The 1,127,747-nt window shown below is 38.9% G+C and overlaps 5 protein-coding genes, 5 long non-coding RNA genes and 2 pseudogenes across 81 annotated transcripts, besides 63 other annotated features; 7 read left to right on the top strand and 5 right to left on the bottom strand.

Annotated features, from left to right (window-relative positions):
- Nucleotides 1,010-1,099: a silencer, noted in NCBI's record as "silent region_17546". NCBI's record gives its function as "represses an Ori minimal core promoter by ATAC-STARR-seq in GM12878 lymphoblastoid cells {active_cell/tissue: GM12878}" and the evidence as "EXISTENCE:reporter gene assay evidence [ECO:0000049][PMID:35858748]".
- Nucleotides 8,727-63,074, top strand: MED23 (mediator complex subunit 23). Of its 15 annotated transcripts, NM_015979.4 has the most exons (31): nucleotides 8,798-9,029; nucleotides 9,368-9,399; nucleotides 9,557-9,644; nucleotides 12,051-12,175; nucleotides 13,578-13,689; nucleotides 15,061-15,159; nucleotides 16,311-16,412; nucleotides 17,144-17,213; nucleotides 18,521-18,633; nucleotides 21,038-21,133; nucleotides 21,699-21,716; nucleotides 26,794-26,994; nucleotides 28,969-29,112; nucleotides 30,416-30,561; nucleotides 31,555-31,800; nucleotides 32,720-32,862; nucleotides 33,836-34,010; nucleotides 34,659-34,822; nucleotides 36,878-37,002; nucleotides 38,279-38,484; nucleotides 38,573-38,753; nucleotides 40,352-40,522; nucleotides 40,877-41,093; nucleotides 42,705-42,941; nucleotides 43,869-44,034; nucleotides 44,580-44,652; nucleotides 45,513-45,727; nucleotides 46,598-46,718; nucleotides 47,444-47,575; nucleotides 49,194-49,331; nucleotides 62,745-63,074. In NM_015979.4, the coding sequence occupies exons 1-31, from the start codon at nucleotides 8,991-8,993 to the stop codon at nucleotides 62,745-62,747; spliced, it is 4,098 nt and encodes a 1,365-aa protein (NP_057063.2). In that variant the 5' UTR covers nucleotides 8,798-8,990; the 3' UTR covers nucleotides 62,748-63,074. The 15 variants fall into 15 exon arrangements, with proteins under 15 accessions (NP_001363447.1, NP_057063.2, NP_001257450.1 ...); NM_001376518.1 differs by lacking the exons at nucleotides 8,798-9,029; nucleotides 62,745-63,074 and adding an exon at nucleotides 8,727-8,777 and having other exon boundaries at nucleotides 49,194-50,285; NM_001270521.2 differs by lacking the exon at nucleotides 21,699-21,716.
- Nucleotides 8,809-8,978: an enhancer, noted in NCBI's record as "active region_25067". NCBI's record gives its function as "activates an Ori minimal core promoter by ATAC-STARR-seq in GM12878 lymphoblastoid cells {active_cell/tissue: GM12878}" and the evidence as "EXISTENCE:reporter gene assay evidence [ECO:0000049][PMID:35858748]".
- Nucleotides 9,109-9,158: an enhancer, noted in NCBI's record as "active region_25066". NCBI's record gives its function as "activates an Ori minimal core promoter by ATAC-STARR-seq in GM12878 lymphoblastoid cells {active_cell/tissue: GM12878}" and the evidence as "EXISTENCE:reporter gene assay evidence [ECO:0000049][PMID:35858748]".
- On the bottom strand, nucleotides 52,711-63,814 carry ARG1 (arginase 1). Of its 4 annotated transcripts, none has more exons than NM_001244438.2 (8): nucleotides 63,701-63,814; nucleotides 60,305-60,377; nucleotides 57,755-57,953; nucleotides 55,662-55,821; nucleotides 54,325-54,419; nucleotides 53,876-53,980; nucleotides 53,549-53,685; nucleotides 52,711-53,298 (listed from the first exon to the last, which is right to left on the bottom strand). In NM_001244438.2, exons 1-8 carry the CDS (start codon nucleotides 63,755-63,757, stop codon nucleotides 53,132-53,134), a joined length of 993 nt encoding a protein of 330 aa, NP_001231367.1. In that variant the 5' UTR covers nucleotides 63,758-63,814; the 3' UTR covers nucleotides 52,711-53,131. The 4 variants fall into 4 exon arrangements, 3 of the variants coding, with proteins under 3 accessions (NP_001231367.1, NP_000036.2, NP_001355949.1); NM_000045.4 differs by having other exon boundaries at nucleotides 57,755-57,929; NR_160934.1 differs by lacking the exon at nucleotides 60,305-60,377 and having other exon boundaries at nucleotides 57,755-57,929.
- Nucleotides 63,847-64,348: an enhancer, noted in NCBI's record as "NANOG hESC enhancer chr6:131893832-131894333 (GRCh37/hg19 assembly coordinates)". NCBI's record gives its function as "activates a minimal SCP1, AML or CMV promoter by ChIP-STARR-seq in primed H9 embryonic stem cells {active_cell/tissue: H9 hESC(primed)}" and the evidence as "EXISTENCE:reporter gene assay evidence [ECO:0000049][PMID:30033119]".
- Nucleotides 105,176-105,677: an enhancer, noted in NCBI's record as "H3K4me1 hESC enhancer chr6:131852503-131853004 (GRCh37/hg19 assembly coordinates)". NCBI's record gives its function as "activates a minimal SCP1, AML or CMV promoter by ChIP-STARR-seq in primed H9 embryonic stem cells {active_cell/tissue: H9 hESC(primed)}" and the evidence as "EXISTENCE:reporter gene assay evidence [ECO:0000049][PMID:30033119]".
- Nucleotides 132,099-132,764: an enhancer, noted in NCBI's record as "OCT4-NANOG-H3K27ac hESC enhancer chr6:131825416-131826081 (GRCh37/hg19 assembly coordinates)". NCBI's record gives its function as "activates a minimal SCP1, AML or CMV promoter by ChIP-STARR-seq in naive and primed H9 embryonic stem cells {active_cell/tissue: H9 hESC(naive and primed)}" and the evidence as "EXISTENCE:reporter gene assay evidence [ECO:0000049][PMID:30033119]".
- RPL21P67 (ribosomal protein L21 pseudogene 67) lies at nucleotides 167,472-168,021 on the bottom strand (annotated as a pseudogene).
- LOC105378005 (uncharacterized) lies at nucleotides 193,244-285,872 on the top strand. 5 transcript variants are annotated; one of them, XR_001744344.2, is made up of 5 exons: nucleotides 193,244-193,332; nucleotides 193,584-193,674; nucleotides 196,816-196,910; nucleotides 279,356-279,510; nucleotides 283,656-285,872. It is a non-coding gene; the product is annotated as an uncharacterized LOC105378005 (long non-coding RNA). The 5 variants fall into 5 exon arrangements; XR_942996.3 differs by having other exon boundaries at nucleotides 193,581-193,674; XR_007059771.1 differs by having other exon boundaries at nucleotides 193,244-193,674; nucleotides 279,359-279,510.
- Nucleotides 279,001-280,200: an enhancer, noted in NCBI's record as "MED14-independent group 3 enhancer chr6:131677980-131679179 (GRCh37/hg19 assembly coordinates)". NCBI's record gives its function as "activates an origin of replication core promoter dependent on BRD2, BRD4, P300/CBP and CDK7 cofactors, and independent of MED14, by STARR-seq in HCT116 cells {active_cell/tissue: HCT116}" and the evidence as "EXISTENCE:reporter gene assay evidence [ECO:0000049][PMID:35650434]".
- Nucleotides 291,909-292,596: an enhancer, noted in NCBI's record as "OCT4-NANOG-H3K27ac hESC enhancer chr6:131665584-131666271 (GRCh37/hg19 assembly coordinates)". NCBI's record gives its function as "activates a minimal SCP1, AML or CMV promoter by ChIP-STARR-seq in primed H9 embryonic stem cells {active_cell/tissue: H9 hESC(primed)}" and the evidence as "EXISTENCE:reporter gene assay evidence [ECO:0000049][PMID:30033119]".
- Nucleotides 292,597-293,285: an enhancer, noted in NCBI's record as "OCT4-NANOG-H3K27ac hESC enhancer chr6:131664895-131665583 (GRCh37/hg19 assembly coordinates)". NCBI's record gives its function as "activates a minimal SCP1, AML or CMV promoter by ChIP-STARR-seq in naive and primed H9 embryonic stem cells {active_cell/tissue: H9 hESC(naive and primed)}" and the evidence as "EXISTENCE:reporter gene assay evidence [ECO:0000049][PMID:30033119]".
- Nucleotides 293,286-293,973: an enhancer, noted in NCBI's record as "NANOG-H3K27ac hESC enhancer chr6:131664207-131664894 (GRCh37/hg19 assembly coordinates)". NCBI's record gives its function as "activates a minimal SCP1, AML or CMV promoter by ChIP-STARR-seq in primed H9 embryonic stem cells {active_cell/tissue: H9 hESC(primed)}" and the evidence as "EXISTENCE:reporter gene assay evidence [ECO:0000049][PMID:30033119]".
- Nucleotides 295,282-296,235: an enhancer, noted in NCBI's record as "H3K27ac-H3K4me1 hESC enhancer chr6:131661945-131662898 (GRCh37/hg19 assembly coordinates)". NCBI's record gives its function as "activates a minimal SCP1, AML or CMV promoter by ChIP-STARR-seq in primed H9 embryonic stem cells {active_cell/tissue: H9 hESC(primed)}" and the evidence as "EXISTENCE:reporter gene assay evidence [ECO:0000049][PMID:30033119]".
- Nucleotides 297,192-298,147: an enhancer, noted in NCBI's record as "OCT4-NANOG-H3K27ac hESC enhancer chr6:131660033-131660988 (GRCh37/hg19 assembly coordinates)". NCBI's record gives its function as "activates a minimal SCP1, AML or CMV promoter by ChIP-STARR-seq in naive H9 embryonic stem cells {active_cell/tissue: H9 hESC(naive)}" and the evidence as "EXISTENCE:reporter gene assay evidence [ECO:0000049][PMID:30033119]".
- Nucleotides 298,148-299,103: an enhancer, noted in NCBI's record as "OCT4-NANOG-H3K27ac hESC enhancer chr6:131659077-131660032 (GRCh37/hg19 assembly coordinates)". NCBI's record gives its function as "activates a minimal SCP1, AML or CMV promoter by ChIP-STARR-seq in naive H9 embryonic stem cells {active_cell/tissue: H9 hESC(naive)}" and the evidence as "EXISTENCE:reporter gene assay evidence [ECO:0000049][PMID:30033119]".
- Nucleotides 299,941-300,458: an enhancer, noted in NCBI's record as "NANOG hESC enhancer chr6:131657722-131658239 (GRCh37/hg19 assembly coordinates)". NCBI's record gives its function as "activates a minimal SCP1, AML or CMV promoter by ChIP-STARR-seq in naive H9 embryonic stem cells {active_cell/tissue: H9 hESC(naive)}" and the evidence as "EXISTENCE:reporter gene assay evidence [ECO:0000049][PMID:30033119]".
- Nucleotides 307,674-308,460: an enhancer, noted in NCBI's record as "OCT4-NANOG-H3K27ac hESC enhancer chr6:131649720-131650506 (GRCh37/hg19 assembly coordinates)". NCBI's record gives its function as "activates a minimal SCP1, AML or CMV promoter by ChIP-STARR-seq in naive and primed H9 embryonic stem cells {active_cell/tissue: H9 hESC(naive and primed)}" and the evidence as "EXISTENCE:reporter gene assay evidence [ECO:0000049][PMID:30033119]".
- Nucleotides 313,188-313,976: an enhancer, noted in NCBI's record as "OCT4-NANOG-H3K27ac-H3K4me1 hESC enhancer chr6:131644204-131644992 (GRCh37/hg19 assembly coordinates)". NCBI's record gives its function as "activates a minimal SCP1, AML or CMV promoter by ChIP-STARR-seq in naive and primed H9 embryonic stem cells {active_cell/tissue: H9 hESC(naive and primed)}" and the evidence as "EXISTENCE:reporter gene assay evidence [ECO:0000049][PMID:30033119]".
- Nucleotides 335,629-336,137: an enhancer, noted in NCBI's record as "OCT4-NANOG-H3K27ac hESC enhancer chr6:131622043-131622551 (GRCh37/hg19 assembly coordinates)". NCBI's record gives its function as "activates a minimal SCP1, AML or CMV promoter by ChIP-STARR-seq in primed H9 embryonic stem cells {active_cell/tissue: H9 hESC(primed)}" and the evidence as "EXISTENCE:reporter gene assay evidence [ECO:0000049][PMID:30033119]".
- Nucleotides 336,138-336,645: an enhancer, noted in NCBI's record as "OCT4-NANOG-H3K27ac hESC enhancer chr6:131621535-131622042 (GRCh37/hg19 assembly coordinates)". NCBI's record gives its function as "activates a minimal SCP1, AML or CMV promoter by ChIP-STARR-seq in primed H9 embryonic stem cells {active_cell/tissue: H9 hESC(primed)}" and the evidence as "EXISTENCE:reporter gene assay evidence [ECO:0000049][PMID:30033119]".
- Nucleotides 341,327-342,007: an enhancer, noted in NCBI's record as "OCT4-NANOG-H3K27ac hESC enhancer chr6:131616173-131616853 (GRCh37/hg19 assembly coordinates)". NCBI's record gives its function as "activates a minimal SCP1, AML or CMV promoter by ChIP-STARR-seq in naive H9 embryonic stem cells {active_cell/tissue: H9 hESC(naive)}" and the evidence as "EXISTENCE:reporter gene assay evidence [ECO:0000049][PMID:30033119]".
- Nucleotides 344,533-345,033: an enhancer, noted in NCBI's record as "H3K27ac hESC enhancer chr6:131613147-131613647 (GRCh37/hg19 assembly coordinates)". NCBI's record gives its function as "activates a minimal SCP1, AML or CMV promoter by ChIP-STARR-seq in primed H9 embryonic stem cells {active_cell/tissue: H9 hESC(primed)}" and the evidence as "EXISTENCE:reporter gene assay evidence [ECO:0000049][PMID:30033119]".
- AKAP7 (A-kinase anchoring protein 7) lies at nucleotides 353,508-511,413 on the bottom strand. 28 transcript variants are annotated; one of them, NR_170717.1, is made up of 11 exons: nucleotides 501,258-501,573; nucleotides 491,624-491,755; nucleotides 476,842-476,981; nucleotides 472,508-472,642; nucleotides 471,823-471,959; nucleotides 467,767-467,927; nucleotides 452,942-453,038; nucleotides 452,407-452,667; nucleotides 437,467-437,579; nucleotides 417,232-417,379; nucleotides 353,508-355,510 (listed from the first exon to the last, which is right to left on the bottom strand). NR_170717.1 is itself a non-coding variant. In NM_001387863.1 (9 exons), the coding sequence occupies exons 3-9, from the start codon at nucleotides 491,706-491,708 to the stop codon at nucleotides 354,436-354,438; spliced, it is 990 nt and encodes a 329-aa protein (NP_001374792.1). In that variant the 5' UTR covers nucleotides 491,709-491,755; nucleotides 499,810-499,887; nucleotides 501,258-501,573; the 3' UTR covers nucleotides 353,508-354,435. The 28 variants fall into 28 exon arrangements, 21 of the variants coding, with proteins under 21 accessions (NP_001374792.1, XP_016866998.1, NP_057461.2 ...); NR_164833.1 differs by lacking the exons at nucleotides 452,407-452,667; nucleotides 452,942-453,038; nucleotides 472,508-472,642 and adding exons at nucleotides 499,289-499,887; nucleotides 500,198-500,262 and having other exon boundaries at nucleotides 353,508-354,641; NR_164834.1 differs by lacking the exons at nucleotides 452,407-452,667; nucleotides 452,942-453,038; nucleotides 472,508-472,642 and adding exons at nucleotides 436,130-436,170; nucleotides 436,551-436,713 and having other exon boundaries at nucleotides 353,508-354,641.
- Nucleotides 354,691-355,199: an enhancer, noted in NCBI's record as "H3K27ac hESC enhancer chr6:131602981-131603489 (GRCh37/hg19 assembly coordinates)". NCBI's record gives its function as "activates a minimal SCP1, AML or CMV promoter by ChIP-STARR-seq in primed H9 embryonic stem cells {active_cell/tissue: H9 hESC(primed)}" and the evidence as "EXISTENCE:reporter gene assay evidence [ECO:0000049][PMID:30033119]".
- Nucleotides 355,200-355,708: an enhancer, noted in NCBI's record as "H3K27ac hESC enhancer chr6:131602472-131602980 (GRCh37/hg19 assembly coordinates)". NCBI's record gives its function as "activates a minimal SCP1, AML or CMV promoter by ChIP-STARR-seq in primed H9 embryonic stem cells {active_cell/tissue: H9 hESC(primed)}" and the evidence as "EXISTENCE:reporter gene assay evidence [ECO:0000049][PMID:30033119]".
- Nucleotides 406,321-406,490: an enhancer, noted in NCBI's record as "experimental_89836 CRE fragment used in MPRA reporter constructs". NCBI's record gives its function as "activates a minimal promoter by MPRAs in K562 erythroleukemia cells, with activity observed for the non-introgressed 6:131551775 variant allele {active_cell/tissue: K562}" and the evidence as "EXISTENCE:reporter gene assay evidence [ECO:0000049][PMID:34662402]".
- Nucleotides 410,340-411,099: an enhancer, noted in NCBI's record as "OCT4-NANOG hESC enhancer chr6:131547081-131547840 (GRCh37/hg19 assembly coordinates)". NCBI's record gives its function as "activates a minimal SCP1, AML or CMV promoter by ChIP-STARR-seq in naive H9 embryonic stem cells {active_cell/tissue: H9 hESC(naive)}" and the evidence as "EXISTENCE:reporter gene assay evidence [ECO:0000049][PMID:30033119]".
- Nucleotides 436,901-437,000: an enhancer, noted in NCBI's record as "active region_25065". NCBI's record gives its function as "activates an Ori minimal core promoter by ATAC-STARR-seq in GM12878 lymphoblastoid cells {active_cell/tissue: GM12878}" and the evidence as "EXISTENCE:reporter gene assay evidence [ECO:0000049][PMID:35858748]".
- Nucleotides 437,051-437,100: an enhancer, noted in NCBI's record as "active region_25064". NCBI's record gives its function as "activates an Ori minimal core promoter by ATAC-STARR-seq in GM12878 lymphoblastoid cells {active_cell/tissue: GM12878}" and the evidence as "EXISTENCE:reporter gene assay evidence [ECO:0000049][PMID:35858748]".
- LOC100421246 (double PHD fingers 2 pseudogene) lies at nucleotides 451,534-452,912 on the top strand (annotated as a pseudogene).
- Nucleotides 472,804-473,004: a silencer, noted in NCBI's record as "peak6126 fragment used in MPRA reporter construct". NCBI's record gives its function as "represses an SCP1 promoter by STARR-seq MPRAs in K562 erythroleukemia cells {active_cell/tissue: K562}" and the evidence as "EXISTENCE:reporter gene assay evidence [ECO:0000049][PMID:32103011]".
- Nucleotides 492,942-493,665: an enhancer, noted in NCBI's record as "NANOG-H3K27ac hESC enhancer chr6:131464515-131465238 (GRCh37/hg19 assembly coordinates)". NCBI's record gives its function as "activates a minimal SCP1, AML or CMV promoter by ChIP-STARR-seq in primed H9 embryonic stem cells {active_cell/tissue: H9 hESC(primed)}" and the evidence as "EXISTENCE:reporter gene assay evidence [ECO:0000049][PMID:30033119]".
- Nucleotides 494,389-495,112: an enhancer, noted in NCBI's record as "NANOG-H3K27ac hESC enhancer chr6:131463068-131463791 (GRCh37/hg19 assembly coordinates)". NCBI's record gives its function as "activates a minimal SCP1, AML or CMV promoter by ChIP-STARR-seq in naive H9 embryonic stem cells {active_cell/tissue: H9 hESC(naive)}" and the evidence as "EXISTENCE:reporter gene assay evidence [ECO:0000049][PMID:30033119]".
- Nucleotides 496,835-497,336: an enhancer, noted in NCBI's record as "NANOG hESC enhancer chr6:131460844-131461345 (GRCh37/hg19 assembly coordinates)". NCBI's record gives its function as "activates a minimal SCP1, AML or CMV promoter by ChIP-STARR-seq in primed H9 embryonic stem cells {active_cell/tissue: H9 hESC(primed)}" and the evidence as "EXISTENCE:reporter gene assay evidence [ECO:0000049][PMID:30033119]".
- Nucleotides 500,946-501,005: an enhancer, noted in NCBI's record as "active region_25063". NCBI's record gives its function as "activates an Ori minimal core promoter by ATAC-STARR-seq in GM12878 lymphoblastoid cells {active_cell/tissue: GM12878}" and the evidence as "EXISTENCE:reporter gene assay evidence [ECO:0000049][PMID:35858748]".
- Nucleotides 501,266-501,375: a silencer, noted in NCBI's record as "silent region_17545". NCBI's record gives its function as "represses an Ori minimal core promoter by ATAC-STARR-seq in GM12878 lymphoblastoid cells {active_cell/tissue: GM12878}" and the evidence as "EXISTENCE:reporter gene assay evidence [ECO:0000049][PMID:35858748]".
- Nucleotides 501,442-501,942: an enhancer, noted in NCBI's record as "H3K27ac hESC enhancer chr6:131456238-131456738 (GRCh37/hg19 assembly coordinates)". NCBI's record gives its function as "activates a minimal SCP1, AML or CMV promoter by ChIP-STARR-seq in naive H9 embryonic stem cells {active_cell/tissue: H9 hESC(naive)}" and the evidence as "EXISTENCE:reporter gene assay evidence [ECO:0000049][PMID:30033119]".
- Nucleotides 501,526-501,615: a silencer, noted in NCBI's record as "silent region_17544". NCBI's record gives its function as "represses an Ori minimal core promoter by ATAC-STARR-seq in GM12878 lymphoblastoid cells {active_cell/tissue: GM12878}" and the evidence as "EXISTENCE:reporter gene assay evidence [ECO:0000049][PMID:35858748]".
- Nucleotides 506,679-552,048, top strand: LOC102723445 (uncharacterized). Of its 2 annotated transcripts, none has more exons than XR_428022.3 (4): nucleotides 506,679-507,025; nucleotides 507,127-507,303; nucleotides 534,417-534,488; nucleotides 552,009-552,048. It is a non-coding gene; the product is annotated as an uncharacterized LOC102723445 (long non-coding RNA). The 2 variants fall into 2 exon arrangements; XR_942994.2 differs by having other exon boundaries at nucleotides 552,006-552,044.
- Nucleotides 531,805-531,974: an enhancer, noted in NCBI's record as "experimental_89797 CRE fragment used in MPRA reporter constructs". NCBI's record gives its function as "activates a minimal promoter by MPRAs in K562 erythroleukemia cells, with activity observed for the introgressed 6:131426291 variant allele {active_cell/tissue: K562}" and the evidence as "EXISTENCE:reporter gene assay evidence [ECO:0000049][PMID:34662402]".
- Nucleotides 552,049-561,861: 9,813 nt separating the features above from the next.
- On the bottom strand, nucleotides 561,862-573,637 carry LOC105378004 (uncharacterized). Its single transcript, XR_942993.3, has 3 exons — nucleotides 573,424-573,637; nucleotides 568,030-568,146; nucleotides 561,862-562,417 (listed from the first exon to the last, which is right to left on the bottom strand). It is a non-coding gene; the product is annotated as an uncharacterized LOC105378004 (long non-coding RNA).
- Nucleotides 573,559-573,898: a silencer, noted in NCBI's record as "silent region_17543". NCBI's record gives its function as "represses an Ori minimal core promoter by ATAC-STARR-seq in GM12878 lymphoblastoid cells {active_cell/tissue: GM12878}" and the evidence as "EXISTENCE:reporter gene assay evidence [ECO:0000049][PMID:35858748]".
- Nucleotides 573,795-797,693, top strand: EPB41L2 (erythrocyte membrane protein band 4.1 like 2). 23 transcript variants are annotated; one of them, NM_001350299.2, is made up of 22 exons: nucleotides 666,701-666,757; nucleotides 680,541-681,046; nucleotides 681,723-681,935; nucleotides 710,331-710,435; nucleotides 728,177-728,219; nucleotides 732,500-732,575; nucleotides 735,860-736,078; nucleotides 737,462-737,549; nucleotides 741,921-742,073; nucleotides 742,599-742,696; nucleotides 746,574-746,746; nucleotides 751,772-751,944; nucleotides 756,834-756,896; nucleotides 758,790-758,936; nucleotides 760,265-760,366; nucleotides 766,659-766,712; nucleotides 766,914-767,477; nucleotides 769,459-769,581; nucleotides 771,406-771,504; nucleotides 773,322-773,402; nucleotides 778,797-778,909; nucleotides 796,442-797,693. In NM_001350299.2, exons 2-21 carry the CDS (start codon nucleotides 680,555-680,557, stop codon nucleotides 778,902-778,904), a joined length of 3,174 nt encoding a protein of 1,057 aa, NP_001337228.1. In that variant the 5' UTR covers nucleotides 666,701-666,757; nucleotides 680,541-680,554; the 3' UTR covers nucleotides 778,905-778,909; nucleotides 796,442-797,693. The 23 variants fall into 23 exon arrangements, 22 of the variants coding, with proteins under 22 accessions (NP_001337230.1, NP_001422.1, NP_001337236.1 ...); NM_001350301.2 differs by lacking the exons at nucleotides 666,701-666,757; nucleotides 771,406-771,504 and adding an exon at nucleotides 573,795-573,885; NM_001431.4 differs by lacking the exons at nucleotides 666,701-666,757; nucleotides 760,265-760,366; nucleotides 766,659-766,712 and adding an exon at nucleotides 573,795-573,885.
- Nucleotides 574,239-574,338: a silencer, noted in NCBI's record as "silent region_17542". NCBI's record gives its function as "represses an Ori minimal core promoter by ATAC-STARR-seq in GM12878 lymphoblastoid cells {active_cell/tissue: GM12878}" and the evidence as "EXISTENCE:reporter gene assay evidence [ECO:0000049][PMID:35858748]".
- Nucleotides 620,857-621,026: an enhancer, noted in NCBI's record as "experimental_89780 CRE fragment used in MPRA reporter constructs". NCBI's record gives its function as "activates a minimal promoter by MPRAs in K562 erythroleukemia cells, with activity observed for both the introgressed and non-introgressed 6:131337239 variant alleles {active_cell/tissue: K562}" and the evidence as "EXISTENCE:reporter gene assay evidence [ECO:0000049][PMID:34662402]".
- Nucleotides 643,084-643,931: an enhancer, noted in NCBI's record as "H3K27ac-H3K4me1 hESC enhancer chr6:131314249-131315096 (GRCh37/hg19 assembly coordinates)". NCBI's record gives its function as "activates a minimal SCP1, AML or CMV promoter by ChIP-STARR-seq in primed H9 embryonic stem cells {active_cell/tissue: H9 hESC(primed)}" and the evidence as "EXISTENCE:reporter gene assay evidence [ECO:0000049][PMID:30033119]".
- Nucleotides 705,383-705,552: an enhancer, noted in NCBI's record as "experimental_89750 CRE fragment used in MPRA reporter constructs". NCBI's record gives its function as "activates a minimal promoter by MPRAs in K562 erythroleukemia cells, with activity observed for both the introgressed and non-introgressed 6:131252713 variant alleles {active_cell/tissue: K562}" and the evidence as "EXISTENCE:reporter gene assay evidence [ECO:0000049][PMID:34662402]".
- Nucleotides 707,537-707,831: a silencer, noted in NCBI's record as "tiled region #6396; HepG2 Repressive non-DNase unmatched - State 15:Elon". NCBI's record gives its function as "represses a minimal TATA promoter and a strong SV40 promoter by Sharpr-MPRA in HepG2 cells {active_cell/tissue: HepG2}" and the evidence as "EXISTENCE:reporter gene assay evidence [ECO:0000049][PMID:27701403]".
- Nucleotides 728,665-728,724: a silencer, noted in NCBI's record as "silent region_17541". NCBI's record gives its function as "represses an Ori minimal core promoter by ATAC-STARR-seq in GM12878 lymphoblastoid cells {active_cell/tissue: GM12878}" and the evidence as "EXISTENCE:reporter gene assay evidence [ECO:0000049][PMID:35858748]".
- Nucleotides 734,615-734,784: an enhancer, noted in NCBI's record as "experimental_89732 CRE fragment used in MPRA reporter constructs". NCBI's record gives its function as "activates a minimal promoter by MPRAs in K562 erythroleukemia cells, with activity observed for both the introgressed and non-introgressed 6:131223481 or rs17059801 variant alleles {active_cell/tissue: K562}" and the evidence as "EXISTENCE:reporter gene assay evidence [ECO:0000049][PMID:34662402]".
- Nucleotide 734,699: a transcriptional cis regulatory region, noted in NCBI's record as "Neanderthal adaptively introgressed variant 6:131223481 (GRCh37/hg19 assembly coordinates) or rs17059801 in the experimental_89732 CRE". NCBI's record gives its function as "modulates activity of the experimental_89732 enhancer by MPRAs in K562 erythroleukemia cells {active_cell/tissue: K562}" and the evidence as "EXISTENCE:reporter gene assay evidence [ECO:0000049][PMID:34662402]".
- Nucleotides 758,066-758,235: an enhancer, noted in NCBI's record as "experimental_89717 CRE fragment used in MPRA reporter constructs". NCBI's record gives its function as "activates a minimal promoter by MPRAs in K562 erythroleukemia cells, with activity observed for the introgressed 6:131200030 variant allele {active_cell/tissue: K562}" and the evidence as "EXISTENCE:reporter gene assay evidence [ECO:0000049][PMID:34662402]".
- Nucleotides 760,008-760,177: an enhancer, noted in NCBI's record as "experimental_89712 CRE fragment used in MPRA reporter constructs". NCBI's record gives its function as "activates a minimal promoter by MPRAs in K562 erythroleukemia cells, with activity observed for the introgressed 6:131198088 variant allele {active_cell/tissue: K562}" and the evidence as "EXISTENCE:reporter gene assay evidence [ECO:0000049][PMID:34662402]".
- Nucleotides 773,197-773,491: an enhancer, noted in NCBI's record as "tiled region #2744; HepG2 Activating DNase matched - State 5:Enh". NCBI's record gives its function as "activates a minimal TATA promoter and a strong SV40 promoter by Sharpr-MPRA in HepG2 cells {active_cell/tissue: HepG2}" and the evidence as "EXISTENCE:reporter gene assay evidence [ECO:0000049][PMID:27701403]".
- Nucleotides 787,922-788,061: an enhancer, noted in NCBI's record as "active region_25062". NCBI's record gives its function as "activates an Ori minimal core promoter by ATAC-STARR-seq in GM12878 lymphoblastoid cells {active_cell/tissue: GM12878}" and the evidence as "EXISTENCE:reporter gene assay evidence [ECO:0000049][PMID:35858748]".
- A 2,211-nt stretch (nucleotides 797,694-799,904) lies between the features above and the next one.
- On the bottom strand, nucleotides 799,905-809,634 carry SMLR1 (small leucine rich protein 1). The gene is made up of 2 exons (NM_001195597.2): nucleotides 809,389-809,634; nucleotides 799,905-802,170 (listed from the first exon to the last, which is right to left on the bottom strand). Exons 1-2 carry the CDS (start codon nucleotides 809,624-809,626, stop codon nucleotides 802,085-802,087), a joined length of 324 nt encoding a protein of 107 aa, NP_001182526.1. The 5' UTR covers nucleotides 809,627-809,634; the 3' UTR covers nucleotides 799,905-802,084.
- Nucleotides 810,597-810,891: an enhancer, noted in NCBI's record as "tiled region #8038; K562 Activating non-DNase unmatched - State 13:Ctcf". NCBI's record gives its function as "activates a minimal TATA promoter and a strong SV40 promoter by Sharpr-MPRA in K562 cells {active_cell/tissue: K562}" and the evidence as "EXISTENCE:reporter gene assay evidence [ECO:0000049][PMID:27701403]".
- Nucleotides 840,459-841,152: an enhancer, noted in NCBI's record as "OCT4-NANOG hESC enhancer chr6:131117030-131117723 (GRCh37/hg19 assembly coordinates)". NCBI's record gives its function as "activates a minimal SCP1, AML or CMV promoter by ChIP-STARR-seq in naive H9 embryonic stem cells {active_cell/tissue: H9 hESC(naive)}" and the evidence as "EXISTENCE:reporter gene assay evidence [ECO:0000049][PMID:30033119]".
- Nucleotides 861,506-861,675: an enhancer, noted in NCBI's record as "experimental_89674 CRE fragment used in MPRA reporter constructs". NCBI's record gives its function as "activates a minimal promoter by MPRAs in K562 erythroleukemia cells, with activity observed for the introgressed 6:131096595 variant allele {active_cell/tissue: K562}" and the evidence as "EXISTENCE:reporter gene assay evidence [ECO:0000049][PMID:34662402]".
- LOC105378003 (uncharacterized) lies at nucleotides 866,369-895,684 on the top strand. Its single transcript, XR_942991.2, has 3 exons — nucleotides 866,369-866,548; nucleotides 884,357-884,449; nucleotides 895,536-895,684. It is a non-coding gene; the product is annotated as an uncharacterized LOC105378003 (long non-coding RNA).
- A 17,896-nt stretch (nucleotides 895,685-913,580) lies between these two features.
- Nucleotides 913,581-917,810, top strand: LOC105378002 (uncharacterized). The gene is made up of 4 exons (XR_942990.2): nucleotides 913,581-913,903; nucleotides 916,203-916,419; nucleotides 917,247-917,313; nucleotides 917,700-917,810. It is a non-coding gene; the product is annotated as an uncharacterized LOC105378002 (long non-coding RNA).
- Nucleotides 924,815-925,329: an enhancer, noted in NCBI's record as "OCT4-NANOG-H3K27ac hESC enhancer chr6:131032856-131033370 (GRCh37/hg19 assembly coordinates)". NCBI's record gives its function as "activates a minimal SCP1, AML or CMV promoter by ChIP-STARR-seq in naive H9 embryonic stem cells {active_cell/tissue: H9 hESC(naive)}" and the evidence as "EXISTENCE:reporter gene assay evidence [ECO:0000049][PMID:30033119]".
- Nucleotides 934,788-935,304: an enhancer, noted in NCBI's record as "H3K27ac-H3K4me1 hESC enhancer chr6:131022881-131023397 (GRCh37/hg19 assembly coordinates)". NCBI's record gives its function as "activates a minimal SCP1, AML or CMV promoter by ChIP-STARR-seq in naive H9 embryonic stem cells {active_cell/tissue: H9 hESC(naive)}" and the evidence as "EXISTENCE:reporter gene assay evidence [ECO:0000049][PMID:30033119]".
- Nucleotides 1,003,533-1,004,283: an enhancer, noted in NCBI's record as "OCT4-NANOG hESC enhancer chr6:130953902-130954652 (GRCh37/hg19 assembly coordinates)". NCBI's record gives its function as "activates a minimal SCP1, AML or CMV promoter by ChIP-STARR-seq in naive and primed H9 embryonic stem cells {active_cell/tissue: H9 hESC(naive and primed)}" and the evidence as "EXISTENCE:reporter gene assay evidence [ECO:0000049][PMID:30033119]".
- Nucleotides 1,010,562-1,010,856: a silencer, noted in NCBI's record as "tiled region #149; K562 Repressive non-DNase unmatched - State 24:Quies". NCBI's record gives its function as "represses a minimal TATA promoter and a strong SV40 promoter by Sharpr-MPRA in K562 cells {active_cell/tissue: K562}" and the evidence as "EXISTENCE:reporter gene assay evidence [ECO:0000049][PMID:27701403]".
- Nucleotides 1,021,600-1,022,101: an enhancer, noted in NCBI's record as "NANOG hESC enhancer chr6:130936084-130936585 (GRCh37/hg19 assembly coordinates)". NCBI's record gives its function as "activates a minimal SCP1, AML or CMV promoter by ChIP-STARR-seq in naive H9 embryonic stem cells {active_cell/tissue: H9 hESC(naive)}" and the evidence as "EXISTENCE:reporter gene assay evidence [ECO:0000049][PMID:30033119]".
- Nucleotides 1,021,600-1,023,139: a biological region, named in NCBI's record as "CDK7 strongly-dependent group 2 enhancer GRCh37_chr6:130935046-130936245".
- Nucleotides 1,021,940-1,023,139: an enhancer, noted in NCBI's record as "CDK7 strongly-dependent group 2 enhancer chr6:130935046-130936245 (GRCh37/hg19 assembly coordinates)". NCBI's record gives its function as "activates an origin of replication core promoter dependent on BRD2, BRD4, P300/CBP, MED14 and CDK7 cofactors, with strong dependence on CDK7, by STARR-seq in HCT116 cells {active_cell/tissue: HCT116}" and the evidence as "EXISTENCE:reporter gene assay evidence [ECO:0000049][PMID:35650434]".
- Nucleotides 1,033,881-1,035,080: an enhancer, noted in NCBI's record as "P300/CBP strongly-dependent group 1 enhancer chr6:130923105-130924304 (GRCh37/hg19 assembly coordinates)". NCBI's record gives its function as "activates an origin of replication core promoter dependent on BRD2, BRD4, P300/CBP, MED14 and CDK7 cofactors, with strong dependence on P300/CBP, by STARR-seq in HCT116 cells {active_cell/tissue: HCT116}" and the evidence as "EXISTENCE:reporter gene assay evidence [ECO:0000049][PMID:35650434]".
- Nucleotides 1,060,771-1,060,960: a silencer, noted in NCBI's record as "silent region_17540". NCBI's record gives its function as "represses an Ori minimal core promoter by ATAC-STARR-seq in GM12878 lymphoblastoid cells {active_cell/tissue: GM12878}" and the evidence as "EXISTENCE:reporter gene assay evidence [ECO:0000049][PMID:35858748]".
- Nucleotides 1,111,476-1,111,565: an enhancer, noted in NCBI's record as "active region_25061". NCBI's record gives its function as "activates an Ori minimal core promoter by ATAC-STARR-seq in GM12878 lymphoblastoid cells {active_cell/tissue: GM12878}" and the evidence as "EXISTENCE:reporter gene assay evidence [ECO:0000049][PMID:35858748]".
- Nucleotides 1,118,678-1,119,877: an enhancer, noted in NCBI's record as "P300/CBP strongly-dependent group 1 enhancer chr6:130838308-130839507 (GRCh37/hg19 assembly coordinates)". NCBI's record gives its function as "activates an origin of replication core promoter dependent on BRD2, BRD4, P300/CBP, MED14 and CDK7 cofactors, with strong dependence on P300/CBP, by STARR-seq in HCT116 cells {active_cell/tissue: HCT116}" and the evidence as "EXISTENCE:reporter gene assay evidence [ECO:0000049][PMID:35650434]".
- Nucleotides 1,122,904-1,123,053: an enhancer, noted in NCBI's record as "active region_25060". NCBI's record gives its function as "activates an Ori minimal core promoter by ATAC-STARR-seq in GM12878 lymphoblastoid cells {active_cell/tissue: GM12878}" and the evidence as "EXISTENCE:reporter gene assay evidence [ECO:0000049][PMID:35858748]".

Genomic DNA, 1,127,747 nt, shown 5'->3' with positions numbered 1-1,127,747 from the left:
ACAAAAAGCCTTGTCACAGAAATTTCAGACTTTCCGCTTTTCTATAAACTTCATAGCAGCTGAAAATCAACATAGCAAAACATGTGCTTTGACAACAGTAGAAATTCTGAAACTCTGCTGAACCAATATAAAGTACTTAGTTCTGTGATAATTATATCTTGCTTTTTACAGTGTTCACAATTTGACAAGTTTTTATACACATTAGCTCAAGTCAAACTTAAAAATATCCCTTATAAACATTTTATTCTTGTTTTTAGATGAGCAAATTAAGGCTCTGATTATTTAAATTAAGTTATTATATATGACTTATTGCTCAAAATTATTTACTAGGTGCCAGAACTAGAACTGATACCCAAGACTTCTAACTCCCCAAATCCAAGCAATTTTCACTAATCAATTTAAATTCACTATTTTCTTATGTATCTAGACTGGTGCATCCTAGCATGTGTACTCCATGCTGAAAAGGGGTTACAGTTTGGTGATGAAAGAAGCTAAATTAATAATAGTGTTGGTCAAAGAGAATTTTAGCAAATAGTGGATGCTAAACTCTTCTAGTTTCAGTGACCCTAAGGCAGTGATTCTCAAAGTTTGGTTCCATGGAACATGAGTTCTATGACAACCCCCTTGGTTAAATAAAGCTTGAATACTCCTCTAATGAAAAGATTATCAAAATCCTGTAGACTGCAGTACACCCTTTGGAAAACACTACTCTAACTAACTAAACTCTTCCAACCCTAAAAGCAGTGAGAAAAAAAATATGAAAAGAATGTATTCTAATATAAATACAATGACTGCATCACTACTCTAACTAAACATGTCTAAATCATAGAATTTAGACACTATTTCTGAAAATCAGGGGGAAGAGGATTGCTTGAGTCCAGGAATTTGAGACCAGCCGGGGCAACATAGGGAGACTCTGTCTCTATAACAACAACAACAAAAATTAGCCAGGCATGGTGGTGCATGCCAATAGTCCCAGCTACTGGAGAGGTTGAGGTGTGAGGATCCCTTGAGGCCAGAGTTTGAGGCTGCAGTGAGCCATGACAGATACACAAACAAGCAGAGACAGATTTCAGACAAAGACAAGAGAGGGGGTGCACTCGGGCAGAACAGACTCAAAACCCACTCAAAACCTGATCTTAACCAAATGCAAAGCAGGTGTATAAGCGAGCCCTATTGCTTCCCTGGCAGTACCAGGCAAATGGCTTAACAAGCCCAGATGGGAAAATAATAGGCTCCTGGCATAAATCTGGTTTTACCCTTTGAGCGCGTCCACCCCGATCTCCGTTATTCCCCAGTAGGGAGAGGGACGTGTGGTTTTGCACATGGGATAGCCCTGGGGAGAGTCTCCAGGAAAACCTCACCCGGCAGCTGCTGGGAATCTCCCGAAGACTGTCTTGTCACAAGGAGTGTGAGTATTCCTTCGTTATCTTGTCATGCTTCAAGGCCCAGGAAGGCCTGGGAAAGAGTCTTGGTGGGCCTTTGTTACTTGTTCTGGACTTTGTGTAAGGGCACTGGCTCTCTCAGCCTTTAATATTTAACCTAACCATTCAGTCAGTGCTGAAACAGTTATTATGGAGGCCTGCCTGTTTGTGAGACCTGGCCTGCCACATGATCACCCCACTGCACTCCAGCCTGGGCAACAAGAGTGAGATCCTGTCTCAAAAGTATAAAAAAATGAAAAAATAAAAATAAATAAAATATAAATCTGCAGCATGAGAGCCACGTTTCCTTTTCTGGCGTTATGGGTTTGTGCTCATCTTTTCCATCACTCCCTTGGTCCAGTATACCCCCACTTCACCAATTCCACCTATATCCCTAACCAGCAAAAGTATCAGCATTAGTTGTTGGTACAGAAGGAATTCATTTTAGAACTAGAAGATGCCATAAAGACAACCAAATCCAGGTTCTTGCAGATTTCTTTCCAGGAATCACATGGAGTATTATGTGCTTAAAAACCAGAATAAAAAAAAATTTGAATAATTTGGGCACCTGACTCTCCACACTGGATGAACTTAGAAGTACTCAGAGAAGTATTTTTTTTTAAGTTTTTATTTTTCTAATTCTGAAGCCCAGGCTCCACTTCAGTTTAATGATCTTCTGTAGTTTTGGCTAAGGCAGCAGTATTTTTAAAATATCCCGGCCGGGAGTGGTGGCTCACACCTGTAATCCCAGCACTTTGAAAGGCTTGGAAGGCTGAGACGGGCGGATTACCTGAGTCAGGAGTTCCAGACCAGCCTAGTCAACATGGTGAAACTCCATGTCTACTAAAAATACAAAAATTAGCCAGGCATGGTGGCTCACACCTATAACCCCAGAATTTAGAAGGCTGAGACAGGTGGATCACCTGGGGTCAGGAGTTTGAGACCAGCCTGGCCAACATGGTGAATCCCCATCTCTACTAAAAATACAAAAATTAGCTGGCCATGGTGGCAGGTGCCTCTAATCTCAGGTACTTGGGAGGCCGAAGCTTGAGAATCGCTTGCGCCTGGGAGGCAGAGGTTGTGGTGATCCAAGATCATGCCACTGCATTCCAGCCTGGGCAACAAAGTGAGACTGTCTCAAAATAAACAAACAAACAAACAAACAAATAAATAAATAAATATCCCTCTTAGTGATTTGATATGCAGCCCAGAGCAGTCTAAACACTTTACATTCAAATTCTTTTCTGCAAACATCCTGTCATTATTCTAATCAGACTTTTGGATTTTACAGATAAGGTCGGAGGACCACCAAAGGGACTTGGTCACTTACGCACAATTCTTTTAGTGATATCTCAGAAGTGAAATACCACCAGGTTCCTTCTTCAAAGTATTTTGCTGTTGAATCATTATGATTTTTTAAAAACAAAGACCAAACCTATGTCATAATTTGTCTCAAATTTAGGGGATTCCTAGGATCTATGGCTTTTATCTAATCATTTGTTATGTGCCTTCCATTTTTATGGGTTTCTGGGTTCTGATTGCCTACTTGCACTCATAGCAGTGCACTGACTCTGCCTTACCTCTAGTTGCTGGGGATCCTACTTTTCCTTCCTGCTGTGATGATTGGCTGTGTGTGTCAATTTGGCTAGGCCATATTATCCTGTTATTTAATCAGACGCTAATCTAGGGTGATGTTGTGATATTTTGTAGATATGGTAACAACTATAATTAATTGACTTTAAAAAAGGAAATTGTCTTCAATAATGTGAGAGCGCGCCTCATCCAATCAGTTGAAGTCCTTACGAGCAAAAACAGGCTTACCAGAGAAAAAATTCACTCCTAAAACAGCAGCATTAGCCTGAGTTGCCGGCCTGCCCGGTCCTACATATTTTGGACATTCCCCACTGCCACAATCAGGTGAGCCTGGGCTTCAGAATTAGAAAAATTAAAAATTAGTGAGGTATTCCCCCAACTTCATGAATTCCACCTATAGGCCTAACCAGCGAAAGCATCAGCATTAGTTGTTGAGCTTAACCTCATTCTTTCAATGTAGGCAAAAGTCCAATGAACTATCCATTGTGCCACAGAGCCTGCTCTTAACCTGGTTCTGACACTCCAATTGCCCTTTCAGATGCTTCTTCCTGGTATTCTCCAAAATGTAACTTGATTCTATACCAGTTTTGTATACCAAGTATATTAGTCCGTTTCCGCAGTGCTATAAAGAACTACCTGAGACTGGGTGATTTATAAAGAAAAGAGCTTCAATTGACTCACAGTTCCACATGGCTGGGGAGGCCTCAGGAAACTTACAATCATGGTGGAAAGCAAAGGAGAAGTAAGAACCTTCTTCACGTGGTGGCGGGAGAAAGAAGAGAATGTGTGCATAGGAGGTACCGTCAAACACTTATAAAACCATCAGATCTCGTGAAAATTCACTATTATGAGAACAGTATGGGGGATACCACCCCCAGAATCCAATCACTTCCCTCCCTCAACATGTGGAGACTACAATTCAAGATGAGATTTGGGTGGGGACACAAAGCCTAACCATATCACCAACATACTACTGACTCTTACTCTGTATCTTTACTAAGTGATTCCTTATGTTCTACACTGCCAGAATTTCACTTCTCTCTTCCTTCATCCTCATCCCTCATCCCTTTTCTCTTTTTTTAATTAAAAAAATTGTGGGTACATAGTGAGTATATCCCTATCCCCTTTCAACCCTGAAAAACACACAAAAAAATCCTAGGTGGGGAAGTCAGGGGGCCTCTGATAAAGGCTTAGCTTGTAAGTGACTGTCTGTGTTACAAATTAAGTGATTCTGGACATTGAATTCTTCATTTTTAAGAATTATCAGAGATTATTAGATTATCTCTAAGTCACTAAATTTTGGATATGATAATAGGGACACATCCTAGTCCTTCAGGTCCTAAGATGAATAAACCTCAAGGAATCTACCTATGTATAATACAAGTAGGTATAGTGAAGATGGTTGGCATTGCCAAGTTGCTAGCCATATTTTTGGCTATAACAATTTCTCTAACTGAACTCTAAACCCCAACCTCTTTTGAGTCTTTCAAGTTCTAGAAACTTATTCCTGGCTGGATGCAGTGGCTCACACCTGTAATCCCAGCACTTTGGGAGGCTGAGGCAGGAGGATCACTTATGTCAGTTTAAGACCCACCAGGGCAACATAGTGAGACCCTGTCTCTACAAAAAATGAAAAATAAAAAATTATCCAGGAGTTATGGTGCATGCCTGTAGTCCTAGCTACTCGGGAGGCTGAGGTGGGAGAATATGGGGAGGATTGCTTGAGCCCAGGAGTTTGGGGCTGTAGTGAGCTATGATGGCACCACTGCATTCCAGCATGAGCAGCAGAGTAAGACCATCATCTCAAAAAAGAAAGAAAAAAAGAAAGAAAGAAACTTAACAGTTCACCTGATCAATAGACACAAGCCAAAACCACACCTTCCATGCAAGTTAGACTTTGGAATAGACTGCCTGTGTCACTTAAATCTGAACCTACACTTTCTAAGTTAACTGGACCTTGAAAGTTTGCCTATTCTTTTCTTCTTTAACTTTAGAACAATCTGTACCTTCTCTTCTTTTCTTCTTCAACTTCAGAACAACCTGTACCTTCTTGGTTCTGAAACTTTACTCTGAACATTAAAATGTTCAGAGTAATTTGTAAGTAAGTTAATGGCTTAGAACGCTTGCATTCTGAGAGGCAGCTACCATTACATCACCCATCAATGTAAACCGTAAACATTCCTCATGTTACAGAAGGTCTCAGTGTCCACAGAATTCTGGCAACAAATGGGTTGTTGTTGTCTCAGAAAAGCCCTAGGGGCCTGCCAACATCAACTTCTTTGTCTCAGGAACCTGCCCTTCCTGGTTCCAGTGCTAGATCTTGGGTGATAGGTGGACAAGCTAGACTGGGAGAGCCCAGAGAAACTAATCGCACTGAGGAGGGTGGTAGAGGTGAGGCGGATGCTAGGCTCAGGTCCAACAGCAAAAGGAAGAAGGAGTCCACAAAGGAAGGGAGACCTCACATAATAACATAATGCCAGAGATAGATGGGCAGGTGACTAACTTCAGGGAGGGCCAGTCATGAGGAAAAAGCAGAAAAACCTACAAGGAGATTGACAAGCACACAAAGCAATCAGAAAGCTAACCAGGTAGGCAGTTGGTATAGGAAGGACAGAAGCTAATCCTCAGCAAGTGGAGATCCAACACTGAAGCTGAATTGAGAACTGGCTGTCTTGGTGAGACTGATGTCAGCAGTGCCAAACCAGGTCTGAGAGGCAATGGTACACACCAGGAGACAAAGCAGACACCCAGCATGGAATAGAGAGCCCAGCTCTAGTCCTCCAAACAATGACTATGGCAAAGTAGAATCAATGGTCACAGTTTGATACCGCTGTTTGCCAGTACCTATGTGTGTGAAAAGATATTTTCTGACTAAATAAGTAAAAATCTCATTACTGATCAGCACAATGAACATCTATAATCAATTTGGAGATGAGAAACCTGATGTGATGACTCCTGTGGTGTAGCAATTGTTTTCTACTGAACGATCAGCATTCCTAAGGTTGTCTCTGGTTCATGGAAGACTGTTTCTCTTACTTTGTCTCAAGTACAGAAATATTCCCTAGTAGTGTTAGATTTCTAGGAGCCCTTTCTTGTTCATTTTGAAACTCAGAAATCTTTGGATTTCCAAACATTTTCCAGGTTTTCATAGGCTCTTCTCATTTTTAGTGTACTCATGAGGGCCTCATTTATGACTCAAATTCTAGAGATGTCTCCAGAAGAGACATTATAAAACAACCATGCTGCCTGGGCTCTCCGAGGTAGAGCTCAGTGTCACAGTGCTCCCACGGTGCCCATCCATGAAGCAGAAGGTACAGGCCACGTACTGTTTACATCTCTGAAACCTGGCATGAACCAAGTTATTTCCCCAAACCTTTAAACTCCTCTCTGCCGTGTCAACTCCGTGGTGGCAGGAACTAGGTCAGTTTGAGCTTACAGTCTTGTTCTAGTGTCTAGCACAGTGGCCAACACCTAGAAGACATTCAATGAACACTTGCTGAATAAATTTTGTAACGGTTTCAGAAATAACATTAGAAGTATAAGCTACCACATACATAAATGTCCAGTGAACCCAACTGTTATAAATTATAATAACTTTACTAGGTATAACTTTGTAGGTGTTCCAAATCTTTCTCTACATCCAGCATTCCAGAAATAGCTATTACCTCAGAGGAAGTCTTGTCCATAAAATAAAGGCACTTCAGATGTTTTTATTCTACCCAAAGTAATGAATAATGACTGAGCACCACCAAGTACCAGACTTTATGCCAGGTGTTAGGAAATGCAGGCATGTTTAATTTCTGTATCTACTCTAAAGAGCTTTAGTCTAGTTGAAGAAGTAGACATTTTAAACCATAATATAGTGTAATCTGTGCAATACTAGTAGTGCTAATAAAGTGCCAGGAGGAAAGAGGAAGAAATACAAATTTTTCTACAGAAAGGGATTTAGAAAGATATCTACGTGAGTTTGCTCAGACTGCTGTGAATAGCATACTATAAACTGGGGTGATTCGAGTCTCAGCAAACTGAACGCTGAGAACTCAGGCTTCTTGTTCCTTTTGGCTGCAAGAAGGTTGGCAGCCAGTCAGAACTTTACCCACTTGTAAGAGATCAGGCTTCTTGTTCCTTTTGGCTGCAAGAAGGTTGGCAGCCAGTCAGAACTTTACCCACTTGTAAGAGATTAGATGTATCTTCCTTGGTGATTCAGACCAGCCTAAGGGGAAAGACCTGATGATACCAACTTTGGGGATTCTCCAAGAAACAATGTCCCCAGAACACACTATAAAGATGCTCAAAGTTGATAAGCCCTGCCCAGCTGCTCAGAGTTTCCAGTTGGCTCTTTAGTCCCCCACTCTAAATCCTGATAGGACAAGGATGGAACAAGAAGCCTGAATTCTCAGCTTTCAGTTTGCTCAGACTCAAATTACCCCCCAGTTTATAGTATGCTGTTCACAGCAATCTAAGCAAACTCCCCTAGGTATCTTTCTAAATTCCTTTCTGTAGAAAAATTTGTATTTCCTCCTTTTCTCCCTGGCACTTTATTAGCATCACTAGTATTGCACATATCACACTCTATTATGGTTTAAAATGTCTATGTCTTCAACTAAGCTAAAGCTCTTTAGAGTAGATACATGGGCCCTAACCTGACTGATGTCCTTCTAGGAAGAGAAAATTACGACACAGACATGTACAAAGGGAAGACCATGTGAAGACACAAGGAGAAGAAGGTCATCTACAAGCCAAGGACAGAGGCCTCTATAGAAACTAACCCTATCAACCTCAACCTCAGACTTCCAGCCTCCAGAATTACAAGAAAAGAAATTTCTGTTGTTTAAGCCACCCAGTCTGTGGTATTTTGTTATGGCAACCCTAGCAAACAATACCCTAAGCCTAACTTTTCAAGTTTTTCTCCAGCAGGAAATCTGAATTATTTCTTTTCAGCTTTTAGTAGCTATTGTGTGGACAACATGGTTGCATGTGCATATTAAAGTTGTTAGAAAACTAAATTTATGCCAGGTCAGACACTTGTATAACAAAACCATGAATGGGGAGTCATCAGCTCATCACTTAGCAGCTACAAAGGAGTAGTTCATGCTTAGCAGTTTGTGGCATTTCACAACCGTCAAAGAAGTGAAAGGCCTTTGGATGTCTATGACTCTCATCAACAATTTTCTTTATGAGGCAAAGAAAGCTGATCATTCAAGACATAACAGATGTTTTAGGGGTTGGTGATGATGGTGGCATATGAAGAAAAACACATACTCTCAACAATATAATAGCAAATAGAATCTAGCAATATATTAAAAAGGATAATATATTATGACCAAGTAGCATTTATACCATAGAAGCAAAATTGGTTTGGCATTCAAAAGTCAATCAATTACATTTGCACTGAGGTTATCATAGCTGAGAAGACACCGTCTCTGTGGCTTCAGCTCCTGGCTGCAGGCCGCTGATGGAGGTCCAGAAGGTCAGCTGCTCACAGACATCAACTTGGTGTCGGCTGCGGCTCCAGCATTTTCCGCAGGCTGCAGCTTCTGGGTTCCAAACTTTTCATTTCTCAGTCTGCAAGCGGGTTAGCCCCGAACAGGAAGCAACTCCTTCTCCAGCCGGGAGGTGGCGGCCTGCGGTCGACGATGCCTCCGGGGTCCTTGGGCTCAAGGTTCCGTTTGGGGGCGCTCTCGTCCGGCTTGCGGGCCGCCCTTCTCCACAGACGGAACCTTCTGGTGGCGCCGCTGGTTTCTGCGGGGTTTGCAAACGGCGCGTACCGGGCCCTTCCCGTCTTCCGTACAGGTTCCTGCTGTTGGCTGGGCTCGGGAGGGAACGCTCCAGGTAAAGCGCTGGGGGAGGAAGCGACGCCGAGGAGCTACGGTTTCCTCCAGAGGTCTCCGCCCCTCTGCCCCTATATTCCCAGAGCTCGAGTCTGATCCGGGCCTTGCCGGGCACCCTGGAAAGGCGGGGGTGATAGTACAGATGGAGACGCAACTGCAGAGCATTTTCGAAGAGGTGGTGGTGAGTGCAGCTGCCGGCCATCCAGGACTACGGCTTGGGGACGGGGAGACGCGGGGGCAGCCGACCAAGGAAACTGGCCTGGGCAACCTCCTCTCACGCCTCCCTTTTTATTCCCTTGTTTTGACACCGAGGTTGTATGCGGGGAAGTTTAGTGATTCTCAAACTGCTGTCAAGTTCATTGTATCCTTTGAAATCGATACAGTGACAGGCCAGACAGGTATTGATAGTTTCAGAGCTGATTAAGGTGACTTGCCCTGTGTTACATTGTAATACTTGGCTAAGGGAGGCGCCTTTTTAAAATTAACATTGTTTACATTTTGTTTTTTTTTTTTTTACAGAAAACGGAAGTTATAGAAGAGGCTTTTCCTGGGTGAGTGTATGCGTGGCAGAGTTTTGTGTTTTTATGTGATTGTGTCTGTCAGATTTTACTTAGTTTCGTGTTGGAAGGTTATAAGATCCACTATTCTGATTGTGTGTAATTACCTTTTTAAAACGAATGACAAATAATGTAATTTTTATTTTTTTAGCATGTTTATGGATACTCCTGAAGATGAGAAAACAAAACTAATTAGCTGTTTGGGGGCCTTCAGACAGTTTTGGGGTGGTCTTTCTCAGGTGAGCGCTTCATTTTTAATACATTCAGCTGATGATTTTTGGCCTCTTCTTTTTTTTTTTTTTTTTCTTTTAACATTTACTTTCATGCTGCTCTTAAGATCTTCCTGAGAAGGGAGAAATAAAATTGTTATCATTTTTTATTCTGGCTTCCATTTGTTTTAATTTGTATATTTCAGTGGAAAACCTGTGTTGAGAAGTCAAGTTGATACTGCACAGTGTGAGATGTTTAAAAAAAAAAACCTCCCCTATGTTAGATTAATTGAGATCATTTTCATCCTATTCGGATTTATTTGGTACACTTGAAAACAGATATGTTAAGCTTTACTTGTCAAGGATACAAATTCCATTTTTCTGCTAAATAAAGGAATTGGCACAGCATTGATACAAAGATGCTACAATAGGAATACCAAGATTCTATAATAAGGATAGGAAAATATTATAGTAAAAATGAGGAGACAAACTGTAAAAGTAACAAAGAACAGCTACCAGAAAATGTATCCGTGAAAAAGACAAAAATGTGTCATCCTCGAAGAGCTCACATTGCAGTAGTGCCTTACCTTCTCATGGTACACTATAGGTAGGGAAATGAGAACTGTTTGCGTGTCAGCCACTGGTGATAAGATTTGCCACTCAGACATGGATCATATAATGCCAATACAGTCATGTTTTAACCTTTTTGTTTAGTTGTTTTCTAATAGGTAATACATTTATATGGTTCAAAATGCACAGGTATAAAAGGGTGGATCCAATAACTAGTCTCTTTCTCTTCTCTTACCTGTTATTTTTTCTGTCTGTAGCCAATATCCTCAGGTTATGTTTTCTTCTAGAAGTATTTTATGCATATAGAAACACTTTTATAGCATGATCATATACCATGTACACTGTTCATTAATTAGCACTTTTTTTCTCCTAATAATAATCTACAGGTAATTCCCTATCAGTCCAAGCGTTACTTGTTCCTTCCTTTCTTACTTTTTTTTTTAAATAGCAGCATAATATTCCATTGTATGGCTGTACCTTCCTCCTTTTAACCAATCTTCTACTGTCTTCTAAGTTTCTTCTTACTTTTTCTAATTTAACCAATGCTGTGATGAATAATATTATGCATGAAAAATAGGATAAATTCCTAGAAATAGTATTGCTGAGTCAAAAGCCTTATCAGTTTGTAATTTTTATAGAAATTATTAAATTTTCCATAAGGGTTATACTAGTTTATGCTTCCACCAGCAGTGTTTGAGATTATCTTTTTCTTTTCTTTTTTTTTTTTTTTTTTGGAGACAGAGTCTCACTCTGTCGCCCAGGCTAGAGTGCAGTGGCGTGATCTTGGCTCACTGCAACCTCTGCCTCTCGGGTTCACGCCGTTCTCCTGCCTCAGCCTCCCGAGTAGCTGGGACTACAGGCACCTGCTATCACGCCCGGCTCATTTTTTGTATTTTTAGTAGAGACGGGGTTTCATCGTGTTAGCCAGGTTGGTCTCGATCTCCCGACCTCATGATCTGCCCACCTCGGCCTCCCAAAGTGCTGGGATTACAGGCATGAGCCACCGCGCCCGGCTGAGAGTATCTTTTTCTTATAACCTCACAATAGAGTGTTAAGCTTTTTGATCTTTGCCAATCAAAAACATGAGAAATTTTATCTCAGTATAATTTTATTTTGCATTTCTCTCAGTGATGTTGAATATCTTTCCAAAATTTAAAAAAAAATTCATTAAACACTTTATGAATTATGATGTGGCCCTCTAATGGAGAGACCAGGAAGAAAATAGGTATTTCCAAATCATTGTTATATGTGCCACAATAGAAGTATGTATGAGAACAGTGGTTGTGGAGAGAAGCAGAACATTATAGGCTCTTTTTGGAGATAATCCTAGAAGACAAACTTTGATACGGGCACAACATTTTGACATCGTATTTAAAGTTTTGCCAGTCTAGAAATGTGACATGTCATTGGATTCATAATGGGCTCTTGTTTGGGATCTTAGGGATTGGATTCACACCTAATTCTCCTAAGCCTGATACATACTGATCCATAATGAATTTTACCCCCAGTGACAGTAATATTTATATATGCCATAAAGGGCACTGTTTACAATGCCTTACAACAATCTGTGTTAAGAGTTTTCTATTGACCGTTAATATGTTAACTAATTAATTACTACTTTTGAAGTTCCCATGTAATAAAAATGGTAGCATTTTATCTATGTAATTACAAAATGTTAAGCTTAATGTGACAAATACTAAATCTGAATTTTTTAATTTTGCTTTTTTTAAAAATTATTTTCATCCACAGATGCTCATAGTGAAGTATTTCTTTCATAGTATTGGTATACTTCCAGTTGTAGTATTAGCTATTGGTTATAAAAATGTAACTTTAGACCCCAAGTAAAATCATTCTCTCATTTTCCAGGAGTCTCATGAACAGTGTATCCAGTGGATTGTTAAGTTTATTCATGGTCAGCATAGTCCTAAAAGAATTTCTTTTCTTTATGACTGCTTAGCAATGGCAGTTGAGACTGGTCTCCTTCCACCCAGGTACGTTTAATGGGTATGAGCAATCTGAAGAATTTTCTTTTCTATATGTGATTGGAAATTGGTTGAGGTTGTTGTTGTAAAAAGGTAAGAGAATGAAGAAGAAGGTGAGGTTTATCAAGTAATCCTTTATATAATACCTCAGGTTTTAGTTTCTAGGAGTAATAGTCTTTGAATTAGGTAATGCTTGTGGGCTCAAAACCAGATGTTTCTGCCCAGGGGCTGAAATTAATCACTTTAATTAGTTTGTAACCCTTTACTTTTGCTGCACAACCTCAACACCTTATGGCTTAAAACAGTAATACTCAGGTTTTAAAATTATTCATGGTTTTAGTGGTTGACTCGGCTTAGGAGACACTTTTTACTCAAGGTCATAATGATTGTGATCAATGTGGCTAGGGCTGGAGCATGGCAAAAGCTTCCCCACTCAGATATCTGGTGGTTGATTCCTGGCTGTCATCTGGAACCTCAGCTGGGATTATTAGCCAGAACCTCCGCAGGCCCTCACCTTGTGGCCTAGACTTTCTCACCTCATGGTGGAGCCTAACAGCAAGTGTGCAAAAGAGGGCTAGGCAGAAATTGTATCACCTTGTCTTCTTGGAAGTCATACTGCATCCTTTTGGCCATAGTCTTAGGTCTGCCCAGATCTAAGGAGTGAGAACGTAGACTTTCCCCCTACCTCTCCTTGGGAGAAATGTCAGTGTCACATTTCAGAAGAAGATGTGGGATCAAAAATCTTGTTGCCATCCTGTTGGAAAAATCCAGTGTACCACAAGGTGATAGATGGTAAACATCTAACCGAAAGCTTTAGATAGACTTCTTTCTAGTAAAATATAACATAATGAATATTATTTCATTCTTACTTTGTTTTTGATCTTTCATACAAGTAAAAAATGTAAAATACTACACAGATTTATAAGTGTGCTTAGTAATCACTTTTATGAAAGACACTTGTGAGGATAAATATAATACAGTGCACAGACTATGGCTGTATTAGTCTGTCTGATGCTGCTAACAAAGATATACCCGAGACTGGGTAACTTATAAAGGAAAGAGGTTTAATTGACTCACAGTTTGGCATGGCTAGGGAGGCCTCAGGAAACTTAGAATAATGGCAAAAGGCACCTCATCACAGGGTGGTGGGAGAGAGAATGAGTGCCCAGTGAAGGGGGAATCCCCATATAAAACCATTAGATCTTGTGAGAACTAACTCACTATCATGAGAACAGTATTGGGGGAACTGTCCCTCATGATTTAAATGGTTTTTCTCATGACACGTGGGGATTATGGGAACTACAATTCAAGATGAGATTTGTGTGAGTACACAGCCAAACCATATTGGCGGCTATTAGAGAACTTGGAAAATTCTGTCTTGTAACTGGAATGGCTATTTCTTTTTTTATAGGCTGGTTTGTGAATCCCTGATAAACTCTGACACTCTTGAGTGGGAAAGAACACAGCTTTGGGCCTTAACATTTAAACTGGTTCGGAAAATAATTGGGGGAGTGGATTACAAGGTATATTTTTCTTATTATAAAAAGTGATTGCTTTCAGATATGATTGATTTTTCGGTGTGCATGTCTTATTTTCAGGTGAGAGAAATGATGTGGAAGCATTTACAAAATCTGTCTATTTCTTGTGGTATATTTCCTGAAAAGATTTAAAGTTACTCAGTTGTTTCCCTGGCTCCGCTACTCCCCTCCCAACATTCTTATAAATACAGGTAGCTGATACATTTTTATGAAGAGCAGGGAAGTCACAAAGCAGAATCCGTGTTCCTTCATGCTGCAAGTATTATGATCCCTTCAAATGAAAGCACAGAGCAGGGGTGTGTGGAACTGAGAAGGGATGTAGGCATCACTGATGAAGGGAGCAAGACCTGGCTTCACTTCTCTTGAACGTGGGTCTTACCTCAATTAATATCTTCAGCACTTTGGGCTCTTGACCAAAAACAACATACACTTTCTAGTTTTGTCTCATAAAACGGCTTAGGGACTCCATAGCTACAAAAGCCATTCTGCATCTTCAGGAGACTTTTGTTATTGTCCTTTTCCCGGGAATTACCAGTGTCTGACCCTGTGCTTTATTTCTGCATTTTCTCTAATCTGAAATGATTTAACAGGTAATGACCTAACAGATAATTATTAGTTTAAATCATGATTTATCACACAGTTAACTCTAAGAAGCTTTTGCTAATTATTTTCTCTTTACTCAGACTTATGCAATTTTCTTATTTGTATGATACTTCATAATTGTTCTTTTAGGTATATGTTCTGTCTTTTACAAGCTTGGTTACGTAGTTCATAGTCAATAAATAAATGTTGAATGAAATTTCTTCTTTATATATCAGATAATGTAACTGGTATTGGATATGTGGAAATGATTAACAGAATAGCCTTGGATATCCTTGAGAGATTAAGGTATGTGATGGATGAGAAGGGAGAATAGGCCAGTCACAGTGGCTTACACCTATAATCCCAGCACAAAAGGGAGTGAGCAGAAACAGTCCTCTACCAAAAAGTTTGATATTGTTACTCAAGTTTTCAGAGTGCATTGAAGTCTTGTTACAATATATTTCTGTCTATATGTATAATTAAGGTTTTTGACCCTTGTAACAACGTAAACCCTTCTAATGTTATGAGGGCCAAAAAAGCTTGACAAACTGTATAATGACTTTCTTTGCTCATTGTATTTTAAGACAGTCTTTAGAACTCTGTTTTGGAACATGACTCTTCTGTTGGGTTAATGTTAGGGACTTAGATTGTAACTGATTCAGAAAATTTAAAGGTGTGACCTTGAAGGAATATATCACCCTGAAACCTTCGGACGTTTTAGCTAACACAGTAGACACTACTTAATTTTAACCCATGTCTTTTTTCTTATATCAGGGTGTTCGAGATCTCTTAAAAGTGATTTTGGAGAAGATTTTGACAATTCCTAATACAGTGAGCTCTGCTGTTGTACAGCAGCTTCTGGCAGCAAGAGAGGTAATTTAGACATGTCTGAAATTCGTGATCATAACCTCAAAAAAGTCTAGCTTTGTTTAGGTCTGTGCTTTTAATACTTACGGTATTTTGTGAGATGCTCTATTTCTTCTACCAAAAAAAAATCACTTCTATTTTAAAAGATGCTAGTTCCCTTATATTTCAAAAGGACATTTTAAATTTTAATTCATGGTTTTAAATTATGAAAACAATGAAATAGAAATTAAAATAGCTTAAACATTACAAGACCTTAGCATATGGACCACTTAAAAGATCTTTGTACTTTGTAACTAGTATCGCAAGAATTGTTACGTTGGTCTGTTGCACTCCTGTTTAAGTGTGCCAATATTTAAAGCATGTGCAAGGTTATTTACTAACCATGAACAATCCATTCCATTGTTTATTAATCTTTATTTTTAGATATTTTTTACATATAAATGTATTCTTTGCTACAGTTGAAACCCAATAAATCCATTAAATAATATCTCTATATTTTATTTTAATTGACAAGTAGCAATTGTCTGTGTGTGTGTATATATATTATATATACTTATTTTTTTATAATGATAACACTTAAAATCTACTCTCTTAGCAATTTTGAAGTATACACTATATCGTTATTAACCATAGTCACCATAATGTCCAGTAGGTCTCTTGAACTTATTCCTCTTGTCAAAGTGAAATTTTGTCCTTTGACCAACATCTCTCCAGAAAGTAACATCTCTACTTTTTAATGTCTTTTTTGTTGTCATTGTCATTGTAGTGTTTAAAACGCTCACATGGGCCAGATGCAGTGGCGCATGTCTGTAATCCCAGTGCTTTGGGAGGCCAAGGCGGGAGGCTCATTTAAGCCCATTGTTAGAGACCAGCCAGGACATCCTGGGGAGACCCTGTCTTTACAAAAAATTAAAAAGTTAGCCGGGCCTGCTGGCATACACCTATAGTCCCAGCTACTCTGGAGGCTGAGGTGGGAACACCACTGGAGCCCCAGAGGTTGAAGATGTAGTGAGCCATGATTACGCCACTGCACTCCAAGCCTGGGCAACAGAGCAAGACCCTGTCTCAAAAAAAAAAAAAAATAATGATAATAAATAAAATAAAGGGCTTATATGTGGGACTAGTCAAGAATGATGTGGCCTTTTTGTTTTTCTTAGGTTATAGCATATATCTTGGAAAGAAATGCCTGCTTATTACCAGCCTATTTTGCAGTCACTGAGATCAGGAAACTGTATCCTGAAGGCAAACTTCCACACTGGGTAAATTTTATATTTCCTGAATTTTTAATAAAAATTTTCGGCTGGGCTTCGTGGCTCACAGCACTTTGGGAGGCAAAGGTGGGAAGATGATTTGAGGACAAGAGTTCAAGACCCAACCTGGGTAACATAACAAGACTCTGTCTCTGCAAAACATTAAAAAACACACGCACACATATTAGCCAGGCATAGTAGCACATGCCTATAGCCCCAGCTACTCAGGAGCTGAGGTGGGAGGATTACTTGAAACCAGGAGTTTGAGGCTGCAGTGAGCTGTGATCACACCACTGTACTCTAGCTTCGGCAAAAGGACGAGACCCTGTCTCACACACAAAAAAGGGTATTTTATAAAAAACAGTTATATTAATCTTATTTTTGTGTGCTTATTTTTTTAATGATGACTTTTATCCTTAGATAATATGTATATTTTTAATCATGATGTATTTCTTTCATTTCCATTTCCATTGAGAATTTATATGCCATGTAATAAAATATGATCAGCTTCATCAAATAGCTAAGGATATGGTGGTGTGACTTGGTTTAATTAAGGGACAGATGAACTGGCGAGTGATTTTTTAGAAGGAAGCAAAAGGGAGCTAACCTTTAAACAGTTATCATGTGCAATCTTTACATATATTATCTCATTTTATATAAATGTTCATATATTTCAGGGGCAGTCTCAATTTTCCTTTTGTACGTATTTATTTGACTTCCCTCTTTCTTTCTCTCTTTAGTTACTTGGAAACCTAGTATCAGACTTTGTGGATACCTTCAGGCCCACAGCAAGGATAAACTCCATTTGTGGTAGGATTATAATTTTAAATATGCCAAATAGTACCTGATTTTTAGTAATCTAATTATTGAACAAAGCTGAGGGATGTTCTCTTAATATGTGCCTTGGTGGCTTGTCATTTTGGTGACTCTCTAAGAGCTTAATATAATGCCTTTCCCTTGTTTTCACTTACTCTGTGTGCCAAGTACAGGGAGGAAAAAGAAACTCTCTGGAATGGGTTTAAGCTTCATTTAAAACCATTCTAGAAGTGGGTTTCTTGGTGATTAGAAAGACATTTTAATACAGCTAGTAAAGCACCATGGAATTTCTAGGCAGCTGGAAGTCTGAACAGACCTGTCCCTCTGTGGCTACAGAACGTGAAAGTGTCAGGCTCACTCAGCCCATTCTAATTCCCACTTTTGCTTTTCCTTTCGCATTTTCCCATGTTTTGTTAGAGTCTCTGAACTTTCTTTTAAAAATAACCATGTGATTTGGCAATTTTTGCAGTGCCCACATATCCTCTTTAATTATTTCTAGAAATCATGGTGACCTCAACTGTGTGGAAATATAGACCATTGTTTATTCAGTGATCAAATATTGAGTACTTCCTATAAGCCAGGTGCTATTCTAGATACTGAAAATACAAATACAATCTAAATAGACACTAGACAGATAATTATCAGGTTTCTAGCTTTTGTAACTGAGTGGATATTGATATCATGTAGTGAATTATGGAAGCAAAGTAGGTTGGAGAAGGATGATGAATTTGAGACATGTTAAGCTTGAGGTGCTTGTAGGACATCCAAGTGACGATATTTGTTAGGCAGTTGGATGTATGAGCTGATAGTCATATGTGACATCTAAGGCCTCTAGGAATATCGTGCATAAAGTTTAATCATGTTGACACTGGACTAGTGGTCTTAAACTTTTTCCTGTAAAGGGCCATGTAGTAAATATTTTAAGCTTCGTAGGCTACAGAATCTGTTGCAGCTACTCAGCTCTGCCATTGGACTGCAAAAGCAGTGGTGTTCCAATAAAACTTTACAAAAACAGGTGCCAGGCTGGATTTGGCCCATGGATTATAGTTGGCTGATCTCTGCCCTAGACATTTAGACAAAATGCGATATTTTCAACTTTGGAAAGCCTGTGCAAATTGATCTTCAACTATCTGAACTAAAAATAAAATTCCCAACCTTCAGTCTCATTGAAACATTTTTATAAGCCATTTTTAAACCAAACCAATGCCTATTTCAGCATATATGTTCATTAAATATTTGTGAAGTGAATGAAGTACTGCTGTGTTCACATTTACTTAAAAACATTTTTGTAATACATACAGGTCGCTGTAGTCTTCTGCCAGTTGTAAATAATTCGGGTGCCATTTGTAATTCATGGAAACTGGATCCTGCTACTCTTCGTTTTCCTTTGAAAGGCCTTTTGCCATATGATAAGGTATGTTGCTAAATATAATGGCACTTTTAGTCCATCTGACAGTCTTCAACCTAGATTATAAGATATGTGATGCTAAATTGTTGCTTCATAATCTGAAGAAGTAAATATTTAATGAAAGATAGTTTATAGTTTATCATGTTATTCTAGTATCTAAATATACCCTGTGGTTTATGCTATTGTGGGTGTTTATGCTCCAGTGGTCCACCTCTGGCAAAGTATTTGGAGGTGAGAAACTGAAATTTTAAATGGCAAACTGAAATTTTAAATTGATTCCTTGATTAAGTCCTCACATTTTAAAAGTAGTAGAGCTTTTTAAATGTGAACTCAGTCTAATTCCAGAATCTACACTCTTAACACCTGTGCTATCAAGTTATTTGTCTTTCCAAATTTGGAAATAGTGTTTTTGTTTACACTTGTAAAACAGAATTTAGAAACTGTCTCCATTCTTCTTAGATTACATTTCCGAGCAGAAAATTACTTCCTTACAATGATACTTAAGACTAATGTGACTATATCTGAAGTCACATTTCTGAGTTTAACCCTAAAGGGACGAGGGTATGCTTTTTCAAATCACTGAAATTTTGATATACCCTTTAAGGGGCACCAGTCCCTCTAAATTGTTGCATTAGTGAGCAGTCTTGCTGACTGAACTGATAATTTTTTGGGCCTAGTTGCTCTTTTTACAACTATATCTACATTGTCAACTCTTGCTATAAGAATGTCTTTGTAAAACAGTCACTTTGGTTATTCTGTTTTTAAATGCCTCAGGAATTCTTTAAAATTAGCACATTGAAGTGAATGCTTATGTACTCAGACCCCTTTCCCAGACATTTTACTGTTAAAATGAAGAAAGGAACAGTAAACAAAGACATTCTGGTAGATGGGGTGAATAGAGAGGGATTACAGGCTGATGGGAATGAATTTAAAAGAAAAAAAAAAAAAGAAATTTAATGCCGTAACTGTTTCTAAGGTTTTTACATCATAGTTACAATAGCATAGTCTTTTAAAGATTATCTTAAAAATCGGTATATGAAGTGTTTTTTTTTTTCTATCTATCCGTCCATCCACCTAAGGGGACATTTAAAAAAATCCAGCTAACATTATGCAAATAGTACTTGAGGTTGATAAGAAGAAAAACTTTCATTGACTCTATCAAAATGCTATGTCCCCAGCGACACAGATAGAAATGAAAACGATGTGCTCTAGAAAGCCGTAAGATGACTTAGAAACCATCTAGCATCATGGAAGAGTTAGAATAAACTAAAATGAAATCCTTCTAAATTAATATATTTAATAAATATAAATTAAATATAAATTAATATTTTTAAATTAATATATTTTAAGTATGGGCAGGCAAAATTAACAAATATAACTAGGCTTATCACTGTTTCATCTACTTCTCAAAAAGTTGATATGCTTTAAGCTAAAAAGCTGTTTTTTGAATCTTACTAGGAAAATAGGGAATTGATTGGTCTATATTCAAGACATTGAATAAATATTCAGCCTGTCATTTGGAAAACTCTGAAAAAGATTTTGTTTTTAATGTCACTTTCTAGCATTATTTTTTGTTTGATTGTTTGTTTCTTAAGTCAGGCTCTCACTCTGTCACCCAGGCTGGAGTATAGTGGCACAATCACAGCTCACCGCACCCTCAACCTTTGGGGCTCAGGTGACCCTCCCCACCTCAGCCTCCTGAGTAGCCGAGACTACAGGCATATGCCACCATGCCCGGCTAGTTTTTTGTGTTTTTTGTAGAGATGGGGTTTTGCCATATTGCCCAGGCTGGCCTCAAACTCATGGGCTCAAGAGATCTTCCCATCTTGGCCTCCCAAAGTGCTGGGATTACAGGCATGAGCCACTATGCCTGGCCTAGTACTATTTATTATAAACTGAATTTGGCTATCAGAAATTCTATACTTACATGCCTAGAAAGACTTCTAGAAAATTGACTTGTTAAGTTTTAACAGAAAGGAAGCAAAGATATTATTAATGATGCTTCTTTATGTCTAGGAAACATGAGCACCTAGGACAAAATCTATATAAATTGACATTAGTGAGATGCTAAAATTTAAAAAATTTAAACCTTCTGCGTTTTCAGGGAAAGGATAGTAGAAAGTGCACTGGGGAAGGGGGATTGGAAGGTCTGGTGCTAGTGTTATCTTTATTGTTACCCTCTGTATGACCTTGGGGCAAGCCACTTCATCTCAGGTGTCAAATGAGGCAAATGAGGGGTGGGAACAGATGAACTGTAAGCACTAAAATCCTATGATTTTTTTCCCACTAGATACTGCCTACTCTGTGAAGGTAACAAGTGCCTTTAGAGGATTTTTTAATCTCATTTCTAATAATTTGGATTAATGTTGACATTGATCTTGAAGCAATGATTTTCTTATTTTCTTTAAAGGATCTGTTTGAACCACAGACTGCTTTGTTGAGATATGTATTGGAGCAGCCTTATTCCAGGGATATGGTCTGCAATATGCTAGGTTTAAATAAGCAGGTACTGTACTATGCTGGAAACCTAGTAAATTCTGCATAGAATCTGCACTATTCTTTTCTCTTTTCTTTGCTATAGCTAACTGAGCAAAACAGTTAAGAACTATTTAGTGACTTTTAAAAATATACATGGTTTTTTAAACAATGTATTATTCCTATCATTTATATATTGCTTTAAGAATGTTTAAATTTAAAAAGAAAAATTTTTAAAGTTGGTTTATTTTGCATTGCTTTTTTTTCTATAAGGCCAGTTTCAAGTATACCTTTTGCCAGAGAAACCTACACATGACTCAACCATAATTTTTGACTTTTTTTGTTGTTTGGGTGTCTATTTTTATATAACCCTTGGTATCTTCAGCGTGGCCTTCTTGCTGATTTTTTTTTTTTTTTTTTTTTTTTTTTTTTTTGGTGTGTGTTTGCTTGTTTTTGGTGGTTTAACATGTGGGAGGGTTTGTGCTGACTCTGGGTTCCTTGAGGCTGGCCTCATAGTCACTGTTTTGTCTTTTCTTTTTTTCTTCCTTTATTTTTGTTCTGTCCTGTCTTGTCCTGCCCATCCTCCAATGCTCTAGACCTTGAACATTGCTCAGGTATGTTCACAACCTTACTGTTGTATTGTGACTAACGATACGCTGGCCGCTTTGTAGCCACTGATTCCATTTAGAGAATACGTGTATGGTCGGGGCTTGAAATTGGCAGGACCATGCTGAGACCAAGGCCACTAAAAAACGATTTCTTCTTGGGATATGAGAGTTATTTTTGGTGGATTGTTTTTGTTTTTGTTTTTTTGGTGTTTGTTATTTTAATATTCTTTTTTCTTTTTTTTTCTTTTTTTTTTTTTTTTTTTGGTAACAAAGAGACAACACCTGGCACTCAATGAAGCCTGTCACTTTTTGATGGTTTATTTTTCCTTCCCACTCCATTTACTTTTTCCTACTTTAGGGCTAAAGCTAGCCTGGTGGAATTTTCAGAGATGGAAAGATTTGTGGTGGCCTTTATCTTTCCAGACTACTAAAACAAATAAAGAAAAATAACAACAACAAAAATACTTATGTTGCTTTGCCTTAAAACAAAAACAAATTAAAAACAACACAAAAAAGAGAAAAAAGGCACTTTAATAGAGATATGCTGCTTTTAAAAGTTGGAGTGGTAAACTTTATACAGGAAAGGCTTTTTTGGAAACATGGGGATTGACTAAGAAATGTCAGACTCTTAGGTGACCCCACACCTGCTTGACAAACACCCTTCTTTGTCAGTCTTTGCCAGAAGTGCCTTCCTCCTAGAGTGAGCTCCTCTCAACTGGAGCTCACCTGTGGTGGGAGAAAAACACTATGGCCAAACTTTATAAATCAAACTCTTAACAGTCCCAAGTCTGTTCCAGGACTTTTCACCTTTGATATTTTAAACAAAATAGTGGTTCCAATTATTTTTGTTAAAAATTTTTGAGCCCAACATATTAAAATAGACCAGCTTTTTGATTTTAAAAAGACGTTCTTGTCTAGGTTATATAAAATAGCGTTACTGTTTGCAATACTATAGTGAAGGTTGTGCCAGTGCTTCCATTTATAAAGCCCTATTTTTAAGGACATATAGCTTGGCCATAAAACTTGCTCAGTGTTGAAACTTTGCATGCCAAACCTCACCCTAATAGCAGTATCTCTTTTATTATTTTAAGTTTTTTCTTCTGAAAAATTTGCCAAGTTTCCTTGTTTGGACAAGCTTTTGTACATGTGAAACTGAAACTGCTTCACACTAGAGTATCTGACAGGTACCTCATATAATCTGTCAATTTAACATCTTAAATACCAAGTCATTAATTCTGATCAACTTTCATTGAATTAGAGGTAAGTATTCAGTTAACTTTGAAAGAATGCTTCATGCTATGTTTTAAAACTAATTTTTACAGTGAACCTTAAGTCATACTGGACTCAATTTTTTTACAGTTTGGTGGATAAATGTACCCATGGTCATTTGAGCTGCAAATACCCTCCCCCAGATATCCTTAGCTATCCTAAGCTTTTTTCTCTTGGGGGCGGGCAGCTCTTCTCAAACTAGAAATTGACAAAACAATTGAGAGTATTTCTGATCTGATCATTTCGGTAACAAGTTTCAACCTAAAAAAAGTTTATGACTAAGACATAAATCCATAAAAAATAAAGTTTATAATGGAAATGCTGACAGAACATTATTAGTATTGGTACCACTGTAGTGTAAACATTGTCAAAAATTCACAATTCATCAGTAATCGTTTTCATAGAAAACTTTTAGTTAGGGGATGTGTAGACAGAAGATAATATGCTCAGTTGACTTGATATTTTTACCTACTGGAAAGTAGACTAGAAAACGAGAACACACAGTATAAGAAGCATATGATTAAAGATAACCAAGTCATCTTATCACATCTTTTATCATTACAGAACTACATCCTACACTATACTTTCTTGTCCTTTCTCTAGCAATGTGATAATTTACTCACAGCTTTTGAAACCTTAAGAGCTGTTCATATTACATTTTCCAGTAGGAATTGAGTTATATTTTATGCTAATATTGGTTACATTCAGCAAGTCATAAATAGCCCAGTTTCATGACCTGCAAGGTGGAGCGTTAGACTTCAACTCACAATGGAAAAATCTTTTTTATGTGCTTACACGAGAGTTTGTATTCTTTCTGCTGAATAAAAGCACTACAAAACAGATACACTCCTCAAGCTCTTACATAGTGTGGTGTGTGAACCCTGGCTACTATGAGACAGTGAAGTATTCATCATTCATTTGATCTTATGTTAATCAGTAAGTTTCTCTTTGAAATTATTCTGATTATGGGTAACTTTCTTGGTTAAAGCAGAGAATATGATTTTGAAAGAGAAAATGACATTGAAAAGAATTTTTCTTCCCAACTTCTCCTGAATAGATATTATTTTAAAATTTATTTACATCACTGAAATAATTTAAAATTAAGCTCACCTAAGTACAGTATGTTAAAATTTCACTGCAAAAGCATTATGAGAACTGTACATGAAAAGCGTCAAGTACCACTCAATATAGGATATGAGATGCTAAGACTGAAAAGCGACATCATTTGCCATTTGAAATAGTGCTGGGAAGGAATTGGGCATAGGTCGAGGGTTAATATTAATGTTTCTATTAATGTCTTTTGCCTGATTTTTAGCTTTTATCAAAGCTGAAAATATTAAATGAAGTTTCAGTATAGTTTGGGCTACTAGGTAGAAATAGAATTGTTAAAATATTGAATGTAAATATTCTTAAAACAGGTTTTAACTAAATAGGCATATAGTTATGATGTACACTAACAAATTTAACTATATATGTCAGTATTTTGAAGACTTAAATTCACCAAAGCTTTCACAAAACAAGATGTGAACAGTCATAGGGATAGCATCCATTGGCTTATGAAATAATCTTAGCCTAGTGATTGACAGTTAACTTTTATTCATAGATTCTGAAACTGCTTTACAAATGTTTGTTCCACTTTGTAAAACCATCTGCTATGTAGTAGAGAGTCTTAATTTTAATGTACCTGTCTTTAAATAATTGAAAACTAAAGCAGTTTATTATTCTGAAGTAGCAACACAGATCATTTTGTATCTCAGACTTTTCTTTTTTTTTTTTTGATGTTACCAAAATTTGCAGATAAAGCAACATATTTAAGCTGTCTTTAAACTTGATTTGAGAAATATCCTTGGTTTTAACCAAAAACACCTGGGAAATTTGTAGTTAATCCTGATAGCTCTTCTGCTACCATCAGGTACCGGAGCATTAGGTACTGTAGATATTCCTGACTTAATTTTTGACAGAAAAGTTAAGGGTAATCTTGAGTCATGGCATATATTGAAAGACCATCAGCTTTAACTGTAAATTTCCTAGTTGTTCTTGCTTTGTCAAAATCGTACTATTTTTGCTTTCCTTTTAAAATCATTAACTGTATGATAATCACTACATGCCTAAAAATATGTAGGTGAAAATCCAGTTTTTTTCTTAAATAGCTAATACTAAAAAAGGAAACTCCAAAGTGACTCAAGTGCTAAAAACTAGTTTTATTTAGTTTGCTCTTTTTTCCTAAAGCAGATTGATGGAAGACCATTATGGATGGAGAAATAGATGACAAATTGGTCAGTTTCCAAACTGGAAGCAAATTCCCATCACTAGTGAAAAATTCCTACTGGAAATCCTGGCTTTACTTCTTTTCACAATTTTTTCTGACTCTGTATACTTTGAATGATCTCACTCTAAATTTGTGTTGTCTGACACATTTCTTAGGTTGTTGGTGGTTGGCAGAACTAGTGAATTTCAAGCCCTGTACACAGTAGTTTTGCATGCTGATTTAAGAAATAGTCTGTAGTGTTGTCTGTTGCACTTTGCTCTGCTTCATAATGATAATTACATTTGGAGGAAAAGTACTGTAGTCTCAACTGGTGGTGTTAATATTGCTATTTGTAAACCTGTAATGTGATTGAACTGTGGTCATGGCATTGTGTTTTTGGAAAAAATATGAAACAACCATTGATGCTTATCATTTGGATAGATGTTTGTTTTATTTGCATGCTTTAAGAAACTACAGCTATATTGGAGCTTACAAGTTTGGAGCTGGCAAAGAGCATGCAAAAGAGGGGATGCTATTCATTATGTCTTGTTTATTTCCAAATTTGTCCCCATTTTGCATTTTTTTCCCTAAATTTGAAAAAATCATATCCCTTTTTCATGGCAAAAGACTGATAATCACATCTAAAGTTTAGGGGGAAAGATCTGTATTAGTAATTGTATTCACTAGAAGGGCTTCCAACTGCCTGCTACTAAGTCATATAACATATTTATAAAGGAAATATGAAAATGGCTTAAACATGGCTTAACATATTTCTTTTGGTAAAAATATATTTTTTAAATCACTTTTAAAAGCACAGATCTTTTTGCCTCTAGAAAGGGAAGTTGCATTCTCATTTTTAGTGTTTAAACTCAATTCTTTTTCTTGTTTTAGATTTTAAAGTGGTCTAATTTAAAATTAAAGCTGCATTATGTTTGGCTTCCAAGAAGGAAGAGCAGAGAGATCAATTTTTTTTCCTCTTGTGGAAGAAGTTTCCATTTCAGTATCAGGACGAATACCACACATTGAAAACAGATGTTGAATAATCTGGTAGCTATTTAGATATACCTCTGTATATAAAGTTAGTGTAAACTTATAGGGGTTACTTTAAAATAAAGAGATTCACATAACTGCTTTATTTGTTCTGTCACAATGTTTGATGCCTGTAAATCCAGGGTTTTCATCTTTTGACTTAGATTGCAAAATTAATACTGCTATCCCTGTTTCATATGCCCTTTAAAATGTTATCTTTTTCCAAAGGATAAATAACAAAATTCTCTACTATGCATTGCCCTTTGTCAAATTGAAACAATGATGTCCATAGTGGAAGTCAAAAGTTAATGGGAAGTCTGTTTTGTAGGAAACCTGAAAACATTTTTTCATGAAGCTTATCCTGTATAATAATATAACATGATGCAGCTTTAATAGACTAAATCTAACCTTGACTTCTTAAGTTCAACTTCATTCCGTGCTTCTCAGCCTCTTGTTACAATTAATGCCCATTAACTGGTAACTTCTGAAACTAACCGAGAGGCTTTTGGAATACTGTATTTAATCTCTGCCCTACAGCACAAGCAGCGCTGCCCTGTGCTGGAGGACCAGTTGGTGGATCTGGTTGTTTATGCCATGGAGCGATCTGAGACCGAGGAGAAGTTTGACGATGGGGGAACAAGCCAACTCCTGTGGCAGCATCTCTCAAGTCAGCTCATTTTCTTTGTGCTTTTCCAGTTTGCAAGTTTTCCACATATGGTGCTTTCTCTTCATCAGAAGGTATGTACTAAATCTTATGGTCGGAGTGACTTCACCTGTTGATTACTGTATTTTAGACTGCTGTGGGCATTCCCTAGTGATTTTAGAACTGACAGAAGTTCTGAGCCCTAATTTCTGTCCTGTTTAGTGCTTTTATAGTTTCTTAACTTTTTACTTTCTTGTCACTGTAAAAACAGGATTCAGTCATTCATTCTATGTATTCTCAGTGCAGGCACCAGCAGATACAAGATGAAAAGGCACTGTAATATCCTCAAGGAGCACCTCACTAGAGGAGGGGATACTTTATATATATATATATACATATATATATATGTATGTGTATATATATATAGAGTACATATATATATGTATGTATATACATACACACACACACAACATGATTATATCTTAATAGTTGTTATAATGAAAGCACATTTCCCTGCAATACAAATAAAAGGTAATAGTCCCTAAGGTTGCAGTGAGCCAAAATCACACGACTGCACTCCAGCCTCGGCGACAGAGCGAGACTCTGTGTCAAAAAAAAAAAAAAAAAAAAAAAAGGAATAGTCTCTATCAGAAATATCAGGGATGGCTGTATCAAAGAGATCTTTAAGCTAACACTTGAAGGACAAATAGAAACTTGCTGAGAGAAAAAGAAAAGTGTTTCCTAGCAATAAAACCATCATTTAGAAAGGGATAGAGATGTGTGAGAACTGGAAATAAAAATATAAAGGGGAAATCGTTGATGAGATAAGGAAGGCAGGAAAGCAAGAGCAGACATGGAGAACTTTGAATGGCCATGTGCCTGTTCTAAGGAGTTTAGATTTTGTTTTGGAGGCAATGCAGAGGAGAATGGCATCATCATATGCAAGTTGGAAAAATGCTAATGTCCACATGGAGAAAGAAGGTGGTGTAGCGATGGACAGGTACAAAGCCAGAAGCAAGGAAATTAGTGAGAGATACTACAGTGGACTAGGTGAAAGATGCTGAAGGCCTAAACCAGGACAGAAAGGAGGAGCCAGAGATCAGGTACACTGACGTGGAATAGGACTAGGTGACTGACAGCGAATACAGAGAGTAGCGGGAGTCTAGGCTTGCTGAGTGGTTCCTACTGTGGGAATGAATAGAAGGGAGGACGATGAATCCAAAAAAGGGAGACAAGTGGAAGACTTAAGTTTGTGGGAAAAGACATTTTTTGTCAAAAATTTTAGACATATTGAATGGGAATAAAAGTTGTTTTACATAACATCTCCACAGCATGAATTATCTTGGGGAAAATTTTTCATAAATATTGTTAAAATCCTTTCAACCACCTTCTCCCAGAAACCACCATTAGTTTCTGTTATAATGTACAGAAAACCAGCCGGGTGGGGTGGCTCACTCCTGTAATCCCAGCACTTTGGGAGGCCGAAGCCGGTGGATTGCTTGAGTTCAGGAGTTCGAGACCAGCCTGGGAAACATGGCAAGACCCCATCTCTATCCTTGTTCTAAAAAGATACATATAAATAAACAAGAAACAAAGTGTACAGAAAATGAGGAAGCATGTTTTATGACAACCAGTCCATGACAATTTCAAATTAAAAAAAAAAAATCCTTTTGGTGTGATAGAGTATTCCCCAGGTTTTGATGAGATTTTTAAAATAAGAATTATCCCATATTAAACTTGATTCTCATGCACACATGATCAACTTAAAGAGGTGGTGTTGTGCATGTTGTATATGACTATGTTCTAAAACATTGCATTTTTATATGCATTAGTTGTTTTGGGGAGCAGGAAATAAGCATATATATAATATTAAAATAATTTAGCAGGTTTTGCATGGTGTGTCTTGAATTGAGACTAAGTAATTACTAAGTGCCAAAGTTAGATGCTGACTTTCTCAGAGCAAGAACCAGGTTTCTCCTTAAAAACAAAAACAAAAAAACAACAAAAACTTCCTGTATTCATCTCTTTAAGTAGCAGTGTATACATGTGTATTTAAACATCTTTTATAGTTAGCAGGGCGAGGACTGATTAAAGGCAGAGATCATCTTATGTGGGTTCTCCTGCAATTCATTTCTGGAAGTATTCAGAAAAATGCACTAGCTGATTTTCTCCCTGTGATGAAGCTCTTCGACTTGCTATACCCAGAAAAAGAAGTAAGCTTTACTGAGTAACTATTCATAACAACATGATGAGTAAATTATGTCTAATTTATGTTTAAGGATTTTAGTGTGATTTTGTGTATTTCTAAAGTTTATGCTAAATCACAATTGAATGTTAAGTGTAGCAAGCTCTTTCTCTACATTCTAGGTAGGTCTACAGTTTTACAAATCACTAAAGCTGTTTTAATCTATATACATCATTGAATGGCCAGATAACAGTCTTTATTAATAGCTATTTTTTCTTTGACAGTTGAGCCTCAGTATGTCCCCTGGGTATTTTATCATATAAGATATTTGAGTAAAATGTGATGTATTTTGATGATTGCCATTTTCTAGAAGTACTTTATCATGAATTGTTGTTGTTGTTGTTGTTGTTGTTAAGGAGTTTCACTGTTGTCACCCAGGCTGGAGTGCAGTGGCGTGATCTCAGCTCACTGCAACCTCCACCTCCTGGGTTGAAGCAATTCTCCTGCCTCAGCCTCCCGAGTAGCTGAGATTACATGCACATGCCAACATGCCCGACTAATTTTTGTATTTTTGGTAGAGACAGGGTTTCGCCGTGTTGGCCAGGCTGGTCTTGAACTCCTGACCTTAGGTGATCTGCCCAGAAAATTTTAAGATGAAACAAGAGTATTTCTTGATGATGGGTATAACATGATGGGGTTACTGTAACCCCACCATGCACTAGCTGTAACCCCACCATGCACTAGCTGTAACCCCACCATGTTATACCCATCATCAAGAAATACTCTTGTTTCATCTTTCCTCCTTATTTTTTTTGTTAATGTTGGACAATTTTCAAGCAAATCCCAGACATCCATATCATTTTACCCATTAATAGTCAATATGTTTAAATGTAATTATTTAGGTTGCGTATTTCTTAGATTTTTATCTGTTCTTAAAAATTATTATGAGACTTTTAGAAAGTCTTGTTTTTAGTTACATTTGTCACTTTAGTAAGATTTCATGATGATGTGTTTTAATTTTTTAAAAGTAAAAATTAAAAATTTATTTTTATTTGAGAATGCTCTGCGATAGTAGGAAAAGCTTGACCAAGCACCTGTGAATATGTGTTACTTAAAGCAAGTAAAAACATATACCAAATAAAGCATCTTGTAATAATTTCAAAATTTTATGGCTGTTAGACCTTCTGATTTGTATTATTGAATTATCGGGGCTAAAGTAAGACATGATATGCTAAAAAGAGTTATATTAGAAATTGATTACTAAAATACACATAATTATTTAATTCTTCTCTTTCTTCTATTGTGTTATTTTTCAAATTGTTATTTTTCAGTATATCCCAGTTCCTGATATTAACAAACCCCAGTCAACCCATGCCTTTGCAATGACCTGTATTTGGATTCATCTCAATAGAAAAGCTCAAAATGACAACTCCAAGCTACAGATTCCAATACCTCATTCCCTAAGACTTCACCATGAGTAAGTTATTTGTTGCTTGATACTTAATTTTCTTGTTTAATTAATAGCGGATTGTAGACTAATATTGGTCTCGGTGTTTGTGTGAAATTTGGAAATCTCCGCATACCCACTATAGGTAAGGGCAAATACTTGATGTATATGTCATAGCAGGAGAATCTGACCAGTACCTATATCAGGAAACAGCTACAAGGTTAGTCTTGCTTATATGTATAGATTTTTTTTTTTAATTTTTAAGGCTGATCTTCAGTTGTATATGTTATACTTTAAAGTTATTAATATAATGAAAGCATATCAATTTTTATAAATGTAAAAATGTTTCAGAATTTCCCAAGTGCTTGGAACTTCAGCATAAGCTGACTGAGATATCATTCATCTCTGGGCTGCCAGGATTGATTGAGCTGATCTGGCTGGCATGCCCCTTAATATCTCTTCCAAAGTTGTGATGACTCAATGAAGATACCATTCTTAGATAGTATTGTATTGTAGTCAAGGGTGCTAGGAGTAGCCTAACTTCCCACCTAGAACTTCTGAGAAGGACTGCCACTTCTCTTCACAGGAGATGGCAGGATTGTCAGACTTGATACTTCATTTGGTTTTCATTTTATGAGACAGCCCTTAACCACCTTTTCATAGTGGTATCTGTAATGAAGACATTGTTGTGTTTATACAGACAGATAATAAATAGAAACCTGGTTCATAGACTTGTGAGTTATTTCTTCATTCTCTGAAACTTAGCCTAATATGGTGGTCATATATGTAGTGCATACTTAACAGTACCCATTAATTGTTTATTTAAAATTATTTTTCTTCTGAAATGCTACTCAAACTTCTATGTGTATTCCCACTGTACATTTCACACAGAAACTATAATACCTATAGGAACAAAGATAGCATTAATAAATAATTGCATAAAATTGAACTTTTAAAAAAATACAAATTAACATTATGGAAGTTATTTTCATTTTTTCTTTTTAATGGAACGTGAATATTTAGGTTCCTGCAGCAGAGTCTAAGAAATAAAAGTTTACAGATGAATGACTATAAGATTGCTCTATTGTGTAATGCATACTCTACAAATTCAGAATGTTTTACATTACCCATGGGAGCTCTGGTAGAAACTATTTATGGAAATGGAATTATGAGGATACCTCTCCCTGGAACAAACTGTATGGCTTCAGGATCTATTACCCCCTTACCTATGAACCTCCTGGATTCACTGACAGTTCATGCCAAAATGAGGTATGTTCTTTTTATTAATTTGGTTCCATGTCAGGGAATTGATACGAGTATAGTATAAACCTTTATTTCATGATTTTATGTGCGTATTATTTCATAGTCAGGTACATTTGAGAAAAAAAAGTTAGCTTTATTTTATTACAAAAGTAAATATTTTTTATTATAGGAATTCTAGGATAAACAAACCCAAAGAAAGTAATTGTTGTAATCTCTACATGAGAGATAAGCATTATAAAAATTTTTTGCACATTTTTTTTCATTTTTTATAGATAGTTAAGAATGAGGACTAGTGTAGCTAGAGCTTCCAACATTTTTGGAAAGGGCTAGAAATCCAGATTTTTTATTAGTAGTCTTTCAGCTTTTAAGTATTGGCTCAAATTTGAAACAACCACTGTATAGGCCAAAGAGAATTTGTCTGTGGGCCTCCAAGTGGAGCATCAGTCCTGGTAGAGCTATGCTCTTTTTCAAATGGTAACCATTGTGATAGAATTACACATGTGCTTCACTTGCATATATAACAGATTTGAGCAAAGCCCCATTAGAACGTAACATTTGGGTCTTAGCAGTGATTTATTAAAGTAAATCTGTGACAAAAGTTATTTAATTTCCCAAATGTATTTTGATGCATCATTTGAGTGACCAAAATCCCTCAAGCATGCTCTTATGAGTTGAATCCAAAGTTTGTTTTTCCATGAGCAGGGGGATCCGTATGCATATTGAAAGCGCCACAGAAACGGAATGAGTCTCAGATTGTGCAGTGCATCCTTACCAAGTGTCCTGCACAGCTTAAACACATTAAATGAATCAACTTCATTTGAATCATTTAAGTTCAGATTTATACTAAGTTACTTCTAAGTAGAGTAGCCCCTATGTTTATGTCAAAAATATGGATTTTTATTTTCTTCCCTTTTTTTCTCCTCAGCCTTATTCACAGCATTGCAACCAGGGTGATAAAACTTGCTCATGCAAAGTCCAGTGTGGCCTTGGCTCCAGCCCTAGTGGAAACTTACAGTCGTTTATTGGTCTATATGGAAATAGAGTCTTTGGGCATCAAAGGATTTATCAGTAAGACAGGACTTTCTGGTGTTTATAACTATTAACCCATTCATTAACTCTAAAGTTACTTTTCTAGGTCCTGGGGACACAGCAGAGAACAAGTCACCACCATGATGGAGCTTATGGAGGAGGACATTAAATAAATGAAATATACAATATGTCAGATGATACATGTTATAGAGAAAAATAAAGCAAAAAGGAATAGGAAGTGTGAGGGTTGGGGGGTTTGTTGCATTTTTAAGTAAAGTGGTAAGAAAAGGTTAATGTGCTAGGTGCCTGGGATGCAGTGAGCAGGATAGACCTGGTCCCTGTCCTCATGCAAATGGATTCTGCCTGAGGCAGCAATGCTGTCCTCCAGTGCATACGAAGTCTGACTGGAAATAAAGAAGGAATTTTCCTACCTTGCAGAAGATACATTATAATGTCTCATTTATTATATAGTTCTAAAATAATAGATACTTTCTGATATAGAAGTGTTTTTCTGATTCATGGTAATTCCAGCTTTTCACGAATACAGCATAGTCTTAATTTTAACCACAATAACTCTTCTTAGATAACTGATTGTTGAACAAAACTTTCTTGGGGGTAGGAGGAAACAAGGGCAGGTATAATACAATTTTTTGTATTAAAAAGTGAACCTCATACTTCAAAAGGTATGGAACATTAATTGTCTAAAAATAAAAGATATCAGAATTGAGAAGATTAATGTTTTTTCATATCTTGTCTCATTTTATTTTTCCAGATAAACATGATTATCAATTGCCAAATCCCAGGAAAAAAGCAAACTTGATATTATAGTTAGGATCTGAATTTTTCCTTACTGTTAAAGTAGAAAATAAGAAAATATGGAGAATATATATGTGTGTGGGCGTGTGTATTTTCACAATCAAATCTTTATATTTTACTCAATGTGACTTTCTTCAAATATCTTTTCATGCATAGCCTTTAATAATTGGTACCTTAAATTGTCTTTTTCCTCCAGGTCAGCTTTTGCCAACTGTTTTCAAATCACATGCATGGGGGATCTTACACACACTCCTTGAGATGTTTAGCTACCGGATGCATCATATTCAGCCTCATTACAGAGTTCAGCTCCTGAGTCATCTTCATACTTTGGCTGCAGTTGCACAAACAAACCAGAACCAGCTCCATCTTTGGTGAGCTCATTGAAGACCATCTTTCCTTAAGATTTATTAGAAACTTTCTTGGAGATGAGGTTCTTAATCCTTTACCTTTACCTTATAGTTTTTTTTTTTATTATTATTCATCTGTCATAAAACTTCTCTGCTTCTAAAGTATTTTGTTTCCAGTATAGGAGCAGAGTCCAGCTTTTTAAATAGAAACTGATTAAGATAGTTGAGTCCTTCCTTCAGGATCTTTGGACTGAGAATTAGTACTTCCAGGGTATTTATTATTATGTTGTAACTTAGCCCTTTAGAATGCTGGTTTTAAGTATACTTCAGATTATGGTTAAAGTATCATGTCACATTGATTTTGCTTTACATTAAAATATATTTTAGATAGAAAAATATAATTTTTGAAATGCAGTATCTCCAGGTGAAATTTTTTAGTCCTATAGGCGACAAGCCATCTTTTTCAAATGTGTAAAAAGTCACGATTTTCACTATAAAATTGGACACATTAGGTTTTTTAAACAAATTAAGCAACATTTATTCTCACACAAAAGTGTTTTTTTAAAGAAGGGATAGTCATAGATTGCATGTTTTTCCATTGTAATTAACCTTAGATTTAATTCCATAATTCTGAAATTTTTTTACATTTCTTTTTATTCTCCCAATTTTCAGTGTCGAGAGCACTGCTCTCAGGCTTATAACAGCATTAGGTAGCTCAGAGGTACAACCGCAGTTTACACGCTTCCTTAGTGATCCCAAAACAGTGCTCTCAGCAGAATCTGAAGAACTGAACCGAGCCTTGATATTGACCTTGGCTAGAGCAACTCATGTAACAGGTACGGTGAATATGTGACTACAAACAACAACAGATGAATTAAAGTGTGCCATGATTCTACTAATTACTATAGTTGTAACATACTAAAAAGATACTTTTCATTTGTTTGAAAAAAGCCTGTTGTTTTGATATCTTCACTATTTCACTCATTTATGGAAGCTCTTTTGTGTACCATCATTCTATTAATAACTGCGTTGAGCATCGTTTTCAGCTATCCATAATTTTAAAGTAGTAATACTTTAAGCTTTTTGGTCTCAGGACTGCTTTACACTCTTAAAAACAAAATTGAAATTCCCAAAGAGTTTCTGTTTATATGGATTATATCTATGGATATTTATTATATTAGATATTAAAATTAAGAAGTTTAAAAATATTTATTAATTTGTTTTTAAATAGCAATAATAAACATTACATGTTAATATATGATGTTATAAAAAAAGTATATTTTCTAAAGCAAAACTTTAGTGAGAAGAGGTGCCATTGTTTGACATTTTTGCTTCTCTAATATCTGGTGTAAAGGAAGACATAGTTTGGATTCTCATCTGCTTAGACATTTAATCCATTGAAGTTTTAGTTGAAGTAAGTGAAAAATGTGGCCTCACACAGATGAGGTTGGAAAGAGAGGAGTATTTTAATAGCTTTTTCAGATAATTGGGAATGTTCTTTGACATCACATGGAAAAATGATAGTTGCTTAAAGGTTAGCTGCAATATGGAATCCAAAACCCCCAGTAAACTTCATGTACTTTGTTACATTATAATCTGTACATCTGTTTTATACATTTAGTGGATTTTTAAATCCATGCATGTTTTGTAACTTCATGAATTATTCATTTTGAAAATACTGGTTCACTGAGTTACGTAGATCTAGCAAACGTTGACATTTTGTTTATACAGTATCAGAAAATTACATTTGTTAATATCACTGCAAAGTTTATTAGAAAAATCTAAGTTTTGGAATGCTATCATGTCGTGGTAGATACAGGTTTTCCAAAATTTCAATTTTTACTTGAAAGGTCAAATTTTATCATTGGAAAAAGTTACTATCATTTGTTTTCCTTAAAGTGACAAGCTCATTTTGTTAATTTTCAAGAAAATGTCTGCTAAATACGTAAGTCTAGCTAGCTATAGTTTTCTGTCAGACGTTCTTTCAAGTAAAATTGGAATTCAAAAAAAAAAAAGCAGCTGATTTAACTCAGTGCTCAGTCAGTCACACAAGTGCACAAGTGTTTTTCCTCAAGACACCCATCAAACTTGGAACACTAGGCATATGCTTCCCCTTTTGTTACATATGATGTTAAAAATAGGTGTCGAGATTGACACTGGCACTTTTCTTTCACTGAGTGCATGTGCTGGAGAATACAAAGCCTTTTCATCTAGTCTGGCACCACTGTTTGATTTGTGCTTAGGACCAGCAGTTTTACCACCATTGCTTTTGTACCGTCAGTGCTCATACCAAGTGAAAAAGCCTGATATCTTTTTATTATTATTTGACCTCATTGAATCTTTGAAGGGCTATTGGGGAATCCCCAAGAGGTCTACAGACCACACTTGAGAACTGATGTTTTAAAGAGATAGTTATTGGTTTTAGCAACCTCAAATACGTTTATGTAAATTATTTTGTTTTACATAAAGAACCCTCTTCAATTCTGAGATTTATACATGCATTATGTAATTATTTCACTCACCAAAAAAGATATCTTTCTTTATTCTGTTCCCTTGGCCGAATAAAGTACTACTAAATCAGTGTCAAAGTAAATGAACAGTAGTGATGGGCTTGTATTACTGTTATCGCTGGTACTCTGTAACCTCAAAAAAAGAGATTTCAAATGTCTTTTGTCATCTTTTCATAAACTGTTCTCATATTTTCTAATGTGATCATCCAGATCATTCATAAACTAAGCAAATTTAGGTTCTAAGCTGAATATAACTAGTTAAGCAGTGAATGCACTGCAGTGAAATTCTCAGTGTACATAATTATTATTTTCGCTATAATCTTTTATGAATTGTGGATATAATCATTTATATCTGGATTACATCTATTTGTTTATGTTTAGATTTTTTTACAGGCTCTGATTCAATTCAGGGAACTTGGTGTAAAGACATACTTCAGACCATCATGAGTTTCACTCCTCATAATTGGGCTTCACACACCCTGAGCTGTTTTCCAGGCCCACTACAGGTAATTTGGTCTTGAATTACTTATTGAATGCACATGAAATCCTTCTTCCCATTCACAATGGTGTTCTAGAGTGAGTCTTGGTGACTTCTGAATAAAATTAGCTTTTATTTATTTTAAAAAATATTTAGGGGCTGGGCATGGTGGCACAAGCCTCTAGTCTTAACTGCTTGAGAGGCTGAGGCAAGGGGGATGGCTTGAGCCCAGGAATTCAGGTTCACAAGGAACTATGGTCACACCACTGTACCACAGCCTGGGTGACAGAGCCAGACCCTGTCTGTAGAAAAAAAAAAAAAAGTCATTACTTACAAAATCTCTCAAGTTGTTCTGTGTCCTACTCTGGTACTGGACATGTTTCTAAAAATTTAATTATTATGGTTTCATCTTAGTTAACAGTTTTAAGGGGAGGAAGAGTAGAAAGAGGAAAAAAATAAAAGTGAAAAAAATTGAAAAAGAGAAAAAAATAGTTAATGGTTTTAGAATCTCATGAAAATTAACATAGTACCTGAAAACTTTTTTCTCTCTCATAGAACTGAAATGGGGAGAAGTATAACGTAATGGAGCTTCACAGAGTGTGCGTAATATGACACTTCACTGAATTTTTTTCTTAATCACAGAAAAACTGTAAACCTGGCTTTTCTAATAAGGAGAAAGGCAAACCTCATCTGTCTTCTCCTTTTCAGAAAAAATGTTAGGCATGATGAACATCCATTTTTCATAACTCCTGGTAGGGCTAGAGCATTTGGTTTTTAAACTTACCAAATCACCTGGAGGGCTTGCTAAGCTGCAGTTGGCTGGGCCCCCAGCCACAGAGCTTCTGATTCAGTAAATCTGGGATAAGGTCTGAGAATTTTGCATTTCTTGTAAGACCCAGATGATGCTGATACCGCTGGTGTTGGGACCACACTCTGAGAATCACTGGGCTAGTGCAATGGATTTTCCTCAAAGACACTAACATATGTAGCCAAAGGGTAGAGACACTTCATTCTTTTTTTTCTTTTTAAGATTGGCGGAAGTATCAACAGATGATTGAAGAAGCTTTGAATTCAGGCTTACTTAGAATTTCCATTTAGGAAATCTAGGAAAAGGAATCTTGGAGATAATCTAGTCAAGCTTATGTATTTTCCAGACACAGAAATTCAGGCCTTAATTGCTGAGTTGCTCAAGGTGACCTAGAGTTTATTAGTGTCAGAATCAAGTCTAGAACTGGTTTATTAACTCCATATCCAGTGCTCTTTCTACTATAACCAATGAAATAAACTTCTAATCCTCTTTTTAGGCATTCTTCAAACAAAATAATGTGCCTCAGGAAAGCCGTTTTAATCTGAAAAAAAATGTGGAGGAGGAGTATAGGAAGTGGAAGTCAATGAGCAACGAAAACGACATTATTACCCACTTCTCTATGCAGGGCTCCCCTCCTCTCTTTCTTTGTCTTCTCTGGAAAATGCTCTTGGAAACAGATCATATTAATCAGATTGGCTATAGGTAAGTCAAAAACCTAATTTGCATTCCATTTGGCAAATTGTTGTATCCATACAACAATGGAGTTTATGTTTTACTCTCTGCCTTCCAGAGTATTAGAGAGAATTGGAGCCAGGGCCTTGGTAGCCCATGTGAGGACATTTGCAGATTTCCTGGTATATGAGTTTTCTACATCAGCAGGGGGTCAGCAACTCAATAAATGCATTGAAATTCTTAATGACATGGTATGGAAGTATAACATTGTTACACTGGACAGATTAATTCTCTGCCTGGTAAGAATAAATACATTTCTAAGCTTATTCTCTTAGATCAAGATGTATGACTAATATATGTTATGCCAATCTGCTCTATATTGCTTTGAAGGATTTAATGAATTTATACTATATCAAGCATTGCTGTCACTTCCCTAAAGAGCCGGAAATTTTCCAATTTCTGTTTTTGTTTGTTTTTGTTTTTTTGTTTGTTTTTTGAGACAGGGTCTCGCTCTGTCGCCCAGTGCAGTGGCGTGATCATGGCTCACTGCAGCCTCAACCTCCTGGTCTCAAGCAATCTCCTCCTGCCTCAGCCTCCTGAGTAGCTGGGAGTACAGGCATATGCTACCATACCCAGCTAGTTTTTTTTCTTTTTAACTTTTTTATAGAGATGGGGTTTCTCCATGTTGCCCAGGCTGGTCTCGAACTCCTGGGCTGAAGCAATCCTCCCTCTTCAGCTTCCCAAAGTGCTGGGATTACAGGCGTGAGCTACTGCTTCCAGCCCCAATTTCCTTATTCATTCATTTAATAAGTACATATTGAATATCAACTGTGTTCTATGTATAGAAGGTACAGAAGTAAATAAAATAGATGTGGTCCTAGCCTTGTGATACTTTGAAAATATGAGCAATTAGACCCTGAGTTGATTCTCCAAAACTCCCACTAGAGGGAGGAAGTAGCAGTAAGTCACTGTGTTTCTTTACAGAGTGCGAATATAACCATTTCTGTACACTTTGGTAACAAACATTCCCCAAATGTTTTTTTCTTCTCCTGACTTTGATGTCTATTTCCAGCAGAATTTTTTTTTTCTTTTTTTTTTTTTTTTTTTTTTGATATGGAGTCTTTCTCTGTCGCCCAGGCTGGAGTGCAGTGGCGTGATGTTGGCTCACTGCAAGCTCTGCCTTCCGGGTTCACGCCATTATCCTGCCTCAGCCTCCCAAGTAGCTGGGACTACAGGTGCCCACCACCACACCCGGCTAATTTTTTGTATTTTTAGTAGAGATGGGGTTTCACCGTGTTAGCCAGGATGGGCTCAATCTCCTGACCTCGTGTTCTGCCCGCCTCGGCCTCCGAAAGTTCTGGGATTACAAGTGTGAGCCACCGCGCCTGGCCTTCGGGTAGATTTCTTTAAAAAGATATTGAAGTAGGCTGGAAAATGCTACATTGAAAAAAATTCTATGGCGGTGACATTTGGAGTGGCATAGTTTAACGTTAACCCCTTAGCTGTGGAGCATAGATATAAAAGTAGTTATTATATTTTAGGGGGAATAATGTAAGTCTATAAATCAATAAGATGTCAGGATAAGATGGAGGTGTAGAAAAAATATTTCTAGGAAACAGTGAGAAATCTTATCTGCTTAGGTGATAGCTGTGAAAGATAGATTAAATTTTTAAAAGTAAAGATGGACATCCCAGGCAGAAGGAATGGTAAGCCAGAAATAGGCAAGAAAGGTCATATATGTTTGGGGAATACTGAACAGTTGGTTTGGGATAGACTAGACGTCTAAGGAAATTATAATAGTGAGATTTTACTTTGTTAAAATCTAGGCTTTCAGATGGCCCTCATGATTTTACACAGGTTGAACATTTTCATATAATTTTTCTGTTGTTTTTCAAAGGCCATGCGTAGTCACGAAGGAAATGAAGCCCAGGTTTGTTATTTCATAATTCAGTTGCTGTTACTCAAACCAAACGATTTTAGAAATCGAGTAAGTGACTTTGTGAAGGAAAATTCCCCAGAGCACTGGTTACAGAATGACTGGCACACCAAGCACATGAATTATCACAAGGTACTAGTCCTAATTGGTATTTCAAATAGTCCTTTTAAAGCCATACTTGAGTATTTGATGAAGTGATTTGGCCGTTTTCTCTCTGGTTCTAATGTTTTTTCTCTTGTCTATATAGAAGTAAGTTAGCTCTCTGAACTTCTTCAAGGTTTGAGAGTTTCTATAATGTTGAGAATAAATTGAAACTGCAGTTTTAGTGGACATAAGGACTTCTATAAAAAGAAGTAAAGTATAATCAAGTATAATTTTAAATGTTTCCTTGCAAAAAAAAATCTAAACAATGTTTTCACATTTAGCTCTTTTAAGAGAATTTTTTAAAAAATGCTCTAACCATTTATCATCTTCTCAATTCCACAGAAATATCCAGAGAAGTTGTATTTTGAGGGCCTCGCGGAACAGGTGGATCCTCCTGTACAGATCCAGTCTCCCTATCTGCCCATCTATTTTGGGAATGTGTGTCTTCGATTCCTTCCAGTATTTGATATAGTAATCCACAGATTTTTAGAGTTGCTTCCGGTATCCAAATCACTGGAGACTCTACTGGATCATCTAGGAGGCTTATATAAATTTCATGGTGAGCTTTTTCCAATTTTAATTTCGTCTAATACCTCCATTATCAAAAGTAGGATGGGCAGGACCACATGGTAATAGTGGCTCTAAAGGTTTTATTTTAAATATTTTAAAAATGAAGTGTTTTGAGGATAAGTACTATGGATGGTGCCATGAAGTATAAAATATACAACATAAAAATATAAACAAAAGTATGAGTTCAGAACAGGGTGATGTTACTGTAAACTAAACAGATCTTGGCGGCCTTCTTGGATGGGTAGGATTTGGACTTGATGCATCCAATTTATAGCAGCAGCAGGGAAAATATAGCACACGAGGCAGAAGGGATCATTTGGGGGAAATCATGGAGGAGATAAAGTATATTTGAAGAAAAATTGCTACATTGGGTTGAATTGAAAATTCTTACCAGAGAGTTCTAGAAATAAGATTGGAAAGACAGATTGTACCTAACTGTAGATCACCTTGAATGCTAGGCTGATTTTGTAATTGCAGATAATAATCAACTGGAAGTTATTGAGTATGATCATGGCATAGGAAACATTATTTCAGAAAGATACATCCAGTTATAGTTGGCAGCAGTCTTAGGATGAAGCCATTACAAGGACATGTCAAAAAGCTCAGTTGTGTGATTAGTATCTAAGCAACAGTGGTTGCATTGAAAATGAGAGAAAAGGGACAAATGGTCACAAAAGAAGGAACAGGACTTGATTGGCTGGTTATAAGGAGAATATTGAAAGAAAAAGACAACTAAAATTTTAAGCATAGTTACTGGAGAGTGGCAGGGTCAGTGACAGAAATGTGAAGGTCCTGGAGCAGCCACTCTGGGAACAAAGTGTTTGTCTGGCAGGCAGTCCTGCTTCATCTTTAAGATACCTTCCCTCAGAGCAGAAGTATGAATTGTGTGTTAACATGGTAGAATAGGCATAAAGTTCAAGTGAGCGTTCTTTTAAAAACATTTTTCTTTTGGATTAGGTAATATACATACTTGATGGGGTGGAGTATACAGTGAAAGGTAATTAGTCCCATCCTGGCCTCCAGCTACCCAGTTTCTTTCGTAGGCAGCCAGTGTTACCAGTCTCTTGCCATCCCCTCTTAGATATCCTGGCTGGTTTTGTTTGTTTGTTTGTTTGTTTGTTTGTTTGTTTTAACACAAGTGTTCTGTACCCTGTTTGTTTCAACTTTATCATGTATTAGGGTTGGTCATTTGTATTAGTACGTAAAGAGCTGCCTCATACATGCCAGATTTACTTTATCAGTCCCCTGTTTTTGACCTTTTAGGCTGTTTTTCATCTTTCGCTAGTATAAACAGGGCTGCAATGACATCCCTTGTTGTATGTCAAGGGATTAAAATTTATGCAGGATAAATTTTCAGAAATGGAATTGCTTCCACTTAAATAAAAACAAATATAAATACAAACTGTATATTACTAGAAACATTCTGAGCCTTCTGCCTCTCCTCAGATTAAAATATTCATAGTATACAATTGCCCAGCATGTGAAGTTGTTTCATAAATCTTCTGAGCTGTTTTTCAGTTATCTGGAAAGCAGTTGATCAGTTTTTCACAGTTATTAGTAACCAGTTAAACATTGTGGTGGTATGTTTTTTTCTTGGCAGATCGTCCAGTGACTTATCTGTATAACACTCTGCACTATTATGAAATGCACCTGAGAGACCGCGCATTTCTCAAACGAAAACTCGTCCATGCGATCATTGGCTCTCTGAAGGATAATCGACCGCAGGGCTGGTGTCTAAGTGACACTTACCTGAAATGCGCTATGAATGCACGAGAGGAAAATCCTTGGGTTCCAGATGACACCTACTATTGCAGATTGATTGGCAGACTAGTCGATAATATCCTTTTTATTGTGATTTTAGACTCCCAGAAATAACAGTATTTTGATTTATGAGAATATATTTTTTCTTTTAAAGTAATTTTTTATGTATTTCAAGGTTTTAATTTTTTTTAAGATCACTTCCATTTTCATCTCTGTAAAGATTTGAAATCTTAAATTAACAGCATCATGCCAATTAGGCTGAAATTCTGTTAAAATTTTTATTTTAGAACTTGAGGATAAGCGGTAAAAAAATTATATTTAAAAATAGACTTTATGGAGATTTGTTTCAAAGAAAAAATCTTATTCTTACATACTATATTTTGTAGCACATGCATCTGTGTGCTACTGGAGAACGTAGGATCTTGTTACTTTAAAAAAATTAATGTTTGTAGTAAATAATAAATGATAAAATATATTTTTCTTTATTGAAAAGGTATATTTTAGTGAAAATATACTTGGATGTTTATTTCTTCATTTTGATTTTATATTTTCAGTTATTAGCACTCTATACTTAATGTCTATAACCATACCACTATTTTACTAGGTAAGAAATTCTACATAAATGAGCATGACTTATTTTCCTACACAAAGGAATTTATTTTCTGAAGCAAAAGAATGACTCATTAGAAAATAATTTTCATATTAATGTCTTATAACTATTAAAAGAAATAGGCTCATGAAACCTAGGTAAACCTTGGTTGCATCTGTGGCTATTATATGTCATATTTATAAGAACCCACCTGAAAGACCAACCATTTATACCTGTGGTTAATCAAATGGTTGCTTTTAATACATTTCAATCATGTCAAACTCATTTGTATTTGGTTTGCATTTGCCTCTTAATCTCTCTAAGCGTAGACAAATCACTTCTTGGCAGCTCATAATCAGATAAATTGACAATCAGATGAGATAGTCCAATTGTTATTGCTTTAACTGTGTGCACCGATGGCTGGCAAATCTCCTGGTCCCTTTCCAAACTGTGACTGGAGATTCAATGAGTTTCCCAACCCAGCTGCCCATGCTCTCCATGTTACTTGTGTGGAGCTCATGGCCTTGGCAGTTTCAGGCAAAGAAGTTGGGAATGCCCTTCTAAATGTTGTCCTAAAAAGGTATGTATTCTGGTTCATGCAGTAAGATTTGTTGTTTATTTGTAAATAGAATGGTATTCTATTTCAAACTTTTAAGACAAACCTGTTGCCGCAAGGCTGATGCACATTGGATGATGACTGTTTTCTGGTTCCAGATCTTGTCTTTGTGATATAGGAGTTATGGAATGAGCCCTGGACAGGATCCTAAGATCCGGGTTTGTTCCTACTTCTACTCATTAATAGCAGTTTGACATTTAATATAGGAATAATGTTAACTTGTCACTTAAAACAAGATTCTCTTCATCTTGTTTTCAAGATTTCAAGATTCTTTTAAAAATTAGCATGAAGTATGGGATAATGATTGGGGAGGAAGTATTTTTAAAAAGCCTTCTTGAGTTTTTATGCATATTACATTTTTATTCAATAAAAAATTCCCCATTGTTTTATTGAAATGGATTAGTTGTCGATCCTCTGAATTAGACATATTCTTTAAAAATAAGATCCGTTGTCAGCCATCTAAAATGTTTTTATAAATTCATACTTACATTCTTTTTTGCCGGTTGCAGTCAGCCTTTAGTGCCAAGAGAGAACATTACAGCATGGATGAATGCAATTGGTTTGATCATCACTGCCCTACCAGTGAGTTAATAATTGTGATTTGTACTTAGTGATGAAATACAGCCAGCTGTTCCATGTCAGCAAAAAGAAAAAGATGCATATAGGATGCCCTTGTACGGGACGTCATGCAAATTAATGAAGTATTTTATGTTTTTAAAGTTTTTTCATATTATTACTGCTTTAAAAATCTACAGTGACTAGTTTTTGCTTTTCTGTATTAGATCTAAATATATCTATGTGACTTACGGGTCTCTGCATTTTCTGGTACCACCTTACCTATCCAACTTTAGTTTTTACATAATAGCTTGATCTACTCTTGGCCACTTAACGTGTTGTATATCTACAGCCTTTGTTCCTTCAGATAGTGCTTAAGACATGTTTTAGGTACTTCTGAATGTGAGGGAATAAGACATTTTTCTTATTCCAGAAGCTTCTTCTTTCCATCACCTTCTCTAAAGCCTATTCATTCTTTGCTAGCTTAGAGCCTCCTTTCTCAGTGAATGAAGCCTTCCCTGACTTTTCCAGCTCACATGAAGACTCCTTTCTCTGACCTCCACACATATTTTTTTAAAGTTTATTATTTTTAAATAAGTAATAAAGCTATAGATTTATTGTTTGATAAATTAATTGATTTACTGCATAGTGTATATCAGGTACCTAAATGAGCTGGACAGATACATGTATGGAGCCCCTTAACTCACAGTTACTTCTCCCAGGTTGTTACTGACTTAATTTGACCAGTTACAAAGCCACCCAGCTGTATTGTGCAGAAGCTGGAAAAATAGAAAACTTTAAAGAATGAGAAAACACTATTACTTTAGACTTTGGGGTGGAATGCTGGATAAGTGATATTTTTCACTAGCTTTCCTCCGATTTTAAAGGAGCCATATTGGATTGTTCTTCATGATCGAATTGTGAGTGTCATCAGCAGCCCCAGCTTGACGTCTGAAACAGAGTGGGTTGGCTATCCATTCCGCCTCTTTGATTTCACTGCCTGTCATCAGTCCTACTCTGAGATGAGTTGTAGCTATACGTTAGCTCTTGCACATGCTGTGTGGCACCATTCTAGCATCGGACAACTTTCTCTCATTCCAAAGTAAGTATAATAATTTCTTAAAGAAATTTGACGTAGGCTGGGTGCGGTGGTTCATGCCTGTAATCCCAGCACTTTGGGAGGCCGAGGTGGGCAGATCACAAGGTCAGGCGATTGAGACCATCCTGGCCAACATTGTGAAACCCCATCTCTACTAAAAATACAAAAATTAGCTGGGCATGTGGTGTGTGCCTGTAACCCCAGCTACTCGGGAGGCTAAGGCAGGAGAATCACTTGAACCAGGGAGCTGGAAATTGCAGTGAACCAAGATCGCGCCACTGCACTCCAGCCTGGTGACAGAGTGAGACTCCATCTGAAAAAAAAAAAAAAATTGTATTTCATTTTGTTCTAATCTCATTAACAGATGAGGTATATACTTCATTCATTAGAACAACTTGCGGCTGGGCGCGGTGACTCATGCCTGTAATCCCAGCAATTTGGGAGGCCGAGATGGGTGGATCACAAGGTCAGGAGATTGAGACCATCCTGGCCAACATGGTGAAACCCCGTCTCTACTAAAAATAAAAGAATTAGCCAGGCGTGGTGGTGTGCACCTGTAATCCCAGCTAGTCAGCAGGAGAATCACTTGAACCCAGGAGGCGGAGGTTGCAGTGAGCCAAGATCACGCCACTGCACTCCAGCCCAGGCAACAGTGTGAGACTCCGTCTCAAAAAAATAAATAAATAAAAATAATCAAGTGAAAGTAATAGCCAGTGAGAGATGTGAGATTAATTAGAAATATTATTGTTACCAAATTAAAAGGAACTTTAAAAAATTATATTTTATTGTAATACTTTGTATATACTGTATGAACAAAATTCAAACAATTTAAATAATTTCAAGTCACAGGAGATTTTTATCTTCAAATTTTAGGTTTCTTACTGAAGTACTTCTTCCTATAGTGAAGACCGAATTCCAGTTGCTTTATGTATACCATCTTGTTGGACCATTTTTACAAAGATTTCAGCAAGAGAGAACTCGTTGTATGATAGAGGTAAAATATAATCTGGGTTTCCTGTGACATGATTAAATTCTGAAGTATCTATTTAAGTTTCTTTACCAGTGTTATTGAAACTGCAGGTCACAACCATTAGTAGTGAAACTAGTTTAACAGGATCCAAGAGCAATTTTAGAGGACTTAGTTTGCCAGTAATGAATTTAGGGTGGGATGTATTGAATTGGAGATGCAGAGGAAACGCCCATCATGAAGGTTGAGAAGAGGTTAAGGATGGAGAAGTACATTTGAGATCTTACAGTGCAGAGGAGCTAATTAAAATCATGAGAATGGATGAAGTCAGTCACTTCTAACAAAATGTCGCAAACAAGGAAAGGACCCAGGAGTAGAACCTTAAAGCAAGAGCTACCAAATGGAACTAAGAAAGTATAATCCAAAGGATCCCTAGGAGTGGAGTTATCCCAGACATCGAGAGATGGTGTCTAGAAAGGGGATTGTTTATCTCTTGATTTTAAGAGAAATTACTTAACTATGAAGAGAAATTTTATTTAAGCCTTGTCAGGGGCATTTTGTAGCACTATAGATTCTTTTATAAATGCAAGCCATATCATATCTCATGTGCATAGAGGTGTATATGGTATATGACAGTTCTACAGCAAAGACAGTATCCCCCGGTGCTAGTGTTGTAATGGAGCCCAGCTGCATCATGCTGAATTACTGAATCACTTGATCACTTAAATAATTTTACATTATTTGTTAAATAGATTGGTGTGGCGTTTTATGACATGCTGCTGAATGTTGACCAGTGTAGCACCCATTTAAATTACATGGATCCCATCTGTGACTTCCTCTATCACATGAAGTATATGTTTACTGGTGACAGCGTGAAAGAGCAAGTAAGTTGAATTTGTTTAATTATTTTTAATGATGTTTAATTTAGAAAACTTGAACATATAGTAATAGACTTTTTTGGTTTGGGTGATTATTTTTATTTTGTCTAATTTTTTCTTTTAAGGAAAAAGGGTGGGTATGAGACCTTTTTAGGCATCAGAGGCATATTATTCTAGATGTAGTATTAAAGGAAATACATGTTATAATTTCTTGTACTTTTCCCCCTTGATATTTGCAACAGAAAATCTGAAAAAGACCTAGAGGGTTAATTAATAGTAATCTCATTAGGGAGAAACAGTGGGATATGGCTGCTGAAATATGAGCAGAGAGGTTGTTGTGTTATGAGTAAAGGAGGTCCTGCTTCTCCTGACACTCATGGTGACAGTAGACAAACCGCGGCATAACTAGAAGACTAAAGTCAGGATTCTAGACTAATCCTGACTAGAGACTAACTCATGAAAAGCATTTAGAGAATATGGGAATGCTTATCCTGAAGAAAAAAGTCCTAGGGAATTATTTATGACCTCAGCATTTTGGAGGGTTTTCATTTGGAATAGGTATTAGATTCGTTCTGTGTCACTTTAGAGGGTGTATGAATTCTGGTAAAGTTAAAGGGAGGCCACCCTGACTTAGCATATGAAGAGGAACTTCCTAATGGGGATGTCTGAAAGTAGAAAAAGACCTTGAATCATAACTGAGTTTCCTACGTGTAGGAAACAGAATCTGGGCCATTTTAAAGGAGTGGAGGTAGGACAGATAGGGAAAGTTAAGTCCATCCTCCTACCCCTCCCAGTACTTTAGGTTGAGATGCCAAGGAGGTTGACTCCTTTATGTCTCAGCAGCAGTGTCAAAGAGAGTTGACCTGTTCTCTCTCATGTAAGAAAGAGAGAAATTGTATCTGCTTTTGTTACAACACAGAACATGCAGAGAAACTGTAAAAGAAATTGTTTATTTGTTTGTTTTTTTAAAAAAAGTATTCTTTACATTTAGGCCTAAGAAACTTTAACACAAGGGAGTACAGAAAGGAAAAGGTCAAAGAGCATTTGAGTAAAGCTAAGAAAGCTGTGAAACGACTTGATGTGTTTGTCTCCTTAGTGTTTTTCAAAAGAGTAGATCTAATATTATTTAGTTAATTCCAAGTGTAAATCAAAACCAAAATAGTTTTATAGATAAATGTTGCAAACATGAGTTATTCAAAGAACTTTATAATTATGCTTCATGCTTCTGTAAAGATGGCATTTTAAAAGAATGATCAACTTGTTGGATGTATAAAATTTCCAGTGTAAACTCTGCTAGCTTTTGGTAGTGGGATGACTGGCTAGCTAGATGAGTGGATACGCCTTTGTAAGTATATGCATATATATGAATATACATATGGTACATGTACAGACATGCACATATAATATATAAGGGGTGTGTGTGAGGGAGAACGTATTGTTTCTCATGCAAGAAAGAAATCATTGTATCTGCTTTTCTTAAAACACAGAACATGTTAAGAAACTTCTCATCTACCCCACGACACTCCTTAGTTTATTGTCTCCGGATATGTGTAAATCCTGCTTTAAATGTGAGAAGTTGAAATTCTCTGATTAAAGTACGTTTTAATGTGTTTTTATTTCTTAGGTAGAGAAGATTATCTGTAACTTAAAACCAGCTTTAAAACTTCGTCTTCGATTCATCACACACATTAGCAAGATGGAGCCAGCTGCAGTGCCTCCACAAGCCATGAACAGTGGGTCTCCAGCACCTCAGTCTAATCAGGTGCCCGTGTCTTTACCAGTAACTCAGTGAAGCCAGACTGTACTGTGGAGAAAGTAGAAATATATCCGTCTTTGAGAGTGGACTCAAACCTTTTAAATCTGAATGCGATCACACTGTAGTGATATAGTAGAAGCAGTGATGATATTCAGATTGTTTTATTTTGATTCAAATGATGAATCTGTTGACACCTTATAACTCCCATCTCCCTATCTATATTTTTGTCTCTAAGAGATCAAGTAAGATACATGTTGTTCATATTCATAACAACTTATTAGAGCTATGTAGGAACATAGAGGTATCTGTGATCAAATGACTTGTCATTGGCACTTTCAGTCTTTCCTATTCTAGCCGTTGTTTTTGTTTGTATTTTTTATTATTAATGACATATTTAGTCTTCAGATATATTATTTTAAAGGCACCACACATGTAAAACAGTTATTACAAATATTTTATACATAAATCTCTTGGTAGATTTTCAGAATAATAGAGATTTATATCAAGAAAAGGAATCTAGATTTTGTTGCATTGTAGGAGCAAACAAGGCTTCATATTCTTTTTAAAATGACTTGAAATTTTATTATAAATTTCCATAGTTTCTATCAAGGTCAACTGGCAGTTTTATTACCTTTGCTATGGACTTGAACTTACTGTATAAAATTAGTTGGAAGCCATGTAAGAAAATAACATCTGAAAATTCTTGAACTTAAAATCATGCTTAAATGGTTGATTCTCCAATTTCTTTTTTTAAAAATAAGTTAATTGCTTTTGCAGGTTGACACTCTCACCTGACAGATGATGTAATTCTTCAATTTTTATAATCTTAAAATTTTTAAATTTTATATTTGTAAATACAGTACACATTTTATTTCTTGGATTTTGAGAGACATTGTTAATTTTGGGGGAATTGGCATTGCGAAAGACTTGAAAACTAATGAGTAAAGTCTGCTGAATGAATAAACCGTGTGATTGTTTCCCGACTCCATTGGAATGAGTGTCGGCTGTGTGCCAGGTGGTGTGCTGGCTGGGGTCAGTTGGAAATGGGGTACTCTGTGGTTCCTACACTACAGTTGGTGACTGACATTGGCCTAGGAATTAAGAGTTACAGATTCTTTTAAAAAGAACTAGTGAATTTAACCAACTGTATTTCAAATTCATATTTCTAAATACATTCCTCCTAGAACTTTATTTTCTTTGTAGCTCATGTAATTGCCATCACTAAATCATTACTGGCCATGCAAGTCCAGCTAAAAATTTATATAATGGTAAAAGTAATTTTTGCAGACTTACTCTTTTCTTTTTTTTTTTTTTTGAGACGGAGTCTCGTACTGTCACCCAGGCTGGAGTGCAGTGGCATACTCTGGGCTCACTACAAGCTCCACCTCCCGGGTTCACGCCATTCTCCTGCCTCAGCCTCCCTTGTAGCTGGGACTACAGGCGCCTGCCACCACGCCTGGCTAATTTTTTGTATTTTTAGTATTAGTAGAGACGGGGTTTCACTGTGTTAGCCAGGATGGTCTCAATCTCCTGACCTCGTGATCCCCCGCCTCAGCCTCCCAAAGTGCTGGGATTACAGGCGTGAGCCACTGTGCCCGGCCCCTGCAGACTCATTCTTAAAATTACCCAGAAAACATGCTAGAGATTATTTCAAGTGTTAATCTTAGCATAGCGTCAATGTATTCTTGCTGCCTTGAGGAATTTATTGCTTTTTGATCCTAGAATGAGGATAAAATTGTGACACTAGTATTATACAAACAATAGAGGAAATGAAAATCAATATAATCACTTTCTCAAGGACATAAACATTCTAATTAATTTATTACAAATTCAGTTTTCCCTCTCTAGCTTAAAAACATGGGAATATAATTTCCCTGGATAGGCTTTTAAATATGTTTTTAATCAGAGACTAATAGAAGACAAAAACTTTATTTGGGTTTAGAATACAGCAGAGGGGAAAAAAATGCCTTTATGTTTATCACATCCTAAAAGTTTTTCTTTTTGAAAATTAATAGTAAGTTTAGAGTGGCTCTGTCCAGTATGACTTTCTGCAATGATGGAAATGTTCTTTACCTGTGCTATTCAATACACTAGTTAGCAGCTACATTTATCTAGGAAGCATTTGAAATGTGGAACTGAATTTTTTAATTTTATTAAGCTTTAATTTAAATGACCACATGTGGCTACTGTATTAGAGAATATATCTTAGAGTGAGATCCATTATAATTGCTCCCATCTAAAAGTAATTCAATAAAATGTTTATCTTTCAAAGGCCTAGGAGTTATTAGAGGAAACAGTTTTTAAATTCTGTGTTACATTTGAAAAATCAGATTGTAGGGACTATCATATAGCTGTTAAAACAAAAACACAGGAGAAATCCATTCATGGAGCCTACCTTTTTTACAGGACCCCCTGGGGTTTTCACATAAATTACTGGGAGGAGAAAAACTTTGCTTCCCTTGTTTTGATTACCGTTTACTCTGGTTTGTTTTTTCCATTTTCCTTACTACACTCCAGAGCCAAGATGAGTTTTTAGGATATAGCTAATGAGATATACTGTAATTGCAGTAAGTGAAGGGTGAAACGTTGGAAGCCATAGGTAATTTTAGATGACATCCTCAGCTGAATTAGTAATTATTATTAAAAACAAACTAGCAATTTGATTTATGTGGCTCCTGAATAGATTTTGGGGAATATGGTTGGTTTTTTTTTTTTTTTTTCAGGGTCTCATTCTGTTGCCCAGGCTGGAGTGCAGTGGCGTGATCTAAGCTCACTGCAACTTCCGTCTCCTGGGCTCAAGCAGTCCTCCCGCCTTAGCCTTCTGAGTAGCTGGGACTACAGATGTTCACCACCATGCCCAGCTAGTGTGTGTGTGTGTGTGTGTGTGTGTGTGTGTGTATTTTTTGTAGTGATGGGGTTTCACCATGTTGCCAGGCTGGTCACAAACTCCTGGACTCAAGCTCTTTGTCCTCCCAAAGTGCTGGGATTACAGGTGTGAGCCACCACATCCAGCCAGGAATATCTTCCACCTCCCAAAAGCTACTTGAATAGCAACCATGCTTTTAAAGTATTAACCAAAATCATGTTTGAGGTTTAGAAAAAGTAAAACATGGACATCTAGCCCAATGAACTTGTAGATTGCCCAAACCTATTATTACCCATTTTACAGTTGAAGAAACCAGAGCCAGGGAGTTTAAATAGTTTCAAGGCCTCACAGTGTTTTGGGGATGATTGATTTCACTGTGACTTTTCAAATGTTTTGTATTTTAACATTAAAAACTTAGTAGTTTTAAGCAGGACGTTTTTATGAATGTGGGGTGTGTGTGTGTGTGTGTGTGTGTGTGTGTGTGTTGCATGTATTTAGAAATATGTAGACACAATATAATCTTGTTATAAAGAGTTTATTATAAAAAATCACATTTTTTGAATGACATGGACACATAGTACCTTTCCACATGTGGTAGCTTTGTCTCCTGATTCCAAGAGTCCCACTCTATGTATGGGGGCTTATGTAAGTGTGCTTATTTTTAATGCCAGCAAATTTTTAATTGGAAATCAATGTACACTTCTCTTTCTAAGGATAAGTCTTTTGCCAAGTTAGAAAATATAAGCTTTTAAATTTCAAAAAAGTTAGAATTTCCACATCTTGAATTTTACACCAAGAGGGAATTTGTAGAGTTTATACTAATTGGAAAAACATTTTTCTGAAAGAACAAGTCTTTAGAAGGATAACTCTATGCTTAAGAAAATGATTAGCTTTCTAATTATGCCATTAACTATGAGATTTATATCGGATGTTTCCACATTTACTTAGGTGGGTTAAGGTAGTCAATAGGCTTGTGATTACCCTCCCGAGCAAGTCCGAAACAAGCCAAGGTTATTGCAACTGCTGTGTTCACTGTTCGAGTTACTTCTTCTGGTGTCTTCCCCAGGGATGGGTTCACTTCCATTATATCTAATCCTGAGAGTAGCCCTACAACAACAAATTGTAATAATGTAATTTATAAAATAGTTGACATTTTGAAAGTAGTACAGACAGACTTGAAAGATTATCCACTAACAGAAAAAGGTAGTAACCGATGGAAAACACTTTAGTTATTGCATCATGTGACTGATGGACATTCTGAAAGTGTCAGCTGGGACTTGGTTTCAGGTCAAGGAGGTATAAATATATATTAGTCAAGTGTACACTTGCTTCTCTATTACCTCAGATTGTTAACTACCTGTTTTGTAGATTTCTTCTGTGATGTAGAGACCTTCTCTGTATGTCAGACCTCCCACGACTGGTGTGCCAGTAGCTGGTGTGAAAGATGGGTCCAGTCCGTCAACATCAAAACTTAGATGAATTGGCCTTTTCTTTCTTTTAAGAAGTGGGAAAGGATTTCAGTTTAAGGTTGATGGCTTCACATTTCATAGATAATAATCTGTTAACTTGTTTTATAAAAAGTAGCAACCCATTATTTCATGTAAAGACTTTATTAATAACTTTGGTTGTCAGTAGCAACCTTTTCTGTTGCACACACATGTGTGCACACACAAAAGAATCCTACCTTCCTAGTAGATAGCTGAGTGTTTCTTCCATCACCTTGCCAATTCCTAGTCTGTCCACTTCAGTCATTGAAAAGTATTTAATGCCTAGAGTTTTCAAAATGTAGCTATAAAAGAGAAATTAAGATAATTATAATTAATAAGGCTGACTGTGCCCGCCTGTCTCCTTTTAAGGGAAATATAAATATAGTAAAATATATAAAACATTTAGGTTCTATGAACCTAACTCAATATAGTTTTATTTGTATTTATTTTTAACAGCAAGTCAATTGAGATTTAATTGCCTGGATACATACATATGTATGTACATGTATATAAATATATGTGTGTGGGCATGTGTGTGTGTGTGTGTCTTGATGTTTAATTTTCTCTCATAGAGTTGGTCAGTAAAGCATATCTAGCACACAAAGGGACAAAAATGGAGGCAAATCACATCAAGGAATAAGCTTACTGTTCCCCAGGGTCCACGTCTCTCAAGCCAATATACACAATATCCTTGGCAGATATACAGGGAGTCACCCAGGAGAATCCTGGCACATCGGGAATCTAAAATTACAATGTTTTCACTTGGTTATGTATGATTCTCTTGAACAAATCCTACATTCAAAGGTAAAGACACATATTGGATTGCGTATATCTTATATTTAGAATATAAATACAGAAGAAATCATGTAAAAATAATACACAATTAAGAAGAGGATGTGTGCCTCCCCTTGATTGCTTTGACTTTGCCTTGAACCAGTTGGCATTTACCTACTTTGTGCCCCAGTCCTGCTGGGCCCTTCTTTCCCAGGGCTCCTCTATAAAGAAACGATTGTGCTCCCATTACTTTGGTAGCTTCCTTCTTTACTTCCCTTTCTCAGTAAGTCCTTAATCCAGAGGATGGCCTAGAGCAGCTGAGGGAAATTTGTGGCCTGTCCTTTGGTTATTCTTAATGTGATAATATGATGATATCTGCTTTGTCCTCCAGGACGTTTAGTTTTTCCCATGTACTAGGCAGATACTTTGCAAGTTTATAAACCCATCCCTTGGTCATTAGTTCAAAAGACATTATTTCTGAGCATTTAACATAAGGAGGTTTTAACCTCTTGTATCATCATAAGGACCAAATATTATAATTGTATCAATAAAAACTTTTTATTGATATACTATGGCATATCAACAAACTATGGCATATCAACAAAGTTATAAGCTGTAATATTAAATCTTAATCTGCCATTTTATTTTCCATCTTTTAGAAAAGGAGTTTCTAGGGAGCAGGGAGATAGTTCTTTCTCTTATGATTTAGATAGGTGCTTCTCCCAGTAAATACATTAGTTCATAAACCATTATATCTGAAATTTTAAAATTTCTTTTTTGAAAAGCCTCTATGATATAGAAGGACTACTCAGTAAGAATGCAGAACTGTGTGGCATGTAGTGGAAAGAGGAAGGAATGAGGAGACCTGGTGCTAGCCCTTGCTTCACTATAGGCTTGGCATATATCTTGGGCAAGTTGGTTAACCTCTGAACCTCCACTGACCTGTTTATAAATGATTACTCTCTGCCCCACCTACTAAAAGGATAGTTTAAGAATTAGCAGAGAAAATATATATTAAGTCAGTTTGCAAGGCAGAGATAGAGAGCCTCACTGCCTTTTATCAACCAACCCTTTGCTTATTGGCTGCAGAGAAAATGATTTGAGATTACACCAAGAATAAGATAACATGGAGTTTCTCATTTCCCTTCCACCTCCTGAATGTCTACTAAAAAGTATTCTATTGCACTAGAGTACCAACCAGTCTTTTACCTTTCCTTTTAGTTCCTTCAGGAGGAAAGATACAGGTTGTCCATGCAAGTTTCCACTTGTGGTTGTCAGTGGAGTGTTGATATCAGTGTGAGCATCCACCCAGATGACTCCAAGATCAGGGTGGACCCTGGCATGGCCAGAGATGCTTCCAATTGCCAAACTTTTGGGGAAAAAATTTTGTGTGAACATCAGGTTTGCAGTGTCACTACATACATCATATTATTCACTCAATGCTCCCACTTGGTTTTCCTTTGAGTCACAGTGTCTGATATTTCTGATAGGTTCTGAATTGGAGATGCCAATTAGTTAAAACAATAGAGAAAGCATAACTTACACTTAATGCTCACTAACTAGTTATATTTACATCGATTGCATTACTAAAAAAACTGTGATTTTTTTTCCCAAAATCCACCTTGTAAGAAAACCACGATTAGAGCGTAGCCAAAAAAATAAATGAGTATAAAAATACTAGCCACACAAGAAATTCCTTAGCATGAGACACTGTTCAATTCTCAGAGTTAAATTTGGATCATTTTCTGTACACTCATCTCTCTTGGTAAATACTTAATTCTCTCAAGTGAATTATGACAAAGTCTTTCAATTTTTCTTAAAATCCAGCTTTTATAATTTGAGAGCATCACTCAGAAGTTCTTACATGTTCTTACTCAAGTTCTTCAGCCAGCGTATGGCGTGTGTTCACTCATTCTATTCAATGCATCTAGTTACCCACTCAACCAGGAACAAAGTTCATCCCAAATACTTCAAGCTCCAGACATTTTGCTGGAATGGAAGACATAAATGATATCTTGCACAGAAGTTAAAAGTTAGGATTTATTAGGTTGGTGCAAAAGTATTGCGGTTTTGCCATTTAAAAACTGCAATTACTTTTGCACCAAGCTAGTACTATACAATGCCTGTATTCTCCCATTTGTGAATGTTTAAGTATCATTCAGAGAATCATGAGCTTTTAGATTCTCGAAGTGGAAGCAATAATGCCTTAACGTTCAGGTATGGATTATTCAGTGGACGTTTGTTTTCCCTTTAGGTTTCTTGTCTTTTGCCATGTGCCATTCCTAAAATTTCCACTTAACAAAGAAAGCGAGCCTCAGTTTCCCAATTGCAGTTTTGATACAGAGGCCTTGGTGACAGTTTGGCTTTAGAAGAGGAAGCCAAGGAGACCTGAAGTCATTGACTGCTCAAGAGCCATAGAAGTGTTTCTACTTTTAGATCTAATCAGGCCTTTCTGGTAAAATTATCCTAGGCCTTGGGAGTAAATATTTAAAGAGGCTCATGCACAAAAATGGTCTTTGCCACATTATTTGTAATGGTGAAAATTATAATGCAACCTGAATATGCCGCAATATGTACGTATATAGCGATGTAACCCCTTGATGAAAAATCATGCAGCAATTAAAAAACTGATGCTTATGATGCTTATGCACATCCCATGAAGCAACAAGGAAATTTGCACTGTAGAGTGAGAACACAACATAGACATCTGTCTCTCTCTCTCTCTCTCTCACACACACACATACACACACACACACACGTTAAACAAAGTCATCATGTACAAGGAAAAAAAAGATGCCATGAAAGAAATGTGCCAGATTTTCAATTCTGGTTGAAATGGTTGCTAGAGAAGTACAATTACCACATTTTTTTTCTTGTGTGTGTGTGTCTGATGCTTTCAAAAATGTTATGATCATTACTTTTATAATGAAAAACACATGCTTTGAAATTGTTGACCTATATGAGTTGTATATATTATCGGCAATTAAGAACAAATAAGCTATGAATTGCCTCACATACTTATTTAGAAATGTAAGCTTGTGATGAATATTTAGATGAAATCCATTCATATTTCATACATTTTCTGCTGTACTAGGTCAAAATACAGATATTGTAAGACTTCAAATTGAGCGAAGTCTGTTTCTATAATAAAAGTAACCTATAAAATTTTTTTAAAGGCAGAAAATTTGATATAAAATATAGGTCAATGCTTTTCTGTCTATATTTCTAAATTTTCTCTCTTCTTATGGCCTTGGTTACTTCCTTTGTGCCAGATTCCCATAGACACAGTTATTCAACAAGACCTGTGGTCTCCGCCCAGCACCAGGCTGATTCTTCCGTTCTTCTTGACTTCTGCCACCTTGCCAGCCAGCTGCTCGCTTGCTTTTCCCACAGACCTTGGATTCTTCACAATTTGAAAGGGACTGTCATTAGGGATGTCAGCAAAGGGCAGGTCCCCATAATCCTTCACATCACACTCTAAAATTAAAAAGTTTTGAGTTACTAAATTAAAAAGTAGATTATAAATCAGTCTGTGTAGGATGATCTCAATTGTATAAAATAGGCATATATTCACAAGTATAAGCAAAGGAAAAACCTGAAAGGTCTGTAAATCTTGGGAAGGTAGACCCATGTCTGCTTTTGCTTGACGTCATGTTACCAGTATCACACACTGGTGCGGCTGTATACTGGGCTCTCAGTGAACACTTCTTGAATCCATCCAGTTAAACTAGACACCAAAATGTAACAGTGATAATCTTCTGGTTTGGGCTTAATAGGGAATGCCACTGTCTCTGTCTCTGTCTCTCTGTCTCTCTCTGCTTATGTGCTTTTTACCTTTCTATAGTAAGCATGCTTCATTTTGATAATAATTAAATACATATATATCGGTATATATATGTATTCTCAGAAAATTTAGAAAGCACTGGTGTATTTTCATCTGGAGATACACACACACACAGACACACAAAGTATCCATTGAACCTGCCTCATAGTGGTATTATCATAAATAAATAAGAATATGTGAATATGTACTTAGCACTGAGCCTAACACTTTGGAAGCTTCGGAAATAAAGCTTTTTAGTTATTCTTTTTAGTAAGGAAAAATTGCAGGTAACCCCAAATTCCTAAGGACTGGGTGTGCTCCCTAAAAGGCCTTGAATTAGGCTTGAAAAGTAGAGAGTGTCATGTAAAACTGTGATTCAGTTCGGTGTTCTGAACTAATTGGCCATTAAATATGGTATTTGTTACATGTCTGTGTGAATCTGATTTAGTAACGCCTCCAAGAAATTTCACCTGATACAACACGTGACCAAATTATGCTTGTCAGTTAAGGGACAAGTCCATTACCCAAGCATTCTGTTCTCTACTGGGTGTCTGTATTTGTCTTTTTTTTTTTTTTTTAAAGATTTACGAAGTGTAATTCTTGTTCACTAAAACTCACTAATTTTAACTGTGCGGGTCAATGAGTTTGAAAAATTCCATCCTGCCCCTTTAGAGGTAATTCTTGCCCCCAACCCCAGGAACTGCTGATCTGCTTTCTTTTGCTATGCTTTTGTCTTTCCAGAATGTCGTATCAGTGGAATCATACATGTAGTCTTTCTTGTCTTATCATGCTGCTTTTGAGATCTACCATGTTTTTGCCTGTGTTTGCGGTCCATTCCTTTTTCTTTTTTTTTTTTTTTTGGAGATGGAGTCTCGCTCTGTCGCCCAGGTTGGGGTGCAGTGGCGCAATCTCAGCTCACTGCAACCTCTGCCTCCGGGTTCAAGCCATTCTCCTGCCTCAGCCTCCCAAGTAGCTGGGACTACAGGCTCATGCCACCACGCCCAGCTATTTTTTTTTGTATTTTTACTAGAGAAGGGGTTTCACTGTGTTGCCCAGGCTGGTCTTGAACTCCTGAGCTCAGACAGTCCACCCACCTTGGCTTCCCAAAGTGATAGGATTACAGGCCTCAGCCACCGTGCCCGACCAGTCCATTCCTTTTTATTGTTGAATACTATCTCGTTGCATGGATGTGACACTTTTTGTTTAACCATCTACCAGTTGATGGGCATTTTGCTGTTTCCATTTTTTGGTTATTATAAATATGGCTGCCCCCAAACATTCAAGCACAAATCTCTTACCCAAGAGAAATGAAAACATATCCACACAAAGACTTGTACTTGAATGTTTGTAGTTGTACTTCTCTGCACCCAGGAGTAGAACTGCTGGGTCAAAATGTAAATATATGTTTACCTGAGAAACTGCCCACCTACTTTCAAAGTGGCTGTATCATTTGCATTCCCATCAGAAATATATGAGGGTTCCAGTTTCTCCACATCCTGACCAACACTTTATCAGAATCTTATATGTAAAGGTAACAGAAAATTGAGCCCATACTTTAAAAATATACGTAAATTTGCATTTGCATGCTTATGTATATGTATGTATATATACACACTGCGCCCACACTAGGCGCTGTTGTTATTATCATTATTACTGTTTTATTTTATTTTATTTCACAAATAGGGGTCCTCTTGCTAGTAGCATACTTCCTGCTGCACCTTGCCTTCCATTTGCTGTTCCCCCGGCTCCCCTACCATCCACCCCAACCCCCGTTCTTGCACACACAATTTATCTTATACTGTAGTTTGGCTGGAAAGACAAAATATCTGAGTGAGGATGTACATCCAGCAATGTTTCCTGAGCATTCTCCCCATGCCCTGCTGCTTTTGTAGGATGTGTTTCTCGGGTTGTAACCAGTACCGCAATTCTGATGTAAATATTCCAGACACACTCCAGGTTCACAGGGGCCTGCTCTTTCCTTCAGAGTGGGGAGGAAATCAGGCTGATCATTTTTCAACTTAAAAATTACCTTGTTCTTTAAGTTTCTCAAGCAGACCAGCCTTTCTCAATACTGTAGGGCCTTCTTCCACCCCTCCTCGTGGCTGAACAATTAAAAAATAAAGTACTTCAGACATTATCATGACCATCAGATGCTCACAGCAGGAACCCTTTTCATTATTTAATCAGTTGAACTGTAACTATCATTTTTTGAGCTCCTACAGAGCCAGGAATTTACATCATCTCTTTTAATCTTCACAGCAAGGTAGACTGAATGACTTTTATGCCAAATAGAAAGAACTAGAATCACAAAGGTTATATGGTTTTCAGACTGGCACACAGCTAATAAGTGGCAGAGCCTATGTTCATATTCAGGTCTTTGGATTCCAAAACCTACATCCCCTCTTCCCGTCAAACCATGTTATCAACACAGTGAACAAGTAGTTTGTGCAAAAGCAGTCTGGTAGATGAGATCCAATAATGAAAAGGCTTTTGACTTTGAGTCCCTCATAAGCTGATAGGAGATATGGGCATTTAACTCCAGTTTCAATACATAGCTGCTTCAGTGATGATATAAAATGTCCTAGTAACAAAAACAGGATGCCCTTAACACTGTTGGGGACAGGGTGTGTCAGTAAAGGCTGCAAGAAATAAATGCTGTTTAAGCTGAGTCTTGCGACATGAGTAGGTAGTTAGGAAAACAAGACAGAGTGATGGAGAAACTCTGCAAACCAAGGGAACGATTGGGCAAAAGCATCGAAAGAGTGTGACATGAAAGAGACCTACGTGCATGTACTCACATAAGTAAGCTAGAGCTCTTGGGGAGAAAGCAGGCAACAGAAAAAGTCATCATCTGGGAGCTGAAAACTACAAACAAAGACCAACCCAGTAATTTCAAGTTTTGGCCTGCTTAACAGTATGATGGGAAGTTCTACCCTTGCCGTTTTGACATTAGGGAAACTAACACTCTTCCTCCAAGGGGCAAGTCTTCCTCAGTCCCCTGAACAATTAGAGGTCTAAAGGCACAGTTCCTTTCTGTATCTTTCTGATTTTAATTTCCAACAGAGCTTTTAGATGCAGAAGATTATTACATGTTGTCAGATGAGACAATGTGTTAAAAGACACGTGTGTCTATCTTTAGGATTGGGGCTGTGGCATCAAAGTAAGCAAGTATTTTTTCCCCATTCAAAGGAACAGAAGACTTGCCCTGGGTGCCAGGCAAATCCTTGATGTTAAATTCCTGTCCCTGGCAGCAAGGGACCCGCCCTATCCTCTGCCTGACACATTTTGCTTCTTTACTCCCTTTTTGCTTGACACACCTGCCTCTCCCCAATCAAGTAAACATGATTTCTCCTTCTTTCAACCCCAATAGGGTGCTGCTTGGTTCATGTTTTGCCTTTAGTTTTGTGTCTGTTTTTGTCTTTTCCTCATTGTTAGATTTCAGTCCAGCTTGCTTTACATGTGGGGCACTATATTTTGTAGTGTAGAGCTGACATATAGTAGATACTCAATACTCAGTTTGATAAAACTCCTTGGCTTTTTTACCCTTCTCCCTTTCATATTTTAGAACAAAGCTCATAGACCCCTTAGTTGACACTATATTTGCTATAACACAGCCATTAAATTTTCTAGAATTCTTTTTTATTTGTTTTATTCAAATGGCTTCTCATGATTGGGCTTTCCTCTTGCTTGCTCTATCTGCCCACTTTGGAAATTGCTTTGTCAGCTCCACCGACTTTCTAAGCTGGGCCCAATCCCTAAATGGCCACAAGTATAAGGTCGCCTTTGGAGTTGAATAGTCTGAAGAGACATCAGTGCAAATCAAGGGCATAGGCATTGGAATCAGATTATCTTGTCTGGAATTATGCAGTCAAGGCTGTGTGACGTTGAGCACATTACCAAACCTCTCTGGGCTTTTTTTTAACCCAACTGTAAGGTAAAAATAATACCTACCTTATTGTTTGTTCGCTGCCTTGCAAGCCTTTCAAGGAGGTGAGACAGGGATGAAGCCCTTTCTCAGACTCAACATTTTAGTCATCTGCCCTCTAATCCTTTCCTTTTGCTTATTTGTCAAACTTGTACCTCCTTTAGGTGAGGACAAATACTTATATGTTGGCCATTTTATCCTCTCTACTCTATGACTTAGTGTAAAAAATCTCTCTCTCTTAGTCCTTACAATCATGAGACAATGAACTCCATTCTCATGACCATGTTTTAATGGGAGGAGGGTGGTAGAAGGAGGACACTTGCTTCCCTTTTGTGAGGTTTTTAAATTATATATTTATTATAACCTGTTCAAGAGTGGGTGAGAACAGTGTGGATTTTAAAAGGAACATTTCTGTGTCAGCAAAATGTCCCTGTGTTTGGGAGAGACTTTTGGAGGATTTCCAGGGGAAGCAAAGTAGTATTTACTGACAGTCCAAATGCAGTTTGGGCCTCTAACCTCTGGCCTCTCTCAATTTGTTTTGCAGTAAAAAGTCAGAGTACACAGCAAGGGTTCCAAATTAAGAGGAAGCAAAACGCTGCCCAGATCCTGAGAAACCTGGAGAAAATCAACCTTAGTAGTTTCAACTCATACATTGTCTTGTTTGATTTTGTTCTTTGTTTTTTATCCTCTTTAAGCACAGATGCGTGTTGAAGTCTAAGGTGTTCTGTCATCACACTCTCTTTACTAGAATAAGTGTGCCCAGGCAGAAAAAAAAGTGTATTCAATGTTGCTGGCATGTGTGGATTCACAGCTCGTGGCTGTAAGGAAATCTGGGGGTTTCATAAATCCATTAAAATCCTTTTAGAGTTGCCAACCCGCAGTAGGATTTTCTTTCTTTTTTTGTTCTTTTTTTCCCCTTCCAAGTGAGGCACATAAAGGATTCTACCTAGTCCATGAATGAACAGTTTCATAGAAACATTAAAACCCTAACATAACATGAATTATTCACAAAGTTGCATGAAACAATAATATTTAGGTTATCCAAATTATAAGAAGCCTGAAGGTTACCACCAAACTATTAAATTTTTCTAGGCATTAATTACATAACTAAACAAATGTATTTCTTAAAATTCTCTCTTCCTCTACATACACACAGTAACATCAAAAACAACAAGAGCAACTAAACCTCAATGAGTAGCTACAATGCAGAAAGAGTCCATTTCAATTCAAAGAAAAATATTTTCTCCTAAAAAATATGAGAAAACATTCTGTAGGTTCAAATGAATTTAGCCTTGGCTGAGATCACGAGCCACAAAAGTAAGTGGATATGTGACTATAATTATACAATGTTGGAAAATGGTGAGAGGACTTTAAAATATGCATTTCCTGGCCAGATTGTATCAGAAAACTGAACTAACTAGACAATAACACCTTACAAATTTTGAAGTCCAAAATTTTCAACTAAATTCCAGGAATTCAAAGAAAGACTTTTTTCCTTACCTGTCCCTTTGAGAAAGGAGCTCCAATAATCCCTATGGTTCTGGACTTGGCGCTCATGCTCTGACACTTCTCTTTGCTGCACTTGAGCTCTCCAGTCAGTCAACCCTCAGTGACAGAGGGCGCATCTTTTTTTTCCATTTATACTTGGGTTGAATAAACAACCTTTATCTAATGAGGACAGCTGGCTCCACCCACTAAACCAAAGAATGACAGTCAACAGTCTTGCAATTTTTCATACATGGAGTAACTATATGGTTACTCCATGTATGAAGTAACTATATGGGGTTACTTCATACATGGAGTAACCTAACTCTGAGTCTAGGTCTCTAATCAAGTGACAATTATTCATGTTCTCACTTCACACCCTTTTAAAAAGCCAGCCAGATGACATTAACCTGACTTCAACAACTGACAAGTTTCACAACTACAGAAGAAGTCCTATTGTTCTGGCTCAGCGAACTCAGGGCAAGGCCCTTTCCTCCTCCAGATCTCTGAAGACGTCCTTGTAGAAGAAGGGCCGGGCTTGGCAAGATCGTCTGTCACATCCCTTCCAGCCCTAAAATCCTGAGTTGAGATTTCACACATGAGGGTAAATGGTTAATCCATGAGACACATTTCATAAACTTTTAGGGTATAATATAATAAAGAGTATATAACTTCCTTTTTTGATGATTACTTTAAAAAATTAGTTACTTGATTGGTAACCCAGAGAGGTTACCATTTTTGAAGTATGGTGTACAGGAAAATAATTGTAGAATCATATCATAATCAAAGTATAGAAATAAAAATAGCTAACATTGAGTTTTTACCATGTGTCCGATGCAGTTCTGTTTCAAAATACCATATTTATATTTATACCAATTTTATGTGAAGTCTCATCATTGGTGCCATTATACTGATGAATAAACTGAAGCTCAGACCCGTTGCCAACATAGGCTGTAGAAGAAAAGTCGGGATTTAGTCTCTGCCATTCTGAATCCACTTAACCGTCGAGCTTATAGTCTAAATGCTGGGAAGGTGTCAACCTCTATGCCCCTGAGCTACCATTTGTCACCATACAAAAGTATGAATTTAAAATAAAGGCACCTTAAAGATCCTTCCGACTTTAAAATTATGTAATTGTAATTTAAAGGGAAAATTCACTTAGTAGAAACTAATTTCTTTTTCCTATTGGTGGGAAAGAACATTTTGGAATTTAAATTCCATGAGGTCAGAGAATTTTGTCTGCTGTATCCCCAGGGCCTAGAAGAGTGTTGGTGTATAATAGGCACTCAATAAATATTTATTGAATGGATAAATGAGGAAACCAAAGTCTCATGGGTCCATTTTGATAGGACTGTTTTCCAAATAGGTTTCCTACCTTTTTCTTGTGGGTTTGCTTGTATATCCTAAATATTTACTTGTGGTATTCCTCATATTGCCTAGATATTAACCTTATAGCATTGACATTGCAAATAACTTTTCCCAACCTGTCAGAAATCTGATAACTTTTTATATGTTATCACTCAAAATCCTCAATTTTAAAATAGACACTTGTATAATTTCCCCCGAATGCTTTGTGCTTTGGAAGTCTTATTAAATTCCTGCCACCCCATCAAATTGTAGGTATGTAGTTTTACATTTTCTTCCATTTGCCTTAGAGCTTATCTTTCTCACTTAGTTCCTGAATCCATCTTTGTATGTTATGTAAATTTTCCAACTCGTTTTTCCTCTATCATTCATGCATCAGTTTCCTCAACAACACCCATTGAATAGTCATTCATTTTGCAATTGATTGGAGTGCTGTCTGTCACTAAACTCTTTCTTCTGTTCCATTGACTTATTTACCTATGGCTGCACCAGATCCATCAGGTTTTATCAATACAGTTTTGCGGTACATCTTATCATTGTTTAGGCAAGAGTAACTGTTTTGCTCTTCTTTTTCAAAATTGATTTACCTTTTATGGGTCTCTATTCTCCTATAGTTGGAATAACCTAATTCCTTAAAAGTATTTGCTAGAATTTTTACTAGATTTATAAATCAATCCATGGAGATTTGCTAACTTTCAAATTTGATTGCTAGAATTTTTTCTTTGAAAAATTCACATCCTGAAAGTTCTTTGTATGCCAAGCTGAGATTGCCTTCCTGTCATATGAACCATTGGTCACCACCCTTTAATCCAAGTAAAGCACATTATCTCTTGGCTGTCATGTCTTTCTTGGATTTCTATTGTTTAGGCTGAATATTCCCAAATACCTCACTAATTTCTTGTGTTACATAGTTGCCACTTTCCTTCAGGTCACCAACTTGGTCGCTGTCTTCAAAACATCTCGCTTCCCTCTGCCTTTCCTAAATAGGGCATCCAGAACAAAATGCACATATCCAAATACAGGTGGAGTTATCTGGTCCATCAGACACAAATTTGATAACATTTGACTTTTCCAAGTCACTGATAAAAATGTTGAATAAGGCAGCACTTTTACAAACACTCTGTGACATTCCACTGGAAACCTTAACCCAGATTGGCATAGCCCCATTAATTAATCATCAGTTGAGATACAACTGATTACTAATTTCCAACTCAACCACTCCATCCTGTTCACAAGGACATCGTAAGGAAATTTATCCGGTGTCTCAATAAAATCTCATCACACTTTACTACCTTTTCTTCTGCCAATCTGACTTCCCTGTCAAAGTTGATGGGCTGACCTTGACAGGTCCAGTTCTTGGTGAACTCATGCTGACTTCTAGTGATTGCTGCTTCCTTTTTATTATTAACACAAGCTATTTTTTCAGTCTCCAAAGCTGTCATCTCAAGACTGCTAGAGGAAGAAGATAAGGGGTGTCTCACCTATATCACTCTATCAAAGATACACTTTCTTCAGCTCAATTCTTTCATTTATCTCAGGGTTATGTACATTGAGGTTTTAAAAGCCCTTCTAACACTGCAAGTCTCTTAACCAAATGTTGAAAGAAAAATCCTATCTGGCATTTTCCTGGGAATGAGACCACATCTTATTTGACCCTAATCCAAAGCTACTGGAATGAGATCTGACACATAACAGGCCCTTGTATTAGTTTCCTATGGCTGCTGTTACAAAGTACTTGTACCACAAACTGGGTGCTTATAAAAAATAAAAAATAAAAAATAAAAATAAAATAAAATACAATTTTTTTATCCATAGTTTAGAGGATAGAAGTCTGAAATCCAGGTGTCGGCAGAGCCATGCTCCCTCTGAGACCTGCAGGGAATCCTTCCTACCTCTTCCTAGCTGCTGGAGGTTTTCTGGCAATCTTTGGCATTTCTCGGCTCATTAGGTGCATCACTCCAATCCTCCATCTTCACTTGGCACGCTCCCTGTGTCTCTGTGTTTTCACATGGCTGTCTTCTTACAGGGACGACAGTCATATTGGGTTAAGCCCCCCACCCACCAGTATGGTGTCATATTAACTAGTTACATCTGCTATGGTCCTGTTTCCAAATACAGCCACATTCTGAGGTACTGAAGGTTAGGACATCAACATATCTTTTGGAGGGATGTAATTCAACCCCTAGCAGCCCAAATTAATATTATTGAAATGATAAAGAAAGCATGAATTAAAAAGTTACATAATGAGGCCAGGCGTGGTGGCTCATGCCTGTAATCCCAGCACTTTGGGAGGCCAAGGCAGGTGGATCACGTGGTCAAGAGTTCGAGACCATCCTGGCCAACACGGTGAAACTCTGTCTCTACCAAAAATACAAAAAATTAGGCGAGTGTGGTGGCAAGTGCCTGTAATCCCAGCTACTCAGGAGGCTGAGGCAGGAGAAGCACTTGAACCCGGGAGACGGAGGTTGCAGTGAGCCAAGATTGCACCACTGCACTCCACTCCAGCCTGGGTGACAGAGCAAGACTCCATCTCAAAAAAAAAAAAAAAAAAAAAAAGTTAAAAAAAAAAAGTTAAAAACAAAAAACTTACATAATGAGAGGGATGAAAAAAATGACACACTTTTGCCCTCTACTTGTTTTTCTTTCTGTTGCTCCAAACTACAGCCCATTTCTGCATTGTCTTTTCAACAGCCAGCTAACAGATAAGAATTCTTTCCAGATGAGGCCCAGGATTCTTAGCACTTTTACCAAAGACTGGAATATACACAAAATTTGAAAGACTAAATCTTGAATCGGGAGACTTCAGGGAATCATTTTGCTTGGTGCATTTCCTAGACCCCTTAAATCCAATACGGTAAGGTTGGACCTGGTCCTGGAACACTACACACTATGATTTTATGGAAATGTTCAAACAGGATGATCTCTGGGTAAGTTACATAGTCATTTCTTTGAGTAGGAACTCTCTTAACCCCTTAAGGCATATTAGTAGCCTAAGTAGCATGGGTCACCATAAAAAGAAGGTTCATAAGAAGTGTCTGGCTCGGGTTGCTTCACAACTATATGTTAACAGACGCCTACTCTTTCCTTCCTTTCTTTTTTTTTTACCCTCCCAGAATTGAAGCGGCACTCTTACGAATGTGGAGGCTATGGGAAACAAACTCTTAAAGAGCAGTGCAACTGTTCTCTCTCTGAGCATAGGGAGCTCAAGGCAGCACTGCTCTGGGACCAGGTGACAGAGAGGAACTCAATGAGGGAGCTACACCTACTTTGGTGCCCTGAGGTCTCCAGAGATGTCACCTAATGTCCAAACCAGTCCCTGAACTATAGCATTGAAGTCAAGGGGAAGATATTTAAGTTTTGATTTGGAAGCTTCAGCTACAGACCCCTAAAGAGAGTCTAAAAATAGGGAAGAAGGCAGAAGGTGTAAATAAAAGGGAATTAAAATCAGTAGATTCGTGAGCACATATGGATTGCCTCTTGGTATTCCTAGGAATAATTCAAAGATTTAACGTTCTGCACTAGTGGGTGAGGATTGGAGCCAGGGAACTACTGTGCATGTCCGTTATTGAGATCTAGATTTATTCCAAGGTCAGTGTGGCCTGGGGTATAGAATTATAGGATATGAAATAACTGTGGCTCCTAAGGTAGAGTGGCTTCTCTACCAAGTTTCGTAGCTACTTGAGTCTAGAACTGAGAATGAAATCCACATTTCTTGGATCCTCCATGTTTCTTGGATAACATTGGATACTTCTAGTGTTATTCCCACAAGCTCATGTCACCTAAACCTGCAAGACTTCTTCATTCTTGTAAATGAGAGTCAACCTTTAGCTTTTAAAAGATTAAAGGAAATTTCAGAATCTTTCAGAAACTAAATCTGACGAGTAATGAACTACACACTCTGAAAAATGGAAAAAATAATCTGGAGAAAATCAATCATGTTTTCTACATAAAAGTGGAAAGTCAATCAAAGTTTACATTTTATTTTTCTCTGCCTTCTTTCTCGTCGTTTGGTCTATTAAGTAATGGATACCCTCAAAATCTAACTTCTCTGGAAAATAAAACTAAAAGTAAAACAAAATTTTATTGTTTGCTGAAGCATTTTACTGCATCTATATATTAATTAACACTTGATATCAGTTTCTTGTAATTATTAAAGAAAACCAAAAGTGTATTAATTTGAGAGATGGTAGTATTTTTGCAAAATAAAATAGGTTGGCTCATGCTCTGGAAACTAACTTATCTAAGCTGCCATTGAAGCATTTCTGGAGGACAGTGGTTTTATCTAGATGTTTTTCAGATTTCTCTCTTTTACTTTGACATTCTGTAGCCTTGGTGTGATGTATCTTGGTATAGATTTTTATATATCATTTTTGGATTTCATATATCCTTCTTGGATTTTCTAGGCCTGATGGATGTGTTAATTTGTATTATTTATCAATTTTTTACAAAAATCCTGGCTGTGTTGTTGTTGTTGTTGTTGTTGGGCAGCCTTCTGAGCCAGGGTAGGCTCAGAGACTCTGAAATCCTGGCTATTTTTATGTGAGCTTCCCATTCTCAGAAGCTGAAAGTCTACAGGTATATTTTTGAAAATAGACAAAATTCAGTGGGAAGTTTAATTTATGATATTTGAGTGACATTTCCCAAATGGAGAAGTAAATAGGAGACCCATTCTCCGTATAGACTCTCTGAAGATTTGACTGAAGACATGTCTGCAAGGAGGCCTTGCTCTTTAGTTCTTCAGGATCAAGAACAAATAAATTGGAGTGATGGCTGAGATCGTGGAACATCTTCACTTGGCAGAGTCTAGCACCTTCAAAGCTATTCAGTTTTTTTAGCCTATGTGCTATAAATCATCTGATGAAGGACAGAATTCTTCTGGCATACCTAACTGCACACCTATATTCTGTGGGTGGTTTGGAACAAATATTCCTACTAAGGAAGAGGTGAGCTGATGAAGTCAGAAGACTCTACACATCTAGATTCTTTAATAATTAATCAGCCAATAAGTATTTACTAAATAATCATTTTACTTAGTGCTTGCTTCCATGCTGTTTGCTATTTGGGATCCAGGAAAATAATATATGATCAGTACCCTTAACTCAGGATCAGCTTCCCCAAAATTGCCATGTATCTTAGTCTCCTTTCCCCTGGTACAGTTCCTCAGTTTTTCTTTGTCCTACATCAACTTCAGACTTTTGAAGAGTCTCTCAACTTAAATTCATCCGAGGTCTTCTTTAATTAAATTCAAGGTTTGCATTTGTTCAAGAATACTACAAAAGTAATGTGGTGTACTTCTCAGTGTATCACATTAGGAGGGATTTGACGTTGGTCTGTCCCATTACTGTCCCATTACTTTAATCACGTGGTTAAAGTAGTACCTCTCAAGTTTCTCCTCTGCAAATTTGCTATTTTTCCTTTGTAATAAATAAGTATCTTGTGGGGGCAATACTTTAATATTATATAATTATCCTCTTTGTCATCACACTTTGACCCACTAAGCTTAGCATCCATTGATGATTCTTGACTAAAGTAAATTACTGCTGTGATATTTGCCAGATGGTAATTGTCTATTTCCATCATTTTATGTTATTTAAAAAAAATGAATTCTAGTTAATAAACTTGATAGATTTAATTTCTCAATGAAATTGAGAAATGTAAGCTTCATTAATATTTATCAATTTATAGTTGATATACAAAAATATACATATCTAATGTATGCTTTTTTTTTTTTTGAGATGGAGTCTTGCTCTGTTGAACAGGCTGGAGTGCAGTGGTGCGATCTTGGCTCACTGCAACCTCCACCTCCTGGGTTCAAGTGATTCCCCTGCCTCAGCCTCCTGAGTAGCTGGGATTACAGGCTCATACCACCATGCCCGGCTAATATTTTGTATTTTAAGTAGAGAAGCGGTTTCACCATGTTGGTCAGGCTGGTCTCGAACTCGTGACCTTGTGATCTACCCGCATTGGCCTCCCAAAGTGCTGGGATTTACAGGCGTGAGCCACCGCACCTGGCTTAATGTATACATTTTAATGAGCTTGGACATATGCATACATCCATGATACCATCACCACATATAAGACACTAACTCCAAAAAAGAGAAAAAAATTGTAAATACTGTAAAGCAAAAATAAAAAAGTAAAGGAAAAAGTATATGTTTGAAACACTTTGAGCAACAAAGGACCAATGGCCCTAATGAAAAGGCGCTCTTAAAAATCATTAAGGAGACTTAAATCTAAGACCTCAAAACTATGAAACTGCTACAAGAAAACATTGGGGAAAATCTCCAGGATGTTGGTCTGGGCAAAAATTTCCTGAGTAATATACCCCACAAGCACAGGCACCAAAGCAAAAATAGACAAAGGATCAGATCAAGTTAAACAGCTTCTGCACAGCAAAGGAAACCATCAACAAAGTGAAGAGACAACCTGCAGAATGGGAGAAAATATTTATAAACTACCCATCTGACAAGGGATTAATAACCAAAGTATTTAAGGAGCTCAAAGAACTCTAGGAAAAAAACTAATCACCCGATTAAAAAATGGGCAAAAGATTTGAATAGATAGTTCTTAAAAGAAGACATACAAATGACAAACAAGCCTATGAAAAGGTGCTCAACATCACTGATCATCAGTGAAATGCAAATCAAAATTACAATGAGATATTACCTCACCCCAGTTAAAATGGCTTTCATCCAAAAGACAAGCAATAACAAATGCTGGTGAGGAAGTGGAGAAAAGGGAACCCTCGTACACTGTTGGTGGGAATGTAAATTAGTACAACCACTGTGGAGAACAGTTTACAGGTTCTTCAAAAAAGTAAAAATAGAGCTACCACATGATCCAGCGATCTCACAGCCAAAACAAGGGAAATCAGTATATTGAAGAGATACCTGCCCTACCATGTTTATTGCAGCACTATTCATAAAAACCAAGATTTGGAAACAACCTAAGTGTCCATCAACAGATGAACAGATAAAGAAAATGTGTTATATACCCAATGGAGTACTATTGAGGTATAAAAAGAATGAATCCTGTCATTTGCAATAACATGGATGGAAGTGGAGATCATTGTGTTAAGTGAAACAAGCCAGGCACAGAAAGACAAACATTGCCTGTTCTCACTTATTTGTGGGATCTGAAAGTCAAAACAGCTAAACTCATGGACACAATTGAACTCATGGACATAGAGAGTAGAAAGATGGTTACCAGAGGCCGAGAAGGGTAGTAGGAGGATGGGGGGAGGTGGAGACAAAAAAAAAAAAATAGAAAGAATTAATTAGACCTACTATTTGATAGAACAACAGGATGACTATCGTCAACTTAATTTCCCACTTTTAAATAACTAAAAGAATATATTTGGATTGTTTGTAGAATAAATGCTTGGGGAGCTGGATACCCTATTCTCCACGATGTCATTATTACACATCGCATGCCTGTATCAAAATATTTCATGTACCTCAAAATAAATATATATACCTACTATGTGCCCACAAAAATTAAAAATAATTTTTTTTTAGAAAATCATTAAGGGACAACAAAGGGGAACAAAATATGGACAAAGGACCTTACTTACATATGGCTAGTAAATAAATTGTGGAAAAGAAAGCCAGGATTCCCACAATCTGAAAAAGGAGTTAGATATAAGGAAAGGTAAAAGGCTAGCATCTGTTCAGTGGTGTTAGAGCAGAGGATCCATATGAACTCATGGTTTTCAATATATTTTCAGGTGACTAGATATAGAAATAAGAAGTGTGTGAGAGTGTGTGTGTGTGTGTGTGTACACATACATTTCTCAGCTCTCTGCTGAAAGAGCCTGGAGACTGATTTCCCAGTACCAATGGATACGTCTGCACATGCATCTTGGTCTCCATCTACCATTCTCAAATAAAAAGGACCAGGGCTCCTTAGAGAAATGGGTCATTCCAGGGCTAGAAGAGAGAAAGTATAAGCTGCAAGTACAAAATAAGCCTGAAATCTCTTGTGGTACCAGAAAGTAAGGAAGTGCTCAATACATGTGAGGATCAGCTGATGCAGTGGCCACACCTGTAATTCCAGCACTTTGGGAGGCCAAAATGGGTGGATCGCTGGAGCCCAGGAGTTCGAGACCAGCCTGGGCAACATGGTAAAACCCCATGTTGTACAAAAATACAAAAATTAGCAGGGCGTGGTGGTGCATGCCTGTAGTCCCAGCTACTTGAGAGGCTGAGATAGGAGGATCACTTGACCCTAGGAGGTACAGACTCAACCTTTCAGGTGCAGACTCAACCTCCCAGGGTCAAGCAATCCTCCCATCTCAGCCTCTCAAGTAGCTGGGACTACAGGCATGCACCATCATGGTGACAGAGCAAGACTCTGTCCCAAATAAGTAAATAAGAGGATCATGTAAAAGATACAGCAGTCAAAAGACTGGCTAAATCTGGGGCAGTCAAAGCCACAAAATAAATAATGATAGTAATTGATTATAACAAGTAGAGTAAAATAAGGATTTCTGAGTCCATGGTGATGCAAGTAATAAGTAAATAAAATGGGAAGAAATAAAAGCTCTTCCTTAAAGTAGTAGGTGTTACCTTCAAATAAAATAGTAAATAAAAGAGCTGACATTTTTGAAGTTATAGATACATCAAACTAACACATAAACTGCAAGCAAATGATGCTGCTAAAGCACTACTCATTTTATCTACTATTATTATTTATTTTTTTTTTTTTTTGAGACAGGGTCTCGTTCTGTCACCCAGCTGGGAGTGCAGTGATCCAATTACAGCTTACTGAAGGCTCAACCTCCCTGGGCTCAGGTGATTCTCCTGTCTCAGCCTCCCAAGTAGCTGGAACTACAGGCATGTGCCACCATGCCCAGCTAATTATTGTATTTTTTTAGAGATGGGGTCTCGCCATGTTGCCCAGGCTGTTCTCAAACTCCTGGGCTCAAGCGATCCACCCACCTCAGCCTCCCAAAATGTACAGGCATGAGCCACCACACCCGGCCTACTCATTTTAAATGATCTTAGTTAGGTTAAACATTGTCGTAAATATTGCGTTATTTATGCTTCTAATATATTTAGCTAGCTTTCTTCTCTACCAATAATTCTATCATAAACAAGCCCAGAAAATAAACACAAATGGGAATAAATGTTTCTCTATGTGTATTGATTATATGCACTGCCTCATGATCTATATATTTAGTTGTGCTTCTTGGAATTTTCAAACGAGCTTTTAACACCACATTTTGCTTTTAATTATTAATAGCCTATCATAAATGCTGTGATGGGTTTTATATAAAATGTATTATTGTTATTATTTGGCTTCTGCACAGGTTAGTTGAGAGTTTTGTTTCCTCAATGTCAACTGAAAGCGTATTGGAGAAAGGGAGGTGTAAAAAAAGTCTTAAAGTTAGGACATGATGCAACTTCTACCTACCTCATTTGATGTTAACAATTAAAGGATGATTGTGAAATGCATAAATAAGCATTAAGCAATTTATACTGTAAATAACTGGTTTGAGTGGCCCTGTGCATTAGCAGGATCGCAGAGGCTGATGTTCTGTCAGGGAGAAGAGGGGAAGATTAAGTGATCCCTAAAATAATCTATAGTGTGCATGGTCATTTTGGGAAAACATTTGAAGAGATCATTCTCCAGTAGCGTGTAACATCAGAACTAGAGTTCACCATCTTTCCAGCTTTATTACTAGACATAAACAAATAAACCTTTACTACTAGGACTGGAAAAACATAATTATTTACAGGTGAGGGGGGTAGATATTTTGAGGCAGTAAATCTATTTTTTCCTTTTTCCTTGTATTTTTCTCTTTCCTTCTTTCCTCACCTAAGAGAGAACCAGGTTTGTGCTCCCAGCTTCAGTGGAGGGAGGTGGCAAGGCAGAGAGCTGAACAAGATTGCAAAACTTCTTGGCTTTCTTTTCCTAAAGTCTTGGAGTAAAGAGAGGATTTGGGTCTAAATAAAGTGTTTTGGCCAAACTTATAAAAGGAAAGGGATTTCTTCCGGGAAAAACCCCTAGAAACATGGAGGCCATCAGAACAGAGGGGTTTGGTCTCTGGGAGAGAACTTGGCTTCTGGGCAGCCAGTTTTCCCCTTTGCTCCTCCCTATTCCATCTTGCTACAACCCAGTTGTGCATGACAGGGAGGTGTGTTTCTTCAGATGGATGGAGAGCAATCAGAACGATTTCTGCCCCAATCACAGCTTGGCAGCAACTGAGGACCACTGGGTCCACAGGAATTTTTCCTCTGGTTTGTGGACACCTTCATGGCCACCTGCATGGACTGAAAACCAGACGGGACACCATTCACACTGAAACCTGGCCCTGGGCAAGACTGTGACCCAACTCAGGATAGGGGCCATGGAGGGAAATGGCAAATGATTGAGGGTGTTTCTTGCCAAGTGGGAAAGGGGCTATGAAATAGAAATCAAGATGAATTTTAGGAAATAAAGGAAATTCTATTTTTGCAAACTTGATATAAGGAGCTGTAATACTGATGTTATTCTATTTTTAAATTAAAAAATTTAAATAAATCACCTTTATTATTTAAAAAGTGGAATCAGAACCGTATAAGAAAATCCAAAAATATGGTCACTATTACTATACTGGGGAATTCTGCTAAAATTTAAAGCAGCCAACCTCTGAAGCTCTTAGATACCAGTTTATCCCAAAGCTAAAGGTGTAACTAAGGGTAAGGGAGAGGGAAACTGTACCAGGGGAAACTCCAAGGGGATATGAACGGAATAGGCTGGACCTTTACAAAGATCTGAAAGATGCAAATAACATGAAGAAGGGGCATATAAGATTCTCTGTTGGACCTACTTCGATAGCCTTGGGTTGGGCTGAGCATGGTGGCACATGCCTGTAATCCCAGCACTTTGGAAGGCCAAGGTGGAAGGGCTGCTTGAGCCCAGGAGTTCAAGACCAGCCTGGACAACATGGCGAGACCCTGTCTCTACAAAAAATTTTAAAAATTAGCTGAACATGGTGGTGCACACCTGTAGTCCCAGCTACTTGGGAGGCTGAGGAGGGAGGATTGCTTGAGCTCAGGAAGTTGAAGCTGCAATAAGCCATGTTTGCACCACTGTCCTCCAGCCTGGGTGACAAACTGAGACCCTGTCTGAAAAAAATAACCTTAGGTTTTATTAAGGATCCTGTCATTTCTCTTATAAATGACCCATGAAATGGTATTTGAGTCTAAAACATAAAAATAAAAATAAACCTTACCATAATCCCTGACTGTCATTTTGGAGTGAATGGATGAGATTTTCTGATTGGATGGGCTGATCTCAACTGGCTTGAGAAATTAGCAGGTTGACTTTTCTCCTGAGTAGACCTGCTTATTTTAGTGTGTCTTAGGCCACCTCATCTGTATGCATACAGGAATCAAATTTTGGTCACATTTCTTGTCTATCCTAGTTTCTGAAGTAAATCGTACATATATAGATTCTGAAATTTTAAAGAAGTAGAAGAGTTTTCCAATTCCTTCACACATTGTCAGATTAGTACCTTGATCTATCTTGACGCCTAACCATCATACGTAGTGCTCCCAGTGTACAGAAAGAAAAAAAATTGTTTCCCCTTCCTGTGTGATATTAAAATGACTCAAACTTTATTAAATCTTTTAAGATCTGAACTCAGGCAATAAAATTTAATCTCACATAGAAACTAAAATGCAGATCTCAATCCTGGGGAAATTTTAAAAAATATTTCATTGGACATTTTACCAGTTGTTAAGTACTTAATGAAAGCTATCTGACAAGATCACAGAGGACCTGATTAGAAGAGGAGAAGAAACACTCTATGGGGCCGGGTGCGGTGGCTCACGCCTGTAATCCCAGCACTTTGGGAGGCTGAGGCGGGCAGATCACCTGAGGTCAGGAGTTCTAGACTAGCTTGGCCAACATGGTGAAGCCTCGTCTCTACTAAAAATACAGAAATTAGCCAGGCATGGTGGTGGGTGCCTGTAATCCCAACTACTTGGGAGACTGAGGCAGGAGAATCACTTGAACCCAGGAGGGAGAGGTTGCAGTGACCCGAGGTTGCGTCACTGTATTCCAGCCTGGGTAACAGAGTGAGACTCCCTCTTTAAAAAAAAGAAAAAAGAAAAAAGAAAAAGAATCGCTCTGTGCGGCCGGACGAGGTGGCTCACGCCTGTAATCCCAGCACTTTGGGAGGCTGAGGCGGGCGGATGACGAGGTCAGGAAATCGAGACCATCTTGGCTAACACGGTGAAACCCCGTCTCTACTAAAAATACAAAAAATTAGCCGGGCATGGTGGCGGGCGCCTGTAGACCCAGCTACTCGGGAGGCTGAGGCAGGAGAATGAGAATGGCGTGAACCCGGGAGGCGGAGTTTGCAGTGAGCCGAGATTGCGCCACTGCACTCCAGCCTGGGCGACTGAGCGAGACTCCATCTCAAAAAAAAAAAAAAAAAAAAAAAAAAGAATCACTCTGTGGCATCCTACTGATCCTACTGCCTCAAGAAGCTTTCCCAATCAGCCCATGAAGGTCTCAACTCTTACAGCTCTCAACTTGCAGAACTATTATTATTGCCAGGAATGCTCACTGCATCATTTAATAACATTGTCATTTACTAGAATGTAGTTCTAGAGGTTGCCTCCAAATCCCTTCTGTGTGAAGGAGCCATGTTTTCATTTCTTTTGTCTCTCTGAAAGCATTTTGTGGGTGCTCAAACAACTACATGTTAAACTGAATGAGTACATTTGGCAGAGAAAGCCAGAGACACAGAATCAATAAAAGATATGCAGATACAGAGAAAGATATTTATTATGAAGAATTCGGTCACTAGATTATGGAGGCTGTCCCATGATCTGCTGTCTGCCAGCTGGAAGCCTAGGAAAGCCAGTGGTGTTGGGTGTGGTTCCAGTGCAAATTTGAAGGCCTGAGAATCAGAGGAGCCAATGGTGTAAGTCCCAGTCCAAGTCTGAAGGTCTGAGAACCAGGATTGCCAACGTCCTGCAGCGGGAGAAAATGGATGCCACAGCTCATGCAGGGAGAACAGTTGCAGTTTCTCTGCCTTTCTGTTCTCTTCATGCCTTCAGTGGATTAGACGATGCCCCGCTGCACAAGTGAGGGCTCTCTCCTTTACTCAGTCTACTGATTCAAATGCTAGGATCTCACTGAAACACCCTTACAGATACATCCAGAAATAGTATTGTGCCAGCTCTCTGGGCATCTCAGCCCAGATAGGTTGACACATAAAATTAACTATCACAATGGGAAAAAAAAACTTCAGGCAGAAATTATGAGAGTCATTTTCAGAACCTTTAGTCTGAGCAAAGTTCTGGCAGTCATTTAAAAAACTTTAACAGGTGTAATAATAATCTCCGACATCTGCCTGGTGTTTCATAGAGTAAAACACACTTTTATGTTATTTATGTCATTTACTTTTTTTTTTTTTCTTTGAGACAGGGTCTCACTCTGTCACCCAGGCTGGAGTGGCAGTGGCACGATCTGGGCTCACTGCAACCTCCACCTCCCGAGTACAAGCGATTTTTCCGCCTCAGTCCCCCAAGTAGCTGGGATCACAGGTGCCCACCACTGTGCCAAGCTAATTTTTTATATTTTTTTTGTAGAGACAAGGGTTTGCCATGTTTCCCAGGCTGGTCTCAAACTCCTGGACTCAGGTGATCCACTCACCTCCGCCTCCCAAATCTCTCAAAGAGATCACAGGCATGAGCCACTGCGCCGGCTGCCATTTGACTTTTGATTATACATTTCTGTTTTTCAAAGTGGAAATAAGTTCAAAGAGGCTGGTTAACTTGCCCAAAGCTGATTTTAACAGGAAGCTAAGTTTGAGCAGAGTAATTTTTTAGTCCAAATATTATCATTTTACTGGATAATTTTGAAATATTTTGTCCCATTTAGTTGCAGGTTTACACCATACAAACATCAAATGTTACAAGCTGACACTTTAAAAAGTGGATTTGAAAAGCAATTTGGTCTACAAGTAGTACCAAGATTGGTATTTAAACAAAACTTAATTTTCTGTGCAGGTCCTTTTTTCAGTCAAGGTAGAATTACTTCTCAGGATGAACTGGCATATCCCTTGATTTTATTGAAAAATATGGGCTCATGCTTGTAATCCCAGCACTTTGGGAGGCCAAGGCAGACAGTTGGCTTGAGCCCAGGAGTTCGAGACCAGTCTGGACAACATGGTGAAACCTCATCTCTACAAAAAAATACAAAAAATCAGCTGAGTGTGGTGTACACCTGTAATCCCAGCAATTTGGGAGGTCAAGGCAAGCAGATCACTTAAAGTCAGGAGTTCAAGACCAGCCTAGCCAACACGGTGAAACCCAGTCTCTACTAAAAATACAAAAATTAGCCAAGTATGGTGGCATGCCTGCAGTCCCAGCTACTTGGGTAGCTGAGGCAGGAGAATCGCTTGAACTCGGGAGGTGGACGTTGCAGTGAGCTGAGATCGTGCCACTGCATTCTAGCCTGGGTGACAGAGTGAGACCTTGTCTCAAATAAAATAAAATAAAATAAAATTTACAAAAAAGGAAAAACAAAGAATATGAACCCCACCATTTGCTTCATCTTCACGTATTTGACTGGAACCTCCTTCGATCAGTGATACTTCATATCTGCATCTATTAACAGGTGAATAATCAAAGGTGAAGCAATCCATGCATTCTGATTTTTAATGTAGGTTTTATTCAGAGTTCATTCTAAGAATGTGACATCCTTGAGCACTATTTTAATTCAATGCAGACTGATGTCTCTGGGCTGTTTTTTAGTATCATGAAATTGACCTGTTTGGAAGAACACAAGAAGCAGCTTTAAAAAATCAATATCTATGTATGCTGTGTGGATATTGAGGTCATTGTGTACCATGTCATTAAAAAATCCCTACACAAGTATACTGAGTAATTTCTTTCAGAACTTAGTGCTATGAAATTTTTTCTTGGCCTGAGAAACTCAAGTTTTTTTCTTTTATACAATGAAGACTATGTAACTGACTTTTCTTTTGAACTATGTTTTCCAGGAAACTCAAAGCAAAATTTATTTCCTACCTGTAGCCAATTATGTCAGACTGTATTACTTGAGTGTTTGTCAGATTGGTTTTGTGTGTGTGTGTGTACAGTTTAATTTTTCTGGTTCTGATTATTTTAACTGACAAATAATAATTGTACATATTTACAAGCATATAGTGATATTTAGATACATATAATATATAGTGATCAGATCAGGGTAATTAGCATATCCATCATCTCAAACATCTATCGTTTCTTCGTGTGGGAATGTTCAATATTCTCCTTCTAGCTATTTAAAACTATATATTATTGTTAATTGTAGTCTTCCTAAAGTGATGTAGAACCCTATAACTTATTCCTCCTATCTAGCTGTAATTTTATATTCTCTAACAAATTGACTATCACATTTTATGTGTAGCCTAAAATCACCCTCAAATTTTTTATAATTTCAAAGCATGGGAAAAATAAATAAACAATTAAAGAGTAATGTGAAACGTTTTGACATAGTTTATGTTGAAATATCATAGGCTGATTTACTTACATCTGTTGAAAAAGAGGCCCTAAATTGCTTGTAAAAGTCAGTGGAAAAAGGATCTTAGGGAATAGCCACAAACCCCCCAAAGTACAAAAACAACTATTGTTAAAGATAAGTGATTTCTTAAGTGGGTGAATGCAGTCACTGTTCCTCTCTTGGATTTAGGAGTTTCCATTGCTTACCATTCCCCCTAGGTCTAGCTTCTGAGCATGGTCCTTCTAGAGTTTCAAAATTTTTGCCAACAAGGCAGTTGGAAGCAGGGCTATGAGCAGTATTTAATTTGTAACATCCAGGAACTTGGCTGCCAAACTCTCCTACAAGTAAACATCAGGGAAAGTTTGTGCTTTGGGGAGGGGCTTCTGTTTTTGGTGCTTTCAGACAATTGGATGCAAGTTCAAGGTCTGATACTCTCTTTTCTACTGACAGAAAAAAAGTATGTCACACCTGTATTAAAACACCTGTAGTTTTAGTATTAGTTGGATTCATATTGCTATGTTTATAACATATTAAAACTAATCTTCCTAGAGAAGGCTTAGAGAAAACTATGATTAAAATATTTATACAACAAGTACTCCTAGACATACTTGCTGGTTGGTAAACTCATTCATTCATTCAAGATATATTTATTGAGAACACAATTTATACAAGCATTTTGTACTCTACTTTCAGCACAAAAACAATGAATATAAACAAACTAATATGTTATAAGAAAAAACTTCCAAGGAAGGTATTAAGAACCTGTGTTTTTCTATAAACAAATATACTTTCACAAAAGTTTTGCGTCCAAACATAAATATCTCTAATGAGATTGATGGGGGACATTTATTATTTCAATTAGTCAACTCTTAGCTATTTATTGGATGATTTGTCAGGTCCCTTATAATTTTTCTTTTTCTTCTTGCTGATAGACCAAACTAACATTTTCTTCTTATTAAAAAGTGGATAATGGCTGGGTGCGGTGGCTTACGCCTAAAATCTCAGCACTTTGGGAGGCTAAGGTGGGAGACCAGCCCGGCCAACATGGTGAAACCCTGTCTCTACTAAAAATACAAAAATTAGCCAGGCGTGGTGGCATGCGCCTGTAATCCCAGCTCTTCTGGATGCTGACATGGGAGAATCGCTTGAACCTGGGAGGTGGAGGTTGCGGTGAGCCAGGATCACACCACTGCACTCCAGGCTGGGCAACAGAGTGAGACTCCATCTCAAAAATAAATAAATAAATAAATAAATTTTTAAAAAGTAGATATGTTTCCTTATAAAATATTTAAAATATTCACAAGAATAAACAAGAAAATGTACATCATACACAACCCTACATCCCATATATATAAATATGGCTAATATTGTGCAATATTACTTTCTAATATTTTGTGTATTTACATATTTTCTTCATTGGAGATTCTTTTATATCTTGCTTTTTTCTCTTATAATTATTTTATGAACATTTCTATGTTATTAAAAATTCTTTTAAAAATGTTTCTAAAGAGATACTAGTATTCTGTCAAGTGATTATATCATAAATTCATCTGAATAATAAATATGTAGATTATTTCACTTTTGACTACTATTAAAAAATACTGTTAAACTTTAAAAATTATTTCAGCATTTGAATTCCCAGAACAGCACAAACAGTATGCAAATAAATGACACTGGCATTTAATATAATAATTGCTGTATTTAGGCATCTCTCTTTTTATCTGTATCAAGAACTTTGATCCCTGACAGGATTAATATTGTATGGATTTAAAATTCTAATTTTCTGAAAATGTACCTTAATGTAACAAATCAACATTTATTTATGGATGGAGAAAACAATATTCCTAACATCAGCAACCTCATCTCTTTCTTAAAAGTCTGGCATTTCCATGTCAGCACAAGGTATAAGCATCCAGAGGACATGGATGTGGTGAGAAAACAAGGTATCTAGGTCAAAATTACTTTATTATTCATCTGCAAAATGGAGTATAAGAAAATTTAAAAACCAAAACAAAATTACTTTATTCTTTTTGCTTAAGCTTTCCTTTTCCCCTAAACTTGTCACTTTCTTACTTTCTATTTTCTATTTTTTTCTATAACATGCACCTCTATAATCCAACATGATAAAGTTGAAAGTTTATATTATCATTCATGAATCAAATTTGCAACATAAGGAGGTGAAATTGGTGTATAGATGTAATGCTAAACTGTATAATTGTGTCAACTACATGTGAACCTGAACAAGTCAACGAACTTGTGTTGCCAAAGAATTTCTAACATCTTCATAGGAACTTATAAAGTAGTCCTTCACATAGGCATTAGTAAAGATTTCATGACAAAAACACCAAAAACAATTGCAACAAAAGCCAAAATTGACAAATGGGATCTAATTAAACTGAGCTTCTGCACAGCAAAAGAAACTATCATCAGAGTGAGCAGGCAACCTATAGAATGGAAGAAAATTTTTGCTAACTATGCATCTGACAAAGGTCTAATATCCAAAATCTATAAGGAACTTAAATAAATTTACAAGAAACAAGCAACCCCATCAAAAATTGGGCAAAGATATGAACAGATGAACAGACGCTTCTAAAAAGAAGACATTTAGGCGGCCAACAAACATATGATAAAAAGCTCAACATCACTGAGTATTAGAGAAATGCAAATCAAAACCACAATAAGATACCATCTCACGCCAATCATAGTGGCCATTATTAAAAAGTCAAGAAATAATAGATACCGGCGAGGCTGTGGAGAAATAGAAACGTTTTTACACTGTTGGTGGAAATGTAATGTTCAACCATTGTGGAAGACAATGCGGCGATTCCTCAAGGATCTAGATCCAGAAATACCATTTGACCCAGCAATCCCATTATTGGGTATATACCCAAAGGAATATAAATCATTCTACTGTAAATACACATGCATGAGTATGTTTATTGCAGCACTATTTACAACAGCAAAGACATGGAACCAACCCAAATGCCCATCAATGATAGACTGGATAAAGAAAATGTGGTACATATACACCATGGAATACTACGCAGCCATAAAAAGGAATGGGATCATATCCTTTGCAGGGACATGGATGGAGCTGGAAGCCATCATCCTTAGCAAACTACCACAGGAACAGAAAACCAAACACCCCCTGTTCTCACTCATAAGTGGGAGTTGAACAATGAGAACACATGGACACCGGGAGGGGAACAACACACACCGGGCCTGTCAGAGGTTGGGGGCAAGGGGAGGGAGAGCATTAGGACAAATACCTAATGCATGCAGGGCTTAAAGCCTAGATGATGGGTTGATAGGTGCAGCAAACCACCATGGCACATGTATACCTGTGTAACAAACCTGCACGTTCTGCACATGTATCCTGAAACTTAAAGGAAAATAAAAAAATAAAGTAGTCCTTCAAGCTTCAAAGATGATGAATATATATAATATATAATATAAATTTGATGAATGTATATAATATGTATTTGATGAACATATATAATATATATTTGATGAATGTGTATAATGTGTATAATATAGATGCAATATATATATATTCATTTAATAAAGACCGCTCCATCGAATAAGGCAATGTCTATTTCAGCTGACTTCAGTGACTCCATACAAATATTCCAAGGGGCAATGACTTGCAAAAATTGTTTCTCGTGTGAATTGAAAGCCTAGATACTCTTCAAAGCCAAGATTTTTCCATTAGTTGTGAAATAGATGTGTCTCACAGAAACTGTTAGCAGAGCAGCTGATCAGTAACAAAAATTGATCTATTTGCTGCTAAGGACAGCAATTGTAAGTTAAAAGTCTTCACCCAAAGAATGGATTTATTATCTTCCAGTTTCATATAGAGAACTCAAAGATTGTACTTACCTTTCCCATTTGAAAAAAAAAGCTCTAAAAGAAATGAATGTTCATTAGTTAACTAGAAAGCAGGATTTGAGGCTACTGCTCTTGAAGAGTAAATTAACTAGGGGGTGAAGGGGATATTAGAACACAGCCTCCTAATTGCCATATGATTGAAGTGCTGCTGCCTCTCATACTAAACACATTGTGCTACCACGCATGCTGGGAGCCATAGATATTGATATATAGGTGTGGGCCACAGACTTTTTTCTTTTGGGGGCTATAAGTGTTCATCAGAAACCAGAAAGCACATCCCCAGTGTTTAAACCAAAGGGTCTCAACAATGCTTGCATGTAAGAAGTTCCTGGAGAGGTTTTTAAAACACCGAGGATTGGGCTCCACATCAGACCAAATAAATCAGAACTTTAAATAAGAACTTCTGGGAGCAAGGCCTGAATATGGTGTATTTTGGCTTAAGCCAGTGAGTCTCTAACAAGCGTGCATCAGAATCGCCAGGAGGGCTTGTTAAAACACAGATTGCTACTGCACATCTAACAGAGCTCTTGCATAGGATGGGTGCTCTAAAAATATTCTCTAAATAAACATTGCTAGATTTGCATTTTAAAAGAACAAGCTTCTATAGCAGGGTTGATTAATTGGTGTCCATAGATGGGCTCAGTAGTCCTTGAGCTTCTGAAGTTGTAACATCTCATGGAATGTGCGTTCAGAAGACAGTTCCTCACTTTCATCAGATTCTTAAGGGAGGGACTATGACCTAGAAATGTTACAAACCACTCTTATGGGAATTAAATTTTTTTTTCATTTAGATTTTTGTCTTCATTGACAGAGTGAAGAATTTAAATAATTGTCTGTTTCCACCAGAAAAATGTTCTGGGATACTGATGAGCACAAAATGCATTTAATTTTTTAAAACCTAAGTCAGCCACTAGACACAGGTCTCTTCATCTAAGAGCCTTTTTGCAAATGAAAACCCATTATTTGAGAAATGCATCCATGCTTGTTTTATTTTGAACTGAATTTATTGCAGTTTGAAAATAAAGAATAAGACTGTCCGCTTCTCTAAAGCAGGGACCTTGCCCTGTCATCTTTGTGTTCCAGGACCTGCCCAGGAGAGGCACACAATGAGTAGTTGAAAGTTGAATTATATTGAAGCTATACATTACTCAATTCTGAAAAAGAATTCAAAGAATAATAATAAAATATCATATTTATGGTGTTCTGTAGTTATGAGCTTTAAAAGTTTTTGTTGTTGTTGTTTTGTTTTGTTTTTGAGACAGGGTCTCGCCCTGTTGTTCAGGCTGGAGTGCAGTGGTATGATTTCAGCTCACTGCAGCTTCAACCTCCCAGGCTCAAGCCATGCTGCCATCTCAGCCTCCCCAAGTAGCTGAGATTACAGGCTTACACCACAATGCCTGGCTAATTTTTTAATTTTTTTATATGTTGCTCAGGCTTGTCTTGAACTCCTGGGATCAAGCGATCCTCCCACCTGGGCCTCCCAAAATGCTGGGATTACAGGTGTAAGCCACCACACTTGGCCTACGTTTTTAAAAATTATTTTATGTTTTTACTTTTTTATTTGTTTCAGCCAGTTCTTGCTCTTCAAGACTCAAAACATTCACCTTCTTCAAGACAAAATCTTTTTGTTAAATGCAATCCCCTTTGCAAGTGTATAAAAATTATTTTTTAAAAAAATATGTTTTAAAAGTAAAACTTGGTTCATAAACTAATACCTTCATTATATTACTGTTGAATACATACATTAATGCTACAGTGTTATGTTGTATAAAATGGAATGGTAAGTATTATAATTATAATTAAGAATGGAGTTGTGATACTCAGGAGAGAAGCCCCCAACCAATGGCCATCACCCCCAATACGGTTATTTTTTTTTCTTTTTCTCTGCCAGATACTTTCCAAATTCACATACCACTTAATTTAGAGAAATTATCTCCTGAGTGCTCTATTCCATTTAGGGTCCAGGGAAGGTTGTATTGATCACTGTCGGCCCAACAGCACCTGTTCCCCAGGGCACCAGGCAAAATAGCAGTAAGCTGCATCTCTCTTTCTCTCTATCTCTGTCTCTGTCCCTCTTTCCCTCTAGATGTGTAGAACGAAGTGAACTTCCAGAGTTTTAAATTCATGCATAAACTTTTTTTCTCATAAATGGACCATTCTCTACATAGATTTCAGTGACTTCTTAGCTTTACAATGCATCATGAACATTTTTCTGTGTTAATAAAGATCTGCCTTATCCTTTTGAACGACTGCAGAATATTGCCTTGTATGGATGAATGATAGTTTTTTTTTTTTAACCAGGCCACTGTTGATGAGCATTTAGAGTGTTTCCACTTTTTCCCTGTGATAAACACAGCAGTGAACATTCATGTAAGTACAGCTTTGTGCCTGTATCTTAGTATAATGTACCTCTCATTAAAGTTTGATAAGTTGACCTCCAGCCCCAGCAGTCAAAAATCCTGGATATGATCCATGTCTGTCATCCAATAGCCATAGAAACTTTGGGAAATTATTCAAGTTCTCTTTTTTGTGAGTTGGAAATGCCAATCTCTTCCTTGCCCCTCCCACATAGTTGATGGAAAGAGGAAGCAATGGACGTGAATATGCTTTGAAAACTGGGAAGCCCCGTGCAAATGCCAAATGGTGTTATGCCATCAGCATTCAATTGTTCTGTATTCTCTTTCTAATACACTGTATGCATTAGTTTTTGTTCATAATGGCCAATTCAATCCTTTGCACTCAGTAGATTCTCATTAAATGAAAGTAAATTCTCATTAAATGAAAGGCTGTGAAGGAACCCAGTGTGTCTTCGATTTTGGTCTGTGGACCACCTGCCAATGAGTCAGTGCACTAGTTTTAAGGCATATTCTTGTTGGGGGAGGAGGAGAAAGGGAAAGGGCCCTGATTCTGTCGTTTTTCAAACTTCCCAAGTGACTTTGACACAGATGAAAATTTGAGAACTACTGAACCGGACTGACATTGTCATTGCTCGTCCTCATTTAAAGCTCCCTGATAGCAAAAGGTAACACTACCTTCTTGTCTTGAGGATAAGCAAGTTTAAGACAGGAAACTCTCCCCCACTCATTTTCCAGACATGAATCTCATCATCGTATCCTCAGAGATCTAACTCAGAGTAGTCAGTTTGCCTAAATGAATGGTAATTTTCTTACAAATCCATTTCCCAAGAGGCGCGTCAGCTTTCTCACCAAGTTTTAGGGTTGTGTGGATGTCTAGATTTGGCTGAAAAAAAAAATCACATGCCACGGCTGCTAACAGTCAAGCTGAATGTGGGCTGTGCAAAATGTCCCTGTGGAAATAAGAAACTAGGCCAGCCCTTTCTGGGTAAAGAGGCCATGAAATGCACAGAGAATGCAGTTTCTTTTCATGTAGTTCTTACTGTGTTAATATTTGAGACCATTTTAGATAGTAGAAAATGCAGGGAAAATAAGAGAGGGAGGATACCTTAAAAATGTTAAACACGGCACGCATGTTCAACAACTTTGACATTACTTTCTCACATAATGTGGTACATAATTCCATCAGAGGATGTAAAATAAGAGAACTTCTCCAAAGATCAGGTAATAAGAAGAGCTCATATTGAGAGAGCTTGCCTGGTGTCAAAGCTGCGTAAAGTATGAGATATTTTACATATGTTATCTCATTAAACCTCATTAATTTGCCAGTCAATACTAAGTTTTAAATAAAATTAAATGTAGAATAAAGTCAAGAAAACATGAACAAGTACTCCAGATACTTTGAGCCAACCAGTGAAGCCAGAAATCCTGGTTTGTTCTAAAGGTTATTAAGTTCAGCTTCTGTGACATCATTTTCCTGGCAAATTTATTGAATAAGGTTATGGTTTGGTGAGCCACCAGGTGAAACTGGTTAGGGAGATGCAAGGCAGTCCTCTTGGGAAAGAAAAACAAACAAGTTTGGAACATCTAGTGCTGTTTAATATTTTCACCTATGACGCTGAGGACAGACACTCAACCATTCCCCCTATCAGAATTGAGAAGCATAGATGTCAGTTAACATTTTAAAATACTCCTGTTTGCATAGCTTAAAATAGAATACCTCCTGTAGAAGGCAAATTCCCTGTCTCATAAGAGCTTCCAATCTGTTATTGGAAGGAGTATGAATCTCCACACATTTTAATTTATAAACATGTATATGTTAATAATAAAAAACAGTTCAAATCCTACAGATTAATAAGTAGGAATTAAAAGACAAAAGCCAAAAAAAATGAGACTCATTGAGCCAATCAAAGAATCCTGTACTTGGAGTCGTCGCAGCTCCAAGGGAGGATTAGTGGAAGAGGAAGGAGCCATGGAAAGCATCCAAGATCACTTGTGGGCTAAAGAAGAGCAAAAGAGAAGGAACAATTAAGACCCTGGTTAGTAGCCTTGTCCAGGCCACATCAGACTTTACCCAGATCTGCATCTAGGGGTTCAGCGATGCCTGAATATCCAAGTTTTCTCTCTGCATCTCAAGCCTCCTAGGACCACCCTCTTCCTTTCCCCTTTTTCTGAATCTCTCCAGGCTAACTTCAGCTCCTTCAACATTGGACACTGGTGGAGTCACCAGAGGGATGCAGGGCTCCAGGCTTCTCAGAATCCTATATTCTACTTCATTCTGAGCTCTGAGCCTCCCAGGTCTGAGTGTGTGGGGGGCCCAGCTGTGCACTGATGCTCTCTAAGGAGTCAGAGGTTGCTCCTTCCAGTAGCCTACAATAATTGTCAAGTGCTTGATTCCAGCAGTGGCTGAGGAGTGCTCCTGCCTATTCGTAACAATGGTGATGATAACACGAAGCAACAACATTCTCACGTAGCTCCCATAATGCAGATAGTGGGCTAAGTGATTCATGACGAGGATCATGATATCAAGGGCAGGCAAGGGTCTGTAATTTGTCTTCTTTGCTGACACCTGTTGCTGATGTTAATTGTTCCTTTACTCCCTTTTTGACTGCTTCTGCTGTGCCCCTCTGCTCCTGGTGGCCAGACGTGCAAAGCTCTCTCCTATCCTCCCACATCACCTTAGGGATTCTCCAGGTCCACCTGCCCACTCAGCCGCATCTCCTTTAGGAGTAAGAGAAAAACCCAAACCCTTTCTTATCACATCCTTCATACTTCTCAGTTCTATGGTTTGGGCATAAATTAATCTGTGAGATCTCCAAGTTTTGCTTGTGATAAATGAAGATAAGATTTTGGACTTCCAAAAACCAATTATGAAATTTGCCAACCAGGCCGGGCGTGGTGTCTCATGCCTGTAATCCCAGCACTTTGGGAGGCCAAGGCAGGCGGATTGCTTGAATTCAGAAGTCCAAGACCAACCTGAGAAATGTGGTGAAATCCCATCTCTACAAAAAATACAAGAAATTATCCGAGTGTGGCGGCACTCACCTGTAGTCCCAGCTACTCGGGAGGCTGAGGCAAGAGGATCACCTGAACTTGGGAGGTTAAGGCTGTAGTGAGCCATGATCGTGCCACTGTACTCTAGCCTGGACAACAGAGTAAGAACCTGTCTCGAAAAGAAAAGAAGAGAAAAGAAATTAACCAAACAAATTTCTTGGCACCCTCAAACATCTGGTTCTTGGAATAAAAAATCATGTTTTGAAGATTAACATATCCCAAATTTGACTCTGTTCTCTTTTATCTTGAGAGCAGTCCATTCACTAAACCATGTTTGCTGCCAGAACAAAGCAAGAATAATGAGTACTGAGAAATGCTGACAGGTAGAGGGCTAAATTTCAGCTTAATATCTCCAGTTACCATCCTGGTACACAAGAAAGAAGCAAAATAGGGAATTCAAAACTTAGGTATTTTTTAAAGCAGAATAATGAGGAGAAAAGAAATGTCAAGGACAGGCTGAGAGAGAGTAGATCAAAGTTATTACAAATGAAGAAAGGACAGCAGAACATTCCTTTTCTCACTTTCTGTATTTAGTGTTGTGAATCATTTTTCTTCATAAAGAGTATTTAGGTCAGAGTTCTTAGATGTAAGCAAGAAAAGCATACTCTAGTCAATTAAGCAGAAAAGGAATTTATTAAAAGGATCCCAGGCAGCTAAGAGAAGTGTTGTGTGAGCTGGAACAACAGGCTCAAGGCTAAGTTTCTGGGAACAAGGTCCCAACATCACTGCATAGGGGGTCTGACAAGGAGACCCTCACCGTGGCTTCAGCCCACACAGCACCAGATGCTGCTGTTTGTCCTGCTGCCAGGAAGTGGACTCTACCATATCTGCAATTGCCAAAATCACCCATGCCACTTCTCCACCAGAAACCAAGCTGAGAACCACTCAAAAGCCTAACAACCCTGCTGCCTCTCACACCACCAAAATTGGCATTATGCAAAGCCTCCTTCCCCAAAAGCTCATTTCCAGCAGTCTGATTGAAGGAATCCAGGAGATACTCATATGCCTTTGTTGCAAGGGCTGGGTGGGATAGAGGAGACATGAAAATAAGGGCATTTTTTTGCTCCGCCTACGCTCATGAGGCTACATAATCCTCAACCCGAGTGACAGTATTCGAAAAGTGCTCAATTAGGAAACTCAATGGAGTACTGCATGCAATCATAAAAAGGTAGAGACACACACTATTGCGGAGAGTTCGCCGGGCTATCTTGTCATGTACAAAAGCAAGGGAGTATAGCAATAAATAATATGCTATCTTTTGTGTAGGAAAGGAGGGAAATAAGGCAAAAATGCATTTATAAAAATCAATAGGAGGATAAAGAAGATACAATTAAAAATAATTACCTATGATGAGAAGAAATGAGGTGGAGGAGTAAGGAGAGAAAGGAGGGCTTTCTATTCGGATTTGATTTCTGAGTCATTACCTAGTAAATAATATAATGTCATTAAAATCTCAACTGCTAAAATTGAAAGCCAAACAAAACAAATAAACCTCATTGTATATAAAATTATTAGGGAAGCTCCACAGAGGAAAGATATATTTTAAGTAAGTTTAAAACTAAGTAACCTGACTGTACTTTCTTAATGGGATGCACTCCTTTATTTTACTTTATTTTTTTTTAACTAGTCACAGGGTTTATTGAGGGCCTAAGTACAGGGCAGTTCAGGAGTGGCAGCTGGACAGGAGAATCACTACTGTTTGTAAAAAGCATGCAGTTTACGTAGCATTTTCACTTAGCAGCCTCCACCTAGCAACCTTTGTTCAAACCAAAATAAAGGCCTAGATTCCTTGTACCACCTGTGTTCAAAGTAATGAACCAGGGGTTCAGATGCCCTTCATAGATCTTCATAGATAAGGAGTGAATCTCCGGGTTCGCCACTCCCAGATTCCTTAGCTCAGAATGTGAAACGCACACAGGGTCATTCTCAGGGTGTGCTTGAGTTATTGCATTCTGGCGCATCTGCCACACACCTTCCTACACTCCTTCATCCCTATGGAATTACGATATAATTTTGGTTAGATTCATAGTCACCCTATATCATTAAGACAGGGAAATACTTTAGATCAGTTAAAAAATATAATAAATATCACGACTACTTTTCCTTCTCTACACAAATTTTTGTTATCCTTAAGTTAATCATTGTCTCTTTTTTTATTATACTTTAAGTTCTGGGGTACATGTGCAGAACGTGCAGGTTTGTTACATAGGTATACACTTGCCATGGTGGTTTGCCGCTTCCATCAACCCATCATCTACATTAGGTATTTCTCCTAATGCTATCCCTCCCCTAGCTCCCCACCTTCCAACAGGCCCGTGTGTGATGTTCCCCTCCCTGGGTCCATGTTTTCTCATTGTTCAACTCCCACTTATGAGTGAGAACATGCAGTGTTTGTGTTTTCTGTTCTTGTGTTAGTTTGCTGAGAATTATGGTTTTCAACTTCATCTATGTCCCTGCAAAGGACATGAACTCATCCTCTTTTATGGCTGCATAGTATTCCATGGTGTATATGTGTCACATTTTCTTTATCCAGTCTATCATTGATGGGCACTTGGTTTGGTTCCAAGTCTTTGTTATTGTGAATTGTGCTGCAGTAAACATACGTGTGCATGTGTCTTTATAGTAGAATGATTTATAATCCTTTGGGTATACACCCAATAATGGGATTGCTGGGTCAAATGGTATTTCTGGATCTAGATCCTCGAGGAATCGCCACAGTGTCTTCCACAATGGTTGAACTAGTTTACACTCCCACCAACAGTGTAAAAGCATTCCTATTTCTCCACATCCTCTCCAGCATCTGTTGTTTCCTGACTTTTCAATGATCGCCATTCTAACTGGCATGAGGTGGTATCTCACTGTGGTTTTGATTTGCATTTCTCTAAAGACCAGTGATGATGAGCTTTTTTTCATATGTTTGTTGGCTGCATAAGTGTCTTCTTTTGAGAAGCATCTGTTCATTCCTTTGCCGACTTTTTGATGGAGTTGTTTGTTTTTTTCTTGTAGATTTGTTTAAGTTCTTTGTAGATTCTGGATATTAGCCCTTAGTCATATGGATAGATTGCAAAATTTTCTCCCATTCTGTAGGTTGCCTGTTTACTCTGATGATAGTTTCTTTTGCTGTGCAGAAGCTCTTAAGTTTAATTAGATCCCATTTGTCAATTTTGGCTTTTGTTGCCATTGCTTTTGGTGTTTTAGTCATGAAGTCTTTGCCCATGTCTATGTCCTGAATGGTATTGCCTAGGTTTTCTTCTAGGGTTTTTATGGTTTTAGGTCTTACTTTAAGTCTCTAATCTACCTGGAGTTAATTTTTGTATAAGGTGTAAGAAAAGGGTCCAGTTTCAGTTTTCTGCATATGGTTAGCCAGTTTTCCCACCATTTATTAAATAGGGAATCCTTTCCCTATTTCTTGTTTTAGTCAGGTTTGTCAAAGATCAGATAGATCCAGATGTGTGGTGTTATTTCTAAGGCCTCTGTTCTGTTGCATTGTTCTACATATCTGTTTTGGTAGAAGTACCATGCTGTTTTGGTTACTGTAGCCTTGTAGCATAGTTTGAAGTCAGGTAGCGTGATGCCTCCAGCTTTGTTCTTTTTGCTTAGGATTGTCTTGGCTATACAGGCTCTTTTTTTGGTTCCACATGAAATTTAATGTACTTTTTTCCAATTCTGTGAAGAAAGTCAGTGGTAGCTTGATGGGGATAATATTGAATCTGTAAATTACTTTAGGCAGTATGGCCATTTTCACGATATTGATTCTTCCTATCCATGAGCATGGAAGGTTTTTCCATTTATTTGTGTCCTCTCTTATTTCCTTTAGCAGTGGTTTATAGTTCTCCTTGAAGAGGTTCTTCACATCTCTTGTTGGTTGTATTCCTAAGTATTTTATTCTCTTTATAGCAATTGTGAATGGGAGTTCACTCATGATTTGGCTCTTTGTTTGTCTGTTATTGGTGTATAGGAGTGCTTGTGATTTTTGCACATTGATTTCGTATCCTGAGACTTTGCTGAAGTTGCTTATCAGTTTAAGAAGATTTGGGGCTGAGACAATGGGGTTTTCTAAATATACAATCATGTCATCTACAAACAGAGACAATTTGACTTCCTCTTTTCCTCTTTGAATACGCTTTATTTCTTTGTCTTGCCTGATTGCCCTAGCCAGAACTTCCAATACTATGTTGAATAGGAGTGATGAGAGAGGGCATATTTGTCTTGTGCCACTTTTCAAAGGGAATGCTTCCAGCTTTTGCCCATTCAGTATGATATTGGCTGTGGGTTTCTCATAAATGGCTCTTATTATTTTGATATACGTTCCATCAATAGCTAGTTTATTGAGAGTTTTTAGCATTAAGGGTTGTTGAATTTTGTTGAAGGCCTTTAATGCATCTATTGAGATAATCATGTGGTTTTTGTTATTGGTTCTGTTTATGTGATGGATTACCTTTATTGATTTGTGTATGTTGAACCAGCCTTGCATCCCAGGGGTGAAGCCGACTTGATGGTGGTGGATAAGCTTTTTGATGTATTGCTGGATTCAGTTTGCCAGTATTTTACTGAGGATTTTCGCATTGATGTTTATCAGGGATATTGGCCTGAAATTTTAGTTTTTGTTGTGACTCTGCCAGGTTTTGGTATCAGGATGATGCTGGCCTCATAAAATGAGTTGGGGAGGATTCCTTCTTTTTATATTGTTTGGAATAGTTTCAGAAGAAATGGTACCAGCTCCTCTTTGTATCTCTGGTAGAATTCAGCTGTGAATCTGTCCAGTCCTGGATTTTTTTTGGTTGGTAGGCTATTAATTATGGCCTCAATTTCAGAACTTGTTATTGGTCTATTCAGGGATTCGACATCTTCCTGGTTTAGTCTTGGGAGGGTTTGTGTGTCCAGGAATTTATCCATGTCTTCTAGACTTTCTAGTTTATTTGTGTAGAAGTGTTTATAGTGGCCGGGCGCGGTGGCTCACGCCTGTAATCCCAGCACTTTGGGAGGCCGAGGCGGGTGGATCATGAGGTCAGGAGATCGAGACCATCCTGGCTAACAAGGTGAAACCCCGTCTCTACTAAAAATACAAAAAATTAGCCGGGCGCGGTGGCGGGCGCCTGTAGTCCCAGCTACTCGGGAGGCTGAGGCAGGAGAATGGCGTGAACCCGGGAAGCGGAGCTTGCAGTGAGCCGAGATTGCGCCACTGCAGTCCGCAGTCCAGCCTGGGCGACAGAGCGAGACTCCGTCTCAAAAAAAAAAAAAAAAAAAAAAAAAAAAAAGAAGTGTTTATAGTATTCTCTGAAGGTTGTTTGTATCTGTGGGATCAGTCCTGATATCCTCTTTATCATTTTTTATTGCATCTATTTGCTCCTTCTCTCTTTTCTTCTTTATTAGTCTGGCTAGTGGTCTATTTTGTTGATATTTTCAAAAAACCAGCTCCTGGATTCCTTGATTTTTTGAAGGTTTTTTTTTGTGTGTCTATCTCCTTCAGTTCTGCTCTGATCTTAGTTATTTGATCTTTTCTGCTAGATTTTAAATTTGTTTGCTCTTGCTTCTCTAGTTCTTTTAATTGTGATGTTAGGGTGTCGATTTTAGATCTTTCCTGCTTTCTCTTGTGGGCATTTAGTGTTAGAAATTTCCCTGTAAACACTGCTTTAGCTGTGTCCCAGAGATTCTGGTACGTTTTGTCTTTGTTTACGTTGGTTTCAAAGAACATCTTTATTTTTGCCTTCATTTTATTATTTGCCCAGTAGTCATTCAGGAGCAGGTTGTTCAGTTTCCAAGTAATTGTGCAGTTTTGATTGAGTTTCTTAATCCTGAATTCTGATTTGATTGCACCATGGTCCGAGAGACTTTGTTGTGATTTCCACTCTTTTGTATTTCCTGAGGAGTGTTTTACTTCCAATTATGTAGTCAATTTTAGAATAAGTGTAATGAGGTGCTGAGAATAATGTATACTCTGTTGATTTGGGGTGGAGAATTCTATAGATGTCTATTAGGTCCACTTGGTCCAGAGCTGAGTTCAAGTCCTGGATATCCTTGTCAATTTTCTGTCTCATTGATCTGTCTAATATTGACTTTGGGGTGTCCCACTATTACTGTGTGGGAGTCTAAGTCTCTTTGTAGATCTCTAAGAACTTGCTTTATGAATCTGGGTGCTCCTGTATTGGGTGCATATATATTTAGGATAGTTATCTCTTCTTGATGCACTGATCCCTTTCCCTTTATGTAATGCCCTTCTTTGTCTCTTTTGATCTTTGTTGGTTTAAAGTGTGTTTTATCAGAGACTAGGATTACAACCCCTGCATTTTTTTATTTTTTATTTTTTGCTTTCCATTTGCTTGGTAGATATTCCTCCATCCCTTTATTTTGAGCCTATGTGTGTCTCTGCCTGTGAGATGGGTCTCCTGAATATAGCACACTGATGGGTCTTGACTCTATCCAACTTGCCCGTCTGTGTCTTTTAATTGGGGCATTTAGCCTTTACATTTAAGGTTAATATTGTTATGTGCAAGTTTGATCCTGTCATTATGATGCTAGCTGGTTATTTTGCCCACTAGTTGATGCAGTTTCCTCATAGTATCGATGGTCTTTACAATTTGTTATGTTTTTGCAGTGACTGGTACTGGTTGTTCCTTTCCATGTTTAGTGCTCCCTTCAGGAGCTCTTGTAAGGCAGGCCTGGTGGTGATAAAATCTCTCAGCATTTGCTTGTCTGTAAAGTATTTTATTTCTCCTTCACTTATGAAACTTAGTTTGGCTGGATATGAAATTCTGGGTTGAAAATTCTTTTATTTAAGAATGTTGAATATTGGCCCCCACTCTCTTCTGGCTTGTAGGGTTTCTGCAGAGAGATCGGCTGTTAGTCAGATGGGCTTCCCTTTGTGGGTAACCCAACTTTTCTCTCTGACTGCGCTTAACATTTTTTTCTTCATTTCAACCTTGGTGAATCTGATGATTATGTTTCTTGGGGTTGCTCTTCTTGAGGAGTATCTTTGTGGCATTCTCTGTATTTCCTGAATTTGAATGTCGGCCTGTCTTGCTAGGTTGTGGAGGTTCTCCTGGATAACATCCTGAAGGGTGCTTTCCAACTTGGTTCCATTCTCCCCATCACTTTCAGGTACACCAATCAAATGTAGATTTTGTCTTTTCACATAGTCCCATATTGGAGGCTTTGTTTATTCTTTTTCATTTTTTTTTCTAATCTTGTCTTCTTGCTTTATTTCATTAAGTTGATCTTCAATATCTGATATCCTTTCTTCCGCTTGATCGATTCGGCTATTGATATTTGTGTATGCTTCATGAAGTTCTCGTGTTTTGTTTTTCAGCTCCATCAGGTCATTTATATTCTCTAAAGTAGTTATTCTAGTTAGCAATTCATCTAACCTTTTTTCAAGGTTCTTAGCTTCCTTGCATTGGGTTAAAACATCCTCCTTTAGCTCGGAGGAGTTTATTATTACTCACCGCCTGAAGCCTACCTCTGTCAATTCTTCAAACTCATTCTCCATCCAGTTTTGTTCCCTTGCTGGCGAGAAGTTGTGATCCTTTGGAAGAGAAGAGGCGTTCTGGTTTTTGGAATTTTCAGCCTTTTTGTGTTGGTTTCTCCCCAACTTCGTGAATTTATCTACCTTTGGTCTTTGAAGTCAGTGACCTTTGGAGGGGGTCTCTGAGTGGACGTCCTTTTTGTTGATGTTGATACTATTCCTTTCTCTTTGTTAGTTTTCCATCTAACAGTCTGGTCCCTCTGCTGCAGGTCTGCTGGTGTTTGCTGGAGGTCCACTCCAGACCCTGTTGCCTGGGTATCACCAGCGGAGGCTGCAGAACAGCAAAGATTGCTGCCTGTTCCTTCCTCTAGAAGCTGTGTCCCAGAGGGGCACCTGCCAGATGCCAGCCAGAGCTCTCCTGTATGAGGTGTCTGTCAGCCCCTATTGGGAAGTGTCTCCCAGTCAGGATACACAGGGATCAGGGACCCACTTGTGGAGGCAATCTGAACCTTATCAGAGCATAAACACTGTGCTGGGAGATTCACTGCTCTCTTCAGAACCGTCAGGCAGGGATGTTTAAGTCTGCTGAGGCTGTGCCCACAGCTGCCCCTTCCCCCAAGTGCTCTGTCCCAGTGAGATGGGGGTTTTACCTATAAGCCCCTGACTGGGACTGCTGCCTTTTTTTTCAGAGATACCCTGCCCAGAGAGGAGGAATCTAGAGAGGCAGTCTGGCCACAGTGGCCTTGCTGAGCTGCAGTGGGCTCCACTCAGTTTGAACTTCCTGGTAGCTTTGTTTACACTGTGAGGGTAAAATCCCCTATTCAAGGCTCAGTAATGGTGGACGCCCCTCCCTCAACCAACCTCGAGCACCCCAGATCGACCTCAGACTGCTATGCTGGCAGTGAGAATTTCAAGCCAGTGGATCTTAGCTTGCTGGGCTCTATGGGGGTGGGGCCCACCAAGCCAGACCTCTTCGCTCCCTGGCTTCAGCCCCCTTTCCAGGGGAGTGAATGGTCCTGTGTTGCTGGTGTTCCAGGCACCACTTGGGTGTGGAAAAAAAAACCTCCTGCAGCTAGCTTGGTGTCTGCCCAAACAGCTGCCCAGTTTTGTGCTTGAAACCCAGGACCCTGGTGGTGGAGGCACCGGAGGGAATCTCCTGGTCTGCGAGTTGTGAAGACTGTGGGAGAAGTGCAGTATCTCGGCCTGAGTGCACCATTCCTCATGGCACGGCACAGTCCCTCATGGCTTCCCTTGGCTAGGGGAGAGAATTCCTTGACCCCTTGTGCTCCCTGGGTAAGGCGATGCCCCACTCTGCTTTGGCTCACCCTCCATGGGCTACACCCACTGTCCAACCAGTCCCAGTGAGATGAACTGGGTACCTCAGTTGGAAATGCAGAAATCACCCGCCTTCCACATCAATCTCACTGGGAACTGCAGACGAGAGCTGTTCCTATTCGGCCATCTTACCAGCAATGCTTGGGATGCATTCTAAGGACAAAATACTGACAAAAATTTTTAAACTTTTTTCAATGGTAATATTGGTATTGTTTCTTAAAATTATTTTCTTTACATTATAGGAAAAAATACAAAAGGAAAGAGATACATTTATAAAATTAAAGAAATCAAGTAAAAACACTGTATTGCTAAAGCTGAAAATATCAGTATGAACTCATGTTCTTAAAAATGTATATCTTCCAGCTTCCAACTCTGTCCATGGTATATCCAAGATGCAATGTCACTGCATTAGCAACTGGCTCTCTTAAAAAGGTGAATTTGACTGTCTTAGTCTGTTTGTGCTGCTATAACAAAATATCTGAGACCAGGTGATTTATAAAGTACACAGTTCTATTTTCTCACAGTTCTGGAAGCTGGGAAATTCAAGATTAATGTGCCAGCAGGTTCAGTTGTCTGGTGAGGGCTGCTCTCTTCTTCCAAGGTGGTGCTTTGTTGCCGTGACCTCCAGAGAGGAGGAACACTCTGTCTTTATGTGGTAGAAGGGATGGAAGGGCCACAGAGGAGGAATGCTTCATCCTCACATGGCAGAAGAGTGGAAGAGAGCAAACCCACTCCCTCGAGTCCATTTATAAGTTCTATTTATAACCCCCTCCTTGAAGGCTCTGCCCTTATGACTTAATAACCTCTTAAAGACCCCATCTCTTAATACTACTACATTGGCAGTTCAGTTTCAACATATGAATTTTGGTGAGTGCACCATCATTCAAACCAAAGTACTTATATGATTCCCCACTGAAGGTATTCAGATCTTGTGCCCAAAAGCAAGCAAAGAAACTCATAAAGATTAATGGAGTCCTATCAAAGGGACTCAGAAGCCAGCTTAAAGTGTCTTCTGATTACATTTGTGACCATTTGAACAACCACCCCTGCCCTGATTGTAGTTTTTTGAAATTCATTAAATTTATTAAAAATCAGAGTTTATAATGACATTAACAAAAGGGGAAGTCAGAAAAAAAGGATATCACATATCACTAATTAAAATAATTATTAAACTAATTCTTTATTCTCAAAATTTGTGAGTAATGGGAAAGAATAAACAATTCATCCTTCTTTTAAGCAGGGACTGTATCACAGGGTAAACAGAAAGCTCCAGTTAATAAGGAATGTCCCCAATCAACACATGTGAAGTGACAGAATTAGGAAATAATCATTTGGCAACAATTAAATCAACCAGTCAGGCCATGAACTGGTGTTGACACTATTAGATGAATGATGGGTAGGGAACTAGACACCTATATGAGGCCATGATAACCACACAGAGATTAGTTTCTTCTTGCAATGGAGGGTTCAAGATGTTATCCCCACTCTCAGTGGTCTCTCTCAGCATCCCACTGGTGGACAACCAGATATTGTGGGCCTATTAATGAGATGCAATATGAAGTAAAACACATCATCTGTGACGTAGTCTAGCCCAAATCTAATAGAGCCTTTATATCTAAATTCCAATGTACAGAAACAAGCTAAATGATACCACAAAGAAACAATCAGAGACATCCAGAATTTGGTGTATTTTCTTCATTATGAGTTATTCTCTTCAGCAAGACAGTGTCATTAAAATGTGACTGGCCTGATTAAAAGGGGCAAGAAATGGCAGTTAGATGCAATGTGTGGTCTCAAATTGGATCCAGTTTTGGACAAGCCAAGTATACGTGATTTGGGGGACATTTAGGGAAATTTAGATGTGGGCTGGTTATTAGATAAGATGACTATTTTAAAATAATGTGTTTAAAGTGAGAAAATGTTATTTTGGCTAAATATGAAAATACTCTTATCTTTAAGTGATGCAACTGATATAGTAAAATGCCTTGATGGCCAGCAGTTACTTTAAAATAATTAGGCATGACACTGGCAATGTATATAGAAGTTCTAAAAATTATATAAAAATAAACCAAGTAGAAAACAAAGAATGGGCTAGGTGCAGTGGCTCATGCTGTTATCCCAGCACTTTGGGAGGCTGAGGCAGGCAGATTACTTGAGGTCAGGAGTTCAAGACCCAGCCTGGCCAACATGGTGAAAACCCAACTCTACAAAAAATACCAAAATTAGCCATGTGTGGTAATGCACACCTATAATCTCAGCTACTCAGGAGGCTGAGTCAGGAGAATCCTTTGAACCCAGGGAGGCAGAGTTTGCAGTGAGCTGAGATCATGCCACTGCCCTCCAGCCTGGGTGACAGAGTGAGACTCCGTCTCAAAAAATAAAAATAAATAAATAAAAATAATAATTCTGCACAAAAATAAACATTTAGACGGCTGCTGGTCAATTAGAAAGCACATTTTTGGCCAGGCGCGGTGGCTCACGCCTGTAATCCCAGCACTTTGGGAGGCCGAGGCGGGCGGATCACGAGGTCAGGAGATCGAGACCATCCCGGCTAAAACGGTGAAACCCCGTCTCTACTAAAAATACAAAAAATTAGCCGGGCGTAGTGGCGGGCGCCTGTAGTCCCAGCTACTTGGGAGGCTGAGGCAGGAGAATGGCGTGAAGCCGGGAGGCGGAGCTTGCAGTGAGCCGAGATCCCGCCACTGCACTCCAGCCTGGGCGACAGAGCGAGACTCCGTCTCAAAAAAAAAAAAAAAAAAAAAGAAAGCACATTTTTTTTCACTGAGATAATTATTTTTTACAATAGATTATTTATTACATTATACTACAAAGTTATCCTTTCTCCGGGGATTTTAAATTACGCAGCCTAAACCTACAATCTGTGCTGGCTGTACTACTTCAGCCAGCAGGAACAACCCACGATGCCATTGAGTGCAAATGTGGATTCATTTTCTAGGGCTGCCATAGTAAAGTTCCACTAACTGGGTGGCTTAAAACAACAGATATTTATTCTCTCACAGTTATGGAGGCTAGACGTTCAAGACCAAGATGTCAGCAGGGTGAGTTCCTTCTGAGGGCTGTGAGAGAGAGCGTGTTGCGTGCCTCTCTCCTAGCTTCTGGTGGTTTGCTGGCAATCTGTGGTGTTTCTTGGCTTGTAGAGACATCACCCAAACCTCTGCCTTTATCTACACCAATTTCCTTTTTTTTGTAAGGACACTAGTTATATTACAGCCCATCCTACTGACTTCCTTTTAACTTGATTTCCTTTGTTAAGGCCCTGTCTCCAAACAAGCTCATGTTCTGAGGTACTAGAGGGGTTAGGACTTCAACATACAAGTTTTGTAAGACACAATTCAATTCATAACAGCGCAAAAGAGCAAAGTTTATAATTGTGCTGTCAAACCATGGCCCCAAGAAGCCTAAGGATTCACAAACTACACAACCCTCAGTTGCCTCCCAGGAAGGGACAGTAGACAGGGCTTCACCTTCGCTGCCTTGGATCAGAGCAGCACTGCCTCTCCCTGCTTACACGTTGATTTTCACGTGAGAGTTCCTGAAAAAAGAAAAATGATCAGAAAACTGTTCTCTGTGTAAAATACTAGCAATACCCTTTAGCCTTGTGCCAGCCCGGGCAGTGACAGCAGCATGACACAGATGAAAAGCAAGTGCCAGCCACTTCCTAGCCCTCACTGGATCGCTGCATTTTCTTCTTGCTCTAAAATTCTAAGAATTGATCCAAATGAATTGCACTGTTTTACAATATTATTTTTCCTTTGCCTCCTGGGAGTAAATTTGATTTTCTTAAGAAATGTCCTGATTCAGAAAAGTGGTTTTTGTTTACTGACAGTCATGGGCATGACATAAGACTTGAAAATTCAGTCTTGTTCATTTATATATTTTTTTATTATGTGCAATTTGGAAATACAAAAAATACAAAGAAAATAAAAGAATAACACTATCCAACGAGTATATTCTTTTAGAAATTAGAAATCAAAACATGATATATAAACACTCTCAAACTTTGTTATTAAAACCTATTACACAAGAGGGCGCTAGATTAACGTATAAGAGGATGCCCCACAAAGGCCAGGCATGTAAATTAGCTATAGTATATAGTATATAATGTAACCTAAGATAAAGTTTAGCCATTGTTTTTTTTCAGAGCTGAGAATTGGCAATAGTTACGAATTATTTTTTCACATTCCATATGGAATTTAATCTCTTCACATCTGTGAATCCAAAAATTTATCTGAAGAAATTGTCCCAACAGACACACAGACACACACACACACACACACACACACACACACACACAGAGAGAGAAAGAGAGAGAGAGAGCAACATGATCCACTCCACAAATGCCTGGAGAATATATGCACACATCTCTCACTCGACCTGAAACAGCAATGAGGTTTTACATTATTAACTGTTTTTATTACCCATATAATGTGTTATGTTAAGTAATTAGAGGCAGTTGTCAAAATAAATTAAGTAAACTCTATTGGTGATGTAGCTTGTCCTTAAAAAGGTTATTCATTTACATGTTTGCTTAGTTTAAATCTATAAGGAAATTATGTGTTTTTAATGCACAGTTTATTCTGGCAGGCTTGTTCTTCCTAGCTTTACGGTTCTCTATCTCACAGAGTTACTTATAGACATCATCAGGACAAATCAACAAAATTTTCAGGAACAGGAAGAAATGTACAGAAACATGCATATCCTCATTTGAAATTTGCCCAGTTTAAACATCCAAAGTATAAAGATTTGAATTTATGTAGAAGGAAAAAGTCAATAAGCTCTGGTTAAAGTTCAAGGGAAAAGATGCTCACAATTCTAAATCTCATTCTACAGTAAAGTCTTTTGATAGGTATCCAACTAACAACTTTGCAAAGAAAATTAGAATTTTTACTAAGTCTCTCGCCACCCCCATCACACTAGACTACATTAAAAACAGTGTGGGTTCTAGGCATAGATGGACTTGAGTTTAAATCCCAGACTGAGGCTTGATTTTCTTACCTCTAAAATGGAACAAATATTCCTGACCTATTTGGTATATCATGATGGCATTTCAAATAAGACAATGTTTGCACAACATGCAGATCAAGTATTTATAAAGTGTTAGATACCTTTCCTCTTTCTTTTTTTCCCTTTTCTTATTTCCCTTCCTGCTTTCCTCTGTTTCCTTCTTTTTTCCTGATTTGTCTGATTTCAAAAGGTGGCAGGCTTCCAAGAGTGGTAAGCTTTATATGTTGTGCTTACAATCACGTTTAATATTTGGTTGTTTTTATCTGTGAACCATTCCTAACCCCCAGGCCCACCCACTGCCCACACCCACATTTAGAAATTCACACAGGTAGTTCCTTGGGGGCTGTACTCTGAGCAGTGCATACAGTGTCTGACTCAGAGTAAGTGTTCTAAGCATTCTTAAATGTATATTTCAAAAGGGGGCATATTCTTTTCCTGTTACTGTTCATTTCAGCTCTATGACACACTACACTTCACTATTAGACAGGGTTTTTTTTGTGTGTGTGTCAGGCAACAGAATCATCCACTCCACTGGTGTAAGACAGGGACTGTTTAAGGGATATGTGCAGCTCATTTTTCAATTGTTGGGGTTATTGCAGAATCAGACTGAATTTCCAAGAGCTGTTGAATCAGAAAGCCCCTGCCATGGCTGCCAGCACAAACGTGCCACCTCGGCCGTGACCTCCATTAGCAAAAGGGGACACCCCAAACCCTGCCTTTCTCTATACATGACTCAGCTATGAATCAAAATCTCATGTGAGAGCCTCTAAGGGTAGAACCTGAGTTACATTTGGAATGCTACTTTTTTTTTTTATACTTTAAGTTCTAGGGTACATGTGCACAACGTGCAGGTTTGTTTCATAGGTATACATGTGCCATGTTGGTTTGCTGCACCCATTAACTCGTCATTTACATTAGGTATTTCTCTTAATGCTATCCCTCCCCCTGTCCCCCACCCCACGACAGGCCCCGGTGTGTGATGTTCCCTGCCCTGTGTGCAAGTGTTCTCATTGTTCAATTCCCACCTATGAGTGAGAACACGTGGTGTTTGGTTTTCTATCCTTGTGATAGTCTGCTCAGAATGATGGTTTCCAGCTTCATCCATGTCCCTAAATAGAACAGCTCTGGTCTGCAGCTCCCAGCATGATCAATGCAAAAGACTGGTGATTTCTGCATTTCCAACTGAGGTACCTGGTTCCTCTCATTGAGACTGGTTGGACAGTGAGTAAAGCCCACGGAGGGTGAGCCAAAGCAGGGCAGGGTGTCACCTCACCCATGAAGTGCAAGGTGTTGGGAGATTTCCCTTTCCTAGCCAAGTGAAGCCGTGACAGGCTATACCTGGAAAAAACGGGAAACTTCCGCCCAAATACTGCACTTTTCCAACGGTCTTAGCAAACCGCACACCAGGAGATTATACTGCATGCCTGACTCGGCGGGTCCCATGCCCACGGAGCCTTGCTCACTGCTAACACAGCAGTCTGAGATTGACCTGCGAGGCAGCAGCCTGGCAGGGGGAGGGGTGTCCGCCATTGCTGAGGCTTGAGTAGGTAAACAAAGAGGCCAGGGAAGCTTGAACTGGGCGAAGCCCACCACAGCTCAGCAAGGCCTGCTGCCTCTGAACAAAAGGCAGCAGAAACTTCTGCAGACTTAAACGTCCCTGTCTGACAGCACTGAAGAGAGCAGTGGTTCTCCCAGCATGGTGTTTGAGCTCTGAGAATGGACAGACTGACCCCCATATAGCCTAACTGGGAGACACCACCCAGTAGGGGCCGACTGACACCTCATACAGGGAGGTGCTCCTCTGGGATGAAGCTTCCAGTGGAAGAATCAGTAGCAATATTTGCTGTTCTGCAGCCTCCGCTGGTGATGCTCAGGCAAACAGGGTCTGGAGTGGACCACCAGCAAATGCCAGCAGACCTGCAGCAGAGGGGCCTGACTGTTAGAAGGAAAACTAACAAACAGAAAGGAATAGTATCAACGTCAACAAAAAGGACATCCACACTGAAACCCCATCTGTAGGTCACCAACATCAAAGACCAAAGGTAGATAAAACCACAAAGATGGGGAGAAACCAGAGTAGAAAAGCTGAAAATTCTAAAAACCAGAGCGCCTCTTCTCCTCCAAAGGACCGCAGCTCCTCACCAGCAACAGAACAAAGCTGGACTGAGAATGACTTTGATGAGCTGACAGAAGTAGGCTTCAGAAGGTTGGTAATAACAAACTTCTCTGAGCTAAAGGAGGATGTTCAAACCTATCACAAGGAAGTTAAACACCTTGAAAAAAGATTAGACGAATGGTTACCTAGAATAAAAAGTGTAGAGAAGACCTTAAATGACCTGATGGAGCTGCAAACATGGCATGAGACTATGTGACGCATGCACAAGCTTCAACAGCTGATTCGATCAAGTGGAAGAAAGGGTATCAGTGATTGAAGATCAGATTAATGAAATAAAGCAAGAAGAGAAGTTTAGAGAAAAAAGAGTGAAAAGAAACAAACAAAGCCTCCAAGAAATTTGGGACTATGTGAAAAGACCAAATCTATGTTTGATTGGTGTACCTGAAAGTGATGGGGAGAATGGAACCAAGTTAGCAAACAATCTTCAGGATATTATCCAGAAGAACTTCCCCAGCCTAGCAAGACAGGCCAACATGCAAATTCAGGAAATACAGAGAATGCCACAGAGATACTCCTTGACAAGAGCAACCCCAAGACACATAATTGTCAGATTCACCAATGTTGAAATGAAGGAAAAAATGTTAAGGGCAGCCAGAGAGAAAGGTCGGGTTAACCACAAAGGGAAGCCCATCTGACTAACAGTGGATCTCTCAGCAGAAACTCTACAAGCCAGAAGAGAGAGGGGGCCAATATTAAACATTCTTAAAGAAAAGAATTTCCATCCCAGAATTTCATATCCAGCCAAACTAAGCTTCATAAGTGAAGGAGAAATAAAATCCTTTACAGACAAGCAATGCTGAGAGATTTTGTCACCACCAGGCCTGCCTTACAAGAGCGCCTGAAGGAAGCACTAAACATGGAAAGGAACAACCAGTACCAGCCACTGCAAAAACATACCAAGTTGTAAAGACTATTGATGCTAGGAAGAAACTGCATCAACTAACGAGCAAAATAACCAGCGAACATCATAATGACAGGATCAAATTCACACATAACAATATTAACCTTAAATGTAAATGGGCTAAATCCCAATTAAAAGACACAGACTGGCCAGTTGGATAAAGCTTCAAGACCCATCAGTGTGCTGTATTCAGGAGACCCATCTCATGTGCAGAGACACACATAGGCTCAAAATAAAGGGATGGAGGAATATTTACCAAGCAAATGGAAAGCAAAAAAAAAAAAAAAAAAAAAAAAAAAAGCAGGGGTTGCAATCCTAGTCTCTGATAAAACAGACTTTAAACCAACAAAGATCCAAAGAGACAAAAAAAGGCCATTCCATAATGGTAAAGGGAACAATTCAACAAGAAGAACTAACTATCCTAAATGTACATGCACCCAATACGAGAGCACCCAGATTCATAAGGCAAGTCCTTAGAGACCTAAAAAGAGACTTAGACTCCCACACAATAATAATGGGAGACTTTAACACCCCACTGTCAATGTTAGATCAACGAGATAGAAGATTAACAAGGATATCCAGGACTTGAACTCAGCTCTGCACCAAGCAGACCTAATAGACATCTACAGAACTCTCCACCCCAGATCAACAAAATATACATTCTTCTCAGCACCACATTGCATTTATTCCAAAACACACCACATAGTTGGAAGTAAAGCATTCCTCAGCAAATGTAAAAGAACAGAAACCACAACAAACTGTCTCTCAGACCACAGTGCAATCAAATTAGAAGTCAGGATTAAGAAACTCACTCAAAACCACACAACTACATGGAATTGAACAACCTGGTCCTGAATTACTACTGCGTACATAACAAAATGAAGGCAGAAATAAAGATGTTCTTTGAAACCAATGAGAACAAAGACACAATGTACCAGAATTTCTGGGACACATTTAAAGCAGTGTGTAGAGGGAAATTTATAGCACTAAATGCCCACAAGAGAAAGCAGGAAAGATCTAAAATTGACACCCTAACATCACAATTAAAAGAACTAGAGAAGCAAGATCAAACACATTCAAAAGCTAGCAGAAGACAAGAAATAACTAAGATCAGAGCAGAACTGAAGGAGACAGACAAACAAAAAAAACTTCAAAAATCAATGAATCCAGGAGCTGGTTTTTTGTTAAAAGATCAACAAAATTGATAGACCACTATCAAGACTACTAAAGAAGAAAAGAGAGAAGAATCAAGTAGACACAATAAAAAAATGATAAAGGGGATATCACCACCATTCCCGCAGAAATACAAACTACCATCAGAGAATACTATAAACACCTCTATGCAAATAAACTAGAAAATCTAGAAGAAATGGATAAATTCCTCGACACATACACCCTCCCAAGACTAAACCAGGAAGAGTTGAATCTCCGAATAGACCAATAACAAGTTCTGAAATTGAGGCAATAATTAATAGCCTACCAACAAAAAAAATCCAGGACCAGATGGATTCACAGCCGAATTCTACCAGAGGTACAAAGAGGAGCTGCTACCATTTCTTCTGAAACTATTCCAATCAATAGAAAAAGAGGGAATCCTCCCTAACTCATTTTATGAGGCCAGTATCATCCTGATACCAAAGTCTGACAGAGACACAACAAAAAAAGAGAATTTTAGACCAATATCCCTGATGAACATCGATGCAAAAATCCTCAATAAAATACTGGCAAACCAAATCCAGCAGCATATCAAAAAATTTATCCACCACGATCAAACTTGCTTCATCCCTGGGATGCAAGGCTGGTTCAACATACACAAATCAATAAATGTATTCCATCAGATAAACAGAACCAATGACAAAAACCACATGATTATCTCGATAGATGCAGAAAAGGCCTTCGACAAAATTCAACAGCTCTTCATGCTAAAAACTCTCAATAAACTAGGTATTGATGGAACGTATCTCAAAATAATAAGAGTTATTTATGACAAATCCACAGCCAATGTCATACTGAATGGACAAAAACTGGAAGCATACCCTTTGAAAACTGGCACAAGATAAGGATGCCCTCTTTCACCACTCCTATTTAACATAGTGTTGGAAGTTCTGGCCAAGGCAATCAGGCAAGAGAAAGAAATAAAGCGCATTCAATTAGGAAAGAGGAAGTCAAATTGTCCCTGTTTGCAGATGACATGATTGTATATTTAGAAAACCCCATCGTCTCAGCCCAAAATCTCCTTCAGCTGATAAGCAGCTTCAGCAGTCTCAGGATACAAAATCAATCTGCAAAAACTCACAAGCATTCCTATATACCAATACCAGACAGAGAGCCAAATCATGAGTGAACTCCCATTCACAATTGCTTCAAAGAGAATAAAATACCTAGGAATCCAACTTACAAGGGAAGTGAAGAACCTCTTCAAGGAGAACTACAAACCACTGCTCAATGAAATAAAAGAGGACACAAACAAATGGAAGAATATTTCATGCTCATGGATAGGAAGAATCAATATTGTGAAAATGGCCATACTACCCAAGATAATTTATAGATTCAATGCCATCCCCATCAAGCTACCAATGACTTTCTTCACAGAATTGGAAAAAACTATTTAAAGTTCATATGGAACCAAAAAAGAGCCCACATTGCCAAGGCAATCCTAAGCCAAAAGAACAAAGCTGGAGGCATCATGCTACCTGACTTCAAGCTATACTACAAGGCTGCAGTAACCAAAACAGCATGATACTGGTACCAAAACAGAGATATAGACCAATGGAACAGAACAGAGGCCTCAGAAATAACACCACACATCTACAATCATCTGATCTTTGACAAACCTGACAAAAACAAGCAATGTGGAAAGGATTCCCTATTTAATAAATGGTGCTGGGAAAACTGGCTAGCCATATGTAGAAAGCTGAAACTAGATCCCTTCCTTACACCTTATACAAAAATTAACTCAAGATGGATTAAAGACTTAAATGTTAGACCTAAAACCATAAAAACTATAGAAGAAAACCTAGGCAATACCATTCAGGACATAGGCATGGGCAAGGACTTCATGACTAAAACACCAAAAGCATGGCAACAAAAGCCAAAATAGACAAATGGGATCTAATTAAACTAAAGAGCTTCGGCATGGCAAAAGAAACTACCATCAGAGTAAACAGGCAACCTACAGAATGAGAGAAAATTTTTGCAATCTACTCATCTGACAAAGGGCTAATATCCAGAATCTACAAAGAACTCAAACAAATTTACAAGAAAAAAACAAACAATCCCATCAAAAAGTGGGCAAAGGATATGAGCACACAATTCTCAAAAGAAATTTATGCAGCCAACAGACACATGAAAAAATGCTCATCATCATTGGTCATCAGAGAAATGCAAATCAAAACCACAATGAGATACCATCTCATACAAGTTAGAATGACAATCATTAAAAAGTCAGGAAACAACAGATGCTGGAGAGGATGTGGAGAAATAAGAATGCTTTTACACTGTTGGTGGGAGTGTAAACTAGTTCAACCATTGTGGAAGACAGTGTGGTGATTCCTCAAGGATCTAGAACTAGAAATAGCATTTGACCCAGTGATCCCATTACTGGGTATATACCCAAAGGATTATAAGTCATGCTACTATAAAGACACATGCACATGTATGTTTATTGTGGCACTATTCACAATAGCAAAGACTTGGAACCAACCCAAATGCCCATCAATGATAGACTGGATAAAGAAAATGTGGCACATATACACCATGGAATACTGTGCAGCTATAAAAAAAGAATGCTACTTTTAAGAAAGACTGGGAAAGAAAATTGTTTTACATAAATGGAAGGCACAATAGAATGCTGTGGAGGGATTTTAAATGTACAAATTCAGAGAATCATTACATTTGTTTTCTATTTGGTTTATTTTTATGTAATTTTTAAAGCTTCTATATGCATTTTTAAACAAAAGTCACTGTTGCTTCTAGTATTACTGGTGAGGAAGATGGAATGTGCAAAATCCAATAATAGGGCCCTATATTTAGGGTCTATTTTGAAACTATGTATTTTGACTATTCCTGCAAATAACCAAATTCAGTAATATCATATTGTCTATTTCCCTAAATAGGACTCTGTTTTGTACCTTGTTAAAATACAGCATTTTAAACACTGAAGAAGAGATGGGCCTCTGGATTATTGTATTTAATTATGCTTTTTCCCAAAGATATTTGTTTACCAACCCCCCCCCCCAAAAAAAGAGCTTAAAAACTATAGTTTCCAGTAACTTGGACTTTAAAATTCACCTTAACTTTTTTATCACCTTAATTATCTTAGGATAATTCAAAATATAGAAGCAGTAACATCATCAAATGAATAATTGCTACAGTTTTCTCACTAGGCTGATTCAATCATTCCCCAGCTCCTACTTAGCCTCTACCTGGACCATTATGTAGTCTATGACCTTTTACAAAGCTTATAAAAGACATTCCAAAATGAGAAAGATTGTTGGCATAACCAAGAGGAAAATTAGAGTAGACGTGGGTTCCTTTTGATATGTTAAATAATTTCCCATATCTTTGCTTTCCAGATCTGACTTCTGCTCTTTAATTTCCATAATAATATCACAGAATGGAAGTAATATCGGGTTTGCAAAGCACAGTGAACTTCAAAATTATTGCAATAGCTCAAATTTCTACTGCTGAACCCCTTTCCTAACCCTTTCATTCTTTCTTTTAAACAAAGCAAATGTTATAGTCTTTATAATGCCTAAAGGATTGTGCTAGGCTCTTTATATACATTGCTTATTTAACTGATTTGAAAACTGCAAGTAGTCCAAATGACTGATAACAGAAAAAACAATTTTGCACCATTAGAGATAATAATTGTTGATCAAATCATTTAAATCACCCAGGACTTAAATAGATGTTCAACTGAGCAGAAATACTTGATTTTACAACCATCCACATCCATATCCAGGTTATAGTGGGATGAAATGAATAACCTACTGAGAGGTGAAGCCGGCTGGGCTTCTGCGTCGGGTGGGGACTTGGAGAACTTTTGTGTCTAGCTAAAGGATTGTAAACGCACCAATCAGCACTCTGTAAAATGGACCAATCAGCACTCTGTAAAACGGACGAATCAGCAGTCTGTAAAATGGACCAATCAGCACTCTGTCAAATGGACCAATTAACAGGATGTGGGTGGGGCCAAATAAGGGAATAAAAACAAGCCACCAGAGCCAGCAGCACAACCCATTCGGATCCCCTTCCACGGCCGTGGAAGCTGTGTTGTTTTGCTCTTCGAGATAAATCTTGTTGCTGCTCACTGTTTGGGTCTGTGCCGCCTTTATGAGCTGTAACACTCACCACGAAGGTCTGCAGCTTCACTCCTGAAGTCAGCGAGACCACGAACCAACCAGGAGGAACGAACGACACCGGATGCGCCGCCTTTATGAACTGTAACACTCACCGCAAAGGTCTGCAGCTTCATTACTGAAGTCAGCGAGACCACGAACCAACCAAAAGGAAGAAACTCTGGACACGTGTGAACATCAGAAGGAATAAACTCCAGGCACACCATCTTTAAGAACTGTAACACTCACCGCGAGGGTCTGCGACTGCATTCTTAAAGTCAGCGAGACCAAGAACCCACCAATTCTGGACACACTACTTATCTCTGTACTTGGTTGTTAGCACAAAACACAGCCACAAAATAAATGATTTGATTTAAGGACAGTGAAGTAAAGGGACAATTCACAAAGGTGTGGGTGGAGCTTAAGGAAACCAATGTGAAATACAGTATCATTCAGAGGCTAGTAACTGTGGGTAAGAGAGGAGAGCTGTCACCTGCCCAAAGAGGCAGGCACAAAGTGTGGTTAGCAGAATCTGGATCAGATAGCTATATACAGAGGGCTGCATGATAGGAGCTAAGGTCATCTGTAGAAGGATGAAGACAACATGCTGTAGCCTAGGAAGATGATGGTTGGAGGAATAACTACTCCAACTTCACCTTCCTCCAATCTTTCAAAAGTTTGCTGCCACCTTGCATTGGATGAACTTGACCAGAAACAACAGTGAGAGAGCCCAGTGACCATTAACACAGTCACAGGGCAGAGAGCCAGAGGGGAGAGTGGATCTGGAGGGGAACAAGAAACAGTAGGCCTTTATCTTTTGCCTGCCTGGCAATTGTTCACAGATGCTCTCTAATTTAAACATCACAAAAATCCTAAAGTAAAGATTATTTTCTGTATTTGCATATGAGAAAACTGATGATCAAATCTATTACTGTAACACATCCATTAATGTAAGTCATCACAATAATAGATTGAAGAAAAAATCTAAGTACGTGCAGGAAAAAAGCACTAGAGAAAATTTAATTTCCAATGATGATGAAATGTTTTAGCAATCTTTTTATAGATAGAAGGGGACTTTCTTAAATTAGTAAAGAATATATATTTTTGTGGTTTTTTTTTTTTTTGAGACAGAATCTCACTCTGTCACCCAAGCTGGAGTGCAGTGGCATGATCTCACACTCACTGCAACCTCCACCTCCCGGATTGAAGGGATTCTCATGCCTCAGCCTCCTGAGTAGCTGGAACTACAGGCTCATGCCACCATGCCCAGCTAATTTTTTGTATTTTTAGTAGAGACAGGATTTCACTGTGTTGGCCAAGCTGGTCTCAAACTCCTTGCCTCAAGTGATCCACTGGCCGCAGCCTCCCAAAGTGCTGGGATTACAGGCATGAGCCACCATGCCCACTGAGAATATATATTTTTAAGTCTACAGTTAATATCATACCTGTTGGTGGAAATGTAAAAATATGGCTTTAAAGTTAAGAAAAAAATCAGGAATGTCCTCTATACTGTTTACATTTAATATTTTAACACGAGTTTAAGCTACTACTGTACTATATATATATAACATAAGGATTGCTGTGGTTAGAAAGTGTTTTCTGAAATTTATGTATTGGAAACTTAATCCCCAATGCAACAGCATTAGCAGGTGGGGCCTAATGGGAATGGATGAATGCCACCATATAAATGGTTTGTGGGAGTGGGTTCTCTCTCTTCCACTCTTCTGCCATGTGAGGAGACAACAGTCATCTTCTCTTGTTCTTCTGCTTACAACATGTGAGGACACAGTAAGAATAGCCACACCAGATACTGAAACTTTGATTTTGGACTTCCCAGTCTCTAGAACTATGAGAAATAAATTTCTATTCTTTGCTTGTGCATTGTCAGTGTGAATGTAAATCAGTACAGCAACTATGGAAAATAGTATAACCGTTCCTCAAAAAACTAAAAATAGCACTACCATATGATCCAGCAATCCAACTGCTGGGTATGTATCCAATAAAAAGGGAAATCAGTGTATCAAAGAGATGTTTGCACTCCCATGATTATTGCAGCACTATTCCTAGTAGCAAAGATGTGGAATCAACATAAGTATCCATTAACAGATGAATGGAAAATGAAAACGTGGTGTATATATACAATGAAATATTATACAGCCATAAAAAAGAATGAACTCCTGTCATTGGAGGCAACATGGATGGAACTGAACTGTAGAACATTATGTTAAGTGGAATAAATAAGACACAGAACAAATGTCACATATTCTCACTCAAATGTGGGAGCCAAAAAAAATTGATCACCTGGAGGTAGAGAGCAGAATGATGGTTACTAGAGTCCAGGAAGGTAGGAAGGAGATGAGGATAAAGAGAGGTTGGTCAATGGCTACAAAAATATAGTTAGAAGAAGTGAGTTCTAGTGATTAATAGCATAATAGGGTGATTATAATTAACAAAAGCGTATAGTATGTTTCAAAATAGCTAGAAGAAAAGATATAGAATGTTCCCAACCTAAAGAAATAATAAGTATTTGAGGTGATGGATATCTCAATTACCTTGATTTGATAATTACACATTGTATGCATGTATCTAACTATAGCATGTACCCCATAAATATGTATAATTATGTATCAATAACAAAATAAAAAGCAAACAAAATTTATCTTCTTTATAAATTATCCTCTCTATGGCATTTTGTTATTGCTGTATAAAATAGACTAAGATAAAGATTTTTTACAAAAAACAGAAACACTTTCATAGACGTTACATTTGTCTGCATGGAAAGCCCAAGAAAATCTACTGTCCACTTATGAGACCTAAGCAAAGAATTCAGCAAGATTGATGCATATAAGAACAATATGTAAAACTCATCTGCATGTTTACATGTCAGCAACAGAGAGTTAAAAGATGAAGTTTTAAAATATAAGGGCTTTAGAAATAATCTGAACAAAATATGTGCATGACTTGTGAAGAAAATTATAAACTTTGCTGAAAAATATCAAAGTAGGCAAATAAATAGAGAGGGGTATATGTTCATGTTTGGGTCATCAAAACATAATGGTTCTTTCAGATTAATCTCTAAATGTAATGTAATTCCAATAAGAATACCAATAGGATTTGGTAGAACTTTAAAATTCACCTTAAAATCTACCTTAAAGAAATAAAGAGTCGAGAATACAAAAAAAAATACTGAATAAGATCAAGACATACCCTGCTAGGTAGTAAGATTTACAAATCTATAAAAATTAAGAAAATGTGACAAGAAAGGAAAGATAAGCAAATGAAAGAAAAGAGATAGCCCAGAGGCAGATTCATATGTATTCGGTTACTGATTATTTGGCAGAGGCGACAGTAATAATCAGTGGGTTTGAGGGGTGCTGTGGCAATTAGTTATCCATGTGGAAAAATATGAAATTAGAGCCCACTTCACACCACCAACACAGATATCATCTCTAGGTGTATCATAGACCTACATTTAAACATAAAACTTTAAACATTTTAGAAGAAAACATCATTGTGGCTTTGAGGGTAAGAAAGTTTCTCCTAAATAAGATGTAAAATGCACATATCATAAAGGAAAAGATTATACATGTGTCTTCATCAAAATTAATGACATTTGCTCAACCAAAAAAACATAAAAAATTAAAAGATAAGCTATAAACAGGGAAAATATATTTGCAACATGTACCACTGACAAATTGATAAGAAAAAGGGTGTATTTTCCTTTCAAAATGAAGGACATTTCAGATCTTGGGGAAGAGAAGATTTACAAGCAGACTGCATGATGGCATTTGGCTGACAAAAGTGAATGAAGTCCAAGTCCATGAGAGAGGCAGAGAGTCTTCCTCTATGATTCACTTTTCTACTAGAGACGCATCCAACTAAGGCCTTAGGAGAGCACCTTATTTTTCCCAAGCCCTGGATCTCACTTGGGGAGAGGCCAGAAGACAATGAGAGAGAAAGACACCACTTTAAGCTATAGACAACTATAGGTCTTAGGAGAGCACTAACTAAGGCCTTAGGAGAACACCTTATTTTTCCCAAGCCCTGGATCTCACTTGGAGAGAGGCCAGAAGACAATGAGACAGAAAGACACCACTTTAAGCTATAGGCATTTTCCCAGACCCAGGACTGACAGGAGGGTGCCATTTTTCAATCCGGTCTCTTACAAAGTCACTTATTATTTGGCACCTGGCAGCAGAGGCCATCACAGGCATTTTCTTCTTTGATCAGAGATTGGAGCACTTGCTCTGGAGTGGGGTAAGTGTCCCCACAGCCAGAATTGAGTGGCAAGTGTGGACTGTACCCCAAAAGTAAGTGCCTGAACTGGGCTGTCTCCTGTGACCAGATTAGAGTGGGAGGGGAGCGCTGAAGCTGTGGTTTCTCCTGGGCGGTGTGATTTGAAGCCAGGAAAAGCTCTGTGGCCTGGCCTGATCTGCGTGTGTCATTGCTAGGTGCCCCACGCTCCTCCCTTAGTTGAAGGAATTTATCCCACCAGTTTCAAGCAACCAGTGGAGGCATGTGGACCCCAGCACTGCTTGACTGGATTTGGAGTGTGAACCACACCTCCCTTCCCTTGCAAAGAACTTGGTGCAGCAGCAAACCCTCCACTTCACAACTGGGTATATTTCCAGTCACTCAGTGTACCTGCTTGCCTGAAATAGGAGCCTGAGCTGCCTCTTCCCACCCCCACACCCACTCCCCACTCCCTCGCCAAGATCCTGTTGTAGCAGCAGTTACTCCACTCTGCAGCAGGTACTCCTTTCCTCTCTGGGGGACATATTTCCAGGTATTTGGCTCACCCTGGACATATCTCCAGGCATTTGGAGCATCCACTTTTCTAGATTGAGAGTCTAGGTTGTCCCTCCTTTCCTGGGCAGAGAACTTGGGGAAGTGGAGATTTCTTCACTCCATGCCCAGGCACATCTATGGGCAGTTGGCAGCTGCCTCCCAGACTCCCTTTTAACCTAGCACTTATGCCTGCCATTGGGGTATGTATAGGCAGGCTTGGCTGGTCTGGCCCTGCCCAGCTTGATACCTCCATCTGGGGAGTGAGCAGGGAGCTTAGACCACTGTACATTCCACAAAATTGCCCATTGCATGAGGCAGCAGAAGACATCTCAGGGTAAACAAAGATCAAGCCTATATCGGTGTCAGCCACAATTAGCTCTTATCCATAAGTGCCACCCACTGGCCTAAAGGATGAACTGCACAACTCAACAGAAAATCTGTTGACACAAGCACACAGCACTAGGGAATGAGATAAGCTTCCTGAGACCTCCACCATACCAGCCTCTCAAGAGGTAGTGAGCCTGCTTACATACCCAGTACATTGCTACTACAACCAGCATCTGAGAAATCCACTACACAAAGATTACCTACAACCATGGAACCTAAACAGAGCCTTTGCCGCTGAAAGCACCCAGAACCAAACCCAAAGGATGCTACAAAACACACATGACAGCTTGAGGGGGGAGAAGTCCCATTCAAGCAAAAGTAATTCAGAAATAAGAAGGAGAAAATGCTTATTCAGATGAGAAGGAACCAGAGAAACAATTCTGAAAGTATGAAAAAAAAAAACAGAGTGTTACAATACTCTCAAAGGACCACAATAATTCTCCTGCAACAGATCCTAATCAAAATGAAATAGTTGAAAGACCAAATGAAGAATTCAAAATATTGAATTTAAAAAAGCTCAATGATATCCAAGAGAAAGGTAAAAACCAATACAAAGAAATTGGAAAAAAAAATTTAGGACATGAAATAAGAGATAGATATTATTAACAAAAACCAAACAGAACTTCTGGAAATAAAGTACTTGTTGGAGAAATTACAAAATGCAGTTGAAAGTTTCAACAATAGACTTTACCCAGCAGAAAAAAGACTTTTAGACCTGGAAGACAGGTCTTTTGAATTAACCCAGCCAGACAAAAATAAAGAAAAAATAACTTAATAATAGTGAACAAAGCCTTTGAGATATATGGAACTATGTAAAGGGACCAAGCCTGCAAGTTATAGGTATTCCAGAAGGAGAAGAAGAAAAAGTAAAAAGTATAAAAAGTATAGTTGAGGAAATAATTCAGGAAAACTTCCCTGGTCTTGCTGGAGATCTAGACATTTAGATACGTGAAGTTTAGAGAACTCCTGGAAAATACATTGCAAGAAGAATCTCACTAAGACATATTGTCATTGGACTGTCCAAAGTCAACCTGAAGGAAAAAATCCTGAAAGTATCAGACTATCCAAAGTCAACATGAAGGAAAAAATCCTGAAAGTGGCAAGAGAGAAGAGTACAATTACCTATAAAGGAAATCTCAGCAGATTAACAGCAGACTTCTCAGCTGAAACCTTACAAACCATTAGAGGCTGGGGTCTTAATTTCATTCTTCTTAAATAAAAGTTATGCCAGCCAAGAATTTTATGTCCTGCTAAACTAAGCTTCATAAGTGAAGGAGAAATAAAGTCTTTCCCAGACAAACACAGGGAATTCATCACCTCTAAACTGGTCTTACAAAAAATGCTCAAAGGAGTTCTAAACATGGAAATTAAAGGGTGATACCTTCCTAAAAACACGAAAGTATACAACTCATGTATCTCATAAAGCAATTACACAATTGAGAATTTAAAGCAACTAGGTAATAATTAACATTATGACAAGAACAAAACCTCACATTTCAAATGTAAATGGACTTAAACGTAAATGAAATAAATGCTCTAATTAAAAAAAAATAGGCTGATGGAACAGATTAAAAACAAAATCCAACGATATGCTGCATACAAGAAACCTACCTAACTGGTAAAGATATTTACAAACTCAAAGTAAAGGAGTGGAAAAAATACTTCACACAAATGGAAACTAAAAGTGAGCAGGGATAGCTATACTTAAATCAGACAAAACAGACTTTAAATCAAAAGCAGTTAAAAAAAACACAAAGAAGCATATTATATAATGATAAAGGGATCAATTCAACAAGAAGAGATAATAATTCTAAATATATATGCACCCAATAGCAACACCAGAGCACCCAGATTCTTAAATACTACTAGACCTGAGAAAGAAAATAGACACCAATACAGTAATAATGGAGAACTTCAATACCCCACTGACAGCACTAGACAGATCATCAAGGTAGAAAATCAACAAAGAAATTCTGAACTTAAATCACATGCTAGACCAAATGGACCTAACAGACATTTACAGGACTTTCTACCCTACAACCACAGAATATGCATTCTTCTCTTCTGCATATGAAACATTCTCAAAAATTGACCATATTCTAGGCCACATGCAAGTCTCAACATATTTTTAAAAATAGAAGCCATATCAGGTATCTTCTTGGACCACAGTGGAACAAAACTAGAAAACCAACACCAAGAGGAACTCTTGAAAGTATACAAATACATGAAATTAAGTAATCTGCTCCTGAATGATTGTTGGGTCAACAATGAAATTAAGGTGGACACAAAGAAATGGAAAAACATCCCATCCTCAAGGATTGGAAGAGTCAATAGTGTTAAAATGACCATACTGCCCAAAGTAATCTATAGATTCAATGCAATTTCTATCGAACTACCAGTGTCATTCTTCACAGAATAAGAAAAAAAATCATCCTAAAATTCATATGGAACCACAAAAGAATCTGAATAGCCAAAGCAATACTAAACAAAAAGAACAGGGTGGGCACAGTGGCTCACATCTGTAATCCCAGCACTTTGGGAGGCTGAGGTGGGCAGATCATGAGGTCAGGAGTCAGAGACCAGCCTGACCAACATGGTGAAACCCTGTCTCTACTGAAAATACAAAAATTAGCCAGGCATGGTGGCACACGCCTGTAATCCCAGCACTCAGGAGGCTGAGGCAGGAGAATCGCTTGAACCTTGGAGGCAGAGATTGCAGTGAGCTGAGATCACGCCACTGCACTCCAGCCTGGGTGACAGAGAGAGACTCCAACTCAGAAAAAAAAAAAAAAAAAAAAAAAAGAACAAAGCTGGAGGTATCAACATTACCTGACTTTGAATTATACTACAGGGCTATAGTAACAAAAACAGCATGGTAATGGTATAAAAATAGACACATAGATCAATAGAATAGAAATCATAAAATAGAGAACCCAGAAATAAAACCACATGACTACAACCAACTGATCTTTGACAAAGCTGACAAAAATATACACTGAGTAAAGGACACCCTATTCAATAAATGGTGCTAAGATCATTGGAGAGCCATATGCAGACGAATGAAACTGAACCCCTATCTCTCACCATATAGAAAAACTAACTCAAGATGGATTAAAGACTTAAATGTAAGGCCTGAAACTTAAAAAAAAAAAAAAAAAACTTCTAGAAGAAAACCTAGGAAAAACTCTTATGAACATTGGTGTAGGCAATGAATTTGTGACTAATTCCTCAAAAGGAAATGCAACAAAAAATAGTCAAATGGGACTTAATTAAACTAAAATACTTCTGCACAGCAGAAGAAATAATCAGCAAAGTAAACAACCTACAGAAAAGTTGAAAATATTTGCAAACAAGGTATCTGACAAAGGACTACTATTCAGAATCTACAAGGAACTCAAACAACTTAAGATGTAAAAAACAAGTAACTCCATTAAAAGGTGGGCAAAGGACATGAACAGATATTTTTCAAAAGAAGACATACAAACACCAAACAAACATATAAAAAATGCTCAGTATCACTAATTATCAGAAAAATGCAAATTAAAACCACAATGAGACACTATCTTACTTGGATAAGCAGTCAGAATGGCTATGATTAAAAAGTCAAAAAAGACCATTGACAAAGCTGACAAAAACAAGCAATGGGAAAAAGACTCCCTATTCAAGAAATGGTGCTTGGATAACAGGCTAGCCATACACAGAAGAAGATTGAAGTTGGACCCCTTCCTTACACCTTACACAAAAATCTAGTCAAGATGGATTAAAGACTTAAATGTAAAACCCAAAGCTATAAAAACCCTGGAAGACAACCTAGGCAATACCGTCCTGAACATAGGAATGGGCAAAGACTTCAAGACAAAGACACCAAAAGCAGTTGCAACAAAGGCAAAAATTGATAAGTGGGGTCTAATCAAACTTAAGAGCTTCTGAACAGCAAAAGAAACTATCAACAGAGTGAACAGAAAACCTACAGAATGGGAGAAAATATTTGCAAACTATGCATCTAACAAAGATCTAATATCCAGCATCTATAAGGAAATTAAATAAGTTTACAAGAGAAAAACAAACAGCCCCATTAAAAAGTGAGCAAAGGACATGAACAGACACTTCTCAAAAGAAGACATACATGCGCCAATAAGCATATGAAAAAAAAGCTCAATATCACTGATCGTTAGAGAAATGCAAATCGAAACCATAATGAGATGCCCTCTCACACCAGTCAGAACAGCTACTATAAAAAGCCAAAAATAACAGGTCCTGGTGAGGTTGCAGAGAAAAGGAAACACTTATACACTGTTGGTGGGAGTGTAAATTAGTTCAGCCATTGTAGAAAGCAGTCTGGTGATTCCTCAAAGAGGTAAAAGCAGAACTACAATTCAACCCAGCAATCTCATTACCAGGTATATACCCAGGGGAATATAAATCATTCTACCATAAGGACACATGCACACAAATGTTCATTGCGCACTATTCACAATAGCAAAGACATGGAATCCACCCAAATGCCCATCAGTGACAGATTGGATAAAGAAAATGTGGTATATATATGCCGTGGAATACTATGCAGCTATAAAAAAGAACAATATCTTGTCTTTTGTAGGAACATGGGTCAAGCTGGAGGCTATTATCCTTAGCAAACTAAGGCAGGAGCAGAAAACCAAATACCACATGTTCTCACTTATAAGTGGGAGCTAAATGATAAGAACTTATGAACATAAAGAAGGAAACAGCAGGCACTGGGGTCTACTTGATGGGGGAGGGTGGGAGGAGGAAGAGGAGCAGAAAAGAGAACTATTGGGTACTGGACTTAATACATGAGTGATGAAATCATACGTACAACAAACCCCTGTGACATATGTTTACTTATGTAACACACCTTCACATGTACCCCCAAACCTAAAATAAAAGTTTTTAAAAATACAAAGAAATAAGTATGATTTTTTTTTAAGTCAAAAACCAACAGATGTTGGTGAGGATGCAGAGAAAAGGGAATGCTTTATACACTGCTGGTGGGAGAATGTAAATTAGTAAGGCCACTATGGAAAACAGTATGAAGATTTGTCAAAGAACTAAAAATAGAACTACTCTTTGATCCAGCAATTCCACTACTGAGTATCTACCCAAAGAAAAATAAACTATTATATAAAAAATATGTCTGTACTCTTATGTTTATTGTAGCACTATTCACAGTAGCAAAGTCATGGAATCAACCCAGTGTCCATCAGTGGATGACTGGATTAAAAATGTGGTATATTTATACCATGGAATACTACTGAGCTATAAAAAGAATGAAATCATATATTTTACAGCAACATGTATTAAAATGGAAGCCATTATCCTTACTGAAATGACACAGAAACAGAAAATCAAAAACCACGTGTTCTTACTTATAAGTGGGAGCTAAAAATGGGCACACTTGGACATACAGAGTCGAATAATAGACATTGGGGACTCCAAATCGTGAGAAGGTGGCAGAGGGGTAAGAGATTAAATACTATCTATTGGGTACTGTGTACACTATTTAGATGATGGGTACACTAAAAGCCCAGATTTCATAATTATATAATATATCCATGTAACAGCTGTACTTGTATCCCTAAATCCATAAAAATCAAAAATTTAACTTCAAAAAATAAGAAAAAGGGCAAAATAACAAATAAAAGACTTAAAGATAAAATTACAATGAAAACAATATGTATAGCTAACAAGGCATAAAGTCCAAATATGTAAAGAACTACAATAAATCATTAATTTCTATGGTTTCAGCAAACAAGACACAAAAATCACAAACCATGAATAAAAAGACTGGTAGATTTAACTATGTTAGAATTAAGTTTTGCATAACAACAGGCATAATAAATAAAGTGAAATGACAGGCTACAGACTGCAAAATACATAATAATATATGATTGACAAAGTACTAAGTTTGGAGAAGACATGTAACAAGGAGAGCTCTTACATATTTGCTTAGAGTTTCTAAGTCGATATCACTTTCAAGATCAAGTTGGCAATGTCCAGTAAAATTGACCATGCTTATACTCTTTAGCAATAACTAGGTATAGTCTTCAGAGAAACAGACGTGTGTAAGAGGATATGTACAAGAATATTAGCATAGCATTATAACAGTAAAAAACTTGAAAACAGTACAGTTCAGCAATAAGTGGATTATTAGATAAATTGACTTTTTTATACATTGAATCCCGTACAGCAATGATAATGAAAGAACTAGTGCTTCATGTATCAGCATGGATAACCTCCAAAGAAAGCATGTAAAGTAAGTTACAGAATAATACACATATTATGATATAATTTTATAAAGTTTAAAACTTTACAATACTCTATTTTTTTAGGTCAGTTACAAATATATGTAGCAAAGGTGTAAAGATATGAGAAAGGTAACACATCAGATTCAAGTTGATCGTTACCTCTGGAGAATATGGTTTAGAGAGAGTATTGGGATCAGGAAGTAGTACACAAGAGGTTCTAATTATATTAGTAACAATTGATTTCTCAAGCAGAATGATGGATATATGGGTATTTATTCTACAATGCTCTATATCTTTGTGCATATCTAAAATGCATTATTATTAAAAATAAATCAAACTGTTGATGAAAAGAGTCAAATTGTAAAATATTTGAAGAGATTTACTCTGAGCCAAATATGAGTGACCAACAGCCCATGATGCAGCCCTCAGAAGATTCTGAGAACATATGCCCAAGGTGGTTGGGCCACAACTTTAGTTTTAACATTTTAGGGAGACACAAGGCATCAGTCAAAACATGTAAGATATACATTGTTTTGGTATAGAAAGGTGGGACAACTGGAAGTGGGGCTTCCAAGTCATAGATGGGATCAAAGATTTTCTGATTGGTAATTAGTTGGAAGAGTTATTATTAATAGACAGAAATATCTAGGCTATGATAAGGGGTTGTGGAGACCAAAGTTTCATCATAGCAGGCTTCAGAAAAAATAGATTGTAAATATTTCTTGCTAGACTTAGAGTCTGTTCTATCAGTAATTTCAAAAGGGAGGAGGGTATAATGAGGCATGTCCAGTTCCCCCTTATCATCATGGCCTGAAGTTTTTCAGGTTAATTTTGGAGGAGGAGGGTCAAGAGGAGGGGGTCATTCAGATGGTTGGGGGGCCTTAGAATTTTATTTTTGGTTTACAGAGCAAAAAAACTATAAGGTGGTGTAAAGAAGAAGTAATTACATGAGTAATTAAAGAACATAGGCTCTGAAGTTTTGAATCTGGCTTTAAATTCCAGCTTTCCCACTCTTGAATCCTGTAACCTTGGCTAAGTGACAACTTCTCTGACCTGCATGTGTAAAATAAGTGTATTCACAGTTCCTCTGTCTTGCCACATGCACCTAATCTATGTTATCATATAGGAAGTGTTTAGCAGAGTATTTGGTGTATGGTAAACATGCTCTCTGTGGTTAAACCATGCTAATCTTTAGAATTTTTTTTTCTACAATCCTAGGACCTATGCACATGCTAATGCCATGACTTTACTTCATAGTGCTCATCTGACTGGGTAATTATGTACTTACAGGGGCAGTTGTTTGATTAATATCTATCTTATCACTAGGCTGTAAATTCCATGAATCAGAGTCAGTATTATTTTTGCTCAAAAACTGTATCCCTAGAATGTAGTAGATTTCCTGACTCCATTGGAACATTTTGGTTGAATAAGAAAATGATTAAACACTAAGTAAATAACTGCTAATATTATTATTTTATAATTTGAATAAAGCTACATTGCTAGTAGGTAAAAAAGTTGGGATTCAAAGCCATCTGAAGGAGTGTAAAAGTCCTTCTTACTGGGCTGATACTGTGTAGTGAGGACTCCTGAAGAAGAATCCGCTGAGGCACCATATGAAGTAGGAGCTTGAAAGAGAAATGTCTTAGCTGTTGTTCTCAACTGGAGGTGGTTTTGCCCCACAGGGTAAAACAGGAGAGTTCCCTGACCCCCCTTGCAAGAGATGTGCTTGAACCCCTTATGGGAGGGAGAGCACACAGATGGACAGGAGCAGGAACCTGGGTGAGCGCTTTTGGGTGCTGGCAGTAGCAAACCCTGTGCATGTGGGCCTTGCAGCAATGTCTAGGGGTGTGTGCCTGTGACTCTTGAAGCCCTGGTGGGCCTGCTACTGTGCTCTTTTAGCTCTCCTATCCACAGACAGCTTGTTAACCAGCACACTGCCCTCTTGGTACCCAGGTTCTTGTCAGTGTCAGGAAGAATCAGGTCACACACACACTTGAAGGATGGAGAATGTGGGGATTTTATTGGGTGATGGAAGTGGCTCTCAGTGGGATGGATGGGGAGCTAGAAAGGGGATGGAGTGGGAAGATGATCTTCCTCTGGAATTTGGCCGTCCCACAGCCAGTCTCCTCTCCGATCGTCCCCAGCCAAACTCCTCTCGAGGTTCAGATGTTCCCTTTCTTCTCTCCTTCTCTGCCTTGCCACTCTTCTGCTTGTCTGCCCATTGAGCCTGGGGTTTGGGGTTTATATGGGTATTGGACAGGGGAAGGTAGTGGGCCAAAAGGCAACATTTGGGCACAAAACCAGGAATGCCTGTTGCCATTTAGGGCTGTGGGTTTCCAGTCTTGAGAGTGGGGCCTTTGCCGGGGAACGGCCCTCTTCTACCCAGTAATTCCCTGCCTCCTGTCCATATCAAGGGGACATTTGGCAACATTTAGGGACACGTTTGATTGTCAAAGCCCAGGGAGGGGATATGCTCCTGACATCTAGTGGGTAGAGGCCAGGGATGCTGCTAAACATGAGACACACAATAAATAATTACCCAGCCAACAATAGCAAAGGTGCCAAGGTTGAGAAACCCTGGCCTAGGCCATCCAATTATGTGTTCTGGAGTTAGCCCATATATTAATCACCCTAGCAAGACACAAATCTTGTACAGCAATGTGCATTTTCTCCTGGTAGTCACAAATTAGAATAATTTAGCTGCTCTCTAGCTAGTCTCAGGCTTCTGGCTGTTTATCCAAGTTGCTTTCAAGTGGCCAGGATTTTAGGGGTTTACTCATTAACTCTGAAGCACTAAAAAGCTGTTTTTCTTTTTAAATTCTAATTTTTCTTTCTTGCCCCATTTACAGGACTCTGAATAAAACTTAATTTTTCCCATTAACTCAGGTTTTAGTTTCAGGATTGTTGTCTTCTGTTTTGAACATTATGTTTCTCAGTCATAGAAAGATGAGGATAAAATATTTTAATGAGATTTTTACAGTATGGGGTCTGTAAGGAAATAATGACTTCCAGAGTTATATTCCTAATTCTTTCCATTGCGTTCATGTACAGTATGCATTTTCATTTCACCCCAAACTGAGAGTTGTTTTCTCTTCCACCCACAGCCGTGCTGGCTGCTAATGGGCTAATTAAGCAAAGCCCATTGCATCATTGCCACCTGGAGTCATTAGCAGGCATTGTGAGGCAAGGATGCAAAACAGGGCTCCCGGACACGAAAGGAGAAGGTCTGAATAGAAACATCAACACCACAATGACCTCAGGGGTAGTTTTCTGGTTCCAGAACCTGGCTGGAGATCTATTAGTACTATAGAGCCACAGGAAATAGGTTTTACTCATAATAAGAGAAAAATTAATAACCCAAGATGTCTGGCAAGGGACTAGAATGTCTTTGCTTTAAAAAATAATCACCCGTAGTACAAATTTTGCTATTACTTTGAGAACAAACAAAAGTATAGACCTTTTACTAACAAGTTTGAGTACCAATAAGATCCAGAATTTCCTCCATTTTGCCTCTACCATTTAGGAGCTAGACAAATTATTTAATCTTTTAAAGCCCCATGTTTCTTATCTTTAAAATGGGGCTAATGGTAGAAGTACATACCTCATTAGATTATTGTAAGAATTAAATTAGTTGATAAATATAAGTAGACAGATGACCATGCCTAACACATACTAAGTGCTCAATAGTAATTATTGTTACAGGAAAGTGGTACCAATCCAGACCCCAAGAGGCGGTTCTCAGATCTCATGCAAGAAAGAATTCAGGGCGAGTCCATAGAGTAAAATGAAAGCAAGTTTACTAGGAAAGTAGAGGAATAAAAGAAGGGCTACTCCATAGTCAGAGCAGCCCCGAGGGCTGCTGGTTGCCCATTTTTATGGTTATTTCTTGATATGCTAAACGAGGGGTGGATTATTTATGCCTTCCCTTTTTAGACTATCTAGGATAACTTCCTGACGTTGCCATGGCATTTGTAAACTGTCATAGCACTGGTGGGAGTGTTGAAGTGAGGATGACCGGGGTCACTCTCGCCATCTTGGTTTTGGTGGGTTTTAGCTGGCTTCTTTATTGCAACCTGTTTTATCAGCAAGGTCTTTATGACCTGTATCTTGTGCTGACCTCCTATCTCATCCTGTGACTTAGAATGCCTTAACCTCTGGGAATGCAGCCCAGTAGGTCTCAACCTCATTTTACCCAGCCCCTATTCAAGATGGAGTTGCTCTGGTTCAAACTCCTCTCACACTATTATTGTCATTATTATTATTACCAATCCCAGCCAGCTCTGCATACCCTCCTTATCCCTAGAAAAATCTGAAAGATGATAACTGTCAGGCCTCTGAGCCCAAGCCAAGCCATCGCATCCCCTGTGACTTGCACGGATATGCCCAGATGACCTCTTAAATCTCTGCACCCCAATCCCTTATTTCTGTGCCCTGACCTCTTATCTCTGCACCCCAATCCCTTATTTCTGCACCCCGACCTCTTATCTCTGTGCCCCAATCCCTTATTTCCGCACCCTGACCTCTTATCTCTCTGCCCCAATCCCGTATTTCCATGCCCCAACCTCGTATCTCTGCACCCCAATCCCTTATTTCCGCACCCCACCCTCTTATATCTCTGCACCTCAATCCCTTATTTCCATGCCCTGACCTCTTATCTCTGTGCCCCAACCCCTTTTCTGGAAGATAAGAACCCCCGAACCCCTTCCGTTTCTCTACTCTCTCTTCTCTCTAGGCTTGCTTCCTTCACTATAGGCAACCTTCCACCCTCCATTCCTCCTTCTACTGCCTTGGCCTGTGTTCTCAAAAACTTAAAACCTCTTCAACTCACACCTGACCTAAAACCTAAATGCCTTATTTTCTTCTGCAATGCCACTTGACCCCAAGACAAACTCGACAGTAGTTCCAAATAGCCAGAAAATAGCACTTTGAATTTTTCCATCCTACAAGATCTAAATAATTCTTGTCGTAAAATAGGCAAATGGTCTGAGGTGCCTGAATGTCCAGGCATTCTTTTACACATCAGTCCCTTCCTAGTCTCTGTGCCCAGTGCAACTTGTCCCGAATCTTCCTCCTTTCCCTCCCGCCTGTCCCCTCAGTCCCAACCCCAAGCGTCGCTGAGTCTTTCTAATCTTCCTTTTCTACAGACCCATCTGACCTCTCCCTTCCTCCCCAGGCTACTCCTCGCCAGGCCGAGCTAGGTCCCAATTCTTCCTCAGCCTCTGCTCCTCCACCCTATAATCTTTTTATCACCTCCCCTCCTCACACCTGGTCCGGCTTAGTTTCATTCTGTGACTAGCCCTCCCCGTCCTGCTCAGCAATTTACTCTTTAAAAGGTGGCTGGAGTTAAAGGCATAGTCAAGGTTAATGCTCCTTTTTCTTTATCCCAAATCAGATAGCGTTTAGGCTCTTTTTCATCAAATATAAAAATCCAGCCCAGTTCATGACTTGTTTGGCAGCAACCCTGACACGCTTTACAGCCCTAGACCCTAAAAGGGCAAAAGGCCGTTTCATTCTCAAAATACATTTTATTACCCAATCTGCTCCCAACATTAAATAAAACTCCAAAAATTAAATTCCAGCCCTCAAACACCACAACAGGATTTAATTAACCTCATCTTCAAGGTTACAATAATAGAAAAAAGTTGCAACTCCTTGCCTCCACTGTGAGACAAACCTGAGCCACATCTCCAGCACACAAGAACTTCCAAACGCCTGAACCGCAGCAGCCAGGTGTTCCTCCAGAACCTCCTCCCACAGGAGCTTGCTACACGTGCTGGAAATCTGGCCACCAGGACAAGGAATGCCCACAATCCAGGATTCCTCCTAAGCTGCATCCCATCTGTGTGGGACCCCACTGAAAATCGGACTGTTCAACTCACCTGGCAGCCACTCCCAGAGCCCCTGGAACTCTGGCCCAAGGCTCTCTGACTGACTCCTTCCCAGATCTTCTGGGCTTAGCGGCTGAAGACTGACTGCCCGATCCCCTCGGAAGCCCCCTAGACCCTCACGGACGCCGAGCTTCGGGTAACTCTCACAGTGGAAGGTAAGTCCATCCCCTTCTTAATCAATACAGAGGCTACCCACTCCACATTACCTTCTTTTCAAGGGCCTGTTTCCCTTGCCTCCATAACTGTTGTGGGTATTGACGGCCAGACTTCTAAACCTCTTAAAACTCCCCAACTCTGGTGCCAACTTAGACAATACTCTTTTAAGCACTCCTTTTTAGTTATCCCCACCTGCCCAGTTCCCTTATTAGGCTGAGACACTTTAACTAAATTATCTGCTTCCCTGACTATTCCTGGACTACAGCTACATCTCATTGCTGCCCTTCTTCCCAATCCAAAGCCTCCTTTGCGTCCTCCTCTTGTATCCCCCCACCTTAACTCACAAGTATAAGATACCTCTACTCCCTCCTTGGCGACCGATCATGCACCCGTTACCATCTCATTAAAACCTAATCACCCTTACCCAACTCAACGCCAATATCCCATCCCGCAGCACGCTTTAAAAAGATTAAAGCCTGTTATCACTCGCCTGCTACAGCATGGCCTTTTAAAGCCTATAAACTCTCCTTACAATTCCCCCATTTTACCTGTCCTAAAACCAGACAAGCCTTACAAGTTAGTTCAGGATCTGCGCCTTATCAACCATATTGTTTTGCCTATCCACCCCGTGGTGCCAAACCCATATACTCTCCTATCCTCAGTACCTCCCTCTACAACCCATTATTGAGATCTCTCACTTGGACTGACCCTGACACCCATCAAGCTCAGCAAATTACCTAGGCTGTACTGCCGCAAAGCTTCACAGACAGCCCCCATTACTTCAATCAAGCCCAAATTTCATCCTCATCTGTTACCTATCTCGGCATAATTCTCATAAAAACACATGTGCTCTCCCTGCCAATTGTGTTGGACTGATCTCTCAAACCCAAGCACCTTCTACAAAACAACAACTCTTTTCCTTCCTAGGCATGGTTAGTGCGGTCAGAATTCTTACACAAGAGCCAGGACCGCACCCTGTAGCCTTTCTGTCCAAACAACTTGACCTTACTGTTTTAGCCTAGCCCTCATGTCTGTGTGCAGCAGCTGCCGCTGCTTTAATACTTTTAGAGGCCCTAAAAATCACAAACTATGCTCAACTCACTCTCTACAGTTCTCATAACTTCCAAAACCTATTTTCTTCCTCATACCTGACCCATATACTTTCTGCTTCCCGGCTCCTTCAGCTGTACTCACTCTTTGTTGAGTCTCCCACAATTACCGTTGTTCCTGGCCCAGACTTCAATCCGGCCTCTCACATTATTCTGGATACCACACCTGACCCCCATGACTGTATCTCTCTGATCCACCTGACATTCACCCCATTTCCCCAAATTTCCTTCTTTCCTGTTCCTCACCCTGATCACGGTTGATTTATTGATGGCGGTTCCACCAGGCCTAATCGCCACACACCAGCAAAGGCAGGCTATGCTATAGTACAAGCCACTAGCCCGCCTCTCAGAACCTCTCATTTCCTTTCCATTGTGGAAATCTATCCTCAAGGAAATAACTTCTCAGTGTTCCATCTGCTATTCTACTACTCCTCAGGGATTATTCAGGCCCCCTCCCTTCCCTACACATCAAGCTCGAGGATTTGCTCCCACCCAGGACTGGAAAATTAGCTTTACTCAACATGCCCCAAGTCAGATAACTAAAATACTTCTTAGTCTAGGTAGACACTTTCGCTGGATAGGTAGAGGCCTTTCCTACAGGGTCTGAGAAGGCCACCGCAGTCATTTCTTCCATTCTGTCAGACATAATTCCTCAGTTTAGCCTTCCCACCTCAATACAGTCTGATAACAGACCAGCCTTTATTAGTCAAATCAGCCAGCAGTTTTTCAGGCTCTTAGTATTCAGTGAAACCTTTATATCCCTTACGGTCCTCTGTCGTCAAGAAAAGTAGAATAGACTAAAGGTCTTTTAAAAAACACACCTCACCAAGCTCAGCCACCAACTTAAAAAGGACTGGACAATACTTTTACCACTTTCCCTTCTCAGAATTCAGGCCTGTCCTCGGAATGCTACAGGATACAGCCCATTTAAGCTCCTGTATAGACGCTCCTTTTTATTAGGCCCCAGTCTCATTCCAGACACCAGACCAACTTAGACTGTGCCCAAAAAACTTGTCATGCCTACTATCTTCTGTCTAGTCATACTCCTATTCACCATTCTCAACTACTCATACATGCCCTGCTCTTGTTTACACTGCCAGTTTACACTTTTTCCAAGCCATCACAGCTGATATCTCCTGGTGCTGTCCCCAAACTGCCACTCTTAACTCTTGTAGTAAATAAATAATCTTTGCTGGTAGGACTATGCTGAATCTCCTTAGGCACTCTCTAATCAGATATCCTGAGTCGTCCCAATTCTTAGACCTTTTATACCTGTTTATCTCCTTCTGTTATTCCATTTAGTTTCTCAATTCATCCAAAACAGTATCTAGGCCATCACCAATCATTCTACACGACAAATGTTTCTTCTAACAACCCCACAATATCACCCCTTACCACAAGACCTCCCTTCAGCTTAATCTCTCCCACTCTAGGTTCCCACGCCGCCCCTAATCCTGCTTGAAGCAGCCCTGAGAAACATCGCCCATTCTCTCTCCATACCTTCCCCCCAAAATTTTCGCCACCCCAACACTTCAACACTATTTTGTTTTATTTTTCTTATTAATATAAGAAGTCAGGAATGTCAGGCCTCTGAGCCCAAGCCAAGCCATCGCATCCCCTGTGACTTGCACGTATAAGCCCAGATGGCCTGAAGTAACTGAAGAATCACAAAAGAAGTGAATATGCCCTGCCCCACCTTAACTGATGACATTCCACCACAAAAGAAGTGTAGATGGAAGGTCCTTGCCTTAAGTGATGACATTACCTTGTGAAAGTCCTTTTCCTAGCTCATCCTGGCTCAGAAAGCACCCCCGCTGAGCACCTTGTGACCCCCACTCCTGCCTGCCAGAGAACAAAACCCCTTTGACTGTAATTTTCCTTTACCTACCCAAATCCTATAAAACGGCCCCACCCTTATCTGCCTTCCCTGACTCTCTTTTCGGACTCAGCCCACCTGCACCCAGGTGAAATAAACAGCCATGTTGCTCACACAAAGCCTGTTTGGTGGTCTCTTCACACGGACGCACATGAAAATAACTAATACTGAATATGTAATATAATTAAATAATGTAGACTTTTATTCTGAAAAAACTTTCCAGAAACATTTTATTTCATGAAAGAAAGGAAGAGGTTTCTTTACGAAATGTATTTTGAAATACAGCAAAGACAACCCACTGATTGGAATTAACACACTGCATTTTCTTTCCCCCTAATTTGGCTGGCTTGTCACTTGATGAGTTATAAACTCTTCAGTGTTATTTATCATTTACTGTGAAATTCTCAGAGTAAAATCTAAAACAAAATGCAAATGTAAGGAGACATTGCTAGTTGGTTGTGTTAGAGGAAATGAGTGTAAAGCTATGTGACCATACTATCTCTAATCTTAAGTTTATAGATTCATATATATATATATATATATATATATATATATATATAAAACTATATCAGCTATTGTATTGTTATTGTCCTGAGGGAAGGAAAGGTGATTTTGCTTATCTTTGTGTTTCTGACACCTAATTTTAACACCTACCAGATAGTAGATGCTCTGGTACTTGTTAAGGGATTAAAATCGTTCTTAAATACTAAAGAATCATAAGAGGTCTCACATGACTGTGTGAATGAATTAAATAAAAAACTCATAGTATGAGTTTTAAAACAAAACTTAATATTTTTGTATCTCTGGTTTTATTATAAAAAAAGTTAAGGCAACTTTGGATGAAATGAAGCTGAATATTCTATTTATAATGTATGTCTAATGGTCTGAATGGGACTAAGGACAGTGTGTTTTCATGGTGACAGTATGTAGGGTTGTTAGGCACAACGTCAGTGTCAGTATAAAAAGAGATTATTTGGTGAAATATTCAATTATTTTTATTCAAAGGTCCTAACAATCATCATCTAGGGAAGATGATAATGTAGTAAATTGGCCAAGGACTGAAATTTGACGCTGTGCACTGTGAAGTCTAATGTCACAATTAAAGAGGACTGTGTCATTCACTCAATAAGTCTCCAATGAGTTCCCCAATGTGCCAGGCCCATTTAGGTTTGGGACTAAATAATTAGGATTCACTGCTAAATATGGACTTACTGGTGCTGGCAAGGAGGTAACATTGGAAAGTTACTGGGTTTCTTTGACCCTCAGTTTCCTCATTTGTTATATGATTATACCTAGAGCGGAGGATATTAGAAAAATAAAACAAGATATGTATTACAGCTACTTCTTGCAGCTCATGTTTTTCTATAATTATAATGCTGATTACTAAAATGTGCTGGGCCACAGGTAATCCCAGGTGTCCAATGAATTGCATAGACTCTAAAGACAATAGGCGTCCAGGGACAATGAGGGACTGACAGGTCCCTCAACTGATTCTGACAACCATTTTCTTTGTCTTTTCTCTTTTTTTTTCCCATTTCCTTTTCTTTTTCTCATTCTTTCTCTGTCTTTCTCACTCTTTTTCTGTCTCACTCTTCCACCCAGGCTGGAGTGTAGTGGCGCGATCTCAGCTCACCACAGCCTCGACCTCCTGGGTTCAGATGATCCTCCCACCTCAGCCTCCCGAGTAGCTGGGACTACAAGCATGCTCCACCACACCTGACTAACTTCATTGTGTGTTTTTGTAGGGTCTAGGTTTCACCATGTTGCCCAGGCTGGTCTCAAACTCCTGGGCTCAAGTGATCTGCCTACCTCAGCCTCCCAAAGTGCTGGGACTATAGGCATGAGCCACTATGCCTGGCCTCTGTAACTTTTTTTCTACTCTCAAGTCTTTATTATCTATTTCATTTGGAAGTACTGTCCTTCACTCCCTGTTCCTTGTCATTATTTGATGTTATTAAGCTATTAAAAAATTATGGAGATTTTTCCTTTGAAATTAACCTAATTTGATTATGTATGAAATATGCTCTGATGTCAAACAAAAGCCAATTATTTTAGGAAAACTATCACAGACTTCTATGAATAATGCAATTACCCCAAATAAATTTAGCTCCAATATTCATTTTATAGCCTTAAAGAGGCTAGAGATGATTTATATTTTACTGTACATATGATGCATTCATTAGTTACTTTTGGCTGCAAGTAACAGGAAAAATAACTGAAATTGGCTTAAGAAATGAGGACATTTATCAGCTCACACAATAGTAGGATTGATTTCTGTGTTGGTTAATTTTGCAAGTCAATGATGTCATTGGGGACCCAGGTCTCTCCTGGTTCATCTACAGGGTCAGTTTCATCCCAAGGTTGGTTACACTCATATTTGTAAGACATAGAAGTAGAACCATATAAACTTGCTTGTTTATACCCAGTGGGAAAGACAAAAAACATAGCTTCCTGTATTAGTCCATTCTCTCGCTGCTATGAAAAAACATCGAGACTGGGTAATTTATGAAGGAAAGAAGTTTAATTGACTCACAGTTCCACACTACTGGAGAGGCCTCAGGAATCTTACAATCATGGTGGATTGCAAAGGAGAAGCAGGCACCTTCTTCACAGGGCAGCAGTTTGGAGTGACAGCAGAGGAAATGCCAGATGCTTATAAAACCATCAGATCTTGAGAGGACTCACTCACTATCACAAGAAGAGCATGGGGGAAACTGCCCCCATGATCCAGTCACTTCCTACCAGGCCCTTCCCATGACATGTAGGGATTATGGGAACTACAGCTCAAGATGAGATTTGGGTAGGGACACAGCCAAACCATGTCACTGTCCTTCCCATAGTTTTCTCTAAGATTCTAAAAGCTCTATTCTCCTATGACCTTGGCAAACTTCTTGCTTTTCATTTACCAAAATTGTCCTGGGCCTGGCCACCATTAAGTCTTTACTGACAAGGGAATGGGATTATCATGGTTAGTTTAGATTAATTAGTTGAGGTGGAATGGATGTTGGTGAGTAAATAACAATGTCCCACTGGGGATTTTATTTTAACATTTAGGTTATTCTTCACTCATTTCTATTTTATTTCATTTTATGAATTGGATCAGGTCTTTGGCTTAACCAACCACACCTGTGACACAGTCAAAAAGACTACAACAAGTTCTAATATAAGAACCTCAACATTTCTTCACTACAGACACATCTGAAATAGTGGTGGTTCAACAATACAAGAGGTCATGAAAGCTTTTTTCTTTTCTTCCTACACCGTTTTGATGATCTCATGCAATCTCATGACTTTAAATATTAACTCTTTATTGATGACTTCTGAAACTTTATATCTGGCCTGTATCTCTTCCGACACCAGGTTTTTATCCAAGAGCTTAATAACACTTCCACTTTGTATCTAATAGGTATCTCAAACTTCAGACATTCCTAAGTGAACTCTTCTTACCCCCAAACCCATTCCTATCCAAAATCTTTCCCATCTCATTAAGTGGCTTGGATACAAATCAACTTACAAAAATTAGTAAAATTTCTCTACAGTAACGATAACCTTTCTGAAACAGAAATTAAGAAAGCAAACTTACTTACAATAGCATCAAAAAATTATTTAGGAGTAAATTTAATCAAGGATGTGAAAAATATATGTAGTGAAAACTATAAAACATTGAAAAAAATAGAAGATGATGAAAATAAATGCAAACATATCCCATGTTCACGGATTGGAACAATTAATATTGTTAAAATGTCCATATGACCCCCCCAAAATTTACAGATTCAATGCAATCTCTATCAAAATAACATGTCATTCTTCATAGAAATATTTTTAAAAACCCTTAAAATTCACGTGGAACCACAAAAGACCCCAAATAGACAAAACAATCTTGACTAAAAAGAGCAAAGCTAGAGACAACGTACTATAGAATTTAAAAATATATTACAAAGCTATAGTAATTAAGACAGCATGATTCTGACACATTAACCAATAAAATAGTATAGAAAGCTTAGAAACAACTCACACATTTACAGTCAATTGATTTTGGACAAAGGTGCCAAGAAGATACACAGTACAGAAAGGATAGTCTCTTCAACAAATGATATTGGAAAAACTGGATATTCACATATAAAACAATAAAATGGACTCTTATCTCACTCCTTATACAAGAATCAACTCAAAATGGGTTAAATACTTAAACATAAGATGTGTAACTATAGAACTAGTAGAAGAAAATTTGGAGGACAAGCTCCACGATATTGGTCTGGGCAGAGATTTCTTGGATAAGACCCCAAATATTATTGCACAGGCAACAAAAACAAACATAGACAGATGAGATTGCATTATATTAGAGAGCTTCTGCACAGCAAATGAAATAATATAGAGAAGAGACAAACCATGGGTTTGGAGAAAATGTTTGTAAATCATACATCAAATAAGAGGCTAATATCCAAAATGTATAAGGAACTCAAACTACTCAATGAAAAGAAAACAAATAACTCCATTTTTAAGTGGATAAAAGACTTGAATAGATATATTTCTCAAAAGAAAACATACTAATGATCAACACATATATGGAAAAATGTTCAACATCTTGAATGATCAGAAAAATGCCAATTAAAACCGGCTAGAGTGGCTACTATGAAAAAGATGAGAGATAACAAGTGTTCATGAAGATGTGAAGAAAAGGGAACCCTTTTTATACAACGTTGGTGGTATTGTAACTTAGTACAACCATTTTTGAAAACAGTATGGAGACACCTCAAAAAACTAAAAATTTAATTACCATATGATCCAGCAATCCCTCTACTGGGTATATGCTGAAAGGAATTGAAATCAGTGTGCCAAAGAGATGCCTGCACACCCAGTTCATTGCAGTATTATTCACAATAGCCAAGCTATGAAAAAAAGCTTAAGTGTTCATCAAAGGATGAATGGAATTTAAAATGTTGTATAAATACACAATGAAGCACTATTAGCCTTAAAAAAAAAAAAAAAAAAAAAAAAAAAACAGGAAATTCTGTCATTTGTAGCAATATGGCTGAACCCAGGGGATATTACTTTAAGTGAAATAAGCCAGGTACAGAGAGAGAAATATTGTACCATCTCACTTATATGTGGAATCTAAAAAAGTCTAACTCCTAGAAGTAGAAAGTAGAAAGGTGGTTAGTAGAGGCTGGGGAATAGGGTGTACAGAGAAAGGGGAGACATTGGTCAATGGGTACAAAGTTATCGTTAAATAGGAAGAATAAATTCTGGTCTTCTATTGCACAGCAAGGTGATTATAGTTAATAATAATGTATTGCACACTTCAAATTAGCCAAAAAAGAAGATTTTGAAATGTTTTCATCACAAAGAAATGATAAATGTTTGAGGTGACAGATATGCTGATTAGTCTGATTTGATCATTCCAAGAAATATACATGTATCAAAACATCACATTGTACCCCATAAATATATACAATTATTATTTGTCAATTAAAAATTAAATATAACCATTAAAAATTTTAAATATTGCATTAAGACATTTAAGAAGAGGATCTGCTCATATTTCAAGCCAAGTTTACATGCTTCGACCTCAGATGTCATCAGAGTTCTGCCTTGTGACATTAGGCACCTGTGCAGGTATTAATAAAAAGATACTTCAACTTGCAAACTATCATTGATCTTTGAGTGTTTAATTCCATAGAAACTCTAGGGAAGTAAGAACTCTTAGAAGGACAGGATTCAGGTCTTGCAGGTGTCTTTACAAAACCACCAACATTTTAGCACAATTTTGACAATATTAACTGCTACAGAAGGAATTATGCAAGTCACTATTTGGAAGAACACAAAGAACACACATACCAAAAAATTCTCTTAGTTAGACCAACAAAAAAAATTTATTGCCCTTGGAGTTGGATGCTGAATACAGCTCATGATATAGTTTATCTCAATTTAATTTCACTATCTCTCCTCTTTCTTCACACTTTGAATTCTCCTCAACTCTCTGCCAACAAGAACTTGCAATCTGATAGAGAAGATGCAAATACAATTATCTGTAATATAAGACAGATGCTTTAACAAGGAGTGAAATCAATTAATTCTGAAACTCTGGTTGAGGGAATACACAAAGACTTTACAGGGAAGCCTGCCAAGAATGTGTAGGTCATCAATGAGGGAGAAGTGGGAACATGTCACAGAAACAATACTTTCAAAGCAAAAAGCAATTGAAGTGACACAGGAAGTGAATTGGATTTTAATGATTTGTGTTTCAGGATGGATCTCAAAGCTGAGAACAATAGGTGACAATACCCTCCCATTGAAACAAAGAGCTACATCATCCTGAGGACCTGATAAAGAGGTGAGCAAAATTGGTTCCACAACAAGAATCCTTGTGTTAATCTCTGTTTTTTTAAGTGGAGATAACTCATGTTAGGTGTTGTTTCACCTAGCATTCAGTAGAATGACCAAACAGCCTTAGCAGAATATCCAACAGCATCAGCTAAATTAAAAGGCATTTGCATTTGAACCCTCATCTCTCTTACCTAGCTTGATCCTGAAGAAGTCAGATATAGCAGATTAGGGAGAAAGAACAGAAGAGTGTTACTGGCTGAACTGCATTCCCCACCACCCTTCTTACTCCCCAAATTTGTATTTTGAAGTCATAACTCCCAATACCTTAGAATGTGACTATATTTGGAGATAGAGTCTTTTAAAGAGATGGTTAAGTTGAAATGAGGTCCATTGGGGTGGGCCCCAATCCACTGGTATCCTTTTAAGAAGAAGAGATTAGGACACAGATGCTTACAGAGGAAAGATTATGTGAGGACATAAAGAGAAGACAGCCATCTACAACAAAGGAGAGAGGCCTCAGAAGAAACCAATCCTGCCAACACCTTTATCTTGGACTTCCAGCCTCCAGAATGGAGACAAAGTAATTTCCATTGTTTGAGCTACCTAGGCTATGATACCTTGCTATGGTGGCCCAAGTTGACCCATAAAAAGAGCAAGATGGGGATGAGGGGGCAGTCAACATCTGCCACCCTGTCAACACATTATAGAAGCTCAATGAATCTTTGTTCTCTCACCCCTGAAACAAAAGATAGTACAAGAGAGGCTGAAGGAGAATAGTTCAGTGGGAATTAAAAAGACATTGAAGGAAGAATTGATGATGATTGTTTGGTTGTAAATGAAAACTAAGGGGTGGCAGAGACTCAAACACGGTTGAGACTCAGAGCAGGCAAAAACAGGGCCACTGAAGAAGTTAAGAGTCCCATGAGAAGACACAAGAATAGTGTGGATGAGAATGCTTTTGAACAATTTCCATCTAAGAGGCCTGTGGCGTATCCTGTCCTTGGGGCCAGGGAATTAAAGGTGGTGGTAATAATGAAATTAACAGTGTTGGACCTGACTGAGAGCACAATACATATAAATGCATCATTATCTGACTTGCATGAAATACCAAGAAAAATTGTATTTGCTCTGCATTAAAATTTTTGGTGAGACATATATTATTATCTCAGAATAACCTGAAATCAAGGAATTACTTCTCTATAATAATTTGAAGCTTGGGACAGAACCCTACATTTCTAATTCAGTCTCATTTTTTTCTCTTCAAATTATAAAAATGATGGCAGACTAGTTTGCTTTTCCAGTGTCATGGAATCATCTTTCTGCCCCTCAGGAATCTGTCTTTGTTCAAGAAGGGAAAGATTCCATTGCGTGATGTGGGAAGCACACAGTACTGGTTGGGAAAAAAGCATCACTGAATAATAAGATATTTCATAAATCTGAATTTAGAAACATAACCTTCTAAGTAATTTTTTCCCTAGAATTCACAAAGCTCTAAATTGCTTTAAAACAATTTGACAGCAGCAGGGTATATCTGCCTAAGTACCACTGAAATGTTCTCCTTTTATTGCTTTTTGTCCTTTATGCTTGACTTACTCTAACCATCTTTAAATTATTCATCATACTGCGGGGAATCATTTAAAAGGACTATCCTTGGATATCACTCCTAATAAGGTGAAAGAGATTCCCACCTCTCCCAAATTCATTTATGGACCCTTCCACACCTGACAGTCTTCTTCTCTACCATGTCCTGCCATCAGTTTGGATAACTATAATATCCATGCTGAAAATTTATTATTCAGGGGTCTCAGTTCCTGGGCCTTATTCGTAAATTGAGAGTACTCACATAGCCAAAGCTAGTGAGTTAGAAAGCAGATAAAAGAGTAGAATTATTAAATAAAATCAGACTTATTTCTTCCAAAAAAAAAAAAAATACAAAGAATGGCTAAGATTAATCAGGGAAAAAAGAAAAACCAAAAATGTCTAACTTAGTCAATGAGAAAGGCAGTAATGGGACAGATTTGGAAGATTGTAATAAAATATTTGTATAACTTTTTACCAACAAATGTGAAGATCTAGATGAAATTGCTGATTTTCTGGGAAATATAAATTTTAAAAAATTTCTCAAGAATAAGTAGAAAATCTGAATAGACCAATAACCAGTGGAAAACTTTAAGAAAATTATCAAAGATCTACTTTTAAAACACGTGCCCTACCCAGGTGATTTTATATGTAGGTCCCTTCTGATTTTCAAAGAACAAACAGCTCCTATGTTATTTAAATCATTGCTGAACATAAGAAGATAGAAACCTTTCCAATTCATTTTAGAATACTAACATATTTATACTAAATCTGATATAGATAGCACATAAGAATAAAACATAGATCAATTTCATCTATGAATATGGTGCTTTCTTAAACAATTTTGTCAGAATTTTCATGCCCAGTAATCCCAGGCTTCTTCCTCTTCCTTCCTAAATCCTGTATCTCTATGCTGGGAGGTGACGGAAAGTTAAAGGAGTGTAAAGTGAATTTAGAACGTTAAGAAATGCCAAAGCAGAAAGTAAAATGTGGTTGTAAATGAGTTCTAAGGTATTTACAAATGACTTGCAAATTATCACGGTCAAGCTTTAAAATATAAGGGGATTTCGTGATTTATTTGCTCACAAAATAAATACTGATGATCAGCAGTTTATCTACATTCTAGAGGGTGTAGCCTAGAGACCCAGATCTTTGGGGGAAAAAATCACTCTCCACTGTAGATTATTTATTGCACTCAGTGGACTAATTCTCAGTTTCAGGTGAGCACAACACAGTAGACAAGTTAGTGACTACTCCTTAGTCTTATCCACAATTATGCTAAAAAATGTGATCCAAGGGAAAGTGGATGGCCACATGAACACAGCTGGTTCAAAAGTAAAAGAGGAAAATTGTCAAATTCGGGTGGATAAACATGTGAAATCAGACATGCACACATACACACACACACACACGCGCACACACACACACACACGCACACATGCATACAACTCAAATTATGCCATGCTACGATTTCCTGAGCAGCTTTTAGAAGCCCACTGAATGAGTGCAACAATCTCTCCCATCCTAAATGCTCTTTTGCGATATAACTTTGTCATTTCTTCAATTAAAAGGTAGAGCCTGTTTCCCCTCTTCTTAAATCTAGGCTGACCCTGTGACCTATTTTTTTTTAAACTTTTTACTTGAAAATAATTTTAATTTATAGAAGAATTGCAAATACAATATGGTAGGTTCCCGTGTACCTTTCGCCAAGTTTCCCATAATGTTAACAGCTTCCAAAACCAGGATACATTGCTTTAATATATTTTGATCTATAGATTTTGATGCTGGTGTGTAACTTTTTAGACTGAGTTGGAATGCTTCTTCTTAAAGCCCAGCTTCCATACAGTAAGGAAGCTCAAGAAGCCATGTGGAGAGGCCTACTTGGAAGAGAATTGAGGTCCCCAACCAACAACCCAATTGAGCTCCCAGCTGGCAGCTGGTACCAACAGCCAACAATGCAAATAAGGCCTTTTGGGCCCTTTTAGCCATCCCAGCAGTCCAGCTGATACCTTGTAATGCAGGAGAGAGACCTGGTCAACCCATAGAATCCTGAGAAATAATACATTGTTATTGCTTTAAGCCACTAAGTTTTGGAGTAGTTTTTTATATACCTATAGATAATTGAAATACTAACCCTAACTAGTTTGACATTTGTACTGTGTACTAAATAAAATTAATCCAGGGAAGCTGACTTACCAGAAAGAAGAGGAAAGGATACAAAAAGACAATTTAGATAAGCAATATTCTATCTCTCTAGTTCAAGCTTGCTAATCTCCTTTATTATCAGACTAAATATGAAGCAAAGGTGTTATTTAGTGATAAACCCTCAGTTTTAGAATGGAAGCTTCTAGGATCAACCTGAGTAGTCGAGAAAGACTGATTAGGAGCCTTCTAAATTCTGATTTGAATTAAATCATGTAAACATTAACCTATTCAAAACTTATATTTAAAAAAAATGAATCTATAGGCACTTGAACTAATTTTGTTACTCACACATTTCCTCTAAGCTTAGCTGTAAAATTAGCTGTTCCAAGAACAGCAAATAAGCAGGACTCTGTGAACTTTCAATAATATAGATCAGGAGCCAACAAACTTTTTCTGTCAAGATCCAGATAGTGTAGATCCAGTTTGCAGGCCAAGAGGCAATCAAGGATATTATGTAGGTACTTACATAACTGAAAATATTTTTATTGATAAATTCAAAACATATTCATAATAACTGAGTGCAATATTTTGGTAATGCAGCTCTACTAATGAGAAGAACAGAATTCTCTTAGGAGGATAATAACTTTCTTAATTGGAGTTCAAATGTAAAAAATATTCTTAGCTCATGGGTCATTCAAAAACAGGTCACAGGCCATATTTCACAGTCTATAGTTTGCCAACTCCCACCTTTGCAGACAGATAATTCTGCTACAAGCTCTGAGTATTCATGTACATTCTTACTGGGTATTCCAAGAATACAAGACCCTGACTGCTCTTTGACCAGGCCATTCACAAGATTGTTTGAAGGAGTACCCTTGAGGGACAAGGTAACATCTCTCCCAAAGAGTAGGCTTACTATAAAGTTGTAGATTCCCCAAGCTCAGTGTTTCTCTCCTGTAATGTATCTCACTGTGTCTGCAGGCTTCCTTCACAGTCTTTTTGCACTGTCCTGAGGGACTTAGAAGGCATGAGACACTGATGCAAATGAACATGAAGCTCTGGCTGCTGCTTTTGCTGAGTGATAATATTTTTAAACCTCTGACCCAGGAGTCTCATCACTTCTGCTATTATCCATGATAACTTGTTAGCTTGTAAGTAGAGTGCAATCTCAGATCCTTCACAGTTCTTGTCATAAATCCAAGAAATAAGAGTTTAAGGTAATTAAGGGCCAATCAATTCCACATTGAATGAATTGATTGTGAGAATGTGGGGAAGAGAGTACCCAAGGGCCTACGACTGATGGCAACATGCCATATCTTGGTCATAAGGGAGAGCTGTGGAAGTGCCGCTAGCACGGCGGAGAATAGATTGGATGGATCACCATTGAGCTAACATTGCTTGGTCCAGAACCAAAATGTTCTGGTCTCAACTGAGAGTGTGCCACTTTTAATTGTGTTTTAGCCAAAGATATAAAGCACCTTATTGGACATCCTTGAACAAGGGAATCCTAAAATAAAGAATTTCAAACGAAAATCCAGAAAGAAATGCTAGTTTAAGGATCAAGTGCCTAACACTTAGCACACTAAGGCCGTAAAAGGACTCTATCACTATCCAGGTATCCAATACCTGGATATTTCTTTCTTGGAACTTTTTCCACAGCATATAATAGGAAATGAAAAATATCAGGATTGTATTAGTTCCCTAGGGCTGCTATAAGAAAGTACCACAAACTGGATGACTTAAAACAACAGAAATTTATTATCTCACAGTTCTGGAGTCTAAAAGTCCAAAATTATGATATCAGCTGGGCCATGTTCCCTCTGAAACTCATAAGGGAGGATCCTCTCTTGCCTCTCTATAGCTTCTGGTGATTTGCTGGCAACTTTTAGCTAGCAGTTGCAGCACTTCAATCTCTGTCCCCATCATCACATGACTTTCTCCCCTCATGCCTGTATCTCTTCTCCTCTTTTTATAAGGATACCCACCATATTGAATTAGGGGCTCTTCCTACTCTGGTGTGAGCTCATCCTAACTAATTACAACTGCAATGTCACCATTCCTAAATAGGGCTACATTCTGAGGAACTGGGTTTAGGATTTTAACATATCTTTTGGGGGGACACAATTCAACTGATAACAAGGGTCTAAGGATCAAAACATGACTGTGTTTATTCAACATGACTGTGAGGAAAACATTGCTCCTCTCTGTATTCTAAAAGGTTAGCAAACTAAGGCTCATTTGGGAGTGGTGATATCTTTTGAAGACATGGGGGGATAGGTTATCATGGTGACAGAACAATTGTGCTTACCAGCACCCACTGACCTAAACTTGCTACATCATGAATGCTGAGATGCTTGCTAATGCATTTGTCCCCTCAGCTGGAAAGAATTACTCTACTGTCACTTTTAAGGAAAGGTCTATACTGCTAAGTATTGCTTCTCTTTAACATCTGTAAATTGATGGTCATGATGACAAGTTTGCTGTTGTTTGTTAGTTTTTGTTTTGGACTTTGAGAGTTTGAGGTCTTTTATATGCATTTTGTTTGGTTTGTTTTGTTTTGTTGCATTTTTTGTTTTTTGTTTTTGTTTTGTTTTGGTTTGGTTTGGATTTTTGCAGTGTGTTGGCTTTTTCCCCATTTCTCTGACACCAGATACGTGATGTCTTTTCTGTGAAAGCAAAATAAAATCTCAGGACCCCAAACTCACTATGCTAAAGGGAAAAATTAAGCTGAGAAGCTGAGTCATACAAAAAAAAACTGCCTTTGCTTTTGTTTCTAAACAGAATAGCTACAGATAGATGGTGATATATCTCCATAGCTGGTCTCCCTCACCCTGACAATCAACAGCTTATCATCACGGTACAGGATAAGAGGGGACTGGTAATTGTCCCCCCACCCCCCCTGAAATACATGCATATTTGATTTGTTTCTCTACTCTATGTTTACTTCATCTTATGTGAAGAGCAGATTTACTGAGTGCGACACAAATACACAACTGACTGTTCCCTATACGCCCTCCTTTTCATGCAACATATGGATTCAGTGAGCTCTAATCAAAGCCTCACTAGAACATGAACATACCCTCCCTTTTTCTCCCTCTTTCTCTTTCTGTCCAATTTTTCCCTATTGAATATTAAAGCCTACGAAATCCTCTTTGGAAAAAAGTATGGGCCACATATCCTACTGTGGCTTGTGATTCTTTTCCCTAGGCACATTTGCAAAATAAACCCCTAAATTGATGGAGACTCACCTCAGTCATTTCCTTTGATTTTACATTTCCAACACCAATTGTCCAATTCTGACACTGATATTATCTACTGGAGTTAGCATCAGATCCCTCAATTTAAACTCCTACAAGGCTGCCCCAACTTCAGGTGGTACAGTAATCTACCCACACTCCTGCCTGGTTGACTATAAATTCAGGGCTCCTATAACCTCCCTTCAAGTTCTATAATTTGCTATAACAGCTCACAGAACACTTTCTACTCCTGAACTGCATTCTTTACCAGTTATTGTAAAGAATGCAGCTCAGGAATAGGCAAATGGAATACATGCATAGGATGAAGCCTAGAGGCAGAGAGGTGCAGCACCTCCATGCTCTCTCCATGTGTGCCACCCTGCTAGCAGCACCTCCATCTGTTCACCAACCTGGAAGGTCTCTGAACCTTGTTGAAGAGTTTTTATAACCCAATCTCCAGCTCTTCTCCCTTCCTGGAGGTTGGGGGTAGGGCTGAGAGTTCCCACCCTCATTTGGTTCCCGACGTCCTTTGGTCTTTCTAGGGACCAGCCCCATCCTGAGTCCCCTAATTAGCATACCTCAGGTATGTTCCTAATCACTCGGGAAATGCCAGGCATTTTAGGAGCTCTGTGCCAGGAACCAGAGACAAAGACCAAATACAGATAGTCCCAGACTTACAATGGTTTGACTTACAATATTTTTTACTTAACAATGAATTTATTAGGGCATCACTCCATTATAAATCAAGGGGCATTTGTACGTATTTTAGCCCATGTAGTCCAGTGAGTTATGTGCTTCTTTGAAAATCTTCTGGGAATATGGACTAGACCCTGGAAAAATGTTTGTGGAATGAATGAAAAAGACACGTGGCAAACCCATTTGCTATAAACATCCCCGAAGCAAAACTGCAAAGATGGCCAAGGCGTCTTCATCACCCACCCCTCCCTCTCCTGCCCCAATAGTAATGACAACCTCCTGAGGTGGTGGTGAGAGGTCCTCTTCCCTGCCTTCAGTCAGCCACATTCATGCTACCCCTCTCCTCTGTTGGACTTTTTCTCCTTGACCCACATTTTGGTTGGTGGACTCCCTTTACAACCTCTTTACCTAGATGTCTTCTAGTAGGATGGCCCTCGCCATACAGTTCTGACCAACAAGTGGAAGTCTGTGGAGTAGGACACCTGGAAAACTTTGTGATATAGTTTGGGTCTGTGTCCCCACCTAAATCTCATGTTGAATTGGAATCCCCAGTGTCAGAGGTGGGGCCTGGTGGGAGGTAATTGGATCATGGGGTGGAGTTCTCATGAATGGTTTAGCCCCATCCCCTTGGTGCTGCTCTTGTGATAGTGAGTGAGTTCATGCAAGATCTGGTTATTTAAAAGTGTGTGGCCCCTGCTCCTGCTTCTCCTTCCACAATGATTGTAAGCTTCCTTAGAAGCAGATGCTGGTGTTATGCTTCCTGTACAGCCTGCAGAACCGTGAACCAATGAAACCTCTTTTCTTATAAATTACCCAGTCTCAGGTATTTCATTTTTTCTGTTTCTTCTTTTTTTTTTTTTTTTTTTTTTTGAGACAGAGTCTTGCTCTGTTGCCCAGGCTGGAGTGCAGCAGCATGATCTCAGCTGACCACAACCTCTGCCTCCTGGGCTCAAGGGATCCTCCCATCTCAACCTCCTAAGTAACTGGGACTACAGGCATGTGCCACCACGCCTGGCTAATTTTTGTATTTTTTTTGTAGAGACAGGGTTTCACCATGTTGCCCTGGCTGGTCTCAAACTCTGGGGTCAAGTGATCTGCCTGCCTCAGTCTCCAGAAGTTCTGGGACTACTAGCATGAGCCACCTCGTCCGGCTTTCAGGTATTTCTCTGAGACAGAGTCTTGCTCTGTCGCCCAGGCTGGAGTGCAGTGGCACAATCTCGGCTCACTGCAACCTCCGCCTCCCAGGTTCAAGTGATTCTCTTGCCTCAGCCTCTCAAGTAGCTGGGATTACAGGCACCTGCCACCACACCCAGCTAATTTGTGTGTTTTTAGTAGAGACAAGGTTTCACCATGTTGGCCAGAATGGTCTCTAACACCTGACCTCCAGTGATCCCACCTCTTCGGCCTCCCAAAGTGCTGTGATTACAGGCATGAGTCACCGCATTCAGCCTCGGGTATTTCTTTATAGCAATGCAAGAAAGGCCTAATACACTTTGCTTATATGACAAGAAAGGACAGGCTCAGCTGACACACCCAGCTTGCTCCTTCTTATAGGTTCAGTGTGGGTGGTGCTGGAGTAGGATGCTGGAGTAGGATGTAGGGGCAGGCAGATGATTAATTGCAGCTCAAATATTACCTCCTAGAAGATGGTAGAGTAAGTAGAAGCATCAGGAGATCTCTTTCTGTTAAAATAATTATAGAATCTTCCACAAAGAATCAAGGAGGTGAGAAACAGTGAACAAGACTCTGAATTACAGATCCTAACAAGGAGTTCAGACAGTTCTCCATGATAATGGGTCAACTTTCAGAAGCTTGCATCCTCAGTTTCCCTCTGCCATGTTCCCTGGATCAGATATTCTCTCTACAATGATTTATCAGTTTCCGAGGTCACTTTTGCCCCCAGAATGAGAGCCCCTCACCACTCAACTGACTCTGGAAAGCAGCATTGCAACCTGCCTCAGGGGAAGCTTCTCACTCACTGTGGAGACACAAAGGCGACCTCTCGAAGCCTCCTCTCACTCCTCTGCTCCAGGTTGTCAGCCTCAGAATTTTATGGAGAGCTTAAGTGAATTTTTGGTCCACCCCTCCTTTGTTTTCTCATTTGGAACTCTACCAACCAAGAGTTTTTCCCTTTCCATCCATTTCTTTGCTTTGCTTTTTGAAGGGCTATCTGATTACAAAAAGGCCTGGTTTGGTTGCAAGCATGTTTGTTCATCACTAGCTTCAGGTGCACAGGGTCTGCAGCTCTGGTCGGGGATTATGCATGATGCAGCTGGGCTGGCCCCTCTGTAATAATTGAGGGACTGAGGTAAATGTTGAAAGCTCGTAAACTATTAATACAAGAGTGCTTCTTTTCTGCCCCCATCCCCCATCCAAAAGCTGTGTGGATAGGCCAAATCAGGAGCCTTTGACAGAAGCATGTGACACAGATGTGAATTCTTGTATTGTTCCAAGCTTCCTCTCATAGCTACAGACTATTTTTTCTTAACTAAGATATATATATAAATATATATATATAAATAAAATTCTGAGACTTTCTCAGACAAATATGCAAATGGCTTAAATTAAGGGAAAATTTATTATAGTTAAAAGAGGAGGGAATTTGGAGCCAGGCAGAGGTTGAATCTTGACTCTCAGCTCACTCTCGGAGTAGGTGTCTCAGAAAAACTGCCTGACCTTTGAAAAATGGGAAAGATGGCACATACAGGGCAGGAGTGTTCTGCAGGTTAGAGATATGGAACATGAAGTACTTACTATAGGGCTTGGCATGCAGAGAGTTTTGCATAGATTATTTATTATGGATGTATTATTGTAAAAAAAATCACTTGTTCGATGATTTTGGTTGAATGGGTGCACCATATAATACATTGGATAGGTTTAAGCTTATTGATCCTGAAGAACTGGCACCATATTAGAATAAGCCAATGTTCTTCTTTATGAAGTTAATATGTACATATACTTTTTTTTAAATATGTATACACTTGTTATCGGCATTGGAAGTCCTGTGCTTCTTTCAATATTGCAGTTATACATGAGGAGTTACTGGGTAAAGAGATCATGTGACAATTTAGTGTAGGGAGCAACTGTGCTGGCAACTTCAAGATTTGAAGAGGAAATTTAGGAAAATTGATCAGTGCCAGAGGACAAGGTAGAGAGGAGAAAATAACCTAGTAGTTCTCCTGGATAAGGGTATGCTGTAGTTTGGATATTTGATCCTCTAAACCTTATGTTGAAATTTGATCTTCAATATTGAAGGGGACGCCTAGTAGAAGGGGTTTGGTTCACAGAGGGTGGATCTCTCATGAATGCCCTTTCGCTGTTATTTCCCATAAGAGCTGGTGGTTAAGAAGAACACGTGGGTTCTCCTTCACCTGCCACCATGAGTGGAAGAAGCCTGAAGCTCTCACTAGAAGCAGATGCTGTTGTCATGCTTCTTGTGCAGTTTGCAGAACCATGAGCCAAATAAACCTGTTTTCTTTATAAATTACCCAGCCTCAGGTATTTCTTTATAGCAACACAAACAGACTAAGACAGGGTATAAAAGTCAGGCCAAATCATCTCCTACATTAGGCTAAGGTGAGGCTGGTGTTGTTCAGGGTGCATATGCTATCTGCTTAAGGGATTTTAATTTTGGGGTGGATTAGCGCCTTTCTTTTATGAGTTCTTCTGTGTAATTTTGTTTTTTGGCAAGAAAAAATAACATGGACTCATTTCCTGACTAAATTTGCATCCAGGAAAGCACTGGCACAAAAAAAATTGTAGAACTGTGAGACCTGGAAATATCTGGAACTTTAGAAAAATCCTGCTCTTGGTAGGCTGTCATGCTATTCAGAAAAAGAACCAGTGCCATTTACTTTAAAATCAGCGATTTGTATTCTAAGCTCAAGTGGCAATTTAGATGTTATTATTCTTATGTTATTATTCTTAAGGCATAAATTTTTCCAGCTCATGAATATCTTGTATTCTTTTACAAAACTTTATTCTTTTGAGGAATAATTGTAAAATAAATTCAACTGTAGAAAAGTACAAAGAAAAAAACAAAAATTTTGCAAATTCTACCCACCTAGGGAGAGATTATCACTGGTAATATTTGATGCCTATAATACTTTCAGGCATCTCTCTAGAGGGACGTGTGTGTATCTGTGTACAATGTATACATCTCTCCTCTCTCTCCATCTATCTCTATTTCTATACACATCTATACATCTATGCATATATATATATATGCAATTTTGTATGTTTTATGATGTGAACATCTTTCTATATCAAGAAATCTGGATGTACATCTTTGTTTAATTAAGAAACATATCTAGGAGTGAGATCAGCAAGATGGCTGACTAGAGATACTTGGTGCTCCTCCCCCTGACAAAAAAGGACCAATGCAACAAATAAACAGCTGAGAATTGACTGTAGTGTTGAAGGAGAGTGCTGGAGTGCAGCAGGGAATGGAGAGGCACCTGTGGTGATTAGAAGCCCAGAAGGGCCCTATGGAGGCACCTGGCCTCTGCAGCTCTACTTGTCCCACCCAGATTGGATTTGCTTGAAGACAGAAGGGACTTCCCTTTCAGGGAAAAGGTAAGCAGAAGAATTCCAACAATCTCCATTGCCACCACAGATGCTGCCTGCCATCTTTACTACAGAATAATTCCACAGTCCTTGCCTGAGCCTGGTTTGCAGAGCTGCTAGGAATTCATGCAGCTGCACTGCTCCAGATTAGGAGCAGGAGGTGTGCCCTCCTCAGGCCCTGTGGTCCAAGCTGCTGCAGAACCTGGGTCCAGGATTTCCTGTGACGATGGTCTTGCACAGCAGGGAAACCAACCCTCCTCACCAGAGGAAGAGTCTGGCAGTCCTGCCCAGGGCAAACCCACCCTTGAGCCAGCCAAACCATACTATGTCCTCTCTCTTGTTTATTTATTTTTTATTTTTATTTTTTTGTAGAGATGAGGTCTTACTATGTGCCTTGGCTGACCTCAAACTCCTGGGCTCAAGTGATCCTCCCACCTCAGCCTTCCAAATTGCTGGGGTTATAGGCATGAGACACAGCACCAGTGTGCCCTCTCTTGAGCTGGAGAAATCCCTGAGCCACTGAGCAGCTGACATGCTCCCAGGCCAGTGGAGTAACTACATGCCTGGGCCCAGGGTCTAAGGAACAGCCCAGTGGTGCCTACCTTCCTCAAGGACATGCCCCTAGCCTGCCCAAGGGCCCCGTGCCTGCAATCAAGGCTTGAGAAACAGCCTCATGGGCTGCCTGTGGCAGAATTATTTCCATGCCAGCTAAGCAGCCATGACTCCACATCTGGGACCTGAGAAACAGCCCCACAGGCTATAGTTGAAAGGCACAGCCCCAGGCTGGTCAAGCAACTGCACATCAGTGCCTGGCTAGAATAACACGCCCATGGCCCCAACCCCAGAGCGCCAGGCCCCAAGTTGGCTGACCCACCTTGCATATGCACACACTCCAGACCTGAGAAACAGCCTTGTAATCCCACCCTCAGCAAAGAGGTACTGCTACCACCACCACAAATTCTCAGCCTAAGCCACTGAGACACAAACATCCTTCCATGAGAAAACTGCACAGAGACTATGTTGCTGCATCTACCTAGAACCAAAGCCAATGCACTCCACCAAACTGACACCCCAAGAGCCATATATATAAATAAGTATTTCCCTACAAAACCTACTCCATAAAATTGGAAGAGGCAACTGTTCTATCAGATGCATAAAAATCACTATAGAAACACAATAAAAAAAGAAAACTACAGGTCAATATCCCTGATGAACACAGCTGCAAAAATCCTCAACAAAACACTAGCAAACAAAATCCAACAATACATCAAAAAGATAATACACCATGATCAAGTGAGATTTATACAAGGGATGCAAGGATGGCTCAACATACACAAATCAATAAATGTGATACATCACGTAAACAGAATGAATGACAAAAACTATATGAGCATCTCAATAGATGCAGAAAAAGCATTCAATAAAATTCAGCATTCCTTCATGATAAAAACTCTCAATAAATTAGGTATAGACAGAAAGTACCTCAACACAATAAAGGCCATATATGGAAAACCCACAGCCAACATCATACTGAGTGAGGGAAAGCTGAGATATTTTTCTCTAAGAACTGAAACAAGACAAGGATGCCCCTCACCACTTTTATTTATCATAGTACTAAAAGTTCTAGCGAGAGCAATTAGGCAAGAGAAAGAAATAAAGGGCATCCAAATTGGAAAGAAGGAAGTCAGGTTGCTCCTACTTGAAGGTGACATGATCTTATATGTAGAAAAACTGAAGACTCTACCAAAAAATTCTTAGAACTAATAAAAGGGTTCAGTAAAGTTGCAGTATACAAAACCGACACTCAAAAATCAGCAATGTTTATACAAAAACAACATACTAGATGAAAAAGAAGTCAAGAAGCCAATTCCATTTACAATAGCTACAAAATAATGTCTATGAGTAAATTTAACCAAGAAGGTGAAAGAACTTGACAAGAAAAACTATAAAACATTGATGAAAGAAATTGAAGAAGAAACAAATAAATGGAAAGACATTCCATGTTCATGAATGGGAAGAATCAGTATTGTTAAGATGACCACAATACCCAAAGCAACCTACAAATTCAATGCAATTCCTATCAAAATGCCGATGATATTCCTCACAACAAATAGAAAAAATAATCTTAAAATTTGTCTGGAACCAAAAAAAAAAAAAAAAAAAAACCCTGAATAGCCAAAGCAATTCTGAGCAGAAAGAACAAAGCTGGAGGCATCACACTACTAGACTTCAAAATATGCTACAAAGCTTTAGTACCAAAACAGCATGGTACTGACATAAAAACAGACACATAGAACAATGGAACAGAACAAAGAACCCATAAATTAATCCATGTATTTATATGAAACTGATTTTTGACAAAGGTGCCAAGAACACTCATTGGGGAAAGGACAGTATTTTCAATAAATGGTGCTGGGAAAACTTGATATCTACATGCAGAAGAATGAAACTAGACCGTCACCTCTTATCCTATTCAAAAATGAACTCAGGCCAGGTATGATGGCTCATGCCTATAATCCCAGCACTTTGGGAGGCCAAGGTGTGTGGATCACTTGAGGTCAGGAGTTCAGCTGGCCAACATGGTGAAACCTCACCTTTACAAAAAATACAAAAGTTAGCTGGGCATGGTGGCATGCACCTGTAACCCCAGCTACTCAGGTGGCTGAGGCATGGGAATTGCTTGAACCTGGGAGGTGGAGGTTGCAGTGAGCTGAGATCATGCCACTGCATTACAGCCTGCGCAACAGAGTGAGACTGTCAAAAAAAAAAAAACTCAAAATAGATCAAAGACATAAATGTAAGACCTGAAACAATAAAACTGCTAGGAGAAAACATAAGGGAAATGCTTCAAGACATTGGTCTGGGGAAAGATTTTATGAAAAAGACCTCAAAAGCACAGGCAATGAAAGCAAAAACAAACAAATAGGATTATATCAAACTAAAAGCCTTCTGCATAGCAAAGGAAACAATCAACAGAGTGAAAAGGCAACACACAGAATGGGAGAAAATATTTGCAAACTATTTGTCTGGCAGGGGATTAATAAACAGAATATACAAGGAACTCAAACATCTCAACCGCCAGAAAAGAATTTTAATTAAAAATGGGCAAACGATATGAATAGACATTCCTCAAAAGACATACCAATGGCCAAAAAATATATGAAAAGTTGTGCAGCATCACTAAGCATCAAGGAAATGCAAACTAAAATCACAGTGAGGTATCATCTTACCCCAGTTAGATTGGCTACTATCAAAAAGGCAAAAAATAACAAATGTTGGCAAGGATGCAGAGAAAAGGGAACTCATACATTGTTGGTAGGAATGTAAACTAGTAGCCTGTAATCCTAGCAATTTGGGAGGCCAAGGTGTTTGGATTGCCTGCGCTCAGGAGTTTGAGACCAGCCTGGGGAACCCAGTGAAACCACATCTCTACTAAAAGTACAAAAAATTAGTGAGATGTGGCGGTGTACACCTGTAATCCCAGCTACTAGGGAGGCTGAGACAGGAGAATCGCTTGAACCTGGAAGGTGGAGGTTGTAGTGAGCCGAGATCACACCATTGCATTCCAGCCTGGGCAACAGAGCAAGACTCTGTCAAGAAATAAAGAAAAGAAAGAAAGAAGAAAAGGAAGAAAGAAAGAAAGAAAGAAAGAAAGAAAGAAAGAAAGAAAGAAAGAAAGAAAGAAAGAAAGAAAGAAAGAAAAAGAAAGAAAGAAAGAAAGAAAGAAAGAAAGAAAGAAAGAAAGAAAGAAAGAAAGGAAAGAAAGAAAAGAAAGAAGAAGGAAGGAAGGAAGGAAGGAAGGAAGGAAGGAAGGAAGGAAGGAAAGAAAGAGAAAGAGAAAGAAAAGAAAGAAAGAAAGAGAAAGAAAAGAAAGAAAGTAATGTAAACTAGTATAGCAACTAGGGAGAACAGTATGAATGTTTCTCAAAAAACTATAATTAACACTACCATATGATCCAAGACTCCGACTATTGGGATTTCTTAAGGAAAGAAAATCAATATATCAAGGACACAACTGCACCCCTATGTTTATTGCAGCACTATTCACGATAGCCAAGATATGGAATTAACCTGTGTCCAACAACAAATGAATGGATAAAGAAAATGTGGCATATATACACACGATGGCGTACTATTCAGCCATTATAAAGAATGAAATCCTGTTATTCATGGCAATATAGATGGAACTGGAGAATCTTATGTTAAGTGAAATAAGCTAGGAACAAAAAGTTAAGCACTGCATGTTCTCACTCACACGTGCAAGCTAAAAAATGTTGATCTAATAGAAATCAAAAGTAGAACAAAGGATACTAGAGGCTAAGAAGGATAGGGGGAAGGGGAAATAAGGAGACATCTATTAAAGGATACAAAATTACAACTAGTTAGGAAGAATAAATTCTAGTGCTCTATACCACTGTAGATGGCTATAGTTAACAAAAATATATTACATAGTTTCGAATAGCTAGAAGGAGGATATTGAATGTTCCCAACACAAAGAAATGATAAATGTTTGAGAAGATGGATATGCTAATTACCTTCAACTGATCCCTATCTATTATACATCATTACGTACCCTATAAATATGCACTATTATATGTCAAATAAATAATTAAAATATTATTAGTCACAAAAAGGATGTATGCAACCAAAATTATATATAGCAGACTATAGCTGCAGCAAGCACAATTTTTGTTGAAAAATTACAGTGTGGTTAAAGGCATTTCTCTTGACAGCCTGGCATTGATGGTATGGTACCCACACCATGCCAGAAATTCTGAACGCAAATCTTCTTAATAAATTCCTTTCTGCTTTGAAAAAAAGAAAGATTATTCATTTGTAATGAATAATATGCGGCTTTAGAAAAAAACTCTTTAAATTCTTAAAGATAATTTAAACAAATTACTAACAGAAATTGTTCTAACGACAATATGTGTATAACATGTGTATATATTTGTTTGACTATTTGGGTTTTTTAAATTTGTGCTTATTTTTCAAATAATTTTATGTTTAAATTCAAAAAGTACTAAGCTCCCTCTAACTCCTAACTTCAGCTACTTGGTTCTCCTTCTGAAACTCAAAAAATATTATCATTTTTTTGTATATCCTTCTAGAGATAACTAGTTAACTATCCAACTAGTTAATGAATAGTTGGGCAAATGTATATATTTGCAAAACATACATTTATGTGAATATACATGCATATAAATGCACTTTTATATATTATTTTCTCTCATATATAAATGGTAGCACCTTATACACACTACTACTCTCTAGTTTTTTTTCAAACAATGTATCTTTGATATCACTTTAAGTATCTTTATAAAGATTTTCTCATTTGTAATACTTCCATAGTATTTCATGGCGTGGAAAATCATAATTTATTTAACTAGGTCCCATGGATAGACATGTATGTTGTTTCCAATTTTTGGCTATTGCAAATAATACTAAAAGCAATAAGCTTGTGAAAATACATCACGTGACTGTAAATATATCTGTAAATTAAATTTCTGTAAGTGGGATTACTGGGTCAAAAAAGTGTTGCCAAATTACTTTTCATAAAAGTTGTTCTAATTAAATGACCATCAGTAATACATAGGAATGCCTATTCCTCCACAGCCTCATCAACATAGTGAGTTATCAAAATTGTTTATCTTCATTAATCTGATTGGATAAAAATAGTATCTTTATGTTTGTTTGTTTGTTTTTTGAGACGGGGTCTCACTCTGTCACCCAGGTTGGAGTGCAGTGGTGCAATCTCGGCTCACTGCAACCTCCACCTCCCGGGTTCAAGTGATTCTCCTGCCTCAGCCTCCTGAGTAGCTGAGACTACAGGCATGTGTCACCATGCCCAGCTAATTTTTTGTATTTTTAGTGGAGATGGGGTTTCACCGTGTTAGCCAGGTTGGTCTCGATCTCCTGACCTTGTTATTTGCCCGCCTTGGCCTCCCAAAGTGCTGGATTATAGGCATGAGTCACCGTGCCCAACTCTTTATGTAATTTTAATTTTCACTTATCTTACTATGAGTGAGGATAAATACATTTTCATATATTTAAGGTGAATTTGGCTGAACGTGATGGCTCACAACTGCAATCCCAGCACATTGGGAGGCTGATGCAGGAGAATCTCTTGAACCCAGGAGTTCAAGACCATCCTGGGCAATATAGCAAGACCTCATCTCTACAAATAATAAAAAAATTAGCAGGACATTGTGTCACATGCCTGTGGTCCCAGCTATTGGGGAGGCTGAGGTGGGAGGATCGCTTGAAGCTGGGTAATCAAGACTGTAGATGAAGGGGGCCAGCCCCTCCACACCTGTGGGTATTTCCCGTCAGGTGGGACCAGAGACTGAGAAAAGAAATAAGACACAGAGAAAAAGTATAAAGAAAGAACAGTGGGCCCAGGGGACCAGCGCTCAGCATATGGAGGACCCATGCCAGCACTGGTCTCTGAGTTCCCTCAGTATTTATTGATCACTATCTCTACCATCTTGGTGAGGGCTATGTGGCAGGACTATAGGGTAATGGTGGGGAGAGGGTCAGCAGGAAAACATGTGAGCAAAGGTCTCTGTGTCATAAATAAGTTTAAGGAAAGGTGCTGTGCCTGGATGTGCACGTACGCCAGATTTATGTTTGACTTTACACAAACATCTCAGTGCAGTAAAGAGCAGTATTGCCGCCAGCATGTCTCACCTCCAGCCATAAGGCGGTTTTCTCCTATCTCAGTAAATAGAATGTATGATCGGGTTTAACACCAAGACATTCCATTCCCAGGGAGGAGCAGGAGACAGATGCTTTCCTCTTATCTCAACTGCAGAGGCCTTCCTCTTTCACTAATCCTCCTCAGCACAGACCCTTTACGGGTGTCAGGCTGGGGGATGGTCAGGTCTTTCCCTTCCCACGAGGCCATATCTCAGGCTGTCTCAGTGGGGAGAAACCCTGGACAACACCTGGCTTTCCTAGGCAGAGGTCCCTGCGGCCTTCCACAGGGCATTGTGTCCCTGGGTACTCAAGACTGGAGAATGGCGATGACTTTTACCAAGCATACTGCCTGCAAACACTTCATAACAAAGCACATCCTGCACAGCCCTAAATCCATTAAACCTTGAGTCAACACAGCACATGTCTCTGCGAGCACAGGGTTGAGGCTAGGGTTACAGATTAACAGCATCTCAAGGCAGAAGAATTTTTCTTAGTACAGAACAAAATGGAGTTTCTTATGTCTACTCCTTTCTACATAGACACAGTAACAGTCTGATCTCTCTTTCTTTCCCCCACAGCAGAGAGCTGAGGTCGTGCCGCTGCACTCCAGTGACAGGGTGAAACCCCATCTCAAAAAAAAAGTGGGGGATAAATTTGTATTTCCTTTCCTGTGAATTGCTTGTTCATAGTATTTGCTTATTTTTTTGTTTATTATTTTCTTATTGATTTGCAGGAGCTTTTTACTCACTAGGAAAAGTAGCCTTTTGCAATATGAATTATGAACATATTTATTTTTAAATAATAAAAAAGTAGAAAACATGTTTAACCAAACAAGACATGCAAAGATTGTGTGCAAATGTTTATTTTTCTTGTGGTGAACAGTGAGAATAAAATAATTTATTGACATTTAAGCAGTAAAGTTAAATGAGCATGACTTCAGTCAGATTCAACTCATGTGCACACTGGCTTAACCAAAAGAGAAAAAAATTATCTTTTTATGTAAGAGGAAGCCCACAGATGGGCAGCTTCAGATGTCATCAATTGTCATCAAAAATCCAGGTTATTTTTGTCTGTCTTGATATTCTTCTCCCTACATCATAATAAGTCTAGCTCCTTTTGCATTTATGAGGTTACCACCAGAAGCAACCACGGCTACGTACCTCCTTGAGTAGGCCCAGTAGGAGAGTGAAGTTGGCTTTTAAATGAAATGAAGACCTTTCCCTCAGAGATTCCATCAAACCTCTTCTCAAGTTTCATTGGAAGAATTGGATCATTGGCCCAGTTTTTAATCATTGGCAGGAGGGATTGAATATTTTTCACTCAAATAGATTCACCACTTGGTCCAAGATCAATACTCCAAAAATCATTACTGCCACTCACCATGGAGGTAAAGTAGCTGTTGGGTAGATTTCCCCAGCACCAGTTAAGTGGCACAACTTCTCTATGCTTTGTTTTCCTTCTCCATCCGTTGAGAATAATAATAGTACCTGACTCAGAGAGATTTTGTTCAATGCCTTGCACTAAGCAAAAGCCCAATAAAAGTTTGCCCCTTTCTGTTGCCTTCTGTTCCTTCCTAGCATGACTATTGTTTTTGTTATTATTACTACTTACTGAATGTCTGTTTAAGCAGCAAAGTTTGGGAAAAAAGCAGTTGAAACCTCTTTTTAGAAGATATATATGGCTGTTGCTAGAACATCCTCATCCTGTTTCTGACTGATCAGTTGTGTCTACATGGATTGTCCACCACATTAGAATCTGAATGGCATCAGTAAGAAATTTTATCATTCACAATTGGCTTTCATAGATTTATTAGTGAGATGAAATTTTTAATTTTAAACTTACTACAGAAATATTTTTGACAATTGAAAATTAATTTTTCCATGCAGATATCTTTCCTTTGGCTTTTTGACATACACAGTGCTATGCTTTCCCCCAATGTTTTCACAAAAGAACTTGCTGGCAGGCACTGAAGCAGAGCAGAGGAAGATGAGGAATGACAACATGAAAAGGAGGCCTAGATCATCATCACTTGCAAAATGTTTCCCCTACTGATGCCTATTTTTTACAATTTTTTTTCTTCTAGGCTATGTTTCGTTTGATATTCTAATGTATTTGTGCTACTGTCTTCTCAACCATACATACTTATACCTATCAAAACCAACATAAATTATCCACACAATAAACAGAGAGAAAAAATTATTTAATAGCACCATATGGCAGACATATGAGACAATATCAAATGGCCTAACATATAAATAAAGTTCCAGATGTAGAAGAGAATATGGCAGAAGAAATATTTTAAAATATAATGCCTGACAATTGAAGAAAAACATAAACCTCAATATTCAACCACATTTAAGCACATTTATTACTCTATTCTCACACTGTTAATAAAGACATACCTGAGATTGGGTAATTTATAAAGGAAAGAGGTTTAATTGACTCGCAGTTACACATGGCTGGGGAGGCCTCACAATCATGGCAGAAGGTGAATGAGGAGCAAAGTCACATCTTACGTGGCAGCAGGCAAGAGGACATGTGCAGGGGAACTCCCCTTTATAAAACCATCAGATCCTGTGAGACTTATTCACTGTCATGAGAACAGCACAGGAAAAATTCACACTCATGATTCAATTACCTCCTGCCAGGTCCCTCCCATGACTTGTGGAGATTATTACAACTCAAGGTTAGACTTGGGTGGAGACACAGAGCCAAACCATATCAGCATATCATAGTCAAACTGCTAAAAACCAAAAATACGTCTAAACAATAGAAGCTGAGAGAGTTTGAGGCCAGCAGAACTAGGCAACATGAGATACTAATGGCAGTTCTTTGGGCCAAAGAAGAATAATCACATATGGAAGCATAAATCTTTAGAAAGAAATAAAAAGCGCTGGAAAGAGAAATATCTGAGTAAATAGAAATATATAATTTTTCTTTAAAATTTTAAAGAGGCTATTTACCATTTAAAGTAGAAATAGGCCAGGTGCAGTGGCTCAAGCCTGTAATCCTAGCACTTTGGGAGGCTGAGGCAGTCGGATCACGAGGTCAGGAGATCAAGACCATCCTGGCTGACACGGTGAAACCCCGTCTCTACCAAAAATACAAAAAATTAGCCAGGTATGGTGGCGGGCGCCTGTGGTCCCAGCTACTCGGGACGCTGAGGCAGGAGAATGGCGTGAACCCGGGAGGCGGAGCTTGCAGTGAGCCGAGACCGCGCCACTGCATTCCAGCCTGGGCGACAGAGCGAGACTCCATCTCAAAAAAATAAAATAAAAATAAAAATAAAGTAAACATAAGCAATATATTGTGGGATTTAGTACATTTGTACAAGTAAAATATATGACAATGGTAGCACAAATTACTAGAGGATAGGTAAATGGAAATATACTGTTGTATTTTACATTATTTGTAAAGTATTAGAATATGAAGTCAAGGTAGATAGTAATAAATTAAGGGTACATATTTTAATTTGTAGAGCAGTTCTGTTCAATAGAATTTTCTGAAATTATAGAAATGTTCTGTCATCTTCACTGTCCAACATAGCAGTGACTAGCCACATGTGACTATTGTGCACTTGAAATGTGACCAGTGAAACTAAGAAATTGGAATTTTAGTTTTAACTAATTTAAACTTAAATAGTAGTATATAGCTAATTGCTACCATACTGAACAGAACAACTTTAGAATAACTACTGAGAAGATACAAAAAGGTATATCTGAAAAGCAAATATAGAAGATTTTTAAAAAGTATTAAAAAACAACTGGTTAATCCAAAAGAAGAGAAGAAAAAGAGAACAACAGAATGAAGAATAGATGAAATAAATAAAAAACAAGCAGCAAATGATGGTAGGCCTATACCCAGCATATTAGTAACTACATTAAATATAAATGCACCAAAATCTTGGTTGTCAAATGGGATTTAAAAACAAAACGGAACTGGCCAGATGCAGTGGCTCAAGCCTGTAATCCCTGTACTTTGGGAGGCCAAGGCAGGCAGATTGCCTGAGGTCAAAAGTGTGAGATCAGTCTGGGCAATATGGCAAAACCCTGTTACTACAAAAAAATACAAAAATTAGCTGGGCATTGTGGGGCACACCTGTAGTCCCAGCTACTTGTGGGTGTGAGATGGGAGGCTCACTTGAGCTTGGGATGTCGAGGCTGCAGTGTGCTGTGTTCACACCACTGCACTCCAGCCTGAGTGATAAAGTGAGACCCTGTCTCAAAAAAATTAATTATTTAAATTAAATAAATTTTAAAACCCCAGAACCAACTCTATTCTCTTTACAAGAGACACCCTTTTTCTTTTCAGATAATTTTAAATTTACAGAAAAGTCACAAGAATATACAAAGAACTCCTTTACCCAGAATCACTAATGTTTTATACTTTGGCATATTTATTGTTTCTTTCTCTCTGATTCTTCTAAATCATTTGAGAGTAGGCTTCATATAGCATGCCCTTTTACCCTTGATGTGTTAGTATATATTTTCCAAGAAGAATACTCCTACCTCTGCTCAGTACAATTAACAACATTGATACAATACTTGTATGTAACATATAGTTCAAATTCCAGTATTATCAGTTGTCCTAATATTGTCCTTTATAGAAATTTCCTCCAATACAGAATATAGTACAGAATCACAGATTGTATTTAGTTGTAATGTCTCTTCAGATTTTCAAATTTCGAAACAGTTCCTTAAGTCAACGATTAGAAAGGTATAAGTTGAACTCTCATTAAGTGCAGATGATATGAAAAGTCAAAAGAATCTGCATACTACTATAACTAATAAGTTAATTTAGCAAAGCCATCAAATATAAGGTCAATACTTTTTTTTCATCAACTCTTAAGTTCTGGGGTACATGTGTAGGATGTGCAGGTTTGTTACATAGGTAAATGTGTGCCATGGTGGTTTGCTGCACAGATCAACCCCTCACCTGGGTATTAAGCCCAGCATCTATTAGCTATTTTTCCTGATGTTCTCCCTCCCAGTGCCCCCTGACAGGCCCCAGTGTCTGTTGTTCTCCTCCATGTGTCCATGTGTTCTCATCATTCAGCTCACACTTGTAAGTGAAAACATGTCATGTTTGGTTTTTTGTTCTTGTGTTAGTTTGCTGAGGATAATGGCTTCCTGCTCCATCATGTCCCTGCAAAGGACATGATCTCATTCCTTTTTAAGGCTGCATAGTATTCCATGGTGTATATATACCATATTTTTTAAATCCAGTCTATTATTGATGGGCATTTGGGTTGATTCTATGTTTTTGCTATTGTAAATAGTGCTGCAATGAACATACATGTGCGTGTATCTTTATAATAGAATGACTTATATTATTTTGGGTATATACCCAGTAATGGGATTGCTGGGTCAAATGGCATTTCTGCCTCTAGATCTTTGAGGAATTGCCACACTGTCTTTCACAATGATTGAACTAATTTATACTCCCACCAACAGTGTAGAAGCATTCCTTTTTTTCCACAACCTCGCCAGCATTTGTAGTTTCTTGACTTTTTAATAACTGCCATTCTAACTAGTGTGAGATGGTATCTCATTGTGGTTTTGATTTGCATTTCTCTAATGATCAGTGATGTTGAGGTTTATTTTTTCATATGTTTTTTGGCTACATGAATGTCTTCTTTTGAGAAGTGTCTGTACATGTCCTTTGCCCACTTTTTAATGGAGTTGTTTGTTTTTTCTTGTAAATTTGTTTAAATTCCTTGTAGACTTTGGATATTAGACCTTTGTCAGATGGGTAGATTGCAAAAACTTTTTCCCATTCTGTAGGTTGTTCACTCTGATGATAGCTTCTTTGCTGTGCAGAAGCTCTTTAGTTTAATTAGTTCCCATTTGTCAATGTTTGCTTCTGTTGCAGTTGCTTTATGAGGTCAATATTTTTAAGTCAATGGCATTTCCATATACATGCAACAAACCATCGTGTAATTAAACTTAAAAATAATCCATCTACAACTTAAAAATAGCAAGTACTTAGGAGTAAATTCAATAAAATAAAATAAAGCCTTCTATGCCTAAAACTACAACAGAAAACTACAAGAAAACCACTGCTGTGAAAAAATTAAAGAAGACCTAAATAAATGGAAAGACATAGCATGCTCATGGATCAAAGATTCAATACTTTTAAATTGTTGATTCTAACCCTAAACAAAATATCAGCAGACATTTTTTGTAGATATTGATAAAATGATTTTAACATGTATATGGAAAAAAGGAGCTGAAATAGTCAATCTTAATAATCTTAAGAAGAAAGATAAAGTTAGAGGAGAAACATTAAAAGATTCTAAGGCTTATCAAAAAGCTATGCTAATTAAAACAGCAGATATTCTATTTCACATAAGGATAAATTCATAGATTAATGGATCAGAATGGGGAGCCTAGTTACCTGATGTTTAACGAAGAGGCTAATAACATTCAATATGAGAAAGAACAATCTTTTCAATAAATGATGCTGAAGTAACTGCATATCCACAAAGGAAAAAAAAAAGAATTTAAATCTTTCCTTATACCATAGACAAAAATTAATTTAAAAAATCATTGACCTAAATGTAAAAACTATCAAGTTTCTAGAAGAAAAGAGAAGAATTTTTTTTTTAACTCTGGGATAAGCAAAAAATTCTTAGATAAGAAGACACTAGAAGAACCAACCATGAACGAATTCAATTATACGTTGAATTTTAGAAAAATTTACCTATGGGTAAGGATGTCCCAGTACTACTTTCATTTTGGGGGTCTTAAAAGAGGATTCCACTGATCCCATCTTTAATGTGGTCTTTATGGCCATAGCTATGATTCAGTCAGAAACAGTTTTATTATCCAGCCCTGTATTGTCTGGGCTCTTGTTGTTCCCCTTCAATTCTGCTTGCAAATTGGCCAGTCCTTTACTGAGCTCATTTCTTTCTTGCAACAACCTGTTCATGATCTCAATGTTCTGCTTTCATGTCTTTCTAATTTTACAAGTTGATTAGGTATATTTTCTGTCTCCCAAGGTATAGCAGATGATAGTTTATCCAAATGTTTCGACAGTACGTACCACAGATTGTAAGTTTTCCAGCTGCCTATGCTAGATTTTATACCACCTGCCTCCTAGTTCCAAAGACATACTGTATATTTTAGGTTTTTATAAAGGTACCATCTTACTTCTAGTATCAATGTCTGAATTAGTTCATTTTTGCTACATAATAAACCCAAGATTTCAGTGGCTTATAGCAATAAACATTTATTTTTATCCTCACAGGCCTGCACATTGCAGGGATTTGGCCAATCTAGGCTGAGCTTTGCTATGCCAAGCTGAACTCCAGGCTCTAGTCCAGTTTATTTCTGCTACACATATTTTCATTCTCAGACCTTTAGAAAGGAGTACCAGCTACCTGAGGTGTGCTCTTTTCATTACAGTTCAAAGGAACACATTGAAAGACTTTACTTGAGTCAAGTACATTGATCTTCCAGTGGACAAATAAGGTCACGTGGCTAAGCTCAATGTCACTGGGGCAGGGAAGTACACTCTACCCACCATGACACAGTGGGGAGGTATAATTCTATAACAGGGATGGGGGAAGAACTGAAAACAGTTATCTAATCCACTCTTCAGAAATAGGAAACAATTTAAATTAAAACATACTAAATCTATTTCTAATGAAGTCAGAAATAAGACTACTAAACGCAGTGATAACTGACAACAGCCACAATAGCTGATGCAGCATAATACGATAGCAATACTAGCCAATGCAGAATATTAAAATCAATTTACCAAATAGGTAAACGTAGTAAATTTAGGTATATATACCTAAAATGGTATATACATGTTTTAGACACACTAGATCAGTGATCTTCCTTTTCCAACCTTAATTTTTCAATGAAAGTTGTTTTCCTAAGGGCTCCTTACTAAAATTCCATGGACCGGTTTGTAAACTGATGACCTATCTAGACCATTCAGCAAACAGGTAAAAAGGCAACAGGAAGAAAGACATCTCTGTGGACTCCATCTGACTGGAGTCACCGAGTAGCTGTAAGTTCTGCAAATTCCAAAGCAAAATGTTCCCCCACTTTTATATATGATTCCTGAAATACATAAAGTGCCAATTACAAGAGGTTTTTCAATGGTTAAGTTATAAAAAACCAGACCAACTGTCTTTTGAAGTTAATATTCATGACCAGGTGTTTAAAATGTACAATGATGAAATTCTAGGAAATAAAGAATAATGAGGACCTTGATGTTTCTCAAATGGCCATACCTAGCTTATTTTAATGCTGAAAATGATGCCACTTACTCACATGAATGAATCATCATTGTAGAGCTTCTGCTAGTCACTGCCCCTTTTCATTTCTTCTCATTGTTGTTGTTAATTTCTAGTGTCTAAAGATTAGGTAATAAATCAAAAATAGCTAGAGGCCCTCCTACCAGCAACCTTTTGTTTTTAAACGCTGCGAAGCTTTGACACTCCAGTCACTTAGCTGCAATAGCAGGAGGAGACAACACATCCACCCGCCCATGCTGTTCCTCCTGAATTGTTTCCCACCCAGACATAGCTCAGATTGCCAAGGTACAGGACTTGAGAACTCATTTCACATTTCATTCTCCCCCTCTGTTCAGCACTCCCTTCAGATTCTTGAAAGCAAGAAATCTGCCACATTTTTTCAAGCAAGTAGGCTCTATATTTAGAGGGCTTTTGAGAATTAAAATCATCACCCTAAATCACAGGTATAGCTTTTTCCTCTTGGGCCCCCTTAACTAGAGTACGTTATTTTTAAGAGCGGCACAAGGCATGTAAGACAAAGCAAAGATAGTGCAGAACTTAGAGGGGAAAGAGGAGATCAATGTGGAGACGGAAACAACCAATAAAATGTAAAAGGTAGAGCAATCTTGCAACTGTATATAAATCAGAGGCAGATCCCACGAATCCATCTCCAGCCCCACATTATAAGACACAATTGAGTGAGATTGAAAGCTGAATTTGGGGGATGGCTATTTTGTAACACTATTTTGCCTTCACCATGCATCAAACGTTGTATTTTCCTCAGTGCATTTCACTGGAACCTCACAAGACATTCTTTCTGAGCGTTGTTTCTATCTGACAACAGTAGATACTGAGAAAAGCTGGTGATGGGTTGAGTGTCCATGAGATCACTCTGAGTTTTAGAGTTCTGGTGTTCTATCATCATATTTAGCTTAAAGGAAAGCCACCCAGTTGGACAGAAATATGTATGTACGTCTTTAACTGGAATCAAAACACTCAAAAAAGCAAAAGAAGTTGACTGAGAAAACAATGATCCCTGATTATGATAATGATGACTACTGCTAGAGGATTTGAATGCCTTCTGATTCAAGGCTGGAGAAATAAATTATGAGCAATGTAATTTTGGTGTTGAGAGATGATTTATTATATTCAGATTCTTTGAATATTGGTCATTTATTCATTCAGTTAACAAATATGTATTCAGCATCGACCAATGCTTGTTTCAGTGGTGCTGGGAGGGGATAGATAAAATCACCCAAAATGTAGAATCAAGGTTAAAATTCTTACAGGAGCTAAATAGAATAAAACACAAATGGAACTTGGATTCTGACTGAGCCTGTCTGTAGCAGGTTATAGATATGCTTGCATCTTTTCTTAGTACATTCATCCTCATTTCCTTTTTTTTTTTTTTTTTTTACAGTCCAGAGGTCTTTTGCTTCTTTTATACCTATTATGCCGTGAATGCACAGGGAATAGGCTCCAGCAGCTCAGGCTTTCCATTGGTTCTCACAAAGTGTGCTTCTCTAGGTGGAGTAGGCTGGTGCTTTAGTTGAACCCAGGAACCTTTCTCTTTGCCTTCCTTCTTTTCCAGATTATTTTCCTTCACACATTTCAGGAAATGATCTCAGCTCCTGGAGTGCTTAATATGCTCAATATGCACATTAATTCTTTTGCCAAGATCTTGCCCTTAACTTGTTTGTTTACAACAAAGCCAATAGCATGCTGGGTAACATTGTAGACTCTTCCAGTTTTGCCATGGTAACACTTGTGGGGCATTCCTTTTGGAACGGTATCCATCCCGTGGATGTCTACAAAATTGCCTTTCTGGCAGATTCTCATGTTTGTGCCCAAAGGAACAACTCCATGTTTTCTAAAAGGCCTAGAGAACACGTATCGGTGCCTCTCCTCTTTCCCTTTGTGTTCCTCATTTTGGTGAATTACTGGAAGATCCCAGTTCCTGCTGAAAGGTTCCCAAGCATGTTAATTGCTTTACTTTGATTGCTCATCTTGTCTCTTTCATCCTGAATGATTTCCCAACAACCATCGACACGTGATGAAATCCAGACTTTTCTTTAATACTCACTTTACTTTAAAAGATTCTCGCTGTATATATGTTGAATTCAGTACATGAGAACATAAAATATTTTTCATTGCACATTTATCAGTCAAGAAAATTGAAGAAACCATTAATGTAAGACAAGGACTTTTCACATTTCGAGTACATTTCAAGAGATAACATCTTTGGCTCATTTGGAAATGAAGTAAATATTTTCTTATAAATGATTTCATCAAGTAGAATGACCTTTGAGGTTCATTTTATCAAGTAGAATGTTCTTTTAAAGTCATGACCAGATTGTTAGATAATGCCATGCAATATGCCTAGAATGTAATTAGATATTGTTCTAATAGCTATAGGAGTTATGTATTCCTTACTAGGCAGCCATAAAAAAGAATGAGTTCATGTGCTTTGCAGGGACATGGATGAAGCTGGAAACCATCATTCTCTGCAGAACTAACACAGGAACAGAAAACCAAACACCACATGTTCTCACTCATAAGTGGGAGTTGAACAATGAGAACATATGGACACAGGGAGGGGAACATCACACACTGGAGCCTGTTGGTGGGTGGGGGCAAGGGAAAGGGATAGCATTAGGACAAATACCTAATGCATGCAGGGCTTAAAACCTAGATGACGGGTTGATGGGTGCAGAAAACCACCACAGCACATGTATACCTATGTAACAAACCTGCATGTTCTGCACATGTATCCCAGAACTTAAAGTATAATAAAAAAATTTTTTTAAAAAGTTATATATTCCTAAAATACAAAAAGTGTTTGAGAAGAATGCACATCAAACTCAAAGACATTTTGAGTTAAATGGAAAGATCTTTATTTATATTTTTCAACTTTTATTTTAGATTCAGAGGGTACATGTGCAGGTCTGTTACATGGGTAAGTTGCATGTTACTGGGGTTTGGTGTACAAATGATTTCAAGACCCAGTCATAGTACCCAATATGTAGTTTTTCAGCCCTCATCCTCCTCCCGTCCTCCACCCTCACATAGGCCCCAGTGTCTATTGTTCTCCTCTTTGTGTCCATGTGTACTCAGTGTTCATCTCCCATTTATAAATGAGAACATATTGTATTTGGCTTTCTGTTCCTGCATTAGTTTGTTTAGAATAATGGCCTCCAGCTACATCTATATTGCTGCAAAGGACATGAATTCATTCATTTTATGGCTGCATAGTATTCCATAGTGTATATGTGTCACATTTGCTTTATCCAGTCCACTGTTGATGGTCATCTAGATTGATTCCATGTCTTTGCTATTGTGAATTGTGCTGTGATGAACATACATGTGCATGTGTCTTTTCAGTAAATGATTTATACTCCTCGGGGTATATACCCAGTAATGAGATTGCTGGATCGAACAGCAGTTCTGTTTTAAATTGAGAAAGTTTCAAACCACTTTCCACAGTGGTTAAACTAATTTACATTCCCACAAACAGTGTGTAAGTGCTCTCTTTTCTCTACAACCTTGCCAACATCTGTTCTTTTCTGACTTTTTAGTAATAGTCATTCTGACTGGTGTGAGATGGTATCCCAGTATGGTCTTGGTTTGCCCCTCTCTAATTAGTGATGCTGAGCATTTTTTCATATGCTTTTTGGCTGCATGTATGTCTTCTTTTGAGAAGTGTCTGTTCATGTCCTTTGCCCATTTTTTAATGGAGTTGTTTGTTTTTTGTTTGTTGATTTGTTTAAATTTCTTATAGATTCTTGATATTAAACCTTTGTCAGATTCACAGTTTGCAAATATTTTCTCCCATCCTGTAGGTTGTCTGTTTAGTCTGTTGGTAGTTTCTTTTGCTGTGCAGAGCTTTTTCATTTAATTAGATCCCATTTATAAATTGTTGCTTCTGTTGCAATTGCTTTTGGAGATTTTGTCATAAAATCTTTGCCAAGGCCTATGTCCAGAATGGGATGTCCTGGGTTTTCTTCTAGGGTTTTTACATTGTAGGTCTTACATTTAAGTCTTTAATCCATCTCGAGTTGATTTTTGTGTATGGTGAAAAGTAAGAGTTCAGTATTAACCTTCGTATATGGAAAGATCTTTAAATGTCTTCAGGGCTTTGTCACAGTTTTAAAACACAATCATATATTCATTGACACTTCTGCCACAGAAAAGAGGGGTCTATGTTTTCTCTTGAATATGATTGGGGCTTGTGACTCTTTGACCAATCAATTGTAGTGGAAGAGACTTCTGAGGTTCCATCATTAAAGGCCAGACAGCCCACTCATTGACAGGAACACTTTCTCTTAGTGCCCTGGGTAGCCAGGTAAGAAGTTTGAATACCCTGAGGTCATACTGCTAGGAAGGTCACATGTAGGCATTTCAATTGACCATCCCTGCTAGGCTCAGCCTTCCAACCATCCCCCTAAAGTACAAAACAGTGAAGCCACATTGGACCCTTCAAAACATTTTATTGTATTTCACAGTTTTGTGGGCCAGGAATGGCACAGGGTTCAGTTGGGTGATTCTTCTATTCCATGTGGTATTAACAGAAGTCATCTGATAGAACAAAACAATGAATCAGCTAATGAACCAGCAACAGAGACAAGCTCAGCAGTTTCTGTCCAAATACCTGACCCACAATATTGTGAGATATAATAAAATGGTTTTTTAAGCCACTGAGTTTTGTAATAGTCCATTATGTAGCTGGAGTAAGATCCTTCTGCCAACAATCCCTGAAATAATAAAAAGAATATAAGAGAGTGATTTATGATGCTGCTGAGTGCAGGACCTCATACTCTGTGAGTAGAAAAAGAATTGGCTAATATAGAAACTGAACACCGGAATGTTCACTATGATTGCCATCAAACCACCCTTTTCGGAGGATCCTAATATAATAGAGCAAACATATCCCATCAGTGCCCTATCAAAAAGAATCCAATCTGTCCCAACCAAAATCCCCCATTCTTATGAAATTTCAAGTGGAATTCCATAAGATGGTATTCCATGAGACAATATCCTTCAAAATTTTTGTGATGGTGTAATTATTCCCTGGATGGTTAAACATCTTTCAACTCTATAAAGATTTAGAATTAAATAGAGAAATGTGTAAGTAAATCAAAACCACAATATTAATGTTGGTGTTAATATTGCACATCTTTCATTTTTATGTACTTGTTTATAAGAATTTAGCCAGTTAGAGCAACAGATTCATACTGTAATTCTAATCTAAAATGTATAATTGAGTAATTAATTTAGACTTGTGATTTCAAAGTGAAATCTTACTAAGTTTACAGTTTTAGCACATTTAAGAGAACTTGTTTCTCCAATATTACGTTTAATATTTTATACTTTTAAAGTACTCTGAGTTTTTTAGTTGTCAGTTTCTGTATTAAAAATGAAATTATAGGCTGGTCACGGTGGCTCACACCTGTAATCCTAGCACTTTGGGAGACTGAGATGGTGGATTGCCTGAGCTCAGGAGTTTGAGACCAGCCTGAGCAACATGGTGAGACCCCGTCTCTACTAAAAATACAAAAAATTAGCTGAGCATGGTTGTGGGCACCTGTAGTCCCAGTTACTCGGAAGACTGATGCATGAGGATTGTTTGAACCTGGGAGGCAGAGGTTGCAGGGAGCCGAGATTGCACCACTTCACTCCAGCCTCGGCGACAGAGCAAGACTCTGCCTCCAAAACTAAAATAAATAAATAAAAATAAAAATGAAATTATATATATAGTTAATAAATACACTTAAAATGTTTGAAAATATCTCACTAAGTTTCTCAAAATAGGACCAAACATTATTTAAAGCTAATATATTTCCTAATTTCAAGTCCTTCCAAAAGAATTTCCTCCTGCCATAGTTTGCTAAGAGCTATTCTAACTCTTTCTCTCCTGGTGATTTATCTGAGAGCTGTTGTTAAGAAGTATGACTGATGACTGCCAAGGGCAAGAAAAAAGGGAAATTCTCCCTGAACAAGAGTGAAGAAGAATCTATTAATTATCAGCAACAGAGACAAGCTCAGCAGTTTCTGAATAAAATAATATTCTGCCTGGAAAACTACCCAGCACCTGTCAGTGCTGAACCACTCGGGAACTTTGAGCATTCACTCTCCCTTGGACTGCTCCACCGCCTCCAAGGAAGTGGAGGAGCAACTCTGCAAACCATGTTCAGGGAGGTCACATGAAGGGAGAAAGGGGCCTGTTGGTCTTCCCCTTTAAGTGACAATGACAATATAAACCCTTCTTTTTAAGAAGAGGATATTGTTAAAACCATGAGAGAATGAGAAGGCAAAAATTGGGTGTAAGGAAAAAGCCAGTTTTTACTAATTCTCGTTCCCTAAACCTATTGGGCTTACTTTTGATACATTTCATTTACACTTATTCAGTATGATCTGATGTGTGTTTGCAGAACATTGTAATAGATTCTGAGAGGTTGCACAAGAAATAGAGAGAATCCTCTCCCCAGGGAACTTGCAATGTGAAAAATATGATACGCACATGGAACAGAAGTACAATGCAAAGAACCATTAAGGGCCGGGCGCGGTGGCTCATGCCTGTAATCCCAGCACTTTGGGAGGCCGAGGCGGGTAGATCACTTGAAGTCAGGAGTTCGAGACCAGCCTGGCCAGTATGGTAAAACCCTGTCTCTACTAAAAATACAAAAATTAGCTGGGCGTGGTGGTACACACCTGTAATCTCAGCTACTCAGGAGGCTGAGGCCAGAAAAATCACTTGAACCCAGGAGGCAGAGGTTGCGGTGAGTTGACATTGTGCCACTGCACTCCAGCCTGGGTGACAGAGTGAGATTTAGTCTCAAAAAATAATAATAATAATAATAAAAGTTTAGAGAGGTGCAGATTGACATATTATATGGATATTATATGGATAGATTAACTGTAGCAGTGCTGAAATAGAAAAGGGTCAACGGATAGAAACATCTGATTTGCACTTTATTTTATTTTAATTTTTATTTATTTATTTATTTTGAGACAGAGTCTCACTCTGTCACACAGGCTGGAGTGCAGTGGTTGATCTCAGCTCACTGCCACCTCCACCTCCCAGGTTCAAGCCATTCCCCTGCCTCAGCATCCCAAGTAGTTGGGATTATAGGCATGCATCACCACACCTGGCTAATTTTTGTATTTTTAGTAGAGACGGGGTTTCACCATGTTGGCCAGGCTGGTCTCAAACTTCTGACCTCATGATCTGCCCACCTCAGCCTCCCAAAGTGCTGGGATTACAGGTGGGATCCACCACACCTGGCCTTATATGCATTTTAAAGGTGTGAGTTTTGAAGAGGTGAATTGAAATGTAGAGGAGGAAAGTAAGTTCTAGGTGTTAGAAATGAAATATTTTTATTTCACGTATATCCCACAATTAAATCAGATTGAAAAGATTACACAAGAAGTGTAAACGTGAAACTATAAATAAATTCTTAGGACATGTGTGATAGATGAAATAGAGGATGGAGATAGATGGATAGAGGACAGAGAGAGAATTTTATGTAAATGTATTCAAATGAGGCCTTCATCATAGTTTCTAACATATAGAAACACTATAAACACCAACCGCTGTTAAGATTCTCAGTGTTCATCCTTGATTTTTGACGTGCATGAGGATTTCTTCAGGGGCACACTACCATGTTGCCTACTCAGTCTTCAACAAAATCTACAGTCTACTGGGGACTTTGCCTGAATGATCACTTACGCAACATTCCCAGAGTTACATTTGAAACCCTGAGGTCTGTTTACAGTAATGATGATGATAAACAATAACAATAATAATGGCTTGTTTATATTTAATGGGTCTTCATTTTGCTCCAGGTACTATGTTAAACATTTTACAAATATGAGTTCCTTTAGTCTTCACAACAACCACATGTGGTAAGCTTTGTCTTTATCTTCTTTTTAGAGGTGAGAAAACTCAGAAAAGGAAAGGCTAAGAAATAGGCCTGAAGTTGCACAGTTAGAAAGTGACAGGCCTGGGTTTGGAGCCCAGGCAGCCTGACTCCAGAGGCCAAGCGCATGGCCATACCTCTGTAATCCTTGACCAGTCCTCGAAATGCAAGACCATCCAGTCACATTGCTTTTTCTACACATTCATCCACATTCCATCCTGAACCAAGCACTTACTGACTTGCTCTCCCAGTTTTCCTCATTCCTTGTCCCTGATTTATTATTCTTTCTCCTCCAAGTCCCAGTTAAGCCTCCTGAAAAAGCATTCTATCTTCACTTGCTCTCCTTCCATTTTCTCTTCAATTTCCTTCAATCTAGTTCTGCACTCTCTGTTCCTCCTCTCTCTCCCCATTTATTGGAAAGTGCTAACACCAAACTCCAACTGGTTCAAATTCGAGTCTATATTTTGATCTTTCTCTTAACATGATACCATGTTCTTCTGAGACTCCTGACTCCCTAGACTTTCCAGGTACTACTCTTTCTAGCTTCCTCTCCACCATCCACTCCTGTTCTGGGTCTCTCTATTGGAAGTAGCCTCTCATTCCCATATGCATCTAGAAGTATGCACCTAGAAATATGGACATATATTTTCCCAGGCAACAGTCCCAACTCTAGTGTTTATCTAAGCTGTGCCTCTTTGCTTCTCATATTTTCCCTAGGTTCCTCAACTCATTTTCCTCTGTACTTCAACTGTCAATGTTTAGCTCAGGCCATGTCTTTCTAATAACACATTTGGATACACCCACTCTCAGGTTCACTGGCAGGTGCGGAGACTCACACTTCCCAGGCAGTCCAGCTCAAATCTTCCCCTAGCCCAGCGGAGCAACAGATGACACCTTCTCTTATCTCACCAGCCTCCCTTTTCTCCACATGTGTCTCAAATATTCACTTCCTCTGAATTCTTTTGACTTTATACAAACCACTATCAGTGTGTGGGTCTAGGATATTGTCTGTGCAGATCCCCTACTTGCTGTGGGAAATCATCCAGACTCCATGGTGTTGTTATAACAGGACTCACCATCTTCTTGCAGATCCACTACCTTGGCCACAGCTGACTGGCCCAAGGGCATCACCTGATCTACAATTGGGCCATAAGAGTTATTCTCCAGTTTGCTTTCTAACTGGAATTGAGGGAAAAAAAACAACAATCCTTCTTGTTATGGGTTGAGTTGTGCTAAGAGTATTTTATTTACTTTCCTCAAATCTGTGAATTTTCCAGTTTTCCTCTGTTATTGATTACTCATGGTAATTGCAAACTTGTGAAATTTGTTGAGACTTGTTTTGTGTTCTAACATATGGTCTATCCTGGAGAATGTCCCATGTGCACTTGAGACAAATATGTTTTCTGCTGGTCTGGGTTGAAATATTTTATATATATATTTTAGGTATAGTTTATAGTGTTGTTCAGGTCCTCAATTTCCTTATTTCTGTTCTGTCTAGTTGTTCTGTCCATTACAGAAAGTAGGGTATAGAAGTATTCAATAATCATTGTAGAACTATCTATTTCTTCCTTTAATTCCATAAATGTTTGCCTTATACATTTTTGGCTTTGTCAGATACGTGCATGTTTTTTATATCTGCTTAATAATGAAGCCTCTATATCCATTCAGAAACTTAAAAGGATCATAGCTTTTTTTTCAAGTTGCTCAGGAATTCTAATAATAGATTGGGTAGCCACATGTTTTACAATTTAGTATTTAACATAATATTTAGGATATATATATTATTTGGCATAATGCAGGGTCTAGAAGCTTTCCTATAGCCAATTAATTCACATAAAGGAATATAGAAAGTTTTTCAAACATGAAAAAAGAATAATTAGGACAATTGAGTGAATTTCTAATCAAGTTTGAAATGAAAATCAATTACAGAAACCCCTACAGAACTTCCTCCTCTGTGAAAATGTTACAATGTGAAATTTACATGTAAACAAAGGATGCTTTGTAAGAAGTACCTCTCACAGTAGATAAATGTTATTTATGTAAACACCTGTCATACTTTTAGTAATTTTGTAACCCAAAAAGTGAATCTTGTATAAAGTATTTTAAAAGTGCATTTTCTAGTTCTCTGTCATTAAAAAGTAACTTCATCTAGTTCCAGGCAGCAAAGAAAAAACATCTGTGCCTTGTGCCTTGGCATTTTCTTTTATAGTGTCCTCCTGCGTAGTTGATCCCCGTGCCCAGATGTGAGAGCTGCTGTTTCTTTAAAGGATGTGGAAGATTAGTTCCCTGTGCTTTTGATGCCTGTCGGAAATTTCAGTACGGTGCATTAAGCAGCTTGAATGAGTCAGAGAATTTTTTAAAGACCCAAAGTTAGAAGGTATAAAACAGCTTTTAAAAAAAGCAAATAAAAGAATATAAGGTCGTATTTGATGTTTAAGTATGGACCTCATTCTGGCGCTGCAAATAGGTGGAAATAATCCCCAGGCTCACAGAGGGAATATATGATCTATAAATTATGCATCGATGTGACTTGTTTTTACTTACTACATCTGCTCATTCCATAATTCCTCTATTGGAAAATGTGCTCTTCCTTCCCTGAGACAGTGAGGGAACCAGGGAGAGCCAGAAATAGTGTGTAACCTAATTTTTTCTTTGTCTATCACCACCTCTGTCAACACATACACACACACCACACACACACACACACACAGAGAGAGAGAGAGAGAGAGAGAGAGAGAGAGAGAGAGAGAGAGAAAATAATTTCCAGTTAGTCCTCATGAGAATGAGAAATTGCTCCAGAAATGGGGCTAGAGCTGGGGTCGGGACTCCCATCACCAGATTTGAGGCTGAGTAGGAAAATGGGAGGGGCCTGCTCTGAAAAAGGAACAAGTAGGTCAGTTGAAGGAGGGCATAGGAGGACTGAACCCTCTGGGGGCGCCGCTGAGCTGGCTGCAGCTGTTCTGTACTGCCAAAAAGCAGATAGCCGTGGAGAGAAAGAACAGAGAGAGCACCAGCTGAGACAGCATGAACAGGGACAAGGGAGAGGTGAGGACTGGCCAAGCCTACTTAGGCAAGAAGGATATTTATACAACACTTTACAGTTTATGAGTGTTTTTATTCCACTATGCCACTTATGTTTAAGCAAATGAATTATGTAAGAGGCAGATAATATTATCTCCAGACAATGTAATTATTTACTTTCACAAATAAAGAAACTGAGGCTTGCCTAAGACCGCAGTTTTACTAAGGATAGAGCTATAATTCGACCTACCTCACTTTATGCCTCTTAAACCTGTCCTTTTTTTTTTTTTTTAATTTTTTTGAGACAGAGTCTTACTCTGTCACCCAGGCTAGAGTGTGGTGGCATGATCTCGGCTCACTGCAACCTCTGCCTCCTGGGTTCAAGCGACTCTCCTCCCTCAGCGTCCTGAGTAGCTGGGATTACAGGCACGCGCCACCATTCTTGGTTAATTTTTAATTTTTTTTTTAGTAGAGGTGGGGTTTCACCATGTTGGCCAGGCTGGTCTCAAACTCCTGACCTCAGATGATCCACCCGCCTTGCCTTTCCAAAGTGCTGGGATTACAAGTGTGAGCCACCACGCCTGGTCAAACTTGTATTATTTAGAATGTCGGTCTCAAGCAGGCCTACTTAGCTGTGGGTCAAAATACAAGGCAGTAATGCAAATCTTCCAGTAGAGCTAGAGCTGAGTTTGTGATGGAGGTAGATGCTAAGAGGTCTGGCTGGGCTTATAAGCTGTTTTCAATAATAAGTCATTTATCTTAAAGGCAATAAGAATATGACCAGATTTATATTACAACAGAGATGTGCAAACTATGGCCTCCAGAACCAAATCTGGTCTGCTGCCTGTTTTGTAACCAGTTTTATTGAGTCCCATCTGTGCCCATTTATTTACATATTGTCTATGGCTGATTTAGTGCTACAACTTGTAGATTTGAATAGTTACAACAGAGAACATGGGGCCTGCAAAGTCTAAAATAACTATGATCTGGCCCTTTTCAGAAATTGCTGACCTCTGTTTTAAAAATCAATCTGGCTGCAACAGGGATTAGAGGGAGCCAAGATGAGAGACAAGAAGCCCAGCCAGAGGTGACCTCAGATCTCAGTGAGAGATAATTGGAATCTGAAGTTTGTTGTTTGGGGCAATGGCAAGGTGGGAACATGATCAGGTTTAAAAGATGCTGACATGAAGACGTGAGAAGGCTTGAAGACAGGATGTGTGAGTTGAAAAAATGGAAAGATGGGAATGATTTTGATTACACTATAACTTTTTAAGATGGAAACTGAAGGCACAGAATTAGATACCTCCCCCAGGAAGAGATGAAAGGACAGACCTACTTCGTCTCTAATCAAGAATAAGGGAAGAGACTCAGGTGGAACTTTAAAGAACACAGGCTGGGAGTGGTGTCTCACCCCTGTAATCCCAGCACTTTGGGAGGCTGAGGTGGATGGATCACTTGAGGGCAGGAGTTCAAGACCCCATTGAGGATCATTTGAGCCCAGAAGTTCAAGACCCTGTCAAGGATCATTTGAGCCCAGGAGTTTGAGACCAGCATGGGCAACATAATGAGACCCCATCTCTATTTCTCAAAAACAAAATAAATTTAAAAATAAAACTACTGTGTGGGTGAATAAAATGGATCTTTTGTACCTGAAAAAGCTTTGGTTTATGTTCCAGGAGCCAAACTGAGTGGGACAATGTGTATTTAGCCTGAACAGATTATTAAAGTCCAGGGGCCCCCAGTGCCTGGATGTCATATAAGCTGCCAAACATCATTGCTAACTCAGTGTGGAATGGGAAGGATGGAAGCTGGACATCTTGGCAAAACCCCATCTCTACCAAAATACAAAAATTAGCAGGGTGTGGTGATGGGCACCTGTAATCCCAGGTTTGCAGGAGGCTGAGGCAGGAGAATAGCTTGAACCCAAGAGGCGGAGGTTGCAGTGAGCCAAGGCTGCGCCACTGCACTCCAGCCTGGGTGACAGAGTGAGATCCTGTCTCAAAGAAACACACACACACACACACACACACACACACACACAGGCTTATGTGTGCTGTAAAGTTTTTGGTATAAGGAATATCTATTCTTCCACTTCTGTGGATATTCTAACTTTTGGACTTGAATCAAATTAGGATCTCAAAAGACTACACATGTAGACCACAGCCACTTAGCACCACATAGACATGCCTTGATTAAGTTTCAGTGAAACTTTATTATTTCCTCTAGCCTGTAGATTGAAGCCCAAGTTTATCAGAATTTGTAGTAAGAACCCCAGCTTAGTCCTAAGCTGTGTTAAACCTAAGATTCAAGGGAGTCTGAGATGTCTGGAGAGCCTATGGAGAGTCTGTAGGAGTGTTTTTACATGAACCTGCAAGGAGCTAGACGGGAAACGATCTCAAGGGACAAGAGAATTAATGTATTGACATCTTGAATATTGATACAAGGAAAGTTCACAATTACTATTTCACCAAATTCTCTCTAAGCACAAGGCATCAGCATTATTGGTACCAAGAGTTACAATCTGAGTGCCTGCTTATTAGGAGACAAGCATTGTTCTAGGTTTTTGACTTAAAATGTCCCAGTTAATCCAGCAACATTTTAAGAGGGTGTTACTCTTGTTCCCCTTTCATAGATTAGGAAATTGAGGCTTGAGATGTGAAATATAATAACTTTTCTGAGATCACATGGCTGGTTATTAGTAGCACCAGGATTTACACTGTCAAAGCTAAAGCTATCCTGGACATATCTCTGGTGACAGGAGTAACAGCCCACAACAGGTGTACCACAGCTTTTGAAATTTTTGATAACTCAATGCAATCTCTGTTTTAAGCCTCATCCTGAAATGTCTATGGGTCATTGCAAAGCTTCCATCCTTCCCATTCCACACTGAGTTAGCAATGATGTTTGGCAGCTTATATGACATCTAGGCACTGGGGGCCCCTGGACTTTAATAATCTGTTCAGACTAAATACACATTGTCCCGCTCAGTGTGGCTCCTGGAACATAAATCAAAACTTTTTCAGGTACAAAAGATCCATTTTATTCACCCACGCAGTAGTTTTATTTTAAAATTTACTTTGTTTTATTTTGTTTTGTGTTTTTGAGAAATAGAGATGGGGTCTCATTATGTTGCCCAAGCTGGTCTCAAACTCCTGGGCTCAAATGACCCTCCCACCATGGCCTTTCAAAGTGCTGAGATTACAGGTGTGAGCTACAGCGCCCAGCCAGTAGTCTTAAATGTGGAATTGGATTGCCTTCCGGAAGGACACACACTCCAGAGTTTTGCACCAGCCCTACTGGTCTCTCAGTTGCATCACTCCAAACCCGATTCCCATGTTTATGTCACCTACCAAGAAACTAGGCACGTTGGATTTATGACCCTGGTTAGAGAACCCACAAAACCTTGGTCTCCATGGTCTTGCCATAAAAGGCCAAGCCTTAGTCCCTTCTGCTCTTGGGACCCACGGACCCTCAGAGGTCTTTCTGTCTCTCTGGCAGCTCTTTCTTCACAGCCCTGGGCCCTGGAGAATATTTCTTATCTTGTTGAATCCTTTACCCGCCATGCGTATAAAGGTTTCTTTACCTGAGTCCACAAATTTGTTCCTCCCTCCAGAGTTTAGGATTTGGAAAATAAAAGCTAGAATTTCTGAATTTATCCTGCCTTTTCCTCTCCAGAGGCAAGGAGGGCCAGATTTAAGATCAATTTCAACAGAGAGAATACAGGGAGGAGAAAAGCAGGATAATATAGGATAAGATAATCCCCAAGTAGTATCTTGCTAATTTAAGTCCTTTGAAAAAAAATGTCACTTAACTGTCAGGAACAAAGTATAGAATAAAGGTCCTTAAATGATTTGGGTGAGAGCTCTCATAACTTATCCTCTGGCACCAGCCCAACAACTAGAAAGAAGAGAAGAATATGCAAAGTATAGCAGAGTGAGTTTAATATCCAGAAAAGTTAGAAGCTGAAAAAAGCTGTGTTTTCACAGCATTCTCACATAAGAGCAATTGCTCAAACCTCTTTTCAACACATATTTGGTAGCATTCTGAGAGCCTGCCCATTGCCTGGTGAAACATATTCTGATGGTGTGAGGTCACGAAGCCCTGACACCATTTCATTCATTGTCCCACTTACAATATGTGCTGCGTTGACCCCATCAGGGTTCTCATAAGTGGAGTCATTTTCTTTTTAGATTGCAGGTCAGTTTTGGGTCTTCTTTCTCCCAAGATGGCAGCTTGGTTAACAAGTACTTGCCATTATAGGGTGAGTTCTAGAGATTTAATGTACAGCATGGTGACTACAGATAATAGCAATGAATTGTATGCAGTACTTGAAATTTGCTAAGAGAGTAGAATTTAAGTGTTCTCACCACACACCAAAAAATGTGAGATGTTGAGGTGATAGATACATTAATTAGCTTGATTGTACTAATCATTTCAGAATGTAAACAACTATCAAAACATCACGATACACCTTAAATATGTTTAATTTTTATTTGTCAATTATAGCTAAATAGAGCTGAAAAATGATGAAAGACCAAACATATAGAGAATTTAGCATGGCATTTGCAGTCTTTTTTCTATTTTTATCCAAGTGTGGCTTTGGAAGTTGAGGTCTGGTGAGTCTTTATTCTCACGTTCTTTATATGAGATGTTTTATCCTGAAAAAGAGTGACAATTTCTATTTCTCCTGCAATTGTGGACTCTTTAAATGCCCAGTTTGCCTTTCACCTTAGGACAGTGCTATTGAGTAGTACACGAAAATATATTCCAGGCCTGTAGCCCAGGTTCAGAAGTGTAAAGCATGAGATTAAAGAGTCACAAAGCAGGCTGGCTTCGGAGATATTGACAGGTAGATTGTGTGGCAGCAAAAAGGTGAGGCAGAGAGACTGTGAGGGTTTAGGTGGGCAGGCACAGTGTAGCATTTTTGGAAATGCACCATTAGGGATCTGAAACGGCATGAAAGGATTGAACGCAGAAAACTGAGATCTGATGTAACAAGTAGTGGATAACACAGGAAGCAGGCTCCACACACTGTACACAGAAGACTGACATGTGAGTTGCCTGGTTATATATCTAAGAATGTAATTCAGTCCAGATTTGACCACCCAAGTCTATTCAAGTCCATCCAAACATTTTCCAATTCACCAAGACTGTCAGGGTGCAAACCTGACTCTTCTTAGGCAACATTCTGTTCAAGCCAGGTCTGGAGCTTGTGGTGTTTCTCAAAACACAATCTGTGCACACCTTCAATAAGAATCACTTTAGCAGCTCTTAAAAATTCATACTCCTGGGACTCTTTCACAGCTATTCTGACTCAGAAGTCCTGGTGTGGATCTTAAGAATTTCAATTGTCTTAGAATTCCTGATCCAAGATGACCAGTGACAATGCTTCATTCTCCTGGGCACAGAAATTGAATTACAGTTGGCATAAGACAAACAGGGTTAATAGGTATCTTCTCCAGGATTAATATAAGTACATTTGGAGAGAGCAATATTCTTTCCACCAATATTGCTAAGCTTTGAGGAGGTAAGCTGGGTCAGCTGGGGTTCATCTTTCTACCATGTAGAAAGAGCCTTCACGTAGAATGTTGCAAATCGCAAATAAGCACATCAGTGTTTGAGTTTTTGGACACAGTAATGTTTGAAGTCTACCTGGAATCTCCTGGCTCCTGGTTCTTTGAGCCCATGCTTTAAAAAAAAAAAAAAATCGTAAATTAATTGGAATTAATTATCTGCTGCTTGCAACCAGATCGCCTAGTATGAAACATACCAGAAGGTTTCCATGAGCATGGTATGGATCTCCAGTGTAATGGGAATTCTGAGCCCACTGAGGTCATCCTTGGGGTTCAGAGCAGAGGTTCTAAAATCCATGTTGTTTTTATTGTGCTTCTTGATCCTCACACGATCCTTGGCTGATTTTTCCCACTTAAATGCCTTCAAATACCACAATGATTCAAAAAATCAATCACTTTACCTATATCATTTTATTGTGGTTTTGATCAATAATTCAAACACCTGTAGGACATTCCCATTTTTATACCCTGCCAAGCATCTCAAATTCAACAGGTACAAAAATGCATTCATGATATCCCTCAGTCCTCCTGGATGTGATTCACCTCTTATTCTCCTGTGAAAGGCGCTGCCATTCTCCCAGTTCCCAAGCCAGAAGCCTAGGCATTCTATTGAATACCTCTCTTTCCATCACTATAACTATACCTATACCTATACCTATACCTATACCTATCTTTCTATTATCACATTAAGTTGGTTCTGCCATCTGAACTCCAAATATACATCTAAGTTCCCAAATACAGTTTTCAAAGCTATTCATAATTTGATCGTTGTTTACCCAAATTATTCCAATTTTGTTCTTTCACCCCCTTTTTATGTGCTAGCCATGTTAAACTTTTTCAGTGCTTCAAAGCAACATCCACACTCTCTTTTACTATTGGACCTTCCTATAAGTTGATCAAGTCATTTAGAACTTTCTTCCCTTACCTCTCTCTCTCTTTGCCCAGTGAACTCCTATTCACTCTCTATGACCCAATCAAGATGTCACTTTTGAAAAGCCTTGTCTATAATCCTGAGTCTGGCTTAGATTTTACTGTTACAAGTTCTCACAGTGCCCCAGTAGTTCCCTATTGTACAAATATTTGGTATGTTCAGTTTACTATTCAATTTTTTGACAGATATAAAATTTATATAAGTGGAGAAAAATATGTTAAGGGCAGAAACATTAAATTATTTCTTCTCAAATTAATTTTTAAGTTTAAGCCAATAAAATTATTCACACATTTTTTAATGGATAAAATTATTCTAAAATTTATCTAGATGAGTAACTGAACAAAAGAAATAGCTTCAAAATTTCAAAAAATAAAAATAAAGTAAAGGGAGGTTAGCCTTATCAGACATGTAAGCCTCTTTTAAAGCTCTAAATGTTAGATTACTGCTTAAAATTCTTCAGTGGCTTTCCATTGCATTTAGAATAAAATTCCTTAACAAGGGCAAATTTCTTAACAAGGACCTACCTGAGTTGTATATATTTGGTAGCACCTAATTCCCATCCAGAATCCTACTTACATGGCAGTCTGGGAAGTGTAGTGTTAGCTTACCAGGCTATACAGGAAAGGAAAGCAAACCAGAGGAGGTGGGGAGGGACGCTGAATGCCAATCGGCCATATCTGCTATAACGCATCTGCAGACCTGGAGTTTTTTAATTGAATTTTTGTAGCTTTCTTTTGGAAGTAATTTTCCCCACTTCCCTACTATTCCCCAAACATAAGCTTTATAAGAATAAGAATTATGTGTATTTTGTTCATTATTATATCCATAGTGCCAAGCACACAGACACTCAAAATAAATATCATAAATATCTGTTTGATTAAAATTATTTATTTATTTACTTTAGAGATAGAGTCTCATCCTGTCACCCAGGCTGGAGTGCAGTAACACCAACCATAGCTCACTGCAACCTCAACCTCCTGGGCCCAAGATATCCTCCTACTTCAGCCTCCCAAGTAGCTGACACTACAGGCACACACCACCACACCTGGATAATTTTTTAACTTTTGTTTTTGTAGAGACCGGGGTCTTGCTATGTTGTGCAGGCTGGTCTCAAACTCCTGACCTCAATCAATACCCCCACCTTGGTCTCCCGAAGTGCTGGGATTACAGGAGGGAGCCACCATGCCCTGCCTGGTTAAAATTTAAATAAAAGAGGCCTCATTACACTTTGAACATTATACCCACTCTTAAGATAATGACCATTTTGAAGAATACATTTTAAGAGAAACAATAACAATACACCGAAGATGACATTGACAGTGACGGCCTTTGGGTTCCATGTCATGTAAGGAATGGAATGGAACATATTTTACCTGAAAACAGAAACTCAAGCAAAATGGGAACTCTGACTTCAATGGTTTGAAAAGCCTATCACATGAAAGAAGAAACAGACTGATTTTGTTGCTTCGGGAAGTAGAACTAGAGCCAATGGGTAAACAGTACACAGAATCAGAATTCAGGAGGTGGCAAGTGTCTTCTACGGGAAATGGCCTACAACATTTGGGTTTCTGTGGGTGGAGGAAGAGGTGGGCTGAATGACTTCTGAGGCCTTTAGATCTTAGGCTAAAGTAGAAGTAGACCTTTTTCTTCCAAATGCTTGTTGAAATGCTTGATTATGCAAGTGTTAATGTCTCATTTCTTTAGGGCTAAAATGGGTTATTCATCCCCTTAGACCATGGCAAACAAAGCCTTCAGACAACTCCTGAGCTACAACATGTCTGAATCATAGGTCTAGTTACACAGCAGGCCATCTGTCATCTCTCCTCTTCCAGTCACCTTACACTTAGTAAGGTTATCCCTGGGCACTTCACACATTGTTAGCAATATGCACTTTCAATTATACTCATTTGCTATTCACCCCACACTTTCTTGGTAGGAAGCTAATAGCATTCTCCTCGCCTTAAAAGCAAGCAGAGGCACAGACACTTGAAGTAGTTTTCATGAGGTCACTGAGAATTAGATATAGGCTCAGAAGCCAGCATGATGCTGAATTCCCTGAGTCACACAGTCCCCTCTGCTGCTCTATAGGAGGCCTGGGCTGAGAAGCTCGGGACACCATGGTGGTGGCTTTAGTTCTACTTTTCTACTCATGCTTTTGAATGAGCAAAGCAATAGTTGTGTGTTTGTTAAAACTGTTTTTAAAGAAATAAAGAAACACAGAACCAAGAACATAACTCATTGACAGGACATTTATTTTGTAGTTCAATGCCTGGGTTCTAATTACTTCCTTGTTCCATAAGATCCTGGAGTCAGATCACCTCAATAGGAAGGGTTTTACTAAATCCATGTGAATATGCTATTTTTAGTGGAAAACTTGATCTTATTCATTCCTCCCATGTATTGCTTTAACCATAATGGAACTGAATCAAGAACGCTTAACAGACGGGTGCTTATACAAAGGGACACTTTCAGTTTGTAGCTATAAGTGCATTTCCATCTGCCCATTCGTGAATTATTCAACCAACACGAAACAGCACTGTTTGGGAGTAGGGTTTTTATAAATGGTGAAATTTAAATGAGTTCTCCCAAGCCCACTCCTGTATTCTCAATTCCCTAAAATATCAGAAAAAAAAAAAAAAAAGGAAACTATATCAGCAACTCCAACACAAGAAAATCTAGCCAATGGCTGTTTATCATCACCAGTTCTGCGGAATTTTTTAATTTTTCCAAGAAAACAGAAGGAGGTTGGTTTTCAAAAAATGGGACATTAAAAAAAAAAAACTTCCATTCAACTCTTAAATGTATTACCCAACAACATTCATATCTTTATTCTGAAATAATTTTCCTTAGAGGAAAAAAGATAACAGATTCATTCCTCATAGATGTTTAACTTTTCCAGACCATAATAGTAACTGTAGAGAGATGCAATTGTCCACAGGGGAGCAAGGGGAAAGAAAAGTTAGGTACCAGATCTCTCACTTTCTATATAAAGTATCACACTGAGAGCAACTGCAATTGAGCTAGTAAACTCCACCTCTCATCTGAAAAAGTATTTTAAAATGTTTTTGGTTTAAGTATGCATATTACACAATCAAAAGTGAAAACCTTTCTGGAGGAATCCCAATTAAAAAATATCAGAATGACATATATCTTTAGAGTCACCACAAAATCCAGTTTCTTTCATCAGCCTTTTCAAAGACTCAAGGACAGAATTTCATAAATTGTGCCATTTAACTGCTCAGAGTGTGAAAACACCTCATAAGATTAAGAAAATCAGGGTTAAATTGCAAGCTGTGTGGCTTTTTGTTGGCTTTCTTTGCTTCTTTTATTTGCTTTTTGTGTATTTGTTTGCTGCAGAAGAATCAGAAAGAATGAGAGGTATATGTCCTTCCCCCACAAACCCAACCTTGGTGGCAAGCAAGGATGTAAAGCCTGAAGATCTGTGACTTCTTTTATTCCTAGTGCAGAATTAGAAGATTTTAAAAATATCTGTCTTATGTGGGGAGTTTGGGCATGAGAAATAGAGATCCGTGGGGTTGGGAGTGGTGGTGCTGAGTGACTGAACTGAAAAAGCTTGCTCTGACCAGTAAAGCAGATGGGAGCATAGAGGAGGAACAGGGGTCCTCTCTGGAAAGGCAGGGTTCAGGGGTGAGGGGGAACAGCTGCCTCAGCATTGTAGGGAGGTGGCAGTACCCCTGGGAGGAGTATACCTGTCTGGTGCATCTTGACAGGCCAGACTCCAGGAAGTGGAACTTGATACTTGGCAAAGACCAAATGCCCATTGTTGGTAAGACCAGCAGAACCATCTGCTGATCTTCTATGTGCTGGTCTTCTATGTGCTGCTGCTATAATTAACAGTGACCAAGGACACCATACAGGGGAGGGCCTTTAATATAAAACCTGCCCTGAATAAGATTTCTTGGAACTTTGAGTAACCTGGTGGAACTGGGGGAACAGGAATCTAATAAAGAGTGAGACTGAATTTCCCACAATTACAGCAAGATGGATTGGAAAATATTCCATTTTATTTGAAGGGTGAAAGAAAATGACACATTTTGCATCCTAAAGTAAAATATTTATCAGATGTATCACTGTGTGTGTGTGTGTGTGTGTGTGTGTGTGTGTGTGTGTGTGTGTTTACTTCCACATTTTCAAGAGATTGCAAACCAAAAGTCCAACTCTAGTAACAATTCAATAGTTTGGAACTATGGACACTATGAAGAACTATGTTTCTCGATAAAAACAGAAAAAAAAAATGCCCATGCAAAGTAGATATACTGCTTTTCAAAGATTTAATTAGCTTACAATGTTATTTATTTAAAAGGGAAATATTATAATGACACTGGTAATTAAATAAAAGAGGAATAAGTTTGGGAAATTTTTTAATTTTTCTGTATCGTGAATGCTGGCACTGAGGAAAAACAGATTGTTAGGAGTTGGGTTTTGTTATGTCTCATTTGCTCAAGAAGGTAGTGAACAATTTTTGTGTTACCTGGTTTGCAGCACTAGTTGCCAGATGGCAACAGTGACACAACACTGCTTGGTTGCTACTTAAGGAAGGTCGTTTAAAAATTGTCTGTGGGGAGTATGGTGGAGCACCATGCTCAGGGGCAAGAGGCAACCATCATCTGTGTCCTGCGTAAGGGAAGTTTGAGACGGACTCCTCTTGGGGACTTTGTATGATCTTTTTCACTCACATGGGTTGGTATGCCACATACTGTTTGACCATCTGAGTTTGCACTCTGTAGCAAACTTTCATTCTGCAAAGCTTTCAGAATGAGCTTTATGCAAAAACAGGGTGAGCAGTCACCCTCCTGTGTGCTTGAGGAACCATTCATTGCATGAGGCCCCTGCTAAAAAAGGATCCACCCCACGAATCCTACAGAAGATAAGAAATGCAGGTATTAATGTCTTTGCATCAAGGCTCCTGGTAAATGTGTATATTTCCTGGGAAGGTCATGCTTTTTCCAAAACTCTGAATTAGGATCTTACTTTCATATAGAGTGGAAATAAGAACACATGCATATGTCAGATGACCAAATGTCAGCAGTGAATATGTTATAGGGAGAGCTTTCTTCCCAGAGTTAAAAAAAAGTATAAAACAACCAATTACATTTCATACAGATATCTTTCCCCATCTAAACAATGTTAAAACGGTGAGAAGAACCCATAATTGTACCACCAACTGGAATGCCTTCTCCAACTAAAGGCACAGGCAGTCTTTAAACATCCCAGGACAAGGCCCAGCCTGCAGCCGTATCCTGAAGATTATCAACTGCTCCTTCTGCTCTCTGCCATTGGAAATGAGGGATACCACACTTGCAGGAAAAAGACAGTGCCCCATTAGGAGGTGGAGTGTATGTCTACAGAGAAGAAGGAAGATGAGGAGGACAGGAGAAAAATTCATTACTCCAGAGCAGACTTAGCTCAGTGCCTACTTATTCTCACAACAAAATTCCTGTCTTCTTCAATCATCTTAAATCTTAAATCATGCTTCAAAAAATAATTATGTAGCTTCTGTTTATGAATTAACATATTCACTAGCCAATTTGAGATTATAGTCATAAGTCCATATCTTAAACTATTACACATGCATTCACTTGCTTCAAATTTGGAGCAATTGTACTTCTAAGAGCTTCTTTGAAACTTCAAACAAGTAATTAGCCTTTCATTGCATTATCCTAAGTCTCACTAAAGTACTGAGACTGAAATCCAGATAGTGACTAGGAGGGCAGTGGTAGAGTGAAACTGAATTCTGTGTGCTAAAGAAAGTGGGATAGCTGAGTTTAGAGTGTCTGTTAGTTTGCTAGAGTTGCCTTAACAAATTGAATGGCTGAAAACAACTGAGATTTATTGTCTCATAGTTCTGAAGGCTAGAAGTCTGAAATCAAGGTGTTCGCAGGGCCATGCTCAATCTGAAACTTGCAGGGGAAACATCCGTCCTTGCCTCTTCCTAGCGCCCAGTGGTTGCCAGCACTTGTTGATTTGCAGACACAACACTCTAATTCTCCATCTTCTCATGTCTGTCTTCCCCCTATGCATGTCTGTGTCTGAGCCTAAATTTCCCCTTTTTGTATGAATACTAGTCATATTGGATTAGGGTCTACCCAAATGACCTCATTTTAACTCAATTACCTCTGTAAAAACCCCATTTCCAAGTAAGATCACATTCTGATACTGTGGGCTAGGACTTTGACATATCTTTTTGGGAGGAGACAATTCAATCCCTAACAGGGGTGTCAATGAGTACCAAAGGATAAACTGAATTGTTTAAAAAAAAAAAGTATCAAAGGCCAGGCATACTACTTCTAAAAATCCTAAGAGAAGAAAATAAAAGCAGAAAGTTTCTGAATGATTATGGCATGGAAACATGAGAAAAGTAAGCTCCTGTTCTGGAGAGCTGCCCGTAAGTAAGGCTACGGTTTGAATGTTTATGTCTCCTCCACAATTCATATTGGAATTTAATCTCTATTGTGGTCGAATTAAGAGGTGGGGCCTTTAGGAAGTGATTGGGCCAAGAGAGCTTTACTAAAGGGCTGAGGGGAACTAGCTAGGCCCTTTGCCTTTCCGGCCCTTCCATCATGTAAGGATGCCACACAAAAGCCTGGCTATGAGGAATGGGCCCTCCCCAGACGAATTTGCCAGTACCTTGATCTTTCCAGCCTCCAGAACAGTGAGAAATAGATTTCTATTGTTTGTAAATTACCCAGTCTGTGGTATTTTGCTATAAGAGCACAAACAGGGCAACATAGTATAAAACAGGGAAAGGGGTGCTGCAAAAAAAAAAAAGTAGGACAACAAAAGAGAAAGCAGGACAATGGTGATGGCAAACTTTGTCCACTTCGCATCTTTACATGGGGCTGGTTTGAGGTGTTTTCGTATGTATAGGGAAAAGTCAGTTTAGTTTTATTCCCAGGTGGATAAATAGCAAATCATATTTGTGCCCTGTGATTTAGCCAAGCCACTTTATATTTTCTTTTGAAAGTGGGTTTTAAAAAATATTGACACCTGAATGGAAGTTACAGACATAGTAAAGTTATCAATGGGTCAAAAATATGGAACTCAAAGTTTTACTTGTCTGTAGTGGACTGTATCAGGCTATAGTGGGCTCCTAAGAAGATAATTTAAGCCCCAGAACCTGAGAATGTTGCCTTCTTTGAAAAAGCATCTTTGCAGATGTCATTAAAGTTAGGATTGTGAGATGAGGTGGTCATCCTGTATTGTCCAGGTGGGCCCTAAATCCAATGACAGGTGTCCTTATAGTAGAGAGACACAGACACAGAGGAAAGCGTGATACAAAGATGTGGGTGGAATTTATAGTCAAGGAACGCCAAAGCCACCAGAAGCTGGAAGAGGCAAAGAGCAGATCATCCCCTACAGCCCCAGAGTAAGCGTAGCGCCTACAACTGCGAGAGAATACATTTCTGTTGTGCTGAGCCACCTGGTTGCTGTGATTTTGTCATGGCAGGCCTAGGACATATGTAGTTTTGAAGAAAGTGGAGGCTCAATTTTTAAAAATATTTTTATTGTTTTCACAGTAAATAATCTCCCTTACTTAAAGAATACCCCTAACAGATATCTACTCATATTTTTTACCATTGCTCCAGTGCCATTTTATGACTTTGTATAACTGACAAAGTAAATCTATTTTTTATTGTTATTATACTTTAAGTTCTGGGATACATGTGCAGAACGTGCAGGTTTGTTACATAGGTATACATGTGCCATGGTGTTTTGTTGCACTCGTCAACTCATCATCTACATTAGGTATTTCTCCTAATGTTATCCCTCCCCTAGCCCCCCACCACCCTACAGGCCCTGGTGTGTGATGTTCCCCTCCCTGTGTCCATGTGTTCTCATTGTTCAGCTCCTACTTATGAGTGAGAACATGCAGTGTTTGGTTTTCTGTTTCTGTGTTAGTTTGCTGAGAATGATAGTTTCCAGCTTCATCCAGTTCCCTGCAAAGGACATGAACTCATCATTTTTTATGGCTGCATACTATTCCATGGTGTGTGTGTGCCACATTTTCTTTATCCAGTCTATCATTGATGGGCATTTGGGTTGGTTCCAAGTCTTTGCTATTGTGAACAGTGTTGCAATAAACATACATGGACATATGTATTTATAGTAGTATGATTTGTAATCCTTTGGGTATATACCTAGTAATGGGATTGCTGGGTCAAATGGTATTTCTGGTTCTAGATCCTTGAGGAATCGCCACACTGTCTTCCACAATGATTGAACTAATTTACACTCCCACCAACAGTGTAAAAGCATTTCTGTTTCTCCACATCCTCTCCAGTATCTGTTGTTTCCTGGCTTTTAATGATCGCCATTCTAACTGGCGTGAGATGTTATCTCATTGTGGTTTTGATTTGCATTTCTCTAATGACCAGTGATAATGAGCTTTTTTTCCCATATGTTTGTTGGCCTCATAAATGTCTTCTTTTGAGAAGTATCTGTTCATATCCTTCAACCACTTTTTGATGGGATTGTTTGTTTTTTCTTGTAAATTTGTTTAAATTCTTTGTAGATTCTGGATATTAGCCCTTTGTCAGATGAATAGATTGCAAAAGTTTTCTCCCATTCTGTAGGTTGCCTGTTCACTCTGATGGTAGTTTCTTTTGCTGTGCAGAAGCTCTTTCATTTAATTAGATCCCATTTGTCAATTTTGGCTTTTGTTGCCATTGCTTTTGGAGTTTTAGTAATGAAGTCTTTGCCCATGCCTGTGTCCTGAATGGTATTGCTTAGGTTTTCTTCTAGGGTTTTTATGGTTTTAAGTCTTACATTTAAGTCTTTAATCCATCTTGAGTTAATTTTTGTATAAGGTATAAGGAAGGGGTCCAGTTTCAGTTTTCTGCATGTGGCTAGCCAGTTTTGCCAACACCATTTATTAAATAGGGAATCCTTTCCCCATTGCTTGTTTTTGTCAGGTTTGTCAAAGATCAGATGGTTGTAGAGGTGTGGTGTTATTTCTGAGGCCTCTGTTCTGTTCCATGGGTCTATATATCTGTTTTGGTATCAGTACCATGCTATTTTGGTTACTGTAGCCTTGTAGTATAGCATGAAGTCAGGTAGCGTGATGCCTCCAGCTTTGTTCTTTTTGCTTAGGATTGTCTTGGCTATACGGGCTCTTTTTTGGTTCCATGTGAAAGTTAGAGTGGTTTTTGCTAATTCTGTGAAGAAAGTCAATGGTAGCTTGATGGGGAAAGCATTGAATCTATAAATTACTTTAGGCAGTATGGACATTTTCACGATATTGATACTTCCTATCCAGAGGCTCAATTTTTGTAGTGTCGGTTCTGATGGTCCAAGTTTAAGTTATAAGACTTTCCCACATTCAGCTCTTAAGTCACATTATCAGATGTCTGTGCCTGCGACATACATCAACTGATACAAACAAAGGAAGAGCAAACAGAATGATATTCATTAATTCAATAAATATTTAGAGAGCATCTTGAATATTTAAGTGTTCAAGATGCTGGGGAAGGCAGTGGATAAACTTCCTGCCTTCTTGAAGTTTACTCTCAGGTGGAAGGCCCAGAAAATAAGCAAATAGACAAACAAAAATTAACATATGAGGCAGAGATAGGCGCACTGAAATACAGCAGGGGTTGGTAGGGGAGCTGTGAGCTATGTAAGGAGGATGATCAGGGAAGGACTCTGAGGATGCAATCTTACAACAAAGACCTAAAGGAAGTGAGAGAGTGAGCCCTGCACAGATATGGTGAAGTCATTTCCTGGTAGAGAGAACAGCAAGTGACAAGACTGAGGCAGGCAGAGTGGCCGAGCGGGGTAGAGGGGCTGGAGACAGCAGTCATGTGGATGTTTTGGCACAGTAAGGGCTTTGCATCCATTCTAAGTGTGGTGGAGTGGGAATCAGTTTTCTGTCTCTCCAGGAGGAGAGTGGCTTGCAGGTAGTTAGTCCTCCTTGGTCAGTAGCCACCAAAACCTACCTCCCTCCGGTGGAGGCAGAGATTACCCACTCCCAGGTCCCAAGACTATGTGTTTGCCTCCCTTGGACCAGAAGATGAATTTCCTGCAAACCAACACTTGGAGACCTTCAAAGGTCCTGATTTCTTCCAGCAGGGGTCTGAAGGAGCCTGATTGTTGAAGCAAAACTTCCCGTTTACCTACTGATTGGAGGGTTTTTGAGCATCTGGAAGCCAGAACAAAAATGGTGAGTCAGGTTTTGAATCCATTTTCCCAAGGCCTTAAATGCCCTCAATGGATGGATGATGGCATTCAGAAGGGAATAAAGAAGGTCATTGCAGGGGAACACTGAGCAATCCCAGGGTTGGGGCATGCAGGCACCATACACGCTGCCTAGGGAGGCCTCACTGCCTGGGCCCAAGAGGTTCTGCCTTGCTCTTTAACGCTTCTTCTTTCTCTCTGCCTTACGCTCTCCTCTAAGCCCTCACTTTCTGTTGCCCCTGTTTATAACCCTTCTTGAGGGTGTACTACTGCTGTGTTTTTTCTTTCTAAGTTGGTGCTGAGGTGTCTAGAGAGCACCTATAAACTGTAGCCCCAGCCAGGCATGGGGGCTCACACCTTTAATCCCAGCACTTTGGGAGGCAGATGCCTTCTGGGGAAAGCAATAATCTCCATTAATTTAACATGTACCAGATTTCTCTTTAGGTATAGAATTATAGGGGTGTACATTTGAACAGAGAGCAAGGAAAACACTAGGATCATGGGCTAAGCAGCGAGTTCAGGAAGGAAAAACAAAAAATGTTTTGTGCTTGTGTTGTGCCTTAGGAGAGGAGGCCCATGGGCATAACTGGGTGGAGGTTTTAGTGTCTGGGTGAAGTGGGCTTGGCATGCAGGCAGGGAGCGAAGTCATCTCCAGCACTGAGATTTCAGGCCAGAGAGATGTCATCTGAGATGTGTGACTACAGTGTCCTTTTCAAGTGGGTACCCACTTGAGTTGATGTGGGCCTCTGGGTTGTAAACTAAAAACCCCCCAAACCAGTAGTAAGAGGTCACTAGTGGGGTCTGTGCTGCACCTGACAGGGCTTTTGTGGGGGGTGGAAGTTTACATTCTGCAGGGTTCCATATCAGATGGGCAGCAGCCTGGCCTGTGGGACAACAGTTCAGCAGTCCCTGGAGTGTATGTGCCCCCAAACTGGCCTCCAGCTCTAGTGAGAAGGGGGAAAGATTGAAAATGTAATTATAAGTAGCTTAAAGCCTGGCGCAACATAGAGCACTTCAGGGGTAATGTTGGACTGGAATTTGAAAAGGAGTTGTTTGAAGACATCCTTATGTCTCTCAGTTAAAGCACCTATTTGGGGCCTATTAGCAACATAAGTATTCTGTCAAATGCCTCCTTCAGATGCCCAGCATTGCGTATTTTAAGAAGTAAAATGCATGTCTTGGTTACTACCAGTAATGTCTGTATATCTGAAGGGAATGAGGTGTGTTTTTGGCAAGGCCTTGTATTGTGGCTTTAGTATGTGAGGGAACATGATTTTGCTTCATGTTTTGAGTATCTATAAGGCAAGAGGTTTCTAGAGTTTTTTACCTTGAAGGGGAGAATTTTTAGGTTATGGGCCAATCACTGATAATAAACTATATACAAATAGTTGATAATAGCTGAAAATGGGACTATTTGTTGATCAAGACACCCAGTACTAAGACGACTGCCTGAAGTCTGGCCAAGAGTGTTATTTCTTGGGTCCCGTCTTTTATTAGGGACATCCTGGCTAAGAGATGGAAAGCAGCAACATTTCAACAAGCTCCGTTATGTATGATGGTGAACCACGCTTTCACATAGTCTGTGAACTCCCATTACTATTCACTCAGTTAATCCCAAGTAGTCAAGGGGCCTAGGGGAGGAACAACCTCCTTCAGCATCTGGCATCTGGCAAGGGACTGATGACAGTGGAAGCCACCATCTCCTGCAGGTGGAATGTACCAGAGGGCCCAGGTTCAGCTCCATCCTGTCCTGAGGAGGTCTCAGTTCCAGTGCTGAGCTTGTGAGGTGCTGTTGCCATGATGAAAAGCATAGGGAGTAGCTTAGTTTAGAGAGTCACAGATTTAGGGTCTGTGACAGCCTCTATTTTTAAGACAGCCCAGTAGATAGCCAGGCATTTGTTGTTTTAATGATGTATAGCACAAGGCTGAAAGGGATAATTTCTCATATCAGAAGTCTTGGGTCATCAAATGGCCATCATAAGGGGTCCAGAGGCATGAAGAGAGGTTGCCAAAGCCTCTATAGTGAAGGAGCTTCTAAGGGCACTAACAAGAGTGCCTGTTGATTTTAATTTGCAAATAAAATTTATAAATGAAAATATATTGCCACCAGAACCTAAAAGGTACTAAAAGATATTGAATTTATACATTCTGTTGTTGTTGTTGTTATTGTTGTTGTTGTTGTTTTGAGACAGAGTCTCACTCTGTCACCAGGCCAGAGTGCAATGGCACAATCTTGGCTCACTGCAACCTCCGCATCCCAGGTTCAAGTGATTCTCCTGCCTCAGCCTCCTGAGTAGCTGGGACTACAGGCACACACCACCGCGCCCAGCTAATTTTTGTGTTTTTAGTAGAGACGGGGTTTCACCATGTTGGCCAGGATGGTCTTGATCTCTTGACCTCGTGATCTGCCCGCCTCGGCCTCCCAAAGTGCTGGGATTATAGGCGTGAGCCACCGCTCCTGGCTATGTTCTTAATGAGTGTGGCAACTGAGTCTCCTTGGAGGAGGATGCTGTCAACATACTGTAACGTCTACCTGTGTTCCCACAGAAGGTGGATCCCATTGAGATCTTATCGGCAAAGACTGTGCATGACAAAGCTGTTGAAGTACCCATGGGTAGCCTAGAAAAGGTGTACCACATTGTATCTCTTCAGAGCTAAAGGCAAACTGCAGCTAAGAGACTGTTGAAACAGGCACTGAACAGAACAAGCTGGCCAAATCTATAACAGCAAAATATTCACCAGTTATTGATTGAATAGCAGTAATTTTAATAATATGAGGGTATTGAGTATGAGGGCCTTGGTGGTTGAGACCACGGTGTTAAGGTTGTAGTAATTCATTATAAGATACATTTTATTTTTCCCAGAATAAAAAAGAGGAAAAATTGGCCTGTCAAAGTAGATGCAGTGGGGATAATCAACCCCACTGATTTTGTATCCTGATGTCATTTGTCAGGTGTGGGAGTCTTTTGGTGTAATCTTTAGTGTCTCCTAGGTATGAATCATGTCATCAGTAAAGAGAGATGATTTGACTTTTTTTAATGGAAAAAAAATGTAGCTCAGGAATGATTGTACTAAGCTACATCTTTTCCCTCCTCGGGTTTTGTTACTCAGCTTCTTTCCATCCTAGACCATCCATCCTCCCGCTGACCTTCCAGATGACTGCAGGTGCATGAGCACGCCCAGCAGGGATCAGCTGAGCAAAATCACCTCGCCGAATCATAGGTACATAGCCACTCTAAGCCACTAAATTTTGAGCTTATTAACTTACAGAAAAAACAGCCTGCTTGATTCATTTTTGCTATCTTTGAAGTAGTGGACATGTAGGGATGACAATGAAATTCATTTATTATTATGATTATTAAACCTGGGAATGCTGTCCATTAGTATCTTTTTAAAAAATTTAGATTCAGGGGTACATGTGCTGGTTTGTTACATAGATATGTTGTGTGATGCTGCGTTTGAGCTTCTTTTGAACCCATCACCCAAAGAATGAACAAAGTACCCAATAGGTAGTTTTCAACCTTAGCCCCTTCCCTTCCTTCCCCCTTTTGGAGTCCCCAGTGTCTATTGTTTTCATTTTTACATCTATGTGTACCCATGTTTAGCTCTCACTTATAAGTGAGAACATGTGGTATTTGGTTTTCTGTTTCTCTGTTCATTCACTTAGAATATTGGCCTCCAACGGCATCCATGTTGCTGCAAAGAACATGATTTCATTCTTGTTTATGGTTATGTAGTATTCCATGGTGTATATGTACCACATTTTCTTTATCCAATCCACCATCAATGGGCACCTAGGTTGATTCCATGTCTTTGCTATTGTGAATAATGCTGCAATAAACATGCAAGTGCAGGTATCTTTTTGGTAGAATGATTTATTTTCCTTTGGATATACACCCAGTAAGGAGATTGCTAGGTTGAATGGTAATTCTATTTTTAGTTCTTGGGGAAATCTCCAAATTGCTTTCCACGGACTTAACTAATTTACATTCCCACCAGCAGTGTATAAGCATTCCCTTTTCTCTGCAACCTGGCCAACATCTATTATATTCTGTCTTTTTATTTATAGTCATTATGACAGGTGTGAGATGGTATCTCATTGTGGTTTTGATTTGCATTTCTCTGATAATTCGTGATATTGAATATTTTTTCATGTTTGTTGGCTGCATGTGTGTCTTCTTTTGCAAAGTGTCTGTTTATGTCCTTTACCCGCTTTTTAATTGGGTTGTTTTTTTCTTGTTGATTTAAGTTCCTTACAAATTATGGATATTAGTCCTTTATCAGATGAATAGTTTGCAAATATTTTCTCTCATTCTCTAGGTTGTCAATTTACTCCATTGATAGTTTATTTTGCTATGCAGAAGCTCTTTAGTTTAATTAGGTCAATTTTTATTTTTGTTGCATTTGCTTTTGAAGACTCAGTCATAATTTTTTTGCCTAGGCCAATCTCCGGAAGAGTATTTTCTAGGTTTTCTCCTAGTATTTTTATAGTTTGAGGTCTTACATTTAAGTCTTTAATCCACCTCGAGTTAATTTTTGTATATGATTAGAGGTAAGTGTCCAATTTCATTCTTCTGCATATGTTTAGTCAGCTGTACTAGCACCATTTATTGAATAGAATGTCATTTCCCCATTGTTTACTTTTATTGATGTTGTCAAAAATCAGTTGGATGTAGGTGTGTGGCTTTATCTCTGGGTTCTCTATTCTGTTCCATTTGGTCTATGTGTCTATTTTTGTACCAGTACCATGCTGTTTTGGTTATTGTAGTCTTGTAGTATTGTTTGAAGTCAGGTAATGTGATGCCTCTGGGTTTCTTCTTTTTGCTTTGGATTGCTTTGACTATTTGAGCTTTTTTGTTGTTGTTGTTCCATATGAATTTTGGAATAGTTTTTTGATAGTTCTGTGATTAATGACATTGGTAATTTAATAGGAAAGCATTAAGTCTGTAGATTGCTTTGGGCAGTATAGCCATTTTAATGATATAGATTCTTTTCATCCACAAGCATGGGATGTTTTCCATATTTTGTGCCATCTATGATTTCTTTTAGCAGTGTTTTGTGGTTCTTCTTGTAGCTATCTTTTACCTCCTTGGTTAGATATATTCCTAGGTATTTTCTGCATGTGTGTGACTGTTGTAAATGAGATTACATTCTTGATTTGGTTCTCTGCTTGAACATCACTGGTGTATAGAAATGCTACTAATTTTAGTACATTGATTTTGTATCCTGATGTCATTTATCAGGTCTGGGAGTCTTTTGGTGTAATCTTTAGTGTTTCCTAGGTACGAATCATGTCATCAGTAAAGACAGGTGATTTGACTTCCTCTTTTCCTAGTTAGATGCCTTTTATTTCTTTCTGTTAATTGATTGCTCTGGCTAGGACTTCCAGAAGTATGTTGAATAGGAGTAGTGAGAGTGGACATCCTTGTCTTCTTCATTTTTAGGGAGAATGGTTTCAAGATTTGCCCATTCAACGTGATGTTGGCTGTGGGTTTGTCATAGATGGCTCTTATTATTTTGAGGTATGTTTCTTTGATGCCTAGTTTGTGGAGGGTTTTTATCATAAACGGATGTTTGATTTTATTGAATGTTTTTTACTGCATCTCATTTTGAGATGATCATATGGTTTGTATCCATTCCGTTGATGTATCATGTTTATTGATTTGTGCATGTTGAACCGTGCTTGCATTCCTGGGATAAAATCCACTTGATCATGATGAATTATCTTTTAGATGTGGTGTTGGATTCAGTTTGTTTATATTTTGTTGAGGGTTATTGTGTCTATATTCATTAGGGATATTGGCCTGTGGTTTTCTTTTTTGTTGTTGTATCTTTGCCAGATTTTGGTATCAGGATAATACTGGTTTTATAGAATTAGTTATGGGGGGATCCCTCTTCTCAGTTTTTTTAAAATAGTTTCAGCAGAATTGGTACCAGCTCTTCTTTGTAAATCTGGTAGAATTCAACTCTGAATCCCCCTCATCTGGGGCTATTTTTAGTTGGTAGGTTTTTTTGTTTTTTTTTTTACTGATTCAGTTTTGTAACTTGTTATTGGTCTGTTAAGGGTTTCAATTTCTTTCTGGTTCAATCTGGGAAGGTTGTGTGTTTCCAGAAACTTATCCATTTCCTCTAGGTTTTCTAGTTTGTGCACATAGAGATCTTTCGTATTTCTGTGGGATTGCTTGTAATGTCACCTCTGTCATTTCTGATTGGATTTTCTCTCTCTTTTTCTGTTAATCTAGCAAACAATCTACTAATCTTGTTTATCTTTTCAAAAAATCAACTTTTAGTTCCATTGATTCTTTGTATTTTTTTGTATTCTTGATTTCATTTAGTTCTCTGTCTTATTTTTTTTCTGCAAGTTTTGGGTTTAGTTTTTTCCTGTTTTTCAAGTTCCTTTATGTGCAACATTAGGTTATTAATTTGAAGTATTTCTATCTTCTCCATGTAGGCATTTAACACTTTCTCTTAACACTGCCTTTACCACATCCTGGAGGTTTTGTTATCTTGTGTCTCTATTTTCATTTGTTTCAAGGAATTTTTTGATTTCTGCTTTAACTTCATTATTCACCCAAAAGTCATTCACGAGCGAGTTGTTTAGTTTCCATGTATATGTGTGGTTTTGAGAGTTCCTCTTGGTATTTATTTCTATTTTTATTCCCCCGTGGTCTGAGAAGATGGCTTGATATGATTTCTATTTTCTTTTAATTGATTGAGACTTGCTTTATGACCCATCATGTGGTCAATCTTAGAGTTTGTTCTCTATGCATGTGAGAAGAATGTATATTCTGTGGTTGTTGGGTGGAGTAGTCTGCAGATGTCTATTAGGCCCAACTGGTCAAGTGGTGAATTTAAGTCCAGAATTTCTTTGTCAGTTTTCTGCCTCAATGATCTGTCTAATGTTGTCAGTGGGATGTTGAAATCCTCCACTATTATTGTGTGGTTGTCTAAGTCTTTTCTTAGGTCTAGTAGTGATTGTTTAATAAATCTATGTGCTCTAATGTTGAGTGCACATATATCTAGGATAGTTAAATCTTCTTGTTGAATCAAACACTTTTTCATTATATAATACCCTTTGTCCTTTTTTGCTGTTTTTGGTTTAAAGTCTGTTTTATCTGATACAAGAATAGTGATTCTTCCTCCTTTTTGTTTTCCATTTGCATAAAAGATCTTTCTCCATCCCTTTACTTTGAACCTATGGATGTCATTACATGTGAGATGGGTCTCTTGGAGACATCAGTTGGGTCTTGTCTTTTTTATCCAATTTGCCACTCTATGTCTTTTAAGTAGACCACTTAAGCCATCTACATTCAAGGTTAATGTTGATGTGTGAGGTATTGTTCCTGTCATAGTGTTATTAGCTAATTTCTTTGTAGTCTCAATTGTGTAGTTGCTTTATAAGCCTTGTCAGCTACGTACTAAAGGTGTCATTTTTTTGATAGCAAGTATCATTCTTTGGTTTCCATATTTAGAACTCCCTTAAGCATCTTTTGTAGGGCTGGTCTGGTGGTGACAAATTCCCTTAGCAATTGCCTGTGTGGGAAATACTTTATTTCTCCTCCATTTATGAAGCTTAGTTTGGTAGTATATGAAATTCTTGGCTGGCATTTCTATTCTTTAAGATTGTTAAAAATAGGCCCTGAATCTCTTCTGGCTTATAAAGTTTCTGCTGAGAAGTCTGCTGTTAGTCTGATGGGATTTCCTCTGTAGGTAATATGGCCCCTTTCTGTAGCTGCCTTTAAGATGTTTTCTTTTGCATTGACCTTGGATAGTCTGATGACTATGTGCCTCGGGGATGGTTGTCTTGTATAGTATCTTGCAAGAGTTCTCCAGATTTCTTATATCTGCATGTTGATCTCTCTAGCAAGATTGGGGAAATCTCCCTGTATTATAAACTCAAAGATTTTTCCAAGTTGCTTACTTTCTCTTCTTCCCTCTCAGAAATGCCAATAAGACCTAGGTTTGGTAACTTTACATAATCCCATATTTCTTAAAGGCTTTGTTCACTTTTTTAAATTCTTTTTCTTTATTTTTGTCTGACTGGCTTGATTTGAAGAACCAGTCTTTGAACTCTGACATTCTTTCTTCTGCTTAGTCTACTCTGTTTTTAAGGTTTTCAACTGCATTTTGAAATTCCTGTAGTGAATTTTTCAATTCCAGAAGTTTCGTTTGGTTCTCTTTTAATATAGCTTTGTTGTCTTTCAAATCTTGGATTGTTTTTCTAACTTCTTTATATTGTATTACAACCTTCTCTTGGGTCTCATTGAGTTTCCATGCCATCTATATTTTGAATCCTATATCTGTCATTTCACACATTTCAATCTGATTAGGATACATTACTAGGTAATTAGTGTAAACCTTTGGAGGTAATGAAACACTGGTGTTTTGTTTTACCAGAGTTCTTGTGCTGATTCCTTCTCATCTGAGAGAGCTGATGCTTTTTTTTTTTTTTATTTTTTTTTGGAATTTGCTATTGTTCGGATGGGGCTTTTTGATTTTTTATTCTTTTTTCCCTTGAGGGTATGACTGTGGTGTATGTTATGTATGATTGATTCACTTCATTTCTGGGTGCTGTCAGAGGGCCAAAGCTCTGTACAGGCTCCTTGGTTGCAGATAGGTTCCTGAGGTGGCTTTCTCGATGTAGCGATTTATTTTTGTTTGGTGGTGTAATTCAGGCTGTTTTCCAGTAGATGGGACTTAACAGGACGATACAGCAGGTAGGTTCTTAGCACAGATTCACCCTCAGTAGGTGGTAGGGTAAGTGCCGGCTTGCCTTCAGCAGGGGTGAAGCTGCTGGAGAAACGTGAAAAGCATCCTCTTTCAGCACAAGCTCACATGGAGAACAGTATACTGGGGAGGGTTGCAAGGGGCAAGAGATGACCCCCTCGCCAAGTCTCCAAGTCTGTTCCCAGGCTTTGATTGTACCGCCTTCCATGGTTGGCACTATGGCCACCTTTCCTTTGTCCCAGTGGGACTTTGTGGGGGCTGCACATTCCCCTCCTTTAGGGGCATTCTGCACTGACAGTTAGATCTCCAGTGGACCCACAACTCCCAATGGACAAAGTCAGAGCAGGATGTGGGGTATGTCTGCAGGTAGTCTGGGGATGCAGTGGCTCAAGGGTGGAGGATCCCTGGGCAGGGCACTGGCACCACATGTGCACAACTGGTATGGTTCACATTACATTATCTCAGCCTGGGTCTGAGGGTGGGGTGCAGCACAGCTGCATGAGCTGGCCACCTGGTTCTCTGTTCTCAGGAAGATCTCTAATCACCAGCAATAGTGTTGCCCTGAGTCAGGGGGGCAAACAGTTTAGCAGTCAGCATTGTCAGAGGTGGGAGGGGAGAAGAGAAGCATTCCTGCTTACCCTTTCTGCTGGGCTCTGAATTCCTCGGGGGTCTCTGAGTTCCTTGGGGACTGATCTTAGCCAGACTTTTGCTACTTTTATTTCTGTATGCCCTAGCCTCTTCATGTGGGGGACTCCAACAGGTTCTGGCTCTCCTCCCTCCATTTTCCACTCAAAACTTGACCATTTACCCACAACTTTGATTTTCCTTCTCAGGAGAACTAGCATGTGATGTCCCTAGTCAGCTGTCTTGAAAAGCTACTATAGTGGTCCATTCTCACATTGCTATAAAGAAATACTTGAGACTGGGTAATTTATTTAAAAAAGTTAATTGGCACACAGTTCTGCAGGCTATACAGGAAGCATGGTAGCATCTGCCTCTTGGAGGCCTCAGGAAACTTACAATCATGGCAGAAGGCAAAGGGGGAGTGGGCATCTCACATGGCCAGAGCAGGAGCAAGAGAGAGAGTGAGGGGGGAAGTACCATACACTTTTAAACAACTAGATCTCATGAGAACTCATTCACTATCATGGGAACAGCACCAAGGGGATGGTGTTAAACCATTCATGAGAAATCCACCCTCATGATCCAATCACCTCTCACCAGGCCCCACCTCCAATATTGGGGATTACAATTTGACATTGAGATATGGGCAGGGACACATATCAGCTACCCATCTTATTTATTTTTTATGTAGAAAATATATGCAGTAGTCTCCCCCAACTGAGGTTTCATTTTCTGCAGTTTCAGTTACCTGCAGTCAATTGTGGGTCAAAAATATTAAATGGAAAATTCCAGAAATAAACAATTCATAAGTTGTAAATTTTGTGCGGTTTGAGTAGCATGATGAAATCTCATGCCATTCTGCTTCGTCCAGCCTGGGATGTGAATCATCCCTTTGTCCAGGGTGTCCATTCTAAAGATGGCACCCATCACTTACTTAATTAGCCATCTAGGTTATCAGATCAAAAAAACATGATACTGTATACATAGGTTGTATATATATTTGGTACTACCCACAGTTTCTGGGATCCACTGGAGGTCTTGGAACATATCCTCCATGGATAAAAGGGGACTACTCTATCGTGTATGTGTTGCTAACAGCCACACATAAACACATAGATGAATAAGACATAGTTTTCACAATCAAAGATACATCCTAACATGCATTTGCTTTTGAGACTGGTTTTGTTAGATAAATAAGTTTGTAGTCTGTAAAACAGGCTACGATATTTAAGAATATTAAGTATAGATAAGTAACTAGTAAGCAAAAAGTTTGCTAGACATTGGTAGGATACATAGAATTTATTAAGTATAAGTAGTAAGCAAGTAGAATGTATGGATGTCTAACATAGATTGAGACAAATGGAAGAATCAAGAGACACCTAATATCAATGAGTTACCTAGGAACTAAATATATGTGAGACTAAATATATGAGAAACACTAAATATTTGGGATACACCATACATGAGCACTTAATATTCATAAAGTCATAATTTAGCCACCCATTGGTGACACTCATTCTGGCTCCATGTGTCCTCTGCCCAAGGAGCATGAATAAAACTCATGGCTGTTCAGCAGGCTGATTGGTTGTAGCTGTGGCCAGGAGTGCCTGTCCCTGCATCTCTTCAATGGAGCAAGTGTGTGTGGTTGTCTCAGGGCAACTTCTGTCTATGGTTCCCCTTGCTAGAGCCTCAACTCTGATCCTTATAACCACCACCAGCTGGGAAGGATAATGCACTGCCCATATGCATGGGCACACAGAGAAAAAGAGAACGGTGACATATGAACACTGAGCACTTACAATTCAGATTGTGTGATTCTTTTACCCAACTTGCATTCAGTCCTACATGTGTTCATTCACCCCATCTCTTTTCCATCATTTTCCACTGTGAGCTTTAAATGGACTTCATAAGCCATGCGATTTGAGCATTTTAATTTGGTTCTTAAAGCTTTCTGTTCTGTGACCTCTGGGATAGCTTGCCTGGTAATAGACTTGGAGGCTGTCATTGTAACAAGGTGATTTCCCTTGTGACACAAGTGAAAAAGATGAAAGCCACGCCACAGAACCATTAGCTGAATAGCTCCCAGAACTTCCATTATCTCAAGGACTATTTATCCTGCATTTCATTCCATTGCTTCTCTTTAGTTCACCCACCTCCTCACTTCCTCTTTGTTTCATCCAAAGCTATTTCTTTCCATGGCTTCTCTTTAGTTCTACCACCTCCTCCCTTCCTCTTTGTTCTATCCAAAGCTATTTCTTCCTCAGGCTGCAGAGAGAGCTGCAGGTAGGAATATCACTGGCTGGAGTCACTCAGTCTACTAGAACACTTCCAAGGGCCTGATGTCTTCCAGCATGGGTCTGAAGAAACCTGATTATTAAGTGAAGCTTTGCTTTTACCTACTGATTGAAGGGTTATTTACCAGCTGGAAGCCGGAACAAAAAATGATGAGACGGGCTTTGAATCCATTTTCCCAATGCCCTAAATGAATGGATGATAGAATTCAGGAGAGAGCAAGACAAAAAGAGCTCCTTCTGAAATGCGACATTCTGGCGTTTTTCACAAGTTTAGTGCAGTTGGTTCTGGAGGCACAGCGTGGAAAAAAAATTGTAATGGTTCATTAGTTCATTCGTGTTATAGTTCATTAGTCTCAGGGAAGGTAGCCCAAACCCCTTCTGGTATGACAACCCAATCTGAAAGGTCTCAGAGGAAAAATTCTTCATCTTCCATCATAACCACTTTGTCAAATAATGTCTACAAATAGAAAGCTTGTATTAGCATATTTATTCAATATTCAATAAATATTTAGTGAGTACTTGCACTGTCAGACACAAATTAATGAATTAAATAGGATTTTGTTGCCACTACAGTTGTGCAAAAGAAAATACTCGAGGGGTGAGTATTATTTATGTTTCATTTGGGTTGAAGATCCAAGACAATGGAAGGCACACTTCAAACTTTGATGAGTGTCCCCTGCACACTGAGTGTCACCCAAGGGCTGGTGTTCAATGACTACCAGATGAGCCCCAAGGTCAGAGGTGCGTTAGCCAGCTGCTCTGATGCTGGAGCAAAGAGAGGTGACCACATTGGGAGGTTACCTGCTGTCACAGAGTTGGTTGGGAAAATTATTACATGAGCGTGTCCTTAGATGTGGGCCATGAGAGAAATCCTGTCCAAGGCAGGATAAAGCGACCCTAACCGGAGGATGAACCACTGTATGCCAAGAGGCTAAAGAAGCAGCCCCAGGCAATACAATGACCCACAACAGGAAATGCAGCTGAGACATCCCCAGGGATGGGTGATAGTCTGAAAAATCCACCGATGGTCTAGGAGAGAGACAGCTCACATACTTCCCAAGCCCAGGGAAAACCCCCCTTTTTCCCCTTCTCCCTATCCTCCACCCAGCTGTGATGCTGGGAGGTCAGAAATGAAGGTAGCAAAAAGGGGATGTGGAAGGAGGTCAGCTGTGAAAAGAGTGGAGCAGCCAACCTCGTCTCTTCCCGCTGTTCACAGCCAGCTATGGCCAGCCTCAGCTGGAAAAAGCAGTTGAACCTTGAATGAAATTCAAGGATTGCATATTTTAATTACTGACTTGAGATTGTTTTTATTACCAGAATGTGATCAGAAAAGCCCTGGGACTTACTCTAAATTGCCATGAGACAGGGGAAGGTGCAAAGCCCTAGAATTTAAAAGGACAGTGGGAGACAAATAATAAAGTTACTTTTGATTAAACTCATGGATTTCACTGGTTTAATTTATGGTTAGATCAGTGGTCTACTGTAACAATCTATTTTAATTTTCTGATTGTATCCCTGCTAGTAATTATAGGGTTATTTTTAATAACACACACATATTTGTGTGTTTGGGTGGACACATACATTCTTCTCAGTGAATACTATGTTAATGGTATGTGAACACACAAAAAGATTATTCCTCAATAATCTTCCTTATACATTCTTGGGCAGCTTGTTTATCTTTCTTTTTGACTGACTCACCTTTATTGAGAAAGCATTCAATTTTTCATAGAAACAGTTCTCTTTTTACGCTGAAGTATCATTAGTTATATATATATATATATATATATATATATATATATATATATTTTTTTTTTTTTTAAACAGGGGCTCACTCTGTCACCCAGGCTGCAGTACAGTGGCACAATCATGGCTCACTGCAACCTTGACCTCCTGGGCTCAAGCAACCCTCCCACCTCAGCCTACTGAGGAGCTGGAACTACAGCTGGAACCATCACGCCTGACTAATTTAAAAAATTTTTTTTGTAGAGACAGGATCTCCCTATGTTGCAGAAACTCCTGAGTTAGCAATCCTTTTGCCTTGGCCTCCCAAAGTGCTAGGATTACAGGCATGAGCCACCACACCCAGCCTTAGTTACATAATATTTAACTAGATTTTGTCATTAAAGGAACACGTACAATAGGCTTAGTTTCAAGTCATTAGCAAGCACAACTGACTCTTGTAATTATACACTCTAACAAATGGAAGGATGTGTGAGACAACTACCTGAGTTTAAACACTCCATGGGCACCCGATGAAAGGTTTAGCAGAGGAAATGGTGACTGTCAGTGAATTCAGCAAATTATTTCAGAGAAAGTAATTTAAAGGTCTAACATTTTTCTCCTGAAAATGTTAATTATCTATTTTTTTTCTTGGTGTTTGTCTTACTTGTAGAAATTCAGCTTCCTGAAACACCCCAGTTCTCCAACAGTTTCATTCAGTGTATCTGTGGGGATATTTCATGTAACAAGTCTCATCAGTTTACACACACATATAACAGAACACATAGGTACAGCTTGGATTATTATAAAGTGAACACACCCATGTACCCAAATGAAAGGAAGAGAATATGACAGGAATCTCAGAAGATCCCCACACTCACATCACATGTGTAGTTCACATCACTACAATTTCCCTGTTTCCCAGAGGTAGACACTATCTCATCAGCTTATCTAATATATTATTAAACCTGTACTTTGAGTTCCTGACTTTAGTTATTAAGATTTTCAGTTTTGGAATTGATTTTAAAATTTAGGCTTCTTGTTCTCTACTGAAGTTCTCCATCATATCAGATAACTTATAGAACTTATTTATCACAGTCGTTTTAAATTCTGGGTCTGAGGAGTCCGAATTCTAGCTCTTCTATGGGTCAGTTTGTATTCTCTGTATTTTCTCTTGTTATTTAGTCATTTCACCTTCTTTCCTGTTATGCCTGATAATTTTTTAATTAAATGACAGATTTGGGGTATGAAAAATCACAAATAAAATTTAAGGTTCTAAGTGGTGCTTTTCCTTTCAGCAAACAATTAGGATAGAGACAGATCATCTTAATTTAATCATGGATTGAGCTATTTCAAAGCTGAGCTGCTGTTATTCTAAAGGCTTATCCATGTCCAGCTTCTTCTGTTCCCAGTATAGCATTTTTTAGGTCCCAGCTGAAAGCTAGGGTCTATCCTTGATAGTTTTTGAATCCACTTTTTCCTCCAATATCCTAAGACTGGTAGAAGTTCTCCTCAACTTTTCAGCTTCTCAGTGTTGCTCATGAATTGGCAAACACCTTAGGAGGAAGAGTAGACTGAATGTTGAACTTACATTATTGTGCCTTTCTTCTCTCTGGAATTTTGACCCCCTAAGCCATAGCTGTCTTAGTAGGTCTCTCATGCTTTCAAATAGATATTTTGCTACATTTTATCAAACGTTTCTAGTTCTTGGCAGGAGTATTGCCCAGCAATAAGCTATCAGAAGTATTTTTTAAAATCCCTGTTGCTGTTTGTGGTATCCCATGACTTTTTTCAAAATACAAGTTTTCTAGTGTTTAAAAAGTTTATCTACAGTAAATTGTACTAATATTGAACTGTAAGCCATCATGTCATGGTTCTGTCCTCAATGGAGTTGGAAAAAAAAAAAAAGCAAAAATACTGTTATTGATAGAAAAAAATAACCCAGGAATTTGTTATGGTAGAGTTAGTTTCTAAATGGCTTGCTTCAGTGCACCGGATGTAGGATCCTTAGTTTTAAGAATCTGGTCGCTCTCCCAGTAAGCAGGTTAAAGCCTGGCCATTCCTTGTGCTGCCCCATTTTTGATTAATAAGTTTACTAACATACTGTCTAGTGTGAGCCTTTAGTAGCTAGGCTAAAACATTTAAACCAAGCGTTAGAAATGGCCTTGAATTTGTCAAGTTCAAAGCAAGAAATAGTACCTCATTTGAAACTAACAAAGTGCCAAGAAAGTGCCTTGCTGACGTTTTTCCTGGAGTTTGATTTTTTCTTTCTCTGTGCCTTTTATCTCTGTCATCCAACTTTATTTTAATTATTTGTTCCCACCAACGTGACAGAATTGGGTCATTCCAAATTCTGTGCAGCAGATAAAACTGCTCTTGTGCAAGCCAGGGAAGGAAAAGCCTTTGAATCCCAGGTGCTTTCAATAGAACAAAATTAACATTCAAGGCTGCACTTGGCTAGATAGTGTGCTTCTTTCAGTGAGCAGAAAAATTAGAGTGTTTATTTATAGCTCTCTTTGAAAAGAGCAGTGTCCATTTTCACCACCAACAACAAAAAATGGTTCTCTTTCCAACTTGGCATATTTTTTCTTTTAGACTAATACTCTTTCCTAAGTTAATATTGATTGCCAATTAAGGCAAATATGTAAATTCAAATGTCAAATGATATGACAAAATTATTTAATGTCTGTAAGCTGTAAAGATAATCAATTGTATTTAATTCAGCATACTTTTATTGAATTTTTATAATAATCAAGTCACTTTTTTAGAACATTTTGAAGGATGCATGAATGAATTGAAGTAATTTTTCATCTCAAAGAATTTCCAATATAGTAACATGAAACTGAAAGTAATTGAAATAAGAAATATAGAGGCAAAAGGTTACCATACAGAGTGGAAACAGATTATTTTTGTTCGGCAACATAAATGAAGGATGTAAGAAGTAGAATTTAAGCTAGATCTTAAAGGGTAAATAAGTTTCATCAAACTTATCTTAAAAGTCACTTTTCCGTGAAGCACTTCCTGCTGTCTCCCCAACGTGCAACTGGCTACCCTCCTCTCACACACATCCTTCATGCCATTCTTTTCTGGACATACCTTCTACCTGTAATTTATTTGTTTGCTGTTATGTCTCATCCAATCAAACCATAAACCCCTTAAGGAGCCTCCAGAGCCTGACACAGGTTAGCAGTATTCTAGCCAGGAGTGAACATTTATAAGCATTTGTTTAATTAGTTAAATAACTAATCAATTAATTCACAGAGAGACTAAAAAGAAAGGAGAGCCAGGATTCTAGTTTCATCGTTATTACAGGTTGGGATCCCCAGGAAGCAAATTCTCATTACACACTAGCATCACCAGGTATGAGTCTTTAAAAACATTTTAGTATGGAAAATGTCAAACCTTTACAAAAGTAGGTTGAATCATACAATGAACCCACGTGCTCATCACCCAACTTCAATAATTATTAAGGCATGGCTAAGCTTGTTTCATCTATACTTCCACACACTCCCACCCACTCTTACATATTATATTAGTATTTTGAAAGAAATCAGGGGGCTTTTTAAAAAAATACTGATGCCCAGAGATTCTCATTTAAAAGGTTTGGATGCAGTGGTTTAGGCTCCTCAATGCTTCTAATGTGGACCAGGAATTGGAACAACATGAATACATGTGGTTAAAGCACTACAGTTAAGCAATTTCAGGAAGAATTCAAGGATTGGTGAATTTCCCTATCTAGCCAGAGCCTATTTTCAGTCTGAGATAATAACAGAAGTGGCAGGAAAAAGGGCTAGGTTGGGGAACAGGGAGGCAAGATCAGTCTTCCCTGTTAGGCAGAGTTTGAATTTTATTCTGAAGTTTATTTTTATTGTCATCCTCATTATTGTTTTGGACGGAGCTCTGGCCTCTGTTATTAATTTCCAGATGGGAAAATTGGATACTGAGCAATTAAATGACTTAGCTAAGCACGCAGGTTAAATTAACATTGAAAGTCAAACAATTAAACCAAGATTATTCATTTCCAGGAAATCTCTGTGATTTTTCGTGATTTTCACAATGATTTCTAGTAAAGGAATTATTTCTCCTAAAGTAAGTAAAAGTGTGTAAGTTAGGTGTATAGAAATGTATAAGTGCTATTGGCTAAAGCAGGGGTCTCCAAGGGGTTAGGTCCCGGTCCCGGGCCTGTTAGGAACTGGACTCACAGCAGGAGATGAGGGGGGCAAGGGGTGTTGTGGCCTGAGTGCTGCCTCTTAACAGATCTTTGGGGGCATTTGATTCTCATAGGAACTGCGCATGTGAGGGGTCTAGATTGCACACTCCTTAGGGGAATCTAACTAATGCCTGATGATCTGAGGTGGAACAATTCCATCTCGAAACCATGCCCCGCCTAACCTGTCCCATGGAAAAATTGTCTTCCATGAAATCCATCCCTGGTGCCAAAAAGATTGGGGGCCACTGGGCTAAAGAGCAACTATGTCTGTGGAGGCTCAAGAAAGAGCCACTAATCAAAATGCATATAGTAACTACTAATATAAAGACAACCCCTCATTCTGAAAAAAATTACTTTTTTTTTTCAGATCTGAGTTCACCTCTTTTACTGACAAAGTTCTATTTAATGGTAACATTTTGTTTGCTTTCTCCAATTAGAATCCTTAGACAAATTCTTTTTTATGTTCTTTATACTTTTAAATTTGTTTCATATTTTAATACGGGCTATCATATGTTGATTCAGTATTTGTTTGAAATGCAATGACCACAAATTGTTGGATTAGTCAGTTATAGAACGATGATCTCAAAATTTCAATTTTTCAAAAATGTTAGCCATAATAGATTTCGAACTTATAATGGGACTAGAATAAATAAATTTGTATGTCACTACATATTGCTAATTTTTTTGAGATATTGTTCATTCTAAAATAGCCCAAAAAAGAGAATGTTTCCTTCACATTTGTTTCTGTATGTAACCTCACTTCAAACAATACTGAAAAAAAAAAGAAACCGTAAAAGAGCATTCCTCAAATATAGTTTTTTTACAGTATGTCAACAAATATTTGTTGAACATGTATTATATACAAATTTAAATTAAGTTTTCTGATTTCAATGTTTTTGGAAGTCATTAAAATTTCGTATAAGTTTCGCACATGATTGAGCAACATTATGACTTTGGCATCATGTCAAATTCAAGAAAAAATAATTTGATTTTCATATTGTTATTTCATTCATGCTTTCAGGCAGCAAGAAAAAAAGGCAGAGCGACATGATGAGGAAAACAAAAAGATGAGATTGCTTACACCCTGCAGCTGTGTCTTTAGCCTTGCATAAAGCTTTTCTTCTTTTACTTTAATCAGTAGGGCGTGCTCAGAAATGTAAAATGGCCTTTCAAATGGCATGTGTTTTCAGCCTAAACATCATCTCATAATTCATGCTACAAGTGTTTCAAAACCTTTAGATGAAAGTAGCATAATGACAGATATTTTATTAGAGTATGAAGCATTTTGGTACAAATACTTCAGTCTTGAAGCGTTCCCAACAGAACTTTTACCTGCTTCCCACGAAGGTGGTTTTAGATCCAAGAAAACCATTTGCTTGTAGAGAGATGTGGAGAATGCAGGATGGCAGATGCACACTCCCTTTATCTCCTTTTTTCAAAGCTTACAGCAAAAGAAAATGTCAGTGAAAACTCATAATCCCTTAGCATCTAATAGTAGTTGGAAAGAAGAATGGCTTGAAATAAGAATCAGCAATCCTTTTATCACTATGAACTACAGAGTGGAATTCTGCATAAGAGAAGTCTGTCTTGCATCACTTCTTGTAAGCTTAGTCAGTGAAGTATATTTCATTTATAGAAATCATCCCATCATTCAACCTGTGCTTATTGAGAGTCTCCTCATAATAATAAAGGTAAATATTTATTGGGTTGCACACTGTAAGCCACAAATTGTGCTTTAATGTTTTACAGGCTTTTACAAGTTGAATTAATTCTCCCAGTTATATCATGAAGTTGGTATTATTATTTCTCCATTTCATAAATGGGTTCTGAAAGTTAGAATTTTCCCCAAAGTCTACACAGAAAGTGTCTTGCAGGACTAGGATTTGAGACTATGCAGTCTCACCCTAGATCCTACATTCCTTTTTATTTTTTGTTTTTTGTAGAGATGAGGTTTTGTCATATTGCCCAGGCTGGTCTCAAACTCCTGGGCTCAAGCAATGGGCCCGCCTCAGTCTCCCAAAGTGCTGGGATTACAGGTGTGAGCCACGGTGCCCAGCCTCTAGGTCCTACATTCGTAACCACTGAATAGTATGTGCATCAATGTACTAGAACCAGCTGGGGGTGTGCAACAATGGTGACCAAAAGAGTCAACATCCCTGTCCTCCTCTGGCTGGGACGTATATTAAAATAATAATTGCCCATGATCTCCAGCCACACAGAGGAGCTCAAAATGTCGTTCCCTAAGATCTGCACATCTGTTCATTCTACCTCCAGTGCTATCCTCCTTGATCTTCTTAGGACTGGCTCTTTGAACTATTTACACTGCTGTCAAATTTAACTTCCTTAGGCCATCCCAGATCATCCAATAACTAAAACTCCTAGTTAAATTATTCATGGGAGCGCTTAACATTAATGTGGCATTTTCTTGTTTCTTGTAAACAACAATTCATTGTTGTTTTTTTCCACATAGTTTATTGCTGAGTGTGTGTGTGTATGTGTGTGTGTGTGTAAGGGAACAGGAAGATGGCAGCAAGGAGAATAAAAATAAAAGAATGCAAGAAGAAAAGAAAGGAGAGTTTCAGAAAGGGAGGAGGAAGAAAAGTGTGAAAGAGAGTGATGAAGGTGAAGAAGGAAGGAAAGGCAGGAGGAGGACATCATGGATAAGACTAGCAGCCTATTTTTTAGATGCCTTTGAGCTCATCTGTATCAGTTTCCTATGGCTGTTGTTGCAAATTACCACAAACATGGTGGCGTAAAACGACAGATCTGTTCTCTCACTGTTCGGGAGGCCAGAAGTCTGAAATCCAGGTGTTGGCGGGTCTTATTCTTTCTAAAGGCTCTAGAGAAAATTCCATTCCCTGCCTGCTTGAATGACCATCTGATCTTTCCTTTCCCCTTGTACCTGAATGTCTCGAAAGAGTTGTACAGGCTTCAGCTCTGTTCACATCTCCCTTTCACTGCAGTCTACGGTAATCTGGCTTCTTCCCTTGTCAGTTTGCTGGAATTACTTTATTTAAGGTCATAAAAATCTCCAGTGAATATTTTTCTGTTATTTAGTACTGAATTAACACGCTATTTTGGTGATATTTATTACTCCCTCTTTTGGAACTCTCTACTTTGTTGACTTTCACTGCATTTGACTTCCCTGGTTCTTTTCTCTTTGTTCTATTTAGTTCCTTCACTGTTTCCTCTTTGGACTTGTCTTCCTCTGCCTATCCTTTAAAGAGTGTATTTCCAAAGATTTCATCCTGGTCCATTGCTTTTATTCTACATAGTAATTATAATGGGGTGATCTCATCTACTTTCATGACTTTAAATAGCACCAGAGTACTAACGCCTTCCAAATATTTACCCTTAGTGAAGAGTCTTCTCTTGAACTTCTCCTGGATATACATCCAACCACTCACCTGTGTCACACTTTTACCACAAATTCATCAGGTCCCAAACTGAAATGATTAACCTTGCCCCTGACCTCCCAGTACTCTCTCTCTCTCAGTGGCATTATCATTCAGTCATCCCAGCTAGAATTTGGAGACTCAGTCCACCTTTAGTTCTTCCATCACCATCTAATCACTCACAAGCCCCACCCATTCTGCAAGTCTGCACTCCCTCCCTCCATCTTCACTGCCACCCTCTCAATTCAAATGCTCATCTTCTCTCCTCACTAGTTATTCTGCTGTCTATGTCCATCCACCATACAAGGTGCCAGATTAATACATCTATCTCAAAGAAATATGGCATCATCACTCTTAACGTAAAATCAAAGATTCTTTCTCTTCCACCTCTCCAACCAAATTTTCCATTTTTTACTTTTGAAATTTGTAAATTACCATAGTATTATATACCCTGAGATGATGAATACCCCTGTGACTTCTTCATGCAGTACCCTCTCACTGAGACCTGTATCACCTGACTTGTAACCTGGTTAACTTTTCATCCTCCTTTATAGTTAACCAGCAAATAACTTCTAGGAAGAATTCCCTGAATTTCCAAACTGCTTTGAATATCACTTTCCATTTTCATATTTCTCTGTATCGACCTCTATTATTGCTTTACCTGTTGCATTATCATTACCAGTTTACCTACCTGATTCTCTCAGTCGACAGCCTCCTAAGGATGGGAATTGCATCTGCTTTATCTGTGCATCCCATTACCTGGCCCACTGCTGGAGAATGATGGGAATCTCTTATTCTAGACCTTGCTGAGGAGGAAGCTGTCCTGGGGGAAGCAAGGCTTTTGGTGCCCTTCACATAACACCACATCACCTAATTTTCAGTCCTCCCTACTAAGAACAGATAACGCAAAATCCCATTACACTTTAGAGTATCTGTATGGAGAATGTGGAAATGAACACACTAGGACAACCTTCTGCTTTGTGATGAGCATCCTTTTGCTTCGGCCAGCATTGAAAACAGAACATTTCTCCACCTCTCAATTGTGATGTCCTGCTCCTTTTGGAAATTCTGTTCTCTTTGAATAGAGCAGCTTCATTACCAGAACCATCAGTTTCACAATGGACAGATTCAAAGCATCTTTCACAGGAGGGTGGCCCGTCTCATGTCTGCAGTTTGGGGTGCGTGTGGGGTTATACACACACCAGAGTCTGTATTAACACAGTTTTAACATTCAGAAGGAATAAACATAAAATCAGATCAAGTCTTTATGTATTAGATATTCGGAGTCACTATACTGAAATATTCTATACTGTAACTTTTTTGAGGAAAAAAATAGTGCTGGGGAGATGAACTGGCCTTGTTCCAGTATATACCTTAGTTTTGATGCTGATAGAAATGAAAGTTATTCACCTATACAAGGAGTCCAAAACACGGACTCATAACTGGGGTTTTTCTGGCCAGCACAGTATGCTGATTTGTTTAACTTTTAAAATTTGTGGAGGATCTCTTGAACCCGAGAGGCGAAGGTTGCTGTGAGCCGAGACTGTGCCATTGCTCTCCAGCCTGGGCAACAAGAGCAAAACGCCATCTCAAAAAAAAAAAAAATTGTGAAATAAAGTATAAAAATCATAAAAGGGCATAAAACATGAGTACATAGTTTAATAAATAATTATAAATTAAATACCTCTGAAACTATCTCTGAGATCAAGAAATACAATATCAGCACCTGTTATGGGTGGAATTGTATCTTTCTCAAATTCTGGTGTTGAAGCTCTAACTCCAAGTACCTCAGAATGTGACTGTATTTGGAGACAGGGCCTTTCAAGAGGTAATTAGGTTAAATAAAGTCATCAGGGTGGGTGGTAATCCAAGATGACTGGTGTCCCTATAAGATGAGGAAATTTGGACACACACAGAGAGAGACGTCAGATATACACACAGATGTCAGAAGTGCACACATAACAAGCAGGCAGCCATTTGAAACCAAAGAGAGAGGCCTCAGAAAAAACCATGCCTGCCAACGCCTTGATTGGACTTCTAGCCTCCAGTACTGTGAGCAAATAAACCCCCCAGTCTGTGGCATTTTGTTACAGTGGCCCAGAAATACCCTTGTGTGCCTGATGACAAAACCCTCCCTCTCCAGCTTGGACATAGCCACCCACTTGATTTACAATCATTGATAAACATAATGTTACTTTTCACTGCAGTTTTACCACTGCGCTTGCATCCAAAAAATTATAGCTTGGTTTTGCTAATTTTGCAGCTTCTTTATTGATTTGAAATTGAATAGCTTCAGGCAAAGCAACTATTCTCTCATTCACAATAGCCAATATCTGTCATGGTCTAGACCTGAGTAGTCCTTGGGCACGTGTTTGTTACTTCTTGGACTCTTGCCCAGCCTTCTAGAATGTGCCTCCTTTAATGGCCAATTATCATCTTAAGAATGACTGAGCCAATGATTCTAATAGTCACACTCCTTCACTCCCACCTGTTACAGGTTTTAAATGTCAAATTTTTGTTTTAGAATTACAGTGGAAATTGTTTGGAGAATTTCATGACACATACTGAAATAGTGTCACCCAGAACTGTCACAACCAAAGATGGAAAATTGCAAGTATAGGCTGAGTGAGCTTTATTTAAAGATGCAGTAACACCAAAACCCCTTTCTTGCCCCTATCCCTCAGGGTCCCAGTAGAAAACAGATGGACAGTTGAGCTAAACTCATTCAGGAAAAATTTATTAAAAAGGAACTTCTTACAAAAGTAGGAGAAACACATGGAATAGTGAAGGAATCTCATGCTAGTAGCAAAGAGAGGGCTACCAAAATGCAAATGGAGAAAGAACAGTCTAGAAGAGAGTCCTTGAGTGTGACCTTTTATCAACGTTCTCACCCAGCCTGAGGGAACTACCCAGGAAGGAAGCCAAAGGAAAAAATTCTTGTCCTCACTCTTCTCCCTCTGATAACCTTCCTGGGCTCCCCACTGGCTGAACCTAACCAGAAACCAGATGGTATGAGAATCTGTAGACAAAATATAGACAGAGCTCAGGAGAAGGGTGAGGCTTGAGGAGGAAATGGAAAATTTCTGGCACATTGCCTTTTGAATGGCCATGGGAGGTGATATGGTTTGGGTCTTTGTCCCCACCCAAATCTCAAACTCTAATCCCCAGTGTTGGAGGAGGGGTCTGGTGGGAGCTGACTGGATCATGGAAGCAGATTTCCCCCTTGCTGTTCTCGTGATAGTGAGTGAGTTCTAGGGAAATCTGATTGTCTAAAAGTGTGTAGCACCTCCCTCTTCTTTTCTTCCTCCTGCTCTGGCCGTGTGAAGATGTACCTGCTTCCCCTTCACCTTCTGCCATGATTGTAGGTTTCCTGAGGCCTCCCAAACCGTGCTTCCTGAACAGCCTGTGGAACCATGAGCCAATTAAACCATTTTCTTTAGCAATTATCCAGTCTCAGCCAGGCACAGTGGCTCACGCCTGTAATCCCAGCACTTTGGGAGGCCAAGGCAGGTGGATCACGAGGTCAGGAGATCAAGACCAGCCTGGCCAAGATGGTGAAACCCCGTTGTTAGGGACAAGCTGCCCCAGGAACCCACCCCCCGACCTCAATGCAGCTGACCCTTACCCTGAATACCCTGCAGCTGCATTCCTGAACCCTTATCTAGGTGCCACAGCAAGGTCACCAGACTTGCTACGCTAAAGCCCTCCAGGCAGCATGAGGGATGTCATGTGAAACGTGGATAAACCTAAGTTACACCCTCTTGTAAATTCCTATTTTCACAAGATAATACATTGTAAGCCTGTCACGAGATGATATGTGGTAAAGTTCACCAAGAAACAACCCCAGGGTCTCTATCCCCCATGTAAACCCCTCATTTTGTAAGCTCAAGGATGCTTCCTCTGACTGTGGTGGAACAGCCTGGCATGTTAATAAACTTACTCGCCTGACCTTGGGTCTCTCTCTTGTCTTTTCTCTCAGCTAACCTTACACCCGTCTCTACTTAAAATACAAAAAAAAAAAGAAAATTAGCCAGTCTCGGTGGCAGGTGGTTGTAATTCCAGCTACTCGGGAGGCTGAGGCAGGAGAATCGCTTGAACCCAGGAGGCAGAGGTTGCAGTGAGCCGAGATCGCACCACTGCACTCCAGCCTGGGCGACAGAGTGAGACTCCGTCTCAAAAAAAAAAAGACAAAAAAAAAAAAAAGAAATCACCCAGTCTCAAATATTTCTTTGTAGCAGTGCAAGAACAGACTAATACAGGAGGGAATGTAGATATTGGTTTCTCTAGGCAATCCCATGTTTGAAATATGATAATTCTCCAGGGAGGACAGTACATGAAAAATATGCAGCTTCACCAGTAACCCTCCAGGAAGTTTACAAAACCAGGATGACTAGATAGTAATAAGCAAGCAAATAAAGAGTGAGTGTCTTCAGGATTCAGATATGGATGCCACTCAGATATATTGCTACCAATTAGATTGCATGCCATTAGTGTTTACTAATTCTAACACTTGAGACACTCCACTGCCAACTGACAAGAAAAATTAGGAGCAAAATACAGAGGTGCCATCTGGAAGGATTAGTATGCTTTTTAGGAAAGTGGGTGTGGCTTGCATTCAGAATTGGAACCAAAGTTAGCTAACCTCAAAGCATAAATCTCCCCTGGAAAAAAAATTGTGTATGGGATCAAAGTGGGAAAATTATTTTTCAGTTTCTTTTTCAAGAGCATAGCACAATAGCATCTATAGCAGAACATAGTATGGTTATTTATATTACATCTATACATATAGATATAAGTATCTATAGTATAGCACACAAATAGTCACAGTTATTTCTAGGTTATTTATATTATACTGAAATTCACTGTACTCCTGTCGTTAAATTTGGAATTGGGCATCAGGAAGATCCATATTAAAATCCAGCCAACAGACCTTAGCCACTGAAATGCCAACAGTATTAAGCAAATGGTAATCTACAAACATAAGTAGCAAGGAAAGTGATTAATTAATGTTTGTCCAGAGACAGCTGTCATTAGTAATCCAGTGGAAGAAAGAGAAAAAAATGATGCAAAAAGAATAAGATAAGCCATGCAGAACTATTGTTAAACAATAAACAAATTCTTAGAAGAGCTAGGATTAGAAATCAGGTGCCAGATTTACTTCCATTCCAAAATTGGAACCCTCGAGGGTGGAATGTAGAATAGTGCAGTCACTGTGGAAAACAGTTTGACACTTCCTCAAAAAGTTAAATATGAAATTACAATACGACCCACAGTTGTACTCCTAGGTATATAACCACAAGAATTGAAAGCAGGACTCAAACAGATACTTGTATGCTAATGTTCATAAACGCACTATTCACAATAGCAGAAAGGTAGAAACACCCCAAATGCCCATCAACAGATGGATGGACAAACAAAATGTATACACGTGTATGAAATATGATTCAGTCATAAGAAGGTGATATATACTACACGTGGATAAACCCTGAAAACATTATGCTAAGTGGAATAAGCCAGATACAAAAAGACGACTGTTGTATGATTCCACTTATACGAAATATCTAGAATAGGCAAATTCACAGAAATAGCAAGCAAATTAGAAGTTACAAGGATAGGAGAGAGAAGGGAACATGAGAAGTTTCTGCTTAATGAGCACAGAGTTTCTTTTTGGAGTGATGAAAATATTTTGGAAATAGATAGTGTTGGTAGTTGTAAAACATTGTGAATGTGATTAATGCCACTGAATTGTACACTTAAAGATGATTAAAATGGAAAATGTTATGTCGTGTATATTACCACAATCTAAAAAATTCCTCCTCCCTTTTTTCTCCGTTGCATTTTATTTTAACTGAGGATGTCAAAGGGGCCCCAGAAACACTGCACAGTGCCATGAGATGAACTTAAATAAAGCCATACCAATAAGTGACAGTGATAAAATAGCTGAAATGTTCATTTCTGGTTTGAGTTCAAAGCACTAGGCTGACCTTCCTTACACTTTAGTTATCAAGCAGGAAATGTTATTAAATTATTAGAACATTAAAGAAAGATTGAAGAACAGATGATATTCCAATATTCCTAAATTAAAGGCTTCTAGACTTTTCTTGCTAAGACCCTAAAATAAATTGTGCTTCCCAGAGACCTAAACAGGACCATAATGTCCACCACTGTGGCTCATTAGAGTCCAAATGGGAAATGAGGAAAAATACCAACGCTGCTTGTCGGAGGTGATGGAGAGTGATATCCCCATTTGACTACAAGAAGCAATACTTTTGGCTGGGTGCGGTGGCTCATGCCTGTAATCCCAGCACTTTGGGAGGCCGAGGTGGGCCGATCACGAGGTCAGGAGTTCAAGACCAGCCTGGCCAACATGGTGAAACCCTGTCTCTACTAAAATAGAAAAAGTAAGCCAGGCAAGGTGGCAGCCACCTATAGTCCCAGCTACTCAGGAGGCTGAGGCAGGGGAATCACTTGAACCAGGGAAGCGGAGGTTGCAGTGAGCCGAGATTGCGCCACTGCTCTCCAGCCTGGCAACAGAGCAAGACTCCATTTCAAAAAAATAAAAAATAAAAATAAGAAGCACTGCTTCCTTCTCCTTCCTCTGGCCAGAACTTGGACTTATTTCTGTCTCCCATGCTGCAGTGTATTTGTCAAGAAGCAAAAGATTTTAAAATAATAACCGTTAACTTATTTCTAATTTTAAAAGTAATATGTTTTTATTGTCATAATTTTAGGGGAAAAATTCAAGGAAGAAAAAATAAATCACCTATAATTTCACTGCCCAGATATAATTATGGCTAGTATTGTGATGTGTGTGTGCAATGTAAGACACATGTGACTAATTTTAGTCAAAAGAGGGAATGCCTAACGTTTCCTCATTATGAAAGAAAGAGTTTTTCATTGAAAAGTATGTCTTTGGAAAAGTACAAGCTACAGGGAAGAAGGACAATTCCATCATGTGAAAACCATTTTGATGTATCCTAGTCCAATGAGCCATAGGCCACTAGTCTGCTTATTGACTTTTTGCAATGAAGGAGATCACAAATCAGAGGAATCATGGGGCCTCTCACCAAAGAAAGAAATGGGGTTATTATAGGATTTGAGACAGCAAAGCAGAGCCATCGCCAAAGAATCAACATGAAGTCTGGACTGCAACATAGACCCAGGGGCCTTTTTCCTCGGAAACCACAAAGTTAAGATAGGTGTGAAATGCTGCATCGAGAAACTCCTTATCTGTAGCGCTCCACCTGGATTGGAAATCAAGGCTACATCTCTGTGTCAACGTGACTCAAATTCTCCCAGCAAGGCGAGTGGGCGCTTCATTTTTATTGATATGATTTCAAAGAGCAAAGTTTCTGACAGTCTATAATTTCAGAAAACAAGCTTTTTTTTAGTAAGACAGTAATAATCCCTCAAAGAAAGGTACCATTATGACTTTATAGCTGTAGCATGACCCTGGGAGAAATGTTGCTTCCTGTCAACAGAGCAGCTGGCTTGACCTGGATGTGGGTCTGTTATTCCAGACTCATGAATGGCAGGGAAGAGCTTTTACCTTCTCAGTCCCAGTTAATTTTGCAGAAGTTTTCTTCCATTTTTCTTAATGCCTAAATTTTTATTTCTTTTGATCTAACTTATTTCAATATTGTCAATCCAACTGTGGATCCTGTTTTTTAACTTAATTTCATTTGATGATGATTTTTATATAATGACCTAGTCCTAAATACTTATCATTTGAATGGCTAAATAATAGACCATCTTATAAGTATACCAAAGACCACCTAACAAATCCAAATTGGTTATTATCAAAGTTTACTTATAAATTTCTCATTTTTACTATAATGAGTTATGTTTTAATAAACATTTTCATGAATGCAGCTTTATGAAAACTACTGGGGCAAAGGTTATGAGTGTTGGAGGCTCTAGATATTTATTTGTCAAATTGCTATCCACAAGGTTGTGTCTCTTTATACTGGTTCAGGTAATCTATGAAAATAGTTATTTGTGGCACTCACCTAAGCACAGGCAACAATTTTCTTTTAACTTTTTAAAATTGTTAATTCCAAGGCCGTAAAGTGGTAACTCCTTGTGATTTTAATTTGCCTTTTACAAGTATAGTAAGGTTAGCATTTTCCCATTTTATTTACTAATTTTTGTTCATTTTTATAACTTACTCAAAATGTTTTTGTGATGATGCATTAGGAAGCTTCAAGTGTTTCTCATCAAACCACCTTAGCACTTTAGGTTGTAAAAATACTATGTATTATAAACTGTCGTGTTCTCAGCAATAGTTTCTTTCTAAGATGCAGTTTACAAGTCTTTGTGAAGTTATTCTTACTCTTTTGAAATTCTCTTTAATCTCACAACCTGAAGTTGGCAACCAGAAATCTAAGTCATCAGGTTTCACTAACCTCCTATTGATGGAAACTGTTTTGTCATGATTGGTTGTGATGTCTGACACCAATAATGTGTTACTCATTACAAAATACCAACTTTGGAAAATAATTTTTTTAATAAATTCTTGAAAATTCAACGTTATTCTACAATACTGTTATACACAATTCCTGTGTTCATTCTTCAGAGCAATGAGCATAGAGCTAACATGCTTTACAATATACATGCAGGCAACAAAACCCAAGCCATCAATACCAATAGGTGTGGCAACCAGTACATGCGCTTCTGTTTCTCCATGTGTGATTCATGTCTTGTATGTATCTTAGATGAATAAGAAAAAAAACTGCTGACTTGAATCATAGTATACATTAAGACTGGGTCAATGAGGACTCAAGGAAGGAATGCTTAATGCAGATACCATTACTGCAGTTTTAAATATTCATTCTGATTCTTTTCTTCATATCTGCTTTCTTTTAGGCCTGGTATTAATGTAATTTCTTACCCACATTGCCCTTTTGGCCTCGTTTAATTTGGATAGTTACCTTAGTGATGTCCCTGAAGTGTAGCAGTGTGCGTCATTGCAGTTATCACAGTAATTTATGATTTCAGTTTGCCCTCTCCCCAGCTCCCTCTAGTCCTTTATTCCTATCACTGCCAACTGAAAGGAGAAAGTTCAAGAACTTGGAATGTCTCAAAATATCTTATCTTCTTTTAATGCCTGCTCCTTGGTTCATTCAATAATCTTTGGTGTACAAGACAGCCTTGGTTATAAATTCACTTTGGAAAACCACGTGGCCTAATGAGATGACACTGACCTGTGAACGGGCAGTTTTTCTTTGGTTCATGGCCTCAATATTTCTCTTATTTAATGTCAAACTTCAGAGCTACACTGTTCAAACGCTGCTAACATTCTGTTTGTAAAATGGATGACAATTTTGTAAACCAGGGGTCACTGAAAGCATGATAAGAAGATAAGTAAGACTTTTGTCAAGCTGGGGTGGGCAGGTGGCGGGTGGTGCTTCTCAATCTGTATTCCAGGGTGTATGGGATGCCATGAGTAATCTTGGGCCATCCTTCTCAATTTCAATTTTTTAATACAAATGGGACCAGCTAAAATGAACTTCAAGGAGATTTTGAAAAGGACAGGAGCGGGGAAAGACATCACAAAGAAACAAAATAAGCAGTCTTAAGTCTGCAAGAGATGCACTGTGGAAGGTTTGTTCTGTTATTTTTTTTCCTCTGCGTTTATTGAATAAAACAAATTAATAAAAAGGGTGTATATTCCAGGTGTACAACATGATGATTTGATGTTCATATACATTGTGGGATGTGAGATGATTACCACAATCAAATTAATACACCTATCACCATATATAGCTACCAGTGTGTGTGTGTTTGTGTGTGTGTGGTGAGTACACTTAAGACCTACTCTTAGCAAATTTCAAGTAAACAGTACAGTATTATCAATTATAGTCATCATGCTGTATATTAGAATCCCATAATTTATTATTCATCTTATAAATGAAAGTCTGTACCCTTTGACCAACCTCTATTCCCCCCACCTCCTAGACTGCCTTCTTTGTTTTTTTGTTTGCTTTGTTTTGTTGTTGTTTTTGTTTTTTTTTTTTTTGTTTTGAGACAGAGTCTCACTCTGTCACTCAGGCTGGAGTGCAGTGGCGCGATCTCGGCTAACTCCAACTTCCGCCCGTCCAGGTTTAAGCAATTCTCTGCCTCAGCCTCCGGAGTAGCTGGAATTACAGGCGCGTGCCACCACATCCGGCTAATTTTTGTATTTTTAGTAGAGACGGGGTTTCACCGTCTTGGCCAGGCTGGTCTTAAACTCCTGACCTTGTGTTCCATCCACCTCAGCCTCCCAAAGTGTTGGGATTACAGGCGTGAGCTACCGCGCCCGGCAACTATCTTCTTTGTTGACATCGTGGGATGTCAACCAGAAGGATACCACCTTTTCCTGTGCCTTCCTTCTTGTATCTCCTTCCTGAAAATCTGACAGTAGGAAGCATTAGAAATTAAATTTAAGTGGCTTGTACAGGTTAATTAAGTAAATGCAGGGTTCCCTTGTATTATTTTAATTTCATAAATCTGTTTGAAGTAATAGTGATGATGCTACAAGTATTGATCTAGAATAATGATAATCTTTAGTTTAAGTAAAATAAAAATATAGCCAAGTACCGAACTAAGAACTGTTAGCATTTGCTCATAATTGCTTTTCTTTCTTATCAAAGGAAGAAAATGCTACAATATCATTGAAATCTCCTTTATTACCATTTCCAGTCTCATTTTTCTCCTTCTTCCCAAAGGCAACATTATCACTTCATTTGTTTGTATTAGTACTCTGTTTTTGGTATAACATTAAGTTTTAAAAATTTATCCATGTCAAAATGCATTATCTTATATATATATATAAAATATCGTTTATATCTTTTATTTGCCATGCAGTATTCCATTGTATGAATATCACAATTAATTTATCTATCCTTGTTTGACATATATTTTGGGTTTCAAGTTTTTGTCATTATGAGAAGTGTTCACTGATATACCCTTGTACATGTTTCCCTGTGCTCATATGCACAAAAATATTTCAAGAGTACATATGAAGAAGTGGAATCATTAGGTTGTAAGGTGAATACATATTCAAATTTACTCAATATAAATAAATTTCTCTCACTAGGAATTTTATCAATGACACTCTCTCCAGCAGTGATTATAAATTCCTATTTTCCCATATTTTGACCAATAGTCACTATTATTCTACCTTAACATCTTTCCCAATCTGAGGTACATCCTGTTGCTTTAATGTGCACTTGCCACTTATTAGTGCATTGATTATCTTCTCATGTTTATTCACCATTCTGATTTTTTCTTCTACAAATTGTCTAATCACTACCAATGATCCTCCCAGGTAGAACAGGTTTATTGTTTACACTTAGCATGAAACTGATGCTCAGACAGGCCAAGTGACTTGCCCAGGCTCATATAACTAGGGAGAACCCCAAGTGTATTAGTCTGTTCTCACATTGCTGTAAGGACATACCCAAGACTGAGTAATTTATAAAGGAAAGAGGTTTAATTGACTCACAGTTCCACATGGCTGGGGAGACTTCAGGAAACTTACAATCATGGCAGAAGAGGAAGCACACGTCCTTCTTCACATGAGGGCAGGAAGGAGAAGAATGAGTGCCCAGTGAAGGGGGGAAACTCCTTATAAAACCATCAGATCTCATGAGAACTCACTATCATGAGAACAGGATTGGGGAGACTGCCTTACGATTCAATTATCTCCACCTGGTCCTTTCCACAACATGTGGGGATTATGGGAACTACAATTCAAAATCAGATTTGGGTGGGGACATAGCCAAACCATATCACCAAGTAAGATTTTGACCTCAGTGTTCCACTTAAACCATTTCTCTTTTCCCAACACTATGCTTCTCAAAACACTGATCAGTGCATTTTAACTCTTTCATTTCAATGTCCATGACCTCCTGTTCTAGGAAGATTGTCTAAAACAGTTCATGAAGAAAGTGAAGTGGAGTGTTCCTGCAAGGTTCAGTTTGAGTTCTGGCAAGAAGCCCTGCCCTGGTTGCCCAGTGGTACCTGGAATCCCTTGGAGATTTGAAGGCTTTTCTACTTCACAATAATCACAATAACCCTCTGAAGTACATACTACTATTATCATCGTTTTACACATGAGGGGTTAAATAACTTGCCTAATGTGATAAGATCAGGAAGACAGAAAGCAAGAAAGGCATTTAAAGTTCCTCTGAGGCCAGCCACGGTGGCTCACACCTCTAATCCCAGAACTTTGGGAGGCCACAGCAGGAGAATTGTTTGAGCTCAGGAGTTCAAGATTAGCCTGGGCAACATAGCAAGACCCTGTCTCTTTTTTTAATAAAGAATAAAAATAAATAAAAATAAAGCTCCTCTGAGTTACAAAAAGATCGATCAGATTTGTTAAGAAAAACACTTTGTGGAGGAGATGAAAGCAAGTGACAAAAGACAGTTTCTTCCCCCACTTTCCCCCAGACTCAGCTTTGAAGAATCACAGGGCAGCATAGCAAGGGATCTTTCAGAGCATCTGTCTGAACCTATTATTATTATTATTCAGCAAAGAAACTGAGTCATTATCTAGTTTACCAGAATCAAGTAATGGCAAGAATACAGAGGTAGAAACTCCAGCCAGGGCTGATGTTTGGGGGTCTCAGGAGAATAAGTGCACACTTGAAAACATGGAGAAACTTTACCTTATGGTCTTTTTAGCTGAACTTTCTATAACAAGGACTCTCAGTTAACAAGGAGCATAGTTACCCTTAAAATCTAAATAAAACAGATAGTGGTCTAAAGAGTCTTTGTGTGTGTGTGTGTGTGTGTGTGTGTGTGTGTGTACAGATCTAGAATAGTCTTTTGCTTATGGTTGCATATTCGGCTATCTTAGCCTTTATGGTTTTCCAGCAGTAAGAATCCACTTCATCCTGATCTATAGCTTCAGATCCTGATACCTTCTTTATCAGGAGGCTGATTCTCCCCCACCTTACCTCAACAGCTGACAATAGCTCCAGGGAAGGGAACAGGTCAAATATGACCACAGTCAGAAGGAGCATTTAATGTAAGAGAATGTTAAGCATGAAGGAGAGAAAGCCCATCCCATCAGATTTCTGGTGACTTGTAAGAAGACAAAGAAAGGAAAAGTAATGCAAATCTAAGGTGAGATGTGATGCTTTGCCCACCTCTCTGGCCAAAGTCATGGAAGGAAGAGGCAGGGAAGAGTGGACATGAAGGGCAGAGGCCATTGCCCAGTTCACATTTGGAAGTGTAGGAGAGGTAATCTCACAAGTGGTCCCCACAACCTACTGAGATTTGTAGACAATGAACTTCAGTTTGGCTCTCCTAACCCATTCTCAGTTTCTAAAATGGAATGGATGAGATCCAGGAATCTGCTGAATATCCTCAGAGGGTATTCTGAAATAAGTGAACATTTGGCTAGACATTTGCTGGAGGAGATCCCCGTTCTTAGAACAAAGACTCTGTAGCTGAGGAATGCACCTTTAGAATAGGAGACAAAGCCAAATTTTGGGGGGCCACAGCATAAGCAAGGGCTAAGGAAGGCCTGGGTCAGTAGGCAGGGCTTACCAGACTAGTTTAAACTGCAAGAGAACAATCCTCAAGCTACACTAGCTGCAGGTTTTAGCAATGAATGTCAGAAGGACGCTGAATTGATGTAAGCCCTCTAAATTCCCAGACATCATTTTGGAAAAGAGCAGTGATAGGGAGCTAATCTAAAATACTAAATCATTCATAGTATATGAATTATGTGATCAGCAGAGATGCTTTAAACCATTGGATGGTACTGCATGTACTGTGTATGTCTAAAATGCAGTTTTCCTATTACCCAGGAATAGGTATTCCTTTTGTAGGAAAAAGCAGATCTATTTTTTCATGCGCGTCTGTGTGAAGAGACCACCAAACAGGTTTTGTGTGAGCAACATGGCTATTTATTTCACCTGGGTGCAGGTGGGCTGAGTCCAAAAAGAGAGTCAGCAAAGGGTGGTGGATTATCATTAGTTCTTATAGGTTTTGGGATAGGCGGTGAAGTTAAGAGCAATGCTTTGCAGGCAGGGGTGGATCTCACAAAGTACATTCTCAAGGGTGGGGAGAATTACAAAGAACCTTCTTAAGGGTGGGGGAGATTACAAAGTACATTGATCAGTTAGGGTGGGGCAGAAACAAATCACAATGGTGAAATGTCATCAGTTAACGCTATTTTTACTTCTTTTGTGGATCTTCAGTTACTTCAGGACATCTGGATGTATACGTGCAAGTCACAGGGGATGCGATGGCTTGGCTTGGGCTCAGAGGCCTGACATTCCTGCCTTCTTATATTAATAAGAAAAATAAAACAAAATAGTGTTGAAGTCTTGGGGCGGCGAAAATTTTGGGGGGGTTGTATGGTGAGAGAATGGGCGATGTTTCTCAGGGCTGCTTCAAGCGGGATTAGGGGCAGTGTGGGAACCTAGAGTGGGAGAGATTAAGCTGAAGGGAGGTCTTGTGGTAAGGGGTGATATTGTGGGGGATGTTAGAAGAAACATTTGTCGTATAGAACGATTGGTGATGGCCTGCATATGGTTTTATATGAATTGAAAAACTAGATGGAATAAGAGAAGGAGAAAAACAGGTATAAAAGTTCTAAGAATTGGGAGGACCTAGGACATCTAATTAGAGAGTGCCTAAGGAGGTTCAGCATAGTCCTGCCAGCAAAGATTATTTATTTACTTCAAGAGTTAAGAGTGGCAGTTTGGGGATAGCACCAGGAGATATCAGCTGTGATGGCTTGGAGAAACAGTGTAAACCGGCAGTGTAAACAAGAGCAGGGCATGTATGAGTAGGTGAGAATGGTGAATAGGAGTATGACTAGACAGAAGATAGTAGGGATGACAAGTTTTTTGGGGGCACAGTCTAAGTCGGTCTGGTGTCTGGAATGAGACTGGGGCCTAATAAAAAGGAGCGTCTATACAGAAGCTTAAATGGGCTGTACCTGGTAGCATTCTGAGGACAGGTCTGACTTCTGAGAAGGGAAAGTGGTAACAGTATTGTCCAGTCCTTTTTAAGTTGGTGGCTGAGCTTGGTGAGGTGTGTTTTTAAAAGACCTTTAGTCCATTCTACTTTTCTTGAAGACGGAGGACCGTGAGGGATATAAAGGTTTCACTGAATACTAAGAGCCTGAAAAACTGCTTGGCTGATTTGACTAATAAAGGCTGGTCTATTATCAGACTGTATAGAGGTGGGAAGGCTAAACTGAGGAATTATGTCTGACAGAAGGGAAGAAATGACTGCGGTGGCCTTCTCAGACCCTGTAGGAAAGGCCTGTATTTATCTAGTGAAAGTGTGTACTTAGACTAAGAGGTATTTTAATTATCTGACTCGGGGCATGTTGAGTAAAGCTAATTTGCCAGTCCTGGGTGGGGGCAAATCTTCAAGCTTGATGTGTAGGGAAGGGAGGGGGCCTGAATAATCCCTGAGGAGTAGTAGAATAGCAGATGGAACACTGAGAAGTTATTTCCTTGAGGATAGATTTCCACGATGGAAAGGAAATGAGAGGTTCTAAGAGGTGGGCTACTGGCTTGTGCTATAGCACAGCCTGCCTTTGCTGGTGTGTGGTGATTAGGCCTGGTGGAACTGCCATCAATAAATCAAGCGTGATCAGGGTGAGGAACAGGAAAGAAGGAAATATGGAGAAATGGGGTGAATGTCAGGTGGATCAGAGAGATACAGTCATGGGGGTCAGGCGTGGTATCAGGAATAATGTGGGAGGCCAGACTGAAGTCCGGGCCAGGAACAATGATAATTGTGGGACTTAACAAAGAGTGAGTACAGCTGAAGGAGCTGGGAAGCAGAAAGTATATGCGTCAAGTATGAGGAAGAAAATAGATTTTGGAAGTTATGAGAACTGTAGAGAGTGAGTTGAGCATAGTTTGTGATTTTTAGGGCCTCCAAAAGTATTAAAGCAGTGGCAGCCACTGCACACAGACATGAGGGCTAGGATAAAACAGTAAGGTCAAGTTGTTTGGACAGAAAGGCTACAGGGTGCGGTCCTGGCTTTTGTTTAAGAATTCTGACCGCACTAACTATGCCTAGGAAGGAAAGGAGTTGTTGTTTTGTAAGGGAATGAGGTTTGGAAGATTAATCGGACATGATCAGCAGGGAGAGCACGTGTGTTTTTATGAGAATTATGCCGAGATAGGTAACAGATGAGGATGAAATTTGGGCTTGATTGAAGTAATGGGGGCTGTCTGTGAAGCTTTGTGGCAGTCCAGCCCAGGTAATTTGCAGAGCCTAATGGGTGTTAGGGTCAGTCTAAGTGAAAGCGAAGAGAGGCTGGGATGAAGGGTGCAAAGGAATAGTAAAGAAAGCATGTTTGAGATCCAGAACAGAATAATGGGTAGTAGAGGCAGGTATTGAGGATAGGAGAGTATATGGGTTTGGCACCACGGGGTGGATAGGCAAAACAATTTGGTTGATAAGGCGCAGATTCTGAACTAACTTGTAAGGCTTGTCTGGTTTTAGGACAGGTAAAATGGTGGAATTGTAAGGGGAGTTTACAGGCTTTAAAAGGCCATGCTGTAGCAGGCAAGTGATAACAGGCTTTAATCCTTTTAAAGCGTTCTATGGGATGGGATCTTGACATTGAGTGGGGTAAGGGTGATTAGGTTTTAATGAGATGGTAAGGGTTACATGATCCGTCGCCAAGGAGGGAGTAGAGGTATCTTATACTTGTGGGTTCAGGTGGGGGGATACAAGAGGAGGACGCAAAGGAGGCTTTGAATTGGGAAGAAGGGCGGCAATGAGATGTAGCTGTAGTCCAGGAATAATCAGGGAAGCAGATAATTTAGTTAAAGTGCCTCAGCCTAATGAGGGAACTGGGCAGGTGGGGATAATTAAAAAGGAGTGCTTAAAAGAGTATTGTCTAAGTTGGCACCAGAGTTGGGGAGTTTTAAGAGGTTTAGAAGCCTGGCTGTTAATACCCACAACAATTATGGAGGCAAGGGAAACAGGCCCTTAAAAAGAAGGTAATGTGGAGTGGGTAGCCTCCGTATTGATTAAGAAGGGAACGGACTTAGCTTCCACTGTGAGAGTTACCCGAAGCTCGGCGTCCGTGATGGTTTAGGGGGCTTCCGAGGCAATCAGGCGGTGTCAATCTTCAGCCGCTAAGCCCAGAAGATCTGGGAAGGAGTCAGTCAGAGAGCCTTGGGCCAGAGTTCCAGGGGCTCTGGGAGTGGCTGCCAGGTGAGTTGAACAGTCTGATTTCCAGTGGGGTCCCGCACAGATGGGACACAGCTTAGGAGGAATCCCGGGCTGCGGGCATTCCTTGGCCCAGTGGCCAGATTTCCGGCACATGTAGCAAGCTCCTGGGGGAGGAGGTTCTGGAGGAATGCCTGGCTGCTGCAGTTCAGGTGTTTGGAAGTTCTTGTGTGCTGGAGATGTGGCTGGGGTTTGTCTCACAGTGGAGGCAAGGAATTGCAACTTTTTTCTGTTATTGTACACCTTGAAGGTGAGGTTAATTAAGTCCGGTTGTGGGGTTTGAGGGCCAGATTCCAATTTATGGAGTTTTATTTAATGTCAGGAGCAGATTGGGTAATAAAATGTATATTAAGAATAAGACGGCCTTTTGACCTTTTAGGGTCTGGGGCTGTAAAGCGTCGCAGGGTTGCTGCCGAATGAGACATGAACTGGGCTAGATTTTTATATTTGATGAAAAAGAGCCTAAACGCTATCTTATTTGGGAAAAAGAAAAAGGAGCATTAACCTTGACTATGCCTTTAGCTCCAGCCACCTTTTTAAGAATAAATTGCTGGGCAGGTGGGGGAGGGCTAGTCACGGAAGGAAACTGTAAGCCGGACAGGGTGTGAGAAGGGGAGGTGATAAAAGGATTATAGGGTGGAGGAGCAGAGGCTGAGGAAGAATTGGGACCTGGCTTGGCCTGGCGAGGAGGGGAGAGATCAGATGGGTCTGTATAAAAGGAAGATTAGAAAGACTCAGCAACACTTGGGGTTGGGACTGAGGGGACAGGAGGGAGGGAAAGAAGGAAGATTTGGGACAAGTTGCATTGGGCACAGAGACTACGAAGGGACTGATGTGTAAAAGAATGCTTGGATGTCAGGCACCTCAGACCATTTGCCCATTTTATGACAAGAATTATTTAGATCTTGTAGGATGGAAAAATTGAAAGTGCCATTTTCTGGCTATTTGGAACTACTGTCGAGTTTGTATTGGGGTCAAGCGGCATTGCAGAGGAAAATAAGACACTTAGATTTTAGGTCAGGTGAGAGTTGAAGAGGTTTTAAGTTCTTAAGAACACAGGCTAAGGGAGAAGAAGGAGGAATGGAGGGTGGAAACTTGCCCATAGTGAAGGAGGCAAGCCCAGAGAAAAGAGTAGAGACACGGAGAAGGGGTGGGGGGTTCTTGCCCTCCAGAAAAGCAGAGAAGGGGTTGGGGCATGGAAATAAGGGATTGGGGGTTCTTGCCCCCTAGAAAAGTGGGACTTGCCACTAGGGGTGAAGGAGAAGGGGTTAAGGGCTTCTTGCCCCTGCCCCAAAAGGGCAGAGAAGGGGTGGAGACATGGAGAGAAGGGGTTGGGTACTTGCCCCTCCCCCAGAAAAGTGGGACTTGCCACTAAGGGTGAAGGACCAAGGCAGGTGTCCCTGGGTGGTCTGACACCTTTGAAACGTGGGTGAATAATCAGAGAGGCATCCTTGCAATGATTAAACACCAAGGGAAGGCTGCCTTCCCAGTCTGTGACCAGCGCCTGAGTTTTGGGTCCACAGATAAAACATGTCTCCTTTGTCTCTACCAGAAAATGAAAGGAATTGAAATTAAGAGAAGGGAGAGATTGAAGTGTGGCACCAAGATTGAAAGGAGAAGGAGGTTGAGGGATAGTGAGGGAGGTTGAAGAAGAGAGTAAAAAGAGGCTGCTTACTGGATTTGAAATTGGTGAGATGTTTCTTGGTCTGGTCGGTCTGAGGACCTGAGGTCGTAGGTGGATCTTTCTCATGGAGCAAAGAACAGCAGTACAGGGGATTGATCTCCCAAGGGAGGTCCCCCGATTCGAGTCATGGCACCAAATTTCATGCGTGTCTGTGTGAAGAGACCACCAAACAGGCTTTGTGTGAGCAACATGGCTGTTTATTTCACCTGGGTGCATGCAGGTGGGCTGAGTCCGAAAAGAGAGTCAGCAAAGGGTGGTGGATTATCATTAGTTCTTATAGGTTTTGGGATAGGCGGTGAAGTTAAGAGCAATGCTTTGCGGGCAAGGGTGGATCTCACAAAGCACATTGTCAAGGGTGGGGAGAATTACAAAGAACCTTCTTAAAGGCGGGGGAGATTACAAAGTACATTGATCAGTTAGGGTGGGGCAGAAACAAATCACAATGGTGGAATGTCATCAGTTAAGGCTATTTTTACTTCTTTTGTGGATCTTCGGTTACTTCAGGCCATATGGATGTATACATGCAAGTCACAGGGGATGCGATGGCTTGGCTTGGGCTCAGAGGCCTGACATATTTTATTTTATTTATTTTATTTATTTTTATTATTATTATACTTTAAGTTTTAGGGTACATGTGCACAATGTGCAGGTTAGTTACATATGTATACATGTGCCATGCTGGTGTGCTGCACCCATTAACTCGTCATTTAGCATTAGGTATATCTCCTAATGCTATCCCTCCCCCGCCACCCCACAACAGTCCCCAGAGTGTGATGTTCCCCTTCCTGTGTCCATGCGTTCTCATTGTTCAATTCCCATCTATGAGTGAGAACATGCAGTGTTTGGTTTTTGGTCCTTGCGATAGTTTACTGAGAATGATGATTTCCAGTTTCATCCATGTCCCTACAAAGGACATGAACTCATCATTTTTTATGGCTGCATAGTATTCCATGGTGTATATGTGCCACATTTTCTTAATCCCAGAGGCCTGACATATTTTAAAGATGAAAAGGTCCATGTTTTCTGCACTTATCTGATTGTAATGTTATAATTTTTTAATGTAATGACATCAGCTTAAGTGGAAAGGGAAAAAATTAAAGTGGTACCTGAAAAAGCCTGGATATAGTATTTGAAGCTATCAGAAATCCAGGCATCTACCCCTTCTCTCTCTCTTTCTTGTCTCTCTCTCTCTCTATCTCTCCCCACCTCCATATGCATATGAGCATATGTGTGGCCAGCAGAGAAGAATGTTATTCAATCTCAATCCCACTCCTAAATTTATTGGGTCCCAGAAAACAAATATGGCTGCTGAGGGGAGCATCTCCTGGGAGTTGTGGCATGGTTATTACAGAATTGAGATCACTATCATGTCTGTCTGCAAGTCTTTTTCTTTTTAACTTAACATTAACATTTTCCCATATCATTAACTATTTGTGAAAATATTTAATATGTGTGCTTAACAGTCTATTCTCCTCTTGTTTATGATTTAGTTTTTACCCCAATGTTTTTCTAGTATTATATAAATAATACTATGTTGAACATGCTTAGACTTATTTTTGTGCCCATACATATTTCCTTAGGACAAGTTCATAGACATGAAATTACTAATTCCTAAGGATCTGGAATTTTTAGCTGTCTAATGGTGAAAATTCTTAAACTACTACTGTTTATAAAATATCACTTATAAATACAGTCTTTCTTAAAACAAGAATATTCAATATATTCATTCTCTTGCACACACAATGAAATTATTGCATTAGTTAGGAATTGTAATTTAGTGCAAGTTGATATAGTTTTCTCTTTTGAATTGAATAATATTTTAGATTTGAGGTAGTGTTTTTATGTTGTAAGTATGACAAATATCAAAAGCTGAAGCCATTCGTTTATGTACTTTTTAAAATGTTGGAGTAAATTCTTTTCTTTTCTAGACTTTGCTGTAAGTATCTGCAAATACAATGCCACATTAGTCTGTGACGATGCTTAGCTTAGCTTTGAGAAAGCATCTTCTGGAGTAAAGCAAATTTTGTTTAAGATGGAGTTTACAGTGCCTAAGAGAATAAATGATTCACACATTTGGAAATATAAATACTTCAAGCAAGATCTATCACAAGGCACATACAAGCCCCAAAGGCAAGCTCCGTATGTTCAGGAGAGAGCACTGCTACCAGTGGATTGTTATTCTAATGAACCACTTAGTGAACAATACTGTAATCATTTGCTGACACCTCATATTTCCCCAACTAGAGAGGTATCCTGCCTTGTCTATCTTTCTTATCCTTGCAACTACAGTGGGAATTCAATATGTGTTTGTTGAATTGAATGGTGGGGCAATAAACAGATAGATCTATGAAGGGATGGTAATCATTCATGAGGACCTAGGTAGTGCTCCACAGTGAGCTGAATGGCCACTGAATTGCTCAGGTTCAGATATAGAGAGGAAACCTCGAAGAGAAAGAGGAAGTCAGTGCCACATCTTCCAAACCATTCCTCCCACCTTTGATCTCAGTGGTGGAAGCCCAGTGGATTCTTCTTGCACACTGTACAGATAAAACCAATTCACTGCACAGATAAAAACTGAGACAGCAGTGTTACAGCAGAGAAAGAGTTTAATTATCACAAGGTAGCCCAGCAACAGGACAGGAGATTTTTCTCAAATCCACCCCCTCAAGAGATCAGAGCCTAGAGTTCTTAAAGATAATTTGGTGGGCAGTAGGTTAGAGAATGCTGCTAAGTGGTTGGGGATGAAATAGGAGTGTCCAAGCTGTCTTCCCATGCTGAGTCAGTTTCTGGGTATGAGTCATAGGTCTGGGTGGTGTCAGTTGGTCTGCCAGAATGGAAAAATCTGAAAAACATCTCAAAGACCAATCTTTAGGTTTTGACAATAGAGATGTTATCTGCAGGAGCAATTGGGAAAGTTACAGATCATGTTACCTCTGGGTACATGACTGAGCAGTAAGCTATTATAGAAAAGCAATCTAGGGGATAATGGCTGGTTATCATTTAACTAGCCTACATTTTAGCAGAATTCAGCCCTTTCCATAATCCTAAACTTGTGGCCTTTCATTAGTCTTACAAAGGCAGTTTCAGTCCCCAGAGGGGGTCAGTTTGGGGAGGGACTATTATCATCCTTGCTTCAAAGTTAAACTACAAGCTAAATTTCTCCATAGTTAGCTTGGCCTAAACCCAGGAATGAGCAAAGACAGCTTCTGAGGTTAGAAGCAGGATGGAGTCAGCTATGTCAAATTTCTCTCTCAGTCATAATTTTTGCAAAGGTGGTTTCATTGGAAGGAATCAACTATGCTACTAATAGGACTGGTAGAAACTAAATTTCTCCACATCCTCTGTATATCTGTTATATTACACAGACTTACATTGTGTATTTGTTTATTTATAGTGCCGGTGAAAAAAGTCAGGCTCTGGATACAGCAATGTAATCTTTAACCTCTAAGGCTCTAAGCTTCATTGCAAAATGGGGATAATGGTGGCACCGACCTCAAAGTGCTCTGAAGATTGAATAGGAGAAACATATAAAGGACTCAGCTTTGTGCCAGGCCCATAGAGAGCCATCAGCAACCATTGGCCTTCATGATGCTGAGAATGTTAAAGCAACCTAAATATGGCCTGAGAAGGACTCTGTACTTCTGTATTTGAGTCCTGGTGGATGAACTGTAACCTAGCTTAATAGGCAGACAAAATTGAAAAGCTAACTTAGTGGTATGCTGTAACAATAGCTATGTCTTGGCCAATCCCAGTGGCCATACTTCAATTCATACACTGCTGAGCATTCAAACTGTGTTCAAATAAGGCATACACCGAGCTGTAAACAACGCAGCCATTCTGTACTTCACTTCCAATTTCTGTATGTCATTTCCCTTTTTCTTGTCTATAAATCTTCTTCCACCATGTGACTACGCTGGAGCCTCTGTGAATCTGCTGATTCTGGGGGCTGCCCAATTCACAAATCGTTCATTGCTCAAATTAAACTCCTTTAAATTTAATTTGGCTGAAATTCTTCTTTCATCAAGAATTAATGTGGTCCTTGCTCTACCAGTTACTACACATTCAAAGTTTGTAAAATACTTTCAGCTTTTGTCAGGTTAAAATCCCATACTGACTCAACTGAAGGACATAGATCAAAAATGGAAATGCCATTTGATAAATGTGCTTGTCTAAAATTCATGAAATGCTAAAAATTAACTTCTTAAAAATCCAACATTTCTTTGTGACTAGATTCAGAAATTCACCCAAGGTAGAATAAAAACCTCTAGAAAGGTAAAGTACCCAGGGAATATTTCCTGCCCCTAAATCTTTTTTCTTCTTTTTTTCTTTTTTTTTCAGAAAAAGTCTCGCTCTTGTCCCCCAGGCTAGAGTGCAATGGCGCAATCTTGGCTCACTGCCCCCTCGGCCTCCCAGGTTCTAGCAATTCTCCTGCCTCAGCCTCCTGCGCAGCTGGGATTACAGGCGCCTGCCACCACACCCAGCTAATTTTTGTATTTGAAGTAGAGATAGGGTTTCACCATGTTGGCCAGGCTTGTCTTGAACTCCTGACCCCAGGTGAGCCGCCCCCCTTGGCCTCCCAAAGTGCTGGATTACAGGCATGAGCCACCGTGCCCGGCCTCCTGCCCCTAAATCTTTTGAAGAACACTACAGCTTTCCCATTTTGTTTACACCTATACTCCCTAATACCATTATTTGCTTTTACACATAGCTATCCTATTTTTTTTTTAATAAAAAGGTAAACCTCTACTGCTCCCATATTTTAACCAATAGCTTATTGGATATTCTGTGTAAAGTCTATATCAATTTCCTTCTTAATGAAATATGAATCTGGGCTTCTAAGGCAAATAGTGGTGGGCTACTCTCCTGTTAGTGGCACCCCATGGAAAAAATTTCTAAGGGCAAAGTGAATGAATCAAGGTCGTCAACAGTTTTACTGATCTTTACTCATCTTTTGATGCCATGGACTGGTACCAAGTATGAGCTAAGCTCTTTGAATTCAAAACATAACCCCAGCTATTGATTTTAATAGAGAACTAGCTCCTTATCATTAAACGTGTGAGGGTCTGTGGGAACCTTGTTTATATGGGTCTGATAACAGTGCTTACTGGAATTATAAGGGGCATGCCCTGACCCCCTGCACACAAAGAGTTTCAGATTACTTTTGGGTAAATTGAATGCATAAAGAAGAAAACAATAAGCATTCCTCCATGCGCAGGCAACGTGATTCATGGCCTCACAACAGTAATTATAACAGAGCCTGGCCTTGCTGTCTATTTATAGTACTATCAGAAATAAGAACTGGAGCTCAATGTTTTCAAAACAAAAGCTATAATTTTTGAAAATGACTTTTAACATTATATTTGAGAATACAACTTTCTCCGTTAACTAAGGGTACATTTTACAGTACCAAAAGTACTGTAAAAGAAGTTATATTAATTAGATTTTATCCTTCTGAGAGTACTTTAGTGGGAATTATTTTAATGGCATGAGAGATTTGCTAACACTGATTCTGAATTTTTTTAAATGAAAATAGGTCTGGGACAGTGTTTCTCAATCTTGGGTTATGAGTAGACCATCTTTTAAAATGTATAAACTATGTTATATTGAATACATACGAAAGAATATATATAATTGATAAGCAAGGTATGAAGTGTGTGCGTGTGTGTGTGTGTGTGTGTGTGTGTGTGTTTTCAAGACAGGATCTCATTCTGTCACCCAGGCTGGAATGCAGTGGTACAATCATGGAGGCTGCTACTGTAGCCTCCAACTCCTGGGCTTAAGCAAACTTCCCCTCTCAGCTTCCGGAGTAATTAGGACTACAGGCATGTGCCACCTTGCCTGGCTAATTTTTATTTTCATAGAGATGGGGTCTCACTGTGTTGCCTAGACTGGTCTCAAACTCCTGGCCTCAAGTGATCCTCCTTTCTTGGCCTCCCAAAGTGTTGGGATTACAGGAATGAACCACCATGCCCAGCCAATGTTTTTTAAATGAACCTATCACCTAGCTTAAGAAGTAGGACATGGTCGCACAATGATGAAACCCACTGTGGACTCCCTTTCTTCCACTCCAACCCCCTGAAGAATCCACTAGCCAGTTTTGAGCTTAGCTTTGCTTTATATTTTCAAAAATACTTTTACCACATATGAACCCATCACTAAACAACATACTGTTCAAATTTACTTTATAAAAATTGCTTTATACACTCTATAATAGTCTACAGCTTGCTTTCTTAACTCAATTTTGTTGCTGTAACTCATTCCTGTTGTTCCTTATAGTTCTCGTTTGTTTGTTTCAGCTGCTCTATAATATTCCATTGTGTGAATATACTTCAATAGATTGAGCTAGTCTTCTGCCTACATTTTGATTATTTCCTGTTTTTTCACTATGATGATGCTGCCATGACCATTTTTTAACATTGAAAGTTATTTTTTTCTGAGATACTTCATCAGTGCTTTAGATTTTCGCTATTTCCATAGGTGTACAGTGGCATCTCATTTTTAAAAAACATGCAATTCCCAATTGACATATGAGATTGAGCTTATTTTCATAATATTTTTGCATATGCTTATTTGCTACCTGAATATCTTTTTTCTTGAGGTGTCTTCTGATCTTTTGCCCATTTTTGTTAAATTGAGTATTCATTTTCTTATTGTTGAGTTTTCAGAGTTCTCTGTGTGTTTTGGATATAAGTCCTATGTCACACGTGTGTTTTGCAAAGATTTTCTCCCAGTCTGTAATTTGCCTTTTCATTCTCTTAGCTGTGTCTTTCACGTGGCAGAAGTTTTACATTTTAATGAAGTCCAACTTATCAGTTTTTTTTCTTTCATGGATTATGCTTTTGGCAGTATATCTAAGAACCCATTGCTAGACCCAAGTTCACCTAGATTGACTCCTATGTTACCTCCCAGAGGTTTTATAGTTTTGCATTTTACATTAGGCCTATGATTCATTTTAAGCTAATGTTTGTGAAAAGTATAAGGTCTGTGTCTGGATTCATTTTGTTGCATGTAGATGTCCAGTTGTTCCGGCACCATTTGTTGAAAAAAACTGGTTTTTTTTTTCTCAATTGAACTGTCGTTGCTCCTTTGACCAGGGTCAGTTGATTATATTAGTGTGTGTCTGTTCCTGAGCTCTCTATTCTGTTTTTTGATCTGTTTGTTATTCTTATGCCAATATCACACTGTTTTCACTACTGTGCTTTATAATAATCTTGAAATCAAGTAATGCCAGTCCTCTGAGTTTGTTCTATTTCTTTAATATTATGTTGGCTATTCTGAGTCTTTTGCCTTTCCAGATAAACTTTATAATTAGTTTATCAATAACCACAAATAACTTTCTGGGATTTTGATTTGGATTGCATTAAACCTATAGATCAAGTTGGGAAGAACTGGTATCTTAGTACTGTCAGAACTTCCCAGCCATGGGCATAGAATATCTCTCTATTAATTTAGATCTTCTTTGATTTATTTTTTTAAAAATCAGAGTTCTTGTGGATAAAATTTTGCTATGAATTCACTTTCTTTAACAGATGTGGAAGTATCCAGTTTATCTACTTCTTGACTGGCATTTGATAGTTTCTGACTTTCCAGGGATTTATTAATTTTATATGAATTGTCAAATTTATTGGTATAAAATTGTTAATAATATTCCTTTATTATACTTTTAATATGTGCAGATTGTGTAGTGATGCCCCTTCTTTCATTCCTGATGTTGAATATTTGTGTTATCACACCCCAACCCCGTACTGATTAATCTGTCTAGAGGTACATCAATTTTATTTATCTCCTCAATGTACCAGCTTTGTGTTGCATTTACTTTCTGTGTTGTTTATCTGTCTTCTATTTCATTGATTTCTGCTCTGATTGTTACTATTTTCTTTCTTCTGCTTACTTTGTGTTTCATTAATCTTCTTTTTCTAGTTTTTTAAGGTGAGAGCTGAGGTCATGGTTTTGAATCCTGTCTTATTTTCTAACAGAGGTGGTGAGTGCTATAACGTTTCCCCTAATTATTGCTTTAGCAGAATCCCAAAACATTTGATATGTTGTGCTTTCCTTTCCATTCAGCTTAAAATACTTACTAGGAGAAGCACTTGCAAAATGGTAAAGTTAGTACTTCTCAAAATCTGCCCCTTTGTAAAAACAAGGAGATCACTGGCAAAAATTGTCAAAATTCAGAATTCTGGCAATTAACCAAAGGCTTGCAACAATCTAAGGAGTGTTTATTCAAGAACATCAGATGAACCTCAGTAAGAGCAGTGACCTTTGTGGAGTGACCCTGTCCCCATCCCTTGCTCTATAGCTCCATGGTAGCCTTGAAAACCTATAGCCTTTCACTATAGTAGCTATGAAAACCAGCAGCCTAGCAGCCACGGCAATGGGCAGAATGGATTTGGAGCTCCCCCCAAAAGCCCCATCCCCAGAGAATTGTCATATTTGACATCTCTGGAAACTCCCTGGAAAAGCTCCATTCTCAAAGCTTGTCTTTATTTTACCTCACTGAGAGCATGTTCCATGCAAACAACCTTTTCACCAGAGCATTTGTAAAAATCAATGAATAGCAATGGTTTAACATCACCACTGCTGGAGGCAGCATGAGGCTGACCAAAAATCTTAAAAGGAAAAACTGGGGAGTGAGATATCCATAAAGGGCTTTGAAAAATTCCAACATATTTCTGAGATTCTAGGAGGCCACATGCATGCTTAGGGTTGTGTGCATGCCCAGGAAAGAATTGAGAAGGCTCCAGTTTCTCACCTTAGGCTGATCTTGAGGCTCCGTGCAAAATTTGGTTTTAGAGAGGCTAAAGTTCATCTTTAGGAAGATTAAAGCAAAGTTGTAAATTGCCTGCCAGATCACTGAAGGCATGCCTCAACATACACCGTAGCCATTTGGCAAAGGTTGGAAGACTTACTGGTTCAAATTCCTTAAGGAAATCTCTATCCAACCATTACCCAACCACTAAGCTAACTATAGAGACTTCAGTAGTTACATGCAAAAAATATAGACCTTATAGAATTATGTAGAAAAGACACTAAGCAAACAAACAGCAGCAGCAACAATAACAGTCACAAACAACCCCACTCTGGGAGAAGGGGAATCTGATTACCAAAGTCGCTACATTTTATTATGTAAAGTGTCCAGTTTTCAAGAACAACAAAAAATGAGACATGCAAAGAAGCATGACGATATGGCCCCCAAAAAGGGGAAAAACAGCCAATAGAGACTGTCTCTGAGGAAACCCAGATGTTGGACTTACGAGACAAAGAGTTTAAATATGTTCAAAGAACTAACAGAAACTATGTCTAAGGAATTAAAGGTAATTATGATGTCTCATCAAATATCAATACATAGAAACTATTTTAAAAACTAGCTATTTCAAAGTATAAAAGAACTGAAATTAAAATTTAGTAGAAGAGTTCAACAGCATATTGAATTAGCAGAAGAAAGAATAAGAAAAATTGAAGATATGTCAATTGAGATGATCTAGTCTAAGATACAAGCAAAAAAAAAAAGAATAGAGAAAAAAAGGATAGCGCCTCAGAGACCCATGGGACATCATTAAGTTTACCAACATACACATAAAGGAAGTCAAAGAGGAGAAGAGAGAGAGAGAGAAAGGAATAGAAAGATTATTTTAAAAAATAATGGCTGAAAACTATCCAAAGATAATTAAAAACAACTACACATCTAAGAAGCTCAATTAACGCCACATAAGATAAACACAAAGAGATCCCCACATAGATACATCATAGTGAAACCTTTAAAATACACAGAGAGAATGTAAATGCAACAAAAGAAAAATGAATCATCCGTACAAGGGATTATAATACTAAAATTAACAGCTGATTTCTCATCAGGAACCATGGAGGCCACAAGGCCATGGGATGACATATTTGAAGGACTGAAAGAAAAAGAATTCACCAAGAATTCTATATTCAGAAAAACTAGCCTTTGAAAGCTAAGGGAAATTAAGCCATTTCCAGATAAACAAAAACCAAGAGGAATTACCATTAGCAGACCTGCCCTACAAAAGTACTAAAGGGAGCCATTCAGGCTGAATGAAAGAACACTAGAAAGTTACATGAAACCACACAGGAAATAAAGAATATCAGTAAAGGCAACTGCATATGTATATATAAGAGACATCATAATGTATATTTTATGAAAGTATAATTCATATACCAAAAAATTCATTCTTTTAAAGTGTACAGTTCAGTGGGTTTTAGTACATTCAGAGAGTTGTGCAACCATCACCACTGTCTCATTTTAGAACATTTTCATCACCTTTAAATAGAAAAAAATGGCAACCTCCCCATGCCTTCTACTTTCATCCCCTGGCAACCAATAATCTACTTTCTGTCTCTATGGATTTGTCAATTCCTGCCATTTAATATAAATGGAATAATAAAATATACACCTTTTGAACTGACTTCTGCCACTTAGGATAACTTTTTAAAGATTCATTCATGTTATAGCATGCATCAGTATTTCATTCCTTTTGATAGCTGAATCATATTCCATTGTACGAATATACCACATTTTTTCTGTTCATCAGTTGAAGGACACTTGGATTGTTTTCATTGTTTGGCTTTTATGAATAATGCTGCTATGAACATTCATGTACAAGTTTTTGTGGGTGGACATATATTTGAAACTCTCTTGAGTATACACCTAGGATTAAAATTGCTAGGTAACATGGTAACTCTATGGTTAACTTTTTGAGAAACTCCCAAACTGTTTTCCAAATGGCTGTACCATTTCACAATCACATCAGCAATGTATAAGGGTTCCCGTTTCTTCACATTCCTGTCAACATTTGTTATTGTCCATGATTTTAGCCATCCTAGTGAGTGTGAAGTGTTATTTCATTGTTTTTTATTTGTATTTTTCTAGTGACTAATGATACTGAGTATCTTTTTCCTGTAATTATTGGCCATTTGTATATCTTCTTTGGAAAAATGTCTGTTCAAACCCTTTGTTCATTGGTAAATTGAGTTATTCTTTTTTTATTGTCAAGTTGGTAAGAGTCATTTGTATATTCTGGATACTAGACTTTTATCAGATACGTGATTTGGAAATACTTTCTCCATTCAGTGGGTTGTTTTTCAAGTCTTGATAGTGTCCTTTGTTGTAAAAAGAATTTTTAATTTTGATGATGTCCAATTTATTTATTTCCATTTTGAAAGTGTTTTAACTTTTTATTTTCATATTCTGCATTAGTTTAGGTAGCAAGAAAGTACTTTGTCAAACTTAAAAGATATAACAAATAAGACTTTTCAGTCCTCAAATTTTAAAAAAATTCTGATTTTTTTATGCTGATTGATTGAAGTTTTTTTAACTGCTTCAAGTTAATTTCAGTAATTTTTTCCTAACATTTTTTATCTTAAAGGTTTTACATTTAATCATTTGTATGAATACCTAAAACTGGAGTGGTTTCTTTGTGGAATTAATCATTCTATAATTATTTATTTATTTTGCTATTCAAATTTTCTAAGCAATGCTTGTTTATTCCATAAAATATTGTTATTGATGTCTTGAGTCTCTATCAACCATACTGTAAGTAACATATATTTGTACTTATATTTTAAAAACAATCAAATATTTTCATTGCACTTTACCCTTCATGACATAGCTGTTAAATTTGCCCTAACTTCAATCATTTTATTGCATGCTCCTTTTCTTTTTATTCTGACTAGTTGACTAGTTTTTTCATCCTAGCAGTTTTATTTGCTTTCTGCCTCTTGATGTACAGACTATATTTAACCTCCTTTTATTTTCTGCACTTTTGCTTTACTTCTCAGCAAGTTTTCGTACATTTGCTCACTGTCTCCTTGAAACTCTTGCTTCCTTCATCATCCATGAAGTGACTTTTGTCCAGGTGTTTCGCCTTCCCTCTGGCACTTCCTCTTCAATTCTCATAGTTGGTTTCTCCCTCTTTCCCCTTTTTTAAAAATGTTGATGTTCTTAAGAGTTCTTTTTTTCTTCTTAAGCAACTTTTCTTGGGCCATTTCATCCCCTTCCTTGGATTTAAGGATCATCCATATGTTAACAATTCCCAGCCTTTTAGGTCTACCCTAGATCTCTCTCCTGAACCCAAGCCCATAGATACAACTGACTACTAGATATCTATATTTGGATGTCTCACAGGCATATTAAACATAGCATGCTCAATATGGCACTCATCTCTTCCCAAGTAAACCTGTTCTTCTGCCAGAATTTTCCCTCCAGAAAATGACAGAATGTCAATCCGAAAGCCAGAAAATCTGGGAACATCTTTAACTTTTCCCTTTCCCTCAGCCTTTATATTTCTCATCTGCATCTTTTGATATTCTTGATTCTGTGTTCTACATAGCTATGGAATTCAATTTCCTCTTCCTCTCTCCATAGCCCCTAACCCAGTGTAAGTGACCACGAGCTCTTCTCTGGAACCTGCAAAAACTGCCTAATTCATCTTCATTCTATCCTCCCTCCTGAAATTAAGAGAATCTTTCAAAATGCAAATCTGATTGTGGTATTCTTCCACTTAAAACTCTTCAGGGGCTTTCCATTACCTCTAAGTCAATGTTTTCAGGCCTCCTTAATCTTGGTCCCCTCCCTTACCTCTACTGCCTCTTTCTGAGCACTCTCCATGTCTCACTGTACTCTCCAGCCATACTACATTTACTTCAGTTTCTTAAACATTCTATGTACCCTGTGGCAGACACTGTTAATTGTCCCATTATCCATTCTGCCTTTCTTCTTTTTAGTGATAGAACCCATCCCATTCTCATCCAAATTTAGTGGTACCCATGCTGCTAGATGTGACCTTGTGAGTGGGTTCTCACCAATGCAATGTGAGGAGGAGTGACATATCCAACTGCAATGTAACTTCCATAAAAGGAAATTGATTGCCTTTTGTTTCCTCTTTGCCCCTTCCCTATGACTGGAATGCAGGTGTGGAACTAGAGTGCAATCTTTATGTGGATGAGGAAATGCACTAGGGCAACGGAAGGCTATAAAATGTTGTTTTGGTTTATTTTTGAGACGGAGTTTCACTCTTGTCACCCAGGCTGCAGTGCAATGGCGCAATCACAGGTCATTGTAACCTTCATCTCCCGGGTTCACTCAGTTCTCCTTCCTCAACCTCCCAAGTAGCTGAGATTTCAGGCTTGCACCACCACGCCTGGCTAATTTTGTATTTTTATTAGAGACAGGGTTTTACCATGTTCTTCAGGCTGATCTCAGACTCTTGACCTCAGGTGATCCACCTGCCTCAGGCTCCCAAGGGTCTAGGATTACAGGTGTAAGCCACTGTGCCCAGCCAAAGGCTATAAAATGGAAGGAACCCAGGACCCTGAATGACCCATGTAGTGGACAGTATATTCTGGTTGTTCATTGCAGCAGCTTAGCCTGCGTATTGGTCAGGGTAGTCTATGTTATATTGCAGTAATTAATAACCCCCAATGCTTAGTAGCTTAGCACAATAAGCTACTTACTTATTTTTCACTCATACTACATAGGTTCAGCACAGATCAGCAGAGTGGCTCTGCTCCTGTAGTCACTTGGGGATGTAGCCTAACGAAGAGCTTCATCTAAATATGTGTCTTATGTGTCTTAATGAGCACACAGGAGAGAAAGGGAATTGGCAAACTGTATTCTGTCTTTTAAAGCTTACAGCTAGAAGTCATCCACATCACTCCACCCACAGTTCATTAAACAAAGCCAGGTTAAGGGTTAAGGATATGTAGTCCTACATGTTCCCAGAAGGGAAAGAAAACCACCATATTTATGACTAGTCCCAGTGACTATTTCTATGGCTTCATTAATACGCCTTAGCTTGTGTTCCCCGTAGAAAAGCAACTTCTACTTGTTTTGCTCAACTGTTTGTAGGATATGTTTCAAAATTTATATTTCAAGAAATTCACAAGAGCATACCTTCTCATTAATTCTTCCTGCAATCATTATCCTTGGGTTCCTAGAATAACTAGTTCCTTTGCATAATGACTCCCAAATATGTATCTAAATACCTGAATCCTCTCCAAAGTTGCAGTACTAGATTTCCCACTGGCCACTACATGTCAAACTTCACAAGCTAAAAAAAATTGAATGTATTACTTCCACTTCCCCCTCTTAAATCTGATTCTTTTAACTGGTTTTATATTTCACTTTGTTTCCTTTTGTTTGTATCTTTGTCCCTAGCCCCTAGAATAGTACCTGGCATGAGAAGGGGCACTATATACAAATTGAATTAATGAATTAATGTTGTCAAAATTTGATAATGGTTCCCAAAAGTGAGCAACTCCATTCCCCTCCTTGCCAGCCTGCTTTAACTGTTCAGAGCCTGCTAAGTCTACCTCTGAACTCTCTCTTGCAGATGATCCTTCTCTTCTACCTGCCACACTTGGCTATTCAGGAGCTTATTGCCTATGAAGCAGACTCTTCTGAAAGCTTTCTGACAGTTAGTCTCATCACCAATTTTTCTATTCTCCTGTCCATTTCACACAGCACTTCCATGTTAATTTCCTTGAAGCGTATGACTCATTTTGTCACTGTTCCACAATCCTATAAGGGGCATGTATAGTATGCAAGTGATGTGCTACATTCTGAAGAGAAAACAGGAATCAGGTACGGTCACCACCCTTGAGCAGCTCGCCACCCCACGGGGAGACAGATGTGTCTAACAGATTCAGAGCAGAGACAGCTGTGTCAAGATGGGAGGAGCACTGACCTGGGGCGACAGAGGTGACAGATGCCGAATCAGCCACGGAGCCACACAAGAGGGGTATTTACCCCATGTCTCCACAGACAATTAGACATCTTCCAGGACCGCATTGAACAGAAATAGGAACAGATTCATCTTTGGAGTCAGGAGGAAGGAAGGAAGGAAAGGATAGGCACTCACTGAGGTTAGCTTAGAAGTGGGGACCAGGGAAGAAAATGGATGGTGATTAGACCCGAGGACTTCTGTTTTCTCTGATGGATGAGGCGAGTTTATTCCTTGAGGAGGACAAGCACTATGCTGTGGAGTGCTCCCTAAGACCTGGGTGTGCTGTCAGCTGGTGGCTTTCAGTTCCCAGTCCCTGCTGGAAACCCCTACCCATGTCCATGGCATGCAATCTAATTCTACAAACAGGTACTAATGTGTTGGGCATAGTGTTTAGCTATATTAGGAAGCTGCTGTTCCTCTTCTTCCTTGTAAATTTCTACCATGGAAGCTATAGTTTGGCTTTCATGACAATGCTTAGATACACACTGTTCTCCAGGGGAGGGAGCCTGAAGTCAAATGAATTGCTGCGTGGATTTTGTAAATTCATAGCAGACCCAATTGCTTGGAAGCCATAGTACTTTTTATTTATAAAAGCCAGGCTTTTTTGAGAGAAAAAAATAAAAGAGCTTTTTTATTTTTTTTAAGGGGAAGGGGATATTATTTTTGGAATTCTAAGAGCTTAACTTTGAATATAGAGCCAAAGCCTGGAAAATTGAAAGCATGTATTTTGCAAATAAGCCACGGAAAAGGGAAAGATGACAAAATAGTTTTTGCCAGATGGCATCCTCCTCAGCACTTTCTCCACCCCCCTCATCCCCGCCCCACACACACACTCATACCATCAAAAAGAATATCAGGCAGGATGATGCAGAGTTTTGTAATTTACTTTAAGTGCCTCTTTTGTGCAAGGCTCTTGGGGAACAAAAGACAATTCCCTTTCAGAAAAGAATCATCTAATCTGGCGAGGGTGATAGACAGGACCTCTCCACAGACACGTGAGGAGTGTCATTTGTCTTCTTCATACTGGCCATGACTTTGCTGATTCCTGGCTCTGTGCTTGGACTTCCAGAGACCATACAGCCTCTGATAGGATCTTCTAGAAATTTCCATGCACCTTTGATGAATTTCCAGGATGATTAGAAAAGCAACTTTATAGTATAGGCAGGTTGTTAAGATCACCTAAATAAGCTTGCCAATGTTGGGGGTCAGAAACCAATATCCCAGAATCTGACACTTTTCCATGCTGAACTGAAGAAGCCTCAAGGTCTTTCTGACCTTCCCTCCCTCACTCTCTCTCCCAAAACACAGGATGCCTTTATCTGCCTAAAGCAACCCACCAAAAGGAACAATTGTTTTTGTTTTTTCTTCCTCTCCCTGTAAAACCAAGACTGTAACTGTTACAGTACATAGCTAGTCAAGCACAAGCGGGGTGGGAGAGGGCTCTCCTGACCAACCAGGAATTTCACACTGCCTCTCTAAAATGATAATTGATCAGAGCAAGTGCAGGGAGAGGCAATTTCCCAATAGACACAAACTTGAAATTGGTCATTGGCAGCTTCTAATAAAATCTCAGGAATTGGGCAACTGGGCTCAAGCATGCGCATAAAGAGACGAAATGGCAGCGTATGGCCTTCTGGGGGCATTCTACCAGAAAAGGGAAGAACACCACATGTGAGCATGCATACAACTGCAGTACACACACTGCTCATGTTCACCTCCCACGTGTTAGCAGGCCACCACGCATGGGGGCGGCCCACTCCAAGGAAAGAATCATGGGAAAAGGGATTCAAGACTCCAGAAGTATGCCAGCATATAAAACCCAAAAGTCAAAAGGTCAAATGCCACACTCGTCCTTCCAGTCACCTATGTGGGTCTCTTCCAAGTGTACTTTCCTTCCTTTTGTTCCTGTTCTTAAGTTTTTTTTTTCCTTCTTATTTATTTATTTATTATTATTATTTTTTGAGATAGTCTTACTCTGTCGCCCAGGCTGGAGTGCACTGGCACCATCTCAGCTCACTGCAACCTCCACCTCCCGGGTTCAAGCAATTCTCGTGCCTTAGCTTCCCAAGTAGCTGGGACTACAGGAGTGAGCCACCATGCCCAGCTAATTTTTGTATTTTTAGTAGAGACGAGGTTTCCCCATGTTGGCCAGGCTGGTCTCGATCTGACCTCAAGTGATCCACCCGCCTCGGCCTCCTAAAGTGCTGGGATTACAGATGTGAACCACCGCGCCTGGCCACTGCTCTAAAGCTTTTTAATAACTTCCACTCCTACTCTGAAACTTGCCTCAGTCTGTTTTTCTGCTGTATGCCCGTCAGTCGAATTCTTTCTTCTGAGGAGGCAAGAATTGAGGTTGCTGCAGACAGGTACAGATTCGCTGCCAGGACCAGTAACTTGGATATTCGCCGCCCCTAACATTATTTTGGTGCCATGTGAATTATACACTTTCTCCCCCCTAACCTATTCACACCTGAACAGATCCATTCACAAGATAACATACAAGTTAATCTCTGCTCCCTGATCCATTCATTCTCCCCAGATTCCCTCAACCAAATCCTCCCTGCTCCCCACCTGTTCTGCTAGGATGATACACATGCGTCTGAACCACCTTGCAGGGTGGGCAGTCACTCCGGGATTCTCCCATATGCATGTTGTGTACACATTAAGTAAATCTGTATGCCTTTCCTCCAATTCATCTGCCTTTTGGGAGTTGACTTTTTTAGTGAACTTTGTAAAGCAAAAATAAAATTCTAAGCTCCCTCCCTCCACACAATCATCTGAATGAACCCCTCCTCTCAGCCAAGAGCATTCTGGAGTAAACCTGAAAATCCAGTTCAGGTCATAATGGAAGAGGGGTTTAGACATGCCTCATTGTACCCGTCCAGCGTTAATAGCAACACAGACGTTAAGCCTGATAAGAAACATTTACAATCTATTTTCTCTGAAGCCGGCTAACTGGAGGCTTCATTTGCGTGATAAAACCTTGGTCTCCACAACCCGTTATCTTATTTATTTATTTATTTATTTATTTATTTATTTATTTATTTATTTATTTTTGACGGAGTCTCTCTCTGTCGCCCAGGCTGGAGTGCAGTGGCCTGATCTCGGCTCATTGCAAGCTCCGCCTCCTGGGTTCACGCCATTCTTCCTCAGCCTCCCGAGTAGCTGGGACAACAGGCGCCTGCCACCACGCCCGGCTAATTTTTTGTATTTTTAGTAGAGTCGGGGTTTCACCGTGTTAGCCAGGATGGTCTCGATCTCCTGACCTCATGATCTGCCTGCCTTGGCCTCCCAAAAGTGCTGGGATTACAGGCGTGAGCCACCGTGCTCGGCCCACAACCCGTTATCTTCATCCAGACATTTCTTTCTACTGATAATAACTCTTTCAACCAGTTGCCAATCACCTATGACCTGGAAAATCTACCTATGACCTGGAAGCCTATCTGCCCACCCCCTTCAGGTTGTCTCTTCCTTCCAGATTGAACCAATATAAATCTTACACGTATTGATTGATGTATTATGTCTCCTTAAAATGTATAAAAGCAAGCTGTACCCTGACCACCTTGGGCACATGTCATCAGGACCTCCTGAGGCTGTGTTAAGGTCACGTCCTTCACCTTGGCAAAATAAGCTTTCTAAATGGACTGAGACCTGTCTCAGATATTTTGGGTTCACAACTTTCAGAGGGGGAAGGGGAAGCTCCCCCTGGGCTCCCCTACACCAAACACCCGCAGAAATAGGGGAATGGATTAAGCTGAATTCCCCCTATCATTTGATAGATAAATAGAAAAGAGAACTGGAGGCTTTGAAAAGAACCTAAGCCCTTCAAATCAAGCATTCTTTTGGAGGGTAAAAAATAAAAATAAATAAATAAATAAAGCCCTTCGCAGTTCTTCAAGGCACGCTCCAGAAAGACTTTATAGCTAAATAATGATTATTAGGCAAATTATTTTTAAAAACTTTTACATTGAGAGCCACATTATTCTTATTTTACACTGAGAACTAAAAAGGATTACCTTGAAATCTCCTCAAAATAGGTCTAGAATTGCTTTATGTTTTTTTAAAAAAAAGAGTGTCTGAAAGGCAGAAGGTTTTCTTTCCTTGTGTGTGTGTGTGTGTGGGCAGATTTGTGAGAAAAATGAAAGCCATGAAACTAGCTTTTTCTTCTCAAAAGATAAGTAGCCCCCCTACACCTTTTTTTAAATACAGAATTTTAGTATTGCTCAAAAGGATATGGGCATGTCAAGTGCCCTTTGAAAAATCCTTCTGATAGAAAGAAAAATAATCTAGACAGACCAGAGAACATCACAATTCCTTTAATCCTTAATAATTACCGGAACTGAGAGAAGAGCTTAGAGTATTGTTAAAATTCCCCCAAGGAAATGTCAAGCTCTCACTAGAAAAGGCTTTTTTTAATCAACACTTAGGACTCCAAGAGAAGAAGAAATGCGAGGAATTTCATAAGCTATTTCAGTTACTTGAAATTTTGTGAGTCAAACAGAGCCAATTCTGAATACATGTGGAGTGGGTGCAGCCGGTGCCCCACCCAGATCCTCTCCATCTGGCTGCAGTTACTGTGAGTGTTGGCCCCTGACTACTCACACCGCCCCCTTCCCTAGAGCAGTGCCCTCAGCTGAATGGGAGCGTCCTTGTCTGGAAGGTTGCACCCCACTCAGGGACACAGGATGGGGCAGCTGGCAACTAATGACTGCCTGACACAGAGATACAAAAGGTTGGCCTCTGTCTCCGGATGAGACAAATTGTGGGGCGGCTATGGCCCAGAGCTCCCCTGTGGGGCCTGGCTGTGGCAGAACTCATCCTTGCTTAGCTTTCTTCCCCTGTCAGATCTTGTTTTCCCAATTCCCTTTCTCCCAAGAACATGCCTTCAACAGCCCTCTTCACCAGAATCCCTGTCTCAGGCTCTGCTACAGGGAACCTAATCTTAGTGCAACTCAGGAAAACCTGAGCCCTCTTATGCCATTTTTACAATCTTCCTTCCTTCCTTCCTTCCTTCCTTCCTTCCTTCCTTCCTTCCTTCCTTCCTTCTTCCTTCCTTCCTTCTTCCCATCCTTCTTTCCTTCCTTCCTCAGAAAAGAGTCTAAGAGCTTCATACAATATTTATAACATGTCAGGTCTCTCTCCTGGGATATTTGCATTTTAACATGACACAAAGAATGTGACTGGAATTAAGAGATTCATTGTTAGTGGCTAAAGAATTTTGAGAGGGTTAACTTTTTAGCACCTAAACCAACACATCACAGGTCAGTATATACTGTGCCTAAATACAAGTTTCATCCTAATTAGAAAGTGCTAGTTTTGTTTTGTTTTGCTTTGTTTTTTTGTGTTTTTTTTTTTGCAAAATTATAACCTCTGCCATTGCCATAAAGACTCCAAGGGGCCCCTTCCAGCTTCTTCCATTCTCAGGAAGGCACAGAGGGGGTTCTGGAAGCAGGAGCCAGGGGTCTCTCTCTTTCTCCACTCCTGCCTCTCATGGCCTCATTCTCTCTCTGGAATCCTGGAATATTAGACCTGCTGGCTCAACATTTCCCAAATAATTCTGTGTTCAAGCACCTTTGGGGAACATCATTTATCTTATCCCCATTTGGGGGGAGTCACAATATCCTTAAAATATTGAATCTATGAAATATCAAAGTAAAGAATCCTATTTAACTTATTGAACCCAGACTTTTCTAAACTTACCCATAGAATCCTATTTTTGTGGATCATAGTTGAGGAAACACCAATCTGGTCCAATTCCTCATTTTAACACTGGAGGCCCACGGAGATGAGCTCCTCTGGGCTGCCAACTCCCTGAGTGACAAGCCACCCCAGCTCCACAGTAATTTGTAGTATCCTAGTGACAGTGCCGCTCTCTGACTACACTAACGACATGCTGCGCACCATCCCCGGGGTTCGCTGCTTTTGCCAATCGACAGACCAGCTGCACATTCTCCCTTCGCAGGGTGACTTTTCATGGTTAATGACTCCGTGTTTGAAATGCGAGCTTCAGACCTCCTGTTACATCTGTATAAATAGATAAAATTGACCCAGACCCAAGTTGACTAAACAAGAGACCTGTTTGTTTTTATTGTTTCTGTGGGGCTCCAAGCTGCCCTTTGAGGTCTTGGCATGTGGGATCTCACCTGTTTGAATTCACGTTTGAATTCACGGTAATTCTCTGTTCCATCAGATCTCAGTGACTTTGATGATTCCAGGGCTCTGTTTCTATCTGCAATTTTTTTTAAGGCAATTCGTATTTTATAAACACTTAGTAATTCTAGATACTTTTCCCTCCTGGTTTAGATGATCAACAATCACTGTTTAATAACAGTTTGGCTTTTTGACCAATGAAGTCAAATGGAAAGGCTCCCGTTCTATGAAAAACTGAAGTGTTTACACTCAAAATAACTTAGGCTTGTCTTTCAGTTCTAAGCATATGAAGAGGACTCACGGTTCCTCAGAGTTGTGTCCTTATGTCTGTAGTCTGTATTTTTATAAATAAACTAGAGCCATGGGGTGTGTATGTATTTAGAAATAAGCCCTCAGGCTTCATGCGGCCTTTCCAGCCCAGCTGAGGGAACTAGCAAACACCCTGTAGGTCTCGAAGGAAATCAGCCATTTTATACCCGGTTTAGGGTTCAGCCTTTTATCTGGGTCTAAACATGTTTATAAAGAAACTATTAGGACAGCTTGCTTTTTCAACACTCAAATCACCCGATCAGCCAGAATGGCCCTACAATAGAGAATCCTAACAAGGTCAGTCTGCCCCACTGCTCCATTCCACTCAGAAAAGCCCTCACACACTTCACAAGTTCAAGGAGGGAAGACAAATGTGCGTTTCTGTGTGGGCGCTAACCATGGTGCTGTAGACATCATTGCAGCTCAGCTTCGGCAGCCTAAAAATCCATCTGGGAAATTAGGGCCCCTCTCCCTTCCGATATCACAAACGGGAATGTCTCCTGACTTCCTGACATATCATCTTCCTGGGTTATTCTCCCTACGCACTGCATGAGGAGAGAAACAAAGCAAACTGAATCTTTCCACAATTAGATGGAAAAACATAATAAACTGAAAGAGGACCTTGTGTGCTTTGCTTTATTCTTCCAGGCAGGCATGCCGTCATCTCATCTCTCTTCCTTTGCTCCTGGAGCAAGTATGGTTTGTAGCCATTAGCAATGCAGCCTCTCCCTTAGTACAACTTCAGGAGTTATTTCAGACTACACACACACACACACACACACACACTCACGCACACACTGACTTAGGGAGTGAGAGTGGAAGGCAGTATGACATGGAAGGGAGAATTAAGGACAGTGATGAATCGAGTCCAGAGTCGGTAGTGTGACACTTTGGGTCCAACAGGCTGTGCCAGAAGCACCATGTTTCTGTGCATGAGAGGCCACTGGCTAAGGCACAACAGGCCCAAAAGGCCCCAGCTGGAGCGACAGCTGGAGTGGCTCCTCCCCTCTCCGCACTGCTGAATTTCCTTCCTGCTCCAACACAGACATGCCAACACCCTTCACTTTTAATTACACAAATGTAAAGTAAGTGCACAAGCATTTCAAGAAAATCGCTCAACAACTAGAGGAACAGATGTTGTAGCCTGAAAAGGAAGTCGTCATTTTGGTAAAGTAAATTTGTGTGTGTGGCCGGAGCTAATGCTCAGCAGGTGTGGGTACTGACTTCTCTAGGAAAATGTTTGTCTTCCTTGTGTGGAATTATTGATGGTTCCTGAGGAGGGAGATTCAGTTATTGGCCTGAATTTGTTTGCTCGGGTGGCCATAACAACGGGCCACATACTGGGGGGTTTAAGCAACAGAAATTTATTTTCTCACAATTCTGGAGGCTGGAAGTCCGAGACCAAGGTGTTGGCAGGGTTGGTTTCTTCTGAGGCCTCTCCCCTTGGCCTGTAGATGGTCATCTTTTCCCGGTCTCTTCATAGGTCTTCCCTCTGTGACTATGTGCTAATTTCCTCTTCTTATGAGGACATCAGTCTTATTGAATTAGGGCCCACCTAGTAAACTAATTTTCAATTAATTACATCTTTAAAGACTCTATCTCCAAATACAGTCATATTTGAGGTACTAAGCATTAGGTCTTCAAGACATGAATTTGGGTGGGTGTACAAATCAGCTCATCATATCACCTGATAGATATCGACTGATAGGTAGATTTTTTTCAGATTTTTTTAAGAGGTAAGGAATAGGAAAGAATCCATCAAGAACTGAAGCAAAAACACAAAATAAGTTGGACCAGGCTCATGGCATCCCAACCTAACAATGAGGAAGAGAATTGATAGTCACTTCTGAATGATGGTGTTAGTCATGACCAAAATGTACTCTTGTTAGACTACTGTATTCAGAAATATTTTTCCTGTTGGGGTACATTGAGTGAGGATAACTTTAAGGGTAAAGGATGGGGATTCACCTGAAGGAATAGAATGTGCCCACTGCCAGTCATCTGAGGAAGTATTTTCTTCTAGAACATGAAATAAAATATCCAGGGAAGCAAACCACAGAGTAGGAGATTCTTATGAGAATTCAGTCTGAAATCAAGATGCAGACCAAGATTTACCACACTCCCAGGGATGAGTCAGCCCCTGCTACGTGGACACAGCCCTGTAGCATTTATGCTATTTAAGCCACTGGTTAAGAGAGCCTAGCAGCAGCTTCAATTTAGCCAGTGAGATTAATAGCCACTGGACGTATTTGCCCAGTTGGTAGCATGGGGTGAGCAGAGAATGAGGGTTAGAGGCGGGGCTCTGGACCATGGGAATGCCAGCTCCTCTTCTTCATTTCATCCACTTTCTGAGATAACATAGCTTTTACTTATTTTTCTTAATTTTTAAACATTTTCAATTGTGGCAAAATACACATAACATAAATGTTGCCATCTTAACCATTTTTGGAAAGAGACAGGGTCTTGCTATGTTGCCCAGGCTGGAGTTCAGTGGCTATTCACAGGTGCCATCACAGCACACTACATCTTTGAATTCTTGGCCTCAAGTGATTCTCCCCTCTCTGAGTAGCTGGCATTACTGGCATATACCACTGCACTTGGCTTAACTGTCTTTAAGTATACAGTTCAGTAGTGTTAAGTATGTTCACTGTTGTACAACCAATCTCCACAACCTTTTTATCTTGCAAAACTGAAGTTCCACCCATTAACAAACACTCTCCATTTCCCTGGCCACCACCATTCTACTTTCTGTTTCCAGGAATTTGACTACTCTAGAGCTCTCATATAAGTGGAATCGTATAGTATTTGTCTTTCTGTGACTGGCTTGTTTCACTTAACATAATGTCCTCAAGTTTCCACCATATGTCAGAAACATATGTCAGAATTTCCTTCCTTTTCAATGCTAATACTCCATTGTGTGTATACACCACATTTTGCTTATCCATGCATCCATCAATAGACATTAGGGTTGCTTCCAGCTCTTGGCTATTGTGAATAACTCTGCTATGAACATCGGTATAGAAAATATCTCTTCAAGACCATGCTTTCAATTCTTTTGTAAATATACCCTAAAGTGGAATTGCTGGATCATATGTGTATTCATTCTCAACAGAAATAGAACCCATAGGAAGGAGGGAAAGAGATGATTGATAGACAGATAATAGATAGATAATGGATAGGTAGATGATAGATAATGGATAGATGATTGATAGATAGATAGATAGATAGATAGATAGATAGATAGATAGATAGATTAGATAGATAGATAGATAGGAGATAGGTAGGCCAGGTGCGGTGGCTCACTCCTGTAATCCCAGCACTTTGGGAGGTTGAGATAGGTGGATCACTTAAGGGAGTTCAAGACCAGCCTGACCAACATAGTGAAACCCCATGTCTACCAAAATAAGTTAGCCAGGCATGGTGGTGCATGCCTGTAATCCCAGTTTCTTGGGAGGCTGAGGCACGAGAATCACTTGAACCTGGGGGGCAGAGGCTGCAGTGAGCTGAGATGGTGCCACTGCACTCCAGCCTGGGTGACAGAGTGAAACCCTGTCTCAAAAAAAAAAAAAAAGAAAAAAGAAAAGACAAAAGACGAATAGATAATACAAAATCAGTTTGCATGATTATGGAGACTGAGAAATCCCACCATCCGCAAGCTGGAGACCCAGCAAAGCCGGTGATGTGATTCTAGTCTGAATCCAAAGGCCTGAAAACCAGGGAAGCCGAGGGTACAAATCCCAGTTCAAGGGCAGGAGAAGACCAATGTTCCAGCTCAAGCAGGCAGGCACGGGGGACAAGAAAGGACACATTTCTCCTTTTCCATCTTTTTGTTCTATTCAGGCCCTCACTGGTTAGAATGATGGCCACCCACACTGAGAAGGACAATCTACTTTACGGAGTCCACCAACTCCAATGCCAATCTTATCCGGAAACAGCCTCACAGGCTTAGCCAGAAATAATATTCAATCTAGGCACCCTGCTGCACAAATTGACACATAAAATTAACCATCACAATAAAGTAATTCTGTTTTTAATTTTTTGAGGGTATTTATTTTTTAAACCAGATAATACATTCACTTGATTCAAAAATCATAATGCTATAAAATGCTTTACTCTGAGAAGTCACAATTCATAACCTTTTCCTCATACTAATCACCAACTACAGCTAACCATACACACACACACACACACACACACACATATATCTATTTCATATCACTCAAGTGTTCCTTTATACAAATGCATACCTATATACTCTCATTTTCTAAGGCCAGAGGCCGCTGTGGTAACAGGACTGGGGCCCCCGTGATCTTCACTCCTGATACCATGCTTTGAACAGGTTATATTACCTGGCAAAATAGACATGGCAGGGGGAATTAAGGTTATGTTTCCTAAAAGAAAGAGATTATCCTGGATTAGAGCGGTAGGGACACACCAATCACTCAGCAGAAGGAGAGGCAGGAGAGAGAAGGCAGAAGTGGAAGTCGGAGATTGAAAGCACGGCAAGGACTCAGCCCACCGTGGCTGGCTTTGAAGAAGGAGAAAGGGGAGGGTCAGCCAAAGGATGCAGTCCACCTGCAGATGCTGGAAACAACACCCTTCACCCAGACAGCCAGCAAGGACACAGGAACCTCAGTTCCACTCATGCATGGAAGCAAATTCAGTCAACAACCTGAATGAGCCTGAAAGTGGGTTCTCCCTCAGAGCTCAAATAAGAGCCCCATCTGTCTGACTCCTTAATTTAGGCCTTGTGAGACTCAAAGCTGAAAAAACCATCTGAGCCCACCAGACTTCTAACTTCTAGAACTAGCTCTGGCTACTGCAGCCTGGAAATAATTTTTTACTGTGTTTCATCTGTTTTTAACTCTGTCCATAATCCCTTTACCCGACAAACACACACGCTGTGTATAGCACTCACTACTACACTCTCACAGCTTCTGCTCCCCCCAGGGAGGTCCAGGCCAGGCGCCTCTCTCCTCTGTGAGAAGCGCATACTGTATCATCAGGCAGATGTGGCCCCCATCACTTGCCTGTATCCAGCCGGTTCCATGTTCGCAGCCCTCCCCGACACCTGGACTCACCTGCAGCCTTGCCCTTTCTAGATGCCATCACTTTTAGAATCAACATCAAACAGTTTAGCATTTCCTCTACTCTATACTTCTTTATGTCATTGATTTTCTTTGTCCAGTGAAATTAGGTCAATTTTTACTCTGCAGTTTGACCACCCAGAGCAAAAGGCACAGAAAACACAGTGATGCGTATTAGGAAGTTCACTAAACTATACCAGATTTGTCCTATCATCTTTGTCTTGGTCCTATGTTTTCCTTATTTATAAAGTAAAAACATTGGCTCAAGTAAGGGTGATTAATCATTTTTTCACCCTAATACATTTGAAGGATATGAAACAATCTCATTGACAACAATGGGAAAATATAGAATGATTGTTAATTGAAAAATTTTCAGAATCTCTGAGGAAAGGAATTACGTGACATTTGAAAAGGTCCCCCTAGACTGGGCACGGTGGCTCACACCTGTAATCCCAGCATTTTGGGAGGCTGAGGTGTGTGGATCATCTGAGGTTAGGAGTTCAAGACTAGCCTGGCCAACACGGTGAAACCCCATCTCTACTAAAAATACAAAAATTAGCTGGGTGTGGTGGTGGGCACCTGTAATCTCAGCTACTCAGGAGGCTGAGGCAGGAGAATTGCCCGGGAGGTGGAGGCTGCAGTGAGCCGGGATCGTGCCATTCCACTCCAGCCTGGGCAATAAAAGCAAAACTCCTTCTCAAAAAAAAAAAAAAAAAGAAAAAGAAAAAGAAAAAGAAAAGGTCCCCCTAATTAGGATTGCCAGATAAACTGCAAGGCATACAACTAAATTTGAATTTTAGATAAACAGAAAATAATTTTTAGTGTAAATATCCTAAATATTCAATGGAACATACTTATACTAAAAAATTATTCATTGTTTAGCTGATATTCCAATTTAATTGGGCATCTAGTTTTTTTATTTGCTATATCTGGCAACTTACCCCTATGTAACTCTAATTCTCTTTTCTTAGGATATGAATGGCTGAGAATCACTGTATGAATTTCATTCAATAAAAATGTTCTGACTGCCAGGAACTGTTCTCAGGGCTAGGAATAGAAATTAACAAGCAGTCCTTTCACTGTTGTTTTTAAATCTTATAGCGCTTGCATTCTCATAGGGAGTTCAGGGACACAGAGACAATCAAAAATATATATAAAAATATATAACATGTTATTGAGGAAAACAAAGCAGGTTATGGAAGTGCCAGTGGGCAAGAGGAGGGATGTCATTTTACATAGGGTGGCATTTGCACAGACACTGAAGGATGGCTTATTTGGGAACCAAGATGATACTTTTTATCTCAAAGTTCTGCTCCAATTCATTACTTAATGACTCATCAAATGTTTATTAGGTGCCCAGTATGTATCCAGCACAAACTAAGTAGTGATGATACAGAAAAAACAATGTGACATACGCATGGTCTCAGATCTCCTCTGTCTTTTAGGATTTTATAGACTAGAAGGGGGAGATTGGCAAATAAACAAGTAATTATCTAAGGATTTCAATGTGCTTTGGGCAGAGGTCCATGGGGGAGAAGGGATATAGAAAAAATATGATCGCTCCTCTGAAAAAAATTACCAGAAAGCATCACTGGAGCTGAATCTCAAATGAATAATTGTATGCCAGGAACCGGGAATGGACATTCCCAGCTCCAGGCAGCAAACTGCTGGAGGGCCAGAAGCTGGAGGTCATTCAGCAAGGGTGGGCAGGAGCTCCAGAGGGGCTTAGCCAGGGGCAGAGGCTGGTCCCCAAGTGAGAAACCTGTGTGTCACACTGAGAGTTCCAAATGATTTTAAGTGGAACAATAGGATAGTAACAATTACTCAAGCAACAAGAACGGAGGCTGGGCTGGAGGAAGCTGGAGAGCAGAACCTAAGCAGAAACTTCCCTTAGCTTGAATTGCCTCCAGATTAATAATATGGATGGAACCAAAATGTGAGACATTTATTAGCAATATTGAGAAACGATTATATAGGAAAAAAGTGTTGAAATCCAGTGTTACAGTTTTTCTTCTTCACTTTGGCTACACAGATTTGACCAAGGATTCATTTAAATCTACAATTACCTAACATTTCCCATCACTGCCAGTTATTATGTCATTACAGTTACCAAATGAGAATTCTCATGGCTTTAGTTCTCAGGTAATGCTCAATGGATAGTTTCATCAACTTTGGCCTCTTCAACAAGAGATGAACGCTAAAGTGTACGACGTCCATAGAAAGTCGTTAGAAAGTCATTATTTAAGGGCTTTTTCATATTGCAAATGGGTCCTTTCTGGAACAATTTGCTTTATGTTTATAAAAAGTATTAAGCATCAGTGCATTTCACACTTGATAATTGGTTTTCTCTTGGCATGACCTTCAATCTGCTACTCAGCAGAAGATACTTCCACCTTCAATTGTAAGATGATGTTAGGGACACATTTCTGCTGGAGGTGGCAGTTACAATAGTTTCCACACTACTCAACACACTGAAGCTTTGTGACAAAGAACACCATTTGCAACTTTGACTCTTACATTAAGTTATGTTTTATGTTATTTTGTTTTCTTTCTCAGAAAGAGACTCTTTCAAAACCCATAGCTGAGCGAAGCAGGTTGAGGAATCCATGATGTGGTATACATTCAGGTATTATTGACACTTCCTACCTCTACAGATGTGAATGTGCTGAAACTAGTGTAGCTCTTGCCTGGGCCTCTCCCAAGGCCCTGTACCTGATTTTATGTTCATAATTTTCTATCCTTGACAAGGGCCTCCCAAATTGTATAATATTCAGGCTCTATAAAAGCTAGATGCATGCTTGAGCCTAAGTAAATCAGACCACAACAACCTAGGAGCAAGGTCAGAGACAAAGAGTATTTCTCTGATTCCTTGGTTTTTTATTTGTTTGTTTGTTAGATGGAGTCTCACTCTGTCACCCAGGCTGGAGTGCAGTGGTGCGATCTCGACTCACTGCAACCTCCACCTCCCAGGTTCAAACAATTCTCCTTCCTCAACCTCCTGAGTAGCTGGGATTACAGGCGCACGCCACCACACCCAGCTCATTTTTGGTTTTTTAGTACAGACAAGGTTTTGCCATGTTGGTCATGGTGCCATGTTGGCCAGGCTGGTCTCGAACTGCTGACCTCAGGTGAACCACCTGGCTTGGCCTTCCAAAGTGCTGGGATTACAGGCATGAGCCACCGTACTCAGCTTTCTGATTCCACAGCAACTTGTCCTGCAGTCACTCAGTCTCCCTGAAATTCCTTCCAAGTATCTCCAGGAATTCCCACAAGTATTTCATGTACTTTCCCAAGCTAATTCCCTTAGCTACGGCAGTCGCCATTTGACTCTGCCTGTTCTGCTTCACAATAGAGCAGGTCTTGTCACTGATGATAGGAAACGTTGCAACTTTGCTGTTGAGATCAGCTTCGCTGCTGACACCCACCATGCCCAAGTCAAAGCAACTAGGGCTGGTGCTGAGCAGAGAGACTCCAACACTGGGTGTCGCATCTTCCTACCCTTCCATCACCATCTCCTGCAACTGATAGAGGTGCAAGTGCTTCCCCTGTCGCAGCCCTTTTCAGTTTAGCAGGCAATACATCACAGCCTGCTCACCAAATGTCTAAGGCACAATGCCCCAGGGGCCAATCTGGAAGGTAATCTGAGAGACAGACCTGAGGCATTCATTTAACCAAGCTCGGCTCTTCCCTCTCCTCCTTTGCCTTCTTTCTCAAGAGGACCATTAGTCCCTCAGGTAAAACACACTCTTGGAGATTCCATTCCAACAAACTTACCCAGATGTTCCTAGCCATGGAATCAAAGAACAAAGGAAAGCTATGAAACAACTGCAGAACCATGCAGAGCAGTCACAGGCGAGGCAGTCTATGGTGGCCAAGAGTGCAGGCTCTGGACTCAGACTGTCTGAGATCTCACCCCGATGCTGCTATTTAATAGCTCTGAAACCTTCGGCAAGTTGTTTAATCTTTCTGTGCCTCAGTTTCATCATCTGTAGAATGAGGATAATAGTAGCATTTACTACATGTGGTTGCTATAAGAACTAAATGAGTAAATGTATATAAAATGGTTGGGAAATGGTACTTTATGAAAAAGTTATAGGAATTTGGGTCACCTGGTTGAAGCATGGAATAAATGCCTATCTTGAAATGGTATCTCTGCTATTTGCTTAGTATTTATTTACTTTTTAGAGTAAAAGCAATACATACACTTAAAAGAAATTAAGGCATTCAAAACATATAGAGTGAGAGAAGCATCTTTTCACCCTGGACCCCAGCCAGTCAGATCTCCTCCCCAGATACAATGTCACCATCAGTTTCTCGTGCCCCCTTCCACGGATACACTATGTGATTGCAAGCATCTATGTAGGTTTAACTTAACTGATGAACTCCGGATCTACAAAGGTGACTGAGAGGGCAGTGATCAGCTCTCCTACAACTTGCCTTTAGGGAACTGACCATCTGGAAGAGGAGCCGATGAGCAACAAAACAGGGCAGAAAGGACACACGGCCACAATGAGGGAAGCCAGAAAAAACAGAGTGGGAGGAAGCAGAAGCAATTATGACTGGTGGAATCATTAGTGGAGAATGTCCTGAGCCTAAACCAGTGATTACCTCCTTTTATGTGTATGTCTGTGCTAAGAAGTTTATTTAGAGTCTCATCCCAAAAGTGTAAACTTCACAAAAAGCTTTACATAGCCAATATGATGGGGCTCTATAATGTTGGGTATATGCAAGTCACTATTATTAAAATTCAAATTATTTTACTTTTCTAAACTAAATTAAATGGAGCACTGAGCCCAGAGAACGATGCCTGAAAAAAGACCCTTTGTGACTATGGTCAATAATAATTTAGTGTTCATTTAAAAATAATAACTGAAAGAGTATAATCGTATTGCTCATAACACAAAAGATAAATGCTTGAGGCGATGGGCACCCCATTTACCCTGATGTGATTATCACACATTCCATACCTGAATGAAAATTTCCCATCTACCCCATAAATATATACATCTACTATGTACCCACAAAATTTAAAAATTAAAACAGAAAAAAAAAAAGACCCTTGGTATCCAGGCTGCCATGGTCCCTCAGGAGATGCTCTTTGTCTTGGTCCGCTTACCTGAAGCAGCCTCACTCTCTCCGGGCTCTGGGTCTTGTTCATGTCACAAACAGACCCCGTACTCTATTCAGGATCCAGGCCACCCCCAACTGGGCTTCTCCCTGCACACAGAACCTGAATTCCCCCAACCCGCAAACACGCTAAAACCCTTAACTCCTTCCAGTGCAGACTTTTGTCTCCGGCCTTGACTCCTTCCAATCTGTGTTCCTTGTTGCAGCCAGAGTGACCGTTGTCATTTTTGTTTGTCTGCTCACTTGATCTTTAACAAGATTTACATTAATTTAACATGGTCTCAAAACGGCATTCATATTAGTTAATGCAATACAATTTATTTTAAATTACCTGTGCAGTTTGAACCAAAAGTTGTCCATTACTTTAGGTTTAAAATAAAGAGGATTTGGTGTTTGTTTCTTTTTTAATCTATGACAAATATGTAAAACTCCTCTGTCAAATACTAAGGCAGGCAATATGAACCATGAGAAACTTACTTTTGTTTTACTTAGAAAAGAAAACTATGTAAAAACTTAAAATTGTACCAACAAAGCTGTTTTGTAATGTTTCCTTGCCGGTCTAAAAATTTTCAATAATTGTAGTGTAGTCTTGGAGGTGGGAGCCCATTTGCACCCCGAATTCGTTTTTCATGGCTGCCATAACAAATTACCACAAATTTGGTGCCTTAAAACACAGAAATGTATTCTGTCTCAGTTTAGGAGCTCAGAAGTCCAAAACTGAGGTGTCAGCAGGGTCTCTCCAAAGGCTCTGGGGGAGAATCTTTCCTTTCCTTTCTCAGCTTCTGGTGCCTTCTAGCATTCCTTCGCTTGCAACAGCATCATTCCAACCTCTGCCTCTTGTCTTCAAACGGCCTTCTTCTGTCTGTGTCTCTCTGTGTCCTGTCTCTCCTTTCTCTTATAAAGACATCAGTCTTTGGATTTAGGGCCCACCTTAAATCCAGGATTAATTTATCTCAATATCCTTAACTAATTACATCTGCAACGACCCTATTTTCAACAACGACCTAGGAAACAATCTCATTAGCTGTCCATCTTTAGTTAACATTGCATGTAGAGTATGTGCCCGCCTACACCAAGATCCAAGTAATTTCCTTAATGAGTTGACACATCAGTTCATTTCATCTGCTGAGGTCAGTGAGAGAACTCAACATATTGGCTATCAATATTTCTGAATTTTATTTTTTAAAGGACACTTTTATCCTAGTTACTCCAAGTCTAGAATAGATAATTAACTAAAGCACTAACAAGTGCAGGAGAAGTTAAAATTTACCTCTCCCAATCTTAGATCTTAGATGGGAAAGAACCCTGTATCAAAAGACCCATTAACAAGAAAAAAACAAACAAGTTTATTAGCAAGTTTATTAGTTTATTAACGTGCATCATAACACATTATTCAAGAGACACCTCAGTGAAAAGTAACTCAAAATGGTTTCAAATTCCACTTATATATCATCTTCAATAAAGAAAATACATTTGTAGAAAAATAACAGGATGAAGGAAAGTAGATTTAGTCTTCCAAGGTGGGAAACTGTAGGACGGTAAACAGATGGAGAAAACTAATGCAATAAGGTTGGTTTACTGATTCCTCTGGTGCTGTCTCTGAGCTCCTAAGGGTCTACAGTTGTCTCCAGTAAAAAATAATTTATATCCTGTCTTTAGACAAAAAAGGGGGCGTATATAGAGTGCTTTTCCTCCAGTTGCTGCTTCTTTAGCTTAAAATTTTTTATCCCAAAGAAGCATATTTTTGGGTGACATATTCGATTTACCTCACACGGATACCTTCTGCTTTCAAATGTGCATCGAATGGCATGCCAGGAAGTCATGGAGCCCAGGTTTCAGCTCATAAGCAGAGAATGATTGAAGGGTGGCAGAATATGCCACCTCGAAGTATGCCACTTTGGCATAAGGAATATTTTGAGCTAAAGGCACATAAAAATAAAAGCAGCAGGTACAAATGCTCTGACCCTACATTTTTCTTCCCAAAAGCAAGAGCCAAAACCCCCATATGTGCAATTCTTTTACCAGGAGGAAAATAACATTCTTACCAAGGACAGGAAGTTGAAAGTGAGGAAATTTTGTAAAACAGACCTTGTTAAACTCATTCATATCTTCCTTTAGCCTTTCCACATAGTTTAGTTATTGTTCCACAATTGCCACTTTATTCAAGCTAGTATAAAAGCATTTAGGTTGTGCCACGTTGGGTTTTCATTTCCCTATGAAGCACTCCCATATCACATAAAACTTATATTAAATAAACGTGTATGCTTTTCTGTGTATCGGTCTTATGTCAGTTTAATTTGCAGGCTCAGCTGAAAAACTCTAAGAGGGTAGAGGTAAATTTGGCCTCTCCTCTAAGATCTAAAACAAATTTGGTCCTACCACACTGCTGCAAAAACCTATTGATGATATATATGCTCACTGCTCATAGGACAAAGACCTAACGCTAAACCAGGACCTGCATGGTCTGGCCCTTGGGTCTGACTCTAGTCTCGTTTCTGGTCACAGCCTCATTGGCTCTCTGTATCCCAACCACTTACACCTTGTTCCTCAAAGGTGGCATGCCATCATGCAATCCCCACCACAGGGAAACACTCACTTTTCTCTGTCAAACAAATGCTACTACCCCCCTATTCCTTTCTCCTTTTCCTACCCTGCAGCTCTCAATCAGTCCTCATTTTCTCGGGAGGCCTTTCCTGACCTCCCGGCCAGGCCAAATCCCTGAAGACAGTTCCCACAATCTCTTGCACCCCTTCTTCATGGCCCCTCTCACAGGGGCTTTTGTGTCTATTTGAGCAATTGTCTGATTAACATCAATGAGCCCAGTGAGGGTGGAGATCCCGTCTCTTTTGTTTTCCATTGTGTCTCCAGCATCCAACACAGAGTCTGACCCACAACCGATATCCAGTATACATATTTGTTGAATAAGTTAACAAGCACAATGATCACCCTGCTCGTCTGTGTTTTTTTATCTCACTTTGTTGGGTGGTATCCATAGATAGAGTCACGGGCATACCTGCATTGGATTCAGGGCAAAAATCCTTTGGCAATCTAGGCAGCTTTGTTCCCACTGAGAAAATTATAAACCTGAACAAAAGCTGAGGTTTGAGAAACGAGGACAAACACTGCTTTTGCACAGTCAATAGAGATTTTCACAGCATGTTCTCACCTTTTTTTTTTTTTCCCTTTAAAAAATTAGTTCTCTGCTATTGCCCAAGTAGGAGGTATACAATAGAGAGGAACAATGAGGAATTGGGCAGGGGGCCATGCTGAGTAGCAGGATATGATATCAGGTAACAACTTGTGAGCCATGTCCTCAGAGTCCTCCTGCCAGGCTATATCTGAATTGGTCACATCTTCTCCGAAAGCAGGCGTCCCCCTTCTGTGCACACTGACAGAGCCTGGTGCTTTGCAGAGCGCCTGCCAACTCCCGAGGAAGGCTTTGTTGGCAGGAGCACCAGGAAGTCTTGGTTTCTTAAAGGCAAGCAACCCACTGTTGAAATTTATGTTGGCCTCCAACTGCCACAAAGACAATCTGCTGAAAAGTTTATTTCAGGTTGAAATGAAAAGGAAATGTCTTAAATGAATCCAGCTGTTTGTTTCAGTTCTCATTTTTTAACTAGTTGAGCCCAGCATATTGATTTTCAGAAAAAAAAAGATTAAAAGGCTGCAGATGTATACAGCCCAGGGTATTGATTTTGGGGGGAAATTCAGTCAAATAATCAAAATGTCATTTCTGGATAAGAGTCCCCATCTTTTTGGATTTTAACAGGAAAATAACGAAGCCCTCCAGCGGACTGGGGAGGAAATAGACAGTAATTCTGCTGCTGCTTGTGAGCAAGTAACCCATTAGAAACTGGATGTAGAGAAACCCCTAAGGAAAAGTCTTTTTGCTTGTTACTCTCCCGTGTTTTCAGTTTTGAGCTCTAGACTGCGAAGGAAAAGTAGGAATACTTTTTTCATAATATTAAAAAACTATAATGTAATAATTTTTAAGATGCAGATTTCCAGGTCTCCAAACTATGAGACTTTGATGCAATTGGTCTGGCATGAGAGCCAGGAGCCTGCATTTTATTTTATTTTATTTTATTTTTTAAGATGGAGTTTTGCTCTTGTCTCCCAGGCTGGAGTACAATGGTGCCATCCCGGCCCACTGCAACCTCTGCCTTCCCAGGTTCAAGCAATTATGCTGCCTCAGCTTCCTAAGTAGCTGGGATTACAGGCACCCGCCACCATGCCCGGCTAATTTTTGTATTTTTTTTTTTTTTAGTAGAGACCGGGTTTTGCCATGTTGGTCAGGCTGGTCTCGAACTCCTGAGCTCAGGTGATCCACCGGCCTCGGACTCCCAAAGTGCTAGGATTACAGGCATGAGCCACCACACCCAGCCAGGAGCCTGCATTTTAAACTCGCACTGCACCTAGCTCTCTGAGAGCTAAGGAAGTCCTTCTGAATAGGTACTTCAATGATTCCCAAAACTTTTTCTTGCCATGGCACACGTTAAAAATGATAGACTTTGCCTAGCATACTGGAGTAAACAGATGGGATAGTTTCTAAGGATTAACTGAAGTTTTTGAAGGCCTTGATTATCATGGTAATTATACTGATAATTAACTGAATTCTACAGAGAATGAAGCAAATATGGACTTTGCCAGAGGCCAGGACTTTGCCCCCTTCTTTCTCCACCGACTCCCTCACAGGCTTCCACACCTACAACCACCCACTAGCCAAGCACCCCTGAACTGCCGACTGAACCTGGAGTAGGGCTAAGGCTGGGCCAAGAAAGGGAAGGGACTAGGCCCCCCAAGAGGAAGACAGTGAACAACTTTTTTTTTTTTTTTTTTTTTTTTAATGAAATGGGATCTGGTTCTGTCACCCAGGCTGGAGTGCAGTGGTACAATCATGGCTCATTACAGCCAATCTTCTGGGCTCAAGTGACCCTGCCACCTCAGCCTTCCGAGTATCTGGGATGACAGGCATGCACCACTATACCCAACTAATTTTTTCATTTTTATTTTTGTAGAGATGGAGTCTTGTTTTGTTGCCCAAGCTGGTCTCAAACTCCTTGGCTCAAGCAATCCTCCCACCTCAACCTCCCAAAGTGTGTGGGCCAATGTGCCCGGCCTCAACTTTTTTTTAAGGTAGACTTTTGATCACCAAGTTGTCATATAGTTACAAAGTTGTTAGCAATTTCTGAAAGGGTATTATTGCTTAAAATAAATCACTCTTACATAAATAATACCTAGTACTTAACTGGGACATACTGTATGTAGACCAAGAGCAGGCAGATGAGGGTGCACACCTCTGATTCTCAACCAGGAGTGATTCTGCCTTCCCCCTGCCCCACTCAGGGGGACATCTGGTACTGTCTGGAACCATTTCGATGATTGCTACTGGCATCCAGTGAATAAAGTTCAAGGCTGCTACTAAACACCCTTCCATGCAGACCAGCTCCCTACCACAAAGAATTATCTAGCCCAAAATAGTCATGGCGCTGGGGCTGAGAAACTCCTCCTTACATGAACATGTGGGAGGACAGAGTGTGTCTCAAAGGAGTTTTTCGTTTCTGTGAATGACAGTGTCTGGCTGAAGAGAACATATTTTGTTAAGGTGAAGTCTGGAAAGAAATGCAGGTTTAAATATTGTCTGTAAGTCAATGTTTACATTGTGTTTCAAGTTCAGTGCTGCTGGTAATTGTTTGGACCTCTGAATTGGTGATTGTGTCAGCCTAACTGCAAACCATTCCCATGGGGACCTGGGTACAACACCTCTTAGGGCACAATGCAGAGCCACATGAGCAAGTGGCAGTACTGTGACTACTTTTTGTTTTGTTTTGTTTTAAGAAACAGCAGCATTTCATAGGAAATAAGCATTAAACTGGTTGGAAAGAAACTGTTTTCTTTGCACTGACTTATAACCTCATATTTATCCCACACTAGTTAATGCTTCTGAAAGACATTATGGAATTCTTTGCTTTTAGAGTGAAGACATAATGACTGCAAAATAAATTTGCCAAAGAAAATCCTAGATGCTAAATGAATTAACAAAATCAGCAATATGTATTCATGGAGAAAGGCAAAAGCCCTCAATTAGACTTAAAATTTCCAAATTGAAACCTTGGACTCTGACCCCTGTGCATCTTCCAGGTCTTTCTGTCCACCTGGAGCACAGTCACTGAGACACTAGCATATTCCCAGACAGGTCTTGCCCTGCCATGGGCAACCAAGGGGTCTCAGGGAGATATACTGGATCCTTCTCTGTCTGGTGGCTAATCACACTGTGCACCAAGCTTTTTTGATGTGGCTACTCAGCACAGGGCTGGACCAGCCTGCAGGAGAGATTTCCTTTAGAGCCTGAGCGTAAATAGAAGCAGAAGACCTTCTGTTGCTGGGCTCACTCACATCACTTCCCCTTGAATAGATGCCAGAGCAGGTTGAAGGAGAAAACTCGAACTCTGCTCCTTTTCTTTGCTACCACTTCCGTTTTTCATTTTTACCCCTCAAGCCAGAAGGTGAAGGCTGTGCTTTCCTTTCCATCTTTTTTTTTTTTTGGAGATGGAGTCTCACTTCTGTCCCCCAGGCTGGGGGGCAGTGGCACAATCTCGGCTCACTGCAACCTCCGCCACCCAGGTTCAAGCGATTCTCCTGCCTCAGTCTCCTGAGTAGCTGGGATTACAGGCGCACGCCACCATGCCCGGCTAATTTTTGTATTTTTAGTAGAGATGGGGTTCCTTTCCCTTTTCTATCCAGATGAACTTCCTCCACTAGGCTCATGCCAGGAGGACAGGCACAGTGCCTTCCTTCTTCCTCACTTCGGCCTCAAGGCTAAACTTAAGGACATACACACAGTACAGGAGAGAGAACTCACAAAGAATAGCTAAGGAGAAAGATAATTTTTAATACTCTACTCATATTAGGTATGATCATCACCTTTTTACAGCTAGGAAATCAAAGTGAAAAAGACTTAAATTACATAGTAGGTGGTGGAGGCAGGATTATTATTATTATTATTATTATTATTATTATTATTGAGATGGAGTCTTGCTCTGTCCCCAGGCTGGAGTGCAGTGGCACCATCTCGGCTCACTGCAACCTCCGTCTCCCAGGTTCAAGCAACTCTCCTCCCTCACCCTCCTGAGTAGGTGGGACTACAGGCATGTGCCACCACACTCAGATAATTTTTGTATTTTTAGTAGAGACGTGGTTTCACCATGTTGGCCAGGCTGATCTCGAACTCCTGACCTCAAGTGACCGGCCCAACTCAGCCTCCCAAAGTGCTGGGATTACAGGCATGAGCTACTGTGCCCAGCTGAGCATGTGTTCTTCTATGGAAAAACACTAGTGGGAGAATTAGAGTCATCCTTTCATTAACTGTGTGACCTGTCTTTGCCTCAGTGTTCTTATCTATAAAATATAGATGATTATAATGATGCCTGCTTTCTGGGAATGGTCTAAAGATCAACTGAGTTAGTACATGACAGCATAAAAGCATGATGCAAATGTCAGGAGGAATTATTTTTGTGATAAATTTGGTACCCATCACATTGGTGATGAGAGAACTGACTCTCATATTCAGGAACTACTGGTTTTTGTGTTTCTTTTTCTCCTTGTTTTCAGAAATTATGCTGCCTAATTAAAATCTCCATTAACTATGGATGAATGATTAGCCTCTGTAGTTATTATCTAAAGAGATATTGCTATAACAACTTTGACTTTTAGACTCCAGACTAAGTGTTTGTTCAAAAAAGAATATTTCATTCCTAATAGCTGCATGTTGGACTGGTCTAGTCACTGCAATTACCACTAAAAGCAAATGTCATAAAAAATTAGTCTCTGTAAGTAGAGTGTGAGTTTTCTGAAAAGGAGATTTACTTTAGAATTAGGCTTTGTTTCATCTATTATTAACAGGATTTCATATTACCCTAGTATGTGTCATCACCCACCTTCTCTGGAAACTCTGATGGCAGTCCCATCATTATTCCTTTTTTTGTTTTGCATTTATCATCTATATTGCATAGTTAATACTTAGGTTACTGGCACTACCTCACATAGTGGACACCTAATAAGACCCCCTTCCTTCCTCAACACTTCTTCTATTAATAAGGCACTTCTTTATCAAGGGGAATCATTTTCATGTGGTTAGAAAGGAGCTGAATCTCCTTCAAAGAGCCAGATCCCCTTCCAACAGTGACTGGTTCAGGAACAGGCACATGGCACAACCTGTGATGGAATGTTGTATTGCATGTATTTTTACCTTCATCGTAAAATCTTCCTTTGGAAAAGCACTCTCCAGCAAACAGCCTAGGAACCTTCCAGAGCTGGCTCCAAGCCCTATCTCTTCCCTCTCTTCCCACCTTACCAACTTTTTCCTGCCTTCTGACCCAGCCATACTCTGAATACCACCCCATGTGCACTTCCTCATGCCTGGAAGGTCTCTCCCCAACTTGCCTGATAAACTACTACTCAGGTTCGTAGATTGTTTCAAATGGTAATTCTGCAAGGAATTCTTTTGATCTCGTGAAGTCACAGTTTTTTAATTTAGAGTCTAGAGCCCTCTGTTCATATTATTCCACTATTACAGCACCAACTATACCACCATTGTAATGTATCTGATTACCTGTAATTTTCCCCAACCAAACTAAGCCCCTTTGGAGCAAAAATCATCTCTTAATTGTCTGTAATCCCAGTACCTTGCATGCTACCTGGCACACAGTAAGTGCTTAATAAATATTTGTTGAATGAATGAGTTCAGGGACAGGCTTCATCCTCGAGGTCAGCTGATGTACTCTAGGGATCCAATAGAAGCCTCAAACCATGGCAAGAATGAAAACATCTGGAAAAAAAGCACGGATACACAAATGCACACATCTGAGTTATTCTCTTTATATTCTCCTTCCCTACTTAAAAAGTTTTATAATTTGTTTTTGTTTTGTTTTGTTTTGTTTTTTTGAGATGGAATCTCGTTCTGTCACCCAGGCTGGAGTGCAGTGGCACGATCTCGGCTCACTGCAACCTCCGCCTCCTGGGTTCAAGCAATTCCCCTGCCTCTCCCTGGTAGCTAGGAGTACAGGGCACGCCACCACGCCTGGCTAATTGATTTGTATTTTTAGTGGAGGTCGGCTTTCATCATGTTGGCCAGGCTGGTCTGGAACTCCTGGCCTCAAGTGATTCACCTGCCTCTGCTTACCAAAGTGCTGGGATTGCAGGCATGAGCCATCGCGCCTGGCCCAAAAGTTTTATAATTTGAAGCCAAGTTGCATTTTTATAAAGCTGAGTCTTAAAGGAATTCTCTAAAAGAATAGAACTAAAGAATAATTTCACATGACATATGGTAGAAAAAGCCCTGGGCTGGAAGCTGTGACACCTGGTCTTTGTTTTGGTTTGGCCACTGTTTAGCAATCAATTAATTAATTGTCAAGCACAGCCCCTCTCTAGGCTCAGAACAAGGAGCCTGGATTAGTTGACTCTAAAACAGCTCCCAATTCTATTAAATGACTATGAAAACACTCTGATCTGTGCCATATAAAATTGATTCATTTATATTCTTTCATGATTTGGGTTTTCTCATTATTTTTTGTCACCACAAACTTTCATTAAAATTACCTCATTCATATTTGTCAAGGCTTTTTCTAGATCTAAATGACAAAAATAAAGTATTGCTTCTTGGAGTCTCCTTCCGAATGGCTTCCTCTGTCTAAATTTCTGTCTCCAAAGCATTTCCCTCTGCTCAGGCCAGGAGTGTAGGACTTCCAGCTTAGGTGGATGTGAAGTGAATCAGGCATGGTTTGGAAGTCCCCTCATGGACAAAGAATTCCTCGGGAAATAGTCACCTTCGATGTGTTTTAGCCAGATTTGCCAACCTCATATGTTGCAACAGAGCCAGTTCTAGGCGAAGTTGGCTCTAGAGCTGCCTAGGGCACTGATCTACAAATGCTATTAAATCATAAATAAATTAATAATTTAAATTTAGTAAATGTAAATATGCATTGCCAGGCATCTCAAGCTCCAGACATGCTTCCCTACATACCTGAAGACATCAAAATTGGCTCTACCGTAACTTAAGTGGTCAGTGCATTTGTATGAGAAAAAATAAATTGTCTACCAAGTATTTTTGCAAGGCATACAACAGGCTGCTCTGCAGGCCTCCCCATCTGCAGGCCTTGACATCACTGTAAGTCAGGCAGTAGACAGTTACCTGAGGTCAGCAGAGCCATACAGTTGAACTTCTGAAAGATAATAGTACATGATTCTGTAATGTTTACAAGAATGAATCACTTATTTTAATATCTCAATTTTGGACAGTTTACTATGCCCCCAGGTAGTTGCCTAGTTTGGAAAACTTGCATGTAATAAACTTATCTTGAACATTTAAAAAGCATACAACCTCAGTAAACGTAAAATTAATTTCTCTATATGCGATGGTTAATTATATCTATTGACTTGATGAGGCTATGTTCCCCAGTTGTTCTGTCAAACCCCGATCTACATTTTGCTGTAAAGGCATCTTTCTGATGTGGTTAATATTTAAATGGGTAGACCTGGAGTGAAACAGATTGTACTCCACAATATGAATGGGTCTCATCCCATAAGGTGAAGGCCAAGGAGCAAAAACTGAGGTTACCCAAAGAAAAAAGACTTTGGTCTCAAGACTACAGCATAGAAATCCTGCCTGAGTTTACATATGTTTCCTCACTTAATTCTCACCATAGTTCCATGGGGGCAGGGGAAGCATATTATTCCATTTTTTACAGATGAAAAATCAAAGCTCAAAGAGAGTTAGTAATTTGCCCTATGATGAATACGTTGGAAGCAGCAAATCCCAGGTTCAAAACCAGGTCCCCCGACCTCAGAGTTCATGCATTTTCCAACCACTACGTGGCTAACCTCCTACAAGCAAAATGTACAGAAGAGCACATTCACAACTTACTACTTGTATTTAGTGTTCAGAAGTTTGACTAGGCTGTGTCATGGTATGGATTTCTTTGGGTTTACCCTGCTTGGAGTTTTCTCAGCTTCTGGAATCTATAGATTTATGTCTTTTGCCAAATCTGAGAAATTTTCAGCTATTATTTTTTGACTATTTTTTCAGTTTTAGCCTCTCTCTCCTCTCCTTTCATACCTCCAATGGAAAAAAAAAAAGTTACATCTTTTATTATAGTCTCCCTGGTTTCTGAGATTCCTTTCAATTTTTTTTCCTGTCTATTTCTGTTAATCAGACTGGGTAATTTCTATTGTCCTCTCTTTAGTTCACTGATTCTTTCCTCTGTCTCTCCCACTCTGCTGTTGAACCTATTCATTGAATTTTAAATTTCAGTTATTACATTTTTCAGTTCTAAAATTTCCATTTGATTCTTCATTATACTTGCATTGCTTTGCTGAGACTTTTATTTCTTTGCAGAGACCTGCAATTTTTTCATTTGTTTCAGGTTTGTTCATAATTGCACTTTGAATCATTTTTATGATGGCGGCAGTAAAATATTTGTCAGATAACTCTAAAATTTTTGTCATCTTGTTGTAGACATCTGTTATGGGCTGAATTGTGTCCCCCACTTGAAAATTTTTATATTGAATTCTCAACCTCCAATACCTCAAAATGTAATGGTACATGGAGATAGAGTCTTTAAAGAACTAATTAAGATTAAATGAAGTCATATGGGTGGGCCCTAATCCATGTGACTGTATTTGGAGATAGGACCTTCAAAGAGGTAATTACATTCAAATTACACCAATAGGGCAGGACTCTAATCCAATATAACTGGTGTCCTTGTAAGAAAAGACACATGAGGGATGCACACTCACAGAGAAAGGCTATGTGAGGGCACAGCAAGTAAGAGTCACTTGCAAGCCAAGGAGAGAGACCTCCATGGAAACAAAATCTGCCAGTACCTTGATCTTGGATTTCCCAGCATCTAGACAGTAAAAAATGTGTTTGAGCCACCCAGTCCATGATACTTTGTTATGGCATCTCTAGCAAACTAATACACCATCTATTTATGGTCTCTCTTCATTACGTTTGAGATCTTCCTAGTTTTTGGTATAATGAGTGATTATCAATTGAAATGTGGACTTTTCTGGTTTTATGTTACAGGACTCCAGATCTTAGTTAAATTTTGTATTTTAGCTTGCTTTCATTGATGCACTTCTAGCAAGGCAATGGAAGGCTCTGCCCCATTACTGTCTGGTAAGGGAGGAAGTTTAAGTTTCCTCCTTGGTCTCTGTGATGGTTGATTCTGGATGTCCATTTGACAGGATTTAGGGATACCCATACAGCTGGTAAAGCATACATTATTCTCGATGCTTCAGTAGACATTGAGCTCATCCCTCTTCTGCTGAAAGGGAAACCCAGGTGGTATGTTATTTGATTAGAATGATTGGGCTCCCCCAGGTGTGTCTGTGAGGGTGTTTCTGGAGTAGATTGGCAGATGAGTCCGTGGACTGAGTGGAGAAGATTTACCCTCAATGTGGGTGGCCACCATCCAATCAGCTGGGGGCTCAGGTAAAACAAGAAGGCAGAGGAAAGGTGAATTCTGGCTCTCTTTTCCAAAGCTGAGATGCCCTACTTCTCCTGCCCTTGGATGTCAGAACTCCAGGTTCTCTGGCTTTTGGACTCTGGGACTTGCATCAGTACCCCTTCACCCCAGGATCTTGGCCTTCAACCTTCCAGTGAGGTTATACCATCAGCTTCTCTGGTTCTGAGGCCTCCAGACTTGGACCAAGCCACACTACCAGTTTCCCTGGTTCTCCGGCTTGCAGATGGCCTATTGTGGGACTTCTCAGCCCCCATAATCAACTTAGCCATTCCCCTAATAAATCCCTTCTAATCCTTTTCTCTAGGATATATGTCCTAGAAGACATATGATACATATAGAGAGACAGAACATATAGATATATAATCCTATATTTATATATATCCTATTTTATATATTATATATCCATATATACTTATATATAGTATAGTATTTATAAGTATGTATACAGTATATATACACTTATATATCCTATATATGATATATATACACATATACTTAAATATATCCTATGTTTATATAAAAATAGGATATATATATACACATACATATATATATATATATAGGATATATAGAGAGAGACTGAACCTATAGAGATCCTATTGGTTCTGTAGCTCTCTCTCTATATATATATAGAGAGAGACAAGTTCTATTGGTTCTGTCTCTCTGGAGAACCCTGACTAAAACAGCCTCCATTGACATCCAAGGGGTCTCTTTGTACTGCTGGCTGAGGCAGGAGATCTAGCTCCCCACTAGGCCTCCACAGATACTTCTGTAACTGGTGGATTTGTATGCCTCATTACTTCTTCCCATACAGCTTCCACTGACCCCACAAGGAAGTGAGTGACCTCATTTCCGCTGGGCAGTGGTGGAAGTCCTGTCTCTCTACCAGGCCTCCTCTGATACCACCCCAGCAGAGGCGGGTGCAGCGCCTCTTCACTGCTGGGTTGTGGTGGAAGTCTAAGCTTTCCCAAAGATCTTCAGGGATACTGCAGTGTGAGGGGGTCTCATTACCACACAGTGTGAATGAAAGCCTTGTTCCCTACCCAACATTCTCTGACACCACCTTGGTGAAGCGCTTGGGGTTTTAAAGATTGACAAGAGTAGAAGTCGGGATGCCCCCTTAGCACTTTGCTGGTGTGGGTGGGGGTGTGGCCACAGATTTTTCTGTGGTGTTTGGCTGGAGTAGAGTGGACATTATGTAAACGTTTCCTGTTTTGCGAGGCTGCCCCTTTTCTGGTTCTTTGGCTAGAGAGTGTGGGCTTTTATCAGGGCTGTTTCATGTGTCCTAGCAGGCGTTTCTAAAGTGCCAGCTTCTTCACCTTCTGGACTGGAATTTATGAAGCAAAAAGAAAACCTGAAGAACTCACCACAGTATCATTTCTTGTGTGCAGAGGTCCCTATGCAGTATGCTGCCTTCTCCCCACCTTTCACAGTCGTCTTATGCTTGTTTTATATATTAATAGAATATCCAGGGCTTTTAGTTGTACTTAGCAAGAGGAATAGGGAAAAATATGTCTACTCCATCTTCCTAGAAGCAAAAGGGTTGATCCATTTTTTGAGCACCCGAAAAGCCAATTTATCAAACAATTTTATAAATAACTTTAAGTGGAAGAATAATCACTGCAGATCTTCAAAATGTTTTTCAACCCGTACCTGTGGGCACTTTGACTTAACCTAATCCCAGCCTACCACCATCTTTTTGGATTTCTCTCTTTTTTCCACTTCTTTTCACTGGTCTTTCTCCTTCCTGTCTAAAGAAAATCCAACAAATTTTCTTCCCCACACTTCCTTGAAATCTTAGTGAAGTTTATCAACTGTCTGCCATGTGCTTAGCTTGGCAGACTGTGTCCTGCTGAAATTTTCCTTCACAGAAGGAGGGAAAGCTGCTGAGAAAACATGGAAACACAGAAAGAGGAAAGTAAAAAGTACCCAGGGAGCCTCTGAGTTTGTGTGTGCACGTGGGTGAGGTCGCCAAAGGGGAGCAAACCTCCTACTTCCTGCAGCTCAGATTACTTATCAATCAGAGGTAAGTGTTATTAGCAACTTTTTGTCCTAAAAAATATGGATGTGAATTTTTTTTTTTTTTTTTTGCTGACTGAGTCTCACTCTGTCGCCCAGCCTGGAGTGCAGTGGCGCGACCTCGGCTCACTGCAAGCTCCTCCTCCCGGGTTCACGCCATTCTCCTGCCTCAGACTCCCGAGTAGCTGGGACTACAGGCGCCTGCCACCACGCCCGGCTAATTTTTTGTATTTTTAGTAGAGACGGGGTTTCACCGTGTTAGCCAGGATGGTTTCGATCTCCTGACCTCATGATCCACCCACCTCGGCCTCCCAAAGTGCTGGGATTACAGGCATGAGCCACCACGCCCGGCCAGATGTGACTTTTTTAACCAAAAAGAGGCTAATGCAACTCTTTAAGGATAGAAAAACATTATTCTCTGAGTGCAATGACCCTCCCATGTGACCCAACTCCTTTGTCATCCTTTCCTCAATATTAAAATCCTCATTACTAATGTGAATACGATTAGCATTTTAATTATGTACTTACCTAAAAACTGTGTCTTTCAGGGTTGGGCACAGGGGCTCATGTCTGTAATCACAATGCTTTGGGAGGCTGAGGATTACTTGAGGCCAGGAGTTCAAGACCAGCCTGGACATCATAGTGAGGTCCCCTCTCTACAAACAATTTTTTAAAACTGCCAGGTGCAGTGACTTGTGCCTGAATTCCAGCACTTTGAGAGGCTGAGGCAGAAGGATCACTTAGCCCAGAAGCTTAAGGCCAGCCTGGGCAACATAGCAAGACTCCATCTCTACAAAACATTTTAATAAATTAGCCCAGCATAGTGGCACATGTCTGTAGCCTCAGCTGCACAGGAGGCTGAGGCAGAAGGATCACTTGAGCCCAGGAGTTCAAGGTTACAGTGAGCCATGTTCGCACCACTGTGCCCCAGTCTGGGTGACAGAGGGATACCCTGTCTCTAAAAAAAATTTTAAAGACCCCATTTTTCAGTTTTTCCCCATCCAGTTTTCAGTATTTAGAAATCCTGGCGCTGAGGGTTGGGCCCTGAAAACTGCTCTGGGCCCCCCACCAGCTTTATTTACAACCCCACACAGTTCCCACACAGCCACAGATGGGTCCTGAGGCCTTAGTCTATCACAGATTTCTTTCTGGAATGCATGAGGAGTGACCCAGATTTTTCAAATGCCTACAATCTCCTTTGAAATAGCAGCTGCTTCAAAGGAAAGATCTATTATAGAAAATACAAACAAATATTTCAGCTGGATGCTACTTGGAGATTTTATAATTTGCCACTTAATAGGATTTTTTGCATTGGCAAACAGAAGGCATTCTGTCACCGTGAAGCATTTCAATTGATTAGAGTTCAGCATCACATAGCTAAAAGGCAAAAATAATCTTACCGTTCATCTAACTAAGTAGATCAGCCAGAACGCTTTATAAATACAACTCAAGAGAGCTAAGCAAGCTGTGATAGGCGATAAGACCTCTGTAACCAATTGCAAACACTGCTAATTTTTCTAAGCCCTTGGTCAAATCATTTTTTTCTAGGTATTGCCTTAGAGAAAAAGCCCTATTTCTAAATTTCTTCTGGAAGTGTGATTAAAAAAAAAATCCATCTTATTGAAAATTTCTTGCCATTGTAGGCTGTTCCTGAGACACCCCCTGACTTCCAACAGAAGAATATACCCTTAAGACAGATTAATTTTATAAACTATGACTTTTTAATCTTTATCTACACAACTACACTGGGAATAGTACCTTGAATTCATTATGTTTTTCAAATTAAATTTAAATTAATGAATTTCTCATGCATGCTGCACAAAACCATCTACTCCATAATACTTATTTGTTACATATTTGCACTGTGCTTGCTGGACATCACAAAAGGCAAGGTTGTTGGTTTTGACTGGTGCCAAAAGATTTTTTAAATGAAAAATTAAGATTTAAAGAGATCGATACAAAAAATAATTATTCCTATCTGGAACTCAAGTCCATGGTTGGTATGTAAACTATATTAAAATCAAAATTCAATCCATCTTTAGTATAGACACCTTCAAATTCTATTTACTATTTTATATAAATGTTAATACTTCTAACAGCTTCATTAGGGTAGAAAAAAATCCTTACCATTATCTGGCAGTGGCAGGTAAAAAAAGCATGTAAAAATGCATTTGAAGCATCATCTCCCTGGGCACTTGGTGACTTTGCCTGGGCACTCAGCTTCATGAACACAGAGCCAGCATTTTAACCTCTGTCTGGGAATGTCACAACCTGGTTCTCCTTCCTGGCTCCCTCCTTATCTTGGCATCACCCCATCTGCTCCACTGGCTTGGCCTAGCCTTAGCCCGATGGGCTGTCTGGTCTTCTTCACGACAGGATGTCTAGGAAACCATTCCACTCCACCCCAACTTGACCTTGACCTCAGTCTCTGGATGAATTCCCTCTCTTTCCATCAGAGTGGGCCTCAGTCAGGGCTGCAACCTCCACTCCCCTCTCTGCTGCCACCACCCTCACGCAATGGATAGACCACTGAGAAGCAGGTAAAACTCTAGAAAATGAACAAACAAGCACTTTAGTTCAGAGAAATGGACAGGATCAGAAATCACTGGTGTACATTGTTTTCTCTGGGATGAGAGGTGCAGATTGTTGAATTCTTCACACTCAGTTCACAACACATTATCATCAAAGATCTCTACAGGGTTCCCCTTTTGTGTTGTTAAAAAAAAGTAAATCAATTAATTACTTTTTATCTTAGTATCATAGCCAACTGCTTTTCCTCCACTCCTTTATGAAAAACCATTCTGACATGTGTACATGATTTTTTTTGTTAAGTGCATTGCTACAAAATTTTCATTGGGGTGTGTGTGTGTGTGTGACAGAGAGTGTGTGGGTGTGGGTGTGTGTGTGACAGAGAGAGAGAGTGTGTATGTGTGTGTGATAGATCTCATTCTGTTTCTTTTCTCACTTGGGATTATTTTTAAGCTTCATTATGTAGCTATGTATAACTCAATCTGTTACTTTTAACTACTGCACAATACCCCATGTGCACGTTCCCCACATGGATTCTACTCACTCTCCTAGTGATAGTCACCCAGCCTGCCTAGAACTCCTGCCATCACAAATAACATTGCAAACATCCTCACATGTCTCCCAAATGAAATGTCGTGATCATTTCTTTAGGTTTATACTTGAGTGGATTTCCTAGGCCATCCTGGGGGGTAGACGCTATCAGTGCCATACCCACATCTCATCGTCTTATTGCAGGCCAGGCCTCCTTAACTGCCAACGGCGAGCACCTGCACTCTCATTCTCAGCAGCCCTGAGCCAATGTATGAGGAGCCTTGTATATAAATACCCCAGCTCTTTCACCTCTTGGATGGGAAAATTGGGAGGTTCTTGTTCTACACCTGCTCCTGGAAGTCCCCAGTTAAGCTCCAGTGACTCACAGCGGAACTTGCTTGAAAACATGCCCTTATTGAGTGCCTTCCCTTCCTACCAGCATATCCTGGCATCATCTCCTGAATAAGCCACTTCCACTTAAATCCTTATCTAAGGAGCTGTTTCTGGGAGAACCCAAACCAAGACATAGAGGGTATCTTTACCTTGACTCAGTAGTATCAGGTTGTTCAACAGAATGACTGCCCGGATCACACTCCCAACTGCAGTGAGGCGGGTGCTGCCCATGTCCCTCATCCTCTCCAACACCAACATCGTCTAGCTTCCCCATTTGTGCCCATCTGACTGGCTTACAGTGATATCTCACTATTATTTTCATTTCCATTTCTCCGATTGCAAACCCTTTTGAGCTTTTCTTTATTTGGTGTGCTTCTATCTTCACCTCTCTGTGAAACCCTTCTGCAATGGAGACAATAATAACAGTGAACACTTAGATCATCCTTGCAATACTCACACCGCATTCTTTGACTCACTTAATCATAGCAACCCTAGGTACTATGCTGATCGTCATCTGCATTTTGAAGATAAGCCAAGGCACAGAGATGTTAAGTGACTTGCCCAAAGCCACATGGCTACTAGGCAATAGAGCCGGAGTTTAAGCCCAGATTCAGGCTGAGAGTCTGTGCTTTCAGTCTTCTCTCCTGCTGCCTTTTCCTAATCAATATTTGAAAAGCCTGTCCCTCTTCCATCCTTCAGAGCCTCCTATTCCCCTTCCTGGTAAATGAAGAATACAAGGAGTGAGTCCCAGAATTGGGCACGGAACCTCTGCAACTGCACAATGCGAAATATACCTGGTCAGCACAATCAGTACAGAAAGAAATATTCTGCTTAACTAAATACTCTGGCTAATGGAAGATGACATGACTATCAAACTGGGATGTAAAAAATAATAACCTAAAGAGATATGGTCTATATTCATTTTCTATTTCTGCTATAAAAATTACCACAAATTTAGTGGCTTAAAACAACACAAATGGATTATCCCGCGATTCTTCAGGCCAGAAGTTCACATGAGCTCAATGGATTCCTCTGCCCTTGGTCCCAGAGGTTGACGTCAAAGTATCAGCTGGCCCAGGCTCTCATCTGAAGGCTCTGAGGGAGAATTTGCCACCAAACTGATGCAGGTTGCTGGCAGAATCATGTTCTGAATTCTTGTTTCCTCGCTGGCTGAGTTGTCGTCTTCTCACTGGCTGGGAGATGTGGCCTCTGTCAGCAATGTAAGGCCACCTACACTACCCATCATGCTGCAACCTCCGTCCTCAAACCAGCAACAGTGCATCCCATCCCCCTCACACCTCTAATCTCTCTGACTTCCGCTTCTGCTGCATCTCTCCTGAACTCAGTCACAGAACATTCTCTGTGTTTAATAGCTGTTAAACACAGCTGTTTATTAGATTGGTCCACCTCAAAATTGATTAGATTGGGTCCACCTCAAAAATCCAGGATAAACTTCTGATTTTATGGTCGGTTACCTTAATCACATCTGCAAAATCCCTTTGGTGTGTCATATAATATATCCATAGGTCCCAAGGATTAGGACATGGACATCTCTGGAGGGCCACTGAGCCATCACAAGGTTCTAGTAGGAATCTGGGGTCACCATTCCGAATTTCAATGGGGGTAATAATAATACCTACTTAGAGGACGATTATGAGAATTAAGTAAGTTAATGTTTGTAAAGTGCTTAGAACAATGTCTAGAAAGTACTATATAAGTGCTTGTTGAATGGACACATGGATGGATGAGAGAATGAAATAAATGCTTGAATAAATGAAGTTCTGAATTTACTTTAAAGATTAGAAGTATAGGTGGCTAAGCTGAATCTTTTGTCATCTAACAGCAAAAATGGGACATATTAAGTAGCTTACAGAACTAATTTACTTTAAGGCCCAGTTAGTCAATACATCTCTGCTCTGGCATGGGCTTTGGGATAGATAATCCCACATGTCACATCATACACTGTGGGTTGTTTTAGAGCATTTATGGACCTTGCCTTGGTATCCGTAGAAATACTGATTTCCTGGAAGTTGAGAAGTAGATACAGGCTTTTGTCTACACTTGATGGAAACTCTTAACTTCCACATTCCCATAACTTTCCACAGTTCCTTTGCTGTACTCAGGACAGAGATAATGAACAAAGAGACCATAAATACCAGGCTATTTTCTAGTTTCAGATTGCTTTCATATCCTGAAGAAGCAGCATGATAAAGTGAATTTGAATCTTGCCTCCGCTATTTACTGGCTATTTGTTTTTGGAAAACTTCCACATCCTAGATGCAAAATGGAGTTAGTAATAGCTGCTGTTAGAACTATAACCAATGTAATCTAGGTACCTAGTGGTGCCTGGCACATGAAATAGGCACTCAGAGAATGGCTACTATTATCATAACATTATTTCTAGGCATGCCAGATAAAATATATGATGTCAGTTAAATTTGAATTCTAAAGAAACAATAAATACTGTTTTGTACGTCCCAAATATTGGGTGGAATATAATTTACACTGTTTTTATTTGCTAAATCTTGCAACTCTAATTATTTCATTTGACCCTTATGACACCATGGAAATACATATTGTTCCCACTATACAGGAGAGGAAACTGGAGCTCAGAAAAGTGTTACAAAGTGATCACAAATACATTGAGTGATAGAACCTGTTTTGTTTTTGTTTTTAACCAAGATCTTGCCCTCCCCTCTAAAGGAGACTCTGTTGCTTTTCTCTCTTTATCTTCATCCCACCTCCAAGGTGCTTAACACAGCCACCTAAACATAGGTGCTCCATACATAGACTGTTGACATGAACAGACAAAGGAGTAGCATGGAACTGTTGTGCTACAACAGACCCTCCCTCACTCCAGACAGGAGTGCTGCAGCCTCTCCCAGCAGGAGAACTGACTTGAAACAAACGGAATGAGATGAGGTGAATGCAAAAGAAAGATGAACGTTCATTCTACTCTTAGTTCATACTGATAAAGCGTTATCTTTCAGGCAATATTTATTAAGAGTCTGCTGTGTGTACCCAGAAATGAGCTTGCTCCCTGTAGGTGTGAAGTGGGTGGACACGGAGATATCTCAGGTAGATCATTAAGATCCTCAAGGTCAGGAGCCAGGACATTTTCTTGTGTTTTGCATTGTGGCCACATATCCCCAGCTCCCACCTGCATTATTTTAACTGCATCTTGTTCCTTGTATCTTATTAGTGTCCTCGCCAAAGAATGAATAGAGGATCTAAAGTTTGAAATAAGTATTGACTACTAACAAGTCATTCCAGTTGAGGTTTAGGTTGTCTGCGAGATTTCACTAAGCCAGGCCAGAGTTATAATAGCCATCAAAGATTTGGCCTTATCAATAATGATATCAAGAAAGAGGTGGAAGAATTTTAAACTCAGCTTTGAGTTACTCTCTTTTGGAGGCAAGCCAATTTAAAAGAAGTCACCGTAAACCTAGAGTTCAGGGATGAATCTCTGAGATCCTATTGTAGGCAAACTCCAGGAGAAGTGTGATTTCCACAAAGTATCCTGTCTCAGGTCCTTTTTCAGTCTCTTTGGAATAACTCAGATTTCTTATTTCTGCAATCACACACAAAAAAATTGTTTCCTATAGTTAAGTACATACTCAGAAAGAAGAACACACTAGTGCTGAGGCCTTCTGTAAGGTGTTAACTCACGTGGCTACAACAGGTACCCTTCCGTAAAGAGAAAGGAGGCCTTCAATTACCATTGCACCCAGAAGGCTTTCCCTTCTCTTTCTACTATGCATTTTGCAGACTTTTTCACAACTATTTCCACAGCCTCTTTTTTTTTTTTTTTTTTTTTTAACCATTGCAATGGTGCCCTTTTCTGCCTATTTTAGCTTTACTTACATTGATTTACTTGGTTTTGTGGGAAGGCTGAATTTGGAGTATTATTTTTAATCCTTATGAAAGAAAGTCCCCATTCCCCCTTTCTATGTTTATAACAGTCTGATCTGGCATCTCCTCGAGAAGGAAATCTCTGCACGGTGTGAAAGTGCTTATAGCAGCCCAAAGAGAGCCAGGCCAACTGGGCCAAAGAAACTGCTTATTGACAACACCTGTATCTCAGCTCATTTCTACACACATAGGCTGGAAATGTCTGCCATGAAATTTCAACTGTTTACTTTTTTTTTTCTTTTTTTTTTTTTTTGAAGCAGGGTGTGGCTCTATCACCCAGGCTAGAGTGAAGTGGGCATAATCATAGCTCACCATAGCCTCAAACTGCTGAGCTCAAGCGATTCTCCTGCCTCAGCATCTCAAGTAACTGAGACTACACGCGTGCACCACCACACCCAGCCTCAATTGTTTACTGTCTAATAAATCAGCAAATCATTTAGCTCAGGAAGTCAAAGTAGAGCCATGGACCACCTACATCAGATTCACCTTGGGGTTCTTACATAAAAGGCAGACTTTGGGGCTCCACTCCAGACCTACCACCAAGTCAGCCTTTTAAATTAAAAGCAAGTTTTTAAAACCTTGCCTTAGAGAAGGTATTCTAAGTGTGATTCTAACTGAACTGTATGATTTACTGCCTCAATTGACTAGCTAGTATTGTCTAGGTAATAACCACCTCCGACTATATCACTTAATTACACTCTCTGGGCCCATGTACCTAGGTCAAGAATGGATCTAGGAGCCATATAGTGGCCACATCTTAGAGGAACCCTGGGTAGTGCCAAGGATCCACCCAGGCTGGGTAGGGTCAGGCATCTGTTGAAGCACCAAGCTGCATGATCTTGTGATTTCTCTATAATGTGTTCAGTACCTACAGAACCCTCTAGACTGAGACAGCCTCCACTTAATCTACTTTTGAGGAGGGAAGATAAGAATGTGTAATGCCACATAAGGGAAATGAGAATTATAGAAAGCAACTGAAGTAATTTTAGCAAGAATATATATGCTAATATACTGAAACTACAAGTTGAATCTCCTGTGGTTTTTCTATTAACTTTCAATCCTCCCTCACTGGAGATTAGTAAAATCATTAGCTGGATAGAGTGAAAGGAATTATCTTTTTTCCTGGTCTGATCTGGATGTTCTTTCTTTGTCTAGCATCTGCATTGTGTCCTGCTTCTCTTCTATTTAGACTGCTCTTTGCTGGAATGGTCGTTCCTCATTATTTGACAAGACCAGCATTCAAACACTTCCAGACTCCCTTGAATGTTCGAAGTCTAGATCCTGCATGCTGAGATGGCATGAATTGGATTTCTGTGCTCTATCTCACTCTCTAATCAAAGTGCTTCCCCCAGAGTCCCAATCCCTCTGAAAAAATGTCTGTTCCTGGAGAAAACTACGCAGTTCTCAGTCTGCCCTTCGGCTCCGTGCCTCCTAGAGGTTGCCTGTCACTGTCAGAGGAAGACTGCAGGTCTCTTCACTTTACTAGGTGAGTAGACATTCTAGGTTGAGACCTCTCTACTCTGAAAAAATTCCCAGTTACACAGAAGCCCTTGCATTTTATCATATTTCCTGTTATCAAACACTCTCAAAGTCACCTGAGGTCTTTCTGCCTCTGTCAGGCAGGCTATATGCCCCTGACTTGCATAACCCTCCCAACCTGTCTGCAGGTAAAAGAATGAAGTGAATTCTCCCTTCCTGAGGGGCATAGTACACAGGTAACCAGTCTATGACATTCTGCTTTTGGGAAAAGCAGAAGTTGGTGGGAAGCTTCTTTGTCTAGTGGGTGTTCTGCTGTCACAGAGCAGCCCACGAGGTGAGGCACAGGTTCATCCATGTGGTTCGTGTTACCTGCAGAGATGTTCATATGTTAAATGCAGAGATGACGCTGCTCCTGTTTGCTGTGTGCTATAGAACAAATTCACAATCCAGGAATGTTCATAACAGGAGCTTTGGATGCATGAGAAAGAGGCAGTAAAGTTGAAGGAGGCTCTTCTATTCTCCTCCCTTAGGAATAAGTTTAGTTAGTGCCCATCTAGTTCAAATAAAGATAATAATCATGTAAGTATTAAAATTTTTATTAAAATTTGAGCTATTGTTGAAATCAGATGATAATATGATGAGTAGAAAGAGAATTTTACTTGATGCTTTATAGGCATTGATGGACTTAAAATGAAGTCCTCTAAAGTGGAAGCTGAATTTTAAACTGTCCTTGGATTTTGTTCAAATTCAATTTTCAAAAGAATGAGGTGCCACAATTTTTTAAATCACTCCAGAAGATTAGTCTTTCTCAAAAATTGGCTATTCCTTAAGGAAAACATTCTATAATGAAAGGCAATAAAGATCTGTAATTGCATGAAATGAGACTTTTCTAATCAATTTGGGCAGGGAACTGAATCAACTTGAAAAAACTGGGCTGCAAATTTTTGATCTTCCAACTAAATAAAGCACCAATAGAGCCATTTATATTTGCTGTTGTTTTTTAACCAGAATTATTTTGAAAATAGAAATTATATAAGACTAAATTATCAAAATAGGAACTTGATGTACTAGAACTACCTTCCTTGGGAAAGAACAAAAAGCATTATTCTTGATTTTTAAAATGGATTTAGCTGTAGAAATATCATCTCCCACTATGCAGGAAAAAGAGACATACATAAGTGTGACAATGGATCCAAGACACTCATTTATTCATTCAACAGATATTCATTTGTACCAAGAACTGGTCCAGCCAACGCATGTAATGGCCGTTTATTTTCTTTAGTCTTTTGGATCAGATACCAATAATACATTGCTAGCAGAAACATTTCCAAAGATAAAGATGTTTATAAAGTAAAATTGTTCGGCTGGGTGCGGTGGCTCATGCCTGTAATCCCAGAACTTTGGGAAGCTGAGGCAGGCGGATCACTCGAGGTCAGGAGTTCGATACCAGCCTGGCCAACATGGCAAAACCTTGTCTCTACTAAAAACACAAAAATTAGCCAGGCATGATGGTGGGTGCCAGTAATCCCAGCTACTCAGAAGGCTGAGGTATGAGAATCACTTCAACCCTGGAGGAGGAGGTTGCAGTGAGCTGAGATTGCGCCACTGCATTCCAGCCTGGGGGATAGAGCAAGACTCTGTCTCAAAAAAAAGAAAAAAAAATTGTTTTCCTTCCAATATCACCTCAAATGGGTGTTAACAAAGCTTTGTTAATCCCACTGAAAATTTCAAATGAATTCATCTGTGCTTCTTCATTTACTTAAATAATCATACAAACAAATATTTTTCATTTTCCTTATATTACATATGTTATAAACACAGGCATGTATATATACATATTACTCTATAACTTTTTCCACTTTATTATATGTTGATATATGACTAAGACAACATGTAGGGATATACCTTTTTATTTTACTTAACTACACGGTGTTCTATAGTCTAAATTTCTATAATTTAAAAAATGCAATTATTACCTTATTGAAAGATCTTCCATTTTTTCTTGTTTTTATAAAAAAGAAAATTGCCACAATAAGCATTCTTTAATATATAAATTTATATGCAAATAATTTTTCTACAAATATATGCTCAAATATATACATAGTATATCCATTTTTAATTTTCATAAAAATGCCAGATTACTTCAGCATGAGCTATGTCAATTTATAAGCAACCCACAATGTGTGTGACTTCTTCACATCCAAGCCAGCACTTGATATTATGAAGGAGGAAACATTTTAGGTTTTCCAGCTGGAGCGCTATAAACTGACTGACAAAAGACAGATGAACTAGAGTAAAACAGAAGTTTATTAGCAAGTGCATCACTCATACACATGACAGCACTCAGCAATGAGTAACTCAAAGGGGTGGTTAGAACTTGGGCTTAAGTAGCATCTCAACAAAAGAACAAAAAATTTTAGAGAAGTGACAAGGAAAAGGAAAAGGAGTTTGAGTCTCCAGGACCCCAAGTTGTGGGAAGGCAAATATATGGCGGAAACAAATGGAAGATAAAGACTAGTTAGTGTCGTTTGTTAAGTAGATTCCCCTAATGCTCTGATAAAGGTTTAGAGTTGTCTCCAATGATTAAATTCTGTCCTTCCTGGTAGAGAGGGGCAGGAAGACACTGTAACAAATTTGTATCCTGCTTTTAGGCAAATAGGGAAGGGCAGAGAGCTTTGCTTTGCTTTTTCTCAGTTGTCTTAGGCTCAAAATAATCCTTTGCCAAAGTAGCGTATATTGGAGTGGCTTAGTCCACTTCAATATTAGCAATACTTTGGCCGGGCACGGTGGTTCATGCCTGTAATCCCAGCACTTTGGGAGGCCAAGGCTGGTGGATCACTTGAGGGCAGGAGTTCAAGACCAGCCCAGCCAACATGGTGAAACCCCGCCTGTACTAAAAATACAAAAATTAGCCAGGCATGGTGGTGCACATCTGTAATCCCAGCTACTTGGGAGGCTGAGGCAAGAGAATCACTTGAACCTGGAAGGTGGAGATTGCAGTGAGCCAAGATCACGCCACTGCACTTTAGCCTGGACAACAGAGCAAGACTCCATCTCAAATATATATATATGTGTATATATAATCAATGTTTTAACTTGGAATCCAATAGTTTAAAATGGTAGCTTGTTTTTATTTTAATTTGCATTTTCCAGATGACTAATAGAGTTCATATATTTATTGAACCTGACGGGGCTCAGAACACCATACTCCAGAGTATGGTGCCTTGGCATGCTAAGTATTTTGACTGAAGGAGATTGGAGGCTGCAGAAGCCTGCAGGTCTCTCACCTTCTCTTGCCCTCCTTTCTCCCACCATCCTTGCTCCCCTAAAGCAAGTCATGGAAACTAAAATTCCTATCCCACAAAGTAAGCTATAAAACTTACAAAGGTCACTCTCTGATTTCCTCCTTTCACCCCTGAAGATCCTCATGTGACAGGTGTCCTGCCCCATGGGGACAAGGGATATCATACAGAGACACAGGAAAAAATCTGAATAAACAGACCTAGCTAAGTCCTCCACCCCACTCCACTCCCCTGTTTATTACTATTAGATAATATCTCTTTTTGTCCAATTATCTTTCTCCACATCTCCACAACTATTTCTTTCATCAGACTAAGCATAGAAATGCACAGTCTTCCCTGGGTGTTTGGGTCTTCATTTTTAAGGCTCCAGTGTCACATAAAACTTTGGTTAAATAAATGTGTTATCCTTGTCTCTTGTTAATCTGTCTTGTGTTATAGGGATGTCAACTGTGAACCTTGCGATGGGCAAAAAAGATATTACTTTTTCTCCCCTACAGACATTTTCTCTTTTCTGTGGCCTGACTGCTGATTTTCTTGGCTCATTTTTCTACTGAATTGTTTATAATTTGCTTGCACATTTGCTAGAAGCTCTTTGCAATACAATCCTTTGTTATGTGTATTGCAAATGTTTCCTCTCAATCTATTTGATTGTCTTCTGTTTTTGTGTTTTCTTTTGCTGTGCTAAAGCTTTTAATTTCTGTGTAAAAAATTCTGTCAATTTGTATTATTTATGGCTTTTCTTCTCTCTTGGTTAAGAAGGTTACCCCCACTACAATCTCTATCCCAAGGAAATATAAAAATTATCAGGGTTTTGTAGTCTTTACTTTCATGCGCGTCCCTGTAAAGAGAACAGCAAACAGGCTTTGTGTGAGCAACATGGCTGTTTATTTCACCTGGGTGCAGGCGGGCTGAGTCCGAAAACAGAGTCAGTGAAGGGAGATAAGAGTGGGGCTGTTTTATAGGATTTGGCTAGGTAAAGGAAAATTACAGTCAAAGGGGGCTTGTTCTCGGGTGGGCAGGAGTAGGGGTCGCAAGGTGCTCAGTGGGGGAGCTTTCTGAGCCAGGATGAGCTAGGAAAAGGACTTTCACAAGGTAATGTCATCACTTAAGGCAAGGACCGGCCATTTACACTTCTTTTGTGGTGGAATGTCATCAGTTAAGGTGGGGCAGGGCATATTCACTTCTTTTGTGATTCTTCAGTTACTTCAGGCCATCGGGGCTTATACGTGCAAGTCACAGGGGATGCGATGGCTTGGCTTGGGCTCAGAGGCCTGACATTCCTGCCTTCTTATATTAATAAGAAAAATAAAACAAAATAGTGTTGAAGTCTTGGGGCGGCGAAAATTTTTGGGCGGTGGTATGGAGAGAGAATGGGCGATGTTTCTCAGGGCTGCTTCAAGCGGGATTAGGGGTGGTGTGGGAACCTAGAGTGGGAGAGATTAAGCTGAAGGGAGGTCTTGTGGTAAGGGGTGATATTGTGGGGATGTTAGAAGAAATATTTGTCGTATAGAATGATTGGTGATGGCCTGGATACAGTTTTGTATGAATTGAAAAACTAAATGGAATAAGAGAAGGAGAAAAACAGGTATAAAAGCACTAAGAATTGGGAGGACCTAGGACATCTAATTAGAGAGTGCCTATGGAGGTTCAGCATAGTCCTGCCAGCAAAGATTATTTATTTACTTCAAGAGTTAAGAGTGGCACTTTGGAGATAGCACAGGAGATATCAGCTGTGATGGCTTGGAGAAACAGTGTAAACCGGCAGTGTAAACAAGAGCAGGGCATGTATGAGTAGTTGAGAACGTGAATAGGAGTATGACTAGACAGAAGATAGTAGGGATGACAAGTTTTCTGGGGCACAGTCGAAGTTAGTCTTTTGTCTGGAATGAGACTGGGGCCTAATAAAAAGAAGCATCCATACAGGAGGTTAAATGGGCTATACCTTGTAGCATTACATGTCTGACTTCTGAGAAGGGAAAGTGGTAAAAGTATTGTCCAGTCCTTATTAAGTTGGTGGCTGAGCTTGGTGAGGTGTGTTTTTAATAGACCATTAGTCAGTCACTGAATACTAAGAGCCTGAGAAAATGCTTGGCTGATTTGACTAATAAAGGCTCATCTGTTATCAGACTGTATAGAGGTGGGAAGGCTAAACTGAGGAATTATGTCTGACAGAATGGAAGAAATGACTGTGGTGTCCTTCTCAGACCCTGTAGGAAAGGCCTTTACTTATTCAGTGAAAGTGTCTATTTAGACTAAGAGGTATTTTAGCTTCCTGACTCGGGCATGTTGAGTAAAGCTAATTTGCCAGTCCTGGATGGGGGCAAATCCTCGAGCTTGATGTGTAGGGAAGGGAGGGGGCCTGAATAATCCCTGAGGAGTAGTAGAATAGCAGATGGAACACTGAGAAGTTATTTCCTTGAGGATAGATTTCCATGATGGAAAGAAAATGAGAGGTTCTAAGAGGCAGGCTAGTGGCTTGTACTATAGCATAACCTCCCTTTGCTGGTGTGTGGCGATTAGGCCTGGTGGAACCACCATCAATAAATCAAGCGTGATCAGGGTGAGGAACGGGAAAGAAGGAAATATGGGGAAATGGGGTGAATGTCAGGTGGATCAGAGAGATACAGTCATGGGGGTCAGGTGTGGTATCAGGAATAATGTGGGAGGCCGGATTGAAGTCTGGGCCAGGAACAATGGTAATTGTGGGACTTAACAAAGAGTGAGTACACCTGAAGGAGCCAGGAAGCAGAAAGTATATGCATCAGGTATGAGGAAGAAAATAGATTTTGGAAGTTATGAGAACTGTAGAGCGTGAGTTGAGCATACTTTGTGATTTTGAGGGCCTCTAAAAGTATTAAAGCAGTGGCAGCCGCTGCACACAGATATGAGGGCTAGGCTAAAACAGTAAGGTCAAGTTGTTTGGACAGAAAGGCTACAGGGTGTGGTCCTGGCTCTTGTGTAAGAATTCTGACCACGCTAACCATGCCAAGGAAGGAAAGGAGTTGTTGTTTTATAGAAGGTGCTGGGGTTTGAGAGATCAGTCGGACACGATTGGCAGGGAGAGCATGTAGGTTTTTCTGAGAATTATGCCGAGATAGGTAACAGATGAGGATGAAATTTGGGCTTGATTGAAGTAATGGGGGCTGTCTGTGAAGCTTTGCGGCAGTACAGCCTAGGTAATTTGCTGAGCTTGATGGGTGTCAGGGTCAGTCCAAGTGAAAGCAAAGAGAGGCTGGGATTAAGGGTGCAAAGGAATAGTAAAGAAAGCATGTTTGAGATCTAGAACAGACTAATGGGTTGTAGAGGCAGGTATTGAGGATAGGAGAGTATATGGGTTTGGCACCACGGGGTGGATAGGCAAAACAATTTGGTTGATAAGGCGCAGATTCTGAACTAACTTGTAAGGCTTGTCTGGTTTTAGGACAGGTAAAATGGGGGAATTGTAAGGAGAGTTTATAGGCTTTAAAAGGCCATGCTGTAGCAGGCCAGTGATAACAGGCTTTAATCCTTTCAAAGCATGCTGCGGGATGGGATACTGGCATTTAGTGGGGTAAGGGTGATTAGGTTTTAATGAGATGGTAAGGGGTGCATGATCGGTCACCAAGGAGGGAGTAGAGGTATCTTACACTTGTGGGTTAAGTTTGGGGGATACAAGAGGAGGACGCAAAGGAGGCTTTGGATTGGGAAGAAGGGCAGCAATGAGACGCAGCTGTAATCCAGGAATAGGGAAGCAGATAATTTGCTTAAAATATCTCGGCCTAATAAGGGAACTGGGCAGGTGGGGATAACTAAAAAAGAGTGCATAAAAGAGTGTTGTCTAAGTTGGTACCAGAGTTGGGGAGTTTTAAGAGGTTTAGAAGCCCGGCTGTCAATATCCACAACAGTTATGGAGGCAAGGGAAACAGGCCCTTGAAAAGAAGGTAATGTGGAGTGGGTAGCCTCCATATTGATTAAGAAGGGGATGGACTTACCTTCCACTGTGAGAGCTACCTAAAGCTCGGCGTCCGTGATGGTCTATGGGGCTTCCGAGGAGATCAGGCAGTGTCAGTCTTCAGCCGGTAAGCCAAGAAGGAGTCAGTCAGAGAGCCTTGGGCCAGAGTTCCAGGGGCTCTGGGAGTGGCTGCCAGGTGAGTTGAACAGTCCGATTTCCAGTGGGGTCCCACACAGATGGGACACGGCTTAGGAGGAATCCTGGGCTGCGGGCATTCCTTGGCCTGGTGGCCAGATTTCTGGCACTTGTAGTAAGCTCCTGGGGAGGAGGTTCTGGAGGAATGCCTGGCCACTGCAGTTCAGGCGTTTGGAACTTCTTGTGTGCTGGAGATGTGGCTGGGGTTTGTCTCACAGTGGAGGCAAGGAATTGCAACTTTTTTTTTTTTATTATTATTGTACACCTTGAAGGTGAGGTTAATTAAGTCCTGTTGTGGGGTTTGAGGGCCAGATTCTAATTTTTGGAGTTTTATTTAATGTCGGGAGCAGATTGGGTAATAAAATGTATATTGAGAATAAGATGGCCTTTTGACCTTTTAGGGTCTAGGGCTGTAAAGCGTCACAGGGTTGCTGCCGAATGAGACATGAAGTGGGCTGGGTTTTTATATTTGATGAAAAAGAGCCTAAACACTATCTGATTTGGGATAAAGAAAAAGGAGCATTAACCTTGACTATGCCTTTGGCTCCAGACACCTTTTTAAGAGTAAATCGCTGGGCAGGTGGGGGAGGGCTAGTCACGGAAGGAAACTGTAAGCCGGACCAGGTGTGAGGAGGGGAGGTGATAAAAAGATTACAGGGTGGAGGAGCGGAGGCTGAGGAAGAATTGGGACCTAGCTCAGCCTGGCGAGGAGGGGAGAGGTCAGATGGGTCTGCAGAAAAGGAAGATTAGAAAGACTCAGTGACGCTTGGGGTTGGGACTGAGGGGACAGGCGGGAGGGAAAGAAGGAAGATTTGGGACGAGTTGCACTGGGCACAGAGACTAGGAAGGGACTGATGTGTAAAAGAATGCCTGGACTTCAGGCACCTCAGACCATTTGCCATTTTACGACAAGAATTATTTAGATCTTGTAGGATGGAAAAATTGAATGTGCCATTTTCTGGCTATTTGGAACTCCTGTCGAGTTTATATTGGGGTCAAGCAGCATTGCAGAAGAAAATAAGATGCTTAGATTTTAGGTCAGGTGAGAATTGAAGAGGTTTTAAGTTCTGAAGAATATAGGCTAAGGGAGAAGGAGGAGGAATGGAAGGTGGAAGCTTGCCCATAGTGAAGGAGGCAAACCCAGAGAAAAGAGTAGAGACACAGAGAAGGGGTTGGGGGTTCTTGCCCTCCAGAAAAGCAGAGAAAGGGTTGGGGCACAGAAATAAGGGATTGGGGTGCAGAGATAAAGGTTGGGGCATGGAAATAAGTGATTGGGGGGTTCTTGCCCCCTAGGAAAGCGGGACTTGCCGCTAAGGGTGAAGGAGAAGGGGTTGAGGGGTACTTGCCCCTGCCCCAGGAAAGCGGGACTTGCTGCTAAGGGTGAAGGAGAAGGGGTTGAGGGGTTCTTGCCCCTGCCCCAGGAAAGCAGAGAAGGGGTAGAGACAAGGAGAGAAGGGGTTGAGGGGTTCTTGCCCCTGCCCCAGGAAAGCAGAGAAGGGGTAGAGACAAGGAGATAAGGGGTCGGGGTACTTGCCCCTTCCCCAGAAAAGCGGGACTTGCCGCTAAGGGTGAAGGACCAAGGCAGGTGTCCCTGCGTGGTCTGAGACCCTTGAAACGTGGGTGTATAATCAGAGAGGCATCCCTGCAATGATTAAACACCAAGGGAAGGCTGCCTTCCCAGTCCGTGACCGGCGCTGGAGTTTTGGGTCCACAGATAAAACGTGTCTCCTTTGTCTCTACCAGAAAATGAAAGGAATTGAAATTAACAGAAGGGAGAGATTGAAGTGTGGCGCCAAGATTGAAAGGAGAAAGAGGTTGAGGGATAGTGAGGGAGGTTGGAGAAGAGAGTAAAAAGAGGCCGCTTACCGGATTTGAAATTGGTGAGATGTTTCTTGGGCTGGTTGGTCTGAGGACCTGAGGTCATAGGGCGATCTTTCTCACGGATCAAAGAACAGGAGGACAGGAGACTGGTCTCCTAAGGGAGGTCCCCCGATCCGAGTCACGGCACCAAATTTCATGCGTGTCTGTGTGAAGAGACCACCAAACAGGCTTTGTGTGAGCAACATGGCTGTTTATTTCACCTGGGTGCAGGTAGGCTGAGTCAGAAAAGAGAGTCAGTGAAGGGAGATAAGGGTGGGGCTGTTTTATAGGATTTGGGTAGGTAAAGGAAAATTACAGTCAAAGGGGGTTTGTTCTCTGGCGGGCAGGAGTGGGGGTCACAAGGTGCTCAGTGGGGGTGCCTTTTGAGCCAGGATGAGCCAGGAAAAGGACTTTCACAAGGTAATGTCATCACTTAAGGCAAGAACTGGCCATTTACACTTCTTTTGTGGTGGAATGTCATCAGTTAAGATGGGGCAGGGCATATTCACTTCTTTTGTGATTCTTCAGTTACTTCAGGCCATCTGGGCTTATACGTGCAAGTCACAGGGGATGCGATGGCTTGGCTTGGGCTCAGAGGCCTGACATTTACAACTGTAGGTTCCAATATCTTTCAGAGCTAGCCTTTGCCTGTGTTTGTTTTTCTAGAACTCTTTTTTTGTACACTTATGTATAATCTCTTCCTATGCTCCATCCTCTGCATTGCCCTGGATTTAGTAACAGGGGTTTGTTTGTTTTGATTTGTTTTATGGTTTTTGTTTTGTGCCTTGTTTTTGCAGACTTGATCTGTTCTGCCAAAGAAGAAATCAATATGGGAGTCATTAGCAAGGGCAGCTTCATTTTCAAAAGGCCTAGAGAGAAGAAAACACATAATACGACCCCCATTGCTCAACACTTCCTGCCACATGTCTCTATGCCCACACATTGGCACATTATAGCACCCCCATACAACATGGCATGGCTTCAAATTCTTCTCAGTAAAACACCTGTAACAGACTGTTTTTCTCAAAGACGTCTGCAACTGTACCTCCTACCCCAGGTGCTTTCTAGAACCTTGCTACTCTCTCTTTGAGAAGTGGAGTCTGATTCCCCTCCTCTTGAATGTGGGCAGATTTGAGGCTCACTTGTAACCAACCGGGTATAGCAGAAGCAACTCTGTTGGCATCCCAAGATTAGGTTATGAAAAATAATGCAGCTTTTTCCTTATTACCTGAAATGCTCACTCATAAGGATAAAATACATGCCCTTGAAGTCTTTAGCTGCCAGGTAAACAGTTCAATTACCCTGAGGCCACTATGCTGTAAGGAAGGCTAGCCCTATAGAAATAATATATGTGTGTATATAAATAAATTTGTGTATATATACATATGTATACATCTATAAATACATATATAGAGAGATGCCAACCCCCAGCTGCTGCAGACCCCACTACACCAAACCACTGTCTGACTGAACTACATAAAAGACTTTGAACCAGAATTGCACAATTGAGCTCTTTCTGAAATCGTGACCTACAGAAACCAAGAGTGACAATAAAGTATCTACTGTTGTTTTAAGCCATGAAGTTTTGAGATGTTTTGTTAGAGAGCAATAAATAATTAGAATGCCATACTAGATAGAAACAACCAATAGAATGAAGTTGGCCATGAGTTCAAACCTATTTACGTCCTTTGCCTAACTATAAATGAAACTTTAGACATCTATAAGCAAGATATGTTTCAAAAGAGGGCTTTTATAGGTTCTGAAATAACTCCATGATTTTGTTTCCTACTCTTGGGTATAATTCTGGTTTTGCTACCTTTCTAGAAAATTATTCCCTGCACTTCTGCAAAAAAAATTAAATAAATAAGAAAATTGTAGAGAACTGAGGACTAGGGCCACATAGAACAGCTGTCTACCACCTTCTGGTTCATTTCTGCCCCTCACTTGACATGCCTAGATAAAACTTCTTTCAGCAATTCCCAAGGGATTGTCTGTGTTAAGATGCTCAAAAGTCTGAAGGGGAGTTAATTTCTTAATATACCTTTTGATAATCTTACAAACATTCATAAATATGATCAAACAGATGCTTCATCTTATTTTTTCCTGATTCCCACTTGCCCTCTGCCACCTCAATTCCCCACATACACACCATCTCCAAGGTAACCCCTGTCAGCAATTATATCATCGTTCCATATAATCCTATACAGCCAGACATGCATGTATATGACTGTACAAAAAAGCTAAAGCTTTTAAACTTGTCAGTCCCACAGACTGTGTTCACTGCTATGTGGCTGATAGCAAACTATGCCTCCCATGCCTTCTTCTTTGCCTCCTACTTACACCTTTATAAAATTCCCACTCCGTGATCTTCTTTCTCACAGGGATTACTTTAATTTAGATCATTTGAAGCCCTAACATTGCTGCTTAGGCTTTCATCTCTCCATTCCTCTTTCTCTCCTACCATTATGTTCTTTTTAGCAATGTTTATTGCTATACTTCTGACCTCTTCTCAGGGAATTCAGGCACTAAAACAGATGAAAGGCTAGAAATGAGCATTACTCTTGAGAAGGGTGGTTGACAAAAGCCTTAGTCCTTCTTGATTTGGAGAACAGACAATGCCTCGCCAGATGGGTTCACTGACCTCTCCCTTTACTGATCGCCTTGCTGTTGCTTCCACATCAGCTACATATTCCAGGAGGGAAGTTAGAAAAGCCCTATTAGCTTTTCCAGTTATCACTCTCCTATTGTCACCATAGCGACAGATGTTATATGAAATCAACTGCTTTATTGTGAAAACAATGTCGGTTGAAAACTGGCCTTGAGGAAGTTGTGAAGATGAGATTCAATTTTGATATACTCCCTGTGGGTTTTCTTTTCTATATTACTTTTTTAAAAATATACTTTATTGCAGTGTAATAATATAAAATAAAGTGAAAAGTCAAAGGGTCATCTTTTGAATTTCTTCAATGGTTCCTTGATTTAATGGTATGAGAAAAGGTCTTGGAGGAAGACTTGAAAATAAATCAAACATGTACAAATTCACAGAACATCAGTGCAGCAAAAGAAACCATAATGAAATGTGTTGTGTATTGAACACTGACTGGAGTAATTTTATTCTTCTGAATGTAAACATGAAATTCTATGTCTGGATCAAAATCGGGATTAAAAACACATACACTTGGAATCTGATACCTTCCCATTAACTAATTAGAACCTGATTCATTGGAAATGAGACCATTTAGAATCTAGATGGTTCCAGAAAATCAAGTTAAATAATGGCACAACTAATGTTTGAATCATAAATAAGATATACAGAAATCCAGGATGGAATAATACAATAAAGTGAAAATAAAGGAGTAAGAAGTTCATATTATTATCACCAGTTTGTGCTGACAATGAATTTAGGAGACATGTTACCTAAGGGACATCTTTCTACAAATGGCTGGGGAGCATCATTCATTGACTAAGCCATCAAGGTTCAAAGGACTTTGAACTAGATTTGATTTCAAAGACATATTTAAAAAATGCCTGACCCTTGGCATAAAATTACCCAGGACTCTGTCAGGCATATGACAAATAAAGTGATATACACCAACTGCAAGCACCAGGAATTAGAATGAAATAATTAGATGGTGGATAGACACAAGTGTAGTTTCAGTGTCTAATCATGTTTTCATAACCACAAATTAGAATTTAGGTATATTGCAAGACACATTTATGAGCTTCTTTAAAACATTATGAATATCAAGTTGAGTAACTGTACCATGTATTAACCTATTTCTTTGAGGCTAAACATCATAATATATGGTAATTCATATAGAGAGAATTTTCAATTAGGAAATGAGAACATTTTGAAAACTAAAGAATGAGATTTAGTTCATGTCAAGGAAAGGTATGATTATGTTCATATGTTTATTATGCTAAATCTGGCTAAGAGGACTTTCTGGAAATAGAAGGCATTGGTATCAGAAACCTAGATCCAAACCTTGGATCTGCCTCTTTCTAGCTATGTGATTTAGATGAATTCCTTAACCTCTAAACCTCAGTTTTCTTATTTGTAGTATCCACCTGGCAATGGGTTGTAAGGATTCAGTGAGTAAATGCAAAGAGCTTATTTCAACTCTTAGGATATGGAACTATTATTATTGTTAGTATTATTCAGCTGTGCAATCCACCAATTTTAACACCTATTTTTCAAACATTAGGAGTTTAAGCTAATAATATACATTTTTAAAGCTAATTTTATGCATGTCCTTATTGAACTGGTACAAAAAATATATCAGTTGCTCTTCACATTCACATTGATGCCAAACAAGGCCTCAAATCTACATATTCCATCATCTGATATTTCTGACCAGGATTAGAAATTATCTTAGGAAATACATCTGCAAACAGTTTCCCTGCAGAGTATGCAATAATCAGAGCTGTCAGAATAAAACAGGCCAAGAAGTAATGAGAAGAAAAGAAATTGGAAACAAACTGATGTGCTTAAAATACTTACTGCCATGATAAATATTAGCCTTACATTTGCAGTATCACATTAAAAGATTATAAATGTCAATTTATTTGTAAACTAAGTTGCCTAGGATTTAGATCAACAAGCTAATGTCATGAGTAAATGGGCTCCTTCAGCAATCTGAGGCATAAGAAGAAAAGTAATTGGGAAACAGTGAAGGATTATACAATTATATTACATTTGTTAAATCTAGTGAATTTGGCAGATAACCATTTGCCTCTGAAATTGGCTTCTGGGAAATGAAAAGAACCCAGGGAACATGTAGAAAAATCAAATTAAGTTTGGATAAGAGCTTCTGAAAAGGCAGTGTCCTTCTGTTCAGAAAGCTACACCTATCTTGTGCCTTGTTATTTCAGAATCACAAGTTTCAATATCTGAAGTAACATGATTTGGAAGCAGTGGGTCTCAGATCTTTTTAATATTACAGTTTTTTAAAGAGCTCCCTAAATGTCCTCTGCATCAAATCTCCCAAGCAAAAGAAATCATCTTTGGGCCTGCAAGGTAGCTTGTACCTTTAATCCCAGCACTTCAGGAGGCTGAGGCAAGAGGATCACTTGAGGCCAGAAGTTCAAGACCAGCCTGGGCAACATAGCGAGACCCCACCTTTACAAAAATAAAACTTAGCTAGGTGTTGTGGCACATGCCTGCAATCTCAGCTACTCATGAGACTGAGGCAAGAGAATCACTTGAGCCCAAGAGATTGAGGCTGCAGTGATCTATGTTCTCACACCTGCACTCCAGCCAGGTGACAGAGTGAGACCCTGACTCAAAAAGCATATATATGTGTTTTTTAGAAAAAGAAATCATCTTTGGCATTTTCTTCAGTTGTCACATCAGATCTTAAAAGCAAGAAGAGAAGACTTTCAGGGAAGAGCCTGGAGACCAGGTCTGTCTCCAGCTCATGGTGATTACCCAAGATCCTTTACCACCTCCACACATGGTGGCCTGGGGCCGCACATTCCCCTGGCTAGCACTGACCAGAGGCGCTCTTCTGGATTCTTGACCTCAACCTCCAACCACAGTCCTCTTCTCCACTACTCCAATCTGAAAGGTACCATTTAGTTTCCAGTTTCCTTCTGTCACAATTGTTTCTTATGACTGGGAAGGTAGTATAGTGTAAGGCAACCATGAAATTAAGTAATTGACCAACTGTGTAGAACTAAAGTTAAATCTGATGTCTGACCTAGAAGAAAACAAACTGAGAAACACATTGTTAGTGAGACAAGTGATCTCAACTTCTATCACTTCTCTCCTGGCCTAACTAACCCTAGGACAAATAACTATATTGCAAAACCCCCAGGGTACAGACGACTTGTATATACAGTCACCCTCCATATCCATGAGTTCCATATCTGTGGATTCAACCAACCACAGATCAAAATTACTTGGGCGGGGAGAGGTTGCATCTGTATGAATAGGTGAAGATTTTTTTTCTTGTCATTATTCCCTAAACAATACAGTGTAACAACTATTTATGTAGCATGAACATTGTATTAGGTATTCTAAGTAATCTGGAGATGATTTAAAGTCTAAAGAAAGAAGAAGGATGTGTATAGGTCATAGGCAAATACTACAACATTTTTTAAATCAGGGACTTGAGCATCAGCAGGTTTGGTATCCATGGGGAATCCTCCCATTCAGAGAAAACCTCCAGGAGCCTGAGTTGGCCCAGTATCTCCTCAGAGTCTCTCTTCTTATGACTGTTCTGCAGTTGTGCTTCAGGCAGGCACTTGAGTAGCAACACCCAGCAGACCCCAAACTGTCAGTTCCAGAATTTTTCTCTGGGTTTCCTGGGACTGCCTGGCCCACCTGAGACTATATACCCAAGAGGTGGGCTGGAACACTGGGCTAGTCTGTGGGAGTGGAGAAATGAAGCACGAATAGCAGATTCCTGTGAACAGTGAACTTTAAGGAAAGGGGATTTCCTGAAGGAAATCACATGGAGAGGCTTGGGGCATTATGCTGTGCCCCCCTTTCTTCAGTTAACATGTTTTTCTTGGGAATTCAGGTATACAGGGTACTTGCAATTAGAGCTGCTGAGGAAGGGATGACTTCCTTTTTTTCAAGTGAAAGTAAGTATATTAGGAAAGTAAAGAAAGAATGGCTACTCCACAGGCAGAGCAGCAGCATGGGCTGCCCGACTAATCACACTTATAGTTATTTCTTGATTATATGCTAAACAAGGGGTGGATTATTCATGAGTTTTCTGGGAAAGGGGTGGGCAATTCCTGGAACAGAGCGTTCCTCCCTCCATTCTTAGACCATATACAGTAACTTCCTGATGTTGCCATGGCATCTGTAAACTGTCGTGGTGGTGGTGGGAGTGTCTCTTAGCGTGCTAATACATTATAATTAGCATATGATGAGCAGTGAGGATGACAAGAGGTCACTTTCATCACCATTGTAGTTTTGGTGGGTTTTGGCTGGTTTCTTTATCACAACCTGTTTTATCAGCAAGGTCTTTGTGACCTGTATCTTGTGCTGATCTCCTTTCTCATCCTGTGACTAAGAATGCCTAGCCTCTAGGGAATGCAGCCCAGTAGGTCTCAGACTTATTTTACCCAGCCGCTATTCAAGATGGAGGCACTCTGGTTCAACCAGCTCTGACTTATTTCCCCCATCCCTTTTACAAGGGAATCCTTAATCCTAAGGATTGTAGAGGGATGAAGATCTATCTTCTGTAACTTCTTCAGGCTGAATAGGGGCAATGATAGTCCTGCCTAACTATTAGGGTCTGTTGTATTCAGAGTAGAGAGAAGCTCAGTCAGAAAGCATAGGTATGTCAAGGGCCATTCATAACTCATGAGTTCCAACAAAAGGTGATATCTGGAAGATATTTAAGTATTTAAGAAAACATTGAGTAAGCTTATCTTGCATTCCTACACAAAGAGTACAACAGCAAATACATTCCACAACAGTAAAGCAAAATAAGCAAAATTATCCCAAATAAACTAAATAAGAAGACATTTCATGAACTGATCAACTGTTGGCACCAAACTGACATGGGGTTGCTAGCTGATTCCAATACATGCCCAGAATTAGAATATTGATCCAGATTTTTACATTACCCATCCCTCTTGTTTCTTCTGGGCAGCAGCCAGAGATCACTGGTTGATTCACAAGAATAAGCAGACTCAGTCTAAATTGTAGAAAAAATACCTCAAAAACAACTGATAAGTTTAGAATTAATAACAGGAGTACCACAGTTCTTGAAACATAATTTTTCTCTTTCCAGTCTCCCATTTTTACTAAAGACAAATCATAATAGGACCGATTTGTTTGCAAAAATAAGCTTTGGTCTTTTACTTGGCCTGATTATTTGTATAAAGTGCAGCAAGAATAACTATTTTTCACAAAGGCTTTTTAAATTTGCTTCAATGGAACTTCGTTGCATAAAAGGAATCTCAGATAAGACTGTTTTAAAGCCAAGCCCAGCCATGGTTTGTTGCCATCAAATACTTATGAGTTGGGTAAATTACTCTCCTCTTGAGGTCCCAAGATAAACTGGGGCTCCTGAGCCTGTGAGAAAGTGACATTCTTTACTTAGCATAGGTCAGGAACTTGTACTGTGACTGTGTAAGTAAGCTGTGAAGCCACTGGAAGGTATGACTTCCAAAGCCCAATGCATGTTTGCTCACCGGCCTAATCTGTTCATTAATCACATTAAAGCTATGCTCATGTGTTCTAAAATTCTGTTTTCCCGAAGGGATAAAGCTGATTCCCTAAACTCTCTTTGCCACTTAAGCTTTGTTCTGAACTCTGTTTTAATTTCTGACTAGACTTGTCTCTTTGTCTTAAAATACTTTGATTAGAAATCTTTAATATCTCAGACCTGAGGTCTGGCGCTTTTGCCAAAGATGATATTTTTAAGCTAATTTCCAAGAAGGCCTCTTTAAGGACACCCATAACCTATGCTGAAGCAGTTAGGCTCATTAAAGTAAATGTCTGGTAAATATCCCACAACATCAGGATGTTTGAGTACTAAGGTTAACAATTTTGGTAACCCTTTTGTTACTGCTCACCTTAATGGTTATGAAAACCTGGAACATGTTTAAGGAATAGAAAAAAACTAAGTGCTTTTAGTGGAAATTCAGTAAACACAAAAGAATAACTCATAGTTGCTGGAATAGCATAATGAGGGTGGCTTTTTTTCCAAACATAGGACTGATGTCAGGTTACAGATTTGTAGAGATGAGAGCAATGCTCCCTGGAATCTTCAGTGATCACCTACTTACCCTGTTCCTCCTCTCTGCCTGCTTCTTACCTTCCTCGTGAATCCCAGACACTGGGGGCAATGCTGCCTAATTTACCATCAAAATCTTCTTTTTCATTTCCCTGAATGGGTTAGCTCATATTCAAGCTTAAGTATATTAATGAATATACATATTCATGAATATATATATTCATGAATATGTATATTCATTAATATATATTCATGATATGTATATTCAGTAAGTATATTAATGAATATATATATATATATGTATGTATTTTCCTCCCTACTTGAGTCCACTCTGAAACTAAATGGAAAGCTGAGAGGTGTTCAAGACAAGTTTTCAATGTTTTCACTGTATTGGAAATTCTTCAGTAGCAAGAAAAAAGAACACATTTAACTTGTTTCTGGAAGCAGCGGACTCTCCTCCCTGCATCTGCCCCTCATCCTCCCTGACCCACCCCTCCTCTTAGTTCTTTGAGCCTTAAATAGATTTCTAGTAACCCACACTTTGTCTGGACTTACTGACATCCTTCATTAAATATTAAAACAAATATATATAAAGTACTTAAAGTTTGTAAAATTAGTAGATAGCAGGAATGTTATAGGTATTGTTTTCAGTTAACTTTAAGAAATCACAAGTTTAAGGAATTTACATCTTAATGCCTTGTAAATAGAATTAAGTTGTATATGGATAAAATAAAGGAAATTACCATGTTATATCTTTTTCAAAACATGTATTTGCTAAAATATTTTTCAATTCACTGAGCTTTTTTTCTTTTGTAACTTTAGAAAATAAGTTTTAACTTTTATTAGAAAAATATATTTATATAAAGAAAGTTATATTAGTTAAAATTGGATAATCTCTGGGTTATTTGTGCAAGACAATAGGTGAATATTTTCCACACTGAAATTAATGTTGTCATGCTTTATGACATAAGCATTTAACTACTCATTTATGTTTTGGGGAACCCCAGGTAAGTTTTCTGGAAAAGAAGGAAGAGAGGGAGAAAGGAAATGTTGTCCTGTCCGAAATAATCCATTGCCCCATCTTTACACAAAGCAGAATTAAACAGCCATCCGGGCACCTTAGTTAGATTTCCTAACAGTTTAAATATTGTCAGCCCTATGCAGTTTACTTTCAAATCATATAATCTCCCCTTCACATGTAATGCAATAAATTATCTCCAAATATGTTATCTTTTCTCAAAATTTTAACTATACTTTTTCATTAATTCCTCCTTTTTTATTACCCGTGTGAGTCACTCATAATGGGAATAATCAGAAAATAAAAGAAATCTGATGAATGAAAGTGGACATCCTTATATTCAGCTGAAGTATAAACTGATACAAACTTTCTGGATGATACCCAAGCAAGGTCGACCTAAAGTTTTTAAAATGCGAATAGTTTTGACCCAGAAATTCCACTTGTAGTGTTATAATTAAACAAATGCAAATGTTTAGCCACAAAATATTGAATATACATCATTTTTTTCTTAAAAGGAAAAAGTATTGGAACCAAACTCAATATCCTATTTTCATGCGCTTCTGTGTGAAGAGACCACCAAACAGGCTTTGTGTGAGCAACATGGCTGTTTATTTCACCTGGGTGCAGGCGGGCTGAGTCCAAAAAGAGAGTCAGCAAAGGGAGATAGGGGTGGGGCCGTTTTATAGGATTTGGGTAGGTAAAGGAAAATTATAGTCAAAGGCGGTTTGTTCTCTGGTGGGCAGGAGTGGGAGTTGCAAGTGCTCAGTGGGGGTGCTTTCTGAGCCAGGATGAGCCAGGAAAAGGACTTTCACAAGGTAATGTCATCACTTAAGGCAAGGACCGGCCATTTACACTTCTTTTGTGGTGGAATGTCATCAGTTAAGGTGGGGCAGGGCATATTCACTTCTTTTGTGATTCTTCAGTTACTTCAGGCCATCTGGGCTTATACGTGCAAGTCACAGGGGATGCGATGGCTTGGCTTGGGCTCAGAGGCCTGACATTCCTGACTTCTTATATTAATAAGAAAAATAAAATAGTGTTGAAGTGTTGGGGCAGTGAAAATTTTTGGGGGGTGGTATGTAGAGAGAATGGGCGATGTTTCTCAGGGCTGCTTCAAGCGGGATTACGGGGCGGCGTGGGAACCTAGAGTGGGAGAGATTAAGCTGAAGGGAGGTCTTGTGGTAAGGGGTGATATTGTGGGGATGTTAGAAGAAATATTTGTCGTATACAATGATTGGTGATGGCCTTGATATGGTTTTGTATGAATTGAAAAACTTAATGGAATAACAGAAGGAGAAAAACAGGTATAAAATGTCTAAGAATTGGGACGACTCAGGATATCTGATTAGAGAGTGCCTAAGGAGATTCAGCATAGTCCTACCAGCAAAGATTATTTATTTACTTCAAGAGTTAAGAGTGGCAGTTTGGGGATAGCACCAGGAGATATCAGCTGTGATGGCTTGGAGAAACAATGTAAACTGGCAGTGTAAACAAGAGCAGGGCATGTATGAGTAGGTGAGAACGGTGAATAGGAGTATGACTAGACAGAAGATAGTAGGGATGACAAGTTTTTTTGGGGCACAGTCTAAGTTGGTCTGGTGTCTGGAATGAGACTGGGGCCTAATAAAAAGGAGCGTCTATATAGGAGCTTAAATGGGCTGTACCTTGTAGCATTCTGAGGACAGGTCTGACTTCTGAGAAGGGAAAGTGGTAAAAGTATTGTCCAGTCCTTTTTAAGTTGGTGGCTGAGCTTGGTGAGGTGTGTTTTTAAAGACCTTTAGTCCATTCTACTTTTCTTGAAGACGGAGGACCATAAGGGATATAAAGGTTTCAGTGAACACTAAGAGCCTGAAAAACTGCTTGGCTGATTTGACTAATAAAGGCTTACCTGTTGTCAGACAGTATAGAGGTGGGAAGGCTAAACTGAGGAATTATGTCTGACAGAAGGGAAGACATGACTGTGGTGGCCTTCTCAGACCCTGTAGGAAAGGCCTCTACCTATCCAGTGAAAGTGTCTACCTAGACTAAGAGGGATTTTAGTTATCTGACTCGGGGCATGTTGAGTAAAGCTAATTTGTCAGTCCTGGGTGGGAGCAAATCCTCGAGCTTGATGTGTAGGGTAGGGAGGGGGCCTGAATAATCCCTGAGGAGTAGTAGAATAGCAGATGGAACACTGAGAAGTTATTTCCTTGAGGATAGATTTCCACGATGGAAAGGAAATGAGAGGTTCTAAGAGGCGGGCTAGTGGCTTGTGCTATAGCATAGCCTGCCTTTGCTGGTGTGTGGCGATTAGGCCTGGTGGAACCGCCATCAATAAATCAAGCGTGATCAGGATGAGGAACAGGAAATAAGGAAATTTGGGGAAATGGGGTGAATGTCAGGTGGATCAGAGAGATACAGTCATGGGGGTCAGGTGTGGTATCCAGAATAATGTGAGAGGCCGGATTGAAGTCCAGGGCAGGAACAATGATAATTGTAGGACTTAACAAAGAGTGAGAACAGCTGAAGGAGCTGGGTAGCAGAAAGTATATGCGTCAGGTATGAGGAAGAAAATAGATTTTGGAAGTTATGAGAAATGTAGAGAGTGAGTTGAGCATAGTTTGTGATTTTGAGGGCCTCTAAAACTATTAAAGCAGCGGCAGCCGCTGCACGCAGACATGAGGGCTAGGATAAAACAGTAAGGTCAAGTTGTTTGCACAGAAACACTACAGGGTGCAGTCCTGGCTCTTGTGTAAGAATTCTGACCGCACTAACTATGCCTAGGAAGGAAAGGAGTTGTTGTTTTGTAAGGGATTGAGGTTTGGGAGATTAATCGGACATGATCAGCAGGGAGAGCACGTGTGTTTTTATGAGAATTATGGCGAGATAGGTAACAGATGAGGATGAAATTTGGGCTTGACTGAAGTAATGGGGGCTGTCTATGAAGCCTTGCGGCAGTACAGCCTAGGTAATTTGCAGAGCCTAATGGGTGTCAGGGTCAGTCTAAGTGAAAGCGAAGAGAGGCTGGGACGAGGGGTGCAGGGGAATAGTGAAAAAAGCATCTTTAAGATCAAGCACGGAATAGTGAGTTGTGGAGGAAGGTATTGAGGACAAAAGAGTGTACAGCTTGGGCACCACAGGGTGGATAGGCAAAACAGTTTGGTTGATAAGATGCAGATCCTGAACTAATCTGTAAGACTTGTGCAGTTTTAGGATGGGTAAAATGGGGGAATTATAAGGAGAGTTTATAGGCTTTAAAAGGCCATGCTGTAGCAGGCCAGTGATAACAGGCTTTAATCTTTTTAAAGCGTGCTGCGGGATGGGATATTGGCATTTAGTGGGGTAAGGGTGATTAGGTTTTAATGACACGGTAAGGGGTGCATGATCGGTCACCAAGGAGGGAGTAGAGGTATCTTATACTTGTGGGTTAAGGTGGGGGGATACAAGAGGAGGACGCAAAGGAAGCTTTGGATTGGGAAGAAAGGCGGCAATGAGATACAGCTGTAGTCCAGGAACAGTCAGGGAAGCAGATAATTTAGTTAAAGTGTCTCAGCCTAATAAGGGAACTGGGCAGGTGGGGATAACTAAAAAGGAGTGCTTAAAAGAGTATTGTCTAAGTTGGCACTAGATTTGGGGAGTTTTAAGAGGTTTAGAAGCCTGGCCGTCAATACCTAGAACAGTTATGGAGGCAAGGGAAACAGACCCTTGAAAAGAAGGTAATGTGGAGTGGGTAGCCTCTGTATTGATTAAGAAGGGGACGGGCTTACCTTCCACTGTGAGAGTTACCCAAAGCTCGGCGTCCCTGATGGTCTACGGGGCTTCCGAGGCGACCGGGCAGCGTCAGTCTTCAGCCGCTAAGCCGAGAAGGAGTCAGTCAGAGAGTCTTGGGCCAGAGTTCCAGGGGCTCCGGGAGTGGCTGCCAGGTGAGTTGAACAGTCCGATTTCCAGTGGGGTCCTGCACAAATGGGACACGGCTTAGGAGGAATCCTGGGCTGCAGGCATTCCTTGGCCTGGTGGTCAGATTTCTGGCACTTGTAGCAAGCTCCTGGGGGAGGAGGTTCTGGAGGAATGCCTGGCCGCTGTGGTTCAGGTGTTTGGAATTTCTTGTGTGCTGGAGATGTGGCTGGGGTTTGTCTCACAGTGGAGGCAAGGAATTGCAACTTTTTTCTATTATTGTACACCTTGAAGGTGAGGTTAATTAAATCCTGTTGTGAGGTTTGAGGGCCAGATTCTAATTTTTGGAGTTTTATTTAATGTCAGGAGCAGATTGGGTAATAAAATGTATATTGAGAATAAGATGGCCTTTTGACCTTTTAGGGTCTAGGGCTGTAAAGCGTCGCAGGGTTGCTGCCGAATGAGACATGAACTGGGCTGGGTTTTTATATTTGATGAAAAAGAGCCTAAACGCTATCTGATTTGGGATAAAGAGAAAGGAGCATTAACCTTGACTATGCCTTTGGCTCCAGCCACCTTTTTAAGAGGAAATTGCTGGGCAGGTGGGGGAGGGCTAGTCACGGAAGGAAACTGTAAGCCGGACCAGGTATGAGGAGGGGAGGCAATAAAAAGATTATAGGGTGGAAGAATTGGGACCTAGCTTGGCCTGGCGAGGAGGGTAGAGGTCAGATGGGTCTGTAGAAAAAGAAGATTAGAAAGACTCAGTGATGCATGGGGTTGGGACTGAGGGGACAGGCGGAAGGGAAAGAAGATTTGGGACGAGTTGCACTGGGCACAGAGACTAGGAAGGGACTGATGTGTAAAAAATGCCTGGACGTCAGTCACCTCAGACCATTTGCCTATTTTACGATAAGAAGTATTTAGATCTTGTAGAATGGAAAAATTGAAAGTGCCGTTTTCTGGCTATTTGGAACTACTGTCGAGTTTGTATTGGGGTCAAGCAGCATTGCAGAAGAAAATAAGACATTTAGGTTTTAGGTCAGGTGTGAGTTGAAGAGGTTTTAAGTTTTTGAGAACACAGGTTAAGGGAGTAGAAGGAGGAATGGAGGGTGGAAAGTTGCCTATAGTGAAGGAAGCAAGCCTAGAGAAAAGAGAGAGTAGAGAAATGGAGGGAAGGGGTTCGGGGGTTCTTACCTTCTAGAAAAGTGGGAAAAGGGGTTGGGGCACAGAGATAAGAGGTTGCGGCACAGAAATAAGGGATGGGGTGCAGAAATAAGGGGTCGGGGCATGGAAATAAGGGGTCGGGGCACAGAAATAAGGGGTCGGGGCATGGAAATAAGGGATTGGGGTGCAGAGATAAGAAGTCAGGGTGTGGAAATAAGGGACTGGGGTGCAGAGATATAAGAGGTTGTGGCGTGGAAATAAGGGATTGGGGCACAGAGATACGAGGTTGGGGTACTTGCCCCTCCTCTGGAAAAGCGGGACTTGCTGCTAAGGGTGAAGGAGAAGGGGTTGAGGGGTACTTGCCCCTCCCCCAGAAAAGCAGAGAAGGGGTAGAGACAAGGAGAGAAAGAGTTGGGGTACTTGCCCCTTCCCCAGAAAAGCAGGACTTGCCGCTAAGGGTGAAGGACCAAGGCAGGTGTCCCTGAGTGGTCTGACACCTTTGAAACATGGGTGAATAATCAGAGAGGTGTCCCTGCAATGATTAAACACCAAGGGAAGGCTGCCTTCCTAGTCCGTGACTGGCGCCGGAGTTTTGGGTCCACGGATAAAAAGTGTCTCCTTTGTCTCTACCAGAAAATGAAAGGAATTGAAATTAACAGAAGGCAGAGATTGAAGTGTGGCGCCAAGATTGAAAGGAGAAAGAGGTTGAGGGATAGTGAGGGAGGTTGGAGAAGAGAGTAAAAAGAGGCCGCTTACCGGATTTGAAATTGGTGAGATGTTTCTTGGGCTGGTCAGTCTGAGGACCTGAGGTCGTAGGTGGATCTTTCTCATGGAGCAAAGAACAGGAGGACAGGGGATTGATCTCCGAAGGGAGGTCCCCCGATCCAAGTCACGGCACCAAATTTCATGCGCGTCCGTGTGAAGAGACCACCAAACAGGCTTTGCGTGAGCAACATGGCTGTTTATTTCACCTGGGTGCAGGTAGGCTGAGTCGGAAAAGAGAGTCAGTGAAGGGAGATAAGGGTGGGGCTGTTTTATAGGATTTGGGTAGGTAAAGGAAAATTACAGTCAAAGGGGGTTTGTTCTCTGGCGGGCAGGAGTCGGGGTCGAAAGGTGCTCAGTGGGGGAGGTTTTTGAGCCAGGATGAGCCAGGAAAAGGACTTTCACAAGGTAATGTCATCACTTAAGGCAAGGACCGGCCATTTTCACTTCTTTTGTAGTGGAATGTCATCAGTTAAGGTGGGGCAGGGCATATTCACTTCTTTTGTGATTCTTCAGTTACTTCAGGCCATCTGGGCTTATACGTGCAAGTCACAGGGGATGCGATGGCTTGGCTTGGGCTCAGAGGCCTGACACTATAATGGAGGAATAACTTGAGTGAATTGTTTGTAGTTCATAAAATAGAATAATATTCAACCATTAAAAGGTTATCATGTAATATACCTAGTGTTAGAGTATGCTTTTTAAAAGGTTAAAAAAAAGAACATGTGTCAAAGGTTTTGTTTAACTCATTAATTAATGAGAAAACAGTAAAACAGGTTCAAAGGGCATTGGGGAAGCTAGGCATTTATAGGTAATTTAATAAATAAATGTTAGGATAAGATTGCTGGGATAGGAGCAAAATTGGTTAATGTCAAGATGGCAATGAACTACAGTCTTTAAGATTATCACCACACCATACACACACATGCACACACACACACACACACACACACACATACACATAAACCTACCTGGCCCACTGACCTAATAGAAATTATCTACATCTTGACACAAATCTATGTTAACCTCTGCATCTACAGAGTAGTAAAATAGTCCAGGTAACAGAAAATCAAAGCTGCAAGCTCAGCAATGCCCTGAAAAAAAAGCCCAGTTTTTTGTTTGTTTGTTTTGGTTTTTTACCTATTTCTACGTTTCAGATAATTTTTTCACACCTCCTAGCATTGGTATGAGAATTGTACGTGTCAGTACATGCAAAGCACATAGAAAAGTGCCTGGCACAGAGTGATTATTATCTACCATCATCAACACATAGCTGTACTTTTGGATTTTTGTTTATTAATTAAAAATCGTTTACTTATAGAAGGAAAAGAGACAAAGTGGGTGACAGAGTGGAAACTCAAGTTTTCTAGTGAAACCATGCATAATATATTGGAAGTTGAGGGAAAAAAGTCATCATAGACCTGGGTCTTTTCTAAGAGAGGGTATTGAAACATTCTTAACTAATGCCATTTCACTCTATTTGTTTCTAGAACATTGTGGGCTTGGGAGGTTGAAATTGACAACTTCTAGTGTCAAAATTTAAAAGGTCTTGATCATTTGAGCCAAGAATGAGAAAAGCTACGCAGTGGGAGGCAGGAAAGGGGGAGAGCTTTTTAGAATGCAGATTATTGCCAGCAAAGCAAAATGAATTTGAAAGGAGCTCAATGGGAAAGGGTGAATATGTTTCTCTGGAGCTAGAAATAATAAATGGAAATTAATTCTATAAGGTCTTTAATTTAAAAGATGGGTTTATAAGATCTCACTTTCACTTGCTTTATTTAATGTGTTGCCCCAATTATATTGTTTTTATAAGTTAACAACTTATTATAGTCACTTTCACAGTTTCACTTGCATCCTCAATCCTCCCAACTCTGTTTTCCCATAAAATCTTAGGTTATCAATCATTAGTTATTTTACTGCAATGATTTCAAGAATGGTTTGGCATTTGTATTTCAGAGTCTTTGCAAGGGATCATAGCTTTAAAATCTCTATTTCCCAATTTCTATTATAAACATTTGTTGCAAGATATGGTCCTCATGGAATCTTGGCTAACAGTTAGGCAGCCTATTTACTCCAATTGTTCATTCTAGCAAAATAGACTGCTAAGAATCTGATTCATGTTTTGGAACTCCTCCCTCAAAAAATGTACATATGCTCATAGATATAACATTTTGCGAATAATTTCTGGAGGGTTATTGGGCCCCACTGAAATCCCTCTATGTGTTGGTTGAGCCTGTATTAAGAACTACTGTTTTGGTCTTGTTTGTTTGTTTAATCTTTTATTACAGAAAATTTCAAACACACCCAGGAGTAGACAAAATGATATAATGAACCCCCATATGCACATGACCCAAACCCCACAGCCATTGATCCCATGCCAATTCTGTGCTCCTTCCATTTTAAATCTGTCCATAAATCAAGCTGGACCATCAGATAACCATACATCTGAGATAGATTATTAGTACTAGAGGCAGCTCTCACCAAATTATACTTAAGTGTGATCATAAGTTTGAAATGGTTTGATAAATTCTTGAAGTGATCCCTAGAAAAAAGTCGCTTTTGTACCTCTTACAAATTCATGTTGAGGGCCAGGCATGGTGGTTCATACCTGCAATCCCAGCACTTTGGGAGGCCAAGGTGGGTGGATCACCTGAGGTCAGGAGTTTGAAACCAGCCTGGCCAAGCTGGTGAAACCCAGTCTCTAGTAAAAAAAATACAAAAATTAGCTGGGTGTGGTGGCACACACCTGTAATCACAGCGACTGGAGAGGCTGAAGCAGGAGAATCACTTGAATCCAGGAGGCAGAGGTTGCAGTGAGCCGAGATGGCACCACTGCACTCCAGCCTGGGCAACAGAGCGAGACTGTCTCAGAAAAAAAAAAAAAAAATCATGTTGAGGATGTTATCTACTCCATACCATCCCACCCCTCCTAGACCTCATTGCTGGAACAATCTGCACTTCTCAACTATTTCTTTGGGAGTATCTTAAGAATACTGTGAATTTCATGACTGATCATTTATTACTCAAGATTTTTGGTGGATAGTTTAAATATTAATAGTTATTGCAATTGTGAGTCCTACTTCTGTTTCTTTTATATTTAAACTCACTTCTGGCAAATCATTTGATTTTTTTGGTGTGATTATCATATACCCTGCCATTTCATTGACCTTTAAAATTAATTCCTAGAATTTTTCTGTGGAGTCTCTTGAGTTGTCTATTTATGATAATGTATGATAAGTGTGTGATAATGTCATCCAAAAATAATAAAGTTGAGACATCTTTTCTAACATGTATTTCCATTGATTCAATTTCATGTCCTATAGCATTGACCAGAAATTCTGGAGTGCTATTAAATAATAATATTGGTAAGGGATTGCCCAATATATTTCTGGCTTTAAGGGAAATATTTTTGAGTTTCAGCATTAAATAAGCTCTATGTTGTTGATTTCAAATAGATATACTTTGTCACATTAAGGGCTATTCCATTTTTACTTTAGAAAGAAATTTGTTTATTTTATTTTAAACAAAAAATGAGATTCTCTCAAATACTCATGCGACCTACTTTGAAATAAACGTAGCCCATTCCTAATTTATTTAGTAATGTTATTTTTGTGGTGAATTTTATAATATTAGACTTAACACCATTATATTGCCAGAATAAATCCCATTGCACAGGGCAGGTCATTATTTTACAAACTACTAATTTATATTCAATCCTTTGTTTATAATTTTTCATACATACATATAAGTGAGACTGTTCTATGGCATCTTGTCTGTGTCTATTTGATATTAGGATTATATTTATTTCATAAAATGAGGTGGGCAATATATAATCTTTTTCTCTATCCCAGTTAATTCGATATAAAATTGAATTAACTGATTCTTGAAAGAAAAATGTGGTATGAGTTTAATGTCTTTGGAGAAATATTGATAGCTTTCTCAATTCATTCCATATTTGTGTTTGTGCAATTAAAAAATACATTTTTTAAAACTTCAACTTCTATTTTATTTATTTATGTATTTATTCATTCATTAATTTATTTTGAGACAGGGTCTCACTCTGTCACCCAGGCTGGAGCACCGTGGTGCGATATCAGCTCACTGCAACTTCCACTTCCTAGGTTCAAATGATTTTCCCACCTTCCAAGTAGCTGGAACTACAGGTGCATGCCACCACACCCAGCTAATTTTTGTATTTTTTTGGTAGAGACGGGGTTTCACCATGTTGGCCAAGCTGGGCTTGAGCTCCTGACCTCAAGTGCTCCACCCATCTCGGCTTCCCAAAGTGCTGGAATTAGGTGGTGTGAGCTACCACGCCCAGCCAACTTTTATTTTAGATTCAGGAGTACATGTGCAGGTTTGTTACATGGGTATATTGCAGGATGCTGAGGGTTGGGATATGAATGATCTCATCACCCAGGTAGTGATCATAGTACCTAATAGATAGCTTTCAATCTTTGCACCTCTTTCTCCTTCTCCCTTCTAGTAGTCCTCATTGTCTATTGTTGCCATCTTTATGTCCACATGTATCCAATGTTTAGCTCCCACTCATAAAGTGAGAACATATAGTATTTGGTTTTGTTTCTGTGTTAATTCAATCAGGATAATGGTCTCCAGCTGCATCCATGTTGCTGCAAAGGACTGGTATCACTTTTCTTAATCCAGTCCACTGTTGACAGGAACCTAAGTTGATTCCATGCCTTTGCTGTTGTGACTAGTGCTACAATGAACATGTGAGTGCGTGTGTCTTTTTGGTAGAATGACTTATTTTCTCAAAAAAATATTAATAAGTGGTTGTACCTTCTAACATTTTCATTTTTGTTAAAATATAAAGACAAATTATTTCCTTAAAATTGGTTAATTTTATAATATATAAATCATACTTCAATTTAAAAAGTGACTTTGGAGTTGGGGGGAAGGCATAGAAGGAAAAATCAGGATTCACTTGGATTTCCTAATTCTTAAAAATATTTTTAGCCCTTACATTTAAATGTAGTTTGATGGTACAGATAGTTCATTTATCTTCTATGATTATAAGAATTCTTTTCATTTATTCACATAATTTTGGTGTCCTATTGAGGAAGTTATTATCAAAACACTGAGAAGGTTGTCAATGGAAATAGAAAACACACTGTGAATCACTCAAAGAGGAAGGACATCTGAATTTGTTCTTTCCATCATTAATGCCAAATCATGAAAAAGAGAATTGATAACCAGACCGTACAGAGAGCAGAATTCTAAATAAAATAAATTATATTAACTGTGTGCCTGGTGCAGAATTTCATATTGAGTCCCTGCTCACTCTAATAGAATCCAAGCCTCAATCATTATTTAAGGAGCCAGAGAGGAGCATTAAGAAAACATTTCAAAGATCTTTGAAGGCTTCTGAGGACCGATCAGAGATTGACCTTCAGCATCACCCAGACAGAGGAACTCTTGCTGCCAGTGTAGTCTTGGTAACTGAATCATTACAGAAAACATACTCCATAACAGATGGAGATGTTTCCTAATCTTTGTGACATCTTTTGAAAGGCTCTCTGTTGAAAAAATTCACAAACAAACAAACAAAAACCTCTACTTCCTTAACATTTTATAACTATGGCAATGCCCAACAAGATTAGTCAATTTACTGAAGGGTCGTTTACACCTTAGCACAAACTTGGCATCTGAGATTAAGATCAATTGACGTCAAACTTACTTGCCCAAGGATCTGGGCAAACAGGGCCCACCAGAGACTTGTATCCAAATGTAGCAGGAAAGAGCACCTCTGGGAAAAGGAAAATGAAGGTGGCTGGTTAAAAAGAGAGCATCAGGTAAAAATGGGGAAAAATGTAGAAGAATGATCTTTGAAACTCAGACCTTCGATGCCTTCTTCAAATCATCACAGGACACTGACCTATAATCACCAGATTAGAGGCCTCGTTACAAGTTACCTGAGTTTTCATAATCCTGTTGGCTTGAGCCTAATCAGTAACTGCATTTTTACCATAGAGCTAGTGCAAGCTCTCTGCCCACAGTGTATTAGTCTCCAGACTAATGGAGACCAATAATGAATAAAACATTGTATGTTCTGTAGAAGACAAACTACGTTAACAAATATTTAGGCTTCTCAGAGCATCACATGGATATCTGCAGTACTGCAGACTCAGTGTCTCTGGCATAATCTCACAGTTCTTGGTTGGTTTGTGACTCACACAGGCTGTTCATGCAATCCATCCCTTTGACATCTAGGGAACCCATTTCTTTCGAGATACATTAGGAAAACCTCAGAATATCACTAACCTTCCTGTCCCCGCATAATACAGCCAGGGTTTACAGTAGAGGAGTGTCCCCTTCACCTAAGGCCAATTCATCTACTTGTGCTCCATATCCCATATGTCAACTATCAAGAATTCTATCCCTTCTCTCTTCTACATCTTTAACCTCTCCATTTTGTCTTTTCCCATTAGGAAAGGGAAAAGAAAATCAACCAATTTCATTTCTGTCCTAGCTCTGGCTGCTATAACAAAATACAATAAATTGGTGGCTTAAACAGCAAACATTGATTTCTCACAGTTTTGGAAATTGGAAGTCCAAGACAAGGATGCCAGCAGGGTCAGGTTCATGGTGAGGACCCTCTTCTTAGTTTGTAAACAGCTGTCTGATTGCTGCGTCTGCTTGTGAAAAGGAGAGTGAGAGAGCTCTCTGGGGTCCTTTTATAAGGGCACTAATCCCACTCATAAGGGCTCCACCCTCTGACCTAATCACCTCCCAAAGTCTCCACCTCCTAATACCATCACATTGGGGGGTAGGATATCAGCACATAAATTTTGGAGGGACTCAAACACTCAGCCCTAAACACTCCCCATCTATTTTCCCCTCTCTTTTCTTCTTTTCATAACCAAATTTCTCAAGACGGTGCTCATTCTCACCACATCTGTGGCCTCATCTCCTGGACAATTCTCCACCCACTCTGCTGTGGCTGTCACCACCACTGCTCCTTGAAAGGGACTTCACTTGAGCTCCACAGTGTTGCTAAACCCAAAGGACACTTTGAGACTGCATCTTACTTGCCCTCTCAGCTGTGGTTAGCACCTGAGCCAAATCCTACCCAACCCAGCCCCTCAGTCTCTGCACTCCAATCACATTGGCTTCTTTCAGTTTCACCAGTTTTACATTTTGTACTTGCTGTCCTTCCTTGAAATAAGCCCTCTACTAAGAGGGCTTATCATTAACTTATCATAATTTTCCAAACACAACTATTTTGTTCACTCTGTACCTCCAGGCCTAGCATACCCAAGGCATTCAATATATGTTGCTTGAACAAATATTTTAAGTTACAGTACTGTTAGCAACAGTAATTATTCTAGCAGTAATTTCTTTGGGCACCCTCTTTGCTCATAACTCTTTGATCTCTGTAAACCCACCATCATAATTTTACATGAAATCTCAGAAAAATGGCCTTTGTGCAATTGAAAAGAGAATGGTGATTATGCATGGCAGAATTACATCAAAAACCCTGAAGCTAACAAATCCCAGGAAGCCATCTAATACAACTCACATCCCATATGAACATTATTGGTCAGCTGTGGAGAATACTGAAGTCTGAAAATGTTAGCTGGATTATGCACAGTCTAACAGATACTGTGTGGCTGAGCCCAGGAGTTCAAGACCAGTCTGGCCAACATAACGAAAACCCATCTCTACCAAAGATATAAAAACTAGCTGGGCATGGTGGTGCAGCCTGCAGTCCCAGCTCCTAAGGGGGCTGAAGCAGGAGGATCGTTTGAACCAGTCGGGGTGGAGGTTTCAGTGAGCTGAGATGGCGCCACTGCACTCCAGCCTGGGTGACAGAACAAGACTCCTTTTCAAAAAATAAAAAAAAAAAAAAAAATTAAAAAAAAGAAAGAAAGGAAGAAAAGAAAGAAAGAGAGTTTTATAAATTTGTCTGCATCTAAATGAGAAATAGTTTGCTTCCAGTTCCACTCATTTTCCCCCTAGAATCCCAACACCATGACATAGCGCCATTCACAATTTGATGGCCTTACTTTCATGAATCTCGTTACTCTATAAAGCCCCTCACACATCTCCTCCACACACACATTTATTATTCCACATGAACGGATGTTAACAATATGTGAGGTTTCTTAAAACATGGTCACCTTCTCTTCATATCTGACCCTTCCCCAAGTAATCTTTCAATAGTCAACTTGGGCTGTATTGCCTCTGTTGAGCACCTCCTAAACACTGCCCCACAGGGCAAAGTTTAGTCCCTACCTAAGATGTACACAAAAAAATTTAAATGATTCCTTTCTAAATTGAAAGGCATATTATAAAATTATTTTCATTATCTATATCTAAATTATATGTGCAGACTTCACCAAAGCACATGTAGTAGCATCTATATATAACCTAGGAATACATCTATCCAAGGAGGTAAAAGATCTCTGTAGGGAGAAGTACAAAACACTGCTAAAATAAATCATAGATGACATAAATCAATGAAAAAAAATTCCATGCTCATGGATTGGAAGAACAAATGGTGTTAAAATGGCCCATACTGCCCAAAGCAATCTACAGTTTCAATGCTATTCCTATCAAACTATCAACATCATTTTTCACAGAACTAGAAAAAACTACTCTAAAATTCATATGGAACCAAAAAAGAGCCCAAATAGCCAAAGCAACCTTAAGCAAAAAGAAGAAGGCTGGAGGCATCACATTATCTAATTTCAAATTATACTATAAGGCTACAGTAACCAAAACAGTGTGGTACTGGTACAAAAACAGATATGTGGACCAATGGAACAGAATAGAGAACCCAGAAATAAAGCTGCACACTTACAGCAATCTTATATTCAACAAAGTCAGCAAAAACGCGTGATGGGGAAATGACTTCTTAGTCAATAAATTGTGCTGAAATATCTGGCTAGCCATATGCAGAAGAATGAAACTGGACCCCTACCTCTCACCATATACAAAATTTAACTCAAGATGGGTTAAAGATTTAAATGTAAGACCTCAAAATATAAGCATCTAAGAAGAAAACTGAAGAAACACTATTCTGGACATCAGCCTTGGGAAATAATTTATGATTAAGTCCTCTAAAGCAATTGCAACATATGTAAATATTGTCAAGCGGAACCTACTGAAACAAAAGAGCTTCTGCACAGCAAAAGAAACTATCAACAAGTAGTTTGTGAATTTTTTCTCCCATTCTGTAGGTTGTCTGTAAGCACTTTTTCCCATTCTGTAGGTTGTCTGTTTACAGAATAGGAGAAAAAGTTCACAAACTACTCATTCAACAAAAGTTTAATATCCAGAATCTATAAGGAACATAAACAATTGAATAAGCAAAAACCAAACAATCCTATCAAAAAATGGGCAAAAGACATGAACAGACATTTCTCAAAAGAAGACATACAAGTGACCATCAAACATATGAAAAAACACTCCACATCACTAATCACCAGAGAAATGCAAATCAAAACCACACTGAGATACCATTTCACACCAGTCAGAATGGCTATTACTAAAAAGCGAAAAATAACAGATGCTGGTGAGGCTGTGGAGAAAAGGGAATGCTTATACACTGTTGGTGGGAATGTAAATTAATTTGGCCACTGTGGAAAGCAGTTTGGAGATTTCTCAAAGAACCTAGAACTATCATTTGACCCAGCAGTCCCATTACCAGGTATATGTCTGAAAGAAAACAAATCATTCTACCAAAAAGACGCATGCACTCACAAGTTAATTGTAGTACTATTCACAATAGCAAAGACATGGAATCAACCTAGGTGCCTATCAGTGGTAGACTGGATAAAGAAAATGTGGTACATATTCACCATGGAATACTATGCAGCCATAAAAAGGAACAAAATCTGAGCAAATTAATGCAGTAATAAAAAACTAAATACTACATGTTCTCACATAAGTGGGAGCTAAACATTGGGTACTCATGGACATAAAGATGGCAACAGTAGGAACTGGGGACTACTACAAAGGGGAAGCAGGAAAGGGGACAAGGGTTGAAAAACTATTTAGCCAGGCACGGTGGCTCACGCCTGTAATCCCAGCACTTTGAGAGGCCGAGGCGGGCGGATCACGAGCTCAGGAGATCGAGACCATGGTGAAACCCCGTCTCTACACTAAAAATACAAAAAATTAGCTGGGCACAGTGGCGGGCGCCTGTAGTCCCAGCTACTCAGGAGGCTGAGGCAGGAGAATGGTGTGAACCCAGGAAGCGGAGTTTGCAGTGAGCTGAGATCGCGCCACTGCACTCCAGCCTGGGCGACAGAGTGAGACCCCATCTCAAAAAAAAAAAAAAAAAAAAGAAAAAGAAAAGCTAATTATTAGGTACTGTGCTTGGGTGATGAAATGGATAATTCCTATCCTAAACCTTATACACAATATACCCATGTAACAAACCTGCACGTGTACCTGCTGAATCTAAAATAAAAGTTGAAAAAAAAGGTATCTATACATAGTCAAATCCAAATGTAAGGCTTGTGAAACATCAATAATTTGCTAATGGAGACTAATTCTTTATGATTATCTTGTCAGAGGAAAACAGTGAATAAAACTTTTGGTGATTTTACATAATAAGTTTAAGAAGAAAAGTTGTTCCAGTGAGATTACAATACTATTGGTGACATCTCTACAAATTCACTCTTACTCCAGAAAAAAGTCTGCCAGCCCAGATTAGCTGGGAGTGGTTTTAAAGAAGAATAAATATGCTGCCCTTCTAAAATTTTAATATGTATAGGAATCACCAGTAAATCAGGTTAAAATAAAGATTCTGATTGAATTGATGAGGGTGATGGAGACTGAGGTTCTGTATTTCTAACAGGTGTCCTGGGTTTGTCTATTTTTCTGACCTATTTTCTACCCTTTGAGAAGTAAGGCAACAAAGAATAAGAAAAGATACTGTAATTGCTGTCAACTATATTTCCAGTGACAATATCCCAAGTCTTAGATCAGCATGAGCTCAACCACTGCCAATTGAGACTCCAGTTATTGGAACTGTTTTGTGAAAAAGAATAACAAAGGTATATTTTGACAATTAGTTGTAACAGCAGCCCCAGATGAACTTGAAATAGCTGCGCTCAAATACTTATTACTAGTTCACATGCCCTTTTCATTTCTGGAGTGGTTTCTATTGAAAACTAATTTGAGACCAGAAAATCTTACAAAATTTAATTTTGAAATATCGTCACCTTTGCTACCAAAGAAAACATCCCATCCAGACAAACATGTTTCCAGGATGTGAAATTTAATGGAAGAACAAGTACAAAAAATACCATGTTCTACATGCTGCATAAACTCCAGGAAAACTGACATTCCAACTCAGCAGAACATAGGGATAAACCATCTCAAAGGGAACTCTCCCCAGGCCTAAAGTAAGAGCAAACTTTACCCAAAAGGATGCGTTGAACCCATAGATCAATTTGGGGAGAACTGACATCTGAACAATATTGAATCTTCTAATTCATAAACATAAATCTCTCCATTTATTTAGGACTTCTTTAATTTCTCTCAGTGATGTTTTAATAGTGTTCACTCTTCCAATCTTACACATTTTTTCCTGTTTTTCATGTTTTTAGATACTATTGTAGATGATTTAAAATTTTAATATTCAATTGTCATTGCAAATACATTTAAGATATAATTGAATTTTGTATACTGACCTGATATCCTATGACCTTGCTAAGATTAGTTCTACCAATTTTTAAGAGTCTATAGGAATTTCTTTGTATACAATTATGTCACCTGTGAATGAAACCTGTTTTAAGTATTCCTTTCTCATTTGTATTCTTTGAATTTCTTGTTCTTGCTTTATTGTATTGGCTAGACCTGCGAGTACAATATTGGATAGAAATTATGAGAATGGGCATTCTTAGCTTATTTTTGATCCTATGGGTAAAGCCTTCAGTCTTTCGCCATTAAGTATGACATTAATGATAGGTTTTAAACAACACTTTTTATCAGAAAGTTCCCTGCTTTTCCTAATTTATTGAGATATTTAAAAAATGAAATGTTCTTGAATTTTGTCAAGTGTTTATGCTACATCTCTTGAAATGATCATGTGGTTTTATCCTTTATTTTGATAAAGTGGTAAATTACATTGATTTCTCAAATATTAAATCAAACTTTCAATCTTATGTAAACCATACTTGCTCATACCTGATATACACACAGAGACACACACACACACAGAGCTATTGTTTTATTTGCTAAGTTTTTATTACTTATTTTTGTTACTGTTCATGAGTAATATCAATCTGTAGTTTGGTTTTTTTTTCCTTGAATTGTCTTTTCTTTTGCTGTTAGAGTTATGCTGGCTTTGTAAAATGAAGTGAAAAAAATGTTTACTCTCTTCTATTATCTGGAAGAGTTTGCATAAGGTTGGTATGACTTCTTTAAATATTTGTTGGAATTCAATAGTGAAGCTATCAGAGCCAGGAGTTTTCCTTGTGGGAGGGTTTTTAAATTATGAACTTAATTCTATTAATAGGTATAACATTATTCAGTTTTCTACTTTTTTATTAAGTCTGTGCTGCTAATGTGTATCTTTCAAGGAATTTGCCCGTTTCATCTAAGTTTTACTTTTCTTCAATTTTCCTTTATTAGGCTTTTAATATCTGTAAGATTTGTAAAGATCTCTCCTTTGTTCACTCCTGGTATTGGTAAGTTTTGTCTTCTTTCTATTATCTTGATTAGTATTTGTTGTTTTTCAAAATTTCTCAATTTTGTGCCTATTTTTATTTCACTGACTTCTGCTCTTATCTTTATTGTTTCCTTCTACATACTTTGGGTTTAATTTCTTTCGCTTTTTTCAGCTTCTTAAGGTGGAAGCTTAGATCATTGATTTGAGATCTTTCTTTTTTCTACTATAACATTTAAAGCCATAAGTTTCCCTCCATTCAGTACTTGAGCTGTGTCTCAAATTTCAATATACTCTATTTTTATTTTCACTCATTTCCAAATAATTTATAATTGCCCTTGTTGATATATGAATTACTTGCAAATCTGGGTTTAATTTACAAATATTTAGGCATTCTCCAGATAGCTTTCTCTTATTTCTTTCTACCTTATTTTCTCTATGGTTAGAGAACATACTCTGCAATATTTCAATCCTTTTAAATTTATTGACTTATTTTATGGTCTTATAACAAAAAATAAAATATGGTTTGTTTTGGTGAACACTTCATATGCATTTGAATAGAATGTTTATTGCATTGTTCTTGGGCAAAATGGTCTATAAATACCAATTAGGTCAAGTTGGTTGACAGTGTTATTCAGTTCTGTCAATTTTTGTTTCATGTATTTTGAAGGTATGTTATTGGGTTTATGCATAGTGAATCAGGTTAAATACACTGGGTGTATTTAATGGGTGAATGTTCCCTTTTTCCATTATGAAATAATCCATCCTATCCATGACAACCTTCCTTCTGAAGTCTATCTTGTGTCACAAAGTAGCCATGCTAGCTTTCTTAAATGTAGTGTCCACATGGTATATATTTTCCCAACCTTTTACTTTTAATGCACGTCTTTATAATTAAAGTAGGCTCCTCATAGACAATATATAATTGAGCCTTACTTTTTAAATCCAATTTGATAATATTTACCTTTTAACTGGAAAAAAATAACTTTTATGTTTAAAAATCCAGGCATTTGCCATTTTACATGTTCTTTACTCCCTTGCGTAGGTCTGAATTTGTATCATTTTCCTTTCACCTGAAGAATTTTATTTAACATTTCTTATAACGCAGGTCGGCAGGCAACTAATTTTCTCAGTTTAGTTTCTGAAAAGGGTTTTTTGGTTTTGCCTTAATTTTGGAAGAATATTTTTGTTGGTTATAAAATTTTGTATTGACATATTTTTTTCAGCATTTTAAAGATACTTGTGTAGCTTGACCAGAAGTCCGCTGTCACTCTTATTTTGTAACTGGTTTTCAGAAATTTGGGTATGCCTTGGTGTGGGCCTGGTTGTTTGAAGGTACAGATATGCAGATGTTTAACCTTGTTGAAATTTGTTGAGCTTCTTAGATTTTTGAGATGTAACATTTTCATCAAATTAGGAAATTTTTCAGAAACTATTTCTCCAATTATATTTTCTGTCCCTTACCCATCCACCGTATCTTTCTTGGACTCCAATTTTAAATCTGTCAGACTCTTTGACATAGTTCCAAAAGTCATTAGGGCTCTTTTCATTTTGTCTCCAATTGTTTTTCTTTCTATTTCATTTTGGATAGATTTTACTGCCATGTCTTCAATTTCACTAATCTTTTCTTCTGTGGTGTCTAATCTGCTGTAAATCCTATACAGTGAAAATTTCATTTCAGATATTAGATTTTTCATTTCTGGAAATTCCTTTTCATCTTCCTTGTTTCTCCTCATTATTTTTGTTTTCCTTTAAACACTTTACATAGTTATAATTCCTGTTCTAACCATTTTATCTACTAATATCATGATCTCTGACATTTTGGGGTTCATTTCTCTTGGCAATTTTTCTCCTGGTCATGGGTCACATTTCCTATCTTTTGATAAGCTTAGTATTATTAGGGTGTTGAGTATCTGGAGTTTGTTGCCTTTTTTAAAAAACAGCATCAGTCTTTGTTTTGAAAGACAGCAGGTCAGTTTGATACCTTTGAGTTCTGTTTTTAAGCTTTGCTAGAATGATTCTAGTGTAGCCTTCATTCAAGAGATAGTTCAGGGGCTGGGCATGGTAGCTCATGCCTGTAATCCCAGCACTTTGGGGGGCTGAGGTGGGTGGATCACTTGAAGCCAGGAGTTCAAGATCAGTCTAGTCAACATGGTGAAACCCCGTTTCTACTAAACATACAAAAAAAAAATTAGCCAGGCATTCAGGAGGCTGGGGCAGGAGAATCACTTGAACCCAGGAGGCGGAGGACGTTGCAGTGAGCCGAGATCATGGCACAACACTTCTCCAGCCTAGGCAACAGAGTGAGACCCTGTTTCCAAAAAAAAAAAAAAAAAAAAGAGAGCTAGTTAGATCTATTATTAAGGCAACATCACTCTGAAATCTCTGCTGGATACCTCAGAGGTCTCAGGAATCCCCACGTTGCCTGGCCAGAGTTTAGACATCACCCTGACCTGTGTGAGCTCTGGGAATTTTTCTGCTTATGACACCCTAGGCTTTCTTTGTGTTGTGGGTTTTCACTCTGCACATGGGTGGCCTAGCACTTAACAAAGACTCAATACAACCCTCATACATATTTCTGGAACTCTTTTTATCTTTAGCATCCCCTTTTCAGGAACTCTGTCCCACAACTTCCAGTCATCTCAGCTTCCCTGAACTTTGATCTCCATCTTCAACTCAATAATGCCATCAGGGATTTGGGGGCTCCCCTACCGGTCTGGAATTGGCCTTTGGGCTGAAAGCTGAGACATTTAGGGCTTTTTCTCTTCTCTCAAGGATCACAACCTTATGCTGCCTGCTGCCCAATGTTTGAAAATGGTCGTGTCATTTATTTTGTCCAGTTTGCTAGTTGTTTATGGAAGAGAGGGCAGTGATATCTGGTCATTGCTTTTCTTTTACTTTTCTTTTCTTTTTTTTTTTTTTTTTTTTTTTTTGAGGCAGAGTTTCGTACTTGTTGCCCAGGCTGGAGTGCAATGGTGCAATCTTGGCTCACCACAACCTCCGCCTCCCAGGTTCAAGCAATTCTCCTGCCTCAGCCTCCCAAGTAGCTGGGATTACAGGCATGCGCCACCATGGCCGGCTAATTTTTTGTATTTTTAGTAGAGACAGAGTTTCTCCATGTTGGTCAGGCTGGTCTCAAACTCCTGACCTCAGGGGATCTGCCCACCTCAGCCTCCCGAAGTGCTGGGATTACAGGCATGAGTCACCGTGCCCGGCTGGTCATTGCTTTTCTTATCATGGCCAAAAGTGGAAGTTTGTAGTAGTTTTTCATGAATGGAATTTTGAGACTAAGCCATGTGTTTAGAGGTCCAGATGATAAAATATGCCACAATACTGAGGTGAGGGGAATGCCATCCATTTCTGTGAGGAACAATCATGGCCCTACCTAGTGAGGACTGAAGGGATGGCAGTACCATTTTGTCACCTCAATGGTTTTCTACTTTGGGGATGGAGCATGTAATACTACCCTGCTCAGGACAGCATTCTTCCAAAAGGGGCATGCATGGCAGAGCAGAGAAGTGAGTATTTGACTCTCAGAAGGTGATGCCTGGGCTGCTAGGGCATGAGATGCTGGATGAGGCCTCTCAGAAATTCTTGTCTGTGGAATAGGGAGGGATGATCTGGAAATGACTGGCTTATTTTTACAGAATACCGGGTCTCCAAACCTTCATTTCCAGTGCTATAATATATTATCTTTTAGGTCTAGAAAAGCTATGGCCCTCAATTCATAAACATTTTTTCAAAAACATTGATTGAGGCCGGGCGTGGTGGCTCATGCCTGTAATCCCAACACTTTGGGAGGCCAAGGAGGGCAGATCACTTGAGGTCAGGTGTGTGAGACCAGCCTGGCGAAACCCCATCTCTACTGAAAATAAAAAAAATTAGCCAGGCACGATGGCACTCGCCTATAATTCCAGCTACTCGGGAGGCTGAGGCACAAGAATTGCTTGAACCTGGGAGCTGGAGGTTGCAGTGAGCCGAAATGGTGCCCTTGTGCTCCGGCTTGGGCGGCAGAGTAAGACACCATCTTAAAAAAAGCCAAACAAATATTGGTTGAGCTCCTTTGCATACAATGAAAAAAAAAGTCCTTGTCATTGAAGTCTTCCAAGACACCTGAGGGAAAGGCAGCTGCATTAAATTAATGATTATGACTATGTTGAAGGTGTAATGAGAGCACACACAAAGAATAAGCATTCACGGCTGTTTGGACAGCAGCTGAACATGTAGAATTCAAAACAGATCTTTCATTGTACCATTCCTAACTGCAAAAGAGGGTCTCCCAGCCAATAGAAATATAGTCAATTTCATTTGCCCAATGAGGTATAGACAATGGTCTACTATTTTTTAGTCTTTAGTACAGTACTTTATTCTTTCTCCAGTGTGAAACACTAACCACTGGAGAGTTTTTTTGTTTGTTTGGTTTTTTTAGACGGAGTCTCTGCCACCCAAGCTGGAGTGCAGTGGCACGGTCTTGGCTCACTACAGCCTCCACCTCCCGGGTTCAAGAGACTCTGCTGCCTCAGCCTCCCAAGTAGCTTGCATTACAGGCACACACCCGGCTAATTTTTGTGTTTTTATAGAGATGGGGTTTCACTATGTTATATTTTTAGTAGAGATGGGGTTTCACCATGTTGGCCAGGCTGGTCTTGAACTCCTGTCCTCAAATGATCCACCGGCCTCGGCCTCCCAAAGTGCTGGGATTACAGGTGTGAACCACTGCACCCGGCCCCAGTGAAGAGTTTTCTAGTATGCTCAGCATAACAGTGATGATAGAAATATGTTTCAATGCTCTGTTTAGTTATTGGACTAGTCTTCTTCTTAATCATAAACATTTCATAATTTCAAACATGAAGTTTTTAATAAGCAAATAAAGAACACGGTCAACCTCAAAGGAAATGCAATAGAAAATGAAAACTGAAAACAAATCCATTTGGAATTGTAACACATTTTAAAGAAACCCCTAGGAAGTACAGAATTGAGCCCATTGGCAAACTGGATCGATTCAAATAGCTTGATATTAACCACTTGAAGAAATCAAGCAAGCTCTCATTTAGGTATTAACTAGGTTCAGTGGTACATTTTATACATCCCACAGCACATTTGCATACTATTAAAAACGCAACAGCAAACCAATTTGCAACTGGTTATTCTATCCAAAATTGCAAGCCACTTCTCCCCAACCCCTACACAACACATATGAGTGTGAAAGTGTGTGTGTGCACGTGTGTGCGTGTGTGTGTGTGTGTAGGAGAGCTGGAAATGGTAGTCACTGCTTTTATTTATCAACAAGTATTAAACCCTTTATCTGCTAAATGTGTTCACTTCAGTGAGAATTCCAAAGCATAATATTAATTCCCTCCCTAAATAATGGTTTGCAGCATGTGAAATAGTAGAACTCTGTGCAAAGATAATATATTACTTATAATGGAAGTGGACACACATTGATGGAAGCTGTAAATGTCCCTCAGGCAGCAAAATACAAGCCATGCCTCTTCTCACCTCCTCTAGATCCAACTCAACTCACAATACACAGCAACTCTGTATGCTGTGCAGGCAGAAAAACCTGTGCTGAATAAACCTGTGACTGTTTGGAAGGTCAGCAGTTTTCCACCAAACGAGGTAATGTGCTGCCAAGGATTATCTCACTAGCAAGAGAAAAAGCTCAGTGCCCAACTAACAAAAAAAATTTAATTATATATGAATAATTGCATTTCCATATGCGAAAGACTCAGGAAAGTCTGTAGGGAGGTGAGTTTTCTTCCATCATGCCTCTGGAGGACATATATTTGAACATGCTTAAAATAGAAAAGGCAAATCAGAATACATATGCTTTAAATAGATGAAGCTCTTGTTACATGAAGGAAAACAGTGTTGCAGGCATGCCTCATATATTTCTCCATTTCTTTTAGAATGTCAAGATGCTATCTGTGTAAGTTCTGCAGTCCCTGAGTCTTTCCTGCTCTCTTCCCTTGTCTTGTAGTCAGCGAAGAGAAGTATTCTTTTAAAAATAAAAAAGGATATATTATGCAAGCAAAAGAACCCAGCCTCAAATATGCACATACTATATGAATCTATTCATGTGACATTTTGGAAAAGGCAAAAATGTAGGAACAGAGGACACATAAGAGGTAGACGGGTTGGGGTGGGGGAGAAAGGGCCTAAATGCACCAGGACAGACGGAAAGTTCTCTTCAGGATGCTAAAATCGTTCTGTATCTTGTCTATGATGGTAGTTACAAGAATCTATTTATGTATAAAAACTCATAGAATTGTACACTCCCCAAAATTGCATTTTAATTGCGTAGAAAATGTAAACATTGATTTGATTTAAAACTTGAGTGCCTATTTTGTACCAATACGACAGTAAGCTTTTCCTTGCTATAATGATGCTGATATTCAGCATGTCACCCACAGTGCTAATCCACATCATTACAGCATTATTACTTCAGCATCGTTAGAGCATTGTTACTGCACTATTATTTCCAGCATTATTACGATATTATTACTTTAGTGTCACCCAAGCTTCCTAAGCTTCTTAACCAAGTAATATAACTCAAACTACAGGAATTACTGCTTGGTGTGAAGCATTTCCAATTTTCCACCTTTCCAATTTTCTTGACTTTCATTTCATTTCTCTAACTTTTGGGCCACTATTTTAAAATACATAATTAGCAAGGCATATAAAAAACAAGATATGTTTGTTCTCCTATGCCAAAAAGTGTGCCTCACACCACAAATTCCCTTAATTTTTCCTTCCCTCTTTCTTCTTTGAAAGAATAACCGAAATTGTAAGAAAATGTTATTATTTGCTCACTTTTGAGAAGTGGTTTGTCTTGTAACTGGGTATCAATGATGATAGAGTCTAAAGAAGACTTTCATAGACTGTTCCTTCCCCCATTCTCTTTGGTTTCCTTCCCTTTTGCTATTTTCAAGCTGTTAATGGTATTTTATTTTTGAACACACACTATTGCCATATAGAGTGTTGTCTTCAAACTCAGAGGCAACATTAGAGAGTAAGGACTTCCCACTTTAGCTTATTGTAGATCCAGATGTCCAGAACATTCTAATGCCTCCACCTGAAAACCCTTCCTGGAGTAAACCTTTTCTATTTTGTTGCATTTCTGGAAACGGGAGTAATCCAACACCATCTCTTCCTTAAGACCTGTAAACCCTGTACTAACTGCAAATGCCTAACATAAACCTTAGGGGGATGTATTAGTCCATTTTTGCATAGTTCTTGCTATAAAGAACTACCCGAGGCTGGGTAATTTATAAAGAAAAGAGGTTTAATTGACTCACAGTTCTGCAGGCTGTACAGTAAGCATGGCTGGGGAAGCCGCAGGAAACCTAAAATCATGGCTGAAGGCAACGGGGAAGCAGGCACGTCCTCCATGGCTGGAGCAGGGGGAATAAAGTCAAGGGGGAGGTGCTCCATACTTTTAAATAAGCAGATCTCATGAGAACTCACTCAGTAGCATGAGAACAGCAAAGGGGATATCCGCCCTCAGGATGCAATCACCTCCCATCAGGCCCCTCCTCCAACACTGGGGATTACAATTCCGCATGAGATTTGGGTGGAGACACAAATCCAAATCCTATCTGGGGAGAAACAATCTTCTCATTGTGTGTCTTGGGATCGCTCATTAAGGATTTCTGGACATTTGTCACAACTGGCTCTTAGTGCTTAATATAGCATCTCTATCCTTGAGAACAGTGTATTCCTACCTCTTCTCAGCTGTCCTTCATCCCCTGCTATCTTGTCTTTCTCCATCTTGGTGACTCTGTCCTCTATATCAGAGACTGAACTTTTCTTGAAGGCTTCCCTGTTCTAACCTCTGTTTTCAGTTCCCTAGGCCCTGACATTGACTGAGTCCCATGATCTGAGACTCCTCCCTGGAGACTTTGCTTACATTTCCCAGCATGCGCTAATGAAAAGTGAATCTGATTTTTCTTCCAGATCCTCAGTTATATTCTCTAGAGGAAGCATCTTCAATGATTTCTTGGGTATCCTTCCAGAACTTTCCCTGTATATACATACTCTATACACATAACACCTTTCTGAAACACCCTTATGAATAGAAGCATATTATTCCTATGATCTTGTGCTTTGCATTTTGCTTTATATGCTTATTGATCTTTGTATTTCAAAATAACTATATCCACGTCATTCTTTTTAACAGCAGTATAATTGGTACGTACCATAATTTATTAATCAAACCTTTATTGCTTGAGTATAAGTTGTTTTCTTCTTTTGTCATTGTTGCCATCATAAACTATGGTGCAGTGAAAATCCTTGTACTTACGTTTCTGCAAACACATGCAAATATACCCATTGCAAATTTTTTTGAAATGGAATTAATTGCTGGGTCAACACCTTCATCATAGATTTCACCAAATTCTTCTCCCAAAATATGGTATAAATTCCAATTTCTACCTGTATTAGTCAGGGTTATCTAGAGGGACAGAACTAATAGGATATATAAATGTGTAAAGGGAAGTTTAGGCCGGGTGCGGTAGCTCACACCTGTAATACTAGCACTTTGGGAGGCTGAGGCAGGCAGATCACCTGAAGTCAGGAGTTCCAGACCAGCCTGGCCAACATGGTGAAACCCCATCTCTATTAAAAGTACAAAAAATTAGCCAGGCATGGTGGCAGGCGCCTGTAATCCCAGCTACATGGGAGGCTGAGGCAGGAGAATTGCTTGAACCCGGGAGGTGGAGGTTGCAGTGAGGTGAGATCATGCTATTGCACTCCAGCCTGGGCAACAAGAGCGAGACTCCATCTCAAAAAAAAGGGGGCAGTTTACTAAGTATTAACTTACACAATAACAAGTTCCCACAATAGGCTGTCTGCAAACTTGAGGAGCAAAGAGAGCCAGTCTGAGTTCCAAAACTGAAGAACTTGGAGTCTGATGTTCGAGGCCAGGAATCATCCAGCATGGGAGAAAGATATAGGCTGGGAGGCTAGGTCAGTCTCGCCTTTTCACATTTTTTCTGCCTGCCTTATATACGCTGGCAGCTGATTAGACTGTGACCACCAGATTAAGGGTGGGTCTGCCTTCCCCAGCCCACTGACTCAAATGTTACTCTCCTTTGGCAACACCATCACAGACACACACAGGAACAATACTTTGCACCCTTCAGTCCAATCAAGTTGACACTCAGTATTAACCATCACACTACCAAAATGATGTGACAGCTCCTGCTTCACACACCTGCACCAAGCTCATGTATTATTAAACTTTTAAATCTTTACTGCTCTGACAGGTTTTTTAAAAGCTACCTCATTATTGCTTTAACTTCTTTTATTTAATTATTAGTGAAGTCTATATACCTTTTTTTATTTTTATTTTTATTTTAGATGGAGCCTCCCTCTGTTGCCCAGGCTGGAGTGCAATGGCACCATCTCGGCTCAGTGCAACCTCCGCCTCCCAGGTTCAAGCGATTCTCCTTCCTCAGCCTCCCGAGTAGCTGGGATTACAGGCACCCACCACTACACCCGGCTAATTTTTGTATTTTTAGTAGAGAAAGGGTTTCACCATGTTAATCAGGCTGGTCTCAAACTCCTGACTCTGCCCACCTCGGCCTCCCAAAGTACTGGGATTACAGGCATGAGCCACCATGCCCGGCCTGAGGTCTACCTCTTTATATGTGGTTTGGGTCCATTTTTTTTCTCTTTCTGGAAACTATGTTTTTTGCCTATTCTGTGATTGATGGAGATCATCTCTCATGGCACTCTGGGTCCTCAGAAATCACAGCAGGCAGTGTGGCACAGGCTGTCTTCAGCCTTCTCAAGCCCCAACAAGCCCCACCACCCCTTCCGCTGTTACAGCTGACCTCCAGGATAGCAGCAAGGGTCACTTCTATACCAAGCTGGCCACCTCTCTGGCACTTCTGTTGTAAGACACTTTCCTTAGTTCAACTAAAGATGGGGTCCTCATCACACGACCACAAAAAATTAGGCTCGCACACTATTTGAAGGGTGAGAAGGGCAGCGTTTCTTGGGTGAAAAGGAAAAGAGGGAAACAGGGACTCTCTGCAAGGCCGGTTTCATGCGCGTCCGTGTGAAGAGACCACCAAACAGGCTTTGTGTGAGCAACATGGCTGTTTATTTCACCTGGATGCAGGCGGGCTGAGTCCGAAATGAGAGTCAGCCAAGGGAGATAGGGGTGGGGCCATTTTATAGGATTTGGGAAGGTAAAGGAAAATTACAGTCAAAGGGGGTTGTTCTCTGGTGGGCAGGGGCAAGGGTCCCAAGGTGCTCAGTGGGGGAGCTTTTTGAGCCAGGATGAGCTAGGAAAAGGACTTTCACAAGGTAATGTCATCACTTAAGGCAAGGAACGGCCATTTACACTTCTTTTGTGGTGGAATGTCATCAGTTAAGGTGGGGCAGGGCATATTCACTTCTTTTGTGATTCTTCAGTTACTTCAGGCCATCGGGGCTTATACGTGCAAGTCACAGGGGATGCGATGGCTTGGCTTGGGCTCAGAGGCCTGACATTCCTGACTTCTTACATTAATAAGAAAAATAAAACAAAATAGTGTTGAAGTGTTGGGGCAGCGAAAATTTTTAGGGAGTGGTATGGAGAGAGAATGGGCGATGTTTGTCAGAGCTGCTTCAAGCGGGATTAGGGGCAGTGTGGGAACCTAGAGTGGGAGAGATTAAGCTGAAGGGAGGTCTTGTGGTAAGGGGTGATATTGTGGGGATGTTAGAAGAAACATTTGTCGTATAGAATGATTGGTGATGGCCTGGATACGGTTTTGGATGAATTGAAAAACTAAATGGAATAACAGAAGGAGAAAAACAGGTATAAAAGTTCTAAGAATTGGGATGACTCAGGATATCTGATTAGAGAGTGCCTAAGGAGATTCAGCATAGTCCTGCCAGCAAAGATTATTTATTTACTTCAAGAGTTAAGAGTGGCAGTTTGGGGATAGCAGGAGGAGATATCAGCTGTGATGGCTTGGAGAAACAGTGTAAACCGGCAGTGTAAACAAGAGCAAGGCATGTATGAGTAGTTGAGAACGGTGAATAGGAGTATGACTAGACAGAAGATAGTAGGGATGACAATTTTTTTTGGGGCACAGTCAAAGTCGGTCTGGTGTCTGGAATGAGACTGGGGCCTAATAAAAAGGAGCGTCTATACAGGAGCTTAAATGGGCTGTACCCTGTAGCATTCTGAGGACAGGCCTGAATTCTGAGAAGGGAAAGTGGTAAAAGTATTGTCCAGTCCTTTTTAAGTTGGTGGCTGAGCTTGGTGAGGTGTGTTTTTAAAAGACCTTTAGTCTATTCTACTTTTCTTGAAGACGCAGGACCGTGAGGGATATAAAGGTTTCACTGAATACTAAGAGCCTGAAAAACTGCTGGCTGATTTGACTAATAAAGGCTGGTCTGTTATCAGACTGTATTGAGATGGGAAGGCTAAACTGAGGAATTATGTCTGACAGAAGGGTAGAAATGACTGTGGTGGCCTTCTCAGACCCTGTAGGAAAGGCCTCTACCTATCCAGTGAAAGTGTCTACCTAGACTAAGAGGTATTTTAGTTATCCGACTCGGGGCATGTTGAGTAAAGCTAATTTGCCAGTCCTGGGTGGGGCAAATCCTCGAGCTTGATGTGTAGGGAAGGGAGGGGGCCTGAATAATCCCTGAGGAGTAGTAGAATAGCAGATGGAACACTGAGAAGTTATTTCCTTGAGGATAGATTTCCACAATGGAAAGGAAATGAGAGGTTCTAAGAGGCGGGCTAGTGGCTTGTACTATAGCATAACCTGCCTTTGCTGGTGTGTGGCGATTAGGCCTGGTGGAACCGCCATCAATAAATCAAGCGTGATCAGGGTGAGGAACAGGAAAGAAGGAAATTTGGGGAAATGTGAATGTCAGGTGGATCAGAGAGATACGGTCATGGGGGTCAGGTGTGGTATCAGGAATAATGTGGGAGGCTGGATTGAAGTATGGGCCAGGAACAATGGTAATTGTGGGAGACTCAACAAACAGTGAGTACAGCTGAAGGAGCCGGGAAGCAGAAAGTATATGCGTCAGGTATGAGGAAGAAAATAGATTTTGGAAGTTATGAGAACTGCAGAGAGTGAGTTGAACACAGTTTGTGATTTTGAGGGCCTCTAAAAGTATTAAAGCAGTGGCAGCTGCTGCACGCAGACATGAGGGCTAGGCTAAAACAGTAAGGTCAAGTTGTTTGGACAGAAAGGCTACAGGGTGTGGTCCTGGCTCTTGTGTAAGAATTCTGACCGAGCTAACCATGCTTAGGATGGAAAGGAGTTGTGGTTTTGTAGAAGGTGCTGGGGTTTGAGAGATCAGTTGGACACGATTGGCAGGGAGAGCACATGTGTTTTTATGAGAATTATGCCGAGATAGGTAACAGATGAGGAAGAAATTTGGGCTTGATTGAAGTAATGGGGGCTGTTTGTGAAGCTTTGCGGCAGTGCAGCCTAGGTAATTTGCTGAGCTTGATGGGTGTCAGGGTCAGTCCAAGTGAAAGCGAAGAGAGGCTGGGATTAAGGATGCAAAGGAATAGTAAAGAAAGCATGTTTGAGATCCAGAACAGAATAATGGGTTGTAGAGGCAGGTATTGAGGATAGGAGAGTATATGGGTTTGGCACCACGGGGTGGATAGGCAAAACAATTTGGTTGATAAGGTGCAGATCCTGAACTAAATTGTAAGGCTTGTCTGGTTTTAGGACAGGTAAAATGGGGGAATTATAAGGAGAGTTTATAGGCTTTAAAACACCATGCTGTAGCAGGCGAGTGATAACAGGCTTTAATCTTTTTAAAGCCTGCTGTGGGATGGGATATTGGTGTTGAGTGGGGTAAGGGTGATTAGGTTTTAATGAGATGGTAAGGGGTGCATGATCGGTCTCCAAGGAGGGAGTAGAGGTATCTTATACTTGTGGGTTAAGGTGGGGGGATACAAGAGGAGGACGCAAAGGAGGCTTTGGATTGGGAAAAAGGGCGGCCATGAGATATAGCTGTAGTCTAGGAATAGTCAGGGAAGCAGATAATTTAAAGTGTCTCAGCCTAATAAGGGAACTGGGCAGGTGGGGATAACTAAAAAGGAGTGCTTAAAAGAGTATTGTCCAAGTTAGCACCAGAGTTGGGGAGTTTCAAGAGGTTTAGAAGCCTGGCCGTGAATACCCACAACAGTTATGGAGGCAAGGGAAACAGGCCCTTGAAAAGAAGGTAATATGGAGTGGGTAGCCTCCGTATTGATTAAGAAGGGGACGGGCTTACCTTCCACTGTGAGAGTTACCCCAAGCTCGGCGTCCATGATGGTTTAGGGGGCTTCCGAGGGGATCGGGCAGTGTCAGTCTTCAGCCGCTAAGCTGAGAAGATCTGGGAAGGAGTCAGAGAGCCTTGGGCCAGAGTTCCAGGGGCTCTGGGAGTGGCTGTCAGGTGAGTTGAACAGTCCGATTTTCAGTGGGGTCCCACACAGAGGGGACGCGGCTTAGGAGGAATCCCGGGCTGCGGGCATTCCTTGGCCCAGTGGCCAGATTTCCGGCACATGTAGCAAGCTCCTGGGGGAGGAGGTTCTGGAGGAATGCCTGGCCGCTGTGGGTCAGGCATTTGGAAGTTCTTGTGTGCTGGAGATGTGGCTGGGGTTTGTCTCACAGTGGAGGCAAGGAATTGCAACTTTTTTCTGTTATTGTACACCTTGAAGATGAGGTTAATTAAATCCTGTTGTGGGGTTTGAGGGCCAGAATTTAATTTTTGGTGTTTTATTTGATGTTGGGAGCAGATTGGGTAATAAAATGTATTTTGAGAATAAGACGGCCTTTTGACCTTTTAGGGTCTAGGGCTGTAAAGTGTCTCAGGGTTGCTGCCGAACGAGCCATTAACTGGGCTGGGTTTTTATATTTGATGAAAAAGCCTAAATGCTATCTGATTTGGGATAAAGAAAAAGGAGCATTAACCTTGACTATGTCTTTGGCTCCAGCCACCTTTTTAAGAGTAAATTGCTGGGCAGGTGGGGGAGGGCTAGTCACGGAACGAAACTGTAAGCCGGACCAGGTGTGAGGAGGGGAGGTGATAAAAAGATTATAGGGTGGAGGAGCGGAGGCTGAGGAAGAATTGGGACGTAGCTTGGGCTGGCGAGGAGGGAAGAGGTCAGATGGGTCTGTAGAAAAGGAAGATTAGAAAGACTCAGTGACGCTTGGGGTTGGGACTAAGGGGACAGGCAGAATGGAAAGAAGGAAGATTTGGGATGAGTTGCACTGGACACAGAGACTAGGAAGGGACTGATGTGTAAAAGAATGCCTGGACGTCAGGCACCTCAGACCATTTGCCCATTTTATGACAAGAATTATTTAGATCTTGTAGGATGGAAAAATTGAAAGTGCCATTTTCTGGCTATTTGGAACTACTGTCGAGTTTGTATTGGGGTCAAGCGGCATTGCAGAAGAAAATAAGGCATTTAGGTTTTAGGTCAGGTGTGAGTTGAAGAGATTTTAAGTTTTTGAGAACACAGGCCAAGGGAGAAGAAGGAGGAATGGAAGGTGGAAGCTTACCTATAGTGAAGGAGGCAAGCCCAGAGAAAAGAGTAGAGACACGGAGAAGGGGTGAGGGGTTCCTGCCCTCCAGAAAAGCAGAGAAGGGGTTGGGGCACGGAAATAAGGGATTGAGGCACAGAGATAAGAGGTCAGGGTGCGGAAATAAGGTATTGGGGTGCAGAGATAAGAGGTTGGGGTGCGGAAATAAGCGATTGGGGGGTTCTTTCCCCCTAGGAAAGTGGGATTTGCCGCTAAGGGTGAAGGAGAAGGGGTTGAGGGGTACTTACCCCTGCCCCAGGAAAGCAGAGAAGGGGTAGAGACACGGAGAGAAGGGGTTGAGGTACTTGCCCCTCTCCCAGAAAAGCAGAGAAGGGTAGAGACAAGGAGAGAAGGGGTTGGGGTACTTGCCCTGTCCCCGGAAAAGCAGAGAATGGGTAGGGACAAGGAGAGAAGGGGTTGAGGTACTTGCACCTTCCCCAGAAAAGTGGGACTTGCCGCTAAGGGTGAAGGACCAAGGCAGGCGTCCCTGCGTGGTCTGACACCCTTGAAACGTGGGTGTATAATCAGAGAGGTGTCCCTGCAATGATTAAACACCAAGGGAAAGCTGCCTTCCCAGTCCGTGACCGGCGCCAGAGTTTTGTGTCCACGGATAAAACGTGTCTCCTTTGTCTGTCTCAGAAAATGAAAGGAATTGAAATTAAGAGAAGGGAGAGATTGAAGAGTGGAAAGGAGAAAGTGTGGTTGAGGGACAGAGAGAGGCTGGAGAAGAGAGTAAGAAGAGGCCGCTAACCTGATTTAAAATTGGTGAGATGTTCCTTGGGCTGGTCGGTCTGAGGACCTGAGGTCGTAGGTGGATCTTTCTCATGGAGCAAAGAACAGCAGTACAGGGGATTGATCTCCCAAGGGAGGTCCCCCAATTCGAGTCATGGCACCAAATTTCATGCGTGTCCGTGTGAAGAGACCACCAAACAGGCTTTGTGTGAGCAACATGGCTGTTTATTTCACCTGGGTGCAGGCGGGCTGAGTCCGAAATGAGAGTCAGCCAAGGGAGATAGGGGTGCGGCCGTTTTATAGGATTTGGGAAGGTAAAGGAAAATTACAGTCAAAGGGGGTTGTTCTCTGGTGGGCAGGGGCGGGGGTCCCAAGGTGCTCAGTGGGGGTGCTTTTTGAGCCAGGATGAGCTCGGAAAAGGACTTTCACAAGGTAATGTCATCACTTAAGACAAGGACCGGCCGTTTACACTTCTTTTGTGGTGGAATGTCATCAGTTAAGGTGCGGCAGGGCATATTCACTTCTTTTGTGATTCTTCAGTTACTTCAGGCCATCTGGGCATATATGTGCAAGTCACAGGGGATGCGATGGCTGGGCTTGGGCTCAGAGGCCTGACAGCCAGAGTCCCTGCTAGTGCACTTCCCACCTCGCAGATGCAATCCCAGGTACCACACCCCGGAACAGGAGAGAGATGCCAGGCTCCTCCCCGCTGCAAAGGGCGTGAACTTCCCAGGGCTCCACATCAGAGCGCATTCCCCATGGTGCGCAGGCCATCAGAGGTTCTGCCAGGGAGCCCTTCCCACCTGGCTGTCTCACTTCCACCAGCAACGAGGCAAAAGATCTCTCCACTCTCAGGTTTCCCAAACTTTAAGGAGGGCGGAGAGTTCTACTTTCGCCTCCAGCCAACTCCCTAGAGCAAGTCAGAGGAGGCATGGGAGACACAGCCCTCCCCCCATGCCTAACTCACCTCTCCAAGCTCCGTCTCCTCCACTCCCTCCTAGGTTTGAGGTTCTTATCCAGCCTGGGCAGAGGCCATGGGAGGCTAATTCAGTCAGTCGTCTTGCTGTGTCCAGTGTGTTGAACAAACAGGACTCGTGACATTATCCAAATACAGCTTTGTTTTTGTCTTCCTCACCTAACTTTTCTCTGTCAGGATAATCTTCACCCGGATAAAAATTCTTGCAGTTCCTTGGATTTTTGGCTTTCTCTGTTGTATTATGTATATATAGTCACAAACGCCATCTGCTTTTTCGGTCATCAGGATGTCCAGTCCTGGTGACAGTCAAAACCAACGCTGAATCCCCTCCCTGTAAGGCAGGGAGGAGACGTGAGGAGTACTTGGCTGGGTAGCTTCAGGCTCTCAGACCTGACACTTCTTGAGAAAACAAGCAATTCAAGCGTCCCTTCTTTGTGCACGCTCCCAGAGGTCCGCTAAAGCCTTGTGAGCTCGCCCTTGTAAACCAAAAAGTATCTGAGACAGGTCTCAATCCATTTAGAAGTTTATTTTGCCAAGGTTAAGGCAATGACCTGAAGACAGGTCTGTGTCTTTCTCCAAAGACGATTTTGAGGGCTTCAGTATTTAAAGGAGAAAAGCCGGCTGCAGGAGAAAGAGGGAAGGTATGGTCATGTGACTCAATCCACGTGTTGCAAGAGAAAGGGAGCAGGTAGGGGAAGAGTCAATTATGTAGTTGTCGGCCGGCCGCAGTGGCTCACGCCTGTAATCCCAGCACTTTGGGAGGCCAAGGCAGGCAGATCACCTGAGGTCAGGAGTTCAAGGCTAGCCTGGCCAACATGGTGAAACCCTGTCTCTACTAAAAATACAAAAATAAGCCTGGCGTGGTGACATACGCCTGTAATCCCAGCTACTAGGCAGGCTGAGGGAGGAGAATCACTTGACCCCAGGAGGCGGAGGTTGCAGTGAGCCTAGATCCTGCCACTGCACTCCAGCCTGGGCGACAGAGGGAGACTCCCTCTCAAAAAAAAAAAAAAAAAAAAAAAAAAAAGTTATGTATTTGTTTCATGCTCAGTAAATCGGCACTTTACATAAGATAAGGTGAACCTAGAGTAGCTACCTGTGGAGATATTTAACCTTTTATCTGTAGCTGTCTGTTTGGAAACAAGGAAAGAGCTTTTTGCATGACTCAGCTTTCAGCTTAATTGTTTTTCCTTTTGGCAGAGTGAATTGGGGACCCGAGTTTTGATTTTCCTTTCACACACTTGACCCCAGAGGATATGCCTCTGCTACTAGGGGCCTGTGCAGTACCTCCTCAGGCCTCCCACTCTTCTGGGTGAGACCTTCTCAGGCCTCTGCCATGCCCCTGCCAGCCAGCCTCCCCTCTTCCCCATGAGGGAGAGTTGTCCACTCTGGGCTGTGGGCAGGGCCCCATGCAGTAGCATCCACGCAGGCCTGAGGCCACATTTTCACTCCCTCTAGATCCGCAGGTGGGAGTGCAGCCACCACCATTCCCCTTGGCTGTCTCCCAGGCCTCAGATATCAGTCCTCTGCATCCTCAATCACAGGAAATACAGTCCCAGGTTCTCCGTGTGGTCCTTAAAGCCTCCATCCATGAAGCTTGAGGTAAGGAGGAAGTGTCAGAGATAAGCAAGGCTTAGCATTGATGAAAGTGGGAAAAGCAGGTGATGGGCTTCAGGGCATACTATCCCAAAAGGTAGTGCTTTGACATTTGAGAAAACTGCAGTAAAAGAGTCTTTGTGACCTTCTCCCATGCTTCTCCCCTGAAGCGGGCATGAAAGAATTCTTCTGAACTTCCTCTGAAGTAGGTCATGAGATCCTCATTGGAGATGTATCCTCCCCATCCTAGAAAAAAATGTCCTTGTCTCTGAAGACATAGGGACACAGGAAAAATCTGAACAAGCAGGCCTTGCTAAGTTTCCTCCAGCTAATCACCATTCCATCAGACCTTTTTTGTCCAATCATACTTTTCCTCAGTGTTCCACGTCTCCATCAAATCTAACATAAAAATACACAGGTTTCCCTGTTTCTTTGGGTCTTCATTTCTGAAGGCTCCTATGTCATGTAAAACTTACATTGAATACATTTGTATGCTTTTCTCCTGTTAGGCTGTCTTTTGTTACAGATGCCTAAGCCTTGAGCCTAGTGATGGGAAGAAAAGATGTTTCCTTTCCCCTCCACAGGTTTTATTCAGGAAAGAGCTGAGCTCCGTTTCACTTTACACACAAGTGCCTAGGTGTTTTAAATAGACAATCAGGAAGTAGGGAGGGGAAGAGGCAGGGCCTTCAGTGGAGTTAGGGCAGTGAAAAATACAAAAAGCCAGAAAGAGAGTTAATTCAAAATAAATGTGTTAGGCCATCTGTGTCTGCTAACTGGCATTTATGGAATTGGGGCTTCTGCCCTCCCAAAGGGACAGGAAGACAAAAATCCTATCGTTTCTGATGATTACATTTCAAAGGAATGACTTTCAGGTCCTTGACAAAGGTGTCTTCTGTTGTAGCAGATTTATAATACTTCTCAAAGGGACTGAGGAAGGCTTTACAGTTCTAAGCTTTTTAAAAGTAAGTGTGCTAAGAAAGGCAGGTCAAGGGCCCATGGTCAGCTGTTGGCTAGAACAAATAGTAAATTCTTTTCACAGCCTTGGCCTTTTCCCTATGGAAACTCAAAGTGGGGGAGGGGAGGAGTTATCTTAGGGACATAGCCTTAGGCTGCCAGAAGCTATGGCAGAGTTTGAGCAAGTCCCCTAGTGCAGATTTGGATGGATTCCTTCCTGCTGAGAATTTTGCAGTTCTCAGCAGACACTCCCCACCATGGAGAAGGTAAGGTATAAAGCACAGCTTGCTCCAAATACAGCCTCCTCACAAAATTCTCTTTTACCCCTTTCTTGTGTTCTTGACCTCACTGAGGCATCTGGGTGTCACTCCCTCTTTCATGTAACTGTGGCAAAGGGTCTGTCTCATACACACATCCGTGTTCTGTATCTAGCTCGCTGATGCTTCAGTGGAAGCAGAGCCCAATCCCAACATCTTGTTACATTGCAAACTGATGATCATACCAAAAGTTGGCCATTGGGAGCTCAAGAGCCAAAATATATGAAACTCAGCCTCTTTGCTCTCTCTATTTTGGTTAGTCTCTCGCAAAAGCAAGGTCTTATTTGAAATTAGAGAAGTGATGGGGCAAGCAGAGATTACAGAGAAAATAATAAATACATCTACATCAATATGCCATGTATCATTCTGACAGATGGGTCTTTTGCATACTAAGCACCTAGCCCAGTATCTGACCCATAGTAAATAATAAATGCAATGAGTGGACTCTGTTTCTGAGTGATGCACTCTTCATGCAGTACTTATTTATGGCTGAGATGCAATGAATTGTCTAATATCTGGCTATATTCATTTTATTTTGAAAATGGCATTTGCAATTTGATTTATAACAGTATTTATTATGTGACATTTTGAAAATCCTGAAATGCATAAATTAGGAAGCAAACTCACCTGTAATCCTACCACTCAGAAATCATCACTGTTAACATTTTATATGCATATAAGCATATGTTACTTAAAAACAAAAATACTAAGCTAAATTATATAATACTAAATTTTTATGACCAAAAAATGATATGTACTCAATGGATGTTATGGCCTTTTTTTTTTTTTTTTTTTTTTAAGTATAACTTTGCTCACATTTGCTGTCGTGTTTGACTTTTAGGTCCTGCCCTACTCAGTTTTGCCACAGTAATGCTACATAACAACCAACCATCATTTCCCTCTCACTCACATGTCCTCAGGGGCAGGTCTGCTAGTGACAATGCACGTGGTAGGGCCTGGCTCCTGGCTGCAGGCGTGATTCAGATCTGTGTCACATGTCTCTGTACTTCAAGTCTTTACTTGCTTCATGTCCACTAATATCCCATTAGCCAAAGCCAGTCACATGGCCAAGCCCAACATCAACAGGGCAAAGATATATAGTTATCCCTTGGTATACATGGGGGATTAGTTCCAGGACCATCTGAGTATACGCAAATCTGTGCATAATCAAGTCCCACAGCTGGCCCTGCTGAACCTAGATATAGGACAAGTCGGCCCTTGCATACTCAAGTTTCACATCCCAAGAAGACTGTATTCTTTATCTGCATTTGGTCGAAAAAAATTTGTATATAAGTGGACCTGCACAGTTCAAGCCTGTATTGTTCAAGGGTTAACTGTGCTCTGCCTTTGGTGAGATTAACTGTAAATTACATGGAAAAGGCAGTCACATGGAAAAGGATACACACAGGGATAAAGAATTGGGAACAATAATCCAATCTACCTCAGGCATAAACATCCCTATTTACCATTGGTTGGAATCCAAGAGTTCCACATGAATGATTCAACCAACCAATGATCAAAAATAGTTGGAGGGGAAAAAACAAAAAAAGTTAATACAAATAAAAGACCAATACAGTATCCATTTATAGCCTTTACATTTTATTAGGTATTATAAGTAATCTAGTGATTTAAAATATATGGGTAGAATGAACATAGGTTTTATGCTAGTACTGCACCATTTTATGTTAGGGACTTGAACATCCACATATTTTGGTATCCTGGGGAGGTCCTGGAACTAATCCCCCCAAAATACCAAGCAACAACTGTGTGTTGTTTTATTGCAGTTAGGTCTAGAGTATTCACTGATTTTCATTATGCTTAACAACTAACTATAAGATTTATTTAGGATGGGCATAAAAGACATTCTGAATGCACTAAAGTCTGGTGATTCTGTGCTAAAATAAAGTTTGAATCCCTACATCTGTACTTAATGTGATGTGCTCACTCTCTTTTGTCTGCTTACTTCATTCCTTTGATTTGAATGCTCCCTTGAACTTCTCTGTATATTTCCATGTGTGTCAATCAGGAGTCACCTTTCTCCAGGTTTTTGTAGAGCCAAAAGCAATAGTTCTTTCCCATTTCTATCTAAAACATTTCTATCATGATTCTCAGGGAAAATTAATATTTTTCTTATATGAAAATACTCCTATATTTCTAACATATAACTAATATTTCTTATATTGAAATATAGTAGTCCCTCCTTACCTTCGGTTTCAGTTACTTGGTGTCAACCTGTTATCGAGCAAATGGGGCTCCCTGCCTGATGTGCTGGAAGTCAAAACTGACACCAGATTTTTTGAGAAAAGAAAAGCTTTATATTGAAAATCGTCTCAAAGAGACAGGAGTCAAGCTGAAATCTGTCCCCCTGTGCTGGCCTTAAGGCAGTAATTTTATTAGAAAAAGTTTAAGGGGTGGATACTGGGATTAGCAGGTGGTTGGTGGAAGGAAAGGGGAGGTCTGGAAAGTCCGTGGGCATGCTCAGTTATCTCTTCATGCCACTTCATGGGTCCCGTGTGCAAATTCAGGGGGAGTTAGTATGAAACATGCAGTGGGAATTCAGGCTATGACTTCAGCAGGTTCATTCTGCACAAATGCCAGTCTGCTATCTGAGTTCAAACAGATTTCAGCCAGTTCTTTTATCTCATAAGAAGAGCAAATTTCAGTGTTTCAGCAGGTTGTTTCTTATCTGCCATCATGAAAACTCAAGAATTTCTGATAGACATTGCTTGTTGGTTTCTTTTTTTTTTTTTTCTTTTTCTTTTTTTTGAGATGGAGTCTTGCTCTTTCGCCCAGGATGGAGTGCAGTGGTGCGATCTCAGCTTACTACACCCTCCGCCTCCTGGGTTCCAGTGATTCTCCTGCCTCAGCCTCCCGAGTAGCTGGGATTACAGGTTAGCGCCACCATGGTCGGCTAATTTTTGTATTTTTAGTAGAGACAGGGTTTCACCATGTTGGCCAGCCTAGTCTCGAACTCCTGACCTCAGGTGATCCACCTGCCTCAGCCTCCCAAAGTGTTGGGATTACAGGCGTGAGCCACCTCAGCCTCCCAAAGTTTTGGGATTACAGGCGTGAGCCACCACACCCAGTCTGTTAGTCATTGGTTTCTCTAACTCTTTGGGACACAGTTACAAACTAAGTTCTGAAAATAAGTGAGCACAGTACAATATATTCTAAGACAGAGACCACATTCACATAACTTGTATTATAGTATAGTATTATAATTGTTCTATTTTATTATTATTGTTAATCTTACTGTACTTAATGTATAAATTAAACTTTATCATAGGTATATATTAGAAGTATAGAATAAACTTACCTGTGTATAGAAGAAAACATAGTATATATAGGGTTTGGTACTATCCACGGTTTCAGGCAGCCACTGGGGATCTTGGAACATAACCCCCATGAATAAGGGGGGACTACTGTACATTTATTATAGACTTTTCCTCTTAAGCATATAATGTAAAATACTTTAACTTCCTTTTTTAATGAAATGAATAAGAAATAGCCCTGTTATTATATTAAGTAATAATATGTTAATCATGTCATATTGTTTTAAAATTTGGAGGCTATCTTCTCTATTTCACTATCTAAGTCTACCCAAAGAATCACATAAACCAAGAAAATTCCTGCAACAATGGCATCATAACTGTCATCACAACTGATCCTTTCAGCCATTTTCCAAGTGCAGTAACTAGGTATTTTGATCCATGTCACATAAACTATGCCGGTGGTTTCATTTTCCTGTTTTCTATCCCAGTTCCTGATAATGTGTGTACAGAACCCCAGTGAGCATGTGCTCTTCGAGACTAAATTACTTCTTGATAATAGTGGAGGTGGGAAGGAGCACTAACTCTTTAACACTGCTGGGAAAGCACTATTTAATAGTGTACTCCTCAACTGGGGGTTGTGTGACCCCTGTCTGAAGTGGATTGGGAAATGTGTGGGGCACATTTTTGTTGTCACAATAACAAGAATCTGCTACTGGCATTTAGTGTCTGGGGATCTGGATTGGTAACTTACTATGCACAGAACCATCCCACACTACGAAGAAATCTCCAATCCAAAATGCCAGTTGTGCCTTGTGTTGAAATACTGATTTAGCGAGTAGAGCCTTTATTAGTCAAGATTTTTAGCTGCAAATAACAGAACCAACTTCGGCTAGTTTAAATGGAAAGGGAACTAATTAAAGGATATTCAGTAGCTCACAGAATCCTTAGAAGGTCCAGAAAATTAGGCTGGGTGGCTAAGCAGTAGGAACAATGCCTTATTACACTGCCAGCTGATCTGGGAGAATCCAGCTGGTGCTACTTTTTTACCAGCTTGTAATTCTTACACAGAATAGGGATATGTGGGATGTGGGACACCCCAGCCAGGTAGGGCCTTTGCCACTACTGCTTCTGAGAGCTGGCTATCTCTCCACCATCCCTGCCAGGATGAACTGATTCCATGCAGGGTTTCCCTGTTGCTTGGTGGAGCCCAGGTCACATATCTGAACCCCAGTGACATGGAAGGCTGAGGGTGAGTTCTTGGCCTCCACCTTGGGGCCTCTGTCCCAGGGAAGCAAGGTTCACAAGGTAGAAAGCTACACGAAGACAGAAGAGGAGTTCAAAAGATACTGGGCAGTCACCAAGTGTGACAAATGCCCACCAAATCATCAAAGGCCCTTGTTACCTCTCCCTAAAGACACTTCTTGAGCATGGACCTGGGAAAAACAGCTTCTAAATTTGTCTTCCAGAATCTTGAAAAGATATGCTTAGTATCTCCCCACTGTTGCATATTCATTCTATTTTCTCTACTTCAATTAGCATATCAGATATTCTTTGGATTCGTGCATAAGTATCATTTTCGTTTCTTTCCTCAGCACTGTAATTCCTGTCCAGCTGTAAGATTAATTTCTTTGTCCTCTTACCTCCTACAACTTCATATATCCCACATTAGTGGTTTCAAAATAAGATTTTTTGAAATTATGGATAAGATAACATATGTGACTAAAAAAAATCAGTGAAGACAATGTCTTTCGTTTGAAGATATTATCATGGCAATATTGTGCCCAAGTGGTTTTGGGCAGGAAGTATCAGGAATAATTTAAAGCATTGTACCAGGCCAGGTATGGTGGCTCATGCCTGTAATCTCAACACTTTGGGAGGCCAAGGTGGGAGGATCACTTGAGGCCAGGAGTTCAAGGCCAGCTTGGGCAACAGTAAGACCCTGTCTCTACAAAAAATTTTAAAATTCACTGGGCATGGTAGTGTGCCTCTAGTTCCAGCAACTCAGGAGGCTGACACAGGAGGATCCCTTGAGCTCAGGAGTTGGAGGCTGCAGTGAGTTATGATCTGATTGCACTGCTGCACTCCAGCCTGGGTGACAGAGGAAGACCTTGTCTCTAAAAATAAATAAAGCATTGTACCAATTTACTGTGTTTACCTAAGAACAAGAGCTGCTTCTGCATATACCAAAAGTTGGCAGGACTGCAAGCAGGACTGTGTCACTTTTCTCAGATCAGTCAAAGAAAGTAACACGTAAATATATAGGGCAGTGTCACTGAATAGTAACTTTTCAGAAATAATGCGAACCATTACAGGGAAAGCAACATAGATTTACTGAAAACAATGAATTTCTTACTTTAATTGTTTCTTTGATGCTGTAATAGAATTTCATGGTCTTCCAATAAATGATTAAATGATGGAATATGCAGAGGAGTAAATATTGCAGTTTACATTTTAAAATCATCCCAAATCACCTAACTTTATCAGTTACACTTAATGGATTCAAATAAGTAGTTTTGAGCATATCACCTTGGAGATGATAATAGCACCTTCCTCTTTAGAAGCTCTCAAATTACCTTATAAATAAGCCTTTATCCTCAAAACTGTGATGCAGAAATGAAGTGCTGTAGTTAACATCACAATTTTAAATTCACTGACTCTAAGTGAACTGCTTTAATATTCATTTTCACTGTGAATGAAATAATCTAGGGACTTGTCTCATTAGCATCTGTGCTGCTCTCAAATTCATATAGGGACCTAGAAACTATTTTTTAAAGTACACCAAGTTTATTTATTTTTATATGAAGTCTATCTACCTAGGAAAACTGGAATTTAGGGTTGTATCTACAATTTGTTTAAAGTTAAAATTATTATAGGTGAGATTTGAAAGTGTTGAAAATAAGGGATGACGAAAGGTTATCCATTCATCAATTTATGTGTGGAGATACTAAAAGTTTAAATTTACAGTATAAAATCTACAGTTTGTATAATGAAATAAATCACTATCTTGATTGTATAATGAAATAAATTCCTAATTTGCTCCATGATGTGATAGATGGTTTCTGCATCTGTGATCGAATGCAGAGAAGCAAACACATCTGTTTGGTCACATGCCTGAAATAATGTCCAGAACATGAAGTCAAACTGCTTTAATTACCTCCTTATGGGAGTGCCTGGCTGCTGGGATGACTGGAAGGTAACACATTTGGAGTTTTGGAATGAATAATTTGAATCTTAAAATTATTAATCTTAAAATTAAGATTTTTTTGTCTCTAAATTAAAAATTATTAATCTTAAAAATTAAAATTTATTGAATATAAATCTAGTATATCTCAAAGCCCTATAAAAATAAATACTTCTATGCTGAGAAGTAGACTAATACAATAATCATCTAACATTTTATAAATGGGTCCAAGTTCAAAGCTGACAGAATTTTGTCCTGCTGTTGAAAATATTACTTTTTGACATTCTTAATTCATCTAGGACATATTATTTTTCCAGTGATTGATCCCCAAAAATGTTGGCATTTGTTGATAAATATGAATATGTGCCACTGGGGCTTCCCTACACGAAGCTGACAACCAACACAAGTCAAACAGAGTGTAAAGTCTTCTAGAACTCTAAGCTCTTCCTGCCAACAGATGGAACAGCGTGGCCCCTTCAAGGCCTCACATAGCAGTAGCTAACTGAAACAGCGGTGTCTGCATGAGTAGCATCATGGTGTGGTCACAAAGAGCACTGTTCTAGGATCCTTGAAAATCACCTTGCCAAACTCTTTCCAATTCCAGATTGGGCAGTGAGGCTCAGAAAAGTGAATTAGTTTGGTCAAGATCATGTGTCAGTGGTGGACCCAAGTCTAGAAGACAGTCTAGAAGGCCCAAGCCAGCACTCTGTTGCCAACCACGCAGCCTCCCTGTCACAAGACAAGGCTACATAACATACAGTACCGACTCAGGACAACTCACTCTGCCTACGTGACCCAAAGAGCAGTTATTCTGTGACTAATGGGAATAAAGTCACTTGGAACATTTCAGATCCCAAACATAGAGTTCTGCAAATTAATGTCTTATTCACTTTTAAAAATGGAAAATAAAATTTTTTATTTTATACCTTCCATTTTCTTCATAAACCTTCTTAAATGGAGCTTTCATTGGTAAGGATTAGAATCCTTAATCCCTATATTAAGTATCTGGGTGATGTGATTTTCAGTTCTATCACATCAGCTGATCACTCTCATGTAAGTTCAGAGAAATTCAGGGCTGCAAGGAAGCTGGTTTAGTCAAAAGAAAGTGACTTTCCTTTTCTTACACTTTTTAATTTGTCAAGTATATCGTACTTGGTGGAGAGAAGTGCTGCATTTTGGAAAAAGTGTTGGCTTTGAATTAGAACAGATCATAGTTTAAATTTGGCCTCACCTTTATTAGCTTATAACCCTGGGCTATTTAACCACACAGGGCCCCTGATTCCTAATTTGTAAAAGTACTAATTACTTCCTAATAGGGTCACTGAAGGGAAGAAATTTAATCATACGCCTAAATCACCTGGCACACAACCTGGGACTTAGTATTTAACAAAAATCATGATTTTAAACTAAAATAACAGTAAGACATGTAACCCCAGATTGCAAAAAGTATATACTATTTTAGCCTTTCAAATTATCTAGATGGACTGGGAATCGCTCCCAGAGGATATCTGTATATACACGCTGAGAAGTGCCTTCTCTCCAGAAATACTGTTCACTTAGATTATGGGGTGGTAAGGATAACACCGGGGCATTGACATAGAGCCCCAGGTGACAGTTCAAGTCCAGTTCCCTGATAGCAGTGGGGCCCTGGATAAGGCATGCCACCTTTTGGAGTCTGTTTCCTTGTTTGAAAAACAAGGCAAGGCCAAAACTATCTTTGCTTTCTACCTTAAGGATTTACTTAAAGAAGCCATTTACAAACAAACAGTCAAGCCCTCTACCACTGAAAAGGGTTTCATGGCAAACAGCTCCCAGGATTCTGCACCTGGATGGACCTCCACTTTTCATCTTTGCTAGGATGTCACATCAGTGACACATTCTTAGCTGTTTATAAGACGCTATTTAGATTTTCTTTGAATTTAAGGTTCTGTTGTTAATTCTCTGTGAAGCTGACTGATTTGATATGATTTTAAAGGGTAAAGTTGAAGGTGCTTTGACAACTGTGCTCTCTTAGCATGAAGGACGGGATCATAAAGGTGAAGCAACACTGAAACTAAACTATTGGAGCTCCGATTTATGACTTCGTTACGCCAACATAGATCCAACTACTCTCAAGAGTGAAAAAAAGAAATGAGGAAAAGCAACAAGGGAAAACAATATGTTTATTAAGAGCCATGAAAATGCATAAACTCATTTGTAAATAAATGTAGTATAATTTACCCAGTGAAAAAATAGCTAAAATCCATGAGTAAACTGGATTTTATATTTGAAATGATTTTACATATTTGATCTCCAGTGATTTCCCCTCCATCATGATCTACTCCATCAATGACTATAGAAAAAGTTGTTACCAACAATCATCATACCGGGGAAGTTTTTCAAGATGCTCTTTCAAACAGAAGCAGTGCAAACAAGTTCAGATGGCAAGGGATACGATAAGACCTGGAGCTTATCTTCGGACACGTAAAAAATAAAAATCCCAAACATGTATTCCTTAAGAAATGAAAAAGCAGAACAACATTTTGATCAGTGAAAAATATTATAAGGATATATAAAACATTCTTAACCAGTGATCGCAATAATTACATTTATAAATGTTCATTCAAGTACTATTGTTCAATAAACATTCAAATTCTCATTAAAAGTAACACTAGATGTAGACACACCTGGACAACGCTTCTTTTGATTTAGCAACAATTGTGTCAACAGGAGGCAAGTGACCCTTAAAATACTGTTGTTGGCTCTGTTTTATTCTGTTTGTGAATGATTTGTTCACAGTCTGTATGTTTTTTTCTGCAAGGACCCGAGAAATATCTCACAACAGCTAATTAAGAAATCATTTCTATAAAATAACTCTCAATATTACAGAAACAGATATTCTAAAACACAAGTGTAGCTCAAAAAATAATTGGGCAGAATCAATTTTCTTTGGCAAGAAATTGCTAATTCCTCACCAAATGTTGGTTTGCTGTTGTGCAGACACTATCAGAAACTTCTTTGGTGTTTACCAAAGAGCTACTTAATAAGCTGAAAAGATTTCATAAGCTATGTTGTCACAATCGCAATGTAGAGCTTATGTCAAAGTTGTGCTGAAATCAACGTCATTTGCTGAATTACTGTTGTTAATAAGTCTTCCTTCAAAAAGCTCCCTCCTAATTCTGGCCTGAGTCTCAGGCTTTAATAAAAGTTCCTTTATCTGTTTCACTTTGGACTTCAGACCCATCGTTTCTCGATGCAAAGCTTCATTAATTAAGTCTCGAATTCCAATAGGTTTCTTGCCTAAGAAAAAAAAATTATATAATAACATTTCATTAAATATGGCATACTGACTTATCAAAATAGGATTTTAAAAAAACTTTAAAATGTTGCCCACATTTTATAGAAAAGGTTGCATTTCACCAAAAATATATCATTTACATGAAACATAATTTACTATAAATAAAGATCACACTGCATAGCAACAGCACACTTAGGACAAACATGAAACATTATGGACTAATTGTACAGATGACAATTCCAACAGTGATTATTTTAAACTTAGCACTTGATAGCTGTGTGTGAGAGTTCTGGCCTCAGATAAAGTAGTCAAATGCCCTGCTAAGCAATATAAATGGCAGTATTCCATTGATGGCAAGGCCTCTTTCTCGGCCTTTAATTTGCGTCCAGGAGGCATAACCCAAAGTTCCCTTTCCCTTGTGCGTGGCTGAGGGCGAATGAAACTTGGGCCATTCTTCTTTCATCAATTAATTTCCTCTGCCAGTCCCAGCACTCCATTTTTCTTCTGTTGTGTTTCAGCAATGCGAACACATCGATCATGAAAAGTATTAGGCAATCTTCACAGATTGCACCAGAGAAACTTAACTTAAACAGCACGCTGCAAGTCAGTCCCTAGACTCAGCAGAGGGAAGCAGGGAGGCTTTGCACAGAGACATGGGGGCCTGCGTTCCGGGCTCATTTCCTGTTGTTCTCATTGTCATTGCCATTCTGATCAGCTGCTTCGGTTTTCACAGAGCTCCCCTCCCCCGGCTTGTTTTTATTCTGTGTTTCCTCCAGATACTGCTGGACAGCCTTGAGCACCGCGTTCTCCACCAGCCTCTTACTGAGCCTTACTAGTTCAGCGTCATCGGGCTCCCCTCCGTTCTTTTCACCTACATTCCACAATAGAGAAGAGAGGTCACTGAGATCACATTGCCATAGAAACTTGGCATGCAGGGGCCGGCTAGTTCCATTGGTTAAAAAGAGCAAGTGTAAATTGGATCTATAAATTCAAGAACAGTGGGTTGGCTTTTCATTTGGTATTTGCAGAAGCAGGAGCCTGTCTATTCCTGAAGGCTTCAGATTGAAAAGTAGTTCATTAGTCCCAATCTAGACAAGCTCTACCTACCAATGCCGGATGTTTCCCATTTATATGTGAATTTCTGTTCTTCTCTCATCCAAGGCTAATTACTACTACTAACGTCCATGTCCCCACCACGTGGAGTCTCAGACATGTGAATTCACTAAGTAGGCCTATGTCTGCTTCTCATTCTCGAATATCAAATATCAGGTCATCAAGATTTCCCTAGCATCTCATTACTTAAGATCACTAATTTAAAAATGCTTGGCCTATAGGTTGGTTGTTAATAAATGCTCAGTGCTGCCTTGAAGATAAAGGCAGTTACTACCACTAGGAATTGGTTTAAAGTAAGCTTGTAAGACTAATATTTTTTTTAATCCCAGTGCTATCACTGCAATTTAAGAAATAGGAAATTCTTTAAAGAAAAATTAGGATTATGATGATAAATTACTAGATGTAAATATTTTATGGTCATTTTACTTCCCTGGGAGTGATAATCCAGGTCTAATTATTCCATCTTTCATTTTATTCTAAAAGAGCTGGTTCCCAACTATTCTCATGCTACACATTTCCCAGTCACTCTCTTTCAGACTCCTTTAACTGGGAAAAGGAACTAAGGGGCTCCTTCCCCAGTTAAGGGAGACAAAGAAGAGAGTGACCATTCAGTGCTCAATCTCCTCCCATCGAGCTGGGGACCCAGGAAAGAACAAGGTTGGAAGCAAAGAAGTCACAGGATGCTCGCACATTAAGATCAGCTCAGTTTTGCAAGATTACCCATGGGTTCTAGAAGGCAAAGCCAGTGAGTGTTGCACTTGCATCTCTGGGTCTGAGACAGGCAGATACAAAGGGTGTGAGCTGGAAGATGGACACTGTTTCCTGTACTCACATGTAATAGGGATTGAAGAACAGAAGCAGGTATGCCAAGGGTGAGAACTGGCCCCCAACCTTGCTTCAGAGCCCCCTACTTGTATGTAACACCCATCAAGACTAATTGTGCTTATAACCATCCCCATCATTCCTAGCAACACCCTAAGCAGAAGAGAGGGTAGGATAAGACCCATCTAGAAACACTAATAGTGGGAACCCTTAGCAACTGCCTTCTCCTCAAATATGGGCAATATGGCACCCCAGACCCATGATCAGATGTCCAAGATAGAACATCTGCAGTGCAAAATATGTTTAGAATTGAGTAAATGTCAACTCAGTAATAACTAAATAGAACTTACTAAATAATACGGTTAAAGAAATTCATTGGTAATGTATTTACTATGAAAGTAAATTCATTGGTAATGTCATGTTGGGTGGCAAGTTAAGACTTTTTGTTTATCAGTAGGAATGAATGAATATATTGCCTAATATTTAGGGATTTTATCTCAACCTTACAACACGGTGTTTATACTCTACAGACAACATCTCCAAATGCATTAACTGGAACTGTTTGTATAATGACTCTTCCCATTTAAAAGGGAAAAATCCAACTGCAAATGAAGGAATACTTTTTAAGTACCCTCCAAAACACTGTAAATGACTGTCTACATCTGCCATCCTACTTGTGCTCTGTATCAAGGCCAGACATTGCACCCTGGGGGCTGTTCCTGAATCTAGTCAGCTTTCTCATCAGCAAGATGACAGGGTTGAATTTGAGTCCAATGAATGGCTCAACCTCCAAATCCCTTTTGGGTCTAATGTTCCATGCTTCTGTGATTTCTACTAGTCCACAGTGAAGTGTCCCTGTTATCTTAAACACAAGAATCTTCCTACAAAAAGCTAATTTTGGCCAGGCGCGGTGGCTCACGCCTGTAATCCCAACACTTTGGGAGGCTGAGGCAGGTGGATCACGAGGTCAAGAGATCGAGACCATCCTGGCCAACATGGTGAAACTCTGTCTCTACTAAAAATACAAAAATTAGCTGGGCGTGGTGGCATGCACCTGTAGCCCCAGCTACTCAGGGGGCTGAGGCAGGAGAATCACTTGAACTCAGGAGGCAGAGGTTGCAGTGAGCCGAGATCGTGCAACTGCACTCCGGCCTGGTGACAGAGTGAGACTGTCTCAAAAAAGAAGAAAAAAAAAGTGAATTTTCCCTGCTGATGTCCTATTTTTGTTTATGCTGTTACTATTATTCGAGGCAGTCAAGCTCAAAACGAGATTGTAGCCATCTTTGATGCCTTCCTTTCCCTCATTAACCCCCTTAATTACCAAGCTTTGTCAATTGTGCTTCATGATTTCTCCCGTCTTCAATGTGCCAGGTATAAAACCTTTAGTTATTATTTCTAATACATCTCTGTCACTATTTACTCTACAGAGAAACGTCTGTCTGCCAAGGCTTTCCAAAATTTGCCTTTCCTGGCTGCCTGCCCACCACTGCACACCTCCACTGTCAGCTTCCAACATCTCCTCAGAGGCTTCCACACCATTCCCAATTTCTAGACGACCCTCCCTCTCTTTCAGCAATTAGAATACCATCTACTCCATGAAACCTTTCCTGATTAGCTAATGTAGTGTGGATTTGTGTCCCCACCCAAATCTCCTGCGGAACTGTAATCCCCAATGCTGGAGGAAGGACCTGGTGGGAGGTAACTGGATCATGGAGGTGTGTTTCCCACTTGCTGTTCTCATGATAGTGAGTGAGTTCTCATGAGATCTGGTTGTTTGAAAATGTGTAGCACCTCCCCCATTTTCTCCCTTCCTCCTGCTCTGGCCGTGTAAGATATGCCTGCTTCCCCTTCACCTTCTGCCATGATTGTAAGTTTCCTGAGGCTTCCCCAGCCATGCTTCCTGTACAGCCTGTGGAACCATGAGCCAACTAAACCTCTTTTCTTTATAAATTACCCAGTTTCAGGTATTTCTTTACAGCAATGCAAGAACGGACTAATACCCTATACTAGCTGGAACTGATGAGCCTCCACTGGATTCTAATAACTCTCACTGCATGTATAGTACATGGCCATTTGGTCATTCATTCAACAATTGTGTACTGAGGATCTATAAGGATACAAAGCAGTGAGCAAAGCAACATCCCACTGGGTTTTTTTCTTAATTTCTTTACAAATTATGAGAATTATTTATTAATGTACTTATTCAACATTACTGATTCAGTATCTGCTCTGCTAAAGACAGTCTTGAGTATAGAAATTATATCCTCGGCTTCTCAGTTCTCTCCCTCTGCTAACATAGGACACCAATTATTCATCACAATAAGAGCTCAATACATATTTGTTAGTCAAGTGAATTGATGACTGAAGTCCTTGAAACCAATAGCAACATTTTAAAAATGTTTCTATCTTCCTATAAGGACAGCACACCAATGACCAGAAATTTAAATTTAATACTAAATTTAAAACAAGAGCAGAGAATTCTGGAATCATTTAAATATCCATGTGAAAAATCTACCTCCACTTCGCTTGATGAACCTGGTCAGTAAGACAAAATATCTGACCTATGGGACAAATATTAGCTACTTATAATAACTAACTAACCAACCAACCAATCAAAACAATAAATTTAGAAGCCAATCTTCTAGATCTGTCCTGGACTCTGGCCTCCCTTTATGATTTCCACAAAGTATCCTCAGACTATGACCATTAGCCCAGGGATGAGTCTACAGGAAGGCTTATCACAGAGCCCTGCAATAATGCAGCAATTCAAAAAATAGACATTTTCATCCCTATGAGATCTCATTTGTGTTCCCACTCCTAGCAGACCTAATTCAACTTAATTAAAAAGAGGGATCTTAAGATTAGAATTATGCTGTATTTTTCTTCTGCCAACTACCTGACAAGTATCTGTCTCTCAGTGAGCTCTCAGACAAATGGCTACACTCATTTTAACTGTAGGTCCTTCAATAATGGCAGTTCAACATGCTGGCGCAACACACACAAACTATCTTTTGATATTCCAACAGAAGTACATATAAAAAGTATTGCCAATGTAAGCAACACATTCTTGATAGGAATATTCTTTTTTGGACTACAGGGTTACTTAATATTCTACCTAATAAAATGACAGATTAGCCTTTGTCTTTGACATTGTTATTTTAGAAATCCCCCAGAATATTCTTGATCAATTTCTTAGGAGAATAGTAAAAATATAAAAGAAAAGTCATGAAAAATCTTTTAAGCACATCAAACACAGCACTGGCCCTAAAAATACAGACTTAAGAAACTTTTCAATCAACTTCAGGTAAGCAATTCCACTCTCTGTAGGAGTTGTGGCATCGTTCATCCAGGGTTCGTACCTATGATTCTGTTTTGTTTATATTAACCCAAGATCTCTGATACCAAATCATTGCAGGGATAAAATTTATATCTGTGGTTATTGAAAAGAAAATAAATAACTCCTTTGTGGTAGCAAAAATATTTTACACCTACTGCGAAAACTGAAGGTCAACATTAATGTGCTTCAGCTGGTCTTAAGTGTGAGTTGACCCAACAACAGCTTAACTGATGTCACATGAAGGGCTCCAGAAACCATCACACACCCTGCCCATTGCCAGTATCTAGGTGCCTATTTGTCCTGAAAAGAACAAATCAGGCTAATTTTTTGGAAAAGGGAACAAAGAAAAATCTTCATTACAATACAGTTTAAGATGGAGTGCAACCATGTTAAAATAATCACATTCAAACACTAAACATGAAAACATTAAAAGTTCTCACTTGCTCACATTCTAACTATCAGAAACCTCATTTGGTATCTGAACAAAAGCTTCCTAAGCATCCTCCCCTTCACTGGAACTTCCTGTTCCCGATGCATAAGGGTGTCCTCCTCAGAAGTGGATTTTTTTTTTTTAACTGAGCTTACCTTTTCTTTTGTCCATCTAACTAAAAAGAAGCACTAAATATAGATCTGTAGGCTATTCACAAAGTTAGGATGGCATACTCGGCTGCCTTGCACACTACCTGCAACTGATCTGTGAGGAAGGACAGGTCAGGAATCATCCTCAAGTGCACATTTAAACTGACACGGTCCCGGGACCCTTATCTGCCAAAAGTATTAGCTGCAGTACCCCAGGAAACAGAGTTCCTGCAAATACAGCTCCCCTCCTCTTGCCAAAAACCAAAACTCACCCCCAACACATACACACCAGAAAATTTTATAATTAAAACACCAAAACCATATTTTAAAACATTTTCTATAATGTAAATTTCAAAAGGGAAGGAACCATGCCTTTGTAAGGTTTATTCTAGATTCAGTAGCACAGAATAAATAGGAAAATGATGTTGCTGTATGTACAAAAGGACATCCCCACAGGGGTTTTGGAGACTGCTACACTGTATGTCCCTCCACCCAACTCCACCCTCATCATTTTTACACTGGGGATGGTAGGGGTGGAATGCAGCTAAACTGAAAATCAAGAGTAGCCTTGAGAGAAGAAACAAAGGGGAGACAGAGTCTCAACAGGCATTTGGCCTACAGTCTGAGTGGGCAGGGGTGGTGATTCCAGCCTCAGCTAAAGTGTCATAATGACAAAGCATTATGAACCCTTCAGGCCTTTTGTAAACACAGCAAGTGCTGGCGCATTTGGAATCTTCATTTCTTTCCGCCGTTCCCCAAGATGCTGTCTGAAGCCAGCCCCCCGATCCGCACATCCTTGTAGGAATCCCCAAACCACATGGTTCAGGATGAGCCCTGTGACTTGTGCCCTCCACATGGCTCCTCATATGGTCACATCAAAGATGGCGGCAGACATGCGATGGATGTTTGTAGGCCACGCAGCCCACCTAAGAACCCTCCTGCTTCCCCTTTCCTGATATCCCAGCACAGCCCCTTAGAGACTTTTCTCTGTCAGTCTGTGACATCAGTTCTCTGACTCTATATTATGATTCTCATTGCTGCCTATACAATTTCTGCAGATAGCTGTCATTTCTTACTGGAAATCTTAGAAAATACTGATGGTGATATGACAGAACTCCTAATGTGTGTGCAAGGAGAGAAAAGCAAAACATACATTCAGGTTTGAAACCAAATTTTGGCATTTTCTATCTGCACAACCTTGTCCGTGACCTCTCTAAACCAAAGTTGGGGTATCATGGGGATGACAATATATACATTGCATTGATGTTATAAGGATTAAAGATAATGTATGAGAAGTGCCTAAAATGGTGCCTGAAACATCGCATGCTAAAATGTAGGTTATGATTAAATCTGAGTTCAACTTATTTTAAAAATAATATGCCCAATACCTGCTAAATGCCAATTATTTGTTTATTTAATCAACACTTTAGTAAGCACCTATTACGTACCACTACTAAGTATGTAAAAATGAATAAGATACAGTCTCTGACCACACACAAGTCAGTCTAGGAGGATGACCTAGTTAATTGCAATGATGATTGCAAAACAATAGATTAAGTGCTGTAACAGAATACACTCAAGGTCTAGTGGAGTTGGGATGGGATAAAAAGGTAAGTTTTAAAGGAGAGGTATTTCAGCTCAATGAATAAGAGTTTCCAGGCATGGCGACAGGGATGATGGAGAGGCAGGGAGGTTTCCAGACATAAGAAAGGCATATGCATGTGCACAGGAGCATGAGAAAGCACGATGCATTGGAGTACTGGAAGTATTCCATATTGTCAGGATAAAGAGTTCAGAGAGTCATGGGTGAGGTGAGGATGGCTTAGGGGGAAAGAAAGCTAGAAAACAGGTGGGGATAAAGGGACCTATGTACCATGCTGTGGACTGAAGAGGGACAAATATAGAGGCAGAGAGCTGGGTGCAGTGGCATGCACCTGTAGTCCCAGCTGCTCATGAGGCTGAGGCAGGAGGATTGCTTGAGCCCATGAGTTCAAGTCCAGTCTGAGCAACATAGTGAGACCACATCTCTAAAAACAATAGAGGGAGGTTTTACAACAGATAAAAAGAGAAACAATGAGGATATGAACCATGGTAGATGCAGTAGGAAAGTGAGGTGCATATTACAACAAGAGTTGAATAGGAATACTAAACCATGGCACCAATTTAATTAGGGAAGGAAGATAAGGAAAGACAGGGAGAGTGCAGAAAACGAATGCAGAAATAATGGCCAAAAGTGTTTGAAATTCCACAAAAACTACATATCCTCAAATCGAGAAACTCAAAGAATCCCAAGAAATGTGATTCTTGAGAAGAAATGTGAAGTACAAGAAATGTGAAGAAAATCACACCAAGGAATATCATGATCAAATTTCTGAAAACCAGTATTAAAAGAAAATCTTAAAACAGCCAAAGAAAAAAGACGCATTATATACAGAGAAACACAGACAAGAATGACAGCAGACTTACTCATCAGAAACAATGCAGAAGAAAAGACAACAGTGCAACATTTTAAAGTACTAAAAGAAAAAGAAAAGGTGAGCTGAGATTGCGCCACTGCACACCAGCCTGGGCGACAGTGCGAGACTCCATCTCAAAAAAAAAAAAAAAAAGAAAAGGCAACACAGAATTCTTTACTCAAAAATATTATCTTTCAAAAATGAAGGTGAAGGATGACTTTTTCAGACATACAAATGCTAAATGAATTCATCGTCAGCTGACCAGCACTAGAAGAAATGTCAAAGAAAAAACCTGAGGCAGAAGGAAAATGATACTACAGAGAAATTTAGATCTACTCAGAAACAAAAAGAGAACCAAAAACTGTACATACGTAAGTAAAAATAAGACTTTTCTCATTCTTAATTTCTTTAAAAGAGAACTGCTTTAAGTGGGTATTATAAAATATGTAGAAATAAAAGTTATGGCAACAATAGCACACAAAGATTGGGAGGGGGAAAATGCAAATAACTGTAAGGTTCTTCTGTTAAACGTGAAGTGGCATAATATTATTTGAAGGCAGATGTATACTTTAAAACCCTACAGTAACCACTAACGTAAAAACAAAAAGAGGCACAGCAAATAAGCCAATAATGGAGATAAAATGAAATAATAAAACTCCTTAATACAAAATAAGGCAGTAGAAGAGGAGAAAAAGAAGCAAAGAACAGATGAGACAAGTAGAAAACAACTAGCAAGGTGGGAGATTTAAACTCACCCATATTGATAATTGTATAAAACATAAGATGGCCTAGACACTCCAATGAACAGTCAGAGATGTTGATTTGGATTAAAAAATCAGAATCAACTATGATGTGTACCAAAAAAAATCCACTTCAAATATGAAGAGACAGGAAGGTTAAAGGTAATAATACGGAAAAAGGTATGCCACACTAATGCAATGGAAAGAAAGCTAAAGAATCAATATCAGGCAAAGCAGACTTCGGAAAAAGTATTACCCGGAAGAGATATTATATAATAATGAGGGAATCAATTCTTCAAGAGGGCGTAAAAATCCTAAATGCATATATGCCTCTTAACAAGAGCATCAAAGCACCTGAAGCAAAAACTGATAGAACTAAAAGGTTAATAGATGATACACAATTACAGTTTGAGATTTCAAGACCATTCTCAAGAGCTGATAAAATAGAAATTCTGTGAAAATACAGAAGACATAAACTACAGTACTAACCAAATCCACCTAACTGAAAATTACAGAACCCTCCAGCCAACAACAGAATACACTTTTGTTTTAGTGTATAGAAAACCTTTGCCAAGAGAGACCACATTCTGAGCCATAAAACAAGTCTCAATAGTTAAAAATACTGAACTCATCCAATGCATGTTTTTGTTCCACAATGGATTCAAATAAGAAATCAGTAACAGAAAGATACCCTGAGAATCCTTTAGTTATTTATATTTAAACAATGTTTCTAAATAATCCATGAATCAAAGATGAAATCAAGAGGAATTAGAAAATACCTTTAACTGAACGTAAATTAAAACAAAACATATCAAATTTGTGGAATGCAGCTAAAGCTGTACTTTATACACTAAGTGCTTATATTAGAAAGTAAGAAAAGGTCTCAAGTCAGTTATCAAAGCTACCACATTAAGAACATAGGAAGAGAGGATCCAATTAACCCCAAATTAAGCAGAAAGAAGGAAACAATAAAAATAGTAGGAGAATGAAATAGAAAACAGATAAACAGTAGAGAACATCAGCGAAACCAAAGGCTAATCCCTTGAAAAAAAATCTATAAAATTGATAAAACTGTATCCAGACTGATCAGAAACAAAAAATACAAGATGTATATTGCCAATATCAGGAGTGGGGGGTGGAAACATCACTATCGATTATACAAACATTAAGAGGATAATCAGGAAATATAAACAATTTTATGTGAAGAGATGCAACAAACTAGACGAAATGGGCAAATTCCTTAAAAGACACAGAAATGAATGGGATTTTTTGATACCACATTCCAGAGTCACTGAACAAAGCCTTATGGAAGGCAGGGAAGTTCACCAGTCCCGGGGCTTTGCTCTTTCAGTGACAAGAATCAAGTCTCTCACAGATCCCTGCCTAAAAGCAATGGTTGCACTGTGGAACACTGGAACTATATGTAATTTAATTTAGGACACATTAGACACACTACCAATGCTTTTCTACTTTTTGGTAGAGGTATATTTCAAAGTAACTGCCATTTTTTAAACCGCAATGTACCTATTCGTGGCCTTGTCTGACTTTAAAAGAGAACTTTTTTATTCTAAACAGACTCCCTACGAATGGTTACCCTGTCATTTGACTCATGTGTCTCTACTTTTCCCTGTACTTTTCCCATTTGTAATTTGTAAAGTGCTCTCTTATGATCACCATGTATTTTGTAAATAATGAATAGTATTTGTTAAAAAAAAAATCAAGGCTGCAGTGAACTATGACGGCACTACTGCACTCCAGCCTGGGCAACACAAGACTCCATCTCTTTAAAAAAATAAAATTTTATGAAAATGTAAAGGAACTTGAAAAGCCAAAACAGTTTTTAACAAGAAGAACATGATTAGAAGACTTATACTTCCTGATTTCAAGACTTACTTTGAAGCTACAGAAAGAGAGACAGTGTGGTATTGGCATAAGTATAGACATATAGATAATAAAACAAAACAAAAAAAATCCGCAACTAGACTCACACACGTATGGCCAATTAATTTTCAACAAAGGAGCTAAGGCAATTAAAAAAGAATAATCTTTGCAAGGAATGGTACTAGAATAATTATATATCCATATGCAAAATAAAGAACCTCAACTCTTACACCAATATAAAAATTAAAATGAATCACAGACCTAATACGAGAGCTTTGTAAGTATAAACTGTCTAGAAGAAAACACAGAAGAACTTCTTAGTGACCTTAGATTTGGGAAAGATTTATTAAATAGGACAACAAAAGCACAAACTTTAAAAAAAAGAGGTAAATTGAACTTCATCAAAATGTAAAACATTTGCTCTTTTCAGGACCCTGTTAGAAAACAAAAGGCAATCCACAGACTGGGAGAACATATTTGCAAAATTTATCTATTAAAGAACTTGTAGCGAGAAAACAAAAAGAACTCTTACTACTTAACAGTAAGAAAAGCAACCAAATACAAAAACGGCCAAAATAACTGAAAAGTTTTTTTCACAAAATAAGATATACAGATGGTCGATAAACATGTAAAAAGACATTCAACATTTTTAGTTATCAGGGAAATACAAATTAAAGTCACAATGAGATACTACTACTCACCCAACAGAATGACTGTCAATTAAAAAGATAGACAATACTAAGTGTTGGTGAGGATGTGAAGCAACTGGAACTCCTATTGCTGGTGGGAATGCAAAAATGGTAATAGCCACTTGGTAAAAACAGTTTAGAAATTTCTTATAAAAAGTTGACCATATTCTTACAACGCAACCCATTAATCTACTTCTAGCTAGACTTGAAATCAAATAAAATGAAAGCATATACTCACATAAACACCTATACATGAATGTTTGTAGTAGCTTTATTCATAATTATCCCAGACTAGAAACAACTCAAATACTCTTCAACTGGGGAATCAATCAATAAGCTATGGTAAATCCATGCAATGGATTAGTACTCAGTACAAAGTAATGAAATACTGATACAGGCAACAATACAGATGAAACTAAAATACGTTGTGTGAAATAAACTAGATTCAAAGGGTTACATACTGTATGATTTCATTTATATGACATTCTGGAAAAGGCAAAACTAGACTGCAAACAAACCAGCGGTTTCCAGGTGTAGCTGTAACAGGAAGGGTTGACTATAAAAGGGCATGAGAGAATTTTGGAGAGTGATGGAACTGTTCACAATCTTGATTGTGGTGCTATGACTCTGTGCTGATTACAACTGACAGACTTATATACAGTGAATATTACTGTATGTAAATTATACCTCAATGAAAAACAAACCATATTGGGAACAATTTCTTCCCCATGATGAGGGACAAGTTCAGCCTCTATTGGGGTCAACCTGTGAACCTGATGAATGGACTAGTGCCCTGTCACTCCGCAATTAGCATGTGGCTGGTAATGATGATGGCTTTCTCAGCCCCTCTGTTTTAGACACATCTCAACTGTAATATCTGTAATCTCTCACAGCTGCAGGCCTCAGATTCTCAGTTGCTTTCCTTCTGAATCATATTTTTCTGTGTGCTTCATACCAAAATAGGAATAATAATTTCCACTGAAATAGACTGGGGTGGTTTCTGAGCATAAATATGACTCAAATAAATTGTTTTAATTCTCCCCTTCAGTGTATCAGACAGGTATCATCTGCCCCAATCTGCTCAGAGAGTACAAACTAAGTTGGTAGCCAATATTCTGATTGACATGTGATCACCCTCACTCTGTTGTTTAAATCTCCTTCAGAGGGGCACTGTGCTCATGGCAGTTTGTTTTGCTGACTGGTTTTGCCTTGTCTTGTTTGTTGGTTCCCATTTGCTATTCCATATCATATGTTCTCTACTATATGGTAACCACGGTGGTTTCCTCCCTGAATTTTGGTTCCTGTATTTGTTCAGGTTGGAATGTGGGGATGCCTCAAGATCCCTGACTGCTTGCTCAAGACCACTCCAAGTCATTTTGTGCAGAACTGATTGAGAGGTGCAATTCTGAGTAGTGTTAAAAGTAGTATGCATTCTAGACTGGGCACAGGGGCTCACGCCTGTAATCCCAGCACTTGGCGGATCACCTGAAGTCAGGAGTTCGAGAGCAGCCTGGCCAACATGGTGCAACCTTGTCTCCACTAAAAATACAAAAATTAGCCAGGCGTGGTGGCTCATGTCTGTAATCCCAGCTACTAGGGAGGCTGAAGCAGGAGAATCACTTGAACCCAGGAGGCGAAGGTTGCAATGAGCCGAGATCAGGCCACGATACTCCAGCCTGGGCGAAAGAAAGTGAGTGAGACTCTGTTTCCAAAAAAAAAGTAGTATGTATTCCAAACACAATTCCTGGTCCACAGGAGTGTCAACAGAAGTATGTCTATCATTGAAAAATTATTTTTATGACAAAGAAGAAATAAATATAGTTTCAAACATGTCACAAGCATAAATTTTCAAATAATCATGCTTTTGTCTGGTAGAAAAACAAAGAAATCAGAAAATGAAGGACTCCTTAGAATCTAAATATTATTACATTCATGTAATTTCTTATCATGTATTTTAAGAGAGCATTACCTAAAACTTAAAAGCATGAAACTGGAATTAATTTTTACATATTTGGCCAACACACCTGCTCATGAGAATACAGACTTTTCTTTATAGGCTGATTATCCTAGGCTAGGAATTGATATGAGCAGAAATAAGGTCACTTTCCTGTTCTGAAGGCAATGTTCACCGATGTACGTCGGCAGAATAAATGTTGCCATTAATGTAATCTAGTAAAATAAACCATAAGTTGCAAATACACTTCACTCCTTTTATAAGCAGTAAGGACACACCAAACTCAGAGGGCTTCGCAGGCTGAGAAAATTCCCATGATGCCAGCTCACTAACAGCAGTCACAGGAACACTTTTTTCCACTTGTTCAGGTAACACTTCATACTTTCCAAAGTGTTTTCGGAAACATTATTGCATTTGGTTATCACAGAAACCTTAAGAGGTAAATTAAGTGTCATTCTTCCCACTTACAGGTAGAACAATGAGACTTGTATAAATTGCCTATGATCACATAGCAGTAGTGATGGAAACTGATAATTCCCTCACTACGAATTAGGAAGCTTAGTTCATCCAAGACACCCACCCCCAGGCAGATATACTTCACAGTGCTCTCATCCTGGGAAAGTGAAGGTATACGAGAGAGAAATATTATGTGAGAAATAGCACATAATTAATGATTGGTTAATTAGAAAACAGAAAATTCTCAGCTTGAAATGTCCAATACTAAATAATGGTCCTGATTAATGCAATACAATTACTTCCTCCATCCCTCCCTTCCTTCTAATGCAATACAAGTCCTCCCTCCCTTTCTCCCTTCTTCCCTTCCTTCCTTCCCATGCTTTCATCTTTCCCCAAGTATTCATTGAGCATCCTCTTTTGTGATAAGCATTGTGCTATAAATACAGAAATGAATCTGACATGGGCCCTGCCTTAGGAAACCTGCAATTCAGTACAGGTAGAAACACATTAAATAAATAAGAGATCATGAACGCTCTCAAGGAAAGATGTACGATATACAAGGGTACACAAAGTAGACAGCAGTGAATTCCGTCTAGGGGAAAATATTTCAAAAAGTGAATTGCAGGAGGTGATGTTTGAGCTGGATCAGACAGAATGAATAAGTATTTCTCAAGTGGGCCAGGGAAGAAATGCCACAAGAGAGAGAGTTAAGACCAGCTTGGCTTGTTTTATAGCAGCAAAACTTGCTCTGGTTAAGTAACTGATGAGGTGGGCGGGAGGAGAATGATGAGCCTGGAAACTTATGCAAGGGAGAGACCCTGAAGGCTCCAGGGGGACACACTGAAGAGTCTGCATATCAACTATTTCTCAAGCACCTACTATGATCAAATTGCACTTCCAGATTCTAAGACATACACAAATTATTAAGGCTCGTCTTCAAGGTTGCTTATTTCAACCTGTGAAGTATAACGCTAAAGAAAATTCGACTTTCAGAAAACTGCTCATGTTATGAAATGTAAGCTTCGGTCTCAGAACATTCCTATTATTTTATGGGAAAACATAAGATATGTCACTGACTAGTGATGCTGCTTCATTTTATCTTTGATGCCAATATCCAGTCATTATGCTTAGTGAGAGGGCCTAAAATGTAAGCAAAACTACAAAGTGACCAAGAGCATCACAAATACTTTAAACATCACAGGGTGAAAACATTATATTAAAATATTTTTTCATAATATTTTTTAAAATTATTCAAAATTAGCTCTGCAATCTTTAACTCAGCTGACTAATCCTAAACCAAATGCTTTTTGGATGAGTGAGTAGAATATGGTTTACCCTGTGAATTTTTCTAATTATTCAGCTAGCAAACACATAAAATAGGTTTAACTGCCACTGTTTTTCTTTGAAGTCTGAACATGAAACTCCAGGTACACAGAAATATTTGGTCAGTACATCTTGCTTGTGAATACTAATCAATCTGTCAACCAAGTTTATCGAGAATTATAAAAGTAATAATAATGGGTCAAATAGAGTGTGATGCTAAAGAGAACTTGAAGATAAGTTGATTAATCATTACAACAAAATCAAGAGAAAGGGTCATCTTTGGCCAACTTTTCTAGAAATATCATAAAAATGAACAGAGAGACAGAGCACACCGTTAAAAAACAACAACAACAACAACAACAACAAAAACCCCTGCAGCTTGGTGATCTCATAAATTTATTGCTTTAGCTTCATGAAGAATGACTGAAGAAAGTAATTTAGGATATTTCTCTTCTCAGTGGCCTACAATTATCAATTTACAAGAGGCTCCAAAAAGTATTCAGACAAAAACTAAATTGTTTTAAAGTTCTCTTTGGTGATGTATACTGTTTATTAAGGTTCTTTGAAAATGTAAATTCTTACTGTAGGAAATGGAACTAGCATTTAAACTTGTTGAGTAATAGTACACTGATGACATGTAAATATAAATTAATTTGACCCATCAGTTGACATTTGCTTCTCAAGCTCTTGATCTTCACATGTGCACGAACTGCTCCCAGGCAAAGGAATTTCAGTTCTCTGTGGGGAACAAGTGCATGTGTACTAGGATGGACTAAGAACAGTCACTAGCATGCTGGGCTTCCCCCACAGGCCACCCTAAAGGCAAGATTAATTTCTGTGTGGAAAGCAGGGAACCGAGGCGATGATTAGAAGGAGGAGGTCAGAGACAATCCCAGTCTTGTCCTCTACAATGTCCTACTGTTCCTTCCTGAAGAGTAAGCCAGAGTTGGCCCCACTGAGGCTGCTGAGGGTCTCCTCCCGGGATCTCTGGAGGTGAGGGGCTGTGTTCTTTCACCACCAGCTGCTTCCAAGATCTAGTGTCCTGCTCATTAAGCCCCCAAACTCTGCACACTTGTATTTTCCAACACGTATTATTTCTTTACTTAGTTGTGACAATTATATTTATGGATCCTTTTAGTAATAACAAACAGACGTCATAGTACGCATCTATTATGTGCCTGGGTTTTCCCCCCACACATTGAAGTCAAAAAGCTTTCTATTATCACTCCTTTACAAACAAGAGTCAGAGAAGCCATGAGACTTGCCGAAGTCTACAAAACTAAAAACTGACAAAGTGAAATGTAGACCTATGTGGCTCCAAAACATCACACTTTTGCCATTATACCATAATGCTGTTCCACATCTGACAAATGGAACTGTATTTCTATGATAGCTTCTGTAATTTTTTTTTGTTCTAAAATGAGACTGCTAACCAGAAACTATTTATATTGCTTTCTCTTGAGTTACAGGGTCAGGATTACCTGGGCTGGAATCCTAGCTCCCCAACTCCCTCCTCAGTATCCCTGTGAAAGTTGCTCAGCCCCTCTATGGCCCACTTTATCTGTGAGCCAGGGAAAACAGTAGTTCTACACCACAGGGCTGCTGTCAAAATTAAGTAAGAAAATCATATAAAGCTGCCTGCAATCCCAGAACTTTGGGGAGCTGAGGCGGGCGGATCACTTGAGGTCAGGAGCTTGAGATCAGGCTGGCCAACATGGCGAAACCCCATCTCTACTAAAAATACAAAAATTATCTGGGTGTGGTGGCACATGCCTGTAATCCCAGTTACTGGGGAGGCTGAGGCATGAGAATCGCTTGAACCCGGGAGGCAGAGGTTAAAGTGAGCCGAAATTGCACCACTGCACCCCATCCTGGGCAACAGAGCAAGACTCTGTCTCAAAAAAAAGAAAGAAAATAATACAAAGCACTTAGCATCATGATTGGCCTATAGTATAGCAATCAATAAAATGAGCTATTAATATGGTTTAGATGTTTGTCCCCTCAAAATCTCATATTGGAATATAATCCCCAGTGTTGAAGGTGGGGCCTGGTGGGAGGTATTTGGATCATGGGGCAGATCTCTCATAAATGGCCTGGTGCTGTCCTCATGATAATGAGTGAGTTCTCACCCTAAGTTCATGTGAGATCTGGTTGTTTAAGAATGTGGCACTTCTCACCAGTCCCTCTCTTGCTCCTGCTCTTGCCATGTGATGTGCCTGCTCCCACTTCACCTTCTGCCATGAGTACAAGCTTCCTGAGGCCCTCACCAGAAGCAGATGCTAGCACCGTGCTTCCTGTTCAGCGTGCAGAACTGTGAGCCAATGAAACCTCTTTTCTTTATAAATTACCCAGTCTCAGGTATTCCTTGATGGCAACACAAAAATGGCCTAACATAGCTACTATTATCACCATTTGATTTAAATGAAAGAGACACTGTGACCCTCTTTCAAGTTAGAAGGTTACAAGGCTATTTATTTATGATCTTCCTGATAAACACTTCTGTAAGCAAACATAATATGGGAAACCTACTCACTTTATACAATATATTTCTTGAAACAGTGTTGAAATAACTGTAAACAATAATTTTATGCACTGTTCTATATAGCTAACATTTACATTCTTTTGCTACTAAGTGATATTCCATGATAGGTAAAGAGAAGAGCTACTCCTAGTTATGCTTGCAAAAGGCTTCCAGCAGACATAAACAGACCACAGCAGAAATAGTGTGATACATACAGTTTTAGGTTTCTAGATGCACCAAACTGAATCAAGTTCAGTTTATATGCAACTTTCCAAGTACTATCTACCTGAGAACACATGTTAAGCACATGTGGTAAACGTCGCAATCATCCACAGTTTCAGCTTTGCTCTCACCTTCCTTGTACAATCAACACATACTTTCAGTCACAGGGCTGCTTTCCATCCAGTCATTCCTTTTTGGTTAAATCCCCAAAAGACTGGATATAATTAATGGCATAAAAAATAGAGCAAAAGATACACTCTCAGTAAAAATCAGGACCCAAAGGAAACATAAATTATAATAGCAAGTAAAGAATGGGGGGAAAAACAGATTATGGAGGTGCAAATCCCCATAGCCAAGTTTTGAGTTCTGAGCTTCCCAAAATTCAGAGTGAAAGGAGATGCATTGTGGTTCTCATTGCCAAGAGCCCAAAGCACACACCACAGTAGCTTAGGATCAGAGTGGCTACTCCATTGCCGCCCCACTCCAGGGCTCTAGGCCACATCCACTTTACAATGGTCTGCCCCAAATCCCTTCCTCACCTACCCTTCACCCTTCTCTTATAAAAGTATCCACTGCACCTGTCCCCTTGGTAACTGCTCCTCTCACATTCTCTCTGGCTCCAGTAGGGCTGTTGATCCAGAGCTACCACAGGTCCATATGATGCTCTGCATGGATCTTTTAAGAAGTGACCCTTCCTTAAGACACTTCATTTCCATCTTCTGGGAAATTTTCACAACATGCTGCTTTCGTTTGTATAGAAAGGCACTTTACACCATAACACACAAATTACAATGTCTTCAATGTGTATACTGCCTCACAGGTTGCATACACATTGTAGTTTACAACCTGTACCTTTCCTCAAATTTCATATATGGGAATGAGGAGAGGGAAACTCATTCTCCTTGAATGTCAAGCAGTAAGGGTGTTCTCCAGAAATGCTGGAAGTCATATCCCCATCACTGAGTGAAGCCAGAGAGAGTGACGACACAGAAGCTTCTGGAAGCCAGAGCCCTACCAGCAAGGGAACCTAAGAGGCTGAGAACAGAAGCTGAAAGAAGAGATGGAGAGGTGGTGTCTGTAAGTTGGTCTCAAGGCTGATCTCTACCCCTTTCATGTTGTTTGCATAGGTGAGCCATTACATTTTCCCTTCTAATAAAAACTAGAACAGATTTGCCTTGATGTATGCCACTTCCGGGCATCTATCCTCTCACTGCCTTGGCTCTACTGCCCTTTTCTGTTTCTGCTGACTAGTTCCCAGATCCTTCTAAGAATTCCTCAGACTTCAGAACATTCTAGCCACTGCTTTGGCCCCCTGACGTCTGAGCCTTTGGTCCCCTTTAAACCTGAAGCCGTGAGAACACAGCTTATTATTCTCAAATGCTAATCTCTACCTGGCTGCAGGTTTAACTCCAATCTAATTTGCTATCTCCCTATATCATAGATTGACAGTGGATATCATTAATATGGATTGAGAGAATTGGCTTAGCAAAATATAAAAATACTATAACATTGCAGAACACGTGGTTAACAAACTTAGAAGAAATTATTTTTAAAGAATGTTCAAAACTATTGAAAGATTAGTTTTCAAATGATTTGTTCTTTTTAAGTTTGTTGAATTGATCTAGGTGAGAGTTTTCCTTGGAAACGTCTTATTAACAACTAACTTGAATTATTGCAATATATATATATTTTTTTAAAAATTATTTCTTTTGAAGTGGTCATATCTTTGCATACTTTGTAAAAAATTATGGAATTTTATTGTGAAAAATACATCATTTTAAAATACGGTTATTGTTTTTTGTCCCAAAAGAAATAAGAACATTGGCATAAACAAAATGCTCACCTTGGAACAATGGGGAAAAAAGATATTGCCAAAATGTGTAGCCAACAACGATGTGCCAGTTATTAAACCACTGCCCCTCAGCTCCAAGCCCACCCTTCCTTACTCAGGTTTATGATAACAGAGCTGGGACTCAACTCACTTATTTCTCCTTTGCCCGCTGGATCTGCTAAAAGTTCTGCCAAGAGGGGGAGGCAGAGAGAAACTGGACAGCTGCGCAAAGGGAACAGGATCTTGCCCTTTGCTATTTGTTCATTACTCTCATCAGTGTTGCCCCAACAACTGGTTCCAATAGCAGATGGCTCTAGTTTTCATCTTTTCCCTCCTGGTATCAGCCTCACTGCATTCCCTTAGAGACAATAGCAAAGTTGGCCAATGTCCCCTCCTCAAAAGCCAGAAGCCCAGCTTTGACGGTCCCTATTCTGTGTTACTGGGACACCTCCTTGGAGACAGTAACCTCTCCTCAAAGGTCTGAGTCTCGGCTATGTGGGGGTCCTTCCCACAAGTAACCCAGCCTAAAAGTTACTATCTTTTCCCTCAGTATTGCCTTTCCACCCTTTATTCCTCCAAAACTTACTTAACTAATTCCCTACGTTAAATTCTCTCTGTTAAAGCAACTGGTGTAGTTTCTATTTTCTTGGTTAGATTCTAAATGATACAAACTACTTCTTCATTTCCCCCCCACAATGTTTTATTTACAGCGGACTAAGACATGAACGACAGAGGCAAAGGGTACAAAGGAACAGCTATGAGCTTGAAGTTTTTTAGAAAAAAATGCGTATTTCATGAACTTGATTCTCCATAAAACAATTTATGTCTTTCAATATTCAAATTTAACAGTTTTACTACATATTTTTAGGCTCTGTAAAATCTGTAAATCTGATTTTACATTGGAGGTTCAGTAGGTTAAGTACAGTACTGGGTATATAATAGCATCTCAATGAATTTTTATGTTAAATTTACCAAACTAATTTTAGAGAAAATTAATTTAAACCTAAATGTGGACAAAATAGTTTCATAAAAATTTTATTTATAAAGACAATAATACAATAGACATTACACCTTAGTTTATTATCTCTAGGATTCATTGGTACCAACTGCCAGCTGTTACCATTAGTTCAATAATTGGTATTTTATGTGGTATGTAAGTGTTACAACAATGTATTTGAGCCCAAACTTGTATGTTATACTTCTATCTTAAAGCATATTTGTTGGTCTTAAAGCCATTAATTTAAAATATTCTTTTTTTTTTTTTTTTGGAGACAGAGTTTTGCTCTTGTTGCCCAGGCTGCATTCGCTCTTGTTGCGCAATGGTGCAATCTCAGCTCACTGCAACCTCCACCTCCTGGGTTCAAGCGATTCTCCTGCCTCAGCCTGCTGAGTAGCTGCGATTACAGGCATGTGCCACTACGCCCAGCTAACTTTGTATTTTTAGTAGAGAAGGGGTTTCTCCATGTTGGTCAGGCTGGTCTCAAACTCCCAACCTCAGGTGATCCACCCACCTCGGCCTCCCAAAGTGCTGGGATTACAGTCATGAGCCACTGTGCCGGGCCATTAAAATATTCATTTAATAGTGACTATAAATTAAGGAAAATAAAAAGGTAGACATTTTTTCATGAAAATTTTGGTGTTCTAAGCAAAAATTAACAAGTGGAATCTAATTAAACTAAAAAGCTTCTGCACAGCAAAAGAAACTATTATCATAGTGAACAGACAACCTAAAGAATGGGAGGAAATTTTGCAATCTATCCATCTGACCAAGGGCTAATATCCAGAATCTACAAAGAACTTAAACAAATTTACAAGAAAAAAACAAACCACCCCATTAAAAAGTGGGCAAAAGACATGAACAGACACTTCTCAAAAGAAGACATCTGTGCAGCCAACAAATATATGAAAAACAGCTCAGCATCACTGATCATTAGAGAAACGCAAATCAAAACCACAATAAGATACCATCTAATACCAGTTAGAATGGCGATTATTAAAATGTCAAGAAATAACAGATGCTGGCGAGGCTGGAGAAACAGGAACACTTTTACACTGTTGGTGGGAATGTAAATTAGTTCAACCACTGTGGAAGACAGTGTGGAGATTCCTCAAAGACCCAGAACCAGAAATACCATTTGACCCAGCAATCCCATTACTGGGTATATGCCCAAAAAAATATAAATCATTCTATTATAAAGATACACGCACACGTATGTTTATTGCAGCACTATTCACAATAGCAAAGACATGGAATCAACCCAAATGCCCATCAATGATAGACTAGATAAAGAAAATGTGGTACATATACACCATGGAATACTATGCAGCCTTAAAAAGGAACAAGATCATGTCCTTTGCAGGGACATGGATGGATATGGAAGCCACTATCCTCAGCAAACTAACACAGGAACAGAAAAAAAAAACAAACACCACATGTTCTCACTTACAAGTAGGGGCTGAACAATGAGAGCACATGTACACAGGGAGGGGAACAGCACACACTGGGGCCTGTTGGGTGGATGAGGGGCAAGAGAGTATCCGGATAAATAGCTAATGCATGCAAGGCTTAATACCTGGGTGATGGGTTGATGGGTGGAGCAAACCACCATGGCACACATTTACCTAACAAACCTGCACACTCTGCACAGGTATCCCAGAACTTAAAATAAAATTTAAAAAAATTTTGCTCTTCCATTTAAATTGTTCGGTGACTTAAAATAGTTTGAAAATTCTGCCTTAAAAAATCTTCTCTCAGGCAATTTATTATGAATTACTAATACAAAATTTGACTATGAGAACTTCTCTATTTTATGATCCCATTTCAGTATTTTCATTGTTTAAAACAAGATTTACTGCAAACATAATTAGAATACTACTGGGTTTAATGTATCTTTACCACTGGCTTCTAAGACCACCAAAAGAAAATGTGTTAAACTAACACTCACTGTCCTAATTCTGTTCCCCTAGAGCCATACAAAACAACTCTTCTTTTGCTTCCACATTAAAGAGCCCTCTAAATGTTCTAAGACCACTAATTCTTCTACCTTCTCTCCTCCCAGCTAAGCTGCCTGAGTCCTTCAGCTTTCCTCTTGTGATGTGGTTTCCAGGCTCGTCACCATCCTGGCCTCCCTCAGGTCACACTCCAGCTGGCCAGTACTCTAAACAAAGTCTGACTACAATAGCCCTAGATAGAAAGTCTGAGATTAACAAGTCATCTGCTTGCCAGTTTATCAGCTATCAATCAAATCCTGAAAAGGCTGCATTTCACAGCTAACTTTAGCTGAACATTTAAAATGCTTAGAAAGTGTGAATTATATTTTTGCTTAAACAGTCAGATATGAGACATCAAACTGAAGCCTGATGTAATTCACATGGCAAATGCCAACAACTACTATCTGACCTCGAAGTCAGGAGAGAAGCCGGGGAGGGGCTCTGAGCCAGGTCGTTTAGAGTGAATCACCCTTTCCACCTGATTCCTTCTTCCCTCTCCCATCAGCACTACAAACTAGGTAACTAGGTGAGCTCTGACTCCCTTGGGAATATGAGATCCTCTGTCAATCCACACCAAGCATCTTGTTTGTATATCACTTTCTCCCTGGCACTACATAGATACATAATAGGTTTATTAATGTTCTTGACTAAATTCATAAGTTTTGGGGGAAAGTATATAAATAAGTGCAGAAAATTATAAGCCTCAAATATCTCTGATTTAACCTTTAATAAAATTAACAACATTTATGTTCTAGTTACCATATAATTTAAGTTAAAGCTATACTTATTCTTTATATTTTCATCATACAGTTCCGCTTTTGTCTATGACTATTTGCTAAGGGCAAAGAACTTTACCATGCAACTGAAAGATTTATTTTAATAGTTTCAAGGTCTGTTAACTTGTAACTCACATTATGAATGTTAGTCACAGAAGATTTTATTTGCTAAGATGTTTGCTGTAGGAACTGTTTGTTCATGTCAAGTTGTAAATCCTGCCTGGGATAGAAGCTTAAGGTAATTTCCAATTTGGGTAGTAATTAACTCACTCTCAGTGACTTAGCTATGGAACTCCCTGGGCATGTAAGAGGCATGGCTTTGCTTGTTAGACTGAAAGCATCAATCAATATCCTTTATCTTGGCTTTTTACGTTCAAGGCATAATAAACTTTGAGGTCTCACAGATTTCTTTTTACAAGGCCATGTAACTTTTTAAAGAAAGAATCCATTAGTAGGAAGCATGTGTTACTCATCATCATACCTTTCAGAACACCTGGCTCAGAGTTTTCTGAATCATGGGCTCAACAACATTAATTGAAGTGAACCTGCTATTCCTTAACAGCAGCTCTGACTTAAGGCTACATTTCATTGCAACTAAAATGGAACATGAATAGTAAGTCAGAGAACTCTCACTTCTTCACTAGGTTTGGTAATATTTGTTTCGGAATACACACTGGGACATGGCATCTAATAAACTCAGAAAATATAATTTCCCTGCAACAAAAAAAGTGTATTAATTGTGTAACCACAGTCACCTTAGAAGTCAGCTTGGCATAACTATGGTTTTATTTCTACTTATATACACACTGAGTGTCCCCTAAATCAAGCAAGTGTAAACAAAGAAAAAAGGGAGGATTTACTGCTTCATGTAGTGCAGAAGGTCTTGGGCATGGCTGAACTCAGAGGCTCAGACACTCATCAGGACTCTCTCCTTCCCTAGGCTTACTTTCCTCTGTGCTGGCTCCATTCTCAGAACGACTCTTCCTGATGGTACTTGCTCTACAGTACCAAGTACTGTGATCTTAGGATGACAGCCTTTCTGCTCACAACCCAAAAGGAAGACAGGCTCTCTATCAAATCTCAAGGAAGATCATGGTTGACTTTGCTAGGACCACATGTCTCTCCTGGGGCAGGAAGTAAGGCCTCATGATGGACAAGACCCCAAGAAGTGGGGGAAAGAGTTCCCCATTCCCCATAGGAAATTAGGCTGTGCAGATCAATGCTGCAAGTCTACTCAAAAATTCAAGGTCTGACATTCCAAGTGCCTTTTTATCTCTACTGCATAAGGTAGAAATAAAAGCATAGTTCTGCCAAGCTGACTTTTTTTTTTTTTTTTTTTTTTGAGACAAGGCCTCACTTTGTCACCCAGGCTGGAGTACAGTGGTGCAATCATGGCACTTCAGCCTCCCGAGTAGTTGGGACTACAGGTACACATTATCACACCCAGTTAATTTTTGCCATGTTGCCCAAGCTCAAGCTGACTTCTTACTGCGGCTATGCAATTAACACACTATTTGCTGCAAAGAAATTTATATTTACTGAGTCTATTATATGCCAAGCACAGTGTCAGGAATTTTATAGGCATTAGCTTATTTAATTTTCTCAATAGGTAGATACTGTTTAAGACAAATGCACAGAAAAAAATCTTAGAGAAGTTAAACGGTAAATGTCAGAACCAAAAGTGCAAACTGAGCCATTTTGTCTCTAGAGCCTCCATTTTTCTACCATATAGACATTGAGAATTTTGAAACTCTTTTGAGTTGGGCTGTCATCATCACTGCTTATCTTTTATTTTTTATTTCATTATTTTACTATAAATATTTCCCAAGAGCACTTGGGATAATTTGGTCTTATTAAAATGCAAATCCATGGCTGGGTGCAGTGGCTCACATCTATAATCCCAATACTCTGGGAGGCCGAGGTGGGAGGATCACTTGAGGCCAGGAGTTTGAGACCTGCTTGGGCCATCTCTTTAATAATAATAATAATAATAATAATAATGTCCCAGGAAGGAGTAATTCAGATATGAAACTTTCTTTTATTAGCCAAAAGCTTTCGGTATATCAGAGTCCTGCTGCTTCTTTCATGGCCCCCCAGGAAGATGACACAGGACAGACCACATCACACTGCTGAAGGACAGGGCTTTTGGATACAGCTCATGGCAGTCAATGGCTCTACTGGGGGCTGGGAATAATTCTACAACCTTGCTATTCCTCATGGAAATTATTCAACATTTGATGGTAGAATCCTGCAAACTCTAAAAATGTCAGAATAACAAGAAGGAATCCAGTTACCACATAGCCTATGAATTAATAGATGGAATCAGGAAGGTAAGATAAGAATAGTAAGTACTAGCATTTGCTCTAATGTTCCTTTACTTGATTTTAGAAACATAAGCCTCCTAATTACAAATTATTTAATAAAGGGAAAATCTAACCTTTAGTGACTATGGTTAAATGTTTGTTTTACCTTGCACACCATTCCTGCTGCTACCACAATATTACCCACAGAAATCTTACGCAAAATGTAGTCTCAGGTTACACACAATACCTCTGGCTTCACTGCTTCAGAAAGAGGGCAGCAGATGCTGAGCTGCCTAGGATCCCAGCCTTCTACCAGCTCTCAGCCCCATGGCACCCCGGGAGACTGTAACTGAGAAATCCCCCACACTTCTGGCTTTCAGCAACTTGCACTCTTAAATGAGACAGGGAGCATCTATTTTCTAACAGTTGCATTTAATAAGCAGTCTTGAACATAATCCTAGCATAGTACTTGGCACACAGTAAACATTAAATAAATTAAGAGGAGGAGAAAAAGAGGGGAAGTCAAAGAGGAAGATTTGGAGGAGGAGGAAGAGAAAGAATTGCATCACATCTATATCACTCATTCTTTTATTCCCTAGACTCTTAGCTCTAAGGGGCAAATGAGAAAATATGAATTAAACAAGAGTAGTTCAACCCCCACTTCTTAAATCTGAGGAACTGAAGCCCTGAGATGTTAGCAGCTTGCTCAGACAGACAGGATGTAATAGCAGAGCTGGGTTTCCCATCCAGCTCTCTGTCCTCCCAGGCCTGTGCTCTGTCTACAGTAAGAACTGCATGCCAAGCAATGGGCCATATGTTTTTAACAGGCAGTGGCAGAACTGGAGTTATGCTGTGTCCCCTGTGGGCAAACACATTTTTACTGGCAAGGAAGAAAAATAAAGTGTCACTGTCCTTTGATGGGAGGTTCCCTATCCTCATTCCCTGGGGCCCAGAATGTAAAGTCTAAGTGTGAGCCTGTTAAAATGTTTCTCTGGTACGTTCAGTAACCAAAGCTCTTCATGGGTTCCAACATTAACCAGTTATTCCATATTCTATCATCTGATAGGCTGATTGACACTGAAGCTCTCTCACACTCACAAGAAATGTGTATCATTCCCTTCATCGACAAACATTTAGAACATGCCTCCTCTGGGTAACACGCTATGTTAGGGTCTGGTGCCACTAAGAGAGATGTACGACACCTACCCTGAATACGAGGTGTTTGAAATCCATGTGATAAGATAGAGCAGACATGTGAAAGGTAACCATGAAGTCAGCATATCTTAGGTGCAAATGAGAAGAGCAAAGTATAAGGCTATAGGATTTCTAGGATGACTTCTAGGTAATTGGAAAATCTAAATATAGATGTCCTTGTGTAAAATTTGATCACCTTTATGGTAATTACGGTTATATATATGTATTCACCAGACATTAAATCCACACTGCATACCTCAATTTATGGATTAATGTAATATCAGAAATTATCTCAACATTTGACTCATATTTATAAAATGAGTACTATAAATGGTCCCAGTAATTCATCCCACACAAAAAGACTATACTAACACATATTTCATGTATAAAATTAAAATGTGTCTTGTTAAAACACATACTTATTCTAATATTTTATTTTCAGCCATCACAGAATATCAGGACTAGAAAGAAACTGAGTTGTCAGTGCATTCATTCATTAGCAAGTCCATTCTCCCCTTACAACATCCCTAGAAGGTGATGTCCTTATGATGTCCCCATCCTGTCCTTGAATACTTTCAGTGACAAGAGACTAACTCATGAGGTAGGTCAGTTCATCTTTACCATTCATCCATTTAATTCTACATAAAAGCAGTGTACTTCAAAATGGGAAAATCAGCAACAGCAAAAGAGAAAATAAAATGTTTTCTAATTAGTTACAGAGGTATCTACATAGTTATTAAGTTTTCTTGTGAGGTTTGCTTAATAAGATAGATAACCCAGAGTGGTCCATATGCCTCTGCAATATTGACCACTGTGGGTTATCTGCAATGACATTTCTGTTCATGATAGACATTCCTTTCAGGCAGCTCAATATGAGAAATTAGGTAATTCAAATAAATCAAGTTCTATATAAGTAGTCAGCAAAAACTACATTGGAAAATACCTATAGTATTTGTTAAACCTATAATATTTCCAGTAATTTTTAATGTTAACAATGTTCCCGTAGAGCAAGAGAAAGAGCCTAATCTTCCAAGAAACATGAATTTATTGGCAGTGTATTCTACTTACTGTGGTGAAAAATACAGTTTGGAAAAATGTTTAATTTCCAAGATTTAAACAAAAAAGTGTTTTGTGCTGCACTAATTAATAAATAAACCATGACAAGCTCTGCTGTATTTGACTATTCAGCCCACTGGCAAAATTTCTAGCAATCCCACTACTGGGTATCTATCCACAGAAAAGGAGATCAGTGTATCAAAGGAATACCTGCACCCCGATGTTTACTGCAGCATTATTCACAAGAGCCAAATACGGAATCAACCTAACTTTCCATCAATAGATGAATGGATAATGAAAATGTGGTATATATATACTATGGAATACGATTCAGCCATAAAAAAGAATAAAATCCTGTCATTTTCAGCAACATGGATGGAAATGTAGGTCATTACAGGAAGTGAAATAAGCCAGGCACATAAAGACAAATATTGTATGTTCTCATTCCTATGTTGGAGCTTATAAATAAATAAATAAATAAATAAATAAATAAATAAGTAGATCTCATGGAGATAGAGTGGAATGATGGTTACCAGAGGCTGGGAAGTTGTAGGGGAGAAAGATGATGAGAGGTTAATAGGTACAAACACAGTTAGATAGAAGGAATTGGTTCTAATGTTTGACAGCACAGTAAGGTGACTATAGTTAAAAACATTTATTGTACATTCCAAAATAGCTGGAAGTTGAAATATTCCCGCCACAAGGAAATGATAAATGTTTGAGGTGATGGATATCCTAATTGCCCTGATTTGATCCTTACACATTGCATGCATGTACCAAAATATCACATGCCCCATAAATATGTACAACGATTATGTATCAATTCAAATTGCATAAGAATATTTCTGGGTATGCATATAGTTAACTTTCTACAGCTTAGGCTCCCACACAACTAGTTGATTTAAAAAAATCATCATTTGCTATCAATAGACTAAAACAGTAGCACTAATAAATCAATTAAATTAGAATTATTTCTATCTACCACCACCACCAAACGGCAAAAGCAGGATAAAATAGCAGCAGGAGAGGGGAGGGGTCACTTGACTCTTACCACTTGACCAACTGGGTATATCCTTGCTGTATCTCTGTAGGACTGCAGAGGACGAGCTTTCCAACTCACCTGTGTTTTGAGAATAACACCCACAAATTTAAACTTTCACCAAAAACTCATCAAATTCTCCATAATTTGGGCTACCTTCAAGGAGGAACATTCTAGGGCCACCGCCTGTTACAGAATTAGAAGAAGTGAGTATTCACATTTTTGTGCTCTGCTTTTAGTAGATGCTCAAGGAGTACATTGCTCAGAGTAGGCTAACAAGGCTATTAGGAGATGACACAAAGATAAATAAGACCCAGGAGGTTACGGTACAATCGAGCAGCAAGATCAGAAAAAAGCTGGACCCTCCCAAATGTCTATTATGGATTCTTTCACATTATCAGCACAACTTACAGACTAGATACCCACAGTTTGTGCTAATTTATATGTTCCTTGAGGCACGCTGAGCAATAAATTCTCTGCCACTTTTTAAATGTCCCCTTTATAAGTACTGTTAGGCACTTATTACCAGAAGGACAGTGATGCCTGGCACAGAAGCCTATCTTTAGACCATCCTGTACCAGAGAAATTAAACACTGCATCAGGAAACAGCTCTACAATGTGCATATGTGTTTCCATGGGGAGTGTGAACGGAGTATGAAGCAGATTAGGAAGAGAAAACCAGTGAAGTAACCACAAAATCAGACAGATGAAAGAATGATGGGCAGAAAATGGAGAGGACCCAGGGGGCCATCAGGAGTGAATGGGGGCAGGGGTGCAAATGCATTTCTTCTAACCATAATTTGCACCTCCAGACTCGGGCTTCATTTCAGATATAGAGTTCTATCTTCATTTTTTTCTTAAAGTTTGGAATTTGAAACAGTAAGCCCCAAAAGCAGTACATATTACTTCCTGTCCATCAATATTAGGAAGCACTGTATGTAAAACAGAAGACTGTTCTTCAACAGTCCCTGATAAGGAAGACAGAAAAGAACAAATTCCTTCTGGAGTTGAAACTTGACGTCTTCAGATGGAGCCAAAAGATGCTTACAGACAGGGGAAGAAGAGAAACAGAGCAGGAGAGCAGGCACTCCAGGGGAAAACCCTGAGCAGTGGAACAGAAAGTGAAGAGGGTGGGGAAAGAATTCACTATCCCTGCATCGGCCCATGCCAAGGTTTTTCAGAGAGGAGCATTCCCCAAGAAAAAGATCAACCAACCCAAATCTTCAGGAACTACAAATAAATCATTCTGACAAATAATCTGAAGAGTCTTGGGCTGCCAAATGAATGCCAATGGTCTTTGTTAGAAAGTGAATGACTTTGTTGTAAGGTCATCTCAAGTTGTAAGAGCAGGACTGTCACACACTTTACAGTATCCTTTCACAAGTAAAATTTAGAGCGCAGCTTATTGGCTCCTTGTTAACAATCAAATGCTCCACAGTTTCCAATGTTTGGAGACTTCAGCATTTATTCCAAAGCATTCCCCAAAGAGTTACTGTAAAAACTGTCTTATTTCCCAAGTGAACAGGTATAGCATATGTATTTTTTTTTTAACAGTCCCTGGCTAGTTTCCTGAAGAACAAGCAGCAGGAAATATAAACCAGACGTATATCTTTCAGTATCTGAACCAGATATGAAATTCCATGGACCTATTTAAATTAGAATCAAGCACTGATATGACACAAATGTGGTTGCAAATTTAGCAAGTATGACTGGAAACATTATATTGAAAAGGAAGTAAAAATTCCCTATTTCGGGGCAACTAGGGTAAGGCAAACTCTATTCAGCATACTAATTAAAATGCCAGTATTCCATTTAACAAAGCTAAAATGTAAGTGAATATACATAAGCCAGTGAAGAACAAAATTCAGTGCAAATGTCACCACTTTAAGTTGTCTTTTCTAGGCACAAGCCGCTGTGGAATTCAACATTCATTTAGGCAGGTTCAATGGGGCTTCTGCTAGAAGCAAAGCGGCATCACTTGTTTAGAGTGGTCTCACAGGCACACTTGAATCCAGGAAGAACAAAGCAGGGGACACATGAAAATATCTGCAAGTGTCTAATATGTGTCATTTTAGAACCAGCTTTACCTATTTGTTACTGTTGAGCATTGCTCTGAAAATATGCCAGTTTCAGATAAGAAAAATAAAGTCTGGCTTGTACAGTATATCAAATCGAATGCAGTGATTTAAAGAAACTCAAAACTAAACTCTGACTCTAATGTAGTGGGATAAAAATGAGCTGGGAGAATACCAACAGAGGAGAATCAGAAATGAGTTTTCAGTATTTTGTATTTTTAACACAGCCCATCTACTGAGTTGCAGTACTTTTACAGTTAATTTGTAACTACACACCTACCAGTCCCTTTAAGAAACACACATTAAAAACCATAGCTGATTAGTCTGCTATCCTTCCCATTAAAAAAAGAGCAAAACTACCCCTAGAAGACAACCGCACAAAATAGTCAAGCACTTAGGATTCTGCACAGTACAAATCCCACTTACTGATTTTTCCTTCATCTCTTGAGAAAGGAAAGCAGCAAAGCTGGCCCATGGCACTGGTCCTGTCTGTCTTTCCTGGTGTTCTTCTCCGTGAGGACCCCAAATAGAAATTGCAGTTTATAGCACAGTCTGCGAGCACACCCTGCCTTTTTCACTCCACGGAGCAGCACAGGCAGCTTGAAGAGCCAATGCACACGCCGCCGGGGGAGAGAAAGGAGAAGGGAACTTGCTGCCGTGAGCAAAAAAGGCTCCACCTCCAGTCCTCCAGCCTAATGCAACTGCTCTGGGACTGGCATTCAGTGAAGGAAGTGGCTATACGCTCCCGTATTCTCACAAAACTGTGAGTCCCTGGCCATAGGTCAGTGCCATGTGTTCTGTCTGGCTATTTGCATATGTCTTTAAGAAAGGTAGTCGAGAAAAACCACAATGAGCCCTTTCTCCTACAGACAACTGCAGTAATTACACATGAAAATTCAAACCCCCAAAAAAACCATATTTTCTGTCTGCTACTTAAAGAGGAAGAGCCTTCTTTTATCCCTAGGAGATTGTGGTTTATGAATAGAAAACCCAACATAGCAGAACACTGGAATCACAACTTGTATGAAGTACCATTAACTACCTAGCAAACTGCATGAACAATAGAAATGATAGGCTAAGTGTGGGGAAAGAGGCTATCGACTGTTATCTGTACGGTACGGCATATCTTTTAAATTCCTGCTTTCTGATATATTGCCTTATTCCCCTAGTAAAGCAGTAATCAATAATATTAATTTTGAAATTATACCATCAAATATGTCAACAGCCTAGAAAATTACCCAAATATAGATGCATCACTGACAAAAAGACAAAAGATTAGGGCATCTTTCTGAATGAAGCCACAAGGTGATTGAGCAAATTCAGGGGCAGCAAAACAACTAATTTTAAGAAAGGCTATATTTTGAACTCTATTACATGAAATAACAGATTTCATGTAATTGTTCAAAATCTGTTATCTTATAGAGGGAATAGCCTTAGTTTATGACACTCTAGGAAAGAAAAATTGTTCATAGTGCCAGAAATTCCACCCTGATTCTTTCTTACTCCTCTATTTACTAGCTAGGCACACCTATTTCCCATGGATTAGAAGGAGAGGGAACAGGATGATGCTGAACACCTCAAGTGGTTCTGAACATAGTCCACCTACTTTCATGATCATCCAAACAAAAAGAGCCTGCAGCATGGAAAAATGAAAATTGTCAATTTTACAAATTATATTTGTCGCATTAAAAAAAACAGTGAAGATGCTGGCAAACACTAGTATCTGTTTTCAATGCTTTTTTTCTGAAAGATAGAATTTTGATAATTTTGATGCAAATATCAAAGAGTATTTGAGAGTGTTATCAAGGAACACAGTTGTTTTTATATGTCACAGGTACATTAATATGCACTTTGACTTCCACATTAGAAATATTGTGAAGATCTATGGAATAAAAAGCAAAGATCTGACTGATTAAACTGGCAGGTCTATCCACATAATTAAAATTAATGTTTAGAGAATTACATGTCTTTAAATTGCTTTCACTTTTTCAGACTATTTAAAATGTAAAGATGCTTATTTTACCTTGGTTTAAAGAGGACACTCCATTCTATCATACAATGAACATTATAATTTTAAGTAAAATTCCACTTTTATAACCAGTTGGGTTTCTTCACAGCTTAGTGACTTATAAATAAACAGCAACTTTAAACTCTTCCAGTATTCCCCCAAATTCACCAATACATGAGTGAATACAGGTGTATGTTTTAAAATATAAAATGATTTTGTATATAAATGTAAAATAGTCCTAAAAGCAATAATATAAACCTTATTAAGACCAGAAAGCAAATAAATGGCCTGTAACCCTAAAAATGGAAACATCAGAACCTACAGCAAATTTTGAACACTGGAGACGTGACACAGAATGTGGTTCTTCCCAGCCTTAACACTGCCACTACCCAGCTAGGAAACACCAGAGAAGCCCTTGGTCCTCTCTGGACCTCAGTTTCTTCACCCAAAAATAAGGCAGTAGGCATATTAGGATCCTCTACAGTACTAGCATTATATGATTTTGTGATCAAAATAACAAAGGAAATAGCCTAACAACCAGTGAACAATTATCCTAAACATTACTTTTTGTGTTCAGTGAAGATGTATTTGCAGGGAACGTTCTTCACTGAGGAAAATTAGTAACTCCTGGCATTTCCCAATCACCAGCATCAGTATAGTGATAAAACCTTTAGAGTCAGGAAACCATGGGTTTAAATCCCAGATGTCAGGTATTAACAGTTATGAAACTCATGCCTCCTGGTCAGAGTTTTGATATCTTTATCTGTAATTCAGGTAAGTTCATTATAAAGCTTTTAATTTGCATTGCAAAATAGTATTTGATGGGGAGGGGAAGAAGAGAACAGATTGTCTGATGGCTGTATTTATATGCACCTCAGTCTTTCTAGCACCAGGTAGTAATCTTGCCTCCTGCTCTTCCAATTTTGTGCCCTACTAGCTGCCATCTTGAGTTAATGCTTATATATCTGGCCTCCAAACAAAAAGGCCCTCTACTCAAACTCAGAGCCCAGGAGGATAATGTTCGTGCAATAAATCCTACCAACTTAACTTTATTATTAACCATTCCCTGTTGGCACTGCTTCTGAAAATGTGCAATTAAGAATAGGGACAGGCACCATGGCTCATGCCTATAATGCCAGCACTTTGGGGGGCCAAGGTGAGAGAATCACTTCAGGCCAAGACTGCGAGACCAGCCTGGGTAACACAGTGAGACCCCATCTCTACAAAAAAATTTTAAAAATTAGCTGGGCATAGTGGCACATGCCTTAGTCCTAGCTACTCAGGAGGCTGAAGCAGGAGGATTGCTTGAGCCCAGGAGTTCAAGGTTATAGTGAGCTATGATCATACCACTGTACTCCAGCCTGAGTGCAGGAGTGACCGAGTGAGACCCTGTCTCTATAAAAGAAATAAAATATGGCCAGGCGCGGTGGCTCATGCCTGTAATCCCAGCACTTCAGGAGGCCAAGGTGGGTGGATCACGAGATCAGGAGTTCAAGACCAGCCTAACATAGTGAAACCCCGCCTCTATTAAAAATACAAAAATTAACCAGGCATGGTGGTGCACGCCTGTAGTCCCAGCTACTCGGGAGGCTGAGGCAGAAGAATCACTTGAGCCTGGGAGGTGGAGGTTGCAGTGAGCTGAGATCATGCCACTGCACTCCAGCCTGGGTGACAGAGAGAGACTCCATCTCGGAAAAAAAAAAAAAAAGAAAAAAAAAACATATATATATATATATATATATATATATATATATATATATATATACATATGAAATGTGTCATTAACTATCAAGATATTCTGCATGAATGAAGGGGAGCTAGATAATGTTAGAGGCTTTTTCATAAGCATTAAGTGAATTAACCATAATGAAAGATAGAAAACAATGGAGAAATTCAAGATAAGAATTCTAAAACCTAACATTTACTGGACACATAACACCAGGCACTTGAGTTTACTCATTCATTTAATCTCTAAGACAGCTCTCTGAAGATGGTGGTATTACTATCCCCATTTTACAGGTGAAAAACGTAAGCTCAGCAAAGTAACTTGGGTGAAATCTTTTGGAGAGTATTGACAATAAGGGGATCTGAACTCAATCTGTCTGGCTCTACAAACCCTAAGCATTTGATCCAGAGTTCTGTATTATTAAACACAATTTGTGTGTAGACTCAGCTATATACAATATGAAACAGCATACCACAATTTCAAAATATTATGCAGAAAAATGTTATTTAACCAAGCTCTATCAAAATCTTGCCTTGGTTCCTCATGTTTTGCCATCAAATCCCTTTACTAATGCTGCTAGAGTAATATAATCCTATTTCAAAACAAAGGACCTAAAGATAGACCCTTTTTGGGGCTGGAGCCTAGCACTGTTGCCTGCCACATCTTGGAAAAACGACTCAATTAAGAGCACAGAAATAGCAGAATGGCCCCTGAACACATTCATCTTCCAGGAAAAATAGCAACTTGGACCATTCACAAACATAATCCCTGACAATATTCATGACCTTTTATTAGGGAATTAACACTCTTCTCAGTAGCATATGGAGGTCTACTGTAAGATTTAAAAAAGAAGGTTAACCTTGATGAGGAAAAATATCTGATATGATACTATGTTCATAAACTTAAAACCATAACCTTTCCATGCTTTCTTTTCTCCCAGGCCTGGCTACAGACCAATCACGGTTAGGACAGTTGCCTATATTTGCTATCATATTTTGGGCTTTTTATTACAATTGTTTAAAATGGCAGCAATAAAACTAAAAAGTATGAGGTGGGTGGCAGCTGCCTCTTGTCCATGTACTTTAACTGTCAGCTCTGATTATTGTCTCTAATGGAAAAAGATAATTCTTAACTATGACCAAAAGCTCTATTCTCTGTTGGTTAGCATCTTTTTCTACCTATAACTGAACATATATATATATATATATATATATTTGGACTTCTGAGAAACCTCATGGAAAAGTCTGAGTCATAATAAAAAGCAAACCTTGCTGTAAGATTCTGACTCTACAAAACTATGCAAATTATCAATTCTTACCAAAACTGTACAAATTCCCAATCTTCTGAGGCTTCCAACTCACTAATTAAAGGAAATTTGAGTCTGACAACTTGCAGAGACACATGAGAAGGAAAAACATGGTAAATATCTTGTATTCAAAAGAGAGGAGAGAAAAGAGGACATTAAATGATGAAGCATAAAGAAAGAGAAAAACCACTTTATCCTTCTAAATTTTGGAACCAAGCCTTAGGAGACGAGACATACCTTTAACTATAAAAGAGACAATTTAGAAAGATTTCATTACACAGCTGGTAGCCCACTCATGGAAACTGTTATGCCAAGAAATGTCACAATTTCAGTGAAAATGTATGTTAAGTTCAAGAAGTGCTTGACAATTCGTGGAAACATAACTTGTGGAAATTGGGATGTTTTGGAATACATTCCAATTTTTATGTTGCCACTGGGTACCAAAAAGACAAACAATTATTCTGGGCCTGAAGAAAATCGGATGGACATACCCAGTATTACATTTTGTTTCTCTGTGTTCTTGTAGTGAAACCGCGTCTCTACTAAAAATACAAAAAAAAAAACCAAAAACAAAAAAACAAAAAAAAAAACGTAGCTGGGCGTGGTGGTGGGTGCCTGTAATCCCAGCTACTCGGGATGCTGAGGCAGGAGAATTGCATGAACCTGGGAGGTGGCGGTTGCAGTGAGTCGAGTTGCACTACTGCACTCCAGCCCGGGCAACAGTGTGAGACTCCATCTCAAGAAAAAAAAAAAAAAAAAGAATTCAACTCTCAATAATCAATCCACAATAGGCCAGACCCAAAAGATGCTTCTTTATTGTTTAGCCACTGCTGCATCTTTGTAGTCATTTTGTAACCAAAGAGAAAGATTCTGAAACAACATCATTAAACCACAACCGAAAAAACTTTATCTATAAATCTCACTGGTTAAGTCCTGTTCTTAATTACCTGCAAAAAGAATCAGTCTTAACTGTGAAATTTGGAAGCCAAGAATCTTTTTTTTAAACCATTACTCCTACTTTAGTCATATTTTCAACAGACTTTTTACTTCTCTTTACAGTGCTTTTGTTTTTCTCTAAAACTAAAAGTTATAGGTATTTGTATTTGAAACTGCCATATGCTATACAATTTTAATATGTATAGCAAATGGAAAGAGAATTTTTTTTTCTATAAAACAGAAGCCATAAAAGCATAAGATGCCATATACAGCATATGTGCATTTAGGAAAGGGGAAGAAACAAGTAGATACCAAGAGCTACCAAAGAAGTCCTTATTCTTCACCAATCCACAAGAGTCATTCCGAAATCTCTGCTGATGCATTTCTGCTTAGTGCCAATTTTCAAATGCCTACTCCATGGTTACTATTCAGTCAGTTCTTTTCTATGTGTGTGGCCCAACATTTAACGGCATGGATAGTCAAAGCCTTCTCCTTAATTGAGAAATAAGTTAGGGAGGAAAATTTATCTCCCTGCTTAGAGGACACACAGCAGTAGAGCACTGAGAGCACTGGATGTAGGAGGCTGAAAGATGGGCTGACAAGTCCCAGCACATATCTGGACACCTCACATTTACAGCATACCCTGCTATCAGTTTAATTCCATCCACTGTTTATTGAACACATACTATGAGCTAATATGATCATCACATAAGCTCTTGCGGTAAAGTTAACTCTTGTGTCAACGGGTGCCACCAGAGTAGGTGAGAGAGCCAGGGCCCAAGGAGGGTACGAGCTCCCCATTTGAAGTCATGGCCTTAGGGGAGCTGGAAGGAGCCCAGCATTCCCATTGTGCCAAGTCATACTGGAGTTTTATTAACCCAAAACAGTAACAGGAGAACAAAGGCCAATAACAGTCACTTATTCTAGACAGATACTGTTCAGCCCTGCTTTTTACAGTCTGACCTTTTTTCAAGCATTACTGAAATCACAAAAACTGACATGAGTTACTTCCTCAAAAACAAGTTAAATATTTGGATGTTAAAACCTTATTTGGAAAAAAAAAAAAAGGAAAAGCAAAGAATATACTTAATCTACTGACCAGTATTTGTATTATCAGACATGGCTGCTTTCTTAGTCAAGTGCTTTTAATCTTTTAATGTCCTAGACCTTTCAGAGGAGAAACCAACATCCTTCACAAGAAGAAAAGAAACATATTTCAGAAACACCAACAGGGCCCAATGAGAAGATTTTACTTGTAGTTTAACAATGTAAACAACAGAAAATTTGGTTCTACAATTTCTAAATCATTGGAGGTTTTTCACAGGTCCTAATTATTCTTTATGTGGAATGCTCTCAATCTATATTTAGCTCTGAAAGTGGCCCAGTGTTTGACCTTGGGCAAGACAACAGTCAGTCACATTTCCTGGTATGTCAAGCTTCAAATAAAAGGTACTTTAATAACTCAATATATTATTATTAAAGCTTTTTTTCCTATAATAACACTTAAAGGGATAAGGAAGAATGAAAGTGAATCCTCAATTAAAAGAAAATTTATTTATACCAGATAAAATGCTGTTAAATCAAGGCTGCTCTTGGCAGGTCTCAAAATCTGTCATGGTCCACCACAGCCCCGGCTGACATGCCTCCGATACGCCATGTCAGTATTCATTCTGATTAGTCTGTTTATGGATGCTTCTAACAACATGTGGTAACTGTCAGAACTATCGTTTAAATATCCCACTGAATCTATTTTCTGTTCACACATTTCTTAATCCACAACTGAAATGTGTATCTGTTAGGATGCACTCAGCTGCAAATACCAAAAATTCTTGATTCATCTGGTTTAAAAATAAAGAAATGTCATTATCTCCTATAATCCTATAAGCTATGGTAGTGTCACTCAAGGGGTGGTTAATTCAGTGGCTTGACAAGATCATCACGGCTCATCCTCCTAGTGCCCCACGCTCAGCCTGCATACTTACAGTCACCCACTGTCCCCCATGGCCAAGATGGCAGCAAAGTCTAGGCTTCACATGTACACCCAACACTTGGCAGCTAAAAAATGGTAGTCTCTTCCCTCTAAATCTCTTTTTATCAACTCATTGGGCCCTACCAGCGTTTCTGAAATATGTCTCTTTCCTTCTTGTGAAGGATGTTGGTTTCTCCTTTGAAAGGTCTAGAGCATTAACAGATTAAAGGCACTTGACTTAGAAAGCAGCCATGTCCCATAATACAAATACTAGTCAGTAGATTAAGTATAAGAAACTGCTGAGGTCCCCAGCAGACTTCTCACATATATTGAAATTGGGTCACATGCCACTTCCTTCACTAATCACTAGGAAGAAGAATGGAGCTCATCACCTTCGGGGCAAAAGTCAGGCCCATGTGGCCTGAGGCCCACTTTATCACAGTGAAAACGAAGAAAATGGGCTCAGAATAGGCAAGCTACTAGTGTCTGCTAGTGTTCTGTGTTTACCTTTTAATAAAAATCTGTATCTGCTTTTTGGTCAATTAATATTAAGAAAGTGATTAAAAGGGTCTATAAGTAATTATATATATATATAATTATATATATAGCAAAAAAGGGGGGAAAAGCCTAAAAAGTAAATCACTGAAAAAGAGTGTCATGCTTCCACACTAATAAACAAAATTGTAATTGTAATACATGGCTGGAGAACAAGTAGCAAAACTGTGAACTGCCTTTCTCTAAACCTTATTATACTAAGACTGACTGCTTAAGTAAAAGCTTCCGCTTATTATGATCCAAGTTGTTAGCAATGAACACATATTTGGCAGCTATGGTTCTTTGGTACCAAATATAAAACTGTGATGGTCAATTGCGCTTCCTTTACTCATAGCCAGAATCAAGATAAAATACTCACCTGAATCATTACTCTAGTAATAGAAGATCAAATAGAACCACAATTCATGAATTGACAAACTGTTGTTTTCTCAGTTGCTCACACTCAGTCCCTTAGGCATTTTATATAAAACATATTACGGTCAGATACAATATCAAAGGATCCCTGTGGGTTAATTAAAAAAGACAGAATTTAAACTTCATAAAGGGAAATAAAATATACTCTGTGTTTCTTTAGCCCTCATTATCTTCATTTCTACCAGAGCAAGTTTCTCTGTAGAAGATGCAATCTTGAATCACACAGAGACATTTTTAGGCTACTGATGTTCCACAGACCAACAAGAAACAATTAACAAATCTGTCACACTTATGGAAATAATTTCCAAAACCTTTTATCTCTATCATAGCCTCTTGTTTAAGGTCTCCATCCTTTCTGTACAATACATATCTCAGGTAACTAGCTGCAAAGCAAATCTGAAGTTCTAGGTTTCCCAGGTAACCTTCAGCTATTTCATTCATACCCATAGCTTGAACTACTAACCTAATGCCACTGAATCCTATAACTGTCATATATATATACACACACACACACACACACACACACACACACACACACACACACACACACATATATATAATCTATGTCCTGGACCTCTCTCCTCAACAAGCCCCTTAATTGGGCCACAGCTGCTTTCATATGCCCAAAACTGAACTCATCATCTTCTTGTCACCAAAATCTGTTTTCTCTTTTATCCTGTACCACCAATTGGTGTAGGGCACCACTGTCTACCTAGTTGTCTAAACCCCAAATCTGGGAGCCAACCTAGGGTTCTCTTCTGTTTTGCAAAATCTATCCAAAATCTTAAAATATTGATTCTCCTGCCTACCAAGATCTGCAATGCACCCCTCCTCCTTCTCCTTCTCCATCCACTGCAAATGCCAAGTGCAGGCAATTATCATGACCTGCCTAGACTACCATTCCTGCCTACTTATTGGTCTTGCTGATCAGTTTCCTGCTCCCCCTCAACCATCGTGCTTATACTGTACCAGCAGAGTGTCTTTTCTTAAATACAAATCTAATAATGTCATTTCCAGCTCCAAAAATGTTGATGGCTCCCATTCCCTACAAAATAAGATCTGGGTGGAACCAAGATGGCCAAATAGGAACAGCTCCAGTCTACAGCTCCCAGCGTGAGCGACGCAGAAGACGGGTGATTTCTGCACTTCCAACTGAGGAACTGGGTTCATCTCACTGGGGAGCGTCGGACAGTGGGTGCAGGACAGTGGGTGCAGGACAGTGGGTGCAGGGCACTGAGCGTGAGCTGAAGCAGGGCAAGGCATCACCTCACCCGGGAAGTGCAAGGGGTCAGGGAATTCCCTTTCCCAGTCAAAGAAAGGGGTGACAGACGGCACCTGGAAAATTGGGTCACTCCCACCCTAATACTGCACTTTTCCAACAGTCTTAGCAAACAGCATACCAGGAGATTATATCCTGCGCCTGGCTCGGCGGGTCCTACACCCATGGAGCCTTGCTCATTGCTAGCACAGCAGTCTGAGATCAAACTGCAAGGTGGCAGCAAGGCTGGGGAAGGGGCACCCGCCATTGCCCCGGCTTGAGTAGGTAAACAAAGCGGCCAGGAAGCTCCAACTGGGTGGAGCCCACAGCAGCTCAAGGAGGCCTGCCTGCCTCTATAGACTTCACCTCTGGGGGCAGGGCATAGCCAAACAAAAGGCAGCAGAAACCTCTGCAGACTTAAATGTCCCTGTCTGACAGCTTTGAAGAGACTAGTGGTTCTCCCAGCACACAGCTGGAGATCTGAGAATGGACAGACTGTCTCCTCAAGTGGGTCCCTGACCCCCAAGCAGCCTAACTGGGAGACACCCCCCAGTAGGGGCAGACTGACACCTCACACGGCCGGGTACTCCTCTGAGACAAAACTTCCAGAGGAACGATCACACAGCAACATTTGCTGTTCACCAATATCCGCTGTTCTGCAGCCTCCGCTGCTGATACCCAGGCAAACAGGGTCTGGAGTGGACCTCCAGCAAACTCCAACAGACCTGCAGCTGAGGATCCTGACTGTTAGATGGAAAACTAACAAACAGAAAGGACATCCACACCAAAACCCCATCTGTACGTCACCATCATCAAAGACCAAAGGTAGATAAAACCACAAAGATGGGGAAAAAACAGAGCAGAAAAACTGGAAACTCTAAAAATCAGAGCGCCTCTCCTCCTCCAAAGGAACGCAGCTCCTCACCAGCAACGGAACAAAGCTGGACAGAGAATGACTTTGACAAGTTGAGAGAAGAAGGCTTCAGACGATCAAACTACTCCAAGCTAAAGGAGGAAGTTCAAACCCATGGCAAAGAAGTAAAAAACCTTGAAAAAAGATTAGACGAATGGCTAACTAGAATAACCAATGCAGAGAAGTCCTTAAAGGACCTGATGAAGCTGAAAACCAAGACACGAGAACTATGTGACGAATGCACAAGCCTCAGTAGCCGATTTGATCAACTGGAAGAAAGGGTATCAGTGATGGAAGATCAAATGAATGAAATGAAGCGAGAAGAGAAGTTTAGAGAAAAAAGAATAAAAAGAAACAAACAAAGCCTCCAAGAAATATGGCACTATGTGAAAAGACCAAATCTACGTCTGATTGGTGTACCTGAAAGTGACGGGGAGAATGGAACCAAGTTGGAAAACACTCTGCAGGATATTATCCAGGAGAACTTCCCCAATCTAGCAAGGCAAGCAAATATTCAAATTCAGGAAATACAGAGAACGCCAAAAAGATACTCCTCGAGAAGAGCACTCCAAGAAACATAATTATCAGATTCACCAAAGTTGAAATGAAGGAAAAAATGTTAAGGGCAGCCAGAGAGAAAGGTTGGGTTACCCACAAAGGGAAGCCCATCAGACTAACAGCTGACGTCTTGGCAGACACTCTACAAGCCAGAAGAGAGTGGGGGCCAATATTCAACATTCTTAAATGAAAGAATTTTCAACCCAGAATTTCATATCCAGCCAAACTAAGCTTCATAAGTGAAGGAAAAATAAAATCCTTTACAGACAAGCAAATGCTGAGAGATTTTGTCACCACCAGGCCTGCCCTAAAAGAGCTCCTGAAGGAAGCACTAAACATGGAAAGGAACAACCAGTACCAGCCACTGCAAAAACATGCCAAATTGTAAAGACCATCAAGGCTAAGAAAAAACTGCATCAACTAATGAGCAAAATAACCAGCTAGCATCATAATGACAGGATCAAATTCACACATAACAATATTAACCTTAAATGTAAATGGGCTAAATGCTCCAATTAAAAGACACGGACTGGCAAATTGGATAAAGAGTCAAGACCTATCAGTGTGCTGTATTCAGAAAACCCATCTCACATGCAGAGACACATATAGGTTCAAAATAAAGGGATGGTGGAAGATCCATCAAGCAAATGGAAAACAAAAAAAGGCAGGGGTTGCAATCCTAGTCTTTGATAAAAACAGACTTTAAACCAACAAAGATCAAAAGAGACAAAGAAGGTCATGACATAATGGTAAAGGGATCAATTCAACAAGAAGAGCTAACTATCCTAAATATATATGTACCCAATATGGGAGCACCCAGATTCATAAAGCAAGTCCTTAGAGACCTACAAAGAGACTTAGACTCCCACACAATAATAATGGGAGACTTTAACACCCCACTGTCAACATTAGACAGATCAATGAGACAGAAAGTTAACAAGGATATCCAGGAACTGAACTCAGCTCTGCACCAAGCAGACCTAATAGACATCTACAGAACTCTCTACCCCAAATCAACAGAATATACATTCTTTTCAGCACCACACCACACGTATTCCAAAATTGACCACTTAGTTGCAAGTAAAGCACTCCTCAGCAAATGTAAAAGAACAGAAATTATAACAAACTGTCTCTCAGACCACAGTGCAATCAAACTAGAACTCAGGATTAAGAAACTCACTCAAAACCGTTCAACCACATGGAAACTGAACAACCTGCTCCTGAATGACTACTGGGTACATAATGAAATGAAGGCAGAAATAAAGATGTTCTTTGAAACCAACGAGAACAAAGACACAACATACCAGAATCTCTGGGACACATTCAAAGCAGTGTGTAGAGGGAAATTTATAGCACTAAATGACCACAAGAGAAAGTAGGAAAGATCTAAAATTGACACCCTAACATCACAATTAAAAGAACTAGAGAATCGAGAGCAAACACATTCAAAAGCTAGCAGAAGGCAAGAAATAACTAAGATCAGAGCAGAACTGAAGGAAATAGAGACACAAAAACCCTTCAAAAAAATCAGTGAATCCAGGAGCTGGTTTTTGGAAAAGATCAACAAAATTGATAGACTGCTAGCAAGACTAATAAAGAAGAAAAGAGAGAAGAATCAAATAGACGCAATAAAAAATGATGAAGGGGATATCACCGCTGATCCCACAGAAATACAAACTACCATCAGAGAATACTATAAACACCTCTAGGCAAATAAACTAGAAAATCTAGAAGAAACAGATAAATTCCTCAACACATACACCCCCCAAGACTAAACCAGGAAGAAGTTGAATCTCTGAATAGACCAATAACAGGCTCTGAAATTGAGGCAATAATTAATAGCTTACCAACCAAAAAAAGTCCAGGACCAGATGGATTCACAGCCGAATTCTACCAGAGGTACAAGGAGGAGCTGGTACCATTCCTTCTGAAATTATTCCAATCAATAGAAAAAGAGGGAATCCTCCCTAACTCATTTTATGAGGCCAGCATTATCCTGATACCAAAGCCTGGCAGAGACACAACAAAAAAAGAGAATTTTAGACCAATATCCCTGATGAATATCAATGCAAAAATCCTCAATAAAATACCGGCAAACCGAATCCAGCAGCACATCAAAAAGCTTATCCACCATGATCAAGTGGGCTTCATCCCTGGGATGCAAGGCTGGTTCAACATACGAAAATCAATAAACATAATCCAGCATATAAACAGAATCAACGACAAAAACCACATGATTATCTTAACAGATGCAGAAAAGGCCTTTGACAAAATTCAACAACCCTTCATGCTAAAAACTCTCAATAAATTAGGTATTGATGGGCCGTATCTCAAAATAATAAGAGCCATCTATGACAAACCCACAGCCAATATCATACTGAATGGACAAAAACTGGAAGCATTCCCTTTGAAAACTGGCACAAGACAGGGATGCCCTCTCTCACCACTCCTGTTCAACATAATGTTGGAAGTTCTGGCCAGGGCAATCAGGCAGGAGAAGGAAATAAAGGGTATTCAATTAGGAAAAGAGGAAATCAAATTGCCCCTGTTTGCAGATGACATGATTGTATATCTAGAAAACGCCATCGTCTCAGCCCAAAATCTCCTTAAGCTGATAGGCAACTTCAGCAAAGTCTCAGGATACAAAATGAATGTGCAAAAATTACAAGCATTCTTATACACCAATAACAGACAAACAGAGAGCCAAATCATGAGTGAACTCCCATTCACAATTGCTTCAAGGAGAATAAAATACCTAGGAATCCAACTTACAAGGGACATGAAGGACCTCTTCAAGGAGAACTACAAACTACTGCTCAACGAAATAAAAGAGGATACAAACAAATGGAAGAACATTCCATGCTTGTGGGTAGGAAGAATCAATATTGTGAAAATGGCCATACTGCCAAAGGTAATTTATAGATTCAATGCCATCCCCATCAAGCTACCAATGACTTTCTTCACAGAACTGGAAAAAACTACTTTAAAGTTCATATGGAACCAAAAAAGAGCCCACATTGCCAAGGCAATCCTAAGCCAAAAGAACAAAGCTGGAGGCATCACACTACCTGACTTCGAACTATACTACAAGGCTACAGTAACCAAAACAGCATGGTACTGGTACCAAAACAGAGATATAGACCAATGGAACAGAACAGAGCACTCAGAAATAATGCCGCATATCTACAACTATCTGATCTTTGACAAACCTGAGAAAAACAAGCAATGGGGAAACGATTCCCTATTTAATAAATGGTGCTGGGAAAACTGGCTAGCCATATGTAGAAAGCTGAAACTGGATCCCTTCTTTACACCTTATACAAAAATTAATTCAAGTTGGATTAAAGACTTAAATGTTAGACCTAAAACCATAAAAACCCTAGAAGAAAACGTAGGCAATACCATTCAGGACATAGGCATGGGCAAGGACTTCATGTCTAAAACACCAAAAGCAATGGCAACAAAAGCCAAAATTGACAAATGGGATCTAATTAAAGAGCTTCTGCACAGCAAAAGAAACTACCATCAGTGTGAACAGGCAACATACAGAATGGGAGAAAATTTTTGCAATCTACTCATCTGACAAAGGGCTAATATCCAGAATCTATAATGAACTCAAACAAATTTACAAGAAAAAAACAAACAACCCCATCAAAAAGTGGGTGAAGGACATGAACAGGCACTTCTCAAAAGAAGACATTTATGCAGCCAAAAGACACATGAAAAAATGCTCATCATCACTGGCCATCAGAGAAATGCAAATAAAAACCACAATGAGATACCATCTCACACCAGTTAGAATGGTGACCATTAAAAAGTCAGGAAACAACAGGTGCTGGAGAGGATGTGGAGAAATAGGAACACTTTTACACTGTTGGTGGGACTGTAAACTAGTTCAACCATTGTGGAAGTCAGTGTGGCCATTCCTCAGGGATCTAGAACTAGAAATACCATTTGACCCAGCCATCCCATTACTGGGTATATACCCAAAGGATTATAAAACATGCTGCTATAAAGACACATGCACACGTTATGTTTATTGCGGCACTATTCACAATAGCAAAGACTTGGAACCAACCCAAATGTCCAACAGTGATAGACTGGATTAAGAAAATGTGGCACATATACACCATGGAATACTATGTAGCCATAAAAAATGATAAGTTCATGTCCTTTGTAGGGACATGGATGAAGCTGGAAACCATCATTCTCAGCAAACTATCGCAAGGACAAAAAACCAAACACCGCAGGTTCTCATTCATAGGTGGGAATTGAACAATGAGAACACATAGACACAGGAAGGGGAACATCACACACCAGGGCCTGTTGTGGGGTGGGAGGAGTGGGGGAGGGATAGCATTAGGAGATATACCTAATGTTAAATGAAGAGTTAATGGGTGCAGCACACCAGCATTGTACATGTGTACATATGTAACAAACCTGCACGTTGTGCACATGTACCCTAAAACGTAAAGTATAATAAAAAAAAGAAATAATAATAAAAAAATAAAATAAAAAAATCACTGATCATTAGACAAATATAAATCAAAACCACATGACAAGTAGCCCAAAACTTTACAGAGTTGCCTACCAGGGTCACTGTAATGGAATTTATGGTCTTAATAAATTACTAGTTGTATCATTAAAAAAAAAAGACTGAATTGTAAAGTTAACTTCTAATAGCTTGCATATAAAATAAAAATGGACAGGAGAGAGAAGAAAATGGTTAACATATAGAAATAAAAGCGTACATATAAAAAGCAAATAAAAATATTTAAAAGTGAAAAAAAAAAAAGATCTGAACTACTTAAAGATAAGTAATTCATGTGCAGAGTGAATTACTTACACGTCCCTGCACAGACTTCACTGGGTCGCTTATGCTGCTTTCTCGGCCTGGAAAATCTCTCTTTCATTTGCCTCCCTCCACACTGAACATTCTCATTTTCAGTTCAAAACTTTCCTCTTCTGTGCAGCCTGTCCTGACAATCCCTGGCAGCATTAAAAGCACCTTCACTTGGTTCCCATTAACTTCATTACAGTCATTACCACTTTAAATTGTAATTGTTTGTTTGCATGACTTCCCACTACAAAGTAAACTCTGAGAGCACGGCTGTGTTTGCCTACCATCTTTGATCTTAAATACACATCATAATGCTTGGTACTTGGTACCCTCAATAGATACCTGTTCAATAAGTTGCACAAATAAATTATAATAACCAAAATTGAACTGAAGAAGTTTTAAAGTAAAGGAGAAGCCTTTATGTGCACAGTAGTCAGCAATGCTTCAAATGCCAGCAGGGAGCTATGAATGAATTGGTAACTCAGGCAGTATCAATGAATCCTAAATTCACTCTGCCAGTGTGACAACCAAGACCTATTTACTCACTAATCATACTTCACTACCCCCATTCATATTTTAAGAGTAACTATATAACAATAAAGGGTGCAACTGAATTGGATTTTAAAAACCTCTCTTCCAATTAATCAGATATCCAATAGTAATCAGGGTCTAGCTGTGACAAAAACTAAAATACAATTTAATGCAAAATAGAGGTTTCGTAAATTCTAATGACAGAAGAAACTTCATGAGGTAATCCAGACCTCCAGATTAGATAACCTCATAAATGATATGCTCTTTTCCATCTTAAAAGATAGTAAAGGTATTTTACAAATCCCTTAACACCTTGTTCTAGTATCTTAATCCTTTAGAGTTCAAGGTTTTTCCTAATGCCTAGAATAGTGTACTCCTAGTAAGATTAAGATGAAATGGACATTTTCTTAGACTAACCCTACCATAAGTCACTCTTAAGCCTTGTTTTTCCTGGGCTTAAGAATTCTATATACAGTTTGTAGCATTTCTACCACAATAATAATAGGCACCAGTTAGTGAACACTGAGTATGTCCAGGCATGATGCTAAGAGATTTTCATGCATTATCTCATTCAGTCCTCATGAAATAACAACTATTTTATTATGCCCATTTTATTGATGGGGTAACTGGGCTTTGAGTCATTAAAAATGTGCAAAAAGTTGCTCAGCTGGAAACTGGGAAGTGGCAGTGACCATTAGAATAAGGTCTGCCTGATTGTAGGAACTTCTGGTCACTATGCTTTCCTCTGTAGTTTGAGCTCTTTCTCCGTCTCTTTCTACTATTCTACATACTCTCCAATTCCTCCATGTTTCACTGAAGTGGAGAAGAATTTAGTGAGTTTTATAAGTCTGTCTATTGTGATTTCACCACATTAGCAGGTTTTTTTAAAATAACACTATATTATACAGATTTGCCAACTTTGTTTTTCCAGTCAAAAAAATTAAACCAAGTTTTTATCTTCACCTATGATATAAAATATTGTATGCAAAAGTTATATATATACACACACATATAAGCATCTTTACTTTTGAAATGCACCAGTGTTGATCACACGCCAATAAGGAAAGCATTAGGAATAATGCAAATCTTTAATAATAAATATTATTATTATAAATAATAATAATAAATAATAGAAAACTGATGTTCTGATGTTAGGAAATAATACCATTGCAATAAGTATTCTATATGACTAGCACTGCTATGGATATGAATAAGTAACATTTTCTTTTTTCTTTTTTTGAGACAGTCTTGCTTTGTCCCTCAAACTAGAGTGCGGTGGGGTGATCTCAGCTCATGCAACCTCTGCCTCCCAGGTTCAAGCAATTCTCCTGCCTCAGCCTCCCAAGTAGCTGGGATTGCCTGGCTAATTCTTTTCGTATTTTTAGTAGAGACAGGGTTTTGCCATGTTGGCCAGGCTGGTTTTTAACTCCTGACCTCGGCCTCCCAAGGTGCTGTGATTACAGGTGTGAGCCACCGGCCGGCCAGTAACGATTTCATAACACTGTATGTCAAGCACTGTGGTAAGCACTTTTAAAACATTAATAAACATCGATTAATGTGGTGAAAAATGTGTTCAGAGGCAATGAGGCAATGTTATGGACTAGGCAGCCATAACTTTTGGCAACTATTAATTCATTATTATGTTAATGGCTTTGTTTGACCAGACTGCACACTAAGAATTTCATTCACATGGTTTTATTTTTCCTGTTTATTTGGAATTCAGTATTTACCTTCATATTTTTTACAATAAACTTCCAACTGAAGGCTCCACAAATAACTCGTGAAATACCTTACTACTGCATCATTTTAGTAGTGATGCTTAATTTTTCAGATAAACTTAGCACCGCTCCTTTAATATGCAGGGTTCCTAAGATGTCTAATATAAATCATAAGGTTTGAAACCAACAGACGGTTGGATTTTCAAAATAGCCTGAGCCACAGCTGCCCCTTTGTGTTAGCATCCGGATTAACAGCTGATATACCAGTTAAAATACAGTGAGCCATCACTAAGATTAATTTTCTCAGTTAATTATCCCAAAGCTTCGTCTAACTTTGGCAGATGTAAAGAAGTAAGCTGAGAGTTCCAATTATTAGTTGCTTTTCATTTTTATTAGGGGCATATAACAACAAATTTTAAACATTTTCTTTTTAGAAGGCATGTTTCATCAAAGAAACATATAAAGGGCACACTTAGGATGCAAAAAGAAACAAGACTGGAATTAGAGTATTTAGCAAGTCAAAGGTTCCACTTTTTCAAGAACATTATACTTTCTTAGGTAGGGTGACCTAAGTCCCAGTTAAGCCAGGATAGTCTTGGTTTTCTTCTTTTATCCCAGCCTAGTAAGTAATAGATCCCCTTTTACACTTAAAAGTATACCATTTAGATGATAAATCATATGGTCACCCAATTTGTATGTCATAAAATAAATAAATACCTTGTAGTCAGCTCTTATTAAATAAATTACTCCATAATTTTAACAGAGAAAATTTCTAACTGCTAAGTTTTCAAGTGGAAAAAAAAGTATACAGTTCTCTCAGATAATAAACTGTTTTTTCACTGTTCCCTCTTCTAAAATGCTTGAAATAAATTCATCTTAATCGGTCTAAGTAGAGATGAAATTTTCTTAATCATATCTCTGTGAGCCTGTGCAAAGAAAGAAAAAAAAACGCAAATGTTTTGGTCCTGCCTATCATACAAGAGACATTCCTGTATTACATAATATCTATTTCACATAATGATGATTTTTAAATGAGTCATTTCACATAGATATGCTCCTGTCTGTCTGGGGCATTTTTATACTTGTTACATTTTTACCACATAATGCTCAAATGGAAATTAAAGGAGGGGAAAAAATTAGAGAGTTATCAAACCAATTCATATTTAACATGGAGATAGCTTAATAGCCATCAAAATTAATTTATGAAAGTGTTGAAAATACTGATCAAAATTAAGTTAACTATCTACAGATTACACTTTTTCATGGTTTCCCTGGACCCATGAACTAAAGCAGAGGTTTCTTTTAACGTTTTTGGCCTCAGGACTCCTTTATACTCTTCAAAATGACTGGCAACACCCCTACCCATCCACCTAGAGCTTTAGTTTATGTGGGTTATATTCATAAACATTTACTAAATTAAGATAATTGTGGATATTCTTTGATACTATAGCAAAACATGACAAGCTATAGTTTCTTCAAGTTTAGTTGCAATGTAGAATCTTAAAACATACCAAGGAACTTTTTATACTCTACATTCTTGATCTATCTTGAATTTTTAATGGATCTTTTCTCCATGCATGACTTTATAGTAACATGTATACTATAAAAATCCTAGAAGAAAACCTAGGAAATATCCTTCTCAACATTGGCCTTGGCAAAGAATTTTTGGCTAAGTCCCCAAATGCAATTGCAACAAAAACAAAAATTGACAAGTGGGACCTAATTAAAGGACTTCTGCACAGCAAAAACTATCAACAGAGTAAACAGACAACCTACAGAACAGGAGAAAATATTTGCAAACTATGCATCCAACAAAGGTCTAATTTCCAGAAATTGTAAGGAACTTAAATCAACACGTAAAAGAAAAAAACTCATTAAAAAATGGGCAAAGGACATGAACAGATACTTCTCAAAAGAAGACATACAAGTGACCAACAAATATATGAAAAAATGCTCCACATTAGTAATCATCAGAGAAAAGCAAATCAAAACTGCAATGAGATATCATCTCGCACCAGTCAGAATATCTATTAATAAAAAGTCAAAAAACAACAGATGCTGCTCAGGCTGCAGAGAAAAGGGAACACTTACATACTTTTGGTGAGAATGTGAATTAGTTTTGCCACTGTGGAAAGCAGTTTGGAGATTTCTCAAAGAATTTAAAACAGAGCTACCATTCAACCCAGAAATCCCATTACTGGGTATACACCCAGATGAAAATAAATTGTTCTACCTAAAAGACACATGCACTCATATGTTCATCACTGTGCTTGCTATTCACAATAGCAAAGACATGGAATCAACCTAGGTACACATCAATGGTGAACTGGATTAAGAAAATGGGATACATATACATCATGGAATACTACACAGACATAAAAAAGAACAAAACCATGTCCTTTGCAGCAACAATTAAAAACACATTAATTAATATCACCCCCATCTCCCTAGAAAAGTCTTTAAGTATGGCTTGGCAAGGGACATAAGGACACTTTGAGGAGTAATGGAAAGTTCAGCATCTTGAAGGCAATAGCGGTTTCACAGGCATGTGTATATATGTAAAAAGTTATCTAGTTGTATACTTTTAAGTATGTGCGGTTTTGCATATAAGTTATACCTCACAGAGAATGTGATAGATAAAAACAAACTGGGAGGCCAGGCATGGTGGCTCACACCTGTAATCCCAGCACTTTGGGAGGCCACTTTGGGAGGCCAAGGTGGATAATTTGAGGTCAGGAATTCAAGAACAGCCTGGCCAACGTGGTGAAACCCTGTCTCTACTAAAAATACCAAAATTAGCCAGGTACTGTGGTAGGCACCTGTAATCCCAACTACTTGGGAGGCTGAGGCAGGAGAATCGCTTGAACCCAGGAGGCGGAGGTTGCAGTAAGCCAAGATCACGCCACTGCATTCCAGCCTGGGCAACACAACGAGACAGACTCCAGCTCAAAACAAAACAAAACAAAACGAACTGGGAAAATGAAGTTCATTATCCTACTGTGTGCTCTGTCAAGCACCTGATAATATATGTGAGTTTTCCAAAATTTCTATTTTTGCTTGAAAGCTTGAATTTTATGATTAGCAGTAAATAATGTCAGTTGTACTTGCTGTGACAGGTTTACTTGTTTATTTGCAAGAAAATGCCTGTCAACACCCAAGTATGAAAACAAGTTTGTCCTTCAATCATTCTTCAAGAAAAAATGGTGTTCCATGGAAGAAAGGGGCTACTTTAGCTCACAGCTTAAATAATCATGCAAACACATTTCTTTGGGTCGACCTACTTCAATATGCAGCAAAAGTGCCTCAAGCATACCTCCCATTTTTGTTACACAGAATATTAAAAATACATATACTCAGAAGTTGAGATTAAACGCAATTAATAATTTTTGCTACTCAGCAAGAACATTCTTACGTGAAACTGCCTTTAAAAAATTTTTTTTTAGTTGCAACTGTCTAGATTCATACTGGCCATACACAGTTTTATTCACCATTGCTTTTGCATGTAAATGTTAACCCAATGGAAAAGACAAATAATGTCTTATTATTTTTATAAAAATAGTTTTGTCCTCGCTGACCCCCTAAAAGTATCTAAAGGACCACCAGGGATCCATGGGCCAAATTCTAAGAACTGGTGAACCTAAAGTATATTTTAAAAGAATTTAAAACCCAGGCCGGGCACAGTGGCTCACACCTGTAATCCCAGCACTTTGGGAGGCTGAGGCAAGAGCCCAGGAATTTAAGACCAGCCTGGACATAGGGAGACCCCGTCTCTACAAAAAATAAAAATTAAAAATAAAGTAAAAACTCAACAAAAGTATAGCCTTGTAAATGATTAGAATACTAAATCATGTGTAAGATAAGCACAATGAGGCACATATTCCTACTGCAAAAAGCAAACTAAAAAAAAGGAAGACATTCATGCACATATCTATCGCCAATGCCCCTCTCCACTAAGTGAGCATATTGGATTTAAGAAATACACACATTTTCAAATTCAACATTTTCAAATTTTATTATGTATCAAAGGTCCAGGTTTAAGGATTCTAGAAAGCTCAAAACCTTTTTTTCCTAGCTATGCCTTTCACCCAATGAAAAAATTAATTTCCTTCTCCTCCTACGCCTTCCTGCAGCATCAAACAATGGTTACTATCTTCCATAAAGGAGATCCCCATGCCTACATACTAAAACTGGGCAACATCCAGATGTGGGCAACTCATCTCTGCCCTGGCCCCTAAGGGTAAAGGAGCACTGAAGATAAGGACGTCAGAGTCAGAGAAGAGGGTCTCCTCAGTCAAAAGGGACTCCAACCTCAGAAGCAAGGCAAAAGGTCTTTTCTTTTTGGCTGAACTACTGCCCTCATATGACTACTAGAAATCCCTGGGTGAACCACAACAAGCCTTTTAAGACTAGCAAGCCTTTTAAGACTGATCTAGGCTGTCCGAGTGTCTTAAGGGTGATTCTCAAAAAGCAAGGACATCTAAATGGAATAATTCATTGACTCTACTCACTCAGAATTATCCTTAGTGTTTCAGCCCATAAAGTCTGAGCAGGCTATCCCGTTGTTCTGGCCTATTTAGCATTGGACACATTCTGACTAAACTACAGCTATATGGCACTAACTTATCTAGAACTCTTTCCTGGTCTATCACCATGTCAATGGAGATCTTTGCTTCTTCTGTTTAGTTTATGCTTGGCCCAACCCTATCCTCCTCCTGGCCTCTTATGCTACAGTCTGAAATTAATTAACGGTCTTATCTTTAGGACTCGGTCCTGTGTTGTTGAGTATTAAACATCATCCTTGTTTTAGTGTATGTACCGCTGAAGCAAGCACAACATCATTCTCTTTTTATCTCACATTTATCTACTCAGTATTACACATTCACTGCCTCAGTGTATGTAACTATGTCCATCCCCTCACCAACTCCTCATACCCGCAAACCTAGCAACCTCCCACTCTGCAGCTTCCTCAGCTAACTCCACTGTGGGTTCAATCAAAGTGTCATCTATCACTATTAATGCCTCCACCCTGCTTCCCAATCCATTGCTTCTCTTTCATTGTATCAGGTTGGTGCAAAAGTAATTGTGGTCTTTGCCATTAAAGCAATGAAGACAATTGCTCCAGAAAGTCTCCTTTCTCTATTGACTATCGCTCTGCTCCTCAATCTCATCCCATTCAGCTGAATTCTTTTACTCCCCTATCCCCCTACTCTCCTATTAAATGGTAAAATTATAAGCTTCCACTGTGTCCTATCAAATCCCATTACTGTTACAGACAAGCCCTATTCATCTATTCCTCTGCCATTTCTCAGATGTAGCCTTTGCTGTCCGGTGCTTCTGTATCACTCTTAAGGACTGTGTCTTATACTTCTCTGTATCACATGATACCCGAGAGAGAAGTAGGCACATCGTACATGTTCAGTAACATTCATTAATGTTGAATAATAATTATTAAGCAAAGAAACAAGTGTTCCCAGAAAATAATTCTGTTTCTACCTCTGCTTGCAGAAGTTATAAATATACTGGACTGCAAACAAACAAACAAACAAAAAACGTCTAGACCTTTCCAAATTCCCCACTGCCTCCTGTAAGATATGTCTGACAGCTGAAAGTAAACTAGTCTTTGCAAGCACTAAATTGCTCATCAATCTTACAAAAGGTGTCATTTAGTCATTTACATTCCCAAGGGAAATACAAATGGAACACAGCTGCCTGAGAAAAATTAATTCACCCAACTCGAGTAAGTAGCTCACAGAGAACAGCTTTCATAATCCTAAAATATCTGAATCATATTTCATTCCTGGTTTTCACCAAAAAGAAGTAGGGTTTTCACCTTTTTATTAATTATTTGAATTTTAGCTGATTAGTGCAGTGCGGTTTGCACAGTTATAGCCCAATGACAAGCAGGCATAATGTCACCCAAAGCTTTGAGCATGAAACAACCAAAATGTACCTTTTCTTATATCTGAAAATAGGAATGTTGCCACCATATCCGACCAAAGTCTCCTAATGCTCCACATAAAGGTATACAATGGCAGAAGATTAAGAGGAAAATGTTCACCATAGAAATGTAAAGCAGGCAACAGCTGGCAGGAGGTACAAACTCAGATGCTCTCAGGAGCCAAGTAGGCAGTGTAAAGGTAAACAGATTTGTACAAGAACAACAGGGTAAGTGGGATGATAAAAGATAGCTACGCTCAAGGTCACAATGCCTATTACTCCATCCAGGAAACTGTAGTGCCATGCAAGAACGTGAGACCAATGTGGTAATGTGGGCACCTCATCTGATTGTTCAGAAGAAGGTGGAAATCCAGATTTAATATAAAATCACACTAGTATTGGCAAGTAATTTGAATTATACAAAAACAAACAAAAACCCCTGTTCAATCAAGTACATGTAAGGCTGCTAATCAGTGATTTCTGAGTCACACAGTAAAAGATGTGATGGGGTGTAAAAGAAATCCTAGAAAATAATTTCTAAAACTAAATCCCTACTTCATGTGCACTAAAAATGAACCAATTAATGGATAAAATTTAAAATGCATAAAATAGAACTGGATTTATGAGTTTCTCCTGTGTGTATGAGAACCTATATTAATGATCATATCAGGTAAATTAAAAGCCTACATGGAAAAACAAAAACAAAAAAAACTAGAAGAAAATATGAACGAATATATATCAAATCTTTGGTTTGAAGATAATGCTAATCATAATGGTCATGAAATAAATCATAAGAGAAATTTTCACCTATAATTTGATAAAACTTAACACTTAATATATAAAGTTCCTTGTCCAAAATTAAAAGCAACATAATACCTGGAAAATATTTGAAGCCAATATGGCAAACAAAAGGCTAATATCTTTACTCTCAACTCACAAATTGGTAACAGAATCCAGAAGAAGAAATCCCAACTCCTTACGGATGAGGATGATTTGTGGTTGCCAGTTCCTAACTCAGTTCAAAGCAATGTACCCTGTGGGACCAGGGCTGTGACAACCACAAAACCCACATGGGCTTCTGAGGGGAAAACATGCACAATAAGATGAGCTCCAAAAAAAACTTAAAAAGCACTAGAGGAAATTGAGGGCCACAGAAGACCAACTACAAGAATTCATTCCCAAGGAATCACAGAATTTTTTTAAATATGAAAAGAACTTTAAAAAATGACTGTATTGAAATCCTCAAAGACATGACAGAAGAATTAATATCCATGAAGCAAAGAATAGAACAGGAAAATATGAAAGTAAATCAACTGGAGGCCAGGTGCAGTAATTCACGCCTGTAATCCCTGCACTTTGGGAGGCACAGGTGGTGGATCACCTGAGGTCAGGAGTTCGATACCAGCCTGGCCAACATGGCAAAACCCTGTCTCTACTAAAAATATTAAAAAAAAAATTAGCCGGGCATGGTGGCGCACACTTGTAGTCCCAGCTACTCGGGAGGCTGAGGCAGGAGAATCACCTAAACCCAGGAGGTGGAGGTTGTAGAGGTTGTGGTAAGCCAAAATTAAGCCATTGCATTCCAGCCTGGGTGAAAGAGCAAGACTCTGTCTCAAAAAAAAAAAAAAAAAAAAAAAAAAAAAGTGAATCAACTGGAAACTTTACAAACGTAGCATATATACTAACTGATTTTTTTTTTAAGATGTCTTAAATGGTATAACAGAGATGGCTGAAGAGATAATCAGTGACTTGTAATCTAGCACTCTCCAAGAATGTACCATTAACAAAGATAGGAAATATGCAAATCTAATGAGGGCTAAATTATCTCCCCAGAAAAATTCACACATGTACCTACATACAAAGTTTTATGAACAATATCAGGAAGTTCTCAGTGTCCCTGAGGCCCAATTTCTATCCTAGAACTCTGAATAATATCTTAAGATCAGAAATCTGTCCCACGGTATTAATGTATACCATAAAATGTTGGCTCAAGCCTCAAGAAATTGACATTAAATTTGAGTTAGGATCAAATCAAAGAGAAGCCAAACCAAGGTAGGCCAATTAAATCTGATTAAGAAATAAAACAAAGTATCCCAAATCTAATATTGTTATAAAATATAGGTAAGATTGATAAAATCAATAATATCTATAAGCAAATGAACTCTAGTGTACATTAAACTTGGTTAATTATAACAATAAATTATCACTTTAGATGCACATATGATTTTAAAGTTTATATTGTCATCGCCAAATGTGACCCACGAAAGCATTTGTAATAAGCAAAAATCATTTTTTAAAACAATGTGAAATGATTGGCTTGGGGATACAAGATTGGCAGCGTTTGAAAAAGGCAAAATTGTTTTGAATTAGAAAGTGTAACAGCAATAAAGAAGCTTGATGGAAAGATCTGGAGAAACTACCTCACATAAGGGGAAATTTAAAGACTATAAACTGAAAAAGAGCAATGAAAGCGAAATCTCAGTGGCTTGAACACAGTGATGGGGGGTGGTAGGCTGAATAGAACTGTCCAGTGTCAATTTAGGTAATCTATGATATAAGCTTCATAATGCCAGTCCTGTAATATTTTCAGCAATATCAACATATTCCTAATTTTTTTAACAGGAATGAGAAAGGTAATGAGGCACTGCAATTCTTATAAGGTTGGCCTTGTAAGAGACCTTATAAGGTTGGCAGAGAAGATAGGGGAAGCTGGCCAAAATCTGTCCTACACAAGAAGTATCTAAGTTTTCCATTTACAATGAACCTAAACAGAAATGTTTGGTCCTCATCAAAACTTGGATGGAAGACAGCTCTCTTACAGAGATTCTGAAAAGATGAAAATTCTCCTTAAAATAGACTTGAGATGTTTCAGAATATAAAATTCAAACGACATACTGAATATCTTCTGTTTAAAATAGCTGAAGTCTTTGAAAGGTAAAATGAGGACCTCTGAAGATGTCTAATGAAAATTTGGAAGTAAAATTGTGTCTCTTGAACATTTTTAAATGCTTTAATAAACGTCAGTATTAAGATTCTTTCAGGATGTATACATCCATAGGTGTTCTTCCAGCTGATTTGGAGATAAATTACCTTGGTTAAAGACCTTGCAATATTTAGCTACATATACAGGCATACCTCAGAGGTATTATGGGTTAGTTCCAGACTATTGCAATAAAGCAAACATTGCAATAATGCAAGCCACATGAATTTTTTGGTTTCCTAGTACATATAAAATTATGTTTCATTATATGCAGTCTATTAAATGTGCAATATTATATCTAAAAAATGTAAACATTTTACTTTAAATACACTTTATTGCCAAAAATGCTTACAATCATCTGAGCATTAAGCAAGTCATAATCTTTTTGCTGGTGGAAGGTCTTGTCTGTTGATGTTGATGGTTGCTGACTAATCAGAGTAGTACTTGCTGGAGGTTCGAGTGGTTGTGGCAATTTCTTAAAATAAGACAATAATGAAGTTTGCTGCATCAATCGACTCTTCCTTTCATGAAAGATTTCTCTGTAGCATGGAATGCTGTTTGATAACATTTTACCCACAGTAAAACTTCTTCAAAATTGGAGCTGATTCTCTCAAACCCTTTAAAGCCACTGTTTTATCAATTAAGTTAATGTAGTATTCTAAATCCTTTGTTGTCATTTCAACAATGTTTAAGGATCTTTACCAAGAGTAGATTCCATCTCAAGAAACCACTTATTTTGTTCATTCATAAGAAGCAACTCATTATCCACTAAAGTTTTATCATGAGATTACAGCAATTCAATCCCATCTTCAGGCTTCACTCCTAATTTTAGTTCTCTTGCTATTTCTTTTCTTTTTTCTTTTTTTTTGAGATGAGTGTCACTTTGTCACCCAGGCTGGAGTGCAGTGGTGTGATCTCGGCTCACTGCAAGCTCCGCCTCCTGGATTCACACCATTCTCCTGCCTCAGCCTCCCGAGTAGCTGGGACTACAGGCGCCCGCCACCACGCCCGGCTAGTATTTTTTGCATTTTTAGTAGAGACAGGGTTTCACGGTGTTAGCCAGGATGGTCTCGATCTCCTGACCTTATGATCCGCCCGCCTTGGCCTCCCAAAGTACTGGGATTACAGGCGTGAGCCACCGCGCCTGGCCATTCTCTTGCTGTTTCTATCACATCTGCAGTTACTTCCTCCAATGCAGTCTTGAATCTCTTCTCAAAGTCATCCATGAGGGCTGGAATCAACTTCTTCCAAACTCCTGTTAATGTTGCTATTTTGACTTCCTCCCATGAGTCATAAGTGTTCTTAATGACATCTAGAATGGTGAATCCTTTCCAGAAGGTTTTCAATTTGCTTTGCTCATATCTATCACAATAATCACTATTCATGGCAGCTATAGCCTTACAAAAATATTTCTTAAATAATAAGCCTTGAAAGTCTAAATTACTCCTTGATCCATGAGCTGCAGAATGGACACTGTGTTAGCAAGCATGAAAATAACACTAAACTCCTTGTACATTTCCATCAGAGTTCTTGGGAGACAAGGTGCACTGTCAATGAGCAGTAATCATTTGAAAAGAATTTTTTTTTCTGAGCAGTAGTTAAAATACTCAGTAAACCATGCTATTAACAGATGTGCTGTCATCCATGCTTCGTTGTTCCATTTATAAAGTATAGACAGACTGAATTTAGAATAATTCTTAAGGTCCCTAGGATTTTTGGAATGGACAATGAGCACTGGCTTCAACTTAAAAGTCACCAGCTGCATTAGCCCCTCACAAGAGAGTCGGCCTGTTCTTTGAAACTGTGAAGTCAGACATTGACTTCTCTTCTGTAGCTATGAAACTCCTAGATGCCATCTTCTTCCAATAGAAGGCTGTTTTGTCTACATTGAAAATCTGTTGCTTTGAGCAGCCACCTTCATCAACGACCTTAGCTAGATCTTCTGGATAACTGGCTGCAGCTTCTGTATCAGCACGTTCTGCTTCACCGTGCACTTTTATGTTATGGAGACAGCTTCTCTCCTTAAACCTCATGAACCAGCCTCTGCTGGTTTCCAACTTTTCTTCTGCACCTTGCTCACCTTTCTTACCTTTCACAGAACTGAAGAGAGTTGGGGCCTCGCACTGGATCAGGCTTTGGCTTAAGGGAATGTTGCAGTTGGTTTGATCTTCTATCTAGACCACTAAAACTTTTTCCATATCAGCAATAAGGCTAATTCACTTTCTTTTGATTTGTGTGTTCACTGGAATAGCACTTTTAATTTCCTTTAAGAACTTTTCCTTGGCATTCACAACTTGGCTAACTGGTACAAGAAGCCTAGCTTTCGGATTATTTCATCTTTCGACATGCCTTCCTCACTAAGCTTAATCATTTCTAGCTTTTTTTTTCTTGCATGTCCTTCCAATGTATCATTTCTAGCTTTTGATTTAAGGTAAGAGATGTACGACTCTTCACAGGGGAATGAATGGCTGTTCGGTGGAGCAGTCGGAACACACACATTTATCAATTTGGTTTGCTATCTTATATGAATACAATTCATATGGTGGTGCCCCAAAACAATAACGATAATAACATCAAAGATCACTGATCACCATAACAGATATAATAATAATGAAGTCTAAAATACTGTGAGAATTACCAAAATGTAATTGACACAAAAAGAGCACATGCTGTTAGAAAAAATGGCCCAGAAAGACAATTGATACAGGGTTGCTACAAACCTTCAATTTCTTAAAAATAAATAAATAAACTGTCTTTTTAAGGCAATATCTGTGAAGCACAATAAAGCAAAGCACAATAAAACAAGGTATGCATGTATTTGTCTTCTTTGAGTATTTTCATGTTACTTTAAAAGCATATAAATCAGGTTGTCTTGAAGTTCACAGTTTTAAAAGAATAGTGTCTGGTTTGAAATAATAAATCTGAATCACAACAGAGCTGGCTGCTTTGAAATACGTTCACATTGCAAAAAGTGGAGTATAGCTCTATTCTGGATGAAAGATCTCCCTAAGTGTACACACTTTCCACCTGGAAACACAGTTTTATATGAGTCTGTCTCATCTCCTGCCATCTGACAGATGCATTTATGTATGAACCTTATGCCTCCCCTCAAAACATCTTTTTTAGGGAAGAAAGTGAAGTTTTCAATTTTTGCAGGCCACCTATATTTTCTCTTCTCAAGGTGAAACTTTCTGGCTGGAATCATTTTATTCGTAATTACAAGCAGCAAATACAAAATGCCAGTTGTGGAAGGTCATGGAGGCCTTCCCTGGAGAAAATGTTTTCTTCATGTTCATGAAATAAAATTAAATTGAAATGATTTCTAAATCAATATTTCCAGACTTCATTATAATTATATTTAAAGCCAGAAGTATAAAAACTACAGGTAGTAAAGTCTTAACTGATCAATATAAATATGAAAAATGCTCTAGAAAATTTTCAATGTATCATTGTCAAAACATAATATTTAGGAAAGTATATCATTGAGAAAAACGTATACAACTAAGTTTAAATATTTGCCAAGATAAAAGTGATGCCAAAAAAATTAAAAATAAAGATAATAAATAATTTTTAAATGACACTCACCAATCACAATGGAAGATTCACAGTGATAATAACCATTACTTTGTTTTTTCTTCAGCATGGAGCAAAGATCTATGCGATATAATATTTCTTCTCCAAATCTGTGACTGATAAACTTTTCATATAAATCAGGATCTATTTTTTTCACTCCCTTGAAATGAAAAAACAAATCAATCAATCAATCATTTCACCCATGCAGCCAGTTCATAACTACATCACTTTCTTTGAACCTGATTATTACATTACTACATTGTTACACCACTGCCTACTGGCACTTGAAATGGATATACAACAATAAAATTGTTGTGAAGTTGTTTTTCAAGTCTCCCTACCTAGAAGGAGTTGTATTAAAAAACCATCAATAAAGAGTGTTAGGTTTAAATTTGGCAGTTTTCAGAACTTCATACATTTTAAGCTCCAGAAATAATAAAGTATACTGAGTTAAAATGTTGAGATACCAAGGAAAGACTAATCATCTCCAACAAAAATGGAGAAATGGATAATTTTTTTTTTTTTTTTTTTGAAATGGAGTGTCACTCTGTCACCCAGGCTGGAGTGCAGTGGCGCGATCTCGGCTCACTGCAACCTCCACCTCCAGGGTTCAAGTGATTCTCCTCCCTCAGGCTCCTGAGTAGCTGGGACTACAGGCGCGTGTTACCACACCTGTATTTTTTCTGTCACCACAAAAAAATATTTTTTGTAATTTTAGTAGAGACAGGGTTTCACTGTGTTAGCCAGGATGGTCTTGATCTCCAGACCTCAAGATCTACCCGCCTCGGCCTCCCAAAGTGCTGGGATTACAGACGTGGGCCACTGCGCCCAGCGAAATAGATACATTTTTTTAAAGTAAGGTAGAAAAAATAAAATACTATAAATCTTTAAAAAGTAAGTTGGATCTTAACATTTTATAGTGGAAAAAATGCCCTAATAAGATGGAGGTAATTTTTAAATTTCTTATGTAAGAATCATCTGAAAGACAAGATTACTTGAATTGGAGCAGGGAAGTCAGTGGATCTTCCAAATTCTTCTCTATCTGCTCCTCCTTACTTTCAGTGTATTTTCTTAGCAGAAACAGCTGGTTGTTGAAAAATTACAGTGGGATGCCCTTGGTACCTCTGTAGTTCCCCAAAACATGGGAAAGAATATATCTGCCTCTGCTATACTATACAATGGCCCTGCAACTCAGCCTCAGAGTCCCAAAATACAGTCCATAAGATTAAAGTAACTAGAATATATATTTTCTCTTTTCAATGACAAAAACTTATTTAGAAAACTAGTTAATGGGAAAAAATTTATAAAAGCAAAAATATTAAATCACTACAAACTGCCACTGCTATAATTTTATGTGTTTAGTTTTTCCTTGCCAACACAAAGTATATTTTTTCTCTTCTATAGAATGTGGTTGTTCCCTGAGTACTATTTGATAACCAGCTTTATATTTTCAGCAAATATGCTGTGTCATAATATAATAATATACAGATGTGCCAAAATAATATACAGATGTGCCAAATATTTTTCTCCATAGTACTTCATTGCATGAAAGTCTCATAATTTATTCATCCAATTATTTACTGTTGGACATTTAGGTTGATCTTAATTTTTAATATCATATTAAACATGTTTCTATTGATGCATGTTTTTGTTCAATGTCTAAAACTGGACTCCTAATCTCTCCCCCTTACCTCAAAGGGTTCTGTGGACTAAGTAAGTCCATTTATAAAAGTGCTTAAAACAATGAAATATAATAAATTATATAGAAACACACACATACACACAGTCATTATCATTAGTGAACTTTATGTAATAACTTCATTCGAGATAACATTTCAAGAATAAAAACATTCAAAGTAAATGGAAAATGAGCAACGATTCTTGTCTTCTAAATGCTTGTGTGTGTGTGTAGGGGTGTGCAGGTTGGAGAAAGTCATTCCTTCAGACTGGAGAGAAGACTGGCAATAACACAGCAGACAAATAAGAACCTTCAATTTTCAAGAAACCAGTGCAGCACCGACTAGCCACTATTGCTATAATCTTCACTTCCGTTTTGTAAAATGTCATTTTTTAAAGAAATAAAACATGAGATTGACTCTAATCTTCTAGGCTTATTAATTTAATTTCAGCAAAAGGTAAACGCTAACTGTTTTGCAAGAATTTTTCACAGATGATTTCCAACATGAGTCTTTAGGAGTTAATTTTTACTAGCAAGTGAAACAGAATTAATTCCTTAACTCATAATTTATAGAGAGAGCTATGGTTCAAAAAGGCATGACGCCTTTTGAAGGCACCGAAATTATATGTCCTGATCAGAAAAATCTTCAGTAATAAACAACCTAGAAATAGCTAAGCCTCTGCATTGTCTGATATATATCACAATTTCAACATGATCGTCATTCTCTGGAGAAATTTTTTGTTTGGCAATATATTTCTTTTCTGATAAAATTTATCTGAATTGATCTCACCATCCAGCTGCAGCAGGTGGCGTTTTCTTTCATACTAAAAAAAAAGGAAGACTATGATTCTGAGGAAATAAATGGGACCTCAAAAGTGGATCATTTAGGGTAAGCCTAAGAAGGGACCTATTTTCTGAATGAATCCACTGGGATGGCAAAATAGTTTCAGAAGCATCATCCTCCCAGATTATATTTTAAAGCTAAAAAGGCTGCGTGGTGGCATTATTTTCAGGTTGTGGACCCCCAAAATTATTCTCTGCTTCCCTTCATCATAGGCCAGACCCTTCATCATAGGCCAGACCCAAGGCACTATTACTTAACTATCAATGGAGGTATACAATGTTAGGAGAGTTCAAAAGATATCATGAAAATTGTTAAATTTGATCTATAAAGGCTAAGAGTTAGGATTATTTCACATGTAGAAGAAAAATATGTGAGGTATCTTTAACAAATCATGCTATGGGTGTTGCAACCCTGGAGTTTTGAATATGATTGTTGATGGTCTAGTCCTTAGAAGGTTATTTTTGCCTTAAACCTAACAAGGAGGAGGCATATTTTTAAGAGCTTCATATTTATAATTGTATCCAGTATAAGTGACATTTCAATTATGCAACGTAACATTAGAAGAGAAAATAGGAGGTTAAGTATGGAATATCAGACTTTGAAACAATAAAATAGTGGTAAGAAACGTCAAACAGAAAAAAGTTTTCAAGACTATCTTAATTAATCATTAGAAATGACTGAAGTTTTAACTTATCTTTAGCCTAGTTTCAGTCACAGTTTAGGAAAAATTATCAGCGATGTTCAAATACACTTGATAACCTTTGATACAATGTACCGGGAAACAGGAATTTCATTCTTGGTTGTAACTTGGCACTCAAACAGTCCACTCCAGAGAAAATGCCATTGAATGCATGACGAGTATTTTTAGAATCATCTGATGGCTCAATCTGATAAGTAATGGAAATTATTTACTCAGGAGGCACTCACCATATCATTTACATTTAGCTAAATGATGTGCATAATTTAATATGTACCAAAGAGGGCTCAGACTTACATTACTATGCCTCTGACTCTATTTTTAATACAGGAAGTAGACAGACGGTCACAAAACATGGAAATTCACATTTGCTAATCTCAAAGTGAAAATCATTTAAGATTCTAAAAAATAAGATACACTTATTCATCTTTAATTTCTATGACAAACCTTTTGTGGTCAGAATGGAAATCAATATTAAGAAGGTCGAAACATTTTTGTAATAGAAGATAACTTCTTATTGTTACTTGTTATAGCAATCACAATGTCCATGATGAAAATATAAACAGGCTTCATATAAGACAAAGAAATTATCTGTCCTACTGATAGTAAGCTTGGCATTCCTGGATTTGATTTCTGCTATGTTTTCCAATAGTTTATTGCTGTCATATAAGTAGCTATAAAAGAAATACACATTTCCTGTGATAATGACTTGACAACAAAATTAAGAATGTGATTTAAGAGCCAAACTCGCTTTCCATTTTGGGCATAGGCTGGTTAAAGAAGAACAGTAATCTCTTACACTTATTTTTGTTAAGTGGCAAAAAGTTACATTTGTTTAATGTTATATTGGTTAAGAAACTGAAATCACTTTTAGTGATCACTGCCCCAATGAAAATGTACATATTGGCAATTCAAAGTTATGAAAACATTATATATTGGCATGGGGCTTATCCCTGGCAAATCTTAAAGTTCTTCATGACTCCTTCACCTCTTTGCATAACTCCATTTTTTGCTGTTATTTGCACTATTTCATTTTCACCATCCTCCTGATACAGAACACTTGGTTACCTCCTCGCCAGCTGCAGCCTTCCCTCAGCTGCAGCCTTCCCTCAGCTCCTCTGAGTCAGGAGGAGGCTCAGTTCCACCCCAGCCTGTTCTTGACAGGGAGGGAAAGAGATGAGGAGCTTCACTGCACCAACCAATGAGCTCCAGAATAGCATGGTGATTTCAGATCATGTCCAGCACCCAGGGTGAGAACGGCCTTGCGGCCTTCCCATCTTCTCCTCTGGCCGCTCTGGGCCAGTCTATGTGGCTGGGCTCTGCTTTGGTCCCCTGGTCGAATGTGCCTGTTTGCTGTCTTGCTGAGGCCCTGACACCCCACCAACTGCCTGTCAGTTAGTTTCCAGCGGAAATATAAGGAGTGATGAAAAATAGAAAAGTCAACAGTACTTTATATGGCCCAATTATTGTGGCCCAATCTGAAAAAAAAATGATGCCATCTATCATCTGTATTACAGTAATGGAAAATATAAAGCATTTACTATGCACAGGCACTGTTCTAAGAACTTTTCTGAACTCATTTAATAACCACAATAACACTATTATCCACAGATAAGAAAACTAAATCACAGAGAAATGAGGTCACTTACCAAAAGACACAGCTAGTAAGAGATAGAGCTTGGATACAGATTCAGAATAAGTAGAGAAAATAATATATTGAAAAGAAGAGCAGAATAATAATTTCAAGCCCTCCATTATTTACTTTAAAATATTAAAATTCTAAGAATATTAATCATTATTAAGATACAATCATATATACTATCATATTTCCAAAACCAATGTCAAAATTACTTTGGGAATCCCTAGCATTCTAAAATACATGCCCTTAATATAGTGCATGAATATTAGTAAATCAAGTGATATGTACAGGTCACAGTAAATTAATTTCAGAGAGGGAGATAAGAAAGAATTCATAGATGCTACTTATACATAGAAAAAATTATCCAAATAATCCAGCCTGCAAAAAGAATGCTTCTTATACTGTTAATATTCCAAATAATCAGGTACAATACTGGCACAGATGGTCTATGTTTTCTGGACCAGCTATTTATTTCCATATGTAATATTTCTCAATTCTTAATTTTGTTTTATGCTAAAGCGTCTATTCAGTTCACCATGGGATTTTTTTAGGCACGCCATCTCCCTAACTCCTGTATTTATAAACTTACTTTTAGCATTCCAGTCTGGTTTAATGTTCAGGCTTTACAGAAAGAAAAAGCAGAAACTCTACCCTAGTATTTTAACTAACATTTACAATATTACACCTTTCAGCAAGTAGTAGGTAGAAACAGAGCTGCTAGAGCTACACATTTTAAATCTACTACTGACACCTCCTTTTACCTATCCTAAAACTTTTAAGAAGTGCTGGATGCTCCTTGGTGGCATCAAGTAGCTAGGAAAGCAGTCACAGAGGGAAGACAACACGATTCCTAATAACACAAGTCACGTCACAAAAGCCACCAAGAGAAAATGCTGGTTGCCTCCTGGTCCTAATGTGTCATTCCAGGAGGTGCTGGCATCAAACAGACCAGAGGAAGAAACATGGCTCTGGTTCACAAACATTTGGTTCATTTATACTGACTAAGGCCATGTTAACCACAGAGAGAACAACAGGTCACTGGCACCCAAGAAGTTCTCAAAGTTGCAGGCTCAATACAACAAGCACAGCGCTAGAACACTGCAATGCCTTTATTTACAACACAGTCTGTTCCCACGTAAGCTCATTGTTTGTCTACTTAGCCAACCTCAATTCTTTCTTCTCAAGTCCTCCTCCTTCTCATTTCCTGCAGGAGAGACCATATGCTGTTTGGCCACATAACTGTTTGTTATACTTGCATGTGGCTTTTCTCAGTATAATGAAACAAAGAAGGGGCTCAAAAAATGAGGCATCCAAGAAAGATTCCTATATGCTCAGTCTCAGCTGAGCACTCAACTCCCTTTCATCAAACTCCAGCTGTGTTCTTGGCTTGGAACAGTCTTGTGGTCACTCGAATGTAACAAGCTACAGCCTCCTCCTCCTTCCTATCATCTGTTTTCCTAATGTTTTGCTCTTTGGTACATGTTCTGAACTTAGCAACTTAACCATTTATTTCCATACATCAAAAATAAAACAATCTCCCACATACACTTACAACTTAATCTATTATGTTTCCTTCTTTCAATGCAATAGCTTTTTCCTTCTAATCAATACTTTCTAACACTAAGTAATTAATGCCAGTAAGCCACTGGTATAAAAAATTCTCAGTATAAAAAATTCTCAGTATAAAAAATTCACTGGTATAAAAAACGTCAACACTGAAGCAGGAGAATGGGGCTGTTTGGTAGAAAATCATTCAGAAATAAGTTCACAGAAAAATCCTAACTTTAACTTGCCACATAACACTGGCCTATGTATTGCAACATATTTATATCATGGTAGAATGTGTTGTGCTTTTATAGCTTAGAGGTCAAAAGTATGGAACCACTCACCTCAGCTGATTATGTTATCAAAAGATAGAACTTCAGACATAACTGTACCTCAGATACCATTCAAATGAGAGCTAAATACTGTCCCTAGACAGTGTACAAGAGACTGTACACTCTCAAAACATTTTAAATGCATCCACAGACATCACTAATTGTAGCCTTGTAACTTTAAATAAGAAAGACCTAAAGCATTTTCCCAGATCCTCCTGCCCCATGTACCTGGTACTTTCTACTTTTCTCACTTTCTTATGAACTAATCAATTTCCTAGACTCTTTTCCCATCAACATTCTTCCTTCTCACTTTTCTCCCCCTCATTCTAACCCCCAACATCATTCTCAATAGGATACCTTACTTAACCTAACTCAGCCTCTTACTCTGCCTAACTACCCAGGAGTATTCCCTGCATACTACTTAGAAAAGATGCCCCTGTCTAACAGAGGAAGGACTCCAACAACTGAATGTTACAAGAACTGGGTGAAGAAATGGGAAAGACATAGTGGCATTGCGATTTACATTGACACCCCTATAACTTAGGAAATGGAACAAGGAAGAAAGGTGCTCAATGATACAAGCCTTTCACCTTATTTGGTTTGGAACTGTTCCCTGGACATCGTAACAGATATAAGGGAGTCTGATGGGAAAAAAACAATAGCTAAATATGGAACAGTCATTAAACATATGACCCAAGAATCATGTGTAGCCCTTAAACCAATTTTAAAATGAATGTTTCTCTCCAGATAGAGCAAGAAATGTAAACAAAGACTTTCTAAGTATGACACACATGGCTATGTAAAATAATTTTTATATAACATTCAACCGGAACCTTGCCCACATTTCAAACTTAAACATTTAATTGTGAAATTTCCCCTTGTTTACTTTAAAATACAGATCGTCCCTGACTTAGGATGATTCAACATATGATATTTCAACTTTACGACGTGTGAAAGCAACATGCATTCAGTAGAACCCATACTTCGAGTACTAACACAACCATTGTTTTTTCACTTTCAGTGCAATATTCAATAGCTTACATGAGATATGCAACACTTTACTATAAAATGGGTTTTGTGTTAGATGATTTTGCCCAACTGTAGGCTAATGTAAGTGTTCTGAGCACATTTAGGTAGGCTAGGCTAGGCTATCAGGTTTGATAAGGTAAATGTATTAAATGCATTTTTAACTTACAACTTGTTCAATTTATGATGGGCTTATCAGAATGTAACCCTATCATAAACTGAGGAACATCTGTATAGAATTACAGGGATTACATAAATTTTCTTTCTTTTTTTTTTTTTTTTTTTTTGAGACGGAGTCTCACTCTGTCTCCCAGGCTGGAGTGCAGTGGCGTGATCTCGGCTCACTGCAACCTCCGTCTCCCGGGTTCTCGCCATTCCCCTGCCTCAGCCTCCCAAGCAGCTGGGACTACAGGTGTCCGCCACCATACCTGGCTAATTTTTTGCATTTTTTTTTTTTTAGTAGAGATGGGGTTTCACCGTATTAGCCAGGATGGTCTCAATCTCCTGACCTCGTGATCCGCCCACCTCAGCCTCCCAAAGTGCTGGGATTACAGGCGTGAGCCACCGCGCCCATCTGGATTACATAAATTTCCTAATGCACTCAGAGTCAGCCTGTATCTATAAACATTAGATTTGCTTTTTAAAAGTACAGTTAAAATAGGCATCAAACCAGTCAGTAATTTCCACCCAGCCTTTTCTTTTAGAGATTTCAAAAATTAAGAAAGAATATTTTCCAAATTTTGAGAAGCACTTCAAGACTAATAAAAAAAGCAGTGAGTGGGGCAGGAAAAGAAAAAATTGACAAAAGACAAGGATTTTGTATCTTAAGATAATAGAATGCAAAAAATTATATACACTGGCATATTCCCCTTTTGCTATACCCACTGGGTGCTACCATTGCTCACACAGACCCCAGAAAGCTTAACAAGCCAAACGACACCATCTTCTCCATGTCCATCACATACCCACTTTGTACATCTTAGGTACCTGCCAATAAGGATATATGTGTGATGGAAAAGTTACCACCTGTTGAGAAGTACGTTTGATTTGATTTCCCTATCCATTCAGCTTATTCCCAAGTGACCACTCCCTGGTAAATTAAATTCTAGAGATATTTGGCCTGGAAGTCCAAGAGCACAAAGTTTACCATTTTCTGATTGTCAGGGTAGGTCAGGGAGGGTGAAGAGCAAGGTGGGATCCAAGGGGACCAAGTCGTGAAACATGGAATGGGTAAGATTAGGGAGAGGCTGTTGCCAAAGGTGCAGGATCACTACAGGGAGTCACAAGGAACATTCTCCCAGGTAATGAATGGCCAATGAAAATCCCACAGTAGTGCTGGAGACCAAACCGGAAATTACTGTGAAAGAAATATTCTGCTCTAAATAAAGTTACACAACAAATTATTATAATTAGATCCAGCTGTGGGGAAGGCAATCCCCAAGGAAGGAAGAGAGGTAGTTTCATACTCTGGTCTTCAGCTTAGGGACAGTATAAAGATACAGTTGCACTGAAAGGCCTTAAAGATGGATCTCCAAAATGGTGTCACAAACCTGGCCAACAGTTAAATATACTGCCATCAGTAGGGTTTAGAAATAGAACACCTCCTGTAGGAACAAAACTGGAATTCCTGTAGCCAAGGGTGGCTAGTCCCTAAGATGATATGAGTAAGTTCTGTTAGGTCCTCAACTACAGATAAAGTGAGGATTGGCCCTGGCAAAGAGGCCAACAACCTTTTTGTCTTTTAATTTACTAGAGTAACCAATTGAAAGAGAACTGAACTGGTTTAGTATTTTGAAGAACCAGTATTATTCTATTTTTAAGGTATCTTTCCTTGAGAGAGTAAGATTCTGATGGTCAAAATAAACCAGCTCATATGTAGAAATGGAAGTATAATTCTGATATAAACTAGTTATGGTTTTGGATTGCAACCTTAATTCCTTCTCATATCTGAGTCCCTCAAGAAGAATACAGCTTTACCTTCTTTCACTATGCAGTTAATTATTTTAATAAGAGTTGGTTGGCCAATCTTTCCAGTGACAGAAAATCTTCTTGCCATCCAAATAATTCCAGCTGGTTTGCTTTTATGTGACCATTTGAGTGGGTCAGTAATTAGCTGTCACTTACTAAACAAGGTAAATAGTTCTGCATCAACACCATTTTGGAATAAAATCTTAGGTTTTCTTGACCATATATTCTATTTTGTCTTTACCCATAATCAATCCACTGTGGGACTTGCCAGTTGCCTATATTTTCATGATGTTCCACTTTGTCCTTGACTAAGAAAATGAAAATTACCAGCTGACAGAAGTTTCAAAATGTCTAAAAACGACTCGCTGAGAAAAACATTTTTCCCATAACTAACGGTAATCTTTGAGATAGAATTTTTATATTTAATATAATTAAGGCAAACACATGCAATTTTAATTAACTTGAATACTCTGATACTGCATCTTTTAATATAAGTTCTAAAACTCTGTTTCTTCAATTACACTTAAATCAGAAGTTTATCGGGCTGGGTGTGGTGGCTCACGCTTGTAATCCCAGCACTTTGGGAGGCCGAGGCGGGTGGATCACAAGGTCAGGAGATCCAGACCATCCTGGCTAACATGGTGAAATCCCGTCTCTACTAAAAATACAAAAAATTAGCCGGGCATGGTGGCGGGCACCTGTAGTCCCAGCTATTCAGGAGGCTGAGGCAGGAGAATGGCGTGAACCCAGGAGGCAGAACTTGTAATGAGCCGAGATCGCACCACTGCACTCCAGCCTGGGAGTCAGAGCGAGACTCCATCTCAAACAAACAAAAAAAAAATCAGATGCTTATCTGTAGATGCAACTGCTGGAAAATAAATATGTCCACAGAATCTATATGTTTAACAAAAAAAAAAATCACTTAAGCTGGAATTATCAAATCAGCATTTCCTAAGCCATGTTCTACCAAATACTAATGGCTACAAAACAGTCAGTGGAAAAAGGACTTGCTGGTCTGGTTGGGAAACAATGCTGAGTAGACTATACAACTGTTCAAAATATTTTCTGCCCCACCTGTGGTGTACCTTCCTGGAAGCAAATTATATATCCTGCTCTGTTACACTCAGAAGGAACCATGTGACTTGCTTTGGCCAATAAAATATGATCAGAAATGATGTGTGTCACTTCTTAGCAAAAGCTTTAAGAATCAGCATGTTCACCAACTCTCTTTCCTTTTGCCAGAAGAGCAGAAAAGTCCTAGATGGAGGCTGCCCAGCCACGGTCCTGAGTAAAGACAATGTGGAGCAGAGCCAGAGGATCCATTAACATGGGGGGAAAAAAAGAATCTCTGTTGTTGTAAGCTCTTGAGATTCACAATAAGCATTTGCATTTCAGAGAACCTAAGAAGTTCTGACATAAAGAATTTGATTAACTTTACTTAACCCATCATTGCTAACATTCATTGGATCACAGATCCCTGCCTCACATAAAACCCTGACAGATATTCAGAAAGAAAAATCTCAGAAAATGCTATTGAAGATACTTGCTTCAAATCTCCATTCCACTTTGAAGATTTAATATTAGGTTCACCAGTCATTTCTTCCAGGGTTTTCAAAGTTGTCAAAATCTCTAACAGAATCAAGATCAACCAGGAATCATTTGTAATCCTGACTTTAGTCAATTTCTAGAATTTCCCATAAAATAATTTAGCATTCTGTTTACTGTTTCTCAATTTTTAAAGACATACAAAGTACTGAAAGATTCCAAATGAATGTTAAGCAGGTTTACCTTTGTAAACATCATTTCCAATTGTTAAACAATTGTAAACTTGTTTTTTTTCAATATACAGAAATAGACAATACAACAGCATAAAGTTGAAAAATACATTAGAAACATAAGTGAAGGCACTTGTTATAAATAGTGCTCTTTAACACACAGTAGATGACAGTGTTGACTAATGTAATCTAGAGTATCTCAGAAGAAATTACATTCTACCTCATGAGAATTCACTGAATTTTTAGTGTTAAAAAGCCATTAAAACAAAGAGATTTGCTGTTTAATGTACTTGGAAATATGAAAAGTGACTCAAAAACAACTAAAAACTGTGAGTAATTAAGCCATCTGACACCGGGAGATTCAAAAATAGTTTACAGAAACAATCTGCTTTATCTTGCACCAAAGATATTTTTAAAGTTTTGTCTGGAATAATCAAGGTTCACTGAATAACCAGGGCATCTACAAATGCCCTCTTTGTGGGATGAAGGAAGGAAGTGGCAGGGTAGTCTCCAGGCTTCTCTGTGCCTCTCCTTTGTTAGAATGAAGGAATATTCTTTAAAATGTAGAGCCCTTGCCTATTCTGTCTCCCAGGTCAGGAGGGCCTCTACCACCAGCACTTCCACATAATTTGGTATTGACAGGATTTCTCTACCTCTCAGTTTCACTAAAGATGTAGTATGTGGCTGGGTGCAGTTGCTCACATCTGTAATCCCAACACTATGGGAGGCCAAGGTGTGAGGATCGTTTAAGGCCAGGAGTTCAAGACCAGCCTGGGCAACATAGCAACACCCCATATCTAAAAAAAAAAAAAAAAAAAAAAAAAATTTTAATTAGCCAGGCATGGTGTGCACACCTGTAGTCCCAGCTACTCAGGAGGCTGAGGCAGGAGGATCATTTGAGCCCAGGATTTGGAGGCTGCGATCAGCTATGATCATGCCATGAACTCTAGGTCTGGGCAACCAAGTGAGATCCTAGTTCTTTCAAAAAAAAAAAAAAATGTGTAGAGTATTTTTCCCATTGTCCTTGTTGCTCCATCTGGCTTCTAGGAGGACAAGTGAAAAGATTCAGATCTAAATTGCCCCTATCTTCCTATCAGTACTTGAAGACCTTTCTTCTTTCTGTCATTCTCCTTCCACACAGAAAAGAAAGCCAATATGAGGTTAAAAATATATATAACTGTGTGAAGCCAAATTAAGCAATTTGGTCAAACTGTTTACCTTATAGACATTTCAGGATAGCACAGGAGTCAAGAGTCCTTCTTTTACGATAAGTCAACAGAGATCGAGAGAGGTTATGTGATTTTGTCCAGGACTAAACAACAGGGCTAAAACAGGAAAGCTCATGCTCCTTTAAATTACTACAGGGATTCCTTTAAGAAGGAATAGTCTTAATGCTCCTGAGTTTTAACATGGTTTATAAAAGCTCACTGTCATGCAGACCCCCAAAAGTGAGTGGCAGTCAAACTATACCAGGCCCAGTTAACAAAATCCTGAAAAAATATGCAGAGATAGATAGATAGATAGATAGATGGATGGATGGACAGACAGACAGACAGACAGCTAGCTAGGTAGCTAGATAGATAGAAGTAAATAATGGTAGTGAGTGAAGAAAGATGACATCAGGGCTCACAGTTAGGGAGGGATGCAGAGTAAGGCTGAATTCAACCAACCTAGTATAGAAACTTTCCATTACAATTCTAGTTCTGTATATTCAATCACCAAACAATTCAGGAACTGGAATTTCCTCTTAATGGTAGCATCAGAACAAAATTTTCAACCATATGCTCTCCTTTTCCATTCCTACCAATGACTGTCCTATATCCTCTTCTCCACTCCCCTCAACATCATCATCATCATCAGGTCCAATGATCACCCTTCAGCCCTTACTTTTTGCATCTTGAATTCTGCCCTCAAAACAAACCAGTCTAAGTGAAAGTCGCTAATAATTTTCAAAGTTCATTTTTTTCATTCTAAAGTACTCTCATTTTCTGACTCTGTAAAACACTGCTGCAAAGAGGTGTCATGTTCATAAAACATGTCTTTGTCAGTTTAAGAGCTACAGTAGTAATTTGAAAGAGTCATAAATCAGGGAAGATACCTAAGAAGCCCAGAAAATAATTTGTGATTAAAAACAACTGATCTATACATTAGGCGATCACATTTATTTTTTGAGGATGTTATCACATTTATTTTTTGAGATCTGCATTAAGATGTTTGTTTGATTTGAAACTTGTCTTCTTCTGCCATCAAGTGTTAGCACATATTTCTAACCAACCAAGATTTGCAACATTGAAATCACTGAAACCCAAGTTCATTCAGTAAGAAAAATAAGTCCAAAAAGATACCGTACAAAAAGCATGAGGCTGAACAAGTTAGCGGACTAGCTATGTCAACTAAATTCTGAAAAAACTACAAATAACCTGAACTTTAGTTACTATTTCAGAGACAGTAATTTAATATGATTTTCTGAGGTTTCATTTGATGAAAAAAATTACAGAATACAATGATAATGATTCCTTTTGATGTTTTATTATGCAAAATACCCATTAGAATTTCATGAAACTAAGAATATGCAAAGCTGACACATTGACTAAATGTCTCCTGGTGTTAGAAAGATACATAATTGCCAAGAAAAGCCTTATGTTTCACAGAATCTGTCCTTAGCCTCAACTCAGCTCTCTAACTTGGGAACCAGAATATCATGCTGTCACAGAAGAAGTTTCACATCAGGACATTTGAGAGAGAGTTTCTGTATTTTCAAAATTTTGAACACAATATATTGAATGTTTAGTTCCCCACTGGGCTTTTGGTTACTACTACTACATGCAATTACCTGCCAACAAGTGCCTACCAGAGGACAGGACCCCGGAAGCCCAGGGACTTCTGCACCAAATACTGAACACCACTGGGAAACCCTCACACTAGATCTGTACGACCTCCCAGGGGGTGAATGCTCATCCCCTGCACCAGCCATCTGTCCACATCTTTAATGTCAATGAGATGTTTTACCTTCATAAACAGACTGATGATAGCTCTGACTTTGAATCTAATTTTTTAAGTTGACATGGGTAACAGCTTTTCAGGTTACTTTTTAAATGACAATGACTAGATGATTAAAAAAAAATCTCAATTGGTTTATCACTACAGAATATCGCATTATACCTCCTATAGACAATAATGAATGGACCGGCTATCTTACTATCTCAGAATTTTCCTATAATATTTCCTGTAATAATCCAGAGCATTCCTCTACACAGCACACCCCTTTTTACCAACAATCATCATGTCTACCCTGACAACAGTAGCACCAGTACTTTAGGTGCTTTTAGTGCATCAGTACTTTCAGTGCATCAGTATCATACATAAAATCATTTCCAGACTACCCTCTAGCAGGTCAAATTGAAATATAAGGAGGACACCATCTGGCTTCAGTCTTTAAAACAGAGCATCTCAACAGGAGATATCATTTAGCTCTTTTCCAGACAGTCTCACTATACACCACCCCTCCATACCAGAAACTGAAGGACCACTCCCATGACAATGGAAAATCTTCAGGTTTTCTGAATCCGGTGGCTGCCCCTCACTCCTGCATTGTCATGGGGCACCTAACTTTGCTCATCACCACTTCTTATTACACTCCACTCACCAAGGTCCCACCATTCCTCAGAACCCCAGCAAACCAAAATGGGAATCCTCAGCATGTCAAGGGGGATATACTATATTCTGAGTGACATTAAGGTCAGTTCTATTCACTGATCTACCGGAAAAATCATGGGCTAAGAGAGTAACTGTGGGAAGCCACTTTTTACCTCTAAAATGCGATGAAACACATTAAGGTGCTGGCAAGGCAAACCCAAGGAAACCATTTTATACAATTTTAATTACAGTATACATTTTATAGGATAGATTTTATATACTAAAGAGTATAGTATTTTATTTACTTTGTATGCTGTTATAGAATCCTTATATCTACTTCAGTAGCTGCTTATATCATTTATATGATTTACCATAATTGACTTAAACATTTCCCTATTGTTGTGGGAGTTATTTCTATTATTTCCCTATTATTGATAATACTTCAGTAAACATCTTTATGCATAAAGAACTTCTCTTTTTAAATTATTTCTTTAGAATAATATCAGCAGCTAGGACATCTTAAAGAAAATGAGATTTTTAACATTTTTTTAATGTCAGTTGCATAATTCATAGCTCAAAGGGCCATATCAATTTTATATGACCTCTGATAGTCTTTCTACCACGAGTTTATCCTAACAAATGTTCTTCTCATACACCACGGTTGGGAGTATAAATTGTCACTATTGCTTGACAAGGCAATCTGAGGTATTTCTGAAGGTTTATAATGTCTAATACCCTCTGCTCTTAGAATTCCACTTCAAAGAATTGGTTCTTTGAAATACTGGCATATCCACCCAAAGAAAAGTGAACAAGGAAGTTCATAACAGCATTGTTTGTGGTACCAAAGAAACAGAAATCAACCTAATTATTCATCAACAGAAGAATGTTTAAATTATGATAAATCAAAATAATATTGAGAGTTTTATTTCTGTTTTAAAGAAACTATATGCATGTATGTATGTCCATATATATTTGCAGCACATAGGAAAAGGTCTGGAAGGATCTACTGGCAGTGTTTACCTAGAGAGACATTCTGTTGGGAGGAAGTGGGTTGCAGGATGGTAATGAGGGAGTAACTCTACCTTTCACTCTATAGGTCTGTAAGTATTTGAATTGTTTACAGTAAGCATATATTCAGCTAATAATTTTATAATTAAAGTAACTTTTTAAATAAAGAATAACATACGTGAAATGAGTCCAATCTCCTAACATGCAAGTGGATTAAAAAAAAACTATTATTTCGCCACTCCCTTCTTTTATTTCACTATCAATCTAAATAACATGGAAAGCCAGCAATACATTCCACGATCATCTTTATTTAATGGTCACTTGCTTGTGACATTAGCTCAATGGATGGATTCAGAACAAAAATCTAGAAGAAAATTAGTGCCGAGAGAAGAAAATAGATAGCTGGAAATGTAAAAACGTTAAGACTGAGACTAAGGAACCATATATTTTCAAATAATCTACATACCAAACCACGAATTATAGTAAAGTAAATAAATGAAATCATCTTGTATGTATGCCACCTTTTCATACTGGTTTTAACCTTTACAGTAGATTTGCTGCATAAGAAACTGTTGGATATTTATTTAAGCCTGCAGGTCTTAAGTATATTCCTCTGCAGATCATCTGTATCAGAACCATATATGGCATTTACTGAACATCAAAAGCTTAGGTCCTAGGTCCATCTCTAAATCTAAGGGTAGAGGGTGGAAATCTGAAGCTTCAACCAGTACGCCGGCTGACTTGCGAATCCCCATATCTAAGATCTACTTCCTTAAACTTTCAGGAACACTGACCACTATAATAGTGATAGGAATAGACTCATTCCATAAATTAAAATAAAAAATTCTTATTTGGCTTACTGAAAATGATAATATCATAATTTGTTTTCTTTATTTTATTTTATTTTATTATTATTATACTTTAAGTTTTAGGGTACATGTGCACAATGTGCAGGTTAGTTACATATGTATACATGTGCCATGCTGGTGTGCTGCACCCATTAACTCGTCATTTAGCGTTAGGTATATCTCCTAAAGCTATCCCTCCCCCCTCCCCCATCCCACAACAGTCCCCAGCGTGTGATGTTCCCCTTCCTGTGTCCACGTGTTCTCATTGTTCAATTCCCACCTAGGAGTGAGAACCTGCAGTGTTTGGTTTTTTGTCCTTGCGATAGTTTACTGAGAATGATGATTTCCAATTTCATCCATGTCCCTACAAAGGACATGAACTTATCATTTTTTATGGCTGCATAGTATTCCATGGTGTATATGTGCCACATTTTCTTAATCCAGTCTATCATTGTTGGACATTTGGGTTGGTTCCAAGTCTTTGCTATTGTGAATAGTGCCGCAATAAACATATGTGTGCACGTGTCTTTATAGCAGCATGATTTATAGTCCTTTGGGTATATACCCAGTAATGGGATGGCTGGGTCAAATGGTATTTCTAGTTCTAGATCCCTGAGGAATGGCCACACTGACTTCCACAATGGTTGAACTAGTTTACAGTCCCACCAACAGTGTAAAAGTGTTCCTATTTCTCCACATCCTCTCCAGCACCTGTTGTTTCCTGACTTTTTAATGACTGCCATTCTAACTGGTGTGAGATGTATCTCATTGTGGTTTTGATTTGCATTTCTCTGATGGCCAGTGATGGTGACCATTTTTTCATGTGTTTTTTGGCTGCATAAATGTCTTCTTTTGAGAAGTGCCTGTTCATGTCCTTCACCCACTTTTTGATAGGGTTGTTTGTTGATAACGCTGCATATCTACAACTATCTGATCTTTGACAAACCTGAGAAAAACAAGCAATGGGGAAACGATTCCCTATTTAATAAATGGTGCTGGGAAAACTGGCTAGCCATATGTAGAAAGCTGAAACTGGATCCCTTCCTTACACCTTATACAAAAATTAATTCAAGATGGATTAAAGACTTAAACATTAGACCTAAAACCATAAAAGCCCTAGAAGAAAACCTAGGCATTACCATTCAGGACATAGGCATGGGCAAGGACTTCATGTCTAAAACACCAAAAGCAATGGCAACAAAAGCCAAAATTGACAAATGGGATCTAATTAAACTAAAGAGCTTCTGCACAGCAAAAGAAACTACCATCAGAGTGAACAGGCAACCTACAAAATAGGAGAAAATTTTCACAACCTACTCATCTGACAAAGGGCTAATATGCAGAATCTACAAGGAACTCAAACAAATTTACAAGAAAAAAACAATCATAATTTGTTTTCTAAATATTAAGCATTCTAATCTAAATAAAATGCAATCTGATTTAGATTTTATGTACCATTCAAGCAGTGACTGTTTCTATTTTGATCACCACTCTGTGCCCAGCACCCAGTGTCTGGCACATAGTAGGCACTCAATACATATTTACTTAATTAATATGATTTGGAACAGGGAGCTCCTTACACGTAGAAATGACTCTGCGTGAACTGGAGCTGGCCAGTGGGAGGGAAGAATGTGAGACAGAATGAGATGGGATGGGTTTCTCAGGTGCAGAGACAGTGCTCTGTAACTGATAAGACTGTGATCTCAGTTACATCACAACCATTCCAAGTCTCATATTACTTTTCTATAGGGTAAGATTGATTCTGTGAAATTAACTGCCAATAAATCATTTAAATGCAGTTTGAAATGTTGACATATATAGTTTAAGCATTTTTTTAAATAAATGTCCTTGGGTGCTCTCATTTCAAAGTTAATATTATAAAGACAAAGAAACATTTTGAAACGGAGATATTACCTTCACCACTGATTGTCATTCTGTGATTAAGTTTGAAACCACTTGGAAGAGGACAATCCATTTGAAAGCAAAACAAGAAAGATAACCAGTAAAGAATCAAACTGTCAGTCTACAAGTTTTGTAAATTGTTGTCATCCCATATTTCAAAATCTATCATTTACACCAATTATTTTTACCTAACATACCTAATATGATACTGGAATGATACCTAATATGGATATTACTAAATTTGTGGCAATGTAATCCAAAAAACCATGCAAGATATCTTTCTGAGATTTTCAGCAATAGTTTGTAGAAAACTCTTAACTATAGGATGGTGAGTCACCCAAACCCATGATTTAAAGGGCCCAAAAGACTTTTCTGAGGACAGAGACATTAAATACAAAATGTGGCAAATTTAGAAAAAAAAAATTCTACTTACTACTACACATGGCCTTCATTTCTAGAGCTGCAAATCAGTCTTAACTGCAGCAAAGGGTCATGGAGAGCAGGGAGCGGATATTAATCTGCATGCCCATCTCCAAAACTCTGGTATATGAGAGCAGGCCATCAGATGTCTGAATTTGCATGAGGAACCCCCTAGGCTGAAATAGGAAACAAAATGAAGGGTGGCCTTAGGATTTTAGGAGAAATGCTCATGAACCTAGACGGAAGTCAAAAGTTGCTCCGACTTCTGCGGGAAGAAGGGGTGGCCTATAAAGGCAGTAAGTCACCCTGAGACAGGGGAAGTCAAAAGACTTGTCACTTGGATTGTGCCACTGGGTTGACCATCCTTAGGGAGAAGTACTTTAAAGTACCTCCAGGAAAGGGGGTCCCTCAGTTACCCTCATGCCCAGTCCCCGGTATACCTGGTTCCAAGGCCTTAATTGAGGCAACTGCTGAAAGATGGTCTTTTGGAAACCTTGAAGAGCGACAGGAAGAGGGGTAAAAAAAGCTTACCCAGTTGCGGTGAGCAGCACCAGCGTAACAGGCCAGCAGAGGAAGCTTTGAGAGCAACAGGATGCAAATAACCACAAGCAAGAATAGCAGCAAAAGTGAACTCTGGCACCACCTCGAGGCTCTTCAGGGGATGAAGCAGGTGAGGCAACAGTGGTAGAAATAAATGATGGCCAGACTATGCAAGAACAGCCATCGTGGCAAAGGCAGGCAAAGCTGAAATAGCCTCCATGGAAGGCCAGGAGCATCCTCAGCACCCCTGGGAATTGGAACCAACCTGACTTGGAAACCCAGAAGCAAGAGTAGTGTCAGAGACCACAGCAATGTCACTCGTGCTCCAGACCATGCTTATGGCTGGTGTGGCCTGGTAAAACAGGCTTGCAATAAGAACATGCACTCACATTCTTACGGAGCCACGGTGATTTTGACAACTTCATGAAGGTCAAATGAGGTTTAAAACTTCTGCTCTCTCCTACCAGGATGCCTTTTTCTTGAAATGTCCTATTTGCAGTCTCTGAAGAAAATAAAGAGAAACAAAGAAATGCTACTACAGTATTTTCAGTTCTTTTTAACTGTAAAAAAAAATACCAGTTCAAACAATCACTAATTATTTTACAGTGAAGATTACTTTATACACCTGCTTCAGATATTTTCTTTAAAAGAGAGAAAAAATCTACAATGTGTATGATAACAAATGCTATATGACAGTTAAATGTCCAGTGATTTCACACCTGTGGTAAAGCACACAAAAGCAATAATTTGAAAGGGATATCTAATAAACAGAATAACTGCTGGGCTGACATGATGCTGATTTTCACAGAACATTCCAGTGGTTTCCCTGAGTATAAAAAAGGACTAGCTTATCTGAAACCCTTCATATCTCAAACTTCTGCTTCCAAGATGAAGTAGCAGAAACCTTCCCTGAGCAATGAGAAACGAACAAGGTAAGCCCTTTGATTATTCCAGCTTACATCTTTGAATGCCCAAGGTCTTGTGTAAGGAGATGAAACAGATAGAGTCCAGCCCTTTCCTGGATTGAGGCAAAGGAGCTGAAAGGGACAGAATACTTGAGAAGTAAGACTTGTACCAAGAAAATTCCAGAGCTCTTCAAAGGGTTCCCCTAGAATATTCTGCTGAGTCCTGATCAGTGCATGTGTGCAAGGAAACTACCAGAGGCTGGGGAAAAACACATTCAAAAGGATTAGAGGGAAGAGTGTCTAGTACTTTAACAAGAAAAGGTGAGCCCTTTGATTGTCCCAGCTTATATCCTTGAGTGTCCAAGGCCTTCTATAAGTAGGAGAAACCCAGATGGAGCCCAGGAATACTGTTCCATTAGCCAGACTGGAAAACCCCAAGATTCATGAGACATTAGGTAAAAAGAACAGTCTTGCCTCAGTAGTGGGGAATAATTAACTCTGGACTGGTACTCTTTTAGTACCACCTAGGAAATCTTAGAAGCAAGGCCCAAAACAAACAAAAAAACAAACAAAAAACTATTTCCAAGTAACTTAATTGTGTACCAGAACAATGCCCAAGGATATTTATAGAAATACAAAACAATTCAGCATCCAACAAGGTAAACTTCACAATGCCTGGCATCTAATCAAAAACTACTAGGTGTGCAAACTAACTGGTCAATATGGCCCTCATTTTTGAAAAGATAAATCAATTAATCAAAAGTTACTCAGAACTGACATAGAGGTTAGAATTAGTAGATAGGACATCAAAATAGTTATTGTAACTGTATGTCCTATGTTCAAAATGTCAAGTAGATGTTGGGAGAAAAGCTGAGTGTTAGGAGAGAAGCTGAGGCAGGGCTTGCATGTCTGACATAATGTAAAAGAGTCTTGGAACATGTCCGGGGTCCAGGGTCTAAAACCCCTCGTGGCCTTTGGAATATGTCCAGACTTGCTGGCTCCTTGCTTCTAGCACTCCCATTATCTCAAGTAGTCATATGTTTCAAAGAAAATGCTAAACCATCACAGCTGTAACTCATTCGCTTGATACACCACTTCCTTTCAACCTCCACATCCTCACCACCTGTTTCTTTGTCTGATCACCAATAAATAGTGTGGGCTCCCACAGCTCGGGGCCTTCACAGCCTCCATACTAGCGTTGGTCCCCTGGTCCTACTTTCTCTCTTAACTTGTCTTTTCTCATTCCTTTGACTCCACCGGACTTCGTAGCCCCCACGGCCTGGTGTTGAGTCTGATCACCCCAACAAGTAGAGACATGGAAACTATTAAATCCAAATCCAAATCAAATTTATATACAGATGGAAACTGCAATGTCTGAGAAAAATTAACTGGATGGAAATAACAGGTGAGACACAGCAGAGCAAAATATTGGTAAATTTGAAAACAATGCAATAGAAGCCAAAATAAAACACACTAAGAAAAAGAAAACATAAAGAAAAAAGAACAGAGAATAGAATATCAGTAAGCTGTGGGGCAACTTCGAGTTGTCTAATATGTCTGTAACTGAAGTTCCTGAACAAGGGGGAAAGAGATGGAGTTAGAGAAAATATATGAAGAAATAATGGTGTTGCAGAATAAGAACTGCCACAACTACAATGGAAAATAATCTGGGTAGCAACTATTAAAATTTAGGCTATACAAGCATTTTGAGCCAGCAATTCCAATTCTAGGAAAATACGAAGAAATAAAAGCATCAGTATACGAAATTCTATGAAAAGATATTTATTAAAGCATTTCCTGAAGTTGCACAAACTGGAAACAACCTTCATCAATAAATAAATGGTTGATAAATAACCATATGACCACCATGAAGATAATAAAATTAATTAGAATTACACACACAGACATGAGAAGATGGCCATGATCCATTAAGCAAAAAGAGAGAACTTACATGGTTATTACATCTATAATATGATTCTCTGGAATATAAAAGAGAGAAAGAAAATAGATGATCTATATGTTTTTACTAACATGGAAAAATAGTATAGAATACTTTGGGATGTGGGTTGAAATTAAATAGAGGAGACCAGAGTTATAAATATAATACATATATATGGATAGAATTGTTAAAATGAGCATATATTACTTTTGAATAAAAAAATTAAAACATAAAATAAGCACAATAACAAATGCACTATACATTAACAATATAACATTGCTATGATTTCACAAGCATCAAATTAGAATGCACAAAGAGGAGGACAGAATCATTTGGCATACATGTGAAAAATTCATATTTTTTAAAGATCAAGGGTAAATAAATTTTCATGTGGTCTTTTTATCCAAAAACAGGTAGGGCTAATACTATTAAGCCAATTCTAAAGACAAGAAAACTGGAACATAGGAAGAACTCAGAATTTTATCAGATAAATTTAACAAAGATATTGAAATAATTAAAAAGAATCAAGCAGAAATTCTAGAGTTGAAAAATGCAGGCTGAGCACGGTGTCTCATGCCTGTAATCCCAACACTTTGGGAGGCTGAGGTGGGAGGATCACCTGAGGTCAGAAGTTCGAGACCAGCCTGGCCAACATGGTGAAACCTCGTCTCTATTAAAAATACAAAAATTAGCCAGGTGTGATGGCGTGCCTGTAATCCCAGCTATTCAGGAGGCAGAGGAAGGAAAATCGCTTAAACCTGGGAGGCGGAGGTTGCAGTGAGCTGAGATTGCACCATTGCACTCCTGCCTGAGTGACAGAGTGAGACTCCGTCTCAAAAAAAAAAAAAAAAGCAACTGACATGCTGAAGAATGCATTAGAATCTCTTAATAACAGGGCCAAACAGGCAGAAGAAAGAATTAGTAAGCTTGAGGACAGGCTATTTGAAAATACGCAGTCAGAGGAGACAAAAGAAAAAAGAATATAAAACAATGAAGCCCACCTACAAGACCTAGAAGATAGTCTCAAAGGGACAAATCTCAGAGTTATTGGCCTTAAAAAAAGGGAGAGAAAGCGGTAGGGGTAGAAAGTTTATTCAAAGGGATAATATCAGAGAATTTCCCAAACCTGGAGAAAGACGTCAATATTCAAGTACAAGAAGGTTATAGAACACCATGCAGATTTAATTCAAAGAAGACTACCTAAAGGCATTTAATAATCAAACGCCCAAAGGTCAAGAATAAAGAAAGGATCCTAAAAGCAGCAAGTAAAAAGAAGCAAATAACATACACTGGAGCTCCAATATGTCTGGCAGCAGACTTTTCAGAGGAAACTTTATAGGCCAGGAGAGAATATCATGACATATTTAAGATGCTGAAGGAAAAAAATCTTTTACCCTAGCATAGTATATCTGATAAAAATAGCCTTCAAACATGAAAGAGAAATAAAGACTTGCCCAGAGAAACAAAAGCTGAGGGATTTTACCAACACCAGACCTGTTCTATAAGAAATGCTAAAGAGAGTTTTTCAATCTGAAAATCTGAAAGAAAAGGACATTAATGAGCAATAAGAAATCATCTGAAGGTACAAAACTCACTAGAAATAATAGGCACAAAGAAAAATATGTACTATTGTAACACTGTAACGGTGGTGTATAGATTAGTCCTATCTTAGGAAGAAATATTAAACAATGAACCAATCAAAATAATAACTACCACAACTCTTCAAGACATAGTTCTATAAGACATAAAGAGAACAACAAAAAGTTAACAAGTGAGAAGACAAAGTTAAGGTGTAAAGTTTTTATTAGTTTTCTTTTTGCTTGTTTGTTTATTCAATCAGGGTTAAGTTGTCATCACTTTAAAATAATGAGTTATAATATTTGCAATCCTCAGGGTAACCTCAAAGCAAAAAATATACAATTGATACACAAAAAATAAAAACTGAGAAATTAAGTTATACCACCAAAGAAAATCACCCTCACTAAAAAAAAGGCAAGAAGAAAGGAGGAGGAGAGGACCACAAAACAAACAGAAAACAAATAACAAATGGCAAGAAGAAGTCCTTATCAATAATAACATTGAATGTAAACAGACTAAACTCTCCAATAAAAAGACACAGAGTGGCTCAATGGATTTAAAAAGACAAGATTCAATAATCTGTTGCCTGCAAGAAACACACTTCACCTATAAAGATGCACACAGACTGGGAAAAAAAGGATAGAAAAAAGAAATCCCATGCCAATGGGAACCAAAACAGAGCAGGAGTGCATATGATTCTATCAGAGAAAATACATTTCAAGACAAAAACTGTAAGAAGAGGCAAAGAAGGTCATTGTATAATGATTTAGGGATCAATTCAGCAACAGAAATAACAATTGTAAACATATTTACACCCAACATTGGAGTACCCAGATATACAAAGGAAATATTTTTAGAGCTAAAGGGAGAGACTCCAATACAATAATAGCTGCATACTTCCTGGATACTTCAACACCCCACTTTCAGCACTGGACATACCTTCCAGACAGAAATTCAAAAACGAAACCTCAGACTTAATCTGCACTATAGACCAAATGGACCTAATAGATATTTACAGAATGTTTCATCCAATGGCTGCAGAATACACATTCTTTTCCTCACATGAATCCTTCTCAAGAATAGACCATATGTTAGATCACAAAAAAAGTCTTAAAACATTCAAAAAACTAAAATTAATATCAAGCATCTTCTCTGCCCACAGTGGAAGAAAACTACAAGTCAATAATAAGAGGAATTTGGGGAACTATACAAATACATGGAAATTAAATAATATGCTCCTGAATAATCAATGGGCCAATTAAAAAGAAAACTGAAAAAATTATTGAAACAAATGATGATAGAGCTACAACATACCAACAAAATCCATGGGATAGAGCAAAAGCCATGCTAAGAGGGAATTTTATTGTTTTAAGTGCCTACATCAAAAAAAAGCAAAACTTTTAAATAGATAACCTAATGATGCATTCTAAAGAACTAGAAAAGCAAGAGCAAACCCAACCCAAAATTAGTAGAAGAGATAATAAATATCAGAGCAGAAATAAATGAAACTGAAACAAAATACAAAAAAATCAACAAAATGAAAAGCTGTTTTTTTGAAAAGATAAGCAAAATTGACAAACCTTTAGCCAGACTAAGAACAAAGATAGAAGAACCAAATATATAAAATAAGAGCTGATAAATGAGACATTACAACTGATGCCACAGAAATTCAAAGGATCATTAGTGGCTGCTACGAGTAACTATATGACAATAAATTGGAAAATCTAGGGGACACAAATAAATTCCTAGACACATACAATCTATGAAGATTGAACCATGAAGAAATCCAAAACCTGAACAGACCAATAACAAATGAGATAAACGTCATAATAAAACATCTCCCAGCAATGAAAAGCTTGGGACCTGATGTCTTCACTGCTGAATTCTACCAAACATTTAAAGAACTAATACCAATCCTATTGAAACTACTCCAAAAAATAGAGGGGAGGGAATACTTCCAAACTCATTCTACAAGACCAGTATTACCCTGATATCAAAACCAGACAAAGACACATCAAAGAAAGAAAACTACAGGCCAATATCTATGATAAACATTGATGCAAAAATCACTGAATTCAACAATACACTAAAAAGATCATTTATCATGACCAAATGAGATTTATTTCAGGGATGCAAGGATGGTTCAATATATACAAATAAATCAATGTGATACATCATATCAACAGAATGAAGAACAAAAACCATATGATCATTTCAATTGATTCTGAAAAAGCATCTGATAACATTCAACATCCCTTCATAAAAAACTCAAAGAACTGTGTATAGAAGGAACATACTTCAACATAATAAAAGCTATATACAATAGATCCACATCTCGTATCATACTGAATAAGGAAAAACTGAAAGCCTTTCCTCTTAACATCTGGAACATAACAAGGATACCCACTTTCACCACTGTTATTCAACACAATAGAAGTCCTAGCTAGAGCAATCAGACAACAGAAGAAATAAAGGGCATTCAAACTGAAAAAGAAGAAGTCAAATTATCCTTGTTTGCAGATGATATGATCTTACATTTTTTAAAAACCCAAAGACTCCACCAAAAACTATTAGAACTGGTGAAAAAAATTCAGTAAAGTTGCAGAATACGAAATCAACATACAAAAGTCAGTAGCATTTCTATATGACAATAGTGAACAACCTGAAAAAGAAATCCAAAAAGTAATCCTACTTACAACAGTCACAAACAAAATTAAACACCTAGGATTTAACCAAAGAAGCAAAAAATTTCTACAATGAACTCTATAAAACACTGATTAGATAAATTGAAGACAGCACCAAAAAAAATGTAAAGATATTCCATGTTCATGGATTGGAAGAATCAATGTTGTTAAAATGTCCAAACTACCCAAAGCAATCTACAGATTCCATGCAATCCCTATCAAAATTCCAACGACATTCTTCACAGAAATAGAAAAAACAATCCTAAAATTCACATGGAATCACAAAAGACCCGGAACAGCCAAAATTATCCTGAGAGAACAAAGCTGGAGGAATCATATTACTTAACTTCAAATTATACTACAGGGCTATAGTAACAAAAACAGCATGGCACTGGCATAAAAACAGACATATAGATCAATGGAGCAGAATAGAGAACCCAGAAACAAATCAATATATCTACAGTGAATTCATTTTCAACAAAGGTGCCAAGAGCATACAATGCAGAAAAGACAGCTTTTTCAATAAATGGGCTGGGAAAACTGGGTATCCACATGCAGAAGAATGAAACTAGACACCTATCTCTCACCACATACAAAAATCAAATCAAAATGGATTAAAGACTTAAATCTAGACCTCAAACTATGAAACTACTACAAGAAAACAGTGGAGAAACTCTCCAGGGCATTGGTCTGGGCAAAGATTTCTTGAGTTATATCTCACAAGCACAGGGAACCAAAGCAAAAATAAATAAATGAGATTACACCAAGCTTAAAAGCTTCTGGCTGGGCATGGTGGCTCACATCTGCAATCCCAGCACTTTGGGAGGCTGAGGTGGGCAAATTGCTTGAGCTCAGGAGTTTGAGACCAGCCTGGGCAACATGGATAGACCCCGTCTCTACAAAAAGATATGAAAATTAGCCAGGCATGGTGGTGCGCACCTGTAGCCCCAGCTACTTGGGAGGCTAAGCTGGGTGACAGAGTTGACCAAGTCTCAAAAAAAAAAAAAAAAACACCACGAGGACCAGAGGACCAGGCAGGCTGAAAGGCCATGAAGCCAAGGAGACAGGCACTGTCCAAAGTGCTGGTGGAGCCCAGGTCCAGTACCAGCACCCCAGTGAGCATTAGGTGCCAAACCACAGACAGCACACAAAGGGCCAAAACTGTTCCCACTGGCCTTGGACTGGTAGTAGCTGTCACTGATGACACACCTATCCCAAGGATGAATTCTGCATGGTCCTTTTCTTCTTCAAGTTGCTAGCTTCTGATTCAAAGTCTGCATCAGACCAAGATCATATTTTCCTTCCCTAGCAGCAAGGAAGTCTATGAAAGAATGTAACTAACACAAGAGATTGGTATAAAAAATTTAGATGCTGGGTAGCCAAAAAAAAAGAAAGACAAGTCCAGCATAAGCATGTTATGAAACAGTGAGAGTGTATTCCTAACAATTATCGTTGTAATTAACTTATCAACTTAGAGTTCATATAAATTACCAAAACTTCTCTTTTCTCAACTACCCTGTCATAACCCAACTTTGACCCTCTCTATTTTGGCATATTCACAACTGTTTTAAAAGAACCTCATGTTGAAATATTAGGCTGAATCATACAAAACTGTCACTTTTATGGGTCAAAAACAGTCAAATATTAGCGATGTCTTATGGTTTTACATATGTCATGATGGACTAACTTACTATGTTCCTAAGATTTGACTGATTAGAGCATAATTTCCAAGTCTTCGAATATTTGCAGAATTGTCCCATATAGGAGCTTCCAATAGCAATTTAGCAACACGTTTGTATCAACCCAGAAAACAAACAGCATAAAGGTGTGGAAGCACAAATTCATTTATTCAGTTACCTACTGAGCACTCCCTGTATGTGCCAAGCACAGTATCTGCTGAAGGCTGCACAAAAGAGACTCTAAAAGTTATTTTGGTCTCCTGGGAGGTTACAGTCTCATGGGACAGATTTCAGCACAAGAAGAAGAAGGACTTCCCAATCAACATCAAAAAAATCAAATTTGAATTTTTGAATTTATCAAAAAATTTGATGGATATAAGAAATGGACTTCTGTTAACAGAAAATTAAAACAGTGGGCATTTGTACTGTTCTTTACTACCTAATGTTTATTTATTATCTTATTTGCTATAACAATCTTAAATCAACTGAGTCTAAAGAAAACATTTTTCTCTTTTTTTCCTTTTTTTTTTTTCAAGACAGAATCTCGCTCCGTCACCCAGGCTGTATTGCAATGGTACAATCTCAGCTCACTGCAACCTCCACCACCTCCCAAGTTAAAGCAATACTTGTGCCTCAGCCACTTGAGTAGCTGGGATTACAGGCACGCACCACCATGCCTGGCTAATTTTTGTATTTTTAGTAGTTATGGGTTTTGTCATGTTGGCCAATCTGATCTTGCACTCCTGGCCTCAAGTGATCTGCCCGCCTTGGCTTCCCAACCAAAGTGCTGGGATTACAGTCATGAGCCACCGCGCCCAGCCAACACTTTTCAATTTATTGATTTCAGTTACCTCAGATTTTGACCCAACAGCTCTCATTATTCACTAGGTCTGAAGTATTTTATGATATTTATTCACAATACTGTTTTAAATAATATTTGTCACAAAGAACTTTTGATTTTTATTAATGTGCTTTTTCAATATAGTCCATAGGTACATAGAAGTGGGGAAAAAGAAAATGCCTTCTTTTTGAAAAGTACTTCTTAATACTGATTTTATATTCCTAACAGTAGTATAATCTATTGCTTAGGGTATTAGGTAATGGTTCGAGCAATGTCATATTTGGGATGAGAAAAGTTTTTACTAATATGAAACCTACATGTCATTTTTCATCTGTGTTAACAACTTACACAGAAGTTGGAAGTCCTGGAAGAGAAGCTTATGAATAATTGAGATTGCTTAATTCCTCCCAGTACCACAGGCATTCCTTCAAGCACTAAACCAAAAATCACAAAACACATACATCAGATATCCTTCAAAAAGTCAGGTAAGGGTGCCTCCTAAATAATATAACTTATAACTGAAGATGAAAATTGTCTGAAGAACAACTACTTAAAAATATATTTACATACAAGGACACTTTGCTATATAAAAGAATACTGAAATAAACAATTTAATAGAGAAACAACACATTTGTAACCCTAACAAATACAGCTTTATCTGTTTTTTAGGCTTTACATATTTTTTTCTATAGGAGATTTTCTTTAGGTGAACTCTTTAAAATATGTAGCAGCAATAAATTTACATAATAATCTTAAAATGCAAAGAAGTTGTTAAAAGTTGTCTCAAAGTAAACTGTAACAGATCAATTTTAACAAAGTCATGTTTCTACTTATATACCCTTTTTGCAAGATAAATATTTACCCCTTCTTTCCAAGCTTTTGCTATTTTCTCCCTTTCTCTAATATTGTTAAAGATGTTTATACGATCACATGATCTCCAATTTGAGAATAATCAAAAAGAGGTTTATTAATAAGAATAGTCTAGAATGCTAAAAGGAATTAAGTTCATTATATTACTAAACTTATACAGATAATCCTCAAACTACAAAGGTTCAATTTATGATTGTTTGATTTTACAATTGTGCAAAAGCAACATGTGTTCAGTAGAAACTGTACTTGTAAATTTTGAATTTTGGTCTTTTCCCAGATAGCAATATGCAGTATGATATTCTCTCTCAATGCCAGAAAGCAGCAGCGAGCTGCTCCCAGCCAGTCACAGGATCACAAGGGTAACAACAAACACTCTATAGTGTGTTGTGTTGCCAGATGATTTTTTTGCCCAGCTATAGGTTAATGTTAAGTGTTGTGGGCACATTCAAGGTAGGCTAGACTAAGCTATATTTTCAGGTAGGTTAAATGTATTCAATTCATTTTCAAGTTACAATAGGTTTATTAAGATGTAACTGCACCATAAGTCAAGTATCTCTATATATTATTTCAGTATGTGGATGTCACAAAAATGGCAAGTTCAATTTTTGATTTGGGGCTAGGCGAGGTGGCTCATGCCTATAATCCCAGTACTCTGGGAGGCCAAGGAGGGAGAATTGCCTGAGCCCAGGAATTTGAGACCAGCCTGGGCAACATGGTGAAACCCTGTCTCTACAAAAAAAAAAAAAAAAGAAGTACAAAAATCAGCCAGGTGTGATGGCCTATGCCTGTAGTCCCAGCTACTCAGGAGGATGAAATGGGAAGCTCACCTAAGCCCAGGGAGGTCAAGGCTGCAGTGAGCTGTGATGACACCACTGTACTCTAGCCTGGGTGACAGAGTGATACACGGTCTTAAAAAACAAAACAACAACAACAACAAAACTAATGTGTAATTAAACAATAGCAAGCATGAGTATTTTCCATGTCTTCCAATTGCAAGATACTTTCTACTACTATTGTAAGTTATGCTAAAATTGTGTCACATATAATACGAAAAATCTCAATAAAATTTTAAAATCACTTTTCGTCACCTGAAACTTTAAAGAAATAAAAGCCATAAAGCTGTTTTTGTTGTTCCTATAATATTACTATTAACATTTAAAGCATTCCTGTATCCACATACTGCTTAAACAGTTCCATTTTAGACAGTCTTAGCAAGTCACTTGAACTATGTTTCAATATAAAGGCTGACATAATGCTGAAACCAACTTCAATTTAAAAATTTTATAGTCCTCATCTTAAATAGATATTTCCAGTTGATTACTGTGTAAAACTGACAAGTAGAATTTTTAAGTGTCATTCTTAAAAGCACATCTTTAAAATACATCTTGATGCCAGAGGAATTCTACTCATTCTACCACAGTTGATAAAGAGAACCAGACTGAGCCTTCTAACTCCAACCCAGTTCTCCCATTATTTAGTTTGTGCTCCTAGACACATCACTTAACACTGATAGTAAAAGTGATGAGACCATAATAAATTGTCTCTCAGGTCCCTTCTTATCCTAACAACCAGCAAATCCAAGTGAACTGCCAGAGAGAGTTCTGGTACATCACCCTTAGGGGATTCTAGAACACCAGGACTGGGTTTAATTTTCATGCAAAGATTTAGACACAAATGTAAATGAGGGAAGAGAGACTACCTAAAGTTAAATGTTCTTTCAAGTAAACTTTTATGTGTACATCACACTTTTTTTTCATTGCTTTATGTATTAAAATATATTTATTGAATCTCTACTATGTGGCAGGAATTGAGGACACAAAGACGGAAGATTCCCTCAAAGACCTTTCAATTCTGGTTGGGAAAGTTAGATTTCTAAACAATTACACTAACTTGTTATAGTTTCTACAGTAGAGATATAGGGGATAAGAGGATAAAATGATCATTTCTACTTTGGAGAAAAAAGGCCTTTATTTTTAAAGTGACACTTGAAATAAGTCTCTATGAAAGGTCAGTGATACAATGTGAAAGGAAATTAAGAAAACAATTGCATCAACATTATAAATAAAATTATAAAATAATTAGGAATACAAAAATTTTAAAATACTTAGGAATAAACTTAACCAAGGAGGTGAAAGATGCATATTCTGAAAACTATGAAACATTGCTAAAAGAAATTAAAGAAAATACAAATAAATGAAAAGACATCCTGCCTGTTTTAATGAACCGAAGGACAACATATTGTTAAAATGCCAATACTGCTCAAAGCAATCTAATGATTTAATGTAACCCTATCAAAATCCCAATGGTATTTTCTGCAGAAATTTAAAAAAAATCCATCCTAAAATTCATATTGAACCTCAAGGATCTCTGAATAGCAAAACAATCTTGATAAAGAAGATCAAAGTTAGAGATTTTACACTTCTGATTTCAAAAGTTACTACAAATCTACAGTAATCAAGACGGTGTAATATATGCATAAAGACAAATATATAGGCTAATGAAATAGAATAGAAAGCTCAAAAATAAACCCTCACATATATGGTTGCTATGGTCTGAATGTTTGTGTCCCTCCAAAATTCTTACGTTGAGACCTAATCCCCAAGGTAAAGGTATTAAGAGGTGGGGCCTTTGGGAGCTGATTAGGTCACAAGAGGTCTGCCTTCATTAATGGGATTACTGTCCTTAAAAGAGATTTTGGGGTCCTAAATCACTTTTGTCTTTTGTCTTTGTCCCTTTTGCCCCTCCACCATGTGAGGATACAGTGTTCTCCCCTTCCACTAGGTGAGGATGCAGTAGCAAGGTGTCATCTGTGAAGCAGAGAGCCCTCTCCAAACACTAAATCTTCTGGTGACCTGATCTTGAACTTCCCATTTCCAAAACTGTGATGAATAAATTTCTGTTGTTTATAAATTACCCAGTCCAGGAATTTTGTTATAACAGCAGGAAGGTCAAATGGTTTCAACAACTGTGCCAAGATCATTCAATGAGAAAAGACAGTTGTATTACGCCATTTCTGCATTGCTATTTAAAAAAAAAATACCTGAGACTGGATAACTTATAAGAAAAGAGACTTTAATTGGCTCACAGTTCTGCAGGCTGTACAGGAAGCATAATGCCAGCATCTCCTTCTGGGGAGGCCTCAGGAAGCTTACAATCCATGGCAGAAGGCACAGGGGAGCGGGCATCTCACAGGGTGGGAGCAGGAATAAGAGAGAGAGGGGAAGGTCCCACACACTTTTAAATGACCAGATCTCACAAGAACTCACTCACTAGCATGAGGATGGTACCAAGAGGATGATGATCCAATCACCTCCCACAAGGCCCCACCTCCAACACTGGGGATTACATTTCAACATACAATTTGAGAAGGGATAACATACAAACTACATCAGCAGTCTTTCAACAAATGGTGCTAGGAAAACTGGATATCCACATGCAAAAGAATGAAGTTAGTCCCTTACACCTTACACCATATACAAAAATTAACTCGAAATGGATCAAAGATCTAAACATAAGAGTTAAAATTATAAGACTCTTAAGAAAAAACATAGAGGGAAAGGTTCAAGACATTAGATTTGGCAATGATTTCTTGAGTGTGACACCAAAGCACAGGCAACAAAAGTAAAAACAGATAAATTGGACTACATAAAAATTTAAAACTTTTGTGCATCATAGGATATAATAGAATGAAAAGGCCACCTATGGAGTGGGAGAAATATTTGCAAATCGTATATCTGATAAGAGATTAACATTCAGAATTTAAAGAACTCCTTCAAATCAACAACAAAAGACAACTTGGTTTAAAAATGGGCAAAAGGCTTGAATAGGATTTCTCCGTAGAAGAAACACAAACGGCAAAAAGCACAGGAAAAGATGTTCAACATCACTAATCATCAAGGAATTGCAAATCAAAACCACAAATGAAATACCACCTCATACCCATTAGAATGGCCATTACTGGAGGGAGAGAAGCAAGGAAAATGGCACCTGTGGTGGTGAATGCAATGAAGTTCCTTGGGAGCAGTACTACAAAGATGCCATGGAGCAGGGCCACAATTACAATGCCCACCTCTGTGCTGAGCACAGCATGTGCCTGCCTTTCTTGGCCTCACAGACTGGAGTAGCCCAGAACAATTATTACAGCTGGATGAAGAAGTAACCAGGTTCTAGGATTGGCCTCTGGACAACTACTCGTACCCTGCCCAGCACTGGCGGAAAAAGCGGTGAGCCCACCCCTGTGAAGATCCACAATTTTTCTTCCCACCTATTAAGCCAGACACAGACCCCACCCTGAAGAAGGAGGGGCTGATCTCTCAGGACAGCAGCAGTTTAGAGGTTCTGTTGCACACTGACCCCCTGGGGAAGCGAGGTACCCCAGATCCCCGAGTTGATGATGACAGCCTGGGCAAGTTTCCTGTGACAAACAGTCAAGCACGAAAGCGGATCCTAGAACCAGATGACTTCCTGGATGACCTCGATGATGAGTACTGTGAAGATGCTCCCAAGCATCGGGGAAAGGGGTAATCCAAGGGTAAAGGTGTGGCAGTGCCCATAAGGAGCTGGATGCTTCCAACCTGGAGGACCAGGATAAGCCCTATGCCTGTGACATTTGTGGAAAACGTTACAAGAACCGACCAGGCCTCAGTTACCACTATGCCCACTCTCACTTGGCTGAGGAGGGCGAGGACAAAGAAGACTCCCAACCACCCACTCCTGTTTCCCAGAGGTCTGAGGAACAGAAATCCAAAAAGGGTCCTGATGGATTTGCCTTGCCCAACAACTACTGTAACTTCTGCCTGGGGAACTCAAAGATTAACAAGAAGATGGGACAACCTGAGGAGGTGGTGTCCTGTTTCGACTGTGGCTGCTCAGGGCATCCATCTTGCCTCCATTTCACCCCCATGATGATGGGGCAGTGAAGACATACTGCTGGCAATGCATCGAGCACAAATGTTGCGATATCTGCGGCACCTCTGAAGATGATGACCAGCTGGGCTTTTGTGATGCTGCGATCATGGCTACGAAATGTACTGTCTCACTCCGTCCATATCTGAGCCCCCTGAAGGAAGTTGGAGGTGCCACCTGTGTCTGGACCTGTTGAAGGAGAAAGCTTCCATCTACCAGAACAAGAACTCCTCTTGATATAGCCACCCCCCTGCTCCCCGACATATCTAAGGCTGTTTCTCTCCTCCACTTCATTTTTCATACCCACCTTTCCCTTCCTCCTCCTCTCCTTCACAAGTCCAGAGAACCTTGGGGTGGTTGTTCTAGCCTGCCTTTGGCAGCCACAAGCTGATGTGGCAGCTCTGGCCACCTCTGGCCCTAGGCCCTCAAGGAGAAAGGAGCAACACACTGCCCCAAGGCATACCTGTGGGCCCAGTTTCTCTCTGCTCTCCATGAAATGCATTCATTCTGCTTGCCTTGGGCCCAGGCCCTGGTCATCACAGGGTTCAAACAGTGTCCTCCTAGAAAGAGTGGGAGAGCAGCTCACTTCTCTCTCTGTTCTGCCTCCACTCTGGTCTCCAGAGTTTTCCCATCCCCCAGAGGCGAGCCAGGCCAGAGCCTCTGCCCAAGGCAGCTGGTAGCGAGCAGCTGAGGCCACAGCCACAAGGAGCTTTCCATGCCCCTGTGTCACTTAGCCTCACCTCCTTCCTCCAGAGTGGCTCTCTGCAGCCCTCTGTTCCTGCTACGTAGGATTCTTTGCTGGAGTCAGGATGTTCTCGGTCACCCTCCTGGCTCTGCCCTGTCCCAGTCCACCCCACCCCAGGGGGAGCAGCAGCTTCACCTTGTGCTTCCCAGTGCTCTCCAGGCTCACTCTCATGGGCGGGCTCCAGTGACTAAAGCATTCCCCACCCTTGGAATGTCTCATCTTCTACCTCTCTTCTTATTCATTTTGGTTTTGTGGGGAGAGGGGAAGGATCAGGGGGCCAGGCCAGCAGCTCAAGGGCCACAGGGAGATGGGTAATGTGCCTGTTTTTTTAACACAACAAAAAAGCCTACCTCCAAAATCCCCTTTTTGTTCTTCCTGGACCTGGGCATTCAGCCTCCTGCCCTGAACTGAATTGGGAGCCTTGCCACCTGCCCTGTGTATCCTGGCTCTCAGCTCATGGGGAAGCCACACAGACATCCCTTTCTTCCCCTGCATGCTCGCTAGCAGCTGGTAAGGTCTTCACACTCTGATTCCTCAAGTTTTCTGCTTAGTGGCACTGACATTAAGTAGTGGGGGGCCAGTGCATGCCAGCATACCCTGGAGTAGCCTTCCCCCTTGGCCGCAGGCAGGCCCTAACTCACTGTCACTTTGAAGTTGTCTTTTTTTTCCTTTCGTTAGTTCCTGTATTCTAAACATCAGTAAACATAAACGTTTTTACACAGAGCCCTCTGCTGGATGGTTTATCTCCTGCCTCTCTCCATTAAGAAGGCCTTTTCATCCTAAGATTTCCATGACGGTGGTTTTTTTAAACATTTTGAAATACAGCTTTTTTTCCCCCAAAATTAAATTTTTTTTGTTGAACTCCAATATGTAAAGCGAATATAAAATTGGTTATTTTGCTAGTTTTAATTAGTTACATAAATTCAAGTTTACAACAATTCTTTGTTATAAAGAACGATGAAGCTGTTTTGATCAATACAAAATTTGGGTTAAAAAAAAAGGGCCATTATCAAAAAAATAGAAAATAACAAGTGTTGGAGCCCTAGTACACTGCTGGTGGGAATGTAAAATAGTCCAGCTGCTATAGAAAACATTAAGACAGTTCCTCAAAAAATTAAAAATTAAACTACCATATGATTTAGCAATTCCACTTCTGGTTACATATCCAAAAGATCTGAACTCAAGGTCTTGAAGAGATATTTATACATCCATGTTCATAGCTGCATTATTCACAATAGCCAAGAGTCCATCAACAAACCCATCAACAGATAACAAGATAAGCAAAATGTGGTATGTACATATACCACGGAATATTATAAAGCATTAAAAAGGAATAAAGTTCTGACATGATACAGCATGGATGAACCTTAAGGACGTTATGTTAAGTGAAATCAGCCAGTCACAAAAAGATAAATACTACATGATTTCACTTCTATGAGGCAGCTACACAGTCAAATTCATAGAGACAGAAAGTAGAATGGTGGTCGCCAGAAGCCAGGGGAAGGAGGGAGTGAGGATTTGTTTTTCATGGGTATGGAGTTTCCATTTTGCAAGAATAAAAAGATTCCGTAGATTGGTTGCACAATAATGTGAATATACTTAACACTACTGAACTATGTGTTTAAAAAAAGTTAAGATGGTAAATTTCATATTATATGTATTTTACTATAGTTAAAAATTATTTTTTTTTTCAGACGGACTCTTGCTCTGTCACCCAGGCTGGAGTACATTGGTGCCATCTCAGCTCACTACAACCGCTGCCTCTTGGGTTCATGCGATTCCCCTGCCTCAGCCTCCTGAGCAGGTGAGATCACAGGTACCCACCACCATGCCTGGCTAATGTTTTTGTATTTTTAGTAGAGATGGAGTTTCACTATGTTGGCCAGGCTGGTTTCAAACTCCTAACCTCAAGTGATCTACCCGCCTCAGCCTTCCAAAGTACTAGGATTACAGCATGTCCAGCCAAAACTAATTTTTTTTTTAAATAAAAAAGATCAGTGGCTGTTGTCTGATCATGTGAAGAATGTAAAAGTTTCCATGGGATGGCAGCAGCGTCAACTAAGGCATGAAGACATGACATGGCCCAGTGCCTCAGGGGACCTCTAAGTAGTTCAGCATATCTTAAACAATGGGTGCAGCATGGACAACACAAGAAATAAGGCTAAATACACAGGCAAGAATCAAGAAGCTGAGAATCTTAAATGACACAGCAAGAAGAATAGATTTTATCCTAGATCCAACAGTAAGTCAATAAATTCTTTTAAGCAGGGAGCATAAAAATGCTTAGTTTTGTGCTTTAGAAAAAGAGTCTGGAAGCAAAGCGGCAGACTGTAGACCAGGAGACTATTGCAGTAGAATGGGTGAAAGATGAACAGAGCTTGGACTGAGGCACAGCAATAGGAACAGAAAGTAGGGAACGAATGGGAGTGATATTTAAGACAGAAAATTTACAGCATTTGATGACTATGAATATCTAAAATGACTGATGCTGGGGTTTAGGATGACACCTACATTTCTTGATGTTCCTGGTGGAAGAGTAGGGAGATTGACCATGATGGTAAATACAAAAAGTGAAACATGGGGCCAGGCGCGGTGGCTCACACCTGTAATCCCAGCATTTTGGGAGGCCGAGGCAGGCAGATCACCTGAGGTCAGGAGTTTGATACCAGCCTGGCCAACATGGTGAAACCCTGTCTCTACTAAAAATACAAAAATTAGCCAGGCATGGTGGCAGGCGCCTGTAATCCCAGCTACTCAGGAGGCTGAGGCAGGAGAATTGCTTGAACCCAGGAGGCTGAGACAGTGCCACTGCACTCCAGCCTAGGCAACAGAGTGAGACTCCATTTCAAAAAAAAGAGAAACATAGTTAAACAGAGAGTCAGGTCCAGAAATCTAAAAATATAAATGCTTAAAGAAAAAAGAGATAAGCTAATGAAGAAAGCTGAGAAGATACATTGAGAGAAGTATTAAAAAAAAAAAAAACAAAACAAACAAAAAAAGAAAGTGGTGTCTCAGAAACCAAAAGGAGAATTTAAAGAAGGGAGTCCTCAGTTGTATGAATAAATCTAGAGCATTCGTTAGATTCAGCAATTACAAAGCTATCAGGGGCCCACGATGTGGCATGCAGTGAAGTAGGCCATAGCCTACTGACCGCAGGAGGTTTGAGAAAAGGACAGTAATGAACTAAAGACAGATAATGCAGGCAACTCTTTTAAAGATTCTGGATAGGAAAGGTACAATGAAGATTTTTAAATTTTAAAGATTCTAGGTAGGAAAGGTACAGAGAATACAGGCAACTCTTTTAAAGATTCTGAGTAGGAAAGGTACAATGAAGAAGCTAGCAGGAGATTCAAGATCAAGAGATTTTTCTGTAGCTAATTCTTAGGATTTTTTAACTTTGTTTTTTGTTTGTTTAGGGATAGGAAAGGTGTTATTGAGCAAGTAAAGTTGGGGGAAAGGAGGTAATAAAGACAAAGGGTTGAAAACACAGAAGCACAGAGAGGGAAGAAGTAACTGGTACAGCAAGATCCTGGTTGAGTCCAGCAGACCAAGAACACAGCTGAAGGGGTTAGTCTTAACTAGATAAAGGACACCTCTTTTCCCAAAACTGTATGAGAATTTAAAAGCCAAATGCAGTAGCAGATAGGTTCACCAAGCACAGGGACTTGAAGTGAGCAGATCCCAGCCTCAGTGCCATCTGCTGAGAGAGGGGTAGAAGGTTATAGTTGCTCCAAACAGGGGGCTGGGGCAGCAACAGCAGACATGAGGAAAACTGAGCAGAAGCAGTGGACCTGCCGAGCCAAGGCTCTGAGTGTGGAAAACATACATTTGCAGGAGAGCCAACCTACATGACTGTGTGATTTCTTCATTTTCTCATTCTTTTGATGAATACTTATTAACAACTTATTTATTTATTTATTATTTATTTATTTATTTATTTATTTATTTGAGACAGGGTCTTTTTCTGTCACCCAGGCTGGAGTATGGTGGCATATTCACAGCTCGCTGCAGCCTCGCCCTCCCAGACTCAAGCAATCCTTCCACCTCAGCCATCTAAGTAGCTGGAATCAAGGCATGCACCATCATGCCAAGGTAATTTTTTTCTATCTTTTGTAGAAACAAAGTCTCACTATGTTGCCTAGGCTGGTCTTAAACCGCTGAGCTCAAGCAATCTTCCCTCCTCAGGCCCCCAGAGTGCTGGGATTATGTGAGCCTTAACGCGTTTTATGTGTCACACATTATAGACAGTACTGGGTATACACTAGTGACCAAAACAGTCATGGTCCTGGCCCTCGTGGAGCCTAATCTAGCCACAAAGATAGTCAATCAAATAGACAATAACGGGCCAGGCACGGTGGCTCACGCCTGTAATCTCAGCACTTTGGGAGGCCCAGGCAGGCAGATCACTTGAGGTCAGGAGTTTGAGACCAGCCTGGCCAACATGGAGAAACTCCGTCTCTACTATAAACACAAAACTTAGCTGGGTGTGGTGGCAGGCACCTGTAATCCCAGCTACTCGGGAGGCTGAGACAGGAGAATCACTTGAACCCAGGAGGCAGAAGTTGTGGTGAGCCAAGATTGTGCAACTGCACTCCAGCCTGGGCAACAGGGCGAGACTCCATCTCAAAACAAACAAACAAAAAAAAAACCGAATAGACAATAAGGTAATCACAACCTGTGATGAGACCTATGAGGGCATCCCACTGGGTACAGTGATAGAGAGCTTACTTATAAAAATACTCTACTCACAGTGGGCAGGGACTCTCTGAAGTGGTGACATTTGAGATCCTAAGAATGAAAAGGTCTAAGCAGAAGGAACACTCAGGCATTTTCAGAAGATCTATGGCAGAAAAGACTCTGTTGAGTCCAGTACCTGTAAGAAGCAAGTTCAAGTGGGGCACAGTGGGCAGGGAGAGAGGACCACGATAAGGCAGGAGATATAGGCAGTGGACCAGAACATGGAGGATATTGTGGGCTACAGCAAGGAGGGTGGATTTTATTTTGCCCAGGTGTTGGCGCAAAAAAGCAAATGACTGGATTGGATCTGCCATCGGTGTTTCCCAGACAGGTCAAACAGAAGGAGATAGGACAACTGAAAGAGCCACCAAGAGAATGGCATACCTTGAGGCCTTGTCTACTTTAAGAATGAATACATCCATGCTGCCTTGAAAGAGGCCAAGCCTGGGTGAGGTTCCGGAGCATTAGCAGTAGTGGAAACGAAGTAAATGGCAACTAGAATGGGAAGTTGTCGTGATAGCTATAACTAAGTTTAAGGTCTCAGAAATATGCTTATGAATGGCAGAGTGGTGTATGGGTGTAGGATGCTAACGTCAAAGAAGTCAAGGGATTTTAAGAAAAGCAACAGCTGTGATGGCAGTAGTGGGAATGGAGTATTTATCATTAATAATAATAGTTACCATCTATTTAACATTGTCTGCGTGCCCAATACTGTGCTAAGCACTTCGTATAGATTATCTCACTTTATTTTCAGAACGGTTACTATTATGCCCATTGCACAAATAAAGAAACTGAAGGATTGGGAGGTGAAGTAAATTGCTTAAAACCACTCAGCTGGTAACAGGCTGCACAGGAATGCAAATGGTTCTGACTGACTCCAAAGCTCACTTTGTGCCAGGATGGCTGGACAGATTGTGCTCGTGCTACTGAAGGACGCAAGCATTGCAATGTGAGCTATGAAACAAAATCCTCAAAATAGGAGAGGAAATATTCAGATGACAGCAAAAAGAGAGGCAGAAGTTAACAAAACCAGGTAACATGAACCACCAATAAGGAAAGACCTTTGCGTGAGGATATAACAGGGACAAAGCAACAGAAAACTAAGAGAATGTGGATGATACCTCTGGGTCCTGTGGAATTTGGGATTGGGTGAAATGAGCAGCCTTCACCTAGAGGAAGCTGTGATTTCAATCAGGTAAGAGCCGAGTTTCAGCTAAGGCAAGAAGAGGTGTTCCTGGAAAATGTTTAGGGAGTCCGGTTGCTAATTTACAATGTAACAGAATAGCATAGTAATTAAGAGCACAGAATTTGGAATCAGACTGGTTGGATTTGAGTCCTGGTTCCACTACTCACTAACAAATTACTTAACTTCTTTGTGCCTCAGTTTCCCTGCCAAATGGGAGTGATGACAATGGTCTTCCTACTGTTTGGATGTGGTTTTTCCCCACCAAAACTCATGTTGAAATTTGATTCCTAACATGGTTGTGCTGGAGATGGAGCCTTGTGGGAGGTGTTTGGGTCACAGGGGTGGATCCCTCATAAATAGATGAATGCCTTACATCAGGAGTATGTTCTCACTTTCATGGGACTGGATTAGTTACTAAAGAGTACGCTCTCATAAAAGTGAATTAGGCTTCCTAGATTCTCACTTGCTTCCTCTATCGGCAAGTGATCTCTTTGCATGCACCCACTCACTTTTCCACTTCTCTGCCATGTTTTGACCCAGCATGTGGTTCTCACCGGGAGCCAGCCAGTGCAGTGCTATGCTCTTGAACTTCCCAGCCTGCAAAATTGTGAGCTCAATAAACGTCTTTCCTTCATAAATTACCCAGCCTCAAGTATTCTGTTATAGCAACACAAAATGAACGAAGACAGCCCATACCTCATAGGTTTGTCAGGATGAAATTGATATTTAATAAGATAATTAGAATAATGCCTGGTACAAAGTCAGTCCATTTAGAAAGTGTTTGATTGAAAATCAAGTAAATAAAAGAGGTGAGAATAAAAAGGATTAAGAGAGAGATGAGAAAGGAGAGGAAGGATGAAGTGTGCTTGGAGGCATATGCAAACAGAGGCAGGGTATAAAACTAAGGCTCTAATGGCCTCAATGGTGCAGGTCTGTGAATGCAGCCATCCTAGTTAAGAAGACAAGCTGGTCTTCTAAGTGAAGTGTGGCTAAGTTATTTTTACGTTTCTGAAGAAAGCGTAGCCCAAGCCATTAGGGGAACGGTTAGCAGGCTGCTGGGACACCCACCAGCCTGTGGTGGTCAGAAATCCAAGACTTCATGTAGTAATAGAGCACCCTAGAAGGGCCTAAAGATACCAGAAACTGAACAGATTCTTCACAAGGAGCAGAAAACACGGAATGTAGTCTCTCCATCTTTTGGGGGAAATGACAGTCAAAATGAAAGAAAGCATAATGTTCAAATGAACATTCTAAAAACCTTTCATTTTTTCTTGTATGAGATAAATGTACTTAGAATCTTTTATCATGCTAACCAAGGGCACTTTTCTATTTAAAAAAAAAAGTTTTGCAAGAACTATTATAATTCTAGTGGGCTAAATTTTTAGCAATCTCTCAGTCTCGCAAGCTTAAAATTATATATGGCTGAAAAAATGAATGAAATCACATATCCATTTCTATGCAAAAAGCTTTTCAATGCAATTTCATCATTCATTATAAAATGTGGGAACATGCCATATAAATGCAAAATTTTCAATATCTTCTTAATTCTATCAGCTACTGGGTAATTCTAGGAAAGAAGGTGCTGTTTTATTCTGGAAAAAAAAAAAACACACAGGATCACTCAAGGTCAAGCTAGGAAGCTGAGACACAGCCTCTGATGCCATACACCTTACCTGCTCCCTCAAGTGGCTACCACCATAAGCCCACATGTACATGTGATGCAAAGAAGGGCTTGGTCTCTTTAGCCCACCAGCAGGTACCAAAAATAACTGTTAGTAACAGCATAATTTTAATGGTGTAGGAAAAAAGAAATATCTTTTTCTCACCCATCCTATATTCATTGTTATAGACAACTCCATAAAAAAGACAGATTAACAAGAGACAAGCATACCAATTTATTTAATAGAAGTTTTATGAGACATGGGACCTTTTATAAGAAAATAATGACCCAAATAAACATGTAAACCTGTGTATTTTTATGCTATGTTTGATGAAGAAGTGGATAGTTGTGGAGAAGTACAATTGAATTAAAAAGTATGATCTAATGGCAATAAACTGGGGGAAACTTAGCAAGGCCTACTGACTCAGCTTCTCCTCTGTGACCCGGTGTCCTCAGAAAGGAGGATGTTCCATTCCTCCAGGCATAGAGAGCGCATATCTCAAATGTGGGTCTTATGACCTCCTTCAGGGAAGGGCAGGAGGGCAGAGAGTGACTTTCCTACTTCTGCTGTTTTCTCAAATTCCTTTAGCTTAAAATATTATGGAGTAGCATATCCTGACCCCCATTAATGGTAAAAGCTCATCAATTTAGACTTTACTAGTTCAAAATGTCCAATAATTTTCTTCAATTTTACACATTAAAAATTCTAAATGACTCTTTATCCTGCCAATATTTAGTAATGAGTACAAAGAGTAGTGTCTGAAATTGGTTCCTTTTTTCCTAAGAACTATGTAACACTTTAAGAATTTATTTTTTTAACTTGTAAATCTAAAAACTCTCTCCATGAAAATTAGGTAAATCAGACTCAAACTTTGAACAACACAGGTTTGAACTAAGCAGGTCCACTTATATATGGATATTTTTCAACAGAAGTTACACACGTGTGCCTGCCCCTCCTGCCTCCCCACTTCCACCTCCACCTCTTGTGCCTCTGCCACCCCTAAGACAGCAAGACTCACTCCTCCTCTTCCTCAGTCCACTCAATGTGAAAATGATGAGGTTGAAAACCTTTATGATCATCCACTTCCACTTAATCAACAGCAAACATGTATTCTCTTTCTTAGGATTCTCTTAATAGCATCTTCTTTTCTCTAAATTATTTATCGTAAGAATATAGTATATATTAATAATACATGTAACATATACAATATGTGTTAATCAATTGTTTATGTTATCAATAAGGCTTTCAGTCAATAGTAGACTATTAGTAGTAAACTTCTGGAGGAGTCGAAAGTTACATGGGGAATTCTGACTACGCAGGGTTCTGGGCACCAATCCCCACATTGTTCAAAGGTCAACTAGAATTACTTTCTTTACAAATTATCCTGCTTTACAGTAAGTCAGTCTAGCTCTGTCTCCATTATTTTGAATGAACAAAATTTTAATATTCCTGTGTAGGCATATACATACAATTTATTACAAAGTTTTAAGAAACTTTGGTCAATGGAATATATTCTTCTGAGAGTTAGAATATATCATTTGAACAAACAGCTTATAAAATATGGTACAAAAACAAATATTAAATCATTTTACTGATACTGTTGGGTTAAAGTGGCACTAATCCTAAGGCATTCTTTTTTTGAGATGGGGTCTCACTCCATTGCCCAGGCTAGAGTGTAGTGGCACAATCATGGCTCACTGTAACCTCCAGGCCCTGAGCTCAAGTGATCCTCCTACCTCAGTCTGCTGAGTGGCTGGGATTATCGGCGCAAGCCAGTGTGCCCAGCCTGAGGCATTCTTTTAAAAATATATCTAAAGAAGTAAAATATTGACAAAAATCCCATGTGCTGAACATTCTGAATATCTGAACACTATGTAAATAGAGGCTATATCTAAACTTCAATGCCTGACACAGTAAGTCCCCAATAATTAATAAATACATGTTGCTTCAGTAAGTGAATAAAGTTTTCCATGTATATTCAAATATTTAGGTTCCTTATAAAAGTGCATAAAAATTATAATAAAAACAATAGTACAATACACACATAAAAGATTAAAAGCAAGTATAACAGTGATTGTATGAGGGGAAAAGAATGTTGTTCTCCCTCCAGCTTCTATTTTTTATAATGTTTTGTTGAAACTTTTGAAAAACATAAGTATTTTTAATCAACAGTACCTAATACCTCTGGAATCAAGAAAGGAATTACAGGAGCAGTAACAACAAACCAACATCTTCGGGCTTATATTCATATTAAAGCTGGTGATACTTCACATTCCTCAGCACACAATGGATCTTTCATCAATATTGGAAAATGCCTTTGTGAGAATATTTGCAAAGAATGGATGGAATTCTCAATGTTGCAAGCACCCAGTGAATTATTTAAAAGAACAATGAATGAATGAGTAATTAGAAATGTTTCTTGAGTGCAGAGATATTTATATTACCAAAGAAAAGCTCTAAGTCTAGCATTTTTTCCAGAGCAGCCAAGAAGAAAAGATTAAGTTTAACTGTGGACTATCAGTCCCAAATGATTTGCCCAGGAAGAAAAGATTAACTGTGGGCATTGGTCCCAGATGATTTGCCCTCAGAACAATTAGAGTTGCCTTCTCATTGGCCTACTAATGATTTTAAGTACTCCTTGACTTGTAAATATTGCTTATTTGTTTGCATGCTTGCTTACATGTTTTGCTTCACCCTATCCCTAAAAATAGGATTTAAGATAACTCCAAAGAAGTATACACTATAATAAGTAAATTTAAAATAAAGAAAATGAGACAAACAGAAACTAAAACTGGAAAGATAACATGAAGCCAGGTATGAGGTAAGTGCACAAAAAGAATAGCATTATGTCCTATATTCTAAATTGAAGTATGCAATAAACTGGATTCTAAGTGTTCAAGTAACCAATTCTAACCCAAAGACACAAGTTAAATGTTCAACATTCATTAGGTAAAAAACAACATGTTCAAGAGAAATAGTCCTGATATTAAAATTAAAAAGAATTTTTTCTTTTTTCTTTTTTTTTTTTTTTTGAGATGGAGTCTCGCTCTGTCACCTAGGCTGGAGTGCAGTGGCACGATCTCGGCTCACTGCAACCTCCGCCTCCCGGGTTCAAGTGATTCTCCTGCCTCGGCCTCTTGAGTAGCTGGGACTACAGGTCCCATCACACCCTGCTAATTTTTTGTATTTTTAATAGAGACGGGGTTTCACCATATTGGCCAGGCTGGTCTCCAGTACTGGCCACTCCTGACCTCACGATCTGCCCACCTCGGCCTCCCAAAGTGCTGGGATTACTGGCATGAGCCGCCGCACCCAGCCAAAAAGAATTTTTTCTAATCAACTCATGTTATTTAACAAGATATAATCAACATTTGTAATACTTAAAATAAACACAGAGAATTTCCATAAACCTGTTTCTTAGAAAATCATCAAATAATGCCAAAAGAATTATAGTAAAAGCAATTCTGTAATATCAATTCTACAAAGTTTTACATGATTTTGTCTAAGTACCTATACAATTTTTTTGATGGTCTGGCTTAGTCTAGAAATGTATTTCTCAGTGAGAGGAATAGACGCTCTTGCAACAAATAGAAAAAGAAAGGAGGGGCTGGGCACAGTGGCTCATGCCTGTAATCCCAACACTTTATGAGGCTAAGGTGGGACAACTGCTTGAGGCCAAGAGTTCAAGACCAGTCTGGGCAACATAGTGAGACTCCAACTCTTAAAAAAAAAATTAGCTGGCCATGGTGGCACACACCTGTAGCTGAGGCAGGAGGATCGCTTGAGCCTAGGAGGCTCAAGGCTGCAGTGAGTCATGATTGCACCACTGCACTCCAGCCTGGGTGACAGAGCAAGACTCTGTCTTTAAAAAAGGAAAGGGGAAAAATGTTATGATAAACATACCTAGTAAAGATGTAATAGCCAAAATATTTCCTCCATAGAAGTCTTGCATATCCTTTAGTTGATTTATTCCTACATGTCTCTACTGTTCTTGTTATTAAAAATTGTGCCTCTTAAAAAATACTTTAATTATTTATAGGTTTTTGTATACTGATCATGTACCTAGGGACTTCACTGAAGCTATAAGTTTCTCCTATGCAACCTAATAATTTGTCTTTCTCTCGATTTTAAAACTTCTAGCTATCATTTGTTTTTCTTTGTGACGTCAACGAACAAAGTTTCTTCATACTCTCTATGAACCAGAAATCTCCTCAATTCATAAAATCCAATATACTGCTCTCTGATCACACCTCCTAATTTTCCTGTCTCACTCTTGAACTTCTACTAACTCTAATCTTCAGCCCTATTACTCTATTCTCCTTCCAAATATTAGTCCCATCCAGACTTCACTGCCTTTTCTAATGTACGTCCAATAATGATCACATCAAACATTCTACCACTCTCTTGACAGTCTGGCTCCTTTGTCTTTTTACCACACCTACCATACAAGTGCTCCAGTATGGATTAATTCAGTTTCCCCTCTCCATTCTCACAGCTAAATCCTACATAGTACTTGAGAAGATCACAGATTAGTACCATTACAAATTTCTGCACTCATCCCAAATGCAGCTTCTGCATTGCTCTGCAACCCCATTACATGCTGCTTATTAAACTTTCCCCTTCCATTTCCCTTGGTCGCCATTCTAAACTTTCACCGCTCTCCTCATGCCCTTATTTTACCTTCACTGCTCCCTTTAGCATACGAATCTCATTTGATGGTATCTCTAGATTTGCAATTTATACTTCAGTAACACTAAACTACTTGTAGGCCCCTAAATAGGACTTGATTTATTTGCATATGCTGTTCCCTCTACCCAGGATACACTCCTCCAATTTGTCCAACCAGAAAACCTGTATTTACCCTTCAAATGTCAACTCAAACGCTATTTCTCCTATGAAATCTTCCTCAATCCGCCCCCTTCTCCTTCCTATGTGCCTGCTATACTCTGTGCCTCTGCCTCTAGCTACAAAAATTATTGTTATTATTATATTGCACTGTAATTGCTTGCCTGTTTGTTTCTGCACAAGGCTATATGCTCCTTAAAGGAAAAGGATCTTTTTTTTTTCCAGTTTTCTATCCCAAGTACTAGTTGGCACTGGCTAATTGCATGCTAAAGGAATGAATTCTTCCTACTCAAGTATAATTCCTTGGGCCCAACATTATGTAGAAGAAATGAAATTTAGAGGTAATAAATTTATAAAAACCTTTGCTAAAATGAATGCGGCTGTGTCACTAATAACAGCAATAGTGAATTTCACATTTGCAACCCAATTGAAATGCTGTTATGTAAAACGTATTTCAAGTACATAACAGAAATCTTCTACTATAAAGATAACTAAACAGCTCTACTTCTGATACATCTGAATGGATAATGAACTCAGCGAACTTAAACCATATACTAGACAGCACAACTGACACTATGCTAAATGTCATTCTAACAATTAATCTGTATGATAATCCAGCCCTATATAAACACTGACATTCACAAAAATATTTATCACAAATATCTTAAGAACACAAAAGAAAAACCAACAATGAAACCTGATCCTCACTCCCTGCCAAATGTACACTTTTAAATGGGCAATTATTAAACTGCAAAGAGGCAATGTAATATTAAGTGAAAAGGATGTCCCAATAGATCACATACAACAAGATGCCCTTTTTATTAAGTTAAAACCAACTAAAATGAAAATACATATACTTTGGGAAAATAAAAGGAAGTAAACACTGACTTCAGGATGACAGTGAACTTAATTGGAGGAAGGCCAAAGGATGCATTACTGAAAGGACAATACGGTTAGATTACTACCAAAGCACTAGCTTCTGTTTGGGGTGGTAGATTCCTAGGTTATTATTTTTTTTTTCTTTTTTTCCAGATTCTGCTCTATTCATTCCTATAGATGATTGTTTCTTTTTTTTTTCTTTTTTTTTTAAATTATACTTTAAGTTTTAGGGTACATGTGCACAATGTGCAGGTTAGTTACATATGTATACATGTGACATGCTGGTGCGCTGCACCCACTAACTCGTCATCTAGCATTAGGTATATCTCCCAATGCTATCCCTCCCCCCTCCCCCCACCCCACAACAGTCCCCAGAGTGTGATGTTCCCCTTCCTGTGTCCATGTGTTCTCATTGTTCAATTCCCACCATTCCCAGGTTATTATTACATTGCTTTTTAAGAGATAGAGAGAGAAACGTAGATACACAAAGAGAAGGAGGGATGGAAGCAAGAAGAGAGGAAAGAGGGGGCAGAGAAAGAAAAGCAAAGAAGGAATAATAGATAGAAAGAAAAAAAAACACAGATAAAAGTGGACCAAGCATAGACCAATAATGCAAGTGTGTTATGAACCAAGGATTATTGAACCTGCAATGAGATGACATGAAATGACATGACATGACATGACATGAAATGAAGTGAAAATAAAAATTTCTCACAGCATGTAGGCTAATACCCAACCTATTATCTCTGGATCAAACTGAAGTCACTCATCCAGGTTATGATTTTTTTTCTGCTTCCAATTCCCTGACACTTTCAATTGTGCTGCACAAGGCAACATGTTCTCCAACACATATGAGGTCTTCTGCTAACACCAATGGTCCTTCTGCTCAGAGAGTAGTCCCTCCAGGGGACTGGGTGGAGGGGAGCAGCATAAATGGAAACCTTGCTGATTCACCAACTGGCTCTCTGCAATGGGGATGACAACTCCCACAAGCCTCTGAATAGGCAACCAATAACTCCTATTCATTGATTCAGTACCTACCAAGTGCCAACTGTATGTCAAATGTTATGATAAGCACTGAAATCCTTCAGACTTATGATTGGGACAGTCCTAAAAAATACTTGAGTCTAGTCCATCATCTTTTAAAATTTAAAAATGTCAAGTCTCTGTTACAAAATTGAAAAAAATTGCTTCTCCAACAGACAAGATTTCATATGAGTGTGTTGCTGTTTTACCTGCTATCTCCAAAAGTGAGTTTACATGATCTCCTTCTGCCAGCTTCACAAATCCAACCTGATTTCCAAAAGTACCAATCCCTTGAAAGGGCAAAGTCAAATGTTTTCCCTGGAGGAGTTCTTCTATGAATGGTTTCAATTCCAAAAGAGCATCAATACCACTAGTAAGAAATAATACATTTTTCAGTAACACATTAAGTAATAAAATATACAAAACCAAATAAGATACAAAGTACCAGTTTTAGAAAGATGAATTTTGATATTTGTACTAATTATTTTAAGGCTCAAAATACCTTCTAAATCTAAACTTTATGATTAAAACTGACAGTTTTAAACAAAAACTATGGAAGAAGTAAAGAAATCTTTACCTAATTATAATCACTATTAAAGACATGAAAGTAGACACTATTTTACAGTTTACCAAAAGATTTTTAACCAAGTGAAATATTATATGAACAACTCAAAAAATTACTGAAAATATATCCCAAAAAACTGAGTACCTACAAGAGCTTACATTAGATTATGTGTCAAGTTCTAGATTTTTGATGAAAGTACTAATACTTTTACAGTACATATATTTGTGAGGCACTCTAATAAAAGTTAAAGCACACTATCCCTTAAAATATAACAGTCTCTATAATTAGATAATTTGCTATACTTAGACTCAAATAAAATACAAGTTTAATTATATTCCCCAATTGTAACTATGTAAGTTTGCCATATATACTTTAGCTATTTAGCCTATGCAATTATACGCCTGCTATGTGTTAGAAGTGCGATATCTTTCCTTCTTCCTTCTTCTTTTCTCCCTCTCTCTCTCTCTCTCTCTTTCTGTCTCCTTCTGTCTCTTTCTCTCTTCTTTTTTTCAGACAGGTTCTCTGTCACCCAAGCTGGAGTGCAGTGGTGTGATCACAGCTGACTGAAGCCTTGACCTCCTGGGCTCAGGTGATCCTCCTGCCTCAGCCTCCTGAGTAGCTGGAATACACAGGTGTATGCCACCATGCCTGGCTATTTTTTTTTAATTATTTATAGAGAGGTCCCCCTATGCTGTGAAAGCTGGTCTCAAACTCCCAGGCTCAAGTGATGCTCCTGCCTTGGCCTCCCAAATTGCTGGGATTACAGGTGTGAGCCACTGTGTCCAGCCACATTTTTCTTAATAAAAACAAATGTTTACAATATTATTGAATTGGACATTACGAGATTTTTGATATTTGGAAAATCAGAATTACTTCTATCCTGAAGAGAATTTTGGTGTAGGTACTTTGAGAAAAAAATGAAATATCACTAGAGGGCAGCCATTACTTAAAAAAGAACTAAGCACATTCATACAGGGCTTTAAAACACCCTTCCAGTGGATTGCTATTCGTTTAAATTATTTTGATCAGTGATTTGTTCAGCCAAGTGTTTGAAAAAATCAGCATTTTTCTTGATCTTTCGTATTTCTAAATTAGTCTTCAGGTAAAGTTTTTAACTGATTTTCATCTATGACTTCTATACTCAGTCTCATTTCTCTGAAAAATTACATAGCTATAAGTATGGTACATTTCTCATTTCCAAAATTGTAAAGTATTGTGCATTTGTCATTTCGCTTTGGAAATGACAAATGCACTATACTTTAGTATATCTATGTAAATGTCAACATTTCTCATTGTACCTCCAAATCCAGTTTAAATTCACTATTACCTAACTGTAGTTATGTTCATCCAAACAGTGCACATACTTTTAAGTCAGTATTTTCCTTCACTGTGTGCTATGAATTAAAGCATGTGATAACAGAACAGCTATTCCTGGCTCATTTATAAGTTGGGGGAATTCAAGATATTTGTTTTAAATGAAACTATATGTTAAAGCAGACCATGAGAAAGGTTAAGACTTTTCAGAGACAGTGAATTCTATGTCGTTATTCTTTAAAGAAATATAGATGATCTAAATTCGGTCCATTTTTCCAGTTCTCTAGTAGTATAAATCAGTAAATTTGTGCTAATAAGATGCCACTGATTCACAGAGTAAGAAGGAATCAGTGTCTACTGGGAGTATCACTAACTTTCAAAATATTTTAAACAGAATATGTTTTTAAGAGGGGCTTATGAAAAGGCTTCTTTAAGGTAAAGTAAGTAAAAAGTATATGCATATAAGAAACGAAATTCTCAAACTGGAGTTCAGACCCAAAGGTTGTATTTCAAACTAAGACAGGACATTTGTAAGTCTTTTCAAATCAGCAGCAGGGCTTAGCCTAATATATTTCTATTCCTTTCTTCTACACTGTAAGGATACAAACGAGTTTAGGTGACATCTACCTCAAGAAATTAATGATTTTTTTAAGTATCTGCACATTCCATATCCAATCCACTGATCAGTATACTATTAAACAACTAAAACTTGATATTAGACTTTGAAAATTAGGAATCAATATAGGACAAGAAATGGACAATCTAGATGTCTAACATACAGTATAGGATAAAAAGTTAAAAATCAGAGACTTTTAATAAATTGTTCACATAAACAATGTCTTCCCAGAAACCTCATCAATTCCATTCTAGCTGCCCCAAAGTGAGGTCACACCTTGAACCTCACCATCAATTAAAAGTTGACACCTCTGCCCCTCCAGAATAGGGGTGGACCCAAACCAATCAGCTAAAGGCCTTAATAGAAAAGACTGGAGTCTCCTAAGAAGGAATTCTGTCCCCAGACTGACTGAGGTCTTGAGACTACGACATCAACTCTTCCCTTCCAGACTGCCCTGAAGATTTCAGACTTCTCCCTCAATCATGGGAGACAATTCTTTAAAATAAATCTCTCTACATAAAGATATACATGTCTACACAGACAGATACAGATAGATATCTACATAGATACGCTCCTATTGGTGCTGTTTCTCTGGAGAATCCTGACCATTCTAACACACACAGAGCACTACTCCCTTCTCTCAACCTTTCATTTTGCGTAGTATCTTCTTTGGATTCTCTTTGGATGCTCTTTCAAGAGCATCAGAGAACTTCTTTTTTCTTCTGATTGGCAAAGTGATCAGACAAAGTCAGGCAAGTAAAATCTCCCCTCCTCTCTGTCCTTGCAGGATGCTCAAGGCTGCTTTGGGTACATCAGCTTGGGACAGATCATAAGATTGACCTCTAAAGACATGAGGTTCTACTGTTTAAAAGACATAACTACAATAATCATAATGGGGTTAGATATTTTGAGTTATTAATGTCTTTTATCTTATCCCTTTTATTTTACCTTTTCCTCAATCCCTTCCTAATTCAAGCCTTGCTCCTCATTCCCTCAGGAAATATAGCTGTCAAAGTAGAAAACAAAAGCAACCTGCATTCATCCTGGCTTTGGTTTTCCATACATCTTAGGCTTGAACTTAACACAGTGAGCTATATAGGAGGTAACAGAGGAAGGGAAAATCTAAGTACGGATAAGAATGTCCCAGAAAATTGGGGGAAGAACAAGGTTTCTTCCAGATTGGAAAGCAGTAATCAATGAGTTGTCTTCAACCTTTATGGCAGAACCCTGGCATGGGGGCGGTGGGGGTAGGTAGAGTACAGTGACTCTAAAAATGACTAAGATGAAACTGAAATTGTCCAGTGGCTTAGTAAAATGGCAGCTCTTATAGCTAATAATAGAGTGCCTACTATGTGCCAGGCCCCAGGCAAAGAGCTCTTGCATGTATTGGTACTATTATTTTCTTCATTTACTTAGAAAGTACATGATTTGCCCAAAGTAAGGCAGATAATAAGAGGTGGTTTTGCCATGATTCCAGAATATGTATCTAGAATTTTAAGCTAAATGGTCAAGTCCAGAGTGCTTATATTATGAGCACGGACAAAACAATTACATAACCAAGGGCTACCACTTGATAACCATAACAGAGTTTAAAAGTTTAGATTAAAAAGAATATTTATACAGTTTATTCTGTATATTAACTATTAATTGGAATAAATTGTATAGAGACTACTTCTTTAAAATTTAGAATGTCTCTTTGGGTTCTGCTGTGCTTACTCATATTAAAGTAATAATTTGGAAAATTATATTTAAGAAAGATACATTACTCACATGTTTACTTCATCTTCATTTAATAATTGCATCACCAGCAGGGTAATATGAAAGGAACCATCACTGACCATTGCTTTGGCCAGTCGCTCATCTTGTTGTATTATTGCATTCTGCAGGATCTTAATTCCTTTTATAATCTAATAACACATACACACATATAAAAAAAATTCCAGTGATTAGGTAAGCAAAATTTCTTTATGGTAAAATGTAAAATCAAGAAGAAAAATAAGCAACAACCAAAATTAGAACAATGTTAAGATTCTTCAACCAAATGAATGCTTAATTGTCTACTTGTTCTCAAACAGATAGTTGACTGGGACAGCTTAAAAGGATGTGTAAGTTTTAAAGCATGATGATTGTCTATCTTAACAGTACTGAACCCAACACCCTTATTTTGCAGATCAGATTGCTATCTGACTGGAAAAACCTCTCAATGGCCCTGCATCTTTTCAGAAATTTGTCCTTGGAATACCCAATATGACTCAATAACTATGATCTTTCCTAAGAATAAGGCTTTATTCTTGCCACAGAAAGGTCAAGCCAGCAGACAACATTCCATTTCTGTTAGAAGCAATAATTATTTGTCTCCAAGTGAATGTGTCTGTGAACCCGTTCCTCATGGCCTTTAAGATTTTTTACGACAGCAATAATTTCAGTAGAAATGACTACTGTCATTTTTCCATACCTGTGGGGAGGGGCATTACCATGAAGAGTTGCAAAGAAGTCCAAATGCACACATTAGAAAAACAGAATCTGCATCCAGGAGAAATCCCCACAGACCTGGTCCACCATCTCCCTTCCTCTCTCAGCACCTGCTCCTCTGAAACAGGGAGAGGAATGATGCATCTTCCCTCCTCCACTTCCAGTTAGATGCAATTCTAGTCAACTTCTAAATGTGAGTACATTTGAAAGTAGTCTGAATACAAAATAGCAAACCCAGAAAAAAAACAACAGAGAAAAGAGAGCACAGAGAAGCCCTAAGGGAACAGAAGACAGAAGCCCTGAGGCAGCACAATAGAAAAAAAGGGAAAGAGTGGGGGCTGACAGTCAATGCAGAATCCATAAAAAAGCAGAGATAAGAAAAAACTGACTCATGAGCATAGCAAACTGTTCTGATACCAAAGTAGCTGTTTTATCCTGAACAATGTTCCCATTATCTGCGGAATGTGATTGTGCAAATCATGAGATGCTGTCCTTGGATCTCACTTCCCATTGACAGACTCTCTCCTTTGACCAAAACTTTAGTCAGGCCCCTCCAAGTCTTCTGCTTGACTAGGCCTAACCATGGGCTTCTCTCTCTGTCCTTGTAGAATTTAGTTTGAGCAAGAATGCTGCTATGTCAGTTTCAAGAAATCCCCCACCCTTGGTGTCTAACCACCCTCCATATCTGAGCTCACCTAAGAAACATTTAGGATTTACTGTACCCCCATCAAAATGTTTTCTTCTTTTCTTTTTAAACTAACATGCAATTGAAAGTTAATGGAAACACATATTTTCATATACTTCCAATTAGGATATTTGTATGCAGCCATCCTAATCCACTTTCCAATTCTATTGCTTAAAATATGAAATCAAGATTTTCCACTAATAAAGAATTCCGAACTTCTAAGAATGTGTTTAAAATCAAAGACCAGTGGAATTCTGGATACTTTTTTCTTTAAAACTAGATGCCAACACGTAGAGGCCAAAAGTAGAGCAACTCATTGTGAATGTGCTAGCTTCCAAAAGCTTGTTTGCAGGTCACTTAATTGGAACTTGGAATACAGTCTTCCATTGAAACAATGTTATAAATGCTAATTCTTTTCCCAAGCCTTCCCACAAAAGCTCATAAGTAGTTTAAAAAGAAAATTAACATTAGACACTTTAAAACAAACAAACAAAAATGTGCTCATGTAGAAGATACAAAATATAACTCCTAATCTTGCCTGACTACATCTCTTCCCCATATTTGTATGTAAGCTTTCTAAGTGATTAACTACAAATAAGTCTCTTGAAAAGGAAACATTACATTATTTGGTTTCAAGGTCACTTGAAACCTGCATTTCCCTCTATTATAAGTTACCCTACCTCCTCCAAAACCAGTAACTGCTGTTGAACCTGTATTATGAAACCACCATTACACTGTATTTATTATTTTTAAGTATTCTGGTTATAACTTGGAATGACAGAAACACGCTTTTGCCATGAAACAGCAGCAGAGAGAGAGAGAGAGCGAGAGCGAAAGAGCGTGTATGTGTGCGCACCTACTCTTGAACAAACACCAGTCTAGGTATGGGCATGCACTAAAAACCTTGTGAGGAAGACAAGTGTCAAGTTGCAAGGATGACAAATGGCATACAGAAAGCTGTGAAAGCCTTTAGCTGACAGGAATGGGGCAAGGAAAGGGATAGTTGACCTAGACGAGGTGGTCATGGGTAGAGAGGTTTGAGCTGAGATTCCGGCATTAACAAAACCAAGAGGAGCAAAGAGAAAGCTCCAGCCAGAGAAGGCTTTTCCTGGGGCCAAGGGAACCTGGCAAGCCCAAGGAAGGGTAGAAGAGCTCGGGCAGAAAAAGCAAGGGCTGAAGGAGAGACGAACAACGACAAAACCTCAGAGAACATGGAAAAGAGGTTGTCTTTATCCTATCGATGGGAAAATCCTGAAGTATATAAGCAGGTTGGTGACACGGCTATATTCGGGTTTAAAAAATAGTCATCTAAAGGAGGTATTATCACCCACCTCATTTTACACCTGAACAAACTGAAACTTGAAAAATTTAGGTAACCTGACCTGCACATGCAGCGGAGTCTGTGACTCAGCTGGGACTAACAAGTCTGTCAGACCCAAAGCCTGCACTCTTTCCAGCATCTACACAACTTTACAGGGGTAGAGAGGCAGAAACAAAGGCTACAGCAGGTTAAAGGATGAAAACTAAAAGCTGCGGACAGGACTCTCATCCCCTTTCTCCCTTCACCTTTGTGATGCAAAGCCTAGAAGTTAGTGGTGAAAGGAAAGAATTTTTTTCTCTTCCTTCCTCTCAATCCCCTTCCCCACCTTCCCTATCCCATCAGCACATCATCCCATCAGTCTTCTCCGGAAGGGGTAAGAAGCCATAACACAGCTAGGAGGGGAGAGAGGGCAGACATGGGGGTGATGCAGAGATGCTGCTCAGTCTCCCCTAGGAGTAAGGAATACAGGTGAAGGGAGAAGCAGAAAATGAGCGGCCTAGGGAAAGTGACACCCAGAGGTGTTCATCGAACATCTGTCAAATCAAAATACAGAACCTGGATTCTCTTCCAATCACAAATCATGTGTCCATAGGGAAGTCACTTCAACTGTCTGACATTCAGTGTCCTTAGGACCTGGCTTCTGTCTGGCTGCTCATGAAAGCAGCAGCACCTTTCACTCCCTGAGCTCTTCTAATCCCCACAGGTATACGTGATCCTAAATTTCAAACCAAACTTGCAAGTATTTTAATAAAATGTATAATTGCTGATTACACTAACTTTGTATTGCCTAAACACTTTTAATGACTATTGCACTAGGACCTTTAATTTTTTTTTTTTTTTTTTTTTTTTTTTTTTTTTTTTTTTTGAGATACAGTCTGGCTCTGTCACCCAGGCTGGAGTGCAGTGGCACAACCTTGGCTCACTGCAACCTCTGCCTCCTGGACTCAAGCAATCCTCCCACCTCAGCCTCCCAAGTAGCTAGGACCACAGGTGTGAGCCACCATGCCCAGCTAGTTTTTGTATATTTAGTAAAGATGGGGTTTTGCCATGTTGCCCAGGCTGGTCTCAAACTCCTGGGCTCGAGGGATCCATCCACCTCAGCTTCCCAAAGTGCTGGGATTACAGGCATGAGCCACCACACCTGGCCCTTATTAGGACTTTTAAAAAGTATTCCTCAACCAAAGGAATCAAATATGTATCAGTAAAATCAGAATATGATTCTTCAGTACATCAAATCTAAAATCTTATATGGCTAGGTAACTCTTCTCTTGTTATGTATATCTTCTCCCCAGCTAAACTGTGTCTCACAGACTAGATATTTCCTAGAATGACCCAAAATAATTTATTTTTTCTTTTGATATTTCTTTCATTTTAATTTTGATTTGATTTTTAACAATTTGTTAGCATTCCCTAGAGACATTCTAGTTAAACAAGGGGAAAGGCAATGTGGAAATGTGCCTGGTCAAAGAGATTATCACCCACAATCAAACAGAAATTCAAATCTGGCTCGTAATTGGGCCAAAGGGTAAAAACAGTCAGTCTTCCAAGTGAGGTGTTCTTTCCTGAGGGATTTTAATTCCTACCTCACCGCTTCAGTGGTTGTAATGAGATGCAGTAGTTTTCTCTCTCAGGGGTTTCTCAGTATGAGCTAACTGGCTAGTTCCATTTCCTATTATTTATTGCATTAATTTTTCAGATTTTAATAGATTTTTACCAAGTTTAATGGTGCAATATTAAGTTGTTACAATACTGAGTAATTTTTTAAAGAAACTATGTTGAAATAATCACTATAATAAACAAGATTAAGCAGCAAGAAACCCCAGTTTACCTTCCCAACAGAGATCTCAGAATCCTCTTTTTTCAACTGGTCATTTCTCTCTACTTCCAAAAGTTCCCTCAGATAAAATGAACAAACACTTGCAAATGACCTTGACATGCCATCTGGCAACACTTTTTCAAGTGGATTTTGCAAAATTACCGTTTAAATATGATTGTCTAAATATTTTTGGAGGCTGAGGTGGAAAGACTGCTTGAGTCCAGGAGTTCAAAGCTGCAGTGAGCTATGACTGTGCCACTGCACTCCAGCCTGGGTGCCAGAGCAAGACCCTGTCTCAGAAAAACAAATGATATTTTCCAAACCTGTTGTTTAAATACATTTCTATTACTTAAACAGAAATATTCCCTGGACAGTCCTGCTAAAATGCCACCAAATACTCTTAAAAGCTAAGAGCAAGTGGGCTAATAAGCATTTAGTTGTACTTTAAATTTAGAATAAAATTTCACAGTAAAAATAACTTTTTAAAAATAGCACCTCTTTGTTGGTGATTGGAATGGACAGGAAATAGTTGGGTTGATAATCTTTTCTCTTTTTTTTCCTCTTCTTTACTTGATCACTCTTGACCCATTCATTTTCTTGACTTCTCTTCAAATTTATTTGAGGTTCATCAGTGACTAGAGGAAAAAAGTCAAACAATACGTCTAATACATTTAAACAAAGATAATACAGTCAGAAAAAAAAACAAGCAATATATAAGTAGCAATCATTCATCAGTGTCATTTTCAAATCTAAAGCAGGAGTTTGCAAACATTTCTGTAAAGGACCTCATAGTAAATAGTTTAGGCATTGCAGATGACATAGTCTCTGCCGTTAACTACTCAACTCTGCTGTAGACAAAACATAAATGAGTGGGTACAGTTGTGTTCCTGCTTTATTTTCAAAGCAGGGTGGTTAACCAGATTTGGCCTGAGGGCCATAGTGAGCTGACTCATGATCTGAAGCACAGCTCCCGGCACCACAATGTTCATAACACTAAGAAAGATCATTTCTTCAACCATCCTGTATAGGTATGTTTGTAACTTCTAGGGTATAACCCTACTGCCACACAAAGTTTTGGTCTGGGGCCACTGTCACACTATAAACTATTTGTTGCAAAAATTAAGAGAATGCTTTGGAAACTTCCATAGCAATGGGGCAGAATAATTTGGTCTGCTGAATTTTGATTCCTACTTTGTAGGTCTTTTCTTTTATTTCATTTTCTAATAATTTCATTTTTATTGTATTTTACAAAAGTATCCATTGGCAACAAACAGGAAATTTTTTTTTAAAAACTGATCCTTGGCCAGGCTCGGTGGCTCACGCCTGTAATCCCAGCACTTTGGGAGGCCGAGGCGGGCGAATCACGAGGTCAGGAGATCAAGACCATCCTGGCTAACACGGTGAAACCTCGTCTCTACTAAAAATATAAAAAATTAGCTGGGTGTGCTGGCGGGCACCTGTAGTCCCAGCTCCTCAGGAGGCTGAGGCAGGAGAATGGCATGAACCCAGGAGGCAGAGCTTGGAGTGAGCCGAGATGGCGCCACTGCAGTCCAGCCTGGGCGACATAGGGAGACTCCGTCTCAAAAATAAAAAATAAAAAATAAAATAAAATAAACTGATCCTTAACAAAAGGTCATCTGAGAAGCGTTTACAATACCACTTTTTAAAGTAATCCTTGTAAGACTCATTTACAACATCTAACAATTCTAATTACAAAGCATGCTCCCAGAAATAATTACTAAATCTGTGTGAAATGCCATCATCTTTTTTTTTTTTTTAACAGATTCTATCAGGGCTTCCATATGCACGCAAAACTACAATCCATTAATTGAGCTTCCAAGCCATGTCTTCTTGAATAGTAGTTTACTGTTCAAAATACAGTTCCCCTGCAGGGCATGGTGGCTCACACCTGTAATCCCAGCACTTTGGGAGGCTGAAGCAGGAAGACCACTTGAGGTCAGGAGTGTGAGACCAGCCTGGGCAATAAGGTGAAACCCCATCTCCTCTAAAAATACAAAAATTAGACAGGCATGGTAGCACAAGCCTGTAGTCTCAGCTACTTGGGAGGATGAGGCACAAAATCGCTTGAACCCAGGAGGCTGAGGTTGCAGTTACCCAAGACGATGCCACTGCACTCCAGCCTGGACAATGGAGTGAGACTGTCTCCAAAAAACAAAACAAAACAAAACAAAATAGAGTACCTCACAGAGACTTTGTGAAAATTCAGATATATTTTCTGAGGTGTTATTTTGAAAAAGGAAGGAAAGAACCACTTTACCTTACATTCAATCCTATTCGGTTGGTTTCATCTTTGGGATCACCTCTAATAGACCACAGTAACTGCCTGCACACAATGCCTTAAGAAGGATTGTGAAAAGAAGTCTGGGCTCAACCCACAGCCCAATGCCTGTGTGCATATGCAACCCTGCTTTAACTGAATCCCTTATTTTACACGATAAAACAGAAAAGCAGAAAAACTTTGCTACTGTATCAAATTGCTTCTCTACTGAAGTTCTGCACAACTAGTTAACATTACACATAAAACCACAGAGCAAAAATAATTCTTATTCTGTTTCTCTTTGAGATATTAATAGTAAACAATTTTAAGTTAATGCCTCAAATAGTATTTTAATGCTAATTTCTAAGAAAAATAGTACAGCGTGTTTAAAATTAAAAAGCTAAGAGTGTGTAGAAATAGATATGTTTTCTTTCCACAACATATATTTGTAAGACCTACAAAATGGGGTAAACTAAGAGCAAGGTGGCCTCGGCAATATATCTGACCATATCATTATGAATTAAGGCAAACTTATCTGGTGTGTTCGTGCATCTATTTCATCACTATATCTCTCAACAATATGTCTAATGATTAATGTGGCTAATGATAGCTCTTCATGATTAGAGGATACACGTTTAAAATATAAATTATTATTAGCTTCTTTTACACACCTAACCTTATCAGAACTTTACAGATTTTATTACTAAGAAATAGTTTGTAGCATTTTTATCTGTGTTATAAGAATTATGTGAATTGTCTCATTCATGATGCCATTGGGTTTTATTTCTTACGTAAGAGTTTTAATACAGCAAATCAAATGAATATATCACTGGGCTGCCTGCAATTTTACACATCTAAGAAAAGGTCCTACATCTAACTGCAGTAATATGAATATACTAATTTTAAACAGAAGTAACAAAATATGCTAATGAAGAACACATATATTTTAAATCCACTTCTAAATACACTTCTAGCCCACCACCACCTACTGTTAATAAATTAGTACTCTGAAAATGAAAGCCAATTTTAATATAGTTGGAACCAGAGCACCTGGGTTAGAATCCTGGCTCTCCCACATACTAGCTGTGTGACTGTGTGATTTTAGATGAGCACATAAACTCTCTTTATTCAGTTTCCCTGTGTAATTTTAGAATAATAATAATAGCTACTTCATAGGATCTTTTTGAGGATTGAGTCAGTTAATACATAAAAACATTTAGACCACTTCCTGGTACAAAGTAAACACTATTATTAGCTATTATAATTATTAGATAATACTCAGAACTAAACATAATTAGGAAGATAAATCTGTATCTGCTAAAGAACATTTAGTAAACTCCAGGCTGGGTGTGGTGGCTCATGCCTGTAATCCCAGCACTTTGGGAGGCTGAGGCGGGCGGATCACGAGGTCAGGAGATCAAGACCACCCTGGCTAACACGGTGAAACCCCGTCTCTACTAAAAATACAAAAAAATTAGCCAGGCGTGGTGGCGACCGCCTGTAGTCCCAGCTACTCGGGAAGCTGAGGCAGGAGAATGGCGTGAACCCGGGAGGCGGAGCTTGCAGGGAGCCGAAATTGCACCACTGCACACTCCAGCCTGGGTGACAGAGTGAGACTCCATCTCAAAAAAAAAAAAGGAAACTCCAAAAAGAAACAGATGATTTATAAACTCTCCATTGTTTTTACTCATCTAGACCACTTGCACCTTCTATGAGTATGGAAAATGAAAAGCTGCCCTGAACAGTTCTTTTTTTGTTATTTTTTTGTTTTGTTTTGCGATAGGATCTCACTCTGTCACCCAGGCTGGAGTGCAGTGATGCAATCATAGCTCACTGTAACCTCGAACTCCTGGGGCTCAAATGATCCTCCCACCTCAGCCTCTCCAAGTAGCTGGGACTACAGGTATGCACCACCACAGCTCATTAATTTTTCATTTTTTGTAGAGGTGGGGGTCTCACTATGTTGCCCAGGCTGGTCTTGAACTCCTGGGCTCAAGCAATCCTCCCACCTTAGCCTCCTAACATGCTGGCATTACAGGCATGAGCTACCACACCCATCCCTGAACAGTTTTTTAAATTAAATATAATGTTGAAAAATAAATTTCAAAAGCAAGACCCCCTTTTTTTAAGGTAAAATTACAAATCAATTCTAAATAAGTTCCTAGCATCCATCCCCTTATATTTCATTGTCCAAATCACCACACAGGGCTAACCCCAAGCAACACAGGATGCTGGGATGGTGAATCTGGCAGCTATCAACCTGTACTGTACTGGGAAAAAAATACAAAAGATAGAAGGGAAAACAGCAGTTGAGAAAATGACTAGTACTGTGTGTTTCAATTTATAGAGGCAGCACTGGATAGTGAAAAGGCCAATGACCTGAAGACTAGATTTCCAACAAGCATCTTTTAATTAAGTAACTTAATAGGTTTATCTGAGAACTTAAAAATCTTACTAATCCTTGGAGAAAGAGCTGATTCCAGGTCTGGAGCATACAATGTATGAGAGTTCTGGAAATTCAAAGACTCCTAGGGTCATATGAGAAGATCTCTAAATTCAATTTAAATGTCTTCTCATTGGCCAAAGATGGGACAATTTGGGCACCAAATAGAATAAACTTCAGTGGTGTTAAATACATCAAATATGCTTAAATCCATCCATTCTTAATGATACTAAAAAAAATTAAAGCCAAAAACTCACAGGTCACCTTTGGAGGAATCTAGAGAAACACGATTCTAAATATCTGATGATAACAGAAAAAAGTCAAGCATTTATTCCATCTTTCCTTATAACCAAATAGTCATATAGGAAATTAAATAGCTAGCTAAGGTAAAGTTCTTTATAGAAATTTCAAGCTAATTAATGCAAAAAGATAGTTAGAATATCACCATTTCAAAATGCTTAACAAAGTAAGAGATCAACCCAATGACCATCAATGGATGATCCATTAGATGGAAGGCTGATGGGGAACTTTAATAATAGATACTTTAGAGTAATAAGACCTGAAGCCACTGATCAATCTTAAAGTTGCAAAAAGGCAAGACAAGCAAACATTATTTGCCTACTGATATCACACTATAGGAAATTCAAAATACTATCTTTGGCCAGGCACAGTGGCTCATGCCTGTAATCTTAGCACTTTGTGAGACCTAGGTGGGAGGACCACTAAAGGCAAGGAATTTAAAACCAGGCTGGGCAACACAGCAAGACCCCATCTCTACAAAAAATTTAGAAATTAACCAGGCATTGTGGTATGCACCTATAATCCCAGCTACTTGAGGTGGAAGAATCACTTGAGCCCAGGAGTTCGAGGTTACGGTGAGCTATGATCATGCCACTGTACTCCAGTGTGGATGACAGGGTGAGGCCCTGTCTCTCAGAAAGAAAAAAAAAAAATACTATCTTTGGAACATTCTTACAAATGTCAGAAACTTAATTAAGCCTCTTGATCTAACTACCAGTTTACTAGAAGAGACAGAAAAAAATTTTAAATAACCAGAATAGCAAAACTTCTACACAACCTGATTTCTTCAACAATAAACACACACATACACATACCCAAAAGGAAAAAAGGAGATTTATACATGAAAAGAGACTCAAGAGATGTGTCAGTGAAATATAGTGCATAGATTTTGGTAACTAATTCAAATAATCCAGATTTTTTAAAATTATGACATAATCAGAGATTGTCTTGCTATTTGATGACATTAAGAATTACCAGTATTTTTTGGTATAGTAAGGATATTTTGAATTTTTTCTTAAAGATTCTTTACCTTTTAAAGAAATATACTAAAGTATTTACAGATAAAGTAATATGTCTGGGATCTACCTCAAAATAATCCAGTAAAGAAGAGGTAATGAATACATGAGGCTTCTTTTCCTATTTTCTCTAATATATGCTTCAAAGTTTCTACAATGCAACATTAAAAAAAAAAAAAAAAAAAAAACAGGGACAGGGAGGAACGTTTAGACAATCTCTCTCTAGGGGGTCTCTTCCAGTTCTAGCTTTCTGTGATTTGTGGTAAAGGTACTAACTGTTAACACTTGTACTAATTACGACAATTTGCGGTGATATTAAATAATGGATTCAAGATTGAGACTCATAAACCTACCGTCTAGGTTATTTTTTTCCCAAATTGCAAGCATCAACCCATTAGTGGGTTATGAAATCAACTTAGAAGATGATAAAGAACACTTTTTTTTTTCTGAGGCAGAGTTTTGCTCTTGTTGCCCAGGCTGGAGTGCAATGGAGCGATCTCTGCTCACTGCAACCTCTGCCTCCCAAGTTCAAGTGATTCTCCTGCCTCAGCCTCCCGAGTAACTGGAATTACAGGTGCCCACCATGCCCAGCTAATTTTTTGTATTTTTAGTAGAGACAGGTTTTCACCATATTGGCCAGGATGGTCTCGAACTCCTTACCTCAGGTGATCCACGTTCCTCGGTCTCCCAAAGTGCTGGGATTACAGGTGTGAGCCACCACATCTGGCCAATAAAGAGCACTTTTTAAAGAATGGAATGGAATGAGACAGAAGTCATGTAGATAGTATATTGCTCACAGTTAGTATAAGTATTGTTTTATGAAATTTTTATTTCCATTTTTTGCATACACTGTTTATTGGGTGGCCATGTATAGTACATTCTTTACTGTGAAGATAAGATATATAATCATTTTTTCTGTATTTTACTCACACTCCAATATGAACAATACTAAAAAGGGGGACAGAATTAACACAGTATTTCAAAGACCACTGACACTACGTTGTTTTCTACCTTACCTATTTAACACTACCTTATCTATTTAATACTAAACTGTCTTCCCATCTGTAGCAACTTATTTTTGCCATTTCAAACATCCTATAAATCCATTTTGCAAAAAAAAAAATCATAATCTCTCAAGGTAATGGTTATAACATATAACAACTCTAACCATTCTGCTATCAGGAGAATGACATAGTGTAAAACCCCAACCCAGAATACTTTCAGGCAAAAATAAAGTAGGACATGGTTTGTCTAAATTTATTTAGTTTTCTATAATTTTACCAATAACTATTTAACTTTCCTTTGAACTGGATAATCTAAAATTTTCTTTTGTTAGGCATCACAGACAGTGTGTAGTTTTAAAATACCTAATGACAGATGGGGAAAAAAGGAATCCTGTATTTATTGCTACAGTACAGTTTTACCAACCCTTGTAATACACTTTTCTTAATTCCGTGAGCCCTGCTGATTTATCATACACTTGATACACATTGAGCCCAATCTCTCTCTCTCTTTTTTTTTTTTTTTGAGATGGAGTCTTGCTCTGTCGTCCAGGCTGGAGTGCACTGGCGCAATCTCGGCTCACTGCAAGCTCCACCTCCTGGGTTCACGCCATTCTCCTGCCTCAGCCTCCCGAGTAGCTAGGACTACAGGCACACGCCACCATGCCCAGCTAATTTTTTTTGTATTTTTAGTAGAGACGGGGTTTCACCGTGTTAGCCAGGATGGTCTCAATCTCCTGACCTCGTGATCCACCCGCCCTGGCCTCCCAAAGTGCTGGGATTACCGGCGTGAGCCAGCGCGCCCGGACTTTTTTTTTTTTTTTTTTTTGAGATGGAGTCTTGCTTTGTTGCCCAGGCTGCAGTGCAGTGGTGCAATCTCAGCTCACTGCAACCTCCACCTCCCAGGTTCAAGCGATTCTCATGTTTCAGCCTCCCAAACAGCTGGGACTACAAGCATGTACCACCTTGCCCAGCTAATCTTTGTATTTTTAGTAGACATGGGGTTTCGCATGTTGGCCAGGCTGGTCTCCAACTCCTGACCTCAAGTGATCCGCCCTCCTCGGCCTCCCAAAGTGCTGAGATTACAGGCGTGAGCCACCACGCCCGGCCCCAATATTTCTTCTCTCTTGTTTGCATACCATCTCTGATTTTATCTGTAAAGTTTATTTATATATGGTCAAAGTATAAAATCCGTGTGCTTTTCATTACTGAACTCCATTTTATTTCTCACTTTGAAATTATAATGTAGGTTCTAAAATACAACTGGATATTATTCTTTATTTTTAGTTTCATATGAAAATATAAGGAACAAAATATTTATGTAATCATCTAGTTTACCAATTAGAATTTCAAAAATCAATGACCATAGAACAAAATGTAGAAAAATTTGGCCACAGGCCCAGGACCTCTCAACTGATTATTTAGAGTAACTTCATTGGTTAGCAAAAAAGTCATCAGTTGGAGTACAGCTCATAAACCCATCTTACAAATTTAATTTATTCCACTTGTTAATTTTCATAATGATTTCAGTAGCCATTTTAATGTGTAGTAATGAATCTGGTCTTGCTGACAAAGGCTGTAACTCTCTGATTCGTGTATTTGTTTTTTTAACTGAAGCACCACGTGTAATTTTATGTAAATTATCTAATTTTTTCTCAAGTTCTATTTATTCCCTCAAAAACTACAAAGAAATGAATGATGAGAAAAATTAAGTCATCCATCCGTTATAGTGGGTTCACTGTTTTCACACTTACTCTTAGCTAAAAGGCTGAGAATGAATTAGATTTGTTTTGATATTTTATTTTTTCTTGTTATTTAGGCAGCTAAAATCTTCAAAGTAACCATTCCTAAAATTCCTTAGCTATTGACTTAGAACACTATCTTCTATATTTCATAGGATATTTTTTTTGAGACTGAGTTTCACTCTTGTTGTCCAGGCTAGAGTACAATGGCACAATCTTGACTCACTGCAACCTCCATTACCTAGGTTCAAGCGATTCTCCTGCCTCAGCCTCCTGAGTAGCTGGGATTACAGGCACATGCCACCACACTCGGCTAATTTTTTGTATTTTTAGTAGAGATAGGGTTTCACCATGTTGGCCAGGCTGGTCTCAAACCCCTCACCTCAGGTGATCCACCCGCCTCAGCCTCCCAAAGTGCTGGGATTACAGGCGTGAGCCACCACACCCGGCCATATATTTCACAGAATTATTCCCCTTTAGTATCTCAATAATCTTTGGCAAATTACTAAAATTTTCTTAAAAAAAAAAAAAACCTTACCTTCTCCCTCTTTAAGTTTCTATGAGGATTATGTGCTGGGTGCAGTGGCTCATGCTTGTAATCCCAGCACTTTGGGAGGCTGAGGCAGGTGGATCACTTGAGCCCACGAGTTTGAAACCAGCCTGACCAACATGATGAAACCCTGTCTCTACTAAAAATACAAAAATTAGCTGAGTGTGGTGGTGGGCACCTGTAATCCCAGCTACTCGGGAGGCTGAGGCAGAAGAATTGCTTGAACCCAGGAGGCAGAGGTTGCAGTGGGCTGAGATCACACCACTACACTCCAGCCTGGGTGACAGCACCAGACTACATCTCAAAAAACAAAAAAAAAATTCTAAGAGGATTATGTGAGAAAATGTAAAGCATTTAGCAATGTGCTGGAGGAGCTCAATATTATTATTATAAAATATTTCTCTTAAAGGGAAATGTTTTATAAATAATTTAGCAAATATATGTAAGAAAAAACCTGGTGAAACTAAATTAATGAAAATGTACTGAGGCTAGTTACGTTTTAAGGACTTCACATGTATTGAGGAATTGAATCTTTCCAACAATCCTGTGAGACAGCTACCATTATTATGCCAATGTCAATGTCATCGATAATGAATGAACTTGAGCCTGGAAAAAGTACACACTAGCTGAACTAACTGTCCTCAGCTCAGCACCAATAACAGTACCTGGTACATAACACACTCAATAAATATGTGTTGTATTAATTTAGTGATTGGGCTTGTTCCAATTTTTATTCATTTTCTTATTTTTTTAACAAAATAAAAGATATTAATCATTTATGTTATTTGGGGCAGATATTTGCCTTAACCTCTTTCATAATAACATTTGGAATATGCAGTATATGCTTCCCCAATTAATTATAGAGGATGCAGAAAACAATTTATCTTTTATTTTCTTAACTGACTCAGGGTAACCACCTACTATATCAAGTACAAAGATTCGATCTTTATTTGATATAGCATTTTTGTATAAAAAAGTTTTAGGTGAAGGTAAGTTTCAATTTATATTTTAAGATGTTTAAAATCTAAGTATTTTTTAAATGTAACAACTTGTTAGGATTAATAAGTAGCAAAATTACGATTTCCCATATCTCCAAAATCTTCAGTTATTACAGAGTAGAATTCTGTGTGAGGTAAAATAAGAATTATAAGCATTTTACTATAAGGAGAACTGAATTCCACATTTAGGGAAGACATGACACACAAAAAAAAGAAAATCAAAAGATTTTATTTAAATGTGGCTTAAGACCAGGCATAGTGGTGCATACCTGTTTTCCCAGCTACTCAAGAGACTGAGGTGGGCGGATCACTGGAGCCCAGGAGTTTGAGACTAGCCTAGGCAACATAGTGAGATCCCATCCCTAAATAAATTCGATAAATGTGGCCTGATAGTTAAGAACTGTGATTCCTTTAAGAGACTAGAATCAATTAAACTAAAACTCTCCACAAAGTCACACTGTGGGAAGCATACTAAGCTATTCCCAACAGCAGAATGACTCTCCATTCTACTTTTGAATGCAGAACAGTAGCAACCCAAATGCTTTCCTGGATGGTTTACTGGGTTTATAATCAACTGACCCACAACATTTCCCTTGTAAACAGCAAAGACCCCATCCAAGTCAACCAGGCACTAAGCTGGATTTTCTCCTAAAACGTGTCCACCCTATGGAGCCAAAGGTGTGGCACAGGTTGTACTGTCTCCTCATCATTTCTTTTTTGTTTTGTTTCTTGAGACAGAGTCTGGCTGTGTTGCCCAGGCTGGAGTGCAGTGGCGCAATCTCGGCTCACTGCAACCTCTGCCTACCAGATTCAAGCAATCCTCCGGCCTCGGCCTCCCTAGTAGCTGGGCTTACAGGTACGTGCCACCATGCCCCGCTAATTTTTGTATTTTTAGTAGAGACGGGATTTCACCATGTTGGCCAGGCTGGTTTCAAACTCCTGACCTCAAAAGATCCGCCCAACTCGGCCTCCCGAAGTGCTGGGATTACAGGTGTGAGCCATGGCACCCAGCCTCCCCATCATTTCTAAAAGATTTCCATTGTACATGCATTTGGATATTTTACTTCTAATATACTTTTATATTCTCATATTTAGTTCTAATGCATGTTATCTTCTAATTTTTAGTTATAACATTCTAAACTATAACCCTAATAAAAGTCTCTACATGTTTTGGTTAGTTTTGAAGAAAAGACCCATCTCACCCAACCAGACCACATGCTGCCTAATCAAGATACCACATTCGCACTGAAGGCAACGCAGCTGACAATCGAGAGACACTAACCGTTTCAAGGGGAGTTTTCCTACTGCCAAGGATTCCCCTTCCCATGATGTTTTTGTTAGCACTACTTTCCTCATTGCTCTGCCAGGGTGTCTATTAGCAAGAATTTCTTGGCAGTTAACTCGCAATTTCCACACGTCAAAGAAAACTGAAGGAATCATAGGCAACAAACAACCTGAGAATTTTGAGGTTGCCATCTACCATGGAGCAAATGAGTAGACTGATTACTAAATGTACAAGAAAGCCAAATTCAGTCCATTCAAGCCACAAACTAATTATATTGTGTTTCAGGCACAAACACTATTATTATACCTTTCTTACGGTTTAAGGGTTGGCAATAAAACTCCCAGTTTTTGTACATTCCTATAAAAATCTCACTTCAGAAAAACTAGTTAGTAGTTTCTGGTTTGCAAAGAATTGTACTATTTGTTCCTTAGTGTTTTAGTAAATGCTATTATAAAACTGAGAGAGTAAGTTGTCCCCAAATAACTAAGGGGTACGTTTCAAAGGTTTTATAAATAACATTTATTCGTTATTTTACATTTTTAGCTTCTTTCTTGCATACATTATCTCTTTTTAGCCAGAAAGCAACACTATGAGATAAACGGGGGGGGGAATTTTTATCCACACTTTAAGTGTCAAAGGTCCAAGTAGATAATGAAGTAACCAAAACGTAAAACACAAGTTTTCTGTTTTTCCCTTTGCACCACGCTGCCCATGTATAAGTTGGAGCCTGGAATTTTCAATCCATCTTCCCACAAAAGTCATATAATACATGGTGGTTTGCAGTCTAGACTAACCCACAAAGACTTTTAACTCATAAAGCCTGAATTATCAAAAAGCGTATATATTAGTTAAAAGTAGACTTTTGTGGACTGGCCTGAGCCCCTAGTATACATAGATAACATCACTTCTTTGGTAAAAAATATATCATATCCTAGAGAGAAAAGATCCTGTTCATATGAAGAACTGGCCATCCCTCCAATGCACATCCTCTGAGGAAACAGCTGTTGCTTTCAGAGCAGGAATGAAATGCATGCCACAAACACATCCAGCCCCTTCCTTCTTTCTGGTCCCAATGGCTGTTAATCTCCCTAACAGTAGAGATATAAGAATATGGTGACTACAGAAACACTATTTGCTCTCTGGGATTCTGGCAGTATCTTGCTTTCCATCGCTAGTAGAAGCTATGTGTTCATATACATTAGATATATGTAAGCTATGTATAAATCAGAAGTGCCTGCAGCTGGAAGAATGAACAGACTCATCCCTTGTTCCAATCTAACTTATGCACTCCAATGGGAGTGATTCAGAGACTGGAACAAGGCTCACAGGGAGAACGCGGGTGAGTGAGGCCCATGGTGGGCACACAGGGCATGGCTATTCATGAGAAGCCTTCTTTATTTATATCCAAATTAGAGAAAGTAATGAAATCAGAAAGAAGTGATTGAATTTTTTAAACATATTCATTTTATTTGTTCAACAAGTAGGATATTAAGAGGAAAACATTAAATCCTTGCTATTCTCACTTTTTTCTAAGAGTATCTTCTAATTAACAGGTATGAAAATTCTTCAGTGAAGGTTTCCCCAACAGCCGTGAAACTCACAAACATGGTTCTGCTCTACGGGGCAGTTGTAAAGGAAAATATAGGAAACACCTCTTCCTGATTCCTTCTCCCCCTTGGATTATGGAATGGGAAAGACTGCTTAATAAAATACCAAAGACTTAATCGTTTTAAGTTCACATCTTCCCAAAATACAAGTCAGGTTCACTGCCTCCAGAAGACAGTGTGATAAAGAGTAGTGTGGTTTCTGAGACTGGCTGAGCATCAGAATTACTTGAGATGTTTAAAAAAATTTTTAAACAAAAAGATTCCCTGGCAGGATGCAAAGGTTGAAAAAGAAGAATCTGTGCTTTTACATCACTCTGCAGAAAATTCTGATGGTCAGATAATTTCAAGAGCACTGAATAGTTCATACTCATCCTCCAAGCCTCTACTCTTGCCAAACACCTAGAAAGGCTTCATGGACACCCTCTCCTCCCACACCCAGGTTAGATGCCTCCCTGAACACATCCTCACGTCATGCACTTCCAGAGCAGCCTGTATGGCATTCATCTTATGAGATGATAGCTGTCAACAGATTGGCTCCCCAATGAAGCTGGGAGCTTCTTGACGTTCAAGACTGTTGTGTGTTTTAATATTCCCAATGTCCAGCACAATGCCTGGCTATAAATGTTCATCAAAGAAATGACTAACAAATCAGAAACCAGATTCTACAACTAGTTCTTTCCCACCGTGTGAATTTAATTTACTTAACTTCTCTAAGTCAGTTTTCTTTTCTCAAAATGAAGAGACTAAAGCAGATGATTTGTTATGCCACAGAGCCCTAGTCATGAAAAAAGCATATCAAACCACAGCAAGGCTTTACGTAAGGTTGCAAACAGTTGAATGGCGCAGAGTATGTAGTCAATAAACATCCAAACATATTGACGCTTTTCCTTATTTTCCTCCCCACAAGTAACCTGGACAATAGTCAAATCTTTAACATTTTCAGTGAAGGTAAACCCAAATATCATGGACAGTGTTGTTTTTACAATGACATAAAACAGATTTTTTTTTAATTTATTTATTTTACTAAAATAGAGATGGGGGTCTCCCTATGTTGACCAGGCTGGTCTCAAACTCCTGGCCTCAAGTTATCCTCCCGTCTCAGCCTCCCAAAGTGTTAAGAACACAGGCATGAGCCACCGCATCTGGCCAAAACACAGATTTGGATATTTATGTAATTCCAGCAGTATTTCAATCAAGTAAGCATTGTTGCTTTAAAGTTTGTGAATGAAGCTCTCAAAGACTGAATTGATCCAATACATGAACATTTAATTAAAAGTTGACCTGTTCTCACTATTAACCTGTTGAGCTCCTTTGGGGCAGTGATAATGCCCATCTTGTTCACTGATGGACCCTCTCAATGCCTAGCAAAGTGCTTAGAGGATACCAAACAGCTAGTAAACATGTGTTAGATAAATGGGTACTGCTGAAATTAGCAGTGGCTCCACAATAATCAAGGGCATTATCTATCCCATTATTTTCAGAAGTAGCTGGCTCAACATTTTGTGACACACGTCAATATTATCTGTGATTATTTTATCACAGATATTATTATATATGAATATAACATTATTATTATTATACCAATAGATATAGACAACTATTAAATAAAAAACAAGACTTGGCGCGGCACGATCATTCACATCTGTAATCCCAGCACTTTTGGAGGCCAAGGCAGGAGGATGGCTTGAGCCCAGGAGTTTGAGACCAGCCTGGGCAACATGGCAAGACCCCACCTCTACAAAGAAAAATAAAAATGTAGCCACATATGGTGCCACACATGCCTGTGGTCCCAGCTACCTCCCACCAGGAAGCTGAGGTGGGAGGATTACTTAAGACTGGCAGGTCAAGGCTGCAGTGAACTGTGATCACACCACTCCAGCCTAGATGACAGAGCAAGACTGTGTCTCAAAAAACTAGAATAAATGAAATGAAATCAAAATTAAAACTCAAAAACATAAGTATTAAAAGTGAAACAACTTATAAAGAAAAAAATATATATATAACTAAATTTACTACTCATTGCTTCTAAATACGCGTTTACTTAATAAAGTACTTACTTCCACAGTCATCCTGAATATCTACAGTAGCAAATGGCATGTCTACCAGAGAATCCATAGTATTGGCTTCAAATTCCTCTGACATTTTCTTTTTTCTTGATACATTTTCACACTCATTGGAATTAATTCCTCCTTTAACATATCACAAACAGAAAAAAAAGGATTATTTAACTTGTCATTATTTAAACATATCCTAAATGAAAATAACTCAGCTCACTGATTTCAATATAAATTAACATCTGTTAAGAAATGTACTACTTGTGTTCAAATATATCATAAAGCTATTTATATAAACATTTATACCACACTCTATATTTTTGTACACTTATAAAGCTTTAATCATTTTCTAAAACACAGTATTCAATGTATGATTAGATGAAAACTGAGTCAATCAATAATCCTCAAGATCTTTTACAGCTATATTTTAATTCTAAAACTACGTTTTTTCACGTACCTTTTAAAACAACCAGCAAGGTTTGTCAGTCATTCTCATTCTTATTTTTAGCAATATCACTTATGTGTTCTTATTTGTACAAGTTCTGGCCTATAATTTTTTCTTCAATAAAGACTTTTAAGTTGTTTCTCTCCATCATTATATTTAACACTGGATATTTAGTTAAAAATACATGGTTCTAAATATGCTTTTCTGAAAATTCAATTATTAAAAAGCAAATGATCTTACAGTTTCCCTAACTCCTCTCCCATGGTGATATACTAACTTTAAAGCCATATTTCCTATTTGGTCTTTTTTTGTTTTCTTGCTATGGGTAGAACAATCATATACCTTGGGTGGAGGTAAGAGAAAGAAGGTGTATGTTTAAATTGATAAAGTTAATTGCTAAATTTATCAGATGGTGGTCTCCCCAGTGCCATTATAACCCATGCCTTTATTGACAGACACAAATGCTGTCCGAACTAATAAGATTGAACAGAATCCTGGAATACTAATATAATTTTTACTCTACATATTTACTAAAGACTAATTTACCACTCAAGATGTTTAAGAAGTCCTTTAATTCATTCTCTTGTAATACTCTATTTTCAGATACAATACCTGTAAAACATAGTCCATTAAGAATATGGCTACACTGGGAAGTGAGGAGCCCCTCTGCCCCGCCACGACCCCGTCTGGGAGGTGTGCCCAGCGGCTCATTGGGGATGGGCCATGATGACAATGGCGGTTTTGTGGAATAGAAAGGCGGGAAGGGTGGGGAAAAAATTGAGAAATCGGATGGTTGCCGGGTCTGTGTGGATAGAAGTAGACATGGGAGACTTTTCATTTTGTTCTGTACTAAGAAAAATTCTTCTGCCTTGGGATCCTGTTGATCTGTGACCTTATCCCCAACCCTGTGCTCTCTGAAACATGTGCTGTGTCCACTCAGGGTTAAATGGATTAAGGGCGGTGCAAGATGTGCTTTGTTAAACAGATGCTTGAAGGCAGCATGCTCGTTAAGAGTCATCACCACTCCCTAATCTTAAGTACCCAGGGACACAAACACTTCGGAAGGCCGCAGGGTCCTCTGCCTAGGAAAACCAGAGACCTTTGTTCACTTGTTTATCTGCTGACCTTCCCTCCACTATTGTCCTATGACCCTGCCAAATCCCCCTCTGCGAGAAACACCCAAGAATGATCAATAAAAAAATAAAAAATAAAAAATAAAAAATAAAAAAAAAAAAAGAATATGGCTACAACATGGCTATGATGATAGGCCACAGTTAACATACAAGCCAAAAAACACACATTTTTACTGCAATTTGATTAATCTCTACTATTGTTCACACACACACACCCCTGTTGTATTAGTCCATTCGCATTGCTATAAAGGAATACCTGAGGCTGGGTAATTTCCAAACAAAAGAGGTTTATTTGGCTCCCAGTTCTGCAGGCTGCACACAAAGCACAGTGCCAGCATCTGCTTTGGTGAGAGCCTCAAGAAGCTTAAAATCATGGTGCAAGGCAAAGGGAAGCCAACATGTCACACGTCAAGAAAAACAGCAAGACAGAGAGGCAGAGATGCCAGCCTCTTTTAAGCAACCAGATCTCACATGAACTCATTACTGCAGGGAGGGCACGAAGGCATTCATGAGAGATCTGCCCCCATGACCCAAACACCTCCCACCAAGCCCTATCTCCAACATTGGGGATTACATCTCAACACGGGATTTGGAGGAGACAAACATAAAAACTATTATCATTCTGCCCCTGGCCACCTAAATCTCACTGCAAAATATAATCATCTCTTCCCAATAGTCCCCCAAGGTCAACTCGTTCCAGCATTAACTCAAAAGTCCAAAGTCTCATTTGAGACTCAAGGTAAGTTTCTTCCACCTATGAGCCTGTAAAATCAAAAAGAAGTTATTCAGCTCCAAGATACAAAGGTGGTACAGGTATTGTGTAAACACTCCCATTCCAAAAGAGAGAAATCCAAAAGAAAGGGGCAACAGGCTCCACATAAGTCCAAAACCTAGCAGGGGAGACAATAAACCTTAAAGCTCCAAAGCTCTCCTTCAACTCCATGTCCCACATCCAGGGCACACTGGAGCAAGACATGGGCTCCCAAAGCCTTAGGCAGTTCTGTCCCTATGGATTTGCAAGGTGAAGCCCCTGTGGCTGCTCTCACAGGATGGAATTGAATGTCTGCAGCTTTTCCAAGCTCAGGGTGTAAGCTGCCAGTGGCTGTATCATTCTTGGGTCTGGAAGGTGGCAGCCCCCTTCCCACAGCTCCACTAGGCAGTGCCCTGGTGGAGACTCTGGGTGGGGGCTCCAATCCCACATTTCCCCCCAGCATTGCCCTAGGAGAGTTTCTCTGTGAGGGCTCCACTGCTGCAGCAGGCTTCTGCCTGAGCACCCAGGCTTTCTGGTACATCATCTGAAATCTAGGTGGAAGCTGCCATGCCTCCTTCACTCTTGCATTTATTCTGTGCACCTGCAGGCTTAACATCACATGGAAGCCCCCAAGGCTTACAGTGGCTTGTGCTCTCCAAAGTGACCAGAGCTGTCGCTGGGGCCTTTTGAGCCACAGCTGGAGGTGGAGAAACTGAGATGTGGGGAGCAGTGTCCCCAGGCTGCACATGGCAGCATGCCCCTGGGCTTGTCCCCTAAAACCATTCTAGGCCTCCAGGTCTGTGATCGGAGAAGCTGCCCTGGAGATTTCTGAAATCCCTTCAAGGCCTTTTTCCCATTGTCTTGGCTATTAGGAATTGCCTCCATTTTAGTCATGCTAATCTCTCTAGCAAGTGGTTCCTTCACAGCCCACTTCAATTCCTCTCCTGAAAATGCTTTTTGCTTCTTTACCACAAGCCTAAGCTGCAAATTTTCCAAATTTTTGTGCTCTGCTTCCCTTTTAATTATAAGGAAAGCAACTTTAAGTCATTCCTTTGCTTCCATATCTGATTGTAGGTCATCAGAAGCTGCCATGCCACTTCTTGAATGCTTTGCTGCTCAAAAATTTCTTCCCACTGCACTCCACCCTGGGTGACAGAGTGAGACCCTGTTGCAAAAAAAAAAAAAAAAAAAGAAAGAAAGAAAGAAATTTCTTCTATCAGATACTCTAAGTCATCACTTCTAAGTTCAAACTTCCACAGATCCCTAGGGCATGGACACAAGGCAGCCAAATTCTTTGCTAGGGCATAACATAGAGACGTTAACTGCAGTTCCCAATAACTTCCTCATATCCATCTCCAACCTTGTCAGATGGGCCTTCACTGTCCATATTTCTATCAGCATTTTGGTCACAACCACTTAACCAGTCTTTAAGAAGTTCCAAACCTTCCCTCATCTTCCTGTCTTCTTCTGAGCCCTCCAAACTCTTCTAACCCCTGCCCATTACCCAGTTCCAAAGCCACTTCCACCTTTTCAGGTATCTTTACAGCAACACCCTGCTCTTTAGTACCAATTTTCTATCTCAGTCCATTTGCATTGCTGTAAAGGAATACCTGAGGCTGGGTAATTACTAAAGAAAAGTTTATTTGGCCCAGAGTTCTGCAGGCTTTACACAAAGCATATTACCAGCATCTGCTTCTGGTGAAGGCCTCAGGAAGCTTATAATCATAGTGGAAGGCAAAGGGAAGCCAATGTGTTACATGGTGAGAAAAGGACCATGACAGAGAGGTGGAGGTGGCAGCCTCTCTTAATCAACTAGATCTCTTCTGAACTCATTATCACAGGGAGGGCACCAAGCCATTCATGAGGGATCCACCCCATGACCCAAACACCTCCCACCAAGCCCCACCTCCAACACTGGGGATAACATCTCAGCATGAGATTTGAAGGGACAAATATCCAAACTATATTACTATATTCTGGATAAAAGCAAAAAACAACAAAGCCTTTTTTAATTAATTAAGTTCAATGCCAAAAAACCCTAATAGTACATTCTTAATAATGTTACTATTTATATTACAGTTCAAATTTTAGGAATTATGAATGCCTCATACACAGGTGTTCAACAACTGTCAGTTCACTATGAGTCTATTCATAAACTTGCAAATATGTGAAAAATGCGAGAACAAGTTAAATGCCTCTTTTCTATTTTTATGCTTGTGTTTTAAAAACACAAATGCAGCTTAGGCTTAAATAAAAGTTTTCATAGATGAATACACATCCTGTACCTTTGGGCACATGCAGCTACACATAAAGGATCACCACTGACCATGTATGTTACACTTGAAAAGCTAGTAATAAAACATGCAACTAAATAGAAACAAGGCTGAATGAAAATCAGAACAAAATGAAATAAACCCAACCATTGTTTTTCCTCTATTTTATTCTCAATCTAAGAATTTAGTGATAAAAAATTGACCTATTTAACACCGTCATCTCACTACTAGCTTCCAAGTTCTTGTGCTACTTGGAAATACAGATTCTTAGCAATAAGTGAGGGAGAGGAAACTTAATTTTGGGCTTCAACACATTTTGAAGGCAAAAGAAAGAATACAATGATGAATTAAATTAAGTCAATTTTTAAATAAGAAAAGTTCGCAAAATCGCTTAACTTTTGGTTTCTCCTGAGCTCAATTAATCACCAACAATTAGAGAGCAAGTGCTATGGACTTCATTCTGGCTATACCAAAGAGAGAATCACACGGTAACAATGGTAATAATAGTAACTGCACATTAGAATCACCTGCAGAGCTTTAAAAAAAAAAAATCACTAGAACGCATGTGTGTCACTCCAGCCAATTAAATCAGAATCTCTGGAGATTAGGCCAACCTCTGGTATTTTTTTAAACCTCTGCAGAGTAATTCCGATGTGCAAGAGTGGTTTTCCAATTGAAAACCACTGCTCCAGAAGATCCCCTTTCACTTCTTCTATACCTTGACCTCACACCAGACTAAGAGATTGTGTGAACAGTTAAGAACAATCAACTTCAAAGTAAAACCTTAGATCAGACCTCTACCGTCAGGGAAAACCTTGCAGATCGCCAGCTCAGGGCTGAGTTAGGTAATCCAATCTTCTAGGCACCTAGTGCTTCCTCCAATCACTGCATGTATACTTTATGTTATACATGTCCGTTTATCTGTCTTATCCATTAGATTCTAAGGTAAAGTGACCATACAATTCACCAAACCAGGACACTTTTGAAAGTGAAAGGGACAACTTCCTATAACTGCACTCCATCATGTGTCGTCACCATAGTCGAAGTTCCTTAAAAGCCTTGTCTTATTCTCCTTTGATTCCTCCATGCCTAGCACTGAGTTCAGCTCACAATAGGTGCTCAATAAATTTTTACTGAATGAATAAATGTGATAAAGGTAAGTCCACATTTGAGAGTGGTTAGTAAGTCACTAGTAGCTAGTGTAGATAGCTACAATGCAATACAGCTATCTCACTGCCCATGAAAAATAATTCCTGGTATTTAGTGGCAGCCTCAGCACAACACAGATTCTCTCATTTTCACCAGATGAATAAAGGAAAAGTACTAGTATCCCATTTGACATGAAAATAAAAATTAAAGCATAATATAACTTGTTCAACATCATTCTTTACCTTGCTAAATAAAGCATATTAAACTCAAATGCAATGTTACATCAAAATCCACAGGAGTCTAGAACTTGAAATACAAACAACTATCTTCTCTTAAGCTATAGAATAATAGGAATTATTAACTCAACAATTTTTGAGATAGGAATTATTAACTCAAAAAAAAGGAGTGCCACTTTCAAATAAGTCTTGAAAGAACTGCTGGTCATTCTATAGAACAATGTTTCTCAAACCAAATATTTAGAACACTTCCTCCAGTTCTCTAAGCTCTAGTGTTTGGGCAAAGGTTGGTAGATGTGAATTAAATACACCAGTCATAACTACACTTTCTCTTATAGAAGGTATAAATATTTTGCTTTTGGAAAACTGCCTTAAAATAACCAACTCTTAAAGCATTTAAACTCTTTTAAGTTCATTGGGTTGAGTACTTAAAAGTCTCCTACAATTTGTTCTAACCATAGTTAAAATTCTATCTTTTGTATAAATCCAAATAAAAGTTATGCTTCCAAATGCATTAATAACATAAAGATGAGGTGAAGCTGGTAAACTATTAATATGTCTGTTACTACTACTAACAACAGCTAACATTTAAGTGCATGCTTGAAGCCAGGCACAGCTGGAAGCACTGGGAGGAACTCATTTAATCCACACAACCACACTATGGAGAGGTACTATTATGATGCTCATTTTACAAACTAACTGATTAAATAAGTACTTGCTCAAGGGTAAAACTAGTGGGTCTTGGGGCTGGAACTGGAATCCAGTCACTCTATTACCATTATGCCCTTTCTGGCACCACACACTGCCACCTTATTATACACTGACTATAGCAATGTAAACGGAGGCAATCCTTTCAGAAAGCAATCTGGCAATAGACCAGAAGCCACAGAAATATTCTTCCGATGTTCTTCTTACTGCTCTCTGGTTATCTATCATCCATGCTCAAAGATTCACCACAGCTTTATTTAAACAAAAAAGGAAAAGTGGAACAAAACTTAAATGCCTAATAACAAGGAAATGGTACAATAGCCAAGATTTGGAAGCAATTTAAGTGTTGGATAACTAAGGTTATCCAATGGAAAAAGGAAATATGGTACATATATACAATGGAGTACTATTCAGCCATACAAAAGAATAAGATCCTGTCATTTGCAACATGGATGGAACTGGAGATCCTTATGTTAAGTGAAATAAGCCAGGCATAGAAAAACAAACTTTCTATGTTCTCACTTATTTGTGGGAACTAAAATTAAAACATTTGAACTCATGGAGATAGAGAATAGAAGAATGGTTACCAGAGGCTGGGGAGGGTGGTGGAACGGGTGGGGGGAACATGGATGGTGACTGGGTACAATGAAATAGAAACAATGAAAAAAATAGGGAAACAGTTAAACGAAGCATGCTCGCGACAATGACAACTACGAACAATGACTATGAAGAATGCAATGACAGAAAAAAGCTAACAACAAATGCCAAGTTTTTAGAAAGGAGATATAAAATTGCATATGCTCTATGATTTACAATTATGTGGCCAAAGGCTAAACAGTATAAACTGCTTGTAAATGCTGACAACTATATTGAATATATTCATGTTTCTCATTTCTGCTATTCAAACGTTTCAAAATTGAATATTACCTAAGAAAAACAATACATACATTTTAAGTATATTATAAAACCATACCTTTAAATATATGCAAATATTCAAATACAGGTGAAGCAAATGCCTTCATCAAAAACAGGCCAACAGGGTGGGCCGGGTGAGGTGGCTCACACCTGTAATCCCAGCACTTTGGGAGGCCGAGGCAGGTAGATCACGAAGTCAGGAGATAGAGACCATCCTCACTAACACGGTGAAACCCCATCTCTACTAAAAATACAAAAAATTAGCCGGGCGTGGTGGCACACACCTATAGTCCCAGCTACTCGGGAGGCTGAGGCAGGGGAATCGCTTGAAGCTGGGAGGCGGAGGTTGCAGTGAGCCGAGATTGTGCCACTGCACTCCAGCCTGGGCGACAGAGCGAGACTCTTGCCTCTAAAAAAAAAAAAAAGAGAGAGAAAAGGGTATGGAGAGTTCTCCCACTGTCACACAAAATGCAGGTTTCCTAACTGGATAATAAATGACTACTCAATTTTGTGAAGTAAGTCTCTCATCACTCTACTAGGTAAATAGTAAATTTATCCCAGCTGAGCAAGTTGGCTCACACGTGTAATCCCAGCACTCAGAGAAGGACTGCTTGAGCCCAGGAGTTCAAGCCTTGGTGACATGGCAAGACCCCGTCTCTACAAAAAAAAAAATACAAAAATTAGTCAGGCATGTTGGCACAGACCTGTAGTCCCCGCTACTTGGGGAGGCTGAAACAGGAGGTTGGCATGATCCCAGCCGATCTAGGCTGCAGTGAGCCATGATCGCGCCAGTGCACTTCCACCTGAGCCAACAGAGGAAGACCCTGTCTCTAAATACATATATACATATATACATACATACATAAGTACATACATAAATAAGTTTATTCCTAAGAACAACTGGAAAGGGCTAAGGGCATCCATTCTAGTCCTGGCTTAGCTACTAAAAATAGTATTAGCATCTTACACGTTAGTAAATGTTGACAGCTGCGTAGAAATCAACAAGTTACTTGACCTCCAGGCTTTCCTTTCCTCCTCATAAAAAGGGAACAAAAGTAAAATCCAAATTATTAGGGAGAAATGGACAAAACAAGTTAATAGTGTCCGAAAATGGATGAAAGGAGGAAGTAACCTCCACAAACATCTTAAACTTTATGAGTAAGGAAAATATACAGATATGCTAACAGGATCCTGAATTGCAAAGCCACGGCACTTAAACAAGGAACTGGAGTATGGCTCTTTTCTCCTTAACAATTTCCATTCCCATGCATTTCCTAAATGCAAAAACTCACTGTCATCATTCACTTAACAATTGTCAACATATTCACACGATTAACTGCTATTTATATAGTACACTTTAACGTTTTTATGCTTTTTATACTCTTCTATGAGTTTATCCTATGAAACTCTTGCAGAGGAGCACCTTTTCTCTAATTGGTTTGCGGACCCTTTTACCGAAAGTCCACCCCTAACTCGCTCTATCACAAAGTTCAGTTCACAACAAACGCTGACCTAAACTGGAAATTCATTCCGGGCGCTAGTGTAGACTTGGCGCCAGTTTTAAAAGCGGTCATGTCCAAACCTGGCAGAAAATCCTAAATGAGACAGTATGGTGGTTCGGGTGCTTAATATTTGTGATATAAGATAAAATCGAAATTTTACTAGGTTTTGTTTACATTTACCCACATCAACACCGTCGGAAGGAATGTGTACTGGCATGAACTTTGTGCAAAGGGTCACAGGATGAGAAAGGGAGAAAGAAAAGTGAAACTCGGGGATGGGCTCATACCCCCGCCTCCTGTCGGACCCACAATGCGTGCATTAAAACGCTTCGCTACAGGCAGCACTGATGTACACCCCGGTTGCACCGGGCTTCTCGGTGCTACCCTGAGTCCTTTTGGGAAGGAGGGAGACTCGGAGAAGGGCCGGCGCGGGTCAGGCCCTCCCAAAGTTCGAGCGCAGAGCAGGCCCAGGCCCCCGCGGCTCCTGTCGCCCCCGCCCCGGCCCGCTGGACAGCCCGGTCTCACCCGCTTCGGGGCGCTCCATGGTCGCGGCGCATGCGGGCGGCGCGTCTGGGCTGGCGGCAGCGGCGGTGGCGGGCCGCGTCCCGGGGCTGGAGGCGAGGCCGAGGCGGAGGCCAGGGCGGGGCTCGGGGCCTGAGGGCGGTGCGCTGGGCCGGCGCGGGGTCCAGCGACAGGCTGCGGGGGCCCGGGCGGCGGAGGCCAGGCCTGCGGAAGCGCGGAGCTTCCCAAGCCGCAGCCCCCGCGGCAGCGGCAGCAGCGGCGGCGGCAGCCGCAGCAGCCGCAGCACCCGCATGCCAGGCCGGACGCCGGAACAAGCCAGAAGGGGCCGACCCGAGTCGCCGGTGGTACCCGGATTCGGGCGAGAGGCGCGGACGCGCTCGGGCAGGGCGGGGGAAACTAGGGCCGGCGACTGCGGCGTCACGGCAGCCCAGGTCGTCTCGACTCTGCAATGCGACGCTGGGTCTTCGCCTGCCTGCCGAGCCCCGCGGCCTCCGACGGCCTTTGGCAGCCCTCATTTATTTCCCGTGGCGCAGCCTTGCCCCTCCCACGCTTTCAAGGGCGAGATTGGGACTAGGATGAAAGAATTCTCTGGCCTGGTGTCTTTTGAGAATCCATGTGCTTAGTTTTGCAATCAGGGTTCTGATTGCAGAATATTTGGGAAGAGCGAAATGTACAAGAACGAGACCTTGTACTTCTGTATAATGAGATACTTTATTTACCTTACTTTTAAAAACTGCAAATTGTGACAAAGTCTCTAATTTTTAACAATGATGTTATGTTTAGACATTAAGAGGAAACCAGTTGCTGGTTCTTGTAGTATAAGGTACTGCAGTGAGTAAATTGGGAGAAAAAGAAATTTACTTAGTTTAAAAAAATAAAAACCTTTCACTTGAAACGGAATGCTATTGGGATTGGTTTTAGTGCGAAGAAACCAGGGGTTAAGAACATTAGGTGCATCCGTCCACAAATTAGCGCCTTTCGTGAATAATAACACTTCGCTTATGTTGAATGCATCGTAGAATAGGGATGGAAGAAAAGAAGACCCCTACACAGCCACAACAGCTGGCGTAAAGGCTGCACACTAGAAGTCGGCAAACTAGTTACTCTGATTTTCAAATAATTCTAACACGTTGAGTTTCTGATGCCCATTTATGGGCTGGTAGGAAAGTACAACCAGTTCCCCTAATATTTATTTAATGCTTGAGCTCTGTGCTGAGGATGTGCAGGTAAGACAGGTCTTTTACTTATGGAGCTGATCATATAATAGCAGAGAAAGAAACATAAGTAACTGCGGAAATAAAAGCTGCAAAAATGTGGTCCACATTCATAGTGAAGAGGATGAGAATATGCCACCCCAAATATGCCACTTCAGCATAAGGATTATTCTTGAGCTTAAAACAGTTCAGAAACTAAAGACTCAGGAACAACTTTGACCTCCCCCTTTCTGCCTAAAAGCAGGACATAAATTTCCCTTCGTAAAGGTGACATAAATTTTTATTTTTAAAGCTTTACCAGGCCGGGCCCAGTGGCTCACGCTTGTAACCCCAACACTTTGGGAGGTCAAGGCGAGTGGATCACTTGAGTCCAGGAGTTTGAAACCAGCCTGGGCAACATAGCAAAACCCTGTCTCTACCAAAAATACAAAAATTAACCAGACGTGGTGACCCATGCCTGTAATCCCAGCTACTCCAGAGGCTGAGGTGGGAGGATCGCTGGAGCCCAGGAGGTGGAGGTTGCAGTGAGCTGAGATGATGCCATTGCACTCCAGTGTGGACAACAGAGCCAGATCCTGTCTCAAACAAACAAACAAACAACAAAGCTTTACCACTCACCCATACCAGAAAGAGGAGAATGAGTCTTACCTGCATAACAAACCCATACATTTTCTAGTAACCTTCCCATACTGCAAAAAGGCTAAGCCCCCTTTTCCTTTGTCTAGCCTCTCCACACTTTATCATCGTTAAAATGGTATAGAAGCCCCCAGTTCTAACTGCCTCTTCGGGCTTTTAGTTCTTTCCTGTGAAGCATCTATGTGCATGTGTAATAATCCTTTTCTCGTCTTAATCTGTCTTTTGTCAATTTAATTTACACAGTCCAACCTAGTGAACTAAATGGGCAGGAGAAAGATTTTTCTTCCCCTGTGGTGTGTACCAAGAGATATATGGAAGTTTCATTCTCTTACCTAAGCAGAGGTAACAGCCCAAATGCCACATATTTTTCACCACCAGTATTATGAATACAGAGTCTTATCAACACCTACCATGTGGAGGAACATTTTAATTACCCAAGTCTGAAAAAGGAATTTTTCACAGAGCTTCTTTTAGAAATGACAGGGAGAAAGGGAAGTACAAGGTGAACCTTGGACATCTTCTTGTGCCAAAAAGCAAAGACAAATGGGGACTATCAAAAACACAAGGACTAGCGAGAAACAGCTTTCTTTGAGCAAATGGGAGATAATCTGACATCATAAAAGGATAACACCTGTAATTATTGTAACATACTGAATACAAAATCTATATACCCATAATAATACTCAAAAAATGAGGAAGAAAAACTAGTAGGCCACCATTAAAGGTGACAAGTACGCAATTCCTTAGTCTCCTTACTCTAAAAATTAAAGGGAAAGAAAGATTTACCATGACTTTTTAGAAGTAGTAGTATGGGAAAGCTGCTTTGCACAGAAGAATTTTCAATAATAAATATAGGAGACATAAAATAATTGGAAAATTACCATTTTGCCACCACAACTGATAACTGATTGATGCAAAGATCATCAATATATTCTAAAACCATTACATGAAAGGTTAATGTGGACCGAAATATTTATAAGTTGCCAAAATACTACCCCCCACAAAATACTTGGTAATTGCTCAGGAGAGAACATATTTTTACTCCATGTAAATAAACCTGGTTGTCACCACCTTTATCGTGATTAAACTCAGCATCATTAATGGTGGACAATCTGTGAAAGCTCCTGTGAAAGCTATATCATCACTGCAAGGTAGTCTTGCCATAAATATTTCACCTGAAGCTGCTAAGGCTTTAAATATAATTTTCAGATTTCCAGAAATACAGGAGATAGAGGTACAAGTAAAATAACATGATGAGGAAAGAATCAGACCAATCCAGAATGTGTGACATTCTAGAAAATAATTGGCTCAGGCTTTTCAAAATCTCGGTGGGGTGTTGTGGTCCAGGAACAGTGTGGTAGCTTAAAACTAAACCCTTCCAATCCAGTTGTTTTGGCACTGTGCCAGTGTATATTGTCCTCTGGGGAGAAAAGGGCTGTGTACTAATAGTCAGGGAGGAATGGGCAGAACATACGGAGGGAGAGGGAAGTGTGGACCAGAGGATCCATGCCCTCATGAGTCGTGCTGCAGGTGAACCTTCGTTAAAGCATTGGGCAACCTGGTTCTTTTTTGCTTTCATAAAACAAATTAATACCTATGAATTCATCTTTTTTTTTTTTTTCTGAGACGGAATCTCGCTCTGTCGCCCAGGCTGGAGTGCGGTGGCGCAATCTCGGCTCACTGCAAGCTCCGCCTCCCGGGTTCCCGCCATTCTCCCTGCTCTACTTCCCGAGTAGATGGGACCACAGGCGCCCGCCACCACGCCCGGCTAATTTTTTGTATTTTTTAGTAGAGACGGGGTTTCACTATGTTAGCCAAGATGGTCTCGATCTCCTGACCTCATGATCCGCCCGCCTCGGCCTCCCAAAGTGCTGGGATTACAGTTGTGACCCACCGCGCCTGGCCGAATTTATCTATTTAATTGATTTTCAATATTAACTGGTTCTGTCAATAACCAAACATCCTATAGGGATTTTTAAGATTTTTAAGCCTCTATGTCAGTTTGCCGATTATCTCTAACCTTAACTCATTCTCAGCACCATTTAGCAGTTATTAAATAGAGTTTGTTTCCCACATCAGTACATTGAACTGTCCTACTGCTGTCACAGGGGACCGCAGCTATGGTCAAGATCAGTAGGAACTGTCAGTGACCTCCTTTGGGGAACAGTCCCTGACCCCACCCTTCTACTTGGGTTAGGTACTCCACCTGAGGGCTTTAATACTCCTTGTGCCCGCTCTGACCATCCCTTTTGCCACATTTTTCTGTTTCATACATTAGACTTTACGCCACTAGAAGGCAAAGACTATGTTTTAAAGTCTTCGTATTCCCAAATGCATAGAGATTTCTCAATGAATAGACATTCAATGAATGAATAAAACTTTTATAAGCATCCAGATCCATTAAGTACTCAGATTTGTCAAAAAATAAAGCAGCACTCCCAGATAAATTTCAAAAAAAAAAAAAAAAAGAAAGAAAGAGAAACAATATCACGGGTAATCTTAATGTCCTACAGTTTTGTTGGCAAACAGCCTGTTGCGTGGCAAGAGTGGCGCCATCTTGAAGCAAAACCTCCATGAAGAGCAATGTCTGGCTCCTGCATGCAAAGGTGTTCTGCAGCAAGGTTTTTAAACCAAGCATCTAGCATAGACAACCCCTCATAAAGATGCTTATCTGACCTCCCCAGTGGTCATAAGTTTGAGATGGGACCAACTGCCCAAGTCTTAGAATACTTTCTGGAGGGTGGATGCGAGGATGTGTAATCTCATGGCCTCTGGAGAGTCACTTTGGTTCATAAGACCCTGTTAAATATTTCTTTCTGAAAAACTGGATTTGTCAGTCACTTTCTTCAGCCTCTCAGCTCCCACAACCCTTCAGGATAGGTTTGCATATACCTGCTCACGCCTGAACAAGCTTCTCCAGCTTAAGGCTAAAAATTAGCCAACATTAACTTTAACATCTAAATGTTTTTTCTTTTTTAAAAATTTTTTAATTTCTATTTTTTTCTTTTTTTCCCTGCAAAGCCAACTGCAAGTATAACATTAACATCTAAATCTTAATAGCTAAATGAACCTACCAACTCATGCCAAGACGCCAGTCCTTTGTGAAATTCCTCCAAAATACTTTTGGGTTTCCAAGTGGTGTCTGGCAAAACTAATCTAATGAATCATTCTAAGCTACCACCTGTTCCCAGCCCTTGCTTCACTGAGTTCCATTTGTCCAATCTTGACTCCGGAAAGTCCTCTGCCCTCGCGCACATCAGCTGCCTGCTAATTCACCTGGCCACAGTGGATTCTCCCAGTCTTCATGGTGACATCTCTTGCAAATGAAAAGAACAAGGTCAGCTGGGCACAGTGGCTCACGCTTGTAATCCCAGCACTTTGGAAGGCCGAAGCGGGTGGACAACCTGAGGTCAGGAGTTTGATACCAGCCTGACCAACATGGCAAAACCCTGTCTCTACTAACAATACAAAATTAGCCAGGCGTGGCGGCACATGCCTGTAATTCCAGCTACTCAGGAGGCTGGAGCAGAGAATCGCTCGAACTCAGGAGGCAGAGGTTGCAGAGGTGCAGTGAGCCAAGATTGTGCCTGGGCAACAAGAGTGAAACTCCATCTCAAAAAAAGAGAAAAGAACAACTTCTCCCTACACATTACACTCTGCTAAGAGTAGAGCAGGTTGAGCTGCATCACAGAAGATTTTTGGGACCTATAAGAATTACAGAATTCCTTGAGATACAGCAAGTTTCTTTACAGACACTGCCCCATTTCCCCCAGAGGGCAAGGTACAATGATTGCTGAAATAATTGGATGGGAAGTGTTCAGGTTCAGATTGCCACACTGTTCCTGAAACATGACCCATTTCTGACTTTCAGGAACTACTACTAAATTGACTCATTCACCCTGCCCGACTCCTTTCTTTATGGTGAGTTCTCTCTTCAGGTCCCTCATTTCTCTTCTGTGATACGGTCCTGACCTAGTGAATTTCTACCAAAACAATTGACTCTGTTTTAATTCTTGCCCTAGGATGTTCCTTGGTCCCCATAGAAACTAAAGTTGCAAATGGTTACAAAAAAGGATGACATCATGCAGTTCTACAAGACACGGCCAAATATCAGTACAAAGCTAACTGGGACCCTTGGTGACCCAAGGTAACTCGGGGTGACATTTCATTTTGCTGGAAGAAGAATATGTGTTTAACATGTAAGCTTTTCAATTAATGTTTGAGTATAATATTTTTAAGAAAGCACTACACCTATTTAATAATAGACTTATTTCAGTAGTCAGACACAGTTGAAGGGCCTGATAATATTTAATAACAGAATGCAACATTTTAAATTATTTTAAATATTTCTAACTACAAATCTAAAATTTTATGTAAGTAACATGTTGTTTTATGATATTTTTAAATTCAGAAAAACTTATGGAATAAAATGTAAAATTATCTATAATTGTATCTTTTTAGACATAGATATACATACACATATAAACACATACTCCTGCAGCATATATTTTATAAAAATGAAATCATGTCACATTATGGCATCATAAGCTACTTTTGTCTTTTACAAGATATTGTGACTAATTTCTCATGTCATTAAGCATTCTTCTATATTTTATATTATTCTTTCAATCATGCATTTTTTTTTTTTTTTGACAGAGTCTTGCTCTGTCACCCAGGCTAGAGTGCAGTGGCATGATCTTGGCTCACTGCAACTTCCGCCTCTCGGGTTCAAGCAATTCTCCTGCCTCAGCCTCCCTGGTAGCTGGGACTACAGTCACCTGACACCACACCTGGCTAATTTTTGTATTTTTAGTAGAGACCAAATTTCACCATGTTGGCTAGGCTGGTCCCGAACTCCTGACCTCAAGTGATCCACCCACCTCGGCCTCCCAAAGTGCTGGGATTACAGGCGTGAGCCACCGCACCCAGCTCAATCATGCATATTATATCCTTATATAAATATATCATAATGTATTTGACCAATTGCCAATGTCATTGTTCAACCTCATTTAAATTCATCTCAGTTTTTCTGTGTTAAAAATAATTCTATGATAAGTACATTTTTCTGTAATTAGTTTAAATTTTTTAATTATTTCCTTTTTTTTTTTTTTTTGAGATGGAGTTTCACTCTTTTTGCCCAGGTTGGAGTGCAATGGCATGATCTCAGCTCACTGCAACCTCCATCTCCTGGGTTCAAATGAGTCTCCTGCCTCAGCTTCCTGAGTAGCTGGGATTACAGGCACACGCCACCACGCCTGGCTAATTTTGTATTCTTAGTAGAGATGGGGTTTCGCCATGTTAGCCAGGCTGATCTCAAACTTCTGACCTCAGGGGATCCGCCTGCCTTGGCCTCCCAAAGCTCTGGGATTTACAGATGTGAGCCACCACACCCAGCCTTAAATTATTTATTTAAAATAAATTCCCAGAAGGAGGTGTGATAGGTAATAGATTCTAAATTATTACAAGCCTTTTGAAATGTGTTGCCAAATTATCCACCAAAAACTTCATGCAAATCTATATGCTTATAAGCAGTTCATGAAAGTTTATTATCCATCCCACTAACCCTCATTTTCTATTTACAATGTTCAAATGGCTGTTATTTTACCTCTTATTTCTTTTATTATTAATAAATCTGCATATTATTTCATGTGTTTCGTAACCACTTGCACACCTCTCTTTATAAAAAGCTTCTGCTTATTTTTCTTCTAAATCGTTTACCTTTTTCTACTACTTTATAAAATCCATTATTTTATTATATTTTTAACTTTTATTTTAGGTTCAGGGGTACATGTGCAGGTTTTTATATAGGTAAACGCATGTCACGGGAGCTTGGTGTACATATAATTTTGCCACCTTGATAGGAGGCTAGTTACTTTTTCCGATCCTCTCCCTGCGTCCACCCTCCACACTCAAATAGTCCCCAGTGTCTGTTGTTTCCTTCTTTGTGTCCACTTGTTCTCATTATTTAGCTCCCACTTACAAGTGAGAACATGCAGTATTTGGTTTTCTGTTCCTGTGTTAGTTTGCTAAGGATAATGGCCTCCAGCTCCATCCATATTCCTGCAAAGGACATGATTTCATTCTTTATTATGGTTGCATAGTATTCCATGGTGTATAGGTACTATATTTTCTTTATGCAGTCTACTGTTGATGGGCATTTAGGGTGATTCTATGTCTTTGCTATTGTGAATAGTGCTGCAATGAATATATATGTGTGCATGTCTTTCTGGTAGAATGAAAATCGATTACTTTAAATACTTTGTCATATATACTGAAAACATTTCCCCTAGTTTGTTATTTGTATTTTAATTCGTATATAGAAGTTTATAATGTGCAGAATTTGAAAATTTGTATGTAGTCTTATGTATTAATTTTCCTTAGTGGTTTTATTTCTTTGCTCTAATGATTTAAATGTTTTCCTTTCATTCCCTTTCATTTAAATGTTTCCTTTCCTCTATGGATTGTTTATAGTGGCTTCTACTTCTTTACTTCTGAACTTATTTGGTTGTATCTTATGAGATAGGGACTTTTTCTCTAAAGAAATCAAATGTCCAAGTGCCATCATGACATACAACCTATGGTCAAGGACTTCAAGGTCTGGGACCAGATGCAGTGGCTTAGGCATGTAATCCCAGCACTTTGGGAGGCCAAGGTGGGCAGATGACTTGAGGTCAGGAGTTAGAGACCAGCCTGGCCAACATCTCTACTAAAAATACAAAAAAATTAACCGGTCATGGTAGCATATGCCTGTAATCCCAGCTACTCAGGAGGCTAAGGCAGGAAAATCGCTTGCATCCAGGAGGCAGAGGTTACAGTGAGCCGAGATCGCGCCACTGCACTCCAGCCTGGGAGACAGAGCCAGACTCTGTCTCAAAAAAACAAAAAAAAAACAAAGCAAAATGAAACAAAAGAACTTCCAGGTCTATTTTCCCCACAAATCTACCTGCCCTGTCTCTTTTTCTCAGGTCATACTTTTCATCAGTCAATCTCACAAACTAAACTATGCTCATGTACTAAGTCCCAGTGAATTATTTTGGCAAAAATAATGGCAGGAAAACACTCTGTACACCTGATATGCAGGCAGCCACTTAGCCATTAAATTACTCCGATTTCTCTTTGTTCAAACCTCAGTTCTGGTCCTTGTAACCACACCATGAGCAGGGAAGGCTAATGGAGCAGCAGAGGGAGACAAGACGCATGAATATGGAGTTCCCTAGGATTCAGGTAGTGTGGCCCATTCACGCCACGAGCATTTAATTCTAAGTATATTAATGTATGCTGCTTCTTTCCCCTGCTTCTCCATGAGGGCAGGGATTTTATAGTCTCCATCCAAAGTCTAGTATGCAGGAGTTTCTAAATAAATGTTTATTGAGTTAGTTATTTAATGAACTTTCTAGAGATTGAACCTAATCTTAAAGAGTCAACTCTAATGGAAGCCAAGGATGGAGATTTTGGAGGTTTGAAGGCCTTTTGGCTGTTGTTTTTGCCTGCTCATAAATCTAATAATACCTGTGGACATTTACTTCTAGCATCATAAACTTGTTACATTTGTGGATATCGACTCAACATTTGCATCGCTAATTCATTCCTCAAGCATTACCCATGAAATGAAGGAATATTGTAATTAGTAATTCTTGGTACCCTGCCTATTTTCAATAAAAGGAAAAAGAAAAAAGTAAGCAAGAAAGAAAAGACAGCCAGCATATTCAATTACAGTATTGTCACATGTAAATAATCTGAGCAACCAAAAATAAGCCATAAATGTGTTTACCAAGATAAATTATTATAAATGATCTCAAGCCTCAAATTTGTCCAGAAATATAACTTATTTATTAAAGTGACTACTTATTTAATAACACAATGCCAATTGGAGAGAGGACACCTTCATGGCAGACAGAACATTTTTCTAAAATCATGTCATGTAGAAAATTATCCTAATGCCACATAGCCTCCAAGTCCACTGCCAGACAAGCTATCACAGAGATCATGGAAATGAAAGACTTCAAGACCAAATTAAACTGTTCACATCAACAGTTTATTAAATCAACTTAAAACACATAGCGAGAAAAGGGGGAAACAAGCAGCATACATTAATATACTTAGGATTGGATGTTCGTGGCATGAATGGGCCACACTACCTGAATCCTGAGGAACTCCATATTCATCCATCTTGTCTCCCTCTGCTGCTTCATTAGCCTTCCCTGCTGGTGGTGTGGTTACAAGGACCAGAATTCAGGTTTGAACAAAGGGTTCCATATATTTAAGGCTGCCTAAGCCACTTGCTGTATTGGAAGGATGCAAGGACAAGTACATCTGGCCACAGGGGCCTCATATATATGCAATGACTCATGATTATTAGGCATTTCTTTATCATTCCATCCCTTTTAACATGCATCTACATTTAACATATACATACATACTTTACTTACTAACCAGTTATCTATGTGTAACACATCTTAGTTCATTAATTTCAGTTTTCTTCTATAACAGATCTTAATGTTCTCAAACAATATAACATGTGCATGTTACAAATCTCTAACACAATTCCCTGACTGCTTAATCGGCTGTTGTTGTACCAAACTTTTATAACTCATCTTGAATTTCAACTTGGCATGAAAATCCTCCAGAAAGTTTGGCCTCAACTTTTGGTGTTCATTTATTTTTCCTAATAGTGACCAGCTCTGATTCTGGTTATTTCCAAAGTAACAGTAAAAGGAAAATGTTGTTTACCTATCTAGATTTTCCTCTCACTCCTAAGATCTGTACGTTTCCCACCCACTTAGATCCTTATTAAAAACTCCTTTACTTGAAATGCACCTTTTTATTCATCCTTGCTCTTCTTAATTCAAAAGAAAGAAGGAAAGAAGAAAGAAAGAGAGAGAGGGAGGGAGGGAGGGAAGGAGGGAGGGAGGGAAAGAAGAAAGGAAGGAAGGAACTAAAGAAGGAAGGAAGGAAGGAAGGAAGGAAGGAAGGAAGGAAGGAAGGAAGGAAGAAAGGAAGTCAGTTAGTTTATTAAGGTCTCAGCCTGGGCCTATTATTAGGTGGAACAAGTGTTCTCATTCACCTTCCTTTTCCCTCATTTGAGTTTTCTGTAGCCAATTCTGCCACAAAAATTTTGAATTTCCACAGTAGGCAACCACGAGAAAGCACTGCCTCCCTGTTCTCCCTCAGGACTTTTGCTGAATATATCACAGGCAGAGTGACCAGCTGTCCTGGTTTGCCCAGGACTGTTCAGTTTTAGCACTGAACGTCCCATATCCCAGGAAACCCCTCAGTTAGAGAGCCAGGAAGGGCTTGGAAGGGGAGGTAGTATTTAAGACCAGATTTGAAAATGAGTGGATTAAGGGCACAATACATTCCAGGGTTGTGAAGACAGGACTGTGCAGGTAGATGCTAAAGAGAGTGGGTCTACCAGTTTGGCTGGTTTGAGTGACGGAGGACTGGGAGACAAGGCTGGAAAATTTGGTTGGGACCAGATTATGGAAAGTCTTAAATGCCAGGCTAGGCAAATGGGACTTTATTACATCAGAATTGGAATTTGTTCAAGAACTCTGACCTTGGAACTGACATGATGAAGGATAACTCTGGAAAGACACATCTTTCAGGTCTGTGCAGGATTTATTGGAGGGGACAGAGAATCAAAGCCCCAAGCCCAGTTAGTTCACTGCCATACTACAATAATCCAAGTATAAGGGACAGAAATCTAAACAACAGTGTTGGCCTAGAAATGAAATAAAAGTGATAGAGTTAAGAGTTTGCAAGACAATAGTAAGTGAAACTCAGCAATTGATAATGTGGAGAAAGAGAAAGAGTTGGCTGATGCCAGAACATTAGAAGCAGAGTGAATTGGGTATTCCCAGAGAAGCCCAGAACAAAGAGGATGAGGAGTGGAAGAATGGAGAGAGGGGTGAGAGCGGAGTGAGCAGGATGGCGGACAGTGTGTGCTGAGGAGTGGGATCCTTCCCTGGATCTCACATACCTTCAATAAAGTCAATAATTAAGTTCACCACTCTTAGTTGTGAATGATTTTGTTCTGGAAACCAAGGAGATGGCTGAGAAACACAGAGCACACGAGGACCCCCTGTGCCTAGAGGCTGAAAGAGTCCTGTGATTATAAACCCCTAAGAATTGGCAGAAATCTTAGGGAGGGGCTAGACTTTCACATGCCATCAGAATTTGAGTCCCTTTAACTAGATCTTCAGAGGTGGGAGTGACATTGAGCTAAATTCTATTTAAATCCTAAAAAGGAACCAGTAAAGAGAGACAGAAAAGGAAAAACACTGGCTGGGCGCGGTGGCTCATGCCTATAATCCCAGCACTTTGGGAGGCCGAGGCGGGTGGATCATTCAAAGTCGGGAGTTCGAGACCAGCCTAACCAACATGGTGAAACCCCATCTCTACTAAAAACTCCACCAGGCATGGTGGCACGCACCTGTAGTCCTGGCTGCTTGAGAGGCTGAGGCAGGAGAATTGCTTGAACCCAGGAAGTAGAGGTTGTAGTGAGCTGAGATCGCACCACTATACACCAGCCTGGGTGATGAAGTGAGATTCTGTCAAAAAAAAAACCAAAAAAACCAAAACTGAATAATGGGGGTGAGAGCTATAGAGTCTGTTCAAATGAAGGCAGTGATCTCACACAGGATGGAAGCAAGTTAAGGAAAGATGGGTCCTGGTAAGTATTTGGATGGGTCGTGATTAAGGGAACTACTTTCTAAAGATGTCAATTTGCTTGATGGAAATAAGTGAAGTCATTTGCTGGGAGGAGAGGAAGACACTGAGGAAGGACTCTTGGCAATTTGGAAGTTATAGGTGTACAAGTGATCATTGAAACTATGGATGTGGATGAGGTCACCGAGAGAGGGTATATAAAGTTAGAAAATTAGAGGGCTGCAGACGGAAGACCTTCACTATCTTTGCGATTAGAATCTGAATTTTTTTTTTTTACATTTTGTCAGCTGCCTGAATTATTACATACTTAATGCATTTCTTCTTTTCTGGCCAAGAATAAGAAATAAACACTGTTGAGGACATTTACATCCAGAACATTGATTCTTTTTCTTCAGTTAAAATAAAAGAGATCATTTACTTATTACGAGGTATACTCTAGCTTGTATTATTTACTCAGAAGATAATGATGTCTTATATTGTGGATTTTGAGATAATCTCTATTTTTATACACTGAAGTAGTTAGTGTTCCTGACCACATTTTGAGCAAATGCCAGATTGGCAGATTAGGCTTAACAGCTCTAATTAGGCTTCCTGAATTTGATTAGTGCTAGGGATTAGTTTCTTCTTTGATAGTTTATTTCACAAGATTTCTTAGTTTGAAACTGTGTTTTGCTGACTATTTTTGGTATCATATACATCATATAAACCATCATTATACATTCCAATAGACCATTCTTCATTGATGATTTGTTGTTGTTATTCCCTGGTAAGATTTTCTGAATACTAAAAGGAAAATATTAAGAGCGATATCAAATTTCACTTTCTGGGTCATCAGGGCTCTATATTACTATTTGTTGGTTTCATTATCTTCCTAACGTGCCGGAAATTATTGATGCAGTTTATGTTCAAACTTCTCATTGTTCATTCTAAAATGTGTGTTACAATTGTTTTTTCAGGAAGATATTAACATAGATTATAGTAATAGGATATTAATATCTGGGCTAGCAGATTTTACATCTTATTCAACTTAGTCATCTCATTGCTTATTTGGCATAAGTATTCCTCGTTTTTTAGTTGTGCAATTGATATTTAAAACAGGCATCATACAAGCCTTAACTGGCAATGCTAATCTTATTTGCATTCCAATTAGAGTATAATTGACAATTACACTATGAGGTTTTCTTTGAATATTGTAAGAATTAGAAGATACAAGAAGTGGAAAAAGTAGTAAAACTTTAAGAGTACTAGAGAGAAATAGAATCAGAGTGGGAGGAAATTTGAGTCTATTTTCCCTTACACAGTAAAATATTTCCTTACAGATGGTCATCTATTTGAATACATGGTCCAACTAAAAGCTCTTTGTCTAAATATTGTGTGGTTTCAAACGGCAAATATCTTCATTGTCTATTGATTGATCTAGTAATATAGTGAAAGACAAAATAATTATAGCCAACCAAACTGCAAAAATTCCTTTACTATAAAGTATTAGCTACAAGGCAGGCATGGTGGCTCATGCCTGTAATCCTAGCACTTTGAGGGGCAAAGGCAAGTGGATCCCTTGAGCCCAGGGGTTCAAGACCAGCCTGGGCAACATGACAAATCCCATCTCTACAAAAAGTGCAAAAATTAGCCAGGCGTGGTGGTGTGCACCTGTAGTCCCAGCTACTTAGGAGGCCGAGGTGGGAGAATCTCCTGAGCCCAGGGAGGTGGAGGCTGCAGTGAACTATGGTTGAGCCACGGCACTCCAGCCCAAGTGACAGAGTAAGACTCTATTTCAAAAAAAAAAAAAAGAAAGAAAATATTAATTACCCAAGGTCCTCTGATTTTTTTCATTCTTTTATCACTTCAGAGTAACAGTAAATTTTATAGACATAATTTATATATATATAAACCATATATAATACTATGCCACTTTTAATTAATATCTTTCAAATATCTCTCTCAAATAGGTATTTTATATATATAATAATTTGTATTATATTATAATGCCTTATTGTGTTAATATGCAATCATTTGTTTAACCAGTCCCCAAATCTTGAGCATTTCCAGTAGAATCCACTTACAAATATCCTTGGATTTTTTTCTCTTTCATTTGTATCATTTTCTTGATCCATATACCAAAAGTAAATTTATCAAATTAAGAGGAATGTTCCATTTTATGGGGTTTTGGGGGTTTTTTGTTTGTTTATTTTTGTTGGTTTTTTTTTTGCGTAGGTAAAATATGGTAGTCATATGATGACAATCTATACAGCAATTACAGAGGATGGACTGATCTACATTAACTAACATGCACAGATCTCAAAAACATCATTAAGCAAAGCAAACAAATTGCTAAACAATTCAATATACCATTTGCATTAAACACACTATTTCCAATGAGTTCATATATGTATGTAAAAATATTAAAGTCTAAATGGAAGTATAACAAACATAACAGCCATTAAGAGGGGAAGGGACAGGAATGGGGAGTGGTTGGTAGCTGAATGACAGTATCTTTATAACAACCTAGTTTCTCAAAAGGATAATGAATTCATGCATTGCTTGGGTAATTAGAATGGATTTAACTTTTAAAACAAAAAAGCTGGCTGGGCACGGTGGCTCATGCCTATAATCCCAGCACTTTGGGAGGCCAAGGTGGGTGGATCATGAGGTCCAGAGATCGAGACCATCCTGGCCAACATGGTGAAAACCCGTCTCTACTAAAAATACAAAAATTTGCCTGGCATGGTGGCACATGCCTGTAATCCCAGCTACTCAGGAGGCTGAGGCAGGAGAATTGTTGAACCCAGGAGGTGGAGGTTGTAGTGAACCGAGATCACGCCACTGCTCTCCAGCCTGGCGACAGAGTGAGACTCTGTCTCAAAAAAAAAAAAAGCAAAAAAGCCATATACAGATTTGAATAAAAGAGTGATGGTGTTCATGAATGAGTGAAGGCTGAGCTCATCGCACCAGGCTTTGCTGCCTCTGCATGACCCTTGTAGCTAATGAGGTTAGTTCCTAAAAGGAATCTCACACGTGTTAGGCTGGGATGTGGCCCAGCATACCTCTCCCCTATTTCCTCACAACCCAGATTGGTGCTCAGCCACCCGGTTACCATACATGATTGAAGCTACAGGCTTCCTCAGGCGCTCCACTTACCAAGTAGACCTCATCAGGGCCCTGAAACTTTTATTTTTTTACTTTATTTTATTTTATTGTATTTTTTAAGAATAATAAGTAGCATAAAAAGCATCTGCTTCCCCAAAGCCCTTACTACACTGGGTTTATTATTTACTTGATGTTTTCTAAATCATCAGCAGTGCTGACATTTTTCTATTGGTCAAATATTTATCAAATGCCTAATAAATTCCCAAAAACTCACTGTGTCTTGTAAATAGGCATCATTTGTTCAAGGGGCAGCATGGCGAAGTGGTTAAGGGTATCACTTTGAAAGCCGGATTTCTATCTGTGAAAAGCTTTAGAGGCAGGCCTCCCATACTATTACAGTTTCCTGTAAAATTAAGTATGAGCTCTTCAGCTGTGGATCTGAGGCCTGCCACAATTCATTTCTACACACTTTTTTTTTCTCATTGATAATTATTCTCTAACATCTTTCAAATGGATCAAATTAATAATTTTTTGTTCCCTAACTATCTTTGAAAACGATGTCCAACAACTATATTGTAGTGTATGATACTCACTTCACCTAAAATGCCTTCTGTATCACCTGAAGGAAAAGTTTCAGTCTTTCCTTTTATGACCATCTCATATATCCCCTTCATCTGATCTTTCCAACCAAATAAGGATACTTTCTACTCTGAAAACTTCCTCTGCTTTATTTTTACCTCTTTTGGGGTGATTAAAATATTTTAGCTTTCATTATAAATAATTCTCTTACGAGATAGTTAACACTTTAAGGGAGTCTAACACTTTGCTTAGCACATAGGACAGATTTGATTTTTTTTCCAAAATAAATGATGAATTGACTGATCCATGTTCACACACCGAGGCCTCATTTCATCTGTGCTAAAAATGTGAAGTAGCAAATCCAGGAAATTTCCAGATAATTAAAAAAATTAATTGATTTTCTAGCAATTTCCTGACCAAAGCCTTGAAGAAACTACACTTCTTTTTTTTTTTCTTTTTTCTTTTTTTTTTTTTTGAGACACAGTCTGGCTCTGTTGCCCAGGCTGGAGTGCAGTGGCACAATTTTGGCTCACTGCAACCTTTGCCTCCTGGGTTCAAGGGATTCTCGTGTCTCGGCCTCCAGAGTAGCTGGGACTACAAGTGTGTGCACCACACCTAGCTAATTTTTTATAGTTTTAGTAGAGACAGAGTTTTGCCATGTTGGCCAGGCTGGTCTCGAACTCCTGATCTCAGGTGATCCACCCGTCTCGGCCTCCCAAAGTGCTGGGATTACAGGTGTAAGCCACCATTCCCAGCCTTCTCTTTTTTCTTAATCAATATTTGCCTCATTTTCTCTGTGGAAATGTGACTTTCATAGATCCCAGGGTTGAATCTCAAAGTGTTTGCCCCCAAGACCTTGATGTAATCGGACAAAAGGAAGAAACGCATCATTGGCTTCATTCCACTGTCTGGAGGGCTTAGCACTTTATATCCCTCAACCCTGGCCTCTGGTGTACTCTCCACAATTACTGGGCTCTTGTTTGTTGACCCCTCTCCAATGTATTTGACTTATTTTGGATTGATTGCGTCCCCCCTGCAACCCCTTCATTCCATTTTTTCTCCTCTTCTAATTTGGAAGTGATATTCTCTATGTTGATTGTTTTAAAGGAGTTATCCTAAATAATTAACAGGCATACTTAAAAAAATCTAAAGTTAATGTCTTTACCTTCTCCCCAAATAACACAAGGACCTTCAAAAATTTTAACTTCGACTACTGCCCTGAATTATATGCTGTTATAATCTCTCTTCTCTCTGACAATTGTTAAAAATCATCTCTTTATCTTTGGAGCTTTATAGTTTTAGCAATCTAAGCATGAATTTATTTTACTTATTCTGCTTGAAAACATTGGGCTTCCTGATTCTGAAAACTGGTATCTCTCAAAAGTTTAGAAAAAGCACCCATTTGCTATTTTATTATTGTCTATTTCCCCATAATCTTTTTCTTTCCTTCTTCCAGAACTCTAATTATGTTACGAAGTCTGACTTTGTCCTCAATTCCCTTTAGACTCTCTATACAATAGTTCCCCCTTCTCTGTGGTTTCACTTTCCATGTTCAGTTACTCACAGAACAGTACAATATATCTTAATATTTTGAAAGAGGCGAGGTGTGATGGCTCACACCTGTAATCCCAGCACTTTGGGAGGTTGAGGCAGGCGCATCACTTGAGGTAAGGAGTTCAAGACCAGCCTGGCCAACATAGTGAAATCTTTTCTCTACCAAAAACACAAAAATTAGCTGGGTGTGGTGGCATATGCCTATAATCCCAGCTACTTGGGAGGCTGAGGCATGAGAATCACTTGAACCCTAGAGGCAGAAGTTGCAGTGAGCCCAGATTGTGCCACTGCACTCCAGCCTGGGCAACAGAGTGAGATTCTGTCTCAAAAACCAAGAAAAAAAAGATATTTTGAAAGAGAGGGAAAGACCACATTCACATAATTTTTATTATAGTATATTGTTACAATTGTTCTGTTTTATTTTTAGTTATTGGTGTTAATCTCTTACTGTGCCCAATTTATAAATTAAACTTTATCATAGGTACATATGTATAGGAAAAAACAGTCTTATATATGTAAGATTTAGTACTATTTGCAGTTTCAGGCTTCCACTGGGGGGTCTTAGAACATATTCCCCTCAGATAAAGGGGGACTACTGTATTTTCCAACTCTTTGTTTCTCTGAGCGTAATTTTAAACAAGCCCATTAAATGTTTCCTCCAGTTCACTAATCCTTTCTTCAGCTTTGTCTAATATGCTATTTCTCCAGCTTTTGAATTTTGAACTTCAGGTATTATATTTTTCATTCCTAGGCCATCCATTTGGTTCTTTTTCAAATCTACTTGAATTTTTTCTAGTCTATTGTTCCTGTTTGCAGGTTTTTACTTCTTTAAACATACTAACCACATTATTTTCTAGTCTATATTTGATCATTCTAATATCTGAAATCTTTGCATATTTTATTATAATAACCTTTCTGGCTTTCTTTCTGGTTCATACTTACATTACCTTTATTTCTTATATGTTTTGTGTTTTTTTTTTTTCATTGTGAGCTTGTATTCGATCTTTATCTGAGGAAATTCTTTGAAGCCTGGTTTGAAGTTGCATTCCTCCAAAAAGAATATCGTTTTATTTGTGTCACCAGGGGGCACTATTAACCTGGAACAACTTAAATTCCTTACTTGGCGTTTCATACTACATTGGTAGGGTTGCCAAATAGAATACAGGGCATCCAGTTATGTTTACATTTCAAATAAACAAGAAATTATTTTTTGTGCAATATTTGGGACATACTTATACTAAAAAGTATTCATTGTTTATCTGAATTCAAGTTTAACTACGGATGCTCTATTTTTATTTGCTAAATTTTGCAGCGCTATGCATCACTAGCTTGAATCTGGCTTTAGACCCACATAAGCACTTGGTTGAGTTTATGAATTCTCAGAGAATTTTTTTTCCTCTTCTCCCAGGGCAAAAGTTGAGAGAGGCAAGTTTTCAATGTCTTCTTCTTTAGATAGACATATTTCTTGCTCACTTGTATACTGAGAGTGTTGCCATTAGAAACTTAGCTCTATGCAGGGATCACCTATTAGATTCCTCACCATAGGCCGATCTGTTATCCTCTGCATACCATTTCTCAAAATGTAAATTCAAGGTCCCTTAGGTTGACCCTTAGGGTGAAAACGTGCCTCAGAAATCATTTACCTTTCAGGAGTCTTTTCTTTTCTTTTTTTCTTTGTTGTTGTTTCCATAGATTCCTTACAGTTTTGCCTGCTATATAAAAGCATTTAACATATTATTTATATAGTATATTCAGTACTTGGAGGTTTTTTCAGGCGGCCAGTAGGAGAGAAGGTATTGGGAGTGGGGCCATTCAGAGTATCTCAAATGCTATTCCATCAGAACTAGATATCCTTCAATCCATTCCTGCTGAATCTGCCTTCTGGTATTCTTGGTGTCTCCTTGAAGTTACAGTGTTCCACAACAGTACGTGGGTCTATTCCAGAGTAGTTAGTATCGTGTGTCTTTGCTTTCATACTCTGCAAAAACTGGTGATCTCTCCAGTGACAGAGTACAAGACCTTGCTCTAAGCTCAATCTAATGACTTGGGCATGGTACCACATTAATTTCCTACCAGTGCTCTTTCTCTGAGGCTAGAATCTAGTTCCCTGTGACCTAAATTCTTGGGGAGTTCTACAGTGTATTAATCTAATGCTGCCACCACCACTACCTCAATACCTCAGCATGTCTTCTGAGTTAGTCCTCAGGAATCCCATTCAAACTGGTGTGTCTTAACTACAGTTTCTGGAAACACACCTAAGATTCCACATGGGATTAGCCTTAGATTAGTTTTTTAGTTTCTTTTAGGAAGATCAGTTTTCAGATCAGGATTAGATTCCACTGGGCAACTCTACCTTCATGGGTGAGTGACTAGCAGCTTCTTCCTCGTCCCTATCAGTCCCAGTGTCAGAGGTTTAGTTTGTCTTTCTTCCAGGCCCACCCAGCACAATACACCTTCAGTGGTGTGCTAGAGCTGGCTTATACCAGATTGCAAGAGTCAACTTTTAAACTTTCAGGAATCTTGAGTGCTGGTTATTAAGTCCAGCTATTATTAAAAATTAAATTAGGGAGACATAATCAAATAAATTATATTTAAAACAATGGTAACTATAAAACTCTTAGAAGAAAACATAGGAGTTAATCTCTCTGCTTTGGATTAGGCAATGATTTTTTAAATACGACATGACATCAAAAGTGCAAACCACAAAAGAAAAATTAAATAGGCCGGGCGCAATGGCTCATGCCTATAATCCCAGCACTTTGGGAGGCTGAGGTGGGCAGATTACTTCAGGTCGGGAGTTCGAGACCAGCCTGACCAACATGGAGAAACCCCACCTCTACTAAAAATACAAAAATTAGCTCGGTATGGTGGCGCATGCCTGTAATCCCAGCTACTCAGGAGGCTGAAGCAGGAGAATCGCCTGAACCCAGGAGGTGGAGATTGCAGTGAGCCGAGATTGCGCCATTGCACTCCAGCCTAGGCAACAAAAGCAAAACTCCATCTCAAAAAAATATAACTAAAACTAAAATAAATACATAAATCAAAATTTAAAAGTTTCATGCTTCAAAGGACACTATCAAGAAAGTGAAAGTACAGCCGATATAATGGGAGAAAATATTTGCAAATCATACAAGGGCCTTCAAAAAGTTCATGGAAAATGCATATTATGAAAACATTATGCATGGATTTCAAGTTGTTTTTGCACCAAAATAAACTCATACTAACTTGTTATAAAATATCTGAAGAGGATCTACATTGGGACACTAAGAAGGCTAAGACATCAGTTTGAAAAGAGCTTCTATCAGAGCAATATGACTTCTGCTAAAATTGAAGCAAGAATAAACATCAAATTTATGGTGAAATTTTGGTGAGAGAATGGTGAAATCATTAATGATTTACAAAAAGTTAACGAGAACAATTTCCCAAAGAAATCAGCAGTTTACAAATGGATAACTTGGTTTAAGAAGGGATGAGACAATTTTAAAGAAAAAGCCTACAGTGGGAGACCATCACATCAATTTTCAAGGAAAAAAATTAATCTTGCTCTTGCCCTATCTGAAGAGGATTGACAAATAACAGCAGAAACAATATCAATACCATAGGCATCTCAATTGGTTCAGCTTACATGCTCCTGATTGAAAAATTAAAGTTGAGGGCTCAGTGGCTCATGCCTATAATCAAAGTGCTTTGGAAGCCCGAGTGGAAGCATTGTTTGAGGCCAGGAGCTTGAGACCAACTTGGGCAACATGGTGAGAACTCATTGCTACAAAAACAATTTTTTTTTTTTTTTTTTTTTGAGACGGAGCCTCCCTCTGTCACCCAGGCTGGAGTGCAGTGCGCAATCTTGGCTCACTGCAATCTCTGCCTCCTGGGTTCAAGCGATTCTCCTGCCTCAGCCCCCTGAGTAGCTGGGATTACATGTGCCTGCCACCACACCTGGCTATTTTTTTTGTTTTTTGTGTTTTTAGGAGAGATGGGGTTTCACCATATTGTCCAGGCTGGTCTCGAACCCCTGACCTCAAGTGATCCACCCGTCTCAGCCTCCCAAAGTGCTGGGATTACAGGCGTAAGCCACCACACCCGGACAATCTCCTACTGGCTTTTATTAGTTGTACGTCTTTATGCTGTTTTTACCCAGTCTAAATTTTACAGATAAAACTTGTCTGAGTTCAGTGGCTTACACCTATAATCCCAGCACTTTAGGAGGCCAAGATGGGCGGATCACTTGAGGTCAGGAGTTCAAGACCAGCCTGGCCAACATGGTGAAACCCCGTCTCTACTAAAAATACAAAAAAAAATTTAGCTGGGGGTGGTGTCAGCGACCTGTAATCCCAGCTACTCAGGAGGCTGAGGCAGGAGAATTCCTTGAACCTGGGAGGCAGAGGTTGCAGTGAGCCCAGATCACACCACTGCACTCTAGCCTGAGCAACAGAGTGAGACTCCGTCTCAAAAAAAAAAAATAATAAAATTAGCTAGGTGTTGTAGCACACACCTATAGTCCCAGCTACTCTGGAGGCTGAGGTAAGAGGATTACTGGAGCCCAGGAGGTTGAGATTACAGAGAGCTAAGATTGTACCACTGCACTCCAGCCTGGGTAACAGCGTGAGACCCTGTCTCTATAACTAAACAAAGCAAAACAAAAAAGCCTTTAAAAGGCATCCATTTTTCTTCAGTTAATAATGTAAGAAAAACTACATTGACATAGTTAAATTCTCAGGAATCTCAATTATTTAGAGATGGACTAAATAAGTGGCTGGTGTTTTGGCTTCCAAAAGTGTCTTGACTTTGATGGAGCTGATGTTGAGAAATAATGTTTATATTTATCATTTTTATCTTTTAATTCCATTTTTCCACGAACTTTTTATTTTTATTTTTTTTGAGACGGAGTCTTGCTTTGTCACCCAAGCTGGAGTGCAGTGGCGCGATCTCAGCTCACTGCAAGCTCCACCTCCCGGGTTCACACCATTCTGCCTCAGCCTCCCGAGTAGCTGGGACTACAGGCACTCACCACCATGCCCGGCAAATTTTTGTATTTTTAGTAGAGACGGAGTTTCACCATGTTAGCCAAGATGGTCTCGATCTCCTGACCTTGTGATCTGCCCGCCTCGGCCTCCGAAAGTGCTGGGATTACAGGCGTGAGCCACTGTGCCCGGCTCCACGAACTTTTTGAAGTCCCCTTTTATATCTGATAGAAACGTATATCCAGGATGTATATAAAAACCTCCTATAATTCAATAATAATACAAAATCCGATTAAAAAACAGATAAAGGATTTTGGGTACAGTGGCTCATGCTTGTAGTCCCAACATTTTGGGAGGCTGAGGCAGGCAGATAACCTGACATCAGAAGTTCGAGACCAGCCTGCATGGTGAAACCCCGTCTCTACTAAAAATACAAAAATTAGCTCAGCATGATGACATGCACTTGTAGTCCCAGGTACTCAGGGGGTTGAGGCAGGAGAATCACTTGAACACCGAGTGGCAGGCACTAGGTTGGCTATAATTTTAAAAGACAGACAATAAAAAATGCTGGCAAGGGTGTGGGGAAATTAGAAATGTCCAGTATAGCAAATCCACAGGGACAGAAAGTAGATAGGTGTTTGCCTAGGGCTGGGAGAGGGGTGTGGCTGCTAAGGGTTATGGGGTTTTATCTTTGGAATGATGAAAATGTTCTGAAATTAGATTGTGGTGATGGCTGCAAAACTCTATATAAATATTCTAAAAACTATTGAACTGTATACTTTAAATGGATGATCTGTGTGGTGTATGAATTGTATCTCCATAAGCTGTTAATTTAAAAAATGTAATAAATATGCAAACATATCACTTTCTAATTATTTTACAACATTTTACTATTGTCTAAACTCCTGAGGTTATTTACCGAAAGATGATGCCCAAGTGGCCCCAGGACATAGAATCAAATTGTGTATGATATTAAAACAACAAGAATTGTTTATCTCAACTAATATCTTGTTTATATCTTTGTAACAGACAGCCAGATGGTAGTGAGTGCTAATACTGTGTACTAATCCTTTAGGAGGACTAGTTTGCTTGAGGTTTAGACACAAACAGGAATGATCTGTGCCATTATAAGAAATATAATGATGTCATGAAGGGCTTTATGATAAATAAAATGATTAGAATATGGTATTAAAAATATGTAGCCATTTATCCTATTGCATTTCATCAAGAAATATTAAATATTATAAAAAATGCAAAAATGAATTTTCTCATTCTTGCAAGCAGTCAAGTCTCAGCCGGAAAAATGGAAGTCAATTTAAATATTTAAAGATAAAAGGCTTTAATTTACAGAGAATTAGGTATAGGTACTGTACTTATAAATTTTTGCAAGGGCATAAGGAATGAAAGTCGGAGGAGCTGCCACCAGCTTTCACATTCACAGTCCAAAGAATCTGAAACTTCTTGCTTTCATGCAGAAGTCAGGAGGATGTAAGAGACTGAAATCAATAGTCATGATTGCCCTGAAGTCCTGGGGTGAACGACACAAGGGAATATAGAAGTTGCTGCAAAAAGTCACAACTTCGGGCGGGGTACAATGGCTCACATCTGTAATCCCAGCAATTTGGGAGGCTTGAGGTGGTACGATTGCTTGAGGTTAGGAGGTCGAGTCCACAGTGAGCTATGGTGGTCCCACTGCACTCCAGTCTGGGTGATGGAGTGAGACCCTGTCCCCCCCCCAAAAAAAATAGTTACATCTTCTTAAGTCCACATGTCAACCAACACAATTGAAGAAAGAGGAATGGATTCTGTCTTCTGCCTTGTAATTTAAGCACAAGTACACCTCATGGGCAGAATCTAAACTGTATTTGGTTTACAGGGACTATGAAAAGACAGTTCTCATTCATCAGCCCCTGACATGAAGGGGTGAGTATCAAAGGAAATAGAAATAGTGCTGAGTACCAACAAATCATATATGACTTATTTCCCTCAAGGGTAGTCAGGTAATTTTTTGAGACTGTATATAGCATGAGTTTGGGGTTGTTCTTATTGATAGGGGATGCAAGTTGCAGAAATTTAGTTTTTCCCTGAGATAACATCTTGACATGTCTCGAACCATTAGATTCCTAGACAGTTTACCAAGTTGGCAGGCCCTGAAGTTTGTTGGGAGATTATTTTCCACCTTCTATCACACATATAAATATATATGTGTGAAATATATATATATATAAGAATGTGAATTCCTCTCACTTGGTCCAGTCATCATTATGTCACTAATGTAGTGGGCCAGTGTGAAGCCCTACAGGATGACAGGACTATCAAAGTTCCTAAGGGCTAGATTAAGACTGAGAGCTAGAGACTTGGCATAGCTCTGAGACAGGACTATTGTGTACTGCTTACACTTCTGTGTAAATGTAAGGGGCTCCTGTGATCTTTACTTATTGGTATAGAATGGGAGTCAGAAGACTAGAGTCTGCAGACTGGACATTTGTTTTGTAAGTAAAGTTTCTTTGGAACACAGCCATGCCCATTCATTTACATATTGTTCGTGGCTGCTTTCACCCTACCATAGCATATTGAGTAGTTGGGACAAAAACCTTTACAGACCAGCCAAAATATTGCCCTCAAACTCAAGATAAACAGAAATAAAACAAAGTCTTAAATTTAAATCTAAAACAAAACCATGGCCCCTTTATGAAAAACATGGGCTAAAATGTATTAATAATGGTTAAAACCAAGTGCTTTTTTTTTTGAGAGATTTGCAATAATTAATACCTATTTAAGTGGGTTTTCCCCCTAGGTCTTTATATTCTAGTATAAAACAGCCAGAGCTGGGCTGTTCTCTTAACCTCTGATCAAATAAGCCTGTTTAGAAAAATCTATGTGTTTTGCTTATATCATTGGGCAAAGTAATTTGTAATATATGATTGACATAATAAATCATCACTTCTAATAAAGCACATTTTTAGAAAAATAAAATTTCTGTGCACCTGTTTTAAAAAGCTCCAGTGCACTTTCCAGCTCAGTCAGAATCCTCATTTGGAATTAACTGGGGGTCCCTGGTTCCTGCTGAAGTTACATATTGACCTGAATGAAACAGGCTGGCCTCCAGCATAGACTCCAAGCTCTGTGTTTATTGAGTCAAGAGTAAGGATCTTCTCTCTCTTAAATCTAGTGGTGGGCAGGGAGAGGACAGGGGCCAAAGATAATTGACTGACCTTTTAATTTATATTGCCATTTGCAGACACTTTTCTTGTATTTTTGAATTCTTATTTTGTCACAATAATTTGAAATTATATAATGCTTCCTAGGTTAGTGAGCATTTTCAGAAACATCATTTGATATCCATATCAACTCAGAAAGTATTTTCTTCTCACATGTCATAGATGAAGTTCAGAAATAGTCAGTAAATCATCCAGGTTCACAGAAAACAAGACCAAAAGTTACTAATACTCACCAAGCATCCATTAGATGGCAGGCACCATCTCAAGCCAGAACTCATATCTTGACTTTTAGACTCTGTATTAGTCCGTTCTCACACTGCTATAAAAATAATATCTGAGACTGGGTAATTTATGAAGAAAGAATTTTCATTGACTCACAGTTCCCCATGGCTGGAGAAGCCTCAGGAAACTTATGATCATGGCAGAAGGGGAAGCAGTCACCTTCTTCAGAAGGCAGCAGGAGAGTGAGTGCAGAAAAAACTGTCACCTTTAAAACCATCAGATCTCGTGATAACTCCTTCACTATCTTGAGAACAGCATGGGGGAAACTGCCCCCGTGATCCAAACACCTCCCACCAGGTACACCTCCCTCCACATGTAGGGATTACCATGCGAGATGAGATTTGAGTGGGGACACAGAGCCAAACCACATCAGACCCCAAGTCTAATATGGTCTGAATGTTTGTGTCTCCCAAAAATTCATGTGTTGAAACCTGATGTCCAATGTGATAGTATTAAGAGTTGGTGTCTTTGAGAGGTGATTAGGTGCCATCTATGAGAAAGCAGGCTCTCACCAGACACCCACTGAATCTGCCAGCACCTTGATCTTGGACTCCCTACCTCTAGACTGTGAGAAAAAAAAAAACCAACTGTTATTTACAGTACCCAGTTATGTACTCAGTTATAAATAGGTCAGTTTATTGTATTTAGTTATAGCAGCCTAAATGGATTAAACAAAGTTTAATATTCTTACTATCACAATGTATTAATTCCCATTCTAGTGAGTACTGGGGATAGTAGTGATGGTGGTAACTTTTAAACATACAAAAATATGTCAAACACTACCCCTCAAACTGAGAATAAGATGACTAGGAGAAAGGAGACATAACTATCAAACTTTAAGGCAAATGCTGTGTATAAAGTTATTGAATGAATGGTTTTAAAAGTATTCTTATACTACTGCATGAAGAATTAAGCTGAAGAGCAAGAAGAACTTTTTTCTTTCTTTCTTTCTTTCTTTCTTTCTTTCTTTCTTTCTTTTTTCTTTCTTTCTTTCTTTCTTTCTTTCTTTTGAGATGGGGTCTCGCTCTGATATGGTTTGGCTGTGTCCCCACTGAAATCTCAATTCGAGTTGTATCTCCCAGAATTCCGACACGTTGTAGGAGGGACTTAGTGGGAGGTAATTGAATCATGGGGGCTGATTTTTCCTGTGCTATTCTTGTGATAGTGAATAAGTCTCATGAGATCTGATGGGCTTATCAGGGGTTTCTGCTTTTGCTTCTTCCTCATTTTTCTCTTGTTGCCAATGTAAGAAGTGCCTTTCACCTCTCACCGTGATTCTGAGGCCTCCCCAGTCATGTGGAACTGTAAGTCCAATTAGACCTCTTTCTGTTCCCAGTTTCAGGTATGTCTTTATCAGCAGCATGAAAACAAACTAATACACACTGTCACCCAGGCTGGACTGCAGTGGTGCAAACATGACTCACTGCAGCCTACACCTCATGGGTTCTAGCGATTCTCCTGCCTCAGCCTCCCAAGTAGCTGGGACTGCAGGCACACATCACCAAGCCCAGCAAATGTTTGCATTTTTTGTAGAGACGAGGTTACGCCATGTTGCCCAGGCTGGTTTTGAACTCCTGAGCTCAGGCAATCTACCTGCCTCAGCCTCCCAAAGTGCTGGGATTATAGGTGTGAGCCACGGTGTCCAGCCTTCAGAAATTTTTAAGAGTTTAGTTGTGATATTCTGAAATATCTAAGCCCAGGAAGTTGTGTCTCTGGATAATTATTAAGTTTTTGTTTGTTTGTTTTGTTTTGTTTTGTTTTTTGAGATGGAGTCTCACTCTGTCACCCAGGCTGGAGTGCAGTGTCATGATCTCGGCTCACTGCAACCTCCACCTCCTGGGGTTCAAGCTATTCTCCTGCCTCAGCCTCCCAAGTAGCTGGGACTACAGGTGCACACCACCACGCCCAGCTAATTTTTGTATTTTTAGTAGAACGGGGGCTTTACCATGTTGGCCAGGCTAGTCTTGAACCCCTGACCTCAGATGATCCACCCACCTCAGCCTCCCAAAGTGCTGGGATTACAGGCATGAGCCACTGCACCTGGCCTAATTATTACTATTAAAGAGCAAACTTATCTTTTGGGAATGATTCCAGCGTAGTCCTGCTTAAAGTCAGCAGCTGCATGAAATGTTTCCCTTCCAGTTCTGTTATTCTATGATACTCCCTCTAGGAAGAGGGTGTTTTTCCCTCCACTTTATCTCCTATACAGTCATTGTGAAAGACTTTGTAATCTCAGATAAGAATATGCTTTTTGAAGTATGTGTCATCAAGCTCTGTGCAAATGTGAGGCAGAAACAAGTATGCTTTTCCTTGGCTTCTTGCTGAGGTCACACACTACCAGATTTGCCAGAGTTATTCACTCATTAATTTATCTGATAAACATTTATTTTACATACACTATGTACTTGATTTGTAGATTATAAAACAACTTTAGTAAAACCATTTCCTATCTAATAGATTTTGAGTGGCCTTGTCAAAACCAATTCTAGTGACACATATGAATTATTATCTTCATTAGAAAGCAGTTTCAAGTGCCTGGAACCCTAAGGCTAGGTAATACATGAAGGAAACTAAACAAGCATCCTTTTGTCATTCAGGGCAGGGGTCAGCAAACTTTTCTGTGAAGGGCCAGATTGTGAACATTTTAGGATTTTAGGGCCATATGGTCTTTGTTGCAATGACTTAAATCTCCCTTGCAGTGCAAAAGCAACCATACAAAGTATGTGAATGAATGAACATGGCCATGTTCCCATGAAACTTTACTGATGGGCTTAAATTTGAATTTCACATAGTTTTCATGTAACACAAAATATTACTTTTTTGACATTCTAGAAACCACTTAAAATGTGAAAACCATTCTCATCTTGCAAATCATACAAAAACAAGGCAGTGGATCATCATTTGCTAATCCCTGATCTAAGGAAAAAAGAAAATATAGTTGTAGATGAACAGAAAGGACATGCAGGCAATATAATAAAATGTCAAAATAAATATAAAACTAAAAGGTAAATATTTAAAATATGTTAATGTCAAGAGTCTGAAAGATGATAAAGTGTTATGTGGGTTTCATTTCTGGATGGAGCAGATTTGGCTCTCCTTAGATGAGTAATTTCAGCCATCGGTAGAGAAGGACTCCAAATGACTGCATTCTAAAAGATAAAAAATAAGGACTTATTTTCAAATGTGTCACAGCGCTTAGCCTTATGTTGTCTGGAAGTTGAAGTGCTTCCCACACAACCCTCTGTACTTAGCTACTATTTTTGTTTTTTAAATAACTGACCTGAATTTCCAAAACTATGTGTTACTTGCAGAAAGTATGGTAGACAAAGGAGAAATGGTATATTACAAGAAACCTCTTGATAAGCTCTCTTAATAAAATCAAACTCTAGCCATCAAGGTTTAGAATGGAGGTAGGGTGTTCAAGTGAAGACTGTGACTAGAGCTAGGAGTGGGGACTGGAACTCACAGACCTGATTGGAGTCTCTAGAAGCTCCCCACGTTGACCATCTCCTGTGCCTGGCCTCACATCCTTTTGCCTGTCTTTAGTTTAGTTATTACTCCTGTTGGAAACAGCTTCATGTCTTATCACCCAAGAACAACTTTCCTCAGTTTTATTTATTTATTTATTATTGCTTTTTATTTTTGAGACAGGGTCTCACTCTCTTGCCCAGGCTGGAGGGCAATGGTGCCACCATGGCTGTCTGCAACCTCAGCCTCCTGGGCTCAAGCAATCCTCCCACCTCAGCCTCCAGAGTAGCTAAGACTGCAAGCGTGCACCACCACCACATCCAGTTAGTTTTTGGGTTTTCTTGTTTGTTTGTTTGTTTTTGTTTTTGTTGTTGTTGTTGTTTTGTAGAGACAGGGTCTCGCTATGTTGCCCAGCTTGGTCTTGAACTCCTGGCCTCAAGTGATCCTCCCACCTCAACCTCCCAAAGTGTTGGGATTACAGGCGTGAGCCATCGAGCTCGGTCCAGTTGAACTGTTTAACTCTCATGTTTTATCCTGGGACTATCCTATCCTGGGATAGCATAAGGTGGGATGTCTGCAGAGACCTACCTGGCATTCAAGCGAGTGCACACTGGAAGTGTGAGGGAATCAGTGCCCCATGGACAGTCCCCTTGCCTGGTTGGGACAGGAGATAGTGAGTCAATCAAATGTTCCCCTTTTCCTTCCCTTAACAGACAATTCTGAGGCTCCTTGGAAGGTCCTGGCAAGATAGCATCCTTTTATTGGCTTTTTTTTTCCTTTGAGGGTCAGTTTAATATTCCAAGCTGTTTTTACTCATAATACTTTTGGCACCAAATGTGTGGGTTGTTTCCATGCCAACAACCAGTTCTCCAACCTTCCAGATACCAACTGGGTATCCTACAATTGAATTCAATTCCTACAGTAACTAACTGGAGTCGTGTCAGATTCCGCAGACTCACTCCCACAAAACTGCCTTCGTTTCAGATGCCAGTTGCAAGTATCTTGCTTCCATCAGTACTTCTGACCAACTGACTATTAATCACAGGTTCCTATGACCCCTTCCTCAGGTTTTATAATTTGCTAGAATGGTTGATAAAACTTGGGAAAAGACTTTATTTATTATCACTGCTAATTACTAAAGGAGAGAAATGAACAGGCAGCTGAGGAGATACACAGGGAGAGATCTTGAAGAGTCCTGAGCACAGGAACTTCTGTCCCCGTGGAATTGGGGTGTGCCTCCCTCTCAGCATGTAGATGTGTTCTACAACCCTGAAACTGTCTGAATCGTATTGTTTAGGGGTTTTATGGAGGTTCCATCATGTAGGCATGATTGATTAAATTTTGGCCATTGGTAATTGAACTCAATCTCCAGCCCCTCTCCCCTCCTCAGAGATCTAGGAATGGGGCTGAAATTTCCAACCCTTTAATCACATGGTTAATTCCTCTGGCAACCAGCTCCCATCCTAAAGCTATCTAGGGGCCCAACAAGGACTGGGTGCAGTAGCTCACGTCTGTAATCCTAGCACTTTTGTAGGTCAAGGTGGGAGGATTGCTTGAGCCCAGGGATTCAAGCCAGTCTGGACAGCAAAGCAAGAACTATTCTCCACAAAAAATTTAAAAATTAGCTGGGCATGGTGGCACACACCTGTGGTCCCAGCTATTCAGGAGGCTTAGGCGGAAAGGTCATTTGAGCCCAGGAGGTGGAGACTGCAGTGAGCCATGATCGCGTCACTGCATTCCAGCCTGGGCTACAGAGTGAGACCCTGTCACACACACACACACACACACACACACAATTCTGTGTCAGTAACTGGGGTCTAAACTAAGTATGTACTTCTTATTATATCACAGGTATCCAGAGTGTCTTAGTCTGCTCAGACTGCCGTAACAAAGGATCATAGGTGGCTTAAACAACAGAAATTTAGATTCTTGTCATTATGAAGGCAGGAGTTGTAGATCAAGGTCCAATAGGGCTGGTTCCTAGTAAAGGTCTTCTTTCTGGCTTGTAGACAGCTGCAGTGTTGCTGTGCCCTCACATGGCCTTTCCTCAGAGACACTGAGAAGAGAGGAAGTCCTCTGGTATCTTTTCTAGTAAGGGCATTCATCTCATTGGACCAGGGCCCAACTCCCATAAACTCATCTAACTCTAATTACCTCTCTAAGGCCCCATCTCCAGTACTATGACATTGGGGATTCAAGCTTCACCATACTGGAGGACGCAAACATTCAGCCCATAACATAGTGTACGACATTCACCTTTACCGTGGGGAATTACTCTCTTGTTTTTACTGGCTCAAATATCCAGCCTCAGGAGCCACTATGCATCCTTTAGTGCTCTGATCCAATCTTGGTGTTGGTAGTCATAATCAGGGAAATGAATCCCTTTAGTTATATCCTTGGACAATCTCAGTGATATTACCAATTATCAATTATATGTTCAATTAATTATTGAACATATGGCCAATTATAGGTTAGCCACGCTAATATTATATGTACAATACAGGCTGTAAAAAAGATTCCCTCTTAGTTCTCTGAGGGCCTCAGTGGTTTTACTTGCAGCTCTGATGACTGATACCACATTTGCCCACGTCAGAGGTTCTAGATCCTGGCTGCATAACAGAATCAGCAGGGGAGGTTTGGAAAAATAACAAGGTCTGATCCCACATCCAAAGTCTGATATAGTTGTTCTGGTGCAGGGATTGAAGACTCAGAAGGTTTTAATTCTAACGTGCAGGCTCAGAATATAGGTCACTGCCCTGTGTGGGCCTATACAAACTGCTCACTGCTCACTGCGAGTTTTCCTACTTGACAAACAGTGACCTTTGAAAATGACTTACTAAATACTCTTAAGTAATTTGGGGCTGGATTTATCAAGAGTCCAGGCAACGGTTAATTGTAAAAGTTCTTCCAATCACTCAGGAGAAAGTAAGTACGATAACATTGAAAAAAAAACATTGTACACCAATGTTCAGTGAAGCATTTTGTACAGTAACCAGAAGGTGGGAGAAATCCAAATGTCCATCGATGGATGAAAGGATAACCAAAATGTAGTACATACATACAATAGAATATTGCTCAACCTTAAAACAGAAGGAAATTCTGATACATCTACAGCATTCATCAACCTTGAAACATTGTGCTGAGCGAAATAAGCCAGATACAAAAGGACAAATATTGTATGATTCCACTCCACTTATATGAGGTACCCGGAATAGGCAAATTCATAGAAACAGAAAGTAGATTAGAGGTTACCAGGAGCTGGTGGGTAATAGGGAGTGGATGGGATAATGGACAGTTGGTGTTTAGTGAGTACAGAGTTTCTGTTAGTGATGATAGAAAAATAGCAGAAAGTATTACATTACTTTCAATGGCAAAATCCACAATTACCTTGGCACCAACCTAATACTTAATGCCACTGAATTGTACAGTTAGAATGGTAAATTTTATTTTATGTATATTTTACCACAATAAAACAAAACCTCCTCTTTTCAGGTATGATAGTTCTGAACGAAGATTGAAGCTGTTCTGTAGTTCTGAGGGTTATCATACCACTGAGAGTAAAAGGTAAGTTGGTAACAGTGAAAGAGAAACCTCATTTAATGAATGTTTTTGGAATGTATCATCAGTCTGAAGTCACTATAAAACGATGTACTTGCAGGACATTTTTCAGTGTGATAAATATTTAAATAACAGTAAGTATGTTTAAGCCCTTTAAAAGAAAAAAAAACAGTGCTTTCGGTTTGGAATTTACTTTTCTAAATTTTTTGACATCGAAATTAATGTTTGAAAATAATAAAAGTAATGATGATCTGATCAACTTAATCTGGTATCATAACTCCAGAGTTGTAGATACAATAGTAGAGGGTGTGTAGCCCTCAGCTTTAAAGATTATCAACTAATGATTAACATAACGTTGGGACAGGTGCTGTAAAGGATGGAGATTATCATGCTTTTGGAATTTCTGACTCACACTATAGTCTGCCATAAAGAGCAGTATAAAAAAGGATTTGTTCAGATTGAAGGAAATCACATAATTAGTCTTTTAGTGGCAGTAAGGACTGCATGTTTTAAGATAATTCTAGGTGAAAAGGCCTTCCTGTAGATTAACTGTTACCAGCTCCCTTTTTCCTGTCTGACTGTCAACTTATGCAAAATTTTACTCCTTTCAAATTTGGATAATACCTCTCTTTCTTTGCTTGCTATTAACGTGATTAATCTGTTTCTTTTCTTTTTTTTTTTTTTTTTTTTGAGACGGAGTATCACTCTGTCTCCCAGACTGTAGTGCGGTGGCGCAATCTCTGCTCAGCGCAAGCTCCACCTCCTGGGTTCACGCCATTCTCCTGCCTCAGCCTCCCAAGTAGCTGGGACTACAGGCGCCCGCCACCATGCCTGGCTAAATTTTTGTATTTTTAGTAGAGTCGGGGTTTCATCGTGTTAGCCAGGATGGTCTCAATCTCTTGACCTCGTGATCCGCCCACCTCGGCCTCCCAAAGTGCTGGGATTACAGGCTTGAGCCACCGCACCCAGCCTAATCTGTTTCTTGTACCTTCATTTCTCTCTTTCTGCCTCTCTCTCACATGAAGTCTTTTTCCATGGTACCATATTCTCAGAAATTATAATGAATGTAATGAGAAAAAGAGTAACTCATCATTTCAATGTTTTCTTTGCAAACAGCTTTTCAGTTACAACTCAGTGGTATTACATGATGGCGTTTATGTCAACAATTCTTAACCTTCTTACTCTCAGGGACATGGGGATGCTCTTCTCCAGATGTTTACTAAACTCTCCTGCAGATGAGATTTTATGTTACAAAAAAATTTCAGAGTTGAATGAATGAATAAAGAGAAGAGACAGAAGTTGTCTAAAACATTCAAGTTTATAAAGACATTTACAGAATGTCCTGGAGTCCTTCAGCTCTCCTGTGATGAAATTCCCTTTCACATCTCTCACATAACGACAACTTGTCTCAAAGTGAAGAGACTTTTGTGATGAATACTCTGTCTTCATTCAGAAAGGAATTTCCTTATCCCTAAGTGCTAAGTGGTTGAGGATCCCATCTTACCCAATTTTTGTTCCTTGCCTACCAATAGCGGCCTCACTGTGTGTATATGTGTGTGTGTGTGTGTGTGTGTGTGTGTGTGTGTGTGTGTGTGTGGTCAGAGACTGGCACCTTGCTTTTCCTCCCTGCCTTCTAATTTGACTGAGGACTTCTAGGAGCTTCCCTTTCCTTCCCTGCTTCCTTAGGGAATCTTCAATAGTTAGAGGGCTACATTTTGAGAAGGTGTTTTCCTATGGGCTATAGTTGAACATCAGAATCAATTTTCACAAAGAAGCGATGTTGCCCAAGAAAATATGTCCTGTAGCATAAGCAAATGGAAAAACATTCCATCCTCATGGATAGGAAGAATCAATATTGTGAAAATGGCCATACTGCCCAAAGTAATTTATAGATTCAGTGCTATTCCCATCAAGATATTTGATATTCTTCACAGAATTAGAAAAAACTACTTTAAATTTCATATGGAATCAAAGAAGACCCCATATAGCCAAGAGAATCCTAAGCGAAAAGAACAAACCAGAGGCATCACACTACCTGACTTCGACTATACTACCAGGCTACAGTAACTAAAACAGCATGGTACTGGTACCAAAACAGACATATAGACAAATGGAACAGAACAGAGACCTCAGAAATAACACCACACATCTACAGCTATCTGATCTTCAACAAACCTGACAAAAACAAGCAATGGGAAAAGGATTTCCTATTCAATAAATAGTCCTGGGAAAACTGGCTAGCCATATGCACAAAACTAAAACTGGACCCGTTCCTTACACCTTATACAAAAATTAACTGAGGATGGATTAAAGACTTAAATGTAAAACCCAAAACCATAAAACCCCTAGAAGAAAACCTAGGCAATTTCATTCAGGACATAGGCATGGGCAAAGACTTCATGACAAAAATGCCAAAAGCAATTGCAACAAAAGTAAAAACGGACAAATGGAGTCTAGTTAAACTAAAGAGCTTCTGCACAGCAAAAGAAACTATCATCAGGGAGAACAGGCAACCTACAGAATGGGAGAAAATTTTGGCAATCTACCCATCTGACAAAGGTCTAATATCCAGAATTTACGAGGAACTTAAACAAATTTACAAGAAAAAAGCAAACAACCGCATCAAAAAGTGGGCAAAGGATATGAACAAACACTTCTCAAAAGAAGACATTTATGTGGCCAACAAACATATGAAAAAAAGCTCAACATCACTGATCATTAGAGAAATGCTACTGAAAACCATAATGAGATACCATCTCATGCCAGTCAGAATGGCAATTATTAAAAAGTCAAGAAACAATAGATGCTAGGGAGGCTGAAATAGGAATGCTTTTACACTATTGGGAATGTAAATTAGTTCAACCATTATGGAAGACAGTATGGTGATTCCTCAAGGATCTTGAACCAGAAATATGATGTGACCCAGCAATCCCATTACTGGTTATATACCAAAAGGAATATAAATCATTCTACTATAAAGACACATGCACACATATGTTTATTGTAGCACTATTTACAATAGCAAAGTCATGGAACCAACCCAACTGCCCATCAATGATAGACTGGATAAAGAAAATGTGGCACATATACACCACGAAATACTATGCAGCCATAAAAAAGGATGAGTTCATGCCCTTTGCAGGGACACAGATGAAGCTAGAAGCCATCATCCTCAGCAAACTAACACAGGAACAGAAAACCAAACACCGCATGTTCTCACTCATAAGTGGGAGTTGAATAATGAGAATACATGGACACAGGTAGGTGAATAATACACACCAGGGCCTGTTAGGGGTTGGGGGGTGAGGGAAGGAAACTAAGAGGACAGGTCAAAAGGTGCAGCAAACCACCATGGCACAGGTATACCTATGTAACAAACCTGTTCGTTCTTCACATGTATCCCAGAGCTTAAAATTAAAACAAAAATAGAAAAGGAAATATTAAGAAAAAGGAATATGTGTCCCATAGGCATATGGATAAATACACAGTTGAGCTACATTGTGGCTCTCCAATCATTCATTTGTTGGTTTGACATGTATGTATTTATTTATCAAATGACTGCTATATCCTATGCACTATTTTACAGACTAGGTATTAAGGACTCTTATTCTAGTGGGGACAGTTAAAAAGGTAAACAACTAAACTATATAGAGTGATATATCCAAGAAACATCCGAGAAAAAATAATAAAGCAGAGAAGGCAGAGTAAGGAAGAATGGTTACGCTATGTTAGATAGGGTGGTGAGAGAAGTCTTCTCTGAGGAGATAACATTTTAATAAAGACCTGAAGGAGGCCAGGCATGGTGGCTCACACCTGTAATCCCAGCACTTTGGGAGGCTGAAGCAGGAGGATCACTTGTGGTCAGGAGTTCGATACCAGCCTGGCCAACATGGTGAAACCCTGTCTCTACTAAAAATACAAAAATTAGCCGGGCATGGTGGTGAGCACCTGTAATCCCAGCTACTCAGGAGGCTGGGGCAGGAGAATCTCTGGAACCCAGGAGATGGAGGTTGCAATGAGCTGAGATCGTGCCACTGCACTCCAGCCTGGGTGACAGAGTAAGATTCCATGTCAAAAAAAAAAAAAAAGAAAAAGAAAGAAAAACCTGAAGGAGAAGAAAGTCTTGCATGAAACCGAGGGAAGAACATTCCAGGCAGAGGATTCGGCAAGTACAAAGGATCTACCTAAGGTAGTTGTGAATGTGTGTTCCAGGAAGAGCAAGAAGACCAGTGAGGATAGAGTACAATAAAAGAATGGAAGTACATTAGGGAATGAGGACAGAGAAGTGCAGATGGACAAACCCTATGAAAAAATTGCAAGGACTTCGGTTCTGCTCTAAGTAACATGGAAAGCTACAAGGGATTTGAGCAGATGTCTGACATGATCTGACTTTTATTTTAAAGTTCATGCTGGATACAGTATTGAGAAAAGTCTGAAGGGGATGTGGGTGAGAGTAGAAACATCGAAACTAGTTAGGAGGTTATTGCAATAATAGGTGAGAAATCAGGGTTGTTTAGAACAAGATAAGAGCGGTAGAGATGATGAAAGGAAATATATCTGGAAATATGTGAAAGTCAAGTTAATAAGCCAATGTCTATGGATACAATAAGGGATGAGCAAAAAAATAGCGTTGAGATGACTGGGTCTTATTGAAGTGTTGCAGTGTCAATCTCCAGTTGAAATCTATACTATCAATAATGCTTATGATTACAGATGAGAAAACAGAAGTTCAGAGAGGTTAGGTAATTCACCTACAGTCACGCAGGGTGCAGGAGGAGGAAGCAAGGTTTAAACCCAGATCTATTTGATCAGAATCCATACTTTTAAACAGTACTACTTAATAACATACTTTTTAAAGAAAACTTTTATTTTAAGTTAAGGGTTACATGTGCAAATTTGTTATATAGGAAAGTTGTGTCATGGGATTTGTTGTATAGATTATGTCATAACCCATAATCTATGGGTACCTATTAGTTATTTTTCCTGATCCTCTCCCTTCTCCCACACTCCACCCTCCAATAGGCCTCAGCGTGTGTTGTTTCCATCTATGTGCCCATGTATTCTCACCATTTAACTCCCACTTATAAGTGAGAACATGCAGTATTTGGTTTTCTGTTCCTGTGTTAGTTTGCTAAGGATAATGGCCTCTAGCTCCATGCATATTTCTGCAAAGAACATATCATTCTTTTTAGGGCTGCATAGTATTCCGTGGTGTATATGTACCAAATTTTCTTTATCCAGTCTTCTATTGATGGGCAGTTAGGTTGATTCTATGTCTTTGCTATTGTGAATAGTGCTGCAATGAACATATGCATGCATGTTTGTTTATAATAGAATGATTTATATTTCTTTGGGTATATACTCAGTAATGGGATTGCTGGTTGAATGATATTCCTGTTTTTAGGCCTTTGAGAAATCACCACACTGTCTTCCACAGTGGTTGAACTAATTTACGCTCCTACCAACAGTGTATAAGCGTTCCTTTATCTCCACAACCTCACAAGTGTCTGTTATTTTTTGGTGTTTTATAATAGCCATTCTGACTAGTGTAAGATGGTATCTCATTGTGGTTTTGATTTGCATTCCTCTAATGATCAGTGATGCTAAGCTTTTTTTCATATGACTGTTGGCCTCATGTATGTCTTCTTTTGAAAAGTGTTCGTGCCCTTTGCCCACTTTTTAATGGGGTTGGTTTTTTTTCTTGTAAATTTAAGTTATTTATGGATGCTAGACATTAGACCTATGCCAGATGTGTAGTTTGCAAATTTTTTCTCCCATTCTGTAGGCTGTCTGTTCACTCTGTTGATAGTTTATTTTGCTGTGCATAAGTTCTTTAGTTTAATTAGCTCCTATTTGTTAATTTTTGCTTCTGTTGCAATTGCTTTTGGCATTTTCATCATCAAATCTTTGCCTGTTCCTATGCCCACAATGGTATGGCCCAGATTGTCTTCCAGGGTTTTTAATTTGGGGTTTTACATTTCAGTCTTTAATCCATCTTGTGTTAATTTTTGTATATGGTGTAAGGAAGGGATCCAGTTTCACTCTTCTGCATATGTCTGGCCAGTTTTCACAGTACCATTTATTGAATAGGGAATCCTTTCCTCATTGTGTGTTTTTGTCAGGTTTGTCAAAGATCAGCTAGTTGTAGGTGTGCAGCCTTAGTTCTGGGTTCTCTATACTGTTCCATTGGTCTATGTTTTTGTACCCGTACCATGCTGTTTTGATTACTGTAGAACTGTAGTATAGTTTGAAGCTGGGTAGTGTGATGTCTCCAGCTTTGTTCTTTTTACTTAGGATTGCCTTGGCTATTTGGGCTCTTTTTTAGGTTCCATATGAATTTTAAAATAGTTTTTTCTACTTCCGTGAAAAAATGTCATTGATAGTTTAATAGGAATAGCACTGAATCTATGAATTGCTTTGGGCAGAATGACCATTTTAACAACATTGATCCATCCTATCCATGAGCATGGAATGTTTTTCCATTTGTTTGTGCCATCTCTGATTTCTTTGAGCAGTGTTTTGTAGTTCTTGTTGTAGAGATCTTTCACCTCCCTGGTTAGCTGTATTCCTAGGTATTTTATTTTGAGTGTGTGGCAATTTTGAATGGGATTTCATTCCAATTTGGCTCTCAGCTTGACTGTGTATAGGAGGGCTAGTAATTTTTGCACATTGATTTAGTATCCTGAAATTTTGCTGAAGTTGTTTGTCAGCTTAAGGAGCTTTTGGACCAAGACTATGGGGTTTTCTGAATATAGGATCATGTCTGAAAACAGGAATAGTTTGACTTCCTCTCTTCCTATTTGGATACTATTTATTTCTTTCTTTTGCTTGATTGTCTTGTGCTGGTTTTCAAGGAAAATGCTTCTAGCTTTTGCCCATTCAGTATGATGTTGGCTGTGGGCACTTATTATTTTGAGCTACGTCCTTTCGATACCTAGTTTATTGAGAGTTTTTAACATGAAGTGGTGTTAAATTTTATCAAAAGCATTTTCTGCATCTATTGAGACAATTATGTGGGTTTTGTCTTTAGTTCTGTTTATGTGATGAATCCTATTTATCAATTTGTTTATGTTGACCCAACCTTGCATCTCATAGATAAAGACTACTTTGTCATGGTGGAAAAACTTTTTGATGTGCTGCTGGATTAGGTTTGCCAGTATTTTGTTGAGAATTTTTGCATCAATGTTCATCAAGGATATTGGCCTGAAGTTTCTTTTTTTTGTTGTCTCCCCCAGGTTGGTATCAGGATAATACTGGCCTCACAGAATGAGTCTGGAAAAAATCCCTCCTTCTCAATTTTTTGGACTAGTTTAAGCAGGAATGGCATCAGCTCTTCTTTGTACATCTGGTAAAATTCAGCTGTGAATCTGTTTGGTCCCGAGAATTTTTTGGTTGGTAGCTTATTTATTACTGACTCAATTTCAGAGCTCATTATTGGTGTGTTTGCAGATTCAATTTCTTCCTTGTTCAGTCTTGGAAGGATTTATATGTCCAGAAATCTATCCATTTCTGCTAGATTTTCTGGTTTATGTGCTTAGAGGTGTTCATAGTATTCTCTGATGGTTATTTGTATGTCTGTGGGATCAGTGGTAATATCCCCCTTGACATTTCTGGTTGTGTTTCTGTGAATCTTTTTTCTTCTTTCTTAGTTTATCTAGTGGTCTATATTATTAATTTTTTCAAAAAACCAGTTCCTGGATTCATTGATCTTTTGAATAGTTTTGTGTGTCTCAATCTCCTTCAATTCAGCTCTCATTTTGATTCTTTCTTCTCTTTTGCTAGCTTGGGATTGGTTTGCTCTTGGTTCTCTATTTCTTTTAGTTGTGATGTAATAATAGGTTGGTAAATTGAGATCTTTCTGTTTTTTTTCTTTTTCTTTTTCTTTTTTTTTTTGAGACAGGGTCTCACTCTGTCACCCAGGCTGGAGTGCAGTGGTGCAATCTTGGCTCACTGTAACCTCTACCTCCCCAGTTCAAGCAATCCTCATGCCTCTTCCTCCTGAGTGGCTGGGACTGCAGGTGTACCCCACCATAACCAGCTAATTTTTGTATTTTTAGTAGAGGTGGGTTTTGCCTTATTGGCCAGGCTGGTCTCAAACTCCTGACCTTAGGTGATTCACTCACCTTGGCCTCCCAAAATGCTGGGATAACAGGTGTGAGGCACCATGCCCAGCCCTTTCTAACTTTTTTATTGGTCATTTAGTGCCATAAATTTCCCTCTTAACACTGCCTTAGCTGTGTCCCCGAGATTCTGGTGTGTTGTTTCTTTGTCCTCTTTAGTTTCAAAGAACATCTTGATGTCTGCCGTAATTTTATTATTTACCCAAAAGTCATTCAGAAGCAGGTTATTCAATTTCCAAGTAATTGTATGGTTCTGAGGGAATTTCTTGGTCTCGATTTCTAATTTGTTTGTGCTGTGGTCCAAGAGATTGTTTGTTATGATTTCAGTTTTTTTGCGTTTGCTGAGGAGGGTTTACTTCTGATTATGTGATCGATTTTAGAGTAAGTGCCAAATAGCAGTGAGAAGAAGGTATATTCTCTTGTTTTGGGATGGAGAGTTCTGTAGACGTCTATCAGGTCCATTTGATCCAGCGCTGAGTTCAGGTCCTGAATATCTTTGTTAATTTTCTATCTTCATGATCTGTCTAATATTGACAGTGGGGTGTTAAAGTCTCCCATTATTGTGGGAGTCTCCATCTCTTTGAAGGTCTCTAAGAACTTGCTTTATGAATCTGGGTGCTCTTGCGTTGGGTATATATATATATATATATATATACACATATATATATATATATATATATATGATAGTAAGATTTTCTTGTTGAATTGAACTCTTCACCATTATGTAATGACCTTCTTTGTGTTTTTGATCTTTGTTGGTTTAAAGTCTGTTTTGTCTGAAAGTAGGATTGCATCCTCTGCTTTTTTCTGTGTTTCAATTTGCTTGGTAGATGTTTATGCATCCCTTTATTTTGAGTGTATGTGTGTCACTGCATGTGAGATATGCAAGTTGGATAAAGCACCAAGACCTGCTGGTGTGCTGTCTTCAAGAGACTGGATAAAGAAGACAGCATACCAATGGGTCTCCGTTCTTTATCCAGTGGGCCACTCCATGTCTTTTAATTGGGGCATTTAGCCAATTTACATTCAAGGTTAGTATTGATATATGTGGATTTGTTCTGTTCATCATGATGTTACATGGTTATTTTGCAGACTTGTTTACATGGTTGCTTTATAGTGTCACTGATCTGTGTACTTCAGTGTGTTTTTGTAGAGGCTGGTAACAGTCTTTCCTTTCCATGTTTAGTACTTTCTTCAGGAGCTCTTGTAAGGCAGGTTTAATGGCAATGAATTCCTTGAGCATTTGCTTTTTTGAAAAGGATCTTATTTCTTCCTCACTTAAGAAATTCTAGGTTGGAATTTTTCTTTCCTTTTTTTTTTTTTTTTTTTTTGAGACAGAATCTTGCTATGTCACCTGGGCTGGAGTGCAGTGGTGCAATCTTGGCTTGCTGCAACCTCCGCCTCCCGGGTTGAAGCAATTCTCCTGCCACAGCCACCCTAGTAGCTGGGATTACAGGTGCATACCACCACGCCCGGCTAATTTTGTATTTGTAGTAGAGACAGGGTTTCACCATGTTGGTCAGGCTGATCTCGAACTCCTGATGTCAGGTGATCTGCCTGCCTCAGCCTCCCAAAGTGCTGGGATTGCAGGTATGAGCCACCATGACCAGCCTCTTTTCTTTAAGAATGTTGAATATTGGCCCCAATCTTTTCTGGCTTGTAGGGTTTCAGCTGAGAGGCCTGCTGTTTCTCTAATGGACTTCACTTTGTAGCTGCCTTTAAGATTTTTTTTTCTTATATTCACTTTTTTATTTGGAATTTAAAAACTATAATCAGAGGCACATAATGGTCACATTCTTACTTTTTAAAATTTATGTTATATAGCTGTTAAATGCTTGTGTTAAAAAAGTTATAAAATTTCAAGCATACCCCAAAGCAGACAGAGTAGTATAATGACACCCATATATTCGTCATGCATTTGAACAATTAATGTCTTGTCAGTCTTGTTTCTTGTATCCCCTATCTATCCTTCCATCTTTTTTTTATATATACTTTAAGTTCTAGGGTACAGGTTTGTTACATATGTATACATGTGCCATGTTGGTGTGCTGCACCCATTAACTCGTCATTTACATTAGGTATATCTCCTAATGCTATCCCTACCACCTCCCCCCACCCCACGACAGGCCTCGTTGTATGATGTTCCCCATCCTGTGTCCAAGTGTTCTCATTATTCAATTCCCACCAATGAGTGAGAATATGCGGTGTTTGGTTTTCTGTCCTTGCGATAGTTTGCTCAGAATGATGGTTTCCAGCTTCATTCATGTCCCTACAAAGGACATGAACTCATCCTTTTTGATGGCTGAATAGTATTCCATGGTGTATATGTGCCACATTTTCTTAATCCAGTCTATCATTGACGGACATTTGGGTTGGTTCCAAGTCTTTGCTATTGTGAATAGTGCCGCAATAAACATACGTGTGCATGTGTCTTTATAGCAGCATGATTTATAATCCTTTGGGTATATGCCCAGCAATGGGATGGCTGGGTTAAATGGTATTTCTAGTTCTAGATCCTTGAGGAATCACTGCACTGTCTTCCACAATGGTTGAACTAGTTTACAGTCCCACCAGCAGTGTAAAAGTGTTCCTATTTCTCCACATTCTCTCCAGCATCTGTTTTTTCCTGACTTTTTAATGATCACCATTCTAACTGGTGTGAGATGGTATCTCATTGTGGTTCTGATTTGCATTCTCTGACGGCCAGTGATGACGAGCATTTTTTCATGTGTCTGTTGGCTGCATAACTGTCTTCTTTGGAGAAGTGTCTGTTCATATCCTTCGCCCACCTTTTGATGGGGTTGTTTGATTTTTTCTTGTAAACTTGTTTAAGTTCTTTGTAGATTCTGGATATTAGCCCTTTGTCAGATTAGTAGATTGTAAAAATTTTCTCCCATTCTGTAGGTTGCCTGTTCACTCTGATGGTGGTTTCTTTTGCTGTGCAGAAGCTCTTTAGTTTAATTAGATCCCATTTGTCAATTTTGGCTTTTGTTGCCATTGCTTTTGGTGTTTTAGACATGAAGTCCTTGCCCATGCCTATGTCCTGAATGGTATTGCCTAGGTTTTCTTCTAGGGTTTTTATGGTTTTAGGTCTAACATTTAAGTCTTTCATCCAACTTGAATTAATTTTTGTATAAGGTGTGAGGAAGGGTCCAGTTTCAGCTTTCTACATATGGCTAGCCAGTTTTCCCAGCACCATTTATTAAACAGGGAATCCTTTCCCCATTTCTTGGTTTTGTCAGGTTTGTCAAAGAGCAGATGGTTCTAGATGTGTGGTATTATTTCTGAGGGCTCTTTTCTGTTCCATTGGTCTATATCTCTGTTTTGGTACCAGTACCATGCTGTTTTGGTTACTGTAGCCTTGTAGTATAGTTTGAAGTCAGCTAGCGTGATGCCTCCAGCTTTGTTCTTTTGGCTTAGGATTGTCTTGGCAATGTGGGCTCTTTTTTGGTTCCATATGAACTTTAAAGTAATTTTTTCCAATTCTGTGAAGAAAGTCATTGGTAGCTTGATGGGGATGGCATTGAATCTATAAATTACCTTGGGCAGTATGGCCATTTTCACGATATTGATTCTTCCTATCCATGAGCATGGAATGTTCTTCCATTTGTTTGTGTCCTCTTTTATTTCATTGAGCAGTGGTTTGTAGTTCTCCTTGAAGAGGTCCTTCATGTCCCTTGTAAGTTGGATTCCTAGGTATTTTATTCTCTTTGAAGCAATTGTGAATGGGAGTTCTCTCATGATTTGGCTCTCTGTTTGTCTGTTATTGGTGTATAGGAATGCTTGTGATTTTTGCACATGGATTTTGTATCCTGAGACTTTGCTGAAGTTGTTTATCAGCTTAAGTTGCTTTGGGGCTGAGACAATGGGGTTTTCTAAATATACAGTCATGTCAACCGCAAACAGGGACAATTTGACTTCCTCTTTTCGCAATTGAATACTTTTATTTCTTTCTCCTGCCTGATTGCCCTGGCCAGAACTTCCAACACTATGTTGAATAGGAGTGGTGAGAGAGGGCATCCTGTCTTTTGCCAGTTTTCAAAGGGAATGCTTCCGGTTTTTGCCCATTCAGTATGATATTGGCTGTGGGTTTGTCATAGATGGCTCTTATTATTTTGAGATACGTCCCATCAATACCTAATTTATTGAGAGTTTTTAGCATGAAGGGCTTTTGAATTTTGTCAAAGGCCTTTTCTGCATCTATTGAGATAATCAGGTGGTTTTCTTCTTTGGTTCTGTTTATATGATGGATTACGTATATTGATTTGTGTATGTTGAACTAGACTTGGATCTCAGGGATGAAGCCAATTTGATCATGGTGGATAAGTTTTTGATGTGCTGCTGGATTCAATTTGTCAGTATTTTATTGAGGATTTTTGCATCGATGTTTATCAGGGATATTGGTCTAAAACTCTCTTTTTTGTTGTGTCTCTGCCAGGCTTTGGTATCAGAATGATGCTGGCCTCATAAAATTAGTTAGGGAGTATTCCCTCTTTTTCAGTTGATTGGGATAGTTTCAGAAGGAATGGTACCAGCTCCTCTTTGTACCTCTGGTAGAATTTGGCTGTGAATCTATCTGGTCCTGGACTTTTATGGTTGGTAGGCTATTCATTATTGCCTCAATTTCAGAGCCTGTTATTGGTCTCTTTAGGGATTCAACTTCTTCCTGGTTTAGTCTTGGGAGGGTATATGTGTCCAGGAATTTATCCATTTCTTCTAGATTTTCTAGTTAGTTTGTGTAGAGGTGTTTATAGTATTCTCTGATGGTAGTTTGTATTTCTGTAGCATCAGTGGTGATATCCCCTTTATCATTTTTTATTGCGTCTGTTTGATTCTTCTCTCTTTTCTTCTTTATTAGTCTTGCTAGTGGTCTATCAATTTTGTTGATCTTTTTAAAAAACCAGCTCCTGGATTCATTAGTTTTTGAAGGGTTTTTTGTGTCTCTATCTCCTTCAGTTCTGCTCTGATCTTAGTTATTTCTTGCCTTCTGCTAGCTTTTGAATGTGTTTGCTCTTGCTCTTCAAGTTCTTTTAATTGTGATGATAGGGTGTCAATTTTGGATCTTTGCTGCTTTCTCTTGTGGGCATTTAGTGCTATAAATTTCCTGCTACAGAATGCTTTAAATGTGTCCCAGAGATTCTGGTATGTTGTGTCTTTGTTCTCGTTGGTTTCAAAGAACATCTTTATTTCTGCCTTCATTTCGTTACGTACCCAGTAGTCATTCAGGAGCAGGTTGTTCAGTTTCCATGTAGTTGAGTGGTTTTGAGTGAGTTTCTTAATCCTGAGTTCTAGTTTGATTGCACTGTGGTCTGAGAGACAGTTTGTTATAATTTCTATTCTTTTACATTTGCTGAGGAGTGCTTTACTTCCAACTATGTAGTCATTTTTGGGATAAGTGTGATGTGGTGCTGAGAAGAATGTATATTCTGTTGATTTGGGGTAGAGAGTTCTGTAGATGTCTATTAGGTCTGCTTGGTACAGAGCTGAGTTCAATTCCTGGATATCCTTGTTAACGTTCTGTCTCGTTTCTCTGTCTAATGTTGACAGTGGGGTGTTAAAGTCTCCCATTATTATTGTGTGGGAGTCTAAGTCTCTTTGTAGTTCTCTAAGGACTTGCTTTATGAATCTGGGTGCTCCTGTATTGTGTGCATGTATATCTAGGACTGTTAGGTTTTCTTGTTGAATTGATCCCTTTACCATTATGTAATGGCCTTCTTTGTCTCTTCTGATCTTTGTTGGTTTAAAGTCTGTTTTTATCAAAGACTAGGATTGCAACCCCTGCTTTTTTTGTTTTCCATTTGCTTGGTAGATCTTCCTCCATCCTTTTATTTTGAGCCTATGTGTGTCTCTGCATGTGAGATGGGTCTCCTGAATACAGCACACTGATGGGTCTTGACTCTTTATCCAATTTGCCAGTCTGTGTCTTTTAATTGGAGCATTTAGCCCATTTACCTTTAAGGTTAATATTGTTATGTGTGAATTTGATCCTGTCATTATGATGTTAGCTGGTTATTTTGCTCGTTAGTTGATGCAGTTTCTTCCTAGCATCAGTGGTCTTTACAATTTGGCATGCTTTTGCAGTGGCTGGTACCTGTTGTTCCTTTCCATGTTTAGTACTTCCTTCAGGAGCTCTTGTAAGGCAGGCCTGGTGGTGACAAATCTCTCAGCATTTGCTTATCTGTAAAGGATTTTATTTCTCTTTCACTTATGAAGCTTAGTTTGGCTGGATATGAAATTCTGGGTTGAAAATTCTTTTCTTGAAGAATGTTGAATATTGGCCTTGACTCTCTTCTGGCTTGTAGAGTCTCTGCCAAGAGATCCGCTGTTAGTCTGATGGGCTTCCCTTTGTGGGTAACCCAACCTTTCTCTCTGGCTGCCCTTAACATTTTTTCCTTCATTTCAACTTTGGTGAATCTGACAATTATGTGTCTTGGAGTTACTCTTCTCAAGGAGTATCTTTGTGGCATTCTCTGTATTTCCTGAATTTGAATGTTGGCCTGCCTTGCTAGTTGGGGAAGTTCTCCTGGATAATATCCTGAAGAGAGTTTTCCAACTTGGTTCCATTCTCCTCATCACTTTCAGGTACACCAATCAAATGTAGATTTGGTCTTTTCACATAGTCCCATATTTCTTGGAGGCTTTGTTCACTTCTTTCTACTCTTTTTTCTCTAAACTTCTCTTCTTGCTTCATTTCATTCATTTGATCTTCAATCACTGATACCCTTTCTTCCAGTTGATTGAATGGGCTACTGAAGCTTGTGCATGCGTCACGTAGTTCTTGTGCCATGGTTTTCAGCTCCATCAGGTCATTTAAGGTCTTCTCTACACTGTTGATTCTACTTAGGCATTCATCTAATCTTTTTTCAAGGTTTTTAGCTTCTTTGTGATGGGGTTGAACATCCTCCTTTAGCTCAGAGGAGTTTGTTATTACTGGTCATCTGAAGCCTTCTTCTCTCAACTTGTCAAAGTCATTCTCTGTTCAGCTTTGTTCCATTGTTGGTGAGGAGCTGCATTCCTTTGGAGGAGAAGAGGAGCTTGATTTTTAGAATTGTCAGCTTTTCTTCTCTGGTTTCTCCCCATTTTTGTGGTTTTCTCTACCTTTGGTCTTTGATGATGATGACGTACAGATGGGGTTTTGGTGTGGATGTCCTTTCTGTTTGTTAGTTTCCCTCGTAACAGTCAGGACCCTCAGCTGCAGGTCTATTGGAGTTCGCTGAAGGTCCACTCCAGACCCTGTTTGCCTGGGTATCAGCAGTGGAGGCTGCAGAACAGCAAATATTGCAGAACGACAAATGTTGCTGCCTGATCGTTCATCTGGAAGCTTCGTCTCAGAGGGGCACCCGGCTGTATGAGGTGTCAGTCGGCCCCTACCAGGAAGTGCCTACTAGTTAGGCTACTTGAGGGTCAGGGACCCACTTGAGGAGGCAGTCTGTCTGTTCTTAGATCTCAAACTCCATGCTGGGAGAACCACTACTCTATTCAAAGCTGTCAGACAGGGACGTTTAAGTCTGCAGAAGTTTCTGCTGCCTTTTGCTCAGCTATGCCCTGCCCTCAGAAGTGGCATCTACAGAGGCAGGCAGGCCTCCTTTAGCTGTGGTGGGCTCCACCCAGTTTGAGCTTCCCAGCCACTTTGTTTACCTACTCAAGCCTCGGCAATGGCAGGCACCCCTCCCCCAGCCCCGCTGCTGCCTTGCAGTTCGATCTCAGACTGCTGTGCTAGCAGTGAGCAAGGCTCTGTGGGCATGGGACCCTCCGAGCCAGGTGCGGGATATAATCTCCTGGTGTGTCATTTGCTAAGAGTGTTGGAAAAGTGCAGTATTAGGGTAGGAGTGATCCGATTTTCCAGGTGCTGTCTGTCATGACTTCCCTTGGCTAGGAAATGGAATTCCCCGAATCCTTGCTCTTTCCAGGTGAGGCGATGCCTCACCCTGCTTTGGCTCACACTCCATGGGCTGCATCCACTGTCCGGCACCCACAGTCCGGCAAGCCCCAGTGAGATGAACCCGGTACCTCAGTCGGAAATGCAGAAATCACCCATCTTCTGCATCGCTGATGCTGGGAGCTGTAGACTAGAGCTGTTCCTATTCAGCCATCTTGGAACCTCTCTCTGCCTTTAACATTTTTTCTTTCATTTTGACCTTGGAGAATCTGATGATTATGTGTCTTGGGCATGATCTTCTTGTGAAGTATTTTACTGGGGTTTTCTGCATTTCCTGAATTTGAATATTTGCCTTTCTAGCTAAGTTGGAGAAGTTCTCATGGATTATATCCTGAAATATGTTTTCCAAGTTGGTTCCATTTTTCCCCATCTCTTTCAGGGACATCAGTGAGTCATAGATTTGGTCTCTTTACCTAATCACCTATTTCTCAGAGGTTTTTTCATTCCTTCTCATTCTTTTTTCTCTATTCTTGTCTGACTGTTTTATTTCAGAAAGGCAGTCTTCAAGCTCTGAGATTGTTTCCTCTGCTTGGTCTATTCTGCTATTAATACTTGTGATTGCATTAATTCTTGTAGTGTGTTTTTCAGCTCTATCAGGTTGGTTACATTCTTTTCTATACTGGCTATTTTGTCTGTCAGTTTCTGCATTGTTTTATTATGATTCTTAGCTTCCTTGGATTGGGTTTCAACATACTCCTGTAGTTCAGTGATCTTCATTCCTATCCATATTCTGAATTCTATTTCTGTCATTTCAGCCATCTCAGCTCAGTTCAGAATCCTTGCCGGAGAGGTGATTTGGTCATTTGGAGGAAAGAAGTCACTCTGGCTTTTTGAGTTGTAAGGGTTCTTGTGCTGGTTTTTCTCATCTTTGTGGGCTTATGTTACTTTAATCTTTCAAGTTGCTGACCTTTGAACTTTTTTAAAAATTATATTTGATGTCCTTGAGGGTTTGGTTGTGGCATAAGGTGTATTCAACCTCCTGGCTTTGTTTCTGGAAGATTTTAGGGGGCCAGTGCTCAGCTTCCAACTCCTGGACTGCATGCTCTAATTCTGTGGGTGTTGTGCTGGGTCCCAACATTGTTCTCTGACTCCTTGAGGTTAGGAATCCATTGTACTTGAGGGCTGAAGTGCCTCTGAACCACTGGTCACTACACTTCAATGGGTGGTGTCAGCCAAATTGTTTCAGTGTGGTGACAGCGGGATCCATCCCTGTTTGCATGTGCCAGCAGCAGTGGTAGCAGCAGCTGCAGCAGGATGCTAGCAGGTACTGGGATGCTTGCCTCTCTGTGGGCATTCACCGCAGTTGCAGAAGCAATGCAGCTGTGGGAGTGCAGGGGTCCCCTGCTGGTGACTGTGTGCCTGGTCACACTGATGGTGGTGAAATAACACACTTTTTAGATAAATGTAAGAATAATGTTTTAGTTTAACTTTGTTACCTACCTTAGAGATATTTTTTAAAATTAGCAGGAGTCCACTGGGCATGGTGTCATGTGCCTATAATCCCAGCTACTCAGGAGGCTGAGGCAGGAGGATTGCTTGAGACCAGGAGTTTGAGGCCAGCCTGCACAACATAGCAAGACCCCGTCTCAACAACAACAACAACAACAACAACAACAACAACAACAACAGTATCAGGAGTCATTGTTAAGGTATACCTGAGCAAAAAAAGAAAGCTACATATACTGAATTATAGAATCTGCTCTGTTTCCTATCATCACTCCTAAAACTCATGTATACTAAAGTGTGAACAATGATAGGCATGGGTTATAAGAGTAGAAACAGCTCCTTAACGAGAATGAACTGACTGTAGGTGGAAGGGTGTCTTTCTTCTAGCCCAATTTGTCCAGGCTGATTGATGAGCTTTAAAAAGCTGTCCCCAATCTGGGGACAATATGCTCAATAAATAGTTCTTTCTTTTTTTTCTTTCTTGTCCATTTTGCTTCCTTTTGCCTTTCACCATTGGTGTCAATATGGTTCCACTGTATCTGAGGGTTTAAATTATGAGTCACCTGGCTTCATTCACCCCACACTCTGTTCTTTGATATATTTTCAACCCCCTTTCAATGCACCCTCCAGTTACAGCTCAGCCTAAACTGATTCAGTTTGCTCTTTACTTTTGCACGTCCTGGCCTCAGGCCTTGCTCTGATTCTCAGCTATTGTTTTCATCTCTTTTCCACAGTTCAGGGAATCAGTGAACAGTTTCTCAGGCAACACCACTCTTGATCTATTTATATGCCTTAGGTCCTCCCCTTTCAGCTTTTGTTTTTAAATAGCCCCCCACCCAGATCCATCCTGGCCTTCTGCATTTATTTGTAAGTCAGCGGATTAAAACTCAGTATGCATTTTCTCACTAACACTGCACAAAACTGTTTGTACCTCAGGCACATCTATAAAAGCAAATGAGAGCATTTTTTTAGCAAAAGAAACATGGGCTTCTGAATAATATGGCAGACCTGAGTAGTATGAAGATAAAAATGAGCAAATATTATAAATCTTATGTATTGTATGACTCAGACTAGGGCTTAGTAGATAAGAGGTTTTTCCTTCATCATGACCTACTGCCAAATAAAATAGACTCTCATAGCTTTTCCCCTATACTTCAGTCCCTGAAATAAGCACATAATCCTCTTGAGGATGTCTAGTGTTTTAAACTGTTAGTAACAATGGGAAAATATGAAGTATATGAGTGCTTGTAAACTTTTATGGACATCCGCTTAGATCGTGAAGTGAAAAGCCAGTGTAACATATTGATATCAACGTTGAAAGGGAGAAGCAAAATGGAAGAGATGGGAAAGAAGGAAGGAAACATTTATTGAGTACATATTCAGTGGTAGGCACTTTCAGGTATGACCTCACTTAATCATCTTGTGTTATCTCTGTTCTATACAGAGGAGAACGTCGTACTTCCAAGTTGATGAATCTCACCTAAGTTCTGGCAACTGGTAAGTGGTGGAGCTGAAATTTAAAGCCGATTTTGTCTGACTTCTAAGACTGTAATATTTAATATGTTTAATAGACATAAAAATGTGTATAAATAATATCTGACATTTTTATTAAAATAAACATTTTTCTGTCTCTCATAATCTTAATTATCTACCTTCTTTACCCAGGTAAACACTATGCCATTGTTCTCCCAGAGTAATTTTAAATTGCAATCATAATATGGCAGCCAGGTGTGGTGGCTCACCCCTGTTATCCCAGCACTTTGGGAGGCCAAGGCAGGCAGATCACTTGAGGTCAGGAGTTCAAGACCAGCCTGGCCAACATGATGAAATCCCGTCTATACTAAAAATACAAAAATTAGCTGGGTGTGGTGGTGGGCACCTGTAGTCCCAGCTACTCTGGAGGCTGAGGCATAAGAATCGCTTGAACCTTGGAGGAGGAGGTTGCAGTGAGCTGAAATTGCACCACTGTACTCCAGCCTGGGCAACAGAGTGAGACTCTATCTCAAAAAAAAAAATTATAATATGCCTAATTAATATGAGAAATTTGAGTAAAATGGTAATTTAGCTTTGTTTTTCACAGACTTACTTTATAAGGAATTTATAATAAAAATGCCTTTCTAAATTTAACCGTGGTATAATTTCCTCAGTTCTTTAATAGCTTCCAGATGTTTGGATAATTTTGTTTAAAAATCTTTAAAATTATCGAAGTTATTTGCTGTTTAAATAGTGCTTATAATAAAGTAAGTCTTCTCTCCCCTGTTAGGCTTTGTGATGTTGAAAACTTTTTGAAGTCATAACTTCAAAGTAGTTTACGTGGTTATAGTCTCATAATAAACACACGATTATAGACTTTTCTGTGAGATTATAAAGGAAATTAAAAATAAATAATGACAAAGTGACTTCCCATGTTCATATTCTTCCTTTAAATGTTTACCAATTGGCTGATAAACTTGATAGACTGAAAAGTCTTATTGACATCAAAGGATATTTTCTCTAGGACAAAGGGCCAAGTGCAGTACCTTAATTGTCAACTCACAGATCACTGGCAATATAGTTAAACAATTTACTTGGACTTCAGATAAAGTGAATGACAATTTGTGCAGTGGGAAGTAAAAAAATCTAGGTTTGTAGTTTGGAGGCATGGACAGCAAAGTTCCCTTTTGTTAACAGTCAAAAGAGTTATTATTTTTTATTTTTTAGTTTGTATTTTTTTGAGATGGAGTTTTGCTCTTGTTGCCTAGGCTGGAGTGCAATGGTGCGATCTCAGCTCACTGCAACCTCTGCCTCCTGGGTTCAAGCGATTCTCCTGCCTCAGCCTTCCAAGGAGCTGGGATTACAGGTGCCTGCCACCATGCCCGGCTAATTTTTTTTTTTAGTAGAGACAGGGTTTCACCATGTTGGCCAGTCTGGTCTCAAACTCCTGACCTCAGGTCATCCACCCACCTAGGCCTCCCAAATTGCTGAGATTACAGGCGCAAGCCACTGCGCCTGGCCCAAAACAGTTACTGAAAGGTGAGGAGAAATATGGAACCAACTGAAAAAAGGGTGGAGAAATAGGAATGAGACATTTAAAGACGATGTTAATGCCTTAAATCACTACAGTCTGAAGATTAGAGAAGGGATCTGATTTAAACAACAAAAAACAAAAATGGCTTGTGACTGAGGGTGAGAGAAAAACTTTTTAAGTTTGCTTTCTCTGTTTTAAAAAGAGATAATAGCTTAAGGCTGCAGAAAATAACAACAAAAAGGGATAGCTTGAACTTCAGTTAAGTAATAGTATGGCAGAGAGAGTGACACATGGCTGTTGCCATTGTGTGTGTGTGGTAAACTCCCGTGATTACCATACTTTTGGATGGAGCTCTGTTATACAGATGTGTTCTTTTTATTAGTCATCACCTACCTTCCATCTGAATTGGTGCGAGTACAAAAACACACACTTCTTTTATATGACTTACACGTTAGCGCTAAGCCAATAAGAACTGTTGAGAACTAAGACTTAAACCGTCTCATAGTAAACTTGCTTTTCAAGGGTAGCTTTAAAAAAATTAAAAAGAGGCACACATTGTAAAATATTATTGCAGTAGAAGATTCCACCTGCTTAGAGATAATACCATTATATTCCAAACAATTGGTTAGATACTTATTTAGAAGTGGTTTTCAGTGGTTTCATTATATTGTTTCCTGGATCTTTTTCATCCTTTCCTCTAGTAATTCTCTTTACTAAAATTGTTTCATGATCCGATAAAAGGACCATGTCATCAGGCTGGAAAAAATAATTTGTTTACTTTTCTCAGCCTGTTATTTTTTGCCTTGATTTGTCTTCTATCCGTTTTTCCCTTTCTTTTTCTTTTCCTTTTCTTTCTTTTTTTTTTTTTTAGACAGGATTTCACTCATTTCACTCTGTCACCCAGACTGGTGTTCAGTAGTATAATCCTAGCTTACTGCAGCCTTGAACTCCTGGGCTCAAGGATCCTCCTGGCTCAGCCTTCTGAGGAGCTAGGACTACAGGCTCGTGCCATCACACCCAGCTAATTTTTATTATTATTTTGTGCGTGTAGGAATGGTGTCTTGCTTTATTGCCCAGGCTAGTCTTGAACTCTGGGTCTCAAGTGATCCTCTTACCTTGGCCTCTCGAAGTGCTGGGATTACAGACATGAGCCACCATGTCCAGCCCCTTTTTTTCTTGATGGATAAAAAGGAGGATATAATAAGGCAGGCCTTCCTTTGCCTACATATATTCTCCCACAGGCTATGCAACCCATATTCTGTGAGTGAGTTTTTAAAAAATACTTTTTACTTTATAACCTATATTTATTGAGAAATGTATTTCTTCACTTGTGCATATGTACAAAAACATAATTATGTTATTGCTGTAATTCCTCAACTACTCACAAGAACAATCATATCCCATTCACATTGTTATGTTGAAAATTAAAGAATACATACATTGGAGATGGACATTTCTACAACATATTTATTTTAAAGTCCATCATTGATCTCCCTGAATACAAAGTGAAACTGCTGTTGAAAAACATTAAATAGACTGGTCGTGGTGGCTCATGCCTGTAATCCCAGCAATTTCAGACGCCAAGGCAGGCAGATCACTTGAGTTCAGGAATTTGAGACCAGCCTAGGCAACATGGTGAAACCCCATCTCTTCAAAAATAAAAAATAAAAAAATAATAAGCCGGGCATGCGGGACATGCTTGTGGTCCCAGCTACTCAGGTGGCTGAGGTGGGAGGATCACTTGAGCCTGGGAGGCGGAGGTTGCAGTGAGCTATGATCTCACCACTACACTCCAGCCTGGGTGACGGTGAGATATCCTTGCAAAAACAAAAGAAAAGTAAAATAAAAAGAAGCAAATTTGATTTTCAAAATTAAATGCTGGATACAGATATTCGACATTTAATTTTGAAAACCAAGCTTGCTTCTTTTAAAAAAATTTTTCAGAAATGAAAATAAAAGTTGGTAATTACTTAGGTAACAGTAATTAACAGATTGGAGTTAAGGAGATAGGCCAATCCTATCAAACCTAATGTTAAGGTTAGGATCTGCATTGTTTTTAAATGGATTTAATATTTTAATACAATTTGAAATACACACACAGAGTGAGGAGTTTAATTCTTTCTGCCAGGAAGGCCTACGATAAAAGCAGAGAAATGCTGCTACTTAGAGTTGGTATAGACGCATATTTTTTCCTTAGCTTTTTTTTTTTTTTTTTTTGAGATGGAGTTTCACTGTTCTTGCCCAGGCTGGAGTGCAATGGCGCGATCTCGGCTCACCGCAACCTCTGCCTCCTGGGTTCAAGCGATTCTCCTGCCTCAGCCTCCCGAGTAGCTGGGATTACAGGCATGCACCACCATGCCAGGCTAATTTTGTATTTTTAGTAGAGACGGGCTTTCTCCATGTTTGTCAGGCTGGTCTTGAATTCCCGACCTCAGGTAATCTGCCCACCTCAGCCTCCCAAAGTGTGGGATTATAGGCATGAGCCACTGCGCCCAGCCAGCATTTGTTTCATTCAACACTTTTTTTTTTTTTTTTTTTTTTTTTGAGACAGAGTCTCACTCTGTCGCCCAGCCTGGAGTGCAATGGCACGATCTTGGCTAACTGCAACCTCCACCTTCCAGGTTCAAGCGATTCTCCTGCTTCAGCCTCCCAAGTAGCTGGGATTACAGGTGCCCGCCACCACGCCCAGCTAATTTTTGAAGTATAACATTCATACAGAAAAGTGCACAAATTATAAACCTACCACTCAATGAATTTTTACAAACTTAACACACTTGTGTAACCACCACCCGTATCAGAAAATACATCACTGACATCACCCCAAAACCCCCTTTCAGTCATTCCTTCACAAGCATGTGAAGGAATATGTTTTTGTACATATGCACATGTGAAAACATACCATGTTTGGTTAACCATTATCCTTGATTGATATCACCATAGATTATTATTGCCTGCTTTTGTGCTTTATATATATAGACTCGTATTGTGTATATTCTTCTATTGGGCTTTTTTCACTCATCATTACATTTTTGAGGTACATCCATGTTTGATTGTAGCAACAATTTACTCATTTTCATTGCTGTATTATAACTGATTATATGAGCATACCATAATTCTATTATTTGGGCATATTCCGTTATTTGAGTTATTTCAAAAATGCTGTTATGCACATTTGCATATGTGTCTTTCGGTGTGTTTATGTACACGTTTCTTTAGAACATATTCCTTGGAGTAGAATTTTTGGGCCATAAGATATGCATATGCCTGGCTTTAGTATATTCAGCCAGACAGTTTTCCAGATTAGTTTTACCAGTTTGGACTCTCATCATCCTTAACATTTAGTATTCATTCTTTTTATTTTTAGCCATTTTGGTGGCTACATAGTGGTAATACAACATGATTTTAATTTGCATTCCTCTGGTGACTAATGATGTTAACTTTTCTTTTTTATTTTATTTTATTTCCATAGGATTTGGCGGAACAGGTAGTGATTGGTTACACGAGTAAGTTCTTTAGTGGTGATTTGTAAGATTCGGTGCACCCATCACCTGAGCAGTATGCCCTGTACCTAACTTGTGGTATTTTATCCTTTACCCTACTCCCACCCTTTCCCCCAAGTCCCCGAAGTCCATTGTATCATTCCTATGCCTTTGCATCCTCATAACTTAGCTCCCACTTATGAGTGAAAACATACGATGTTTGGTTTTCCATTCCTGAGTTAGATGTTGAGAAACTTTTTATATGTTTGTTAATCCTTTGAGTATCCTGTTTTTATGAAGTTGCCATGTCTTTGGCCCATTTTCCACTGGGTGTTTTGGCTTATTTTTATTGATTTGTAGATGTTCTTTATATATTCTACACAAGGATATTTTGTCAGATATGTGAATTCCAAATATCTACTTCCACCCTGCAACTTGCCTTTTCACTGTCTTAAAGATATCTTCTCCTGAACAATTGTTCTTAATTATTAATGAATGCAACAGATCAGTCTGTTTCTTTATGGGGTGTGTGTGTGTGTACATGCACACATATGTTAATTCTAAGAAATTGCTGCCTATCCCAAGATTATGAAGACATTCTTTCATATTACCTTTTGTAGATAGGAGCTTTAAATACTTCCATTTACATTAGGTCTATTATACAATCTAGCCACAACTGGTTTTTATATGGACAGGGAGGAATGGATCAGGATTCATTTATTTTTTCTTATGGATATCCAATAGACCCAATACCATTTATTTGATAAGAACATTCTTTCTCCGTTTCCCTACAGCAGCACCTTTCTCATAAATTGAGTGACTATACATGTGTGGGTCTGGTTTCCAACACTCTGTTCTGTTCCAGTGGCCTATTTGTCTATCCTTCTGGCAATATCGCATATCTTACAGCTTTACAATAAGTCTTGGTATCAAATAGTGCCAAATACACCCAGATTTTGAACCAAAAGAATATTTTTAACTGAACGAAAGCAAAAATATAATATCAAAATGCATGAAAGGTTAAGAATTTTATAGCCATAAATGCATATATAAGGAAAAAAGAAATACTGAAAAATCAATAATCTAAGTAGCTTTTTTAAGATTTTAGAAGAACAACAAATGAAAGAAATAAGAAGAATAAGGGCAGATACCAATTAGATTAAAACAAAAAAAAACACCAGCCGGGAGCGGTGGCTCTCGCCTGTAATCCCAGCATTTTGGGAGGCCTAGGCGGGTGGATCACCTGAGGTCAGGAGTTTGAGACCAGCCTGACTAACATGGAGAAACCCCATCTCTACTAAAAATAATTAGCCAGGCATGGTGGCGCATACCTGCAATCCCAGCTACTTGGGAGGCTGATGCAGGAGAATCACTTGAACCCAGGAGGCAGAGGTTGTGGTGAGCCGAGATTGCGCCATTGCACTCCAGCCTGGGCAACAAGAGCAAAACTCCATCTCAAACAAACAAAGAAACAAACAAAAAACACTCGGGGGACTGAGCGTGGTGGCTCATGCCTATAATCCCAGAGCTTTGGGAGGCCGAGGTGAGAGGATTGCTTGAAGCCAGGAGTTTGACACCACTCTGGGCAACATAGCAAGACTCTGTCACTATAAAACAATAATAATGTAGCCAGGCGTGGTGGTAAGCACCTGTAGTCCTAGCTACTCAGAAGGCTCAGGTGGCAGGATCAATTGAACCCAGGAGTTTGAGGTTTCAGTGAACTATAACTGCACTATTGCACCCAAACCTGGGCAACAGAGTAACACCCTGTCTCTTAAAAAAAAGGCACTGGGAAAAAAATTAAAGCCAAAAGGTCTTCTTTAAAATGACTAATAAAATTGATTAACCCCCAGCAAGAATGATCAAGAAAAAAAGAGAAAGCATCCAGCCTGGGTCACATAGGGAGACCTCATCTCCACAAAAAATACAAAAAATTAGTTGGGTGTGGTGGCACACACTGTGGCCCCAGCTACTTGGGAGGCTGAGGTGAGAGGATCGCTTGAGCCCAGGAGGCAGAGGTTGCAATGAGCCAAGATTGTACCACTGCATTCCATCCTGGGCAGTAGAGTAAGACTGTCTCAAAAAAACAAAACAAACAACAACAAAAAGAGACAGCACAATGACCTAGGTCAGAAATAAAGAGACAGCACTACAGATCCTTTTGACATTAAAAGGCTAATAAAAACATGAACAATTTATGCCAATACATTTGAAAATTCAGAAGAAATTTTGATTCCTTTAAAAACGCAACTTACCAAAACCTTTTTTGATTTAAAAAGCCCTGTAATTAAAAACCTTTCCACAAAATTTTCTGAGACTATATGTCTTTATTGGTAAATTATTATACACTTAAGAAAAAATAACACCAATCTTATAAGAACCCTTTCAGAAAATAGAAAATGAGTGTAAACTTTGCAACTTAATAAGGCTAACATCACCTTGGTACCAAAATTTAATTAAGGACATTACTAAAGAGGAAATATTACAGTTCAATATCTCTCATGAATGAAAATGCAAAAATTCTAAATACAGTATTAACAAATTGAATATAGCAGTGTGTACAAAGGTAATACATTATGATCAAATTGAATTTATTTTTTATTTATTTATTTTTTGAGATGGAGTCTTGCTCTGTCACCCAGGCTGTAGTGCAGTGGCGCCATCTCAGCTCATTGCAACCTCTGCCTCCCGGGCTTAGGCAATTCTCCCACCTCAGCCTCTTGAGTAGCTGGGACTACAGTCATGTGCTACCACATCTGACTAATTTTTTGTATTTTTTGGTAGAGACAGGGTTTCATCATGTTGCCTAGTCTGGCCTCCAACTCCTGAGCTCAAGTGATCCTCCCACCTCCCAAAGTTCTGGAATTATAGGCGTGATCCACCGTGCCTGGCCTAAACTGAATTTATTATAGGAGCACAAAGTTGACTTAACATTTGAAAATCAATTAATGTAATTCACTTCATAAAGGAAAGAAATCATATATGATCATCTTAATAGATTCAGAGGAAAAAAACTCATTTGATTAAATTTAACAGCTGCTCATTATTTTAAAAAAAAAAGAAAAAGAAGAGAACTCTTCATAATTTAGGACTAGAAATAAACATTCTTAGTTTGATAAAAGGTATTTACCCAAAAAGCTAAAGCTAAACATAGGCATTGTACTTAATAATGAATGAAATATTCTCCTTGAAACTAGGAATGAGATATAGAGCCACATTGTCATTAGTTCTATTCAACATTGTCCCAGCTAGTATAGTAAGTGAAGAATAAGGAATAAAGAAGAAAATGAGAAGAATGAAATAAAACTATTATTTGAAAATAAAATGTGGGTAGTACACATTTTAATTATCTATTGCTGTATAACAAATTACCCAAAAACTTAACAGCTTGAAGCAACAAGTATTTATTTTTTTATTTTTTTGAGATGGAGTTTTACTCTTGTTGCCCAGGCTGGAGTGCAATGGTGTGATCTCGGCTCACCACAACCTCCGCCTCTGAGGTTCAAGCGATTCTCCTGCCTCAGCCTCCCAAGTAACTGGGATTACAGGCTAATTGCCCGGCTAATTGTTTTTTATATTTTTAGTAGAGACGGGGTTTCTCCATGTAGGTCAGGCTGGTCTCGAACTCCTGAGCTCAGGTGATCCACCCACCTAGGCCTCCCAAAGTGTTGGGATTATAGGCGTGAGCCACAGGGCCTGGCCTAACGAATATTTATTATCTCACAGGTTCTGTGGGTCAGGAATTCGGGAGTGGCTTTGCTGATCGATTTTGGTTTAAGGTCTTTCATGACATCAATTAGGGTTGCAGTTATCCAAAGCTTTCCTGGGGCTGCAGGATCCACTTCTAAGATTGCTCACTCACTTGGTTGTTGGCACATTGGCCTCTGCCCTGGGCTGTTTGAGGGTCTTCACCATATGGCAGCTGGCTTCCCAGAACCAATGGTCTAAGAGAGAGCAAGATAGAAACCACAACATCTTTTACAATCTTGCCTTGGAAATCATACTCTGTAATTTTCTGCCATATCCCTTTAGTTAAAAGCAAGTTACCAAGTATGTCTCACACTCAGTGGAAGGAAATTAGTCTCTGCCAGACAAAGGTACGTTAAAAAAATTTGTGGGCAGATTATTTTTATTTTTATTTTTTTTGTAGAAAAGGGGTATGACACAGGGAGGGGAGCACCACACACTGCGGCCTGTTGAGGGGTAGGGGGGCAAGGGGAGAAAGAGCATTAGGACAAATATGTAATGCATGCGGGGCTTAAAACCTAGATGGCAGGTTGGTAGGTGCAGCAAACCACCATGGCACATGTATACCTATGTAACAAACCTGCACGTTCAGCACATGTATCCCAGAACTTAAAATAAAAAAAATAAAAAAAAATAAAAAGAAAGAAATGGGGTCCAGCTATGTTGCCCAGGCTGGTCTCAATTCCTGGGCTCAGGCGACCCTCTCATCTCAGCTTCCCAAAGTGCTGTGATTATAGTTGTGAGCCACTATGCTAGGCCTGTGGGCAGATTTTTAAAACCATCATAGTGTACACTGAAAATTCAAAAGAGTTGTATTAGTCTGTTCTCACACTGCTATAAAGAGATATCTGACACTGGGTAATTTATAAAGGAAAGAGTTTTAATTGACTCACAGTTCCACTTGGCTGGGGAGGCCTGAGGGAACTTACAATCATGGCAGAAGGGGAAGCAAGCATGTTTTACATGGTGGCAGGAGAGAGACAGCATGAGCGTGTGTAGGAGGAAATGTCAAACACCTATAAAACCATCAGATCTTGTGAGAACTGACTCACTATCACAAGAACAGCAGGGGGAAACCACCCCATGATCCAGTCACTTCTAACCAGGTCCCGCACTTGACATGTGGGGATTTTGAGGATTATAATTTAAGATGAGATTTGGGTGGGGACACAAAGCCAAAACCATATCAAGAGTCTACAGAATAACTGTTAGAATTAACAGTAGATTTATTAAGATCACAGGATACAAAGCACACATACTAATATCAATTGCATTTCCATTTAATATATAAATTACTTAAAAAACAAAATGTACAAAATGATACTATTTATAATAACATGAAAAAAATCAAATACCTAGCAACAAGTACAATTAAAGCTAAGAAAGATGTCTATGTGGAAAACTACGAAATATTTAGAGAAATTACAGATACTGAATTGAATTTATGAGATTAAATAACTAGCTATGTTTTCTTCTAAATGCCATCCAATTAAAGATCCTCAGCTACAAAATGAATTGCATCTTTTGCTAAAGGTTAAAGAAACTTGTGTGTGAAAGCAAAAGAGAAATCTCTATCATCTTCAATTTTCTTTCTTTGGCCTACAAGGTTTGTCTCCCAACTGTGCCAAGTAGTCAGCCTCCTGTGGTTTTCTGGATCTCCTGATGTTCTACTAATGTTGTCTCTGTTATATCTGGAAGCAACTGGCTTTCCATTTCCTTGGCCTGTTACTTAGGTTTTATCAAAATCTTCCCTTATTTTTTTTCCTTCACTGTAGTTCTGGCAGATGTTTAAAATAGATAGCAATAAAAATAAATCTAAACTAAAATCAAAACTCAATTTAAAAAATTCAAAAGCATAAAAACAAGCAAGTTTAGAAAATTCAAATTTCCAAATATAATAAAGTCAAAATTGACTAAACACACAGATGTCTACTCTTTTTCTGACCCTACCTAAGAGATCTCCATCTTGAAGTAGCTTTGCATTGGCACAGTAATTATGCCTGGAGTAAATGTAATCATTCAAAGAACCTGTTTCCTTGTTCTCTCTTTGTATGTTCTAGGGTATTCAAGACCCAGATCTTCCCGTGGGTCTAATAATATTGAGCTATTCAAACACAGTACCTGTAGTATTTACAGTTTCTACAGAGGGAATGGGCCCCAGGATATTCCTTGAACAGGAATATTCTTGGTAAATTTGCCACCCTCACCTCTCACCCCCAGTACATGCACAGCCATATTGTATCCCCAAACATCTGAACCACAGCCTTCCAGCCAATCCACAGTCCAGCCAGTGACCTATGAGGTAATTTGCCATAAAATTTGTCATCAAATATGGCAACACATATGAAGAATTTCTTCAAATATTCTTCCACCCAATAGTTATACTTCTGGAAATTTATCCTACATATATACTTGTACATTTTACTTACAGACATTTAGACAAGAATATTAATTTTATTATAAGCATTATTTATAGGAGCAAAAAGTTTTAACTACATATAATTCAATAAGGGACAAGTTAAATGCATTGTAACTTTACAATACAGCTGTTGAAAAAAAGACACAGATTAATATGTTGCTTTCACTCTGTCATGTTTGCATGCATGGTATAAACGCCTCCTCATGGGGAAGTTTGAGTTCTTCACTGCAGGTTTTGTCTTCCCCAACCCTAACCTCAGCTAACTTCTGGATTAATTAATTAATCCATTTATGTCTAGTGTTCCATTATTGGGATGCTAAGCTTGTGGGGGTTATTTATGTCCTACTGCTCAAGGTCATTGCCAAGGTTTGATTTTTCAAAAAATAAATTTGCAACCTTTGGTATAAGTGGGTTAATTTTCTTTGCGGTATAAGATGTTAGATACGACTTCTATCTTTGGGAGCCTACTCTTGCCTGTTAGCCTTTTCCAAAACAGACAAAAACTTATTTTTAAATATTAGAACTAGAAATGAAACCAACTGGGAAAGCTGTTTGTTGAGGTCAGAGCTTTTGGAGATCTGAAGAAATACTGGTGAGGAAGCAAGGCAAAGTGTTTGACCAGGCAGATCAGATCAGTTCAGACTGGTGGTGAATTTGCTTGATAGATCTCATAACCAGCCTATTCTCACATCTTAAACTTTTCTTCTTGGAAAAACCTCATGCATCTGAAATTCTCCCACTGTGTTCCTACTCCAGGTGGTAGAATGTCGAGTGTTATTAACTTGGCAAGAAAGCTGTGATTGACACCACTGAGCTCACATGAAGAGTCAGACCCTACTTATCCCAAAGGCTCACCTCCACCCACTTTTGGAGGATTCTACTTAGTTCACTCTTTTTTTTTGGGTGGGGGGGGGGCAGATATTTTGGAATATTAAATACTTGACATAAGCAACATATCAGGATGAGTATTATTCTTTCACAAGGGATGTATGAAGCTCTTAGAGAAAAACCGAATTTTTTTAATGTAAAAATTTCACCAAACCTCTTTTTATTTAGACATAATTGAGCAATGGGTTAAGAAGTTACAAGCCAAGCACTCATTTTTTTTGAGGGGTGGAGGGAGGGACCGGCTTGCAAGTCTACTTAGCTTATGGCACATTGCGATAAAAATATTTGCTCAATTTACTGAATTTAGACTTTAATGAATTGAGTTATTATACTTTGAAGTTTTGCTTAAGTAAGACTTTATAGGAAAGCTATATTTACAGTAATAAATGAATAAAACATTTAATAAAAGACAATTCTTCTGGAAATCTGTAGTGATTCCTTATTGCATATAGGCAATCAGGAACAAACTCAAGCTCCTCTTTGAAGTCTCAACACCCTTGCTCATGAAGTTCCTCTCAAAAGCCACCAACTCTGTCAAATTTCCATGATACTCTTCATCACAATTTATCATTTCTTTCTTTATTATGCTAATACCTTTAATTCAGATTTTAGCTATTTTCCCTGTTGTGTATATTTCCCTGTTGTTGAGATTGATCTGAAGATTTTCCTCATTGTAGTGTTCCTGTGTTTTGGAATTATAAAATGACTTGGAGTGTGTTTCCTCTTTTCCTGTTTTCTAGGTGAGTTGGTTTAGCACTGCTATATTTTTGGGGTAGGCTAACTGCTGTTAAAAACAACAACAACAACAACAACAAAACAAAACCCCTCAAATCTTAGTGGCTCGACAATATAAGGGTTTATTTCTCCCTCATTTCTTACTCACACTTCAGTATTGGTTATGGGTGGGCATGGGGGAGGACTCTGCTCCATATAGTCATTAAGGGATCCAGGCTTCTTACATTTTAGAGGCTCTTATATCCCCTAGGGCTTCAGAGTCCTCCTCTGGGTCCTCTGCATTTAACAAACAAAGGAAGAGACAGAGAGTGATAGATCATACAAGAGATTTTTTTAATAGGGACTAGGCCTACAGACAGCGTACATCATCTCTAACACACATCCCATTGGCGAGAACCCACTCACATGACCACACTTAAATGCAAAGGATGCTGGGAGATATAGACAGTTTTGTGCTCCAGTGGAAAAGAAAATATGATTTGGTGATTACATAGCCTTGTCTCCAGTGATCTCTTCTTCTGGTAGGGAAACATCTGCTTCCCCTTCTTTCCACACAAAGAACATACTCACCTTTTCCACAAGGAAAACAACCCTAAGTCCCACAATGTCACGTAATCTAGCTCACAATACATGATCTCTAGGTCTAGATGTGCAGCCTCTCCTTCAGTTTCAGATACAGCTTCTCATGATCTAGCAAGCTATCACCTAAAAAGCCAAGTGGTCTGTAGGCCGAACATGCAGTGCTATAGCAGCAGAGCAAGGACAATTTGTTATTTCTTGTTTCTTGACTCTGTTTGGTAGATCTCATCTATAAACTACCTAACTCTGGTGCTTTCTTTTTGGGAAGTTTTAAACTTCTGATTCAATTTCAATAATGTTCACAGAAAAGTTTAGCTTTTCTATTTCTTCTTTAGTTGAATTTAGCAATTTATAATTTTTCTAAGAATTTTTCCCTTTCCCTAAGCTTTCACATTTGTCTTAAAGTTAATAGTATTTTTGGGTTATCTTTTAAATCGCTGCTTCTTCTTTTTCCCTTTTGGTATTCCTACTATTGCTCATTTGTGCCATCTCACTTTTCTAGTTTTTCTACTTTTTTTCTAGATTGGTCTTGCCAGAGATTATTAATTTTATAAGTGTTTTCATAGAACCAAATTTTGACTGTGATGATCCTCTCTTCCCAATGTTTTCTAGATCACTAATTTCTTCTTATATTTATTACTTTCTTAGAGAATATTCTTTTCAAACTAATTTTGTAAGTTGGATGATTATCTTATTAATTTTCAGCCTTCCTTCTTTTTACTACATACATCAAAGGCTATGATTTTTTTTGAAGCACTGTTTTAGCTGAATTCCACAATCATTCTAATCATGTCATTACGTTGTTCTGAGCATTTTAATAATTTTTATTATGTTTTTTCTTCTCTGCCCATGAAATATTAGGAAGTTCCCTCCTCCTGAAAATAAATGGAGTTTTAAAAGTTATTTAGTTATTATTCATTCATTACCTAATTGCAATGAAGTCAGTGTGCGGTATGCTAGACTATATCAGTTGTATGAAATTTGAGGCTTCGGTTTAAACCTGAAATTTGAAAGTTGTAAACTGGCTGAGCACGGTTGCTTATGCTTGTAATCTAGCACTTTGGGAAGCCAGGTGGTATAGGATTACTTGAGGCCAGGAGTTTAAGACCAGCCTGGGCAACCGAGCAAGACCCAGTCTCTATAAAATATTTAAAAAAGAAAAAATTAGCTTTGTATGGTGGCACATACCTGTAGTCCCAGCTACTTGGGAGGCTGAAGTGGGAGAATCACCTGAGCCCAGAAGAACTGTGGGGACTGTTGGGTGATCACACAACTGCACTCTAGCCTGGGTGATAGAGTGAGACTCTGTTTCAAATTTAAAAAAAGAAAAGAAGGAAGGTAGTTAGTTGAAACTCATTTTATAGCCTACTATGTAATTTTCATAAAGAGTCCTTGTATGCTTGAGAAGAATGCATATTCTGAGTTGCTGAGTGAAATTTTCTACGTATGTTCATTATTTCAATATTGTTAATTATATTTTAAAAATCTTATGTATTCCTATTGACTTCTGTCTCCTGCCTCAGCCTCCCGAGGAGCTGAGACTATAGGCTGATGCCACCGCACCCAGCTAATTTTTGTATTTTTAGTAGAGACAGGGTTTCACTATGTTGGCCAGGCTGATCTCGAACTCCTGATCTCAAGTGATCCGCCTGCCTCGGCCTCCCAAAGTGTTGGGTTTACAGGCATGAGCCACTGTGCCCTGCCGGATGAATATCAAAAACACATTTCTTCTTCCGGGCTGAGTCAAGCCTTGAGAAGCTAAGTGTGGATTAAACATCGCTTCACTGTTCACCTTGACTGGGTGCTCTTGCACAAGGCACAGCCTTATCAATGTGTGCAGAGCCTGTGCCTGCTTTAGCATCTGCTTATCTTTTGGGATTTGCTCTTCCTCACAGATTCTAGCCTCTCACAATTACTTTACCTTTTCTACCAGGCTCAGCCATGTATTTTTTAAATGCTTTAAAAAATTACATTCATCATTTTTAGGTGTTATGCCCTGGGAATTTTCCTCCGAATACCGGATCTATCAAATTGTAGGAAATTGAAGGTACCTCACTCATTTTCAATTAGGTTCACTCTTTCAACAAATGTTTACTGAAGAAGCCCTTTATGAGTTGCAGTGCTTGGAACTAAAATACAATGGTACAGAAAGCGAAGTCCCTGCCTTTGCAAAACCTATGGTTGAGTCGTCCTTTTTCATTTTCTGGGTGTGTTCTTCTTCTCAGCTATTGCACCCTCCTGGAAGGTTTTCCTCTGGAGAGAGTGGGATTATAAGCAGTAAGAGCATACATATAACCTTAAAACCCCTATCCTTCTAAGTGTTTTCTAATAAGTAGAACACATTTGTGTGCCTTGGGAAACCACACAAAACTAAACTGAAGAATGGTACTTTGCTAATACCAACCTTCCGCCACACATCTGTTTTGAATAAACGAAGGACCACTCTCTAAGATGGTCCATTTTCCAAAGGGAGGAATTTGTTTGCTTAGAAACGGCAACATTCCAGCTCCAATCCCACTGTCGCCACTATTTCCGGGGGCTATTTTACAAACTAGCCAATCAAGTCTGGGCTATGTAAATATTTCAAGGATATAATCCAGGGGATTACTCTTCTAATTTTCCCCCTGGTACTGTAATTCAACAGCCTCTTCTGCTGCTCTGATTGTCGCTGTTGATGGATTTTACCACCATTTGCTGAGACCACTTACAAATTATGCTCCTCAGGCAAGGCTCCCCAGCGTGGGCCCAAGGAATTTGGCTCGCCTTGTCACACCACATCAGAAGTTGTCTATGGTATTGTGGGGGTAATTCTGTCTGTCCAGCAAAGTCCAATGACACTGCTTAAAGGTCATTTTACCTTCCTCATCCCCACATCTAATTAAGTGGGCAGTCTGCTGACTGCAGGCATGTAGTGGAGTGGGGTGGTCACATGCCAGTCCACTTTTATTAAAGTTTGGTGTTCTGTCTCAATCATTTTCCATAGCAGGACTTCTGCGTATTCCCTGCAAAATAGGAATCTAAAGAGCCCTTTAGGCTCTTTTCAGAGTCTCCTCTTTGCTTTGACTATGTCTATGAATGAGCCTGGAGCCTTCTCTTTTGATGTCTCTTTGTTTTTTTGTTTTTTGTTTTTTGTTTTTTTTTGAGCGGGAGTCTGGCTCTGACGCCCAGGCTGGGGTGCAGTGGCGCCATCTTGTCTCACTGCAACCTCTGCCTCCTGGGTTGAAGCCATTCTCCTGCCTCAGCCTCCCGAGTAGCTGGAATTACAGGTGTGTGCCACCACGCGCTAAAATAATATACATATGTGCTTTCCAAATGTAGCTTTTCTGGGACTTTTATTGGATCTGTACCATTTCTGTTTTCAGCTCTAGGGAGCAATTGATTATGAGATGTCATGAGGAGCAACTCTGAAGACTCTGTTCCAGCTTAAGGGAATCAGCCAGTCCATCCCTGTTTCTCTGTCATTGAGCCTAATTAAGTAGGGTGTGTGTGTGTGTGTGTGTGTGTGTGTGTGTGTGGCAAAACTCCAACTACAATTGAGAGAATACCTCAGTTTGGCAGGCTTGAGATGCATATACCTGTTATTAGCCATAGTTGGGAGTGGCTTTTCCAAAGATGACATCACTTGGTGTGTCTTAGATGGAAAGGAGGTCCTGTGATGCTTTTGATAAAAAATCTGTATAAAGAGTTGCTTGAGGGCCAACTTGAATACCAGACTAGAAAAACATGGTGCCTGTAGTGAATTGCTTACAAGATGTCTGTCAACAATTTTCCCCCTCACTGTACAGACATTCCACGCCTCCTACCAAGAAGCAAAGTCTATGACCCCTCTCCTTGAATTGCGGCTGGCCCTCTGATTTGCTTTGACCAACAGAATGGAGCATAAGTGATGCTGTGTGACTTCTGGGCAAAGCCCTTGCAGGCCTTGCAGCATTTGTTTTTGTTCTCTTGGAAGCTGGGTGTCATGTAAAGAAGTCTGGGTTATCCTACTAGATAGGCCACATAGAGGATGGAGGGAGGGAGCGCGTGCAGAAAACAAAGGGAGACAGAGGGAGAGAGAGAGAAACAGAGAGAGAGGGAGAGAGAGAAAGAGTCTGGAGGATGAGAGTCCATGTGGAGGAGAAATTAGGTGCCCCAGTTGACAGGCAGCACCAACTGCCAGACATGTGAGTGAAGCCATCTTAGATCCTTTATCCACAGTTGAGCCTCCCAGCTGAGCATTGCTTGAATTCCTGCCCCAAAGAACCACAAGCAATAAAATGGTTGTTTTAAGTCACTAAAGCAGGGTCTTGTAGTCCAGTTGAAACTGAGCCAAAGTTGGCCAGGTGACAGAGTGACTCCTGCAGTCATTTGTGTGATATGTTTGTTGCTGTGGCAGTGGAACTGGGATTGCATGAATTCACGATGAAGCTTGAGAATGCCTTAGAAATAGTAGGAGAGGGCATTTTCAGGTCTTGCTGCCTGTGGACCACGTAAAGGAAGGGCAGGTCCTCAACCCAGAGCCACTCCAACCTGGTTTGGGCTTGGCACACAGAAGGCACAAAGATAAAATGATGACTCATGGATATAGTGAGATCAAGCTCTTCCAGAGGCCACGCCTATGGGGGTGAGTTGGTAAGTAAGGGCACTAAGGAGGTCCTGGGTACATTTCTAGTCCATACTTCCAGACTAACTTTGCTTGCACATAGTGCCCAGGATTGAGGCTATTATGGTAAATTTGGATGTGGTAGCTCTCAGGACTAGTACCTATATTCTTCTCTTGTTCTCTGTGTCAGTCCTTTGCCTGTTACTACAGTGTGTCTAGCAGGAAGACCCAATCTTGTTCTACCTAGAGTGTTTTCCTGGGGATTAACATTCTGCCCTTGAACTGCAGCCTGGTAGTCCTGACAGTGCTTCCGCCTGCCTGAGTCTTTGGATGTCACCTATTCCAGGACTTTGTCCTTCTTTCTGTTCAAACCCCTCTTCTCTTCTTGTTAGACTTCCCTGGTTGTCTGGACTACCACCTGTTGTTTGCTAAATCTCTATGATGCCACTTCCATCAGTTTTCTTCACTTCCTTATAGCTTCTGGGACTTGATTTTTCTGCCCTCAGTTCCTGCTAGGTCCTCACTGAATCTGTTCCATTCCATTAAAATGCCAGGGCTATGTAAGGCTGTGTCCAAAAACAGAGTTCAATTCTTCTTTCACACAATAGCCTTTATACATTTGACAACCTTTTTATCACCTTTAATCATCTCTTTAGGCTAAATCTTGCTGGTTCCCACATTTTCAAGGTCACCCATTTATGGTTATAATTTAGCTTATCAATATTTTCTTTTGGAGGGAAAAATTTCTTCTTAAGAGGTGGCATATAGGAGTGATTCATGTACTTCAACGCAGAGTATAGTAAGCATATCCTTTCTTATGAGAAGGGCATTATATTTTATTAACTATGCCTATATTTATGTTATTTTGCACTAGCATTTTAAAGGGGGCTCCATCAGGGTGGTTCAATGTTTTATGGGCCCAAAAGCTTATATGACTTTAGGGACTCTTTAAAAAACACAAAATGAAATACAAAATTATAAAGTTAGTTTCAAGGCTTGTGAAAATGAGAGATCCCGAAGTTTGTTTCATTAGTTTCGTTGTAAATCTGCTGCATATTTCTTATTATGAGAAAATAATAGTATTTTCTCATTAAATTCCCAGGTCTCCTTTACCAGAATTGCTGTCTAATCAGATTTCTGCTCTGTTTTAGCACACCTTATAAAATTTAACTTGTATACTTAGCATATGGGATTGTGATTAAATTAATACATGTAAGGGACTTAGAACAATGCCTAGCACATAAAGCACACAATCAACCTTAACTATTATTATTTGTATTATTTACTAGAAGGACCTTGGCAAATAATTTATCTTCCCAAATCTTTTTGATGTAATGGAGCTCAAACGTGCCTGCCTTTTTCATAGGGTGATTGTGAGGATCAAATGATGATAAAATATGTGAATGTATTTTGTTAACTGGAAGGTATTGTTACTGAGGTTTCATTTGACATTGTTAATTTTGGAAAAGGTTCTGTTTAGGAAAGAAAGGGAGACGACTTTGGCTGTGGTGGAATCACTAAAGACCTCAATAAAAGTGGGAGGAGTAAAAGGGATAAGAGGTGCGTGTGAGGCAGATGCTGGAGGCAGTGAGCTGGACACGTTGTTTGACACCAGCTTGACGTGCAAACCTTCAAAAGATGAAATATATTGAATCTGAAACATATTGACCTCATTGTACAAAAGAAAAGAACCAGAAGGGTAGCGTGTGTGTGCTTGTGGCTTTCCACAATTTAGCCCCAAACTAGGTTTTTTCCAGACTCTTCTTCACCCGTGGTCATGCTCTGCAATCCAGATTCCCAGGCCTCTGCCCAGAGAAATCCTACTTACTCTGGGGAGGCCTTTCCTCCACGGGGTTTCCCCAACCCCTCCTGTCCCTCCCACAGGAAGAATAAATGGTTCCTTTTCAATGCCCTTCCTGTGAAAGCACTTTTTCCACTCTAGACTGAGGGAGACCCAGTTTTCCTTATTCTGCATCTCCAGGCTCTGCTCCAGTGTTTACCTCTAGGAAGGCGCTCAGTGAAGGTTTAGTCAGCAAATGCACTTTGAATAAATAACTTTTAAAAGTTGAGAGGACATTTAAGGCCGGGAATCGCAGTTGAGAACGCCTTGCCCAGGCGCATTAGCTGTCATCCGGGCTGCCCTGAGGGCGAAAGACGTCCTCCACCCCCGGGTCTCCGCGGCCGCGCTTGCCGAATCCCGCGGGAAAGGTCCCCCGCCCGCGCAGGGGCGGGGCCTGGGCGTCGGGGGCGGGACCGCCCGCGGGGGTTTCCGCGCCGGGGGCTCGTCCGGCGGGGTCGCGGGAGGGGCTTCCGCCGCGAGGGGGCGGGGCCGGCCCTCAGAGTCCTCTGACGGCCCCAGTCAGGGAATTTCAATTTGAAACCTAGCGGAGGGAGGAGGCAGGCGCGGCTGCCGGCGGCTGGGACTGAAGAGGGACGGGTCCCGCGGCGAGCGAGCTCCTGAGGTACGGCGTCGGGGTAAGGAGGCGTGCGGGGCTGCACGGGCCGGGCGACTGGTCAGTGTGGGGTTGCAGGGGCGGCTCAGATTTTTCCTCTGGCTGCAGCTGGGAAGCTGATTCCGGGCAGGAAGCGGTGGCGGGACGGTCCCACCGGGATGGGGGGCGGGGAGAGGGGGCCCGGCTTTGGGATTTTCTGCGGCTCCCTCTCTCCTTTCCTTCCCGGTCTCTGCCCGACCCGATTCTTGCCCGGGGGTCCGGGTCCTGTTGCTCCGGGCCGGATCCCGGCTTCGCTGCTCCCCGCGGTCCCCCTCTTCCCTCTTCCGGGGGACCGGGGCCGCGTCCCGGCGGAGCCAGGAAAGGCGGGGGCACGGGGAGGACGCCGTCCCCCCCGGGGTGCCGTGGGCTCAGGTCACGCGTCCGGGCCCCGTGGAGCAACAGCGGGAAAAATCCGGCTCCATCCCCCCCGCGGGGAGGGGGTCGGCCGCGGCGTCGCCCTTCAGGAGGAAGGTTTTAGGAGGGGAAGCGCGGGCCGGCCGCGCGCGTGGGGACTGCGGGAAGCCGGGCGAGGGCGGCGCGCCAGCCCCACGCGCGGTGCGGGTCGGGCCCGCTGTAGGCTCGCGTCCGCGCCCCCAGCTGCCGCCTGCGCCGTCTGGGAGCTGCGGAGAGGGACGCGTGTTTCGTGCTCCGATCCTTACAATTCCCACACCCAGGCCATCTCACCACAGATGGCTTGTTTTTTCTCCTCCTGCGCCTGGGGGCCGAGGGTTGGGAGCATTTTTAGGTGAGCAGCGGGGAAGGGCGAGGAGAACCTAAAGGAGCGCGACAGGGTTGAAGTCGGCGTCTGGGGACGCCATCCCCAGGCGCAGACGCTGCCCCCAGCAGCCTGAGGTCTGTGGTGGGACATCAGTTATGCTTCTCTAGATCGCTCACCTCCCCTGAGGTCAAGTTTTTTTTTTTATATATATGTATAAATAAAATGAGGTTTGGTGAGAAGAACTACTGCCTAGAGTCTATTATTTTGGGGAGGGGTCTGCGTATGGAGCCCTCCCTACGGACCCGGGTAGTCTTTCATTGAATTGCCCCATCAACACCACAGCTGCCCTTAATTTTAAGATCCCTGGGTGGATGGGAGAGAAGGTGGAATCTAGAGGAGCTGTGGCTATATTTTCGCTTTTCTGAATCACATCTTTCCCCAGTTTCTTGAACTTCTTGCCTCTGAAATGGCATGTGTGTGCCAGGCGTCTTGTTCCTCTTGTTACTGTTATTTAAGCTGTTTTAAAAAAACGACTTTCGCGGTTTTCCCCTCAGTTTTTCAGTCTTTATTTCCTCCCCCACCCTACGTTTTTATTGTTTTTTTCAACGGAATACATTATTTATCTGGTCTCTTTATAACGCTGTTGAGAATTAGCATTTCAGTTGGTGTTCTGTCAGATTTCACCTTGGACTTAGCAGTTGAGGGAAACTGAGTCAGTTTCTATGCTGCAGGGGCTAGGATTTAGAATTCTCAAGCTTTGAACAGGTTTCAGTGGGGGAACGAATAGTGCTTAATCCTATTCAGTTTCCCTTTGCAGGCTCATTGCTGTGAGAAATCACTGGGTGGCTGTTGCAGCCACTGATGGGGGCTGCATTGCAATGCAATCTTGAATTGTGATAAGGGCCAACTGGCTCCATCCGTTAGGCTGTGAGTTTGACACAACTTTTGAAGAGCTATGCTGTGTCACCTGTCAGAGCTCGAGTGGTCATTCTTTTAATTCAATTTAAGAACCACCATCAAACTTCAGATATCTATTCTTTGGAGGTTATTGGAGAACTGTACAAGTGGTAATGGCTTGGAACAATGGTGTGGATTTAGCGCTAATTTAATCCTATCCTGTCTTCCTCACTTCTTGGGCAGAATTCCCACTGAAGTCAGTAGTGGTCTTGTGTGCAGACAGACTGCCGAGAACAAGAGGCTGCTCATTTAGAGTAACGGGAAGGGACGGTTTCTTTCCTTTTAAAACATCCCTCTGTAAGAAAGACTTAGTCATAACAGTTCTTTAATCTTTAACCACTAGTCCAAGTAGTTGAGAGCACTTTTTGCAAAAACCTTCGAAAGAAAATTCGTGGATGAATTGAGCCACGTCCCTCGAACTCTTCATATATCTACGTTGCATGGTGATCCTTAAAAAAGATTAAAAGTGATTTTAAAAAATCAGTTAAAGCTATAATTTCAGTAAAATTTTTCCTAACTTTTGTAAAAAATGTAAACTGCCAGGGAGCATTTTGTAGCAACTAAGTGTGTATATTTCAAATCTGAAATTTAAGTCCAAGTAGAAAGAAGCAAATTTAATTTAGGGGATGAATCTGAAGAGAGGCCACCAAAAAAATAACCATCTAAATATAAAAGAAGGAAGTTCAGATATCTCTTGCTGTTTTTCAGGAGATAGCTTTAGGGCAGTTTGCTCACTTTCATACCTGTTCTTAACGATTTACTGACTGCCTGGGTCCATCATTAGATAATGCTAGCACTTGGAGGTTTCCAAATGAGTTTTGTGCTGATCTGAGTTGCTGAGCTAGTTAGATCCTTGGCTTCTTAACGTAACATTCTTGTGGCTTACCCTTTCCAAATTACTAGTTCTAAGGAATTGAGTTTAGAAAACCTAACCAGTGACCAGAATGTAAAAATAGGTATTTAAAAATCAGAACCATGTCCACGTGTACTACCCAACCACTTGCTTTCAACTAAAAATACTTGCAAAGATGACAAAGCAGTCCACAACCAAAATATTTATTGGTACAATTTCTCTGTAATTAGTAATATTGTACAGTTATGTTTAACATCAGGTTCTGCCCTGAATCACCCCTCTCATATTACTGTGGCTGGTGAACTACAAAGGTTGTATCTTTGCCATTTCATTTAGGAATATAGGGTTTATATTTTATATAGCAGAATGCTAAATATTTTTGAAGGTTTTGTTTTGTTTCTGTTTCTACTCTGTCTCTACTAAAAATACAAAAATTAGCCGGGCATGGTGGCGCACGCCTGTAATCCCAGCTGAAGACATGGGCCTTTTTCTTTCTTTTTTGAACTGAAGTAGCCTGTTTAAAAGCTATGTGTGGGCTTTTTATTGAAAAGTGTGAATTGCTACTAGTTTTATAAGGCAAATAAACAGTTTATAGGGATCAATACCACTGAGTCACATTTTGCATTTCTAAAATCTGTGCTGTTTACTTGGAGAAAACAAAAGAAATGTGCCTACCTCCTCCATCCCACCTTTATTTAGAAACATTTCCAGTGGGCTTGTTTTTTTCAGATTCAGAATTACTGTACCTAACCACTGGGTACCCTTACAGATTTCAAAGCCTGAAGTAAATGTTTATGCTGGCTTTCGTAGTCAGCAAATAATAGCCAAACCCTAATTCACTGCTCTTTTATAGAATCTTGGAATCTCAGGGCTGAACCGTTAGGAGTCAGCAGATCCACTCTTAGCCCTAGTCTCTTCCTCTCAACATGCAAACAGTTCTAATGTCTTTGGAATGTCTGAGCAAATAGAAGATTTGTATGCGATTCTGTCACCAATTCTAGACAGAACATCCTTTGGGATGCCATGTTTTGGCATAAACCAGCAACTTGATATTATGAGATTTGTATCATTTCTCTGCGTGGGCAGTGCCCTAGACTAAAATCTAAAATGGAGTCAATGCCTGATGTCATTAACTATAGGGAAATGGCCTCCAAGTTAGCTATTAGAGTTGTTTAGGAATTATAGCTGGGCGCGATGGCTCACGCCTGTAATCCCACCTCTTTGGGAGGCTGAGGCGGGTGGATCATGAGGTCAGGAGATCGAGACCATCCTGGCTAACACGGTGAAACCCCGTCTCTACTAAAAATACAGAAAATTAGCCAGGCGTGGTGGCAGGCATCTGTAGTCCCAGCTACTCGGGAGGCTGAGGCAGGAGAATGGCGTGAACCCGGGAGGCAGAGCTTGCTGTGAGCGGAGATTGCGCCACTGCACGCCAGCCTGGGTGACAGAGCCAGACTCCATCTCAAAAAAAAAAAAAAAAAAGTTATAGGTAAGCCAAGAAGGAAAGAAATAAATAATCTCAGTTATCATCTAGAAATGATTTATAGTTTTTGTTGCTGTTGTTGTTTTTATTTTGTTTTTGAGACACAGTTTCACTCTGTCGTTCAGGCTGGAGTGCAGTGACGTGATCTTGGCTCACTGCAACCTCCGTCTTCCCAGTTCAAGTAATTCTCGTGCTTCAGCCTTCCAAGTAGCTGGAATTACAGGCGTGTGCCACCATGCCCGGCTAATTTTTGTATTTTTAGTAGAGACAGGGTTTCACCATGTTGACCAGGCTGTTCTTGAACTCCTGACCTCAAGTGATCCACCCGACTTGGCCTCCCAAAGTGTTGGGATTACAGGTGTGAGCCACCGCACCCAGCCGGTTTATAGTTATAGCTAATAGATTTTGGTAGCTTTTTCTATAAAGTATGTGTATGTGTGTGTATTTCATATGAGAGAGGGAATATTATAGGTATTTGTGATGTGAAGCACCTACTCATTGTATTTAATAAATATTTGATGAATTAATTCATTGAACCTTTAATATATTAGAGGTGAAGAATCTTTAGTGAAGATTCTTTGATAGAGTTGACATAGAAATGGGTAATGTTTCATGTAGAAATATCATGTCGGTAATGTTTATTTGCTTTTCTAACCACTGATATTGTTTCTCCTGGTTTTGTGGTTGGCTTGGGATCTGTGTTGTAAGTTTCTTAGAGGCATGTTTTTCATGTCTAGGAGAGTAGATAGGCTATATATTTCCATGGTGTTGGGATAGTATTAATTTTAATTAGAATTTCAGAGGCTTTCTGAATTTTCTTATTTTAAAGTGATGTCTCTTACTTCTTGGCATTGGAATAGATTTCATGTGATCTATGAGTGCATTCATACTGCTTCTGGATATTTTTTCTTCAAAGATTGCAATTGAGCTAATTTCATATTCTCAGTTATCTTTAAAATGGAAACATGTTTTCACTTCACAGATACCTCTCTGAATTTTGCATATTTTCACTCTACCTTATTAGAGCCATAAAGTCAAAAAGTACATAGATTGTCTCCCAAATAATCTGGAATAAATTGAAGGATAAGAACAATCTTTCCTGAGATCTGACCTGTATCTTAAATAAGGTTTTGCTTTAGATAGCCAAGTTGAAATTTTGCATAGATAACTAAGTTCGGCATCATGGGGATCATTTTAGTTCTTTCCAGGTTAGGAGGCATGGAAAGGCTCCCAAAGTGGTTTTGTCACTGTTCATCTATCGGACCTTATTGCCTAGGTCAGGTAGGGTAGTTCATGCATTTAAATCAAATCTTTCTGAAGAGACCAGTTTCCTCTTGCTTTGCTCTTAGGGCCTCACCATCAACCTTCATGAAAGAATTTTCAAATACTTAAAAACTTATGTTACCCTTCAGTTGCCTTTTTCCAGGATAATTGTGGTTTTAAAAAGCTTGTCATATAGTTCTGATTACCAACTCTGAAGTCACCTTTTCCAAGCCCTTGTATTTACGTTTCCAGACCTGCTGATGAGCTTCAGGGCTGGGCCATTATAACAACAGTGCTGAATTCACTCATATTTTTCAGAGTTTCCTACATTCTACTGATATATGTACATATCCCAGTAGCTTGAAGACATAAAATTAAAATGTGATTTACACTCTGCCATAATTCTTTGTTTCTTTCTCTTTTTGTCCAGAAGCTACTTGTTTTTCACCCTAGATTCATTTACCTTGAGGGAGATTATTTGGTTCAGACTCCTGACCTGGGGTGGAGAGTGGGGTTCTTGGGCCTCATGGGTGCATAAACTGCCTGAGACTGTAAGTGAGGTATTGTGTTCCCATGTGCATGCACTCCTGTGTGTGTGCAGCATCTCTGTGTGTGTGTGCACAAGTGGATGAGAGAGACAGGTTAAGGGAGAAAGAGAACTTTAGGAGTGGTTTTTGAAAGGGTTTTGGGAAACAGAAAAGATTGAGAACTGATGTTTCAGTTCTTATTTTCGAGATTAGAAGATGGAAGTTTTAAGAGTATTTTGTTTTTCTCTTTTTTTTTAATTTTTTCACCCTATTGCACTTTTCATCATTTATTCTCCCCTATCTCCCATTGTACTTCTTTCCATTCAATTGAATTCATTTAGTTGACCCCCATTTACCTAACTGTCAAGGTTAAACTGAATTCTGATATAATCCTGGCCACTCATATTCTTACCTGTGAACTTAATGAATGTGCATTTATTTCCTTACAAATTTCTTTGATGGAATATTGATTAGAAGGAATCAGTAACATGTCCACTCTATTTGATGCTGGTTAGACTGCCACATATGCCATTGTGACCTTGGGCAAATTATTTCTCAAAGCCTCGTTTGCTGTAGTAAGGGGTTAAAAATCATACCTACCTCAGAGTTACATGAGGATTAAATGAACTAATGCTTATAAAATGCTTCATAGAGTGCCTGGCATCTGTAAAAATTGTTAGGTTAAGAAGAGACCTAGTGGGTTGGTTACTGGTGAATATGTGGTAAGCAGATTTTTTGCAGTGGTCAGGAATAATTATCTGTGTGGAAGTACAGTCTTTGAAATGAAACAGTAATTTCCTATGGTGATCACAAGTTAAAACCACTTTTTAACAATTTCAGTCCAGTATCTATAATGTTTGAGCTTTTAGAAACTCTTGTCTTAACTTCATTCTTTTTGTTAATTTACAAAAGAGCATATATATGGGAAAACAGTTGGGATCTAGTTTCAACAGCACAGGGATAATGTAGTCTTTTTTGTTATGTTGCCAGAGGTAACTGATTATAAATGTAAAATTGTGTGCATATGTTCTAACTTCTTCTCTCTATAACCACAGTAAACTTGTTGAAAAAAGCCTATTAGTGAGTAGAATTTTTGTTGACAATGTTTAAACCTCTGCATATGGCATTAAAATGTAACCTTTATAAATCTTTGTGTGAAATATACCTGCACACATATTTTCCAGCAACATCGTGTTTTAACTTGTTAGTTGCCAACATTAAGAAATCAGGTTTCATATAAATATCCTTATTTTAGGCTAGAAAAATTAGATGATGGTGTAGCACTTGGTCCACTGGGTCCACTGGGTCTATTGTGTCTATTGCTTCTGGTGCTGTCACGCATCAGCTGCTTTGCTTAACCTGTCCCTGACGCACGCATTTTATGCTCAGTTCTAGCTTTGTTCTAGGTTCCATTGTAAGTAATCCTGTAAGGCCTGAAGCTTTGATAATCAATAACCATGTAAAAAAAAAATAAGGAAGCTAATGGTTTTGCAGCACAGACTACACACCAGGTGCTATAATTGGTACTTTACATATGTTAATAACCCTGCTTCTTTTTTGCAGCACCATCTTGGAGTAGCTGGTGTGCTTATTTTACGGATGAGAAACTGAGGCTTAAAAATTGAATAAATGGCTCAAGGGCACCCAGCTTGTGTATGGCTAAAACCCTTGTTTTTTCTGTGAGTTCCAGTTATTGCTTTTAATTGTTCGATGTTATTACTCAGTAGAAGTTGAAGTTTTTTGCAATTTGTTGGCATCTGCAGTATCTAACTTTTATAAAAGACAGGATTGCTTTCCTGACTGGGTTCGCCCATGTAGTTTTTTGTGTAAAGGTATGATTATGAAGCAGACCTGAGTACTACTTTTAGTTGTGTGATTCTTGAATCATGCTGGAACAGGGAGTACCCTTCATCTTGTTTTTCAGACTAGAGACATTTAAAGTAATGTTTCTAGCCTGATTTTTCAATATTAGAAAAATATACCAGAGGATAAAACACATCAGAATAAAATGTGGCTCTCCCCCGACCTTTAGTTTCTGCCTTTCCTGTGGTTTTGCACTTTTTGCTTTCATTTAAAGTGCAAATGGCATTCTCCAGGGTGCTTTATATGATTTAGAAAGTCAGGTAGTACTGCAGGGATTATGAAAAAAAGCAGCAGACCAGTGCCCTAGCTCCCTTCTTGACAGATTTCTGCTCCCCTGAGGCAACTACTTGTTGGAGGCCAAAAGAATGAGGGTCATGATCAACTCAGTATACCACTGGAGGTTATATGAGTAAGCAGCAAACTGTTTTTCATAAATGCAGAATGTTGGCAAACTGACAGACTGCGTATGCCACCCAGAAGGAATGCTGAAGGCAGTCATGCCCAAAGCACAGTGTTTCTTGTGATTAGGTACATCTGAAGCCTGTTAGTAACAATATGAACCTGTGATCAATTAAGCAGCTGACCAATCCTTACCTCCTTCTCCCTGCTCTTGTTACCCAATAAATATGAAGGGCTGTGGAAGCTCAGGGGCTGCCTTTGCTCACTAGAAGCAGGGAGCTCTTTTCTTCTTCCCCTGGCCCTTCCTTTAAAACAGTTCCTTTTGTTTTTTTGTTATTTCCATGTTTGTCCCTTCCTTCAGTCTCGTAATGACGGTCTCAAGTAGTAACAGTAGTAACTGTTGTAGTGAAGGTCTCAAGTAGTAACTGTGGCAATGTGCCACAAGTGGCGCCCGAACAGGGACTATCAGTGACAAACAGAGACCTGAAGAGACCTGAAGGGACCTGAGGAGGCCTACAGGGACACATAGAGATAAGTAGGGATAAATAGAGATAGAGACAGATAGGGAAAGATAGGGACTTGCACCAACTTGGAGGAACTAACAGGGACCGTAGAGACAGACAGGGACAGACAGGGATAGATAAAGACTAGCAAATACTAGCAGAGACTAGCAAAGACTAGCAGAGACCAGCAGAAGCTAGCAGAAACTTGCAGGGACAGACAGGGACAGATAGAGACAGGGTCCTATAGGGACTTGAATGAGGAAGTTCTGCTGGAACAGAAAAAACTAAAACCAACCAGACAAATGAGAAACCCCGTTACAAGTCTGCTTGACAACATAAGGAGATGAACAAACTGTGTGGGTGCCCTCAAGGTGTGTGCGACCATGGAATGGAAGACTGGAGAGATCCATGGATTCTAGCTACAGGCCTTGTTCCCCTAATACGAGCCATGAGCCAGTTGAATCTGAATGCGAAGATGGAATGAGGACCGACCGGAGTCACACTGACATCAACCCTCATGACATGGGGATAGATCAAGAAAACCACACAGGAAGCTGAGACACTGTTAGTGTCAGGGTCAGGCAAAGACCCCTGACTCCATGTTTGTGGCCATGCTGGCCATGGTTTCCTGTGCCTCCCGTTGTAAGATCAGCTGGACCACCAACTGGCAATTAAGGGCTGCACAGCCTGTAGTTGCCTTTCTCAATTAATTAAAAAACAAAAAGGGAGAAACGTTGGAGGTCGAAAGAATGAGGGTTATGATCAACTCAGTATACCACTGGAGGCTATATGAGTAAGCAACAAAATGTTTCTCATAAATGTAGAATGTTGGCAAACTGACAAACTGTGTATGCCACCCAGAAGGAATGCTGAAGGCAGTCACGCCCCAAGTGCAGTGTTTCTTGTGATTAGGTACATCTGAAGCCTGTTAGTAACAATATGAACCTGCGATCAGTTAAGCAGCTGACCAGTTGCTACCTCCTCCTCCCTGTTCTTGTTACCCAATAAATACGAAGGGCTGTGGAGCTCAGGGGGGCTGCCTTTGCTGACTAGAAGCAGGGAGCTTTTCTTCCCCTGGCCTTTCCTTTAAAACAGTTTCTTTTTTTTTTTTTTTTTTTTTTTTTATCATTTCCATGTTCGTCCCTTCGTCCCGTCTCCTAATGAGGGTCTCAAGTAGTAACAGTAGTAACTGTTGTAGTGATGGTCTCAAGTAGTAACCGTGACAGTCTGCCACAACTACTTTCACTAGTTTTGGTTTTATTTTCTGGTGTTTTGTCTCTAAATAACATGATTTTCTTGTTTCTTGATTTTTTTTTTAAAGTTTCAGAATATTTTTATGTTTTATTATTTGTTAAAATTTACTTGCTGGGCACGGTGATTCATGCCTGTAATCCCAGCACTTTGGGAGGCCGAGGCGGGCAGATCACCTGAGGTCAGGAGTTTGAGACCAGCCTAGCCAACATGGTGAAACCCCATCTCTACTAAAAATACAAAATTAGCCAGGCGTGGTGGTGCATGCCTGTAATCCCAGCTGCTCAGGAGGCGGAGACAAGGAGAATCGCTTGAACCCAGGAGGTGGAAGTTTCAGTGAGCCAAGATCGCACCATAGCACTCCAGCCTGGGCAACAAGAGCGAAACTCCTCAAAAAAAAAAATTTATATTTTTGTGTGTAGATAGTTGTTCAAATTGATGTTTCTGTAGGGGGTGAGGTTAGCAGGGCGAGTGGGGCAGAGAAGCACTAGAAAAGCCTATTCTGCCACCTTGCTGAGGTCTGCTTACTCCTGTTTCTTGATTTTTACATTTTAAATGTAATACCTGTTTGACTTTCTACCTCTAGTTAGCTTCCTTACTAACTCCCTCTTCCCATTTTCTCCTCTCTTCCAATTTCCAACTTATATATACAAAAGCTAAGTCATGTAAAGTGCTTTGATTACATGTACTTTCTTTTACAACTTTATGTTTTATCCTGAAGTTATCCTGATCCTTATCCTTTTCCTTATTCGTTTTCTTTGCACCCATCCTTGGTTCAGCTTTAAACTATGTTAGAAACTGTGAAATTCTTGCCAGTAGGATCAAACATGATATAATCTTTTGGTTCCGTTTTCTTTTTTTGTTAAAGCTATCCTTCCTGGCTGGGCCCTCCATCATCCTGGACTGGTTTTATTTCTAGAATTGCTATATAACTGTGTGCAGGGAATTCCTTCGCCTCTTTTTCTGGGCTCTATATTTCTATCTTGGTTCATTGACAAAAAGTTAGGAGTTTATCCATGAACTTGTAACCAGAACTGTTTTTGGATCTTGGCCATTAAAATCAACATCAGTGGCTGGGTGCAGTGGCTCATGCCTGTAATCTTAGCACTTCGGGAGGCTGAGGCAGTTGGATTGCCTGAGGTCAGGAGTTTGAGACCAGCCTGGCCAACATGGCAAAACCCCATCTGTACTAAAAATATAAAAATCAGCTGGGTGTGGTGGTGGGCGCCTGTAGTCCCAGCTACTTGGCAGGCTGAGGCAGGAGAATTGCTTGAACCCAGGAGGTGGAGGTTGCAGTGAGCCGAGATCATGCCACTGCACTCCAGCCTGGGTGACAGAGTAAGACTCCGTCTCAAAAAAAAAAAGAAAAAAAAAATCAACACAGCACAGGCTACATCCTAATTTCCTTAATGAAGACTTCTAGTATTTGCCCAAAAAAGTGTAAATGGCAGGTGAGTTTCTTGAGGCTTGCATGTCTTAAAATGTCTTTCTCCACTCTCAGTTTGGTTGCTCTTATAGTTTGGTTGTATATAGAATTCTGTTAGTGATTACCTTCCCTTCAAATTTTGAAGGCATCTTTTGAAGCCATTTGAAGGATGCTCTTTCTCTCACCTCAGTCCTCAAAGATATCTGGAACCTCCAATTCTTCAGGCTCTCAGGGCTTTTCCAACAATCAACTTGTTTCTCGTAGGCCCCCCACCAAAACAGTAACAGTTTTCTGCTTCCTCTGCTCTGCTAAGTCAGTTACTTTGTACATCTGCTTTCCATCTTCTAAAATTTTGTTGACATATCTGCTGGCCTGACCCCTCCCATTGTTGCTGTTGTGTGTGTGTGTGTGTGTGTTTTTTTTTTTTTTGCTTTACTTTTGTGAATTTGTTCCTTGTAAGAAAACTTTTCTCACTTCATTTTAGTGTGGTTGTGGGAGGAAACAGAAATTAGCTCATGTTAAATATATTGGATTTTGGAATTTAAATTGATTAAAAACAAAATTCCACAAGATTGCCACGGTACTCACATTTGGTAAGGACTGCAGCCATAATAAAATTATACTTGTTTCCCCATGCCAGCTGCTGGGTTGAACTTCATTTATATAGAGGGAGGTAGAAAAGTCAGGTGATTGAGTGAACATCTAGGGTGCCTGGGAGTGGATGACTGATATGTTATTGGTCAAGAAGCTACTTCCTAGGAAAAGTTCAGTAAATGTATTATATTTTTTTCCTGTGGTCTTTCAAGGAGTTCATTATAAACTCTTAGAAATATTATATACTTGAACTAGACTTAACAATACATACTCACCAAATTTGTTTTTGTTATGTATCAGAGGTGACAGCATTAGTTTAGATTTATTGAGTATCTTGGTTTGTCTGTCTTTAGACAGACATATTGTTGTCACACATATACTTGAATATTCTTTGGACCAGGCACGATGGCTCATGCCTGTAATCCCAGCACTTTGGGAGGCCAAGGCGGACAGATCATTTAAGCTCAGGAATTCAAGACCAGCCTGGGCAACATGGGGAAACCCCATCTCTATTAAATAAATAAAAGAATATTGTTTGAATATGATTTGGGGATTAGAGTAAGTTTTGAACATATGCAGGTTCTGTTAAATATTGTAAGGGTGAAAATTTCATTACTAGGTGGGACATAATTAGGGATTTACATTAATGTGAAGGTATGGATGTTAGGGATTTTCGAGTGTGGGTTTTAGGGATGGTAAAACAAAAAGGAAGGTTCTGAATATTGTAGTGAGTCAGTAGTGACTGTGAGGTCTGAGGAAATGACAGGATGATCTAATGCCTGTTATGTGATCAGTGTTAGTTAAGTTGGTTGCCCAGTGGGTTTTAGAGATTTAGACATTCAAATCTATTATGCATTAATATAGAAGATGTTGCAGGGAATAAATAAGGAAAGTATTTCCCCAGAGTATGTTGGTATACTAAATGATTTGAGTCTTTCATTTTTTTTTGGAGACAGAGTCTCGCTCTGTTGCCCAGGCTGGGGTGCAATGGCGCAATCTTGGCTCACTGCAACCTCTGCCTCCCGGGTTCAAGCGATTTTCCTGCCTTAGCCTCCTGAGTAGCTGAGATTACAGGTGCCCGCCACCACGCCCAGCTAATTTTTGTGTTTTTAGTAGAGATGGGGTTTTGCCATGTTGGCCAGGCTGGTCTCAAACTCCTGACCTCAGGTGATCTGCCCTCCTTGACCTCCCAAAGTGCTGGGATTACAGGTGTGAGCCACCGCACCCGGTCCCCATTTGATTTTTAAAACAATTTTGTACCACGGGTCTGACAAGTAAGAAGAGCGAAGAGTTTAAACTTAACCAAAGTCCTGGAGCAGTTACTAATGGAGCTTCAGGCACAGCCAAGGTCTCTTGTGTCCAGAGTTGTTCCCTCTATACTGTGCACTTTTGCCAGTTGAAGTTTTCTTGGAAAACTCAGGAAGTCTGCCAAGTTTTGTAGCTAAAGAGATGTCCTGTAGCTTTTATATATTTGTGTCTTGAGCCCTGAAGGTAGACAGAGCTCAGTCTTCCAAAAATAGTTCAATAAATGTGTCAACATTTTGAAATACTACTGAAAAAACAAGTAAAAGTCCTATGGGATTATTGGAAAATGATGCCAAATGCCTCCACAAGTATTTGAAAAGCAAATGTGGCAGTGGTTATACGCTAGACAATGGTTCATATTCAGCCTTCGCTTTTGGGGACCATTTTTATTATGATAATCTTTTACTGTTTCCCAGTACTCTGTTTAGTTGCTTCTAGACTCTGGTAGAAAAGCTACTAAGTGTCTACACTCTGGTAGAAAAGCTACTAAATGAACATCTTCTTTGGAAAATTTTCTTTAATCCACTTCTCTTAAAGAGAAAAAGGAAAACTTTTTTTCCTTAATAAAGTGGGTGAAAGTTGTGTATGGGAAAGGTCAGAATGTCAAGTACTGAGTTGGGTCTGTCCACTGCAAAGAAATCAAATTTATCCATGAACTTGTAACTAGAACTGTTTCTGGATCTTGGCCATTGAAATCAACATCAGTAAAGCCTACATCTTAATTTCCTTAATGCCAAGATTGTCTGTTTTAAATTATACACATATGGGAATGTGAATACATTCGTCTTCCCCCACCTCCCTCTGCCCGAAAACAGGAGGAAAATAAAGGTACGTTGAAGATATTCTAAACTTTTGCAGCTCTGCAATGAAGAGCTGTGGATGTGGGCTGCATATGTGGTGCAGATGTGGCTCCTACCAATTGAGGTCATTTTACCTTCATCTTCAGTGCTGCAAGCTTAAATCGAAAGAGGGTAGATTCTAGAATAGTCTATAGATCTATGATTTATGTGTTACTTGCTCTGTGTAGAACACATAATAGCAGTGAAGGATAATGTGGCATTTTTTTAAGGACTTTTTTTTTTCTGGTTAGGTTTTTTAAAGCCATGTTTGGTTAGGTTTTTTTAAAGCCATGTAGTATCTGATTATCGAAGTGTTTTTGGAAGAAAGAATGTACCATTATCAGTTACAGAAAAGTGTTCTTCTTTTTTAAACTTTTTACTATGGAAAATTTTCAATATATTCAGAAGTAGAGAATAGTAGTATAATGAACCTCGCGTATCCTCGCCTGGCTTCAACAGTTACCAGTCACATGACCAGTCTTGTTTCATCTGTATTTCCCTTTGACTCCCTGACCCACTCTCATCTTTATTTTGAAGCAAACTCCAGACATCATATAATTTTATTTGTGAATAAGTGAGATTCCCCTGCTCCCCTTTTCTTGGCATGTACTTCTTGGTCTCCCAAATAAAGCTCATATTTATTACGGATTTTGTGGAATAACAGAAAATAGATCATTTGTGACATACTGTTGTGATGTTTTTGGAATAAATATCTGAATATTGTTTTAGTCAGTAAAAGCAGTTTCACCTAAATGTAGCATTGTGGACATAGAGAATGCTTTAACCAGTGCTAAAAACAAGGAACATAAAACAAAAAATACAACAAAAACCCCAACAATTTCTAAACCAAATCTGAACTGATATTCAAATTCTAGTATGTTCTCAAGGTAATGTTAAAGTTGATGTTGTATAATTTTTTTTCCTATGAATCCTGCTTATGTTTATGTTAGATTTTATTGTTTTTAGATTTTTCTTTTCTTTTTTTCTTTTTTTTTTTTTTTTTTTGAGACAGAGTCTTGCTCTGTCGCCCAGGCCTGAGGTACAGTGGCGCGATCTCGGCTCACTGCAACCTCTGCCCCACAGATTCAAGCAGTTCTCTGCCTCAGCCTCCTGAGTAGCTGGGATTACATGTACCCGCCACTATGCCTGGCTTATTTTTGTATTTTTAGTAGAGACAGGGTTTCACCATCTTGGCCAGGCTGATTTTGAACTCCTGACCTCGTGATCCACCTGCCTTGGCCTCCCAAGTGCTGGGATTACAGGCATGAGCCACCGCGCCCAGCCGATTTTTCTTTTTTCTTTTCTTCCTCCCACCCTGCCTTCTTTCTTCCCTTCTTTTGCCTAACGTAGTTTAGAGGCAATATGTTGGAACTAGACCAAGCAAAATATTCTTTTTTAGCTGACTGAATTTTAATGGGACTATACAGTTATAAAAATCAAAGCAACCTGTTTGTATATGGTTCTGTCTGGCAGTATCGAGGGGAAGGTACATGCCTTAAACATTGATGATACACTAATTTAGAAATCGTTGTGTAAATTGTTGGCATTATAGCTGTAGCTGACAATCACTTAATGGTCGAAGTGCTTTTCCTAAATAACAGGCAGGATTTTTATGTTGGAGATAGTTTATTTTATATATTAATTTGTACTTTCAATTAAGATGTAATTATTTAATATAATTTCCTTGCAAAGACATTGAATTATAAAATATTGATAACAATAAGCACCATGTTTTGAGTACTTAATATATGTCAGACACTGTTCTATAGGCACTTTTATTTTTAAATATTTTTTTTAGAGATGGGGTCTTGCTGTGTTGTCTGGGCCGGAGTACACTGGGTACTCACAGATGTGATCATTGCATACTACAGCCTTGAACTCCTGGGCTCAAGTGATCCTTCTGTCTCAGTTTCCTGAGTACCTGGGACTAGAGGTGTGTGCCACCATGCTGGTTATCTATAAGCACTTTTACATTTATTTATTTATTTAATTCTTGTAGTAACTCTTTGTGGTAGGTACTATTATCCTAAGTATCCTATAAGAAAACTGAGGCACTGCAGTTTGAAGTAACTTGCTCAGGGTCACTCAGCCAATTAATGGTGGAGCAGCGGTTTGAACCCAGGCTGTCTAGTTCCAGAGCCTATAGCCATAACTACTGTCTTATATTATCCCTAAGAATATGTAAACGACGTCAAACCCCGATCCTATTTGCATTCCCCTCCCCACGGGTAACTATCTTGAATCAGAGCCAATACTACACTATTGCATTAGGGTATAATTTAATCATTAGGGGATAGTTTTCATGCAGAAACTAGAAAGCACTGATGAGATTCTACTCATGTTCCTTTACCAGCTTTAGTTATAAAGGGGAAGCGGGAAAATGGAAGCACGTAGAGGATAAGGTGATAACCTCCACCTTACCATCTTCCTTCTTCCCCCTTAAAAAAGAAATGGAATGTTGAGTCTATCTGGAATGTTGACAGGTTAAAAAGGAGCTGTTGAAGCCTGTCGTTCACAGTAGCATCGAAAGGTGAAAATTTGTCTCCACTTGAGTACCTTGAAATGGCAGGTGTGTTATTGGAATATTGGGCTATTGTTGGTCAGTACTGCTGAGTATAGACTTTTGTAGGTGTTTATCCTGAATCTGTAGTGACCGGAATTTCAACAAATGAGGTATTTAATACTGTTTTTTCCCTTTTGTTTCTGAAAGGAGCAGAGGATAGAAAGACAATTGTTCTAGCCTCAAGTCCCAGTACACTCATTAGTTAAGTGTGACGGTGGTCAAGTGATGTTGCTTTGTGTGTCTGTTTTCTCTTAGGTGGTTCAGGTACCCTGAAATAAATCCTAACTTATATGTCTGTTGCTCATTCATCTCTGTGTGTGGAGAAAGTGATTTAAAGTGTCCTTTCTTTAAGAAGGAAAGAGCCAGGGCATAGTGGCTCGTATCTGTAATCCTAGCACTTTGGGAGGCTGAGGCAGGAGGATTGCTTCAGTCAGGAGGTTGAGACTGGCCTGGGCAACATAGTGAAACCATGTCTCTACTAAAAAAAAAAAAAAAAAAAAAATTAGCTTCGGAGACTGAGGCGGGAGGATCCCTTGAACTCCAGAGATGGAGGCTACAGTGAGCTATGATCTTGCCACTGCACTCCAGCCTTGGTGACAGAGTCACACACTATCTCAAAAAAAAAAAAAAAAGAGAGAAAGAAAAATATAGGCGTAGATCTTGGCAAAACATTTGATAAAGTTTTCATGGTATCTTTATATCTTTATAAACAACTTTGGAAAAAATCTCTTGTGGTTTTTGTTACTGAAATTTTAACCTTGGTCATCTCCTATGCAAGATATTTTTGCCAGTGATTTTTAATGGTAACAAACAAGGATTGCTTATCAGATATACAGATTTCACAGAAGTTTATAGGGAAACCGAGTAAGCTGTTCCTAGATTGTCTTATTAGCTACAAAATGGGCTGAAATAAATAACATGAAATTTGTTGGGATGTCATTGAAAGTCTTTGAGTCTCTCCTGACATGTTTTGGCTCTTTGTTCTCCTTTTCCTTCTGTTCTTTGCAGACTTCTTTTCCTCTGACTATCCTTTCAATTTTCCTGTTTCCCAGGGTTCTGTCCTTAGCCTTTGATTCGTAGCCCTAATTTTTATCACCCAAGACTTTACCTATTTTAATCTGTTAACTCATATCTCTCTCCAGGCTAAGTCTTTCTCTTGAGTTCTGCATTTCAGTGACTTAGAAGAATCTCTGCCAGCATCTCATCATTTTTAAATGAATATTTAAATATTAAATATTCATATTAAATGAATATTTAAATATGAAATATTTTGTGTAAAATGTGGGCTGTAATGGATTATTTTGCATTGACTTAGAATATTTAGATACCTCATTTTAAGGGGTACATAGTATGCACTAATAGATATTTGTTCAATAAAGACGAGTGGAAACCATGTCCATGAAGGGTTACTGGGATGTTGAGATGAGGAGAAACTATAGCACCTGAAGAACTAGCCGTAGAAATAACTGAAGGGATAAAACTTACTGGGGGGCAACTTGTTGAGAGCTGGTGTTTGAGCACTGCCTTTCTGATTTTGTTTTTGACAAAATCTGCTGGAAGAAATATATTTTACATCTTGACCCTTTATTCAGTATGGATGTGTGTATATGTATATATATGTATGAATAACAGAAACAAGTTTCACAAATTAGTTCTTAACCTTACTGTGTATTGTGCTCTGAGATTTTCTTTTCTACTTAATAATAATAAAATTCCAGTCAATAGTCCACAAACTTAATTTCACAACTCACCAGTGGACTGTCACTGCAACTTGAAAAATTCTTTTTCCATGGATAAAACTAAGAAATTTGGAGAAGGGAAGTTTTCTGCCTGGTAGCAGAGGAACTTTTTAACAGTTGGAGAAGGCTGATGATGGAATGGGGCTGCCTTGGAATGGAGTGCTTTCCCAAGGCTTGAAGGACCCAGGCAACAGGCTGTTGGAAGGTGGGAGGAAGATTCACTGGGTGGGAGATGGAGCTTTGTGACCACCGGGGTATCTTCCAAGCTAAAGATTTTATGATTCCCATTTTATGACTTGCTGAAATTTTAAGATGATTAAAGTTATTTGAAGATGAAAAAGATTCTGAATTTTGTTTACCACGATTCTACTTTTTTGTCAAAAATGTCTCAATTGTTTTAGAAATTAATTTTTAAATTAAAAAGTTTTAAGAATTTTGTATGCTAACTGTATTTCCATTATTAACTTACTTCCATTTCCATTATTTCAATTTTTTTTTAAACAAAAAAGCATTATTGGCTGGGTGCTGTGGCTCATGCCTGTGATCCCAGCGCTTTGGGAGGCTGATGCCAGAGGATCACTTCGGCCCAGGAGTTTGAGACCAGCCGGGGCAACATGGTGAAACTCCATCTCTACAAAAAATACAAAGTAAACTTAGTTAGGCATGGTGACCAGTGCCTGTGGTCCCAGCTACTTGGGAGGCTAAGGTGGGAGAATCTCCTGAGCTCAGGAGGTCAAGGCTGCAGTGAGTGGTGATTTCACTACTGCACTCCAACCTGGACAGCAGAGTGAGACCCTGTCTCAAAAAAAAAAAAAAAAAAAAGCATTATTTAGAAAGTTTTAAATATATACAAAACTAAACTGAATAGCATATTGATTCCCCGTTCCTTTCCCACCATTCAGCTTTAACATCTGTCAGCTCATGGCTGGCTTTCTTTTATCTGTCTCTCTATTCACTTCACTTCTTACTATATTATTTGGAAGCAATTCCCAGGCATGTCATCATTCCATCTACATATACTTCACTACGTATCTATAAAAGATGAGACTCTTTAGAATACCATTATAATAACTAAATAAATTAACAGCAAATCCTTAATGTCATCACATATTCACTGTGTTCAGATTTCCATTTGTCTTTGTTTCTTTCATAGTCTCTTATTTGAATCAGGATCCAAGTTAGGTACATACATTGCGATTGTGATAGGTCTCTTCAAATCTCTTTAATCTATTGGTTCTGTCCCTTTCTTTCTTTTATATTTCCTTGCAATTTTTGTTGTTGTTGAAGAAATTGGGTTGTCCTATATCCTTCCTGCAATTTCTGTTTTTCTGATTCCATCCCTATGTAGTTTAACCTGTGCCTTCATCCTATGAATTGGTAGTACATGCAGAGGCTTTTCATCATCTTCTGGTTCAGTTTTTTTTGTTGTTGTTAATACTTCATTGGTTTTGTTATTTCTTAAAACCACTCAAAGAGTATACCTAAATACTAAATGTAAGGATGTTTGGATTTATTTATTTATTTATTTATCTTTATTTTTTAAGACAGAGTCTTACTCTGTCACCCAGGCTGGAGTGCAGCGGCGAGATTTTGGCTCACTGCAACCTCTGCATCCCGGGTTCAAGCGATTCTGCTGCCTCAGCCTCCTAAGTAGCTGGAATTACAGGAGTGTGCCACTACACCCAGCTAATTTTTTTGTATTCTTAGTAGAGACAGGGTTTTGCCATGTTTACCAGGCTGGTCTTGAACTCCTGACCTCAAGTAATCTGCCTGCCTCGGCCTCTCAAACTGTTGGGATTACAGGCCTGAGCCACCTTGCCCAGCCTCGGATTTCTTACTTGGTTCTTCATTTTTAAAATCAGCCTAAGCCAAATTCCCCATAAAAACAGATGGAACCACTTAGAAATTTGGGAAGATAATAATCCTCTGCAAACACCACATCCAAATACAGATTACACAAGAATTTCTACTCCAGCTTCATTTCCAAAAAAGAAAGGGAGAAAGCAGCTGTCTTAGTAATTTCCATGTACCACAAACCAGGTTTTCCGTTCAAGTGAGACATTTTACAGTAAAATCAGTCTTGATTTTTCTAGCACAATGATGGAAACTTTTTGGTTTTGCTAGTTAGATTTCTTACCCAGTAAGCAAGTATCCTTAGTGACTCTTTTTTTCCCCCTCTTCTTCCTTGACAGTTAGAAGTAGAAGGATAAAAGTGAGAAGATGTGAAATCAGAAAGCAACCAATTTATGTGGGAAATTAAATAAATGTGTTCTATAGTGATCCTTTGAAGGATTTTGTAATCATTTGTTTTTACTACTTATTGTGGAAATTTTTCTATGTATAAATAAAGAGGGCAGAATAATACCATCCATTTCCTCACCACCTTGTTTTTCCCCTAATGTTTAGTGCATTAAGAGATGGGGATGAAGTCACACTGCTATTCACTGGAATCTTCTTTATTATTTCATTTGTTGTATCAGGCTTGTAGTGTAGGTTTTACATCTTTTTCTTTCTTTTGTTAATGCTAGTAAATCTTTTGCTAGTTTTTATTTTAAGGTCTTTTGGCTGGTACTCATTTTGCTAGGTATTAGATGAAGATTCTATGATGAGGTGAAGATGCTGGGATTAGGGGTCATTCCCTGCATTCTTACTGAGTTTCTTTTTAAAAAAATACTTTTTATAATGGAGGTGTATGCAAACATAGAGTAGAATAATGAATCCCCACGTACCCGCCTTCCAACTAATTACTCCCATATGGCCAGTTTTCATCTGTGGACCTTCCAAACCCATGTTCCCCATTCCATGCTGGATTGTCTTAAAGCACAGTTTATCACTTCATTCACTCTTTTTAAAATAGGTCTGTGATGAGTAAGCATTAAACAAAATGAAAACCACAATACTGTTGTTACATCTAAAAAACTTACTTTCTTAAATTATCAAATATTCAATGTGTGTTCATATTTATCCAGTTGTTTCATAAATGCTTCTATAGTTAAAGTTAGAATCCAGATAAGATCTATATTATGTTTGGTTTATATGTCTCTTGAACACAGTATCTTAATATGTACTTTGTTTCTCTTCTTTTTCTTTCAGTTTATTTGTTGAAACTGTGTTGTTTTTTCTATATTCAATTGATTTGTTGAAACTCTATTGTTTGCTCTATAGAGTTTCCCACATTCTGGAATTTGTTGATTGCATCCCTGCCTGTGGTGCTGTTTAGTATGTTTCTCCCTTCTGAATTTCCTATAAATTGGTAGTAGATCTGGGGCTTACTCAGATTCAAGATTAATTGGGAGTTAGGAGTATAGAATCCTTCCTAGTTATCAGTGTATATTTCTTACTGCTTCCTATCAAGTGATACAATATAGGATTAGTTTTCTTTTTGGCATGAAGATTGATCAGTGAGCTCAGGTGTTTCTAGCTGGACTGATCCATCCATCAGTCTGATGGGAAAAGCTTGATTTCCCATTAAGCTTTTTTGCCTAATGGTTTTTAACAGCCATCGGTGATTATTGCCTAGATACATTATTTCCTTACATTAACTTTTTCCCATATGTTTTTTCCTGAAGTAATTTAAATTATGAAACATCACATTTCAGCCCTAACTTTTTTGTTATGTATTTGTAAAAAACATGGACAGTTTCCCGTTTAACCAGCACACTATTATATCAGTTGACAGTAGTTCTCTAATATTTTCTAATATCTGTGCTATGTTAAAGTCTCTCCAGTCATTCCCGTGATGTCTTGTATAGTGTGTTTGGCAAACTGGGATCCTGCCAAGGATTGCATTTAATTATGGTTATGTCACTTAAGTCACTTACAATCTAAAATAGTTCTTCTCCTTCCTTTTTCATTCCCTTTTCATGACGGTGAACTGTTGGAGAGATGCAAGATGTTACAGGTCTTGGAGAATCTTTGTTTTTCTTGGTTGGCTTAATTGTTTCTATGTGAGGGTATTTAATTCATTCGTCTAAACTCTGTATTTTCTGTAAGTAGAATTTAGATCTAAATTCTTGATTAGATTCAGAACAAACATTTTTGGTAAGGGTATTTTCATAGCCAATTTTGTATGGTTTACATTGCTTCATATCAGGCACCACATAATGCAGTTATCTCACTATTAGTGAAGCTAAGATTGAGTAAGGTGATGACAGATCTCCCTGTTGTAAAATTATAGTTTTCCCTTTGATACTGGCATATAATCTGGGAGGAGTGAGATGTTGGTACCATACAAATAGTTAGTTCCTTGACGTCTTTGACATAATAGTGTTAGTATCCATTGGTGATTTTACCTGAATCAGTTATCTCTTTGGGAATAGCAAAATGGTGATAAAATGGGATTTTTAAAGAATTGTGGTAAAATACACATACCTAAAATTAACCATTTTAGCCTTTTTTATGTGGAGACAGAGTCTCGTTCTGTTGCCCAGGCTGGAGTGCAGTGGCGCAATCCCGGCTCACTGCAACCTCTGCCTTCTGGTTTCAAGCGATTCTCATGCCTCAGCCTCCCAAGCAGCTGGGATTACAGGTGCGCACCTCCACGCCTGACTAATTCATTGTATTTTTAGTAGAGATGGGGTTTCGCCATGTTGGCCAGGCTGGTCTCGAATCCCTGGCCTCAGGTGATCTGCCTGCCTTGGCCACCCAAAGTGCTGGAATTGCAGGTGTGAGCCACTGCACCCGGCCACCATCTTGGCCATTTTTAAGTATATAGTTTAGTAGGGGTAAACCCATTCACATTGTTGTGCAACCAGTCTCTAGAACTCTTGCAACGTTAACACTCTATACCCTAAAATGGAATTTTTAAGTTTTATTATTTCTTCAATTTCATTAGGTTGCAATTTTCTGAGCAAAATAGCTTTCCCTCATTAATGTGGGCTATTTGATTACTGTGAAATACAGCCTTTTATTTGAAATGCAGGATAAATACTTAATTTTCCCCTTTATCAAATTTCAGAATAAGCTCTTGGTATAATAGTTACCTCAAGTTTTTTTTTTTTGGTTGTGTTTCTCTTTTTGAGTATCATTTTTGACTTAAGGATTTTTATATATTCAGTGTTTCAGTCAATTACAGGCATTCTTTTTGATGTTCAGATTGTCCCAACTTTGGCCATCCTCTTCAAACTGGCTCCTGTATCCTTTTGACACAACCTTGTCAGGCCTTGGAAGCAAGGAGTATGTTTATTTAAAGGCAATAATATTTCTTTTGGGGAATAACATCAAATCTCCATTGACCGTGGCACAGAAAGCATTTACATTATAGGAAAGTGCTACAGAGCACGGTGAAACCTTGATACTGAGGCCCTAATTCAGCAAATGGAAAAACAGGGTAAAGTTAGATGATCTCTAAGGCCTCTGGTCTGTGATCTTTTACTACCTATAAAACTGTTTCGCTATTTGGTTATTTTTGGAACAAAATATTTCAAGGGTTTGCGTGTTGTTAAATTTTGTGTTAAACAGCATCTTCATTACTTTCTTCCTATTCTGATAGTTTCCTGGGCCATGGATTAAAGGATTGGAAATTTGGAAATGTAGGAGTTCCCACGTATTTTACAGTTACAAAGTCCATACCCAGAGGAAGTGAGAAGGGGTTTGCGTCCTAACCTTTGCCTTTTATTCCAACATAACATAGCTAAACATTCTGTTGAGAGAAGGTCAACCTTGTAATGCTGGATCAATAAGCTGCTGTCTTGTTTCCTGCAGACAGCTTTATTTCCTCTGGTTTGGGTAAACAGATGAGGTTTCATCGAGAGTTTAAATGTATAACTGAATTTGTGAAGAACCGTTTTCTAATGGAATAACATAATACTTATATCATGTTTCTAAGCCTCTGGGAAGTCACTGTCTGACACTTAAAAAAAAATGTTGGTTTTGTAAATTGACTTTTCTTTTCTTAATGTAGAGTTTAATGTGGAAAATGGTCACTCTTTTCAGTTTTGTAAGTTTTTTCCCCAGAATAAATGTGGCTCAGTTTTATCCTTATGCTCCCAGTAGTCACTATCATGACTCTTTTGTTAGGCATTAAATACGAATTGCCAGTTTGAAATACTTTGAACACTTACTGAATGTTGGGCAGCAGTACAAATAATACAGCTGCATACCATATTAATAAAAACAAAATGCTGTGCCTTGAAAAACCATTTCTTCTCTAAGAATGAAAGAAGTATTATGGAATTCTGTGTTTATTTACCAGTGACTTACATTTTGGAGTAAATAAAAGGTTATACTGTATTTTAGTTAAAAGTATTCCTTTTCAGTGTTAGGAGGCATGGTTGATTTGTGAAATAACTTTACAAGATTATTTTTATAACTATAAGTAGACCATTACTTATTTTTAAAGAACCAGCATTTAAAAAATGTGTGAAATTGCTTTAACTGTGAATACTGTTATATCTAGTAAATAAAGTTATTCTATGAATTTTCCAGATGGTGATAGCAACTAGAATAATTTGATTCATCATTTCTGTCTCATTCATGATATTAATGAATTGTGAATAAGTACAATTAAAATCTGCACTGGATTGTCCCATATAAGACTCTACAGGCTTGGTGTTTCTTAAATGAGAAATATCAGTATATATTTTTAGAGAAGTAGTTATTTTCTGCATCACTGTATGAAGGATTTAAGGCATTGAATAGGGAATAACTATGATAAATTGCTTAAAATTTTATTATATTGCTTAAATTGCTTATATTTCTTTTTTATTTTGAAGGTACCTGGCCTTCAAAACAAATCAAGCTGAAATACATTAAAAATAAAAAGAAATATAAAAATGAAGATCCACATACGTGTTTATTGATACTGTTTATGTGTATTTTTGTATGTATATACACAAGAAACATTTTTAAAGGACATAATGCTTGATAAATCTCTCTTTTCTGAAATGTCTACTGTAAATTTTTGCAGATTTTTTCCACCTTGAATATAATCCTTAAATGTTTTAGGTTTTTAGGGCTGGGTGCGATGGCTCATGCCTGTAATCCTAGCAGTTTTGGAGGCTGAGCTGTGCAAATCACTTGAGCTCAAGAGTTTGAGACCAGCTTGGCCAAGATGGTGAAACCCTGTCACTACAAAAATGAGAAAAACTAGTCAGGCGTGGTGACGCATGCCTGTTGTCCCAGCTACTCTGGAGGCTGAGGCAGGAGAATCGCTTGAGCCCAGGAAGTGGAGGTTGCAGTGAGCCAAGGTTGCACCAGTGCACACCAGCCTGTGCAACAGAGTGAGACTTCATCTTAAAAAAAAAAAAAAAAAAAAATTTTAGGTTTTCAAAGTATAAAGATGAATAACATTTTTGAAAAAAAAATTACCATAATTATAGCTGAGACTAATTTTTTCAGTTTTATTTTCTTAAAGCATTTTATAAGCATTTATATGCTTTAGAGCCACTTTTTTTCAAACCCTGGGCCCTGTGTAAGTGAGTCATATCATCTAAGGCACAGCTCATATGTCAGCTTTTCTAAGTCTTTTCTAACTCCCACAAGTAGCGTTAATACCTCTGTCTTTTGTGGCACTTACCAGGTTGGATTTTGAAATCCTTAAAATGTCAGTTTTCTCCGCTTATATAAATTTTTCCAGGGCAGCAGCCCTAATTTATTCATGTATTCCCAATGATCGGCATATACTAAGCTTAGCGTTCTGTAGATGCTTGTGGAATGATGAAAACCGGTAAATGAAATGAAAGTTGTAATAAAGTTCAGATTGTTTAATAGTTTGCTTGTTTTGGAATAAGCAAATACATTAGCTGCCTTTGGCAATATTTTTATTGTACAGAAATTTCTGAAGTGCTAATCGTAATGTGAATTGGCTTATAGTTGAATTTGAGACAGATTCTTCAATGGAGAAGGTGGAGGAGATCAGCTCACAACTTCTGCTTTGCAACCTAAGAGCGACTTACCCAACCATACCTCTTTCCTGCCCCTCTCAGTGGAAAAGATGGCCTTGTTTCAGTCTGTGCATAAGTACGCTTATCCTGGCTGTGCCCTAGAATTCTGTCTCATCACTTCTGGCCTATTCTCAGATGTCCTATTAGTTAACCCATAACTGTTTTTTTCTCCTTTGTTTAGGCAATGGTATTCAACCCTGGCTTGTACAATAGAAACATTTGGGGATCTTAAAAAAAACCTGGGCCTCAATCCAGATAAATTGTATCAGAATCTTAGAATCATAGTTGGAGGAGATAAAAGTTATTTTATGAAGGAATTGAGACCTAGAGACTTTAGGGGACTTTTCTAAGCTAATGCTTCTAATTAGTTTAAAAACTTGAGGCAAGAACTGTGGTTGCCATTCCCATCCCATTGTCCCAGAATCATTGAATCCCATTCGTTTGATTTCTCCTTGGTTTTCATCCTCTTACTCTTCCTTTTCCCAGTTTATTCTACTCTTTATGCTGTTTTTTTATTACATCCGTCTTCTGCTCTTTAAGATGCTATTATTGTTTTATTATGCCACTCTCTTGCTCAGTAACCTCTAGTAGCTCCTTTCTACCTATGGTGGAGGTAAAAATGAGCAGTTCATGTTTTCTCCTCCCTTTTCCCCCATTGGATCTTATGCTGTAGCTAGGGGATCGTTTCCTGACTTCTATACAGCTATATATTTTTGAGAATTTTACAACATTCCATAAACTGTACCTGGAATTCCTTCCTCCTTTCACTTTGCCTACCTGGTTCCTACACCAAATAACAGAATGTTAGCTCTGGAAGATTATAATCATCCTTTAAGTCAGTTTTTGAAATTACAAATAGAAAAATTGAGACCCTGAAATTTTAAATGATTCCCCACTGCCCATCACCCAGGTCACAAAGCAAATTAGCCTCAGATCCAGGTTATAACTAATGTCTCTCTGTTCACTTTTCACTTTGAAGATGTAACTGAGATTTGACCGTTTCTCTCAAACCTTCTCTAATCAACTTAGAGGGTCTATTCTGGCCTCCAAACTTTGGTGCCATTTTTTAAATCATGGGAGCATTTGTGCTTTCTCTTGTAGTAATAATTAGCAGTGACATTGCTAACCTCTCACTTCTGAACTCTGGACTGTTAAGCATATTGCTTATCTCATTTAACCTCACAAGCACACATAGATATTGTTATCCACATTATAGAAGTAAGGAAGCTGAAATTTAGAGAGGTAAAGTCTTAAAGGGTCAAAGTTTACATTTGAATCCAGGTCTATCTGGTCACAGAACTGGACTCAATACCCTGTATTGTAATCTTTTACACAGAAAGTTTGAAATGTAAGGCTCTGGATAACAATAAATAGGTCACTAAATGTCTTTAAATTTTCTACTACATCATCCCAGAAGAGCTCAGTAAATATTTATTGACTTCAGTTGGAAAGATCATAACTTTTGACTGCATCTTGAAGGTAAAGGTGTTGGTGTATGTCAGGGAAGGAAGCAGAAGAGGAGATGGGAAGTACAAGAGTAGGACTACATTTAGGCTCTAGATCTAGGAAGAAGGCAAAGGTGTGGAGGTGATTGAAGTTTCTTTGGAATGATATGGACAGCAGAGGTTCATAACTGTTCTCATTTGCTGGTGGTAACCCAATATTACATATTGATTCACCTGTAAGAGTTTGCGATAGCATCTCAGTTGCCATTGTCATTGCTGGCTTTGCTCACTGTTGTATTTGGCATTTCCTTCCTTAAGTAGTCCTGAAACTGTCTCACAACAAGAGTATTAACAAATACCTTTCCGTGTAAGATTGGTTGTTTTAGCCAACAGAGGTCTCGGATGCTTTTCTTAGGTAGGATCTTGAACTTTGTCTTCTTAACTAAGAGCTCCCAAACTGGTAGCATGCTTAAGCTGTGCAAGTCATTTTCTTGTGGATGTGGGATGTGTGAATGATTGTCCTTTTGTAGTCAGGCAGTTAGGTGTGAAGAATCTTTTCTCCCTTCTTCTGCGTGTTAGGAAAGTGAAACCCTTAAGCTGTTTAAGTATATTGATTTTGCATTTTTCTAGGATTTAAGTTTAGTCTTGTTTGTTCTTTTGAACTAACCCCTGTAGGATATTGTGCCAGCTTAATTCTTTAGTGATCACAGGAATATGGGAATGAACCCAACCTTCAGATAGATTCAGGAGTTGTAGGGTGATCTTTCAAGTATAGTTTTCAGGACATTTCAATAACCTTTTTTAAAATGAATGCCATTACTTGAAAGCGAGGATAAGTGACATGTTCAAGCCAAACTAAGTGTAGGAAGAGCACCAGTCTAGGGATAAGAGACCTGAGTTGTTCTAGTCCTTATTTTGTTATAACCAGTTGTATGATTTTGGAAAAGTAATTTTGAGTTTAATTTTCTTCATTTCTTTTTTTGACACAGGGTCTCAATTTGTTGCCCAGGCTGGAGTGGAGTGGCGCCATCTTGGCTCACTGTAGCCCCGGCTAATTTTCGCACTTTTTGTAGATACGAGGTTTCACCATGCTGCCCAGACTGATCTCGAATTCCTGGGCTCAGGCAATGTGCTTGCCTTGGCTTCCCAAATTTCTGGGATTACAGGCGTATGACACTACACCTGACCAATTTTTGTCATTTCTAAACTTTTAATGAGTTGGATTATATTATACTGTCCCCCCCAACCCCCAATATGTTTATTGGTCTCAGACCCCAAATTCAGTTTGTTTCTCGTAGATAGGAAACCATAGTTAACATTCCCTTTGTGTGGTTAAGAAAATAGGTCTCTAGTGTCAACTTGCAGTAGTATTACACCTTGTAGTATGTTCAGAAACTGGCATGCTGACTTTATGGTTCTCCATATTCATTAGATGTTTTAACAGTCATAAGCTCTTTCTATGCTTATGTCTTCAAGTAATTGTTGGTGATGATAGATTTAGCCCTTCAGTTTCATTTTTTATTGTGGTAAAATACATATAAAGATATATTAAAAACTATACAAAAATATGTAAAAAATTTGCCATTTTAACCATTTGTAAATGTGCAGCTCAGAAGCATGAAGTATGTTCACAATGCTGTGCAACCATCACCACTGTCTATTTCCAGAACTTTTTCATCATCACAAACACAGACTCTGTACCCGTTAAACAGTAACTCCTCTTCCTTTTTCCTTGCAGCCCCAGGTAACTTTTATTTTACTTTCTGTTTATATGAATTTGCCTATTCTCAGTACTTCATAAAAGTGGAATCATACAATATTTGTCTTTCTTTATCTGGCTTATTTCACTTAGCATAGTGTTTTCAAAATTCATTCATGTTGTAGCATGTGTCAGAATTTTATTCCTTTTTAAGGCTGAATGATATTTCATTGTATGTATATGTCTTACTTATCCATTCATCTATTGTTGGACATTTTTGTTTCTACCTTTTGTCTATTGTGAATAATGCTGTTATGAACATTGGTGCACAAATATCTATTTGGGTCCCTGCTTTCACTTCTTTTGAGTGCATACCTATGTGTGGAATTGCTAGGTCATATGGTAATTCTTAAATTTGTGGGGAACAAACAGACAATTCTACAAGGGATGTGCCATTCATTCTATATTCCTGCCAGCAACTCATAAGGGTTTTATTTCCTCTACCTCCTTGCCTATACTTGTTTTGCTCCTTCCTTCCTTCCTTCTTTCCTTCTCCCTCCCTCCCTTCTTTCTTTCTCTCTCTCCTGTCTTTCTTTGTCTTTCTCTGTCTCTTTTTTTCTTTTTTAAATCATAGCCATCCTGGCCAGGCACAGTGGCTCACGCATGTAATCCTAGCACTTTGGGAGGCCGAGGCAGATGAATCACGAGGTCAGGAGTTCAAGACCAGCCTTGCCAAGATGGTGAAACCCTGTCTCTACTAAAACTACAAAAATTAGCCAGGTGTGGTGGCAAGCGCCTGTAATCCCAGCTACTCGGGAGGCTGAGGCAGGAGAATTGCTTGAATCCGGGTGACAGAGGTTGCAGTAAGCTGAGATTGTGCCACTGCACTCCCAAAGTGCTGGGATTTCCCAGAGTGCTGGGATTTCAAGCGTGAGCCACCGTGCCCAGCCTTAAATTTTTTTTTGTTATTGTTAGTCTTTGATTTTTAAATGTAACATTGAATAAAGAGGTACCATTATGAGGTTAGTACACTTAACTTCAGCATTGGTATATATAAAATTGTTACCTTATGGTTATTATTTTGGCAGGACTGGTAGATAAGAATACATCCTCTTTCATACAGTTTTTAACAAATAATAATTCTTTTGTGACTTGAGAGATTAAGAGCTGTAGTAAACAGAATTTTTTTCTGTTACTTTTCTGTAAAGTTCCAGGCTCGAGTCCTTGGGCAAGCTAACCTAGCAAGTGAGCATACGTTGTAATATCCTGGGATGATGGTCACTCTGCCTCACTACTGGTTCTTGAGATTAAAGTATAAATCTGAAAGTGCTTTGTGAACTGAATAATGCCAATTTTTATTTTTTACTTTGGCCCACTGAGATACTGTGACCTTCTGTGCAAGCGAGTTTTTAATCATGAGGGAAAAAAGTGAAGGTTTATGTAGCACTTGTCTTTAAAAGAACCAAAATTATTTCATTTATTCCCTTTACATTCTCGGGAGCTGAAAGAAGATAAATGCTACTGCATTTTAGGGATGAAAAAACTGAAGGAAGGATGAAACCCTTGTATTTTTCCATAGCTTTGTAAACCACTATACCAGTCCCTCTTCAAGCAAGACTTTATTGTGCTGGCTAGGGCTGTCTCTGTGGTTCTTGACATGGTAATATATAGGAATATTATATATGATATATGAGACTATATGGGACTATAACTGATGTAAGCTTGGTTTATGAGCTTATCTGATAAGCATTTCTTTGAGTAGTTTTCTCTTCAAATGTGTTTTTAGGGATATTTTCTCAGGGTTGAAGCCATTTTGAAATTTGCTGTATAGTTTAAACAAATGCCTTGCTTCCTCTCCCTTTTATACCCTCTTCACTTTGGAGTAAGTGTAGCTATGCTCTCTTCAAGAAAGAGTTTCATGGCATTTAAAGAGGAAAATATTATCTTCTGCCAATGTTAACATTAACATAGCATTTCTTTTTCTAATTTTTTTCTAGTTCTCATTTGTGTACATCGATAAATGCCGCCTTCAGAATTGGAGAAAGGTTGAGATAGAAAACATATATTATCAGAGCTTCATGGTCAAAAGATTCATTTTATAGTGACAATTACTATCTCACAGGTTGGATTATTTGTTTCTTTTGGTTGTAAATGTTTACAATTCTACTGAATTTTCAGCTAGTGTGCTTATAAGTTATTTTCTTTTTTGTGTGGCAATTCATATGACAGAAGAATTGAATGAGGAAATTAGGAAGTTTTGAACTGTCACATTTGCTAGGAGTTGGATTTAATTTATTATTAGTAAAATTTCCAGTTAAATAAGATAATTCTAATATTTATAGGTTACTGTGTATTCTTTCAGCATGCTCCTTGGTACAAAACTATTCAATTGAATTTACTAACTATATATGATTATCTTGGAGCCTTTTTTGGTACTCTATCAGCTGTTTCTATGGTAATTTTTTGTTCATTGTTATCACTTATAGCTTACTCTATTATGGCTTTTTAAAAAAAAAATCTCTGTATATTTTCTTATCCTTACTTGTTTGCTTACTTTTCTAACCATTAGTCTAAATTGACATTTAGGTAAATTTGCTTTTAAGTTGAATACTTAAGCCAATGATTCAGTCATTTTGTCTTTTCTGGGGTGGGTAGTGCCTACTAGACATTTAATTGTGCTGCATTTTAATATTTCTTACCATTCATTATAAACTTTTTTTTTTTAGACAGGCTCTCCCTCCGTTGCCCAGACTGGAGTGCAGTGGCACCATTTTGGCTCATTGCATCCTTAACCTCTTGGGCTCAGGCGATCCCCCCACCTTAGCCTCCTGAGTAGCTGGGACTACTGGTGCGTGCCACTGCCATGCCTTGCTAATTTTTGTACCTTTTTTTTTTTTTTCTGTAGAGATGGGATTTTGCCATGTTGCTCGGGCTGGTCCTCGAGCTCCTGAGCTCAAGCGATCTGCCTGCCTTGGCCTCCCAAAGTGCTGGGATTACAGGCGTGAGACACACCATGCCCTGCCTCTCAATACACTATTTAATACATCAGACCCTTTGGTACCTCTAGGCAGAGGACCGCAATTAATTTATGAGCAGCTGTTGCTGTATACATGTAATTATGTTTGACTACAAATGCATCTTTACAAAATGGGCCTAGTGGAATCATAATATAAATGGTTCAGATTAACTTAATTCAGATTAAGAAAATTGTTTCATACTGAGGTAAGCGATTGAAAAATTGTCTATTTAAAAATGCAGTGCATTTTAAAGAGTTACTATTTGAGGATCTAAAATATACAGAGAAGGCTGCATATTTTACTTTGATCTTATTACCATCCAAAAGAAAGCTTACATAGAAATGATTTGTCACTTTCTGCTTTCTGAAGAAGATATATGAGTCTTTTAGCCAGGTCCTGGCTATTTAGTCAGTTGAGAAATACTTTCATTAAAAACCTATTGGTAGAAATTTGCCAGTTTATTGAGCACTTGCTCAAGTAGTTGCTTTTCTGAGAGGCAGTGGTGAGACCAGGATGTTCCAGCCCCAAGGAGGGCCCTGTAGCCCATCTCAGCCTGGCCATGTCGTGCTATGAGAGGTTCCTCTATCCATTGGTCAAGGAAGGGATCAGGCCCTGCAGTCACACTGCCTTTGCCTCTTGCCGACTTTATTCTTGAGCGAGTCACTTGGCAGAGCCTCTGGTTTCTCTTAGGGTTGCTGTAAGCATAGAGCACGGGGTCCTGGTAGGGAGCAGATAACAGTAGGGCCCTGAACCATTTGTTAAAGTCATTGAGGAACTGCGAACAGTGGTTCTGAATAGTTTTTAGTGTGTGTGAAACTGTGATTGAAACTGTACATGTGTGGAAAGCCACAATCCAATTGTGCAGGCTGGGGTGCTGCATAAAAAAAAAAAAAAGAAAAAAAGAGAAAAATCCTCCCTTGAGGATTCCATTGTTGGATAAAGGGCTCAGAACAATCAGATCTTGCTTTGGGCTTTCAGGTATTGTGGCACCAACAGCTGTATTCTGTTAAAGATCAACTTTCAACTGTTTGATAGCAGTTAAATGTCACTGGAATGTTTAGGCAATTGCTTTGTAATTTGACAGGCATCTCTAAGTTTTTCCGAAGTAAATGTATTAAATCTGAGTCAGCCTTTGACATGTAAATCACATTCAGGATTCCATGGGCGTTGAGGTGGGAGAATGAACTTTTAATTTCTGGAATTAATTTGGCAGTTTAAAAATAGAGCTGTGATAGTTCTAATGTTGAATCCTTTCTGCGTGTTTAAAAAATTATTTCTATAGAATGAAATTGTAGAATGTAAGTATAGCTTCTGAAAGGACAGTTATTAATGTGCTATTTAGCCAGGTGGTTTTCAGAATTTGACTAGTGGAATTAAGCATGCTTTTTTTTTTTTTTTTTTTTTTTAAACAAATGCTGAAGTAGGGTGGGTGTGATATTTTCAGGTTTTTGCAAAACCCTAAACTGTTATGCTTTTCAGTCCTAAGCAAAACAGAAAAAAACATCAGTATTCCCTTGATGCTTTTCCCAAGTATAGCCCACTAAAGGAGGAAGTTGTAAGGAGACAAAGTCTTGTATTTCCTTACCAGAATTTTGGGAAGTAGAGAGATGTTAGGGAGGAAAATACCCATGCAAATATGAAATATTCAAGATTTTTTTCCCTTTAGCATTCTCTGTCCATTGTTACCACTGATGAGTTATACTGAGTGGAAGATGGGAAGGTTGAAACGTTTGCTATTTGATAGAAGCAATTGATCTCCTAGAGAGAATTGTGGTAGCTTTGCAGAATTCTTTGTAACCCTCTAAAGCCAAGTTGATCAGTCATTTTGGTGTACCCTTAGTAATCTGGCTATTCAAAAATGCAACAAGGGTTTTATAGCATTTGTATGTATACATGGAGATAAAAGGAATGAAGACATGGCAAGTGTAGATTATTTTAGAGTGAGAAATGTTGCTTTAGATAATTATTACTTAGAGCATTTGAGTCACCTAGTTACCCAAGTATGATTGGAGGTCAATAATGAAGTGAAAAACATGTATATATAAATACATACTTATCTGTGGTAGGTAATGTACCCTGAAGAATTTTCCATGAAACTGGTTTTATGCGATATTAATACATATTTAGATAATTTGGTATATGATTTAGAGACTGTATGATCTTTTTTTCTTGTGATGATGGGAACAAAAATCTTGTGTTGTTTGAGGGCTACTTCAGTGAGGTATGTGTACTTAGACAATGTAGTATTATAGTGTTCAAAGTATGGAATCAGATTTAATGATTTATCATATATGTAATTAACATTTTCTCTTTTAAAATAATAAAACAGCTAGAGTCAACTTTTCATATAGTCTAGTATGTCCCGAGCACCAGACATTGGGATATTTTTAGTTCATTGCTTTATTCCTTGGAGAGCAAAATTGTTGCACTAAGGGATGACCCAATCCATTCGTGACAAATAAATAGAACATGGCCAGGTAGGCTCAGAAGGGGAAATGAGTTCTGTACCAGCCTAGAAAACTGCTTTGTGCCCATCATGAAAGGCTTGTTTGGCATATACTCTTCTAAGTGGCCTAATAATCATTTTGTCCACTCCAGAAATAGTATTTTAAAACACGTTAATTCTTAGAAGGTGTCGGTAATCCTGATGTTGCTCTAGATTGGTAGTGTTAGTTGGTGAATTGACATCATCTTTTTACTGATAGTGGTAATGAGGGGTAGATTGACTTCATGTATTATAACTGCTAACTTTTAAACTCAGATATCTAATTTTAAAACATGTTGAAACCTTGCTTTCTGTTTACTGGTATTTGCTTTTTGTCAGGTCTTTTGAAATGATCTCGGCAGACACCAAATAAGTATATTATATGTTGGATATTTGAATTTTGCTTAGGCACTTATGAGAGAAGTTATAATGTAAAATTTTCATTTTGCCTTCCTTGGGAATAGTTCAAGTCCTTGCAGTTTGGTTTTAATTTTTAAAATTTTTAAAAACTTTAAATTTTTGTGGGTATGTAGTTGGTGTATATGTTTATGGGGTACATGAGATGTTTTTATAGGCATGCAATGTGAAATAATCACATCATGGAGAATGGGGTATCCATTCCTTCAAGCATTTATTCTCTGTGTTATAAAAGTTTCATATAAACTTTTCAGAATGATGCCAGCCCTATTGCTATGACGGTTGGCTCCTGGTGCCACTATTAATCATTGGCTGCATTAAGCATTGGCCTTGTATCTTTTTGGCAAACATTTGAGTCTCTGCAGGTTTGTGAGGTAATGGATAATTGTTGGACTTGCTAGGCAACAGCCCGCTGAGACCCAATCTGTTGTGTTCCAGGGGGAGCTATAACAGCTATGTTGGGGCCTGTCCCTGTGGAAAGGAGCTTATTTGCCTTATTGTCAGCTTTTATTGTATTAAAATACACACTTGGATGTGGGTGATGCACATTTAGATGTGAGTCTAACTTGTAAGGCTTGCTGTTATGACTTGAGTATATTTCAGATTTAATAGAATCAGTTATACCTGATGGTTCTGGCTTGCAGAAAGAAAAGACAAAAAAACAAACAAAAAAACCAATAACTCCAAACCCAGCCCTGATACAGATAGAAAATTTAACTTTTTAAATATTTAGTTATCAAATAATTTCCATTTATTAGGAAAAATGTGTTTTTTCCAATGTATTTTGCCTGCTCAATCTCTTACGTAGTAAGTATTTGGAATGAGGGCTGTAAAAGTCATAAGCATTCTTGTACTTGAGCTTATTTAGTAAGTCAGACAAATGAGTTATGTAGATAAAACAATGACAGAGTAAGTTTTAGACCAGTAACATGTATTACATGCATTGAGGTACCTAAAGGAATATGTAGTAAGGGAAGAAGTCTGGGAAACATTGATGAATGGGGCTAGAAAAGGCGAGGGAAGAGAAGAGTGGAGGTGAGATGAATGCAGAGGGGCCATCTTGCACATACCGTAGAGGGCTGTATGGCTTTCCATACAGACTAGAGGAGTTAAAATTTCATCTGCAGGCCAGAGGGATTCCGTTGTAGCTGTTAAGGTGTGGTATGGTGAAAGTAGCATTGAAACAAATGAATAGCATTTGCAGAGATGTCCAGTATGGTTTGTGCGAAAGGCCTAAACTGGTGGTGTATACCAGGAAAGATGGGTTTATTGGTACAAAGTGACTACCCTCATAAAGTGACATTTACTTTGTTCAGTTCTCTTTAGCCCAGAGTTTGAGCCTCTGCTTTAGATACACAGATTCAGTCTTGTCAGCGTCTTGTTAATAGGGCTTAGGAAAGCTGAACCATTCCTTTCCTGCTCTCCCCCAAGCAAGAAAAACAAAAACTGAAAACCCAACTCCCACAAACAAATAATGAGCCTTTAGAGGAGATGGGAGGGTATGAATTAGAATGCCAATAAATACACACATCATCTTGTCTACTGTGTGTGTTCTGCTTGTTGGCCACATGGCACATTGTCAGATGGTGTATTATGGGGGTTGAATCAGAACTGGAAGGTTGGTTATAATGATAAAGCTTATGAGCAATTCCTTGTTATTTCTTGTATCTGTTATCTGTTTGTTCCTGGGCTAGGTGCTTCCTCTTGTTCATACAGCTTCAATAAAATGAATCTAGTCCCTGCCCTTGCCTGTCCACTCAATAAGGCTATTCTTGCTAGAAGGGACTAAGTTCCTAAATTCCTTCTGTCTTTCCTCATTGCTGGCTGGCCACTCTTCAGATTTACAAATGTATAAAAAGTCTTTTTAATAATTTCAATCATAGTATCTTTAGCCTCAGTGACCTGGGGGCTGTTTGGTATTTTTTTTAGGTGACTTTGAACGGCTTTGCTTTGATCCACTTTGTGATGACTTTTGTATACTCTTAAAGGATAATCTTACATTTAGATTTCATTTTGCCCCTGTGTACTGCATACAATTTGAAGTGGACCAAGATTGCTGGCAGGGAAGTAAATCAGGAAGTCAGCTCATGGGTTCAGCTTCTGACTGTGAGCTTGCTTTGCTGCTTGTACGGTATTTCCATACTTTAGGGGGTTTGGAGTAGAGAGTTTGCTATAGGAACAAAGACAGGGATCAATCTACCAACCTTTGCAAGGAATAGATGACAGACACTAATGAGGACAAATGTGTTTTAAAGAAAGGATGGAGTCAGAGGCAACTCTGGAGTGAAAGCCCAAGGGGGAGTCAGTTTTGTGGGAAGATGATTAATTTTTGACAGAGCCACAGTAGATCATCCAAGTGGAGATGACTATAGGCCAGTGGTTTGGTGTGGTTTGATACTGTGACTTTGCCGATTGATCAAGGCCAGAAATGTACATTTGGGCAGTGTAATATGAAATAATCGCTGTCTGATCTCGATCAAATCTGTTATTTTTTCTGAGCATCTTTAAAACAAGTCTATAAAAAAGGCAACAATTCATGCCGTAAGTTCCTTAGGATGTTGGTTTCATGATTAATAATAAAATAGCTAGCACTATTGTGGTATTATGCTAAGTACTTTTGGATGTAGTATCTCATTTAGCCTTCAAAACAAGTTAGGAATTGGATTCATTTGTCCCAGTCATACCGGGGGGGAAACAGGCCTTAGAAAGGCACCTACAGTCACCATTACCAAGAGTGGTCTTGGAACTTGTGGGTATCTGGCTGCTATTCTTAACTACTACACTGCATTTCCCCTCAGATAATTTATATAAAAGCAATCTAAAAAGCATAGGCTTAAAAAAAAAACCCTGAAATAAGCAGAGTAGAGTGAGGCCTCCAATGAGAAGATGGTGGGCTGAACTGAGTTTTGGAATGATACCCATAGAATGAAGAATAGAGAGGAAGAAGACTGTTCTTAGGAGAATAAAGGGAATTAAGGGAAGAATGGCTTTGAATCCAAATAAAAGTGTATTAAAGAGAAGATTTAATGTTAAACATCAGCTGAGGATATAAGGAGAGGGTAGGAACCAAAAATTCTAGAAGCTAACCTTTTTTTATTCTCAGGTATCAGTTCCTCAGAGAAGGCTCTAAGGTTAGTTGGGACAGGGTAGTCTACGATCTGTGACTACCCAGTGTTTAGTATAACACCTAGTGCGTCGTATGTGCTTGGCATTTGTTAAGTAAGGGAATTATGTTAGTAGACATCTGGGAGATAACTTGAGTAAGACACGGTCGGTCCTTGCGCTCAAAGAGCTCTTGGTGCAGTCAGGGAATTTGATTGTTAAAGCATAAATAAATTACTGTGTGCTGGTGAATAGCTCTTGTGGTTGATATGGTGCTTTGGCTTGTGCTCCTCATTTCTGTCATAGAATGGCTTATGACATGCCATTCTACGACAGAGATGCTTAGTTTTGGGAACCTCTTGCAGCTGGAAGGCTTAGCCGTGCCACACCTCTTCCTTGGCCTGGATACAAGACCCCTTATACTGAACACACCTCTTTCCTGGCAGCTCTGCCACACTCTTAACCATAAACCCAACACACGAGTGATATCAAATGACTCATTTACTTCTTCAGCATGCCATATTGTTTCATCACACATGGGCTTTTGTATATTTGTTCCTCCCTCTGCCTGCTTTCTCTTCTCCTCACCTGTCAACCTTCTGCTGATCTTCAGAGTTTAGTTAAAAAAAAAAGTGTTCATTCTGCTGAGTTTTTGGCCTGCCCTCACCCTTACAGCATTTGGCTTCTCCTTCCTTTGTGATTCTGCCTCTGTTGTAGACCTAGAGCTCTGTAAAATTATGTGTTTCCATGTCCATCTTTCACAGTGACTGCAGGGCTTTGTCCACTTTCCTCCTTTTTTTTCCAGTGTTCAGCCTAATGCCTGAGTCATAGGGGGAGTATCCAATACACAGATCCTGAATGAGTGAAATAATAATGGCTGACTGTCTCTCAGAAAATGACAGTTTTCTCCAATATTTGTTTTAAAAAAGGTTTATTTATTTGATATGGGAAAAAAGAGTTAAATACTCCTATAGACATAGAGTTCTTTTCAGGAAAGGGATATATCTATATATCTATATATCTATATATCTATATATCTATATATAGATATATAGATATATATACACACACACACACACGCACACATTTTTTTTTCTTCTTCTGTTTTTGAGACGAAGTCTCACTCTGTTGCCCAGGCTGGAGTGCAGTGGCACGATCTTGGCTCACTGCAACCTCTGCCTCCTGAGTTCAAGCGATTCTCCTGCCTCAGCCTCCTGAATAGCTGGGATTACAGGTGTGTGCACCACCATGCCCGGCTAATTTTTGTATTTTTAGTAGAGACAGGGTTTCCCCATGTTGGTCAGGCTGGTCTCGAACTTCTGACCTTGTGATCCACCCGCCTCGGCCTCCCAAAGTGCTGGGATTACAGGCGTGAGCCACCGTGCCCAGCCTATATTTTTATCTACTGAAATCTTTGGCTTACTAAATAGTAGATGGAATTAATTTTGGAGGGAAGATGAAGGACAACACAGGAAAATAAATAAGAAATAATAGGAAATAAATTAGGCCGTTGACATCCTAAGAAGTCTTTATAAACGTTTAGGGTAGCAGATGAAATAATAAAGTCTTTAAATATTGCATTTATTACATAGTAGTCACATACACATGTGAAAATAGCAATATATCATTATATGGAAGGAATACTTTGCATTATTTTATGAAACTTTATGTAAAATTGTGTAAAACTTATCTAACGTAGTTTTTTAGGACATACTATATTCATTTTCTTTTATATTGTTTGAGATTCAATACTTTTTACTAATTTATTCAACAAACATATATTGATGCCAAGCAATATTGTAGGTAACGGAAATAAGGTGGTTTACAAAACAGACAAAAATTCCTGCCCTTGTGGAAATCGTCTTCTAGAGTTGAGTCTGGTATGATGATGTCACAAGAATTTTATCCAGAAACATGTTTGATTACTTAATATCTACGATGTCTCCAAGAGGTTAGTGTTACAGAATTCCATTTAAAAAATATTTTTAAAAGGCTTATATACAATGGTATTATTTACAGTTTGAAAGGAAATAATAACCTAGGAGCACTAGCACTGGATGATGATGATGATGACACTGTTTTTATGATAGCAGCGAGCACAGTTTACTTACCTGGCACAGTGATATAACTAGAGTGCTTTGATTCATTTGAACCCCACACTTAATTTTGACATAGGTGCTATCAGTTATTTTCCTTTTACAGTTGAGGAAACCAAGGCAAGGAGATTAAATGACTTGGACAGCAGATAAATATGGAGCCAGGATTTGAACTCAAGCCTGTTAGTAATTTATTATTCAAAATAAAGCAATGGAGAGATTTTTCCCTTTAATAAGAGACTTTGTGAAGATTTGAATATAAAGCTGGTGGAGGGTTATCTATATATAGGAGATAGATAGCTCCTATAGATAACTAGGAGTAGAAAGAATGTAGTAGAAAGAATGCAGTGTCACGTTACCATGTGACAGGAGTAGCAGGGCTTCCCAATCTCCAGGCCATGGACTGCACAGCAGGAGGTAAGGGGTAGGTGGCCATTACCTCCTGAACTCTGCCTCTTGTCAGTGGCATTAGAGTCTCATAGGAGCATGAACCCTATTGTGAACTGCACATGTGAGGGATCTAGGTTGCGTACTCCTTATGAAAATCTAATGCCTGATGATCAGTAACGGTCTCCCATCACCCCCGTGATGGGACTGCCTAGTTGTAGGAAAACAAGTCCAGGGGTCCCACTGATTCTACATTATGGTGAGTTGTGTAATTATTTCATTATATATTACAATGTAATAATAATAGAATTAAAGTGCACAATAAATGTAATGCACTTGAAGCATCCCAAAACCATCCCCCGGCCCTGGTCTGTGAAAAAATTATCTTCCACGAAACCAGTCCCTGGTACCAAAAAGGTTGGGACTGCCGGCTTATAGTGTGGTAATTATGAGCACTACTGGAGCTTGACTGTCTGGGTTCGTCCTTACCAACTAGGTGCCTTAGTTTCATCTATAAAATGGGAGTAAGAATAGTTTTTACTTCATAGGGTTTTTGTAAGGATTAAATTAGTATATACAACAGAATGGTGCATGGGAAGTGTTAGCTAATGCTCTTGCTATTATTGTTTGTATTACTTTTTTTTTTTCCCAGACGGAATCTCACTCTTGTTGCCCAGGCAGGAGTGCAATGGTGCGATCTTGGCTCACTGCAACCTCTGCCTCCCGGGTTCAAGGGATTCTCCTGCCTCAGGCTCCTGAGTAGCTGGGATTACAGGCACCTGCCACCACGCCTGCCTAATTTTTTGTTTATTGCCATTTTTAAATAGGATTCCCTTTTTCCTGAGGGTTTTTATTTTGAAAAAGTTGCCATATTTTGGGGTGTATACCTTGCTTGCTTCCCTGATTCATTTTTTTGTTTTGTATCAACTGGGAGGTTTTGGCCAGCATTTTGTTCAGAGGGTAGTGGTGTGCAGTTCTTTAAGTTTATGTGGGTTTTTAAATGTTTTCCATTAATTCTCGTTTGCTATACCTGCTAATAGTTAGAGCCATCAGTAGGTGTTGTAACCTAGGAAGTCCGGCAGTCTTGAAATGATGTTTGTTGAAATGATATTCTTCTGCATGAGCTCCTTCTGTGGAAAGATCACAGCACTAACTAAACTCCCATGAAGTGATAAGAAAGGGAGAGGTCAGAGTGAACTTAAGAATTGTTCCAAGCCTAGTGTGGTGGCTCATGCCTGTAATCCCAGTGCTGTGGGAGGCCAAGGCAGAAGGATCACTTGAGGCTAGGAGTTTGAGACCAGCTTGGGAAATAAAACAAGACCCTGTCTCTACAAAAAAAGTTAAAAAAAAAAAATTAGCCTGGTGGGGTGGCACATGCCTGTAGTTCCAGCTCCTTGGGAGGCTGAGGCGGGAGGATCGCTTGAGCCCAGGAATTCAAGGCTTTAGTAAGCTATAATCATGCTACTGCATTCCAGCCTGGGTGACAGAACAAGACTCTGTCTCTTAACAACAAAAAATTGTTCCAAGAGCATTACTGGCACAATGAGTGCTGAAGAGCTGAAGAGCCGAAGACTCATGGGAAACCCCCCTCAGTGAACTGAGCAACTTTGATGGAAATCATCAGTAATGGCTTGGTTGACCCCATCTAAAGAATGAGCCAAAATTATTGATTGGCATCTCTCACCAAATAAACTTTAGATATCTAGCATGAAAAATCAATCCATCAGTCTTTTCACTGTCATTTCATTCAACTGTGAATAACTCCAGTGATGGGAATATCTTGAAATGTGTGGAAGCAGTAGATAGAGGGAATCACTTTGGGTCAAGGAGGATGTAAAAGGTAGACTTGCAGATGATTTAGAACATATTAACAGTGAGAACACTACATAGCAAAACTTGAGAGAGGCTGCAGAAACTGATATGAGATGCTTAGCTTTAAATTACAGACATATTAAATGAAAAAAATGTAAAGGAGCTCAGCCTTATATTTAAGACAATAGAAAAAACACCAATAATTTATGTACATAAATATGAGGGAGTTAATGATATGAACAAATATTGTATGAAAAAAAGCGAAAATGCAAAGTGCTAATTCTTGGGCAGGGTGGGAGAAGGCAAATCACCCAATAAAGGATAACCCTTTAACATTTTATCTAAGAAAAAAGAAGGAAGAGAAAAATATTTACCATCTCAGATTAGAAGACAATATAAATATATACATCTATGTTAATACTTTTGAAAATACCAGCAAAATAGAAACATATGTTTTCCTCCAGAAAAACAGAAAACCTTGGAAATTAGTAACCATGTTTCCATGGTTATTAGACTAAAAAATAGTGGTTGTTGGACCTAGACTATGGGAAAGTGTTTTCATACTGCCATGGAGGAGAAACTCCCACACTGTTCCAGAAAATAGAAATATATTAAAGCATTCTTGAATTTTTAAGCTAACATAACCCTGGTAACAGTACTGACCAGAACAGTGAAAACAGGAAAACTACAGGTAAATGTCACCCATAAATATATGTAATGCCCCAGTAAAACAGAAAAAAAATCTATTATACATAGTATATTAACTGTAATTCATTTTAGAAATGAAGAAATAATATACAATTTCACACTTCTTTAAAGAATTGATTGTTAACTAAAAGGAAAACATAAAATAGTTTTGCTAGATAAAGCATTTTATGAAATTCCAATATTCATTCAGGAAAATGCTAACTAATTTAGGAATGCAGTATAATTCTCTACCATGCTAAATAATGTCTTTGAAAATAAAATCCAACATTATACTTAGCAATATGATAATAGCACAGATTTCTTAAGTTCAAGATACAAAATTACTACTTTTAGTCATTTATATAGTTGTTGAAATTTGGCAGTACAATATGACAAGAATAGAAATGATCATAAATATTGGAAAGGAGGAATCAAAATTATTCTTTGCAGTTTATATAATATACTGTGTGCAAAACTTAAGTGAGTCTAGGGATAACCAACTAGAAAATTTATGTAAAGAAGATCAAGATCATATTTCCAGTTTCTAAAAATGCAAAACTCTGTTTCCTAGGAACAAATCTAACAAAATATGTAAAATCTTTATGGATAAATCTTGAAACATTGAAGGATGTGAAAGAAGGGCTGGATAAATGGAGAAATGTTCATTGTCCACAAATGGGAATGCTTGATATTGTAAAGATAACAGTTTTCCCCAAATAAATGGGTAATTTCAGTGAAAATTCACGCATATCCCAAGTAGGGTTTTTATGGGTCAGCCAGTCCTAAAGTTAATATGCAAATGAGCATGTGTTGAAGAATAGTCAAAATAATTTTGAAGAACAAGTTGGGAAGATTTTGTCCCTACCACATATCAAGGCTGTTGAAACTATTGTGGCAAGGATAGAGAATTACACCAGTAAACCTGATTTGAACGGATACAAGCCTAGAAACTTAATATAAACGAATATAACGAAGCTTGTTACACTATAGGAGCAGTGTTATAAATCAGTAGGGAAAGGTAAACTATTAAATAAATGGGGTAAACATCCACTGATTGGTCTATATAAAAAAAATTCATTCCCTACTTCATACCATATACAAAATGCATTATAGATGTATTTATGGATGCATTACATTTAGACTTAAAGGCAAGAAGCCAATCTTTAAAATATTTAGCAGTAAATATAAGCATTGTTGATGAGTTGGCGGGGAGGGGACACACAGAACATCATAAAGAAAAGGATTCAGAAATTTGATTCTATTAAAATAAACTTCCATACGAAAAAATTACCACAGTGAAAAGAAAAGGTTCACATTGGTGTCATACATTTGTAAGGCATGTTTGAAAAACATTGCTAGCTGCCTACCTCGCCTGTTCCCCTTTCTTTACCAACACAACCCTGATTTTGTGCCCATTTAGAAATAGCTGTCTCATCTGATGTCCTTTAGAGGTCTCAGTGGTGGCCAATGAGATGTGAGCTTAGGATTTCTGAGAAAGTTTTACTCCTTGAATATGGGGTCCGGTCTTTCTTCCCCCACCCTTGAAGTGGACATAATGTTTAGAGCTGCGGCAGCTGTCTTGCAGAGGTGAAAATGAGGCTAGTGTTAAAGACGGCAGAGCAGGAGGGCAAAAGGAGGCTAGTTTCTTGATGACATCCTTGACTGTGTACAACAGCCATGGCTTGCTTACTCCTGTACTTGTAGTCAGAATGTACTTGGGTCTGTTCTAGCTAGGCCTTTAGGTAGCCTTGGCCAAGTGGCAATCCTGTTGAAAATAGCCTATATGCTACAAGGATTAAAAATCTAGATTATATGAAAAACTGTTACAAATTAATAAGAAAAAGGCAGATAACCTAGTAGCAAAATAGAGCATAATTGTACACAATGCAGAGAAATGGAAACTCAAATGGCCAATAACCCTGAGTCTCACTAGTAGTTAGGCAAATGTAAGTTAAAATGGAGATGTTTTAATAACCATCATAATATGAGTATAAAAATACCAGTGTTGGGGAAGATTCATTGTTGGTGAGAGCCTAAGTTGGCATAACCATCTTGGAGAACAGTTTGGCAGTGTAAAACTGACCATACCATACTAGCTAGCAATTGCACTAGGTATGAACTCTTGAGATTCCTGTACCTGTAGGTGAAGGGAAACTCAGAAGGCATGCTTATTGACACATTGATAATAGCAAAACTTTGGAACCAACCTATCCTTCAATTAGGAAAAATAAAGTATATTTTATAATGAAGTACTGTATAGGAGTTAAAATGAGTGAGCTGCATATGAACTACATAGAGCTACATATATTAACATAATGTACTAAAATACAAAAAAACTGTGAATATGGTGAGAATTTATATAAAATATGAAAACAATAATGAAACTATGTGAAGTACTGTTATCATCCATTGAGAGATGTGCAAACTCTGATAAATGATTTCTACTCATCAGTGAATTTTCTGGAAGCCTAAAAATTGATTTTTAAAATCCAGCCAATGTTAGTTTGTTTTATTCCCAACAAGGTTTTACTTGCTGGGATACTGAAACCACTGAGCTGCTCCTAGTCCAGTGGTATAATGTTAAAATGTAAAACACTTTGCAAAACATGTTTATGTATATTTTTATTTAAGTATTCTAATAACTTTATGAGATAATATGACAGGTAGGATTTTTATTGTAACTCAAATTAAGTGATGGTAGTTGGACTTGAACTTACCATTTCCGATGCCTAGTTTAGTTCTTTTTATAATAGTTTCATAGTGTTTTTCCAACACACAATTTAATGTCTAGGTATACTTCATTTATGCAGCAGATTTATTGCTGAAAAAGTCATGTGCAAATAAGTGTTTAGAACAAGTGTTATTTTAAATGTAACTATAGTGGCTTTCTAATTTAAGAGACCCAGTGGTGAGTCTCTTAAAGTAAATAATGGCTTACTAATTTATTGCCAGGTTTTTTTTTTGTGTGCGAATATAGTAGTGCTTTTTTTTTTTCTTTTAGAGACAGAGAGTCTCCCTATGTCACCCAGGCTGGAGTTCAGTGGCATGATCTCAGCTCACTGCAACCTCTGCCTCCCGGGCTCCAGTGATTCTCGTGCCTCAGCCTCCCGAGTAGCTGGGATTACAGGCACATGCCATCACCTTAGTATGTACAGGAATCATCCTGGGAATTTATGAAAAACACAGATTTTCTGACCCCCTTGTTTCTCTCTGTTATTATGTTGGTTTGTTAAGGGCTGTGAGTTTTTCCCATTCATTTTGGTATTCTCTACAGTGACCAGCCTGGTGGAGTGTGTGTGTGTGTGTGTGTGTGTGTGTGTGTGTGTGTGTGTGTTTCCTTATTAAATGCTTAATAAATATTTGCAGGATGATTTCAGGAAGAGCTTTCCAGAAGCGAATACCTGAACAAAATGAATACTGTGTTAATTGTGGATGGAGAATACTAGAAATAATTCAATGCTGTTTCTAGTGTGTGCTGAAATTGGTTTTCAGTTAAGCTGTTAAGCATTATTTTTGAAACATTCTTTTTACTGGAAAGATCATTTAAAAACATGATTATTTTAAAATTCCACAGAATAATTTTGCTGGAAAAGGTATAACAGAAAATAACTGAATGGAAAAAAATCACGTTGTTTCAAACAATTATCCCAAGCCAGCTTGGAAGTTACAGTTCTCTTCTCATAGAAGATTTCTTTAGCCACAAGCTACTGGGAATTGTTCAGCCCATTGGCAGCTACACAGAACATTGCCCTTTTCACCCTGTCCAGCACACAAACCTAGACGATTCATAGCTGGAACCTATCTTCAAGAAAGTGATGGCTTTATTGAAGCCAAATGTCCAGACTTTTTCATTTAGACACATGAAGGACCTTCAGTGCTTTTGCCATATAAAAGTGAACCACAGAGACATTCTTAAAAACAACACCCGGAAGCAAATAAAACACCTGAACTTACTGTGTGCAAATTACAGATGCAGACATAGCCTATTTGGCAGTAAGTACATCTCTCTGTCTAGCTCACTCTATCCCTCTTCAGTACTAGCTGTGTGCTTTTTAATATAGTAACTGTACAATAAATATTAGTTGAATGTAGGTGGAAGTAGGATGAGAATGAACAGAAATCAGTGACCAATTCTGTATTTTTCATCTCTTTTGTTTTTTAGAAGAGTCCAGTTTTGTTTTAAGATGAGTGTTCTAATAGGGTGAATTTAAAAATGTAACAGTAGTAAAGAGATTCCTTAATTGCTCATTTAGTTTGATTTGAAGTAAATCTTCCCCAGGCTGAAGTTTTCTACTGTGGGCCAGGAAACCCATGTTTAAACTGTGAACTCGAGTGCTTTATCTTCTTATGCCAGACCTCTGGATAACGTTGGCCTAGTTGTTCTGTTGTTGTTTACTTATTCGAAAGTTATTCTTGTGAAGATGTGGACCATTAACTCAAGAAATCTCTGTTTTTACTTTTTGGTGATTGTCTTACAGGCTATTTTATGATAGTGGTGAACAGCACACAAAACTCCTTCAGACCCTCCCAAGTGAGTTTCCAACACAGACTCTTTCTTCTTGCTCTTTCCACAGATGCTTTCTCATAAGTAGTATCGATTACAGATGTACTTTGATGATGCTGATAAGCTGATAAACAATAATGTGAAATCTCTTTGATATTCTGTTTTGTTTATGGAGATGAAAGATAGCCTGGTTTACCAACATTTTCTTAAGGCAAGCAGGGAATGAAAGCATGTTTACAGTTGGTTCCTGCTCCACTGTGCAGTTTATTTAAGTTGGAAAAATTACCTAAAATAACAAGATGTGCCTTTTGTACCTAGATATAGGCAAGCAGGTCTCTTTACCTACCAGACACCCAAACATTTTCCTTTGAATTTCTATTTTGAATTCCTTGGTTTGCTTTCCGGATTTCTTCCCTGTGTAATCTATAGGATTTATTATGCTGGAATAATTTAAATTCAGAAAAGAAGTTCTGAATTTGAGCATATTTTACATTAGTGTTTATGTTGGACTCTGACTGAAAAATACTCTTTTATCTTCTCTTGAATCAAAGTGTAATGGGTCTTGTGTAATTGAATCGAGGTTCCTTTGCTTATTGTTTTTGTGTATGGGGTTTTTGGACAGTTTCTGAAATTGTACCCTTTTGGAGAGGTTGCCTTTGCGTCATTGTTGGAACTTGTTTGCAGTTGCAAGTCATTTTTGGAGACAGAAAACGTCCCTTGGAAAATATTGTGCTGATTTTTCTTTTTACACAATCTATGAATTGTGGAGCTTGGGTCACAGATTGAATTTTGGCATTCAACTCTCCCAGGACAGGGTAGTATCCAGCTTCATTTTGTGAGTGATTACAGATGCCTTTTTACCATTTGGACTTCCTTGTGTTCTAAATAAATGACCAGTCTGTGAAATTTTAAGCCAAATGGGATACAAAGGGATTCCTGGTTTTTAAAGGGTCATCTTTAATTTTGCATTTAAAAGGCAGCATTGGCTTCATTTTTAGAAATTAAATACGTTATAGCTGTTGCATAATTTACCACCTCCTACCCTCACCTCCCCTTAAATAACTGAAGGAGAAAAATGTGGGTTGATTTTGTATACTTGAATAAGAAATGTGAGAAGAACTTCGGCTTCATCCTGTGACTTGCTCAGATGTCTTTATGTGATCCATAGTATTGTAGAAAAACCTCAGATTCAAATGAAAGATATGGTGAGTGAGTGGGCTGCCTGAGTTTTTTTTTTTTTTTTAATCACACCTATTTTAACTATTTATTTGAAACATGGCAAGTTGAGAATAGTGGGACACCAAGGCACAATTAAGCATCAGGAAATAGCTTCACGTGTTGCCCATTGCATCCTGGACGATTTGGATATAAAACAGAAACAGCTGTGATTCCGAATGTCCTATAAATTTCAAATGTTGGTGTGGCACACTTTATGAGCTGATTTAATAAATAACTTTGCCCGTATGTCTTTGGTGACTTGCTTTCAATTTTCTTTACAAAAATGCAAAATATATGGGGCCCTTTCTTAATGCTAAATGAAAAATTGTGTGCATTTGGCTCTATAAAGCAAAGTAGCCTTGAGATATGGGCTTGCCTAGAAATTGACTACATTTTTGTGGGAGAACGGGTGAAAAGGGCAGTTTCCTGTGTTGCTGCCAAAAGGTCTGAACAATCTGTAGTAGCTTGTGGCTGGAAAACAACTTCTGTGAGGCAAAAACAGCAACTCTAAACTGGCTCTGGATATGTGTGAGAAAATACTCTTTTTTCTACTTGATTATTAGGCTTCATAGAAAATTTCTTTTATAAAGTGAATTTTTAATCTCAACCCCTTGAAAATGGTATTTTAGCTGATTTGGATAAAAGTCTGGGGAAATATATTTGGAGTGAGTGCAAGTGGGAAATAATGTGATACTTAAAAAAAAAGTAGCATTTATATTTTGCTTTTATTATAGCCATGTGCTTGGTTGGTAATCCATGTTTTTCTCCTGCCTTTAGAGTGAAGTAAATTTTGGCATCTTAGGCATGTATTTTACAGGATTGGGTCTTATATATATATATTTTTTTTTTTCTTTAGTTAACTGATTAGAAGTGTGTTTTCTTCTTAGTTCCTCTTGGGCAATGTCTTCCATTTTGTAGTAAAAACATGTTTACAAAATAATATGTGTAACTACTGGTAATTGCCATTTATTAGTACTTACAGTGTGCCAGGCACTGTGCTCATGTTCTTACATTGGTTACACCTTTTACTTCTCTGGATAGGGGAAATAGCTTAGAGAGGGTGTCATGTAGTTAGAAGATAGTTGGAACCGGGATTTGGAGTCCTGTCTATGTGTTGCTAATTATTATTAATACAAAATAGTTACTATTACAAATGTTCATTTTGTAGAATCAAATCAGTTAAAGAAGATTCTTGTAGAATGGGCTTGGATATGTGGAATGAAGATAGAGTTGGTTTGACTTGGTTTTAATGTTTTTACTAAACTCTTTCTTTGTTGCACTTCCGCCATGCCTGAGCACCTGTGTACCTAATCATTTAATGTAATTTTGTGGTCTCAGTTAGCAATTAGCATCACATACACTCAATCATGTTTTTATTTAAATGCTGCAGACTTTGCTTTGCTTTACTTTGTTGGACTTAATTTTCATTTTTTTTCCCTCTTCTATTGGGGATATCTATTGGCTTTTCATTAAAATGCAGGCAGTAGACCAATATGGCATAATCTTTTTCTCATCTCAATATTTTGTCCTATTCATCAACATCAGTTTCTTCTTCATTGTATAGTTAATAAGTAGCCTGATGTTCATCATCTAGTATGGTGGTTCCCAGCCCAGGTGATGTTCCGTAGGGGACATTTTTTATTTCCACAACTTGAAGGTGTGCTAGTGGTATCTAGTATGTGGTAGCCCGCCATGCTGCTAAACATCCTACAGTTCACAGGGACAGCTCCTCACAATAAAATGTTGGTAGTGCGGAGGTTGAGAAACCCTGACTTAGCTAACACAGGGCCCAGGCTAAATCTAATCCGTTAGAAGCTCTGACTTCATGAGATTTTTTTTCATAACAAAACAACTCAGTAGTAACTAGGGAAGCTCCCCCCGCCCCCATCTAGAGTCTCCCTCAGTTGCCCAGCCTGGAGTGCAGTGACTCAGTCTCGGCTCACTGCAGACTCTGCCTCCTGGGTTAAAGTGATTCTCATGCCTCAGCCTCCCGAGTAGCTGGGACTACAGGTGCGTGCCACCACGCCCAGCTAATTTTTGTATTTTTAGTAGAGATGGGGTATTGCCATGTTGGCCAGGCTGGTCTTGAACTCCTGACCTCAAGTGAGCCACCTGCCTTGGTCTCCCAAAGTGCTGGATTATAGGCTTGAGCCACTGTGCTTGGCCTGGAAAGTTGTTCTCTTCTAGAGGTGGAGGAAGAGGATATCCATCTGTTTTCTCACCCAGTCCTAACTTAGCACCCATTTACTGTACACTGGATTCTCTTTCACTTGCTTCCTGTCTTCACCCCTACTTAGGGGAGGTCACCCTTTAAACTGTTACCTGCCATTCTATTAGCCACGGTAGTCGACTGCCTATTAAGAGTGGTACCTGAACTACCTTGGCTTGGGGTGGGAGAGAAGCCAAAGAATGAAAGGAATACCCATCAAAGATATATTTCACTTAAGACAGTTTTGGCTTGAATGAAGGTCCTAGTCTGCCTCTCAGAATTATACTGAGTACCAGAGAATGCAGTTGTGATTAAGACATAAGTTTGAAGTACATGTCTATAGAGTCAAGTGTTGATTTGTAAATAGAAAGCCGAAATACAATGGTTACATGGAATTTTCAGAAGATCTTGAAGAAACTTCTCAGTTAATATCTACAAAATATCCACCTTGTTAGTGGAAAAATGGACTGATTTATTACCTCAGAAGTTCTTGGGCCTACCGTTTGTAATTTTGACTAAATTTGAAAAGTTGAAAAGAGCAACTTGTAGTGGTCTTTTATGCTTGATGCCTTTGCAGGTACTTGGGAATCTGTACCTCCTTTCTTCCCTCCATCCTTTATGAATGGCTCCAGTTTTATCCTACTTCATCCTCTATTCTTATGCTACTTTGCATATGGCTTTCTGTAGATAGTTCTCAGAATGGATTGTGATTATGCACTTACTCCCTGTGTCCCTTACTAGGCTATGAGGTCCTGGCACAGTGCTGATTACATAATAGCCAGTCGCTAAATTTTGAGTGAATGAATGGTAGAGGAGAAAAAGAAGCAAACATCTTAGCAGTCTTAACACTGGATCAGGGAAAATGGTCTGTAGGCTGATGAAAAGTCAGGGTGCTGAGGAGGCTCTTGAGTAAGTGAAGGTAGGAATTGTTGCCTTAGCTTGATCATCTTGGTGCTGTGCACGTTCCTTTTTGATGCTGGAGGTCTGGATGAGTGAGGCTAGGAGGCTGGCAGGCTAGTGTGTGGTCTTGGCTATATCTGCAGGTCCAGGAGGTGTTAATGTTTTTCACCTGAGGTTGCTCCAAGCTGAAGAATGATCTGCCTATTTGCTGGTATATGGATTTACACACTCAAATCTGATGTTTTTAAAAAATTGATGATTTAATTCTGGCCAGGTGCAGTGGCTCACGCCTGTAATTCCAGCACATTGGGAGGCTGAGGTGGGAGGATCACTTGAGGTCAGGAGTTCGAGACCAGCCTGGCCAACATGGTGAAACCCCGTCTCTACTAAAAATACAAAAATTAGCTGGGCATGGTGGTGTGTACCCATAATCCCAGCTACTTGGGAGGCTGAGACACGAGAATTACCTGAACCCAGGAGGCAGAGGTTGCAGTGAGCCGAGATTGCACCACTGTACTCCAGCCTGGGTGACAGTGTGAAACTGCGTTTCAAAAAAAAAAAAAAAATTAATTAATTCTTTATTTCTATCAGGAAGAAAGGAGTTGCAAAGCAATAGAAATGGCCCTTGATGTCCAGCAGTGATTGTACAATGACAGCACTCTTGTAGCACCTGGAATTCTGGGCAGTGCTTCTTACTCTGTCTTTGGGCAGACATGCTTCCTTAGCCTTCACTTCTACTGGCCCTTGAATTTGAAGAAACACAGCTCCATTTTACTCTGGGGTTTATATGCTTATGTGCATTAGTGTTACCATTAGTGACTTGGGTTAGAATAAATAGTAACTCTATAATGTAAATGTTTTGTTTTTGTTGAATTACATGAAAGCATTAATTAGACACTTGAATTCAATCTAGAGATAATTGTGGGAAAAGCTGTTTCTTTCAGCGAAAGGCCCACTAACAGAGCATTGGTGCTTATCACTTGTGGCCATGTCACTGGACTTGTCCCTGGCAAATTGAACATGCCTGATTGCACAGATGTTTGCATGGTTGAACAAATTATATTTGGACAATAAACTGTTAGGCCCATCAGTGATTACGGTGGCAGAACATAGTTGCATATGGACTGATTTGGTAAGAGAATTAAGAGAGAATATTACCAAACATTTTCATAAAAGGGGAGAAAACAAAAGCACTCTCTGAAAGTAAATTTTCCTGTATTTAATGGTTATGTGGCCTTCAACTTATTAATATTACTGGGGCAGATTTACCTTTTTTTTCTAAATGACTAGTTTGGTTTTTTTTTTTTGGTGGGGGTGGGTGACAGTTTGTTAAACAGAGTTTAGATTTTTCCTATTGGAGGATAGCTGTGGTTGGATTATGGCTGGGAATATGGGAACATCCAGTTACCAGTGTTACATCTTTTTAAGTCTATAATTTTTTTTTGCTTTATGTACAGGTGTGAAATATGTACAGGTACGAAATAAGTTTCTAAGAGCCTGGGAGTGTGGATTGAGTAGGGAATTCTCATAGGATTTCTGAGAATTGCTAAGGGTCTGTGTATTAGTCTGTTCTCATGCTGCTATGAACAAATACCCGAGACTGGGTAATTTATAAGGAAAAGAGGTTTAATTGACTCACAATTCCACATGGCTGGGGAGGCCTCAGGAAGCTTACAATCATGGTGGAAGGCAGCTCTTCACAGGGCAGCAGGAGAGTGAATGAGTGCCGACTGAAGGGGGAAAGCCCCTTATAAAACCATCAGACCTCGTGAGAACTCACTATCACAAGAACAGCTTGGGGAACTGCCCCTGTGATTCACTTAACTCCACCTGGCCCCACCCTTGACACATAGGGATTATTACAATTCAAGGTGAGATTGGAGTGGGGACACAGAGGCAAACCATATAATTCCAACCTGGTCCCTCCCAAATCTCATATCCTCACATTTCAAAACACAGTCATGTCCTTCCAACAATCCCCCAAAGTCTTAACTCATTCCAGCATTAATTTCAAAGTCCAAGTCCAAAGTCTTATCTGAGACAAGGCAAATCCCTTCGGCCTATGAGCCTGTAAAATCAAAAGCAAGTTAGTTAATCCTAGATAAAATGGGGGTACAGGCATTGGGTATTTACCATTCCAAACGGGAGAAATGACCAAAACAAAGGGGCTACAGGCCCCACCTAAGTTTGAAATCCAATAGGGCAGTAATTAAACTTTAAAGTTCCAAAACGATCTCCTTTGACTCCATGTCTCACATCCAGATCATGATGCAAGAGTTGGGCTCCCATGGCCTTGGGAAGTTCCACCCCTGTGGCTTTGCAGGGTACAGCCCCACTCCCGGCTGCTTTCATGGGCTTGCATTGAGTGTCTGTGGCTTTTCCAGGGACAAGGTGCAAGCTGTTGGTGAATCTACCGTTCTGGGGTCTGGAGGACAGTGGCTGTCTTCTCACAGCTTCACCATGCAGTGCCCCAGAGGGGACTCTGTGTGGGGTTCCAACCCTATATTTCCCTTCCGCACTGCCCTAGCAGAGGTTCTTTCTGAGAGCTCGACTTCTGCAGCAAACTTCTGCCTAGACATCCAGGTGTTTCCATACATCCTCTGAAATCTAGGTGGAAGTTCCCAAACCTCAATTTTTAACTTCTGCGCGCCCGCAGGGTCAACACCACGTGGATGCCACCAAGGCTTGGGGCTTGCACCTCTGAAGCAATGGCCTGAGCTGTACCTTGGCCCCTTTTAGCCACCACAGCTGGAGCTGAAGCAGCTGGGATGCAGGGCACATGTCCAGAGGCTGCACAGAGCAGGGGACCCTGGGCCCAGCCCACAAAACCATTTTTCCCTCCTAGGCCTCTGGGCCTGTGACGGGAAGCACCTGCTGTGAAGGTCTCTCACATACCCTGGAGACATTTTTCCCATTGTCTTGGGATTAACATTTGGCTCCTTGTTGCTCATGCAAATTTCTGCAGCCAGCTTGAATTTCTCCCCAGAAAATTGGTTTTTCTTTTTTATTGCATTGTCAGGCTGCAAATTTTCCAAACTTTAATGCTCTGCTTCCCTTTTAAACATAAATTCAAATTTTAAACCACCTCTTTGTGAACACATACAACTGAATGCTTTCAGAATAATCCAGGTCACATCTTGAATGCTTTGCTGCCTGGAAATTTCTTCCACCAGATACCCTAAATAATCTCTCTTAAGTTCAAAGTTCCACAGATCTCTAGGGCAGGGGCAAAATGTCACCAGTCTCTTTGCTAAAGCATAGAAACAGTGACCTTTACTTCAGTTCCCAACACATTCCTCATCTCCATCTGAGACCACCTCAGCTTGGACTTCATTGTCCCATATTACTATCAGCATTTTGGTCTAAGCCATTCAACAAGTCTCTAGGAGGTTCCAGACTTTCTCACATTTTCCTATCTTCTTCTGAGTCCTCCTAACTGTTCCAACCTCTGCCTGTTACCCATTTCCAAAGTTCCTTCCACATTTTCGGTTATCTTTACAGCGGCACCCCACTCCCGGTACCAATTTACTGTATTAGTTCATTTGCATGCTGCTATAAAGAGATACCCAAGACTGGGTAATTTTTAAAAAAAAGAAGTTTAATTGACTCACAGTTCCATTTGGCTGGGGAAGCCTCAGGAAACAAAGTTACGGTGGAAGACACCTCCTCACAGGGCGGCAGGAGAGAGAATGAGTGCTGAGCGAAGGGGGAAGCCCCTTATAAAACTACAATATCTTATGAGAACTCACTGTCACGAGAACAGAATCGGGGAAACTGCCCACCTGGTCCTACCCTTGACACATGGGGATTATTACTATTCAAGGTGAGATCTGAGTGGGGACACAGAGCCAAACCATATCCGTCTGCTTAAAGTTTGTGGCTGTGGATTTAAATTGAGAAAAGTTACTGTGGCTATTTTCATTTGGCTGCTTGGGTGCACATCTGAAGTAAGGCCAAGGTAAATGTAACCATAAATAGGGCGAGTGTGTTGGAGGTAGGGAGGGGCAAAGGAGTTAAGATGTGATTGGGGCCCATGGGATCCAAGCTGCTTAAGGAAGGGAGTGAAGACTGGGGCACTGGGAAGGTGGTATGGGCACAGGATCCTCAGGGTTAGAGAATTGTTGGAGAAGAGGGATTGAGCTGGAAAGATAGATATTCAGAGGTCGGGGTGCATGAAATTGAGATAATTGTAGAGTAATAGGTCTAGGGCAGGATTTTTCAAAACCTAGTATTAGAGAGTCATGACCAGCATTTTTAAAAAATGCTAAAAAATCTAACTCATGGAACTTGTAATGAATCTTTTTTTTTTTTTTGAGATAGAGTCTCAGTCCGTCACCCAGTCGGGTTCAGTGGTGCGATCTCGGCTCACTGCAACCTCTGCCTCCTGGGTTCAAGCGATTCTCCTGCCTTAGCCTCCTGAGTAGCTGGAAATACAGGCGCGCACCACCACACTTGGCTAAATTTTTTGTTTGTTTGTTTTTAGTAGAGACGGGGTTTTGTCGTGTTGACTAGGCTCGTCTCGAGCTCCTGACCTCAAATGATCTGCCTGCCTCGGCCTCCCAAAGTGTTGGGATTACAGGCGTGAGCCACCGTGCCCAGCCTTAAGTGAACTTAAAAAGAAGTTCGTCGGGTGCGGTGGCTCATGCCTGTAATCCCAGCACTTTGGGAGGCAGAGGCAGGCAGATCATTTGAGGTCAGGAGTTCGAGACCAGCCTGGCCAACCTGGTGAAACCTTGTCTCTACTAAAAAATACAAAATTACCCTAGTGTGGTGGTGGGTGCCTGTAATCCCAGCTACTCAGGAGGCTGAGGCATGAGAATCGCTTGAACCTGGGAGGCAGAGGTTGCAGTGAGCCGAGATCGAGCCAGTGCACTTCAGCGTGGTTGACAGAGCGAAACTCCATCTCAAAAAAAAGAACAAACAAAAGAAAACCTAACACACAACAAGAAGGACTTCTTTTTGGGAAAGGAAAGAAATAAGGAAGGAGAGGAAAGAGATGCACCTTTTTTTTCTGGCTGAGGCTATCTGCTGTCAGGGAGAAGGCTTTTTGAGTGGAAGGGTTGGGGCTGGATTTAGCATGAACTCCTCCCCAAGCTTAGCCTTGAGTCTTGATCAGAGTGATCACATAGTCATTTAAAAATGTTGTTTTCATTAAAACTGGGTGTGTTTACTGTGTATTTGTGAACTGCGTTGGGATGTAAATATTTCCCTCTGGGTCACAGTTGGAAAAAATTGAAAGCCAGTTCTTGGTGCATGACCGTGGGAATGGGTAACTGAGATAGTGAGAAAAAACAGGATTACTGAGATTTGCCTTTTAAGTAGGAATGCATACACACTCGCATAGTCTTCTGCCCTGTGCCTTATAGAAGGGAGCAGGAATATGGGTAATAACTAAGAAATGTTTACATTTGGAATACATTATACATGTGAAGGCTTGGCTTTAGATTCTGGCTCCCCCCAACACTCCCCTTTCCACTGACTTTAAACATTCTAGAGTGGTGGGGAAAAGCATGGCCCAGAGGTATTGGTTGAACTTCTGGCTCCACACAGATAGCTCCAGCTTCATTGTCAGACTGGGAAAAATAGATTAGACAAATGTCAGGTTCTAGGGCATCTCTAAGATCTTGTGAGTCTGTAAAAGCTGTGCAATGAGGAGAGGGGACTTTGGATGTGCTTTGGGTCACAGGGAGAGAGCTTTCTGGGACATAGCTATGTTGTTGCCTATAAACCACATCACCAGCAGTAGATAATTGAAAACTGACTACTTTTTAGAGGTTTTTGAAGGTTAAAAAAAAAAAAAAACTCTGTAAAAGATCAAGTAAGCACCGTCTTGGGAATTGCAAGATAGAAGTTGCAGCTTCTTCCTTTTTCTGTTGTCTTGACTACTTTAAATGTATCTATATTAGCATTGACGTCTGAGTGTGTTTTTGCCTTTGCCTTTGGAATGTAAGTAAAAACAGACAAACATATTTAGGCTTTTCTTATCCATTTCTTGATTGTTATGAATAGTAAAATCTTGATAGAAAGTTGCAAAGCTTTATGTTGCTTTCTTGACTGAATTTGGAAGGTGAAGAGTCTAGTTCCTGTTTGTACATGACCGTCCTGGACAGATGCTGGCAGTGGGAAGCAGGAGGGCTACATTCGGTGGCTACTAAAAAGGAAGGGAAAGGTGACCAGGGAGTTGTGTAGTGGGGAGTTGGGTGATTTGGGCAGAGGCTTAAATTTCTGTAGCCCTTCACCCCTAGTCTGTTGGAGTTCAGAGTTCACACCCCATCTCCTTTACAGGCACCTCATTTCTGGGTGGGCTTCTTGCTGGAGGAGTGGTGGGGGTAAGGATTCTGCATTGCACTGTCTGGTGTGAATGGAGGGTGCACTTCTTCCTCTGGAGAGCACATGTGTGCTAGTCGGAACTCCTTACTGCATGCTTTCCTTAGAAGTGTTGTTAGGATTTGTGGTTTTCAAGTACTTTCAGGTGTGTTAATAGGTTAATTGACCTTCCTTTGGTAGGCCTAGGGAATTAATACTCCCTTTAATGACTGTTTCTGTGAAGAGAGAAAATGATAACAGTAGCTAACATATATTGGTGTTTACTTTATGTCAAGAAACTGTTATTCTACCTGCTTTGTTTTAGATTTCCTTAACCTCATTTTACAGATTGAGGATTGGAGCTTACACCCCCAGGTTCACTTTTGTCATTCCCTGTCGGTCTTACTCCCCCACTGTGCCCACCCCTTCTTCAATCAAGCCTTCACTCCATCTGTTGTTGGGAGTATGTATAGTTCTTTTTTCAAGCTGGTGACTCAAAATCAGGCTTTTGGAATACAACCTATCATGAAGCAGGGACTGTCTATAGATAGGCAGGCAGAACAAGTCGTTCACAGGCCTGCCAGATATTAAATAAAGGTTTAGAGCTGTAAAGTTTGGCCTTCCAAGGATGATCCTTGACAATATTTGATGCTATGTTCTATAAAAAGTTTAAAGCTGATAAGTTGTAAGTACAGGGCTTCCTAAGCAGAGCCAGTCAAATATGAGTGTGTTTTATGTTCAACAGCGTTGGGTGGGCTCAGAGATTCAAGCTGCAAGCTGCATTCCAGGGACAGTTCAGACCCATGGCTGGTAATGACATCACCTCCACAGGTGCCAAATTATTCTCCTCTTTTTTTCCGATATAACCTGCCCATGCTTTTGAAAAAAGGAAAAAGAAAATGTTTAAGTACTACTGGGAGATTTTGTTGTGAAAATAAGTATGAAATCCAATTCTGGGCATGTGTGTAGAAGTAGGGAGATGACAATATGATGGTTTTTGAAAACCATACAGTTCCAGAAATTCCAGTTTTAGGTTACTTGCGTTCAGTCACTCCCAAGAGGTTTTTGTGAGGAGGGGTGGGGATGGAGAAAGGGATTTTAGACTAGATGAGAAAAGTAGTAGTGGAAAAACAAAACTGTGGTTTTGCCCTTTCTCTTTTCCCCCTAATTGAAGACTGGGCTTACAGTGTTTCTAAGACAACTCTGATTGGCAGTGTATTTCGAAGAGGCTGAAGAGCTCTGATTGAAAATGTCAAGCTTGGATTCAAAGGATTGGATCTTTTTATATGTTTATTGACTACAATTGGAAATAGAGATCATAAATAATAAAATGAGACCTGGCCTCATTTCCACCTTCACTGTTAAAATTATATCGTTTTTATCTTTGTATGCTACATTCATGGCTTATGGAATAAATCTTTAAGTAAACACATATTTTTGTACATTTCACAAAGTGAGGCTCGTATTCTGGTTTTGTTGTCATTTTTCACTCAGTGTTATTTTGTGTACTCTTTGCAGTGCCAAGTGATTTTTTTTTAAATGTAGAATTTTATAACTAAGTGACACTTAAAAAGAGATAACTAATCCCTCCTGCTTTAATTTTACTGATTAGGAAATTTAGTAAAGTGAAATCAAATAACTTGCTTAAAACTACTATTATTTTCATAGCTGGAATTAGAATTGGTTCCACCTATTCCAGAACATTTTTCACTATACCATTCTGCCTGTTTTACTTTATCTACTGGGAAAAGTTTATAAAGTATTGTTTTCCTGTAGGATGACTTAAAAGATCATTGACCCCGAGGGTTAAATCCATCTAACTGTAACGTTGAGTGAAAAATTGAGACCACCCAAACACAGCTGTTTAGTTAATTTGGCCCAAGCGATTGGAAGAAGTTTGAAAACCATTATGATGTGGCTGGATTGTTGCCATTTTAGGGTTGTTTGATGTGAACCTGAAAGAAATAGAGGTTAAAAACACACAGTCATATCTGAAGTATTTCTCTTCCACCATATTAAAACTAATAAATCCATTAACCTTTTAAAATGATTTTGCCAAAGTAACTATCATCTCACATGCCAGATTCCTTTTACTCTGGAATGTATTCACTTCATTTTGCTGAATTCCTGTAGGAATTCGTAGCTGTGTAATTCCTTTAGCAATTGCTCATACACAGACTTACGGCATTTATTCTAATGTCACCTTGAAATTTGACCTGTTTATTAATGTTAACTTTCCATGAGGTTGTCTGTGTTAGCGGTCTAGGTTATCAGCTCCTCAGGGACAAGGCTGTTGTATTGCCATTCCCCTTCTTTCTTCTCTCTCCCCTCCACTTTCCCTCGACTCCATAGTGCTAGCAGAGGGCCTTGTACGTTCTCAGTATTATTGCTAGGACTGGTGAAAAACGTTCTGAGTGCATTTGGGGCTAATTTGAGGACAAGGTCTCTTCTCTGTGTGAGTTTATAGTTGTGCTGGCACTGGTGATCGAAGGAATGCCTCTGAAAAAAAAGCAAGTCTGGCATGATTGGCACACTTTGAATCAACAGGTAGTTAAAGTTCTTTTTGAGGCAGTAATCATGGCTTCAGACTCACCTTTATTTGCATTTGACTTTAGTCTAAATCTAGACAAATCTATATGTGACGGCTCAGGTGAATTTGGTGAGATGAGAAGGAATGTCTGAAAAATAGATGATTGAGAATCATTAGTTTTTGTTTTGCTTGGAAATATTCTTCCACAGAAATCTTTAGAATATTAAATTTGGCATCCTAAAGACTTATGGACAATTTTGTGCATTTCTCGGCTTTCTTTATCTTGAGGGAAGAATTGAAGCTGGCATGGGGGCAATGGAGAAATTTAGTTTTGAAAGTCTAAGGAGAGCAGGGAAAAAAGGAAGTAACTTTCGTTGCTAGGATCTACTTATAGGTAGGGAAAGAAGGACAGGAAGAAAGAATGGAAAGAGATCAAGAAATAAGGGGGATAAACAGCCAAATATTAGGGTGGGATTAATTCTGAATGTCATTTTGCAAAGTTGGTTATACTTTTCGTTCTTTTCCAGGAGGTTTTCAAACGCATGGGGTGGGTGGGGAAACTCCGGTAGAGATGACAGCTTAAGTGTTGGAGAAAGATGACGGAAACTGTCCTGAGTGACTAGATAGAGTAGGAAGAAACAGAACTAAAAAAATAAATTCTTTTTTTTCTGGCAGCACTCTGCGCTTCTTATAATGCTGTACTTAACTTGTTCTCTAGTGTTGTACCAAAAAGTTTGTTCCATGTAATATAAAGAATCTCTGTTTTGACTGACTGCTTGCCTGCACATGCTTGTTCGCGCTCACGTGCTCTCTTTCTCTTTCCCTTGCCCTCTCTCTTGCTCTCTCTCAGCTGCTTGTCTCAGAGTAGGCATTGGAGCTCTCCCTGTCCCTCAACTTGTTCACCATGGAAGTGTCAGGACGTAGACGTGACTGATTCTATGAGCTTCATGGAGAAGCAGCCACATCACTTTATAGTCTAAGCACACTTGAGTGATAGCATGTACGCACTCATTTACGCTCTCTTCTCTTAAAATAAAAGAGAAGTGTCTAGTTGTATAGTTGGAATATACTTGGCAGAAAGTTTCTTGTGTTGCTAGAGCGGGATCTCATTTCTCTTTAGTCTTTGTTTATTATTCATTATATTTAAGTAATAATGGAGCTGCACTCCAGATCATTTGGAATTATTTTTCATCTGTTTTTGTTTGGCTCTGGAAAAAAAGAAGTGAAATAATTTGGGAATTCATTTCATGATTGGAAAAGCAATGCTGCTTCCTAAGGATATTTATGTTTACCTTTGGGCTCTATTATCAGTCTCATTATCTCCTGACCCAGGGCTGGGCCCCTCTGACTTAAGCACTAGGACTGGATTGTGTCAGCACTGTACTTAAGGCGTTTATCCTAATCCAGGCGTCCTTGGATTGCACGGTGCCAGCAAGCAAGGTGGTAACAGTGATCACAGCCTGGGCTGCAGGTGTGAGTTCTGAGGAGATCTATGGTTTACCCAGCGAATTTATTACTGATAAATGTGAGTCGATTTTTCCTTGGGATGCTCCGTTGTGGGGCAAGTGGTATTTCTGTTTTTTACTGTGTTATTCTCCTCAAACGGAAGGAATACCTGTGAATTTTGTTTCATAGGGTGCCATTAACCCGTTGATGTATGGTTCAGATTTGGATTTTTGGTAGTTGCGTTGGTCAGATTTCCTGGGAGACAGCTTGTATTTTTCTTCCTAAAAGTTATGTGTAACCATTACAAATTATATTTGAGGGGGTGCAGAAGAAAACAATAAGAGCGGATTTCTTGTTTTATGCCTCAGTTGTGAGCTTTCCTGGATAGGCACCCTTCGCTTTTCCAGGCATTCTGTGTTCCTATTTTCTGCTGTGATTTTAACACCAACTTGAACAGTGAAGGAAGAAGATCCTCCCTACCCAGTCTAGTAAAGGTTATACACAGATGAGAGATTATAGTGATGCCTGTATTTTTTTTTTTTAAAAAGCCACTATTCCACATCTTTATACGGTATTTACATCTATAGGAAATTGGAAGGTCAACAGTGAGATGTGCATTGGGAAAACAAAGATAACAAGAGGAAAGTATATTTGGCAAAAGTGAGCTCCATTTGAGAAAACACTGAGGGGTAAATTCATTCAGAAATGTGAGCTTATCACCTAATTAATTTCAGCTCATTGCCTGGTTGATTTAACATGTTTATGCAAATGAGAAATACCTGGCAACTATTTTTTGCCAGGAGGTTAGGTTTCTGCCTTTGCTCAGGATATTCTAAAAAGCTGATCTTTCAGTCAGTTAGCTCAGTCTAAAATTTCTTTGATTCTCTAATATCTGCATAATAAAGGGTTGGCTAAGTTATTTTCTTGGGTCCCTTCCAGATCTAAAATTAATATGATTCAGGAGGATTGTATACCCCTCCCAAATTAATTTTAGCATGTTTTCTGGAGACATTTCTAGTTTCTTCTTGCTTTTCTTAGAATTTGATACCTTTTTGAAGCTAGTGACCCAGTAGGCCAATCTTAATCCATGAGAAGCAATCATGCAGGGTGAAGATAGTAAATACCATGCTTCCCCCATTTTCTTGAAAGGAATCTTAAAAGACGACATGAGATTTCTTACTACAAATGTGCCGAAATAATATTTGTTCCAGTAGAGTGCTGTTTGACTTAATATTACAATAACTTTATTGAATCATTAAGATGGTTATCTTGGATAATAGAAAAGTAAGATTATAATGCCTAGAATGGTTTGAAAACTTAGGCATGCTGGATTTTTCTTATTGTTTCTTTCTGCCCAACATATATTAAGTAGAACTTTGTGCAAAAGGGTATGGTTGGTTGCTGTGGTGCATACAGAAATAAGTAAGACAGACTTGCTTGGTAAGGTGGATAAGATGGGCGCATTGGGCCTAGAGTGTAGAAAAGTGCTGAGCTCTGAAAGAGGGGTAGGGGACACTAGGGGATCTGGGAGAGAGAAGAACAGCATTGAGCTGGGGTAGGCAGGGAAGTCTGGCAAAGTCATAGCCTGGTAACTGGACTCTACGGTGGTGCTCGTCATTATGGGCATTCTACTTGGTTGGCTGTCTTTTGAGAAGAGGCTTGAGGATTGAGCCTGGAGACAGTGGCTCTTACCTCCAGAATGATAGCTTTCATCCTGGGCAGAACTGAGTAGAAAGGCTGGAAAAGGAGAGTCAGGCCAGAGTGTGGAGGACTCTATTCGAGGTAGAAGAATTGCTTTCTGGGTTTGCTTTCCTCTCTCAGTGGAGTCACTGAGGTTTCCTGTACAGGTGAATGATATGATCAGAACTGGAGTTCAGGAAGATTAGTTGGGTAGCAGTGTCCTGGGATTCAAAGTAGGATTGACAATTTATGAAACAAATAGTCATAGGGAGAAAAATTTACCTGTTGCTAACTTATTTACTGGTTTTATTTACTGTAATCAGAGTCTACTGTTTGTAACTATGGCTGAAGTTGTTTTTTCACAATATAGAAATCATCAAATAGTTTTTCAGAGTACTGTCCACTGAAGATAACTAAGCACATACACCTCAGATAAAGTGAGGAATAATCAGTTTAGTATCCTGATTATCATCTTTCCCCATCCAGTCTATTCAGATATGCTATTTATTTTGTAATTAATCCTAACTCTCATCATTCCTTCTCTTCGTTTTTTTCCTAAGGCATTCTTAAGCTACTCTTTTAACAGTGTTTTGCAAGTGTTACTTGGTTGATCTTGGGTGGGTGTATCCCAATTTCCCCTACACCCCCAATTCATTAAGCAACTAGCTCCATTTTTGTATGGTGTTATAGGAAAGTTCTTGTCCCATTTTTGAAAAGAATTTGTCCTTAATCCATGTGAAAATTATTTGATTTTCATAGTCTTGGAATTCAAAAGATCTTGGAAAGAAAGTCAAAGTCTCATAGCTAGTAAGTGAAGGAGTTGGAATTGAAACTCAGATCTGTCTGATGCTGAGCTATGTTATATCTCTAAGACTCAATTTCCTTACTTATAAAATGGAGTCATTGGTAGTACATTTCTCATAGAGTGGTCGTGAGAAATTAAATGAAATGATACACATAGATTGCTTATCATAATACTGTTATTGCTTGTTTATAAACTACCTTTTAACAGGAATTATAGAAATACAGTGCTTATGAATCAAATTAATTCAGTTGATAAGTAAGGTTATTTTGTGATTTTTTTTAGTTATAATTTTATTTGCAAACTTAACAGTTGCAATAACTCGATTTTTAAAACATTAGGTGCTCTTATATACAATAATGAGTGAAACTTGTGTCCAATAGTTTCTTTTAATTCTTCCCTACAGACTGTCATTCTCCATGTTTAGCTCTGTTTTGTGTTAATTTTCACTGCCTTTTCCCCCCTGAAATGCAATAGTCCTGTAGTGTCCTACTGGAAACATTGTTCTCTTTGTTAGGGCTAAAGAAGTGCCTTTGTCACTCCTTTGAGACATTCTGCAGATGCCATTTTGCAGTCCTGAAAAACACGTCCCTGTCCGCCTTGTGCTGTGTTAAATTGTGCGTGTATTGTGCTTGATATTTTAATGAAGTCGTAGAGAAAATTTGACAGTAACAGTTGTCATATAACAAAGAAAGGCTCTTTCTTGATCTAATGTAGATATGTGTTCCCTGATCCCTTCGTAGCTCTGTGTGGTCTGAAAGTAGATCCCCCCTGCACTTAGATGTGACCTCAGATGGTTGATGCTTTTTGACTACCTTCATAGGAAACTGTTAAAACAACTTCTGAGCAGGAACTCTTAAGTCTTTTGTTGATGTGCATTGCTTTTTAAAGACCTCTTAATTTACATGATCTTAATAGCGTTTTAAGTGGCAAGTACACTCTCTAATTTGCTAAGTGGCTTTAATCCTTGTATGAAGAACTGAGGGAAAAATCTCCTGGGAAATTGCTGTGATAAAATCCAGGAAATTCCTTTCATTCTTTTAAATCCAGTTCAAATCTAACTTAAAGAAAAGTCCTCTAATGTAACAGTGTCTGAAAGCTTCTCAGAGTCCAGTGATTTCTTGTGTATAGTGCCAAGCTCAAAGAGGAATAGTATGAATGTACCTCTGTGTTTTTGGTAAATCTATACCACATGGCACAATACCAATTTATTATAACTTTGCTGGGACTTAGTTATCCTGTTTTGTACTGCCCTTAAAACTGTTAAGGAGTATAGAGTTAAAGGGAGAAAACCCTACATTTTTCCATTTTAATGGACTTTATTTAAATTTTTGAAAATTATAACACATGTTCAGTGCAGAAAACTTGGTAACAGAAAAATGCAAATAAAGCAAAATTTCCAGGTACCCACATTTCAGGAATAATTACCGTTACCATTTTGGTTGAACATTTCCAGTCTCTTGTCTGTGAATATGTTCACATAGGTTAAAGCAACAGCATTATCCTTTTAAATTCACTTGTTTTCCCTTTGCAAAATAGGGTGATGCATTGCCACAAATTCTTAAGGTAGTAGAACTTAATTTTGGAAGTGTTAATCTATAGGGCATTCATTCATTCATTCATTAGATGGACTCATTTGAAAGTTCACAGTTTGTAGAAAGTGTGTACATTTATTGCCTACAGAAGATGTGCATCAGAAAGACATAGGCTAGTCATTTTGGATGTTTTCCAGGATCATATAAGTGTAACAAGTCTATATTATAACTCTTAAGAAGGCTTTGAAACAAGTAAAGATCAGATCACATAAGCCCTGACCCGTCCTGGAGGGGCCAGCTCACTGATTTCCAACAAGAGCTGATCTGTGCTGGCCTGACTCCTGTCATCTGGGGCAGAGGTACACAGGGGTTCCAGTGTTTGTTTATGTCTGGGCATCAGTTGGGCTTGTTTTATAGAATGATTCCAAGCTCTTGGTCATGCCATTCCATCTGTGTCTTTTAAAGATAAATACACAATTGGTATAGGACAGATCCTGTTACAGTAAACTTTATGGCAGAAACCAACTCTTTATATGGATGTTCTTTTGTAACTAAGGGGTATAAGTGAGAGGAAACCCTCCAAGGAGACTCAGATACTGGGGCCAGTCCCTCTCCAAAGAAGAGACAGAGTATCTCTGGCTCCCTTATTACTCTGAGGTCCAGTGGGAAGAATATTTACTTATGATATACAGATAATAGAACAGGAAAAACAAGTTTCCTTATCTATTCATAACTGTGCTATTGAATTTATATGTTCCAATATGGTTAACCTGGAATTTTAGGGGACAGTGGGAGGAGATAGAAAAGGATTGGGAAGGAGGATATGACAGCGTTCCAAAATATGGCTGAACTCAAACTGCTTGAACAGAGCTAGTGTAAATCATGGGAGTGAGGCTGACCATAGGAGGAGGAAAGGATCAGGCAGATCATGACAAAGGGAAAGTTAGCTATGGCAGCTAAGTTAATTTTTATGAGTGCTACATTTCACATTTTGGTTCAGATATATACTATGTACTATGAACCCCGAATATCTGAGACAGGTCTCAGTCAATTTAGAAAGCTTGTTTTGCCAAGGTTGAAGACCTGCACCCATGACGCAGCCCCAGGAGGTCCTGAAGACATGTGCCCGTGGTGGTCAGAGCACAGTTTGGTTTTATACATTTTATTTTATTATTATTTTTGAGACAGGGTCTCACTCTGTCACCCAGGCTGGAGTGGTTTCACCATATTGGCCAGGCTGGACTCGAATTCCTGACCTCAGGTGATCTGCCTGCCTAGGCCTCCCAGAGTGCTGGGATTACAGGCATGAGCCACTGTGCCTGGCCTGTTTTTTTTGTTTGTTTTTTTGAGACGGAGTCTCGCTTAGTCGCCCAGGCTGGAGTGCTGTGGTGCGATCTCGGCTCACTGCAAGCTCCGCCTCCCAGGTTCATGCCATTCTCCTCCTCAGCCTCCCGAGTAGCTGGGACTACAGGCGCCCATCACCACACCTGGCTAATTTTTTGTATTTTTGGTAGAGATGGGGTTCCACCGTGTTAGCCAGGATGGTCTTGATCTCCTGACCTCGTGATCCACCCGCCTTGGCCTCCCAAAGTGCTGGGATTACAGGTGTGAGCCACCACGCCTGGCCGGCCTGTTTTATGTATTTTAGAGAGACCTAAGACATCAGTCAACATATGTAGGATGAATATAGGTTCTGTCTGGAAAGGTGGGGTGGGACAACTTGAAGCAAAGGCGGGAGAACTCAGCGGGGAGGGGGCTTCCTGGTCATAGGTAGATAAGAGACAAATGGTTGCATTCTTTTGAGTTTCTGATTAGCCTCTCCAAAGGAGGCAATCGGATACGCTTTTATCTCAGTGAGCAGAGGCGTGACTTTAAAAAGAACGGGAGTCAGGTTTGCCCTAAGCAATTCCCAGCTTGACTTTTCCTTTGAGCTTACTGATTTGGGGGCCCCAAGATTTATGTTTTTCACAGTACCTATACTTTTCTATATGTTTAAGTATAATATATAAACATGTATATATCCTTTCAGTGAGTGTAGTCATAGATATGTGCTTGTCTGTCATACTTCAGCTTTTATAGGTACAACTGCAGACACAGTCCTTTTGTCGCCTGGGGCAGACCATGCAAAGTCCAGTTGACCTGTTGCATCTGGAGGCCCTGTCTTTTCTCATAGAATGCAGTCTGCAGGGGCTGTTCATTCCTCTGGTTCCATTTCTATCTAGCCTATGTGTCAGTGGTGAGTCCCAGCGTTAGGTTTTCCCCAGGACACACTCTGCCCTGCCCTCTCCTGTTGCACAGCCATATCCCAATTCTGTAGGTCATTAGTTGTGTGGCTCATGGGTAGATGATCAGGTAAGTGAGAACAGTGGTTTTTCTGGGTCTCAGCTTGTCCTTGAAGTGTGATTCCTGATCAGATCTAACCGCCCCTGGTTCCTTCATGCACTACGTTACAGCTCAGGGTCATCTTGGAAAAGGGGCTACATTACTCTTAGCCCATTTTAGTCTTTCACATTCTTAGCATCCTGCTTACTCTGCCAGTGGATTTTGCTGGAGTGGTAGACTCCCTGCTGGGTTGGTTTGCCATCTACTAGATGTCTCTTTCACAGCCTTGTGATTTGTGAATGTGTGTACCATAAACTCACAAATAACTTCATGACGTTTCTCCCAACCCCAAGTTTTATTCCCGGTATACTGTGGCTTAAAGTCGGTAACAGAGCTATTGTTAGGTTAGGTCATATACTGCCTATTTTTAACCTTATACCTGGAAGCTTGGGTTGGTTTTTAAACATTTTTCATCCGAGCCAAGGGTAACCCTGATGGTGGCAGGTAGGCCAATATATTTTTTAAAATTAATACTGGGGCAACCTACTCTGCTTTACCTTTTCTATAACCAAATAGATAGGAATGAAAGATTCTCCCCAGGGCCTGAAAGCTTAAGGGAATGAATAACTCCTCCCTCCTCACGCCCAGTTCCAAGGAGCAAGGTCACTTGCGCCAGCAGCCGGTGTCAGCAAGATAGCAGAAGCAGGAAGAGAGCTGGCCGGAAGACACATACCCCCTGAAGATCGAGAGGGAGGCCGTCTGGGTACTACCTAGCAGTTACATCAGACTGAGACACTTCCTGTTTACAGCAGACTATAAAACCCCTGCCCCATCCTCTTTGGTGCTGACGCCATTTTAAGCCTCAGCCCACCTGCACCCAGGCGCTCATTAAAACAGTGTGTTGCTACACACCGCCTTGTGTTGTTTGTTGGCACGCTCTCAGGGTTTGAACCGATACAAGAGCCTTGCAGAGACAATTATAAGTACCTGTGTTTTAGAAATATATGTTGGGTTTCCTAGAAAATTACCTAATTTCCCTGGGACAAGGAAGCCTCATTTCATATTTCTCTTATCTATAGCCACTAGATGTCATTTCTGGGTCCAATAATGATCTTGTATTTCTCTCTGTGCGGTAACACCTGGTGGTATATATACCTTTTTGGGGTATTTATTGTAAAGGTGACTAGGATCAAATATTTAATTGTAATAGTGAATTTTGTTGTTGCCAATTAAATTCATTATGCTTACCACTGTAAAATAACACAAAGATTGAGAAAACTGATTTAAGGAGCTATCTTTGGTATTTGTTTTTCCTTATTATGAAATAAATTTGTGCCCAGTCTTAGTGTGTGCCAGGCTAGGGATTCAAAGGTGAGTAAGAAGACTGAGCTGCTGAGTTCACAGTAAGACAGACTGATACTAAGAATTGGAATTGGGGCTGGGTGCGGTGGCTCATGCCTGTAATCCCAGCACTTTGGGAGGCTGGAAGCTGAGGCAGGTGTATCAAGAGGTCAAGACCGTCCTGGCCAATATGGTGAAACCCCATCTCTACTAAAAATAACAAAAATTAGCTGGGCGTGGTGGCCCTGTAGTGCCAGCTGCTTGGGAGGCTGAGGCAGGAGAATTGCTTGAACCTGGGAGGCGTAGGTTGCAGTGAGCTGAGATGGCGCCACTGCATTCCAGCCTGGCGACTGAGCGAGGCTCTGTCTCAAAAAAAAAAAAAGAATTTGAATTGGTAATTTCAGCAGTAGAAATACATACAGAGAAAGGACAACAAAGCGAGTCCCCATAGAGAGGAAAGGATGAGGAATGATGGCTGTATTGAGTTCATTTTCTGTTTGTTTTACTGGGATTTGGTTTGTAGCTGTACACCACTTAATGAATTAGGTGCAATTATTGATTAACTCATAAAATGTTCCATTGACTACCTACCACAAGCCTAAGTTATTAGGGTATGGGGGGTATGGATGTAAGATTGCTGGCTTTCCCCTAGGGATTTGATTACTTGAGTGGCAGCCAGTCAACAGCAATTTAGTGGTAAGGAGAAGGATGCTGGTGATAGGAATTTGACCAGCAAAACTGTAGATACATAAATTTTTCATACTGAACCATTTTGCTTAATATTTAACAGAATCTTTTCATAATCTTATCACACTCACACATATCAAATGTGTGAGTGTGAATCTTTTCGCAAATCACCCTCTTAATAATTACTGAAGAAACGTGTTGAGTCAATGAATATATCTTTTGTGTAAGAATAGATTTTTACAAATTGGTATTTACTCAACATGTGTGTAATTTGCTACTGGCTGTCCTTCCATAGAAAGATTTTCTTTTTTTTCTTTTTTTTCTTCCCCTAATTGAAACTTCCAGGAAGTATCACTCTCCTAGGATTTCTATCCAAGTACTTTTCTGAAGCCAACGGGTGGGTGTATGTTTAGATCCAAGAGAAACAAATTATAACCATGGATGTGAACTTTTCACAGTCTTCTCAAAATAAAAGCTTGAAAAAATATTTTTTTATATTTTTCTTCTACAAAGACCAAATCTCCTTCTGAAGAGGAATAAAGCAAAGACAACATGTTAAGCACATATGCATCTTCATGTTGTTGACACCTTCCCTAAAATTAGCGGAACACCTCAAAATGTTTATTATTTTTGGCCATGATTTTAAACTTTAAAAACCAGTACAAAGATGTAGCTATATCAAGTCCAACAGAGCTGAACGGTAAAAAAATAAAAAAAGAAGTAGATACGTAGTGGAGTTCAAGTAATATTGGACATTGCTGTTTTAACGAATGTGTTTTGAGTGTGAAGGAACAAAATACTGTAGGATTAGATTTATGAGGGTAAGCCAAGTAAAATGTGGATGCCCAGTAGTAAGACCTTTCTACTGTATCAAACATGAATTAGACATGTTGAAAGCCTCTTAAATTTATTAAATAAGAATATGATTGGGAAAGGGTGAAGGCTCTGTAAACTGTAAAGCCCCTGTAAATGTCTCCTTGGTATACTACACTGATTGGTTTCTTAAGCTACTTAGCACCCATATGACTACCATTGTGTTTTGTGTGTGTGGAAGAGGACATAGCTGTGGGGGTACACATTACTAACATGGCAGATGGGGGCAGTGGAAATCAGGGTAGAAAAGGAGTATGACAGACGCAAAATTGACATTTTAAGTTCAGAACTACTGGTGTTTCCAAGTCATGGCCTTGAACCAAGATTGTACTGTTTGGTAAGTGGCTCATGCCTGTAATCTTAGCACTTTGGGAGGCTGAAGCTGGCGGATCACGAGGTTACGAGATTGAGACCATCCTGGATAACATGGTGAAACTCCGTCTCTACTAAAAATACAAAAAAACATTAGCCAGGCTTGGTGGCATGCGCCTGTAGTCCCAGCTACTTGGGAGGCTGAGGCAGGAGAATTGCTTGAACCCTGGAGGTGGAGGTTGCAGTGAGCCAAGATCATGCCACTGCACTCCAGCCTGGGCGGCAGAGCGAGACTCCACCTCAAAAAAAAAAAAAAAAATTACCTGTATAGTTAATAAGGTTATAAGCACCTTTAGAACATTTAATTATATGTCCTCGGCATAGTATACCAACCATACTCATTCGTATTATTATGAGATCTTTGTCTAGACTTTTACAGACTATCCTTCACTCTTGCACTAAACAAAGCACTTTATTTTTGCTGTTTAGGGTTATCTCTTTATTTTACAATCAAAGTTAATTCTGTATATCACAATTTGCTGCTTCGTACCATCTCTCTTTTCCCATATTTTTATCTTTAAAATAGGTTTCTTGTACATAGACTGGAATTGATTCTTTCTTTTTAAACCAGCCTGACAATCTCTGCCTTTTAATTTGTGTCTTGAGACCATTTACATTTAATTATTGATATATTTGAGTACCATCTTGCTATGTGTTATGTATTTCTCCCATCTAGTCTTCGTTTCTTTTTCTCTTTTACAGGCTTCCTCTAGATATGTTTTTCTCTGACTTCATTTTGTCTTTCCACTATTGGCTTTTTTTTTTTGAGACAGAGTCTTGCTTTGTTACCCAGGCTGGAGTGCAATGGTGTGATCTTGGCTCACTGCAACCTCTGCCTCCCAGGTTCCAGCGATTCTCTTGCCTCAGCCTCCTGTGTAGCTGGACCTGCAGTCATGTACCACCACACTCGGCCAATTTTTGCATTTTCAGTAGAGGCAGGGTTTCGCCATTTTAGCCAGGCTGGTCTTAAACTCCTGACCTCAGGTGATCCACCTGCCTTGGCCTCCCAAAGTGCAGGGATTACAGGTGTGAGCCACTGTGCCCTGCTGATCCACTATTGTGTTTTATTAGTTATATGTCTTTATGTTGTTGTTACCCAGTCTAAATTGAACTCATTAGCTTGCCTCCAAAAGAGCCTAGTCCTTCCTTGTTAACTATTTCAGTGAATGGCTTTACTGTCCCATTTCTAATTGTTCTTTCTTTAGCTTTCCCTTGCTCTCTTAATTCCCAAATGTCTTTGGCCATGTGTCTTACCATTCTACTAACTGAATATTTCTTGAATTTATCCACTTCGTTCCACTGACACTTTCCCTATTCAGATACTGTAACTTGCATAAAGATGAGCTCACTCAGGGCCTAGTTTTAATTTTGATAACGAAGAAAACACAGATCCCAACATTGACAAATAATTGACAAACCATTTAAGTTTTTAGTCTCTAGAGAAGCAGAAGGTTTCGTTATAACAGCAAAACTTAAGAAAAATTATCTTCATCAACTTACCTTTTTTGATTCTTCGTCACAGTATAGAGCAGACCTCAAACGCTCTCCCTTAAACCAGTTTCTCTCCCACCAAATATCAACTCTCCCGCAGTTCTTTTAGCAGCTATTTTTTTTTTCTACTCAGCCCATTCCATAATACATCAGTCAAGCTGTGTTCAAAATTGAGATTATAAAGGCATACTTCTCTTTGAGGGAGAGAGAGCAGAGGCTGTGACTACCTATTTGTCAACCTTATATTTTATTTTAAACATTATACAGCCTTGTGGAGCTTGTAACCTGATAGGGGAGAAAGGCAAGTAGAGAGTCAATTGGGGAGAATAGAGGTTGTTCAGAAGAGTATGTATTAGGTGTGTGTACCTAAGGCAGTTATCACATGTGTCCACAATTGTCTGGCACTTAATGGGCTATCAATAGTTATTTGCTGAATGAGTGAATGTTCAATGAATGATCTGATATTGGGCTTCCTGTCCTTCATTCTTTGTTTGTTTGTTTGTTTTTGAGACAGAGTCTCACTTTATCTCCCAGGCTGGAGTGCAGTGGCGTGATCTTGGCTCACTGCAACCTCTGCCTCCTGGGTTCAAGCAATTCTCCCACCTCAGCCTGCTGAGTAGCTGGGACTACAGGCATGCACCACCATGCCCAGCTTATTTTTGGATTTTTAGTAGAGATAGGGTTTCACCATGTTGGCTAGGCTGGTCTTGAACTCCTGACCTCAGGTGATCCGCCTGCCTCGGCCTCCCAAAGTGCTGGGATTACAGGCATGAGTCACTGTGCCCAGCCTCCTTTCCTTCATTCTTAGCACTTATCTTGCCTGTTGAGCTGATTTGTAGCTAGTGTTGTAGCAGGTAGATTAGTTTACCACTGAGATTTCCCTCCAAATATTTTTTCATTAGGCACATGGAGATGACTGTACCTTCTTAAGAAGGTAGACTTGGTCTACCATGTTTAGTTCTTAGAGCACCTTGATGCTATTCTTGTTATGCAGACTTTTACATATTTACAGCCCCTTCGGATGCCCTGCTGTAGTCTCCCCCGCCACCCCTCAGGAAAGCCTGGCTTTAAGGTGCTTTTCCTCTATTTTTGTATTACTAAAACTTTTCAGGAATAGTCACTTGTTTGGAAAAAAGTTTTGAGATTAATACTAGTAGCAAATGATAGGATCAGGGTTAATCTCTCATACCTCTGGGGTGACCCCTAAGTTGTCATCTTTACTCTTGATTTCTGTAATCTTTTCTAAGAATTTAGGTGTTACATCACTTCAAACTCAGTATGCCTGAAAGTTCCAGAATCTTGCAGTCTTCTTGTCTTCTGGCCTTGAATCTTGGCATTATTTTTTAGTTATTCTTCTTTATCTGCTATTTAGACTTCAACTCCTATGGATTATTTTCTCTAAAATGTGTTTAATACCTATTCTTTATTTGTTATTTTGACTGGTACTTCCACCTGAGCCTATTTTTATTTATTTATTTTTGAGACAGGGTCTTGCTCTGTCACTCCAGCTGGAGTGCAGTAGCCCAGTCAGGGCTCACTGCAGCTTCCACCTCCTGGGTGCAAGCAACTTTTCCACCTCAGCCTCCTGAGTAGCTGGGACCACAGGCATGTACCACCAACACTCAGCTAATTTTTAATTTTTTTTGTAGAGATAGGGATCTCACCATGTTGCCCAGGCTGGTCTTGAACCCCTGGGCTCAAGCAGTCCTCCTGCTTAGGGCTCCCAAAGTATTGGGATTATAGGTGTGAGCCACTGCACCTAGCCCACCTGAGCCTATTTACCTTGCTGTCTGCATTCTCCCTGTTTCTACTGACTACCTTTCCCAATTTTAGCCTCCTAAATTTTTCTTCTCAGAACAACATTCATTCATTCATTCATTCATTCATTCATTCATTCATTTATGAGACAGAGTCTTGCTCTGTTGCCCAGGCTGGAGTTCTGTGGCACGATCTCGGCTTACTGCAGCCTCTGCCTCCCGGGTTCAAGTGATTCTCCTGCCTCAGCCTCCGGAGTAGCTGGGACTACAGGTGCATGCTACCACACCCGGCTAATTTTTGTATTTTTAGTAGAGACAGGGTTTCACCATGTTGGGCAGACTGGTCTTGAACTCCAGCAATCAAGTGATCCACCTGTCTTGGCCTCCCAAAGGGCTGGGATTACAGGCATGAGCCACCACGCTTGACCCTCAGAACAACATTTAGTGTTCATCCTGCTTGGCCACAGTAGGCCCAGGAGATTGGAACCCACGTATACTACTGGTGGGAATGTAAGTGCAGTCATGTTGGAAAGTAGTCTGGTGTGTCCTCAGAAACTTAACATAGAGTAATTATTCGATCCAGCAGTTCTGCTCATAAGTATATGCCCAGCAGAAATGAAAACGTATGACCACACAATAAATTATACACGGATGTTCATAGTGGCTATTCATACTAACCAAAAGGCAGACACAACCCAAATATCCATCAATTGATGAATGGATAAACACCCTCTGATATAGCCATAGAATTTAATATTATTGGGGCATACAGATGAAGGAAGTACTGATATGTTACAACATGTATGAACCTTGAAAACATAAGTGAAAGAAACCAGACACAAAAGGCCACATACAAGAATCCATTTATGTAAAATGTCCAGGATCGGGAAATTTATAGAAACAGAAAGTAGATTAGTGATTGCTGGGGGTACTGGGGTGTGACAGCTGGAGTATGAGGTTTCTTTTTTCTTTAATGAGATCAAAATCATATAACATAAAATTTATTATTTTACCCATTTTAAAATATACAGTTCAGTGGTTTTTATTACATTTGAAATGTTCAACCATTACTACTATCTCAGAACATGAGCCGGGTGTGGTGGCACGTGCCTATAATCTCAGCTACTCGGGAGGCTGAGGCAGGAGAATCGCTTGAACCTGGGAGGTGGAGGTTGCAGTGAGCCAAGATCGTGCCACTGCACTCCAGCCTCCTGGGCAACAGAGCAAGACTCCATCTCAAAAAAAAAAAAAGAAAAAAATCCTATACCTCTTAAGTTGTCACTTCCTACTCTTCACTTTCCCTAGAACCTTCTGAATCTGCTACACCATTTTACATTCCTGCCAGCAATGCATAAGGATTCAAATTCTCCAAATCCTTGCCAACAGTTCTTTTTTTTTTCTTTTTTAAATATTGCTATCCTGGTGGGTTTGAAGTGGTATATGAATGTGATTTTGATTTCCACTTTCTAATGACTAATGATGTTTAATATCTTTTCATGTTATGATTGGCCATTTGTATATCTTCCTTGGAGAAATGTTACTCCTAGTTTATTGAGTATTTTTATTGTGAAAAGGATGCTGGCTTTTGTCAAATGCTTTTTCTGTGTCTATTGAGGTGATCATGTGGGTTCCCCTGCTTGGTTTCTATTAATATGGTTTATTGGTTCATTTTCTTTTGTTACACTACTCTTGTATTTCTGGAATAAATCCCACTTGCCCACGACATATGATCCCTTAATATCCTGCTGGATTTGGTTTGCCAGTATTTTGCCAAGGATTTTTGCCCGTATGTTTATAGGGATGTTGGTCTGTAGTTTACTTTTCTTGTGGTGGTTTTTTTTGGCTTTTGTATCAGGCCCTATAGAATGGGTTAGGAAGGGTTTCTTTTCGGGGTGATAAATATGGTCTAAAATTGTTTGTGGTGCTGGTTGTACACCTCTGTGACTATACTCAAAACTATTTAATTGTACACCTATAATGGGTGACTTGTATATCTCCAAGCTGCTACCAAAAAAGCAAAACAAAAGAAAAACATCTTCAAGGAGCTTCTCACCTATATTCTTTAGCCCAAGGTTCTTTTTCTGTTCTTCAAAGCCCTCAGCACTCTTTCTAGCTGTCATATTTCAGCATTACCTCTGATTTATCTTTGTGTATAATTCTGATCCAGTGACAGTGGTCATTTCACTGCCCAGGTCACCAACTCCTACTCACAATGACACAGGATTCTTTTCCTGGTCACTTTGCAAGCTGGGGACCTTCAGCTGGCGATGTCCCATCTGGACCTCACTTGGCCATGCTACCTGCTGCAGGAGACGTCACATTCACTTGGCCCTTCCAGGTCGAATCTAGCTTATGCACTGGTTCCCGAGTTCTTGTCCCACGCACTGGTTCCCGAGTTCTTGTCGCGCACCCAAGAAGAATGAGGTGCACTGACAGTTGAAGAGTGAGCTAGGCAGGGAGTTTTACTGAGTGAAGAAAACAGCTTTCAGTGGAGAGGAGATGCGGGATGGTCCTACTACTTGAAGGTGGGAAAGTCCCCCCCCAAATGTGGCTGAGTCCAGGGCTTTTATGGGCTCAGAGTGGGGGAGGAGCAGGCCAAAGGTAGTATTGGAAAAGACAACATTCAATTGGTTAAAAAGCATTATTCAGAAAGAATCAGTCAGGAAAGGGTGGGCAAACAGGAACAGAAGATCTCACTCTGGGTTGTGCGTTTCATTCAGGACCAGCAGTCCTGGTCTTTCAGCTTTCAGGCTGGTTTTTTTGGCTTGAAGGTGAGGGTTCACTGGGGATCTGTCTAGGCATTTGGCTGCCTCCTGTCACTATCACCAAGATCTTCGAGAGCATATTGTCCATTCTTCATCTTCACCCTGCCTTAGGGCTGTTCCCATCTCTCTTGAAGGTTCTTGTCCCTTTTTCCTACCAATGGCAATTCATTCTCCCTTTCAGAGTTTTATTCAAGTTTCTTCTATTTACCATTCTAGCCAATAGTAATCTCTTGGTCCCAAGCCCGTAAATCTGTTGATTATGTTGTTTCAGTTAAAAAATAGAAAGGATAAGTGTGATCTAGAATGTATGTATTTTCTTAAGGAGACAGTGGGACAGAATATTTGAAACTAGAGCTGTTCTGGGAAACCTGGTATATGTGTTGGTAGTCCTTTAGGCATCTTTTTAAAAATGCATTTACAGTTACCTCGAGTTTATAGAGAAAGCTTTTCATTTGGACTTCTCTGATCTCCCCAAATACAGTCATGTGATACATAACAACATTTTGGTCAACAACAGACCACATATAGGATGGAGGTCCCATAAGATTCTAGTGGAGGTGAATAATTCCTATTATCTGGTGACATTGTTCCCATGGTAATGTCATAGCACAATGCATTACTCACATGTTTGTGGTGATGTTGGTGTTAACAAACCTACTGTACAGCCAATCACATAAAGATCTAGCACATACAGTTAGGTACAGTACATAATACTTGATAATGATAGATGATTATGTTACTGGTTTATGTATTTACTATACTTTTTATCATTATTTTAGGGTATACTTCTTCTACTTACAAAAAACAAACTTTAACTGTAAAATAGCCTCAGACATGTCCTTCAGCAGGTATTTGAGAAGAAAGCATTGTTATCATGGGAGATGACAGCTCCATGTTATTGCCCCTGCGGACCTTCTAAAAGCACAAGATATGGAGGTGGAAGACAGTGATAGTGATGATTCTGACCCTGTATGGGCCTATGCTAGTATGTGTGTTTTTATCTTAGTTTTTAACAAAAGAGTTTAAAAATAGAAAAAGGCTTATAGAATAGGGATATAAAGAAAGAATATTTTTGTACAGCTGTACAATATGTTTGCATTTTAAGCTAAGTGTTACAAGAGTAAAAAAGCTTTAAAAAATGCAAGTTTATAAAGTAAAAAGACAGCTAAGGTTAATTCATTGAATAAAAATATTAAAAAAAATTTATGTGGCCTAAGTGTACAGTGTTTATAAAATCTGTAGTCAGGCTGGGCATGGTATCCCATGCCAGTAATCTCAGCACTTTGAGAGGCCTAGGCAGGAGGATTGCTTGAACCCAGGAGCTTGAGACCAGCCTGCACAACATGGTGCAATCCCATCTCTACAAAAAATAAAAAAAATCAGCAGGGCAGGTGGTGTGTGCCTGTAGTCCCAGCTACTTGGGAGGCTGAGGTGGGAGGATCACTGGAGCCCGGGAAGTTGAGGCTGCAGTGAGCCATGATCACACCACTGTACTGCAGCCTGGGTGAACTTTCAGGTGAACTCAAGACTCTGTCTCAAAAAAAAAAAAAAAAAGTCTATAGTAGTGTACAAGTGTATAGTAACATGCCGTAAAAATTTGTAGGCTAGAAGTAATAGACTATGCCATCTAGCCTAGATGTGTAGTAGGCTATACCATGTACGTTGTAAGTACACTCTGTGATGCTGGCACAAGGATGAAATCACCAATCACCTTAAGGATACATTTCTCAAAAACATGATCCTCATTGACACATTACTGTAGTTCTCAGTGTTCTGAAGAAAGGCATATACTGATATATCTAGCCAGTAACATTAAATGCCAGGCAAGCCTCTGTTGATACGTATATGTGTGTTTGGAAGATAGAAACATCTGCAACTTTCATTTGCGGTTCCTGGTTTCTCTTATGAAATCTTTTTGAGAACTTTATGGTACTAGAGTGGAAACAGTTGAATAAAGTCCTGATGATTATAGTAAAGTCCGTGGGCAAATGTGAGACACCGGAATGTGAGGCTGTTTACCTAAAGGCTGCTTTTTGTAGTTGAGGCTATATAAGCATCATGGTGTGATGTCAAGAATTTATCTCACATAAACTAGAATTGGATTTACACATGGTTGTTAGGCGGTTGAGCCAGAATCCAAATTCAGGTTTGTCTAACTCCAGGACTGTTGATTAACCACTGTATGATTTTTGCATTTTATGCTTATTAAGGGAAGTTATTTAATTTCTCCGAGCCTCATTTTCTTTGACTACAAAATGAACTTGATAATATGTGCCTTACAGAGATGTTTCAAAGCATAAATATGTTTGTAAAGCATTTAGCAGAAAGCTTTCTCACCAGGTAGATAGGTCTTTTATTATTAGTAAAATATTTTCTTCAAAACAATGACTCCAACAAAAAATGGTTTTTGAAAGAAAGTCTGAAACTTCTGCAGAGAACGTTGCATAATTCTTGGAATATTGAGTTCTTTACGTTTTGACACAAAGTTTTCATGTCCGTTTCTCTAGAATTTAGATAATGTTCCAAGTAAGTCATTTGTTGGTCATTACTTTATTTCCCCCTATTTTTTTATTTGTTATTCTGAATGAATTGCTGTCAAAAAGGTAACAGAATTATACCCTGTCTGTCATTAACTTCCCTTCCAAAGAATTGGAGAATATCTGACACTTGTGGTTAACTGCAACTGTTATATATTTAAGCCTTAGGTTTTGAAGTTTATAGAATGAGGTTTAGAAAGGCTGATTTTTTGTAGTTGTTGTTGGAAGCCATAATAGAAATAAACTAGAGAAGTGGTTATTGGTTTTCATCTTGGCTGCAGAAGAAGTATTTGTTGGTGTTGCTATAGAAACATAGTCAAAACTACAGTATTGAAAGCATCACAAAATAAAGCATTGATTTGGTTTCCTAAATTGTGTTTCTTGTTTCGGAGTTATTCCTAATTGACTTAAAAATGCTTTTTTTTTTTTTTAATTCTTAGCTGTCATAAATATCCAGATATAAGTTTAAATGAAATAAAGCTCAAAATAAATCAGTGTTCTGAATATGAATGCTAATCATCAAAACTTTTAAAATCACTATTATTCCTTAGTAGTTTGAAAACATAATTCTGTTATAATAAATTCAAATTTCCTGCTGGTGATGGTGATAAATAGTAATTTTAAAAATGTATATCTTTATATATTTTAGCATAATTTTGGTTCAGTTAGGGATTTTGCATAATGAAAACCACATATACTTTTTTCTCCAAATTTTATTTATATTTTTATTTTACAAATTTAAATGGACATGCTATTTTAGCTTTTTTAATAAAGCTACAATTTGGATCAGTAGAAGACAGTTCCACTAAACAGTTTGTAGGGAAAAATAGCTCTGCTTCTGGCTTTTATAGACTCTCTTGCTCAAAGGAAGAACTGCTATTGAGTCAGTTACAACTTCAGTGGAAGATGTCTTGCAGCTGTGCCTTTTTGGTTTTGTTCCAGAGATAGTATTTGTGTGCACTGTCAGAATGTCTTAAAGGCCCACCCTGGAAAGGATTCAACCCTATAAAAGGAGTTTTGTTTTATAACCTTTCACATATTCTTATGGAGTTCTGGTGGTGATGGTGGTCTTCATTATCTTGTCTTTTAAACTGGCATTTTATTGAGACACAGGCTTCACAGTTTGAGAATAGGAGCTACAGTTGTAGGTATTGTATCTAATAAAATAAATTTAGTCAAGCCCTTGGCACACACTATGATGAAAACAAAACACCCCTCCCCAAACTTTGCAATTTCAGTGAATTATTTTTAACAACTTTTCTGCCTCTGTACTGATAAGGAGATTGGCACTCATTTGATTATTCTCCTGGGTAACTTATTTAATAGATATTGATTTACAAATCAAGTTACTATGTAAGAAGAGTTTAAAACACCAATGACTTCTCATATTGAAAATTGTTCGGCCTGTTTTAAGCCATATGTTTATATAAATGCTAGGAGAATTATCATTGAATATATTCTGGGTGGTTGACCATATTTTCTCCAAAATTTCCCCCTTTCTCCTTAGTTTTTTTCCTTTACATTGTTAAAATTACAGTAAATTTATTTTAAAGATTTTAATTGGTTTTTATTTGCCATTCAAGACTGGAGCAACACCTCATTCTATAAAATAGAATGAATGTCCGATAAGCTGAACAGAGGAAGTTGCTTTTATAGACAGAAAAGAGCTGACGGAAGCAGAAACAGAGAACAAAAGCATGTTGGTTGTTTCAAAGTGACTTTTCTTATAGTGTTAAAACAGAGGGGACTTCCTTATCATGCCTACCCCTTTGGATTGGTTGTTGTGAATTCCTTTCTTCCTTTTTAAACAACTGCCCCGTTTCAGAGTTTAGTTTGATTACCTAGCTCCATTCTGGTGTGGTATGGTCTGCTGGAGCCTAGTGCAGGAGGCTAGTCCAAAACAATGGCCTCCTATAAATTTCATTTAACAAAATGCTCCAAAGTTGTTAGATCCACCCCACCCCTGCCCCTCCCCCAATCTTTCTAGCTTCCTTAAACCCCTTCCTCTCCCAGCCGATGTCTATTTCCCATTACTGTTCTCTTTGGCCTGTGGGGTCAGGATGTTCCTCCTGCTATTGAAGGTTAAACTCTTCTCTGTGGTTTTGATCCTTTTCCTCCATCTTTTTTGAACTACATGCCATTCATTTTCCTTTCTTTCTACTTTGTGTGTTGAACCTCTCCTCTCTATCTCTCCCACCGAAAGACTGCACCAAACAAAAACAGCCTAAACATACATCTCCCCTGAATCCTAGACTTTTTGTAGTTATTACTTGCCTTTTCTTCATTGCTAAACTTCAGATATTAATTTACACTTACCTCTTTCCCTCCCCTCTTCTGATATTTTATCTGTAGCCATTAGATTTTTCTTCTCCTAGCCACTGAACTTGCTCTTTGAGGTTAGTAGCCATCTTATGACCCTTTTAACCCTTATTGTTCCCTGAAGCAATCTGCCCTTGCCCCTGTTGGTCATGCCTCCCCGTTAGACTCTTCTTTCTCGTCAGTAGTTTCTTGTTTTCCTTTCTCTTAATGCTGATCCTTCTTAGCCTCCTTGATAGGTTCTTTGGTCTCTCTGCCTGGAGATTTTTGATGAGCATTTATCCTACTGCTTGTTTTCTCTACAGTTTCATCTACCTCTGATACCATTGATTGGCTGAGCAGTTCCACATTTCAGTCTGGAAACCAGGCTCTGTCATTCAGACACATACCTTCAACCATCTTCGGATTTCCACCTGGATGTCACACATTTTCAGCCCAGATGTATTCAAAGTGGAAGCTTTTCCTTCCTTCCTTTCTGTTTCTTACTTTGTTTGGAAGTCTCTTTCTAACTTCATGGTACCACTATCTAACCTTTGACTCACAGGAACTTGGGAGCTTTATTTTTCATTACTCCCACAATCCAATTAATTATCAAGTCCCATTCATTTTATCCATTAAATATTTATTGATACCATCTCTTCATTTGCATTCTTATTGCTTCTATCTTAGTCTCCTGGATCCCTGGAACATCATCTTAACCAGTTTCCTTTTTTTTTTTTTTTTTTTTTGACAGAGTCTCGCTCCATCATCCAGGCTGGAGTGCAGTGGCACAATCTTGGCTCACTGCAGCCTCCACCTCCTGGGTTCAAGCAATTCTCATGTCTCAGCCTCCCAAGTAGCTGGGATTACAGGCGTGTGCCACTTTTTTTGTATTTTTAGGCTAATTTTTATATTTTTAGGAGAGATGGGGTTTTGCTATGTTGGCCAGGCTGGTCTCAAACTTCCGACCTCAAGTGGTCAACCCACCACAGCCTCCCAAAGTGCTGGGGTGACAGGCATGAAACACCACACCCGGCCAGTCAGTTTCCTTTCATTGTGTCAGTTGGTCTCATGTGGCTGCCAAAGTCATCTTCCAGAAATACAAAGTTAATAGCATTTTCTTATTGCCTGCAGAATAGAGTAAAAACATCTGAGCTTAGCATATTGATCATGCATTATTTGGGTGTTGCTTCCCTTGTCCTGTCTCCTCCACTCCCCACCCCTGTGTTCCAGGCACTTGAAGTTCTCAGTGTTCTCTACAATGCATTTATCTTTCATGATTCTGTGTCCTTCACTTACTGTTCCCACGGTGAAGAGTGTGCTTCTACCCACTTATAATAAGCCCAGTAAGCTCCTTCTTATCCTTCAAGGTCAGGTCAAGTGTCACCTCGGGAAGCATTCTTCCTTCATCAAGTCTGTTAAGTGCTAAATTGTTTATGCTTCCATTATAGCTCTTATTCCCTTTGTAGTTAGCTATTTAAATGCCCTGCTCTCACACTGCTGGAGCCACATTTTATACAGGTCTGTGTCCTCAGCAGCTATCAGCAAGCACAAAGCAATTCCTCATGGAATGAATGGATCTTTACAAAACCCAAAAGTACAGTATTAAAATCAAGATTTCATGGGCAGAGGTAATGGTGAGTATAATGGCTTGATATTAGATATTTTTTATTTATTGTTTTGAGTAGGTGTGGTTGTGGATTGAGAACATCTTGGCACTTGTGGTTAGGATTTTCTAATTCAAATTTAGAGAGTTAGGTTTTGAAAGTGAAGCGACAGAGCTGTAGTCTCAAATTATGGAGAGCTAATAAAGTTATGAAGGACTGGAAGTACACTGGGTTCTCAACAAGTGGCCACACCATTGCAGATCATGTATCAGGCAGAAGGAGGATAGTGAGACAGGTGAAGTGAGGAGAGGGCCCCAGATTGGGGCTGTACCTCCCCACCACACTCTGGGTTTGTAGCTGGGCATTGCTTATTACAATACACCTTAATGTTTCCCCAGCTTGCCCTGGTAGAAGCAGCATTCAACTTTATACAACATGTTTTTTGATAAAAGCTTTGTGTTTACACGTTTGATGTTTATATGGTTCTAGCAGAGCCTCTTGGAATGGTGGTGGCTGTTTTAAAGTAAAGGAGAGAAAAGAAAGAAGGGAAATTATAGGGGATGGGTTAGGTAGGGATAGAATTTTCCTTCTACAAATTGAGAAAGAAATAGATACATTGGATTGGTAGGAAATTATTATACATTAATGTTTGCTTTTTAAAAATAAAGTTAAACCATAATGATACCTTCCACCACTTTTAGGGGAAAAGGCGTAGATGAACCTTTTGACCATGGAAATTCTGTGTTTAACAGTAAATTGCATTCATTTAGTGTTTTGCACTTTACCAGTAGCTATTATGATTCTTTTTTGATCTTTAAAACAATCCCATTATATAGGTAGGTTAGCAGCTGCTACTTTTATGTTATACGTGTAGCTAACTGGCAACATGGGAGCATATCTCAAGCTGTTTGAGGACGTTTGATGTTCCTTAAGGTTAAGAAGAGTAGATAATTTCTTGACAATTGCCCTTTTATTTTTGGAGACTTAGAATTTTGGGGGAGGAGGGAGGTTATGGCATTTTTCATGAGTACAGAAGTTGGAGCAGAGCTGGGGAGCATTGTAGATCTCTTGGATTCCTAGTCTTAGGGCTGTTTTGTTTCTTCTGGCCCTTGGACAACAATGAAGGGTCTCTATTCTTTTTTTCTTTTTTCTCTCCTTAACAGTGTGTCTCCCCTTCTCATCCAGGCAGGACAGTTTGCTACAGGAAAAGGCATTGAGATTATTAGTAAGAATCTGACATCTATCCTGGTGAGATCTTGCTACTGATTTGCTATGTAAATAATCTAACTGCTGGGCCTTAGATTTCCCATCTAATTAAAGGCAAGAGGTAGAGGTACATGAACATTGAGATCCTTTTAGCTCTGAACTACTTTGATTCTTTACAAATTCCATTTTGCTCAGTCATATGTAGAGTATTATACAGCTGCTAGCAAGATTGTTGTTTCTGCTTTGTATGTAGTGGACTTTGTGGTAGGTGCTTTTGTTTTATTTCTTTCATCCCTAAGGCAAGGTGGGTGTCATTATGACCGAGTGGTAGCATCTGCTCCTTCAAAGTGTGAGAGAAGAATGATCTTATAATTGTAAGCTTTATAACGCTTTCTTTGACCACCCAAAGGAGGTGACCATTTCCTTTGTGCCCTTCTTGTACCTCTCTTACAGCCCTTATCACATATGGTGTAATGATTTGTTTATGTGTCTGACTTGCCTGCTAGACTGTAAATGTCCAGTAGATTCTTGTGGGCAAGAACTTTCCCTAGGTCTTTAGGGCCTAGACCAGTGTCTGGTGTAAAGCAGGAATGCAGCACATATTTCTTAGACATAAAATAGAATGAAAATAATACAGTTTAATGTACCTGCTGGATTACTATACTTGTCTGATTGTGTAATTTAAAAAGTGGTGCTTTTGACTTTTGTAGTTAATTAAAAGCAGACAAGAAGGATTTGTTAAGAGTTTTATCCTAATACTTTTTAGATGCTTCCTTGGTTCAAAACAGTAACTTTTTGATTAGAGATTCTCAGCCACCACTCTTTTATTCTTTTGTCCATTTTCCTCCTTCTGTACCTGCTTCCACTTTCTCTCTATACCCCTTGTAAAAATCTGGGGTCATGCAGTATCTTTCTTTCCTAGAGTCCCATAAATCTACAGTACTTTTCAACATTACATCTTAAAAATGTAATTGTTTTTAATGTAATTGAACATATGAGTCTAACATTGCTAAGATGTCTGGTAGGGAAGAAACTTTGCAGGTGACGCATGTGCAGTTGTATACATTATTCTGGTTTAGAGCCTGAGAGAAGTTAAACTGTGGTATGTGGTCAAAGAAGAACTTGCACATTAGAGCCAAGGTGCTAGTGAAAAAAATTAGTTTTTCTGCCTACATCAGATATGTCAGTATCAATGATCCTATGAAATGTGGACCATTTTTAAAAACGTTAAAAAAATTTTATAGACCGACTGGGAAGTTCATTCATATTGAAGAGTCATGAAACTCCTGTCCATGTTTGTTCAGGAAGTAATCTTGCATGACGATTGGTAGATGGGAAGATTGGATTCCCTGTACAATCAGAATAAAAAAAAAGAGTTTTGTTTTGTTTTGTTTTGTTTTTGAGACGGAGTCTTGCTTTGTTGCCCAGGCTGGAGTGCAATGGTGCAATCTTGGTTCACTGCAACCTCCACCTCCCAGGCTCAAGTGATTCTCCTGCCTCAGCCTCCCGACTAGCTGGGATTACAGGCACATGCCACCGCGCCCAGCTAATTTTTTTTTGTATTTTTAGTAGAGACGGGGTTTTACCATGTTGGCCAGGATGGTCTTGAACTCCTGACCTCAGGTGATCCACCCACCTTGGCCTCCCAAAGTGCTGGGATTACAGGCGTGAGCTACCACGCCTGGCCAGAGGTTTTTTACAAAATTTCTTCTGAGTACTTTTTAGGTTATTTTAGTTTTTTTCCAGAAAATTGTGTTGTCTGGTTCTTTTCTTAGTAGGATAGATGATAATCACTTTACAGATGGGGGCTAGATGAGCAGAAGTGAGATAACCAAAAGGAATTCTTCTTCCTCATTGTCTTTTCTGTGATATTGATAACTGTACTTTCTGCCTAGAGTTTGTGTCTCTTAAGGTTTTTGAGCCATGAGTGACTCATCAGATTATTGGGTTCTCTGTATCTTACTCATTCTTTGTCCTCATAAAGTAGGAGGTAGGATGATTTTTAAAAGTCAAATTATGATACTGGGTTTAAGATAAAATTCTGTGTCTACACAAACTCACATACACAAATGTAGGGAAAGTGTTCCCCTCCTAACCTTAACCAACTTCCTTGAATATTTTAAAATTAACTTTTGGAGGATAAACCTAATTTCCTGTTTTAATGAAATAATGAGACATTGTCGAAACATGACCTTTTTTGGTCTTCTCAAAATACATGTAATAGATATAAATTCATATAATAACAATGTTTGAATATTAAGACATTTGTAGATGTTTCCTATATATTTTGTGTACTCAAATGTATTTAAATCATATTGGAAATAAGTAAATGACACTGGACGTGCTTTGTGTACTTCTCTGCTAATAACCCATCAAGTAACCTCACATGTTATTTCACCTCTCTGGGTTCACTTGACTTATCTGGAAAACAAGAGTGTTAAAACGGCTGCCTTGCCAGCCTGGCCAATATGGTGAAACCCCGTCTCTCCTAAAAATAACAAAAATTAGCCAGGTGTGGTGGCGGGCACCTGTAGTCCCAGGTACTCGGGAGGCTGAGGCAGGAGAATCGCTTGAACTCGGGAGCCTGAGGCAGAAGAATCACTTGAACCTGGGAGGCAGAGGTTGTAGTGAACTGAGATCGCGCCACTGTACTCCAGCCTGGGAGTCAGAGCAAGACTCCATCTCAAAAAAAAAAAAAAAAAAAAAAAAAAGAAAAGAAAAGAAAAAAGAGGCTGCCTTAGTGGAAAAGTCTATTGGCTTTGAGGGCAGACCAAATTGATGTGAATTTTGGCTCTACCACTCATAAGTGGGTATATGAGTTTGAGATTCAATTTCTCTAGGTTCTAATAGTCTAATTTTTAAATTCACTCTATTAATAGTTCTCTTTCAAAATCATAGTGCCACAAAACTCATTCTCTCTGAATTCTCCCAACGTTTTTTTGAACAATGAGATTCACAGGTCTCCTGAGTAGGATCTTTTGAAGCCAGGGAGGAGCTGAGCAGTAGCATTGGGTTCCATAGCTAAGAAGTAGGCATCTTAGCTCGTGCTGCCATAATAAAATACCATAGACTGGGTGACTTACACAACAGGTACTTATTTCTCACAGTTACTCTAAGTTGTAGAATTTCTGGTAAGGGCTCTTCTTTGCTTACTGACAACTGCCTTCTACTGTGCCCTTCATGGTAGAGAGAGAATGAGAGACTGCACAAGTTCTCTGGTGCTTCTTTTTATGAGTACACTGATTTCATCATGAGGGCCCCACCCTCATGACCTTATCTAAACCTATCTCCCAAAGCTCCTACCTCCATCACATTGTGGGTTAGATTTAACATAGGAATTTTAGGGTGATGCAATTCAGTTTATAGCAGTAGGAGAGTAAGAGAGTAAGAGAAGAGAGCAGGAGACACAGGGGTGTTAAGAAATGCGTAGGATGGACCAGAAGATCTACCACTGTTGAATTCATAGGGCCCAGTGCTGCTATAGGTTAGAAGTTTTCACATTTCTGGATTACATGGAGTTACAAATTTCAGAAAAAAGGTTGAAAGTGTGAACCCTGAATACCTGACGACATGTGCCCATGGTGGTCAGAGCACAGTTTGGTTTTATACATTTTAGGGAGACAGGAAACATCAGTCAACATATGTAAGATGAACATTGATTTGATCTAGAAAGGCAGTGGGGAGGGGGCTTCCTGGTCACAGGTAGATAAGAGACAAATGGTTGCATTCTTCTGAGTTTCTGATTAGCCTCTCCAAAAGAGGCAATCGGATATGCATTTATCTCAGTGAGCAGAGGGGTGACTTTGAATAGAAAGGAAGGAGGCAGGTTTGCCCTAAGCAGTTCCTAGCTTGACTTTTCCCTTTAGCTTAGTGACTTGGGGGCCTCAAGATTTATTTTCCTTTCACAAAGGCAATATTTTTCCAAGTTAAGTATATTGTAACAAATTTACAGTTACACTAGCAGTATTTATTAAAAAACACATTTAACATAAAAAGGTGGGAAGAACTTAATCTGCATAAGGGATGATGCTCTGAATTGAATAAAATTGGCTCTACTAAAAAACTCACCAAATTGCCCCTTTGTGAACCAATGAAAACTTTATGATGGGTAGTAAAATTTACTTCCACTATGTAGAATGACTTAAAAAAAAAAAAAGTTTTGTGTCTGCCCATTTTGACAAAGATGAATATCTCTTCAGAGGTGCCATGGAAACTTTTACCAAAATAAAATTTTTAAAAAAGTGAAAAAGTGAAGAAGAGAAGTGAAGACTTCCATCAAGTCTTCCCATTAAGCAAACCTTACTTTTTAAAATTTTTTATTTTTTTTGAGATGGAGCCACTCAGGCTGGAGTGCAATGGCACGATCTCGGCTCACTGCAACCTCCGCCTCCCGGGTTCAAGCGATTCTTCTGCCTCAGACTCCCGAGTAGCTGGGATTACAGGCGTGCGCCACCACACCCGGCTGTTTTTTTTTTTTTTTTTTTTTTTTTTGTATCTTTAGTAGAGATGGGGTTTCACCATGGTGGCCAGGCTGGTTTCGAATCCCTGACCTCGTGATCCACCCACCTTGGCCTCACAAAGTGCTGGGATTACATTACAGGCGTGAGCCACCACGCCTGGCTGCAAACCTTACTTTTTCTGCTAGTTGGTACTGGTGACATCTTGTTTATCTGTTAATAAATATCTAAAGCATTTTCTTTGCGATTTACAAGAGACCCATTAAAGACTTTGCTGTAGGTGAATGTGAACAGATAATTACTACTGCTTTGCAGGAGAGTAACACAGTAGTTGGGTAAAGCTGTAGAAATGCACAAGTGCACTTATAGTCTATCTGAGTCCTGAATTGTCAAGGCAAATATGTGTGTTGGGAAAAAAAAAAACCCAGAATTTAAATTGTGGAAATGTAAAGGGTGGTTGGTACTGTAGAGTTAAGGAACATTAGTTATTTCTCAGATTGTGCTGAGCTGAATCTTAGAATTGACACATTTTCTTTTAGTGACTTTACATTTATGTTGCTTCCATATTTCTTTAGAGTCATATGATAGGTGGATGTAGTATTATCTTATTTTTAGTCATTTCTCCTTTTTTTTTTTTTTTTTTTTTTTGAGATGGAGTCTCATTCTGCTGCCCAGGCTGGAGTGCAATGGCGCAATCTTGGCTTACTGCAACCTCCACCTCCTGAGTTCAAGCAATTCTCCTGCCTCAGCCTCCTGAGTAGCTGGGACCACAGGCATGCGCTACGACACCCTGCCAATTTTTGTATTTTTAGTAGAAATGGGGTTTTGCCATGTTGGCCAGGCTGGTCTAGAACTCTTGATCTCAAGTGATTCGTCCACATCGGCCTCACAAAATTCTGGTGTTACAGGCATGAGCTACTGGACCTGGCCATTTTTAGTCATGTCTCAATTTAGGATTGAAATATGAAACAAGGATTTAACAGCTTTATAGCTACATCACGGTAACTATACTATCTAGGTTAAAATGCACCTCCATTTTTATGTACAGGTTGAATGAATAGACATTCTTGTATAAATGAGTTGAAATGAATATTTTATTTTTTAATGTTGAAATATGGATGATATATTTGCAGTTTTTCTATATCTGAAAGTTTGTCTATAGTAATTTATAGATAAAAATGAGTAGGCTGTACAGTAGGCCTCCCCTTATTCATAGTTTTGCTTTCTGCAGTTCAGTTACCTGCAGTCATCTGTGGTCTGAAAATATTACATGGAAAATTCCAGAAACAAGCGATTCATAAGTTTTCAGTTGCAAACCATTTTTAGTAGCATGATGAAATAATCACACTCTCTGCTCCATCCTGTGCAGGATGTGAATTATCCATTTGCCCAGTGGCTCCATGTTGTAGAAGCAGCCACTTGTCAGTTACTTAGTAGCCGGCTTGGTGATCAGACTGACTATCGTGATATCACAGTGCTTGTGTTCAAATCACCCTTATTCTACGTAATAAAAGTACAAGAATAGTGATAGTGGCCATTTGAATATGTCAAAGAGAAGCCATCAGGTGCTTCCGTTAAGTGAAAAGGGGAAAGTTCTTAAGGAAAAGGAAAAAAATCGCATGCTGAGGTTGCTAAGATCTATGGTAAGAACCTAATCTTCAACCTGTGAAATTGTGAAAAAAGAAAAATAAATTTGTGCTAGTTTGGCTGTCGCACCTCAAACTGCAAAAGTTATGGCCACAGTGCATAAGTGCTTAGTTAGGATGTAACAGGGTGGCCGGACGCGGTGGCTCACACCTGTAATCCCAACATTTTGGGAGGCCAAGGCAGAATGATCACTTGAGTCCTGGAGTTGGAGATCAGCCTGGTCTGTAACATAGTGAGACTCTATCTCTACAAAAACGTAAAAAAATCAGCTGGGCGTGGCAGTGCATGCCTGTGGTCCCAGCTACTTGAGAGGCTGGGGTGGGAGTGGGAGGATTGTTTGAGCCCAGGAGGTCGAGGCTGCAGTGAGCCATGAGTGTGCCACTGCACTCCAGCCTGGGTGACAGGGTGAGACCCTGTCTCTGAAAATAAGTAAGAAAATTTAAAAAGTACAAGGCATTAAATTTGTGGGTGGAAGACATGAACAGAAGAAACACATTCCAATTGATGAGTTGGGTTTGGTACTGTCAATGGTTTCAGGCATTTACTGGGCTTCTTTCCCCGAGGATAAGGGGGACTACTTTATGTTGTGTACATATACTTTTGGTGTCTATTCTGGGATGAATTAAAATGACAAAAATAAAAACAAAGTTGCAGGATGGAGACTCAAAGCAAAGCAAAAGTCATAACCAGGAAAACTAAATGAGAAAAAATCTCAGGATAGAAGAATTTTATAAAAATTATAGAATTACAGTTGTGTCATTAAAACTGGTTTCTATGCCGAAGGTTCTTCATTCAGTGGGTAAAACAGGCAGCAGGAAGCTGACTTTTTTCTTTGACCCATGTGCATTTTCTAGCTGAGGAATGAAGTGACTTGGAACCAAACTGGGCTTTTCTACTGAGCATGTCCCTCTCCAGCAGGGTCTGGCTTGGGTGGAGCCAGTCTTGCTCGTTAAGCTTTTGGACGCTGGATTTCCATCAGCTTTCCACAGTTTTCCAATGACAGGAAATAGCAGACAGCGGGCTTGATGTGCTTAAAAGCTGCGTATGTATTTCAAGGGGGGCGATTATTAGGACATTTTTGTTGCAGTGGTTGGGTTTTGTGATACATGCTTGTTTGTTTCTGCTTGTGGAGGAAGTTTGCTATTGAAAGTGTGACTAGTCAGGGGACTGAAAATTAGGAAAATACTAATGTACAGAGTAGATGGAATCTGGGTACGTACACTGTTTCGCAAGGGAATATGTTGTGATATTTGAACTAAGCCCTGTGAAAAATACATTTTTCCATTGGGCCGAGTTTAGTTTTAGATGACTTGTTTGCATTTTTCTAGGCAAATGTTGACTTTTGTCAGGCTATCTTTAACATGATAGCTTTTTCAGGTTTGACCTATGAGAATAATGAAGCTAGTTGGTTTCTTTTATATGCTTGTCTGGTTGTTTCACAATTTTTTCAGTGGTATGACATAATACTGTACAAAATCAGTATGATATTATTTCTGGAAGCACAGTGAGGACTATGTAAGGTTAATAGTGTGCAGTTACTTTCTTTTTAGCATCTTAAAGAGTAATAACTTTCAATTTACTTATAAAGTGCTTCATTTTCACCCTAACTTGTTTGATTAAAAGAAGTTGTACTGTAGCTATCAGAGATTTGAGTTCACAGTTTTTAGCTAATAATCTGTAGATTATTAGCCATTAACAGTTACCAAAGTCTGGTTATTGGTTTGATATTGTCACACCCTAAGTAAATACTGATAGAATAAGAATAGGTATCAACATCTTCTTTTATTACTGAATATTTAATTGGTTGTCACATTGAATAAATGTGAAAATGCATATTGCCCAGATTCTGACATCCAGACTTGGGAAAAAATCTTCTTGCGTGTTCTTTATATAATCTAACAGTCTAGCAGTCTTTAAAAAGATCCTTGCTTCATTGCGACTTACTGACAAAATGAAAAACAGGGCCACTGTAATTAGCAGATGACCTCTGCGATTCCTTTTTTATTGTTGACACTGTTAGGGATGCTCTATATCACTGAAGTATTTATGGTATTTTGAGGGGGGTACATGTGTACTTGGGAAGTTTAAGTTTTCCATTTTTTTTTTTGTCACAAGGAAGAATTGTCTCTTCAAATTATTTGCAACGTGGGTGTGGGTGCTGAATAAATGATAACTGTTGAGGTGATGCTGATGACCTGGACAGCCAATCATCCCCCACATCTGCTTTGTAGTGTTCCTGTACGGATGATATAATATATTGGTGATCTATAGTTTAGTATCATAGCAGGATCACAAGGAAAGTTACATTGGAAAGGTAAATTTTAAACTTTGACGTTGGTTTTGCTTGCATTTTTTGGTGGACTCCAGACGTTGAATGCCTGACATATTCTCCAGCATGATTCTCTACCAAATCACTTTTGCAAATGTTGAACTTCAAGAATTTTACCTCTAAAAAAACAAATACATTTCACTGAAGTAAAAACGTATTCTAGCCACCACCACCTAAAAATAGTTATTTGAAGTTCTTGCTAAGTAGTTCTGAACTAAGTGAATCCTCGGAGTAGAAATACTTAACTTTAAAAAAAAAAAAAAAAGGTTTTATAGCACTCCAAATGGCATGTCTGTAATTCCATTGTAGTTACAGCTTTTCCCGCCGAGGGAAAGTTGCTCTTATCAAGCCAGGCTTGGAGGGTCCATAATTTGGATACTCTCTGGCACCTTCTGCTGATCAGCCAGTGGACTGGGGCCAACATTTGGATATGCTTGCTTAAGCTAGAAGTGTCATTCAGTTTATAGTCTTAGTTTTTAGAATATATGCTATGTATTGGTAGAACTCTTTAGTAGTGCTATAATTACTTAAAATGGCAGAAGAACTAACGGCCAAAATTTAAAAAGTGAATTATATTTTTTTATGAGGTTTAGGTATTTATGCCTGTTGACTACAGCATTCCAAAGCTTATAGAGAAGAGGATTTGAAAGTATGAGATCAGTGTAGGCTCCAGCTTGGTGGACTTGTCATAGTGTGGGGGAGTTGATTGACTTTGACAAGCTTTTGTCTTATGACCTATTAAAATGCAGCGTCTGCAGCCTGTGCGTTTATCCTGTGCAGTTAACCTTGGTGGATTTGTCGTTTGCTTATTTGGGAAATGCCTCTTGTACCACTACTGTTATTTTTTTGAGTTTGATTCACACAGAAATAGTATTAGACTGGTTGTTGATTACTGTTGGATACCAAGTGGGCACGAGTTTTATGATGGGGCTGAGGAGCCATTTTATGCATAAGATAGTTGTGGGGTGAGCTTAGGAAAAATAGACTCGCTGGCATCTGTCATGATCATGGGAGTTTGTTGGTATTGGCCGTGCTCTGGTTTGAGCTTGGTTATGATGTCACTGGAATAAACTGCACGTTAGCATTTTTTTTTCTATAGAGCATTAATAGGGGGGTGGCCCAAATAAATGTTCCCTAAATACTAGGAACATCACAAAAGATATTTATCAGGAAGCCACTGGATGCAAACACTGTGCTAGGAACATGTAGTTGTTTTATCTGCACAAAAGCTTTACCCTCTTCATATGAATATAGTAGCAGATGGGCAGGGAAGAGGTGTGGACAGGAAACTGATGACAAGCTTGTGCTTTCAGGCCAATTTTATTCCTGCTTTTCCCTGTGAGGAGGAAGCTGCTGAAAGAGATTGGGGAATGTTTATGTATGACCAGCTTAGACATTTAATAGGACTCTTCCCATTCTGTTTACTCTGCCTTTAAAAAAAAATGTCCCCAACTTTCAGAGAACTCTATTTCCAAGTGCCCCATTCCCAGCCCTCCAGCAGAGAATACGAATAATCTTTTTACGCTGCCTGCATATGCACCGGTATTATTGTTAGCAAAAGCCAGTTGTTTGTTTCAAGTCCACACTGAGGAAAAAAGGATAAAAAACAAGCAACGTTTTCTCAGGAACTGTAATTGACTCTTGAACAACATGAGCCCACACTGCATAGGTCCACTTATATGTGAGTTTTTTTTTCAGTAAATCTAATCAGCCCTCCATATAGGCAACTTCTGTATCTGCAACCAAATTCAGGTTGAAAATAACTGTGTTTGTAGGGTGCTAAACTTGGATATAGATGGCTGACTTTTCCTGTCCACAGGTTCGGTAAGGCTGACAGCAGGACTTGAGTATGTGTGGATTTGGGTATCTGTGGACCAATCCCCCACAGATACTGAGGGACAACTGTATTTTTTTAAATGAAGAACTGATACACTTCTTAAAAAAAATGTTGCTGCACTAAAAGCTTGGGTGTTGAGCTTAAACTACTTAGGGGAACAATCTAGATTGGGGGTAAGTGGTGGGTTTGTGAAATATACTGAAGTGAAGGCTGGCAGAAATCAGATTCTTTGAGGATATAGAAACAGTCTTAACCTTCATACGCTAGGAAATCCAAAGCTTAGGCCATCTTAATGCTACTGCTGAGCTGGAGTCGATGTTCATTTGTGTGGCTAGAGCTGTGTGACAAGGCAAATTGGCATCGTGGCTTGTGGGAGTCATATTGGCACGTGTTGTCTCCAAGGAAGCTGGCTAACCAAGCTGGGTTCACTTAATGCATAAATATTGTTCTCCTAGTAAAGTACTTAAGTGTTTAAGTTTATGAAAACTTCTGTTCATTAAAAACATTGTCTCCCATATCTGTACCTCGGCAGTCATCTACCCAGCACCACCCTCCATTCCCCATAATCACTGTTGTTACTCTCTTGCATTCTTCCCCAGTTTCTTTACTCATTTAAAGGAAAATGTGTGTGTGTATGTGTGCATATTCACATATGCATATTCGCATCCTTTATTTGTGTATCTCCCACACGCTTTGCTTTCAACCTATAAGATGTGATGTCTGTATAAGGTATCCTATCCATATAAAGTGACCTATCACTTATACCGTCTGAATCTTGCTGTTTGTACTTAACAATGTACTTAATAATTGGAGTTATTATCCCAAGTGGGGCGGCAGCCTTTCTCATCTTTTCTCTTTACAGTTGCATAGTATTTTGTTGTATGAATGTGTGGTATAAGACCCCCTGTTGATGGACATGGATCCTGAGCTTTTACAGTGTTGTAGTGAGTCACCTTTACATAATTATTTTACATATGCACAGATATATCTGTAGGATACCTTACCACAAGCTTGTCCAACCTGTGGCCTGCAGGCCGCAGGAGGCCCAGGAAAGCTTTGAATCCTGCCCAACACAAATTTGTAAACTTTCTTAGATCATTATTAGATTTTTTTTTTGCAATTTTTTTTTTAAAGCTCATCAGCTATTGTTAGTGTATTTTATGTGTGGCCCAAGACATTCTTCTTCTTCCATTGTGGCCCAGGGAAGCCACAAGATTGGACACCCCTGCATTACCACAAGCAGGATTACTAGTTTAAAGTGTGGACACATTTGGAATTTTGAAAGCTATTGGCAAATTGACTTCCACTGGGCCCATACCAGTTTATTCTTCTGCTAGCAATTGTTTGAGAATGCCTGCATTCCCATAGTCTTGCTCAATGAGTGCATGATTAAACTTTTGGATGTCTCCATTCTGAATTTTTAGTTTCATTTCTTTTACTAAGAGTGTGACAAGTACCTCTTCATATGTTTATGTGCCACTTGTGTTTCTTTCTTTCTTTTTTTTTTTTTTTTTGATAACTGTTTATCCATTGGCCACTTTCCCCACCATTGGACCGATGATTTAAATTGGCCTAGCCAAAAATTTAAAAATAAAATTTGTTTTTTATTTTTTTGATGTTGAGGCAACTTACACCAGACTTGTTTTATTGGGCTTTTTTATTCAAGTTACTTGAATTCAGATAGAGACCAAATAAAATTGAGAAGGAGAATTAGTCCTCTCCAAAAATCATGTAATGACTATTTTGTATGTTATGAGTGTTTAACCAGTATTTCCTATGAAGGACCATTCATTGTGTGATTTCCTGAAGAGATAACAAGAAAATCGTGGCTGCTTTTCAAACTAGTAGTAATTTTTAAATCTAAATTACCAAGATTTATGAATTGGTTACAAGTTGTTTGACTATGAATGCTAATCTTATTACCTATGTCTCCCACTATACTGAGAGCAGGATTCTTTCATCTGTATTACTGGTGCCTGGTGCATATGCTTTGAGAGTACTCAATAAACACTTGTCTTGAAAGAAGGGGATAAGATACTGACCCCACTCACATCCTGATGGTCACTAAAATTCATGAGGGGTGGTCCATTAGAACATGCTGCTAATGATTATAAAGCCCCAAAAGGTAGTGGTAATTATCAGTTTCACTTTTCAGCAAATCATTAACTGTCGGGCATCATGCTAGGTGCAAGTTATATAGTAGTGAAGTCGTTTTGGGATTGAAGGCAGTGTTGTACAAGGTCTTTAGAGCTGGACGGCCTGGGTTTGAATTCTGGCACTTCTCTTTATTGGTTATATGGCTTTGACCAACCCATCTATCCTCTTTTTACCTTCTTCATCTGTAACATGAGAATAATTTCAGTTCCTTCCTAGAAGAGTTGAGAAGGTTCGAGTTGCTGCATGCCATGTTTCTAGAGCAGTGTTTAACAAATAGCTGATATTATCATGATTATTTCTGTTGTGATTACTGTTATTACTACCATTATTATTATTATTATTATTTTAGTAAACAAATATAGTTATTTTCTTGGCAGAATCTCTATGTGATGACAGTAGCTGATCATTTATTATGAATTTATTATGTGCCAGGCACTTTATGTATTATAGCATCTAATCTAATGCTTAGAATCAACCAGTGAGTACATTTTGTATCCTTTTTTTTTTTTGCTTATGAGGAAGCTGAAACTCAGCAAGGCTAAAATAACTTGTCTGCGGTTACATGGCTAATAAGCAGAGCTGAAATTCTAATCCTGTTTTATTTCACAGTCTTCATCTCCAAGCCACCAGGCTATTTTATTCAGACATAGGTAACTTCTCACAGAAAGAATATAGCTTCAGGCTGGGCGCAGTGGTTCATGCCTGTAATCCCAGCATTTTGGGAGACTGAGGCGGGTGGATCACTTGAGGTCAGGAGTTTGAGACCAGCCAGGCCAACATGGTGAAACCCCATCTCTACTAAAAATACAAAAATTAGCCGGGCATGGTGGCATGCACCTGTAATCCCAGCTACTTGGGAGGCTGAGGCAGGAGAGTCGCTTGAACCCGGCAGGCGGAGATTGCAGTGAGCTGATATCATGCCATGGCACTTCAGCCCTGGGCGACAGAGGGAGACTTCGTGTGAAAAAAAAAAAAGGAAAAGAAAAGAAAGAATATAGCTTCAGCTTTGATTATTACACAGAATTGGGCCTCTACCTGAGAGAAGGAATTAGAGCAGATGCAGTTCACCAAGATTTCTGACCATACAACTCAGTGTGCATAATTGATTGATGAGAACTCAGCAGGGTTCTGGATGTCTCTAGATAATCTCTGCTAGTGTGTGTTGTTGGATTGCCAGTATTACAAGGTTTATATGCATTATGGTTATGTGAATAAAAATACCCAATATTAGAGTCCTTCATGATTTATATATGGCCTCTGGTTGTTTAGCTTTAACTTCAGGAAATCGTATCTATTTCCAAGATTGCCTTAGTTGCTGGTGGAGAATGCTTTGCCTGGCACAGGTCTTTTTCTTGTCTCCATCCTTAGTGACAGCAGTAGGGGCTTTCTTTCAACAAAGAAGATTGTTACCTTGATTGTTATTGCAACTGGATGTTATTGAAAATTATGCCTTAGTTTTCATATACCCCTGTCTCCAACATATGAAGAAAGGGACTCATATGTTGATAAAGTAAGATTTTTTTTGGTTTCATTCTTATTTAGAGTTGTTAGAGTAAAGAATTAGTGATTTATCTCACTAATATTAACTCAAGTATTAGGTTTTTAAAAATTGAACATCATTTGGAAAAAATGGAATACTTTGACAACCATAGCTCTTAGTTATGAGGGTTGTAAAATGCAGTGGGAGTAATAATGACCCAAGATCTATATGTACTCTCAGTTTCTTAATCCTTATTTTCTAATGCTCTCCTCAGAATATGCAGAAGTCAACATCAAGATGTTTTTGACTACAAGTAACTGAATCCCTGGCTCATTGAGCCAGAGAGGAGTATGTGATTTCACAAACAGGAAGCTCCAGCACAGGACTGGGCCATGTGTGGCGCGATCAAGGAGCTGGTCCTCTTCTCTGTGATTCTCTTGCCAGTGTCCTTTGTTGTGTGTCAGTGTGTCATCAGGCTTATTCTTCTCTGTGGATTCAAGATGACAACAGCATTTAACAGAGTTATGTATACAATGTTCAGAGACAGCAGAAGGGGCCTCCTCTTCCTCTGGCTCTTTTTAGAGGGAGAGATCCTTTTCCAGAAGCCCACCAGTGGACTTCGTGCATATTTTCTTGCCAAGGGGTGGGAGACTACCATGATTGCCCTAGACCAATAGAAGCTACCCTTGAGGCCAATCTGGAGCTAGCCTCTATTGAAACACATGTGGAAGGGGGGAAAGTGGAACAAAATTTAGGTTCTATTAAAAAGGAGAAAGAGTGGAAGAAATATATCTGAATGTCACCTGATCCCATCTAGACTTGAACTAGGGAAGATTGTAGTTCATATGTTTTGTATGTGTGGGTTTAATTTAAACCGGATATTAGTTTACATCTTTATAGTAATAGCTCTGTCTAATAGGTCCCTTATCCTTTTAAAAATAAATAAACAAGTGATATAGTGGGTTATAAAGGTAACTAGGGTGAGCAGCATTGGATTACTTGTTCATCCTCCCCATATAGATAATATGAACTAACAAATAGTCCCTTTGGAATGTATTTATACTTACTTGAATATGAAGTATGGTATTTTCTAGACCATCTGACACTTAAGAAACATAAACCTGTGAGGGTAAGGACTTACTTGCACTCTGCTCTAAGTCTGCCTGTTTTTGTTATTCCTTCTTCCTCTCCAGATATTTCTTCTTCCTTGTTCCCCTTCCCACCCCACTTCCTCCTTCCCCTCTGCCCCACCTCTCCTGCCTCTTCCCCTTCTCCTTTTAAATGATGAATATATTTGAGAAGCATCACCTCTTTATTTCCCAAGTAGAGTTAGGTGGCTGCTGAATCATTTCTACATTTGTTTTTTTTCCCTCACGTTTGATGGCATCAAATAGTGCATTATTAAAAGACCTTCTCTTTCAATAGCTATAGGCCCTTCGGGGAGGTGAACATACAAGCACGTGATTGTGGGTATCAGCAGGATGCTCTACATATCCTCTACCCACAAGCAGATGAAAACTAGTTTTATCCGATGTAGAAAATGGCCAGAACTGTCTACACATTGCCAATATGTTTTAAGTTCAATGGTTATTTGTTGCAAAGTTTTGTTGTTTTCTCAAAGCTCAAATGAAAGCCTCCCTCCATCCTCTTGCTACCATTTTTGAAGCTTAGAAATACATACCTTCCCATTTTGTGAATCTTGGATCCTTACAAAATGGGTTGAGCTCTCTTGGTAGAAATTAAAGACTCTCATATTGCTTGTGATCTCAGCAAAGAATGGGAGCTACTCAGCTGGCAGCAGCACCTACCCTGTTCCCTGCTCAGGGGTTTTGTTAACAGTAAGGTCCCAGTTTCCTCAATGTTTTAAGGAAACATCTGAACCCAAGAATTAGCATGAACCCCTTGCTTGAAGTTGTTTGTGTGTTTGTGAGGTTGTGTATCTGCTTTGCTTTGCTTGCTGTAGTATTCTGATTAAGGGCCAATGTTTTAAGTAGCATGATGTTATATGGTTGGCAGTTCAGCCTAGTGATAGAGATAGCACATTAGAATTTACCTCCTTTTTTAAACGTTGGAAAAAAAAGAATGGGTTTATGTAACACAGCTCCTTACCTAACCAGTACTGATCCTCTATTGATGATGGTTTTCTGCTTCATTGCATGTTAAATGATGCATGCTTTTTCTCATGAAGCTGTCACAATGACGAACACTTTTATCAACCCAGATGGAGCATGCCAACATGGTAATTGTGTCAAAACCACATGCTTGTCTAATGGGCGGGCTGTTCACAGCAGTGTTCTTTTTAGTTGATGATAAGTAGAAAGATCATTACTTAATGTATTATATAACTATACTAATGATGGATTTTGGGTAATTATAATTAAATATTAGTCAATGAGCATTGCCAGAGTTTGGGAAACCTTAGTTCCAGTTTTGGCTTGCCCATCTGACTTTACCATCTCAGGCAAATCTCCTGGTCTTTCTGATCCTCAGTTTGGTTGTTGATAAAATAAAGTGAGGATATTAGACTAGATGATTGAACAATACTCATTTAGTAAGTACTTAATAGATACCTATTATGTGCCAGTCTAGATGCTGGGAACATAGCAGTATATAAAAGAGAGATCCCAGCCCTCATGGAGTTTTCATTTTAGTGGGAATGTCAGCATTCCACTACAAGAGTTCTCATTTTCATGGGTGATAGAGTTTAAAGGCTTATCCACATATGAAAGAAACTCAGGGTTATAGGCATGATAATTAGGGTGAGTGGATGTACTGTAATCATGTTTTCTTGATGGTGGTAATTTGTTCAAGAAGCCATTTTATCAACAAAGAAGGTAGTGTTTTGTTTTGAGCTCTGTTGAACTCTTGAAACTGTTTCAAGAATATGTTGAGTAATGATCCAATTAGTCTTTTCCATTGTTTTCTGTCTTGTAACTTCCATTTGGATGGGTGACACTGATCATCACTTTTGAGGCTCTTAACCCTTATGGGTGTTGTGAATACAGTGGTGATTGAGGATGACTTCGTGAGGCTTAACCATATGGTTTTGTCGGTGCTCTTCCTGTCTGTATTTGTACTTTGTCTTCAGTGTCTGTCAACCAGCTCAGTTATGATTACATGGTCAAGCAATAACGTACAAATGGGATTTTCTTTGTTATTTAAATTCATCTATAAATTTCTTACTTTTAAGAGAGAATATTTTGAATAAATCTGAGAATACATTTATGTTATTTCATAGTCATTTTCACTAACTGGCAGGAACCTTCTTTGAGTACTAGGCCAAGGACTCTGTGGTTGAGTAGGTCATTCGTGCATAATGGAGCTGTGATTGCATTATGAAGTGTGTGTGAGGGAAGGTATACACAGCTGTGTGGTTCTCCATTAGTGGCTTTGGATAAGTGACTACTGTTTATTATTTGTAAAACAGGGATAATACATACTTTGTAGAATATTTTGAGAAACAGATTATGGGCACTGTGTCAGACAGTAAACAGTGAGTGGAAACCCTTATGATTAAAATATAAACAACTATTAATGCTTTTAACATAATAGTGGAAACTCAAGTTTTATATTTCACTGCTTCTAAAATATTTTGGCCAAAAATCAGCCTTAGTTGATTGGTTCCCAGACTATTTCTCACAGCCAAAGTAATTAGAGAGCTGCCAATTTATCTTGGTTAGCTTAGACAAGTATGGGGCATTTTGGTTTTAATTTTACCAGGACATTTATTCAGCTCTCAGAATGTAATTAGAGAGCATATACTAGAAATACACTTTGGTTATTTCATGATTAAAGTAAATAATATTGTCCACTTAAATAGTACATGGGAAATGGTATGTTAAAGAAGGAAAAAAGGTTTTCTGTGCAATATGGAGCCAGTTTACCTGTCCTCGGGTCTTGCTGGAAGACATACTTTTGAATTTCAGATGCCTGAGAATGAGAAGCAGCAAAGAATATGTGGGTATAATAGTTAACTATTCCCTCTTACGTAGCATTGCTGTCAGGGATATTACTGTCTCCTGATCTCCCTGCCTCACTACATATTTCTTCTGGCCCTCATGCCTTTTCTTCTGCCTCACCTTATATGTTGATGGTGATAAGAGCTCTTTTAAGGATCCTCTCAGTTTAAGCTACCCTTTTTCTCTAGGTGATGTATCCCCATGTGATGACAACATCCAAACCCTATCTCTAGTGTGTATCTAGTCTCCAATCAAAACCTGTGTGTCTTGGGGTCATCTAGACATCTCCACAACCTCTCAATCACAATGAATTCAAAATTGAATTATATGTGTCAGCCAGACCCACTTTTACAGGTGTTCCCCATTTCCATGAATGGTTCTACCATCACCCTAGTCTTCCTTGACCTGGGCCTTTTCCTTAGCTCTTTCCTCTCTTTGACTTTCTATATTCAGCCCGGACATCAAGTCATATCCACTCTACCTCTTTACCATTAGATTAATTTCTTGTTCTTTACCCTACTGTTTCTGCTGTAGTATATATAGACCATCGTCTTCTCAGGTCTGGATCAACCAGAGATCAGATCAACCCAATCTCCTGGATGTCTTTCTGCTTCAGTCTTTTCTTTCATCCTGTGCTTTACAGCCAGGTTGCGCTAAGTGAAATGAGAATCTTATTACATTTCTCCTCTACTTCAAGTACTTATGTAACTTCTCATTGCTTTTCAAATAACCCCCACATTGCCTTTAAAATAACACAAAATCTTTTATGTTTTGGCTTCTGCCTTCCTTTCTTACTTCATTATTACCAGTTCAGCTTCCGCCTGTCCTGTCTTCACTCATAAGCCCCCACTTCACTTGTACAGTGGATTATTGTTCTGTGCCTGTGGTTTCCTTTTTTATGAGGAATGTTCTCATGTTTCCACACAACTCCCTATGCCTGACACATACCTTCCATTCTGGCTATTTTGTCTGAATAATGAGTACCCATTTAAAAAATAAACTCAAATGTCAACTTCTGCAGAAACGCCTGCCTGGTGACCCTCTTCTTCTCCTAACCTGGCTTAAGTCCTTTGCTTTTTTTTTTTTTTTTTTTTGTTGTTGTTGTTGTTTTGAGACAGGGTCTTGTTTTGTCGCCTAGACTGGAGTGCAGTGACACAATCTCGGCTCACTGCAACCTCTGCCTCCTGAGTTCAAGCTATTCTCTTGCCTCAGCCTTCCGAGTAGCTGGGATTACAGAGACGTGCCACCACGCTCAGCTAAGTTTTGTATTTTTAGTAGAGATGGGGTTTCGCCATGTTGGCCAGGATGGTCTCGAACTCCTGACCTCAAGTGGTCCACCCTCCTCGACCTCCCAAAGTGCTGGGATTACAGGCATGAGCCACTGCACCTGGCCTAGTCCTGTGTTTTTTGTGCAACATGCTATTGACTTAATGTATGCTTATTTGTAGCCCTCACTCCCTTAGCTCCTCAAAGGTTGTCTTTATTCATGTGCCCATGAACTTACCACATCGTAGAAGCCATTATATAGGTGAATTGACTTGACTGTTTTTGTGGTTGCATATTAGATGTGAAAAACATTTTTAAGTTATTTTTATTGAGAAAATTTACATATCACAAAATTCACCCTTTTAAAGTATACAATCCAGTGGTTTTGGATATATTCGTAAGGTTGCCAGGGGGCGACGGGGAATGCAGAGTGACTACTAATGGGCACAGGATTTCTTTTTGGAGTGATGAAAATGCTCTAGAATTAGTGGTGGTGGTTGTACCACTTTGTGAGTATACTCAAAATCACTAACTGTATACTTTAAGAGGGTGAAATTTATGGTACATGAATTATATCTTAATAAAGCTTTAAAACAAGTGTACTTTTTTTTTTGACTTATTCAAGTTTGTACCACTTAAAAAGTTAACACAATTTTTTTTTTTTTTAAGAGATGGGGTCTCACTCTGTTTCTCAGGCTGGCCTCAGACTCCTGGGCTCAAGCATGTTTCTTGTCTCAGACTCCCAAGTAGCTGTGACTACAGGAATAACCATGTCCGTCTCTTAAGTTTTTACCACCTTTGAAGATAGCTGGGACACTACTCGTTGTCCAGGGTGCCAGGACTCTGGGCACTTATTATTGGCAAGGGAGGGGAGAGCGAATGTGATCGGCTATCTCCGCAGGCCCCGCCTGTTGTTCTTTATGTCAGCGTGCTGTAACACTTTAAAAGTCCCTCTTTGCTTATGTAAAATTTAGTTATTTTCAGAATTTATTTAAATTTTGTTCTAATTAGTTATGATAAGAACAATCGTCAGATGCATTTTTTCCACCTCATAATGTCCTCATTTGGTTTGGATTATGGCCCTTAAATATTTTTCTTATATATAGAAAGAAAAGTGTGATTATGGTTGGGTGGGATGGAGGTTCGGAGTTTTGATTAGAATTTGAGTACCTTTTCCAAGATTAACTTTTGCATTGGAACAGTGATGGTGAATTACGGGATTTAATATTGGAACACAGAATAATACATTTTTGTTATTTTACCTTCTTGGCTGTTACACACCATACACTTAAAACTGTTTTTTCTAATACCTAACATTTTGATAGATTTTGGGTTTAATGTATGAAATTGTAGTGAAATGTGTCTCATTGCTTTCTAGCACTGTTGATAACATCTTCCTGTTACAGAATAAAGAATACCAAGTACAGATAAAAGTAATTTTTCTTAAAAAACTTGGATTTTAGATATCAATTATTGTTTATAACAAGTTGAAACCAAATAAAAGTAATCCCTGTTTCTTGAGTTCTTGATGATTTTAAGTTCTAGCTATATGGAACTCAGAACACACAGAGTTCTATTGTGATGCTAGTTTTGGGTCTGTGATGCTGATAGAGAATTCTAAAAGTTCGAGCAACAGTCTCCATTTTGTCTTGTGCTTTTGAATCTTCTTTCTTGATGTGCTTTCTCCCTGTCATCTGTTACTCTTCTTCTCATCTTTCCTTACCATGCCCCTCGCAACCAAACTAAATTTGAGAGAACTTACAAAATGACATTTTATGATTTTTGTTTTGATTACAGCATAAGCTGTGGCCATGACTACTGAAGTAGGCTCTGTGTCTGAAGTGAAGAAGGACTCTAGCCAGTTAGGAACAGATGCAACCAAGGAAAAACCTAAAGAAGTAGCAGAAAATCAGCAGAATCAGTCTTCCGATCCAGAGGAGGAAAAAGGTTCCCAGCCACCTCCTGCAGCTGAAAGCCAAAGTAGTCTACGCCGCCAGAAGAGAGAGAAGGAAACATCGGAGAGCAGGGGTATTTCTCGGTTCATACCGCCATGGCTTAAGAAGCAAAAGTCATATACCTTAGTAGTGGCCAAAGATGGAGGAGATAAAAAAGAGCCTACCCAAGCTGTTGTTGAAGAACAGGTCTTAGATAAAGAGGAACCCCTTCCAGAAGAACAGAGACAGGCTAAGGGTGATGCTGAAGAAATGGCTCAGAAGAAACAAGAGATTAAAGTTGAAGTCAAGGAAGAAAAACCCTCAGTGAGCAAGGAAGAAAAACCCTCAGTGAGCAAAGTGGAGATGCAGGTATGTTTGGGAATAATTGCCTGGAAATGAAAACCTGATAGCGTAACCACATAATAAAAAGGGTTTGTTTGTTTTGGATCATTTCCAGATTTCTTGTACTGAGATACTGCTTTAGCTTAATGTATACGGAATGGGTCTTAGATTGGTCTACCATAGCCTTTCCCTGTTACTCCTTGAAAAAAAAGTCCCCTATATATACCAATTACTAAAAAATTCATGTCTGTAACCTGTTTAGGTGAGGTAGATACTCCGAGCCCTGCCATCTCTTTTTTAAACAGAATGCTCTTTTATGCCTCTTTAAGTTTTCACTGGACAGTAAGTAGTAGATTTGTGTGTGCGCATTTTAGTTGCCTAACAAAGCCTAGGTTTTGCCATGGTATAAGATTTTAATTGGAAATGTTATTATTTGAGATGATACTTAAATTGTAGTTGCTGGGATGTAGTTTCTTTGATTCATTTAATGCCAAATAACCAACTTGGCAAAATGAGAATTTTGGCCATGAAAAGAGGATGAGGGGAAATATCCTTTCTATTGGAATTTTCAAGTCTTTAAAAATCTGAAAGTTACAGTGTTTAAAGTAACGATCCTAATTCTTATGAAAGATTTTCCTTTTAGTATGTTGTCATCTGCAAGGTGGTTGACTATAGTATGAATTTATTTTTTTTTCCTCAACAGCCTACTGAATTAGTAAGTAAGGAGAGAGAAGAGAAGGTAAAAGAAACACAGGAAGACAAATTAGAAGGAGGAGCAGCAAAAAGGGAGACCAAGGAAGTGCAGACCAATGAGCTGAAAGCAGAGAAGGCATCTCAAAAAGTCACCAAGAAGACCAAAACTGTCCAGTGTAAAGTGACCCTCTTAGATGGCACCGAATACAGCTGTGACCTGGAGGTGAGATAGGGAGCTGAGTGAGAGCTAGCTTGATATGTGGATTGTGGCATGGCATGATGAATAGATTTTTGTGTTTTATTAAGTTCCTGTAAGCCAGTTGATTACAGTTTTGCACTAAAAAAAATACATTGAAGTGGGTCATCATTTCTGTCACAAATATTTCATGACCTTGGGATAAGCAGGGATGCTATTCTGCCAGTCTGCACTAGCCGTGTTTACTGGTTCGTGTGTTAATGACTGGGTGTTAAATATTTGGAATATTGCTTTTGGCTAGAAGATGTTTTTCTTGAGGAAAAATGATAGCACTAGGCTGACATTTCAGAATAAAGAAGTTTCAGCAGTAAACTTAGCCCCAAGTGTTTTATCCTGAGACAGATACTGGCTTAACATCTAATTTATTTACTTTCATTTAATTAAAAAACATCTATGATTTGCAAAACATACAGTTCATTAGCGCTGGTGCTGACAGAAGTCACTTTAATCTTTTAACGCATCTAGTACCTTATAATTTTATGTCAATCAGAAGAGTTTGTTGCTTTCCACAAATTATTTACGTAACGTATACTAATAGCTAATGTTTGCTGAAGAACTGTGTGAAGTGCTTTGAATGGATTATCTTGTTTAATGGATTATCTTGTTTTATTGATTAAGAATCAATAAAGGTAGATATTATCATTGCTATTTTCAGTGTTACATGTTACAACGGGGAACTTAGGGCTTAGAGAAGTTAAATTCCTTGCCCAAAGTTTTAGGGCTGGGTGCGGTGGCTCAAGCCTGTAATCCCAGCACTTTGGGAGGCCAAGGCGGGCGGATCACGAGGTCAGGAGATCCAGACCATCCTGGCTAACATGGTGAAACCCTGTCTCTACTAAAAATACAAAAAAATTAGCCAGGCGTAGTGGCGGGCGCCAGTATTCCCAGCTACTGGGGAGGCTGAGGCAGGAGAATGGCGTGAACCCGGGAGGCGGAGCTTGTGGTGAGCTGAGATTGCGCCACTGCACTCCAGCCTGGGCGACAGAGCGAGACTCCGTCTCAAAAAAAAAAAAAAAAAAAAAAAAAAAAAAGAAAGAAAAGGACTAGCAAAAGAGGATTAAAAATCCTTGTCTTAGTTGTCTTAGTTTTTGCTGTTGTAACAAAATACCGTCAACTGGGTAATTTAAAAACAACATGAATTTATTGCCCACAGCTCTGGAGGCTAGGAAGTCCCAGATCAAGGCACCAGAAAATTTGGTGTCTGGTGAGGGGCTTGATCTCTGCTTCCAGGATGGCCCCTCCTTTCTGGATCTTCACATGGTGGAAAGGCCAAGTGCTGTGTCCTCACCTGATGGAAGGACAAGGCAGCTCCCTTCAACCTCAGTTACAGGGGCACTAATCCCAGTCATGAAGGCAGAGTGATTAAGTCATTTCCTAAAGACGCCACCTCTTTTTTGTTTTTTTTTTAATACTTTAAGTTCTAGGGTACATGTGCACAATGTGCAGGTTTGTTACATATGTATACATGCGCCGTGTTGGTGTGCTGCACCCATTAACTCATCATTTAAATTAAGTATATCTCCTAATGCTATCCCTCCCCCATCTGCGCACCCCATGATAGGCCCCAGTGTGTGATGTTCCCCTTCCTGTGTCCAAGTGTTCTCATTGTTCAATTCCCACCTGTGAGTGAGAACACGTAAGACACCACCTCTTAATGCCACCACCATAGGGATTAGGTTTCAGCGTGAATTTTGGAGGGAAGCATTGAGACCATGGCAGTCCTTAAAGCTTTCTTTTCTTCTCCTGCTCTTTTTAACACTTTGTTTGCCCTTTCCTGAGACTCCCTTTCTATCCCAGGGAGAGAGGAGAGGTCTTAGGGATAGGAGTAAGAGACCATAAAGAAAGGGACAGAATGGTTTTTTGAACTTGATTACATTATATTTGATTGCATGTCCCTTGTCTTTCCTACCTATCCTAGAAATTAGGGGATGTAGATTTTTGAGAACCAACTTGATGTTAATGTGACCTTAAGTCATTTGCTCAACCTCTGTAGACCTCAGTTTCTTCATCTGTAGAATATAGAATTATTTAGATCATCTAGAATGCCCTTTTATTTCTGAAGTTCTTTATATCACTAAACCACAAGACTGACCAACGTACTTTATGGTTTAAATCTATCTTTGTTCTCTTTTTTAAAAAAAATCATAAAATATTTTAAAAATACAAAAATATAAAAATAATAGAGGAGACAGTTGTGTATCCAGCACAAAAATTTCTATCATTTGTTACCATTTTGCCATGTGTTTTAGATTTTTTTTTTTTGAGATGGAGTCTTGCTCTGTGGCCCAGGCTGGAGTGCAGTGGCACGATCTCGGCTCACTGCATCCTCTGACTTTCTGGTTCAAGCGATTCTTCTGCCTCAGCGTCCTGTGTAGCTGGGATTACAGGCATGAGCCACCACACCCAGCTAATTTTTGTATTTTTAGTAGAGACGGGGTTCCACCATGGCCAGGATGGTCTCGATCACCTGACCTCGTGATCCGCCCACCTTGGCCTCCCAAGTGCTGGGATTACAGTGTTTTAGATCTTTAACAAAATAGAACATTTAAGACATTGCCAAAGTCTCATTCTCATCTTTTCCTTCTTGTCCTGCATGTATCTTTTTGTGATATATAAATCTATTCATTTAGACTGTTGTATAGTATTTCTTTGACTAAACTAGTTTATTCCCCTCCTGAGTCACAGTTTCTTTGTATACTATAAGAAATAGTTCTTTAGTGAACATTTTAAGACATGTTTCCTTGTGTAAGAGTTTCTTCAGGGTAGATACCTAGTGGCGGAATTGCTAGATTGATGGAATCCAGTTTTACTTCTTCAGTTTCCCCAGATATTGCCAAAATAATAAATGAAATTGATAAAATTGACCATTTACATTTCAACCAGCAACCATTAAGTTTGATTTTGCCACATTGTCATCGGTGATTCTTGTTACCAGACTTATTAATTTGGACCAATCAAATGTATGTGAAATACCTTCTCAGTATTTTAACTTGCATTTGTTTGATCACTGTCAGCTTTCACTAGGTTATGTTGCAGTAGCCAAAAAATCTGCAAATCTTCACGACTTTTAATAAAAATGGTTTATTTCTTGCTCATGTTACATGTGCTTGGTGGGTTTGTTATGGCTCTTTTCCACACCATCTTTATTTCTGATCAAGACTGAAAGAATAGCCTCTACCTGGGATATGCTGGTTTCATGATAAAGGGAAGAGAAAACATGGTAGAACCATACTACAGTTCTTGAATCTTCTGCTTGGAAGTGGTATATATTACTTTAACTCACATTTCATTGGCCAATTAAGTCTCATGGCCAAGGCTGATAACAGTATAGTGGGCAAGTATGATCCTCTCATGGGAAGGATACTCAAAACCATGAAAACAGTACTACAGCTTATATTAGGCTGGTGCAAAAGTAATTGCAGTTTTTGCCATTAAAATTAATGAGGCTGGCCGGGCACAGTGGGTCATGCCTGTAATCCTAGCACTTTGGGAGGCTGAGGCAGGCGGACCTGAGGTCAGGGGCTCGAGACCAACCTGACCAACATGATGAAACTCCATCTTTACCAAAAATACAAAAATTTTAGCCGGGCGTGGTGGTGAGTGCCTATAATCCCAGCTACTGGGGAGACTGAGGCAGGAGAATCACTTGACTCCATGGGGCAGAGGTTGCAGTGAGCCAAGGTTGCGCCACTGTACTTCAGCCTGGGCGACAGAGTGAGACTTTTGTCTCAAAAAAAAAAAAAAAAAAAAAAAAAAAAAGTACTGAGGCTGAGCATCTTTTTTCTCCTCCCCTCCCCCCCTCCCCCTCCTTTTTTTTTGGAGACAGTTGCTCTGTCACCCAAGCTGGAGTGCAGTGGCATGATCTTGGCTCACTGAAACCTCCACCTCCTGGGTTCAAGCAATTTTCCTGCCTCAGCCTCCCAAGTAGCTGGGATTACAGATGCATGCCACCATGCCTGGCTAATTTTTGTATTTTTGGTAGAGACGGGGTTTCACCACATTGGCCAGGCTGGTCTCAAACTCCTCACCATCTTTTTATGTTTTATTTAGGTTTATATGATCACTCTGAAATTTTTAAAAATAAATATTATTTCTCAGATTAAGGACTTTCTCCCCTAGTTTCTAGACTTACTCATGAGTAGGTGGTGAATTTTATCAAATGTATTTTTTGCATCAACTAAGAGGATCATGTATTTTTCTAACCCGCTAATGTTGTAATCTACATTATTTTCTACTGTTAAACCATCTGAATTTCTAATGTAAACTTGGTAGTGATGATTCTGCATTCATTTTGTATTATTTTTATTTAGGACTTTTGCATATATTGCCTTTAATTTTCTTTTATCGAATTGTCTTCCTCAGATTTTGTTATCTGGGTTGTATTCTATCCTCATAAAGTTGCTTCCCTTTTACCATTACCTAGAAAAGCCTTGGATAAATTACTGTTGGTCTATTTTTGGTGATCTGGTAGAACTTGACTTTAAAACTGTCTTGGATGGTAGCCTTTTTGGGAGAAGAGTGGAAGTGGAAGGTAGTTTTTGTTTTTTTTAAATCGTTGATTCAAATTTTTAAATTTTTTTTTCCCGAGTTAGTTACAGCAATTAATATTTTTGGTAGAGATTGTCCATTTCATCTAATTTGACAAATTTATTGGCATGAAGGTTTTCATAATATTCTTGTTTTGTGCATTTGATTTTTATTTCTTATTTCTAGTGTCGTTTGCCTTTTTAAAATTATTCTTACTATAGATTTACCATTATATATTTTTTCCCAAAGGAAACAACTTGGTTTTATCATTTCTATTGTATCTTCTCTATTTTGTAACATTTCATCTCGTTTTGCTCTTTTTCTTTGGGATAACTGTGCTTTTTCTAATTTCTTAACACTTAAAACATTGCTTTCATAGCTCTAATTTTCCCTTGAAGTACCTCTGATTGATTGTACAAATTTGAAATACAGTTGACCCTTGAACAAGGAGGGAGTTAGGGGTACCAGCCTTCTGCACAGTTGAAATTTTACATATAACTCTTGACTGCCCCCACATGTAACTACTAATAATCAGTCTCCTGTTGCCTGGAGCCTTTCCAATAACGTAAACAGTCAACACAATTTTGTGTGTTGTATTATATACTGTATTCTTAACAATAAGGTAGAGAAAAGATGTTCTTAAAAAATAAGAAGGAGAGAAAATATATTTACTATTCATTAAGTGGAAGTGGATTATCATTAAGGTCTCCATTCTAATTGTCTTCATATTGCCTGAGGAAGAGGAGGAGGAAGAGGAGGGACTGGTCTTGCTGTCTGTTTCTTGGTGGAAGAAAATCTAGGTGTAAGTGGATCCATGCAGTTCAGACCTGTGTTGTTCAAGAGTCAACTATATAGTGCTTTCATTACCATTCAGTTTTAATTTTCTCGTCCTATCCCATTTGGGTCTCCCCTCTCCTCCACTCTCCTCCCCTCCCCTCCTCTTCCCTCCTCTTCCCTTCCCTGTCCCTTTTCTTCTTTTTTCAACAGGATCTCTCTCTGTTGCCCAGACTGGAGTGCAGTGGCAGTCCCTCTTCTTGCCTCAGCCTCCAGAATATATGGGGCTACAGATATATGCCACCATGCCTAGCTTATCTTTAAATTCCTTTTATAGAGATGAAGTCTTGCTTTGTTGCCCAGGTAGGTCTCAATTACTGGGCTCAAGCAATTCTCCCTCCTTGGCCTCCCAAGGTGCTGGGATTACAGGCATGAGCCACTGTCTCTGGCCCCATTATGTATCATTTTTGACCACTGGATTTTTTATAGGTGTGATTTAAAATTTCCAAAAGTGTGTGCATTTGTGTTTATGTATGCATGTTTTGTGGGAAGAGAGAATTTTTTTGTTTGTTCATATTTCCAGTTTTATGTTACAGCGTGGTCAGAATGTGGTCTAAATAATAGAGATTCTTAAATTTATTAAGACTTTGAAATATATAGTCAATTTTTATAAGGGTTCTTTTTGAATTTGGAAAGCATGATCTTCTTATTGTTGATACCGGTTTCTAGGTCTGTCCACTTGGTCAGACAATTATGTGGGTCATGTTATCTATCTCTATTAATTGTTTAACTGCTTAGTTTATCAGTTAATAAGAGAGGTGTGTTCAAACCTTTCCTTGTAATTGTTGATTTGATAATTTCTCTTGGTATTCCTGTAAGTTTATGCTTTACAAAATTTGAGGCTAGATTGTTAGATGCACACATGTGCAGAATTATATATTCGTGGATAGCCCTTTCTTTTTTTACCATCATATAATACCTTGAAATTTATTTTATTTGATATTTATGTTATTGTACTAGCTTTATTTTAGTTAGAATTTCTCATGACTCTCTTCTGCCTTTTATCTCCTGACCTTTTTTTTGCGTTTAAACATTGTATCCTTATGTCTTTGAGATGACTTTTTAATCACATTTGAGAATTCTGTCTTTAAACTGGTAAATTTAGACCATTTATTTTTAGTACTACTGAGATTAGTGACTCTATTTTGCCATTTAATTTTGGATTGTCTATTTTTCTTCGTTTACTTGAATTTGCTTTTTTCCCTTTTACTGCTGCTCTTTTAGAAATTAAGTATATTACAGACACACTTGAGTTAATAAAGTCTAATGCTAATCACTATGCCTACTCGCCTCTTTCCCCATCTTATTTAGTATGCATTTCGTAGATCTCGGATCTCGTTTTGGAATGATACAAAAACAACAATTTCTTATCTGTGTAACTAGTCCTTCTATGATCTACTACCTGTAGGGAATCAACTTACTGTGTTGCCTGAAGCAGAGTTGAGATAGTATCCAAAGCGAAAAGCAGCAGTTTAGTCTTCTAATTCACCAAGATTTAAATTGGGAAAGCATAGGAGTCTTCATTTTTATGACTGTATTAATTTATAGTTAGAGTATCTTTTCATTTAATAGATGATTACTTAATATTGCCATTATAAGAATGAACTTTGGAGGACAAGACATGATGAAATAAGCTTAAAAACAGCATTTGTGTTGAGTAATCCTTTCTTTTTCTTTTGAGTTCATAGCAAAATGGAGTTTGAATAGATTTTAGTGATGCTATCCCACAGCAGATCTTATGTACCAGCAGTTCACTTGAATTCTAAGCTGTGACTTTACATCTCAACATAGGCCATAATTCATCAATATCCTAATAGCTATTATAACAATGCAGAAGTTATAAATTATATTCCCCATTTTATTGCATTTTCCTTTTATACAAGTTTTCCTCTTATTTTGATTTTCCCGTTGCTTGCTTAGTATCATTAGTTTGGGTCTGTTACTCATCAGACCTGTTCTTGTTTCCTCCTCAGGAGTGGAGCCCAGAGTACAGCCATCATGGGGTTGAGCAGGCTAATGTTTCCCAATTCCAGTGTTGACCTTAGGCAGATTGGATGATATGCTGATGCTGCTTATCGGTGGTTCTGTATCTCTACACCGGAAATCACCGTCTGAGGACTATTTGGGGAAGTAGATATGGGAAACTGTAGCTATTAATGAACTTTTGAGCACTCAAGGAAGGAGAATAGAATATGGGAAAGAAATACTTGTATTTGGTTTGAGAGAATAGATTTGTTTCCATCTGTTTACTCTCAGCAAATATTGTATTTCTTTATGGCTCTTCAGAGGACTGTAGTTATTGTTTGTTCTTTTTCTTTCTATATGTACATGTGTCTAATTTTCAATTAAACCTTGATATAACATGCCCACTGAAGAAGACCTAATTGTCTTCACTTAGGGTGTTTACAACAATGGAGAGAAGCCACTCAAAGCATGGGCTGTGCAGGAAGTCATGAGGTGATAGCTTGGCTTACAGGGATCTTATAGAGAGTAGGGTGAGGTTCTAAAAGGCCTCAAATGCCAGGATGAGAAGATTAAAACTGATCCATAGCAAAAAGGAGCTGCTTAGTAATGGACCAGAGGTTGTAAAGTCATTGGTATACAGGACCTAGCAAAGTCAAGGGCGCTGTTTAGATTTTGGAACATTGTAGCTAGCTATATGGCTGCAGTAATTTAAGGGGCTGGGGGGGGGGTCTTCTTTATTCAGTGCATTGCTTATGATGCACATCAGTGGTCTCTATAGATAATTTTTTTTTGTGATGCGATTAGAACATTGGGTATGTTAGGCACTTTCCTGTTCTTGTTACCTATCAGTACCTTTGGTCAACAAAAGTACCCCCTTTAAACCATTTAATGTGAATATTGCTATATCAATGGAATAATTTTTTTAAAATCAAAAAACATAATTCATGGGGGCATTTTTGTTTGACATCTGAACATCATCTCTGCTTCCTAGCTTACTCACTCTATATAATTAATATATTCTGTATAATCTATATTAACATGTTGTTATATATTTATATGTATTTTATGTGTCTATATCCCCATGTATCTGTTCATATCCCTTCTTTCTCCCCTCATCCTCTACTTTTTATGGCTTCCTGTTTCCACATTGTTTTTCCTGTGGGCTATCAACCTATTCTTTATCTCCTAAACTTCAGGAATTAGATAAAGACAACTGTCCAAGGAACCAATACAGTACTGTTTTTAAAAACAAATCGCCATCTTTGAAATTTGTGTTCTTTTAAGGAAAGAGGGCATTTGCTAATATTAAGTGGATAAAAAATTTTTATGCCACACAGAATTTTCTGGATTCCCCAAGGCTGGAAATAATAAATGAACATAAACATTGAGTAACAGTGCATTTTTAAATGATGATTATAGTTAAGTTAAAAAAAATACTATGGAAATGGCCCAACTTTAATGTTATTTTTGGCTTATGTAACAATAGGTTTATTGCTAAGCCATGCGTTAATTTTGACCTGAGGCCTAGGCTCTCTTTGTGCATTTGTTCCAAATCTTTGTGGTAGGTACTGTTTCATTGTTGTCACTGATAATTACAATTTACATTCTATACTAATTTATCATCTATTGATAGTCAACTGAGATCTCAAAAATTTTTCGAAAAAACTTTGAAGATTTTTTAATGAAGAAACTTTATAACTTGATTTTTTTGGAAATGTTTTTATCTCATTGAGATATTTAAATGGTATGTGCCAACCTTCTTTGGTTCCAGAGTTAAATTGTAGAGAATTTTTGGGTGTCTCTTGGATCCTGCATGTTTACTTCAGGGACTTGACTCTAGCACTCTTTATGATGTTGCTGCTAAGGTCATTTACATACTCAGTGTGTTAAAACAGCAGAGCTCTTTCCTCTAAGCGGGGGAAAAAAACAATAAGGTTTAGTTGAAGCCATGGATATAAAGTCAGGCGATCTATGTTTACTTTTCTTTTTACTCTTTGGGTATCTTGGGGGAGTCACTTCCTCTCTTCTATTCTCAGATTGCAAAGAGAATGAAAATATTTGCTTCCTCCATTTCTAGAATTGAGCTGGTTTTACTACAACTGATAAGTCGGTATATGTGTTTTAAAGTTTGCAAATAAGTGTGAAAGTTCCTGCAAGACTTTGGAAGCTTGAGTGAATGTGCATTCTGAGTTAGAGTTGCTCACATTTTCCTCTGGCATCTCAAAGTTGTTCCCACATGTTGATTTTGTCTGAGAATCAAGGGCATTGTTTCTGCCTACACAGGAATGTCAGTACCGTTTTTTCTTAGTTATGAATAAGGCTAACAATGTAGGCTCTCTTCATCAGTGTTCTGTTGATAAAAGTATTTCTCAGAGAGCAGAATGTGTCGAGGTCTTTTTGCCTTTCTTGTGTTGAGTTCGGGTCTCGGAAATCCAATTTGCTATCATTACTTTGAGTGTGTTTTATTTGCTTGTTTGTTTATTGTTGTTTCTTTTCACCCTCCAAGGTGGTATTTCAGACCTATAGTACTGACACTTACTAAGTTTACTAGTTAAACAGTTTCAACTATCTACATATTTGTAGAGGATCTGGAAGTTATGGCACTCTATAAGATTCCATAAAAATAGTGGCAGATTTATATGTCATTTTGGGAACTAGGAATAATTTAATGGGCATGTATTATGTGCAATTTAAAATTCCAGTGACATTGGTCAAGGTGGCATGTCTTTATCCTTTTAGCTTAAAACAGGATTTAGGGTGGTAATTCTATTCAAAACTTAATTTGTATTTACTAAATGGGAAAAGACTGCCGTGCCATGTAAGTGATAGAATATTTTGGTCCAGCTTGAAGAACACAAGGAGCTCACAGCAGCAGAGCCTGGCCTCATAATCAAGTCACTCCTTAGCTGGACCTCGGCCCCCCTCCCTCCTCCACTCTTGGTCACGTATAACCTCAGGCTATCTTTTGACCTCTGTTACCACTTGATTTTCTGAGTCTTCCCTTGTGTCAAGTTGGTCCTCTAATCAGACATATGCTGAGTTGCCTGGCCTTCCTTCCAGTTTCTGACCCTACCAACTCCACATTTTGCTTTCCCCATCACATGATTCCTGCCTATCTTAGTTTCCAACTCAAATCCAGCTCTCAGAATGTTCTTTTCTTCCTTGGAACTTGTTTGCACCATTAGTTTGGCAATTAAGCATGCACTGCCTTGTGAAAGACTCTCTTGTATTGCTGTGTTGAACAACTGCTAAACTCTTGTATTGTTTGATTTTTCTCATGCTGATGTTGTTTCTTCACCTGGTTTATTATTAGTTTCTCTGGAAAAATAACTTTCTTCTCTCTCCCCATAGAGTCTTAACGGAGGACTTTGCCTAAAATACTTCTCATAGAAAGTAATTTTGATTTATTTCCCTGTACTTTCTTGTACATTTATAAAGTTTTTATCTTTCTATCCAAGATAAATGATAGCATTTGTTTATTTATGTTCCTAAGTCTTCTCTCCATCCCCTCTAATTAGAAAACAAAGATTTGGGCATTTGTGTGTGTGTGTGTGTGTGTGTGTGTGTGTGTGTATGTGTGTGTATGTACGTATATATATATAATCCACCCACCCTCATCATTGCGACTGCTGTCCATTATTGCCCTGCTTTTCAGATGCTTGGAAACAGCAGACCGACTTGTTATATAAATACTTCAAAGGCTTATTGTAAATGAAAACTATTATGTTTCTACAAAAGATTGTGAAACTCTAGGCATGAGAGCCATATAGAAGTTACTATGGTGTGACCCTGGCCCTTTAGGAGCTCACATTCACAGCTCAGAGGGAATTGCAGGCTCCCGGAAGCTCTGTTCTTTCACTTCTGTTGGAGCTGCTATCAGACCAGGTTGTTTGCTGGCTGGGCGTAGGCTGGGCTTGAAGATACTATAATTCTTATTCTTTGTCCCTTGTTTTCTAATAATGCCTCCTCTTCTCTTGAGGAAACTAAAGAATGATAGGCCATTTTATTTCTCAGCATTCGAGGAATTCTTTCACATGCTTTTTTTCTTCTCTGTCTTCTCCACATTTGGTTTCAAAACCAGGGGATTACTTTGTTTGCCCCTGCATCACTGGTATTTTAAAAGCATTAAACTTGAAAGTAATTTCTAACTGTGAGCAGCCATCCTGACATACTTTTGAAGAAACTGTCCACCTCTTGCTGGATAGGCATGCTACACACTGGCAGCCATGCCAACTCCTTGGTGATTTACCACTTAGTAAGTTTTTACCCTCATCAGAGGGTGGTAGTAGAACAGGAACTAGATCTTTGAATTATTTCTCTGTTTTGGAATGAAAATTACTTCAGGGTCGAGTAAGGTTAGAAATGTTGGGAAAAGTTATTTTCAGAATAAAATTTATGCTTTAAAATCAGTTTGGACACATTTTTGTTACTTTAAAATATGTACTCACGCCAGTTAGAATGGCGATCATTAAAAAGTCAGGAGACAACAGATGCTGGAGAGGATGTGGAGAAATAGGAACGCTTTTACACTGTTGGTGGGAGCATGAATTAGTTCAACCATTGTGGAAGACAGTGTGGAAGATCCTTAAGGATCTAGAACCAGAAATACCATTTGACCCAGCAATCCCATTACTGGGTATATACCCAAAGGATTATCAATCATTCTACCAAAAAGACACATGCACATGTATGTTTATTGCAGCACTATTCACAGTAGCAAAGACTTGGAACCAACCCAAATGCCCATCAATGATAGACTGGATAAAGAAAATGTGGCACATATACACCGTAGAATACTATGCAGCCATAAAAAAGCATCAGTTCGTGTCCTTTGCAGGGACATGGATGAAGCTGGAAACCATCATTCTCAGCAAAACAGGAACAGAAAACCAAACACCGCATGTTCTCACTCATAAGTGGGAGTTGAACAATGAGAACACATGGACACAGAGAGGGGAACATCACACACCAGGGCCTGTCAGGTGGTGGAAGCTAGGGGAGGGATAGCATTAGGAGAAATACCTAATGTAGATGACAGGTTAATGGGTGCAGCAAACCACCATGGCACATGTATACCTATGTAACAAACCTGCACGTTCTGCACACATATCCCAGAACTTAAAAGTATAATTTAAAAAAATATATGTAGGCAGTAAAATTTAAAAAATCTTTGCCAGAGTTCATCAAATGAAGGGATGTAATCTAATTACACTCTCTCATGCAACAACAATTATCAGTATCTTTTGTTAAATCCACTGTGTTTAGAATCATTCTGTCATCATTACTGTTTTATTTCTAGTCTTTGATTTCTTTTCTATTGCTTCCTGTTCTTCTGAACAAATTTAAGATGATGTTACTGACATAGTTTTTGTTTTTCAGCTATCAGGAAATTTTACCAATTATTTGCTTTCCTCATCCTACCTCCACCTTCCCAGCTGCCAGGCATGATATGGGGGACAGGGATTTGAGAATCTTGTCTCCACCTGTGAATGTTGTTTAATTTATCACACAAAAGCTGGAATTAGGTGCATTCTATTCATCCATTCCCTTAGCAGGAGCACATACTCTGTGGCCAAGTGGAAACATGGACAGAATTTATCATTAGTATTTATAGCACTATAACATAATATGCCAGCATTTGGAGCTTAAAGGGATTGAATGCGGTATAACATAATAAAATACAGTCTGTAAAAATCCGTGGATTATTCAGAAAAATAGTTTTATGATGCAAGGTGGCTAAATTATTAAAGCACTGACATAAATGATCTGTCAGTTTGCTATTTAAATATTTATTTAATTATGCTCTACAATGGAGTTATACATCAACTCTGAACTGTGTTAGAAAAATTATGATTAGGAGTATTAATTTATCTTTTATTTTGTTTTGACTCTTATATTCTGGAGAGGCACCTGAGGGCACAAGCTCCATTCTGTCTAGTAATCAAACTACATCTCATAAGTGTACTTCATTTGCAGAATATGCCATTTTAGCCTGTTTTGAGATTAAGCCTGATTTTGTGCATCAGTCTGGTTATTTGCACAGAGAGGAAACTTAATCTGAGTGTTACCACCATCTACTTGTTGTATTCACTGACATCTCCTTCCAGATTTCTGTCAGCAACAATTTCAAGTGAATCAAATAGGACTGCTCTGATAAGCTATTCTTCCGTAGCACAGAAAGCCTGTATGAATCAAATGTCAAAATTCATTCTAGGCAAATAGTTTACAGAGAATGTGCTAGCCTACAGAAGTTTGCTGCTCATGGTTTTTGAAATAAGTTTTCATGGAAATATGGTGCTTAGCAACTTTTATGAAAGATACTTAAAAAAATTTGGTGTGCGCTTCTGGCTAGAAGTTCGATACTAGCCTCTTTATTATCTAACAGTTATAGTCAATTCTCCGTCTTTTAAAAGAGATTATAATTCATTAGAGACTTAAGCTAAGTCTTGCTGTTTAAAGTGAGTAGTAGAAAAAGTTGGACAAAAATCCTGGGTTTTCATTTTTAAAAAATTAATGACAGGGTTGCTAGTCTCCCTTTGTGATGGTATATAATTTTTAAGAAAAATGAGAAGTTAAGGAAGTCATATTTTCACACTATTTTACAAATTTCCTCTCAAAATAGTATTTATTTAAATATATCCTATGTGTTCAGAAATAATTTTTATCCCCAGATATTGATTTGGTTCCTACTTGAGCTGAGAAGATAAAAAGAAAAGTATGAAGTATCATTTTTCCTTTTATTTATGAATTTTACTTTCAGAGATAAGCTTTACATATAAGACAGTAATAGCAGGTGTTTATACACACACACACTTATATCCACATACATAAACATATGAGTCAAATTGATAAAGTATTGTTTATAGTTCTGAAAAGTAATACAAAAGCACAGAAGTGCCAAGTTACTATAGGCTGGAGTCGGTATGCATGTCTTCACTGAGGAGAAACTTTTGGATTTCAAAGAATGATATATTTAGGGCTGAGCACGCTGGCTTATGCTTGTAATCCCAGGACTTTGGGAGGCCGAGGCGGGCAGATCACACTTGAGGTCAGGAATTTGAGACTAACCTGGCCAATGTGATGAAACCCCATCTCTACTAAAAATACAAAAATTAACTGAGCATGGTGAGGGGGCACCTGTAGTCTCAGCTACTTGGGAGGCTGAGGCACAAGAATTGCTTGAACCCAGGAGGTAGAGTCTACAGTGAACCAGGATCATGCCACTGCAGTGCAGCCTGGGCGACAGAGTGAGACTCCATCTCCCAAAAGAAAAAAAAAAAAGATATATTTAGGAAAAACTCAGCTATACCCTAACCTAACCTATTACATTTTTCATTTTAAAACTGCTTAAATAGTAGCATCCAAGCAAAAATTGGGGGTTACAAGAAAGAAAAGGTTTTAATATATCCTTGCGTATCAAGGATGACATAAAAAAAATGTACCAGAAACATTTGTTCAGGGCAAACCACTTTCCTGGCTTTACAGGGCTAGTGTTGCCATTTTTGATCCAGGCTTTCTTTGGCTTGGCATTAACTAGGAATCTTCATCTTGCAAAGCCAGTGTATTTATTGGGGTTTAAATAAATTAAGCTCTTTGCTTCTGCTAAATCTATGGAGAAGTGGATTCCCACCCATGGGAAAGAAAGCATAAAATACAAATGCACTGATCCTACCTCCTATCCTTTTTCAGTCTGCTTATCCTAATTTTGCTTTTCCCAGGTTCCTTGCATTGGGGGAAGAATCACGTGTGCATATGTACACAGTAACATGTACACTCTGCATTGTCTTAGAACAGATTTTGTAGGGAACAGAGCTAAGTGTGCATGTTCATTCTACCATCTTTAATTGGAAGTCTATTTTCTACTTAATAAAAGTTGAACGATGAGCATGTTTTGTCACATACTAAAATAAAGTGGACTCTTCCCCTGAATATAGCACATGTCAAAGTTACCATTAGGCTCTCTGGATATCTTCTAAAAAGACTTTTGATTGTGGTAGCTTTAGTAGCATCTGTTTTGACATAGTTCATTGTTTTCTTGCAGATGCTTTTCATTAGTTTTCATTTTGTTGCTTTAGTATTCCCTGCTGGTGTCTAGATAATCCGTTTTATTTTGCATGTGTGTTTAATTGGGGGGTGGGTCCTAGGAGATGAAAGAGGATAGAAATGCTTTTCTCCTTAAAATATGTTATTTGGGGCCGGGCGCGGTGTCTTACATCTGTAATCCTAGCACTTTGGGAGGCCGAGGTGGGCGGATCACGAGGTCAGGAGTTTGAGACCAGCCTGGCCAACATGGAGAAACCACATCTCTACTAAAGATACAAAAAATTAGCCGGGCTTGGTGGCACACGCCTGTAATCCCAGCTACTTGGGAGGCTGAGGCAGGAGAATTGCTTGAACCCGACAGGCGGAGGTTGTAGTGAGCGGTGATCACACCACTGCACTCCAGCCTGGGTGATAGAGTGAGACTCAGCCTCAAAAAAAAAAAAAAGTTATTTGGGTTTTTGGCAAATAGGTGCAATTCATTTGTTATTCACTTGGTTTGGGTCACTATTTATTATATATAGTTTTGTGGCTTTATTCATTAAACATTTCTGGACCAAGCATTGGTGATATCATGAGGGATTTTTAGTCTCCTCTGCCCCTGGTTGGAGCCTGTGCAGTAAAGGGGAAAGATTTCATTCCTGTGTTCATGGTTGGGTTTCACACTGATTTACTTTTCTATTTCTTGGTGCTTTTCGCCGTTAGACTTTCTTGTTACTAGTTCCATGATGATATCCAGGTGTTCCTTTATAGTATTATAATACAAAAAATGTTCTAAGCTTCCTGCCTACTTTTTCTTCCTCTGGAAACAAAATCCCTACTTTTTCAAATCTAGCAGATAAGCAGCTAAGTAACAGAGGATCAGCAGTTTGAGTGAATGACTTTAGTGTGTGAATTACCTGTACTGCCTTCTAAGAGATCTCTGTATTTTAAAAGAAGATACCTGTTTACTCTAAAGAATCTAGTGGTCGAATTCTAGTGGTAGAATTTCACTATTGAAGCCAAGAGAAGTAAAAAAATAAAGGCATTTTGGGGTGGGAGGAGGCTAGAGGGCTGGATTTTTGGCATCTTTGGATCAGGTGGGCACACTACCAGTAGTACAGCCTTTTTGAAAGGCACGGTTCAGGGCCATGTTCACCCAAAGCTGCTTAACTTTCCTGCTTCTGAATTCTAGGTTCTTTCTGATGCCTCAGAGTTTCCTCCTTACATAGTTGTAGCATTTTTTGTGTATGTGTGTTTTAAATCAAGCAAGACCTTAAAGATTCACCCAGCCAGGTCCCCCTCCCTCCACACTCCAGTGGTGAACAAAGACCTTGTTGTCACTTTGTCTTTTATTTTACTTTGTTAGTCATCCACCAGGAATGAAAAACTTTTACTTGGAAAAAATGTCAAATTGAATAGAAACACTGTTGCCCCAAGTAGATCAATGTTTAAAAACTGAGATATCTCAAAATGAAGTGGATTTTTCCCTAGATTGCCTAGAAGTTGCTTGTCATCAAATTCAAGAATCAGAAATTCAGGTGGTGAAGTATATGGCAACTACTGTTGTTAGGAAACTCATCGAGACCTCTCCTTTTGTGTCACGTCCTATCTCCCTCTGCTTTACAACCATAATAAAGTAAGCGTTTAAGTGATATAAGATTATTCTGCATTGTAACTTGTCTTCTACTTTGGTTAGTTTTTAAAAGAATAAGCACTCCTGGCTAATAGAGGTAAGAACAGTTTCAATGGGTCTGGCTTGTGATAAGATGTAGGATCTCCAGTCGTCTTGTGTTTTTCCACCTGATGATTTCTTTCACAAAGGTAGACTCAAATATAGTTGTCATTGAAGATTGTCAGATAAATCTTATTTTAGCAGGCTGTGTTAATCTTTTTTTTTTTTTTCTTTTTGAGATGGAGTCTCACTCTGTCACCCAGGCCGGAGGGCAGTGGCACGATCTTGGCTCACTGCAACTTTTGCTGTCCTGGTTCAAGCAATTCTGCCTCAGCCTCCCGAGTAGCTGGGATTACAGCCACCTGCCACTGCAACTGGCAATTTTTTGTAGTTTCTGTAGAGACATGGTTTCACCATCTTGGCCAGGCTGGTCTTGAACTCCTGACCTCACGGTCCACCTGCTTCGGCCTCCCAAAGTGCTGGGATTACAGGCATGAGCCACCGCGCCCAGCCAATCATTTTTTTTTTAAAGCATTTTAAGTGAATAATTGAGCATTTGATTTATTATCCTGGCTTTTCTATCTGGGTCTTTGAAAGGGACAAAAGGAGCACATATACACCATGGGATGTAGCCTGGCCAGATTGAAAACTGAAAATTGATGGATTTGGAGTATGCAGGCAGATAGTTGAATGCTGGGACAGGGATCCTCTTTGCTGACTGCCTCATGGTTAAGCTTTTAAAAATTTGTTGGTTAAGCTTTTAAAAAAATTTTAGGGTTTTTAGGGCAATGAAGTTACTCTGTATGATGCTATAATACATCGTGGATACGTGTCATTGTACATTTGTCCAAACACATAGAATGCAGGACACCAAGAGTGAACCCTGACATAAACTGTGGACTTTGGGTGATAACGACATGTCAGTGGAGGTTCACCAGTTGTAACAAATGTACCCACTGTGTGGGATGTTGGTAATTATCCCAATGGGGGAGGTTATGCATGTGTGAAAGCAGGGAATATATGGAAAACTTCTGTACCTTATGCGCAATTTTGCTGCGAACCTAAAACTGGTCTAAATAAAAAGTTACAGATGCCCAGGTTCTTCTTTTGTAGATTCTAATTCAGCGGGTCTGATGCCGGCTGGAGCATTTGTGCAGCCAGAGTTAAGAACTGCTTTGAGAGGCCTCACGTTAAGACTGTAGGAGGTCTTACTAAGTGCATGTTTGGGTTCCTTTACTTCACAGCTGTTTGCTAACTAATCGATAGCTGAATTTGGTTATGATTTGTTTTGAGCAATGCCTAGGACATAGTAAGGGCTTGATAAATATTAACTCTAATTGTTATTATATTTTAAAATCCTGATTATATATTTTTCTCAGGATTTTACCAGCTTTCTTAAATTTCTGATGAAAATACTTAAGTCGTATGCCTTGGATAAATTTCTAGTATTCTTGTATTTTATCACTATTTGGCTTAGAAGGGCCTTAATGTAAACGTATGCCACTTATATATTTGCAATGTCTTTGTAATTTAAATAACTTGGTTAGACTGAAAAATTAAACCCTATTTAGTACTTTTACAAGTAAGAAAAACCCCACAAGATTTAAAAATAGTATATTTTATCTTGTAATTTTGAATAAACCAATCCCTAGTGTCCAAGGACTTACCCTTCTGTTGGAGGGTCAGAAGAGAGACATTGGCTATAACCAGTTGTGTTACAAAAATGTAGAATGTCAAAGGTGAACTTATTTCCCACTGAAATAAACTCTAAGAGTAGAAATATTTGTTTTTTGCAGATAAGAAGTTGCAAATTTAGCAGGCTATTTAGCAGCTGTTTACTTAGAGCAAATGAAGATTTAGATAATTCTTCCTCATAAGCTAGAATACTATTCCATTAAACTTTTATTACCAAAGGAAGGCATTTATGGAATGCCTGCAGGGCTGTATTTTATGAATGGCTGAGCAACTGACATACTAGAACTGACAGAGGTGTTTATTGTCTTGTTTAAGCAAAAAAACTTTTTTTGTATAAAATTTGTGGGTATTTACATGTCATCAAATATGGTTTTCTTAGCAAGCTTTAAGATCCATTGCTCTGGGGGCTTTTTTGAGGTTTTCTGCATCTTCATTCCAGAGGTTGGCTTTGGGTTTGTTGTGGAGCTAGAATGTAAATGTGAGGAGTGGGAATTGGTTCCTGGAATAGCCTTCTGCATACCTGTTTGGAGATAGAAGTCCTCCAAGTGGGCACACCCTAGTCTACTAGCTGATTCTTGTGTCTTGAAAACTATTGAAAATTTCTGGGCTGCAGGAGATAAAAACTACAACTGCCTAAGAAATAAATTCGTGTGTAGTTATGAATGAGATATTAAAAGGTTGATATTGTTTAAAACTAAAAATTAGCATTTATTTTCTTTTTAAAAAAAGGGGCCATATCATAGACTTCAACTGTTATTGACAGTGGGTTTTTTTGTGTTAATAATGTTGGTAGCAGGATTTCAGATTTTTTTGGTGCCATTTTCCACATAGCATAAAAATGAAATATATTTTTGCATCTTGTTTAAGCTTACCGAGTTGCTTATGAGATTAATTATATGCTCAGTTAAGAATTCTGAAATATTTCAAAACCCAGCAGACTGGGGTGGAAGAACATTCCATTGAATACTGCTCTTAGACTTGATGGGCTTGGAAGCATCGTGCTCATGAAATAAGGGCCTTACTTATATAACAAGTAAGAAGGGCAAGTAAGGAGTCAAAGTATCTATGTGATTTTATTAAAGGTGAACCTGTGTGCTTATAGCTTTACTAGGATTTCCTTTTAAATGATTGCAGGTTACAGTTACTGGAGGGTATCTTTGCAGTCTGTTCTAGTCTAGTGTGTGTTTTTCTAAGCAGCAGCTTTTTAATTTTAATTTTTAGCAACTGAAACTACATTGAATGGTATTTTGTGTCATTCCTGTCAACAACACTGCAAAATTCCCCCAATATTCTGTCATAATCCTTTGAATCCTGTGGAATGGAAAAGATGTGGCAATCCTTAATGAACTGTGAGAAGTTTTCCTTTCTCCCTCCCTTCCTTTTTTTGGTTTATTCTCTAAGGAATAGTATACAAGAAAAATATGTTGTAAGAATCCAACATGTTTACGTAAATCTCTTATCTATCTTAACTGTTTACTTGTATACGTATATACAAAGTTTTCCTGATTAATGAAAATTAAGTTTGAAAAAAATTTTTCAGTTACAAAAAAAAAAAAAAAAGAAAACAAAAAGAAAGGGACGGGTGCTGTGGCTCACACCTGTAATGCCAGCACTTTGGGAGGCCAAGGTGGGAGAATTGCTTGAGCCCAGAGGTTTTAGAGACCAGCCTGGGTAAGATGATGAAACCCCATCTGCCTCTACCAAAACATTTTAAAAATTAGCCAGGCATGGTGGCATGCACCTGTAGTCTCAGATACTCAGGAGGCTGAGGCAGGAAGATCGTTTGAGCCTAGAAGTTTGAGGCTGCAGTGAGCCAGGATTGTGCCACTTCACTCCAGGCTCAGCAACAGAGCAAGACCCCATCTCTTAGAAAAGAGAAATATGTATTTATGTATATGTCTTCTATATTTATGTATCTACATGCATATGTTTGTATATTATATATAATATGTATCTTTTTTGAGTATTTGGAAAAAACGTTTTCAAACTTAATTCTTACTAATGATCAGGGAAGCTTTTCTTAAGAATCTTCCTTTACTATATCAATGTCTCATTTACTACTGGAATTATGTTTTTAACACACACACAAAATTGACCAGGGTTTCTTTTTCCTGGGGTTTGAATGAACTTTGGGAAAGAGATGTGTTGACAGCTCCCTTAGATTGGTAAGAAAATAATTATCTGATAAATCACAGCCTTGGATTTGAGACACTCTCTCTTCTTCCGTATGGTTTTATTGGATTCCCATCCTCCTCCCCCAACAATGTATCAGTTGTTGTGTTTGCTCTGTGCATACCTTTCTTTCCTTGGCCTTTTATATTTGCATAGTGTTGTTTGGAGCTAGTGCAAAATACATAGCTTCAGGGCTGTAATGTATAGATTGCATTGTGCGCTTCCCATCATCGTCTCCTCAGCACACAATAACTGCAGTGTGGAGGGCCCTACACGGAGACAGTGATGGTGTTTATAAAACGCCAGTGGTGTGTGGCATTCACTACAATCTGCCGGGTAAGCAGTTGCACAAATTCCTCCAAGTTGAGAGGCCTCCAGAAATGTCATGTTTTGGCCTCAGTGTTGAATGCCACAAATAACAGCACAGGCATGGGGGACTTTGCTCAGCCTCTCAGATTCCAGCCTGCCTTCCTTGGGCTGCATCTGCAGTAGATTTCATTTACTCTTTTTCTTTTTAAATGAAAGTTCCCAAAAGCTAGCATTCTAATTTTTGAATAATGTATTTTGAGCCCATCCAAATTGTCTTGTTTTGTCTCTCTTTTGTGGGTATCTATAATATATAGGTTTTTAAAAAAACTAAAACTCTGATACCTGGAAAGTAGACCAAAGGGCTTTTTTTGTTTATTGTTTTAAAGTTTTCAACCCGTTAACTTTATATTGCTAGTGAGTGGTATAAGTAGGGTTAGGGAGAGGCAGACAGACGAAAAATAGATAGCTAAGCTTGTTGATATTTAATATAGAAAGTTATATTCAAAATATTTCTTTTTGAAGTGTATTTGGCAAGTTTTATTAACAGTTGCATGGTTTTTATTGTTTAATAAACTTGATATCATATTATTAGAATAGAGATTGACTCGGATTGTACTTTATGAAGATTCTACTGTAAGAACAGAAACAAAGCAAAGGCATGCTTCAGATAGCAAGAAGAAATGACAGCGAAAGTGATGTCTTAGTGGAGGAATGTGCAAGACTAGGAAACCCCCTGTCCTTTCTGCATAAAGATGAGGTATGGCCTACTCTTAAGAGGAAGGGGCAGATTGGCTTTTTCCCTCTAGTTCCCAAAATGTATTTGGAAATGCCCTAGTTTACTAAGGAAGAGTATAAGCATAATGTAGAATTGTGAAAATGAAGTGTTGGTCTGTGCTGGTCTTCTCCCAGAAACTAGTTGGCAGTGTGTGTTTGGTTTAGGTCCTTGAACATTATGGGTTGGTAGTCCATCAGCTAGGTAAGGAAGATTGTGTAAGAAACCAGCAGGCCTGAATTCTAGACTCAACTCTGCCAACTTTTTGACTGGCCTTATGGCATTGAGCCGTTCCATCAGCAGCTATCTTTTGGCCTACTAGTCAGCTAATTACTCAGTAGGAGGCATTGAAGTAAGATGTCCTCTTTCTTAAAGAACTCAGTATCTGAAAGTAATAAGTATCAAAAGGAGTAGAATAGAAGAATAAGTGCCATAGATGTGAATAATGCTCTTGAAGGAGAATGATGCAATATTGAGAGATTGGAACAGGCTTCATAGGGAAGGATATTTTGGAGATTTGTATACAAGTAGAGGTAGTTTTGACACTTGTAAATAAATCAGAGGAAAAAAATTAGAATATGTCTTGATAAGTCAGTAAGTGGTTCTCTTTATCTGGGGCAATACCCCAAAATTGCTGTGACAACTAATGAAGCAACTACGTGTACTGGTATCTTAGGTGAAAGTTATGAAGCAAAATTATGTGTATATTTTGCTTGGTTAACAAATGTATATTTGTAGTCCTTTTTATACAGTAGAATTCAAGTTGTTGATTTTTTTTTTTTTAAAAGCAATGTTAATGGAAGAAAATTACTTTCCTGGATAGAAGTGTGGAATATTAGTGTATATTAAGAGCATACATAATAATTTAATTATTTTAAAAGAAATTCAGAAATCAGACTGAAAAATTAGATAAACTTTCTATAACCTTATTTTTCTTATTTGTGAAATAAGAAAGTTTGATTAGATAATGGAAAACTTTAAAATCATATTTAAAATCAATTATTATTTTAGAGCAGCTCAAAAAGGTCTTGTAATTTCAGCTGGCTTTAATGAATCCATGTAATAAGCCAAACATTTTATTGATCACTTTAAACATACTTCATTTAATTATCTCATCACCATTATAAGGTGGGTACTTTTAAAGAGCGGAACTGAGGCATAGAGAAGTTACGTAACTTACTGTGGTTACAGAGCTGTTAAGAGTAGGGCTGGGGGTCAAGCCCAGGACACTGTGATTATACTGCAGTACTTTTCTTCCGTATTGTTAAGAATTGGTGATTCTCAAGAAAGATGGAACATACCAGAATCTCGGGGGAAAGGAAGAACTATTTTGAGGAACAATTTCAACTTACATGCCCCTGTACATTTTTATGTGCTACCATTATGCATTGTGCCTTGGTTCTTCACCCCCACCCCAAAGAGAATTATTATTTATGGAATGTGTTGTGAACAGTGTGAAGACAAAGTTGTGAGCCACTAGATGGTGTTGCTGTCTGAGCCGACCCAATCGAGTTTGATTGAACATTAGTGCTATAAATGTTATAACTTGGAACATTCATATGTAGCATTTAATATGTGTCACCTGATAATCTGATGCTTTTTAGAATATAAGAAGAAATGTACTACTTATTTTGTTTGCCTTTTTGAATAAGCCTCCAAAGCACATCTGTTTTAGGTTTCTTAGGAGTGACTTTTCTGTGTTTTTTTGTTACAATTTTCCTTCTCAGTCCTTCTTTTTATTCCCTAGCTTATGTTTCATTCCCTCTTGTCTTGATGACTTTATTATAGCTATTTAAAAAAATAATGCGTGTTAGAACCTTTTATATGTTGAGTATAAATAATAAATTAGTAGAATAAAATCATTGTAGATTAATAAATTTTATTAATTTTGCTAGGGATTCATTGAGCTTTCTTAATTTGAAGTTTTATAGCGTTGTTTCTTTTAATATTGCCTTTCCCTTATTCTCTCTCATCTCCATCTAGGACTCTGATGAGATATTTGTAGACCCCTCATTCTGTTCTCCATGTCTGTGAAGTTCTTTCATATTGTCCTTCCCTTTGTCTTTCTCAGCCACATTCTGGATAGTTTTTTTCAGATCTATCTTCCAGTTCACTGGTTTTCTCTTCAGCTTTGTCATATCCTGTCCATTTGGATTATAATTTAGTTACTATAGTTTTCATTTCTAGGTGTTTTATTTGATTATTTTCAAAACCTGCTTTTTCATATTCACTTTTTCCTTAGTCATATTTTAAAATATTTCTTATAAACACATAAAACATATATATTTTGTGTTTTGTTCTTGATAATTCTACTATGTGCAGTCTCTGAAGATCTGATTCTGATACTGTGTCTCTCAATAATGGTGTCTGGTTTCCTTGTCGTTTTGTGATTTTTAATGTATGTTTTTTGAGATTTTTGTCTATGAGAATTTCTTGCTTCTCCCAGGCAGCTGGGCATATCTAATCTTGGACCAGTTTAAACTGGATTATCTTTTGGCATTTTTGAATCAAACAGATGTGAATACCAGTGTCTACATCTGCGTTAGAGTCAGATGGTGGTACAGGTTGAGTATCTTTTATCTGAAATGCTTGGGACCAGAAATATTTTGTATTTCAAGTTTTTTCAGATTTTGTAATACTTGAGCACTCCAAATCAAGAAATTGGAAATCCGAAATGCTCCAATGAGCATTTTCTTTGAGCATAATGTTGGCGTTAAAAAACTTTTGGATTTTGGAGCATTTCATATTTTGGGTTTTTGGATTTGGGATGCTCAACCTGTAATTCTTTCCTACCTCATTTAGTGAGGTGTGGTCTTTAAAACAAAAATTCTGTTGTAGAATACATTAGTAAATGTTGTATTAAAAAATAGTGGGCTCTTTTGCTAAATAGTTTTGGGAAACATCAGGTTTCCCAAGTGAAAGGAATAATGGGAAACAGGGTTTTTGCATTGCAGGACTCCTCAGGGTGTCTGTTATACAAATAGGTGTTTTGGTGCTCAGTAATCATATGCAACAAGGAGAATTTTTCTTGTCTCACTCTGCTGCTCTTTTTGGGAATGAGTGGTGTATATAACTCATGGGATGAGTGGGACCAGTGGAAAATAACTTTGGCAAATATAGGTTGGCCTCGTGATACCTTTGGCTTCTGCTAATTGCCTTCTCGCTGTCTTTCCTACTGTTTATACCACTTTATGACTGTGCGTGTATGTGTGTGTGTGTGTGTGTGTGTGTGTGTGTGTGTGTGTGACTGTCTGTCTTGTATTTAATCTCCCTGAGGGAAGTCGTGATTCTATCTGCTATTCCTCATCCCCAGAGCAAAAGATTGTTGTTGTGCAGAGCTCTTGTATCAGGCTATCTTGTAGGCTACTGGTCACTTTTCTTTGAGCCAATTGGGCCAGGTACCTAATTATGTCCAAATTGGTAGATACATAATGCTTTATTTTTGGCTTCCCATTCATTCTCTTTCTCTGCCAGTTGCATATAAATTTCCTGAGACCATGTTTGTCGTGCTCATCATTGATTCCCTGGTATCTTAACATAGGAACTGACACATATGGGTCAATAAAGATTGAGTGCTAGCTTGGCAAGTCCTCACAGTCATCTGAGAGTCGGACAGGGTAACCAGCAGTCATATCGCATGGCTTGTTTATTCTGGATGGCTTCCTTTTTTCATTTTACTGTATCCTCCAGTATCTTTTGAACAGAAATTCACTCAGTCTCTATAAACATCCGAAGTAAAAAGTAAGCTCTATAAACATCCAAAGTAAAAAGTAAGTTATTTTGAATATCTGTTTTCTCTACCTCAAAAAATCATTTCCTCCTCTAAGATTCCCTTCAGATATCATATTCTTGGCGCAGCTGTGATTTCTGTTAGTCACATTTACTCATTCCATTCCTGGTGTTCTGATAGCACTTTGTACATCGCTCTCTCAACATGTGCTTCATGTGTTGTTGCATTTTTGCTTTTCCTTCCAGATTTTGAGTTCGTTGAGGGTGGAGAGGCAGATGGAAGCTTAAGTAATGTGTATGTGCAATCAGGATCTCATCAAGCATTGAGAATATCTGTTCCCTGGAGAGAGAAGGAAAGAATAGTAGAGAAGCAGCTTTAGCATCTAGAAACATTTTGGTGTTTGTTAGATGTGGACTAGTGAAGGAATAGTTGACAGTAGAGTACTGCTATGGTTGGTTGAGGCATATTCCATCTCACTGGGTTAATTTTATTCTCACGTGAGCTCTGAGGTAGCTATTACCCTCATTTTACAGACAGGGAGACTTAAGTGGTTTTACTTTGTCACACTGGTGCGGTGCAGTAATAGTAAATGCTTACAAAATGTTGAATGATAGAGGAACTAGGTCCGATAGAGGAACTGGTCCAGCCATCATGCTGATACCTCATGTACTGCCAAATTGTAGTGGTGAGCTGTGTGGATGTTTTTTCCTCTTAATCTTGTAAGGAAATTCTGCCCATGAGGGCATGTTCCTATTTTTGAAATGGAAACCAATGAGAACATGTGAATTATTAGTAAGAGTTGACTTGAAGCTAGTGTTGGAATTGGAACGTGTTTTCTCCTTGAACTGAGGTGTATTTTTGTAGACATCAGTTGTCTTAAATATCCTTTTTACCCTAATTTCAAATAGCATCATAACCAATTGTTATGTACTGCAACTCTTTTAGTACTCACCGCACCTCCTGTGGTATCTGCTATCTGTTATCCCCATTTCACAGATGAGCAGATTAAGGCAAGCAGACGTTAAGTGTCTTGCCATGGGTCACATAGCTTGTAAGTAGTGGAAGTGTATTTAGAACTTTGGTGTTTGACATACAGAGCCCAATACTCTTATTCTCTATGCTGTATTTGTATATACTTTTAATATGTAGACAAACAAGCACATATCTATCTTAAACATGCTCAGTAATTTAATTGACTATTAAATCCTCATTGCAAACCTGTAATATGTATGTGACACATTGTTTTATTTTTAAATTTTTTATTATTTATGTATTTATTTATTGAGACAGGGTCTCACTGTCACCCAGCCTGGATTGCAGTGGCGTGAACACAGCTCACTGCAGCCTCAGCCTCCCAGGCTTAAGCAATCCTTCCACCCCAGCCTCCGGAGTAGCTGAGACTACAAGCACACGCCACCACACCTGGCTAACGTTTGTATTTTTTGTAGAGATGAGGTTTCACCATGTTGCCCAGGCTGATCTTGAACTCCTGAGCTCAAGAGATATGCCTGCCTCAGCCTCCCAAAGTGCTGGGATTACAGGCGTGAGCTACCATGCCAGGCCTTACACTGCTTATTATGTTGAAATAATGTTATCTGTGTGGCATTCTCCTTCTTCCCTTTACAATTTGATGCAATTCTATTCTTTTCAGAAATGTTACCATAAGAGGCTTAATAATAAAAATACCAGATTCTCCTCCTCAAGATACATGTGTGGGGAACATTAATTTTCACACACTGGATGAGCTAGTACACATTTTGATAGTGAGAGGGCATTCGTTTTGAGGATGGAAAAGTCTGATGGCTTTTTCTTTTTCACTAGCAGTGCATTGGTGGCTTTTATCAGTGCACCTGGGGAGGAGGCGTGTGTCTGACCTGACCTCACAGTTGGGTTGTTCCAGGGGTGTGCATCTTAATTGGAGATGAGTCACCACTCTGCTTATGTTTTGCCATTGAAGAGACAATGAGCTTTTCTTCTATGGCTGTCAAAGGCTCTTACATCTCTGTTCACAGCAGCTTCTTAAATTTATATATATATATTCAAGGTAAAAATATGTTAAGTCCTTAGGGGCAGTTGATTTCTTGTCCCACTTCCATTATCTTGTATTTTTAGAATTTATCCCAAGGAGCGAACACCATATCATTTTCTAGGAAATTGTAAATAGGAGCATAGCTCATATAGAAAATAAAATTCTATTCTACAGATATCATGGAACAAAAAATCAAACATGAAACCAAAGTGTTGATAGGATAAATTATGTTAGGATCTACTGAATAATAGGGCTAAATGATTTTCCTGGGGAGTAGTGTACTTTATAGATATGAGCCACCTTGAGGAATTGATGGAAGCAGTTTGAACATTTTTGAAATAAGAAAATGAACAGCTAACATTTCGCCTTTTTCGTCCTTTTTATGTCTATATTGAGTAGCAGTAAAGCAGACGGTGCTTGCTTATGCTTTTGTTTCAGATTTTATGCTTTGTATATGTGTGCAGGGTGGGAGGGCTAAAGTTAAAAAATTAATCACTTTTATATTGTTAGAAAATGAGAAAACAAATATTTAATGTTAATTTATAATAAATCATGTATCTGATATGATGTCTTAAATTTATAGCAGTCTTGGAATCTTTAGTACTTGAAAAGTAAAGTTATTATTTTTTCTCCAGAAACATGCCAAGGGACAAGTGTTATTTGACAAAGTGTGTGAACACCTCAATCTCTTGGAGAAAGACTACTTTGGACTTTTGTTTCAGGAAAGCCCTGAGCAGAAAGTAAGTGATTTCAAGTTTATTTTTATCTTTTTAGAACATATTGTATTTTTTTATTAACCAGTTTATCTCAGTTTAAAATTTAGCTTTAAAATAACTTAGGTGTTTATTATGACTTCACTGTGAAATTTGGTAAATACTGAAAAACTATCTTGTGTAGAGAGAAACCACCTGTAGCTTTTTGGTGTATGTGTATTTGTGTGTGTGCATGCATATGTGTACATGCTTTGCACTTACATCATGAGCAGACAGAATAGAATGTCATCAGTGGAAAAGTGATGTTCTGGCATAAAGAGAACACAGAATAAATGGTATTATTTTAATCACTTTTGGCTCTCAATCACTCAGTCTGGCCTTTCGGTACTAAATAAGTAAAGAAGCTGGTCACATCTGCTCATATTGTGCAGTCACCTGTATGCTAGGTATTAAAGCATACCTGAAAGGCAGGGAAGGCGGCACATTGGAACGATTCTGTCTGAGGATACCAAGAACACTTGGTCACAGTGAAAGGGATTACTCTCCATGATCTAACATTCAAATCACAGTCAGCAGAACAGAGCAATCAATAGAAGAACAGAAGTGTGAATTTTATTTGCCTACATTGCTATCGTTGTTAGTATTTACATGTCCTACTAATGAAATATAAGATAATAAGAGTGATAATTATATATACTTTAAGTTTTCTCAACTTGCTTAGCTTTAAATACTTGATATCTAATTTGTGGTTTAATTCTTTGTTTAGACTAAAGACAGTTAAATTACATGCCTGCCTGCTGAATACTACATGAGTATTCTTAATAGAACTCTGTTTAGAGTACTGTTTTCAGACGTAATAGCACATTTGACTGAATAAACTAGGTTTTTTAGACTGTAAATTATAAGGTGGTCTTGATAATGTTTCCAATTATGTGCTCTTCTGTTTGTCCTAAAAGCTGCAAAAGAGAAAGTGGTGGGAATTTGGCTAGGATTACCTCCTTTTTTTGAGATCACATACTGGTAGATTCATAGGAGCATATAATATAATCTTTGTAAAGTAGAGGGACAATTCAGTATGTTGTACAATATGTAGAATAACATGTTCTCTTAGTAGGCATAGGATATACTACATTAAGAAATCTGGGCTAAGCGTGGTGGTTCATGCCTGTAATCCCAGCACTTTGGGAGGCCGAGGCGGGCGGATCACTTGAGGTCAGGAGTTCAAGACCAGCCTGGCCAACATGGTGAAACCCCGTCTTTACTAAAAATACAAAAATTAGCCGGGCATGGTGGTGGGCACCTGTAATCTCAGCTACTCGGGAGGCTGAGGCAGGAGAATCACTTGAACCCAGGAGGCAAAGGTTGCAGTGAGCCAAGATCACGCCACTGCACTCCAGCCTGGATGACAGAGTGAGACTCTGTCTCAAAAAAAAAAAAAAAAGAAAAGAAATCTGATATTTTTGAAATACTAGTTTTGCATAAGAAAAGGTAGTATTTAGTAGTATTTATTTAGATAGTAGGATATACTGTTTTTTTATTTTGACAACTCTCAATTTATGTCAATTCAGCTTTCACTGAATCTCAGACTCATATTCTTAATTGCCTACTGGATGTAGGAGTTGGCAATTCCCTCTGTCTGTCATCTACACATTTAGTACACACCTTGTTTGTTACTCTTTCTCCCCATTATTCTATGAATTCCTCGAGGGTAGAGGCCATGACTTACTTATCTGTATAGCCTCCGTATATGTAGACATTAACTGCTATTTATTACGTGTGTGTTATATCACACCTATAAGGATCTCCACTCTCATGAAAATAGAAAATAGCAAGTGTTGGCAAGGATGTGGAGAGACTGGAGATGCTGTGTACTATGGGTAGGAAGGTAAACTGATACAACCACTCTGGAAAACAGTGTGGAAGTTCCACAGAAAATTAAAAATAGAACTAGTGGCCGGGCATGGTGGCTCACACCTGTAATCCCAGCACTTTGGGAGGCTGAGGCGGGCAGATCATGAGGTCAGGAGCTCGAGATCAGCCTGGCCAACATGGTGAAACCCCGTCTCTACTATTAAAAATACAAAAATTAGTCGGGCATGGTGGCATGCGCCTGTAGTCCCAGCTACTTGGGATGCTGAGGCAGGAGAATCGTTTGAACCCGGGAGGTAGAGGTTGCAGTGAGCCGAGATTGTGGCATTGCACTCCAGCCTGGGCAACAAGAGCGAAACTGCATCTCAAAAAAAAAAAGAACTCCATGATCTAGCAGTCCCACTTCTGAGTATATATACAAAATAATTGAAAGCAAGGTCTTGAAGAGATATTTGTTTACCCATGTTTATTGCAGCATTATTCATAACAGCCAAGAGATGAAAGCAACATAAATGTCCATTAATGGGTGAATAAAGAAAATGTGGTGTATACATACAATGGAATATGTATGTACATATCAATACCTACTCAGCCTTGAGAAAGAAGGAAATCCTGTCACATGTTGTATCATGGATTAACCTAGAGGACACCATGTTAAGTGAGTTAAAGCAGTCACTAAAAGACAAGCACTATAGGATTCCACTTATATGAGGTATCTAAAGTAGTCAGACTCATAGAAACAAAGAGTAGAATGGTGGTTGCTAGGGGCTGGGGGAGGGGGAGTTGAGGAATTGTTTAATGGGTAGTGTTTCAGTTTTGCAAGATGTAAAAGTTCTAGAGCTCTGTTGGACAATGAGAATGTAGTTTACATTACTCAACTGTATATTAATAAATGGTTAAAATGGCAAATTTTATGTTATGTGTTTTTTACTACAATTAAAAATAATCCCACTACCTGTGTACAAACCAGCGTGCTCGCTGCTGAGGCTCTAACCGTAAACGGTGAGGACGTGACTCTGCCCTCAGAGATGCCCCTGCTTATGTTTTAGTTGAGAAGGCAGAGTGGAAAAGCTAATTCTGCAGTTAGTGAATTTTGATTACTACTCTGCAGGAAAAAGTCAGGATGCTAACAGGAGGACTCTGCTTAGGAGGAAGTGATCCTTAAGCAGAAACCTCATGTGTGAGTGGACTTTGGCTGGGTGATGGGACATGGGAAGCACATACACGAGGCCCTGAGACTGGAGCAGCTGTCTGCTTAAAAACTGGAAAGAAGCCTGGTGTGGGTTAGTAAGGGGAGAATGAGATTAGGCTAGGGGAAAGACTGGGTGTTAACAAGGCTCAGATCATGCAGGGCCACTTAAGGCTATATGTTAAGGCTTGGGACATTTCCTTTTTGCTAAGAAAAATGGCAAACCATTGATAGGCTGAAGCAAGGATATGAGATGACCAGTTTTGTCTTTAAAAAGGTCACTTTGGTTGATGGGTGGCATGGGATGAGAGGGGACTTGAGTAGGGCTGTACACCCAAAGCACAAAAGTAGCCTTGAGTAAGGTTTTGGCAGTGGAAGTAGAAAAGCGAATGATTGAAGAGAGAATGAGGAAGGAGGCTGACTCAATCTGATGAATGATTGAACATGAAGGATGACAGATACCAAGAATTAAGGCCTGGGTTTCTGGATGGTTGGAGTTGTTCAGTAAGAAGGGTAGGAGGACTCGACTGGGGGGTTGGTAGGGGATATCATGAGTGTAGTTTCTGACATATTGAGTTTTAGGTTCAATAACTTACGGAAAGAGCAAGTAAATAAATGAATTTAGTTTTGGAGGTGTCTTAAAGAATGACAGCTTGCATGGAACAAATACTCCACTCTAGGTATAATCTGTCTTAGCAGTGCAGGGTGCATGGGGTAGCTTTATTTCCTGATGTGAATATCATATTCATATGGAGGCTTGTAACCAGGAGTACTTCTTTGTAACTTACTTGTTTTTAAAAAAATCAGAGGTGGCTTTTACCTTGCAAATATTCCAAATAAAATATAAATGGCTGTTAACAGCTGATCATTCTGGTATTCTCACTAGGCAGCAGGCACCTTCCCTGTGTTGTCTCATGTAGTTCTCAGAATAACCCTAAAAGGTAGGTACTATTAACTACACTTATAGATGCAGAAATTTGAGGCATAGAGGAAGTTAAAGAAGTCACCCAAGGTCACCTAGCCAATAAATGTTGGTGATAAGATTCAAATTCAGGCAAAAAACTGAGAAGGAAAAAATACATTTTAGATTTTAAGGAAAATGCCAACAGTTGTAAACCTTCTGTCAGTCAAGGTAAAAATGGGCACAGTTTTTCATAGCTATCACAACTGGAAGTAGAAGAATACCATGTTGCCTCAGAGGAATTTTTCATGTTCTCAAATTCTGAAAGTCACCTTGCAAGACTTTAAACATAGTGTGTTGAAGGACATTGTAAGCTGAGTTCCTAGGATGAGTTTCACAGTTGTCATTTCTATTATATTGTCAACAAATTTAAGGGCATGAGCTAACTTATTGATGGTGATTCTGTGATGGTCTGTGCCAGTGCTGCTCAAAAGAGACTTCTTCCTTTGTGTTAGAATCACCTGGGAGACAGATTTTCAATTAGGAATCTTATTTATCTCTCTTCTTCCTCCATTGTTCGTAAACACACGTGCGTGCGTGTGCGCATATGCACACACACATAGAAATGCACATTCATTGGGTATGCCATGATTCCTTCCTTTCCAGTTAAAAAATAGTGCCATTACTGTTTAATTTACATATAGGATGTTGAAGGATGTTATGGGCTGTGCTTCCAGCAGGGATATGTCCTATTCCTCAGATATGTTGGGACAGAAAACAGATTAACCTTTGGTCAGGTTGATATTTTCAAGTATATAGCTTTCCAGTAATCTAATTCAGTGATAGAGCTTAATATACCCTGTCCTAAATACCAGCTGGACATTTATTAGGGACTAGATAGGAGAGACACTTGCAAGTTTTACTACCTGACAAGGGCCTGTGGTATGAATATTTTATATTGGTATATTAAAGCAGATCTATAAATTTTGGAAATCATATGAGCAGTTTAGTGTTGACATTCTATTATAGCTATTGAGAATTACGGCCAGTATTCTGGATGTGGGCAGGGAAGGGACATTTTGCACAGAAGAAAAGTAATCGTTCCAGCATGAATGATCATGATGTGGGTGCGGAGTTTAAAGTTTGTCCGGAGGGCTGGAGGATGTGGCAGTTCCAGCCTCTCTTAATAGGAAAGACCTGTGAGGGGTAGGCAAGCTGGCAGGGGGAGGTAGGGACTCGTGTTTTCTCATGAGCACACTGTTTTAACTTAGATCATGGGTTAATTTGGGATGACTTTGTGGGGAGTGCTAATGGAGTTTATGGGAAAGCAGCTGGAAAAATAAGCAAATATCATTCTTTGGATCTTGTATCTCATGCTGAGGAATCTAGATTTTAAGTAGGAAGTAACGTGGTCAGATTTGCATATCAGAAAGAACCTGTTGATGGTGTGGAGCGAGATGATAGGGGACTGAGACCAGAGGCAGGAAGGTCAGGAGACAGTTGCGGTAGTCTAGTCTAGAGGTGATGAAAACCAGGGCAGTGGTACTAGGAGTGAAGAGGAAAGGACAGAGATTCTGTGTAGGTAATGTCTGCAGTCACTTTGTGACTGCCACCTGTTAGCTATGACAGCGAGGGGAGAGTTGAGGAAAAGTCCTAGGTTTCAGGGTTGGGTAGCTGGGGAGCTTGATGGAGACTTTTACACAGGGACCTTGGAGGAAGAGCAGCAGTTTGAGGTATGCTAGGGAGCGGAGATGGAACTTAATTTTTATTTTGCCAAGTTGGACACGTTTGTAAGCTGTTGGCTAGATTGGGGATCAGGGAGTAGGTGAAGGATGAAGAAATTTAAAAGTAAAGAATTTGAGAGGCCAGGTATGGTGGCTCATACCTGTAATCCCAGCACTTTAAGAGGCCCAGGCGGGAGGATCAGTTGAGCCCTGGAATTTGAGACCAGCCTGGGCAACATAGTGAGACTCTGTCTCTAGAAAAAAATTAAAAAATTAGCCAGGCATAGTGGCATATACCTTTAGTTCCAGCTATTCGGAGGAGGGGAGAGGGGTGCTGAGGTGGGAGGATCACTTGAGCCCAGTAGGTCAAGGCAGCAATGAGCTGTGATTGCACCACTGCACTTTCGCCTAGGTGACAGAGCAAGACCTTGCCTAAAAAGAAGAAAGAAAAAAAGAGAAATTTGACAGTGAGTGTAAATTGTTGTTTAAAGAAGTGTTTGGCTGTGGAGAAAAGAACAGATGGGAGAATGATACTAGAGGATGTAAACCTGCAATGTCCAGTACAAGTTTTCATGATGATGAAATGTTTGATACCTACACTGTCCAGCATGGCAGCCATTAGCTGCATATGGCTATTGATCACTTGAAAGAGTGCTAGTGTGTACGAGGAAATAGACTTAAATTTTATTTACTGTAAGTAATTTAAATTGAAATAGCCTCGTGTGACCAGTGGCTATCATATTGCACAGTGGTGACAGTTGACTGAGAGTTTTGGGGTTGGCAGATTTACTTTGATGGAAATAACTTTGACTTTAGCTATGAGAAAACCCAAGAGAAGTTATGTTTGAAGAAAGAGGAGAGTGACTATGATGATGAAAGTCATGAAGAGGATTAGTCTTGAATAAAGATGTTATGTCATCCTGAGTCTGCAAGAAACAGAATAAAAGGTGGTGCAGTTGTTAAAAAAAAAAATCTTAGTTGAGCAAATTGTAGTCTCCAATCTCTGTGAAATAGAGGGTAAAAGCATTTGCTTAAGAGTGACTAGGGTAGCAGTGGGACAAGAGAAGGAGCCAACCAAGAATTAGTATGTGGATTGCTGTTAATAGTTCTGCTGAGATTGTGGGGGTCATACATTTGGGATGGCAGCAGAATATATTTGTGTGTGTTTTTCTCTAATTGCCATTAGCAACCTTAGTGTCATAGCTGAAAAAATGGAGTATTAGCAGGGTTCTCAGTTGACTATGTTCATGGAGGCAATAGTAAGAGGATGCAGGATTGTGAAATCTGAAGTTGCTGATGAGATGTAATTAAGCTGATTATTCACAGGGTCACAGGAAAGAAAATTACTGAAGCTGTAATAGGCTGATACATTGGGAGAACGTGGCTGGGGCAAAGGATGAATGTTCAAAGATGTTGAAGAGTAGGTACAGTGGTACAGTGGGGATACATGGGTAGAAAATTAGAGGGAGAGGAAATGATTGCATCTGAGAATGAGCTGATGAAGTCTAATGAGGTGAAGAACTATGTGATGATGACAAGACCCAGGGTGTGGCTGTGAAAGGGGATGGCTGAAGTCAAGGAGACAGATTAAGGTCATTAAGGAAGAAAATACTAAGATAAAGGTACATTTGTTTGGGTCTACTGTAGCGTTCTTATTGACAGAAAGACACTAATGCTAAATAAGGAATTCATAATTCCTTATTATACGTGGTAGTTTCTCTTATGAAAGGTAAGATGAACATATAAAATTAGACACATGCTTTGTATATAGACTTTAACTCAAAAACTTTGGGAACTTAAGAATGAGGTGTCCTTTCTGAGACATTCACTTTTCAGGTGTGAATATTTAAATACAATTAGCAATATCTTTAATTATTCATATATAATCTGATTTGCTATAACTTTTATGTTGTGTAATTTTTAAAAATTTCTATCTGCTTATGTAGACAAAATCCAGTCCTCAAGACATCTAGGCAAAACAACTCTTATTCTTCCACTATAGATTTGTATGGTATCCTATTTTTTCCCCCACATAAATTTATTACTATTATACTAACTCAGCTCAATCAGTCCTGCTTTGTTTAAATCCCATGCAGTTTTAACAACAGAATATAATGATGTAAGGATCTTTCCTTTCCATGCCGAATATTATCTGTACTTATGGGAAATTTTGATTCTTAATTCAACCCATTATAAAGTAAAGGTGAGTGAAAACCACGATTATTTGTATACAAATTTTTCATGGAGAGAAAATCTACACATTTGTTTGGTTTTAATACAGTACTATATCTCTCATGGTTGAGACACTGAGGTGAAAGTCTTTTTAGTTCATTCTAGGTATGAAAAATCTGTCATTGTTAGTGTTAAAGCTTTTTTAATGTCTATTGAGAGTGCTTATATAAACTTTACTATGGAAAATGTTGTTAAAAATACGTGGAATCAGGCAACATGTTATTCAATATGGAATTCCAAGTCCATATAGTTCTTGTATTCATGTCTAAATGAAACCATCGTTAAGGGTTTTGGACTCTCTTTAAAGGGAAAAATATTGTCTTGAATTTTTGATGTTAATAGTTTGGCATTTGGCCCAAAATGACATTATAACGTCATTTTGCTGCAAGCTATATTGAAAAAGGAGCTTGTTAGAAATGTAGTTGATATTCACGGCTAACTTTATGAAAATTAGTTGAAGCAGTCATCTAATAGACCATTTTGTTCCAGAAACTAGAACTAAAAACTCAAATATTAAACTGTTTGCATATATAAACTATTCTTTAATAAAGTTCTACATTCAATCTAGTTAAACTTTATAATCCCACATTCTCCCAGATGTGTAGTGAATGTTTCACTGTGATACAGTGCCTGTAACTTTTCTCCTAACACCAGCATTATGGTAGAGTTCTCTTAAACCCAATTTAGGCAAAGGTATATTAAAGGGGATCTGTTTCAGCACTATAAATTCCTGTGAGAAAATGCAGATTCTAGACAAAACTACTTTTAACATTTAGTCATACACTGTGAATTGGGTTGAATTTGTTAATTTCTCTTACCTGGCCAAATTAGAGATCACCTAAAGCAAGTGAGGAAGGCATGGCGAGGCATTTGAGAAACTTCGAACTCTGGGGTCTTAGGGTCTAACTTAAAGGAGAATTAAATGAATGAGATAGATTTTTTTGGGGGGAAAGGAACTGTTAAAGAAAAACTTATTCTAACACTTGTTAAAATGGTAAGGCAGACTTTATTCAGGACTGTTGTAATAGGTATAAGGACCTTTGCAGTGGGGTTTTGCAGTAGGCAAGAGAGATTGGGCTCAGCTCCAGATACGACAAGGAGAAGTGGAAATTTATAGTCAAGGAGCAGGGTGGGGGTTAGTAGATGGGAAACTAATAAGAGGAAACATCAGGGGTGCACTTAGGGGAATTCTGGTTAAACCAAGCTAACAGGATTCTTGTTGAAGGCAGGTGAGGGTGATCTGATATCACTTGGGGGATGGTGGAGGATGAGGAACCCCATCAGATATCAAGGGTAATTAGTTATCAAGGATGGGGGTTTCCCACTAAACCAACTTATTAACAGGATTCTTGCTAAAGTTGGATGGTGTGTAGATGGACACAGAAGTCTAAAACCTGAAGCCTAATTGGGAAGAGGATTCAGAGGAGCCTGACTAAAGTTTGGTCAAGAAAAGACTCTTTGTCTTAACTAGAAGATGGATTTTATGACTGTATTTTGGGTTGTTATCCAGGTCAAGCATGGTTAGGACCCTGCTGTGGACAACTGCACACCCAGACTACTAATGCCAGTTGATGACTGTGGTTGCATATCTCTTCTCAGGTGAAAGTGGTTAGCAAGTAGAATAAAAAGACCTGGAATTCTTTGGTACAGCTGCTTATTGTGATGGGGAGGAGTTCAAAGGAACACTTAGATATGGGAATGTGGAAACTGTGCCCTGCCAGGGCTTTCTGCAGGAAGCTGTCAAAAATTAGAAGGTTTACTCAGTGAAGGCTGACAAGCCAGTAGGACTTGAAAAATGTCTCTCTATATTGAGCTTTCAGGAAAAGAAAGAAATTTCTACATAAAAAGAACTCTAGGGCTATCCTACTCAAAGAGTGGTCCAAGGACCAGCAGCGTTGGCTCCACGCAGAAGCTTCTTAGAAATGAAGAACTCTAGCGCTCACCCTAGACCTGCTGAAATAGACTTTATTTTGGCTAGATGTTCAGGTGATTCATACGCACCTTTAAAGTTTGAGAAGCATTGATGTAGGGATAAACTGTTCTTTTGATGTAGCAGAGAGCATTACAGGAGTTTGAAATGTCATGAAAGCCACGGGAGGAGGGGAGTCCTAGTGGGCCCATGTGGTTCATGGTCCCAGAAGTGTTCAAATATTCGTAGCCACTGAGGCAAGAGTTAGGCCGTTCCCCAAATATGGACATTTGGACCATTATTCTGAGGTTCTTTCTAACACTGGTATTCTATGAATATAAATACAGTATTAGGATTCATAATTAAGCTTTTTTTTTCCCCCTAGATGTTTCTGTCACTAGAGCATAATTGAGAATCATGTTTAACACTTTTTCTGGGAACCCGTAATGAAAATGTTGTAGGGGAAATGTCATAAGACAAGACTTTCATCCTCAGATTTGTGGCAAATAAAGAGTAAGATTAAGGAGATTCTCTAATTAACTAATAGAAAGATTTTAGTGTAAAATACATATAAGTACAGCTATTCACTGTGCTGCTTAGTTTAAAAAAAATTCTGTAACCTTTTAAGGCAGGAAAAAAAAATCCCACCTCTTTTTGTGCCTTGAATTCCTTTGGCAGTCTGCTGAATTCTATAGGCTGCTTCTCAGAACAGTGTTTTCAATGTATAACTATAATAAAAGTACACAGGGCTACAAAGAAAGCCAATAACTAAATAACATTCCCAAAATAGTAATCTAAAATTGGAGACAAAGTAATAGGTATGTATATTAGTCTGTTTTCATACTGCTGATAAAGACATACCTGAGGCTGGGCAATTTACAAAAGAAAGAGGTTTACAATTCCACATGGCTGGGGAGGCCTCACAATCATGGCAGAAGGCAAGGAGGAGCAAGTCACATCTTACATGGATGGTGGCAGGCAGAGAGAGAGAGCTTGTGCAGAGAAACTCCCGTTTTTAAAACTATTAGATCTCGTGAGACCCATTCACTATCATGAGACAGCATGAAGATCTGCCCCCATGATTCACTCATCTCCCACCAGGCCCCTCCCACAACAAGTCAGAATCATGGGAGCTACAAGATGAGATTTGGGTAGGGACTCAGAGCCAAACCATATCATTATGTGTTTTTATTTATATATTAATCATCAGTATCAAATCTAGTAGCTACTGTGACTTCAAAATATTGGCTAGCATAAATGGTATTTTAAGATCTGCAGCTACTACAATGTGATGTGGAAATGTTTTTGATTTCTGCAGGTGACAAAGAGGTTCTGCTGATATTAACCAGGTTTTTTTCTGCTATGTTCCTAATTGACAGTGATGCTAAGTTTCAGTTAGAAGTTAGTAAAAATAAAGATGGAACATATTTCCCCAAACTTGAGTTCATTACCTCCCAATTTCATGTTTGAAGGTGATTTAACAATACTTGATATTCTTTTTTTTTGAGACGGAGTCTCGCTCTGTCGCCCAGGCTGGAGTGCAGTGGCGGGATCTCGGCTCACTGCAAGCTCCGCCTCCCGGGTTCACGCCATTCTCCTGCCTCAGCCTCCCAAGTAGCTGGGACTACAGGCGCCCGCCACTACGCCCGGCTAATTTTTTGTATTTTTAGTAGAGACGGGGTTTCACCGTTTTAGCCGGGATGGTCTCGATCTCCTGACCTCGTGATCCGCCCGCCTCGGCCTCCCAAAGTGCTGGGATTACAGGCGTGAGCCACCGCGCCCGGCCGGTGATTTAACAATACTTGATATTCTAAGGCCACATTTTAATTTTATTTTACTTCTGTTGGAAGCCTGTTTTAGGATTCCTTATAACTTTTATTATTAGTCTCTTATTTTACCTGATGTTCATTTAGGAGATAAATATTTACTGTGTTCATGTTTTGGGTTTGGATTAGGGAATGGAGAGGAGAAAGTAAGGAGAATACTGAATTGAGTAAGTGACTGTTCCTGCTCTTAAGTAGTTGGCAAAATCCTTGTTTTATTTTTTTTAATAAAACAAGATAAATTTTATTGAAATCTGATATAGGTCAGCTCTCGAGTTTTGCATGGTTGCTTATACCTTAATGTTTGGGAAACACTGAGAAGATCCCTGTCTTGCCTGATCTTGAATTGCCTGAAGCTGTCACTTTCCTGAGTTCCTTCCCTGGAGAATGTTTTAGGATGTTCTGGGCAGTTGTCCATGGACAAAGAGCTGTCTTTTAAAAAATTTGCCGGGTGGATTTTTACCATCGGCCAAACTGGATAATACTTTAACATGTACATAGAAGCTCTTAGACTAGTCATATAGAAAGGGCTTGGTTTTCATGTCATCTCGCCTGTGAATACAGTGACCCTATTTTGTGAACCGAAAGTCTGATTTATTAACTTTTTGTGGGTAGAAATATTCATATAGAGATTAAATTCTTTAATGTATATAACACATCACCTATGGATATATAAAATTATGTGAAGAAGATATATATACCAAAAGATGATAATTTAGTTTTATTATTGCAAATAGTGATCTACTAATGATGATCTGCTGGGGAAGGTACTTGTATGCATATTTATTCTTCAGGCTTGAATATTGTTTGAAAAGAACTACCCTATGAGGTAGATGTTGTGATCCCCATTTTGTGTTTGAGGAAATTGAGGCTTAAAGAAGCCAAGGAATGTGCCCAAGTTAGAGTTGATAGAAAACCAGAATTTTACTGCGTGTATTTCTGATTCCACGGTTTATATATGTGGCCACAGCAGACAAATCTTTAAGTCTAAAACCTGGCAATGAATACTGTAGTGTATCATGGGGTGAGGGCGGTTGTTGTATGTTGTGCACACACACCCTCATGCATTTTTCTCATTCTCTGATGGCATTTTCCATCTTTTTGTGTCTGCTTCTTGGTCTGCTCAACCCTCCTCCTTAAGTGTCAAACCAAGAAATTAATTTTTATTATTTACTGTATTTATTTAAAAGTTTTGTTTGTTATTTCTTTGTAACTGGTAATGCAGATCATTAACTTGTATTTCTTTTAAGTCATTTAAGTCATTTTTTTTTTACTTAGGAATTTATGATGCTATACCCCACTTACCATCTAAGTACTCATTAGAGATATGTATTCAAGTAAAAATAAATGTAATAAAAGTAATATAACGTGATCATTTAAGATGATCACAGCGTGGAGAGGAAGGAGGCAAGCAAGGGGCATATATCAGTCAGCAGGTATTAATTTAGTTCTCACTGGTTGCCTAAAACTGTATTAAGTACCCTGGAAGATATAAATAATATGGTCTGTTCCAGCCCTTGCAAAGTTGTAGTACTGGGGAGTGAGAAGACAGCCTAATGCTTGGCAGGAATGGAACTTACAGTGTGAAAGTGAGTGTGGTTAGGAAAGGGAAAACGCGGTGAGGAAGTCATGCTGCTGTTTGATCACATCAGGTAAACCCCGCCCACTTAGTCTTTGGATGGTTGAAAGTAAGCCATTTCAGCCTTCAGTAATCTGTCTGGCAGTGTTGTGGAAAGTGGCCTGAGAATGACACCAAGTCTGAATTTGGCTGTCTGACTTTTCACTCATATTGCTGGGTTTATAGAGCTGACTCTTACCATGCCCTATAGAAACTGTTAGGTAATTTGTACAAGGGCCGGGTGCTTTAGGTGAGAATAGAAGGTGCCAGGTGGCTGGGACACAGGGTTAGTCCTTGGGTTCACAAGCTTCCACCATCTTCTGGAACAGAGAAGGGTCCTTTGTTGCTCTTCTGTACTGGGGATCTGTATCACTGCTCACACTTAATGAAATTGGGGATTTGGAAGGGTCTGTCTTTAAGACCAGCACTTTCTCTTAATTTCTCTGTGTTAATATTCTGGGGACTTTTTTTTTCTTTTCAATTTGGCGCCATTCAATTTCGTTTTTCTTGCTATGGTTGTTCCTTGGGTGAAAATTCCACCCATTTGCCCCTTTCTCACCTCTCTCCCAGCCTCCAACCAGTGTGGGCTAGAGGCTGAATGATGTGTTTTTTCATTCCTGTGCACTTATCGAGGCTGGCCATTTGTGAGCCAGCTGTTGGGTGGGACAGCAGCTGCAGTGCATGCAAACTGAATGGCAGGCTCTCTTCTGAAGGGGTAATTAGAGCTGCTCCCTCACATGGCACTGGAGGCACCCTTAGAGAGGCCTGCTGCCCCTCACGTCAGTAGTGCATGCAGCTGGGACACCAGTAATATGAAACTAGACCATGCTCTGGTAGTTCTTTATTGAGAGGTTTGAATATAACCAGTGTTAGAACAGAGCCATGTACACCTTGGATCCTTGCTACCCCGAGTGCGGGCCATGAACAGTAGTGAAACCCGAGGGGCCATGCGGCTCTGCTTTCACAGCATCTTACTGTTTTACTTTTTAATAGTGTCAGTTAATGTTCCGTTATACCATTTTAATATGGTATTAAGACAGCAGGTTATTTTCTGTGTACTAATAAGCATTTTAATTGTTTGCTTTATATATCTGAATAAAATTCTGTTTAAGCACAGATGTTGTAATACAGTGGTCCCCAACCTGTTTGGCAACAGGGACCGGTTTTGTGGAAGACAATTTTTCCACATACCGGGGTGGGGGTGAGGGAATGGTTTTGGCATGAAACTGCTCCACCTGAGATCATCAAGCGTTAGTCAGAGTCTCATAAGGAGTGTGCAGCCTAGATCCCTCTCTTGTGCAGTTCACAATAGGGTTTGTGCTCCTCTGAGAATCTAACGCGGGTGGTGATCTGACAGGAGGCGGTGCTCAGGTGGTAATGCCCACTTACCTGCTGTTCACGTCCTGCTGTGCAGCCCAGTTCCTAATAGGCCACGATCGGTACCAGTCCGTGGGATGGGGGTTGAGGACCCCTGTTATATTATTTTGGACACTGCTTAGAATGAGTAAAACTTAATTAGACTCATTTATTTGAATTAGTTTATTGTACCTCAAAAATTGCACTTCTCCTATGTTAGTGATAACTTGAGGGTAGAAAAATGTAAATATAAAAATATAAACAAAAAAATCTAAATTTTTTATTGGACTTTTGCTTGTAGCTTCGAAAAACAAAAATTTAATGTCCTTGGGTGGTTCGAACCTAGTGGTTTAAATTTGGTCTTTTTTGCTTTAAGATGCTGTAACAGTTTCCTAGCATTTTTTTAAAGCTTTCTTTTTTGTTGTTTAGTTGGAGAGTTTATTTAACCATTGGATGTAACTATTGACTTGTTTTCTTTTTTTTTATTATTATTGTACTTTAAGTTCTGGGATACATGTGCAGAACGTGCAGGTTTGTTACATAGGTATACACGTGCCATGGTGGTTTGCTGCACCCATCAACCCCCGTCATCTACATTAAGTATTTCTCCTAATGCTGTCCCTCCCCTAGCCCCCCACACCCCAACAGGCCCTGGTGTGTGATGTTCCCCTCTCCGTGTCCATGTGTTCTCATTGTTCAGCTCCCACTTATGAGTGCGAATATGCAGGTTTTCTGTTCCTGTGTTAGTTTGCTGAGAATGATGGTTTCCAGCTTCATCCATGTCCCTGCAAAGGACATGAACTCATCCTTTTTTATGGCTGCATAGTATTTCGTGGTGTATATGTGCCACATTTTCTTTATCCAGTCTATCATTGATAGGCATTTGAGTTGGTTCCAAGTCATTGCTATTGTGAATAGTGCTGCAATAAACATACGTGTGCATGTGTCCTTATAAAAGAACGATTTATAATCCTTTGGGTATATACCCAGTAATGGGATGGCTGGGTCAAATGGTGTTTCTAGTTCTAGAGCCTTGAGGAATCACCACACCGTCTTCCACAATGGTTGAACTAATTTACACTCCCACCAACAGTGTAAAAGTGTTCCTGTTTCTCCACATCCTCTCCAGCATCTGTTGTTTTCCTGACTTTTTAACGATCGCCATTCTAACTGGCGTGAGATGGTGTCTCATTGTGGATTTGATTTGCATTTCTCTAATGACCAGTGATGATGAGCTTTTTTTCATATGTTTGTTGGCCACATAAATGTCTTCTTTTGAGAAGTGTCTATTCATATCCTTCACCCACTTTTTGATGGAGTTATTTTTTTCTTGTAAATTTGTTTAAGTTCCTTGTAGATTCTGGATATTAGCCCTTTGTCAGATGGATAGATTGCAAAAATTTTCTCCCATTCTGTAGGTTACCTGTTCACTCTGATGATAGTTTCTTTTGCTGTGCAGAAGCTCTTTAGTTTAATTAGATCTCATTTGTCAATTTTGGCTTTTGTTGCCATTGCTTTTGGTGTTTTAGAAATGAAGGCTTTGCCCATGCCTATGTCCTGAATGGTATTGCCTAGGTTTTCTTCTAGGATTGTTATGGTTTTAGTCTTATGTTTAAGTCTTTAATCCATCTTGAGTTAATTTTCTATAAGGTGTAAGGAAGGAGTCCAGTTTCAGTTTTCGGCATATGGCTAGCCAGTTTTCCCAACATCATTTATTAAATAGGGAATCCTTTCCTCATTGCTTGTTTTTGTCACATTTGTCAAAAATCAGATGGTTGTAGATGTGTGGTGTTATTTCTGAGGCATCTGTTCTGTTCCATTGGTCTATATATCTGTTTTGGTACCAGTACCATGCTGTTTTGGTTACTGTAGCCTTGTAATGTAGTTTGAAGTCAGGTAGTGTGATACCTCCAGCTTTGTTCTTTTTGTTTAGGATTGTCTTGGCTATATGGGCTCCTTTTTGGTTCCATATGAAATTTAAGGTAGTTTTTTCTAATTCTGTGAAGAAAGTCAATGGTAGCTTGATGGAGATAGCATTGAATCTATAAATTATTTTGGGCAGTATGATCATTTTCACGATATTGATTCTTCCTATCCATGAGCATGGGATGTTTTTCCATTTGTTTGTGTCCTCTCTTATTTCCTTGTGCAGTGCTTTGTAGTTCTCCTTGAAGAGGTCCTTCACATTCCTTGTAAGTTGTATTCCTAGGTATTTTTTTCTCTTAGTAGCAATTGTGAATGGGAGTTCACTCATCATTTGGCTCTCTATTATTGGTGTATAGGAATGCTTGTGATTTTCGCACATTGATTTTGTATCCTGAGACTTTGCTGAAGTTGCTTATCAGCTTAAGTAGATTTTGGGCTGAGACAATGGGGTTTTCTAAATATACAATCATGTCATCTGCAAACAGAGACAATTTGACTTCCTTTCTTCCTATTTGAATACCCTTTATTTGTTTCTCTTGCCTGATTGGCCTGGCCAGAGCTGCCAGCACAGCAGTCTGAGTAAAGCTTTCTTAAGGAGTTCCTTGTGATTGCTACTTCCAACTTAGAATGAGGTTAAGAAGAAAGAAGGGTGTTATATTAAGACCAGGAAGGGAAATATTGTCTCCAACCTGACCTTACCTCTCCTTACAATTATAGAGTTGGAGGGAAAGGGAGGATTAAGGAGGAGGAGTAGTTCGTTTTAGGAGTTGAGATAATTGTGTTCGCTTGGTATGTATATACTTTTAGCCAACAGTTTCAATTTTCACACTTTATCCTTCATGACTAGGAATCCATTATTGTCCTTGAAGAGCTCTCATTTCAGTGTCTGCAGGGGCTATTTGTTGGCAGTTCTACAGAATAAGACTGTGTGAAGATATGTCTCATCATTTGGACCATTTTAGATGCAGGAGAATGAGGCCCATGGGACCCACCTTAAAAGCATGTGAATATTTTACTTATAGTACACACTTACCACATTTACACACATATGTCCCCAAGGACAAAGCAATACTTAGCCCAGTGGAATGCTGATAGGTGCAAGTTGCTTTGAATAATACTTTATTAAAATGTGTTTACACTTAAATAATTATGTGAACTGTAAACTGTTCTATTTTAGACTCTAGAATATTTCTTATGAATTAATTTTTTTCCCTCATGCAGAACTGGTTAGATCCTGCTAAAGAAATAAAGAGACAACTGAGAAGTAAGTATATAAATAATCATTCTTTGAAGTTAAGGTGTCTTGATATCTATTTGTGATATAAATGATCAGTAATAGAATGGTCAGTTCTATTTTGCATTTATGCCATCTTAGAAGTTAATAATACTAATAATATTTTTGTGGAATTGTGACTGTTTCGTACATGGCTCAGGTGCTCCTACTTTTGGGAAGGTTCTAGACTCACATTCCTAAATATTCACTCAGAATGTCCTACCAAGTAACATCTGACATTTTTTTTCTGGGAAAGAAAGAGAAACTACTTTTCTGTAAATTTTACTTTCTATGTAAATTTTACTCCAGTGAGACCTGATACTATTGCTTTGTCTGCTTCATTTTGAAAGTGCATAATTAGTTCAATATGCACATCTTTGGCCACAGAGACATAGAGACACTGTTCCTGGATGTACTGGAGTGAGGACTCTTTGGGGAGAAGCAAGGGGAACAATCTTTTCAGTTCTCTGAGGTCACTGCCATCTCTGCTCATTGGTTCTACAATCCAAGGCCACTTTGCATACTCTTTGAGCCTGGGCTTGTAGTTAGGCCTCATTGTTCATTTCTTCCCCTTTTCCCATTTGTTCTTGTACAATCCCAAAATGACTCCAAGAGTCCCACTCTAACCAGCTTCAGTTCTCTCTATACGTTCTGCCTCTGCAGGTTGTTTTGCCTGTGGCTGTTTTTTTGGTATCTGTGCCAAGAAACATGATAAATAGAGAGAAATCTCTGTTAGGGGATCTGGATACTTAATTTACTTCAGGGTCTGTGAATGACTGAAGCAGAGAAGGTAGGCAGCTACAGGCAGTTGGAATTTTCGGTCTGGAGAATAAAATCTGAAGGCTGGTAAATTCCTAACAGCCTTCCTCGACTGTGGAGCCCAGAGTTGTCCCAGGAGAAACCTCTTCTCCAGGTGCCAGCATGCAAGATGCCCTTTGTACTGTTGATTTCATTTCCTTACTTACTTATTATTCCTAAGGTCAAAATACTGAAACCAATCTGTCCTTTCCCTTCTTGCCCTTTTCATCTACCATCTAGCTCCCATTTTAGGTTCTTCACATTTGTTTTCTTTATTTCTTTCTCTCTCGAATTATTTATCTTTTTGGTAGTCTTCCTGTCATTTCTTTGCTTCCCTACTCTCTTTTTTTATTCTGAGCATATACCTTATTTTTCCCATTTCCTCTTCCTGTAGACTCATCTTTCTTTTCCTTTTTAAAAACGTCTTTGATTAGAGTGACCAACCTCCTGATTTGCCCAGGACTGAGGGGCTTCTCAGGATATGAGACTTTAAGTGCTAAAGCTGGAACCAGTCCCAGGCAGGCTGGAATGGTTGGTCACTATCCTTTTGATTATTATTCCTGGTTTCCCACATTCTCTTTCTTGCATTTATTTTCTTGGTGTTTCATCCATTTATGCTTGCTTCATGATGGAAAAGGGAGAAAAAGAAGAGGAATAAGTAGACACCAGATACATTATGCTTACCTTATGGAAGAAACAGTACCAGAGCTTTGAAACTTTTTCCTTTGTCCCTTCTGCAGTTGTTACTTTGCAAAGTGCATGCATTCAAAAAGGTTACGGATGCTTAGTTCTTACACTTTCTCTGAAACCAGACCTGCCAAGTGACCCAAACAGAGAGAACAGGGCAACCTCTGAAACATGATTGATGTTCCATTGAGTTGTTTCCTATGGTTTTGTTTGGGTTCTTGTTTGATTATTATTATTATTTTTTTTTTGTGCCACTCTCTTCAGAGTCATGGAGATTTCCTAACTTTTGGAAGCCAAACCTCTTGCCGATTATGAATCATGTTCTTATGTTTTGATTATCTGTGAAGTTTCAAAAAGTTATTTCAGAACTTTTACCCTTGTGGTTTGGCAATATGAGTAACAGTAAGATTAGACTTTTTAAAACTGTTGGAACCAGTTCTTTAAATGGCATCCTGTACTGTACCCATCATGAAAGCAGGCTGAGGAAATGAAGCTTTAGCAGTTGTATCTACCTCTTTCTTTCTGTATTAAAATGGACCAAAAAACCTGCCTATTCTATCCTTGGTGTCTGCTATAATTTTATTTTTATTTTTCAGCTCATAGGCAGTTAGCGAAGATAAATATTAATCTTTTTTGAGCTACCTATGACAACCAACAACTTAATGATTCTCATTTAAAATTTGCCTTAAAACCTTTATTTTCTGAAACATAAATAAGACTATATGTCTAAGGCTTGCGTATGACTAGTATGTAAACATTTCTGTAGCTAGAAGGACTGTTTATAAACAGCTAGGTAAAAATTATGATGATAATATGTAATCAAATTAAAAGTTTAACTTGAAAACTGCTAAGGGAGTAGATTTTAAGTGCTCTCACTGCAAAAATAGTATGTGAAGAGTAATGCATATGTTAATTAGGTCAATTTAGCCATTCCACAATGTATACGTATTTTAAAATATCATATTTTGTACCAAAATGTATACCATTTTTAATTGTCAGTTTTAAAAAAGCTTAGCATTATTGGTACATTTCAACAGCTTTTAGATTTGGAAGTATATTAGAAAATATGTGGTCTAGTAGAAATGTCTCCGAGTCCTGTCCAGGCAAGCATGTTCTAGTGTTATTACCTAGAAAACAAACAAGGAGCCATTAAGAAATGATAATCCTGTGATAACTTTACTTAATTCGAGACTAGCAGTCACCTTGAAGAAATGCTTACACAAACACGATGCATGGATATTTGACAGTCATCATGGCGCTATAGGCCAAGAAACCTCATATATCTTGATATTCAGGAAAATCTTATATCCCATTATTATGTTTTAAATGTGTAAAGCAGAACTGAAATCTGCTTCTTAAGTTCAGCAGGATTGACTTCATTGGTTGAATCAGTGGTGCATTGAGCCAAAATCCAGCAAAAAATGCATTTGTATACAACAGTAGCCATTTAATAAATATTTGAGTGAGTGAAAAGGTAGTGTGCTGATGGTAAGACAAAGGACAAAATGCCACACTGAACAAGAGAATGGGATTCAAGGAATTTTTCTTCAGGTTCATAAATTAAACATCTCATAAGGTCTTTAAATATGTATAGAATGGAATAACTTGGCTGGGCGTGGTGGTTCATGCCTGTAATCCCAACACTTTGAGAGGCTGAGGCCGGGAGATTGCTTAAGCCCAGGGATTCGAGACAAGCCTGGCAACATAGGGAGACCCCGTCTCTGAAAGAGTAAAAAATAAGTTAGCCGGACATCGTAGCGCATGCCTGTGGTCCCAGCTACTTGGGAGGCTAGGATGGGAGGATCACTTAGGCCTGGGACGTTGAGGTTGCAGTGAGCCATGATCATGCCACGGCACTGCAACCTGGGCGACAGAGTGAGACTCTGTCTCAGAAAAAAAAAAAAGGAATAACATATATACACACACACATTTTTTTAATTTAAAAATATTATGAACTTGAAGTCAAACTCTAAATTCAGGCTAGTGGAATTATTTGGATTCCATTAGGAAAATAATACCTGCCCTTTCCCCCATAGTTTTACTTTTTTAAAGTTATCCTACACATGATCTATCAAAATAGCAGTTAAATTTTACGTATAAATAGCAGTGTTTTAACTTTTAACAAGCCATTTATGATATGGTTGCTTGACTTATTCATTCTTTATGGCACAATACAGCCAAGTGTATGTTATATACGAATATACTTACACCTACTCTACTAAAACCTGGGAAATAATTGTATTGTCCTAAAGTATCATGAAATTATACCATGCTTTCCCTTCTTGGGATCTCTTTTAACACCTTCTTCAAATAGCCCATTAATAATTTTTTGAATAGCTATTATCTCTTGATCATTACTCTCCTTCCCCACAACAATGTAGAAAATCCTGAATTTTAAAAAAAAAAAAAAGGGTGGAGAATATTTGGCAACAGGAGATCCTGTGGTTAAATTGAATCTTATCTCAGAACTATTACATGGAGGTTATATTAAAATTTTTGTATAATAGATCACCATATAAAACACATGTTGAGGTATCAGTAAATGTTTATAAGAAAGAGAACCTATTACTCTTTAATGGTGGCTTATTTATGTAATTGATTTCTATTTTATTTTTTATTTCATTTTTATTTTATAAACAATTTTAATTTTATTTAAATAAAAAAATTCTGCATGCTGATTTATAGTTGGATTAGTCTGTACTGTTTGATCCTTGACCTTTAAATTTTATCACAATAGTCATTCTTCTGTTAATTGGGTGCATAACTGTGATATTTAATAATTACAGACCTTCCATGGCTATTCACTTTTAATGTGAAGTTTTATCCTCCTGATCCTTCTCAATTGACTGAAGATATCACCAGGTACTTTATATTTGCATTTTTAAATGAACCTTTCCTTACAGCTCTCGTTTATTTTTGTGCCCTGGGAGCATAGTGGTAATTTCAGGATTGAAAACCAAAACAGTTTTTCTTAAGTTTTAGAAGTTTCCTTGAAAATGGGTACATCCAAATAGTTTGAAATGTTGCCAGTTTCAAAAATTTTATTCACTTTCTTTAATATCTTCATTTATATTCTAGTAATGAAAATTTTAAAAATGATACTGCTGACAACTTTGTTTTCTATGTTATACTTTTAAAAGTCACTAATATTTAATATTTGAGATTTTAATACCAAGGTCATTTTTATTGTATATAACTCATGTGTGCTTATATACTAGTCTCATATTACAAAGATGATATGAGGTTAGCAAAATGAAATTATTTTAAAAGTCCAATTGAACTGGTAATTTCTTTCTCTCTTCTCCCTCCAGAACCAAACAAGGTAGGATTTCTTATGTAGAGTCAATAGCTAGTTCATTTCCATCTCCTTGGAGATTGTGTGAGCTATAAGAACATACACTTGAATTGCAAAGAAAGGATTCTGTTTAGGAGCAAGAGAATATTTATTGATTCTGAGTACCTGAATGGCAACCAAGAAACATTGTGAATCAACAAGTACCTTGAAATCTTAGCCCAGTTAGACTGGGTACCAGAAACATTGTGAATCAATCAACAAGTAGCTTGAAATCTTAGCCTGATTACACTGGGTACCAGGGATAGCATTTCTTAGCTTTGGTGAGAGGAAGTATAAAGGGTTGATTTTTTTTTTTAAAGGATGATTTTTATATACCATATTTTTAAAAGGTTACTTACATGGTCAAGTACAACTGTGTGCAGTGCATGACTTTTAGAAAACTAGAGGGGCTTAGCAAAAGAGTCTGCTTGTCTTTAGTTCCTGTATCTTTGATGCTTTCTGCTGGGCCAGTTTTGTTGTCAGACATCAAGTTGTGGAAGTGGTTAAGAGTTCATAATATCCATGTGAAATAGCAAGGATGGAAATTTCTTTCCAATATTGGGTACATAGCAGGCCGGCCTTTTTTTTTTTTTTAAACTACTTGTTGCTGAATATGAATGCACTAATTAAGCTCTGAATGAATTAGCTTCACCTAGTAAATAATAAATAGTAGCTTTTGTAACTGCACAGTGAGCTACTTAGAGCATAAAACCTGACCGAATGGCATGTGTAGGATGCAGAGCTTCACTGCAGGGGTGCCTCTGAACAATGCATGTAACTGGGGCTTTGTGACCCAACACTCTGTACATACACTCCTCCTGGCAGTAATTTGTTTGGAGAATGATAATCCTTTGGTGATTGCAAGTTTGTAGCATCAGTACTTTGGTTTTCCATATAAATGGAACTTGAACAGTCTCCCTGTCTAGTGGGAGGAACAATATAGTCTGCTCAGCTAACTAAAGTTCTCAGTGGTGCAGCCTGAGACCAGCCACCTGCCTGTACTTGTGGCCTGGAAGCTTAAATGTCATGATCGAAATCTTCACCATGACTTGAGTGAACATTTAGAAGCTGGGGTAGGCTTCTGAGAAGGGCAAGAACACTATTTCGAATAATGTTTGAAGAATGCTTCATAGTGCTGTGTGAAGGTACAGTTGGGTAATTCAGGAAGCTCATGCCATTTTTTGTTTGAAGTTTTTAGGATTTAGACTTAGGCTTTGAAAACAGAGGAAAGGACCAATGTGAAAAGCAGAGACAATAATATAAAAGGAAGCAACAAGATGAAATCTTTGTGTTTAGGTTCTAAAACTTCCATAAAATGTGGAGAAACATCACTGTTGTTTATTAGAGAATTTGAGGATAACCTGGACCCATGGTTGAAAATTCAGTTGTCTGAAGTATGTACTGTTAATGCTTATGTTTTTCTACGGGTCAAGGAAACATATAATCCTCCTTAAAAGGAGATCTGCAAGGCATAAAATACTCAAAATACTGTAGTGATAGCGAGAAGACTTTCAGTCTCTCAATTACCGAGCACTTGTCATGTGGCAAGCCCTCCAGTAACTGTGGGACTATAGTGATGATAAACAGAGTCCCCGCCCTGCCTGATGATGTATTTGGGTGGTAATCCAGGTTCTGAACTGACCTGGCCCCATGTGCTGGGTTGTGCTCTCTGACCCAGTAACAACAAGGCCTGGACCAGAGGCCAGCACTCCCCATTTGATTGTGTAGGGTAGAGAGCAGGAAGAGGATTGGGCCCTAAAACCCAGGCCAGGCAAGTGTCCACAGGACTAAGATGGCCAGCTGCCAGTATGAATGCCAGTCTCTAAAAGGTCTTAAAGAATGAGGACTCTGCTGTTGATTTGGGAGGATCCATGGTGACCATAGCAAGTGGTGAAGTTAAAGAGTAGAAATCACATTTTAAAATGTTACCAAGAGGAATTGATAGTGGGGCTTAAAAGGTGGGGGAAACCCACAGGGTATATATGACATGTTTCTGCATTTTATTTCATGGAAAACGGAAATTCTTTTATAACCGTAGTGAGCCACATGGAACATTGAATGAGAAACATTATAGCCACTAATTATTATAGCTACTAGTTATTGATTCTTAAGCATGTACCAGATATTTTATTTATATTATCTAATGTTCATGCTCATCTTCAAAGGGAGGTAGAGTTCTTAGCGTCTTATAGGTGGGAAATTACCCTTAGGCAAGTAAATTAACTTGCTCAAGGTCATATAGAGTCAGGTCTTCCTGGCTTCAAAGCCCAGGCCTTTTCTGCTAAACTGAGCTAGCTACTGCTTTAAATGGGGTAAATGGAAAAGTAAGGGCTTCAAAGTAGAGATTTACCAATAACTGTTGTTAAAGGTGTTTCTGGAAAAGAAGAAATGTCAAGATGATAAAGGGTGGGTGACCTTAGCTTTTCTTACAAATGATTAAGACTAGTTTTTTTTTTTAATCTATTAATCCTTACATCTTTTGAGGGGCGTGCTAATTTTTATTACAGTTTGAAATCCAAGGAGACAGTTTAAGTGATTGAAATTTTTACTTCAGTTATAAAACTCTTATATATATACACACACACATATAAATTAGCCTTCTGGACTCAGTTTCTATAAATAAGCCACAAGTTTAGAAGCCCAAGGAGCAAGTTGAGGCTTTTTATTAGAGAAGATGATTTTTGCTGTTTATATGAAGAGTGCCTATATTGTATATTTGTTTTCAAAGGGGTACTAGCTTTTAAGGACTGTGAGTGCTCCAATCTCACCTAATGGTTCTCCCCTGACCCATTTCTCCCTCTGCTCCTCACAGATACTTCTTGTGCCTTCAGCTCCGGCAGGACATTGCCTCTGGCCGCCTGCCCTGCTCTTTTGTGACTCATGCTCTCCTGGGATCCTACACCCTGCAGGCTGAACTTGGTGACTATGACCCAGAAGAACATGGCAGCATCGACCTCAGTGAATTCCAGTTTGCCCCTACTCAGACTAAGGAGCTGGAAGAGAAGGTGGCAGAGCTGCACAAAACCCACAGGTCTGTTGCCTTGCTTACTGGAGAGAATGGCCATGGGAGATTTAAATAGCTTCTCTTGTAGCACTTACTAGACATTTGAGCATGATTTACAGGATTATCCAATTTTTCCTTTTGGAGTTTCACCTAGCACTAATCAAGGCAACGTGGAGCCCTTGAGGTATCCTTTCATTATTTTTATAACTACCGTCTGAGAAACTATACTTGTAAGACTGTATGTTTTCATGTATTGGAAAAATGTACTTTTCCCCATGACACCTTCTTCTCCCTATCCCCCTAACACATACACATTGGAGACAAACATGTCCACATACTTATTTGACATTTACTTTATATTTCTTCTGCCTTATAATTGTCCTTATTACTATATGTGGTAAGAAAGCTAGGGAGATAAGGAGGCATTGGGATTTGAATTACCAGTGTAGGTGGTGATGGACGTAGGAATAGTAACTGAAATGTACAGGTGATTCCGTTGGAAGATGACCCGTTGGTTTAGCTAAGATTACTTAACATTACATTAATACCATATTACGCTTCTAGAACATTTATATGTGTGTGAAAAGAAAATGGACTTTTTACACAAATTTTTATAACGCTAGCTACAAAATGATAATTTGTTCTATATTGCAAAATTACAGTTTTATTAAATATTACTAAAGTGATCTGAAAGGAACTTTCAAAAATTAGGTTTTTAAACAGGCCACATTCATTGATTTTTCTTTAAAAAAAATATGGTATTTGACTCTAAATGTTTTCTTATTAATTTACTTAAATTCTACTCAATAGACATTTGTTGTATAATTCTGATGTGAAATATCAGGTACTGACATGCCATGGGGAATGTGAAAATTAATGGGACATGATCTTGCTCTTTAGGAGCTTAAAGTTTACTTAGTTGGGTATATAGATAGGAATGGAAATAATTTTAGTATGGACAATTGATTTGTGTTACCTATCATAGGTATAAAATCAAATACAAGTAATTTCAATCTTTATTATGATCAACTCTAGTGAAATAAAATGAAGGAGTAAGAATGTGTTTATCACAGAAAGATGAGATCACTGTTTTTTATTCTCCAGTACTTATGTTGTACACTATTGCTGGGGCTTTTTTCCTCAGTGAAAATAATCAAAAGCAACTTTTTAAGATAAAATGGGTAAGAGTGGAGGTATACCTCCATGCAGTTTAGCAGGTTTACATTATAGGATCTTAAGGGAAAAATGTTAGAGGTTGAGAGTTGTTTTCTTACCATTTCCTACTTTTCTGCAAACTTGGCTGGGTAACTTTCTCTCCTCCAAACCCTCTGAGCACAGACACTCCTCCCATTCTGACTACATTTGCTCTGCATCCATTAATAAGATAATACTGTTTCTTTTGATTCTCAGGGGCTTATCGCCAGCACAAGCTGATTCCCAGTTCTTAGAAAATGCAAAGAGGCTTTCCATGTATGGTGTTGACCTACATCATGCCAAGGTACTGTAAATGTAACGGGGAGTAGCATCATAGTAGTCTGTTGACTGAGGTTTTGAGAGGGCTCCAGTTTCAGGATAGCACAGCTTATTTTTGGGAAAAGGATATTTGCTTTCAATTGAGGGTCTCTGGAATATTTCCTTGGTGACTAATTATGGGGTGTTTGGTTGTGGGAGGGACCATGTATTCTGTCTCTACCACTTGTTTTCCCAGTCTTTTTAATTAATGCCCTTTCATAGGTACTTACTATGACACACCTTGTCAGCCTTTTTTTTTTCACCGCTTATCCTGGTTTATTTTGCATTGCAGCTTCTGCTAGGCCAAGTGCTGTGTCTGTCCCAGTTCCCTCTCCCACCTCTGTCTTGGGAGAGGAGAGAAGACCTTAGCAACCATAAAAGGGCAAAAGTAGCATGGGACCACTTTCCAAAAAGCTTATGTTTGATGAAGGAGCCCTAGAGTTGGTCTTTTCCCTGTAGGTGTGTTTTGTACTTTGTGAAAGATAACGTAGGTGGGCCCAGGCTCTGGGTGATAAAGCACCTTCAGTCTAATTTGAAAGATGGTAAAAGAGTGGGACAATGGGGACATGGGAAGCCAGTCATAATCCTGAACACCGTAATCCCAAAAGATCAAAATCTCAAAAATATAATGCTCGAAAAAATAATTTTAAAAGTTATTTAAAAGACATTTATTTACGTTTTTAAGGGGGGATTTGAGAAACATAAAACACAACAGAAGTTCATAGGCCACTTTACACGATAAATTAGGCAGTAGTAACATACATTTTTTTTGCAAGCATAAACGTTCGGTATACTAACGAGAGTCACAGGGTATGAGTTATGAATAGACAAATCCTGTTCATAAAGAAATAAGTCAAAAAGTGAAATGTGTAAGCGCACATCGCTATAGTTGGTTGCCAGTAACAATATCACTTACATCATGGTTCTAGTTTAGATGATTATGTAGTGGGGAGAGTCGAGGAGAATGACAAGCAAGGTGAAATATGAATTTGGTTTTAAAAAATATGTCCAGAGTCAACATTTCCTTATGGTAGCCTGCTTTTAAAAGACCCTGCCAATCTGTAGATGTTGTTTAGAAGCCCAGATTATATGATTTGAGAAATCTCTAGGAAAGCTCCCCACACAATGATGTCTTTCCTCCCTAGGCCTCTGATTAATAATTCTTGCATTTGTGTTATTAATCATACTTCATATTTACAAAGCACTCTTTTTCTCCTCAGTGGCTTCCTTTATTTAAATATTTTTCTTTATTACAAAACTAATACATGTTCATCATAGAAAATAGAGGCAAACAGAAGGAAATAAAGATCACTTAAATCTTTTTATGCAGAAATAAGCATTCTTAATACCTTTTTTCTTTTCTTTTTTTTTTTTTAGACCCCTGGGCAGTTGAATTCACATGCCTTCTAAAAATGGGGTCATACTATGAGCATCATTTTTGTTAGTTTTTTTTTTTTAACTTACTATTATAAGATTTTTCTGTCAGTAAGTAGTCTCTGGCAGCATCATTTTTAACCACTAGATGCTGTATGCCCTTAATTTTAAAAAGTACTTTCATACCATCTCATTTTTTACAAGTATACCATCTCATTTAAAGTTTGAATGTTTTTTAATTTTACAGCTACATAAAACAGTGCAGAGAATGACTTGTTTAAAGCCATGTATTGTTAAATGGTCTATCTGCCTGATACCGTCTGGTAAATCCTAGTAGGAGGTGAAACAGATTGTCTTAACACTCCAGTGTTTTTCAGATCATTTTCTATGTAATGGGGACAGGCTAGGTTAGCCAAGAAACAGAAATAGGGAGGAAGGAAAAAATATGTTTGAGACCAAAAAGAGCTCCCAAACCTCTCCTCCTCTAGACCCTGCCATTCTTACCACATGCAAATCTTGCATCTCTACTTTGTTGATTGTTAGTTAGAAACCAATTCTTAAATGGCAATGCTGTATGTAAGGTTTCAGGATTCTTGTTTTTAATGTTGTCTCTTAGAAAAGTAAGAAATTGTGGACTCTGTTCTAAGTATAATACTCTTTCTTGCTGTGTAGTTAGGAGCAGAACACTAAAAAAATTCAAGATAACCTTCATTCTGTTTATCATCCGATAGACTCCTTAGGTAATATTTGATAAGCAAGATATTTGTGGCTTATTGAAAAGAATATATGTGGCAGTTTAAAAGAACTTTTCATATTTCATGTCGTTTAAAGTTTTGTGTCTTTATTTTTCATTGCCTTAAAATCAGATTTTTTTTTTTAATTAGAAGAGTTTGTAATGTCATATTCATGTTAGGATGAGTTGGAGAGAGTTAAATAAAAGGAATCTCAACAAAGGTGCAGAGAAACCATAAGAGAAGCGGGACACCCGTGGTAGCCCCAGGATAGTATCTGCAGCTATCCTAATCTCTCTAGGTCTGTCTGAAGGAGGGAGGGCAGAGTGGTTTCCAAAACTCCCAAGGAGAGATATGTGTGGAGAGGGCCGTCTTGTGGGGAGCCATTGTCAGAGGGACATAGTCAGCCTGAGGTGACCACGTAGGGAGGGAATCTGGATATTAAACACCCTGACCTCCCTTTCCTTTCTCTCCTGATCCTTTGCAAGAACTCCCTTTATACTGAACTCATTTGAAAGCCAGCCATCTCCATGCATTGCCCCATGCATTGCTCCATGGAGCAGTGAGCAATGCAGAGAAGGTGCTCCTTTCCATTAGTTTATTTTTCTGATTTTGATACCATGTGGCATAACTTACATGTGAAGGATCAAGGCCTGCCTTTTCCTCTTTCACTTCCTACCCTTCATCTGTCGTTTCTATTCACACAAATACTGGTAATTCTAAAATAATTACATAGAACAACAAAAATCAACTGATTTACTTGAATCTGCGTTGTGTCTATTTTTAAGTCAGATAAAATAGCTTCCTTGTCCTGTCCAAAGATTGCTTCAGACTAGAGATGGCTCATTCAATGTTTCAAATGCGGGTTGCCTCCCCACTTGTGGTAAGAACATGCCGTCTCGGGCAATCTTCTGCCTTGCTCCCGGTGGCCATGGGCAGTGATGGTTTTGGCAAACACACCATGGGGTCTGGTGCCAAGTTGCTTGGGCACCTGTGCCTGATTCACCCCAGCTTTTTAGTCTATTCCTAGAGAGAGTTGTGGCTGCCAAGATAAGGGTGAGTAAAGCAATTGATTGGATTTTTTAAAATGGCTCAAGTTGGTCTAATGTAATTTTATTTGTATATATGAATTACTCAAGTGTCACAGCAGAGAAAGCAACTGGCATCAATTAGCTAATACTATACTTTTATTTATAAAAAACTGATTTAAATGGTATCAAAATGTTCTGAGTAATAAGATAGACAAAATGTCCTTTTATTAAATTGGGAGTTAGACTAAATATGGGGTTTGTTGCAACATTTTTTGTGAGAATTTGTTTCGTATTGTTTGTGATTTCTGAAAATGTGAATGTCTTTGAGCGGTAGTCTTCAATTTTACATATGTTGAATGAGAGCCAGCTCTCCTCTTAGAGATAAACAATAATTTGTATGTTTTGAATACATGCATCTTAGATCTTCACTACTTGAAATGTGAGGAGACAGGTTTTCACTTTTGCCTGTAAATTTGTTTGGTTTTTAAAACATAATTTAGGCCTGTGATTATTCTAGATTGTCATCGATTCCAGATTAAAGCTCTAGGGAAAGAAAACTATTAATAACTTCAAGAATAGTCTGCAGTCCTTTGAAACGTGCCAGCCAAAGGAATGCCTAATGAGAACTGGATGTCAGCATTCTAAGTTAATGAAAAACTGCTTGAAAGAATTCAGAGATTTCAGCACTGTCAGCCTGGAAGAGAAATTATCTGCAAGGGATTGGTGTTTTGCAAAATATTGGCATAATTTTAAGAGCTATTAGCTAGGGTAATCCATCTGAGGTAAATGCACCTAAAGGAAAATGGTTGAACACATCTTAGGGTAGGCCAACAGACTGTCCCTGAGGCTGGACTAGCCTACGGGAAAAGCTCATTTTATTTCCCGTATCTTCAGGATCTCTAGTTCTGCTTCCTTTCTTCTCTGTTAGCTCCTACAGTGGAGCTTGAGAACATATGCATTACGCCTTTTGAAGGACACTGTGTCTTATGGTCATGTTGCCGTAACTCTTCGGCAAATCACACCTGATCCCTGAAGATGAATAAATTTAACATGTATGTGTGTGCGCCATAGTTTTCATTAACGTGCGTACTTGTCACTAAACTTTAAATACAAACCTGTTAAACTGTCATTCCTGATCATGATTTGAGGGAGCTAATTAGCTTCTTGATTTGTGTAACTTTCACAGCTCTTAACCATGGTTAATTGGGTTATGCTTGGCAGGACTCAGAAGGTGTGGACATCAAGCTGGGCGTGTGTGCTAATGGACTTCTCATTTACAAAGACAGACTGCGAATCAATCGTTTTGCTTGGCCGAAAATCTTAAAAATTTCCTATAAACGCAGTAACTTCTACATTAAAGTCAGACCGGCAGAGGTAAGCCAAGACATTTCTAATCAGTTGTTGTTAGTCGGCCTGTTTACGACCATGAATTTAAAAATTCTTTTCTATTAATTCTAAAATTTTAAGAAAATAAACTATTTATTCTTCCATTGTAAAAGGTCAGGGTTCTTAATGGTAAAATTGCAGTATATATACGTCTGGTCTGTTTTTAAAAAAAGCAACCATCACGCTTTTTACAAAAAAGAAAATGTGATAAGGTGTGGGCTCGTTTTTTCTTGTTGAATCAATTAAGTTGTGATCATTAGGAAAGCAATAAGATGAGTTTTAGTGAACATTGAAGGATAGTTGGTTTATGTGAGCCGTTGTTACTTGCTTTTTGTAGAAAATAGTATTGCAGTCTATGAAATTCATCTTTATATGATTATATTAGATATGCAATATTTACCTTTTTTGAGAAGAATAATTGCTTCTCACAGAAACATCTGAATGCATGCTTTTCAGTAACTTCTAGTCAGTTCTTAAGGAAATATGCTGATTTGTTTTACGGATTTATTCCAGCTGGAACAGTTTGAGAGTACCATTGGATTCAAACTGCCAAACCACCGGGCAGCGAAAAGACTATGGAAAGTGTGCGTGGAGCATCATACTTTCTACAGGTAATTTTAGGAAAACAGCTCGGAAGCCGGGCATGATCGCACATGCCTGTAATTCCACTGACTCAGGAGGCAGAGGTGGGAGGATCACTTGACCCCAGGAGTTTGAGACCAGCCTGGGGAACATACTGAGACTCCATCTCTCTTTTTTTCTAAGAAAGAAAGAAAACAGCTTGGTATTGCTTTTAGTAACCTCTGTGAATTAGGAGGTGGTAGTGGTGGGGAATGTGGCAGATGCATTAACCCACTGTCTTTGAACTCTTTTCTCCCCTCCTTGCCTCATCTCCTTTGTCTGCAGTCCCTCCCAGGTCCATTTCTGTCCATGCATTGTCATTTATAACTGAGCTGCCCCTGCAGCTGTCTAGAGCTCCACTTTCTGACTCTAACCACCTTTCCTTCCACCACAGCCACACTGCCTCATGCCTGCTACCATTCTTCTTTCCACTATCCCTCCTCTTAGGTTTCACTTCGATATTCTCATCAGCTGCCTCCTGACTTAACTTCTTTCCCAAACCAACTTGAACCCTATGGTCTGACTGCTTTGTCAGGAACGTTCTGACCCCCTCAAACTACTCTCCTCTTTGCACATTTACCTTCTCTGTCTGCTAGTCCTGGATTAGTCCTGTGTCCTGACCTCACCAGTTTTGGACCTGTGCTGTCCAAGTGCTACCTTAAAAATAGTACAACCATTGTGACACATGCAGTTACTCTATATAACAAAAAATAGCACAACTCTATGGATTAGTGCTATTACAGATAAATAATTTCCAGCATGAGCTGGATCCTCAGTGCTGCTAGGCAAGCAATTTGTCTTTTGACTTCCTTTGCCACTCCAAATGCTCATGGTCCTCGTGAGTCCCTAGGCACCCCTGCTTCCTCTTCTGATGCCCTCCACTGTGTGGGTCACTGAAAGAAGAAGCTGTGCATGAGTGTTCTTGGTTTCATGCACCTTCCCTTCTTCCCTTTTGCCTTTAATGAAGCATCGCTCCTCTCTCCTCCCATTCATTCTTTCCCACTTCTCCTGTCTCAAGGAGGAGATAATCATTCCTCTGCTTTGATCCCTCATTTTGTGCCTCTTAAATTATCCTGCTTTGTAAATTATTTGTTCCCTAGTGGGTACCTTTAGGTTCTTTGGCCAATAAATATGTCCACATCTTGCTCTTTAAAAAACAACAACAAATATGTATATATGGTTATATAAGATTTTGTATATAAAATCTTTGATCATCTAACCATCTTTAGCTTGTATCTTGTCTCTTTTTATACTTTTCTTCAAGGACATGTTTTTTACATGTAGTTTGCTTATCTTTGTTTTCTCCGTTTCCTCAGTTTTCTCTCACTGCAGTTTAGCTAGCTGTGTATCTAGATCCTTCATCTTTAAGGTTTTTGCTCTGGACTTATGGTCTAATACTGTTCTACCAAATACGAGCTGTGTCACCGTGATACCAACCTCTCTGCTTCACTTCCATCATCCATATATGATAGTAATACTAGTATCTACCTCATAGGATTGTTTTGAAAATTAAATGAGATAACACACATGAAACAACTTAGAACCATTTCTGGCATATCATAAAATTTATCTTCACCATTATCATTATTCTTCGTTTGGTATCACAGTTTGCTATTTTTAATGTGAATTATCAGCTGGCACACATGATTCTTTCTTGACGTTAAATTGATAATATCTATTTTTCAAGACTAATATGTTAATTTTTGAGGAGAAATATAACTCATAAAATATGCTTGAATCCCTCAAGTTACACTGATCATATAAATCTTTGAAAACTTTATAATTTTTCTTGGTAGCCATAACAAATTTCTCCTCCAGACAACATGAGCCAGCTCATATAAAGCTAGTAGATGACATTTATGACACAGGTCCAAGCTGGGCAGACAACAGCTTTCCCTGTCACATAATGATAAAAAAAAAAAAAAAAAAAGCAATAATCTGTTCAGAAATGGCAAGTGCTAGCATTCATTGAACACTTATTAGAGTCAGACACAGAATTGATTGCTTTATATCGTGGTCTATTTCTCGCCCTAGGCAAGACAACTGATGCTTAGAGATCGGTGCCTGTGGAGGAGCACAGCAGCCAGGCATCTGAGCAGAGATGGGGACCGGGCTTCCTGATTCTGACACCTGTATTCCTCACCTCTGTGCTGTCCTCTTCTTGTATTCTTGTAGCAGGAGTTTCCGAGGTGCATTAGCTGTGCAAAGCCTCAGGCCTCCTCATTTTTGCTAATGTACCATGGACTCCAGTTTAAAAGTAGACCAATTTGCTCCTGCAAACTTTTGATATAATGGTTAACAAAAGCAGTTTTAAATTTTTAAACCTTGCATAACGCTGCTTACAAAGCTATATAAAAGAATATATCTAACACAAAGGGCCAGTCATACTTTGTCTATAGATTGCTTTGAATCAGGTCAGTGGAATTTATTCTGTTTCAGTTTATCATGAAAGGTACAAATGATTTCTTTAGAAAATTACGGTGGCTTGCAGATTGAAGCCATTAATCTGTAAACAGATCTATTAATTGATAGCCAATCAGCTAGATTGATACTAGTGGAATAAGAATGTAGTAATAAAACTGATATGGCCGGGCACAGTGGCTCATGCCTGTAATCCCAGCACATTGGGAGGCTGAGGCGGGTGGATCACAAGGTCAGGAGTTTGAGACCAGCCTGACCTGGTGAAACTGTGTCTCTACTTAAAAAAATACAAAAATTAGCTGGGCATGGTGGCATGTACCTTTGTAATCCCAGCTACTCAGGAGGCTGAGGCAGGAGAATCACTCGAACCCGGGAGGCGGAGGTTGCAGTGAGCCGAGATTGCAACACTGCACTCTAGCCTGGGTGACAGAGCGAGACTCCTTCTCAAAAAATTAAATAAGTAAGTAAGTAAGTAAGTAAGTAAATAAATAAATAAATAAAGCTGACACCCTTGCTTGGAGCATTTAATAGAGCCTGTCACCATTCTGAGTGTTGTACAGGGATTCTTTTTTTTTTCTTTATTGCAGAAGATGATTTCTAAAAAAATTGTACAGAAAGTCTAGAAATACTTGAAATGATAGTGTTCTTTAAGAAATCACTCTTCCATAGTAAATGATAGGAAAAGTTTCGGTGGAATTCTTCATGTTTTTGAGTTGTCAACAAAAGTCTTCCTATTTAATAAATTAAGAGCTCTGAGATTATGTTTCTGTTAAGATATTTGTCAACTTTTGATCAAAGAGAGCAAAATAATTTCAGTTGAACTCCCAAAAAGATTGGTCCATTTGCTAAAAACATGCTTTTGTATAAGCCTAGAAATATTTGACATCAAGAAAGTTTGATTTCATTCTTTATGAACCCAGGGATTAAGCAGTAGAATTGTGCTGGCAAGAAGGGGTGTTAGCCATCTCTACAGATCCACTGTGTGGCATGTTCTTCATGGGAAAGAATCACTTAATGGAACAGATTCCTGAGTTAGATGTTTTCTTCCCAGGAGAAATAGGCATAAATATTAAGAATTACTAATGGTAATGGATTGTTACTTGGCGCTTATAGCTAGAAGCAAAAATTCAGACATGTGTTTATATAAATGATTTAAGCTAATACAAATAAATAACCTTTGATATACTGAGAACAGCTGTTTCTTTGCTTAGGTGGAGAAGAACATTATTCATGAATACATGAATGTGGATTTACTCATCACCATCATAAAGCTGTGTGTGTAGGAGGGTTTATAAATAATGTTCTTTAGAAAGTTTAGTTTTTGAGTAATCATACTTAAAATGAGATATGAAAGTACATAGCTTTAAAGTTTTTTTAAAAAATTCCGTAAAGTCTAATTTTGCTTCCCCTTTCTCTCTCTCTTTTTTTTTTTTTTTCCTCCCATAGGCTTGTTTCTCCAGAGCAGCCACCAAAAGCCAAGTTCCTGACCTTGGGGTCCAAATTTCGCTATAGTGGCCGCACCCAAGCACAGACCCGCCAGGCCAGCACCCTCATAGATAGGCCAGCACCACACTTTGAGCGCACTTCTAGTAAACGGGTCTCCAGGAGTCTAGATGGAGGTAAACACATTTATGATAATTTTGATTTTCATTCATCTTTCTCTAATCCCATGAGGTCAGAAAATGTTAATCCAGTTAATAAAGCCACCAGAAATACCCTACAGGGATAGCCATTTTTTCCCGAGTAAATAAAATGCTATTACTTACACCTACAAGAGAATAATTTTGTTGTGTTTTAGAGTTGTTACTCTTTTTTGAAGCTGTCACACTTTTTTCTTTTTTTTTGTTTTAAAACAGGTTGAACATTCCATATCTCAAAATCTGAAATGCTCCAAAATCAGAAAGCCTTTGAGCACTGACATATGCTCTAAGGAAATGCTTATTGGAGCATTTCAGATTTCATATGTTCAGATTTGGGGTGTTCAGCTGCTAAGTATATATATTGCATATTTCAGAATACAAAAAATATTAGAAATCCGCAACACTTCTGGTCCCTAACATTTCAGATAAGGGATACTCAACCTGTATTGTCAGTGCACACAAATATTTGTTAAGAGTTCTCATTTATGAGATGTTGGACACATATGTTTTACTGATTTCTCTTGATCATGATGTGTTTTATGTGGTTCAATTTCCTGAACCTTTTAATTAATGGCAAAATGTAATTCTAAGGATTTTTTCGTATGGTAGCATATGAACCTTAATCCAGACGAACATAAAACATTCCCTGCATCAGCAAATTTTCATGAGTGAAACAACTTACCAAACTTTCCATCTTATGAGAAAGCTTTAGTAGCTTCAAAGGATTCATTTTAAATACAGCATTTTAACAAAAAGTAAATATAATGTGTTTGTTTGTTCTTTAGCCCAAGGGAAAATATGTATAAATGTGAATTTTTTTCTATTAGAATTCTAATTAGCTACATTTTGTAGTTTTATATAAACTACACATGAAATAAGTTTTATATAAACTACACATGGAAAAATATATATATAAATTACCTGGTCCAAAATGGGTTAATAATAGGTTTTCTATAAAAGAGCTAAGGTTAAATTTATATTAGAATGCCTTGTGAAGGAATATTCTTTCTTTGTAATAGAAAATGATTAGTATGGATGATTTTCTACCCAAAGAAATAGTTTTCCAACATTTTTGGTTGATTGAACTAAAATATATATATAATAATAATACTAAATTTGAAAATTGTATTTTACTACTAGTTATTAGCAGAAACATTTTTTCTTGTCTATTGTATTTTTCTGAAATATATGCTCGAACAACTTATATTTTAAATAATTGGAGTAAAACAGATCAAATAATGCTAACAGATGAAAAAGCTTTCTTAATAGTGAAGGATTCATATGGATTGCCTTCATCTGCTTTTTCTAGAAGAAAAACTTGGAAAACAAATGCAGGTGGACACATAGAGATATTTGCCAGGATTTGTTGGTTGGGATTTTGGTATATAGTTATTAAATCCTGAAATGTGCAAGGGGGTGGTGAACTGTGCTTTAAACAAATTTCCAGAATTGTGGAAATGATTTAAATTCAGTTGATTGTTAATGTACTATCACTGCTAAAGTATCTTTTAGGTCTTCAACAACTGAGCACTTTTCCAAGTAAATCTGAAAAATGTGCCAACCCATGTAAATATTTCCCAAGCCTTGCCCCTTGCCACAGAGAATTTATACAAGTGCCGAATAAATGCAGTCACTGTTGTTTAGTACCCTGAGAGAAATGATTGCTCTTTCTGGAACACTGTCTGTTTTCAGCATTTGTTTGAAACTGTGAGGCTGTATAACTCTTATATTGCAAAGTTTAGCATTTAAAAAGAGCAGTAAAACAGCATTTTCTTTGAGGTATACAAACTGTGCTCAAGGAAATCCACCATCTTGTATGGGCAGTTAGTGCAGAGGGTTACAGGAGGTCTGTATCTGAAAACAATGATTTTTCCAAGTGAAAACAACAAACATGGCACAGTAATCCATTATTTTTCTCTTTGTGTTTTGGAGGCCGTAATTCATCAGATGGGTAAGTCATCAAAAGGATTATTGTGTTATTGTGAAAAATAGGAGGCTTTTAACGCCAATACATGACCAGACAGCCAGTGAACTCTTTGATTAGGGCTTATATTCTCCGTTTTTTCCCCCAGAGCAAAGCTAGGCTGTAACCTGGCACTGAGCTTTTATTTTCTTTACCACTCCTTATCAACATACCATTTGTTGTTGTAGTCTTCATGTATTGTATTTTCTTTTTCCTGTTTACTTTTTAAGTAAGGCTAGAATAATTTAGGTATATTAGCCTCACTTTAAAGTTTGGCAAATTAAAATAAATCCTCTTATGATTACATAGCAAGTGAAAAGTGGGATTCAATCTAAAGATCAAATATCAAAATGAAAATCAATCTAGAACAGCTGTTTTAGGACAGGGAGTCCCCTCCGAGATTAGAAAATCAAACCCCAAAGAAGACAAATCAGTCATTTAAGAGAACCAACAACCAAGATGCATTTGGGGGTTGAGGAACCAAGTGATTTCCTGAAGGTGGAAAGTAAAATGAACAGGGACGTTACTTAAATAGGATCATCAGGGAAGGAAGGCCTATTTGAGGAAGAACCAGGTCAGTTGAGACTTGAAGGATGAGAAGGAGGCAGCCAAGGAAAGGACAAGAGATATTTAATAATAAAGCATTCCAGGTAGCAGAGGCGGCAACGATGAAGCTATAAGGTGAGGGAGAGCTGGATACATTCCTGGAACAGAGAGAAGGCAAGTGCAGTCAGAGCTTAGGAAGTGGCGGGAGAGGTAAGCCTGGGTCAGATCATGCAGGGCCTTGGAGGCCATGGTGAAGAATGTGGTTTTTATTTATTCCATATGCTCTAGGAAACCATTGAAGGGTTTATGTGGGTTTATGTGCCCGCAAGAGCACAGCGTTATCTTTTAAAAAAAAAATCATTTGATGCAAGAGAACAATTAGATTGAGCAAGGAAGCAGGCAGGCTGGTTAGGAATGGTCCAGGTGAAAGCGATGGTGGTCTTCCCTTTAGTGGGAGTAGGCCAATTAGCCATTTGGTATCTTGGGCTCTGCCAGGGCCTACAAGCTTCTCAGATGTTTAAGACCTGAATAAATGTATCGGCTTCAAAATACAAGAAACTGCATGCTGAAATTAATAAGTGTTTAAAAGTATGCAAAGTCAGCATTTTGTCAACTTTAATAACTTTTAATTTGATATTCAAATTTTAATATCATTACATTTGAAGCCATTTCTAGGTCAGATTTTTTTCATTTTGCAAAATTTCTGAGTATGTATAATAGGTGTGTAGAAATCATAATTGTAAGCAAAAGAATTAATCATAGCCATATACTTTCCAAGGGAAACTTATTTAGATCTTGTTAGAAGTTTCTTTATTAAAAAAAACTGCTGGAGGCTGGGCACGGTGGCTCACACCTCTAACCACAGCACTTTAGGAGGCCAAGGAGGGCAGATCACAAGGTCAGGAGTTTGAGACCAGCCTGACCAACATGGTGAAACCCCATCTCTACTAAAAATACAAAGAATTAGCCAGGCGTGGTGGCGCGTGCCTGTAATCCCAGCTACTCAGGAGGCTGAGGCAGGAGAATCGCTTGAACCTAGGAAATGGAGGTTGCAGTGAGCCAAGATTGCACCACTGCACTCCAGCCTGGGTGACAGAGCGAGACTGTGTCTCAAAAACAAACAACAACAACAACAACAACAAAAACCGCTGGAAAATAACTATACTTAATGTAAAATGCAAATTTATTCTAATGTTGACTATGATTTGATATGGGCATTCAAAGTGTGAGTATTTAAGGGCTGGGAAAATCTCCACAAGGTGAGGTAGTAGAATTAGAAATGGAAAGAACTGGCCACATTTAGAAATATATACAAGGACCTTGTTGGACTTGCTGGTGTTGAGGGGTGAAGAGTCTTGGAAGATGTTCACGTTCCCAGTTCAAGCAAATGGGAGCAAATATGAGAAGAGCGTTTTGTGAAAAGGGCAAGACTGGAAAAGAATTAAGTTTTGGACAGGGCAGGTGAAGGCTGTGGATTGAGAGGTAGCTTGGGATACATGTATTCAAAGTGCTTGAGGCCTCTCAAGTTCAGTATGGTAGTTCACACACAATCCTGCCCTCCAAGAGCTTGCAGTCTAAAGGTGTTTGTGTTGACCAGGCTTCCCTTAGGACATGGAACCAGAGTAAACTTCATGGTGTCCGTAGAGTACTTTTTATGTAAAGTGAAATGACCTTGTGGTAGTTCTGTTGTTTGGGGAGGAGCTACAGATGGACAGAGGTCCTGCCACCTACTACTCACTTTGCCTTGCTGATGTTTGAGGTAGTCTTGGTTTGATCTGCACTATGACAGAATTTTCAATACAATGTACATTTCTGCCTATCTGTAGGAGAGAAGAAGAGAGCACATGAGGGCCAGGTTTTCTGGGATGAGGGAGGTGTCTATGTATAGATTTACCATAGTTCGTGTTAAGGCATTGAGGAAGGGGATTAAAAAATAAAAAATATTAAACATAAATATAGAAGTTAAAATCCCTAAAATTTACCTTTACTGTCTTTTATTTACTATTTTTTCTTTTGAAGGGTATTCAAATTAAAGGTTCCTTTATGGAGCAATTCTTAAAACTTATTGGAGCAAATCATCTTAATAATTGCATAATCATTTGTTGCAATAGATAGATTCAGAAATAAATCGTAGGAGACCAAAGAGTTAAAATACTGCTTACCTTGTAATTCTGTTTGCCTTAACTCTGGTGTTTCAGCTGGTCTTAGAGCTCCTCCTACTGGCCAGTTCCATGATCTGAGTTTATCCTTCCAATACCTGTGGTTTGAGACCCTGGTGTAGCTCAGTGCATTAAAATTCAGAATACTTTCAGAATTTGGTAAACGTTTAAAAATTAGTTTATTTTATATGGTGGGTATTTTCAGAGCTCAAGCAATGTCTCTGTTCCTGTTCACTATTTATATGCTGCCTGTTTATCTCCTGTAAGGGGGAAATTTTCCATAAAGTTTATGATTCATATGTCCTAAAATAATCCAAAATTGTCACTCTTTACTAGCTCCGATTGGTGTCATGGACCAAAGTCTTATGAAGGATTTTCCTGGCGCTGCTGGGGAGATTTCAGCCTATGGACCTGGACTTGTCAGCATTGCCGTGGTACAAGATGGGGACGGCAGGAGGGAAGTGAGAAGCCCAACTAAAGCCCCACATTTGCAGCTCATTGAAGGAAAGGTATGGTAAATTAGCACAGTATGTGGTTTTAAACATTTACTTAACCTAGAGGGTATCTGTTGTATTTTCTGTTTCAGAAATCAAGTATTTAAAATTAGTTGTTCTATGTTCTCTGCTGGTCATTTATGTTTTCAAATATGCATAGTGGTCTCTAACCTTTGATTGTTGTTCAAAGCAGAATATTTCAATGTAAGTTATTTTAATGCAAGTAAGTAATTTACTGGCCTTTTTGACTGTCCTCATAATCACCTTATCTAATTGAATCCTCAAAGTAGAAAAGCTATGATGATTTGAAATTTATTTTTGGTTTGGTCCAAGTAAAATTTAAAATGTAGCTTCTTGATTATTTTAATTATTGACTTGAATTTTTTTACATCACCAAAGATAATCTTTATGAACAAATGTATTCATTAATGATCTATAATTAATGAAATTCTCAAGAAAAGGTAATTGTTTTGTGAATAGAGAGTGAGAACATGGTGTGTTGCTTTTGGCTTTATCTTGTGCGTACACCATGGTGAAATGGAGAAGTAACCCATATTGTGTTCTCAAATGTGTCACTGTTATCTTTTGTTACCTTGGGCAGTAACATCACTTGAATATTGATTTGAGAAGCCTTTGAATTCTTCAGATCTCTTTTCTGTGTCTGCACAAAGCGACTTTTTTTTGCATGCAACATTGGAAGTAAGCACAGATAAAAACAAATGAATCCATCATATTGATTTCATAGTGTTTTCTATTTTATTTTTTTTATTTTTTCGAGATGAAGTTTCGCTCTTGTTGCCCAGGCTGGAGTGCAATGGCTCGATCTCAGCTCACTGCAGCCTCTGCCTCCCAGGTTCAAGTGATTCTCCTGCCTCAGCCTCCCAAGTAGCTGGGATTACAGGCGCCTGCCACCACGTGCCCGGCTAATTTTGTATTTTTAGAGAGACGGGGTTTCACCGTGTTGGTCAGGCTCATCTTGAACTCCTGACCTCAAGTGATCCACCTGCCTCAGCTTCCCAAAGTGCTGGGATTACAGGTATGAGCCACTGAGCCCGGCCGTATAGTGTTTTCTAAATTTTAACTTTGAAAATTTTTAAAAGACATAAATGTATAAAGACATGCTAGATGAAGTAGCTGCCAGTGCCTCAGGAATTCCTACACTGATAGCCTCTGAGGCCCAGCATGGAGAAGGTCTCAGGGACCACCACATGGGCCCAGTCTTGTGCCACAAGGTCAAGTGCTACCTGTATAGCAAGTGACATCAAATCATCGACATTCCATCGTTAAAGAATTTGTGACTGTCATATGGAAAAATTATTTGGTGGGGAATTCAGATAAAAATAACAGAAATTGTGACCAACAAGGTTTCTTTCAATTGCTGACAAGTTGTCAGGATAGTTCTTTAAAAATTTTGCTAACAAGGCACCCAGGAGAGTGACTGCTTACATCTGAAACAGAAGAGCTCAGCATTTCAGAATATCTCTGTTCCATTTTGCCTAGTTAACTTGACATATCTAGTTATTTTCCTTAAAAAATGAAAAAGTTCTTTTAAATTTCAAAGGAAATCCTCCTTGTCTGCGGTGAACAACTGGGTACACTGGCATTTTTGCTAATGCTTTGAATGTCTGTCAGCAACCAGGTTTAAAAGTAAATAATGCTGTTTGAGTTTCATGGGATCTATTTGCAACTAGTTTGAAAATAATTAAATGAGTCATATGTATAAATTTTATGTGACACAAGTAGTCTAGTCTTTTCTCTTTAAAAATGGGTCATTTAATTCATTTCTAACTACACTGTGTTAATATGGTCCCTCCTTTAAAGTAAACGTTTTCACTAACTACTCATTTTTTCTTTTGTCCTCTTTCTCTCTTGCATCTGTTTTTCCTTTGATTGTATCTGTTGTGTAATTTCATATTCAATCATGGGTTTGCACTTGAGAATAGACTGTTTCCATGTGCCCACCTTCACCTCTCATCCACCGTACTTCATCTTTTTCCCCAAACCTATTGCCTGTCCCTGAAATGGACTTGCTTTCAGACATTTCAGAGGAAGACCCCTTTGGGGAGGCTGACCAGATCACACTAGACAGCTTAGAGCACCTTTCCACAGGTGAAATATCGGAGCAGGGGGATTCTGAAGTTGCTATGCCTGATTTGGTCTTGGATTCTGCCATAGCCCCTTCTCAGCCTGACTGTCCTTCTCCCATCCATGGGAAGACTCTTAAAGCAGCTGACGACAGTGATTCTGAGTTTGGTTACTTCTCCTTCAGTTTCTCCAAATGTTTTCCCTCCGGCTTCCCCTCCCTTCTTGATGAAGATGGATATCTTGCTTTCCCCAGCCTCCCCAAGGTCTGGGTCTCCTTCCTCCCCGCTGGTGTGCAGCACTATGTCCCAATCACCTCCCCTTCATTCATTCCTTCCCTTATCCTCATCTTTGGGCTACTTCTGTCTGCTTCTCAGTCAGTTCCTTTTTCTCTTGCCTTTTCCCTTCCTCTGGCTCTATCCCTCTGCTATCTGGAGGCTAAAGCCGCCTCCTTTAATGTTTCTTATGACTGTGACTTGAATGACAAGCTCGAGGAAGAGGAAGTAGTTGCTGGCATGCCTACGTAAGCTCAGTTTGTGGAGTCAACACAATACACTTTATCTTAAACCCTTCCTAATATAGAGTGTAAATGTGTGCATACATTTCACCACTGATTACCCTCAACATAGTAGTACCTGCACATTTTCACACACACAATATTTTAGTGCATGAGAAATAAGTGTAGACACTTCTCCTTCATTGATACCATTGACCAGTTCCACACATTCTAAGTTAGGAGCGAAATTGTAGGATTATTTTACAAATATCTAGATCAAAGTAGATTTGTAACAGAAGGTGTGGGGGAGGAGGGAAGGAGGAGGGAACCTGTATTGCCCGTAACAATCCATACAGGGTCTCTCCATTTTGCAAACAGATATTAATGCTGTTCCTTTAGGATGACATCTTTTTGTTTTGATATAGAATTTAGGATGCAGTGGACATAACTGTTCCTGATGTATATTAGTAGAATTCCTTAGTACTGTTATTTCTCTTGTTGGAAACCCAAGTGTGTTCTAGCATCTATGAGGATGTATCTGTAACCTTTACTCCTGACATTTGTAAGTCTAATCTCAAAAGCTCCTTATCTCCCTATTATTGTAGTATTTGGAGACCAGATGAATTTTAGCTAGTTTTTTTTTCTAACCTTAAATTATGTAATTATATATAAGAGTCACTATAGGGTATTTTATAAGGAAGGTACTATTCTGTTGTCTTTAACAAATGTATGTGAAAAGTGAAACATGGCTTTTTGAAAATTTAGACTATATAACACTAAGATTGGGCCTCATAGTGCTCCTTTATTTAAAATTAGGTGTTTGGTTTGAGGATTTTTACCCCTATATAAGGCAAATTTTTTTCAAGTATCCTACCTCTGTGCTACTAAGTCAGCATTAACATGTACAATATATTTTTGATTATTTTGTTAAATGTGGCCTGGTGATTTAGTGCCTCATATTCTATGGATCCTACCAATACATACAGTAAATCACAAAATTTAGAGCAAACCTAAAGAAAAATGTAAAGATAATTGCAGTGAGTATGCATTGTAGGACAATTGTTAAAAGTTTACCTGAGGAATGTCAAAGATCAACATTTTAGGGAATTAAATGTTGACCAAGGAGTTGGAAGATGTTTCTTAACAGATTATTGAATGTCTGTGTCTCATTTTTCACATCTGATAAAGACTCTGAGCTCCTTGCTTACCTCTGAAAAATACTATGAATGGTTAAAAAGGTAAGCCGTTTGAACTCTCAGATTTGACACTATCATCCTAATTAAGAAGGAAAAGGATATATATTAGGAATTAACCTATAAAGGTTAAATGATTTGCCTTTGATAAGGGAGTCAATATTTTTATTCTCACCATTTTTTCCCTTGAGTCAAAATTCAGTCAGTATTTGTTAGTTTTAAACTTCTACATTCATTCTTTTGAATCATCAGATATTGAGAAATGTCCAACTATGAAAAACTGTTCTTATTTAAAGAATTTTATGTAAGTGGTTATATTTCAAAGATTATTTTTAAATACCCACCATTTTAATATGAAACTAGTTAAATAAGCCAATCCCCCTCCCCCAGCCAGAAAAGAAATCCATATTTAACAAACTGAATCATAGGTTGAACATTTGTTCCCCAATATAAAGCTAAAAACGAATTTTACATCATTATACTTTACCCCATCACTAGTTGCTTTAGACATTTCAAATTAGAACAGATTGAATTATGCCATTTTTGCACTCTCATATTCTTGTTCCTGAGTACAAAATATTCAAAAGCAGAGCATAATCTAGGGACTGAGAAAGAGTGAAGCTTCCATCCTCCATTCCACCTTTGCAAAGGATCATTTCCATCATTCGTACAACACTGTAGGTGAAGAAAGACCAAAGAGGCTTAATATTCTGCATCTTCTGAGGGCCTCACAGTAAAGGTTGGTAACACTGGTTCACCATTTAAGTTCAAATACAGCTTCTTTGCACTGATGGTAGAGTTTCCACTAATACTCCCCTTCTTTCTGGCCGTTTGCTGTGTGACTTTTCAGGCGAAGATGGAAGAAGAGGAAACGCAGCTGGAAGAGGTGGCTGAGTTTTCCCTAAAGTTAAACATCTCATGACTGCTGCCTGCCATTAGTATTGTGTGGGGAGGGTCCACTCTCAGGGTTTATTTGTGAGTTGTGTTTGTTGTGGCTTTAAGTTCATAAGATTTGTATTCCTCTTTTATTTTAATGTCTTAGACTGTCGAACTCTGGGTCATTTTGGTGCTTGCTGATTGATACACTTATGTTTATTTGCCTTTTCCCCCCTGTGTGTGATTTAATTTCACAGAAAAATTCCTTGAGAGTAGAAGGGGATAATATTTATGTCAGACATAGCAATTTAATGTTGGAGGTTTGTATAATCTAAGAAAACAACTCTGTCCTAATGGCTGCCCGGCTGCTGTGGACGGGAGGTCACGCCTAGGCTGGCTGGCAATGTTCTTCAAGCACGGTGCATGCAGTGCATGGGGGAATTCAGCTCGGGAGTGCATGTTACCAGCCTGACGGTGTTCCTTTCAAGTGGCTTAGGCAGGACTGTATCTACTAGAAGTTCTCAAAGTGACAAGTGGGAAAAAAAAGTTTAGTCAAATGAATCAAGTTTTTATCCAGTACTCTTGAAGTTGTTCTACAAGTAAACCTATTCTCTCCTAAAGGGTTAACTCTAGGGCATCAACCTGAGGTAACACAATCTCATCCTTAATATGTATTAACTAGAACAGAGATTTGTTTATTGATCTGGCATTAAATCATGTGACTCTTGATCTTGATCTGTGCCCACTTTTTTTGTTTTTTTTGGTTAAAATCCATGATTGGGAATGTGGTCCACTTTCAGTATTCTGTTTGAGAATATGCTAATTAAAGAAATTATTTTAATTAGAAAGAACAAGCAAAAGTGAGAGAGAAGGAAAGGAGAAAAAGAAAGCCCAATCACCCAATTATGAATGTAAAGTGTAAAATATGTTCCCCGTGTCACGTGAGAACATTTTTTTTTCCCTTCTTATTTTACAGTAGTATGTGGCAATGTATTCAATGGAGAACTGCAGCTCTCAGTAATCTGACTAATCTGTTTGGTTGCTTTTGGCAGCTTGGTAACTGATGGAAATGTATTTTTGCTTAACTTACTAAAATGCTGTACAGTGTAATAAGTAACATTGCTTTGAACCAATGCAAGAAATGTGCCTGATCTCAAGCCACAGTCATTTTTCCATGCCATGCAAAGATTTTTAGATTTTCATGAGTTTTTGCAAATGGCTATAGAAGCTCATAGATGAGCTACTATGCTTGTGCATGAATATGGAATATCTAATTTTATTGGTTGCATGACCTGTTCCTTAAAGTGGGATGAAAGCTATAATCCACAGGTGGCCCTATGATTTTTGAAATATAAATAAATATTTAAAATTTGGTTAAAACAAATACTATTTATGAGAGCCAGTCGAAAAAAATTCCACAAATACCATTTATCAGGGCCTGCTCCCATGAAAATGGACCTGGTAGTTTTTCTTGTATATTTGTCTGTATAAGGACGATCTGGCAGTTGCGGAGGCTAGACCCCACTTTTGTGCTTGGCAAGTACATGAGACCAGTCTGTGGTTTATTTATTCTATAAAGAGGCTAAACAGAAGCAGCCTCTGGAAGCAGTAATTTTTATTCCTTAAGAATTAAAAGCCATCACTGGAATTTCCTGAAAACAAACAAACAAACAAAAAACCTTGGCTTTTCCAGCTGGGGGTTGATCCTGGTCTGGCTTTTTCTTCCAGCCAGTGTGCTTCTGAGTCTCTACCTTCCTCTATTTTGTACTTGATTTCCTATATTCACAGAATGCAATTTTAGGAGTAGTCCTAATCAGAAAGGTAAATTTGCTGGAACAAAGTCATAGTCTGAGTTTCAAATCCAGGTACTGGAAGGAAGTGTTATTAGCCATTTTGATGATCAGTTCCATGTCATCTTTCTGATAATGTAAATAATTATTCCTTTAAAAATCCTAAATAGAGAAGAAATCAGAACCCTTTAAAATGTAAATCATTGAAGAAGTACGCATTGACTTTATTTTCAAATTTTGATGAATTCATGAACTTACTCATAGATAATAATATGGCTTTAGAGACTTGGCATTTTTCTTGCTTTACTATGGTTTTTTTTTTAATCGTAAGTTTGCTTTGTCTTATTTTTTGGTTTTATTTTTGTCCTACTGGGTTTTTTCCTTTTGGATTTTTCCCCCCTTTGTTACGTTACATATTGCTAGGAACTGGATAAGGCCCAGGAGGACATACTGAAACATCAGGCTAGCATTAGTGAACTCAAGCGCAATTTTATGGAATCCACACCTGAGCCGCGCCCTAATGAATGGGAAAAACGACGTATCACACCTCTGTCCCTACAGACACAAGGGGTATGTCATTAGCTATTTGTTGGCTCTGTCTCACTTCAGTTGCTCAATAAAACTTAAATTGTTAATCTCTATGTTGAGTCTAGGGAAGTTACAAAATGTTCCCATTTAATTATTTTTATGTAATTACTAACAATTTTGTAAATACTAAATATTAACAATGTAATAGTTATTGGCCTAGTTCTTAGGTAAATTGCATGAGTTTCAAAATACTTTTGAAATAGTTTTAGGATAATTTCACTATTTTACTCAGGTAAATTGTAGTAATGAATTGTTATATAGGACAATTTAGAAACTAACATACTGTATTTAATAAGCTTTTTAGTTACTGATATCTGAAATAGGGACATTTACTTAGTATAAATAATTAATAAATAAAGAAATATAGGCTATCTTTAGAGTGGTTTAAAGTTATTACTGTGAGGAAAATGAGTTTAACTTAGCTTTAAAGACCGATGAGCCCTGTTGAAAGCTTGAAAAATATTATATATAATATGACTTAGTATTGAAACTTCCTTATAATGAAATGTTAGAATTGTGTTTTAAAAACGTTTTTTCAATCATAACATTTCTCCTCACTTACTCTATTTCTTTTCATGGTTTACTTCTCCCCACCACTGATATGAGTACATATTGCCTTCAGGATATATTCTCAATACATTTCTCCATTCATTGTCATCCACATCTGTGCCTCTAGGATTCTTCCAAATCCCTCCTGTTATTGACCAAGAACTTCCATGGGCTCGTTTATCATACTTGAGCGGACAGTGATCATACTATATTTAATCTGTAGTTTAAAAAATGGTATAAAGATGTTACCCTACAATTTCATCTTTTTCCTTTCAGCATCTAGTCTGGCTTGAATGTTGCCAAATTGTAGACATTGATTTAGATATTCTAGTGCTATTTTTATTCACCTTTCCTTAAAAAGAAAAGCTGTTAGTTGCTTTAAATTTCTAAGTTTGTGCCATTGAAAAAGAAAGCTCTTTAAGAACAGATGAGCAAAAAGAATTGCTGAACTGAAACACAGAACTTTTGAAAATATTAAGACATGCTTGGTAGAGTCTTATGAAGTTGAATACAACTTCAGTTCTTAGTTTCAGATTTTTCTGAAGATGATAAAAAATGTCAATTTCAGCAGTCTATTCCAGAATGTTGTGTTTTCTGGAGAAAGGGTCTGATGCCATGCCAAGGTTTTCACCTTCCATTATGTGCCACTTCTCCTGGTGTGTGTCATTGACCCACACTGGGTCAGTATTTTGTGTTTGTGTTGCTATAGGTGTAATGTATGTGTCTTATTTGTTGATTATGTCTATTGTTTAAAACAATAGAGAAAAGGAGACCATCTTTTCAAGGATATTTTATCCGTGAAGGAGAAGTACCTGATGCCGACAATATGGACAGTTGAAGAAAAAGCTCAGGAGACGGACAAGGTGTTCACCTTGCACCCTTGGATCTACTCTTGCTTTTTCCCCCTTTCCTTTTGTTTCTATCCACAGCCATAAGATTTCTTTTTTCCTGTGTGTCATACTAAAATTTTTTTGAAATGATTTTTGAGCATTTAAAAAGTTAAATCCCCTGTGTATAGAAGCATAGGATTGTTGGATGAGAAATACCATATTGCAGAAGCACTTGAAAAGTCAAAATTTGAAATACAGAAACATCAACCAATTTAGGTGATAACTGATTCCTAATTTGATGTATGTGGCTGACAGTTGGGAAACTGATTTCATGTGAAAGTGCACTGTTTGTACAATACTTATGCATGTCGTGTTGTTAAAATAACCACTTATGTGCCTTAGATGATGAGTTTACTAATTACATATGGAAACCTTTTGAGTTTTCACTTGTAAGATTTTTAATGGGAACAAAGATTTTGATGCACCATAGCAGCCCCTCACCTCTCTCTCTGCTCCTGCATGTGTGACATTTCTGACACTGGTGAGGAAGTTCACTTTCCATTGCTTTTACATCCTCATTCTTCTCTTTCTACTGATTTTACTTAGCCAGGTGGTCAGTCTGTTATTTGCTGGGACTGGAGAGCTTGGAGTCTAGTGGAGGAGACATGGAAATAGTTAATTAGAAAAGTTTCTTTTTTTTCTTTCTTCTTTTTTTTTTTTTTGAGATGCACTCTTGCACATTCGCCCGGGCTGGAGTGCAATGGCATGATCTTGGCTCACTGCAACCTCCATCTCCTGGGTTCAAGCAACTTTCCTGTTTAGCTGGGATTACAGGTGCCTGCTACCAAGTCTGGCTAATTTTTTTGTGTTTTTAGTTGAGACGGGGTTTCACTATGTTGACCAGACTGGTCTTGACTCCTGACCACGTGATTTGCCCTTCTTGGTCTCCCAAAGTGCTAGGATTACAGGCGTGAGCCACCACACCCGGCTGGTGATTAGAAAATTTTCTAATTGGTACTTGGAAAGTTTCAGACACTAGGAAGTAAATGTTAAGAAGGTGAAATACAATGTTGTGTTAGGAGGGGATTAGGAAGACCGTTTTGTCATTGTGGTCAGGAGGAGATGACATTTGAGTTGAAACCTTAATGATAACCAGGTGGACATGTGAAAATGTATCCACGTGTAAGGACGAGCCACAACACAGGAACTGAAAGACCAAATGACAGGGGCTTGGTGAGCAAGGGGGAGCACGAAGGAAGGAAAATTCAAAGAGGTTAGACCCTAGGTCATGTCACGATCTTAAAGGCCATGCTAACAGTTTGGAATTGTACAATAAGAATGATGGGAAAGCATTGGAGAGTTTGAAGGTGAGTAGTGGCAGAATCCCACCTGTTTCTGACAGAAGTCCCCCTGGCACTGGATGAGGAATAGATTATAGGGGCTGTGAATGAGAACAGAGATTATTAATAAGGAAACAGTGATTCCCTTCCACAAAGTAGATTCTGTTAATTGGTAGAGAGTATTCATCAGAACACGTAGCAGGGTTGGGAAAGGAGGCAAAATAAGTAGAAATAAGGAGTTTATGGTCTAGTTGAGATGAAATATTTTCAGAACATTGCAAATGAGAAAGATAATGTCATGAAGCTAAACCAAGTGACATATTTATATACTTTAAAGGTTAGCCTGAAACCAAAGCCAATTAGACTCCATGTGTATAATGAGGACTTTAATATCACATGCTTTGAAATATTACGTATTTTTCATAACCTGTCCTTCAGAAGCAATCACATGGTATCATTCGATCAAATTTAAAGTGATGTCCTTGGATTTTTGCAGTAGGAAACTTTGACATTTTAGTGGAGATGTTTAAAATTATTATCATTTTTCTGGATCTCATGTTTTAGGAATGTACAGTGTAAAATATCTTGTCATAGAAGTCACATTAAAGTGATGTTAATGTGAAATTTAAATCTGGAAAAGCCCCCAAGTGGTTTATCTGTACTTGAAGTTACTTGTTTTTCTGTTCTTTTCCTCTCCAATACATGCAGGAAAATACATACTTTTTTGACATTCATATAGATTGTTCTTATTACAATCATCCATTCATCCGTTTGCCCAACAAACATTTATTGACCACCTACATTGTATCTTTTTTGTTTTTCTTTAAATAACATACTACTATTAGTTGAAAGTATGTGAGCATTTGTCTACGGGAGTGTTTTGACTTTACCAGAGTACCTTTTCAATTTCTGTCTTTGTTGTATCTTCATTTTACTGTTAATTCTGCAGGGGTTCTCGTTTATCTTTGAATTGTAATTCTTATTGAAAGTAAAATAAAAAAATTATGCATAAGTATATAATTTGACCACTTTTCCAAATTTCTATAATATGGGCTTTTATAGCTTTTTAAAAAAGCAGGAATAGTTTCTTTTTAAAAAAAAAAAATACATTGCATTTTCAAAGTGGCTGTAGTTTGAACAATTTTGAGAGTAGAGCAGAAAATTGGAAACCAAGTCATTTAATCTTTAATGGGTAAATAACTCTATTGTAATCCTCTTAACGTGTTGTATGAATTATGATGACTTAAATTTGCATAGACTATTCTCTCCTGAGTCTAAGAGATTATGTACATTGAGTTGTAAGGTACTTTTGAAGGTATGTCATTGGATAACGAAATGTGTGGCACTTCTTTAAATTCCCCAGTGATCTCTCACTGGGAAGGGCATCCCACCCACCCCCACTTCCCCAAGGGACGATGTAATCATAGAGATGGTAATGAAGTTAAGTCAGTCCAAAAGCTTTTTCCTCTGCTGAATATTGCAAGTGCCTACTCCCCTCACCCTCCTCACCTCACTTTCTGCGCTCCTCACCCTTCTTAGCTCACAGTATGAAGGGGCCCCTTAGGAGCGTCATTGATTTTTCTTTAAGATTTCTGAATAGTGACTGGGTGCGGTGGCTCACGCCTGTATTCCCAGCACTTTGGGAGGCCGAGGAGGATAGATCACCTGAAGTCAGGAGTTAGAGACCAGCCTGGCCAACATGGCAAAACCCCGTCTCTACTAAAAATATAAAAATTAGCTGGGCATGGTGCTGCACGCCTATAATCCCAGCTACTGGGGAGGCTGAGGCAGGAAAATCACTTAAACCTGGGAGGTAGAGGTTGCAGTGAGCCGAGATCGCGGCACACTGCACTCCAGCCTGAGTGACAGAGCGAGACTCCGTCTCAAAAAAAAAAAAAAACCTGAATAGTGGGGTTTATTAGGAATTATTCTCACACTTCTGACATGAGGGGGTGCTTCATGATGACTCTTGAATATTGACATTTCAAGTTTCTAAGGACAGTTCTGCTGTCCCTCAGGCAGGTTGGGAGCCATTGTTTAAGAGCCAGACACAGCAAAGTTAAATTTGCTTTAATGGTTTAATTTAGGGAGAAATAATTTTCACGTTGCTCATTGAGCTTTCAACTCTGAGTTTGTCTTCCTATTTTGAATTGTTTTTCTTTACCTGTTTCTTTTTGCAAAAAAAGGGGACAGGGTAATTTACTCTGTGGCATATTTAGCACGCCTGAGGGAATGAATGTGGGCTGCTGTCAGAATGTTTGTTGTACAGAGAGTTAAGGTGGTATTGAGGAGGGAGATTGTAGGAGTTGGAGTGGTGAGGGAAGGCCTTACAGAAAATGCAGACTATGAAGTGGGCCTCAGGGAGGTTAGAAAACTGGAAAGGCCCAGAATGTGCAGATAAGGGCAAAGAAGGGCCTTGGAGGCAGGAGAGGGAGGACTGCCCAAGCTGTAACACAGGAATAAGCATTTCAAGTGTAGGGGCCACTGAAGAGGCCATTCCGTGCAGAGAAAGGCCAAGGAACTACCTCAAGAATATATGAAATGGCGTTTGGGTGGGTCGGTTGTGCTCAGTTGGTGATCAGCCAAGCAGTTTTCACTGGTTTCTGGAGGTCGCAACTATCAAAGATTCTCAAGCAGGGTGGAAAAGCTGGCGCTCACAAACCTCTTCATAAGCCTGCTCCAGAATCTGTCAGAATTCTCATCTTTTCTTTCATTTTATGCTGTTCTGTTGTTCTTTCTTGTGTAACCTTTCCTTTCTTCCAATAGGTCACTGCTGTCTGTTCTGACTTATTGCTAATTCTTTGCTCTTCCTTTTCTGACCTCTCTAGAGCCTAGAAGAGGAGATAACATCAATTTTGTTTAGTGAAAAGGGCTTTTCTGATAGCATGAAAGCCACCTTCACTTCAGCCACCACTTGGACAGCAGAGGGCGCTGTTGTGAGCGCTAATGCACCTTCTGAAAAGCTTTCTTCCTCGCCCTTCTCACACTTGCTTGAGGTGCATTTTACTTTGTTTCCCCTGTTACTAAAAGCCACATATGAGAGAGATTTTCATTTTTTTAAATATTCAGGCACCATTCCCTCCAGTGCTTTCATTGGTGAAATTAATTCTTCCTGGGAGAAACATTCAAGAAACAATGACTGAATTGGAACATGAAGAAAAGATATAGATTGGATGTTTCTCCTGCTTCTTTGGTCAAAGAAAAAAAAAATCTGCCTAAATTCAGAGAATAATTTAAATCATTAAGTTCCAGAGTCTGGGCTGTTAAGCAGAGGGAAACCCTCAACCAGATATGCTTTGCAGAGTTGACATTTTCAAAACCCCAAATTTCAGGCATCCTCTGATGGCATGTTATTTTTAAAATTCTGTTTATATGGAAAAAATCTGAAGTGCCTCCCATGCTCCATGACATAATTGCTTTTGAATGACCCTAAGGAATTCCCTGAACTTGGGCAGAACCTATCCAGCTAATTGAGGTTAAGATATAACAATAATAATAATTCACTGATCTATAATAATAATGAAATGTGTGTTTCAGAAATGTTCTGGTCACTGGATATGTTTATTATATGTAGTCATGGTTAAATTTTACCTGCTTATCAAAATAGATTGAGAGTTTTTTCAGTTTAATATCTAGAAACCTCTGAGTTTTCAATAAAACTGGAAAGATAGCTGTCTTCTGTTAGTAATGTGATTTACATGGTATTAATTTGGGTCAATGAAACCATGCCCTTACCATGTGTTTAAGAATAATAGGGCAGGTCCAAGAGAGTTTGTGAGTAGACGTTGACAGTGCTGCAGAGACGTGTGTGTGTGATGTTAGGATCTTCAGCTCATGGTTGTCCAAGTGTCTGGGAGAGATGAACTCAGCCCTGCTGTCTATTAGAGGCTCCAGTCCAGTTAGTACCTTGGCAGCTTCACAACAATATCCAGAGGGCTCAGTGGTGTGGTGCCCTTCTCCATCCAGAATGGAGTCACTTTCGTGAATAAATAGGGCTCCTGGCTCTAGCTGAATTATTTTTAAGTTAGATCATAGGCAGTAGTACCACCTAGAAGTCAAAAAGTTGGCCATGCTTGAGTTATATCATTGTAAAGCAGACTTTTTGTAAGTGTGAGAAAAATGTGAAGCTTTAAAAACCCCTCTGTACAAAAAGGTTTCCACCCTAGTTAATAATATCATAACATAGTAATTTGTTCCTAATGTATTAAGTCAACAGATATTTATTGAACATTTAGGTGCTATATTACTCAACTGGAGTAAATTACTTTACTCCCAAGAAGTAGATGTCTGAAGGGGATAGGAGTGAACATGTCAAATAATAAACTTGACTGAGTTTAGATTTCAAAGATGCTAGTAGAGGAGCTAAATTGTAAAAGGAAACACTTGGAGTCACCATTGACACCCACCCTATTGTATAATATAGCCTTTGCCAACCTATGATACGAATTGGAAAGTTAATAACCATTTCTGGAATGAACATTTTCATGTTAATAGCCTTCTGAGGCTAACTATAATTTTGCCAATTAAAACTTTTTTTTTTTTTTTAAAGAAAACCAGCAAAAAATAAAAGTGCCATCTCCTTGGTGCTGTGTTCATTTAAGAATCAGCGTTCCAGGCTAGACTTTATAGTCTGATTAAAACCAAAACTGTTACTAGGTTTTAAAAGTTAAATTTTTTTCTTTAAAATGATGAGTCAGCTTTGGTATAATTCAATTTTTGTAAACTGTTTTAACTACATAGGTAGAGCTTATAGGTATATCTATAATAAAAGCATTTTACTTCTTTGGGAGGATGCTGGCTGTTTTTGTGTCTTTTTGTAAGCTTTTTGGCATTTGTCTTGATTGTCCTCTATGTGACCTTGAGCAGAGGTTTCTGTAGATGTTGATTCTTGCTGTTTTGTCTTTGCAGTGTCAGATGTTTGTTTCAGTGGTTGTTGAGGTAAAACTGTATTGATTTTGTGTCCTCGGTTGCTTTTTGTTCTGCAGACACGTGCTCCCGAGTCAGAAGGGCCTTGCACTGGAGCCAGGGATGCTGTTAAGGTTCTCCCCTTTTTCCATGTTAACACCATTGCCTCACGTTTCTCATTGCCCTCACGTTTGCCCCGCTTCCCTTTCAGTCAGCCATCATAATCATCTTTGTTTTTCTCCATGACATGAATCTGCCATCGGTTAATTTGGGTTTCCGTTGTTTTTATTTATTCATATATTTTTGTTTTCCCTCATCCATCTTTTTTTGTACAGAGTTCACATGAGACTCTGAATATAGTGGAGGAGAAGAAGCGGGCAGAGGTTGGGAAAGACGAAAGAGTAATCACAGAAGAAATGAATGGTAAAGAGATATCACCTGGGAGTGGTCCTGGGGAGATTCGTAAGGTGGAGCCTGTGACACAAAAAGACTCCACCTCCCTGTCTTCTGAGAGCAGCAGCAGCAGCAGTGAGAGTGAGGAGGAAGACGTGGGAGAGTACCGTCCCCACCACCGAGTGACCGAGGGCACCATCAGGGAGGAACAGGAGTATGAAGAAGAGGTGGAGGAAGAACCCCGCCCGGCAGCCAAGGTAGTAGAGAGGGAGGAAGCAGTGCCCGAAGCCAGCCCAGTCACACAAGCAGGTGCCAGTGTAATCACAGTAGAAACAGTGATCCAGGAAAATGTAGGTGCCCAAAAGATACCCGGAGAGAAGAGTGTACACGAAGGCGCTCTTAAGCAAGACATGGGAGAAGAAGCAGAGGAAGAGCCACAGAAAGTTAACGGAGAGGTGTCCCATGTTGACATTGATGTTTTGCCACAAATTATTTGTTGTTCAGAGGTAAATGGGAGTCCCAGGTGGGAGCCAAACTCTAGAGCTGCTTCTCAGATGGGGAACTCCTGCCTTTCTTCTCCTGTCCTCCCAGTTCTTCAGCTTTTTTCAACAAGAATCTGATTTTTCTCTCTCATGGGAGGAAGGGGGAAGCACTGCTTTGTGGATTTTCTGCCCGCCCAGTTCATGGGTTCCAGCTTCTCTGCGGCCACTGGACACCTGTAGGGTAAACTTTCCTAGAAGCACCACATCAATTTTTCCTTCCCTTTTCACATTTAAATTTTTCTTTGCATGTTTTGGGTGTTTTCAACTGTTTTGTCTTCAGTTGCACTGCTTCCTCACACTAAATGCCTTTTTTTCCCCTTTTGGTTTAATTAGAAAAATGTATATGTAATGTTGAAAAAAAAAATGGTCACTGCTGAGTGTGTGTGCCCCTGATGTCATGATTGGGTTTGACTTCTTGGCTCATTCTTCAGCTTCAGAGTTTTAGAAATGACAGCAGTCTCTGATTACCGTGGTTCTCTGAATGCAGTATCCAGCAGTGATGAGAATGTTATTTCTTGAATGCCACTGTGATTTCTGTTTTGGGATTGCAGGGGTTGTATGGTTTTGTTAAGAGCCTTTCTTTTCTTCCAGGCAGCCAGAGGCTAGGCTATTTGATAGGAGGATATCCTCGCTTCTCATTCTATCCTGATGTCAATTCTGGAGTATTTGCCAGATGATTATATGTTTTGTGGATTATCTATACATTGGACATGAATCTTTTTCTTTTCAAAGAAGAGAACTTTTTGGTCACTAAGTGCAGTGTCTCTCATTTGGGAGTTAGGCTGAGGGAGGGTTTATTTCCTTGGGAATATTTCTTGATTTTAATATTAAATGCCCACAGTACAGAGATTTATTTTGTTCTCTTCGATGGGATGGAAAATGTTGAAGTGACTTTGTCTTAAAATAATTAAGTGGATTTTAACCATGTTACTTTTAAACTTCTGTTTCACTTTAGAGAAGATTTTTCAAGAGTCTTTGAACACTTTGAACTATTCTGTATTTAACATATCGTTACTCCTCTTTAAATAATTATGCCTGTTGAGAATGTTCTCTCAAAGAAAGTACTGCAGTATTTTGGTAGTAGTATAGTCTGGTGTTGCATTAATATTAAGCATGCATACTCGGCAGACTAAAATGTTAATAAGCCGTTGAATATTTCCTTTAATGTTTTAAATTGTTCAAAGCATTGGTGTAACATTGATGGAGTAATTTTAGATAGAGCATTTTAACTTAGGTAATACAGAAGAAACACTGCAAATTTTAGACAGGTATAACTGAAAACAGTAATACTTGAAGACATCCTTTCTGAAAATGGTGTGTCTGTTAACAATAAGGCAGAAAAGGTATTGTGGGCAGAAGAACAAATCTTAGCCTACCTAGCTGGCATGCCAGTTAAAGGCAGTGAGCCTTCACACAAACTATGTGGTCCTTTAAATTATAATAAAAATAGAGACAAGTCACTTCACATAGTTCATTCTATTTTCTTTTCAATTTATTATTACTTGCCCAAAGCTAAGGAGGGAGGAGGAGAGAGAGAGAGAGAGAGAGAGAGAGTGTGTGTGTGTGTGTGTGTGTGTGTGTGTGTGTGTCACTATACACTAGGCTTGACATAAAAGTAGTTTGGGACCATCTTAATTTAAAGAGTAACATAATTTAGGAAGCCATCATGTCAACTTATTTTTCATATATGTGTATGTACACATACACACATTCATATATATGTACGTATCTATGTGCACATGTATGTATGTGTATATATGATATATTTGAAGGAAAATTTTTCTTTTATTTCTTTTGTTTGTTTTAGGTTGTTTGCTTTTACTCTTTTCTTTTGTGCATGAGTGTGTGTTTGGATATGTTTCTTACTATTATTTGTGAAGGTTCCATTAAACACTTTTACTTTATTACCTCTAGAATTTATTTTTCCCTTCCTTTTCCACCTCAGCCACCAGTGGTAAAAACAGAGATGGTAACAATTTCTGATGCCTCACAAAGGACAGAAATCTCCACCAAGGAAGTCCCCATTGTCCAAACTGAGACCAAAACCATCACATATGAGTCTCCACAGGTACAAAAGCTCTAGACTTGGACTGTTCGAGCTCTTTTTTCCCTTAGTGTATCTATGTTTTCATTCTTTCTTCTCTTAGTTTACATGTTTCTGGCTTTGATGTAGCTTTTTGTATCTGCACTTTGTAAGTGTACTTCAACAACATAATTTGCTATGTTCTCTTAGATTGAGACAGAGAGCTGCAATTAAATTGGTAACCCAGTAATTATAGGGGAACTGTACATATGATTATTTAGGACAGACAGTATCAATCTTGTTCATATGATTGAAAGCCATTTCTGAGTTGACATATCTAAGAATGTTTGTGTACACTTAGGAAACAAATTGTCTTGCAAAGTTTATCTGATATAATTCATCGATTAATAATAATCCGATCTAATTGTGGATGTGATTTAGGCTTCTTTCCCTCTCTAACTCCGTGAAGATTGACCCAATCAACTCATTCTTGCTTGTAATAACACACATACACACACACACACACACAAACACACACAGGCACACACACCTGTGCTTCTCCTTCGTGTGGAATTATTTTCTAAAGACCTATGTAGTCATTCATATGTGAATGGTGATACCATGTGTCTAAATAATTATCAGATTTGTGTGTTTGATTTTAGGTTTTCACACATTGGTTCTGTAAAGATTTGGAATAAGCATTAAGATGTTTAACCTTAAGAATAACAAAAAAAGATAAAGCATTCATGATTTCAAAATAGAATATAAAATAAATATTTTCTCCACTTAGAAGATGAACCTTCTGTGGTAGAATTGTATCATGGTGGAGGATGTCAGGTTATTGACCTCTCAGAATATTTTTTAAAAGGTTTAATGCATGCATGTGTGAAACACATCTGAAAATTATTTTGGATATGGCATCCTTGTGTGTGCCTTGATCCCACATAAGCACAAATAGGTTTCTTATGAACAGCTTGGCGGGGGAGCATTAGTGATGTGTCTGTGCTGTGATAAGTTGCCAGAATGAAGACATACAGGTGCATGACCCAAGTTTGAAAGAGATTTCCTCTTACAGTCAGAAAGGCTCTGGACCGTCCAGTTATTTCCTCGTGTCAGTGTCAGGAAACAGAGGGCAAATATGTTTCGTGATCTTAACATAAACTGTTAGGCTATTAATTTGCTTCATTGATTCCCCTTGGAAACTCTAGAATCTTCTGCATCTTTCAATATCAAAGCAAACAAGTTAAAATCTATTTTAACATATGTATGGGATTTATATATATGTAGGAGCACATGCGTATGTGCAGTATTGAAATATATGTGCCCGTATATATGCTCACAACATGCAAACTATTACAGGAACAATGTAGTTGATGAAAACAATCGCTAGAGGTAAGCAGATAACCAAATCATGCAGATTCAGTTTGTCCTGGTCAGGTTCTGTTGCTTGGTAATTTGATAAAATGTTTATCTATTTTTACCCACCTGTGCTTAAAAAACAACAAACTCAGCGCTTCTGGTCACTGTGGAAACTTCTCTGCCTGGCTCTCTAGTTTCATTTTCTAGCTTGTGCAAAAGTCCTTCAGACAAATTCTGTCATAATTCCCTTGTAGCTTTCAGTCCCACCTACTATGTCCATTCTCCTCTCTTTTCTCCACTCACACAGTTGAGTTTGCTTCTCCATGTGCACCTAGCCTTTTGCCTCTACTCGGTTTCAAATACCAGCCGCTCTCCTGGATGGTAATTACTACTGCAAACACGCAAACCACATGGATTTTAAAAGATGCATATTCGATGGGGCGGGGATCTTCTCTGACAACATAACAGAAGTTAAGCATTACTTTGTATTTTTCCCCCAACTATCCAAAGATTGATGGCGGGGCTGGTGGTGATTCGGGCACGTTACTGACCGCACAAACCATCACATCTGAGTCCGTGTCAACAACGACAACCACACACATCACCAAGGTAAAGCAATGCAGGGGATCATATGGAGAGGATGGTACATTACAGACAGAATCTTTTCTGAATTGTTTCTCTCTTCCTGTACACACTTCCAAGTAAGATACAGACAGTGCCAGCGGAATCAAAATGCCTTGGTTTAAAGTATCCAAGAAATTAGGCTCCATTGACAAATGCATTCAAGCCAAATTGCAATTTTGTGAAGTACAAGGGGGTAAAAATATGTTACGAATAGCTATATGTAAGATAGCTACAAAACCATAAATAATTTAATAAAATTTATAATTTATAAAAACAAACTTGTGCTTCTACTTTTATTAAACCAGCCCTCCTGACTAAAGCGAATGAATGAAGGCCATCATTCAGAATTTTCAGCAAGTTGTTCAAATAATGTAGAATTTCCCTCATTTAAGATCGCTAGTATACTGATTTGGGGCATTCCCCTGTTCCTCCCTGCATAATTCTCTAAATGTTTAGCACTGGGTAACCAGTCATCCCTGGATCAGCAGCATCAGCTTCACCCGGGGCATTGTTAGAAGTATAAATAGCGTGGCCCCACTCCAGTCCTCCTGAAACCTTAGAATTGTCTTAAGAAGCTTCCAGTGATTCTGATGCATGCTGAAGTCATCAGCTTTCTAACTCCAGCCTTATTTTCCACTATTTCCTTCTTCTGTTTTTTACTTTGGATAAGTGTCTAAAGGTCTTAAAGGTGTCCCTTGTGCCCTTCCCAACCCATGTTTCAACAACAATTTAAAAAACAGCAAAAGTAATTTGTAAATTTAAAAATGCCGCATAAATGCAAGGTACTGTTGGTGCTCATTTTAAAGCATATCCAGTTATTAAGCATAGTGATAAGCCTGGTTTGTTATGGTAAAATGCTGTCACTTGTGACTGAGAGTGTACATTTATCAGAGTTGTAAATGTTGGATGTGCGCTTTCCCAGGACCGTGTGGTATTTGCTTATTGACTGTTTAGAAGGTCACAGCCAGATGATCTCCTCAGCCTCATCCAGTGTGCCCCAGGCACTCGCAGCTTGTACGGAGCCCATAACGCTGTGAGGCAGTTCCCCCAGGAGCTCCCTCCTCCAGCCCCGCTCGCAGCCTTTGTCTAGCCATGCGCCATGTCTACGTGTATGACTACTTACGCAGGGTGTCATCAAATCAAACATTCAACAAAAATCTCATCCATCTTCCGTATCTGAAACCAAAGCAAATCCTTTTTAAAATTATTGCACTAAATGCAATAAACAAAATCAGCAAATAAATTTGTATGCTCAGAATCCATCAGTCAAAACCATCACATCATACAGAAGTCTTCTGTGATGGGAAAAAAATATATATCACATCAAACAGTTTCTCAAACCAAAAACAGATACCTAAATTCTTATAATTTCTTGTAATTCTGCAAGTAACTGATTTCTCCCTACTCTCCTTTTTAAAAATTGGCCAGCTAGGAGTAAAGAAACTCGGGAAACTATAACAGAATTCCCTTAAAGGAACTACTTGGATTAAATAATATCTGTCCTATCTTAATCAAGTGAGATTAAGATGGGACAGATGCCATCTTGAATATTGATAAATGAGTTTTAAGGTTGCTCTCAGCTGAGGGATACTTGTGGATGCTATAACTTTAGTAATAGGATTCTCTATTGAGCCTAAAAATAAAGCACAAAGTGTTTCTAGAATATCAGTCTTTTGCTGCTTGTTGTGTGTGGCCTTACAATGATCCACAGGTCTAGGTGGACTCCCATCTCTGTTTGCTCTGACTGTGTAAACGTGCTTCAGTGATTGCTGTTTTTTCTTCTTCTCCTTTATGACCTTTAGACTGTAAAAGGTGGAATTTCTGAAACAAGAATTGAGAAACGCATTGTGATCACAGGAGATGGAGATATTGATCATGACCAGGTAAATAAGTTAAGTTCTAGTTTTGGAAATGGCCCTGTTTGTTTTCTAAGTTTCACATTTGTCATCATGTCGCATACCTGTGTAAACCTCTTCTCCCCAAACCTCCTGGATGAAGTCCACCTCCTAAGCAGGACATAAAGACACAGCCTGGATACAAGCTTTCCTACCTCTGAATCAGAATAAAACACAGATTTCTCTTTATTTCCCACTGGCTTTACATGCACTTTTGGGTCAACGTAATCTGGAGGATTTCTGGAAAACATAAGATTCGTGTGGGCCTGGTTTAAAGGCAAGTGATCAAATATTTAAAAATGAATGGCAGTTCAATGCACCAGTTTCCAAAAAATGAAGAAAGCCACTAAGCTTGACCTATGCCTACTTTTAGGAACTTTTCAAGTATATTTATGGCATTAGAAAAGTTGAGCTATTTACTTCCAGGTGTTTTCTCCTATTGCGATTATTGGGGGAGGGGAGGTAATACAAGGTTTCTTACAAAGTGAAAATTTACATTGATTCTGAAAATTTTTTAAAAGAATCATGCCTCCATTCTAATGTTAAATTTGGCAGCATGCATGGCTTTGAGCAGGTGATGAATGGAACTGCTGGAGACTTTGAGAGCAGTTTTAATTTTAGACTGCAGTCCCAAGTGATGCTGACAATTTTTTTAAAAGTGATTTTAACTCAGCTTTAAAGGAGACCAAGCTGTTTTCCTTTTATAACAACTTGAAGAAAAGGAAAAGAAATATTCAATTGACTATCTCAGCTGGGGAGTAGGAGCTAACGATAGTTACACAGCTTTGGACACAATACTGAGCTCAGGAAAGAAAATTTTAGAGAACAAAATTCCTCATTTGAGAAAGGCAGCCTATATGTGATCAGAGATAAATGGATTTTTCATGCCTAAGAAGAAAATTACTCCCAATTTTTTTGACCTTTGTAAGTATGATTTGACTTACATATTCGTAATGTACTTTTAAAATTTTCTTAAGAGTTATTAGAGGTTAAAAGGTTGCCTTGACTCTGGATTTTGACATAGGACATAGGACTGGAGATTCCTAGAGAGCATTAGTACACTTGTCTGCTTACCATGGGAAAATGAGTGACTTATGTGGAAACAAGCCTCCAGTTTTCCAGAGGGGATTTATTCTACTATCCACTGGAACAGTCTTGAGTTTCGCCTGAGAAATTGGAGTAAACCTGCTTCTTTCTCTCTGGGACTCTTCTCAATAAGCACTCATTGAATTCCTAGAATATGTGAAGCACAAGCTCACATTTTTTGGCATGGTGGAAAGTGCAAACTAGGGTCTTCTCCCAGCCATTGTTTCTTCCACCCCCCTCTCCCCATTGAACCTAGGCCCTTTACACACTTTAAAATGCCACCTTTCCAGTACTCAGGTTTTACTTATGTGTATTGTTTTGCCTTTTATAACAAAAGCCAAAATAATTTTGTTATAAAAGGCAAAAGAATATTTTGGCCTGTTTTACCCCAAAATTCAAATCTAGATAGTACTGCTTCTGAAAGGCAAATATTAAAAACACAATCTGAAATACAAGTGCCAAAATAACATATACACCTGACTCTTAAAAAATCATGATGACCCAGCAGCCTTAACTGCTGCTGTTGCAAGGACAGTAATCTCCTTTTTTGTATATGATGTCATGTTTCAGCCCTTTCTAAAACTGAGGTCAGATATCCAAATGAAGAGAACAGAGATTTTGCCTTTTTATGTTTGTGAGATAGCATAAACTTTTTTTTTTTTTTTGGGGAGATGGAGTCTCCCTCTGGTGCCCAGACTGGAGTGCAGTGGCACGATCTGGACTCACTGCAACCTCTGCCTCCTGGGTTCAAGTGATTCTCCTGCCTCAGCCTCCTGAGTAGCTGGGATTATAGGCACCCGCCACCACGCCCGGCTAGTTTTTGTGTTTTTAGTAGAGATGGGGTTTCACTGTGTTGGCCAGGCTGGTCTCGAACTCCTGACCTCAGGTTATCCACACTCCTCGGCATCCCAAAGTGCTGGGATTACAGTCGTGAGCTACCACACCTGGCCAACATTTTTGAGTAAATGTGATTGTGGCTTTTGGTCTGCTTGTCACCAGAAGCTGTTGGGGGTTCACTTTCTCCTTTAAGCCTGTAATGAGATGACAGAGCTACTTTAAATTAAATGATGAAATCGCTTTGCTGTCAAAATCCGATGTTGATCATAGAGTGACCTTCATAACATTGACATCTTTTTCAGTTCCTTGCCTACGTTAAAAGGAATCTTCAGGCTGGGGGCGGTGGCTCACGCCTGTAATCTCAGCACTTTGGGAGGCCGAGGTGGGCAGATCACGAGGTCAGGAGATGGAGACCATCCTGGCTAACACAGCGAAACCCTGTCTCTACTAAAAATACAAAAAATTAGCCGGGTGTAGTGGCGGGCACCTGTAGTTGCAGCTACTTGGGAGGCTGAGGCAGGAGAATGGTGTGAACCTGGGAGGCAGAGCTTACAGTGAGCGGAGATGGCGCCACTGCACTCCAGCCTGGGCGACAGAGCAAGATTCCATCTCAAAATTAAAAAAATTAAAAATAAAAAAGGCATCTTAAAATGGAAGGACACTTTCACTGGGCCAGACAGAAAACAAGAAATCTTTTTTGTGTTGGCAAATCAAAGAGGCATGCTTTTACAGAAACTTGCTTTGCAGATTCTTCACCCTGTGCTGGTCATGATACTTTCAGCTCCATACCAAGGAGAGGTAAAATACACTGCAGTGTCTCTTCAGAGTGTATTTCTTTCTAAGAAATAATTGCTCAATTTGGCAGTAAGAGCCGGGCGCGGTGGCTCAAGCCTGTAATCCCAGCACTTTGGGAGGCCGAGGCGGGCAGATCATGAGGTCAGGAGATCGAGACCATCCTGGCTAACACGATGAAACCCCGTCTCTACTAAAAATAGAAAAAAAATTAGCCGGGCGCAGTGGCAGGCGCCTGTAGTCGCAGCTATTCGGGAGGCTGAGGCAGGAGAATGGTGTGAACCCGGGAGGCGGAGCTTGCAGTGAGCCGAGATCGCGCCACTGCACTCCAGCCTGGGCGACAGAGCGAGACTCCGTCTCAAAAAAATAAAAATAAAAATAAAAATAAAATTTGGCAGTAAGATGTGATGTTTTCTCATAATCCTTATTATTGCCATAATAAATTAACATTTTACAGTATTTAATTTTGCATGCTGATATTATGGAATGAAAGGAGTTTTAACAAACTGATTTTGAATGTGTTTCAAGATGACTGTAGCAGTTTTTGCTTTTCCCAATCTTTCTGTGAATTAGAGTGTATTTCATATGTGTTGCCTTCCCTTGGGCATCATCTACATTTTCTCTTGAACAGTTGCCCTGCTTTATTGTAGGCAGATCTTTGTAGATCAGATACTCAAAGTATTTGATCATTTGTCTGTAGCTACGTTTGGCTCCCATCAGAGCTTGTCCTTGTCTTTGACTTTTCCCAGTGTGGACTGCACAAACCAACATGTAGTAAATGGCTTGGATCATTCCAATCTCCTTCCCTCTGAAGACACACACAAACACAATGTAGAACTGCACCCCTGTGCCTCCTCTCCCTTTCCTATTCCCATTCCAGTCAACACGTTGAAAAGCTTCTCTGCCCTTCCCTGGAACCAGATACCTGCTCCCACTCCTGCTCCACGCTAGCCCTCCAGCCATTCACTCTCCCGCCTTGACAAACACTTCTGCTACTGCCCAGATTGGAGTCTGGTTCCATGTTTTATTTCTCTATTGTCCCAACACAGGTCACTCACAAGAGTTTGTTCCCTGGTGGAAATTTAAGCACCCTCAAATGTCTTCCAAGTTTCTGTGCAAAAAATTTTCTGTATGAAAATGATGTCTTTTTTTTTTTTTTGGTAGCTTTACCTTTTTTTAAACGAAACGAGGCTTAGGGTTTCTGTTTAGTATCCTTACAGCTGACAGAAACTATCATGCAAACAAGAAATGCAGTTGTCCCCTTAGGCAGCTGACAGCAAAAGAAAAAATTGCATGGCTTTATTTCAAATGCAGTTTCCTTATGAGATATGGTATTCTCTGTCCTAGTAAAATTTTCTCTTTGTTTTAGCATTCTTTCCTAGACTTTTTTTTTTTTTTTTGAGACAAAGTCTCACTCTGTTGCCCAGGCTGGAGTGCAGTGGTGCAGTCTTGGCTCACTGCAGCCTCCACTTCCCGGTTCAGGCAATTCTCCTGCCTCAGCCACCTAAGTAGCTGGGATTACAGGCGTGCGCCAGCCAAGCCTGGTGTTTTTAGTAGAGACTGGGTTTCACCATGTTGGCCAGGCTGGTTTCGAACTCCTGTCCTCAAGTGATCGCCCGCGTTGGCGTCCCAAAGTGCTGGGATTACAGGCCTGAGCCACCACGCCTGGCCTTTAGAATTCTTTCCTAGACTTCAAGGGTTCTCTGATGTTTTGTTTTCTCACCCATACTTTAAAAACAAAATGAGTAATAATTAGGAAAGCTATTTTCCTCCTCTGAAAAATAGGATCTTTCCATTGTGCCACAACACTCTTACAGTTTACTTTCTGATAAAACACAGAGAAACTTTGCTTTCTTACCACGTGGTCCAAGGAAGGACCATAAACCACTGGAGTCAGCCCTCTGGGTCCTCCCTGCTCCTATCCTGCTGCTCACAGGCTGGATGGCCTTGAGAAAGACCCATTAATCTTTGTGCCTGCAGTTTTGTCAACTGTCAAATAGGGACCTGTATTTTATAACCTGAAGATTAGTCAGTCTCTGTTCTTTAGCTTTACTAATTGTATGTTGTTGCTACTGCTCTTTAGTTCTGTGTCTTAGAGGTTTATAGACATCTTTCCTGCAGTCTTTTAGTTCAGCAAACATTTTAGTTCAAACAATTACTGAGAGCCTAAGAAGATAAAGATGAGCAAGGCCTGGTCCTCTGCCTTGCAGTTTCAGGCAATTGGGTGACAGCTAGTATCACCTGAATGTCTAGATCAGGCACTGTGCTGGCTGCTTTACAGCATTACTTTAGTTCACACAGAAAACCTTAAAATGATCGTTACAACTCTGCATTAGTCTCAGGTTACAGGTAAGAATGCTAAGCTCCAAAGAACTGTTTTCTCCAAATCTCACAGTGAGTATAATAAGCCTGGGATTCAAAGCCAACATGTTTCCTCTACGTGTCATTATTTGAAAGTGGACTGAAGAATTGGGAGATTTAGGAAATGAGAAGCAGTCTGTAAAATGACAGTGAACCCATTTCAAATCTTCCTGCTTTCTCAAATACAGAAGTGAGTGCCTCTTGGCTTGAGGTTGGGTCCGAGGTGATCAGTGTGTGTGTGTTTTGCCATTGTGAGGTGGAGGCTGTTCCCCAGCTCACAGCCGTTCTCTGTCCTGACCCTGGCAGGCACTGGCTCAGGCGATCAGGGAAGCCAGAGAGCAGCACCCTGACATGTCGGTCACAAGAGTGGTGGTACACAAAGAAACAGAGTTGGCTGAGGAAGGGGAAGATTAAGTAAGGTAAGAGAGCCCTCATTGTCTGTGGCCTTTCTAGTGACTGCTCTGTACTCCTGAACTTGTGAAAGGATGTGAAATGAAAGTTCATATCAGTGTCTTCTTCCTATAGTACATTTGACTTTCTAGACTGTTATCATCCCCAGGTGCATCTGCTCGGGTGTATATAATCTCTGTGAACTGATGGTCATGTGGTGTCAATAACTCTGATTTATTGAGGGGCTGCTAATGATTGACATTCATATATTGCTTTACTGTTTATCAAGCACATTACTGTAAGTTACATTAATTAATATTCACATTGACCCTTTCTGGAAGATGCTATTAACCTTCTTTGGATGAGAGATTTTTATTGTAGGAGAGATAAGAGGGAGATGAGCTGATTCCACCTATCTCTACTAAAAACACAAAAATGAGATGGGCATGTTGGTGCATGCCTGTAATCCCATACTTGGGAGCCTGAGGCAGGAGAATCATTTCAACCTGGGAGGCGGAGGTTGCAGTGAGCCAACATTGCGCCACTGAACTCTATCCTGGGCAACAGAAGTGAGACTCCATCTCAAAAAAAAAAAAAAAAAAAAAAAAAAGATACATCTGAGAATGAACCAGAAAGGAAAAGATTTCTTTGACTGTGTAAAAATGGAAATAAATACTTCAGTTAAGCCAATAGAAACAAAAGCAAAGGATTAATAAATGATTAAGTTTAATGTGCTTGGCAGAGAAAGGAATAGTATCCTGAGTATATTAAGAACTCTACTGTGTCATTAAGAAAATTTAAACACTTTTGTAGAAAAATGGGCAGAGAATTAAATGAGTAAACTATGTGCAAACTAAAAGATCAATAAACAAAAAATGTGCAGCCTCACTATTACTTAAATCAATGCATACTAAAAACTCAGTGGACAAGTTTTCACCTATAAATTTGGCAAAACTTATGTTTTTAATAGTGTTGGGAAGGCTGCAGGAAATATATACTGCTGTATAAATTAGTAATATTTTATGGAGGACAATTTGACACAAATATATCTAAAAAATATCCACATTAAACATGTCTACCATTAAACTACTTATAAGAATTTATCTTAATCAGAAATATATACAAATATTCACCTACAAGGGTATTTGTCACATTTTAATATTTATATTTGTATAAATTTATATTTGCTAGTATTAGTAACAGGCAAAAGATTTACACACCCTGAAGAGAAACCAGAGTATTATATTTGCTAGTATTAGCCAAAAAAAAAATTGAAATAATCTAAATGGTCAAGAGTAGGGGATTAGTTAACACATTATGCTGTTTCCATGTGATAACTAAATCTTGATGAAGTGGGTAAATGTTTATAATTATCTATTAGGGCTTTAAGAAGCAGGTCTTATCACACAATAACACATACTAAGATTACTTTCTGTTGTTAAAATAATCTGTATGTTGAACAGTCAATAGATAGGTAACCCACAGGAATGGCTGGGTCACAGGTTACACATTTTCATTTTCTACCTTGCGTGGCACAGCCACCTGCTGTTGCATCCACTAGGAGGCAAGGATTCCTACCATTTTACAGCTGCCTCTCTGACTTTTTAATTTTTGCTAGTTTGGTAAATATGTGTAACTGTGATTATAATTCTCACTTTCTTCATTAATATATTTTCATATGGTTATTAGCCATTCTTGTTTTCTCTTCTATGAAAATACAGATGGCCAAAAACTTCAAAACCTTAAATGCTTGTTCACCTCTCTTGCCTGCTTTTGCTTTCATTCTTTCTTTCATTGTTAATTGATTCTTGATAGATTCTACATACTGATCCTTTGTCAATTTTATATGTTGCAAATATCTTCAGGCTTGTGGTTTGTCTTTCATTATTAAAATAGTTGAATAGGGTTAATATTGTTGAATTTATCAAGCTTTTCCTTTATGACTTATGTTTTTTCCATACCCCTAGGTGATAAAGATATTTTTTATGTAGAAATTTAACATTGTTTTTCATATATTCTTAATCCATCTGAAATCATTTTTTCTAAATGATGAGAAAGTTTCCTACATAAGTAGCCAGCATTCCAGCACTGTATTGAAGAGCCCTTCTTTCCCCCATCTCATCTGCAGCATCCTATATCAAGTTTCTTATGTGTGGGGGTGTTTCTGACACTATTTCTATTGGTCCATGCGTCTATCCCTGCTCCAGTGCCAGAATTACTATAACTTTATAATGGGTCTTGATACATGGTATGCATGTCTCTATCCCCCTGCACCCCCTCCCCCCACCACCGATAGTGTTCTTTTTCTTCATTCTTGGCTCTTCCTGTTACATACAAATTTTAGAATCAGATTGCTGTGTTCTAAGATTAAATCCTGCAGTACTTCAGTTGGCATTGTATCTACTCTGTAGTTCAATATGGGGAGAATTACATCTTTTTAATATTGCCTTCTTTTCCTTGAACATAAGATGTCTCTATTTGTATATATCTTCTTTAATGTCTTTCATTAAAATTATATAGTTTTTTAATCAAATGAGGTCTTACAAATCTTTTCTAGCTTTTGCTAGCATAGAGAGATACAGTTGACTTTTCTATATTTATCTTATATCTAGCAACCTGACTCTTCATATCTGAGATTCTATTTTAAACACAGGGTATATAATGGGCCCATAAGCAGAAATCATTAACAATTTTAGTAAAAATAAAACATCCAGTGGCCTGAGTAAATGTACTGTGCTGTATGTGGATATTGATCTTTTTATCTTTGAGATGTATTTCCCTAATGGTTTTATTTATTTTTTATTTTTTTGTGACGGAGTCTCGCTCTGTCGCCCAGGCTGGAGTGCAGTGGCGCAATCTCGGTTCACTTCAACCTCCGCCTCCCAGGTTCAAGCAATTCTGCCTGCCTCAGCCTCCCAAGTAGCTTGAATTACAGGCGCCCACCATCACGCCCAGCTAATTTTTGTATTTTTTAGTAGAGACAGGGTTTCGCCATGTTGGCCAGGCTGGTCTTAAACTCCTGTTCTCAAGTGATCTGCCTGCCTCGGCTTCCCAAAGTGCTGAGTTTACAGGCGTGAGCCACTGTGCCTGGCCCCCTAATGGTTTTATTTATTTATTTATTTGAGACAAAGTATCCCTCTGTCTCCCAGGCTGGAGTGCAGTGGTGTGATCTCAACCCACTGCAACCTCTGCCTCCTCGGTTCAAGCAATTCTTCTCCTTCATCCTCCCGAGTAGCTGGGACTACAGGCGCTCACCACCACGCCTGGCTCCTAATGGTTTTAAATAGGGAAGGCTAAAAGCATTCTTACTTAGGAGTCAGAAGGCTGAAGGCTATGTTTTCATCTTGCCAGATATCCAACTATATTGACATTAGGCAAGTCAGTGAATGGTATGATCTACCTTTCCTAACTCATAGGACTTATTCTAAGGATAGAATAAGATAATGAATGAGAAAAGTGAGTGTTATACAAACATAAGGTAATAGCACTGGATGTTTTTTTCTCTAAATTTTATGAATCAGTTGCTTCTTAATCAGGAATACTAGCAAAAAATTGGTGACACTCTAAGCGTTACCAGTAGCTCCACCTTCACTTGTGGCATTTTAATAAGTTTTTAAATGAATTCATTGTATCACTTATTCCTAGCACCTTATGTTCATTTTTACAATGGACACACACAGACACACACACAACTTTTGAAGTTTGCCCATCTCAGAGGCTAACTTTTATGAGAAGCCTTGTTAAACAGATTTAGGAAGTTAAAGTATAAACTTACATATAAGGTGAACAAACTAGATAAATTTGGAAAGATTCATTCATGCATTCAAAAAGTATTTAATGAGTGCCTAAATGTGCTAGGGTAGGGCTGGGTATTGAGGATTCCGTGATAGACAAAGCAAACATGGTCCCCCTCCTTGGCAGAGAGGATGTGCTCCAGGAAGGTAGGTGTGAATATTAACAAATGAACAAAATGTAAATGTGATCAGCCCTCTGAAGGAAATAAAATGCTATGAGAGAACAAAATAGGAGACTTGAACTATCATAAATTTAACCAATTTCCTTTAGAAACCAGTTTACTTGAGAAACGAAGTTTGAGTTTAAAATCTGAAGGATGACTAGGAATGACCTCAGTGTCTCAAAGTCATTTTGGCATCTCCACCCCCCACTGGCTGCAGCTCACTCTTAAAAAATTTCCTTTGCTGGTGACTGTCAGATCTGGGAAGAGTGTGTTTTCACTGCTTCAGCTACTGTCTGGCTGCCCTGCCAGAATCCCACAGAGGCAGCAGGTGGGCTGAGGCAAAGAGCAGGATCAGGACAATATCGGAATGTCAAAAAAGAAGGGGAACTGTCTGCAATGTATCTGCTCCGTCTCCCTTTTTCAGGCACATAAAGCTCTCCTCCTGACCTGATCTTGCCCTTTGGAGTAGCTCTGAGCTTTTGATCAAGTGTTGAAAGTAGGGGGAGGGGAGAGCAAACAGAAAGATGGTAAAAGAACAACCTGCAGAGGACGAACCTCCCAAGTCCACCTTTCTCAGTGGATGGCAGCCAGCTGTGAGGCAGAGAGGAGCTAAATGCAAACCCCGTTAAAAAGAAAACACACTTCAGATGAGGACTTCACTAAATCTTTGTAACTTTTTAATGTCCTTTCAAGGACTACTCCCTCCTGCCGGCTTAGCCCAAATGCATATTTATGAGCCCTCACATGGATGAAAAATATTGCTGACCTTATCACCACTGCAGTGGTATTCCCAAACGGTCCCGATCAGGAGGAAGAAGGGTTCCAGGCTTGGTGGTGTGATCTGTGTGGTCTCAGAAAGAATGAGCCACAGGAGAGGGAGCTCTCCCAACCCAGACTTCACAGGAGCCTCTCTGACTCTTAGAGTAATAATTGATGTCAGGTAAAAAAGTGAATGAAGCCTCCTGTTCATCCAAAATCAGTGAGCACCTGAAGGATGAAACGACAGAGGAGTGGCTGCTCATCCTTTCACTCATCCATTCATTTATTTGTTCATTGCATAAATATGTATGGAATGCCCACTGGGTATCGTCTGCTGTTTTCCCATGGAAATATCAAATAAAATAAGGTCTGCTCTTCAGACAATAAATCAGTGGTAGCAGAAGAATTTCAAGTTTTGTGATAATATTCTGAACCTCGTGTAATGGGAACAAGAAGGAGAGACCTCTGAATCAGAATAGAGCATCAGAGATGTTTCACTTAAGCTTCGTGCTGGGTAGGAGTTAGCTCTGTGAAGAAGGAGTAAAGGGGGCCATTCCAGGCAGGATTGGAAGCATTGAACCTGATGCTCCAAGAACAGTGCAAAATCAGATGTAGCTGGATTGTGGGATACTTGTAGGAGAGCGATGGAGATGCAGGAGGAAGGAGGCAGAGGCCCAATGTTAAGGAGTCTTCTAAGCCAAGCTGAGGAGGCTAAACTATCCTGAAAGTGATGGGGTTGCTCCTCCTGTGTTTGAGAGATGGTAAGGATGTAACTTACCTTCTTTGTGACTTGTTGACGGTCAGCATGAGGCTGTGGAAGTTAGTGCATTGGGAAGATGGGAGCAGAGGAGAATCACACATCATATTTAGGTTTTTGGCTTGGGCAGGGAGTTGATGTTGGCACCTATAATTTGAATCGTGCAATACATGAGTTTTGTCTTTTGCATGTCATGGCCACGTTACTATGGCTGGTCTTCTCTGCTTGGCTACCTTAAAGCAAAGGTGTATTTTTGGTTCTGCGGTACTGCCGGAGAGACCAACTGTCATGGGAATTCTGGAGGAAACTTAGAAATGAATCTATAAGGCCCCATCTTATAACATGACATGATTAATTGGAAGTTTTCTGGATCGTCTGCATGTTAAGAGGGAGCATAGGATAGCAGATTTGCTGGGTTCATATCTACTTCTTAGTTGTTTGACCTTGGCTGGTCTCATCCCTTTGTCCCAGAGCTGTCATCTGTAAACTGGGGATGATAATAGAAGCAGAAGGGCTTGTTTCCAAGGCAGGTTGTTAAGAACTTTTTATAACTTACAAGGTCGGCCATGAACCCTTTTTGCTCTTAAGAGTCCAATAAAAATGAGAATTTTCTACCCCAGAGATAATGAGTTTGAGATGCATGTGAAATGCAGAAATGGCACATTTGGGAGCACAAGAGCTTTGAGAGTGCAACAGGCTTCTGAGCAGGAGAGAGATTTGTGAGTCCCCTGAATGAATTGTGTACTGATGAAGCCTGTGTTTTGAGCTGTGTTATCCAGGGCTAGCTCAGAGCTGAGGTCTGGGAAACAGAGGCCATAAAGAAGGAGGAGCCAGGAGGCAGAAAGGAAACAGGGAAAAGGCGGAGGTGACACAAGCTGCAAGGCAAGATAACTTCAAGAAGGAGAGAGTAACCAAGTATTAAATATGGCAGAAAAACCAAATGAGCATGTTTTTGGAAATTGATGAACAGAAGTCAGCCTGGAGGCTTTGTCAGAGCTGTTTCAGTGTGGTAGTAGGGAGAGAGCCCTGTAACAGGTTGAAAACACATGAAAACATATTAAGTTGAAAACCCAGTGACAGGACCTTTTGCTCTTCCATGAGCTCTGCCTGCCTTCATCTGAGAAGATGGGAGAACATTAGGTGTCATGGAGCCACTGGAGCTAGTGCTGTGATTATTAAAAGCAGGGTCAGTTCACCATTCACTGGAACCTCTTAGACATCCCACCCGTTAACCTGCAGTGAATACCTCTAAATTAGTCGTGTTGCTTTTTCCACTGTTGTGGGTACACGAATGCCAATTTCTAAACAAAACAATCTTGTGTTTGTTTCAAAGTCAGGGTGATGTGCAGGGTTTCAAAACATGAACTCATAAGCCAAACAGGAAATTAACATTAGCTGCCTAGCTGACTTGATGAGAGAAAAGAACCCTGTTGGCTGAACTGAGCTCTAGCTAATCATGAGCCACTCATTTACATGTGGGCCCTGATGAGTGTCACCCCTGACCTTCAAAGAGAACAAACCTATTGACTTCCAGATGACTATTTCAGTTCTGCAGGCATATCAGGTGTGTTGCATTTTTATTTTATTCTGTTTGCCTAGTTGTGTTAGTCTCATACCTAAAATTAGCATCTTATTACTGCTTCATTTTCAATATAGATTAATCACACCTCAGATGAGGACTGACTTCTGCATAGAAATAAAAAGCTAGTTTTGGTTTAGTGAGTTTTAGGCATAGCCAGTTTTCACTCTGAAATGCTGTGGAATGTTCTCATTTAACATTGCTAAATCTACCAGGTGTTATCAATGAGTCAGTTACAATCTATTTGAACTCCCCCCACACAAGAGGTGCTGGGTACCACTGCTCTAATGCGTACATTAAGACCAGGCAGTAGTCACTCATTCCCCAAGGCTTGCTCTTGGACATAACCATTACTGACTATTATTTTTTCAAATGAAACTATCTTTATTGTTTTTTTCTGGTAATAAAAGAGGGGTTATAACTTTTTAAAAGGGAGAGATAGTAGGAAATGTCAGTGACCCATAAGTCCCATGCTCCCAGAGATAGAGAATTTCTTTCCAGTGTGTATGTGTGTACTTATAAATATACACACATGTAGACACTCACATACACACACCCCCCCTTTCCATATAGGCTGATATTGTGATTCTTGCTTTTTCCTCCACTTAATAGTACTTTATAGTTATTGGTCCTTGTCGTTACCTCATCATTTTTCAGCAGCTGTTGAATGGATGAGTGATGGTTTACTTAAATAACCCCTATTAATGGGCATTTAAATTACCCCTCAGTTTTCACAATTATTACACAGCTTCAAAGATTATACTTGTTTGTACATTTTTGTATGTTGATCTCATTGTTTCTCCAGGGCAAATATGTTTAAAAGTGGAGTTGGTATGCCACGAAGGTTGTTTTTTGTCTTTGTTTTTTTGAGACAGAGTTTCCCTCTTGTCGCGCAGACTGGAGTGCAGTGGCACGATCTTGGTTCACTGTAACTTCCGCCTCCCAGGTTCAAGCGTTTCTCCTACCTCAGCCTCCCGAGTAGCTGGAATTACAGGCGTGTGCTACCATGCCCAGCTAATTTTTGTATTTTTAGTAGAGACGGGGTTTCCCTATGTTGGCCAGGCTGGTCTCGAACTCCTGACTGACCTCAGGTGATCCACCCGCCTTGGCTTCCCAAAGTGCTGGGATTACAGGCATAAGCCACCACTGCTTGCCCACCAAGGGTTTTTGACATATTACCAAATTGTCCTCCTTAATGGTTCTGCAAACATAGACCGCCACTAGCAGTTTGTGAGCATATGTTTCCCCACAGCCTTGGCAACAACTAAACATTATTAAACATTAAAAAAAAGCTTTGCTAGTCTGATCAGGAAAGAGCATTTGTTTCTCCCTTGTTTAAACTGTGAGGAAAGAACCTTCTTTGTGTTTTTTCAATGCTAGTGAAGTTGGAATACATGCATACATATGCTACACACAGGGACAGACACACACATATAATTTGCATTTCTTTTGGTTGCCAGTTTGTGTCCTTTGTCCATTTTCCTATTCAGGTGTCTATTTTTTTCTCTTATAGAGATTAGTTGAATGGACGCATGATGGTTTACTTAATCCCTACTAATGGGCATTTAAATTATCCCTCAGTTTTCACGGTTATCACACAGCCTAGTAACTTGAAAAGATGAGTAACTAATCTTTTCAGATTAAAGTTATTAACCTCTTAGTCACAAATGCTACATTTTCCCTCCAATTTAAAAAATTGGCACCAAAAGTGGGGAGAGGGGCAAGACAGAACTGACCGCTTAGAGACAAGCAGGCCATATCCACAGTTTTGTTTTTTGTTTTGGCCTAAAGGGTATATCTTAGAATTTGAATCAATTATTAGTGCTTAAACATTAGAAGATAGTCAGCAATTTTAGAAAAATCAGAAGCTCTGATGACATTGAGCCTGCTCTCCCTGTGGTTACTATGCTGGAGCTTAGTAGGTGTGGCCAGCATCAGGCTGGGAGGAGCTCTCTAGGTCACCACAGTGCTACTGCCTGTCATATCCTGTCTTTATGTTGAGGCCCTTGGGGCCCAGTCTCCTTATGCATATATGTTACCCATCTGGCCTCTGACCGTGTTGGGGTGGTGGTTATGACTTTGTTACCCTGTCCTAGGCTGTGTTTGAGAGTCTGGAAATGTAAAGAATATTTAATGTTAAACTGCCTGTAGAGCATCTTCGTGTCTCTCCTCTAACCTTCTTTATAAGGAAATAGGATCCTAGACATTAACGTAACTGTCATAGGTCACCTGTGCTAAGTATAGATTGATTTATCTCAAGGCTTTTCTGTTAGATACCCCAGATACCAATTGTTTAAACATGTAAATTTTGTGGGTGGCATCAGAGGGGAATTTTACTATGGCAACTAATTAACAAGTTTGTGTATGTGTGTGTTTTTGTAAAGATACTCCTGTCCTTACGAGGATTACAGTCCAAGGACATATTGATGCTTTCTTGCATCAAAATAGTTGAGTTAGCATTAGAGCACATGGAAGTCTGGACCTGTTCTGTCCAGTATGGTAGCCAATACCCACTTGTGGCTATTGAGCACTTGAAATGTGGCTAGTTCAAATTGAGATATGTTGTAAGTATAAGATATTTACTGGATTTCAGACATGAGAAAAAAGTAAATTATTTCTAATTTTTAAATTAATTACTTATTGAAATAATAATTTGGATATATTGGGTTTAATAACTACATTAAAATTACATATACATGTTCCTTTTTATTTTTTGAAATGTGGCTTCTAGAAAATTTACATATGTGGCTCACATTCATTGCTTGCAGTATATTTCTCTTGGACAGTGTTGATCTGTGGAGGGTAGGAGGGATGAAGTGAGAGGACAACCTTAAACTAATATGGCACGATGCAGTTTAGATTCTGTGTGTGTGTGTGTGTGTGTGTGTGTGTGTGTGTGTGTGTGTGAGAGAGAGAGAGAGAGACAGAGAGAGACAGAGACTGTTAGGGGGCAGGGAATAGTGTTTTAAGCTATCTTTATTTAACTTTGAGGAAAAGTGATTTTTTTCCCATGTTCCCTCAGATAAAAAGTGAGAAAGTTGGGTCTAGAAATTTCTTTTGATTCCCACTAACCTTCCTTTTTTCTAAAAGATGAAAGCTTTGTTAGTTTGTATTTTTAAGCTCTTATTTGATGCTACAGAGAAATGTTTTCTCATTACTACCCATCTTATGAACCTAAGTGACAAAAGCTCAGCTCTAATAGAGTATACTGAGTGGAGCCTGACCATAGTTCATTTGTTATTTAAAAGAAGCTTTAAGATTTTGTAGAACGCTTTTATATCAAATTCCCAGAAGATTTGACCTAGCAGAGTGAACCAGAAGACCTTAACAGCTTTAGGGCCGGCACTACTACTTTTAGAAACTTGTGTTACGGCTTCAGTGATTTGAGGAAACCAGTTTTTTAAAGAAGTAAGAGTCCTCATGGGATATCATAGATATAGTTAATCAACAAAAGAGAACAGAAAAATGAACCTGATGTTTTTCTACTTAAACAAGAAAATTGGCAGATGAGAGTAATGGTAAACATGGGAATTAGTGCTTCTTCCTAAAGATATAATGCAATTCTGTTGTTTTTTTTCCCTGCCGTTTCCTCAAGCTCTTATTCTTCAGTCTTACGTTACAAATTAGTCCCTGATACTTTCACTTCTGGATTCATTAATCTATATTATGAGCCTGTTATGTTCAAGGGACTATTATAGTTGTGTGTGAGAGGGGAAGGCATAGGAACATGCATAAAAATAATGTTCAGGGCACAAAAATAGTATATTTGAAGAGAAGCCTAGATAAAGGGCTGTGGAAGTTGACAGGAGAAATGCTTCTGATTGGCCAAACAAGACAAAGCTCTCCAGAAAGGTTGCAGGAAAGCTCCTCTGTGCAAAGCACCAAGGGCAATCTGGATAGTTGGAGATTGGGGAGGGAAGAAAGAGCACATGGGAAAACAATGGGAAGGATGTCGGGAAAAGCAAACCTCCATCGTGGTTATGTATAGAGTTCTCAGCACAGCTGGAAACATTTGTTGAAGGCAAATTGCAGATGGTCTTACATGCCATGTCCTTTAGTAATATGAATTTATCAGTAGTGTGTATGATTGACTGAAAAGCTTCTAGATTAGATGAAGTACCCTGTAAAGAAATCAAGATACTGGTTCAGACAGTTAGTAATGGGGATACTGAACTGGACATCTCTAAGAGTAAGATTGAATTTAACTTGGAAGCAAAGCCAGGAGTAAAATATCATAGGAACATCTATAAAAGTTAAATCCGATATTTTTTTGCTTTTCAGTCAGATGAAGCTCAGTATCTTTATTACTATTTGAAGTAAAGTTATATTAGCATGTAGGCCTTTGAGAGTAATACAGTTCATTCAGAGGACACAGGGCTCAGGAAGGTCAACCCAGTCCCAAAAGGCCTGAAGATGGGACTTGGGCCTTAAAGGACCCACAGAAGAGCCTCCTAAGAAGGTGGGGTCTCCAAACAGCATGAACATGTTCCAGCAAACCAGGAAAAGCAAAAGCATTTTGCTGAATTATTTGTAGAACAGATACTGTGCTTCATTTGACTGCAGAGAAAAACACTGGATTTAATTTCTCCCTGTACTCAGCAGATACACAAATATCTGTGACAGAAGAAAACGGCAGTAGTTTAGTGATAGCAGATTGGACATAAGCAGTTCTCAAACTGAATGGTCTCAGGACCACTTTATACACCTAAAAATTATTGAAGGCCCAAAGAGATTTTGTTCATGTGAATTGTATCTATTGAAATTTATCATAAGTCAAAACTGAGAAGTTTTATAAATATTTATTAAGTTAAAAATCATCACATAGTGAAAGAAGTCTGTCTAGAAAGACTATATATGTTGTATGATCAAACTGTATGACATCCTGGAAAAGGTAAAATGATGGAGACAGTAAAAGGGTCATTCGCTGCCACTGATCTCCTCAAGAGTCTTAATATCGGGAAGCTATCAAGCTCATGGTGGCCAAAACACCATTTTCCAAATTCTAATGTTCACCTAAAAGCTTGCATTTTATCATTGGCAACAAGTACTGTCAATTGTTTCTCTTGAGGCGACAGGCTCAACTTCATTTTCAATAAAAGGTTTACCTAGTATCCAAATTGAATAACATCCCTTGTCTGTCAGTGATTCTCTCAAGTAAGAAAGGTGGTTGATGAAAAAGCAGCTGCTTCAACTCACAGTTCAGACATTCCCATAGATGCTTTTCCTCTAGACATTGTTGTACTTCTGTATGCAGCGGGAATGGCGTGTGCATACTTCCCATTTCATCACACAGAATATTAAAAAGATGCACTCAGGCTTGAGATGTAGGAAAATTAATATTTCTTCTGTGTCCTCAAGGACTTCCTTAAGTGAAACTGTCTTCTCTATTTTACTGCAAGTGCACACTGGTAAAGAATAAGGTGCCAGGCCAGGCCTGGTGGCTCACGCCTGTAATCCGAACACGTTGGGAGGTTGAGGTGAGAGGATTGCTTGAGGCCTGGAGTTCGAGACCAGACTGGGCAGTATAGCAAGAGCTTGTGTCCACAAAAAACTTTTTAAAAATTAGCTGGGTGTGATGGTATGTGCCTGTAGTCCTAGCTACTTGGGAGGCTGAGGCAGGAGGATCCCTTGAGTCCAGGAGTTCAAGGCTGCAGTGAGCTATGATTGCACCACTGCACCCCAGCCTGGGTGACAGAGCAAGACCCTGCCTCTAAAAAAAAAAGAATAAGGTTACCTCAAATATAGTTTGATTCCTCTGCTTCGACTTATGTAGGCTGAGCTGCCAGTAGATTTACTCACCATTATTTGTTTACACCATTGGTGAAAATGCCAACACACTGAAAAGGACATAATGTCTTAGTATGATAATGAAAACAGTTTTGACTCTATGGTCCCCTTAAAGAGACTCAGCAGTCCTCAGGGGCTGCAGGCTACACTTCGTGTATATTTTAATGGTAATACAGACATTTTAAGAATTGACTTTTTTCTGGGTTTAACCAAATGGAAATTTAGCATGCTTGCATTTTTGGCTCTGGGATTTTTATTTTATTTATTTATTTGTTTATTTGAGACAGTCTCGTTCTGGCAGCCAGGCTGGAGTGCAGTGGCATGATCTCAGCTCACTGCAACTTCTGCCTCGTGGGTTCAAGCGATTCTCCTGCCTCAGCCCCCCAGTAGCTGGGATTACAGGCGTGTGCCACCATGCCCAGCTAATTTTTATGTCTTTAGTAGAGATTGGGTTTCGCCATGTTGGCCAGGCTGGTCCCAAACTCCTGATCTCAGGTGATCTGCCCTTCTCGACCTCCCAAAGTGCTGGGATTACAGGAGTGAACCACCGTGCCCAGCTGATTTTTATAATTTAAACAATGGAAATTCTGTTTAGAAATTAAAATCAAATATGCAAATTGAGGATAAAAGAAGAATAAAATGAAAAGTTCAGCATTTGAAATAACTGTCAAATCCATAAAGTATCATATTTAAAATTTAATTTTACACCTGAGTGCACAGAGTTCATTTTTGCTTAGGAAATGCAGTGTCTTAAGACAGTCTTGCTCTGTGGCCAGGCTGGAGTACAGTGGCACGATCCCAGCTTGCGCAACCTTCGACTCCCAGCTTCAAGTGATTCTCCTGCCTCAGCCTCCTGAGTAGCTGGGACTACAGGCGCCCACCACCATGCCCAGCTAATTTTTTTTTGTATTTTTAGTAGAGACGGGATTTCACCATGTTGGCCACATGGTTTCACCATGTGAAACCCCTGACCTCGTGATCTGCCTGCCTCAGCCTCCCAAAATGCTGGGATTACAGGCGTCAGCCACCATGCCCAGCCTTAAGTAAATATTTCATTCCCGTTTTCAGAATATTTGATTATGTTATTGCTCTGTGGTAATTGAATGTTCATTAATCTGAAGAAATGTTGTTTTCTTGTATTATTTGCATTGTTGTATTATCTGGGGGAAAACCACATTTTTGCATTTTTATTGAGACTTCTCTCTAGATGAGTGCTGTACCACTTAAAGGCAGCATTGCTAGTATTTTCTGTCAAATGCTTTTTGAAATCAGTTTACTGAGTCAATTTCTGGAGTAGAGCACTCAAGATTGAGATCAATACATGAGCCCTTTGTCTCTAGAAACTCAAAGATTGTGCTTTTCGGGCAAGATCATAGAACTTGTATGTATGGACTTTTTTCACCACTGCTCATTGGGTGCACTGAGAGGGTAAATAACTCTCTGATCCCTCTGTGAGTGCTTAAGACAAGGCATGCAACCAACATATATCCTTGAAGAACTTGAACATAGAATTACTCCTGTGATTAGATGAAATTGAGCCACATTGATCTATTCTCACATTGGCCAAAAGAGGGGGACATAGACTAAGGAATGTGACTATAGTAGTTAGAATGTTTACTGACATTGTATAGGCCAGGGTGGAACAGTGACACTTGGAAACAGAACAGTGGTATGAATGCTTTTATTTTTGTTGACTTCACCACAATTCTAATACATAAAGTATAATCCATATGCTTAACAGCTATGATCTTACCCAAACTCAGGATGAACCTGTGATAGTGTAAAAGTGAAAGCAGGTTGAATTAATGTCTATAATTAATGCCTGCCAATTTGTATTGACAAAGATGCCCAGACTTCTATGAATATGAGTAGAATTCAAGCTTAGAGAAAGAAAAGAATGTTCTTGAAACTTTTACAGCTTTTACATGAAGAGCCATTGCCTAGTTTTCAGTTTGGTTGGAATATGTAATAAATCATTTAGTCCCAAATTCTAGCCTGTAAAAAATTGTCAGATATTAAGTTTATTTCTCACAGACACCTGCCAGAGGACAGAAAAGTACAGTATTTCTGATGCTTATGTAGCAGTGACATTGGTGATTCTGTCTTTATCTTTTCTCTTTTCTAGCTCAAAAGCTAACTGTTTAGTACTTAGGAACGTATTTCTACATGTGTTTAAGTGCAAGAAACAGTCAAAAAAGATAAGTGGATATGTAAATAAAGTCTTCGTACAATAAGTTACTTCTTGTTCATCCACGCCAATAAGGAACTGGGATGTTTTGACACAATATCTAATAACTCAGAGTTAAACTTGATTTACTGATTTTTAAAGAATGAGAAAATAAATAAGTTTTAACATTAAAATGGCAATAAAATGATTCTGAAAGCTGTTTGGAATCCTAAGAGCACATGAAGGTTATCATTTATAATATTCATTACCAGAAAAAAAGTTTATTAATGGAAATAAATTACATTTTGAGTTTATTTGGGTAACTATGTCTTTTTCTCTATATTTAGCTCAGTAAATGTTGAAGTTTTTTGAGATCAAGATCCCTTCAATTCCAACATATGCTTAGTTTCCTGTAATAACTTTGAAACAAGTTTAATTTTAGCTTTTCTTTACAAATTTATGACTCATTACAAAGTGAAATTTTTATTTTTGATGAAAACAGATGCAAAGCAATAAAGTGACATAGGGCCTAGAGAAAATGGAGACTAGAATCCTAAACATTGTTCTCTCTGTAGGTTTTCAGGCCCTGATAGCATCAGGGGTTTGTTTTTTTAATAACATAAACTAGGCAAAATGGCAGCTGTGTTCAACAAATGATGCATATTTACTAAACAAAGCAAATGGAAATACCAGCTCTGAAGGAACAAGAACAGGTTCCATGACTGAAGGTGTCATATAACTGCCAAATCCAATTTGATTGGTAATTGTATCCATTTCCCTTCATCATCCCCCACATTTCTTTTCATAATTACTAACCTAAAAAAAGACTTTCTATTTTCTCCATTGATTTTTTTTTCCCCCAGCCTAGAATCAAACAGAAGTACTAATGAGTAATGAAATAACCTAAGGCAGACAACAGGGTAGAAAACAATGAAGTTGATTAATCAATCTGTCCTGAATAATCAAGAGGCTTTAATATTATCTGTGATAAATCTAAATGGTAGGAACTTTTTTCATTAAAGCAAGACTTAATTTTACCTAACCAAAAGAGTGTACATTCTAATTGACTTTGGGAGCAGTGTCTCTTGGAAAAGACGTTAATTACCACTCTGCACTGTCCTTTGTGATTACCTATCATTTGCCAAAACTTCCAACCAAGTTCAAATATAAAATGAAACAATTGCCACCTTAAAACCCTTTTCTCTTTCAGGGCCATTGCACCATCATGGGTTTTTTAAAAAGTCTTCTCCACTTACCTTTGATTGTGGACTTCTGCAAGACTCTGTGGCTTTCATTTATTCCTATGCTCACATGAGACTTAGTTCTATCTGTTGGTTTCACTTATCCCTTGTTCTGATGCCCAAATCTATATCCCTAGGTCTAATGCTTCACCCAGGCTGTAAGCCTTCATTCTCTCCTTTTTTTGAGGTCCCAGACTCCAAACCTTATCATCCTGTCTTATACTTACTTCTTAACCACCACACTCTGATTATTCTCCTTAGTGGTGCCTCTCAAATTTCTCTCCCACCTGATTTCTGTGGTGACCACTCAAGTCTGGGTCCTGGCCATCTGGCAGGAATGCCTGACATTTGTCATCTTCCTCATCCAGCTGGACTCCTGCACTGGTCTCCTGACTGTTGTTCCTGCCTCTACTCCTTGCCGGCTTCAGCTTATTCATCACACTGAAGCCACAGCAGTGTTTTCAAAACGTAAATCACACCATGACAAACCCTTCCTCAAAACCAAAGAAGAAACGATCCCAACCTCCTTTCCTGGGCTTATCATGCCCTGCATGACTGGCCAACCCCAAGTTCTTTGACCAGTCTTCTATCTCTCTGTGGCTCTTGCACTCTGCCCTGGACCATTGTAGTAGATTGCCAACTGGTCTTTTCGTCCAAATGTTTTTTCTTAATTCATTTTTTTTTTTTTTTGGTCAATTAGATCAAGCTGGTACTTCTCAGTCTATTAAAGAATAGACCTAATATTTTGTACCTTTATTTACTACTCACTATACCAATGCTCAACTTTAGTAATGTCCCTTTCTTCACCGTCCTATTCCTTCCATTCGTTTCTGCCTCCTCCCCCAACATACATCTTACTGTCATAATACTGTGTACTTCTTCACCTCCATGCCTCTTTCCTCATTGTGTTTTTCCACCTGAAGCACCATTTCCATTCGTTTTAGCACAAAGAAAATAGACTTTGACTTTCCCTTTCCCTGAGTATAGCTTTAAAACCTACCTTGGTTTCTGTCTTTAAATTCTTACATATGAATTGTCTCTGTTTTATGCTAATAAATTCTTTTGCAGTGAACTCTTATTTGCCAGTTGCTTCTAGCGTACTTGTCAATTCTCCAGGTATTTTAAGGCCCTCGAGAGTGGAATAGTGTCTCATGCTTGTCTTCTGGTAAACATACTATTTAATGTAAGACTAGGCAGACAGTAACTGTTGATTACTTGATTGAAAACTTGATGAATGTTACTTAACATTTTTTTCAAGCCTGTGTTTTTGGAATATTTAAGCCTTCTGTTTTTTTTTTTTTTTTCTCTTCTAGAAAGTCATTTTTTAAACAACACTCAACTTTGTGAACCCCTGAAGATTTTTTGACCGTTCCAAGTCTTAATGCCACACCACTATTCCAGCGAATTTATGCTACAACTGGTAACAATGACCAGAAGCCTGAAGAATTAAAATGCCAACACCAAACCTTTCCTTACCAGCTCTGGTCTATATTGCTCCCATGCATTTAATATATTATTTTGTTTTATAACCACTTCTAAATATTCTCAGTTCTTTCTTTTTGTTGTTGTTAATTAAGGGGTTTTGGTTTTGTTTTCTGTTTACTTTGTGTGCAACTACCTGCTTTTAATGACTCACTTTGATCAAATGACAGTGAACAAAGCCAGCCCAAGCTGGTAAGGTGCTGTTCACTTGAACAGGTGCTGTTGCGCAGAAAGGAAACTCTGTGACTAATTTAGATAGTGGCTTTCCTTCTTCTGGATTCTTTTCATTGAATTCTCACAGTAAATATTTACGGAGTTTTCAAATTGCAGCAAATATACTGTATGAGAAAATATTAATACAGATTAAAAGCCTTTCTTACATCTTGAAAATTTTCTAATATTTGAGAATTTCACAGGGATGTTTTTTATATTGGACCCTTTTGACTTTCCAGTCCTGTGACTTTCTACTTTTAGTAGAGAGTCAGAATCTCTGGACTGGAGAATAATGAAGAAGTTCACTGACTGTGCACTGTGCTTAGAGACCCTGCCGCACCACAGTGCCAATGCTTGTCAGACACATGCCCTTCGGCAGCATTCCAGAACAGGAGGGAAGAGAAAGAGAAAACTTTCTTCCCTTCTACTAAAAGATTCAGGCAGCTTAAAACCTTAGTGCTTTCTTTCTTAACATACCCACATTTCAATTCTTTCCATTATTTGAACACTTGGGTAGAACTCTTGCTTTGTATTAAACCTCTTTGTCTACACATGTAAAACTTACCTTTTGTTATTGAGCAGGCCTATCTCTTTCAGATAGTTTTATGATTCACACAGGTTTGAGGATGCTGGGGAGAGGGGGAGGGGGCTGTGGTGGTGTTCTGTTGGTTACAAGAAAGTTATACCATTTAAAGCTGGCACCAGAGACCCGATAGGGACTTATTAACTATATTGAACATTTTTTCCTTTGCCTTTGACCCTATGTATAGTTACGATGCCAGATTAGATTTATAGCAGCCTCAAGTTGTATTAAATGATATTTTGCTTCCTGTAATACTATTATAAAATAAAGTTTGTTTATTCTCTAAACTTGTCACTTCTCTTTTTCTAAAGGGTTAAAAAAACAAACTTGAGTGATATTTTTCATCAGAAGTCTTAGTATTTTGTGAAAAGTAGCATTTCAAAATCTGTTTTCAGCTCTTCTGTAATTTGATGATGCTGCCAACATCACTATTTGAAACGGTGAAAGCGACGTTGAAAGTTTGTAAATCTAATGTTGAGAGTGCCAGATTCCTTCTGCCTGGTTACATAATCCATTCCAGCTTTTACGAATTCTCCGAGGGATATTTTTGCTTGTTTTCTTTGTGCATTTTTCATTTTGTTTTCAGGAAATATTTTAGCTGTACCATCTGAATCTTGCTCCTCTGCTTCATGTCCTTCTTTACTTTGTGTCCACTGGCCCTCTGTATATCAGGCAAACTAGGCCACTGAGGGGCTGCATCCCAGTCTGATTGGGATGCTTTCTTGTGAAACTTTTGTTGGGGCACACCAGGTTATGGTGTTATTATAGAGCAAATAACCAACAGGGTACATTTCTTGTAAAGTGTTATATAGAATTTTTTTCTCTAGTCATTTAAAGTAAGTACATTAAATACAATTTGCATAACTGTCGTCTTTGAGATCTGTTTCCACTAAATTATCTCTCGCCTTGTGAAAGGCCTTTCTCACTTTCTCTATAATTATTACAAAAACAACAACTCCCTGGAGAATCCGATTCAGCAAGCCAAGCCTTAGAAATATTGTGGAACCAAATGTGATTTTGCAAATGTATGCCTCATCAGAAAGTTTGTATAACACTCACATTGAAATCATAGGTTGCGCTTCCCTGGGTGTTTTGAAGACCATATTTGCAGTGACAGGAAGAAAGTTTGTCTTCACAGGTCCCATGGACTAAGAAAGGTGGTGTGCGGGGATTAGGGCTCGGTTTTATTTAGCTGAGACAGCAAGAACAGGGTTTAGGGTCCTGGGGGCATTGAGAGAATCTATGGGAATTAATACCCACAGAGCCACTTGAAACAATGTTTATACTTATTCCCACCTGTAGCTACAGGAGCAAGGCTGTCTTTTAAAAAAATATTTTGTATTATAAAGTATTTCTCTGGCTGTTATAATCTCATCTGGTAAATTGGGCTAAATGATAGAATAAATAGGAAAGTAGATCAAACAAGGTTTTGGAAATTGGATTTGAAAAATTTGAAAAGTGGAAAGAATATTTTTAAATCCCCAATCTGTTTGATGGTAATTATACATTGGATGGTATTTTTGAATACATGTTTTCTGCTGTCTTCTGCTTGTCACTCACATGTTAGACTGTATGTCATTGAATACATTGTGATAAATTCAGAGGCCTCTTCTGACTGGCACACCAATTACAAAGTCAGAAAGTAAGAATCTTGTGAGCATGCTTTGAAAATTCTAACAACTTTTTGATAAATAGAAATCAGAAAATTTATTTCCAAAATGTGCTTAATGTCATGAATTCTGAGAGTTATCAGAGTTCTGAATTTTGATGGTTATCAGAGTTGTGAACTCTGATTTCTGATATTCAGTCTTGCCAAAGAACTTGAGATTTCACCAAAAAGCTGTTCTTATTGTCTAGGAGTGTTTACCTCTTCTGAATTTTCCAATCGCTAAATTATGTCTGGAAAATTCTGGAGGCTGTTACCTGGCCAGATTATTTTTAAAAAACTTTTGCAAATAACATTTCAGAAAACATAATATGGGCTTTTTCTTGCCCAAATTGTTTTTCAGCTAGGTTTAGGATGTGCAGCAGTCATGGACCTGCAGTTTCCCAACACCAAATTGCCAAATTACCAACATGATTATCAAGAGAGATGAAAAGATAGTATTTACAGCTTTGAGTTCATTCTGTTAAATTTTTAGCTGGTCACAGTGGGTCACACCTGTAATCCCAGCATTTTGGGAGGTAGAGGCAGGAGCATAGCTTGAGGCCAGGAATTCAAGAATAGCATGGTCAACCTACTGAGACCCTGTATCTACCAAAAACAAAAAACAAAACAAAAAAACCCAAGTGAGGCTGTGCACTCCTGTCCTGTAGCCAGAGGCTGAGGTAGTAGGATCATTTGAGCCCCAAGAGTTTGAGGTTTCAGTGAGCTATGATTGCACAACTTCACCCCAGCCTGAGTGACATAGCAAGACCTGTCTCCAAAATAATATATATATTTATATATGTTTTTTGGTAAATTTATTGAATAATAAATAATGACAATGTGACAGAAATTAAAGCACCTATTGAAGTGTTTTATTGAAGGTCTCCAGTTGGAGAAACATTATCCCTATTGGTGAACCGTTTCAGATACTATAGCATTTGGAATAAGATTCGGAACTGTTGTAGTGAGACCATTGAGGGTTGTGGGAGCATTTCTGGCCCCTGGTGAAAGGCCTTGGAGCATAGGATGCAGCTGAATGTAGGGTAATGTAGGGAGACTGCCGACTTGGTCTAGGTGGAGGCCAAGACAGCAGGAATGCAAAGGACCGAAGCAGTTCAGGACTGAATGAGATCTTAAACTGGACCTATGAGAATGAGAAGTGCAAAGGCCTGACTGTGCAGCTGCTTGGTAAAGCTGTGCTGGATAAAGGATTTGACAAATTCGTTAGCAGTGCCTTCAGGCAGATGATAAACCCTTGGGACTTGTTCCTTCATGGGAAAATGAACATGTTTCTGCCCCTCTCTACATATAAAAAACATTCATAAATCTAGTCAGTTTCATTGGAGATTCTCTGCTCTCATTGGATGGCAGAAAAGAAACAGGCCTTGTTCTAAAGTACTTGGTAGTGCTTGGTGCTGAAAACATGTCTATATAGAGCTCATGTGTTATCACAATAGCTGAGATGGTGGACCAGCACCCACCAGAGCTGGAACTGGCCTTCTGAAGTGCCCATTATTGGAGGAAGATGGAGCAAACCTTGATAGCTGAGCCACAAATGTGGCTGGCAGCTGCCTGAGATAGGAATACGATCTGTCCTTTCACACTTTCTGTTAAAGAAAGCATTTTTACATAAGCTGATTTCCCCCAGGGGCTAAAAAGAGATCTCTCCCAAAACTGAAAGAATATTGTTATTCCTTCCATATGGCAAGAGCACTGTTACTCTGAATTAGTTCAGTCTGAAAACCCCGGCAGACATTTTCATTGTAATCAAGTGCAGTAAAATGCAGAAGTGAGTGTCTTTATTCTAGCAATAAGTTTTATATTATGCAAGAAGTGCAAATGGAAACTACTCACGGAATGGGTATCAAGAATTTTAGGGTGGGGCTGAGGGGAAGAAGCAGTAAAAATCCAGCACTGATGGTATATTTTTGCTTTGGGTCATCCACACAACCTTTAGTATGACTGTAAGCCACTACTGAAACAGGTGCATTTCTTACAGGTGACCCCATTCATTATGTTTTATAAAGTGGATCACTCAGCCTGTTAATGTCCTGCACAAAGATTGGAATGTAACCAGTCTTACACTTAGAATGCATTGAACATCTTTGATTTATGTTAACTGGAAGAATGTGGGGAGCACAACAGTAACCACAATCTCGTTTAACTACCCCTAGAATTAAGTTTCTTTTCAATTACCTATGTTGTCTCTTTGGGGCTCCCACTGAAAAAGAACTGTAGTGAAATGTTGACTTATCCGCATAGTTAGATATAGCTCCCTGTATTTTGGTATTACAGGCAAAGACTTGTATTCTCCTCCTCAGGAATTATGTGAACATTCTGCCCTTTCCTTTTCCCATTACCAAATTGCCAACATTTCCAGGTCGCATCATGCTGAAAGCTACATTTGTGGGTGATCCATACCTAGTGTGGGGATACTCCACTTGTTTTGTGCATATTTGTGACAATAATGATTTGTGAAAGCAATCAGGAAAAGGAGAGAAGCAAAGTCAGGTCCAAAAATGATACCTGAACTGTGTCACTTAAGAGTTGCTGAACTGCAAGAAGAACGTGGAAATATTCTTGCATATGGAATCTACTGAGCTCTCTCCAAGGCATTCATCTTTTGCTATTCATTGGATCTCTACCAAGGTTTCTTCACCTCTAAAATCGGAATAATAGGGGTTCCTATGGGATTATGTAGTAAGATGCTGCAGAATTTTATTTTTTAAATATGCCGTTTAGAGCAGACACAGTCACAATAAAAGTTAAAAAGTTACAATGTGTCCAGTGTATATACCCAGGAAATCCATTCTTGGTACTTTTCAAGAGCTGCTGTTATACTGAGTCTCTGAGAAGTCCCCTTAGATAATAGCTGCCACTTTTCAGTATGGTTCAGAATGAGTATCTTAGTATTCTTTCTATTTTGCTATGGTTCTAGTTTATCAACCTACTTTATTAGCTGAACTGTTGGCCATTGCTTGCTGACCAGTAGAAACTCATTGTGCTTTAGTTATTGGAAAGTCCCCAACTTCACGTCCATTTCATTCTCTGGTACAGGGAAGAGCCATCCTTGGGATTATGTTGGCGATCACAGTTCTGGGACAGTTCTTCATTAACTGAAAGGAAAAATATTAGTTAATAATTTGGAGACATCTGAGTGCCATTGGTCATTTAGAGTTCATAAGGGCTGTTGGCCAGCATATCTGACACTGGTGGCCTTGGCGAGTCACAGAAGTCCAGGTCTTCCAAGCAGATCCTATTACAGGATCGATCCTTATCTCCTCAACCACATCCAGTGGAAATGTAAAGGCTTCTTTCTAAAGAATGGCCCTGGTTAGAGCAAACAAACTACCACTGTAATGAGAATTGTTACATGCTAAGTATATTTAGATTTTGTTGATTAAGTTGAAACTCCCACAGCAAGTCACAGTGTCTGCCCCTGCTCATCCCTCCCAAAAATGTGTCTGGGCACTTACAGTCTTTAGACAAGTCAAATTAGTTTTCTCCCTTTTACCTTTTGGTATATTTTACTGATGACTCTATTTCAGCTTTTTGCAACCTGCTCATTCCTTAACCCCTTAATATATAATTTCAGTTAAAGCTACTCTACTAAAATATTAAAACTCACCATGCCATCGAATTACTGAATCTAGTGGCATTTTCCAATCCCTAGTTTTCTTCCTCAGTAGCATTTGACACAACCCCTCTCTCTGTCTGCCCCCACCATTCTCCTCCCTTTGGCTTTTATTGTATGCCACCTGTGTGCTTTTATCTGCTCCTTAGCTTCAACTATTATGTCTCTGGCAATAACTAGATTTGATTTTTAGCCCTGAGATGCCTTCTGAGATCCTGACACATATTCGTTGGGATCTTCCTCGTACATCAGAAGACACAGCTCTCTTCCTGAAACCAGGAACAACTGATCCTGCTTTCATCCTCAAAAGTTTTGTTTTCAGAAGTATAATTAATCAAGCCAGAGACCAGGAGCTTCTAATCTCATGGGAGGTAATAAACATGTTTGTAGGCTTGAACCTGAAAATGCTCTCTTAGGCTCCCACATAAAGCCCATGCAATTTATCCCTTACTTGATACATTGTATGCCATGTACCCCAGGACACATGCACTTTCCCTGACCAGGCCTACACAAATGCTTATCATGTTAGGGAGGGTGCATATGTGTTGGAGAGTGACAAGTCCCTGACAACATGGGCCTCAAGATTTAGTAGCCAATACTTGCACTTGCTCTGTGCCAGGTGCTGTGTGAAGCCCTTTGCAATCTTTCTCGTTCAATTCTTGTGATGACATGATGAGCTAGTCATCATTATTATTAAATTGCTGATGAGCAAACTGGGGCAGAAAGAAATCATGATGAAGTAATTTGCCCAAGATCAGAGAAACTGATGAATTCAGGATTTGATTCCAGGCAATCTGACTTCAGAGACCACAGTTTCAGCTACTGAGTCACACTGACTTTCCGTAGATTATCGCTATTTCAAAGGTATTCCTTGGAGATGGCCCATGGCTTAGACTTTTAACTCACTGAAATATGAGTACTTTATTCCCTTTTACTCTTATTACCAATGGCTAACTGCACAATAGGGTGCTTTGAATGAGGGACCAGGATACAGATTGTAGAGCTGAAAATGGGTGACCTGAATAACGAGACAGAAAAAAAGTGAACTCTTAAGAGTGGAGAGAGAACTAGAATGGAGAGGCCAAGAGGAAGCTCGTCAATCTACAGTGAATCATCTACCCAGTGAATTAAGTGTCTTTGCTAGGCACCATATGGAGAGTGAGAGAAGTAAAATAATGCCTCCCTAACCTAAAAGAGCTTGCAATTTGGCTGTCATTTCATTTCATTGGGTCTATTAAGGAGGATGTGCAGAGAGATTCGATAGGCAGTTGGCCTTGAGAACACCCAAGGTCGTGGTTGTGGAAAATCCTGCAAGCAATGCAGTGTGCCCTGTTAGTTCCCAGGTAAAGAAATGTGATTTGACTCAGGCAGATCTTTATGTGGAGGAATCACCATCATCAATAACTATTATGACCCCCGTTATATTAAGAGATTGATCAAATTCTTCAAAGATGTTGTAAAATTTTTGCCTTGTTTAAAACTGTCCCACAATTGGTGGTAAGTTTATCTGTCTGGACCAAAAGGACTCAACAGATAGAACCCCTACTGAGGACTCGATACTCCAGAGGTGGTGCGTCGGTGAAGAGGGGCTATCTCTGGAGCCAGCCAGGGTTCGAATGCTCTTTCTACCACTTTGTGGGTAGGTAACCTTGGGCAATGTACTTAATTATCCCAAGACTATTTTAATAATAGCTACTGTAATGCTATAATGACACAAACAGTGCCTTCTTAGAATTCTCAAGCTAGCAGGATAATAATGACTAACAGTTGTTCAGAACAGGCACTGTTAAGAACCTTATATGTATTACCTCGCTTAATCACCATACCCGTCCTATAGTATGTCCTGCTGTTATTTCTATTTTACAGACCAGGAGGCCGAAGCTTCAAGAGGTTGAGTAGAGTGAGTATGAAGTTCAGTGGAAGATGCCTAGCCAGCCTGTATATTATCAGTACTTTAGTTATTTGTTTTAGGATGTGCGTTGCTGAAGGCCAAGACCTGGTTAACTACCTGACTTTCTTTTTGGGTCCAACTCCGTGCAAAAACATTTAGGCATTTCAGTAGACACGTTTTAAAATTTAATTAAATAATGACTATTTTTGGCCATGTTTGTCATTTTAGACAACAATTTGTTCCTGATCAGGGCGATGGTGTTTTGGGGGTGGGGTGGCCTGGAAGTAAAGGTTTGGGAATCTCAGGACTTAGGGAAATAAGATAATGAAAACTTCCAACCTAGAAGATGCAAAATGTCCATGACAATGGCTGATGCAGGGATTGGCTATGGGAAGTTCATGACACATACTTCCACCCCAAGAGCTACTCCTCAAGGAAATTGACACAGATTGAAGAGTGCGGGATGTTAGAGAATTTTCTTTCTTCCTTTGCGAGAAAATTGATGTTCCCTACATACTAATTAAATTTATGTGCACCATTACCTCCTAAGGCTTGAAGTGTGGGGATTAATGTTGAGTGATTACAATACCTCCACATGCTTTCCATCACATCTTAAAATGGCTCTCTTGTCTGACAGACCCAGCTGTATGAGACAGGCAAGCTGGTTTTCTGTTTTAGAATGCAGGACTCTGGGGTTCTGCGAACATGCCAGTTAATCTATCAATGTCCCTCTCTTTACAGGAATAAAACAGAAATGATTACATTTGCCATAACCCTGGTTGGAAGATTAACGACATGACATTTGACCATCTGTTGACAGTTTTTTAAGTGGATGCTGCGAAATGGAGATACAAACTGGTGATATTTTATTTCGAGTCCAGTGATCTCATTTGCCCTCAAACTGGAGAGAAGACAGTACTACTTACCCTTAGGAAAATGGTGCCAGAACTATAATTTTTTCAAAGGTACATGTTCTTAGAGTTTGGGTGGCTTTTCTTCTTAGGAGAAAGACTATTTGGAATTAAAGGGACCAGATCAACCTAAAAACGAAAATATCCATAGTCTATAGTTGGCTGCTAACACTGGAAAATATAATCAAGAATTACTCCAAAAAAAAATAGATGCACTGATTCCATGTGGGAGAGGAGGGAAATACAACCGAAAGATGGTTTGAATATAAACTTCTGGAGGGAATGTATAGTGCAGCTTGCCCATCAGCTGCTACCCTGACCAGGAATCTGTCAAGGACACCATCCAGGGCCCCCACATTTCTCACCCGGTTTGCTTTGGGCTCAGTCTCAACAGAACAAAAACTGCCATCAGGGAGGACTACTTTGATCCACTCAGCTATGCTGTCCTTCTTACAGGAAAGGGGTCCAGATCCAGACCCCGAGAGAGTTCTTGGATCTTGCACAAGAAAGAATTAAGGGCGAGTTCGTAAAGTGAAAGCAAGTTTATTAAGAAAGTAAAGGAATAAAAGAATGGCTACTCCACAGGCAGAGCAGCCCCGAGGGCTGCTGGTTGCCCATTTTTATGGTTAGTTCTTGATTATATGCTAAACGCGGGGGGGCGGTTATTTATGCCACCCCTTTTTAGGCCATGTAGGGTAACTTCCTGACATTGCCAGGGCATTTGTAAACTGTCGTGCTGGTGGGAGTGTAGCAGTAAGGGCGACCAGAGGTCACTGTCATCACCATCTTGGTTTTGGTGGGTGGGTTTTGGGTGGCTTCTTTCTGCAACCTATTTTATCAGCAAGGTCTTTATGACCTGTATCTTGTGCTGACCTCCTATCTCATCCTGTGACTTAGAATGCCTCAACTGTCTGGGAATGCAGCCCAGTAGGTCTCAGCCTCATTTTACCTAGCCCCTATTCAAGATGGAGTTGCTCTCGTTTAAATGCCTTTGACATCCTCACTGAGCATCTTCCAGATGGTTGGCAGTAATAGTGTTTCTAGTCATTAGTATTCTTTCCAACAATAAATTTCAGATGGGACCCCCATTGCGTTAAGTAACGGATGCACACATTTTTGTTCTGCCATGGTAAATAGCTCCTTCTGCCTCCTCACTCACTCTTCCTGTAATTCCTACCTGCAGCCTGGAAGCTCCAGGCACACTTCAATTAGAGCAAGCCCAAGTAGGAGACAATGGGGAAAAACCACAGAAAATGGAGGCTCATAACCTGGCTGGGGGTGCCCCTTCACTGTAGAGGATCCTGCCTCTGGTGAAGTGCTCAGCCCTGACACTGAGGGAAAAGTCCAGGTTATTATTATAGCTCTTTGATCAGACATTTAATGAGGCCAGAATCAGAAACATACAGATTTGCAACACCTCCTCTAACTTCTGCTGATTTTGCCAGATGCCTTCTGTGGTTTTCTAGAACTGGGATTATTTTCTCTTAGTCTTAAAAACTCATAGTAAAAATCTGTCCCAGTATCTGGGACAGTCTGTGGTATATGATAGACTAACAAATATTCGTTGAATAAATGAATGAGAATTATCGCTATCCAGAATATGACATAAGTTTGGAGTAAGCTTTAAAGTTGGTGTAATGACTCTACCCAGTGAGCATGGACCCTCATCGTGTGAGGCTGACATGCTTGCTTTCCCTTGGGTTAGATCCTATGCTACAAAAATAAAGGCTCTGAGATGGAAGGGACAGACTTAACAGTTGTGGGCAAGTCTAGAAGTCAAGAAAAGCTCAGTAGCATGTCAGAATTTGGAATGAAGAAAGGGGAAGGAAGTGTGAAGAAACAAGAGGTTATTGGGAGCCTCTGCTCCCTTCACTCAAATCCTTCAGAAGTAGTTTCAATTGTATTGAGTTACAAACTTAAGGTAGTAACTTTTTTCTGAGACTTGATCTCTAGATAACTTGCACGGGCAGGGAAGTGCTGAAGATAGGAGGGCATCAGCGTGCAATCATCACAGAGGTGTACACACATGGAGCACTTCCTCTGGGGCTGGCACTTGGACTGCATTTCCCCTGCATCAGCCCCTGTGATGCCAGGCCATACCCTGCACGTTGACTTTTCCAGGGTATTCTAAAGCAATGTGATTCATACATTTATACCTCAGAATTATCTAAATAAAATACCATAGACCCATTTACATGTTACATATTACAGATGTTTTTCCAGGAATGAGTAAAACTATAAAACAGATTCACCCTCTTTTTGCAGAGTCTATCCCAAATACCAGATGTCCCACTGAATTAACTGGCCTGTAATAGCTGTGAAGTAGAGGCCAATAAGGGATCTTGATATCCATGAGGCTATCTAGACCTGTACTTGCTGCAGTTTTTGAAATACTGAAAATTTCATCCAGCCAGAGATGAAACTTGGAAACTACAGGAAGTCTCCAAGTCCCCGATGATGACATCAGCATCGTTTTATTGTCCCTGGGACGTTCAATGTCAATGGGAGGCTGAGATGCAGTGAGTGTTACGGATGGGAATCTTTGCAACAACTCTGAAAAACATTTCGACTTGGAAGACACTGAAGGGAAGCCATGGTTATGATCTTGGGGATTTCTTATTTTCTCTTCCTTTTTGGAGGCTACTTCCGGGGTTCAGTGGTAATGAATGGCTGGGTGACAAGAGCATCCAACAGACTGGTCTTAGGGCAGTGGAGGATAAACTGACTTAACAAAGAAAAGGATTTATCACATGAATATTATAGAGTGAGGCAGAATATGGCTTGACCCCTCAGCAAAAGGGCTGTTCATAAAAATGAGACACACGAAAAATGAAAGGCTAGGGGCATATTTGAGTAAGTTGTGATGAAAAACTTGATTCCATGACATACTGTCTGTGTCTCCTAGGATTTCTTTATGTTCCAAATCTCATCTTAGGAAGAAATATCCCTCATTGCACTTCTGTTAGGTTATATATTATAGCATTAGTGATCTAAGATTACCACAAAAGCTTGGCAAGTCCAAGAAATGCCTTCATGTATGTTATTACATAAACAGATGTTCAAAGAGGAGGGTTTTTCAAATTTGTTTTAATATGACACTATCCAAATTAAGAAATATGACTGGTCTTTGTTGATTTTGCTAAAATAGTTATTAACCTTGATGATATTAATCTCATGTGTACTTGGCACAGTATTAACACATAGTCTATCTAGTTACAGCCCAGTTTCATTAATTTTAATTATAGCAGAATAAACAGTGTCAATCCAAGACCCGAATGTCCATTCCAAATCACCTTAAGCTTCCTGAGTTATTTGTTTGGTTTGGTTTTTTTCCACCTTAAGACTATAATCCCATGGAACGTTTACACCAAGGTCAAGTATTTATCTATCAGGGCTTTACATTTACAAAGACTGTGACAGCAGAATGTTTGGAACATTCCCTGACCAGAAGTTCAGTGGATGAGAAAGTTGTGTGTGTGCACACACGGGCGCATACACACGCACGGACATGCACACACATGGCCACATAAACACATCTGTCATGTAAAGAAGGCAGACCATGAACAATGTTTTCACATATGTGACTCTATTGCCTTGAGAGAGAGAGACAAGCAACCATATGTCAAAATTGCTGATTCACAGTATGTCTGTGAGGTGCTACACGTGAGGGCCCCCTACAGCAGACCTTCACATCTCAGCACAAGATCCACACAGTGGAAAGGATCAAACTTGGCCAAATTGATCAAGGAACTTGAGAGAACACTGATTGAGAAGTACCTACAAAATATATATATATATGTTTCTCCTGGCCAGAAAACACTGACAGTGCATCGGTATATTTCAAGATGTGCTGTGGGAAAGGATGCCCAAGTTCTTCCTTGTGTGGCCTCACACTTACCCTCAATCAGTTTGATCCTGAAGTAGGCGATGAGGAGGAGCAGCAGCAAAGTCACGGGGAGGAAGACCCCAAAGAACAGGAACCAGCCAGGGAGCTCCCTCATGAAAGCTGACAGCACAGAGCTCATTGCCAACCACACAGACCCCACGGGGACCATGGGAGTCACACTCAGGACCAGGGCAGCTTTCCTCTGAGTCTGTACTTGTTTTCTTCTGGGGCTCCGGCCTTTGCTCAGCATGTCTCAGTGGAATTTTTTGTGGACTTTGCTCTATTTAAATAGTCTGATGAATGCTGATAGGATTGCTGGCAGGTTACTCTGTAACTCAGCTACTAATTGTAGAGGAATTGAAAGGTCCATCTTCCAAGCTCTTTCAGAGATAAGTATGTATCTGGCAGCGGGGGAATGACCTTGGGAAGCTGAGTTTTTTTGTGATAAGTTTATTTGGAATGAAAATTACCCAACCAAGCAAAACTTGTTGTTATGTATATTCTTTCTATGTATTCTCAGACACAGAAGAGTTTTCCCTGTATTTCCTAAATTTTAGAGTTAAAAATTTCTTAATAGTTATGCCACTGTACCTAAGTACTTATGTCTAGAAAAAAGTGAATGTTCCTTTATACATAGTTGATACAATTAATACCAAGGAAAGAGAAACAAGGCTTTTCCCACAAGTAGAAATTCTTCCTCATATATCCTACTCAGAATACTTCTCTGAGAAGTGCATTGGTTTATTCATTTATTCAACAAACATTTAATTCTACTAGAACCCAACTTCTGAACTAGATGCTGGGTATACAAAGAAGAGTAAGTCATGGCCCCTGGCCTTTAAGAGTGGAGATAGACAAACAGAGAATGGCCACAGTGTCCGTGGCGGAGTGGCCCATGATGTAGCCCCATCTCCTTCTTCCTGAGGTACATTCGTCCTTGCTGGCTGCATGAGGTCATATACTCTCCTCTGCTCTACTGGGCCTTTCCTGTGGTCCACCATTCGCAGTTAGAAGGTGGCCTCTCATTGATAGTGGTATGGGTTGTGTGGTAACTCCAGAGTTTCTGGGAAAAGAAAGGGCAATCAATGGACCAATGTCAAAGTTGACATTGACTTGTTGACTATGTTGAGTTGTCATTGACTGCTTTAGTGAAAAATTTCCAAAAATATTGGTCTAAAAATGAAAACTGACTAAAAGAGTCATATTCAAAAGATGCCCTGGAGAATTTGGAAGAATGTGGGGAAGAGAAACTGGCAGCCACCTTCTTGGGCTCATTCCTTCTGTCACACTCTAACCCTGTCCCTGGCGCCCTTTAGTGGTGGCTGGAGGAGTCTATCAAGGGCAAGCCGCTGTCAGTGCCTCCCACATTCTTGCATCAGGGACTTTGCATGGTCATGCAGTCTTAGCCCCAGCTGTAAAGTTTGCACCCTAATTTACAAAATAATAAGACTGGAGAGGGTCTCAGGGTACATGCCTGCATTCCTGATCAATGAAGAGTTAGCAACTTCTCTTTCAGAAGAGAGACATCTTAATTTCAGGAGGAACCCTTCAGAATACCTGAGTTTAAGTCAGCATTCATTTACTCACGTATTTCTCTTCTCCCACTCTGCAAACCTGTGAATGGTGTTACTGCTATTATACTTGCATGCCTTCCATTGAGATGTTTCTCTGGTGCTCTTTCAGTTTGAACAGGATGCTAATTTGTAAAGTGTCAATCTTCAAAGAACCTCTGTGAGCAAGTGACATTACCAGGGAGATGTCAGGCAGCTGTTAGGCAGACTGTTTGTCATATTCTTTCTTCCTGTTTCATTTCCATTCAGCAAGCCTTCATTGAATGCCTAAACAAAGGTAAGTTAGGGGAACAGGAAAATAAATGACAATAATGTTAGCTTCCAGATCAACATATAAACAAAGTATAGTGGAAGCACTGAAGAGAGACTGATTAATTCCAGCCATGGAATTGGGCTGGGCACAGTGGCTCATGCCTGTAATCTCAGCACTTTGGGAGGCTGAGGTGGGTGGATTGCTTGAGCTCAGGAGTTTGAGACCAGCCTGGGAAACATGGTGAAATCCTGTCTCTACAAAAGATAAAACATTAGCCAAGTGCCGTGGCATACACCTGTAGTCCTAGCTACTCGGGAGGCTGAGGTGGGAGGATTGCTTGAGCCTGGGGAGGTCAAGGCTGCAGTGAGCCATGATCGTGCCACTGCACTCCACAGCCTGGGTGACAGAATGAGACCTGGCTAAGAAAAAAAGAAAGAGGGATATTTGAGCTGATCCTGGAAGGTGGGTAGCTGAAGAATGCCCTCCTCAAACACATGACAGGAGCGCTGGTTAGGGTTTAAGGAGGATAGGGCAGAATAATTGAGAGTAGCTGGGTGATGTGGGGTTCAGGCCAGAGAGTGTCTTACACGTTGAGGCTGGAAGAGTGGGGTGGTGTTAGAGCTATTAGACTCTGGAATGTCCTGTTATGTCCCATGCTATTTGAACAAAGGTGACCAATTAAAGGTCTTTGATCATGGAAGTACATGACCTGACCTGAGCTCAGTGGTCACTTAGGTAGGACTTTAAAGAAGGGACTGAAGAGAAGAGATCAGAATAGGCTGTCTCATCATGGTAGCAAGATATAATGAGTTTGGGATTAGAGATGGCAGAGGGAGAGAGAAGGGGACAAGAAAGCTGCAGAAATGAAACAAACAGCTGTGACACATGCAATTCAAAGATTACCACAAAGTAATCTTTGAACACTTACTATTTGTCAGGCACGATATACAACAGTTTATGTTTATAATCTTATTTAATCCTCACAGTAATCTTATGTGGAACAGACTCATAAAGATGAAGAAGCAAAGCAAAGAGAAGGTAAATGACTTGCCCAAGAAACAAATCTGATAAGTGACAAAGTTAGGACTCAAATCCAGTGCCCATGCTCTCATCCACTGTGCAATGGTTAACTGCAGAGATGGTGGTGCTGCAAACCGAGACCTCAACACATGCTGGGCAGCAGGTGTGGATGGGGGAAGATATGTCATTTTGCAGTCTTAAGTTGGAAGTGGTGTAGAGGTGTTTGATCGGAGCCTGGTAGGAATATGGAGAGGCCAAGTCTTGCCATGTAGATTTGGGATTTATTATTGTATAGATAGTAGCTGAGGTGGAAGGATGGAGAGATGCCTCAGAAAGGAGTATATATCAGAATAAAAGAGAAACCAACTACAGACCCTAAAGAATGCTCTTGTTTAAGACATAGGAGGAAGGATAAGAACCAAGAAAAAAACAGAGAAGACAGGAGGCTCTGAGAGGTGAGAAAGGAGCCTAGAGGGAATAATGTTAGGAAAATGGTGGCAAAAGAAAGTTTCAAGAAAGAGAGGAGATAAGTAGTACCATCTACAGGATCCAAGGTAATCCCGATCCACACAGAAAGTTTTGAGAACATAATTGTAAAGTTTTTCCTTTTTTTGTCTCTTTAAGTAGCTCATCTGGGGTACAATTGCATACAACGAACTGCACATATCTCAAGTGTACAATTTGATATGTTTTGACATATGGATATGCCCACAAATTCATCAACACAATCAAATGGTGAACATACCCACCACCCCCAAAGTTTTCTTGTGTCCTTTCCTATCCCTGTCCCCCACCCCTCCCACTCCCTCAATCCTCAGGCAATCACTCATTTATTATCTGTTACTGTACATTCATTTGCACTTTCTAGAATTTTATATGAATGGAGTCATGCAATATGTCTCTTTCTACCTAGCTTCCTTCACTCATCATAATTATTTGAAATTCATTCATATTGTCATATATGTCAATTTCATTGTTTTGTATTGCTGAATACCATTTCATTGTATAGATATCCATTTGTTTATTCATTCACCTGTTCGTGGACATTTGGGCTGCTTCCCATTTTAGGCTACTACAAATAAAGCTGCTATGAACATTCCTGTACTAGTCTTTATACATACATGTGCTTCCATTTCTCTTGGAGAAATACCTAGTAGAAATGCTGGATCATATGGTAAATGTATGTTGACATTTTAAGAAATTGTCAGACTGTTTTCCGAAGTGGTTATACAATTTCGTAACCCCACCAGCAGTGTATGGGAGTTCCAGTTCCTTCACATACTCAGCTTTTCTTGGTATGGTGACTCTTTTTAATTTTAGCCATTCCGATGGTGGGAAGGGATATCTCATTGTGGTTTTAGTATGTATTTCCCTAATGATGTTGAGCATCTTTTCATGTGCTTATTTAATAATTGTGTATCATATTTGGTGAAATGCCTGTTGAACTATTTTACTGATTTTTTAAAAATTGTGTTGTTGTTTTTAATTTTAAGAGTTCTTTATATATTCTAGATACAAGTCATTTATCTGACATACGACATGATTTGCAAATATTTTCTCCCAGTCTATGTCTTGTCTTTTCATTTACCTAACAATATCTTTCAAATAATGTAAGTTTTAAATTATGATGAAGTTTAAATTATGATGAACAACTTGTCAGTTTGTTATTTTACGGATTGTATTTTTCATGTCTGAGAAATCTTTGCCCAACCTAAGATCACAGGGATCTATATTTTCTTCCAGCAGTTTTATAGTTTTAGGCTTTATGTTTAGGTCTATGGTCTATTGTAAGTTAATTTTTGTGAATGATGCGAGGTAGGGGTTAAAGTTCTTTTCTTCTTTTGCAGATGGATTTTCAACTGTTTCAGCACTATTTGTTGAAAAGATTACTGTTGCTTCACTGAATTGCCTGTGCACCTTTGTCAAAAATCAGAAGTCAATAATGTGTGGGTCTATTTCTGCACTCCCTATCCTGCCTTACTGATCTAATTGTTAATCATTGCACAAATACCAATCTGTCTTGATTACTGTAACTTTATTTTTTAGTTTTTTTATTAATTTTTTTTATTTCCATAGGTTATTGGGGAACAGGTGGTGTTTGGTTACATAAGTTCTTTAGTGGTGATTTGTGAGATTTTGTTGCACCCATCACCCGAGCAGTATATGCTGCACTCAATTTATAGTCTTTTATCCCTCACCCCCTTCCCACCCTTTCCCCGTGAGTCCCCAAAGTCCATTGTGTCACTCTTATGTGACACATAAGAGTCACATAAGAGTGACACATAGCTTAGCTCTCACTTATGAGTGAGAACCTATGATGTTTGGTTTTACATTCCTGAGTTACTTCACTTAGAATAATAGTCTCCGGGTCACTGTGAATGCCATTAATTCATTCCTTTTTATGGCTGAGTAGTATTCCATTGTGTGTGTGTGTGTGTGTGTGTGTATCACAGTTTCTTTATCCACTTGTTGATTGATGGGCATGTAGGTTGGTTCCCCATTTTTCAATTGTAAATTATGCTGCTATAAACATGCGTGTGCATGTATCTTTTTCATATAATGACTTCTTTCCCTCCAGGTAGATACCCAACCCAGTAGTGGGATTGCTAGATCAAATGGTAATTCTACTTTTAGTTCTTTAAGGAGTCTCCACACTGTTTTCCATAATGGCTGTACTAGTTTACATTCCCACCAGCAGTGTAGAAGTGTTCCCTAACCACCGCATCCACACCAACATCTCCTGTTTTTTTATTTTTTTGATTATGGCCATTCTTGCAGGAGTGAGTTAGTATTGCATTGTGGTTTTGATTTGCATTTCCCTGATCATTAGTGATGCTGAGCATTTTTTCATGTTTGTTGGCCATTTGTCTTTTGAGAACTGTTTCATATGTTTGTTGGCCATATCTTCTTTTGAGAACTGTTGATTCATGTCCTTAGCCCACTTTTTGATGGGAATTTTTTTTTTTTTTTCCGAGACAGAGTTTCACTCTTGTTGCCCAGGCTGGAGTGCAATGGCATGATCTTGGCTCACTGCAACCTCCACCTCCCAGATTCAAGCAAGTCTCAAGTCTCCTGCCTTGGCCTCCTGAGTAGCTAGGATTACAGACGCCCATGACCATGCCCAGCTAATATTTTGTATTTTTAGTAGATTGATGGGAGTTTCACCATGTTGGCCAGACTGGTCTTGAACCCCTGACCTCAAGTGATCTGTGTGACTTGGCCTCCCAAGGATTGTTTGTTTTTTTTTTCTTGCTAGTTTGTTTGAGTTCATTGTAGATTCTGAATATTAGTTCTTTGTCAGATGTATAGATTGTGACGATTTTCTCCCACTTTGTGGGTTGTCTGTTTACTGTGTTGACTGTTCCTTTTGCTGTGCAAAAGCTCTTTAGTTTAACTAAGTCTCAGCTATTTATCTTTGTTTTTATTACATTTGCTTTTGGGTTCTTGGTCATGAAATCCTTGCCTAAGTCAATGTCTAGAAGGGTTTTTCCAATGTTATCTTCTAGAATTTTTAGTTTCATGTATTAGATTTAAGTTTTTAATCCATCTTGAGTTGATTTTTGTATAAGGTGAGAGATGAGGATCCAGTTTCATTCTCCTACATGTGTACAGCCAATTGTCCCAGCACTAAATATTGAAAAGGGCGTCCTTTCCCCACTTTATGTTTTTGTTTGCTTTGTCGAAGATCAGTTGTCAAAGATCGGAACTATTTGGGTTTATTTCTGGGTTCTCTCTTCTGTTCTATTGGTCTATGTGCCTATTTTTATACCACTACCACACTGTTTTGGTGACTATGACCTTATACTATAGTTTGAAATCAGGTAATGTGATGCCTCCAGATTTGTTCTTTTTGCTTAGTCTTCCTTTGGCTATGCAGCCTCTTTTTTGGTTCCATATGAATTTTATAATTTTTTTTTCTAATTCTATGAAGAATGATGGTGGTATTTTGATGGGAATTCTGTTGAATTTATAGACTACTTTTGGCAGTATGGTCATTTTCACAATATTGATTCTACTCATCCATGAGCAAGAGATGTGTTTCCATTTGTTTGTGCTGTCTGTGATTTCTTTCAGCAGTGTTTTGTAGTTTTCCTTGTAGAGGTCTTTCACCTCCTTGGTTAGGTATATTCCTAAGTATTTTATTTTCTTTTTTTGCAGCTATTGTAAAAGGGGTTGAGTTCTTGATTTGATTCTCTGCTTGGTTGCTGTTGTTGTATAGGAGAGCTATTGATTTGTGTACATTAATTTTGTATCTGGAAACTTTGCTGAATTCTCTTATCAGTTCTAGGAGCTTTCTGGAGAAATATTTAGGGTTTTCTAGACAAACAATCATATAATCAGCAAACAACGACAGTATGACTTCCTCTTTACCGATTTGGATGCTTTTTATTTCTTTCTCTTGTCTGATTGCTCTGGCTAGGACTTCCAGTACTATGTTGAAGAGGAGTAGTGAGAGTGGGAATCCTTGTCTTGTTCCAGTTCTCAAAGCGAACACTTTCAACTTTCCCCCGTTCAGTATTATGTTGACTGTGGGTTTGTCATAGATGGCTTTCATTATATTGAGGTATGTCCCTTGTATGCTGATTTTGCTGAGAGTTTTAATCATAAAGCGATGCTGGATTTTGTCGAATGCTTTTTCTGCATCTATTGAGATGATCATGTGATTTTTGTTTTTAATTCTGTTCATGTGGTGTAACACATTTATTGACTTGCATGTGTTAAACCAGCCCTGCATCCCTGGTATGAAACCCATTTGATCATGGCGGATTATCTTTTTGATATGTTGCTGGATTTGGTTAGCTAGTATTTTGTTGAGGATTTTAGCATCTATATTCATCAGGGATATTGGTCTGTAGTTTTTGTTTTTGGTTATGTCCCTGGTTTTGGTATTAGTGTGATACTGGCTTCATAGAATGGTTGAGGAATGGTTCTCTCTTTCTCTGTCTTGTGGAAAAGTGTCAATGGGATTGGTACCAATTCTTCTTTGAATGTCTGGTAGAATTCTGCTGTGAATCCATCTGGTCCTGGACTTTTTTTAAATTGTTGTTGGTAATTGTTAAATTACCACTTCAATCTTCTTATTGATCTGTTCAGGGTAGCTATTCTTCCTGATTTAAGTTAGGAGGGTTGTTTCTTTCCAGGAATTTATCCATCTCCTCTAGCTTTTCTAGTTTATGTGTGTAAAGGTGTTCTTAGCAGCTTTGAAGAATCTTTTGTATTTCTGTGGTGCCAGTTGTAATATCTCCTGCTTCATTTCTAATTGAGTTTATTTGGATTTTCTTTCTTCTTTTCCTGGTTAATCTTGCTAATGGTCTATCAATTTTATTTATCTTTTCAAAGAACCAGCTTTTTGTTTCATTTATCTTTTGTATTTTTTTTGTTTCAATTTCATTTGGTTCTGCTCTGATCGTGGTTATTTTCTTTCTTCTGCTGGGTATGGGTTTTGTGTGTTCTTGTTTCTCTGTTTCCTTGAGGTACAACCTTAGATTGTCTGTTTGTGCTCTTTCGACTTTTTGATGTAGGTATTTAAGACTATGAACTTCCCCCTTAGCACCGCCTTTGCTGTATCCCAGAGGCTTTGATAAGTTGTGCCACTATTGTTGTTCAGTTTGAAGAATTTTTTAATTTCCATCTTGATTTCATTTTTGACTCGATCATTTGGGAGCAGGTTATTTAATTTCCACGTATTTGTATGGTTTTGAAGGTTCCTTTTGGAATTGATTTCCAGTTGTATTCCACTGTGGTCTGAGAGGGTGCTTGATATAATATCAATTTTCTTAAGTATGTTGAGGCTTCTTTTGTGGCCTATCATATGATCCATCATAGAAAAAGTTCCATACTGTTGAATAGAATGTATATTCTGTGGCTGTTGGGTGGAATGTTCTGTATATACCTGTTAAGTCCATTTGTTCCAGAGTATAGTTTAAATCCATTGTTTCTTTGTTGACTTTCTGTATTGAAGACCTGTCTAGTGCTGTCTGCAGAGTATTGAAGTCCCCCACTATTATGATGTTGCTGTCTATTTCATTTCTTAGGTCTATTAGTAATTGTTTTATAAATTTGGGAGCTCCAGTGTTAGGTGCATGTATATTTAGGACTGTGATATTTTCCTGTTGGACAAGGCCTTATATCATTATATAATGTCCCTCTTTGTCTTTTTTAACTGCAGTTGCTTTAAAATTTGCTTTGTCTGATATAAGAATAGCAACTTCTGCTCACTTTTGGTGTCCATTTGCATGGAATGTCTTTTTCCACCCCTTTATGTGAGTCCTTATATCTTAGGTGAATCTCTTGAAGGCAACAGATGGTTGGTGAATTCTTATCCATTCTGCAATTCTGTATCTTTTAAGTGGAGCATTTAGGCCATTTACATTCAAAATTAGTATTGAAATGTGAGGTACCATTCCATTCATCGTGCTATTTGTTGCCTGTATACCTTGGTTTTTTGTTTGTTTGTTTTTTTAATTGTATTTTTGTTTTATAGGACCTGTGAGATTTATGCATTAAGGAGGTTCTGTTTTGATGTTTTTCTAGGATTTGTTTCAAGATTTAGAGCTCCTTTTAGCAGTTCTTGTAGTGGTGGCTTGATAATGGTGAATTCTCTCAGCATTTGTCTGAAAAAGACTGTATCTTTCCTTCATATATGAAGCTTAGTTTTGCTGGATACAAAATTCTTGGCTGATAACTGTTTTGTTTGAGGAGGCTGAGGATACGGCCCCAATCCCTTCTAGCTTGTAGGGTTTCTGCTGAGAAATCTGCTGTTAATCTGATAGGTTTTCCTTTTATAGGTTACCTGGTGCTTTTGCCTCGCAGCTCTTAAGATTCTTTCCTTCATCTTAACTTTAGATAATCTGATGACAATGTGCCTAGGCGATGATCTTTTTCAATGAATGTCCCAGGTGTTCTGTGAGCTTCTTGTATTTGGATGTCTAGGTCTTTAGCAAGGCCGGGGAAGTTTTTCTCAAGTATTCCCTGAAATATGTTTTCCAAACTTTTAGATTTCTTTTCTTCCTCAGGAACACCAATTATTCTTAGGTTTGGTCATTTAACATAATCCTAGACTTCTTGGAGGCTTTATTCATATTTTCTTATTCTTTTTTCTTTGTCTTTGTTGGATTGGGTTAATAAAAAGACCTTGTCTTCGAGCTCTGAAGTTCTTTCTTCTGCTTGTTTGATTCTATTGCTGAGACTTTCCAGAGCATTTTGCATTTCCATAAGTGTGTCCATTGTTTCCTGAAGTTTTGATTGTTTTTTATTTATGCTATCTATTTCACTGAATATTTCTCCCTTCACTTATTGTATTTTTTTTTTTTTATTTCCTTGCACTGGGCTTCGCCTGTCTCCAGTGCCTCCCTGATAAGTTTAATAACTAACCTTCTGATTCTTTTTTAGGTAAATGAAAGGATTTCTTCTTGGTTTGGGCCCATTGCTGGTGAGCTAGAGTGATTTTTGGGGGGTGTTAAAGAACCTTGTTTTGTCATATTACCAGAGTTGGTTTTCTGGTTGCTTCTTGTTTGGGTAGGCTTTGTCAGAGGGAAGGTCTAGGGCTGAAGGCTGTTGTTCAGATTCTTTTGTCCCATGGGGTGTTCCCTTGATGTAGTATTCTCCCCCTTTTCCTAGGAATGTGGCTTCCTGACAGCCAAGTTGCAGTGATCGTTATCTCTCTTCTGGATCTAGTCACCCAGCAAGTCTACCAGGCTCCAGGCTGGTACTGGGGGTTGTCTACACAGAGTTCTGTGATGTGAACCATTTGTGGGTCTCTCAGCCGTGGAAACCAGCACAGTATTTGGGGTGTCTTTAGGGTCCTGCAGGAGCAATCTGCTTCCTTCAGAGGGTCTGTGGATTCTCTCCTTGATTACTGTAACTTTAAATGAAGTCTTGAAATCAGATACTGTTAGTCTTCCAACTTTGTTCTTTTTCAAATTTGTTTCAGCTAGTGAAGGACATTTTAATTTTCCTTTGAATTTTAGAGTCAGCTTATCAATTTTTACAAAAAGGCCTGCTGGGATTTTGACTGGAATTGTGTTGAACCCATAGATCAATGTGAAGAGAGAATTAGTATTTTAACAATATTGAGTATTACGACCTGTGAGCATGTTATATTTTTCCATTTATTTGGGTCTTCTTTAACTTCTCTCAACAATGTTTTGTAGTTTTCAATATATCAGTCTTAAACATCTTCAGATTTATCATGAGGTTATTTTTATATTTTTATGCTATTGTAAAATGTATTGCTTTAAAAATGTCAATTTCTGATTCTTCGTTGCTAGTATAAAAGGTTTTCTTAATTTACAAAACATATCTCATAATGGGAACTTCTAGAAGGCTAAATATTATAATATTTTAAAACATCCTGCAGTGCCTAAGAACTTTTATCTACAAAGGCTCTTATTCCAATTCAAAAATGGTTGCTTGAAGTTCCACCTAGTAGGCACAGTTAGAAAGAAGGAGATGTTTGAAACACTGGTAATGTCTATTTGATTTGCCATAATTTTTGGGTGGAGTTCCATAGAGAATGTGCAACTTGCTACCACAATGACAGCAAATTCTTTACCAGGCTTTTTACCAGGTGGGAATAATAATTAATTTCACTGGAAATATCTACACTGGTGAAAACAAGGAACATATCTCATTGGGAATTAAACTCTCTTGCTGATTTTCTTAGTAGTGATTGCTCCCAGTGTTGATTTACATGATGATATAAGGCACAAGTAATTGTAAAAGTTGATTTTCAGGAGAATATTACTTGGGGACTACTGTCTTACCACCTATTATACTGGCCTCTTAGTGACTGCTGGCCACTAACATCGCGAATTGTGACCTATTGAAGGTAATGCCAAACCCACCAGGCTTCTGTTATGGTTTCTGCATTTGTTTGACTGAGCCATAAAGAATTACACATTGCAAAGACATACTGTTGAGCAACACAAGTTCTGAAGTTCATCAGCAGAAGGTGTCAAAGAGCCATTGACTGATACCTGGAATATCAAATTATGTACTACTGTACAACCAATACAAGCAAAACTACAAAGCTCATGATTTCAAATGAAGTGGTTTGATTTAATTATATAGGTGATGTTTTATTGAAATGAAGCATCACTCACGACTTAAATGTAGTACTGACTGTTCCAATGTGAACTCAGATTCTGAATATGAAAGCCGATATTCCTCTGGCTGTTAACTGCCCCTCTGAACTTTGCTCATTAGCCTATGTCAACTAGGTACTATCACTTGGCAGCAGTACTAAACACAAAAATAAGGGCTCTGAAATCATGTGGCAATGTTAGGTAATGAGGTGCTCATTCAATAACAAAAAGATAATCTTAGCATTGTGAGCTTTGAGAAAAGGCCCACGAGCTTTCATTATTCATATTTGCTGGTAACAAATATTTACTGAAGGCTTAACATGTGCCCCAGAGGCCCTGATCTGGGGGCTGTGAACATATCCTTCTATAAGACAAGGTCCTTATCCTTATGGAGTTTACATTCCAGGGAGGTAGACAGACAACAAGCACTAGCAGGTAATAGTTATTGTGTGTGCATTTTGTTCCAGGTACTAGTTTAAGTACTTTACAGGTCATAGCTCATTACATTATTATAATAATACCTTCAAGCAAGGACTATTTTTGTCATCACCATTTTACCAATTGAGAAGTTCAAGGAGCTTTCATAACTGCTCAAGGATCACACACTAGAAAGTGGCAGTCAGGATTTGAACCCAGAGCCCAAAACCTTCTGCACTGTATTCCACTATATTCCACTGCCTCTCAATCTCCAGGAGATACACATATAGAATGTTGAGTAGTGATAAGTGCTCTGCAGAAAAATAAAGCAGGACAAGGAGAAGAGAGAATAATAGAAATGCTCATCTTAGCTGGGATTGTCAGGAAGGCATATAAGTCTGCTAGGGCTGCCATAACAGAACACCACAGGATGGGTGGCTTAAATAACTGAAAATTACTTCCTCGCAGTTCTGGAGGCAGGAAGTCCAAGATCAAAATGCTGGCAGGGTTAGTTTCTGGTGAAGCCTCTTTACTTGTCTTGGAGGTGGCCACCTTCTCACTGTGTCCTCACATGGTGGAGAATGAAGTCTCTGGCATCTCTTCTCTTCTTATAAGGATGCCAATCCTATCAGATTAGGGCCCCGCTCTTATGATCTCAGTGAACCTTAATTACGTCCTTAAAGGGCCTGTCTCTAAATACAGTCACATTGTGAGTTAGGGCTTCAACATATCACTTATGGGAAGATACAACTCAGCTCATAACAGAAAGTTTCCCTGAAAAGCTGACTTTTGAGTAGGCACTTGAATGACATGAGAGAAAGAATAAGCCACTACATATTTAGAGGAACAGAGTTCTAGGCAGAGGGAGTAGGCAGTACTAAGTTTCTGAAATGGGAGTATTTTTGGCCAGATAGAGGATGAAGAAAGAGGCCTGTTATGGCAGGAGCCCACTAAGGAAGAAAAAATTGTGGTGGAAAATACACTTTTGAGAAATGCTAATCTAGAAACTCAACAACAGTGACAATAGGTTAAGGAAATATGCCCAAAGTATGATCTACAAAACAAACTTTACTGCATTTTATTAGACATTGCTTGGAAAATGGTTCCATTTATGGAGAGAATATACTGGGGTTTAAGTAGGTTCTTTACTGCAAAGTTCCTTAGAGCCTTTATTTCATAAGGTGGCATTTTAAATCCCCAAGGGAGATACAATATGCAGTCTTTCCCAAACTCATTTTTGTGGGGAGAATCTCAGGAGATGAGGGGTCTGCAGGATATACTTTTGGGTAAGGGACTCTATGTAAAGAGGTTTGTCTGAACATGAGTATCAACATACAGGTTTGGGGTTCTTAAGCAGGGAACAAGTGGATAGGGGACAAATTATTTTGATAATTTATTGGTTTTTTTTTTTTTTTTTTTTTTTTGGAGACGGAGTCTCGCTCTGTGGCCCAGGCTAGAGTGCAGTGGCGCGATCTTGGCTGACTGCTAACTCCACCTCCCAGGTTCACACCATTCTCCTGCCTCAGCCTCCCGAGTAGCTGGGACTACAGGTGCCTGCCACCACGCCCAGCTATTTTTTTGTATTTTTAGTAGAGACGGGGTTTCACCGTGTTATCCAGGATGGTCTCAATCTCCTGACCTTGTGATCTGCCCGCCTCAGTCTCCCAAAGTGCTGGGATTACAGGCGTGAGCCACCACACCCGGCCAGTAATTTATTGTTTTGTGGGTTTTATTAGTGTTTGTTTTTGTAAATGTTGCTAGCACAGTCTGGCCCCAACAATTCAAGGAACATCAACTTTGTCTCACAGTTTATGAAATTTCCCAGTGTCAACTCATCCCACTTTGCAAAGATATTTTGTTTATAGAAAAATGAACATTGGAACAAACCCACCTGAACATGGCTTCCTTGTGATCCTAACCTATCTGTGGTAGCAGAACAAATTCGATATTTCCAGTCATTAGCAATAGGCTGTGACAGAAATGGTAGCTCTCTGGAAATGATACAAGGATGAGTGTTTATTCTCCAGGGTCTTCAGGGAGATGAGGGCACTTTGACACACCAGTTATTTGTTCTTTGAACTAATTTGGAGTATCATATATGGAAGTTCTGGTTGATTCAGGGTTTCTTTCCCTTTACCCATTATGTTTTGGCCAATCAACATGTTTATGAAATAAGAGAGAAGAACAGAGGTTGATTTACCATGAAGCCAATGAAGTTTAAATGTCAGCAACCCTCATTTGCATGGGCCCCTCTAATTCCCAGGAGGGATGCTGGAAATATATACACATGGTCATAGGTTTTTAAAAGTTTGCAAGAGAAAGACTTATTCACTGCAATTGGTTAATATTCTCTTTTCACTCCACTTCCCCTCTGTCACGTTTCTTGTGCCAAGAAGTATTGTAGGCCGGGCACAGTGGCTCATGGCTGTAATCTCAGCACTTTGGGAGGCTGAGGCGGGTGGATCACCTAAGGTCAGGAGTTTGAGACCAGCCTGGCCAACATGGTGAAACCCCATCTCTACTAAAAATATAAAAAATTAGCTGGGTATGGTGGCAGGCTCCTGTTATGCCAGCTACTCAGGAGGCTGAGGCAGGAGAATCGCTTGAACCCAGGAGGTGGAGGTTGCAGTGAGCCGAGATCACACCATAGCACTCCAGCCTGGGCAACAAGAGTGAAACCCTGTGTCAAAAAAAAAAAAAAAGAGTAGCTGCTGTAGAAATTTTGGGGACAGGTATATAGGGAAGATGACTTGGGACGTATTTAGTTTAGGTTAGTAAAATGTTTACGTGGTTTGCAGTTATTTCTTTATATAGTTAAGCAGTAGTTAGCTGTCGTGGTGTAGGAATGGCTTCCAGAAATACTCCTACCACCCACCGTGCCAACTCTCATGCAGTCGCGACTCAAAGGTGCGAGGACAAAAGGTCATATCACCATATAAACATGTCCTGTGCACTTGACTTCAGAAGATTGTGAGAAGTACAGGAGAAATAAGGTTTGAAATGAATGGACCCAATAGTTGCTCTGGAAATTGTTTTTGTAAATGTAAAATGATAAGCAGTAGATTTGATTCTCATTGATGTCCAGTGAAAATGAAAGCTGTCCGCTGCAGTGAATACAATTATAAACACAGTATGTACTTTCGTGTGAGTCATGTATAATGCAATTGGTCAGAGCGCCTGTGTTTGAGGACAAGAACTGTAGCAGTAGTACTACTACGATGAGTGTACCTTTGTGTGGTGTTGCATGTTTTATGTGTCCAAACTATTGGATTGCACGTTAGCATGTACAATGGACCTTGTCCTCACAAAATATGGTGGTTCTGGACAAAATAACAAGAAGAATTTCTACCTAGTAGTGCAGGGGCCTGAAGAAAAAAATGTTCCAGCAACAAAGCTATATGTATTTATGAAAGTTGAATGTATGCAATATAAAAGTAATTTAATAACATAATTACATAGTTCTATACAACATAATGGAAAGTTAAAAATAAATGTAATTCCTCTTATGAATGCCTTCATTCCAAATTAATTTTGTATGGTTTTCAAAATCATTGATTGGACCAAAATTCAAATATGATGAAAAAAATTCCTAGTGGAGGCCAAAAGCAAAAATGGAAAGATTGTTAGAAGCTTCAAAATATAAAAAAAGTACTGATTTGTTAACCTGAAAAAATTTGTAATTTGTAATTTCTTTTTTCAGTCTAAGCAAATATTCAATTCACACAGAATTTTGTTTTTTCAATTTTGTATTCTTCTCTCTTAAATAGGACCCCTTCCCCACAAAATGTGTAAGTTTCAATACCCAAAACCTAGATCTGCTGCTGAGTAAGAAATGACATTGTCCAGAAGAATAAACCCTGAGAGAAGTGACCAGCTTTGCAGCCCATTTTATGATTTCTATTCCCTCATTTGTGCTTCCTGCCATAATTTTGGTAGGAGGCTGACCTCCTCTAATTGGTCTCACTGAGTATTTGGAGGTTCTGGAAGGCATTTCTAATTCAGTAGGCCCCCACTAGAGGAGCATTTATCAAACGTGGTCGTATTCAATATTATAAAGAGAGTAAAAGTAATGCTAGAGAATGGAATAAATCAGAGAGGAGCTTCAACTGAGCAGGAATTCAATTTAATTTAGATACTACCAATTGAGTTGATATTTCATTTTTAATTGAAGGTCAGCCTTTTTCTACAATTTAGTATTATTCCTAAATACATGTCACAGAGGAGATAATCTAACATGATGCCATTACACAGAATTATAGCTGAGCTTTGATATATAAATCAGAAAACTTTTGTAAAAAAGAACCCATAATTTTTCTATTTCCCTTTAGGAAAAAAAAATCCTTGCAACTTCTGCAATATCCAGTTAATCCTCAGTGCTCATTTAAGCCTGAGCGTTTGCAGACAACTGACTAATCAGACTATTGGTTTACACAAGCCCTTCTTTCTGTCAGAAGGCTGCCGCTTAGAGATTCATGGCTACCATATAGACTACGTTCTTTCCTTAGCAGAGCGAGTTTAAAGCGCAAGTCTGTATTAATCACTAGGGGTAACTTACCAGGCCATCGCTAGAATTTTTTGCCAAAGTAGTAACGTCAAAATGACAGTTGTTTGTATAAAGAAACGAGGAGCTCATTTGCACAGCTACTGGAGGCAATGGGAGATTAATGTGTGTTGTCAGTTCTACAGGTTTAATTTGACTTGGGCTAAAATAGCATCGATACACATCTCCCCTTGCCATTAATTCCTCCTGAATGCTGATTAATTTACTCTTATTTCATCCTGAATACTGCCAGGCAGTAATGAGTTGTAGCCATCTGGCAGTTCTGTTTTATCTTCCCCACTCACCTAAAAAAGAAGCAGAGATGGGGACATTCTTTTCCTGGGCATCTCTCCAGCTGCTTAGGGTTCCTAACCTTCCTCTTGGGAATGCAGGGCAAATGTTGGTCCAGACAGTGCATTCCTGAACTGGCATGCAGTTTTTCTGTCATTGCTGGTGAGCAAAAGCCTCCTGTATGTCAGAACTGGAGGGACGCATAACAGGGTCTGTATGTCAGAATCAATGGTTAAGCCATGTAAAAGGATATTTGCAATGTACAGCTATTGCTACAAAGTGGCATTTTATAGATACATAATAACACGAAGTAACAGAGATAAGACTCTATAGACACATAAAGCAATACTGTTAATATTGTCAACTCTTCAAAGAGCAGAAAACCATCTGGTCTCAATAATTACTTCCACATATAGCTTTTTTCTTTTCATAACATTTTCAGAGTAGTCAGACATATTAACTCATTATGGGCAAAATAATAGTAAATAAAACTGACAAAATCGATTCTATTTCAAGGATAATGTTTTTTTAAAAATCAACTTTATTGAGGTGTAGTTAACATACAGTAAAATGTAACCATGTAAGTTTGTATTTCAATGAATTTTGACACATTCACATACTCAGGTAATCATTACCACAATCAAGATATAGAATATTTCTATCATCCCCCAAAATTGTTCTTGTGCCTCTTCACACTCGTCCCCACTCCTGACACCAGGCAAACTGATATTCTGTCAATGTAAATTAAATTGATCTTTTCTAGAATTTTATAGAAATGGAGTCTTACAGTATGTATGCTTTTGTGTCTGGCTTTTTTGCATAGCATAATTTATTCATGTGTTGCATCTTTCAGTAATTAATTCCTCTTGATTGCTGAGTAGTATTTTATGCCATATCATTCCATATCACTATGGATATGCTGTAATTTGTTTATCTATTCACCTATTGATGGACACTTAATTTTCAGTTTTTGGTTATCATGAATAAATTTGCAGACAATTTGTGTAGACATATATTTTCATTTCTTTTGAGTAAATACTTAGGATTGGAATTGCTGGGTCGTATGGTAAGTGTATGTTTAAAATTATAGGAAACTGTCAAACAGCTTTCCAAAATGATTATACTATTTTGCAGTCTCACCAGCAATGTATGAAGGTGCCAGTTGCTCACTGTCCTCACCCATACTTGATATTATCATCTTCTTAAAATTTTATATATGCTAGTAAGTATGTAGTTTTATTTCATTGTGCATTTAATTTGAATTTCCATGTGTTTTAAAATATAAAATTTTATTATCTTTGAGGTATGGCAAGGACAATGGATCAGGATGACTGCCATTAAAAAGATACTTTGAGCCAGGCACAGTGGCTCATGCCTATAATGCCAGCACTTTGGGAGGCCGAGGCAGGCGGATCACTTGAAGTCAGGAGTTCGAGACCAGCCTGGCCAACGCGGAGAAACCCTGTCTCTACTAAAACTACAAAAATTAGCTGGCCATGGTTGTGGGCACCTGTAATCCCAGCTACTCAGGAGGCTGAGGCAGGAGAATTGCCTGAACCCAGGAGATGGAGGTTGCAGTGAGCCGAGATCATGCCACTGCACTCCAGCCTGGGCGACAGAGCGAGACTCTGTCTCAAAAAAAAAAAAAAAAAAAAGATAGTTTGTTGTCACTTGTGAGGTGCTTTTCATATGCAAACCAACCAATTCAGAGCCCCACCCTCAACTATATGTTTTGTAGAATTTTGGTTTCGTTAGACTGCTATCTTTGGGAATTAGCATTAGGTAGCCCTAGGAGGAACAGTCCCCTCCAAGGTCAACAAGATGTCAAAGCATCAAAACTACAGAATAAAAAAAACATGATGAATACATCTGATTACTAAAGATGTTGAGCATCTTTCCATACTCTTGCTGGTTACTCATATAACTTCTTTTGTAAAATGTTCAAACCTTTGCTCATTTTTTATTGTGTTACCTTCCTATTGAGTTTTAGCTGATTAAGTTCTTTTTTAAAAAAAAAAAATAATTTTTTAAAAATTTAATTAAGACAAGATCTTGCTCTGTTGCCCAGGCTGGAGTGTAGTGGTGCAATCATGGCTCACTGCAGCCTCAACCTCCCTAGCTCAAGCAGTCCTCCCATCTCAGCCTCCCAAGTACCTGGGACTGTACATGCAAGACACCACACCTGGCTAATTATTATTTTTTTATTTTTTGTAGAGACAGGGTTTCACTTTGTTGTCCAGGCTGGTCTTAAACTCCTGGACTCAAGCGATCCTCCCATCTCAGTCTCTCAAAGTGTTGGGGTTGCAGGCGTGAGCCACCATCCTCAGCCCAAATTCTTGTATCTTCTGGATATAAGTCCTTTGTAATGTATTTTTATTGCAAATAATTTCTCCCATTCTGTGGTGTGCCTTTTTATTTTGTTAACATCTTTCAAAGTGTTTAGGTTTTTAAATTTTGATGAAGTCTTATTTATCAATTTTTTTATGCTTCATTCATTTTGTGTTTTAGCTAAGAAATCTTCTCCTACTCCAAGATCATAAAGATTTTCTCATATGTTTTTTTCTTGAAGTTTAATAGTTTTAAATATTGAATTTAGGTGTATGATCTGTTTTGTGGTAAACTTTTATATGGCCTGAGATGGCAAGGGTCAAGGTTAATTTTCCCCCCACTGATGATTGTTAAAAAGACTTTCCTTTTCTGTTTGAACTACTTGGCATTTAAATTTTATTCACAATCAATTGACCACATATGTGTCAGTCTGCATCTGAATTCTGTATTCTCTTCCATTGATCCATAGGTCTATTCTTCTGCTACTACCATATTCTCTTTTTACTAAAGCTTTGTGGTATTGAAATCAAGTAGTGTAAGTCACCCAACTTTGAATTGTTTGACGACTCTGAGTCTCTTTATTTTTCAAATAACTTAAAAATCAGATTTACAACAACAATAATAACAAAAAACCTACTGGGATTTTGAGGGGGATTTTGTTGAATCTACAGATGAATTTGGAGAGAATAGAAATCTTAATAGCATTGAGTATTCAAATTCATAAACATGGTCTACAACTCTAGTTCTTCAGTCCTTTTTACCTTTCAGTAACCTTTTGTAGTTTTCAGAGTACAAGCTTATACACATTTTGTTTAATTTATTTCTAAGTATTTCATGTTTTGGATGTTATTGTAAATAGAATTTTTTAAAAATTTCAATTTCCAGTTGATTGTTGTTAATATATAGAATATAATTAATTTTTTGTATCTTGGTCTTGTGTCTTGAGACCATTCTAAATTTGCTTGTTAGTTTTAAGACCTTATTTTTTGTGGATTCCTTAGAGGTTTTTATGTGTCTTCTGTACAGAAAAATAATTTTCTTTCTTTCCAACATGCTTACCTGTTCTTCCTTTTTTTTTTTTTTTTTTTTTTTTTGCCTAATTGCACTGGCTAGGGCCTCCACTACAATGTTGAGCAAGTAATGAGTGGGCAATTGCTCATTCCTTGGAAGTTGTTTCACCTGCTTCTCTAGTTTGCAACCTATGCATATATAGATTTGTATTTAGCAAAGACTCAAGGGGTTCTCTGTAGAGATCCTTGGAATTCTTTCTCTGGTTAGTTCCCTCCTCCTGGAGACTCTGTCTCACGAATTCTAACTGCCTTGTCTTCCCCAATCACCAGTTTGAATCCTTAACACAGCCAGATTGCCACTCTGTTTGGGTTCCTCCTCCACATCTTGCTGTCCTATGGTTGTCTACTGGCAGAAATCCTGGGCTCACCTTATTTTTTCCTGTACACCTAAGGATCATAGTCCTCCACTGTCCACTATATGAAAATAAAATTTTCTATATTTTGTCTAGTTTTTTAGCTGTTTATAGCAGGAGGGTAATTCTAGACTCCGTTACTCCTTCATGGCTAGAATTGGAAGTAGATGCCATTTAATATTTAATTATCCATTAAATTATTGGATTGTTTATTATTGTTGTTGTTTTTAATTTTGAAACTTGTTATGTGACTCAGCCATTTTGTTCTAGTAGGAGAAGAAAAATTTTGACCAGTGATGCTCAGCCTGTCTCACATTAGGCTTATTGGAGATATCCAAAAAGATACCCACGTTCAGGCTGTTCCTTATAGGCTGGATTTAAATGACATCTGTATTTTTTAAAAATATCATAGTTGATTATATAGTGTGTTGCTGGGGTTGAGAACTACCCATTTACTCTTGGAATGCTACAGCACTTTCCAATATGTGTTCCGTGGCACCCAGCTATGACCAAAATGGATTTCTTCATTCCTGGGGATGGCCAGTCTTATCCCTTCCCAGTTGACCCGGCAGGAATCAGCTCCCTCAGTTTACTGCCACACAAATGTCATTTCCTGGATGTGTTGTGACAGGAGAACACTGAGCTTTAGAGGCTAGTCCTCCTGTGGTCTCTCTCATCTTCAGTTCCCAGCTCAAATGTTACAAAACCCTTCTCTGACCCCTCGGGGGCCATTCTTTTTCCTTCTCACCTATTCCCATTGCATGACATGTGTATCTGTATGACAGCAATATTTGATTCAAAATATGTTTCTACCTAATATTTTAGTCCTTGAAGGGTAGGGAGAGGTGTCTTTAATGTCTTCTTATTCTTCCTTACTAAAATAAGAAATGAAAGTGGAGACATTAGTCTGCATTCTTCCTGCAGAGTAGAGTGTTTTGCACTTAATATTTATTAAATTTGAGTAGGCTACTTTGGAGCTTGATGTTTGAAAGTATACTGTGGGGAAAAGTATCTCCTGTCCTGTGGAAAATATATTCTGTCAAAGTATGTTTTCAAATGTTCCATAAGTCAGTTGGGTGGGGGAGGAATGCAAACCTCATATTTCAAATGACATTATTTATAGTGGTTCTTGAACTCATTTCATGCCTCTAATCTTTTTTCACATAATTAAATTTGTCCTTTAGGGACAAGAATTTGGTTATGCCTTTCTACCTTTAGGCATTTATATTTCAGAAATAAAATTACTTGACTTTGATGAATTTTGCTATTTATACCATTTCAGCTGATAAGTCCAGAAAACTTTATTAGGTTGGATTATTTTTAAAATAAATAAATAGGATGGAAAATTAATTTCTAGAGGGATAATGTGGAAGAATGTGCAAAAGGTAATTGCTATTATTAGCATATCACATTATGTTACCTAACACCTAGTGCATCATATGTTTATTCCATCTTTTAAATATTAATACTGATATGACCATAATTCAAATGGGCCTAACAGACATATAAAGAACACTCTACCCAAAAACAACAACATACACATTCATCTCAAGTGCATATGGGAATGGGACACTTTTCAGGAAAGATCATATGTTAGGTCACAATTAAGTATCATTAGAATACTTAAAGAATCTTATTGATATTTAAAATGTAGATATAATAGAAATATCTTCTTTGACCACAATGGGATAAAGTTAGAAATCAATAACAGAAGTAAAACTAGAAAATTCACAATGTTTTGGAAATTAAACACCTTCTTAATCAATGGATCAAAGAAGAAATCACAAGGAATGTTAGAAAATCCTTAAAGATGAATGAAAATGAAAATACAACCCACCAAAACCTATGTGACCAGTGAAAGCAATGGCCAAAGGGAACATTAAAAAGCAAGAACGATCTCAAATCAACAACCTAATTTTACAAGTTAAGGAACTGGAAAAATAAGAACAAATTAAACCCAAAGATAGCAGAAGAAAGAGAATAAAAAGATTAAAGATAGACAAAATATATACTAGAGACAATAGAGAAAATTAATGAAAACAAAAGTTAACTCTTTGAAAAGATCAACAAAAATTTACAAAACTTTGCTAGATGGACTAATAACAAAAGAGAAGACTCAAAATACTAAAATAAGAAATAAAAATGGAGACATTACTACTGACTATAGAAATAAAAAAGGATTATAAGAGGGTACTATGAATAATTGAATGCCAAAAAATTGAATATCCTAGATAAAATGGGTAAATTCCTAGAAATATATAACCTACCAAGACAAAATCATGAAGAAATAGAATGTCTGAATAGACCTGTAGCTAGTAAGGAGATTCAACCAGTAACTAAAAATATCCCAGAAAGCAAAAGCCTTGGACCAGATGGTTTCACTGTGATTTCTGTCAAACATTTAAGGAACTAATACCGGTCCTTCTCAAACTTTTCAAAGAAGGGAAGGGGAAAGAATACTTCGTAATTCATTCTATGATGCTACCATTACACTGATACCAAAGTGACACAAATACACTACAAGAAAAGAAAACTACATAACAATATCCCTTATCAACATTGATTCAAAAATCCTCAACAAAATACTAGCAAACCAAACTCAATGTTATGTTAAAAATATTATAGACCATGACCAAAGGGTATTTATTCCCGGAATGCAACAGTGGTTCAACATACAAAAAGTAATCAATGTAATACACTACATTAACAGAATGAAAGGGAAGAAAATCACGTGATTATCTCAAATGATACAGAAAAAGCATTTGACAAAATTCAACACCCCTTAATGATAAAAAAAAAAAACACTCAATAAACTGGAATAGAAGGAAACTAGCTCAACGTAATAAAAGCCTTATGTGGAAAGCACACAACAAACATATTCAGTCGTGAAAGACTGAAAGCTTTTTTTCCAAAATCAGGAAGAAGGCAAGATGCCACTCACCCCTCTTCTATTCAACATAGTGCTGAAAATCCTAGTCAGGGCAATTATACCAAAAAAAAAAAAAAAAAAAAAAAAAAGAAAAGGCATCCATGTTGTAAAAGAAGAACTGAAATGATCTCTGTTCACAGGTAATATGATCTTACATCTAGAAAACCCCAAAATTTCACCAAAAAACCCCTGCAATAACTAATAAATGAAATTACCTAAGTAGCAGCATACAAAGTTAACACACAAAATCTAGTTAACATTTTTAGACACTAATAATAAGCAATCTGAAAACAAAATTATGAAAGCAATTCAATTGACAGTAGCACTGGAAAGAAAAAAAATACTTAGGACTTAACCAAGGAGACAAAAGGCTTCTTCAATGAAAACTACAAAATATTACTGAAAGACAAATTTAAGAAAACATAAATAAATTGAAATATATTCCACATTTATTAATTGGAAGACTTAATATTGTTTTTTTTTTTTTTTTTTTTTTTTTATTGATCATTCTTGGGTGTTTCTCGCAGAGGGGGATTTGGCAGGGTCACAGGACAATAGTGGAGGGAAGGTCAGCAGATAAACAAGTGAACAAAGGTCTCTGGTTTTCCTAGGCAGAGGACCCTGCGGCCTTCCACAGTGTTTGTGTCCCTGGGTACTTGAGATTAGGGAGTGGTGATGACTCTTAAGGAGCATGCTGCCTTCAAGCATCTGTTTAACAAAGCACATCTTGTACCGCCCTTAATCCATTCAACCCTGAGAGGATACAGCACATGTTTCAGAGAGCACGGGGTTGGGGGTAAGGTCACCGATCAACAGGATCCCAAGGCAGAAGAATTTTTCTTAGTACAGAACAAAATGAAAAGTCTCCCATGTCTACCTCTTTCTACACAGACACGGCAACCATCCGATTTCTCAATCTTTTCCCCACCTTTCCCCCCTTTCTATTCCACAAAACTGCCATTGTCATCATGGCCCGTTCTCAATGAGCTGTTGGGTACACCTCCCAGACGGGGTGGTGGCCGGGCAGAGGGGTTCCTCACTTCCCAGTAGGGGCGGCCGGGCAGAGGCGCCCCTCACTTCCCGGATGGGGCGGCTGGCTGGGTGGGGGGCTGACCCCCCCACCTCCCTCCCAGACGGGGCAGCTGGCCGGGCGGGGGGCTGACCCCCCCACCTCCCTCCCGGACGGGGTGGCTGGCCGGGCAGAGGGGCTCCTCACTTCCCAGTAGGGGCGGCCAGGCAGAGGCACCCCTCACCTGCCGGATGGGGTGGCTGGCCGGGCGGGGGGCTGACCCCCCCACCTCCCTCCCGGACGAGGTGGCTGCCAGGTGGAGACGCTCCTCACTTCCCAGATGGGGTGGCTGCTGGGCGGAGGGGCTCCTCACTTCTCAGACGGGGCGGTTGCTGGGCGGAGGGGCTCCTCACTTCTCAGACGGGGCGGTTGCCGGGCAGAGGGTCTCCTCACTTCTCAGACGGGGCGGCCGGGCAGAGACGCTCCTCACATCCCGGACGGGGCGGCAGGGCAGAGGTGCTCCCCACATCTCAGACGATGGGCGGCTGGGCAGAGATGCTCCTCACTTCCCAGATGTGATGGCGGCTGGGAAGAGGCGCTCCTCACTTCCTAGATGGGATGGCGGCCGGGCAGAGACGCTCCTCACTTTCCAGACTGGGCAGCCAGGCAGAGGGGCTCCTCACATCCCAGACGATGGGCGGTCAGGCGGAGACGCTCCTCACTTCCCAGACGGGGTGGCGGCCGGGCAGAGGCTGCAATCTCGGCACTTTGGGAGGCCAAGGCAGGCGGCTGGGAGGTGGAGGTTGTAGCGAGCCGAGATCATGCCACTGCACTCCAGCCTGGGCACCATTGAGCACTGAGTGAACGAGACTCCGTCTGCAATCCCAGCACCTCGGGAGGCCGAGGCTGGCGGATCACTCGCGGTCAGGAGCTGGAGACCAGCCCGGCCAACACAGCGAAACCCCGTCATGGTCCAGAAGGTAAGATTTGGCTCTTTCAGGCTCTTCTTTGTCTCCCACGTTGGCCTTTCAGTTTCTCTGCTTTTTCTCAGTTCCAGCTCCTTTCTCTTTCACGGTACCTCAGTTGCTTCTACTTTATCGGATAGTGTTGGAGATCATGGAGGGAAGGCAAATATACGCGCGGCCCAGCCGTGGCTAATACGGAGTGCGAATCCGGGGCTCCGGCCCGTGGCCCCGCGGCGGTCCGGGAGGTCGGGGCGGGCGGTGGCGGCTGCGACCGCGGGGCCAGGCCTCCTCCCCTCCCCTGCCGCACCCCTCCCCCGCCGCTGCCGCCGCTGCCGCCGCCACCGCCACCGCCGCCGCCACCCCGGCTGGAGAGCGCTGGGCGCGAGCCTTAATATTGTTAAAATGCCAATATTACCTAAAGCAATCTACAGATTCAATGTTATTCTTATCAAAATACAATGATGTTTCTTGCAGAAATAGAAAAACCCATCCTATAATTCATATGGAATCTCAAGGGAACCCGAGTAGCCAAAACAATTTTGAGAGAGAAAATCGAAGCTGGAAGACTCACATTTTCAGATTTTAAAACTTATGACAAAGCTACTCTAATCAAAGCAGTGTGGTACTGGCATAAAAAAGACATGTAGATCAATGGAATATAATAGAAATTGTGCAAATATATCACCACATATGTGATCAAATGACTTTTGACAAAGGTACCAAGACCATTCAGTGGATAAAGGACAGTCTTTCCAACAAATGGTGCTGGAAAAAGTTGGATAAACACATGCAAGAGTGAAATTGGACCCTTACCTAATACTGTGTACAAAAATTAACTGAAAATTGGTCAAATACCTAAATGTAAGACCTAAAATAATAAAACTTTTAGGAGAAAATGTAGGGCAAAACCTTTATGAGATTGGACTTGCCAATAATTTCTTGGATATGACACCATAAGCACAGTCAACAAAAGAAGAGATATGCAAATCAGACTCCATAAAATTTAAAACATTTTGTGCTTCAAAAGACACTAACAACTGAGTAAACAGGCAACCTATAGAATGCGAGAAAATATTTGCAAATTATGTATCTCATAAGGTATTAATATGCAGAATATATAGAGAATTCCTAAAACTCAACTATGAAAGAAACAAATCAGTTCAAACATGATCGAAGGACTTAGACATACATCCAAAGAAGACATACAAATGGCCAATAAGCACATGAAAAAATGCTCAGTATCAGTAATAATTAGGGAAATGTGAATCAAAACTACAATGAGATACCACTACCACACACACACACACACACACACACACACACAAATTAGGATTGCTACTAGCAAAAATCAGAAAATAACAAGTGTTTTAGAGGATGTAAAGAAAATGGATCCCTTGTGCTTTGTTGGTGGAAATGTAAAATGGTGCAGCCACTGTGGAAAACAGTATGGCAGTTCCTGAAAAAATTAAAAATAGAATTACCGTATGATCCAGCAATTCCATTTCTGGGCATATACCTAAAAGAATTAAAAGCAGGATCTTGCAGAAATATTTGTATACTTATGCTCACAGCAGCATTATTCACAATAGGTAAAACATGGAAGCAATTCATGGATAGATGAATGGATAAGCAAAACATGATATATTCATACAATGAAATATTATTTAATCTTAGAAAGGAAGGAAAGTCTTCAATGTGTTACAACATGAATGGATTTTGATAAATAATTCTAAGTGAGATAAGCTAATTATTAATAGATACTGTGTGATTCCACTTATATGAGATATTTAGAGTAGTCAAAATCATACAGAAAATTGAATGGTGTTTGACAGGGGTAAGGGTGGAGGAAATGAGAGTTATTGTTTAATGGGTATAGGGTTTCAGTTATATAAGATGAAAAGAACTATGGAGATGGATGGTGGTGATGGTTGCACACATTATGAATGTATTTAATACCACCGAATTGTATACTTAAAAATGGTTAAGTGGGTAAATTTCATGTTATGTGTATTTTATCACAATAAAATTCAAAAAAATCCCAATTAAAAAAAAGACCTGGGACCAGATGGCTTCACTGGTGAAACTTACCAAACATTTACAAAACTAATACCACTTATTCTCAAATTGTCACAGAAACTAAAGAGGAGCCAATATTTCCAAACTCATTTTATGAGTCTAGCACTCCCCTGAAACTAAAGCCAGATAAATGCACTACAAGAAAAGAAAATAACAGACCAATATGAACTTAGATGCAAAAATCCACAATGAAATACTTGCAAACTAAATTTAACAGAATGTTAAAAGCATCATATACCATGATCAATTTAGATTTATCTCTGGGATGCAAGGATGGTTCACCGGATGCAAGGATGGTTCACCAGATGCAAATCAATAAATATGATACACCATAGTAACAAAATGAAGGATACAAATTATATGACTATCCCAACAGGTGCCGAAGAAGTATTTAACAAAATTCAACATCCTTTCATGATAAACTTCTCAACAAATTAGGTATACAAGGAACTTGCCTCAACACAATAAGGACATCTATGACAAGCCCACAACAAACATCATATTCAATAGTGAAAAACTGAAAACTTTTCTTCTAAGATCAGGAACAAGGAAAGAATTTCCACTCACCAATTCTATTCAGTATAGTACTGTAAATCCTAGCCAGATATATTAGGCAAGAAAAAGGAATAAAAGACATCCAAATTGGAAAAGAGAAAGTCAAATTGTTTGCAGATAATGTGATATTATATAGAGAAAACCCTAAAGACTTCATCAAAAAACTGTTCGAACAAGTAACAAATTCAGTAAAATTGCAGGATACAAAATCAACACATAAAAATCAGTTGCATTTCTATACAGTAACAATGAACTATCCAAAAAAGAAACGATGAAAACAATCCCATTTATAACAGTATCAAAAATGATAAAATAGGAATAAATTAAACCAAGAAGGTGAAAGACTTGTACAGCGAAAATCACAAATCACTTATGAAAGAAATTGAAGAAGACACAAATAACTAGAAAGGTATTTCACATTTATGGATTGAAAGAATTTATACTGTTAAAATGTCCATATTATCCAATGTTATCTGCATATTCAATGCAATCCCAATCAAAATTTCAATTATGTTTTTCACAGCAATAGAAATAACAATCATAAATTTGTATGAAACCACAAAGGATCCCAAATAACTAAAGCAATCTTGAGAAAGAAGAAGAATGTTGAAGGCATCTCACTTCCTGATTTCAGGCTATATCACAAAGCCATAATAATCAAAACAGTATAGTACCTGTATAAATCAGGAACATAGATGAAGGGAACATAATAGAAATCCCAGAAATAAACCCACACATATATAGTCAAATAATCTTTAGCAAGCAGTGCCACAAATTCATAACAAGGAAAGGACTATCTCTTCAATAAATGATGTTGAGAAAACTGGGTATCCATGTGGGAAAGAATGAAATTAGATTCTTGGCTTACATCATACACAAAAAATCAACTCAAGATGGATTAAACACTTAAACATAGACATGAAACTGTAAAACTCCTAGAAAAAAACATAGAGAAATAGCTCCTTGATATTGGTCTTGGCAAAATTTTTTGGATATGACATCAAAAACATAAGCAATGAAAGCACAAATAAACAAGTGAGACTACATCAAACTAAAAAGATTATACACAGCAAAGGAAACAGTCAATAAAATGAAAAGGCAACCTGTGGAATGGGAGAAAATATTTGCAAACCATGTATCTGATGAAGGGTTAATTTTGAAAAAATGTGGAATGGGAGAAAATATTTGCAAACCGTGTATCTGATGAACGGTTAATTTTGAAAAAATGTAAGGAACTGCTATAATGCAAAAGTAAAACAAAACAATACGAACAAAAAACAGAAAAACAAATAACTGTGAGAAATGATAAAAGGACTTCAATAGACATTTTTTCAAAGAAGACATACAAATGGCCAACAGGTATATGAAAAGGTGCTCAATATCACTAATCATTAGGGAAATGCAAATCAAAACCATGCGCTATCACCTCACATCTGTTATTGATAGAATGGCTACTATCAAAATAACAGAAGATAAGTGTTGGTGAAGATGTGGAGGAAAGGGAAACTTTGCACGCTGTTGCTGGGAATGTAAATTGGTACAATAGCTTTTATGGGATAGAGTATGGGGGTACCTCAAATAATTAAAAATAGAGCTAGCATATGATCTAGCAATCCAATTCCTGGCTATATATCCAAAGAAAAAGAAGTCGGTATGTCAAAGAGATATCTGTACTCCCGTATTTATTGCAGCATTATTTATAATAGCCAAGATATGGAAACAACCGAAGTGTCAATCAAAGAATGAATACATAAAGATAATGTTGTGTATTTATACGTATACACAACATACACACAATGGAATATTATTCAGCCTTAATAAAAGAAAGAAATCCTGCCATTTGTGACAATATGGATAAACTAGAGATGTTATGCTAAGTGAAATAATCTAGACACAGAATGACACATATTGCATGATCTCACTTATGCGTGGAATCTAAAAAAGGCCAACTTATAAAAACAGAGAGCAAGCTATTCTGCCTATGGGATAGCCCTGCTTTGTCTGTGGAGCAGCCATTTTCCTGTACTCTGTTGCTCTAATAAACTTGCTTTGATTTCACTTAAAACACAAAACAAAGAGTAGAGTGGTGGTCTCTAGGGGTGGAGGGGTGGGAGAAATGGGGAAATGTTGGACAAAAGGTACAAAATTTCAGTTATATAATGAATAATTTCTGGAGATCAAATGTACAACATGACTACAGTGAATAATAATATATTAAATCCTTGAAATTTGCTAAGAAAGGAGATCTGAAGGGTACTCATCTTACACACACACACACACACACACACACAGTAACTGAGGTGATAGGTATGTAAATTAGCTTGATTGTTGTGATCATCTCACAATGTATATGTATACCAAATTATCACATTGTACACCCTAAATATATAGAATTTTTGTTTATCAGTCATTCCTCAAGCTGGAAGTAGAAAAAGCAGTATTTCAGTAGAGTCATCTAAATCTCAGTTACATGGTTACTCTTTGTGGAAAGAAGCTCAATGGAACTCAAAGGTAAAAAATGAAATAAATAATGTTTCCCTTCATAACCCAAATATTAAGGGAAGGAAGAGGGACATATGGGAAAGGAGCCAGGATACTGAAAATGCTTTGCCTGATGGCTTCCATTAATGGCATGTTTTGGTTGGCTAAGATACAAGAGAAACATCACATTTGCCAAGTGGATGAACTTGTATTTGCTCAGTCTCTGGCCATAAAGACAAAGGCAGAGGTTGTTGGCTGTCAGTGAGGAATTGCTGAGGGCCATGCCAGAAAGTGCCAGAGTAATAGTAGGAAAGGACCACACAGTGAGTCCCTTTGTGAACTAATCACTCTGAGATCTTGGATTTCTCACCAACCATAAAATTCAATTTGGTGAGATAAATATATTGTTTATCTGTTGACCATGGAATTTGATGACTGTCAGGCCTCTGAGCCCAAGCTAAGCCATCATATCCCCTGTGACCTGCAGGTATACATCCAGATGGCCTGAAGTAACTGAAGAATCACAAAAGAAGTGATATTTAAATGGCCTGCTCCTGCCTTAACTGATCACATTCCACCACAAAAGAAGTGAAAGTGGCCGGTCCTTGCCTTAACTGATGACATTACCTTGTGAAATTCCTTCTCCTGGCTCATCCTGGCTCAAAAATCTCCCCCGTTGAACACCTTGTGACCCCGACTCCTGCCCGCCAGAGAACAACCCCCCTTTTTCCTTTACCTACCCAAATCTTATTAAACGGCCCCACCCCTATCTTCCTTCACTGACTCTCTTTTCAGACTCAGCCCGCCTGCACCCAGGTGAAATAAACAGCCTTGCTGCTCACACAAAGCTTGTTTGGTGGTCTCTTCACAGGGACGCGAGTGAAAATGAGTTTGGAGTCATTTCTGAAATTGCATACAGGGAAGGAAATGGAACACTCACATTTATTGAATAGCCTCATTTCCTCTTTGGTGTGTTAGGTGCTTTCACATATATTGTCTTGTTTAAAAGAATCCTTAAGTGGTTTCATTGGACCTAAAGAGGAGGCTGTAAAATTGGCAGAAAGAACGAATTGGATGTTTTGGCTATAGATTTAGCTTGATGGAAGCAATGCATTTCACTTAGGCTTGACTGTGTTTTTTTAGTTGCCAATCACAGTGAGTGACTGTTGTTGGTAAATGAATGACCTAATTCATTAGTGTATGTGTTCCTTTCTTTTTTCACCTACTGGTCCTTGTTCTGTTTTCTTCCCCGCTGCTGATTTTCTTGAACTGCTTTGTCCCACTCTTTATTTTTGGTTAATGTCATGTATTGGTAACCTGCTATGTCCCCCAAGCACTCGGCCCCCACTTATTCTGTAGTGCTCTCCTCCAATCAGAGACACACACTGCTCTCTGGGGGTCTTATTTAATGGGCTACAATCAAAGGCATTAAAAGAGTTCTATTCTGCATTATTTTTGCTTATTTTTTCTCTTGTTTCTTAAAAGGGAAATATCTTGACAGAAAAATGGAAGTCTATCTCATATTATCTCTCAGTTTATTATTCTTGTTAAAACTGAGTATGAGCTAAAGGATATTCATCTAAGGTGGCTGAGTGAAGAACATAAAGAAAGAATAGAGGTTTGCTGTTCTGATTGATTTACTCTGTATGAAGATACAGAAGAATGTGCTGCTCAGTTTACACATGTGATGGATGGCCCAGCCCACAGGCCTGAAGGAAATCGTATCTCAAGAAGTGCTTATTTGGGTCTTGTGACTTGGCAGGTGCTGCACAGACTTGCCTTGGACATCCAACGGCCAAATATGTAGACATTATGTACAAGTGTTCCCAGATGCAAAGTCATCATTTTAACCTTTGTAATATCGAAATCTCTGGAAAGTTCAGTGTTAGGAGATTATCTAATATACTCATCTCTGGTTCTTTGTCAGGCACAATCTGCTTGCATTCACTCACTGTTTCCATTTAGATCTTTGCATGTTCCAAAGTTGGGGTCTCTGTTCTTGAGGAAGCAGACAGAAATAAACAATTTAAATGCAATGTTTTATGTAAGTATTGTACAAATTACAGTAGGGAGGGGTGTATTAATTCTGCCTTTTTGTTTTCTGTAATTCTGATGCTTTGATATCTTGGAGCCTTGCTAATTCTGGAAGACTGACTGCTTTTCCCAGGAGTAGCCAAATCCTAGAGATAGTAAACAACTCATCACCAGGGAGTGTGACTTTCATATGCAAACCAACCAATCCAGAGCCCACAGACCCAACCACCTCCTCTACTGGGCTGTCACACTCAAGGCTAATATTCTCCACTCTGATCACTCCAGGACCAGGGACCAGACAACTAAGGACACCCCCTATACCCCAGAGTATGCTGAAATTATTCAAACCAGCCAATCCTAAGCCTTCTTACCTTGCCCAGCCTTGTCTTTCCTGCAGAAACCACTATAAAGGCTCTTGCCCTCCTTTTTTTGTGACCTACCTTGGTGCTTCCCCATATGGCCCTGTGTGGCGTGGCTTGCCCCCTCCTCTTGGGAACTGTGAGTAACAAACTCTTTCCAATGGCAGTCATCTCCTTATCTGTTGTTCTCACCATACCTGAGTAATAACAAAACTTGCATTTCAAAACAAAGGGCTACACTGGCCTGGGAGCTTGGAGAAGGTGTCCCCAGGGTGACTGTAATGTTACAATGGAGATGTAGGGAAAGGGAAAGAAAAGGATTCAGAGAGTGAAGACAGCACATAAAAAAGCAAAAGTGTGGTTTGTTCAGGGAACAGTGGATACGCAGGATAGTATGAGGGTGGGAAGAGGAAGGAGGTAGAAGATAAAGACGCAAAGAACAGCTGGGTTAGATTGCCAAGGGCCTTGTTGGGCCTCCTGAGGAGCTGGATTTTATCCTGTCTGTTTGAGAAGGCAGCAGACGTTTTAATCATGATAGCAGGATGAAGACGTACATGTTATCAAAAGATAACTGGCAGCCACGTGGACGATGACTGTGAGCAGAGAAAACACTGGAGCCTGGGAGGCTACTTCAAGATTGCCTCAAAACTTCAATTATAAATGTAAAAACAGGGAGCAAGAAAAGCTAAAGGTCAGACAGGTCAGTAGGAATGGAATCAGGAGCAACATTTACATCTCTGTACTCTCCCATATATTGTCTGCTGTCATGATATACTCCTCAGCTTCAGAAAAGTCTTCCTTGCAAAACATGAGTGGGTGAAAGTACTGGTAAGGCTACCACACATTACTTGAGTGCCTTCTGTATTTTCCTCATCTCCAGCTGAATTTGGAAATTCGTGGCAACCATTTACAAGAGTAAAGGGAATTTTAAAAGTTGATATATTAGAATCAAAAGGAAAAAAGTGTTTTACATTTTGCATTATCTTAACTCTTATGTAGGACATTATTTTCTTCCCCTTTTTTCTTCTATTTCTCATTCTCCCTTTTTCCTTCTTCCTTGCCCTGAAAAAGTATTTATTACAATCCCATATTCCTTTGCTTTAGAAAAAGTTGTGTTTCTTTTAAAGTTAAAATGATTTTATCTGCAAATATTAGATGAGTTCAATAGTACCTTCTTCAAAGCCAAAAACATTTCAGAGCTGACAAGAAAGGATTTTGAATATCTTCACAACAGTTATTTAGAATTGTCTGCTTTTATATACATCAGATGCCATGACTAGCAAAAGAAAGATTGATGAATAATGATCATAGTTTGCCAATAGGAAGGGAGAATAAATCACAGAATAATTTAATTCCTCTCTCTATCAACTTGTCTTATTCAAAAGTTTCCTGGCTGAAGAAGGTCTTATTAGGTGCATTGTTATGGTGCAAATAAAATGACATACTGGTTTATTCACACCACTGCTAAAAATTGATTTTGTTTCTCCTACTTGCTGAATTCTAATGAGATTTGACTGTTACACAACTGGAACTGTTGTCATGTAACTTTACAATTACCAGAGCTAGACTTATGAAAAACCACCCAGTATATTGTTCTTTAATATTTGACGTATTTTTCTTTCTTTGTTCACTTTTCTTTATCGTTTCTCAATTAAGTGCTCTGGCAGTATACCAAACAAGTAACAGCAGATTTTCCCCATAAGAAGATTTTTAAAAGTGAGGCAATAAATATTGATATTACAAATGTGGCAGTACAAATATTTTCCTTCTGAAAGATTAGAAAGGATTAGTCACTTTGTTTTTGGATTGAATTAAGTTAATATAACGCAAGCTCCCCATAGTGTTTTGTGGTGTTTACAGTTATCCTTGTTTAAATGCAAAAATTCACAACTCCTGGAATGGTGACTAGCAGTGGCATAGACTTTCAGGATGACCCAAGCAAAGGTTTCTGTGAGGCACTTTGATCCCGTGTTAATCATCAAATCATCAGCTTGCTTGCCGATTTCTCTCCCTGTCTGTTTCCAATTTGTTATTGATAGCAACTGTATATTTTCTTTTTGCAAACTCCAGCTATGTGGATTCCCTACCTTTGTCATGACATGAGGCTTACCGACTTTCAGCTGAGTGGAAGTTTGACTAAATAAAGAATTCTTCACAATATCATAAAGTCCTTGAAGGCCGGGATTCTTGGCCTTGAGATTTTGAGATTCTTTTAGATACACAAATCCTGTTTAGCACACGGTCGGTGTAATGTGTAGTGAAGATTGGTGTCACGGTCATTAATCTTAGTAAGTTAGGGGACGTTGCAGAGAGATAAGTCTACGGCCCTGTTTCTGTGACTTCTGAGTATTAATCTTTGAGGGTTGTTGGATTGAGTTGTTGGATCCTTAATCCTTATGAGGCTGTTCCAAGGTAAATATATTTAATGAAAAACATTTTAAGGCTTAGCTTCTCAGGCTGTCTAGGTATTTATTTACATGTAGGAAATTAATTTATACTTATAATTTGTATACACAATGCAAAACCAAATGCAGGCTGTGGACCAAGGGTGTGGTGCCTTGTACAACGCCTAACATACAGTTAATCCTAAAGCAATATTCGTCCAATGGAAATAGATTTGAAACATAGTAGAAATGAAAATGGGAAATGATCAGTCTTTTGAGTCCATTAATGTTTCTGTTGGTTGAAGTTTCCATGATTCCTTATCTGTTGGACAAAATTAACTCTTTGGAGGAAACCCACCTACAGTGATATGTAAATTCAATTTATTGATAAAAGAACTCTTAGCTGTCTAGAGAAAACAGCCTATCTTAAATGTTCTCAATTTAAAAAATCATTTGTAAACATAGACATTTTAGCATTTTCTGAAAGCATGTTAAAAAAAAAAAAAAAAGATCCCAGCACTTTGGGAGGCCGAGGCGGGCGGGTCATGAGGTCAGGAGATCAAGACCATCCTGGCTAATATGGTGAAACCCCATCTCTGCTAAAAATACAAAAATTAGCCAGGCTTCGTAGTGGGCGCCTGTAATCCCAGCTACTCGGGAGACTGAGGCAAGAGAATGGCATGAACCCGGGAGGCGGAGCTTGCAGTGAGCCAAGATCGCGCCACTGCATTCCAGCCTGGGTGACAGAGCAAGAGTCTGTCTCCAAAAAAAAAAAAAAAAAGGGGCCATCCAATTACCAATATAAATGAAGAGTTAATGATTGACAGGGAAGCTATGGTCAGAGGAGTGTAGGAGCATATAACTCTTGAAGCAAACTTTCAAGATCATCTAGTATCAACTCTATCACAGTAAAGATGAAGATACTGAGAGCCAGAGTGAGCATTGCTTTCCTGGGATTAGGTAGGTAGTTCAATCTTTTCTATCTTTCTTGCTTTTTTATCAGTTCATTTACTCCTTATAATTTTTTTGCATCTCTGCTGTGTGCCAATCATTGTCTAATATATAAAGAAGATGGATTTTTTTTTTTTTACCCACACCAAGAATCTAGAAAAAGGAAAATTGGAAAGAAAAACTTTAATTATAATCATGTAGTACTTTACAGTTTTCCCAGTATTTTTGCATAGTTAATTCTGTATAACCATGACAAACAACTGTTTGCTTTAAGCATCACTCACTCCATATTTCTTTAAACTTAACTTGGGGAGAGCCTTCTCTGAATGATAGACACATGTTAGGGAGCATCCTTCTATCTAAGAATGATCTAAGAAGAATTATTCATCTGACTCATAAATAGCATTTGAAACTGTGCAAGACCAGTGGAATTTAACACATTTTTCTCTTCTGATATTAATCAGACTTGTATAAATTGGAGCAGTATAAGCTAATCCTCCCTGAATTGGTCGACCATCAATGATTGAAATAATTTGTTAGGAATTTATCTTTAATGGTAGTCTTTCAATCTCCAAGGCAGTTATCACAATGCAAATCTCTCAAATAGGCAATGAATGGCTAACCATATCTATAAGCAAGGCCAATTTCACTCAAGATACTTTAAATATTTAACTTACGCACTGCCCAAAATTGTTCTCTGACTGGCTATGGAATCTCATGGTTAAGATTTTAGGGTGTCCAAAAATGGGTTGTGATATGCAACTTATTGTCTCATAAGCAATGATCAGATGATGTAACTACAACCTAATCAAGATGTTCCATGGCAGTGACTGCAGCTAATGGTGAATGTTTCTTGAGGATTAACTGCCCAATAGCTTGGGCAGAGAAGCTTGGTCAGGATCAGAGTCTGAAGACATAATGTGTTTGCTGATCTCCTGGACTCTTTTATTGTTATGGTTTGGAGGAACTTACAATTTAGTGGGAGGAGACGTGGAAGTCATTTTAATGCATGAAATGTTTTGTCTTAAAGAAGTCCACTTCTCACAGCCAATGGATCGAGGAGAAGAGAACTGAGAAGACTTTCTGAAAGGTCAGACCTGAGCTTAGTCCCCAAGGATGCTTGAGAGTTGGCCAAGTGCAGAATGATGGGAGGAGTGTTCTAAGCAGAGGAAACAATATGAGCAAACTCAGGGAGGCACAAAACAGGAAGGTAGTTATGTCGGACTCTGATTTGATGTTAGCAAAGTGGAAAATGCAAGATGAGGAGGACTAGGAGGTGAAGCTAGAGAGGTAACTAGGTATTATCATGAAGGACCCATAGCAATAGAACTAGCTGATGATGGCCTGAACTGGGGTAGAAGAAGTAGGAATACAGGAGGGACCACTTTTGCCTACGAAGCCCTTGATCTCTTATAGTAGTTGTCAGCAGTTTCACTGGAAAAAGAAAATGTCCTCTGCATAGACCCTTACTTTATTTATTTATTTATTTTTGAGACGGAGTCTCACTCTTTCGCCCAGGCTGGAGTGCAGTGGTGCGATCTCGGCTCACTGCAGCCTCCACCTCCCGGGTTCAAGCAATTCTCCTACCGCAGCCTCCCGAATAGCTGGAGACCCTTATTTTATTTTAGTCAAACTTTGCACTTAACCAGCTCCCCAAAAAACGAGGCCAAAGAAGTTAATGTTTAAGTTTACATTGGAAGTCTGTGCATTTTTTTTTACTAACCTGGTGTTTGTGAAGGACCAAATGATATTTGGGAAGGGCCACTGAGTACCTCTATCTAGAACCTGCACTGTGTAGTTCCAGAAGGGGACATGCTGTAGACTACAATAGGAATGATGCCCTCTGGAGTTGTGTAGTGCAACTGCCCCTGTTTGGAACTGAATTTGCTTTAACAGGAAGAGAAACAAATTACGCACAGAATTTGCAGCACTTTGATTTCCTTTAAAGTTTCACAATTCGCCTCTTAAAAATGTTGACACCAGCTGACGGAGACATTGAATCACTTCATCATTTGTCTAGTTAGCTGGGTTTCCTCGGTAAAACGACGGTATTGTCTAAGATAATCTTCTGGACTTTTTGTTTAGAAGAGTCTATATTTATGGAGATTAATGTGTTTTCTATTGCTCAGGTTATAGGAGTTATAGTTCAGATAAAAACAAAGCACAACTTGCCTTTCTCCCCTTGTTCCACTTGCCCCCACAAAAATGGTTGAGAATGTATAGGTGATTTCTTTTAAAAAAATACAAAATGTGGTATCTTAAGACTGCTAAGACAGCTACGTATAGGTTGATGAAAAAGCAATTGCGGTTTTTGCCACTAAAAGTAATGGGAAAACCCACAATTACTTTTGCACCAACCTAATACCTGTGGGCTGCATAGCTGTAAAGGAAATGTCACATAAAAGATACTTGGATGGGCTGTTCCAGGTGTACAAGGCTAACTCTCCTGAGGCCAACTGCATAGGTTCTGTTCTGACCCAGGAGTTTTCTGACTTGCAATTATGAATTGTAGAGACTATAAATCTTTATTTCATCTGAAGAAGAAAATTACAGGAAGGGTTTCTGGTTCAAGGTGAGTACTTTGCCTAAGAGACTAGAACTTGTGCAAGCTTCCTCTTTCCATTGCTGCCAATCTAATGGCTCTCCTCTGGGTGAGTAGAGCAGGCTCAAAACTGTCATATGAAGGACCACATCAAAGGCTGCTTGTCTTCTGGGTCACGTTGTTTCTTTGACAGGCCATGCTTTTGAATGCTTTTTCAAAACAAGGAGATATTCTCCTCTTTTCTTAATGTTTCAGTTTAATTTTTAACATTGTCTTGTTCAAAGTGAAAAATGGTCCCGTGGCCCAGTTTTTTTTTTTTTTTTCTTTTTCTTAATACTGCTGACAGGATAAAAGACGCTGAGGCATCTTGGTGCTCAGATGTTCCCCCTGCACCCACCATGTCAACTGGAAGTCTATTCTTCCTTGCTCCCACTCCTTCCCAGAGTGACAGTGGGCCAGGTGACATTTTAAAATTAGCTCACTTTGATTTATGAATGGGCTTTATTCTTTCACCTTTAAAAATGCATTAATGCCATTCTCCTGTCAGAGTTCTGGCAAGCCCTTCTATTTATTGATATGCAGTTTTCCTAGATTGTGTGAGAGTAACCAGGGGAAGGGAGGAGGATGTGCCTGCTTGTATGTGGAAATGATGATAAACTTCCTTAGGCAATGCCAATACCTGTGGTCCTCAAGTTAGAAATCATGGTGGAGCTGAACCATCCAGTCACTGAGACTCTACGTAGGGGAGGAAAGAACATTTCTGGTTGTTGTTGCCTGTTCACTGTCAGTAAAAGATGGTTTCACGGTAGCCTACAGGGCCCTAAAGGATCTCGTTCCCGGTCTGTCTCTGAACTTGTCTTCTCCTCTCTCCTCACTCTCTCTGCCTCCGCCACCCTGGCCTCCTTGTCATTCCCTGGACGTGCCAGCTACACTCTGCCTTAGGACCCTTGCACTGGCTCTTCTCTTTGCCTATACATCTGCCTGGCTAATGTTTTCAGTTCTTTGCTCAATTCTCACCTTCTCAATGATACCATCTCTGAATGGACACTTAGGCATCCTCCTTTTTTCTTTTCTACTTTTCCTTTTTCCCATAGAACTTACTTATTATAAAATAGTAAATAATTCACTTATTGGACCTATTATTGTCTGTTGTGCCTGGCATATAGTAAGCCCTCAAAAAAAATTGTTGAATAAAGAACATATATGAGCAGGGAGGTCTTTACCATTTGCACTCTCTGTTCGACCCCACCCTTGCTGTTACCCTATATATTTTCTTTTTTAAAACATTCTTTTTTGCTTGAAATAACTTATTCAATGTCAGTATTTCCCCATAGAAATACTGTGCATAGTCCTGTGCACACTTCCCTAGCACAGGACTATGTCTATTTTTAAAATCTCCAACATTTCATAATAAGATGAATGCAATAATTATTATATGAAGAAATACAGTGTGGACAATGTTGACTTAAATGAAGTTTGTTATCTATTTCCTGGATAAGTGATTTATTTTATAATTTTATTTTAATCTTAAGTATATGCTATGGCCACAACTTAGAGCAATTTGCACTGTTGTTTCCAGGTCATCAGGTACATGCTAATGATGCTCTAGAGCAGATATCTGGAAATACTAATATCTCACTTACACTTTAAAATGAACTGAAGAAACTACTGCACAGTCCACCAATTCCACTGCTGGGTATATAGCCAAATAAAGGAAATCAGTATATCAAAGAGATATCTGCACTCCCATATTTACTGCAGCACTATTCATAATAGCTAAGACATCAAATCAACCCAAGTATCCAGCAGTAGACGAACTGATAAAAAAAATGTAGTATACATACTCAATGGAATATTATACAGCCACAAAAAGAATGAAATCCTGTTATTTGCAGCAACATGGATGGAACTGGAGGTCATTATGTTTAGTAAAATAAGCCAGGCATTGAAATACAAATATCACATTATCACTCTTATGTGGGAGCAAAAAAAGTAGATCTCCTAGAGATAAAGAGTAGAATGATGATTATCAGAGGCTGGGAAGGGAAGTACGGGGATGAAAATAAGTAAGTTAATGAGTAGAGACATACAATTATGTTGAGGAGATAAGTTATAGTATTCAATAGTACAGTAGGGAAATTACAGTTAACAATAATTTATTGTATATTTTAAAATAGCTAGAAGAAAAAATTTGTCCTGATCCCAACACAAAGAAAAGATAAATATTTGAGGTGATGGATATTTCAATTACCATGATTTTATCATTATACATTGTATAGATGTATCAAAATATCCCATATACCCCTAAAATATGTACAACTATGATCTATCAATTAAACATGTAAAAAAAAGAAAACTACACTGAGGTGGGAGGATTGCCTGAGGCCAGGAATTCAATACCAGCCTAAGCAACATGGGGAAACCCCATCTCTACCAAAAAAAAAAAAAAAAAAAAAAAAAAAAAAAAAAAAAAATTAGCCGAGTGTGCTGTGCACCTGTGGTCCCAGCACAGGAGGCTGAGGTGGGAGGATGGCTTGAACCTGGGAGGCAGAGGTTGCAGTGAAGCAAGACCATGCCACTGCCCTCCAGCCTGGGTGACATACAAAGACCTGTTTCGAAAAAAAGAAAATTACAATAAAAATGAACTGAAGAAAATAATATTTAATATGAGCGTGGAAAAACTGCTTAACAAATTAATGAATTTGGATATTATAATTTTTTTTTCTAGGAACACTGGAAGAGAGTAAATGGAGGCTTCCTTACCATCTAATTGAAAGTAGCTCTTAGTGACATTCTTTCACATTAGCCTGTTTTGTTTTCTTACTGCGCTCACTACTATATTATACTTTCTTTTTAGTGTATTTTGTCTCTTTACTAAAATGTAAAGTTCCACAAGGGACTATATTAGTTTCCTATAGCTTATGTAACAAATTACCACAAACTTGGTGGCTTAAAGCAACAGGAATTTATTGTCTCACAGTTTTAGAGGCCAGGAGTCCAAAATCAAATGCTGGCAGTGCCCTGTTTCTTCTGAGAGCTCTTAGGGAGAATCCTTCCTGTCTCTTCCAGCTTGTGGTGGCTGCTGGCCATCCTTGGCATTGCATGGCCCATAGGCTTGTCACCCTCATCCCTGCTTCTGTCTTTGCATGGACTTCTCCCCCATGTCTGTTTCTGTTTCTTCTTCTTTCATAAAGACTTGTCATTGAATTTAAGACTCACTGAATTTGAATCCCTCAACTCCAGCTCTTTCCTTGTGCTACTGCTCTGGTTCCAAAGGGGGAGAACTGCCAAGAAAATAAAAACATTTTCAGGTGTCAATGTTAGATTGTTAGTGGGGAGAGTTAATAATTGCATGTATTAAGTGTCATACAAAGAGAAAAAGGGAAAACACATACATAGAAGTATAGGGTCTGGGTTGCCTTCTCTACAGCTGACACTAATCTGTGCTGGGCTTGTATGAGGCACAGTAGGTCCTCAGAGACATGGAAAGTGGCTTCTGTGCCGAGGCGGCTTCCCCTCTAGTTCCAAGACCAACATATGTAAAACAACCTGAAATACTATCAGTCTGTACATAATTAAGTGCTGTGTTGTGTCGCAGAGCCTGAGTGCTGGAGAATTTAAAGAAAAGATTGTATTGAGGCCAGTAACTGTCAGAAAATATAAGGCTTTAGATGGTCCTGGAAGGATGGTTAAGGTACAGCTATGTGAAAACTTCCTAAGGAGGGAAGACCATGAGAGAAGACACAAAGATGGTTCTATGCACTGCGCAGTTGTGGAGTTGCAAGGAAACAGGTCAATATAGAGGCAGAGTGTGTGATGGGAAATCAGGATAGATACGTGTGTCAGTCTGTTCTCACACTGCTATAAAGATACTACCTGAGACTGGGTAATTTATAAAGAAGGGAGGTTTAATTGACTCACAGTTCCTTGTGGCTGGGGAGGCCTCAGGAAACTTACAATCATGGCTGAAGGTGAAGGGGAAGCAGATATGTCTTACATGGTGGCAGGAGAGAGAGAGAGGAAGTGCCACACTTAAAAGCCATCAGCTCTCATGATAACTCACTCACTATCATGAGAACAGCATGGGGGAAACTGCCCCCATGATCCAATCACCTCCCACCAGGTGCCTCCCTTGACACATGGGGATTTCAATGTGAGATGAAATTTGGGTGGGGACACAGAGCCAAACCATATCAATATGTGAGGTAAAGGGAAAAGACAGAAGATTCGTTTTTAATCACCGGTTTTCTTTCTAGATAAAGATGGTCAGAATTCATTTTCTTGCCTCACCTTATTCCTTCATCTCTTAATATGTTTTCTCTGACAATGAATAGCTGAGAAAAAAAGAATTGTCTTCATTTGTCCTAAACAGAGAAACCCTACTATTTAGCCTTTTAAAAAAAATGCTATGACCACTGAGCAATTCTCATGTTATCTTTTCTAGCATTTTGCCCTCTAAATAACCTCATAGGTCTCATTCTGTTTTTTAATCTTATGAATTTTTCCATTTCTCTTGTGATTTTTTCTCTCTCAAATGTCCATTTTATTAAAGGTATTCGTGTAACAATTCCTGTTTCTTGTCAGATTAGATTTAGTTTCTTGAAAGTACTTGGCTACAATTCAATTCTAGTTCTGAAAATTTTTACAAGGCTTTAATGTTTCTTAAAATGGATTTCACTATAGTTTGTTGCTTACTCCGTTGCATCATATTTGAATAAAAACTCTTTATTGTATTTCCAGATCTTAAAACATCACTGGCATTAGTTTCATGGTAGCTCTCTTCATATAGTGCCTTGGAAGCTAAATTTTGCAATTACCTAGTAATTATTTAAGCATTGGAGCATTGGAGCCAAAGAACAGTTCAAAGGAATTCACTGAACAAGTGCCAAATCTTTGGATTGATTTGTTATTTCAGCTTCCTTAAACTTCCAAAAGAGTCTCACATGCAAATGTCTTAAGAATTATTAATACAAGAACAAAAGTATAAGAGCCAATTGATAAAATGTTTGGGAAATGATTGTATCTAAAATTTAGACTAAGGATGATGTTAAAATTGATTGCAAAATGGCTAGCCAAAGCAAAATATGATGAAATAAAAAATACACCTTTTATCTAATAAAAGGGGAAACAAACCAAAAAAATCCCTTCAACCAGGAGAGAGGGATTTTTGGTCTGGCACTAATTTATTGCCTAAGTCATGGACCATTGAGGATTTTGGATGATATATTAATAATTTCTTAAAAGATGCAAAAATACTCTTTATTTGACCATTTATTATGCCACTGATCAATTAAAAACCAAAGATATGAAATTTCACAATGAATTTTGTTTTTTGAGGCCGAGTCTTTTTCTGTCACCCAGGCTGGAGTGCAGTGGTGCAATCTTGGCTCACTGCAACCTCCACCTCCCTGGTTCAAGTGATTCTCCTGCCTTAGTCTCCCGAGTAGCTGGAATTGCAGGTGCCCACCACCAAGCCTGGCTAATTTTTGTATTTTTAGTACAGACAGGGTTTTGCTATGTTGGCCGGGCTGGTCTTGAACTCCTGCACTCAAGGGATCCTCCTGTCTCAACCTCCCAAAGTGCTGGGATTATAGGTGTGAGCCACTGCACTCAGCCCCACAATGAATATTTTTATATTGAGAGAGAAGGGGACTAACATTTAATAAAATTTTTAGCAGACAGTGCTAATTACTAACAAATGTCCATTTTTCCTTTTTTGTAAAAGAACCCAGGGCAGTGTGCCCAGCTAAAAACTAGATTTTCAGCTAGATCTGTATACTTCGCAATTAGATATTGTATTAGGCCATTCTTGCATTGCTATAAAGAAATACCTGAGACTGGATAATTTATAAAGAAAAGAGGTTTAATTGGCTCACGGTTCTGCAGGCTGTACAAACATGGTGCCGGTATCTGCTTAGCTTTTGGGGAGACCTCAGGGAGTTTTTACTCATGGTGGAGGGTGGATGGGGAGAAGGCACTTCACATGGGGAAAGGAGAGCTAGAGAGAGGTGTTGGGGAAGAGGTACCACACACTTAACCAGATCGGAGGAGAATTCACTCACTACTGTGAGAGCAGCACCAAGCCATGAGGGATCTGCCTCATGACCCAATCACCTTGCCCTAGGCCTCACCTCCAACACTGGGGATTACATTTCAATAAATGATTTAGAGGAGACACGTATCCCAACTATATCAGATATGATCGTGTGACTAAGTTCCGATCAGTGAGTCGTAATTGAAAGTTACTTCCTTTTAGAAGGAAGGCATGCATTCTTCCTTCCTGTGCCCAGCAGCCATCTTGGCCCTGAGGTGACTTTCAAGGTGGAAGAAAAGGGACCTCTGGGTCTCTAACGACTTCTTCAGTTGTCTTGCCTGCCTGGACTGCCTACCTCTGGACTTCTTCTCTGTAAGAGAACAAACCCTTGTGTGGATTTATAAATAAACCCACTGGAGTTGGGTCTCTTGCTAGCAGTGAAATTAAGTTACTAACAGATACACATGCTCATATAGTGCCAGTTGCTTTTCAAACGTTGTCTCTTAAGTTGTGTCCACTTTCCTTGGAATCATATATGACTGATCTAGAGCATTGAAGGAACTGGCTAAGGTCATAAGACTATTTAGAAGAGAGAGGATTTGAATATAACCCAGGGCAGTGTCAATTCAGACTCTGAAGGTTTCTACCACACTTGTGGTCTGACCTGACAGCTTGCTATAGGGTGGCGCTTAGAGGATATGGTATCTCTTTCAAGTTTTTCCTTTTGATTCTCAGTTGCCAGTGCATTTTTTTTTGTCATTGCTAAGGCGAAGCATGGAAAGAGCTCTCTGGGTACAATCAAAATTTAAAGGTAGACTACCATGTCTACCTTGTCATACTCCCAACATGTGGAACCCATGTGTTGGGAATATGACAATCAAAAGAGAAACTCTCAAAAGGAAGAGGACATTGAGGGTGATGGCATCAGGACTCCATGTATTAGCACTTTTTTTTTTTTCCTTTGAGACAGGGTCTCTCTCTGTCACCCAGGCTGGAGTGCAATGACACTCAGGTCTCACTGCAGCCTCAACCAGGAGAGCTCAAGCCATCCTCCCACCTTAGTACTCCTGAGTAGTTGGACTACAGGCAAGCATCGCCATGCCTGGCTAACTTATTTTTAAAATTCTTTTTAGAAATGGGGTCTCCTTTTGTTGCCCAGGTTGATCTTGAACTCTTGGGCTCGAGCAATCCTTGGCCTCCCAAAGTGCTGAGATTACAGGTATGAGCCACTGCGCTTGGCCTATGAGCACCTCTCTTAAGCACTACAGTAAGCCCTGGAGGTTCTACATTCTATTTTGCTGAGCAAGGTGGTATTGCTTACATATGTGCTTCCTCCTCACCTCTGAGAAATTGTATTCCCTGGCTGGCTGATTTATACAAAGGCAGAAAGTTAAAAAGAGGAATGGTGGCTCAAAAGTTGACTGTAAGAGAACTGCTTTCTAAAGTCCATGACTATACTGAAAGAATAATGCTACATATCTTCCCGCCACACCCTCATTCTCCTATGGCTTCCTTAGCATAGGCCCTCATCAGCTCCATTGCAAAAACTTCTAACTGGCCTCCCTCCTGCTGGAATCTGGCAAGGTGGTGTGTGCATCTACACTGGAGTCCTATTTTCCAACATAAATAGGAATTTGTTGTTTTCCCTTTCTTACAAATTTCTGATCAAATCCATTACCTATGAGGTGGAGCCCAAACTCTTTGGCCCGTCATCTAATCTTCAAGTCTCAGTTTTGTCTTCTGTAGTTTCTTCTCTACAATCCTGACCTCCATCTTCCTATAGGTCACACTGAACTTCCCAATCTGCAACATTCTCTTTTGCACTCAGCCAGGTTCAGACTAACCAGTTCCAATGATAGCCCATGAACACCAGGCTATTTTTGAGTGTAATTTATGTGGCTCTTTTATCATGTGTCTGAGTCCCACATTTCAAAGGTCTTACCTTTGCTATAAAGATACTAGCATTACCTCTATTTCCTCCTTTTCTCTCATTCTCTTAGTGATTTTAACAGAGGGCTGTGGCTTCCCACGGTATGAGCTTTTTTCTCTTGACACTGAATACTATTTGCCATATAAGGTATCACTAGACAACCTTGAGGCACTGCCTCCTCTTCATTTTCCCCAGCTGAGCTGGCAGTATTGCTCTTTTGTTACTCCCTAAGGAATGTTTTCCCAGTTTATGGATAACATACATTTTCTTCCCTTTTTTAGCTTCTCTGCATCATTATTTATTACCCACTTGCCAAAAAAAAAAAAACAAAAAAACCCAAAACAAAGCAATGATTACTCATTAACTCTCTAATCTGGTAATGAAGCATTGAAAGACCATTCTAAATTTAGTCTTTGTGGGACTGAGAGAAGGCATCAATTTCGATGGCAGTAAGTGTCCTATTGGTCCCCATGCCCTCTAATTCAGAACTTAACCTGTCTCTTCGTGGAGTCTCCGCCCTCTGGGGTTATTTTAAATATTTGTTGAAGGAGAAGGAGCCCAGAGCACTCATCTTTTCTTATTGCTTCTTTAATGCTCTTTTATATGGATAATTTCCAAAAATCTGTCTTGCTGACAAGCTCCAGGCTCCTATCTCACAATCTACTGGGCATTTCCACTAAGATACCCGGCTGGGACTTAAATTTTAATGTCTAAAAACAAACTTGCACCATCCATACAACACGTGAACTATCCTCCAGAGAAATGTAGATCTGCTGATGGTGGCATCTTGGTCATAATTATCTAGACAATTTCATCAGCCACTTCCCTGCTCAAAAATTACTTAGAGGCTAGAAATTAAACTCATGAACTTGATATTTAAAGCACTCTAGTACTGACCCTGATGCCTGTGCAGCTTCATGCTCCATTCTTTGCCCCAAGCAGTCCTTCTTTATGGTCAGGCATGTATTCTTATTACAGAGAAGATTCCTTTACTAAATTTGTTCAAGGAATAATCCTGCAGAAATGTCCTCCTTTCTCCAGTCTGAATGCTGTGATGAAATCACTAAAGGCTTGACCCCTCGGTCCACGGAATTGTCCTGATCCCCTGAAGTGCCCTTTATACTTGGCGTACGTATCACCCCTTTAGTGCATATTACATGTATTATATAACCTCTTCATCTAAGAGGATTTAATATGATATAAAAGTTAGTGCAGAATTAATGATGAAGTTAAAAGAAAACTGTTTATAAAGAGCAGGAAGAGATGTTAACAAATAGTCTCAGGCAGAATGTTTGCTATAATGGGTCACAAATGTGACTGACTTTCCAAGCAGCTAAGCCAAACCACAAGGCGCATTGGGGTTACATCATCCTGATTTTATGCTTTAATTTTTAGAAAAAGGAAGCATATGAAAAAGCTTTGCAGAGAGTGACTTTTTTTCTAGAACAAAACCTCATAACACATTTACAATGCGAGTCTTTTTTTCATAGGTAAATCTGGCTCACAATGAAAAAGGAAAAAAGTGCTTTTTGCACGAAATCGTCCAGTATCAACCCTTTATACAGAATATAGTGTGACATTGGAGAGCTGAGATCGTGTGATTCTGAAACTTCACTTTCTGATGATCTAGCAATACCAAGATAGAGCTTGGAAAACCCAAAAGAATAGGTGGTTTGCTTGTCTATTTGACTCTCATATTGGATATACGGGAGCTTTTGAATTACAGTTGGTTTCTCTGATACGTACTTGTCCTGAATAAAGTCTATGTTGCTGATAAAAGGGAGAACCATGTGCTTAGAGACCAGATGCACAGAAGGCAGTGTTGTCACTTTGTTGTGAAAATTTAAAAGCCAGGGTTGTGTTCCACCCAGACAGTGCAGCCCACTTGGATAACCAGAAATGAAGCCAACTCTCTCCTCCTCCTCCAAAAAAAAAAGAAAAGAAAATCTTCATAAGAATATGAGATTGTACCTATAAAATTATTACAACAATTTTACTTATAAGTGAGACTATATAAAAAGATTAGAAATGACAATAGAAAAAATTTAAATTTATATTGTATTCAATTTTATTAAAATGATGGAATTATGGGTCAATTATTTCTGGTCTCAACATTTGTTTGGTTATTGAGATAATGCTTAATAATACATAAAAATGTTAAAGAGCTTTCCATCTTCTCCCATTCACTTAGTTGGATAAGACCCAGGGTCAGCTTTAATGCCTTTATTAAAAACTTCCAGCAGGAGCTAATATTAGACATTCCTGTGTCTTCACATCCAGTGGAAAAACAGAACCAAGGCAAAAAGGTGTGGATCACGTTTGTCCTCTTCTTCTGTTGATCTCTAAATGACATCCTTTCCCTAGGTAAGGCCCTAATACTCTCACGAGATCTGATGCTGGTTACCTGGAGGATCTTTTTTCTCCCTTCTCCCACCTCTCTCTATTCTAGGGCTCACGGGTGCATAAAATGTGTTTTCTGGTGCATTTGATATTACAGTTGACCCTTGAACCACACAGGTTTGAGCTGCACAGGTCCACTTATATGTGGATTTTTTTTCCACAAAAGTTATACTGAGTGTCCCTGCCTCTCCGGCCTTCCGTTTTCCCTCCTCCACCTCTTCCACCTCTGCCACCTCTGAAAGCCCAATACCAACCCCTATATTCTCCTCCTCCTCAGCCTACTCAATGTGAAGACAGTGAGGATGAAGACTTTTATGATGATCCACTTCCAGTTTATAAAGAGTAAGCGTGTTTTCTCTTCCTTATGAGTTTCTTAATAACATTTTCTTTTCTCTAGCTTAAATACAGTATATAATACATATAACATACCTAATATGTGTTAATTGACTGTTTACATAGTCATCAAGGCTTCCAGTCAACAGTTGGCTATTAGTGGTTATGTTTTTGTGGAGTCAAAACTTATACATGGATTTTTTATTTTTGAGATGGAGTCTCGCTTTGTCACCCAGGCTGGAGTGCAGTGGCACCATCTCAGTTCACTGCAACCTCCGCCTCCTGGGTTCAAGCAATCCTCTCGTGTCAGCCTCCCTAGTAGCTGGAATTACAGGCGCTTGCCGCCACACCTGGCTAATTTTTGTTTTAGTCCATGTTGGCCAGGCTGGTCTCGAACTCCTAACCTCAAGTGATCCACCTGCCTCGGCCTCCCAGAGTGTTGGGATTACAAGCGTGAGCCACTGTGCCTGGCCTTACCTGGATTTTTGGTTACCAGAGGGGTTGGTGCCCTTAACTCTTGCATTGTTCAAGGCTCAATTAGTAATAACAATATTTAATCCCCTAATCCCATGATCTGATGTTCTAGAATTATTCTCTATTCTTTCTTTGTTATTTCTACCTCTGATAAGATGACTATGTTGGAAATGACATGACAGGGCTGAGAAAACACAGTGACATAATGTGTCCTACACATTGTTGTGAAGTTGGTGAACATCCATTACTGAGAAGCTGAGATAAGTGATTCTGGGAGCATGCTTTCTGCTACTCTAACTGTCTTAAGATCAATCTAGGAGAACATACATGATTGGATAGTTATTTATTTTGCTCACAGGACTCCCAGCCTTAGTTTCCCTCAGCTCTTACGTCCAGATGACTGTGGGGGGATCTTATAGACCCTTTCAGTTCCTTCCCCTCATTGGCCTCCTCAGTTCTGGCTGCTCTGATGCACTCTGTCCTTCAGATGGGCCACTCGTTCCTTTGCCTTTGTGGTTTCCTCTGCCTGAAACATTCTACCCCTGGGTGTCCAAGCTGTTGGTTTTCTTTCACTTTCTAAGTGTGATCTCAGCAACACTTTCTATAGTCAGTAATAGAAAATAATCTTTATTTTTGTACTCTCTGTCCTATTACCCTGTTTCACTTTTGGCCATGTCTGAGAACATGCATTTAATTCTCCCTTCCTATCTCTAGGTACCCACTAGAATGGGCTCTTTTCTGTCTTGTTAACTGCTCGTTTCCAGCTCTTTACAACAGTGCCTGGTAGAAGGAAAGGGCTCAGTAAATATTTGTTGAATGCTGAGTGATTGCATGAATATAGGAGGCTCACCTAAATGTGGGTTACTCTAAGATAAGCAGAAGTCTTCAACTGGGCAGAGTATAACAGTTGTATTTTTTATCTTATTGGAGAAGGTTCACAAATATTATAATTTTAGTAGACAAGGAGATGCAGAATAAAGATGTAGCTGGAATAGAACCCAAGAGATCAGGAAAATGAGCTTTGTGAGCACATGAATAAATGTAGAACAAGGGAAAGATAATTTTATTTAGAATATAAAATAACTTACAGAATAATAGCTAGAGTCCCAATCAATCACCCTATAGATGTCTTCCGAAAATTTTCTCTCTTTAGTCTTGCCCCAGGCCTTTCAATGAATATTCATTAAATGAATAAATTAGCAAAAGAAATGTTCAAAGGCATAAAATATAGACTTTAGCTTTTTTTCGGAAAGAGGTAGGCAGGCCTGGTCTCAAACACAGTTATGGAGTTTGTCTTTACTACTTGAGTCTATTCAGAATTTCCATGTCAGTGCTTAGTTTTGGCCAGTGCTTCCAGACACCATCCCATTTCTTTTCTGATCCTTCTCCTTTCAATACATTCCTCTGTTCAATAGCTTAACACCTGGTTGAACCAATGTTGGGATCAGTTTTGGGGTGGAGAGGGAAAGTGTAATTATTAGCCACTTCCTCAATTGTATTGTTAAGAACTGTAAATGGTCTGAGATTTTATCCTACTTACAAACTTACGAGTTAGCCTTTTTCTTACTTCATGAATATTGGCAGAAGACATGAGACTTGTGGGTCAGAGCTAAAAAACTTTATTACAAAAGCAAAAGCAGTAGCCAGAGCTTCGTGCCCCTGAGTCACACACAGCAGATGGCAGAGGTGGGCCCAGATGGATGCCTGCACATGCAGTGGGTTGCATTACAGGAGAGGAACTCTGAACTTGGAGAATCTGCCACTTTTGTAATAAGCAGAAGCAAGCCTGCTCTTTGTCTTAGGAGAGGTGTTGCCCTCGTTTCTCAAGGTTACAAACCCAGCTCTGAGAAATGCCTTGGGTAAAGAGTAGTCAGGGCCTTGTATTTTTGGTGTGTTCAGCAAGCAAATGCAGAGATTCTTGAGGCCAATAGTGGATTGCTTTTCCCAAGATGTACCGCATGAACTGAAGAGAACTGAGTTTTGATAGACGCACATGGCAAAGAGGAGACAGAATGGTTGGATAAGTAACACAGCAAAGGCTGACAAATGTTTAAAGTTCTTTTTTAACACCAAGTAGAAAGATATTTGAGCTCTTGGAAACTTGTAATTCTAAATGGTTTTTTTCTATACTCAGATTTACAGTAAGAAAAATTTTCCTTAGCAGAATGTCAAAAAATCTAATTCCTGAATATCTGAAATTCAGATTACGGCATTTTCTCCAAATCTCTCAGCTATGTCTTTGTCATTGCCCCCTCATATAGATCTATTAAATAGTATAATAAACATATATACTTATTTCAGTATTTGGGGTGTATATCAGAATCTCAATATTGTATTCTTGGTGGTGCCTCAAAATTGGCAAATTTACCATATTCTTTTGCCTCCTGAAAAGCTACAGCACTTCTTTGACGTCTTGGCATCTGCCAACATCTTCTATGTCAGGATCTCATTGATCCTGAGCAGGTGTGTTTTTTGATGTCAGTTCACTGCCTAAGAGGAATCCTTTTGAAGATAATAACAATTTCTCATTATAGACTATTTAAACTTAAATGGTTAGAATTGAGAAGGAACTTAGAAGTCATGTAGAGTTTATCCTTCCACACATCACGATACCACTCAAAAAGGTTATTCAAATCTGTTAGATTCTTCCAAAGACAGTGAGCTCACAACTTCGTGAATTCCACTCGTCTATTGCACTCCAGTAACTGGGAAATTCTTCCTCACACCACACCAAAATATACTGCCCTAACACTTTGGCATTTGAAGACATCTATATATTCATGCTATCTAGATGGTCCCTGTTGCCATGATATTTCTTGCTATATTTTTCTAAAAGCTCTGTGCTTCATCAAGACCTCTCAAAATGTGCTCAGAACCAAACAAAACAGGGAAATTACAATCTGGCTAGCAAAAAATGTAGAGAAACTATTATCTCCCTTGCTCAAGGTAATCTACTTTTCCTAGAGCAGTCTTTGTTTGCATTTTGTTGTTGTTGTTGTTTCTTTTTGGTAACAGCAATATCAGGCGTATCTATAAGGGATTAATTTAAACCCCCAAGTTTTTCTCACATGAACTGTTGTCAATACCTGAAATTAAATCTCTTTCTCTCTATGTATACACGTCCTATTGCTTCTATTTCTCTGGAGAACTCTGACTAATACAGTAGCTATAGAACTACTGTCTTCTTCTTACTGCATTCAGTTAAAAGTCTATTAAAATAGCAGGTCAGCCTCTCTCATGAATAGGTCACTGTATTAGTCAGTGTTCTCTAGAGGGTTAGGACTAATAGGATAGATGTATATATAGAGGGGAGTTTATTAAGGAGTATTGACTCACACGATCACAAGGTGAAGTCCCACAATAGGCCATCTGCAAGCTGAGGAGCAGGGAAGCCAGTCTGAGACCCAAAACCTCAAAAGTAGGGAAACTGACAGTGCAGCCTTCAGTCTGTGGTTGAAGGCTCGAGAGCCCCTGGCAAACCACTGGTGTAGGTCCAAGAGTCCAAAAGCTGAAGAACTTGGAGTCCGATGTTCAAGGGCAAGAAGCATCCAGCACAGGAAAATAAAGAAGGCTGGAAGTCTCAGCCAGTTTAGTCCCTCCACATTCCTCTGCCTGCTTTTATTCTAGCCACACTGGCGGCTGATTAGATGGTGCCCACCCAGATTGAGGGTGGGTCTGCCTCTCCCAGTCCAGTGACTCAAATGTTGATCTCCTTTGGCAACACCCTCACAGACACACCCAGGAACAATACTTTACATCCTTCAATCCAATCAAGTTGACACTCAGTATTAACCATGCCAGTGACATTATTATTTATTGCCCCGAAGGGGATGCTCTTGAGAGTGAAAGGGGGAGCTATCAATAATTTGCTGGTAAAAGAGGTGTAACCTGGGATTGCTGGAGGCAATTGGCACATATGGCCAATCCACTAATAAAGCATTAAAGCCATGTGATAATGCTGCCCAATGCAAATTTTGAAATGCTAGTACGGGTGATAACTGACAGACTGACATTTTGTAGGAGTGAGCAGGGGAGAAGTGATTAGCACAGTCTAATTCACTGAGGACTTTAGCCCCATTGGCCTGTTAGCTGAGAGGTGTTCTAGCACCGTCTAGACTCAACTCTTAAAGCACTTACCTGTCGTCATCACTGGGGACTATCCCAAAGTCTAGAATTCACAGATATGGAACGTTTTGACTAGTAGCACCTGACTGGCCACTTACTCATGATGTTTTCAAAAGTGGGATGCCTGGTTACTTTGCTGAGTTTGTGAGATGATGAATGGGAAGGGTTGATGGTGACAGCTCAGAGGAGACCAAAGGCCCAGAGGGTGCCCTGCTTTAGAAACTCACCTCCGCACACCTTTGAGGTTTGCATTAACACGATTCTCACTTTGTAGAAATTTCAGTCATTCATACATACTTCAAATTGTTTAAATCTCATGATTAGATTGATTCTCCTTCCCCATCCTCCACAAGCAAAGGAGTTGCTTAGGGGTGAGGAGAAGAAGAGAGTGAGAAGATATTCATGGAAAGTTGTGAAAATTGAGAATGAATTGGAAAATATAGGGCTTTCTGAAGGAGCAAAAGGTAAGATAAGGGGTTGCTATGCAGGGCTTTGTGAAATTTGAGAGCCTTGGTCTATAGACTGTTCACAGATTATTTGCAATCAAAGTAGAAATAAGACATTAGGATTTTAAAAAATTATTAAACTTTATTTTTCAGCTTAGTTTTAGGTTTAGCAAGATTGAGCATAAAATGCAGAGAGTTCTGTTATGTTCCTCCTTCTCCCTCAACATGCTCTCCCTCCCTCACTATGGACATCCTCACCACAGTGGTACATTTGTCACAATCAATGAACGGACACTGACACATCATTATCACGGAGAGTCTGAAGGTAACATTAAGGCTCACTCTTGCTGTTGCACATCCTATGGGTTTAGATACATGTATTATGACATGTATCCGCAATTACAGTCTCTTACGCAGTTGTTTCACTGCATCCCAAATCCCCTCTGCTCCACCTATTCATCCCTTCCTCTCCACTAAATCCCAATAACTACTAATATTTTTATTGCCGTAATATTTTATTGGCAAATAAATATTTTTATTTGCCTTTTGCAGAATGTCTTATAGTTAGAATTATATAAAATGTAGCCGTTTCACATTGGCTTCTTCAACTTAGTAATATGCATTTAAGTTTCCTTCGTGTCTTTTCATGGCTTGTTAGCTCATTTTTTTTTTGTAGTGCTGAATATTTCATTGTCTGCATGTACCACAGTTTATCCATTCACTTACTGAAGCAAATCTTCGTTGCTTCCAAGTTTTGGCAATTATAAAGCAGCTGTAAACATGCATATGCAGGTTTTTGTTTAGACATATGTTTTTAATTAATTTGCATAAATACCAGAGAGCAGAATTGCTGGATCAAATGGTAAGAATTTCATTTTGGAAAAAATTGCCAAACTGTCTTCCAAAGTGGCTGTACCATTTTGCATGCTCACCAGCAATGATTGAGAGTTCTTATCACTCCACATCCTTGCCAGCATTTGGTGTTGTCACTGTTTTGGATTTTGGCCTTTACAACAGGTGTGTAGTGATAGCTTCTTGTTTTAATTTGCAGTTCTCTAATGACGTGATGTTTACTATCTTTTCTTATGCTTACTTGCCACCTTTATCTTCTTTGGTGAAATGTTTGTTCAGGTTTTTTCCCATTTTAAAAATCAAGTTGTTTGTTTTCTTATTGTTGAGTTTCAAGATTTCTTTGTATATTGGATAACAGTCCTTTATCAGACATTAGACTTTTTATATAACGTTTCCTTTATTATTGATTTTTCTTCTGGGTTATGTATCCCATTGATTAATTATGATTAAGCAACTACAAATCTCAACTTTGTCTGCTGTGATATAAAGGGGAGGTACGGCTGAGTTTGCCAAATTTAAAAATGTTTTGCAAAAAAGCGTAAGGGTGTGGTTAAAAGGAGGGTGAAACAGGGAAAATGAAACAAGTTAGCCTTTAAAAATCCCTTGTTAAAATAAAATTGCCTCTCTAATAAGGCACATGGCAGCCTTTCTTATGTGTATAACATTGGAAAACCATAATTTTCTGTCCTGATTTAGATTGGGATCTTTTCAATTCTTCCTGAGGTATTCTCAAGGGAGTTTTTGTGAAGCAGGTTTTTGATCAACTTGCAAGATTAGTTTTGCCCAAGTTTAACTAGGTCATGCTTTCTCTTCTATCTCAGTGAGGGAAGAGAGAGACCCTCTCATATTATTTTATATTGTTTTATACTCAGAAAAGGAGAGAAGTGAAACTAAAGGCAGGTAGCCCGGCGCCCAGGAACCAGACCCGAAACCAGGCCTGGGCCTGCCTGACCTAAGCCTAGTAGTTAACATTTGACCCCTGACCTAGCAACTGATGTTTTCTATAGATTCCAGACATTGTATGGAAGAACATCGTGAAACCTCCCATTCTATTCTGTTTCACACTGACCACCGGTGCTTGCAGCCCCTGTCACATACCCGCTGGCTTGCTCAATTGATCACGACCCTCTCAGGTGGACTCCCTTAGAGTTGTGAGCCCTTAAAAGGGACAGAAGTTGAGCACCTGAGGAGCTCGGACTTTAAGACGCTAGCTAGCCTGCCGGTGCTCCCAGCTGATTAAAGCCACTTCCTTCACTATCTCGGTGTCTGAGGGGTTTTGTCCACGGCTCGTCCTGCTACATCAGCAGAAGCATAATTTGTCAAAAGCTGAAACAGACCAAATGTAGGATGTGATTTTTAAGAAGGTAAGTTTGGGATGTTAACAAATTAGTTTTATAATTTTAAATAGTTTCAAATTTAAACACCACAATGTTTGAGTGCTTGGGCTTTCATTTGGATAACTAGCCGATTGTGATTTATCTTTCTTCTCAACACCTGAGCATGTCGGGGGGGTCTGGAGTTTGAATTTGACAGTTACAATTTAATGATTTATTTTTGCAACACATTGTCTTGTGCCATCATTTAACTTTCCAAGTTTTCCTGCTTAATCTGCACAACTGAAAGAAAAACTCTTGTGCATTAGGGCTCTCCAGAGAAGCAGAGCCAATAGGATATAGATATATGCATGTATAGATAGATAGATATTTATTTTAAGAAATTGGCTCACAGAATTGTGGGGGCTGGCAAGTCCAAAATCTGTAAGGCAGGCTGGGTAGCTGGAAATTCAGTTAAGAGTTTATGTTGCAATCTTGAGTCTGAAATCTGCAGGGAAAGCCAACAGACTGGAAACTCAGGCAGAATTTCTATGCTGCGGTCTTGAGGCAGAATTCCTTCCTCCTTTGGAAACCTCAGTCTTTGTTCATCAGGCCTTCAACTGATTGGATAAAACTCACCCACATTATGAAAGATAATCTGCTTTATGAAAAGTCAACTAAGTGTAAAGGTTAATGACATCTGAAACAAACCTTCACTGCAACATCTAGACTTGTGTTTGATGAAAGAGCTGGGCACCATAGCCTACCCAAGGTGACACATAAAATTAACCATCCCATCTTGAAAACAGGAATTACAGCCTCTACTTCTTTGTGTTCACCAGTGTTTATGGTCTACTGAGTAAGGACATCCTGAGTACAGTAGCACCTCCTTATTCATGGAGGATATGTTCCAAGACCCCCAGTAGATGCCTGAAACTGTGAATAGTACCAAACCGTACATATACTATGTTTTCTCCCCATACATACATACCTATGATAAAGTTTAATTTAGTTAAAGGGCTTTAGTAGTTAAAATAGTTAAATTATGCACAGTAAGAGATTAACAGTAATATCTAACAATAAAATAGAACAATTATAACAATAGGATGAAATAAAATTTATGTGAATGCGATCTCTCTGTCTCAAAATATCTTAAGATTTTCAGATTGCAGGTAACTAAAACCACAAAAATCAAAATCTGATAAGGGGGTACTACTGTAACTTCACACTGGTTAAATAAATATTGAACTTAAATATTGTACACTAGTTTATCTTCTGAAAATTACATGCATAGTTTCTTACATGAATATGCCAGTGGTATCCAGTATAATTTAAAAATATTAAATGTACAGATAGGAAATACTAGTAGTGACTCTTAAAAAATTAACCTCAAATAGAGAAATGGAAAGAAATAGCATTTTGGGAAATAGGAACAGCATGAGCAATTGAAGGTGGTAAAAAAATGAGGTTGATTGGTTTGTAGGACAATGAGGGGACCTACCTGCCTTGAGGGAGGTGTGTGTGGGAGTGCTCGAAGTAAAACTGCCTAGGTAGAGGATAGCAATATTGTGGAAGCCACTGGAAATCAAGTGGAGAGATTTTCCTCTAAATGGCGGGTGGCCACTGAAGTATTTTGAGCAGGAGAGTGATATAATGACAATTTTTTTTCTTTAATCTGCACCTGTTAACAGTATTTGGAGCAGAAGTAATGAGGCAAACTGTGCCCGTTCATGACCTCCAAGAAGCAGATGCTAAGACAGAGTTAGACACGTGAAAGATTTGTGGAGGAGAGTAGGAATGTGAAAGATGAAGGGGAATGGAGCAGTAAGAACCTTGGGAACTGCACTGTCCAACAGGGTAGGTAGCCAATAGCCACATGGGACTGTGGCATTGAACATTTGCAATGTGACCATGTTGAGGTGAAATGTATGAAAAACACTCTGGATTTATAAGACTTAGTACCAAAAATCAAAAACAACCCCCCGCCCCCACATATATGAGAATGTAAAATATCTCCTAAATGACTTTTAAAATATTGGCTGTAGGCTGAAATAGTATTTGAAAATAAATAAAATATACCATTGGCAAGTATAAATGTATATACTTAAAACTTATTTTGCTTATTTCTTTTTATTTTTTCAATGTGGCTACTTTGAAAATTTAAAATTATGTGTATGGCTCACTTTGTATTTCTGAGTTAGTTCTGCTTCAGACCAAATTGTTGGTCTGATACTCATGAAAAGAGAGAGGGAAGAAGGATTAAGGAGGAAGTGTTGACAACTCAACTCTAAGAAAGTTTTGGCCAGGTGATGGGGAGTCCCTGATACGGTTTGGTTGTGTCCCCATCCAAAATTTCATCTCGAATTGTAATCTAAATTGTAATCCCCATGTGTTGGGGGCAGGACCTTGTTAGAGGTGATTAGATCATGGGGGCAACTCCCCCATGATGTTCTCATGATAGTGAGTGAGTTCTCACTAGATCTGATGGTATTATCAGGGGCTTTTCCTCCCTTCACTTGGCACTTCTCTCTTCTGCCACCATGTGAAGAAGGATGTGTTTGCTTCCCTTTTTGCCATGATTGTAAGTTTCCTGAGGCCTCCTAAGCCATGCTGAACTGCAAGTCAATTACATCTCTCTTCTTTATAAATTATCCAATCTTGGGAAGTTCTTTACAACAGTATGAGAATGGATTAATACAGTCCCAGAGCAAAGGCTGGCCTTTGGAAGAATCCTTCACTGCCCTGGAATAGGTTGACACTAGTATCCCAACCATGCTTAATCATTGGCTGGGACCATCTTGGGGAAAGCATGATCAGGATGCTACAGCAGCAATGGATGCAAAAGGGCAACAGCCTGTGGCTGTCAGCCAACTATGTAACCCACAGTGGATTCTTTGGAAGGAGGTCTGAGTGTACCAAATTTTCAGGGCTACTTCCAAAACCAGTACAGGGGGCTGGGCGTGGTGGCTCATGCCTGTAATCCCAGCACTTTGGGAGGCCGAGGCGGGTGGATCACGAGGTCAGGAGATCGAGACCACGGTGAAATCCCGTCTCTACTAAAAATACAAAAAAAAATTAGCCGGGCGCGGTGGCAGGCACCTGTAGTCCCAGCTACTCAGGAGGCTGAGGCAGGAGAATGGCGTGAACCCGGGAGGCGGAGCTTGCAGTGAGCCGAGATCTCGCCACTGCACTCCAGCCTGGGCGACAGAGCGAGACTCCATCTCAAAACAAAACAAAACAACAAAACAAAACCAGTACAGACAGTTCCCAACTTATGATGGTTTGACATGTGATTTTTCCACCTTACAATGATGCAAAAGCAATATTCATTCTGTACACTCCTTGATTTATGATGGGGTTACATCCGGATGAATTTTTTGTAAGTTGAAAATATCCTAAATTGAAAACACAGTTTGGGCATAAGATACTTTCAACTTATCATGGGTTTACTGAGATGTAACCCCATTGTAAGTCAAAGAGCAGCTGTACTTCTTACAGTAATTTAGGTAAACATCAGCTGGTTTACTTGCCAATGCTGTTCGGCCTGATGTCATGGCTCTTCAGTCATGTTTCCCAGCCTCTGTGTCTTATCTTATGTGACCCAGCCCCATTTGTGTGGAGAGCAGCAACCCTGAGTGCTACATGAGACAGACCCGTCCTCAGAAACTCTGAAACTTCACTCTAAGCATGATAACTTTCTAAGGCTCTGTGACAGGAAGGCAGTCAAACTGCCTCTTCGGTAGGTTAATGTGATTGTGTTTTTAACGCCTCTCCTGTGACACCACAACTTGCTGTTCTGGAGCCATTACTCAGTCAAAATTGAGATTTCTGACCCTTGAAGCCTTATTTGATCCTAGTTCTCTAAAAAAACACTGGTGAACTGAGAACACTATAGAATTTCAACTATTTTCATCCTAAATTCTCAATTTTAGAGTATTCCTGTAAAATGTTTGCAATCTTTAAAAATGATAAGCCAATCCTGTACAACCGTGCACTGCATAATGACATTTCAGCCAATGACAGACAGCCTCTATGACTGTGGTCCCATAGATTGTAATGGAGCTGAAAAATTCCTATCAGCTGGTGTTGTCATAGTCTTCACAACGTTGTAGTGCAGTGGATTACTCATGTGTTTGTAATGGTGCTGGTATAAACAAACCTACTGTGCTGCCAGTCATTTAAACGTATAGCACATGCAATTATATACAGTGCATCATATTTGATAATGAATGGCTATGTCAAGCCTGACTGAGCAGCTGTATGTGGTTCCAACAATTTGTTTGGCTGGTTAAGCCCAACCTGGTCTCAACTCTGGACCACAGCATTTTGGGCCCAGTGATGATAAGAAGGAATGTATTCAAAACTTCAAGCCATGAGAAATACCAAGTGATGTTTTGTGAGCATCTTGTCTGACTATATCCTACGTATAACCCCCCAAGCAGCCTCAAATCCACTCCCTTCACCGACATCTTCGGACATACATTGGTAAAGGAAATGCCATTTCTGGGATGGGCCATTTTTGGAAGACTGGGGATTCTGGTAGGAGACCACATAGTTGAAATGGGCTACCTGATTTCAGTGTTAACAAGAGGATCCAGGGGTGGCAGAGGCCAAGTAGCTCCACAAAAGACAAAATCTCTTCACAGAGATAAAATGGGCATTATTTGCATAATTATCAGTAGGGTCAGCATGCTAATATAAATGTTCTGACTCAAATAGATTTTCAATAGAGATTATTGATATTAGGGTCTCTGGGACCAAACTAGACAGATTACACAGGTCTGAAGACTAAAGGATAATTACTCCTAAAAATCTGCAAATCTGCTTGCAATTTTTTTTGTTTAATTTCTCATCCTTGCATGCTTGATTAAGTTGCTTGAGAACAAGACATTGGCCTCAGTCAGTACCACCAGGGGATCAGCTACCTCAGTTTGTAAGTTTTAGATAGTTCCACAAAACAGTGAGCTCCTGCAAACTGCTGACTGAAGCAGAAGGACCTTGGAATGCACTGAGGAGGAGGAGGGTCTATGTCCCTGCACATCACAGCTAGGGAATTGCATGTGACTCAGTTTGACAGTTAGGTACTCTCTCTGGAACTTCTACCTTGAAAGATGACTCAAGAATCCAGAGATGGAATAGATTCATTCATCTCAGTAGTAGCGATGGTCATCTGTGCCTTGGGCTGATACTGTTCCGTAATCTGGTCTGAAATTCCTGTAGCCTAGCAGGAATCCTTGGTTACTTCTTGTTTTCCAAATAAGGCTGTTTTCTCCAGCCTTGCTTCAATTCCATGAGCTCTCAATCTTTCCATTACACTGCCTTTTGCTTAAGATAGCCCGATTTAGGTTCTGTTGCTCCAACCAAAAATGCAGTTAATTAAATGCAAAAGATAATTTTAGTTTTTTAAATTTAAACAATTATTGTAGTTGAAAATATCTCTCTGCCAAAGTTGAAAACTTTAATTTATTTTCTACTAAGAGGTCTTCAAATACTGTGGAGAATCGAGTTATCTGAGTTCAACTGAATATTGTTTTATATTTCTGGGATTTCATGTTTCTAATTTCACCTTTTCTCTTTCTCAGTACATTATCATACTCATCGGAGAATCAGAAGTACAGAATATCACATTTCTGTGTTATCACATTGTTGACAAAATTCTTTCCCAGAAGCATTAAAAAAAAAAAAAAAGCCAAGTATTTACTTACAGTTCTGGAACTGGAGTGTATGACTGGATTGATCACTTGTGATTTATAACCTCAAGCCTAATACTCATTAGTTCACTAATTCAGTTGCTCCTTTCATGAAATGGAGAATTTCATAGCATGCATTCTTCCAAACACGTCCCTCATAATTCTTTTTTGAATTTTTAAAGCATCCATAGATATGCATACAAATTTCATAAATGTTTCTCTACTCAAATGCATTGTACTAATCACATCAAAAGGATCGAGTCTGAAGTTTCATGTTTGTATTTCCTTTCAGATACATTTTTACCTGTGAAATGTTTCCACTTTTCCTCCCTATTTTAAGGATAAATGACAGATCTGTTTTCTTTAGCCTTACACTGACACATCTCTGAGAATAAAACAATAGGGAGATATGTAATATTCAGAAGTGTGACTCTCAGCTTTTTGTTGAATGACTGACTTTCTGGGTTCATTCAGAAACCTATGGACAAATAGTGCCTTTTTTTTTCTTTGCTTGCTTGCTTGTTGTTTTTTCTTCCTCCAGCTCCCTCTTCTCCTTCTTTTTGGATCTTAAATTTGTCTTCTTGTATTTACTAGCTTGAACTGGAATATGGGTGTTTTCAATCAGGACAACACAATAAACCCATTTAAAAATGAATGGTATAACACTCCTTTGGCTACTCAGAGCATCAACCACAGCTCACAGTTTGGAGGAGAGACTGTGCCAACATAAAAATTTTGGGTAGTTGGTTTTCTGTCTTGTTCTCTGTGCCTCAGAGCCTGCTGTTAACCTGAGTAGGCTCTGCTAGAGGAGAGTCTCTATAATATAGGGACCTCTCTAGGGTCACCTGCTGCCCTTTTCTTAAATTGGTGACTTGTTTCTGAATGCAAGCCCTATGGAAAGAGCTCTTCTGTGTGACAACAGACTGTGCTGGTGCCCATGTGGCCTGCCTCTTTGCTTATATATTTGATTATTGGCTATTTCTGGATTCTCCTATTCCTGCTCTGGCTAAAGGTAGGGCACAGTGTGACTGTGTGTTGGATTCCCTGAGAGTGAGATGGCTTATCTGGATTTTTTTCCTTTAGTGGGTGGTTGGACTTTGTAGAGTCTATATTCTTTTTACCAGACTGGACTTTCTCTTCCACCTGAAGCTGAGTTTGTCTGTTCCATATGTCTCTGTCCCAGCAGTTGTGTTGATGTCTAAGCTCCAGCTGCTCCTAGCCTGCCCTGTTCAGCTACTGTTGGCCAAGTGGTACCAGGACGTGCCCTGGAAGATGGAAAATTCCTCTATAGCATCTACTTTATTCTAGCTTATATTTTGGTGGTTTTTATGTGCTTTGATTTTCACTGAGGGTCAAGCCCTTTGATTACCAGATGCCACTTGTGTTTATATGCAAATCAACCCAAACCCTGGGGGCGTTCAGTATATAACTTTAGACACTTATGGAGTTCCTTAGCAGGATCTTCCTAGGAATTAACTCTGCCTTCTATTGCAGTATCATCCATGTTTAATCTCTGTCATGCTGTGATCCTCCAGGAAGGCAGTGTGTTTTCACATGTGACTCTGGATTGAGGTCCCTCTTGCTGCTAGCCCATCTGCCACATTCATCTTCCCCAAGAATGTAGCTTGATTCTGCCAGACCCCTGGCAGGTGGAAAATGACTTCCCATAACCTACAGAATAACATTCTGAATCTTTGGGATGACCTATACATCCCCTCACAGGATGCCTCAATTTGCCTACCCAAGATATTTCTGACAACTCCTCTGGTAGTCACTGGTGATAGAGATGAACTGAATAATTGGATTATGCCCTCTTCCACTCCATGGTTTTCTACTTTTCTGCCTCTGTGCACACTGTCTGCTCCATGCTCTTCCCTAAGAAAATTCTACTCATCCTTCAAGGTCCATCTCAAATGCTCTGAAGATTTCCTTAATCTCTATAACTAGAGACGGTCTCGTGCTCCTTTAAACTTGATGATATTTTTGGCCAGGCACTGTGGCTCATGCCTGTAATCCCAGCACTTTGGGAGGCTGAGACAGGTGGATCACCTGAGGTCAGCAGTTCAAGACCAGCCTGGCCAACATGGTGAAACCCTGTCTCTATTAAAAACACAAAAAAATTAGCTGGGCGTGGTGGTACATGCCTGCAATCCCAGCACTTGGGAGGCTGAGGCAGAAGAATCGCTTGAACCTGGGAGGCAGAGGTTGCAGTGAGCCGAGACTGCTCCACTGCACTCCAGCCTGGGCGACAGAGTGAGACTCCATCTCAAAAACAAACAAAAAACAACAATTTTTTTGTTGGATTTTTGTTTTTGCATTATGTCTTGAATTATAGTTGTGTATTTAATTTCTCTTATTTTTAAATTCTTAACAAAATTTTGTGGATATATAGTAGGTGTATATATTTATGAGGTAAATAAGATGTTTTGAGACAGGCACGCAATGTGAAATAAGCACATCACGGAGAATGGGGTATCCATTCTGTTAAGCATTTATCCTTCGCGTTAAAACAATCCAATTACATTCTTTAAGCTATTTAAAAATATACAGTTAAGTTATTTATGATTGTCACCCTATTGTGCTATCAAATAGTAGGTCTTATTCATTCTTTCTATTTTTTTGTACCCATTAATCATCTGATAAGGTTTGGCTGTGTCCTCACCCAAATCTCATCTTGAATTCCCATGTGTTGTGGGAGGAACCCGGTGGGAGGTGATTGAATCATGTGGACAGGTCTTTCCTGTGCTGTTCTCGTGATAGTGAATGGGTCTCATGAGATCTGATGGTTTTATAAGGGGGAGTTTCCCTGCACAGTCTCTCTCTCTTTGCCTACTGCTATTCATATAAGATGTGACTTGCTCCTCCTTGCCTTCTGCCATGATTGTGAGGTCTCCCCAGCCATGTGGAACTGTAAGTCCATTAAACCTCTTTCTCTTGTAAATAGCCCAGCATCGGGTATGTCTTTTTTAGCAGCATGAGAACGGACTTAGCAGAACATCTTTGAGTCTCATTTTTCTGTTGAAAATATTTATATCTTATCATAATTTTATGGTGTGGTGTTTTCCAGTAAGTTGCATTGCTCCTTTTTTTTTTTTTTTTTTTTTTTTTGAGACAAGGTCTCCTTCTGTCACCTACGCTGGAGTGCAGTGGCAGAATCTCAGCTCACTGCAACCTCCACCTCCTGGGTTCAAGTGATTCTTGTGCCTCAGCTTCCCAAGTAGCTGAGACTATAATTACACACCACCATGCCTGGCTAAGTTTTGAATGTTTTGGTAGAGATGGGGTTTCATCATGTTGGCCAGACTGGTCTTAAATTCTTGACCTCATGTGATCCACCCTCCTCAGCCTCCCAAAGTACTGGGATTACTGGTGTGAGCCACTGAACCCGGCCAAGTTATATTGCTTCTTAAGTAACTTGCATGTGATGTTTCTTAAATAGTTTTAGTGGAAATATCATTAAATTGAACCAGTAGCTAATCCACCATAAAGAATTTTTCCAGGAATAGATGTTCCATTGTCATCTGGATTCTACTCTTTCTAAAGAAAAGAAAACCATAATTATTATGATTGATCCCTTTATGGGATGAATCTTTTGAAACTCTGGCTGCTTTTAAGAGTTTTCACTTCATTTTTTTTTCTTTAAGTTTTCTTATAATGTTACCAGTTGTGGTTTTATTTGTTTTTATCCTATTTGGAATTCACTAAGCTTCCCAAATCTGTTTTTGCTTAAATATAGAAAAATTTTGGCCCATGTTTCTTCAAATGTAATTTTTTGCTTGACTTTTTTTTTTTCTCTCCTTTCTTTCTGGGGCTCCAGTTACATATATGTTAAATGCTTGATATTATTCCACAAGTAAATCAGGTTCTGTTTATTTTAAAAAATATTTACCTTTTCTGTGCTTCAATTTAGATGACTTTCGTTCACTTGTCTTCAAATTCACTAACTCTTTTTTCGTGATGGCCAATTTTTTAAATTTTTGCATAATACATGCTCATGTCTTGGGGGTACATGTTACAATTTAATACATTCATATAATTTGTACAGATCAAATCAGTGTAATTGGGATACACATCATCTTAAATATTTGTCTTTCTTTATTCTAGAAACATTCAAATTATTCTCTTCTAGCTATGTTGAAATATATAATGGATTATTATAAACTAGAGCTACCCTACTTATCTGTCAAACATTAGGTCTTATTTCTTCTATCAAGCTGTATATCTGTATCCATTAATAACTTCTCTTCATCTTCCCCTTATCCTTCTCAGGTTCTGGTAAGCACCAGTCTACTCTTTACCTTCATGAGACCCACTGTTTTAGCTCCCAAATATGAGTGAGAACATGCAATATTTGTCTTTCTGTGCTTGGCTTATTTCACTTAAAATAATGACCTCTAAGTCTATCCATGTTGCTGCAAATGACAGGACTTCATTCTTTTTTACGACTAAATAATATTCCATTGTGTATATGCAGCCAAATTTTCTTTATTCATCCACTGATAGACACAGGTTAATTTCAATATTTTGTATGTTGTGAATAGTGCTGCAGTAAATAAGGGAGTGCTCTTTCTTTATAATTTACCAGTTGATTTTCTCTTTCCTCCCAACCCCGACCAGGTCACTGCCTCCCTTTGAGCACTAGATGGTGCTTTAAGCACAGGTTGTCTAGGTTCTAGTAAATGTCCCAAAGGGAATATCCTGATAGAGTGGGAAGACTGGCTAGGGTGTCATGCCCAGGAAACCTGCAGGACAATCCTATAGCATGGTGCTGCTGAATAGCCACTCTGATTTGGCATCTCCTTTGGCTGAATTACAGAGCAGTTTCCAGGCCTAGGATGGTAGTCCTGCCTCCCCTCTTTGTTTTTGGCTGTCCTCAGGGCTATTTCTCCCTTCAGGCACTCCTGTTGATTCCTGGGGCTGAGGCAAGGACAGATCTTCTGCCAGGAAACCCAAGATGATGGGGAAGCCAGTTGTCCATCTTCACCTCACTTTTTGAGAAACCATGAGTCAGGGAAAAATTTTCTGTGCACTTGGTGCTAGGCAGATTGGGGGAAGGATGTCACAGACATGGAAGTCTGATTCTCTTACTGTCTACTAAGAGATTCTGAGTTTCTTCATTTCTTTGTGGCCTCAGGAACTGTCTCATTCTCATATTTTAGTTTTGGATATTATTGCTGGTGATAATCTTGGGGCTGTATATTTGTTTTTGGTTTTCTGTTGGGAGAGTGGTGCCAGCTAGCTTCTATGCTTCCATTTTGGAATGAGAAATTTCTCAAGAGATTTATTGTATATCATGGTGACTACAGTTAATAACAATATATTGTATATTTGAAAATTGCTAAGACAGTAGTTTTTAAGTGTCTGTACCACAAAAAATATAAGTATATGAAGTATTGCATATATTAAATAACTTGATTTAGCCATTCCTCAATGTATACATGTATTAAAACATCATGTTGCACACCATAAACATATACAGTGTTTTATTGTCAATTAAAATAATTAAGTAAAGAAAACCCCCAAATAAATTACTGTGCTAGGTACTATGAAGCAGTTCAAAATAGAATAAGTTCTCAAGAAGCTTTCAATTCCATATAGATGATAAGAGAATCAAGTTAAAAGATAAATTCAGAAAACAGAACAGCTGTGTTGCTGCTTGTTTTCTTTGTCAGACTTGGATCTCTCATCCAACAAATGAGAGTACTAATGCCTATTCCATAGGATCATTGTGAGAAATTTGTCAGATTAATGTTTATAAAATGCCTAGGGTAGTGTTTGGCGCTTAATTGGCATTCATTAGATGACAGGGTGGCTTGTGGCTGATGTGGCCTCTGCTGTTCTTCCTGTTGGTGTTGTTGATGCTCACCAATGAAAGCAGTCAGGAAACCTCCATTTTACACATGATTGAACTGGAAGGACATTGTATTTGAATTCTAAATAAATGGGAGTACGCATTGGTGTGTTCTAAAGATCTTCCCGAGAAGAAGGTGTGGGGAGAGACAATGCAGGAAATACCCATTTTGACTTCCTTATAGGTCTGCCCTAAGGAGAAACCATATACCCAGGGCCTGGGGAAGTTGAGTAAGGGATTCAAGACCAGGAGAGGTTGAACCTCCCTTCACAGCTACACATCTCTTCTTGTTATTTCAGGAATTGAAAGGCCTGAAAAACAAACAAGACAGATATTTTTCTAATCTTTCAGAAGCTGACTCTCCCACAGTCCCCTAGAGCTAGGCCCAAAGCACAGTCCAGTGGAGAATGGGTAGGGAAACAAATTGGGTCTCTGCTTTTCCCAATCTCTCTTCCTTCGTCTATTGTTCTCTATTTCTCTGTTTCACCCAGAAAACCTCCGCTTCTGTACTGTAACCCCCAGATTCTGAACTCAAAACTGACTTATCTTGATACCAGTCCTCACTATCAAATGCTCCAGAAAGGGGAAAATTTTGGCATGGATTTTTCAATGATGTAAGGGAGGAACATATTTTTCCTCTACTCTCAGGTTCATTGACTGGAGCCCTGCAAATTAGATTGACAAAAGACAGATTAACAGGATAAAAGGCATATAAGTTCTATTGGATTTTTTTTGCGACACAGGGACCTTCCTAGAAAACACATGAAAATCTCAAGAAACAGATAGGCCTGAGAGCTTATATACCTATTTAACAAAGAGTCATACATTGTGGAGGCATGTCAAGGCAAAGGAAAGGGGTTTTTAGACTTCTAGGGGCTGAAAACTGAGGAATGGTAATGACATGGAGGAAACTTACAGAAGATAAAAGCTATCTAAGCAAGGTTTGTTTGTGCAGATCCATCTCAGTGTCATCTTTCCATCTTCTTCATGGCCATAAACCTTCCCTGGGAGAAGGGCTCTATGGCAGTCCTTATTATTGAGGAGTTTCTGCTTTTAGTCAGATCAGGGAGGCTCTGAGAAAGCTTCCTTCTACATCTGTTGAATCTCACACGTTTTCAGCTCAAAATAATCTTTATGCCAAAGCACATATTTTGGAGTAGCATATTCTGATCCCCTTCAATTACAGTGACATACATAAACAATACTGAGCATTAACACTTCTTATTCTTAATTGCTTTGTCCAGGCTTACCCTGTTATTACCATATACCCCCTATGAAAAGGACAGTAAAATTATCACCAAGATAATATTTTTGTTGTTGAGTGTTATTTTAAGGTGTCTGCAGGGCATATCTTTAGAAGGAGCTTCTAAATGGCACCTTTAGTAATAAAACCTGAACTAGAAATGCACATAAAATCTTTTCGATGGACTCTGTTAAGGTTCTGAGTCCTTTCGTTATTTTGTGTATTTAACCACGTAGGCATATGGCGTAAGTTCTGAAATTTTAGAGAACAGGGATGCAGAACATTATTTTATTTTATCAAAGTATTTATGTCATTTCTTTTTTCCCTTATAATCTTTTATAGAACTATAGCTCCAGATTTGTTTCTTTAAGTACATTCCTGATACAGAAAGAGAAATCATCAAGTAGGGATCAAACATAACCTTTGGAAATTATTTTTCATGCTTAACTTCTAGAAGCATGAAACCAAACTTTTCTTATTTGGATGATACAAATAACTGTATCTAAATTTTCAGTAATTTCTGGTTTAGTTTTAGATCTGTATTTGGTTTAGTTAAGGTGTTGCATTTTCAAGATAAAACAAAATGACTTTTGCTTTTTAAAATGCTCATTAGAATTTCCATGTCAAGGCTACAGCATGTCAGTTGTAGTATATGTGTCTTTCTGTATTCCAATATCACCAACATTTTTCTAGTTACCTTACCACTTTGGGTTAAACTCACACTGCAAGTTGCTATGACAACAGAGATATTGTGAATGCTTAACCCAGTATGCTCTCTGTAAATCACACTTTTAAGGGTAATTTTTCTAACAAAGCATTGTTTAAATTGCTTCGAAGTTACAGCAATTAAGTCTTTGATTATAAATATCAGAGTGGAAAGAAAAGCAAATTTTGGAACTCCAAAGCAGGGTTATAATGCTAACAGCAGACAGATACAGTTTTAATGGGTGGGGCATCACATATTTTGCATATGTTTCTATTGATTTTGGGCAGGGTAATGCAGGCATCTCACTTAACCCATTTATAGACTGGTAAAATTGTTCACTCTGTCCTTTCTTCTATTTAAACTTATCTTCATTATTATAATTTTTCAGTATGTTGCCATGAAAATGGCCTCTTCTGACCAACTGACATGGAAATAACTTATTTTCTACTGGTAATTTAATTTCATCCATTAAAATTGTGTCTGTCTTAGATTGCCACCTTTGGTTCCAACTCGTTTTATGTATGTATGTAGCTGGGTGGTCTCTTGTGAGATTTTTGTCAAATAGGGCTGCGATCATCTCATATCTCAACTGGGGCTGAAGAATCCACTTCCAAACTCACTCATGTAGTTGTTGACAGACCTCAGTTCCTCAGAAGCTGTTGGCCAGAGGCCTCCCTCTGTTCCTCTCCAGTGGGCTTCTCCACAGGCCAGCTTGAAACATGGCAGCTGGCTTCCCCCAGAGCAAATAATCCAAGGAAGAGAGAGTATGAGAGAGAGAGAGAGAAAGAGAGAAAGAGAGACAGTGTGAGAGAGAGCTAGCCAAGACCACCCAAGACAGAAGCCTCCGTCTTTTCATAACCTCACTTCAGTGACATTTCATCATTTCTGCAATTTTCTATTCATTACATGCTGGTCATTAAGGCCACCGTATACTTGAGGGGAGGGAAATTAAGTTCCACCTCTAGAAAGTAAGAATATCAAAGAATTGTAGACCTATTTTTAAAAACCACAACGGCAGAACTATGTGGAATGTTAATTATTATTTCTCTTCTGATGCTTTTTACCAAATCTACTGTGGCTACATAATCGTTTAAGACATTAATTTGTTTTTGTGGTTCTCTTATATTTTTCCATTTCTCTTTTCGTTTTCTTTTTTAGGAAGTAGATAATAAGACTGTTGCCTCTAGGGATTTATGTGGCTGAGGGGAAAACAGTACTGGCTTACAAGTGTTCCTGGCTTTTGCTTTACAAAAGCCTAATCACTTAGAAAAACACTGAGTATTTTCGTAGACACTAAGAAGGGTGGGTTATTTGTGGAAACAACCAACATATTTGGCAGGTGAATACAGGAGGGGAAAAAAAAGAAAGGAAGCTTCTAGAGGGCATGAGAGACCTGGGAACCGGCACCAAACTTTCTAACCCATCACCTAGTTGGGTCTCCCATGAGATGCTGGAGAGGTATGGTTATGCAGTTTATCTGTAAGAGGGACCTGGGTTGCCTCCCAGAAGATCCCCACAGCCGTGGGTGGCAGAGGAAGCTCAGAGAGCCTCCAGAGCCAAGAGGGCCAAGCAGACAAGGGCAGTGACATGTGGGAACCACCACCATCCTTTTAGTCATGTGTAAAAATACAGAAAGATCAGCATAACCTAGGGATGCCCCAGTGAAATGGGGGCCTAGGGCCAGAAATTGAGTTATAGAAAATTAAAAAATATTTTCTTCAGCCTTGAGTTGTGACCAAGTCCCTGACAACCACACTTCTGTAGTACCAAGCCTTGGCCTGGTCTGTGCCAGGGCCTTCCTGTGTAATCTCCACTGATCTCTGCTGCAGCCCCTTACAGATGACACCACAGGCTTAAACAGGTTCTGCAACTTAACCAAACTCTGAGGGCCATAAGAGGCAGGGCTAGGATTCAAGCCTAACCTCCACTCCAAGGACTGGACCTTTACATAAAACTGGATGGAGATTAAGAGCTTTCAAAGTACTTATTAAATATGTATCACTCATCCATGAGAGCTCCTGAAGGCCAAAGAGGATTTCAAATACAAGTGACTGTGCACAAATAGAAAAGGAGGCCGGATGATGGTTCTTGGCTGAAAAGTTCCACTCTTGGCTAGGGCAATGAGCACATGTGTAACTATTTCCATGTACCTGTCTCTCCACTAGACTGAAGAGCCTTCCGGGCAGAGACTGGGTTATAGTTAGCTCTTTTCCCTCAAACCCATCATGGTTGGAGTTGAGTGCTCCGATTGGCTTTGTTGCCATTATTTTTCAGCTTGATCACTTTATAATTCCTCAAATGTCTTACTATGCTTTCGAAGGGGAGAGGAGGAAGAGGCTAAATAGTGATGTGTATTTATATACAGATGTTTAATTTTTCTGAGTGATTGCTCATTTATATGAATATGAACAATAAAAATATTTTTTCTAGCATTCTATCCATTGGAAATAGCTATGATCTCCTTTAACTCTGATATTTGACTCACTAGAACATATCTTCATTTATCATATAAGTTGGAGCTTGCTGTATATTAAAATAGAGATTGAGAAGTTGGGTGCAGTAGCTCATGCCTGTAATCCAAGCACTTTGGGAAGCAGAGGCGGACAGATTGCCTTGAGCTCAGAAGTTTGAAACCAGTCTAGGCAACCCGGCGAAACCCAGTCTCTACAAAAACATAAAAATTAGCCAGGCATTGGTGGCCCATGCCTGTGGTCCCAGCTACTCAGGAGGCTGAGGCTATAGAATCCTTTGAGCCTGGGAAGTGGAGGTTGCAGTGAGCAGAGATTGTGCCATGCACTTCAGCCTAAGTGACAGAGATCTAAAAAAAAAAAAAAAAAAACAGTGAGAGATTGAGAAGATATGTTACACAGAATAGAGATAAATATGGAGCTAGAGATCTGGTTAATAAAATGTTAAATAAAATGACTTTTATTATATCAGGTTACTCTACATGTTTCAGTAAAATAACGATTCATCACAACCCAACTTTATTTAGAGCCTGTTACTGTTGTTCTCTTATTTTACTTTAAAGAGAAAAATCTCATTCTTTCTCTCTCTCACATACACATATATATGCACACACATACAAGGACTACAAATTTTTTTTCTTAAATATTTTTCTGATTACAAAAGTAAATATTCTGAGGGCCAAAAATGTCAAAAATCCAGAAAAGCCAAAAGCAGAGGAAAGAAATCATTTAATCACCCAGAGATAAGTATTTCTAACCTTTTCCTGATACTAGTTGAAATTATATAGTATATGTAATTTTGTATTCTGATTGACATCTTAACATACATTTTCTTCTTCATTAAGAACCTTCAGATATATTACTAAATCAAGAAAGTTAATGAGGCTTAAAACAAAAATAATTCCTTCATTTATGCTTTTAGCCAGAACATAAAAAGAATTTGAATACCTTGATTCCCTGAGTGTGTAGGAACATTTTTATATGTTGTCAGTTGCATGCGCTTCTGCTTGACTCAACAAATGTTTATTGAACACCTAATATATGAGAGATATACAAAAGAGTTTCATAGGTTCTGCCGCTGACACTCAGGACTGAAAATTTAGTTGAAAAGGCAAAATTTTAATATACCGAAGAGTTATATAATAATGCAAACAATAGATAACAGGACTCCAGAGATGACAGCCATGGAGGGCAAGAATACAATTATAGGCATAATCACAAGCCAGCCTGTCAGGGTATACATCCATTCACCTAGGACCTTTCTGCCAATCTACTATTCCCCAGTTCCTTGAAGAAGCATGCAGATAGTAGGGGAACAAGAATAGGCACAGCCCTTGAGTATGACAGCAGGGATGGGACAGTGGGAGATTATTATTTATTTTCTTTTTGTCCACATTCCTTCCATTAATTGGCACAACAGGTTGAAGACACATGCAAACCTAGATTTGTAAACCAATGGTAAAACCATGCATTCATGATTGAAAATACACAAAAGGATAAGCTACTGTTATGGATTCCACTTAAGTACATTGACTACTCCCAAGGTTAATGCAGATCAGTTTTCCTTAACTTCTAATGTAAACATGTGTTCTTCTCTGAACTCAGAATGGCTTAGGTCTTTTCTAAAAGTATGGAAAATATATTTTTAATGTACTTCAAATAGCTGAAAGGAATATTTTTTAAAAATTCTTTGAGAAGCTAAAAATCAATGTAGAAACTTTAAAAGATGAATTTTTCAGGAAGAGAATTGAAAACTGGCTTGAACAAACACTACAGTTGATCAATTATTATAGTTAGAGTCACAGTCATTACAATTAAACTGTAACCACATCACACTCAATATAAGCATCAACAGAAGCAGTAAGAAATCTACACTTAAAGTGTTATCTTTTTGTCTTCAGCTTTCCGAGATTCCCTGCAGCGTTGGATTCAAATACTGGTTCTACGACACATTAAGAATTACCAGCAGTGCTTATAATCCCTGTGAAACATGGGTAAGATTTTTCTTGCTTAACATCCTTTACAAACTGTAATTTCCATGAAGTTAAAGTATTTTACACTGTGACCTTGAGCATCAAGTTGTGGCCTTAGCAAGTGAAGAATTATGCCATTGCACAATGTCTAGAAATGCAACATGAACATATTAGCAATGAATCTTGTTTCACATCATTGAGTAATTGTTACAGATTGTCTTTACACTGTATTATCACCCAAAAGATGCAACACAGAAAAAATAAGACCACTCAGAGACTCAGTAGCCAAAGTGACAACTATAAATCGGATTTCATTTATGGTATTTATCTGTGTTTAATGCTGTAAATATTCAATTTTTAGTATTAGAAGGACTACTAGAAAAGACACCTGAATGGATAGGAAAAGAGTTTCAGTACTTTTATTGATCCATTAATTCTGAAGTGAGCAATACTTCCTTGATGTCTAGATGGTAACCTCTAATGAAGGAGGCTGCCACGCCTGTGACCCCCACCCTCTGTTCTGCATCCATTCAGAAATTACACCTCCTTAATGCACTAGGGTAAAAGTAGGAGGAGATGAGTTGACACGAGGGAGGGGGGATTTCCCACTATTTTGTAGATTCTGACAGAAACAAAAAGCTTGGTGTAAGCACAGTCAGCCTTTGTGTCCATGGGTTTTGCATCTATGAATTCAACCAACTGCGAATTGATTTTTTTTTAAAAAAAGGACATTTGTGTCTGTAGTGAAATGTGCAGATTTTTCTCCTTGTCATTTTTCCCTAAATAATACAAAACTACTATTTACATAGTATTTACTTTGCACTAGGTATTATATGTAATCCAGAGAGATTGAAAGTATATGGGAGGATATACATAGGTTATACACAAATACTATGGCCATTTTATATCAGGAACTTGAGCATCTGAGAATTTTGCTATCTGTGAGGGGTTCTGTAACAAATCCCTCAAGGATATTGAGGAATTACTATATTTTTCTCTACTATTACAACTATATACTTTTTTGTTGTATCTCATTTGTTCAGATTATCAGGTTGAAAGGAATTAGAGCCAGGGTAAAATATCCCATCTCAGCACTGCAGAGTCACCCTGGAACAAGATGAGCATGCCAAGGTCCAGACATTTGGGTGGAAGGTGTACATGTTGACTTTGTCCACAACATGGATTGCTTGTTTCAAGGATAAATTTTAAAACTTGCCTAGGACTGTTATCCTTAAGATTCACAGTAAGAGTAAACTTAAAAAAATATATAGTGCATGAGCCAAACATTTTCAGAATTGTTTGGTATCCTCAATAGATTGCAAAAATACACTGCCTATATGGAAGAGAAGCCAACAGACATAGAAAACCAGCTGGGATTAAGGGAAAATTAGAATGAAATGAAAAAAGAATTTTCATTTAAAATTGGCTGGGGTGGTAAAGAATGTCAAGAAAATAAAATTAAAATAGAACTAAAATTTACCTTTTTGTCAGTAAAAAGCATAGCTCAGAAGAAAAGTGAATCAGTGATATGGAGAACAAACTTAAGAAGATCTCCCAGATTGCAAAAGAAAGGGAAAAACAGGTTTTTGAACATTAGAGGATAATAGTCATTTGGAACATAGAGACAAGGTGTTTTGTAAGGATTATATTTGTGTTTCTGAGAAAGAAACAAGAAAGTAAGTGTATTAAGAACAGTAAATAGGCAGGTGCGGTGGTTCACACTTTTAATCCCAGCACTTAGGGAGGCCAAGGCAGGCAGATCGCTTGAGCCTGGGAGTTTGAGACCAGCCTGGGCAATATAGGGCAGAGATCCTGTATCTACAAAAAAATATATATATATATAAATGAGCCTGGTGTGGTGTTGCATGCCTGTAGTCCCAGCTACTCAAGGGCTGAGGTGAGAGGATCACTTGAGCCCAGGAGATCAAAGTTGCAGTGAACCATGATTGTGCCACTGCACTCCAGCCTGGGTGGCAGAATAAGACCCTGTCTCAAAAGAAAAATGAGTGAAGGCACAAAATTAAAGATATTTTTGAAATTGATAAAATTCCTTAAAGGAGTTTACTGAGATCTAAGCTAAATCAATTAAAGGAGAGTGCTACATCCTGAGGAAAAATTTCAACCATTGCTGTATAATTAAACCAAATTTTATGTGATCCCCAACCTTTCCCACATACATTCAGCTGTTGCTTTTCTTTGTAACATTCAGGAGTTCATTTTAGAGGGTGTTAGATTCCAAGTCAGATGTTCTTCCCTCCCTGATTGGCTAGGATTTCATGGCAAAATATTCTTCTCAATCTTGGCATAAATTCCATCAATCAAGAGGTGAAGCATTGCAGTCAAAAAGAGCACTCCAAGGTTGTCATCATTTTCTAGAAAAATAATTAAACTTTGGTCTTCCTGTGGCTCAGAAAACCCACTATGGCCAGACACCACTGGAATGGCAATACTTGTCTTTGAAACAGCATATCGAACCCATTTAGCTGAGGGCTGGTGAGGGTGTCATGCCTAGTCATGAGAGCACAGGTGCATCACATGCCATTGGGTAGTATTCTTGTTGCATATAAATACCAAATGATCACCTTAGGATTTAAAGGTGATAGCAGCAAGAGGGAAACAGAGGCTGATCCCCAGTGAAACCCAACCTTCAAACTAAAGACAAACTAAAGCCTGAAAATCAAGCTGCCAGTTCCGGGTAAAGCCTCTGACTGGAGTAAGAACTTCCTTGATGCCTTTTAGCCAATCAAATGGTGCTTTTTCTAGGCTCACCCAGGGACCAGTCAAACACACTCCCCTATTCTGAGCCCATAAAAACCCTGGACTCAGCCACACATTGGCACTACCTGCCTTGGGTAGGGGCTACCCACATTGGGTCCATTCTCTGCTGAGAGTTATTCTGTTGTTCAATAAAACTCTTCTCTGCCTCACTCACTCTTCAGTCATCCATGTAACCTCATTCTTCTTGGACACGGGACAAGAACCTGGGACTGCTGAACAGTGGGTGTGAAAGGAGCTGTAACCCTGTAGTACTCCTGTCCACTGCCAGCAGGGGGTGTGTACCCCACATGATGGGAAGTGGCAGTGGGACTGGGCCTGCCCAGGAGCTGTGGGCCGAGATGGGGCAGTGAGACCGAAGGAGCTGGGACATGCCCCTGTTTGCTGAAGTGTGTGGATGGTGGGAAAGAATGAACTGTGACATGAACAAGCTGCAACCCTTCTGGGGCCCAGAACTTGGGACTCCCTGAGCCAGAGCTGTGACATGCATAACACCCCCTTTGCATCTCTGTGGTTGCTGGCATCTCTGAGATTTTCAGATGCCACCGTATTCCCCTCATCCAGATGCTGGTGCCCAGGCTGGAAGCTGCTTGCAGTATGCTTGGTCCAGCCACAGTCTCGCATGGAGCTGGCACCTGTTATGGGACCTGTAGCTGCCCGTCATGCTGCAGCAGCCAGAGCACCTGGCTTGCCCTTGGTGGGTGTGAGATCTGGGCTGGTAGCAGGAGCCAAGAGCAACCTGCCAGGCTGAGTGGGCAGAGCAAGTCCAGCGGTGAGCCTGGAGCCGAGTGAAGCTCTGGAAGGAGCACTGCCGACCATGGAAATTTCTGGCTGGCAAAGTGGCACCCCAAAGAATCCTTTGTCAATTCAGTTCTTTAGTTTCAATATCAGAATCCAATGACAGTTAATGGATGAAGACAGAAAAATAAAGGGGAAAAAAACCTATGAGATCAAGCAGAAATAATTCATTGTTTACAGAAATACAAAAATTACTGACTTAAGATATTTCTCCAGCAATACCAATTAGCAAAAAGCTGTGGAGCAATGTCTACAGAATTTACAACAAAAAGATCATGAACTGAGAATGTCTGCAAAGTCGTCCTCAGGTATGAAAATGCCCAGAGAGCCTACATGTGTACCTTTCTTGGAAAAATTACTTAAAGGATTACTCCAGCCAAGATGAATTACGTTAAAAAAAAATTCAGCAATAGTCCAACTTTATAAAGAGGCTCTTGAACTTAAATTACTTAGTTTGAATTCCAAATGTAGAAATAAAATTGCATAGGTGGTGTCATTGAATATTGAATAGTCTGGGACAAACCTTCATAGAATTGGGCTCTCTCAACTGTTTCTCTTCTGCTTCTGCGTTTCCCACAACAGTTCCAGAAAATGTGTTTCTTGAGTGCCATCCTTCACCCCAGAGTTCAGGGGGAATCCCTCACTATATCTGATGATTGTTTAAAACATTACTTGATGAGGCTGGGTTCCAGTTCTTGCTAACAGTAGCTAAATGCAGTTACGACACTGAACTTAGGAAAAGCAACAAAACCAGAAGTTTCTTTTCTCCAAGCTCTGTCTCCTCACCCCTCAATACACATAACAGAGTTTCCTGGAAAAATAGTGGAAACCATTCTTATTGCCAAGTAATCTGCAAACATTTTCTATTTCCTTAGAATTCATTTTTAATGACCTGAATAATTTACTTTTTTCTAAGGAAAAAAGATAAATAAGTGAATATATTACCTGCTACTAGCCTCTCTGCACAGCATCTTCCACCAAAGTTTTACACTATTTCTCTGCTCATTATGCCAAAAAATTATTACCTATTGTGTACTTCTAAATATATAAAATATGCAAAGAAAAAAGGTCATATTTAAAATTATGAAAATATTAAATAGTGATTATCTCTGGGTGGGACCCTCAATTATTTTCATCTTCTTTATTTTCCAAATGTTCAATAATGTCACTATATTACTTTTATAATCAGAAAAAGATGTTTTAAAATCAATTTATGCAATTTTTTGTTTTATGTCATATGGTTACAATTATTTCAGAATAAATAGCAAAACGTCTGGACCTAAATACACACACACACACACACACACACACACACACCCATGATTAATAGTGATTATCTCAGGGTGATGAATTATGGGGAGTCACTTCCTCATGTGTATTAAAAATATGTTCTATAATCATAACAAGTTATCTGATTATAGAAAATGCTGTGATAAAACTCAAGGGTGCAGGAGACCTTTGAGGAGCATATATTCACCCATACCATAAAATATTTATTGTGTTGTATTTCTGTTTCACTTTTAGAATTTCATGAACTATAAGACACCCTACAGAATAAGCCACCTGGTGCCCAGTCAGATATAATAAAACAGGCAGAAGCAGAGAGGTAACATATTAGGACTCTTTCGTCACGCTGCATGTGTCACAAGAGAGCAAGGACTCTTTTAATTACTAGTCATTTAAATTTCTGATAGATAGTATCACAAAATTTAATCTTGTTAATTTACTTTGGCAGCTTGACACTGGGCTCATTTACAATCCTTTGAGGGAATTGCAAATTTCCCGTGCTTGGATTTGGGGTGAAGAGGCACTATTCATATAAGCTGATGTGGTGGAATTCATGGCTAAACATTAGTTAGGATATATTTTTAGCCCATCAGAAGCCTAAGTCATGAGTTTTAATGTTTGAAAGAAATAGTACAGTAAAAAAAAAAAAAAAAAACAGTTTTAAATGTATAAAAATTCAAACATGATTCAACACCTAAACTTACAACTTAAAAGAATACGGTTCTTTAAGACAGGTCTTAAAGCCTAAGTTCTGTTGCTCAGACTAGAGTGCAATAATGCAATCACAACTCACTGCAACCTCAAACTCCTGGGCTCCAGTGATGCTTCCACCTCAGCCTCCTGAGCAGCTAGGACTACAGATGCATGCACCAAGCCTGGCTGATTTATTTTTATTTTTTTTTGGAGAAATGCAGGTCTTGCTTTATGTTGCCCAGGCTGGTCTCAAACTCCTGATCTCAAGTGATTCTTCCATTTTGGTTTCTCAAAGTACTAGCATTTCCGGCATGAGCCACCATGCCTGGCTATTTAAAACTTTTTAAATCTAAAATGTTATCATTGGAATATTTTTACATAGTTATAGGTTATGGTTATGAATGCTAAATTATACTGACCCCTCCCAGAAAATTATCTTGACTACTATTGTAAGCAGTGTAGTTTCTTTAAAAACTAAGCTCTTGGCTGGGTGTGGTGGCTCATGCCTGTAATCCCAGCACTTTGGGAGGCTGAGGTGGGTGGATCATTTGGGTTCAGGAGTTCAAGACCAGCCTAGCCAACATGGTGAAAACCTATCTCTACTAGAAACACAAAAATTAGCTGGATGTGGTGTCAGTTGCCTGTAATCCCAGCTACTCCGGAGGCTGAGGCAGGAGAATCGTTTGAACTCAGGAGATGGAGGTTGTAGAGAGCCAAGATCGCACCACGGCATTCCAGCCTAGGTGACAGAGCAAGACTCTGTCTCAAACAACCAACCAACCAACCAACCAAAAAACTAAGCTCTCATCCAGTTGTGGCTCATGCCTGTAATCCCAGCGCTTTGGGAGGATGAAGTGAGAGGATTGCTTAAGGCCAGGAGTTCAAGACCAGCCTGGACAACAGTGACCCCATACACACACACACACAAAGCCTGTCACAATAATGCATGCTTGTAGTCCCAGCTACTTAGGGGATTGATATGGAAGGATCATTTGAGACCAAGAGTTCGAGGCTGCAGTGAATTGTAATTGTGCCACTGCACTCCAGCCTGGGTGAGAGAGCGAGACTGCATATCTTAAAACTAAATACTAAAAATAAAAATCTAAGCTAATCCAGTCTTAGAATGTAAACTTCACCAACACTGGAAGTTTTCTTCATTTCACCTCCATCTAGGCCTGCAGTTTAGCACCAGGAGCATTTGGGATTTGAACAAACTCCATGTGTCAGGCATGGGACAAAGTGGGTAACCAGGTCAAGTTAAAGAGCAAAAAAAGAAAAAAAAATGTGAAAAGAGTAAAAAGTTTTAAAAGTGTATTTGTGGATATTTTGAGAACCATCAGCAAAGACTTTTCAGTCATGGAAGAGATTTTTAACTTCCAGGTTGTGTTTTTACAAACTTCACACAGGTCAAATGTCAAAAAGGCCTTGAGTGAATATTTATCAAGCATGAATATTCATCTCCAGGGGAGAAAGGATTCAAAACAAGGGAATTTAAATATTTTCTTTTTCAAAATGCAAATATATCTTTTTCATGGCTGTTGCATCCGTGGGTGGTCCCTTTCATATCAGTACTAGTCTCTTTTCTTGAAAGCCAATAAAGCGCAATTTCATAGAGTGATAAAATAGGTAGTAAAGATGATCATGTTTCAAATATTTGGATCATAAGGAAATCAACCCATTAAACATAAGACCAGTGGACAAATAAACCTTATACCTAAATAAATGTTGGAGCAAGTTATTTGCTCTCTGATGGGAGTGTTTTCAACTTTATCACCACTGTCTCTGATTTCTAGGCACATCTTGATGTTGTTAACTGCATATGCTCTTTATTATTAAAAATTGAGAACCTGAAAAAGCTGCCAGCACACAGGAAAAATATGAATTGGTTCATTACATCTGTTCATTTCCTCTTCTGAATCTCTGCTCTCAGAGGACTCTCAGCTAACCTAGGAAGGCAAGGCAGAAGAAAGTGCTGACCTTTATCTTCTTAATAAGTAACTGAAAAGCAAATCCAGACAAATAAATAATCAGTTTTATTATTTAGACATCAATATTGTCACATGATTAACTTGAACTATGCAAAGTTTAAGTTCAATCTGCCAGCTTTGAAATTTGTTGTAGGTTTAAGCCTGTATTTTATTTTATTTTACTCTGGGTTTGGGGTTTTTGACATAACAGAACAAGTTATCTAATGGCCATCTCATTTCTTTGATGCGGTGAAAGCCCTGGCTCAGCTGCTGAGACTTACAGTGTCCTTGCCACAAGGAATCTTTTCATCTTGCTTTCACTGAGCATCAGTCTCAGCTGGAGAGTGCAACACTGTGGAATACAAAAGAGTCAATTAGTTGATATTTGTAAGGACACTCAATTCTTCAGAAACCAAGACCCGTGAAATGATTTCCCCAATATCTCAAGGCAGCTGTGAATTGAGGGATGAATGCATCCTCTATAATGAGAACAATAACTATATTTCCACTTTGATGTGGATCTGGGATAAAAACAAAAACAAAACCAAACAAGTACTGTGAGAAGATCTCAAAAAGCTCCTAGGGATGCAAAGGGATCAGTAAGAAAATTAAGAGCCTCTATTGACTCTAAACCCTTTAATGGAATAAGCATTGTAATCCACACAGAAGTCCATTAAGAGAATCTGATTCTCATCCCCATTCTACATATGAGGAGATCAAGGTCCTGTAGAGTTAGGTAATCTCTCCATGGTCACACAGGTAATAAGCAAGCATTAGAAGCCTGGATTTAAACCCAGATCTAGCCCTAGATCCTGTTCTCTGGACCACTGCTGTGCAATTACCTTGTTTTTTGAGACAGGGTCTCACTTGGTCACCAGGCTGGAGTCCAGTGACATGATCTCAGCTCACTGCAACCTCCGCCTCCCAGGTTCAAGTGATCCTCCCACCTCGGCCTCCCGAGTAGCTGCGATTACAGGTGTGCACCACCACGTCTGGCTAATTTTTTGTATTTTTTGTAGAGACTGGGTTTCACCATGTTGGCCAGGCTGGTCTCGAACTCCTAGGCTCGAGGGATCTGCCAGCCTCGGCCTCCCAAAGTGCTGGGATTACAGGCATGAGCCACTGTGCCCAGCCTGCAGTGCACTACCTTCCGATGGCCATATACAAACACATTTTTAAAAAATGTAAGTCATATACTCTATTGTCAATACATGAAAAGCTAGAATGTTTTGTTGCCAGAGTCACAGGGAAGGCATACAATTGCAAATTCAAATGTATGTCAGCAACATAGCACTAAATTTTGCTCAGAGATGTGTTTTTTTTTCTTTTTTTGAAAAAGAAAGCAAGCATGTTATCAGCAGACATGAAGAAGCTGAAAACATTTTCATTAGATTCTATTAACCTCTACTATTAGATAACATTAAGCTCTTCATTGTCCGGCATTTATTCTGGCCTCAGTTCACTCACTTAATGTCCCAGATCCTTAGTGCCTGAGGATTGTGGAATGGCTTTGAGAAAATGGGTGTGAAGGGCTTATATGGGACCTGCATATAATAATTGCAGTTGTGATAAGTGTTATAATTTTTGTTCACAATGTTTCTCTCTAGAGGATTTGTTAGTTTTCTCTGCCCAAACTGCCTCCCCGCTTACTTCTGGTAACTGCACTTCCACTTTTATCCTCTAAGGGATTCTTTCCAGCTCCATGGGTTTGGAGGGACTCTCAGAGTCACAGTGCCCTCCCAAGTTAGCTACCGGGGTGGGCTTATGACTCATGCTAGTTCAGGTAAAGACTTACTGGGATTCCTAGATTGGGAGTGAAGCAAAGCTCTTCTCTTACTTTGCATTGAAAGCTCTAAGAATGTAACCCCAGAACTGTCTAGAGTTACATCTGTGTGACAAGCCTGTAAAGAAGCCAGAGAGGATTTGAAGCCAATTCATAGACAGCTATAACATAAGGAAAATACACCTGAGTCCAGCTTGACCTTTATCCTAATAGGTATAGTAACTGATAATGTTGCCTTTATGTTAGATTTTCAGAAACTTGTAATTGAAAAACTCCTGATTAAATATATTATTTCTTCTTTCATCCACTCATTCACTTATTCTTTCATGCATTTATTCAAGAGATGTTTATTATATATCTATCATGCGCTGGGCTTAAATGGAAAATTATATATCCTGTTCTCGATATTTATAAGAAACTAAGAAGCTAGACACGTTTTAGAAGAAATTTACAATTCTGGGTCAGTTTACACTTTTATTTTAGGGATTATTTAGATTTTAGGGATGGTTTAAGGCTTTCTGAGGGAAGACTCTGAGCATCATCTGTATACTGAAAGGAGGACAGCAAGGGATATATCTACCCTATACCTCATCTTAAAAAAAAATCATAATCCAAAAGTAATTTGTATTTTTTTTTAGAATACAGAAAGTACAGAAAAGCACAAACAAGAAAATAAAAATGTTCTATAGAGCAACCACCCAGAAGTAACCTCTGTTAATATATTGACATATCTATTTCCAGTAAGATCTTATTTTGCCGGGGGAATGTTTAGGTCTGCAAGTTGGCATTATTCTGACCCATCAAGACATTCCATTCATTTTTTCCCTCTTCTGTCACAACTAAATTAGACGGCTGTTTAGCATCTAATGAAAATGCTTCCAGTGGATAATCAGAGCAGCATTTAGCTGTGCCTTCTCATTAGGGGCACAGGTTCTGCCTAACTGACAACTGTCAGGGGTCAATTGGTTATGTTCGGCAGGAATAATTAGAAAAGCTGCTTCAGTTGCTGCTTGAGCGGTTAAGGACGACGCATGTGAAAAATGGTTCCTCCCAGAAGACCAAAGAGAAGGCAGCAGAATCCTGGAACATCTCAGTTGTGAAGCTTAACAAGTGTTCCAGCTTCTTCTTCCTTCATACACAGAAAACCAACGGATCCATTAGTGTGCTCATAAAGTAGCTCCATCAGAAACGGATTCATTTGTCCTCTCAAGGAATTCAGGTCACCCAATCTTGTCTAGATCTATCCAGAAACATGAAAGGTGGGCATGCCTAGCCCATTTCAGGACTGGGTCAACTAGCAGATGTCAAGAGTGAACAACCTGTCCTCAAGTTCTCATCCTGGTGAGATATTCCCGATAGCGAAATGGCTAAATGGACAGGTGCTACGCGCAGATCCCTGGGATCTGGGATCCCTAAAGCTGCTACTAGCTGGGTGAACTCTCTTTTGGAAATATTAAGAGTTAATACATCAAAGCTTTTATAACAGTATTTGCACATAATAAGTGCTCAACCAATGTTAGCTGTTCTCATTAGTATCTATTTATCCAATGGCAGTTAAATGCTTAGAAATATCTATCACAAAGAATTAAGTGTTTTAAAACAAAGAAAAATGCAAAATGACCAGAAGCCTATAGAACTTTTCCCCACAGGTAGTTAAGTACTATTCTTGTAAACTTAATTGTAATATTCATTTTCTTAAAGAAATTATAGCTAAAGTTTTCGCCATTTCAGAAGTGATGATATCCTAATTACGCAGTCCTGAATCTCTTTTTAAATTCTATTCTTCCCACTAATGGAAAAACAGCTTGCCATAAAGTCTTCTGGTGGTGGTGCAGTACCTTCTTTGGGACTTACCCTCCTACCAACTACAGTGGTATATTCTGGACAAAACGTAGAAAGCAAATGTTTAAAATAATTGGAGAGTGATCAAAAGGAGGTAGAATCGGGAAGGCATTCAACATTTAGAAGAAGCAACCACAGTAAGTAAGACTCATATTATTCAGCTTTTCCTCTGGAGGCATGCTCCCATCCAGGGCATGGAGGATCATCTCCAGGAGACAGCCTTAATCTTATTAGCCTGAGCACCAGAATAGCTGGAAATTGAGAGGATAAATCTCAGAAAGGAGGAAGTCTTTCAGAAAGACTGGGAGCCCCCAAATCTTTCTATTAACTATCCCCACTTCATGGTTAACTTTTCAGTTTACTTGTGTAGCATGAGATTCCAAGGAACTCAGAAGAAAAAGTATAGCTGGAAAGTTGAAAGACCTGTGGATAAATTTCAGCAGCCACCCACCATAGGGGAGACAGAGTTTGGAGATCAAGACCCACTTTTGGTTTTGTAAATGTCTCAGGATTCCATTAAAATTCCAGCAGGGCCATGTCTTAGAAGTGAAGACCTCCTCTCCAAACTCTTAAACATCATGGTAAGTGAGAGAAGCAAGATGTAAAAGACTACCTACTGTATGATTCCATTTATGTGAATCGTTAGATGAAGCAAACTTGGAGGCAGAAAGCAGATCAGTGGTTGCCTAGGGTTGGCGGGGGGGAGTGGCAATCAATTATAAACAGGAAAAAAAGGGAACTTTATGGGGTGATGGAAATGTTCTAAAACCAGATTTTGGATAAACAATGTGGTATATACACACAGTGAAATATTTTTAGCCTTCAAAAAAGGAGGAAATTCTGATGCATGCTACAACATGAATGAATCTTGGAGGACATTATGTGAAATGAGCCAGTCACAAATGGACAAATATTGTATGATTCACTTATATGAAGTACCTAGAGTAGTCAAATTCATGAAGACAGAAAGTAGCATGGTGGTTGTCAGGAGCTTGAAGGAGCAGGAAAGGGGAGTTGTTTAGCAGATACAGAGTTTCAGTTTTGTAAGATGTAAAAAAGTTCTGGAGATGAATGGTGGTGAGGGTTGCACAACAATGTGAATGTATTTAATGTCACTGAACTGTACACTTAAAGATGGGTCAGATGGCAAATTTTATGTTATATTGAGTTTGCCAGAAGCAACAAAAAACTGGGCTCACTCCTGTAATTGCAGCACTCTGGGAGGCTGAGGCAGAAGGATCGCTTGAGCCCAGGAGTTTGAGATTAGCCTGGGTAACATAGCAAGAAGGGTCTCTATGAAAAAATACAAAAATTAGCCAGGTGTGGTGGTGAGTGCCTGTAGTCTCAGGTACTCAGGATGCTGAGATAGGAGGATGGCTTGAATCCAGGAGTTCGAGGCGGCAGTGATCCATGATTGCACCACTGCACTCCAGCCTGGGTGATAGAGAGAGACCCTGTTTCAAAAAACAAAAACAAAAAAAGGAAAATTCTAAATTCTAAATTAAAAATTCTGGATTGTGATTATGGTTACACAACTCTATAAATGTATCAAAAATTACTGAATTATATACTTACAATGCATAAATTTTATGATTCATAAATTTTATTTCAATGAAGCTATTAAAAGGGCCCTAGAGGAGAAAAAAGACCTTCTCTCTAGATTGAGAGATTTGCCCAGGGACTAAGGACAAAATTAAAATAGACCTACTCTAAGAAGGACTAAAACCAAGATTTCCCAGGCTCAAGGTATTCATTCAGTAATACGATTGTCTGTTAGAACAAAATTGAACACCCTTCAGAGGAAGATAATGAAATTTATATTCTCTGTAATATATTATTTACAATGTCAGGTATGCAATATAAAACGCCACACATTTGAAAAATAGAAAAATGTGACCTATAGTTGAGAAAAATTAGTCAATGGAAATAGACCAACAGATGGCCCAGATGTTGGAATTAGCAGAAAGCGGCTTTGTTTATTGCAGCACTATTCATGATAGTCAAAATATTGAAATCAACCTAAGTGCTCATCAATGGATGAATGAATAAAGTGTGATATATATACACAATGGAATATTATTCAGGCATAGGAAGAATAAAATCCTGTCATTTGCAGCAACATGGATGGACCTAGAGGTCATTATTTTAAGTGAAATAAGCCAAGCACAGAAAGACAAATATTGCATGTTCTCACTCGTGTGGGAGCTAAAACAGTGGATCTCGTGAAGATAGAGGGTAGATTGCTGCTTCCAGAGGCTGGGAAGGATAATGGGAAGATAAAGAGAGGTTGATTAATGGGTACAAATATACAATAATTGGATAGAAGAAATAAGACCTAATTTTTGATAGATGAGTAGGTGAATATAGTTTACCACAGTTTATTGCATATTTCAAAATAGATAGAAGAGGATAATTTGAATGTTTCCAGCATAAAACAAAGACAAATATGTAAGATAATGGATATCCCAATTACACTGAATTGATATTTGCAAATTATATGAATGTATTAAATTATCACATACACCAAAAACATGTGCATCCATTTTGTATTGAAAAAATCTCTTGATCTTATTTCTCCTATCTAACTAAAACATTGTATCATTTGGCCAATATCTCCCTAATCCTTTCTTCCTCTTCACACCCATCCCAGTCCATGGTAACCACCATTATACTGTCTGTTAATTTGAGTTCAACCTTTTTACACTCTACATATAAATGAGATCATGTGGTATTCGTCTTTCTGTGCCTGGCTTATTTCACTTAACAATGTCCTCTAGGTTTATCCATGTTGTCACTGTGACAGAATTTCCTTCTTACTTAAGGCTGAATAGTATTCCATCTCATATGAGATAAATAAATAAATATATATATATACACACACACATATATCGATTCAATATATATCACATATATTCAATATTTATATCTATAAATATTAAATATATATTTATAAATATATATCTCTATAAATATTGAATATATATTCATCTGTATATATTGATATGCATATATTGAATATATATATATGAGAGAGAGAATTTGTTTTATTTATTCATCTGTTGATGGACACAAGTTGATTCCCTATCTTGATAGCTTGGCTATTGTGAATAGTACTGTGTTTTGTTCATAGGCACTCAATAGCTGTTAGTTGGTTGTTATAGTTTGTACATGGACATAGTTTACCTAGCCTTATTCTTTCTATATTTGCTATGTCATCCATCTCAAGCAAAATTTCCCCCTGAACTATTTTGAGTTTGAATTGTAATATAGGTGGTTAGAGGGTTTTGAAGGGGAGGGGTTATTTTGAAAAGTATTTGAAAGATTTTATTTATTCCTAGCAGTAGTAGATTTTAAAATCTTTCTCTTTTGATTGTAAAGCCTTAATATATATTATAATTTGAGGATTTTTATCCCCCTTTACAAAAGCAAACTGTTAAGAGAGACAGTATTTCACTTTAAAACTAAACCCTACTGCAAAGCAGATGCTTCGAGCTTCTTGAATTTTACAGTAAGTGGTTTGAAAAATGATCTTTCCATTTCAGTTATTTTAGATGGCAAGTTCAGAGTTCAGGTTCTCAAGTTTGAAATGTGATATAGTTTGGCTCTGCGTTCCCACAAAATCTCATCTCGAATTGTAATCCCCACATTTTGAGAAAGGGTCCTGGTGGGAGGTGATTGGATTATGGGGGCGGTTTCTCTCAGGCTGTTCTCATCATAATGAGTGAGTTCTCACAAGAGCTGATGGTTTTAAAGTGTGGCACTTTCCCTTTGCTCTTTTTCTCTCCTTCCTGCCACCTTATGAAGAAGGTGCCTGCTTCCCCTTTGCCTTCCGCCATGACTGTAAGTTTCCTGAGGCTTCCCCAGCCATGCTGAACTGTGAGTCAATAAAGCCTCTTTGTTTATAAATTACCCAGTCACAGGTAGTATCTTTATAGCAGTGTAAAAATGGACTAATACAAAATGTTTGCATTTTTCAAGCTGCTGCAAAGGAAAAAGGATCCAGAAACTTCATAACCAGGACCTGATGATTTGAGGGCTCTGTTGCAATCACTTGGGGATCGCTATTACTCAAGGTTGTTGAAGTGTCAGAAATTTCTCCCTCAACCCACTAGTTACTCCCTTTGAATTTAATGGTTTGTCACTCACATGACTCCATCTGATTAAAAGTTCAGACTCACAAATCAAAAGTTCACAATCAGGGCCAGGTGCAATGGCTCACGCCTGTAATCCCAGCACTATAGGAGGCTGAGGTGGGTGGACCACTTCAAGTCAGGAATTTGAGACCAGCCTGGCCAACATGGCAAAACTCTGTCTCTACTAAAAATACAAAAATTAGCTGGGCATGATGGCACATGTCTGTAGTCCCAGCTACTCTGGAGGCTGAGGCAGGAGAATTGCTTGAGCCCAAGAGGCAGACGTTGCGGTGAGCCGAGACTGTACCACTGCACTCCAGCCTGTGCGACAGAGACCCTGTCTCAAAAAAAAAAAAGTTCACAATCAGAATATTTATCATATTTTAAGAATACCTTTCCTCTCCAGCATTACCAAAATAACACTAAAATGTGAAATTTTACTTAGACTGATAGAGACGTTTTTTGTTAAGTCATTTTAGAATGACAAGGTCATTATAAAAAGGAACACAAAGGTCAGTATTTTATCATGCTTAACATGATACAAAATTCTGTTTTTGAATAGCTAATTGCTGCTTTAGTGTAATCTGGCAGCTTACAAGTAAATGAAGACACACATAAATGTGATCTAAAATGAAATTGTCTAAAGATATAAAAGTAGCTGTATTAGGGAGTATCACAATTACTCTTTCTTAGCCTCTTTGTTTAAATTTTTCAGATGTGTTAGTTTGTTGATGGATGATGTCAAGTTCTAACACAAAAAATTAAACATAAACATAACCGTTGTTCTTAAATGGCACACCTTTTCTTTTTTCTTGTTCTTAAGAAAGCACTTCTTTTATGACATTTTCTACCTTTGAAATATCATTACTGGTGCACTGTAGATAGTTCTCTTAAAAAAGGAGATACTACCAACATCCCTAATTGAACTCAAATCAGTATGTCCTTGAAACAACAAAAAATTGTAATAGATAACCAGTACATTATGAGACTCAGACAATGTAAAGGGATTTAGTATTGTAATCAGATATAACTTACAACAAAGTGTATTGGCTCATAATTACTACTGAGCTGCAAGTAACTTCCATGGCAGTAGAAATCTGCTTATGGAAATGACTCTAACTAGCCTTCTTTTACAGGGTCAACCCAGGTAAATGTGGGGGCTGCCGAATAAATGGAAAAGGGACCTGAGAAGATGCCAAACTTGCTCTGGGCCATAACCAAGAGACCCAGGTGCTGTGGTCTTGTATGCTTTTTGATTAGGGATGATGCTTCTGCTCCAGGCTCTTGGTAGGTGGCCCAGGGCAGAACCTAGTATACCATAAGGCAGAATGGTACCTGTCCTTGTGTAAAGATAGTTGTCCCATTTCATTGGGCTATAAAAGCATTGCACTGAGGGTTATTGTAGGCTGCATTGTGGGAGTCAAGGAGGACTGTCCTATAGCTGAGTATGCTTTTGAGAGTTCCTCCAGTAGAAAATCAATTCATCAATAATTGATTTTACACAAGATGCTGTGCTTGGTCCTGTTATGGACACAAAGACGAGAATGATTCCATTCCTATTGTACAAGGAATTCATTTCCTCTGCACCACCTATCTAGGCCACTTTACTCCCTATCACAGAGTCTAGGGCTATCTGCTGGGTTACAGTAATAAAATGCATGGTGGCTAAAAGGGAATTTGATGCAACTCTTAACTCCCCTTTGGGAGAGGAAATTGATTTGCGAACACTTTTCCCTCTTATACTCCCTGGTTCTTTATAGACAGAAGGAGAGTATAGCCTGACGGTAAAATTTAGGTAACTGTCTCTTTTCCACCATCAGTTACTCCCTCCTTCTTCCTATTGCATCCACACATCACAGAGTTTAAAATTTTACCAACTGAAAATCATTTGGGTTGACAACACTTTTGGGAGTTGGATAACTCTATTTATAAATCTCCTGGCCAGGTGTGGTGGCTTAGGCCTGTAATCCCAGCACTTTGGGAGGCCAAGGTGACAGGATCACTTTAGGTCAGGAGTTTGAGACCAGCCTGGCCAACATAGTAAAACCCTGTCTCTACTAAAAATACAAAAATTAGCTGGGTGTGGTGGCGGGTGCCTGTAATCCAAGCTACTTGGGAGGCTGAGACAGGAGAATTGCTTGAACCTGGGAGGCGGAGGTCGTAGTGAGCCAAGATTGTGCCACTACACTCCAGCCTGGGCGACAGAGCGAGACTCCGTCTTAAAACACAAAACAAAACCAAAAACAAACAAACAAACAAACAAACAAAAAATCCCCAGTTGATAAATATCATTTACATTCATCTTTCTATATCATATTAACCGTTCATCATTTGACATAAACGTAAGAAATGCGTTGAATGATATCTTAATCACAGGATCTCTCAAGAAATGCAAATGGAATGAATGAATAAATGATGTGAATTAATGGAATTAAATTGTTTTCCTTCCACCGTCTAGCTGAGATTCAGGGAATGCAATTTGAAGTTTTCAGTGGTTGGCAGTATAGAAAGAGTGGCAATTTGAGATAATGAATAGGAGGGTCAGACGGCAGGCAAAGGCAGTGAAAACCTCACTGGCCTCTAGGAGATGGGAGGGCTTTACTCTGGAAGGGAAAATGGACTAGGGACAAGGGAAGAAAAGGGGCTGGGAAGAATTAGCCCAACGCAGCCTTGCCCCACAGACCAAATGCTGTACTCCTAATCTCTGTCCATTCCTCGTCAGCTGAAATAACAGAGAGAGGCTCTCTGAAAGAAAAGATTTTTATTTGGTAACAGAGCATTGCTGTGGGAATATGTGTACCATAGTAATCTGTGTGCATATTCAGAGAGGTAAAGAAAGACAAAGGTTTTTAAAGGAAAAATGAGGATTACATAATTGTTTTAAAATAGTTTCTCTTGGCCACAACGATTCATAATAAGGGTGACTCCAGTCTGAGCTTGGACAGGCAGTTGCTGGGCCAATGTCCTTGCAGAAGTATTTTTGCTGGAAGGTTGCGATGGCCTTTATGCAAGGTTGTGTTTTGTGTAGTCTTTTATGATAGTTCTTATTATCAGGCATACAAGCACGAGAACCCTCTCTTCATGGCCTTCTCCATCTCTATCTGTCAGTTTGTTTGTTTTTTAAACACACAAGTGACCTCAGTTTTATTCTGACAGTTTTCACAAGGCATAGCGTTAGCTTTCCTAGAGAATACTGAAGGGAGAGGTAACATCAGAGCGGGAGAGAATGGAGGCTGCTTTACAGCAGAAGCCTAATAGATGCTTAGGGAGGGGCAGTTTGTGCCAGAAATGGAAGGTATCCGGGGGTACTCTTTGACACACTTGCTTGATCATATTCCCAACTTATCAGCAACTTCAGTCTTAGGTAGTATTCACACAAAATGTACTATCTGGGGGCTTTTATTAGCTTGGGTGACTTAGAGAACAAACAGGATTCTTTGCTAGCAAGCATACAGGTACCCCTAAATCAGGGGCTAATCCCCTTAGTTGGCCATGGAGGAGAGCTCAAGGAGGGAGAGTTTTGTTGCTAGGTCTGAGAGGAGAGAAGATTGGAACTCCCTCATTTGTTAAACTCAGAGCATAAGATCTTGCCTACATTTAGGAGTTGACCAAGTTTTATTACTGAAGGAGTAAGGAAATGGAAGCCACAATTGACTGATCTATGGAATGAGGATGAAAATAACAGTGTCTACAATTTGTGTTGTTTCTTTAGCTTTTTGTAATCAGACAAGTCATATAATCCCATGGATCTCAGTTTCTTCATTTAAAAAATACTAGTAATTTTATATACTAAGGTTAGGTGGCTAACTGGCAGCATAGCCAAGATTAGAAAGTAGGTCTCTGCCTTTCGAATTCCAGTCTCTTTCCCCTGACCTGTAGTCCAGGGCCACAGCAGGGCAGGAGACAATAACAGCATAACTATTAAAAGAGGCAATAGAGAAAGGATATTATTGAACCATCATAGTAAGTGTAAGGCTAGAAGAAAAATCACAATCACAAAGCAAATTCTGTTATTAAAAACTTAAAAACCAGAATTACAGTATTTAACAAGGTAAAAAAGAGAGTGAAATTAGTAAGGAAATTTGGTGAGGGCAAGGGGTGGTCATTTATTGGCTTTAAAAGCATGCCACGGTCCATAGGCTCAAAAACTATGGCTTCAGAAGGCTTCCGAGAAATTGGGGGCATAAAATATGAAGTTTTTATTATAACTTAAAATGAAAGGAATTCATGTTCATTTTAAGGAAAAACTGGAATAGACATCTCTGCTAAAAGCATTCCTTAGAACCAAAAAAACAAATGTTAGAGAAAGGTCATCCCAGCTATCACATGTCATTTTATCTGCCTTCTGTAGTTTGATAAGCATAAAAGGTTTGTGATAAAGTCCTAAAGGTTAAAATAGCATACAGAATTATGCGACTGCTTTCTGAGTTACTGTTTTAATACAGTGGATTTTTTCCTGGGAAACAATTGTGATTTTCTTTGGAAAGTATTTCCCTGTTAATCTGCATGGGAGAGAATCTGTGAAATTTACAAACGCTTCTCTGTGAAAGTTAAAGACATAAAATCCAACACTATAGATCCTTTATTTCTTCTGTTAAAATAGTTAAATGGAGGGTCATTAGACTGAGGTGGCTTTAATGCCCTGAGTTTCTCTGTAAACAAAATGAAATTTAAGCACAGGAAATCGCAAGTGACCAACGGAGCATTAACTATATCATCAGGGATTCCCACCAAAATGGTCCAAATAAAGCGAAAGTACAAACTTTAATCAAATAATTTCTATGCTCTGTGTCTGCATTCACACTATAAAAGCCTTTCTTTCAAATTCCTCCAGCAGAGCCCAAACCAATAATTAACTACTGTTGCTCAAATAAACTCTTAAAATTTTTAATGTGCCTCAGTTTATCTTTTAACACTTGTCTCATTGATGAGTTTAGCACTCATGTACTGAGTACAGCACTGGCCACCTAACTTTCGGGGTTGGATGCAAAATGAAAATGCAGGAGATGTCAGGTTGGAGATATCCATTTGGGGGTCACTTGCATCTCGACTATATTTAAAGGCATCCGTCTGTCAAGAGATCAGCTTGGAATGGAGTGCAGGTGGAAAAGCCAAGGGAGCATAGCATTCCTGTGCACACCAGCAACTGGAGTTTGAGGCCGGATGCGGTGGCTCACGCTTGTAATCCCAGCATTTCGGGAGGCCAAGACAGGCGGATCGCTTGAGTCTAGGAGTTTCAGACTAGTCTGGGCAACATGGAGAAACCCCATCTTTACAAAAAAATAAAAATTAGCCAGGTGTGGTGGTGCGCATCTGTGGTCCCAGCTACTTAGGAAGCTGAGGTGGGAGGATCGCTTGAGTCCAGGAGGTCCAGGCTGCAGTGAGCCATGATTGTGCTACTGCACTCCAGCCTGGGTGACAGAGAGAGAACCTGTCTCAGAAACAAAGCACAACCAAAACCAAAACCAAAAACAATTGGAGTTTGAGCCTTGGAAAAAAGAGGAGCCAGCAAAGGATGCCCTGAAGGAGAAGCTGATGAGGTATGAGTAAAACCTGCAGTTTAAAAAGTCACAGAAGCCAAGAGAATGAAGTGCAAAATTTGTCAGACTGGGGTGGATGAAGAGTGAGAGAAAGGAGGGAAATGGGATGGAACCTGGAGGGGCTGAGGGATCAAGAGAGTTTTTGTTTTGTTTTGTTTTGTATTTTGTTTTTTGTTTTTGTTTTAAGATGGGAGGAACCAGAGCAGACAAAACTATGACAGAATGTGGCATTTGTGGGCCTTTGCTGGAAGACTCCATACAAGTTTATTTGGGTATGACAAGGGAGATGATGGGGATCTTCCTCTTCTGAGCTTGTAAGAAAAGGGGCATAGGCCACCCTGCCCCAAGTATTTCAAAATAGTTTTTCTTGGCCACAAAGATTCATAATAAGGGTGACACCAGTCTGAGCTCGGACAGGCAGTTGCTGGGCCAATGTCCTTGCAGAAGTATTTTTGCTGTAAGGTTGCGATGGCCTTTATGCAAGGTTGTGTTTTGTGTAGTCTTTTATGATAGTTCTTATTATCAGGCATATAAGCACGAGAACCCTCTCTTCATGGCCTTCTCCATCTCTATTTGTCAGTGTGTTTGCTTTTTAAACACACAAGTGACCTCAGTTTTATTCTGACAGTTTTCACAAGGCATAGCATTAGCTTTCTTAGGGAATACTGAAGGGAGAGGTAAGATCAGAGTGGGAGAGAATGGAGGCTGCTTAACATCAGAAGCGTAATAGATGCTTAGGGATGGGCAGTTTGTGCCAGAAATGGAAGGTATCCAGGGGTGCTCTTTGACACACTTGTTTTTAGGATGTACATCTAATCATGTGACTCTCCTCCTTAAACTCTTTAACAGTTTCTGTTATTTTCAGGATAAATCCCAGCCTCTTTGATTCATCTCTTGTCATTTTCTTCCTCTTGCAGCACAAATCAGACACCAGACTGCTCTTGGGTTTTCTCTTGCTGATGGCCTTTGCTAATGACATTTACCACTTTTGCTAACTCTTACTCATCTTTCAGATCTCAATTTAAGTGCCACTTCCTCTGGGAGGTCTTTTGTAACCTCTAGACTAGATTACCTTCTTTACATTTTAACTACTTGTTTGTTTATTTAGTTACTTTCTTTACTAGACTATAAGCCCATCAAGGCAAGTATTCTGTTGGCCTTGTTTATGTGGTATTTCCAGTGCCTTATGCACAGTGCCTTGTGCATAAAATGCTCCCCCCACCCACTCAGCCCCAATAGTTTTTTTAAAGAGAAAATATTTCTTTATTTTATGAAGCTAGTACAACACTGATATCAAAACCAAAGACATAACAAGAATGCAATATTACAGTCCTATCATAAATATAAATTTAAAAAGCCAAAACAAAATGCTTGCAAACCAAATACAGAAATGTGTAGAAGACATACACTCATCTCAATGCATGCAAAATAGCATTAAATAATTTTTTAAACATTTAATAAAAACTCCTAGTAAACTAAAAATGACTTTCTTAACCTACAACAAACATTGGCCTTTCAAATCAGAAACATGGCAAGGTTTTGGCTATCGCCACTTCTTATTTATTTATTTTTAAATTTATTTGTTTATTTATTTAACTATCATACTTTTGGTTCTGGGATACATGTGCACAACGTGTAGATTTGTTACATAGGTATACACGTGCCATGGTGATTTGCTGCACCCATCAACCCGTCATCTACATTAGGTATTTCTCCTAATGCTATCCCTCCCCTAGTCCCTCACCCCCGACAGGCCCTAGTGTGTGATGTTCCCCTCCCTGTGTCCATGTGTTCTCATTGTTCAACTCCCACTTATGAGTGAGAACATGCAGTGTTTGGTTTTCTGTTCTTTTGTTAGTTTGCTGAGTATGATGGTTTCCAGCTTCATCCATGTCCCCGCAAAGGACATGAACTCATCCTTTTTATGGCTGCATAGTATTCCATGGTGTATATGTGCCACATTTTCTTTATCCAGTCTATCATTGATGGGCATTTGGATTGGTTCCAAGTCTTTGCTATTGTGAATAGTGCTGCAATAAACATACATGTGCATGTGTCTTTATGGTAGAATGATTTATAATCCTTTGGGTATATACCCAGTAATGGGATTGCTGGGTCAAATGGTGTTTCCGGTTCTAGATCCTTGAGGAATCGCCACACTGTCTTCCACAATGGTTGAACTAATTTACATTTTCACCAACAATGTAAAAGCATTCCTACTGCTCCACATCCTCTCCAGCATCTGTTGTTTCCTGACTTTTTAATGATCAGCATTCTAACTGGCGTGAGATGGTATCTCGTTGTGGTTTTGATTTGCATTTCTCTAATGACCAGTGATGATGAGCTTTTTTCATATGTTTGGTGACTGCATAAATGTCTTCTTTTGAGAGTGTCTGTTCATATCCTTGCCAACTTTTTGATGGGGTTGTTTGTTTTTTTCTTGTAAATTTGTTTAAGTTCCTTGTAGATTCTGGATATTAGCCCTTTGTCAGATGAATAGATTGCAAATATTTTCTGCCATTCTGTAGGTTGCCTGTTCACTCTGATGGTAGTTTCTTTTGCTGTGCAGAAGCTCTTTAGTTTAATTAGATCCCATTTGTCAATTTTGGCTTTTGTTGCCATTGCTTTTGGTGTTTTAGAAATGAAGTCTTTGCCCATGCCTATGTCCTGAATTGTATTGCCTAGGTTTTCTTCTAGAGTTTTTTATGGTTTTAGGTCTTACATTTAAGTCTTTAATTCATCTTGAGTTGGTTTTTGTATAAGGTGTAAGGAAGGCATCCAGTTTCAGTTTTCTGCATATGGCTAGCGAGTTTTCCCAACATTTCTTATTAAATAGAGAATCCTTTCCCCATTGCTTGTTTTTGTCAGGTTTGTGGAAGATCACATGGTTGTAGATGTGTGGCGTTATTTCTGAGGACTCTGTTCTGTTCCATTGGTCTATATATCTGTTTTGGTACCAGTACCATGCTGTTTTCCTTACTGTAGCCTTGTTGTATAGTTTGAAGTCAGGTAGCATGATGCCTCCTGCTTGGTTTTTTTTTTTGCTTAGGATTGTCTTAGCTATATGGGCTCTTTTTCAGTTCCATATGAAATTTAAAGTAGTTTTTTTCTAATTCTGTGAAGAAAGTCAATGTTGGCTTGTGGGAATAGCATTGAATCTATAAATTACTTTGCGCAGTGCAGTATGGCCATTTTCATGATATTGATTCTTCCTACCAATGAGCATGAAATGTTTTTCCATTTGTTTGTGTCCTCTCTTATTTCCTTGATCAGTAGTTTGTAGTTCTTCTTGAAGGAGGTCCTTCACATCCCTTGTAAGTTTTATTCCTAGGTATTTTATTCTCTTTGTAGCAATTGTGAATGGGGGTTCACTCATGATTTGGCTCTCTGTTTGTCTATTACTGGTGATAGGAATGCTTGTGATTTTTGCACATTGATTTTGTATCCTGAGATTTTGCTGAAGTTGCTCATCAGCTTAAGGAGATTTTGGCCTGAGATAATGGGGTTTTCTAAATATACAATTACGTCATCTGCAAACAGAGATAATTTGACTTCCTCTGTTCCAATTGAATATCTTTAATTTCTTTCCCTTGCCTGATTGCCCTGTCCAGAACTTCCAATACTATGACGAATAGGAGTGGTGACAGAGGGCATCCCTGTCTTGTGCTGGTTTTCAAGAGAATGCTTCTAGCTTTTGCCCATTCAAAATGATATTGGCTGTGGGTTTGTCATAAATAGCTCTTACTATTTTGAGATACTTTCCATCAATACCTAGTTTATTGAGAGTTTTTAGCATGAAGGGGTGTTGAATTTTATTGAAGGCCTTTTCTGCATCTATTGTGATAATCATGTGGTTTTTGTCATTGGTTCCATTTATGTGATGGATTACGTTTATTGATTTGTCCATGTTGAACCAGGCTTGCCTCCAAGGGATGCTCCTGCAGACTGGAGCTGTTCCTATTCGGCCATCTTGCCAGATCTCCCCTGGCTATCACCATTTCTAATCGCCATTGCATTGGAGGTCCTAGAATCATAGCGGAAGGCAAAGAAGAAGAAGGCACCTTCTTTACAGGGTAGCAGGATGGAGTGAGTGCCAGCCCCAATATTTTTGTTAAGTGTTAGTGAGTCAATCTGAATACATTAAAAGGATATGCAGCAGGGAAGGGCCAGGCAGTTTTTTGTTTCTTTGAGGGCTGGGCCAGGCAGTCCAGCCTAGCAGTCTAAGCAAAGACTCTGGAGCCAGATTTTCTGCTTTAAATTCTGGCTCTACTATTTATTAGCTCTGTGACCCTGAGCAACTTACTTAGACCATTCCATGTCCCAGTCTCCTTTTTTATAAAAGGAGATGGTACTAGCACCTATATCACAAGGTGGTTGTAATAATTTTATACATTTAAACATGTGAAATACGTTGAACCGCTGTTATTATTTTACTTAAATTTTCTTATTAAGATAATCATAGTTTTTGTCTTGGAGAAAATAATATTAAAAAATATCGTATAAACAACTGCTATGGCTTGAATATAGTTTGTCCCCACCAAAACTCACTCATGTTAAGAGTTCTTTCCTAATATGGTGGTTTTGTGGGGGGTGGCTTTAAGAGGAGATTAGGTTGTTAAAGTGGATTAATCTCATGAGACTGGGTTAGTTCTTGCTGAAATGGATTAATTCCCATGAGAGCAAATTATTTTCAAGCCAGAGCCTTTTTTTCATGTTTGGTCCCTTTCACACACATCTGCTTCCCCTTCTGCTTCTCTGCTATGTTGTGATGCAGTATGAGGCCCTCACCTGAGCAGATGCTGGTGCCATGCTTCTTGGACTTCCCAGCCTCCACAATTGTGAGTCAAATAAACCTCTTTTCTTTCTAAATTACCCAGTATCAGGTATTCTGCTATAACAATGAAAAACAGACGAAGACAGAAAATCTCTTGGATTTAGCAGGGTTAGCTGTTTAAGAACATTTTTGTAGGAAAGAAATTTGTAAGGCTTATCTACAAGGGAAATTAGCATTAAGAAATGATTAAGACTGTTATTTCATTGTTGATGAAATTACTGTGGATTTTGAATATAAGATCATATTTACACAGAAAGTTATCTGAAAAGGGTTTTTAAAAATTAATCTTCTTTCATATTTGTTTACCCAAATCCCTTCACAGCTCCCAGAGTAATGTCTGTTGCTCTCTTATCACACACTGAACTCATGGCTTTTCTGGGGAAATTGGGAAGAGAAAACTCCCAGCAGCTATGGAGGAAAGAAAAAAATTTAGTCAAAATTTATTGTTAGTGGAAAGAGTTCAGTCTTAGCACCATCGCTATAAAAATACACTGATTTTTTTTCCTGTGTTTTCTTCTAGGATTTAAGTGATAACTGCCTTTCAATTTTATCTCCTTATCTGTCTAAAATCTTCAGATATTGCATAGTATCAGAATCTTTGAAGACCTTTGTAAACTCCAAGTCTTTTTAAATGTGAATCTATACAAACTAATGCTTTCAACATAAGAAATCAGAATTAAACACAACTGGATATAGGAAAGTACTTGGTAGAGACCCTGGCTCTTTGTCTTGGCATTACCAGGCCCTTGATAGACTGTGAGCCCTGGTGCAGAGCTCTTCATTAAGTCTGTGTTCCCAGGGTCTGCTGTTATTATGTTCATGGGTCAGTCAATGTTTCTTGTATTGAACTAATCCAGAGCTTGATAGATGATGTAACATGATAATGTTGATTCTTAAGGAAATTATTCTATAGTTTATAGTTATAAAGTTATAATGCTAGCTGATTTTGAAAATTATTTGTGTATTAATGAGGAATTCTATTGTGTATATAAAACTTTACTTTTCAAGAAAAAAAATGGGAAGTAATAGTACATATATATAAGTTAGCTGTCTTATGTAACCAATCACCTTAAAACTCAATGGCTTATAATAATCATATACTGTTGTAGCTTACATGCCTGTGGGTATGCCTGGGCTTGGCTAGAGAATCTAATCTGAGGTAGCTCTACCTCATGCTTACCTTCCTCCTACTGGGAATATAGGCCAACCCAGGCATGCTCTTTCTTGGTGACAACAGAAGCTCAAGTGAAAAACAAGTAAAAGCATGTAAGAGCTTTCACATGCTTTACTTATTAACAAGTTACATGACTGAACTTAGGGTCAAGGAGTTGGAAAATACACAGTTTTCTGGGGATAATTGCATTCTCATGGCAAAGGGTGTAACTATAAGGGGAAATGAAGAATTGAAGCCATTAATGTAATCTACCACATTATATTTTAAAGTCTATAGAGATGAAATATAGATGAACTAATTATCATTACACATCTGAAAAGACTTTCCACTTTCATTATTATCCTATAAAGAAGTGTTATTTAAAGCAGATAATTTCATTAAACATTAACTGTTTAGTCTTGGTCACCAAATAAACATTTAATTAGTCCAATGGTTCATTTAGTCTTTGCCCTTCAATAATAGGGTAATTGAAATCTAACCCAAACATTTTCAGAATAAATGTATACCATGTATTTTGTTTGACTGTTTAGTTCTATAGATAAGGTCTTAAAGAGAGTGCACTCTATATTAATGTCTCAGGCTTATAACTTCCTGCATTGTTTACTTTCTATTTTTTCCAGTGTCACAAAAACATTTACCTGCTAGTAAGCAAAGAAAGAAAAATAAATAATTTAGAAGTCATACCTGTCATCTCAAGTATAGCTCAGGTTGTCCGTCATAGTTAAAGTAGTGAATAGCATGAAATAATGGTTTTTTATGAGCAGGTTATTACTTTTCACCATCTCAAGAACTCAATTAATTCAGCAACTAAAATAAAATATAGGCAGGCATTGGGTTTCTAAAACCAGCAGCTTGACACATAGATGAATAGTTTTCTTATATTTTATAGGAAAAAAATAAAAATGAACTATTGCTATATTCTCATACAGGTTTTTTTAAAATAAAAAATTCAAATCAGTTTGAAGATACATGGTATTATATTTTGGAAAGATGATTTAATGTGGAATATATTAATACAAGTTTTATCTGGGTAAAACTTGGGAAGAGAAAACACCCAGCAGTTGTGAGAAAATAAAATCTACAGCTTTTGTAAATGTCTTTGGAGATAGCTGATAAATTTCAAGTTTCAGGTGGACATAGGAATGAATGTGGTAGGTGAGTGTGAAACAGGAGGGCCCTAGAATCTGGAGAGGGGCATCTGGGGAGACAGTTCAAGAGAAATGGCAAAGCAGGGGTGGTATTCTTTGTCTTGGGCCTCTTTTTTTTATGGACCTCTTTTCTACCATTTTCCCATCTCCAACCCTATCATTTCCTTTTTCTGCTTGAGCACCTGGTACCTTCATGTTGCTCATACTCACCTTCATTACAACTAGTGGCATACTGATAAGTATTTAACAACTAGCTATCTTAAAAAAAAAAAGCTCCTTGGTTTGTGGCATTTGCCATTTCCTGTGGTGTCAATATTTCCACCAAGTCTGACTTCAAGCTACCAGTCTTGTCAATGGAATGCAGAGTTGGGAAGAGAGTCACACCACTGACTCTGTGAGCCAACTCCAACATGTTGCTGCTTAAATCCCACCCCTTACAGGTAAAGGCTACACTGGCTCACATAGAGACTTAGACATAGAGACTTTAAAAATGCCAGATTTGTGTCATGTCTGGGGGCTGGTGTATACAACATTTGTTGTAATCTAAGATTTCCAGTGACCAAAGTCAAGGTGCGAATTTGCCACTTCCCCTCTCACCTTTGATTTGTTTTTCAAGACATAGATACAACTTCAGTTTCTCTTGATAAAGACCTCAAAATTAAAAGCAATTTCCCTCTGTATCATCAGAGCTGCCACATTCTCACTCTTCCCTGAAGAGATTCGATGACATGTAAATTGTGATTTTCCATTTTTAATGCCCTCATTGAAATTAGGTCAATGGAGAAGGGTCACCATCTCATTGAGCTCCCACAGCAATGTCGTGAGCTCCCGGAATGGACTGCAAGCCAGGATGGTGACAGGCCCACTAGAGTGCGCCAGCTCAGGTGAAGGCTGGCAGGTGTCCCAATTCATATTTTAGCAGCGGCAAGCTGACTTTTTTTTTTTTTTTTTAAAGAAAAGGCAAAATAAAGCTGAAAATAGTACGTGAGTCTGTAGCAATGGCAAATCTCATAATGAAATTTATATAGGCTTTCAGTGTCTGTGGATTTGAGAAAATGTATCTTTTCTTTTTGCTCCTTTGCTCCATGTCCAGGCCTTTATGCTTCCTGACAACCTACTGCTTATGGAGTGGGCTGCTGACCTGCTCCTATGAGCTGAGGACAAGGGTAACTGTGGGATTGGGCTGGAGTTTTTTCTGTACTGATTTCATCCTTAAGACACCAGCAGTTTGATGCATGAGTATTTCTGTCTTATAAAAACAACAATGGCAACATAATTTACTGAGCTCCTATCATGTGCTAGCATTGTTCTAAATTCTTCAAATGCGTAATCCGATTTAATTAATCTTAATAGGCGGAGGCAAGGGGAAAAGGGGTTAACGTCTTTCAGAAGGACATCTAATATATTTTCCGGCAAATTTTTTCTATTGGCAGAGGCAAACTGTGATTCTAAGTATGACACAGAGTCCTGAGATGCAATGAAGACAATCTCCATCAATTCTGTAAGTTCAAAAACCCATGTATAATTTATTTCCTTGTTGTTTCCCACATGCTCATTATCTCATTTTCTGGCCATGATGGAAAGGGGCATGCTCTGAATCAGCTGCTATAACAAACCTCTGAGATGTAACTGAACTACAGGAGCAGGATGTTTGTCTGAAGGTTTATGGAGTAGGGATCTAAAAAGTTCATTCTGATTCAAAAGGAACCAAGAAAACAGGATTGATGCTCATTCATACATTCAGTAAGGTAGAAGGCATGATATGTCTGCAAGTGAGGTGGTATGAATCACTATCCACAAACCAGGGTGTGCAAGATATTGCCATTTCTTGATCTTCATTTAATAAATCCACATCGGAGACCTCATACCCACATCCTATCAGTATTGGGCCTGCCTCTTCTCCCAGAGTCACATCAGAATTCATGGAGTCCCGACGAACTGGAGGAATTCTAATTCTGCTGACATTTTCTTTATTGAGGCCCTTAGTCATCCCCCAGTTCTGGCTCTGGGCTTCTACACAGGAGGCATGGGAATTGTTTCTGAGGCTGGGACCACTGCTGCCTAAACCTCACCATTTCTGGTTGCACCCTGTAGCATCCATTCTAAGTTCTTGCCACTTCCATGAGTGGCGGGAGACAGGGTGGGCAAAGGTCCCGCTGGTCACCGTATCTGCTGACTTTCACTCCTTCCTCCTTCTCTTGCCCTCTCTGTCCTCTTCTCCCTTCCTTTTTTTTTTCTTTTTGCCCTCATGCTTCATTTCCCCTTTGCTTCCAGGACTCCTGGGAAGCATAATATTTTTAATGGCTGAAACATTCGGAAAACCATAGTTGCCTTTGCAAGTAACATCTGCTTTGGGGCCTGTATATATACCCGTATGTATATATACCTGCCCCTCTGCCCTGCAAAGGGGGCCAAAGTGAAACACATGGAGAAAACCACACGATATTATGAAAATGATCCTGCTGGGATATTTATTAGAGTGGGCTACAGACAATGTTTATAGATTCTGTTTTTATCTCAAAAAAAAAAAAAAAGACTCTTCCGCTCACCCCATGGGGCACCTCCCTGTTTCCTCCAGCTGACACACATACACTGGAGTCTCCAGGAGGTGTCAGTCCTCACTGATGAGAAAAGTGGAGACCTCTTGGTCCACAGAAACCTCAGTCTCCAATAGCTCTCACCCATGACTGACAGTGACTGACAGTCTGGCCATCAAACTCTCTAGTAGAGGAATCCCACCTATGCAAACCAGGGTGGGGAAGGACAAGGGAGGAGGCTGGGAGCAGAGGCAGCTCGTCCCCCCATTGGACCTCCGTCTCAGTTTCTCATCCTGCCACACAGCACAGTGGGTGCAGGAGCAGGGAAATGGTCGCAGCATGGAGTTGGGGAGGGGAAGGTGGGTAGGTAGAGGGGAGAGATGTTGTTTTTCCAGTGTCTATCCTTTTTATTTATTTATTTGTTCATTTATTTTGGAGACAGAGTCTCACTCTATCACCCAGGCTGAAGTGCAGTGGCACAATCTCAGCTCACTGCAACCTCTGCCTTCCAGGTTCAAGCAATTCTCCTGCCTCAGCCTTCCCAGTAGCTGGGATTATAGGCACGTGCCACCATGCCCAGCTAATTTTTGTATTTTTAGTAGAGATGGGGTTTCTCCGTGTTGGCCAGGCTGGTCTCGAACTCCTGACCTCGGGTGATCCACCCACTTTGGCCTCCCAAAGTGCTGGGATTACAGGCATCAGCTACCATGCCCGGCCCTTTTCTTTGTTTTAGATTCGGTGGTGAAAGAAACAGGAAAAAAAGGGAGACAAACACTATCTCACTGCTGCTTTTCACTCCCCATTAGTCCAACTTCCACCCATTTTTTCTCCCAATTTCTTTTTCTTTTTTTTTTTTTTTTTGAGACAGAGTCTCGCTCTGTTGCCCAGGCTGGAGCGCAGTGGCGTGATCTCGGCTCACTGGAAGCTCCGCCTCCCAGGTTCACACCATTATCCTGCCTCAGCCTCCCAAGTAGCTGGGACTACAGGCGCCTGCCACCATGCCTGGTTAATTTTTTGTACTTTTAGTAGAGACGGGGTTTCACCGTGTTAGCCAGGATGGTCTCGATCTCCTGACCTTGTGATCCACCAGCCTCGGCCTCCCAATGTGCTGGGATTACAGGTGTGAGCCACTGCACTCAGCCTTTTCTTCAAATTTCTATTAAAATTCCTCATCATGCTCCATCCCCAGGCTGAATTTTGATTCCAGCTCCAGCCCCCTGTGGCACTGTGTCAGGTTCTCACTGTCTTCCGCTCTATTTGCAGCTCCTCATATCTTTTTCTAGACCCCTCAATCCCCAGTCGACTTCTCTGTGCGAGGTCCAAGGGTCAGTGTCAGTGTAAGCGATGAGAGTGGAGAATGTGAGAGTCCTAAATGTGGGCCTGCAGTAAAGGGAGATGTGTTCCCATCATTCCATGAGAAACTCTGAAGGAAGATTCCTTGGGAGCACTGGCACACTTGGAGATACTGTGCTATTGGAGAGTAAGTAGATGTTGGGGCCAACCTGGAAAACCTAACCTCCCTCCAAGTATAAATTTTCTCAAAGAAGGTTGTATCAGAGTCCAAGACTTACAGATGGTTTTAGAAAATGACATATTCTCAGATTTGGGATTTCCAGAGTAGAATGTTATTTTATCACTTGGCTATTGCTGTGCAATGAGCCATTCCAAAACTCAGTGGATTAGAACAATAAATGTTTATAACATCAACTTGGCCTTAGCTTGACTAGATTCTATCATGCAACTATGAATAGTTTGTAGATCAGCTGGGGACTAGGATGGCTTCACTCACATGTCAGCTGGTCAGCTGCAGCCAAGGTAGGGGTGTGGTGGGGAGAACTGAGTCACTTCTCTCAATCTTCAGCAGAGGTTTCATGGAGGTGGCAGGTTTCCAAGAAATAGAGGAACCACAGGCACCCCATGAGGCCTAGGCACAGTGTTACTTTTGCCCCATTCTTTTGGCCAAAGTTAGACACAAGATGGCTCAGATTCAAGAACTGGGAAAACAGACCAAACCTCTTGATGAGAGGAGTTACAGAGTCACATGGTAAAAGGCATGGATCCAGAGAGGCCATTCATTGGGCTATCCATGCCATCAGTCTTCCATGGCATGATTCCATAATTCCCCAGAAGTACTAGACCAGCTCTCAAATAAATAGAGAAGAGGTTGAAATTAATATTTCTGTCCTCCCATTTCCCATGTCTGTGATTCTTCCCTTAGTCCTTCAAAAAGTGACTACTTTATAAATCATTAAGAAGAGTCTAGCTCTCTAAGGTCTGTTAAAGTAGTTCCTGTTTTTCTTTTTGCAGGAAGATTATATTGAATGGAGTGTTCCTAATGTCTGTAGTGATGGAATTCCAGACACACAAGTTAGTGGTAAGAAGATGAATTCAGAGGGTAGCAAATACATTTCTACAATTTTCAAATCATGCTAGTCACTTGTAAGACTAACCCAGTTTTGTGCCATATTGGATTCATTAGTTAATTTATACACTTATTCATTCAGTTTTTCATTCTCTTATCTTTTCCGCTAAGATGTTGGAGCTCCTACTAAATATCATGTATACTAAGTTTATTGTTTAGTTAAAAGAAACATAAACCAACTCAAACTGGCTTAAGTTTAGGAGAGCACATTTCATCAGAATGTCCCTCAGAAGCCAAGGGCAGAAATATGGCAGGCCTCAGGAAAGATCAAAACAGGGAACTGGAATGCTGATGGAAACTTGAGCTCTTCATCTTTTGCCTTGATATCTTTTTTTCAGATCAGCTTTGTCTGTCTTCCTGTAGATCTACTGTGCATGAGTCCAAATTTGAGGTACAGGAAACACAGGAGTCAACCAAACAGGCCAAGTCCCTGCTTTCATGGAGACTACATTCTTTGTTTTTTTCTTCAACTTTTGTTTTAAGTTCCAGGGTACATGTGCAGGGTGTGCAGGTTTGTTACATAGTAAACCTGTGCCATGGTGATTTGCTGCACAGATCGTCCCATCACCTAGGTATTAAGCCCAGCATCCATTAGCTATTATTCCTGATGCTGTCCCTCCTCCCGCCTTCCTCCCGACAGGCTCCAGTGTGTGTTGTTCTCCTCTATGTGTCCATGTGTTCTCATCGTTCAGCTCCCACTTATAAGCGAGAACATGTGGTGTTTGGTTTTCTGTTCCCACGTTAGTTTGCTGAGGATAACGACTTTCAGGTCCATCCATGTCCCTACAAAGGACATGATTTCATTCCTTTTTATGGCTGCATAGTATTCCATGTACCTCATTTTCTTCATCCAGTCTATCATTGATGGACATTTGGGTTGACACCATGTCTTTGCTGTTGTGAATAGTGCTGCAATGAACATATGTGTGCATGTATTTTCATAATAGAATGATTTATATTCCTTTGGGTCAATACCCAGTAATGGGATTTCTGAGTCTAATTGTATTTCTGATTCTAGATCATTGAGGAATTGCCACACTGTCTTCTACAATGGTTAAACTAATTTATACTCTCATAAATTAAGTGTAAAAGCATTCCTTTTTTCTCTGCAACTTCATCAGCATCTGTTATTTCTTGACTTTTTAATAAGTGCCATTCTGACTGGCATGAGATGGTGTCTCATTGTGGTTTTGATTTGCATTTCCCTAATGATCAGTGATGCTGAGCTTTTTTTCGTGTGTCATGTGTTTTTTGGCTACATGAATGTCTTCTTTTGAGAAATGTCTGTTCATGTAGTTTGCCCACTTTTTAATGGTTTAATGGGATTGTTTTCTCTTGTATTCTTTTTAAGTTCCTTGTGGACTCTGGTTATTAGACCTTTGTCAGATGGATAGATTGCAAAAATGTTTTCCCATTCTGTAGGTTGTCTGTTCACTCTGGTGACAGTTTCTTTTGCTGTGCAGAAACTCTTTAATTAGATCTCGTTTGGAAGACTACATGCTTATGGCGAGATCAGGGGAACAAAAAGAAAAAAAGTACAAAATAATATAAAGTCAGATAGAAATAAGGTGGTAAAAGATGTTGAGTCATAAAAAGTAGAATTTTGATAGGATTTCAAGGAATGTGTCAATGAGATGACCTTTCAGCAGGCTTGAATGAGATAGGAGAGTGGAGAAAGAAGGTTTTTCTCTCATTATCCCCAAACTTCCAAGGAATGAATGCTGTTGGCCCAACTTAGATCAGTGCCCAGTACTGCGAGGAGGGTGGGGCTGGGGGTAATGATCAGAGTCTTGTGGTACCAGCATGGCTAAACCCATGTGGCTTGGTAGGAAGCCAGTTTCCAGAAACAGGAAGTCTATTAGTTTCCTAGAGCTGCTGTAACAAATTACCACAAATTTGGTGTCTTAAAACAACAGACAGCATAAATTTACCCTCTTACAGTTCTGGAGGCCAGAAGTCCAAGGTGCTAACAGAGCCATGTTCCCTTGAAAGTCCCTAGGAGAGAATCCTTTCTTGCCTCTTCCAGCTTCTGGTGGCTCTTGGTGTTCCTTGGCTTGTGGCACCATTGCTCCAATCTCCTCCTCTGTCTTCACATGGACCTCTCCTCTGTGTGTCTTTCTCCTCTGTGTGTCTCCTCTGTCTGTCCTTTTCTGTCTCTTATACGGACACTGTCATTAGACTTAAGGCCCACCCTAAACCAGCATGATCTCATCTCAATCCTTACCTTAACTATATCTGTAAAGACCCCTATTTTCAAATAAGGCCACATTCTGAGGCTCAGGGAGTATATGAATTTTGGGTGACACTGTTCAACCCCCTAGAGTTGGGGAGAGTGGCTGTTGGTCTAGGGCTGAGAGAATGCCTGAGAAAGTGTCCCGTGCCTGTGCACTGTACTGGGTAAAGAGTACATAGGTTCCTGCCCTAAAGCGCTCACAGCCTATAAGTGAAGATATGTTGGTAAATTCTGGTAGAACAGTGATAAAAGTAGTAGTAGATCATATAACACTATGGAAACCCAGACAAAAGTATGGTATAACTCTACCTAGGAGTGCTAGGGAAGGCTACCCCAACATCTGGACCTGGAATTATCTTAGGTAAAGAGTAGAAATACAGCTGGTGGTTGCTGGGATTCAGACTTGAAATAGGTATTAGGAAAAGAAAGATGGTTTCTATAGCTCACAAAATTCCTATCCCTCTTTTTAAAGGGGGAGAAAGGCCGAGAAACTTGAGCACATGTTGTAGAATCAGCATGGATTTGAAACCTTGAATATTGCTAGGTGAGCTTTTGGCAGAGAAGTGCCTTGCCCCATAGATTTGTGGTTGTTTCCATGATGTTCCTTCTCAGCCAATTGTCCCTTCCCCATTCCCCTATTAACCTACTTCATTTAGTGCAGCTGTTGTTAAACAGCAAGAGCTAAAGTGACTGATAGGGAATGTATTAATTTTCTTAGCGTCATGCTGAGAGGCCTTTAACACGGTGGCTAGTAGTCAGGTCTTCCATATACCAGAATCATTTCTACTGACGCAGGGATATAAAAGGCTTTTTTGCTTCCTGCTAGGTCTGTTTCTCAGGGAGGGTAATGAGGTTCAAAAAATGCCAAGCTAGATGCTTTGTGCAATTTTGTATAGCTCAATCCATTTGCCCACAGCATGCAAAGGTCTCAGATTTTAAGAGAAATTGGAGACCTGCTCTGAATCTGAAGCACTAAGCTGCTTGTTTGAAATATTTTCTATTCCCTCGTTTCATTTGCTATCAGAAGGAATTAACCTGAATAATATTATCGTTAATATGAGTGTCTGTAGACACAGTACTTCCGTTTATTTATTGCTAGGTATTCAGGTCTTTAGTCCCAGTCTCTGGATAAATTTTTCTTAATTATTTTCTTAGCTTTATTGACAATAGTATTTGCATGAAGAAATTTACTTATTTGAGATATACAGTGAGTTGATGTAACTTCACTACAAAATGAAAGAGATCGTCAAGGAAGAAGTTTGTTTCAAGAAAATCAGTGAGACTGGCTGCTTGATTTGAGAAAAAAGAAAGAATTAGCACAGGTACATTTAAGAGAATTCACGTAATTACAAAGTAGTTTTAATGTGGTGTTTAAATATAAACTTAGTTTAGACAATTGAAGTAAACAAGACCAATGAAAACACAGTGTAAATTAAAAGACAGATCATTCCTTTTGTATTTATTTTTTTTCCTTTTAGTCTTTATTGTATTTGGTATTATCTGTTGTATCCATAATCAAAAGCAAAGGAACTCATATATTTTTCATTTGAAATAAATTATTATGCATCTTTATATTAAACACTGAGGGTTTGAAGAGAGAGATTCCTGGGATTCCCAGTTTTCCAGATCCCAAGCTCTGGATCCAATTCTGGATGCCTGCCTTCCTACCTCAGGGAAGGGCCGCCCTGACAGAAACCAGAAACCAGAAACCAGAAATGAGAACGACTAGGAAGAAATTATTGTGAGGCTTTTCGAAGGCTTAGGGATGCTTTGGCATATTCTTCCAAATTTTCCCCAACCATTGGTCAATGTCTGAAATGAGCTGTTACAGGATAACACCCACGGAGGGGTAGCTATTTAAGCAGTGACTATAGCTTTTTTCTTGAAGGTGATGTGAGGATTACAGAACAGTTTGCAGAGTCAGGCAGAGTACCTGATGGCTCTGAGGGTTTGGGGAAATTTGGGAAAACCCGCAGAAGGACCCTTTTGTAGTTGGAGTTGTGTTTATAGCGTGGGCGTTGTACTGGCTCACTGGGCTTCAGTCCTGGCTCTGGGCTGTTCTAGCTGTGTCCTTCTGTAAGCCATTTATCCTGTCTATTTTTTCTGCTCTCGAGGGGAGGTTTCAGTCTCACTGTGATCATGAAATGCAGTGTCAGAGCACTTGGGATGTAGCAAGCTCAGCATAAATGAATATTCCCCTCTCTTTCCCAATTTCCGCTGAGCCAGCCCACCTTCTTTTCAGGAGGCCAGTTTCACACCTTGCCAGCATCTAATGGTTTTCTTTGTTTTATTTATTGCACATGTCAAGAGTGAAGATAGCTTCATTTTTCCCATCAGTGTGAGAGAGACACCACCACCCTGTCGCCTCTATTACTTCCATGCAGCCCAGTCACCAACTCTATTGTTTTGACTCTAGTTCCCTCCTGGATTCTGGTCCTATATCTCCAAGGACTTGCTGGGCATTTCTACCTGGATGCTCTGCCATCTCATCAAATTCATCATCTGTTTAATCTCAAACTGAATTTACCACTTTATCCCCAAAGCTGATTTTCCCTCCTATTTTCGTGTGCGTCAATTCCATCATTCTTCTGGCCATCCAAAAGGGAATGATTAGAATTATCTTTGATGCCTCCTTCTCCTTTGAATCTTTTATATTAGACCCTGAGTGCCATTGATTTTTCTTCTCCCTCATGCTCTTTGTACTTGTTATTTCCTTTTTTGTCTTTTCTTTCATTCATTATTTACTCATCAAATACATTTATGGAGCACCTTGCAGGTGCCACTGCAACAAGGCTAACTGAATTCTTATCTCAATTTTATACTTTGATATAATTTGTAACTGGGTACAGAAGTTGGACTCTGGAGCCACAACATCTGGATTTAAATCCTGGCTTTGCAAATTTCTATCTGTAGGACTTTGACTACTTAACCACTTTGGCCACAGATTTCTCATCTGCAAAGTAGCAATCATAGTAGTTTACCTCATAGGGTTGTTAGTAGGATTAAGTGAGTTAATGCATGTTAGGAACTTAGAGTAGCTTCTGGCACACAACAAGCATAACATAGATGACAGATATTAATGAACTGGCTTCCCTCTCTTCCTTCTCCCATTCTCTGTAGCTAATCCTTCATCTGATTTTCTGGATTTGCCTTAAACAAAGCTCTCATCCTATCAGTTTATAGTTTAGTGGGTGCTCATTCCCTATAGAAGAAGGTCATTTCCTTTGCCCGACTTTCATGAGCCTATGTATCTTTGGCCCTAACCTTACTTCCTGCTATTCACAAACCTCTCCTCCCATTGTTGAGAACTTGTGCTCACCATGAGAGCAGCACCTCAAGTTTGCGTGGTCCTTTCCAGTGTTCATGGGTTTCTTATGTGTCCCTTCACCATCCTCCGCTGGCTCTTATCTAGAACACCTCCCTGTCCCTTAAAACGTGTCTTTCCTAAGGCTTCCTATCTTTTCAGTCTCACCTTTAGAAGAGATTCTTCTCAGAACAGTCTGGGCCTGAGGGATACAGAGGAATTCTTACTAGCATTCATTTAGTTCTCTCTATTTACTATAGCATACTGTGCCTACTTCAGTATTTGGCAGTCTTCTCTACCACGTTTTGGCTCCACATCATCTACAATAGGTATTGGCAAACTTTGTCTCTAAAGGGTCAGATAGTCAATGTTTTTTGGACTTTCGGGCCATATGGTGTCTGTCTGTCCTGTCAACTAGTCAGTTAAGCCACTGAAACATAGAAGCATCCGTGGCAGTACATAACCACCTGAGTGTGACCATCTTTCCATAAAGCTTTGCTTAGAAACACACGTGGCAGGCCAGGTTTGGCCTCTGGGCTGTAGTCGCTGACCTTTGACCTAGGAAGTGTCTGTTCATAAACTGAGATGTTAAAGAAAATGCTATTGATGTAGTGATTTGAATGTGAGAAGGTTGGATTCTAATGGGTCTGTGAACCTCTCCACATGTGGGCAGAGGAGATTCACCTACTGCTTATAAACATGCAGCCGATGCATTTGAAAAAAACACAAAATGCTTGCTCTATCACCATCGCTGCTCTTTGCAGAAATCCTATCTCAACTCCTGACAGCGTAGAAAGATGGGAGGTGGGGGAGGGGTGGTTGCCAGGAGGAAAGTCTCATTGCCATGGAAACAGCTTTCTGCATTCCTGCATTGGTCTGTGAACACCAGGTGGTTCACAAACAACCAAGAAGCCTCTGCCTTACATTATGAAGATAAAACTGCTTTTGACAACATTCAGAAAAATGCATATGCCTTGGCCACAGGTCCATGGGTTTCCGAATGATTTCTCACATACCTGAACATCACTGTTTTCTGAACAGCCTTGGGGAACATTTTTTCTTTAACTGATTAAGCACAGGAAACAACAGTGATTGAAATTTTAGATATTCTTTCTTTCCTTTCAGACTGTAGGTTAATGCTAGAAAAGCGTGGCTAATCAGATTTACCATTTCTTCACACTTTATTACTTCAACAAATGAGACAGGGAAACCTTCCTAATATCCAAAGCGTTCCAGGGTTTCATAAAACCGTTTACAAGATTTATTATTATTATTTTCTCCCCAGAGTTTCTTGCTCAATTTCAAATAGTAAACATCCCAATTTTGACCTTCTAAATGCAAAATGACTCTTCCTAATTGTCCCTCCCCCTTTATGCTGTGTGACAAATTGCAGATCAAATTTTTTGAGGTATAGCATGTAATAATTACTTTCTATAATTAATTTAATTATCAAACTATAAGCTTTTGTTTTCCTGCAAGGAGACACAGCTGGGGACTAAAAAAATTAGAGGCTAATGCTAGGTACTGGGAAATAGTGCCCAGATTAGAGGAAGTCCTCTCCAAGTATAGCCATGTGACACATAATGATGTTTTGGTCAATGTTGGATTGCATCTATGACCCATAATAAGATTATATCATAATTTTACTGTACCTTACCTTTTCTATGTTTAGATATGTTTAGAGACATAAATACTTACCATTGTCTTCCAGTTCCCTACAGTATTCAGTACAGTAACATGCTGTAAAGGTTTGTAGCCTAGGTAGGAGCAATAGGCTATACCATCTAGCCTAGGTGTGTAGTAGGCTGAACCAGCTAGGTTTGTGTAAGTACACTCTATGATGTTCATTTCATGGGCATCCGTGTGAAGAGACCACCAAACAGGCTTTGTGTGAGCAATAAAGCTTTTAATCACCTGGGTACAGGCGGGCTGAGTCCGAAAAGAGAGTCAGCGAAGGGAGATAAGGGTGGGGCCGTTTTATAGGATTTGGGTAGATAAAAGAAAATTACAGTCAAAGGGGATTTGTTCTCTGGCGGGCAGGAGTGAGGGTCGCAAGATGCTCGGTGGGGGAGATTTTTGAGCCAGAACGAGCCAGGAAAAGGACTTTCACAAGATAATGTCATCACTTAAGGCAAGGACCAGCCGTTTACACTTCTTTTGTGGTGGAATGTCATCAGTTAAGGTGGGGCAGGGCATTTTCACTTCTTTTGTGATTCTTCAGTTACTTCAGGCCATCTGGGCGTATATGTGCAAGTCACCGGGGATGTGATGGCTTGGCTTGGGCTCAGAGGCCTGACAGTTCATACCACAACTAAATCACCTAATAACCATTTCCTCATCTTTAAGTGATGCATGACTATACAAGGATGGTCATTTTTGGCTAGAAATATTATTGAAATTAAATTCTACCTTGGAGACATCAATTATTAGAAGAAGGCTAAATGCTCAGAGAAATATAAAAAATGTGTGTTGCCTCCATTTGACAACACCACTGACTATACATGTATTTTGGATTGTTTTTCCAGCAGCATCAATATTTTGATTCCTTTTTTATGTTCTGACTACATAATTTTCAGATATGACTTGCTAAGGTTAGGAGTCTAGAGGGGTGTTAGCAAATGTTGATCACATTCTGAGAAATCACAATACATTGCTTGACTTGAAGCTCGTGGGCCTGTGTGTAACTGAACATATGTCCTGGTTCCTTTATACACCCCTCTTTCCATTGTAGTAGTATCCTCAGAGTTTCAAAATGCTCTTTATATCCCACTTTCATGACTTCTGCTGTATCTGAATATCACTTGTTTTGTGGGTTGAATTGTGCCCTCCCAAAAGATATGCTGAAGTCCTAATCCTCAGTATGTGTGAATGTGACCTTGCTTGGAAATGGTCTTTGCAAGTATATTCACGTGAAGATGAGGTAGTACAGGGTAAGAGTGAACTCTAGGCCAATGACCAATGTCCTTACAAGAAGATGGAAATATGGACAAATATGGACACAGATACACAGAGAGAAGGATGTTATGTGAAGACTCAGACACACACACGCACACACACACACACACACACACACGAAGGACACGTGAAGATGGAGATAGAGACTGAAGTGATGCATCTATAGTCCAAGGAATGCGAAGGATTCTGGCAACCACCAGAAACTAGGAAGAGGTAAAGAAAAATCCTCCTCTAGATCCTCCAGGAGGGGCATGGCCCTACTGACAACTCAATTTCAGATTTCTGATATCTAGACGGTGAAATAATAAATTTCTGTTGTTTTAAGCCATCCAGTTTGTGGTATTTTGTTACAGCATCCCAAGGAAAATACTATGACTTGTGATATTTTCTTCAAGTTGATTCCTTTTTACATAAACACATTCATTTAAAAGTAAACTTTATAGCAGTACTGTGCATGGGAAAGCAATATTTTCCACATGTGAAGTAACTATAAGATAAATATAAAATTATTTCTCTACAACCTGTTAATGGACTACCTAATGACCTGCATTCCCAGTCCTCTGCATAACTTCTGGTTTAGCAGCCTGGTGCCCTTTGTGTTGGTTTAACCCTCCCTGTCCCAGTCTTTGAGGCAGAGAAGATTGGGCTGAAAACCTTGTTTCTACTTAGTTCATGTATCAGGATGCTTTTGGCAGAAACTAACAGAAACCTCAGTTTAAACTGTGTCGAACAATAAGGAAATGTGTTATCTCAAGGAAGAAATCCAGAGATAATGTAGGCCTCAGGTACAGTACGATTATGGCTCTGGCTCAAATTTGTTGCCCTTTTCTTCACTCTGTCTTTCTCTGTGTGTTTATAAGTAGGCTTCTCTCAGGATTACAATCTAGTTCCTAAGGGGTATATGGTGAATTGAAGGAGGGATATATGAGTAGGTAGGAGGGGGAAAGAGCCTCTCCCACATCATAGGTTATAATGACCTTCTCTTCAGTTGATTGGGTCTACTTAGGACATATGCTCATCCTCAAACCGGCAACACTTGCCAGGAGAATGTTGTGCTCTGGGTTCCTGAACCCACCATTGACAATCTTGGTATGGGTTGGTTAAGACTGATTTACGTATGCTTGGGCTGCTTGAAGAAGGACTAAATATCTAAACTAAATTGGGTCTCTGTTAAAAAATGTCATAGGGGGATTAGATGCCAAGTAGGCAAATAACAAGCTCCTCACATCCCTTTGGCAACATAATATATAATCATACCCCATCTTTACATGAATAAGCCTTCAAAAGTGTGAATGTCTACATGAAATGCGCTGGGCCTTTCCCAAAGGGAGCAAACTGAAAGCCTCATCCAGATCCTGCATCTAGTTCTAAGTTCATTATCTCTCAAGAACCTCTACCTTTTGATCTAGAAATCGCCAGTTACAAGTTAAATCACTCACCACCCTCCCCAGCATTATCTCACACAATGGTAGAAGTAAAAACCACAGTAAGTACTCATTTGGGAAGAGGGAAGAATGGAAGCTGCTCCCAATAGTCATTGGTTCAAAGCACATGTCCCACCTTGTTGGATAATAAGAGTTCATGGTTCATGTCCTGGCAGCCATTCTGAGTGCCCGTTTCTGCACTGCAAAAGAGTCTCCCATACATTGTTCTCTGCAAGCACATCTGAGATGGGCATTAAGGAGAGAGAAGAAGGATGTCCTTTCTGGGAGCTGCAAAGTTTTAGCAGTTTTTTTCTTTAGGTGTAACTTCAGACCTCTTGTGATTGCTTTAAGGTCTACACCATCACATGATGTTTTTGGCTGCAAGGGGGGGCATTTTTAATACTATCGTGGCCTTAAAAATGTAATAGGCATTTTGTTTACTTAATTCTGGTTAATTCTATTGATTAGAAAACACAACCAGAGATATTACTCAGACACGGTCTTTGTGTCTAGGATTTTTTCCCACCAGCTTTACTGAAGCATAACTTAAAATTAAATTGTATATATTTATGTTGTTACAATATGATGTTTTGATACATACATATATTGTGAGGTGATTACCACAGTCAAGCTAATTAACACATCCATCACATCACATAGCTATTTTGTGTGTGTGGTGAGAACATTTAAGATCTATGCTCTTAGCAATTTTCAAGTATACAACTTCTTATTAACTACAGTCACCACTGTTTGATAGATCTCCAGAACTTATTCCTCCTGTCTAACTGAAACTTTGTACCCTTTGATCAATATCTCCACAACCCTCTTCCCTCCACCCTCTGGCCCCTGAATACCACCATTCTAATCTGTTTCTTTGAGTTCGGATTTTTTAGATTCCACATGGAAGTGAGTCTGTGCAGTGTGATAGTTTGCATGTTGTCCCCTCCAAATCTCATGTTGAAATTTAACCCCCAATGCTGGAGATGGGGCCTAATGAGAATGTTTGTGTTATAGGGGAGGATCCCTGATGAATAGATTGATGCCCTTCTGGGGGAAAAGGTAAATAAGTTCTTTCTCTTTTAGTTCCTGAGAAAGCTGATTGTGAGTAACAGCCTGGCCTCTCCCTGCCCCTTCTTCCTTCCTCTCTCACCATGTGATCTCTGCATACACCGGCTCCCCTCCACCTTCTGCAATGAGTGGAAGCAGATGCTGGCACCATGCTTCTCGTAAAGCCTGTAGAGCTGTGAGCTAAACAAACCTATTTACTTTATAAATTACCCAGCCTCAGGCATTTCCTTATAGCAACACAAACAGACTAAGACATGCAGTATTTATCTTTCTATCCTTGGCTTATTAAATTTAGTTTCCTGTCCTCCAGCTTCATCCACATTGTTGCAAATGACAAGATTTTCCTTATTAAGGATGAATAATATTGTATGTATGTCTATATATGTATGTGTACATATGTACATATTATCAAATGTGTAGTTTACAAATAATTTCTCCCATTCCTTAGGCTGTCTCTTGTCTCTGTTGATTGTTTCCTTTGCTGTGTAGAAGTATTTTCATTTCATGCATGTTTTGGATTATCTGTCTGCTTGCTATCTGCTTCTGTGCCTTGCCCTATAGCTCTAGCCTGCAGTTGAAAGGCTGATGCTCTATGATACTTCAAAGCAATAATCTAATCTGTAACTCCAGGCTGCATCCATTCCAGTTGCTGCTTCACATTGAACCTATTTAACTCTTAGGCCTGTAGAGAAGGCTAAATGGTGGTGTACAAGAAGGGCCTGAGTGATCATGCATGTCTTTTGCTCCAATTTTTTCTCCTGACAAGTCTCCTTAGTCTCTGTCTCTGTTGAAAAACTTTAGTTTGTAATAGAGAATTTTAATTTTACAATCTTGAAAGGCAGACAATTATCAGACTCCCAGTCATTTTGGCTTGCAGGCTATAGGCAAAAATAATTTTTTTGAGCACATATGACATATACTTATTCATTTTACTTATTTATTATATTTTAAGTTCTGGGATACATGCGCAGAACATGCAGGTTTGTTACATAGGTATACATGTGCCACGGTAGTTTGCTGCACCCATCAACCTGTCACCTACATTAGGTATTTATCCTAATGCTATCCCTCCCCTTGCCTCCCACCCCCTGACAGGCCCCGGTGTGTACTGTTCCCTCCCTGTGCCCATATGTTCTCATTGTTCAACTCCCACTTATAAGTGAGAACATGTGGTGTTTGGTTTTCTGTTCCTGTGTTAGTTTGCTGAGAATGATGATTTCCAGCTTCATCTATGTCCCTGCAAAGGACATGAACTCATCCTTTTTTATGGCTGCATAGTATTCCATGGTGTATATGTGCCACATTTGCTTTATCCAGTCTATCACTGATGGGCATTTGAGTTGGTTCCAAGTCATTGCTATTGTGAATAGTGCTGCAATAAACATACGTGTGCATGTGTCCTTATAAAAGAACGATTTATAATCCTTTGGGTATATACCCAGTAATGGGATTGCTGGGTCAAATTGTGTTTCTAGTTCTAGATCCTTGAGGAATCACCACACCATCTTCCACAATGGTTGAACTAATTTACACTCCCACCAAAAGTGTAAAAGTGTTCCTGTTTCTCCACATCCTCTCCAGCATCTGTTGTTTCCTGACTTTTTAACAATCGCCATTCTAACTGGCGTGAGATGGTGTCTCATTGTGGTTTTGATTTGTGTTTCTCTAATGACCAGTGATGATGAGCTTTTTTTCATATGTTTTTTGGCCACATAAATGTCTTCTTTTGAGAAGCGTCTGTTCATATCCTTCACCCACTTTTTGATGGAGTTATTTTTTTCTTGTAAATTTGTTTAAGTTCCTTGTAGATTCTGGATATTAGCCCTTTGTCAGACGGATAGATTGCAAAAATGTTCTCCCATTCTGTAGGTTGCTTGTTCACTCTGATGATAGTTTCTTTTGCTGTGCAGAAGCTCTTTAGTTTAATTAGATCCCATTTATCAATTTTGGATTTTGTCACCATTGCTTTTGGTATTTTAGTCATGAATCCTTTGCCCACGCCTATGTCCTGAATGGTATTGCCTAGGTTTTCTTATAGGGTTTTTATGGTTTTAGGTCTTACATTTAAAGCTTTAATCCATCTTGAGTTGATTTTTGTATAAGGTGTAAGAAAGGGGTACAGTTTCTGTTTTCTGCATATGGCTAGCCAGTTTTCCCAACATCATCTGTTAAATAGGGAATCCTTTCCTCATTGCTTGTTTTTGTCAGGTTTGTCAAAGATCAGATGGTTGTAGATGTATGGTGTTATTTCTGAGGCCTCTGTTCTATTCCGTTGGTCTATCTATCTGTTTTGGTACCAATACCATGCTGTTTTGGTTACAGTAGCCTTGCAGTGTAGTTTGAAGTCAGGTTGCGTGATGCCTCAGCTTTGTTCTTTTTGCTTAGGATTGTCTTGGCTATACAGGGTCTTTTTTGGTTACATATAAAATTTAACGTAGGTTTTTCTAATTCTGTGAAGAAAGTCAATGGTAGTTTGATGGGAATAGCATTGGATCTATAAGTTACTTTGGTTAGTATAGCCATTTTCACGATATTTATTCTTCCTATCCATGAACATGGAATGTCTTTCCATTCCTTTGTATCCTCTATTATTTCCTTGATCAGTGGTTTGTATTTCTCCTTGAAGGAGGTCCTTCAGATCCCTTGTAAGTTTTATTCCTACGTATTTTATTCTCTTTGTAGCAATTGTGAATGAGAGTTCACTTATGATTTGGCTCTCTGATTGTCTATTATTGGCGTACAGGAATGTTTGTGATTTTTGCACACTGGTATTGTATCCTGAGACTTTGCTGAAGTTGCTTATCAGCTTAAGGAGATTATGGCCTGACATGATGGGGTTTTCTAAATATGCAGTCATGTCATCTGCAAATAGAGATAATTTGACTTCCTCTGTTCCTATTTGAATACCCTTTATTTCTTTCTCTTGCCTGATTGCCCTAGTCAGAAATTCCAATACTATGTTGAATAGGAGTGGTGAGAGAGGGCATCCTTGTCTTGTGCTGGTTTTCTAAGGGAATGCTTCCAGCTTTTGCCCATTCAGTATGATTTTGGCTGTGGGTTTGTCATAAATAGCTGTTACTATTTTGAGATGTGTTCCATCAATACCTAGTTTATTGAGTGTGTTTAGCATGAAGGGGTGTTGAATTTTATTGAAGGCCTTTTCTGCATCTATTAATATAATCATGTGGTTTTTGTCTTTGGTTCTGTTTATGTGACGGATTATATTTATTGATTTGCATATGTTGAACCAACCTTGCATCCCAGGGAGGAAGCCGACTTGATCGTGGTGGACAAGCTTTTTAATGTGCTGCTGGATTCGGTTTGCCAGTATTACATTGAGGATTTTGCATCGATGTTCATCAGGGATATTGGCCTGAAATTTTCTTTTTTTGTTGTGTCTCTGCCAGGTTTTGGTATCAGGATGATGCTGCACCATAAAATGAGTTAGGGAGGAGTCCCTCATTTTCTATTGTTAGGAATAGTTTCAGAAGGAATGGTACCAGCTCCTCTTTGTACCTCTGGTAGAATTTGGCTGTGAATTCTTCTGGTCCTTGGCTTTTTTTGGTTGATAGGCTATTAATTATTGCCTCAACTTCAGAACGTGTTATTGGTCTATTCAGGGATTTGACTTCTTCCTTGTTTATTCTTGGGAGGGTGTATATGTCCAGGAATTTATCCATTTCTTCTAGATTTTCTGGTTTATTTGCATAGAGGTGTTTATAATATTCTCTGATGGTAGTTTGTATTTCTGTGTAATCATTGGTGATCTTCCCTTTATCATTTTTTATTGTGTCTATTTGATTCTTCTCTCTTTTCTTCCTTATTAGTCTGGCTAGCAGTCTATCTATTCTATTAATCTTTTCCAAAAACCAGCTCCTGGATTCATTCATTTTTTCAAGTGTTTTCGTGTCTCTATCTTTTTCAGTTCTGCTCTGATTTTAGTTATTTCTTGTCTTCTGCTGGCTTTTGAATTTGTTTGCTCTTGCTTCTCTAGTTCTTTTAATTGTGATGTTAGAGTGTCGATTGTAGATTTTTCCTGCTTTCTGATGTGGGCATTTAGTGCTATAAGTTTCCCTCTAAACACTGCTGTAGCTGTGTCCCAGAGATTCTGGCGTGTTGTGTGTTTGTTCTCATTGGTTTCAAAGAACTTAATTATTTCTGCCTTGATTTCATTATTTACCCAGTAGTTATTCAGGAGCAGGTTGTTCCATTTCCATGTAGTTTTGCAGTTTTGAGTGAGTTTCTTAATCCTGAGTTCCAATTTGATTGCACTGTGGTGTGAGAGACTGTTATGATTTCCTTTCTTTTGCATTTGCTGAGGATTGTTTTACTTCCAATTTTGTGGTCGATTTTAGAATAAGTGAGACGTGGTGCTGAGAAGAATGTATATTCTGTTGATTTGAGGGGGAGAGTCTGTAGATGTCTCTTAGGTCCACTTGGTTCAGAGCTGAGTTCAAGTCCTGAATATCCTTGTTACTTTTCTGTCTCATTGATCTGTCTGATATTGACAGTCGGGTGTTATAGTCTCCCACTATTATTGTGTGGGAGTCTAAGTCTCTTTGTAGGTCTCTAAGAACTTGCTTTATGGATCTGGATGCTCCTGTATTGGGTGCATATATATTTAGTATAGTTAGCTCTTCTTATTGCATTAATCCTTTTACCATTCTGTAATGCCCTTCTTTGTCTTTTTGATCATTGTTGGTTTAAAGTGTATTTTTTCATAGACTAGGATTGCAACCTCTGCTTTTTTTTTGCTTTCCATTTGCTTGATAAATATTCCTCCATCTCTTTATTTTGAGACTATGTTTGTCTTTGCGCATGAGATGGGTCTCCTGAATATAGCACACTGATGGGTCATGACTCTTTATCCAATTTGTCAGTCTGTGTCTTTTAATTGGGACATTTAGCTCGTTTCCATTTAAGGTTATTATTGTTATGTGTGAATTTAATCCTGTTGTTATGATGCTAGCTGGTTATTTTGCCCATTAGTTGATGCGGTTTCCTCATAGTGTCAATGGTCTTTACGTTTTGGTTTGTTTTTGCAGTGGCTGGTACTGGTTTTTTCTTTCCATATTTTGTGCTTCCTTCAGGAGCTCTTGTAAGGCAGCCCTGGTGGTGACAAAATCCCTCAGCATTTGCTTGTCTGTAAAGGATTTTATTTCTTCTTCACTTGTGAAGCATAGTTTGGCTGGATATGAAATTCTGGATTGAAAATTCTTTTCTTTACCAATGTTAACTATCAGCCCCCACTCTCTTCTGGCTTGTCGGGTTTCTGCAGAGAGATCCACTGTTAGTCTGGTGAGCTTTCCTTTGTGGGTAACCTGACCTTTCTCTCTGGCTACCCTTAACATTTTTTCCTTCATTTTCACCTTGGAGAATCTGATGATTATGTGTCTTGGGGTTGCTCTTCTCGAGGAATATCTTTGTGATGTTCTCTGTATTTCCTGAATTTGATGTTGGCCTGTCTTGCTAGTTTGGGGAAGTTCTCCTGGATAATATCCTGAAGTGTGTTTTCCAAGTTGGTTCCATTCTCCCCGTCACTTTCAGGTACACCAATCAAGTGTAGGTTTGGTCTTTTCACACAGTCCCATATTTCTTGGAGGCTTTTTTCACTCCTTTTCATTCTTTTTTCTCTAATCTTGTCTTTTTGCTTTAGTTTATTAAGTTGATCTTCAATTTTTGTTACCCTTTCTTCTGCTTGATCGATTTGGCTATTGATACTTGTGTATGCTTCACGAAGTTCTTGTGCTGTGTTTTTCAGCTCCATCAGGTCATTTATGTTCTCTAAACCGGTTATTATAGTTAGCAATTCCTCTAACCTTTTTCAAGGTTCTTAGCTTCCTTGCATTGGGTTAGAACCTGCTCCTTTAGCTCAGAGTAGTTTATTATTACCCACCTTCTGAAGCCTACTTCTGTCAATTCATCAAACTCATTCTCCATCCAGTTTTGTTCCCTTGCTGCTAAGGAGTTCTGATCCTTTGGAGGAGAAGAGGCTTTCTGGTTTTTGGAATTTTCAGCCTTTTTGTGCTGGTTTTTCCTCATCTTTGTGGATTTGTCTACCTTTGGTCTTTGCTGTTGGGACCTTCAGATGAAGCTTTTGCATGGTGGTCCTCTTTGTTGATGTTGATGCTATTGCTTTATGTTTGTTAGTTTTCTTCTCACAGTCGGGCCCCTGTTCTGCAGGTCTGCTGGAGTTTGCTGGGGGTCCACTCCAGACCCTGTTTTCCTGGGTATCACTGGTGGAGGCTGCAGAACAGCAAAGATTGCTGCCTGTTCCTTCCTCTGGAAGCTTTGTAGAGGGGCACCAGCCAGAAGCCAGTTGGAGTTCTCCTGTATGAGGTGTGTGTCAACCCCTGCTGGGAGGTATCTCCCCGTCAGGAGGCATGGGGGTCAGGGACCCACTTGAGGTGGCAGTCTGTACCTTAGCAGAGCTCGAGCGCTGTGCTGGGAGACCCGCTGCTCTCTTCAGAGCCGTAGGCAGGAACGTTTAAGTCTGCTGAGGCTGTGCCCACAGCTGACCCGGCACCCACGTGTTCTGTCGCATGGAGATGGAGCTTTTATCTATAAGCTCGTGACTGAGGCTGCTTTCTTTATTTCAGAGATGCCCTGCCCAGAAAGGATGAATCTAGGGAGGCAGTCTGGCTGCAGTGGCTTTGCCGAGCTGTGGTGGGCTCCGCCCAGTTCGAACTTCCTGGTGGCTTTGTTTACACTGTGAGGGGAAAACCACCTACTCAAGCCTCAGTAATGGTGGACGCCCCTCCTCACACCAAGCTCAACCATCTCAGGTTGACTTCAGACTGCCGTCCTGGCAGCGAGAATTTAAAGCCAGTGGATCTTAGCTTGCTGGGCTCCATGGTTGTGGGATCCACTGAGCTAGACCACTTGGCTCCCTGGTTTCAGCCCCCTTTCCAGGGTAGTGAACGGTTCTGTCTCACTGGCATTCCAGGTGCCGCTGGGGTATGAAAAAAAAACAAAACTCCTGCAGCTAGCTTGGTGTCTGCCCAAACAGCCATCCGGTTTTGTGCTTGAAACCCCAGACCCTGGTGGCGTAGGCACCCGAGGGAATCTCCTGGTCTGTTGGTTGTGAAGACTGTGGGAAAAGCATAGTATTTGGGCCAGAGTGCACCATTCTTCACAGCACGGTCCCTCACAGCTTCCCTTGGCTGGAGGAGGGAGTTTGCCAACCCCCTGCACTTCCCGGGTGAGGCAATGCCCCACCCTGCTTTGGCTCACCCTCCATGGGCTGCACCCACTGTCTAATCAGTCCCAATGAGTTGAGCCGTGTACCTCAGTTGGAAATGCAGAAATCACCTCCCTTCTACATTGGTCTTGCTGGGAGCTACAGACCCGAGCTCTTCCTATTCGACCATCTTGACCAGGAATACCATATATTTTTTTTAACATTTTAGATTTGGGAGTACATGTGCAGGTGTGTTACATGGATATATCGTGTGATGCTGAGGTTTGGGCTTCTATTGAACCCATAACCCGAATAGTAAACATAGTACTCAGTAGGTAATTTTTCAACACTTCCTTCCTCCCTCCCCTCTTTCAGACTTCCCAGTGTTTTTTGTTTCCATCAGAAAGAACTTTCAATATTAAAGCCATACTTACATTTTTTCTCTCCTTTAAAAATAGCTACTTTCAACTTTTTCCAAGTTTTATAACTGCATAATAAGGCTTACCATTTCCTAGTTCAGAATAAGTTTGCAAACACAATGCCTGGGGGTGCCATTCATGTTGTGAATAATCATAATCCTCATGGCTATCCACTCTTCCCTGCAAGGAATTGTGGAGTCCTTACTGTATTACTTCCATTCCTTTAGTCAGTGCCCCATTTGGAGGTCAACTACCTCCAGCACCCCACTGCCTATTACCAATTTCCATGTCAGTCTCAGTGGCAATCAGCAGAAATGGATTCTGCTTAACTTAAGCAGAATTGCAATTTATTGAAAGGGTGCTGTGTAGCTCACATAATTGTTGAGAAGGTTAGAGTACAAGGTTTGACAAACAGTCAAGAAAAAGGAGGCTACACATCTAGAGCCATAGCAAATTCTTGCCATGATCACATGAGTAAGATCCGCTAAAGCGACTGCTACTGACCACCGGATGTCACACTTTGTAGCAGCAGCATTGCTGCACCTGGAAAGTGGATGCTGATGCATCTTCTGCGTCCCTCAGCATGATTTCTTGTCCTTGTTTCACTAGATCACAATCTTTAATGCAAAAATAGATAGGTGCATCTGATTGGCTTAATTTAGTTCATGTGCTTAAGCTTTGCTTTCAGGGAGAACCATGAAAGGAGCTTTTTAAGTGTTTTCAGCTTCTATGAGAAGAGGTTGGCTCTGCATTCTCCAGAAATTTTAAAATGCAGAGTTCCCTATACATGGGAAGGAGATGAGGACACTGGGTCAATAAAAAGAAATGACATGTCTATTTCAGTTGAGTATGCATCTGTTGGTTGCATTTGCTCTGAATTCACAAACTAAGGTTGTATTTATAGCATTTTGCAAAGTTCTACAGGTGGCTAGGTAATATCAACTAACATTGATTAAATGGACACAAAATGTTTTTAAGTGATACTGATAGGTAATCTCCAATTTGTAGACTCGTCAAAGTAGATATTATGATCCTAATATTATTGAAGATGATCACAGTAACTATAGTAAACTAGGATTTACTGAGTGTATACTACAGGACACTCCCTGTGCTCAGTGCATTATCTGCGCAGCCTCAATCAGTCTTCTGAGTTTATTGTTCCTGTTTTTTCATGAGGAAATTGAAGCCTGAGAGCTTGTGCAACTTGCCTAAGATTAAACAAGTAGAAAAAGTTAGAGGTAAGACTGGAATCTGGATGACTCCATTGCCTGGACAATTACCCCTGTATCACACTTCCAGAGTACCTTCATAAGGGCTGCACTAAAGTCAAGTGTTGGCCTTGAGTTTGGCTCCAATTTGTAGTTCAAGTTTGCTTTGACTTTGGGCTTTGGAAGGCCAAGTAGCTAAAGGCTCATTGTAGTGTCATTTGTGGCATCCTTGAACTCTCCATGAACAAATCATCATCACGTAGTTTTCATTGTCTCTAATCAATATAATCAACATTAGTAGTGTGAACAAAACTTGTCATTTGTATTTATTGTCAGTGTCTGAATAGTCACATTCAAGCATAATAACCATTTCAAATGTAATGTGAACATTTCCTTATCAGCTAAATGTTTAAATTCTCTCAGTTGAAGTATTTATTATTGTAAGACTAAAATGCTTCAGATTAATGGGGATTGTTAGAGCTATTAACTTTATGTAGCAAAACAGTTGTTATGAACTTTAAAATGGTCAAATAAAAACCTAGATTGGTAGTTACCATGAATTAGTAGATTCATGAGTTAGATAACTTTACAAATGTTTATAAAATTTTAAATAATAATATAAGAGGAAATAAAATTAAATTATACCATAATTCTCTTCACTGACTTGTTTGGTATACTGCCATTTATATTTTCAAAATATAATTTTTAGGAACTATATTTAATTTTCAGTGATTTAATTCTGTTTAGATCTTGAGTCTTTTAAGAACAAAAATCCTCTTTGGATTTTTTTTTTATTTTGAAGGAAACATTTTACAAAGTGAAATTTCACCTCAAAATTTTACAAGAAGGAAAAACTAAAAAATTGTATACAATAATATCCAGAATGAATAATCCTTGACCAAGATAGAATAAAGAATGTAAAAGATTATAAAGAAAAGAAAAAAGGATTAGGGAAAAATGAGACACCTCAAATGCATAACATTCTCACTAATCAAAGCTTAAAACAATAGACTTTACCAAAAAATAAGATTTTTAAAAATAATTTTCATTATATAGAAGCTGGAAATGAAACAAAAAATGGTGAATTGATTGTTCTAGAGTCTAGACTGCCCATCACTTTTAGTAGTTGAAGGTTTCTTTTAGGTTTTCCAAATCTATAAATTCAAAGGTACAAAGTTCTTTGTAAAAGACATGTTTCTGAAAAAAATTTTTTCCATTATATTCTGCTGTTCATGAAAAGGTTAAAAATGTTATTAGATGAACAATTTGAAAGTGACTATTCACTATGGCAATTTTTTGGCTAAAATTTTATGTTTATTCTTTTATTTTAAGATTTTTTTCTTTGAGAGCTATATTTCACTTTGGTCATCAAATTTCCAGGCAAATATTGTTATTAGCACTTGAGCGTTCATTCAAAATGTGTATATTGTTTACACTACTAATGGTTCCTGTCTATCCAGAAGACCAGACATGCATTTCTTAAAACTCAGAAATAAGAAAGTGCTTTCCAGGCATGGAAGGAAGGGCTGAAGCTCAGCCAACACCAACACTTAACTACTTCTCTTTTTCAGGAATGATTTTCTTCATTTCCAGTGTACTGGAGAGCCACTGGTAACTTTTGCTTCCTTGCTCAACCCAGAGTACTACTCATTAATTGATGAGCATTGAAAAGCTTTTGAAGGCTGTCTGAAACAGAGCTTATGCTATAAAAATTGGGGTTCCCTCTGGGGGATGTATCACTGCGCCATTAAACTTGGCCACTTGGTGGCACCAAAAAGTAAGAGCAGCACTGTACGGAGGTAACCAGTGTCTACTGCGTTACAAAGAAAAAGTAAAAAATAAACAATCACTTCTTGGAAAAAAAAAAAAACCCTCTGAATTAAATTGTTTTCTTCCTTTGTAAAATTAGGGGTGGCCAGTGGTGGAGGAAGGGGGATTGTACCAAAGAGAAAGTCCCTTAAATTCCTTTAACCTTGACATTCTATGACCCTCATGTACTGTGAGTTCCCAGTATGCTCTTTGTTAATGAGACTGAAAATGATGGTAACAGGCAACACTTACCATGTGCTTATTATGTGGCAGGGCACTGAACTACGTGTGTCATAGAGATTAGCATGAGTTTATTTTTCTTTCTTATTTTACATGAGAATTGTATAAATCCTCACAACACTATAATAGTTATTATTATTATTATTTTACACATAAGGAAAATATATAGAGGCAGAAGGACTTCTACATAGCCAGTAAGCAGTGCAGCTGGGATTTGAACTCCACAGTCAGTCTTCAGAGTCAGGGACTTCATTGCAACACTCTATTTCTGAATGACTCTTCTTATTTATAAGGGGGAGGTTTACTTCCATTCTTCTGGCCCTTAAGAAAGGAAAAACTGTTAAGGAAAAGCCTCCAACACATGCATATCCTACACAGATATGTAATCCATTTGAAAAATAATGCTTATTACTACAGCATTACCATTGGGGAATAAAAAATGATGTTCACTTACTGTACTTATTTCCAAATTTTAAGTTGCAACCCTGTCTTTAACAATTCAGAAGCACCAGAGTTTTGGTCAGGGACTCCCTTTGGAGTTCAACAGTGTTAGTAACATTTTATTGTTAGCCCATGGTCCCTGGAGAGCGTAATTACAGACCTGCAGTTTTTAAACAATGGAATGAAATGATTTAATACGGGGAGAAGAGGGGAAAAGGACAATGAGAATTAGAAAGTGCTGGAAATCACAAGAGAGGTAATAAGGGCTCAGACTGAAATGGCAGCTGTGATATTAGAGACAGAAGATGAGACACAGCACAAAAGAATAAAGAGATCTGATGAATGAATGACTTGGAGATAAGAGCCAAGGAAGAAATTCGCTATTTCCTTACTAGAGATGACTGGTGATGGTATTGTGAGTAATTCTCTGTGTTTCCTGCCCAAATGGCTGAGGCAAATAATTTTGGATAATAAGTAGAACATATCGTTAGTGGCATATGTCCTTTGGAGGCAAAACAAAACAAAAAATAAATAAACCCAACAAAAAACCCAACTGTCCACAGAATAATCTACTAAAAAAATGATCAAGTGCTAGCCATTAAAAATACAGGTTGTTCAATGTCCCTTTAAAGTTTTTTGTTGTTGTAATTTCTTGGCTATAGGGGGTGTATTTGTGGGAGCTCTTGGGGGCTATCTTAGAGGGTGCCAACAACAAGTGGTTCCTGTCTTTTTAGCTAGTTAACCAGTTTGCACAACCATCAATCAAATACACATGGGAAGCCCTGTGAGAGACCAAAATCAACTCAGGAAGCCCATTGCTAAAGTTGCTTAAAGTACAAAGACAATGTTCCATTTTTAGGAGAATAGCTTTGCAGATTCTTTTCTCTTTCTCTTTCCTCCTAACACACGAATTCTGCTGTTTTGCTAAGTAAGTGTCTATGCTGGAAAACTGATGCAGTGGTGGGGTGAATAGCAGGAGAAAAATAGAAGGTTGGCAGGTTTGTTGGAAGAATGAAAAGAAGTTGACCATTGAAGCTGCGTGGCTCTGCAATTTGATTTCTTGCTGGGATGCTCTGATCAAAGATTTGTGGGCATTAAGGTAGTAACTACTGGCCAAGATTTTGGGTTGGGGATTATCTGTGAATTTCAATTATCTATTATACTTCTTCCCTGTCCTCCATTACCAAAATAATGGAAATTTGGCTACATAAACAGAACATATGAAAGCTAGAATACCACAATACCTCTTGCAATCAGCTTTCACACTTACCAAGTAGGACAATGGCCTTTGGATATATGGACATAAATCTTATTTTATCCTTTTCTAAGATTCTCTGCATTAACTGAAGCTTCTGCCCAGTTTGAACAGAAGATTATTGAACTGGAAGCTTATTGCTGTTTGTGGCATTTTTGCATCTCTGAGAGGCATGCAGGCAAGTGGTAGAAGGGAGTCGTAGACCACTCTGGTAGGGGCACTATCTGTCTGCAGGGAGAAAGGACAGATCAGCAGGCAGGGCCTTCCTTTCCAAGGAGGGCTTTTGGTCCTGATCTGGAATGGGTGGTGGAGCTGGGGGTAGGGAGTCAGGATGTGATACAAGGCTGCCCTCTAATCGGAGGACTTGGATGGAATCTGTTGCTTAAGATTTATTGGCAGTCATAGACACTAACTAGATTAGTGCGATTATTGAATATAGGTAACATTTCATCTCATTGTCAAAAGAGATAATAATCACCTTATCAATAATTGTGATTTGGTGGCTTTGTTTTGTTTGTATAAGAAGTTGAACAAAGATAGATAATAATCCCTCTGGCATCCCTTACCCCTAATCATTTTCCTGGGTGTACCAAAATGGAAGGTACGCTCATTAGAGGTTATTCAAATGCAATATTTGGTGTCATTTCTTTCATTCAACAAATATTTATTGGGGTCTACTATGCTTGGGACTCATTGCTAGGTAAGGACTGACAACTAGACAGAGGTTCTTACCTCAGAAACCTTTTTAAACCTTTTGGGAAGAGTTTGATTATATATACATGTTATATTAGTCAATTTTCACACTGCTGTAAAGAACTGCCTAAGACTGGGTAATTTATAAAGGAAAGAGGTTTAATTGACTCACAGTTCTGCATGGCTGGGGAGGCCTCAGGAAACTTACAATCATGGCAAAGGTGAAGGGGAAGCAAGGCACATCTTACATGGCAGCAGGAGAGAGACAAAGTGAGCAAAGGGGAAATGCCACACTTTAAAACCATTGGCTCTCATGAGAACTCACTCACTATCATGAGAACAGCATGGGGAGAGCGCCCCCATAATCCAATCACCTCCCACCAGGTCCTCCCTTAACATGTGGGGATTACAATTCTAGATGAGATGTGGGTGAGGACACAGAGCCAAACTATATCACATGTAATGGAAACAAGCCACGGAGTTGCTCTATTTCACTGTTCTCCCAGATATTTGAGAATTTTCATTTTTTAAAGCCTTCTTTATGCTTCTTAACTTATTCTGTCCTTCCTGCTGCTGCTTCTCCATGTTTCTCCTTGGCTGGGTCTGCTTTTCTCCTTTCCTAATTGATTGAGTCATAGCTGAGCGGCTCCTTGCTTTGTAAAGTTCTGTCATTGTAATGAGATATGCACAATATACGGATGCTCCAACTTCACTACTGAAAAGCTACGGGAAGACACAGTTGTTCTAAACTGAAGTATTTTAAATGTAGTAGAAGAGCTTGCCCTTTAAAAGAATCTTCTTTGCAATGAATCTTTTGATAAACAGCATCTTTTGTTATGTAAATAATGATCCTTTATTTCATCTGTTGGCAAGATCTAATTTTAAGGCAGGATGAACCTCCATTATATTAGAATAAGATTACAAAACTCATCACTCCAAAAAGAATTTTGTTGTAATAAAAATCGTTTGTAAAACACAATTGTCATGTGATTTTAAGGTTAAATGATGAGTGTGGAAAGTAGGTGGTAAACAATGGGATCACGTTATGTGCTATTTTAAGGCCCCAGAAAAAATTTTTGTGTTTAATCTTTTGGAAAAATTACTCCAGGAAAGCAGTGATGAAATATGAATATGAATTGGTATGTTAAAATGAGAGTGAACTCTAATAGTACATATTTCTAGTGAATCAATATCTGTCTTTCTAATACGGTTGTTATAGTCATCAGTTTTGCTGGTGGTGAATATAATTGTTGGGAAAGTGTTAGTGGAGTAACGTGTGCAGAGGCCTGGAGCTCTTCAGGGGCAGACAGTCACATTTCTTAGAATTCTTAGAATTTAGAGTTCCCTAACTACTGTCATTTTTTTGTGTGTGACTCTTCTTTGAAACTATTCTGAGTGTTATCTTTCCTTTGTACATCTGAGAAAAGCAAAGTCTAGAAAAGTTTCAAAATATTATCTTCTAAGTCATTTGAAAGAACCTGCATTAATTAGAAGTTGAGTTGTCTGTTTTTCTGTTTCAAATCTTTTCCTTAACAAAGAAACACAGTGGTATTTAACAGCTAATCAGTATCAGTCTGTCTGTGTGGTAATATGCATATGGACTAGGGTATGTTTAGTTTTGCCCAATTATGAAAAAAGACTTTAGTTGAGGATATAGAGTTAACAAGCTAAAAAACTATTTAGGATCTCTAAAAGTACTTTATTTAACATCTGCTTATTATTTAAACTGTGCTAATCGAGGTAATTCTTAGATAATTAATAAAGGTTAGCTCTCTACTTGACAACACTAATTATTCTTTCCTTTAATTGGAGAAAGTTTAGAAAAATCACCAGACATGCCATCCAGAGAGAATTCTTATTTGTATGTTGGCACATTTGCTTTCAATATTTTTTTCTGTTCTGTTTTTTCAATTTTTTTCTATTATTATTTTACACATAAGGAATATATATAGAGGTGGAAGGACTTGTACATAGCTAGTAAGCAGTGCAGCTGGGATTTGAACCCCAAAGTAAGCCTTCAGAGCCTGGGACTTCATTGCAACACTCTATTCCTGAATGACTCGTCTTATTTATAAGGGGGAGGTTTACTTCCATGATTCTGGCTTTTTTTTTTTTTTTTTTTTTTGAGATGGTGTCTCGCTCTGTTGCCTAGGATGGAGTGCGGTGGCGCGATCTTGGCTCACCACAACCTTTGTCTCCTGGATTCATGTGATTCTCCTGCCTCAGCCTCCTGAGTAACTGGGACTACAGGCGTGCGCCACCATGCCCGGCTAATTTTTGTATTTTTAGTAGAGACGTGGTTTCACTATGCTGGCCAGGCTGGTCTCAAGCTCCTGACCTTGTGAAACACCTGCCTCGGCCTCCCAAAGTGCTGGGATTACAGGCATGAACCTCTGTGCTCAGCCAGATTCTGGCTCTTAAGAAAGGAGAGACTGTTAAGGAAAAGCCTCCAACACATGCATATCTCACATAGATATATAATCCATTTAAGAAATAATACTTATTACTACATTGTTACCATTGGGGAAATAAAAAATGACACTCACTTACTGTACTTATTTCCATATCCTTGATGTGCTAATGGATTTGGTTTGCTAGTATTTTGTTGAAGATTTTTGCATCTATGTTAATCAGGGATATTGGCCTGTAGTTCTCTTTTTTGTTGTCTGTTTGCCAGGTTTTGGTATCAGGATGATGGTGGCTTCATAGAATGAGTTAGAGAGGAGTTCTTCCTCTTCGATTTTTTGGATAGTTTCAGTAGAATCGGTGCTAGCTCTTCTTTGTACATCTGGTAGGATTTGACTGTGAATCCATGTGGTCCAGGGTTTTTTTGGTTGGTAGGATTTTTGTTATGATTCAATGTCAGAACTTGATCTTGTCTCCTCATTTCTTCCTGATTTATCCTTGGGAGATTGTGTGTTTCCAGGAATTTATTCATTTCCTCTCAGTATTCTAGTTTGTGTGCATGAGGTGTTCAGAATAGTCTCTGAAAATCCTTTGTATTTCTGTAGGATCGGTTGTAATGTCATCTTTGTGTTTCTGGTTGTGCTTATATGGATCTTCTCTCTTTTTTTCTTTGTTAATCTAGCTAGTGGTCTATGGATCTTGTTTATCCTTTCAAAGAACCCACTTTTGGTTTCATTGCTTCTTTGTATAGATTTTTGGGTCTCAATTTTGTTCAGGTCTGTGTTGATTTTAGTATTTCTTTGCTACTGCTAGTTTTGGGGTTATTTTTCTAGTTCCTCTAACTGTGATGTGAGATTATTAACTTTATAACTTTTTGAGACAGGCACTTAGTGCTATAACTGTCTTCTTAACACTGCATTTGTTGCATCCCAGAGATTTTGGTATGTTGTTTCTAAGTTTACATTTATTTAAAATAATTTTTAAATTTTATTGTTTCTCCAAAAGTTGTTCAACAGCAAGTTGTTTAGTTTTCATGTAATTGTGTGGTTTTGAGGGATCTTCTCATATTCATTTCTATTTTTATTCCACTGTAGTTCAAGACGATGGTTGGCATTATGTCAGTATTTTTGAATTCACTGAGACTTTCTTTATGACCAAACATGTGATTGATCTTGGAGTATGTCCCATGTGCAGAGGAAAAGAATGTATATTCTATGGCTGATGGGTGGATTATTCTATAGGTGTCTATTAGGTCCGATTGGTTAGGTGGCAAATTTAAATCCAAAATTTTTCCAGTTTTCCACCTCAATGATCTGTTGAATGCTGTCAGTGGGATGTTGAAGTCTCCACTGTTATTGTGTGGCTAAGTCTTTTTGTAGGTCAAGAAGTACTTGTTGTATGAATCTGGGTGCTCCAATGTTGAGCGCATATGTATTTAGTTAAGACTTCTTGTTGAATTGTGTGGTTTATCATTATATAATGCCCTTTTTTGTTTATTTTTACTGTTGTTGACTTAAGAACTTTTACCTGACATAATAATAGTGACTTCTGCTTTGTTTTTGTTTTTCACTTGTATAGTAAATCTTTCTCCAAGCCTTTACTTTGGGTCTATGGGTGTTGTTACATGTGAGATGGGTCTCTTCAAGACTGCATATGAATGGGTCTTGTTTTTGTACTCAGTTTGCTTTTGTTTATGAAGTCTCAGGATGTATGGAAATGTTAACTTCCATGCAGTCAAATAGAAATGGTTTTTAAATTTGTGTTCTTTTCTTTTGCAGAAATTCTACATAAAAATATCCAATGTCGCTGTCTCTCTCATGTAATGGGGCTCCACTCACTTTTATCAGCCAGCCGAGCTGTTTGCTGGCATTCTCCTCCCTGGGATCTTCCCTTATTTATTTCTAATGTTCTTTTTATATTGTAGATACAGACTTTGCCAACATTTTACAATATTCATGTCCAGTCAACCATTTGCTTTTGTTTATAAAGTCTTAAGATATATGAAAATGTTAATTTTCTGGTCTTTTATCATTCAGAAATTCTACATTAAAATATCCAATAACAACTCACAAGTATTTTTTTAGTCCTTATGATTATTAAAATATTTACCATTTTAATATATCCTCTTTCCCAATTCTGTCTTTGTTGATCTTAGTTCTGTAGAATGATGATAGATGAGAGGCAGAAAATTTTCTATGGTCACAAAGAAATACAAGGCTACACGTTAGGCTCATTTTTGAAAAAGCTTTAGGACTTCTCCGAGTATTTAGCTTGCTAATGTACATTATTTACTTTATGTGAGGGAAGCAGAGGAAAGACACAACCAGAGTTGTTTAATGAACACATTGTTTCTATTTTCCTGAGCACATATGAGATGTGATTCCTCAGAGCTTGCTTTGGGAAACATGTTCTGATACATCTAATATGTTATAATTACAGGACAAGGTGAGCCTCTAACTTTATTTTTTCCCCTAACTCATTAATCAATTGTTTGAGCATCAGAGCATCACTTGTTCAATAATTATTGATTTCCTTATTGGTTCATGAATTGGAACTTTTTTCTTTTTTTAGCCTAAGTTGAGAGTGATGGAACAGGATAAATAGAAGACAATGTAGAGAAGCAGCAGGCTTGCATCCCAGAGAACAAAATCTGAAGGAAATTACATTTCCAAGTATTATGTTAATAACACAAACTGTGTTCAATAGTCAGAAACAGTAAAACAGCAGACGGGCTTTAATTAAAGCTTCACATCACTCTTTTCAATGTCCTTCTCTTCACATGAACAGCTGCTTCATGGCACCCACAGAAGAAAAATGTTTCCATTTGAAACTTTCTCGAACAAAATGTAAAATTTCAACCAACGGTATTTCTAAAAATTTGAGCTCTTCAATGTGGCTTGTATCTCCTGCATGATATATTACATTTTGTTTATTTTGGAAGCTCTTGAGTATGTTATTTGTGTCTATTTCTGATTGAGTGCCTTATATCTCTAAGACTTAAAACTATCATTCTGTATAAAGTTCTTAGATTAGAAGTAAAATATAAATATGAGTTCAAATATAAGGATCATCCGCTTTAGAATGAATGACCTAATGAAGGAAAAAGGCATTACATGATGACTGCACAACTAGGGCGTTTGATAGTTTGCTTGCTATCAATTATTTTGTGCAGTTAACATCTCTCTGGAGTAGCCGCCTGTTCAAACAGCCTGGTCATCAAGAATCTTGAGTTGGATTTGCCAAACATTTCAGAAGGACACACCAGTTATATAGAGAAAACCTTCCACATAAATCTTAAGACATTTTACCTGTTAATGGATTCTCAGGACTTTTACCTTCACTTGCTTGAAACAAAAAATGAGAGGTAGTAGGGTAAGTGACTCAATCCTTGCTACTCATCAAATGAAGTCACTTTTCACTTATGTTCCCATGTAGCACCTAATGCCTTGTTAGGATGCAGAACCCAGATGGTGTTGTGCTGGTAAATATGCTAGAGCAATTTATAACCTCTGTATGTCATCTACATATCAATAGCAAGAAAATAAATAACTGTATTTAAATATGGGCAAGGAACCTGACTAGACAGTTATCAAAAGAACACATACGAATGGCCAACAGGTATATGAAAATACTTTCAACATCACTAATCATCAGGGAAATGCAAATTAAAACCATAATGAGATATCACCTCACACCTGTTAGGGTGGCTATTAACAAAAAGACAGAATCCTTGAGTTCTGTTGGTGGGAATGTAAATTAGTATAGCCCTTCTGGAAAACAGTATGGAGTTTCTTCAAAAAACTAAAAATGGAACTACCATATGATCCAGCAATCCCGCTGCTGGGTGTATATTTGAAGGAATTGAAATCTGCATGTTGAAGAGGTATCTTCACTACCAAATTCATTACAGCATTATTCACAATAGCCAATATATTGGAATCAACCCCAGTGTTCATCAATGGATGAATGGATAAAGAAAATGTGGCAATATACACAATGGAATAATAGCCTTTAAAAAGAAGGAAATTCTATCATATGTAACAACATGGATAAACCTAGAAGACATTTTTCTAAGCAAAATAAGCCAAGCACAGAACAACAAATTTTTTATGATCTCACTTATAAATGCAATCTAAAAAAGCCAAACTAATAGAAGTAGAGAGTAGAATGGAGGTTACCAGAGGCTGGGGGTTGGGGAATAGGAAGACGCTGGTCAAAGCCTACAAAATTTTAGTAGGATGAATACATTTTTGAGATCTATTGCACAGAATAGTGACTGTAACTAATAATAATGTGTACTTCAGCATTGCTAAAAGAGTACATTTTAAATGTTCTCACCACAGAAATGATGTGTGTGAGGTGATGCATTTGTCAATTAGCTTGATGTATCCATTTACATGAATGCATATATTAAAACATCACGTATCCCATATTACCATTTGTCAGTTAAAAAAATACTTGTAACTGGGCCAGATAAAGAAGTTTAGTGTGACATATAATGTGAGAAGCCCCAGAGGTGAGGATAAGTGGGGCATCAAAACCAGTTTAGGAAATGCTTTCATTGTGTGCCAAGATGAGGAGTAACAGTAACTTTTTTAGCATAATGATTGAGACCATGAGCTTCAGAGCCAATTTTGCACCTCACTGGCTGTGTGACCTTGGGTAAGTTACCGAACCTCTCTGTGTCTCTGTAAAATGGAAATAACAATAGAATTTATCATCTCTATTTATACTATGTGTGTGTATATATGTGTATATATATTCTTATATATGTACACACACATATACTCACTTAACAATCATGCCTCACATGAAATAGATAAGATCATCTGAGTGTAGTAAATTATTATAAAGTCCACTGTCTGGCATATAATAAGCATCATCTATGTGTTAGTTATTCTGATTACGGGAGATGAAAGTTTTCCATATGGTAATCAAACTATTCCCTCCCTACTCACACACAGAGTTTGCACACAGTTAAAAAATATACACTGTCTACCTCACCAGCCTCCCACCTGACTTACCCTACTTGGGCACAATCTCTTTTGAGACCCTGTATCATCTCCAACATAACTCCAACCAACTTCCCAATCTATCTGAGTATAATAGGATATGTTTTGCAACTTTTCCCTACCTCCATGCATTGCGGGTACTCTTTTCCCATGGCTGTATTTGTTGATTATAATTTCCTGATGGGCATGGATATACAGTTTCTGGTGAAATAAACAAAAATAACACACACAGACTGAGGACAGAATTCAGTTCTTAATTTCCTTGAAAATTCATGGAGGATTTCAATACTTAACAAGTCGGATAAGCCAATTGTGTTCTGTCTGCACGCACTAGAGCGTTGATCTTTTCTGCTGGTAGGTGAAGTAAGACTCTGTGTATCACTCTGTCAAAGGCATTCTGGCTGTTTGTTGAAGGTCGTATTTCCTATCAGATGGTAAAAACACCAATTAGAGATTCTCAGGAGAGCAATAGGCCTGTCCAAAAGGTATAGAGTAAATGCTAAAAAGAAGCAAGGCTAAGGTGACCATGTGGTGCAGAAGAGGAGAACTGGCCTGAGAATTCAGTGACCAGGCTCTGGATCCTGAGCTGAACTTGCCCCAAACTCTGAACCACTCTGCAGTGGACTGAATGTATCCTCTCAAAATTCATATGTTAAAATACGAATCCCCAGCATGATAGGATTAGGAAGTTGGGCCTTTGGGTGGTGAGTAGCTCATAAGGGTGGATGAATGGGATTAGTGCTCTGATTTAAGAAAGATCCCTGGTGCCTTCTGCCATGTGAGGACACAGCAGCAAGGAGGCCCCGACTATGAGGCTGGAAGTGGGCCCTCCGCAGACGCGGAATCTGCTGACACTTTGATCTGGGACTTCTCAGCCTCCAGAACTGTGGGAAATCAATTTCTGTTGTTTATAATCCACCTAGTTTATGGTATTTTGTTATGACATCCTCGCTTATCTTTTCTGCATGGTTTTCCAGCTCTGAGCTCCATGATTCTGTGTTGACTTCTTAGATCTGTATCTCATGGATATTATTATTCATTTATCATAGACAATCTCTGCAGGATGACTGCAGGACACAATTCCAGGTGCTTTTATCAGAAACTTAAAGGAGGAGAAAGCAAAGCCATCTCTTCCCCCAGCTTGCTCTTAAGAGCCAGGACTTTTTTTTTTCTTTTTTTTTTTTTTTTGGAGCTTCCTGGATAACTTTTGATTTTTCACTGACTGAAAGTCACATTTCCATATGGAGGCAAGAGGGAATGGGATCATCCTTAGGCCAGACAGCACCAAGCCTGGAGCTTACCTGAAGCATGTAGTTATGGAAGAAAGGGGTGGAGGCCTGAGTTTAAACAGTGTTCAGTTAGAAAGGCAGGGATTGCATATATACTTCCCTAGTTTAATAAAAGATGGTGACGGGATAGGATCAGGACCATAGCTTCAGTTTTCCATGAATTAGCTCCCTCCACAGAACCATTTGATAATAATTTGTCTTGTAAGTTTGACTCTAGTTGTGTCATTAGTGAAGGCTCCTTACCAACCTTCTTTTAATGGGAGAATGACGAATGCATTACTGAAATCCAGACGTACCACATCTACTGTATTGATTCATCCTCAAGCTGTAGTAACTCAGGGCTTAGTCCTTGGATCTCTTCTTCTTTCTGGATAACTCAGTTCCTTGAAGGTGCTATCCAGACTTACGGCTTTAAATGCTGCCTTTTGTTGAAGCCAAAATTTATATTTCCAGCACTGACTTGTCTCTGAACTCTATTCCAAACTCATTTCCACTACTTCAACTAAGCAACTAAAGATAGCATGTCTGAAACTGGGCTCATAATATTTCTCCCTGTTATAACCTGACCTTTCTCTAGTCTTTCCCATCCTTGTAGAGGAAATTTCATTTGTGCCAATTGCTCAGAGTGAAAACCTTGAAGACATCATTGACTTCTTTTTTTCTTTCACCACCCCCCCAGATCAAATCCATCAGCAAATCATGTTGACTCTGCCTTAAAAATATGTCCAGCATTGTACCATGTTCTACCACCTCTGTGGCTACCATCCCTAGTCCCAGCCACCAGAGACTGGGTTATATAAATTGATTTTTAAGAGGTTTTCTTGCTTTCTCTTTAACTCCCATTCTGTCCTTTTTCATAAAAGCAGCCAGAGGGACACTGTATAAGTTAGAGTAGATCATTCATGTGTTCAAACCCTTCCAAGAGTAAATACTAATGTCTATACATTGACCTACAAGGTCCTTCATTATCTCTGCCTTCATTTCCCACTATTCTTCCATGCCTTCTATTTACTTCAGCCTGCATTGCTGTTCCTTGGACACATTCCTACCCCAGGACCTTTGCACAAGCTGTTTCAACCACCTGTAATACCTCTCCTCCCACCCTCAGGTTTCTGCTTGGTTTCTACCCTAAGTTCTTTTCTAAAAATGTCATTTTCCCATCTACTCCATTTAAAATTCTGCTCCATTTGAAGCTTCATATTCTCCTCTTCTGCCTAATTTTTCTCCTTAGCATTTATTACTTCCTAATATGCTATACTTATTTATCTTATTTAATGTGTGCCTCCCTTATTAGATGTAAACTCCATAAAGGATAAGATTACTGTTTTTGTTTTATTCACTGCTATATGCCGAGAACCTTGACTCATAATAAGTTCTCAACAAGTCTACTAAATGACTGTTGAATGAATGAATTTATCAGGTTTAATAAATATGAATGCCTTGAACCTAGGCAGGTAAATTCAATCAGGATATCTGGCATGGAGAATGGACATATGTAGTTTTTTGTTTGTTTGTTTGTTTGTTTGTTTGTTTTCGAGATGGAGTTTTGTTCTTGTTGCCTAGGCTGGAGTGCAATGGCATGATCTTGGCTCACCGCAACCTCTGCCTCCCAGGTTCAAGGGATTCTCCTACCTCAGCCTCCCGAGTAGCTGGGATTACAGGCATACGCCATCATGCCCGGCTAATTTTGTATTTTTAGTAGAGACGGGGTTTCTTCATGTTGGTCAGGCTGGTCTCGAACTCCTGACCTCAGGTGATCCGCCCACCTCGGCCTCCCAAAGTGCTGGGGCATATGTAGTTTTAAAAAGCTTCCTAGGTGATCTGAGAGTGTTGTCTTGATGGACCCAAGGTATTCTCTGACAACAGCAACTATTTATTTGTCCCCATTAGTCTGTGTGCCTATTTCACACAGATATGGCACAGGCTATTTGTCTCTCTTATTACATTAAACATCCCGGGCAAAAGCCTGTGATTTAACAAAGAAAGGAAGAGTTCCAACCAAAGTAAGTAAATTAAAGAAAGCAGAAAACCTGCTTTTGTTTTCACTGATAACAGTTCTTGCCATGTCGATAGGTTACCAAGCTGAAGGCATTTTCAGTATCTCAGTGGAATTAGTTCTGTAATTACTCTCACCAACACACACCTACAATATCTTGGGGCTATAAGTTTCAATAATATTTTTCAGAACACATTTGTTCATTTGTTTGCTCGAGGAGGCCAAAATATTGATTTGTTTCATCAGGCTTGAACATTCTCATTTGTCCCGGGCTGTCCTGCAGCTTTGACTCATGCAGTTCACATGCGTGCACACACATGCACAAACACACATGCATGCACACACACATGCACACACATGGATGCACATATACATGCACAAACATGCATGCACACACACATGGATGCACACACACGTGCACAAACACATGCACACACATGCACAAACACACATGGATGCACACACACAAACACGCATGCACACACACATGCACAAACACACATGGATGCACACATGCATGTGTGCACACACAACCTTTACATTGGGGTTTTTCATCTCTAGATAAATTATCCTCTATAGTTACAGTTTAATGCTAGGTTACAAAAAGAATATCAGATACGCCCTTCTGTTTCCTTTCACTCTGGTTAGTTCTGGCTCTATTTTATTCCATGTTGTTTTTTCTCAGCCCTTACAAAGTTAGACGCCTTACCACATAAAATATTCTGGTCATAAGGCCTCCGTTTCCATGAATGGTTCCACATTTGGCTTCTCACCCATGCCTCTTGTTTTGAAGAAGCAGTGGCTACTGTTTGTGATAAAGCAGTGTTGCAAAGACAAAGAACCCAAGTACTACATTTCCCCTTTCTCACCCCTTCCCTTGTTTATCTGAAACTCACAAGTCCCTGCAGGAAAAAAAGGATAATAAATTTGCCTCCATTTCTTCCTATGGAGACCCTATTTGGATCCTGGGTCTGAGAGAGAAGCTTGCTGTATTTCCGCAATTCTTTCTCAGCTACAGAGGAAGGGAAATCAGGAAAAGAAGAAGCTCTACCCAGAAGCAAAGTGCATCCACAGGCTCCACTACCCAAACCTTCCCTCTTTGGCAATTGTTGGGTCAGCTCTTCACTGTCTCTGGAAAAAGACAGGGGCACTTTTTTGTTCTGCCAAGAGCATGTGCCTTTTTATGACTTCATAATATCTTGAGATGTATTAGAAGAGGCTCTGAAGTTGCTGCTCATTTGATGGGGAAAGGGAGGTGTGGGTCAATATTGTGGCATTTCATCTCGCTTTGCTCTCCCAGTTTTATCTGCACTTCTCCCCCAGGATTCTGTTTTCTCCCTCCCATCACTTGATGGTGGACAGCTAGTTTAGCCTGTGGATGGGCAGCTAGTGGGAAACTCTAGCTTCTGTGATTTTCTGCTTCTGGGTTAGCAGGGAGGGATCTAGTGGCACAAGACAGCACATATGCTATGCGGGAAACTCTCTTACTGGGGCTCCTCTTTGTCCCTTGCAAAACATCCAACTTTGGGTGTGAGGTTGGGAATTGTGTGTGTGTGTGTGTGTGTGTGTGTGTGTAGAAAGGGCTCAGAAACTCTCATCTCCTAATTCCAACACTCAGCACTCCCTTCCCTATGCTCTCTTTCTAGAGAACGGCACATTTGAGGTCTCCTGTCAGCATCTACCTAGGCTCAAAGTCAGAGCTGCCTCACTTTTTCAGGGATTTTTAAAGAATAAGTTTTGAGGAAGCAAGGATACTTTGATTTTGCATTTTTTCTTTTGGCTTCCTTGATTCTGGCAAATTTTATCTGGTTGATTGCTTCAGATTCCTCCATTGTCTAAAACGGCAACTGCTCTAACATTTTTGTTTGTTTGTTTGAGACGGAGTCTTGTTCTGTCGCTCAGGCTGGAGTGCAGTAGCACAATCTCGGCGTACTGCAACCTCCACCTTCCCAGGTTCAAGCGATTCTCCTGCCTCAGCCTCCCGAGTAGCTGGGGTTACAGGCACCCGCCACCACGCCCGGCTAATTTTTTGTATTTTTAGTAGAGACAGGGTTTCACTAGGTTGGCCAGGCTGGTCTCCAACGCCTGACCTTGTGATCCATCCGCCTTGGCTCTCCAAAGTGCTGGGATTACAGGCGTGAGCCACCGCGCCCTGCCAACACTTTCTTAAAGGAATAGACTGGAGGAATATGAACCAGAATCATCCTCTTGGATATTTGGGACACTCTACCAGGATGATTTCTGGTTATTGCTTTGTACAGAGCATAGAAAAGTTAACGTGCTTGTTGAAGTTCTCTCTCTCTTTTTTTTGAACAAGATGGTGGCAATGATGAATTGATTTGTTAACATGAGGCTTTGAAATTACAGTGCTTTTTACAGACTTCATATATCTATATTGTCTCCCCAGAGACAAAGAAATAAAATTGACTGCACCTCTATTCAAATGATGCTATTATATTCCCATTCCAGAAGTGTACTTCTGGTGGTGCACTGTTCATCACTTGATAGATGTTCTTACGGTAAATCACTGTAAAATGAAGAAAGGGCCAGGGGAGGGAACTTGGCAAATTGTTAAGAATTCTGCGATGTTATTGCATTCTGTTCAGCTTATGATTCAGAATTTGAACGACGACGTGTGCTGATTTATTAATCATGATATAAGGGACAAATTGTCAGACATTAGCATTGGAAATCATTGTTTTAGACATTTCATAATTTTAACAAAGCTAAAGATTAAAAAACTGCTTTATTAGATGACCTTTTTCTATTTGTAGTGGTGCAACCTGTTCTTGCCATTCTGTCAAACACGTTGAATGTGAATAGATGGAATAAATGCCCAGTTACTGTCTAATAAAAATAGCAATTAAACAATTACTATTATTGGTTAAAAACCATTGTATTCTTTTCATAATCATCAGCTACTAATGGATGAGCAATAAGACGCAGAGTTTCAGAAGTACAGCTAAGCATTATAAATATCAAGTGTTTATAAGCAGTTGACCTGCATGCATACACATTTATCAACTAGAAGTTAGGTAAAAATAAATTAGACTTGTAGTGTTTTTGTTCTGTTTGGTTTCCAGTCTCTCCTGAGATAGAATTATCCTTTAATACAAAAAGGCTGTTCATGGTATTTCACCTTTTTTTCCTTCTCAGGGAAAAATTCAATTGTGAAAATGGAAAAAAAAGCCACAAATGTTTAAAAAAAATGAGTTTTGGCTTTGAAACAAATTTTAAACTTAATATTTTATTTAATCCTATAATAACTATATAATATAGAGTAGGTCTTATTATCTTTACTTACAATAAACATAACTGAATTATTTCAGATTAAGTTAATATCAAAATAGTTCCTCAACCTTCCCAGAAAAACAGGGATGAATTTCAGCACTTATGACTCAATGCCTTTATGACCTATTCCTGTTATTGTTGTTATTATTTCACCATCGGGCTATTTATATCTTAGTGTGGGATGACTTAGGAAAATATTTCCCTAAGGTTTTTGGTCTCTCAATTAACATCAAACTGTTTGAGTGAAGTTTCATTGCCAGAATTCCCCAAACTACCAAGAAGTTCTATTCAGATTTTTCTAACCATAAATGAGCCTGTTTAGTGTTTCCCATGACCATATATCAAGATATTTTCAGTTTCAGGCTGGACTAGTACACAAAAGGACTTAAAAGCCACAAAGGAAAATCTGCCACCCCTTATGGCACTAGAGTTTTCAGATAAAATTTCTATAAAATGCTAGTTTGTATCTTAATGAACGTTAGACTGTTCTAATTATTTGGAGTCACATTACTATTTATCTTGTGGTAACGAAAGATTCCATTCAGATACAGTTTTTTTTCAGGGTACACCAGAAATTCTTAGCAGTGTTTCAGCCTTTAAGGAGAGGGAAGGGAGATTACTTTTTCCTTTTTGTACTATTTAAAGATATCCATGTATTACTTTTATAAAGTTTAAAAATGTACAATACTCATGTAAAGAAGTGAAAAATGCTTTGGGAGGCTGAGGTGGGCGGATCACTTGAGGCCAGGAGTTTGAGACCAGCCTGGCCAACATGGTAAAACCCTGTTTCTACTAAAAAAAAAAAAAAATACAGAAATTAGCTGCGCGTGGTGGCACATGCCTATAATCCCAGCTACTCGAGAGGCTTGAGGCATGAGAATCACTTGAACCTGGGAGATGGAGGTTGCAGTGAGATGAGATGCCCCTGCACTCCATTGAGCTACAGAGTGAGACTCTGTAAAAAAAAAAAAAAAAAAAAAAAAAAAAAAAGTGAAAAATGAGAATTGTAAATTCATCTTCAGGCGATTCAAGAATATGTTGTGATGAAGGATTTTCCAGGCAGCCTATATCTACAAGTTCAGACTAGTCTGAGAAGTAAGAATTAGAGCTGCCGGGCTACCATCAAGCATCCAATTTTCTGAGTAATCAACTTGGCAAGAAAGTAAAAATGAAGGGGTGCTCATGGTGAAAGTGACGAGGGAAATCAGCACTTTCACATTCAAAAGAATGTATGTCAGATATTCTAAAAGTTAAAATCACAGCTAACAAGAATATCCTTAATGATTTATTCCCTCAATAAATCACTTTGTTCTTGTGAAACAAATGCTGCAATGTACTTTCTTTTTAAATCTATGTCTCTGTCTCCTTTTGGCTGAATATTTTAACTCAGTTTTGCTCTTACTGCCTTAGTTTTCTAAATGCACATTTGAATCATTGTTCAATGGCAAAAGTCATATTACAAAGTGTTCCACGTCTGTGGCAAGGCTAAGGACCACAATTCCTGGGAACTGGAGTTGCACTTTAATCCCTCAAATTAGGGAGGAAAGGCACTGCTTACCCTGACATGAGAAAATGCAAAGTTATGATGTGGAAATAATCTTCGGGCACTTACTGAAGGGTTTATCAAGTGAGTAATTTGTAAAAGCTATACACATAGTATTAATGTTAGTTGAGTTTACCTCTGTACCAGGCCCTGTGCTAAGTAGTTGTATTAGTCAGGGTTCTCCAGAAAAACAGAACCAGTAGGATATGCATTTATCTATCTATATAAATATATATGTGTTAGTTATATAGATACATGGGGATTAATTATGAGGGATTGGCTCAAGAGATCATGGAGGTTGAGAAATCCCACTACTTGTTGTCTGCAAGATGGAGTCCAAAGAAAGCCAGCGTTGTACTTCCAGTCCAAGTCCAAAGGCCTGGAAAACAGGGGAGCCAATGTGTAACTCCCATCTAAGTCTGAAGGCCTGAGAATCAGTAGCTCTGATGTCCAAGGGCAGGAGCAGATGAATATACCAGCTCAAGAAGAGAGAATGAAATCACCCCTCATCCAACTTTTGTTCTTTTTGAGGACTCAACAGATTGGATGATGCCTACACATATTGGTGAAGGTGATCTTCTTTACTTAGTCTGTTGATTTAGATGCTAATGTCTTCTGAAAATACCTTCATAGACACACCCAAATATAATGTTTTACCAGCTATCTGGGCATCCCTTATCCCAGACAAGTTGACACATAACATTGACCATGAGAGTGCTTTAGCTGCATTATTTCCTTTCATCTTTACAAGTGATGTGATGGGAGGTTTTTATTTTCCTTATTTTATAGATGAGTTGAGAATCCCAGAGGAATAGTAACTTGTTTTAAGGTCACGTAATTAGCAAATGGCCAACCTCCAGGGTCTTAAAATACATAAAGACCCAAGCAAAAAACATTTTAATTTCTACCAAAGTTATTCATGCCCTTCCTCTTCCTACATCCCTTCTCTCTCATTCTTGTATTCTCCCAAAGTAAACTCCTTATTGTTCCTACATCTTTATTTTTTAGAGGACAAAACTCTTTAATTTCCCTTGTCTTTTCTCTCATATTTTCTGACTATCTTTTAGCTCTATATTCTGGGGGTTTAAAAAATTGTGTTCACTAATTATATTGGATATTTCTGCTGAGTTATTAAAATGTAACTAACCAAACTTAATCTTTCAGATGTATGGCAGACAGACTCTAAGTTGATCACTCCGTGATACTGCCTCCTGATGTTCATGCCTCTAAATGTGGACAGGCTGTCATTTGCTTCAAAACAACAGATAGGAAGCCACTTCTATGATTATAATATGTCATGTAATATTTCATCTTGCTGGTTGACTTCCTCTACAAACTTTCCTTACTGGCTTGATGAAGTAAGTGGTACTGTTGGGGAAGCTCTCTTTGGAAGGAACTGTAGAGAGACTTAGTAACAGTGAACAGCCTCTAACTGATGAAAACAGGCTCTAGAGGATGGAAGGTGGCCTTAGTCAAGTCAGCAAAGAGTCAGAGCTCTTAGTCCTACAACCAAAAGGAAATTAATTCTGCAACAACCCCAGTGAGCCCAAAAGTAGACTCTCCCCCAGTGTGTGTATGTATGTATGTATGTATGTGTGTATGTGTGTGTGTGTATTGAGGCCTGGTCTCACTCTGTAACCCAGGCTGGAGTGCAGTGGTGCAATCTTGGCTCACTGCAACCTCCACCTCTGGGGTTCAAGCAATTCACCTGCCTTAGCCTCCCGAGTAGCTGGGATTACAGGCACGTGCCACCACGTCCGGCTAAATTTTTGTATTTTTAGTAAAGACAAGGTTTCACCATGTTGGCCAGGCTGGTCTCAAACTCCTAACTCAAGTGATCCACCTGCCTCAGCCTCCCCAGTTTAGACTCCTGATGAATATGTGGCCCAGTCAACACCTTGACTGCAACCTTGTGAAACCCTAAACAGAAGGCTCAATTGAGCTGTGGCCAGACTCCCAACGTGCAGAAACTGTTACACAACAGATAGGTATTGTTATAAACTGCCATGTTCATGGTAATTTGTTATGCATTGTTATGCAATGATGGATAACTAATACAAGAAGGTTTTGTTCTTTTTTCATAATATCCTGTTCATGTTTTATGGCTCATCTTTTAAAAAGCATATACATTTGAATATTTCTTAAAAGTTTTCTTCTTTTTCCTGAATTATCTCTATTTCTTCCAGTGTCATTTTTTATTTATGTTATTGATTTTCTTTACTGCTGCTAGTTCAATACCTGGTAACCATTGCTTATGCACTTGTTTTAAGTCAGAAAGACTGCATATATTTGAGTTTTCTCTGCTCTTGTTTAAGATTTCCTACCTCAAAATCTCTCTTCTCAGTATGAATTCTGTCTAGAAACTCTGTGTGGTGTTGACTAATAGCATTTGTGTTCAGGTAAATGTGTAAGAAGTCAGTTGTTAGGCTACAGAGGTTCACATGTTAGAAAGAGAGAGTTTTCATTTTGAGTCACTAAGCTAAAAAGTTTAATTATCTTCAAATGTTTTATTCAGTCTTTAGGGGAAAATGCTAACAGACTTTGCTTTAGATGCAGGATTTGGGGAGGAGGATGAAAGTGTAACTTCTCACTTCCATCCTGCAGGAGTTACAACAGGGCATTTCTTGTCATCTATACTGCTGCCTCCTCATAATTATGTCTGGGCTGTGGACCTCTTTGGTCATTTCATCTATCTGTAAGTTTTTGTCCATCTTCGGTTTTCCAGAAATGTTGTGAAGTTTTTCTGTCCATTATAACGACTCCTCCTGTTCTCTTGGCTCTCCTTTTTGTACATTTGTTTCAGAGGGGATAATAGTCAGCAAGGGGTGACTTAAACAACAGAAATTTATTTTCTCACAGTTCTGGCGTCTATAAGTCCAAGAACAAGGTGCTGCAGGGTTGGTTTTTGGTAAGCCCTCCCTCTTTGGATTGCAAACAGTCACCTTCTCACTGTGTCCTCATGTGGACTTTCCTTTGTGTACATGTGCTCTTTGTGTCTCATCCTTTTCTTATAAGGACACTAATCTTACTATATTTATGGTTCCACTCTCATGACCTCATTTAATCTTAATTACCTCCTTTAAGGCCCTATCTCCAAATATAGTCATCTTGAGAGTTGAGACTTCAATGATTTTTGGGGAGACACAGTTCAGTCCACAATAATGAAGAATCTCAAGGAGTTTACCCACTGACACTGAACTAAAAGGCAATCAACCCCTTTGTTTAAGAACACTGTGTTGTGTTGCTGAATTGTTTTGAAGTCTGGAACTCTTTGGATAACTGCTAGAATCCTTAGAAGAGTAGAGCTATTTAAAAGGAGCAAAACAACAACAAAAAGCACATGAGCCACAAAAAATGCATGACTGGCAGAGCTGCTGTCTTACTTCAACTTGGGACATAAAAACAGAAGAGGAAAATGACCAGATCAAAGAAAGTGAAGGCATGTGGCCTTCCTGGAAAACAGTGTGGGCAGCAGGGTGGGCAAGAGCAGCTCAAAGATTTTCTGGGTGTAGGCTGGGGAAGTGGGAGCCAGGAGCCAGCAGCTGGAAAAGGCAGCAGGTGCTGGAAAATCTTGATATTTTCTGTGAGCCAGAAGAAGGGATTTGGAAGTGCTGCATTCCAGGGAGCCAGCTGGTGGAGCCAAGTCACAAATTTCTGCTCTTTTCTTTCTGAGGATGACCCTCTGTGGCTCTTGGCTGGTAGCCTGAGAAACACCTGTTGCAGTTATTAGGGCCCGGGGACTTGTTTGGGTTGCTTAAGCTTAGAGACTAGATAGTTACCATCAATAAAAATAAACTTATCTTGGCCAATGGAAGACTCCATTAGCTGACATCTTTTAGTAAAACTCATTTCCCTCCACAAAAGAGTCTGCTGTTCAGGTACATATTCCAAATCATGCCTCTAATATGAAATAATGTCTTTTAAAGCAATAAACAAATTAAATAAAACACATTAAGGGGATAAGATGCTCTGGACTATAAAAATAGCTGATTGTTTTCACTTATTTCCTAGCAACACTCTTGTTTTTCCATTTCAAGCTTAGTGTTCACAAGTAGCTTCAAATTATGATGTTTTCTCTCTTATATAAATGCATTAATTCACAACACCAATTTATCTTTAATTGATCATAGTTGGGTATTGCTAGAATCCTAGAATGCTTTTCAAGGGGATCAAGTTTCAGTTTTTACAGTTTAAAATCATAGCTAATTTTGTATATAGAAAGAAGCAAAGGAGGCTATCCAAATTCTTTTAATAAGTTGGAATTTTGTTGTAAATATTTCTTAAAATATTTGTGTAACCTCTTAGAATTTTCAAATAGCCTTATTTTTACAGGGATCAGTAAATATAAAGATATTTTGGGTATTTTATCTTCACAAATTTCTAAATGTTTTTACTTTTCTGCCCTTATAACTCATCTGGCACTTTAATAAAATCAGAATATATAATTTTTCTATTTGGGGTGCATATCCTAACTCTCCAGTGATATAGTTAGTTCTTTGAGGGAACAGGTTATACCAATTGAGCTTGGAACTCAATAATCAATGTTTGTTAAGCACCAGTACATGCTACATTCTGTGCTTGGTACGTGAGGCACAATGACACGTCATTTGTGGTTTGCATCAGTCATTCACAGCCGGAGTGGAAAGATAAACACAAAGAAAGATAATTTCAGTATAATACAAATCTCAAGATGGATGCAAAGGTCAGCAGTTCTCAAATCTTTGGGTCTCAGTACCTTCTTACATTCTTAAAAATTATTGAGAACCCCATAGAGCTTTTGTTTGTATGAGTTATAATTGTCAATCTATCAATCAGAAATTAAAACTGAGAAATTAAAATGTTTATTGATTAAAAATAATAAACCCATTGTCCATTAATAGAAGAAACATATTTTATGAAAAATAACTACATTTTCCAAAACCAAAAGATTATTGGTAAGAATAACATTATTTTACATTTTGGGAAACCTTTTTATTATTTAGATTAATAAAAAACAATTTAAGATTTAGATTAATTAAAAAAAACAGTTGAATTCCCATATCTGTGTCTGCATTCAGTCCATTGCATTCCATTGCAATTGTTTTAAGTAGATGAAGAAATTCTGGCATCATGCCAATAGAAGATTGCCTAAGTGAGAAATATTTTAATAGCCATTTCAGATAATTGCATATATTCTTCTTTGATAATACATAAAAATTCAATAGTAGTAGTTTCCTTCATGTCTTTTGTTTTTTATAGTTACCTTGTGTGTGTGTGCATGTGTGTGTGTGTGTGGTTAGAACATTTAAGATCTACTTTTTCAGCAAATTTCAAGTGTGCAGTATTGCATACTTAAAATTATTAACTATTATTATTATAACAATTATTAAATACAATCATCATGCTGTGCATTAGGACTCCAGAACTTTCTCATCTTATTACTGAAAGTTTGTACCCTTTGACCAACATCTCCCGTTTTAGGATTCCATATATAAGTGAGATCATGTAGTATGTATCTTTTTGTGTCTGGCTTATTTCACTCACCATAATGTCCTCTAGATTCATCCATGCTGTGCAAATGACAGAATTTTCTTCTTATTAAAGGCTGAATAGTATTCCATTGTGTATATATACCACATTTTCTTTGTCTATTCATTCACTGATGGACACTTAGGTTGATTCCATATCACGGCTGTTTAGAATAATACTGCAATGAACAAGGGAGTGCAGATGTCTCTTCAATATACTGATTTCATTTCCATTTGACAAATAACCACAAGTGGGATTGCCAGATCATATGGTAGCTCTATTTTTAATTTTTTGAGGAACTTCCATATGTTTTTCATAATGGCTGTGCTAATTTACATTCTCACCAACACTGTAAGCGTTCTCCATTGTCTACATTCTTTTTAACACTTGCTAGCTTAACAAATGTGAGGTGATATCTTGCTGTGGCTTTGATTTGCATTTCCTTGATGATTAGTGATATTGAGCATTTTTCCATATATCTGTTGTTGGCTATTTGTATGCCTTCTTTGAAAAAATGTCTATTCAAGTCTTTTGCCTATTTTCTAATTAGGTTAATTCTTTTTTATTTTTTTCTATTTTGTTGTACAACAAGTAGTAGTTTATCAAAGGTTACTTATAATATAAAATCTAAAACTGTATTAGTGAACTTTCTGTACTCTTACAATGAATTCTGTTAATCTATTTTGCATTTTGAATTGCTCTTTTTCCCATGTATGATTTTATGACACAGTCTTTTAGAAAATACAGTTTCACTGAATTACACAGAATTTTCAAATATTGACACATTTTATTATGCAACATTTTTGAAAACCACATTCATCAATATTGTTGCTGTAATCTCATCACAGATTAGAATTGTCTTTAAATTCGTTGTGGCAGATACATGTCTACCAAAATTCTAGTTTTCCCTTGAAAGCTCAAATTTTATAATTGGCAACAAATACTGCCAATAGTTTTTTTTTTTTTGAAGTGAGAATTTTCCTTGAAATGTCTGCCAAGTACCCAAGTCTGAATAACCATAGTGTGTCTCTCAATTATTCTTTCGAGTAAAAATGGTGTTCCATGAGAAAAAAATAACTAGTTCTGCTTTCAACTCAGACATCATGCACATCTTTAAGACAATATCAAACTTCAGTATGCAGCAGGAATGTTTTATGTTATATCCTATTTAGGTACTCAGAATATTAAAAGATGTATACTTGAGGGCCAAAATTTAATAAAATTAATATTTTTCATTGTGGGTACATCATGATGATTACTACAGTAACTATTGGTTCATTTTGGTGCCACTGCCTTGACTCCTGCTGGGCACCAGCAGTTTCGCCCACTGATGCTTCAGAATCATGAGAGCAAATGTCAACACAGTGAAAAAGGCAAATGTTGTGTTAGCATTTGTGTGAAGATAGTTTTATCCTGGTGGACCCAATGAAACTCTCTTGGAGACTTTGAGAACTGCCACTCTAGGAAAACAACGGAGAGGCACTTAGCTGGGCCTGGTTGGAGAAAGGATGAGGGGGCGGGAGGAGAGGGCTGAGAGACTGGCTGGTGGACGCATAGTTCTCCAGAAGATCTCAGAGGCTGAGGAGGGGTTATTCAGTGGAAGAAGGCCAAGGATGGTGTGTCGAAAGTGGATTGCTTTTTATATCATTATATAATAATTTTCCACAGATGGAATGGCTTAAACCTATTTATTGATCTCACAGTTGGATAGGTCTTAAGTCCGGGCATGACGTAGCTAGGTTCTCTACTTAGGGTCTCACAAAGCTGAAATTAAGGTGTCCCCTTCGCCGTGTTCTCAGCTGAGGCTCGGGATCCTTTTCCAAGCTCATGTGGTTGTTGGAAGAATATAATATGATGTGGTTATAGGACTAAGGTCCCTCTTTTCTGGCTAGCTGTCAGCCAGGAGCTGTTCTCTGCTGCTAGAAACTGCCCGTGATCTCCTGCTATGTGGCTGTCTCCAAAACATGGCAGTTTGTTTCTTTAAAACCAGAAGGTGAATCGTTTTCCCTACAATCTCCCCCTTTAGAAAGGGGCACAATCCCTTTTCAGGGGTCACCTGATTAGGTCAGACCCACCCAGGATAATCTCTTTTTCAAGTATATCAAAGTCAGCTTATTTGGGATCTTCACCTTTTTCATGTAATGAAGCCTAATCATGGAATGAAATTCATCATATTTACTACCCCTCCCACGTTGAAGGTGGATGGCGTTATACGGGCTGTGTATACCACAGGGCGAGAATCTTGCAGGAGTCTCTCTGAATTCTACCACCGAAGGACACAAGGACAGTTCAGGCAGAGACAGAAACTAGGAGGAAATCAAAGCCTCGTTGGGGGCATATTTTCAGTAGGAACTAAGGGTGGAGTGGGGAGGGAATAGACCAGAAAGGGGAGAGGAAAATTGCCCACTTCGAAATTGTCCTGCTGGCTGTTCCCTGAGCTGCCACACCAGACCGCCCCCCCCAAACAAATCCTCCACCTTACCCCACTGGTGCTGGCAAGCACTCTAAGGATGGCTCAGAGGAGAGGTAAGCTGTTTTTCAAATTTCGTGGAGGAACTTTCTGGAACTGTTTCAAAAGAAAGCGTCAGCTGTCATGGATTACTTAATTTGGAAAAGAGAAAGGTCTTCCCGACCTCTGGCAACAAACTGGGATTCGACACGTACTCCGTCTGTGGGAGGGATCCTTTCAGCTTTCATTCTGCAGAGGCTCTGTCTCTGCCCGAGAGAGTGTGAGGATCTTCGCCCGCCCACTCTCCAGCCTCCCCAGCCCCACTTGATCTTCCCACAGGGCCACCAGAAGCCTGCCCGTCAAGATGTTGCTTTTTATCAAGTTACTCGTCTGCTCAGAAGTCTGGGAAGCCTCCTGAAAGTCGCTCAGGTCAAACCAGAATTTCTGATGGTGGATTCTGAGGCCTCTGATCAGACAGGCCCTTTGTTCCTAGCCCATCTTCCTCATTTTTTCAGGCACTGTTTTGTTCATCACAAAGTACCAAGTGGGACTGTTGTGTTAACAACCAAAAAAAAAGTTTCAAAAGTTATCTCATCTTCTCTGTGAAATCATAGCCCTCTTCTCCTTCAAAACACTTCTGTATCATATTTTAGATGGCCTTTCCAGAATAGTTCAATTTAGCACGAGTTATTTGTAGACATTAGAAAGGAATGCAGAGAGCAAGCAAGAAACAACCGACTGAAAAAACACAGCAAGGCCATTAAAAAAGTGATTTTTTTTTTTTGGAATGCCCTCTGACCTTGATCATAAATGTAAATGGAGCCACATCCAAATACTCCTCCATTTTAGGTTGAATTATTTTCTCTCCATCTCTTCAATGTCTTCTTTTCTTCCTCTTTCCCTCCTTCCTCCCTCCCTTCTTTCATTTCAACATGTACTAATGGCGACTGGCATTGGTATAGAGATGAATATAACAGAGTCTCTCCCAATAAGAAGGATAGTTTCCATGGGGGAAGACACAAAGAAATGTCACAATTCAGTGTGATGCAGTGGAGCAAGTGGCTACTTCTTCCTTAAGGGGTGTTGTGGTCAGCAAAGGCTCCATAGGGGATTCAACCTTTTCAGCTGGACCTGGAAGAATTAGTATTTTCCAGGGGGACTAGTGGAAAGGTTTTCCAGGAAAGGAAATCGTATGTATAGAGCATGAAACTGCAGCAGTGACAGGGAATTATCCATTCAAGTCTAATTAGTCATATCTAGTTACCTAGGTAGTGATTTATATATCATTAGATTCTAGAAAGGATTTAAGGTCATTTATAAAATATGTGCACTATAATAAGATAAACCAAAATGAAAAAAAATAAGTGGGTAAGAAAATCAGGACAGAGAAAAATTAAGAATAGGTAAAATAAGATGATGGCAGGACTGAATTTATACAAAACACATGCTGTACAATTCTGTCTTTGCCAGAGGAAGGCCATCAATTTGGATCTAAGCCTTTTGGTGTCAGCTCAGCAAGAGAGAGATGCAATCAGTAACATTCAGTGTCCACGTGATCAGATGAGCCAGTTGTTCAGGAGCAGCACTACTATTCCCGGTGTTGACAACAAAGATTAATTTCTCCCACGGGCCTGTACAAAGAGGACAGTCAGTCATTGTGTGAACGATGCCCTCAGCAGCATCTTTAGAGCAATGCAGGGTAGAGGGGTCATAAAAAACGATTTCTTATAATGCCTTCAGTGTAGGCTGATGACATGTATCCAAGGTACCAGTGAATAAAAATATTTCTACGCTTCTCAAGGTTAAACTTCTGTTAAACCTTTTTACTGTTTTTGTTGTTTTTTTTTTAATCCAAGGAAGGGGTTGAGTTACATGAACTTTAACATTTTTTTCCAGGCCAAAATTCTTGCAGTGATGTCACATGGTACAGGCTAGATTGTCCATTGATCTGGGTGCTAGTTGGTTTTATAATCTTCTAATTGGGCTCTTTAAAAATTTATTTTTAAATTTTTAATTATTATGAATACATAGTAATTGTACATATTTATGGGGGTACCACTGATACAAGCATACAATGTGTAATGATCAAATCAAAGTAATTGGTATATCTAAGACCCCAAGCATTTTCTTTGTGTTACAAACATTTCAAGTCCATTCTTTTAGTTATTTTGAAAAATACAGTAAATTGTTGTCAACTATAATCTTCCTATTGTACTAACAAACACTAGATCTTATTTCCTCTATCTATCTGTGTTTTTGTACCCATTAATCATTCCTTCTTTGTTCCCTTGGCCTCCCCACTACCATTCCCAGCTTCTGGTAACTATCGTTCTACTCTCTATTTCCATGATTCAATTTTTTTTTTTTTTTTTTTTTTTTTAGCTCCCACGTTTTGAGTGAGAACGTGTGTTGTTTGTCTTTCTGTGCCTGGCTTATTTCACCTAACATAATGTCCTCCAATTCCATTCATGTTGTTCCAATGACAGAATTTCATTTTTTTATGGCTGAACAATATTCCATGGTGTACATGTACCATATTTTCTTTATCTATTCATCCATTGACAGACCATTTAGGTTGATCCCGTATCTTGGCTATTGTGCATACTGTTGCAATAAACACAGGAGTGCAGATATATCTTTGCTGTACTAATTTCCTGTTTTGTGTATATACCCAGCAATGTGATTGCTGGATCATATGGTAGTTCTATTTTTAGTTTTTTAGGGAACCTCCTGTTTTTCATAGTGGCTGTACTAATTTAAATTCCTACCAACAGTCTACGAAGGTTTCCCTTTCTCCACATCGTTGCCAGCATCCATTATTGCCTGTCTTTTTGATAAAAGCCATTTAAACTGGAGTGAGATGATCTCTCATTGTGGTTTTGATTTGCGTTTCTCTGATGATCAGTAATGTTGAACATTTTTTTTCATCTATCATTGGGCTCTTGAATTAATGCTTATAATTATCTTATCAACTTACCTATCAGTTATTTTACAATTTTTTGCTCTATTTGCTCCATTGCAATGGAGACAGGGGAGTCCATGACAACATATTGTTCTGAGGCTTGACCTACAGTGTGTGTCCAGCTGATGAGGCTGGCTTATTCCTTAATAAAGTATTATAGGTTCTAATACCTTTAATCTCTCCTGATCTTATTGTCCTTGGAAACATTGCCTGATACATTAATTCTTTCATTAGAAACCATTGCAACTTTAATTTTCATATCCTTCAAATTCAACACCATTTAAGGTATATCTAAAAAAATAGAAATTCTAGAATATTTCAGATTCTTAGAAAAGAAAATAATAAAAACCTTAGTCATTTTCAAATATGATGTTTCATTTAACTGTAAATTTAAAAGGTTTTAATTGTAAGATAAATATAGCTATTATTAATTTCAGTGTATTAATTCTGCAACATTAACAACTCAGATTTATAGTATAATTTCTTTCCAAATGTATAAATCTATTCTTTTTTTATAAGTCTAGATTTTTTTTAAATAAATATTATATACTAACCAAAATAATACTTAGATATAAATATGTCAACTTCAAGTTAATATACATGCAGGACTATTCATGAGATAGCCAAATAAAGTATTTTAGAAATGCATCAAAACAAAATAATACAATAGAAAGCTCTGTTATAGGTTTCATTGGGTAGCAGTTTAAGCTATAATCTTAGCTGTACAAAGGGCCAAAGATGGGCTATTTATAAAATGATTACAAAATGATGTATAACAAACCTATTTCTCCATGGGAGTTCAGCTGAGGGGAAATGCTTCTCTTCTGTGAGGGCCTCAGCATTCCAACCAAAGATTTTCCAAAAGAAATAGACTCTTTCTTTCTTTCTTTCTTTCTTTTCTTTCTCTCTCTCTTTCTTTCCTTCCTTCCCTCTCTCTCTCTCCTTCCTCTTTCTTTCTTTCTTTCTTTCTTTCTTTCTTTCTTTCTTTCTTTCTTTCTTTCTTTCTTTCTTTCCTTCTTTCTTTCTCTTCCTTCCTTCCTTCCTTTCTTTTTCTTTTTCTTTCTTTCTTTTTCTTTCTTTCTTTTTCTTTCTTTCTCTCTTTCTTCCTTCCTTTCTTCCTCTTTCCTTCCCTCCCTCCCTCCCTCCCTTCCTTCTTTTTTTTGTGTATGTGGGGGCACAGTCTCACTCTTCTGCCCAGGCTGGTGTGCAGTGGAGCGATCACAGTTCACTGCAGCTTTGATCTCCTAGGCTCAAGTGATCCTCTCACCTCAGCATCCCAATTAGCTAAGATTACAGGTGCATGCCACCATGCCCCACTAATTAAAAAAAATTTTTTATAGAGATTGTTTTGCTATGTTGCCTAATGCCCAACTCCTGGCCTTCCAAAATGCTAGGATTACAGGCCTGAGCCACTGCGCCTGGCCAAGATGAATAATTCTTAATTGTTCCTATTCCTAAGACCTATCCCAACCTACTTGATGAATTAGTATAAAACTGAAAAAAAAAAAACAAATATCCTTCTGAAAATAAACAATAAAAGGCAAAAAAGAAAGTTATGAATGATGTAATATAAAAAATAATCAAGAAGATTGTTCATTGAAGAGTGGAAATAAATGAAGGCCAACCAAATGAGAGAAGCAGAGGCTATTTATTCAGAGCTTGCTATAGCAAGGGAGTCAGCCACCATCATTTGCATTTGGCAGAGACTCCAAGGCAGGCAGAGGAGTGCGAAAGCTTCATGGCAGAGAACGGTGAATGCTTCAGGTGTTTGTGCCCCAACTGCCGGCTGTTGGCCCGGGGAGGCTGGAGGCAGCTATTGAGTAGGGGGTGTCCTATGTGATTGGTTAGGGGCACATATATGGCTTTTTCTGGTTGGTCTTAAATTAAAAATAGGGATAAGAATTAAGGAAGCTGCCAGTTATTAATCAAGTCCTGGCCATTCTGGGCCAACAGAAGTTATTGTTTAGCTCCCTGGATAGTTACTAGAGATAGTAATCTGGCTTTCCGCTAGCTGGGCTGACAGCAGGCTGGCTTCATGGGCTGCGTATTGTAGATAAGGGGGCTGGTTTCCTGGGCACATTGCTGCAGCTTTTGGATCAGAGTTCTATTTTTATCTATGGTCTAGCCATTGTCTATTTGTATAGGCTTTTAGAGACCAAAAAAGCCTTATAATGTACTTCTGTCTCCCTGAACTTCAGGATATGGCCTTCTAGCTCTGCAGAGATGATTATATCCTAGGAAAAAAACTTGCACAATAAAATTAAAACAAAAATTATGCTTATTCACTCATTTACCATGGGAATTGTTTCTTTCCAGTAGCGAAGACAGTCTAGGGAGCCCAAATAGAAACTAGAAATTATCTTGCTCTCAAATGATGGTGGAGGTGGTGGAGGAGGGATGGGTATAAGATCATTTTAATTTGTTCTGTCTCCACCTCTGCTTGCAGAATATCTCAGCTATGGTGTGGTTTGTATAGTTTTAAAAGGCTTCTCAGATGGTTCCTGAATATGCTTTGGGCTATTGGTCTCCTCCACCCCCACACCCATGTCATGCCCAGGACAGGAAGGAGCTCTCTCTGTCTGATGATGGGCACTCTCATCCTCAAGCTCTCTTGGAGCTACCCCTCTCATTTTCCCAAAAGTTGACAGGATAACACTTAGAAAATTTTCAGAGTGCCTCAGTTTCCTTCTTACATACAGAGAAGGGGAGGGTGAAGGAGATTTAGTTTTTTACGATACGAATACAAAGAAGAAAAATAGGATAACATCCAGATTCTTAGGATTTTGCAGCAAAGCGATTGGCTTGAGAGGCAGGCATTGTGGAAAGAGAAAGGCATATTGAAGTGCCTTTGGATCCTCGTGTAGTGCATCCGCAACCAAACCTGCAGACTTATGCTCACAACATTTGCCCTACACCTTAACCCCAGTGTCCTGGGAAGAAGAGCCAGGGGCAGGAAGACAGAGGTGGGGCATTTTTGTCCAAGAAATAGTAAAAATAACCAAATGGACTGTTTAAATCACAATCTTTTCCATTATTTCAGTGATTCCACTGTAAGATGTGAATTTTCCAGTAAGAACCAACACACACACACACACACACACACAAAACCAAAAAACAATCATCAAACAACGCTGATTTTATGTATAGTACACCATTACATTTTCTTTATTATAGCCTCTCTCTCTCTTTTTTTAAACAAATGATTTTGATAACCCACTAAGCTAAGGGTCATGACCCAACTAATGGGTCATGCTCCTCGGTTTGATAATACTGATTAAATTTCAGCTTGCTGTAAGCTATAATTCACATTTGACATTTAGATAATTTTTTTTCTGTTAACTACCATGTAGGAGCTGAGAGGCAATCCTAAATAAATACAGGGAAAAAATGAAGAACAGGAAAGAAAATTGACATTTATAACACAACCAAGTTATAATGTGAATCAAATTTTAAGACCTCATCTCTCAGCCTTCCTCTTTTCGGTAATTCAATGCTCCTCTTTTTCCCCTGAGACCGACTTCCTTCCCTCTTTCCTTCCTACCTTCCTTCCTTCTTTCCTTCCTTCCTTCCTTCTTTCCTTTCTTCTTTCCTTCTTTCCTTCCTTCCTTCCTTCCTTTCTTCTTTCCTTCTTTCCTTTCTTCCTTCCTTTTTTTCTTCATCGTAGAATGTTTTGAACTACTCTTATGTAACAACACTGTACAGGGCCTTAAAGATACAATGGTGAACAAGACAAAGAGCAACTCTCATGGTGCTTATAGTGTCTTAAATCAATATTTGCACCACTCATGATGGCTTTAGGAAAAACAAAGCCCCCAGATGGTGTTATTCTCTTTTCAAACACACTTATTCAAGATCATGATTTTAACTTTTCCATCAGAATTTTAGAGAAAACAGTATGGATAGAAAAAAGCACCATCATGGCGTCAGAAGCCGGTACCAGCCTGGCCAATGAATTCAGCGTGACTTTCCTGATGAGGAGAAGGAGCACCATCTATGTTTATTGAACATAATCTATGTGCATTATTTCATGAGCTTTTACAATGGCCCAGTGAAATAGGCATGATTAATTGTGCTATAACTTGCTAAGGTCACATAGCTGGTAAAAAGCAAAGTCAGGATTGAATGCAGGACTGTTTCTGGTTCACAACCATCCATGTGCTTTCCACTGTCATGCTGCATGCAGGATTGAACTATTGGATGAGGCTGGTGAGACTCAAAGTATTTAAACTCCAGTATGGGTAGGCTATATCTGTCTGTCATCTATCTATCTATCTATCTATCTATCTATCTATCTATGCGTCTATTTATCCTCTATTAGGATAAATATTTATCAATATAAACACCGATATTTATGTATTTTTCCATCTATCTTTCCCAAGAAATATAATTTACAGTGCAGATCATTCATCAAAACATTCTAGTAATTATGAAGTCATTTGTTAATTTCTAGAAATTGTGGATCTGATTTTCTGGCCATTTCCATAAAATGAAAACATTTTTCATTAAAGCCATTTTTCCTGAGCTCTGATCATATATTTGACAAATCATTATTTAAATATGTATTTTCATGAGATACACAAAAAACATTAAACTATCCTTAAATACTGAATGGCCATTGCTAGATAGATGACATCTTTATCTGAACCATGATCTGAAATCAACTCTTTTAAAAATGTCCTCAGAGTATTGTGGTCTTAGTAAGTAGAAATTTCTCCTATCATCAATGATAGTGTTTACAGTATTGAATCTTCTTTCAACTTCTGCTGAGCCAACATCAATCACATTAAGTAATTTCTAGCCTTCAATATAGTGTCTGAGAATTTTATATATTCTGCATCTCTTTTGTGGAGTATGTAAAAAACTTATTTAAAGGTATGTTATATTTAGAATTCAGTAATTTGAAAAAAATTAAAAATTCTTTATCTGCTTACTTTTGTTATCAAATGATAGAATATTTTATGTAATTTACTCTCTACACCTAATTGTTTTACTCTTGTGATTGATATTTTAGACGATTTATTGTGCTTTATCTTAAAAATAGAATCTCTAATTTCCCTTAAAAGTTTCCTTTTTTAGATTTATGTGCTCAATCTATTTTATTAATTGTAGAATTAATATCACCTTTAATAATCAAAACATATCTTTGAAGCTAAAAACATTGAAATCTCTAATAGAACATCATTTATTAAAACCATATTTCTAAAAACATAATTTTCCAAATGTCTGTAAATATTCTACATCTTTTCCTACCATTCACTCATTCATTCATTCACTCGCTCATTGTAGGATGTATTGAACTCCTCTTATATATGAGACACTGTCCCAGACCTTAAGGATAAATTGTAACTAAGACACACAAGGAGAGACTCTTATGAAGCATATATTCTATTAAATCAATATTTGCACCCACCTTGATAGCTTTAGGATAAAATACCTATTTTTTTAAGTAGGCCTTTTCACAATAACTGTTAAGATGAAAATACTACACTCAGTACAATTTCCAGATTACTTTTGTAGTCCTAACATGAGAGAGTCATCAACAGATCCAAATAATCTTCCTGTGTTTATTATTTCAAATCTTAGCTCTCATATTATTTAATTCTATGTGATGTTTAATTCACTTTTTAAACACAGGATTTAAAAAGATTTACTTGATTACACCTTTTATTGCATCATTACAGATAATGAACTGCCAAACTAGAACAACCGGAATTTTTGTAAAATTGAAACTCCAGACTTTCTTCACTGGCCATCTCCACAAAATTCAATAAAGTTCCCATAAAATGAAAACATTGTTCGTTAAAGCCATTTTTCCTGAGCTCTGATCATATATTTGATAAATCATTATTTAAATATATATTTTCCACCTTTGTGAGATACACAAAAAACATTAAACTATCCTCAAATACTGAATTTCATGTTTCAATTAAAATATTAAAACTATTAAATATGAAAGTCAAAACAGCTGATAATGTAAAATTTTTTTCTTATTTCAGTGTGTGTGTGTATATATATATGTATACACACATACTGAAACTTCAAAAAATGAATAATATGGATATATCATTGCAAACAATGTATGGCAGATATACGTGTATATACATGTACATATATGTATATATGTAGATATATATAAAAATGTATATATTTATTTATCTACATACACATATATCTGACATAAATCAAGTTTGCAATGCTATACTCAACTTAACCTTTTTCAAAAAGTTCTAAACTGAGCGCAGTGGCTCATACCTGTAATCCTAGCACTTTGGGAGGCCAAAGTGGGAGGAACACTTGAGGCCAGGTGCTCAAGACTGGCCTGGGCAACATAGCAAAATCCTGTCTCCACAAATAAGTAAAGGTAAAAAATTAGCTGGGTGTGGTGGTGAACACATGTAGTCCTAGCTCCTCAGGAGGCTGAGGCAGGAGGATTGCTTGGGCCCAGGAATTTGAGGCTGCAGTGAGCCATCATCACTCCACTGCACACCAGCCTAGGTGATACAGCAAGACTTTATCTCTAAAAAATGAAAAGTTTTAGTAAACCTGAAAATGCAGTATTACTTTTACTGTGGAATAGATAGTATCGTAATTTAAAAATTTTCCTTATTTGATCCATGACCTTTAACAGGCTGTGATTACCATTTTTATATAAATGTATATAGCGAATTCAATTTTTGGTGATATTATTTGCATACAATATTTTTCAATATTAATAATAATCCACTCACATTTATGTTGAGATGATCATTCTCACTTCAGAAATACAAACTATCTGTTGAAATGTCTCCTGACCCTGAAACTGTATGAGAGAAATTTTGAGCTGTTCTAATTTTTGCACCAAAACCACAGATAACCTAGGTTGAGGCTCATTATAAATCTCATTTTTCCTTTGTTCCGTTGCACATTCAGAAGAGCATGCTTAGGAAAGAAAAGTTATAAACATGTCCAAATTTTGTTGCCTCTCCATTCTTAAGGCTTTAAAGAATATTTATTTATATAAATGTATAACTTTAAAAAACTGCACATTTATTATATACACAAGAATTACAAGGCATTGACAATAACCTAAGAAAAAAACCACTTGGAAGCAGCAGCAGCTGTGCAATTGAAGATGATGTTAAATGGATGATTTTTCTGGGGCACAGAGGGTCTTGAAAGAACGTGCCACGAAGGCTGTGTGAAATCGGCTGGTCTGACAGACGTGTTGGGGATGTTTCTCGGATGTTGCTATGTGTGACAGGAGGCTCATTTACAAATGTTTGTTGTGACAGTCTTCAAATATTAGCTTGAACTAATGAATTCATATTAGAATATTTACTATCAGTGACTATTGCTTATTGCAGTTACTTTTACACTACTTACCAACTGATACGGAAAACTCAGTATTTCAACAGCTGCTACCACTATATAGATTTGCACCAGCTGATGTCAGCCCTGGACATCGGCTCTTGGAACCCTGAATTTCCTTGTTAAATTTACCTTCCTGACTATTTCTTTCACACACCTCATAGCCAAACTGAGTTATTTGTTCTGCCCTAAACACTTCACCCGATTTCCTACCTTACAGTCTCTGCTAATGGTTTTCTCTCATTTAGATGTCTTTCTCCCATAGCCTAGGCCTGTTTCCTTCCATTCCATTATAATGTGACTCAAATACTATTTGTCTGTTTCATGACCCCGCACCTACCCACTCATCTATCCAATATCTGATTTTATTTTTGAGTATGAGGTACTGCTAAACATAAGAGAAATACGGTAATGCCACTCTCCTTTATGAAAACCCACCTCAGCTCAATCTAATGAAGTTCCTCCCTCCCTGGAAGGAGAACTCATGGGACTTTATGTATTTTATCTTGACTCATTCTAAAGTTAGTGGTTTGATCTGTAAATTATTGCAGGCAGAGACGTTTTACATTTATTTTTAATCCCTGTACCGCCTCATATATTAACCTGCACAAAATGGTCAGTTAAGGAGTGTCTGTTATGAACTGAATGAAAGAGGATAAAAGCTACGTAAACATGAATTCCTTCAAAACATTTGCTCTTCAAGTGCTCTTTTAATTTATATCCCATTCTATCTAGAAAGTTTTACCTCAGATAACTTAAAAATATTCACTTGCATGTGTTTATATTCATTTCTGTATTTATCATTTCATACATGATTCATTGCATGAATTTCATACGTGATTCATACATGATACATACATTTCATACTGTATTCATTTCATACATGTATCTCTATGTATGGATTCTAAGACCAGTTCATACCCTCAACTCTTCTATCCCTGTGTTAGTCCTGATCACCTTTCTGTAGTTACATCACTGTCTGAGCTCAAGATTCTGCTGAAATAGCTCAGTTTATGTGCTTCCGTGTAAGATATCTCACAGTACTGGGGAAGTGCTCAAATTCTTTAATATATATGTGAAATTTGGAAAATTAAAGACTGAAATAGGCTTTGAAATTATCCATTTGCAGAGGATTTGAAAGCATAACAAGTTGTTCAAAAAAGAATTCTTTTTTAGGGTGTGTATTAGGCTGTTCTTGCATTGCTATAAAGAAATACCTGAGACTGGGTAATTTTAAAGAAAAAAGGCTCAATTGGCCCACAGCTCTGCAGGCTGTACGGGAAGCATGGTACTGGCATCTGCTGGGCTTCTCGTGAAGCCTGTGGGAGCTTTCAATCACGGCAGAGGGTGAAGTGGGAGTAGGCACCTCACATGGTGAAAGCAGGAGCAAGAGAGAATGAGTGAGGGTGGGGGCGAGGTGCCACACACTTTTAAATGACCAGATTTTATGAGAACTCACTATCATGAAAACAGTGCCAAGCCATGAGGGATCCACCCCCATGATCCAAACACCTCCCATCAGGCCCCACCTCCAGCATTGGGGATTACAATTCAACATGAGATTTGGATAGGGACAGATATCCAAATTATATGAGGGTGATAAAAATAAGGTGAGAAAATTTGGGATACATTTTATAAAAATCTTAGAACTAGAGAGTTAGTAAAAGATGGTTGGGGGTCACCTACATATAGGTAGTAACATAAAAAATTAAATAAAATATTCATAAATTGAATTCAGCCAATTAGGGTGTTCTATTTTCATTTTCCCTAATTACTGTTTTTTTGCTTTATTATTTTTAACACATAATAATCATACATATTTATGGGATACAGTGTGATATTTTTATACATGTATACAATGTATAGTGATCAAACCATGGTAATTTGTATATTCATTACCTCACATATTTATCATTTCTTTGTGTTGAGAACATTCAAAATCTGCTCTTCCAGCTATCTGAAAACGTATATTGTTGAAAATATAAATGGTGTTACAGTTAGGGTTTTTGAAACTCTAAAATAATGTAAAACAAGAGTAGGCAAGGAAAACACAAAAGGCCTTTTCTTAAAAGCCATAGTAAGTCATTGTAAATACTGGGAGTTTAGGGTGTCCATGAAGTTGATGCCGATCAGAAGATTAGAAAAGTAATATACTCAGGGATCTGATAAGAAGGTGAGGAAAGTCTAAAAGGAAATGAAAGAAGACATTAGATTTGAGCCAGAGGATGTCACTGGCTACAGCAGAAAGAGCAATTTCAGAGGAGTGATCAACATGGACATCAGGTTGCGTGAAGCATAGAAATGAATCAGAGGAAAACAAATTTTAATAGGGAGTGGAACTAATATGCTGCAGGTGTAGGAATTTGAAATGGAAATGGGAGATGAGATAGAAATATGGTCAAAATTAGCTATATGTAGTGTATAGAACCATATGAGAAAATTTTAAAGTTCTATTCATGACTTCCCCAACTTTAATGGTTGAGACAAAAAATAAATTGGTAAGCAGTTGTCAACTTTGATGGGCATTTCTCTATATACAGAATATTCTTATACTATTCTTTTTTGGGAAAGATAAGCACACACATAATTATATGCTTAGCTTTTATATACTGAGTATATTTTGACTTAAAACTTACTTTGAATTAAAATCAGCTTTTCAAGGTGGTGAGAGGCTAGGTAGAGAAATATTTTGAAGAAATTTTGGGATGTGATGGATATATTTATGGCCTTGATGGTGATGATAGTTTCATGGGTATATATTTATTCCCTGATGTATCACATTGTATTCATTACATATATACAACTTTTTATGTGTCATGCCTCAATAAAGTTGTTAAAAAAAATATATTATCCCAGCACTTTGGGAGGCTGAGGCGGGTGGATCACGAGGTCAGGAGATCGAGACCATTCTGGCTAACATGGTGAAACCCCGTCCCTACTAAAAAATACAAGAAAAATTAGCCGAGCGTGGTTGCGGGCTCCTGTAGTTCCAGCTACTCTGGAGGCTGAGGCAGGAGAATGGCGTGAACCCGGGAGGCGGAGCTTGCAGTGAGCCGAGATGGCGCCACTGCACTCCAGCCTGGGCAACAGAGCGAGACTCCATCTCAAAACAAAACACAACAAACAAACAAAAAAGAAATATTTTGATTTGTTCTCTAACGTCTAATGCAGATGTTAACTTGGGTCCCTTATCGAGATCCATATAAGATCAGTTCAAAGCCTCATCCGTTCTGTTCCCTGTGTTAGTCCTCATCACTTTTTTTGTGGGTACATCACTCTCTGAGCTTAAGCTTCTGCTGAAATAACTCAGTTTCTTTGCTGTTCTGGAACACCTCTCATGGAGCAGGTGAAGTGCTCAGGCTTTTCACTGTTTCCACAATAAACAAACCAAATACACCCTTTGCTCCACAAGAGGCTTTTAGTGGGTAACAGATTTTACTGATGATTTCAAGAACATAAAGAGAGTGTTCACATCTCAACAGTGTCAACAACTTCAGGTTGAACCTGCGACAGCTTTCTTTTTAGCAGTTCTTTATCTCTACCACCTTGTGAACATTTATCCAACTTTCCAAAATAGTTACTGAAAGTAAAGAAAAAAGTACATGCAAAAATCATGGGTAGAAGGAAAGAGCTATTGCTTTATGTACTCTACAAGTACTCTTAATATGAGATCAATGTAGATGATTGGTTTGAACAGAGCATGTTTCCAAAAGCTCTGCATACTCTGTTATTAGATGTTAGCAGAATTCAGTACATTATGCAATACAGTTGTGTAAGCAAACAGCTTTCTTTAAAACTATAAGAGAAAATATATGCAATTGAATCATAAATGGAAAGAGAAAACTGCATAAAATTCTGTACCATTTTACAAGTTGAAAACAAATGGAAAAGAAAATGATGCTTGGGTAATGAAAGAGCTTCGTAAAGTTGCTGAACTTCAGGAGTCAAATAAGGGGTGGCTTTTGTATTTCTTTCCTTGCAGGCCTTATAAGAACACATTTCACAATACTGTGTTCCTCAGACATTCTCAGATACCTGAGTTGCCTGATATGGCAGAAATTAAGGCTCTGTGTATTTCAGGATAATGCTTCAGAGATTATTTGATGTGGTGCATGCTGATCTCTTAAAAACGGTTTTTTGTTTATTCATTTTTAAACAACACCAGAAATATCATTTTAAGATTCTTATTTGAATCAGGAGATTGAAATATAACTTTAAAATTTCCAAGTTTCAAAATATAGTCTAAAATAACCAAAATAGAAATGTGTTGGGAATTCTAAAGAGGAAAAATACCTTTTTCTTTACCAAGGATTTCTCATTTCTCATAATAATCTCCTCCACATAAGCCTTATTTTCCAGATGTTAAACATGAAATCAAGAGAATATTTGAAGAGCCCTTGATTCTTCTAATATATATATATATATATATATATATGCATGAGTTGCTATACTTTTTAATACTTCCTCTTGACTGTGGTGACTTACGTTGTTGATGGCAAAACATGTCAGGCTGTGCCCACCCTTTTTACTGATTTGTTACTAAAGCATTTCATTGGGACCTTCTTTTTTTGTTTTCTTTTGCCTGCTGCATAGCTTTATCATATAAACTTCTCTTCAAGATGAATACATGACTATGACCCAGGATAATAATTGCACATTTTGTGTCCCTGTGATAGGCAGAATAATAGCCCCTCAAAGATGTCCACGTCCAAATCCCTGGGACTGGTAAATGAATTACCTTGCATAGCAAAAGGGACTTTGTAGGTGTGATTAAGTTAAGCACTTTGACTTTGGGATGGGGAGAGCTTTATGGATTATACAGGTGAGTCCAATTTAATCACATGGGTCCTTAAAAGTGGAGGATCTTCCCTGGTTGGGGCCTAGGGAGATGTGACTAGGGGAGAATAGTTAGAGACGGGATGACGCTGGCTTTGCAGTTGCAGCAAGGAGCCATCTCTAGAAGCTTGAAAGACAAGGAAATAGATTCTCCCCTAGAGCCTTCAGAAGGGAATGCAACCCTGCCCACACCCTGATTTTAGCCTGGTCAGAACTGTATCAAACTCTGACCTGCAGTATTATGAATTGATACATTCATTTTGTTTGAAGCCACTAAATTTATGGTAATTTGTTATAGCAGCGATAGAAAACTAATATAGCACCCTTCAAAGATGGCCCAATATGTCCCTGCAGAGAAAATGAGCAGAAGTTGGGAAATTAACTTCTTTTCCTTCTCTCTCTCCCCTGTTTTGAAATTTTTAATTTTAATGTTTGTTGGTACATATAGGTATACATATTTATGGGATACATGAGATGTTTTGCTATAAGCATACAATGTATAATAGTCACATCATGGAGAATGGGGTATTCATTCCCTCAAGCATTTATTGTTTGTTTTACAAATAATCCAGTTATACTCTTTTAGTTACTTTCAAATGTATGTTTAAAATATTGTTGACTATAGTCACCCTCTGTGCTATCAAATAGTAGGTCTTATTAATTCTTTCTCACAATGGCATACAGAGCAGTGAAGGGGAGGTAGCTCCTGTTTTCTCTTTGCTTTGGGGTGAATCAAAGAAGAAACAATTTTGAGAGTCACTTTGCAGGAGGCTTTCATTGTTTTAACTTGACTTCAAGTGATATAACCATGGAATTTGGACCATAGATAGAGCCTCTTAAGCAAACCACATATTTGGATATTGAAATTATAGCAGTTTAAACATTTTGGATCAGTATTCTTTGACCAGTTTTGATATATACAGGAATCCTGAAGCTTTATACTTAAGAATTGGCTTGCAAGGTCTATCAGTCATCAAACAAACATTTGGGGAAAACATTCCTCTCTTGTCCTGCCCTTCCTCACCATTAAAATGCCAAAGATGCTGGAGAGAAGATAACCGTGGGGCACCAAAGGTATTTGTGGTTATGTTGTTAATATAAATCACTTACCCCACATTTTATTTCAAAACTAACAAAATTCTCTATACCCCAATAAGGAAAATATGATCATTTACAGTGAAGTGACCAGAGATGCAGAAAGGCCATGATAAATCTAAGCCTAAATGTAAGCCTTCTCTTGGGCATCATTGGGCATTAAAATTGAGGTGAGGAGAAACCTTAAGAGTTGTCCAGTCTAACTACCTCATTTTGTTGATGCTCAAGAAGGCTAAGACAGTTACTCAAGTTCAAATAGCTATTCAGTGGCAGGGCTGGTAATGAACTCACCCCTGGTTTCTGCACTTAGTTCTTCATCACATTGCACCTCTATCTGTTTCCTGCTTGTTTATCTCCCACATTAAATCTGCCATGGGGACCGGTTGATCCTTCTTTGGAATTACCTCTCAGAGTTAGTCTTTCTTCACTCTCTGCCACATCTTCCTCATTTCATGCTTTAATTGCCACAACTGCCCTCTAACTAGTTTTCCTGGGTGCCACTCATCAAACACCCTTCCACCGGCCTGATCCGCCCAACCCATCATGTTCATTATCCCACGCCAGGACTTCCAGAACCTTTCACAGATGACCTTCAAAGGTCTCACCCTGGCATTCACTCTTCCGTACAGTCTGGTCTTTATCTCTCCAGCTTGACCTCCTGATGCCTAACACACGCTTGCTGTGCCAGCTGGGATGGTCTCCTTATGACCTTCCACACGCTCTTTCTCATTTCCACTTTCCTGCATAGTTCATGGGGTTCTCATGGTCTCAAATGTCTTTTCTCTTATTCTCCCTGCAAAAATCATACTAACTGGTGATTTTTAAACACACTCTTTCTTCCTGTGGCTCTTTCCAGTAACTTGGGACACAAAGAATTGCTCCCTTTCCTGAGTACTTTCAGCAAACATTTTTTTTTGTTTTATGTATTATGCTTGATTACATCTACTTTAGCTCTTCAGTGTACATGGCCTGTTTCTTGTATATAATGGAAAGATGGGTCCATTTCATAGGAAATTGTCAGGTTTTGGAGTTGATTTGTGAGTTGTGAGTTAATGACACCCTGGAATGGGATGATGTCCCTCGAGGAAACCATGGGTAGAAAGACTGAGAATAGAATCCCTCAAAGGGAAGAAGGAAACCAGGAACCTGAGAAAGATTGTGAAAGAGAGTTCAGGGGAAAGTCAGTAGGAGAACCAGAGAAAGGATGTCATGGAAGGGAAGAATAAGCAAGTTTCCAAAGAAGGCGTCTCTCTGCATTAGGAGTGCTAAGTATTATTGCCTTTATTTAAGACAAAAGAATTCATGAATCACTAATCAGTTTGGGATTTAAATTAGCTTCCTCCCAAAATTAGCTTGTATCTAAGAACTGTAAATGTAGAAAAAAATAAATATAAAGCTACAATCTAAATAATTCTTATTTTTAAAATTTTTTTATAGCTACAGTGTTGATTGATGTTTCAAATACATAACTGAAATAGATAAAAAGACACATTTCTTTGAGTCAAAGAACTGCTTTAAGAACAAAAAAGAAGAAAAGAGAGAAAGAAAAATAATTTAGGCAGCAAAAAATGGAGGATAATAGCTAGGCTGTTTATTATAACAACACAGCATGTTGTTGCCAAATTACTTCTCCCACCATGGAGCAATTCAGTCTGGCCAGACTATTTCTTCAGGGCGACAAGCTGCTAATTGTAGACACCTTGGAAGTGACCTTTAAAAAGTGCTGTGGCATTGAGAACAACCAAATTAGTGGTGTTTGATTTATTATACTAGCTAATTAGATGAGTCTTTGACTCAATGATATTCTAGTTTAATTGAGTAAATAGACTACCTACAGAAATCAACCACGTCACCTGCCGTTATAAGTATACAAAGAGTCTAACGGTGCTCTTTGGAAAATGAAATCAAGCGGTACACAATCATGTCCTTACTACCAGGAGAGAAAAATCAGGAAAGCAGTATAGGTCTGAATCTAGATGCCCCAAATGTATTCCACTGCATGTTTAGCTGGTACAGCATTTATTCTCAATATAGTCAGTTACTTCAATTGAAGAACATTAGATGACATTTGAGCTTCCTATTTAATGCATGATTTTGCTGGAAGCCAAGACAGGAACATTACAACTTTCGTATTTGCATACAAAACTATTTTCTATGTTTTTTAATCTCTCAAAAGACACCATAGTACAATATATTTTATACTTTCCTATTGGAAGATGAAGCATATATTTATATTCTGAATTTCCAATATAAAATTCGGATCAGAACCCCTGCTTTTGTTGTTTGTGGCAAACTAAGGATACCTACTATTAATGCTTATAGTTGAATAGTGTTCTCCCAAAATTCATGTCCACTAGGAACCTCAGAATGTGACCTTATTTAGAAATACCATCTTTGTGGATATATGTGGCTTAAATGAGGTCATACTGGATTAGAGTGGGTCCTAAATTCAATAACTGGTGTCCTTATAAGAAGAGGAGAGGACACACAGAAATATGTACAAGAAAGAAAAGCGACTGTGTTTTGACTCTTGTTTACCATCCATTTTTTCAGAGTTTCTGGGGAGTCCTTTCACTGAAATGCCATCTCAGCTTGACCCCCACCCTGCTAACTGCCTCCTGTGTGTGCTCAGCAGACACATCCTTTGAGTATCATTATGTGTGTCCAACAGCCCAGGGAATGTGATTTCTTTTCTGTGACTTTCCTAACCCTTAAAGGTCATGCAGAAGTCTCATGTAAGCCTGCTGGAGTTCCTTCAGTGGGGCCCAAGAGCCACTGGGGATTTTCCTTGGACAAAAGGCCTTTACTTTTTATTGCCTTTGGAAGGTGTTGTGCTAGTCAAAGCCTGACCTCTAAGCTTACTGCTTTAATATTCTTTCAAGCTCTTAGTTGTATATTCTCCATTTAAGATCTTTGTGGCTGGAGGTGGGTCTCTGGGTTTGGAGATTGTTGGTTTGAGAAGACAAAGAACTGCTGCTTCTTTCAATGCCATGTGGTATAATGCAATGGGTCCTGGGTAGCTCACAGGCCCAGAGGGCATGTGTTCAAAGCTTGTTTCCTTGCTGTCTGCTCTTCAGCATGTTATTTAACACTGTCTGCCCTCAGTTTCTGTCTACCTCATAAGGTTGTTGTAAATTTTAAATGACTTTAAACATAAAAAGGGCTTAGATCAGTGCCTGGCACTTTAGAAATACCAGACACATGGGATCTCTTATATTAACCATATGCATTACATCTCAGATAGAGATACTCTTAGATACTCAGCCACTAACACATAGGCACATTTTAAAGCCAGTGAGTAGTGTTCAAGTTTCTCGTGATTCACCCTCATCTACTTGTTTTCAGAGGTCCATGTTGGAGCTAGGGGTAGCGATGCTGTGCTGGGAGAAAAGTGAGGACCGTCCTCTCAAAACTTCTCAGGAAAGACTCTTTATCCAAGTCTGATCCAGTAACAAATGTCTAGTTATCAGTTTTTCTGGTTAGTAGGGAAATGTCATTGAAAGCACATATGTATTGTTAAAACACTGCAATAAACAGAATAAAGAGGTCTGTAAACAAGACACCTGACAAAATACGAATATGAAGAGGCTTACATGAAAAGGAAATTTGTTCTGATGAGGCACTGTGAAAAGCTGTGAAGTATAGGTAAAATAAAACATTGTTCCTGGTCTCTAAAGAGGGAGAAAGTCATGAGGAGGAGCCAGAGTATTCTTATTTACTACATGAATATTCATTCAGTTGTTCATTCATTCATCCACTCATTCATCTAGTGAAATATTTAGCCCCAGCTTCATATGAGGTTTGGTGCTAGGCCCTCAGAATTCAAAAGTGACTGAGTCTCTGTCCCTGGTCTCAAAGAGCTAATTCAGAAGCAGGACAACCTGAGGCATTGGAAAGAGGTGATTCCAGTGGCCTGTGCCTAGTACATACCACAGCCAAGATGTCTTCTGCTCTAATATCTGAGGTTGATTTCCTAGGGTGACCATCTGTAGAGAACCATTTTCATACAAAGTAAACCCAGAAGAATGTTTGTGTCACACTTTGTGTCATTCTTGAAGCCTGGAGCTTCTAAAAGGTCTTGGAGCCTATCAAAAAGAGGAGATCCTCTCCGGCTCAGGATTGACCTCTCTCCCACCCAGGGACTTCTTCCTTTTTTTGAGACAAAGTCTCACTATGTTGTGCAGGCTGGAGTGCAGTAGTGCCATCTCGGCTCACTGCAACTTCAGCCTCCCAGGTTTGAGCGATTCTCCTGCCTCAGCCTCCTGAATAGCTGGGATTATAGGCACGTGCCACTACGCCCAGATAATTTTTGTGTTTTTAGTAGAGACGGGGTTTCACCATGTTGGCCAGGATGTTCCCGGACTTCTGACCTCGTAATCTGCCCACCTCAGCCTCCCAAAGTGCTGGGACTGCAGGCGTCACCGCACCTGGCCTGTGGTTTTTAAACGTAGAGTCCATGCCCACAGCAGAAACTCTGGTCGCCATGATTTGGATGTTCTTCCTCTCTAAACCACATGTTGAAATTTGATTCCCAGTGTTGGAGGTGGGGCCCAATGGGAGCTATTTAGGTCATGAAGGTGGATCCCTCATGAATAGATTAATGCCCTCCCTCCAGGATAAGTGAATTCTCACTCTGTTAGTTCCCACTCAAGAGGTGGTTGCCAAAAAGAGCCTCGTGCCTCCCCCTACCCTTGCTTCTTCTTTCACTGTGTGATCTCTGCACACACAGCTCCTCTTCTCCTTCTGCCATGAGTGGAAGCAAACTGAAGCCCTCACCAAATGCCCAATCTTGACCTTTCTGACCATCAGAATCATAAACTAAATAAACATTTCTTTATCCATAACTTACCCAGCCTTGGGTATTCCTTTATAGCAACACAAAATGAGCTAAGACACTGGTCCAGACTGGCACACCAGGACAGACCATCTGGTCTCATCTCTTCAACAGTTTCTGAAGCAGAAGTAGCAGGAACTCAAGGTGGTAATGATAAAGCCACATTGGGCAGCAAAGTAGTTTCTGTAGCAGAGAAGGTGGGATAGGGGAGATAATGAAACTAGAAATAGATTGAATTGAGTTTTTGGACTCTTCCCAAACAAAACAAATTCTATGTTCCTGAATTAGATAATTCCATCTTCTAAGGATTTGAAGATGTTGAATAGCGAGACCCTTCCTCTTGCTACTTATTTTGACTTATCATGCTAGCTTTCTAGGGATTTTGATGTAAGAATATAGATCAAGGTCCCACCAGGAAGCAAATGACACACTGAAATTTAGACAATTTGGGGAGAATCTATTAATAAAGAGGGTAATTACAAAGGTATAGGTGGGGTACAGGGGAACCACAGAAATAGTGCAGGTATCTGGGGCTAGGGGGCAGTGGGGCTGAATTTCTAGGCTTGAAGGGGTGATGGGGCAGAGTGGTTACCAGAAGCCAGAGGAGAGAAAGTGATACAAAGTAGGTCCCTTTGAGGGTAGTAGTGATCTTTTGTCCAAGGATACAATCATCCTGAGGGGATCCTGAATGAAGGGAGTCAGGGTAATAACTACCCTGACTTCATTCTCCTCCTTTCCTCCAATTTTTACTAGTGTTCTTCAATGCCTGAATGAAAGCAGAAGCCAGGAAGTGTGGAAGTCTGTCAAAGTAGTTCATACAGATCAGGCTCCATGGAAAAGAGCGCAGCAGGGAGGCAAGGCAAGAGCGGATCTGGAGGGCAAATGAAAGACACAACAGCTAGTTTTGGTAAATTTCAGTTACACTGTGATTTTATGGCTAGCAGTAGCAGTAGAAGCAAGTTTAATGCCTATAAATCCATGATCCACATGGGTCCATTCCAGCATGTGGCCATGGGCAAAAAAGAACCATCCTTGCAATCAATAGTCATTTCAAAATGACTAGCCCTTTACTTGAGCAGATACAAGAATATTCCTCAAATATCTACATTTTAGTTATAGTTTCTACTATGGATTTTTTCTGCCTCTCTCTTTAGTACCTGCCCTCCTTCCGCTTATAATATTCTCCAGCCACCAATTTCACATTTTACCTGTTGCCCATCTGTTTCCCCACATTCATCTCCTGTTCTTACAACACAAAAGCTGAATGTACTTTGATCTGCTAATGTAGGGAGGAGGACCCTTGTTAGGGGTGAAAGAGGGGGGAAATACTGAGGAGTAGGGTTATGGTGGGCAAATGGGGCAAAGCTTTGGAGTACTCACATATTGTTATCCCATCTTGTAAGCATAGGAGTTAGCTCAGGAGGCAGGACGGTCAAGCACTGGACCACTGTGCCAAAGGTACTTTTCTGGGACTAAGTACAGTCTTAACATTGATGACTTCACCTGTACCTCTGAGATAAGATGACAAATGATACGGTCTTTTCAAAAGATTCACTGGAGATCAATGCCTTTTGGGGCAAAGCATGTGACCATTTGAATGTTTATCATTGAGATTTACTTACAAATGAAATGATGCACCCCACCCAGCTCTATGAGGCCTGCAGCAGGAGCCGACTGCAGCAGTACTGGTCTTCCTCTCTCTGGGTCCAGAGGTTGAATAAACAAGGCTAGGAAAGCAAGTGGCCGTCGAAGACTGTCAAAATCATTACTATAAACTTACCTTTTTATGAGGATGAAGTCCTAAGGCAAGGCAAAATCAATGATAGTAGTACTGACAATCTCTAGAAACTGCTATAATAGACTTATTTTTAAAAATAACCACAACAGTTATAGCTATATGTGTTGGGATCTGTATTTACTTCTCCAGTTCAACTAATGTTCACCAAAGTAATTTTACATATTAGGAAGTGTAGCCTCAGAAAAAATATCTGCCCCTTATTGACAGCCTTTTGCATCACAGTAATTATAATGCATTTTCTAGTTAAGCACAGCTAGCTTATGAAGCGTGTATAGAGATATTCGCATTTTACAGATAAGGAAAGCCAGACTTAGAGTGTTACATGTCTCACTTAAGTCTGCACATCTAGTAAATAGCAGAATTGAGATGTAAAACCGTAAGGTCAGTTGAAAACCTGTGTTCTTTTTATCATGGCTATGTTTTGCTGCTAGAAGCATAAATCCATATTGGTCAATTATATTAGTTTCAATATTGAGTGATAAGGAACAAGTGAGACTTCTTTAAAACCTGAGTTAGATGTTAGAAAAGCTGCTCCTCCTACATTGTGTTAAGAGCACTCATGCTCACATCTTTCTTTTACCTTGTTATTTTTCACTCAATTCTGGTATATTATACTTTAGTGGATGGAATAGGCTTTGGGGCCAGATATAATTCTTCTGGAACTTACTAGGTCAATAGCAAAATCTCTGAGACCGTTTCCTCATATATAAAAGAGAGGTAACTTTTCACATTTCATATAAGGATTAGAAGTAATAAATGTAAAGCATCTAGCACAATTTGCGTAGCTCAAAAACCATAGCTATTATTGTGGCTTATGAAGTCACTTTGTCAAAGAGACTGGAGCCTGCTATCTGCTTACTTGCTTTGGAGGCCTATGTTAGTGTGTAAGGTTGTGAGTATTCTAACTCCAGCCTTGCCGTGCCCCAGACCTATACATATTATGCATGCATATCACTGCAAGTCTCAAATACAACATACACTTTTACAAATGTTCTAAAATAGTGTACATTTTATAAAGCTCTAAAGTAAACATTGGATTTATCTGTGGACTCTGACACTGAATAGCAGATTAATAGAAAGATCTTCATTGAAAGATAGCAATCAAAGAAATAGAATACCCCACAGATCTGTCTGTTGACATATCCATAAAATAAAATTAAACAATTACAGGTTTTTATTTCAGAGACTAAAGGTCTTCAAGGTTTTTTAATAATATAATATAAAATGTAACAACAAATAAGTACCTAATATAAGTGGCAATATGTTGTCTGGCACAAAATTACTTGCAATAGATTTTAATATCGCAAATTGTTACTAGTAATATCTCATATATATGTATATATACACATATATATACAGTACATGCCAACACAAAATTAATATAAGTAGACTAACTCTTCAGAATATTTAGCTGTAGAGCTTAAAAAAGTCCAAAGGAATTTGGCAGCACACTTCCATTGCCCTGATGCAAGTCAACTGCACAATGCTTTCTTTTCCCAACTAATCATTTTTTAAAATTTTATCATTTCTGTCTCTTTTCCTCTTCCTGCTGATTTTTAGCATAGCTGAAAATTATGTGGGGTCTTATAAGTGAGTCATGGTTTTTAAAAGAATGTAGAATAATTTTGGGAGCATTAATTTAAGCTGACTGATAGAAGAATATTATATTTTGACTGCATTTTGCTTTCTATAAATAAAAGCATTCCAAAAGAATGTGGAAATACTGAAGGGAAAGAAAAGGAACACATTTGAAATTTGAAAGGGCAAATACCTAAAGGATAGTAAGTCTCCAAACTAATCAAACCACAACTCAGAGGGGAAATAAATGCACCTCAAAAATCCTTCTCTGTGTTTGTTTTCAAGATTAAAGCTGAACAAAAGATAAATAATACAGGATGAATGAAATGAACTGAGTCTGAAAAGTTTTAGAAGGTCAAGTAGGAGAAATTCAAAGAAAAAAAGATTATTTCAAACTAGTTAGGCTTTTCCTTTTTATAGCCAACTCTATGGGTATTCCTTTTCTGCTTCTTTTATGGTGAACACAACATTTATAGACTTCTGCTCTTCTATGGGCAAATATTACTCAAATTATCATCTACCTGAGAGAGTGTAAAATGAACATTTTGTATTCTATACCAGTTTTACCCTAGGTTCAATATACTTCAACACATAATAGCTTCCATTCTCATCTGTCAGCATATGGTGTTGATCATACGGTGCACAGTAAGACAGACACAAGGTTTCCAAATGCCATGAAGTATTTTAGAGGCCCGAATTTTACAAAATAAAAAGTCACATTAGAGCCCTGTTGCTAGGCAAGTCGAACCCAGCTGTGCTCAGTCTCTAACAACAGGACACTTCATTCACTGCTCTACAGTGAACATCGATGTCGCTTAGTAGGAGTGAAACCTATTACCCAAAATGCCAGGATGACAGATCTCTTCAGAAATGCTCTAGAGATGTATACATAGAAATTTGGGGACCGACACATACTCAAATTCACTTGCTTCTTTAAGCCTAAACCTTCCTACTCCTTTTCAAAACTATAAATTTGCAGTGTGAATGAGGATGCTAATAGCCTAAGACACAATCTGTAGTCTCATTTTTCTTTATTAAGACAGAAGGGAGCAGTCAATGTAATAGCATTCAAGAAATTCTCAGATGAGGGACTTTCCTCCTAGGGAAAAAGAATGTAAATAGGTCAACAAAAGCTTCTGTTCATAGAAAATACAACTGATAAGATGTTCACTGCTAAAATAAATATAGAAGGCAGGCATAGTGGCTAGTACCTGTAGTCTCAACTACTAAGGAGGCTGAGATGGGGGGATTCCTTGAGTCCAGGAATCCAGCCTGGATGATGGACCAAGATCTTGTTCTCAAGAGATAAAGAACATTATTCACTAAAAGCATTTTATTCATCAAACATTTTGCACTGCTAGGAAAGCCATTCATTGACTATTGTACAGTTGGCACACTTACACTTGACTGTTGAGTATGGAGTCCTAGGTTCACCTCTGGCTCTGCTACTAGCTCTGTGACAGTAGGCAAATCACCTTACCTTTCTGGGTCTTTCCCAGCTCTAAAAATGAAAAGATTAAAGTTTCATGTCTAACATCCTTTTCTACCCTGAGTTTTAAATGACTGCTTACATTTTAAGGAACATATTAATTCAGGCATGTGATTTTTCCCAGGAAGATGATTTATTTTTGGGGGAATGTATGAACATTTATGTGTATGTATAACAATTCAATTATTTTCTTTTGTTACATAAAAAAGAAAGAAAATTAAAATAAGCATTATCTAAAAATAAGCAGTATTTCCACACATTTAAACAAATTCTAAAATACAGGAGACTATTTCTAAAGGAGTTCATTCTAAAAAATCTTTCACATCTATGCATTTATGTATAAAGACAAAAGATGGGTTTGCAAGAAATATAAATTTTAAGACTATATTTTTAACAACTGTGATGAACACTTACCTTCATTTCTTTTGAGAATGACCATATGCGTCTTTGTGTTCATGTATCATTCATGTACTAAGGTACCTGTTGTGGGAAGTCAGAGACCCTGAGCGGAGGGACTGGCTGAAGCCATGGCAGAAGAACATGAATTGTGAAGATTTCATGGACATTTATTAGTTCCCCAAATTAATACTTTTATAATTTCTTATACCTGTCTTTACTGCAATCTCTGAACATAAATTGTGAAGATTTCATGGACATTTATCGCTTCCCCAACCAATACTCTTGTGATTTCCTATGCCTGTCTTTAATCTCTTAATCCCATCGTCTTCATAAGCTGAGGATGAATGTCGCCTCAGGACCCTGTGATGATTGTGCTAACTGCACAAATTGTTTAAACAATATGAAATCTGGGCACCTTGAAAAAAGAACAGGGTAACAGCGATGTTCAGGAAACAAGGGAGATAACCTTAAAGTCTGGCTGCCTGTGGGCTGGGTGGAACAGAGCCACATTTCTCTTCTTTCAAAAGCAAATAGGAGAAATACTGCTGAACTCTTTTTCTCAACAAGGAACATCCCTGAGAGGGAGAATGCGTTCCCAAGGGGAGGTCTCTAAAATGGCCACTTTGGGAATGTCTGTCTTTTATGGTTGTTAATAAGGGATGAAATAAGCCCTGGTCTCCCGTAGTGCTTCCAGGCTTATTAGGATAAGGAAATTCCCACCTAATAAATTTTGGTCAGACTGGTTGTCTGCTCTCAAACCCTGTCTCCTGATAAGATGTTATCAATGGCAATGTGTACCTGAAACTTCATTGGAAATTTTAATTTCGCCCCAGTCCTATGATCTCACCCTGCCTCCATGTGCCTTGTGATATTTTATTACCTTGTGAAGCATGTGATCTCTGTGACCCACACCCTATTCGTACACTCCCTCCCCTTTTGAAAATCACTAATAAAAACTTGCTGATTTTGTGGTTTGGGGGCATCACGGAACCTGCCGACATGTGATGTCTTCCCTGGACACCCAACTTTAAAATTTCTCTCTTTTGTACTCTTTCCCTTTATTTCTCAGACCAGCCAACACTTAGGGAAAATAGAAAAGGACCCATGTTGAATATCGGGGGCTGGATTCCCCCAACAGTACCAAGCTACATGTTTATGGCAGCTAGCCTCTAGGATGGCCCCCAGTGATTCTCACATAATCTCATTATCTGTGAATGTGACCTCATTTGCAAATAGGGTCTTAGTTATGATGAGGTCATACTGAATTAGGGTGGGCCCTAACTACAATACGACTAGTGTTCTTGGAGGTAGAGGAAAATTTAGATACAGAGTTTGAGACACACAGGTAGATCATCATGTGATTGTCACAGGCAGAGGATGGAGTGCAGCAGCTGCAAGCCAAGGAGCACCAAGGATCTCCAGCCACTGCCAGAAGTTGCAAGGAAAGCAGGATTCTCCCCTAGAGCCTGCAGAGACAGCACAGCACTGACAGCAGCTTGCTTTCACATTTCTTGCCTCAGAACTAAAAGCAAATAAATTCGTATTGTTTTAAGCCATTCTGTTTTTGGTACTTTGTTTCAGAAGCCCAAGGAAACTAATAAAGATGGCATCATAGAGGAGTGGAAAATGAATAGTCTTTTCAATAAATAATGCTGGGATAAATCTATATCCACTTAGAAAAAGAGAAATTGGATCCTATTTCAAACCATACACAAAAATCAATTTTATCTATATTGTAGATGTGAATATAAAAAGCAAAATAATAAAACTTTTAGAAGATATGACAAACCTTCATTATACAAGGGTAGGAACAGATTTTTTTTAAAAAAAAGGACACAAAAATATTAGCTATAAAAAATTGATAAACTTTACTACAATAAAATTACCATCTTTGGTTCCTTAAAAGATACTATTAAATGAGTGAAAAAGCAATCCATAGAGTGGGCAAACGTGCTAGCAACATATGTCACCAACAAAGTGCTGTGATGCAGAACATTTACAGGACTACTACAGATGCTACAATATCAAATGTGGGTGAGGATGTGAGCCATGGGGCTCCCACACACTGCTCCTGGAGGTGTAAATTGGAGCAACTGCTTTGGAAGATGGTTAGGGATGATGAGTTATGGTTGCAGACATGCATTCCCTCTGATCAGCAAATTCCACTTTTAGAAATGAGGGTTTATGTATAGCCAGAAACACCTTCAAGAATATTCATAGCAATGTGATTTGTAAAGTTCACCAACAGTTGAGGGCAAAAATAAATTGTGGTATAAACGTATAAAAAAACACTCTAAAAGCAATAAAACTAAAAGAACTACAGCTTCATGCAATTAAGTGGGTTTTGTAAAACACAATGTTTAGCCAAAGAACCCAGACACAAAAGGATACATTCTATACAATTTAAATTACATAAAGTTTGAAACAAGGCAAAATTGAACTGTAGTGTTTAAGGATATGTGCTTAGGTATTAAACTCATATTATTAACGGAAGCATGTGATTGATTTAAATGTCAAGATAGTTGATTACCTTTGAGGGGTAGGAAAGGTAGGGATGGTAATCATGTATGGAATCATGTGTGGGCTTCTGAATGACAGGCAATATTCTATTTTTTCTAGAGATTATTAGAGTGTTTGCTTTGTGATAAATCAAAGTATTATACATACCTTTGTTGTGCATTTTTTGGTATAGGTATTTTATTTCACAAAAAATGTTAACCAAGAAAAGTCAGGTATATGAGACAGAAATTCTGATTTAGTTTTTAAAATGCTTAAACTACTGGGAATAGGACTGGTAGTACTCCCTACTGTTTTTGCTTTGGTGTTTTCACTGAGTTCTTTAATTTCCCCCATGCCAAGTATGGCTATGGAGATGATATGGTTTGGCTCTATGTCCTCACACAAATCTCATTTCAAACTGTAATCCCCATGTGTCCAGGAGGGACCTGGTGGGAGGTGATTGGATCATGGGGGCAGTTCTCCCCATGCTGTTCTCATGATAGTGAATGAGTTCTTATGAGATCTAATGGTTTTATAAGGGGCTCTTCCCACTTCACTTTCTCTCTCTCTCTTTCCTGCCACCTTGGGAAGAAGGTGCCTGCTTCCCCTTCCCCCATTATTGTAAGTTTCCTGAGGCCATCTCAGCCATGTGAAGCTGCAAATCAATTAAACCTCTTTCCTTCATGAATTACCCAGTCTCAGGTATGTCTTTATAGCAGTGTGAAAATGGACTAATACAGAAAGAAGCAGTGTTGGGGGGTTTCTAATCAGTTTTACCAACATGTTTCTTGAATGAATATGATGACAAGCTGAAAATGCAACTCTTTACTGAGCAAAACACATGTGGTGCTATGTTCTAAATAAATCACAGTTTTCAGTGGAACCATCAAAATAATATTATGTTTATAAAAATGTTATCACTAATTTGCTAGAAGTGTTTTTGCACGGTTTTAGCTTGTGTTTTCTCATCTCATCCATTCCACACTTAGAGACTCGCCATGCAATTACAGAAAGCCTCCAATTAAAGGAGCTTCCATCACTACCAAAACTGAAATTCATATCAGAGGATTGTAATTAACATCTATAAATTAACTGGACTCTCTTTCCCTGTATATGTGAACTAAAGATCAAATACTACAATTAATGCAGCCAAGAGAAAAAAAAAGTAGTATATGTGTAACTTGTTCTTTTGATTTCACTCTTCAGTATTTCCTAAACTGTTTCCTTTTTCACTTTGAAGAAAGAACTTCTGGTTTGTTCACAAGCCACTGTCACATGTGAATTTGCTTAACGTCTTTTGTTAATAAAATAATTACAAAACTGTTAAGTCCCTTTTATTTTTTCTTAGTGATATATGTTTTTACTTCCATTACTTTCATTTTTAAGCAGCCTATAGCTTTCAAAATTCACATTTCCTATGTTTAGAGCACATTACCAAAGTCTTTTTGAAAAGATAATTAGAGAAAAGTTATGAAATTATTGAAGCTAGAATTTTATTTTCATAAGGCTCCGTGTTACGTTTTGTAAAATGTATTGTGTCATCACTCAATGATTGAAATTATGAAACATAAAAATTAGCATCTACAACCAACAGAAGGATGTTTTAAAAAATCTTCAGTAGTTAAATTGTTTGTTATGATAACACAAGTAAAACAAGTCTGAAGAAAAACTAGATATCTCAAAAAAACCAAACAAATAAAGATATCTCCAAGAGACACTACCTTTTTAGTGTGTATTATTTCAAATTCTTTGCTACAAATACATGTACCTCTACTTGCATATATAGATATATATATTCACAACATTAAAGTAATAGCAACTTATTACTTAATAATAAATTACTGTTATTTATTAATTATTTAAACACTGCTTTTAAAAACATTTCAGGTGTTCAGTCATAAAACAAGGCAAGAGCGGATCTGGAGGGCAAATGAAAGACACAGCAGCTAGTTTTGGTAAACTTCAGTTACACTGTGTTTTTTATGGCTAGCAGTGGCAGGAGAAGCAAGTTTAATACCTATAAATCCATGATCCACATGGGTCCATTCCTCAAAGCATTGAATGGCAGGTAGAAAGTGAAAGCCCATATTCTCTGATTACCTTGAAATTCTACAATCCTACAACAGGCTGAATTGGTGAGCAACCTACCATGGTTTTACAGTTAAATCTGCAGAGTTGAACCACCTTCTTGAAAGAAATTATTTTATTTTGTGTCTTTAGAGTGCTTGGCTCAATAGCAAAGCCAGTGTTCAAGCCCCTACTGATAATGAACAATAAGAAGAAAATGATTTTAGACAAGGAGTGAAGGAAGTTTGTAGAGATTATAAATGCAAAGTAGGCAGATCAATAGCTCTCGTAAGTAAGCAGGAGAAGGTCATTTTAAATCTGTTGTATAACATAATAGAACGTATATAATATAAAAATTATAATAAATAATATAATCTCTGGGTATGGCATGGCAGTTACTATACCTCACATTTGCAAAATGTTTGATACTAAACATCCTGAAAATGTGATCTTTATATAACTCTGTGCCATATGTAGCAATGAAGATATTTAAGTTAGGAATAATTATTCCCATTTTACATGTTTTCAAGGGATGGCAGGCCATTTTTTTAAATACATCTTTTAATTTAATTTTATCTTTATTCTTAATTTTACTTTAAGTTCTGGGATACATGAGCAGAATGTTCAGGTTTGTTACATAGGTATACTTGTGCCATGGTGGTTTGCTGCAACTATCAACCCGTCACTTAGATATTAAGCCCCGCATGCATTAGGTAATTGTCCTAATGCTCTCCCTCCCCTTGTCCCCCACCCCACAACAGGTCCCAGTGTATGATGTTCCCCTCCACGTGTTCATGTGTCCTCATTGTTTAACTCCCACTTGTGAGTGAGAACATGCAGTGTTTGGTTTTCTGTTTCTGTGTTAGTTTGCTGAGAATGATGGTTTCCAGCTTCATCCACGTCCCTGCAAAGAACATGAACTCATTCTTTTTTATGGCTGCATAGTGTCCTATGGTGTATATGTGCCACATTTTCTTTACCCATTCTATTATTGATAGGAATTTGAGTTGGTTCCAAGTCTTTGCTATTGTAAATAGTGCTGCAATAAACATATGTGTGCATGTGTCTTTATAGTAGAAGAATTTATAATACTTAGGGTATATACCCAGTAATGGGACTGCTGTGTCAAATGGTATTTTTGGTTCTAGATCCTTGAGGAATCACCACACTGTCTTCCACAATAGTTGAACTAATTTACACTCCCACCAAAAGTGTAAAAGCTTTCCTATTTCTTCACATCCTCTCTAGCATCTGTTGTTTTCTGACTTTTTAATGACCCTCATTCTAACTGGTGTGAGATGGCATCTCATTGTGGTTTGGATTTGCATTTCTCTAATGACCAGTGATGATGAGCTTTTTTTCATATGATGTTGGCCACATAAATGTCTCTTTTGAAAAGTGTCTATTCATATCCTTCACCCACTTTTTGATGGGGTTGTTTTTTCTTGTGAATTTGTTTTAGTTCCTTGCAGATTCTGGATATTAGCTCTTTGGCAGATGGATAGATTGCAAAAACGTTCTTCCACTCTGTAGGGTGCCTGTTCACTCTGATGATAGTTTCTTTTGCTGTGCAGAAGTTCTTTAGTTTAATGAGATCCATTTGTCAATTTTGACTTTTGTTGCAATTGCTTTGGTGTTCTAGTCATGAAGTCTTTGCCCATGCCTATGTCCTGAATTGTATTGCCTAGGTTTTCTTCTAGGGTTTTTATGGTTTTAGGTTTTATGTTTAAGTCTTTAATATATCTTGAGTTAATTTTTGTATAAGGCATAAGGAAGAGGTCCAGTTTCAGTTTGCTGCATATGGCTAGCCTGTTTTCCAGCACCATTTATTAAATAGTGAATCCTTTCCCCATTGCTTGTTTTTGTCAGGTTTGTCAAAGATCATATTATTGTAGATGTGTGGTTTTATTTCTGAGGCCTCTGTTCTGTTTCATTGGTCTATATATCTGTTTTGGTACCAGTACCATGCTGTTTTGGTTACTGTAGCCTTGTAGTATAGTTTGAAGTCAGGTAGTATTATGCCTCCAGCTTTGTTCATTTTGCTTAGGATTGTCTTGGCTATATGGGCTCTTTTTAAGTTCCATATGAAATTTAAAGTAGCTTTTTTCTAATTCTGTGAAGAAAGTCACTGGTAGCTTGATAGGAATAGCATTGAATCTACAAATTACTTTGGGCAGTATGGCCATTTTCATGATATTGATTCTTCCTATCCATGAGCATGGAATGTTTTTCTATTTGTTTGTCTCCTCCCTTATTTCCCTGAGCAGTGATTTGTAGTTCTCCTTGAAGAGGTCCTTCACGTACCTTGTAAGTTGTATCCCTAGGTATTTTATTCTCTGTAGCAATTGTACATGGGAGTTCACTCATGATTTGGCTCTCTGCTTGTATATTGTTGGTGTATAGAAATGCTTGTGATTTTGCAGATTGATTTTGTATCCTGAGACTTAGCTGAAATGGCTTATCAGCTTAAGAAGTTTTGGGGGCCGGGCGCGGTGGCTCACGCCTGTAATCCCAGCACTTTGGGAGGCCGAGGCGGGCGGATCACGAGGTCAGGAGATCGAGACCATCCTGGCTAACACGGTGAAACCCCGTCTCTACTAAAAATACAAAAAATTAGCCGGGCGTGGTGGTGGGCGCCTGTAGTCCCAGCTACTCGGGAGGCTGAGGCAGGAGAATGACGTGAACCTGGGAGGCGGAGCTTGCAGTGAGCCGAGATCGCACCACTGCACTCCAGCCTGGGCGACAGAGCGAGACTCCGTCTCAAAAAAAAAAAAAAAAAAAAAAAAAAAAGAAGTTTTGGGGCTGAGACTATGGGGTTTTCTAAATATATAATCACGTCATCTGCAAACAGAGGGACAATTTGACTTCCTCTCTTGATATTTGAATACACTTTATTTCTTTCTCTTGCCTAATTGCCCTGGCCAGAACTTCCAATACTATGTTGAATCGGAGTGGTGAGAGAGGGCATCCTTGTCTTGTGTCAGTTTTCAAAGGGGATGCTTCCAGCATTTGCCCATTTCATATGATATTAGCTATGAGTTTGTCATAAACAGCTCTTATTATTTTGAGATATGTTCCACAAATACCTAGTTTATTGAGAGTTTTTAGCATGAAGGGGTGTTGAATTTTATTGAAGGCCTTTTCTGCATCTATTGAGATAATCACGTGATTTTGTCATTTGTTCTGTTTATGTGGTGGATTATGTTTATTGATTTGCATATGTTGAACTAGCCTAGTATCCTAAGTCTGAAGCCAACTTGATTGTGGTGGATAAGCTTTTTGATGTGCTGCTGGATTCGGTTTGCCAGTATTATATTGAGGATTTTCACATCAATCTTCATCAGGGATGTTGTCCTAAAATTTTCTTTTTTCGCTGTGTCTCTGCCAGGTTTTGGTATCAGGATGATGCTGCACCATAAAATGAGTTAGGGAGGAGTCCCTCATTTTCTATTGTTAGGAATAGTTTCAGAAGGAATGGTACCAGCTCCTCATTGTACCTCTGGTAGAATTTGGCTGTGAATCCATCTGGTCCTGGGCTTTTTTTTTTTTTGGTTGGTAGGCTATTAATTACTGCCTCAATTTCAGAACTTGTTATTGGTAAATTCAGGGATTTGACTTCTTTCTGGTTTAGTCTTAGGAGGGTGTATGTGTCCATTTCTTCTAGATTTTGTATCCATTTCTTCTAGATTTTGTAGTTTATTTGCATAGAGGTGTTTATAGTATTCTCTGATGGTTGTTTGTATTTCTGTGGGATCAGTGGTGATCTCCCCTTTATCATTTTTTATTGTGTCATTTGATTCTTCTCTTTTTTCTTCTTTATTAGTCTGGCTAGTGGTCTATCTACTTTATTAATCTTTTCAAAAAACCAGCTCCTGTATTCATTGATTCTTTTGAAGGGTTTTTTTGTGTTTCTATCTCCTTCAGTTCTGCTCTGATCTTAGTTATTTGTTGTCTTCTGCAAGCTTTTGAATTTTTTCCTCTTGCTTCTCTAGTTCTTTTAATTGTTTCTCTAGTTCTTTTAATTGTGATGTTAGGGTGTCTATTTCAGATCTTTCCCACTTTCCAATGTGGGAACTTAATGCTATAAATTTCCCTCTTAACACTGCTTTAGCTGTGTCCCAGAGATTCTGGTGTGGTCTCTTTGTTCTCATTGGTTTCAAAGAACTTCTTTATTTCTGTCTTAATTTCATTATTTACCCAGCAGTCATTCAGGAGCAGACTCTTCAGTTTCCATGTAGTTGTGTGGTTTTGAGTGAGTTTCTTAATCCTAGGTTCTAATTTGATTGCACTGTGGTCTGAGAGACTGTTTGTTATGAGTTCTATTCTTTTGCATTTGTTGAGGACTGTTTTACTTCCAATTATGTGGTCAATTTTAGAATATGTGTTATGTGGTGCCAAGAAGAATGTATGTTCTGTTGATCTGGGGTGGAGAGATCTGTAGATGTCTATTAAGTCCACTTGGTTCAGAGCTGAGTTCAAGTCCTGAATATCCTCATTAATTTTCTGTCTCATTTGTCTGTCTAATATTGACAGTGGGGCATTAAAGTCTCCCACTATTATTGTGTGGGAGTCTAAGTCTCTTTGTAGGTCTCTAAGAACTTGTTTTATGTATCTGGGTGCTCCTGTATTGGGTGCATATATATTTAGGATAGTTAGTTCTTCTTGTTGCATTGATCCCTTAATCATATGTAATGTCCTTCTGTGTCTTTTTTGATCTTTGTTGGTTTAAAGTGTGTTTCATCAGAGACTAGGATTGCAACCTCTGCTTTTTTTGCTTTCCATTTGCTTGGTAAATAATCCTCCATCCCTTTATTTTGAGCCTATGTGTGTTTGAGCACATGAGATGGGTCACCTGAATACAGCACACCAATGGGTCTTGACTCCTTATCCAACTTGGCAGGCCCTTTTTTTATGTGATGAAAGTTTTGGTGCTTGTTACTCAGTGAGTGGTGGCTAGGAGTTGGCATAACTGAATTTAATGAACAGGGAAATTATTGCTGTTATAGGCATATGGGTCCCTATACAGATGGTAAAAACCACTACGTGATTTATATGGCAAATTCACCCAGAAATTTTTCTACTCTATTATTAGAAACTCATTATTTACTAGATAGGTTATCACAGATTGTGAGACACTATAACAAAGTCTTGATGGATGTTTTTACTAAATACTGTATGTGTGCATGTGTGTATATTTGTGCATGATGTAATATACAAAAAAAAGGTAGGCATGTGACCATTAAGAGGCCTGAGAGGAAGAAAGGGGAAAACCAGAAAGAATCAAAACATGTAACTTTATGAATTACAAGGTATTTCATTGTGTTCATCTCTAATAAAGAAGGGCTTCATTCTGATCCTGAGTTTGGTTCACCTCAATCAGTAGCAGCAATTTCTACTGGTATCTGGCCCACAGAGACAAGAAAGCTGTAATTTTTCATATTTCTCCTCCTTCATGAAGGGTGCCACATAGAGGGAGCTTCTTATATAAAAGGATCGATATTTAGAGGGCACTTTCTTTTTAGAGAGGTTGAGATCAACCTAAGCCAAGTATGTCTGAGATATAACTTTTTCTCATGGGATACCTTATTGTTTCAACTGAAATACATTTTTCCCTTGGAATGAACAAACTTTGCTCATGAGAAAACTGTCCAAGATGAAGACAGAAAATGTGTGGCCTTAGGAAATGCTACAGCTCTACAGCTGGTGCAGAAAATTCCATTTGGGATATTTGGTCCAATTCGGCATCACAATTCCAACATCATCTACTTGTGGACACTACAAGTGTAAATATATCTGTTGCTTATTTATGAAGCCTAAATTTAAAATAAGAAAACACAGAAGGTTTGGTCTGATAATTTTCTGAAATGAAGAATCTATTTTTAAAATCTTTACTGGAGGTCATACCCTGTTCTTGATCTCATTTAAACTGGTAGGAAATAATTTTTTTCCCTCTGAAACCATTCTACTCCCAACCCTTGCCTTTAGAAAATGCTTCTCTTTCTCTTTGATTGATGTGCACACTCATTCATTTGCTCCACATCCCCCCACACAAGCCTTTTCGTGATTGAAAGGGGGCTTGAGTGACAGCTATGACCTGGGCTTCAGGCCTTCTGTTCCTGCTTTATAGATGGGGCTTGTCAACTGCCTGACACGTGCAATTTGTTTCCCGAGCACCTTAATTTCCAGCTTTTTATTTTTGCTGAAATTATTTTATTTTGGATCGTTCTCTTGTCCTCTTTAAATATTTTGTTTTTTTGTATAACTTAGTGATGGCACACTTTTGTTAATTTCTACTGAGTTGTAGGGTGGCAATATACTCCTATACTTTTAACGACATTTTTTATTATAAAATAATAAAAATGTATGGCTTTCTTAAAAAAGGGTAGCAAAGATTATAAAATAAAATGTAAAAGTTCACATCTCTACCCCGTATTCCTTTAATCAGAGGCAACTGTAGCAAATTACACTTATATATATTTTATATATATATATATATATACACACACACACATACACTTTTTAATTATAAGAATAAACATGCTCATTATTCTTTTCTGTTTGGTAACCTAATAACCTTCTATTAGTGGACATATATTTATGTCAGTAAATAAATGAACTATCAATTCCTAGAAGTGTAATTGCAGTGTCAGGTATATCTGCATTTAAAAGTTTGGAAGATCCTGACAGATAGCTTCCTAACACTAATCTATGCTCTATCAAAAGTTTATGACAGGGTTGTTTTTTCCACTTCCTAACAAACAAATGTGTACTGGTAATCTTTGTAACTGTAGTGAATGAAAACGGCATTTTGCAGTTTTAATTTGCCTTTGCTTAATTTTTAGTGACATTAAAAATCTTTCTATATACTTATTGACCGTATGTGTTTATTTCCCTATAAAATAGATTTTTGTATCCTTTGTTCACTATTCTCTTTTTGATCATTTTTGAATTGATTTGTGAGACCTTCTTTTATACTACAGAAATTAGGCCTTTGTCATAATGGTTGCCGTTTTTTGTTAAATTGTAATGCTTAAATAAAAACTTTGTGTATGGTGTTATTCTCAGATCATTTTTTTTTTAAATTTTGACATGACAAATCTTCCTTTAGAGTTTCTGAGTTTTATATTGTACCTAGAAAACTTCCCCCATTCAAAAAATATGAATACATTTCCCATTATTGGTCTCTGGGTCTCTAATGGCTTGCTTCCCTTTTCTCCTTTCCTTCCTTTCTCCTTCCTTCATTTCCTTCTAATATTTAAATATTTATCTCACTTGGAATATATTTTGACATAAGAAGTAAGACAGGGATTCATTCCATTAAAATGACACAATATCAATTTTTAAAGATAAATTATTTGGCCTGTACTTTTAAAAATGGATTTTTGTCTTAGTCATCTTGGGATGCAATAACAAAATATCATAGACTTGGTGGCTTAAACAACAGGAATTTATTTCTTACAGTTGTGGAGGCTAGAAGTCTGAGCTAAGTGTGGCAGCCTGGTTGGGTTCTGGTGAAGGCTCTCTTCTTGGCTTGCAGACAACCACTTTTTTGCTGTGTTATGGTCTCTTCCTTTTTTATAAGGACAGTAATTCCATTATGCGGGCCTTACCCTATGACCTCATCTAAACCTAATTATCTCCCAAAGGCCCTATCCTATTGGAAATTAGGGCTTCAACATAAGATTTTTCGGGAAACACCAACATTCAGTCTGTATTCATTTCTAAGAGGTATTAAATCAAAGTTATCAGATATGTTCAAGCAGAAAAAAGGCCTTATTTCATCCCTTCAAAATCTATTGGTCACATATTGTATCCCAGTCAAGATGCTCCAAAAATTAATCTGCCACTTCCCTTTGACAAGTAACTCCTGGTCTTTGTGGCAACACAAAATCTACCAACAATTGCAACACAGTGTGTTAACAAGTAGAACAAAGCCATGCATTCATTCAGCAATCAACTTGACAAGGTGCCTGTGGAGAGGGGCACTTGGAACTTCGTCCTATGGTATTAGGAAGGGCCCTCCTGGAGTCGTTTCTCTTCTGAGCCTTGAGGAATGTCTAGGATGATCTTTTCAGGGTACAACATGCCCAGCATAATGACTGGAGAAGACTTAAGTGAATATGCTTTTGCCCCAACTTATGATTATTCTAGCCACGAAGTAAATGTCACATGTAAATACTGCTGGACACAGGAAGGAATGTTACAAAATCTAGTGGTTATCGGGAGTTCACAAGCTTATCTGCAGGAAAGATTTCTATTAAACATGAACTAAAAATAAAACTTGAGGGGCTTTCGAATTTCCTATTGGAACGTATTATCACTCCTTTTCAAAGGTTCCTAGTTAAAAAAAATATTTCCAGGAATAATGATGGATAATTAAGAAAAACAAATTTCTGTTCTGCAGGGTATGATAGGGTCCAATTCTGTCTGAGAAACTAGCGAGCCATATAAATATTGTATCTGGGTCAACAAACAGCTGTTCAAAAATATCTGTGGCATTTGCTGTTTACTTTGATTGCCTTGGATAATAGTCACTAGGCAACAGGACGGTTTGCTCTTTCGTGCATGGCGGCCGTTAGTTAAGTTGTTATATAACATGCCAAGACCTGCCGTCCATCACTGAGACCGACTGAGATGAACGGTCATGCAGGGAAGTGTGGATGCAGAGCCTTCAGCTGAGGGTACTTTGCATTCTCCAGAGCCTTCCACAAATATATTAGTAACGTTACTCATTTACTCTGATTAAGATGAGTTATGGCAGATTAAAGGGAAATAACCTATAAGTTTTTAAAGCTGAATATGTGTCTTACCTACGTCTGCAAATGTCTGGGGAAAGTAACATGTGAATGTCTTAGAAACCATATTTTTTTCTGCTACATTATAATATGTATGAATCTAGTAATCAGAAAAATCCTGGCAGGGCAGAAGGCAGTATTTTTTAAAAAAATTTTCATTGAAAATAAGCTTTTAAAAAAATCCAGCAGTCACAAGTATACAGCTTAATGAATTTCACAAACTGAATACACCTTTATAACTGGCACTCAGTTCAAGAAACAAAATGTGACCCTCATGGGAACAGTTCCAACCACACCGCAGGCTTGGGGGTGGGGATATTTCATGGCGAGGCAAAGGGAGCACAGAATAAAAGAAGTTAAGGACTCCCAGCCCAGAAAAGAGTCTTTCCATCTCTTCTCCTTAAAAGACAGAAATGCTCACAATATTCACAAAAGAACACAGAGAGGGTGAAAGTGTTTCCGGCCATTCCTGGGGGACACAATTGCAGAACTGGAGCACCTCATTTTGAGCGCTTGCGTGTACTCTGCTCAAGAAACACCGACAACTGATGAACCTGTCTCCCAAAAACCACAATTAGAGCATCTTGAAGCAGATTGAGAATGCTGCACAATTAATATCACAATAGAGGACAACTCAAGAAATGACTGGTCCAATGTGAGTACTGGCCCATGTGTCTGGCAGGTAGAAGCAGATCAGCAGAGCAGGATGAGAACAGCAAGAAAGGAAACAGAGGAGACCCTTTCCAGAAGAGTATTCCAGGGCCCTAAAAAGGAGAAATTGTTGGTCCATTAAATACACACACACACACACAAAGACCAAAAATCACACTGTCATCCTATTACTGTATTTTGTGTATATATTTTTGCTTCATGTATTTACAGGAACTAGTCATTTTGTAATATAAGTTCTTTTTTTAATAGTCTTTTCTTTCAAACGTTCAAAATGTTTTTAAGTTTTCAAAAAGCAGCTTTTGTGCTGCTTTTTAAAGTCCTCTATGAAAAATGGTTTCTAGCTGTATTAGGGTTCTCCAGAGGGACAGAACTAATGGAATAGAAGTATATATATATAAAGGGGAGTTTTTTCAGTATTGACTCACAGGATCACAAGGTCCCACAATAGGCTGGCTGTCTGCAGGCTGAGGAGTAAGGAGAGCTAGTCCGAGTTCCAAAACTGAAGAACCTGGAGTCCGATGTTCGAGGGCAGGGAGCTTCCAGCATGGGACAAAGATGTAGGCTGGGAGGCTAGGCCAGTCTCTCTTTTCACATTTTTCTGCCTGCTTATATTCTAGCCGTGCTGGCAGCTGATTAGATTGTGCTCCCCCAGATTAAGGGTGGGTCTGCCTTTCCCAGCCCACTGACTCAAATGTTAATTTCCTTTGGCAATACCCTCACAGACACACCCAGGATCAATACTTTGTATCCTTCAGTCCAATCAAGTTGACACTCAGTATTAACCATCATACCAGCATTGCTTGGAAGTGATATTTGAGCCAGGTAGGCCTACCCATCAGATACCTACAGTAAAGAATATGGAAGTAAAATGTGGATACGTAAAATTACCCCTGCACCTAGTATGAAAATAGTCTCTTCTTGTTTGTACATATGGATTGTTTACATAATAAAGTTTAATGCCAGCTTTATTAGATTAAATCTATTTATTTATTTAGTCTCTGTAGAACAATGTGTTCTTTAGTACAGTAGACAAAGACATCAATATAAGAGCTATGCTGATAGAGCGAATCAAAGCTCTGCATCAGAGAGAATATTTGAATCAGGCAAACACTTAATGTATGAAGGAAAATGTGGTCATTGTTTTCTTAATTCTGTTACTCATACAAAGCAAGAAGTACATTTATGATTTAACCAAAGCAGTATTTAGTTAAAAGATGCTATTCCACATATTAAACTACTCAAAACAAGCTTTTATTTTGTTATTAGTGTTTGGTTACATTAAGAATTTATTACTATCATTTAGAACATAATTACACTTTAGAGATAAGGAATTTTACTATACGTTAGAGTAGAAACCTTAATTATCTATACTAAGAAGTCCTGATGAAATTATATGTTAAAGCAATAATTACAGTACTAAGGAATCTAGTACCCAATGTTCTTTAGAATTCTAATCTGTACTGTTAGTTAAAACAACAATATATTTTAAGACATTTGGGTAAAAAGTACACTCTTGAATAACAAGGATTTTTAGAATGAGTTTATTGGGGTCAAAGGAATAAATTTAAGATTACAACATTAATAAATATACATTGCATATTTATAAATCAAGTACAATATACTAAGTACTTCTTTGGTTTATTGAAGTGAATTCAAATATTTATAAATCTGTATAATCCATAGAGATGTTAAGGAAAACAAATGCCTTAAAAATGTCAGACTTAAGAACATCCAGTTTAGCTTGACACTTGGCTTCATTCAAGCTTCATTGTTAAAGTTGATTGTGGTTTCCTATCAGTTTTGTTCTTTGCTCTTCTTTCTGTCTTCCTTTTCCCTTCCTTTTTCCCTCCCTCCCCCTCTCTCTCCCCCATATCCCCACTTTCTTTCTTTCTTGACAATTTTTTATCTGTTCAATATTTTCAGCATCTTGTGGTTCCAGGGAAAAATGATTCATGCATCTGTTTCTCAGTATTTCAGTCTCACAGATCAGAGTGTATGGTTCTATGTTTGTGAAGAAATAAAAGTCTATAAGAACAAGAATCTATTCCATTTACAACTTTACATGAGTAAAAGAAGTTTCAAAACCAAGCCTACCAAGTCCCAAATTGCAATACATCAGCTGAGGAGTTCTTGGCTACTACAGCTTTTTGTAAAACACAAATAGTACAAAAATCTGTGGTATACCAACCTTGTTTAAGATGTCTAGCAATTCTCCTTGCCTTGGATCTAAATATATATGTGAAGTCCACGTTCACCTCAGTGTGTGACTAGGGAAATTTCCACATGAGAGGAGGTTTTTCTTTGATTTAGGTATCTTCAAAATATAATAGAAAATTGTTCTTTAAATCATAAATTATCTTTAAAAGAAGAGTGTTCTTTAAACTACTAATTAAGACACCTTTCATTCAGATTGACTAAGAACTCCCACCTAGAAGACAGTAGAGTGTAACAGCTAGGGCAAAATTAGGAATACCACCTCACTGGAAACAGTGATGAAATAAGGCATTATATTAGGTTGGTGCAAAAGTAATTGCGGTTTTGCCATAAAATTAACGGTTAAACCTGATTCACCATGGGCTATCATCCATCAGAGCTGGATTTAAATTCCATGTCCTCCTCAGAGCCGCGTCTGATCTACCAAAATCAATTCCTCCCACCCTTATAATTCTAGCTGCTTTCTCTTACAGGCATTGTTACATTTTGCCCTCTGTTAAAAAATTATTTTATTCATCTCTGAATCCTCAGTATATGAGTGAGCATGAGAGGCAAAGTCGTCAATATAAGCATAAAGGGTCAGGGTTGCTGGAGGGACAGTGACCCTGCACACTCTGGTGCACACTTGCAGGTTGGAGGCGGCCCTCTGGGCCCTGAACTAAGAAACCTAGAGAGTCCCAAATTTGAGAAGAGGTTTTCCGGAGGTATTTGCTTTTCATTTACGCCCCTTTTCAGAAGTCTTGCTAATTTCAAGCAGTGTACTTTATAGTTTCTTGTGAAAATATTTTCTCAGTAGTATTTTCTGTCATTAGTCCAAGTAAGATTAATTAAAATACATGCATGTTTGGCCTTGTTAAGCAGTTTTGAGACAGATTATTCTAAGATTAAATCTGTCATGTTTAAAGCAAGATCACAGATAGAAATTGTATACTTTATTGATCAACTGTATAGTGTGTTAATATGGCTTTTAATTGATCCTTCTGAAAAAGGGAGGTTACCAGAAAGAAAACATTATAGTTATTCTTATCACCCTCTTCCCCATCCCATGAAGTTTTAGTGGGATCTTTGAATCACAAGTTGTCATGGATTCAGTTCTTTTAATTTTTAAATTTGCCACACATGCCTTTCAATGATTGACATCCCATCGCTCATTACAGGATGGCTACCAAGTCTGGAAACATGGATAAATTCACAATTGATGAATTATTGATATTACATTAAGATATGTGATAAATAATACACATTTATTTCTAGACTTTGTGGTCACCCTCTATAATGAATATTTTTCCAAGTATAATAAACACATTGTTCAAACTGTTCTTAAATCCAATTATAGTTCTTCAAGACATGTATTTATTTTCTGCTACTACTTTTGCAAATGTCACAGGTGTAATATGTGTTTTTTAAAATTAAAGTGAGCATTTTGATACACATTTAAACTAAGGCTTATTTTTTCCTGAATACTAAAGTAACACATGCCTATTGTGAGGAAATTAAAAAATATAAGAATGTACGAAGAAGGGGGACTGTCTTGTATAGTGAATTACCAAGTAATAATCATCACTTGTGTAAGTATAGTTACAGTATTTTTCTATGGGTATATTTTTTCATATTTAGGATTATATTTTTATAAAATGTATACACTTTTTCTTGATAATATGTCATAAATATGTTTCCTTATAATTAAAATACTTTGCAGGTATACTTTTAAATTCTTACATAGTTGTACACAATATAGGATATGTATATTTCATAATCAATTTAAATATTCCTCTATTTTTGAACATCTAGGTTGGTTCGGACATTTTACTCTTATAAAGAACATAGCAATAATGATCTTTGTATGTAAAACTTTCCTGGTCTAAAGCATGTACATATTTTTAAGGCTCCAAGTAAAAAATGCCAATGCATTTTTTTTTTAGCAAGATGGGACTAATTTATAATTCTACTAATTCTAATACTGAGAGTACTAACATAATACTACTAATACTAATGCCAAGAATAAATGATATTTATATTAAAAATAATATATTTATAAAATAGTGTCAATTTATTAAAAGAAAGATAACACCTTGTCAGTTTAATTGATAGGTTGAACACTTTTTTCTTAAATGTACTTGCTACTTATATTTCCTTACCTGTGAATTTCTTGCTCATGTCTTTTGTATAATGATATTTTGGTGGTCATTTATCAATTTAAATTAAGAATGCAACCCTTTGCAATATTCATCATAAATATTTACTCAGTTTTATATGTTTCTTAATTTTTGAATGACACTTTTTAGATACATATATTTTACATTTTTAGGAAAGCAAATACAGTGATTATTTTCCTTTCTGATACCTTCCAATGCTTTCAAGTTTAGAGAGTCCTCCTGATCGAGAGATCAGATCTTCGTCTTTTAAAAAATTAAGTTAAATTAGAATTTACACAGAACTGTTCACTCTCCCATAACTTAATTTGGAATGTGTTTTTAAATAAGATTTGGAAACTTAAATAAAGTCTTTGAGCTTAAGTAAAAAATAATATGTAATGATAAATTTCTGATAGCGCTTGATGATTCTGATCAAATGATCAAATTCATCTAGCCAAATTTGCATTGTCTATTTTAGACTTTAAGGACCAAATTATGTCCATATTCTATAGATCTTTAGAAGTAGAATGAGTTTTGAAGAAAAGTAACTGCGAGGGCAGTTATTAGGTGCTCTGTCTGAGTCCCGTTTCTAAGCTTGTTTGCAGCTATTGCACTTGATTTTAGAGTGAAGCTCTGTAGTTATTATTGGGCAAGCTGAACTAACGCAGTGGTGAGTCAATGGTCACTGTTCTTGCAGACATGAAATGAAGCTTAATTTTCTGAAGAAGCCACTGTCACTGATGTGAAATGGCATTCTAGTGACATTTTCTTCTCAGAAGTTAGTGCTGCTGCCTGTGTTCTGAAATTTAATCTGAGGCCCAGTGGGCAAGTGCTCCGACAGGAGTTAAGAATAATGAGTCATCCCAAGTGCCAACATCTGTTTCAAGTTGGAAATTGATGCACTGTTATTTAAAAACAGGGCTTCTGGCTTTTCACAAATGAACAATTAGCATCTCACTGCTTTAAGAATTTGAAAAATGTTTTTATTTTGCCATCTTATAACTGACTATATAGTGGTGAAATTCTCAAAATTATTTTGAATTTGTGGGAAGAACATTAACGTTATTTGCTTTCTGAATCATTTTTCCCTGGAAATTGAAATTAATTTAAAGGAAATTGTATAGGTCCAGGCACATTTTCAATGAGTGTCACTGAAGATGACAGTTTTATGTGACTAAATTTATGACTCTATGACTCAGACCAGGAGTTGTTTCTTTGGTTGGTAAGGCTAAGTCCCAACCTCAGACCCTCTGGGGCCGAGGTTATAGAATGACTATTGTACAGATGGAACAAGAGTGGGAAATAGTCCCAGGCAGGGAATGGCATCTCCATTTCATGATGAACTTCCTGTCACATTTTATTTCCCAGGTAAGTGGCAGTAATCATAACACTTTAATGAAGAAAATAAACCTTAGGCATGGAAAGATTCCAAATATTTGTATAAAAAGTGAAATGTCTACTTAATTACCCAACCACTTTTAAATAGTCAGGTTTGAGGTATTATGCAGATGAAATGTTTGAATTAATCTCTTTGTTTTTATGTGCCTGTAGTCTTAACATGGCAGATTAATAAATATTTTTATTGATTCTATTCTTGATTGACAACTTATTATTTTCATAAATATGGATTAACTGTGAGAAAACCGAACTACTGATAACTTCAGATAATGAGTTCTGTTTATTATCTTCAGCACTCCCTATCACTCACTTTACCTATTCCACTGTAAATATCTTAAGAATATTCTCAGGGGCCGGTCACGGTGGCTCACACCTGAAATCCCAGCACTTTGGGAGGCCAAGGCAGGTGAATTGCTTGAGCCCAGGAGTTTGAGACAAGCCTGGGCAACATAGTGAAAACCCACCTCTGTGAAAAATACAAAAATTAACAGAGTGTGGTGGTGCACACCTGTAGTCCCAGCTACTTGGCAGGCTGACTTGGGAGGATTGCTTGAGCCTGGGAGGTGGAGGTTGCAGTAAGCTGAGTGACAGAGCAAGACCCCATATCAAAAAAAAAAAAAAAAAAAAAAAAAAAGAATATTCTTAGAAATCTAGTTTGTAGAGAGAAAAATTCTAAAGCTCCAAAATAATTATCAACTTCGCTATCTAACTTCAATTACTGTAAAATCTATTTTATTAATTACTGGTTAAATTTGCTCTAAATTATTCTAAACAAAGGATTTCAATACTAGCAGCTGTGAATTAAGCTTCAGGATCTAGAATTCATTTCAAGATGTGTATATGCTTGTTTGTGCACATTGTACCTTTTTCCTTTCACTCATTTACAGGTATTAAATTCCCTAAGGATGTTCCAGAGAAGTTTCCATTATTCTTTCAGCAGTTAGAGAACTGCTTCCAGCTGAGCACCAGCTTATCCCACCAGCAGGAAAAAGTTTGTTCTTCCTATTATTCTAGCCGTTCACTCATCAATCTTGCTTTAGCAACTTGTTGGGCATGAAAAATTGGTTAGATGAAAGTATTCTCTTGCTTTTGGTATATTTGTTGTCTTACAGGCAGCAATAACAATGACAACAATAAACAGAAAACTAGAGAATTTTGAATATATGCTCTCTCAGGAAAAGTCTGAAAGAAAAAACAGTTATTTTTGGTGTGTTTTAAGAAGCAGCAGCGAGTGTTAACCTTAATAACAAGCAGAGAGACGCTCTATAAAAGAAAATATTTATTTTCTTGAAATAGGGCATTGCAAAGGGAATATGTGTGCCACAGTAAACTATGTGCGTATTCAGGAAGGTAAAAGAAGACCAGGATTTTTAAAAGAAAAATGATAAAGTTTACATAATTGTTTTAAGGTAATTATCCTTGGCTAAAAAAGTCAATAACCTTGCTGGTCTGAGGTTGGACAGGTAGTTGCTGGGCAGATGTCCTTGCAGAAGTATATTTTTGTGTAAAGTTGCCATGGCCTTTGTGCAAAGTTGTGGTTTTGCAGCGTCTTTTGTGATAGTTCTTGCTATTAGTCATTTATGCATGAGAACCCTTCCTTCGTGGACTTTCCCAGCTCTATTTGCCAGAATTTTAAACACAATTTACTCCATTTTGACTCTGACAATGTTCACAGGAGTGTGGGCATTGAAGCAGACTAATACTCTAATTTTTCTAGGTTCAAGATTGAATTTAAATTGACTTAAAATATAAAAATGAAATTATCATTTTTGGGGGATCTGTACAAAAATGCTATTTGTTTCTTTCAAAGGATACTTGGAAAATAAATCTGAAAGTCAACATTTATAGATTTTTCTATAGCTAGTGGAATTATCTGTTTGCAATCCAAACATCTCTGGGGAATTAAAGAAATTAAGGAAACAACCCCATTTACAATGGCTATAGAAAGGACTCAGGAAATGACTTAGCCAAGGAGGTGGAAGACTTGTACATTGAAATTTAGAAAACAATGATGAAAGAAGTTAAAGCAGACACAAATAAATGTAAAGATATCCCATGTTCATGGATTGGAAGAATTAATGTTAAAATGTCTGCACTACTCAAAGTGATTTATAGATTCAATGCAATCTCTATTAAAATCCCAATGGCATTTTTCAAACAAATAGGAAAACAATCCTAAAATTCATATGGAACACATGACCCTAAATAGAGGGATTTCCAGCAAGAAGGGCAAAGTTGGACGTATTGTACTTCCTGACTTCAAAATATATCCCAACACTATAGTAATCAAAACAATATGGTACTGGCATAAAAAAAAAACCAGACAAATAGATCAATTGGAACAGAATAGGAAACTCAGAAATAAAATCAAGCATATAACATCAACTGATTTTCAACAAGGGTGCCAAAAATACACAATAAGGAAAGGATAGTCCCTTCAATAATTACTGTTGGAAAAACTGGATAAACACATGCAAAAGAATGAAATTGGACTTACAGCATGCACAAAACTCATGTTGGATTAAATGGATTAAAGACTTAAACATAAGACCTGAAACTGCAAAGCTATTAAAAGAAAACATAAGAGAAAATCTCCATGACATTGGTCTTGGCAATGGTTTCTTGAATATGACACTAAAAACAGACAAGGAGGACTACATCAAACTAAAAACCTTCTTCACAACAAAGGAAATATGGAAAATGGAAAGGCAACCTACAGAATGGGATAAAATATTTGCAATCATATATCTGAAAAAGGATTAATATCCAAATATATAAGAAAGTCGAACTCAATAGCAAAGATAAAAGTAATCCAATTAAAAATGGGCAAAAGATCTGAATAGGCATTTCTCCGGAGGAGAAATGACCAGCAGGTATAGGAAAAAATGCTTAACACTACTGATCAGGAAAATGTAAATCAAAACCACAGTGAGATATCACCACACATATGTTATGACTGCTATTATAAACAACAACCCCCCCCCCCAAAAAAAAAACCCAAAAGATAACAAGTGTTAGTGACTATGTGGTAAAAAGGGAAATCCTTATATACTATTGGCGGGAATATATATTGGTGCAACCATTACAGAAACAGTATGGAGATTCCCTGGGGAAAAAAAAACTGCCATGTAGCAATCTCACTTCTGGGAATATACTCAAAGGAATTGAAATCAGATTCTCAAAGAGATAATTGCATTCCCATGTTCATGGCAGCATTATTCCCAGTAGCAAGATATAGAAACAACCTTAATGTCCAAGCAGACACATGAATAAAGAAAATGTGATATTTACATAAAATGACATATTTTTTAGTCTTAAGAAAATCTTGCTATCTGCAACAACATGGATGAACCTAGAGGACATTATACTAAGTGAAATAAGCCAGGCACAGAAGGACAAATGCTACATGATATCACTTATATGAGGAATCTAAAATAGTCAAACTCATAGAACAGAGAGTAGAATGGTGGTTTCCAGAGGTCATGGAGAGAGGGAAATGGGGAGATTTTAGTCATAGGGCACAAAGTTTCAGCTATGCAAGATGAGTAAGTCCTAGAGATATACTGAATAGTATAATGCCTATAGTTAAGAATACTTTATTGTACATGTAAAAATTTTCTAGGAGAGTAGATTCTACATTAAATGTTCTTATAAAAATATATACAGACAGACATATATACATGCATACAAACTTTTGGAGATGATGGCTATGTTCACAGCATAGATTGTGATGACAGTTTCATAGCTGTATGTTATCTCTAAACCCATCAGGTTTATTCATTAAACATGTACAACTTTTTGTGTATCAACCATACTTTAATAAAGTGGTTTAAAAACTACAACAGCTGGTTTTCATTTATTATATATTTGTGTTTAGCAAAGTAATAATAAATTTGTGTCAAACACAAATATATAATGAATGAAAGCCAGCTAAATTGTAGTAATGTAAGAAAAAGTTAAGGGAAAATACTAGAATTCTATAGTCCTTTCTATGAAACCTTTGGAGCAGATGCATTCAGATATTGGAAAGACACTGTGGTGCATATACTGTGTACTATGTTCCACCCTTAGTAGTTTCTACAGCAATGTTCTTTATCACTTTACTGTTTCTGCAGCAAAACCTGTAAGCATTCATGCTAAATGAAATAAAATAAAGTTATAAATAGTATACATTAGTTCAGGTTAAGTTTTACCACCCAAAGATTGGAGATAAAAAACAACAATCTTACAGATCTCTCAGAGCTTTGGATTTAAGAATTCTCAACATGGTGTTATAAATGGTATAAGACAACATATATGCACAGCTTGGTTGATGATGCTTGTACTAACAGGATCAATGACAGAAAATGTATACACCAGCAAGTGAAAATTATATTAGCTCTCTCTTACAGTGTGTCTCTAACTTTCTATTAGTTGTTTCTCATACGTTCCATCTAACCCTCAAAGCAGCTTTGCACATTTGGAATAATTTATCTCATTTTGTAAATAAGGAGGCCGAGGATCAGAGAAGTCAAGTAATTTGCTCAAGGTCAGATAAATCAGACAGATTCAAAGACAAGTTTTTCAAATTTCAGAAGCCTTTGCTCTTTCTATAGCATAATAATAAGCTAGTGAAAGAAGGCATATTCCCTGAATCAGCTGAGAAACAGGATCCTAAAACAGGTTTTCAGATGCTTGCTACCAGGCTAGATATTTTTCTGTCTGTTAAAAATCTCATGAACGACTATTTCTTTATGGTAGATATTAACAGAATAATCTCAACCTATATACAAAGAAATAAAGTCATTACGTGGCTCTAACATAGGTATTCAAACAAGTGAAAGATGTTCAAGCCATACCATCTCAGAAGGACGAGTTTAAGCATCTTAAAGGCATCGGGTATCTCTAAGCACTAGCAGAAGTTCAGATAATGATACTCAAATTACTTGCCAGAAAAACTGATAACTAATTAATAGGTGATTTTAATGGCTTTAAGCAATGATTTATTTTAAAGTATTTAGTCCTCTATTAATAAAAATAAAATTATTTAATGCAAATGTTTGCAGCTTAATAGCTCCTATAACTCTAGTCTTGTTTTCTGTTTTTCCATGGGATTAAGCACATGACTCATCTATTTTGGCACTTAGTTCTAAGTTGTATACTTCTCTATTTTATGAGAATGTAATTTGTCTTCTTGGTTAGATTGCAATCTTTCAGAGGCTAAGAATTTCATGATGTGCTCTCTTTAAATTCCAGTGACCCTAGGCTGGGCGTGTGGTCTGTATTTAATATGTAAAAATAATTAAATCTGATCCAGCCATTTTGGTAAAGATCACGTTTTTAAACATTAGGTAAACAGTAGGGTTTCTTCTTTTTACAAATGTGTTCTTGAATGACTCAGATTTTGAAATGAAATCTCAACCTCACACCCTGGCATACATATCAAAGAGTTCTGGTTGCTTGGTGTTGCTTTAAAGCTGAGTTTGATCATATCAAGAACAATTTATGAAGCCTTCTTCTTATCACCTTTCTGACAAGTACAATAGTTATGCTTTGAATTTACTTTATTAAATGCTTATGAAGATTTTCTTTTTAGAGTGCCTCATCTTAAAATAAGAATAAGAAAACCTTAATAATCTTCCATGATCAGAGTATTTTACAAAATGCAGCGCCATTGCATGGAACAGAATTGCTGCCTATGCTAAAACAAATCTTGTGGATATATGAGCATTAACTCTAGCCTGCTGTAGATGAAAAAGTTAAATTTGATGAATCTTTCTCTTGAAGGCTGTTCCAAGCTAACAGGTAAATCTTAATGGAGAATCGGTGACATGAACAGTGAAACAAGTGGTGTTTCAGGCTTCCTAAACAACTGAATTATTTAGATGTTTTCTAATATAAAATTGTTACTGCATTTCTATTTCTGAATCCCCTGCCAGGAATATCGTCATCCTAAAGTATTCTTTGAAAAGAGCTGAATGATTCCCTCCAGGTGTTACAGCCCAAGGCAACTGGAATGAGGGAGTCTCCTTATTTAGAGTAGATACCCGATTAGTCCAAATGGGTAGCACCCACCACTGACTGAGTCCTTGTGGTGTTCTAGCTCCCATGTCACACAATTTTTGCCTTATCTCATTTAATCCTTACCATAGTCCTCCAGTGTCATTAGCCTGTTGTTATTGATGATGTGATGAAGGCTCACTGCTGCTCATCAACAAGCTGCAGACTTTCAAAGGCAAGTGTTCTTAGAGGAAAGAAATTTTAATTCTAATATGACAACTTTAATTGCTAAAAAATTTTGCATGTTTTACAGGAAAAAGAAAGTTTGCTCATGAAGGGATCTAAAATCTATCAACATATATTAAATGGAACAAATTTTATAAAAACTTGGTCATTTAAAATATTTTCTCTATCTTATTAAGGAAAGTGTTTCTGTTTTAATAATTGTCTTTTCATGAAAATTTGAGCAGCTTCTGTAATATTGATTTTAGTCCAGTTTCTGTGTTCCTGGACCGAACTGAGGGTTGGGCTGCTTAATCTCGCTGCCCAGTAACGAGATGCAGATGAACTGGGAAAGAAGAGAGCTTATTTCTATAACCGGGTACAGGGAGAAGGCCGGGAAAATATCACCAGATCAACTCAAAATTACAAAGTTTTCCAGAGCGCTATACGTGCTATGTGTGAGTGTGCATTCACCTAAAGACGTAAGTGATTAACTTCTTCGAGTCTATAACTAAGGTCTAAGTCCTGAAGACCTTCCTCTGGAGTCTCAGTGAATTTACTTAATCTAGATGGGTGCAGGCACCAGGGGTGATTACCCTTATCTTGTTTCCTGCTAAATCAGGGAGGTCTGGGGAGTGCCTTTAGGCCTCCCATAAACTTGTCTGTGGAGGTCTGGGGAGTTTCTTCAGACCCCCAATAAAACTTGTTTAATCCTAAACAGGTCCTGTTAAGAATTCCTTCGTTATCTTGTCATGCTTCAAGGCCCAGGAAAGGCCTAGGCAAGACTCTTGGTGGGCTTTTGTTACATCCCAGCCTTTGTATAAGGACACTGGCTCCCTCAGCTTTTAATATTTAATGTAACCATTCAGTCAGAGCTGAAACAGTTGTCATGGAGGCCTACCTGTTCTGCTGTTAATGAGACCTGGCTTGCCACACCTGAAGTAGATATAGCCTCTTAAAATTTGTTGAATAAAAATAGACTGGGAGCAGTGGCACACGCCTGTAATCCCAGCACTTTGGGAGGCCGAGATGGGCAGATCATGAGGTCAGGAGTTTGAGACCAGTCTGGCCAACATAGTGAAACCTCATCTCTACTAAAAATACAAAAAATCAGCTGGCTGTGGTGGCAGCTCCTGTAATCCCAGCTACTTGGGAGGCTGAGGCAGGAGAATTGCTTGAACCCAGGAACCCAGAAGGCGGAAGTTGCAGTGAGCTGAGATCGCGCCACTGCACTCCAGCCTGGATGACAGAGCAACACTCCGTCTCAAAAAAAAAAAAAATTCCCTTTCTTCCAGTTCCTATCAATCCATTCCCCTCACCAAGGTACCCACTGTGAACAGTTTTTTACCAATAAACTTACCCATTTTCTTGTACAATATTATTCATATATGTACACACAGAATAAGATATAATTTTACATTACTGACTCATACCAAATGGATTGTTCCATAACTAGATTTTTAAATTTAAAAATATATCTTGAATATATCTTCATGCCAGATTAAATGGGTCTATTTACTTTTTTTTTTTTAACTTATTCCAGTATGTTCCAAAGTGTGGGTGAACCATGGTTGATTTAACCATTCCTCTACTAATGAACAATCCATAGGTCGAATGTTTATGTTTCCTCCAAAATTTATGTTGAAACTTAATCTCCATTGAGGTGCTATTTAGAGATGAGGCCTCTGAGGAAGAGATTAAGTCATGAAGGCTTTGCCCTCATGAATGAATTAGTGCCTTATAAAAGAGCTGGGAATTAGTGAGGCCCTTTTGCCTGTGTGCCTTTGAGGACGCAGCATTCCTCCCTTTTGCCTTGCCACCTTCTGACACAGTGTTTGTGCCCTCCAGAGGACACAGCAACAAGTGTCATGCTGGAAGCAGAGAGGGCAGCCTTCCACCAGACACCAAACCTGCCAGCACCTTGATCTGGGACTTCTCAGCCTTCAGAATGGTGAAAAATAAATTTCTATTATTTATAAATTACCCAGTATATGGTATTTTATTATAATAGCACAAATGAACCAAGACAGACTTTTTTTAGTTGTTCCTAATTTTTGCCATTACAAGTAGTGCCGAAATGAACATTTATATATGTATATCTTGGTTCAAATATTGCTATAATATAAGCAACAGATATTTTGAGATCTCACACTGTATTTTAGAGTTTGATTTGGGCAGTTGGCAAAAATATAAAGAATAAAACATTTCCTACCCTCAAGGGATTTTAACTACATGGAAAGATAAGCTGCAAGCCTATAAAAAACAAAATAATAAAAACGTAGATAAAGATGATTCCAATATTTAGATTTAAGGGCAATCATGAGATATGATAAATTGCTAACTATGTTTTCCATTCATACAACAGTTATTCAAAATGAAAGTCACATTTCTTGCTCTCATATGCTTATAAGCCTAGAAGAGCACATGGAGAGATGGTTGTAGGGCAAAGTGGAATTCTGGAAGTATTCATAGGGTGCCTTTGGAGGCCCAGTGAAGAGAGTTCCTGGTGAGCCTGGGAAATGAGGGAAGGATTTGTTGAAGAGCTGACATAGGAGCCATGTCTTGAGGAGTAAGTGGGATTTAGCTGTACAGAGAAAAAGAAGACAAAATTTATTTAGAGATGTTCCCTTGTAAACAGACACGTCAGAGCATTACTTTCAGCTGGAAGGCCAAGAAAGGTTTTCTGGAGGTGGGTTTGAGTTGGATCTCTAAGGGATACAGGTCCAAAAGGACAGTGTAGAGTGAGGATGGCTCCAATGGAATGGCCTGAACAGAAGCAGTGGACAGTGGCAAGTATATCCAAAGAATACTGAATAATATAGTTTGGCTGCAGCAAAAGGTTTGTGTGAGGGAGTATAAGATCCAAGGAAGAGAAAGTGGATTAAGGCCACATCAGGAAGGCTTTTAATTTTTGGTTAATGCATTTGGACATTATCTTATAGGGCATGGGGAACACTTTGGGGGAAAAATATTTGGTAGCCATATTATAAAATTACGGTAGAACTCTGGAGAGTGGACTTGTGTTAAAAGTGGAAATGTATTATAATTACATGTCATTTCTTAGACTATTTAAAGCATTTTTTCTCATAGTTAAAAATTACATCATATTTTTAAGTGCTTATATACCTAGCACATTTTCAGAGTTGCTAATTCATTCCCTAATAAATCTAAAACTCCTCTCAATTGAGAAAGGAGTGGCATCTTCCTGTTTTCATCCCAAGAGGATTTCATGAGCTGCCATGTGGGAGGCAGAGCAGAGGAGGATAAAAGATTATAAGGAATTATGCTGGTTTGGGCCAGGAGGTGTGATGCAGGTGGTAGGACATGGTGAAAGAGGTATCTCTGGGGGAATGAAAAGAGCAGTGTCAAGGATGACTCCAATTGGGAATGAAAACACAGGAAAACAGGGGTAGAGATGGGCAGAGAGGCGGAGAGGCAAAGAGGATTACTCATTGATTTTATTAGTAACAGTGGCATACAGGTTTGTTCAATAGTGAGAATATTTGTTAGTTGAATTTATTCCTGTTTTCCTCAAAAAATGATACAGTAGGAAGGAGGACAAGACCTTGGAAATGCATGCCCACTCCCTGGCCCCAAGGCCCATAGCATTTCCCCTTATATCTCACTGGTGAGAAATGTCACATGGCCACACTCTGCAAGGGAGTCTGGGAAGTGTAGTTCAACCATGTGTCAGGGTACAATTCTTTTGCTGTAGAAGACTCTAAGGAGCACATTTTGGTGGACATCTGGAAGTATCTGTTTTCTAAATACATTATTCACTCATTACATTGAGGGCTGATTATGTCAAGGTCTGGCTATATTCTGGGGAGTCTATGAAATAACTATCAGATATTATATGCATATGGCAATAAAAATTTGAGAACTGATACTTTGAGATTATCCAACTACTTATTTCCTGACTTCCTATTTAAAACCTTGGTAATGAATGATTTGGATTCCTGGCTAAAATTACCTGTCCAAGGAATTATCTAGCATGGAGGACAAGAATATTATCCTGAAATCAGATCAATCTCACTGTAAAGTAACACATTGACAACCTGATTTACAAGGCAGTCTCATGTGAACTTTTTTTTACTGGGAACCTGGTTCACTCCTGAGCAAGCTGACAATGAAGTGTTAAGACTGGAGATGCTGTGGGCCAGACCTGTGTGACCACAGGCAGCATTCTGCATGCTTACCTGCTTGCCTCCTCCCCTCCTTCTTGTCAGTTCCCAATAGTCAATGACTGTGAGCCCTGAAAGCATTCTTTTGAGAGATCTGTCCTTTAGTTTAAATCAGCTATTCACATTACATACACATGTAATGTATTTCACAGGCAAGGCCCTGCTATCTTGACCTTATAGACTGTAGAACTCGTTTACCTTGTCATGATTGCTCAGTGAGTCTGTACTTCAGTGAATGTTCCTGCTATCATATCTTCCCTTTCTTCTCTTTCTCTTTCCACGACGACAAAGATGTAACATGGAAATGTAGAGTTAGCAAGCAGCACTTTCTCTAAGCCCTGCGTATCCTGTCCCCTGTTGAGTGCAGCTGGCGGGTGATGTGTTTCATGATGGTAGCTTGCACCTAAAAACAGTGTTTAAAATACACAAATATGTGATTATTTCTTTTTTCTTTTGCTATTGTCTCTGCTTTTCTCTATCTTTCTATTAAGGATAGATGGGTTTACCTCTAAGTTGCTTCTGTCCTATTAATTTCCCATTATCTTTTTGCAAATGCCAATGCATAATTATTGTGCATGCTACTGTTTCCAGAAAGTCAAATAGTAGCTACCTAGGTGTCTCACAGGGAGGTACCAGAAGACTTTGCTCCTCTCCAAGAAACCTTGTTCAAATACCCATCTTTGATATCTTCTATTGTTAAGTTAGTCACCAGGAGGGTCCTTGCCTTTTTCATGCTTATCTTCTCAGGGAGACCAAACCTGAATGCCAAAAGATATAAAGAAAATGCAGATTGCTGTACCCATCCTGAGTCACATGAAAAATAAACCATCTGCTAACACACAAGAAAAGACTTACATGCACAATGTAGGGTGGTAAGTAACGTGTTTAGACTCAAGAGGGAGACACTTAAAATTTGGATTCATTCTATACACAGTCTCCAGAGAGATCAATTTAAAAAGATAAAGCACCAAGGGTAAATTCTAAATGTCTTGCCATGGTATACACGTCTCTATTTGGTCAGTCTATCTGCCCCTCAGCCTCGCTGCTGTGGTATGCCCCCCCACCCACGTTTTCCCCACTCACTCTCCCATGTTCTATATCCCAGTATTTGGCACAAAACAAATATTGGCTGAATGAATGAAATTAATTAATGTTCCTTACATTTGTGCTTTTCCTCAGCCTAGCGTGCCTCTCCCCCAACCTCCATCTGGTTGACTCTTACTTGTGAAGCCTTCATTCAAGCAGTGTCCTTTTTGCCACCTGGGATGAGCAGGGATTCACCTCCTCGCTTCTCCTGTCATTTTTACCAGGGTTGCATTTATCATACATATCACTCCATAACTTTCTATCTACACGTTTGTTTTCCTCACAGGTTGTGAACTCTTCACGGGCAAAGATGGGATCTGATTGTCATTCAAAACGCAGTGCCTAATTCAATGCCTGGCACATTGTCCGGTGAATGAACTTATTAACCCACAACAAAATGTAACTGCAGGAGAGACCAGAATATTCTTGGCCATTGGTAAGCTCATTCTCTCCCCAGCAGATAAATTTTCTTGGGAAATTTAATGGCTACAAAAAATTTCTGGGTGAATATGAATCAAACCCAAGGCAGCTGGACAGCCTTCATGGACACTTTTATTAAATTTAGTGAGTCACCCTTCTCTTTCTATAATAACACGTTGAACCTGTCAAGCAGAATGAAATACCCATGTCAGGAAGCACATATCTTCCATGAAGAGTGACGGACACATCCTGAGGGGTTCTTCACTTGCCCTAACACCTTTACCTAATAAAAATGGGCATTCGTTATTGTGACTGTTCCAAAGCTTATACTTTGGGCAATTCCAGATTATGAGTTTTAGCTATAAACCTCTTTTAAAAAAAAAAGTCGTAAAGAATCCCAAACCCAGATTTCCTTGAAGCTTGAAACAGGCATGTGGCTTAGGTTCTACTAATCAGCTCATACTCATCTAGGCGTGGATTTGGAAATGAGAAATGTGGAAAAGCAGCCCTGTGCAGGGACACACATCTGGCAAGCATGGCGGTGACGGCCTTCAGCTCATCAGGGTGGAGATCCTGGCACCCAGTCCCCTGTGTCTTCTGGGCATAGTGAGCTTGGCTGTGGTGTCCTTGGTCCCGAAAGTGTTTTTGGGTATCTGCCCTAATTGCTCGACTTTTCTGGCTCACCTGGGATTTCTCTGAGTAGCCAAGTATCATTTAATAAAGTTATTTTCTGCCTACGCTAGACAGGATAACTTGTTTTTGCAACTAACATTCTTATTCAACATTCACAGCGTTGCTCTAATTTCAACAGCCATTTCCAGAGAAATGTTGCCTTGTAATTGTTCTGATGAAGGCTTCTGTACAGAATAGTTAGATACTTTAAGTAATATGGAAGTTATTCCTTTAATGATCTTGCTCAATTTCCCTAATTTCTGTTGCTTCTCTCATTTACTAACCCCTCCCACCTTTTTAAAAACCATTTAACCAGGGTAGGTTAGTAAAAACATAGGCTTTGGAGATGCAAAGGACTGTGTGCGGGTGCTGGCTCTGCTATTTATTAGTCACATGACCTTGGACATTTTCCTAACCTTTCTGAGCCTTCCTCAGAAGATATGAAAACAGTATTTATCCTGTAGAATTCTTGTTAAAATGAGACAAGGCCTGGCATATTGACTGCCATCAATAGGAACTCTTATCAGAGGGCTCTTGTCAGTCTTGCTCAGTTAACTTTGAAAGGCATCCAGGAAGACCAAGTTTGTTTTTCTTTTACGTTAAGTTTTCCTGCGCAAGACTCTATAATAGCTTCCTTACTGAAGCTATTTATTGCCTATTGAGTTAATTCTCAAATTCTTACCCTGGAATTAAAAATTTTCTTTTACCTGGTCCTATCTTTCCTGTCCAGCTTCATCTCTTACAATTAGTTTGCAAGAGCCTTTTGTATTCATGAGCTCAGCCCCTTTATCCTCACAACACACTGTGTGCATTCCCACTGCTCCCCCAACTTCCTTGTCCCTATTCAGGTGACCCCCTTTCTCGAGCTTACCCCTCCCTTTCTCTCTGCCAAGCCAAATCAAACCTTTCTGTTAAAATACATTGTATATATAACATTTTGTATGTATCACATATGCATGCAGTACAAACACACATGTAACACATTATATGTATTGCACTTGGTGTAACGTTCTGTATGCATAGCTCAAGACCTTTCCGGAGCAAACACTGTGATGTCTCACCATATATTGATCAATTTTGATGCCGACTACTTATGTCAGGAGTTCTTTCTATTGCCAGATAAATGCCTTACATGGACTGTCTCATGAACCCCATCAGGTAGGGACTAGTATTTGGCTAGTTTTGCAGATGAGGCAAGAGAGGCACAGAAAAGTTAGCAATAGAATCAATTAAATTTAGTCTGAAGTCACACACAGTAAATGGCAAAGCCAGGATTCAAACCCAGGCAATCTCGTGTTAGAATCCAACCCCTTAACTACATTGCAATTTTGAAGGAAGGGACACTTCTTCAATAATATGGAATTTCTTCCTATTATTTCCTTTTGTGCCTGGTATAGAAATGATAAAAATAAACAAATCAATTTATTATGTGGAGCATAGTGAACACAGGGGAGAGAGAAATGAAATGAAGTTGGAGGCCTGATCAAGTGAAGCCTTGAGGGCCGTGATCTTAATGTCACCACGACAGCCATCTCCACAACCACCACTGATAGAGTGTGGGGCAGCAACATGCAGTGCACACACTGTCCCCAGAGCACAGCGTCTGGGAGCATGTCCTCCCCTCCTTCCTGTGAAGGACGTCATTGCTACTCTGACAGGCTACTCAGTTCAGTCCCTGCTTGAAGGAAAACCCTAGGAGTTGGTACGTCTGGGTGGTAGTGTAGCTCAGTGGAAACTTCCCATGACTGACATGGGAAACACATGACTGAGGACGTGTGTTTCAGTCCAGCTCGTCCTTTTGTTAACTGTGACATTTGGGCAAGACCTTTCGGCTTCTGGAATCTTAGATTCCTTGTCTACAAAGTGATCATGCAAATGTCAGTATCACAGTTGTGAAGGTCAAATGAGATAGTGTACAGCTTTCGATTTTTGTTTTAAAAGTGAAGGTGTGATTATTGTAAACATGAAAATTACTTTCATGCTCACAATCTTTATATATCCTATCCCCTATTTGACAGTAAGAGAAGTAATCCTCTTTCTGCCATACGAAAGAGAACATATACAACAAGACTCACTCTTCCAGCACTAAGATGAGATGTTTCACAGACACATGTGACTTCTTAGAGTATACAGAAAAGGTAACAGCCTTAAAAGGAAATTTTGGGCTAAACACTGAATTGTAGACTTTATTTGTGGAGCGAAGTAACACATATGACACATCATTTTCTAGGTGGTTTGGACCCACGGGGATGTTCTTTAGCATAGGAAATTTTTCCATTCTGGGTAGTAATTATAAACTCTGACAGTCTGAGTCAAATAATTATTTCGTATTCTTCTAAAAGCGTTTTAGCACTTTTGTGTATAACATTTGTTTTGTTCAAGGCTATTTTCTTAAGGCATTTTTTTCCATTTTGATAATATAAGCTGATAAAAATCATTGATTCAGTGGAAAAAGTTTGCTTTATAACCAAAATTTTCAAAGTTGAAAAAGAAATCAGACACTTACATTATGGTTATTTCAATTTTAGCATGGAAATGAACAACTCTCCCTAGGAAATCAAGATGAAATGGTTTTACTTTTAAATTTCAATTTAAAATAAAATCCCAAATTAGTTAGCCTGCAATGTAATTTACATCAACCTTTCCCTTGTGATGATCAGATGCCAAGTGAAGTCTTTATCAGGCATTACTAATGTTAACTAGCATCAGGTGGCATAATTCACATATACGACTTATTCAAGGAACTGGTTGCAAATGAGGGTCCCCGAGGAAAAAAGTTCCAGCTTGGCTCATTCCTTTTTAATAATATTAGCTTCTGTTTCTATGGAAACTGCACATCCTGTTTGGCTGTTTGCATAAGATGTCTTTAGATTTATTGAAATAGATTCAAATAGTTAAAACTAATAGAAGTGTTCTGCTTTGAGGATAATATCATATAGACATTTTCACAGATGAGTTAACAAATCACACTTTATTGTAGGAAACTATGCTAATATAAAGTGCAAATTACTATGTTTTTGAATTTCTGTATGTTTCTAAAATACTAACATTGGAACTCAAAGGGGGAAATGATTGTTTAAATATCATCTGAATAAAATATACCAATAGAAAAATGGGCAAAGAATGAAAACCAGTATATGTTTGTGTGTATATATACACTATATTTATAAATATATATAAATGGCTAATACACATAAAGTGTATGCAAAATATATATTTATATAATAGGTATATTATATAAAAATAGTGTGTTATTATATAAAATATAAACATTATATAAAAATGTATTTTGCTAAAAAATATAAAAATATATTCCACATCAGCAGTAATCAGGAAATGCAATTTATAATGATAAAATATCAGTGTTTACCTCTTGATTAGCCAAGATGTAAAAGAATGATAAAATCCAGGTTGGGAGAGTTGTGAGGACATAGGCACAGGAGGGGAATGTTGATGGGAAGAATATGAATTGCTGCATTTCTGAAGGGAACATTGACAATATGTATCAAAATCCTTAAATATGTGTAACATAGGCAAGCCACTTGGCCCAGACGTTATACTTTTAGGAACTTTTTTTTTTTTTTTTCAGATGGTGTCTCACTCTGTTACCCAGGCTGGAGTGCTGTGGCGCTATCTTGGCTCACTGCAGCCTCTACCTCCTTGGCTCAAGTGATCCTCAGCCTCCTGAATAGCTAGGACTACAAGGAAGCTTACCATGGGATTTATAAAGAGATAAACTAATAAGGAAATTCATCATAATATTATAATAAAAAAACCCAAATCTAGAAGGAAAGAAAATGTGTGCCACCAGGAAATTCTTTACTTTGGTCACACTCCACCAGAGTGACACCCCCACCTACTTTTACTCCTCAGTGTTTCCCTAGTACCTCGCCCAAGGCCTAGATGCTCAGTAATAGTTGTTGAATGAATTTAAATGATGGTATCAAACTACAATTAATTAACTGAAAAGATGTCTATGGTATGTTAAGTAAAAAAAAAAGTGACAAAATAAAATATAAAATGTGATTATTTAAAAATCATCACCCTATGTATATGTGGATGAACTCTATAATAATATACACCATAATGACTAAATCAAAAAGTGATTGAGAAGAAGTGGACTGTGAATGTGAGTTTCAGAAATACCTTAACTGCTGTATTTCCCTCAGATTGTCTATGTTAATACAAAGAGTGACATATAAAACACAATGATGCCTAAAAACTTCTCAAATAGTTCTTTCAGTAAGTATAAAATTAAAATTCTATTAAATAAAATGTTACATTGTAAATCAATGGAAGCACTTTCTTCTTTAGAATTAAATTTAAAAAATGATGTGTCTAATGATGTTACAGGTTTTATAAAATATGGTGCTTCTATATTGAACTATTGTAGCAACATTTTAGCTGGTCTCTTTGTCTCCTTTCAATTCTTCACACTTATTCACACCAGATTAACCTTCCTAAGCAATCTCATGATTTTATTTGCCTCCTCACAATTGTCAGTGTTTCTCTTTGTGTATAGGTTAAGACATTATGAATGTTTGTGCTCCCCCAAATTCACATGTGGAGGCCCTTAATCCCTAGTGTGATGATATTTGGAGGTGGGACTTTGGGAGGTAATTACAATTAGATGATGTCATGAGGGTGGATCCCCTATAACAGAATTAGTGTCCCCATAAGAAGAGGAAGAGAAGTCAGATCTCTCTCTGTTTGTATGTGTGTGTGTGTGTGTGTGTGTGTGTGTGTGTGTGTGTGTCTTTGCCATGTGAAGAGACACAGTGAGAAGGTGTCTGTCTACAAACCAGGAAGAGGGCCCTCATCAGAAACCTAATCAACCTGTATTTTGATTTTGGACTTTCTGGTCTCCAGAACTGTGAGGAATAAATTATTGTTGTTTAAGCAACCCAGTCTATGGTATTTTTGTTAGGGCAACTAGACCTGAGGCTAGATCTAAACTCTTTAACAGGGCCCACGAAGAGCCCTTCATTATAGAGCCTTCATGATTTCCTCAGCCAGTCCCCACACACCCAGCAAGTCTCTCATTCTATACCCAATTCTCTTGACATCTTCTATACCTTTCTACTTCTGTTCTTTTTTTAAATGTTAATTTGTCTACTCATGTTGTTATTCCAGACCCACAATCCCAATCTTTGCCTGAGGAAATCCCACTCTTGTTTCAATATCACCACCTCCATGAGGCCTCCTAGACTGTCTTATTCATAATTGAACTTTTCTTTTCCTAGGATAACATTGTTGGAAATTGATTATAGTACTTACAAAGTCAGTCATATTTTACTGTTAATTTTGAACTTGTCTGTATCTAAATAATATCTTATTTGGCTTTCTCTTCTCTAATCCTTCGCCTGCCCGGATACAAAGCATAAGGCTAAGCAAATACAGAGTGAATGTTTATTAAGTGCTAGATTTATTAAAGTCTTCTATCAGAGTTCCAAACCTAATGTTAAAATATATTTAAATATATATATATATATATAGTTTTCTTCACAAAGGTAATATAGCTTGAGTCTTCAAAATCCTTTATTTCAGATTGAAGATTTCTGTACTTGATTGAACACAGGTGACAACACAATCACAACAGTAATCATAGCACTTACTGTGTGCCAGACACTGAGCTGAACATTTACAGGCACCACGGCATTGAATTCAATAAGAACTCTCTTGTGTAGATACTATTATTATGTCCATTTCACTGATGAGGAAACAGGTTTTGAGAGTTTCAAGTAACTTGCCCATAGTCACTGTTTTAGTCTGTTTTCTGGTGCTAGAACAGAATACCACAGACTGAGTAATTTATAAACAATAGAAGTTTATTTGGCCCACAGTTCTGGAGACTGGGAAGTCTAAAAGCATGGTGCTTGCATCTGACAAGGGCCTTTGTGCTACATCATCATATGGCAGAACGTTGGAAGGGCAAGAGAGTGTGATTAAATAAGAGACTAAGAGAGAGCCAGAGGTCAAGAGGGAACCAAACTTTCTTGTATAGTAAGCCCTCTCTGGCAATAACTAGCCCATTCCCTTGATAATGATATTAATCCACTCATGAGGGAAGAGCTCTTATGATCTAATAACCTCTTATTAGATCTCACCTCCTAACACTGTTGTACAGAGGACTTTTCCAACACATAAACTTTGGGAGACACATCCAAATCACAGCAGTCATGTTCTGTGAAAGCAACAGAGTCAGGCTGAAAACCCAAGTCTGTTTAAATGTAGTCTATGTTCTTAATCTTCACACTATATTGCCTGTTAATGCTTTTTTTTTTTTTTTTTTTTTGACTGAGTCTTGTTCTATTGCCAGGCTGGAGCATAGTGGCACATTCTTGGCTCACTGCAACCTCTGCCTTCCAGGTTTAAGCAATTTCCCTGCTTCAGCCTCCCAAGTAGCTGGGACTACAGGCATGCGCCACCACACCCAGCTAATTTTTTTGTATTTTTTCAGTAGAGATGGGGTTTCACCACGTTGGCCAGGATGGTCTCGATCTCCTGACCTTGTGATCTGCCCGTCTTCGCCTCCCAACGTGCTGGGATTACAGGTATGAGCCACTGCGCCTGGCCCAATACATGTTTTTATGTAACATTTTACTTGACATTTGTAAAAAATCAAAATTAAAATAAACTTAAAAAACAAGAAGCTACTACTTGGAACTATCAGTTGGAGCAACACTATCCTCACTGTGCCTGTTTAGTTAGGGTTGGCACCTCTTAGACTGTGAGTTTCTCTGACTGTAGCATGGAATGTCTTTGTTATAATGCTCTGATGTTCTCAGATTAAGTATACCATTATAAAAAAGATACATAGACTTAGTATTATTCCTTTAATTATTGGATAAATCAGATTTCCCTCTGTCTGTTTGCTTAAAAATATATCACAGAGGAATACTTTCCTTAGATTATTCTAAACCTTTTTGGGTAAAACTTAAGACTTAAACCTGAGACTTGGATAACAGTGCCTTTATAGATATGTAAAGACCAAAAAAAAAGTCCGCATATACCATTGAACTAAATCAGATGAAATTTAAGTAAGTGAATAACATATTCTACAATAGAGAAGAAAACAGACTGTTTAGGTAAAGGCATATGCAGGAAAGCACGATGCCTGTGGCCTTGCAAAACCATATCGCCTGCATAGTTCTATGCCTGAGCTTTGGCCCTAATACTCAGGGCTCACCTTGTTCCTCGGAGGCCACTCTTCTCCTATTCCCCATGACAACTGTGCTTCACCAGGACTCGACTCTACTTAATGGTCTTGACAATTGCTACTTAAAAGGTTATAGTCCTTTTGTTTCCCTATTTATTATATTTCCTGACTTTCCATCATTTATCGTTTCCTATCTGAGATACAGGAAGGACTTGATTCATAATTTGTTTTGCCCCAAATGTTTACTACACTATGAAATTATTGGTTTGGCTTTAGAGTGAAGGTGTGGAAATAAGTGTGTATATTTCAAGTTTAAATATTTAATAAAGGCAATTTGACTGTAACCATATCTTCTCTAAATGTTACTTCTTTCTCTGTTGAGAGTTGTCTATGGCCCCCAATGAAAGACCACCTGCAGTACAACCATAGCTAAACCAAATGGAGTTTATTGACTTGTTCCAATGAGGAAGACCATATACCATGGAGAGCTGTGGGGTGACTCAATAAGAACGTGGTAGAAAGGACCCACATGATCTGGGCTTGTGTTAGACAATTTTTGAGAAGATTCAAGGAAGTAGGTTTTGCTCCAGATTGGATGCTGTTGGGAAGCAATTCTATGACTGGGTATCTTTTATAAATCTTATCTATATGGCAGGAGGAATGAAGTGAGGCTAAAGCTGTAATTGGTAAAGAAGCAGCTTTCATATCAGCTAGGGTAGGGGATGTTTAATATTTTGGGGGGTTTGGACAATGTTCTTGTTTTTGTACAAGTTCAGACATCTTTTGGAAGTGTCTTGATTTTGTCATGATCTATCAAAGTCATACAGGGGACTTGACTGATGTGGGTGTTCTGTGAAATTGTGTTCAGCAGGACAGCACCACAACCTAGCTCTGAGTGCCAGGACAGTACTGACAGCACCAGGCAAGCTCCGGCCTGTCAAGATCTGGCTTTTCTCTTCTCTTTTTCAGAGTCCTTAACAAGATTTTAGAATCATTCAGCAACCTCCGAGACTATATCTCTCCTGACACCAATGACCTTGGCTTTGAATTCCTTGCTCAGTGAATGTGCTTAGAAAATGCTGGTTGGAGAGTAATTTCTCCCTTTTCTCTGGCCAGCTTGACCTTTAGGGTGACATTTGGCTGGATAAACAAAAATATCTTAAAATAACATAAATCTAATTTTAAATCTGCTTGGGAAATCATAAACCATTAGTAAAATATGTTCTCTTGGTTCTAAATATACTTTTTTAGTTTAGTTGTCTTAATTAGCATAATTTACCGACACTAAAAATAATTTCTAGAACAAAAGTCTCTGAAAGTAGAAGTAAAAAGAGCTCTTTTCCTCTGCATTTTAGAGCTCAATCTCCCACAACTTTACTACAAACACTTTAAAAGACTTTGGTGAAGTAGTGATCCTGATTTTAATACTGAGCTATTTTATTGTTATTGTCCATTAGCTATTTGGAATTCCTACCATGAAAGTACAGTGCTGAGGATGCATACATTTCTCTTGTTTTCAGCCTCAACATTCTTAGATGATTAGCATTTGACAGATGAAACATACAATGCTTAAGATGATCTTGGTAAAGACAATAATTACAGCTTATCACATGGTTGCACTTTAAAAACCTCACAGTGAGGAATGGTCACCAGAAAATGGGGCTCCCTGTTATCAGGAAGATGAATCAGAAAAAGAAAGGACTTTGATGGCAGAGGCCATTCACTCCACCAATCAATCAATTAATCCACCAGACAATTTAATGTCTATTCGTTGAATTCCAAACTTGAGCCAGATTCATTGCTGTATGCTGGAACACCAATGTGAGAAGGAACAGAGCTCCTTCTCTCATGGAGTTTACTGGAGTAGGTAAGGCAGACATGCAAATTAATGTCTGCATAATTGCAAATGGAAGCCCTATAAAGAAAGGGAACTGGTTTCCACGAAAGCATAGAACAGTGGGACCTGAATTAGACTGGACTTTCAGGAAAGACATTCTTGGAAAAGTGACCCCAGAACTAAGAAAGAGGAGTAGGTGAGACACTTGGGGAAAGAGGGAAAGGAGGATGGCTGAAGAATGTTTCAGACAGAGGGAAGAACAGAAACAAAGGCTTTGGGGCAGGCATGAGGAGGGCTTGTGTCCTGGTGTGGGCTCCCTGGAAACAGACTCTGAAACAGAGATTTGTGGCCAGGTGTTTATCGGGTGTGCTTTCACGAATAACACCTGTAAGGAAAGGAGGAGGCTCTGGAGTTGGAGTGTCCTTTGGAGCTGCCTAAAATTCAGGCCTCTGAGGCTACTTATGGACCAATCTTCTGTCCCGAGGTGGGGGCATGACCTTAGGAGAACCAGGTGAGGGCAATTCCCAAAGTGGGACTCAGGTGTGAGCTAAGCAGCTTAAATTCCTAGCAGCTGGGGGAAATGAGTGCCTTGGGCTTGAAAGGGGAGCTGGGTGGGATGCCACACAGGGCTCTGCTGCGATGACCTGCGATGCTCTGTGGGGATGGAGGTCAGATTGCTGAAAGGTAAGTGAGTGATGGGACAAGAATCTGGAAGTGGGAGCAGGATCCACACACACAGGGCCTGGCCTCCTAAGACTTTTTAGGGATTGTACCTTAAGAGCTATTAAGGGGAATAATAAGGGTTAGGGCCAGCATGGCTTCAGAGGGATGATGCATATCCTGGGCAGGGAGATACTCTAAGCTGCAGGGCGACCCTCCTGTGTTTCTGTCTCCTTTCAAATTAGCTCAGTGACTTGTATTAATTGTTCTCAAGGATACCCATTTTAGCACTCTTTTTGCTTCTGTTTTTTGTTTTTGAGACGGAGTCTCGCTCTTTTCCCCCAGGCTGGAGTGCAATGGCGCAATCTCGTCTCACTGCAACCTCTGCCTCCCAGGTTCAAGCAATTCTCCTGCCTCAGCCTGCCGAGTAGCTGGGATTACAGGTGTGTGACACCATGCCTGGCTAATTTTTGTATTTTTAGTAGAGACAGGGTTTCACCATGTTGACCTCAGGTAATCTGCCTGGCTCGGCCTCCAAAGTGCTGGGATTATAGTCGTGAGCCACCGCGCCCTGCCCCATTTCAGCATTCTTGGTTGTTCTCCTTCAGATTTCCCAACTCAGAAGCCAGGCAATACTATCGGTGAGAGAATTAAGCATATCTGTGGCTGTGGGCTGAAAGATACTTGCTTCCTCTCAGGGTATCCAAATGCAAATGTTTAAAAAACTCCCTGGAAGATATGCTGTATTTTATTGGCCATTTCCCCACCAGTACTCAAATGTACCATGTAATATAAGAACCCTTAATCACGTGAAGCATGTTATATGTGAGACTGTCATAATTGGTGTCAACTATGTTTAGTTAGAAAGATTTTGTGTTATATGTGGCTATCTTCTGTATCTCTATCATCCCTACCCTCAGATGAAAGGGCGTTCATAATACTAACCAGAACAATCAAGTTGATTTAGTAAAACCTCATCACATGCCTGATAATCACATATCAAGCATGCACACTTTGTATTTAGATGTTTGATTTGATATTTGGTGCTATCATTATGAATCAGTCTTTCCGCTTTCATGCTGTAGCGTGTGATCTTTCAGGAACTCCTGAGAAGCCACGGAAATGATTCTTGCTCAGCTCCTTCCCCTGGAACGATGAATCATGGTAACTCATAAAAACCAGGGAGAGCTCTTGTCTGACAGTTTAATAGCTTTCCCTTTAGTCAGTCGGTGTAAGAATCTAATTTTGAGCCTATTCATTTGTGAAAAAAGGTCAGCGTAATTTCCTGATAGCTCCTGTGGCCTCTCTCCAGAATGGGCTGTCTTCCATACATGACAATGATGCTGGTACCATGTTGTGCAAAGTTCATGCTCTAAGGTGTTTTTCCCCACTGAGTCCTGATCCTAGGTCCAGATTCACAGGCACAAAACCCTCACCGGGGCATCATTCCAGACCTTCAGCTCTCTCCCTCACAATCAATCATCATGTCTGGCCAGTTCTACCCCCTGAGCAACTCTCTTCTTTCCATCTTTTCTGCCTTCACTGTAGACAAGCGTACCACCATCACCCGTTGGTTTGACTTCTGTCCCCGTCCAATTCAGACAGGTAGCCTGTAATTCCCTCAGAGGCAATTCCTCCAAATAAAAATCTGATCAGGTACTTCCCTTGTAAAAACCCTTTAGGGGCTCCCATCACCCTAGATTTTAACACGTTTATAAGCCACACTTACGAGCCTTCACCACTTCCATCTCCATGCACATTTCTAGGTTCCATTGTAAAAGGAGACTGTCCCATCTGTCTGTAGGAAAAGTCTTTCAAATGAAAATATAGCCTGGATATTGTAGGCTACTTTTCCAACTAGAAACTTTGTAGGAAGGGCTACTCTTTAGGGGAATAGTCATGATTATTTCAAACTTAAATACCTTTCCTTTGCATTGTTGAGAATAGTATGAATCATCTCTCACATGAAAGGGCCTATTGAAATTATATATTTTAATTCAACAAACCCTAATATTGTATTGATAATAAAGATAACTGAAAACCCCTAACCCTGGGGAGATTAAAATCTGTAGGTGAAATAGGGACTCTTAAACAACTAACTACAGCTGCAACTAATTCTGTATTGGAGGTATAACATGCCGTGGATGATAATAATTCATTCTGACTGGAATATCAGTAAAGACAGCATCTGATCTTGGCTTTGGAGTAGAAAGAGGTTGTTCTGGATAAATAGAATATCAAAAGAGCTTTGCTAGAAACAAAGAGTTGGGGAAGATATCCAATCATTGGCCTGGAGAGAGAAGAATGAAGAGTTATAGCAGGAAATGGTCCTGGGAAGACAGATTATACTTAGGTCAGAGGAAGCTGTAAATGCCATTCTAAGTAAGAATCACTTACTTGATAGGAAGCAAGAGAGGTTTTGAAGGTCTGTTGTGGCAAATCTGGCTTGTATTTTAGGAATGTTACCCAGCTGTGAGAAGGAATGTTGGAATAGTATAGAGATTGGAGGCAAGATAGTGAGATAGAAGAGTGAGTCAGGAAAAGTACTACAATGAAGGGGACAGGCATGGGAGATACTGAATAATTGATGAGTCTTGGCTATGGGTTGTATATAACAGTGAGAGTAAGAGAGTTGGAAATCTCCTGGTAATACTTGTCTGGGCACGGTTAACGCTTCCAAGATGACTCCCAATGATCCCCACCTCCTGGTAGTCTCATGCTCATGTCATCCCCTCCCACATTGTACCAGGATTGGCCTCATTGACCAATAATGGCAGAAGTGATGGTGTGTGGTTTTTGATATTAGGTTATAAAATCAGTGTGCCCTTTTTCCTTGGTTGCTTATTCTTGAATATTTGCTTGGGGGAAGTGGCTGCCTTCTAGTAATTAGCCCTATGGTAGGCACACGTGGTAAGGAACTGGGGCCTCTTGACAATACCCATGTGAGTGAGCTTGAAAGTCATTTCTCTAGCCCAAAGAAGTCTTTATATAACTATGGCCCCAGCTGACATCTTTTTTTCTTTTCTTTTCTCTCTTTTTTTTTTTTTTTTGAGACGGAGCCTCGCTCTGTCACCCAGGCTGGAGTGCAGTGGGGCGATCTCAGCTCACTGCAAGCTCCACCTCCCGGGTTCATGCCATTCTCCTGCCTCAGCCTCCCGAGTAGCTGGGACTACAGGTGCCCGCCACTGCACCGGGCTAATTTTTTTTTTTTTGTATTTTTAGTAGAGATGGGGTTTCACCGTGGTCTTGATCTCCTGACCTCGTGATCTGCCCACCTTGGCCTCCCAAAATGCTGGGATTACAGGTGTGAGCCACCGCACCCGGCCCCAGCTGACATCTTGACCACCACAACCTCACAGGAGATCCTGAGCCTGAACCACTCAGCTAAGCTGTTCGCAGAATTCCAACTCTCAGAAACTATGTGAGCTGAGTTTGGGGAATTTTTAATGCAACAATCAATAGAAAACTAACACACTTGGTAATTAGACAGCTCTGATTAGCTAAGGAGTACAGGTAGTATTAGGGAGTATTAGGGAGTACAGGGAAGGGAAACTGGTTTTATCAAGGAGATGACAAACTTGAATTTTGAGATATTTGGATTGTGCTATATCTCTAAGTCTGTGTTCATTAGGCATTTGGAAACAGATGTCGATTTGGAAGTCATCTGCAAGGTGTAGAATGGTGGCTCTTAAGCTGAAGCATTCATCAGAATCAGAATTTGTTGTTAAACAGAATGCTGGGCCCTACCCCCCGAGTTTCTGGTTCTGTAAGTTTGGGCCTGGGCCCACAATTTGTATTTCTAACAAAGTTGCTGGTGATACTATTTTGGGTTCAGGGACCACACTTTGATAACCACTGATGTTGAATCACTGAGAAGAAAACACAAAGTAATGACATTTATTATAACTAATAGTTCTCTTCTCTCTCTCAAGTATTATATATCTACATATACATTGTAGACCTGAAATATTTAGTAATTAAAGAACATGAAATAAATTTACATTATTGACCAAAATCAGGGGTTGGAGATTTTTGTAGACAACAATAAATTGAAACCATGTACAAGGTAAAAATTGAGTTTCCTTGTTTTATAAGGTATATATGTAATCAACACTTCTATGGATTCACAGTAGACACCTTTTCCTTACTCTCTCTGATTTTTGCTCTTAGTTTTGTATTTATGACCTGAAAATGGATTTCAGTTAATCAGCAAGCAAATATGAAAAGGAAATCCAAAAGGAACTTTAAAATATTCAATTATGTGCTACAAACAGGACTTTCATGTTTCTTCTTAGATTACTGGAATAAATCTCAAGAGATGATGCTTTGACAACCAGGAGGACTGATTACATAGATCCCACAGCAAAACTGTGGTATTGGGTGGTGCATCTCGGCAGATAGGACATAACAACCAACTAGATTAAAGGACATTTTCATAAGGAATAGCTGCTGCTCAATAATAAAGAGTTGTATTTCTTAACTCCTTTGAAAGTTCACATATACAGTATACCAATTAATTTTTGACTTACATAATTAGCTAAGTGGGGAAAGACAATGAATTGAGTTTTGTCTTCTCTCTCTCTCTCTTTCTCTCTCTCTCTCTCTCTCTACATATATATATATATTTTATATAGAGGCCCTTATGGGTTGACATTTTCTTTGCATATCCAGGATTTAGTTTAAATGTCTACTTCCTTAGCATAATGCATAAAAATGAGGACAGAGTATATAACCTCTGATGTTTCGGTAAAGAAAGCTGATCTCTCTCTAACTTGGGTACCCTGGTTTCCTAGTAACTGATCTCTTGCCTTGCTGTTTGAGATAGAGTTCCAACCTTGTTGCCTGGTGACTGTGCTTATCTAGATTTCCTGCCAGTGAATGCTAGATTCGTTGTGCCTGAATTCTAATGCCAACCACCTGCCTTCTAACACTATCACCTATTGTCTCTTGCTTAAAAATCCATACATTACATACCCTTACCATGCATTATATCTCCCTTTCCTCCTGAACATTTTCTATAGATGCACCTTCTAGATGGAACCTGTGGACTCACACCTCTGTAGACCTGTCCTTTGACTAACCCATTCCATATGTTGTTCTCATGGGCTGGTGCCTATCCTTTGTTTGATCAGTTGTGTCTCACTAGACTCTTAGCTTCTACCTTCTTTAGTCTGGTTTATTCCATCACAGCCAAACCACAATATTCCCCTGGGGGGAATATAGATAAAAGAACAAGTAAAGGAATGTGCAGATTATAGAGAATCAAGGATGAAAAAACCCTCTTGCAATGGCATTGTTTCACTCTGAAAGCTGAAACCTAGAGCTACACTGGATCACCATATTTTGTCATCACTGTGTTTTGTTCTGTCATATTCTCTTGCCTATAAAGAAAAGAGACCTACTTGAAGCTATCATCTAAGGTCAGTGAGGCAGTTAAAAAGTCTCATTTTAGCTGACATTTTCTATTAATCACTTAATTTTTTTTCTAACCATTACTTGATAACAGACAAGTCAGACTCCCCACCAGAAGGTTTTTGTTAATGTGTGCTGATAAAGGAAATGACTGCCTTTGCAAAGACCTGCTCAAGAGATCTTCAAAACAGCTCCTGACCTCTACGGTTTTCTTCTCCCCCTTCATTAGAGGCATAGACTGTGTCATCCAGAGTGCTTTTGGCATAGAAGTTAGAGCATGATCAGCTCCCATAGGCTGGATGAGAAATGCAGCTCCTCAGCAGCCACTCATTAGAGTAATATATGGATATATCAAAAAAAGTCCCCCAAACCCAGGAGTTTTGGGAGCAGAACCCAGCTACACTCAGATTTTGTGTGTGTGTGTGTTCAAAGGCTTTATGGTCTCTAATACAATAAGAGTGTAACATTATCAATTACAACTGCTGCATGAGAAATGATTTTTGTTTTGAATATGCATGAAGAGCATGAAAAGGTTAATACTACCTTCCAATTTTGGCTAAAAGGCTCAGCTAATATATATATATATATTTTGGAAAGCTTTCATCTTATTGACAGTATCACCAATAGCAGTCCTGCAGGATTTAGGTCATAGGCAGCATAATTGTCCATATCATGGAGTAGAGGGTGTGTGTGTGTGTGTTTGTGTGTGTAAGTAAGCATGCATTCACACATGTAAGTGTGTGTGTTTTATTTCCCAAGTGGTCACACAGTAGTGGGATCTTCATGACCTCTGAATATTTTTTAAAAATGAATCTCTTCTCTTGAAAACTTATCTTTTAATTAACCTACTTTCTCCTAAATGTCAGCATGTCTCTAGTTACTTTTAATCAGTTTATGTGAAAAATATATTATGTGGATTTTGGCATTTTTTCCAGCTATTTCACCATAATAGTAAAAGAGAGTCTCTTATTTTCAGTTTCAGAGTAAAACAGGTGAAAACTATAAAACACAGAAAAAGGCTTCAGGAGTGTTTCTCACATTTGCCTGAGCAGATCCCCCTGGGCCTTTACGCTCTTCTCTGTATTCTGTACCACACCCTGTCATTAATGCACTAAAATCTCCAGGAAGGTCATGTAACTTACAGGTGGAGGGTCTGACGATTCCTATGATCAGACAAGTGGAAGAACTCCTGTGACAGTGAGTAATTTATGGACTCTGCAGACCATCTCTTAAAGATCTTGAAGACTTGATGGTCGATTCTAGCAAGAACACACATGGACTTGGTGGTTGCTTGGATATGAAGCAGATACAGTGATACAATCACAGAGATGGGTTGCCCCAATTACTGCAGGTTTAGCCCTCAGGAATAACTGAAAATAGAATGGTGCTTCTAGATGAAATGAGAAATGAAGATAAAGATGGGAACTGTATTCTCTCAATTTCCAAGAACCTTCAGAAAAGCTCACTTAAACTTGCTCTAAGGAAGACAGTAGTTGAGGAAAGGGCAGTATTTCCGAAGAGCATCAATAGTAAGTCCCATGGAAAATTCTGATTCTGCATCCAAACAGCTATTAGAGACCAGAGTGAACAGAACACACAAGAAGACTCAGAGAAGCCAGAGGAGGCCATTTTACCTGTTTAGTTTTGTGGCAGGGGTGTAGAGCTCTTCCTTTCAAATCATTTCCTAACGTTGTCATTTGCCTATTTTCTTTAACTGAATTGTGAATTCCAATCTTGCCTCATGCCAGGCCCCATACATACATACATACCACCTTCCTTTCAAGGAAAATCTAAAGGAAGGAATAATAAAAACAATGTTAGTTGCCAGGTCAAAGACAAATTGTAGAAAGGCTAAGATAGGAGGGGGAATTGCTCATGTCTAAAGCAGTGGCGATTTTTAACATGGTTTTTATTATCAGTTTGAACTCTACAAAGTTGCCAATACTTGGCCATCTAGGATCAGCATAATCAATAACTTCCTAAGAAGGAACCTGACGGTACCTATCCCCACTGCAGGGTGCTATTTAAGCCTCAGCACAGCAGAGCAGAAAGCTAGAGGGACTTGGGGCCAGGCAGTTCTTAATTTGAATTTATGTTCCCTTCAGTTAACTATCTTGTTAAATTGCTTACCATCTTCAACAGTTTCTTCATGTGTAAAACTAGTACATTATAATAACTCCCTTTCAGAGTTAGGTATTAGATGAACTAATATAAGGTCATTTGTTCAGGGCCCGATACATGGTAAAAGCTCAATAAATGCTAAGTCCAGATAGAACCAGCTACATAAATTATAGGGCCCAGAGAAAAGGGAAAATGTAGGACCCTTTGTTCAAACATTTACATACTTAAAACAGCAATAGCAAAGCACTAAACCAAGCATGGGACTCTTCTAAGAACTGGGCAGCCTGTGACGGCACAGGCTGCCCAGGAAGCCAATCCTTATTGCAGTCTGGTGACCAACTATCCCAGTTTGCCTGGGACAGAAGAGTTTCCTGGGACACAGAGCTTCTTATGCTAAAACCACAAAAAATCCCAGGCAAACCAGACAGGGGGTCACCCTGTGATATCATTTCACATTCATGAGCCTTGAAGACAGATCTCAAGATACTCAGACTTGTATCAGAGCATGTCTGATCAGTGAATCTTTCCTGAAATGGGCCTTCCACTCTTCTCTGGAAGGTTCATCATCAGGTATTATTGAAAACAAAATAGTGCTTTTAAATGCAATTAATGCAAATACAGGTGAGACACTTACTCTCTCAGTTTTGTCTGATCACAAGTTCTCTTTAAGGATTTCCCACACTCTAACCCAGAGAGTACCTATAACTCAGAGCATTTCATGTTTGACAAAATAATCTTGAATTTGAAAAAAATTGTGCCAGTTTTTCAGCATATACAAAATATTGATATAGTGCTTTAATCCTTGAAAGAGCTAGCACCTCCAGAAATTGTTGTCTTGTCATACATATGATTGAGGAGGCTGGGTTTATTTGCATGCCAAAGAATCAATTTTTAACACCTGTAAAATGTATTCACTATCTAATTTATAGCTATGTCTTACATTTGCACAGATCAAACCAAGATATCTTAGACGTCTGTAATGCCTTAGGGAAAAATTAAGATTGAAAACAGCCTCAGGACTTTCAAAGAGTGTTTTTGTGCTCTTTCTACATGAGATGTTCTTCCCCAACTCTTTCTCTGGAAAACACAAAAAAACAAAAACAGAAAAGGGAAATACCTACTCACCCTTTAGATCTCAGATTGATGTCACTTTTCTGACTCTTCAAATTAGGCATTGCCCTGCCCTAGTTTTACTTTTCAGAATGCCCTATTCCCATTTGCCACAACACGCATCCCAACCCCTGAATATTATACAATGGTGTATGTATGCTGACTTGGGCAGTATCCATTTCTCCATGGGGCTATAACCTGTGAAGACAAGAATCTTGTGGATTTTGTTGACTACTCTAGCCTGTGTATCCAACACAATGCCCAGCACATGGAGACACTCATTACATATTTGTTGAATGAATGAAGGAGTGTAAAATCAAAACAATCAAAGATATGGGATCCACGAGAAATACTTAGGTTCTACTATGACAGTTCCAGTTACACCATCAGATGCATTCCTGGGAAAATGGCTCTTAAAAGGCATTAACATTTAAATCCTTTGAAGGTAGCTGCGTTGAAAACCTATATTTTATTTCTATAAAAAGGCAATAAAATACTTAATAAAAAGCACATTGAAAGCTATTTACAGCCTGTGCATTGTATTTAAATGACAAGGTAAGTGACCCCTTGGTCTTCTACTCAATGGCCACAGGTAGTAGTAGCAAAGACAAGATTATGCTATAGTCCTTTAGAGCAAGATTTGCGTGGCACAGTCGACCTCTTAGTAGCAGATGTGGATGCTATAAAAAGCCAGAATGGCTACTGAATTTATGAAAAAGCTGATAACCAGGTCACTGTGAGGATAACAATCAGCTCCCTCAAGAGAGATCTCTCCACATTAAGTAGTCTTAGTGTTCCTTTGTGGTAGTCAGTGAACTTTGTCATGCTTGACAGGACCAGAGGCAAAGTACAGCTTTTTTTTTTTTTTAACTGTTTATTTGACAATGGGCTCATGCTATGTTAACAGAAATTCAGATCATAGGCAGTAACAGTCCTGCTGTTTTCAGCACTAACAATGTGACATTTAAGATGTTGCTTTTAATTATATAGTTGGATGCACTAATCTTTAAAATGGATATTCATAAACGAAGATTCCCCCAGAACGGAGCACCCTGGATGGTGGGGAGGGCTCAGATTGGAAGAACTGAGGACACACAATGGTTCTATTCACATATGGTACCAGAAGGCAGAACTGTAGCTAAGGGTCCTTTACATCATGACAAGGCGTGCTTGCGCCATTTTAAGAAGATGCTTTTTAAATGACACAGTGGTCTAGTGATGCAATCAGGGCCCTTATGAAGTAGTGAGCCCCCATCACAGAAAGTGTCTGGACAACCGTCTAACAGGGATTCTATGAGAAGGATGCCTGTAGTAGACAGAAATTTAATTTACCTTTAAGATTCCTTTCCACGATTCTAAAATTATAAAGTCTATATGAATACCAGGTATATTGATTTATTTTTTTAAAAGACGACCCTGATTATTAGCATCTCAGACCTCTTCCATCTTAAAAACAAAGCAAATGTTCAGATTCTCCATTTTCTCTTTTTTTTCCCCTTCCTAGCTAAATCACTTACCAGAGTTGACCACACCTGCTACTCACTTCACTTTTCCACCCCACTATGACTCAACCTGCTGAAGTTGGGCTTTTGTCTCCTCTGCTCTATTTAGAACATCTCACCAAGTCCACCAATCATCTCCTGGTCAATAAATGCTCTGGAAAATTCTGAGTTATTACAGTACTATCTGGAGCATCTAACACAGCTGCACACTCCTGTCTTCATAATCTGGCCTTCCTTTGGCCATGGACTCAATTTAGAATCTATCCCAGATAATTCAGGATGTTCTCTCCGTCTCAAATCTGGCCTGTCTTTGTGATACTATACTTTTCTGGTTTTCCTCCTGTTTCTTTGGCTACTCATTCTGTCACCTTTGGGGGTTCTTCTTTCTCTGTCTATCTATACAATGTGGTATTCCTGCAAGTTCCATCTGTGTCCCTTCTAATTTTTACTGCACTTGTTCTTTCTGGGATTTCCCAGTTACTCCTATGGCTTCAGCAATCATCTATGTGCTGATGACTTACAAATCTGTGTCTCTAACCCAGGTATCTCTGGTTTGAGCTACAAACCAACATTTCCAATTGCTTTTCTTCTTCCACTGGGGTGGCTCTCCTACTCGCCTTCTCTGAGCTCATCATATCCTCCCCCAAGATATGCCCCTCAGCCCACTTTCCAGAATTGAGAAATAATACTACCATCCCCTCAGCTGCTCAAGGTAGAAACCCAGATGTCTCTTCTATTCCTCATATACATACTTACCCAAGTGTTGATTCCTTTCTATTTTACCCCCTTCATGACTCCATGGAAATGTCCTATCTGTTCATCCCTGTATCACTCCTCTAATCCAGAGCATCCTTATCTCTTGCCTGGGCTGCCACTGTTGTCTCATAAAAAGTATCTCTGGCTCCAATTTTTTCTGATGTTAGTTAACACCATAGATAGTGATTTTAATGATTTTTTAAAATCCCCTTATGTCTCTTGTGCTTAAAACCCTCCAATAACACCCAATGCCTTTATGATAGAGTATAAACTTCTTAGAATGACTTACAAGGTTCATCATTCTCTGCTCTCTGCCTACATCTTGGTCTCATCCCTTGCCTCTTTCACACCCACTGCTATCTCACAGAACTTGTTTCATGTATATTTTGTTCTCTCAGCCTGAACCTTCTCTGTTCTTCCCCTATGCCGTCTAAACCCTTGCTCCATGTCATTGTGCCACCACTGGTACAATAGATGAGTTTGCATGCCATTGTACCAGCATTACCATGCAAACTCATCTTTCAGGTTTTACTAACTTTAGGTGTTTGTTTTTCTGGAAAACTCCCTGTGATCTCTGTTCCTGCCCCCTCCGATACTGAGCTGTATGTTCTTTTTCGGGCTCCCATGCATCCATACCTAGAAAGAGTTATCTTAGTGTATTCCATGTTTGTTCACTTGTCGATATTCCACTGGGATGCTTCATGAGTACAGGTGGTGTCTGACTTATTGTTGTTTCCAGAGGGCCTAGCACAGTACTTGGCATGTCAATTATATTCAACAAATAGCATAAACTAAACTTGACTTTAAGACATAATATTCCAGAGATTTTTCAACTCCATTTAATGGAATCTCATGTGATATGGTATATGTGAAGGGGTACTAGCAGTGTCTTAGTGCATGAGTACATACATACATATATGTGTTATAAACACAGACACACACAGCATATACACATTGTCTTCTTTTCCTGTGGCTACTGTAATAAATTATCACAAACTAATTGCTTAAAACAACAGACATTTATTCTGTCACCATTCTGGACACCTGAATTCCAACATCTAGGTAGGTTTTGGCAGGGTTGTGCTGCTTCCCAACGCTCTAGGAAAGGTGCTATTTCTTGGCACCAGCTACTGGTGGCTGTCAGCTTTCCTTGGCTTGTGGCCCCATCACTTCAGCCTCTGACTCTGTCTTCACATGGCTTTCTCCTCTGTGTCTGTCTTCTGTGTGTTTCTTATAAGGACACTTGTCCCTCAATTTAGAACCTATCTCAGATAATCCAGAATGTTCTCTTTATCTCAAAATCCTTAACATAATTACATCTGCAAATACTCTGTTTTCCAAATAAGGTTACATTTACAGGTTCCAGGAATTAGGAATTGGACATATCTTTTTGGGGGCCATCATTCCATTTGCTGTAATATGTTATCCTGGTATAACTTAAAGACAAAATCTTAACAACTTTTGTTTTTCTCCTAGAAAATCAAAATGCTCTATTCCCTACCTGCCCTGCTCTATCCTGACTTTAAATATATATATATTTTATATATGTAACATACACAGACTATATATGTTTATTTTTATATTTATATATATATATATATATTTTTTTTTTTTTTTTTTGAGACGGAGTCTCATTCTTTCACCAGGCTGGGGTGCAGTGGCGTGATCTCAGCTCACTGCAACTTCCATCTCCCAGGTTCAAGCGATTATCCTGCCTCAACCTCCCTAGTAGCTGAGACTACAGGCATGCACCACCACACCCAGCTAATTTTTGTATTTTTAGTAGAGATGGGGTTTCACAATGTTAGCCAGAATGTTCTCGATCTCTTGACCTTGTGATCTGCCAGCCTTGGCCTACCAAAGTGCTGGGATTACAGGCGTGAGCCACCATGCCTGGCCACATATATATATATTTTTGTGTAATATATTCCTTAGTTTGGAGGAAAATAACAAAAGGCCTATAGGTATATGTGTACTGTAGTCATTCCTTTTGTTATTTTTCTTCAAACTAAGCTTTCTAAACTCTACCATTTTAGAGTTATTAAAAACAATTCTGTGTCTTCTGGATAGAATCCCAAGGAAGTGAACAGGTTGTTCCATAAATTTAGGCTTCTTTTAGTATGTGTGCCATTTTATCTACTGAAATATCTGTTCCTTCTCATTTTCAAAGAAGGAAGGGATTAGCTGGTAGCACAACTGGTGCTACAGTGCAGATATTTCTGACTAAATAGGATTATTTTTGCATATCTGCAGACATTTTACATGATTTTTTTCTTCCTAAATTATATTCTTACCATTCTATAATTCAAACTTGGCTAAACATTTTTGCATATAAAACTGTTCCTAGACAATGAAGTTAAGAATATATGTTCTCAAACAGGTTCATATATTTATAAATCTTACTTTTCTTGTAGTGTGAGCTTTTGTTAAAAACTATTCAATCTAAAAATTAAAACTAGCCCAGGATTTAAATTGTGACAAATTTAATTACTGCTTTTTAAATTTTACTTATAAACAAGTATGTTAATTAAGATGACCACAGCTCTCTACTACATATTATGAAGAGTTGGTATCTCTATTTTCAATAATGGTAAGCTACACATAAAATAAAAGGCTTATAAAGATAGTGCAAGAGGAAAAATATCTGTCTGCATATTCAAATAGTAATGACAACTCTTAGCATTATATCATGTTTATAACCAGCTTTCTCTGAACCAGTTACCTTGAATTTCATTTCATTAGTGGAAGCATAGCATCCAAGTCCTAGAAAAAACTGGTGAATTTTACAACTCAAAATAACAATATAGTCCTATAGATTATTGATTTGTGTTCCTAAATTCTTCTTGTAAGGAATGCTAGACATGAATAATATATTTTTAAAAATTAAAAATATTTTCTCTTATTTTTTGAATAAGAATAAAATGGAGCCTCTTTAAGGTTGTGAAGAGGGGCACTTACACAGAGGAGAAGGGGTCTTATCTCATAGATTATATCTTCAAATGCTCTTTATCATTTCTACCCTCTTTTTGATGATTTAAAGTGGTTGCACATTTTTTTTCCAAGAAGGGGCTTATTTTTAAAAAGTTTTTTATTTGTCTAAAGTTCTGATTTAAGCCACTGAAAAATGCATGAACACTTGTTGTTAGTTCCATTGTGTTGTTGCTCCTTTGATAAATGTCTAATAAATAATGATATTCCATAAGTGTAATTATTTCAAATTGCCTATTATGTGTTGTGAGTTATTACTCAAGAATAGATCTTCTATACTTGGTCTAGAAAAGTGATGGACTGACTTCTGTTTTGATGTCATATGGTTTTTCTTTACCAAATTATTCCCTTTAGCATTATGAGTTTTTGGAAAATGAACTAATGATAGCCCTGGGGAAAAAGTAATATACTCTAGAAAGAATTCTTTTAAATGTATATTCTAAAAAGAATTCTTTTGTCAGAAAAAAAGAGGAACAAGAGGGAAATTATTTGAAGAATGAAAACTGTGAGGCTATATAGATTGATTTTGGTAGCAATGACTGCACTTTACTGGAGGAAATTAATTAGGTAATATTTTGGGTGGATAGGCTTATTCTTAAGGTCTAATTAAATAGAAAATCTCTCTGGACAAAAAAAGTAAACCTTAGGATATTCAAGAATCAAAAAAGATTCAACTGCCTTGTTTGAAAACTGACATTAAAAAGTTAGTAAAGGTAACATACCTTTGTTCTTTTGTGAATTTATAAATATCCTCAGGAAAAGTTTATATATATTTAGTAACCTGGTAGGTTTATTTCATTTTGTCTCACTCAAATACAACCTTAGCTTTCATTAAGTATATTTTAATAATACAACACTATACAACATTGTAAAACCCTTTTCTTCAATTCTGGATTTTAGTTGTTTATCTTAACTTAGTTTTATAGTATAAAAGTATGTAAAGTCTATGGCACAAAATATGCTTTATGAATCAGGAAAAGATAAAAATATAGTATTAAGCTTTCTACATAAAATAGAGAGCACTTTTTCCTCTAAAAAGCATATTTTACTTTTATTGTTTAGCTACAAAATCAGTGTGAGAAATAGTATTGTGCATGTCAAAGTTCTTCCATTGTGAATGTGCTTATCTTTGATTTTCACTCACAAAAGAGTAAGATAATGTGGATAAATGTTGTAAAGAAATCAATGACAGAAAAGATTGAGAAATAATATAAGATTAAGAAATTTGTCTATTAATGAAAGGATAATTTTCAAAGAGTTTTTTCTTTAGCTATATAATGGAAAAATCTCCTGAAACATTAATCATAGGTTATTTGCAATGTACGTGTTCCTTTGCAGTCAGTAGCTTTTGGCTAGGATACAAGGTATGTATAACACATGAAGGATTTATGTACTAGACCACAAGTATGTTTCATTGTTTGACACTGTGCCTGATGCAAAGTAGATGCTCAAGAAATGTTTCTTGAGTGAGTCAATTTCATTTCCTGCTACCCTCCAATCCCATCTCAACTCTTTTCCCTGACCCTGTCCAGGTAGCTTATAATATACATGACAGTCTTTTATTGAGTACTTCCCAATCTCAGACATATCATACTGTGTATGTACTTTTCACTATGGCACAAACTATTTAGGTTTTTATTACTTTCCACTTTACAGATGTGGAAACTGATGCTCAAAGAGATTAACTTCCCCAAAGTCACAGTTTTCTCTCTGTCTCTAATCTGATACTCTTCTATTCACTCTTCTCACAGCTGCCAGATTAATCTTTCTGAATCCAAAGTTTGACCACGTCATCCCATGAGTAAAATCTTTCTGTAGATCTTACAAACTTCAGAGTAAAATTCAAACTCCTTAATGTAGAAAAAATATGTTTTATAATTTGACCTTTGCCTTATCTTTCTTCTTCCTCACAACTCTGAGGTAGATATTTTATGATACTTCATCATCTATTTCAAACTTCTTTTAATTTCTTACTAATGGCAAGATTTTACTTCCTTTTTACCTCTGCATATATCGTTTCTTCTGTTTGAAATTTCCCTCTACCCTTCTACATTTGGCAAATGCCTATTTATAAATATCTCTACCAGAACTATTTCAAAATTTCAAAAATGGTACTATGATTTTAAAAGTTAAAACCATGATGAATTTGTTTTGTTCCAGCATGTATTGCTTTAAAGTGGCTCATGGGCAAATCTGTACTGATCACGAAGAACTTACTGTAAGAATGTTCTAGAATTATAAACTTTCCTCTCCACATCCAAGACAAAGCAGCTGATACAATAATTAGGCTACCCTCCTTTCGGCAGTTCTTAGGAGTAAAGAAACAAAAGGTAAGCCCCACAATCTTGGAGAAAATGAGCCATTGAGGAAAGACCCACCTTCTGATGGGCTGGGAACAAGAAAGTGATGGGGACATAGCTTCACATATGGGTGGGATTGTGGCAGCTGGTTTTTCCTTCTAGCCGGGCAGTCCTTCCTGAAGAATAACACAAGGCTAGGGCAGTCTTTTCGTATACAGGAAGCTTGACTCAAAATTATAGTCTAAAATCATGAAGACTTGGGTTAAGAACCTCTCTTTTTAGACATGCCCAGGACCTTTTCTTTATTTGTACATCTTAAAGTCAAGAATCAAGTATAATGACTCAGTCATATCAATCTTTTGCAATCTGGAAGCTGAAATATGACTTGATTTTATTATTATTATTATTATTTTAAAATTGGGCTCCTGCCAAATAAGCATCTTCTGTTCAATACTGGCTACTGTGAATAAAGGGTCTCCTGAGCCAATGAGTGAGTAGCTTCTCTTTATTAGAACAAGGGCTATTATAACAAAGAAAACTTCAACATATTCAAGAGTGCAAAAGGAGTCTCCAGAGAGGAAAAGCACATTGCATCTCAAAGATCTATGCAGATAAACTTACCTTATGATGAGTGAGTTAATCAACTTGAGAGAGCTCTTGAAATACTCATATGCCCACAGACTCCACACTAATTATTTCTGGATTAAAAAATATGTGTCGGGCAGTTATGTGAATAAAGATATGAAAGGGTAGGGAATGTATTCTTGTATATTTGATGGTGTTTGGAATAAAATATCAAGGAATTTATATCTGAGAGACAGAGCTAATAAAGCCATTGAACAAATTCCCAGAAAATGTGTGTGATCTGAAGAATGCAGCAGGGAGCCAGCAAAGGACCAGGAACCCCTGCCCAATGAGTCCAGTGCTTTCAAGTTGTGTTGAGCTTTGCTTCAAGGTTTTTAGGCCAGATATGTTCCAGAAATTTGTTGTGGGGTTTCTGTTCAATCACTTAGCATTCAGAAGGGCAAAGAGGTATTGAAACATCTAAGCTACCTGTACTTGACATTTGGAACCAAATTACAATCACTACTGCCTTAGTACCTTGGAGTTTTTCTCAACAGTTTTATTTTTTATATCTTGTTTACTCTTCCCTTTGTCGTGTCCTGTGACTGTATAGTTGTCTCCTACACGATACTGTGGCCCGAGGTTGTTGTAATGGGAAGCTCATTGCACTTGAGGTGAGTGGTTATAACAGAAGGTCTGTGATCCAGGTATACTACTTATCTGTTCCCTTCTTTTTCTAACTGGCTGTAGCACATAGCTAAAATGGAAAAAAAAAAGATGGGTGAGGGTGTGGATATCAGGAGAATGGGGCAGGGAGAGGTGGGCATCCTGAGCTGGGGTACAGCAGAGTCAATTTCCTGCTTCATGCTGCTGCCTCTGTGCCTCCAGTGCCTGCTCTTGACATCTGGGATCTTACTTCCACTCCAACTACTCCATGCAAACTGTTCTTGCCACGAGCTGCTTTTCTGTCTTAAATGTGGGTGCTATTCTTGGTTTGGGCCTCAGCTCTCTACTCTTCTCTTACTACATTACCTTCTTTGGAAATCTCTCTCACTACCAGATCGTAGGTTCTACGTGGCAAAGAATGATGGATACAAAGTGAAACCAACCAAATTGTTTAGTCAAGGAGAATGCTAAATGAGACCACAAAGGGTAGGACCAACGTTAGACGATGGTTCTCAACCAAGAGTGCACATCACAATTACCCAGGCAGCTTTTTCTAAATACAGACCATCTCATGGCCAGACTCCCTAGGATAGTCTAGGCATATGTATTTTTACAAAGCTTTCTCCCAAAAAAATGAAGTATGTTTCTGGTTAGAACTGCTGGTATAGGAGAATTTAAGCCCTGTTTAATCTATTTCCTCTCTGACTTTTTAAGCACTCTGCATTAAAGTTTGCCCCTGGTGAAGTAAAAAAATACTTTCAGGTGACCAATCATAGTATAGTAGTGTCTGGAAAGAATGATAGAAATAGATGAAAAGGCGAAGTATTGGATGAAAAGGCTGGAATGATAAATAGTTGTTTTTGTCACAAAAATCAGACTGCATGCATTATGTGGGAGGAATCCAAAGGTTTACTAGATGTGTGAACATATTAATTGTCAACCAAACATCAATGTCAGATGAATTACAGTCTTTAAAGTGGTACGCTTTCAAGGGTCAATGTTTGAGGTAAACATTCCAACTTTTAGTGCCAGATATTGATTTTGAATTTTAGGCAAAAGAGGCTGCCTGCATTTTAGGTCAAGTTGCAACTAACTCATCCCAGAATCCACCTATATAGACACTTCTTACTAGATCTCATCTATATGTGAATATAATACAAAGCAGCTAGAAAATTATCTGATATCTTCAAATACTTGCATATGGATAATATAGACAACACCACTGAGACTGCAGAAGTGGGATAAATAAGTGGATGTTACAGAAAGATTTGTGACTCAATAAAACTAGCAGTTATATTGAGCTGTCCAAGCATAGAATAAGCTGGCACCCAAGGCTTTTAGTTGCTTAACACTGAAGGCATCGGAGCGGAGGCTGTGTGGGGACTTGCAGGGACGTGTGAGAGGAGGGAGTATGGCAATATTTGGTCTCAAATGTGGTGTCAGTACGGGTGTGGGCTGTGGGTCAGAAGAGAGAGAGGGGGAAAGATATGTGGCTGCTCTACTTAAGCTTCTTCTTTTGGAATGATGCTTTACAGATCCCAAGATACCCTTGGTTCTTTGCTATGAGTTCTCTCTCCCTAATTGTAGAGACAGAACTGATCTGTCTATCCTTCTGACCTCCAATGAACCTTACAACTTTAAGGACCAACCATCCTTCAATTCCTAGTTTCCTATGGCTCTAGCATCAACTCTGATACCACCCCCGCTCTCTCTCATCACAAACTGCCCAAGGTCACAATCCCCCCATTTATCCATCTCAGAAGCAAACCTGCACTTCAAATGACATATATAGATTGTTATTTTGCTTTTACTCACCAACATAACATCAAAAGTTTGCTTTCCTACAAGTGTGTAAACTGAATTGAAAAGCCTTTGCCAACTTCAGGAAATATCCTTTATTGTTTCCTCTCAATCTGCAAGGCACTGACTCTGTCAAAGTAGATTAACACATCAGCAAGGAATTACTGTTAGAAAAGCCTTCTTGTCACACAAATCCCTGATCTCTGTGGAGTTTGATAATTTCTTTTGGAATTTGTTGGTATGTTTTCTGGTAGAAGTGGATCTCTACATACAATTAGATGTGTTTCTGATGACCAAGGTGTAAGGCAATTATCTGTAAGTAACTAGTATTTTCCTACTCACTTTTATAGCAGTGTTTCTCCACAAGAAAAGGATTCAATGTGCAATGAAATTTACTTTTAAGACTTCAAGCATCACCTTTAGAAGCACTCTATCCTTATTGTTCGTTACATTTAGTTCTTCATAGAGCCTGACCTTATAGGTAATAAATGAAATAAACAAAACATTACACAATGAATCAGGTACGTTGGAGCTCTGATCTCAGCCTACCTTTTTTCTTACTGTATGACTTTTTAATTAACTTCTCAGCTTTCTCATCTTAAACACAAAGATAATAACATCTACCCAGTAGTGTTGCTGTGAGGATTAAATGAGGTAAAATATGTAAAGCCCTTAGCATGAGGTCTGGCATTTGAGAAATATTATCTTCTTTACCTTGTCCCTGCTTTATTGAATGGGGTCAGCTTCATGGTTGGTCATTATTTCAGGTAAAAAAAGACTATAGAAATCACATAGACATAATTTTCAGATGACTTAGGCCAGGGGTCCCCAACCCCTGGGCTGTGAACCGCTACCAGTCCGTGGCCTGTTAGGAACTGGGCTGCACAGCAGGAGGCGGTTGGCTGGCAAGCGAGCATTACCACCTGAGCTCGGCCTCCTGCCAGATCACCGGCGGCATTAGATTCACACAGGAACGCGAATCCTGTTGTGAACTGCGCATGTGAGGAACCTAGGTTTGTGCATTCCTTATGAGAATCTAATGTCTGGTGATCTGAGGTGGAACAGTTTAATCCTGAAACCATCCCTGCCCCATCCTGTGGAAAAATTGTCTTCCACGAAACTGGTCCTTACTGCCAAAAAGGTTGGGGACCGCTGACTTAGGCAATGTCAACAGTATCTGATTTATAAGGATTACAGATCCCAACCCTTCAAACAGAAGTCACCCCACTGTGGTTTGTAGATGCTGACTGGTAATATTCCAAGGATCTCTAACCTGATTGAGACAAAGAAACTACAAAGACATTTGTGTTGCTCCCCAAGCTAACAGAGTTTCTGTGGATACTTATACAACAGTGTGTTCAAAGATATGATGTTTAAAACAAAGCACCAGCCACATCCCTGTCATATTGTAATCCAAAAGAGACATCCCCGCCCCGTGCAAGGGAATAGATACAATATATTTTTTAGAAGAAGCTAGTTTCTTCTCACCTCTTTTCTGGCTGCAAACAGTTTTCATTTAGTTTATTTTAAAAATTTACTTTTAAAAATATCTCATGTATTGTAAGTGCTATAGAACTTAAGGAATCAAGTAGTCCAATAAGTCGTATTGACTAAACCTCGCAGCCCCTCAATCCTAGCTCCCTCCTGCTCCTCAGAGACAGACTCTTTCACATCTTTAACTGATTAATGAGGCGTCTACCTCCCAGCTGCTACATTAAAAATTATGATTTAAAAAAGTTAGGGATCACTATACCTGCTGGTATAGACATAAAGAATTTATTTATATTAATATTTGGTGTTTAAATGAGTATAAATATGTAGATGATGTAGATAGCCGAGCTATGCAGTATACTAGGCATACCATTCCTTTCTTGAAGACACTTTATTTTCCCTGTATAATTGTGTGAGGGTTTTTGCTTGTTGTTATTATTATTATTATTATTTTTTTACGTTCTTTAGACTTTGTTTTCTTCAAACTGCTTTTTCCCCATTTTGGGCCACAGTTTTTCACGTTTGATGCCCTCCTCCAAACCCCCTAGAATGCTGGAGGGGTATTGGGCTTGTCAACTCTAGTCTTCAGTGGAGAAGTAGCTGGCTGGGACATTCTTTTGAGAACTTGGATGTCTGTATCCTTAAATGTTTTCCCTGCAGGTAATTAAATTACCCAGAGACGTCTTTTCTAGTCTCCTGTTAAATGTGTCGACACTGTTCCTTACATAACTCTTATTTAATCCTCCTGTTTCCCAATAGCAGTGCCTCCTCAACTGAGCCTGGTGTTCCCCAGTCCAGAAACCCTTTTTTATCCTCTCCAGAAGAGAAATCTTTAGGGTTCCATTGAGATAGAGAAGAAACATTAGCCTGTCACAGTAATTTAGGGTGCAAAAACCCTAAACACTTAAATATATTTATATTATTTAAATTATCAATGTTTTTTCAATTTTTGCTTCCTGTAATCCTGTAAGATTGGAAGAAAACATCTCAATTTCCTTCTGGAGCTAAAAGAACTAAACCACAATATGGCTGTAAATTATGTAACATGTTAATTCAAGAGCACAGAAGCCTGTACTTTTATTTATTGGTGTCTTGCAGTATTTTTGCTTTAATAACATAAAATGAAGCCTGATATGCATTAAGGTGAACTTTGGGAATTGTTGGGGTTTTTCCTGGCTTGGTTTCTTTTTTAAAATACCTTTTCAGTTTCATTGCAAGATGAGTGGTTAATCTACTCTAAGACAAACTATGTATTCAAAGTACAGCTTTATACCTTTTATCACCTACTCTTTCTTAAGTTGTAGAGTTTTGAAGCATTTATTCATATTTCATTCCACTTAAGCACTATAGAGTAGCTTCCTTTGAAGTAGGGTGGTTTATATTTTCAGACATAGAACTATTATGAACAATATACATATTTTTAAAAGACTTCTGTTTTTAGTACTTTAATTCATAACTACTTTCTTGGATGATAAAATCTCCATTCTGTTTTTAAAATGCATCTTTAGTTACATGAGTATATCTGAAAACTGCTAAACTTTTGTAAATTATGAAAAGAAATATACTTACTAGTTAAGAACTCTTACCAAAAGTAGTTTGATACAGGGCTTAAAAATCAATCAAAATAGACAAGATGAATAAGTCTTGGAGATTTATTTTCCACCATGATGACTAAAGTAAATAATAATGTATTGTATACTTGAAAATTGCTAAAAGAGTAGATCTTAAATATTCTCACCACAAAAATGTTAACTATGTAAAGTGAATATGTTAATTAGCTTGATTGTGTAATCATTTCACAATGTACATATATATGAAAACATATATACTGTAAATATATACAATTTTTATTTGCCAATTATACCTCAAGCTAGGGGGAAAATAAAGACAATCGCAAAAATTATGGGAGTACTAGAATTAACGTGGGGATTATAAAAAATTTAGATGCATCCTTAGATGTTTTATTTTGTGTGTGTGCTATTTTAAAGGGGATCACATTCTTAATTTGGCACTCAGCTTGAACATTATTGGTATATAGAAATGTTACTGATTTTTGTCCATCGATTTGTGTATTCTGAAACTTTACTGAGGTTCTCAGTTTTAGGAGACTTTTGGTGGAGTCTTTAGGGTTTTCTAGGTATAAAATTATATAGTATGTGAAGAGAGATAGTTCGACGTCTTCTTTTCCTATTTGGATGCCTTTTATTTCTTTCTCTTGTCTGATTTCTCTGGCTAGGACTTCCAGTACTCTGTTGAATAAACGTGGTGAGAGTGGGCATCCCTGTTTCCCAGTTCTCAAGGGGAATGCTTCTGACTTTTGCCCCTTCAGTATGACATTGGCTGGGGACTATTGGAGAGGGAGGGAGGGGGCAGAAGGGCTGAAAAACTAACTACTGGGCACTAGGCTCACTACCTGGGTGACGAGTTCAGTCATACCCAAGACCTCAGCATCACACAGTGTACATTTGTAACAAATTGTACATGTACCCCTTGATTCTAAAATAAAAGCTGAAAAATTATTTTGTGAGGCCATATACAAATCTTGACTAAGACTCAGAATCTATTTTAAAATACATTGTATTTTTTATTAAAAAAACTAAAAGACCTCTTTAAGGCATGAAACACAAAAACGTATGAAAGATAAATGAAAAGAAGACCAACCAAGAACTAATTTTCTTAATAAACAAAGAGTTCTTAATATCAGTGAGAAAAGGATGAGCAATACTCAACAGATCTTATGAAAAGATGATAAGCATTATCCATAATGTGAGAAATCCAGATTAAAGTGTGCTTATATATCATCTTCACCCATCAGATTTTTCATAACATAGCAAGTTAGTTAATGATTGAATAATAGGCATATTGATAATCCTTCTTAGTAAACTGGAGAGTCTCCTTGTGAAGATATTGATGATATTCATCACAATTTAAAAGGTACGTATTTTGTGAAGAAAATATACTCTACAGACATAATGTTATATATTCATAAAGATTTATATAAGGATATTTATTATGACATTGTTTGCAAGTAGCAAATCACTTTGAACAACTTGTCCATCAAGAGTGGAGTGGTAAAATAAATTTTGTTGGAGGCAGTCAATTCCCATGTAGCTGTTTAAAAAGGATAATGCAGGTGTAAATGTACTAATTTGAAAAAATCTTGGGAAATTTTATTTGAGAAAGGAAGCGAAATTCATAATATTTTATAACTATATTAAGTTTTGGGGTAAATGGTTAGGAATTAAGGGAGACACACATACATTTACTTCATTAGGCATGAAATTTCCAGGATATATTCAGCCATTTATCCACTCAATTTGACAAATATTTGTTGAGTATGAATAGCTGCTTTAAGCATATGAATAAAATATACAACCTCCCAGTACTCACACAACTTGGTTTCTAGTGTGAAAGACAGACGATAGACAAATCATAATAAGTCAATAATATGTATGTTAGAAGGGGATAAAAATTTATAACAGAAAAAACGAAGCATGATATGTGATACGGGGTTTGAGAGCCTAAGTGGGTTAACATTTTAAATAGAGTGGTCAAGATAAGTCTTATTGAAAGAAGCAAAAAAATATGATACAGCAAAAAGCTGGTAGCAACGATGTTTTTGAGAAGAGTATGTGGAAGGCTGGAACACAGGGATGGAATACTTTTTATCTGTAATATACTTTTATATATTGTTTGAAATATTGTGTAATTGTGTTATCTTAATGCAATGAAATTGTTTATACACACAAAAATTGCCCAAAGAAAATTATGCTAATGTATTCAATCCTTTCTCTATTCAATCGATATTCTCCTCCACACTTACATAAATGTAGTAGACAAACATGAATCTAATTCTTCCTCACTGTCACTAGCCTAGAGGATAATCACTTATTTTAGTCACAGTGGCATTGGTAGGTATTTTGTCCCTGGAATTGAACTAGAAAATCCAATCCGTTTTCACTGATGAGTTCTAAAGCCAATAACTATTTCACAAGCATGTCACAGGGGTTATTTGGCTAGTTTTTACTGGGAGAGTATACAAATAAAGAATTTCAACAGAGCACACATAATCAAATTGAAAATTCAACTAATGCTGCCTATAAGGTTTTACTTTGAAACAAATGTGTTTTACACAAAATGTTGATTACTCGAACTATAAAACTTTGTTTTATATTTCAGTGGCAACTTAATGATAACCGATCTATTCTCCCCTTTAGAGAATCAATAATATTGGTTGATTATTCTGTGTAGGGCACTTTTTTTGGACACAGTGGTCTCTTTAACTCCAAAACACTTAACACATAAGGAAGCCTAAATATAAACATCAATATACAGTTGACCCTCAAATAAGACCAGGTTTGAACTGAGTGGGTCCACTTGTATGAGGATTTTCTTACTCCTCTGCCACTCCTGAGACATGACCAACCTCTCCTCTTCTGCCCTGTCCTCAGCCTACTCAACATGAAGATAACAAGGATGAAGACCTTTACAATGATCCACTTCCACTTAATGAATAGTAAATATATTTCCTCTTCCTTATGATTTTCTTAATACATTTAATTTTCTTTAGCTTACTTTATTATAAGAATACAGTATGTAATACATATAACATATAAAACGTGTCAATCAATTATGTTATTAGTAAGGCTTGTAGTCAACAGTAAGGTATTAGAAGTTAAGTTTTTGGGGAGTCAAAAGTTATATATAAATTTTCTGCACAGGGGGTCATCCCTCTAACCGTCATGTTCAAGGGTCAACTGTAATCAGAAAGGGACATGTGGAGCATGAGGGTAAGGAATTTGCTTGTTTCAGAGGAGACTAAATTCCTTACCTCCCCACAGAGAGGAAAAGAAATGAAGCTTGGAGGTGTTTTTGTTTTGTTTTGTTTTGTTTTTTAATGAAGGAAAAATTTGGGAACAGATGAGAGCAATGATGAAGAAAAATCAGTTTTTGGAAGTGGTTTAGCTAGCGATAAGAGTCATTAAACAAAAGTATTTAACAGTTGTCCTCAATAATTATTGTTGTGGGAATGAGTTAATGAATGACTCGTGTATAAAACCCAATTTGGAGTCTCTGTAAGGCTTGAGTAATGGGAGTCACTAGTTTCAAACCTGTCTTGAAATGATTTCCACCCTGGTGGCTGGCCTGACCGAGGAAGGCTGCACTAGAAGGAGAAAGAGAGTGTGGACGTGTAATGGTGGACCAAGCCCAGACGACTGTCAGTGCAGCTCACCGTGGACTTTCTGAGAGCTGCAGGAGAGTAAGCCCTGGGTGTCAGGGACAGAGAGGGCTTAAAAATGTAAATGGAATACTCCTAAGAAGGTATAAATGTGCTATTGAGTATTTTTTCACTGTTATTTAGCTGCTAAGTAAACCATTTAATATTTTTGATGATTTTTGATGACAAGAACTAAAGATTCCATTGAGAGACTAGACTTGACTGTCATTTGTATTGAATTTCACCATTTTACATTTTTAAAAAGCAGTACATGGATTATACATAAATGCCACTTCCTGTACAACGGAACCACATCAATCCAATCGTTGCTTTTTGAATAATGCATATTAACAGCAGGAAACAAAGTCTGCAGAGATCTACACTTGTTGGCAACAAAAATTAGAAAAATGTTTCATGTGAATTTTTAAAAACATTGTTTAGGAGTAGGAAAAAGCAGACTAATATTTTTAGAAGCAGACTGACCTATAAATGTGTTGAGGGGGACGGGGCATCAGAAGCATTTGTTTCACACCCTTAAATTTTCATTAAGAAGAATATTAGCTGTTGAAATGTGACAGAAAACTGTCATCAGTAAATGTAATCAGATATATAAATTGGACTATCAGCTACAAGGCAGGGTCAAAATGCAAATTTGTCATTAAGATACAAAAAAGAAACCCACTATTACAAAAACAAAGGAATTTGTATCCCCATATGTGACACTGAAAATTTTTGGGCAAATCTATTCATTATAATAGCTGTTAACTAGATTAGAAATAATTTAACTTTAGAAATAATTTCTCGCTTATGCATGTAATGATTTCCTCCCCATTATTTACTTCTGAAAAGAAATAGAAAATCTACAATGAGATCAGAAACATTTATTAGCTTTTGAGCTTTTAATCACTTTTTTTTAATGGAAATACAAAACTGACTTAAAGTTATATGGCAGCCAATGGGAAAGCAAACTGAAATCCGAAATCCTCACATTGCTTCCATCATTCAGTCCAAGAGCCTTTATGAAAGGAGCCGGGTTTTATTGCCCATACAGTGTATGATAAATACAGCATATTATAAATATGCAAAGGAGCATGCATTCATTAGAGACATGAGGAAAGGGTGAGTTTATGTTCAAATCATTTTTTTTTCTTTCCAAATTAAGCTTTGTGATGAGTGGACGTGGTTCACAGGAAGACCAGGCTAGCTCCCTGCACCCCAGATTCCCTGGGGGTTGAAGGTACATCAGATTCAACAATAAATGGCCCAAACCTCTTGGAGGAATGCTGATGTAGAAGAGAACAATTGAAAAGATGGTTGATAAGTTAGGGAGGTGAGGGAACAGGTAGGAAAAAATGGAGAAAAATACTGACTTGCTTATTTGACCTTCACCCCATTCATGGGCAAATATTAACCTGCTGCTTTCAGTTGCTTTTTGTCTGCTCTAACAGGGGCAAACTGGAAGCGTATGTATATAGAGGCAATGCAGCACACCACAAAGCCCTATTAAGACAGGAAGCCAGAGAAATGTTCAACCACAGCTGCTGTAGCCGCAACAAGAAACCTCACAGGTTGTGGGGAAGACAGCTATGGCACAAAGGGTTTCTAAATGAAGGGGATGGAACTGCCTGTCAATCCCTAAAGCTTTTAACTCAGGGAGGTCTTTCAAACATATCTCACCTCAATAGTAGAAGAGATGTTCTTAAAGCCACTGGTAGATGCATTCACGTTGCATGTTATAGGTTTGTGGAATAGGAATAAAAATAGCTGAAGTCATTGTAATGTGGTCGGAGGTGTTTGTATCATCCAGTCTTAAAAAACGCTTACAATGTCAAGGCTAAAATTGATGATTGCAAATGGAGAAATTGAGAGGACTTTGAAAACAGTTTATCAGCTACAACTAGCCCAGACTAACCCAGAAGAAGGTGCTATGTGGTAGGATGTCTCAGGCCCTTCGTGATCTAACTCCTCCTTGCCTCCCCAGCCTGTAGCTCCTACCAAGTCTCCTTGGATTCTACACTAAGGCCTGTAAAACTACACAGTTCTCAGTCATTTGCTATCACTCCCTAACCTCAGAAATTTCTCCCTGTACTTTTTACCTTGCTAGTTGCTCTTCAATTTTCATGCTCCAGTTTGAAAATAATCTCCAGGGAGCTCTACAGTTACGTTAACCAAAATTTGATTCCCTTATTGTAATCTATTTACTTGATAATCTCCCTTACTAGACTGTCAGCTCATTTGTTCATCCATTTATTAATCTCTTGGACAAGTATTTAACTTTCTATGCATGTCACCAGCAGGATCTTATGTACAACAGTGAACCATGTGGAAATTGTCTTTACTTTCATAGACTTTCAATCTATGGAGAGGTCATGGAATCATTGACCTTTTCGGCAAACCTGCCTGATGTTGAGGATTCACTAAGTTGCCAGATACATCATGGAGAGACACAAAAGGGCTACGTTTGGCATATGGGATTTTATCACTTTGGTAATACAAAAAGCTATATCTAGTACTTGTAAAGTGTGGGTCAGGGTAATAACGATTAGGAATAGTTTTGGCTGCCTGTAACTGAAAATTCAATTTACAAATAAGGGTCTAGTGCTTTTTACATAACAAGTGTGTAACTAGACAGTTCATTGTCTCCACAATGCCATCAGGGATTCAGGCTCTTTCTGCTTTCAGCCACCCCTAACATGTGACTTTTATTTTCACGATTGTTGCCTCATGGTGGAAAAGTGGCTGCTCTACCTTCACCATTGTACTGCATTCCAGGCAGAAGAAGGAGAAGGGTGAAGAGCAAAAGATACAGGCTAAGCGAGACTACCTCTTCTTATATTTTCCTGAATGAAGCCACAGCCAGCACGTTCTGTCTACATCTCATTGGCCGGGAACTAAGTCACAAGACCACACTGCAACTGTAAGGTAGGCTGAAAAAAGTCTCTGTTTTAAATTGGGCATACATTGTCACCCTGAACAAAACTGTGGTTCTTTTGTAAAAAAGAAGAAAATAGATAGAAGGTAGCCAGTAGTGTCTGCTGTAAACATAAATCATTATTCAAAATCATTTTTAAGCCGGCAATTCCTAACTCTGGATTGACTGAAGTTCTGAAAATACTCATTTCTATTTATTGTTTGCAACTCAGGTTGTACTTACTTGTGGTGAAATTGTAAAATGGGTTTTGAGTGCTCATTTATTCCCAATGTGTTTCAAGCAATAGAGAACATATAGGGATTATATTGCACAGAGGCAAACTCCAAAGTGTTGGAGGATTTTAACTCCCCCGACAGCTGTGGTAAGCCTTATCCTGTTTGGCATAAAGCTGAACATCTGTTAATAAATAAATGTCTCAAAAGATAAACAATGAATGGAACTAACACAAAGGCTTAATTCTAACCAACAAGAAAGAATTAGACAAGTGGTATGGTGGAAATAGTCCAGCCTTTAAAATCAGACAGCCAGGTTTTAATTCCTGACTTTTATACTTATTGGCTATTTGGCCATAGGCTATTTTCTTAGTCTTTCCAAGCCTGTCTTCCCACCGGTCTGAGAGAACAGAACTGAGATAATATTTCATGGGGACTGGTCTGAGTGCAGTGGTGTTAACAACTAATTGATCTTAACCAGTTACTTAACCAGTTTCTTAACTAGTTACAGTTCCTTCTTCACTCCCACTACTTCACTTGACTAGACTTTATGAATTTTTTAAGTGAAAAATAAATACTTCATGGGGTTGTTGGAACAATTAAAAAAGATAATGTATGTTAAAGGCCTAGTGCATAACAACAACATACTTCTTAAACATAAAAGGCATATTTGATTTTTGAACCGGAAGCAATCAGAATATTTAGAGAGAAGTTATCCTTAAGAAAATTCTAGGAAAACAGAGGCTTCAGAAAATACAAATTTGCCTTGGTGAGCATAAAAATGATGGCATTTCTGCTTTTGGAATATAGATCTCAAAATTTTTCCAGGACAAAATGGTATGAATTTACAGCCAGAGATGAGAAGGTTGGTAAGCAACAACAACATTTAGATCACACCTTTACTGTGATGAGAAAGAAATAGGACTCCAAGAGTATCCTCATCATAGATTTTTAAAAACACACACAGAGGCTGGTGGAAGAGAGGCCCGTAAGAAAAGATGCTGTGTAGGTCTAGAACAGCCATGCTGTCCTGCAGATCAGATCCTTTTTGGGCTCTCTCTCTCTCAATCCTGCACTTCAGGAAGGTTTTTAGCAAATCAGAACAAGTCAGAAGATCATTCAGGATAGATAGAAGTTTGGAATCCTTATATACAGAATGGTCAATGAAGGTGGTGCCATTTGATCTGGAAGAAAAATATCCCTAGAGACCCACTGTCTGTCTTCAAAGGCTCACAGCTGTGACACAGTGCAGGCTTCAGACTGGAGGTGGTAGGATGGTGGCCTACAGATGCACTGTGTTGTTGGCCCAAACAAATTTTTTAAATGTTTTGAATTAGCAGCCAACTCTTAAAGTCATGAGATTTTGTGTAGAAATCTTGATTTCTGACTTCCAATTCTTTGAAGAATTAGAAATTCTATCTCCCTTTACAGCAGCCAATAGCCAGGGATGAGTAGAGGTTGCCCATTGTACAAGAGATGTGCTCTCTTTTTTACCGTTCTGTTATTTTCAACATATCCCTTAACAACTGAGCAATCTTCACAGCAATCTTTCGCCAGCTTTCTTTCCCCGTACTTTTTCTAATAGGAGATGTATATTGTTTTCACGTCTTTATCAAAATGTTTATTATTCCCAAACAGCACCACTAACTGGCATTTGAAGTTGTAGCCCATGGTGTAGGTTTACTCTGTATTGTGCTGGGTGTCAAACTAGAGCATATGGCAGATTTGAACTCAATTAAAGAGCTTCCTAACAGATTTGTTTGAAAATGGAGTGAGTGGCGTTTTCAGAGTGTGGCCATTGATTGTGAGCTGCCTATAACTATGAATATTCAAGAAAAGGCTGAATGCTCACTGATAGTGATGCTGTATGAGAAAGTCTTGCATGTCATACAACAGTTTCTCATTGTTATGCAATAACTCAGAGAGGTAACCATGACTCCCACCCAGTTGTGCCAGCACATTTTGATATATATATTTAAGTATACTTTAAGTTTTGGAGTACATGTGCACAATGTGCAGGTTTGTTACATAAGTATACATGTGCCATGTTGGTTTGCTACACCCATCAACTTGTCATTTACATTAGGTATTTCTCCTAATGCTATCCCTCCCCTGGCCCCCCATGCCCCCACAGGCCCTGGTGTGTGATGTTCCCCTCCCTGTGTCCATGTGTTCTCATTGTTTAACTCCCACTTACGAGTGAGAACATGCGGTGTTTGGTTTTCTCTTCTTCTGTTACTTTGCTGAGAATGATGGTTTCCAGTTTCATCCATGTCCCCGCGAAGGACATGAACTCATCCTTTTTTATGGCTGCATAGAATTCCATGGTGTATATTTGCCACATTTTCTTTATCCAGTCTATCATTGATGGGCATTTGGGTTGGCACCAAGATTTTGATATTGTGAACAGTGCTGCAATAAACATACATGTGCATGTGTCTTTATAGTGGAATGATTTATAATCTTTTTGGTATATACCCAATAATGGGATTGCTGGGTCAAATGGTATTTCTAGTTCTAGATCCTTGAGGAATCACCACACTGTCTTCCACAATGGTTGAACTAATTTGCACTCCCACCAAAAGTGTTCTACATACTCTCCAGCATCTGTTGTTTCCTAACTTTTTAATGATCACCATTCTAACTGGCGTGAGATGGTATCTCATTGTGGTTTTGATTTGCATTTCTCTAATGGCCAGTGATGATGAGCATTTTTTCATGTGTCTGCTGGCTGCATAAATGTCTTCCTTTGAGAAGTGTCTGTTCATATCTTTCACCTGTTTTTTTTTTCATGGGTTTGTTTGTTTTTTTTCTTGTAAATTTGTTTAAGTTCTTTGTCGATTCTGGATATTAGCCCTTTGTCAGATGGATAGATTGCAAAAATTTTCTCCCATTCTGTAGGTTGCCTGTTCACTCTGATGATAGTTTCTTTTGCTGTGCAGAAGCTCTTTAGTTTAATTAGATCCCATTTGTCTATTTTGGCTTTTGTTGCCATTGCTTTCGGTATTTTAGTCATGAAGCCTTTGCCCATGCCTATGTCCTGAATGGTATTGCCTAGGTTTTTTTCTAGGGTTTTTATGGTTTTAGGTCTTGTGTTTAAGTCTTTATCCATCTTGAGTTAATTTTTGTATAAGGTGTAAGGAAAGGATCCAGTTTCAGCTTTATGCATATGGCTAACCAGTTTTACCAGCACCTTTTATTAAGTAGGAAATCCTTTTCCCGTTGCTTTTGTCAGGTTTATCAAAGATCAGATGGCTGTACATGTGTGATGTTATTTCTGAGGCCTCTGTTCTGTTCCATTGGTCTATATATCTGTTTTGGTACCAGTACCATGCTGTTTTGGTTACTGTAGCCTTGTAGTATAGTTTGAAGTCAGGTAACATTATGCCTCTAGCTTTGTTCTTTTTGCTTAGGATTGCCTTCGCTATGCGGGCTCTTTTTTGGTTCCATATGAACTTTAAAGTAGTTTTTTCCAATTCTGTGAAGTCAGTGGTAGCTTGATGGGTCTAGCATTGAATCTATAAATTACTTTGGGCAGTATGGCCATTTTCATGATATTGATTCTTCCTATCCGTGGTTACGGAAAGTTCTTCCATTTGTTTGAGTCCTCTTTTATTTCATTGAGCAGGGGTTTGTAGTTCTCCTTGAAGAGGTCCTTCACATCCCTTGTAAGTTGGATTCCTAGGTACTTTATTCTCTTTGTAGCAATTGTGAATGGGAGTTCACTCATGATTTGGCTCTCTGTTTGTCTGTTATTGGTGTATAGGAATGCTTGTGATTTTTGCACATCGATTTTGTATCCTGAGACTTAGCTGAAGTTGCTTATCAGCTTGAGATTTTGGGCTGAGGTGATGGGGTTTTCTAAATATACAATCGTGTCATCTGCAAACAGAGACAATTTGACTTCCTCTTTTCCTAATTGAATACCCTTTATTTCTTTCTCTTGACTGATTGCCCTGGCCAGAACTTCCAATATTATGTTGAATAGGAGTGGTGAGAGAGGGCAACCTTGTCTTGTGCCAGTTTTCAAAGGGAATGCTTCCAGTTTTTGCTCATTCAGTATGATATTGGCTGTAAGTCTGTCATAAATAGCTCTTATTATTTTGAGATATGTTCCATCAATACCTAGTTTATTGAGAGTTTTTAGCATAGAGGGCTGTTGAATTTTGTCAAAGGCCTTTTCTGCATCTATTGAGATAATCATGTGGTTTTTGTCATTGGTTCTGTTTATGTGATGGATTACATTTATTGATTTGCATATGTTTAACCAGCCTTGCATCCCAGGGATGAAGCTGACTTGATCGTCGTGGATAAGCTTTTTGATGTGCTGCTGGATTCAGTTTGCCAGTACTTTATTGAGGATTTTCGCATCGATGTTCATTAGGGATATTGGCCTGAAATTTTCTTTTTTTGTTGTGTTTCTGCCAGGTTTTGGTATCAGGATGATGCTGGCCTCATAAAATGAGTTAGGGAGGATTCCCTCTTTTTCTATTGATTGGAATAGTTTCAGATGGAATGGTACCAGCTCCTCTTTGTACCTCTGGTAGAATTCAGCTCTGAATCTGTCTGGTCCTGGACTTTTTTTTGGTTGGTAGGCTATTACTGCCTCAATTTCAGAACCTGTTATTGGTCTATTCAGACAATCGACTTCTTCCTTGATAAATATCTTTTTAAAATCACTTAAGAAAACTATAACTGAGCATAAACCCTACACTATTAGAATGTTGGGCTAGAAGATAATGGTAGCGTAGAGTAAGGTTCAACCCACAGAAAGTACTTAATGAAGGCAAAAAAAAAAAAGATTGCGTGTTCCCAGGAAAACAAGAGAACTGTGCTCTGTGGGTCTCTAAGAAGGTATAATCAGGCCAGTAAACAATTCTACTCAAATAGAGATATAGCACTGAAGGGCAATGATCGTGATAGCCAGGGATGCTATAATAGATTCTATGAGACTTTGTTATATGAGATGGGGACTGCATTGCAACTGTTAATCTGTTTAGTACTCTTTGTAGTCTTTTGACCTCTTTAAATTTACTGATAAAATGATAAAATGTTCAGAATATTAAGTGTGCTGCAAATATCACTAAGGACTTGATAGAAAGCTGAACTGGACAGCCTCTTCTTTGTTCAAGGCTAGGTAGTAATACACTGTTCATCTAGGTTCTAAACCAAAGAAGACTCTACTGTGAACTCATCTCATTTTTCAAAAGGGATTTTAAAAATTTAGATAATGACGGGCCCAATTCTTTGAGGTATAATACAGACATGAGACTCCGTTGATGCATTTTTTTCCTACATTGAATGCTGAACTATGGACATAGCAAAATATGATTGTAGTCATGTGTGTTAAAATTACTATACACCGTGCATTTTTTTATTTGATTAAGAAAATATAGGAAGGTTTTTTGCCAGTTTATTATTCATGGTGTGCTGTACTACTGGTCCCACAACTGTTGTTGTTCCATGATGTGGGCCTCTAATATCCAATAACCTACATTACTCCTATTAACTTCAATCAATAGGCAGTAAGAGCAAAAGGCCAAGGGAAAACTTGCAAATAATCACAAACTAAAGTGCAAAATTCAAATCTGCAAAGCAAGTGGCAATAACGTTTTAGTCTGAAACAGCACTCAAGCTATCTTTCCTTTTCTCGTTCTGTTTAATTTAAAAAGGCAATAGGAATAGAGCATTTCAAATCACTTTGTTGTGGATTTATAAGGATGTTTCTTCGTTGGGACAAGTCATTCCTCCTGTGGAGGAACAATACCTCATTTTTGCATTAAGAAAATAGTATAAAGTTTCTGGTGAAAGATTAGACAATTATTCTCATTCATGGATCTACAAGGCCATCATGTCAAAACATTTATGAAAATGTTCCGTTCCTCCCTTTTCCAAAGGCCAGAAGTTTACCCCTGTATGTGGCAGGAGATATGAGTTTATCCTTGTTTTTATTATTTGATAAATGGATTTAAGTTAAAATATATTGCATTTAGCAAAATTATAGTATAATGTTATAGCTGGGATATTGACATTTATACAATCCCCCTCTATCCCTGGACTTACTTTGCACTAAGCTCTATATAATGTTATTACCTGTATAGGTTCATGTACTGGACAGTTACAACACCACAGTGATCTCCTATGCAGTCATTTACAGCCATCCTGTCACTCCTTCACACACTCCCTCTACAACCCCTCAGTCTTGCCCCTCACCTCTCCTTTAACTGGGGTCTTGAGATTGTTTGCATTTAAAGTAATGATATTTTGCATGTTCTTGTTTGTGGGATCTAAAAATACAAACAATTGAACTCAATGGACATGGAGAGTAGCAATATGGTTACAAGAGGCAGGGAAGGGTAGTGAGGTAGGTGGGGTGGGGTGGGACCGGGTGGATGGGTGGGAGGTGGAGATGGTTAATGGGTACAAAAAAATAGGATAAATAAGACCTACTATTTGATAGCACAACAAGGTGACTATAATCAGTAATAACTGTACATTTAAAAATAACTAAAAGAGTATAATTGGATCGTTTGCAACACTACGGATAAATGCTCGAGGGGATGGGAACCCCATTCTCCATGGTGTGATTATTACTCATTGCATGCCTGTATCAGAATGTCTCACGTATCCCATAAGTATATATACCTACTATGCACCCACAAAAAATTTTTTTAAACATTTCTTGTAAAAACTGAAGTAATTAATGATACTTAACACTTAAGTCTGCCATTTTATAATTTATTTTCTATTTGTTTCCTCTGGTTCTTGTGCCTCTATTTTTTTCTTGCCTCTTGCAGGTTATTTGAACTCTAAAAAATAATTCCATCCTGTTTAAATGTAATTTAAAAAAGAGTAATTTCAAGATAGTGATTTTGTGTGTATCTGTTTATGTTGTTTTCATGACAGTCACTCTGGGTTTTATAGGTATATGACATCAACTACTAGAACCAATATTTACTACTTTGAGTGAAGTATGGAAACCTCACTTCTATTTAGGTTCCTTTATCTTTCCCATGTTTAAATCTTGTCTTATGTATCAGATGGTGTTATATATTTGTTTCCATCATCAAATATAATTTATTAAACATATGAAGAAAAGGATAGTTTACTATATGTACCCGTATCTCTTCTCTTTTCTTTATTCATTGTTCCTTCCTGATGCTGAAACATTTCTTCTTTTATCATTGTCTGCCTATTAGAAGAACCTCCGTTAGTGGATCTTTAAGGGGATATCTATTAGAAACAAATTATTTTACTTTTCCTTTTTCCAAGAATGTTTTCATTTCCTCTCATTCCTGAAGGATATTTTTGCCAGATATAGTGAAATTCAGAGTTGACAATTCTTTTATTTCCGCACTAAAGATTGCACCACTTGCTTTTTGTCTCCAAGATTTCAGATGAGATACCTGCTATCATCTGAACTGGTATTTTTAAGTAACACATTGTTTCTCTCTAGTTGCTCTCAAGATTTTTATCTTTCATTTTCAAATGTTTAATTATCATGTGTCTTGGTATGAATTTCTTTGTTCATCCTGTGTGAGCTTCACTCAGGTTGGATGTATAGGTGATATGGTTTGGCCATGTCCCCACCCAGATCTCACCTTGAATTGTAATAGTCCCCACAAGTCAAAAGCGGGGCCAGGTGGAGATAATTAAATCACAGGGGTGGTTTCTCCCATACTGTCCTCACGGTAGTCAATAAGTCTCATGAAATCTGATGGTTTTATAAACAGGAGTTTCCCTGCATGAGCTCTCTTTCTTGCCACCATGTAAGACGTATCTTTGCTTCTCCTTTGCCCTCCACCATGATGGTGAGGCTTCTCCAGCCATGTGGAACCGTGAGGCCATTAAACCTCTTTCCTTTATAAATTACCCAGTCTCGGGTATGTCTTTATTAGCAGTGTGAGAACAGACTAATACAATAGGTTTATATCTTTTGCCAGATTTGAGGAGTGTTCAGCCATTGTTTTTCCAAGTGCTCTTTCTGCCTTGCTCTTGCTCTTTCTCCTCTTTCTCTGGGACTTGATGAAATGACTGTCAGATCTTTTGTTAGTATTCTACAGGTCCCTGAGGCTCTGTTCATTTATTTTTTTAGTCCATTTTTTCTCTGTGTTTTAGGTTGGGTTAATTCTATTGTTTTATCCTCAAGTCTACTGATTCTAACCTCTGTCCTCTCCCCTTTTCCATTGAGCCCAGCCAGCAAATTTGTCATTGTTTTGACATTTGTTATTGTATTTTTCAATTCTGTAAATCTCCATTTGATTCTCTTTTGTAACTTCTATTCTTTGCTGAGATTTTTTTTATTCTCATTTATTTCAAAAGAATTTTAATTGATTACTGAAGTGTTTTTATGATGGGTGTTTTAAAATCTTTGTCAGAGAATTCCAACATCTGATCCATGTAGGTGTTAGCATCAGTTGATTCCTTTTTCGCTTTCAAGTTGTGATTTTCTGGATTCTTGATGACAAGTGACTTTATATTATATCCTGGGCATCTTGTCAATTACGTTCAGGGACTCTGAGTCCTATTATTTCAGCAGCAGTTAATCTGTTTAGGTTCAGCATGCAGGTTTTGGCCTATTTTTGTGGGCTGTTCTTCCAATGGCCATTTACTTTGTAGAGCCTTTATGGGGTTATTTTGGTCTGTTTGTATATCAGGTGCCACTGGGGCTCTCACTGGTCCCTGCTGGTGCTGCCTATTGGAGCAGAAGGGCTAATTTGTGTGGAAGTGGCTTTCAGTAAGGGTGGGGCATGGCAGGATACCTCCTTTCTGCCCTGATGTCTCTGAACAGTGGGGACAGAGAAATTCTCAGAGCTGATGGGACAATGAAACTTGCCAGACCCGGCTGCTAGGCTGTTGCCTTTGCTGGGTCCCTCACCTGCCCACCCTGTGTCTTTGGCTGAAGTTGGAGAATTTCAGGCCCACAGGGACAGAAGGGCTTCCCAGACTAGGCTGCTTATTGGGACTGAGTCTCCTCACCTGCTTCTACACACCTTCCCTAGAAAAACGTATCATTTAAAAATTAACAGTGATATTAAGGAAAAGCCAGTTTAGTTATAGTTGGAACTATGCTCATGCTGTATTTGTGCAGCTGATTTTTTAAGTGTATTTTCTAGAACCTAAACTCCACAGGTTTTTCATATGGCAGGATCTAATATTCCTGCTCAGGACATTAGTTGTATTATCTGCTGAAATGGTGGTATCCAGAGAGTATTGATTGGGGGTTGATGGTAAGCTGGAGGGAGGCCCAGATGCGTGTTACAGGGTTTTACCTTGGCCATTGGTTTTGTCACAGATTTGGATATAGTAAATGATGGAGACATCAGATTTGAGGACAGCACAAAACTCAGTACAACAGATAAGAATTTGCGCTGCATGTCTCTGGTTCTTCAATATATCTAATTTCACTTTGACACCTCAGACTTTTCCCCACTTTGTTATGGCTATTTTGCATATGTTCCCACAATCAGGTTAATTTTGGTCCAAAAATGAAATTGTATAATTTAGAACTTCTTACGGACCCAAATTCTGCCTTGAATTCTTGTCCTCTAGCATAAGCTCAGAGCTTTTACTAGTGGGTCTCAAAGATTAAAGGAATCATAGCAGTGTGGTTAAAAGTTTGAACTTTAGAGTCAGACCTCTTAGGTTTCAATCTTGGCTTCATCACTTATCAGATATAGGATCTTGAATTAATTAAACTCTCCATGCCTTTTATTTTTTCAATCGGGTTAACAATAGGATCTACCTCATAGGCTGGTTGTGAGTGATATTTGAGAAAATATATGTGAAATATTTAACATAGTACCTGGCCCATAGTAATAGCTATTGATGTGATATAGTTGAAAGATCACAGGATTTCAAAACCTGGCTTCACTCTTATTGGTATGTTTGAGATTTCTTCACTTATAAATTAGAGGTAATAATAAAGAATGGCTTCTTAGTGTTGGCCGGGCGCGGTGGCTCATGCCTGTAATCCCAGCACTTTGGGAGGCCGAGGAGGGTGGATCACGAGATCAGGAGATCCAGACCATCCTGGCTAACACCGTGAAACCCCGTCTCTACTAAAAATACAAAAAATTAGCCAGGCTTGGTGGCGGGTGCCTGTAGTCCCAGCTACTCGGGAGGCTGAGGCAGGAGAATGGCATGAACCAGGGAGGCAGACCTTGCAGTGAGCCAAGATCCCGCCACTGCACTCCAGCCTGGGTGACAGAGTGAGACTCCATCTCAAAAAAAATAAAAATAAAAATAAATAAATAAATAAATAAATAAAAAGAATGGCTTCTTAGTGTTGTCATAAGACTTGTGAGAATACCCACGTAAAAGCACAATGTGAATGACACATGCTAGTCATTGTATTGCTCTTGGTGTGCATTGGTCTCGGTATGTTTCAATTGTGAGTCATATTATAACCAACATTCTGATACACAGTTTCTGCCCTCATACAAATTTCATGGATTCTCCATTCAATAGGGTCCCACAATTATTGAACTCATACTTGTGTTATTCCTCTATTCAAGAATTCACATTACAACCGGGGACTTTAGATTTGGATAATTTTAATAATTAATATTTCTTGAGTGCTTCCAGTTTATCAAACACTGATTAGCACTGCATATAATGTAATCTCACAGCCATCTTGGGAGGTAGCTTATCTTCGTTTTAGATGAGAGACTGAGGCTTAGAGAGGTAAGTAAGTTACCCAAAATCACATATCTTGTAAATAAGTGTCAGACTTGGCCCTTGAACCCATGTCTAATTGACTCAAAAGCTAAAATGTGTGTTACACCATTCTTTGGAGTCTCTCAAGCCATCAAATCAGAAGTCATCCTAGATTGTTCACTAGCTTCCCCCCTTTATCACTTCTTCCTCTGTCAGTCACTCACTGAGACTTGTCCTTTACCTGCCAATTGTCTTTCCCAGTTCTTAGCTCTTCTCCTCCTGTCACTACTGCCCACTACTGCCCATGCTGTCTCTTTTGATTTTTTCAATAATGAACTGATCTACCTGTGCAAGACTCCTTCCAGTCCTTTGTCCACAGCACCAACAGAGAAATCTTTCTAAAATGACAATTCTGTTCTCCTAGTAGTTCCCCCATTCCCATAGGGTAAGATCCAAGCTTTTGAGTATGACATACAAGGTGTCTGTCTTATCTAACTTAAGTTTCCACCATTCTCTCTCTCTACCTACCTCATCTTGCTTGAATTTTTAACAATATCAATCTAGTTCTATTGCATAATGAACTATGCTGCTCCTTCTACCTGGAATGTCTCCTTGACCCCACTGCCCCGCACTTCTACTCCGTGGTACAAGTTCAATACATCTTTCCAAGTTACTCCAGACATCACATCCTGACCTTCTCTTTCCTCATATAAAATTTAAAATATCATTTGAACTGTGTCTTTGACTTTGTATAAGATTCTGTTCTGAAGTTACTCTTTTGTTTTAACATGTCTGCCACCCCCATGACTCTCATTGATCAAAAGTCACTGGACTGCAGATTTAAAAAGAGTAAATTTTATTAAATGTAAATTGTACAACAAAAAATCGTAACTATAAAAAGAAACTTAAGAAACATCAATCAAATGTAGTGTGTGGACCCTATTTAGATCCCAATTTAAAAAAATCATCTATCTACAATTTTTTGAATAATTAGAGAAATTTGATTATTCACTGGGAATTCAGTTAAATTGAGGAAATAACGTTAATTTTGTCAGCTATGAGAGAAACATTGTAGTTGTGGTTTTTAAAAGTCTTTATCTGTTTTATATGTAAATGGAAGCATTTATGGATAAAATGATATGATGCCTGGGATGTTCTTTAAAAACACCTACAGAAAACATGAAGAGGTTAGGGAGATTAAATGAAACAAAACAAAACTGCAACATTTCTAATTATTGAAGCTGGGTGTTGAATACATGATGAGTTCATTATACTATCCGCTCTACTTTATGTTTGCAATTTTTCATAATAAAAGTTAAAACTCTAAAAAGAGATACTAATGAACAAACCAGCCCCCTATGGTCCATCCCACTAGCTACCAACAGCCCTAATTCTTTTAGCACTTTGTCTTCCTTGTGTCTTTGCCGGGAAACAATAACTGTGACGCTATACAAGCACTTGCAGTCTCTGCTCCTACCTCTGGGCTCATGACCAGGACAGGTGCTGTGGTTTAGCCTTTAGCCAGAGACTCTTCTCATACCCAACAAGGGTTATTGCAGAACATCACCCTTTTCAAGCTGTTACATTCCCCTCCACTCATTCCCAACAGATGACCTCTCCTCCTACTTTATGGGACGGACTCTGTGATCTTTATTTTTCCCAAATTAAAAATAAGAATACTATAGTACATCCAGACCATGGAATATTATTCAGTGCTAAAAAGGCATGAGCTATCAAGCCATGAAAAGACATGGAGGAAACTTAAATTCATGTTACTAAGTGAAAGGTGCCTACCTGAAAAGGCTACATACTGTATGATTCCAACTACATGACATTCTGGAAAAGGCAAAACTATGGAGAGTAAAAACACCAGAGGTTGCTGTGGTTAGGAGGTAGGGAGGGATGGGTAGGTGAAGTACAGGGGAATTTTAGGGCGTGGAAACAATAATGTTATATTGGTGAATATATATCTCTATACAGTTGTATAGAGATAGACTGGTAGAAGGTACAACACAAAGAGTGAACCCTAATGTTAACTATGGCCTTTGGTTAACATTGATGTGTCAATGTTGGTTTATTAGTTGCAACAAATATTCCACTTTGGTGGGGGATATTGATAGTAGGGAAGACTGTGCGTATGTTGTGGGAGGGGTATATGGGAGCTCTCTGTACTTCCTGCTAAATATTGCTGTAAACCTAAAAATGCTCTTTAAAAAAAGTCTCCTAATTAAAAAAAAACTGTACTGAGTTAGAATTTTGGGGGACTGTTGGGAAGTCTTGATTGTGTTTTGAAATGTGGGGCTATGAGATTTGGGAGAGGCCAGGAGCAGAATGATATGGTTTGGCTGTGTCTCCACCCAAATCTCATCTTAAACTGTAGTTCCCATAATCCCTACATGTCATGGAAGGAACCTGGTGGGAGGTAATTGAATCATGGGGCAGTTACTCCTATGCTGTTCTCATGATAGTGAGTTCTCATGAGAACTGATGGTTTTATAAGGGGATTTCCCACTTCACTCTGCACTTCTCACTTCCTCTGCCATGTGAAGAAAAACGTGTTTGCTTCCCCTTCCACCATGATTGTAAGTTTCCTGAGCCTGAACTGTGAATCAACTAAACCTCTTTCCTTTATAAATTAGCCAGTCTCAAGTATGTCTTTATTAGCAGCATGAGAATGGGTTAATACACATAGGATGTGCAATACTTCAACGGGCTCTAGGGATTGAGACACAGTTTATTCCTAGCCTCTACCTTTAAGATATCTCCATCCATTGATCCATCCATGCAATAATTACATCTTTTAATTCATGCAATTGATTTTTATTAGGTTACCTGGCTCTGTAGTTGGTTCAACAGGAAAGAGTACAAAGCAATCATAAAAATAAAACACTAGGAATTCCAATGAGCTCACTACAGAGTCATTTGACATGCTTCCTTTATGCCCCAAGTATAACCCTAATTTTTCAAACCCCTTTATTTAGGGAATGAGCCATTATTTCTGGCTTGAGACATCAAACAACACTTTAAGAATTCTTGCAATTTTTCTGCTAGGAGCAATAAATGGCATTGCATCCAATGTATATCTAAATAGGTTGGATAAATATTACAAGCACCGAGTGTATACATTTAAGCCTGGACTATGCACAGAAGAGAGAGTTCTAGGAGAGTGGCTTATACAAAAAAAAACAATGCTGCAAATGAAATGATTTGGTGTTTTTTTTTTTTTTTTTCTCATTATAAGTTACTCTAAAAACCCAAGAAATTGTTAGTGCCTGACCTAGAACTCTAGCTCTCTCACCTAGGAAAAAACTTGATGTGTCTTTATTTTAATCACTTGTACACTGGACTTGAAATGTACCAGGGCTTCCTGCTGCCAAAAATTAATTTGCACATGCATCAGGGCATGTACTGAGTGCATGGCCTGGTTTCAGGAGAAATGTGCCCGTGGTTATTTTGTGAGCTAATGTGAGCTTGTGCATCAGCACAGGGTCTGTCATTGGCTGGAACACTGGGCTATGACTCAGAAAACCCCCATTTCTATTTTTACCTTTTTACGGCCTTAATATGTGACCTCAATCCTTTAACCCCTTTCTTCCTCAGTATTCTCACCTGTTTTATGCTTTTCCCTTTACAGAGGATAAATAAGTTCATGAAATATTGCTTAATAGGAAAAATACGTGTTTCGTTACAGCAAAAATATTGATTTTTATAAATCAGTTCTATAAACAAGTCCTTTGTAAGCTGCCTTAAAAATGAGATGTCACAAAGGAACATGAGGATCTGCCAAATGGTATGTGAAGATAATCCTGGTAGTCACTGTGATAATTGTCCCTGATATTATTATTATTGCTCTTAATGCTGAATTCTTGGTGCTTTAGTATGGGAAATGTCACAGTTTGAATTTCCATCTAATTAGATATGTTATTCCTGTAGCAACATAATAGGAAGGAAGAAATTATTTTATTATATGTATATGTGTATATTCCTTCTCCCCTTCTCTCTCTCTTTTACACAGGGAGGAAAAATAGCTTATGATCAGTGTGCTCAGAGACAGAAGTATAAGGGTGAGGAAAGAGTCTTTAGGAGGGAGAAAGAGATGATGTGGCTGTTCCCCTGGAACTTAACAACTGGGAACTCTACTGATGAGTTTCCTCTCAAACTTAAGCAATAACATAGAACCTGATTCACTCAGCAATCAACCTCAATTTTCTAATGGACAGATACTAATCAAGTGGATTTTCCCCTTCCTTGTATTTGTTTAAAAATTATGAATGACCCTTCCCTATGAGCCAGGTCCCACTCAAGGCACTGAATAAACATAAATTAGTCTTTCTTTAGAATATAGCATTAGGCTATGTTTAAAAATAATATATAGTCCATAGAATTCCAAGTGTGGGCTTTGACTAATGTGTCTAATACAGGAAATGGGTTTGTATTTCTTCATTCACCTTCTCTTTGCTATGAACATTTCCCACTTGTAACCATGGGGGTTCTTTGCCCGTGGTGCAATGCAGAGCCACACCAACCCAGCCTACACATTCTTGGACTAACATCATGTTTTTTCTCTGACCAAAGGCATGTTAGGCACTGGCAGGCATCTAGTTAGAAAACACAGAATGCTGAAACCTAAAAGTATCTAAAAGTCAGCTCAATTCCACTTGCTTTTATTGAGCCCCTGACATTGTTCAGGAACAATGATTTGTTGAGGAACAAGAGGTGAACTGATTTGATTAAGGTCACATGGCTAGTGTCATCAATAAGACCTATATATATTTACTTTTATTAGTCTTTACTATGCCAATGAATTAAGCTTCTTTTATGTCCAAGGATATATATTTAGTTTATTAAATAAAGGTTCAGGCCAGGTTCCTCATGACTCTAATCCCAGAGCTTTGGGAGGCTGACGTTGGAGGGTTGCTTGAGGCCAACAGTTCAGACCAGCCCACACAACATAGTGAGACCCTGTCTCTACAAACAAAATGTAAAAATTATCTGGGCATGGTGGCATGCACCTGCAGTCCTCGCTATGTGGGAGGCGAGCCCAAGAGTTCAAGGCTGCAGTGAGCTATGAGTGTGCCTCTGCTCCAGCCTGGGTTACAGAGTAAAAAGAATGACATAAAAATAAAAATAAAAATAAATAAAGACAAGTTGGAATGTAATGTAAAAACTATAACTTGGTGATTAAGGACCTGGATCAAGAACTGGGCTGCCTGAGTTCAGATTCTGATGGTACGACTTAATGTGATAACTTGGGAAAGTTATTAATTGAGATGAACTTCTCAGTTCCTCCATCTGTAGATAGATAAATAATAATAACAAACTCAGGGATTTTTGTAAGAATAAATAATCCATATAATGTAGATAGCACAGTCTCTGGCTCTGTGTAAGCAGGAAATAAAGCAAGGTGTATAGCAAAAAGTAAGTATTTGTTTTCTTCTAGAGTATTTTGGTACAAGTCCAGTTAAATCACAGAGACATTCTAATGTTCACACAAGTTCTTGAAACTTGGGCTATAGATGTTATCTCAAATATAAAATTCAAAGAGCTGAAAGAAATTACTCTGAGAAATGTGTGGAAAGTTCCTTGAATGTTTGTTTATTTAAAATACATACTTGATTTCTGGACCCAAGCCCAGAGCAAATTTTAAATGACATGTAAAGAAACACAATAAATCTAAATTTAGAAGAAGAAAGGAGAACAGCAAATGAGGACAAGCTCTCAGCGAGAATTCCATTTATTTTCTTTTTTAAAATCTCTAGGGGCTAAACTCATCTCCCAAAGTTTTACACTTGGCCTTGATAATCTGTTTCACTGCCCTTCAGAACACAGAAATATGGCAAGACATATGAATCCAGCCTTTCTGCAGATCAAATAAACACCAGTGACAGATTTTGCATTTCTCCATCTTATTCTCTTGTCTGAGTTTGGTAGATCAGTTAAATGTCACTGGAGCCAGCTCTAGATTACAGAATGCAATTCTGAAGCTGCCCTGGGAAGGGAACTCTTCCACTTTGTCACTCACCTCTCTGATGTGTTTTCATTTGCTCTGCCAGGCTCAAGCGATTCTGTCTCCCTTGCCCTCATCCTCTCCGTGGGCTGCCATTGTGTACATACTCAAGTCTAAATTGCAATGTAAGTCATAAATCTCAAGCTACAGTCCTTTTGCATTATCATTTTCAGTTCCTTTCACCTTGACCATTATGCAACCTCTACATGAGTTTTCAATATAGAATATGAGTACACATTGGCCAAGGAAATGCACAAGCTAATTATGTGAGTGGTTCTTCTTTCTACTGAGTGAATTTATAGATAAGTAAACATATAGCCATCGAAACTGCTCTCTTTACATTTTCCTTCATTATAAACCTTGAAACTTTAAAAAGCAAAGCTTCATTTAAAAAATTCACTTGCTTCTCAATTGGAGAACCAAACAAGAACGAATAGGAAAAAGAAAAACGAAGAGGAAAACACCAGGATTTTACTTAATTACTTTGCTTTGAAAGAAAATAAGACTGCTAAGAAAATAAGAGTAGTCTCTGTAATACATTTTTGTAGTGCATTTTTCCCCAGGAAATAAATATTAAACAATGTATTTGCCCAATGAATCAGGGTAGAAGCAGAATGGTGACCAGCTATATCTGATGACAGTGGCACATGTGGCCTCTATGAGCAACTTTCTCTTCCATTGTTTTTTAAGACACTCAAATCCTATTTGTGCCCTTGGCAGGTGTCCAGAATTCTATGGCATATACACGTTATGCCCTCTGCCCTTATTCTATTATCTATTCGCATTTTTTTCTTTTTGTCTCAACTTCTTCATGTATCTTTTCCTGTTTGTGTGTTTTCTTAAAGACATTACTTTTCAGAGTGAAGCATGAATGAATGACAATTAAATGAATAAGCTTCTCAATGTGATGTACAAATTTGTCTTGCTTTCACATTTAGGTTTTAAAATTAATCAAAAACAACTACATTTTATTTGGTAATGACATAGTTCCTAAGGCAATTTGTGTTTAATTCATGTATTTGCTGAGTCCTTGCTTTGCAGCAGGTTCAGTATTATGTGCTAATACAGTGGTATATAAACACACATGGTTCCCGACCTCATGGTTCATACAATCTATATAAATGAAGCCTTCTACTAATCAATTACTACATCTGCATCAGTATTTTCTCTCAACATAACTTTATTTACTTCAATGTACCTTGCATGAATATGTGTTTGTTTGTATTTGTGATATATGTAGCTATTACATTATGTAGTTACTACATATGTAGTATTTACATTAAGCTTGTGTAGATTGACAGAGAATGCAGCATGCTACAAAATCTTCCACTTTTCTGCTGAAGGTTGCTAGAATCATTAATATAGAAATTATTGATTAAGATTCTGTCCTCACATAACTCTGCAACAGAATTTAGTCCCTGTTACTGCAATGATTTATAGGATAACATTTATTTTCTTTTGCTCATTATAAATGGAATTTCCTCTGAAATGTCATGGATATTTTCTACTACCTTGTAAATCACAGCTGAACTGTAGGCTGCTAAACTTAATTAAAGAATTGATCATATGATTCGATGTATGTACATGTGTGTATGATTAGATGTTTATAAATATGCAGACAGTAGTTAAATCCTGATTCTCTTAAGCCCACACATTTTCCTTATCTTCTCATTCTTTTCTTCCTCATCAAGTCGTTTATTTATCTACTTGCTTATAGACTAAGTGAGTTGAACAGGCATGACACCTGCCCTCTAGTATTACTGTCCAAAAGTGTTATTAAGTGCATAATTGCACAAGGCATGGGGTAGTTGCTGCACCAAGTGAGCTGCATACTCAAAGTGTCTGGATTTTTTGCTGTCAGAGATGACTCTTATGTAGCATAATCCCCATATTCATGGAGTTAAAATATTGTTTTTTTGTATGTTTCATAGAAGATTGATGTAGTGTATATCAAATACTGTATTCTTCCACATTAATCATCATCTGGAAGTAGCTATTTTCTTTTTCTGGTTCTTTTACGTTCATAGTAGCTTTTCTCTTCCATTCCCTGTCCCTGAGTCTGTCTCTCTCATATAAGAAATCCTTAAATATTTTAATGAACATTTTTGGGGAAATTCACAGGAAATTAGAATTCAGGTACATTTATGTATTTAACTTCAATAGTTTTAGCGGCACAAGAGGTTTTTGGTCACATGGATAATTGTGTAATGCTGACATCTGAGATTTTAGTGCACCCATCACCCACGTAGTTTACAGCATTTCCAGTATGCAGTCTTTTTATCCCTTACTGTCATTCCACTCTCCCCTCTTCTGAGTCTCCAATGTCTATCTTACCACTCTGTATGCCTTTGTGTACACAGAGCTTAGCTTCTACTTACAAATAAGAACATAGTATATGGTTTTCCACTCCTGAGTTACCTCACTTAGAATAATGGCCTCCAGCTCCATCCAAGTTGCTGCAAAAGGTATTATTTTGTTCTCTTTAATGGCTGAGTAGTATTCCATGGTGTATATATACCACATTTTCTTTATCCACGTATCAGTTGATAGGCACTTAGGTTGGTTCGGTATCTTTGCAATTGTGAATTGTGCCATGATATATGCATGTAGGTGTCTATTTTATGTTGTGACTTCTTTCCCTTTGGGTAGTTACCCAGTAGTGGGATTGTTGGATCAAATGGTAGATCGACTTTTAGTTCTTTGAGAAATAATTTTTATCTAACTGGTCATTTGTTCAAATCCAGCTGAGAAAAACATCTTCAACAATTACAACTTAAATACCTCTAACGCGTGCCACAGCGCTGCACAATTCCAGGGGACACCACAACCAGATGTGCACAGGAACCCCTACAGCCTCACCTCTGGCTCTAATCCTTCTACATTTCTAGTCCATACACTGACTTGTCTGAAATTCGATATGTCTAAAATGGACATTATCTTTTCATGCCTCACAACCTCAAGCAACTCGTTGCACTAATTTTCTTATTTTTTTCTTTCAGTTATCTCCTCCCCCAAAATTCAATATTTGGAAGTCATCCTTCGTGCTCCCATCCAATTAGTCACAAAAGCATATTAACTATTTTATCAAAACATTGTGGGCCTCTCTCCAGTCCTTTTTTTTCTTTCTTTCTTTCTTTCTTTTTCTTTTTTTTTTTTTTTTGCTGGTTCTAATGCTCCTAGTTTAGATTCCTTCCTAGATCACGTCTGGGCTATTCCCAGTCCTCGTGCTTAGCAGGGCCTTTCTGTTTCACTGATCAAAACTCTATCATTCAAGACTCACTTAAATTGTCTGGTTGCCATAACTCAAAAAGGTATCTCCTTCTAACTTCTTTAAGCGCCCCTGTGGAATCATGTGACTATTTCCTAAAATAGTCAATAAAGTTGTAAGCTTTTTGAGGGGTGGGGCTGCTCCAGATGCTTCTTGCATCATTCACACACCCAACACTGTAACTGTCACTGACTGCATCATCAGGAAATAAAGGCTTCCTCGAACTCCAAATATTCATCTCCAACTACCCTTCATACATTTCCATCTGAGAACATCAACTACAATAATCACTGAGTTCCCATCACATCCCTTTCCCCCTCATTTCCTATTTCTGTACATTATTCCACCCTCCATCCAGTTACCGAAGGCAGAAACCTTGGCTCATCATAAATATTCCCTTCCCTTCCCTTGCCCTGACATCCATTCAGTCACCAGACCCTGCTGAGTAAGTCCAGCATTCTGGTGTCTCTTTGAATTTTCCAAATCTATTCTCAGTACCATTATCTTAATTCAAACTCTATGTTTCTCTCTTGTATTGCTACAGTGATCACAATTGCTTCCCTTGTTTTCAGTCTTTCTATTCTCTATAATGTCATTTTAATGATCTCTAAACACCGGGAAACTGATTCTACAATTTCCTTGCTTGCAATTGTCATTGTTCACCAGTAGCCTTTATGGCAATGTTCAAACTCCATAGCATAACATGAAAGACTGATTCCTGCTTCCTTTCTAGTCTCACATCTCTCCACATCTTTCCTCCCCATACACCCAGCTCCAGTGTTAATGGTGATTGACTCCCTAAAGGTCTTTTCCCAAGGTGATTTGTCAAAGCAAATCATGGTAGTCATGCTAAAGCCTCCATCCTCTTTTCCAGTGATTATTTAGGAAAGGTTAAGTGAATCGGCTTGGGCCAATGGGATGTAAGAAAACATTTGATTATGGTGCCCTAGGAATTATTTCATAATAAATAGACTCAAGGAAAAAATGGCTTCATTCTGCTTCTGGACATTTCTGTGTCTGGACATGGCATCTGGACCTTCTGAAGCCATCTTGCTACAAGTATGAGGATAAAACCAATAGAGGGAGGAGGGCTGAGTCAGAAGAACTTCAGAAAAGCATCACTGGAGGCCTTATGAGTTGCTCTTAGAGCTTGCCCTACTTACTTAATTCCAGAAGAGCTGATAAATTTCCTTATTGCTTAAACCAACCCAAATTCAGATTCTCTATTATTTGCAGCTAAAGGCATCATGATTAGGAGTTGCTGCCAACATGCTGCCAACATGCAATATTTTTTCTTCCCTTCTGAACTGTCCACATTCTTCCAGAAATAATTCCCTTTCTCTAGCCTCCAGGTCTCAAAAAGAGAGTCAAGCCATTCACAACTGCCTGAAGTTTACGTGATAGAACTGTTTGCCTGCCTAGATCTTAGAGCTTATTACTCTCTTTAAGATTGCTCATCCATCTCCTCCAATAGCCTTGTTCTAGACACATCAATTACAGTCCATTCATGCCCACAATATCATGAATTAAAATTCATTCATTTGCACATTTATTTGACAAATCTTTATTGAGCACCTACTATGTACTAAGCATTGTTGTAAATACTAATATATAAGTAAATAAAACTAATAATTTCCCTGTTATCATGGAACTTAAATTCTAGTGGAAAAGGTAACCAATAAATAAAGAAGTAATTATACAATATAAGGAAGTCAGGGAGATAGTGATAGGTAGAAGAATAGTAATTTAGATAAAGACTCAGATAAGGCTTTTCTGAGAGAAGCCCCAAGTGAAATAAGGGAGTAGGCACATGTATATCTGAGACAGGAACAGGCCAGGGCATGGAAACTATGTGTGAAAGGATCATGAGGAGGGGGCTGTGTGTCCTAAGGAGCAGCAAGGTAGCTGGTGTGGCTGGAAAAGAGCAAGAGAAGGGCAGAATGGTGGGAGAAAAGAAGTAGCCTTGGAACAGATGATGTGGTATCCTGTATACATTTAAGTTTAGATTTTATTCAGATGAAGTATTTTCAGCAAAAGAATGAGATGATTTGAGCTGGGTTTTAAGTGTGTTACAGTGGCTGCTGGGTGAGGAAAGGGATATAGGGAGAAGAGAACAGAAGCAGGAGATGATCTGCTACTACTGTGGTCCAGGAGAGAGAAACAGTGGTGGGTGGGTCAGGACACAGCATGCCAGTTTCTAAGGGATGCTGCCATGCTCACTCCCTTGCAGAGAAAAGCAGCCCTGGGTTCAGGATCGGACAGCTCTGTTTTCACCACCACTCAGCTTCGGACTCAGCTACTGTATGTCCCATCCCAGGGCAACCTTTCCATAAACTGTTCACTGACCTATGAAGTAGCCTTAAAGGAAAAGCTACTTTCCAAGATATGAATGAATCATATGGTAAGCAGCAGAAGGAGAAGCAGGAAGAACCACAGGCAAGGACGTGGGAATGCAGTAGATGGGTTGTACTAATGGCAGAGCGTCCAGTAGGACCCATGCATTGAAGCTGCTGTGGGAGAGATAAGTTGACCTGGTCCTAGAGAAGCCTTGGGCACTGACTGACTTTGAGTTCCACTTTTGTGGGGCCCGCAGTGGGATTCCTGTTACCAGGAGTACTGTCTTTTCCTGATACCGTCTCCTATTACCACAGATAGACTTACTACAAACCCTTATTAATTGAAAAAACTTGAATGAATCTATGTTCCTTGCATCCAGAAAACCAGGACACTGGATTGCTCATAACAACCTCTTGGGGAATGTGAGATGTGTGACATTTGGTTGTGCACGTAGACTGAATGGGGCACTCCAAGACTCCAGCTCAAATCTCACTGTGGATGGCAAGATCCCATGGTTTGCAGTAGCAACTTAAGCTTTTGCTATGATTTCAAACACATTCCTTTTGAAAGAAGCACTTTGCATGATTTGATTGCTCCTGTGTTTGAGAGATGTCAAGGGGCATAGAAATATAAAGACAAAGGAGTTGGATGGTTGCTTCTCTCAGTTATGTGCCTTCAAATATAAATTTACAAGCTCTGTCCAGGGTTGCTCAACTAATGGCAGATAAGGAAACAAAATAACTACATAACCATTGCAAAATGAATTTCATCTTCTTGCATGTCCCAGGCTAGGAGCCGGCTGAATATTACATTTAGAAAATGGTTTTCTGAATTGAGGAAATGAAGCATGAAACACATTCTCTTTCTTAGTTATTTGACTGTGAGCTAAGAAAAAGTTGTTTAGTTGGTAGTGTGAATAGAAGCTGAAAAGATGCATAGGGTAGGGTTATGCTCAGATAAATTTCTGAGTAGAATCTAAGAGCCAGAGAAAAGAGTGTGGGCAATTGGTTAAGTGTGGCAGTTATAATAAAAACAAGATGGTAAAGGGTCCCATCATCATAGTAGTGGAGAAGCAGCAAACACTTTTTGCTCAGTGACAAAGGTGTATGCTGGCCTGTGAGCTGTGCTGGACTCTTAGAGTATGCAGACAACATACTTATCAGAACAAAGCCTGCCTTTCAGCTGTTCTTGGTGTCCATGTGTGTTTCTATTCCCTAGGAAATATAAAACATAAAACAGCCTAACGAACACAACAGCAAGTTCTCTGAGGACAAGGGTTCTGTCTTGTAAGACTTTGTATCTCCAGCACTTTGCATGGGCTTGGTAAAAAGCAGAGCTCAGAAAGTGTTTGGTTGACAAATAACAGGATGAATGAATGCATGTTCAATGAGCAGTATATGAAAAGGAAAGATACAGAAAAATTGTAGAGATATGTTTCCTACCAAATCAATTTCTGGAAACAAAATGTATTATTTCAAGAGCTTTCATCATAAGGATGTAATTAAAGCATCACAAGTTTGAGAGTTTACAGCTAAACACAAGCATCTCAGTCCATGATGAGGTTTATGTGGGGGTTTCTCTGGTATTAGAGAGCAATACACTTTCTGAATTGCTCTGAAAGCTTGTAATGAGATTAATATGAGGCTATTTTAATAGTCATTTCCAAAGTGATCTCATGTCTAATTTTCAACTGATATAAGAATCTTAATGAAGCACTTTGGAGGGATGGTATCTTCATCTGACAGGTTCGGATATGTGTCTTTCTATAAGGTTACACAGCTACTGGGTAGTATGACCTCACTACGTTCCATGCTCTTGCCAATATGCCACGGAACCGCATGGCTATCCAGGGAGCAATGGAGACCATTTAAGCTCCAGATTAAATTTGTGGATCATTTATCTTATATTTTACTTCTCATTAACAAGAATTCAATTATCAAGGTTTCAAACTATAGGTGCCTGATGATTAATAATTATATTGTTTGTTTCTTCTTTGAATGACAAGTTCCATTACTGGAGTCAGAATGTCATGAGTTTGCCTCTGGTAATGCATAGCAAGTGCAGGGGTTAGTTGATGCTCCAGGTCCTTGTGTGGTAAGCCCTGCTTGTATTTAATGACCCTTAGCAGATATGATAGCTGATAATATTCATAAGGAAATGAACTTGCTGTCTTAGGAAGACAACAAAACATAACTTCTTTTTTAAAAAATTCAAATCCACACAGAAGAGCAGTGAGATGACAACAAAGTGAATTTTTTAATAAATTAACCTTTACTTCTTCAAAATTACTCAGTGCCAAATTATCTTCTTTGTCTGTAAAGTACAAGGAGTACCAAAGAGATATCTTGTCACACACAATCCTTTTCTCTTAACTGATGTTATTGTTGAATTAGTAGAGGGACAGACATCCTGTTGTGTGAAATTTGCAAGAATTCATATAGAATTATAGATTTTCAGTGCTAGAAGAATCCTGATCATCTAGATCTATCGTCCTTCTCAAGCTTAGAATACCCTAGTGATTTCACTGTTTGCAAAGAGTAAATTATTGTGTCCTGACATTATATTCCTGGAAATTTCTAGGAAGTATAGACAAATAAACAAACACTCAGAATGAAACATACTAAACAGAACCCTATAACACTAGCAATCGGTAGGTGATGTGTTTGCGATCCCCTCTGGAAAATGACTTTGGTTGATCAATGTGATGTTGCCACATGAGCCTCATTATATGCAGGCCTCATGACCTCAACTGAGGCAAGACTCAACTCTATAGTTTCCTATAAAGACTAACACGAAATAACCCTAAAACATTGGTGCATACAGAGCAGAAATCTAGGATATATATTTTTTGGTCCAGTAAATTCTCAGTAAGTTTGGATAGGAAGATGGGAAGCTGCACTAGCAATTTAGCGAGATTGAATGATTGATTCAATAAAAGATTGACATGTTGAGCAATAGAAATCCAGGAACGTCCTCTTGTCAGGATATGCCAACAATCTTCTATGAGACATTCTTAGTTGCACCTTTCAAACACAGGATTTTAATGAGACACAGAGATGGTCTCCTAATCCTGCAAGTCATCTGAAGTAATTGCAAGAATAACAGCATGAAGGACTCCTCATGTTGCATAACTGCCAAGGAGTTGTGATTGTCTCAAGAAAGGATTTAGGAAATAAACAAACGAGGATTAGAGCCCACATCTACCTGACTCTAAAATCCATACTAAGAACCACAGCACTATATTCTCTCAGTCAACATGAATTGTATATTCAAAACGATGTGTTTTCAGCTTTCAGGAATAATTTACCAATATTTCCATCAAGTAAATTTCTATATAAATAGGCAACATATATTGACAAACATGTGAACAACTTGAAAATTGAGGTGTGACAGATGAGAAATCAAAGATAACAGGGTAATGCCAGCAATGATCATTTTCATGCACAGTGTTTAGCTGATTATAAACTACCTTCACGTACATTTTTTTTTTACCTGACCTTCGCAATAACACAACTGAGGGTCAGAGATACTGAATACCTTATTCAAGGTCACAGATCTAATAAAGGGAGTTAATGAGACCAAAATGCAACCATTTGCAGATTGCTTTCATATTGGTCAACACCTACCCCCCTGTATTTAGATTGAAGGAGGCCCTTCTGAGATGAAATCAGAGTTGATAAAATCATATTTGATGCTGCTTTTCCAATGTATGTAATCAATGCCTTGTGTTATTCAAGACATCAGATTCAAGTTTAGGAAAATTTCCCAGTGTACAAATACTTCTGATTTAAAGACAGAATGATCTGATTTCCAAATAGTAGGCTGAGCACACATTGAACCCTAATACGCTACAATAAACTCTAGAAATGAAAGTATGTATGCATACATATTTGTGTGTGTCTGTGTATATATATATGTATATGTATAGATATAAAAACAAATACATAGTCACACTCTCTCCCTTAAAAGATGAAACGTTTTCAAAAATCGTGATGAATCTCTAAATTACTTAAAACAAATTGGATCAGATTCTAAAGAGAAGAAAAGCAACCCCAAACATGTGCAGAAGTCTAGGGGAGAGTGACACCACAAAGAGTGAGAACAAAATCAGCGGCTGGATAAAGCCAAGAGGCAATAAGGAGGGATTTAATTGGATTATCGTAAAATCTACTTGGCTGGTGAACCCCTTAAAATCAGTCCCTCAGTCAATCTCTCTCTCTCTCTGTCTCTCTCTCTCTCTATTTTAGGACTAGGAAGCTCTGATAGGAGTATCTGTTTCCAGAAGAAGCAATTCTTTGGAACAGACAGCCAAGCCCTTGGTGACAGGTGGAGGAACAGGAACTGTTAAGCCCAGAAGGCCAGTTGCCAAGACATCCCATTAGGGGCATCCTGCCCTCTCCTTACGCTCCTGTAAAGCCCTGTGGAGCCCCATTCCCCTTGCCTTTTCCCCCAAGGCAGTCGTCTTATAGAGAGGCAGCTGTCCATCTGTGGAAATCACAGCAGAGAGATGAACTCAGGGTCAAGAATGAGAGACTACAGAAATGATAGCTGATAATATTCATAAGGAAATGAACTTGCTGCCTTAGGAAGACAACAAAACACAATTTATTTTTTTAAAAAAATTCAAATCCACACACAGAAGAGCAACAAAAGGAAGACAAATGCAAAACCTAGTCTGAAAAAACAGCTAATAAGGCATTAAGAACACATTGCTTACAATGAATCTGATGCTGTTATCAGAAAGATTAGGGAAAATATTGCACCCAGGAAACAAATTACAAGCAGCTAAAAGAAAAAACTAATTAGAAATTCAAAATTCAATACCTGTGCATGATTAAAATACACACATACACATACATACACAAAATAGCAAGCTAGGGATAGAAGAAACTATCCCTAGCCTGATGAAGGTTATTTACCAGATTTATCTAGCAAAGATTGTACTTAAAGTTGAAACTTAGAAGCATTACAAGTAAAGCAAGGAATAACACAAGGAAGCTGGCTGTCACAGCTAATATTCCAATTGTATTAGATGAAGGCAACAAGTCAAAAATAAGAAGTGAAAGGTATGATGATTAAAAAACAGAAAAACCATGGTTATTTATAGATAATATATTGTTTAGCTGGAAAACACATAATGAATGACTATTAGAAGTACGTGAGTTAGTCTGGAAGTGGATCTGATATGAAATCAATGTAGAAAAATAAATGGCTTCCATATACCTGGGCAATTACTCTTAAGAAAATACTATTTACAATAGCAACAAAGACATTGAAGTAACAAGAAGTACACTTAACAAGAAGAATACATTTCAGAAAAAAATATGAAATGTTATTGAAGGACATTAGACACCAATAAATGGTGAGATACCATTGAAAGAAAGACACATTATAATAAAAATGCTGCTTTTTTCCCAAATTAATACATAAAATAAATGTAGTTTCATTCAATAGCCCCATGAGACTTTTCATAATAATTGATAAACTGAATCTGACATTTTGACCATACTAAATATGGAAGGCTAATCAAAACAATCCTGAAAAGTAAGTCAAATGAGTTGGACTTAACCTATCAGATATTAAACTTTATTACAAAGGTAGGGTAAATAAAGTAGTATTATTGCTGGAGTAGACAAATAGATTAATGAACCAAAACGGCCAGAAAGAGATTCATATACACGTGGATACTTGGGATATGAGAGTGGGAAGGAAGAAAGGATGGACTACTTAATAACTTTGTCATGAAATCTTTGCCTTTCCTATGTCCAGGATGGTATTGCCTAGGTTGTCTTCCAGAGTTTTTATAGTTTTGAGTTTTGCATTTATGCCTTTAATCCATCTCGAGTTGATTTTTTTGTATGGTGTAAGGAAAGGGTTCAGCTTCTATCTTCCGCATATGGCTAGCCAGTTATCCCAGAACCATTTATGGAATAGTGAGTCTTTTCCCCATTGCTTGTTTTTGTCAGCTTTGTTGAAGATCAGATGGTCACAGGTGTATGGCCTTATTTCTGGGCTCTCTATTGTGTTCCATCGGTCTATGTGTCTGTTTTTGTACCAGTACCATGCTGTTTTGGTAAGCTTTGTAGTATAGTTTGAAGTCGGGTAATGTGATGTCTCCAGCTTTGTTCTTTTTGCTTAGGATTACCTTGGCTATTGGAGCTCTTTTTTAGTTCCATATGAAGTTTAAAATAGCTTTTTCTAGTTCTGTGAAGAATGTCAATAGTAGTTTGACAGGAATAGTATTTAATATATAAATTGTTCTGGGCAGTATAGCCATTTTAATGATACTGATTCTTCCTATCCATGATCATGGGATATTTTTCCATTTGTGTGTGTATTCTCTGATTTCTTTGAGTGGTGTTTTGTAATGCTCATTGTAGAGATCTTTCACCTCCCTGGTTAGCTGCATTCCTAGGTATTTTATTCTTTTTGTGGCAATTGTGAATGTGGTTGCCTTTCTGATTTGGCTCTTGGTTTGGCCATTGTTGGCGTATAGAAATGGTAGTGATTTTTGTACATTGATTTTGTATCCTGCAACTTTGCTGAAATTGTTTATCAGATGGAGGGGCTTTTGGGCTGAGACAATGGAGTTTTCTAGATACACAATCAAGTTGTCTGAAAACAGAGATAATTCGACTTCCTCTTTTCCTATTTGGATGCCCTTTATTTCTTTCTCCTGACTGATTTTTCTGGTTAGGACATCCAATACTATGTAGAATAGAAGTGGTGAGAGAGGGCATCCTTGTCTTGTGCCAGTTTTCAAGGGGAATGGTTCCAGCTTTTCCCCATTCAATATAATGTTGGCTATGGGTTTGTCATAGATGGCTCTTATTATTTTGAGGTATGTTCCTTCAATACCTAGTTTACTGAGAGTTTTTAACATGAAGAGGTGTTGAATTTTTTCAAAAGCATTTTCTGTATCCATTGAGATAAGCATGTGGTTTTGTCTTATTTATCTTTCTGTGATGAACCGCATTTATTAATTTGCATATGTTAAACCAACCTCGAATCCTGGGGATGAAGCCTACTTGATCATGGTGGATTAGCTTTTGGATATGCTGCTGGATTCAGTTTGCAAGTATTTTGTTGAGGATTTTTGCATCAATGTTCATCGAGGATATTGGTATGAAGGTTTTTTTAAAATTATTATTGCTGTGTGTCTACCAGATGTTAGTATCAAGATGATGCTGGCCTCATAGAATGAGTTGAGGTGGAGTCCTTCCTCCTCAATCATTAGGAATAGTTTCTCTAGGAATGGCACCAGCTCTTTTTTGTGCATCTGATAGAGTTCAGCTGTGAATCTGTCATGTCTTAAGCATTTTTTGGTTGGTCGGTTATTGATTACTGATTCAATTTTGGAGCTTGTTATTGGTCTATTCAGGGAACCAGTTTCTTCCTGGCTCAGTCTTGAGAGGATGTATGTGTCCAGGAATTTATCCATCTCTTCTAGGTTTTCTAGTTTGTGCGTGTAGAGGTGTACCCAGTAATTTTTGATGGTTATTTTTATTTTTATTTCATTTTTCTAATTATTATTATACTTTAAGTTTTAGGGTACATGTGCACAACGTGCAGGTTTGTTACATATGTGTACATGTGCCATGTTGGTGTGCTGCACCCATTAACTCGTCATTTAGCATTAGGTATATCTCCCAGTGCTATCCCTCCCCCCTCCCCTCACCCCACAACAGTCCCCAGTGTGTGATGTTCCCCTTCCTGTGTCCATGTGTTCTCATTGTTCAATTCCCACCTATGAGTGAAAACATGCGGTGTTTGGTTTTTTGTCCTTGTGATAGTTTGCTGAGAATGATGGTTTCCAGCTTCATCCATGTCCCTACAAAGGACATGAACTCATCATTTTTTATGGCTGCATAGTATTCCATGGTGTATATGTGCCATATTTTCTTAATCCAGTCTATCATTGTTGGACATTTGGGTTGGTTCCAAGTCTTTGCTATTGTGAATAGTGCCACAATAAACATACATGTGCATGTGTCTTTATAGCAGCATTATTTATAATCTTTTGGGTATATACCCAGTAATGGGATGGGTGGGTCAAATGGTATTTCTAGTTCTAGATCCCTGAGGAATTGCCACACTGACTTCCACAATGGTTGAACTAGTTTACAGTCCCACCAACAGTGTAAAAGTGTTCCTATTTCTCCATATCCTCTCCAGCACCTGTTGATTCCTGACTTTTTAATGATTGCCATTCTAACTGGTGTGAGATGGTATCTCATTGTGGTTTTGATTTGCATTTCTCTGATGGCCAGTGATGATGAGCATTTTTTCATGTATTTTTTGGCTGCATAAATGTCTTCTTCTGAGAAGTGTCTGTTCATATCCTTTGCCCACTTTTTGATGGGGTTCTTTGTTTTTTTCTTGTAAATTTGTTGGAGTTCATTGTAGATTCTGGATATTAGCCCTTTGTCAGATGAGTAGGTTGCAAAAATTTTCTCCCATTTTGTAGGTTGCCTGTTCACTCTGACGTTGGTTTCTTTTGCTGTGCAGAAGCTCTTTAGTTTAATTAGATCCCATTTATCAATTTCAGCTTTTGTTGCCATTGCTTTCGGTGTTTTAGACATGAAGTCCTTGCCCATGCCTATGTCCTGAATGGTATTGCCTAGGTTTTCTTCTAGGGTTTTTATGGTTTTAGGTCTAACATGTAAGTCTTTAATCCATCTTGAATTAATTTTTGTATAAGGTGTAAGGAAGGGTCCAGTTTTGGCTTTCTACATATGGCTAGCCAGTTTTCCCAGCACCATTTATTAAATAGGGAATCGGGAATCCTTTCCCCATTGCTTGTTTTTGTCAGGTTTGTCAAAGATCAGATGGTTGTAGATATGCAGCATTATTTCTGAGGGCTCTGTTCTGTTCCATTGGTCTACATCTCTGTTTTGGTACCAGTACCATGCTGTTTGGTTACTGTAGCCTTGTAGTATAGTTTGAAGTCAGGTAGCATGATGCCTCCAGCTTTGTTCTTTTGGCTTAGGATTGTCTTGGCAATGTGGGCTCTTTTTTGGTTCCATATGAACTTTAAAGTAGTTTTTTCCAATTCTGTGAAGAAAGGCATTGGTAGCTTGATGGGGATGGCATTGAATCTATAAATTACCTTGGGCAGTATGGCCATTTTCACGATGTTGATTCTTCCTACCCATGAGCATGGAATGTTCTTCCATTTGTTTGTATCCTCTTTTATTTCATTGAGCAGTGGTTTGTAGTTCTCCTTGAAGAGGTCCTTCACATCCCTTGTAAGTTGAATTCCTAGGTATTTTATTCTCTTTGAAGCAATTGTGAGTGGGAGTTCACTCATGATTTGGCTGTTTGTCTGTTATTGGTGTATAAGAATGCTTGTGATTTTTGCACATTGATTTTGTATCCTGAGACTTTGCTGAAGTTGCTTATCAGCTTAAGGAGATTTTGGGCTGAGATAATGGGGTTTTCTAGATATACAATCATGTCATCTGCAAACAGGGACAATTTGACTTCCTCTTTTCCTAATTGAATGCTCTTTATTTCCTTCTCCTGCCTGATTGCCCTGGCCAGAACTTCCAACACTATGTTGAATAGGAGTGGTGAGAGAGGGCATCCCTATCTTGTGCCAGTTTTCAAAGGGAATGCTTCCAGTTTTTGTCCATTCAGTATGATATTGGCTGTGGGTTTGTCATAGACAGCTCTTATTATTTTGAGATACGTCCCATCAATACCTAATTTATTGAGAGTTTTTAGCATGAAGGGTTGCTGAATTTTGTCAAAGGCCTTTTCTGCATCTATTGAGATAATCATGTGGTTTTGGTCTTTGGTTCTGTTTATATGCTAGATTATGTTTATTGATTTGCATATGTTGAACCAGCCTTTCATCCCAGGGATGAAGCCCACTTGATCATGGTGGATAAGCTATTTGATGTGTTGCTGGATTCAGCTTGCCAGTATTTTATTGAGGATTTTTGCATCAATGTTCATCAAGGATATTGGTCTAAAATTCTCTTTTTTGGTTGTGTCTCTGTGAGGCTTTGGTATCAGGATGATGCTGGCCTCATAACATGAGTTAGGGAGGATTCCCTCTTTTTCTATTGATTGGAATAGTTTCAGAAGGAATGGTACCAGTTCCTCCTTGTACCTCTGGTAGAATTCCGCTGTGAATCCATCTGGTCCTGGACTCCTTTTGGTTGGTAAGCTATGGATTATTGCCACAATTTCAGAGCCTGTTATTGGTCTATTCAGAGATTCAACTTCTTCCTGGTTTAGTTTTGGGAGAGTGTATGTATCGAGGAATTTATCCGTTTCTTCGAGATTTTCTAGTTTATTTGCGTAGAGGTATTTATAGTATTCTCTGATGGTAGTTTGTATTTCTGTGGGATCAGTGGTAATATCCCCTTTGTCATTTTTTATTGTGTCTATTTGATTCTTCTCTCTTTTCTTCTTCTTTAGTCTTGCTAGCAGTCTATCAATTATGTTGATCTTTTCAAAAAACCAGCTCCTGGATTCATCGATTTTTTGAAGGGTTTTTTGTGTCTCTATTTCCTTCAGTTCTGCTCTGATCTTAGTTATTTCTTGCCTTCTGCTAGCTTTTGAATGTGTTTGCTCTTGCTTCTCTAGTTCTTTTAATTGTGATGTTAGGGTGTCCGTTTTAGATCTTTCCTGCTTTCTCTTGTGGGCATTTAGTGCTATGAATTTCCCTCTACACACTGCTTTGAATGTGTCCTAGATATTCTGGTATGTTGTGTCTTTGTTCTCGTTGGTTTCAAAGAACATCTTTATTTCTGCCTTCATTTCGTTATGTACCCAGTAGTCATTCCAGAGCAGGTTGTTCAGTTTCCATGTAGTTGAGTGGTTTTGAGTGAGTTTCTTAATCCTGAGTTCTAGTTTGATTGCACTGTGGTCTGAGAGACAGTTTGTTATAATTTCTGTTCTTTTACATTTGCTGAGGAGTGCTTTACTTCCAACTATATGGTCAATTTTGGAATAGGTGTGGTGTGGTGCTGAAAAGACTGTATATTCTGTTGATTTGGGGTGGAGAGTTCTGTAGATGTCTATTAGGTCTGCTTGGTGCAGAGCTGAGTTCAATTCCCGGATATCCTTGTTAACCTTCTGCCTCCTTGATCTGTCTAATGTTGACAGTGGGGTGTTAAAGTCTCCCATTATTATTGTGTGGGAGTCTAAGTCTCTTTGTAGGTCACTAAGGACTTCCTTTATGAATCTGGGTGCTCCTGTATTGGGTGCATACATATTTAGGATAGTTAGCTCTTCTTGTTGAGTTGATCCCTTTACCATTATGTAATGGCCTTGTTTGTCTCTTTTGATCTTTGTTGGTTTAAAGTCTGTTTTATCCGAGACTAGGATTGCAACCCCTGCCTTTTTTTGTTTTCCATTTGCTTGGTAGATCTTCCTCCATCCCTTTATTTTGAGCCTATGTGTGTCTCTGCATGTGATATGGGTTTCCTGAATACAGCACACTGATGGTTCTTGACTCTTTATCCAATTTGTCAGTCTGTGCCTTTTAATTGGAGCATTTAGCCCATTTACATTTAAGGTTAGCATTGTTATGTGTGAATTTGATCCTGTCATTATGATGTTAGCTGGTTATTTTACTCATTAGTTGATGCAGTTTCTTCCTAGCCTTGACGGTCTTTACAATTTGGCATGTTTTTGCAGTGGCTGGTACCGGTTGTTCCTTTCCATGTTTAGCGCTTCCTTCAGGAGCTCTTGTAGGGCAGGCCTGGTGGTGACAAAATCTCTCAGCATTTGCTTGTCTGTAAAGTATTTTATTTCTCCTTCACTTATGAAGCTTAGTTTGGCTGGATATGAAATTCTGGGTTGAAAATTCTTTTCTTTAAGAATGTTGAATATTGGCCCCCACTCTCTTCTGGCTTGTAGAGTTTCTGCCGAGAGATTGGCTGTTAGTCTGATGGGCTTCCCTTTGTGGGTAACTGATGGTTATCTTTATTTCTGTGGGGTCAGTAGTAACATTCCCTTCATCATTTCTAATTGTGTTTATTTGGATCTTCTCTCTTTTCTTCTTTATTAGTCTAGCTAGTGGCTTATCTATTTTATTAATTTTTTCAAAAACCGAACTGCTGGATTCATTGGTCCCTTGAGTGGTTTTGTGTGACTTGGTTTCCTTCAGTTCATCTCTGATTTTTGTTATTTATTGTCTTCTGCTAGCTTTGGGGTTGATTTATTCTTGCTTCTCTAATTCATTCTTGTGAAGTTATGTTGTTAATATGAGATCTTTTAACTTTTTGATGTGGGCATTTAGTGCTATGAGTTTCTCTTTTAACACTGCCTTAGCTGTGTCCCAGAGATTCTGATATGTTTTATTTTTGTTCTCATTATTTTCAAATAATTTCTTGATTTCTGGCTTAATTTCATTATTTGCCCAAAAGTCGTTCAGGAGCATGTTGTTTAATTTCCATGTAATTTCATGGTTTTGAGTGACTTTTATACTCTTGACTTCTATTTTTATTGTGCTGTGGTCTGAGAGTGTCCTTGGCATGACTTTGGTTCTTTTACATTAGTTAAGGATTGTTTTATGTTCAATTATGTGATTGATTTTAGAGTATATGCCATGTGACAATGAGAAGAATGTATATTCTGTTGTTTTGGAGTGAAGAATTCTGCAAAGGTCTATCAGATCCATTTGGTCCAATATTGAGTTTAGGTCCTGAATATCTTTGCTAGTTTTCTGCCTTGATGATCTGTCTAATACTGTCAGTGGAGTGTTGAAGTCTCCTAATATTATTGTGTGGGAGTCTGTCTCTTCATAAGTCTCTAAGAACCTGCTTTATGAATCTAGGTGCTCCTGTGTTGGGTGCATATATATTTAGGATAGCTAGATCTTCCTGTTGAATTGAACCATCTACCATTATGTAATGTCTTTATTTCTCTTTTTTACCTTTGTTGGATTGAAATCTATTTTGTCTGAAATTAGGATTGCAACTCTTTCTTTTTTCTCTTTTTCATTTGCTTGGTAGATTTTCCTCCATTCCTTTATTTTGAGCCTATGAGTGTCATTAAGTGTGAGACGGATGTCTTGAAGACAGCATATCATGGGTTCTGGCTTTTTTATCAAGCTTGCCACTCTGTTCCTTTTAAGTGGTGCATTTAGCCTGTTTACAGTCAAGGTTAGTGTTGATATGTGTGGATTTGATACTGTCATTGTGCTGTTGGCTGGTTATTATGTTGACTTGCTTGTGTGGTTGCTTAACTGTGACACTGGTCTGTGTGGTTAAGTGTGTTTTTTGTATTAGCTAGTAGCAGTCTTTCCTTTCTATATTTAGTGCTCTTTTCAAGATCTCTTGTAGGGCAGGTCTGATGGTAATGAATTCCTTCAACATTTGCTTATCTGAAAAGGATCTTATTTCTCCTTCACTTAGAAAGCTTAGTTTGTCTGGGTATAAAATTCATAGTTGAAGATTCTTTTTTTCTTTAAGGATGTAGAATATAAGCCCCTAATCTCTTCTGGTTTGCAGGGTTTTAGCTGAAAGGTCTGCTTTAAGCCTGATGGGGCTCCCTTGTAGGTTACCTGCCCTTTTTTCTCTAGCAGCCTTTAACATTTTTTCTTTCTTTCATTTTGACCTTGGAAAATCTGAGGATTTTGTGTCTTGGGATGATCTTGTGTAGAATCTTGCAGGAGTTCTCTGTATTTCCTTAATTTGACTGTTGGCCTCTCTAGCAAAGTTGGAGAAGTTTTTATGGATGATATCCTGAAATATGTTTTCCAAGTTGTTTGCTTTCTCCCCCACCTTCGGTGATGCCAACAATTCATAGATTTGGCCTCTTTACATAATCCCATACTTCTTGGAGGTTTTGCTGATTTCTTTTTATTTAGTGTTTTTCTTTCTTTATTTTTGTCTGACTGTCTTATTTCAGAGAACCAATCTTCAAGTTCTGAGATTCTTTCCTCAGCTTGATTTATTCTGCTGTTAACACTTGTAATTGCATTGTGAAATTCTTGTATTGTGTTATTCAGCTCGTCGGACCTGTTAGATTCATTTTAATACTGGCTATTTTGTCCTTCAGCTCCAGTATCACTTTATTGTGATTCTTATTTTCCTTGGATTGGGTTTTGCTGTTCTCCTGAATCTCAATGATCTTTGTTCCTGTCCATATTCTGAATTCTATTTCTGTCATTCCAGCCAGTTCAGCCTGGTTAAGTACTCTTGTTGAAGAACTGGTATGGTCATTTGGAGAACATAAAACACTCTGACCATTCAAGTTACCGGAATTCTCACATTGCTTCTTTCTCATCTCTGGGTATGGGTGCTCCTTTAACTGCAGTGTAGACTTATTTTCTGGATGTTTTCACCAGGTCGAGGCTTTGTGCGGGGTCTTTATTTGAAGCTGCCTTTTTGTCTCTAGTTCATAGGGGGATATGTTAGTGAGGTATATTTGGTGTTGAAGCTTTGAGGTGTGATGCAGCCGGTGGCACTGGGCTTATTGGTCAATTAATAGACTCTTGCTCAGTTGTGTGGCTCCCTGATATTTCCTCACGGTTGCAGCCATGTTCCTTCTCAGTTCTCTGAAAGTGTAGGTTCCTTTCCACCTTGAGTGCTGGCTGTAGACCACAACTTGGCACTCCTGGGCTGCCTGCTGCAGAGGAAGGGATCTTAGTAGTGGTTGTGGCTGAGGTTCATTTGCTTGTTTCCTGGGGGTTCCACCAGAGAAATGCAGTTCAGCAATTGCTCAGTGCAACCAACCCAAGATGGAGGGTTTGTGCTGTAGGCCCAAGCCAGGAGTTCCCTATCTGGTGACAAGCAGTTTGTGGGGGTGGGTGGTGGCCCATAACAGATGGACTGGCCACCTCTCCTTTGGTTGGCTGGAGCTTGTTGAAGGTGTAGATAAAGTACTTAAGGTAATTGCTCCTTTTTTAGTCTGAAGGTAGCAAGGGCACTTCTGCTGCAGAGGCAGTGGCAGAGAGGCTTTCAGTTGCCCCTGGAGGCCCTGTCCAGGGAGTTGCTGGGCTGCTACTGACTCAATAGCTCTGGTGGGGGATGGCTGGAGGCCCAGGCCTGGAGGACCTGCCTGGTGAGGAGACATGGGAATGTGCACCCACATAACAGTCTGGTTACTTTTCCACAGGGCTGCTGTAGTATGCTTAGGGCCCACTCCAGTCCTTAGTCACCTCAGGTTTTCCAGCACCTTAAGGTATCACCAGTGAAGGCTGTGAAACAGCAAAGATGGCAGCCTGCCCCTCCCTCTGGAAGCTTTGTCTCAGGGAGGTACAGACTTGTTTCCAGCCCTGTAGGAGGTGGCTGAAGACCCCAGTTGGGAGTTCCTGCCCAGTGAGGAGGAACAGAATTGAGGGCCCACTTTAAAAAGCAGTGTGTCTATGTTTTGGTAGAACATCTATGCTATGCTGGGGGTCCACTTCAGCCCCCAGTCACCTCCAACATTCTGAAGCCCAAAGGCTGGAATGGCTAAGTTGCCTAAACAGCAAAGATGGTGGCCCACCTCTCCCTCTGGGAGCTCCAGCCTAGGGAGGTTACAAATCTCTGTTGGCTGGAGAACACCGACAGGGGCTGCTGGAGACCCCAGTTGGGAGGTCCTGCCCAGTTAAGAGGGATGGGATTGCGCACCCACTTAAAGAAGCAGTCTGGCCATGCTTGGGTAGACCAACTGTGTTATACTGTGGGATTCATTCTGCTCCATTTGGCTTAGACCAAAACAGTGCCTGAAGGCTGAAACTGCTAAGTTGCCCAAACAGGAAAGATGGTGGCCCTCCCCTCCCTCTGGGAGTGCTGTCACAGAAGAAATTCAAATCTCTGTTGGCTGGGGAACACAGGCGAGGGTGGCTGAAGGTCCTAGCTGGGAGGTCCTGCTGAGTTAGGGGTGCAATCAGGGACCAAGTTAAAGAAGCAGTCTGGCCATCTGTTGGCAGAGCAGCTGTGCTGTGTTGGGTGATCCCTTCTACCACCATTGGGATTGGACTCTCTAGAGCCCAAAGGCTGGAATGGCTAAGTCTTGATAATTTTTAAAGCATGTACTTTTACACACATATATGTTTAAATATAAAAATCTTGATTGGTTCTAGGAGGTAGAGAAGAAAATGGAATTAATGGGGAGTGGTAGTGAGTGGCCAAAATAAATTTTAATTTCTTCTATAATGTTCTATTTTCTTTTAAAAGGAGACTGTATTCTTCTATTAATTTGTATAATTAGGATTAATTTTCAAACTTACTATAAAAATACAATGCTATGAATGCACACACATACACATACTCTTTCACTTAGTGCTATACAATTGTTCTCATGATTTAGAGTTCATTCTTATAATAAAATTAATAGGTACTAGTCATTAGTCACCTACCACATGCTAGGAACTGTACCAGGAGCTCTATACACATTTCATTAATCCTATTGTTAATCCTGGGAGTTAAGTGTTATTACAATATCATAAGCGAAAAAAAATCTTCATAGAGACCAAGCGCCTGACCCAATATAAGGCAGAGGCTCCATTGCAGAACTAGGAGTCACACTCATTTCTGTAAGTCTTTAAAGCACATGCGATACCCATTGCCCAATGCTTGCTTTATGTCACAGACTGACACAAGCTGACTCCTCTTATTGGCTGATATGAAGATAAAGAGTATAGCATCACTTCTGCATGAAGTCTTCCTCAAAGTTATCTTTCTCTGGGCCTTATGTTATAAAGTCAGAATGGGAATGTACGGTCCCAATGCTCCTTGCATTTCAGCATTCACAATAAACTCAGCTAGTCTAAGGGCTTGTAAGTATGGCTCCCAGAGACTGGGAAAATGGCCCAACCTGCAGCATTAAGAATGTTCCTAGACCGGGATGTACCAGCCTGGAGAGAATGAGGGTGATGAATAAGGCTTTTGTCCATGACTGAACAAGCTGTGTATTATGTATTACATATCACAGAGACTGATGAAATATACCTGGATTGCATATGGTGACCTCTGGAATGTATCCCTGTGAAGCTGTGTGGAGAAACATGCTGGGCTGATGCCTATGAAGCTGGGGCTGGAGAGATGTAGTTGTGCTTCTAGAAAGTCACTCAAACATTATCATCTGCAACTTTGAAAACCCTATAGAGAGGTATTGGGGGTGAGTCTAAAGGCTGCATCTGTCTGAGATAATGCAACTCTGTCTTTCTAGCAGGGTGCCAAGTTGCAGAGGGTTCTAGTCACAGTGCATTGCGATTGAATTGTGACTCTGGAATTGGGCAGTGCACAGCCTGGGCAGCAATTGATGGTGATATTACTGTTGTATATCTTGACTAAGCTGACTTATTTGGTGTCCTCTGAAAAATAAGCCTTGTTTGATTGGTCCTAGAGGTGCATACATCTGGTCTTTTCAAAAACCTGCACCATCTATTGACATGGGCCAATGCAGTGGCTACGCACGTTTTCTTCTAGGCATTGGCCTTTGTTTTGATGGATGCTCTGGTTATTCATTGTGAAAGCACATTTGTCAAGTCAGCTCCTTATGTTTCCAACATAGCTGTTCACTTTATCTTTCCAACACGTGCAATCTTTCAGCATTTCATCAAAATCCTTCTGAGGGGATAAATTGGTCATATAGACAATAATCCAGTTACCAATGTAACTCATTATTTTATATATTCTCTCCTTCTATCCAGTTGAAATGGTTTTATCACACACTTCTATCATAATCATGCAAGCTAAATGCTACAAACCACATGATTAGTTCAAATTTTAAAAGTACCAAAGAATCATAGTGAGGGGAGGGGTTTTGGGAGAGAATTCTTCTTGATCCCTGGATAATATCAAAGCCTTTTTCATTTATTTGCAGTTTCATTATGTAAAAAGCATTTTTCTTGTGCTGTTGGCAAGTTATATCTTAGATCCATCAGACAATCTTGGCTAAGTAGTGTCCAATACTGTAAATTGATGCACAATTGATAGGAAATAGGAGCTTATCATGCAAGAATGCAGTCATCATGATGAACCAGCCCCGACTGGAAAGTCAGAAAATACTTGACATTCTAGAAATTTTCTTCAAGACAGTGATTTCTACTTCATCGATTTTTTTTTCTAGTGTGAGTTGTAGACACTCAAAAAGATTGCCTTTTAAAAATGTTAATAAGATAAACTAAACCTGGCAGATGTTGAATAGCCCCAAGAATGAAGCTATTGCTATAGTTGAAGGATACCTTCATCATGGATGACACATGGCTTATGTTGGATAGAGTGAGCTCACAGGAATGGCTGTGCACTGTGCCTAGAAGTTGTAGGTGAGATAGCAAAAATAGTGGCAGTGTTTATTTCACATGCCCCTTCAATGTGACATGTAGAAAACACAAACTGTTTACTGAAGTCTTTTTATGACTATATCTTCTGATAATTGCATTATTCAGAGATCACAACAATAAGATACCACACCTAGAAAACTAAAGGATATGATTTCACAGAGCTTATAAGAATATTGCACCCACACAGAATTTTAAAATAAAGACATTCTTCTCAGAATGTTTTTGGATGACAGACAACTGGCTGAGTGCAGGAACCACATAAGAATAGCTAGCTATTAGAAAGCTTGGGAAATGGCAAATTTGTGAAGATCTTTCCCCAGCTGTAACAATAAAGATGTAATTGACTGTTTGCCCTAGAAATGGATGCAGACAAAGAATCTTGTTCCCATTGCTCTTTGGTTTCATTTCCTTAGTTGGCCTTAGTACCTGCTGAACTGATCTGAGGGTGCCTGCCTGGCCTGACCAGATGCTGAAACATTTCATGCAAAAGCAACATTAATAGACTTCAAGAAAATTATTGAAAGGGAGGTGGCAATTAAGGTATCCTTGGCTCCCTTTTTAGCTGCCAGGTGCTTAGATAACACCTAGGCAAAGGTAATAATTGCTATTTTGAGTAGCTTCCACCTTGACCCTGGCAAATATGGAAACTATAGAAATCCAGACTCACAAGCATGAATAATGAATCCCAAAGTTATTTTTATAATACAAATACTTTGGGACACAGTAGATAATAATTAAAATTGCATAGCCTCTTCATATCTCTTATTTCATTTAACCCTACTGTCCTATGAGAGAAATAAATAAGTGCCATTTTATAGATGAGAAACTTGGAGTTCAAAAGAGTTGTGTAGTTTAAGCCCAAGTCCTCTGGCTTGGCATTTTTTATGTCCAAACCTGTACTATTTTCACTATGTTTTATTGGATCTTACTACTCAACATTATTGGATCTACTCAACATTTAAGTGATTTTTCAAAACTACTTTTCAAATTATCTTTCTTGAACAGATTAGTGTTTTATTACCACAGTAATAAATATAAGTAAGATATTTTTTCCTACTGTTTTTTAAAAAATATTAAAGTTGTAAATCAGGGTGCCCTAAAATTTGAGTTTTCTAAATTGAGTTAAAATCAAATGAGAGATTTTGTTTTAAACTTCCTTTCTATAATTCTATCAACTGTGGGAGAGGCTAAATTCCCAAAAGTCATTTTTTATTTCCATTGAGATGGGTTCTTTCTAAATATAAAAGAGGAAAGCAAAGGGATATGATGATAGGAAGATCAATACCTGTCTAGCTGTCAAGCACTTACTGTATGCCACAAACCATAGCTGAAGGTTACCTATTCTATCACTAATCCTTGCAAGAATCTTGCAAGACACCTTTTATTGACCTTATTTTACAGGAGATAAAACTGAAGTTCTGAGAGGTAAAAAGGTAAAGAGGAGACCAGATTTCTTTTTTGCACTGCACTTAGTGTGAATGGAAGGTAAAAAGAACACACTACTCATCAACAAATACTAACCATAAAATTGTGTTTGTACCTTTCTCATTTGATCATTTTGTTATCCTGAGAGATACGGAAACGTGAGTCTTAGGACTTTAAAACCAATGAGAAGGGAGCCCCTTCCTTCTCATGCAGCCTTCTTCCTAGTGATAGGACAGTGAGGGTCAGCTGCTTGTTTTGATGAAAGGAGAAGAGGAAAACATATTATTGGAAAATGGAAGCCAAATTCCGGCAGGTTGGTGTGGTACACATTCTGCTTATCAGATACAACCTGACTCAATTAGTTTCCCCTTGAAAAAATAGATGGAGTTAGGAGCCAATTCCAGCCAACTTGGGGAAAGTGCCTCCATTCAATACCATCCCATGATAGCTATAGAAAAAAGACAAAGGGCATACAGCATGCACATATTTGATGTGTTAGTCCATTCTCACATTGGTATAAGAAAATACCTGAGACTGGGTAATTTATAGGGTTTTCTATGTATATGATCGTATCATCAGCAAACAGGGACAGTTTGACTTCCTTTTTACCAATTTTGATAACCTTGATTTCTTTCTCTTGTTGGCTAGGACTTCCAGTATTATGTTGAATAGAAGTGGTGAGAGTGGGCATCCTTGTTTTGTTCCAGATCTCAGGGAGAATACTTTCAACTTTTTCCCAAACAGTATTATGTTGGCTGTGGGTCTGTCATAGATGGCTTTTATTACCTTAAGGCATATGTCCCTTCTATGCTGATTTTCCTGAGGGTTTTAATCATAAAAAGATACTGGGTTTTGTCAAATGCTATTTCTGAATCTATTGAGATGATCATATGATTTCAAGTCTGTTTATATGGTGCATCACATTTATTGACTTGTGTATGTTAAACTATTCCTGTATTTCTGGTATGAAACTCACTTGATCATGGTGGATTATCTTTTAGATATGCCATTGTATTCGACTAGCTAGTATTTTGTTAAGGATTTTTTCCAACTATGTTCATCAGGGATATTGGTCTGTGGTGTTTTTTTGTTGTTATATCCTTTCCTGATTTTGGTATTACGGTGATACTGGCTTCATAGATGATTTAGAGAAGATTTCCTCTTTCTCTGTGTTGTGGAATAGTGTCAATAGGATTGGTACCAATTCGTTTTTGAATGTCTGATAGAATTCAGCTGTGAATCTGTCTGCTTCTAGATGTTTTTGTTAGCAATTTATTTTATTACCATTTCAACCTTGCTGCTTGTTATTGGTCTGTTCAGAGTTTCTATTTCTTCCTAGTTTAATCTAGGAGGCTTGTATATTTCCAGGAATTTATTCATCTCCTCTAGGTTTTCTAGTTTATGCAAGTAAAGATGTTCATTGTAGCCTTGAATGATTTTTTTTGTATTTCTGTGGTATTGGTTGTGATATTTCCCATTTTGCTTCTAATTGAGCTTTTTTTTTTTTTTTTGGATCTTCTCTCTTCTTGGTTAATCTCACTGGTGGTCTATCAATGTTATTTATCTTTTCAAAGAAACAGCTTGTTGTTTTTGTATTTTTTTGTCTCAATTTCATTTAGTTCTGCTCTGATTTTTGTTATTTCTTTTCTTCTGCTGGGTTTGGGTTTGATTTGTTCTTGTTTTTCTATTTCCTTGAGGTTGACCTTAGATTGTCTGTTTGTGCTCTTTCAGACTTTTTGATGTAGGCATTTAAGGCTATGAACATTCCTCTTAGCACTGCCTTTGCTGTGTCCCAGAGGTTTTGATAGGTTGTATCACTATTATTGTCCAGTTAAAAGAATTTTTTTTTTGTGACAGAGTTTTGCTGCTCTTGTTGCCCAGGCTGGAGTGTAATGGCGTGATCTCCGCTCACTGCAACCTCTGCCTCCTGAGTTCAAGTGATTCTCCTGCCTCAGCTTCCTGAGTAGCTGGGATTACAGGCATGCACCCCCACGCCTGGCTAGTTTTGTATTTTTAGTAGAGACAGGGTTTCTCCATGTTGGTCAGGCTGGTCTCAAACTCCCAGCCTTAAGTGATCTGCCCGCCTTGGCCTCCCGAAGTGCTAGGATTACAGGTGTGAGCCACTGTGCCCTGCCAAAATAATTTTTAAATTTCTGTCTTGATTTCATTGTTGACCCAATGATCATTCAGGAGCAGGTTATTTATTTTCCATGTATTTGCATGGTTTTGAGGGTTCCTTTCAGAGTTGATTTCAAATTTTTTTCCACTGTGGTCTGAGAGAGTACTTGATGTAATTTTGATTTTCTTAAATTTACTGAGACTTGTGTTGTGGCCTATAATATGGTCTGTCTTGGCATGTCTGAGTTCAGAGTCTCCTTGGGTGGGACTTGCTATGGCTGCTGTGGGGAATGGCAGTGTGGTTCTCAGGCCAGTGGAGTTATGTTCCCAGTGGGTGATGGCTGCCTTTGCTGCGTCATGCAGGTCGCTAGAGAAGTGAGGGAAAGCCGGCAGCCACAGGCCTCACCCTGCTTCCACACAGCCCAAAAGGCCAGTCTCACTCCCACCGTGTCCCCCATCAGCACTGAGTTTATTTCCAGGCAGTGGGTGAGCAGGGCTGAGAACCTGCCCCAGGCTACCAGCCTCTTGGCTGAGAAAGCAAGCAGGGCTTTCAGGTTTCACGCCTCCCTGCCTGCTGTGGCTTCTGAGCTGCATCTGCATTCCTGATTCACCCCCTCCCCTGAGTTCTGTCCAGGTAACTTTGCCTTCTGTTGAAATTGTTACAAAGTTCAGCTCGAAGTTTCCTTCTCTCTGTAGTCTTTTCCCAGTTCCTCTGGCAGCCCTCCCCAAGGACCTCTGTGACACAGTCAGAAATGGCTTCCCTGGGGACTGAGAGAGCTCACAGGGCTCTTCCCACTGCTTCTACCCATATATTTTGCTCTCTAAATTTGTTTCAGGTCCAGGTAAGGTCAAATTCTTCTCCCGTGATCTGGACTTTTAGTTTTCCCAGTGAGGGTGTGTGTTTGGGGGCGGACAATTCCCCTTTCATATTTTCACACTTTGGGTACTCACAGTTTTTCAGCGTCTCCTGGGGCCTGCAGGAGCAATCCACTTCCATCAATGTGTCTGTGGATTCTCTCAGCTTTCCTGGTACATTCATGGGGTACTACTTGAAGCAAAAGTTTATGATGTGAGTCTCTACATGCTGCTCTGTCTGAGTGGGAGCTGCAATTTAGTCTTGCCTCCCATCCACCATTATCCTTCAGAACTCTGACACTGGGTATTTTATAAAGAAAAGAAGCTTACTGGGCTCATGGTTCTGTAGGCTATACAGGAAGCATGATACTGCCATCTACTCAGCTTCTAGGGAGGCCTCAGGAAACTTACAATCGTGGCAGAAAGTGAAGGCAGAGCAAGCACTGCATGTCACATGGCCAGAGCAGGAGCAAAAGAGTGAGGGGAGAGGTACCACACACTTTTAAGCCACGTCTCATGACAGTTCACTCACTGTGGCAAGGACGGCACCAAGGGGACGGTGCTAAACCATTCTTGAGAAATACGCTCCCATGATCCTATCAGCTCCCACCAGGTCCCACCTCCAACACTGGGGATTACATTTCAACATGAGATCTGGGCAGGGACACACATCCAAACTATATCATTTGGTGTCTTTAAAGAAAAAAACAAGGCAAAGGAATGGCATACCATAAATATTCAAAGAGATCACTCAAGAGAATTTTCCTGAAATGAGAGACTAAAATTTGTACATTTACATCTCCAGAGACATAAATGTGTTCCAGAGAAAGTTGGCCCAGATCAATCAACCCAAAGGCATATCTTATTTAAGTAATTGGACTTTAAAATGATAACAACAACAAAAAAGCCTTTGGTCAGCCAAGAAAAAAAGACCGAGCCTTTTCTTTAGCAGTAAAAGAAAACCAGCTGACTGCAGGTTTCTCCACAGTTGTATTTACTACCAGAGGATAATGGAGCCGTTTCTACAAAGTGTGCATCAAGAATTCTGTCTTTTGGTAAGTTGACCGATATGGTTTGGCTGTGTCCTCACCCAAATCTCATCTTGAATTGTAGCTCCCATAATCCCCACATGTCATGGGAGGGACCCAGTGGGAGGTAATTGAATCATGGGGGTTTGTTTTTCCCATGCTGTTCTCATGACAGTGAACAAATCTCACAAGAGCTGATGGTTTTATGAAGGGCAGTTCCCGGGCACATGCTCTTTCCTGCTGCCATGTAAGATGTGCCTTTGTACTTCTGTCTTCCACCATGATGGTGAGGCCTCCCCAGCCAAGTGGAACTGTGAGTCTGTTAAGCCACTTTTTCTTTATAAATTACCCAGTCTCAGGCATTTCTTCATAGCAGCATGAAAATGGACTAAATACACTGACATTCAAGCATATCAGCTATAGTAAAAGGTGCTTAAAGAAAGATCTCATGGATATTGTTCCCATAAGCCTTTCTTAAGGAATCTCCTCAAGGGAACCTTCAACTGATCAAGAGATGACTGGAAAAACCATGGCAAAAGCACTGATGCTGGACATTTAAAATATTTAACTGTAATGTCAAGGCTAGAGCAGATGTGAGAATCAGGATTTTTGAACAGTATGTAAATATTATTTACAACGCAGAAATGAAGTGGAAGGAAAGAGAAAATGAAGGGAGATGAACAAAGTTCATTGACTGTGTTATCTATAGTAGAGATTCAAAGGGTACCTTTTAAAAAGTTTTATTAGGAAGTAATTTCAAATTTATGGAAAGTTGCAAAAATACGAACGGTGCAAAGAACACCTATGATCCTCTTACCCTGATTCTCCTGTTATTAATATGTTACCTCATTTGCTTGTCATTAGTTCTCTCTCTTCTTTTTATGCACACATATATGTGTGTATGTGTACATACACACATACTTATATATGTAAATTTTTCTGAACCATTGGGAATAAGTTGCATATGTCTAGAGCAGTTTCCCTGGCCCTCAGTGCAGCCCAACTCTGGCCTGGATGTCCCTCTAGCCTGGTGCCACATCTTCCCTCCCACTATTCCCACTGCCCCAGTGCACCCTCAGTCCTCAGACCTAGCCTTTTTCCTCTCAGCAGAAAGCCCTTGCTCTACCCACCCAGACTAAAACTCCCCTGAATGTGCCTCTCCTTGAGTGTTAAAGAGACAAGCACTTAACTTGATTGGCAGGCTTGGGAGAAGGGGCCAGGTCCCCACTAGAGGGTGATCCCACTTGGACGGATGTGGTAAAAGGGCACTGCCCTGGTGCTTACCCTCAGCTCAGAGCCACCTGAACTGGAAGCCAGGGCCTCCTTATTTGCATAGTCTTTAGTAGTGATACTTTTATTGCAAAGGTTCATGATTTATTTAATAGAATGTTGACTGGAGCTGTTCTTATTATGTTTGATTGCATTTAGAGTCCTAAAAGTAAAAACAGTAAGTACCCAGGAGGAACAGGTCATAACCTGTTAAATAGCAGCAAAACCAGGCCAGCTACCACGAGCCTGGTCCTTGATTTAAACAGAAGTCTGGAGATACTTGAAATGAGTCATTTGAAAAAAAAGATGTCAGTCTATGAAGAGGGACACAGTGGCTTTTCCCTAGGGAAACGAAAGGAAAGCTTCCACCTTCCACCTTCAACCTATATGAAGGTGAGTTCTAAGAAAAATGCTCCTAGGATTTGGCACAAGGCACAGAAACAGCAATTCACTCTGTGCTAATCTATCCTCCATACTTTTTGAATCAGGCTAAAAGAACTGGGAGTGGTGGCAGGGCAGGAAAATCTCCCCTTCCCACTCTTTGGCATGGAAGGATGGTCTAGTGGCTACTTTGCAAGGTAGCCTGGCTTGAGCTGAGTCATCTTGTTAACAGTCTATGCAAGGTCACAGGCCTCCAGGAGGAAGAACCTCACCATGAGCTGCCAGGGCAGGAGGCCAAAGCAGATCTCTCGGGTCAGACCACTATGCGGTGGGGCACTCATTGACAACCAAGTGGGGAGATAAGAATCAACTAGGCAAGTAGAATCACTAACGCCTTCTCTCTCCCTCTTCCTCTGCCCCAATCCCAGTGGAGGAACTGACCAGGTGCCCTCCCAACTCCAGGACCTAAGGCTGACCCTTGGGGAGAGAGGAGCTGAACACTAGGTTGAACTGAAGTTTTAAAGGGACTAAACCAGACTGTAGTTTTTGTATTTGAAAATGGCCAGAAAGCTCTGGCTCCTGCATGAGATGTCTGGAGGGGGCCAGAAAGGGGACCATCTTACACCTCCTTTGGGGGCAGTGATGAAAGAAAAAAAATAAAGCAATTTCTTGCTCTAGTCTCCCGGGTTCAGGCTGCTCAATGACTTGTCTAACTGAAATAAATCTGGAAACAGGTTGTTGTGAACTTGGACACCTCAGACCACTTGTTTTTAGAAGCTGTTGAATTCAAGTTGATAGCTTATTGCTCAGCACGAACTGTTCCATGTTTCAACATTTGCAAGAAAATTAAATGTGAATGAGAAGCAGACTGATCTGAAACATGACTCTTTAGGACACTCTTTTGCCTTGAAATATGTACAATTCACAACCAGCAAATCCTAATTTGAACTAATTGACACATGTCCAACATCACTATTTTGTAATGTATTTCAGACGAGCCTATATTGCATCTGAATATCTAAGGCCATATTTCTGACTTATGAATTATTTTCTTTCAAATATGGAATGTATATTTGCCCTGAAAAAAGGAACTTTAGAAAAATGAGAAAAGGGATAAAAAGTCCCAGTTTCTTGTTACTATAGCAATAGCTACACACACTAATGTGAATTACCTGGATGCATTCTGCAGCGAGGACCATTTTATTGGTCAGGTGGGAGGTATCCAGAAATCTGTGCTCATAACCAATAAACAGAACTCCAAGCCAGTGTCTGGGAGGCCTCTGCCATTACCATAAGTGTAACCACTGCTTCCTTTTGAAACAGAAGCTTCTGGTCTCTCTGTAGAACTCCACAAGGCAGCAAGCAGGAACCTCCCCCTCTTTCCTTCCTACTCCACTTCAGAAAAGCAGACAGAAGCTGTGTTTCACTTGCTCAAGCTAAAAATAATTCATTTGTAAGTTGTGTTACTATGACTTAATCCTTCAAGGCAAAGTTAAAATAAAATTATACTTCCTGGTGGTGAAATTATACAGGCAGGGGCAGGCAGGTGTGAAGAAACCTCTTTTCCTGAGCACTGTTCTTCTGAGTGAATTTAATGTAGTGATAACAGCACAGCCTTTGGTAAAAATATCACCTTTGCACTTACTAGCTGGATAACTGTATCAGACGTATGGGCTGTTTTCCCTACCCCAACCCTCCCTTGAGGATTCATGAGCAAAGAAGAGAAAGGAAATACTAGTATAAAAACCCATTCTAACCACACAAACAGCAACAATTTCAAATATTTACAACACAGGGAATTTAATGAAGGGGATGAGTAGAACAGGTGTTGGAGGCTGCAAAGCCATGCAGAGGATAGTCAGAGACTCAGAGGTTACCTGCAGGCGGGAACTAGCACTCTTTGGCTACAGAGGCAGCCTAGGGGTGAAGAGAAGGTGCTATTACTACTTGGGTGACCAAGATGTTTGCTGAGAAATTTCTGAATTTTAGCACTGAAAGCCCTGTGTCCCAGGAAACTCCTCATTCCCAGGCAAACCTAGATGGTTGGTCATCCTCATTACTACATCCCAAAGCAGGGCCCCACAGAAACCAGGACTAGACTGCCTGTCTAGTGGGAGCTGGAGCCACACAGGAGATTCAGCAGCTGCCAGTGAAGCTGTCTTAGACAAAAGGGGTGACATCTTTCCCCTCCCCGCTCTCTCATTTCCTATCTGTGCCTCCTGTTGGCCAAACCAGCTGCCTGTCAGCTGATGTGAGAACCTCCCTTTGCCCTAAACAGAGCAGAACAGGGCATGGTTGAAGAATGGATCTGAGGGCAAAGGGGCCCAGGCTCGGCCCTGTGTCGGTAGGCAAGTCATTTCACCTCTCTGAGATTTGGTTTCCTTGTCGGCGCAGTGCTGACATAGTAGGTAGTTGTGGAAAACTAAAGAGATGTGCAAAGTGCCTAGTTTATATTTTGCACACTGTGGGCATTTGATAGACAGTAGAGTGGTAGAAAAAGATTTTTGAAATATTAGCCACTGGTTTTTATACTAGTAGTTTATTTCTCTTCTTTGCTCTTTGTATCTCAGGAGAGAGAGAAGGCAGGGGAAGTAGACTTGATCTGTTCCTAGCTTTTGCTTTCCAAAAATTTAGGCCTTTGGGTGGTGGAAAGAGTAGGACGTAGGTCTGCATGTCAGACTGCTGAAGGCATGCAATCTGATAGTCAACAAAGATTCCTCAGCAAAAGATGAGGAGAGGAGATCCAAGGAGAATCAATAACTCTGGTGGACGTTAGAGTAAAAGATCCTGTGGCTTCCTTCTGGTCAGAGCCATGTGGAGGCTCCAAAACCCAAATAGGATTCTGGTATCTGACAGGAGAAGGGAACTTGTATCCTGCTCCCTGAGCAGAGCCCCAGGGAGTTGGCAGTGCTCAAAGAGAGAGGGTGCATTTGCACATGGACAGTCCCATGGCCCGGCAGGGCCCTCACGTAGCAGAGGGAGTATGGACCTGGGAGGCAGGTGAACAGGAAGAGCATCCCTCAATAGCAACACAAGGGAATGCTTAAACACATGTTTTTCTCCTTGGATTTTAGTGGAAAGCTTTTAAACTGAAGGTTATATGAAGAAAACACTGTGGGATGCTAACAGAAAACACACCAATGTACTCACAAATAATCTGTTATTTATAGAGAGGCTGGCTAGCTGGGGTTTGATTTGCAGTTGGCATCTCTTATTTTTGGCTCTCAGTCTCTGTATCTGGGCTAAGCCAGTCATTATATTACACACCCTGCATGATTGTTTCAGTAGTAGGTGCATAGTCTCAGGGTAAAACCTTTTTCTTTTTAGCTATTGGGAAGTAGATTGTTTTCTGATTAAGGGGGTCTTCCCATGGAGCTCCGTGTGGGGACAGAGAATGAAATCAACACAGAGGTAGCTGAAGCACAGCCCAAGAAAATCGTGTTCCGGTCACATCATTTTATCCCTGGACTTTCCGGTTATTGAGCCAGTATATTCCTTTTTTGTTTAAGTCCATTACTATTGAATGTGTTGACACATCGAAAAGAGTCCTAAGTTATGATCAGGTGTGGTGGCTCACACCTGTAATCCCAGCACTTTGGGAGGCTGAGGTGGGAGGATCACTTGAGGTCAGGAGTTCAAGACTAGCCTGGCCAACATGGCGAAACCGCATCTCTGCTAAAAATACAAAAACTAGCCAGGCGTGGTGGTGCATGCCTGTAATCCCACCTACTTGGGAGGCTGGGGCAGGGGAATCCCTCGAACCCCGGAGGCGGAGGTTGCAGTGAGCCAAGATCGTGCCAGTGCACTCCATCTAGCCTGGGTGACAGAGTGAGACTCCATCTCAAAAAATAAAAATAAAAGTCCTAAGTTACACAGTAGTAAAACAATTTCTTCACCACTCCATGTGATTTTGGGTTAGTGACTCAAGAGCCTGAGCCTGTTTCATTTCTCCAGGAGGATTAAAGAAGGTAATACATTACATATAGCACCCTCAATTCTAGAATATTCGACAAATGCTCTCTACACAATATTGCATAGTGTTTAAAGAGCTCAGGTTTTGGAGCTGACCACCTGGGCTTTAATTTTAACCTTGTCCCTTACTAGCTGTGTGGCCCTGGGCAAGTTGCATATCCTTTCTGTTCTATGTTTGTTCCATGTATAAAATTGGGATAGTATTAATATCTACCCCATAGGTTTGTTCTGTGGATTAAATAATTTTTGTTAAGTGCCTAAAATGGTGCTCAGCACATAGTCAGAACTCAAAAACATGTTAACTACTACTGCATATGATAGGATGGTGTCTTTGACATAATAGGTGCTTGATTAAGTAGTTATCACGTAAATTGGAATGATAAGATGGTTTGGTGATATAGTGGATAAAGCACTGGATTTGAAGTCAGAATTTGGCTCATGCCCACCTCTGCTACTCACCTGTTCATTGACCTTTTAGAAGTCACTTAACAACCTGTATCCCAGAAATCTCGGATTGCTGTTACTGTTATTTTTGCCTGTAAAATGTAAACAATCCTTTCTGAAAAATTCAGTTTGTTGTCTCTTGACTTGGATCCAAGTTCTTGAAAGAGTTGTGGTTGTGAAATAATAATTTTAGAATTACTGTTAAAGCAGTAGTGCCCAACCTAGCAGATCATTAAAGTCATAGAAAGAGCTTTTATAATAAACCTATTCTGGGGCCCACCATCATAGATCTTTGCTGAGAGGCTGTGGGCAAGGCCTGGGCATATGCAATTTTACACAGTTCATCAGATGATATATTGATAATCACCTAGTCCTGGGAATCACTCTGCAAGGGGGCTTGGTAACTCATTGGTGAGTTTGAATTTAGCAATAGCATCTTAAATTTAAAAATATTAATTTAATGATGGTAAGTGATATGGTTTGCCTGTGTCCCCACCCAAATCTCATGTTGAATTGTAGCTCCCATAATTCCCAGATGTTGGGTGAGGGACCTGGTGAGAGAAAATTGAATCATGGGGGCGGTTTCCCCAATACTGTTCTTGTAGTAATGAATAAGTCTCACGAGATCTAGTGATTTTATAAGGGATTTCCCTTTTGTTTTTCTTCTCTCTTTTTTTTTTTTTTTTGAGATGTAGTCTCACTCTGTCACCCAGGCTGGAGTGCAGTGGCGCAATCTCGGCTCACTGCAAGCTCTGCCTCCTGGGTTCACGCCATTCTCCTGCCTCAGCCTCCCCAGTACTGGGACTACAGGCGCCCACCACTACGCCTGGCTAATTTTTTGTATTTTTAGTAGAGACAGGGTTTCACCGCATTAGCCAGGATGGTCTTGATCTCCTGACCTCGTGATCCGCCCACCTTGGCCTCCCAAGGGTTTCCCTTTTCCCTTGGTTCTCATTCTCTCTTGCTTGCTGCCATGTAAGATGTGCCTTTCACCTTCCATCATGGTTGTGAGGCCTCCCAGCCATGTGGAACTAGGGATCCATTAAATCTCTTTTTCTTTATAAATTACCCAGTCTTGGGTATGTCATTATCAGCAGTGTGATAATGACACTTTTAGCTTTTTAGATAAAGTTTTTTATGTATACATAATGATAGAATTTTAACTCTGAAATTAGGCAGAGATTATCTAGTTTCATCCACTGATTCACAAATTACTTATTGTCCAGATCTCTTGCTCTTCCTGAATCTTGGAGAGTTGCTTAAGGCCATACATTCTGTAAAATAGCTGGAATTAGAAACTGGGACTTGACTGCTCTTCCCCTTTCTCCATACAGTCATCACGACAGAACATCTATATAAGTGCCTCGAGATTTGTACCTGGGATGTGTTTTAATCATGTATGATAAGGTGACTGGTGCAGAACAACTGCCTTTGAAAGAAAAGTTGTAGTACTCAGAGTCCCCAAGAGAAGGGGGCATATGCCACACCATGCAGGGTCACATGGGGAAGCACCAGGTCAGTCGGAAGGCAGGAAGAGGAGGGAAAACATGACCACAGGCCTTTAATGTGGTTCCCACAGGAGTGCAGAACAGGGTGAACAGCTGAAGATTGGGTAGTTTAATTTTGGTGGGCTCTGGGCTATAGAGATGGTTTCTAGTCTTCTAAAACCTGGCCCTGGAATGATTCAGGGCAGGGAAACATTGGCTTGGTGTGTCAGTTAGATAAAGGAGACCGTGGGGATATCTGGATTGGTTAGTTTGCTTATGAAAAATGTGTTGGCAAGGTGGGGGAACGGGGTGGGAAATCTTGTGCTATTTCCAGGAATTAGCTGACCCCTGGAGGGGCAGTCTCTCCATATTAGCAAGACTCCCCAAGATATCAAAGCATCGTAAGATATAGAAAATAAAAAACCTGATTAATAATTTGACATGCTATTTACTTCAAGAAATAAAAGACATTGTTGTCAGTTTTCTAGCTTCAGCAAAGATAGCAGAGAGGGATATTGCCTTCTTTCCTTCCTGTGTTCTTTCTTAAACTCGAGGATGAGTCGCTAGTTTGGGAAAGGAAGGAGGCTGAGATTTACTAAATGCTGATTCTGTAATCTAATTTGTGACTAATGAGGGCAATAAAGAGTGATGAGACACATCATCAGGATCTTCGGGATGATCCTATTAGAACAAGTTTCCTATGGCATAGGAGGGGCTTCTGTGAATGTTTATTCTACCATTTCTGTTACCAGGCTTCAGAAATGTCATCTGCCAAGTACCATTTAATTTTCCCATATTTCACTCTCCCTGAGGACAGGGAATGGATGAATAATCTTTTTTTTTTTTCATGTGATGAGCAAAACAGATCCCTTAGCCCTGACCTTACTCATTCAAATACCAAATGTACTTTATTAATTAAAAAATTATACTTAAAAATATACACAGTATTCTAAGATTTGTACTATATTCTTACTTGTCAATAATAAGACACCTAATGAGCCTATATTTAAGAACCATCATCAAGCAAACCTATTATTCTTAAAAGGCTACTGATGTTTTATACAACCTGCCTGAAAAATGATTTCATTTAGATTTATTTCATCTGTATCTTTACATATGGTTTTAGTTGTAATTATTAAAGCTGCCATCTAATTCCGTATATCATTTTTGTTTTCATAATGAAGAAGTCTATTTAGTTAGCAAAATGGTGGAAATGTTCTTTATGGTAGTTAATAGCCTCTGTAGGAAATATTAATCAGCCTAACAGACACATGAATCTGAATGCAATCTTTTAATAATTTTCAAGGATAATTTGGTTTATGAAAGGGATCTGAGGATATTATATGCCCATAGGACATTTTTGTCTAGCACAAATAACAAAGTATTAAATGTAATGCTTTTAATCCAACTTTTTCTGCAATCCCTTTCTTGAAACAGTAGTATTGTAAAAAGAAAATGAGAGTCAAAAGACTTCAGTTAATATCTTGTAACCAGCTGAGCTGTCTTAAGTAGATTGACCTCATTGGAATTCAGTTTTCTCATTTTTTTAAATGGAAAAAATAATCACGCATAATTTGATGTCAATGTAAGGATTAAGTAGCATAATTTATGTAAAAGTGCTCTGTAAAACCCTTTAAAAGTGTTAAAGATTATGATCACTCTCTGAAGTTTCATAAGGCATTTGGGCTTTTTTTATTTTTTATTTTTGAGACAGAGTCTTGCTCTGTCACCCAGGCTGGAGTGCAGTGGCATGATCTAGGCTCACTGCAACCTCTGCCTCCCAGGTTCAAGCGATTCTCCTGTCTCAGCCTCCCGAGTAGCTAGGACAACAGGTGGGTGCCATCACACCTGGCTAATTTTTGTATTTTTAGTAGAGGCGGGGTTTCACCATGTTGGCCAGCCTGGTCTCAAACTCCTAACCTCAAGTGTTTCACCTGCCTCGGCCTCCCAAAGTGCTGGGATTACAGGTATCAGCCACCACGTTTGGGCACATTTGGGCTTTTGGAAAGATACGTTCCATATCTTTCTGCAACAATTATTATCTCAACAATGTCCCAATCCATTGTGCTTTTTGCAATCCCATAGTCAGTTCACATATATTATTGATTTTATCTTTAGTTTGCCCATCTGTCAAATAGGGTGGATTTTATTTTCCTTATTTTATAAAAGAAGAGACAAAAAGAAACTGCTAGTTAAGTAACAGTTCTATCATCTCAATTAGAGTCTAAGCTAAGACTTAGACCACAGGATTTCCACCCCCCTCAGTCCCCTGCTCTTCTCTGAGGTCATCTGTCTGTAAGAGCTAGCAGTCCTTGCTAGTACCATCCTCCAAATGATTTTCTAGGTGCAGAGTTAAGAAAAATATCTTTTTCAGGGATGTGACTGCTTGCTTTTTGGCTGTGAGAAAATGTCTTTTCTGGGACACAGTGTAGCCAGGAGCAGAAAGGCAGGCACTCCTCAGCACTGGCTGTCCCCTGTCCCCTGGTGAGTCTGAGCCATCTCTTGGGTGGCCAGATCTATACTGTGTAGAGCAATTGTGCATGTCCTTCCAAACTGTTAAATAAGTCAAGTAAAAATAGATGTGTGGCAGCATTCTTCTATCCGACAAAACCCTCTCTGTGTCACATCACCTAGCAGCACACATTTATTGAGTACTTTGAAGGGGGATTGGGAAGCTGACAGGAAACAGGTGGTCTCTACCCATGCTGTGCCAGCTGGGCTGCTCAGGCACAGGACCAGAGAAAACTCACTGGACTTGAGCCTGGGTTTGGATCCTTCGAAGATGATGCTGCCAAGTTTCCAAAGGCAAAAGGTTAAGGGCAGTGTTGCTAGAGTTGCTGAAGCTGGAATCTAGGTCAGTACTGAGTGTAGGAGGAGGGCGTAAGTCCCAGTATTTCCAAGAGTGGGGTCTTATAGGTGGATGCACAGGAGGAGGTTAGGTTGGCAAGGTAGGAGACAGCATGAGTAAAGAGATGCAGATATTCTCTCAGTAAAATGAGTATTACGGGGTACAGAGGTACTTGTGGCCATCAGATCATAGAAGACTTGAGTGTCAGGTTAAGAAATTACTTCGTCTGCTAATTCATCATATCAGAACATAAGTATCAATACAATTTCCTTACAGTTCCTTTGAAAATATTACTGGTCATGCATTGTTACTCAGTGGATTAGGAGAAGGGAGAGTCCTCCCAAATAAAACCATCCTACCTGCTGGCACCCTCACAACCACTTTTTCCAGCAGAACAGGCCGGATATCCTAGGTTTTCCATTTGATGATGAGTCATGATAATTGCCTCAGATGAATTTAATGTGTCACAAATACCTGGCATAGACTCATTTCTATTTCTACTGAGAATTTGTTTTTTCTGAACCTTCAAATGTACCAGCTCATTTGTCTGATTTTGGTTTGCAGGGGGATGCTGGTTTAACAAATTGCCTCATTAGTGGTTCTATAATGGGAACACTTACTAATGCTGCTGGTTTCTTCCAGGTGCTGAGACACCTTGCGTTGTCACAGCACTGATGTGAGTCAGATACTAACAATGGTGTCCTTTGTTTTTATGAGAGATGAAACTGAAACACTTCTCATGATGTCGCTAGGTAACAGAATATATCTGCAATTTTCACTCTATAGGCAGACTCTCTCTTTCTTCCTATTTGTACTCATAGATTTTAGTTATCCATGGAGAAAACAGCACTAGGCATAGATTCTGGACTCGAGGGGCCTTGTGTCTACCACACAATAAATGTAGATCTTTGGTAAGTCGACTTTGCTGATTTCTGCCCCAGTTATATTATTGGTAAAGTGAAGAATTTGAAAAGAATTTAAGGTGGAGTTTCCCTTCATTATTCACTCAGCAAACATTTATTAAGTGCCTACTATGTATCAGGAACAGGGCTAATTCCTGGGAGTATAAAGCAGAGAAAATGACAGTCCTTGCCCTCAACATGCCTCCTGTCTAGTAGAAGGATCCCACACATGCTACAGAGAACAGTTAGTGAAATTATGGAATAAAGCTCAGGGAACTATGTGAATGTAAAATGAATGCACCAAAAATTGAGGATACTTTCTGTATTAATCTGTTCTCACACTGCTATAATGAACTACCTGAGACAGGGTAATTTATCAAGAAAGAGGTTTAATTGACTCACAGTTCTTCAGGCTGTACAGGAAGCATTGTTGAGGAGGCCTCAGGAAACTTACAATCATGGTGGAAGGGTAAAGGGGAAGCAAGTACCTTCTTCACGTGGCGGCAGGAGAGAAAGAAAGTGTAGGGGGAAGTGTCACATATTTTTAAAACATCAGAGTACGTGAGAACTCACTATCATGAGAACAGCATGGGGGAAATCCACCCGCATGATCCAATAACCTCCCACCACATCTTGCCCCCAGCATTGGAAATTACAATTCAACATGAGATTTGGGTGGGGACACAGAGCCAAACCATAACACTTTCTCACTGTATGAACATTGATGGCAAGTTTGAGTTCAGACTGCTAGACTGGCTTCTCTATTAGAACATTCACAACTCAACACCATTGCCATGAAATAAAAACAAGGATGTTGGATATGTTAAAAGGAATAAAAATCATTAAAAATTGCACAAAGTTAAAAAAAAAAAAAGCCCAACAGCTTTTTAATTCACACAGGAAGCAACACCTAGTGGTCAAGACTTCATCCTTTCAAGAAGTCACCTGGGATTAAATCCTAGCTCTGCTTTATTAACTTGATTATTTATGCAAGTTCATCTGTACCTTATTTTCTTACCTATAAAATGAAGAAGACAACCTATCTCACAGGTTTGTTGGAAGTAACAAGTGAGACAATAAAGGTTAGGTGTTTTATAGGCAATTTATAGACCTCATTTATTTTTTAATTTATAAGATTTCAACACCTTTTTGTAGGCCCTCAAAGTAGGACAAAATGGCTTTTATTTATTTATTTATTTTTGAGACAGAGTTTCATTCTGTCACCCAGCCTGGAGTGCAATAGTGCGATCTCGGCTCACTGCAACCGCTGCCCCGCTGGGTTCAAGCGATTCTCCTGCCTCAGCCTCCCAAGTAGCTGGGATTACAGGCATGCACCACCACGCCCAGCTACTTTTTGTATTTTCAGTAGAGATGGGGTTTCACCATGTTGGCTAGACTGGTCTCCAACTCCTGACCTCAAGTGATCCACTTGCCTTGGCCTCCCAAAGTGTGGGATTACAGGCGTGAGCCACCATGCCAGGCCAAAAATGGCTTTTAAATTTCAGTTGTCTTTAATACACATTGCTGGAAATTCTGTCTCATTTTTCTCTACTCATCAGTAGGAACCCTGAGTTGATACAGAGCTGGCTGTTAAAGTGGTGTTAACAGTATCGACATTGGTCTGGGCTCTGTAGCTTTAAAATAAAGAAACCAATTAGTACCTTAAGAAAATAAGATGGTCAAGAGTTTCTATATATGGTAAAATTTGTCATGGAAGTTCTAACTGGGGAATCACATTTGCTATTAATACTCTCCACCACCGCATCATAAAGATCAAAGTGCTTCCCTTCCTTGGATTGCGTAGGTGGCACTCCCACTGTCGGGTTTTATAAGACACACACTGTCAGCTGTGTGAGGTACAATGGCTATTTTCCTAGGGAAAGGAAATCTCAAGGACCAGCTGCATAAACACAAGAATGTATAGATATTTAATTCAACTTATGGCCTCCAAAACCATTAGATTCTTATAGCTGTACCTCTGTTTCATGTTACAGCTAAGTAGCTCACTCTATAGCCCATCCATGGAGACATTCTATTCTTTCTCATTAAGCACCAGGTAAGCCATCTATATTCCAATTGGAAAGCGCTTCTCTGCAGATGTTTTAAACATGATCTGCCAGGTCTGTCCTTTCCAGAGGCCCATTTGTGCCCTCTCTAGCTATAGATACCTACCCAGAGAGGTCCCCTAAAATGGAGTACTTCCTTGTTTTGTAAAAACCTTCCTCTTTTCCATCATCCTTCCTGCCCTCACTATCTCAAAATAGCAACTTTTACAAGCCAATCCATGTTAATTCATTTTTAAGGATGAGGAAACTGAACCCCAGAGCGTTTGTGAATATTGCACCACTTCTCATGGTCCCTGAGTCAGTACTCCATGCTTTTGCCACAACCCCGTACTGACTAGTTATCTGACAGTCTTTCATGAGGTCTGAAACATGTCTGAAACTTTTGCTTGTGTTAATATGAGAAGTCAACATTCACACTATAACTAGAATAAAGGGTGACTAGCCCTACGAGAGATTAAGATATTAATTATAAAACTACAGAAATCATGACAGCATGGTATTAGGGCAGGGATAAACAAATAAATAGAATTAATTAAATCAAGGAACAGAATTACATAGATATCACATTACAGAGCAGTGGGGAAATGAATCAAGAAATAGTCCTGGAAAAATTGGGTTCTATCTCAATAGGATGTATTAACTTAATAGGAGGTAAATAACTTGGAGTCCTACTCCAGCCAATGTTCACAAATGAATTCCAGGTGGACCAAAGGCAGAAATATGGAAAGTAAACATTTTATATTTATAGATGTCAGAGAATACTTCTGTTACCTTAACATGGAAAATGGGTTCTTAAAAATACCCAAATATAAAGACAAATAAATATTAAAATTTAAAACTTCTTCACAACAAAAGACAACATAGACAGCTCAAAGGCAAAGCATAAATTGGCAGAGGGTATTTTCACACATTAGGCCCCACAAAGGAGTAATTACCAGACCATAAACTCTTTAAAATTTCTAAAACTCAATATGAAATAAATGTAAGTAACCCACTAAAAATGAGCAGCAAATACCAGTGGCCAATTCAAAAAAGAAGAAAACACTAAAGGCCAATAAATGTGAAAAGTTGGTTATCCTTTCTGTTGTCAACTCCAAAACAGCCAATCCTTCAAGGTGGATCCTGAGCGACTAATTGGGCTTAAATTCAAAATGCAGCCAAGTATCCATTTGCTGACTAGAGACCACACACATATCCTGCATTCTCAGAAAAACCACAGGCTAGGGGAACTTTGGGACTCTCATAGCTATCTGTTCCTGTTTACACTGCCTCAATCAACACTGCCAGAAAGTTCCTGGACCTAACCACTAGATTCTGGCACCTGGACCTAACCACTAGACTGTAACCTGTGATAAATCTTAACATCAACCAATCAGAACAAATAATCAGCCACCCCTTATTTGCACAGCAGACAAGCGGAAACCTGGGTGACAACTTTCTCTATAAAAAGCAACTTCTGTCTTTGTTCTGGCGGAGTGTACCTCTGTTTTGTACTGAAGGCTGCATCTCCCTGGTTTGCAAACTGCTTGCTGCAACAAAGTCTCTTTAATTTAAAACATTTTTGTTTCCTTTTCAGTGGATTTGTTAACACTATTAACTAAGGAAATGAAAACTAAAATCACAATAAGATGTAATCTCACACCCTTCAGATTGCTAAAAATGTCAGTCTGACAATTCCAAGACTTGGCAGAGATGTAGATCAACAGGATCTCTTACACACTGCAAGTGGGAATCTATATTGGCATAACCAACTTTGGACAGTAGTTTGGCAATATTTAGCTAAGTTGAAGATGCATATATCTTCAACTTGGCAATTACATTCTTAATACTATACCCTGGAGAAATTGTTGCACATATGTACAAGGAAACATACACAAATGTTTATGGCAGGATTGTTTGTATGGAAAAAGTAGCAGACTACCTATAAAAGACTATTAATAGAAGATCAGGTGATTACATTGTGAATCTTCATGGACCTGAATGTTGTACAGCAATGAAAAGGAATGAATAAGCTAGAAGTAATTAAATCAACCTAAATAAATCCCCTAAACATAATGCAGAATGTAAAAAAGAGCAGTTGTCGAAATACATAATAGCATGTTATATAGGGTTTAAAGCATATAAAATAATATAATGTTTTTTGATACGTACATATGTAATTATAAAGAAATCAAAAAGAAATATACTGAAACATTAAATATTAAATTAAAGTTAATTTGGTGGGAAATGGTATGGGATCTTGGAATGTTACACAGGTGCTAGTCTCGTTAGTGCTGGTAGCACTTCTCAAACAGAATCTTGAGTATATCTGGAATGTATCATCATAACTTTTCTAATTAGAGGGAAGACATACGAGCATGAATAACTTTTACTGGGTACATCACAAGTACTTGGTAATGTGCTACCTGTTTTTACATTTATCATTTCATTCAATGCTCACAGCTGTTCCTCTTCTAATTTCATGGTTTACAAGGAAAACATTTTATTTACATTCTAATATACATTCCACATTATTAGTGGAATCAATGTACTGGACAATCAGAGTTATAGATTCCAGTGTAGCCCCTGACACTGACTAGCTCTATGGCCTGAAGCAACTTACTTAATCTCTTTGGACCTCTGCTTCCTCATTTATAAAATGAGAGGGTTGAACTAGATGAATACTTAGACTCCTTCCATGATTGTTCCCTGAGTTAGGTTATTGATCTTAATAATTTATTAAGAATATTTTATTAAAATAATTAACCAAAGCAGAAATTATAGGAAACTTTCAGATGGGAGTAGTAACTTGCAGTTATCAAGGAACTGGCCTGAATATTACAATGAACATATAATCTGATAAAATACGCCTATTGTAAAAAATGTTTTAAAAAGACTTTTCTTAAATATAGGGTAGAAAATCTACTCCTACATGAACTGACCCAGATTCTAATTAGGCAGATTTTGCTGTGTCAGATTCTTTTTACTGCACTGCATTGTGCTATAAAACCGAATTAATTGGTACTATACTTTGAGAATTGGTCTCTATGGTTAGCCTATCTATTTTAAATAGAAATGGAATCGAAAAAGACTCTGTTAACATGACCCGATCACCACAATCAAGAAATCTCCACATAACGTTCTTAAAAAAACAGCTAACTAGTCTCTCCCTGAAGTTATTTCTTGTTGCATTTTTTCATTTCCGTTCCTTTTATAGGTATGCAATTTTATGACACAGTTATAGGATGTATAAATGTGTAGCTCTACAGAAATATTCATGAGGGATATGTCAGTCCGTCTATAGAATCTTACTAATTGTCTAGAAACAAAATGCCCCTGTCCTGGATACCAAGGGAAAAGTATTGACAAATTCTTGCTCAATAGCTCCCTTTTCTTTAGACCTCCAGTACTCCTCAGAAATGGTATTAATATATTACCATCCCAAATAGGCCAGCTGCAACACAATTTAGTAGATTAGAGTTTCCTTACATTTCAATCCAGTCTGGTTTTCCTGAAAATACAGTCTTACCCTTGATGGAACTCTGAGAAAGAAAACAAAGAATTAATATAGGAAACTAACATTTATTGAGCACTGATTTCCTTTGCACAACAGGAAGCACTTTTGCATTTTGTAGCATCTCATTAAAGCATCTCAACAACATATCCAAACAAGTAGTCTCGAATGAATTTAAAAATAAAACATTAATACCTAAAATAAAATAACAAGGATTATTTTAAAATAAAGATAGGCATTTGCAACAAAACAAGAACAAAAGAAAAGATAATGAAGACAAAAGAAAGTGGCTGTATTAGTCCATTCTCACACTGTTATAAAGAAACTTATGGAGACTGTGTAATTTCTTTTTCTTTTTTTTTCTTTTTTTGAGACGGAGTCTCGCTCTGTTGCCCAGGCTGGAGTGCAGTGACGCTATCTTGGCTCACTACAAGCTCTGCCTCCTGGGTTCATGCCATTCTCCTGCCTCAACCTCCTCAGTAGCTGGGACTACAGGCACCCGCCACCATGCCCGGCTAATTTTTTGTATTTTTAGTAGAGACGGGGTTTCACTGTGTTAGCCAGGATGGTCTTGATCTCCTGACCTCGTGATCTGCCCACCTTGGCCTCCTAAAGTGCTAGGATTACAGGCGTGAGCCACTGCGCCCAGCTGAGACTGTGTAATTTCTAATGGAAAGAGGTTTAATTGACTCAAAGTTCAGGAAACTTACCATCATGGTGAAGGGTGAAGGGGAAGTAAGGCACATCTTACATGGTGGCAGGAGAGAAGTGAGAGCACAGGAAAAACTGCCACTTTTGAAACCATCAGATCTCATAAGAACTCCCTTCACTATCAGGAGAACAGCATAGGTGAAACCTCCCCCATGATCCAGTCACCTTCCAACAGGTCCCTGCCTCAACATGTGAGGATTACAATTCCAGATGGGATTTGGGTGGGGACACAGAGCCAAACCATATCAGTGGCAATATTAATACCAATTAAAATATAGCTTAAAACCATAAGCCTGAAATGGGTCACAGTGATACAGATAGGAAGCAAGAAAATACTGGCTAGAAGAGGGCGGTTCCCTGGCAAAGACCCCACCCTCAAGCCTGGAAACTGCAGCCCTAAAGGAGAACAGTTATCCTTGTTTTCCCACCCTAATGTTGCTTTTTCTAAAACCACCCTGGCCTGCCATGCCCCCATCCTGTACCCATAAAATCCCCAAATTCCACTGTCAGAGGAGCAGAGTGGTGCGGCAGAGAAGGAGAAAGGAGGACAAGTGACTGAACGTTAAGAGGAGAAGAAGCAACTGAGTGTCAGAGAATATGGATAGATGAAGCTTAACTTCAGATGCCACAACTTCGGAGAGGAGCCCGGCTGTCTCTGGCTGGCCTTCTGGGAAATCTCCCCTTCTTCCCACACCATCCCCTTTTTAGCTCCCCTTCTGCAGAGGGCTACTTCCACCACTTAATAAAATCATCCGCGTTCATCACCTTTCAAACCATTCATGAGACCTGATTCTTCCCGGACGCCAAACAAGAACTTGGGTACCAAGAAGGCAGGGTGTAAAAGGCTGTCACCCTGACTCTTCACTGAGCTGGTTAACACTTAGCCATCTGCAGACAGCAACTGCTACAAGAGCATTAATTTTAACATACCCCAGACGCTGCCATGGGGACAAAGCCCAGAAGCACTTGCCCTGGCACCCACTCATCTGCATGCTCACCCTTCCACAAGCAGTTTGATTGCAGGCGGTGGCCAAGTAAGCGAGCCACCTCCTTGTTGCAAGTCCTGTGAAGGGGTAAAGGGAACTCTCTTGTCTCAAGAGGTATACTATATTATGATGAATATGCAATGCATAAAAAAGATATAATCTGAAAACTTTAAATACCAAACAATAAAGCTATGAAATACATAAAGACTCTCAGATATTCAAGATTCTGATAAAATTAATATAATAGCACAAAACATAGTCATCTCTTGTGGAATTTGACAAGTCATAACCAAAAATTTGTGTAATAAACAAGTTCAGTGTAAAGGTATTTATAGATATTTATTTCTTACAAACAAAAATACACATTATTCTCTTATGTCCATGAAGCATTCACAAAAATCAATTACATATTAACTCAGAAGTAAACGTTTAGTGCATTACTTAAGGTAGAGATTTTACAAGAACATTCTTGGAGAAAATACAACAAAACTATAAAGAAATAAGAAAAATATAAACACAGAAATTAAAAATATATTAATAGCAAACTTCTGGGAGGAAAAATAAAGACCAAAATAACAGTTTCTGAAAAAGATAAAGCTTCTTATAAAAATCGAGGAATATCAAGGCCTGAAAGCACAAATGTTGTTAGGGGCCAAGCAGAGAGTTACCTGCTTAAAACAAGAAACATCTTGTTTTAAGTCAATGGAGAATGGTGAGAACTAAGGGGAACTGGAGAATAGATACCGAGCCTAAGTAATTTGAA

The sequence above is a fragment of the Homo sapiens genome, chromosome 6 (genome assembly GCF_000001405.40).
Source record: "Homo sapiens chromosome 6, GRCh38.p14 Primary Assembly".
In the NCBI taxonomy this organism is placed as follows: Eukaryota; Metazoa; Chordata; class Mammalia; order Primates; family Hominidae; genus Homo; species Homo sapiens.
This window is presented reverse-complemented; position numbering and strand designations above follow the sequence as displayed.

Excerpts from the sequence above, each read along its gene's own strand:
- MED23 (NM_001376517.1), top strand. The coding sequence starts at position 8,991 with ATGGAGACGCAACTGCAGAGCATTTTCGAAGAGGTGGTG. Across the intron at positions 30,562-31,554 it reads TCCCTAAGACTTCACCATGA|GTTCCTGCAGCAGAGTCTAA; the intron begins GTAAGTTATTTG and ends GTGAATATTTAG. Across the intron at positions 47,576-49,193 it reads GTGACAGCGTGAAAGAGCAA|GTAGAGAAGATTATCTGTAA; the intron begins GTAAGTTGAATT and ends TTTATTTCTTAG.
- ARG1 (NM_001244438.2), bottom strand. The coding sequence starts at position 63,757 with ATGAGCGCCAAGTCCAGAACCATAGGGATTATTGGAGCTCCTTTCTCA. Across the intron at positions 53,686-53,875 it reads CTCAGCTATCTACTAGGAAG|AAAGAAAAGGCCAATTCATC; the intron begins GTAGGATTCTTT and ends ACTTCTTAAAAG. Across the intron at positions 53,299-53,548 it reads AGAAGAAATCTACAAAACAG|GGCTACTCTCAGGATTAGAT; the intron begins GTAGTTAACAAT and ends TTGTTGTTGTAG.
- AKAP7 (XM_017011506.2), bottom strand. The coding sequence starts at position 501,546 with ATGCGGGTGCTGCGGCTGCTGCGGCTGCCGCCGCCGCTGCTGCCGCTG. Across the intron at positions 467,928-471,822 it reads AATGAAGATGAAGTAAACAT|TGGTATTGATGCTCTTTTGG; the intron begins GTGAGTAATGTA and ends ATTTCTTACTAG. Across the intron at positions 417,380-437,466 it reads CACCGTGGCTCCGTAAGAAT|GGAGTGAAAAAAATAGATCC; the intron begins GTGAGTGCATGT and ends TTTCATTTCAAG.
- EPB41L2 (NM_001350299.2), top strand. The coding sequence starts at position 680,555 with ATGACTACTGAAGTAGGCTCTGTGTCTGAAGTGAAGAAGGACTCTAGC. Across the intron at positions 710,436-728,176 it reads AGGAAAGCCCTGAGCAGAAA|AACTGGTTAGATCCTGCTAA; the intron begins GTAAGTGATTTC and ends TCCCTCATGCAG. Across the intron at positions 766,713-766,913 it reads GAGCCAGGGATGCTGTTAAG|AGTTCACATGAGACTCTGAA; the intron begins GTTCTCCCCTTT and ends TTTTTTGTACAG.
- SMLR1 (NM_001195597.2), bottom strand. The coding sequence starts at position 809,626 with ATGCTGAGCAAAGGCCGGAGCCCCAGAAGAAAACAAGTACAGACTCAG. Across the intron at positions 802,171-809,388 it reads CAGGATCAAACTGATTGAGG|TTAATGAAGAACTGTCCCAG; the intron begins GTAAGTGTGAGG and ends TTTTCCTTTCAG.